General features: G+C 44.8%; 3 protein-coding genes, 1 long non-coding RNA gene and 1 pseudogene across 51 annotated transcripts in view; 1 reads left to right on the forward strand and 4 right to left on the reverse strand.

Annotated features, from left to right (window-relative positions):
- Positions 1-10,366: 10,366 nt before the first annotated feature.
- On the reverse strand, positions 10,367-10,887 carry LOC109454831 (glycine cleavage system H protein, mitochondrial; annotated as a pseudogene).
- A 111,626-nt stretch (positions 10,888-122,513) lies between these two features.
- On the reverse strand, positions 122,514-837,879 carry KCNMA1 (potassium calcium-activated channel subfamily M alpha 1). Of its 38 annotated transcripts, none has more exons than XM_074339641.1 (33): positions 836,240-837,466; positions 627,537-627,698; positions 486,175-486,236; positions 441,387-441,410; positions 427,804-427,897; positions 426,855-426,966; positions 373,930-374,005; positions 363,395-363,470; positions 361,070-361,240; positions 359,342-359,433; positions 341,975-342,085; positions 339,228-339,333; positions 337,567-337,649; positions 333,938-334,007; positions 328,017-328,172; positions 297,266-297,375; positions 285,123-285,191; positions 282,788-282,799; positions 275,802-275,888; positions 269,048-269,124; positions 258,527-258,700; positions 227,122-227,215; positions 214,815-214,938; positions 209,986-210,210; positions 202,507-202,699; positions 168,418-168,531; positions 167,552-167,632; positions 163,472-163,602; positions 143,388-143,582; positions 141,427-141,545; positions 139,651-139,875; positions 137,315-137,343; positions 122,514-130,231 (listed from the first exon to the last, which is right to left on the reverse strand). In XM_074339641.1, exons 1-33 carry the CDS (start codon positions 836,588-836,590, stop codon positions 130,080-130,082), a joined length of 3,957 nt encoding a protein of 1,318 aa, XP_074195742.1. In that variant the 5' UTR covers positions 836,591-837,466; the 3' UTR covers positions 122,514-130,079. The 38 variants fall into 38 exon arrangements, with proteins under 38 accessions (XP_074195742.1, XP_074195741.1, XP_074195748.1 ...); XM_074339640.1 differs by having other exon boundaries at positions 122,514-130,234; XM_074339647.1 differs by lacking the exon at positions 258,527-258,700 and adding an exon at positions 231,699-231,785 and having other exon boundaries at positions 122,514-130,234; positions 836,240-837,465.
- Positions 837,880-965,213: 127,334 nt separating this feature from the next.
- Positions 965,214-1,080,465, reverse strand: DLG5 (discs large MAGUK scaffold protein 5). Of its 8 annotated transcripts, none has more exons than XM_019745960.2 (34): positions 1,079,938-1,080,465; positions 1,036,989-1,037,057; positions 1,022,989-1,023,151; positions 1,020,978-1,021,121; positions 1,020,107-1,020,290; positions 1,008,350-1,008,609; positions 1,006,848-1,007,160; positions 1,004,832-1,004,975; positions 1,002,643-1,002,827; positions 1,000,870-1,000,995; positions 998,327-998,459; positions 997,765-997,892; positions 996,929-997,104; positions 996,449-996,552; positions 992,570-992,662; positions 988,903-989,100; positions 988,016-988,139; positions 987,529-987,673; positions 986,012-986,124; positions 985,289-985,378; positions 984,828-984,978; positions 983,718-983,795; positions 982,933-983,095; positions 982,666-982,799; positions 981,848-981,994; positions 980,327-980,510; positions 979,607-979,755; positions 978,941-979,111; positions 977,862-978,058; positions 970,918-971,061; positions 970,549-970,676; positions 969,179-969,288; positions 968,357-968,466; positions 965,214-966,947 (listed from the first exon to the last, which is right to left on the reverse strand). In XM_019745960.2, the coding sequence occupies exons 1-34, from the start codon at positions 1,080,239-1,080,241 to the stop codon at positions 966,844-966,846; spliced, it is 5,166 nt and encodes a 1,721-aa protein (XP_019601519.2). In that variant the 5' UTR covers positions 1,080,242-1,080,465; the 3' UTR covers positions 965,214-966,843. The 8 variants fall into 8 exon arrangements, with proteins under 8 accessions (XP_019601519.2, XP_019601515.2, XP_074195769.1 ...); XM_019745956.2 differs by having other exon boundaries at positions 988,903-989,922; XM_074339668.1 differs by lacking the exon at positions 1,036,989-1,037,057 and having other exon boundaries at positions 988,903-989,922.
- Positions 1,080,466-1,103,770: 23,305 nt separating this feature from the next.
- POLR3A (RNA polymerase III subunit A) lies at positions 1,103,771-1,150,847 on the reverse strand. Of its 2 annotated transcripts, none has more exons than XM_019745940.2 (31): positions 1,150,642-1,150,847; positions 1,147,906-1,148,041; positions 1,147,504-1,147,641; positions 1,146,891-1,147,062; positions 1,146,468-1,146,622; positions 1,141,033-1,141,272; positions 1,140,748-1,140,910; positions 1,140,418-1,140,554; positions 1,139,209-1,139,312; positions 1,138,442-1,138,583; positions 1,136,199-1,136,339; positions 1,132,630-1,132,699; positions 1,132,083-1,132,210; positions 1,131,741-1,131,879; positions 1,130,257-1,130,421; positions 1,127,707-1,127,879; positions 1,126,260-1,126,371; positions 1,125,101-1,125,219; positions 1,123,342-1,123,479; positions 1,121,417-1,121,587; positions 1,120,382-1,120,495; positions 1,116,052-1,116,138; positions 1,115,879-1,115,961; positions 1,115,195-1,115,365; positions 1,114,089-1,114,182; positions 1,113,810-1,113,902; positions 1,112,595-1,112,759; positions 1,111,935-1,112,099; positions 1,111,579-1,111,710; positions 1,110,372-1,110,504; positions 1,103,771-1,109,125 (listed from the first exon to the last, which is right to left on the reverse strand). In XM_019745940.2, exons 1-31 carry the CDS (start codon positions 1,150,683-1,150,685, stop codon positions 1,108,977-1,108,979), a joined length of 4,173 nt encoding a protein of 1,390 aa, XP_019601499.1. In that variant the 5' UTR covers positions 1,150,686-1,150,847; the 3' UTR covers positions 1,103,771-1,108,976. The 2 variants fall into 2 exon arrangements, with proteins under 2 accessions (XP_019601499.1, XP_074195773.1); XM_074339672.1 differs by lacking the exon at positions 1,150,642-1,150,847 and adding an exon at positions 1,150,341-1,150,411 and having other exon boundaries at positions 1,106,125-1,109,125.
- A 1,803-nt stretch (positions 1,150,848-1,152,650) lies between these two features.
- Positions 1,152,651-1,153,433, forward strand: part of LOC109454868 (small ribosomal subunit protein eS24) — a 6,304-nt gene continuing 5,521 nt past the window's right edge. For all 3 annotated transcript variants that reach the window (XR_002138532.2, XR_002138531.2, XR_012498534.1), the window contains exon 1: positions 1,152,651-1,152,751. This is a non-coding gene — a long non-coding RNA (small ribosomal subunit protein eS24). The remainder of the gene's footprint in view (positions 1,152,752-1,153,433) is intronic.

Genomic DNA, 1,153,433 nt, shown 5'->3' on the forward strand with positions numbered 1-1,153,433 from the left:
TTGACACACCGTGGATCTCATTTTATTTAAGCATTTCTCACCAAGTCTTTCACTGCTAATATAGGGATCCAATAGAAGATGATAGAACCTTCTGCTAGAACTGCCCTGCTCTACCCATGTACTAGTAAGATTCTTCTGCCTGTTGCCACCTGCCCCCCAACTTCTAATTGGCAGCCATCAAGGGAGATGGGAAAAAGGCTGTGGGAGATCATCCAACTCAGGTGGTGATTTATCGAAGTGATGTCTGCATTTACATCTTTACCGATGTTTCGTTCATATTAGTAATAGAATCACAATGTAATGGAATTTTGAGGCTCTTCCTTTTTCTTGTAAGGAAGCCAAGGTACAAAGAAGCGAAGTACCTTCTTGGGATTTTTCAGCAAGTGAAATACAGAGGTAAGTCATGAGCTAGTCTGAGCTCCATGAGCACAGGGACCAAATCTGTCTTATCATCCTATAGCTTTGTTGCCCAGCACAGGGCCTGACAATATCAGGGGCTGAAAACAAATGTGTTGAATGAATGGATGAATGAATGAATGAGTAGATTACTGTGTGATGGATGGAGATTTTTTTTTTAAAGAAGGAGTTTTGAGTATAACTGTTCAGGGTTCAGGGAGAAACACGCAATAGACTTAGTTTTCTTTTTGGGGAGATTCAAGTTTTAAATCAAATCCCAGAATTCAGGTTCCAGAAGAGATGACAAGAATAATTATCTTTAAAATTCACATTGGGTAGTGTGACTTTTCTTTGGAAATTTTCAGTACATAATTGAGGATGCCAGTTGGGAGGGAGGATTTTATTTTTTTCTCCTAATAAAACAGTATAGACCTCTTCAATCATCCCTGGGAAAGTGTTGTTTGTTCTTCCCTCTTTCACTGAACTCTGCCTTGTGAGGAATTCTGGGAAACAAGATGTGTCTGCTTCTTTCCTTTTCTCTAATAAAGTTTGTCATTTACTGAAAACTAAAAGGCCATCCTCTTCCCTGCATGATTAATGCCCAGGCAGCCTTTTCAAGCTTCAGACCGCTGAGCCACCAGTAAGGAACGGAGCCCCATTACCTTCCCTCCCCTTGGGGCCTGCCAGACACAACACTTGTGAACCCGGCACATGCAATCCACGCGCGCATAAGTGCACACATCACGCCCCCACACGCTCACATGCACACGTGCACACACACCAATGGGCTCCGTGCTTATATCAGCCGGGGCCAATACTTAGCTAAGGGAGAAGGGTTTTCACTTCTTTGCCTACGACAGGGTCTTCCTGGTTTTCTTTCTTCTTCTCTGCAGGTAGCAACAGCTGAGATAAAGTTGGCCTTTCTCTTCTTTGGGAAATCTAGTGAAATACAGACATGTTAGAGACAGCTGTCTGGGATGAGAGGGCCATCCCAGCCTGCCTGAACGGACATGAGGCTGTGGCTGTTTAATCTTCTTTCTGAAGCCTGGGCAGTATCCTTGGTACACTCACAGCACGTACGTTCTACAAGGACAGTGATCCTTGTCTGCTTTGTTTATGGAAGTACCCTAAGTCCCTACAAGTGTGTCTGCTACATAGTAGGTGCTCAATAAATACATTTTGAAAGCATGAATAACCCTGGATATTGTTTTCAGAAAAATACATCGTCTTCTTGCACACGTTGCCTGGAATATCCCTCCTTCTTCTATCCCTTCCCAAGGCAAAATCCCATTTATATTTCAAGGACCAGCTCAATGTCACTTCTTCAGCATTTTTGCATCGTCTCCACCCTAGATGTAGGTATTCCGCCCTCTCCCTAGCTCTCATAGTGCTTTATGTACTTCACTGTTATTAGAGCTTTGCACACATTGAGTCACAATTATGTAGTTACGTACTTTTATCCTCCATAGTAAAAAGTTTTCTCTAAGGCAAATGCCCCATTTGTTCACGTCTATATTTCTAGCATCGATTAATATAGTTGTAAATTACTGTAGCACAGTGACCAAGATGTTGCTTCTGCAGCCAGACAACCTTGGTTTCAATCCCACCTCTGCTATTTGCGAACCTTGCAGACTTGGTCAATTTCTAACTTTGTGAGCTCGTTTCCTCTTTTCTAACAGTATCTATCTCGCAGTAGTTGTAAGGGCTTTAATAAATTAATACATATAAAGCACTTAGAACTCTGCTTTGTGCAAATTAAGCACTCAATAAATTCACTTTTATTTTTGTATCTAGAGTGGGGTTTTTAGTTGACAGTTTTCAAAGTTTCTTTTAAAAAATGCACTGGTCTCCTGGTTGTTTAGTATTTAAGCAATCTTCTACCAATAGTAACCCTTGATCTTTGGGAGCTCCCCTGACTCTAAGTCTCAGTCTCTGTGGTTTCCTCCTCAGACAGTGGGCTTGTCATTCAAGTCTGGCCAATCATTTCCCTGGTCCATAATTAGGTCAGAAATTGATACATGTCCTCATCACAGCCAGTAAGATAGTTTGAAACTTTTCTGGGATTCCTAGGGCAGAGGAGGATGTCCTTTTGACACTGGACTGAATCTAGAAGGAATTGAGTCACTACTCCAGCTCTCTCATTTCCAGGACGTCAGATCTTATCTGACAAAAGAGTCACCAAGGAGGAGCACTGAACCAAGAGATAGAACGGGAAAAACTGGATCTCTGATGATATTGTTCTAGCCCCTAATCAATCTATGCCAGAAGCCAGCAACACTTCTGGCCATTCCCTTTTCCTGTTCCCATGATGATGGCTGCATAACTCCTCAATTTAGTGGCTTAAAACAATGGCAAAATGTATTTTGCTTACAAATCTGCTCTTTGGACAGGGTTCAAGAGAGATAGCTCACATCTCCTCCACTAGCTGTCAAAGGTGTGGCCCCAGGGCTGAGGGCTCGGATCCTCTGAAGTCTTGGTGGTTGATGCTGGTTGTCAGCAGGGGGCCTCAGTCCCTCCCATACGGGTCTCTTCAGGTGGTCTTTCTTCATGGGCTAGCCTGGGCTTCCTCACATCATGGTGCCAGCTTTTCCCCAAGTGAGCATCTCACTTCCACCTCCTAAAAAAGAGAGTGAGCCAGGTAGGAGCTGCATCCTTTTTATGGAAAGCCCCTGAGCACCACTCCAGCCATCCTTGATTGGTTGGAGCACTCACAAGCTAGGTCGGTGTCAAGAGGAGGGGAAGGGCAATGTTCCAGAAGAACATGTGGGACTGGAAATATGACTGTGGCCATTTCTGGAAAATGCAATGTGCCACAAGTCAGTCTGGGTGAGACTTTCTAGCACTTGTCACAGAAAGAAGCCTAACTACACAAAGGTTGGTAAACATTTGTTGAATAGACAAGTTAATTGTTGAAAATCTGCCTTGCTTAAGCTTATAGAGCTTGTTGTTTTCCCCGTCAATCAAACAACAACTTTTCTTCCACATTTTGTTCAGGAAAAAAAAAAATATTGTCTTATGGGAATGCCTAATAAACAGTGGCAGAGAAATAGATTTATTCAACTAATTAGGCTTGCCAGTCAGGGCAGGCTCACTTCTGCAAGCATTTAGCAACATGGTACCTGAAATGTATTTGTAGAAACACTCTAAAGCTCTCAAAACACTTTCATAATCATGAAAATTCTTGGCCCGTCCAACCAGGAGGCACAGGTATTATTAACTTTGTCACCTAACCCAGCTTAAAGATTAACAGCTTGATCGCTAAAGAAATAATTAATATTACTATGTACTAGACTGTAATGAGTTTAATAAAAGTTCTAAATAAAATGGCTATATGTTCACATTCATTTGGAGAAAACTGGGCTAAACCAGTGTGAAACAAGGATTTATTTATTTACTTATTTTTTATTTTACTCTCGGGCTTTCAAAGTCCTTCATGTGTCATTCACCAACAGGGCCTGGAGAGCATGGACTATTCTGAGCTTTCTTCTAAGAGTTTCTTGCTCGACGTAGGTGCTCCAAAGAACAGAGTTTGAGAAATAATGGCGTGCCTAAGACAGATCTTGGAAGCGGCCTTTTCTATGTTTTTCTCTACTTGCCTTTTTTAAGTTTATTTTTTTATTATTTTCTCCAGCCTATTACATGTCATAGTTTTCATATAAACACTCCACAAATGGTGCCCATATGAGGATGACATCCTCTGATTCATTTGGGAGAGTAGCTGCTCTCTTCCTGGGTGGGATAATGTCTTTCATCGGCAAAATGTGAGCCAATGGCGTGTGGTAACATTGACATGCCATTGAGCAAGATAAGTCTTCCTGCCACCAAGACAAGTGCCTTTTCCCAGTTCAGAGTGGCTTAATTCTTCCTGACAGTCTCACGGGTGTGCTGTGTCTGGTACGTATTTTCTAGCTCTGGAAACTGGATCCAATCCTTCAAACCAGGACTTCCTTTTAAAAGCAACCCTATAAACCAACAAGCAAATGGTGGCTATTCACTTATTTTCACTAACGATGTTGCTTTTTAATATTCATTTGTTGAGTTTCTTTAGTTAGAGTTTGCTTGGAACTTGGCCATTTTGTGATTGCTTTCAGGGAACTGGTTTACCCTGTGAACTCAATTCTCTGATGACCCAAGAAGCATTGTTGATTTTCACTTTAGCAGCTTTTTCCTTTAAATTTTTAAATGTATTAGGGCGACATTGGTTAGTAAAATTATACAGGTTTCAAGTGTACATCTCTATAATACATCATGTATATATTGCACTGTGTCTTCACCACCCAGGGTCAGTTCTCTTTCCATTACCGTATATTCGACCCTCTTTATCCTCTTCTACCACCCCTCTCCTCCCTTATCCTCTGGTATTCACTAAACTATTGCCTGTGTCCATGATTTTTTGTTTGTTTGTTTTGTCTTGTTCATTTGTTGCTTTCAATTTTACATCCCTCATATGAGTGAAATCATATGATTCTCGACTTTTTCTGTCTATTTCACTTAGCATGGTAACCTCAAGATCCATCCATGTTGTCACAAATGGCAATATTTCCATTTTCTCTTATGGCCGAGTAACATTCCATTGTATACATGTACCACATCCTCTATATCCAATTATTTATCAAAGGACCACTTTGGTTGTTTCTGTATCTTGACCACTGTGAATAGTGGTGCAATGAACATAGGGTACATGTATCTTTATGCATAAATGTTTTCAGATTTTTTGGTTAGATACCCAGAAGCGGGATTACTGGTTTGTGTGGTAATTCTAGTCTTAATTTTTTGAGGAACCTCCTTGCTGTTTTCCATAGTGGCTGCACCAATTTACATTTCCACCAGTAGTGTATGAAGGTTTCTCCACAACCTCTCCAACATTTGTTATTACTTGCCTTGTTGGTAATAGTCATTCTAACAGGTGTGAGATGGTACTCATTATGGTTTTGATTTGCATTTCCCTAATAGCTAGTGAAGTTGAGCGTCTTTTCATGTATCTGTTGGCTGTTTATTTCTCTCCTTGGAAGAAGTGTCTGTGGGGACAGAGTCCCAGAGGGCAGTTTCCAGGCTCTCAGCCTCAAGTGGAAAGGTGCTGGCTCAGTTTTTAGATGGCCATCAGCTGTGGCTGGGTGGCCATCAGCTGTTACCATTTAGCCATTAACCACTAATATAGCTGCTATGGCTATACTAGGTGATTGGTTGGTGGGTTGGTTGGCAGAGAAGCAGACAGCGGATTGCATATCATGTGGATCCTGCTTCCTATATCTCCAACCCAGCTGCCAGTGAGACTATAGTGGTATGAACCCCACATCCATGACACCGTTAGGGTTCCTTTTTGGCCTCGCCATATCCTGTGTTCTTATGTGGAGAGCGGGACCAGAGACCCCACATGACAGTGTCATGGTGTCAAATAGTTACTAGCACTCCATTCTATTAACATTCCATTCTATTAACTCAGCAATCCCAAAGAAAAGGGAGCTTCACTTTTATAATGACCCCAGAAAACGATTCCATGAGTATTTCATTGGATAGACTTGTGCCATGTGCCAATCTCTGCTCCAGTTACTGAGCCCAGAGGGATGCAGTGTTTTGCTTGGAATGTTCATCATGTTCATTCCTGGAGTCTCATGATGAAGTCAGCTGTTCCCAAACCACAGGAATTGAGTGAAGGGGAGCAGAAGAATGGTTCTGAAAAGAAAACTGGGAAGATATTACATAAAGGGAAGTGAATGCAGGGCAGAAAACAACGAGAAACCAACTGCAGATACCTTAGAAAACTAGGCAGAGGACAGCTTATGAAACAGACATTGGAAGCATAGCTAGAGGTCAGTGAAAGCAGTTTAAAAATAATTTAGAGGAGCACAGGCTGGACGAAAGCGTGCAGGAGAGGTTTAAGCATGGAGTCAGGCAGCCCTTTTAGCAATGCCGTCCCAAAACCAATACGCTAAGAGCATGGTGACGTTCGCTGGACGTTGCCCTTGTTGTAGTCTCTTACCTGTGCTATGTATCCATTACAGTAGTCACTAGCCATATACAGCTATTTATATTTAAATGAATTAAAATTAGATAAAATTTAAAATTCAGTTTCTTACTTGTACTATGCACATTTAAACAGCTAAATAACCATATGTGGCTAATAGCTACCATATTCATTGTACAGATTAGAACACCTTTAGCATTGCAGAAAGTTCCATTAGATGGCATTTGGTTAAACTATTGCTTCCATCATTTCAGTTAATTTTCCCAAGAAACAAATGTGCTCAGACATCACTTTTCTTTTGCTTGTCAATTTAAAATAATGAGAAAAAGAGAATAGAATCATTCTGCTAATGACAGATCCAACATAGAATCTCCAATGAGCAGCTTAAGCTCACACCTGAAATTCAATTAAAAATGTTGATTATCTATACATTGTCCCACCTACTACCCTGTGCATTCTCTTTTTCTCTTCCTCTAAGCATATCCTGGCAAGTTGGAAAGTAAGTTGTGATTATTTGAAGCTGGTCAGGTGGATTAACAGACACTAATTAGGTATCTCCTGGAAAGAGAGAACGTGATGTTTGTTCATTCTGGCTTTGGGGCTCCACGGCCCTCAATTGGTGTTGTGCAGACTTCCAGCTGGGTTTTAGGAAATGATTCTCCAATTCCTCTGTCAGCCACCCACCAGGTATCCTGGATGGTCCTGACAGTATCAAGGGAAGTCTGGAGTTCCAAGGCTGAATCTTCTTGTAACTGATGAAAAATATTTACCACTACCACATCCCCAAATGGTAATATATGTATCCTATCTTAAAGGAAATGTCATACTACATAGAAGATGTCCTTTGGCTTTTATAAATACAGTAGAGATGAATTTGGAGTGTGTTTAAGCATTAATCATCAGAGAAAAATGGGATGGCAACCATTATTTACTAAGCTGTGCTATGGCGACTCTGTGCCGGAGACATGGTCACAATGACCTTTCACTTAGATATCACAAGAACCCTATGTCATGGAGGGGTTATGCCCATTGTTACTGCTGAGGAAACTGAAGCTTAGTGAGGTCAAGCGCTTTTATAAATATTTGAAAAGTTACCACTAAAGTGGCAGAGGTGAGACCTGAACCCGTCATTGTTTGACAGTGATTTTGAGTTCTTCGCCTCCTTGCACTTCTGTGGTATTTGCTGTACAGATTAAGTAAGTTTGGCTCTTTGGCTGCGACCACCTACTCTGCTCCATCAGAAGTCCACATTGACTCCGGTTGTGAAGTCCTAAGACTTTGGGCAGTGTTACAATGGAAAGTTTTTGACCTTTGCCAGAGGTATACATGTAAGCATCTTGGCCCACGGTCGTATGCATGTATTCATCGGATCATCCCTCTTTCAGCAAACAGTTATGGAGACTCTATTATGTCTCAAATGTTGTGGATATAGAGATGAACAAATAAAGCACGGACCTTACTTTTAAACAGCTCATAATATTATCTATGAGATTAAATACATCAGGGAACTATTACAAATCAGGGTGGCAAAAATAATGAGAAGAAATCGTAGGGTGCTATGCAGTGGTGTTCCAAGTCTGGGGTGGTGGGAGGAGCAGCCAGGAGCAGGCAATGAGGGAATGCATTGTGGAGAAATTAAAATAACAATAGAATCAACTAAAAGTTAGACTTCTTTTTATTATCATCATGTGACAATTAATTCTAAACAATGTCAGTGATAAAATTCTCCTTCCCCTGAAAATCATTTATTGGGCTAAATTCTGAATAATTGTTGGAGTGATAGTTGAGTTTGAATAATATATACATAAATAGGAAATTAGCACATTTTTGTCACCTGTCCTTTAAGAAACATTCCATTCTATGTGGAACTTAATTCAGAGAATTCCCAGTTATACAACCAGCCCTCCTCACATGCAGACCTGACTGTACTCATTGGTTCACAGAATAAGTTCAGAAGGGTACAAACAAGATGAGCTTGGTGCTTTGGCAAGTGTGAAAGCTTTGGAAAGAGCTCATTTCAGATGTAGCCTGTGTCTCCAACATCTGTAGTACTATGTACTCCTGAATTTAAACAGTAGATGCAAAATAAGCAGTGATAGCACAGTGATTAGAAAGAGGACAGAACTAGACTTACTTCATGCTAAGTGACCACTAATTTGTGTTTAAATCTAAAAATAGGGAAACAATATAATGTACAAGTCCTAATAGGTTTGTTACAGGTAAAGAGAGATTTTGATTCATATATGAAATATTTTACAGATTTTGTGAATATCTTTTAAATTGACATGTCTTTTCTTTTAAAACTGTCAATTGTTTTTAAACTAGTGAACAAGTAGGAAAATAATTATTATTATTCATTATTATGTGATTTCAACGGAAAATAATTTCCTCATTTAGAAGAGGGAAGCATTAAAAAGAACAGTCTTCTCTGGATGTCTGTTACGGCCGTGCTGGCACAGGTGCTGTGGCTCAGAGAAGGAGGTCCTGACACCTATCAGCTTGAGAAAGCTTCACGAGCGCCAAGAGCTCGAGATCATAGCGTAAGATGTTGGTAGCAACAAGAGCTGAGTCTGATGGGGTGAGCAGGGACCTGGTAAAGAAGTCCAGAGGCTTAGAAAATTTTAAACAGGGGAAAGAAATGGCTATTTTTGTGCATTAGAGAGTCCATTGACAAGAAGGAAGTCCACAGGCAACAGGATGTTGTTTTATGCCACTTTATTTTTTTAACTTTAACATTTTTAACAACTTGTCATTTAAAAATAATTTCAGGCTTACAAAAAAAGATGCAAGAAGACTTTTCAAATATCCTTCACCCAGAATCCCCAACAATGAAATGTTAACACGATTGATATAATACTATTGATGTGTTGCTATTATCTAATCTACAGACCTTATTAAGTATCACCAATTGCCCCACTAATGCCATTTTGGGGGACGAGGGTTCAATACAGGACACCATGCTGCATTTAGATATTATGCCTTTAGCTAGTATCTCCTCCAATCTGAGACTTTCTTTGTTTTTCACGACCTCAGCACTTTTGAAGAGCACTGGCCATTTATTTTGTAAATTGATCCTCAATTTCTGTTTGTCTAATGTCTCCACATGATTATATTCTGATTTAAGTTTCTGGCAACAATACTGAAGTCAATATTGTGTCCTCCTCTAAGTACATATCAGGAGACTCTTGTTGATTTGTGTCATTACTGATCATATTAACATCTCTTCATTAAGGGAATGTATGCTAAGTGCCTTTGCTGTGGTTATTTTTTCCATTTGTAATTATGAAGTATATTATATGGAGATATTTTAAGACTATATAAATATCCTGTTTCTCATCATACTTCCACCCACTAATTTTAACAATGATTCTGTGTGAAACAACTATTACTGTGATGTTTCCCAAATGGTGATTTTTCTATTTCCACTATTCTTTCTACATACATTAGTTGGAAATATGTTATAAGAAAAAGCTATCTCATTCATTCATCCATTCATTTATATCATTTACATAAGTATACATGTATATAAATATATATCAGTATAGAGCCATAGTTTCTTATTTTAATCTATAGGTTATAATTGATTAATATCATTATTTATTTTATTCTTCAAAATTTTCCAGATTCAGCCATTGGAAGCCTCTTTATATTTGCCTCTGTATCTTTGTAACATGTCCCAATTTTTTTTTCTTACTCAAAGCAGGGGAATGTATATTTCTTAAAAAAACAAAAAACAAAACAAAAAACAGCGCTTTTATATACTAATTAGGCATTTTTTCTTATTCTTGACAATTTGATAATTTTATATTGTCTCACAGCTCTAGGACACTGTGTTCTGCCTCCCTTTCCTGCTCCTACTCATTTTTCTCCTTGTGTTTCAGCTGAGAGTTTTTATCATAAATGGATGCTGGATTTTGTCAAATGTTTTTCCTGCATTTAATGATAATGACCATATGATTTTTTTCTAAGTTGTTTCGTACTACTTTATTCAGGGAGGTTCCAGTATCACTCCTCAATAGATTTTATGTACTTCTCATATGCTTCTTCACTCATTAGTTCCTCTGGTTCTGAAGGGTTATTCAGTGTCATCTTGAGCAGACAACCGTCTTCATAATAAGATTTGTTGACAATTCCTGGGTTTTCCTCAAGAGCTTCATGAATTTCAGTTACTTCTCTTGATAGAGGAGACTAGAGTTCACTAGCAGCTTTCACACTTTCCAAAGCACCAAACTCATCTTGTTTGTTCAATGTTGTCCCAGTTTCAGGCAAACTACAGTGAACAACATCTCCCAAAGCTTCCTGTGCAAAATTGCTGATTCCCACTGTTCCCATATCATTTTCTGTTGTTATCCATTCATGTTCCTCTGTGAATTTATGCACCGAGAGCAAATCAGGCCGGTGTCCAACGTCTGGCTGGTGCCCACCTTCAGGCCACAGGGCCATGGCGGGCAAGGCACAACCGGCACCAGGGTGGCGCACAGGCTGCAGGCCACCGCCCACACACTCGGTGCCCCTTGCAATGCCATGTTTGCAGGCGTGCCTGATTTTTATTTTCCATTTTGTTTATGTGGTGGAGCACGTTATTAGACTTGCAGATATTGAACCAACCTTGCATACCAGGATTAATCCCGCTTGTTCCTCACGTATGATTTTTTAATGTATTTCTGAATTTGGTTTGCTAATATTTTGTTGAGAATTTTTGCATCTGTGTTCATTATGGGTATTGGCCTATAGTGTCCTTCCTTCCTTCCTTCCTTCCTTCCTTCCTTCCTTCCTTCCTTCCTTCCTTCCTTCCTTCCTTCCTTCCTTCCTTCCTTCCTTCCTTCCTTCCTTACTTCCTTCCTTCCTTCTTTCCTTCTTTCTTTCTTTCTTTCTTTCTTTCTTTCTTTCTTTCTTTCTTTCTTTCTTTCTTTCCTTCTTTCCTTCTTTCTTTCCTTCTTTCTTTCCTTCTTTCTTTCCTTCTTTCTTTCCTTCTTTCTTTCCTTCTTTCTTTCCTTCTTTCTTTCCTTCTTTCTTTCCTTCTTTCTTTCCTTCTTTCTTTCCTTCTTTCTTTCCTTCTTTCTTTCTTTCTTTCTTTCTTTCTTTCTTTCTTTCTTTCTTTCTTTTTTGTAATGTCTTTGTCTGGTTTTGGAATCAGGGCAAAGGTGGCCTTGTAAAAAGAGCTTGGGAGGTTTCCCTCCACTTGAATTTTCTGGAATAGTTTGAGAAGAATAAGTGTTACCTTTTTTTTTTTTTTTTTTGAATGTTTGGTAAAATTCACCTGTGAAGCCATCTGGTCCAGGACTTTTGTTTGTTGGGAGCTCGTTGATTGCTGATTCAATTTTTGTTAGTAGTAATTAGTCTGTTCAGATTTTCTGTTTCTTCATGATTTAGCCTTGGAAGATTGTATACTCCTAGGATTTAGCCATTTCTTCCAGATTGCCCAATTTGTTAACATATAGTAGCTCATAGCATTTTCTTAACGTATTTTTGTATTTCTGTGATGTCTGTTTGTTGTCACTTCTTCTCTTTCATTTCTGATTTTACTGATTTGGCTCTTCTCTCTTTCTTCTTGATAAATGTGGCTAAAAGTTTGTCAATTTTGTTTGTCTTTTTAAAAATCCAGCTCTTGGGTTCATTGATCTTTTGTATTGTTTTTTAGCCACTATTTCATTCATTTATTTCCACTCTGATCTTTATTATTTCCTTCCTTGTACTTTCTTTGGGCTTTGTTTGCTGTTCTTTTTCCAGTTCCTTTAGATATAAAGTTAGATTGTTTGAGATTTTTCTTGTTTCTTAAGGTATGCCTGCATTGCTATGAATTTCCCTCTAAGGACTGCTTTTGCTATGTTCCATAGATTTTGTGTCTTTGTGTTTTCATTTTCATTTGTCTGAAGGTATCTTTTGATTTCTTCCTTAATCTCATTGTTGATCCATTCATTATTTAGTAGCATGTTATTTAGCCTCCATGTGTTTTTGTGTTTTTCAGTTTTTTTCCTTGTAATTGATTTTTAGTTTCATACCATCGTGGTCAGAAAAGATGATTGATATGATTTCACTCTTCTTAAATTTACTGGGGCTTGTTGTATGGCCTAAAATGTGGTCTATCACGGAAAATGTTCCATGTGCCCTTGGAAAGAGTGTATATTCTGCTGCTTTGGGGTAAATGTTCTAAAAATATCAATTAAATCCATCTTATATAGTGTGTCATTTAAGGCCACTGTTTCTTTGTTGGTTTTCTATCTGGAAGATCTGTCCATTGGTGCAGTGGGATGTTAAAGTCCCCTACTATGATTGTGTAACTGATGGTCTCTGCTTTACATTGTTTAATATTTGTTTTATATATTTAGGTCCTCCTATGTTGGGTGCAAACATGTTTACTAGGGTTATGTTCTTTTATTGGATTGATCCTTTTATTATTATTTAATGTCCTTTTTTCATCTCTTATTATAGTCTTCATTTTAAAGTTTGTTTTGTCCAGTATAAGTATTGCTATCCAGCTTTTTTCTCATTTCCATTTGCGTGAAATAAATTTTTTTATACTTTTACTTTCAGTCTGTGTATGTCTTTCGAACTGAGGTGGGTCTCTTGTAGACAGCATATACATGGGTCTTATTTTCTGATCCATTCAGCTACCCTATGCCTTTTGATTGGAGTATATAATCCATTTACATTTAAAGTGATTATTGGTAGGTACATTGTTATTGCCATTTAATTATTCATATTTTTTATCTTTGTTTTTTCCTTTCTTCTGCTTAAGGAAGTCCTTTTAACATTTCTTGTAATACTGGCTTGGTGGTAATGAATTTCTTTAGCTTTTTCCTGTCTTGGAAACTCTTTATCTCTCATTCAATGTCAAGTGATAGTCTTGCTGGGTAGAGTAGTCTTGGTTGTAGGTCCTTGTTTTTCATCACTTACAATATTTTCTGCCAACCTCTTCTGGCCTTCAAAGTTTCTGTTGAGAAGTCATCTGATAGTCATATGGCAGCTCCTTGTAAGTAACTAGTTGTCTTTCTCTTGCTGCTTTTAGGATTCTCTCTTTTTGTCTTTAACCTTTGCAATTCTAATTATAGTGTGTCTTGGAGTGAGCCTGTTTGGGTTCATCTTACTTGGGACTCTCTGCACTTCCTGGACATGTATGTCTATTTCCTTCACCAGGTTAAGGAAGTTTTCAGTCATTATTTCTTCAAATAGGTTCTTGATCCCTTGCACCCTCTTTTCTCCTTCTGGGACTTTTATGATGTGAATGTTGTTACACTTGATGTTGTCCCAAAGGTCCCTTAAATTTTTTTTATTTATTTATTTTTCTTTCTTCTTTTTCCTGTTCCAATTGGATGTTTTCTGCTACCTTGTCTTCTAAATCACTGATTCAATGCCTTCATCTAATCTGCTGTTGATTACTTCTAGGGTATTCTTCATTTCAGTTATTGCAGTTTTTATTTCTGACTGGTTCTTTTTTATGGTTTCTGTGTCTTTCTTTATGCTTACTATCCCTTTGTTGAAATTCTCACTAAGTTCCTTAAGGATTCGTATAATTAGTGTTTTAAACTTTTAAACTCTGTCTCTGGTAGGTTGGTTACCACCATTTCATTTAATTCTATTTATGGAGGTTGCTCCTGTTCCTTTATTTTGGACATGTTTCTTTGTTTCCTCATTCTGGCTGTCTCTCTGTATTTGCTTATATGTATTAGGTAGATCTTCTATGTCTCTCAGTCATTGCTGCGTGGCCTTATGTGGTATCTGTCCTGTGTGGTCCAATGGCGCAGTCTCCCTGATCTCCTGAAGCCATGCCTTTCAAAAACTGCCACTTCAAATTATGTTTACTTTTAAGTACCTTTCTTGTCATCAATAATGATATCTGCCAATGGGTTTTTCTTTAGTACTTTCACACCTAAGGTGAACATTTTCTTTCTGGCTGTGGTTTTAGAGAAATTTATGTCCACCTTTAGCTACCATCTTCTCATTTTCTTGAGTTTTTCTCAAAATGTCCTTGTTCACCTTGAACAGCTTTTCATGGGAGCATGAGTGACAGCTCACTGGGGTTTGGTAATTTTTATTTCTGCAGTCTGGTAATTCTCTGTGTTCTAGTTATGCTGAGATTGTGGGTTTTGTATAATGTTATTTGTTCTTCTTGTTCTTTTCTAATATTTTTGCCAAACATATGGAAAGTGTAGACCTAGATAGCTGCTATTATTTTCAACTACTCAGCGGTCCCCCCATATATCATTGTAATCAAAGATAAAAAATTTGGGGCTGTATGGGTAATGTACCCGAAATCATGTGACTGGTTAGTAACAGAAACTGAGAACAATACAGTATAGTAATAAGAGTCCTAAAAGTAGGACAAAATAAATGTGGCTTTAAATACTGGTTTTCTAGAGGAGACTCTAATTGGGAAGAGGTCTGCTGGGGGCAGGGGTTGGGGCACAAGTGATGCTTGGTGCTCAATATATTAACTTGTTATTTAATATATAATTCATTAAACTGTATGGTTATGTATTCTGCCCTTTTCTGTATTTGTTCTATATTTCATAATAAAAAGAGTTAAAAATTAAAAACAAATAAATAAATACTGGTTTTCTAGCTGTGACAACATACATGACTTACTTAACTCCTCTAATAAATCTATATCCTCATTCAACAAATAGGAATTATAACACTGACTTCACAGTTCTTTAGTGAAAATTAAATGAGATAAACTTCAAAAAGTCTGTAGTACATTCTCTAACATGACATGTCTCAGTGGATATAAATAAAAGCCCTTATTCTTTAAAAATGTTGTTTTTTGGGTGTTTTTTTTACAAATTTTTTCCAGAATTCTACAATATCCTGCTGCCTAGCTGGTCAAAAAGAACTTTGACCTAATCCTGGCTGACTCCAAGGACGAGTTAAGTTCATCCTAACATGTGAGTATTAAATGTGGCCCTGACATTTTTCAAATATCAAAAATAATATCTCAGAGTCAGCGGGAATTCAATGGTCTAATATACTATTGGATTTTTAAACCCTTCCACAAGATCCCCAGCAATTGGCTATTCATTTTTATCTCATGAGTCTCTAATTGTGAATAAAAATTCACTATTTCCTAAGCAGCCTATTTTTTGTTTGGTATCTGTGGTTGTACAGATGTCTTTTCTTATGTTAATCTGACTTCTCCCTCCCTTCAACTTTCATCCACAAGATCCAGGATTGCCAACTAAAAGTCACTATAATAATTCTACTTCCCAGTGCTCTGAGGGTCTCAGAAATAAGTCCAGCTCACAGGAGTTGTTATTTGAAACCAAATGCTCCATTAAATCTTCTTTCCCAGACTGTGGAGACTTTGTTGTTTTGGTGGTTGGTTCTGCCTTATTTGCAGAAATAACTAGGCTTCTGCAGGATTATCCCTAAGATGGGTTGTAGGGTGTTTTTCCTTGTTTGCCAAGTAAATCAGATCCCTCTCAGAAATGGCCATTTTGGATCTTCTCTAGAATCCAGCAGAGAATCTGTGGCAGTGATTTCTTTTTCTGAATCTTAGTGTGTAATATCTAGTTATAGGATATAAACACATGCCCCGCAGGACTCGGGACCAGAAATTTGGGGAAATAGGAATATTGTATGCGTTGTGGCTTTGGTGATTGGATTGACTAAATGAAAATTTTTATTATTTTTATTTTCTCTGATGCTTTCTCTTTTTCAGACACATTTTGGAGTGCAGTCTCACTCTCCCTCTCCCCATTCCTGACAGCATTTTATTCTATTTGATTGAGCAGGTCAGTAATATCAACTGATGAGTTGCACAGAAACATGATGCAAGTATAAAGGCGGCTTTCATCAAACAAGTTTAGAATGGGCCCGAGTTTTAAAATAGCTATGAATAGACTTTCTAAAACCTTAATTTAGCAGCAAACATAGTAGTCAGAACATTGCCTAAAAACTTGTTACCTTGTTATCTTACCCATCATGACTGTTATAATGTCCTGATTTTAAATAAAATATTTTTCACCACTTCAGGCCACAGGTCATAAATTTTTCATTTAGCCAACACAATTAGCAAAGCCATAAGGCACACAATATTTCTATTTCCCCAAATCAGTGATTATCATCCAAAATTGAAGTATTGTCAATGGCAGTAGTAATAATAATATTTATAGACAGCTTTTATTGAAGACTATGTACCCACTGAGCTAAATGCTTTGCATTCATTATTTAACTTAATCACCACAAAAATTCTGTTAGTATTCCATAGGCCACGTCTTTTCCTAAATTTACCGTAAACTATTCTATCTCTTCACCAAACTTCTTGAGAGTCTCTACTTGATCACTTTTCTTTGCAGCCCATTGGAATTTGACTCCTGCTCTCATCACTATATTGAAACTTATCACTGATAACCATCTTATTGGCCTTCTCTTTATTTCTTGTCCTGTTGGCCTTTTCCTAAAGCCTTTGACATCATTGACCACTCCCTTCTTCATGAAATTTTCTAAGGAGTATTAGCATCCTCATTTTACAGATTAAAAAGTTGAGGCTCCCATGAGTTGAATAACTTGCCCAAGGTTACACAACTAGTAAATCAAAGAGCCAGGTTTGATAAGTATAGAGTTTCAAGCTCTTCACCCTAGAAGGCAATCTCCCACCCCCAAACTCAAACTTAATAGTTTCTTAACCAACTCTGCTGCAAAGATATTCACTTCCACTCCACCTGGGCAAGTCATCTCTGTGACTATATAGTGTAGACTTGAGGTTCCAAGATCATGACTGATTAATCACAACAGTGTAACCATACCTCCTTCTTGAATGATATTAGTTCAGTTCTCTTCAACTTGCTCAATTCTCTTCTCTCAGGTCTCATTGCTGCATTTCCCTGTCAACCCCAGCCCCAGATAGAGACTCACCCAGCTACTCTGTTTCTATATAGTTGCCCTCTGCTGAAAAAGGCACATCTTGAACACTCTTAAATCTCTATCCTGTCTATTCATTCCCCTTACCTCTTTCCCTAAGTCCAACACTCCACTTCTGCCCCTTTACTCTCAACAGATTATGGAGCATTTCACTTCTTCAATATAATACGTAGAGGCCACACAATTATGAAGCAAACATATTTTCCTCCCTCCTTCCTCCAAATTTATTTTACTCCCCCTCTTCTTCTCACATCTATACCTTAAAATTAGTTGCATGTTAGAATCCCAAGAGAAAATTATAAAATTCCCAATTGGTCTAGGCAGAACTCTAGACCAAATAAATCAACATTTCTTGGGTATGGGGTCCAGACATTGCTATTTTTAAAAAGCTCCTCAGTTAATTCCAATGAACAGTCAAACGTGTGGACCACTGCTCTAATCTCAAATATCCCTCGAATTAACTTCTCAAACCTGCCTGATTATGTGGATCACCTGCGATGTTTGTTACACGATGAGAACCCCAAGTCTCTCTGGTGGAAGCATCACTTTAGAAGGTCAGGATCCGGGCCCAGGAATGTATTTTACAAGTACCCACAGGTATTTTGGTTTACAGGTTAATTTAGGAAACACTATTTTGTATTTTCTGTGTCTCCTCTCTAATATTTTCATACTCTTATCCCTTTCTCTTCTGACCTCAAATAGCTCTAGGTATTTCTCATTCTTAAATCATCTTCCCTCTGTTATACCACCTAAAGTTACTACCATATTTCTTTTTTTATCATCAAAAGTCTTGACAATGGCTCCCGTTCAGTCCTCACTTCAGATAACCTACCTTCTATCCACAGTACTCTTCTAACCCAGGATTGCCAACAATTACTCCAAAGGCTTTTCTGTTCGGTTTGGTTTTTTACTAAATTAATTTCACTGAAGCATTTGCTGTTAACCGTCCCCACTCCCACCACCACTCCAGAAACATCCTTCCTTGATTTTCCTCCTACCTCTCTGACCAGTCTTTGTCTCTTTTCGTGAGTCAGCTCTCTTGGTCTCTATCAGTGTTTTTCATTGGATTCTATTTGTCTCCGGTTCTCATCAGGCACATTCTTTTTAGGTGTTCTCATCCATTTCCACGGCTTCACCCACAGCTCTATACTGATTAGTCTCAAAATTATTATCTCCAATTCTAAGCTCTACATCATTACATTCAACAAGCCACTAGTTAGCACATAGTGTTTCCAATTTATCATGCGCCAAGTAAACTCAATATCACTCTGCCTACATCATCTATCTTCACTACCTCAATTAACATCACCCTGTTTTGAATTGCCCAGCTGAAATTCTTGGAATAATTCCTGGTGTTATTGATTGTATCTGAGTCTATACAAGCCCATATCTTATTAGATCTCCCCACACTGGCACCTCACCAAAGTGAAGAACCATCTCTCGCTCACCTCAGTCCTGAATAATTTGCCCCAACCATACTGTCAGCTCTGTATTGTGACCTATACCGAATCTCATGAACTCCTCATCTCGGCGACCCAATACCTCACAATTATCTTTGCACCATTTTCCATACTTGGCTCTTAAAGACCGTTTCAGTGGTGATGTTCTAGGCTACCCTCTTAGATTACATTTCTCCCTTGCCTGTGCTGCCTTAGTTGGCCCACCCAAATTCTTCTCAAGATCCTACATTCCCTCAAGACCAACTTTCTTGGAACAGATGGTGTGGGAACCCTTCACCCATATTTGCCCTATCCCAAAGAGCAAGCACTTGATAGATTCTATTTATAAAGCTTTTCTCACATCTTTGTCTAAGGTCCACAAAGCCTAAAATATTTACTATCTTGCCCTTAAACTTAATGACTCTGGATTTGGCCATTGAAGAATATTCTTAGTAAATGCTAAATGTAGTTGTATACGTAAAAGTAAATTTTTTACCCTTGATATAATTGTTCCAATTTGTTCTAATTTGTTCATATGAGAAATTTCATGCCTTTAATTGCATCAAGAATAGAATGTTCCATTCAATGAGGAAAAAAAAAAATTTCTGTCCAAGAATCTTTCAGACTGCTTATTTCTTCCCTTGGGAGTTCTGATCTCCTGCCATGAGGCACTTCTCTTATTTTGTTGAACCATTGGATGGTTTGAAAAAAACTGCTGTGGAATTATAGGCTTAGAAGATTTAAAATAAGGCAAACTATTTCACCAGGGAAATATATTAAAAGCTCTGTGTATTTATGTCTTTCCCTAGCCCAGATTCATAAGTCTAAAATAATCAGCCAGCACCACTGGGACGAGTAGGTTTCCTGGCTGATGAAGAAAGAGGTATATTCAGTGAATGCCTTGTGTCCTTACACATCGCTTTGGCAGGCAGTAAATGGGATTACCCATGCTTCATTTAGAGAAAGCTTGGCCTAGAATGTATATCTGGTTCATCGCCGAATAGAAAAGGAGCACTTCCTACATCATAAACAACCCTGAGCCCTTGCATAGATGCTAAAACCATGGGTACCTCTATTGTGGTCCTTAATTCTGTTACTGGCCCTAGGTAAAGATTAGCTGCTCTTGTCAGTTTAATTCAGCTTCAAACAAAGCAACAAGGTCACTATTTTTCCTCTCTCTGTCTCTCTGTCTCTCTGTTTCTCTCCCTCTCCCCCTCTCCCTCCCTGCCTCCCCCTCCCTCCCTCTTTCTCTTTCCAGCAAACAGGATTGAGTTGTCATGTAGCTCTAATAGGCAGCGCGGGGAATCGTTAGTCCACCTCAACACCCTGACTGATGGGCACTTCACTTCAATCATCTGCCTGAGCAGTAGTGGTCCAGTACTATTGACACTGTGTCAGCTGCGAGAGAAGATGCCTTAATCGGCCTCGACACCCTCTGCATTGATTTGACAAGTTGCTGTAATGACCTTCTTGTTTTTCTGAAGGATTACTGTTTACTCTTGAGGTGCTGCTGACTAAATGTACGGCATTGTCATGGAAACGCTGATGGTGGAGGCCGCCTCTCCACCAGGCCTGGGTGGAGGATGACAGTGATAGGAGACTGTGAATATTTCAATGAACTGGTCTTTCCCAATAGTGCTAATTCCAGCCCATTAATCAGACCCACTCTGAAGAGCCAACTGCAATGAGGAACCAGCCTTGTCAGGTCCCTTGTAAAAGACAGTTTGCCACAAAATGCATTCTTTTTCCAAAATCCATGTTTGGGTTTTCCTTATAGTGAGAATGCTCTGTTCACTGGGACCGCCTTCTGAATGCACCTGAAAATTATCACCATTTACATATCAGTGAAGGGCGCTGCCTCGTCCTTCACAGATACATCCGTGCATTAGAAGGGATACATATGGAAGGAAAGAGAACAAGTCTTTGAGTATCTACTGGAAATGTGTTAACATTTATGAATAAGAATTGTTCTATAAATATTAGCTATTATTAGTATCCTATTTCACTGATTCTAAGATATGCAATTTGCCCATCCTAACATTTCTGAAATCAGGTGCATCTTATAAATCAATTCCAGGGTACATTTGTTGTCAGCCAAGTGGCAGTTGTGACATAGTTGGGAGAAAACATTTCATTGACATCTTGTAGTAAGAACAAAAAAACAACAGCATCAGAGTGTCTTAGATTCAGTATTGCAGACTTTTTGTAATGAGTGCTTTGTACAGATAACTTCTTCGAATCCTTAAAAAGTCTTGTACAATTACAATTACAATCCTTAAAAAGTCTTGTACGTTTGTCAGCAAGTAGCAGAGACCCTACTAGAGAGGACCAAACATGAAAGGATTAATTTTTTTCTCAAATGACAAGAAGTCTAGAAGGAAGAGGTTGGTGGCATTGTTTCAGCAACTCAAGGATATCAGAGCCAAGGTCTCAGCAGTTCATTGTCTTTTTCCTCATGGACACAAGAAAGCTGCTGAATCTGAAGACATCACATCCTAGTTGCAGATAAAAAGAATAAATAAAGACAACAGAGTATAGCACTCAGCTGCATCAGCCTCTTTTTAAAAATTCTTCTACATCACTCTTAACAATTTCCACTTGTATCTCATTGACCACCCTTATCTGCAAGGAAGGCTGGGTCTTTCTTAAAATCATAGAATATTTCCACCCCTACAAAAACTTGGATTATTACTAAGGATGAAGAGCAGAATACGTATTGTGTAGGCAACTCTGACCTACACTATGAACAAGGTATTTCTATATGCCCATAGTACGAATTATGAAATTGAAGCTGAAAGAGGTTAAGTGATTGAACTGTCATATGAAATAAATATTCTTATTCCATGCTACATATAAAGGATAAGCCAAGCTTACAGAGTTTAGGTAATTTGCCCTCATTGTCACAAGTCTAACTTACCCTAGAATTTTAGCATTATGTAGCACACCACAAATCATTCTAGGGAAGACTTAAATTCAATGGCAAAATAATTTGGGGATGAAAGAAGGAACTGGGCTACGAAACATGATTGAGAGTATATTTTTCTTCTTCCAGGGATCCACCAGTGTCCATGAGCACAGCCCATCTTCTTGGGTGCCTGTGATTTGTTTGATGTTTATTAAGCGTGCACAGACGTCTGGCTGCTTTTCCAAGACTCTTGAACAGAGACCATCTGCCCACATTTTATTGCCTATTTTAAGGCTTATTGGCCATGTAAGTGTTTTATCTCATGGGCTCTGGTTGACTCCCGACTTCCCTGGGAAAGTCCCCAGCAACTTCAACAGTGATTTGGAAGATGCTTACCATGTTTTCCTTAAAATAAGACCTCATATTAAAATAAGACCAGGTCTTATATAAATTTTTTCTCCAAAAGACGCAGTAGAGCTGATGGTCCGGTTAGGTCTTATTTTGAGGGAAACATAGTAGGAAAAAACATAGTTGAAGCCTGGGTGGAGGGTAAGGGATTGGAGAGTCCCAAGGATGGTGAACTAGGGAGGAGTGATTATCTGAGGCACCTGGGTAGGTTAGGTGGACAGGGGGTTTCTACTTCTAATTCCCCTTTTCTATGGGAGCTGCTTTCCCCACTCGACCCAACACACACACACACACACACCATTCCACGTGGTTCTGATGGGGCTGCTAATCATGGAACCCCATTCGTCCCCTGGTCCTAAGCTGGACTCAAGTCACCAGGCTAGACCCATATTGTAAACAAGTCCAGTAATTGGGGATGTGACCCAAGTAGAGCCAGTCAGAAACCTCCCTGAGATTCTGCATTTGGGCCCTGAGAGAATGTCTCTCTTCCTTTCAGACCATAAGCCATCAGTATAAAAACCTGGAGATACTGACAACCGTGTTTCTCATCGCCTGGAAAGAGCTGTCTGAGAATGACTGGATCACACAGTGGAAAGTGAATCCAGATAAGGCAAGATGGCCGGAGCCCTAACATCGTTGGAGCACCTGAATCTAGCAATGCCTAAGGGTACATAGTTTCAAACTAGGTTAAACAAAGCAACAGCAGCAGAATGAAGCACCCTTGCTAAATAAAGTCAAAGCTTAGTTAACTGAAACGTTTAAAAGAACATAAACAAGGCCCTCACCCAAGACTTTTTGAAGGACAAATAATGAGTTGAGAAGAATCGTTCAAAAATGAATTTAAGAACATGGAAGATGTGATATAACTTTTCTTCACACAGTGACTGTATACACACACACACACATACACATACACACAAATACAAATATTCTGTATGTGTGTATGTGTATACACTATTTTTTAGATCGATTTAAGTGCCATTCTGATTGAATTAGTTGTGCTTGTAGCAAATTTGAATTTTCTAAAAGTTCCCTTTTATCATTTTCTAAAGCAACAAATAGGAAATGAAAGGTTCCCATCAAAATCACAAAAAGGTCAATAAATTTTTCTTGCCATTGTCTGGTGGATAACTGAAAACTCACCCATCTCTTCTGTTAGAAAGAGCCTCAGAAACACAAAAGCTGATACAGTGTCCATAGTTCTTAAAGCTTCTTCTGCAGATTGCTTCCTTTAATGAGTTTAAAAATTCAACAATAACTATGCATGTTGGAGCAGAATCAATTGTGCCATCCTTATTAAAGTTTTTGACTATTAACATCATGTATTTATAAATCTTTTCATGGGAGGACACATGCATGTTTCATATACTATGCTACATGTGCTTTCTAGACAGGTTGTCAAGAAGCAAAATACAGGCATATAAGAAATGTTCAACTAGATCATATGCGACTCAGTTAAATAAATACTAAGATGACAGACTTTAACAGTGATTCACTGTAAAATTGCTAATAGACTGTACGTTGTCTGTTAGGCCCATATTGTGTTACCGCTGAGTCAAATTAAAGGGTGAGGAAAGTTAGATTTGTGTGTCACTTTAAATTGAAGCATGCTTCAATATACTACTTGAGCATAATGAAAGAACACCTATAGACCAACATATGTTGGCGTGGTAATGTATTAAGCCAAGATAAATGGGGCAGTCATCTGAAGCAGGAACCAATGATGGCTAAATCAGCAGTTAACAAATTGGGGGCCTGACATATATCAGGTTTTGAGAGACAGAGAGAAAACATGAACAGTTCTGGGGATCAACATCATATGAGGGTTAAAAAAAAAAAAAAAAAGTTCATTGGGTCTTGCTAACCCGTGCCTAAAAGGAAGTCACTTTTTTGTGTTGCAGAGGTTGTAATGATGGGAGGATTAGAATTCCTTATCTACACTCCTTGTACCACCTCCCTTCTGATGCTGTCCCAAGATAATTGCCAGAGCCTTAAGGTATTCAATGACATGTACCTCTTGGTAGAAGAAAAAATAAAAATTCCAACCCTAATTCATATTTCTGAGCTTAAATGAAATTTTTTTCCTTGGTGTTTTTGGGACTTTTTTGTTTCGTTTTGTTTGTTTTGTTTCTATCTTGAAAGATTTGTGCTATTTAACCATTCCAGACCAGAATGCTACCTATTTGAGAGAGCAATATCATGAGGGTAGTAATATCATGCCTTTACTGGGCCCAGAGCCAAGCTCACTGACCCACGTGAGTTCACTCCTTCATCAACAAAATCTTAAGCCATGAGCCTGGTAGAAAGGAATTTTGCGTTTGGAACTCCTGTGCTACCCCATCTATTGTCTTCTCTAGCCCTCTCTCTCCCATTCCACTTGGAGTTTACTTCACCGTTCTCTTTTTCTTTGTGTTGTATTTTTACATATTTTTAATGACCACCCACTTAGGTACCCAGGCTCACATTGTACCACTAAGATAGGGCTCCCAAATTTTTATTGTCCATTTGTGATTGGGGCCATAATACAATTCTAGAGAGAATATATATATATATACCTCTGTGAGCCCTGAGGCAACTAGCACATGGACTAGTCAATGATTATCAAACTGCACATTTGTATAGATGCCCCTTGTCACAGCTGTAAATTCATGTCTGTCAGAGTCTGGTGATCATAAAAAGCAGTGACCTCTATGCCGATGGAGACAACTATCAGGGAAGGATGCCCCTACCCCCAGCCCCAGCCCAGGCCATGGGCAACAAGGAGATATCCTGAGAAACTGCTCTCTCTGATTGTATTTGTGAGGATCATGATCGTAATACATTACCTTTCCTGCATACACATTTGCACATTACTAAGAATCTCCTGGTGATCCCATAGATTAATAGGAATGCTACAATTGTGGAATTCAGAACCTCTTGAACAGCCAGTGGAACCTTCCAGTTCCTCTCAAAACCATCTGCAGAGTCAGTCACCTATACGATCACCATCATGAGATGGGTTTTATCATGGACAAAGTCACGTCACTGACTTGTGCATGTTCATTATTCTCATACAGCAGCAAAAAACAAGAGGTCAGTCCAGCCTGTGACACATTCTCCAAGAGAATATGGAGGAAGGACAGATCAGTGATTGGAAACCTGACTTGCTTTTCACATTAAAAGATGACTTCACTTTTTGGAAACAACGAATCCTATGCGGTAGCTCGGTGGAATTTTTAGCGGTGAGTGACCCTCTCCTGGGTTGGGTGAGAGCTCTGTTAAATTTACTTGGCCCCTGAGTTGCCTCTGCAGCATCACTTCCTTTCCCTCTGTAGCTTTATACTTCAAGTCCTGGACGTTACCACTGTTTGCCCCTGGTATCTGCCTATTGCCTCCAGGCCTCTAGACATTCTGTCCTCCTGCCTCTTCACCTGGAAACCTCCCAATGGTACTCTAGGTCTCAGTTTCTATTCTTTCTGTTTGCAGCACTATCCCTCACCTATTGGTCCTCAGAGTGTGGTCCCCACACCAGCATCATTGACATTGTGTGAGAGCTCATTCGAAATGCAAGTTCTTGGGCTCCTGTCTTGCATACCCCTTTCAGAACATGGAGATTAATAACCAACCAGTTACCATTCATTGCAAGGTCTGTTAAAGAGAAAACCACAGGCGCACAATGGTATCACTTATGCTAAAGCCCATGACACGAAACCTAGATTTAATACCTGACCTAATCGCTTTTTCAAATTCTCCCAGAAATATAGTCATAATCAACCAGTCTGGAACTTTCTGGTCAACACCAAGGAGATAATCTGTCACGTAGGGCCTCTCTATTGCTTCCCCACTCCTGTAGAAAAAGAGACAATCTACAAAATTAAAAACCCTTCCCTTCCCTTCTCCCCCAAAAGAAGAAGGCCTGGTTTAAAAATAATCCTTTCTTTTCTTTTGTTAATAGCTCCCTTGTCCCACCCTTTTTCCTATAAAAACCTTCCATTTTTTACAACCCCTGAGAGTACACTTTTAGTTGTTAGATGGGATGCTGCTCAATTAATAAATCCCTTTAATAAGGCCAATTAGTCTTCAAATTTACTCTGTTGAATTTTGATCTTTAACATGTCTTACCTTGATCAGACCATTGCCCTACAGAGCAGAGAGTGTACCTGTCCTTGCTTATATCCTTTGTGCCCAGGTGATGTTACTGGGGGAAGTTCCAAGCCTGACTGACTGATGCATAGTAGGTGCTCAATGTCTATCTATTGAATGAATGAATGATTGAAAGTAAATGAGAGGCAGAATCGCAAGGTGGTCAAATGTGCGGGCTCAGGAGCCAGACTGCCCAGGGATCAAATCCTGGCTCCTACGTCGTTCCGGCTTGTGTGGCCCTAGACAGTTACTTAGTCTCCACGCTTCCTGGCAAAAGAGGCGTGGTAATGTAGGCGTGGTGTGTGGATTCCATAGATCAATCCTAGTAAAGTACGTGGCAATGCATGGCATCTAGTAAGTACCACTATTAGGAGTATAGAAAAGGACTTTACTTCTGATGTATTTGTGTTGCCAGAAGGATTTCATTGGATTTCCCCAGAGGATACTTGGAATTAGAATCTGGGTGGGTGGGAGGGTATGTATGTATATATGTATGTATATCTATCTATATATGTATATGTATTTATTGAGGGGAGCCAAAAAAATGTATGCAAGTGGACACTATGGTCAACATTGCCAAGCAGTAGCTCACCGTAATCAAAAGTGTCTGGACGCTGATGGTAACCACTTTGAGCACCTCTTGTAATTGCAGAAGTCAAACGAGGCTTGTGTTCATCTTTTGTTATCGGTATGTATTCAGTATTACAATTTTAATAGCTTTTCTTTCTTAAAATGTGTATACATTTTTTGGCACCCTCTGTATATCTTAATTCTATATTTTATCTCTTGGCACTTTTCAACACAGTTTCTGGAGGAGAACTTTTGCTGATGTTGTTTTCTACTCAATTAACAGTGTTTATAAATTTGAGGCAGAGTTGGTAAGAGTTGAGATTTGTTGAACAGTCTTTCTCACTCCTCCCCCTTCACCTCTCCTTTTGCTCAGCCCCCTTCTTTTCTTCTTTTTTTCCTCTTGTTTCCTGTTTCCCTCTTTCCCCTCTTTTCTTTTTTTGTTTTCCTTCTTTCTATCTATCTCCTATCTCTGTCCATCACCCTCTCCACTCCCACGCTAATGACTTCCTCCTTGCTCTTCCCCTCTCTCCTATAGGTGCTTCTGGAGATGTCACCACTGGTTTCTGCCACAGAGTCTGAGATAGCCAAGATTCAGAAATGACTCTTCACTGCCACCATTTCTAGCCCCGATGAAAATGCTAGGAAAGTATTGGGGTACAAGAAAAATGAATGCAAATGAAACCTTCAGCGTTGTTTTGTTCACCACACCTGCGCTTCTTTGCTGTGCTTTCAGCCGAGGGCATCTTGTTATAAAGCTGCCCACAAAACAACTGCTAGAGGGGCCACCCAGGGGCCGTCTTTGGTGTTCCTGATAGCCCAGCCCACCAGCAGAGTGTCAGGTTCACAGGCATGGGAACGAGGCGGACTGCAATTACCTGTGTGTTGCCTGGCATCAGATGTTTCAGCCAGCCGTGCCACATGGAGGGTGCCATAATGGAAAGAGCTAGTGATTTCCCTGTGCCCAGATGCAGGGTCAGCCCCTCACAGGTACTGAAGGGATGATTCTGCTGTGTGGTGGGAGCTTGGACAAGATGACTTCAAAGATTCCTTCAAAGTGGAAATGCTGTGACCGTGTTCATTCTCGACTCCAAACTCCTGTTGGAGGAAACTGGACTTCTGCTGTATTCTAGGTCAGCTCACCTATCGCCTCTACCCACGGAGAACTTTCTTAATGGTTGGTACCTTCTCTCCCCTCTGGCAGACAAACCACACCTCCTTTGGGTTCTACCTTAACCCTGCACTCTTTCTCAAGTATTAGCAATAAGCCAAATACCTCCATTGGAACTGGCCAAGAAGATGGGTGCACCGCCCACCCAGGCTGGCTGATGGTGGCTTATAGGCTCAGATGAGCATGTGACTTGACTTAGGAGGGAACTTGTGGTGAAAATGAACCATACCCTTCCTTGTCTGCCTCTCTGCTCCTCCCAGGAATGCACCCTCCTCCTCCTTAACAGCCAAACCAAATTTATGCCCTACATCCCCCATCTCCCAGCCAAACAGGTGACTCCTGCCCGGACAGGAAGTTAAAAAGGGCATTGTCTGCTTCTACCTCTGGCTCCCCTTCATTTCATTGAGCTTACATGTTCCCTCTTCATGTCACTGAAAATGTTATTTATTGATCCTGCTGACAGCGGCAGTAAATAGAGCCCGGGCTGTTTTACATCGCTGATGAGAAGGCAGGCTCCATAACTCATCAGATCCAATCTGATTTCACATCAGTCCTCTTCTCCTTTTTTCTCTTCTGTGTCTTATTACAGAAACAGGAATTAATACACATGGACAGAAGAGAAATGAGTTCAGCTGCTCTTAGGGCTTTTGTGGGAAGGCGAGCATCGTCACTGGCTCCTTAAGAAAACTTGATGGATGGGTCAGCCCAGTTGCCATCTGCAGGCACACGCTCATTGAGACCCATTAGCTGTGCCCTAATGATAATAGACTGTGGGATCATCACACATTTGGGCTTGAGCTGAGATTTGGGGATTACAGTAGAGACAGAGAGCCCCCTAACCAGTCTTCCAAATTTCAGTGTACAGCTACAGGCTATGGGTGTCCTGATCCATAAGATAAAATGGTACATTTTCGTGGAATACCTATTTTACTTCAATATTTAAGGAGCAAATGTATAATAAAATAAACACATATATTTTAATGTGGAGTTGATTCAAATGGATGTAAATTTTAATGGGAAATTTCAAAGAAATTTCACTCTTCTGATGAACCTCTTGGAACTATGTGTCAGACCCTCGGTGATGGGTGATTACTGGCTTTGGGGCCTTCTCAAATAAAATGCTTTCAGAAATGAGCCAACCTATTTATGTTGCTCTTCTGAAAGCATCATACTTAAATGGGGACCTTGCTTTGCGGAACTCGACCCACAAAAACCGATAGTGAGTCTACACTGAGAGCCAGGGTATTGAGTAGAACCTGTGCTGGATGTAGGATGGGAAACCTGAAATGATTTTCCAGGACTTTGTTGCAGGACTTCAGGCACGTAGCTTCCTCTTCCCCAAACCTCACTCTCTTTCTCTATTAAATGGGAAAGATGGCATCTGCCTCCTGGGTCCTTGCGTGCATTAACTGAGAAAAAAGAGAACTTTGCTTGTCAACATTCTTTAAGGGATTTTTTCCTTAGCTTTCAAGCACAGAATCAACACTGATTTATAAAGGCAGAGGGCATGTGAAAAGACTGCACGTTATAAATTGTCTCACCGTGTAAAACACAATTTGTATCATTATTGAGCACCTGCTAGCTGAATTAAGGCCAGACGCGGCAGAATGCTAAGTGGGACTAAGAACGCTAAAGAATTCCGTGTCTAACTGAGAGAATTAGACAAATGTCACCAAAGTGGGATAGCTAGCAAGCAATGGCAAGAATGTCCAGGTGGACTGTGTTCAGACTTTATAATAAAAAACAAGACAACCACAGCCAACCGTTATGGAGGCCTGTCATGTGCCTGCATTGTCCTAAGGGCTTCACCTGTGGTTACTGCCTCTAAACCTCCTAACAAACATCCAAAATCTATCTTCATTCTGTAATTGAGCACGAGAGATCCCAGACCCCTCATTGTGCCTCAGCTCCTTCATTTGCAAAATAGATTGACGAGGATGATCTGAATTCTGAGACTGTAGGTACACTTGTGAAAAGGGAAACTAGACAGATTCAAACTCATTCTACAGAAGCTCCGGGTAGGTTTTGAAGTCTTTATTCTAAATGGAATGGAAAAGCTGATGGTAGAACATCAAATGAGGCTCATTTAGCTCTCAGGAGATAATGCCTTTTATTTTTGAAAAATAGAGGTGGGAAAAAATTTTCCACAACTTATCTACTGCTTTGAAATAAATTTTGAATATATGTGCATATATATTCAAATATAAAATATATGTATTCATATATAACAGAAGATATCTACATATATAAGTCTGTGTATATGCATACAAGCATTTATCACTATCATAATTGCAATTTTCAGGCTGACTTGAATTTTAGGCTGACTCTCCCTCCCCTATACCCAGAGCTCTGAGTGTTGAGAGATCTGAAAATCCCAGCTCTTACTCCTTTCTTTGCCATCTTTAGAAGTTGCTGCTGCTCGTTTCCCAGCTATTTCATAGTTCCTAACTTTGCTTAAAAGCATTTCTAATTTGTTACATTGAAAAGTGGATTGCAAATGAAGTTTAATACGAAATGTTTTGTACCAAGAAAACTAATGCCCCGTTTTCCCCCCTAATGAACTCCAAAATCATCACAGACTCAAGGCTCATGAATAATGTATATCATCCAATTAAGTGTAAATGCTGTTCAGTAGTTGCAACTAGTATGTGATGTCAGTTCTGGCCTTAGAATGGGCACCCAGGCTGGGGATGAGAGAAGGGGTTGGGGAGGGTGAGTGGTTGTGTGCATGTGTTTGACAGCTAAGCCCCGACAACTTGTACATGCTCATTACGTCCTGGGAGTTAAACTTTCCATGCTCTAGTCCACAGAGAGATGTTTTTTCCAACTATAAATAGAACTCATCTTAAATTTCTAAATCCCCAATCCTTGCCTGGGAGCTCTGGCCTGGTCATGCTGTCCCCCACCAGTAAAACCAACAACTCTAATTGACCCGCAGACCCCTCTCCCCGATCTGGACTACTTCAGAAGGTCAGCCTCTGGAGGCGTCCTCTCCAAGGAAGCTGTATCTGTGACTCTGTGGTAGCTCATTTTATCCTTCTGGCTCCTGATCAAGAAGTCCTTCTTCACCAAGAGATCCTGGCAGCCTTTTAAGGCTGCTGAATTGGGTGTGTTCTCCATCTTCCACTGCCAAAAACACAGAGACAGGAAGGCATGATATCAAGTCACTGCTTTCACACACCCAGGAAAGCTGGTCATTTCATGTATCTGACCTTCAGTTTCCTCATCAGAAATAGAAGATGGTAAATAACAATTGCTGTGTCCCAGATGGGTATATAGATTAGAAGTGGTGTTACCTGTAAATCCTGAAGCCTCGTGCAAATGTTTTATAAGTACCCTCTTTGCTTTGAGTGTCTAGACATCCTCACTTACAGCTTCATGACTGGACATGACAAATCTCCTAGGACCTGAGCTGGCCTGAGTCTGATTAATGTTGTTCATAAAAATATACATCCATCAGGATTTCCATTTGTAACATTTAGTTGTGCCAAATAACAGATCCAGCCAGTGGTTTCTTAGAATTACGCCGTCTAATAATGAATGCTGGAGACAGAATTTTTTTTCAGCCTGAAATCTCTTCTTATAACTCAGGGCTGATGAGGGCTGCCCTACATTTCTCGATGGATCCAATTTAACACTAGACGAAGCAGTGACTCAGACTAACTTAAATATCTCAAGACGAGTTTCACCTTTTCCTCTGAGGCCGTATCAGTTCAATTGCATAAGTGCAAATTTATTGAAAGTGGTTTGGTGCTTAGCTTTTCTCTATTGGCAGTAATGGAGTTTAAATTTATAGCAGGCTGATGAATTTCAGATAAGAGAACCATTACCTTACAACAACATTAAGGAAAAATATATAACTCCAATTGCTGAACCTCGAATACGTATTGTTTGAATGAGGGGAGATGGATGAGGTAGGCTGACATTTGCAAATGCAATTCCCTTCCATCCTCATGGTGTTAGCCCAGGAGTTTGAAAGCATGGTATATTCCTGAAAGGGTTTGGGATAGCTATGCATTACAAGTGCACTATAATAAAATAGCAAAAGTAGGATATAATCTAGAGGTGAGGATTTTTCCTTTTCTTTAGTAATATAATTGGAGGTGTCTTCCGGCAATACCCCAAGGCTGTTACAGGGCTTAGGTCGTTCATTTGGTATTAGTAATATGCGTCTCTCATATGTCATTTTCCATTTGCTACGTGGTTTTGTCTTCCCATGGAGCAGGAATCTGGCATTATGGAGACTAAAATGAAGGATGCCCAGGATGAACGTGCAAGGCTTCAGAGTTTGAAAGAAGCCTGGGCTTCTCCGTTTTCTTGAGGCTTCTGGTATATGGGGGAGAAAACGAAGACATACTAAAACGGGATTACAAAAATCATGTTTTTAAATTGCTATGCTGAACAAATTAACTCTTTAAGTTAAAAAATGCAATATCATTATACTACACCTAAGATATCACAGACTTGATAAAATAGGGTTTAGAGACAACATTTGTCCATAATGGAACGAACACAAGTTTCTGGTTGTGTGATAAACTTTGTTTCCCCACATCTGTCATGTGTCTCAGCAATTGTATGAATAACCTCATTTAGAGATAAATTCTAAATGTGAGATCCTTTGTGGGTCTGTGTGTCAAACAGCCTTTCTGCTTTCCCATTTCCACCCCATTCCCTTATAGGCTTATAACTTTCCAGAAAGTTTTATTCTTGGGCAAGTTAATATTTTTCTGGTTCATCTATAAGCTACATGCCGTGTTTCCCCAAAAATAAGACCTAGCTGGATCATCAGCTCTAATGCATCATTTGAAGCAAAAATTAATATAAGACCCAGTGATATTATATGATATTATGCTATATTATATTATACCCGGTATTATACTATACTATACTATACTATACTATACTATACTATACTATACTATTATATTATATTATATATTGTACTTGGTCTTATACTAAAATAAGACCACGTCTTACATTAATTTTTACTCCAAAAGACGCATTAGAACTGATGGTCCGGCTAGGTCTTATGTTCGGGGAAATATGGCATGTGTCTGTGGCAGGGGTAGAGGTAGGAGATTCTCAGCACCGCAATGGTCCAAGGTGAGATGCCAAGCCCAAAGGGCTCTAGTCTGTTTCCCCAGCAGAAACACATTCTCTTTGCTTTCAAAGAGAAAAAAGGTTTCACTCAGGCTCCAAGGAAACCGCTCTTGGGGTGGTTTCTCCGTGGTCCTTTCTCTGTTCAAGTCCCCTTCACTGTAGTTTGCACTGTGCAGGGTGACCCAGCCATACCTAGTTCTGAGGAGGAGAAGAACTGGAGGAAAAAGTCATTTCATTTCTATGAATCCCCCTGACCTTCCTGAGCAAGGAGTGACCGAGGGATGAAGCCTTGCAAAGGGCCTCTGTCATTGTGAACACCGCACCTCTGGCCTTTGTCCCAGCACTGCAGGCCTGAGATGAAGTCTGTTCCTTGGGGGAAGCTGCATGTGTTGGGTTTTTTCTGGGTGGCTTTCCCTGTCTGTCCTAGAACACCAGAGGCATCTCAGCACTTCAAATGCTATTAGCTTTAAGATAAAAACCCCAGTTTTCTGTAAATAATACCAGAGGGCTTTGTTGAGAATGACACATTCATTTTGTGGTTATACACACAGCAAATTTGAAAGGAACGGGATTGAATTCTGTTGGCCAGATGTTTATCTTACAAAGAACTGGCTATTAATTGAACTCCTCAAAGTTTGAATGAAATGAAATAGGCAAACAACGCGATGTTTTGCCAGCAGTTTTCTCAGCTAACTGATTTTGGTGTGGGCCAGTCTTGGAAAGGTTGACAGTGCCTTTCTGGCCTGAAGCGGAAGACTGTGGTCCCTTCTTAAAAAAGCCAACAGAAAAAATCCTGATTAATGTGGCCATCAGTGGAAAATAGTATTTCCAATGCAAATTGCAGAACAGTGTCCAATGCTGGTCCAGAAATCTCAACAATTTTAATTTGAAGTTTTTGAGACTCTATCAATAATCACAAGTTTGTTTGTTTGTTTAATGTAAAGACAATGGCACACATCAGAGTAAAAATAAAAGTAACAATAACAATCATATATTTTGATTCACAAACAATTTTACAAGTGAGCAAAAAAACAGATTATTTAGTTCAAATTTCCTTATTTTATAGATGAAGCGACTGGGGCCTTTTGAAATGATTCAAATGGCTTCCCTAGGGTATAGATTCCAGTTCCATCTCCTCTGTTTATTGTCTTGGCTTGCAGAAACTGAATTCATGGAGCTTCTGAATTAGGAAAAACACATTGGAGTTTTGGTCCCATTTGAATTTTTCTCAGAACTCATAAAACATCATTAGAGTACTTTTTAATTTTTCTGAAAAGCAGGAAATCGTAAGATTGATAAATAGTTTAATGTGAACCTGATGGCTTGATTAATTAATCACCAAGCTGAGGAACCACTACAATTCATATGTCAATTCAGACTATTTGGGGGAAATGATTTGAATCAATTGCTAATAAAATTGAGAAATTTAGGAGCCATTTTCTGACTTCTAAATGACAGGGCTCATATTTAACTCAAGAGATGTGACAGTTAATGACAACATAAAAAGTGCCATGAATTATTTTCCAGATCATGGGAAAATTACAGCATCTCCCCATTGAAACAGCTCTCAGCTTATCAGCATGAAAATAAACAGCTTTAATCACATGCTAGAAAATCTTCCATGCTGTTGAAAATCTAGGTTCTTTTTGAAATAAACAAAGACCATAATCCTCAGGAATAATTGTAATATTTTATAACCTCTTCCTTAATACACAGTGGATGAACCTAGTCTAACTGATATTAGAGCTGAAACCCTACGGAAAAATATTGTTGTTCGTAGATCTAATTACTTTAAACCCTTAAAATAGGTAGAGTTTAATTTTTCTTCCCTGCTTTAATTCATAGGCTGAGCTTTCCAATCCTGTTTATGTTTCAAAGAGCTTGGTTTGTATATCTTTACATAACTTTTCATTTCCAGCCAGACTCTTTAATTAATTTAAAGTTACAGCTAGATATAACAAGACAGTTATTGTATGTTAATGAAATATCAATGGAAAGTGCACTAATCAATATTTAATCTAATTAAGGCTGATATAAGGCAATCTTATTATGTAATTAACTTAAAAACAGCGTAATACAAGCATGTTTAAATTTTTATTAATATATTTGTTAAGAATTTTTAGATCATGCTGTTTTATGGGCTTACTTGAGAGATATAAAATTAAAATGTTTGTCAAGATGCTACTGGAACAACTATTAAATGTGGCTCTTAATCATCTTAACAGTCCTTAAGGTTCCCATGCAGTTCTAATAGTCTCACTAAGGATGAAAAATGATTTTGCCACAAACAAGAGTTCACATATAAAATCTTTCTAGAATGGTATTTTAATTTTTTTAAGTTCCCATGCTGCTTTGCAAAGATGACGTATATAACAGGGCTAGTACATGCAAGAAACTTTGAAATATGTTCAATATTTTTATGAACATTCCTTAAAGAGCTCTATATGTCGCTGGAGAGAAAAGTATATTAGACAATAAATATCATTGGAATACTCTGCATACATCTTATGGGATTTTAATGCCACACTTCACACTAATTCCTGTAAAATTGTGGCTTGAGGTTTGAACTTTGGTGGGACAGTAATTATCTCATACAAAGACCAGAATCGATAGTTACATTTTTCAGAGCTCCAAACATACTAAGTTACAATATGGGAAAACATTTACGCATAAATGAGGAAGAAGCTTGAGGCCAAATCCAGGAACAGGCCATTGTGCATAGACATTAACAGGGGTGGTGCTATGAAACATACATACATTCATGCCAAGTAAGGTAAAGTGTGAGTTCAAGGTTACAAAGTCGAAACTCTTTTTTTTTTAAATTAAAGTTTATTGAGATGACAATGATTAGTAAAGTTACATAGTTTCAGGTAATTCTGTAATATATCATCTATATATCATATTGTGTGTTCACCACCCAGACTCAGTTCTCCTTCCATCACCATATATTTGATCCCTTTACCCTCCCCTCCCCCACTACCCTCTGGTAACCACTAAACTATTGTCTGTGTTTATGAGTTTTTGTTTCTTCATTTGTTTGTCTTGTTCCTTTGTTTTTTTCAGTTTATATGTGGTTCTCGACTTTTTCTGTCTGACTTATTTTGTTTTGCAAACAAAGTCAAAATTCCTTTTTAAGGTCATTGCTCAGAAGTTTGCGGTATTTCTTGGTTCCCTAAATCCCACAAGCATACATAGTTCTTGAACCAGAGTATCCTCTACTTGAATCTGCCCATTACATGTAAAGGTAAATGAACCCAGAGGGTTTTTGGCCCCTGCAGCTGCTGGACTACCCAAAACACTGGGAGACTTTCCTTATCCAAATAAATAGAAAGATTGAATTTGGTGGAACAGGGGTTTTATTCCAAAGGCTTCAATTACTTCTCCCAATCTTATTTTATTGTGGAAAGAATACAGGAGTTAATGGGGCAATTTATTGTCCTCCACCATTCTTAGTATGCATATCTTGCCAAAATGTTGGAATGGCATTTCTATGTTTTTATCTCTGTGAATCAGGGAAGGAAAGATAACTCATACCTTACGATTCTTCACCTCTCCTGTGAGTGATGATAACCGAGTTGAGCCATCATATATTATACACACAACATATTTTTCCTCCTCTCTCTTGAAAAGGGCTACAAATGCTGAAGATGACAGTTATGGAAGATGTGAAAGCCGTAAGAGTTGTGGGATAAAGATGTTCCAAGTAGAAGTAAACTTTTAAATACTTCTGTGTGACTGTGTTGGTAATAATGCCATGGATACATGAGTGGCAAGCTAACAAGAATGGCTGGAAATAGTTACCTTCACTTCTGTTTCTTTTTTTCTTTCTTTTTTTTTTTTTTTTTTAAACCATAGTTAGAACTATCTTGAGTCCACAATTCCTGTTGTATTATAAATCGTTTATAGCTAGACAGCTTTTAGGCCTAAGCAGCTGTTAAGGCAAGTGAGGGAAAGATTTACAAAGGCCTTCCTTCTGTAGGTTCATGTCTAAACCCAGTCTGAGGGTCAGGGCTAATTCTGCAATTAGTTTTGGCTCTACAGGAAGCAAGCACCTCTGGGTGGGGTTGGGGAGGAGAGGAGGGACAGGGGAGGACTTGATCAGCCCAATCACCCATAGTGTCTCCTCAAAGAAATGAGGAAAGGAGAATTTTTCCCTTTTCAAATCAAACCTGACATTTTAAAGGTTCTTTGCCAATAAAGGAACATTTAATCTTTAATCTCAAAGAAAGGGAAACAAAAGTATCTCCCCACCCCAAAAAATGAGAAGACCTTTGGTCTGGAGCACAGAACACAGCTAGACTCTTTAGGAAAGTTTCCTAGTAGAGCCACATCTAAATGTGATGTATTCTTACTGGTCTATTATATTACCCTCAGCTTTTTTCTCCCCAAAGAAAAATGGCTCTATATTTTTATCTGTCATTTTTAAGCCTTTATTTTTTATTATCAGCTTTCTTGAGGTAAATTTTACATACAAAAAATATCATCAATTTTGAATACACAAATCCAGAGTTGGTATGGGGAAAATCTTTGTGAGAAAATACATAAAACATGTCTGATAAATGACTTGTATTCACGGTAAATGTGTTTAGAAACTCTTTGGCCCCTGTAGCTGCTGGACTACCATATGTATGTATATATCCAGGGGTGCCAAAAAATGTGTACACATGACTTGTGTTCATCTTTTGTTATTGGTATATACTGAGAACTACAATTTTAACAGTTTTTTTCCTTTCTTAAAAGGTGTATACATTATTTTGCACATATATATATATATATATATATATATATATATATATTCATGTAATGACAACAACAATCAAGCAATCAAGATATAGAACAATCCCATCACCCACAAGTTCCCTTCTGCCTCTCTGCAATCAGTCCCCTCCTGTTCCTCATAGGCAACTACTGAATTGCTTGCTGTTAACACAGTTTTCCTTTTTCTAGAATTTTATTCCAATGGAATGATGCAACATGCAGTTTTTTGTATTAGGCTTCTTCTAATTAGCATAATGCTTTTAAGATTCATCAGGTCTTTGATTATCTTAGTAGTTTATACTTCCGTACTGCTGAGTAATATTCCTTGAATGGATATGGCACAATGTGTTTATCATTTCACCATTCAATATACCTTTGGGTTTTTCCAATGGTTAGCTATTAAGAATAAAGTTGATGTAAACATTTGAGTACAAATCTTGCAACAGACATGTTTTCATTTACGTTGAATAAATACGAAGAAGTGGGATTGAATGGTGAAGGTATGTTTAACTTTTTTAGAACTGCCAAGATGTTTTTAAAGTGGCTTCTATAGCTTTGTATTCACACCAGCAACACACGAGAGGTCTACCTACTTCACATTCTCATCAACACTTAGGTTGTCGGTCTTCGTTTTTTTAGACATTCTACTGGATATGCAATAGTTTTTCATCTGGTTTTAATTTCCATTTACAGTTTGTAGACATGTTTAGCATCTTTTCAATCCTTATCTAGTCATACATACTCTCTGATGAAGTATCTGTTCAATCATTGGCCTTTTTTAAAAAAAAAAAGTTTTTTCTTAATATTTAATTGTAAGAATTCTTAATTTATGCCAAATACAAGTCCTTTATCAGACATGTCTTGTATATGTTCTCCCAGTGTGTGACTTGCTTTTTCATTTTCAAAACAGTGTGTTTCTTTATTTTGATAAAACCACTTCAAGTTTTTTCTTCTTATGATTCATGTTTTTTTGTGTGTCCTATCAAGAAGCTTTGCTTAATTCAATGTCACAAAGATTTCCTCCATACATTTTCTATAAATTATAGCTTTTAGCTCTTAATTGTAGTTCTATGATCCATGTTGAGTTATTTATTCTATATGGTGTGAGATAAGGGTTAAGGTTCAGTTTTTCAATATGAGGTCCAGTTTTGTCAGCACCATTTGTCGAAAAAAAAGGTTATTTCTCTCATTGAATTATCTTAGTAGGTTTGTTGAAAATAAATATAGGTGTGAGATTGTTTCTAAACTTTATTCTATCCCATTAAACTATATTGTCTATCACACTGTTTTAATTATGGTAGCTTAGTAATAAGTTTTGCTCACAGGTTACATACCTCAGTGATTCAATGAACTTCATTTTCAAAATGTACTTGACTATTCTGGCCTGTGCATGTCTATAAAATTTAGAATCAAATTATCAATATCTTTAAAAATCCTGCTGGAATTTTGGTTGAGGTTGAATTTACATTGAGTCTGTAGATTAAATTTGTAAAACTTGACATTATAACATTATTCAGTTTCTAAATGTATTAACATTATATAATTCTCTCAGCAATATTTTATAGTTTTCAACATACAGTTCTTATACAGATTGTCTTATATTTATCTGTAAATATTTCATGTTTATGATATTTCGAATGGCATTATTTTTTATTGCAATTTCCGATTGTTTATTGCTTGTGTATAGAAGACCAAACAACATTGTGTATTGACATTGAATCCTGCCATCTTACTAAAATCACTCATTAGTTTGTGTAGGTTTTTGTAGATATCTTGGATTCTTTACTTAGATGATAATGTTGTCTGGAAATAAGCATAGTCTTCCTTACTCCTTTTAAATTGTTCAATTTTATTTCTTTTACTTGCCTTACTGTGGTACTTAAGATCTTCCACACAACATGAAATAGAGATGGTAAGAGTAGACATCTTTGTTTGTTTCGTATCATAGGCATAAAGCATTCAGTCTTATGGATAATGTCAGTTGTCAGTCTTTTATCAGATTGAGGAATTTTCCATCCTATCGCTGAGAGAAATTTAAAAAGACATAAGTATTGGGGCGGCCGCTGGCTCAGTTTGTTAGAGCGTGAGCTCTCAACAACAAGGTTGCCAGTTCAATTCCTGCATGGGATGGTGTGCTGCTTGCCCTGCAACTAAGTTTGAAAACGATGGCTGGACTTGAAGCTGAGCTGTGCCCTCCACAACTAGATTGAAGGACAATGACTTGGAGCTGATGGGCCCTACAGAAGCACACTGTTCCCCAATATTCCCCAATAAAATTTAAAAAAGAAAAAAGGCATAAATAATTGGAGAGACATATTCATGGATCTGAAGACTTGGTATTATTTAGATATCAATTCTTCCCAAATGGACTATAGATTTTATGTCATTCCAATCAAATTTCCAGAAGGCTTTTTGGATACATCTTGAAGAACTCTTTCTAAAATTCCTATGGAAATGTGAAGGACCTAGAAATTCTGAAAAAACTTTGAAAAATTTGTTTTAAAAATTAGAGGGAATATATAATATCTGACTTCAAGCTGTATTATAAAGTTACAGTAATCAAAAAAATGTGATACAAAAGTCAGGATAGATGAACAATGGAACAATAGAAAAACTAGAAATAGATCCCCACAGATATGGTTAGTTGACTTTCAACAAAGAGAAAAAGTTATTTGGTGGAGAAGAATAGTAATTTCCAGGGATTTCTGGTCAAGATGGAGGAGTAGGCAAATGCTGTGTATGTGTCCTCTCACAACCACATCAAAATTACAGCTAAACTACAGAACAACCATCACTGAGAATTACCTGAAGTCTAACTGAACAGAAGTCCTACAACTAAGAATATACAGAAGAAGCCATGTGGTGACTGATAAGAGGGGTGAAGATGCAGAACAGACTGGTCCCACACCCCGCTTGGGACAGCTAAGAATTGGGAGGGCTAGCTCAACTGCAGAGGTCCCCCTTGAGGAGTGAGGTATCCCGAGGAGTCTCCTCAACCCAAGGTTCTAGGGCTGGGAAGAGAAGTCCCCACAACTTCTGGCTGTGGAAACCAGCAGAAATTGTGGCTGAGTGAGACAAAGGGCTGCTGGAGTCCCAGGCACTCCTCTTAAAGGGCCTGCACATGGACTTACTTGCTGATGGACTCACTCACTCTAAGCTCCAGTGCTGGGGAAACAGCTCAAAAGTTGCCAGGGATATAGGGGGAGGAACTGAGTTATCTGTCCTTGGGGTGAGGGCTGGAGGGGCAGTCTTCTCCCAGGCAGAAGTGCTGGCAGAATCCATTGTTTCTTGGGCCCCACACTCTCCCAGCATGTAGATGCAGGCAGCCACCATATCTGAGTCTCCATCCACCTGGCCAACACCATTCTCCCCACCCTAGTGATACCCTGAGACCCAACCCCTTCCAACTTGCAGGCCCACCCAAGCTACTTACAGTGGCTTTTCCATATAAACAGCCTGTCTTGGCTCACATTACGGACTTTTCTAAAAATATCTCAGAAGTTCACAAAACCCAAACAAGCAGTATCTGTCCTGGGCATGCCCCGTACATCTTGCTGAGCAGCCCCAAGCCCAGCACTAGTAACAGTGAGCCTCAGTTCATGGCTTGGCCTCTCACGGCACCTTGAAGCCCAGTACAGGTGCAGCCATCTGCAGATAGCTTTGTGGCTCATGCCAGGTGGCCCCAGGCAGAGCACAGTCTGCTGCTGAACTTGACTTGTGACAGGGCCTCTCCCCAGTTGGCCCTGGGGCCAGTGTGCCTGAAGGACAGCTTTGGACCTGCCAGAGCACCACTTGGCTGCCTCCAAAGATGACACACCAAAAGGGCTTAGCAGGTACCAGCCCCTGCACAACAGCTCGTCCACTGTAGTCACAGCCAGTCGGCACAACCAATCAGGCTGAGGGCCAATTCCTCCCACTGACATGCAAACAGCAACCAAGGCTCAACTACAGCAGGAGGGCACATACAATCCACACAAGGGACACACTTGGAGCATTTGGCTCAGGTGACCAGGGAGACTGCACTACTGGGCCCCACAGGATACCTATTACATAAGGCCACTCTACCAAGATCAGAAGACACAACAGTTCTCACTAATAAATAGAAACTAACACATGGAGGAACCAAAAATGGGAGACAAAGAAACAAATCCCAAATGAATGAACAAAACAAAGCTCCAGAAAAGGAACTAAACAAAGTGGAGCCAAGTAATCTACCAGATGCAGAGTTCAAATCACCGGTTATAAGGATGTTCAATGATCTCAGTGAGAACTTCAACAGAGAGATAAGAAACATAAAAATGGAGATAAAAAACATCAAAAAGAACCAGTCAGAAATGAAGCATACAATAACTGAAATGAAGAATACATTATTGGGAGTCAACAGTAGATTAGATGAAGCAAAGAATCAAATCAGTGATTTGGAAGATAAGGTAGCAGAAAACACTCAATCAGAACAGCAAAAGAAAATAGAATTCAAAAAAATAAGGATAGTTTGAGGGGCGGCTGGGACAACGTAAAGCATATCAACATTCACATCATAGGAGTACCAGAAGGAGAAGAGAGACAGCAAGGAACTGAAAACCTTTTTTTTTTTTTTTTTTTTTAATTTATTGGGGTGACAATTGTTAGTAAAATTACATAGATTTCAGGTGTACAATTCTGTATTACATCATCTATAAATCCAATTGTGTGTTCATCACCCAGAGTCAGTTCTCCTTCCATCACCATATATTTGATCCCCCTTACCCTTATCTCCCACCCCACGCCCCCCTGACCCTCTGGCAACCACTAAACTATTGTCTGTGTCTATGAGTTTTTGATTCTCATTTGTTTGTCTTGTTCTTTTGTTGTTTTTGGTTTCTATACCACATATCAGTGAAATCATATGGTTCTCTGCTTTTTCTGTCTGACTTATTTCGCTTAGCATCATACTCTCAGGATCCATCCATGTTGTCACAAATGTTCCTATATCATCTTTTCTTACCGCCGAATAGTATTCCATTGTGTATATATACCACAACTTCTTTATCCATTCATCTATCGAAGGACATGTCTTGGCCACCGTAAACAAAGCTGCAATGAACATTGGAGCACACGTGTCTTTATGGATAAATGTTTTCAGATTTTTTGGGTAGATACCCAGGAGAGGGATTGCTGGGTCATATGGTAATTCTATTCGTAATTTTTTGAGGAACCTCCACACTGCCTTCCATAACGGCTGCACCAGTCTGCATTCCCACCAACAGTGTATGAGGGTTCCTTTTTCTCCACAGCCTTTCCAACACTTGTTACTATTTGTCTTGATGATGATAGCCATTCTGACTGGGATGAGGTGATATCTCATTGTGGGTTTGATTTGCATTTCTCTGATGATTAGTGATGTAAAGCATTTCTTCATATGTCTATTTGCCATTTGTATGTCCTCTTTGGAGAAATGTCTCTTCAGGTCCTCTGCCCATTTTTCAATTGGGTTGTTTTTTTGTTGTTGTTGAGTTTCATGAGTTCCTTGTATATTTTGGATATTAGCCCCTTATCGGAGGCACTGTTTGCAAAAATCTTTTCCCATTTGGTTGGTTGCTTCTTTATTTTATTGATGGTTTCTTTTACTGTGCAGAAGCTTTTAAGTTTCATACAATCCCATTCATTTATTTTAACTTTTACTTCCATTTCCTTTGGAGTCAAATTCATAAAATGCTCTTTGAACCCAAGGTCCATAAGTTTAGTACCTATGTTTTCTTCTATGCAGTTTACTGTGTCAGGTCTTATGCTTAAGTCTTTGATCCATTTTGAATTAATTTTGGTACATGGTGACAGATAGCAGTCCAGTTTCATTCTTTTGCACGTGGCTATCCAATTCTCCCAGCACCATTTATTGAAGAGGCTGTCTTTCCTCCATTGTATGTTTTTAGCTTCTTTGTCAAAAATTATCTGTCCATATTTATGTGGTTTTATTTCTGGGTTCTCAATTCTATTCCATTGGTCTATGTGTCTGTTTTTCTGCCAATACCATGCTGTTTTGATTACTGTAGCCCTGTAGTACAAGCTAGTCAGGGAGTGTGATACCTCCAGTATTGTTCTTAAGATTGCTTTGGCTATTCGAGGCCTTTTGTGGTTCCAAAAAACTCTGGTGATTTTTTGTTCTATTTCTTTAAAATATGCCATTGGGATTTTGATGGGGATTGCATTGAATCTGTATATTGCTTTGGATAATATGGCCACTTTAACTATGTTGATAATTCCAATCCATAGCACAGAATGTCTTTCCATTTTTTTGTATCTTCTTCAATTTCTTTCAAAAATGTCTTCTAGTTTTCAGCACATAGGTCCTTTACATCCTTTGTTAAGTTTATTCCTAGGTATTTTATTATTTTTGCTGCAATTGTGAAAGGAATTGTTTTTTGTGTTTCTTTTTCTGAGATTTCATTGTTAGTATATAGGAATGCAATGGACTTTTGTACGTTGATTTTGTAGCCAGCAACTTTACTGTATTCGTTGATTGTTTCTAATAGCTTTTTGGTGGAGTCTTTAGGGTTTTCTATATATAGCATCATGTCATCTGCAAAGAGTGATAATTTAACTTCTTCATTCCCAATTTGGATGCCTTTTATTTCTTTCTCTTGCCTGATTGCTCTGGCAAGGACTTCCAACACTATGTTGAAAAGCAGAGGTGATAGGGGACAGCCCTGTCGTGTTCCTGAACGTAGAGCAAAGGGCTTCAGTTTTTCACCATTAATTATGAGATTAGCTGAGGGCTTGTCATATATGGCCTTTATTATGTTAAGGTATTTTCCTTCTATACCTATTTTATTAAGTGTTTTAATCATAAATGGATGTTGTATCTTGTCAAATGCTTTTTCTGCATCAATTGATATAATCATATGATTTTTGTCCTTTATTTTGTTTATGTGATGTATCACATTGATGGATTTGGATGTTGAACCATCCTTGTGCCCCGGGATGAACCCCACTTGGTCGTGATGAATAATCTTTTAATGCATTGTTGTATTCGATTTGCTAGAATTTTGTTTAGGATTTTTGCATCTGTATTCATCAGAGATATTGGTCTGTAGTTTTCTTTTTGTGTTGTCCTTACCAGGTTTTGGTATCAGGGTAATGTTGGCCTCATAAAATGAGTTAGGGAGTACTGTCTCTTCTTCAATTTTTCGGAAGAGTTTGAGCAGGATTGGTATTAGATCCTCTTTGAAGGTTTGGTAGAATTCACTAGTGAAGCCATCTGGTCCCGGACTTTTGCTTTTGGGAAGGTTTTGGATGACTGATTCAATTTCGTTACTGGTGATCGGTCTGTTTAGATTTTCCAGTTCTTCATGGTTCAGCCTTGGAAGGCTATATGTTTCTAAGAACTTGTCCATTTCTTCTAGGTTATTGAATTTGGTGGCATATAGTCCTTCATAGTATTCTTGGATGATCCTTTGTATTTCTGTGGTGTCCGTGATAACTTCCCCTTTTTCATTTCTGATTTTGTTAATTAGTGTCTTCTCTCTTTTTATCTTAGTGAGTCTAGCCAAGGGTTTGTCAATTTTGTTAATCTTTTCAAAGAACCAGCTCTTTGTCACATTAATTTTTTCTATTGTCTTTTTGTTCTCTATTTCATTTAGTTCTGCTCTGATTTTTGTTATTTCCTTTCTTCTGCTGACCTTGGGTTTCACTTGTTCTTCTTTTTCTAGTTCTTTAAGGTGTAACATGAGGTTATTTATTTGGGATTTTTCTTGTTTCTTGAGATAGGCCTGTAATGATATAAATTTCCCTCTTAAAACTGTTTTTGCTGCATCCCAAAAATTTTGGTAGGATGTATTTTCATTGTCATTTGTTTCTATGTATCTTTTGATCTCTCCTCTAATTTCTTCTTTGACCCAGTCGTTCTTTAAAAGTATGTTGTTTAATCTCCATGTATTTGTGTTTTTCCTGCTTTCTTTTTGCAGTTGATATCCAATTTCAAAGCCTTGTGATCAGAGAATATGCTTGGTATGATTTCAATCTTCTTAAATTTGCTGAGGCTGATTTTATGTCCCAATATATGGTCTATCCTTGAGAATGTTCCATGTACACTAGAAAAGAATGTATAGTCTGATGTTTTAGGATGAAGTGCTCTATATATGTCAATTATGTCCATTTCATCTAATGTGTCATTTAGGGCTGCTATTTCGTTATTTATTTTCTGTTTGGATGATCTATCCATAGCTGTCAATGATGTATTTAAGTCCCCTAGTATAATTGTGTTTTGGTCAATTTCTCCCTTTAGTTCTGTTAGTAGTTGCTTGGTATATTTTGGTGCTCCCTGATTGGGGGCATAAATATTGATGACTGTTATGTCTTCTTGTTGTATAGTCTCCTTTACCATTATGAAATGTCCATCTTTGTCTCTTGTTATCTTTTTCACCTGAAGTCTGTTTCATCTGATATCATTATGGCTACACCTGATTTTCTCTGGGTACCATTTGCTTGGAGTGTCAATTTCCACCCTTTCACTTTGAGTCTATGCTTGCCCTTGTAGCTGAGATGTGTCTCTTGGAGACAGCATATGGTTGGGTTTAGTTTTTTGATCCAATCTGCTACTCTGTGCCTTTTTATTGGTGAGTTCAGTCCATTTACATTTAGGGTGATTATTGATATGTGAGGATTTCCTGTCATTCTATCTTTAGTTTTCTGGTAAGGCTGTGTCTCCATTGTTTCTTTGCCTTTTTGTTGTTGTCTATTATTTCTGTGTGGTGGTATTCTACGATGTTTCCCTCTGTTTCTTCTTTTATTACAGTATGTATTTCAGTTCTGGATTTTTTTTTTTTGAGAGGTTACCCTTAAGTTTATGTAAAAGAAAGTTTGATATTTAGAGTATTCCATTTTCTTCAGCACGCTTACTTTCTCCATTCCCATATTCCAGTTCAGGCCTTTACTCTCCCCTTTTTTATGTTTTGGTTGCCACAAATTCTCCCTGTTCATGGTGGTCGAATAGCCTCCTTTAGTATTTCTTGTAGTGCAGGTCGTGTATTAGAAAATTCCCTCAGCTTCTGTATGTATGGAAAGGTCTTTATTCCTCCTTCATATCTAAAGGATATCTTTGCTGGATATATTATTCTTGGCTCATAATTTCTCTCTTTCAATAGTTTGAATATTTGGTTCCATTCCCTCCTGGCTTCTAGAGTTTCTGCAGAAAAATCTGATGATAATCTAATTGCCTTTCCTTTGTAGGTTACCGTCTTCTTTTCCTGGCTGCCTTGAGGATTCTTTCTTTGTCGTTGATTTCAGACAGCTTCAATACAATGTGCCTTGGAGAAGGCCTGTTGGAATTGAGGTAATTAGGTGTTCTATTTGTTTCTTGGATTCGAGGGTCCAGTTCTGTCCACAAGTTTGGGAAGTTCTCATCGACAATTTGTTTGAATATATTCTCTGTTCCCTTCTCTCTTTCTTCTCCTTCTGGTATGCTCATTATTTTTATATTGCTCTTTCTGATGGAGTCAGAAAGTTCTTTCATTTCTTTTAAGTCTTGAGTCTCTTTCTTCTTCCATCTGTGTAATTTCCAGGTTTCTATCTTCGATGTCACTGATTCTTTCCTCCATCTGGTCAACTCTACTACCTAAGCTGGTTATTTCATTCTTAATTTCTTCTATTGAGTTCTTAATCTCCAGAAATTCTATTTGGTTCTTTTTAAAAATGTCAATCTCTTTCGTAAAATGCTCATGTTGTTCTTTGATTGTGTTTCTAAGTTCATTCAATTGCCTTTCTGTGTTTTCTTGCATCTCATTGAGTTTTTTCAGAACTGCAATCTTGAATTCTCTGTCATTTAAGTCACATATTTCCATATCTTTAAGTTCCTTTTCTGGAGACTTTTCACTTTCTTTCTGAGCTTTCTTGTTGCCTTGGTTAGTCATGGCAATTACTGATTTATTATTTCTCTTCCTAGGCATCTACAGTAGTGGCTTCTGCAACAGGTTGATAGGAAGAGGTCTTTCTTTTGTTTTCCAGTACTTGTTGGTAGAATGTTCTATTTTCTCTCTGACTGTAGCCTTTTTTTTTCTCTCTCACATGGTAATGCTATGTTTTCTCTGCACTATTCCAGCTTCTCACACAATGGGGGGATTCCCTGGGAGATGGGCTTCTCCTCTGTTAATAGTTTACCTGGGTCACAGGGTGCAGTGTCCGTGTGGGTATGTGGAGAATTTATGAAGTTCCAAAGTTCTTCATGCACCAGATTCAGAGCCCGTATGTTTCAGCAGTTCTGTTTACTCCTGCAGGGATCCGCCCAGATAGGTGGGGTCAGGGGCGGTGTGTTGTGAGAGGTGGCCCAGAGCAATAGCGGCGACCACCACCACAGCCGGTCCTGCTTCCACAGCTCCCTCCCCTTTGCCAGAACTAGTTGGGCTGCAAATCTGTGTCTGCGGTCCACAGTTCTCAGAACAGCAAATATTCTGTTCTTTTGATTTGACACTGCTACTGTTCCACTTCTAGCACCGGGCAGGTGGGGGTGGCTAGTCTCAGTGCCTAAGGCTTCCGTTCTCTGCTCGGCAATGAGGGCTTAAACCACTGTTTTCAGCCTTTTTCCCTCAGTCTTTTCTCCGAGGTCTCTGCCGTGAGCGTTGGGTTCGGCCATGTTATATGCTGTCCCCTCAGCCCTGTGGGCCATAAGTGAAGCCCCAGCAGTCCGAGTTCTTCCCTCTCCCACAGCTGCGGTAGTTCCTGGATGCAGTGAGCTCGGAGCACTGAGCTAGGTCTGCTTCCTGCGCCCCTTGCGACTCTGTCTCCGCACTTCTCCCTTCCCTCCTCCCCCGCTGGTGCGATTCACCCACCTTTAGATGAATTCAGTAGTGGGCCTCTTCATCTTGCCTGTCTGCTGTGCAGGGAGTCCTTTGTGAAGTTATTGTTTGATTAGTTGTAAATTCCAGGGGAGCTTTACAGAGGCTCACCTTATGCCGCCATTTTGATGATGTCTCCCCGAAAACCATTTTTTAAGATATAATGATGGAAAAATGTTCTAACCTGGCAAAGGAAATAGACATAAAAGCCCAGGGAGCACAGAGATCCCAAACAAGATGAACCCAAAGAGGCCCACACCAAGACACATCATAATTAAAATTCCAAAGTTAAAACACAAAGATAGAATCTGAAAAACAGCAAGAGAAAAGCAGTTAGTTCCCTACAAGGGAGCCCCTATAAGACTGTCAGCTGATTTCTCAATAGAAACTTTGCAGGCCAGATGGGATTGGCAGGAAATATTCAAAGTGATGAAAAGCAAGGACCTACAACCAAGATTACCATACTCAGCAAAGTTATCATTTAGAATCAAAGGACAGGTAAAGAGCTTCCCAGGCAAGAAAAAGCTAAAGGAGCTCACCACCACCAAACCAGCATTACAAGAAATGTTAAAGGGACTTCTTTAAAAAGAAGAAGAAAAATAAAAAATTTGAATAATAAAATGGCAATAACTACATATCTATCAACAATTACTTTAAATGTAAATGGAATAAATGCTCCAATCAAAAGACATGCTGTGGCTGAACAGATAAGAAAACAAGACTGTTACATATGCTGTTTGTAAGAGACTCACTTCAAATGGAAAGACAAACAAAACTTAAAGTAAAGCAATGGAAAGATATTCCATGAAAATGTAAAAAAAAAAAAAAAACTAAACAAAACAAAAAAGTTGAGGTAACATTACTTATACCAGACAAAATAGACTATAAAACAACATCTATAACAAGAGACAAAGAAGGAGCCAGTAATCCCACTTCAGGGTATTTATCTGAAGAAACCCAAAACACTACTTTGAAGAAACATGTGCATCCATATGTTCATTGCAGCATTATTTACAATATCCAAGATATGGATGCTACCTGGGTGTTCATTACTACATGAATGGATAAAGAGGAGGTACAGATACACAGTGCAATATTATCCAGCCATAAAAAAGAATGAAATGTTGCCATCTGCAACAACCTGGATGGGCCTAGAGGTAATTGTGGTGAATGAAGTAAGTTAGACAGAGAAAGACAAATGTCATATGATTTCACTTATATGTGGAATCTAGAGAATTGGATAAATGAACAATCGAAATAAAAACAAGCTCATCTTAGTCACAGAGAGCATTTCTATGGTTGCTGGGTTGGGTGTTTGGGGGATTGGGTGAAATGAAGAGGGGATTAAGAAGTACAAGTTGGTAGTTACAAAATAGTCATAGGAATGTAGCGTATACATACATACGCTACATAGCGTATACGAGGAACATAGTCAGGAGTATTATTAACTGTATGGTGTCAGATGTGTCCTGGATTTATGGGGGTGATCACTTCATAAGTTATATAAATGTCTAATCACTAGATTGTACACCTGAAATTAATGTAATATTTTATGTCTATAACAAAAAAATAAAATATATTTTAAATAAAGAATAGCCATTTCAATAGGTGGTGGTGAAAAACTTGATATCAATACGCAAAAAAAAAAAGGACTTTAATTCATGTTAAATACTTCAATATCCTGCAGTACTTACAAAAATTAACTCAAAAATAGATTATGAACCTAAATATAATACCTAAAACTATAAAACTTCTAGAAGAGAATGTAGGATAAAAGCATTCTTAGATACAATACTAAAAGCAGAAACTATAAAAATAATAAATTGGACTTTATCCAAATCAATGACTTTTGCTCTTTGAATGATACTTTTAATAAAAAGAACACCACAGATTAGGAGAAACCCTTTGCAAATCACACATCTGATAAAGGACTTGTATCCAGGATGTACAAATAACTCCAAACTTTTTATTATAAGAAACAAACAACCCAGCTTTGAATATTTATGGACTATTACTATATAGATAGGACAGAAGTCCCATCATATATGTAATAGGTGTTTTGGATGAAGAAATAGAAAGAATGAATAGGAAGCATTGATAACTGATAATTTCTAAAAAACTAAAGAAAAACTTGCAACCTTAAATTGAAAGGGATGACATAGCAAGACTAAAATACCCACTCTGTCAGCAGCACCAATGCTATATTGACATACTGTAGATACTGTTCTGGGCATTAACAGTAGAGAGAAAAACTCCTCATTTTCACATCTTTGTCTCAGAGCCGCTTCAAGAATTTAAGTAAAACTAGATTTGTCATCAACAGCATTGGAAACATGAAGACGATGGAGAACTTGAAAACTCAGAGAAAAATACTTGGATTCTAGAAGTCTATGTCCACACATACTGTCATTTTTGGGTGAGTTTGGACTCAGAAGGTCTATGATTTATGGACTGTGTTTGAAAATAACTACTTATTAGAACTATATCAGGAAAGGAAATTAATCCAGAAAGAAGCAGATGTGTGAAGGTATAGTGAACAGAGAAGTGAGACCACTTGTTGTTAGGTCTAAATAAGTATTTATTATGATGAGAAAAGAATTTTAACAATAATATGAACTAAAATTCCAGGCGTTTCCCACAGGGGCATTGGTGGAGGCTAGGGGTGGAAACTGAGGAAAATGAAAGTGTGCTATAATTTTCACATTGCTCTGAAGGAAACATAGTTTCTAATTAACTGATTCCAGACTTTAAAGAAATTGAAACTATAACTAATTACAGAGTTACCTCACATAGGGACTGCTCAGCTAATGATGTTTTGCCATAACAACTCCTGAAAAATATACTATTTTTTTTTTTTTTTTGTAAAATGACTTTTCACCTAAAAACTCACTAAGTAAATATACTCTAAGATGTGGTATTTCAAAGTTACATTTTCAAGCAAAAAAAACATTCACCAATTTACTAGACACACTTTCTAGTCAGAGACTATCATATGGAACAAATTTAAACTGCAGGTCACGGTTCAATGAACCCAAACATTTTTATTTGTGAATATAGGCCACATGAGAAGGATAAAGAAGAGTTTCTTCTTCATCTCTTCAGTCTGTTGAGTATGTGTGCTTCTTCCAAATGCTTCAATGTGCTTTTGGATTGAGACTGTATTTTCTTAGATAGATGTTTTTCTATTCTTTCATTTCATTTATAAGCATTTGAGTGCAATATAAAACATAAATTCCAAAATGTTAACTAAGAAAGAGGTGCAGAATGATGAATGCACTTTGTATAGAGTGGCCTCTATCACCTCTCCTCCACAAATTAGCACCCACTCTGAAAATTGCTCTTCATCCCACGATGAGTACAATAAACCTGTATTACATTATGTGTCCATTGGTTTTTAAATTATTGCTTATATCTTACATAAAGTTAATTGTTCGATTTACATATCTTTCTATTTGTGTAAAATATGTGGGTTTCTGGGGTTGAAATGGAGCACATCTGATTTTTCCCATTCAAGTTATTAGACATGGGTTTATCCATTTCAGTTCTGACATGCAAAGAGCTTGTAAGTCGTCACTCTTGTCATTACAAGTAATGCTGGGCAAAGTGAAAATCACCACCTGTTCTTGAACCCATCAGAGAACTGAGGTCACAGGCAAACTGCCACTCCAAAATCTGTAGAAACTGGTACAGCCAGAGAGATATAACACTAGAGATCTGATTACCCAGGGCTAAAGCCACGGGAAGCCATAAGTTGGAAAACCACGTTCTCTACTAGTAATTTTAACAAAATGCTGTGGGCTGTGTAAACTAGCTTGATCACAACAAAATCCAGGGGGTTACAATCAAAGGAGAGCCCCTACACTGTCTTCGGTTTTCCCTCCAAGAATCCCACAGGTTCTCACAGTAAGGATCCAAGGAAAATAGCCTATGGCTCTGACACAGGAGGGGTAAAGCAGCAAATGTAATCTTCTCATTTCCCTCACTATAACAAAGACTTACTTAATCTATAAAGAGAAATACTTTTCCACAAAGCAATACAGAAACTTTATCTCACCTGGGGAAAGTGGTTTGCTTTCCCCTGCAATCCCTTCTAGCATTTATATTTTACCTAAGTGGGGGAAGAAAAAGTTAACAGGGGACTTAACTTCAAGAAAATGTATTGGGAACTTGGTACAGAGAAGATGGGGAAAGTTATATGATTTGAGGATGGACAGAAACACTTGTGAAGGCCACACCGTGAGACAGAGATCCACCAGAGGACTGAGACATTTTCCATCCCCCACACCCAACCACCACACCAACAAAACTTCAGTATAACAGAGAACTACAGCTAAGAAATGTATAAGACATAGAGTATCTCTGAGTAGTAGTACAAAGAGAAGGTTTAAAGCCAAGAGAGGAAACAAAATGATATTAGAGGAATTTGGAGTGTCTACTACATATGAGCATAGCTACAGCAAATATTAAACACAGCCCAACTCATAACCATATTAAATAACAAATAAACCCCCTCCCCGAAAAGAGTCTATTTTCCTCAGTAGCCTATTGATACAACATACTGACATAATAAAAATTTAAGAGGCAAACCAAAAGTCAAGGAAAGACAGTTTGAAGAGACAAAGCAATCATTGTAACCATATTCAGATATGTAGATTAACAGATAAGGTGTTTTAAGTAACTATGGTTAATATGATAAGGGTTCTAATAAAAAAATAGACAACATGCAAGAGAAAATAGGTAATGTCAGTGGAGTGGTAGAACTATTTTTAAAAATCAAAATAAAATGTTAGAAATCAAAAACAAAGAAATAAATAATGCCTTCAGAAAACTCACAAGTAGACTTGACACAGTCAGGGAAAGAATCAGTGAACTGAGACATAGGTCAATAAAAACTTCCCAAACTAAAACACAAACAAAATACAAAGAAAAGAAAAAATAAAAAAACAGAAATCTAAGGTCTTTGAGAATGAAACGTATGCATAATTGCAATAACAGAAAGGGAAGAAAGAGAGAATGGGGCAGCAAAAAAATTTTGAAGTAACAATAGCTGAGATGTTACCAAAATTATTGACAGACACCAAACCACGGTTTCAGAACTCAGAAAACACCAAGAAAGATAAATAACAAAATAACCACATTTAAGCATATCATTTGCAGAAAATCAAAGACAAAGAGAAAATCTTGAAAAACACTAGAGGAAGGAAAAAACCTTTCTAGAGGAACAAGGATAAGAACACAGCTGACTTCTCTTCAGAATCTATGCAGCCAAAAAGATAATGCGGTGAAATATTGCAAGTGTTGAAAGAAAATAAAAATTGCCAACACAGAATTCTATGTCCAGCCAAATTATTCTTTCGAAGTAAAGGAGAAATAGACTTTCCCAGAAAAACAAAAACTTAGAGAATTTGTTACAAGAAGAACAGTCCTATAAAAAATAAATTAAAAGGCGTTCTTCATGTTGATGAAAAATGATATAGATCACAAACTGGGATCTACATAAAGAAATGAGGGTGGGGGATCAAATATATGGTGATGGAAGGAGAACTGACTCTGGGTGGTGAACACACAATGGGATTTATAGATGATGTAATACAGAATTGTACACCTGAAATCTCTGTAACTTCACTAACGATTGTCACCCCAATAAATTAAAAAAAAAAAAAAAATGAAGAGTGTCAGAAAAGGAATAAATCAGTTAAAATAAATATTTTATTTCATTACTTTAATTCATCTAAAAGGCACACATTTGTTCAAAACAATAAAGTAACAATGTAATGGCTAATTTTAGCATATGGATAAGTGAAATGTATTACAGAAATTTACAAAGGACAGTTGGAGGAATTGGAATTATTCTGTTATAAAGGCCCTGCACTATACATGAAGTAGCATAGTGTTATTTGAAAGTTGATTTAGATTGTTTTAATCTAGCTATAGTGAAACCTAAGGCAATCACTAAAAACATTTAATTTATTTTTAATTTATTTTTCAATTACAGTTGACATTCAATATTATTTTATATTAATTTCAGGTGTACAGCATAGTTGCTAGACATAATTAATGAAGTCCTCCTATAAGTCTTGTAGCCACCTGGCAACATATAGTTATTAATATTATTGACTTTATTCCCTATGCTGTACTTTACATACCTATTACTATTTTGTAGTTACCAATTTGTAATTGTTAGTCCCTTCACCTTTTTCACCCAGCCCCCCAAACTTTCTCTCATCTGGCAACCATCAGTTTGTCAAAAGAAAGTATAAATGATGTCCCAAGAGGAGATAAAAGAGCATCAAATAAAATATTCAATTAAAACCACAGATGACCAAAGAAATAGGCTGTAAAAAGAAGCAAAGAACAAATATACTGTTTAGAAAACAATTACAAAGATTATAGATTTTAATCCAACTATATCAATAAACACTTTAAATGCAAACAACATAAACACAATAGTTATAAGTTAAAGATTGTCAGATTGGAGAAAGAAACATAATTGTGTGCCATCTAGAAGAAAACCACTTTAAACATAAAGATTCTGACTAAAGTAAAGGGATGGAAAAAGATACAACATGCTAACATTAATCAAAATAAAGCTAGAGTTACTATTTTAATTTCAGACAAAACAGACTTCAGAACAGGAAAAATTATCAGGGATAAAGAGGGATATTACATAATGATAAAGAGAGGTCAGTCTTCCAAGAACACAGAAAAATCATAAGCATGTATATACCTAACAAAAGAAGATAAAAATACATGAGGCAATAACTAATAGAACAGAAAGGAGAATAGACAAGTCTACTGTTATATTTAGAAACTTCAATACATCTCTGTCAGTAATTGATAGATAAAGCAGCCCCCAAATCAGTAAAGATATAGTGACTTGAAGAAGACTATCAATCAAATTGATCAAATTGACGTATATAGAATACGCCATCAGAGAACAGCAGAATACACATCTTTCTCATGAATAGCTGGAATATTCACCAAGATAGATGATATCTGGCCATAAAATACCCCTGAATGTTTTTTTTAGAAGAGTAGAAATCATACAAAGTATGCTCTCAGATTAACATGGAAATAAAGTAGAAATCAATAACAGATGTGTAACTAGAAAATGCCTACATATTTGAACATTAAACAAAACACTTCTAAATAACGACTAGGTCAAATAAGAAGTTTCAAAAAAATTAAAAATATTTTAATCTAAATGAAAATATAACATCAAAATGTATGGGATACAGCAAAAGCAGCGCTTAGAGGGAGAATTTTGGTGTCAAATACATATATTAGAGAGAAAGAAATAAAGAACCTAACCATCCATCTAAGAAAACTAGAGAAAGAAGAACAAATTACACCAAAAGCAAGCAGAGAAAAGGAAATTATAAAAACCAGAACTGGAATTAACAAAAATTAAACTAAGAAAACAATGGGAAAAAATCAATGAAACCAAAAAGTGCTTCTTTGAAAAGATTTTAAAAATTGATAAGCCTCTAGATAACCTAAACCTGAAAAAGAGAAAGAAGATACAAATTACAAACATCAGGAATGAGAAAGAGGTCATGACTGCTACTCCCAAGGACATTGAAAGGCTAAAGGAAGAACTATGAAGAACTCTATGCCCATAAGTTTGGTAACTTAGAGGAAATGGACCAATCTCTAGAATTATATAAACTATATCTCAAGAAGAAATAAATAATCTGAATAGTACAAAAACTATTAAATAAATTGAATTCATTATTTATAACCTTCCAAAAATGAAATCACCAGGTCCAGGTGGTTTTACTAGTGAATTCTACCAAATATTTAAGGAAAAAAAATGATACCAATCTCCAACTCATTTTATGAGACCAGCACTACCCCAATACAAAAACCAGATAAAGACACTACAAGAAAGAAATCTACAACTAATATATCTTATAAATACAGAAAATAGATGTTTAACAAAACAGGGTACATTGACTCAAGCAACATAGAAAAAGGATAACAATGGGGTGCATTCCAGGAAGTCAAGGATGGTCCATGACACAGACCTTAGAACTTACACAAAAATTAACTCAAAATGGATACACAGCTAAATGTGAAATGTAAAACTATAAAACCTCTGGAACAAAACATGTATGATAGCAGGTGATGACATTTTAGGTGATGAGATTTGATATGGTGAGGATTTAGATACAAAACCAAAAGCATGATCCATAAAAAATATAAAAATAAAGTAAGTTGGATATTACTAAAAAATAAAAACTTGCTCTGTGAACGGCATTGTTAAGATAATGAAAAGACAAGCTACAAACTGGGAGAAAATATTTACAAATCACATATCTGAAAAAGGATTTATATCCAGAACATACAAAGGACTCTTAAAACTCAGGAATAAGAAAACAAACAACCCAATTAAAAAGGAGCATAATATCAAACCCATCAGCAAAGGGAATATACAGATGGCAAATAAGCATATGAAATGATACTCAACATAATAATATCATTTGGGAAATGCAAATAAAAACAACAATGAGATATCACTATTAATATAAGTAATAAGATATCACTATACAACTGTTAGGATAGCTAAAAATAAAACAAAACTGACAAGTAAATGCTGGTGAGGATGTGGAGCCACAGGAACTCTCATTCATGACTGGTGGGAATGCAAAATGGTACCGCCATTTTGGGAAACTCTTGGCAGGTTGTTTTGTTTTGTTTTGTTTTGTTTAGATAAAAATGTTAAAACTGTGCTAAAATGTACATAACATAAAATTTACCATTTTAACCATGTTAAGTGTATAATTCAGTGGCCTTAACTAAGTACATTCACGTTACTGTGCAACCATCACTGCCATCCATCTCCTGAACTTCATTCATCTTCCCATACTGAAACTGTATCCCTTAAAAAACAATTCCCAATTCCTCTCTCCCTCAAATACCATTCTCCAAACAGAGAAATTAGGGCTTCTGGGAGAAATGGCTGTTTCAAGGGCTGAGGCAAGGATATGCAGGATGAGCCGAGAGCGTCTTGTAGTGTCAAAAGTAAGAAAATGCTAAATCAAAACAAAACAAAAACCAAGAGGGATATATGAAAGGGACACAGAAGCCTACTGAAACAGCTCCCAATGGCCAAAGCTGGAACAATTTGAGCTAAAAATAATAATAATAATAATAATAGCATCTATCAGAATATACCTCAACATAAAAATATAAATATCTATGAGTCTATATGAACATAAAAAGTTGATAAACACATTAATTAATAAGAATAAACAAATCTCCCATATAGAAGAATTACAAGTAATATATGAATTTATTCTCCCCTCAAGGAGGCGGATCATAATTCCTCAGTCCCTTAAGTGTGGGAGGGATTGACTTCCCTCTAAATAATATAGTACAGAGAGGTGTGGAGTGGGGAGGGGAGAGTAACTTTATAGGGGAGAAACTTGACAAACACTATCTCAGCCATGTGATCAAATTTAACATCTTCAGTGAGAAATCATATCAATAGCATGTACCCTTGATATGATGTGGTAAGAATGGCACTTTACAAACTCTGTGGTCTTCCATGAACCATAACTCCAGTTTAATCATGAGAATAAAACAGCAGACAAATCCAAATTGAGAAATATGCTATTCAATACATTTACCAGAACTCTTCTAAAGTGCCAAAGTCATTAAAAAGAAAGGAATATTTGAGGAATTGTCATATTCTAGAAGGCTCTATGGAGTCACAATGACCAAAGGCAATGCTCTATTCTTGATGAAATCCTCAAACAGAAAAAGAACATGAGGTAAAAACTAAGTAAATCTGAATAAAGTGTGGACCTTAGTTAGCCATGATGAATAAATATTGGTTAATTAGTTTGGACAAATATATCATACTAATGTAACATGACTTTATCTCTGCTCTTGAACATGAATTACTTATTAAGATCTCTAAAAACCATAATATAATAACACCAAGCCCTCATATTCAATCCCTTAGAAATATAATAAATACAATAACCTATCAAAAATATTTGATCTCTTGCTTCTTTCAGAGTCCCATTTCTCATATCATCATGATCCCATTCTCACAAGCCAGGACTATTCAAGAACACCCCAAACCTCTAACCATTTGCATGTGTTGTGACTGGTTAAGCTAAACTATTGGTTCCCAGACACGTTTTCCTTCCGTAGATCTTTGTGAAAGCGTGAGCGACCAGCTTAGTGAAAGAGCTCTGGTCCTCACTACCTCTGTATCTTGCTCAGTGAAGGAGCTGATTCTAGAATCCATTTCAAAAATAAGAAAAGAGAGAAAGAAAATGACTCCAAGAAAATGACCCTGAGGTTTCTCCAGGGCAATCTCCCTAAAGAGGGAAAGAGAAGCCCATTCCCAAGAGGATATTTTTATCATAAGAAGAAATCGTAGATTATTGATGGACAAGAGCCTTGGACAAGATGTGGAGAGGCGAAGCCACAAGACAGATTAAATTACTTGCCCAAAGTCATAGTTTGTTAGTCTCAGAGAGGAAATAATACATCTTCCTAAAATAACATGCTTCTCACATTTTAGTTTTCTACCTCCTTAGCAAATTTAACCTTTTCTATACAGCTGTTAAGATAACCTACTGATCATACAAGCTAAATCAACACAAGGGACATATCTCAGAAAATGCCCCCAAACTGCCTCCCTTTTCATTATTGAAAAGCACAAGATGAAAGTCTTTAATAACTCACCACACAAGAGAACCATTACTGTCAGCATATACCAGTCAGCCATATATTATAGCTTTTTACATCTCCACACAAAATTGCTTTGAAATTTACATTTGCTATAAAGGATTCAAGTCCATCACTATTAATTTTCTTCTACAAATTATGTTTAATTATCACCTCCTTTCACCTAGAAAGAAACCCCTCTTGGACTCCTGTCTCCATATAGCTCTCAAGAAGAGATTCGAAGGCATGAATCTTTGATGGTGATTTTACATCCCTTACCTGCCCTTCCTCCTCAAGCTCACACAACCTCTTAGAGATATGGAAATGAATGGTACCCCTTGCTCTAAATTTCCTGCATTCATATGAAATCTGGTCTCTCTAAGCAGGAGAAAAAAAAAAAAAAAAAGGTAACATTTTCCAGCTTTAGTCCATGGACAATTAGGCTAGAAACATTCCACTTTAAGATTCAAAGCAGCTTTCAAAGTCCATCCATGATTGATTGCTTAACAGCTCATGTAGTGCATCTACTAAAGAAACTTTTTGGAGATTCAGCTATCTTTCTGATGCTTTAAGAATCATCTTTATTCTCTCCCTTAGTTTTGGAGCTCTAGAAAAAGCTAGTTTAGAATAAATCCAAAAATTATTTTTTAGTATTTTTTCATTTATTGCTATGCTTCCTCAGTACATAGTATCTCATAAATAGCTTATCTCTGGAGTCAGAAACATCAGCAGTCAGACCATAACTCTACCAAAAATTTATGAAACTTCAGGCAGATCACTTATCTCTGAGCCCATGTTCTCTCAACCTTAAACATAAAACTATTTTAAGTTTAACTAAGATTAGCATGTATTATGCTTGGCATTCAAGGAATTCAAATGTTAATTGTCTTCCACTTCCAGATTCAATGAAGCAATATTTTTGTCGATAGTCTTTTGTCTGGAACCGATCAAAACTGAACTCACCCTAGCTTAAGCAGAAAAGAAATTTACTGACACACATAACTAGGAAGTCCTGGCATGTCTCTGGCTTTTGACATAGCTAGATTAAGCTTCCCAAACAATATCGTCGTGGCTTTTGATTCTATCTCTGCTTGGAGTTGTTCTGAACATAAGCACTGACCAAATTCCTGGAAAAACAGCCAGCTTAAGTTCTAGATTTTCCAGCCCTCTCGTAACATTCCCTCCTCCTACTATCCATCTATCAACTTCAGGGAAGATTCTAATTGGCCTTGCTTGAATGGTGCACCTGCGTCTAACCCAATCACTGTGAGCATAGGGAAGGGACTGCTCAGGTTGGCCAACCTTGGTCAAGGCCTACCACTGTGGCAGAGAGCAAAGTACCATGACTTATATTCTTATCCGGATTATAGACAGTTAGGGATCCTGAAAAAATCAAAAGAATGACTATTTGAAATAATATTGAGGGGGGGGAAAATTAAAAATAATTAAATAAAAACTATAGCTTCTACTGTGCATTGTTGTTGATCAACGAATAAGTATTTGGCTTCGTTTTTCATAACATGATTTTTCCCCGCTCTAGATTGTCTTGTTTACTGATCTGCATAGTCCATATAAGGGGTCAGCAAAATACAACCCACAGACCAAATGTGGCTGACTGTTTTATAAATAAAGTTTTATTGAAACACAGCCATACTCAATCCTTAAGGTATTGTCTATGGGTATTTTCACAGCACAACATCAAGGTTGAGTAGTTACAACAGCATTCATACAAGCTGGAAAGCCTGAAATATTTACTATTTGGCTCTTTGCAGAAAGTTTGCTGACCCCTGATCTACGTTACAGTAACAAAGATAATGAGAGTGAGAGAAAAATATTTACTAGTGTAGTTGCTTAACATAAAATGAAAATATTGGTGATATTCTTTTATGAAATTTATGTCCACAGTCTGTTGATAATAAAAGTATTTTAGAAGTTAGAAAAATACATCTTGCCAAAAAAGGTGTCCTCCTCACAGTACATGCTCAGTGCATATTTTTAATACATATTTAACAGCACAACCATCCACTAAATTCACTTAAGCTCCCAAATTAGGAGCCATCTTGATGCATCCTTTTCCCTCACATTCCACTGTATCCACACCATCAAATCTCCTCAGCTCTACCTTCAAAGTACATTCTGAAGGTGTCTATTTCCTTTCATCTTTCAGCTTCCTACCTAGTGCAAGCCAATATCATCTCTTGTCCAGACGAAGGCAATAGTTGTCTACCTGGTCTCTTCACTTGCATTCTTGCTGATCTGTACTCGACAATCTCTCTCAACAGCCAAGAGGGACTCTTGAAAAACCAAATCAGGTATGCTTCCTTCCCTAAAACCCTCAATGGCTTCCCACTTTGCTTAGACTGACAGTCTTATCCTTGGAGTAGCCCCTGCCCACCTCTCAAACTCAACCAGATTCCGGCTAACCGCTTTGCCCCTCTCCTGCAATGAAAGACTTCTTTAGTTCCTAAAACATATCATGCTCATTCCCACTCTAGGACTTTTCGCATCCCTCCTTGGCCTAGAACTTTCTGCTCCCATCTTCACATGGCTGGCTGATATTGCCTAGCAATTCGGGAATCAATTCAAAGGCCACTTCTTCTTTGGATTAAAAGATCTTTTCCCACAACTTTTAGAGAACATATATTATTGTGGTATTAAAAGTGATATCCTGTTTTCTATCTGGTTACCAATTACGTTATGGAATTTACATTGTGTGTAAGTACAAAGTAAGTGACATCCATAAATTTATTGTTTGTGTCATCATCTACTTGTTAATAGCCTGACTTCCTAACATACTCTAGGTGTTGATTAGAGTGATACGAACACAGTGATGCACGCTAGGTGAATGCCTCTTTTAATGAGATGTAGCAATACACTCTTCAGATATTTCTTATTTTCATAGACTTTGACTAATTGTTTCATAATTAGCAGCTCCACCTCATCTAATACTTACTTCAATTATGAAAGAGTTTTTTGAGCTTGTTGGTGAAGTTAATAATCATTAGCTAAAATAGATTTGACACAGATGTGTACTATGAAGAGAAGAAAATCTAGACTCTAGATAACTCAGTGAAGGTGTATATTTTTACGCAGGAGCTGTTGGCTTCATCAGCTTGTCATCATCATCACTAGAACATCAAATCTCAGGATTTTTTTTCTGTTGCAGGACACACAGAGTTTTAATTGACCCTGAATATGACCTTGGTTCATAGGATGTCAGCATTATATAAGCTTTTATTGCACTATGACTGACCCCTGATGTTTCATAGTAATTCTGAATATCCATAAGTTGAAACTAATATATTAATGCAGGATGAAACTAACATATTAACTTATTCCCTTTTGGTACAATCCTTCAGCCAAGTACTGGCCACCTTACTGAGTATCTTAACCCCATATTTGCCCACAAAGATTTTTTGAGGACTTGATTAAATGCTATAAAAAAAATAATAATAATCCAGGTACAATGTATACATATTTTTAAATCTATCAAGATGTGTTCTCCTTACTGCAGTGGTTTGCTAAAGTTAGCTTTGCTTAAGCCACAGTTTATCCAGTGGTCTTTTGGGAAGTCAGCAGTCAACACCTAACTAAATATATATCAACCCTCTTATTTTCTGGCAACTTGCTATACACTGGGGATTTCATTGTGACTAAAGTTGACACAGTTCATATAATTCTGTGAGGAAGAATATATAATCAATGTCATGCAGGGAGTCATGCGGGATCTCTGGTCCCGCTCCCCACATAAGAACGCAGGATATGGGGAGGCCAAAAAGGAACACCCACGGAGCCATAGATGGGGAGTCATATCGCTATAGTCTCACTGGAGGCTGATTCACACGGCGTGTGACCTGCTGTCCGCTATCTACCAACCGACCGACTCTCTGACTTCCTCGACTCTCCTCGACTCTCCAACGTAGCCGCGGCAGTTATATTAGTGGCCAATGGCTCACTGGTTACAGCTGACGGCCAACTAGCCACAGCTGATGACCATCCAATCACAGTTGATGGCCATTTACTACCCGAGCCAGCACCTTTCCATGTGAGGCCAAGAGCCTGGAAACTGCACTCCTGGCTCTGTCCCCACAATCAAAAAGCTACATATACATAAATTTAAATTGTGATTGTATTATCAGGGAGAGTTACAAGGTATTATGAGAACAAATAACCAGAGAATGTGACACTTTTGGGGAAAATAAGGAAGCTGCATTGAGTAAGAAATGTTTGATCTGAGATTTCAAGGATGAGTAAGTCTTAATTAGGTGACATCGAGAAGAAAATTAAAAGGAAGGGGAAGAGGAAGAGAAAGAATGAGAGGGAAAAGAGATAAACTTGGAAGAAGGGGAGGAGCTATACAAATAGAGAGGGAGGAGACTGAGGAAGAGGAGAAGGGGGAAGAAAAGAAGAATAAGGGGGGGAATGAAAAGGAGGCAAAAGGAAGTGAGAGGGAGAAAAGGGAGGGGACGTCTGAGAGCTTTCTAGGCATATGGAAAATCTGTGTGACAACAACTGAAAAAATAAAAATAAAAACCCTTATCCTGGAACTGAGAGAAAAGGAGAAGCAATATGAGATAAGACTGCAGAGGTCAGCAGGGGCAAGATATAGACACAATGGCCAGAAAAATTGTTCAAGTTAACCTTTATCCATAAGGGTATGAGAGTATCTGTTTTATCATATTATTGCTATCATTAGGTATTATCATATTTTCATCTTTGTTACTTTGATAGATGAAAAATGTCCCATTATCTCAATTTTTAGTCCTTTGTTTACTGGCGAATTTAAGAAGTAAAGGTAATTTAATGTTTTTGTTTCCTCCATTACAACTCATCTCTTCATATTCTTGACCCCAATGTATCCATTGAGACTCCTGTTTTCATATCACTTTGAACAAGATATTATATACTAAGTGATATTAGCTCTTCAGCATATTTTTTACATATAGTCCTAGCTTGTTGTTGGCTTTTAATCTTTGTATTTTTTGTAGCTGGACAGAAAGAACTTTATTTTTATGAATAAAATACATGAATATTTTCATTTGTGACTTTTTCTTTGCTTTTCTGCTTAGAGAGCCTTTCTTAATCCAAAGGCTTAAATAATCACCTTATGTTTTGAAGACTTTTATGATTTGGATTTCTACATTTAAATATTGAAATGTTTGGTGTTTATTTTGGAGCACAGCATCTGTTAAGTTTCTAAATATACTTTTTCCCCTTAATATATATTTTTTTAATTTTTGCAGAGACATTTGTTAACTAATCTGTCCCATCCCCTCTCTACAAGTTTTTAATAACCTCCTTTATCATATTTTGCTTTTTCAAACACTACGGTCTGTTACAAAGCCACCTATTCTACTGGCTGTTTGTTTATCCCTGGGGCCATACTGATTTAATTATCAGAGCTTTACACGAAGTTTTAATGTTTGGTGGCAGCCTGTTCCAGCTCTCACCTGCTTATTCCTCCAGCAGTACTTTAGAATAACCGTATCAACTTCTGAAGAAACAAATATTTTTGAAAGGCTAATGTGGAGTGTGTTAATAGATTTGTCTTCTAATATTGGAATGCCATCCCAGATACTTCGTACAGCACATATATTATGTAGCTTGCTAATTCAGGCTTCCAGAGCCGTAACTAGAAATACTAAGTTCCACAGAACTGCATTTGAGCTCCAGTTTCACCATCTTCAGCATCTACTTGAGAAAGTCTTTTAATTTATGCTCTCTTTGATATAAGGTGGTGCTTGCTGTACATGCCATGAAGCTCTTGCAAGAATAAGATAAAGCACAAAAAAGCCTTTGTGGCCAAGAAGCCAGGGCTGCTCCCAGAGCCTGGAGCCAGGCGAGGCCTTCCTGGGGGCGGCCATGACCGGGCCACAGTTACACCATCCCTCTCATTTTATCTTCATTGCTGTCCACACCACACCTGGCCGCTTCGGCCTGAAACCTCCCAATTTTCAGGATCAAATTTTGTAATTAATATTGTGAAAGCAAGTACTTCAGTGCTTAAAGGATACCACAACTAAATCCTGCTAGCCAGTGAAGAGCCTTAAAAACAAACAAGACAAAATAATAGCGCCCTCAACAGCTTGGATGTGGGGATATTGCACTGTCTTCAAGAGTAGAGGGGGGAAATGAGGTTGGTTCCCCATGCGTTCATCCTCTGTGAAGAAAGGAAGAGAGATGAGTCTGCCATGGGGTTAGTTCAGCAAATAGCTAAGAGCAAAAAGAAAAGGAACAGGAGTGGACCCTTTAAAATTCAGCTGCCCCTCTCCACTATGGGGGAAAGGAGGATGAAAATCTCCACACTTTCAATGAAGATGATAATCTCTACAATTTCTGAGATGAGATCTCTTTTCCTGCAGCCAGCGTGCTGTTTGCCCAGGTCCAGCTTGATGGGAAAGGCAGCTCCCAGAGAGGCGTCCCCGAAGGCAGAGCCACCCTCCCCTCCTGAGGCTGAGTTCCAGGTTGTCACACACCCCAGCAAACCCTAACAAGTTAATTTGTAATCTTAGGGAGAAAATGATGGTCGCGCTGTGTCTGTCACCGAGCACTCTTTCTGCCAGTTTAAACAGCTGATTAGTTAGCACCACTGGAATCGATCCGCAGCAGTTCCACCTGCATGCACCCACCAGGAACCACTTTCGTGTAAATCAATCTTTCTGAAAACATCTCACAAAGGGGCAAGGCTTTGCTAACAAGCCGTCAATTCCTGCTGCCTATTGGCAGCACCCGGCAAATGAGGAGTGCAACCAACATATATTCAGAAATTATCTCTTCAGGCTCTTCTGAGCCCAAGAAGGGAGTGGGGAAGTGGGGAAGGACTGGGGCTTCCAAGGCTGGAGATCAGTCTCCCTGCAAGGAGGGCCAAGGTGTGGCCAGGCTCTCTCTCAAAAAAAAATGGACCAAAGATTTGAGTAGACATATCACAAAAGAAGACATATGGATTGTCATACGCACGTGGAAAAGGGCTCAACATCCTTAGTCACCCTGAAGATGTAAACTAGCAGCTCAGCAAGCTATGTGCACCACCAGCAGAATGACGCAAATTAAAAGACTGACAACACCCAATGTTGGTGATGGTGTAGAGCAAACTCAACTTCCAAACGTTGTTGGTGGGAGTATAAAATGAGATGAATACTTTGAGAAAGGGGTTTGCAACTTCTTATAAAACTAAACATATACCTTCCCTATTACCAGAAATTCTACTCCTGCATATGTACCAGGGAGAAATGAAAACATACTCGTACATTCACACAAAGACTTGCACAGTAATATTCATCACAGCTTTGCTCATAATGGTCCAAATCTGGAAATAGCACATGTCATGAATGGTGTCATGCGGGGTCTCTGGTCCCACTCCTCGCGTTAGAACGCAGGACATGGTGAGGCCAAAAAGGAACACCCACGGAGCCAAGGATGGGGGGTTCATACCACTGTACTCTCACTGGCGGCTGGTTGGAGACACAGGAAGCAGGAGCCACACGATTCGCAATCCTCTGTCCACTTCTCTGCCAACCAACCAACTCCTTGCTAACTGCAAGCCACACTTGGTAGCTCAGCCATGGCAGTTATATCAGTGGCCAATGGCTAACTGGTAACAGCTGACGGCCATCTACTACCTGAGCCAGCACCTTTCCACGTGAGGCCAAGAGCCTGGAAACTGCTCTCTGGGACTCTGTCCCCACAGCACAGGTGTTCATCAACAGGTGAATGGATTAAAAAAATATATGGTATAGCCATATATAGGGGATATTGCTCAGCAATAAAAAGGAATGAATTGCTGATCATGAACATGGATGAATCTCAAACACATTACGCTGAGGGAAGAAACCATACACGAAAGAGTACCTACTCCATGATTCTGGGTGTATAACATCCTAGAGCAAACAAAACTGATCTATGGCAGGGAAAAAACAATCATAATAGTGTTTGCCTCTGGGAAAGTGATGTTCAGGATTGACTGGAATGTGGCAGGAGAGAATTTTCTGGAGTGATGGTCATGCCCTGTATGTAACTCGATTGGGGTTTGGATTACACAGGCGTATGCATATGTCAAAACTCAGTGAATGGTCCACTTACGATTTCTATATTATACTGTATGCAAGCTTTCCCTCAAAGCTAAAAAGTAAGAGAGAAGTGTAAATATATATCAAGTTTAATTAATGATATGTGTGTTGAAGTACTTGGGGGGAAGTGTATCCAAGTCTGCGATTTACTTCAAAATGTACTCAAAAACAAGAGGAATCGATAACTGAGTGAAAGAATGGACAGATGGATAGACATGGCATAAAGCAAATATAATAAAACCTAAGTTGGAGTTGGGGGTGTTCACTGTAAAATTCTCTTAACTATGCTGTGTGTTGGAAATTTTTCATAATACAATGTTGGGGGGAAAGAGGGATGAGATGAAGTATCTTTCTTATCTGGTCAGCATTAATAGTACACAGGGGCTTTTTGCCCTGTCTCAGTGTCCCATGGGTCTGTAAATCAATCTTGGCCCTTATCCATTGACTAGATAAAATGATTAAATGTTGACTCTCCAGAAGACAAACCTGCCAGATAGCACTGGGAACACACTCCTCAGTGAAAAGATGTGCAAGGAATATTATAATTGGTTTCCAAGAGCCTTCTACAAAACCTGTTCAACTCTTTTTAGCTAAAGAGATGGGACAAAGGCATTTTGTCTTGAGATATTTTCCTTCCACCTTTGTGGCTTCTATCTGGATCTCAGTATGTGGGCAGGAAAGCAGGAGAAAACTATGCTCCCATTCTGGGTAATGAAGAGCTCTATTGTTTGTGTTTGCTTTGAAGGCACGAAGGTAACAACTTGATTTTGCAGAGTGTGGTCCAGACAGCCTCATGCAGGCAACGCTCAGCTCATTTGCTGACAGGTGATTGTTTTGTCAGCACGGCATGGTTGAAGGTAATTGTGTCATGATGATTCTCTTGTAAACCCTGCATCCAAAGGCAGAACTCCGGGAGTAATTTGAACAGTGGGGAGGAGTAGATTTGGCCAGTGAGGGAGAGCAGCTGAGTGCCTGTAGCCCATGGACTTGAGCGGGGGCGTGTGGAGGCACAGATGGGAGAACCCGCTTGAAGTGACTGGGGAGGCAGTTATGGTAATGAAACATCACAAGGTAATGGTTACATGATAACGTGGTTAGAGGAAAGCTTGGATTGATAAGGACTTGGCACTCGACGTGGAGTAGGATTGAAGGCGGCATAGGTGTGTTGAAACTGCCAATACGGATGTAGGAATTGAGCACCCAGCTGCTAAATTCAGCTTTGCCTGGGTTCACATCCCAGCTGGCCACTTACTAGCTCGGTGACCGTGGGCAAATTACTCAACTCTCCAGGACTCTGTTTTACCTTATCTGCGAAACAATTGAAATAATTGTAGCCCACATATGGTTGTTGTGAGGATTGCGAGCAAGGTAAAAGCTGAGAATAGTGCTGGTTTGTGATGGCATCATGTAAATATTCACCGTGGCTCCAGGCAAACGTCCCCTCCTCTGGGCCTCTGGTGGTCTCAGTTATAGTAATACGGTGTTAGGTGGGCTCCAAATATCACTCTGCTGCTTGGCTACTGGCTGCCCTCCATTCAGGTTGGAGATTCCTGTTCTGTGCATGGGCCATAACTTACCGCAGTAAGCAGTATAAATGTAAGATATAAACAAGTCTATTTTAGACCGAGCAAGTACTTCCTGATGATTCTTTCAGAGAATTAAGGCCTGGGGTCCCTACACATCTGTGTGGCTATCTAACATTTCTAGGCCTTACTTTCCTCTTCTTAGAATAGGATAACGACACAAGCTGCTGCAGGGTTATTGTTAGGATGTGAACAATGCATCCACCACCATACTTGGCACATAGTAGGTGCTCAATAAATGCTATAATATGTTATTATATATGTGTGTATGTGCATGCATATGTATATACACATATATGCATATGTATTCAAAAATACGTATATAGATGTAGTAATAATTATTCCAAAACTATAACCAGATGAATGAGGATTGCAGGCGAATATTTATTGAGACATATAAGTTCCCTTTTTTACAGGCCTAGGCAACTTGGAAAGCAAGGATCCAGCAAATGATCCATTCCCCTGTGTTTGGTGAATTCTATTCAATTCTACCTATGGTGTTCAAAATATTATATATATATGGCTATTTAATACCCCACGTAGAACGAAAATTAGAAGAAGCATTTTTTTTATGAAGCACTAATTGTAACAGCCTGGTGGTGGTAGTGATGTTGATGGTAACATAAAATACACAAAGTATTTTCTAGTTTAAGTATTTATGTTCATCCCCTGAGCACTTTAAAACCACCAAGCAAAATAACATGTAATCTTAATTCTACATGTCCTGGGTGAGCCAAGGGAGAGCTCAGGGAAAGTGTAACTTCACTCATTCCTCATTAAACAAGCTCGGTGACCTTCATGTATTCAGCATGTTCTAGACACAAAGAGGAGTGAAGATTAATCATAACTGTGTAGAGGATATTAGAATCTAGGTAAAGTTGTGTTTTTCGAGATCCTACCAGATGTGCCTTAAAAATAAAGTTTCTGGTAAAAAAAAAAAAAGTGTGTATTTCCACCTCTAGTTATTCCCCTGGTGGAGATTCACAAAACATATTAAATGTTCTAAGAAGTCCTAGGAAAACCTCTCTATTTAACTCTCTACTTCAAAAATTATTTGACCACAGAATCTCTTTGCCAGCAAGCCATGTGTTCATATTATTTGGGAAATCTGTAGTAGAAGGGGATAGACGTGCGAACATACGCGATGGCCTGGGACAAAGGCTGGGACAGCTTGGTCGCCTGAACAGCCTGAGAACTGAGGGCAGAGGGGTCTGTCCGGCTCTGTATTAACCAAGGGGTCAAGAAAGTCTTTTGCATTTGAGCCAATGTCATGGAACCAAATAACGGAAGTAGTGAGGTCATCCCTGAGTACCTTGAACTGCACAGCAGTGCTTCTAACAAAAAAAGACAGTCTTTACATATTTACTCTTCCCAGTCAATAGAAATGCTCCAAGAAATATGATGTCTTTAAGGTTTTTTGTTATTGGTTTCTCAACATGTAAAACAAGGAGGTCGAACTCGGTCATTTCTAATTGCATATTGGCATTCCATGAGTCTGTGCTTTAAATATATATAGTCTACAGGGTTTCATTAAGGGCCAGTGGCCCGCAGGCCAGCAGAGCAGGGAATTTCTGTTGGAACCCCAACCCCAATTCAGCCTAAAGACAGAGCTCTTTACAAGGAGGTTGAACTCATTAATGGTGAAAATATATTGATTTAGGCTGGAGAGGGTCATAGACTGCCTCATAACAGATCCCATGAGAAAGAAGCTTCCAGGTTAGGCTTGACTGTAACACAGATTTTAGAATTCAGAAAGCCATAGGATTCTTGCTTCAAAACCTCTATTTATGAAGGACCTAATCATATCAATGGGTAACTCTAGGTTACTCTGTAACCTAGCCTTCTGTCCAACAAAAGTACAAAGAAGCACATGTGTGACTGAATGCCGTGTAGTCCCATTCTATAAGCAGCCATGTGGCCACCTTTTATAGAGTCTGTACAAAGATTATATGCTTATATGGGATTCCATGTCACTCTAACTAAGGTCTCTAACTCCATGGGTCTAAACACACATTCTCAGGTGTTTATACAGTTTAGGAGGAGCTAAGAAGAGGACAGAGTCAGGGAATATTTAAGAAGTATACTGGCTCAGTTAAGGATGAGGATAGAGGGATAGAAATCATGAACGGCCTCCAAATTTCTGACTTGATTTAGAGAACAAATGGTTTAGAGAACAATTTTATGCAGGTTTCACTAATAACGCAATGCTGACAATATCTTTAATTAAAATTGGCATTCCAGGACTGCTCACTAGTAGAGTATTGATAAAGAATGAGGTCTGATTGTTCTGGCATAACAAACAAAATCTTGATGGTGTTTCTAGCATTCTGAAAAGCTTACTTTGTATGCAGGATTCCTCCAGGCTCGTACTGAAGTCAAAGCACATTTAAAAAACACTGTAGAACTGATGCTTAATCTTTCTATAATTAATGACAACTTCTGTGATTTAGTCTCAGCAAAAACAACATTATCTATCACACTGAATTAATATTGCAAATCTGAATTGTATTGGTTTTGTGGGTTTGTATTCAATTTTCAAATGATTTCGTTTTATAGCTGATAGTTTTCAAATTGTTTTGTTTTATAGTTGAGTAAGAGCTATATCCATGAAGATTTCATTCCTAGTTTTATGTTCATACATTTATAGAAAATTTTACTTAATATTTGTATAACTCTATTATATGTCAGGTACCTGCTTTAAGTGCTTTGCAAAGACTAACCCATTTAATTCTCACAAAATATTATGAATACAGATATTGTTATTAACCCCCTTTTACAGATGAGGAGACTGAGGTAAAGAGAAGTTTAGTGATTTGGTCAAAGTCACATAACCAACAAATGGCAGATCTGAGGTTAGAATCTAGGCAGCGTGGCTCCTGAATTTTAACATTAATAATTCAAGCTAACATGAGGAACATCCAGGAATTTTTCTCCTTTGAATATATTACTCAAGTTTGAGAAGCACGTCATACATAGTCCTTTTGATTCCTTGAGCAGATCCAATCTAGAGATGATCCAATCTAGCCTTCTTTTTATCCAGGAGGAAACCTAGACCCAGAGGGGAAGAGGCAGGTATGTTTTGGAATTACTCATTTGTTGCTTTGTAATGTTATTCCAGTTATTTCAACTGTGTCTGATCTCCCTGTTCAGGTGATGAAGAGACAGGATTAGTGTCTTTTCTATCCTCCAGGGACACTAGAACAGCACTAGATTCACAAAGACCTATAAAATTCACCTCAGTTCTGATGGGCTCAAACGAGATTTAGGCCCAATTGGCCGAGTTCAGCTGCGGCACACTTCTCTCCTCCCAAGTATCATAGGAGGCACTTAATATGAGACAGTACAGGCCTGCATGGGCTCTAAATATCTACCCGTTCCTTTCCTCATCTTTCTCCATTGGCCTGGAGAACTCCTAAGACTACAAGACCCAGTGCAAATACCATCTCCCCACTGACACTTTCTGTAATACAGTCCAGTGGACTTGCTGATGTCTCCTCTGCTCCTTCACTCTACTCCATATCTGCCTCTGCTGCTACGCGTCTTACACAGTGGTATTAACTTTTTTCCCGTCTTGGTGGCAGGGTCCTTCAGGGGCAAACATAATGCCCACTTGTGTGTGTTACCCTAGCACCTCGTGTTAGGGGTAAATTGTATGAGCCAAATTCTTATATTGAAGTCCCAACACCCAGTAACTCAGAAGGTAAGTGTATTGGGAGATAAGATCTTTAAAGAAGTGATTAAGTTGAACTGAGACAGTTGTGAGAAGAGGAAGAGACACCAGGAATGAACACACACAGAGCAAAGGCCACATGGAGACACGTCCAAAGTGCAGGCATGTGCCAAAAAAAGAGATTGGCCTCAGAAGAACCAACTCTGCAACACCTTGCTCTTGGACTTCCAGTCTCCAGAGCTGTAAAAAATTAATTTCTGTTGTTTAAGCCACCCAGTCTGTGGCATTTTGTTATAGCAGCACTAGCAAACTAATACAGCTAGTACAAAGCATTCGCATATAGTTGGTGCTAACGATATAGGTAGATGCTTTCTGGAGGTGCCAAAAAAACGTACACCTATTTTAAGAGATGTTATCTATGTTCAGGCAGTAGTTCGCCGTCATCAGAAGTGTCTGGACGCTGATGGGAACCACTTTGAGCGCCTCTTGTAATTGCAGAAGTCAAACGGGACTTGTATTCATCTTTTTTATCTGTATATATTGAGTATTACAATTTTAATACAGTTTTTTCTTTCTTAAAATGTGTATATATTTTTTGGCACCCTCTATATTTTTATTTATAATTTTGTTTGTGTTTATGTCAATATTTTAAAATAGAAGTGACTTGTCCAAGGCCACAGAGCAAGTTGGTAAGAGAGTGTGGTTAGAAAAAGAGCTGTCTCGTCATCTGGATTTCAACCCTGCTTTCAACCCCAAAGTGATTTTATTATGCGACTCAACTTAGGTGATTTTCTACTTCCATGAGGCCCCTAGTAAGAAGTACAATGTGTTCAGTTAGACGTCATAAACCACATAAACAAATTCTTACACTTTGGGAGAAGATGCCTAATTGATTTGATTATATTAGGATCAACTGAAGTAAGAATAAAGCAATGAAAGTAAAGTGCATGTGCTAGCAAGGATGCATAACTATGTGTGTTTATGCATGCACACAACCATACAACATGATTAAATAGATTAGGATCTTCATGGGCTCTTTTTGGAACCATGATCTCATGCATGCTTTTAATATCCCCACCCCACCCCCGCCCCAGTAAATGTCTGTGCATTCAGCACCATCTCTAGACAGGAGGTGCAGAAGGATATGGTAACCCAATAAGAATTTTTAAGAAGAGATGGAAAATCAGCAAAGGCAGACTGGGTTCCTGGCTGAAAGCTAGGGCTAGGACAACCAAATGCCTGAGACTGGACTTATGAGGCAAGCATGGAGAAAAATGTGCTAAGAGAGAGACGGTGGGAGCCATCAAAACACGGTTAGGGATCTTCTCCCCTAAAGGTCATGGCTAATTTCTGCGCTGCCCTTTCTCAGACTTCAAATGCATTTTAAGTCTTACTTTGCAAGCTGCTGAGGCTCAATAAGTATGTGTTGAACGGATGAATGAATCAAAGGAGTTGATTTAACTGGGAGCACACTTTAATGTGGATCATAGAAAAAGGATGTGGGTTCACATACTAGCCCACAGTAGAGAAAGGAATTCAATTACCAACACTAGCAGACAATAAACTCAGGCTAAAACATGGCAATTTTATGAGACACTTGGCTGCAGAAACTTTTCCTTTCTTTTCTTGTTTTCTCCATTCCCTTTCTACCCCCTATTGACTATTTGTAAGCACCACAGCGTGGTATCCCGGCTTTTTTATTTTTCCTGAGTCTCCTCATCACTGTGTGGGCTATGGGAAACCTAAATTGGCTGATTAGTCATTTGTTTTGCTTTTCCCTTCCTATACAGTTGAATAACACATATGGTCTACAAGCTGAGGAATTTGGCATGTACAAACACTGCACGTACAATGAATGGGTTACGTACTTGTTTAGATAGGGGAAACAGAGTCAGAAAGAGGTTTAAAGCCCTGAAAAGGCCAGAACTCCCTGGTGGTTGAGTACATCAGAGAATAAATGTAACCATGATATTTCTGGGTCCCTGCAAACAGGACAGAGGTATTCAGATCGGAGGATTAGCTAGCCTGCTAGTTAATACATGAAAATGCCTTCACCATTTTCCCTGCAGGAGGTTGGAGAGGGATTAGTTGGGAGGAAAAAGAACCATGAGGAGAAAAAACAAAAAAGATTTTTGGAAGCAAAGGGAGAGAACAGAGTGGAAGGCATGTTGGAATCTGTCTTTTGGATGACAGAGGGTAAGATGGGGGGTTTGATCTATATTTAGTCCCCAAAGCTCAGAGCTGCACGACAACCTTTGTTGTGCCAGAGAGACTCATGTTGGACACCAGAACAAGGGCAAGAGAGGACGGGGGAGAGAAGAATTACAGTAGCGGGATGAGGGCACAGAGGAGGGAGCTGCAGTGGGGGAAGCCGAGCTCTTTCTGTCCCTCCTTTGTGAATATACAGACAAGTCCATCAAACCCATGGCAGGCTGCAGTGATGAGAAAGATACATAATATGATAAAGCTTGGTAGCAGGCATGTGTGATTGAACAGACCAATGAAGAGATAACATTTGAAAGCTTTACTGCTTGGAAAGCTGTTAGCAAGCTGGTGTCCCCTTCATCATGTTTAATTTTACTTTTACTACCCTTCATTTGCTTTGACGGGTTGATGTTGCCATGGTGCGGTTGGAATTCTCATAAAAGTGCTGTTACCCTTTCAAGATGGCCATTTTTTTCTAGGGTTTATACCACATTTTATAGTTATGTCAGAAGGTTTACTTGGTTTATGAATTCTACAAGCTCTGAGATTGCTCTCCAAAAACTCTGGGTTGCCTTCGATTCTTGCCATTTAATTTGTGCTGTTTTAACAACAGTCACATCTTTGGGGTATGTCCTGACTTAATTAGAAATGCATCTTTTGGTTCATGCAAGTAAACAAAGGGCACACAGAGAAACCAAGGTCCCCTTTCCTAGGTTATAAGCCCTGAATATATGTAACTGTCTGTATGCTACTGAATATTGCACTTGATGCAGAAAATGGTCATAAATAACTATGACCAAGTATGAAATCTAATGATTAATAGGTATCCATATAACTTGATGACTCCTTTATTTCCTTTCTAACAATTTAAGGCTGATAAACTGTATAAGAGGAAAACACTCTTTATTGAATCTTACTGAGAAGCCCAGGCTATAGCTTATGAGTAAGCTTTTGAGTAGGTCTTCCACTTCCTCAATTATTACAGTCTATTTACTTATTCAAAGTGATTTAATTAATTCTGATATCAATGTCTAAGACATTTAAGAAAGCGGAGGAATTTAAGGCATTAAGTACTACCACAGTTGAGAGGTAACTCAAAATGAGATAGCCAAAGGCAGCATATAATTGCCAGACAATGTGCTAAGATATGTGATATAACAGAATTTCAAAGCATCAGAATATATTTTTGTGTAAAGATTTGAGGTGAGACATCAGAAGTGCAGTCCAAAGTCTACCTTTCAAGTTTTTCATAGTCCAAAAATATATAGTCCATTCTTCCACATTGCAGGATCTGACGTGTGGACACACAGTTTGGGGAAGGTGGCTAGCTACCCATCTGTATTTGTTTCCTGAGGGTGCTCTAACCAGTTACTACAAGCTTAGTGGCTTAAACAATACACATTGATTATCTTGGCATTCTGGAGGTCAGAAGTCCAAAATGGGTCTCACTGGGCTACAAATGACAGTGTCAGCAGAGCAGCATTCCTCTGGAACCTCTGAGGGAGAATCTGTTCCATCCCCTTTTCCAGATTCTATAGGTTGTGTGCATTCTTTGGCTTGTGGCCCCCTTTCCTCCATCTTTAAAGCCCGTAATGTCCCATGTCTCTAACCATTTTGTTCATAGTCGCATCTCCTTCTCTTTCTCTTCTGCTTCCCTCTTTCACCTTGGAAGACCCTTATGATTTCATTGGGCCCACCTAGATAGTCCAGGAAAATCTCCCTATTTTAAGGTCGGCTGATTAGCAACCTCAAACTCATGCAACGTTAATTCCTCTTTGCCATGAAAAATAACATATTGACAGGTTCCGTGGATTAGGATGTGGACGTGTTTGGGGGGCCCTTATTCTACTTATCCCACCATCCACTAGAGATAACAAGCATGTCAGGGGACCCCTTGGAGCAGTACAGAGAAGAATCTCACATTAAATTGGAGTTGGACTAAATGACCAGAGGTCAACTTTCCAGCACAGAGATTATATGACACTTTAACATTGTACAAGAAGCTGCATTTCTCTCACTTTAGCTTCCCCACTGGTAAAATGGGTGTGGTAACATTTTGCTACCAAAAAGCAAGAGTTTTAAAAGCTGCAGAGTTTTTAATTACATATACGTATCATGCTTATTTAAACTTCCTCTATTTTACATTTTAATAGCTTTGAATTTTGCTATGAAAAATAACACTGCAATCTATATCCCCATATAGCTCTGGTTATTTGCCTATGATAATTTCTGCCTATGGCAGTCATACTGGGTCCACTGGTGTCAACATCTTTAAGGATCTTGATACTTTCCAAAAAGGCAGCATAGTTGCAAGTGCACCTCCTGGAAGGAGGACAGGACGAATGAACCTGCTTATGTACAGTCCTTCTCAGCTCCTGAGGCCCGTCATGAAGTGTTTAATGACACACATTTTTATATACATCATAGCCACTAAATGCAAAGGAATCACTTTTTATGGTGCTCAACTAAAGAAACTTCAGAAACAGGAAATCCTATTGGAGTTATTATGTAGAAAAGCAGTCTAAAATATCCAAGTTCAGTGTGGCTTTCACAATCCCCTGTGATATTCATCATGTGGTCATTTTTATGCCACATGGCTCCCCTTTACATATTGAATCTAACCTCTGTGTGAAATATGGTTCCTTTAATGCATTTATTCAACCAGTATTTATTGGCTGAGTTATTGAATAAATCAATTGTGTGCTATGCTCCATTCTAGGCACTTGTGATGTGTCAGTAAATCAAAGATTTCTGCCCTCATGGGGCTTATATTCCAGGAAAATAGACGTGGCTACTAAGTACTGCTGATGGATGACGGCTTTCTTAGAACAAAGCTAATTTTGACTAACCCTGATATTTTCTGTGGCCTAACTCTCCAGCCAACAGCCATAATATGGCTGGAGAACATAGTTGAATACCATCTTCTTAAATTACCTCCCACCAATGTTCATTGTCCCAGCCGTCCTTTGAGCTGAAAGTAGTGAAGTCAATTGTTTGAATCTACTCCATATCACCTCTTTCAGGGAAATGCTCCCCCCACACCCCGTGTGGTTCTGGTGGGACTGGCAATCATAAGACTCTTTCCTCCTTGGTACAGGGGTAGGATGGTAATCCAAAAAAGCTAATCAGAGTTTCTCTCCTATGGATTAAAATACTGGCTTAGTCAGAGAGGATAGACAGGAAGGTAAGATACTTGGTGTCATACTGCGATCTGAAGGGTCTCAGAGAGACAGAACAGTGGCTACAAAACCTGGAGTGGCCTTGGTTTCCCCTCTTCCAGTGGCCTAGTTATTTTCCTCATTCTTTTAGTCTGTAAGCCCCATTATTCTTCTAATAAATTCCCTCCTTCCTCATACCACTATTTTGAGCTTGAGCTAGGCAGAGTCAATTTCTGTTGCTTAGAACAGAGAATCTTAACAGAATGACAGTGGATACAATCAGCTGGCCGTATTGATCATAAGAAATCCAACTAGGTTTTGATTAGCATTTCTTTTGTTCTTATTTGGGGCCCAAAATAAAACCACATAATAACAAAGGGTAGGGAGCTTAGTCCTGATCTAATGCAAACTTCTTGCTTTTCAGGTAAGGAAATTTAGGCCCAAAGTGGGGAAGGGACTTGCCCAAATTGCCATAGGGATTTGTTCTTAAATACAGAAGTTATACACACTTAAGTCACCAGTATTCACAGCAACTACACTTTCAGAGTTATTATTATAAATTCTGAGAGAAATAATACAGCAGTGTGATTTTAAGTACTGTACAGAAAAGATTCTATTTTCAAGTAGTAGCTATGAAGACCACACATGTGTAGGTAGATAGTGGCGGAGGTGAGGGGGGCACTTCTAAGATGACCCCCAATGATGCACACAGCCTAGTTTTCATACTCTTGTAAAATCTTGTCCCCTCAAGTGTCAACTGACTGACTTAGTGACTTTCTTCTAACAGATAGACTATAATAAGGTGATGTGATATCAACTCTACAATTAAAGTTACAAAAGATTGTGACTTTAGCACACTCTCTGTCTGGCTGGCCTGGATAAAAGCAGCCATATTGGAGAGGCCGAGTGGCAAGGAACTGAGGCCCTTAGTCCAGCAGCCCTCAAGGCACTGAGGACAGAAAACAACCACTGAATGAATTAGGAAGCAGATCCTATTTCTATGAAACTTTGATTGCAGTTTTCAGAGAGACTGTGTGAGATAATAATTCTGTATTTTTTTCAGCCACTAAGTTTTGTAGTATGTTGTTATACAACAATAGATTGTTAATACAATCCTTGATGAAGGGCAATTTTTGCCTCCTTGGGAGACTAAAGCTTTCTTATGGTTACATAGGAGAGAAAATTGGGCATGGGTTTGAAACACGCTCAGGCTAATAGCTCTGTAGGAAGTGGCTCGAAGTGCTTATGTCCAGGGGCCAACAAGCTGTAGAGTAGCGAAGGGTTGTAAAATGGGGTTTTGCAATATGCAACCTTTGCATTGTCCATATAAAGGATTTACTACAACTGAGAAGAAAATTCTGCAAGAAAGAAAAGTAAGAATCAACTGGCACTACTAGGAAAGACAGTCTTTTGAGGTATGGTTGGTCTCCCTGGTGTGTTTAATTGCACATTTTTATTTAGTTTTAGCCAACTGGCAGTTAAACACCATTTTAATTATGTTAGCACTGGAAAAAGAAGAGTATTTAGTTTCAGTTTCTTGTTCCAACTTCCTTGCTTAATTGCCTTTTCATTCAAGCCGAAGACTTATGGTGGCAGCCACAGTCCAGTTGAAAAACAATTCATTGTATCAGTGACTGGGCCTCATAACAGAGCACCTTGATAAGACCAAGTTCTGTACTTCCTGACTCCCCAAGATGGATTGTGTTCGTAGTCCATTATTTGAACGAGGGTACCTGACTTATGGCAAATCTATCTGAAACAGCATTGTAGAACTGTATTTTATCTTTAAGAAATGTATTTTTTAAAAGTAAGATATTTACTTCTGTTGCAGGGAGGAATTTAAGCAGAAAAATTTCTCTCTAATGTTTGTTGAATCATACGAGAATGATGAGGGGGAACGGGGTGATACATCAAGCAACTAACTTGAAAAACTCAGTTGTATTTTTATTTCAGGAAGAAAGGCTGAGCTAAAGGTGCCCCATGGTATTGCATGAAATACTTTTCTTCTTTTTCCAAGTCATGCATATCACCCAGGAATTCACAAGGGTAGCATCTCTGTTCTCTATTACTTAAATTTGCACAAGAATGTGATCAATTCTTCTTTCCTTTCCTTCCTCTTTAGGGCTTGTGAATGGAGTTGAAATTTACGGTCTTTGAGGATGGCAATCTTTGTTTGGAATCATAGACTGTAAGAACCAGAAGGGACCTCTGAGATTATCTGGTCCGACCCTCTTATTTTATAAGTGAGGTAACCAAGGCCATTTGGTGAAAGATCCTGTCGATGACTGATGCTTTTAATGACACCTGAAGCCTTGAACCAAAAGAAACCAGGGTCAAAGAGCAAGGAAATCATGAACACAGGTAAGGAGTTTTAACTTCCTTTTAGTTTATTTTTTCTTCTTATTTGTAGGAAGTTAGAACAAGGACAGAGGGCCAAAGGTGCACTGACGATGGCGGCAGAACCATGGATTCTCAGCATGGCTCTCTAACTCTGTGACCTTGGAAAAGTCACATCATCCATCAATTTCTACATTGGTAAACATGGAGAAAAGCAATAGTATCAATCACTTTGGTCGTAGTAAGGATAACATGAGCAACTGCGTGTAAAGCTCTTAGCACAAGGCCTGACTCTCAACAAAGGCTCCTGAAATGGTTGGAATCATAATTAGCTCCTGTTAGTATTATACCATCCTGACACTGCTCGTCAATATCAAATCGTTTTGGGCCTCAGTTTGGGCACGTACAAATTAAAGGAATTTCAGCATTAGGACTCTTTTGATCTTGGGTGCTACTCTCCTTCTGGCCTCAGTTTGGGAGCTATCTTCTCAGCCTTGAATGGCTTCCTCCATCAGCTCCCACCCTGGCTATCAACGCACTTCTGAACCAGAAGCACAAATGAGGGTCAAGCTCACAGATGACCCTTCTCTGTGTTTTCCTTTGACCTAATATAGTGTCTCCAATTAATAGGTCCCGATATTAAATAAACACTTTGCTACTGCATTTTAATGACTTCTAGAGACAAAACAAGCTCAATGATTCATGCAGAAATAGAAGATTCTAGCTAAATATCAGCTGGTCGTATACGAGAAAGCTCTCCAGAGAGCTCACGATTAGTGCCAGTGTCCCAGCAAGTACTGGGCTGTCAGGGCACATGAGGCTGTGGGAAAACTGGGAGGGAGAATATAAAACAAGAATTGGACCAAGACATCAATTTAAAAGGGGATGAATAGGAAGGTCTGTGTTAAGGGAGTGGGGGGGTCTACAGTGATGGTTAGGCTACATCTCGTGGTGGAAAGGGATTCGCAAATATTTATTAGTTACTTTTAGTCACTTATCCTTGAGACAAAAGAAGAAATGGTACCTTAGTTGACTCTTTTTAAAGTATTTGAATTGTAGTTGTAAACATGAAGCTCTTTAGTTACTAAGTATAGTGTGCTTTAGGAAGTGGCCCTGGCATTATTTCTCTTTTTTTTTTTTTTTTAACCTTCGACAGAGCTTCCATGACAGGCAAAGGCTTTGGAAGAAACAAAGTGCAGTGCTTTGCTCACTCAAATGGACTGTCCCCTGTTGTCAGAGCTTAAATTTTAAATCATTCTGACCGCTCAGTGTGGAATCCAGCAAAGAACCTTTGTCAGGGAAAGGTCAGATGCAGTTACTAACATAGAGTGACAACTGTACTTCAGAAAACAATTGCCCTCTCCTGTCCCTGCAACCTTCACAGAAGTCTTTGCTGACAATCTCTTTATTCTTATATATTGTCAGCAAGATATTTAACAGCACCTGTCGTCCATCTTGGCTCTTTCAGAAGTGTGGACTGAGAGAGAGCAGTGTAACTGGGGAGAATAAAGGATATGAAAAACATTTTAATCTCTGGCTAGGACAATTCAGCGACACTTCAGGGAACATTTAACTTTTTTTTTTTTTTTTTTCCTAACAAGACTGAGGCAACTCTGAATCACAACCATGGATTTTTTGAGCTAGAAAGAGTTCTACCCACCCACCAGGAACCTCAAAGAACCCTAGGGTGCTTTGAACTCATGGCCAATATTGTGCTCTATATGGGGTCCATTCTCCATCATTCTATCTACCTGAGGTCTCGGCCGCTAAAGGACACTTTTGGTTTCTGGTGTCTTCACTATGATTTCTCAACACTTTGCATCCTGGCACTGCTTGATGTTCTCGCCATTATGAGACGTAATTTTACCTATCCTGAATAGATACATTAATGCATTTCTCTAGACCTGCAGGACAAGGTCAAAATGAGCAAAGCTGAGAGGGTATTTTGCTCTGTAGATGATGGGGAAGTACCAGGGTTAACCCTTCCTGAATAATCCAAGTGTAGGAGAAAGTCATTAATGCAAAATCTTGCAGCCTTCCATGATTATGTATCTTGCTCTAGGTAAACAGGATTTCCAAAGAAGAGTGGCAAACTGTATTGACAACCTCCTTTCTAAATATGTGTGTGTGTGTGCGCGCGTGCGCTCGTGTTTCCTAAGCCATTATAGTTGTGTATATGGAGGAATGAAGAAGACCAAAAGCAGTGAAAGGAGGGATGGCAGGTGGGTTGTTGGCAGCCAGTGGTGTTTTGCATAAGTACTCAATTCAAGTAATCACCATAAATTACCAGTTGCTGATCTGATGCTAGTAAGAGTCAAGCCAGTGTCCTCACGTGAGGGGAGGGCTTCTGTATCACTCTTTCTTAGTGTGCTATATTCCCATGACCCCAGAACCAGGCTAGCCCTGTACTGTGTAGATTTTATAGAAAGCTCTTTCCCCAGATTGGTGGTGCCTGTGGAGAGAAGGGAGCCTGCTCCGGAGAGCATGTTGAGACTGAAAGAAGCTGTGACATGTGATAAAATGATGAGCTCCCGGGGGAAATCTCCACGGGCTTGGCTCTAGCTCTGCGATTAGTCTTGTCCTCATTGGGGGATGCACATTGCCTTTTTCCAGCCTTCTAGAAGGAATAATATATGATTTGGATATTACTCTGCTATTGACATACTGGCATTTCTGCTTTCACAATTTTTAAAGAAACAAGTAGGAGTTTACAGAGCTGGATACTTAATAATCCTGGTTAGACAGCTGAGGGTGGTTGCATGAATGCATATTACATTTTGTCCCAGTCTTTCCGAGGTCATTAAATGTACCCCAAGTGCCAAGGGTAGGGATTGGCACCCTATCTACTCAGAAAGTAATTACTGATGAGGTGAATTTTCAATAGATGGGATTTGAAATTTCTATTCAAAATCTCCCACCCTGAAGATTATTTCCTCCTGAAGACTGGAACTTTTTTATTGTTCTAGTGTGGTACACGGAGCTGATCTGTTTCATAGCTGTTCAGTGTCAGGGACCATAATTTGACCTGAGTTTTCTTCAGATCTGTACAATAATAAGTCTTGACAAAAGTGGGTTCATCTCTGTGTTATCCATTTGAGTTTAAACAGGCACCACAGGCAGAGTTCATAGTTTTTAAACCACTTTCTGGAGATGTCCTCAGTCATTACCTCTCATAATATGCTCATTCTCTAAATGAGTCTATGACATGAATTTGTTTTCATTCCCAGTGTGGAGGGGGAGCTGAATTAAAACAAAAACAAACAAACAGACAAACAAACAAACTTAGTTGAGGTAGAATAGAAAGGTGTGCAGTTAGACGCAAAGAAAGATTTTCTTGTTTACAATATTTTTGGTACTGTGATAGGTTTATTTTTTTACTTGACGTTTTAGAAAAATGAACCTGTGCGTGGATATAAAGTTTAGATTCTTACTTCTTACACACTAATGATTATTTGTTTGCTTTTTCAAGAATAAGAATAAACACTGACACTGAGATTAAAAAAATTAAAAAAAAATAAAAGAAAAAGAAATTTTACAAGAAGACACACATAAGCTAGAAAATGGAGTAAAACAGCAGTATGATCCATCGCTCTCTACACTGGGCATGTGCCTTAGTTGATTTTGTGGGGCTCAGTCTGAAGTGTTGTAAGTTAATGTTTCAAAGGAAAGTTCTGAATTTCCTAGGAGGGACCCACTCATGGGACAGAGCTGTTTGGGAGTAGCATAGGTGGGGAAAGGCATGGGATGCTCAAAAGGGATGCGCATGTGTATATGATTTGGCTTCCTAGGAGAAAGGAACAGAACAAGCGTGAGCTGATGACTCCTATCCAGGCTGGGACCATGAACAAGAGAGGATAAAGTGAAAAGGTGGAGAAATGCTGTGTGCACACACACTGTTAGGGCTGAACTGTGTCCCTCCCAAATTTGTACATTGAATTCCTAATCCCCCAGTAACTCAGACTGTAACTATACTGGGAAATAGGACCTTTAAAGGAGTAATTAAGGTTAAATGCAGTCATTAGGGTGGGCTGTAATCCAATATGACTGGTTTCCTTGTAAGAAGAGGAGATACAATACAGACACACACAGAGGAAAGACCATGAAAATACAGGGAGAAGATGGCCACCTACAAGCCAAGGAGAGAGGCCTCAGAAGAAAAACCCTCTGCTAACATCTTGAGCTCGGACCTCCAGCTTCCAGAGTTGTGTGAGAATAAATTTCTGTTATTTAAGCTACTCAGTCTGTGGTATTTACTAGGGCAGCCCTAGCAAATTAGTACACACACATGCATACACACACACACATAGATACTTTTATAAAATTTTAAACAAAAGCGGATCAGAGTATAAAATTTTACAGTTCACTTTTGTTTTTCATATTTTTATTATTATGAAAATTACAAACATTCAGGAAAAAAAGAAACATAATGTAATGACCATCTGTATACCTACTGTCAAGACTGACTAAATCTTAACATTTTGCTGTAAGTCTTTCTTAAGGGAATAAAGCATTCCGGATACAACTGAAATGCCTGTGGTAAACTCAAATCCTAGTCTCTCTTTCCCATCGTAAAGATTACATGATCAGGAAGTTTTTCATATCTCTTCCATGTACATTTTGAAATTATACACAGACACACAGACACAGACACACACACACACACACACACACACACACACACACACACACATATTCATATCAAGGCCAAAAGGAAATAACAATTCCTATCTCTGGGTATATTAGTCTTCTTGAGTTGCTATTTAAAAAAAAAATGCCATAGACTCAGTGGATTAGCAACAGGAATAAATTCTCCCAGTTCTGGAGGCTGGAAGTCTGAGATCAGGGAACTAGAAGGGCAGGTGTCTGGTGACAGCTCTCTCTTTGGATTACAGATGGCCACCTTCTCGCTGTGTTTTCACATGAGGAAGACAGTATTTTTGAAACTTTAATGCATATATTTGGATCGATAATATACTTTCTATCATTTTATGTGTTTTCTAGTTGTATATTAATGGCACCCCACTGCATGGATAATTCTATAACCTGTATTTTAATTCAGAACCTACATTTACAATGTATCCATATTGACATATTTGTCTATAGATGACTCATTTCATCTGCAGTGCAATGTCCCATTGCAGAGCTATACAAAGTTTATTCTTATTTACTTACTGATGGACTTTCAGGACCTCTTTAATTTGTTGTCATTACAAGTAATGCTTCTTCAATTATTATTTTGACCATGTCTCCTCGTGCACATATGTAAGAGTTTATCCGGTAAGTGATGTACTAACAAGTGGAATTGTCAAAATACTTTTCAAAATCATTAAACTAATTTGGTTCCCACTAGCAGCATACATGAGTTATTTATTTCTTTACATCTCATCAACACTTCATGTTGTCAAACTTCTACATCTGATGATTGTGAAATATCTCAAAATTTAAAATGTGCCTCTTTCTGATTGTTCATAAGGGTGTCTATCTTTTCATAGGTATTGGTTACCTTATTTCCTCCTCTTTAAATTGCCTTTTGTCACCTCAATGGGGTGGAGTAACTGTTTTTTTATTGATATGTAGAAGTCTTGTGCATATTCTGAATTCTAAAACTTTGTCAGTTCTGTATGTTGCAAGCATCTTCTTCCCGTTTGTGACTTGTCTTTTCACTTTTTTAATGAAGACTTTGGTTAAACAGAAGATTTTAATGTAGTCAAATGTATCAATCTTTTTCTTTATGATCAGTGCTTTCTCTGTCATATTTAGGGTATCCTTCCACAATCCTCTAAAGATTTTCTTCTATACTTTCCCTAAAAAGATTTAAACTTTTGATTGTCATACCTTTAATCTTCAGAAAATATATACAAAGCGTGAGGTAAGTACCAGATTCTGTTTCTGTGTGAATAACCAGTTATGTCAACCTCATTCACTTAATAGTGAATTCTTTCCCCACTGATCTGTATTGGCACTCTGGTCAAACACTAAGTTTCTACGTTTATCTGTGGCTCCAGAGCTGGTCTACTTTGATCTACTGGTTTATTATTCTACGTACAAATACTACAGTGTTTTACGAACTATCACTTGAATAAGACTTATTACTCCATAGGCAAGTTCCCCTCATTTTATTTTCAAACTTGGCTTTATTTTTGTTGTATTGTTTACCTTTTCACATGAATTTTAGAGCCACCTTGTTAAGTTCCAGGAAAGATCACTGCTGCAGTTTTGCATTCTTTCAGATGAGTTACAGGTCTACAGGTGGAGGAAGGGAGACCGTAGACAGGCGCTCTTAGTTCTTGAGTTGTTTACATATAAATACAGAAACTTAACAGAAGTCAGATGCCTATAGGCATACATCAATGTGACTGTCACTAATCCAATGGCTCTGAAAAAGGGTGCACTTGTGGGTGCTACCAAATCTGAAAAGTACTAAATTCTGGTTGCACTACCATTCCTCCTTTATACTTGAAGATGTTATCACATGCCGTGAAAACTCAGTGCTTCCATCCAGGGCAGTATTTGTTGACACTGGTTTGTCTTGGCACTTGAAGGCAAATTCACAGCAAGGATGCTTGATCATTTCATTTGCCATCTGCGTTTTAGCATTAATAGAAGTTGTTTTTCCTCACACATTTTGATTGAAATAAATTTATGTAATTTATGTATAAATTTAGAGAAAATAGAAAATTTGAGTACAACTTTACTTCTCACAAATAAACACTGTATATATCTCTCCATTGATTTAGTTATTTTTTTTACGCCCATCAGTAGAATGTATTTTTTTTCATGGTGTCCTAAAGGTGCTATGGCTCTTGGGAATTATATTATTAAATGTATTTTTGAATCAGTTATTGCCAGCATATAGGAATATTACTATTTTTATGTTGATCTTCTAGCTAACAATCTTATTATTTCTAACACTGTAGATTCTCTTGGATTTTTAACAGTTTGTCCTTTTCTTTCCAATACTTACAATTTTTATCTTTCTTTCTTCTCTTATTGTGTTGGTTATAAACTTCAATAAAATGTTAAATAGAAGTAGTGAGAGCAGGAATCCTAAATTTACTCCTAATTTCAAAGGTTTCTAATGTTTCACCACTAAGTAAGCTGTTTTATAACTGTTAATCTGATTAAGGAAGAATTCCTTCATTTTGCCTTTTGATAAAATCCACAGTGAGTATTACATTTTATTAAATTCCTTTTCTGTATTTATTAAAATGACCATATTCCCTTCTCTTTACTCATCTAATCTCATGACCTAGATAGAGGTATTTCCTGATATAGAATTATCTTGGCTTGGCTTAATATACATGATAAAGATATACATTTCTTAATATGTGTATCGATTTTATTTAACAAATATGATAGTATACATCATATATTTAATACCTAACTATGCTATGTAGAGACTTAATACATTCGATGGTAATATGGTAAAATAAATAGGGTTTTCTTCATAATGAACTATGCTTGCCTAGTTTTATAAGTAAATAAGTGGGTAAATCATATACATCACATATATCAATTTTCTATATAAATACATATCCATACTACAGTATTTGGTATAAATATTTCATATTATATATATTTAATACAATGGTGACATACAACCATGTTTTCAGATAAAAGTGGTCTATAATTGTATTTTCTTGACCTATCTTTTTTATTTTTTTAATTTATCTTTTAAATTTATTGGAGTGACAATTGTTAGTAAAATTACATAGATTTCAGGTGTACATCATCTATAAATCCCATTGTGCGTTCACCACCCAGAGTCAGTTCTCCTTCCATCACCATATATTTGATCCCCCTTACCTTCATCTCCCACCCCCACCCCCTTTACCCTCTGGTAACCACTAAACTATTGTCTGTGTCTATGAGTTTCTGTTTCTCATTTGTTTGTCTTGTTCTTTTGTTGTTTTTGGTTTATATACCACATATCAGTGAAATCACATGGTTCTCTGCTTTTTCTGTCTGACTTATTTTGCTCAGCATTACACTCTCAAGATCCATCCATGTTGTCACAAATGTTCCTATATCATCTTTTCTTACCACCGAATAGTATTCTATTGTGTATATATACCACAACTTCTTTATCCATTCATCTATCGAAGGACATTTTGGTTGTTTCCATGTCTTGGCCACCGTAAGCAAAGCTGCAGTGAACATTGGAGCACACGTGTCTTTATGTATAAATGTTTTCAGATTTTTTGGGTAGATACCCAGGAGAGGGATTGCTGGGTCATACGGCAATTCTATTCGTAATTTTTTCAGGAACCTCCACACTGCCTTCCATAACGGCTGCACCAGTCTGCATTCCCACCAACAGTGTATGAGGGTTCCTTTTTCTCCACAGACTCTCCAACACTTGTTACTATTTGTCTTGTTGATGATAGCCATTCTGACTGGGGTGAGGTGATATCTCATTGTGGTTTTTATTTGCATTTCTCTGATGATTAGTGATTTAAAGCATTTTTTCATATGTCTATTTGCCATTTGTATGTCCTCTTTGGAGAAATGTTCTTGACCTATCTTTGTGTGACTATATTATCTGACTTAACACTAACCTTAGAGAGTGAGCAGAACAATTTTTCCTCTTTTATTATCTGAAAAATATTAAACATATGTTTTATGACCTAATAAAATACATATTTTTGAAGGATAACAAATGTCCTACAAACTATTTTCTTTTTGTTGTTGTTTGGGGAATAAAGGGTTCTAAAAATTGATTCAGTTTTTGATGGTTATTGATTTATTCAAGTTTTCATGTTTTCTAAGGACAGTTTTAGCAATCTGTAATTTTCTAGTCTGTTGTCCATGTCATCTACATTTTTTTCAGATTTATTGTCAGTTATTCATCACATTTTTAATGATTTTTTATTAGCAACGTATCTAGATTTCAGCCTTCTTCTTTTTTTTAACCAATATTTTTTATTTATTTTTGTTTTCCTGATCTCTGTAACCTAAGATTTGTCTATTTTATAGATCTCTTTTTAAAAGAAGCTTTTCAATTTATAATGCTTATTGTAACATCTTTGTTCTTTATTTTATTTTCTGCTTCTAACTTTATTATGGCCACTTGACTTATTTTGTTGTACACTCATAATTTGTTTTGTTTTGTGTTTTTGTACATAGTTGCAGGATTACCTCTTATTTTCAGTAGCTTTTTATTTTAAAATATCTATAAATGAACATAAATTTACCTCTAAGTAATATTTTAGCTGCATCTCACAAGTTTTACATGCAATATTCCTATTGGGATTTTAAATTCTTTTGTGGTTTCTTCCATAATTCAAGTGTTAAAGGCAAGAATGCTCATTTCTATACTCATGTTTGTTCTTTGTTGTCTTTTATTTTTTATATTGACCTTTATTTTACTGTGAATGGGGAAGGTAGTCTGCATAATATAGGTATTTTTAAATGTGTTGAGTTTTTTTGTGTGTGTTTTAAAGTTATAGTAGATCAAACTATCTGGGTGGGCTATCTGGGTGGGCCCAATGTAATCACTAGGGTCCTTATAACAGGAAGGCAGGAGGGTCAGTCAGTAGCAGGAGATGTGATGACAGAAGCAAGAAGTACAAGTGATGTGAAGAAGGGGCCATAAGCCAAGGAAAGCAAGTGGCATCTAGAAACTGAAAAAGACAAGGAAACAAATTTTCCCTTGGGGCCTCTAGAAGAAATCAGCCCTGGCAACAGCTTTCGTGTGAGACTTCTGATCTCCAGAACTGTAAGATAATAAATTTGTGTTGTTTTAAGCCACAAAGTTTGTGGCAGTTTGTTTAGCAATAGAAAACTAATACAGGTCTTTTGGTGCCTCAGGCACATTTTCAAATGTTAAAGCTAATTACCCACGCATTAGATGCCCTTAGAAAACTGGGTTATTGGAGTAGTTAGATTAATAGCTCACACTGCTTCCAACTACGGGACAGACTGGAATACTGGGAGAGCTCCTAAGTTCTAAGTACTGTTCCCCCGTGGGTGGTGCTGGTACACTCTGCGTCACTTTAGTGTCACACCTGGTTGCAAATACCAGCTTTCCCATGTGTAGTAGTCAAGTGACGTTGGGGAAGTTACCTATTTTTGTTTATCTATAAAAAGGGATAACATTACCTGTTTTCCAGATTTGTCTCTGAGGATTACATGAAATTATTTAAAAATTGGAAACCTTATGGTTAGTAACTGCTAGGCTGCAAATGATTTAAAAAGTACAGCCATTAAACAATTAAGAGTTAAATAATTGATGACAAAATTGGTGACATTTAGATTCATGGTGAAGTCAATTTGGAAGTGTTTATTGAGCATTTATTTGGTGCTCAATACAATCTCAGATGCTGCTCAAAACATTTATCCTTGAGGTGGTTACCAAGGAGCTGCCTTAGGCCTTCTGTGGGTAAGTACTGAGCTGGTCAGTGCCAGCCCAGTTAGGGAGGAGGCCTCCCTTATTCCAGAAGACAGAGTGTCCTGGTGGAGGGCCGTTAGCTTTGAAATGTCAGTTTCTTTTTCTGGGAAAGCATAAGTGCTTGAAGCATATAAAATATATTTAGTGATGTTATTGATGAATAAGTCATAAAAGATGCACACTTGAAAGGTTAATATTGACATCCTATAATACATAACTTTATATGCAGCACAACTATTGATCAAACTGTGGTGATGGGCTGTCTGGATTATTTACAGGAGGGAAAAGCCTAATGCTCAGCGGACTCAAGTGTGTTGAGGGGAGCCTTACCCTAAACAGACATTTTGGAATTTCCAATCCAGTTGATGAGCTGATTAGTTTGTCTCCTGAAACAAAGATAACAACGTTCTTTGTCCAAGGAGAAATGTTTGCTGACTACATAAGTTTCGTTAATTATGACCCTTCCATTTACACGTATAAAGGAGTCAGCAGGAAGCTCCCAAGTGTCTGAATAACACTTTTGAAAGAAACCACATGCTTGCCTTGTTTAACTAGGTTCCCAAAAACAAAGAAAAGTTTTTGGTGATATCTTGAGCCTTTACTAATTCCCTTCTGGCTGTGAACGTCAGCAAGATTACTATTAAAAGAAGATTCTCCAAGAAAGAGTAATGTTTATTTTATTAATAAACATTAATTAAAATGTTTATTTAATAAATAAAATAACTGAATTGCCAATAATTATCCTGGATAGAGGGTAAGATGAGTATATTCAGCCTGGAGCACTGAATGCCCAAAGGGTACTTTTAATTTCTTTTTTTTAACTGCTGCATATTAAGAGAAGACTGAAGGGAACAGTGGCTAGATCTGGCTGTTTCTTCCATAATTACACAGAGAAAAAGAAAAAAAAGCGCAATTGTGTACATCATTTAAACACATGCTAGGATACACAAAAGAAAAATTAGATTATTATATTTGTTTTTTCTTTAATTTTCATTTCAAAATAATGTCAAACATAAAAATGTTGCAAAAACAGTGCAAAGAATTTCTGTGTGAACTTCACTCAGATTGTGCAAATGTCAAGAATATATTTATCATAATTATGAAATTATACTGATACAATATCATTATCTAAACTATAGATCTTATTAACATTTCATCAATTGGACCACTAATGTCCCTTTTCTGGTCCAGGGTCCAACCAGTATTGCACATTACGTTTCATTATTATGTCTCCTGACTAACTATTAATCTGAAACAGTTCCTCAGTCTTTATCTTTCACAACTTGACACATTTAAAGAGTACTGGCCAGTTATTTTATAAAATGTCCCTCAATATGGGTTTGTCTGATATTTCTTTATGATTAAAGAAAATAGCATAAGAGACCTTGCATTTTCCTCAGTGCCTAATTCAGAAGTTTTACCTCTTCTTTACCAATTCTTAGTGGCCTATTTGTCCCACAACTGGTAATGTTAACTTTGATCACTTTGTCAAATGATGTTGCCAGTTGTCTCTACTTTTTCTTTTTCTTCGCATCTTCTAAGAAGTTACTTTGACACTACATAAAAATCCTGTTTCTCATCCACTTTTGTTCCCACCTTTAGTATTCACTGATGATACTTAACATGAAATCATGATTACTGTGGTGATTTTCTATTTCTGTCATTCCTTCTAAGTTTATTACTTGGAATTCGACTGTAAAGAAGAGTATTCCTTTCTCCTCCAATTTTAAATTTAATCAATTAATTATTAATAATAGTATGGACTAGTGAATTCTTATTTTCTACATTGTAAACAAGTTTCTGACTTATCCTTCCTGAGCTTTCTGTCCTTAAAAGGTATTTTCTTTCATTCCTTATACAGATGGTAGCATAATATAGAAGTTCCTTGGGTCTAAATCTTTGATACAAGTAAATTCTTGAGAGTTTATTTTTGTGTATGGATCTAATTTGATCTTTTTTTAATTGGTTACCCAGTCGTCCCAGCACCATTTATTAAAAGTCCATCTTAGCCCCATTGATTTAAGATACCACCTTTATCATGCTCTTTAAAGGTCCCTATGTACTTGAGTCTATTTTTGGATTTTCTATTCTAGTTCTCTGCTCTGTTTGCCTATTCATGAGCCTGCCTGGCACTCTTTTAATTATAGAGGCTTTAGAGTATATTTTAATGTCTGGTAAGGCTAGTTCTCCCTTCTGCCCCTCATATTTTTGTTTTTTCTTGTTTTCTTCACTATTCTATCATGTCTGAATTTCCACATTAACTTTAGGGTAAACTAGTCCAGTTTCATATAAAACGTGTGTTATTTTAATTGAGATTTTGATAAATTTACAAATTAAGGAGCCCCGACACTTGCATAAAATTATCTTTCTATCCAAAACAGGAAATGTCTTTCCATTTGTTCAAGTTTACTTTGTGTCTTTCAGAAGTTCTTGGTAGACATTTTATTAAAGAAATTTTGCATGTTTCTTGTTTATTCTCATCTTTTTTGTCTTATTATTTGCTCTTGTAATTGGAGTCTCTCTACCATTATGTCTTTTAAGTGGTTATTGCTTGTGTGTATAAATGACCATTGATTTCAGCATATTAATTTTATATCCTGTTACCTTACTAAATTCTTTTACTTTTAAGTTAGTTTTGTCACTGATTCTCTGGAGCTTTCCAGGTATATTATCATATCATCTGTAAATTAAGAAAGTTTTACCTCTTCTTTACTAATACATTCTGAGGTATGGCGGTTAGGACTTCAATATATATATTTTGGCTGATATAATTCAACCCATAACAGAGTAAGAAATTTAATATATATTCATAAGATCTACCTTATGGAAAATTTTCAGGTCTTCTATATTCTTATTCACCATTTTTGTCCAATTGCTATGTCTTGAACTGAGATGTTTTAAAGTCCTTATTAGAGTGTATCTTTGCTTTTGCCTCTTAAAGATGATTGCTATGTTATTTAAGTGCATAGATATCTATAAAATATATTTATTGTGAGTGGTGGCATTCAGTATTTCTGCCCTTTATTATTTTTTTCCTTAGTTTAAATTTGTCTGCTATAAGGGTGTTTTTCTTCTACCTACTTTCTTTTCAGTTCCAATTACCTAGTATACCGTTGTCTACTCATGTCCTTTTTCGTGCATTTCAAATCACTTTCATTTAGGTATGTCTCTTGTATACAGTATATAGTTGGGTCTTAGCTTGTGAGATTAATTTAAAATGTTTTTCTTTTATTAAGAGAGTAAAACCCCTTGTAATTTATCACTGTGATTGATGTATTTGACCCAAATCTTTCATACTTTATAATTGTGTGTATTCTATTTGCTACATTTCTTTATCTATTTGATATGTATTCTTTGATAGTTTTTCTTTGATTGTTTTTCATTTTTCTATTAATACTTACTTAAAAAGGCTTATATTATTGTTCTACCTTTGTACTAAAGCTTTTTAAAAATGCCCTTAGTCCCATGTTTTCTTATTGGAAAATTTTATCAACAGTTGTCAGTTTTTCATGATATCTTTTAACTCCTAACTGTAGAGTTTATAAAATGAGCTTATTCAGCTTCCCTGTTTCCCGCTCCCTTTTCATCCTATTTTTAATTGCATTTTTTCAGTTTTGACAAAATATGTAGCATTTGCACATTAATCTTTTACCTTCATCTCAACCTTTGTTTTAATCTTAATTACATATGCGTGTGTGTATATTATAATATTTATGTATGTGTGTTTATTTATTTATTTAATAAAATGCTCACTATCAGTCCTTTCTCGTAAGTTTGAGCTATGGGTATAGAATTCTAAATATTAGTAAGTTTAAAACATTTTACATAACCTTGATATTTCACAGATAGCTTGACTAGATTGAAATTCTTGGTTCTCACTTAATTTTACTGGTGTGAAAAACACTGCTCTATTTTTGCCTTGCTTTTATGCTGTGTTTGAGAAGTATGCTGCCAGTCTATTTTATGATCGTAAGTTGTTTTACTTTTGCCAGGAAGCCTTGAGAGTTTTCCATAGTTTTGAAGTCCAATAGTTTTCCTGGGATGTACTTTGGAGTTGATTTCTCCATGTTCATTTTTTCCAGGTGCCAAAAGGAACCTTTCAATATGTAGATTCAGAGTTTTTTCTGAAAGTTTAGTTGGATTATAATTTCAGATATTATTATGTTACTTTGTTTTGTTTTTGCCTTCTCAGACCCCAATTATACATATATTATTCCTTCTTTTCCTGTCTTTCATTTTCACCGCTTTCTTCTAACATTTTATTTCTTTTTCTTCTATTTTCTTAATTAGTTTCCTGAATCTTCTCAATGCCCCTTATTAAAATTTCACTTCCTACCATTCCTTTGGCCATCTTATAATTTAGTGTTCATTTCTGACCTGTTTTTTTATTCTTCTTTTTTTTTTCCATTTCTTTCTGAACTCAATTTATTTTTTATTCCTATTTTTGTCCATTTCTGTTCTTAGTTATTAAATTTCTGATTCAGTGTGTTTTTTATATACCCAAGTGCTTATTTATGGTTATTTAAATAATATGGAACATTGGTCAAAATTTTTCTGTTTCATAGTTTTTCTTTTTTGGGGGTGGTAGAGAGATTTGGGCAGTTTTATATCTGAGGTGAAGAAGTATTCTTTAATATATATTTTGTACTAACACCTTAAAGACTTACCTTATTTTTTTCTTCTGTTCATTTTCTAGTTTGGGGATAGATTGCAGTATTCTTAGTTCAATATCATTCTCTTGTCTTAGTGCAGCAAAGTCCAGTTTATTTAGTGGATATCTATTTATGAAGAGAGGGTTGTGTGTTTTGAGTTTTGTTTTTGTTGTTGCTGTTTTTTGTGTTTCTTTCAGGATCATAAAACTTCCTTTTTTTGCTTCTATTTCCCTTCACCCCCCAATTGCCAAAGAGAACTTCTGCCTTCCTATTTGCTTTTTTGTCCTCCAGAAGCTATGCCTTTCAAAATTTGTCTCTTAATTACACATATTTTAAACTCTTCCCCTCTAGTTTATGGTCTCATCTACCAGGAGACATTGTTTTAACATTTGCACACCTAGTGGTGTTCTCATTTTGGTGGTTCCTTTGGAGCACTTTTAGGCCAGCTGCTAGCGCCACTCTTCTCCCTTCAGTGCTTTTACATCACCTCTGCTGACCTCAAAGGCAACAGCGTGTGGTGGGAGTGTGAAAGACAGCTCACTGGTATTTGATGTCTTCTTTTGTAAAATTGCAATTGCTTTGAAGTCGGAGACTTCTGTCTGTTCTATTTATGCTGAGGCTGTGTTTTTTGGGCGGTGAGAGAGAGAAAGAGAGAAGGAAGAGAAGGAGGGAGAAGACGAAGGGGAAAGGATTTATGTAGATACATGAGGATATACCAGACTAGGCTGCAGTCATTGTGTTTGGCTCCGTAGGTATGTTTTTTAATTATTCAATTGCCCTGTTTTTCTCTGTAGAATAAAAAGTTGTTGTGTCAGAAAAAGGATTCCTTGCATGCTAGCCTCTGCTTGCCCTTGGCTGATTGCATTTGGCTGTTTTCTAATGATTCTTTTCCTCATGTGTCTACAAAAACTATAAAAAAAGTACATCTTCATTATGTGGAGATATTTTCTTAAATTTGAATGCCAAGAAGTCTCTTACAATCACATCAAAGCATGTGTGTATGAGTTTATGTGTGTGTATATGCATGTTTGTGTGTGTATGTGTACATAGCAGTTTGCTTCTCCCTACCTCAGCTATCCACTCCCAGTGTCACACTCTTTAATTTGTAAACATCAATCTTTAACCTTCAGAATATTCCGTTCTTAAGAGACCCTCCTGTATTTCCAGGTCTTACTGTGATAGTTCCTTAGTTGTCATCTGACCTCATCAAAACCTCAGTCTCCAATTCATGACTCCTACCACTCTTTCATAATCCGTTTTCCCTCTGTCTTTCCATTTTACTCCTCACGCAAGTCAGAGTCCATCATCTATTACTATAATTGAGTGCTTGCACTCTCAAAAGCTTACAAGGCCAGGCAGGAAACATAAACAAGAAAAACAAGCAAGACAGAATGCAGCAAGAATGTGTGCGTCAGTGGTGAACCAAATTGATTATGCGCTACGTAAAGGCATTCAAATGGGTAGTTTTAATAGAACGTGTGAGCCAAACCAAATCTGTCTCCAGGCTAAATTTGTCCGTTCATCTCTTTCCCCATTTCAATTTATTACTATCCTCTAAAACCTCAACTTTTGTTGAACTCACTACCTGCTTTCCCCATGTTTGTATCCAAACTGCAGAAGAGAAAAATCATACTATCAGGCTGACCAGCTTCACTTTCAATTCTTTATCACATCCTGAGACAGGTGCTCCGTGCTGAGCAGCCAGGCTTCTGCACTCCTTGGAAAGCTTTCTATTCCTCTCTCTGAGCTGACAATGTCATGCTTCTACTCCTCACATATCTTACTAGAGTGCTTTTAGCTGCAGTAATAGAGTTCCCAACTAAAATGGCTTCTATTTATAAGAAATCTACGCTCTAAGCTCAGTTACTTGTTATTCTATTTCTTTCCTTCATAGCAATCATTATAGTCTATAATCATTTGGTTTTTGCTCAGAGTTTTTTTTTTTTGGTTTTTTTTTTTTGTGTGTGTGTGTTTAATTTCTCTTCACCAGAACATAAACTCTCTGAGGGCAAGAACCACATTTCTTTTATTCACTAAGTAGCTCCAAAGTCTAGAACAATGGCTGTCATATATGAGGTACTAAAAACCACGTATTAAATGAAGGAATCAATCAGGACACAGGTTCAGCATGTTTGAAATGCCAAGAAATCCAGGATAAAGGGTTGTTGCAGGTAAGATCTAGAACAGGGCTTGGCAAACTTTTTCTGTAAAGGGCCCAATAAGGACAATTTTCAGCTTTGCAGGTCATACAGTCTCTATCACAACTATTCAGTTCTGCTGGGATAGCATGAAAGCAGCCATCAGTAATACACAGTAAATGGCAGTATCCCAATTTGGGCCCCAGTCATAGTTCATAGATGCCTGGTTTAGATGAACAGAGTCTTTGCACAAACCAAAATCCTGGGCTTGCACTCTTACTTGTGGATGCTCAAGAAATTATATACACATGTATATGTGCACATCTGTATCATCTGCTGAAAGACTGTGTGTCAGATGGTTGAGAGCATGGGCTCCAGAGCCATATTGCTGTGTTTAAGACCTAGTTTTCCATCTATGTGCTTTGCGACCATAGACAAATCGCGGCCCTCTCTGCAGTTCTATTTCCTTATCCTTAAACTAGGGATAATAACAGTATCTCTGTCGTAGGGGTAAATGAGGTATCTTTGTGAAACACTTAGAACAGAGCTTGGCACATAATAACTGCTAGATGTGTATGTTGAATAAATGTGCAATGGGTTTATTCCACATTTATTCAAAGTTCTTGACAAGCCCTTTGTATACATTGTCTCATTTCCTTCTCACAGAAGCCCAGTGAGGTAGTTATTACTAGGCAATGAGATGTTCCACTGTAAAGATATGGAAGCTGGGGCTCAGAAAAACTAGGTAAGATTCCATGGTCACACAGTTAGCAAGTGAGTATATTAAGGCCACATAAATACGCATAGAGATAAAAAGCTCTGAAAGGAAAGTATAACCCATTTCTTCTACCCAATATCAATTCAAAACAAAGGTAACCAACAGAGATTGGCTCCTGCACCAGATTTAACACATGGCTGCAAATACTCTGACACATTTCTCATTATGAGGAATCCCCTCCTCTCAAATCTAGGTGGATTTGAGACTGCTTCAACCAATAGAGTATGGTGAAAGTGACACCATGCGACTTCCAAAGGGCCACTCAGCTTTTGCCTTGTTCACCGGAAGATGATCTCTTAGAACTCTGAGCAGCCATGTAAAAAGTCCAGGTACCCTGAAGCTGCCATGTTGGGAGGAAGCCCAAACCACATGGAGAGGCCATGCATAGGTCCTTAAGGCAATAGTCCCATCTGAGCCCAGCCGTGGAGTCATCCAGCCTAGGAGCCAGACATCTGAGTGAGTCTTCACATAATTGTAGCCCACAGCCATTTAACTCTTTCCACCTGAGGCCCCAGACAGCAAACAGCAGACAAACCATTCCTACTGTGGTCTCTCTGAGTTCTAGAACGACAGAATCCATGGACATAACAAAATTATTGGTGTTTTATGGGACTAAGTTTTGGGGTCTTTTGTTAGCACATAGATAAACAGAACAGCTTTATTCCAGATTTTCCTAAACTAGAATTATAGTTCAGGTTATCAATGCTGGTCTTCCTTTATTTCTCAGTGCCCTTGCTTTGCTGCTACCCTGAAAGTCTTTTGAGTCACCCAGCATTAGAAGGAGCTGAGATTTGAACCCAGGAAGTCTTCCTTTAGAGCAGGGCTGCTGACCTCCACATTTTACAAGGTGATCATAAGCAAATCATTTCATTTCTTTGGGAAGGTTTCCTCTTCTAAAATGGTGAGCAGCACTTGCTTTGCAGGATTGCCATGAGAATCAAATGGGAGCATGGGTGTTAGAGTGTTTTAAAGAAATTTAGACTCCAGACCTTTGGCAAGAGACCTAGAGCAGAGGGTCATTTTCATCTTCAGGGAGAACCAGTCTTGCATATTTGCCCAGACAAATCAATAGTGTTGATGCCGTGGCCAGCAGAAGAGCAAGCACACTTCTCACCATACACTGCGGGCTCCTAAGGAGTCTGTGCGTGTGCACGTGTATGTAATTTAATAGTGGGCCAGCCGGGTGATTTTGAAACAACTCAAGTGTCTGACATGAGAGCGAGTGACAGTTCTTGGAACGAGGGCCATGAAATGCAAGTACATTGCAAATCACTCAGTCGTGCTGTCGGGGGAATCATAGTCACCATATATATTTTCTTAAATGTAGTTTCCCAGCAAACCTTTCATAAAATTCATGACTGTGACTGACCTCTGCTGCATGCTTGCCTCCACAGCTTCCTCTTCCCCCTCAAATATAACCCAGGCTTATAATGCACTTGTAGCAAACACTGCTGATTGGATGCTGAATAGCCACTCCCAGCCCCCTTCCCTCTTTCTGTCTCCCACTATAGAGTCCAGAAAACCAACCCTTGCCCTCCTAACTTCCATGCAAATTGGGGTAGCCAGTGTCCATGGGGAATAAGCAGAAGTTTTCTGGGAGAGGTCTTCCATAAAATCATGTTCTTCCCTGATATAAGGACACAGATGCCGGCACAGCCTTTCCCACTTCCTCTTTCTACTGCCTTGAATGTATAATGGATGGAGCTACAGCATCCATCTGGTGACAATGAGGGAAACTTCAAAAGTGGTATCTGCTCTGACATTCTTGAACCAACCACCTCTCTGTAAGAAAAATAGGTCCAAATTTGTATAACCCACTGGAGTTATATATTTTTTTCTTTTTTACTTGCAGATGCAGGAAATGTTGATATAAAATTTGTGCCATGGACAATGGAACCATTGCCTTAAGTGAGCAGGTAGCATACTTCCCTGCCCCTTATGAAGGTAGTAGAAACAGAAGCCTTTGAGTATAAAGTCACTTAGAAGCCATACATTTTCTCTACTGGTCCATGACTTCATAAACACTCCCCCCATCTCCCTATAACTTTGCTACTCTGCTGGTTCAGGCATGAAGTTCTTCTGCCTAGACCACTGCCAAAGCTTCCCTGATTTCCTTCTGTTGTCCATGGTGGTATACTCCCATTCTTTACGCTGAAGCCATAGGCTCTTTCTAAAAGCAAATGTGCTCACTCATGAATGTATGCTAAGAAGGCCTTTCATGATTTGGTCCCCGTGTCCCTCTCCAGCTTCTCCTTCAGCCAGTTTTTTTTGTACTGCCCTCTCTCTACGTTGTTCTTAGCTTCTCAAACTCTAAGTGGCAACCACACTAAACTTAAGAATCTCCTCTCTCACTGTTCTAATCTCTCTTCCTGAGTAACTCCTTAGCAGCCCAGACTTCTCAGAGGTAGGTTCACACACACACACACACACACACACACACACACACACACAGCCACACAGGAGGACATGGAAGTCCATGCAAAACCACACAGAAACTGCATGTGGGAGTGAATAAGTAGAGACTGTGAGAGTCAGGCTTTGTGGTGACAAGAGAGTAAGGAGACCCTTGGGTCACATGGGACAATGTGATTGGCTTGTTTAAATAATGTTACTATCTGTTAAGGAGGTGAAACCCATTAGGTTGAAGACAAGGTAGGGTGCAGCTAACCCAGCTTTTAGGGGAACATGCCATGGAGGGAAGTCTTTGCTGTTGTGGGTGGGAGTGGATTTCTGGCAAGAACAGGGAAACCCACAGCTAAGTCCTTGGGTCCCTGTGAGGCTCAAAGCTGTCACACTAGCACTTGAAAATTTATGTCTTACAATACAAAGGAGAGAAGAAGTGAAGAAGGGAAGGGAGAAAAAGAAAAACAAGGAAGGAAGGAAGAACATTTCTCTTTGTATTCTGTCCTTACTAAATTCAGTGGTTACTAATTCAAACCCAGAGGTTCGACAAGGTGACTTTTGAGTTGCCATCCTGGGCACTCATTGATTGGTTGACCCAATCCCCATTTCCAACCTTCTTTTCTTTATTTACTTTTTAGCCAGGCCTGGTCAAAATACTGGCCAATTGGAAATAAGGGGAATTGTGCCATGAGATTTCTGGGAAAGCTTTTGCTTCTTTACTTACGTAATACTCTTTTCTCCTTTTTCCTCCAACTTTGTGTCCACTGGAATGTAAACTTGATGACTAGAGCTGCAGCTGCCATCTTGTAACCACCAGAAATAACTAGTAGAATCATAAAGATCTGCAATATCTCAAATAATTTGCCTGTTATTCTCAGGAAGCTTTTGTATATTTGGGTTTCACTTTTTTTTTATTTAGGATTGAATCATAAATATTTTTCACAAGTATCAAATCATCCACATATCATTATATATACCATTATATTGAATGACTACCACAGTATATTTGACCATTTTCCTATTGTTGTGAAAATAAGCTTTCACATTTTCTATGTTATTCAAATTTGAGGAATTAAGCGTTACAGACAGCTGGGCACTATGACGGGCTGCAATTGTGTGTTGGTGTTTGGGTGGACACGGATTTGAATGCTCTCTGGGCTTCAGAAGACATGATAAATGGGTGTGGAGCCTGAAGGGCTTATACCTATGCAGTGGTTGTACTTTCTAAAGCATGATAGATACCCAAAGCTGCCTCTAGGGCCCAGGACCCACGTGAGCCCAGTGGACAGCCCAGTGGACAGCCCACCTGTGTGATAGGAGTCAGGCAGGAGAGATCTGGGGCTGGATTGAAAAGGAAAAATGTTACTTAAGGAGATCCAAGGCAGCCTAGCTGGTGTGGAGAAACAGAATTACCCTTGAGAAGAGTCAGAGTGCCTGCCAGAAATTAAATAAATGAAAAAATATGGACATAGCAAGAATGGAAACAGGAAAATGAGAAATGGAAAATCAATAAAGGATAAAGTATGCTGTGTGGTTCCAGTCTGGGGCTGAAGCCACTGACACCGAGTAGACACTGGTCACCCTGTTAAAAGATGGCTGGCTACAATAGTGAAGGTGGATGAAAAGGGTAAAGGACCACTTCAGTTAGGTAAGGCTACTCTTCCTTTTTCCTGATTATTTTCCCAACGTTTTTATAGAGTAAAACTATCTCCATATTTAGAAATAGATTTAGAAAAGAATTGCTCTTACTGAAGTGGTGGGATGGGGCTGGCCCTACATTCTCCGTCTTTCTCTTCCACTGCCCCCAGGGGCAGCCCTTGAGAAGGGTCCGGGGTTGTCAAGGGAGCACAGGTGCATGGACCGTTATCCCACCTCATTCCCCTGAGCAAAGCAGGGCAGGGATAATTCACAGTTCTTTTTGAGAATCTGATGAGATCTGTTGACCCTCTCTTTAGAGAAAAAAAAAAACCCTCTTATGCACACATTCATAAAACTTTGATCACAATTTCAGAGAGTTAAGAATCCCACTTTAACAGCAGAAATACTGAGATGCAGAAGTATTTAACAGCCAAAACTGCCTCTTCCTCACCTCTCTGCTACTGATCAGTCTGTTCTTTAGAAGTGTGTTCTTGGATCCCAGCCCATGACTGGACATGCAGATATGCCAAGAGGCTCAGGACGTGCAGAGGTTAAGTCACTTTAGGACAGTCTCTTCCTGCCAATGAGACTAACATTGCTTATAGCCAACAAGAATTAAAGCTAAGAGATGAAACAACAGAGTAAACATAACTATTGATGACCCCCAACTAATTTGAGTGCCCCATAATTCACACGGGAAAACTTGTTTCCCCATCCAGGCGTTGTAAACCAGTATCCTCGCACGACTTCCCTCCACAGAACCCCTATGCTCTAGAGGGCTCCCCGCACTACAGAATGTGCCCCACTCACTTTGGAACAGCCATCATTTACTCATCCCTTCCTCTCTTTTCTAAGTCCCATCCTGCTTTTCCCTATGAGGATTCTATTCATGTTCCCTCAAGCCTCTCTCTACCTTTGTGAAGATGAGTTTTTACCTGCATTGATCTTCATCTGGACTCGGTCCCCAGCTCATAGTTTGCTCATAACCTAGGCTGCTTCACAATTGTGTGGCTCCGTGGGACAAGCCAAAGGTAGAGCATCATGGAACAAAAGGCCAAGGAAGAAAGATTACCGAGTAAATTAAAAACTCAAGAGCAAAATGTGATAAAACAGATAATGAGCATTCATTGAATTCAGGAGGGAGACAAAATTAACAAGGGCTGCGTAAGGCAGAGGGGTTGGGTCACAGCAATGCCTGGATTTGGGTGGAGACTTGATGCCACTACATTTATGGAACTTACCATGTGTTAAGCTCTGTGCTAAATATCTCACGACACAGCTTTTTTAACCCTCACAATAACCCAAGGGGAGGTATTATTATTGTGCTTACTTTGCAGATGAGGAAACTGAGGTTCAGAGACATTAAGCTATTTACTCGGTATCTCAGAGCCATGATTTGAACCCAGATTCATCTGATGCCAAAGCTTTTTCTAGACTCTAGAACATGTGATTGATAGTGCCTAGCACATAGTAGCAGCTCTATCAATATTTGTTGAATGAATGAATGAATAAATGAATGAATGAATGAAGCAGCGATGTGAGAATGAGAAGGTTCATATATCTTGTAATGTGGATTACACATCCATGGCGGAGGGGGGAAGCTTAAATGGAGAAAGTGATTGTGCAGCTACTAAGTTACTGATACTTATTGAATGTTTACTAGGTGCAAAGTGTTTTAAAATTTCAGGACAATCTTCTTGAAGTCCACAGAAATATACTGAGCACTAGACATCGAGAGGGCCCTGTATTGGGCCTTCAGGAAGGCAAATTATCCTCAAGTGTTCACAGCCCAATTGCAGAAGAAAGACCTGTAATGTACTTCACACTGTGGATAGGGCTATCTGGGGGTTTAATTTCCCTACTCTCCACTCACCCTCTACAACAGTGAACAACCCATCAGGAATTAGATTTCTTTGGCTCTGGGGATTCTGGAGTGATCGATGGGCTCGGAATATAGTAGGAATCCACCGCCCCCCCTTTTTCAGTTCTCACCAACTCCTCGTAATAGACTCCCATAGAGTGTGAGCAATTTACAGTATAATGAATTTGTTTTATTCTGGTTCAGTCTGGGCACCATGGCCCCTGCCTGCCTTCCTATTGTTTTATTTACTCTTCAGTCATTCTCCTTTTTGTAGCTATTCCCGTTGGCTCTCCTTTTCCGTAAGGTCATTCTAAGGACAGGATGTTGCAATGGCCAAGATGAGTTGTGAACAAGTGCAAGCCAGGTGTGTGTTGGTGATTCTCTCTCTTTTTCGGGGGCTCTCTGAAATCTAGCCCATAAAGAAAAATATCACTTGCTCAAGATTTAGAGCCCAAATTCCAATTCTGAGGTTGGTGTCATTCAGATGAATGCCCCTGAGCCAGGCACAACAGAGCAGTTACTGGGAGAGATAAGGTGATTCAGTGTCATACCTTAGTGAGCTGTAACTCAGAAGGGGTGGGGGGAGACATTTTTGTAACCACTGAAATGTGTAAGGCCAGCCTCAGCCCTATATATTGCTATTTTCCACAATGGCTGTTTCCTGAAAAATCCATCTCTTTCACCATGGGATACTAGGATCATCGAGCATTAGTCAGTTTGCTACACTGGCCTTGTTAACACTTGTGGCAGGATATTAATACAGGATAATAGTAATCACATTGGTGTTTAATATTTGCCGTGTTAGGGCAATAACTTTGGCCCTCAACCCACTACATTTGATTAATAGCGATTGTGAGGTTGGCACCAGGGAAGATGGACTCCTCAGCTTTCTTGTCCGGACAGTATAAACACTCCAGTGCTAAAGGCTTCATTTATATGTGAATACAATTAGGATGAGCTTCTAATTATTTCTGGCACATGCTCTTTAATGCCGGAGACTTTACGTCACAGTGGTCAAAGGGTAATGCATCATAACAGGTTACAACATCCCCAAGGATTTCTTGATTGACATAAACATATTTTTTCCTCCAACTGATTGACACTATGGCAGGTGCAAAGTGATGGCCAAGCTTCTAGCTGTGTATTAGAAGATCTTAAATCAGGGAGGATGTGGCTTCAATAATTAGCTTCCACATTTGAGGGCTGAGACCAGCTGGACTGTGGATAGTGGTTTTTTTTTTTGGGGGGGGGGCTAGGATACCTCAGGGAGGCTAGGACAATTTTTCAGTTGAATCTTCTAGTGCAAATAACTTGAGAAATTGGTTTTCAAATTTTCTGGAGTACCTTTTTTTTCCCCCTTGAAGAACGTAAATGGAAACCATAGGTTTACAGAGAAGCAAAAGGATGAACACTACCTAGAAGTGGGAAATTTGCCAGCGAGGAGAATTCGTCTTTACATAAACCTTGTGCAAAAAGGTGGGGAAATGTGTTTACTTTCAAAAAACTGGACCATATATTTCAGGCATTCATTCGGAGAAAGAACAATGTCATGTCTCATAAACTAAAACACACTGTAAGCAAATGGGTAGGCTCGGGAAGGGTTGCAGAGTGGGCATTCCACTGCGCTCTCAAGCTGTGTGTGTCAGGAAGACAAGATTCCCTAGACCTTCCACCACGCATCTGCCACAATCCTGCTACTTGTTCTCCATCACTGCTTTGGTTGGGACAGAAAGTCTTTAAATGTATATTTGTTCACTGGCGTGTTAGAAGTTTGGGAAGCAAGAAAACCATGAATTTGTAGTCTGCTATCCCCTGAAGAACTCCTAGGGAAGAAGGACCTGGATTGTTCCTGTGTCTGGGACATGATGATCCAACAGGAAGAAGAAAATATTATGAAATTAAGATGACTCTAACATCCTGGAAAGGCAAACTGTTAGGGTTTTGCTTAAAAATAAAACCCAGGCATACTTGTTCCTTGTGCGTTAACAGCTCTTAATCTTCTGCTTTCAAGTTCTCCACCCAACTAAACCAAAAAAAGGTTACCGTGTCCGAATCAAAAGAAGAAAATAGGCTTTTCAAGGAGCTCACGTTGTGATGGGAGAATAAGGTATATAACCCGTACCAAATAAGGAGTCCATAGGGCTGATGCACTTAGAACTGCATTCACCAAGCGGTGTGGAAAAACAAAGAAGGAAATGATTAATTTCTCTGGGAAGAGAGACATGATCTACACTGTCAAGAAAGTCTTAACAGAGCGGGTGATATTTAAGCTGAGCTGGAAAAAATGAGTGTGATTGTGCCAGGTGGAAAACCAAGTGGCTTGGGTGGGAAAGGGGCATTGCCAGCAGCAACGTGTCTAACGACATGGCATCATGTGCTCTTTACCCATCCAAAGCTTCCCAGAGAGGCGCAGAGGAGAGCAGCCTCAAAGCCTCCAGGGGGCATTCATTTCCTCAGGAACTGTTTGTTGAGAATCTATACAATAAATAGCATGATGATCTGGATAGAATATTGATGTTTAGCCTTTTCTGTTTCCATCTTTTTTTTTTTATGAATGTAATACTATTATCAGAACTCACAAACTTGTTGTAACAATGTTGCTAACATTTTTTTTGATATCAGAGGGATTATTCATTATGAATTTGTACCAACTGGACAAACAGTTAACTAAGTTTACTATCTGGAAGTGCTAAAAAGGCTGCTTGAAAAGTTAGACGACCTGAACTTTTCACCAACAATTCATGGCTCTTGCATCATGACAATGCACCAGCTCATACAGAACTGTCTACGAGGGAGTTTTTAGCCAGTAAACAAATAACTGTATCGGAACACCCTCCCTACTCACCTGATCTGGCCCCCAATGACTTCTTTCTTTATCCAAAAATACAGGAACTATTGAAAGGAAGCCACTTTGATGTCATTCAGGACATTAAGGGTAATATGACAACAGCTCTGATGGCCATTCCAGAAAAAGAGTTCCAAAATTGCTTTGAAGGGTGGACTAGGCTCTGGCATTGGTGCATAGCTTCCCAAGGGAAGTACTTGAAGGTGACCATAGTGATATTCAACAATGAGGTATGTAGCACTTTTCCTAGGATGAGTTTGCAAACTTAATTGTCCAACCTCATATACTAGGGGTGCCAAAAAAATGTATACAAATGGACACTTTGGTCAATGTTGCTCAAGCAGTAGTTCATTATAATCAGAAGTGTCTGAACACTGATGGTAACTGCTTTGAGCACCTCTTGTAATTGAAGAAGTCAAACATGACTTGTATTCATCTTTTGTTATCAGTATATATTGAGTATTACAATTTTTTTAAATTAAAGTTTATTGGGATGACAATTGTTAGTAAAGTGGGTATTACAATTTTAATACAGTTTTCCTTTATTTAAATGTGTATACATTTTTTGGCACCCTCTGTATATATGTAGTGCATATATATATATATATATATATATATATATATATATATATATATTATATATTACATACCCTATTTCCCTGAAAATAAGACCTATCCAGACCATCAGCTCTAATGAGTCTTTTGGAGCAAAAATTAATATAAGACCTGGCCTTATTTTACTATAATATAAGACTGGGTATAATATAATATAATATAATATAATATAATATAATATAATAACGGGTCTTGTATTAATTTTTGCTCCAAAAGACACATTACAGCTGATGGTCCGGCTAGGTCTTATTTTCGGGGAAACACTGTACATTATATGATATATACTGTTATATATGTACAAGAAAGTTACTTATAAGAAAGTTAAAAGAATTTGTATTTTATAGTAAGTTTTGTTGTTGTTGCCAAGTAGAAGGGGTCTGCTGACGTGGAGAAAGAATAGAATTGAGGTCTTTTAAAACCAATTTATATTATAATCTTATATTAATAATTTATATATAATATAAGTTATAACACGATTATATATTTCCAAACTTCTAATTTTTTTGTAATGATAAACTCCTTGTGTCATATCACAGTTTGCCACCCATTTATTTTTATAACACCCCTGCTGAGCACTGATTTGGGATTTGGGTGAAGGACAGAGGAGAAGGAAAAAAACTGTGGATGGAAGATAGACGTGAGGATTGTCACTAGCTACCCAAGGCCTCTAAATACCATTACTTGTAGGGAATGAAACACCCTTGTCAATATTTACCCTGGGGGGATGACACAATCCCCTCTAAGTATTGGAAATAGAATATTGTCAATGGATGGCCAGAGGAAATGCAGGAACAAGGAGACATTTGGGGAGATAACACAAGGTGCAGTTCCGTACAGGATGAGTGTGGGGTGTCTGAGGCTGCTCAGGAGGATTATAAAAAGGAGGAAATTTTGAAAGATGAATACAACCAAGTAAGGAACCATTAGATTTTAAAGAAAAGATAGGGAAGAAAGCCATTGAGGAAACAATGAACGGTCAGGAAGGTAGAAGAAACTAAGAGAGGGAACTAGGTACTGCAATGAACTTAACCTGTGTGATGGCATTGAATTATCCTAGTAAGCCTAAAGAGAATCTTATCCTACTTTCTACATGTGGTTGAGATGTTTTGAAATATTAACTGACATTCCTCCTGTAATTTCTTTGTACCCATTAGCCTTTTCCCATGTAGCACCCATTCACTCATAGATTCATAGAATTAATGTTACTAAAGAAAGGAGAAGAAAAAGCCTTTTGATTTTCTAGTCTAGGATTTTTATTTTCAAAAATAAATACCGTGTTTTCCCAAAAATAAGACCTAGCTGGACAATCAGCTCTAACGCATCTTTTGGAGCAAAAATTGATGTAAGACCCAGTCTTATTTTACTATAAGACCGAATCTTATATAATTAATATAATATATGATATGATGTGATATATGATATGACATGAAATGACATGACATGACATAACATAATATAATATAATACCGGGTCTTATACTAATTTTTGCTCCAAAAGACGCGTTAGAGCTGGAGGTCTGGCTAGGTCTGATTTTCAGGGAAACAGGGTAACTTTAGGGAATTTGAAAGCCAAGAGACTTGTGTCTCTGATTCTCAGGCACAGCCCTGGGAAGAAGGAAGCCCTCAGGTAGCAATGGACCCTGGACCCTGGTGTGTCCAGGGTGATGGGCCACAGGCAGCCTCAGAGAGTTCCTCAAGTCTCAGCAAGATGCAAGAGCAGTAGAGGGTTCAAGTTGAGAGTGGCATGGAAGTGAGGATTGCACATTCCCATTTTTTAGAGTCAAGAGAAAAATGATCAGCTGTGTCAGACTTTGGGGGCTGACTAGGAGAAGGTTCCTGACCGAATTCCTACTTTTATTTCCCCAGTGCTGAGGGCAGATGATGGAGGAAGTCAGCTGAAGACCAGACCCAGGTCTTCATCTGTAAACCTCCCATTGTCCCACCTACTTCCATAAGCTAGCAGTGAAGTCACTACTTCTTCCTTTCACACAGGAAGGGTAGAGAAAGAGTTGGGTAAAAATGTAAGTAGGGGGTGGGGGAAGAACGTTAAAAGAATTTGTAATTTTTGTTGTTGTCAAATGGAAGAGGTCTGCTAAAGTGGAGAAAAGAACAAATTAAGGTCTTTTAAAGCATTTATATAATAAAAAATTATGCCAGGGACTGTATATTAGTTCTACTGACAGTGCGACCCATGGACCAATATCATTAATATCACCTGTAAGCTTGTTAGAACTACACGTTCTTAGGCTCACCCCAGATCTATTAAATCAGGATCTCTTGAAATACATGTTTTAATAAACCCCTCAATTAGCTGTTATGCACATTGAACGTCATGAAGGGCTGCTATAGAAATATAAAAAGCAATGGACCAGAGATGAGGAAATGGATTATGGAGAAATAATGGCCCAGGTGAAGTTGGAAACAATAAACACGTAAAGTAGACCACCATCATGATTATTCTCAATGTGAGCTCTTGGTGGCCAGCTTGAAACATAGAGTCCAAGAGAAGGGAAGGGTGTGTTGATCTAGGATACATGAAATTTGTAGGATACATGAGCCAAAAATCAAGAATAGGAAACTGAGAAATCTACGAGAATATGGTTGATTTGATTTAGCCACATTAACCACACAGGTAATGTGAAAATGATCCCAGGATGGAGAGGATCAATGGGAAGACTTTTCCCAGGTTAAGGGATGTAACAATGCCATGATGTCTAAATGTCACTTTATTGCAGTGACTGATGGAGGAAGTGTAAGAAATGGTCAGATGAAACAGAGGTGGGACAAGTAGGCTGCTGAAGAGGAATGGAAGTAAAAGACAATAGCAGCCTTTGTCCTCTTATTCACACTTGAGTCTGTGTTTGTTTGTTTTTTTTGTTTTTGTTTTTGATATCATAAGGAGGTCTGGTCACCAGCAATATGGGGACAGATTACTCAGAAACTAGAAAAATAATCTTTCTATAATCTCTTTATTGCCTTTATTCTTCTGTATTTCATCTCCCCTCACCTTCCTCAAATTCTAGTGTCTCTTGAAGGGGAATAATCTTTATCCAGTTGCAGTTCCCCGCCTGTGAATTAAAGTGGGGCATCAGAATGTGCCCACACACAAGCCTGGCTTCTCCATGAGAGATTTTTTTATTATTATTATTGGGGAATATTGGGGAACAGTGTGTTTTTCTAGGACCCATCTGCTCCAACTCAAGTCCTTGTTTTCAATCTAGTTGTGGAGGGCGCAGCTCACTGGCCCATGTGGGAATCGAACCAGCGACCTTGGTGTTATGAGCACTGCGCTCTAACCAACCGAGCCAATTGGCCGCCCCGAGATTGTTTTCTTTTGCCTATCTAGAGAAATCACTTGACTTCTGTGTGTTGCATTAGACCACTATCATTAACAGAGTGGTGTCATTTTGATGTGCTCTGTGAGGCAGTGGGTACTTTGAAGTTGAAGGATAGAACAGACATGGATAAATAGTACTCCGAGCACACTGCTATTGCACCATATTGCCAGCAATTACTTCACCGAGTGACACATCTGATAAAAAGTCAGCCACCTTCCTCCAAGAAGCAACTCACTCACTACAGTTAGGGACGTCTACCTGCCTGCCTTCTTTCTTTCTTTTTAAACAGACAGAAGCTTGTTAATTTTCTGGCTGGAGACTTCTCTGTGGTTCTGTCTCCATTTCTGTGAGTCCTTACTCCTGGTTGGGGTTTTCAATACTGGTTTTGTGGGAGTTACCACAGATTCAAAGCTGTTTCCTGGGTGAGCTATATAGCGGCCTTTGTCATTGGTCCTTTCCAGGTTTCCTTTTTTCTCAATTTCTCATCAGCCTGTCATTATCCTTGACAGTTTTCCTTTCTGGCTTTGGAGATGCAGGTGTGACATCTTAGAAACTGAACGGCTATGTCTAAAGGAGACAGCATTCGATGGGCTGTTATTTTGGTCATCATATACAACACTAAGTACATGGCATTGTCTACGGACAGCTACCAACATTAAGTCACTCAATCTTCATAAACCTGATTGTGGGTGCGATTATTAGCTTCCCCAGTTTTTTCAAAGAGAAACTGAGGAACTGAGGTGAAACAGCAGCCACATAGCTCATGGTCAGCAGAGCAGGAGTCAAACCCAGGCAGCTGGGCTACAGAGTTTATCCGGCTGCCTTTCTGGCTGTGCTGTGCTGTGTGAAGGAAGTAGCCTGGCATCAGTATTGCGTGTGTATGGGGTGAGGCGTGTGTGTACATAGTGATGAGTTAGAGGGGGTAGAGTTGGGCTTTCTGAGGTTTGCACTGAGTTTGTCCCTCAGTGCTTGTTCTGGAAGGATAGTTGTCTCCAGTGGCTAACACTGGGACCCTGATTGCTTGAATAGTGACTTGCAATCACACAAGACCCACTGTCTGGGGCCACTACATCCCGGACTAGGACAACTAACTTCTGATTAGAAAATTGTACATAGGCGGGACTGGGTGTACCCATTGATGAGGAGGAAATTCCAATGCCAGTGATGAAGTAAGGGCCTACATGTAAATGGGTTTATGCAACCGAGAGGCACTCAGGGACACGGGGGTATGAGGTGAGGTTTGGGGGTGCTGCGCAGGGCCTGGGAAAATTGTTGCTGGCTCAGTCCCAAGGGAAAAGTTTTCTGAAACTCTTACGTCTATCTCCAAATTTGATGTCAGAGAAACTTGTCTGGGCACTCCCTGTCTGCGTATGTTTACTTTTTTCCTCACAAAACTTATTATTTAGGTCGACTTTCTGCTTTAAGCTAAGATATCAGGGCCTGAGTTTTGTTTGTGCCTGGTTTCCGGGCCTGACTTACAGACTGTGGTTTTATCAGGTGGCACGTTGACGATAATGACGGAGGCTGCACCCTGCTCTGTTATCTAGAGTTGAGGAAATAGGTTTTTCAACTGGTTTTCGCTATAAACGTGGCAGAATATTGTTACCCTCTCACCTCCTTCTTTCCTTTTCCTGTTCTTACTCCTAGTTGGAAATTGGACTTTGGTAAAACGAGCTAAAGAAGTAGATTACCATCCTAAGACATTTTAATTATGCTGAAAATGTGGTAAGGGAAAGGTTTATTTTTATGGTAAGTGTTCCAAATGTCAGTGAATTATTGGTTTTATGCATGTGCCATAATCCCCACTACTTTCTAATATGGACAGAAAAAGAAGTATCTAAGGAGTTGGATTTTCAAAAGCGTTATTGAGAAACCAAAGAAAAAAGTCAATGGGTTACAAGGAGATGGCAAACGTGAATTCAAAGCTACATACTGGAACCCAAATAGAGGTGATCCGAACATCTGGTGCCCCCAAAGTTAGCAGACTAAATAGGAAGGATAGAAACATGCATTACACCCAAAGATTGGGTGAGAGTCAGTGTACCATCAGCCTTGAGATTTAAGGCAGGGGTGGGAGTAAAGGTGAAATAGCTGTTGGGTAAATAAAAGCAGTGTCTGCCATCAATTGTTTAGGGGACATCTAAATCCATTCTTCCAGTTTTCCTCTAAGACAACTACCTCCTCCTACACTTTTGGGACATGTTTTCCAAACAGGTATTATACCCATCCCCACATCCAGGGGTGGACACCCAGGATAAGGAATATATATTCTTAGTGATCCATATGTGTGTGTGTGTGTGTGTGTGTGTGTATTATATATCCTCAGACTTTTCCTGAAACTATCATGAATGGCAGTTTGCACAGCTGATTAGTGATAAGCCTGACTGCTCTTCACCGTTCTTTCCATCACAATGAGAGGGCTTGACTGAGAATGAAGCCAACACAGAGGAAAGCAGGTTTGGGTCACAGAGACAAAATTGTTATGATGTCATCTGAGTGCCCGAATCATGTTGCACTTTAAGCCATCACTCTGGGCTTTCTGACATAAACAAATAATCCGTGGCTTTTGCTTAAGTTAATTTTAATTATATTTTTGGCCTTTTGCAATTGACTCATATTAAACTGCATTTACTCCTTCGAGGCCATATGTTTGATCTCTAAAAGTGTGTTTTGTTTCTGTTGCAAGATCAGGAAGATGCACATAGCATTACTAGGAAACAAATATGTAAAATTCCAGCTATCAGCAAACTTTTTCTTAAAGTGCCAGATAGTAAATATTTTAGGCTTTGTGGACCAAGATGCAAAACTGAGAATATTATGTATATCATCATTTAAAATGTAACCATTCAAAAAATATAAAAACCATTCTCAGCTCCCTGACTACAAAAAAAGAAGCAAAAAAAAGAAGAAAGAAAGAAAAGAAAAGAAAAAAGAACAGTCAGCAGCCTCTATTTGGCCTGCGGGACCAACCAAAAAATGACACATGTTACTTTGAACATTCTTTCTGTGGTAGATGAGGGTAAAAGGAATCAAATAAATGGTGTTAGAGGAGAACTGACTCTGGGTGGTGAACACACAATGTGATATAGAGATGATGTATTACAGAATTGTACACCTGAAATCTATGTAACTTTATTAACAATTGTCACCCCAGTAAACTTCAATAAAAAAAAGAAAAGAAAGCATTCAATTCCTTTTTATCCTTCACAACTCAGCACAAATACCCATTACTGTGGAGCTTCCTGTGACTGCCTAAGCTGGGTCTATGCTCCCTCTTTTGTGCTCATGCCCCACCATGCTCATAACCTTTGTTTAGTTCCTTCATACATCTTGGCTATTTAAATTTGCAAAACTTCAGATATAAAAATGATGCAAAAAATATTAAAAGAAACACTGTGTAACATTGTAAAACCAAGCAGGACAGTGAATGGGATACTAACACATTTGAAGCCCATTTTGTACCCTTCTCAAAACATGTTTCCTCCCTCCTAACAGGTGCTGACTATGCAGAATTTGAGACCTGTCAATTTTTTGCATATTACTATAATTTTACAATATCTGCAATCATTCTCATGTATGTGGCTATAGCATTGTTAACTATGTTTAAAACTTGATACAAAATATATGGGTCTTCTAAGGTTTGCTGTTTTCATTTTTTATTTTATTTTTTTACCTCAGGATTGTGTCTGTGTGAGTCATCCAAGTTGATTTATGTAGTGTTAGTTCATTAACTTTTACTGCTCTGTTGAAATGTATTTGATGAATATACCACAATCTGCCTATTTTTCTGTTGATGGACATCTAGATTGCTTCCAATTTGTTTCACATGCAAAAATGTGCTGCTCTGGGGGACCTCTGTGTAAACTTGTGTGTGTATATATATATATATATATATATATATATATATATATGAAAAAAATCATTGGTTGTAGGTTATGCACATCTTCAAATATACTAGAGATGATGAATGAATAATGGTATAAATGTATAAAACCCCACTGTGGTTTCAATTTGCATTACCATGATAATTTTTACTTGAGTTGAATATTTGTACCGTGTTTCCCTAAAAATAAGACCTAGCCAGACAATCAGCTCTAATGTGTCTTTTGGAGCAAAAATTAATATAAGACCCCGTATTTTATATTATATTATATTATACTATACTACACTACACTACACTACACTACACTACACTACACTATATTATATTATATTATATTATATTATATTATATTAAAGACCTGGTCTTATAGTAAAATAAGACTGGGTCTTATGTTAATTTTTGCTCCAAAAAATGCATGAGAGCTGATTGTCTGGCTAGGTCTTATTTTCGGGGAAACAGAGTATGAGTATTTTGACCATTTAGGCTTCTAGTTGCGTAAATTTTAAATTTATATCTATTGTTCATTTTCTTTCTTTGGAATGTAGTCTTTCTTATTGATTTGGAGACGTTCTGTATACATTCCATATACCTTTTCTCTGTTGATTATATTTATTTCAAAAACCTTCTCTTAATATATGAGCTATCTTTTTACTGTTGCTATACTTTTTTTAATTAAGAGAACTTCCTCTTTTCACTTAAATAAAAGAAGATTTATTTATAACCTCAACAGAGTTACTATATACATCAAATGTAGGATCCTGCTGCCAGCTTGGTGTATTGTGAGGATCTCACTAAGCATTCACTTATCAACTCTATGCGCTTTAACTGTTAAAACTATATCACTGGTTCAATCCTTCCAGAATTCAAGGTGCTTAAATCAGCAGCAGCTGGAGTTGTGATAATAAGGCAAGACAAGGATATATATATTTACACATACATTCACACACACACACACACACACACACACTATCCTTCAGTGAATGACATCATCATCACCCAGTTTCTCAGGTCACCTGGGAGGCAACCTCACCCTAATCACATCCAATGAATAATCAACTATTATTGCTGCCAAGTAGCTCTCAACTCTACCCAATTTTTTCCTTCTACACGACCTTGACTCTTGGCCACAACTCTTTTCACCTGACCCATTGTAACAACCTTTTGATCTCCTGCTCCCTACTACTCCCAGTTTCAATACATTTTATAAACTCAATACAGAGTGATTAAAAAGTATAGACTTGACCACATTATTCCCTGCTTAAAGTAGTTAACGTCTTCTTATAACTCTTTAGTTAAAAATCAAAATCGTTAACATGGTCTGTTAGCCCTAATAAGTCTAACTGGTCTCTGCCCAACTCTCCAACATCGTTTCTCCTGTTCTCTGCCATATTCTTTCTACCTCGGGGCTTTGGCATAAACTGTTTTCTATGCATTGGATTCTCTTTCTATATCTTTTCTCCACAAATTCCTTTTTGAAAAAACAATCTCTACTCATTATTTAGCTTTAGCTCAACTTTCATTTATTTGGTCAGTTCAAGCATGTGTTAATTGCTCCTTTAACTAGTAGCAAGCAAGAGAGATTTGGGGTAGTCAGTCACTGGCTAGACTTTATGAAGCAAAGAAAACATTAATAGCAGTTAACATTGCATTATTGGAAGATATGATGAGTTGGCCATGGCAAAATACAGGCAGCTTATTAAAATTTATTATAACTACTTTTTTGACATTCAATATTATTTTATATTAATTTCAGGTGGACAGCATAGTGGTTAGACATTCATGTAATTTAAGAAGTGATCCCACTGACTAGTCTAGTACCCACCTGGCACTATACATAGTTATTACCATATTATTGACTATATTCTTTGTGCTTTACTTTATTCCCATGACTATTTTGTAACTACCAATGTGTACTTCTTAATCCCTTCACCTTTTTCACCTGTCTCCCAACTCCCCTCCTATCTGTCACCCTGATAATCCTAGGACCCTTCTGACACCATACATAGTTATTACAACATTATTGACTATATTCCTTAGGCTATACCTTACATCCCAGTGATTACTTTATAACAACACATTTGTGCTTCTTCATTCCTTCCCCTTTTTTCACCCACATCCCCAAACCCCTTTGCATACGGCAACCATCAAAATGTTTTCTAAGATGGCAGAGCAGATAAACATTGTGCTTGCTTCTTTCTGTGAACACATTAAAGTTGCAACTAAATGATAGAACAATCAACTTGGAGAAACATCTGAAGTCAGGCTGAACAGAAGTTTTATAACTAACAATATAAAGAAGAAGACATGTCAAGACTGGTAGGAGGGACAGAGATGTGGAACAGACTGGCACCAAACCTCCATGTGGCAGTTGAGAATTAGGAGATATCTCAGCCACAGATGTTCCCCCCAGAGGAGCGAGGGGCCCCAGCCCAACACTGTCCTCCCTAACCTGGAGCATTGGCACCAGTAAGAGGAGCCCCACAACATCTGGCTGTGAAAAACAGTGGGGATTCTGGCCATACATGTGGGATGGAGGCTACAGAAAACCCAAACATCCTCTGAAAGGGCCCAAGCACAGATTCACTCACTCGCAGGCACTCACCCTGGACTGCAGCAGAAGGATGGTGACTCAGGTGGCGTCAGATACATACAGGGGGCAGACTGAGGTGTGTGGCTTCAGACGAAGGCTGGAGGACAGTCACCATTTTCCCTGCATGGGCCCCTTCTCCCATGTAGCCAGCAGGCAGACTCCATCTTTTCTGTGTTGACTCCATCCCCAAAGGCCAAATCTGATTCTGATTGGCTTGGTGAGCTTCGCTCAATGCACCCTGCTGACCTCCCTGGGATCTTGCCTCACCCAACTCTTCCAATGCTGGAAGCACTTTCTCCACAAGTAGCCAACTCTGACCACATTGCACTCTTTCTTGGAAAACTATCAGAGTCTGGCAATAAAAACCATCCTGGTTAATATAACATTCCATGCTAAAAAAGGTAGGGAAAACCAGTGATAAATGGTTCAATTATGATTTAAGACACACTCTTGGGGGAATAATTTGGCAGTATCAAATATAATTAAAATGTTTTTTAAATGACAGAGATATTCCAGTCCTGGGAATTTACCCTACTGTTATACTCACATCTGTGCACAAAGATATATGCACAGGATGGTCACTGAAGCTGTGGGTGAAATAGAAGAAGACTGAAAACAACCTAAATGATCATAAGTAGGAGAAAGGCAAATAAATTGCATTTTATATGGAATACTGTGTAGCCCTTAGCAAGAATGATGGATGGGTAAAAATAATCTGAACACTATATTGTTTTTAAAAAGCCATATAGAGTGTATAGGAAATGTATAGCATTCTATGCTTGGCTTATGCGTGAATATGTATAAAATAATTCTGGAAGGGTAAAGAAGAAACTATTAACCATGATTATCTATAAAAAGGAGAGTTGGGTGACTAAGATAGAATAAGATAGAGACTTATCTTCATTGTTTACTTAATTTATATATTTTAAATGTGTGTGACTAGTTTTCATGATCTATCATAATTAATTCACTTTTGTTTTAATTAATGAATGGATAACTATCCTTGGAAGATGCCTTGATAAACAAAAAGACTCTAGGGCGACAGGTAAGCTCAGTTGGTTAGAGTGCATGCTCTTAACCACAAGGTTGCCAGTTCAATTCCCACACGGGCCAGTGACCTGCACCTTTCATAACTAGATTGAAGACAACAACTTGAGCTGAGCTGCTGCTGAGCTGCTGGGGGGGCAGCCGGATGGCTCAGTTGGTTAGAGCGTGTGCTCTTAACAACAAGGTTGCCAGTTCGATTCCCACATGGGATGGTGGGCTGTGCCCCCTGCAACTAGATTGAAAATGGCGACTGGACTCAGAGCTGAGCTGTGCCCTTCACAACTAGATTGAAGGACAACGACTTGACTTGGAGCTGATGGGTCCTGGAAAAAAACACACTGTTACCCAATAAAAACATTTTTTTAATTTGAAAAAAAAAAATAGAAGACTGCAAGTAGAATAAGGCCATGATCCTGATAGGTGTTGCCAAGTGGAGGCCTGTGGAAAAGTACAGCCCTGGCACTTGGAGTTAGGCAGCTGAGCCTTGCAGTCTCATCCTGCAGGTGTATAGAGGGTGCTGTGTTGGTGCTGGGTATTCATATAGGAAGAACAGTCTGTGGTGGAATAAGACACATGTTTGCTAGCCTGGCACGTCCACAGCTCAACAATTGTGACAAACTCAGAAATGTAAAGAAAATGTCACTGTGTCTCACGTTGGCCTGCTGTATGCAGGACACTTGGAAACAGGGAACTATGAGATGCAGAGCCTTGGAATGGTCCGTGGAGTGAGCAGAACTTCATTCCTATTCTGGTAAAGCTACCTACATCCTTTGTGGCCTTAGGTACTTATTTATTTATTTTTCCTAAAAAGAAGTATATTAGGCACTTCCCCTGATTATAATTTAACCTACATTAACTTTTTTTTCCCTTTTTTTATTTATTTATTGGGGTGACAATTGTTAGTAAAATTACATAGATTTCAGGTGTACAATTCTGTATTACATCATCTATAAATCACATTGTGTGTTCACCACCCAGAGTCAGTTCTCCTTCCATCACCATATATTTGATCCCCCTTACCCTCATCTCCCACCCCCCACCCCCCTTACCCTCTGGTAACCACTAAACTATTGTCTGTGACAATACATTAACTTTTAAAATAGAAATATATAAAGTGAAAAGCAAAAGCCCCTCATAGATCTCTTAATTTTTCCCCTCTGCCTCCTGCCCCACTTTGGCAATCACTGTTTATGGCTTGATCTTATTTCCTTCAAAATTTTAATAAATATGCCTAATCATTTAAGAGAACGGGGATCCTATTATACATTATATTTTCTCCCTGTATGCATTATAGGCCATGAGTCAGCAAACTTTTTCCAGAAAAGGTAAGATAGTATTTTAGGCTTTAACTGCCATACAGTCTCAGTTGCAATTACTCATCTAGGCTGTTACAGCAGGAAATCATCTATAGATGATACATAATGAATGGGCATAGGCGTGTTCCAATAAAACTTTACTTACAAAAGCAGGCCACATGTGGCCTACAAGACATAGTTTCTCAACCCCTGATATACATAAATTTACTTTGCCTTTTTTACTAGGTGCCTAGTACACCATTGAATGGATGAATGAATTCACTTAACTCATCCCCCATTGATAAATATCTACAATCATTTTATTTAGCAGCCCTCTTAACCATGCATTCTGTATAGATTAGTTGGATTAGCTGATGCTCTCTCTCTAGCCCCCTGTGGACATGCTCACTGCTTTCCGTGCTGCACTGACATTTTACATCTTGAGGCTGGATTTTACTCCCATTGCCTTTTTGTGCTTTCACCACGAGCATAGCACCAGTCCCAAGCTTGTTCAGACCTTTGTACTTATTCTCGTAGCATGCGATTTAATGAAACAGTATGTTAACCGAACAAGTGGAAGCACAAGAAAGAGATCAGTGATTCTACAAAAACAAAGTTGGTTCTTTTTGGAAAGACCTGATTAAGGAAAATTGCTTTCTAAAAATATCTGTCAAATTAGCTATAGGTGAGATAATGATAACAGATTGAAAAACAAAGAGCATGAGGTGGGCAGTGGGTGTGCAGGTCCCCACATTAGCTCTTTGCATAGAGCAGGCCGAGCTGCAAGGGTGCGTCTGGGCACAGGCATTGCCCTGCTTCCTCCACAATTTTCAGAGGCTGGACTGGACAGGCAACTGCCTTCTGCCCGATGATGCCCCATGCTCCCATCTAGCCCAACCATTCTTTTAGGGTCTTTGTATCTTTCCAGATACCTCTTATCTCTGATTTTTAGCCTCCGTTTTCAGACTCTCTGAATGTGAAATGTTAGTTAGCATGGGATTCTATTTCTTCTCTCAAAGGCCTTGTCCATTACCATTTAAAATAGTGGTAAGCCCATATTTACATTTTTGATGTTGTTCATGCTTTATTTCTTTTGTACACTGCCTATTCTGTTCCTCCCTAGTTTTTTTCCCAGGCAGAATCTATCTCATCTGACATCGCAAAGCAGTTAACATTGATTCTGGTGAATGGTCTACTTTGATTTTTGCTACAGGGAGATTTTAACACAAATTCACATATATTGTTTTTCTCAACAAATAGAAAAATATGTTCCACATTCATTGTGGTGCGGATGCCGGGCCTGTTATTCTGTAACTCACTGTCTCATCTCTTTTATTTGCGTTCTCTGTCACTGTCGATCTTTTCCTAATACTTCATCCTTTATGCAGCCTTCTTCCTTGGAGCCGAATTTGGCAGTGGAGTTTGCCTAACTAATGGGGACCATATGCTCTGCAATCACATTCCCCAACAACATTCAGATTTGTTAGCAAATATTGGAGAAGGCAAGTTGAGAGACTGGAGTGCAAAGACTGTCAGGAATTCTGGCACATTCTGACAGGTAAACCTGCTTTTGCTGACCCCTGTGAATGAGTTCCAGTTTGGGCTGGTATTGGCTTAGGTAGAACAGGGTTTGCCTTTGAAAGTATCAGTGAATTAATTGGCAGATTGTTCTTCAAATGGCTAATGTCTCTCTTACGTGTTCCCAATGGCATACTGTACTTACCCCTACAGATCCATTTTTAATACATGAAAATGACCTGTTTATTTGTTGGTTCCATTCCTTCCCAGACTGGAGACTGGGGTCGTGATGTCATTCACTGTTGTAGCCCCAGCTCCCGTAGAGGAATGTAAACATAATAGCTAGTCAGTAAATACTTGGCTGATGTGATGAATGCATGAGAACTTCTAGAACACAGTAAACGCCAGTACATTAGATATATATATATAACTTGGATGGCTTTTTTCCACTCTCCAACTACTTCCCTTCTTCCAGGCTAGACCAGCCTTAACCTTGGGAGTCCAGCTTCGCTGAAGGAGACCAAATTCATAGGATTCTGGCCCCAAATCATGGCCCTAAAATTGCAGTACTAATTACTAAGAGGTCTATTTCGGCCTTGAGGTGAAGTCCGTCTATCACCCTGTTGAAGGTGAGTGTGGGGCAGCATGAGCCCAACCTTAGCATGTTGTCCTGGGTTTTGATAAGTTAAGTGCAAAGTAAAGGAACATTGTTTCAGGGTGCAGTTGTCAAGAAAGGGTACCTAGCTTGGCAGCAGGTGGCTGAGGAGAGAAACGTCCTAACTTTGCCAGGGCCTATCTGAAGGCTGCCCATTACTATAGAGGCCTGCATGCTGGCGCCTCCTGCAGGAGCATGTGGCCCCTCTGGCGGTGGTGTGGCCCTGTAGGGATTCTCAAGCACCACATCTAATGACAGTGCTTCTTCTTTCCCCCACTGTCCATTGCAGCCTTGGGCTGGCAGCCCCTGACAGTGTCCTTGGAGATGTGGGAATCTACTTGTACTCAAAGCTGGAAAGGCGAGCCCATGTGTGGTTCTATCAGTCCCTAACTTTGCCTTCATCAGAGAGAGCAAAAGCAGGCTGCCCAAAACTAAGGGACTTGGCTATAGTCATCCCCCACCACTCCCGTGGCTGTGTGGGTGCTACAGAGACACGAGAAAGACCTGTTTTAGAACACAAATACATAAATTTTTAATCTGCGAAAAATACAAAATGAAACCATGTACAAGTTATGTACAAACCCTTTTTACAAGACAAGAGAGTTATCACTGGTTGTTACAGATGACAAAGTTGGGTAGATCATTTCAGAGCACCAGCCTTTATTCTCTCCAATTCCTGCTCGGTCATAGCAATTAATTTTAATCGTAATTGTAATGCCAACAATCGAAAGTTTGAAAAACAGATGAATAAACCACGCTCTTTTTCCTTAATGAACATATTGGCTGCCCTCTCTGTAAGTGTACTTTTTTTTTTTTTTTTTTTTGTCTCCTGAAGTAATGTTGAGTGCAGGTTTTGGTGTTAAGTGGGGGAAAGTTTCTTTTCAGCATCTGGGTGGTGGGATGTGGGCCAGAAGTTTTAGGCAGGATGTAATCGTGCCACCTGGGAATGAAACATTTTTAATTAAGATTTCCAGGCAGATCTTGGTTTATGTTTGACATGTTGCAGTTCTGGTCAAATGTGTCTCAGGCCATACTTGGCGGAAGGAAGGGAAGGGGGACAGGCTGTTCTGGGGCAGCCAGGGCTTTGGTTTACTGTGGAAGTGGGGCTCCATCAAACTTGTTGGCAAGGCTTCCTTACCTGCTGGCTGCCTTCTCACATTGACCCTGAATCCCATGTGAGGAAAACTCTGGTTTTCTTTGGCAGGCATGTGTCAGTGCCATGTCTACATTTCTGTCTAAGATTCTGAACAGCGGGCCCAGTAATGCTTCCTCAGGCAAGCACACTGGAGAGCTTTGGGGTCATTTGTGTCCTTGTTCTGCAGAATAACAAGGTGGAGGAGAAGAAATGCAGAAGTCCTCAAGGGGATAAACAGACCAAAGAAATCCTTTTAAAATGTAAAATCTACCTAGAAATTAAAGTCGGTTTTCACCAGGCCAAAACACTAAAACCTCTTTCCCCATGCTGCCTGTCAAGAAAAGCCACCGAAGCAAACTGATTGCAGTATTTAAGAACGCTGAAACCAAAGCTGCAAGGGTGTGTGCTGTTCAGGGGTGAGGGAAGATGAGACACAATGGAGCTTCATGAACAAAGAGGTGAGAGAAAGGGCCCACCTCACAATCCCTCTCTTTTGAGTCCTTCTCCAAGAAGAGTGCCACGGACCCAGAAGTCCTGGGCAAACGCCATTGCCCCTGGTGCCCAAAGTAACACACAGTGGCTGCCTGACTGCCCACCCCGAGCCAGGCCTCATGACAACCTCTGGGGGATAAAGACACATGAGCAAATTCCTGCTCTTGTCAAGTGAGTCCTTTTACTTCTGTGTTACCATCTCCAACATCCTTCCTCTCCAGCCTCATAGATGACCTGCCCTCTCTATCTTAACGTTCCCCTGTTTTGTTTCCCATTTTCCTGGCTCGAGAATACCCCAAATCTCCTATCCCAAGACTACCTACTTCATTTGTTCCTTTTAGTCCCTAAAAATATGTAGCCCCTATCAATGTTCTGATCTTCCACACCTACACTTTCTCCTTTGGAGAACTCAGCCACGCTCCCCACTTTACAAGTACCTCTGCGGGTGTGACTTCTAAATCCACAGGGATTGGATTTGGAACCCTCTCCTCAGCTCTGCTTTCCAGTTGCCTTTTGCCTGCAAAACTGTCCCTTATGGCTAACTCTCAGCTTCTCCCACTCTAAATGAAGCCCATGCAACGTGTCTCAGTGCCTGCATTTGCTGACCCCCTATCTGTCTTCTTTTCTTCTTTCTTAGTTCTACACATGGTTCTTCCCTTGAGGTCCAAATTCAGTGTTTCTTTCACAAAGAACCTTTTCCCAACAGTCATTGTCCCAACACCCCGCCCCACACCAGCCCCTAAAACTCCATTTAAGCTGCTACAACTATTACGATCCCTGGCGTGCTTCACATGCTGATTCTGCACCCCTGAGGACTTGATGCTACTGAGAAAATGCTCAGGTCTGCACACACGCTCATGATGACTTCCGGGAAGAACTGCCATCTCAAAACTTTCAACCTGAAAAATGCACAGACATTGGTGTTCATCACTCTCCGTTTAAAACTTTTAGTGGCTTTCTATGACTTTCTAAATCAAGTCTCAACCTTTTAGCCTGGCCCTTAAGCCTATGTACTACTTCTTAGCCTCTTCTACGAAGGCTCATTTCAGTTTTCCTCAGCTCCCCTGTGTGAACTGGCCACCGTAGACAAAATGGTCTATGTATTGCAATCACATTTCTACCAATGAGCCATGGCCCATTAAACCTCCTCTTTCTGGGAAAACCCTCATGTTCCACATCTCTCCAGTCATTCATTGCCTATTGAAATACCTCCAAAACCCATCAAGCATTATATTCCTCTGTATTCTTCCCAACCCACATAGTTCAATGCAACCTCCTCCTTCTTTCAACCCAAAGCACTAACTCGTGCCACGATGTGCATGCTCCTGGCTGATGGTGCTTTAAAATGCTGTTTATATCCTTTTGCTTTTGTTCTTTCTTCCTCGCTCCTTGATGGATGTCCTGAGTTTGGTCCGTCTTTAGACACAGAAGTCTCAGGCTCATTTTCATGCTAACACATGAGGCAAAAAAAGAAGGGCTGGTACACAGAGTCAAACTTAAAATTCCTCCCCGGCCTAACCACTGGAGGCTGTGATATCATGGGGTTTTCACCTGTTGCAGGGCTAACGGGCTGCTCTTTGGGAAATACGGGCTGCTTTCTCTCTGTATGTGTTCCAAGCAAGCTTACCACAGGAATGGCAAATTATGCTCCATCTTTCCTTGGGAAATTAAATTAAAGTGTTCTCTGAATTGTCTTGTTTTATGGCAATTTTGAAAATATTAACAACTGATATTGCATGGGCAACAACCAGTCAAAACAGATTTCACTTGAACAATCAATATGACCACGGTAGTATAGAACGGCTAGAAATCATTTCTAATTACTAGTCTCTCATAAATAAATACAAAGGGCCACCTCACCTCTTCAAGTGAACATGGGATTTAAATGTTAAATCACCTCTACTGGATAGGAAAAAAATGCCCTTCGGGAACATGGGTGAGTAGGGGAGGGGCAGAAAGGCAGTTTACCAGGTAAGTTGTAAGTGAATTCTCAGTTTCATCTATTTTTTAAAGATGATGAGTCAAGCTACTACTAAGGGTCCTTTAAATGGTGTCATTGAGGGTGTCATGCGTGGTCTCTGGTCCCGCTCCCCACATAAGAACGCAGGACATGGTGAGGCCAAAAAGGAACACCCATGGAGCCACAGATAGGGGAGTCATACCCCTAAGTTCTCACTGGAGGCTGGGCTGAAGACACAGGAAGCAGGAGCCACATGATCGGCAACCCACCGTCCGCTTCTCTGCCAACCAACCTCACTTGCTAGCTGCAATCCGCCTCTCTGTAATCCACAATCTGTGCTTGCTAGTTCAGCCACCATCTTCTTGCTAGCCCCCATTTGCTGCTAGTGTAGCCACGGCAGTTATATCAGTGGCTAATGGCTCACTGGTAACAGCTGATGGCCAACTAGTCACAGCTGATGACCCGAGCCAGCACCTTTCCACGTGAGACCGAGAGCCTGGAAACTGCTCTCTGGGACTCTGTCCCCACAAAGGGCCACTGTGATTGGTGAGTTTACCACCATTCCAAAGGCAGCAAATAGGAAAAGAATAGAAAAAGGAGTATAGGGCCAGAATAGAAAGTAGACAGATTCTGCACTGGAACTTCATGTCTAATTTGAATAGATTTGCTTAGTCTCCTATGAAAACTGGTTCACATCCCAGTCAATTGGCTTGATATTCTTTATTTCTCTCTCTTCCTACCTCTTTTCCTCCCTTTGTCCCTCCCTTCTTTTTTTAATTTACCAAGGTTCTCTTTGGCAATGAAAAATGATAGATCAAAATTAGACTCTATGAATATAAGTAGCAAGGAGATAGTTAATGTACTAATGGAAGAAAAAAAAAACATCGAATAAACAGAGGATAGAAAAATGAAATGATAATTAAGACTAGTTTCTCCCTAAAGCCTAAATCCACATGCAGAAACAAAACCGAAGAAAACTTCAGGAATCCAGAATCCATGAGTCTCAAACTACACATTGGAAATTGGAGTGATGGGTCAGAAGTGAAGGGGTTGATCAAAACTGAGCCTCGAACCAAGAAAACGGGCAGGCAGGAATGAGATTGCAAAGAAAACCCTAGAAACACACACACAAAATCTGATCAATGGGATCCAGGAAAATGTGAATTTTCAAATATGCATTTTGAACCTAAGGAGACCCCAAAGGGTAGAGCAGAAGAATGAACCCAACTGCGATGTGTCCAGAGCAGAAGTGTACAGTCCCCTAGGAGCCCTGCTTGGGTGATGCAGCAAAGGGAACTACCATTCTAGCACAGCACAAGATGGTCGCCCAGGGCTTGTTCCCATGCTCCCACTCCTAACTTAATCATGTCCTCTCAGATCTCAAAGGGACCTTAGGGTCATCTAGATGAATCACTCTCATTTACAAATGTGGTTACTGAGACTCAGAGAGTTTACACAACACTTCAATGTGCGTCACTAGTTATTTGCAGACGTAGCTCGAAAATGCTCATATTAAACCATAAGTAGGAAAGTCGGATTCTTTCACCTTTCAACATGAAAATATCCCCAATTTTCTTACACTTTCTCACTTCCCCCTTTCCAATCCTAGCCAGTTTGAATTCGCAGTTTAACTCTTCAACTAAATTTTGAACCAAGTATATTATAAGATGCCCCAGCCTCTCAAAGGACAGGGTTTCTGGGTATTCCCCAACATGCCTTAGTTGCAATCAGTTTTGAAGTGTCTTATATTGACTCAAGGTGATATTTTAAAATACAAAATTGCTCAGACAAAAGTAAAAGTATCCTTAAAAAGAAAGATAATGATGGTGATGATGCCTTTATAAGCAGGTGCTTTCTGCTTTTCAAAGGGCCTGTTGGTGAGTCTTTGATTCCTTAAGCACCAAGAGTCTTTAGTTTGGGGAAATGACTTTCTTGGAATCCTAAACTGGGATGGGAGACCAGAGCCTCAGAACACTGTCTGTACCAACGATGACCATTGGTCTATGCTGAATTTATCCAGAAAGACGAGTCTGTCCCTGTGGGATGGGATGAGCTCTCCCTCAGGGCCAGAGAGCTCAACAAGTAGGGACAACCCAGGAAGCTCTCATGCTCCCCTGAGCCCTTTAGTGCTCTTACAATCTTGTTTCTGTTTTCATTTCGTTTTCAACCTACTGGGAAGCAGCTTTCTCCAAAGGAGCCAACAACCAATTATTTTGCATACATCCTTAAAAATATGTCTGATTTTATTTTCTGGCCGAGAACAATCCATTATTACAAAGCCAAAACAGCATGAGCTTGCTGTTATACCTTAGAAGAAAACGGATTCCCGCTAACTAGTTTTCTAGTAAAAAACCATCTTAGCCATTTGGATAAAAGCAAAAGTTCAGATTCAAATCTCTAGCCACGATGGGCATGGAGTTTCCATTTCCGCTTCCAGACTGACTTGGTATGGAGAGATTGAGAAGAGAGGGCAGCAGGCATGGGACCCTGTTGCCTAAATTCCTCTAAGACCCCTTAGGTGACCATCACTTGCCAGAGGAGACCAAATCATTATGAAAAATTCAGAAATGCTTCTCAGGAACTAGAGTCCACCAGAGTTCATAAGGGAAAGAAGAGCGTGGGTTGATGTGAATGTACTAAGGTGACCCCAATGCAAAATCATTATGTAGAAGCAGATCCAGCTTTCAGGAAAGTTGTAAAATCCTAGCAAGGGTTTCACCCCACAAACCCATTTTATTTCTGTTGGAAACCAGGAAATGTTATAAGCCTGAATATAGACTGCTGACGTCATTTTAGTCTGCTGAATAGACTAGTGATTGGTTATAAGTAGTTTTTAAACAATCCAATTGAACATACATTATATTCACAATACTTTGATAGAACTAATTCTACAAAATGTGACAACACAGTCTGACAAGTGACTTCAGGATGGCGCCTAGGAGGTGGACGTACGACTACACCGGCTCTGCAGGGAGTGGATGGAGCTGGAAGCTCATTTTGCCTACGTTGGTAATTGGTGTACTTCATGTGGACCTATGTTTTCATGGTGAGTTCATTGCTTGGCTTTGATCGGATTTGCACTAACATACTAGGGCAACACCAGGTCATGGTCTAAAGAATTAATGGAATCAAGGTATCATGGGACTTTGGAGGAGATCTTGGTAAGTTTGGCTTCTTCAAGTGCCCACAGATTCAGCACATAAAAATCACTGTCACAGCCATGCTTCTCCAGAGATCCCGATGATTGTACCAAAGATTGATAATTTTGAAGTTAGAAGACTTGCTAAATCGTTTGGAACGTAACAATAGCCGGGATGACTGTACACTGAGCATGCGAGCGACAACAGAGCTCTGAGACATGGTAATTGTGTCTGATGGCTAGAAAAATCTTTTGACCACCGTTGGAAGTGGCTGATACATTTGATTTGATTTCATTGCTGGTAATATTCAAAGGACTTTTTTAACAATCTGTTTTAAGTGCATTCGTTGCTTTCCTTTTGTTGTTACTATTTTTTTTTTTTTATATTGTTGTAGTAAGTTTGTGTGTTTTGTCCCAGCAACTAAAGGAAAGCCTGCAAAACTAAATCTGGGTAAAAGTTGTCTCCTTGATCATAGACGTTTTCTGGCTTTTAAAGAAAAATTCAGTGAGAAGAATTTTTGTATTATCACATCCTATTGTTAAGCAAAACTACTCATTAGTATTTATAAACTTTCAAACTGAAAGCTCTGACACATGGGGAATAGGGAGAAAGTCCACTTCCAAAGTTGAAATTACTTGCGTGGATGGTTTGGAGACATGAAATGAGAAGTATAACAGCAGGTAGGAGTCCCCACCATCAGAACAACAAACAGACCAATGTCTTGCGAGCATCTGGCCCTCAACTTCCATGTCCCAGGCATGCTCCCCACCCTCCTGGGATTGTTAGGCAGCTGGGTTAACCTGATCTGCCAACTGTAGAAAAGCTGCAAGAAGGTCTTCCTTTTAAGGGATATGAACATAGGGATAAAAGATACAGAATGAAAACTAAAACTACAAAAATATGACTTTCAACTGTGAAAATAAATGTTTCCATTTATTAAGAGCTGGTGTCAATGCAGCCAAAATACACACCCATCCAGGAAATTCACCTGCCCCCATTTGTCTTCTTTGTTGAATTTACTAAAATACATGTTTACATCATTGAACCATTTTAAAATGGTTTTAATAATCCATTTCCCATCATTACAATTAATTGTGGTGGTGACCATCATTCTCCTCAAAGAAAAAGAAGAGATACACGCATTAAGGAGTCTGGCCACTTATTCATTTTGATTTTGCATTGTTTAGATATAGGGAAGATATTTGACAATGAAAAAAAGGAAAAATAGATTTTCTTTCTAATAAATAAAAATAATTTAAAATGCTAGAGGCTATACATGACTATTTTAGTATGTTCATTTATAAATGAAATCATTTTCTTTTCCAAAATACATGGAAGCAATATTCAAGGCAGACAAAGAGAAAGATCTGTCTACTTTATTTTTCTTGCAAATCTCGCTTATCCTAAGGTTTCCACCAGTGATTCGGCATGTAAGAGGAAGAAAAGTCACATCACCATTTATGAAGTTTGTCAGGCTTTAAAAAAATAGTTCTGGTCTCCTGGGAGTCAACATTCATCTTCAACTTCTCTGATTGGTGGAATCAAGCTGCTTGTGGATTTATATTGGTTGATCTGGTTAGCCATGTGGGTACTCATGGGCTTGATTTGAATGTTTCTGGGATAGGCATTATCCGGTTCATCTGTAAACCATTTCTTTTCTGCTAAAGGGCAAAATGGATAGAGAAGAAGAAGGAGAAATAAGAAGCTTAATTAGTCCTAGGGTAAAGCCTTTGGAAAGTTCATTGAAAAATGCAAAAGGTAATAGATAGAAGTTGACAGTGAGTCATTGCTAAGAGAGACAGTGCAATGTAGGGAGAACCCCAGAACCTGAAACATACCTCTGTTGCCATAGCAAGTGATGACCAATGGGCCAGTAGGACTCGAGGCACAATGGGTGGACCTCAGAGAATAAAGAGAAGTTGGAAAGCGAACTCTGGCGAGGTTCTCTGGGGTTCCTTTGTGGCCTGAAAAGCTCTGGTGTGAAGGAGATGCTGATAGATCACATATTGGGTACAGACATTGTGCCTGCGGAAAGGTTTGTGCATCCGTTGATTTGAATGGACTAGAAGGAGCATGTGTCTGTCACAGACACATCTCGAATCATATGCAAGATCTCCTTCTCCCAGCCTTTATGTGGCTTTGCTTGTAAAAAGCACACTGCAAATACATCTCAACTATTCCATTCTTCTCTTTCTTTTGCAGCCAGTTTCGAGGGTCTTAAAGTAAGCCCACAGAATTTGCTAGCCAATGAGAGTGAAAATCAGATAGCAAACAATGTTTTAAGAGGATTTTTGAGGTGGCTTTTATTTCAAGAAAGAAAAGTCTGTGTTGGTATAAAGTTATGAAAAGAATTTCTAGTGGCACCATCTTAACTGACTATAATAACCCACACTGTTGACAAGGGAGCTAGAAGAAGTCTTGGCATTTCATTTCCACCCTAAAGGCAGGGATGGCTGAGAAAGAATGCTGAGCCAGGGCGTTAGGGGGCTGGGGTGGGAATGAAAATGGCCAGCATCCTCTTAACAGTTCAGAGTTATTTTACAAGACTCAGCCCTCATCCTCGTCCCTTTCTAGGATTGACATTTTCTGGAAAATAGGCCATGTGTATAGATATGAAGAGATTGGGTGAATAGGACATTCTAACTTGGGAATCACTCGCCTCATTTTAGTGACTTAGGAAAAGAAAAGAAAATGAGAAAAGCTTTCATGCACACCCACTGCTATAGAGACAATGACCTCTCCGGCCTCCTCTTCTGCCTAGCAGAACAATTCATAACTGTCTTGTCAGTGGTCCTGGACTGATATGTTCACAAAAATTGCTCACCTGGCTTGACAGTGTGTGTGTGTGTGTGTGTGTGTGTGTGTGTGTGTGTGTGTGTGTCCCTCTGTGGCGACTGATTTATAAACTCAGCATCTATCATCAGCTCATGACCACACTGCTTATTTTAATTTGGTCCATAGGTTTCTTTGCTGGGTCAAGTACCCTGAGCCCTCAATGTAACCACTATCGCTGGAGCGAGGCTGTGCCTTGGTGAAATCTTACTCACTACCCTTTGTTCAGCAGCTCAGTTTACCCCCCAGGAAACTTACTGCCTCTTGGATCACTCTCTACCCCCCTGTCTCCTGCTCTGGCTCTCTCACCTATTATAATTAAGTTCACTTTGATTTGAACAGATTGGACGATAGGAATTCATAATGCTACATCCTCACAGTGAAGCTAACTGATTAAGTGCTTTAAATTATTCCCCCTGACAGAATGATAAAGTTACAATCTGCTCTGAGATGATCTACAGCTTGCCAGACTCCTACAGCTTCTTTCTACATTCATTTATCTTTTTGTCAAGCAGAGTTTTTTTTTTTTTTTTTCCCTAAGCTTCAATTCCATAGATCTTTTAAAGTCATCAGCACATCTGAATTATTAATGAGGCTTTAGAGGCAAGGTTACTGATGGGCTGGTTAAAAAAGGTTGTATAGAAACCTGGGACTGTGTACACATCAAAATAATTTCAGCTCCATTTAAAAAACCATTTAGTTCAAGTGTGACATAGATGAACCATTATGCATTTGTGGAAACCAATTTTTTTGTGATCTACGATTAAACTAACCTTTCAGAGAGGAGTAAAGTGTGATGGTTATCATGTTTTAAAAGCATTGCCAGGCCGCTGAAACAATTTCAAACTATGACTTTTTCCAACGGTTTATGTGTAAAGATGATTTTCAGAAGCGCTGAACCCAGCGTCAGCGTTGTTTGCCTGAGCTGCTTTTGGTGTTGGCCATACCATCGTGTGGACCGATTTTGCAAAGGGATTTAGTGCTGGCTTGGACATGCCAGGTTAGAAGGGAGAGTGAACTCTGCTTATGGAAACGAGTAGGTCTTTTGGGTGAAAGACCTGAGACAGCTGCAATTTGCTGAAATTTTTACAACTGCTGCAGACAATAATTGTTCAGAATTTAGTCTTTGCAGTTCAAAGTTGGTATTTTGACCTTACACAGCAGAGAGAATATCAATTTCCTTCTGCTGTCTGTAAGAAAGAAAGCATTATTTCCCCATTTAAGCTTTTTTTCTGTTTCCTTTTAAATGTCCTGCTATAAAAAAAAAAAAAAAAGAAAAAAGAAAGAAGGAAAGAAAATCTGAGTAGAGTATCCCCTGTGCTTTGGCCATTCAGCTTCAACACAAGAAGGAGTTGCATTAAAGCACATGCTGGTGATAAGCTGAGGTTCTCATTATGCCTGAGAGACAGGCTTCTTAATTCGGGGGGCGGGAGGTTGTAAGATATAAATATATGTATTGTCGGAGACTTGGTTAGATAAGATGTTGGGGAAATGGAAATATATTAATACTCTGAGCATTGTACTAAATGTCTCAGGGCAAAGATATTTTATGAAGAGATTCTCCCAAAGGGCTTCAGGAGAGCACACACTTAATGATTGCCAGTCGTTCCCCTTCAATGGAGAGTGTTTTGAGGACAACAATGCCACTTGGGTTTATTGAATCTTGCCTTCCAAAGGAGAAACTGTGCCCAGGGGTGGCTACAAGATTGGCCATAAGAAAGGGTGCTCAGGGAAGGAATTCAAATGAGTCCTCTCCCTGCTTACCCCAGATACCAGAAAGATTTCTGGGAGCTTTATCTTATCCTTAAAATGAGAAAGGCAATGGATCTGGCTGTGAGGGCCTCCTCACTGCCAGAGAAAAATAGCCCCATTTGTTAATAAGCTTCTTGAGGATGAGATGCAGGATGTCATCACTGTGAGTACAATGTGTGTCCTGCCAGGAGTTAGGGAAGGAGTGGCACTGCACACAGTCTGTGGCCTGGGGGCTAGTAGAGCAAGATAAAAACCGGCAAAATAACTGCAGAGAGATGCTGGCAAAAGAACTGACACTGCCCTTGGGAGGTGTCACCTATCAAGACTAGCCATGCCATGAGCTGTCAGGCATGGACAAGCAATGAGGTATAGGCCAAGGAGATGGCCTAGGGCAGTAGGTTAAGCTCACATGGATCTGGCTCTCTCACATACTAGTTGCCGCGCTCTGAGCAAGTCATTATGTAATTTAGCGAAGCTTTAGTTTCTCTTCTGTAAAACGGGGCTAATGATAGGATTCTCCTCATGTTGTTTAGATGAAAAGGACCAGAGCCGATGAATCACTTATCACTGGTCCAGATATATGGTAAGGAAATGTGAGCTGTTAAGACTATTAGCATTATTAGTAATATCACCAGGCATTCTACTAGAGTGGCAAAATTTATAGACTCCAGTTCTAAATTCAACTCTGCCACTTCCTGGCTAGGTGAATCTGAACAAATCTGTCCCTCAGAGTCTACATCTTTCAAACAGAGATACCAACAGCATCTACACCTGAGGTTGTGTTAAGGATTGAATGAGTTAATATATGGAAAGTGCTTAGAAGAATGTCTGGCCTGTGGTAAGCACCGAGGTGTTAGCTTTTAGTATAAGGTTAGCATTCACATAAGTCCTCTCAGTACTAAAAGACTATGGAAGGATAGGTAGTACTTTTGCGGTGTGATTGCAAATGAGCTGGGAGTGGAGAACTGAGGTATATACGTTGGGGTGCTGGCTTGAAGAATAAGGATTGTGGCCGTAGAGACAACAGAGGAGGGTTTGGTTGGGTAGTCTTCATTTGGGAGGTGAGGAGAAGCAGGGGTGACTGGTGATCTGCCCGGGGACGTCCAGGCTGCCTCCCTATTGTGGTACCTGTGTCTTTGAAATACTGGCTTTCACTCAACAGGCACCCTATCCCACCTGCAAACCATCTCCATCTTCCATTGCTACTTTCATTACTGGGATTGAAGGGACCAGAGTAAGGGGCAGGATTTCCTCCAGCCACAAGGCATCCCAGAATAGTAAGCTATGGTGGAAAAGGGCCCTAGATCCAGGCTGAGAGAACTGCCTGGGGACCTAGAAAGGAGAAACAGGCCGTAATGGGAAAACAGTCTCTTTGCTGTCTCTTTGATGGCTCAATCCTGTGGGATTTAGCCATTTCATATAACTGCACCCCAGAGGAGAACACATTAAAGGTGATGATACAGCAAAGGCATTTGGAATAATTGGTCCTCTTCTCCCTGTACCACAAGCTGAGGTTTAGAGAGAAAGGGCTTGAAAGAAATAGTTCCATTTGGATAGCGATAACAGCCAAGGACGGGTAAGAGCTGACAATGAGCTCAGCCTCCAAAGGTAATGCTGCATGGTTTCACATCTCCCGCTTCTGAGATACAGTCTGGCACTTGCCCTCTTCCCCGCAGACCCCAAGGCTCCCAATGCCTCCCGCCCATGCACACAGCCTCTCCATGGGCAAAATGTGGCTATTTTATAGAAATGAAAATCATTTGTACCAACCAGAACAGGAGCAGTTCCGTTTATGAAAACTGTCTCACTTCTTTGCAATTGTCCTCTATGACTGCATTTGCCTCTTTTCAACTGAAAGTCTAATGCTGCCATTTGCTGGGCAGAGCAAGCTGCCCCCTCCTGGCCCCTGGACCCCTGGAGGGTGAAATTTGCACTTTTCGTTTTCAGGAGGCAGGAATAATGCCTCTCGCTTCCCCATGCAATGAATGTGCAACCTCTCCGTGGGAGACAGGAAGCCAGGTTAGTGACAGGTGCCCACAGCTACTTCTTTATCATGTTATGACAAAGCAGGGATGGGCTGAAAGAAGCTGACTGAGACATTGATTTTTACCGTCTTGACTTCCACAGGCCCTGAAGTTTCTGTACTCCCCTTTCTCCTCCAGGATCCTGTTGCTATAGGAACCTGGCAGGTTTATTTAATTGTCTCTATTGGGATGCAGACACCTTTAGGCTTTTCCCAAGCTGAAAAAGAGCCAGTCAAAAGGTTTTTCTGGTCACCTGAGACCTTGACAAGGCTGGCAGAAGGCACAGTCAGTCTCTCTACTCACCCAGCTTACAGGATTGTTCCCCTTTCTCAGATGCTGTGTACCCAGCTCGAAAAAGTGCCAACAGCACAGTGGCCTGGCGAAGCACCTACAGGCCTTTTGTTGTGTGTTTTTAAAGATAAGCCAAGGGGGTAGAGATAATTTATAAGATGATGAAAGGTATAAAAATGTTTAAGGTCAATTTATTTCAAAATATATATTGAGCACCTATTGTGAGTAAAGTTCTGAGTCATAACTTTTAGTATTTATAACAAAATTTGAAACTTTGGCCAACTGTGGTAGAAATCTAACTATACCTAGAGGGGTCCAGCTTTCTCCGTATCCTTTTGAACTGGTTTCAGGAAGGACCCTGAGTAGTTGTCCTTAGGGATATTGATGATTTCATGATCGTCTGTGTTTTGAGGCTGAGAAGGTTCACTGTGCCTCCTATTCTACCCACTTAAATTAATGTTTACCCCTTTCGAAGCCTAAAGCAAATTGGACTGAATGGCTTACAAATTGCTTCTCTTCTAGAATGGCAGATAATTGAGTTTCTAGCTGTTGTTCTTTTTAAATGCACATACTTTCTCCTCAAATAGCTGTTTCACTGTCTACCCTTACCTAATGATTTCTTTTTCCAGTGGGGAGGGGAAAGAGGAGAGACCGAATACAAAAAAACCCGTATGCCTCCTTCATAAGAGAAGCTGCAAGAGGAACGGGAAGTTTGAGGTCACACAGAAAACAATGGAGGAGACTCTTTGTTCTATCAAGGAAAGTATAACATAGTAGTTTGGGCTAATAAAATAGAAGTCATACTAATACCTTTTTCTTCATTGAATATATCATTACCCAAGTACAGCCAACTCTCAATTGTGTGCTGAAAATCCCCATATTTCATCACACATCACAGTCTGTTCCCATTCCATTCCCGTCACAATAGCATCTCATCAGAGCTGCTAACAGATTGTATATAAAACACATTTTGGATTTACTTCTCTCTATCTGCCCAATCTCTGGTTGGGATTTAACAAATGTCTGAAAGGCAAGTGCAGGAGAGACCTGGGTGATATAGAGACTGAATCATCAGCCCCCAGGTGACTGGGTATGGGCTATTGAGTTAATACGTACAGCTGAACAGTTTTAATTTGGGGTCATACTGATCAAACATAAAGAAGATCAATGCTTTTGCCATTAATAACCCTCCTGGTTTCAATCAAAAGGAGGATAAAATATTAACCAAGAAGCAGGTTCGCCAAATGGAATAGCTGCATATGTTTTCTAGAAAAGTTTATCACCTGGCATCATCACTTGATTTAGTAGGTCTTGCCAAGATAAACACAGAGATGTGGACAGACGGATGGCGGGCTGGGTTGGGGTGGTGGTAATGGGGGGAAGTGGAGGAAGCTGGGTTTCTTGATGGGAAGATGCTTTTGAACTTGGAGCAAGGTACCAAGGTGGGCAGGGAGGCCACGTGCAGATTTAAAGGCAAGCCAGATGGAGAGAAGTTGCCCCCATATTACCCAACCCCAAACCCAAGAACACCAAAACAAACTCTAAGGGGTCTAGCAGTAGCAGGAGCACAGCCTCATTGCGCTGAGCAATTTAGAAAGTGAAGGAAGGAGGAGGAGAAGAAGGAACGGGAAAAGAGGGGAGATGGGGAGGAAAAAATAAAAAGCAAAACAAAAGAAATAAAACCACAAACAGAACAGTAGAAATAAAAATAAACAAACCAATAACAGAATAAAATTTGTAACTCCTTTTTTTTTTAATTTCACAAAAGTTTTCACAAGGACAACGTTATAGAAGAAAACCCCCAGCAGTGGCTAGGTCATGCAGAACCATTAATTGTCATACCTTGGCCCATTCTATTCATCCTTGTTGCACTTTAGAGAGAGAAGTAAGCTATGTGAGTTTTACAATGCTTTTAAACTGTCATATTTCCTGTTGAGCACTTTAACTGGCACATTCTTATAGTTATAAATGTTCTGAGGGCGTAACTTTATAACCTCCTTTGCAAAGAATGCATGAAGAGCTCTTCATGAACCAAAACTAGGGGATATGTGTGTGTGTGTGTGTGTGTGTATGTGTGTGTGTGTGTGTGTACATACATATGTATATATGTCTATACATAGAGAGATATTTATATAGTTATATATAAAAAGATAGTTATACGTAATATATAAATCAATTATATATAGGGACAAAAATAATTTGAAAAAAATCTTCCACTCATAGGGCTTTTTAATATACATGTATACAATTATTCCCTACCCCATTACTGGTTTGAATACTGCATGCCCTGTCTTCGGTGTGGGGGTGGAGGTTCTGACTGAGCCTCACCATTTTGTCAGTAAAAGTGCTTGTCAATTCACACAGCAAGCAAATCTCCAACACTGTCATGCTTGGGGGGAGAGGGGATCCAAAATCTAAACCCAAAACATTCACCATAAAAACACCTTTTTAGAGATGGTACAGCTGTGACATTTTTCTCTTCCCCTTCACCCTTATTCTATTCGATGGAAAATTTTAAAAGTAAACATTGCAAATATGTACATACCAGCCCAGGGCTAGTCCATCTATATCAGAATTTGGTTAAGGTGGAGTGGGCCAATTTTTAAAGAGTAACTGCACTGCCTAAAGCATGATTTGCATGCATAAGACATCTGACAACTGTATTCTGAAAAAAGGGTATTTTTCTACCTGTCCCCTCTTGCTTACTGAGAAAAGAAAGAAAACAAAAGAAAAAAATTATTATACCAAAATGTGTCTGGCTCCCTGCTGTACTCTTCTTGTCCTCCCCATCTCATAATGACAAGGAGAAGGTTCTCTATGATTGTCCTTCCCCTGCCTAAGTGAATTGGTTATGTTAAAGAAATTGATGAGGAGTAATTTTCCCCTGGCGCTTTCTGCTTTGGGACAGCCAGCCTCACGCAGCTGTCCCAACAGTTTACGGTGGTAGCTGGCTTTTGTCTTTGTTGAGTCAACTGTGGCTTGATTCTCCTACATTCTGATTTATTTAGCATGTCGGCTCCTACAAAAACATGATCTGCTGCTGGGTTTATCTTCCTCTTGCTTTTCCGCGGGCCCAGCCCTTCCTACTACCTGGCATAGGGACCCTAGCTAATCAAACAGAGGGGAGTAAAAAGGTCCCCTGAGAATGCGTGGAAAAATACTTGCTCTTTCCTGAGCATTATTTATTCTGTACATAAGGTAAGTAATTCACCTTTTAAAAGATGTAAAAGTCCCAGGAAGGCAGTTTTTAATGACTTACATCTGATATTTATGATACATATGGCTTTTCATCCCAAATGTCAAAAAGTGAAAGAAAAAAAAATAGCTATTCATATGGCAGCGTAAGGAGACAGAATAACAATTTAATATGCAATCAAACCGCTTTTCACTAAAATTAAATGACTAGAATTTGATACATCCACAAATGGAATACTATTCTTTCCTCCAAGGTAAGGGTAGAAATGCTCATCTGAATTCCCAAAGGAAGCTAACTCTGGGACCAAAGGCCTTGGTTAGTAACTAAAAAAATCTGAGACGTTCTCTTACAACAAGCAGGTGCTTAATAATCATCTACACGAATGGCGAAAGCTTTTCAAATGCTTCGCAATACTTCGGCCTAGAGAGTGAAAACAATCAAAATATTTTCGTTGCTTTTTGGTTGCTTGTTTCAAATAAACATGTGTATATATTATTATGTGTGTATAAAAAAAAAGAAAGAAAGGAAAACAACAAAATCAAAACCCAAGGCACCCGGATCATCCTGATAAATCAGAATAAACTTTTCTTCTACGTCAACTAAATTAACTACATCACCTTGCTTTACCTAACTAACCTCGATCGCAAGTTCTGTCTGCTAATCTGTGCACTCATTCCTGCAGTGAGCTACTGATGTCTGGAGCATGCCTTTGGGTTATTTTTCCCCTAGGATCATAAATAACTTTTGGTCCTTCGGCTTATTTGCTGTTGTGCTCAAGGGTTTTATGGTGGTGAAATAAAAATGACAACCACATGCACACTATCATCCATATGCAAATATGTGTAAAAAAAGGGGGGCAGACTACAGGGGGAAATGGGGAAAGTTACTGTTGGAAACACCCACTGGGGAAATGAGTGGCAGATACAGTTTTACACACGGTGGCAGTGGATACACATGTCACAGCCGCTCTTCCTGCACGTACTTCTGTTTGTCTCGGGACTCCCGGGACTTGGGCCGGTTCGGTCGGTTTGCTGTGGACGGGATGGAGTGAACGGAGGAGCTCTTCTTGCTGGAGGACTGGGATGAGTGGGAGGAATGGGAGAGGCTGGCCCGGGACTGGCCGGCGTTGTGGTCAAACTGCATTAAGCAGAAGATCAGGTCCGTCGGCACGAGCTCAAACTCGTATGGGGGGTTGGTGATGACATACCTGCGCAGGGAGAGCAAAGATGTCACAGAATGAGGATGACGGGGTGGACATTTCACCTCTCTCTGAATTAAAAGGAACTGCCTGGTCCCTTAGGTCTATCAGAGGATCTGGAAGGAGGACTTCTAGGGGTTCAAGGCCTTAAAAATGATCTTCCAAGTTGAACTAAATCTTCCTCGGTTTAGCTCAACAGAGGCGAGCAACCATGAGTCCTGGCATCTCAAGATGCTGAATTAGTGCTGGTAAGGGGAAAACCAAACTCTGCTTCCTATGGTCTATGAGCCTCTTTCAATACAATGTCAAGTTCCCTTCTGATCCTGAGTAGCCCAAGTGCATTGCAGGAGGTTTCATGGACTGTCCTTCCAGAATGACCTGACAATTCCAGAAATACGTCACAGGATCATTGTTTGCCGTAGCATAGCATCTTCTTAGTTTGTCCTCACTCTTTACTTTTTAAAAATCAACTTTGGTGGGCATTTAACTAAACAGAAAAATATAAAACACCTCCCTGACTATAAGTCAGTCCTGTTTTAACTGTTCTCCTCAATTTGATCAGCTTTCTCTGGTTAACACTTTAAAAAAAAAAATCACTGTTTCATCTACAGCAGTGGATCTCCAAGTGTGGTCCTCAGGCCAAATATATCAGCATCGCCTGGGAACGTCTTAAAAACACAAATTCCTAAGCAACCGCACCCCATACCTACTGAATCAGATGCTCTGGGCATGGGGTTCAGCAACGTGCATTTTAACAAGTTTTGCAGGTGACTGTTGTGCTCAGTAAACTTTGAGAAGACACTGGCCTATAGCACTTATTCTCAACCTGCCTATACACTGGAACTTCTGGGCATTAAAAAATTATATGTAGATTGCTTTCCAGACAAGTTAAGTCAGACTAATCAGAGTATTTTTAAAAAGCACCCCAAGGGATTCCAATATGCAAGCAGGCCTGAGAAACACCCATCTCTACAGCACTATTTCCTGGGGTATATTATGCAAATACACTGATTTTGGTAATTCTAGGATGTACTTTTAATTTGGGGCCGCTATGAATTTATTTTAATGCATATTGGAAAAATATAACTAGCATACATAAACTTGTTTTTTCTGCTTAAGGTGAAAATATACAATTTTATTAAATATATTAAAGTAAATGAGTGAGTCAATTAAACATATATTAAGTAAAAATAGGCCTCTAAGCTATGGCAAAGGAACCATTTATCTTAAACACTAGCAATCTGAAACATCTCTATATAAGGTACCAACAGAATTATCCTAGTAGCTGGAGTTTGGAGGAGATGCTTCTATTCAAACTTTTATAATTAGGAGATGGAACTATTCTAGAAAACTTGAATTCTTCTCACAATGACTTCACATCTGCTATTAGTAATTAAAGAAAAAAGCTTCCCATAATCTCCAAACCCAGTGTTGGATTGAATGTGGGCAGAGTAATTTGCATTCTGAGAGTATGTATAAAGGCCTTTGCCTTCATGGGGTGGGGCAGGAGATGGCAGTTATGTCTTTGTATTCGCGTGGGAGAACAGAGCGCAAACATACCTCTTCGTACATTGGCTGGGGGTGCTGAGGTGAGCATCTCTCAGCCGATAAATTCCGAAACAAAGCATATTATACGTTTTCAGAGCTTTGCAGAACAGATCACCATAACAACCACCATCCTGGGAGACAACAAAAGAACAGAGAGAAACATCACTTTTATTGGCCTGAAAGTAGAGGTCCAGGGGGAAATGGGCCTTTTCATGAAAGCTTGTTTTGGTGTCTCCTGAGTTGGAGGGTCTGTACCGAGGGACGCTGGCTGAAAAAGTCAGTGTGGTTACCAGCCTACACCTAGCATTGGTGATTTGGGGGAACCATGTCTGGTTTTCCCTTGGTTCTCTCTAGCTTTCCATCTGTAGCTCTAAGGAGACTGTGTCTCTCCCTCACTTTAAGAGAGGGTGTAAAGCTGAAAGGTCTCAGATGTATGGTCGGCTGAGGAAAAGAAGCCAGCTCTGCAAAATGGTGATTATGTTTAGCCCCAACTTAGCTGTAATCACTGTGATCTGACCATGTTGTCAAAACTGCTTGAGTGATAATTAAAATCACTGCACGGAGAAAAGACCCCACCAGGTACTATGGTGACAGACTCCTTCAGGTAAGGACTGTGTGAAAAGCACAATTTACAGACCTCTGAGATGGCAAGAGTGGAAGAGAAAGTGTTTCCCTAGGAGCTGGAGGTCTGCAGGCTGAATAACTGGGATTCACAGTTCTAATCAGTTCACAGTCTAAGAGTCCGGGGCCTGATGTGGAATGTGAAAGCAAATTCATTCATTTGGAAATGCTGGCTTCATGCAGCCAGGTGGCTCCAGGTAGGCGTTATTATAGGAAGGACACTGAAGAATGACTTCCCTTGGAACAAAGTAACTGCACTTGCCCTTCCTGTCATTGGAATCTCCATGTGGGCATCATATTAGAGAACACAAACGGAGCCAACTGTTACCATTATATAAAGTCTTTGTCTTCTGAAAGTGTATCAGTAAGTAAGTAATAGATAAAAAGAGCCACTAGCTATGGAAACTGCCTTTCAAATATAGGTCCCTGCCCATAATCAAACTAAAATATGGTGCAAGTCGGCACCTGGGTTTCTGAAGAAAGCAACCCTTTTCCTTGGGCGACACTGTTATTTGTGCAATGGGTTTACTGGTCCCAAGACTTATGGCTCCAACCCTTGAACGCATCCCTGGAGTAGGGCTGGGAATAAGGGTTAAGACTACGTACTTCTGCCAAAGTGCTTGAAGCAGGCTGGTGTGTGGAACCCAAAGGGAGACATTGGTCACTTCTGCAGCAGGGAGGGCATGGGGGAGAGTGACTGGGTCCAGCCTCAGAAATTAGAAGACCTGGGTCTGGAATTAGAGACATTAAAGGATCCACGTGAGTTGCTATTTGTTTGGCCAGTGGTTCTGGATGCACATAATTACAGGTGATGTTCTGAAAACCACCAATGCCTGGGTCCTACCCAGACACAAAAGCTCAGAATCCTGCGGGCGAGGCATGGCCATCAATGGTTTGTAAAAGCTCCTCACGGGCTACTAAGGGTGCAGTTGGGGTTAAATGGCCCTGAGGGCTGCTAATACCGTGAAGTAAGGGTTCCCAGTCTTGGCTGCATACTGCAGCACCTGCTGCCTCCTGTCTCATGGTAGGAGATACCTGAGGGGAGCGAGGAAGCCACAGACTCTGCAGCCAGGCTTCCTGGTGCAAATTCCTGAGAGGACCAGTCTTCAGTCTCTCTGAGCCTCAGAGGATCTGATACTAGAACCTACATCAAAGGGTCACCATGAGGATAAAAACGAATGATTACATATAAAACACAGTGCCTGATACACAGTAAACCATAACCTCTCAGTTATTTACTATGGAAGGTGGCAAAGTCAGATACCCCACTTGCTACCGTCTGGCACCCCGTTCACTCAGACCAAGCTATTACCAAACAGCAGGCTTAGTTGACCTCTGCACTGTGAACTCACCCCCAAGTCTGCAAAGGGCCCATCCAGCAGTGCTAACTGCGCCACGCGACAGCGGTCCCTATTGGCGAGCGTCTGGGGGGTGCTGTAGCCCCCTCGAAGAGCATTCTCCTCAGCAATCAGAGCCTCGAGCTCCGGCGTGGCCCCTCCAGTCACCAGGGTCCGGATCAGGGTAAGGATATTGTCATTGAAGTATGTCTGGGGGGAGAGAGAGAGAGAGACAGAGAGAGAGACAGATGGGGGAAAGTCCTTTAAGCAAACACCCTAAAGTCATGATAACCGACATCCAAATTACAACTTTCCTTGGTATTTCTGTTTCAAGTTCTGGACTGTCTCTTCAAATAATTTTAGGTGGGAAGTGAAAAGACAGCAGCCTCCAATTATTCCATTCTTTTCTCTCCTACTTGGTTCTGCCACGAGAGCCTGACTTTTAAAAACCAATTGAGGGAGTTTTTATTAAAGGGCTAAAGTCCAAATGGTTGCTGCTTACCATACCTGATTAACAAGCATGTAAACACTGCTTACATGTGTAATAAAATGCAGCCTGCCCGAACTCAAGCAGGGCTGCCTTTCAGGTCCCCTTCACCCATGTGCCAGGAAGCCGTCCCCCCCGCAGCAAAGGCAAAACTTCTTTCTGTGTTGGAAGAAGATGCCCAGGGCATCATGAAGGCCACATACTCAACAATTTATCACACGCTTTGATAACAGTCTATCAAATATGTCTGATAAGTTTACAACGAGATGGATATCCTGGTGAGTACAATTTGGGTGTTGTTTGTCCTATAACCTCAGTAGCCTGAGGCAAATCTGTCTTATTAGAGAAGCTTCCTCTATGTGTATACATTTGTCTCACATTGGAAACATAACAGATCTGTGAAGAGTAAAACAATGAACGTTTAAAAAATAATAATAATAGGATGTCAAATAAAAGAGCTCAAAAAAGACATTTGTCACCCAGGCTAATTTGAGAAAAGTCTCAGTTAAAGGTCTGTATTCCATTCTCCGGTGTAAGAAGAAATCGAGCAGGTTAAATAAAAGCCAACCAAATTTTGCCTGTGGCTTTTGAGGACGTAAAGGCCTTTGGGAGCAGGTTAGGAAAAGTAGCTCACTTCAGCAGATTCTTAAGACAGTTTACCTGGCCAAACATCGTGGGGGAACAAACCAGGTGAGGATGAGTTCTCATGCTGGTTGGCCATCACTAGTTCTATGTTTTGGGAGGTTGCCTAATCACTCTGGACTTTGATTTTCTCATCAGTAAAATATGCACAGTTATTAAGATCAAGTTTATAAGCAAAGAATCTCATGAGGACTTCTGATTAGGGTTTCCGGGCGGGAATTCCCACCCGTTCTTGTGAATTTTTTTTCGCTTTCCCATTCCCAAATCCAAAGAAAAGTTGGTCGGGAAATCGGGAAAATCAGCTCCTTGAACCCAGTAATACCCACCATGGGAAATAAACGTATTACTCACAATGTATCTCTTAGACATTTTTTCCTGAGTTCAGGTGAGACCTGCTAATGGGGCTGGATTCACTTTCCTCATTGAAATATTTGCAAAAATACCCAAAGTGCTGCAAAATTCCAAGAGCAAAGGAAACTAGAAGTGTTATTCAGAACGCGTCAGGACCTAAGGAGAATGTATCCTCTACCACAGCTCAGCTGTGCCCGGGGGCAGAAGCATAACTAGGACAGTGAAGGAGGAAATGTTGCTGGTGTGTGTGTGTGTGTGTGTGTGTGTGTGTGTACACAAAATTGTATATTTCTATATATATGATCTGACTGGATAGATAGGTAGATTGATACATAAGTAGATAGACATAGAGTGGTTATGGCAGGAGAGTCCGGCTGTGGGTTTAACGCTGACCTCACTACTCAGTAGCTGCGTGACCGTAGAAGGCTATTTGTCATTTTTGTGCCTCAGTTTCATGATCTACAAAATGTAGCAACAGAGTGGTTATAAGGACCGGATAAATAATAGACGTGAGGCACTTAGAACAGTGCTTGTGCGAAGGAAGCACTAATAAATCCTTTGGCCTAATACCAGAGACTTGGTGCCTTTGATGATGACAAGAATAGTCAGTCAACTTATTCCCAAACTTCCCTTTTTAAAAATCTTTTACACTTTTTTGGGGGTGGGGCAAACCAGGTCTTTCATCTCCTCCTTGAAATCTGCGCTTGTCAGTATGCCTCCCTTCATAGACCCCATTTAGCCTCAGGAATGGCACAGCAAGGGTCCAGGAGACTGAATCCTGGGCTGTGACTGCAGCAGTGGGACAGGCCACCAGATGCCCACTCTAGTAGGGGTTGGCTCGGGGTGCATAGACAAACATTTCCAAAGTTTACAGAGGTACATCCTCTTCCCTACAGTCAGATAGCCCATCATTAGAAGCAGGAGACCCTCCTCAGCCCTGTGGCTCATTAATGAGCAACTGCTGGACACAGAACTTTGACAAGAGCTCTTGCTCTGTCATTGACCTTCTAGATCAAGACTGAGGGGTGAGGGGTGTCTAACAGCACACGGACAACAGAACACATAACCTCATACACAGAAGCAGACGTCTCTTCGCTCAAATACAGAAAGAGTGGGAGGGAGGGGGAGAGAGAGAGAGAGAGAGAGAGAGAGAGAGAGAGAGAGAGAGAGAGAGAGAGAATAACAGCCAATATAAGTATTTTTAAAAAGGGAAGCACAGTGTTTAAGATGTGCCAGGAAGCCGTCCCCACCCCAGCAATGGCAAAACTTCTTTCTGTGTTGGAAGAAGATGCCCAGGGCATCATTTAGTTACTGGAAGAAGTAAAAGAAAAATTTAGGAAACACTTGTTTTGAAATCAATTAAAAAAAAAAACACAGAGTATCTATAACAAATAAAAGATCAGATGATAAGAAAGCTGACTTCATGTAACATATCCAGTTCTAACTTCCTCAGTCTGATAAACAGTATGCATGAAAAATCCCACAGCTAACATCAAACTTAATTTTCAAAGACTGGATGCTTTCCTTTTTAGATCAGGAACAAGAGGAGGAAATGGCTCTCACCACTTCTCCTTAACATAGTCCTGGAGGTTCTAGCCAGGGCTAGAAAGAAATAAAAGACATCCATATTATAAAGGAAGAAGTATAACTGTCTCTATTCCCTGAGAACATAATCTTGTATATATAAAATCCTAAGGCATCCACTAAAATACTATTATAGATAATAAATGAGTTCAACAACTTTGCAGGATAGAAAATCAATATAGAAAAATCGTTTGTGTATCTGTGTACTTGCAATGAACAATACAAGAATGAAATTAAGAAAACAATTCCACCTATAAGAGCATCACAAAGAATAAAATACTTAGTCATACATTTAACCAAGGAGATATAAGACTGGTACACTGAAAACTACAAAATATTGCTGAAAGAAATTTAAAAAGATCTAAATAAATGGAAAGGCACCCCATGTTCATGGATTGGAAGACTAATATTATTAGGATGGCAATACTCTTCAAAACAAGCTACAGACTCAATGCAATTTCTATCAAAATCTCAAAGACCATTTTTGCAGAAATGGACAAGCTGATTCTAAAATTCACATGAAACTACAAGTGACCCCAAAACCAAAACAATCTTTAAAATAAAAAGTTGGTAACCACTAAACTATTGTCTGTGTCTATGAGTTTTTGTTTCTCATTTGTTTGTCTTGTTCTTTTGTTGTTTTTGGTTTATATACCACATATCAGTGAAATCACATGGTTCTCTGCTTTTTCTGTCTGACTTATTTTGCTCAGCATTACACTCTCAAGATCCATCCATGTTGTCACAAATGTTCCTATATCATCTTTTCTTACCACCGAACAGTATTCCATTGTGTATATGTACCACAACTTCTTTATCCAGTCATCTATCGAAGGACATTTTGGTTGTTTCCATGTCTTGGCCACCGTAAACAAAGCTGCAATGAACATTGGAGCACACATGTCTTTATCTCTAAATATTTTCAGATTTTTTGGGTAGATACCCAGAAGAGGGATTGCTGGGTCATACGGCAATTCTGTTCGTAATTTTTTGAGGAACCTCCACACTGTCTTCCATAGTGGCTGCACCAGTCTGCATTCCCACCAACAGTGTATGAGGGTTCCTTTTTCTCCACAGCCTCTCCATCACTTGTTACTATTTGCCTTGTTGATGATAGCCATTCTGACTGGGGTGAGGTGATATCTCATTGTGGTTTTGATTTGCATTTCTCTGATGATTAGTGATGTTGAGCATATTTTCATATGTCTATTTGCCATTTGTATGTCCTCTTTGGAGAAACGTCTCTTCAAGTCCTCTGCCCATTTTTCAATTGGGTTGTTTGTTTTTCTGTTGTTGAGTTGCAGGAGTTCCTTGTATATTCTGGATATTAGGCCCTTATCGGAGGCACTATTTGCAAAAATCTCCTCCCATTCAGTTGGTGGCCTCTTTATTTTGTCGATGGTTTCTTTTGCTGTGCAGAAGCTTTTAAGTTTCATATAGAGGGTAAGGGGGGTGGGAGGTGGGAGATGAGGGTAAAGGGGATCAAATATATGGTGATGGAAGGAGAACTGACTCTGGGTGGTGAACACACAATGAGATTTATAGATGATGTAATACAGAATTGTACACCAGAAATCTATGTAATTTTACTAACAATTGTCACCCCAATAAATTTAAAAAATAAATTATAAAAATAAATAAAAAATAAATAAAAAATAAATAAAATTTAAAAATAAAAAAATAAAAAGTTGGAGGACTCACTTTTTAATTTCAAAGCCAGTTAAACAAACCAGTGTGGTATTGACATAAGGATAGACATACTATAGACCATTGGAACAGAACTGAGAGTCCAGAAATAAACTCATGTATTTATGGTCAATTGATTTTGAACAAGGGTGTCAAGACTATTCCAGAGAAAGAATATAGTCTCTTAAACAAATGGAGCTGCAACAACTGGGCATCCACATGCAGAATAAAGTTGGACCTTTACCTCATACCATAGCAAAATTAACTCAGAATGGATCAAAGACTTAAATATAAGAGCTAAAACTATAAAACACTTAGAAGAAAACACAGGAGTAAATCTTCATGACCTTTGATTTGAAAACGCATTTTTAGATATGACACCTAAAGCATAAGCAAAAAAAAGAAAAAAGTAGGTAAACTGAATTTCCTCAAAATTAAAAATATTTTGTGTATCAAAGGACACTATCCAGAAAGTGAAAAGAAAATGTACAGAATGAGAGAAAATATTTGCAAATCATCTGATAAGGGTCTAGTATCCAGGATATATATAAAAAAGCTAATAGTCCATCAATATAAAGACAAATTACCCATTTTTTTTTAAATGGACAAAAGACTTGAGTAAACATTTCTCCCAAAATAAAAAATACAAGTGATCAACAAATAAATGAAAAGATGCTCAATATCACTAGTCATTAATGAAATGCAGACCAAAACCAGACCACTTCACAACGAGTAGAATGACTATAATAAAAAAGACAGATAAGAACAAGAGTGGATGAAGAAAATTCAGCAATTGGAACCCTAACACACTCCTGCTGGTGGGAATAGAAAATGATGCAGGCATTTTGGAAAACTGTCTGGTAGCTCCTCATATGGTTAAAACGAGTTACCATATAACTCACCAATTTTGCTCCTCTGTATATACCCAAGAGAAATGAAAACATGTGTCCATTTGAAACTTGGACAGGGATGTTTATAGCAGCATTATTCATAATAACCAAAAGTGAAAATAATCCAAATGCCCATCATCTAATGAATGCATAAACAAAATGTGTTACATCCATGGATAAACTTTTTTCAGCCAAAGCCAGAAATGAAGTACTAATTCATGCTCCAACATAAAGGAACCTTGAAAACATTATGCTAAGTGACCAAAGTCAGTCACAGAAGCCTACACATTATATAATTCCATTTATATGAAATGTCCAGAAGAGGCAAACCTATAGAGATAGGTAGTAGATTAATGGCTGCTTGGGGTTGGGGGAGGGGGACAGAGGGGTAGTGGGGGGATAGTTAAGGATATGGATTTCTTTTTGAGGCAATGAAAATGTTCTAGAATTAACTGTGGTGATTGTTGTACGTATCTGTGAGTATACTATTAGGTTGGTGCAAAGGTAATTGAGGTTTAAAAGGTTAAAAATAATTGCAAAAAACCGCAATTACTTTTGCACCAACCTAGTAAAAGCCATCGAATTGTACACTTTAATTGGGTGAATTGCATGATGTTGATTATATTTCAATAAAAATGTTAAAAAATACTTAAAAGGTAACCAAATTTGTAATGGCCAGATATGTAATTAACAACACTGTATTGTACATCGAAAAATTTATTAAGTGGGTAGATCTCATGTTAAGTGTTCTTATCACAATTTAAAAACAGAAGCAGTAGCTGTAGAACTGAAAATCACACACACACACACACACACACAGTGATGTGGAAGTAAAACTAAGAAGTTCACTAAACTACATAAAGAAATGTGTGGATAAGTTTACTTTTCTTTTTCTGAATTTTTAAATAAGAATGATGATAGATACTGAGAAAAGACAACAGAGGTTGAATTGATAAATAGCAAGTGTTCACAAGTTATAGTTGTAAACAAAATTCAAGCAGGTAAAAATGAACATGCAAGCAAGGAAACAAATGAATACAGAATGAACTGAGATAAGGGTCAACATGTTCCATAGGTAAATGTGAGAACATCTAGACCTGTACGTATTAGGTGAATATTTGAATTTAAAATATTAAATGATGAAAAAAGTGATTTAATTCAGTGCTGTAATATTTTTTTAAAAAGTACAAGATCAGGTTAGCCAGAGATTTCTCTAGAAAACTTAAGAGCAATGTCAAGTAAGTTTTGAAAGGACACATTTATGCCAACAGTTCTACATGCAGCTAAATTATTAATTATTTTAAAAGCAATAGAAATATTTTTGAATCTCTGAGTACCTAAGCATTTATTGATTTACTTCACTTCAAAAAGTACTCAGAAACAAAAATCAGCTTCCTTCAAGATCATTTGAAACTTTTAAAAATTAAAAAAATGAGCAAATTTGGTTTAAAAAAATACAGTCTGGGGAATACAATCAATAATGTTGTAAAGATCATGTAGGGTGTCAGATGGTACTGGACTTATTGGGGGGATCACATCAAAGGTTGTGTAGATGCCTGACCACTGCACTGTACCCCTGAAGCTGATGCAGAATAGTATTGAACATCAAATATATGTATAAGTGTGTTTGAAGCAAGGAAGAGTATTTTGAGGGGGATTAATGGCAATGTGTCTTTTACAGTAATTAATATTTTTTATGTAAACATTCATCATATTGTTTGATCACACTATATATATGTATATACGTATATATATGTGTGTGTGTATATATATATATATATAGTCACGGGATGTAAAGTACTGTATAGGGTATATAGTCAATGGTATTGTAATACCTATGTACAATGTCAGAGGAGTAGTAGACTTGGGGGGTTATCACTTTGTGAGGTATATAAATGTCTAATCATTATGTTGTTTTGTACACTTGAAACTAATTTAAAAAGAGGAAAAAATTGGTGAAATATATTAAAACATGAAATTAAAAAAAACTGCTGTAAATATCATTACAAACCTTAATGTGAATGTCAAAAGAAATTTTTGAAAGAAAAAAATGTGATATAAAATTATCTACTAATACAGTAACATTAAATTATTTTTAAAAGTCAGAAAATGAGATAGGAGAGAGAAAGATGCACATAAAGACATGTACATTCCTTGATCTCATATCAAGAACTAGTATATTTTTCTAGATAATAACACTTAGAAAATATAGTTTCAATTATATTTGTAGAATGGCTGGTAACCACTAACTAGAGTTAAAAATAGAATGGCTAGTTTACACATCACTAGAGGAAATAAGTATAAAAAATATTCATATACTCAAAGACGGATAATAAAAGACATAATTATAAAAGCATGTATAAAGCATAATGCAAATTATTGCATTATATGTTACATAACTAAACATAAATGAGTTAAATTATTTGATAAAATGGCAACAATTCTCAGACTTGTTCAAAAGCCAAAATCAAAATCAAATTCTAATATTTTCAGAGACAAACAGGAGAAACAAAACAAAATAGGTATAGGAAGCATATAGTAAAGAAAAAAATATAACATTGAGTTAGCTTTATATTGATAGTTAAAATTTACAATAAAGATAAAATTTACTGTTATATAAATGTCTAACCACTATGTTGTATACCTGAAACTATATTGAATGTCAACTGTAATTGAAAAAATGTACAAATAAAAAAATAAAATAGCTTAAAAATAAAACTTACTTGTGGAGAAAATAATACAACTGAAACATAGAAAGCAAAACTAATCAGCAATTACAGTAACATGAATATGGACTGAGAGTGATGTGTTAAAGTGATATATTAAATATCACTGTGTTTCTAGCTTTCACAGATCAAACAGACCAAAATATAAAAAAATTAATGCTATAATGAGGATGATTTAGTAGACTTGTGCTAAACTTTGCAATATTTTTAGGTAGCTTCTAAACAATAATTATGAAAAAATGATCAATAGCCCATAGTATAAAATCTCAATATACATGACAAAGTATGAGCTGTACAGTCTACATTTTAAAAGTTAATATAATAGTAGAAACAAAAGTAAAATATCCCAACACTGCCAAGTCTTTTTAAAAAGTGTACTAAATAACTATAGGTCACAATGGAAATCAAACTTAGAATACATTCAAAAATTGAAAACTATTTGAAAATGACATATAAAAATGTCATGGATTGAGGCCAAAGCTACAGAGACAAATTAAGAGCCTTAAATGCTTTTATTATTAAATATGAAAGAATTACAATAAATAATGCTAAGCATGAACTGAATTGTCTTTTATTATTCTTTTTATCTAAGTAAAGCAGGATGAAATAATATAGCAACAATGAATGAAATAGCAAGAAGCTATTTAGTGAATTAATATAAGAAATAATTCTTTGAAAAACAAAGTAAACAAACCTATGACAAATATAACTGCAACAAAAAAGAAATAAAATTAGAAATAAGAAAGAAAATACAGTGCTATATATGTTTGAGAATTAACACTACTCTGAAAAGCTTTCTTTAATCCCAGTCACTGGACATGAGTAAGAAGAATAGCTACTGGTTTTCAGCAGAAAGCAAAGTAATGATAGTTTACAGAGAAATAGAGATTATTTTTTTAAAAAGAGAGATATTGCATGTTCCTTAACATGTAAACTGGATATTATAAGGTCATGATTTTTTCTAGTAAAAATTTTGTTTGATATATGCCTAATTATAGCTTCAACTAATCTTTTAAAAAACTTGATAAAATTATGCTATATTTCCTCTAGAAATAGGTTATGAAATTATCCTTCCAGGTACTATAATAAATATTAAAGTTTCCATAACTAAAGAGTGTAGACAGTATTAAAAATTGGAAGACCAATCCACCAGAATGGATTAATGACAGCCATAGCCTAGGAGTTATAAGACCTTAGTACAGGAGTTAGCAAGTCTGGCCAAATCTGTCTTGTCCCTTGTTTTTTTAAAATAAAGTTTTATTGGGACCCAGACATACCCATTTGTTTGCAAACTGTCTTTTGTGTTATAATGGCTGAGTTGAGTAGGATTGGCAGAATCTGTACGGCTCTCAAAAGCTTAAAATATTCACCATCTGGCCCTTTACAAAAATAAAAGTTTTCCGATCCATTCCTTAGTATGATAAGGAAAGCATCATACACCATGTGGAAGGTATGTTCATTCAACATATAGTTTAAGGGAAACTGGCTATCTGGAAAAAAATTTTTTCAACAACTTAGTAATGAATAAACAAATAATGATATGCTTATCTTACTTACATTGTACAGATATTAATATTATGCTTTCAGAGAATATTTAATGGCATGGTAACAATTATATGATATAATATTAAAACGTTCAAAAGAGCAGGATCCCAAAAAACACCATGATTAAAATTCATGTTAAAAGTGCAGACTTCAACTGATATGTTTACATTTACGTAAAAATAACTGTACTTAGTACCCCAAAATTTTACGTGGTGATTAATTCTTGGTGATAGAATTCTGATTGACTTTTATCTTTCCTATAATTTAATTTATTTCATATATTTTCTACTGTGAAAATATATTTAAATTTGTAAAAAACAAATGAGAAACAGAAACTCATAGACACAGACAATAGTTTAGTGGTTACCAGAGGGTAAGGGGGGTGAGGGGTGGGAGATGAGGGTAAAGGGGATCAAATATATGGTGATGGAAGGAGAACTGACTCTGGGTGATGAACACACAATGGGATTTATAGGTGATGTAATACAGAATTGTACACCTGAAATCTATGTAATTTTACTAACAATTGTCACCCCAATAAATTTAAAAAATAAATTTAAAAAAAGAAAAAAACAAATTAAAAAAAATGATTTGAAAAAAAAATTGTAAAAAAGGAAGTAAATGGAATTCATACAACTCCATAGAAAAAAATCCAAACGGGCAAAGGAACTGAACAAACATTTTTCCAAAGCAGATATTCAAATGGCCAACAGGAACATGAAAAGGTGGCCAACATCAGGGAAATGCAAAACAAAACCACAGTAAGATATCACATCACACCTGTTAGAATGACTATTGTCAAAAAGATAAGATATAACATGTATTGGTGAAGATGTGGAGTACATTGTTGGTGGGAATGTAAACTGGTACAGTCACTACGGAAAACAGTCAGATGTGCCACAAAAAATTACAAACAGAACTACCATATAACCCAGCAATTCAACTTATGTGTATGTATCCTAAAGAAATGAAATCATTATCTCAAAGGTATCTTCTGCATTCCAACGTGCACTGCAACATTATACAATAGCCAAGGCATGGAAAAAAACCTGTGTCCATCAACATATGAGCGAATAAAGAAAATGTGATATATACACAACGGAATATTATTCAGCCATAAAAAGCAGGAAGCGCTGTGTTTGCAATAACATGGATGAATTCCGAAAGTATTATGCTAAGTGAAATAAGCCAGAGAAATACAAATACTGTAGAATCTCACTTTTACGTGTAATATAAAAAAAATGCTCTCATAGAAACAGAGAACAGATTGGTGGTTGTGGAGATGGGAGGTAGAGGTTAGGGAAATGGGTGAAGGTAGTCAAAGGATACAAACTTTCAACTATAAGATGAATAAGTTCTAGGGATGTAACATACAGCATTGGTGACTATAGTTAAAAATATTATAGTGTATATTTTAAAGTTGCTAAAAGAGTACATTTTTTTAATTTCTCAGCCCTCCCCCCCTACGTTGTAATTATGTGAGGTAATGGATGTGTTAATTAATCTTATTGTGGTAATCATTTTGCAGCATATACATACATCAAATGATTACATTGTACACCTTAAACTTACATAATGTTATAAGTCAATTATATCTCAAGAAAGCTGGGCGGGCAGGGAGGGGAAGGAAGTAAATGTTATCAATAGTTAAAGACAAAAAAATGTAGCCACCAACAATCTGATGAAAATATAGCTGATATTTAACTGATTTCAGGATACCTGATAGTTCTCTTGTTTGGCAAGCACTTCTTAAGCATAAAAACTATTGATGAATTCACAAAAGAAAATACGCATTTACATGATAACACACAAATTAAAATTTGATGTACTTCAAAACCATCATAAACACAGTTAAAGGGCCTCCTAGGGAAAATGTTAACCTGTGCTCACAGGAGTGCATGAGATGGCATTTACACACCAGTGACGGTGTGTAACTATTTCTGGGAGATGATCTGGCAGTATGTATTGAGAGCTTGAAAATGTTCATATTTGTTAAAAACCCAGTACATTTACCTCAAGATAATAAGTTGATTCTTGTTCAAATATTTACATCCAATAATGTTGATCATAGGGTTAATGATTGTTACAACAAAAAAATTAACAAGTGAAATGTCCCACAATAGATACTGGTTAAATAGATTTTAGAGCTTCTGTATGCTGGTGTCTCATGAAGTCCTATGGAGGCTTTGCAAATCCTGATACCCAAGAATATGCCATAATTAAATGCTCTGGATAAAATACTGTGAAAATAAATGGAAAAAAAATATACAAGACAAAAAACTGCATGATTTCATATTTATCTACCCACCTGGAAGGAAATATAGCAAAATACTAACCATGCTTATCTTTAGGTGTTGGGAATATGGTTCATTTAAATTTTCTTTTGTATGTGTTTCTGTGCTTCCCACACTGAGCATGAATAATTTTTCTAATAAAAACGTGGTCAGTGATGTTTAAACAAAGAACACTGTAAGTTCTGCTTTGCACTGATAAGTCTAGACGGTCAACATAAAAGGTTATTGTTTTGTCAAATCTTTAGGACTTGACCTTCACATGTTTCCCCTTCTGTCATGAAATCAGTTACACGGAAACAGCATAATCTTTTTGATCAATCAGTTGCTGACATTTATTGAGCACTTACTAATCCCTGGGTCTTGGTTTGGCCTGAAATTGTGTGCTATTCAAAGTGTGTGTCACTTTCTAAATTGCCACCAACATGTGTGATTTCAGGGTGGGCCACAGGGTTTCATAGGTGCTTGAACACCTCTGGAACCACTCGCCACACCGAGCACAATTCTCTGCCCTCTGAGCTGGCATTGTCTCTATCCCAGCTCCCTCTCTGTGAGTTTTCTCCACACAGGCATCAGGGAGCAGGGCTGTGGCAGCACTACCTGCTATGACAGAGAATAATGATGCCTTCCTTTCTGTCAGCAGAGCACTCTTGGTCCCATATGGGTGCCTCAGTAGTTAGCTGCAGTTAAGTACTTTGAGTATTGCATCGGTTGTGCTTTGGGCATGTATCAAGGTTTCGTTGTGATCTCTGTAACCTGGCAGAAAGACAATGCTTTCCCTGAAAAAGGATGTCCAGTCGGTCATATTGGAGGTCACAGATTTGTTTTTGTTTTTGTTTTTTAATGTGGTCACTCACAGAGCATACAGTGGTTTGCAATTATCCACTAAATCCGGGGCTTTCTGCATAGGAAGTGGCTGTTTCAGCATCCTGGGGAAAGCCAGGTTCTAGGACTTCAAATGCCCATTATCAATGACAATTCCGGTGGAGGATGTGCCAGCTAGAACAACCTCTCTACAACTCACCTGACCCAGAAGGCACAATTCTTTCTGGGTTAACAGAAATGCTAGAATTGAAGAATTACAAAATTCTGAATGGAGGGTTGTAACATGTATGTGTGATCCTTTGCCTCCTAAGCTTTTGTACTGCTAGTCTTTGGGGGGCCTTACCATGGCCCATGTTCACTACACCTGTGCTAGAAGCCTTGTGAGGGACTCTTGTGCAGAACCCCAACCCTGGCAGAACTAGTCTCCAGGGATGCTTTGGGGAGAGGCCTTGGCTATGGCTGTTCTTGTGTCACACAGGTGTTAGAGAGCTTGCCAGAACTAAGCACCTGGAATCAGGAGACCTGTGTCTTCCCATTACCAAGGACAGGGTTCCACACCTGATCAGGGATGTCTGATTTCTAAGTAAGGCAGTGATGCACCCCGGCTGTGTGTACAGACTTCAGAATTCAGCTAGTGTGGTTTCAACTCTGCTTTGCCTGGCAATAGCTATGACAATGGGAAAGTTGCCTAACCTTGTGTTTTTCTTTTTTCTGTGACTCAGATTCTTCATCCACATAACAGAAAACAAAGCAAAACAAAACAACCCAAACCCAGTTTATAGGATTCTGTAAATGAGATACATTGTGTAACTTCTAATGCACAATGAATACTCGATAAATGGTACTTCATAAAAAGAACAAGCGACTAGCAATGCAACCAATTTAGAAAATCCCCTTCTCTCTGTGCCTGTGTTCTCATCTCTAGTATCAGAGAGCAGGCCCACATCACATGTGTGACCCCCTTGGCTTTTAAACTTTGATGATCTCAGATCCTGTAAGTCCACAGAGCAACAGGCATTGAGGGAACCAGGAAATGCTGGGGAAGCGACAAAGTGCTTACAACAGGGAAATCTGAGCCCACAGCGCCATCTAGCCCGCTCTGTGGACGCCCTCTGCACGTGTGTCTCCAACACGGTGGAGCATCTTCCTCTTTTTATTTTTTTAAAGTATAATTATCAGAGCTTATGTTTCACAGTTAATGCTGTCAAGCCTTTTAAACTAATTGGTCCTTTATAGAAAATTTAACTGAAAATTAACACATCTTTTAATAACATTGCCTTAACTTTAATGGCACTTTGCCTTTCGTTTATAATTGCGCTAAAATTGTCATTTTCCATGTCACAGCTGCCATTTTTTATAGTTCCTCGTTTTCATGGTGTAGGTTTTTATTTTTAGTATTTTTCTTTCATGAGGATGAGAACTATTTGACTTTTTTTGTTTTTTTCAATCCCAGGCCTCCGTGGCCTGATGTGACAGCGGTGACACATTCTGAGTCCAACAGAACATAACTACTGTTTGTCATACCAACACCAATGCGAGCTCAGCTGCCTCGGATGGCCCATGGCTGCTCACTCTCCTTGTGAACAGTAGACATGGATATTCTTGAATGGAGGGTAAGGAATAGGGCCACGGGGGAATCATTTGTTTAGGTAACTTATTTCACATGTCACTGGGTCAGTCTGGGCTAACCAAGAACTTGGTCTTCTCCATAACACAGTTCAAGAGTTCAGTCCTTAATGCAAGGACAGTTAAGAGAGTAAGTCATATGGGTCCATCTTCCAGATGGGCACACTCTCCAGTGGCATTATAAGGATGCTGGTGGCATCCACAAGAAGGGGCATCTTCTAACCAAGACTGAAATGTCTACACCCAGACTTAAACTTCACTGGATGTGGTCTTTTGTACTCAGAATACTCATGGAGTGGCCGATGGCCTTGCCTGTCTGGCTGCTGCTTGTATATCACTGCTTGCAATATCTATTGCATTCTGACCCCAATGGCTGTCACCCACTCCCTCAGACCAACCAAACCCAGCTCAGCCCTCCTTTTCAGCTCTTGCTCTTTCTTCTGCCTGGGAAAGCTAGTCACTCTGACTTCCAGGTACTTTCTTCTTCTGATTTTTCAGAGTCAGCTTCAAAGTAACCGCCTAAGACAGCTTGACTCTGACCACTTTGGCTAAACCAGGTGTCCACACCCAATCCAACTGCTGCATGTGCTTCAGATCAGTTACCCGCATCGGACAGCCTCACTCATTCACTTCCACAGTTACCGCCCACTGGAATGAAAGTTCAAACAACACGAGGACAGTCTTCCTCTTTCTTCTTCTCTACTCAATCCCAGACATGGAAAATAGGGCCTGGCATGAAGTAAGTGCCGGACTAATGTATTGATTAATAACAATAAGTGCATATAAGGCTAATTATGTGCTAAGTTCTGCACGAATCACTGTATAACTTAACCCATTTAATCATTTCAACAATCCTGTGAGGTAGGTGCTATTAGTATCCCCATTTTAAAGATGAGAAAATGGAGGTGCACGGAGAGTTTACAATTACACAGACAGTAAATGGCAGTGTTGAGATCCGCATCCAAGCAGTCTAGCTCTTGAGTCCATGACTCATCTTCCTTTTCCAGGGAGGGTCCAGGTAGAACTCAAATGGGGGTGATGGTAGGGGGGAGTAGCGGCTGTGTAGAAAATAAATCTGAATATTCATGTACCCATTTCAGCTCTAACTACAGAGAGGCTTCCTTTCATCTTTGTGTGTGTGTGTGTGTGTGTGTTTGTGTGTGTGTGCAGTAAGTTGGTATCATTCTGAAAAATACGTTTCTTAGTTGTGATAGTCTTAGAGGCGTACGCTCATAAGCCTAATTATCCCCTCTCATCATGTGTTTCTGCTGCTGATTTGCAGGAGAAAGCCACGAGGCCTCGTCTGTAACATCCCTGTCTGTTCCAGAAATGCCTGTGATGAATCCAAACATTATTTTTGTAACAAATGAAGCAATAAGCAGCAGGAGTTAAGTTTTAAAGGACAATATTCAGGGAATGTTTAGACACATGATTAAATGACAATTTGGGGAGAAGTGCTAGAAAAATGAGAGCATCGACATCTCAAGAGATGTGTAAATGTCATGATGTTGCCTGTAAGAGAATGTTGGAGATGGAAGCTTACCTCTGGCTCCCGCTGCTTGGGGGAGTCTCACTTCCTCAATTTATATTCCTGCCCACTCTTTTAGTTCCTTCTAGTTACTGCCTCCATCTCTGACTCATGTGTTATTATATATATACAGATAGATGATAGATAGATAGATAGATAGATAGATAGATGATAGATAGATAGATAGATAGATAGATAGATAGATAGATAGATAGATACAGATATAAATTAGGTTTGGGGTAGAATGCAAAGAAATAACAGGTAACATTTTATCAGGTCTAGATCCAATTAGATCTGTTGAACCAGACCCATTTCAAGACCTCATTGTGAAACTCACTCATCATAGGCAACAGTGGATCAGTTAAATATGTCTTGCTGCAGCACTTAAACCAGATTTCTTTATATCATTGCCCCCAAATCAGATACTGTAGCCGAAGTGTCTCCCACAGTTCTGGGCCCTCAGTAAATGATGCTGCTGATGATAATTACAATGACAGTTACCAGACTTCTGACACCCTTTGTTCCCAGGCTGGAATTCAGAAGCAGTGCTACTCTCAGACTATTGTATCCACACATGACTTCTCCACCCTCTCCCAAATACTTTAGTTTGCATTTCAAAGGAGATTAGAGTTGGCTTAAAAATTTTTTTTTCTACTGATGGGAATTTCAGTTGTTACCATGTCTTGGCTATTGTGAATAGTGCTGCAATAAACAGAGGGGTGCATAAATTTCTTTGAATTAGTGTTTTGGATTTCTCTGGATAGATACCTAAGAATGTAATTGCTGGGTTGTAAGGTAGTTCTATTTCCAGTTTTTTGAGCTACCTCCATACTGTTTTCCATAGTGGCTGCACCAATCTGCAATCTCCCCAGCAGATGACTGGATTAAGAAACTGTGGTACACTTATACAATGGAGTATTACTCGGCCATAAAGGAGAATGAAATTTTACCATTTGCAATTATGTGGATAGGCCCAGAGAACATTATGCAAGTGAAATAAATCAGACGGAAAAAGACAAATACCATATGATCTCACTTATATGTGGAATCTAAAGAATAGAATAAATGAACAAACTAATCAGAAACAGTCTCAGAGATACAGAGAAAAAACTGAGGGTTGCTAGATGGGAGGGGGATGGGGATGAGGGAGAAGGTGAGGGGATTAGAAAGCACAATTAGTAACCACAAAATTGCCACAGGGAAATGAAAGACAGTTTGGGGAATATAATCAATAATGTTGTAAAGATTTTGTAGGGTGTCAGATGGACACTTGTCTTATTAGGGAGACCAATTCATGGATGGTGTGGATGCCTGACCTCTGCGCTGTACAGCTGAAGCTGAATAATAATAATGGATGTCAACTATAATTTTATATATATATATATATATATATATATATATATATATATATATACACACACACATATATATAGTCACAGGATATAGAGTACAGCACAAGGAATAGTGTCAGTGGAACTGTAACAGCTTATATAATGTCAGCGGGGTAGTAGATTGGGGGAGGGGGGTTATCACTTTGCGAGGGGTATAAATGTCTAACTGTTACATTGTTTTGTACACCTGAAACTAATTAAAAAAATTCTCAAACTACTCACTTTGATTTCTCTGAGTTTCTAGAAACTGGATCCCTAGTGATACTGTAGACAGATAGCTGTGCAGTTCAAATCCAGATGTGCCCCCACCCCCATCCTATGGCAACCATGTGTCTGTCTTATGGGCTGTGTAGAGCTAACGTTCTCTGGTGCTTAAAACCAGATTTGTTCCCTGGAACCAGGACTGGCTTCATGGGTATGTGGCCTGTGCAGTCAGTCGCCCACGGCCCATGCTCAAAAGGGCCTTTACTTGGCTTAATGCTCTGCTGTCACCATTTTGAAATTCTTAATCATTTATGAAAAAATGGTCTTGCAAATTGTGGAGTACCTGGTCCTGCCTAAAATACACTGAATGGCTGATACATAAAAACTTAGTAATTGTATACATTTGAATTTTAAACCGTTTTAATAAAGTCTTTTGTGATTCAGAAAAATAATGTATTATAAAGAGTTGAGTCATTTCTTAGAGCGAATAGCCTTCTGTAATCTTGCTAAGGAGGATCACAATTAAAGTGAAATTTTGAAAGAGATGAATTACAGAATTCTGTTTGAAGCTGAACTTCGAGATGCTGAGGACCGTTATAAAGAGCATGGTGGTGTATTGAGCATCTCCGGTAGCTTCTACTATTCCTTCCGGCCTGCTTAAGGAGTTTGCCCAAACTGAGCCCGACATCACTAGCAGATAGAAAGGTTTGGCTCCGTACCCTCAGGCCATCAGGAAGATCAGAAGCCTGGGAAACCAAGAGTGCCCTTCTCTAGAGACTGTCTTAGTCTCCTTCTTGGCTTGGAAAGCAATGGTATGGCATGGAGCCCAGTCAACCTTAATCCAGATGAATGTTGTTTCATAATTGTTTTTAAATCCGTAGTTCTGATTTCTAACTAAGATAGGCTTGCAGTTGGACCACATTCAGCAATACAGAATAACCTAAATTAGTCTTAAAAAGCTTTATGTTTTTTCTTTCTTCAAATGGAGGTCCTTCTGGGATTAGCTTTAATGAATAGATGAGAATAATGCATAATTAGCATATCAGTTGTTTAATACATTCAGGAGAATAAGCCTTCTTAAGCACATTAAGGAAGGTATGTGTATGGGAACTCTGAGCTATGTTTATGGTTAATGTGTTCAATAAAACTCTTTTTCATGGACGCTCCAAAGGTCAGTGTTTATCCAGCCTATGTCTGGATTTTCACAAATTGTGAATTCCAAAATAAAGAGGCTTTTCTATATAATAAATAAAGACACTCAGTGGGAACACATCACAATCCTCAGGTTACCATCCATTCTCATGTCTGCTCTTACCTTTTACAGTTAAGGATGGCTCCATTCAACTGGGACCTACGTTTTACATGTTGCTTTGGTCTCAAAGTTCTTTTATAACTATCAAGTTGTAAAAGAAACCAAAGATGCTTTTGATCGCTCAGCCAGCCAACCCTTCGCTCTAGTCCTTCCCTATAGCAAAGAACAAGCCAGGCCTGGGCCTCGCCCAGGACTTCCGTATCGGTGACTGGTAGTGACCTAGGAGTCACCCTTAACACTTTGTTCTCTTCCATCTTCGGCTCATAGTCAAACTATTGCCAAGTCCTATCAATTTTACCGACAAACAGCATTCAGATCCATCCACCTCCCTCCAGCTGTGCCAGCTCTTAGTTGAAGCGATGAGAGCCTCTTTGCCATCTTGCCTCCCGAACCATCCTCCACACCCCAGTCAAGGCAATCCCCTTAGAACATAAACCTGATCACGTCACTTTTCAACCTGAAACCCTTCAATACCTCCCCATTGCTCTCAGGAAAAAGACCAAAGCCATGAAAATGGGTCTGAGGTCTTGCAGGGCCAACTTTGCCGTGTGCACCCCCTTTCCCTCCCTCACTGTGGTCAAGCACACAGCTTTTCTTTGACTTCCTGAGACTGTCAGGTTCCCCCTAGCTCAGGGCCTTTGCACTTACTTTCCTTCTTTAGGGGATATCCTTCCTCACAAAATCCCCGCCCCCCTTTGTCGTTCAGATCGTGGCATAAAATGTGTATTATTTCTTTGTGGAACCTTTCTCTGATGCCAAAATCAGGTCAAGTGCTCACCTATATTTATACATAGCCTTCCTTGCACTTTCAAGAACTTATAATCAAATGTTTATTTGCATGGTTATTTGCAGTATCATTCCAGACTGCGAGCTTTGCGTGGTTCTGCCCTCCACCATAGCTCAAGCTCCAGCCCTGTGCCTCCGGTGTAGGAGGCTGGAGGGGCCGCACTCCTGGATGCCCCGCCCACCCCCAGACGCCCCACCCACTCCCCGGACGCCCCGCCCACTCACCGCACTCATGAGAGAGTCCAGGACGCTGACGGCAAATGCTGTCCCACATGCAAATGGCTGCGTGAGGTACAGTTCTGTGTCGGGGTCATCGTCATCGTCTTGGTCCAAAAACTGAACATTAGTATCATTCACTAGAAAAAGTGTAAAAGAAGAATTAGCTCAAAAGACCACATACAGGCAGCGATATCAGAGAACGAGCAGGCTAGTGATTTAGAAACACTGAAGTCACTGGAAAGGAGAGAAAAGCATGGGAGAAGCCATAGATGGATCTGGGGGGGGGGGTTGGGAGGGGGTCGGGGGGACTCAATGGACTGCTCCTATGAGATTGCTCAAGTTTCCGAGGCTGGAGAGCGATGAGATCCAGCCCGCTCGCCCCACGCGGGCTGCGGGAGGACTGGTAGAAAATACTGGTCAGTCCTTTGGTATAGTTTTGGAATCATGACCAAAAACACACCCTGAAGTGTTTTTTGGTAGCCAAGTCCTTTGAGAGATGGACCTATTTCAAGGATGAGTAGCCACGAGTAGCCATGCCAGGATGGTAAGTTTAGCCACAAGGAAAAGAAAGCCACTTATTGAGCGTGAAGAGCAATGGACGAGGCGCAGCACAGCAGCGGCCACGAGCAAGGGGTTCACGTGCAGGCACGGCCCACAGCCTGCCCTGGGTGGGCCTGGATGGGGGCTGGTGTCCAGCGCCCACGCCCGACAGGCTCTGGTTAATACAAAGACAACCCCACGTGGGAGGAATCCCAGACTGTCTCTGACAAAGACTTGCTGTGCGTGCCGAGGCGCGTGGGGACACCCACGTTCTCCCTTCCCCTTCTCAACAGCGCTGTCTTTTCTGTGCTTCAGCTCAATCTGTTGCAGCATTTGATGTGGGGTTTTATTTCCATCTGAGGATTCCTCAAGGACTCCTCCGGCACACGTGTACAGACTGACTGGCTGTGTCACTGAGATGTCTTTAACTTATTAAAAATTAAGTGACAAATTAATTTCCATTCCCATCTTGGCTTCGGAAATGATCAGTTTTGTAGAGCAAGTAATGGGGTGTGTGTGTGGGGGAAGTGTGTGGAGGGGGAGGAGATGAGCCCTCGTGATTTCTGAAATAATTCTCATGTTTTTAGGAAAAGAATAGATGAGGTTTCCTTCTTCTGATTCCTTTCTAAATGTATCAGCCGCTACATTATTAGCGTTATTGTTTTATCTTTTTTTCCAAAAGCAACTTTTTGGATAACTTTTCTTTCTCTAACTTCTGTTTGTTTATTGTATGAGGCAGAATAAATGACAATAGGGTTAAAAGCTAGGCATGGAATTATGTTTAAATGATACCATCTTGTTTCCCTAGAGAAAGATTCTAATGGGGAGAAATCTTGGCGCTGTTCTTCCAAAGTTTATCACATCTGGGTCCCCATCATCTCAGCAGCACATGAGTTACAGGCCAGCAGGGGAAAGTGCAAAATGCGATCTGACCACTAGGCTTTGGATCCAGGCTCTGCACTAACTTCCTTGAGTAAAGCATTTCATCTGCTCTACACTTTAGTTTCTCTCTCTGTAATATGGGGGACATAGTAGCAGCTCTCATGAGGTCGTCAGGAGGAGCCCGTGACATTGTGCTTGGTGAGCCTGGTCCAGTACCTTGATAAAAGTTAGCTGCTCTCAGGACAGCCTTTCTGACATTAAACGTTCTATCCACCCACTACATTATGGAAATACCCAGCTTCCTTCCACTCTTCTCAGAAGAACTTAGGCCTTGTTCAGGGATCCTACTAAGGTCAACTTGTAGCTTTCTCCCCTCCTCCATTTACCCAAAAGCATGCCGTGGACCACAGTTCAGTCTTCCTGCTTTGCGAATCAGAAAATATAAACTCCTGACAACATGCAGAAGGGCATGGTTTTAATGATTTGTAACAGCCAAGGAAGGTGTGTGCACGGACACGCCAAAAGGAATAGCATCTGTTCCCTCTTTTCAAGACGATGGGCAAGGGTGGGTACTAGACTTGGAGGGGACATGGCCACAAGTAGAGGGAGATGACACTACATTTTCAGCCAGCTGGGGGTTTGAGTCACTGGGAAAGGACCCGAAGTCACCAGCCAGGGTTCAGTGAAAACCCTGTGTATTGTTCTAGATTACCCAGTCTCAGAGGGAGAACAGCCAGTGTTACCCAAAGCCTGTTTCACAGAATAATACTTACATGGGTGCTAACAGGTAATTAAAACGACCACTCCAAAATGCACGAGGTCAAATACAAGTGGGAAACAGATTGAACAGCATGAAACACATTTCCCTCTTATGGAACTTCTAGGGGCCTCTGACCCAACAACATCTCCAAATGGATGAAGACTGGAATCCACTACACAGTTTAAAAACTTGTTTGATCTTGGCAGCCTCTGTGGTTTGCAAAGGGCATTCTCCTGGCTTGGCACAATGCAGAAAACATCTCAGAACACGTAGGTACATAGGTAATATCTGGGGGGTAAAGTGGTCAGAGGATGGTGGCATGATTGCCAAAGGTGGTATGACCACTAGAAAAATCGGGCTTAAGGCAAAAGGTAAGGGTGACAGGACCACGTGGAAGGTTCTCTGAGCTCATGGAAGACATCTGGTGAGGGACAGAGGCTTGTGGAGATTCAATGATACTTGTTGAATGCCTGAATTCTTTTGCCTCAGATTTGGGACACGAAGCCTTTTCTTTTCTCTTCTGCTAATCACAAGTCGAGATAGCCTAGCTAGTTGGCAGCCCATTAATGCCAAATAGAAAAAGAAAATCCTGGCTGTGATGCTTTCAAAATGCTTCTAAAGGTTTCTGAGATGGGGGTGTTTGGATGAATTTTCCAACCAGAGGTCTGGGCTGCATGAGCTCCCTGGACTGCCTATGACACTAAGGTTCTGAGAAAAGTGGTCCAGAAACCTAGGCTTTTAGCCAACTTCTCTGAACATGAAAAAGACACCTCTTCTACCACTAGAAACAAAAAATAGTGTGATCTTCCTTGACCAGAGTCAATTTGTCCTGATAAATAGCTACGTCTACACTAATGCAGTGCTGAGTGGTGGACAATTTATTCCTTAGTTTCCAGACACCTCACAAGCAAGATTACTGTGTTAAAAGCTGCTCTCTTATTTTGAAATATATTTTGGGGCCAAGAGAATGGCATGTTAGTTTCATTTGTGAGACGTTTGAAGGCAGGTGCTCCCCACCTCTCTCCCCACCTCTCTCCTGAGCAGCACTTTTGCTGTCTCTATTTAGAAGATCAATCCCCAGTTCTGAGACCTGCTGCCGATGGGTGCCTTTCGTGGAGTTATTAACCAACTTATGGGGAATCGTGGAAGGGCTTGACAAATGCAGCCATGACCAAGCCTTTCATCTTCTTGCTGAGTCCACTCTGAATCTCCCAGAGAAGGCCCTGGGCCAGTGGGATGGGGGGTCAGAGTGCAGGGCTGTGTCTCAGTGGCTCCTAACCTCATCTTTGGCACCCTTCCTGAAACCTGGCGTTAGTAAGAAAAGGTCCCCTAGGAGCTAGCTGCTTTTATGGCTTCAAAACCAGAACTTCTGAGAAAGGGCCTAGTATGAAAAAAAAAAAAAAGGCAAATAAAGTCAGAATAAAGGAAAATAAACAGCTGGAGGGAAGGCACTGTCTTAGGTTTCTTATCTTAAAATTTTTATATTTCTCCTTTGACTTCCTCTGAGAGCTGTGAAGACATGTCAGTCAAACTGACAGTATGTTGGAAGAGGAATCATATAAGGGAGAAGGCGGGAGAGCAGGGGGACACATGGAAAAGAAAAAAAAAAAGACTCATGCCAAAGAAAATGAATTAGAGCAAAGATGCTTTGAAAACAACTGCCAGGTCAGATGGGTGTGATCAAAGGTTTACTGATGCTGTGTGGGGGAAAAAATCATTAAGAAAGGCCAGAACAAGACAGTCGATTCCAACCAGAGCCACAAATAAAACACATTCAAAGCAGTGCCATGGGGTAGCCTTTCTGTTACAGCCAGTGAAATAAAAAAAACAAGCTGATGATGGTTGGAAACACCAACAGCAGAACAAAAGGAGATACTGATGTGAAGGAAAACAGTGCTTCTTACCCAGTTCAGTTATCATTAGAATGTGTGTCCCACTGTTTTTTTCCTGATTGACAGATACCAAAGGCAACTTGCCAGGTTTAGCTAATTGGATACAGCATTTAAGGGTTGGGGAAAGGGAGTGGAGGAAAGTACAGAAAAAGACAAGAGTGAGGGACTAACAGAGGAAACATACTAAAGTAAAGGGACCCAGGACCAGGACCATAGACAGTTAGTATTTGTCTTGGAGGGTAGAGACCACTCAGCAGTTTTGCAAATTCACAGGTGGTAGCAGGGAGTGCCATGGCCAGGTGAAAAGTTGGATTCCATAGCCAACAATCGTGGCCCTAAAAACCCCATCGTTTTTTGGACCCAAGTGGCATTCACTGAAAGTGGCCTTTGTCTGAGAAGTTCAACCAGGAGACATTAAATGTAAGGTTCTAACACATTAGCCCAATCCATCTCGCCAGTTCTCAGAATGGGTTTGGCTTAGACCTGAGGCTTTGTACTTCAATGGAGGGTTCTGACTGGAGGAGCTGTCCAGAGTTGCTTCAAATGAAAATTACCAAGAGTGCATGGACTATGCCTTCCCTCCCTTCCTCCCCTTCCCTAATTTATGCCCCAATCGCAAATCCATTACCTCATGCCCCTTTGAAAACAGTGACGAGCATGAAGTAAACTGTCTATTCATCTCAGAGGAAAGCTAGGATCAGTTTTCCTTTTGGTAATCCGATATATTTGTATTCATACCTCTCTCCAACCTCTCTCAAAACAAACCCCACTAGAGTCTATTGTGCTGAAGGAGCAAAAAAACAGGCCGACCTCCTCATATCCTACATGGTTGGAAGAGAGGACCCAAAAAACCCACCCCAAGCTGCCATTCACCCTACCTAGTTCAGTGATGATGGGGATGTTGACCCCAGTTGTGATGGATGGCTGGCGTAGCATCCCATGTACGGGGCTGTTATCTGGAGAGGATCTGTCCATTCCTGGAGGTGTGAACCCTGGCGGGAAGGAAAAAGAGAAGGGAGAAACATCAGAGATGTGGAAATTTGGAAATAATAATAGTTCCCAAAAAAAAGGAACTGTGAAAAAAACAAACATAGCTTATGTATCATTTACAGGTCAACAATTAGCACTCCGGGGATAAACTCTGATGAGTTGTTTTTAGGACAAACTGGAGACCACGGTATGTAATTCTAACCCAGTTTGACAGTGCCTTAACACCAGTCTCTGTGCCAATTATTTATCTCGTCTTGCTCACGGATTTTTGTTCCCCTCCCCCTCCAGGCACACATGAGAATTACCCCTAAGTGCCTCCTTGAAGGTAGGAGGCCATGTGACATAGGAAACCCTCTGGCCCACGAGAAGAAGCAGAACAATGCATACCATCACTTCTGGTACAGGTATTTGATCTACTGCCTGTCTTCCCAGGCCATGGCAACTGTGGGAACGTGGGTTACTGTGGAGATGAAGGCTGGCAACAGCCCTGGATGGTACCCCAGACCCACAGAGCATTCTGAGTGAATGAAAAAGCAATCTGTGTTGCTTTAACACATTGAGATCTGTGTGATTGTTGTTATTGTTGCTGTTGTTGTTGTTACCAAAGCATAACCTAACCTGTCCTCTTATCTGAAATGGATTAATTGCTTATTCTCTTGCCAGTGAGTGACTTAAGCCTGGGTTTTTGACACAGTTCAGGCCAAGGGGAAGTGGGAGGAAATCTGCTCGGGGGCTTTTCGGAACTGTTTCCTTTCTCTTTAAAAGAATCACATAGGAAGAGATTCTCTTTTGATCCCCTGGACATTGTTTATGTGGCTGCAGTGCTGGAACTGTGGCAGCCATCTCATAACTAGGACCGGCACCGCTGAGGACAAAATCGGCTTAATCACACTGGCTGAACTGAATGACACAAAGCACTGTCCTTGAGTTTCTGAATTAACCAGCCCTAGAACCAAAACCAACAGAATGCAGGATTTCTTGCTACATGAAATTTGAAAAATATATAAATGAGATCATAACATATAAAAATGAGATTGTACATACATGTATTTTATATATAAAATGAAAAATTTATATATAATATGTATTACATATTATATATTATATATCGTATGTCATATATTATACATACAATAATACATAATACATAATATATAATATATATATATGTAATTTCTTACAGTAAAAAATCCTGAGGTGATGGTTTTATGCACATATCCACTATATATTATATAGTATATATACATATACACACAATTATGTATTTATATAATTGAATGGCTTTGAGTTGTTTTTGCTTGCAGCTGAACTCATCCTGCCTGCTGCATATGCCACCTGTTCATAGGGGATGCTTGAACTTCCCAGGGTGCCTCACACAGGTCTCATAACATAGATGTGGGCACAGTCAATTGGAAAGCAGCCTACATGGTTTCTGATTTTTGCAGTTTGGGCTTCTTTGGATCTCAGACCCAAATCCCAAGTACATATTAGAATGAGCTTGGCCCAGCCATAAACTCAAGTTTAGTGAGGGTGAGAAATCCTCCAGCTTGGCTGAATTTCTGCCTCTTTAAGGATAGAGACATATAAACAAGAGACATTTATTTACCTCTTACATTCCTTTGGTGAAAATTAACTTTACCAAGTGAAGCACATGGCAATGGTACGCTCCGTGCTGGCTGTGAGGCCCAATCTGCTCCCCTACCTTAGAACAGGTAGACACATTTGCTTTGGTTTTTCTTCTTTGTCCTTGATGGACAGCTATGTGGGCTCATCAATGAATTATGTCACTGGCTAAGTTTCCAAGGACAAAATTCCAAATAGATTGTGTGACCAGATTCTTTACTTACTCTCCAGTAATGTGACAAGTGGGGTTGAACCTGGCATAATGGTATGTGTTGAAGTTTTATCTATCAGGAATGAAATGACAGGTACTCAATAATTGCCTGTTGTTTTGGAGGTGCAAAATGCATGAAATGCCAGAAAAATATAAAAGGGTTTGCCTATTTTCTGCTCTTCTGTGTATAAATTTCATACTATAGAGTACCATATTTTCAGAAAGGAAAAACAAAGTGTTATTTACTTTTCTTTCCCTGGTTGCACTTAATTTTATTCTTTATATTGATAGACTGTGCACAGGGTCATTTAAAATGATAGTGCAGTGTCCATCTTTCTAAACTTTTGAATGTGTATTTTTCAGCCAACCACATAACCAAGAACATGCATTTTAAACGTTAGCTGTTTTCTTCCCCTAGAATAGTGAAGGGGAAAACTAAACTGTTTTCATCAGAAGTTTCATTCAACAGCCTGAAAAACTACAAGTGACAGCTGTGCAGATTCAGTGGAAGTGACGTTTTTGCATTTATTCACCTTGACAAGCAAACACCTTAAATCGGTAATGCTATATGCATAATACATCCATCATCAAATGCTGACTTGAGAAAATACGGGTTTGTACATCAAGGAATAGCACCCATAAAACAGGGAGAAATGCAGGTCACATGGTATTAGCAGAACTGTATTTCATTCCCAGAACCTGCAACAAGCCAACGTGTCCTTTTATTTTATCTTATTTAAAAATTCCATTTTCAGCTGTGAAAAGACTCGATTCCTTTGCATGAAACCTTCATTTAGAAATGACAGGCTTGCATCATAGGCCTCTTTCATTTTGCTTTCATATTCCATTTTCCCCTTCAGTCGCCAAGCCTGGTTCCATTAGCATCTGCAAACTGACAAACTATGGTGGGTGTCCAAAGACACCTCTCCATTAAAGGTCCTTCTGTCTCCTATGCATGACCCCAAGAACAGGGTGCTTTTGTTGGCAAGAAAACTTCAGCAATTATAATGTGTCTTTTTCTTTTGATACTTTTGTAGCCACACATTATTAAACGCAAAATAAAGACAAAAGAAATAGACTTCATCTTTTTTCTCCCCTCCTGTAGAGTTGTGTTAGAGATGAAAGGAATTTATTAGCATTGGTTGTTTTGTTTTGTTTTGTTTTGTTTTGTTTTGTTTTGTTTTGTTTTGTTTTGTTTTGTTTTTCTTAGAGGTCCTAATATGGAAAGATTGTGGTTGGAAATGGCAGGACTGACCTGGATTCCCTAAGTGACCTTGGAGTGAATAGAATTCAGGCACCTTCCATCTGAAGGGATGAGGCAATCTGGCCTTGGATGCCACTTGATGCCATCTATACCATTCGTCCCAGCAGCACTTGATAAAGGGACAGATCTAAATGGCATCCAGGTTTTTGATTGTCTTGTTCCTCACCCCATTATTGTTTGCTGCAGTGGACACATTTTCGGTTGAACTTTAATTCTTTCTACACAAAACTGTGCTCCAGTTCTGCATATGAAAGCCTGGGCACCTGGAATATACTCTATGGATCCTGAGCTACAACGAGAGAATAGTGAAACTGGGACACATTCCCTTCATTAATTCAACTAACACTTGGGAAATTAATTTCAGAAATGGCCACTTCTTTTTTGCCAGAAGAGATAACTGAAAATGTTGGCATTAGAAAGATGGCATGAAAAGTTCTCAATCAGAAAAAGATTCAAGTTTAATCACCTACAGCCCAAGCTCTTACTGAGATGGACTGCTGAGTCTTTAGATGTGTCCCTATTCGTCTCTGTTAAGCATGGACATGGGAGGCAAGTGTTGGGCTAAAAATGGCTTCCAAAGAATACCTGATCTCCTTAAATTGAAAGCCCCTCCTCCCCATTCCAATCCTCAGGGGCAGATGTGATGGACTTACATTATCTGTTCTAATCCTTTGGCATCAGGCAAAAATGGGCCCAACATTGGCACCTGCCAAGCATGCTCACTCCACATGCTGTATGAGAGCCTTAAGCAAGAGACTGGATTTTCTTTTTCTATAAACTTCCGAGATGGTCTACAGAACACCTGGCCCATAGAGAAGAAACAGAGTAGACTAGTGAACAGCATGGGCTTTAAAGTCAGATGTCCTGGGTTCAGATTCTGGCTCATCCAATAATTAGCCATGTAACTGTGAGCATACTACAAACTTTCTCCAAGGCTCTTATTCTTTGTCTATGAACCGAAAGTATCACAGGGTAGTTGTGAAGATAAAATCAAATTGTGCATTCAAAACAGTTAGTACAATGCCTGGTATGAAGCAAGTACTCAAAAATGTTGACTACCGATGTTGATACTTTACCAGCTACACGGTAAGTATTTGTACTTAGGGCACAGCATCCATCACCACCTCTCCCTATGGATAAAGAACTGAGGTAGCTTTTGATAGATTTTTCTATAAGGAATTTTCACATAGAGAAAAATCATGGAAAATTAATAGGAAGGCAAGGAGCAGTGTGGATATATTTTGGTAGAAACAATCAGATCAAACCAGTGATAAAAAAAATACAACCCAAAATATTTAAGGAAGTGGGATTTTAAATATGGGCATAACTAAAATTTTCTTTAGGTATGTGGGAAAACTGGTAGCCGGTCTTCATGTATTAAAAACTCTTAATTCCTAGGGCAACTGCAGAATCTCTCTGGAGTCTTCTATTCTAGACCTAATCTCCCACTTCCCTTAATTATTTAGGCGCATATACTTTCCTCTGTTATTTCTTGGGCTCCTAAAATGGTTTTCAGTACTCTCTACATTCTTTTGCAACATTTGTGTTCTTTACCATATGTGTTACTGTTGGGTTCAGGTAACCAAAATTAGTAGTGTCTGATGTTCTTTTCATGATATTCGTTGCTCCAGAAGCTGGCAGGACTCAGCCTCTGCCAGGGAAATTACGGGAAGGTTAAATGACCTTTAGTTAAATTAGACAAGGGCATTTCAGTTAGGATGGCTTTGAATTAAAGAATTTAATACAAACACTTGGTCTGTTCCTAAGAAGTGCACGGATATCAAGGAGATCACCAAGATTTCATTTTTTATTAATTGTTTTGGGTTCCTGCTGCAAGCATGCACACATACTTAAAGGAACTGAATGGTAAGGTAAGGGCATTCTAGATGTAGACTGAGTAAGATAATTGAGAATGAAGGTGGGCTTAAAAAGAACCTCAAGACAAAAAATAGCCAACATTTATCAGATGCTTACTATGTGCTAAATTCTGTTCATATAATAACTTTAGTTGTCAAAACCATCCTATGTAGATACTACTATTTTACAGATGAGGAAACTGACGCACAGAGAAGGTAAGCAATTTGCTCCAGGGCATACATCTCGGGATTAGCAGATCTCAGATGAAAACCTAAGTAACTTGGCTCCAGAATCTCCTGTAAACCACAATGCCATATTGCTTCTTCTCATATGCCAGAGCTGTACTAAGGGATTTTTCATGGGCCCATCTTGTTTACTCGTCACAACAACCTTATGAATATAGGGACTGTTCATATTCCCATTTGATAGATATGGAACATAATCCAGAGCAGTCAAGTAACTGTCTCAAGCATAGCCAGCTGACCAGTAGCAGATCTGAAAGCTGAAGCCAGGCAATCTGACTTCAGAACCCATGGATAACACCACCCCATGCCACCTTCCCTCTGTGTGTGAGATGGTCTCTCCTTCTCTTGTGCTGACACTGGCAGGCAAGCTTGAGGCCAGAACCAGTCTCTTTTATTGTTTTCACTTTTAAACAATAGCAGACAACAACGGGGACCCAAAGCTTAACTTGCTTTGGTCTGGTAGCACGCACAACTCAGTACATATAATAAATGCTTTATTACAGTACTTTTCCATGGAGGAAAACACAAAGTACTTTCTAAATCTTCCCAAGCCTTTCCTGGGAGAGAGGGAGATGGAAATTCCTATCAATCATGTCCCCTAGAAGAGATGGAGAGATGAAGGTAAGTGCCTCCCCCACCCCCATAGAGTTAACATAAAGGAATTGGTTCAAATGGTTGGCCAAATTATCTTTTATTGTGTGCATATAAATGACGGTTAGAAATCCATATGCTACGTTAAACTAGGGAAATAAATTAGGCCGAATCATCTAGGTTTGCTGAGACAGGTACTCAATGTGAAGTTGTAAAAGGGAAAGATCACCGTTAAAAATGATCTATAAAGACATGTTAAAACCAAGAGAAACATCTCATATTACATCATCTATGAGATGAATTAAATTTCCTGTTAATGCCAGTAAAAAAAAAAAAAAAAATCCCAAAGCCAAATATCAGATGAAGTGAAGATCAATAAAAATATTTTGATAAGTAAATGCAACAATGCTATTTAACACGATTGGCAACCGTTGAAACATAAATTATCCAAATTTCCCATTGCTGCTTATGGGAAAATTATGCAGATTAGAACTTGATTAGGCTTATATCATGAGACTCAATTTGGACTTTTAATCTATTAAGCTCCAATAAATGAGGCATTTGAATAGCTCCCCTGAGCAAGTACAGTAATAGCCACAGCAGTCATTCTGCACTATGTATTCCAACAAATTCCTCAGCAGCTGAAGTAAAGAAAATTCCACGTACACGAGCGCAATTGCTTTCTAACTTGTGTGTATGTGTGTGTGTGTGGGGGGGGGGTGCTGGGAATCCACGTGCACAGGCTTGCTTTGGGAAAGATTTTTGAAAAATCTGGCCAAGGGAAAACCTCAATTGAACCTTGTAATATTTTTTTCATAGTAATTTTCAGTGGCTTTCCATAAATTTGGAGTCATGAAGGCCAGGCAGCTGACCTGTGTTGACTCAATAAAATACGATTATTTACCAAGGAAGCGACTTCCCCTGACACGGCCCATAGGCCTCTTTACACTGTCAGGAACCTCCCACAGGGTGACAGAGGTCAGTGTGAGGGAGGGAAGGAGGGGGAACTCCCCTGCCAGTTTCAGCTGTGTTATCTGCTTTATTCCAAATAACTCATGTGCTTCAAGCTGATAACTGTCCCCCATCCAGAGCCTTAGGACAGAGTTTTGAAATTGTATAAATAGACAATTCTGAGAAACCTAAACTACACCATTGGGTCTCTTTGGGCTCTTTACCAATCATTCTATGTTAGAGATACAAGAGATTTTGAAATCCTCGAATCAATCCCTCCATTTTGGAGATGAAGAAACTGAGGCTCAGAGCAGAAACATTATTGGATCCAAAGTCACGGAACCAGTTGGTGGCAGAGCCAGGGTAGTTGATATCTGTTACCTGTTCCCCTTCAATTCCTTCTCCATATGAGAAACCCATTCCACAGCGTTTTGGGGGTGGGGTGAGGGGCTGGAGTGGGGCGTGACAGCCCTGTCCCTACCCTGGCCACAGGACGGCAACATTAAGCCAGACAGTGTGACTTCACAGAGTCAGCGGGATGGTCCCCATCATCCTGGCCACATGATTGGTTTAGAGATGGGCCTGTCCCCCGAACTAGGGCCAATCCGTGTTCTCTCCAGAACCTTATGTAAAAGATGCAAAAGATGCCGTGGGTGCAAAGCCAGAAGGATGTGAGGAAGGGGCTGCTGGTGACCATTTCACCCACCACGGGCAGGTGGATCAAGGCGTGAAGGGAACGACACAGAGCTCCAACATCTTTCAAGCTCCTGGGCCCAACTGTGCCTGCAAACACAGGCGCCCAGGTGGATGACTCCCTTTTTACTTAAGCCTTTTCAAGGTGGATTTCTATCTCTTACAACCAAAGTGCCCCGAATACTATAGTAACTGAGAAAAATCTCCCTTCTTTTCTTGGTGAAATGGCTCCTGCATGTCTGATTTTCTATTGAAATAAGTGACTGTATCTATTTGAGGTGTTTTGTTCACTTCCAGTGACCAGGGGCAAGATGTGGGCCAATACTCCATCCCTCCATTTCTTCTATTTACAGTAAATAACACTGACATTTTTAACAATCCTGTTTTCTAGAGACTGTATTTGAGGAGTGCCTTGGGAAGCTGGCTCTAACCACTGAGTCAAGTACCTCATCTCTTTTTAGAGTTTGCATTTGTATCTGATCTAAACCAACCAACCAAAGTTCTCCATAGCTACTTGCCCATTCCCTTTCCTAAGATACATTCAGCACTTAGACAAATCTCACACACGAAACAAACACATTTGCAAAGGTTGTCTCTCCAAGTAGGCAGTTTCTTTCTTTAAAGTAAGCTTAACACATTGCGTACAGTGGGGTTTAAATCCCTCGTGAAGATTCTCATGATCCATACGCAACATGCTAAAGAGCTTACTGTTTCTGTCTCTCAGAGAGGTTGGTGGAAGGGTAGAAAGGAAGGGAGGAAGGGAGGCAGAGGGAGGGAGGAGGAGAGGAGGGAAAGAGAGAAGGGAGGGAGGGAAGAGGGGAGTTGGATGGAGGAAAGAACAAAGCTAGTCACAATTTAAACACAACTAAGACTACAGAGTTGGAAAGAAACCTAATTTCACCTGGTCTAATGTCTTCATTTGCCTAAGAGCTCATGGTATCCTAGCAAAATTTCTATTGCTCAATTGCTTTTTACCCCCTCCTAATTCATCTTACAACTTAAAAATAAGATATTTTAGCGATATGAATCTAATGACAAAATTTTACATACCCTTTGTCCTAATCAATTTCACTTCTAAAAATATATGCACAACTATAGTTTCCTTATTTTAAAAATTTGGTTACAATGTTCTTCATTTGTAGTTATTATATAACAATGTTAAATTGAAAACAACTTAAAATGGATCAAAGACCTAAATATAAGACTTGAAATAATAACATACATAGAAGAAAACATAGGTATTAAACTTATGGACCATGGTCTTAGAGAGAATTTTATGAATTTGACCTCAAAGGAAAGGGAAGTAAAAGCAAAAATAAATGAATGGGACTATATCAAATTAAATAGCTTCTGCATAGCAAAAGAAACTGTCAACAAAACAGAAAGGCAACCAATCAAATGAGAGAAGATATTTGCAAACAGCACTCTGATAAGGGGTTAATATCCAAAATATACAAAGAACATATACAACTAAACAACAAAAAAAGATCCAATTAAAAAATGGGCAGAGGACCTGAGCAGATACTTCTCCCAAGAAGACATACAAACAGCCAAAGATACATGAAAAGATATTCAACTTCACTAGCTATTAGGGAAATGCAAATCAAAACCACAATGAGATACCACCTCACACCTGTTAGAATGGCTATTATCATCAAGACAAATAATAACAAGTGTTGGAGAGGCTGTGGAGAAAAAGGAACCCTCATACATTACTGGTGGGAATGTAAAACAGTATGGAGGTTCCTCAAAAAACAGTATGGAAAACAGTACGGGGGTTCCTCAAAAAATTTAGACGAGAATTATCATACAACCCTACAATCTCTCTTCTGGGTATCTATCTGAAAAATTTGAAAACATTTATCCATAAAGATATATGCACCCCTACGTTTATTGCAACATTATTCATAGTGGCCAAGACATGGAAACAACCGAAGTGTCCTTTGATAGATGATTGGATAAAGAAGATGTGCTACGTATATACTATGGAATATTACTTGGCCATAAGAAAAGATGAAATACGGCCATTTGTGATCAAATACAGTATTTGGATCTTGAGAATATCGTGCTAAGAGAAAGAAGTCAGGTGGAAATATCAAGAACCATGATCACTATTATGTGGGATGTAAATTGAAAACAACAAACAAGACAAACAAACCAAAACTCATAGACACAGCCAATAGTATGGTGGCTACCAGAGGGTAAGGAGGGGGAGGTAGAAAAGGGTAAAATATATGGTGATGGAAAGAGATTTGATTTGGGGTGGTGAACACACAAGGCAATATACAGATGATGTACTATAGAACTGTTCATTGAAACCTATATAATTTTACTAAACAATGTCACCCAAAAAAATTTCATAACTTTTTTTTAAAGTCACACACACAGAAAAAAACAACATGAATGTTCAGTTTTAGGAAACTGATTGTTAAGTATACATCCACTAAAAAAAAAATGCAGAAAAACATTTAATGACATGGAAAAACGGCCATGATTAAATATTTGTGGACAAACACAGATCATATACTAACATGTACAATCCATTTTTGAGGGTGAAAGTATGTGTATCTACAAAAACAAAACTAATATGTCAACTTTCTTATGCCTGAGTGGTAAAATTATAGGGAATGCATATTTTCTTCTCTTGGCTTTTATGTAGTTGCTAAATGTTCTAAAAATGAATGTGTTTTCTTTGTGCAATAAGAAAAAAACTTAACCAAAATTACAAGCTAGTAAAAGAAAAAACTTGAAACTTTGAAACCTTGTGTGATCTTTAAGGGCTGAGAGAACCTGGTTGACATGTGGATGGACTCATTTGTTGAGCAGTAAGGTTCCTAAAGGTCAATTTGAGAATCCACTTCCTTTCGAAATTGGGGAAACTGAGATTCAAGGATTGAAGGAACCAGTTGAAGATTACAGACTAAGGGGCTTTAGAAGAATAGAACCATAAAAGAGTTTTCAGGGTTCCCAGTTCTCTGCTATTTCAACTCCCTACCATTTATCAGAGCCACTGGATCTCAGAACAAAGCATGCTGAGTACTCACGTGGCTCCAAAGAGCTCATGGAAAACCACAGTGCTCCATGCACGTGGTTGAGGGGAGGAACAGTCAGAGCTGGATTCCAGCACAGAACAGGGGCACTTGCTGATGCTCACCCTTGCTTCCACCAAGCCTTACCCACTTCAGAAATTCTGTTCCTTCTCTCCCATCCCTGCTTCTGTCCCTCCCTCACCTCCTCCAGGAAGACTGCCTTAACTAACTTCTCTCCCCCCATTTAGTTACTTCATGAAGATGTCTTCCTCTGTACTTTTCCATTCCGTTATTCACTATTTTAAACTGTACTACAAATTACTACTAATTATGTAGTAATTATTAGATGCTAATGTTCCATGTTTTTAAAGCATCTTTAATGTTCACTTCTTTTTTAATCTCCATCTCTATTGGATTCTTCATTTCAATATGGCATGGAGTATGTGTGCCTTTTCTTTTTTATTATTATTATTAACTCGTAATTCCTGTGCTGGACCCTCCCTCTTCGCTGCCACCACAAGAGGACAAAGGCTGTTTGGCCACTAACATAGGATCTCCTCTTTCATGCTGGATCATGTTTCCAGTAAACTAGAGGCATACTATGCCAGGGAAAAGGTAGACATATACAATGCAAGACAGTGATATGGAGTGGATACTAATAAAACACACAGAAACGTCCCTCGTGCTGCCAAGACTATATACCATTTCGTTTCCATTACATCAATTTTTTTCTCCCCCTTTTGTGAGCATTAATCAAAGAAATGCAAAGAGCTCATTAAAGTGATAGATTGACTGAAAATGTAACCACCTTTACATTATAAACAGTTTCTTTATGTTCTCAGTGCCATGGGCTTTGTTTTTCAGCATTTGTCATGTAGTTCAAATGTCCTTTTACATCTAAAACACCAAATGCCAAATGGGCCCCAGTTGTTTGGTTTAGTATGAATCAATAGCCGGTGTAGCAAAAACCAGAGCTACGAAATCATAAGCAAACTAAAACATCCATATCTTAGGCGCAGAGAAAATTAAGTAGCTGTAAAGGATGGATTTGCCAAGTGAGCCAAGGCACTGCCATGCAATTCAGAAAAAACAGAATCTCATCACCGACAACATTCAGCCAGCTGTCTCTGAAAGGTTCTAGAGACAGAACGCCTGGCCCAACATACCAGCCGAAGCTCCAAACATTTGATAGCCCTTTAAAAGAAAGCACTGTAAATTTTTTCTTTTAAGTTTTAAAGGCTCTCCTGCATATATCTTTATGCTGGCAGATGACTATATAACTGGGATCTTGGATCTTGGGGGTCAGGCATATTCTCTCTCTCTCTCTCTCTCTCTCTCTCTCTCTCTCTCGCACACACACCCCTCCATTAAAGAAGAGGTTGATTGGTACTAGTTTTATTTTGAGCAACTCTGTTTCTACCATGATCAATAATATCCTTGGACCATAACCTGAAATGAGCCAGAATGTCGTGGGTAAGAACGTGAATTCTGTAGCTAGACTGCATTATTTTGAGTGCTTTTTCATTCAGTTTCTAGCTTTATGATCTGGGATAATTTACTTAAATTCTGTATCTCGATTTCCTCATCTGTAAAATGGAAGATTGATAGGTTACCGTGTTACACAGTATGAATATGTTACACGGTATGAAGATTAAATTAGTTAAATAACACAAGTAAACTGCCTACAACAGTGCCTGGCACAGAGTAAGCTCTTTAAAAGTACTAACTTATTATTTGCGATGATGATGATTATGGCAACAATAGACAGGTAATGATGACCGAGAAATGGACATAGAATCAAAAGACATGGCTTTTAGCCCTAACTCCCTGTGAGAACTTAAAGGGATTCAATGTTTTGTCCAAGCTTGGTTTCCTCATCTGTAAAATTGAGGCAGACAAGGCAATGCCCCAATCCCTTCTGGCTCTGGAAAAACCTATCATCCCAATTCTAGGGCATCATATATGATATTGGAACCACGAGAACTCTGGATTTAATCACTCAATATTCAGGAATGACTACAGTCATCCATTTATTTTTAAAGGAAATGAAGACACAAGCCCTCTCTTCCAGTATCCTGACACATCGTCTCTATCAACAAACACACTGATATACACATGAAGAGACATATCCTAAATGCACGGCAGCCTGACAACCATGTGGCTTGCATATCACAACTCAGGGCATCATGATATCATACCCTTCTCAGGAGGAGCCCGTAGTCATGATCCAGGAGCCCTGCATCCACTCTACGCACTAACACACAATCTGGGTTCATCTCCTGCTTTGTGATCAGTCATGGCAACTGCCCTGGTCCTCGGTTTCTTCATCTGTAAAATGGGGATGATTCTAAGGTCCCTTTCAGTTCAGAAGTTATCTCTTTCATGACCCCAAATTGTAAAAGTAACCTGATAGAGAATAAACCAGCAAGGAGAATCAAGAGGGTCTCTACTCAGAGGCCCTCCCAAGCTCTCATGTAGATCCTGCCTTTCAATTCAATTCTATCTCTTTGCCCAGAGAATGAAATTTCAGTGCCAAAACAAATGAGAAGGATGTACTTTCTCCTAAGTTGCTATAATGGATGAAAAAACCATAAATAACCATTTATTAAACAAACAGTAAGGGCCAAAGGAAGAGAAACCATCACAATTAGGCCCCTGGGGCCTGCAGGCACCATATGTAACAGTGGGCCTCTCTCAGAATCCTGGCAATATGTTACGAGTTGTTCCATTTTCTTGAAGTTATCTTCATAATCAAGATGCTACCCCAGCCATTGTGGGCTTCAGAACTATTTTTAATTTTAATTTAAAGAGCAATTAAAGACAGACAATGGATACGTGGGATAATAAAGTAAGTGATTAGCAGCATGCAAATGACAGAGGCTTAATGATAATTTGGTTCTAGTCTCCAAAGTGCGTGTGGAGAGAAGGCCCTTTCTACATGTGGTTGTTCGGCTAATGTGTCTCAACCCACAATTACAACATTGCTGACACCATTAACCAGTGAAACAACATCACTTCGAGAAATCCTTGTTGTCTCATTAAAATGGAAAGGGTCAGGTAATTTACCAGCGTTGTGTGTCTAGTTTTGTTGTTGGTAATTAGCAAACATTACCCATCATGGACTCCTGCTGGGAGATGGAGAAACTTTGTGAAATATTAAAGAGGAAAGTCTTTATATTGAAAAGAGGTGCAGCAATATTCTCCCTGTCATTCCCATGCATTTAGGAAAATGAAAGAAAAAGTCAGAACTCTTTATTTTGGGGAGAAATCTACGGAATGCATTGGGAAGTCCCTGTCCAAATCAATACCCCCAATTCAGGCTGTATCCTGGCAAACGGGGTCTGTGTCCCTATTTACAAAAGGGGGTGGGGTGGGATGGACAGGAAAATTACAAACCACATCTTTATTGTTCTTACTTATGTTTCTTTTGAATTAATCTCCTTGAAATAGAGGAAAGGGGCTGTAAAAGGTTTTCTTTTTTGGAACGCTTTATGATTTAAATAAGCACCAGAATTGTTTATTCAAAAAGTTATTTATATATATTTTTAAATGTAGAGATTGAGGAAATATATCCCAGAGCCCTGCTTCCTGCCTCCCTGCTTCCTAATGAAAGCCTCTACAGACATTGGAACTGAGACCCCACCCGAAACACCAGCCAACACTTAGTGTGTTGTCAGGAAGCAGAATGGTATCTTATTCTTTAAATGGAACTTTTGGAACATAAAACACATTCCAATAAATGTGAACAGAAAATTATGAATTCATTAAACTACTTTGGTATCTTGTGCTATATATAATATTTATATTCCGACTACTGTAAAATATGCTTTAATATCTTTAGGCAACTATAAGGACTTAAATATTTATAAAATGGCTAAAGATGAAGTATGGCCCTCTTATTCCTACATACAGATGATGTAAGGCGTGCAATCAAAGACAATAACACTCTCCGCCCATTTGTCATCTTAAAGGAGCCGATCAAACGGGCCATCCCTCGTGTGCCATCGACATAAGAGTTGTTGCCGACACAGGCAACTCCAGAGGACTTTGCGCCTTAAAAACTACCTAGAGTGCTATACTTCACAGAAAACAGGGCTTTCTGAAAATGGAGACAAAACAATAAATTTGCAGGCAAAACAGCTCCAAGAGGGGCTTCAAAATACTGCTGTATTTATCTCGGGGACATCTGGGGATGGAAGCATTTTGATTTAATATTTCATAACAGAGAGGCAATCGCTTCCTTGCATGGTATATAATTAATGCTCATAGAAAAAGAGGGTTTCCTTTAAAAATCCTTCAGTATCCTAGATGTAAATAAATAAACAGGAAGGAAGGAAGGAAGGAAGGAAGGAAGGAAGGAAGGAAGGAAGGAAGGAAGGAAGGAAGGAAGAAAGAAAGACACACCTGGACTTCCTTTAGAAACGTGGAAGAGCCTCATATAAGCCCGATAAATGGAAAGCCACTGTGAATTTATAATCACCTGGGGCCTATAAAAGTAGCTTTTTAGATTAAGTGTGAGACTGGTACCTGACATGCTCATGATTTATTGTCCCTGCTTGTCCTTAGACCCATGGTCTAATTGATGTTCAAAAGTCTTCCATTCCCTGTGCCCATTAGGCATTCAGAGAACTACCCATACCCGTCTGCCTTGATCTCTCCCATGGACGCCACCTGGTTTATTTTCCCTGCTCTTTCTGGGGCAGGATGGTGTAATGTTGGGAACAACTGGAAGGTCGTGAGTCCAAGTTTATTTCTTGCATATCCTGCATTTTCATAATGTCCATTCCATGCCTTCCAAGCTCCTCAGCAATCACCCTCAGGAGGCTGCCAGTTCTATGGAGATTTCAACTTAGTGAACCGGCAGCTCCGATATAAGCATCACAGATTGTTATCTTGGGTAACGATGAAGCGAGGCCTATGCTTCTCACCTTGGACTGCAGGTTGGCAGTTCTGATACCTGCATCCGATGCCCAGAGTCTAATTTAATGGCTTTGTGATGTGGCCTGGCATGGAGAGGTTTAAAAGTTCCTTAATTTATTATAATATGCACCTAAGGTGGGAAAACCATTGGGCTAGAGGAGGTAGGGGAAGAGCCAGAGAGAAGACCCATCATTTACTTAGATATTTAAAGGGATACAAGATTGTCCCCCAATTAAGAACTAACAATTCCCCAGGTCTCCTGGCTGAGGGCCAAAATTACTTTTTTGAGGGGAAAAAAGGAGGCAAAAGAGGAGAGCCAGGTGCCATGTGTCATATAGCTGGAACGATATGAACCCTACTCTGCTGTAACAGAGCAGAAACTCTGGATTGTTGTCATTTCTCCAAAAAAGTCAGGGTCCTGCCATAGCCAGTTGTCTCCTGTCAGCGAGCCATCTGTGGCCGAGCCTCTCTGCTTCTCGGGCAGCACCATAGGGGGTCAGGTCACACTAGACTGTCTACAGAGGAAAACTCCCAGAGGTCACTGACAATCGGCCCCAGTTCTTCCTCAACTTTTCTAAGTTTACCTCACGTGGACTGTTCCCCTCCCAAGGGTGTCTTTGTTCCCATCACTATCTATTTGCTACGCACATCTATTGACAAGCAGAATTAACTGTAATTCTGGCTGCTACCGTGTTGCCCCAAAAATAAGACCAGGTCTTATATTAATTTTTGCTCCAAAAGATGCATTAGGGTTTTCGTTCAGGGGATGTCATCCTGAAAAATCATGCTAGGGCTTATTTTCTGGGTCGGTCTTATTTTGGGGGAAACACGGTAGGTACAAACGGAGAACCTTACCTTGCTATTGGTTATTGTGGGGGACCAAATGAAAGAAAATGGTAAAATTGTCCAACAATAATAACACAAAAAAGTTAATGTTGCTTGATCTCTAAATACATTCTAGGTACTAACTGCTTTACCTCCATTCATTCAGGGCTGCCATGTGTGGTTGTACACAATAGCTCATCTAAGTGGGCACCACTCATGTCACAGACATGGTATATTTGCATATTTATTACAATATTTTTTCCTAGAGGATGGCAGAAAACTATATTGCTGAACCATAGCATATATGAGAATTTGTCAACAGATGAAAGTATTTTGAGAAAGGAGTGACTTTTTCTGACTCACGTAAAAGTACAGTATAGTTTAGAGAAAGCCCTATATCTCATTTACTTCTCACAGCAATCTGATGAGGCCGGCACAATTTGTATTCTCAGTGGAAAAAACTGAGGGACAAAATGGTTCACTAGTAGTGTCAGGCCTAGTAGGTGGCATTGCTGGCATTCGAACCCAAGCTGTCAGTTCTAGAGCCCACGCGTACCATGGTTAAACATGACAGCAAAGTGCTATTTCTACAGCCCTTGATGTTTTATCAACCCCGCTGTGGACATCATCTCTGGATTCATACACAAGCACTCAGGGTATATAGGTGAGGCCACTTTAACAACCCCGCTTTATAGGTGAAGAAATGAAATCATAGAGTATTTATCCAAAGTCAAACAACACGTGCCTTGACACAAGTAGGACTGAAAGCCTGGCTCCTGGGCCCTACACACTTGTGTCGTCACGCTGACAGCCCCATGTGGTTCACCATCAGAAACCAGAGCAACACAACCCATGCACTGAATTCCTCCTGCCCAGTGGGGAGGGCGCCCTTCGCCAGTGTGCTGCTGAGAGGAGTTCTCCCTCCACACGGCCAGGAAAACTCTCCGGAACCACGCAAAGCTCCCTAGAGAAGAAAGTACAGATGTTTTCTGCCCTTTCTGGAACTATGGTAGGTCTCAACCCTATTGCATCCTTAGGTCCTGGGCTGGCACTGCGCCTCAGTAGGAGCTATCAGGACAGGCTAAAGGAACGGGATCATTTACACTAGAGGATGCTTAGACAAGTCGAACCACAGCTCTTACTGAAAAGTGCATCTTCGATCTTTGTAACCTTTGCCAGTGCCCAGCTGACAAGTGAATGGAGAGTGACAAAGTTCGGAAGGAAAGGGTGTGGTATTTAATAAAGATATCAAGCTGCTTTACCCCATCTGAGGTTAAACTAAGGCGAAGTACAGATACCGGGATTAAATCACTTAAGCATCTACTAGGTGTGAATTGCTGTGCTAAGCATTTAAATATATTTCTGGCCATTGGTGAAAGTGGGAAGGTCACTAAGATGATAGAACAGGCTACCATTCTTTTGAGGGCCTATCCAAATAGTAGTGACCTCACCTGTAATCACTTCCTTTGACACCTGAGACCTTTAAGCCACTTCAGTTACATCATTGTAGACACATAGCCAAATGCCTCCATGATTACACTTGGCCTTTCCTGCTTATGTGCCTTCTCTCACTCAGCCTTGGCCCCTTCCATCCACTCCTTTACTTAGGAAAATCATACCTATTTTCAAACTCAACTCCACTGACTCTGTAGCTTCCCCTGCTACAGGGACTAAACCATCCCCAGTCCAAAGCAACTTCTGCCTTCTCGTAACACGTTGCATGGTGACATTCATGTGACATAATATCTGGTAGGAAATCTTTACTGGACATCTGTAACAGAATGCTCAATGACGACTATGCCCATCTTCTAGAATTTGGGGAATAACTTCTCCCAGAACATTCCACTGAAGTACTTAGGGCCAATCATATCCATAAATATTCTATGAATCCAGAACTAAAGTCATTTATAAGCCAGTTGGCTTATTTGCAGGGATATTTTTTAAGAAAAGAAATAAAGGTTTTAGGAGTTCGCATGAGTTTTTGCCTATGAAAGAATGGGTAAAGACAAGACTGCATCGGATGGTTGGTGAGGCTCATTTGCTAGTTTGAGGGATGCATGCTACCTTCATGGCATGTGGACTAAATTCATTCTTCTGAAGATTACAAATGATTCACCCCATGCGTTTTACAAGGTACTCTGGGATGTTCCCAACGTCATACTGTTAAATATGTGCATTCAAGTTGTACAATACTACTTATTTTATATGTCTATGTCATGTCCCCCTACAGATCCCATTAGCATTGTGGCAGCATGTAGCATGGAAAGAGCAGGGACGCAAATCTCAGGCAGAGGGTATAAACCAAATTGACGCTCAGGAAAAGAACTGCTAATCAAGCCATCCTTATCTGGAATCTCATCAAGGGCCTTAAAGACTCCACAGAATTACAAGAATTCTTTTACCTTTCTCCAGTTATACAACTGCACTTTCCTCCCACTGGACAACTTATCTGGACCATTTTCTGAGTGTACACTACCACCTGAAATGCTAGGTTTTGAGGGCTGGGGTGGTCTGTTCATTGTCATCTACTACCTTCCATGGACTCTTCCACGGGGATCGTGGGATAAGTCAATAAAACCTGGAAACACTTTGTCAGTTTCTGGACAAAAAAATGCAACAATATCTGCGTTTCAAACTTTCCACCCTCTTTTGGACAGCTCCAAAACAAATCTATATTACTAGGGGAGAAAAGATCAAACAATTATACTGTCCACAGAGGCAAGCTAAGCAGAACTCTTCATACTTCCCCAAACTCTGCTCTTGTTTGTCCAGGTCTGCAGCAAGGAAGACCAGGATCGAAAGAATTCCCATATCTCTGATTGTTGGGAGGGGGGAGGGACGGGGACACACAAAATGGGGATGTACAGAGACAAAAACATTCAAAACAAACTGCAGCCCTTGGGTGCAAGGAGCAGTTTAAGAGTTGAAATGGCATGTCTTGAATGCATTCATCTGCCTGAACGTTTGTCGCTGGGCATGCTTCCATGACCCTTAAAAGCACATGTATAGACTCAGGCCTGCTCTCATCACAATAACACTTGTTCTCTTTCATGGGGCAGACTGATGTGGTGAGAGAAACACCGGCTTTAGAACCAGACAGTTTGGGGATCAACTCCATGTTCTCTTGACTAGCGATGAGACTTTGGGCAAGTGGCTGAATTTTCCTGAGCCTCGTTCCCTCGCCTGTAAACTGGAGATAAATAACCTCTGTCTCAGCAGGTTATCAGAAAGATTAAACAAGATATTGTATATGAATGTGCCTGGTACATGACTCACCTGAAAAAAAAAGAAGGAATTATAATTTTTTTAAAAGAGCATTAACTAGTCGCACAAGTTTTGAGGGGTAAAGCAGCTCATGAAAGCCTGATTTTAGGACAATAAGAGTAGCTCCACCTCAACACCAGCCCACATCTGTTTTCTGTCTCTGAAGCTAAGATTTCATTTCACCGCAGTTGTCCAAAGCTGGGCACAGCCAGAGTGGGAAAGTGACTCTGTTTTGCATGCAATTGGAAGGAAAAGGTTAGTTTGTCCGTTTTTACTTTTCCTTCCCCATATCCACTCCCCAAGGAAGACCTTCATTTATGGAGGGTCTGAAAGCCTCCACAGATTCAGAAAGTGGTCCAGGCTTCTCAGTCTCTTGCTGTAGCTATTGTGGTAGTTGCTGTTATTTTTCCTTGTTTCCTTTGCTGGGAATCTATTACCAGAATAGTAAATGGCCGTCTTAAGAAGATCTCTCATGTGGTGAAATACGCTGGGTAGGAAAAACTTGAAGTCATTTAGAAAACAGCTGCAATTGCTGCTTTGCAGAAATACATCTGCACCACTGTGCCGAGATTCGTCTTGTGGTGTCCACAGAAGAAATGTAACAGGGCAGGCCCTTTTCAGTACTTGAGACCTGCTTGGAGCCCTAAGCCAGATTTTCTTTATTGTTTAGTAAGCTCTTTTAATGAAATGTACTACTCTTATTATAGAGGACTCAAAATAAGATCTAAATCACAAACCAATAAAAGAAAATTATTGGGCTGGGTATCTAAAGTTACTACCTAGAGGCTACTCCAGTGTGGTATTTATAAATCTCTAAACAGTTAAGTATAATTGTCTTTCTGGTTTTTGGGACTGAAGCCAACGGCAGTTTCAGTTACAACTGAAGAAAAATATTTTAGCACTGAGCTTTGTTCCTTCGGTGGGTATAAAGAGAAATGGCTTCTCCCCCACCACCATTTCAGAATTGAGAGAGAATATTGTGGTAATGAAATGTTACGTGAAAGCAGCTGAAAAAATGCTTCTCTGATTTCAGGGAGGGAGAACGTGTGTGAGGATATGTGTATAGGTATGTTTGCAAGAGAGAGGGAGCGATCTGCAGGAGGAAGCGAGGCTTGGGGGAATGGAACAAGGGAGAAAAGTGCGAAGGGCAGGTGTTGAAGGGTAACATGGGAACAGAAGATGGGGGTGGTCTGTCAAATTAATGGAAAAGCCAGATGTGTAGCTGTTCACTCCAGGCCACTCTCCATCTCAGACACAAAAACAGCACCATTCGAGAAGGATGTGAAAGCTTCCACCAAAAGACCCGTTATTACCCCAAGCCCAGCCAACACCATAGCTCTCCCCATGGAGTAAGGATGTGGAGCATCTAAAACACAGATCCCTATGTCATAAAAATCAAGAAAATATGAGAGTCTCCCAGCTATAAAGGACCACAGAACTCATCTCATTCAATTCTCCCCCACTCCCCATCACAAAGATTATGTCAGTAACTTTCCTTTGGCAAATGGACATGTAGTGATAGGACCCTCACAATATTTTTAGGCAGCCCATTCTGTTCTGGAAATGTATTCCTTATGTGGGACGAAAATCTGGTTCCCCTTAATCATTAGCCATCAGTCCTGGTTTTGTCCAATGGAAGACAAGATAAAATGGCCCTTTCAGCCCGCTAGCCCTATTCTCTTAACTGCTTGGCAAGTGACATGTTGTCCAAGCATTTCCCCTTTCTGGTCATACCCTTGGCAACATTCCTGTGTTTGTCAATTCCTCCCTTCAAATCTTCATAGCTCTTGACACACTCCCTCTCGACCAACCAGGATGAAAAAAATTCATTACTCAAAGTAAATTATACTTCCATCAGTGAGGTTTATGCAGCCTGTCTTTAGTGATTATTTGAAACTCAATGCTCAGTGGTCTTCATTACATTCCATCCTGTGGGTTTTGTTCCAAAATTCCAGTTTAGGAAGAGCCTGTTCAATCCTGTTTTCTGTCATCCAATAATTTAAAGATCCTAATCCATACAGTCTCCCCAAAGATAAAACAGAAGTCACACTTCTTCTCTGGAACAGCAAAAGCTACCTCAGATTTCAGGATGGTCTTCATTAATGCTATCTCTCCAAGGACCACAGCCATACTTCCAAAGGAAATGTCATTCCCTACTTGAGGCCCTTGACCTTTGTGGAAATGCAGACAAAAGAGAGACTCTGTTTATATGGGGACATCATTTACTGGAAATGGATGAGAGTCATGAGGGCTGGAGGAAGCTTGTATACACACACGTGTATGTTTGTGCACACACATGCATGCTGGGGTGCCTGTTGGTGTGTGCATGTAAGCCATTATAAATATTTTTAATCTGGTGGCTGTAATGAGGCATAGAATATAGAAAACTAAATTAGGGGAGGCAAGGAAAACCCCCAGTGGATATCTGTCCTGGGTTGGGACACATGCTCCTGCTTTCTGGGGACATTGGGAACCCAGGTCAGCTTGTGGATCCCAGCTTCTACCAATGGTTCCCTCTGCACTTTTCTAAGACAATCCTCAGACTTCTGGCCTTCAACTCTCTTTTCTCATTCCTTCCTCTGAGGCTCTCCTCTGCTCCTGGAGCATGAGAAATGGGATAGGTCTCTAGCTCTGACCTTCTCCTGGATTCAGGACTTCATTTTCACCCATCTGCTTTTCACACCCACCTAGAGTTTCCATCAAGTCCACGTGGAAATGAACCATAACTAAAACCCAACACTACCAACACGACTTTCTCCTGCACCAGCCCCTCCACTCTGCAGGCCTCCTTCCTACGAGCTGCACCACCGTCCCACACCACTGAGAAGGAAGCTCATATTCACACAGTCTGTGTTACATTTACCATGTCTCTCACTAGAACCTCCTGTTCATTCTCCAGTTCGAGGTTCCTGCTCCCCTCTGGACATCCAAAATCTCTACCCAATGTCCTTGCATCCTCGTCTTTCCCACTCCACACAATGCGTCACAGCATTGCCAGATCAATCTCCTGAAAGCTCAGGTCCAATCCCATTACTCTCTTGCTTTGAAACCTCCCATAGCTCCCCAGTGCCTACTGAATTATTTTCAGCATCCTAACTCAGAAAATCATAAAAAATTATTTACAGCTTCCTAACTCAAAAAAAACAAGAAAAATTCCTCAATGCCCAACCCACATTTCAGCCTCATGTGTCCCTGCTGTCTTACAGACACCCATATTCCAGCCAAATTGTACTCACTGACGTCCTTCAAACAGTTCCCATGTACGGCTGTCCCCTGACTTCTATTCTTCTGACGGCAGTCAGCTTTATTTGTTTCCACCTGCTGAAACCCTATACATTTTTTCAATGTCTCTCAAACCTTCTTGCTTTCTCGTCTTGTCCCCAATGTTTGCCTCCACAGATTGTACTTTTCTCATAGTAATAAACCAACATTCTGAAGCAGAATTATACATTTGCATAAGAGGTTGCAAGGAGCAGGGATGTCCTTTATGATACCTGTCTCCCCAGCAATGCCTGCCATGCACAGTCTGGGTACACAACAGGTGCTTAATAAGTGTTTGTGGAAGTGGATTGACACCTTCATGACAGGTAGTTATGAATCAGATGAATGCAGAGCATATAACAGGAAAGGAAACAATGAAAGAACCATAACACCAACATCCAAATTTAGTCTAAACATTGAAATGCACATGCTCCTGCAGCTGGCAGGCAGGCACCATCTTTCCTCCCCTACACAGCCAAATCTGAATCTGCATTGGTTTGGTAAACAGTGTTCACTCCACCCTGGTGATTCCCGGAGGCCCAGCCGCACCAACTCACTCAATGCTGGAGGCTCTTTTATGGCCACCAGCCAGCTCCACCTGTGTTGTATTCTTTCTTGTATAATTATTGGGTTTTGCAGGCTCCAGGCAGGTCATGGCTGGCCTTGGTGTGCTCTGAAACTTTTACTGAGTAGCTCCAGGTTCAGCACTGGCACGAAACCAGAATCTACAATCACCTGGTGGCCACCACTCATCCCATCCTGGTGACTCCCTGAGACCTTGCCTTATCCAACTCATGGACCGCACGAGGCTCTATCCATGACTGAGCCTTATGGGAGCCAACAGACAGTAGCAGACTTTGGGGTGCCCTGGGCTTTTTGAGAAGCTACCCCAGGCCTGGTCCTGGTGGCAGCTGTTCTCAATTTGCAGTGTGGTCTCTCCTACGCACCTCCAGTTCCAGCACAGGGAGCAACCAATTGTGGATCGCTTTGTAGCTCCTACCAGGTAGTCCTCGACCAGTCATAGGTAGTGGCTGACGTGAGCCTGAACTGGAACCCCTTCCAAAAATCCCTGGACTCAGTATACCTGGAGTTCTGCTTTAGACCAGAGCAGAACACTGCCCAATTAGCCCCCCAAATGGCACACCCAAAAGGCAATCTCAGCAGGCACCAGAGCTCACTGGGGTAAATCCCACTCCATGAGTTAAGCATCCCCACAGAGAAGCCTGTAAGCTGTGGATATGGCCAAACCCCATAGCCAATCAGCCTGAGTTTCAATCCCACCCACGATGTGCCAATAGGAATCAAGGCTCAATTGCAACAGGAGAGCACATACAACGCACACAAGGGACACTCCTGGAGCACTGGGTACAGATGACCAGGGAGACTATGCCACTGGGCCTCAAAGGGCACCCAGTACATAAGGCCACCTATCCAAGACTGGGAGATATAGCAGATCTACTTAATACATAGAAATAAACACACAGAGGCAAGCAAAATGAGGAAACAATGGAGTATGTCCCAAATGAAAGAACAGGAGAAAAATCCAGAAAAACAACTAAACAAATGGAGGCAAACATCATACTAGACACAGAGTTCAAAACAACGGCTATAAGGATGCTCAATGAAATTCGGGGAAGAATTGATGCACTCAGTGACAACTTCAACAAATAGACAGTAAGCATAAAAAAGGACACAGACACCATAAAAAAGAACCACTAAGAAATGAAGAATAACTGAAACGAAGAATGCACTAGAAGGAATCACCTGCAGACTAGGTGAAGCAGAGGATAAAATCAGTGATTTGGAAGACAAGGTAACAGAAAGCACCCAATTAGAAGTGAGAAAAAGAAAAAAGAATTTAAAAAAACTGAGGATACTTTAAGAGACCTCTGGGGGCAACATCAAGCGTAACAACATTTGCATCATATAGGTACCAGAGGGAGAAGAGAGGAAACAAGGGATTGAAACTATTTGAAAAAATAATGACTGAAAACTTCCCTAACCTGGCAAAGGAAATAGACATACAAGTCCAGGAAATGCAGAGAGTCCCAAACAGAACCACACTAAGACACATTATAATTAAAATGACAAAGGTTATAGACAAAGAGAGAATCCTAAAAGCAGCAAGAGAAAGGCAACTATTTACTTACAAGGGAGCTCCCATAAGACTGTCAGCTGATTTCTCAACAGAAACTTTGCAGCAAGAAAGGATTGGCACAAAATATTCAAAGTGCTGAAAAGCAAGGGCTTACAACTAAGACTATTCTACCCAGCAAGGTTATCATTTAAAATGGAAGGAGAGATAAAGAGCTTCCCAGACAAGAAAAACCTAAAGGAGTTCATCACTGCCAAACCAGTATTAGAGAACTATTAAAGGAACTTCTTTAAGAAGAAGAAGGGGGGAAATAAAAGAACAAATATGAATAATAAAATGGCAATAACTATGTATCTATCAATAATCACTTTAAATGTAAATGCATTAAATGCTATAATCAAAAGACAAAGATAAGCTGAATAGATAAGAAAACAAGACCCATACATATGCTGCCTATAAGAGACTTACTTCAGATCAAATGACACACACAGACTGAAAGTAAAGGGATGGAAAAAAATATTTCATGTGAATGGAAGAGAAAAAAAAAAGCTGGGATAGCAATATTTCTATCAGGCAAAATAGACTTTTAAAAAAGGTTATAATAAGAGACAAAGAGAGTATTACATAATGATAAAGGGATCAATCCAACAAGAGGACATCACCCTAGTAACATTTATAGATGCAACATAGGAGCACCTAAATATATAAAGCAAATGTTGACCAACTTATAGGGAAAAATCAACAGTAATACAAACCTAGTAGGGGACTTTAACACCCCATTGACACCAATGGACAGATCTTTCAGACAGAAAATCAGGCAGGAAACAGCGGCCTTAAATGACACACTAGACCAGATGGATTTAATAGATATTTTTAGAGCATTTCATCCCAAAGCAGCAAACTATACATTCTTTTCAAGTGCACATGGAACATTTTCCAAGACAGACCACATGTTAGGTCACTAAACAAGTCTGAATAAATTTAAGAAGATTGAAATAATGTCAAGCATCTTCTCTGACCTTGATGGTATGAAACTAGAAATCAAATACAAGAAAAAAATTGAAAAACACACAAACACATGGAGGTTAAATACCATGCTACTAAGTAATGAATGAGTCAACAACAAGATCAAAGTAGAAATCAAAATATACCTTGAGACAAATGAAAAAGAAAACACAATGACCCAAAATCTATGGGACACAGTGAAAGCACTCCTAAGAGGGAAATCCATAGCAATACAGGCCTACCTCAAGAAACATGAAAAATCTCAGATAAACAATCTAAACTTACACTTAAAGAAACTAGGAGGGAAAAAAAGGAGCAAACAATGTCCAAAGTGAGTAGAAGGAAGGAAGTAATAAAGAACAGACTGGAAATAAATGAAATAGAGTGTAAAAGAACAATTCAAATGAGCAATAAAACCAACAGCTGGTTCTTTGGAAAGAAAAACAAAACTGATAAACCTTCAACAAGATTCATCAAGAAAAAGAGAGAGAGAACCCAAATAAATAAAATCAGAAATGAAAGAGGTGACAACTGACACCACAGAAATACAAAGGATTATAGGAAAATATTACAAACAATTATATCCCAACAAATTGAACAATCTGAAAGAAATGGATACATTCCTAGAAATATACAATCTCCCAGGACTGAATTAAGAAGAAACAGAAAATCTGAACTGACTGATTACTACTAACAAAATCAAATCAGTAATGAAACAATTCCTAACAAACAAAAGTCCTGGACCAGACGGCTTCATGGATGAATTTTACCAAACATTCAAAGAAAAATGAATATCCTTCTCAAACTATTCCAAAAAATTCAAGAGGAGGGAAAGCTTCCAAGCTCATTTTACGAGGCCACCATTACCCTGATTCCAAAACCAGACAAACATTTTACAAAACAGGAAAATTATAGATTCAATGCCATCTCTATGAAAATGCCAATGGCATTTTGCACAGAACTAGAACCAATAATCTTAAAATTTATATGAAACCACAAAAAACTCCCCAATAGCCACACCAATCTTGAGAAAGAAGAACGATATTGGAGATATCATGCTACCTGCTATCAAACTATACTATAAGCCTATAATAATCAAAACAGCATGGTACTGGCATAAAAACAGACACATAGATCGACTGAACAGAACAGACAGCCCAGAGATAAACCCACACCTATATGGTCATTTAATCTAAAACAAAGGAGGCAAGAATATATAATGGTGTTTAGAATCTATTCAATAAATGGTATTGGGCAAATTGGACAGATATATGCGAAAAAATGAAATTGGGCCACCTTCTTACACCATATACAAGAATAAACTCAAAGTGGATTAAAGACTTAAATGTAAGAACCTACACCATAAAACTCCTAGAAGAAAACATAGGCATTAAACTCTCTGACATTGCTGTTTATAATAATTTTTCTTTGATAGCTCTCCTCAGGCAAGGGAAACAAAAGAAAAAATAAACAAATGGGACTATATCAAACTAAAATTTTTTGAACAGCAAAGGAAACCATCAACAAAATGGAAAGACAGCCTAGTGAATGGGAGAAGGTATTCACCAATGGTACATTTGATAAGGGGTTAATATCCAAAATTTATAAAGAACTCACACAATTCAACACCAAAAAAAAAGCAAACAATCCAATTAAAAAATGGGCAGAAAACCTGAATAGACATTCTCCAAAGAGGACATATAGATGGCCAATAGACGTATGAAAAGATGCTCAATGCCACCAATCATTAGAGAAATTCAAATTAAATCCACAATGAGATATCATCTCACACCTCTTGGCATGGCTACCATAAAGAAATCAACAAACAACAAATGTTGGCGAGGATTCAGAGAAAATGGAACACTTGTACCCTATGGGATTGCAAATTGGCATAGCCACTATGAAAAATGGTTTGGAGGCTCCTCAAAAAATTAAAAATAGAACCACCTTATGACCCAGCAATTCCACTTCTGAGTATTTCTCCTAAGAAATCTAAACCATTAATTTGAAAAGATACATGCATCCCTATGTTCATTGCAGCACGATTTACAATAGCCAAGATATGGAAGCAACCCAAGTGCCCATGAATAGATGATTGGGTCAAGAAGATGTGGTATATATATATATACAATGGAATATTATTCGGCCATAAAAAAGATTGAAATCTTACCATTTGGACAACATGGATGGACCTAGAGGGTATAATGCTAAGTGAAATAAGTCAGACTGAGAAAGACAAATACCACATGATCTCACTTATATGTGGACCCTAAAGAACAAAATAAAGGAACTAAACAGAAACAGACTCATAGATAGACTTGTATAGAACAAACTGATGGCTGCCAGAGAAGAGAGGGGTTGGAGAGCTTGTTGAAAAAGGTGAAGGGATTAAGAAATACAAATTAGCAGTTACAAAATAGTCATGGGGATGTAAAGTACGGCATAGAGACTATAATCAATAATGTTGCAACAACTGTGTATAGTTGGGTACTAGATTAATTGGGGGGATCGCAGCATAAATTACATAAATGCCGGCCACTATGGTGTAAACCTGATACTAATATAATATTGAATGTCAACTGTAACTGGAAAAAAAAAAAAGAGCAATACACAGGTTCTGTCTCCTCGAAGAGAGCCACGCTTGAGGGGAGCAGGCCGATGGCTTTGGCAGTGAGCAGCGTTGCTGTTAATAACAGCATAGTCCTGGATCCCAGCTCTGCCACCTTTCAAAAGCTGTGGTCAGGAAGAAGGCCTGTTCCCTGGGCAACAAGCATCCTTTACTTATCACCTTGAGACACATGACAGAGACACGATTGACAAATACAGTCAGTTAGGCAGAAACAGAGCCTGGTGTCTCCGCCACATTCCACCACCCCCTTTTGTCTCTACTGAAGCCTTTTCAGTGGTGGGAAAGCTAATGACTACCCAAAAAATATGAAAGGAAGAAGGCTGGCCAACAAGTTGAACCAACAGGATTGCCCCAAAGAAGCAACATAGTTTAAAGGTTAGGATTCCCAGGAGACCCAGGTTAAAATTACCTAACCTCTTTAAGCCTCAGTTTCCTTCTCTTTGCAATCAAAATAGTAACCGAGTACAGCTCCGCCGAGGGCCACTTGGAACAGCAGTTCTCAGCCCTGGCTGCACAGGGGACTCACCTGGGAGCTTGTAGGGCTCCTGATGTCCAGGTTAAGCCACAACTGATGAGGTGCAATCCAGGCATCGATATTTTCTTAAGTTTGTCAGGTGACCACAATGCGCGGCCAAGTGTGGAAATTAGTGATCTAAGAAATGCATGGTCTCGGTTGCCAAAATATCTACCACATAACAGCAGCAAACATTCCTGAAGCATTATTATTGTGACTGTGGATGGCAGTGGTAGTGATGATGGGGGTAGTGGTCGTGGTGTTCAGGTGGGCTCGCTTTGGGCTCAGTTCTCATGGAGAACTCTTTCCAAGCTCTGCTCCAGCTCTGCAAGGAATGTTACACTCCCTGAGGCCATCACATCTTCCTCTCTCTGATCAAATCTCCACCCTCTGGCTCTCCCACCCCCTTTCCCCACAGCCCTGCTCTTTGACCTCACCGGGATCTCTTTCTTGCTTCCTTTTTGGCCTCTCGGTCTATAAGCCCAACTCTGGTTTGACTTCTCCCTCTACCATCTTGACTAGGTGGCCACTCATTTTAATATTCTTGCAACAGCACCCTGGGGTCCTTTGCCTCCTCTGAGTCTCCATCCCCAGCTCAAGCCAATTTCTACTCTCTCTGCTCTTTGTGCCAAGCCCTGCACAGTGGTGCTCTCCAGCCTCATGGCGCTTTCACGGCTCCAACCTCAGCTGGTCCTCACCCACGCTCACTCATGCTTTCACCTAACTCCAGTCTCCCCCTTATGTGTTTCCCGTGATGTCTACTCGCAGCCTTTTTCACCATCAGTCCACGGTCTCATTTGTCCCACTCCCTTAACATCTCAAGGAAAACCAAACTGGTTGCTCCATGAAGAAAGTAGAAGCCATCAGAGCGAGCTTCCTCCAGTTTCATCTCTCCCCTCCAGCCTTGTGTCTCAGAGAAACAAGTCTCATGCCTTCTCCTTCGTAAGGCCACATTGTCTTCTCCTGTTTCTCTGTGTCCTTCTTGTTATCATTTAAAAACCATCTCCTGTAGCTGCAAACGTTCCCTCTTTGGGAGGTCACTCACCTCAGTGTACTGCAGCCAACAAATATGTTCTATTTGTTCCCTTTCTAAAAACAAAAAGAAACCTTTGCTTTAACTAGATCCTCTGAAATATCCTATTTATCTCCCTATCAGCACTTAAAAAACAATATATGGTCTCCAATTCTCATCTCCCATTAATGCCTCAGACCCCTGAATGCTGGCTTCGACTGGCAACAGGCCACTCAGGTGCTCTTGCCGAGGTCACCAACTGCCCAGGGATCAAATGTACCATTGTCTCTGTAGGTAGGTCCTCATCTACTTGTCACTTCTGCAGTAGCTGACAGTGCTAAACATCATTTCCTTTCCACTCAGTTCAGCCTGATGAATCTTTATTGCACACTACATCTCCAATCCTGGGGTAGAGCCATTAGGGACGTGAAGATGAACTAGGTGAGGAAGAGTTTGCCTTTTAAAGAGCCCAGAGTCTACTTAAGAAAACATATGTATTGACAGATAATTAGGATACGTTTTAGATTGCTAATCTGGAATTTATTCAACTCTCTTCTCCTTACCGTTCATACCATCCACTCATATTCCCCTACGTCTTTGCCCTCAGCCTGTCACTGGATTCTCTTCCTCTGTCTGTCCCTTCAGTGTTGATGTTTCCCAAGATTCCATGTTCATCCTTCTTCTCTTAGTTGCCCTGCCTTGTCTTCCTGGGAAAGGACTAGTCTCCAGGCCTATACACTGTCACCAATGACTTCCAAGTCGATAGTTTCAAACCTAACTTTATTCCGATAGCCTCACTTCCTTATTTCTTGTTGGATATTCTGCACATACATCCAACTCAAATGGACCAGGACCAAATTGTGTACCTGCTGCTCCAATCCTGTTTCTCTTCCTGGGTCTTCTGCTCACTTAATCACTTTTACAGCCACCCTGTAGCCAGCCTCGAAACATTCCCAACAGCTCTCCCTTGCTCATCCCTACCTCCTTCCATCCACCTGGTCTTGACCTAGCTACTGGCATCACTAAAGCTGTGCTGTCAACCCTCACCCCATCCCTTCTAGTTCATTGCAGTGGTCTTCTTACATAGCTCATGCCATCATCTCTCTCCACCTCTAAACCATGCTCCGGTTTTTGCCTGTTACCTTTTTAAAAGACAGATTGAATCATCATCTGCCTATAAATCCAGACCCTTAGTAAGCAACAAGCCTGTGCTAGACCCATGCAGTCCAATATGGGACTCACTAGCCACATGCTGCTATCTAAATTTAAATATATTAAAATTAAATGAAAGGAAACATGCAGTTCCTCAGTCATACTAAGGCTCAGTGGCCACATGGATTCAACTCATCCACAAATGTCAGCTTTTCTTGGAAGCCTTCTCAACTCCTTGAAACATAGAAAATAAAGAGGTCTCTGTGCTCCTGAATTCCTAGCCGGATCCTTGTCTCATTGCACTGTAACTGTTTATGGGGGTATCTCCTCCACTCACCTGAGCCCCTCAAGGATAGCGAGTGGCTGAACCCATGTCATCTTTGTGTCCTGAGCCTTGATAGTACCTGATACATAAAGGGAACGCATTGATCCCTTTCTTTCCCTTACGAGTTACCCTACTGGAAGGTTAGGCAGGAAGAAACTGTAAGATGCTGCTTCATTCTTTGCTACGAAAGCATGATGGGAAACTCAATCACATGCTCCCCTTTTCAGGTACTACCTCGAGCTGTTCTCTGAGAATGAACCCTTCCTCCCTCTGCTCACCCTCCCTTCCAAGATCAGACTCAGTTTTTGTCTTTTAGAACCATAGGGAAACAGTCTGGCAAGAGCCACTGTTGTACCAGCTGATTTAAATTGAAATGTTTTCCCCAGATAAATGCGTGCTAAATAATATACCAGCTCTCCAGCCAAAGGGAAGTGACAGGCGCTCTGTAAATAAAGGCACTTAGCTGCTGGTAAAGAGCTGTAAAGTGGTTCTGAGCTGATGTTTGCTGACCAGCAAGAAGTGGCTTCACCTGCTTGATATAATTTCACTGCAGTCCTGCCTGCTGTATATTAAAACTGCATCTCATAGACCCAACTGTCACATCAGATATCCTATCCAGCATGGGGTATGCCACCATTCTCTGTAATTGTTTTTGACAACCAGCCATCACATCTCAGATCATTTTAGAAAGTGTCTGGTCCAGAATCCCTAGGCTGGGTCAGTTCTGACACCATGTGGGCTAGAATAGTGACACCAAAAAGGGAATGTGAAAAGAGAAAAGGGAAAAGAGGCTTTGCTAGTATAGGGGACAAAATAACACGCAGTGGCAAGTGTCCGAACACAAATCCCCATGAGGCCTCTACCTTCTCAATGTTAAGACACATTTTTCATGTTACATTATATCATAACAGAAAAATTTTCCGTAGGGTTGCATCGGTACTCTGGCCCAAGAGCTTACACATTTGTCCTGAGTCCTACAGGCATGGCTGAGCAAGTGGATACCAAGATTTAGATTTGGGAGAGAGGAAGAATGGTGTCATGGAGAGGTCAAAATTGGGCTTCAGGCTGTATCAGTCAGGGTTATGTCAAGAAGAGAAGCCACTCTATTATAAGCATAAAGAAAATCAGAGGTTGACACAACCATTGGAAGGGCTGTAGGAGCAAGTGAAAGAGGCTGCCATTAGCCATTTCACTTGGAACACCAAGTGGAAGGTTCTCCTGAGTTTTTACCAGAAGATGCTGTGAATCTCAGACTCAGAAAAGCCCACACCCCACCCTCCCAGTACTTACTACCAGCAAAGCCAGTGGTTCTCAGAAAGCTCCCCTGAGAGTTGCTTTAAACCTCACACTTGCTTAGGGTTTGGCTGCAGCTGCCTCCAGAGAATCAAGGACTCTTTTTTTCTTCCAGTTTCCAGATTTCTCCCAGGGCCCCTCTTTCATGGGCAGACTCCAGCCTAGAACCATGCAAAGAGGAGGATTCGAGGAGCTAGTGTTCCTGGCTTCACTGCAATGTTGGGGGATGTTAGAAGGAAATGGTGGCACTGCTGAGTTGACAGAAGATAACGTGGCACACAGGTCTAGATTGCATGATGGAGCCAAGCTTTATCATATCAGTAAGATGGCACTTTCATCCCAGCAGCTATAGTCCACATGGGCTGCACTCCTTCTACCTTTGACCCTGGAATGATGGGACTCAGGTCCCCACTGGGCACCCAATGCCACCCATGAAGTCGACCACGTATGACTATGACCCTACAGTTTATGGCAAGCCTACACCGCGGTGTTACTCGGGCAGAAAGCTTTACATCCTATCCTGCTAAAACCCTGATTAGTGAGGTGTTTGTCACAGGGTTGTTGCTGCATTGCCTCTCTGGGACTCCTAGATGACATCTTTGCTTGTAGTTAGCTGTCCAGGATCCCAGAGAAAATGTCAGGGAAAACTGGGGCAGAACAGAGATGGCAAACATGTGTCACTGGTGCCTCCTGTAGAGAATGCATAGGCCGACAAGCATCACCTCTTACTAAATGACTTTCAGTGTCCATACAGTCCCCATTCTCCAGAGATCACCATCCCTTGGTCAGCATATAACAGTGTAAAGCTTGACACCCCCGTGCAGCTCTAACAATGGCCAAGCTTAACGCAGGTCAACGGCAAAGCTATATCCTGGGGAGAAACAATGGGAATTGTTCAGCCAGCATCTTTTCAGTGCTCTGACATTTAGTGGGCGACCCTGGTCATAAAGCCACTGCCTGTGAAGGCTGAGGTAGGGGCAATTTCAAGTGTGGTGTATTCCCTGGGAAGGCAGCCTATTCTGAGTGTGGCTGTCCGGGCCTTCATCCAGCTCCCTGGGATGGCAAGAAGAGGTAGCAGATGCCCCTTTGCAGTGACCGCAGGTTTCACTGCCAGGAAGGCTGACATGAGCCTCTTTGAATTACTGAGTGAAGGATATCCCTCTTGCCAGCCCCTGTCCCCTGTAGGCACAGGAGAGGAGTATTACAGGCTGTCCTTACCTTGGGAATTAGCCTGCAAGACCCCGATGCTGTCATCAAACTGCATAGACTTGATGTTGAGTGACGCCAAGATGCATTCCTTGTCCTGCAGCGAAGTATCATCAATATTATTCTGATTGGCTGACAGGATAACACACATGTCACAGAGGTTGATGTTGACGGCCCTTAAATCAGCCCGACTTAATGGCGTACCCTTTGGCATAGAGGAAAGAAAAAGAAAAGGAGAAGCAAAAATGAGACTGAGGGACGAGAGGGATAGAGGGAAAAAAAATAAAAACAAATTAAAGATTGCGCCGGAGCTCTGGGAAATTATTTAACAAGTACCTTTTTTATGCCTTGACATTAAGCTGGCCTAAGTACGTTCAAGGGAATAGGAGCTGTGTGCTAATCTAAAGGGTAGTCGGTGCTGATGGCAGCATTTTAGGCTTGCTCTCAATACTCAATCAAGCTATTACTAACAAACGAGGGAGACGAATAATGCCAGGGTGCTACATCTTCTTCCTGCCTGGAAATTGTCTTGATTTAAGTAACTGTCCTGTGGCAACCTCTGGCTTTCAGAGTGTAATGAGGGGCTGGGTTTCACATGCCTGTTTATTCAGTAGCAGGTCACTTCTGTCTAAGCAAAAGACAGCAGCTCCAAGTAGAACTTCCAGGGCAGCTGAGGGGAAATAGCCAGTGAGCGTGGTGTGATGAGGTGGGGCTGAAAGTGCTTCTCCACTTGGAGGATGTGGGAGAGAGTGGCGTTAACGTGCATCTTGCAAAAGCGAGATGGGAAGGAGTGAAGCTTCAGGTCATATAATTCTATTGGGTATTTTCAGCAATAAGAAAAAAAAAAGAAAAGAAAAATACAAGGAAATCGCCTAATTGTCAAACAACATACCATGTTTCCCCGAAAATAAGACCTAACTGGAAAATAATCCCTAGCACGATTTTTCAGGACATCCCCTGAACATAAGCCCTAATGCGTCTTTTGGAGCAAAAACTTAATATAAGACCCGGTCTTATTTTTGGGGAAACATGGTAGGAATGGTTAAATACACCATTGGACATATAGACAATGAAAGCCTATGTAGCAGGTAAAGGGACTGAAACAGCCCTCCGTGCAGGTTTCACCTTGGAAGAATCTCTAAAATAGAGAGATAAGTGGAAAAAAGAAAAACAAAAAACTACTTCTAGACAATTTGAAAAATATAATTTCATTTACGTAAAAGGAAACTCACCAAATGAAACTCTGTATTTATGAAGGTCTTTATAAATGCATGTACATTCAGAGAAAGTTCAGGAAAAGCACACTAATAACAGTAATTACCTCTGAGGAGGAGAATAAGATTGGGGGTGAAGGGAAAAGTTTGGTTTTGACTTTACATACTTCTGTAATTGTTTGAATATTTTATAAAAAGAATGTGTTTGTACATTACTGGTGTAATTAAAAATAAATAAGCCAGTGAACAGATGTTTTAAAAATCCCGTAACAACTAAAAACAGTGGGGGGGGGGAACCCAGATCAAGGAGATAATGAGAGAGCGGTCGTGAAGGCAGCCACAGGTGAAACAGAAGGGTCAGTGTTGGAGGTGAGGGGCAGGAACTCCACAGGCTTTGTGCCTTGGGGAGGGGTCACAGCAGAACTCATCAGACCATCCTGTGGCTGAGCTCCCAAGGGGCGTCATTTTGGAGTTCACATAGTCTCCGGCCTCCTTGGTCCTCTAGCTTGAATCCAACTTCCGCTTGGCCTACATGGACGCTCCAGTATCCTTCAGCTCACTAGACTGTGTATGGAGAGGGTTTGCCAACTGCCTTTGTCTCTGAAAACTTCCTCTGGTTATGCTTCCTGGAAAAGGGACTTTGAGAAGACTGACGTGGCTGCAGATGTCAAGGCAAGCAACCCTCTTTTATGACTCAGTGGCAGTCGTGATTCTGCTCTCAGCCCCCAGAATATCGCCACAAAGAGGAATTAAGGAGGAAGAAGCATTTAGTATGATGGGGCTGGGAAGCTACTAATCCCAGACTCCTGTGGGGAGCCATGGTTTTTTGTAACCCTGAACCTTGTAGACTGGCTCGGTTTTTGTCCCCATAACATTGTCTCTGCCTTATCTGAAAAGCGCCTAACGGCTGCTGAGGAATGTGATGAAAACGGCCAGTTCCCAGACACAGAAAACTAAGGGCTTTCTGGACAATTGGTAGGTTCTGTCTCCTTGAGATATTTACTTTTGTGAGTTTCAGTGACCTTGTATCTTCTATGTCAAAGTAAGGTTGAGGCTGGAAAGATTTACTTTCACTGAGATAATGCATATCTTCTTCGTTTAACTGCACGTACTCAAACTGTATATATTGGTTAGAGATAATAAACTCAGGGCTTCAGCATGACTGAAGACCGGCCGCATTAGCATTTGTGTGTGTCTTTTATTTCATTCCCACTCCCCCATTCAGGTACTGATCGACTCGTGGCGGCTGGCCCGTCACACTTGGCGCCCGAACAGGGACCTGAATACGGGGGTAACAGTGAGGAACACCACGTGGCAAGGGCCCAGCTCGTAGAGAGCTTATCAGTGGATGCGTGGTGAGTAAGGCACAATACCCCTCGGTCGAATGAATGTGTGAGTGAGTGATAGTTCCACGACTTCTTGTCACGGAGCTTGATTGGGCCCTAATCTGCGGTTCCGGTTCTGTCATACGGCATAACGGCGACTGGACTTCTGTCTACCTGTCCGGGGAATTATACCGGAGCGCCTTAGCCAAGACAGATTTGGCTCGCACGGCCAGACGGGCATCAGAGTGTTTTCTTTGTTTGAAAGAAGGGCCGAGTTAGGGTGAAGGATGGGTCACGCTAGCAGCAAGGACCTGTATGTTAGAGGACTTAAGAAATTGCTTGCCGCCCGTGGCAGTTGGGTGAGCAGAAAACAGTTAGATAAGTTTTTAGAATTTGTAAAAAAAGTTTGTCCATGGTTTCCAGAAAAAGGCACTGTCAGTCTGGAAACTTGGGAGAAAATGGGAGAGCAGTTACAAGATTATTGTGCTGCCCACGGACCTCAGCAGATCCCTGTAGAAACATTCGGGTTGTGGACCTTGATTAGAGATTGTTTAGATCTCAGGCGTAAGAGCTGTAAGCTAGAGAAAGTAAAACAAGCTGGCAATGAAGAAATTCTTTCATCTGCCGCTTCTCTGGCAGAGAGAGAAAAGGGGGAGGAAGCCAAACCCACAGAAGAACTTTTTAAAGATACAGAGCCTATTTATTATGAACCTCCGGTCGAGGACTGGGAAGATTTAGACTCTCAGGATCAGAAAGACTCAGAGGATGAAGCAGCCAAATATAATAGGAACAAATACCCTCCTTTGGTGGCTATGGCTCAAGAAGACAGACAACCTGCAGGCACTACACTTTCTTTTGCAGATCAGCTAAAAAAGATTCAGGGACAGCTGATTGAGCTTAAAGTTGCTGTGGATGGAGGAAATTGTCCTCGGAGTCCCCAGATTCCTTTTAGAAATCAATGGAATCCTCGGGGTAAAGATCCCCCTTGGAAGCAGAGGTGCAAAGATTACAAGCTGCACTCACTTCCCTCTCTGTTCAAATGCAATTAGTCCAGGCTCAACAGACTGGGCCTTTATTAAAATCTCAATCAAAATAGAAGCCTAGGTTACAATTAAGCTCTCCTCCAAGTGTAGTTGCAGGGCTGGATCCACAGCCTGAGGCCCCTGTTGTAGCCCCTGTGACAATGAGACAATTACCAGGCGTAAAAGATCAAAGGTCCCCCCTACAAAAGAGTTTACAAGCTGCTAGTACAGGACCAACTTTAAAAGGGACACATTGCTTCCTCCAATTCTCCCTGGAATTCTCCCATTTGTTATTAAAAAAAATCTGGTAAGTGGAGATTATGACAAGATTTACAAAAGGTTAATAAAACCATAAAATTAATGGGAGCCTTACAGACAGGCTTGCCCTGTCCTGCAGCCATACCAAAAAAACACATATAAAATTGTTTTGGACTTAAAAGATTGTTTTTATACTACACCTTTAAATCCTGATGACTGCCCTAGGTTTGCTTTCAGTGTTCCTTCTGTTAATTTACAAAAACCTTTTAAGAGATATCATTGGCTAGTGCTACCTCAAAAAATGGCTAGTAGCCCTACATTATGTCAAAAATTTGTATCAGCTGCTATAAAACCTACCTAAAGGACATTTTCAGATATTTACATCATCCACTACATGGATGACATAATTCTTGCCCACTCTTGTGAACCAAAGTTGCTTGCTGCTTTTGCTCATTTACAAAAAAAAAGCTCCACAATTATGGGCTGGTTATAGCCCCCAAAAAAATTCAACAAGTGCCTCCTTACTCTTATCTGGGATATTGTTTAATGCCTCAGGCCATTGTGCCTCAAAAAATACAAATCCGGCGAGATTGTTTAAAAACATTAAATGATTTCCAAAAGCTACTGAGAGACATTAACTGGATTAGACCTCAGTTGCGGTTGACAACCGGTAAATTACAACCTTTGTTTAAAATATTACTTGGAAAAGCTGATCCTACTTCTCCCCGCGAGATAACACGGAAAAGAGGCTTTGCTTGTATTTCTCCAGGTCCGGAAAAAAAAACCTTTGTGAATTCCTGGTCGGTGTTAAACCATACCATAAATGACAGCCCACAAAAAAAAAGACATCTATAGATACCCATCCACGCCCCTAGGGTGTGGGAAAGCTCACTTTCCACAGCTACAAAAGGACTTTCCACTTCAGACCCTGTTAAATAGATAAAGACTTTGGGTAGAGGTTTTACTGGAGATATTGCTATTCTGTTTATTGTTCTGTTTATTTTACATAGTCCTCAGATGTAGACAAATAGCCCTCCGACAGGCTATAAATAAAATAACTACACGTTCTGTGTTTCTCATACTTCAAAAACAAAAAAGGGGGAGATGTAGTCACACAACAGCCTAGCCGACTGTCCCCCCCATGTCTTTCCTTAAAAAAAAAAGAGTCTGTAAGACTGTGCCTTTTTAGAAACTTTGCTTATGTTTACACCTTATGTCTCTCTGTCTGGTCCCCAAAAGATGATTTACAGCCAAAGACGGGTAAGATATCTCACAAGAGATACAACCTAAGCCAGACAAAACCAAGTGGGGACCCCCAATGAGCTGCCTTAAAAAATCCAAAAAAGAGCCTTGCCTCCCCTTCCCCCTGCCTAAAAAAAGCCACTGCTGTCTCTGGCTTTCCTCAAAGGAGATCGATAGCCAATGACGGTTAATGATCAATAAGCGTTTTTACAACCTAAGACCGGCCGCATTAGCATTTGTGTGTGTCTTTTATTTCATTCCCACTCCCCCATTCAGGTACTGATCGACTCGTGGCGGCTGGCCCGTCACAGACTCCGGAGCAGTATCTTTTGAGAGAAGGAGAAGAATCCCCTCTCTTCCTGTGGCCTCTTGGTACAAAACGTATGATGAACTACCTGGATCATTTCACCAGTGCATGAGCCTCAATTGCCTACATCCATATTCTTTTAATTTTCATCTTGAAGGGAATCCAGCAGTAATTGTGATATAAGACAATCTCTGCACAGTTGTACACACATGATTTCAAAACTTAAGAAATACAAATGACGTAAGTAGAAATACCTTGTGTTTCTTAGGGCTGGCCCTAGCTGTGAGACCCTGTTTAAACAAGGAAATGTGTGAAGATACAGAAAGCCCATTGTGCACAAATATGTTGTGCTTGAGCACGCTAAATTTTGGAGGGTTTTCGAAGGACCTGCAAATATAAAAGCTTGTTCACATATAAGCAGGAAGGTGAGTGGATGTGTACAAGGGCATGGAGAAGGAAACACACACACACACACACACACACACACACACACCGAAACATCACAGACACACCAGACATCACACATACACACAGACTCATGTAGCCCAGTAAAATAATAAGCTCCTTACAAAACATTTTTAGACTGTAGTCCACGCATTCCCAGGGGACTATATGTAAGCTTACGTGTACGCAGATAATGGTGGAAAAATAGAATCAAATCGATCATATCTGAAATTAGCAAGGTGTATACCTGTTTATGCTCTTCTATGTATGACTTTTTCCTGCCTATTTTTAACTACATGTGTTTATTAAGTCAGTGAGTTTTTGGCCCAGCATTCAAAAGATATCTGTCTATATTTTTCTCACTTCTTTAAATATATATTGAGCACCTATTATGCCAGGTACATATGTAAGGACAAATGGTGGTTATTAATGCATATTACTTGTGGGTAGATCCTTATGTGTTGCTATTGATTTATATTATTGACTCTTTGTTCTCCATTTTTGAGGTTCTAGAAGCTGATAATAGAAATAATGAATTTCAGCTCCATAAGTGGGGAAAAAAACCCAGACCTCTTGAAATGTAGCATCAAATTCATGTTCCTCAATGTCAGGGACAAGAACTTCCAAAAAAATGTGTGGAGAATAGGTGATACTTGCATTGATTTGTGACATGGAGAACTACCATGTTTCCCCAAAAATAAGACCTAGACAGACAATCAGCTCTAATGCGTTTTTTAGAGCAAAAATTAATATAAGACCTGGTCTTATTTTACTATAATATAAGACCAGGTTTTATATAATATAAGACCAGGTCTAATCTAATTTAATCTAATCTAATCTAATACTGGTTCTTATATTAATTTTTGCTCCAAAAGATGCATTAGAGCTGATTGTTCAGCTAGGTCTTATTTTCGGAGAAACACGGTATATCAAATGCTGAAATGCACAATACAATTTTTGAAAAGTTTGTGGCAAATATATTGATGAATAATTAGGAAGTAGTTACAGGACTACCAGATCATGTATCCCATGTCCTCGCACTAAATTGTGGAGTCCCAAACTTTTCTTTTAGATTTCGGTACCAGGGCTTTGTAACCAAGAATATCACGGGTGTACATGTTCACACACACACAAACCTATGAAAACACTGCTGGGCTTCTAAATGAATGGGAGGTAGGGGCTGACCAGCAGGAGGGGTTGGCCTTCGTACAGCAGAAATAAAGAACTCTGTTAAATACATTTAGTTAGAAATAGAATGTGGTACAATCAAGATTCCCCCAAGCCTTAAATAATGTCATAAGTAAAATGATATAAATAGTTCCATAAGTAAATTCTGCTCTAAGCACCATACCACCACACAGCACGAGGTTTGAGTAGGCAAGAGAGTGTTTAGACACTGATATGGTTAATCCATCTGATACCAGCTAAACTTCATGTCTGATGAGCGACTGAACTTGGCTGCAAATTCCTCTTAATAAGGTCTCCAGGGTTTGGATATTCCTAGACAGAGCACAGGGGAAGGGCTGAGTCCTCAGGCCCATAACCAGATAAAGAAGCAGAGGAATGATCAAAGCTACAACTATTATATCCATCTGGGATTTTCTTTTGTGAATGAAAATAAGAAGAAAAAAAAAAAAAAAAAACGAAAAGAAACATCAATAATGTGACCTTGGACTTACAGGCAATATGGACACTTTGGGGAAGTTATGAAGCGTCTCCCATTCCCGCTTGAGGTACTCAATGGAGCCCACAAACACAATGTGTTTGAGCTCGTGGTAATGGAAGTTGCTGGCACGGAGTGGCATCACCAGGTTCCGGAGGCCAATCAGGGCTGAGCTGACATCGCCAAAGATGCAGACCACGACATGGCCACTCAGGACGGTCATGGCAGCTTCACTTCGAGTCTGCAACAGGGAAAAGGGCGTGAGCATTGGGGAGACCTCATAGGGCTGCAGTAAGAACCAAAACAATCACTGGTGTTAAAGAGCGAGTAAACAGTTGTCGAGTGCTTACAGTGTGCTATTACTGCTATAATTTTTATTTCAACAACGTTCATCACATGCCATACATGTTTATAATTTGAGTATGTATGTAGAGTCTGACAATTAAGTTCGTGAACTTTTATTGCAATGATGTTGCTAATCTTTTTTTGATATCAGAGGGACTATTCATTATGAATTTGTACCAACTGGACAAGCAGTTAACCAAGTTTACTAGTTGGAAGTGCTGAAAAGGCTGCGTGAACAAGTTAGATGACCTGAACATTTCACCAACAATTCATGGCTCTTGCATCACGACAATCAATGGCACTGTCTGTGAGGGAGCTTTTAGCCAGTAAACAAATCACTGTATTGGAAACACACCCCACCCCCCGCCAATTACCTTATCTGGCCCCCAAAGACTTCTTTCTTTACCCTATGATAAAGGAAATATTAAGAGGAAGACATTTTGATGACATTCAGGACATCAAGCGTAATCTGGCGACAGCTCTGATGGCCATTCTAGTTCCAAAATTGCTTTGAATGGTGCACTAGGTGCTGGAGTCGGTGCATAGCTTCCCAAGGGGAGTACTTCAAAGGTGACCGTAGTGATATTCAGCAATGAGGTGTGTGGCACTTTTTCCAGGATGAGTTCACAAACTTAATTGTCTGACCTCGTATATTGCTATAACAAATATATGGAAACATATATCCACACATATCACTATCTTTTCTGACAAAAGATTTTAAAAAGATATGCCACACATGCATATGAGCAGGGGATCTTTCATAATGCTTTTCAGGGTAAAAATCAGAAAGAATAGCAATATTGATGCTATTTGGAAAGGGAAGATTTAGTTTCCATTAAATTGTTGATACAATGAACTGCCCTTTCTGACTCTTGCTGAGATGATGATAAAATGGTCAGATCCTATGTTGGCCATAGCTCAAGAAATTTCTGTTTTGAGTTCTAGATTCATCTATGAGATGATGAGTACATCATTGTATCAATAAGTAGCACATGATATCCTAAGCCAGGCGCTGGAAAACTATGACCCAAAGGCCAAATCTGGTCCACCACTGGCTTTTGCATGGTCATGGCCAGTGAACTATGATTGGTTTCTACATTCTAAAATGGTTGAAAAAATCAAAGGAAGAATATTTCATATGTGAAAATTATATGAAATTCAACTTCCACTAACATTTTATTGCAACACAGCCAATCTTATTCATAGGTATTGCCTATGGTTGCTTTTACATTGTAATGGCCGAGTTGATTAGCTGTGACAGAGACCATTTGGCCAGTAAAACCTAAATTATTTATTATATGATCCTTTACAGAAACTTTGCTGACCCCTATCCTTTGCTGCCTTGGGGGTTTCCAGAGCATGCCTGGAGTGGCTCTCCTGCATATGTCACCAAAGGAAGATTCCCAAACAATCATTGAAAGGATCTAGAAACAGATCAGCAAGTCAACAACCCATATCTTTCCCCAACCCTAGGCCTGTATCTACAAAGGAAACAAATGAAAGAATCAAATTACCGCTGTAAGAGGAGGATCCCAGCTTCCCAGGAAATGCAAATGGCTAGCCACTGCTGGTTGTTTTGCTCACTGTTTTAGTGACCAGAACACAAAGAAAACCAGTTGTGGGCCTTTGTCTGTCTCTCCTACTGGTCCAATCCCTCCCACCTGGCCTTCTTTCCTCCCTGTTCACCACTGCATGCCTGGATGGCCCATGTGGCTTACAATGCTTTGGGGGAGGCATATTAATGTCCACTGCACGTATCAAACTCTGCTCCATTTAATCCCTAGAATTGACCAGTGTATTGATTGTTTAAATGCCAATATTGCAATTCACGACAATGTCAGGGTTATTACAGTAAACCCCAAGGACAGGAAGAAGCTAGCTTTCACTCCCTGATCGTTAGAATAAAATAGGGGCTGTCACCATTATTGGTTTCCCACTGCAGCAGTACAGTAACACCTAAGACACAGGCTGTAAGAAATATTTGATAAACTGTGACCAAGGGGGACCTACTGGGGAGTCACACCTCACATCCCTGTTTCATGGAGAAGACCTGGAGTTGGTTATCTTGGCTTCATGAAAGTGTGTGTGCCTGGGTACCACCAGTAGGGGGTCAATGAGTCTGTAACGTGCTGTGATGGGCTCCTAATTATTTTCAGTTGACCAGGTCCCCTGAGGCTAGCTCCCTTCAACAAGCCTGAGGAATGCAAACTGGGTTCAGAGGAGGGGCAGGAAATCTAGAATAGGGAGGTAAGGAAGGCACCAGTTAGCAGAGTGGCCAAGGCACAGATGCTGACGCCAGAAGGTTAGAACTGGAGACCAAAACACCAATCCTTACATCAGCCACGGCAACATCACCTGGAGAAGCTTGTAAAGATACCAATTCCTGGGCCTCAGCGCTGGAGGCTCTTAAGCTCTTTCAGGTTTAAGACCCCCAAGAGAAACTATTCACACATGCATCTTGTGTGTCCTATACATCCTTCAAAGCCTCACCCAAGCTGGGCCTTAATGGCCTTAGCCCCTTCGAAGCACTACCTGCTTGTGTCCAATAACACTTCCCTGGCCACTTCAATGCAGGCTAGTCTTCTCCCCTAGATTTGAATAGCACCTTGTGCCTCTCAACACTTGACTTTAAAAATATTGTTTCATGGTTTCATTTTATGTCTTCTCTCCAATGAGATGATCATTTCCTCAAGATTGAGGCCATCTCTTATTTTTTAATTTTATTTTTTAAAATTAATCTTATTTTTTAAAGTTACTGTTCTGCACCCATTGGGTACACACGTCACAAAGCATCTTCTGAGCATTGTCATCTCTGCTCCATCTTCAGAGAGGGCCTCTTGGACCACCCTGTCTAAATAGCACCTTTCTAGCCTGTGACTCTGCTTTATTTTCTTCATAGCACTTTATCAACATTTGACATATTATATATTCATTTGTCCACCTGGATATCTTCTCTTAGCCCCCACTAGAATACAAGACCTAGGAGAGGTTGTACCCCCAGCAACAACAGCCGTGCCTAGCACATAAAAAGCATGTCATAAATGTTTTGTTAAATTATGTTACTTTTCAGATGAGAACAGTAGTAGCTCGCCTCACTAAACTCTTTCCCGCCGGTAGGGGACTTTGAGTGGAGGTCCATTAGTTATTAAAACCCGGGTCACAGATATGGTGCCCAGCCTGGAACCTGCCTCAGGTGAGTAACATCACCAGCTGTGTTAGATCACCAGAGCAAAAGTGCGATGGACACAGTAGCAGGACGTAACTGCACAAGCACCTTTGTTCTTAGAACAAATTGCACTCCTGGTAAATTGGACAATAACTGTTTCTGTGCTTTTGTCTGCAACTTTCACACCTCTAAGACAGCCTCCAGCACAATGCTGTGTTGGCTCCTCATGCATGGTTACAATTAAATTGAGAACACACACACACACACACACACACACACACACATACACACACACTCAGAAAAAACACAGGGAAAAAAATCTACTGGATTAGTGTACAAAGCGATTCTGAAGAACTGGAAGAGCTCTTTTTTAGGAAGGGAGGCCATGATATCAGAAATGATAGAATTTTCCTGGCTGACATAAGGGAACAGGTCATAGCAATCTGGGGATTAGAGGCACAGGGAGAAAGAACCCTTCCATCTGACCTTTCTGATTATGAATCCATTTTCCATGGATTAGCAAGACAATAAACTGTGGGAAAGCTGATGCAGGCATTAAAACCTAAAGCTGTTAATAGGACACGTCTAAAGAGTAGAATGGATTGTTATCTATGCTGACACTCCTGGGACAAACCAGAAACCCATGGCTGCTACCGAGATGAGCCAACCAGGAAATAGGGTTCTGAGCCCCCACTTTCCAGAGGTAACCCATGGTTCACCACAGTCATCATCAGCAAATGCATATTGCCTGTGTACCGTGTGTGCAAAGCTATGATATAGACAAACACAAGATAGTGTTATAAACAAATAATAATACAGGTAGCATTCAGATTTCTTCATGGCATTTAATCATAACGATGATAATAGTTAACTTTGTTGAGTCATATGCTGGATTTTAATTTGCACTAATGACCCTAATTTAGTTAGGGTCATTCTCATCTCATTTTCTTACAGCTAAGAGAACTGAAGTGCAAGGAGATCAAGTGACTTGCCACAGCCACGCAGCCACTAACTGGCACAGGCAGGCTCTGGCCCCAGAACCACATCCAGACAAGTTATGGTGCACGTGTCCTCCCATGATGCCTTTCACACAGCATGTTGATCACTCCCTATCTTAATGAACAAGTAAATATAGAGAGATGGAAAATTCTGCTCTTGGTTCATGTTCAGATGAGAATTCTAGCTGCCTCAATATGTATCTCGAATTTCAATTATCAAAAATAATATGGACTGGGGACGGTCTTATCCCACCATCCAGTTAGGAAAATCATATTCCTAGCAACCGTAGTTTGGCACAGACGTAGATGCCATCCATTCCACGGCCTGCCACTCACCAGGATGACTTTCTCTATCGCCTTGGGCGCGCACCAGTGAAACATCCCAGTAGAGTCGTACTTCTTCACGTTGGAGTCCATGTTGTCAATCTGATCATTGCCGGGAATTAACAAGGGGTCATGCCTGGAGAGAAAGGACAGGAAAACCTAAGTGGAAAATGTGATCAATTATACATGGAAAGTGCCCCGAGTTACATCTCAGAGGAGTTGAAAGATGCAGAGGAAATGGTTGTCACTGAAGGCCATTCTTGTGCTTGTAAAACCCATCCATTGAAAGAAAACTGCCTCAAACCACCACCTGTAAGTGTGCAGGTGACCTTGGTCAGGTAATAATTCTGCCATTCTCTCCTGTTCCCCTTTATCCAAAATGGCCTGCACATCATTTGTGAATTTGGTTTCCTTTTTTTTTTTTTTAATAGATATCTCATTCCCACTCCTCTCATTTTACCAGCTATCCAATCATTCCAGCATGTGAGCACGTACACACACACACACACACACACACACACACACCTCAAAGGGTTGTTATTAGCATTGGCAATGAAGAGGAAGGAAGAGGAATAGAGTCTCATGCTGACTGACTGGCATGAGGATGGAAAGCCAATTACTTGCTCTTTCTGACTACAACTTCTGACGTGATTCTCTTCGCAGTAAAAGCTTTAACAGGCTGCACTTTAAATATTTTAGCAATTTGCCCAATCAGATTTTGCTCTCCTCGGCTGAAGCCCTTTAAAGATTCAGCAGCATGTCACTTCAGAGCAGATTGACTACCAAATGCCCACATCTGGAATACATGATTTCAATACTAAACAACACCGTCTCTCATTGCCTTGACAACTGCATTTGCACTAACCATCCAACGATGCTCCTCCCACCCCCACTTTCACCTCCCGACTGTAGCATTCCTTGCATGAGAGCCTCAAGTGCAGATGCATCTTAATAAACTTGTCTTGAATTCTCAGGGCTACATTCACCCTCTCTTGCCTTGTTTACTAGTAGAAAAGGAAGGTGCTTCTACAGAGGCCTCCCCTCCAGTGGACTGGCAGAGCCTCACCGAAACCCTTAAGCATTACAATAGAATGAGGCAGGTCTAAGAAGCTTACAGCATAAGAAACACACTCTTGCATCTTGAGCCATACCCTCTGTCCAGATCTATCTCCAATCATGATTCTGTACCTCGGTTCTGAGGTGGTCATTAGGGTTTCTACAACAATGAGCACATACAATTAGAACAATGTCCCAGGTGTTGCTAGCTATCTGTGCAGTGGAGCTATTTCCCCTGAGTAATGCTGTTTGTTCAAGGCAGAAAATAGAAATACGTTCAAATTCCAAATATTTATGGTAAAGTGATGCTTCTTTTTAAATGATCTACTTCAAGCATCAAACGGGGACCTTTACGTAGCTTTCAGTATTTCTCCCTCTGAAATTTCTCTGATGCTTCTCATTCATATATTCAGAACACAGAGAGTGGGACAGTAATCCCTCCTACCTGGTCACAGACCTAGAATTAAGTTTTCAGGGTATCTATCCTGACCCTCAAAATAACCTCCCAGCCCCACTTAAGATGGGAAAACTCTGACTGCATTTACTTACTCCTGAGAATTTGTTTTCAGGCTACGCCAAATGACAAATATCATGTGAGGCAATGCTGCAAAGTTATCTTCAATGAATATGCTAGATTACCATAGGTACTGTCATATCGCATCTTAAAGGAGACGAGCCCCCCCCCCCCCTTGGAATAGCACCTCAGTAGCTGAGTTGCAGGGAAGTCTTGAGGTCTTGTAAAGCACCAAGCCACCTTTCAAATCCTGAACTCAATCAAAAATGCTAAAATAAAAAAATAAAAAACACAGTTGCTAATAAGAACTGGTCACAGATCAGGGCAAGAGGAAAGGTTGAATGTTTTTGTTCAAGAAGAATGTCTAATAGTTCTATAGATATCCACTCTCTGGGATAAGTAGGTGGACAGAAACCACCATAGAGAAGAGATTTGAGAAAATGAACAGAATGAACTCTTCCCAGCCCTAGAAGAACATATTTCAGTTGGAAGAGAATCTTAATAAATTTTCCCTGAAGATAAAGAACCTTGTTTTTTGGTAGGAGAGGAAGTATTATCTCAGGAAGGTCTGAGACCAGCACTCAATGCATTCAGGATTTAAAAGACAACCAGGACAACATTTACATAAGATCAGAAGGCAAGCAGATGACAAAGCAAGCTGGCTAAAATTCCTTTTGGAAATTTGTGTCTTTGGAGAAAGGACATTTTTTTTTTTTTTTATTCATACCCTCCACCCCCACCCCTACCCCCAGGATGCTGAATTCCCCACTACAGCAGATGCCCCCTTATCCACAGTTTCCCTTTCCTTGCTTTCAGTTATCCACGGTCAACAGTGATTTGAAAATATTAAGTAAAAAATCCAGAAATAAATAGTTTATGGGTTTTAAATTGATACCATTCTGAGAAGTGGGACGGGATGTGGAGTCCAGCATAAGGAATAGAGTCAACGGAATTGTGACAGCTTATACGACGTCAGAGGGGTAGTAGATTGGGGAGGGTTATCACTTTGTGAGGGGTGTAAATGTCTAACTACTACATTGTTTTGTACACCTGAAACCAATTTAAAAAAGAGAGAGGAAAAGGACAAACATTTTGGTACCTTCTCTTTCTGGGAAGAAATCATTCCATGATAACACTGGCCTCTAACCCTCATCTTGGAAAAGTAAATAAACAAACCTGATGATCAATTACTCCTCAATGAGAGGAAAAGAGACAGCTTTTTAATGCCAAGCCTCGTTAACTGGCATGGGGTTTAGGGTACAATTCAATACTAGGGCTGCAAGCCATGACTGGCACTGGAACACCCAGAAGCATCTGGGAAGTCCCCGTGGTATGGCTTGCTGAACATGGAACTCTCCACAAGTCTTTCAGCCTGGCCTGGATCATTTAAATATAAGTCACCCAGGATTTTCCTCAAAGGATCCAATCTGAGAACCATCAAAAATCTCCCTGAACAAGGGTATTTTCTTGTCTGACCAGCCGTGGTACCTGGAATTTGAATTTGGGTTTCTTGAACCAGCAAAGCAACCAATAAACATGAATCACTTACTCAGAGACAGGGCCATAAGGCAGCAGAGAGACAAAAATGTCAACCGATAGTTGTGATACGCTATGCTAAGTGTTAGAGCAAAGTAATGTACAAGTGGCATGAGAACACTAAGGCAGAAGCGGTTAATTGTCTGGTATTTGAGTTACAAGGAGGGCTTCACTGAGAAGATAACATTTGATCAGAGCCCTGAAAGATGGGGAAGGATCTCAGTATATCTTAAGTGTTGGCACATTAGCAGCCATTAGGACCCTCTCGGAGAATTGAGGCCCAAGTGAAAAGAGCAGAAGAACGGCATGCAAAACCATTGTTGGAGGTGTCAGCTATGTTATTGCCTAACCTGAAGTATAGATGAGCTGTCTTCAGATGTACAATGGCGGACAAATGAAAGATGGATTCAATGGATTGAGTATGACAGATAGAGAGCAGACTAGGAACAATGCGTGAGATTTAGCTAGAACAAACATCAAGTTTCCCAAAAGGAAGAATGTTATAAAAATTTAAGGTTTTTCAAAAGTGAAATGAGTTGTTTCCCAAAGCAGTGGATTTCTCATTGTTTGAGACATTCTAGAGAAGCTGGTTATATAAAGGGTATTTTATGATAGATGATATTTGAGCCTCAAAGACCTTTAAGGTTTGATTGAAGCAGTATGCTCTCATTAGGGAAAGAGGTGGCTAGGAGAATTTTGGAAATATTGAACCACTGTTGGGCATTGAAAGGCCAAAGGGCACGGAGCAAGCGAAAAGTTGTTGGCGCAAAGATGGGCAATACAAAGCATGGAAGACTGATGACTTTATAGTCAATTAGGGCTAGAACTGTTTCTGTTCCTCATTCACTGGATTCCATTGTCTGAGAGGAAGCTTGGAACATGATTCATTCCAGCAACATGAGAGTCTGTAACTACTTTGGGCCAGACAGGATAAATTTCTTTACCATGCCTGTTCCTGTAGTACTTTCAAGTACCTTATGTTGCTTTATAATGCTGAGAGATCTCAGACATAGGTGAAGAGTAAAGAGTCAGTAGAAAATGGCCTCATGAGCCCTTGTCTGGACAACATGCACAGGGAGCCTCAAAAACCAATTAGGGCTGGGTGAGCTTCGGCCATGTCCCAATAGCTGAAGGGTCCCTTTAGGAATACCCATATTTTTATAGCAAATGAGGAGCTCTAGTGAGTTACATTTTTCATACCTACACTTCTTGCATCTCAGCTCACACCTCCAAAGTCCACAGCTAGAAATTATGCATGCCTGATTTCAAATAAAGAGTAAGAGATTCTTTTTCGACGGTTTGCAGGGCAAAGAATGCCACTTGCCCTCATTTAATCTCAGGACGTGAACTAAACGCCCTGCTACAGCAGAAGGACAAAAAGCTTGCCTTGAAGACAACAGCCTAAAGCAAAACCACAAATCCCTTTTCTAGCAAACCTGCTGTGAAGAAGCTGTTATTATATTTTAAAGAGCACAGTTCCCCTTACAAGCAAATGCAGCAAATGCCAGTTTTTTCTGTGGCAGTGGGTTCCATGTTGGAAATTTACATTCAAGTCCTAGTAACCAAAACCCCCCAGAAAAAGTTCTGAAAGGAAAATGACAAAATGGTTATAAAATTGTATCCTTTTCCTTGCTTGATTTTTAAGACCTCATTTCTCATCACATAAGACCTTTCTTGTCATTAAAAGCATCCCATTTAGATTGAGGCCTACCCTGCTGTGGTCTCTATGGGAAATGGGAGGCTTGAGAAAACGTGGGCGGATCTCTCATCCTCCGCAAGGTTTTCAAATCCAAGTGGCAAGTACTAATTTGACTGAGTATGTACTATGTCAGGCACTATGGTGGGCTATCAGGACGTGTCTGAGGCCTCAAAGTTTCCTGCAAATGTTCTGCCTGAAGCTGCCCTCCTAGTTGTTTTCCCTCGCTAGGAGCTCCTCCAGAAGTGCGAGATGCTCTTTCAGAGCTAATAATTTCCATGTCTGTCTCATCCATTAGACGGTGATCTTCTTAAGGGCAAAGGACTCCTATTTTACTCTTCAGTGTATTTCCAGAGCCCAGCAGAGGACACAGTAGGTGCTCAATAAACCACCGACTAACAAGAGGAGCTAACAAATGATTTCCAGTCTCTGAACACCTTTAAACCACTCAACGAAGACTCACCAGACCTTTTATGGTTCAGAAAATGTGCCCAGTGAGAGCCCACTCATCTTTGATATCTTGCGACAATTTGTTTTGGGAACAACCAAGGCTCTTGCACCGTTTTTCACGTTACAGGGACTGTACTTGAAGTAAGGCACCGTGATCTGAAGGGAGACTCTGAAATACGTCTGTAACAAGTCAGACTGCCTGGAGTGTGCCCGGAGCCAGCTGTGGTAACTGATCAGCAGGGAGGACTCATGTTTGATGTCCAACGATGGTCAAGACAGGTGTTGTTAATTAAGCAACTATTTAGTGCTCCAACGCCAAGTCTGCACATTTCTGAGAGGCGGGCCCCTATCACATCCAGCTTCTCTCACGGTTCTGAGTCATGTGAGCTGTTGTTCTCAAAGTGTTGCCCACACCAGCCACATCAGCATCACTTGGGAGCTTGAGAGAAATGCAAATTTTCCTGCCCAGCCCAGACCTACTGAATCAAGCTCTGTTTTAACAAGGTGCTCTACATGATTCTGACACACGCTCAAGTTTGAGAACCATTCCTATAAAGTTGGAGAAACTATGTGGTTTGAAAAATTCTACCAAAGTTAGCAGCTGTTGGCAATACACAGACTGGAAGGCTATGGCTCTATTCAGCAAGGCCAGGACTGGAGTGAAGCAAAAGGAGGGCCGAGGCGCAACGTTTAAGGAGGTGCCATTATGCCTCCTCCTGGTCCTCATCCTCCTATTCATGGAGAATGATAGGACAAGTGACAAAAGCACATCCAGGCTGCCGGCCCTGACGCTGTCACTGTGACTGGAACTGGAAAGGTTGTGTCAACACCTGGCAGGGACTTCTACCCGGGATGTCACACTAACGACTCTCTCGTGCTGACCTCTAGTTCCCTGAGCTAATCAGCAAATAAACAAACAGAAAGAAAGCAAATGAAATATGAGTAGTTCTTGTGAAGTACAATACTTACAATTCAGTTTTCTATCCTCCCTTCTCCCCATGTCTTCTACGCCATAGAGACAACATGGTGGTTAGTAATGGAGTCCTTGAATGCAGCCTTCAAGAGTATCAGGCCACAGTGCCAGTGCCGGCCACAGGACCCAGACAGGGTCTCAGGTCGTCTCCTCAAACGGGCTCATATTTGGGTTTTTGGCACCGTAAACGATCTGCTTCATGCTGAGGTACATTTGATTTCTGGGTGACTACTATGTCCCGCTGTGTTGCAGGGATCCCGACTTGTGGATTCTGGCTCCTGCCTTAGCTCACCCTTCAGCCCTGCCTCTACCTTCCCATGGAGTGACCTCTCCTGAGATGGGGCTGCCCACTTCCCCTGGCCCCGTCTCCCATCAGAGAGCCATGCCTGGAGCCACCCTGACAAAACCTTCAGGCCAGGCTCTAGCCACTCTGACAAAACTAGAGTCCTTTTCAACTTCTCTGCAACAATTTATTTACAGTTTTTTTCCCGCTTAACAAGTAAACAATCAAGAACTATTGCCACCTAATATGACATCTCTCGTTAGGCAGCCACCATTCTCAGAGGAAAACGGAAATTACTGCCTGCATGTTTGGGAGACATCCTGAGAGAACTGACATGTCCTTGGGTCCTAGGAGAGAGTATACAAGACGCTCTTGAAACAAGAGGACAGGACAATGACCTTCTGTTGAGCCTGCCACTTGCCCAGGGACCTGTGTCAAATCTACCCAATCCTTGGTATGATGAGACCCACTATTTCTTCCTTCTGCGGTCCCATGGGGGCCTATCATTTCCTATTTGTTGGTGCATTAAGGGCTAAATTTACTTAGTTAAGCTGTCCCTGCCTTCCTTCTTTATTCTGCCCAATGGAAGGAAGTGTCAGAGTGGCATTCTGTTCCCTACTTTGACCGGGCTCAGGCCATTTTGCCATTTTGTATTACTAGTACCTTTCAAGCTGGCAGTCCTACCAAAAAAAAATGAACTAACTAACTAACTAACAGAAAAACCCATGAAAGGTATGAATCAAAAGAGCGGGAATGGAACTTAACAAGCAGATGAGTCAATTTCCCCTAATGATCAGTAAATGCCAAGAGGATCATCTGTTTTCCTCAAAGCATATTTCCCCTCCCATTCAGAAAATGAATGTCTAATATGTTATGGGTCTGATGACATGAAGCTCCCCTCACAGTGCTCCATTTGCATGTTTCTGGTATGGTCGATTATCCTTGCGAGCCCAGCTGGGTGCTAGCTCTTTGGTAAATTGTCTACCCGACACATCGTGCGCAAATCCTCATGGCCCATGCTTCTCGATCTTACCCCAAGTGCTTTAGCTCCTGGAGAAATAGCTGCAACATGAACTGATATCAGGAATGCTGTGTGTCCTTCCCAGGAAGACTGTGTAGCCCACTTCTGTCCCCCATTCTGCAGCAGACCCTGACACCCAAAGGACCTTGGCAGAGGCTGAAGTGCACTGGGCGTTCTCTTCACACTTCACACTCTTCAGTATTTATGTAACATGTGCCTCTGTAAGGTCCTGATGGAGGGTTCTAAATCCTTTTTAAACTGCCACCAGTGTTCCTCCCGAAATATAAGCGTAGAGCATTGCCTCCTCAAAAACCTGCAAGGGTTCCCCAAGGCCTATGACAGGAAAGACCTCATGAGGGGCTGCCGGCGACTCTCATGTTTTTAACTCCAGTGATACCACTCCAAGGACCCCTTGCTCCAGCCACACCAAGTCACTTCCTGTGGCCTGAGCACTTTTTCTCTTTCCTCCATTGGGCAGAATAGTGAAGGAGTTAACAGAATGAGCTTGGAAGCTAAACTACCTGGGTTCAAATCTTCCTAATTAGGTAAGACTTACTCTATTTACTAGACTTCACGTCTGTGACTCAGCTTCGTCAACTGTAACACAGGGGAAAGAGTAACTCCTGCTCATGGAGTTCAGGCAGGATTCAGTGAGTTCACAGGCACGACACTTTTGGCGTGCTGCCTGGAACCTGGTGAATAAAACAGAGTATGTAGTATTTTCAGCACAGAATCCTCGTCCTTACACAGGGCTTGGTTAATGAAACCTCCTTCATGAACCAGGCTCAGCCTCCCAAACAGCAGAGGTGAGGTCCACTCTGTTCTCACAGCCCGTGCTGGGACATCTCTGGGCAGTCCCTGCTCTGTTTTGCTGCATGTGCTTGTCATCTCCTACAATAAACTGTGAGTGTTTTAAAGATGGGGACTCTACTCCATTTTATTCTATGGCCCTCAAAGACCTTCCACAACACCCTGAATACAGTAGGCTCTCATTAAGCATTTGCTGGACGGGAATTAATCTGAGGAAAGGAAGAGATGCAGACAGATGAGCTGCACAGCCTGTATGGGTCGCATGTGAAGATGCTGTGAGAGCCCAGGCATTGCCTCTATGCTGTCTACCCACCGGAGAAACGTGGTCAGTATCCAAAAAGCAGCGAGAAAGCAGCAGTTTGAAGCTAGCTGCAGAAAGAATGGAGTGTGATTATAAGCTGGGCAAGCTGGGCAGGAATTTAGAAAGGGAATCTATGAATCGTCTTCAATTGTAGTTAAAATGGTGCCCAGTGTGCTTTATTTTTCCTTAGAGAGACTTTCTGGAGTACTTTCATTGGATGTCCAGTAGGGTCTGTGAGACACCCCCCCACCCCCAAATTAAGACCCTTGACTTTGTTTCTTAGAGACAAAGTTGTTGCCCTAAATGGCATTATAACGGAAGGAAAACACTGCTATCTTTACAAGGTTCAAACCCACTAGCGAGGGAGAGCTGAGCAATGGATGCTTGGTGATTTTAGAGGAAAACTAGGAGAAGCTCTTTGTATCATTCCATGTTAAGAGACTAACAAGAAAGGTGAATAGAACAACAGGGACCTGGGGACCTCCATGGCCCACTCCTCCTTGCGGGCTGTGAAGCCAAAGGTTTTCTGTCACGACACAGGAATCCCTGGCTTAAAGCACAGACATTTACCATTTGGCTGTGAGGGTTGTTTTCTGTCAGGGTAACTAAAAAACATACTGTGTCAGGACCCAGACACACAAAATGAGGCTGTTCTCCTAATGATTGTGCAGAGAGCTAAGTGACACTTAAAAATCAGGGTAAGCTTAGTACCAGAACAAAGGGGAGAGAAAGACCATTAGTACAGAGTCCCAGTAGCATTTCATGCTGGCAGATGGTTTGCAAAGAACCTGCACGCAGGAGCCTGTTTTATTTGCAGAAGCCACAGTGGTAAATTAAAGCCCATCCTAGCCCATTCTGGACTCTCCCGTTTCTCTTAGAGCTATTCCTATTGTTGCCCCATGGGCCACTAAAACCTGCCCACATTCAGAATGATTGATTCTGCTCAAACAGCAAGGCACAAACTCGTCAAAAAACCCCCTTCATATAAGTCATTAGCTTCCTGTATGGATTTTTCAGGTCATAAGGAATAGGACCTGGGAGTCCCATCTTCTATAGAGGAGAAAGGGAGTGTTTGAAGAGGTGAGGGGACCTGGAGAAGCCACAAGGTACCACATGAGCTCCTCTGCTTTCTCTCAATCGACAAGAGGGATCTAGCAAAAAAATAGGGCCTGACAACCTCACTGCCAGTGTCAGATGTTCAAACCAAACCAAACCAAACTCATAGGGTCTTCATTCACCCACTGGAAGTGAAGGGAAATAGTGAGAGGGCTCAGTACCTTGCTTTGGCTCCCACTTCAGAGTATGGAGAGCCCCTGAAACGCAGAAAGTCACGGTAACTGAGGAGTGTCTTAAGACTTTCTGACTTGTCATGGGGCAGCTCTTTCCAGCTGAGCTGTGATCGAGACTGGTGCGGCTCATGGGGTGACATCTTGGTGACAACGGCCGTGGCCATAGCATCTGCCCAAAGGCTCCAACACCAGACACCCGAGTTCTGCAGCTTGGTGAGTTTCAGCTCACCGCCTGACCCACGTTTAGCAATTCTGATGTACCACGGGGCAGACAGCTCTGGTCCGGGATGACTGCCTCCCTCAGTCCCTCTCCGCCCGGCAATGAAAGCAAGACCCACTTTGAAAATTCTCCCCCGTCATGCAAACTGACATAGGCATGCTTTTCAAAAACCCACAGCCAATCTGTTGATCATTACTTATTTACAAAGGCCTTCGGGCAGAAAGTCCTGTAAAAACCATCCTTGATACGGTATACACTAGCTTTTCCTGCTTGTGGAAAAAAAGTCCCCTCAAGGCTACCTCAAACCATCACTTTCTATTGCACATAAAATGTAGCGTGTAACACTAAAGTATTTAATATATATGGTATAATATATCTACAGGAAAGGCATTTGTGTAGAAGTATGTTACCCTGGATTTGGTAATTTGATGTTTTGCTGAAGGCTACGACTTAAAAAAGCTTCCACCTCGTACAGAAGACCTGTCATCTTGGTACCCAAGAGCCAACAGAATAAAGAAGTACCCTTAAGCAGCAAAACTTTGACACAGCTTTGAAGCATATGAAAACAGTATAACTCTTCAGAATTATTATTACTCAAGATCAAAGAAATGAGCCATACTTTACATAGCAAACAGGGACAGAGAATTGGGCTCCAAAGGTTTCGGATTTTTCAGTCTTCTCTTTATTTATTTATTTGCTTCTCTAAATTTAGGCAAAAGAAAGCACCCGGGCTTTTCTCTACTTTACATGGATAAAACTATTAGCGTGAGATAAGGTGATTACCTAAGGTGAGTAAATAGGAATTGAATGCTAGCACAACTGGCGTCATAAAAACGAGAAGCTTGGCAGTTGGTACATTTTATTCCGCCTTGTAAACCGTGAACAGGCATGTAAATCAGCGACACCCAAGCAAAACTGAGCGAAGGGGAAGGCAGAGAACCTTTAAGGAAACACTCAGCAGGAAGAAATGGCCATAAAGGAAAAGGACATGGGGCTGGGTAAGTCTTCCATGGGAACTCGTGTCCTCAACTGCACGGAGAAGGGCTGCCCCGTCTACATCCCAGAAAGGAGGCTAGGGACGGTCTGGAAGATGGGAAAGTTGTGGATAAGTGGGGAGCAAGGGGGAAACTGCTACTATGTTATTTCAATAATCAAAGGGAGGGGAATAGCCAACAGCAATGAAAAGAAGAAAGTAACATCACAATGCCAGGTGTTTCTACAGCAGTGACCATTTAGGGAGAACAGTGCAATGTGAGAGCACCCCTGTTTCATTGAGGTGCTAGAGAGTTAGGATGTTGGAGGGAATAAGCACTGGATTGACAGATGAATCGAAGACAAAAAAGGGAAGATGAAAGATGAAGAGGCCAAGAAGAGGAACTTGGAAAAACTCTTGAAGTTGGGTTTCACTTGCCATTTCCTAGAGGAAGCTATAATCAAGATGAAAAGAAGGGAAGGAAGGGAGGAAGGAACAGAGGAAAGGAGGAAAGGAAGTGGGGGTGGGGGGCAGAGCGAGAAAGGGAAAAAGAAAGAACGCATGCATACACACTGCATTTCATAATTAATATTGCTTTTAGCCTGAGCACAACTGGATTACTTTTGAACTTTGCTTTGGCAAGTCCACAGATTATTAGACTTTTTTATCAGTCAAAATCAATTAACAGAAATTTGATTTCAATCGACAGGATAAAAGGAAGGTAATCTTCAGGTTCATTTTCGATTGTGATGATACATCTCACATATGGCCTTAAGTACAGACAACAGTCCTCCAAGGGACTCCAGCAGAAAGAGACTTGCCGGAGGCGAGCTAACCACACGAGTTCCTCTGATTGGTTGCTACCGTCATTAGTGCCACTGCTGTTTAGGAACTACACATAGACAGGACATGGTGACAGCTAAGACTTTAAAGCCTATGTATTTTTCAAACAGCTTTTCAAACTGTTTTTCATGACAGAATTTTTTCGGCTCTATCATTAACTGCTGACAAGCTGACAGAATAAATACTCCAGCCTTTAAGAAGCCATCTAACGATCTTCATTCCCTCCCCTGCCTCCGGCTCGCTGGGGAGGGGAGGCTCTGGGCCTGACCAGGGTAGCGAGGGGGTGAGGGGAGGAAGAGAAGGAGCTAGAAGGGACCCCCTCCCCACCCTGTGACCTGAGGCCCCTCTCCTTACCTCATCAGCTTGGGCGAGGAGCTGGGTGAGTTCCGCATGCCTCCATTCCGCTGCTTTTTTTTTGGTGACAGCGTTGAGGGCTGCTCGTCTTCAACTGGAAATACAGGCAGCTCATGAGATTAAGAACAGTTTGAGGGCAGACTGTGAAATACAGGCACGATATCAAAGGACACACACTCACGGCTCAGTCACTCACTAGGAATTCATGGCTGTCTTTTAGGACCCAATGACAAAGACCAAATGTGTTAGTCAGAGGAGCCGGCTTAGAAAGGTGAACACCTCTTTACACTCCAGCGTTTGAACATGCACTTTAAAACAGGCTACAACAGTTTGTAAAAGCCCTGCCATAAGAAAGAAAAGAAATCATGATTTATCTGCATATATATATATATATATATATATATATATATATATATATATGTATTCAATCATTATTCTTAAGAGTTAATTTTGGTTACTTTGCTTTTGCTTTGCTGGGTAATCAAATGGGTTTCTTCGTAACCAAAATCAGATATAAAGTTGTATCTGAAACAGCAGCACAACAGCTGCCAGCCTGCTGCTTCTGCAAATGAACAAACATAAGTGGTTCCTAATCCCTGCACGCCAGAAGAAGAGCCTTGGAGAGAGGCAAGGACCTGAGGCCTACACAGCCAATGTTTCAGTCAGTCACGACTGGGAACATTGGTGCATGCTGGCTCAAGAATCCCCAGCCCAACTCAGCTCTTGTCCCTCCACCTCCCCATGAAGGAGGCCATGTGGGGCTGCACACAAGGGATCTTTTCTTAACTCATTAAGACCGGGCTGGGAGGTTGGAGAACCAGGCCAGAGAAGAGCACCCAAAACAAGGAGGCAGTTGCCATGAAACGATATCTCTGATGACGTGGTGAGGGGCAGGAAGAGAGGGCAGCATAGGGGATTGGAAACCAAAGGATGCTTTCAAATGTCTAAACCACACAGATTGCTAAGCAATGTGAAGCTTCGCTCACAAACAACACAGCACACTCTACTGCCTTTGCCCAAAGACACCCACTAATAAGCTTTGTAGATGTATTAGCCTGCACCATGCTTCTTTTAAAGAGAGCTGCTTGATAATTAGCAGATGTGTACCCAGCCTGTCACCCAAGGGCATCAGCGGCAAAATTCTAGTCCTCCTATCCCCACCCGCAAAATTCAGGCTAAAGCTGTAATGTCAAGAAGGAAAAATAGGATCCTTGGATTCTTATAGTTGACCGCAACACAGACAGGGAGGAAGCACCCCTGAAACCAGGAAAGAACAGCAGTTGTTACCTTAAAGCTAAGAAGAGAAATATTAGCAGTGACAACATCAAAAGAAGCTTGACATATGTTAATGGTGCACAAGTTTTAGGTGGGAGACAAAAATGCCATCTCAGCTATTTGACATTACTCAGGAAGGCCCATACCAGCACATGCATTAAATGGCACTTCCCTGAAAACCCTAAATAAATTTAGTATGTTAAGCTACATGGTTCCAAAGGGATTATAGTAATCCAACTACACTCTGAACCTGCTTCAAAATATCACACTTGGTACACTCCCTTACGCTGTCAGTCTGGGTTGTCTAAATTCTGGCTGACACAGGGAAAAGGATCAAGAATGTGGTTCAAGGTGAGAGCTATTCCAGAAGAAACCAAAGCGAGAACGCACCTGTAAATGCCCACCGCCCACTCGTGCCGCCACCTGCTCTCCCTCCCCACTCCATCTCCCCCCCACAGAGGCCCGTGCTTAGGCTGCGACCATATCAGTCACTTAGGGCTCCAGGCAGGAACTATGTGGTTGGGAGGATATCGCATCTTATCAGAAATGAGTATCCACAGCAAATCACACCGAGACTAAACAGCACTTAAGAGATTAAAGGAAATAAATACAAGCCACATAAATGGTATTGAAAAAAATCACTTAGACTTGGTATGCTTCTCTCGGCAAGCAAACAGGCACTCTGAGCTCGACCTGATTCATCTTCCTTTGCTAGGACAGGGCGCCGGCCATCCCAGGCAATCATGGGGTAGAAAGGCAGTGAGATTAAGATTGAGAGAGACTGTGTGTGTGTGTGTGTGTGTGTGTGTGTGTGTGTGTGTGTGTGTACTTTTGCACTTTCCCCTTCTGAGGACGGGGGTAGAAAGTCTTGCATTGACTCCACCATAATACAAGGTCATCTTTGAAGGTGGACCACTTACAATTGTTGCACAGTGTTCAGGGTGACCTAGATTAGTTGAGTGGCCTGCCAAACTAAATAACGTGTGTCCATGTGAGTGGGTCGAGTAGGGTTGAAAGTTCTTTTCTTCCCAACCATTATAAGCCTTCAAATGGTTAGAATGAAATATCCAAAAGATCTTTGTAGCTAACCTGGTCTACTATGGCTAGCTTTAGTCAACGCCACCAGATGTTGCCATGGTTTTATCTATATTGCTGAAGACCTGAACAGAAGTCACACTCACTGGCATTTCTGTTGGATTATTTGGCTTCACTGTTGCTTCCCCATTTGCACTGGGCCCATGATAAATAATCCTCTTTGGTCAAGTGCCCATTTTCCTTGTACCTGGTCATGTCTGTTTTCCTGCAGTGATGTTGAGATGGAAGACTTGCAAGTTAATACCTGTTAGCCAGCTCCAGGGAGACACCTCGTTCTGGTGCTAAAGCTATGCCTCCTTCTATGCAAGGAAACTATTTATTTTCATTGAAAGTCAGAAATATCATCCATCATAATCATAGTGCATTTAAGCTGGGATTTGTTCTCTTAAATGAAATTCGTGTTCAAAGGTTTCCTTCTGCACTCACGGCCTGGAAACGAAGATCTGTTCCCTGAAGAGGTGGGGAAATGTCTCCAGCATCAATATACAAACATTGTATGATGCAGACTATTCCATATGGCTTAGGTCCCACAAGAGAAGCACTGAACACTTCTTGCTCACAAGTAGGACATAAATCATATTTAATTATTATCCTCTGTGTAGGTTCTATCAATTTCTACATATCTAAAGAAAGCAAATCTAGGAAAACTTTCAGTTAAGCTACAGAAGATGATTTTCATTCCATGGCTTCTGCGACTACGTAAGTGGAATAAAAATTGAATTAAAAGGGAGACTTAAATGTACGTACTTTCAGGAAAGACAAATGTATTGGAGTCATGGGCCAGGACCTGCTGCCAACACACATTCACAGGTTTGCATTCAGCCTGCTTTGGGGCTAATTACCATCCACCCCTGTCTCCAGCATTCTCACTTGCATCACGTTGTGGAAGCCTCATGAAGATATGATCTTTTCAAGGAACCTGACTTAGCAGCTTCTTTGAAACACAAACAAGTTCAGGAATCCAATGTGGAATTTTTATAGGGGCTGAACTCCATCCAGTCTCCAAGTCCTCATAAAATTCAAGGGCATGTTTTTGCACATCCCTAAGTATAACGCTTAATGTGCTGTTGTAACTTCCCAGCGTTTGCTTGTCTAATAGGCTCTGAATCTAACAGTTTTACAGTTTGGGAAGACTCAGTGATAGAAAAATGTCAGGCAAGTCTAATGAGGCTTCAGATTCCTTGGTTGGAGCTCGAGTTTAATTTAAAGTTACAGTGATGTTTTAACATGTTTGCTTATACTTGACTAAAGAGGATTCATTATTTCGATGACATAACCTCCAGACAATGTTCTGGGAATTGATTTAAGATGTGGTGGTAATTCCAACAGCCTTAATGCAGAGTCGAACATCTGTAACAACATTTTACTTGACTTTTCATCGTCATTCTGTTTTCAGGCAAAAGCAAGGCAACATCTTCCAGGAACACTGGCCAGAACTCTGGGCTTACTTCAAGCTGATCATATATTTTACTGGATTTTTTAAAAAATAAATCCCTTTCTTTATTGGCCTAGCCAGCTTGCAAACACTGTATCAAGGTTCACCAATGCCTCTTTGTGGGACTTTGGAGTAAAATGGGCAATGCTTCCAACTTTCAGCTTCCCCAAATAGTCCAGTGCCCCGACATATGATGGACCCACAGCTCAGCTCCAGCCTGGGGCACATTCTTTCTTCCCCGTTTCCTCAATAGGGTTTAGGGGGATGATGCCCTTTGAGACTTAAAGGTGAATGTGTTGGCTGGAGTTAAGAAATAGTTCAAAGCAAATAAACTCAGAAACGCAATAAAAGGCAAACAACCCATAAACATGAGTTGACTGGCTATCTTCATTACGTTATTAATCACCACATCTGGAGAAACCCACATCTGCACATACTTAGCAGGTCATTAGTGATGTCATATTCACACTGGAATCACTCAAGAGTAAGAGGCATGCAAAGTGGCTCCAACGCAAAAGGCATCTCACTAACAGGGCTTCTGACTGAAGTCTTGAGCAAGCTGCTAGTCTGGGGCTACGGTAGTTTTAATGATTATTTATTGTTTTTACTATGGTTTTTCTCTTTGGTATTTATCTGCCCAACAAGCTAAGTGCATGCTGAAATCCACGGGAGTGCATCTTTCTTCTTCAACTGAGCTCAGCCTGTTAAGGTACAGCATTGAGGGATGCAGAGTAGTTGTTAAAAATTGGGATGGGTTCCAGTACTCGTTCACCTGGCTTGGTCACAAGCCGAGAATTGTGAGTTGCGTTCTTGAACTCAACTGTGTCTTTGGGATAGCGTGATCTAGCGTCAACCTTGACTGCCGGACAACAACGAGAAAAGAAAATGGAAATTAATACTTTGTGAAAGTTTTCATCAGAAAAGTTGCAAACCAGTTGTAACATTGAATAGAAGTACAGCTTTAAATTAAAATGGAAGTTTCTGTGTCACGGTTAAATTAAGGTTTTGTTTTCTTTTCTTTTACCATGATGACTTCTTAATATCCTTTCTGCTGTGTTATTATCACTGATGTCAGAAGGAACGCTATGTCAGAAGATAATCTTGTTTGTGTAATAATTTCCAAAAACATACAGAGATCCCCTCTCCTCTACAACATACACAGACACAGACAACTAGTTTAGCAGCAATATGAGACGCATTATCTCCTCCAGCCTGCTAAAATAATCATCATATCCCAAGTCAGCGACCCACAACGTTAAGCTATCGTTTCCATTTCAAACTGCTGGCTTGATCAGCCCCTTTGGTCACAATATTGCTGCCTCACTTGCATTCAATGCCATGGGTTTGTCACTCCTACGAAAGGGGAATGTGTAGTATCTCCTTGTCTCATGAGTGACATCAATGAAAAGTGGGTGTGTATCTTCAGTCTTCCAGGATGAAAATGTATTACTGAAACTGAGGGTAAAGAGAGAGGGTGAAATTGCTGGACTAGAAATTTCTATGGGTTTATCAAACATTCCCCCCAAGAAAAATCATGCAAGTCATAGTAATACAGTCATTTTGCCATACGTAATTCACGATGGACAAAGCTCCCAAGCTGACTCAACTACTCTCTAATATGACCACTTAAGACTGTCACCAGAAAATCTGGGCTACTTCACTTGCAAGGTCTTACAGCATGGCCACGAATGAGCCGTCCCTGGTCTGGAGCACAGAATGGCGCCTACTTTACGGATAGATATTTCCTGTCTTATAATCACAGACTACCAGAACCCTGGCTGCCAGTCACACATACTAGACTGGTGGGGTTGTTTCCTTAAGCAATGTAGGAAAACCAATAACAACAAGAAACACAAAAGCCAGATAAATCACCCCTACTATGAGTTTGGTCCTGTAATTCCTGTAAAGGAACACTTGACTGTTATTTCAGGATGAGCCGTGTAGTGGGGAATGCCGCCTGCCCACCAGTGAGGTGGAGCAGCTAAGCAGGCTAGGATAAGTGAAGACAGACACTGGGAGCCAAGTTCTATGCTTAGAGGGTCAGTGGGCAGCTCAGTATCAGAACACGGGGAGTTCAAGTGGGTGGTATCCTTGGAATGAGAGGTTCTGCTCTGACAACCTTGGGATAACATCTATTACCAAGAAGTTTGGTGGACACTTTGCAGGGTTATTGACAAGATCAATTCATAAAGCTATTTCTTTGAAAGATCATGGTGAATATTAATACACCAATAATGAAAAGATGAAGGATGCTGCCTCTCAAAAGCAAGGCCAGCAATAATATCTCCAACAGATAATATACAGGACTCTCCACAATTGAACAATCACTTTATCATATACATTATCAGGCAGGATAATTTCACCACCTGTAGCTGAGAAACAGGAAATACATTTATTTGGAAAACCTAGAGGACATAAGTTAAACAACAATAACCACCTGTCATTCTATACAATGCGCATGGAAAGTACTTCCAAGCGGCCCACCCTGGCCTGGCCCTGGCACAGGGAGCACCGTCACACACCCCTAGACTGAGGGGGCAGGGGAGGGGAGGCCTGTTGGAGCGGTTTCATTTCCGACTTTTGTGGAGCTAATAGGAGAATGGGGAGGGGGACTTTAAGAAACAATAGGTTATGTAGAAGTTAATCACAGGGTGTATTTCTGACTCTATTCACTGCCTAGGAAACCTGAATTGTTTGAGTCCATCAACAGAGAGTATTGAAAGAATTCAACTCCTACATGGGAGACAGATAAAATACTATATAACTATATTAACAGAATCCATATTACTGGGATTGCAATGTTCTCTACAGATACAATGTGGGCCTAACGGATCTTCTAGAATCAAAGTGAGTGGATTAGATGTACCTACCATACTCAGACCCACCACCCCCATCTCAAACCATAAGCCTATGCTACATGGATCTTGGTAAGAGTCCAATATTCATCTAAGTCCCCTGTATCTAGAATCTCTCAGCTCATATATCGTCACTAAAAAACTTGACCTGTTGAAATAACTTGCCCAATGCTCTGCTCTGCTCAGAATTTGGTGGAAAATTTCTTTTGGCGATCTGGTTGCCTTTGGCTCTTTTTATTTCTTTTTTTTTTTTTTTTTTCTTGGAACAGACTGTCTCCGTCACCTCAAGGGCAAAGAAAAGTCTCAAGCAAAGATCACGAGGTATTAGCTTCTCAGACATGAGACAGAGATGAACGATGGAAGTCTAAGAGCAAATACATGAGCGAAATGCGAAATGCAAGAATTTCCTAGAAGGATTGCTATGGAGTTTGGAGATTGGGAAGGCAGTAGAGAATGAAAGATAACTTTTACTTTGAATTAAACTGGGAAAAGAAATGAACAGGAATCCAACAAAAACAGCCTCTTTTCAACTTTCCTTTCCTTCTCTCATCACTCTCAGCACCAATACATTGGTAAAAGTCTTTGAGGCCAAAAAGTGTACCAGACTCCTTTTCATAGTCCTGGCATGGGCAGTATTTGGCTGTGGGGGACAGGTTTCAGGACAGATGAAACCTGCCACGTCCCTGGCACCAACAGCTGCCTTCTATCTTCTTATATTTCTCAAGTACAGGGTTCAGAAAACTGTAGTCCAGAACATGATTTTGCGTGGCCATGAACTAAAAATGCCTTTTATATTTTTAAAAAGGTGGGGTGAAAATTTACAAAGAATGATATTTCACAACATATTACAATTACATGAAATTTAAATCAGTGGCATACCTCAAGTTTTATTGGGACATGGCCACAGTCATTTGTTTACCTATTGTCTGTATCTGTTTTTGCTCTACAATAAGAGAATTGAGTAGATGCAATAAATACGGCCTACGAAGCGTACAACATTTACTAGCTGGCCCTTGACAAAAAAAGTTTGCAGATCTCTGCTCTCACATTCATCTTCTCTCATTTTCCTAGTGTTCCAGTTTTCAACAAGGATCACATTTTTCCCAGTCTGCCAAAGCCACCAAACAAGGAAAGAAACACGCAGGGAGCCCATTTCCGGTGCACAGATATGGAGAAGTCGGGAGGGACAGAAGTAGTTTTTAGTGAGTCAAACGTCCCTACCACCCCATCTGGTCTCTGTTCCGCAAGTCCCCTTGCAGTTTGGGGAAACCAGTCAGGTGAGTTTTGCCCTTTCCAATACAAGCTGACTTAGCTTCATGCACCCTGTGCTTGGAGATTCAAGGCAAACCAACTACATCTACCATGAGCCATTCCTTGAAGCTGTCTGTGTCTGCTGTAGGTCCACCATGCACGACAACAGATTAACCATTAGACTAGATATGTTGAAAATACACAGCTTCAACCTTCCCCCAGCTAGCTCAGAGCGATATATAGATGATTATTTCAACCGTCAGCTGCCGCATAGATTTAAACCCCTGCACAATAACTCCTGGATTCATCTGCCCCTTGTCAGACTGGCACAGCTTTAGTTGGAGGATACATGGTGTGGCAGTTTCACTGTGAATCCAGAATGATCCAGACGGCTGCTGTCTCTTTGTTAACAGGAAGCCAAACTGATGAGTTTGTAATGCATTTCTTATCAAAGGTAGTTTCAGAAAAGAAAATGAGTCCCATCAGTTTGGCGAGAATTTCACATGTACTAGATTACGGGCTTAATCAGAACATCTCTGTTATTTTCACGAGGAAATAGATAATTCTGCATCCATCCCATTAAAATCACTTTATGCCAATGAATTATGTATTTATGCATTTATAATTACCCTCGATTTTCCCCTCCTGCAGTATACTTAATAAAATCATCAGCTGGAGCTACAAAGCAATAGTGCTTAATAGATACAAGCATGCTAATATATTGTTTTAAGTTAATGCTGATATTTTTGAGCTGTGTATCTACAATGATCATTGTGAATAAAGAGACTGTAATTCTCAACTCATACATTTAACAAAGACAAAAAGGAAGGTAATGGAATTTATGGGGCTTGTAAAGGAACTCTTTTTCTAATATGGTTTATTCTCAAATAGATTTGAATTTACTGTAGGACACATTGGGTCCAAACGAAAGGTATCAAGAGAAAATGGCTGTAAGTTATAGTACACTGTTCCTGGCACATTGAAAGTGCTCATCTAAATGGCAACAGCTGCCAGTTTTCTGTTGTGCTGATTGTTAGAAGCCCTCCTGACTCGTGAAATTCAGTACTTAAACACCAGCACCAACATCACCATGTATCCTGTCTTCATTTAAATTTCTAACATTTTACTCATCATGGATTTTTCTTGCATTTTTATTTTTCAAAAAACACTGTGTTTTTATGTGTTCACCACCCAGCGTCAGTGCTCCTTCCATCACCATACACTTGACCCTCTTTTACGCTCATCTACCATCCCCCACCCCCAGGAGAACTGACTCTGGGTAGTGAACACACAATGTGATCTATAGATGATGTATTACAGAATCATACACTTGAAACCTATGTAATTTTACTAACCATTGTCACCCCAATAAATTTTAATAATAATAATAATAAACACTGCATTAAGCTATCATTTATCTTGATTACTAAGATTTTCGGTGCCCCCTTAAATTTGGTGCCCAAGGTAAGTACCTCACTCTCCTCATTCTAGTCCTGGCTCTGCCCTGTCCATTTCTCAGGGGGGTCCTAGGTGCTGGTTCTGCCACCCTGCCTGTCATTACAAGTTCTCCTAGTGGGTCTACATGTTCCCTTGTTCAGAACTGCACAAGGTAAATATGAAACAAGAGTTATTCTTTTGATCACCTCATGCTGTTTACACGTGACTGTGAAGGAAGAAAGGCTTCCTATGGATTTACAAATTGTCAGACCTCCAAAGGAGTGGAGAAAAGATCCTGCTGCCTCAGGAATCTGAGATTTGCCACCTGCCCAGGGTGAGAAACAGAAAGAGAGAAAGGTGCAGGTCTCTCGTGGACTTTATTTCACACTTCCCATCAAATTCTCCTGGTTCACACGTGTTGATTTACAGTTCCACTTTGGGGTAAAAGATTTCATTTGCTTGTGTGTTTGAGCTAAGATGCGACTTTCTTTCTCTTTTTGTTTTTCCTCTCTTTAACTCTTTAAACAGCTTCAAGGAAACATGACTAGCAGGAAATGTCAATCACATTTTCATTGCCATTTTCACTTTGCTATTTATATTTTTAAAATTAATGCTTGCCCCAATGGTTCTATTTGAAGACTAGCCTAGACTCTAATTTTGTAGATGTGAAATCGTTTTCTACACCCTAAGAGGTTATTCAGATAAGGACCCTTATTATTATTAATATCATTACCATTATCGGCTCATGCATAAACACCATATTTTCCATTGAGCCAGCTGTGTCAAGAGTCTCCCAGAATCCTAATATGTATTCCAGATGCTTACACTGATACTTTCTCTGAAACTCAGATAAAGGTAAAATGCAACCCAGGTGTACCACATGGCCCGATGAAGAATGTTCTGCCAGAACTCTTTCGAAATACTGTATGCTTTCAACCTTGGGAGGGAAGACCAGACCCTGATTGTGACTTTATATTAAATACAGCATTTACTATATTTCTTAAGGACATAGTCACCTTTTAAAGATGTCCTTGAACTATAAAATCATTATCAGTATTCCACTATAATTTATCCTCAGACACATTCTGTGCAACATTTTAAAATCCTAGTGCATGGTGGGCCCCTTTTGGCCAACACAACTAGAGAACAGGGTGTGGAGTGCAGGAGCAGGGCTGGGAGGGGTTAGGAATGTCCAGCCTCACCTTTGGGCTCAAAGCAACACTTATATGCAGACCCCTAAACCAGGGCCCAGGTCTGCTGGCTTCTAATCCAGCTCATTTTCTGTCAGAATTTCGCTCATGAGAAGAGCATGAGGATACAAGCTTCTAGATTCAGGCCACTTGCCCAAGTCCCAGCTCTGACCCTCATTAGAATTCTCATCTCAGACAAGTTACTCGACTCTGCAGTGTCACAAGATCTGTTGTTATTCCCGCTGGACCGATGACAATACTAAGACGCTGTGGAGTTAAATAGATAAGCAGAAACCACACAGTGACAGCCTAAGGGCTGTGCCAGTGTGCTCTGCTTGGCACCATCCTGCTGGTTCGCAGCATTTTATATGTGGGACAATCTTTAAGTCTGAGGGTGAGCCATAAAAATATGAATTTCTAGCTTGTTTTAAAATCTTGCAGAAGACTGAGCTACTGTTCCAGGAGGGTGACTGTCTTATGGGGCAGGAGCTCCCCAGCTTGTCAAATACCCCAACACTGCTTACCCCAGTCATATGGCAGGCACCCCTCTTACATCTCTGGCCCGGGCTCCAGTGACACGCCATGTGCCATCCCCGAGATAAGGATTTTAAGATATGGGAGATCCCTCTACAAATGTCAACTCATACTGAGCTGCAAGAAGGTACCAGTGAAGCACAAAGGCCCTGCAGCCATACTGTAGGGTCCAAACCTGGGTGTTTGGCAAATTACCTAACTTCAGTTTTCTCACCTATAAAATAAAAATGATCACAGTACCTTTCTCATAGGGTTGCTGTGAAAACGGACTGAAAACATGAAAAGTGCTTATGCGAGTTTCTGGCAAGCTCTTGATAAATGTTATCCATCATCATTATTTTGGCTTTGAGAGATCAAAGTAACTAGAGCCCTTGGCCATTTGGGTCCTTCTCCACAATGCCAGCCTCCTGTCTGACTTTCTTCTACTCAAATGGATTCTCATGCTCCCCACTGCTCCAAGCAACTGATATGGCATCTAACCACTAAAACAGGATGGGGTTCGCCACCCCCACTCCCATCCGCTGCATCTTGTTGGACTGTCACCTTTGTCCCATACTTCATACGGCCCCAGTGAGCTGCTCAGGTCAAAATAATTAGGCTATGCCAGGTGTCATAAAAACAAGAAAAGCCAGAGAATGTTTAAACGGGCCACAATTGGAGAAGGCTGCGACCATTCAGTGTAATAACAAATGAAAATCAGATGGAAATGAGGAGAAACCCCACTGTTCCCTCTAAATTACAGGAAATTCGTGCTGCCTGCTTGAGGGGCTCTTTCGCTTGCATTTCTGGTGGAGGTCATGGGATTGGGGCATGTGCTTGGGAGATGGTGGGAGGGGCAGAGGGATGATGGGGTAAAGGGGCAGCGACTCCTTCCCTATTCCTCCCCACCAGGTCTTCCTTTCACCTTGCTACTCTACCCACCCTTCAAAAATTAGGTCAGCCAGGCTGCCTCCTCCAGGCAGCCTTCCCAGATGATAGTAACAAGGTAGAATCCCTCCTTTCTTGGCACTTCTCATCTCATACTCCCTGACACCTCCTTATTTTCTGTACTATAATTTGTTTTCCATTTCAATGTGTCCTCCTCCCCAACTAGACTTATAAGCTCCTCTCTGGTAGTTTACCAATCTCTGAATATCTCATAGTGCTGAGCCCCTGGTAATGTTCCTAAGAAATATGTCCTAGTTGTTACAGAGGCAGCTTTGCAGAGGGGAGAAGCATAGCCCAGTGGTGAGGAGCTGGGTTCTAGGCCTGGCTTGGATCAACTGTGCTGCCTTAACAAGAACACTGGCATCAATTACATAGAAGGACCTTCCAGCTCTGACTTGTAATGGTTCTAGGCATAATGCTGTCTTCTGTTATTTAACGAGTATCATAGGAACCAGCCATGGACTGAAAGCCTCAAAAGTCTCCAGCCATATGATTATCCAGCACTTCCTACCAGACTCAAAGCCCCCCCACCCCACAACACTACAGAATAGGAAAAGCAGGTGTCCTGCTCCAAGGACCGCATGGTCTAGTTCAGAGGTTCACAGCCCTGCTTTTCAATAAAATGAACTAAAATACTTTACAGAACACCAGTGCTCAGTGCTTGGGTCCTGGCTCAGACCAATTCAGCAAACATCCTGAGGGTGGGGGCTAGGGCTGGGCATTGCTTTTTCCTTTTTTCAAAAATGTTCTTAAAGAATGAAATCCTACCATTTGCAATGGTGTGGATGGACCTAGAGAACATTATGCTAAGTGAAATAAGTCAGTCGGAGAAAGGCAAATACCGTATGATCTCACTTATATGTGGAATCTAAAGAACTTAATAAACGAGCAAAGTGAACGGAAATAGTCTCAGAGATATAGAGGGAAAACTGATGGTTGCTAGAAGGGAGGGGGTGTGGATAAGGGAGAAAAGGGGAAGGGATTAGACAGCATAAATTAATAACTACAATATTGCCAGGGGATGTGAAAGATAGTTTGAAGAATATAATCAATAATGTTGGAAAGATTTTGTAGGGTGTCAGATGGGCACTTGTCTTATTAGGGAGACCACTTCATGGACGGTATAGATGCCTGACCATTGCACTGTACACCTGAATATGAATAATATTGTATATCAACTATAACTTAATATATGTATAGTCATGGAATATGGAGTAGAGCCTAAGGAATAGAGTCAATGGAAATGGAACAGATATATACAACGTCAGAGGGGCAATAGATTGGGGGCGGGAGGTTATCACTCTGTGAGGGGTGAAACATCTAACTATTGCGTTGTTTTGTACACTTGAAACTAATAAAAAAATCTTTCTAAAGATGCACAATAAGAGAGAACCACAAGTCTAGCTAAAGAAATGAGACAACTGCAATTAAATACAGAGGGTGCCAAAAATCGTATATACATTTTAAGAAAAGAAAAAACTGTATTAAAGTTGTAATACTATATACCTGTAACAAAAGATGAATACAAGTCATGTGTATGCATTTTTTGGCACCCCTGGCATGCATATATATATCACAAATTATTGAAATAAGAATAAAAATGTTGCATGATAATGTCAGGTGAGGGCTAAATGAAATGCCTTAGACAATAAGTGCTAGAAGATGTGGGGTGGTCAGGGTAAAAAAGTAAGACTTGCAACGTGAGTCAGATGGATACAGATATCAGCCTTATTCACCTGCATACCCCCGGAGGCAAACACAGGGCCTGGCACACTGGGAGCTGAGTCAACTAGGGTGTGGGAAGGGCATGCTAGGTGGAGGGAACAGCTTGAACAAAAGCAAGGAGGTGGGGAGAACTAAGCTAGGGAACTATAAGGAAATCAATTTGGCTGGAGGAGGAAGACTTATTTAAGGGTATAGATGGGGGTGTCAGGGTAGATTGTGTAAGGCTTTAAATTCCAAATGACAGAGTTGGATAATACTGGGTAACCATAGGAGCCCTCTGAATGCTATTTTTCTGTTGATTTAGATACTCAAATTCAAAGAGGGAAGTGGATGGTTTGCATCTTGGTAAAATCAAAAAAACACACCCTAACTCAGCCTACATTCTTTCTGGCTATTGAAAAGTTATAAGGGTCCAAGATAAGACACACACATCCGTGCATGAAATTAAAAACGAGGAGACCACTAGCAATGGTCCAGTTCCAATGGAGGTCTCATTTACATGCTGGAGAATGTACTTGACAGGAAAATAAAGTTGTTGAATGCCTTGGAAAGGGGTCCTGAGAAATTCACAAGGCTGCTACCTCATAGCCTGGCCAGGTAAATCCAACCTTTACTTCAGGATGGCCATTTCCTGTTTTCAAGAACTCCAGTTGATCTAGTCCCCTACAGAGAACTGGAAGAAAGTCATCAGGGTTTGACTTTTAACAAGAAATCTGATTGCAATCAATATTTTGAAAACCATTTTCAATAAAAGCAAGGCTTTCAAGCGAACTCACTAAGAAGGCAATGTCCCCCCAATCCTCTACTCCTTAGTTTCACCTAATCAATAACACTTCAGGATGGTCTCTGTCAAAGCATAGAAGCAAATAAAATAGGACGTACATTATATCATCTGGATCCTTGACCTGTATCTCCTAGTCGAATATGTCTAAAAAGGGTTTAAAAATTCAAAAGAGAAACTTCCTATTGGATTGTCAAAATGAAATGTTTTCAAATTTTTGAATGACAAAAAGAGTAAAATACTTTCATTAAAAGTTCTTTATGATCTGAGAGGTAACACTTAATAAAGAAAATAAATAAATGAGTCATCTGGGATGTATTTTAATTATCCCCTTCCATTACCTCCATAAATCTAGTGTCTCCTATACAGGTCCATGTCTACACCCCAACACCCTGTATAAAAGGATTAGGGTAGGTTTAAAAAAAATAAAAAGTTAGTGAAACAACATAGTTGTGTGTTAAAAAAAAAAAAAAAAAGAATGAAAAATCGGGTTTATGAATAAAGAACCAAAACATAGTTTTACTTGCATTATTTTTTGCCTCATCAATACCCAAACTGATGAGATGGCTACCCTTTGTGTGGCAACCTTATTTAAAAATAACATCAAAACTGTCTGATCTTGTTTATGAGAAATTTAGTTCTGGCCCAGCGAGAAAAAGCAACGTTCTTGGCTCACTTGGATTCTAAAGTAATTCTTGATGAAAGAATGTCATATTAAAATTATTTTTATATAGCACATTAATCCAGTACATATGCCACCTTTATAGAAATGCCCCTCGTTTTCTTGGTGTGGAAGGAAGCCTAGGGAATTAATTTGCATAAATAAATATTAGGTAGAAATGGGGACTTGGGGACTTGCTACGTAACAATCATCAGATGATGGAGGTGATCCAGTCTTAGGGGTGAGACTCTGGTATTGTGTAGTTTCCTTTTAAAAACATGCTAACATTTATTTGGCTGGGACTTGTTCTAAATGAGCATTAAAGCAAGTTGAATTGAAAGAACCTCAGCAATTGAGAGGTATTGCCCTAGTGCAGGTCTGTCTCCTGAACAAACAAACACAGAACACAGTTTTAGACGTTCACCTCAGAGAAATAAAGGAAAGAGAATCTGGAGAAGGCAGAAAGGGGGCCGTACTGGTAGTACCTAGAATACATCCAGGTAGAGGGTTTCATTTACAGAAAAGCAGCGCCACCTGCTGGTAGGTCACCATTTCGAGAGCCTCTGGTTTGCCAGCCATCATCTATCTTGCAATCTATGCATAAATATACAGCAGTATATCTCAGCTGCTGTTATATATAAGATTTTATTACCAGTCGGCAGATTTCTAACACACTGGTTGCAGTTTAATAATCCTCTATTACCTGAAGTATGGGTTATATAAAAACCTAGAATGTTAATTGTTGACAAACCAATTCTAATATGTAAAGCATTGTAAGTCATCCAGTAAATATCCAAATAAATCAAAAGGGATCGCTCTTTTTCTGCTAACAACGTGTTATTAAACACCAAAATTTGATCACTTACATAAAAATAATGGTCATACATTGCAATGTACTAAGAAGTCAGCAAAAATGCATTATAATCTTACTAAAAGAGAGCTTTTCCTTCATTTACAATTTTGAGGAAAATGTTTTTCCAAAGGATATTGTTCCCTGTCTTTAAAAAAATGTACATAACGAAGGTGTCATTGAGGAAATTTTCTCATATAACAAAACCCTAGTTATAAATAACTAAGATTACATCTGTAAAACATTATTATTTTTTAAATGGCAATAGAGCAGTCATGGAGAATATAAGTCTGAAACAGAGAGCAGAGAAACACTACCTGTCATTTTGCAGAAAAAGATCACACAAACGCGATAGCAAAGGAACACAATAAAAGGAAGAAACAAGAATGTGATAGGTGACTCTGATTATATCTGCAAAGGAAACTGTGAAATAAATTAACACCCAAGCGCCCACGAAAGGCATATTGGAGCTTCACTGCGAGCGATCGTTATGCAACAGGGAAGGCTGGTGATTTTGTAAGAGCAGAAATAAAGTGTAGGCTGTGAAGTCTGCGGTGATAACTAATGACCACACTACTTACAACTCTGATTTGATCTCTAACAGAAAAAAATAAAAAAGTACTCAACCGCATAGAGGTATGCAATAGGGCTCGTAGTTTTCACTTGAAACAAATAAACCTCAAATGGGATCAAAGGGCCCCAGTAAATGAGAAATGACAGTTTCTATGTTGCCCTGATTTGATCTCAAGCAAAACTACATGCTGATAACATTCCGGAGCTAGGAGGAAGGTAGGGCCGTTCTTGGATTGGTATGGGAAGAGGGTGACAGCCACTGCCCATTCAGCTGATGAGAAGCCCACTCTAATTTCAAAAACTTATTGAGATTTAATCTCTAACAACAACAACAACAACAGCAACAACAACAGTAAAGACTGTTGATGCAGCGACCATAAGGGTATTCTTTACACACACACACACACACACACACACACACACACACTCACACACACACACACATTTTGTTGTTTCCAAAGGAAACTGTGACACCCCTTTACATGCAGCTCTTCCATCTGTCTAAGCTGGATAAGGCATGCGTATAAACAGAGTCAAGTGTTGAGGTGCTTCCTTTGAGCCCTAAGTGTCTCCAGTTGTCTACCACCAGGAGCTTAACTAGGAGGGTCTCCAGCATAGGCAGAGGGCATCTCATCTCCCACTTTGACTGCTGTAGTTACCACTTGCTGTAGAGAGACAGAGTTGCCCGGAGCAATTTCGGGCAGATGTGGAGAGTGTGGGGGAATCTGGTAGAGCTTAAGGCTGTCAAGATTTCAGCTGGGGGCCTACCCTGCCTCTAGACATAACTCCCAGTGTATCAGCCAGGGCGTGAGCACAGCACAAGAAGGTCCCTGAAGCTGCTGGCCTGGGTCTGAGCGATTAAAGGTATAAGCCCTGCCTTCAGAGCAGTTGGCATAAATTCAAATCGATGAGGAATCAAAGGTGGGTGAAAAGAGCTTATGAGAGTTAGAAATGTATTGTGGACCTGAAAGGCAGGTGAGATCACTCCGGGAGTGGTGAAACAATGGGTTAGCCATACCTTCCCAACGTGAGCCTCTCCCCACCTGGACTCAAATACCCAATGACATATGGAAGGGGAATATATTAACATCCCAAGACTCACTACAGCGTCCAAACACTATGCCTGTCAGCAGAAGCCGTGGAAGAAATGTGTCATCTTCAAAAGAAGCAGTGATCAATTCTAGATCAAGCTATTCAAGGCTGCTCTAGCAAAGGAAACAGCTGTTCAGGAACAAATGTTTTGTTCAAGATGGTACAAGCAAACAAGAAGCGAGATCGCTAGGCTCAAGACACTCTTTTCTCCTGAGACGATGCCTCATAAACTATGGAAACACATTCCTGACACAGTTTTTATGTTATTCAGCAAACGTTTGTGGAATTCCTACTGTGCGCCGTGGCTGCTGTGTGCAATACGCTGAGAATCCGAAGACCACTGTGAGTGGTTTGTACTTGCTGACTTCTAAAAAGCTCAATATAGAACTGCTCTAAATGGGATTTATGTGAAGTGTTATAGGATTACAGGAGAGAGAGACCCATTAATTCTGACCTGAGGTAGGGCAGTCAAGAAGTCTTCACAGAAATGGCAATATTCGAACAAACTTTTTCCATAAACATCAAGTAGGAACTATTTTGAGCTTTGTGAACCATATGTTCTTTTTTATGAGTCAACATTGCTGTTTTCACACGAAAGCAGCCATGAATAACATGCAAATGAATGGCCGTGACTGTTTTACAATAAAACTTTATTGACTAAAACAGGCAGTAGGCCAGATTTGGTCCACGGGCCACAATTTGCTGACCCCTCCTTGAAAGATAGGTAAGCTTCCATCAGCTAGAAGAGGGACAGAATCACAGGCACAGAAAAAAGGTATAGAAATGTGTTAAGTAACAAAAACAAGACATTTTTTAGAGAATCATTAGATGAAGGATACTTACATGGAAAAAGGAACTAGAAAAATAAGTCGAGGCCGAACTGTGAAAGGCCTTGAAGGCCATGTTCAGAAGGCTGGAGACTGTCCCATTGGAAACAAGGAGCCATCAAGTTGTTTTTTGTGTGTGTTTTTTCCCTTTCAAAGGTGGGGTTAACATGACCAAGTCTGTGTTTTAAAATAATAAACATGGTGGTTGTTTGGTGGCAAGGGAGACTAGTTCCTGGGAGGGCAGTGCCTGTAGACCAGGAGAAAAGGAATGAGTGCCTGAACTTGGCATTGTCCTTGAGAAGACAAGGTTTGAAAGGTGATCTAGAGATCAAATCAGAAGACTCGGCTAAAGACATGGAAACAACCAAAATGTCCTTCAATAGATGAATGGATAAAGAAGTTGTGGTATATATACACAATGGAATACTATTCGGCAGTAAGAAAAGATGATATAGGAACATTTGTGACAACATGGATGGATCTTGAGAGTGTAATGCTGAGCGAAATAAGTCAGACAGAAAAAGCAGAGAACCATGTGATTTCACTGATATGTGGTATATAAACCAAAAGCAACAAAAGAACAAGACAAACAAATGAGAAACAGAAACTCATAGACACAGACAATGGTTTGGTGGTTGCCAGAGGGTAAGGGGGGCGGGGGGTGGGGGGTGGGAGATGAGGGTAAGGGGGATCGAATATATGGTGATGGAAGGAGAACTGACTCTGGGTGATGAACACACAATGGGATTTATAGATGATGTAATACAGAATTGTACACCTGAAATCTATGTAATTTTACTAACAATTGTCACCTCAATAAATTTAATATAAAAAAAAAAAAAGAAGAAGACTTGGCTATCAGTAGGATGGAAGAGAGAGCAGGATAGCGGCACCCTTAGGATTTCAAAATACGTATCAATAGTCATCCAACCCAACTGTAGACTGTCCTCACATCAAGTCTATTCAAAGAAAGGGGCAATGGCAGGATGTGGGTTAAGGGCTTGGCCCAGTCTTGGCCCTGCTCCAAGCATGAATCTCACTAATGAAAAAATCAACAAGAAGCAGAGCCTAGCTATTCATAAAGCAATTTAGGAAAGGTGATAATGGGAAGTCCCAATACCAACCAGACCTCAAAGATAGGGTGATATCAAGACCATTGCAAGAAAAGAAATTTTAATAGAATTTAAAAAAAAATGTCATCTGCCCACCATCTGTTCCTCCCTAGTTTGCTCTCCAAGCTTCCTGCCACCTTCCAAGAACACACTAAATTCACTGACGATCTCAATGTTCCCATTTTAGAGATGGAAAAGTCATAAAGGCAGTTTCAGTAAGATGAAGAATGGGATCCAAAGTCATAGTTGCAACCACTCTATGAGGTAGGTCCTATTATTATCTCCACTTTACAGATGGGGAAACTAAGGAATAGGGAAGTTCTCAAACTTGACCACAGTCCCAAAGTAGTAAGGATGATGTCTATTCTGGGTTTGCCTAGATGAAATGAAAACATGTCAATGCCTTGAGAAGTGTAAAGACTAACACATGCATAAGGCATTATTCTTATTATAGCAATTGGCATTTACTGAGCATCCATTTGGTGAACATACCGACACTTGCCTGTGCCAGGAATGACTTCCAAAGTCCCCAGAAAACATACAAATCCCACCCCTTCTCTCCCTTTCCTTGCTCTAAGATTTCCTAGAATTTCAGGCTTTAATTGCCAAGGAGATCACCTAGCTCAGCAAGGGGAATGGCTTGGGAACTCCCTAATTTGTAGCAGAGAAAAGACAGGAGATTTCTGCCTAACAGACACCCATCTTCATTGTAACAGAAGAAATCTGTGAGGTGGCCCTGGCAGCACTAGCCCCTTGCACATGTCACATGCACATCCCAAGACTTCCAGGTCACATGCCCTGAGGCTCTCCCTCCCAGTCTGCATTCCTAGCAAGTTTCATCCTGTCATTTTCACTGCATCTCTCTCCTCTCTGCAGGTCATTGCACTTCCTTTATGAGTAACACCTGTTTAGAGCTTTGGCTTTGAAGCATCCCTGCTGGACATGTTCTCTCAGATGGCTATGTCACAGGCTATATGTGACAATGTAGTCATCTGTACTGAAGAGATGGCCAGCTCAAACTTGACAAAATACAGAGACCAATTCAAAGCCACTCCAAAGTAAGAGAAGGCTTGGTGCAGAATGAGAGAACTCTGGGAGCAACTGGGAAAGCTCCCTGCCCCTCCTTGTTGGAGCAGAATAAACAGAATAATGACACTTACTAGAAGGTAGTTATGAGACACGCAGCTTTTGGATCCCTCTATGTGGAAGACACTGTCACTTGGGTGCCATTGGATTTATTCTGCCTACCCCAAGTCAGAGTCAACGATCCTAACAATCAGGAGTGGCCGTCCATGTTTCTCCACATGTGGACAGGCTGATGTGACCATCTGCAAATGGTTACAGCTCTCAACACAGGGGCCCCTTTGCTCAGTGTGGCTTTCACCAAAGAATTAATATTTCTGTGCCACCCTGACTCCCATGAAAATGATCTGGTTCATCGAAATTAGTAAAACTGAATGCAAATGTCACAAGTCCTTGATTTTCTAGAACAAATGCTCTACATACACATGTATCCCTGTCTCTCCTCACTTGAAACATTGGTGGACTTTTGCCTACTGTGATTTTTTTTTTCCGTTTCCTTCTTTCCCAATAGTTACCTTCACAAAGAATATGGATTATACTTATTAGGTGATAATTTTCAAGAGCCTTCAGTTATGTCCTTGTTTTTCTTGCAAATCTACCCCCTTAATCTTCTTGTATCCCAATGTGAGTGTGTATGTGTATGTGTGTGTGTGTGTAATACTGTAAACTACACAGAAAGTTTTAAGAAATTTCATGGATCCGAGGCCATCCTGCTTCTGGCATACCACCTAGTCCTTTAACTGATGGTTGAGAATCCTTTCACTTACTCAGCCTTTTACTCATGAAATGTTTACTGAACTGGAATCCTTCAGGCCATTTCCTACTCAAGGATTCTTACCAACATAGGAAGCCCAGCCAAGGATGGCAGCACGCTCCATTTCTGACCTTGAAGGGAAGGCAGGCAGTCCCTAGGTCCTTTCTTGACTGGGCACAATCCAACAGGCTCCAGCCCAGAAAGCCAGCATTGGCCAAAATGGAAATCACTTTAAGGCCAGCCATCAGCAGCTCTCCCAGGAGACGGCCCACTCTCTGTGGTCCACAGGCACGCTCTCCACCTGCCGGTACACTCCTACGGCTCCCGCTCTGAGGGACCATCTTTCTCACTGCATCTCAGTCTCAGCACAGTTGGCCATCCCCGATGCACAGCCGCCACAACAGCTCCACTTGGAGTTTGCACAGGTATTGTCTGTAGCTCCAGGAATATTTGGTGGCACTCACCCTGCTGTGTTCAAGGGACAGAGTGAGCGCTTTCAGGATTACTAGAAGAGGCCAGGGGACATTTTCCCTTGCTGTTTCCCTCATGAGGAGGAGGAGTGAATGAGCTGGTCAGAGAAGAAAGGCTAGTTTAGGTCTCTAGGCCCTTTTGGCCAGCTCATCTGAACTGGACATCAGAAGAATGTCTCCTTACGAGAAGCTACGGGTACATCTGAAATGTCCTTCCAAATCAGGTAGTCTAGCTAGTCACACACACACAAAAAAGTATTTTCAATGCCCTCCAAGATTTCAAATGTGTGGATCTGACAATGCTGGACATTTTTTCTGCCCATTTCGATTCCTCTTGGGGAAATGGCTGGCTTAAGGAACAGAACTCTTGTAAGCAGATATGGGGATGGCAGCCTCCCTGATTATCTAGGTAACTCAACAGGTTAGTTTGGGAGACTGTGCCAAGAGAAGAAGGACAACACCTTGCCAGTTGGGAGGGTGAATTTTGCTTCCTTCCACTTCCAGAAGTTGGCCGCTTTCCTTCCCTCCATAGTCAGCGGCATCACCACCACTGATGAACTCAAGTGCTTCTCCAAGTGCTGTTTGCACGACCATTTGGGGTTGACGTGTACACAAATCCTACAGTCATGGATGCTGACACAGAGACACAATGAATGCAGACAAAGGTCTGTGCACAGAGAAATAAAGAGGAAAAGAAAACTGTGCCATGGTACTTGGAAATGCCACATGATGTCCCTGGAGTTTGTGTGGCAGTACTTCACAGGAAATGTGTTTTGTATTTCCACTGGAGTGGGATAAGTGGTTGAAAACTATAGTGGGCTTTCAGTGAATGGGATGCGAAGTACTTTATGATTGTTTCCTCCACAGATGGAAGGAGACGTGCTGTCTCCCTGAGAAAGATGAGAAGAAAAGAGTCTCACTGACATACACAGGGATTTGAAAAGTAATTCCCATGAGCTCTCGCAGGAGCTACCACATGCAGCTCGAGCCAAGAACCTCAGGGCTGGTTACATGTCCCAGCTGGTGGTCCCCACTTGCTTTGTTTCTGCCACCGAGTCTAGGCCAATGACATCCATGGCAGCAACTGAGAGCTGCCTGTCTCTGTGACTTTCAACACACTCAAGATGGGAGTCTTATTGGAAATGGCGAGGATGGTGAGGGAGGAAAGAAATCCTAGTTCGATAAAGAAAACAGACAAAGTAGCTCCCCGAGACCAGCGCTGGTGGAGGCAGCCCTGTAGGTCTCCAGTCCCAGCTGAGACTTGAGTAAATTCTCCTCCAGTGAGAAAACTCCACTGAGACCAAGTAGGGGTCCTGATGGCTGCCAGGTCAGCTGGGGAAAATTACGCTCAAGAAGTTTAACGAATGGTATGCAACTGCTTCAGAGCCACTAATTAAACTTTCTTTCAAGAGATGTTAACTTCTGGGATTTGCATTTGGATAATGTGCTTCAGCTGTGGATCCCAGAGGCTGGCGATCAGACCTCCGCCTTCCTTCCTAAGGCTTCTCAGAGCAGCTAAGGGCTGCTTCCTCCGACCAGCCTCCCCTCTGCTGGTCTTCTTGGGGGTCTCCCACCTGCCTCCTCTGCTGCAGTCCCCTTTTCCACAGCTGCCAGAGGAATCTTCGAGAAACAAAGCCTCTGATGTCATTTCCCAGATCAAACACCTTGCATGTTTTCTGTTGTATTGTACAGGAAGGACAAAACCGGTTTGGCCTGGAGCCTGTCAATAACGGGCCCTAGTTACCGTTGAGGGCTCCTCTTCCTGCCTTCTCCTGCACAGGTCTTAGCTCCAGCCAAACTGGGTGAGCAGCTGGTTGGGAGGAGGCTCCAGGCCCCCCCACTGCATTCCTCTTATGCTGGTAGGCAGGACACCCTATCCTCCTATTCTCCAAGGCACATCTGCAACGTCACATCCTTTGGATCTTACCTTGATTGACCATCAGAGGTGACCTCTGAGCCTCTGCACTGCCAAACACGTTGAACCTCTCTCCCATAGCACTCCCCACATTGTCTTGAGTCTTCAGTACTGAAACCCTCGTCTTTCTCTCCCTCGTCGGAGACAGACTGACCTATGGACCCTCTTCAACAGTGTGAGTAACTGAGTAACTCAACTTACTGCATAGGCTGTGGAGCCACCCAGCTTGTTTTCAAATCCCTGCCCCACCAATGACTCACTGCATGACCCTGGGCAGGTCACTGAATGTCTTTGTGCCTTAGTTGTCTTCCCTGTGAATGGCGCAAAAAGTGTACAGTTGCCTCACTTGCAAATAATAGTTACTGCCTCATATAAGGATTAAGTTAATTAATAATCGTAAAGGACACAGAACAGTGCTTGCCGTGCAGCAAATGCTATGCGACTATTAAATTTAACAACAGCATACTTGTACATACGTGTACATATGTACGCACTCACGCACACCCTTGCTGGGCTGGCAGAGTATCTTGCATATAGTAAGAGCAGAGACTCACTGAGTCTAGTCTTTACATGAAACCAAGTTGAGCATCAGCCACTTCCTAGTATTCTCACATTAACAAGCCTCACCTCCTCAAAGATGGAGTCTGTATCTGATAACAGCAGACCTGTCTGGAGCGTGGCCTATACTCAGACAAGGCAAAAACATCTACTTAGCCTCCAAAGGGAAAAGCGCTGTTTTAGATCTTAGTAGGGCCTCACTCTTCCTCTCTCACCAGTGAGTACGATCTGTTTATAATCTCCACATCCGCTCCGTTCTAAAAATGGTTCCCATTATGCTGTTCTGTGCTCACTGCTTCTAGGCCTACATGCAAGTCAAAGACCCCAAACTCTAAGATGTTTCCTTTGAGCATCCTGGCACATGTCCTGAGTTGGTTGGGCCAGATGACAAACATCCATCTCAGATGAAGCAAGCATCTGACTGCAACGACGGGCACCACATGAGAAGTCCGAATCCAAGGCCCGATTGAGACCAGAGGTGCTGTGGGCCAACTGCTCACGTCTGTCTGGATGGGACTGGAAGGCAGGGGGCTGGGAGCTGGTGCGGCTGCCCCACAAGCCTCTCTCCAGTGGCTTTACACCATTCCTGATCTGATACTAATTTGAGACAATGCCCAATCACATCACAACAAATTAGCCACAGACACACGACTGCAATCAACTTGGGGGCTATCCTGAATGGGGGCTGGGGGATTCCCTGTCTCCGTGAGCTGCACGCTCCCACAGATGTTTCTAAAAGCCTCTTCCCAGAGGCCCATTTAGAGAGAAATTAAATGCAACTTGGACTTAATTAACGTTTTAAATGATAATGAATACAATGTAGATTCATAGGAGGCATTTACATTGTGTTGTAAAATTGATAAAAATTTAATAACTCTTTGTTAATAAGTTATGTCTCCCCAGACCCATAAAGCCTAAGGCACTGCAGACTCCAGACTGGGTCTAATCCAGGCTCCTGGTGCAGGTGGAGGAGGGAGCAGAGATGGACTTGACATTTGCTCCAAGCCTGCTCTAATTCAAACCTCTGCTTGTTCGTCAGTACTTTATTGCATACAGTAAAGGTCAGGATTTGCGCTCAAGGCAGAGCCTTGACAAGAAAGCTCAAGTGAAAGGCGGGCTGGCCCTGGCATCTGTCGCCCAAGATAGTGCAGGAGGGGGGAGATGGAGAGCCCTGGCCACATGTGTCCCCACCATGGAGGTGAGATGGAGAATTGGAGGGAAGCTGGAGAATCCGCTGCCTGCTGGTAGGCGCCTACAGGGTGAGTCTTGTGACAAGCAGCCACTGTCCTGAATAAAAATGCAAACATCATTTCCACGTCACTTTGCATAAGGACCTCTGCTCAGCTTACTTGTGGCACGCCAATATCTTTCTAGTTTGTCCTTGAAGAGCGGAGTCACCTATTAAAGCATGTCCTTGAAAAGGGAGGTGTCCAAGTGACGGGGTACACACCAAGGACCCTTTCATCTTTCCTCATTCTGACCTTTGTACTTCTTGTCTTCCAACCCTGTTTCAAAGGATTTCTTTTGAAAAGCCGGCTGCTGTGTGCCTACTGTTCCCTTTCTCTTTCATCTATATGTTGTGCCTTTTTATAGCATATTTATCTTAAAGAATTCAACAATACTATTGGGAGGGGGAGCACAACGAGGTCCCAAAATGCCAGCCAACTACACCATCGGATGCTAAACTGAAAACACAAAAGAAACAAACCAACAAAACCTGGCTATTTATTATAAATGAAAACCTGGTTTGTTTTGGAGTTCTTTAGAGATGGGTCATTTAAAGGAGCCTTTTCAAAGGAAATTTTGCCCGAGCATGATTGTTGCTTACTATGCTGATTTACGGAGCTGACCACTGCGCAAGCACATAGGAAGGCTTCTTTCCGGTCAACTCATTGCTAAATGTGGCTACCACAAAATCAAGTGAGAGGCATTGGCTTTCGCAGCCTTGCCAGCTCCCAACAGAAGTGCTGGAAGAGGCCTTCCCAGGGTCATTACCTCCCAGGGAATTACATGGCCGCCCAGGTCTATCTGCCTTCCTGTGTTCACTTCCAGCAACAAGATGCAAGGGCCAAATCGGAGCATGGGCAAGGGCTGGCTAAAGAGCTAGAATATGATGCAAATGCTGCTGTAGTGTTTGGTGTCATGGGGTGGGGGAAGGAGGGAGAGGGGGGGGGAGGAGGAGGGAGGGAGGGAGAGGCGGAGGCAGGGAGGGAGGGAAGAAGGGAAGGAGGGAGGGAGGAAGGGAGGGAGAGGGAGAGAGAGGGAAAGAGAGGGGGGGAGAGAGAGAGAGAGAGAGAGAATGAGTTAGGGGTATTATACCAGCATGCATGGGAAAATGGGAGGAAACTGCAGACCCAGAATGAATGGGCTTAAAAGAATACATGGGACACTATGAGTAAAATGATTTAGGCTGACTTTCCTTTCTTTATCTTTCTATCACTGATGGTGGTGGTGGGACGAGACAGTCTTCGGTTCTAGGGCCTAGAAATAAAACAAATTTTAGGGTTGAGGAGCTTGAGGAAGTCACCCAAAACTATACATAAAAGGAATGAGATAATGATAGGCTGTTGATTTTTAAGTGCAGCTTATTAAATTAAACCTCCCTTTACCAGGCATTGGAGACTGTCAGCATAGGTGTGTCCTATTATAGACTTTTTCCTAGAGCTATTTCCACCCCCTGCCCTAGTATCTGATTTTATGTACTTCAAAATGCCATTAGTTCACTTGAGTGACTTCAGTGCTATTGACAGCGTTAATTCTCTGCCTGTACAAACCAAAGGCTACTCAGGATAAGCTGATTTTTGTTTATATCTGACACGACTCAAGATTATACTACACTGATTTTGGTATGTCTCCCTTCAACCCGATCGTGTTGGACTTCTCCCATCCCAACCACTGGAGTAGAATGCCTCCTTGTATTATATCTATACCCGAAATAAAAGTCATGTGCCATTTAAAATTAGCTACAGTAGTTTGGGAAAGGGCGTATGTAATTGTGCAGGTTTAAACTATTAGTAAATTGAAAGGTTGGTGTGAGTGATCACACATGTACTCCAGCTAAAACTCTTTCCAAGTGCAAGTCTAAAGATCTGTTTCTCTTCTAGCACGTGGTTAATTTGTTCATGCCAGGGTTACTGACGCTTGTGGCCAGCATCCCGTTAGGCAGGTCTCAGCAGGTTTGAATCAATAGGGCCCTATGTTGTTTCTGCATCATAATTTTAATTGCCCCTTTCTGTGAGATGTAGCAGTCGGATAGCAGGCAAGACTGAAATAAGAATAAATTGCACCAGAGCAAAAGCACCATTTCACAAAATTATATTGAGGGGAAATGGAACTGATTAGAACCGAAATCCGTGTTTATGTGTGTATATGTTGCTCAACATGCATTTTTATATTTGATAGTACTAGAACGTAGCTATTTGTAAAAAGTCTGGGGCCCATACCATCCTTGTGTGTTTTAAGAGAGCTGGTACCCCTGCCCAGGATCATCGGAAGTGGAAATACAATCGGAATAATCGGACAATGATGCTACGTGTACACCGATCGTAGCCTGCCATATTGAATAATTCAGTCTTGCCCAAAATAGAATAGACTTGTGATGAATCCTCTCTGGCCCTTCTTTGCCTTACTTTTCTGACACTGTTTTTGAAGTCTTTTGTAAAGGAGTCCTACTTCTCTGTGGATCTTTTTGTCAGCACTGTCTGGCCTTACAATAGAAGGAGACAAAGGTTAGAAGAGTAGTGACTTAACACCCAATAGGTGGTAAGGGGCCACACCTCCAAGGAGAGGGGAGCTGAGCAGGCCCGTCTCGCCGTTAGAAGGCACATTTCTAAAACCGTTGTGAACACTTTTCATACATTACCACTCCTCTGGGAACCAGCTACTTCTCTTCCCACTTCAGAAAACACATAATGGGACTTTGTGTTTCAATTTAATGTCCCTTGAAAACCTAAATCTTTCCCCTTATAAGAAAAAAAAAAGTAGTAAAGAGGGAGACGAAAGGCAAAAGAGAAACGAATTAGGCAGTCTCCAATGCACACTGGCTCAACTGGGAAACTGCGACCAAAGCAAGCTCCGTAATAATATAATGACGTTTAATGAGTGTCTTGGGAAACAATACAGCCCCAGCATAAAAGACAAAGGGCAAAACCCATCATGGCTCTGCTGACACTAATTCAAAATGATTTTCAGAACAACCAAAGAATGTAAGAGAAGTAATCTGATCCGCCCATCTGACCTCACTTTGATTCAAGGGCCCTTCTCCTGCCATTTCTAATTGTCAAACCCTCTACATTTCACATCTGCTCATATTTAATGAAAAGCCCACTCTCACCACTGCTCTTTGAGTCAACCAGCTCTGTCAAACGGGCACCACCCAACCCCACCACCAGTGAGGGAAGGGATTGCTATTGGAGTTCTGCCAGTAGAATTCCGCATAGAGACAGACATTTTTTAATTGGAGAAGAAGGGCTTATGCGGGCGCATGAAGGGGCTCAAATTGGAATGGATTTTTCTAACTTATTATTAATGGTCAAAGGTGAGTGGTCTCACACAGGGATAGATGAAATCTGCTTTTGTTTGATGGAGTGACAAGGGCGGAAAGACTGATGAAACAGAGGAGGCAAACCCCACCCCTGAGCTGTCAGTACCAGTTAAGGCTTCAACACACAGGCCAAAGCCCCATGTTTTCCACAGTGGGGCTTATTGTGGAGGAGAAGGAAGGATAACAATCTCATCCACGGGATGTTTCTGAGAGGACCGGACAATCCTACCCCAAGTATTTCTTCTCCTCGTCTCCAACAATGCTTGAATTAAATTGCAGAGCCGAGAAACCCCTCCAAGAATGGTTTCTCCTGGATGAAATGGAAATTATACATGCTGGGCCTCACTAGGGGGACACGGCTTTTGCTGTGATTGGTATGGGTGACCAGAGCCAAAACATGACCACACATCCTAGTTTAGAGCCCGAGTGACTCCTTCCTTTTCTCCACTGAATCTCTGGCCAAGGTTTTAGAGCCTAGTAATTATGTGAAAACAGAAATTGTGCCTTAGGCAGAAGGGTAACCCAGTGGCTGGTAGTTACATTCCCCACAACCAATCAAAGCGACGTGGCCGAGTTGTGCCCCCATCACTCACTCCTTTGCTCTTCCCCAGCTCTTGTCTCTGAAGCTGGTGTCTTGCTACACATCGTCGACAAACAAATTCTTTGTGTGGTTGTGTCCTAGTCTACCTTGGTAGTGTCATATGATGAGAGAGAACTCTTACAATGAAAATAAAGGGGTCAGAGTTCATACTATGGCATCTGTAAGAAAGATTTTAAAGGAAACTTTCTTTCTAAAAAGTTCCATTTTAGGCCAATGTCAAGATAAGATTTAGACAGTCCCAAATCACTCTCAATACACCTTCCATTAGCTTTTACTTTTACAAATGAATCTTGTCCTTTGGCACTGTTCTGGAGAGGCAGTGAGTCGTGAATCTGAGAGCATGATTGTCCAGTTCTAGATCTAACTTTTCCAGAAGACTGTAACACAGCTCGATGCACAGATCATGCCTCAGACCTGAACTGCAGGTACAAACACCAGCTCCTGGCCTGGCACACCCTTCCAATGCACACAAGCAAGCTAGGGCTCCTTCGGCACTAGAAGCCTCTTTGGACCGCTGTCACATAAGCACACCACGCACGCAGGGACCCCCTTGAACGCCGGCACAGGGAAGTCAAGCCAAGTTTGACGTGGGAATAAACGCTGAGGCAGGAAGTGCTCTTCTCCGCCCTTGGTGCCCGTGTGAATTAATCCTCGCTAGTGATAGTGTAATGCAACCAGCAGCTCTGGGCACAGAGGAGAGAGAAGGGATGGCAAGACGGCCACTAGTGAATGTGTTGGGTGCTTTCAAGAGGAAGGGATGAAGCACAGAAGAATTGTCTTCTATCTCCCATGCTACCAAAATGTGAAAATAAGGTTACCCCCACACTGTAAGGCATCTAGGTCCTCTCGTGCAACCACAACCTGTTCTGCCCTTAGACGAGGTCCCACCTCCCAGGATCTCTGTGTACACGCTGGCGCTTTCAGGAGCACCACCTATGAACTGTGTCAGTCACATACCAGTAAAGTCCATGCTGAAGACAGGGCTGAGGGGGCTCAGGGATCTGGTGTATCTCAGCTTTGCCAGCTACCAGCCTTGACTGGTTCTTTAAATCTCTGAGCTCGTGGGTGACAAAGACATCGGATCCCAAAGGCCTGTGCAACAGACTCAAGGAATTCATGGAGGTTCGTGGCTTACAGTTTTTGTTATTATTTGGAATCATGATTACTACAAGGTACCTTAAACAGAGAACGACACTTTTGGAAAAGTAAATGATATCAATGGAATGATTCTTTGAATCAGTCTTTTTTTTAGGGGGAGCTCTACAACCCACCAGTCTGTATAGGTTGGCAGATTTAGAGCACTCTTTTTCAGAACATAGGACATAGCCGGGCACTGGAGGAATGAGACACAGATTAGGGAGACACAGTGGGGAAAAAAAAAATCTGCATCGAAACCCTGTTGTAGTTTAGAAACTACCTAAGCTCATTAAACACAATTTAATGCTAGCTCGAGTTGGCTTGTTCTCGCTAGACTTTTTACCTCCCTCCCTTCGACCCAATCTGATATCTAACCTTTCACTGAATAGTAACATACATATTTCCACACATCTCTGTATTAATATAGGATTTGATTTGCTGTCACATTAATTCCATTTCTATTTATTTAAAGAGAGTGAGACTGTAATATCACAGTTCTGCGTGCTATTACGAGAAGCACAAGTTAACAGAATGGGAGGGAGGGCTTCCCCAGCAAGTATACAGTGACACAGGCAACCGGGACGACATATCACCACATACTAGGTCACACTGGGAAGAACACATCACCTCGACTGACTCACAGAACCACAGGGCACGACACAAGACGAGGATGATACCACAGACAGCACAGACATGGAACTGCATATGTCGGGGTTCAACTTACAGGCACGGAAACTGGTGGAGCAATCATTAACAGAGACAGAAGAAAGTGGGAAGGCTCTCTCAAGGGTGTCCATGTTACCACGCACACGGCCTGACATGCACGAGCAGTCACGCTCAGAACGTCCGCAATCAAAACAACATGCCCGTCTCATTCTCTTGTAGATGGACATCTTGGCTATAACCATGGGGTTGGATGAGAGGAGAGGAAGAGCGGTAGTTAATGGCAAGGTCACGCACAGCCAGGCGGCCGGAAGGGAGCTGAAGGGATTTAACACAGGTCTTAGTTCACAGTAACAGTCTTGACCCAGAAAAAAATGCAGAGTGACTGCTCGTAACAGTTTGGTGGTCCATCCAAAAAAATGCAGCGAAAATGTAAATTGCCTCTGTAGTCCCCCAAGGCTGTTGTGTATGATTTTTCTCCCCTAGGTGAAGCGGGTGACTACAGGCAAAGGGCATGGCTGATTGCAATCGGGTTCTTGGATGAGAAGACGAGCACATTACAGATAGCAAAAAGCATAACCAACAATTTTCCCCTGGCACAATTAATACAGGAGGACAAAATAGACACACAGCCAATCAATTCATTGCTTACTTGGTACAATAAACGGTTTTTGCAGGATGCAAAAAATATCTCATACGTAGGCTTTCTAATTTCCATCCATTTCTGGGCATTAGGCAGAGCCTGGGACAAGCTTTCATCAAATTAGATGTAAAACGATTACGTGTTAATATAGAATCTGAGGATGCCTCTGCTGAACTTCCCCAGAGTGAGTTTACATGATGCCTACAGGAATTTAAATTTACTCTTGACAGAACAAATATCCAAATCTGTCCACATAAGAAATGCAGCTACTCAAGGCTAACGCTGCGTGTTTGACATTAAAGGCAGTTCAAAAATAAAAAATCACCCAAAGCATATGAGATGTTGGTCTATTGGAATGCATTTAGCTACTCATGGGTGTATTTTCTGCTTAAAGCTGAGAAAATCTGAAAATCGCACCCCGCCCACCAAAAATTCAGAAAGCAACCAGGCTCTTGGTTCATCATAGTTTTTTTCTTATACAGAAAATACTGGTCAAAATAGATTAAAAATGACAAAACATGAACTAAGAGAAGAGATCCCATGTACAAGATCGTGCTGAGGCTTGCATGCCGTATCGATAGCGCTTCTAAAGCTAGCGGCAAAGTCTCTACATGGCCTAGGGACCCAACTTGAGCTCTAACCTACTCAAGTTGATGGGCATTAATGTATCCTTCACGTCCTTCACCTCTACCCTTCCAGCCAATTTACAGTTCAGTACCACGAGGAGGTTTTCGTGCCTCATTTTGATGCTACAACAGGCAAAAATATTTGCTTATCACTTAGCCGGAACCGGCCTGCTTCTCTGACAGGAGGGAGAAGAATTCATACTCATTCCAAACATCACAGCCAAATAGTAACCTGCAGTAAACAGAGGTGCTATTCCCTGTACCCGCACCTTCCGTTTGGAAAGTTGTATTTCCCCTCCCTTTCTTTTTCTTCGTGGAGAATGGTTGCACTCTTCCTTTAAAATACGGCTTGTGGTTTTGGCCTCTTTGAATGTTACAGTCACCAGGAAGAGGGGTTTAAATCTCTTAAATGGGTCAAGTCCTGTTCTAAGACCTTTATGACTTGCCATACAGTATATTTGTCAAGCGGGGTAACGTTATGATTGTGACGAACAGGCACTGGGGGAGATGAATGAGAGATCTCTTCAGCAGCAACTCCATTCCTGTGAACTTGGCTCACATTTTTAGTGACACGTTCTTTTAGCGTCCTAGCTAGTCAGTTGTTCGGTCATCATCATGCAGCCCCAGCCCTGTTCAATGTGTGATACATCATTCCCGAGCTTAGCTTTCAGGGGGTGGCGGGGAATAAACGTTCTCCTATAGCATTTGAATCAGAAGAATTTAGAAGGCATAGTGTGAATGCCCAGATACCTCCAAAGAGCAGTTGTTGAAATCATGAAAGGGAAAAAAGTCTTCAGCTGAAGACATGAAAATAAAGTTATTTTAAATGCATCCAGATCTGGTGTACAACGTGGAGACCACTTGCTTGGTTTTTCTCTCTCCTAGTTCTTTTACTGGAAATATTGATTTGTTATTTATACAGAAGAGGAAAACGAAGATGATTTTTTGTTTCACTGTAGATAAATTGTTTTGAAAACAATTTTTAATCAAATGCTGTAGCAGAAGAGAAGCCCTTCAAACTCTGAAATGCTATGCTTCTCATTAGCGGCAGTCCCTGGTTTTCATTTGCATCCTGTCATTTTAGGTTCACATACAATAATAGAATCTGACACATTTATAGAGAAAATATATATACACATATATATGTATATACACAGATACACATATAGATATATCTATATATGTATTTATATAGATATATAGATACATCTATATATACTTTCTTTAAAGACAAGGGAGGGAGGATGGGGGTGGAATAACTTTTGAATCGGTTTTGTCAGAGGTAAGCCCATTATAATGGGTGATTTAAACCTCCTACTTGATAAGGGTTCAGGAGGAAACACAACTTCAAGGCAGTGCCTCTCAGGGACTGTTTGCAACTATCATTGTTGGCTGTTCTGGAGACCATGCATTGTTCTAAAATTTCATATTGTTAGCATGCAGGAACAGGCTGAAACTGGTCATCCAAGCAGCAAAGAAACCATTTGCTATAAGAAGATTAAATGTTAATTAGAAGCAGTTGCATTCCAAAGCAGCATATGCATAAAAAAGAAAACATGCTATTACTCGTCATTCCTTCCCAGTCTCACTTTTACACTCACACCAAATACGAAATAGAAACCTCAGAACACAAACAAGCACCACCACAAAAAAATCAGCAAGAATGATCAAGGAGAGGCTCAAAGACAAGACAGAAACAGTTAAAAATGATTGAGCCCCATACGTTGACAAACTTGTGTAAATTACAATGTCTAGACCAAGATGCCACCCGACGCGGAGGGTGGCTCTTTTTCTCTACTTCCGGTAGAGTCCATTTTCATTGACTCCCTGTCATATGTCTTCACCTATTTACTTCTGGGTCCACTTTCTTAAAGGGCAAGTCCCATTCTGACCTTCCTCTGGTGGAGTGATCCATCAGGCTTGAAGGACGTGTGTCCCCACAGGAAGAGTCTTCCTCTGGGCCATTACACGAGACATGAACAAGCTCTTTCACTAAAACCGGATAAGGATTTGCCTCCCTGGTGGTAGCCGTTACAGAAGATGTGGACGCTCTGTGTATAAAATTATGGTCTCCAGTTGTAAAACACAATGACATCAAAATTTAAGTTGTGGATCTCCTAATTTGGGAACTACTACTCCTCAACTCTCTCTCTCTCTGGCTTCCTTATCTTTTGGTTTTGTTTCAGTGAATCATGGATATTCAAAACCACTGGTATTTTATTTCCATTTCTCTGTGATTGTTTCCTCTTCTAGAGCTGTTGTAGGTTAGAAGGTTAATTTCAGATAACAGAGTGCCATTTAAAACTCCCAAGGTTAGGTTTCAAAGAGCAACTTTGAAAGTTTTCAGTATTTATTTAAAACAGAAGTAAATTTCATATCTACTCCCTGGCCACATAAAGTGCCCTCTCTCCTTTGGTGTTTGCTGATTTTCTTATTACGGAGCCACCCAATGCTCTCCTCCCAAATCCCAAGGCTCAGAAGAGAGTTTTCCCGGAGATTTCAATGACAATACAAAGTAGATCTATGAGGACATCTAGTGGATCGATGTGGAAAAGCAACTAGTTGACGGACCTGAATGAGCTCCCTGTGAAAGGGAGCAGAAAAAGGACCCTGTGTGCCTCTAAGAACTGAAATGTGTGCAGTGTCATTTCAATTCAATGGTTTCTCACAATCCACAGTGTGTTTTTAGGGGGCAGCCAGGACAAAGGGTGAGAGGTTCTAGAAGATTGTCCCAGAGTGGTCAAAAGTGGCAACTCGCTAGCAAGCACATTGCCTCTGCAGCCGTGGCCAGCAGGGGAGGGCCACTTCAGCACCAGCTGGCCGGGTCTCCTCAGAGCCCTGTGACAGCTTCCTGAGACAGGGAACAGACGCAAGTGTGTCTCTGGTAGGTACACACACTGTAGTGACTTGTCATTCCATCTTAGGGCTCTTGGAACTTTATACTCAATGAATTGCTCCCATAGGCCGGCTTAACTCTGGGAAAGCTGAAAAATAAGCATCTGGGGACTCAGTTTTCTCTTTGGCCCACATCATAAGGTTCTTGCTCTTGGACTGGTGCCACCGATTCAAAGAGGTTATGTGGTTTCCAAGAATTAGACCCTGGGTCTCACCTTCCTCCTAACAGTTTTACAATTTGAGAAAAAGCTTTTATGTGCTTTCCTTCACCACAATGAAGTGAATATTCATCTAATATTTCCATTATGACTTCCCGGTGCTATTTATAGAGACAACATTCCCTAACGAGCATCATCAAAGGTATCTCTTTACCCTTAAGTGTTTAAAACTGGAAGACATCTCAGACATACTCTTGGACAACTTTCCCGATATTTTCAAAGGTCATGATCATGAGAAAGGAAACCTGTGGAGAAGTGGCTACTGTAGATGTAGTTTAGTTACTGCTCTTTGCTTGTGTCAAACTGACGGTCAGCTGTCAAACTCAGGTTCTCTGCTGGTTGGCCCTTCCAAGCCAAGCCTGGAATGGAAGAGGGGGTGGGACTCCATCCTGTTCTCAGCACCATCTGCCTCCTGTATCAGCAACCAAATTGTCAGCCAATTTCCAATTGCAGAATCTTAATTTCCAGGGTGGGTTGGGAGGGGAAGGAGAAGCAGTGCTGGACTGAGAGGCTTAGGTGATGTTTTGCAACTGCAGGGGGAAAGATATTTTAGGTTTCCAATGAAGCAAATTCAGGGGAAAACTGGTGCAGGGGGGAAAAAAAATCTGCCATTCAAGTCATAGAAACTTGTTAGATCGTAACCTTATGTTTAAAATCAATCCAATGCAGGAAGGATTATTTTCAAGCCTGAACCCGGGAGCTGCTCTTCAGATGCTCACAGTAACTAAATTACAGGTAAAAACATCCACGGAAGAAAAGTTCACTGAGGTGTAAGGTTGAGGCATTTGTTTGATGTGACACTGGGAATCAGAAAGCATTCTTTCAAGTCCTATAAATGAGAAATGATGTCTTCACTTAGCAAAATTCCTCCTAATAGCTTCTGGAGGGAGAAGAAAGATCTTCCAGGTGGTTTTCCCAGAGCAGAAAGAGCGGGGAGAAAAAGCTAGTTAATGTCTGCAGCACAGAGCACTCCGAGCTAGTTGTTCCTGTCCTCAGCACTGTACTGTGGCTGCAAATGGCAGAAGAATTTGGCACTAGAGTTGTTTGATGCTTGACATCATGGTTTCTCTCCAATTCTGTAGGATCACGAGATTGTGTGAGCCGCTCTTCAGGTATAAAAGTGGCTTGTGCCCTCAAAAACCATCCTCGAAGGTGTTCTGCAGATAAAGGGAGCTGCAAAGTCAATTTTGGCAGAATCATGAATTGAAGAAGGTCGCTGTTTTGTTTTTCTTGTACATTGAGCATTCTGTACCCTCAAACTCTGAAGCCTGGCCCAAACCAGATGACAAACTTGCCTCTTCTGCTGCTAAAGGTGAATGAGAGGACACATGCTGAGGCATCTCCAAATCCCAGGGCCATTGGACTCAAGTGATCTGCAGGTGGGGTCTCGTGTTCAGTGGTCTGATGTACACGAGTCAAGACCCCATGCTCATTTCGGGTGCCTCCGAAAGCAGCACTGCTCTAAGGCACACACAGAAATACTGGCCCTAAAAGCTCCTCGTCAACTGCCACATCATGTTGAGTAGAAGGGTCCAACTCCTTGAGTAAGTTAGGGGCTCAGAGACTTACATTTACTTGTTCAGACTTGTACATAGCTCATCAAGGAAACTGAACAGTCTCCTCGAGCCATCTTTTCTGCCTTAAACAAGTAAATGGTTCTTCCAAGATGCCTGACCTACACCTATAGAGGAATTGTGTATGTTTTAGTGGGTACTGATGGAAGAAGAAACTTGATTTTAAAGCAAGGGAACTTCCTAGATTGCAGAAAATAATTACCACTGTGGAAATACTTGTCTCCAGTAAGGTAGTTTAGATACTTAGAGTCCCAAAGTTGGGTGTCCAGTTAATTCTCTAGCAAGCACTTACTCATATAGAGAGGCACATATATTGTAACAAATACATCACTCTATCTATAAAATATCTCTACTCTTATATATAAAAATGTACATTTTTACATATAAAGTACTGGTACATATCATATATATATCACAACACAGGAATATATATGCAGCATATGTGTTTCCTTCAAGATAGGAATTCAAGCTCAAGAGCCGAGGAGACCAAGTATAATTTATCAAAGGCAAGCATGACAATGACCCCCAATAGACGAGGCATCTAGAGCTACAGTGGTAATTACCTCAGCCTACTCAGTGTCCCCTAAAGGTCCCGAGACAAGGCCTTCAAGAGAAACACTGTTGTCAAGGTCTTATTTTCTAATGGAAAAATAAGACAGCGCCAGAAGCTGGCAAGAAGCTGGAGGCTGAGGTGGATGAACAGACTGGGTTCCTGCTCTCAGGGTTCTCCAGCTCCAAGCTACTCTGCAGACTGTTAGATGAGGGAGTGGGGCATGATGTCACTACTACATGCAACATAAATACCAAAAGAAAAAAGGAAACTGAAACTGTACAGAAAATAAAAGAAGTATCTCTGCTAGAGAAAGACAGGGGAACTGGACTCCGGGCTGCTGGGAACCCGTGTTACTCACAATATATCACTACCAGTGTGCAGTTAAAATAGAGTAGGGGCCGTATTCCAAGGCAGCAAAGAGGAAAAAAAATAAATCAAAAATATGTCAATGATTAGAACTTCAAGAAAATTCCTTCAAACACATCAATTTAGACATGACTTGTCCCCTAGGAGTCCACCCTTTGGCAAACTTTTAGAAGCTGGGGGAGAAAATGCAAATCATTAGACTGGCTTGTTACATAGAAGAAGAAAATGAGTAAATAGATTCTGAAGCTTGCTCCTTGCTCCTCTGCTGAATTTGACTCTCATCCTTGATGGAGGGCTATGAAGAAATGGAAAGAAATGCAAAAGTTAAACTAGACTACCACAGCATTTCCAGGAATGGAATGTCCACACTCAATATTTCTCCAGATAGTATGACATGAAATGTTTAAGGGTATTGAATGAAAGCGAGTGGGGAAGCAGGGGAGGGCTTGAAAAGGGAAGAGCTAGGTTGGGAGAGGAGGGTTAGGGAGCTGTGAATAAAGACCAGTGACTGTCACCAGCTCTATCCACCGGAGACAAATCATTCCTGGGTGAATTATTAATGCCTGGACTAACAGGTCTGGACAAATGACTATGTGAGTTAGCTGCCTTCTCCAACTTATGGCACCAGGCAATGTTTATTCAAAGGCACGGGAACCCCCCAAGGCATTATTAACAATTGCAGCTCCTTCTAATGAAAGTTTCTTTGCAACCCAAACCTATCTTCTCCAATTTCCTAATTTGCCTGGTATGCCTCATATTTAGTAATAACTCATTTTCTTCTAACCAGCCCTTACACATACACATCTGTATCCTGCCCTCTGTAACACAGGCTGCTATGGCCTTTTAATTAGGAAGAACAATATTTGGACAATTTTGATTGTTGTCAAACATTAACCTCATAAGTGAGGGCCTTTATGAGAGGAGGAGCCCAAGGCGGGGAGGGGCGCTCAGAGAGAAGGGCATGCGACCCCTGTCACACTGGCTTGGCTTTGGAGGGGCAGTCTTTCTCCAGCAATCTGCGCTACGCTTGATGGGAGATCAGACGCTTCACTAGCTGAACCAACTTTAAGGGAAATGAAGAGAATAAAATTATTGCAAACAATTATGTGCCTCTCCTTCCAATTAAAATCCACTGCTGTTCGCTTGTCTGGAACCAAGATGGCAAAATGTCCTAGAGGCCAAATCCTCATTTCTAGAGACTTAAAAACACTGTCTGCTGGGTCCCACTGCAGTGCCCTGTGAGGACCATCCCAGAATCAGAGCAGCTTTCTCCTCATTCTGCCATTCCACTCTTTCCTCCCGAGAGTCTGTTGTTTACTCACCAGGGACATCGGGTAAAATACGAATTGATCATGTCATTTACTTACTTAAACTCTTCCAATGGCTACGTTTATAATGGTACTAAGCCCAAGTTTCTTAGGAAGGCCCTGTATTCCTCTCTGATCTCGTCTTGTACCACTCTCTCCCCAACCCCACCAGCACCACTGGCCTGCCTGCCTTCCCTCAACACTACATACTTATTTCTGCTGTCCGGCCTTTGCCTTTGCTCTTTTGCCTACTGGATGGGTCTCAGCACCAGTGCCACCTCCCAAGGGAGACCTTCCAGACCTTTCCAGCATCTCACTCAGTTCCTCATACCCTCAGGCTGCCTCCGATCTCGCCATAGCACTTGCCTCTATCCGAATGTTTCATTGTTTCTATGGCTATTCTCTCCATTTACTATAGTGAAGGCTTCAGCAGGGACAGGGACTTTCATCTTGCTCACCACTCCATCCCTAGCACCAAGAACAGCGCCTTGCACAGAGAAGGTACTTAAAACTATGTGAACGATTAATTGGTAAGTGAATTTCACTGATACCCCCGTGGGACCAGGTTCTCTGGCAGGTTCTCCTGCGTTTCCCATCCTCACCGCGAGAGTTGCCTCACAAAGGAGTTCAGCCTCTTGCATGTGTTCCTCTCTCTTGTTTACTTCCACCTTGGGATAGTGTTGCTTCTTCTCACGGCAATGGCCCTGATCCTGATCTGGGAGATGCCTGGTCAGCTGAGCTGTGCCTCCTGCTCACAACCCACAGAGCCTGGCTGTGGCTGGGGTGGACCCCCTGGGGTGAGAAGGGATTTTCTTTTTCTTGAGTCATGGAATTGGGGGGATTGCCTGGGGAGTGGGTTTGTTCTGTATCTTCCACACCCTTAAACACTCTCCCTGGCAGGTTGTCAGAATCAGAATTCTTAGGCCCCAAGAAGTTCTGGCATTTCAATAAATATTCATCTTGGTGAGGTGTCCAAGTTGGGAGGAGAGGGGCCCTGTGTGTTAAGTCAATGGAGAAGGGGGAGCCAAACAGTGGACCTAAGCTCCCCAAATTAGGAAGCAGCCTGATAGGATTTCTACCATAACTGCTCTAGCCCATGAGTGCACTCCATGGCTATTTGCCAAGAGTTTCAGTGTCTACTCAGCAGAGCAGTGTTCATATCTGAGGGGTTTTACATTTACTGTGCAGTGGGGGGCATTGAATAAAGCCTTTGCTTCGGAAGGCATATCCCAGGAAGGGTGCTCATTTGGTTTCTGCTTGTGAAAAAGTATTTCATGGGATGACTTTTACAACTGTGTTCTTATTCATCAGACCCACTTTGACCTTTCTCCTAAATAAAAGGATTAAGGCACAGCATCAAGAGGGGCCTTTGGGTGAGCCCGAACCCCTGTGTTGGGTGTGTGTGACTCTCAGCAACTCATCCTCTCACTAAATGGGCAGCCTTAGTTTCCTCTTTTTGTGAAATGGGATGAATAACACCCCCTGCCAATTATGCAGGATTACGGTGAGAATCAGAGAAAGTCATGATCGTAAAGAGCTTTAAAAACACTAAATCACCATAGAAAGGAAGGCATCATTATTACCGTTTTCTCCAGGGTTGGGAACAATTTCTACAAGGCAACGCAACACGACCACTGCAAAAGGCTTGGCCTTCTCAAGGCAAAGCCCACTTTAAGTCCTGGTTTCTCCAGAGTTCACAATCCAATACTCCTGACTTCTCATATCTTTCTCAAGAGGCTCCAATGGCAAGCTGCTTTGGGAAGGGTTTGAGACAGGAGATGCCAGAAGCTACTAAGCCCAATGGTGCTTGAGGTTGGTCACTGGGGCAATGACAAATAAAGTCCATTGGCGATGGCCAAGTTCTTTCCGGGCCAGTCTGAAGTTATCACAATTGAAAACTATATGGCCTTTGGTATCAAAACTTGCAGCAATCCCAAGTGGAAAGAGAGTCAGCTCCCACTTAAGAGACTGAGTCCTGAGACTCAGTTTCCCTCTCTGCCCTAGTATACCTATCTTTACACTTGGCAGCACCCCATCCACAGGAAACCACTGCAAAAACACTCCGTCCTCCATGGCCTTAGCCGTCCTCCATTTCATATGCCCTACATATGTACTGTGTTCCACTGGACACCTCTACCTAGGAATCCCTTTAGAGTCAGGAAGCGGGATTTGGTGTTAGGTTTACTCCTAGGTGTTGGTGGTGGTGATTTTTCAACCTCTGCTCTAATAAAGTGAGGACAGGTATTTATTTCATGTCTCTTTAAACTGCTGGGTGAAACATAAACATATTGAAGAAAATTCTGGATGTTTAGTGTTTCTTTAATAGGAAAAGGAGAAAGGAAATGGATTTGGGGAAAAGGTAGGAAGGAGGGAGGAAAGGGGGTAAGAAACACTACTTACGCCGTTTGCAGCCGCATTTTTTTATTCTTTTGGGATCTGTGATGTCATCATGACAGGCCTTGCAGTAAAAAAATGCCCTGGAGAAAGAGAATGGAAAAACTGACACGTTTCATAATCCACCCAAATGAAATGAGTACCACATTTCCTCCGCTGTGGTGCCAAATTAATGAAACACGCCAGCACCAATTTCCTTTAATCTTTTGAAAGGTTTAGACGTTTACAGACGGAAATGTTTGTTGCAAGACCATTTATTTCAAACACAGGTCTCTGCAATTTGAGTTAGTGCTTCTTTTAATAAACTTTCATTTGAAAAGGAACTGGGGGAAAGGTTGCCGATGTGACACACTGCGTCTGCTCGCTTTTCTTTTCTTTTTGAGGACGATATTCACTGTTGCTCCTCGGAGCACGTGGGCAACCAGCCCTGGGCCTTCGGTGGGGAGTGAAATACATCTCTGAAACCTTCAGTCTGCCTACCTGTATATTAAAGGGGCATAAGGATGACTTTCCTCAGTCAAATAAAAATATTTGCCTTGTCACTTTGAAAACACCTTTTTCTTTTCAACTAAAGTGAGAGAGGTTGAGGAGGAGAGTAGAGAGGGAAAATCAAAAGTGATGAATCCAGGGGTCCCTCTGTCAAATTCCTTCTGCGATTCCATAACCCATAGTTACTCCCAAACTGAGTGGACCAACTACCATACTATCCAGCCTTGAGAAATTGTAATAAATGAAGGTTTCCTTCTCACTATGGAGCACAGCTAAGCTGACCACTGGAGCTTAGGGTATCATAGATTTGGGGTGTGTAGAAGGAGACCCAAAGGAAGCAATCAATCAACAGGAAAACCCCCCTCATCTGACTAAAGTGTTGATATGTGATGATAAAGTGCCTTGGCCCCAACGAGATATTTTGGATGAGACAAAACAAGATCATTCAAGCACTGTTTAAAATGCACAGCGCCTAGAAAAACAGCGCTGGAGGCCAGCGTGCTTTCAGTACTGGGGAGGTGATAAAATTCACTGGAAGAACCTTACAACCTTCTGGGTACAGGGACTCACATAATCCCTGGCTTAACGCCTTCACCACTCCCAACACAAAATTGAATGTCAGGGATAAACACGGTCTTTCCCTGACCAAGGCTATAACGAACTATACACAATCCTTGGCTGTGTTATCCCTACGCTCCTTGTGATGTTTTTCACAGGACTTTCATTAATGATGGGCACCAGTTGGAAACCACTGTTAAGACTTTGGGATCTGGAAGAGATCTGAGGTCCTGGGACTCAGTGTCCTCATCTGTAAATGGAAGAGGTTGTCATGACCTGCCGAACGTCATCCTTTGCTGGACCTTGGCCAGCCCCAAGACTTCTAGATCCAAGCCCAATGCTCTTTCCACCCTAGCAGCTCATCCACTATTTCTTTAAATGCCAGTTTTCATCCAGGTTGCAAAAAAAGAAAAGGGAGCTGAGTGTTTGCCCTCGGTGGCAATGTGGCTAAGAAGCCAATCAGCGATGACCTGCCTTGAAAGGGGAAGGGCAGGAAAGGAGGAAGCGATTTTGCTTCCACTTCCTTTGGCCATTTTCTGCCACCATTTGATGCTACTATACATACTAATAACAATAACTAACATTTATAGAGCACAAACTGTAGGCCAGGAACCAACTGTTCTAAGAATTTATAAGTATTAATGTATTTAAACTTCAAACAATCCTTTGAAGGAGGTATGGTAATTATCTTTGTTTTACAAATAAGAAAACTGAAAAACAGAGACATTAAGCGACCTGCCTAAGGTCACACAGCTGAGTGGCAGAGCCAGGACTCAAATCCACTCAGTCTGGTCCCGGAATCCAAGGTCTTAAACACATCTCTACTAAAGAGATGATGAAATGATGATGAATGTGAATAGACCATTGAAAAGATAAAGAATGATTGCTTCATGAATTAAAGCTGGATTCTAAAAGTGAAATACCCATAGGGGCAGACAGGTAAAGTTAATGAGTGAAATGGGGTGAGGGTGGGGGTCTGTGGTGACCTGGAGACACATTCCCCCAACTGGAGAGGGCAGGGTATCTAAGCTCCAGCTGGTTTTTGTCAAGTGGCACTTCTGTGAAGGCACCATTCTCTTCCCCATCCACCTCTGCCTCTCTGGCAAAGCCCCCACCTTACTGCACACCTGCACCTGAGCAGCTGAGTGTTGCTGAGGAAACACAACCATGCTGACTGGTCTCACTTTAATTCCATGGCCGTGGATTCCACTCCTCAGAATCTATGCCGTATTTCCTCCTCTCCACTTCCTCTCCTGCTCACCCACACCTTCTTCAAGCAGTCTTCAGCTAGTGACCTTGCCACACACATCATCAAGGAGACAGAACTACATCCTGCAAGGCTGGCATTTAGGGTCTCCCGTCCTCTGGTTTCTCACTGTGTTTGGCCAATGGGGGGAACCAGCAGGAGACTGGAGGGTGAGGAGCATGAGTTCCTCCCTGCCAGGTCAAAAAATGGTAGTGGCGCCATGTATCTGCTGAAGGACACAGCTCCTGCAAGGCAGCCCTTAACTCACTATAATCTGTCTTGTTCCCCAAGGGCTGAAAGTGGCTCCCCTCGGTTCGCAGCAATGGGGTGCTTTGCTATCCCTTGTTGGTTTTGTTTAACTCTCAGCTCACAGTTTTACAGATTCTCTTCATAAGACTCTGCTGTTTCCCATTTAAGTGTGTCCTGTGTTTCTTGCCAGGACCCACACTGGTGCAGTACCCAAGTTTACATCTGCAGCCCTCCCCTTTCCCCAGAACTCCAGAATCTTAGATCCAACTGCCCTGATGACATCTCCAGGTGTATGTTTAGTACTATCTCCTACCTAACATGACCCAATTAGAAGTCTCAATTCCCTACCATCCCAAACTCGTTCCTCCTCCCATTCTCCCCATCTCAGAATTATTGATGTTTGAGTTAACACACATAAATAATTGCTAATGGTGATAAAGTCTAAGAAGATGACAACTAGACATAAGGGATGGATGATAACAGAAGGTGGTACCTGTTCACTTAGTGATCAAGGAATGTGCGCTTCTCTGAGGAAGTGACATTTATGCAGGGATCTTAAGGATGAGAAGGGCCAGCCATGCAAATGGAAATGGAGTGATGAAGGGGAATGTCAAAGAAGGAAAACTGTGCGCGCGTGTGTGTGTGTGTGTGTGTGTGTGTGTGTGTGTGTGAACTGTGTGTGTAAAGGCCCTGGGGTAGGAAAGAGGTAAACTATGTTGACTATGAGCATAATGGAGAAACCAAAATGAGCAGTGTGACTAGCACAGAGGCTTAAGATAAGATTGGAGGAAGAGAATCAGTTAGGACTCTGGACCAGTAAGGAAGCTACTGCAAGAGTCTAGCTGAGAAAAGATGGTGGTACCTGGGACTAAAGAGGGAGGAAGTGGGCATGTAGAGGAGTGGACAGATCCAAGATACATTCTGAAGGGAGAACGGTCAGGATTTGCTAATTCATTACATATGGGAAATGAGGAAATGTCAAGTCTCCATTCTTGACTCCTCTGTTTGCCCTCACTTCTTACGTCCAGTTCATCAGTGGGTCTTAGGAACTCTCCAAAATATATTCTGAATCGGTCTCACTTCTCACCGCCTCCACTCACCACTCTAGCCCAAGCTATTGTCTCTCACCTAATCTGTGCAGTAGTCGCTGAGTCTCCTGGCTTCCGCCCCTGCTCTATTGCATCCCATTCTCTACATGGCAGGTGGAAAGGCCTTTTAATAATATAAATCAGACTATAACAACCCCAGCTTAAAGCCATCCATGACTCCATTTTATAACAGATCCAACCTCTCTACAAAGTCCTTTGGGAACCAGCCCTGCTGTTCTTTCTAACCGCATCTCACCACTCTCCTCCCACAGACACCCTCTTTTTCCTGCAGTTCCTGGAACACAACAAACTTGTTCCCACTATGTCTCTCTCCTCTTCTCTTCAGATCTTTGTATGATGGATTCTTTCCCATCACCTCAATCTCTACTCAAGTGTCACTCCCTCCGATCAACCTTCACCTATACCCAATCTAAATCAATGATCCAGGTGCAGCCATTCTTTGAACCATGAATAAACAGAACTCCAATTCTCTCCTCAGAACGTGAGCCCATGAGAGCAGGCACTTGTCTCCACTGTTCTGTTCATCACTATGTCCCTGGCTTGACACTAGTACAGAGTGTCCTAGAAAGTGACATCTGATGAACTCGAATGAGTATGAGAAAGCTGTCCAGTAAGGCTGGATCTGCAAGGATTTCGGGAGAGACCTATAATAAGGATTTTTATTTAAAAGATTAGGATGTCTTCATCTTGAGAACTATGTTTTTAAATTGTGACGCAAATGAATCATGTCTGCAAGCCGAACTGAGTCAATGAGGCACCACTTTATGACTCTTAAAGAGTGTGTTAAGGTGATTTAAAAAGCCAAACATTTAGTAGCAAGAGGTAAAGGACAATGGCCCAAATGCTCATTCCAAAGTGATCTTGTTAAGACTGGAATTGGATGATTTCAATCATCATTTCCCCTTCAAAACATTGCATCCGAAAGTTTCTATGAGCCAAAATCCACTAACTTCTTTTGCTGCTTGTTTGCAGTGGAGGGCTACACTCGATACTAGAGAATCCTGATCTACTTTTCCATTTGTATAAAACTTGTTTAGTTTCATTCAAATCTCCAATGTCCTTTCTGTGGTTTTCTGCCGTCTTCATCTATTTGAAATCCCCTAACTGACAGCCTTTGCTCTGACACGTCACACACCATGGAAAATTACAGGCTGGTGGTGTAGCTGATTGTGTCAGCATGTATTTGTGAATACCATAAAGCACTGGAATGAGACATATTGCACTCCCTAATACGGGAGGTAATTTGTTTTTTGGACTGCCTGATATTTGTGACATTCATTAGTGAGAGATGCAATAGGAAACAGAATTACACAAATGGGAGCTTCACGTTATATGGGCTATGTGGAAGGTGCACGTGATCTCGGGTGCCGCTGTGCCTCCCAGGCCCCGTTTGTGGTGCTCAGATGCTGCTTCCAGCGTTTGTGTCTCAGTCTGGATGTGAGCACAACCTGGGGAGCCTTCAGTCCCTTTCATCCCTACTTTCCTCTAGGGGAAACCAGTTCTCGGGGTACTCTGAAGAACAGTGAGTATCCATGAACTAGATAAGGAGGTTTTCCTCTCCCACATCTGAATAATGGCCATCCTTTCCCAATTTGCACAGGTAAATTTGTTAAGTCATTAGATAGCTGAGTTTTAAGGATTTTGTGTGTGTGTCGGGGGGGGGGGTCTCCTTTACCCATTTTTTTTCCTGAAACTTTTATAACTGGTGTGGCTAGCTTGCAAGAGTGGGTGACGAGGAAGAAAATAATAAACAGCAGTTGTCAGATATAGTTCTGTGCTCAGCATGTGAGGCTTACCTCTTGGCAAATAATTAAGAACGTCAGCTCTGGAACCACACTTCCTGGTTTTAAATCCTGGCTTTACTACTCCCTAGCAGCGTGGCTTTGGGCACGTTAGTTAACCAATCTGTGCCTCAGTTTCCTCATATGTAAAATGGGAAAACTAATGCTACATATCGCATAAGGTTGTTCAGAAGATTAAATGAGTTCATCAATACTTGGTACTTAGAACAGTGTTGGCACATATTAAACTCTATATAGAATCTGCTAGTATTATTAAATTCGGAAGAGGAAAGACAAGTACTAATCCAGGCTCTGCCACTTGCTTACGTGCTACGTGGCCTGGACATATCATGTATCTCAATTCGCAGCTGAGGAAACCAAAGCCCTGAGTGTTTTAGAAGACTGACCTTACAAGTTTATTCTGAGGAGTAGCAATAAAGAATGTAGAACCCCTAGCACAGTCTTGGCTTTGAGTAGGGACTCATTATATGAAAACAACAGGCTTAAATAAATAAGTGTGGACCTTCCCAATTAACGATTTGTTTAAAATATTTTATGCAATGTTATTGTTGAGCAGAGTGACCTGTCTGACCATTTGAGTCATGATTTCTGCTCATAAACTTTTCCTAGTTCATAGGCTAGAATCAAATATAACAATATTCCATGGTGTTCTGCAAAGAGCCCTCTGGTTTCCTCAGCCACTTAAACAGGTTTTAAGATACTAATAAAAGTGTCATAGAATATTGAGGACAAAGAAATCCTGGGCTGTACACACAGAGGCTGAAGAATCAAACGTGACAATTTCAGCGACTCACCTAGAAGGCCACAAATAGAAATATAGCCAGTTTAGTATTTCATTGGAAATTAATCCAAACCTTTCGAGATTCCATTTGACACTTTAAGTAGAAAACTGATAATTCTTGAGTAAATTTGGCTGGATCATTAAATAAAGAACACTAGACGAGGAGCCAGTTGTCCTGTGTTATGCTGTCCTGGGTTACTAACCGTCAGGATGACCTTGAACAATCACTGGGCTCTCTGGAACTCCATTTCTTCCCTTGGGAAACGAAGGAACAAGTAACTGGGCCCTCTTACTTCTAAAGTGTTATTCTAATTCAAAGATGTGGAATTGATCGTGTGAAGAGGAGGGCATGGAAGCATTTGAAAGCACAATCCCTTTTTCCTAAGGTTGGGCACTGTTCGGTGCTCACAGACATGTTGAGGAGTTTGGGAGTTAGGGCCCTGTGCATAGGGAAGCACGCCCACATGGCGGCTCAAGACGCCCACGGCTTGAATGGAAAAGAAGGCAGGTGGAGATAAACTCTTACCTTTTAACTTCTTTGGCATCACTTGCGATGAAAAATCCTAAAGTACCTTCTTGGATCTTAAGATGGTTTCCAGGATTAATTAATATACTGCTCAGTGAACAAAAACAAACAAAGAAGACACATTGGTGAGGTCACGTTCCAAGGAAAACCTTAAAAGCTACACCGTACTGTTAATTCTATAGGGGGCCCACTAGTCTAATGCTTTCCCTAAAGATTTTGCCCAGAGCCTGATGTCTAGTGTCCCACACATTTAATTGCATAATGCCATCATAAAGCTCAGCTGCTCAGTTCCCAGGTTGGCAGACTCCCAGTTGCAGAAATCAAAGCAAATCTAGGTTTTAGAGCCAGGTTTGTATAATGGGGTTGCCATCACTGGCTTCTGATTTGAAGCAAAATTCCTAATAGTGTACCGCTTTGGAAACTGCTGTTGATGGTCAACACCGAGCGTTATTAGTCTAATAAAGCTATTGCTACACCCATTTTCTGTTAGAGGACAGAGCATTAATGGGACCCCTATATGCATACAGGAACATACATGTATACACACCACATGTCGCTGCAGGGAATGGTACAAAACACCCATAACCAATGCAGAAGCAGACAGAACATCTGCATGACACTTATAAGTACACGGAAGTAGGTTCCATGCGCAACCTATGTAGAAAGAGTTAGGTCAACCAGAACAGTGGAAAAGAAAAATGCCAGTGATTGGAAATACTTAAGTATTCCAGTCTGCTGTTTACAAAACTGTATGGGCATATTTGAATAAGGTATGTGTCTAGTACGTCCTGATTGGGGCAAACTGTAATTAGAAAACAAATGCAAATTATCACTAAAAAACTTCCCCTGCGGGGAAGTATGAACTTAGATATACACTGTCCTATTTCAAAGTGGTGTAAATAGATTAGTTGACCAAGTTGTGTTTGGATTGACAGAAGAGATAAACATATGATAATCTAATAAATGGATGAAACAAACAAGCTCGATTTTCTGCAGATGAAAAGCAGAATCCAGGAATACTGTGCACAGATCGAGATGAGGCTTTGGGCTGAACGGATATGCAATTTAGGGACTCTACGTGTAGCAATAGATACAGTGCAGGGAGTCTTTGATCTGAAACGCGGGTGTTTAGTGTAATAGATGTTTGGAATCAGGTTAATGGAAGTCCTTAACTGTCTAAAACAATCAAAATGGAGGAGGGTGATTAACACGCAATCCTTTTCTGCTGGTAAAACCATTCCAGAAAAGTGCTGTGGCCGACAGAATGATGCATCTGTAGCAATACAGGAAGGACCCAGATGAACTTTTGTTCTATTGGGAGAAGCGAGTATATCATTATTGAAAAATAATTGTTTGTGGTCACAAGAACATCCACTATTACCCATAACAAGACCTGACAGAAGGAAACCAATCCTGTGTCATCGCTATTATTAACACGAAATAATAGCAAGAGTCCGCGGAGATTTGACTCTTCTGCCCGAGAACCACAGGCACCAATGAGATTCCTCACAAATTGGGCAGCAGCAGGCCACACTAATAGCACAGCTTGCAAAGGAGAGCACTGCCTTCCAGATACTTCCTCCACCAACTCATCACATTCATCTAACAGCCCTCTGACTTTTCATGATCATGAGGAGAAAAGGGTCAGATCGTACACAGTTTGGACAGATTCCTTTTTAAAGCCAATTAAATGCGATGTTTTAGAAAGGCAGCATTGTGGATTTTGCACACTTTCTTACTCCCCTTTTACTCCAAGGCAGTTCTGACATGCTCTGCCTCTGCAAGCAGGAACCGAGTCCAAATTCCAGCATAGCCATTCAGTAGCTGACTTTGGGCAAATAACTAAACCTCCCTAGAACTCAATTTCTCCACCTACAGGATGGGGATAACAATAATCGTAGTCTTTCTTCAGAAGATGAACCAAGATAACAGATAGAAGGCTCAAGGCCTATTGGCTATTGTTCCTTTTATTATTCATTATTGCCACACACACACACACAAAAAGTGTGTTTCATTTTCAATGGAATTATCACATTTTCCTTAGCTGGCCCCATGAAATGTAATACACGGCTTCTGATAAAACATCCTGGCCATTTGAGATGAAGTTACAAGGTGAAGAACTGTACACTCCAGAATCATGGACAAGGACATAATGAAAAATTCCAGATACTTCTGGACTCTAAAGGAGCTAATTTGTTAAAGTTGGAAAATGCTACATGTTGACATGAATTCATAAAAGTGTAAAATAAGCTTCTGAGTGAAAAGAAAAATTTCATAATTCCAATAATGCAATTCAAAAGCGGAAATCTGACACTCATCAATGTCTTGGTGACATATATGCACCAAACAAAGCTCACACAGAACCCGGTTTCCCTTTTTTGCATTATGTGCTTCGTTAATTGCTCTGCAATGATCGATCCTACTGTGGCATCGATCCTACTGTGGTACAGTGAGGTTCCTACCAATTAAAAGTTTCTTTTCATTTCCTGTGTTCTTTATCAACAGTGAACAAGAACTGGCCTAGAGTGAGAATTTGGGATTGTCACTCCAGACACTCCAGGCTGAGATCACGTATTATAGCCCTCAAGCTTGCTTTAGTCAAGTCAGTGTGGTGGAGAGGAAAGATTTGGGCACTGGTGGAAGGCAGATTTGTTGTCAATATTGGTGCTGATATTGGTTAGGCAAGCAGGTACACGTGTCAGGCCTGTGGGTTCAGGTCCTGGACTTGGGCATGTGGATGCCACTAAGCCTCAGTGGCCTCATCTGTAAAATGGGGTGAATAATCACTAGCTTACTGTGTTGCCAAGAGAGTAAGTACATGCTATGTGCTAAGTGACCACTACATAGTAGATCTTTAATACACAGTCACTATTAATAGTAAGCAAGGTAATTACAATAACTACACAAGAGATAAATAATCTCTCACAGCATCTCAGCTCTCCATGTTGTCCCTGGTCCTAAGAAACTACCCAGGAAGCATCCTATTGGCACTGAAAGACGTTTTTACTGATGGCAGTATCTGAAACATTTTATTCCTGCAAGATGTCTGGAGATGGGCTAATTTGGACTGCCTTTTGGTTGTATAAGGGAGTATCTCTCTGTTCCTTAAACCTTATGGCTGACTGTGGAAGGCTCTGAAAGAAAGCACCTCCGAGGACATCACTGACCACATGAATCCAGGATGTCCTCTTGTTCTCTTCTGCACAGGCGTGAGAGAGGCTTTAAATCACCTCTATGTGAGCGTGGGGCAGCATCATTTGCAGCTCTGTAGATCAGGCTGAGGCAGCCTTCTGGGTGGGGATGGAAAGAGGGAGCCCACCTCTTGAGAATAATGAAGGAAAGAAATCTAGAAACAGAAAGATGTTCCCTGTGCTGGATTCCACTCTTTATAGTTAGGGGTTTGGTAAAGAAGCACGGGCACGTGATTCCAGAGGACCGTTGCACATAATACTCTCTGTATAAGGGTACAAAGTTTCAAAGACTCTTGGAGGAAATATATTACTCTTTTTGATATTTGAGACATTAAGTCTTCTATATACATTCCAAATCTAGAAAGTTTAAATAAAATATTAATCCTGCTCTTTTTGAAAATATGACAAGATAAGGACCCTAGACAGAAGTATTTTTTTTTCCCCTGCAAAGTGCCTACTACCCTGAGAATATGTTATTGACTCCCTAATGGGAATATGTAAATCTTCCCAAAGGTCTTTGATCTCTTAAAATACCCAATGTTAAGTTTGTTTGTTTTTATGACTGCCAAAAGTCTCCCTCCCTGTGCATGACTTTAAATCAGTCTCTGGCTCCAGTTTTGTCTAATTCACTCACTTATCAGAGATAAACTTCAAGATGTGTCATGTGAAGAATCAAGAAAATCTCTACGAAAAGCGTCCATATATCAATTAGCAGAATTCCGACAGGGACATCTTCTTGGCAAAAGTGGACTTTCCCTCATTTCAAAAAACCTATAAATTATCTTCTTTATTCTCTGACCTTGTTAATTTCAACTGCAAACATTCAGTGACAGCTGGAGGCAAAAAACTGGTGTGGTCCTTTCCCTGAGCATTCTGGCTCTCTCTTTTTTCTTTTGCTCTCAGACTAGTACTGAAACTGACTCTTCAACTCCTCATCCACGATATGGAGCAAATACATATTCTTTGTAGGGGACACATAGTTGAGTAAAGGAGTGAAAAGCATGATCATATTGTTTTTATAACTAAGTTTACTTTTATAAATAAGTTTCTCATAGGAGCCAGCTTAGAGCCCTGCATGCAATAGGCATTTTTCAACTATTTGTGGCATGAGGGAAAAACATGTCATTGGTCTCAATTCTAAAAGTGTTCCTTCCCCTGTCCAGTAAGGAGAAAGGTAGTCGCAGCTGTTCTTTCAAAGGCCAAGTTGCAGTTCTTAGCAGTCAGGCCTGCCAAAGAAGCAACCACACCTCTTCTAGGTGGGTGGCACGTGAGCTAACAACATCCCAGAGACATTAAGTATAAATATGTAAATATACAAATATATAAACAGCTAGCCACTCGGGGAGTTGGAGCAATTGATTTCAATATTGAAAACACCGCTCCCTTTGCACTGAAACGTGTTCCTAAACATAAAGCACATTCACATGAACCTGGCTAGTGGGACTCAGTCCACCAGGGAAATGTCCGTAGCACGTTCCTCCAGGAGCCTGGTCTCACGCTATCACCCATTACATTGTGTATCTCTTGCTGAACTTGGGTCAGGGTGGAGATTTGGGGCTTGATGGGGTGCAATGATTTATTCCCTTCCTCCACCACTTATGCCTAACAACGAGGAAACATCTAGTTATTTCTTCTTCGATTATCATGAACTTCACTTGTTTGCTGCTTTGGAAGACAACCAATGATTAGTGATGTAACTGAAACATATTTTTTAAAGGAAACTTTTATCCATTACGGATACATATGACAGGTGCGTATCTCTCTTCTCCCCGCTCAATTTCAGGTAGGGGTAATGTACCATTCCCTGAGCAATTACAGAAGTATCACTCACATGAGAACACAGTTTGTACTTGATAATATGGTAATTATATCTGTGTCTAGCAAGCTAATGGGACTTCATTAACTAGAGCAAGAAAATAAGAATCATCTAGGGCTTCAGTTCGTGCTGTGCCCAAAGGAATCACGCCACTGCAAGTGGCCTCTCTGACCACACCAGGCTATATATCATTGCTATGTGGGTGGGACTTTGTTTGAACTAATTGTTTCTCCTTTCAGGGAGAACCACTGCCCTGCAGTGTATGGGCTGTGATAGGGCACAGCCTCTGGAAACTTCACATCTTACATCTTATTGCCGCTCTGGAACTTTTCATTTTTTCTGGGCATGAAAATATATGCTGCCGGAGTCCCACGCAACTAGACACACACACACTTTTCACAGTGTGTATTCCATGCTTCAATATACTTGAGCTCAGCTCATTGACAGAGACAGTATCATAAAGATTGCTCCCAGTTGGTCAGACTCAAATGACCACCCTTGTGGTCCACCGATGACGTGGACCAGGACTTGTGTCCTGATTCCATCTCCATAATTTTAGAAACGGCATTTTAAAATAGATTTTGCTCATAAGGAAAACAGTGCCCATACAGGATGGGAAAGAGAGAGCTCCTTTGGAAAGGACAACGCTGGATATTTGGTACTGGGAGCAAGCCATGTCACTCGCTGGTACACTTTAGGACAAGTCATGCCTCCATCACAACATGCTTTCACCACAAGAGAAAAGGACTCAAAGGCCAAAAGCCAACAGCAGAGGTGCGACCACTGTGGACTTTTGAAGATGCAAAGTGTTGCAGTAACTTCTTGCAGTTGGATCACAATCAATAATACCAAACTGACAGGAAGCCACGTCTATGTCCACATATCTACTCAAAAAACCACAGAAGAATCTGACTTTGGAAAGAGTTACACTTACACACACACACACACACACACACACACAAATACAAACACAAACATATGACAGTGATTACAACCACAGAGAAAAACAACTCTTGAGGAGATGAACAAATAGGCATCTCAATAGTATATTTTCAACGATACTTCCTTAGAGAACCCATGATTGAAAAGCTACACGGGAAATGTTAACCCAAAAAGTTTCTTTCAAAAAGCTACTGAGGAGACTTTGGTCATGCTTCATGCAACATATAACAGCAGCAAAACAGGGTGAGGTCACAGGGTGAAAGTTGAGCTACTTTATATCAAGAAATATGCCCAAACACACTAGGAAAAACATAAAGCAGTAAATTCATCTGGATAAACCTGACTCATTCAGTAAATCAGATGTGCTAATCTGGCTAGTTAGTAGCAGTGTCCTAAGTCTGTACTGAGTACCACCCAAGACAGAAAATATGCAAAATGTTATCAAAACAAGCGTAAGGAAAAGAGTTACGTGTAAGGGCTTGGTCTCTGTTTTGTGGATAAAAGGACACAAACTCTGCTCTACAAACTGGAAACAGGACACGGGGAGAGGAGGTCACTGGGAATGTGGATGTGTATGTAGACAGATGGTACCACAGAGTCTGGTGGACACCAGGACACATCAGGACAGGACAGAAACAGACACCAAGGGCTGGAGAGCAGCGTCCTCCTTTTCAACTTGAATAGCATTTGTTCCCACCATTGGTGCCATGACTGAAAACAGGAGTGTGCCCTTTTTTTTTTTTTTTAGGTTTCCTGCGAAGAAGTTAGTGCATCATCCAAAAGAATCGACAAATCAAACAAGAAATGCAATATGCTACTTTCAATTTTTATGTACTCTAGTTGGAGAGGGATTTATATATAAATATACATATATGAATATATATATATACACTAGACAAGGAAATGAGATTATATATACATATACACATATATATATAATCTCCATCTTCCTGAAGTCTTGGCAAATGGTTAATCCTGTGGTTAGAAGTGAAACTAGAGGGTGGAGGTTGGAAAGAAAGTTAACGAAGGGTGCATACCGCTTTCGGCTTCTGCAAAACGACAAGAAAAGAATTTAAAATCAAACAATTTGATAATAAATTGACTGACACCAGAGGGAAAAGAAGGAATAAAACCTTTGTTTCAAATTATTTGAAGGATGCATGTGAAAACAAGGTTTTTCAGCAAAGCATGGCAAGACTATCATCATGGGGTGAAACTACAAAGTAGGTCGTTCCACACAGGCTGGAAGCAAGGGGGTGGGACGGAGAAGCGGAGTTCTCCAAATTTTAACACCAGGTCACTTAGAAAATGTGAGAGGCAAAGAAATGGAAAATTTTTAAATGAAAAAAAAAATCAAAATTATTATCACAGGAAGGGTCAGACACTCGATTCTTTTAAACATGGATGTTGTGTTTGCTAAGTCCTGTGTTTTCTCAGAGAGGCGTGATCCACATTCCCTCAAACACACCTTTTTCCACAAGAACCAATGAGCTTCCACACTGAGACCAAGCCACATTTGAGGAGTAAAGCTGGCAACGGAACACAGAAAGCCAAAACAAAGCCAAACAACTTCTTTTCACCCTTTTCTGGGGGGAAAAAAATCTAAAAAACTCTACCTGAAAATAATGGCTTTGTTGAAAACTCCAATTTGTGAATTAATTAGAGGGTCATTGAAAGAAAAGATTCCGTCTTCAGGGAAGACCTGAGTTGTTTTTATTGGAATGGTGACAGTACATTCACATTGAACTATTAACTGCCATTCTCTCTCCCTCCTTGTGACCAAAAAGTGGCAGGTGGGGGACGACTGGTCAAGGTTCAGTCAGGGTACAGTCGCCTGCCATGACATTATACGAGAATGGTGGAGAAATACTATTCAGCATTACCAGCGTCATGACACTTTTTTGAGAGATGCACAAAAGTGATAAAGAGAGAACACTGAATTCCACAAAGATTTACTGACTTCGCAATACAAAGAATATCATTTGCAAAAACCCAGTATACACATTTCCCCCTAGACAGGTACAGTTGACTATTGGCAGCAACATGGGCAAGCAGCAGTCCCAGAAACACCCATGTTATCTGCTGAACAGCAAATAGCCAGGACACTCAGTTTTTTGCAAATAATATTCTTAACTTTGCCAACATGGAAAAGAAAAAAGTAAATCTACCTACATATTTGATATCTGCTATGGCCATGTTCTACCATATGGCCACCAAATCTACCATGGTTTTCTTCCTTTTGGTTGATTTGAATTTTCAAAATGGCTTACCATTTGATCAGATTGCGAACAATCTGATCTGGTGGTTAAGGTAACAGAGAACATTAGATTGGCGTTCTTACAATCCAGTGTTTTTTTGGTCATAGACACAGATTGCACCTTTGGAAGTCTGCCTTTATTGCGTCATTCATCCAGATAATGAAAACTCATTAAATGATGCTAGCAGGAGTCTTCTAGTCTCGCCCTTCATGCTGCTTAGTGATTAAGGTGTGTATTGGAGGGTATCTGCACTCTACACTTGGGGAGCCACAGGAAGACTTACTCACTACAGCTACGAACAAACCACATTTCAGAGGACAAAAGCCTGAGCCTTTCTCAATGAGTTCTCTTTCTTCCAAAACCATTGATAAGAATTGAGGTGGGGGGACAAAAATCATATCTATTGTATCTATAATACACACAGTATTCCATCCACAAAATTCCCCGTTGATGTGATGCTTCCTTTTTCCAGTGTGAACTCATATATTGACTGGGGTGTTATCTATTTCAACCAGACCCAGTCCCTCATCAGTCTCATTTGCACATAATTAAGTACCAAATAAATAAGTAAAGAGGGCTCCTGCTTCTGAGCTCTGCTCTCCTGGCTAATTTACATGAAGCTGATATTCTGCCACCTGGATTTCGGTTGCACCAGGAGAAGCACATACGGTACACAATAGGCTGCTTGTAATTTGGCTATCAAGAGAGCTCGTATCTCGTATCATGGCCCCATGCCTGCTGTGAAGGACGCCAGAGTCCACCTGCTTTGTGCTCACAACAGTAAAAGGGGGTTATAGGACAGTGTCTGTCCCCGGCTTTATGCTCATAGGGTGAAAAGTGAAACTTGGCATGATCGCATGGAGATTTGAATGTCTCATCCCTTTCCTCTGAAGAAATACTCTGCCCAGTGGGACTCAGTATGCCAGGTGGTCAGGGATAGAAACAGCAGTATCTGGTTGAGCACGCCTTGAAATGTGTCCTAGGCTCAGAGATGTGTTGCATCAGGGAACCAAGCAAATAAATAATGTCTAATGAAGAAGAAGTGGACCAAATATCCCCAGAGTACTCTCACCATCATGAACGTCAGCTGGATGCTGAGTCACAGCAAACTTACCGGCTCTCTCTGTTGGCGGACTTGTACTCAATGGCTATCATTAGGAGCTTGAGCTTCACAAAACACAGCCTGCAATGAGATGGAGAAACCTCACAGTCAGTGCTTCTGAAGAACCAGAGCCACATAACAAACACTGTTACGACCTTTCGATCAACTAATGCAGTCGTTATCCAAGGGACCCTCATTCTACAGTCACCCTGCCACAGGGAAGAGCCTGTGGGCGATACCTCCCATCTTCCCCATTACAGCTGATTTCTCGCAAGTGATAAGGTGCTGAATGTTCAAAGTGCAAATTGCACTCAGGTCTGGACGTCTAGACACATACCCCAAGCAGGAATTTGCGCCTGGGGATTTATGCTGGGCCAGATCCATTAGTTACTCAGTTGGGTAGTAAAACATTAACAGCATGGGAGGGAGGTCTTTGGAGCAGCTGGACCTGTTATTTGGATTCCACTTTGGTCTTTTGTACAAATGGCTCATATTGTTGTTCTGAGCAGACCCCTGTGTGCTCAGAATGATGGTAATAATCCTTAGCCTCCGTGTAACTGCCCAGCACATGACTGCGGCCAGTCACTCCTGGCTCCATCCAAGCTGTCTCACCTCATCTGCCTACTGCTCTTGTCCGCAGCCCAGACTGCTTTGAGGCTGGCTCATTCCTGCCGCCATGCCTTCACTGACGCAGATCATCTTCTCTCTTCCCGACCCTTCCTCCGAGGCCCACATCAAACCTAACCTCTCCTGCAGGTCTTCTCTGGCTACTGCCGCCCTCTGATTTTCTTTGTATTCTCAGAACTCCTCCAGAACCTTGTCTGTAAGCACATCACCTAGCCTTTAGTCACTCGGATACTGGCTGTGGTGGCTCCCTATTGTTTCATGTGTCTGAACTTTGTCTCCTCAACCAGCATAACTTTGAGAGTTTTGGACTTGTTTGGAATTCCCCACAGTGCTGTAAACGGAACCACCAATACAGACAAGCTCAGTAAATGATTTCCACTTACTGGGGTTCAATTATAAGAAAATAATAAAAGGCTCAATAAAATACTTGTGTATAAAAATCAATGTAGTAATATTTATACAGGGTAAGTTAAATATCCAGTAATAAGGCAATGGTTAAATAAAGTATGATCCAATATGGTGTATTTGAAGAAAGTTTCAAGGTATAAGATCAACAAGTAATATTATATAGATACAAATGTGTAAATAATATGATACAGTTAGGTGAAAATACATATTGATATACTCATAGAAATAAAAGCTCACATGCACAAAAAGAATTATATACATAGTTCTGTTTCTACAATGGACATTATCACTTATGTTCTCAGGACTTTGATAATAAAAGATCGGTTGACTGACGGATTGAGAAATTAGTTAATGGTTACTTAGCTCCAGCATTGTAACGGGGGGAGGTGCTGGGTCACAGGTCAGGGCCTTCCTTGATGCCTTCAGGCAATCCCCCCAATATCCCTAAGAGTGGATATTGCCCCAGTTAGTCAGACTTCATTGCTATCTCTATTGTACAGGGGATGAAACCAAGACTCAGAAAGACTTGCCAAGGTCCCCAGCGAGTACTCAGCAGTACATGTAACATCTTCAGCCCCAGTGAAGCTTATTTTGTATCAGGAGAGATAGACAATAGGCAAATGTACAAGTGAATCAATAATAAAGTTCCAGATGAGGACAAGTATTGTGCAGAAAATAAAACACCTACGAGGACAAAAAGTAACTGGGAAGGTGTGTCATCTGCGATGGTCCAGGAGGACCATTGGGAGGAAGTGACGCTAAAGCAAAGAACCCTGGAGAGTGATGGGAAGAAGCGGGCAACGAGAGGATCTGGGGAAAGAGCATTCCAGGGAGTAGAAGCAGCAAGTGCAAGGGACCTGAGGCAGGAAAGAACTTGGAGTGTTTGAGGACCAGCCATACGGCCAGCAAGGCTGCAGCCGAGTGAGCAAAGTCGAGTATGATGATATCTGCGTCAGGAAGCTGGGCAGGAGCAGGGTCATGAGGACTTTGCTGGCCATGGCAAGGAGTCTGCAGCTGATTCCAAGTGGAATGGAAAGCTCTGGGTTGGTTTTAACTAGCAAGGTGCCATAATCAGATGTGCTGGACCTGTGGGTGTGCTGCTTACAGGTAAAATGCTGCTGAAGGCCTCACGCCCTGTGGTGGGAATAAGAGCAACTGCTCCTCCTTGCGTGTGAGGTCAAGGTCCCCCATATTGCCTTCAACAGCCAGATTTCAAAGGACCACTTCCATCCAGGCGTACTTGGGCCCTCCCTATGATTTGCAGGTTTTCTGATTCCTTCCAGCAGACTCTAATGACCTGGGTTTTGCGCTGCTTATGCATTTTCCTGAAACACCAACCCCCGTATCCAACTACAGCTAGGAAAATGCTCTTCTTAATTTACGTGCCATAGAGCACCGCCAACACACACCCTTTATGGGGCTATTACTTCTGGAGCTTAAATTGTTTAAAATTTCAGATGGCTTCCATAATATTTGTTGAACCAAATTATTAAGATTAAGTAACACTTTCTAATGTCAATAGCAGCTAAATGCCAAAAACTCAAGGAGAATTCTGATCTTAACTTAGCACGGATCATGAAGAGGCCAATTTGCTGATATCCTGTGAGCAACGACCACCTCGACGTGGGATTCTGCTGGTTCACAGGATCAAGGGCCGTAATTGCTTTAACAACCTGATCCTACTGGTGAGAAGGGAAGAAACAGTTCAGAGTCATAACACATTATGCCTTGCTAGTACTACAATACCATTTACTAACTAAATATATATATACACAAAAGGAGATTTCTAATGCAGACCAGTGAATAAAATCTATGTGGCCTGGTGCACATTCATAACCTAGCAGGAGGTGGACCAGCAGATCTCTGAGTCTTCCTTTATAACTTTCAAATTCCTATCAAAGATGCTTCTATTCTGTTTTATAGAAGCCTCTTTTTAAGAAGCTCTTTGACCCAAAACAAGCCTTTGCTCCCTGGCCAAAGGGACAAAGAGGAGAGGGATAGAGTGGTGTAAACAAAATGATTATACGCAAGCAGTGCCACAACCACAGAGTTTCAGACTCAGGCCCTTTTAGATTGACTGACCCTGCCCATCTCATACCGATGACAAACTGATGGGAAAGTGACTTGCTCAAGATCAAATGGCCTTTACATAGAAGGTCAAAAGTGGAAATCAAGCAATCTGTCCAAGGTTAAACAACTTTGAAGCAGAAATGTCAAAAGTGGAAATCAAGCCTCCATGCAGAGTGCTAAACAGATGTTTCTCATAAAAGCGGAGGAAATGAAGTGGTGGTCAGAAGCCCAACATGCAGCCGTGTTCTGTCCGGTCAGTAAAGCATTTTTTAAAAACTGGAATTAGATACCAACAGGTGACTTCATATAAAAACTAGCTTTTCAGCTTTCCTTGATAAATCAGAAGCTACATTTTGCATGGCCGACAGGAACTAGAGCTTGGAAGCACTAGTCCCTCTGGATGGGACATGTGCTCTCCAATGTGCCACAGTCCCCACCACTCCCTAATGCCCCTGACCTCCTCACTCTTCACTCTTGGTTGCTAACTGCCTGCCCTCTATAGGCATCTAAGTTTTTAATCCCTGCTCGAAGAGCATCGTCTGGATGTTTGCAAGCTACCAGTCTTGAGTAATTTGTAATTTACACTAGAAACGAAACAGAACGATGTCTCTCCTTGTTAAAACCAGTTTTTATGTTAGATTACACCACAGAAAGTTGGCCAATGTCAGAGTAGTGGGCTTAAGGCTGCAGGAGAGGTGCAGCTCCTGTTGGGGGTCCAGTGGGGAAGAGCAGATCAAAAATGAGTAAAGAGGGGAGTGGGGGTGGCATTGTGTGGTAATCCTTTATTTACTCATCTCTCTGCCCTCTAGATAGAACTTCTTTAGTGCATGACACACGCTTTGTCTCCCTGGCATTTTGCAAAGTGCAAAGCATAAGCTTTCAATAAATGCTGATTAAATAAATGTATGAAAGTTTGGGGAGCAGAACCTCATGAGTTGCTGGAATAACACAGAAGAGATAACGTGGTAAACTAGGAAAGTCTACCTTGGGCAGAGAAGGCTCTACGTGAGTACAGAATCATGAAACAAGCTGCTTCTTAACTTGTCTTGTTCGTTAGAAACAGATAGATTAGAGGAAAAAAGGTGTAGAAGGAAATAACAGCAGCGATGTGCTCTGGGAATCTAATTTTTGCCTTCCACCCACTATGCCACTATGTAAGTACAAGTCTAAGGTCCACACAGTGGGTCCTCCTTGGAACTCTCTACAAATCCTGTTACAAGGGGTTTGCCCCCCAAGAACGTGCCTTCAGACTACCCAGAATTGATGTTCTGAGATTAAACATTTACTTGCAGCATTCAAACCCCTTTTTCTGTAACGTAAAATGGGCTTTGCTCATCCAATGCTTATAGTGTTTCTAGGGTTTTACTCAGTCTACAGTGTTTAAATATATACAGGACTGGGGAGGGGCGGGGGGTTGGGGGGAGGCAGGGAAGGAGGCCTAGTGTGAGGTAAGTATAAGAAAGAAGCAAGAAAGCTTTCACAATGTGATAAACAGGATGAAATCAGCCATAAGCTAGCAAGAATTTAATTCTTGGTTTCTAAAATAAAATGTCCCAATATGTCCAACGCAGGAAGTTGTTGCTGGCTGCAAAAATAATTACAGGGGAACAGAAATGACTTTTTCCCAAGGAAAAAAATGCCACTTGTCACAAAAAGGTCTTAAACTAGCAATCTGCAATAAAACTGTTGTAATAACAAGTGAGATTGTTTTCTTGATAATTATTAAGTAGAGGTCTACCACATTTGACGACATTATACAAAGCCTTCTCTTTTTAACTGCCAGACTCATCTGTTAACTATAGCAGTTTCCACCCAGATGTTCCTAAGCAAAGGCTCTTAAGAACTAGAGTCCAACTGCTTCTACCTACCCAGAGGGAAATAAATTGTTCTTGCCATTAAATCAGCCACCTTGACGAGAAAGATTGCTTGCTGCTGTGACTTAAGCATACAAACCGGTCCTACAGTTTGCACCTTCTAATGTGCTCAGGAAAAATATGTAAATATGGGGTTTGGGGAAGCTGAAAATGACTCACCCAGAAGTGAGGTGGGTGAGGACAGAAGAGGCAGCTCTCACTGGGCCTTCCATACCCAGCTCACCCTAAATGCCACCCCCTCTTCCGTTATCCAGAGGGACCCTGGGCAGGTCAGGCTGCCTGACACACGTAATCAGAGTAGGTGAAGATGTAAATACTGGGCAGTGGGTAACGAGATCTTTAGGATCTAGGGGCTAGAATGAAAACGATTCACTGTTAGGAGCCTTGATTTTAAATGATAGGCCCTCGAAATGGAAACATCTAGTTAGAGAAAATTTGAAAACTGTGGGATTTGTAAGACTCAGCACCAAGAAAATGGAAGTGATTTATGATTTAAAATGCTCACGGAGATGTTCCAATTCCATTTCCCTATAGCTTTGACAGAGGTGGAGTGAACAGCCTTCAGGAACACCCTTACCTTCATATTCTCTCTCTCTCTCTCTCTCTCTCTCTCTCTCTCTCTCTCTCTCTCATTCAATATCTCCACTAACCTAAAACACTTAAATTTAAAAATAATTACATTCTTTGTTATGGTCAATTAGCATTTTTGTGTAAAATGGAAATAAATGCATTTTAGAAACCTTTGCTATTATGAATAATCAGACACATAAAATGTAAACTGTGTGTTTGCTACACATACCCAGCATCAAGTCAGGCCCCTAGCACCCATCCCATCTGCAGCTGGACTGCCTCCCTGACCCCTCCTGTAGAGAATTCTAGGCCACCCGCCTCTGTAGCCTTCCACTAAGGGTTCTAATAGATTTTATGATCACTGGTGTATTCACCAGCATGTAGAATGATTAGCAGTCACCTTCCAGGTCCCTGTAGTAGAAATACTTATAAATATTGTATTCCTATCTGTGTTCCTATATGTTCAGTTCTTATTACAAGACCCTCAAAATAATTGGATGAATAGGGCTAGTTCTTTGAGGAAGAAATAATTTTTAAAGTGGAGACTTGAGGCTCTCCATAAATTCTCATGAAACGCTCGTTTCTGTAGCCAGGCTAAATAAATCTATCATATAACCATCGGGTCTGCCAGCTTCTTTCTGCTCTATGTTCAAATTCAAACGTCTATCTCTAAAGACTAAAGCTGCAACAGAACTCAAGTTAAACTAGCTGTAGTTTTCACTGGGCGGGAGACCCAGCTTTTCTCTCTAGGTAGGTTTAAACTTTAAGCTTCCTCAAGTGGCTTCATTGGAAAGACCTGCCCACGAAAAACAACACAGGATGAGAGCATGATTTTCTGCATGTTTAAGGCGCCCTGAAGGCCGGTAGAAGAAGGGATGGAGAAGCCCCCATTCCTGGCCCCCACAGTGTTTTAAACCAGCACAGAAGTATCCATGCGAGCACCAGGGATTCAGGGGAGTGAAGCACAGTGAAGATCTCAGAGTGACCCAAGGTCCCCAGGCATTCACTGCTCCTTATCAGACCTGAATTGTAACTGTCCCATCAAGCTGCAGGGGGACAGAGAAACACACCATATTTTAAATACATCTTTTGTCCTAATCCCCTCTGAGCTGTAAAATCGGATACAATTAAGCTTTTATATTTTCCAAGTGATGAATGACTAATACGGTCACTGTGAGTTTCAGAACCTGGAACATGGTGTTTTTGAAACAGCAGAACCTCTGAAACTGTGGTTTCCTCCCGCTGGTCCCTCCTCTCCCCTTGGCCCTCATTTTCCTATCTGGGTGTGGGGGGTGGCGGTTAGGGGGACTCTTCACATTTGCTAGTTCTCATGATAAAAACACTATCTCTGTCTCCCCCTGAAAACATCACATGTCAAAAGAAATCTGATTTGTCTCCTTCTCTCCTCTAAAAGGGAAACCAATTTGCTCTCGTTGGAAAATCTCCAAGAGATCTGGGTGTTGAGTGAGTTCTGTGCGGTAATGTGTGGCTCCCAGCCTCCTGGTCCCCTGCCACTTAGCATCCCCTCTTTCCTCCTTATTCGCTCGCTGAATCCAACCTTCTTACAAGGCACGGTTCAATTGCCATCTCCTCCAGGAAGCCTCCCCTGGTCACCCCCAGCCTACAGGAAGCACTCTCTCCCTGGAACTCTCAGTATCTGTCCTCAGTGTTTGCATCCATCAAACCCTTGTCAATAGGTGCTTAGCTCTCCCTGAGGATGGGCATTCCTTTCCTTAACCAGACTGGAAACTCTCAGAAGGCAGCCACTGTGGGGAAACAGAATCCTTTACTTGTCATTTGTAAGTACTCTTATTACTCTTCTACTGTGCATATATATTTGATCAAATCTAATTACAGGTTCCTCTAGAGATGGCACCCTGCCTGGCACACTGGCACAAATATTCATTAAATATCTACTCAATTGACCCATGGGAGAATTTTCTAACGTGTAAGAAGCGTAAATGTAACCTGAAAATGCCCAGTGTAATTCTTCCTTTCTCAGTATTTGATGAGACAGGATGGAGGGGTCGTAGGAAGAGGAGAGGTGAGAGAGGAGAACAGGACATTAGCTGGTTCTGAGAGATAAGTAATGGCATTCCTATTTCCAAGATGAAGAAACTCGGGGTAAGTTCCAAGTCAAAGGTCAGGCAGCTGGTAACTATCAAAGGTAGGAGGTGTGCAGAAACCGAAAAATGTCCCAAATCACAGATCCAGGGGTTTGACCCCTGGTCTTTGCAATTCCATAGCTCAGACTACATGGCATCACGTGGCAACCTATTATGGGAATCACGCAAAAACAAGATGCTTTGTAGTGGCAAACATGGCCTCACACCCCAGCCCCTCACTTCCTGCAGGCTTGGTGCTGGCCGTCTGCACCCTCCACAGTCAGCAGCTAAGGAAGGCGTGCATGGGAAGTAAAAGAGGCAGGCAGCGTTCTGGTGTTCAGAGAACAGTGGATGGCACCCTCTCTTGCACATCCCGAAGCTCCTTTGCCTTGCTTTACTGCCACGCAGACCCAGGGGCAAGCCAGCTACGCAAAACCAGGGGAAATGCTCAGGAGTTGCTGGCCCTGAGAAGAAACATCCTAAGGGCATTCTCGGGAAGGTCCAGGGCATGCCCGCCAGGACCTCCAACAAGGCCAAGAGGTCTTTGAGGGCTGCATCCTTGTTTCCGCCCTGCTTCTCTGCATTGAGTGCTTCTCTGCTCTCCCCAGCCCAACACTGCTTTCACGAACTCCAGTGGAAACATAACCGAGAGCATTAAAGGGCTCAGTGCCCCACGTCTTCTTCCTGTACGAATCTAGATTAGGCTTGGGGAGTGGGGAGAGCAGTCAGTGGTTTGCCTGGCGTGGTCGAGTGCAGTGTCCTTCCTATGTAGATTACAGAGTAGGCTACGTGGAGAAGGAATGACGGCAGGGGAGTCACCCAAAGATCTGAATCTGAACACTAGCTCACAAGATGTGGCACTCACAATTCTATGATTTGGCTAAAACCAGAGAGAAATATTCCAGTGTCTGTGCCCAATGTGGGGAATAAGAAGAGGTTACACCAACCAGTCGTGTGAAGGGATGGGGTTGATGGGGGTTCCCAGTCAGCAAACTTTGAATCAGAATCACCTGACTTGCTTGTAAAAAATGCAGATTTGGGGACCTCACCCCAGATATTAAAATCCGGAGATGTAGCTGAGAAACCTCTCCATTTAATAAGCTCCTCAGGAGATTCTTAATTAGCCAGCCTTTAAGTAGCAGCTACTCCACGCTGCTCCCAATTGCAGAGGCCCCAGCATGGAGTACTGGTTCTGGAACTCGTCTGCTAGGTGGCTTGGGAAGAGGCACCAACGTCCTTTGAGTGTCACTGTCCTCATTTGTAAGCCAGGGATAGTGATATCAATCTAAACATCACAGAATTGCTGTGAGGCTTAAATAAGAAAATGCACATGAAATATTTAGAAATGGTACTTCATTTTATCTAAATTAGTTACTGTTTTTGGAACAAAACATCTTCTGGTGAGACATGCGATAAAGCCAAACAGCTGGTGCAAGGAAGTCAAAATATATAGCTGGTGTGCACGTCCTTGGGCAAGAGAGAACCCTTCTCTGCTTGCAATGTTTGAAAAGCTTGCCTTGGGCATGGGGGCTTCTGCCCCTCCTGCCTCTCTTCCTCCCCATTCTGTTCTCTTGGGAAAAGACCTCAAATTTTACCTATTTATCCTGCCCCCTTGTCTTTCCACAGAATGACTTTCCCAGCTTCTAAGAAAACTCCAAGCTCTCTGGTGCGTGCTCCCAGCCTGCAAGGGGACATTCTGCCAGCCCAGGGGAAGAGCAAATTTATTTCTTTTCATGCAATGAGACCTTATGGGCTGCATATTGTTTTAATGCAGTGCATAATTACAGAAACTGCTCTGCAAATCTGTATATTTTATCTGTGCTTTATTACACCCAGAATATTCCCCAATTCTTTTTTGTCTACACGAACCAGCTTAAAATATATTTTGGCATCCTTTATGTCATCTTGAAATTGAATAGCCAATTCTTACTGTAATGAAAATACTTATGTGCCAGCCTGGTGATATACTACACTACACTCTAATTACGGCTGTGCTTTAATTAACCTGAATTGAAGAGTGTTATCATTAAACTGCTGGTAACTTTGAGTTATGGCTTTTCTTTAATTTAAAGTAGAAAACACAGATAATTAAGCCTCCAGATAATCAAATGCTTGAGGAGAGCTTCAATGTTTGGGGATGTTCCTAAATCTCATTAAATGTCCTTTCTTTATTGATGATTTCTACCTCTGCTGTATCATTGTGTTAAACGAATAAACCACTAAGTTGAACACATTCTCGTTCACATCAGAATTTTCTGTTGTTGTTTTATTGTATTTCAGAAGCTGTACCGAACAAATGCTACATTCTCAGACACCAGGATGTGTCTGAGGGAATTGCTTCTCCTCGGGACATGTTCTAACCATGAAACTCAATTAACGGAAATATTTACAGCAGCCACTAGTGTCCAGCTCTTGAGCTGGCTCGGAAGAGCAGTGAAGCTTCACACCACCCAATGGGTCACAGTTGGCAAGCTTACCCGTGCAGGGGGCTAGGCCTGGAATGAGAACGCAGATCTGGCTTGGTGTCGGACAGCACAGAGGGAAGGGCGTACACTAATCCCTACCTTAGAGCAAACTGGGGACAGTCTGCATTCGGTAGAAATGCAAGTCCAGTGTCAGCTCATCGGATTTTCAAGAAAGGCCAGAACTCTAGTTTTTATGTGAAAAACCACTCTTTTAAAATACTGGCAACTAACTTTTAAGAAATTGAATACTACAGAGGGCAAATCTGTGAGTCAAATTTATACTGTGGGCAACCCAGTTGCAGCTTCTAGGGAAAGCAGTCCTAACCCTACAGGTTAATACTCTTATGAACCAATGTGGTTCCCAGGAGCAGAATAAAAGAAACAGTGGGGAAGTAGGCTTTCCAGGGAGCACTCGTGTTAGGTGGAAACACCAGTCAAACTAGGGAAAACCAACAAGCAAGGAAGAGGGCTTTGAATCCTCCTAATGCCCCCAACGCCATAGGACCCCTCCAGCCATTTTCAGGTCTCCTGTGTGCCCACACCACTCTTTCATTAGATGTAGGAGGCCTCAGCTGCCTCTTTCTAGAACCAGCTTCTATTACAAGTCCAGAATTCTCCTGGGCTTTCTATCCTAGATAGGCCAAGCTCTAAGGTGGAGAAAATCCCCAGGGACAGCCTCAGTGTTTCAGGACCCAAGGCCTCTGAATGGTTAACTTCTTTCTGTGGCAGAAAGAGAAATAGCTTTCAAAGACAGGAATACACGGGAGTTACAAGAGGGCATCCATTTTCAGAAAATAACTCTTTCCGAATCAATTACCTATTCACTTTTCCAGTCCATTTAGCATTTAAACTTTCTCTTAGAGACAGGGTGAGAAATTTCAGTAAACAGCCAAACCATTTTGGATTGCTCAGGGTCTGGGCCCAGGGACAGACCAAGTGCACCTGCTATGTTCACTGACAGGTCTCCAGGTAAGTCCCAAGCTACCAGGTGCTCCAGCCCCTCTCTGCTGTGCACAGAACAGAAAACTATGAGACGGGAACCCAAGAACCCAGGACCATCTCAGACCTCCCTTTCCAGAAGGTTGGTTTGGTTTGTGGGCAGACGGCACAAGGGAACAGCTTTTCTTCCTCAGCCCAATGGGTTCCCAGATTCCCCATCTCTCTTCCCAGTTTTTGTCAGTGAGACCCAGTTTATCAAATCCTTTGTTAAGGTTTCAATGGGTCAGACTGAATGTCTCAGCATTCCCTGGGAGTTTGTGTTTCACAAGGAACAAAACCCCTGTTTGACTTAAACCCAACATCTGAGATTCTAAAAATCTGAAGCATTGTCATGGTGGAAGGTTCTAAGGGTCAGAGACCCCTGGAGCAACTGAGCTCATACCCCTCAGGTGACCATCCATTCTATCTCGAGTGGCAGGGGCTGCCCTTGCTCAAATCTATCCTGCTAAGTCAATATCAGGAGAAGCTAAGCTTTCTTATTATTATAACATGGCAGCTGTCCACTCGAGGGCTAAATTGCTAAGGACTTTTTCAAGGCCTCCTTCTGATACATGCGGTTCTGCATTTCCTCAACAAATCGCGGACGCACTTTGAACAGTGGCTTCTCTGATGTCTCTATGATTTGAATTATATGCAAGAGAGATTAAAATTCCTTTCATCAAGGGGCTAGCGAGATTTGTTTTTGCCCTGGTAAAATCAGAGAGGCATGGGTTCATGCCTCCCTTCATAAATGTGTCTACATCACAATGGCATAATTCAAGACATGCAGGAAAACTGCAGTTTATAATTTGGTACAAATGATGGATCCAAGCCGGAGATGCTCAGAACTGGAGGGAAAAGTAGGTCGAGCAGAAATTCCCGAGGCAGCGGCCATATAAAGACCCGCCTTCCCATTCATCACACAAGCTGAGCACACAGCACACCCTTGATAACTGTCGAGTGTCCCAACTCTGCTGGGCAGAGGTGGGGTGTCTTTCCTGCTAGGAGTACATTAAATATCCCTGAGAGCCAAAGAGTATGCGGTGATGGTCACTTACTCACAAACAGTAGGGAAAGACAGACCCACAAAGGCACTGGAGAGATATTCTGTGTACATTTCATTTGAGACTCCTTCCAAGTAGTATTTCTGCCACGTGTCTTCCTCAATCTAAAACACAGGAACAAAAGAGGAGGGTTTAAGATATAACAGTAGGCTATAAAAGGAAACTTGAGTCCCAACATCTTTCAAACAAGTGAATGCACTGGTTTTGTGATGGTGACCTTCAGCCACCAGGAACACAACCATAACCACCCACAGGGAGCTTTGCATGACCCTGAACTCATAGGCCAGAAATACCTCTAAACTACCACTCGTTTTAAAATCTGTATGATTTAAAGGGGTGTGGAGTCATTGGCACTCACCATAATATTGGTGGGCAGGTAAACAGACACAATCTTTCTGGAGAGCAATTTTACAATTGTTATCAAAATTTATAAAAGTATATACTCTTTTAGACAATTCCATCTTAAGTATTCAGAGCAAAGAATGGGTAGACAAGTATATAAAGACATGTATATAAGAACATCCTTTCTATTCATGGAAAATTGGAAATAACCATAAGCAGGACGTTTACACAATGGAGTAATGGGAAGAATTAAAAATTATGATGAAAATATATATATATCTGTTCATATAGAAATTGTGTTTAAAAAAACACATTACTAAACAGTGTGTATAGTCTAGTCCTGCTTTTTTAAAATACTCTATAATTATCTGAATGTTTGTAAAGCCATAAAAAAATCTAGAAAGCTTTATATCAAAATACTAACAGTTGTTGTATCTGAGATGTAAAATGGCATTTTTTCTCTATAGATTTCTGTGTTATCTGAAGGTTTTACAAGGAGTATATATATATATATATATATATATATATATATATATTACAATGAAACAACACATCTATTTGTACTTTGGAAAAAATATTTTTTGAAACCCACCTTGAATATCACAAAAAGTAAAATGTGGTTTCAAAGTAGTCTTAGCCCAGTTTTCATCAAAATGTGTTGTTGAATTCAAGTTCAACTGTTTTCCCCAAGAACCCTCTTTAGGCTAGGCATTTCTGGAAGGATTTTACCTTGGAATCAATCTTTAAAAAATTATAATGTGAATAACAACAAGAATGTTTAGCCCCTCTGGGAGCTTGGCCCACAGGCAGGCCGCTGTGAGATCCCTGGGTATCTGTAAGCAGCTGCCTCCCATGTTCATTTCCACTGCAGGTTGGATAAGGGCGGGGGATGAAAGGGAATTTCCCAGACAACCCGGAAGTGGCTCATCTCACCCCAATGCTGAATTAAAAGACATCTTCCCTATGGCCCAATAGTCACTAAATTGGGGGAAATGCAATGCTTGAAGTTGAAAGAGACTAGGAAACAATGGGATATGCACACCTGCAATCTACTTGGTGATACTCTGGAATACAAAAACCAGAAATCATTTAGAAATAAATTGATGTTCCCTGATTCTGTGCTATTTGTCTGCTTTATACTCAGTCTGAGTGATTAGATTATGTGGGGTAACCTCATTAGTTTGAGCTGCTTCTAACCTACTCCCACACATTAGACATTAGCTATGCAATGCTGCCGGGCATGGGTTGTTTATCTACAAATTGGTCTTCCCCAGAGTGGGGTCTGAAAAAAAAAAAAAAAGAAAAAAAAAAGGCACTCAACCATTTCTACTGCTAAACTGCAAGATTTTAAAAATTAACTGCAATGTGTTTAGATAAGCATGAACTTTTTAATTTCCTCAAATCATAAGATTTCAACTATTTTTTCAAATAAAAGATAGGCTTGACTTTATAAGCAAAGGTCATTAATTCTAACTAATTTGAAGAAAGCCTAGTCTGCATTACTGAATAATTTGAAATATGGAATAGTTGGGGCATTATATTATCACAATTTATTTTATTTGTAAGGAGGATACCAAATGAGGGATTGCCAATTATGTCTTCATAGAAGAGCTTTATGGGCAAATAGTATTCATGAAATGGAAGAAGTCAACCTATTCTTTTAGCAAACACATTCCTTTCATAATGTATTCCTTAAGTAGCTCATTCCAATATTACAATGGATTTTCAAAAAAAATGGAAATATGAAGTTTTATCTCAATGATTTTTTATTGCTTGTGGTATTCCTCAATTAATGTGGTTTTAATATGGTTCTTTTAGTTCTGGGTGGTATTTTCATACCTCTATGTCCTAATGGAACTACTCATTAGACCAACTTTAATTGTAGGTTAATAACTAAACTTTTTAAATAAGAGAGACAAATTATTTAGAGGATAACAATATTATTCATGTTTGTTTTGAACTTAGCAAAAATTGTTCTATTGATTTATTCATTCAGCAAATATTTATTGAGCATATTCTGTATCTTAGGACCCATTCTAATTACTGATTAAATCCTATTTAAATCGGTATTTATTTTCCCATATTTTTCTCTTTGCTGGGAAAAGCACCAGATCCATCTGGCTAAGATATATCTGACCAGATATAGCTGACTTTTACTGATTTTTTTCCACATTTCTCTTCTTGCAAGTTTGCCTTTGTGGCTGATTTGAAATGCTTGAGGATTGAAAGTCAAAAGGCTGGAAAAAATGTACTGAAACTTTTCTAGAAAGCAAAATGCCTCTTCCACATTCATACGCACATTCTCAGACTGGATCTACAAAGCTAGATATGGTAGCACTGAATGGACTGAATAAATGCTGAGGAGTTTAAATTCATTGTCATCACTCTTTAAGATTTCCACATCTTTAACACAATTTTCATATAGATAACTCAACAAGCTTTTCAGATTTCTGGTAAATGTTCTATAAAAAGACCACCAAAAAACACTTAAAAATGGTTAAGGTGGCAAATTTTATGTTACATGTATTTTACCACAATGAAATTTTTTTAAAAAACCCATATGTACAACATAAGAGCAGACGGCTCAGTAATTCATTACTACTAAGACTCTTTAATCCTTAGGGCAGGAATGACAGGTTGTGACAGAATGATAACAGGCCAATCACATCAGGAGTGTCAGGGAGCAAGCACCCAACCTGATGACACCAGTCTCACAAACTGAAGCAAGGGAATCTCAATCTTCATCCCAAGGCAAGGGCTTCAAGTATCACTTCTTACTAAGGTTTACCTTCTATGTCTCAAGCATGACAGCTTTGATTTATTTTGAAAAGGCAAAAACCAAAAGTGCACATTCCTTTTATCTTTTTCATGCACTCTTAGGAAAGGAAAAATAAGTGTAAAATACTTGTACGTTGAGTTTAGAACACTTGTGCTTAACACAGAGATAAACGACAATGTACAAAGAGATCTAGAGAGGGCGGAGCAAGTGGTCACTATGATTCCCCTTTAAGAGATGACAAAACTGAGGCTCAGAGAGGTTAAATAACCCACTGAAGGTCACAAAGCCAATTAGTGATACAAACAGCTCGTGCTCTTAGCCACCTTCCATAATACATACCTCTTGCTAGAGATGACAGTGTAAATACATAGGGAAGTAGGGGTGTGAGAATTTGGGGCTCAGGGCAGGAGGGTTGGCTGTATATAAGTATATAAGGGGAAAATATCAGAACAGATGCTGATATTTAAGTCCTCAAGGACTTAAAATTGTAAACCCTGGAGTCCATGACTTTGTGAGAGGTCAGCGAGAAATAATATTGATTTTGAGTAGAGCTGAAAGGAGTTCAGGCCTCCTCGCAGAGCATGACGGCATCATTTCTATTCTACAAAATGGAACCATCCCAGCCTACAGCCACTTTTCTAAAATAGTACACACTGTTCTCCACATTTGTGTTGTCAATGTACTTTTTTTTTTTTTTTTAACCATAAATGTGAATACATCCCAGCAGAAAAAATGAAGGGATGGGACCAAAATGACTTAGGGAAAGGTGCCAAAATTAATTTGCCAGCCATTCAGCAATCAGTCAAAGGCAAAGTATGTCCTGAGGCAGCAACTTCTCCTTTGACTGTCACATCAAACTCCAGCTGTTTCAGAAGAGTGCCTAGCACAGATGCCAGATGATGGGCTGCGAGTCCTTATTCATCAAACCCCTGCAGTATCTTCATGGAGAAAAGGGAACTGAGCCACTGGACTAGCTCACCCACAGTTCCCGTGGCCCTATTTATCTACCATGATTACCTAACTTTTCAACCAGTCTAGTTCAACCCCCCAAGTAAATGGCTGTACGCCAATCCATGAGCTGATGGCTCCACCACTAGAGATACCTTCCAACTGGAACCATCAGCCTTGGCTCTGAGAGAAGTAACACCTTCTTGATCCCAGGTTCTGCATGCGTTACTAGTGATGAGTCAGTAATGACATCTTTTATATTTTATGCTTTCTCTGATTAGAGTGAAACGGTGTTTCTCTAATGCTAACAGCCTGGTGAATGTGAAAAATCAACCATCCTCGCTGGGGTACGTTACAACCACTGTGATTTCTGTTCCCAGCAAAGAACTGAACAACCTTGTTGATTGCAGCCAAATAATTTTGCAAAAGTCCATCCCTACCTCTAGAGTCATGTAAATAATTCCAAAGATTATCATATGCAAATCCTTACTTAATTGAAAAAAAGTATGCTGTTTTCATCCAAATATATGTTATATTGTGCATATCAAAAATAATGAACTGAAAGGGAATTATAAATACCAATGCCCATTATCTTAATAGCTGCAATAAGAAGAGGTGAGTCATAATATACACGCTAGCACTGCCCCAAACTGGTAGTAGGAGGCTAGTCTGATAGCAGGTTGTTTTTACATTTACAATTAAAAAAAAAAATCTATCTGAATTTTCAGTTAATATTCTTCCTTTAAATCATCCGCAGTTTTAAATCACAAAAGTACTTAATAACAATTAATTAGCCACGTCTGAAATATTTATTCATGTAAATTACACCATACATTGTCACTCTCCTCTAAAATATGGCAGTCTAAAGCAGAGCATGGTGACATTGACTGGCCGATGTTTCTTAGATCCCATAAAAACATATTTATCTCTACAAAAAAAGAGAGAACCCACAGAATGTGTCAAGCCCTTGACTACAATTAGGAACATGGAATCAGCATTTACGGGCGCTAGGCTGAGTGTGTGGGCCGGTCACTAAAACAACTGGGGTCATTTATCCCCATCCCTCAACAGCAAGCTGTCACTGGGAAACATCTGACTCAATGTTGCATCTCAGCATCTCTCGCTGGAAAGAACGATGTGAAGGACCACCGAGTGGTGAGAAGACTGTATCATTGGGCTTCTTGGATTCTCTCTCCTTTATGTCCTTCTAAGTTCCCATGTTAACAAACTTGGCCCCGCTGTTATCTATGGGCACGTGGTTCTCTCTTTCTCCCCCCCTTCCCAGCCTCAACATTCTTCAGCATAGTTCTAAACGCTAAAGCCAATGCATAGAATTAAAAAACAAAACATCTGAATCTTCTAGCTGAGGTCCTCACAGGTGCCAGGTCACAGGACGCATCACTGCACAGCTCTCTGGGGGTGGAGGGAACTGGTGATCCGGTTGAAACCAAAGGAAAGAAGCGGAAGGGATGGGGAACGCATGGTGTTTTGCACCTTTTCAGAACATGTTTCTTTCCGATGCCAAATTGCCTATCAACGCTGTACGTCTCAGATGTGGACTCCGGTCGGCTGCCCTTCCAAGAGCAGCCCTGGACCTCAGGGACTCCGTAACAGTGTGGCATTCCTCAAGCATGGCCTATTTCAGATCGCACCATCCAGACTGTGAGGACAGGATGAAAGGATCTCATATTTTTCCAAAGGCTTCAGGATAATGTCAATTAAAACAAATTATTTGGGATTTGATGGAATGCCAGATAACTGGTTGCTTCAGCACTGAACGAATAAATAAACAACTCCAAAGATAAATTTCGGGGTGGACTTGAGCCAAATCTCTTATTCCCAGACTAGTGAGCTGCAGACTATCAAATAAGATTTCTTCCATCAGACTTTATGGAAAAAAAAAAAAAAAGTTAGCCCACATGAGGTATCTAAAGAGAGATGAAATGCATTAGAATACACGGCATTTCCCCCACTCTGTTACCCCAGCCCCGGCTACTTCTGAAGAGACCAAGAGTGTCAGAGGGGCTGAGGTAAAGGACAGGTTAGCAGAAACAGTAATACGGGAACTTTTTTAAAAAAGTCTTATTTAGAAATTATTTAAGAAAGTGCTACCTATGTGGCAGCAAATTGGTGCTTTTCAACATGGAGAACGTTTCTCTACTCTCTCCTGATTTTTCTCTCCAATGTAGAAAAGGTGCTTATGCTTAAGAGGTATCAGACCTTTCTAAGAATTGGTCTAGTCACTATCTATCGAAACAGGACTTTGGTTTTGTAATGTTGCTGATAGTTAAAAACATCCTTACTTGTGCTTCAAATAATAAGGTTCTTAAAATACCACTAAAAATCATTCTGATCTGGGTAGGGTAAGCAGGAAGCAAATGTTCTCAAGCAGATGCCTGCCTGGGCGTCTTCATGAGGCCACCTGCCTGCCGAGTGATCCCCAAGAGGACAATTCAGCCCCCAGGTATGAGATTTTCTAGGACAGAGCTTCTCAACCCACGTGAGGCGAGGGACCAGGACTTTGTTTTTTATTTCTAGCATTCATTCTCTCTCAGACTGAAACTACTGCAAAATCTAACAGAAATGAATTGAAGAAAAAAATAAAGAAAAGACAAGACATGCAAAGAACAAACCCAAAATTCTCACCATTAGAGTTAACCCATATAAAATTAATCCATCAAATTGCTTGAAAAGTATGTGAGCATTTACTCCCTTTTTCGGTACTTAACTGTTCATGGATGAGTAGCAAACAGTTCACAGACCCATCCAGGGACCGCACCTGCAGTTGTGCTGGTCTCAGTCTAACTTCCACTACTTACTTCCCACAATTTCCTCCAAGTTTCAGTAAAGTAGAATATTTTCAACCAAAATTTTCCAAAGTAAGCTCAACAGAACTTATTAACGGGTATTACCTTAAAGATAAGAGGGTGTAGAGGGTTTCTAGGGTGCCCTCATTCAAATGTAGGCTATACTGAAGGCAGAAAATTTTATCTGAATCTTCAGTTTCTGGAACATTGCGTGATTCATCGTAGTAGCTCAATAATATTAGTTGAATGAATGAAATAAATTTGGGAAGCACCGGATTCAACAAAGCCAAACTGGGCATTCTGTTAGGGCAATGCTTAGAGTATTTAACATGTTAATATGAATTGTAAATCTCCAAGGGGGAAACATGGTACTTAGTCACAAAACCTCTAGTTTTAAGGAGCAGCTCATGGAGATGGGCAGCGCTCCCCTACAAACATCCACTCCCTGACTTCCCCACCACTTTGTTTCCCTTGGTCCTTGTGTCAGAAATACATCTCTCAGTGGCCATTTTCTGTTGTCAAAATCCAGCTCTTCCTACAAGTTCACATCACGTGCCACCTCACTGCTGGGGCATTTCCCGGCCTCAATGTGCTCTGCTGTGTCTTAAAGGGAACGCTAATGCCCACCTCTAAGGAGGATAGCAGGGCAGAATGACATGATCCATACAGAACGCTTAGAATGACTAGCCCATAATAAGCAGTCAGTGCATGTCCGTTATCATGAGCTACCATCATACCAGCATTGAGTCTTCCAACATCTGATAAAAACCACAATAAAGCAGAACTTGGAACGTGAGCCCCTCCCTTCTGCATTCAAATTTGTATCTTCTAGAACAAGCAGCTTAGGACCTTATAAGGTGCTTATAAGAGGTATTCAATTAATGTTTGTTGAATTGAACTGAGAAAAACAAAGCTGGAGAAAGACACACACAAAAACAAGCACAGTTTTTCTAGGCATCTAATCAAAAGTAAGCACTTTTGCAGCATTTAGTGTCAGACCATGAAATGAACCAATTCTACCTCCAAATGCTGAAAAATTCTTCATTCTTGAGATCTAATTGGGACCACATATACGTGGGTCCTTTTTAAACTTCCCAGAAGACTTCTTTCTGTGAGCAATATTTTTCTGAGAAATTTTGTCATCACAGAACATCTTTGGGGTACTTAGCAAGTGGCTTATGGCTTTCCAAATTCAAAATGCAGTAACTTGGAGGCTTGGATTTGAAAGAAGCAGCTCTCAGGAACTGGTGCATCCCCCCAATGTAACGGAAGTCCTTGCTCCTGCAGCTAGCAGTCCCATGGTCATCCCTACAGAAAGGAGTCCCCTTTCTTCCTTCATCTCATGACTATGCTGTGTTCCTGAGGGGACCCCACCCTCTGTCTTCACCTTGTCTTCACTTTTGGACTCCAGTGTTTCCAATGAATCAACATTGGAATCAAACAATGCAAAAGGAAATAAACTGGGCCCAGCAAAGACTATACCTGGCAATTCTGTCCCTTCTAAATTCCAACACTGAGGCCCAAAACCACTGTTGGTTGACCATTCATTCATTCATCTGTAACTAGGAGAAGATGAAACGAGTTAGAAAAAGCATTTGAATCAGCACAGGAATTATGACCTTGCTTTTGATGAGACTAACCACTAGAGTTGCCTGTGCCTTTGCAGAATCATCAATGTTTTAGACACTTTGATGAGAACACCACTGCATCCACTGCTGTTAACACTTGGAATAATGTCTCACCAGTGGGTGCATCTTAGGGCTTATGTAACAAAAGTCTTCAAGGCTCTGAATCCAGTGCTTCCCAAACTCTGATGTACATGCGATGTGAATCACCCAAGAGTCCTAGTAAAACCAGTTTCTGGTGCCATAGTCCTGGGGTGGGACCTAAGATTCTGCATTTCTGATGAGCTCCCAGACAACCGTGATGCTGCACAAACATAAATCATACTTTGAGGCACAAGCAGCTATTCCCAAAACAGTGAAGAGTAGGGAACAAGTATTCTCCATCACACCTTTGTGGACCCGAGATAAGGAGAATCAATCACAGACAAAAGATGTGAGTTAGAGATGAAAAAGAATGTTTTCCATGAGTGTCATTAAATATTGGAGCCCGTGACAGAGAAAGCTTATAGATAATTAAGCACAAAATGGTACCCATAAGTGTTTGGGTTGCCGTGGTAATTAGTCTAAACAATATTCCAGGGATCCAGATTTATCTACTTAGTCTTTCTCTATAAACTCAGTGACCCAAGGATAGCGTAGTCTCCTTTCAATGTGGGTGATGTAAAGAGAGAACACTGATGTGGCTATATTTAATTCAATTAAAAATAAAGTTTCAGAAAATGGCCCTGATTTGTATCCATAATTTCTATTCAACTTATCCATTTTAGGACACAGTGTTGAGTGTGAGGACGAAAACGCTTGCCAACTCAGTCCCATTTTAGTGACAGCAGATTCTGGATACTTATGTCTCCTATCGCTGTACAATACGGCCTAATAAAGTCGAGCCAAAGAGACTAGATTTCATTTCAGAGCAAAGGGTTCGGCCATAAACTTTTGCTTTCTGGCTGAACAGAGCCATTCTGGCCGTAAGCATAAATTCTGCTAGTTTTAGGTATCAGGGTGATTGGGAAAGCCAAATGGGTTATTTGCGAGCCAGGTATCCAAGGCAGAAGCACCCGCTTTATTGTGTATTCATTGTTATCTGGAAAATCTCTTGCCAGCTAGAGAATATTTTCACAGCAAGTTAGAAATGACTTCAGAAATTCCCCTCTGCTGCATCCTAGAGTGAATTTTAGGCCTCATCAAAAAGACATTTGGTTCAAAATTGAGAGTAGGCAGCCTATAAATTGCTGAGGTATTTAGCTGGGCTTAGCAGTTTCCTTCTAAGGGGTGCCATGATTCTGAGTACAGTAGCAATGCAGGAAGTACTGATGCACACGCAGGCTCTGGGTTCAAATCCCAGCCTCACTGAGCGCTCCTGGGCAAAGCTGGGTAACCTCTCCAAGCCTCAATCCCTCACCTGAAAATGAGAGCAACAAGAGTGCCGACCTCCTAGGAAGGCAGTTGGAATGAAGTGATGCAGGTCAGGTGCTTAACTAACATAGCATCTGGCAAATAGCTAATACTGAGTGCTCCCTATGTGTCAGGGGCTCTTGTGCTTTCATCACATTAAAAGATGGCTTTTATTAAGCGTTTAGCCTGTAGATGTTTTATAAAGGCCAGCTATCATTTTAAGTGATGATGGTGATGGTGACGGTGGTGATGGTGATGGTGATGATGAAGACATCTCTACTGATCACAGAAAGAAACATAGGCCAGTTAGATGTTGGGCCTGCGATTCATGGCTTCCTATTGTTTAGCTGCTGCTAGAAATGCCTGGAACATCACTGATCATCAAATGATCCTCTGGACTGAAGAGAAAAACTAAGCAGCTTGAGTTTGTCCCCAAAAGATAGCAGTGTTCTTCGGAGGTCATTCCTACCCTCTGCCTTTTCTAGTGGCCAGCAAGTTCACTCTGGATAGATATAAGAGATAGGCGAGGTATTGGGAAGAAATCATTGTCTGCCAAAACAGAAGAGTCATGTGTGGACAGCACCTTTAAGATGATGTAGAAAGACTCAGCCTGACTTTCTGAAAGGAGCTCCGAGCCAGCAAAACCCCGATGAGCAGACTGGATTAGTTCCTTCTGGTTCCTGGTCTTGACTCTTGCCCACGTCCCTCACCTGGAGACTCTCAACCCTCTACTCTTATGCTTCATCATCCTTCCTAGCAAATGGCTTTGTTCCTTGTTTCCAGCCTTAACTCCCAGACTGATTTTGAACTGATACCAGGAACATCCTTGGTCCATAGGATACGCATGATAATAAACTGGGGCTGGTTCAAACATTATTAAAAAAAAAAAAAAACTATTAAACTTGTATTTGGAGGAAAGGCTGAGCACTGGGTGGGGAGATAAGAGAAGAATGACCACGGGTAAGAGCCCTCAGCCTCTAGCGCGGTCAGCAATTCAATCCTGGCACCAATTTTACACACTCCCCTCAGCAAAAGAAAAGGCTGCGGTTAAGTAGAGTCATCCTTTTAGAAGGCAAGTTAGAAAATACCTGTTGGTACTTGAACATGCCTCTTGGAAGATGGGAACCCATCTTTCCCACCCCAAATAGTCCAGTAACACATTCCTTCCAACCACATGCCTCCTGAGAAGAGTTCTGGAAGGCACACTTTGCCCCTTCTTGTTGCATTTCCAGGAACATTTTAGCATGTGTAACAGTTCAGCATTCCCAGAAAACTGCCAGGCTGGACCTCATCCTGCAGTGAGCATAAGATGAGAAGCAAGAGAAGACTTGTGATGATCCTATTTGGGCAGGAAGAGGTCACTCTGTCCCTGTGCCCACTGGTCCCATGAGCAAGTTCAAGATGATAGTACATTTCAATCCTCCAGGCAGGACGCAGGAGGTTGCTGCTCTGAGTTCTCCACAGGTAACTCATTCCAGCACACATCTCTTCTTCTAGTCACTACACCATCACAGGGCCCCATCTTGGGCAAGGCTGCACTTGCTAGTTCAGCTTTCATTATACATGAGAAAGAATAATTAGAGCATCTCCACTCATTGCAGAGGCCTGGGAAAAGCAAGACAGATACACCCAGCTCTCACTTATACATGCTGATAAAATCTTCTAACTCGGGGCAGGGGGGTTGTTGACAGAGAGGTTGAAGAGTTGAAGGAACCAGTGTCATTTAGGCTGATGAACAATGCTGCTGCCCTAGAAAATGTATTCAAGCAGAAAATTCTGCTCATCTGTCTCACCACAGAGTTCCACGGGCCTCTCCCAACATCAGTCATTTACAAAGAGGTTGGCAACACAAAACTGTAAGCAATATGTGAAGGGATGCCTTTAAGCCACCCTAGAAAATGGTTTTACATTAGGTTCTGCTCTCTATCTTCTCCCATCAGTGATCCAATCCTAACCCAGTCTCAAGTTTCATCGCAAATAGAAACCCAAACAGTACTACCCAATCCTAAGAAGGAAGAAGGTGGTTAGGTGTTTTCATGCACTGGTAATCTTTCCAACAACCTCTAGGCTCTTCCATGTTTTCGAGTGGGTAAATATGAAGTCCCGAAAGGCAGAACGAGGAGTCCAGGATCTTGCAACTCATCATGTCCTAAATCAGCCTTACAAGTCTCCCCCTACTTCATCCTGCTGTCCCCTGCACAGCTACACAACTGTCCTCACACTTCACAAGTGAGGGAGATTAGGGAGGGTAAGAGCTGTGCTGACCAATCTGGATAACACAGTGGTTCCATGGATACATGTGGACAGGGAAATACCTTCCAAGATCTTTGGATGACCAAGTCTAATACCTAACCCGATTTCTGAAAGGGGCACTAGATACTCCTCTTTCGTTCGCTCTTTCCTCACTAATATATTCAAGGACAAGAAAAAACACCCAACCACTGAAAGAAGTGGCCTTTTCACAACCAACCTTTAGCTAAAATAAAAAATCAATAGAAACTCCTTAAGAAATTACATTTATTTTGTACAGTGTAAAAAAAGGAGAAACAGATTCAATCCATTGTCCTAAAAAGCAATGCCATAAATATGGAGGCTAGGATTAAATACAGGTTTCTATCACCAGACTGACAACAAAGAGCCTTTGCACACCAAGGGCAGTGGGCACAGAGATACATGTTACTTCTCCGTGGGCAGAGATACCCTACTTACTGACATGCTATGGCGGCGTAAAGGGCGGAAGCGCTCTCTCTCACTCATATATGTCAATGAATTCCATCCACTACCCAACCTACTTCCCATCCCCCCGTGTGCACAACGCACAGTGTCACGGCAGGGCACCTGTATTTCTTTGAACTTGAAACTCTAATCAGTGGGATTGCATCACTCTTGTTACTGTGAAATACATGTGGCTGTTAGTGATAAAAACTACAAAAATTATACCCAGTTGAAAGGTTTTGTTGCATGCCATTTTTCAAGATGGCGGATGGATGTCTAAATTGATCTCAACATCATTTTACTGGTGTCCCAAAGTTTCTCTAAATCAGCCAAATAAATATGAACTTGAAACAGCCGCCTCACATTATTCTAGCAGGAGATATGCTAGATTCCATTGTAATGCCACTTTGCCACATTGTTATTCATCACTTCTGATGAAAAGGTGGATTACCTCAAACTCACCCCAAAGAGAATGTTTATTGCATATGCTAAAAGGACATGATGCTGATGGCTCTGACTTACAGGTAATATTCTCCCTGGTCTATCTGTAAAGGACAAACATAGAATATGGCTTCCATAGTGACATCTGGGTTTCTGATTCTGGATAAGATGGAATAAGCACACTCCACCCTGTATCTTCCATCTAATGTAGCTATTAAACTTGGACAGAATGCATGGAGCAGCTACTTGAAGACCCTGGGAAGTAAACAGTATCAGGCAAGCTAGGGTCAATGACCAGAATGGGAAGTACCACCAAATCAGCAATCTTTCTTCTGCCAGCTTTCTTCTGCTACCCTCTGGCCTGACCTCCAGGCAGCCCAGAACATGTAAGTAAGCACTAGGATGTGGACAGAGAAACCTCCAAGAAAAGCTCTCATTTGGGCTCAAAGAGCAGTAAAGGGAAGGCCATGAAAAGGAAATCATGGGTTTCCTTTTCCACTCTTTTCTCTCACCCTTGCTCCAAAGCCATACAGTGGTAGCAGCAGTGGCACTGGGAGCTGAAAGGAGATTACAGGATGTAGGAGAACCTTCTCTGACTAAAGGACCTGGGGTCCCAAAAGAGTGGGACAAAGCCCTGTTGCTTTTTGTCTCTCTTTGTTCTCCTAATGGTTGGCACCAGATGGGACACAGCCACAGGAACAACAAAGCAGGGCAACTAAAGCCTCAGCTTTCTGGTCAGAGGATCAAAAGGGAAGGATCCATGGAAGCTGAAAGTTTCCTGGAGATCACAGAGTCTTGAGAAAGCAGACCCTTAAAATTATTTATGAATTCCTAGTCTTACCCTGAGCTCTGCATGGATGGAACTGACCTCACACAGCGTATACAGATTTTGAGAACTAAAGTATAACATAGACTATGACCCAGTCTGAAGCTAATATGGGACAGATCCAAATAGCACTGTCAATGCTTTGCAAACTCAACCAACCTTGGAATCACAAGCCATAAAAGCTTGGTCAGAACTTGCAACCAAAATCAAACACATCGATTTCCAAATATGCCAAAATATGCCAAATTTTCCAAATATGCCAAAATAAAATTATCAACATTTTTGCATAATTTATATAAGACCCAGATTTGCATAATAAAATAATCAAAATATCCAGGATACAATAAAAAATAACTTGGCATATGAACAACCAGAAAAATCTCAACTTGCATCCAATGTCTTAGATGCCACAGATATTAGAATTATCTAATAAGGTTCTGAAAGCAGCTTTTATAAAAATGTTCCAATAACTAAGTGAAAACACTTTTATAAAGACTTGAATAACAGAAAGCCTTAGTAAAGAAACAAGATGAAAAAAAATCATATAAAAATCCTAATTGAAAAATACAGTAACTAACAAAGATACTCTCTGGATGGGCTCAATAGCAGAATAAAGATGATAGAGAAAAAAGTGAATGAACTTGAAGTTAGATCAATGTAAACTGTGCAATTTGAAACACAGAGAAAAATTATTGAAACAAAATGAATAGAGCCTTAGATCCTGTGGTATATTAGAAAATGGTACAACATTTGTGTTATAAGAATCCCGGAAGGAAAGCAGAAAGAGAATGATGAAGAAAAAATAGTTGAAGAAATAATGAATGAAAACTTCCCAAATTACACCAAAGACAAACCTAGAGCTTCAAGAATCTCTGCCCCAACAGAATAAACGCAAAGAAATAACACTCAAACAAACAGATGACAGAAAACTAAGGACAAAAATAAATCCTTGAAAGCAAACCAGAGAAAAATGACTCATTATTTACAGGTTAATAACAATTCAAATGGCTCTCAATTTCTCATCATACAAGAAGGAAGTGAAACAGCATTTCTAAAGTACTGAAAGAAAATATTTGTCAGAATTCTGTAGCCATCAAAAATGTCCTTCATGAAGGAAGGTGAAATAGACATTCTCAGATGAAGGAAAATAGTATTTGTTACCAGAAGACTGCTCTAAAGGAACTGCTAAAGGAAGCTGTTCAGACAGAATGGAAATGATACCAAAGGGAAAGTTGGAACATCAAGAATGAAAATAGAACAATTGAAATGGGAAATATTAGGATCAATATAAAATACTATACTTCCATTGAGTTCTTTAAAATATGTCTGATGGATGAAAGCAAAAAGTTATAATATTATCTGATGGGGTTTTGTGTATATAGATGTAATACACAGTACAACTACAACAACAAAAATGGGGAATGTAAAAAGACCTATAGGTTGGTAAGGTTTCTATTTTACTGTTAAACAGACACATTATTGATTTAAGTAGACTTGAGAAGTTAACTATGTGCATTACAATCCCAAGGGTAGTAAGTTAAAAGACTATATAAAGATATATAATAAACACGACGGATAAGATGAAATATTAAAAATGTTCAAAATAACCTGAAAGAAGAACATAAAGAGGAAAGAAAATAACTACAACAGAGGAAACAGACAGAAAACAAAATGTTAGACCTAAGTCCAAATATATCAATAATTATATATAAATAGTCTTTTAATAGAGTTACATAGAATGGATATTTTTTAAGTAACCCCATTATAAGTGATCTACAAGAAAATTACTTAAAATTTAAAGATATAGTTTGGTTCAAACAAAAAAATGATGAGAAAAAAATGTATTTTTTTCTATGAAATCATTAATCCAAAAGAAAGCATGAATTGGTCTATTTACATCAGATCTAAAGCCAACTAGACTTTAGAACAAAGAAAACTACCAAGGATCTTAGGGGAAATATATGATAAAAAGGTCAATTCACCAGGAAAATGCAAGAATCCAAATGTATATATACTTAACAGAGTTTTAAAATACACAGAGAGAAATCTGACAGAATTAAAATAGACAAATCCACAATCAGAGTTGGAGACTTCAACACTCTTCTCATTGGAATGAGTAGAAGTAGGAGGCATAAAATCAGCAGGGATGTAGAAGAGCTAACACCACCATCCACCAAATGGCTCTACTGACAGAACACTATACCCATCAATAGCAGAATACCCATTCTTTTTAAGCTCATGTGGAACATTCACCAAGAAAGATCACATAAAACACACTTTAACCAATTTAAAAGAATTTAAATCATTCAAAGTAGGTTCTCTAACCATAATGAAATCAGACCACAAATCGATAATAGAAAGATAAAAGAAATATCTCCAAGTACTCGGAAATTAAGCAACGCACAATTAAGTGATCCGTGGGTCAATAAAGAAGTCTCAAGTGAAATGACAAAGCATTTTTACTGAATGAAAATGAAAATACAACATATCAACATTTGTAGAATGCAGCTAAAGCAGTGCTTAGAAGAAAATACACAGCATAAATGCTTATATTAAAAAATAAGATTCTATTGTGTATATATACCACAACTTCTTTATCCATTCATCTATCGAAGGACATTTTGGTTGTTTCCATGTCTTGGCCACCGTAAACAAAGCTGTTGTACACCTGAAATCTATGTAATTTTACTAACAATTGTCACCCCAATAAATTTAATTAAAAAAAATTTAAAAAAAAATAGTAAATTCTCAAATCAATAACCTAAGCTTCATCTTAAGAAGCCAGAAAAGAAGAGTAAAATAAACCCAAAGCAAGCAGAAAGAAAACAGAAAAATAAAGAAACCAAAAGATGATTCTTTGAAAAAAATCAGCAAAATGTACATGTAGTTAAGACTGACAAATAAAAAAGAAAGAAAACATAAATTACAAAATCAAGAATGAGAGAGAGGTCATCCATTCCCTGACCATGCAGGCATTAAATGGATAATAATGGAAAATTATGAACTCCACGTACATAAACTGAGCAATTCAGATAAATTAGACTAATTCCTCAAAAACTTTAAGCTGCCACAACTCACCAAAGATTACATAAATAATCTGAACAGACGTATAACTATTAAAGAAATTGAATTAGTCTTTAAAAACCTTTGGAAAAGAAATTCAGGCCCACATGGTTTCATTAGTGAATTCTACCAAGCATTTAAAGAAAAAACAACACCAATTCTATACAATCCCTTCCAGAAAACAAGAAAGATTTCCCCAACTCATTTTATGAAGCCAACATTATCCTGATCCTAAAAACAGACAAAAACAGTATAAGAAATCTATCCACTCACAAACATATACACAAAAAAATCTTCATAAAAATATTAGCAAATCAAATCCATCCATATATCTCAATGACACTAAGACTAAGTGAGATTTATCTTGGAATGCAGAGTGGCTGGTTCAATATTCTCAAATCAGTTAATGAAATCCACCATATCTACATATTGCGGGTTTGGTTCCAGACCACCGATCCAACAGTCTAAAGAAGAAAAATAACATGATTATACCAATTGATGCACAAAAAACATTTGGCAAAATTCAACATTCATTCATAATAAAATCTCTCATCAAATTACTAATAGAAAAGAACCTGAAAAGAAGGTCATATACAAAACACCTACAGATAACATTATACTTAATGGGGGAAACACTGAATTTGTCCCCCCTTAAGAGTGGGGACAAATCAAAGACGTTCTCTCACTCCTCCTAGTCAATATCCTACAAGAAGAACTAGCCAGTGCAATAACATTGCAGGATACAAAGTCAACATAGAAAAATAATGTATTTCTATGTAGCACCAACGAACAATTGGAAACTGAATTTTTTTAAAGATGCCATTAACGATAGCTCCCCAATTGTGTAAATCTAACAAAAATGTACAGAATCTGTTTGCTGAAAACTACAAAACACTGATGAAAGAGGTTAAAGATTAGCTAAATAAATGGAGAGACCATGTTCCTAGGTTGGAATCCATATTCATGGAAGCCAAAGTGCCTCCAAATTGGTGTACAGGTTCAGTACAATTCCAATCAAAATACTAGTAGGGCTTTTTTAAATAGACACAGACAAGCTGATCCTAAAATGTATATAGAAAAGCAAAACACTAGGATAGCCAAAGCAATTTTGAAAAAGATTTCATTTGGAGGAATCACATCACCTAATGCCAGTTTTAAGCCACAGAGGATAATTCTCAGATCTTGAAACCTCATGGAATTTGTCTGATTGGCTTTTGAAGGTTTTTAAGGCTGGTAGTTCCTTTCTTCCTTCCATTTTTTTCCATTGGAATGGGAATGCCTATAGCTGTTTTCATATGGCTGTCCAACCATTATATTTTGGAGGCAGAATACTTGTTTTCTAGTTTTACAGATCCACAGATGGAAGACATTTTGCCCCAGGATGTATTATATCCAGAGTCTTACCCATAACTGAGTTAGATGATGAAATTCGGGACTTCTGAGTTGATGATATTTAGATGAAATTTTGAACTTGAATTGGTGCTATAGGATGAAGACTTTTAAGGATGTCAGGATGGATGAATATATTTTCCATGTGGGATGGATGTGAATTTTTGAAAGCCAGAAAACAGACTATGGTAGTCTAAATAAGGACCCCCAAACATAGCCACACCTTAATCCCTGGAACCTGTGACTGTTGTTACCTTGTATGACAAAACGGACTTCACAGATGTGATTTAAGTTAAGGATATGGGGATGTGAGAACACTCTGTACAGGCATAGCTTGTTTTATTGTGCTTCACTTTATTTGTGCTTCACAAATAAAAGGTGCATTTTTTTACAAATTGAAGTCAAGACCCTCCCCCAGCAAAAATATTCTGACTCACTTTATTGCAATACTCACTTATTATGGTGGGCTGGAACTAAACCTGCAATAACGCTGAGGTCTGCCTGTATTATCCAAGAGGGCCCGGACTGTAATCTCATGGGTTCTTATAAGAAAAAGGCAGGTGGAGATTTGATGAAAGGAGAGGAAACAGGAGATCTGGCATGAGGAAGGGGCCGTGAGCCGAGGAATGTAGGCGGCCTCCATAAACTAGAAAATGCAAGGACCCAGATTCTTCTCTAGAGCCTCCAGAGGAACAAGCCTCCCTAACACCTTGACTTCAGTCCACTAAAACTGATTTCCGACTTTCAGCCTCCAAAAAAGGGGGAAAAAAGTTGTGTTCTTTCAAGCAACGAAGTTTGTGATAACGTATTATAGCAGCCATGGGAAATTAATATATATGGTTTCATTTCTCTTGGGTAGATACGTGCAAGTGGAATTGTTGGCTTATATGGATACTCTACATTTAACATTTTGAGAAAACCTGTCAAATTTTCAAAATCAAGAACTTTTATTCAGGAGCAACAGTGTCAAGAAAATAAAGACACAAGCTACAGATCAGGAGAAAGTATCCCATATCCAACAAGATATCCAGAATATATAAGGAACTCTTAAACTCAACAGTAAAACAATTAAACAATGTAGCCCAATTAAAAAATGGCTCAAACACTGATTATACTAAATGCTGGCAACAATATGGAACAATAGGAACCGTCGTTCATTTGCTGGTAGAACTGCAAATTTGTACAGCCACTTACGAAGACGGTTTTGCAGTTTCTTACAAAACTGAACATACTCTTTCCACACGATCCAGCATTAAAACTCCTTGGTATTTACCTAAAGGATTTGAAAATTTATGTCCACATGAAAACCTGCACATAGATGTTTATAGCAGCTTTACTAATAATTGCCCAAACATGGAAGCAAACAAGATGTCCTTCAGTAGGTGAATGGATAAACTATGGTACATCCAGACAATGGAATATTGTTAAGCACTAAAAGGAAATTAGCTATCAAGCCACAGAAGAACCTGAAAAATGTATCACTAAGTGAAAGAAGCCAATCTGAAAAGGCTACATACTGTATGATTCCAACTATATGACATTCTGGAAAAGGCAAAACTATGGAAACTGTAAAAGATCGGTGTTTGCCAGGGATTGGGGGGAAGAAGGTTCACCAACTGTAACAAATGCACTCTGGTGGGGAATGTAGAAAATGGGGAAGGCTATGCATGTGTGTGGGGCTGGGGGCTATGCATGTGTGCACGAGTACGTGGGAAATGTCTGCACCTTCACTCAATTTTCCTGTGAACCAAAAACTGCTTTAAAAAAATAAAGCCTATGGGATTAAACTTCACAAGAAAGGCTATACAGAGGACAAGTTAGCATATGATGAGCTGTTCAACATCATTAGCCATTATGGAAATACATATTAAAACCACAAGATACCACCACTACACACCCATTACAATGGCTAAAATTAAAAAGACTGACAATGCCAAGTGCTTGCAAGGATGCAATTTGGTGGTTTCTTACAAACTGAATATACTCTTATCACACAATCCAGAATTAAGAACCTCATACTCGTATAAAACTGGTTGGAATGATAAATGGTACAGCCATTCTGGGAAACACTTTGGCAGTTTGTTTTAAAGTTAAACGTACACTTACCCTATAATCCAACAATTCTATTTCTAGGTATTTGCCCTAGAGATATTAAAACTTATGCCCATACAAACTTCTATACAAATGTTTTTATCTGCTCTATTGAATCACCCCAAACTGGAAGCAACCTAAATGCCATTAAACAAGTGAATGGGTAAACAAAGCATAGCACATCCATAAAATGCCATAATATTCAGCAATAGAAAGGACTGAAATATTGATACACATGATAACCTGGATGGATCTCAAGGGAATTACACTGAATGAAAAAAGCCAGTCTCAAAGGTTATATACTGTATGATGCCATTTACAAGATATTCTTACAAAGACAAAATTATACGAAGAGAGAACCAATCAGTGACTTGTCAGGGGCTAGGGAAGTTAAGGGTGTGGGAGGGTATGATTGCAAAGTAAGAGCATGAGCGAATTTTGGGTGTATTAAAACTGTTCTGTATCCTGATTTCAGTAGTGGTTGCATGACTCTACATACATGTTGAAATCATGGAACTGTGCGCACACACACACACACACACACACACACATCAATTTTTCTGTAAGTTCATTTTTAAAAGTAAAATTTAAAAAAAGGATATTTGGACAATTAAAATTACTTCTGGGGGAGGGGAAAGGTAGAAAAGAGTAAAGGGGGTCAAATATATGGTGACAGAAGGAGGTTTGACTTTGGGTGGTGAACACACAATGTCATATATAGACGTTGTATTATAGAATTGTACACTTGAAGTCTATATAATTTTACTAACCAATGTCACCCCAATAAGCTTAGTTAAAAAAAAGAAAAATAATTACTTCTGCATCTCAGTGGGACCACATACTTGAAGCATTTTCCTGTAATAGAAAATGGCCAGAAGAAATGCTAGGTATGCAACTGGATTTCTCTACTAATCTTGAGGACATCAATTCAATGCCCCACCACCTGTGCCCAAATTGTTTGAGTTACTTGAATACTATTATGATGAGAGGGGGGCTGCAAAGATTAAGATTAGCTATACCTTTCCCCTTAGAAATGTTCCTTTCTTCCTTTTAGCAGCACTTCTGGATCTCATGCTTTCCTTACTGATACCTCCCTGCGTTGGAAATCCACCATCCTGCATTCTGACCCACTCGCTCCTTCCTTCAGATGGCTGGGACTCAGTTTTTTAGCTCTCTTACATTCCCCCTCATCAAGTAGGTCATTACTTCCCTCCACTGCTCAGTTGCAACACTTGACTGGAGCAACAAATTCTCCCACATGACAAGGCGTTATGATCTAGGGAAGACAGCTGTGCCTTGTCTTTTGCAAACTAAGGCATCACGGAGGGAATAGGCCAGACATACGTATTTCCTACCTTTGAAAGATACATTAATTTTTATATCGTGTAGTTTGGCATGGTTGGGTAAACCTAGGATACTAGTTTTCAAATATTGCAAGTGATTTCTATTCTTAGAGGCTATTGATTTGAATACAAAACCAAGCAGTGTTTATATCTGAGACATTTCTCTAGGGGAAACAATGTGTAATGGAGGGGAAAGCACTGAGCTAAGAACCCAACAATTCAATAGCATTCTCGCCCTCATGCTACCACTTCTCACTCGGCTGTGCCACTGGAAGTCAGTCGTCTTCCTGTTTCTTCCTACTCTATAGATGAGGAAGGGCCAGAAATGCCCGCGACTTTGCATTAGACACATTTCCCAATGATATTCAATAAAACGCATGCGTATCAAGTCAAATAAAAAATAATTTAAGTACAAATGCATACCGTATAAACTATAAAGTGCTATGCAAACTTAGGGTACTAATTTTAAAGTTCCTGACAAAACACTGTATCGAATCAATGGTGATTCCTTGTTTTCCACCCCCTTGGTATGTAGACTGGTCACCTCCAAGGAACTCGAAGGTTCCCCATTGTTGTTCAGGGCATAGATCTACACCTGGCATCCATCTTTTACAGTGGTGACAGCCAACAGATTTAATAAGGGAATCTGAGAGTCTATGCCTCATGATTTAATAGAATTTTGAGATTTTCGCTTGAAAACTCACAGATGGTGGGTGGCACTCATAAAACCTAAGTTATAACATTGGGAGGAGGGAGGCCAGGAGGATTCAGCCTGTGAATGCTCAGGTATACTCAGACATGCATGCAATTAATTAAAGGCCAATAACCTCTGAAAGAGCTCGTTTTGATGTTAGACCAGAGACTGAAGCATAGGGACTTATGTCCCATGTGTGACAATATCCTGCCAGTTGATGAGGGCCAGAGTGAGTGGCAGCTTCTCCGGGATTTTATATGGAATCCTGGCCATTGTAACTTCTGTCTCTCTGTCCTCCCTGGGCACGGGGCCGTGTTTGTATGTTATGTAATCTTTCTGTGCTGCCTTCCCCTTTATTCAGTCCATGCCAAGAGCCAAATAAAAGAATCCATATGTGATTACAGCTATAAAACCAAAAGGAAAATATTAGACAAAAATATAACATTTGGGGGTTTCTAAGTTTGTTTTACCTTTAATGCTAGGCAGACAGTTTACACAAATCATTTTGCTGCAAAGTAAAGAATAATGAGTTAAATGTGTTCCCTGTCACCATCAATCATGTACATTTGCCTTTGATTGACCAAACACATAAGACACATGAAATGACTTTCTAATCATGTTAGAGGGAGGGAGGGAAAAGGGGAGAAGATGGGGAAGAGGAATTTCAACCTTTTTCATTTTGTTCTGAAATTCCATTGACATTTTCTGGCAAACTTCTAACATGCTGTATGGGCTTCTCTTTGCTAATAATGTTTGCCTTGAGAATTTGTAAAGGTCTGAGAACTCTTTAATTCAATGTTCTAGAAATTACCAGGGCCAGAGGGGAACAGAATCCCTGTTAATGGTTCATGGATTAATTCTCTCTTCATTTGAAAACGTTTCCAGGGAAGTTGCTTTCCTTTCAGGTGGGCATTTGTCATCTTGGGCAGACTGGGTGGCACTGGGGGGAGGCAGGCAGAGCTGCTGATCTAAGGAGATTCAAGTAGGAAGAAAAGACGACGGCACAATATCGTAGACCCAAGTGGGATATGGGATACTGAGGTTTAGCAAATTCATTTCAATGTCTGGGTGTTTATTTTGATTTGTGAATTTAAACAACACACTGACTGGATTTTCTGGCAGTCAAAATGGTTTATAACCAAATCTAACCAGCCTCCATGCATCCTCGCCAAGGATTATAAAGCTTTGAATTTCAAGTTTCTATATGGAGTCAAAGCCCTTGTATTTGGCAAGGAAACCACGTACAGTAGCAAAAGAAGAAGTTTTCAGCACCCAAATCACCCCAAATGGTAACTTGCTGGTCCCGGCCCCACCCAGCTGTCTATATTAAAGACAGGCCAGGCTAGGCTGAGGCCAATTTATTTTTTTATTTATTTAACATGCATTTATGAGGCTATTACGAGTCAGGTGCTGTTCTAGGCACTGGGGATTTAGCAAGCAGCCCTGGCCTTCAAAGTGTTGATTATACTGTCTCAGGAGAAAGAGTCAATAACAAAAAATGTCACGAGAAAGACGAAGCCCGGAGAGCAGGTAAGGGTGTGGCTCTATGAGGTGTGGAGGAGAGAGTGATGCAATTGTTTAAAATGCAGTTGATGTGTTTTTCACACGGAAACTTTATTCACCCACGAAGCCAAGGAGAACATCTAGACCTTTCCTAGAGAATGGTGAATTCGCACTTCTGCTCCCTGTAGGGGGCCTGAGAAGCCCCAAAGAACTCTTTGAGCTTGGTCACTTTCATCTTGATTTTCCTATAAATTGCCAGGAACTCTGATGAATCCTAAAGCACCCCCCTTATTAGAGATATGCCATCTTCATAGTCTGGAGAACTCAACGTTTTGGAGAGGTCAATATTCCCCAAGAGAGCTCAGAAACAGACCCAGACATACATGGTCTCCTGATAAGATGATAATAATAATAATAATAATAATGAAAACCAGGAGCACCTGAGGCAATGATAATGTACTGTTTCTTAATCTGGGTCCTGGTTACAAGGGAGTGTTGACTTTGTGAATATTTAAAAGCTATCCATTTATTAATGCACACTTTTATGTTTGTAACTTATACTTCAATTAAAGGTTGGTTTTTCATGGCTTTCTAGAAACGTAATTCTAATGTTTTAGAGAAAGGTCTCACTGAGAAATTAACAGTGAGCAAAGACCTGAGGATTTGATGGATGGAAGCCACGCAGCTACCTAGGGGAAGAGGGTTCCAGCCAGAGGGACTAGCAAACACGAAGCCCCTAGACCAGCCAAAGGGTGTGTGGCTGATATAAAGAGCAGAAGACCACTTGTGAGATGAGGCCGGTGAGGTCACAGAAACCCGCTTGCATAGGATCTATAGATCTTTGTAAGGACTTTATCCGGGTAAGATAAGAAGCCATGGAGAGCTATATGCAGGGGTAACAAGATTCAGTTCATGCTTCAGAAGGATTGTTCTGGGTGGTTTATTGAAGACAGAGCAGAGGGCAGGGAGGGGTAAGATCAGAGCATGGAGACCAGTTCGAAGGCTGGTTCAATATTCTAGGAGATACAAGGATGGTGGTTTGGAACTGATAGTAAGCACGGAGGTGGTGAGGAGTGCGCAGATTCTGGGCATATTTTGAAAGTCGAACCAAGAGGATTTCCTGCTGAATTAAATGTGGTGCACAAGAAAAAGAAAGGAGTCAAGGATGACTCCAATGTTTTTAGTCTAAGCAATGGGAAAGATGGCATTGGCAACAGTGCAATGTGGGAAGAACAGGTTTTTGGTCAAAGCACAGGACTTCTATTCTGGATATGCTAAGTCTGAGACGGGATGAGACATTCAAGGAGAGATGCTGAGTAGCAGTTGAATAGATGATACTGGCTTCAGGGGAGAGATTCTGGGTGGAGACGTAAATGGGTGTCATCTGCGTATCTAGAACTTATGTGAATGAGATTGCCAAGGAAAGGAGTCTAACTACTGGGAGCCACTCTCCACTGGTGAGGGACATCTGTAGAAGTCACTGTCAGGACACCATCTGTGATTAAGGCAGCATCGCTCATGGGTATGGAATTAGCACAAGCTTTCATCTCACCACCTAACTCACACCACATGTGTTTACTTTGTCAGACAAGCCCTTTACTCTGGCACCATAAGTGTTCCCTCCTGGAAGTAGAAAGCAACCCTGATCCCTGCCTTATCAGTTGGGGCGCTGGCCCCCTTTAAGAAATCCTGTCACCCACCTCGCCCAGTCCACACAGAGTTGAACCCTGCTTCCAGTGTGCCTCCCTCACCTGGATGAACACCTCTGGCCTGCAGACCTTACACCCATTAGCCAATAAAAATGGCTTGTTGTCTTCCAGAAGTACCTACCTAAGCCAATTCGCTCTACCCCGCAAATACAGCAGTGTGTGATGACAATTCCTTCTTGGGAGCCAAATTAATTTTCCCACCTGAGTCATGCCTGCCTAGGCTAACTCCCCTTCTGTCTTGATACAGTAACTTCTGCCCTTGAAGAGATGACCAGAGAGAAAGGCCAACAAGACTCACAGGCTGGGGCTGTGTAAACATGTGCCCACCTATCCCAATCTGAACAGAAGCTTCCTGAAGCTCCTCAGTGCCTCCTAGACACAAGGATGAGTCTGACTAGCACACTGTCTGGAATACGGTAGGTACGCGGGGATTCTCCAATGAATCAATAGTTTCCATGAAATAAACTATAGAAAGCTAAGATTTGTGCTAATGTGATGGCACTAGCTAAGGCTCCCTCTTATCACTGATCCTATTTCCTCTTGGTAGACCCAAGGACACATCTGGAACCAATTTGCCTGGGTTTGAACAACTGAGTTTGTCATTTCAACATTATGTCTTCAAGGAGGTTGCTGAACTTCTCTTACAATCCACAGTGTCTGCCACTGTAAAGTAGGGCTAATAATAGCGCTAAGTTTGGGTAGGGTCATTGTGAGAATTATGAGATAATTCATATAAAGCACTTAGCATAGGGCTTGGCACATAGTTAGGACCCAATATCTTTCAGCGATTATCAAAGATTCTTGATTTATATTTTCAAATCCTAAACCATGTTTTTGTGCATGCATCTATATATACAAACATACATATGCACATAAACATAACCCAAAATAAAGGGTATTAAAAATGATTCCCTTGGCTACATTATTGCCAGAATTATGTATTGCTGACAGTTTATCTCAACATGGTAATAACAATAATGAACAACTGGTTTTTATGGCCAGCAAAGTCCACCTCAGCCAAGACACAATCTGAATAACACGGGCCTGATTTTCATAGTGCTTCCTCATTCACAATTGAAAATGTGACTCAAAACACTGTGTTGTGATCAATATTAAGTAACATTTCACCCACAATTCCCAATCTTATAAAATAGGGAAAAATCTAAAAAAGTACATCACATATTTTCTCCATTTTCCTAACTGATTTATTCAACCAAGAAATAATTATGGAATGCACGTCATGCTCCAGGCTGTGAGAGAGAGAGAGAGAGAGAGAGAGAGAGAGAGAGAGAGAGAGAGAGAAAGAGAGAGAAATTGTAGATTAGCAGAGGTGAAATAGTTGGCAATCCTGAGAATGGTTTAAATGTGCTCAATTTGAAGACTTAGTGTAGACCAAAAAGAAATTTTAAGAATTAATCCCCCTGTAAACACACACAACACCCACACACACAATTTACCATGTCCAAGGACAGCTAATCCTAGTAAGAATAATAGCACAATTCACAAAAACAGCAGGTCAAACCCCAACTTGAAACCAGATATGTTGGAGGGAAAGCTAAGTATTGCATGGTAAGACTCTAACACACATACACACACACACACACACACACACACACACACACACACAATCAATGGATCTTAAATTACATGCGAGTGAAGAAACCAAGTAGAGAATAAGTGTGGCCACTTATTCAGAGACGAGGTGATGGCAGGTAGGTTAAGTAAGTTCATCATCTTGGAAGGAATTAGGAAGATTCTCACTTGACAGGACAGGCGGGTGGTAGGAGATCAGATAGTGGTACATGAACAGTATGTTCCAGGTCTGGTTGATGATGTAGATGCTGATAAGTCACAGAACATTCGCCTCCCAGTCTTTAAAGGAACTCAAGCGCAAAATTGGATGCTGCTGGACAAAATACTTAACCCATCATAGCAACAAGCCACTGGGCCAGAGGACCACGGAGTGTCCACCCTGAGCCTCTTTCACAAAGGTATTGGCTATCAAATTAGCATGGATGTGTTAAACAAATCCCAGCACACCAACACACACACATTGTAGAATGCATGCCTTGAAGGTTAAGTGGAACAAATTAAGGGCACGTAGCCAGAAAAAAAAGTCTTGAACAGTAGTTAGAAACCTTACAAAAATTCATTAGCCTCAAAGACGTGGGCTGAAAATATAGATTCCCAAAATTTTAGATCAATTCAGAGATGACATATCCAATATGGGAGCGAGGCTTTCAGGCACAATAAGTTGGGGCTGTAGGGTGAGGGGACAAGCAAGGGCTCCGCCATATTTCCTGGTTCCTCTGGGTTAGCTCGCTTTTGTAACTGCTCTATACCAGTAGTTCCTCTCTCTTTGGTTGAGCTTTCTCACCCTCACTTTCAGTCTTGACTTAAAAAGACTAGCCTTTCTGCTTCTGCCTATGATATATCATCACTGTTTCAGTCATATTCCCCTTTCTTCTTCTTTCAGTATGGACAGAGTCCAGTGCATTCTGCTGAACCAAGAATCAAACACTGTACCTGCCCAGGGCAAGGGACAGGGAGAAACACGAAATGTTCTCAAGTGGTCAAATGCTGCCAAAGCCCCATCCCATCTCCCTCCATCCTAATACGTCTGCCTGACCCCACTGAAGTGCTGATGAATTCTCTGTCACAGGTCATGGGGGACACTTAAGAAGGAAGTAATTTCTGTAAACAATAATCCATTTATAGATTTCCTTTTCCATCTGCCCCCAAATAAAAACAAGGACTTTGTGACCCCTGGAATGGTCCAAGGAGAGCATCATTATGGTGTTCTTTATGACCCAATAGAGATGAGGATCTGAGATTTGCAGGGTATTTGCCCAGAGATGACACTCTCAAATGGAGAACATGTGCTTAAGATTGTCCCTTTTTAAATGAAAAAAAATATACGATGAGAAGCCTTGATATTTCCAGGTCATGCGCCTGGTGAATTCCAGCACAAAGACCACCTGAATGGCATAAGTCTATACGCAGAGAGCTCCCTCCAAACACAGAGGAGTTGGCCCCGGACAGAAATAACATGGTAACATAACCCTGGGAGGGAAATGTGTTTTCAGTTACGCCAGGGCTAGCCAGGCCTCTCCCACAGGCTCTTCCTAAATGGGAACTTGGCAGTGGGATTGGCTGGGCTGGAAGGGATGTCCTTGGCTGCAGAGGTGAGGCACTTCAGGGTCTTGAGGGAAATTGGACAGAAGTTCTTTCTCTCTGCTGGTAATAACATTGAAGAATCAGCATCACATCCATTTTATTCATTTGCCTGACAGGCGGCTCTAGTTTCCATGCAGGCACCACAAAATCAAAACATACGCATGTCACGTGCCCCATGTGAGGTAGGGCCCTGCCAAGGCTGTGTTACATCGACATGAGGAAGCTGAGCCCAGGTCCTCAGACCGAAGCCACCAGAGCTTGGTTGAATGAGCCAGAGGACCTCCTAGTCCTTTCTCCTGGGTCTGGACTCCTTGTGTTGAATATAAGAGCTCTGGGAGACACAGGCTTACATCGGGCTTTTTGGTGTGTCTCTAAGTCCAGCGCCACGGACCTCCCTGCCTCCTCCATTTTGTCTACATCCAGGCAGCGGAATAGCAGCCTGGATTAAAGAAGCCATGTAAAGGAATGCAAAGTCCTCATTTGTGAGCTGGGTCTGAGCCAGAAGGGCAGTGCAGTTGGGGTCTTTGGGCACACTACAAGACCCCAACTACAGAAATGACTAGAAGAATATTTTAATCAAGGCATCTACTGCTAAAGTGATGGAAACAACTCAAAAACAATTTGCTCTTTTACGTAATGTTAATTACACATTGGCTAAATAATGTACATGAGGGGGGTACAGCAGGTAAGGACCTAGAAAGGTATCCTTCTCTGAATGACACCACTTGGGAAGGGCCAGCGTGAGCACAAACACAGAGGTGGTCCATCAGCCATCCCTCTCACGGCTTCCAGGGCCATGGCCTCCTCCCCCAAGGGCCTTATTCTCATGGTGGATACAGCAACAATGGCAGCAAAAGCCTGGACATCTCAGACCTTTGATTTTAGAGCTTCTGGCCCCCTCTGCATGACTTCCTGGTAACTCATTAATTTCCCGCCTCAACCACTACTCATGCAGGAAGTGAAATGTGAGTAAAGGAATATCAGGGAGGAGGCTGTAAGCCCAGATCCTGAGCTGATGGCCATGAAGGCCAAATCAGAAAGACCCAAACTAGATGGGTTTGACTGCACTGGTTTCCACTTTGACTGTCTAGGCTGAGAGCCATCCAAGGATGAGGACTTTTATCCTCATTCGCATTCTCCTGCACAAGAGCCCTCTTAGTAGGAGCCTGGACCCTCAACCCAGCGTCCTAGAAACACGCCTGCCCTGGCCTGTGTGGAAAGAGGTGGGTCTTCCTTTATCTGAGCTGGTCCAGCAGGCAGGGGCCACTTTAGAGCGGCTGCCCAGGCAGCTCTGCAGGGTGAACTAGCTGACAAGGAGATGAGCATATCCAGACGGCCTGTCTCACGGTGGAAAGGGCGCCGCTGCCGAGGGCTCCGTTCATCCTCTCACTCTCCATTCAAATAACCGTGGCATGTCAGCCCTGCTGGCCTCCTTGATTGTGCAGAAATAAATAAATGAATTATGTTGTTGGGGTTTGGGCTTCAGCACAAACACATGGTCTGCATTTATCCACACAGTGAGAGGTCCACCAGCCACTTGATGTAAAAGAGCAAAATGATAATTCTTTTCTTTAGGCACTCTGGTGCCATATGGAATGTATATAAATCATATTTTTGTTTTAACAGCGGAGGCTTTGTTGATAGATAAACATGTGGTTTATCTAAAAAAAGAGAGGATTGTGCTTTGAACAATCATTTAATGGCCGTGGATGTGCCAAATAAAAATAAAAACATAATTTTGAAAGAAGTTGGCCTCTTGCCCAAATCTGTAACAAGGAATTTCTCCTTAACCAAAGTGGTTAAAGCCCGTCGATCTGTTTTGAGTTTAAGCTGTGCTCTCTACTCAACCCCACGACAAATTGAATCCGGGGCTAATGTGCTCTAATAGGACAAGACGTTACCTTTATGAATGACCTCATGGAGAAGAGGTTGGCGAGCATGGTGGAGAGGCCCTGAGCCAGGCAGCTCTGGGCTATGAACCCCAGCTTCAGCTCTGCAAGGCAGATTGCATCATCACCCTCTTTCCAGTTCCAGCTTGGGATGTTTAGCAGATGGGCCTGTAGGAAGAAAAACAGGTATGAGACCTTACTTTGTTAAATGTTCAATTGTTTAAAATCTCCTCTGGGAAATGCAACATTGCCCAACTGCTCAGGGTCATCCAGGTTTGTCCTTTCTTTGCCTTGCCTGGGCCTGGTGTCCCATGTTTCACTCAATTCTTGTCTTCATCAGACTTCAGTCTCTCTGGAACGTTGCTTCTGCACCTACCAAGCCCAAGGCCTCCCCTCCGATTTGTCCTTTAGCCAAATCAAGTCCAGAGGGGAACCTCCCCTTGTGACAGACACATCGGCCCATGCTAGTAGGATGTCTGGCTAGGCCGTTCATTAATTGGCTCCTCAAATAGACGCTAAAACTATTAGACTATCACATTTCTTTTGTTACCTGCCTTCTCCATACTCCAGATCAGTGGTTCCCAAGCCCAAGCAGGCATCTGACTCACCTGGAGGGTTTGAACACATATGTTGCTGGCCCCTCCCCCAGTTTCTGATTCAGTGGGTGTGGGGTGAGGCTGGAGAATCTGCATTTCTAACGAGTTGATGCTGAGCTGCTGAGCTGGGAACCACACTCTCAGGAGCACTACCCTAAATCATCAGGCAACTCACAGTGTAGACACGTTACAACCTCTTGCAGGTGGACTGATCCTATTCAACAGTTAGGTCGGATACTGAGATTAGGGCCCAGAGGAAAGCTCATCCAATTATTTTTAAGTGGCATGAAGTAGAGACATCCTGGATAAAAGCATCAAGATTCACAAAGTTCTCCAGACTTGGAAAAATGGGCAAAACCAACCAGAAAAGATTGAAAAGGCCTTAATGTCAAGTACGGCATTTAGGTTAAGAAAAATCAATTACATAAATTCAAAATGAGAAGACCTAACTTGGCAGCAGATGTGAGAAGAAAGCGGGAAAAACAAACCCTTAGGTGTGTGGGTAACTAAAACCCAAAGAGAGGCCAACCATGTGACAAATTATAGAGAAAACCAAAGCTTGCTTGTTACAAATCATCTCCAGATCAAGGGAAATGAATGTTTCATTCTGTTGTGAACTGGTCAGGCTAGTACCAGAGTACCTGTTCCAGTCATAAGAGTCAAAATTAAGAAGGGAAGCTGATAATTTGAATAACTCCCCGAGAAAAATGGCAAGCGCAAAGAGAGATGTGGGTTCTGGAAAACATTTTGAGGAACAATTAAGAGAGCCAGCAGCATTTGGCCTGAAGGAGGGAGATGAGGAAGATGGGAAAGTTACCTCTGAATGTCTAGGTGCTGCTGTGATGAAGAGATTAGGCTCGTCTGGCTTTGTTCCAGGGGCCAAAATTAGGACAGACTGGAGTACGTTACAAGAAAGCTTTTTTTTTTTTTTGCTTGTTTATAAAGGATATCTCTAAATATGCAATTGGTGTAATAAATGAAGGAGGCAGCCTCCAAAAATACAAAGTTTGTCCCTAAAACTCAGTCAGTACTTCTCCAAGTCTTGGTAGAAAGACTTTTTGTTTTACATGGGAGGTTGGATGAGAATTCTCTCTAGGTTCCTGCGAATGCCGAGATTCTATGGCTCTGGAATTTTCCTCTCTCTCCAGGTATCAGCAAACAGGAGGTGCCCCAAGGACAGCCCCTTCCCTAGCAGGGCAGTATACATAATTGTACTAGAAGGAAATGAAAAGACTATCGTGGAAACAAAGGGCAGGTCCAATGGCTTCATGCTCTGCTTTCAGAAACACCACTGTGAAATTCCTTCTTGCAAAATCTAGTTCTGTGAGATCACGAGTCCTCACCCAGCAGAGTTTACTCCTGGGAGAGATGACTGTATCCTTCCTGATGAGAGCACAGTTAAAATAGTCCCGTGTGTGGGCCGTAGCAGATGGCAATTTCTGTCAAGCTGAGTATCGCAGACCTCCTCCACATCGCATACTCAATCCAGCAACTAGCCCTGCTCTTTCCCTCCTTTCCCTCCCTGCTCTTCCCTGGCTTAAGAAGGCCACTTTCCCTCTACTTCCCTGACATCATAGAGAACAATATATCAGTCGAAGTGAAGAAATATCCATTTGATTAACATCATCTGAGAAGAATGAGCAGTAATGAAATCTAAGTAATGAACAATGAAATCATCAAGTGTGAAAGGAGATTTGGGTGGTCCACACTCCAGGCAGACACCACACAACCTGCATGGCACCTTCAAACAAACAAAGGAAACCTTTGCAAGAGGGTCCCTCACATCCCCATGAGCCATCCAGGGTATGAAGTCCAGGCTTTTAGCATTGGGTCCCTCATGTCCCCATCTGGTTCTAGTTCCTTAGACATAGTTCACATGTTATTACACAGGAAAGTCATTTGTCTCATTTCTCAGGCTTCCATAGCCTCCTTTTTTGGCCCCCATATCTTCTCCAATTGCAAGGCAGGAACTGCGAAAGATGTGCCCGAGGCTGGGACCAGAAGTGTGCATGAAACAAAGAGAGGAGACGGACCCAGCAACTCAAATTTTGTTTCTGGCAACTCTGTCTTTTTTCATTTGAGGGAAATGTGGGTCCAGTGGAAAATGCCAGCCTTGCTGCATGGGAATCTATGGGTAAACCCTCTCTCATCTGGAGAATCAGACTGCTGATGAGGGTCTGCCGGACAGGGCTCCCCAGAATTTGCTACTGGGCCACTCCTGATGCCGAGGAGAAGGACTGTGAAAACAGGCTGGAAGACCAGGAGACATGAATCCCAGCCCCAGCTCCACCTCTCCCTACAACTACAGCTGTGGGGAAGCCACCGAGAGGAACAAAGAGGGTCGCTTCAGAGAATTCACTTCAACAGTACTGCCCAAGTGTAAGCGTTTATAATGAGAAAGCTCAAAGAACTTGCATCTCCAGTGGGCCATTAGGACTTGACTTCCAGTTCAGAGACCAAGACAGTCTGCTGGGGTGAAAAAAAAAAAAAAAAAAAATCCAGTAATCACTAAATCATCAGCAGTGACACTTTTCCAAGATGTCACAGACCATTGTTTCATGGAAGAGATTCAAGCCACGGGCATTCAAATCAGAAAAATGTCCTGCACCATCACCACATTCTTTCCATGTTCAGAGATGGCTCGGCTGAGAGTGTTTCTCTCCATGAATTCTAATGATATTAAACAGGTCCACTCTGGAGAATATCCGTCCTTCTGTAAGGCCTATTCTGAGGAACCACAGTTTGGTTCAATGGGCTGTGGTTCTATTTAAAGAGAAGGTGGCTGATGGCAGGTATGTCTCTTAGCCCACTGGCTGCCAAGTGACCATGAGTTGTACCCACCAGCGCTGCTCTGTCCGAGACAGAGCTTAGACCCCCGGTCTGAAGTCGCATGGGGATGCTAAAATGCACAGATGGTCAATGAGGACTGAATTGGATAATGGATGTCAAAGCTCTTTTAAAACCATACAAAATGACACAAATGTCTGAGATTATTATGATGACAAACTCAGGACCAGTTTTACATGGAGAGAAAGCAGGCAGCTGCCCCACATCCCTCTAGATTCTAGAATAGCACCATCATTAGGTCATCAGGGATTGAAATTCTTTATATTTTTGGTCTTGTATCCAATTATGAAATTCACTCTCTCTTAGAATATGTTGACAATGACATATGTTTACACGCACATACCACGTTCTTTCCTGAAAGCAAGTTTTATGGGTGGAGAGCTCTGGACATTTAGTCATGGATGAAGAGGAAATACCAAGAGTGGAAGAAAAATAATTGTAAGGGAAGAGGGAGAAAAGCATATTACAAGGGCAGGTGGGAGGGCCTCAGGAAATAGACCGAAATTGTAAAGCAAGATGAAGAACGTCGATTTGCAATTCTACAAGGAATGAGATGACAAATAGTGACCAGTGAACTTTCTATTCTTTCTCTAGAAAAGAGAAGTGAAATAATGAAGAAAAAGGCCCCATGTCAAAGTCACTCTGTCCCTTAAAACCTTACTAACCTTACAAGGGGAAAGTCTCATAAGCGATTTTTGCCTAACTCTAAAAACCAAATAGATTAGGGTGGTTCTAAACAAAATGTGTTTTAAGCAAATATTCACGGATGATCGGGTGATGTCTTCATCATTGTTTCTGAATAGCCGTAACGTAGAGGTTTGTAAATGACATTCAGCTTGCTATGGTCACATGAGTATTGACCAGGTGCCATCTGGATATTAGGTCCGCTGAGCTACTTTGAGTTTGACAAGAATCACATAGCTGAAATCCTCCTTAATTTCTTGAAGATGCTCCATCAGCACTCATTGGAAGGAGAAAAAAGGAACTGACATCCCTTTCTAAACATACAACATTAATTTTCCTATTCAATCTAAATTCAGCCAAAAAATCTAAACAACAGCTTAAAGCACTCCCACACTAAATGAAATTTCAAATCACGAATGAAAGAAGGAAAGTTCATTGCCTCGGGAGCTGTCACCAGCCACAGCCTTGCTAATAAAATTCACCTCCACCAACGGGGCTGCTGTCAAAAAACTTCTCCAGACTGATGCTTGTGAGTTACCAATATCCTCACTTTATCTCTTCAGTGTCCTTGGGTTTTCCAGAGACGTACAGGACAATGTGACCTTGGGTGCCCATCACCAAACCCACTGGCTGGAGTGCAACACTTTCTGCCGTGGAACCACCTGCTGAGGGTTGGGCAATGGTTGGCAGTGGGCAGCAGACCCGAGTGGTAGGCCAGTCACTGACAGCAGGCTCCACTCAACAACAGCCTCTGATGGGCCTCCACACAGCAAAATGGGGCAGCACTTGCCAGCAATTAAGAAATAATGGCATGGCACTGACACATTTGGCAGAACGGGGTCTTCTCTGGGTCACCTGGCTGCCTATTTCGTAGGGAATATGGCCTGTAAGATGGGACACACTCTCGCTCATAACCCTGCAGGGAGTTATTGTGCTCAGACAGGACACCTGGTTCCAGGTATGAGCAGCCTCCATTTCTAAGCCTCATTAAGGGGATAACTGGTTCCACATCAAACAGAGAAAGGTGCCACCTTCCCTCCCCCAAAGCTGTTTTCCTGGGAGTTTAATCACCATCCGAGTGAAGGAGCATTGCCTCTGAATGAGAGACTGGACTCTGGGAAAAACATAGACTCCATTGTTTGCTTTCTTTCCAATCTTCGTATAAACTATAAACTATATTTAATCTCTACATAGCCAATTATTTTCCTGAATTCAACCATGCAATTCTCATCTTGAATCTAAGAATGCCATGAGCTTCCTTTGCTACCCAATGTGTGTTCCATTCCCCAAAGTTCACCTGGTCTCAGATAGAAAAGACCTATCACTTGCCTGGGACACTCCCCATACCCTGACTGCTAAATCCTTGAGGGCACCAAGTAAGACTTCTCCTTCACCATATCCATCGGGGGTTATGGGGTCAGGCAGTTGTTGACCATATAGTAGACAGTCAATAAATACCAACTAAAGAAATGAGTTCAGCACACAAAAAATGGAAGTTGTTGGAATGGGATGTAAGAATGCATTAATATGTCTGAACCTAGGGGTCCAATAGACGGTGCCTGAATGAATGAATCAATATGCGAAGGAGCTTCCTTCCAATGACCAATTGCAAACAAGATGTTTGACTGAAGAAACGTCCCAAAGGATGCTTTTACCCACCACCCTCTTTTTCCAGGCCTTTGGATCGCATGGTTGTATGTGCACGTGTGTGTGCAGGCATGTGCATGCGTGTGGCATACCGGGAGGGAAAAGAGACCGGGCTCACCTATGCATCTTGGAGCCTGGGAGGGGCTCTCACTGTCCTACCTTGTTGTGATACTGCAGCATCTGCGTGATGATCCTTATCTTCGGGTGGTAGTTCTTTATGGAGATTACCCTGAAAAAGAAAGAACCACTGCTGAGGCAGGGTGTGACTTACCCTTGGAGTCTGATGGGAAGATTGATGTGATTACATCCAAACCAAGTGAATGTGGGGCTAGCAGCCAGGCCCATCCTCAGGGGTTACAGGCATTGGGCCAAGTTAAACTGTGTCTCCACCACGATACCCCATGATTGTGTGAACAAGAAACCACAAAACAGCCACAGACTGTGTCCTGGGCATAAAAGAAGAGGGGTCCTGTGTTGCCTTGGTGATGTTAGGTAAGTATGTGTGTACTGGGGCTGGGGGCTTCTGGAGCAGAAGTCAGGGGCTGTTGTCTGTATGGGCATCTAAATAAAAGAAAGCAAGCTCAACTCATGGGGCCAGGAGGGTTTGCCATCTCATCTACCCTGGGGATGAGCCAAGAAACAATTACCTCTAAGTCTAGTTCTCCAAGTTAACAACTTGAGACAACAATGGACAGATCAAACAAGCAGCCTGACAAATGATTCTACTTGTCACCTACATGACTACTCACAAACATGATTTCTAAGCAGGGCTCTTAGGAAGGGATCAATGACTCAGCCTTCGATAGCTAACAGCATCTCAAGGACAACTGTGACGCTGGTGAGCCATAAGGGGCAAGGCCTTTTAGAGGTCACAATCTGATGAAACCCCCCCCCCCAACTGCCCTCAGTCCATACTCAGGATTAACCACTGCCTGGCCCCCAACCCTCACTTCTGCTCCCTGGGACATTCACTGTGCTAAATGGGGACGGGCAGGGAGCAGAGGAATAGAACACCAGGACTCCAGTTCCAGCCATTGTGCTAACGAACTGGGTGACCTTCAGGAAATCCCTGGTCTCCCCATGACTGTTTCCTCATCTGGACATTGGGGGCAACAGTACCTGCTTTATTTATTTCACAGGCTTGGTATGAGCAGCAAATGAAAGACCAGATGTGAAAATGCTTTGAAATCATTAAAAGCTCTCTCCACGTGTAAGTTATGGTTTTTGTCATTACCGACTCTGTCAGAGGTGACATTGCACATTTCCTTCTGTGACAAGGAAGGCTAAAGAATGGAATTCCACAGAAAGGCCCACCTCCTGAGCCTAATCAGAAATGCAAGTGCATTTATTATGACCACCCCCACAAACTTTGCACCAAGAAACGTTAAGCTTCATCCCTTTTTGTGCAAAGATGGAGAGAAGGCAGCCAGAGAGCAGCTTTGTCTGAAAAGCTACAACGTGTGAATTTAGGAAATGGATCATGCATAAGCCTCCCCTGCACAAATTCACCCTGGGCTTTTGCACGTGAAGGATTTCATTTTATTTTTGAAAAAGTGTTGTATTGGCCCATGCTTATAACTCAAGGACTTTGAGCCTCTGAATTCAGTTCACAGCATCAGCCAGTTTTCTGCATTAGCTCATTTCAAATGGATCTTTGACATTTTAATTTCAAACAGGGCAGATTGGTCTCATTAAACTAAGGAGGAAGGAGGATTATACAAATAAGGGAAAGACAGAGCCCATTTTTAACCCTGAGTCTCCCATTTCCTTTTGCTGCCTGGGCCTTAGCTCTGATTCTGGTTAATGGATGGCTTAATTACACTTCTGATACTACCTTGTTCAGTCATTTTTATGCCTTGACATCATGCCAATCACCCTGGTAACCTATATGTCCTCATATTAACTCTATCGTAGTCAAGGCTTAAATAAAATATTGTGATTAAGAGAAATGTCCATTTCAAAGCTATTATCATTTCAATTATTCACTTCTGAAAAAAAACAAAAGGCTGTGCCAGCCCTAAACTTCATTAAGCTCCATCTTTTTTGGTGTCTCTCTTTTTTTTTTTTTTTTTTTTTAATTTTGAAGCTAATGAAGCCTAGTTCCTTCAAGTCTACATTTTAACATTTCAAATGACACAAAAACATGGTGGAGGATGGAAATCCTAGTTCAAGGAAAGGGCCAACTGACCAACCCCACCTTAAGCTGAGGCTGTTGTTGTCACTTTTCAGCCGTGACTAGTTAAGGGATGGACCCAGGTGTGGAAGCCCGTCCCCATTCCACCACCTTCCTGCAGCCTGGCAAGCCCCACGCTGACAAGAGTTCATGCATCAACTTCCTTAAAATGACCGCGCTAAGCGTAGTGCCAAAGAAAAGAGAGCGGAAAGAGAACATCGCGCCAGATGTCGCTTGCCAGACACCAGGACCAGATGCTGAGGGGACGACTTGCTCATCCAGAAACCCATGGAGGAATTCTCCCCCCGCGCCCCCCCCCCCCGCCCCACTGATGGGAAAGCTCATGTCACTTGGGGCCACTGGTTAAAAGCGAAGAAAGGAGATGTGAGCGTTGTGATGATGCAAAGGCAACTTCCCAACCCTCTACCTTGGTAAACTCCCAGGACACAGGAAACCAAGCTGCAGGGAGGGGGGGAATCTTTGTCTAGACCCAAAGGATGGCTGCTCACAATTAGGCAGGAGTTCCTGGGACTACAGTGGGAGTGAATGTTTTCTCTTTGTTCATCTCTTCTCCAGAAGGTTCTCTTTATTATTCCCTCCCTGCTCTCTTTACTATTCTGCAATTTATGCTGCAGGAGGGAAGAACCCAAAAGGGCCTTAGCTATCTGGAGCAAAATATCTTAATGTTTTAGTCACTTCATAGTCACAAGACGTCTGGAATATGGGTCTGTGAAAAGAACAAAAATGGAACAGTCTTTTTCTGAAAGAGTAAAGAAGAATTGGACAGAGAATGGCGTTTGGCAGGCCCAGCCCATTTGCAAGAAAGCCACCGGGCAGTGTTCTCCAAAGAGCGGCCCCCCAGGAGATGTTCTCCAAAAACAGGAAGTGGGGGGTGTAGCCAAACAGCTTTGACAAATTCTCTAGAGATCACTATCTTAGAAATTCTTATTAGTATTAAAAGCATTGAGAAAGATTTCAGTTAAGAAAACTATTTCACTTTGGAAAACCAGTGGACACAAGCTAATTGGTGAACAAACTCGTCTTTGTGGAGATATCAATCAATGTGCTGTAGACATACTTGGAAAGCTCTAACACGGGGCTTCTCAACCTGAGCATTACAGACATTCGGAGCCTAATAATTCTCTGCTGTGGGGAGTTTTCCTGTGCATTGTAGGTTGTTGAGCAGCGTCCCTGCCTCTGCCCACGATCCCCTAATCATGACAACCAAGAACATCTCCAGATATTTCAAAATGTCCCCAGAGGGACAGAATCACTGCCAGTCCAGATATCTCAAACCCTCTCCCCCTTAGAGAACATGGTACCTTATTTTAGGCGTGTGTCCATCTATAATAAATGTATCTTTCTTTCCTAGTCCTGCCTAAAGGGTCTCAAACTCAAGACTCCAGAGCTGCCATCTTCTAAGGATGAGTGTCCTGTTGAAAATGCCTGTGTCACCGCCCTCCGTCCCCTCCGCAGCCTCAGCTCCCCTGAACCTATGCAGGTGGCACGTTGTGGGGTGGCTTACGGAGTAGATGGTGCTCCGGGGAGAACCCAAGGGCAGCAGGTGGGCCAGAGAGCACCAACCCCAGAGCCTTCCCGGCCTCCCCGAGGTTACCTCATGATGTTGGAGGCGTCTTCAGCATCGGGGTCAGCGCAGTACTTATTGGCAAGGATGAGGCACGCATCTGCTGACTCTATCTAAGACACCAAAAGAAAAGCACAGAACACACACATATAAATAGCCATGCTCGGTGGCAGTCTCTCTCTGTTGACAGCTCTTGGAGAACCTGGTGCTTTGCAAGGAAAGGGAGAAAAAGACTCCTGAGAGATGACTGTTCTTGTCAGAAGTGTAGGTTGCAAGTTCTTGTTATGGTATAAACAGCTCATCTTGTTGCTGTTGGAGAGTACAACATGTACCTGGGTAATTATACTGTTCATTTTGCATAGTCTGTTACATGTGAGCTTTCCAGAGTTCTTTCAATAACAATTAAGTAAGCCTTTCGGTCCCCTCCCCACCTTCACCACCATCACCCTGTTTCCCAGGCGGGAAATGGAGTTAGGTGGGCTAAACCCCTTCTCTCAGGTCACCAAGTTAACCGAGTAGTTGGGGATTCAGCAATTTAGACTCCAAAGTCCTTCGTCTAACCTTTTTCACATCTTAACTGGGGAATAAAAGGAAATGAGGACCCTGAATCAGATAACAGCTCAATACTGTTTAGTATTCAATTAGCATTCACATATTCAAACGGCCACAAATCTCTGTGTATGAAACAATGTATTACAGACGATCTCAAAATACAACCCACTGACTTAACTACACCTGAGGCAAAAAAGATTTATTCCATTGAGGGGATCATGAGTTGCGCTAATAGCTGCTTACATCTAAATTAGGTCCATGAACAATCACTATTTTCTCCACATTCTCATAAGATTTTACATTAGCCATAACTTGGATCCTGTCTAGTCTAAGACTAACTGGACTATATAAGCATCGAAATCCTCATGCTGGCTCAGGCCTCCAATCTGTCCCACTGGCATGTTGTACTTAACAGACCGTTCCTGCAATGGATGGGAGGGCAAGGTTTCCTCCACGGTATGTCACAAATTGTCTCTGGTTTTCTTTAATAATCCAAGGAATGTACCCAAATCCTTTTGGCTTATTCATGTTTGCCAATTACATTATGTACTGAACGGTGTGGTGACTACAGGGAGCATTTAGATGGCAGTGGATTCACAATTTGAATCTATACTCACTGGCACGCAAATATTGAGCATGCTGAAAAAATCGATATCAAATGACTCAAGTGGCAAATGCCACTTTGCTGGGTCCCTGTCCCTTAAAAGCCTCATGTTCTAGAAAGAAAGCTTAACCCATTGCCAAGCGGTATCCGATACCTGCACGTTTAGTTTTGCACCTTTAGTCTTTGGTGGGGAAAAGAAAAAAGCTCAAAATGTTTTATGGCACGGTAAAATTTTATTTGATGAAAGTAATAGTCTACGTCCTTTGGCAGTACTGATATTCAGGGAGTAGCAAAAGAAGTCCCGTTATGACTAGTCCAGGTGTGGAATGCTTACAGGTGACAGTCTACCAGGTGCCAAGAGAACAAAGTCCTGGGACCCGTGGAAAGCTGATGTCAAGGTTGGTGGGATCTGACTTATCTCATTAGGGGACTGGAGGTGACTCTTAGCCAACCTGGGAGGCATGTCCCTTCACCACAGAGGCAGGCACCCCCCTCTTAGATGGAGTAAAAGCACAAGTCACCTCTTCCTTCTTACCTTGACTCTTGCAAGATCATGTGGATTGAGGACTGAACCCTGATAAAATTCCACCTGAGTAAAATGTCGTTTGAACAGAGCTTCAAGCTCCAGGTTGGGGGAAATGCTGTGCAGGGAGAGAAGAAACAGCCATTAATATGACAGACGCAGGTATTGCAGCCTCCATGGTCTCTCCTCTCTCGGATTTCCACAGACGGAGACCTGAGAAAAGGCTTTCGCTTTCAAAGCAGCTTCTTTCCTTGCCATAAATCAAAGGCTCGCACTCAAGTAAAACCCCAGCCCAACTGAAAACCAAAACCAATATCACAGTAAGATAAAGAGGCTCACAACCTTCACAGGGTCTGAGGCCTAGTGGGTGAAATGTCTTCAGCTTCACTGCAAATGGAATCCCTATTTTATGAACAGAGAAACTGAGGCTGCGACATCAGGGATTGGCCAAAGGTCCTCCTGGCCGAGCCCCCCGCTGCTCTCTGCATCACAAGCCTTTTCCCTGCTTCTCCCCCGCATGGACTGCTCATCCCCCAGGGCCTGGATCGAAAAACTTCACCTCTGAGCTGCCATGCAAAGTTCGTTTACTCTCAGTACTGTCCTTCGTTCACACGTGTGTACACTATTCATCATTCTTCGTACAGAGCTGGAAAGCTATCTTTCCCACTGGAGGACATGGATTCAAACATTAAAACATTGGCCTATTCATTCACTGATTAACTCTGCAGAGGTGGAAAATACCCACTCTCTATGTGGTACTGCGCCAGGCACTGTGAGATATTTAGTGAGAACCTACTAGGTGCCCAGGAAAGTGTTAACCAACGCGTGACTAACATTTATTAAGTACCTACCACTAATAACAATGGTTAATGTTTTGAGCATTTACTATATGGCAGACATAATTCTAAACATCTGAGAAGCATTAACTCATTTAAACCTCAAAACAACCCTAGAGGAAGGTATGTTATTAACACAAAGCTTCGAGAGGTTAATTAACTGGCCATCCATCTGCTATGATGCTGACACTGATAGATGCTGGAGACATACAGGTGAAGCCTTGCAATGGGAGCATCAGTAGCCAACCTGTTGATTCAGACTAAAGCCATGGGTGAGAGAAGAGCAACTGCCTGTGCAAGTCTGACTGGTCTTTCAGATCCATTACCAGTCATGCTTCTTTCGTGAAACCTGCCTTAGTGATACGAGAAGCGGTGGTCCCACCCTGATACAGATGCCCGATGTGATTTTGTCACTTGATTAAACTGACTTCAGTCAATTGATATAGGACCGATTTGTGCTCTAATGGTTGATCATGTGCTCTTCTTGAAATGTCCAGCCAATTCTGAGGGCAGAACCTATACACTGTACTTTTCTTGAAACGTCTAAAATGCTCCGCAGAAGACTGGCCCACAGCTGCTAGTCTGCAGCTAAGCCCTGAATTGACCTGTGGGTTCTGCTCCTGGGCCCATGGCCTGGCCTATTGCTGCAGAACTTGGAGAAGTCAGTGCTGAAAATGCTGGTGCTCAGACACGGTGACCAGTTGGCTATTCTGTGAACAGTGCCCCAAGGAAGGAGATGCAAGAATGGGAGTTTGTAGGGAAGTCAACGGCAGTGGGCTCTCAGAGCAGGATTGAGTCCTGGGTGGTCAACCTCATAGCGAGCAAACACCAATACGCCAGCTTGTCCCTCCAGCAACCTGGGGTGAGGGCTGGCCCCATGATGGCCCAACCTCCATCAAAGGAAAAGATGGTGCAACCCATGTCAACATACGTGAGCCCCCCAATTCTCCACCCCTGAGGCAGACTACCTTTTACCTAAAGGGGGATGAAACAACATTGAGCAGAGGGGAGATAGCTTGCCTCCCTCACCTATAAAACAAACATGATAGGACCTACCTCCTAAATTGATAACGTGACCCAATATATTTTATCTTGCATGATATCAGCTAACAGTTATTGAGCACTTACTGCATGCCTGATTCTGCTCTGCATACTTTATATGTATCACTTCTTTTCATTCACAGAATAGCCCATGATGATCTCCCCATCTTACAGATATAGAAACTGAGGCCCAGAGAGGTTAAGTAATTGTTTAGCAAGTAACTACTTGAGTCGGGATTCAGATCAAGTACTCTGAGTCCAAAGCATGTACGGTTATGCCCTCTGTTGATTAAAGGAGAGACTGTATGCAAGGCGACCAGCACAGTGGCCCATGCTGAAGGTTTCCAGGAATCACAGTTGTTGTTCCTGTTGTTATTCTTACCTTACACTCTGTTTCCTGTTGTATGTGTGTCTTGCTTGGTCCCTAAGTCGCCCCTGCACTCATACAACATTCACACCACACAGCTCATCCTTCCACACCAGACACTGTAGACATCCCAGGATCCTATAGATCCAGACAGCGGAGGGGACATAATGACGTGTGTGATCCGTAAGGAACTCCACCGTTACTTGCCAGAATTGCCTCCACGGAGGCAGGCACGACTCTTTTCACTGAGGTCAGACAACTAAGTCCGCAAACTTTCCACCATGTAACCGCACAGTGGAAAGTTCATGAACTTAATTGTCTGGCCTTTTCGTATGTTGCTTCCTCTTCCATCGGTCCACATTGTCCTCTCCGAGGAGGCCAGCAGGGATCCTGGCAGACTCAACTCTGTCCGCCCCCCAATGCTGCCCCCACACCACCACTCCTGCAGACACTCGGGTGGCCCCAGCAGAGGGTCTGGTTGGGTGGAAGGTCTTAAAACCACAGGGGCCTCTTACTTGTGAAGAAAGACGATCTCCACGTTGACATCGTCCCGGTCCTTGTGCAGAAAGTCCTTCAGGAAGTTGGAAACACTCTCCAGAGTGATGTGTCCACAGACTACAATGTGCCTGAATGGGAGAGGCCGGTTAGACGCCGCTGGCCCAGCGGTGACCCGGGCACCCACCCCCAGCAAGACAGAGTAAGCGCGCAGCTGCAGGAAAGCATTCACTGACTCCCGAGGCCTCAATAACAGCCCAGCTCCCATCCCCAGAGGGCTGTGAGGCGAAGCTGCGGTGCTGGCAGGTGCTCAGCGACTCCTGGACAGAGAAGGCATATGGCTCCTCACCTGATGCTGCACAAAATCCTATTAAAAGCCCAACCGTTTGGCCAAGTGGTTTTCTGCATTTAACAATAAGTGACATTATGCTTGCGTTTAAATGCTGCATTATCAAGTCCCTTGCAGATTCATATCTCTCCCTTTCTGCCCACAAAGCGTCCTCCCGGGAGATTTACCGAATGAGTCTTGGTTTATGACATAGAGCTTATCAGGTAATGAGATAACAAATCTTGCTGAAACGATGATTTTGTGTGTAAGAAAGCGAACTTTTATCAGGGTGGCTAATGTGCGGCTTGACACGTTATGGGCTCTGCTGGCCATAAGCAGTAAAAAGGAAATTTTGCATTTTTCTGCCATAACTCCTCTGACAATGGGGGCATGTAACACTTTACAGTAAGTGAGCATTACTCAAGGCTAAATGGGGATGGGACGCCTATGGAATCGGAGATGATGCCGCAGATCTGTGCATCCGCAGACAGCTGCTTCCTCAGGGTGCTGGCAATTTCCCCGAGAGCCAAAGGAATTGACCTCAAGGTGGGGAGAAGCTAGGGAGGGATGAGGCTGGCATTGTCTGCCTTGCTCCAAGGTGGTTTGGATTTCTGTCTCTGAAGATGGTGGCCCCCCCTGAGGAGAGGAGCCCCTCTTCCAGAATTGCTGGAACAACAGCCCCCCCAACATCTTTGGGTTCCTGGGCCAATCTCACTTTGACACTGGACTATATCGTGGCCACTTACATTGGCTACATAATGCTCAATCAGGAGCAAGCACGACAGTGCAAGAGTTAGCCCCAGGACCAAGAGTCAGGCCTGATGTGAACAGGAAACCCACTGACTTCTAGGAAAGAGACCGTAGCAAGGGGCTCAGCCCAGGTCTCTGTGCCCCTCAGCCTGACAGTGACAGAGGCTGAATCCCTGGCTGGGCTTTGAGGCATAGGCAGGTGGCGATCATGAAGCACCGTCATTTTGTGGGAAAAATTTAAAATGGCCAGGTTCCTTGCACTTCATAATTGCTCTGTGCACATTCCAATAAAGGCAGAAAGCTCATTGGCTGGAGGCAGCTCATAATAGGAGGCAATGATGATCGCTTATGCAATGTTCCATTAGATGCCATTACAAGAGACTGCCCTTTCCTTGTAATTTGGTGCTTGACTAAGGATGTGAGAATAATGCAGTAAACTCATTGGTGAAAGGATAATGATGCAGAACAAAGAGTAAATCAATAATACGCCCGATGCAGTTAATAATATTGCCATTATGGACTGTTATTGTTACGGTGGTGTACTTAGCAATCAGGCAAGCGGAGGGCATCACGGGGAGGGAAGAATGTCGGCGGGCTACCTCAGAAGACACATTTGAACATGATTACTTTGCTCTCTAGCCGGTACCCGCTAGGTTGAGGGAGGTCCCTTGGCCACCCATCCAAATGTGATGCCCCAAACCCATGTGACTGATTCCTTCCTGAAACACACAGTATGTCAGAATACACAATGTAAATGAAACACTTGGGTTACAGACATTTTTATGACGTCATACCTTAAAATGGTTCTTGTGGCACACGTGCATTTATATGGACAAAACCGGCTGCAAATGAATTTGCATGTTCTGAATGAGATTTGTGATTTTGAATGTGCCAAGTGTGTTCAGAAAGTGACTGAGAAACAGGATCTCCCTCCTTGTACGACCTCTCCACAAATGACAGGGGGCTGCTTGGGGCCATTCTAACACTTTCCACCCACACACACCCACGATCTAGAACAAGGTCAGCATGAATCCAACGTACAGGCACCTCCACAGGACTGATATGTGGCCTTACCTGGAGGTGAAGGCAAGCCAGAATGGATTCCCTGCTCTGCCACGAGGATGTGCATGGTCCTGGGCAAGCTTCTTATCCCCCACTCAATAGATGCGGGAGCTGAGAGGTTAATACCCCCAGCCAGCCTCCTGCACCAGACATTGCAAAGCTCAAAGTTCTATACCAGCATAAGCCTGGTTATTATTCAAAGCTGGACTCAAATCAATGAGAAAGCCAGGGAAATGCCTGAACATTCATCCTGCCTATCTTGTACGCAAAGCACTGAATGAACATCTGCCAGCATTCCCTCTTCCTCTTCTGAAATCATTCATCTCTGGGACAGATGTATGAGACGTGGAAGGGAAGGAGATGAGTTCACCCTCTCACCCTTGAATCAAAGGCTCAGCCAGCTGATTTATTCAGCCTTAGAAAGAGTCAGGGTTCCCTTAGTTCAAAATGTGCTGGGTACATATCAAATATATTCCAATGCAATCAATATTATCCCTTAAGCCTTTAATTAGCTTTCACTTCTCTTAAGAAGTAGACAAATGCTGGCAGGAGAGGGGAGAGAAAAAAAAAAAAAAAGGATTGACTTTTCTCATTTGGTGCTAGCTGTCCAATACCATTCTAGACAATTGAAAATATATATCTTTTAGCTGCAGCATGATTTCTCAGATGGAGAACAGTCTTTATCAAAAAGGGAGGGAAAAAAAATCTCCCTTCAACATAATTGGTAATTTTGCTCAGAAAAAGCGAGATTGATTGAAAGCAGATTGCCTTTTTGCCCAAGGAGAGTTATTAGGTACATTATCATGGCAACCTTGGAGAACCCATATTGTTCCAATCTGTCCTATATCTGATTTGAAGATTTACGGCTTCCCCCTTTTGTGCCAATGATCATTTCCCTCCATTTTGCTTCCCCATCCAGTGAAAGTTATCAAGAAGCCCACATCCTGAAAATGTTTGAATGCAGTTAGAATTGATGGATGGGGAGAAGCCGCTTCACAAGCTCAGCTTCTGCCTTAGAGGATCTGCTCCCACCAGCCCACGTCTGAGGGAGAGCCGAGACCCCTACAGGAGTGTAAGGGAGGGATGGTGAAAGGGGAAAATTTATTTTCCAGAAATATTTTCAGGACTGAAACATTCCAGGGGCAGTAGTTTTGGGAAGAATGTTATTGCGGAGAGAAGAGAAGCGGGATTTCTTGTAGCTTCAACAATTGAAAATATAATTGAAAATGTTCTAAGATTGAGAGCCGGGAGTGCTGTCCTTGGAAGCAGAGTGATGGTTGTTCACGGTGCATGATTTGAAGAATGCCAAAAAGATCCTCATGCAAAATTATCTCTGTCGGGTTCCATGACACCTACAAATCTACCATGTGAGATTGCTACTCTGATAGCCCTGTGTTAGCTCAGCTCAGACACTAAATAACTAAATAGCGTGGGCAAGGTACCAATTCTGCATTTGACAACTACGAAGGCAGAGTCTCTGACGGGCTGGAGCTAGTACCCGATTCAAGAGGTTATCTTGAGGATTTATTTAAATAGATAATACATGTGAAGGGGCTGGTAAAGGGTCTGGCCCACTGTAAGCATTCCTAAATGGTGGGATTCTTGATATCTGGAAATCAGTCTGTAACAGATAGAACATGCTCTGTGGCCCATATAATCTCACCTAATCCTCAAACAACCCTATGTTCCTATTATCTGCATCTCCTCAGATAACCTCTCTGAACCTCAATTTCCTTAAGTGATATACGTGCCTGAGATCCCACAGCCAGCAAAAGGGACTTGCCCCAGATGTGACCCAGCTCTCTGACTCTAGTTCTTACTAAGAAGAAAAGTGATGATGTGGAAAGGGCCCAGGCTTGAGCCTTTCAGCTTCTGTTCCCTGAAGACATGCAGGGCTAGGCCAACAAGAGATCCTCCTGAAACACACGATGGAGGAGGTTTGAGGGATCCTTACTGGGCCAGGAGAGAGGCTCAGTGTGGGAACTGGGGTGGACAGAGATGAACCGCACTTAACGCTTCACGGTGATGCGATATCACTAGATTCTGGCTGCACTTGGTCAGCAACAGAGCCAGAAGGCTCTAGGCAGCAAAGGTTCAGTGACAACAGAAACTCTAAACCAAGTTTTGAACTTCAACCATATACTTTGGCAAGCCAAGGACTGCAAAGTGATGCAAATGTCCATTTTTGATATCATATGCCACCATGACCAGCTCCTGACTTCCTCACCAGCTCGAGGGTCCAGAGGATAACAGAAATCTAGATGATCCAGGGACAATGGCAAATATTTACGAACATTACACTATGCCCTCCATCTTTGGCTTTGGATTTGAATATTTTTAGACTACTGGCCATCATAACGACTGATTTCTAGCGGGCTTGGCCACCTGGTTTGTGAAGATGGCCAACAAACCTAAATCAACAACCATTTCTCATCTGATGGCCTTTTTGGTTTTTCCAAGTTTAGTTTAGTTCTGTGAACAAACCTTTCTTGGGATAAACTAATGTTAATGGTGGTAATTAAAAGATCCAGCTCAGATGCATGAGGAAGCATCTCAAGTGCCAAAATAGTAGCAGATGGCATTTTGTGCAAAGGAGCTACTCATCCAGTGTAAGCAAGCATGGCTGGTTTGGGGTAAGGCCCATAAACACAGGCTGGATTGAATTAGGCGTGGGTAACACTGGTGGGTCATGGAGCAAGCATGGCATTGAGTGTGACTTAAAGAGGATAATAATGCTGGACTATTAAGAACTCTATCAGGGCTCAGCACAAAACCGCCAACTGCTTATCCCATGGGTGCCTCTTCACTAGGTATATATGGATGTACCGCTCCCATTATTAACCACCTCCACCTCCATAATGAAATCCCACACATTCTCCTCAGTCACTCTACCCACTTCTTGGAGAGAGGCCGGGAAAATCAGAATCACCCGTTGGGTGGGACCCTCAGTTTCAGAGCTCAACTCCACTGGTGGTTTTCAGAATGGACAACTTAGGGAAACTGATTTATGGCTGGAAGCACAAGAGGAGGATAGAGAGGGTGCTGCCAGACAAAACTATTCAAGGCTCCAAGGAATGAGGCATCCAGAGCCACTGAGGTTGAGTTTAGCTCAACGAGAACAAAAGTCTACACACTTTTAAAAAGACTCACGTAGTGTTGCTTAGAGCCAATAGCCTTTGCAAAAGGGAACAGTGACAGTGATGGGCTCCCTTGCATGTTCTCACATTTGTCTTCATGTCAGAATGGCCCTTGGAGAATGTTTAGTCTAGTGCCTGCATTATTTTGACATGGAAACTGAAGTCCAGAGACGCAGTGCAAAGTGAATGCCAAAGCAACGGAAGACCTAGCCCCGCACCTTGATGCCTTCTACACAGCTGGTGTCACCGGGAGGAGCTCCAGTGCTGTGTGACCTGGGGTCGGTCACGACACAATGAAGAGGCCAGACTGACCAGGCTGCACACTGATGAATGCTCCCCCAATGTTCCAGTTCTCTGCCCCCAGCTCAGTTCACACCATCATCCAGTCTCGTCTAGAGGTCTGCAACAGCTCCCCAACTCAGTTCCCTCTTTACTCTCCCTATAACTCCACCCCTCCCCTTCACTAAAAAAAAAAAAAAAAAAGAAGCTAAAAGCTAAAGAGCGAGGAAGAAGGCAAATCGGACAGCATCAGCTCCCACAAGGGCAGAAAGATCTTCTATCTCTCTTTAGCAGAGCCTCACTCCAGGAAGACAATGTAAAATGCACAGCTCTGGGCTGTTTATTTTTAAAGATACTATATCCATTTTTATTGGAACAAGTATAAAGAACTTAAAAAACCCATAGCTATCCTGTCACAATAAATCATACAGAGTAAATTGAAAATCCTATACAGCTTTTCCTGAATACATTGTGCTCACTTTGTCAAAGAGGTAGATGAAATGTGGCATATATTGATCTCAATGTCTCTGTAAAACTATAATATTTATATCAAATACATATGCTAGAATCTCTTCTGTCTCTGCTGAGCCTTCTAATCATGCTTTCCTCGGCTCACCTCCCCCCAACGCCTCCCACCATTGGTAGCTGCTGACTTGATGGGAATGCATTTTAAGAAACACTTGTCAAAGGAATTCAGCAGCGATTTATCATGTAGAAAGCAGGGTGGGATGGCAAGAGACCCCACAACCACATCACACAGTGGTCAGTACTCAAAGGACTGCCCAAAGGAAGAAGGCTAAACCAATTCCTGCCTTCCCACTTCCTCCTGCACTGAGAGCCTATCCCTAAGTACCGCCCAAAGGACTTGCATGTGGGGAGATCATCTTCTGCAAACCAAAGCTAACTCCAGGCCGTGTGTACCCCATCCTTCCACCCGGGGACCTAGCTCAGGACCCCTGAAACTGTCTGGCCTTTCAAAAATCATCTGTTGACCAATGGACTGGTTGGGGGACCGTGCTTGGCTAAGACACCCTATGCCACAGTAAGTATTGAAAAAATTTAACTACCGTGTTTCCCCGAAAATAAGACCTAACCGGAAAATAAGCCCTAGCATGATTTTTCAGGATGACATCCCCTGAACATAAGCCCTAATGCGTCTTTTGGAGCAAAAATTAATGTAAGACCCAGTCTTATTTTGGGGGAAACATGGTATTAGTTAACCGCAAGCCTGTCAGAGCATTGGGTGATTCTGCCAACTCAGCTCTGCTACCATGTTTAAAGTCTGTGAGAGAACAGTACATGTGAAGACAAAAATGATATCAAAACAACTGTGAGCTTGCATCATCCCAAACAATGCTTTAACAATTTCCTGTTCAAACAAATGAAAACAAACAACCGAAAAAGCAAGCAAACAACAACAAAAAACCTGAAGGTTAGGAGATAAGATCATTCCTACCCAGGGCCACATGTAGTACTTTGCTAATCACAAAGGAAGGAAATGCTTTCTCCCTCCTAGTGAGGAAGACAGTAAAGTAATCATCTGATCCAGCTGTCAATAGAGCTGTTCTGGAGGAGACAGGCTGTTTGGCTGTTTCCCTAAATGGAGGCAGAAGGCACCTCTAGAAAACAGCCCCAAGGTCAGAGGACAGACTACTGGTAGCCCCAATGGAGAACAGTAGGATGTCCTGATGAGACCAAATCTTTCTGCGTGCAGGGGGTGCATCTTATCATATGCAGGTACTCAGGACCTACACGCCCCCGCAGGAACCTGTGTCTGTACCTCCACCATCTCAAATCACAGTGAGACCTCCATTACCAGACAGTGCATGAGAAATGATCCCATATCTTTTGTAGCTGGTTGCTTAAAGGAAGTTTCAGTTCAAGTCTTACAATTAAATTCTGGGAACCTCTGTACAGGAGACATTGGTTCCTTTTGCCTGTCCAGTATGCACCCTCCCTTTTATCAACAGTACCATTTTTAATCTGGGGAACCACTCCTGTCCAGTCAGGTGGAGTACCGGGCCTTTTCATTAAGGTTCTCTGCCCACGCTGGAACAATCAGTGCTTTTCAATCCTGAATGAAGTGACACTAAGTGCACGGTGAGGACTAAGCCATCCGATGGCAAAACCCTGTCATGACGGCTCCGGGGTCCTGCTTGCTGGATCCCAGAGCTGCTTCTCAGGCTCAGCTCTGTCCTTTCTAGGATCTGGCTCTTCAGCTTTCCTCTGAGTTCCATAAGGTACTCTAACCTTTAAAAATAAAAATCCTTTTCTGCTTAAGTCAGCAAGAACCAATTTCTGTTGCCTATAACCAAAGAATCCTCACTGGTAGATTTGTTTGCCTCGAGTTTCTCATTTAATTCTCACAGTACCCAGGTAATTATCATCACCATTTTGGTATCTTTCTCTTTCCTCCTTCTTTCCTTCCTTCCTGGAAGAGGAATTATGCAGCCTTCTTAAGTAAGCAATTGCCCAGCTCACACCAACCGCACTCGTTTTTCCTCGTGTCTCTCAACAACCTCCCTCCTCGGCATTTTATTCATTCCATTACTGCAGGCATGGTGGCCATTTTTAAGTAAGTCAATCTTCCCTTGACCTGACTCTTCCAATCCTAGATGGTTTTCTGCTCTTACAGAGAAATTGTAGTACTTTGCTTTCTTCATATCAAAGCATATTTGATGGTCTCCACTTGGCCATGCTGCTTCTGAATGGGAGGGACCACGAGAAGAGAAGAGTAAGGCAAAAGTCAGGGATACCCTTTAAGGATGAAGGTGGAATAGGGGAAGAATGATCCCAGGCAAAGAAACAAACAGTACTTAATTTTGCCAGGGGAAGTAGGCATGCTAGTTTTGATTTGCAAAGCAAGCCCCACTTCCCTCCCTAACACCGCCGGTAAATTATTCATCAAGGCCTGGAGCATATGCTGTTGGAACTGACCCTCCTATCATGACAATCAAGTTGGCACATCTCTGAGTAGACCCAATACATTTGCACAGACCTCAGAGGCCTCCAGTATCTGTTACACACACAACTGGGAGCAGCCCACAGCTTCCAGGTCTTGCTGAGGCATAATACACCTCATAGGGAAGGAACGGAATGGAGAACTCAGGGTAGCCTCAGCGGCTCCCCCACCCTTCCAAGTCTCTCTGAACCCCTCTTTTACTGGGTCCATCATTAGATCCATAGTTTTTTGGTATATAAGTCACCTGCTGTTACCTTTGTCCTAAACCACTCCAATGCGCACATTTACCAATGGGAATTATCAAATGCTTGCAGCCTTCATGTTTGCTTTATACCTTCATGATTTTATTGAATAAAATTCCTGCCAAAAGAGCATTTCACTGGGATCGTGCTCCTATATCATCAAGCTTCTGTTTGGCTGGCTTCTTAGATGATTCTGATTGGCAAAAAATCTCAGGTACCTTCCAGGACAGCAAAAATCACACTTTCTTGTTTATCCTTTTAACCACGGCACCTAGCACAATTCCTGGAACATGGCAGGGGCTCAAATAATTGTTATTGAGTAAATATGTTGAATGGAAGCCTCCCTAAATCTGTTCTATAGACTAGCTGACATTTGCCTTTGATGTCAGTGGCTAAGGTCATAAAACCTCTCACAGAGATGGGCACACTTGTTATCTCTGAACTGCCCCATGTCCCCTTACCGAAAAGGTTTAGGGAGAGGAGATGAGATTGCCTTTACTGACAACTGGCACGCACATTTGGAGCAGTCCTTGTGGTTCCAGGGGTGGGGGCCATTGTTATGCAACACCAGTACTACATGTGGAGGCTGGAGCCTGGAGACCCACAGAATCAGGTTTCCATGAGTTTCACGGAGCATTAACCCCTATTGATTTTTAATAAAAAGAGACACGGGACTTGGTCAGTTAGAAAGCTTCCTGGTTTATTTTCGGTGTATGATGGCAGCATCTGTGGGATGAACCCCAAGTCTACTAGGAACCACTTTGCACAGCTCTGCAAAGACTTCTACCAGAACGACTGACACAGCTGGAAGACAGAGAACATGGCGCAACTTAATCTTGGATGGTTGTGCTTATTCTTTAGATTCAAAATCTCCCCATCAAGCATTCCTCCAATCACATGTGAGCCTGAGCAGAAAGACTCTTCAGGGATTATAATTATGAAAGTCATATTCAGAATTTTCTTTCTTTCTTTTTTTTTTTTTTTTGTGGAAGAAAGAATATTTGAGAGCAAAAGTCTAGGCTTCAATACGACTTTTTGTTTTTTTAGGCATGCAGTTTCATCTCCCACCTACATTTCTATTCTTGTTTTCAGAACAATAGCTGGAACATTTTGATAAATGTGTGGAAGGGAAGAGAGACAGCAGGAAAGTGGGGGGGGGGGGCCAGGGCGCAGAGGGGGGAGTTTTCATTCCATTAGTATTATCAGGAAATTGATTTAATATGCATCCAAGTCTCTTTAAATAGAGCTTCAAGTTTGAAAGGGACTGAAGATGTGGCTTATAAGAATCCAAAGCAGATGCAAAGAAAGAACTGCCCACATCCACACCCACCAAGACTCCTCTCATCGGAAAGGAATACTTGGCATATTACATTATACTATACAGCATCTAATTGACACTTGCTTTTGGTATCTGCCCCTTGGTACTGAATTTCAGAAGTAGTCAAGGGGTCATTGTTCCAAAGTATTAGGGCAATCTCATTTTTTTTCCTCCCCAAAAAGTTTAATGCTAATCAAAGCAGAATGCCTAATCAGTCCAAGATGGCCTGTCAGCTTGAATTATCTGTTTGTCTTCCTATTTACTGTATCTGTCTGTCTACAGTTCTTCATATCTTTGTGAAGATCAGTTATTGGGGCCTGTGTTTCCTTCTGACTTGAATGGCTACCAGATGATCCTTCCTGGTGATATGTTGATGATTTGCTAATTTATGGTTTTTAAAATCTAGGAATCTGAAGACATTGCTGGGGATTTCGGGTTGGGGCTCATGTGCGCCCTACAGGGAGAGGGCTGAACAGCTTGCTTGTCAAAGGATGGAAGTTTGTGTCAAATGCAAAGCTTCAGTCACATTTCAACCAGGGCGATGTCTGTGAAACAGAAATCATAAGTGACATCTCCTAGGGAACATCCCTCACAGGAGCAGTCCCCCTGTGCAGACCATGGGGGAGCGAGAGTGAGTGTAGCCCACGCTCCATGAAGATGGAAAAGGAAAGGAGGCCCGTGGTGCTCAGCCCAAGACAGCAGCACATGAAGCAACCCACACCCTCTTCCCAAGCAGTAGGATTAGTTTTGTTACAGGAAGCCGGTCACCTCTAGGCACCAAGGGCGGTGGGGGGGGCTTTAAATAAGCTCTGAATCGGAACTCCGTCACTCACTTTGGTGGTCAAGTAATACGTAACCTGTAGCTCAAGAGAGATGTGGCATACTTGTAGATTTTTACAGGTGTGTAGAAATACATTTTTCCCCAGTACCTGGCGTGTAGCAAGCACTCAGCAAACATACGTAGAATGAATGAGATGAAGGCAGAACTCATGTGTGCTCTCGTTTAGCTGGGGGTGGACTATAGGAGCTTAATTGAGTCTTTGTAAAGAAATAATCCCAGTTCTGCCACAGGAGACCATTTAAAATTCCAATTCTTAAAAAAAAAAAAAAAAAAAATGAAGGCCTAGAACCACGGCGGGTAAAACCTGAGTTTGGTGGAGGAAGTGGAATGGAATTTCATCTTGCTACAACACAGCCAGGCAGCACGGACTAGAAAGTGGTCTCAGAAAGGAACGGAGGATGCGGTAGGAGATGAAGAACCTATTTGAGAGCAGAGGAAAGATGTCGCGCCAAATAAGGACCCAGTAATCAGGAACCAGGGAAGGTATGTGGGATGCCCTCTCTTGGTGGGTCAGCAGAAGAACATTATTCAGACAAACGAGAGCCTGAGAGAGAAAGATTTTAAGACTCAGTCCCACGGAGATAGAAACAAAGACCAATGGTGGCAAGAGGAGTTCATGAAATATGAATTTTAAAACCTAGGGTGTTATGTTAGCGACTCTCAACCTAGGGGGTAACAAAAGCTGGGTTAAATAGTCAATGAGCAGACTGTAACATCCCCTCTCCAAGGTATTACCTCCCTGGACCACTTTATGAAAGGTAAATAATCTCTGTTTTGCTCTATAACAGAATTTCAGCCTTTGGTTCGTCTCCATCTTGCCGCATGCATTAGAATTTGTATCCGGTATCTTCTCCCGTCATACCCTTGCCCATTGCCTGTAACCTGCTGGAGCCTGGCGCCTCCACAAGGACAGGGTCCATGGGTGGCTTCTCACCACCGAATCCCTGGCACCCAACACAGGCCAGCACTGTGACCGGCACAGGGGGACCCCGTGAATCTCTGCGGCTGAACGAGTGAACCAGTGGAGATAACAGCAGGGGATAGTGAAGCAGATAACTGTGCACTAGCAGGTCTTACTTCTCGACATTTTGTTCCAAATTATTGAATACTCTTTAAGATGCAAGCATTTATGTGAAAGAACATAAGAAAGCACTCTCTTCTCATTTTGAAATGGAAAAGCATGATTCTGCCCACCTCTGGCATTAGGGATCCTTCTTGCAACCCTGAGGGCACATCTGAGGCTGAAGGCAAACTCCCTCCAGGAAGACACAGCTGTCTGAGGGTTAATATTCTCACTCAAAGCTCTGAAATAAACCCAGAAATTGTACCTCGCAGAAGACATTCCAAGAGGGGTTCCTGCTACTATAATTCTTACTGGTAGTTAAGAAACCACCACCAGAGATGTGCTTTAAGCTCTGCTGCAGACCAACCAAAGAACTGAAGGGAAGAGGTCGATATGTCTGCCAGGGCAGCAAAAGCCGCCCAGGAAGGAGTCCACGTCGGGCAGAGCACTACAATTCACACGGCTGGTCAACTAGGAAATGAATTCCTCAGAAAAGATGGTGCCAGGAAGGGGTTGAAATGTTGAAACCCACAAATAAGGCACAAATCTCATTTTGGTCAATGGTCCATCTGTCCATCCTTGAGAGCCTATCATTGTTGGAATTGTTGCAGAGGTACATACATTTCTCATTATACCAAATGAGAAAAATTAAGGAAGAAATGGTTTTGTCCCCTCTCCACTTTTTTGTCCTTGACCCTGGGGCCAGGATCCTTAGAGGCAATACATGAGCAGAAGGAGACAGGCCGAAAGTGATACTCATGCATTTCTCTTTCTCTCCCTCACATTCAGTGTTCTGGCCCCACTTAAGGGTAGAGGTGGAGAAAAACACACAATAGGATCACTGAGTTCGAAGCAGAAAGGGGTCTCAATAAATGATCTAGAGAAGCAACATGGCCCAGTGAAGTAGACTGCCCCAGGGGTTCAAATTGCAGATCTACCCTTTATTACCTGTGTGATGTCAAGCAAGTCACTTAACCTCTCTGTTCCTCAGTTTCCTCACCCACTGCAGATGGAGATGAGGATAATACCTGTCTCACAGGGTGTCTGTGAGGACTAAGGAATATCCAAGTGTTTTTAGTGATTATTACTGTCATAGGGGCAGTCCTAAGGCTTTGTGCTGTATGGATTCACATTCTCACTTCTAGAAGTATGTGGCACTGTCTATATAATCCAAAAAAAGCCACAGCATTTAAATTTCACAGACAGCTTTCTAGAACTGGAGTGAGAGTTGATTAGTCTGTGTGATCACTATTCCTCCAACCAGAAGGGGGACCCAGCTTTCTCATCCACCCAGGGACATTTCCTCTAAGTAAATAACGCTCACTTTTCTGTCTCCCTTTGCCTACTCTTTGTCCTCTGTTATTCATTCTTCTCTCCGTGTCTTCCCAGTATTTGGCTACCAGAAATTAGGAGAATAATCCAAACTCATCCCATTCTCCCCTGTCCCAAACACCTGGCCCGGGGCTGCCTTGGTTTCGGGTCCCAGAAGCCCAGCATGGGAAACACAAGGTCTGGATGGCTCCCCATCCAGGCCGCCTCCAGCAAGGGGGTTAGAGGTGATGGATTCCTCTCTGTGGCTGATGATTTTCCATGGCCCTTGGCCATGTGACCTCGGACCATGATCCTGTCAGTTCTCATAAACTAACCAGGAATGGGCTGAGTCCCATGCAGAGAGAAAACCTCTGGGGGAAATGGCAGGGGCTGCATGAGGAAGAAGGAAGAAGAGCAAGCTAGGATTCCCAAGGCCATGGGAGACTCAACCCTCCACTCCCCCACCCCTGAGCTGCGCTGACATTACATGAAATGAAGGAGGAAAGGCAGTGGCCTCCTGAGCTAGTCCGGGCTGCAGGGGGCTACTCTTCTGAGTAAGATTAAAGGTCTCGGCCCCAGAGGCTAATTGTCCCCAAGACGTCTCACTTGGGAAGACTGCCTGGTTTGGCCATTCATCGAACCCTTGGTTGTTGACACCCAAGTCCCTATTTTTAGGAGCCCCAGTAAGTCATAAAACAGAACAGCTGACACTCATACACGCGCAGGGCCCCAGTGCACCAGTGGGTGCCGGACGCTCTGGATGTCTTATGTGAGGTCCGGCGTGGAACACTGATGAGAACATTGGAGGGAGCCACGTAGACCCTTGATGCCGTGACGAGGGTGAAGATGGTCTGAGGACACGATGTGAAATGTTTATATCATGTCAAACACATAGATTAAAACTGCAAACGAGGTGCCAACAAAACAAAATCTTCATTCTCCAATATCCTGAAATTGGGTGTTGCATAAACAAAACCCTGGGCTTCTCTACCTAATTTTGTTTTTTTTCTTTTACTTTAAATTATCTTTGGATTTCAAAGTTGTGTGTCTCCATAGCTTTGGGTCACGGGTTACCTTGAGTTCTCTGACAAGTTAATGCATTGTTAGGGAGGTTACTTCTGAGTAAAATATGCACACATAAACAAATCCCTTAACTATGTATATGTTTTAATTACTTTCTGGGCATTCATTTGATTAAATCCTAGGGACCAGCGTATATGTATATGTGTCCGCGAGTATAGCACATATATTTATGCATACACAAAAACACGGGGCGAAGCGTGCTATTTTAAGAGTCTGAACTCTATCTTTCAACAAAGTTTAGCTGCTTTCCTTTTGCAAACGCATTTAATTTTATCTGGAAACTTTTTGACGTTAGAAATAGAACAACTGTAGTTTCTCATTATGTTTGCTGCCAGAATCCATGCTTGGTTGCTCAACTAAAGACCTTATATTGCTAATTACTACCACATGCCCACATCCCAAGCGCAAGAAAACTTATTGATTCTGACAGCCCATTCTCTCAACACTGAATTCCAAATGAAAACTCAAATTTTGGCCAAACATAACATTTCATCAATCTTGTTCTACTGACTGGAAAAACAACATCAAACAAAGGGTGCTAATGGCCCTTTATTACCGTTCCTTTCCCAAGCTTATATTTTCTGATGAAAGATCTAAGTGACCAAAGGGCTTCTTTAAACTACTTAGTAATTAGCTTTTGAACCAGGAAACAATGCGTAAAGTAAAGTGAACAGTCCCAGTGTTGATGACAGAACCTACTCTCTGTCCCCCAGGTTGTGGGGGAGGCGGACATTGGAGACCCAAAGAGAACATTAAAAGAAAAGTGTGCATTTTCATAAAGGGAGAAAGAAAAAAGAGAGAGAAAAAAAGGCTAAAAGCAGTGATAAAAGGTTATAGAGATGGAGGCAGAAAAGCTGAGGGAAGTCTGTGATCTGAAGTCATTACCACGAGGGGGCTTGAGTGGAAGTGCTGAGGCAGAACATTGGCCCAGATTAGACCAGGCTGGTGAGTGAGCTCTGGTCTGGGGGCCTCTTGTGAGTCACCCATAAACAGAAGCTACCAGCCACCAGGCCCACCCTTCATTTGACTAGGGAAATTACTTGAGGAAAACAATATTTACCTGGAATAAGAGTCAAGAAAAATTTTCAACATAGACTTCAGGGCAACTGACTTGATTGACTCCTTCGGGGCGGTGATAAGGAAACACTGGCTGGGACAGTGGGGTGGGGAGGCTGGGAAGAGAGCCCCAGCCCTCAGAATGCCTTCTGCTTTATGGCAACCTGTCCACACCTTAGAGACAAAATTGATAGAGAAGCTGTTTTCCTCTTGGCATGGAACAAAGGACCAATGGGAATCTCTAGATGTATTTGGTCTTTTGGATCCAACCAGTGGCCCAGAAATCAGAACAGCTTGGTTCTAATCTCATCCAGGGCTGTTAAGATAATAGGAAGAGGAGGGCTCCATTAGAGGGGAGGTGGAGGAACGTCCTGCCTCCACGGAAAAAAGCCAACTGGCCTCCTCTCTCCCACTGTCCTTTGTTCCTTAGAAAGAAAACTGGTGTCCTGTGGGTAGTTCGAGAAAATGAGCCTTTTTTCCCACCTCCTCATTTTCTGAAGGGAGGACTGGCACCTGAGCTCAGGGTCCACTGGAATCACCACCAGAGAAGAGGTTCACTCCATCCAACATGACTGTCAGGGAAGGAGGGGTTGGTGATAGAGGGAAATGAGACGGTACCAGTTTGATTTTCTCTTCAAAAACAAAACAGGCGACTCAAGATTTCATTGGAAAATGAATTCAACAACAACAGCAACACTAAAACCTTGTTCCATGACAGAACTTCCATGACTGGGAAGGGGCAGGTGTGGTGAAAATCCTCTGCATCTACAGTCTGGGTGGGAGTGATGGGGTGTGCACGTGTGTACAAATTCCTCGAGCTGTGTATTGTGTACATCTCACTCTATGGAAGTTAAAACAGAAACAACTCAAAAACAAACAACAACAACAAAAAATCCCAAAAGCCTCAAAAACAAACAAACAAAGCTGAGTGCCCAAGAGAAAGCTTTATAAAGAAAGTAAAGATGGTTGCTGCCAGCCCTGCCCCCCTACAACATGGGGGGATGAGGTCCTGCCATTTACGTGGGAGTAAAACTTTTGGTGGACAGTGGACCCGCATATTGATATTGATACGGATAAAGTGACCTGAGCACAAATGGAAACAGTCCCCAAGTAGAACACATTCATGCATTTGAAGCCAAACAAAAGACTGGTCAGAATCGTACGTAATGCCCTGACACACCATAAATGTGATATTTCTTGCCCCAAAGGAATTTCAACTGAGTAATGAGTCTCTTTGAGGACAAGCTCCATGCCTCCTGGCTAAAGAGAACTGGCTCCCTGGTGGCCACACTGCCTTACAGGAGGGGACGGGACTTTGATCTTGCCTTTGCTAAGACTTCCCTGCTGGCGTATGCGCCCACGTTACTGCTGCACGAAAACCCCCATAGGATGGCATCACCTTCGCCTGAGTGACCAGTGTGCTCACTAAGCCCGTCACTGTGAAGAATGAATGGGCTTGTTTTACATGTTAGAAATCAAAACAGAAAATGTGGGCCCAGGTATATATGGACCCCTTCCAGGGTAAGTCCAGTACGTCTCTTGGAAAGATGGGTGTGGAAGAAAATTGTGAATTGGGAAGAGGCCTACGTAGTTTGTCCCCCTGTGACAACCTGGGTAACCCCTGACATCACACCCCACAGCACGTGGCCCTTCCCGCACAGCAGCACTGGGTGCAGTGGGAGGGGGGCAGGATTCAGGTGCCACAGGGACCCTTGGAAGCCACTCAACCACATCTTTTCTGATGTAACTGACTTACTTTCTGCCTCCATGTTTGTTAAAAGTCCCGCCGAATTTATTCCGATTCAGGATGAGAGCAGCAATTTCGGGCACGTAGCGGGCAAACATTGCCTACATGCATGAAACAAAGAAACAAGAGCAAAAAAAAAAAAAAAAAAAATGGCATGCAGAGAGGATTCTACCGCAGCAGAGGCAGCAAAACCTCTTGGCATACTTACTTTCTTCCACTAACCGCACTATAGGAGCCCCCGTATTTCTTGCGGTTTCCTATTAACTCTATGATTTCAGGGACGTAGCTGGCAAACATGGCCTGAGGAGAAGATAGGAGACAGAAGAGAGACTAAAAAGACAGGCCAAAGAAAGGGGGTGACCTTTTCAGAAGGGGGGATACTAAGATCTGAAAACACAAAAGGATCAGAACTGCGAAGGTATATACTAATACGCTGGATTATAAAAAATAAATAAATAAAAATGAAAGCACTAAAAGGGCAAGCTCCTGAGAATACACAGGACAAAACAAACATTACCCAACCTAGACAACTAAAAAAAAAAAAAAAAAAAAAAAAAAAGTCACAGTCGAGAAAAATACGAAGGAGACAGGAATAAATAAGTTGACATCTAGTTCTTCTTCCTTAAGAGAAATAAGTAAAGGGGATGCATGCTGTGGAAATTACTCTCTCTCTCTCTCTCTCTCTCTCACACACACACACACACACACACATTATTGCAAGAGAAGACTTTTCTTTCTAGTTAAAATTCAAAGGAGATTCAATGCCTTTATGAGTGGTTAAAGACAATAAACACCAAAAAAGAGCTTTCAAAAAATACAAACTTTTCCTTTAAAAAAATAAAATCACTAAAAAAAAGCACACGAGATACATTTAGGAAATCACATGGGAAGAAAGGATAGCGAGGAGAAACACAAATCTGCCATGTTTTGTCCAACAAACATTGTGCTTGTGGCTGGATAAGTGTGTCTTGTTACCTACAGAGACTTCGCAGATGCTATGGAAGCACTTGCGCTAATGTACACATGCACATGTACATTTATATACATTTTTGTAAATGTATATATCATATGCATACAAAACAGAGAGATGTGTATGCATAATGTAAATGCGTGTGCAGTGTACATATGTGAAGGCTGTGTGTGAAGCAGGATTTTACTCACGTCATACACAGCAAACATCTAAACTTAAAGTGAGCTACTTTGAAAGACAAAATGCAGCAACTGCCAACTTATGGCCAGACGTCCCGCTTGAAAATGACATCATCACCAACCGTTAGCATCTGCCTAGACCAGGAAAGCAAATAGCGAAACTTTCTGACTTACAAAGGGGGAGGAAAACTATCCCAGGTGTCACACAGAATGGAGTCAGTTGGCTATTTATAAAACCAACACACAGCTCGTGTGGTGATGACCACCTGGGCCGAGGCCAGTGGGCTCTCCATCCTCTGATGTGGGGACCCTACTCTTTAGGGCAAGCCCCAGCCACAGTGTTTGTTGGAAGTTTGGGGAGGACCACGAAGGGGTGGGGGAGCTCTTGAAACCGCAAACTGTCTACAGAGTATCGACAGCATCTCCCAAGGTCAGGTAACAGCGACTGTCCTTGAAGACTATCAGATGCTGAATTACATTACCAAGGGACAGACGCTGTCACTTAATAAGTGAGCATCACTTTCTAAAAACAGGTTAGCTCCTGGCTAAACGGCTGTCCCTGACAAGGGCAGTGTGCCTGGGTCTCTGGGAAACAAGTGTGATACACCAAAGAAATATGCAGAAAAGTCACCTTGGAGCTTGCATTTCACTTAGCCTGACTGTAATACGAAGGCCACCGCGTGCTTCTAATGCAGAAACACGCTATCAAAATACAAAGCTTGAAGGAAATGGATAATGGAAAATATTAATGACCATAAAAATCGACATTGTAATAAAGAGTGTTTACCAGTCCCCCGAGGATGAAGAAGACCATGAAGAGACGCCCCAGCGTGGTTTTTGCATAAACATCCCCATAGCCAACAGTGGACATGGTGACCATGAGTAAATAGACACATTCCCAGTACGTCAGAGCCTGGTTGTTTTGGAAATTTTCCCACGGGTCCCCTGAATTCTCCACCTAAAGCAAGGGGACAGGGAAGAAAAGGAAAACGTTATACTATACATAAAATAAACCCAGAACACAAAACATCCAGCAGATGATTCCAGAGGTGCAGCCGCCCGAGTACGAGGTGTGTGCTGCCCTGGGCTGAGTTCTGTACGTGATGGCTGAGCAGGTAACAGAGAAAGTAGAATGGTAGTTACTTAATCATGCCTTCTTAGCTGGCTGGGGCAGAGAGGGAGGGGAATGGAAGTAAATACCCCCAGTCCATTTTCCTTCTTATTGTTAAAGATCTGGAGCCAGCTGAATTTTAGGGCATGGCTTTGGCCACATTTTGTGGCATTCCCTTCAAGGGAAGAGCCAGAGGGCCCTGCTCTGACCTTTCTCTGTGAGTTCCTGCTGAGTGTCAGAAGGCCCAATCCATGTGGTCCCCAAGAAATTCTAGACCCTTCCACAGAGGGCCTCCACCTGTCATCATTTGACCAAGGAGATGCCTGGTAGGCCTCCCTCCTTCAGATCTCATGCCGGACCCCAAACAGCATTTCCTAGAGCCTGACTCTGTCTCCCTGATTTGCAGAACGTCACCAGTGGCTCTACCCTGCAAACTGCAGGAATTTCCCTGGAAGCACAGCAGTCAGCTCACGAGAATAATTTGCTGTCACATAACCTTTTAGATGGAGGGCTAGCAAACTTTTTCTGTAAAGGGTCAGCTAGTAAATATTTTCAGCTTTGCAGGCCGTAGTTTCTGATCTCTGTAGGGACAATTCAACTCTGTACTTGTAGGTGAAATCAGCCAGAGGCAATCCTTAAACTAAGGAGGCACGGTCAGATTTGCAGACCTTTGGCCCCAGGCTGTAGTTTACCCATCTCTGCCTTAAATGTGACAACACACTTTCAGGCTTCCCATCATATTGGATCTGTCAACAAAGCTGTGGGGCAGGCAATAGAGATACTTTAGATACTCTCAGAAGAGAGACAGAGGTGGGGGCTGGGGCTCCAGGTCTATCCCAGATCCCACCCTATAAAACGCTGGACACCAATGCTGTGATCTGTCAGCACAACCAGTACTGGGGGCAGGTACCAGGCCTCCAACTCTGCCTCTGCAGAAAGTTTGCTAGGCCTGGCCTCTTTCACACATCAGCACTTGTCCTCAAGGTGCCATTTTCATAGAGTTTTCCTGGGGAAGCGGAAGGGACTTCACACAGTAGTAAGGTGAGGTCACCGGCTTACTGAAAACAACTAACCCCTCCATATCTGTGACTTCGGCATCTAGCAGAGTTGAGGTTATCTAAGGCTTGTTTCAGCCAAGAATCCAATCCCATCAGCATGAAGAGGTGGGGTAGGGTGGGGAACCATCAGATCTAGTGACTGAATGGGAGCCGGGGCTTCTATCTGGGCTGGGCTCCTTTGGATAACTACATAGGTCCATATATGCCAATGAGAGGTAATCAAATGTGTTCTTCCCCCCCTTATGCACATAGAGGCTCACCAAGGGAGGGGCATCTTTACTCAAAGCTTCACGGTTAAATGAGGCACCCCCCAGTTGTAACAGTTTGTGTTTGTATGAAACACGTTTTCTATAATAGTTGTGTCCCCCAAAAGCAAGAAAAGAGGCTGCCTTGGGGAGGTGAGAACAGCTTGACTTCATAATATAAGGCTTTCAAAGAATCATTAATATAAAAGAATTAACATTTTTGAGATATAAAATAACTTGACAAGTCATCAGGCAAGAAATCAAAGGTAACTTTTTGTAAGGGGGAAGTGGAGAGAAACCGAGAGTTCTGAATTTGTTGTTGAGAAAGAGATGTGGGTCAAACTTCCAACTTTGTCCCCAAGACGTTTCTGGCGTTTGCTGAGGAAGCACTGCCATCTTGTGGCTTACTGGGGTTATTGCAGACAGAGTGAAAATGTTCCAAAGCCTCCACTGCAATCAATACGCATGAGCTGAAAAACGCAGAATCACAGTGCAAATGAACATTATTCACCATGGGGAACCAGTTTGGGGTAAAAGGGTGGGAAAGCCAGACAATCGTGCAGTTGTTTCTCCTTCTCCTACATTCTTCAGCTGGGCTGAAGTTTCTCAACAGTGAGGAACACTTCAGGTAATAAAATGACTCAGAGAGGGGCTTGCTCCAGGAAAGCCAGAGAGGAATCATCTTCAAGGATACTTACCAAATGGATGAACCCGGCTGCTGTTAGCCATGTGCTGATAAATATGGATAGCAGATTCACCAGCTTGATGGAATTACTGTGCACAAGGGACAAAAAGCAAAATCCCAACGTTACAAAAGAAGTCCCTGCTGGGGCCACCTTCCCCAACATAGTGTCCCTTTAGGTGACAGGCAGCCCACCTGTAACTCCCCAATGTCTTCTCACTCAGAAAGGAATGCCCGGAAGGTGGTATAAGTAGGCCAGGCTGGAGGCTATAGGAAGATTATATCGGGGCCACTGAAAGTGGTCCCTAAAGTAACCCCTCCGATTGTGTTTAAGGTTTTTCGTGTGTGTGTGTGTGTGTGTGTGTGTGTGTGTGTTAATTAACTTTTACTTTGAAAATCTGTAAATCTACAGAAAGTTTGAAAGAACAGTGTAATGACACTTGTATGCCCTTCACCGAGATCGGCCAATTCACATGTTGTCACATCATTTGCTTTATCTCTATCCTTTTTCTTTTCTTGTTCTAGTCTTTTGCTTGTTTGTTTGTTTGGCTGAACCACTTACAAATATATTGTAGCTATCGCGACACAACCCCCAAAATACATCAGCGTTCGACGCCTAAGAAGGCCGTTGGGCATCACAATCATAATAGGATTGTCACGCCTGAGAAAGTTGTGAATTCAGTAACATCATCTAATCTGCACTCATTTAAGTTTCTCCAGTTACCCTGAAATTATGTTTACTGAGGTTTCATTTCTCACCCTGACCCGTGAACTAACCAAGGTTCATGCATTGCATTTGGTTATGGTATTGCTTTAATCCAGGGGCCAGGAAGTTTTCTGTAAATGGACAGCTAGTAAATATTTTAGGCTTGTAACAGTTTCGGTTACAACTACTCAATGCTACCACAGTCGCATAAAACAGTCAGACAATACGTAAAGGAGTGGGTGTGGCTGTGTGCCAATAAAACTTTATTTACAAAACAGGCAGTGGGCTGGATTAACCTGTGGGCTATACAGTTTGCCAATCCTGCTTTATTCTCCTTTAGTTTACAATCTACCCCCTTTTTAGTTTGTTTTTAATAACATTTAATTTTCTGTGTGCCCAGGTCAGCTGTCTTACAGATTGTCCTATATTCTGGGTTTGTCAGATTGTTCCCCCATGATTAGATCCTGTTTCTGTTCGTCTGTCTGCCTGAATAATGTCACATGAGGAAATCCCAACTCAGTTACACTAGGTCCAGTCACTTGGTCACAGTGTGAACACCAGATCTCCCAACAGAAAGGCACCCATTTCCCTGTGTAATTAATTTGCTATCTGTGCAGTGAGACTCCAGATGACATGCATCTCCTGCTCCCTGACACCCCTACACCTAACCACGTCGGCCTCCACCAGTGTGCCTTGAGTGGACCCACTGGAACTCACTAAATGTAGGCTCCCTGATGGCAGGGGCCTTGTCTATCTGGATCCTGGGAACAGCGAGTCCCTGGCGCATAGTAGGGCCTCTATGAATATGTGCTGAGTGAAGGGGCTCTTCCTCTGCAATCTTCCCAGGAGACTTCACCCTGCTCACTCCTGAATGCTATTGTCAGCAGCTCACGTCTTTATCCTTTGCTCCCTTTTGACTAAAGTGCTTTATCCAAACTCTCTCCTTCCATCTTCGACAGACTCTGAATTCCAGGCTCTCCTATCACTGTTCTTCTACATAAACTCTTGAACTTTCACCACAGCCAAACCTACTTACTAGGTCTTTGTTTGTGCCTTACTCAGTTGAAAAGCCCTTCCCCTCCCTCTGAATCTTTCCTCTCTTCAAGGCCTGATTCAATCCCCACCTCCCCCGGCTCTTACCTTCAGCCTCTCATTGGTAATTGATCCCACTGTTTGAAGGCATATTTTATAATGTTGTTTTAGATTGCCGTTTGACTCTTATGTTCCTAACTGCATCTTGCAGAAAAAACTCTCCTTTCTACCTCTTTCAGCCCCCCCAGAGTGGCCTCACACCATCCCCAGGGTGGTTCAGCCCATCGTTCCCGATCGGTTGATCTCTGCCTCCTCCTACCACTCTCTCAAGGGGAACCAATGATTCCAATTCCAAGAGTTTAAGATCATAGTGATAGTAATGGCTAATACTTTTATTACACGTACCGCCATGCTAAGGACTCACGTAGCTTAACTCCTCTAGTCTTCGTAACGACTCTATGAGGTCATCCAGAGGTTAAGAAACGGACCCAGGTTCATACAGAAAGCAGCAGAGTTGAAATCTGAACCCAAGCCGTTTGGCCCCAGAGCCTGTCCTCTTGGCCCCTACACTGGAGAACAGCAGTCACAGGCTGGAGTCCATCAGAAAGTCTTCCTTGATTGCTGAAGCAAAGCTGTGCGCCCACCCCGCCACACCCCCCCCTGTGCACAGGATATGAGACAGGTCAGAGCGTCCTGCCCACGGAGAAGAGAGCCTATCTGGACATACTGATTTAACCTCCTGACTTGCCACAGAAAAGAATGGAAAGAAAAAATGCTGTGACTGCGTCTCTACAGGGCCACCACCTGGATAACATGGGAGGCGGCTGCGGTGGGTGGGGGGGCCGGGCTTGAAGGAGGGGCCGTGCAGCAGAAGCCACGGTCAAGGTTCCAGGACAGGCCTGATGCCAGAGCCCAGCTTTCTTCCCCGCCCCACCAATCTTTACCCTTTTATGTAACTAAGCAGAGGAACCCATGGTCTTTTCCAGAGTTGGTTCTGACTGTTCAGGGAAAGAATACACAGATATTTTCCATTTTGTGGGTGAGACGGATCTTTTGAAATGTGTGCAACAACTTCCTTCAGGTTCAAAAGCAGACTAGAAAAATAACAAAGATGCCCGTTCTGCCTTTCTTGGCCATTTCTAGCATTGCCAGAGTAGAATAATGGCCTAGAATCATTGCCAATATTTACTGAGCACTTATTATGTGCTAGGCACTGTGTTCAGTTCCTCGTTCTCTTCAGATTTTAACCCTTTACGTTTGACACCGGCACTATCATTTTTCCCACTAACCAAATAAGAAGGTTGACGCTTAGTGAGCTTAAGCAGCTTGCCTGAGGAAACATGATTGGGAAATGGTGGGGTCAATTTTCAAATCCAGGACTGTCTGACCCAAAGCTTGCTGACCTAAATAATTTGGAGAGGCAGTACAGAGAAGCCTGCATGGACCTCTGTTTCTATGACTCTTTGGTTTGCCCTATATCTCTTCCTCCTGTGGACGGGTGGCGTGTCAATCAAAGGCCCCGCCTGAGGGACCTGAGCCAGGATGGCCAACGGAGGAACTCCTAGCTGTAAAAATCTATGAGGCAGGGCCTATCAGAGGCATTTCTCAAAAACTGCATAGAAAACAGAGACTTTTTCTTCTTCTGAGATTTGGGTATAAAAATAAGCCTGGAGCTCTACAGGACCATCTGCCTTGCAGAAAGCCTGTCTGAGAACGAAACCCAAAAGAGATGGAAAGAAAGGCAGAATCCTGATGAGAGAATCTGACCCCCTAAATCAGACATGCCTCATTCCCTCTTGGACCCCCAGTCAGACCAAGGCTGGATCGAAGTGGACTCTGTCACTTGCAATTAAAAGCCATCCGCCTACAGTAGAAGGGGTTACTAGCCAAAATGCTCTCAGAGAACCCAAAACTGTTCAGGTCTATAAAGTAGGTCTGGGACTGTCTCCATCTGAGGAAAGAGGGTGATTCTGTACCACTCACTATCGGACTAACCAGTGCGGTCAGTTCCGTGGCTCTGGAAGTTCTGCTGTGAATCTAGCACAGCTCTGCCAAATCCTGGCCTTCGCCCCTTTTCCCAGACACTACGATGGATCCTGCTACCCCCACTTCACCTCTAAGTCGTTTCTATAGCTGTGAATGGAGATCCCCCACTGGCCAAAATAATGTTGAAAATCCATCTAAGCTTCTCCTTAGAGCGGAGAGATACTGTAACGCTTGCCTTTCTCTTCCCTACAGCAGTTGGCCAGCCTCAGAGGCCTCCTCGCTCGCCTTCCAGTCTCCTCTCCCTGGAAAAACAGCCCCTCCTTGACCAGGGAGTGGAAGAGTAGAAATAAGGCAAACAGATCGGGGCCATACAATGACCCCCATCAGGTGAAGCAACCACCACAGCGATCGATCGATCAATCAGTGAGCTGAAGACTTTGCAGCTGCCTCACCACCATTTCCTCCTCCCAAAGGGTCTCTCAACGGGAAGCCAGAACCAAGCAGAAGCCTCCCCTGCCTCTGCCTCATCCGCTCTCTATGGCGCGCTCTAACAGTGGAGAGTGAGAAACAGACCGGGAACAGCGAGCCATCACAGGGAAGCGTGTTCATTTGCTCAGAGGATAATTAAGTGCCGAGTTGGTTCACTTACAACCTCCCAGATCCCCAGGGCCTGAACAAAGCAGTGTCCTACCAATAACCACGTGGGGCCCTCTTGAGATATTAAAAGTATTAGAGTCTCTGAGCCTCCTGGTGCCTTGGAAAAACGACCTAAGTACGGTGTTTATTAATCTCTAAATGATTGTCACAGCGATATTAATAGTGCTTAAGGGAGCTCTTGCTGTGTGTAGAACATTTAATCATTGTTGCTGAAAGAGCCCATATTCAGCACTGAAATCTGATTATTTTTACAGCATCAGCATCATTACAGATCCACAGTCTTAGGAATTTGCTTTCCAAATTAAACTCTATGACCAGGCAATCATCTAAAAGCTCCGTGCAAAAGACGCAAGATGAACTCTTGGTGCAGTTTCTCCATATTCTGATATTCGAACCACACCAGGTTGCACAGGACTCCTTGGAAGGAGGATGAGGGTGGGGGGTGGAGGGCAGAGGGGAGGTAGCAGAGACGGGGTTGTGTGCTCTGCATGGCAAAGGAGGTCACTGGAGATATTCACAGACTTCATGGCCAATCCCAGGGGTCTGAACCAAACACAAAGTGCACAACAGCTAGAATGATTGCAACTATTCAGATACTAGCCCACTTCCCATACTTTGAGAGAGGGATGGATTGTGATCTTCTCATGAGAACCTAACTCATCTAAAGAAAAATCACTGGTTTTCCGTTATCATTTCTGAGTCCCCATCTCATGAGTTCTTACTAGCCATTAAAAAATTCACACCAGTGGGTACAGTGATTCATCCAAGAGTAGGCACAGAGATCTTTCTGTTCTTGTAGATCAGAGACCTTTTCTAGGACTCTGTAGGTACTGGGAGAAAGAGCGTCTGTCTCCACAGATACAGGAGAATGACAGTCTGTTCCTTCCTGGGATTACAGCTATAAACCCAGAGCTGTTGGAGACCATCTTTGTGCTCAGTATATTTAACAAGATGTGTTTTGGTTAACAATGAAAATGTCATCTACTTTCCACAAAAAAGCACAAATTTGTTCCTGCTCTGCCTGTCCACTATCTACCTCTCTCTTTCTGGCTGAGAGTACATACAGCCAGGTGCCAATGGCCTTATTTTGTTTCATTGTTACCTTTGCTGGGCAGACGTGAAATACCCCTGAAAGTTATCTGCACTCTGCCCTGCACTCTGCCACATTGAGATGAATGGTCTGAAGCTTGAAACATGGAGTACAGCAAAATCAAGTTCTGTCAGTTTTGTCCCTTAAATACTCTAGCTCCCTCCCCCTCGGCTCCATGCGACTTGCACTGCCACAGGCCTTCCTTAACATTCCTGCCTAGACAACTGCTCCCAGACTGGTCTCGTGCTCTGTGGTCTTTGAGGCTTCAAACCCTCGTTCTACACAATTGGTGGAATGGTGCATCTTTCTACAACGCAAATCTGATCACGTTCTTCTCTTACGTAAGACCCTTCCACACCTCTCTGAGTCAAATCCATGACATTTAAGAACCTTCATGATTTGGCTGCTACCGCCAAGGCCCTTTGCAGTCTACACAGCAAGTACTCTTTTTTAAGAATTTAACGTTGGAGCCATTTCTGAGGCCATATATGTATTACGGTGATTTTAGTTCCCCAAATGTCATGCTTTTCTACATTGTTGAGATATTTACAATGAGCATATTGTACTTTAGTAATCAGAGGAAACAGTAGGGCAGTTTTCTTTTTCTTTTTTTAACTTTTATGTATTTTAAGTGTGTTTCTCCAGGACCCATCAGCTCCAAGTCAAGTAGTTGTTTCAATCTAGTTGTGGAGGGCGCAGCTCACAGTGGCCACGTGGGGATTGGATTGAATGGGCAACCTTGTTAAGAGCACAGTGCTCTAACCAACTAAGTTAACCAGCCGCCCCCAGTTTTCATTTTAAATTACTAGGCAATCCATGGTGTGTGTGTGTGTGTGTGTGTGTGTGTGTGTGTGTCTTCTATCCTTAAGCATTTCCTTAAATGCAATCGGCTAGGTCCCCTTTCTGGCCCTACCATGTACATACTGTCTTGTGGGAAGTTAATATAAACGGACTGAGATGCACTTCCCTAATCTGTTAATCCCTATATGAGAATTGCAGGGTGGTGGAGTGTGTGAATGCTGAGTAAGATTACTTGTTATGTTAACGATTTCATGGGATATTTTTAAATATTAAAAAGTTGCCCTTCTGCCACACTTTCTACTACCTGTTGTCTTTCCCTCACTCTTTATAGTCAGCTTTTTGCCTGCATTGGTCTTGGCTGTGGAGAAACTGGTAGGGAGTGCCAATGAGAGCACATAACCACCCTTAAAACAAAGACTTTTCTTACTTTGAGTACACGATTAAGGCCTTGGAATCCTGGCTTTCATTTGCAAGAGCAAGGCCCCGGAGAGAGAAGTGTTTTCCAACCATGCAGCCATGAGATGACCACAGAGTCAAGTCAAGGCGGGCTGACTTGAACGGCCCAGCTGACCCAGAGAATCATTAGAAATTTTTAAAAAGTGACAGTTATCTTGAGCCACTGAGTTTCAGAGGCACTTGTCACTAAACAACAAATAACAGTTACGAGACTTCTTTTTTTAATAGATATTTTTCTCCATAAAGTCTATACCACCATCGACAAATCAATCCATGATACTTATATAGCTTTTTTATTTATTTTAAATATAACCTTTAAAATTACATTGTATAACTGTTTGTTGTTGATGCATAGAATACAATTAGTATTTGTACATTGAAACTTGCTAAATCTATTATGCCTAACACTTTGTCTTTAGTTTCTCTTGGGTTTTCTCTGTAGGAAATCATTATTTACGAAAGGATTATGCTGCAATCATCAATGTGTACTAATGACAGAGTGACAGCCTTTAAACAGAGCTGCTTCCTTTGCTCTGACTATAGAATAAGTGTCTTCTCGCCTGTGAGTCAGCCTGCCAGTTTGCAGGGCAACTGAGAAACTGCTGAAAGTTCAGACAATGACACAGTCTCCCAGTGTCCCCTTCAATATGGCACTTTTAGGACACGGCGGATTTTAAGCACTACTGTTGCCTGGCAGTTTGGGGAACAGCCTTGATGCTATTCCATAACTGTGATTTGCCTCTTTCATCTATGTTTTTCTCTGTCATCCTGTTCACTCTGGTTTCCTTTTGCTGCCTCTTAATCCATTCTCTCTCTCTCTCACTCTCCCCCTGCCCCTACCCCCATTACTTCTTTCTGTATTGCTTCTTCCAGCTCTTGGCCAAGCAAGGCACCCAAAGAACAGAAAATGAAACCGCAATTTCAAATCATTACTTCAAATCATGTTTGCAATGTCCCCATCGCTCCCTAATACCACAGATGGGTGGGGATTGGCCACCAGAAAAAAACCAGACAAAATCTCCCTAAAGATTACAGGACTCCACCCACACTTCTGGAAGGTCATCAGGAAAGCAACAAGGTACAGAGGAGTCACCAGAAAACCGCTCAAAGTCTAAAGCCCGACACAAACCAAGGCTTTCATTTCTCTGTGCCTGGGGGTGCACAGAAGCAAGGAGCCAAGACTCGCCAGGCACCTGGAGAGAGAACGGGTTCAGAAAGCTGTCCTAAAGCCTCTAGAGTTCTTTCCATTCAGGGAAGTTTAGTCTGGGCCTGGAGATCTGGCCTTTGCCTACCCTCTTAACCTTGGCTTTCTTTTTTCCCACCTCCAGTCTCCAGGGGCACAGAATTACTCAGAGTTCCCCCAAGGGCCATGTTCTCTCCCCTGTGTGCTTTCTGCAGCTTCTTTGATTGGGAGTCAGCCCCACCCTCTTGACATGCACATGCGCAATCTCCAGCCTCACTGGGATGACACCTAGCTTCCTACAAGGCTTACTTAACACACCTGTGCCTCAAAGAGATCCTTATCTTCCCCACATTCATGCTCAGCCCAGCATAATTACTCCCCTCAAGCCTCACTTCCCCGGGTATCCCTGTATCTCAGCCGCAGAGACGCTGGCTCTCCCTCCCCCAGTGAGCTCTCTATCCTCACCCCACCACGCTGAGGGCACAAACCGGTGCTCCACTCAGGCTTGCTGAACTGACTCAATCACCTGGTCATGACCAGAAGTGACAGGAACTGGGACAATCTAAGTTGTGGGGTTGTGATGACAAGTGCCCCATGACAATAGAAGGAGTTTCAGCGGAAAGTGGTGTTCTGGGGAAATGCTGCTTTGGGCTCAGGGTCACTGACGTCATCCCCAGCAGCTTGCCACCCCGTGACCCCTCCCTGGGAGCGCTGTCTCCCAATTTACAGAGCCCCCTCTTTCCCTAGCCAGCTGCTTCAGCTCTCTTCCCTCTGCACTGGGAGAATGAACCACCCGTAAATGTAGACATGTCAGGTGGATCGCTCACCAGGGTTGCTTGTGCTATTTCCTGCAGCCAATGGAAAGGAGTCTTTTCCAAGGAATGGGAAATGTGTGGGTCTCTTGATAAAAGTCCAGAAAGAGATATTTTATTCGGATGACTCATTCTTTTCCCAAAGCTAGAAAGGAGCTACGTGGAATACAAGGAAGGTGAGAGCACAGTTCTTTCCACGTTATTTCTCTGAGTGATGGCACCTTCTTAAAATGCTGGTGTCGGAGAATTAAAATCCCCTGAATTTCTGAGACAAACATAAAACAGGGAGAGAGGGGCACTCCTCCACGTCAGAGCTGTGGATGTCTCCACATAACACCGTCCCACTAGGAAAAAACGAGTGTCTCTAAATACAACCCCTGCGATCAGCCCCGGGTACCCACTGATTCTGCCCTAAAAATACAGCCTATAGAGCACACATGATATAGGAAAACACTTAAGACTGCTCACTTTGTTGATCATTTTAATTTCAAGAGTCCTAAGAGTCCATTATATAGAGGAGCCATAAAAAGGTAGGTATCAAGGTTACTGTGACTCAGAGGAGTTATGGAGGTGAACCATATTCACTCTGTATCAATAATATTACATACTATGAAATAGAGGACTGATAAATTCTGACCCCACGATAATGAACATGTAGACTGGTGGGGGCATCCTATAAAGGATTTCTATTGCATTAGATGTTCCCTTCCTCTTTACCTTGGCTAACAGGATGTGAATTTACTTCACATTCACATAGATACATAGTTAGGGAGGGGAAACCAATTTAACTTAAAACAAATAAAAATAAACAGAAAGTACTAAGACACAAAGAGGAAAGCTAATAATAGCCTGTCACATTTGCTGGATGTGACAGATTTGGGAAGCTGAGTCCCAGCCTCAGTTATTGGGAAAACAGAGCGGAATCCATGGCCCCCAAATGCAGATGTGTTCATGATAAATCACAAAACAGAGGTGCCCTGTTTTTAATCATTTATCAAACGCGTTAAGAAGAAGTGGAACGTTAGCAGTGAGTGTCTTAAACTGTAATTTCCTAAAAGAGAAATTCATGACCTGTTCTTATTCTCCATTAGAGTACGTCTAACTTCTTTTATTAGTTTATTCATCAAGACAGCCCTGGGTTCAGGCCAGCTCTGCAAACCCACAGGTCATCAGGAAAGGGATCTCTGGGGGCTGTTTCCTCCTGGTCCAGCAGTGTTTTCCAGATCATAACACGGTGAACAGAAATAGTCACGGAGCATTCGGCAGGAGGTTTTTAGGTATTCCCCAAAAGGCAATTTACAGAGCAAACCCCAGGGGCTACACTGGCTATAAAATGAACATCTAAAATGTACTTTGAAATAAAATGATTTTCTGTTTGCCATACGAGGTTTGTGATTGCCTCTCAAAAAGCATTGCTTCTATTGCTTTTACGGCCAGGTTCAATTTCTTATTTAGTGATGTAATAAAGGGGCGATTTAGAACTGGGAGCAAGGACGTTCAAATCAATGAGCAGATGTATCCCTCATCCGCTGTGCACTCGCCCCATGACGCTGTGGCTGATTTCCTGATTTCCAGGCAACCCCACACAGTCCCCCAGTCTGGGGACGCAGGCACAGCTGTTTCTCTGTCTCTACCACAGCGTCCCAAGCCCTGCTGAAAAGAGCGACCCAAACCCTACCCTGGGCTTTCTCTGGATCTCTGGGTTACATCACTCATTCTGTGAATAACAGACTTTAACTTTATTGTGATGAAAGCAAAACACACCTTATATTTACCATGTGGTACTGGGGATAGTAATGAGGAGAAAACAGGAGAAAGAACATCTTACCTTGTTTTAAGGATATTCAGAAACTGCAAAATTTCTGAAAACTGGATCAGTCTGAGAGCTCTTAAAAATCTCAAACCTGGAAAGAGAAATGAAACAGAGATGCATTATTTTCAGTGCGTGGTTTTAATGTTCACACTCTGCTGTGGAATTTACAGCTGACATGGCAGAAGGGGGCTGAAGTTCTTGCAGAAGATGAAACCATCAGTACCTTGGACATAGTCCTTCATTCCGATTCTTGACTGGTTTAATCTTGGCTGGTAAACGGACTTGCTCATCAAAGGGGCCTGTTCCGAGCCGCAGTGGAGGAAGGCCTGATGGGGAGAGCCCACTTCACTAATGAGGGTTCTCATACATCTGCTTCTGATGTAAAGCACTGTTTCTAAGTTACCTAACTGTCCGAGAGGATTTTGTCTCTGAAAATTACTGGGAATAGCTCAGGGTAACCCTTATGGTAAGAGCACATTAGGAACAAGTCGGATGACCTTATGTCTTTGATGGATTTTTTAAAACCTTTATCTTTAGTCCCAATAAAATAGAATAGTGTAGCTCACAGAGCTATCTGTTTGCAAAGATTACACACCTCATTACTTCAGGATTCAAAACTTATACAATTCCACTTTTACTAAGTGTCAAGATGTTTCTTTTCTAAATCAGCAACCTCTCAAATGGAGAAGAGCCAGTGTTTCTAGTTTCTAAGGGACTTGGGGGAGCGGGGATAGACCCAATCAAGGATTAAAGAAAATTCAAGCTATTATTGTGTTTTAATAGCCAAGAGTAAGTGTGTGTGTGTGTGTGTGTGTGTGTGTGTAAAACATTATGAGTCACTCATGAGATTTTAAGACTTGGCTGTCAGGCAAGAGACTTGCTTTCAAAACACTGATTATCACACTTCAAGACACTCTCAGTATCATACCATTCTCCCAAAGGGACTTGTACAGATTTTCCGAAAGCATTTTATTAAGTGCCCCACCACCACCACACACACACACACACGTGTGATAAGTGGCACTCAGCACCAAGTGGGCTAAGACGTTGACAGGCAGTCCAAAGCCAGTGGTGACATTCCATTCTGCCCCATCTCTGAGGCAGGAAGGGGGCATCGAAAGCACAGTGGTGGGAAGAAGCATGGCGATTCCCTAGACACGCCAGGATGAATCAAGGAAAGGAGACAGGCCAGGAGTTTTCTCCTGCACAAGCTCCACAGTGGGCCCAGTCAGATCCCTCCCTGTCCCAGCAGGAGGTAACAAGGCAAAACTTAGAGCCACAGCACCAGAGGGAGCAAAGGATAATGGCTCAAAAGGAAACTTCTCATCTGAGTAGGATTTACCTTCAGGAACAAAAGATTTTTTCAGAAAACATTCGCTTTCTATTCTAAATGATATTTATATTACCTGGATTAAACAAGAAAGTGCAGAGATGAGAAGGGATGTGGACGAAATGAAAAGGCTTGCGAGCTGAAAACACAGTCCTAACCAAAATGATGACAGGTTGGCTTAACACTGCTGAAAACGAAACTCAATGCAGAGGACAAAACTGACCACCGTTCTCAGAAAGCAGAAAATAAGGAACAGGGTGGAAAAAAAGAAAAAAAGATGAAGCTTAAGAAAACACAAATGGAGTGAAGATTACAGAAACCTAACCTACGGATGAAATGTTTTCCAAAGGGAAACGAGATCCTAAGTACGGCCAGGACATAATAGAAATTAACTTTCTAGAGATGAAAAAATGACTTGAGATTAAAAGATAAAATGGATGACCAGCTCTCTGACACCAATGCAGAGAAGTATGTGACTTTTTTTCTTTAAATGTCATGTATTAAAGTAAATGAAAAAAATATAAAGCATGAGTTCGGGACGAGGGGTTAACATTAGTGCAACTAAGTGTTAAATGACAGTCGGGCAACACTCAGAATTTTAAGACAAGTGTTTGTATACCCAGTCAAGTAGTTGTTCTACAGTAAAGGCAACAACAACAACAAATATTTTCAAATATCCAAGGTCTCAGAAAATATACTTTTTGTACAAAAACATTTCAAGGAAGTTTTCAAGCCGTATCCAATCAGAAGGAGTAGCAGGAGATGAACAGTGCGTTTTTTTTAACAAATTGTACAGTTGGTCCTAAGCATCCGCCCACCCCTGTTGGGGTGAATCTCACCCCAACACCATTGCCACGTGCTGCTGGGAGATAAAATAATAAACTCAGAAACTTGAGGTAAAGGAAGATTGGTAAACTGACGCCAGCCAGGAACATACGGGTGCTTTGGGTATCTATTAGCCACTAATGGTTTCGTCGTGAAAATTTGAGTGTGCATGCATATAGAGACTTTTTTTTTTTTTTTCCACTTATGGAATGACCCAAATTTTGAACTGGATTTCTTCCTTTTTATCTTTAAGTGATGCTATTTGCATCCTATATTGTTTATTTGTAGCTTGCCATTTTTTAAAGGGACTCACTAAATAAAACAGAACACAAGTTTTTCTTTTAATCGAGGTGTAGGAAAATAAGGGTAGGGAAACACAACGCAGCTGCCACTAGGTTCTACACTCTTGCTACAGGTCAACTGTTGCTCCAGCTCTAAGTTCTCTGCCAACAAAAGCAAGCAGGGAGACACAATAAAAATAACAATGTAGAAAAGAAAAGAGAAAAAAAAAAAACAAGCTGGTTCTCAGGAGAACAGTTATCCCAGGATGGAAACCTGAGAGAAATGTCCCTACAAAAGGGACCCAGCGTGATGCAAGAGTAGCATTCTCAGGGACTGAACAAGAGACAGTTGGCTTTGTTTATTTGACTGTCGTATGTTTGTCATTTTCATGACACTGGGTCCCATGAACACTAATGAGTAAACCGAGTTCGACATGAGCGAAAAAAAAAATCAGTTTACATTTTCTGCTTAAATCACACCAGGCTATCCGGAGAAACAGTGGTCTGAAGCATGTATGTATTAGGTTGGTGCAATCCATGAGGGTTTTGCAATTATTTTTCTCCTTTTAAAACTGCAATTATTTTTGCACCAACCTAATTTCCGGCCAGAATTCACAATAGTCCTCTAATGGCTTTCTGCCCTGGACACCTTGTGGTCAATTATTTTCAGCACAGCAGCCAGAGTGAGCCTTTTAAAAAGTAAAATGAATCATGCAATTCCTCTGCTCAAAATCCTCCAGTGTCCCCCATTTCACAAAGAGTAAACGTCAAACGCCTTCAAGGACCTAGAGCAAAGCCAGCCTCATTTCCTTTTGGCCTCCTCCTCCTCCTAGTATTATGTTTCCTCTGGTCTGTCTGTTCCTCAGTGATCTCTGACTGTGCAGCCATATTCCTGCCTCAGGGCTTTTGTACATGCTGTTCTCTCCGCCTGGAACACTCTTGCCCAGATGGCCACATAATGCACTCCCTCACCTCCTTCAGGTGTTTACTCAGTGTCTCTATCTCAGTGAGGCCTTCCCTGGTCACACTATCCAAAACTGCAACTCTCCCCTCACACCTTCCCTCCCATCTCTTTATTTCTCTTGCTTGCTTTTCTTTTCTCCTCAGTATAAAGCACATGCAATATTATTTACATAATTTGTTTTCTGTCTACTTAGCTATAGCATGCATCAACTCAAAGAGGGGAAGGACTGATGTCTAGATATTTCCTATACTTAAAAAACTGCCTGGTATCAGGTGGATGCTCAATACACACTTGCTTGCATTGAATGGATGAATCAGACTTGAGAAAGAATTCGATGGCAGAGAGCTACAGGTTAAATAGTCTGCATTCAGAACTCTGAGACTATACATTGCTTACTAAAGGGAAAAGCCAGGACCTCTGAGAGTTCACCTGGCAGAGGTCAGAAGTGATGCCCTTAAGAAATATAAAGCAGCCAACCCAGGGAAGAGCCTTAACCACAGGTCACTCTGCTGCCCCCAGAGAGAGCCCAGAGAGTATGACAGCAACTCCGATTACATAAAGGAGGCCAAGGAGAGAGGGAGGCAGGATGGGCAATGCCTAAGTGACAAATTACGCATCTTCTCTGCTTTATAATACTATGTTCTTATTATTTAGTCCATATAATTTAAAATCTCTGAAATAAAATAACTTTCTAGGGAAACTGAAAATGGCTATAAGAGTTCTGAACAAAATGTGTGTGTACCAAAAAGCATGAATTATGCCCCCCACAAAGGTACCATGTCCTTTGGTTTTACAAGTGAGTTACTTTATCGTATCAAGAAATAGTAAACCTCCCTATATACTCTTTAATTCTATAGGGAAGTAACAAAAATGCTTTTCTCTCTTTTTCTGTACTCAGTATTGATTTTGAAAGCTGGCATTAGCTGGACACAAGTAGCACATACATTTTTTTTTTTTTAAAGGCACGTTCCTTACAGTAATGACACTAGCATATCATAACCGAGACTATATTAAATGAATAACACGCAGGAACTGTAGTGAATATTGTGGGGTACAGCCCACATCCCTTCTTCGGGGACCTTTCTTTGTCCCCAGCTTCTGGCCTCACCAGAAGGTTACACTCCTGCCAGAGGTGGCCCAAGACTAGTATGTGTGGGGACAAAGGCCTGCTGCCTTGTTGTGATTTAGGCCAACTCTGAAGAGTCATCAAGCTGCGGAGCGTCCTATGGGGTGGGCTGAAGCCTCTGGTCCAGCTGGAGCTCTCCATCGTCCTAGTTTCCTTCTTCTCTCACAGATAAGGGCATGAAAACCCACCTTAGAGACTGCATAGCAGGAGACTAAGTATTCTGATAATACACGTGGGTACATTGGAGGTCCTCAATCAATGGTCATTCCATCAAAACAGCATCAAATCATACACAGTCCCATAGAAAAGTCAACAATACAACTAGAAAGCCCAGACACACACACACACACACACACACACACACACACACACACTGTATATAGTGTTATTGTTAAATTATTGGTGAAATGATGACGTTGACAAGGATGTAAATCTGTTTTTACTGAGTGCTTCCTGTTTTGAATGACTTCCTGCACGCCAGAACATTTAACTCTATCGTATGTAATCCACACAACAGAAGAAAACAGCTAAGTAAACAGACTAGAATACCCAGCACACAGTTTGGAAGCAGCAGAGCCAGGTTTCAATCCAAATTTGTCCAAGTCCAGGAATCCCCAGCTTTTAAGCCCTGCCCTGGCACAGACTTTGGCCAGTCAAATTCGGTACATCAAGCACTTTCAACTCAAGTAAGCACTTTCAGCACTGGGATCATCTTGCCAAACACTCCTAATAATTTGCATTTCAATTAGTATGCAAATGACCTGTTGCCAACATCCCCAGGACTTAGTATTGTGATAAAAGAAGGAAGGAAGGGAGGGAGTGTAAGAGTCCCAATCCCAAACACAGAGGAGCTCATTGCTGTTTTAGTTTGCTATCCCATGTTAATAAATAAATAGTTTTTTCATATAATTATTAATCACTTTATTTTCTTCTTTAAAGTGCTTTATAGTGGCCTTTGCCAGTTTACCTGTGTCTTCCTCTTATTCTTATTAATATATTTGAGCTCTTTTAAATGAGGATATTATATGGCATATATTATCTCCTACAGATTGTCATTCTTTTAATTTTGCTTAAAATTGTTTTTTTAAGTCTAAAATTTTCCTTAAGATGGCTTTATTTTTCAAATTCTAACCTTTGTTATATGGTCAAATATATCAGTCTTTCCATCATTGTTTCTTTGTTTTAATATTCAAAAATGACCTCCAACCTAAAACAGATTTTTTAAAAATGCATCCACATTTTCTCTTTGTACTTCTAGGACAGTGGTCTTGAACCTTGGCTGCATATTTAAATCTCCTGGGAAGCTGTAAAAATGATTGATACTTGGGTCACTTCCTCCTCCTGGTTCTGACTCAATGGACCTGGGGTACAGACAGGCAGAGGAAATGTTAAGGTGCTGAGGTGATTCTAAAGAGCCATCAAGGTTGAAATGCATTGCAGACTTTTTCTGTAAATAGGCAGATAGTACACACTGTAGGTTCTCTCACAACTATCCACTCGGCTGTAAAGGATGTGTAAATGAATGGGCGTGCATGCATCATTCCGGTAACATTTTATTCAAATAAATAGACCATGGGGCCTAGTTTGCTACACCTGCTTTACAGAGCTGCTACTCAAATTCCATGTGTTGGGAACTACCTGGAATTTGTTAACATTCAGAGCGTGACTCAATGTGTCTGACACGAGGCCTGCTACTCCATAGTTCTAACCAGCTCTAAAATGTGGCAGAGGCTCTTGGTCAGACACCACACTCTGAAAACACAAGGCAGCGGTTCCCAGATGTTGCTGCCATTGCAATCACCTGAGGATCTTAAGACCCTACTGATACCTCCCACCCCCAGATATTCCGATTTAATTAGTCTAGGGTATAATGGACGTACGAGAATTGTTTATAGCACCCAGTGGACTCCAAAGTGCACCAAGGTGGGGAACTGCTGGTTTAGGATATCTTTTCTTCTTCTTTCAACCTCTAATTTGTTAACCCATCTTGGTGTGTTTATCTATTGTGGTTAATAGTGTGCCAAAGGGACCAACTTTTCATTTTTTCCCCCAAATAGTTAGCAAATTTCCCTCTGAGTAATCATTTGAGTGATCTAAAACCAGCTCTTTACTTTTATTAATTATCAAGAACATACTAGTTAACTATTAGTTAGAATAAATCAATAGAATAATGAGAGGTGACTTATAATATAGTGCAGTTGGCTCAAGATTTTAGGAAAAAATAGTCTTAACTCGAGGAGAAAGATAATTTCTACTTTAGCATTTGTGATTAATTAAAACAAGAGTCCCAGATCTTTTATGGGGGTAGAAAATAACAATAATAAAGCAAACAAACAAAATAAAATAAGGTACTTGCAGATCCAATAAAGAAACACATAAAAAAAAGTCATGCACAATTATATAATAAAACTTGAAAAACTCAGTAAGAGGGGACGACTTTCCAGAAAATGTAAACTTTGAAAGTTGACACATAAAAAGAAACATTATAGAATAATTGAAATATAAATTGAAAAAAAAAATATTACTAGTTTCCCCTCAAACCCTTGCACCCATATAATTTATTATTAAATTCTTTAAAACATTTACATTTTATTGAAATGCCAAACCACCATAATACAAAAATGGTGGAAAGCTACTATACTTGTCTTATAAGATGAACATAATTCTGACTTTCAAAAACACAAAAGAAAAACAATCTCACTAAAATTAGCAATGTTCAAATTCCACATAAAATATACCAGCACATATAATTCATCTATGGAGTAAAGTAATGATCTACAGCATTCTGGTTAAACATAGCAGATTGAATGGAATGGTTTATCTCTGCCTTCTCTCAAAACCTCACTAAAGCAATACTAAACGGGGGAGAAAACAATAAAGTCCCACAAGGACAAAAAAAAAAAAAAGGAAGAGGAAGCTGCAGCACGTAAGAGAAAACCACATGCTGGTAAATAAAAAGTGGATATTATTTTGGAAATTAACTTGGCAGAGCTGAGAAACCTGATTTTATATTTGTACAACATATATAGTAAGAATATAAATACAAATATATATATATACACACATATATATACATGTATATATATACATATACATATATACATATATGTATATGTGTATATATATACACACACAGACATGTATTTCCATAATAATAACAACAGAATATCAGAAATGTCCTCATTCAATAAATTTCAGTGAGGAATTCCACAAAGACTGCAGGTAGGTGAAGGTGGTGGGGTGAGGAGATCATAATAGAGAAGAAAACAAATGTCAAAAAGATGAAATGAGGTGACTGGCACTGGAAAGTGGGATGCTGGGACAATAACTGACAGACTGTGATGCCAAACAAGATCACTCACTACACAGCAGTAAGTGTGGGCATTTTAGGGAGCAAAGCAATATCCTGAGGTAACGCCCAGAAGACAGAGGTTGTCTCCACTATTTCAAGACCAGGTATTGGACCAAAATATGCTGTCGCACTCCCAGCATTCCCCAGACAAGCAAAGGCAGCATTTTCACATAGGCTAACAGAAAATCTCAAATTCACAGAAAAGCACAAAAATCAAAAATTACCAAACGTTTGAGGAAAGTCAACCTTCTTTGAAGGCAGGCACATATTCTATCAAACTGACACTTGAAGATATAACATTAACAAAGCAACAACCTTAGAAAAAGTTTAATTGAGAAGCATAAAAAGTGTGTGAGAAAATATGTCAACTCAACAAAAATCAACTAGGTATCTTAAAATTTAAAATTTTGAACATAAAAACTTTCAAAGACCAACTAACCTGAAGAACGACTATAGCCACATACAAATTAGAGGGTTGGACTATCAAACAGAAATCTCTATACTTTTCATGATGAAAAGTACAAAGGAAATGTTAACAAACATGAAAAAGAAGTAAAGAATTTTCCACATTTATGTAATTGAATTTCTAGAGGAAAAAATAAAGACAACAGAAAACAGGAAAATTTCAAAATAACATAAGAAAATAGTTTCCCAGAACAAAAGGATAATTTCAATCCTTAGACTGGAAGGTCTGCTAAGTGCCCAACGAGTTAAAATTTAAAAGACTCACATCCGGGCATATCATGGTGACATTTCAGAACATCAATGTGAAGATGTAAAACCCTCAAAATATTGAGAATAAAATTATTGTTGTAATTCTCCTGGCTGCATTGAATGCAAGAAAACTGAGAAAGGACATTTTTATAATTCTCAGGAGAAATGATTTTGAACCAAGAGATAAATACTAAGCCAGCTGGAAGAAAAATAAATCTAAAAAGAAGTGAGCAGGAAATCCAAAAAGCAAAGCAGGAAAAGAAAAAAAGTAACTGATTAGTTTATGAATTAACTGCATATCATAAAAAATAATACATATTAACAATTATCTAAAATTAAAATCTCTAGATGATACTACATGGAAGATGGAGGTATGAAGGAGGAAGGGTGGGAAAGGTGTGTTAAAGTTCTTGTCTTGCTTCAGGGAAAGATACTATTAATTATACATATTAACAGAAAAATATAACTTTAAGTATGTGTCAAAAACTTAAGAATATATTTGGAATTATAAATTCTAAATCTTGGGAAGGGGGGGTGAACAAATGAAAATGATCAACCAAATAGAGGAAAAGTATTATGGAAAATGAAACAAAAAAAATCATGTTAATTAGAAAATATCATTGCCACGGCAAAAAAAAGCCCAAATACATAGCAATCACAGTAAAACTGAATGGGTTGAATTCATCTATTAAAAGACAAAGACTCTCAGGTAATATAAAAACAGCAAAAACACATTCCAGATGCATGCTGTTTGTAAGCGATACATTAAAAACAAAACACAAAGGAAAGTTAGAAATGAAAGGCTGAACAATATCTACCAGACAAATACTTAGCAAAAAAAGAGGCAAACAAAGCAATAATCATATCAAATAAAGTATCGGCTACTATGATACTTTATCAAAGAAATAGAGTCATACTTCATATTGATAAAAGGAATAATCCACCAAGAGTATGTAACAGTGAAAGAACTTTACACAACTAAGAATATACCTTTGAGCTACATATAAAACAAAATATGGCAAGAATGCATTGAACAACAAAAAAATTGACATCCCGCATCACAGTGGAAGACTCTAATGTCCATTTTCCAGAAACTAACCAAAATATAAACACACAGATAGAATGTTGGCATAACGTTTAATTCCTTGGGGTATACTCATAGATACCTATCTAAATGGAAGGAGAGAAGGACGCATGTGTACATATACTACTCAGTAAAATAGGAACACACGTTCTTTAGTAACCGCTATTGAACAGTCACAAAAACTGACCATGTATTAAGCCACAAAGAAATGTCACCAAATTCCAAAATGCAGAACTCATATAGGCCATATTCACCACAAAGCAATACAGTAAGAAAATCGCAAAAGGAAAGGCAAATTAGAGTATATCACATAGAGAAGAATTTACTACATGATAAAGAAGTCATCACAAATCAAAATGGAGAATAGCATTATGCAATAATGATGGGACAATTGGTGAACAGTGGGGATCCGGTTAAACAGCTCATACCATAACTGAAAATAAATTGAGATGAATTAAAATTAAATATAAATAATATATCATAGAAAAGGAGAAGAAAAGGTAATTATATATTTATCAGCCCTCTAGAGAGCGGTCTAACTTCTAAATTTAGATGTGAAAGGAATCATAAAAACTTTTAAATATCAGATCAGCCACCATGAAAATATCAAAATTCTACATGTCAAAAAAGTAATGAGGATAATAATCTACTAGAAAAATAATTTAATCAAGTATGATATAATTAGGATAAACTCTTTGTAATGTCAAAAGCATGTATATAAAATACTATATCACTGCTTCATAAACACGCAAAAAATCATAAGCAGGCACATTATTAAATAGGAAATATAAGTAGTAAACAACCATTAGAAATTATTATACTTGCTTGAAATTTAAAAAATGCAAAATAAAAATTACAGTAACATTGTGTTTATTCTACTTAACTAGCAATATATCTGAGTTTCGCTTAGTAGAGATGGCTGCAATGAAACAGCCTTATAATTTGATGGTGGATTGTAGTTGATACAGCATTTTCGGAAAGTAATTCCACATTGTGAATCAAATTAATTCCATTTCTGGGAATATAGCCTAAGAAAATGTAACAAAATATGGGGGGGAAAAGCTCCAGGAACAAACACATTCATTGCAAAACTATTCATTAAACAAGAGAAATAGAAAGCAGCTTAATACTATAAAAAAATAGGTCTTAAATATAATCCATCTCTTTTATGGGGTATTATACAAGTTTGAAAAATAATTTAACAACGAGAAAATGCTCATGATATAATGTTAAGTTCAAGAAGTAAGATATAGAAAGTAGAATGGTAGTTGAGGAATGGGAGAAAGGAATTATTTAGTGGGTACGGAGTTTCAGCATTTGCAAGATGAGAACATTCTGGAGATCTATTTCACAACAATGCAAATATATTTAACACTACTGAACTGTATACTTCAAAATGGTGAAGATGGAAATATTTATGTGATGTGGTTTTCACCACAATAAAAAAAAATAGCCACTGGAAACATGGAAAAGACAAAGAAATTGGATATAAAGTGCATGTTCTCTATGATAAAACTATGAAAAGTATAGGCATATGAAAAATAAAAACTAGAAGAATAGCATAAAATGTTCCAAGTGGTTGTGCTACGGAAGGAGGATTTTTGGATTTCTTTACTTTTCTCAAGTTTTTTTTCAATTTCCTCTAATATTTATATTACGATTTCTATTGTTATTTGTAATTTTTGGTTGTTACTGTTAATAGACAGGTCTGAGTACACGTCTTCTGGCTCAGAGTCCTGCACGCATGTCAAAGGTTCAGTAACCTGAGGCCAGTGGCTTCAGGAGAGGAGGACCCAAGCCACTGCTGTCCCTTCAGAGGGTCAAACTTGGCACCTGTGACCTGAATACTCAGGTTCTGGTCACCCTGACAACTAGTGCCGTGGAATTTTAGCACTGGCCACCTAAACAGGTTAAGGGATTTGGGACCTCTTTCTCAGAGGGAAGCAGAATTGCCACACTGGCAGACATTGAGGGATCCACAGATAAATGACAAATCAATCACTGCTCAGGGTCCCCATCATCTCAGGACAGAAAGGACTCAGGAGACTCCTGCCAGGAAGGTCCCATTGGAGTGGAAGGCTGAGAAAACACAAAAGCCCATGGTGGGAAGCCTGCCAGGGTTTTCCAATTTGCTATTTTTCATTCCCTTGCACTCCTTAATCTTTAAATCCACAAAGCTGAAAGGTTCAAATAAACCTCTGTCATTTCCAATCCCTCCACCCCCATGCAAATCCTGAACAGCAATTATTATTGTAGTGTCTGACAAGGTCATGGTCATCTGGCTTTGCAGCCCAAGAGCTCAAACAGAGGACAGGAGTTATCAGGGGACAGATACAGACAGGGAAGCTTCTCTAGGGTGCCCTGCACCCTGATGCCATCACCGTGTCCCTCCTCACATCCCCAGTTCAGTCACTGCCCGGGTCATGTGCTTCTCAGCCTCAGCACAGAGTGAATCAGAGCCTCTCCTTCCCAGCTGGAGGGAGAAAACTGTCTTTCTTACTCTCACATTCCCCTGGCCTTTTGTTCCTCCAGTCAGAGCCAGTGTTTTATAACAGTGCTTGCTTGTCTGACCTTTTCAAATCCTTCCCTCAGTGATTGTTCAGGCTGTTTCGTTCCCCACCTTATCCCAGTCCTGCTTCCTGTCTGACACATACTAAACATCAGTTCATATTCCAACTGGGGTTGTCATCTATTCATTCATTTGTCCATCCATCCGTCCGTCCGCCCGTCTGTCCATCCAGCCAGCCAGCCAGACATGCCATACATGTGTAGTGAGTGTCTGCTCTGCACCAGTCACTCACTGGTCTACCCACTGAAGGCACAGGTGTGATGCTCCTACTTCAAGAGTCTTCTGTTTGAATAGAGGAAGCACAGAGTAGGGAAACAGTTTTTTAAAGGTAAACCAAGAGACTGTATGGAGTTTACCTCTTAAATATATATAAAATAACTCATCTTTTCCCTCTCCACTGCCAGAATCATGGTCCAAGCCACCATTACCTCTAGCTGATCCAAGACCCCAAAGCTGGTCTTCCTCTTTCACTGTACTCCCCTTGCACCAGCTGTCCCACCATCCAATCTCTAGGAGGCAGCCAGCATGATCTTTTCAGACTAAATCAGATTAAATCACTCCCAGCTAAAAGCCCTCAGATGGCTTCTCTCTCACTAAAACTAAAGTTCAGATTCCTGATCTTGCTCTGAAGGCTTTACATGATCTAGTCTGTCTTCATTCCATTTTCATTCTCCCCTTCCTCAAACCCTTCACACTGTGTCTCACTTGGCTCCTCAAACATTCTCCAGTTCAACCTCAGCTCGGGCCTTGTCCTTCCATTCTTTTCTGGAATGTTCTTCCCCTAGATCATTGCAAGGATGATTCACTTGACACTAGTTCAGAGACATCTTCTCTGGCCACCCAATCTAGAGCACCCCATTACCCTGTCCTTTATAGGATTTATCACCATCTCGAATGATTTTATTTGCTTGTTTAGCTGTTTCCTGCCTGTCTTCTTCAGCAGAACATCAGATCCATAGCAGCAGGCACCTCATGCCCTGCTCACTGCTGTGTCCATCATCTTCTAGAACAAGATGACGGGCACATAGTAAATAAGCACTCGGTACTGAAAATGAATGAACACATTTATGAGAAACCTTTTCAAAGCAAATGTAAGAAAGGAAATGGTACAATAAGTGCAACCTATGGTTTTACTCAATTGCTCAACGTTTTCAGGAAATGGTCTCTTTTCTCTTAGCTTACCAATCCCATCATCGATGCTCTTCCCTCTCGCGGTTTTAACTTTGGCCCTCACTGACACTGGATGTCCTAAAGCACAAAGAAGCTCTTCCTTGAAGTGAAGAAGGAGGGAATATAATGATCTAGTCAGCAGATCTACAGTCACAGACATGCGCATAAATATCTACATTCCAGATCAAGTCCATGCCAATATTTCAGCCCAAGGAAGCCTCTTATGTCAGTGCTAACGGAAGGGACTGACTAGGATTCACCTATCATTTCCCACATACTTTTGGCACACATGATTGTACAATCCAGAGGTACTTTGAGCTATGCCTCCCCACATCAGAATCCTAAACTGACTTCCAAAACTACTACAATTCTTTTTAAAGAAGCTCCTGCTACCATTAACCTTTCTGGAAATAAGACTTCCGAAGACTGGGATATTTAGGTCCGAAAATGTAAAATTAAGCCATTCATTTCAAACTGCTATACATTATGGATGCCCAAATAACACCAAATCCATACTGGAAAGCAGTTGAGACAAAAAAAAAAAAAAAAAAAAAAAAAAACAACAACAACAACAAAAATCTTCCCAGAGGATGTCTCTTATGATCTCTGCTGCGTGAGAATAATGAACTACCACCCAAGACAGGCTAGACATTTCCATGGCCCAATGTGAGGACAGAAAAAAGGCATTGTTTCCTCTAAAAAAAAAAAACCAAAAATACATATATATATATATTTGATAGATCTAAACGCTTCTTCTGAAAATGCTGACTCACTGGAAATTCTTACCACTTAATAAAGACTCTGTTCCCGTCATTTCCCAAGCTTTCCCCAACACTTCTGAAATATATTCTTTAATAGCTCAAAAACATTCAGACGCTCTAGAGACCAGTTACATTCATCTACAAAGGAAGGACCGGATTTCAGCCTCACCCAGCACATCTGAGCTCAGGGATATGCCAAGCAAAGAGGAGAGGAGAAGGCCATCACCTATCCAATGGACATCACCCTAAATCCAGGTAGGGCACTTGTTTCCTGGGCAGCCTCCAGGAATGTGGGATACTTTGGGGGGAATGAGTGCCAGGGTTGAGAGGGACCTTACCCCAAGAAGTGCAAACCCTGCAGCAAGACACTGACGACTGCCAGAAGTTCTGTGGTTCCTCCTTCTCAGGAGCTGCAGGCCCACACCTCACCCGGCAGCCATTGTGGAACAAATCGCCGAGGGACTTTTTGCGGCGCCTGGTAGGTCTGTAAACCTCTGTGCTGGTCCTTTGGGGTGGGTGATGGTAGACCAGAATCTTACTGGGGATCATGGTGGAGGCCGAGAGCTGGGCTGGGCTCCAGGTCCCCTTCAATGCACTGCTTGCTCATGCTGTGCCATGACTGAAAGGAGCCTGTGTTCCTCTGACTGGTGCTGCAGACAGGTCCTCCCGTCCAGCACAATGTGGTGTCCCAGCATCTACGTTCTGGTGGAGCAAACAGTGACTCTGTTCTCCTGCACCCACCAGCCCACGTGCAAGAACCCAGCATGCTCTGGGCATCAGCTGGATGCAGCACATCAGAAAGGCAGTTGGGACGGGCGGGGGCAGCCTGTGATCCATTACGTCCTACAGAGTGACCAATCCGCTTCACTCTGGAAATTATCACGTAAGCTCCTTTGGACATGGCTTAGGGGGATGGAAGGAGAAAGGCTATAATTCCTCAAATGAGGGAGTACAGAATAGAGGGTGGGGAAGGCTGCAGTCGAGGGCTCATTGAGCCATTTCTTTAATTTTAGTGATCCTGTCTCATGATGGAGGATTCACAGGAAGACCCGTATAGGATGTGATACCCAACCAGAGAGGAAGACTGAACAGCCCCACTCCTGCTGCCCCACCTCCTACCACCAACATAACCCAAATACACACATCCTCTGCTCATCCTACAGGTAGGACCGAGGTGGAGGAGGGACTCTGGGATCTCCAGAGGAAGAAGTCAGGAGTCACTCCTGTTTCACAGCTCCTGCCCCCCACACTCCACTGCCTTGTAGCTTCAGCGTCTCCTCTCATTGCCAACGCCAGCCCCCACCTACTCCCAGGCAATGAGTGCGAACAAAAATACAGAAGGGACAGACAGAGGAAGAAATATTAAAAGTATAAACAGAGAAATATCTAGATTCCATAAATTGTTAGGTAAGCCTCCCCATAATCTGGACCCCACTGATTTTTCCAGCCTTCACACTGCCCTCTAGCAAAGCTAAAACTACTTAAAGGAATTTTCAGAGACAACCAGTTATTTTTTCTTAATGTAGATTAGTTCATTCATACAACCATGGTGCACTGAGCATCTATTAGGTTGGTGCAAAAGTACTTGTGGTTTTTGCAATTATTTTTAACCTTTTAAACTGTAACTACTTTTGCACCAACCTAATGTTACATGCCAAGCATTGTGCTGGGTACTGGATATTCAGCAACCAACAGGAACAACACAAGTCCAGCCTTGATGGAGTTTATAGTGTAACAGGACAGAGAAGCAATATAAATGTTCTATCATAATTTAAATAAATTAATAATTTGGTAAAGTGCTGCAAAGGAAAAGTATTGAGTAGCCGGCCATCTATGTGAATATGTGTGTAGGTGTATGGTACATATGTGTGTACGCGGATGTGCATGTGTGTGGAAATGTTGTGATGTGTATACCAGAAAGGGCTTCACGTTAATTCTGAATCCTAACAGTTGACTAGCACACAGCCAGGTGAAAAGAGATGAATAAAGGTTGCGGTGAAGGGAATTGTTTAGGCTAAGGAACAGCATGACAAATGCCCTGAAGAGGAAAGAAAATGACTTGAAAGGAATTCAATATGTCTAAAATGAAATAATAAATGGGAGACTAACTTATTAAGACCTACAGTTCTCCAGGAATAATAGACATTACTACAGGTCCTACAAGACATTAAGAGGATAATGAAGGAATGTTATGAACAATATTATGTCCACAAATTTGCAAACTAAATGAAATAGATAAATTTCTTTTAAAAATAATTTTTCAAAATGACACAAGAAGAAACAGAAAATCTAGACAGCCATATATCTGTTAAACAAATTTAAATTTCAATTAAAAACATCTTCACAAAGAAAATTTCAGGTCTACATGGCTTCCGTTGGTGAATTCTACGAAACATTTCAAAAGTAAATAAGGGGTGGCTGGATGGCTCAGTTGGTTAGAGCAGGAGCTCTCAACAACAAGGTTGCCAGTTCAGTTCCCTCCATGGGATGGTGGGCTGTGCCCCATGCAACTAAGATTGAAAACGGTGACTGGACTTGGAGCTGAGCTGCGCCCTCCACAACTAGATTGAAGGACAATGACTTGGAACAGATGGGCCCTGGAAAAACACATTGTTCCCCAATAAAATAAAAAAAATTTGTTTAATCAAAAAAGTAAATAGTACTAATATTAAACAAAGTCTTTTAGAGAATAGAGGAAGAAGAAACATTTCCCAACTTGTTTTATGATGTCAGAATAATCATGACACCAAAACCTGAGAAGGGCATTACCAAAACAGAAGAAGAAAAAAAAAAGAAGAAATTACAGACCAATACACTTCATCAGTATAGGCAAAACAATCCTGAAATGCACAACAGTAAACTAAATCCAGAAGGACATAAAAAGGGTGATACAGCCTGACCCAGTGGAGTTTATCCAATGAATACAAGATCAGTTTAACAAATGAAAACTAATAATGTAATTCAGTGCATTAACAAATTAAAAGAGAAAAAAATGTATGACCATCTTCATCGATGTTAGGAAGAAATCTGGCAAAATACAACCACCATATATGATAAAAGTTATACAGCTACATGTGTATTAAGATGGCATATTATGGCCTAAACAAAGTTGAATCATGAAACTAAATAGAGCTCAGAAACAGCTCACAAATAGTCAACTGATTGACAGCAAAAGGACCAATGCAATTCCATGGGGAAAGGAAACTCTTCTCAAAAAATGGTGCTACGAAAACTGTATTTCTGTAAAGGGAAAGAAATGCATTTCAACTCCTACCTAACACTACATATAGAATTAATTTCAGATGAATCACAGACTTAAAGGTAAGAGCTAAATAGAAAGCTTCTACAAAAGAACAAAGGAGAGTATCTTGAGGACATGAGGGCAGGTAAAGATTTCTTAGGACACAAAGGGCACTGACAAAAAAAAAGTGATTAAATAGCATTAAAATTAAAAACTCATCAAAAACAATTAAGAGCATTCAAAGATAAGTCAGATTGGGAGAAAATATTTGCAAAAAAATACACATGTCTGACAAATAAGGAAATGAAAATTGAAACCCCAATTAAAAATCTATTAGAATGGGCTAAAGAAAGTTGACAATACCAACTGTTGGTAAGGAAATAAAGCAACTGCTACCCTCACACACTAACAGTGGGACTGTAAAATGGTATAACCTCTTTGGAAAACTGTTTGGTAGTTTCTTATAAAGTTAAACATATATCTATTCTATGAAATAGAAATTCCATTACTAAGTACTTAAGAAAAATCAAAACATATGTTCACTAAATCACTTGTACACGATGCTCATAATTTTATTCGAAATAACCCAAAGTCAGAAACAATCTAAAGGTCCATCAACAGGTGACTGGATAAACAAATTGTGGCATATCTACATAATGGAGTAGTATTAGCAATAAAAGGAAACAAACTTCTGATATATACAACAACATATATGAATCTCAAAAACCTTCCTTTGCGTGAAAGGAGCTAGACCCAAAAGAGAATACCCTGCCTGATTCCATTGATGTGAAGTTCAAGAGCAAGCAAAACTAATCTATAGTGATGGAATTCAGGACAATGACTGTCCATGGTTATGTGAAGGAGGCAGGTATTGACTAGAAATGGGCACAAGGAAACTTTTCAGGGTTATGAAAATGTTCTTATTCTTAATATGGGTGACAGACTATTACACACTGGTACAAACATCTATCAACTCATTGAACTAGACCCTTACAATCCATGCATTGTATTGTATGTCTAATACTCATATACCTCACTAAAAATATAGGGATGGGCTGCCTCCTGAGATGGTAATCTCCTGGTCACCAGAGGTGTGCAGACAGAGGCCGCTTGTACCCACTGGAGGAACACGGAACTTAAATGTCATACATAGAGATCACCAGCCGTAACCTTATAAACCCCCTCCCAACTTTGAGGGGACCGTCAACTCATGAAACCCCTGCAACTCAGAGAGACAGCTGGTTTAATGCAAAAAACAAAGGACCTGTACTCAGCTGCACGAACAAGTCATGGGAGCCCTAGCCTCAGTTTCCTCAGCTCTCAAACAGAGCATTTAATACCTACTTCACAGATGACGATCCAGATTAAATAATGTTTGCAGAGCCTACACAGGGACGGACACAGGTTGTACTCAGCAAATTCTCTTCCCAAATCTACCAAAGTTTCAGGCCTAGCCAAACTGAGCTACCTTCTGCTTACAGAATGCCCCATCATTAATGGGCAACCTAGCCTCTTAGCATCAAAACCCAAACCCCTTCCTGTCCCCATAGAGCAGGCCTGCTTCCTCATCAGATCCCATTGGTGTGGTGACAAGAAGTGTGGCCTCTGGAGCCAAACTGCTGGGACCTGGATCCTGGCCTCTCCACTTATGAGTCGCATGCTCTTGGGAAATTTCTTCAAACCCTGCCTCAAGTCCCTGACTCTTAAAATGGGAAAACATTCTCAAATAAACGTGTTCACCCAAGAAAGGGTTTCTTAAAATAATTTTTAAAAATTTAGAGAGAAATCTGTGCAAACATATGTATGCACTCAAATGAATGGGGGCTCATTTCTCTGAACGTGTGTCTTACAAAGAATGGTCCTAAACTACATCCATGTATTACACCCCCCTCAGGGTGTTGCACAGTTGCTGCCTCTGTCGTCTGTCCTAGGGAACTCAATAGGGTTTTACATGTTCCTGAAGGCCCAGCGTTGCCAAGTGGAGCAGTCTTATCTACAGTCTCTGGGTCAAAACGCCCTGCTCCTTCTCAGGTTTCTTTCTCTCAGAGGGGGGTGGTCAGGAAAGAAGAACATGAGACTATCAATCCATTATTTTACAAATATTAACCAAGCAATTAACTTTGATGCACTGACCCTTTTAGTGAAATCAACAGACATCCAATATCCTAGATCCTGTACCACCTGACGGTAGATTTACACAACTGCAAGTCTTATTTAAGCATGTGCTAAGAAGACAGGCTGGATTCTAGACCCAGAAGGATGGGATTTGAATCCCAGCTCTGCTTACTTGGGAGTGAACACTCACAACTTCCTTCAACTCACAGTGCCTCAGTTTCCCCAACTATCAAATGGGAATAGCAACAGTAACGGACCTTACAACATGGTGGTAAGGAATCAATCGATGTATCTATGACAGTTAAAATTCCCTTGGCACATATGAAGTGTTAATGAGTGTTTGCTATTGCAATTGCTAATATACGGAGCTAAGCACACTAGGGATACAAAAGTAATTGGCTATCTATCAATCCATCCTCCAGGAATTAACAGTCTTGGTGAACCCTTTACAATCTACAGTTGTATTTAGCTAGATACTAAAAATAACTACCTCTATCACTGTACTTTAGGGCAAGATCCCCAAAGTAACATTTTCCCCTCACTTTTTCGTTGATGCCCAAAATTCCAGTAGAGCAGCAGCATTATACATAGTAAGAAAGACCTGATGTTTCTGGCATCAGACAGATGTGAGTTTGAACCCCATGGGCTTCCTGCCGATGCACTGTGAGAACCTGGTTATACGAAACCTACCCACCTAGTACCACATGTGAAACATTCAAGATAATCATTATGCCTCTACGGGGCTGTGAAAATGAATCAATTTAAAATGCCTAACACAGAGAACGTGCCATGGAAGTGCTCTTCCCTGGCCACCTCCAAGGGCCCTGCACTTGGTCCCTCTTCCTTGGGGGCAACGGTCTGGTCTCTATTAAAATGTACATCTGCCTAGGAGTTATCTATCCCTCAGCAAGAAAGAGGGGTCAGTGGGGGATGAGGGATGACAGAGCCACCTGGGCAGAGGGGAAGGCAGCAGGCTCAGAAAGGGGCACATTGTGAACTAAAATCAGCTCCACTTATTGGCAATTGATGGCCCTAATTTTAGTGGACCAAGGAGTCATCCAACATCTGTGACTTGAGATAGGGAAGACAAACGTGAAGGCGGAATCTATGACCAGGCCCATATTACTTGTATTATCATTTATTCCCCCAACCCCAGACCATTGGAATTAACTGCCTCAAGGTCGCCTCCCCACACTCTTACCTGAGGCCTGGGGTGTTTGCACACATGCCTCAAATTACAAGGGAAATGAATGTTTAGCTTTGGCCCCTGGTTTGATTATTCAAGCGAATTTTGCTTAATCTCTAGTTATCTACCCCCCCCCCCCATCGTCCTTCTTCCTCCCTCCCATCCTCCCTCCCTCCCTCCTTTCCTCCTGAACACTAACCACTGGAGGCGCAGAGCAGCCTGTAATTCAGCCCCCCCCTTCCCCATCCCCCCCCCCCCACTGCAGGGAACATCCCCACCTTTTGGGTCCCTGTAGTTTCCTCTCATTTCCAAAGTACCACATGTGACATTGGAGACCAGTGAATTCTACCTCAGCCAAAATCCCCTCCTCTTCCTCAAAATGAAAAGCTGAGCTCAATGAAGAGAACTGGAATAATCCTCCCTAATCCTACTTCCCAAGCTGAGCCCCCGCGGGGAAGCTGACACCTGGCCCTGAGTTTCCCTCCTGCCTGACATTTGGACCCACAGGGGACAGATGGCATCCAGGTCACCGAAGGGCCCACAGGTTTCATTTTGAGATTTGTACCCCCATCTCTTGCAGGGAGAATATGAATCAGTTTATAAGGTAAAAAGGAAGGAAAGAAGGGAGGGAGGGAGGGAGGGAGGGAGGGAAGGAAGGAAGGAGGAAGGGCCCATATATTATTAATAATATAAACTAGGGCATGCCCCCCACCACCTGGAAGTAGAAGAGATGGGTGTTACCAGGCACCTGCAAGCATTAGGACAAGATTGAGGCAAGAGAGGCATCAAATTTAAGGCGGTGCCCCTATTTAAAGTGGACCCTATCTTTGCCACGCTCCCAGAGTTAGTGCCTCCTTAAATTCTGCACCCTGTGTCCCTCTCTTGCCTCACCCTAGTCCCAGCCTGCAAAGAACCTGCATGGCACCTGCAATGAACCTATTACTAAGTTCATTTCCAAAATAGGCTCTGCATTTTCCGTCACCTATGGCAAGAGAGAAACATAGTAGGTTATGATTGTTGTGAACTGGGAAAACCTCTAAAGTCAATTCAGAGATCAACGTTATTGTAAAATTAAATTCAAGCCAAATTTTTGTGCCAGGGGCTTTGAATAGAGATGGAGGGACACAGTGAATTATATCTTCAATTACAGTTTACAAAGAACAGAGGCAGTCCTTCCAAACGGCGCCCTTGATTTAGCTCTCTATAAAGGCAGAGAGCAGAACACTGACTCATGTCAGTAAAACATTGTCACAAGGGCCTCAGGTGCCACCGGAGTTAGCTATATTTAATTCTGAGGCTCAAAATTAATTTAAGGTAAACCCAGAGGATGGAAATGAAGTGCTTTATTTTTTTGGGGGGGGCATTAATTTGCCACCAGGTGCACCTCAGCTATGTTTTGTGCTGATGCTCTAACACCAAGATGAATTCGGAAAATCGAAACGAGCATTTTTTCTCCCTATAAAAGGCCACTAATCAATATCTCAGGCTTTGCAAGTCATACAATCTCTGTCAAAACTACTCACCTTGGCCAGTGTAACATGAAAACTAGCCGTAGACAATATGTAACCAAATGAGCTTGGCTATGTTCCAATAAAACTTTATTTCCAAAGCTGGGTGGTGGACCAGATTTAGCCTGCTCAATAACCTCAGATATGTTGGCATTTTGGAGGGAGGAAGGAATGGTTAATATGCTCTGAGGTGCTTTTACAAGTTAGTAACACTTGGTGGTCCCTTCTGATCCCTGTAACACTCACTTTAGCATCTGATATTATGTTGCTTATATATTGTCCTAACCTAATGCAGGTGTTTTTCATTCATTTCAGACTCTGAACTCCTTAAGGTCAGGGTCTCTGACCCTATACTTAGTGTATAATCTGTAACGCCTGCCACAGCCATCGTATCATTGTTGAATGAAGGTGATTCACATCTTTGGTTTTGGAGAGCTTTTTAACCTAAGAGGAGAGACTCTTAAGGATGCATTGTCACCCCCTCCCCATGTGCTTCTAAGAAGTCCTGAATAATAGTCCTGAACAATAATAATAAACCTTGTTCTGAGCAAAAACGAGTTAGCAGGTCCCCCTTTCTGATTCCAAAGTCCTTGGCTCATGTGCTTATTTCAGTATTTTTTCCTATAAACAAATGGCTACATAACTTCAGTCTCCTGTTCACATCCCCCATGCCCAGCCTATGGCAGCATTCAAAAAATATGGGTTAAGAGAACGAGGAAATGAATATAAGTTGGGCTTAGCTCCTACACCCTTCGTTATGCTAAAGGCCTTTGCCCCCTGGGTCAGGCAGTTACCATATTGCAAGGCAAGACTTGTGCTGTTGGGCTGCCTAGTTCAAACCCACCTTAGCACTACCTAGTGAAATGATCTGCCTCCCATCTCAGCCAGCGTCCCTAACTCCCATTTGTCCCTAAGGACAAAGAGATCACCGATGTGAGTTTAAATGACAGACTTCACTGACCTGCCAGTTCCACCGGTCTCACCTGTTTCTGCATATTGGCTCTGAGTGACAGGGAATGGGGACCGAAATCTCCATCCTTTCCCAGAACCAGAGTGGGAGGCACAAAACCATCCGCTTAATGGCCACGTGGCAATAGATAACGTCTAGAAAGTCCTTATAGCGTATCACTGCACTGATGAAGATGGATTACACTGAGACAGTCATTCGTGACCTCTATGAAATAGCTCCTACGCAACAGGAACAATCTCACCGATAAGATAAACCACAGCAAGCGGGTCTGCACTATGACAATGCCTGCTGAGACATGGTTTATGTGAAAATAAATACGGCCAGTCACTGCTTTATCATTAGCAATAAGTGGATTCTTCCTTCCTGCCACAGACGAACTGAGGATGTAAATGAACATAGTTGCTTACACTGTTTTTCTTTACCAACTGCCTGAGGTGTGGTCTGCAACTAAAACCAAGCCCCCATTACTCTGGGCTGAGTATTCACTTAGGGGGTGAAATAGGCCAACCCTTTCCTCTTCTTCTTCTATAAAATGTCTTCCTTGTGGCTATTTCACTGACTGCATGAGGGGACAAGAGAAGTAAACGGGCACAAGTTGCAAACCCAGTAAACAGAGAGGAAGAATATACCAGGGGTGCCAAAAAAATGTACACAAGTGGACACTCTGGTCAGCGTTGCTCAAGCAGCTGTTCGCCGTAATCAGAAGTGTCTGGACGCTGATGGGAACCACGTTGAGCACCTCTTGTAATTGCAGAAGTCAAACGTGACTTGTATTCATCTTTTGTTATCGGTACATATTGAGTATTACAATTTTAATAGTTTTTTCCTTTCTTAAAACATGTATACACTTTTGTTGGCGCCTCTGTAGATAAAAGAATTGAATGGATCAGCAATAAGTCACTGTGTCCCTATTACATGTTTGGTCCTTTTCTGGGAATTGTTAGGGCCAGAAACACTGTGAGACGTGGTCTCTAAAAAAGCACGAATAATAACAAAAAATTAAAACAAAAATGAAAAACAGCCAATAAAGTATCACAATCATGTATTGGAACAGACTATGAAAATCATATACATGCAGAGAGCAAGGTCCATGAGGCAGAAATCCACGGACGGTGCAAAACTTCACATTAGGTCGTGTCCAACGTCCCTTTCAAATCACATTTCTATAATTGTATGTCTCTGTGCTTCTCGAGTTCCCCATGAACAAAGAAATATGTTGAAAATAGCCAAAAGAAGGAAAATAAAAGTCATTCTTACAAGTCCGCCATTTCTCAAGCTACTTTGTAACAAATGCACTGGATGTGGAGCCCTGCCCACTACTGTCAACTTCCCTGACCAGCCTCAGGGCCTGGCACGTGACTGCGGGAGCACAGGGTTAAGATGCCTAATTTCTGAATGATCCCACTCATACCAGGAGGACAGCTTTGGAACAAGATGTCAAATCACAGTGGCCTCACCTTGTAGAATGATATCTTTTTATAAATACTAATTGCAACTCATTAATTAAGAGAGATGCTCTTCTGGGCAGAAAAATCATTGAGTCAGCGAATCTTGCAATTTTCTCATGAGGCATTTATCACAAACGAAAGCCTGGATCTGATGCATTTTTGTGTGGCCTAGAGTACAGTACAGGAAGGAGCTAAATAACACAGGTTCTGACCCAAAGGTCATCATGGGTCTGGCATGGAAATGGTCTCCCGGTTTAGAAGGAGTCACGCATCCATCCTCAGAGAAATCATGGAATACGGTGAGTAAAGACAGAGACGTTGAAGACAGGCCTAATTTATTTCTGTCTATTGTTCAAAACAGGGTTGTTTTTCATCTCGTCATATCAGCATGTAGGATAGTCCCAGACACACAGTGGGGGCTCAATAATAAAGGTGTTGATTAAATGTAAATCCTTGCTTTACCACTTATAAATTGTGACCTAGGGTACCTTCTGTAACCTGTTGAAGACTATGTTTTGTTTTTTGTTTAATCTTTCTTTTACTTTGTGCAAAATGGGATATCTCAGTTTGGGTTCCCCCAGGAGCAGAACCTGAGCAAAGGATTCAAACATGAATAGTTTATTTGAGAGTTGATCTCAGGAAACACCAGTAGGGGAGTGGAGACGTGAAGAAAGGATGGGGAAGAAGTCAGCAATAAAGAGTGTATCAAGCAAGTATCACTGTGGACAACAAGAGCATAATCCCGCTGGGGGACTGGGGGACCCATGGAGAAGGTGCGCGCAGAGCTCTCACACTGAGGGCTGAGGGACTGGAGCATTGATCCATCACCAATGTCGGTCGCTGGTCAAGGGGAGCGTTACTGCCCAGGTGCTCATGACCTACAGGCAGGCCAACAGGCAAGCTTCAGTGACTGGACAAAACCCTCAGGCAAAGAAATCTGACGCTTGGCGATTCAACATTGCCCAGCCACCTACACACAGGGAAGGGCAAGAGGCTATGGGTGGGATACTGACATAGCCTGCCTCGTGAGAATAATAAAGCCTACCTCTCAGGTTGGGATGAGGCTTAAATGAAACAGTATGTGAAAGGACTGACTATTATTACTACAATCTGCATTCTGCCTCCGTTTACTGAGGTCTCACTGCTGGAAAGCCATGTCAGGTAGAAAAACATTGTCCCAAGGGTATCTGAAGACACCACAGGTCCAGAGAGATGCCACACCTGTCCTTGGAAACATCAAGGCTCTGAGAATTCTTTGCAGTTAAGAAACGCTAATTAAACTAGGATTTCCCAAGCTTACTTAACCATATGACACTCTCTTTCCATAATTCCCACTAACTTTCTGGATGATCCAAAATGCCATGAAGGACATTTCAGGAAAAGAAGGCCTGAGACTGGCGAATTTTACTCAGGACGGCATTCTATAATTTTCAGCTCACCCCCAACATTCTGCTGACAAATACGTCTATTTCCTTAGTGCCACCGAAATCCTCCGATTTCACCGCCTGTCTTGGTGAACTCCAACCCACACTAATGACTCCCTTACTTTTCATTTCTCAGGCTCCTGCTGGTATTGCCTTGCAATTTGAAATGACTCCTTCTGGGACCCATATGCATAGCTCATATCTCCAAAGAAAGGGCTCCCTGCAATCTGCCTGAAGAAACTGCTGGAGTCACCAGGTTGTACTGCTTCCATAAGCAGCGTTACCTAATGGCTGGGAGTCTCCAGTCCCAGCTCTGCCACTTATTAACTTTGAGGAATTAAATAACTCTCCCCCTGTCATTTGTAAAATGGGAAAAATGAGTCGAGTTCATACATTGCTATAAAGATTGAGTCAAATACGGCACAAAGCACCCAGAGCTGTGCAGCACACAGCTGACACTCAGTGAATGTCACCTGCCTTTCAAATCTCCTCCTCTAACCCCTCCCACAAGAACCCTGATTCAAGTTCTTATTGACTTAGATAATTATCATGTGAAGAGAAAATGGAATGATGAGAAGGTAGGACTGTTGCCTGAATAATTCAAGCCACTGAGTGAATATCTGTATCTATATCTGTATAAACTCTGCCTACGACTTTCTGGTCACCTAAAATTATGTGTATGTGTATTTACCTACCTATGTACCTACTGATAGGTAGTGATACAGAGAGAGACAGAGACAGAGAGAAACAGTGATCTGTACCTATTCAGCTACCTATCTATCAGTACATAGATAGATAAATGTTTTGTTCAATAAATATTTACAGGGGCAGGAATTATGTTTTGTGCTGGGAATACAGCACTGAAAAAGACAAGACAGGATCCCAGCTTTCAAGGAGTTAGAGGCTAGAGGGGCAGACGGACTATACAAATACACAAACAAAGAAATCCTTACAAATTGCTACAAGGGAACCCAAAGTAAACAAACTTCCATGGGGGGAGGAGGGGACATCTTAGACTGTGTGGTCAGAGGAGGCCTTTCTAATGAGGTGGCAGATCAGCTGAGAACTGAAGGGTGAGAATGGGCCATCCACAGGGAAGAAGGAGCAAGTGCCATCAAACAGAGGAAGCAGCACGCATGGCCTCTGAATCCAGGAAAGCGCAAGGATGTGGCCTGCCGTAAATGGGGTGGGGGTGGGCCCGATGGAGGCTGCAGGAGAGGCAGGAATCCCCCATAGCAGGCCTTCCTTGTAGGCCGTAAGGAGGGGACTGGGTTTTAGTCTAAGAACAAGACAAGGCTTCAAAAAGCTTAAAACAGGTCAACGATGTGATCAGATTGAAAAGGATTTGACATTTTAAGAGATCCCTGCAAAGGACTGAGAAGGGAGTTGAGTGTGAGAGTCTCAGACCATGGTTTCCTGCTTGCTACTTACTGCTCTCCAAAAAGTGTGATTCTATAATAACAGCAAACTGACAGTGGGGTCAGATACCTTTCTCAGCATTATTAAATAACTAATTTCATCCCAAGAAAACTCTCTCTGAAGATGCAGCAGTTGGGGCACAGAGAGGTTAAATCGCTTGCCCAAACTCACCCAGCCTTTAGGTGATAGAGCGGGGCTTCCAAGCCACATGGGGGCAGTTTCTGCACTGCTACACTGGAAACTGAAACAGGAAGAAGCAGCTATGCAAAGAAAGGACCTGGCGTGAGGACTTCTGACTTTAAAATACTTAACTAAGACTAAGAAAAAAGGGAAGCTCTAATTCCAGAACAGAATGTTATAAAACCTTGACAAAGTGAAAATAATAACATAACTAATTAGTGAGGGGAAAGGATGTGGGAGGAAATGTGGTGATTTTCTCTCCTTTCATAGCAGAAAGTTCATCCGTATTCCATCAAATTAAAAAATAGAGTTAAAAGAAAACATGACTCCATCTTCATTATTTTTCTAAATTGCCTTCTTGTAATTGTAACAGCATGTCTTTGGAACTAAAAGTTACCCAAGTTTAGCAAGTCTTTCATTTTTCTTCCATTTATTTTTCCCTGCTACATTCAAATAAACTTAAATTTAACATTTTTATTTTTCAAAAAGCATGTGCACTATGAACTCACACATGAACTTGTTTCTCGATCAAACATTTATTTATGTAATGTATAGAAAGCTGCCTAAAATGATCTTCACCTGTTATCAAAATTTTTGTTGTTCTTTTTAGTTTGTTTGACATAGTTTTCTTTGTATTTTTTGTGTTGCTTCCATTTCTTTTAAGTGACAATGTGTCATTTTTATAAAAATTATCAGAGAACTACTTTGAAAATATATAATGAAGCTGTCTAGAGACTTCTTTGACTCAATCGCCTACAATAAAATCTTCCTTGTGTTGGAATAAAATAAGAGCTTCTCTATCTCAGAGGGATCCGGAGCAGTTTTGTGGTTCCTGGGACGCAATGCATCAACCAAAAACTAAAGCCCCTCGTTCTGCCTCGAGTGAAGCCAAGTTCCTCCATGAGGGCAAAGTCGGGGAGGTTCTGAGCACAACACTGCAGTGTCCGCCACGCCCCAGTGACTTTAATGGCAACGAGGTCCTGGCACCTTCTCGGGGACCTACGCAGGCAGCTCTGGGCTCCGGTCACCTGCTTCACAAACACCCCGGCAAGGTCCTTCTGCTCAACGCTGAGCTGCCTCTGTTCTTGTTGCTTCCGGTGCCCTGGGGGTCAGGGGCAGGCAGGGAACGTGCCAGGAAAATTAAGGGTCTGATCTAGAGAAGCATGTGGTCTTGTCAAAGAAGAAGTATAAACAGATCCTACACAGGGAAGTGATCAGATTTCTCACAGGATAAGCTTAGAGAAAACAATCAGGAATCACTGGAAAGACAAAAGTGAGACTGAACCAAAGAAAATCATTTAGAGAGAAGGAAGTCTGAGTCAGGTCCTCAAGAATCTTCACTGAGGTCAAAGGACTGAATGCCAGGAGGGGAACGTGAAACAGACAGCAAGAGAAAAATAATGACCCTAGCCATTGGCTTAGAATTGGATGATATAATATTTCCCTTGATCTTCACAAGAACTCCCTTGGGTACCAAAGCCAAGAGCTCATCTCCTTTTTATAGGTGAGTTGCTCAAGGTCAACCAAACGGGCAGGGATCCAGCCCGGCTCACAACCAGGTCTCTAGATTCTTGTCCATGACTTTCCACATCTGATCACTGAGCTGTGGGGTCTCCCCGCTCTCCCACCACCTTCTCATCGAATTGAGATTTGTATACTACAAATCTGGTATTCCCCACATCCTCGGGTCCTAGTCTGCTCCTAGCTCCTTCCCTCTCTGGCTCCATCACAGGGGTCAAAGACGAGCTGACTTGAAAAGCTTGGTGGAAATTCCATGTATAGCTTCTCAGAAAGCTGTCCTGCGGAGCCCCTTCATTTCCTAGGGAGGATGGAGTCCCAGGGGAGGTTAAGTTTCTTGCTCAAGTTTAATGCAAGACAAGGTCAAGCTTTGGTAGATAGATGCCCAGGTACAATTTCAAGGGGAAAAGCGATGCAAGATGACAGCTCTCTCTGGGAGAGGAAAGGAGAGAGGACTGTTTGTTCTGAACACTGCAACCTGGCCAGCCAATGTGTAAGTGTAATAAGCAATCCTCATACCCGCCCCTTCCCCACAAGTACTGTACCAGTACCTCTCACCAGTAGGACACCACCCCGCCTAGTAGCAGTGCAGGTGTAGAGGAAAGACATTACACATTAAAAATAACCCTTTATAAACTTCCGGTTGTGTGAGTTTTCTCCCATTGTTGTTCAAAGCAACTGGCTTGGTATATAAATCACAATGTGTGCTAGAGAGTATATGACACAGCTGTGAATTACAAGGTCATAATTTTACCAGCAATTTTAGATGCTGCTGTAAACCATTCAAGGTCTGAAGAGAGAGAGTTCCTAATACATTTTGATTTTTGTCCTAAGCCCCAGAATGGCATTCTAGGCCAGCTATTAAAAGATACTTCATTGCTTGCTTTTGTTTTAGGGAAAAATAATAATCCAGTATCAACATCCCCTCTCTTCTTTCTTTTCTTCTATACTGTATCACTGCCTTTTCTCTTTCTTCTTAAATTACTGGGTATCTAGCCTTAGACAGATGTTCCCTCAGCCTTCTTAAGAGAAAGATGAGCTTTGTCTTGGGCTTGGAATTAGAAAACTTTCCAGAGCAGTACCATTTTTGCCCAGGGTTTGCCTAAGGGAATGTAGACATGACTTTGGACCAGGTGGTCCTATTAGGTCTGACATGGAAACATTTTTCCTGCATCTTCTGCCATTATCTTTCTCCCCCTTTCAGCTTGAGTTACACCTACTTTCCTGCTTTCCCCCCTAATTTCAGGCCTATGTTCCTTTACAAATACGAACCCTCACTTTGACTTGCCAATCCTCCCCTTCTCTAGCAAAGTCCTACTTCAGACCCCAAGAACCAACCAAAGCACTATTTATTTTGGAAAGCCTTCCCTGGCACCTCGAGTTGTCTCTTCTCTACTGGTTACCAGAGCACTACAGGGCTATACTCAGCCCAATCCACTAGAATTCTTTATTTGCTTCTCTCTCTCTCTCTTCCCATGAATGAGCTCACCAGCTCGTGTCCCATTTCTTTTTCCATTTATTCATGTATTAGTTCACCAAACACTGAGGGTTTCTTTTAGTAACTTCACTATGACTTAATACAGTGCCTGGAACAAAGTAAGCACATAATAAATGTCTGTTGAATGAAACAAAATGAAGTGAAATGAAGAAATGGGTAGATGCATCAGTGGATGGATTCCATCCACCGTGCATCTGTAGGAGATGGTCAAAGAGAAGGACCATAACGAGCTAACAAAGGGCTCTCCTCTAGTTCCCCAGTCTTCCCTGAGTGGCTTCAACCAGTCTGCCTTCCTGGGAGTAAATCCACTCCAGGACTTTCACCACCGCTGCTGAGCACCAGCTACGCCTCATACAAACACTGCAATATCCAGACTTACTGGCTGTCAACTCACTGGCTCCCCAAAGCAGCATGCATATCCTCCCCCCTGCTTCCTCTTTCCTCTTGTCTGGAATGCCCTTTCCCCTCCACTCGATTTAGTCAAACTCTACCCATGCTTTAAGACTCAAATCCCATCCCCCCAGCAAGCCCTGTGGAATAGACACATCTCCCTGCTTTCAACACACAGCACTGAGTGTAGCACATACATGGCTCCTAACCAGATAACAGTTCTGAACATACACCTAAACTAACCCGGCAGCACTGAGGAGGCAGGGGCATACTATAGCTCTCATGCCCTCACGGGAACGTGACTAATGCTAGCCCCAGCCATGCCACTTACTAACTAGCTGTGGGACATTGGACCAACCTCTGACATCTCGGAACACTGTTGCCTGCATCTGACAAACTGGGAGAACAGTAAAACCTACTTCACAAAGTTGATTAAATACAATAGCATTCGCAAACTGTTTTTATGGAGTTAATGGCTGTAGAAATGCCGTGTGTCTTATAAATACACATAAAGAAACTTGAGTAGTCCCAATAGGTCCCGGTTTCTGTTAGTCATTGAGGCCACTTCTTCCCTGTGTTATCGTCCCTTGGCACTGAGGTTCCTTTCCAATTAAGAATTGAGGTTCCTTTCAAATTAAGAAATGAGACAGGCAGGCATCATCATTGAATAAACCACTCGTAAGGTAGGTCTCCTTTCACTTGCACCATGAAATACACACGGGGAGCTGACACGTGCTCTTGACTTACGTGTACAAGCATATTTTTCTAGGAGACCCAGTCCCTGCAAAGATTTTTATCCACTCAGTATGGCCTGCCACTGACGTTGCCTGTCCTGCTTCTTTATGGAAACACTGTCTGCCCGCTCTGGGGTCTTTGCCTGCCTGATCCACAGCCCTTGCCCATGTGATGGCCTTTCAGGACAGACATGGGGTAGGGAAATAAATAACAACTGTTTTACTGATGCCTTTATTCATTCATTCAGGGCAACGCGAGCAAGAAAGGGAAGATTTTCCAATCTTGCTGGTGTAGTCCACTGGTTTTAATATTAGTTACAGCATTGTGCCAACAAGATATTTGATCTGAGAAAGTCAGAAACACGAGATTCTATCGTCCAATTACTATGCTATTAAGCTGAACTCAATTATGTGTGTATAGATGTATGTGTATCTCATGTAACCAACACACGGATAACGTGTGAATTATATCTAAAGTAAAAAATGAATTTGCATGCATTTTGATGTATATCATCTCATGTTTACTCATCGATGCTATTATTTCACTGTTTACTCACTCCTCTGTTATACTTACTCATCAAAGACTTTAAACTCCCACTGCACACAATGTAGTTTGAATTCTCATATCCATAACTAGATTAAAGTACTCTAGGCTAAAATTGCGTCTTACAGTCTTACATTTCACAGTACACCCAGCATGACAGTGTGCTGTGAAAGGACAGTGTTATAATCAATCTGTTAATGACTCATTTATTAATCTTCAATTATGTCTTCAAGTCCTGCTCTTTTCTCTCTCTGCCTTTTTTTAAAAAAACAGGCACATGGACTCTACTCAAATTCTTATCACTTTGGGCTCAGTTAAAAGCACCCAATATTGGCACTCTGGATGGCCCCTTTCCAAGCATCCTTTTATGTAAAAAGAATGATAATCCTATAAGCAAGGAACTGTGAAGCTGACTGCAGCTGAGGGAATTACTCTCCCATGCAGAGAAGGCTGTGGACCCAACAGTTCTAGTAAGCAAGTGAAATCTCAAGGACAATTAAGTTGCTGTTAAGGCCACTTGCTCTGGAATGCCCGGAAGTATTCTGAAAGATTGCAAAATTGTTGGTGATGGAGAAATAAACTAGCAGCAGGAGTAGAACAGATGACTGGATTAAGACAGGCCAGAAATAGACAAACAAACGTGTTATGCAAAACCCTTTAAGGAGCTAATCTCGCCTCACTTCTATTTTATATATGAATATTTTCCTGGACTGCTTTCCATTGTCAGGAAATAAACTAGAGAGGGCATGTTGTTGTTTTGTGACTACAATGTAGAGAGATAACATCTTCACCTCTAGTTTTGATCAAGATGAAGATTAGGAAGACCAAGCCAAACAGAGGAGCTGGGAATTGTTTTTTTTTTCCTAAAAAAATCTTTCTCTCTTATTTCTAAGGAAGTTATCTAAAACTCCACCAGCACTCTACAATGGGCAGAGAATGAGCGAGAGAGCTAGCAGAAAGGTTTTGCACACTAGACAGGCAAACTGACTTAAGAGATGGGGGAGAATCATTCCATCCGCACTGATTTTCCAGTCTGGAAATAGGGAACATTCGAAAGAGGCCAGTGACATTTGGAGGGGTTAGTCTAGAAATCCCCAATTCATTGTGAAGATCCTCAAACACATTCACTAAATGGTCTGTGGGCTTGTGATTCACTACACAGTCATGACTCAGCCTCCGAAGCTCCGACCTGCTGAGGACAATGCTCTTGTTTTTATACGGGTGACTAATCACCATTATGACTGCCAAGCGAGGTCATAGCAATGCTATCTCCCAAAAGAAACACAGAAATAATTATTCCTCTTTTACAGAGACAGGAAATAAACCTCATGAGGAGAAATCTTTCAAAGTCACCAACGACCAGGGATCCCATCACCCTCTCCTAAAACATGCCCTCTTTCACTATTTCCTATATGGATGATGGTCGCATTAATGGAGAAATATCCAAGCCCAAAACCAGTCATTCTAGATCTTTCCTACTCCCTCACCCTCCACATAGCCTTCACCCACAAAGTCTTTTTGGGTCTTCCTCCTTAATATTTTTCTGGGATTTCCCCTCCTCTCCATAACTCGTGCTCCTGCACTAATGAACGCAAGCCCTTAGGACTTCTCCCCTAGATTCTGAAGTCATCTCAGGTAGTCCCCTGTCTCCAACCTAACTCCCTCCCCATTTCTCTCCACAGACTTCTCTCCACACTCTTTCCTGTAGACGACAGGACTCTAACGGATTTTCAGGGAGATACTCCCAACATGAGACTTGCACACTTCCAACTCCCTCACATAATGCTCCAAGTCCTGGCAGATATGGCCCTGCCTCCCGGGGCCGCTTACCCAGGGCCTTATCCCATTACATTCGGGTCCCATAAAAGGGTCCTATGTGGACCCTTCCCTGTAGGTTCCTAGCCACCACTTACTCATCACTCAGGTCTTGATGTGACATCTCCACGAAGCTCTCCTGTCCTTCTAGAATACACCTGGCCACTTCCTCCCTGCACCATGCTTAGGTCACTTCACTGTATTTTTATTACACTTGTTTTTTTTTTTTTTTACGTGTATCTTCTTCAATTAGGTACTAAGCCATCTGAGGACAGACGCTGTGTCTTATTTCTGCTGTGTGTCCAATGCCTGGTACAGAGCGTGGCACGGAGCAGGTACTCAATAAATGCTTGAACAGGTGAATGAATCAAGCAATTAAAAATTCCATAAATCCTTTATTCTAACCGTTAATAGACTCTTATATCAGGGGTCGGTAAGCTACGGCCTATGGGCTGCATATGGCCTGTCACCTCTTTCTGTACAGCCTGCAAGCTGAGATTTTTTTTTCACATTTTTAAATAGTGAAAAAATATTAAAATAATACTTCATGGAACATAAAAAAAATTGTATGAAAGTTAAATTTCAGTGTCCATGCATAAAGTTTTATTGGGACACAGCCATACCCATTCTTCCACGTATTGTCTATAGCTGCTTACCTGATACAAAAACAGAGTTAAATAGTTGCAAGAGAGACTGTATGACCCCCCAAAGCCTAAACAAAAAACAAAGACTGTATGACCCTTTACTGAAGTTTGCTGATCCCTACCTGACAGAATGGAACATGGCAGCCTTATCATTTTGTTATTCATTCCATTATTCACGCAGTGGATATTTACTGAGTATCTACCAAGTGTCAAGTGTTCTGCCAGGTTCTGGGGATAAAACGTAGAGCCGAGAAAGGTACCTGCATAATGGAACTCGCAGTCTGGGTCTGCCGTGGGAGAAAGAAACTAAGTGAATAATCTTACAAATACCTCTGCAATTACAACTCTGATGGGTGCAAAGAAATGGTACCTGGGGTAACCTCCATTGTACACTAATAGTTATTATATAATTGTTAAAGACAGCCAAATCAGCACCCAAACGAGGTCTCTCTTCTCGTTTATCTCTTTCTCTGCCCTGAGACTCTTCATTATCGATCAGGTCTTTCCTGTAGATTGACTTGGGACAAGCTTCTGCTCCCTGTATGACACTCGTTTTCTGTGTAACCCCAGCACCTAGAGCAAAGCCAGACACACAAGAGACATGCAGGCATCATCATTGAAAAAACCGAAAGAATTAATTAGGGGAAGAAATGTGGGCAAATTCCTTGGCAGTCCCTGGGTCTCAGTGTTCTAATAAGTAAAATAAAGGACATGATGTCCCCAAGTCCTTCCGGTTTTGCAGTCTGCAATCCCTCATATGCTTAGAGCTGGCCCCCATCTGGCTTTCCGATTCACTCATTTCCGTGGACATAAGGCAGCCTCCGTCTGCCTCTGCAGCCTGGTGCGTCGTCTCCTGAATGACACATGAACCCTGCCCAAGGCTATGCAGCCCACACCAATCCATTCCACAGATCACTGCTGACAGTGAACAGAGAGTATACCTTGGAGTTTCAGCCAAGGTCTGCTCAAGGTCTTTGGCATAACAGGTGGCCGAGTTGAACACACACCAGCAGAGAAAAGAGATGACACTGGCTTCAGAAATTGGCCCATTAGAGCTAAGAATCATGAAGGTTTCCTGTCCACGACCATTTTAAAATTGTGATCTCAAGATGGGTGGCTATGTTAAAACACACACAAATCATCTCCCTTTGTTGCCTCCACCCCATATACGTGCTGTTGATTATTTTTTAAAGACCTTAGAACATAAGGAACTCTGACTCCAGGATTACTTCGTAGTTCTTTCCAGCTCAGGAAGTAGTTGTTTTCCTTTGTCTAGACCCGCGGAAGTGGTTTGGACAAAAGTACACTTGCACCCATGGGTCATTTGTTTCTTTTGCCCTGTTAACTGCCTGGAGCTACAGCTCCTACAGCTAGATCACTGGAATGCTCCTTGACCAACCACGAATGCTTCCAGTGCTCCTGTTAGCCCTGAAAAAACAGAACCAACCACTTAGCTGCATTTCCTCCTTAAAACCCTAAACTTTCCATGGGCAATAGGGCATCCAGAGTTCTGTTTCTCTGTCTGTCAGAGTTCTCACCCTCCTTCCAGTTTTGTCTCATCTTTTCTTTTTATCTGAAATATAATTTTTCAACTTTGCTGAGATGAAATCCAGCCACAAAGTCTAAGGAAATAACAGAAATGTCATAACAGAAAGAAAGAAAAACAAAAAACAAAAAAACAAACAACAAAAAAACCAGGCTTCCTCTTCCCTCAAAACGAGTTGATACAAGAAATGATAACTCAGGATAAACATATTCACTACTTTTTTGGCCTCTTTTTATATTATTCTGCATCTGCTATGTGGCTGAAAGCATATCATATGAAAACCTCTATTATCTTCCACGAAAATGACCTTTGGGACCCACCCAATGGTGATCAATGGTTATAACTCACCTCCAGAAGGAAAGAATGAAGTAGTAACACTTACAACACTAACACAGCACAGCGCTCTTTCTATACTGTAGCCCTGGTTCCTATACCAGGGCTGCTTTATTGGGGTGCACATATTATGACCACACTCAAGTGTATTAATAAAGTTCCTACTTCTGTTTGGGTTTGACAAACATCTATTCAGAATCTGTACATGCTTTCATTTTTCAAAGCTGACAGTTTGACACGCAAGAAGGAAAGTGGCAGCTCCTTTAATATTTCTTTCAAATCCAAAACCAATTCAGTCCAAAGATAGAAAGAAAATATCCTACTGGACTTGAAAAGATTATATAAGCAATTGAAGACGGTCCATCATTTAAATGAAACAGGTAACATCTTCTCTCTGGAGCCAGGCTTGAGTTCCACCTCTCCTCCACCTGCCTTAGAAATCCACTGAGATTTGGTTTCACACAGCGAGAGGTTTCAGAGCATGCTTAGCCTGAATACATAAGCCTACTCTTCTGAATCCTAGCTATTGGCCTGACATTTGTCTTTTTTCAGCTTTTCCACATATCTGGGGACCTTCTGAGGGACAGGTTATCTTCTCAGAGTTAAAAATACAGGAACTATTGCATCCGAGGTTAATTAATCAGGATTCAAGGACAGAGAGCATTCAGAGGACCACAGCTACTGTTTTTCATTCCTACTTTCTCTCACTAGGTGGCAGAATTGCACAACAAATCATGTCAGAACAGGGTCCTGGAAAATGCACTTGTGCTGAAGTGGGGAATTCAGGAGAGCCTCGGAGGGCTTTGGGAAGAAGACAGACACTTGGGGCAGGTCAGTGCAAAGAAAAGCCTGTGACATCTGAATTTCCCACAGGTCCCCATGTGCTTGCAAGGGAGCCTGGGTCCTTCCTCTCCACCAGACTAGAAGCACTGTTACTGATGGGAGGCAAGCTAAGGCTATTGCCTGAAATGAATTTCTAAAAAACAAACAAACAAAAAATAGAAAGAATAAGTTCTCAGACAATGTACATTTTGCTCCACATGCCATAGCATTTGAAAAAAATTTTCTGACGCCATTTGCAAATTCAAGTTATAGGGTTTTAAGTTTCCTAAGATATTCCTCTACCATATTAAGAATTAGTTGTTTATCTTGTTACCTGTTCAGTGTTATCAGCAGATGCCAACTTACAGACCTTGTAATGATACTGGAGCACACAGGTGGAAAGAAGGAAAACAGTCTAAGGTAATCATTTCCTATAGAGAGGACACCAGAATTTCCTGGGTCCTAAGCACAGTAATAATGCTGCAACCTACACCGGTTTCCAAAGGGCAAGCCACTGTAGCCAAAAATCATTCATCCGGAGGAGGCTGAGGAGGAAGAGAAGGAGAGGGAGAAAGGGCAGGAGGAAAGGGGAGAGGGAGGGGAAAGGGAGGAAAAGGCAATACTAGACATTGAGGAGGTGTCAATATGGCAAGAATCAGCCAAAGGTCGTCAACAGCTACCCTTTAAGCAGGGTGTTCACTCCCCAGCTACAGCCTTTACTGGCATGCTGCACTCACTCGTGATCTTGTCTCTGTAAACATTTGGGTTTGCAATCCAGGATTTGCAAACTTGTCTTTCCCGCAACCGGGGAAAGAAACCTTACTCACCGTTTAATCTCTCAGCCCAGTAGAGCAACCAAGGCATTATACTTGGTTTAAGGTTCATTGAGTGAAGTAATAAATAAAGATGATCCCAATAGTAACCCTGGTGATGTCTAATGGGGTTTCCTAACCAGGGCTGGGCTCAGCGTAAGGCAAGTGACGTGTGCAGGGAACAAAACTGAAGGAGAGGCTCCCTAGGAGGACATAGCATCCTCCTGCTTCCCTTTACACCATATGCCAGCTTTGTTGTGGGCCTTATCGCATTGATAGAGTTTTTGAAGATGTCTGTCTTTCATCACATAAGGGCTGGTACTCAACTGTGAGCACCTAGTAGCAATGAAAAGTTCAGGCTCTGAGATCACACAGACCTGAGTTCAGATTCATCACTTGCTGAAGTCACACAGCTAAGACAGGGTTTCCAGGTGGGAATTCCCGCCCATTCTCAGGAATTTTTTTTCGCTCTTCTGTTCCCAAATCCTGAGAAAAGTTTATCAGGAAATCGGGGAAATCGGCTCCTTGAACCCAGGTGGTTGGTAGTATCAGCCGTCACTTTGTGGAAACAATTAATCGTGGAGAACAGAAAACAGTTTATATCTTGGGATTCGGGAACGGGAAAGTGAAAAAAATTCCTGAGAATGGGTGGGAATTCCCACCTGGAAACCCTTAGTTAAGAGGCTGAAAGGAGACAGGCATATAGAGAGCTTAGTCCAATACCTGCCACATAACACATGGTAGCTATAATAATAACAACAGCAAACATAAGATTTTACTTTATTACTATTACATTTGTAACTGATTTCAGAGGAAAGCTCATGTCCATTTGACTAGTAGCTACTATGTGTAAAACACTGCGCCAGATAATTAGAGGAATGTAAAAGAATGTAAAATGTTGCTGTTAACCTAGAACAGGGATCAGATCACAAACTTTCTGTAAAAAGCCAGATAGTAACTATTGTGGGCTTTGTGGGCTCTGTCTCATTGTCATAGATAACATGTCAATAAATGGGTGTGGCTGTGTTCTAATAAAACTTTATTTACAAAAACAGGCAGTGGGCCAGATTTGTCAATTTTAATCTGACGAGCCAGGATGTTGCATATGACTCATAAAAATACAGCCAACATCAGACCACCTATGAGTGATTCAGATAATAATGGTTTTCAAAGAAGCAAAGTCATAACTGATTGAGTTCATGTGAATAAAGAGAATGGGTAGAGCACTTGCTAGACAGGGGAGCCACCAAAGTCACGGAGACGGAATATAATTGTGACTGAGGGGGAGCGGCTGGTGAGTAGGTTGGTTGGAGGAAAAAGGGGAGGAATTCACCGAGAAGCAGACAGCAAGGGCAGGAAGGAAGGCTGAGTGAGACTATAAAGGACAGAGATGGTGAGACTGAGTTTTCTCATTTAAAAAAAAAAGTTTGCTGTGCCTAAAATCTGGCCGGGCTAAGTTTTGCAATCCACCCGGGAAATAATAAGTAAATAGTACTCTTTGGGAGGTGGACGGCTAAATTCTTACCTGGCCATAACGAGAAAAGATGAATTTAGTGACACGGGAACAAAGTGGCACTGTACTGGTATTTGGGATTTATGCTGAGTAGTAATATGACGGATTTCATTAGAAAGGAGCTCTGCTCACCACTCACCATCTGCCTTTGCTTTTGCAAGCAGGTGGGGTCCCACACCTGGGCACCTCCATGTCTCCAGGTAGGATGCATGGGAAGAATGTTTGCTAAAATAAATGATCCCGGGGGTTCCAGAGGGGTCAGGCCCTAAGAATCTGTCCCAGGAGGAAGGAGTTGAGGACTCCATCCTCGGGGAAGCAGAGGGCAGGCTCCAGGGAAGGAGTGGGAATCTCACCCAGACTTCTCTCCTCCCCTCTGCTTCCCAGATCTCCAACACACACTCTTCCTGTTTTCCTCAGTGAGCCAACTCTACCCGATTCCAGGGACTCGGAAGAGACAGCAACCCGAACTGGCTCTAGAGGAAACACGAGTGATAATAAACACAAGCCAAGGTCCTCACTCTCACTGGTAACCCAGGACTGGCAATACCTCAGAAGGGGATTCTGAGCACATGGGAGCTCAGGAGCACTTCTACAGAGGGTTCCTTTGGTCAAGTTGAAATTATAATTTGGACTATCATCTGCTGGGTATACCTCAAGATGTACATGATTCAGATTTTAATTTCAAAAAGCTATTGGAACAAGGAAATCAATCAATAAAGATACTGAGATGATGGTGTACAAAAATAGCAATGTTTACTGGAATGTGAGAATCCTGGAAACTGGGGTTGCCGCTACTAGAATTTCAGTTCAACCTCACGCCAGGTTAGACCACTGGTTCTCAAAGTGTGGCCAGAGCAGCAGCATCGGCCTCACTGGGGAACTTGGTAGCCATGCAAATCCTCAGGCCCCAGAACTACTGAATCAAAAACTGGGGGTAGGGCCCAGGGACCTGGGTTTTCAGCAGCCCCCAGGTGATTTGATGCCTGCCAAAGTTTGAGAGCCACTGACCTCTGTAGAATATGTAGTGTCCACGTTCTAAGTCAACTATCCTTCCTCATGACCAGAGACTCTGATTCAATAGACATGGGAAGGAGCATACATGTTTGTTTGTTTGTTTGTTGTTTTTAAGTTTCTCGGGTGTTCGCGTGGGTTCCTGATTTGGGAACCAGCACCAGGCAGGGCTTCTCTGTCCTGGCTGCACATTGGAATGACCCAGGGAACTGAACACATTCTGATGGCTGAGTTCCAGCCCAGCAATTCTGACATGGTTGCTCTAAAGTATAATCTGGCTGAGAGGGGGGTTGTTTCAGAGCTCCCCAACTGATTCTAATATACTTCCAAGTATATCACAGTAATATATGCATGTATCTAATCTGCATACACTTTACCATGTACAAGAACCACTTGGATAATTTATTAAACAAATTCCTCAGCCCCATCCCCCAAAGAGTCTACAGGTTTGGTGTTGGGCCCGAGAACTTTCATTTCTAATGAGTTCCCAGGTGACGGGCTGGTCTTGCAGACCACACCTTAGTGGCTTTGCTCTAAGAGGAATATGCATACGGTTTAAATGTCTGAGATCTTCGTTGGGTTGGGATGGCCAACTTTCCTCCCTCTGTTCCTCTGCTGAATTCCTATGCATTTATTATTGGTCCATATAAAGTACCCATCCAATCAAATTATCAACATCTTAAAAGCAAGATTTTTGTTTTTCCCACCTGTGGGCCACTCCTAGGAATTGGTAGCTTGCACATAGTAGGTGTTCAGTTGAGGTGTAGGTGTCTCAGAGCTGCTTCCCAGTGTTCATTTTCTCCCTACCTGACCTGTTAACCAGATCAATACATCATGACCCTGAGCTGAGAAGAATCAGGCATCTATTTTTGAAGATGATGGGACGGTAAATATCCGTCCAGCCCTAGAGATTTAGACTGCTTGAGGAGGCTGTTCCAATAATACCCCAGATGAAGTACAGCCATCTGGGGGAGGTTTTGGCATCTATGAAAACCTACTGCTGAATCTGTTCCTTGAAGACATTCATTTTAGGATGTTATTTCCAATTTGGCATATAACAGAGTTGTGCAAGTCAGTGAGGATTTAGAATCTCCACTCCCTACAGAGGGTATCATATTTAAAGCATGTCTCTGACAAAGCAACACCAAGGGAACACAACTGGAAATGTACAGGGCAATCATTTCTCTAGAAGCAGTTTTGGCTACAGCAGCTACCGGAGGGCAGTCAGCTCCCTAAAAAATCTGTGAACCTTGTGCCTCTTTGCTGGGGCTGCCTTCTCTCAGAGCCCAGCCATAGGCACAGAACCCAAGGAGCTCCTTTCTCTTGCCACATCACAGCAATCCATCCCCGTGTTATTCCCATGGTTTATGTCGTGGTGCCCTCCAAAACCATGAGCTCAGGCAAAGAGTAGAGCCTATAACCTATAACATACTCTTTCAAGATGGACTAACAGTAGTAACATGGATTGTTTTTATTTATTTCAATACTTGTATAGAATAAACCAAGAAGCTCAGGAGACGAGGATGGTAAAAAGGGGAAAAAAATGTTTGAAGGTTTAAAAAAAGTAGTATGGAGGCTGGTAAGGTACAGAAATTGTTTAACTCAATTTTTCCCCCAAAATGGATTGAATTACTTTTCTTCTTGACTTCCTTTCTCACTTGGGCGTACCAATGACATTCTATCAGTATCTCTCTGCCTTTCATCAGGGGCCTGGAGCAGGAAGGAAGCTGCATTCAGTATTTGAGCTGACTGAACAAGAATTTTGAGACTAATCTTTTTACATGTAATTATCATGGCTAATTAATTTTATAGTTTGAGATTCAGCATAATACGGTGTCGAGGAACAGGGACCTTGGAGGTAGACTGCCGAAGCCCAAAGCTCTGCCACTTACTCACCATGTGACTCTCGCCAAGTTACTGAACCTCCCAGGCCTCAATTTCCCCATCTATAAAATGGGGCTAATATGACCTCTATTTCATAGTATTGTTTGGAAGATTACCTGGGATAATTATGAATTGACTATGTATATGCACATAAATACATGTACACATACACACATAACACATACATATAATACAAACACATACAACTCTACTCTGGTGATAGAAGCACTTCCTCTTTCACAGTGCTCTCTTTCTCTCCCTCCCCCTCTCCCAACCTCCAAAGGCATCTGGCCTCCAAGAGGAAAGCCACACTTTTTCCTTTCTTTTATTATTATTTTAAATAAAACCACTGACTACAGGGAGTGGTTTACTTAGAAGACTTTGGGCTTTAGAGACTATGGATGTCTGGCTATCTGGGGTTATGGAGCAGGTGACTTCTGGGAGCTCTCAAAGGGTCTTCCTTCCAGACCCTGGGCACTGGGACCAGGAACCCCCACGAGTGGAGGAAATGGGGAGTTCGTGGTCACAGTAGTTGAGTCAAGTCACCAGATGCCCAACACCCTACGGGAGTTTAAAGTGAGCCTGCCCCCACCTCTGCTAAACCCGGACTGTCCATCTGAGTTGGAGCCAATTTGTCCTCTTTCCCGTCTCTGTCCTCCTTAAATTCACACGAAGCCTGCAAACTCCAGGACAGTCCTGTAGGGGGAACCAGAGGCTTTTCCTTTCAGAGCCCAAAAGGCCATTTCAGCAGCCATAAGACAGTTCTAGGGAAGAAGTTGGGGCTGGAGTCAGGCCCAGACCCAGGGCCTGTTTCATGCTTCTTTTCTGTGGCGGGGCCTCCAGAGACCTTACATAATTTAATTTGGGTAGAGTAGTGAGGGGCGTTTCATTTTGATTTGATGCTGTACTAATGATTTCTCCACATCCGTTCAAGAAAGTTATTTATACTTCTTTTAGATACAGACTTTTTACCATTGGTCCTTTCACAAAAATCACTTCAACAAGCATTTAAGCTTCCATTGGTGAAAGAGTGTCCCGGATATACACAAAGTGAAAATCCAGGGTGCATTCTATCACAAGACTCACATTCTCGAGCCGCGTGGTCCGATAGCGCTTTCTGCGATGATGGAAATGTTCTGTTTCTGCCACCCGATACCACAGACACCAGCTACATGACGCTATTGAATCCTTGAAAGGTAGTAGGACTGAGAAACGGAGCTTTCGCCTCTTTTGCTCAATCCACATCTAAATACTAACTGTGGCTGCCCCACTACCATAGTGGACAGCGCAGTCCACACTGCAAAGTGTCGCTATTGAAAAGTCTGGACTCCAAACCAGAAGCGCTGGCCTCACCTGGGAACTTGTAGAAATGCAGGATCTCTGACCCCACCCCACATCTCGTGAACCAGAAAGTAAATTTTCCCAAGATCTTCTGCTGCTTCCTCTGCAGGTTAAAGTTTCGGAAGCCCCCTTCTAGGGAGGAATTAATTCAACACTCGTAGTTAAAAGATGTACACAAGTGGGTCTCATTCTTACTGCAGTTTAAATGCAACTGGAGAGCATTAAAAATGCAGAGCCTATGTGCACCCCCTCACCCCCAGCCTAGAGACTCCAATTCAATTGGTTGGAGGTTTGGCTTAAATATCATCAGTTGTAAAAGCTCTCCGGGGGATTTTAACGGACAGCCAAATTTGGGAACCATTCCACCACAGCCTAGGACAGTGGTTCTCAAATCTGGGTGAACAACAGGAGGGTTGTAAAACACCAATTTCTGGATCCAACTCACAGTTTCTGATTCATAAGGTCTTGGCTGGGTTCTAAGACTAACAAGTTTTCAGGAGATGCTGCTGCTGCTGCTCTGGGAACCACCCTCTGAGAACCAATGGCTTAGTAATTTTAAAAGCATGGGCCCCAGAATCAGGCTGACCTGTAGTCCTGGAGTCCTGGATCCATTTACTCCCTGGGAAAGTTACCTAACCCCCAAATCTTGGCTCTCTAAATTGTAAAATCAGACTAAAAGTATTTACTCTTTAGGTTGCTATGAATGCTAACTGAGATAATGCTTATGAGATGGTGAGGCCAGTGTCTGCTCTTTATAAGCAATCGTTAATTATTCATCATTATCATTATTGTAAGAAGATTCATTCATGCATCCATTCAACAAGCAACAAGCACAAACTACGTGCCAGGCACTGTTCAAGGCACTGGGGACACAGGGGGAAAACAACAACAACAACAACAAAACAGACATCAAGGTCGGTGCCACCCTGCCATTATGGAACCTGAATTCTGACAGTATAAAACGCAGACTATACTGCGTTTATAGCACTGCTCATAAAAGCAAAGGAAACAAAGGTCAGGCAGGAATATATTCCAGCTGGGAGAAAGCTTCACACAGGAGGTGGAGTCAGGACTGTGCCTTAGTGGGGAGAAGCACGACAATCAGAGAGGCGGGGCATAAACTCACTCCTGACTCAGCACAAGGAAGATGGACAGAGCAAATGCAACTAGCAGCCTGGTGCAATTGGGGCAGGAAGTCCAAGGGGAAGGGGAGGCTAGGAATCAGGGTGTGTGTCTGGGGCTGCCCACGAGGGGCAACCTCCACTCTCTGGCCAAACCACACTCTTGTGTTGTTTTGTTTTTTAAATCTCAATACACTGGAAATAACTGCTGTCAGGAAACAGAAACCAGTGAAGGCTTTCTCTCTTGGTAATTCCTACCAAATGCAGAAGCTAGTCAACATCAGGTCCAGATATTAACCGCGCTTCATCTAGTGTGAGGCTCTTCAAACAAGGGTGTGGCCATGGGGCCAGATGCCCTATGACGCGGACAGACAACAGAGAGACTCCTGAGACTGCAAGTGAGCCCCTGGAAAGATGGAGTTCTGACCCCATCCATTGCTTTCCTTGGGAAAATGGTGGCATATCATTGAAACTTGTTCACCTCATACAGCACTCTAAAATTCTGGTTTCTCTCTAGTCTTTTAAGTAAACTCCAAAAAGGCAAGAAACGTGAGGTCTAAGGAAAGAGGACTTTAAAGCAGGGGAGATGCAGACCTGAAACAAACCATGGATAACAGGCACGTCTGTCCAGTAATTCACCTGTTCCCAGGAAAATGCAAATGGAAAAAAGGCATTACATGGAACTGAGGATTTGAGGAGGGTCTCAGGCTCCAGACAGAATCTCCCTAAGGGTGTCCTCCCAGAATAGGCTGGAAAAGTATAAAGCGGTCAGGATGCAGAGGGCTCTGGATGCCTGCTGGAGCTGTGGACTCCAAAAGGTGTTCAGAGCCACTGGCAGGCTGAACAGGCTCATGGGTCCCAGCTCTAACTCTTCCTGGTTCTATGAGTTTGGACAAGTCACTTCACCTTCTGAGGCTCTTTGGCAAAATGGGAATAATAATAATAAGAAGAAGAAGAAGAAGAAGAATACCCCTTTGGTAGGCAGGATAATGCCCCCTCCCAAAATATGTGCATGCTAATCCTCAAAACCTTTGAATATGGTAACTTATGGCAAAAGGCAATCAAAGTCGCAGACAAACTAAGGTTGCTCATCAGCTGACCTTAAAATGGGAAGTTGATCCTGGATTACCCAGGCGGGTTCCCAGTGCAATCACCAGGGTCCTTCAAAGTAGAACAGGGAGGCAGAAAGGAGAGTCAGAGAGGTGATAACAGAGAGTAAGATCGGAGACATGCAGAATGAGAGGGAGTCAGCCCACTGTCGCTGGCCTTGAAAATGGAGGAAGGGGCCACGCGCGAAGGAAGGTGGGCAGCCTCTGGAAGCTGGAAAAGGCAAGGGCATGGGATCTTCCTTAGAGCTTTCAGAGAGGAGCACAGCCCTGAAGACACTTTTGTCTTAGTCCACACAGATCTATGTTGACTTCTAACCTACAGAAGTGTAAGATAATATACTCGCGTTGTTTTAAGACACTATGTGGCAATTTGTTACTGCAGCAAGAGGAAACGAACACATCAGTCTGGCAGGGTTGTGAGGCGGATGCCAGGCATGTGGAAAGGATACTCTCTTATCTGGGATGGTATCATCATCCGTGGGCACTTGCTGTCCTCCACACATGGAAGCCATCTCTGCCCTCAGAAATGCTGGCTGCTTCCACTCTTGTGTCTCACCATCGTCACAAGCCTCAGCTGAGCCCAGGCCTCTCCCAGAAGCCTCCCTGCATTCTTCCACCCACGTGAGCTCTTTCTCTGAACTCCCACGGCCCTTCTAGCCTATACCTCGCAATTGTGGACTTAATTACATAGCAGGTAGTGTTACCTGCTGTTGCTGCATGTGTATTTATTTTGGCTCCAAAACTAGATTGGTCTCAAACCACAGGAACTATGTTTTCTCCTTTTGTTGTTGTTGTTTCTAAGAACCTGTGCTTTTTTTTTTGTTTTTTACTACTCTGTTTTTATCACCTTTTGACACAAAAAAAGGACTGCCCAGGCATGTATTTATAAGCAGATATCCTAAATCATTTTAATTGCCCTGTGACTGGGCACTACCTCATTCTTCTATGTTTTCTAGCAGAGTTTTCTATTTTCTAGCAGAGTCTGCTAAAGGTTCTAAAGTCTAAGATCCAAGGTCAAGTCTAGCATGGGCTAGAGAACCAGGTTTATAGTTTTTCAACCATGATTCAGTGAACTGTGGCCTCTTACCAGCCCCCGATTTCATCAGTCAGAGAAGAAGGGGCAATGTCGGATAAAGAGGGTGGCCAGGCCTGTTCCTCTGACCCCAATGCTAAACACATAGTAGGTGCTCAATAAAAATAGGTTAGATGACTGGCCAGTGAGTGCCAGTTTTCTCTCCTCTCTTCTTTCAACCACACAAGATGACCTTCAACAAAAAGATATAAACAAACACGTAAAGAAGGCCCAGCCCACTGACCTCCCTTGGGATCCAATTCCCACAAGAATGAGACAAACAAACAAAAGAGTCCTCCCCAGAGCATATTATTCAAGTCTCAAAATAAGCTCCATCTCTCATTTCAAGGTACATTTATTTTAGTGAGGTAGGATAAAAATTTTGTGAGAGAAACAAAAATGAGTAAGCTGGTGTGTGGGAACAGGAATTAAAATAAGCAGCCACTTGCCACCTGCCGACGTGGCTGTCCTCACACCCCGCGGCCTTATTTTTGGTTCCATTCTGGTTTGTTTTCTTCCCTGGCGCTTTCAGATCTGATAGGTAGTTTGGAAAGAGAGGCCCAAGATAACTGCTAAGCTCGTCCTATGTACATGGCACTTTAACTCACATCACCTCCCTGAATCCCCACTTCACCTTTATGAGGTGAATGCTCTTCATAGCCCTATTGTACAGGTAAGAAAACTGACCTTAACACAAGTAAAACAACCTAATGCAACGTGACCCATCAGCAAGTCGCTGGGCCACGATGTGAATTGAGGTGGTGGAGCCCACAGCGTGGCTCTGATCCCCTCTGCTCTCTTGACTGAGGGCTTGTGGCAGCTGCCCACCACCCCCGCAGGTGAAGCAGGTCTGATCCCCAAAAGGCTAAGATACCCTGGGAAGTAGGATATACCATGCTAGCTCTGTGGTCCTAGTGGCAACTCTAGAAACTAGAGCTCGGCAAGGAGGAGTGAGAAAGAGAAAAGGAGACATGTGGGTGTTCTCAAACACGATCTCTTCCCTGGTTGCCTGAAGTGAAGCGCACTCTGTAAGTAAGAACAGATGGAGGGTGCTACATACGGCAGCAAAATCAGCTTGGTCACCCCCATCCAGTCCTCAAAACCCAAAAGCTTTCAAGGGTAAGGACAACATGAGTGTGGACAGAAAGCCAGACCAAATCTAGAGCAAACCACCCTCTCCACCAAGTCCAGGCTGTGTGACCTTTGACAAGAGAGTTAACCTCTCTGAGCCTCCGTTTCCTTATCTGCAAAATGGGGGAAATAATTCCTAGCTCGTAGGTTTGCTCTGAGGATTGACCGAGTTCATGTATGCAAGGGGCTTATCAGAGTGCCCACCCAGCACATAGTACAACCAGAATAAATAGTAGCTGTTATTATGAATGAACCATCAAATGCACACAGTAAAATAAATAGTATACTGTATAATATGCAACCATATATTAACAATAAGAAATCAAACAGGGTGTGGGCTATGCTCTGGGAAAGGTAAGGGTGGGGGTCATGGCGTTCATTCTCTTTTTTAACCCCCAAAGGGCCAGCTATAGCACAGCCCTCTGCTCTCTGCAGGGCTCCGGAAGTGTGTGCAAGAGAACCAGGAGCGACCTCTGTTTCCTGCATCTTATCCCAAACCTGAGCGAGTAAAGGCAGCACCTTTTCATTTTCCGAGAGGAGGGCAGCACTTTCTGAGATGCCCCATTTGCTGGGATTATTCCTTCTACTTTATAGACCATCCCTCATGGGAATGTTCCTTTTATCTCTGGCAGCTCATCGGTACAACAGTTGTTTCACAATATAATAACCCATGTATTAAATCAGACATGGGAACCTCCCTGAAACACTACTACACTGAATTCTCTTCCATAACAGGCAGACCAGTTTTGAATCTCACCCAAGGAACTTAGTTACCAAAGAACAGAAAATATTTCACTAAAGGTATTTTCTCTTACAAGAGGAGAAAGGTTAGTGGTTGTTGTCATTTCACAGCCCGAAAGGTCATTGGTTGAGGTTTTCAGTTCCAAAGAACCTATGTATGCTCCCAACATACTATATAACAGACTTATTTATCAGGCTCTCTTTTTCCTGTTCTTCACGTACTACAATGTCCAAGGGATAGTATGCTATTTTATTCACTGTTGTTTTCTAATAATCTGAAAAAGTGACTGGTATATAGTAGGTGTTTAAAAAATATTGTTCAATGAATGAACAAATTGAAACATCTTTTAGAGAACAGTTTTTTCTTTTTTTTTTGAAGAGCAACCAAGCAACCCCAGTTGATGCCGAAGTGTAACTCATTTTCTTCCCTTTTCTTTTTCCCCTTTTTCTGTTTGCTCTGACAGATTTTTCACTACGTCCAAACACACCTCCCAAAATCAGGATTAAATCGTCCACCAAAAGGCATGGGTGTTTTAAAACATCTAAGTTCTCCTGACACTGAGCTTGCTCTAGGGCCATTGTTGTGCATTTCACTCACAACAAGGAGACTGGGCTTCACAGCCTTACCTGGAGGGAGAGCTGCTGGCTGCAGCAGAGGGATGTCCCCACCACAGTCATGAAGGGGGTCTCCTCCATCATCTAAGACCTCAAGGGACCAAAGGAGAATGAACCCTCACATAGAACTCTGATTCATGAAGTGAAAGGACTGGAAGGCAATTTAGTCCAAACCTCCCATTTTTCAGATGGGAAAACTGAGGGTCCAGAAAAGAAAAGGAGTTGTTCAAAGAGCAGAGAGTAATTAGAGCACAGCCAGGATGAGAAAGCAGACTCCTTTCCTTCCTTTCCTCCTTCTTTTCTTTTCTTGCTCCCTCTATCCCTCTACCTTCCTCCCGTCTTCCCTTTCTCCCTTCCTTCATTCCTTATCTCTTTGTTTAAGGTTGTGTGTGTGTGTGTGTGTGTGTGTGTGTGTGTACACACCTGCATGTGTGGACTCTTCACAAGATGGTTTAGAAACAGCCCTGGTTAGCAGCCCATATATAATTTTGACTCAGAAATGTTGGTGATTTAATTTCACTAACTTCCCAGTCCTCTCCAACACCCTAGATCCCAAGTTTTCCCAAATTTCCCAATAATAATGCAAACGTCTTAGAGATTTTCTGAGCTGAAAGAACCTTAGAGATCAACTAGCCCAACCTTTATTTTACAGATGAAAAACACCAGGCCAAGTGACGAAAAGTGAGTCCCACAGGCCATGGAGCCAGTTAACAGCTAAGCTGAGGCAGCCGGGACCCTTGGCACCAGAGCAAATTTCGGTCACGCTGAGGACGCTTCTCAGATTTGTGTGCAGCCTTAATGGTCTCAGCATGCTGGCTAGAAAACCCAATCTGAGCAAGCTCATCTCAGATCAAGTATGAAAACTTTGCCACTGAGTAAGTGAATACAGTCCTAATGAGAAAACTGGTAGAAAAGAGAATCCTTATAGGATACACACACATGCACACACACACACACACACACACACACACACACACATGCATGTGATTATTGCATATATTATATATAAAAGATGCTTTTTAAAAAATACTTGATTCTAGGTATATAATAAATTCACAGTGGTAACAAGGACATCTAAACATATTGCTTGCTAGTGGAAGCAAATCTTGACGTAACATTTCTGAAATGTAATCCATCCATATCTGTACAAACTGAAATACATGTATTCTTTGATCTAGCATGTCCTCTTCCAGAAACCTAGAACTATCTAAGGAAATAAAATCATACAGATATTTAGATAACGGTGTTTATTAAACCATTGTTTATAGTAGAAAAAGAAAACAATCAGGTGGTCCAGCATTAGGGTTGTAGCTGAATAAACTATAGTACAACAATTTATGAAATTTTGTGTGACTGTTATAAAATGACTTATTACAGAGCTGAAAGGTTGTCCGTCATTTATTGGTAAGAAAAATCAAACTGCAGTGCAATATGACTGATACAATTCTTTTGTGCCGAGACCACCACCTCTAAAAGACTATTATATGTGCACATCCATGTTTGTTTGTGGTGAAATGAGCATGAAGGAAAGTTGTGGAAGTCTGTTAACACTGAGAGCAGGCAGTGATGGGGGAAGAGATGATTAATATTTTCTTTATACTAGGGGTGCCAAAAAATGTGGACGCATTTTAAGGGATGTTATCTATGTATCACTTTTCGAAGTTGAATTGAATTATGGTAGCAATGTGTAGTATGACGTTTGCTCAAAAGATGGCATTCATCAAATGAATGGTAGCGTCACCATGCAACAGGCAGGACAGCCAAAGAAAATGGTGGAAGCACTGTCATCACTCGAGGAGCACAAGACCATTTTGAAGTGGTGTTTGAAATTTGAGAACGTTGTGGAAGTACGACGACAATGGAGGCGCGAGGATGCACCAGAACCTCCAACACGCCTAACGGCTGCACGCATGCGTGGTAAGTGTGAGACGCATGGTGCTGTGTGAAGAAATTGAACGGCATGTGCAGCGATACAAGCAGACACTTTGGTCAATGCTGCTCAAGCAGTAGTTTGCCGTCATCAGAAGTGTATGGACGCTGATGGGAACCACTTTGAGCACCTCTTGTAATTGCGGAAGTCAAACGTGACTTGTATTCATCTTTTGTTACTGGTATATATTGAGTATTACAATTTTAATGCAGTTTTCCTTTCTTAAAATGTGCATACTGTTTTTGGCACCCTCTGTATATACATCTTTGGATGTTTATACTGACTATAATACATATATATTACTTTGAAAAAAATTTAGGTTAAGATACAAAGTCTCTAAAAATAAAGACAGACGCAATCCACAGAGAGTCCTCTGAGCCCTGCTTCAGCCTCGCTTCTTTCCCTGTAGACCTGTGGCAGCAGAAACGTTCTGAGGAAACTATTCAGCACAACAAGGAGAACCTCTGACTTATTTCTCTAAGCCTTTAGCTGCCATAACCAACCTCTGAGCTAGTTACTTTTCCCACCAAATTGTCCTAATCCTGATACAGGAAGTGACCTGCCACGCAGAGAAAGGAAGTGAGATGTGAACACAACATCAGCCAAAGCTTTTCCTTTAACACAGAAAGGGAGCCCGATCTCCTTCACGGTAAGGGGTGACTCAAGGCGCTTCATCTCACCCTGCCCCACAAAGGAAATCATAACTATAAATAAACCATGCAGGACCTGCTTTTCATACAACTAAGAAACAGCTAGAAGCTAACTTTGGCAGGCAGGCCTTTTGGGCCACACCGACCAGCTACTCAGAAAATTGGTCTTGCCGCCTGGGCTTACGTGTCCAACACTGACTCTGAGTTGAATGAAAAGTGACAGAACCGTGAATGGAGAGGTCCTGGCTGTCGCAGTGATGACCGCTAGGATTCAACAATGAGACAACTTCATTACCTGAAGCACAAACCGTGCAAATCACGTCGTCTCATGCTCCAAAGAGAACTGCCACCATCAACTTCTGAAACTCTCAGAGTTGTTCATATTAATACACAAAACTTTCTTTCTGTCAGGACAGCCCAGCCCTCTGATCCACCCGAGATTCTGTATTTCAGCCATGGCTCCGGAACTGATAAGAAGAAAGAAGAGAGATCGACTTACCAAGCCAACTTCTGTTTAAGTACACAGACACAAACACTGGGGGGACCGTGAAGAAATCTACTACAGAGTTCACTTCCAGCCAGAACCACAGCTTGTCATTGGCTGCAATAAACTGGGGGAGAGAAAAAAAGAAGAGAGAGAGAAAAAAATGAGAAGCATGGTGCTGGCATTCAAACTATGCTCTTGCCAAAGGGTATGTTCTGGTTTTTCCTGGGGGTCTGGAGGAAGATATTCCATTTGTCTCATATCTATACCAACCACATGCTGTTTTTGTGCTAGAATTCAGATACACAACCTTTTCTAAAGAGTGACTACATGCTATGTTAGCCTTGGAAAAAGAGTAGGCCGTACATATCTCTGTGGTTTTCAATACCATCACAGGGAAGGTTGGGCGATCTCCCCTTCATTAGACTCTCTCATGTAAATATAACTATAAATAAAGCATATATGTATGCATTCATTCACACACACATGTGTACACATACACATACCCCTCTGTAATCCACATTTGTACAGCTCTCGTCATAAACAAGGTCTATAAACCCCTGAAGCCCCAACTTGGGAGACCCTACACCCTTAATCCCACCCTCACAACTATTCTTTCAGAATTCAGCTAAGTGAGCACTCATAAACATAATGTTAAGGGTAGAAAGGTTTTGGGTTCTATTTAAGGGAACAATGCCCTCGTATTTGAACAGAGGGAAGAGACGCACTCGGTTAGTGGAGGCTTAATAATTATTGCAATCCCTATTTCTCCCCCTGTGAACACAATTAGCACATCTTCAGAAAATGCTGTGCTAGGACAAGGGCTCTCACAGACTGAAAATCAGAACGCAGGTCTTCTGTCCCCCCAGGAAACACTGGGCTTCGTCCTGCCTGCGAGAGCAGATGCTGGGGGTGGGTGGGGGAGGGGATGGCCCCTGGATCCCAGACTGTGGCCCAAACTTACCCGCAAGCCAAAGTAGAGCAGGAAAAACACGTTGAAAGCCATGTCGATCTGTAATGTGAAATCTTTGTAGAAATTCTGGCAGGATTCTATTGGGCTATTAGACAGGAAGAAGAAAAAGCAAGAAGTAAGTGAAAAGCATCACCAGGTCTCCCACGATGCTGTGCAGGGGTGGTGTTCGGGGTAGAGGACAAAATGGACGTTCGTAAAATAAAACATTTGGTCTTTCTACCCCCTGTGATAATCAAGCAAGCATTGCCAAGGGGTCTTTCCATTCAACCGTTCAGTCCTTTGTTCTTGATTTGTTTTTGTAACTTTACGTGTATATATTATTTTTATCATCATTCACCAGTGGAGCTAAGAATCTAAAGAGGCTCATGCAGACACCCTGGAGGAAGGACAGGCAGGAGACACCACCCAATTCCTTAATTTCATATTAACCCTTAAAGAACTGACTTTTTTTCTTTTGGAGGACACATACCAAAGCTCAAAACAGTCCCTCCTACCCTCCAGCATGTTGGAAGTGGGGCCCATTTTCAGTGAAACACAGTGGCTATGTTTTGGACCTTTTTAAAGCCATCAGTTGATTAATAATAAAGGACCCAGAAGCGTCTCAGGAAGGCTGCGGAGGAAAGGACCCTGGTTGGTGCTCTGGCTACACAAAGTCTGGACCATACGTGCAGCATTCTGATCTGGGGAAAGAAGCTTTGCCGAACTGATAAAAGTTCAAGACCATTAAACCAAAATGTTGAAGCAGTACTCTAAGGGTTAATTTTATTTTTCCTTTTTGGCATGCAGTTTAGTTGGCTTTGTGTGTGTCAAGCAGCCAGTGCGAACCCCCAGCAGACTCTACTTTGTGCAGGAGTAGGCAGTTCGAAAAGGTACTACTATACAAACTGGTCCATGGCTTCCATATGCTTTCCCGCGCACACTGATCAAAGGATCAGTGTGTGAAAAGTCCCAAGTGTGGGGCTGAGTGGGAAGCAGGAAAGCCTCATAAGCATCTCAAAGCTGTGAATGAAAATTCACAGTATATTGTTCTCTATAAGCAAATGGTAACACTTCAGGCCAGGGACATAAAGAAAGTGAGGTGAGGGAAAGGGGAGAGAGTATGGGGAGAAGCAAGATATTCTCCCCAGATGGGAAGCAAAGTGACCTCCAGGCCAGGAGAGGGCGAGCTGGAGAAGAGCAGGAGGAGGATTTCCGAGTGTCACTCCTTTGGAAATCACTGTAGGCAATACCAGTTTGCATAGTTGTACTTCCATAAGGACAATGCTTGGTTGCTCAACAGGCAGGAATCTATGCAGTACGGGAATGCAACGCCCACCTAGAAGCATGGTGGGTCCGTCTGTGGGATTCTCATATTACATGCACTGGATTTATCCATTCTTCATCTCTGTTACAAGTCAAACATGCCCTTTGTCATCTTCCCAAATCATAAATGCAGGGAAAATAATCTCCAAACAAGCATTAAGAGCAATCTACATTTGCATATACAAACTAAGTGGGCTGAACAAAAAAACAAACACGGAGAAACAGTTCTTTTATAGAGGAAGTGACAACTCCTAGATTTTCACTGAGGTAGGGAAGTAAGAGGATTTGCTTAGTCCAATGATGAAAGGAAATAGGAGAAAAAGCTAAACATCACAGCCTACAGCAGTTCTTGGCCTGCTCTCCTACACAGGTATTAATTTAAGTGAAAAGAAAAAAAAAAAAGGACCTAGAGCTAATAAGTGACTTCAATTTCCAAATCATGCTGGCATTTTGCTTTGTTTCAAGAACAAGGCCCACAAGGGTCACAGGCGCCAGAGTTCTTAGCTATTGCAGCTGCATTGAAAAGACGTACATGAACTGGATTGACCAGAAATCCACTACAGATCCCAAGAGATGAGGAGACAATGCACCTCTGTGCTATGTGAGCCACTGGTATGATGTCTTATTGAAGAATAAACTGTGTGTGTGTGTGTGTGTGTGTGTGTAAGAGAGTGAGCAAGAAGCGAGGATGGGGAGATCTGTTGGTACATACTGCATTCATGGCTTCATGTGTGCTAGCAATCACTTGGCTGTGCATTATAAATTTATATTCATTGAGATCGATGTGTATACACAAGGGGACAGGGAGAAAGCCTTGGTTCCCAAGTCTATCGTGGAAAATTCACCAAGGCCAAATCATAACATTACTATTGCCGTCACAATAGTTATCTGTCGGCATATATGAGGGGCCTATGAGTTCCCTAGCTCCTATTGATTCCATGGTCTCTGTGGTTAGTTTGGTAGTAATCTGGAAACACATCTAGTAGGGAAAGTATTTGCAAGGATGTGGAAGAGAATAGAACAGTGGGGGAAGCGATGTTAGCTCAATGCCACTGAGGATGTTTTGGTTCAACATAAATGGAAGCAGATGTTCAGAAGAGTATAAGGATCAGGCCATAGCAACTTCTTCCCGTTGTTCGGTGCCTCCTTGGTCCTTTCTGCTGCTCGCTCCTACATTGCCCATTCCAAAGGGCAACAATGAAAGGGCTTGATGCCAAAGGACACGGTGTTGAAAAACACACCTCGACAACACTCCTGATTGACACAGAACAATGCTGAAACCATAACAGACCTTTTTTTCTATTAAATTGAGAGCTGATTTAATCATTGTTTCATATCTTTCCTTGAGTCCTAGACTTTGAGCTGAAACAATAAAGGAAGTAAATTATGCTGCTGGTGCTGGTGGCTCTCCTTCTGGCTAAAGCTCACCCTTCAGGTGAAGGACCGGGAGAGAAACAGGAAACCTGGGGACAAAAGAGGGCCAATCCCTGGGACCCAGGTAGGACCAGAGTACTCGGGGAGTCTGTTTTCAACCCCTTTTTAACTTTCCTTCTTGTCATGAGAGCCCAATAAGAAATGTCCTGCCTAGTTTTCTCAAGTATAATAGCAACAGTTTTATGAGGATCCCCTCTGAGGTAAATCTAACCTGAGAGCCTTTAGCCCCTGGACTCACACAATCAGAGACCACAGAGGGGAGGTTCTAAACCCCATCATTTCATTCCCCAAATGGCAACAACCCATGGAGAACTTCATTGATGTTACACACACACACACACAAAAAAAAAACATACATAATTCAACAAAAGTGTTGGCCATATCAGGCAAGATGTATTTTCCTCCAAAAGAGACTTAATCGTAATGATTAATGTTCATTGTAGGATGAAGAATGAAACACAAACTCTTCTTCCTTCTTGTGTAAAATAGAGAGTTCCTTATGTAAATACACAGAACTTTCAAGACCTAGAAATCACTTTTTTTTAAACTACAAAGGAAAGTAACTCTGGATTACACGCTGAAGTTTGAATTCCCATTCTGATGAGGCGTGCCCACTCAGAATAGACTTTCTATGGACATATGTTGCCAATACAAAAAAAAAAAGTGGAGTTTTAAGAATTGAAATGAGGACGCTAGTTCAGATACTGGCACTAGTAGAAAATTGACTTTCCCTAAACTGTTCTTGGTTAACTAATGACTTCGTAACTAGCGAACACAAGATACTTGGTAAGCTGAGGAACTACTGATTTTTAGGCTCCCACAGTCCATGGGTCAAGTGTGATACTAAAACCTTAGGCAAATTGATTGTTTTGACCACTTCTCTGTGACGGGACACCTTCAGAAGAACTACAATAAAGAGCTGCTTCTTAGATGATAGAACTTCAAGTGTAGAATAGAGGTTAAAATACAAACTCCTGTTTTTTCTTAACCATCAAGTAAGAATATCCTCAGTATCTGGATGTCTCTATATAGAGAAAAATGAGATTCACCCAAAGTGGGAAATACATATCTCTTCTTTCATCAATTTAACAATCTGATATCCAATGCAGACCCTACACAGGAAGATCCAACAGTCTTCTTGAAGGCTGACTTAAAAACTTGTCTCTCCAAAGCACAAGGCAAGCCATGACTACCCTGGTTTTCTTCCAAAGGGTAGGAGGCTGAAGACAAAAATCTCACTTGTGGTGGTTCTTCCTCTGGGTGTCTGCCGTCATCTCCAACAGTGAAGTAATTGTCTACTCAGCCTCTAAATTTCCCTGCTGTTTTCTGAAGTCTGTTTTCCTAACTCCCTGAGTCTGGCTGCCCAACCCTGTAAAGATAGTATTTCTCCAGGGCAGTGGTTCTCTAACCTCAGAATGCACCTGGAGTGCTTGTGAAAACACTGGTGGGCCCCAGCTCTCAGAATGTCCAATGTAGGAGGGTCCCGAGAATTTGCATTTCCAATTGTTTTCCAGATGTTGCTGTTTATCCAGGGGCCACCCTTTGCCAACCACTGGTCCAGAACTTTCTTGCAAATACACACTACTTATAGGTGTTGCTGCTTGAGAAGCTCCCCATTCAGACCTGAACAGAGATGATGACGCGTTTGAGCCTGACCTCAGATAACCAGCTGCATACACCTTAACTAATTACTGAGATCAAAGGGGTGAGCAGATATTTTCAGTTTCAGATGTGAACATGGGAGAAAAAAATGAAGACGGCACAGGGAAGCAATTACAAAACCACTATGCAAGCGTCACCAGTGACATTCCGATTAACCATCAGAATGTGCCTGAGCAGCACATTTTTAGTTTAAGATTAAAAGGAAAAATGATGCAGTATAGGTGGGGAGAGGTTATAAAAGACCGCAATTTGTAAAAGATAAAGAAATGTTAAGCGGCTTAGGTACAACAGCAGCAGCAAACTTCCGAGATGATTTAGTAAATAGTAGCACAAGAGGAAAGGAACAAGCTAAGGAACAAAACAGCACTTTGAGAAATAATTTCCAATATTTAAATTCTCCTCACTCCTGTGGCTAGTCCCCTTTTAAATTGGATGGAGCCTTCTCAATTCCCACCAGGATTATGGACCACCAGAATTCAGGCCGACAGCACCCCAGACGTGAATCAATACAATAAGCTTAATGATTCCAGACACTTCTAGTCTCACCTCTGCTATGTTGCCAGTTTAATTTAATTAAAAGATGTCATTCGTCCATCATCACGGCTCCCTCTCGCCTCATACATCTCCTCTAAACCTGGCTGTGAAGAATCTCTAAAACCCAGCCTCACTCTGTAGCTCCCATTTTCTCTCCTGTCATGCTCCTGCCAAAACTTTTGTTAGGGTGAGCTGGTGCCTTCGTGATTTCATAGTCCTAATTCTACAGCTATGCTTTTGCTGTGGCCTTTTCAAATGGTCCTCCCTCTTTGTGTTCAAACCTTAGGCAGCCTTCAAGGCCAACTGAAAATCATGGCTCAGCGAATTACTTGTGCCCTCACTCACCTCTCCCATCTGAATTCTTACAGCCTTCGGAGGAAAGGGTTCTAAACTATCTCATACTGTTGATTATTATTTAATTCAATTTAATAAGATGTAGAAATTGTATAGAGCTTATGAATACTATCGCGTTTGGTTTTCGTGACTTGGCAAAATAGATATTTTGTTATAATCCCCGTTTTGTAGACAGAGAAGCATAAGCTCAGCAACCTGCCTGAGATCACGCAGCTAAAGGGGCAGAGTCAGGACTCAGCCCCAATATCCTTTCTTCCACACCACCTGACTTCTCCAGATGAATTGTAACATCCTTGGAGAGGAAAAGGAAACATAAGACACAGAATCTGCGATCCACAGAGCCTGGCATGGAACTTATGCAAAATCAGTGGGGATTGACTGATTTGGGGAGGAGGTAAAACTGCCCTAGAAAATAATTCATGCGCGTGTCAAACGGTCTGGGAAAATTCAGAGGAAGCTGGCCTATCCAGCCTACATTTATTCCTGCTCTGTAAAGCTGTCATGTGGGATATTACTAATCCACAGAAGACCTTCCTGGGACCTGAGTGGGAGTAATATCGTGGAGCCTGACCCCGTCTAATTAAAGAGCAATAACTCCTAGCTATCCATCTGCTTAATGGCGGATGACCCTCAAGATGCCCCAATTTTCTCCCTTATTCTAGAAGCACAAGAATGAACACAGTAATGGATGGTAATATTTAGATACTCTAAACACTAGACAGTTATGGACTAGACAATTAAAAAATTTGCATCCCATTCCATTCAATAGAAATGTTTTAAATGACGGCATCATATAGTCATGGATATGATGGAACCTCTGCAACCAAGAGAGTAAATCTAAGTGATTTGAGGTTTTAGTAATTTTGTTTTAGTAATTAGGTTTTCGTAATTTTAAGGTTTAGTAATATCTGGATTATTGGATAAGCAAAGTGCCTCCGTTTCCATGCCTACATGATAGAAATAAAACCTAGCTAGTCAGAATATTATGAGACTAAGAAATTTTAAAAGGGAGGCAAGTCTTTGCAATGGTTCTTTTCTCTAGCTTACTTTATTGTAAGTATATAGTATATGAGGTATGATCAAAAACTATGGTGAATGTTTAAATTTAAAAAATTATTACAGTGAAAGCCACATTGCCATTAATCCCCCTCAAAATACTCCCCCTCACTTTGAACACACGTATCCCATCATTCTTGCCACTTTCTGAAGCAGTTCTGGAAGTCCTCTTTCATGAGTGTCTTTAGTTGCCCTTTTGTGGCTGCCTCAATGTCCTGAATCGATTCAAAATGTTTACCTTTCATGGTCATTTTGACTTTGCGGAAGAGCCAGAAGTCTCACGGTGCCATATTCGGTGAATAAGGTGGATGAGGACACACTGTGATGTTTTTATTTGACAGAAATTGCCATATACCAGAAGTGATGTGTGACACTGGGCCTTTCTGTTGTGATCATACAGTGAATGCTGCTGCCAAGTGCCATCCAAGCAAATTCAGGGATCTTCAATACAAGAAGCGGTGTGTTGAACCTTAGTAACAGTGTGTGACAAGTTTCAGCTTGTTCGGTGCAATCAGGCGGGTGTGAGCTATGGTTGAGAGAAGGTGTGTTTTAAAGTGTGACATAATCATCCTCCATCATGACAACGCTCTGTGTCATACATCACTTCTGGTACACGGCAATTTCTGTCAAATACAAACATTATAGTGTGCCCTCATTCACCTTATTCACTGGATCTGGCACCGTGCAACTTCTGGCTCTTCCCCAAAGTCCAAATGATTCAGGATATAGAGGCAGCCACGACAGTGCAACTAAAGACACTCATGAAAGAGGATGTCCAGAACTGCTCAAGAAAGTGGCAAGAATGATGGGATAAGTGTGTTGGAAGTGGGGGGGGGGTATTTTGAGGGGGATTAATGGCAATATGTCTTTACTGTAATGATTATTTTTAATTTAAACATTCACCATATTGTATGATCACACCTCATATACAGATTTGAGTGCATGGGGGTCAGTGCCCCAAACCCTTGCATTGTTCAAGGGTCAACCATACTCCAAATTAGAAACCAATGTTTTTATTCATATAACTTTAAGTCTCAGAAAAATATCTTACAAGCTAATAACAATAGTGAACTCAGTGTGAATAACATGATACTAATTAATCACTGAGAAACCAATAATCTTTATACAGAATATTGTCTTCTGACCTGGACAGACAGTACCCTAGGACTGCCCAGGTCTTCCATGGATCAAAGTTGAAAGCTTTCCATCTTTTTGCTTCTCTTAGTGCCTCCATTTACATTACCTTGTCAGAGCTATGTAGTTAAGAGCTTATCGTTTTAATATTGGTGCTTTTGGTATGCATGCTGGGTGGGGCCTACATTCAGTAAGTTGGATATTTTCTATTAATTGTACCAAACAGAAGCAAGTCTCTTCTGTTCATTCTCATTGAGACTTTATTCCACAACATCTTGGGGTACTTGGGGTAGTTATCTTCTAAGATGTTGTTACTATTGATGGGTGAGTTTGTGTTCAATCATTAATCAATACTAATGATAATAGAATCAAAATGGGCCCTTTCTTATCTTAAAACACTTTTCCTAGATCTTGCAATGGTTCTCATGTGAATAGAAAACACTTTTTGTTACTTGCAGTATTGATCTATCATGATCCCAAGCCAGTTTGGTTAAATGGTGTTGTTGGGAAATCTTCAGTTACAGGTTTGTATCAATAAGTCTATTAATCTTTTTGACAACAGCAGGCTTCTAATTATGCCTCTGCTCAATTGATGACGTGTGATCCAATAGCCACAAACATATGCCTCATTAAGATCATGTAGAAATTAATTGGAACAAATGGAGAGGGGGTATATAGATAGATCCTCACTACGCTGGAATCCTATGTGCCCTGTCTTCTTGAGTTTTGACTGATACGGAGAATCCTAGAACAGTAATAGCAAAAGACTTCAGAGCAGTTGTTTGGCTCAGGGTGTCTATCTGCACAATTTGTCCTAGTAATTAAGCATTCTTCTAGGAGACAAAGAAAATGACACAGATCGCTGATGGAGAGAACAAAATATGTCAGTTCCTTACACATTGGATTTATCAATGAAACGCACAGATAATTTGTTTTCATGCCACTCAGATGGTAAAATCTATCACTTTCTTATGGAGAGCTCTTTTACATTTTCTCACACAACTTCAATATCCTATCTAAACTTGCGGTCTCCTTCTCATCTTTATGCCATATCTTTTTCACCCACTAATGCACCCGAATATAGTAAATAAAAAACAAAATGTGGGCATTACAAGTTAACCCCAAGAACAATTAGCAGGTACGTAGTTTTGGAGTTCGATGGAAGAATTAAAATTCAGCTCTATCAGTTAGTTACTAGCCGTATGATCATGGGCAAATCATCAACCTCTCCAAGCCTCGATTTTTTCATCTGTAAACTGGAGCTAAGGAAACAAACTTCAAAGAATACAAATCCTTACAACAGCGAGGAAGAAATTAGATAATGAGTAAAGACTAAGCACTGAACAAGTGATAGTTATTTTTAAAAACTAAGGTAATAATAAGTGATAATAGCTGTTGTAGAAAAAAAAATGCCAAGGCAAGCAATCATTCTAATGAGCAAAAACCGATAGAATCAGTTATTTCACACTTTAGTTTTCCATTTGTATTTGCTTTATCGCTTCTGTACCAGGTGTTGCAATGTAATTCAAACGCCCCGTAGGATGTGCAGGGAGCTAACATCTGGTGTGATTCTATATATTAGAGCACGAGCTTTGGGTAATATTAAAGAAGAAACACCGGGAAAATTATATTTCCATGAAAGCAGCCACATAGTCTCATAAATACTAAATAATTAACCAAAGTTAAGACAGAGAAAGCCATGAGTCATTTTAATGAGTGGCCACGAGAGGTTGTGTATTCTCATCTTCCTGAGTTTCATTTGCCTGGTTGGCTTAGCACAGATCTGGAGGAGACGCAGGGGGAGGAACCAGTCATATGTCTTCTAAGGATCTCCTCCAATTCTACATCTGTAGATATTATGTATTTCTCCACTGTTGGACTCTTGGAATGATGTCCAAGACAACTTACCCACTAATGCTTATTTTCTCCAGCTTGTCTGCAGACTACAATTATTTCAATCACAGTTGTTACCAGAGTAGAATTAGTGTTCATATTTGCCAGCAACTTTTATGTAATAAATCAGAGTTAAGCTACTACATAAAACAGAGTCTTGCCAAATGAGTGCTGCTTTCGTTTGCAGTAAACCGTCTGAGGAGTCACAACTGACTGATTCTTACTCTCATTTCCCTACCTCCACTAACGCTAGCCCCCTCTTCTTTACTAAACTCTTGTTGACTAGAGACACGATGGAATAGATGACTCAAACAGTACTGAATGCATATACGCTCAAGCACAAATACTACAAAACAGACCGAGAGTTCTTTAAGGGCAGGGTCAAAGAGTCATGTACAGGCATGGGGTGCTACGTGTGGGTGGGCACACACACATGCACATGTCCACTGCCCTCCAGCACAACTGTACACACTCCAGAACCACACCCAAATAGGACAGCCTGGGTGAGGTGATTAGAAATGGAGAGAAGACGAGAGAAGAAGTCCCAGGTCTGAATGGAGAGCAGGGAACCCAGACACAACTCCTGGCATGGGGATGGGGGAACAGTTCCTCTGACCCCCGGAACCATACTCCTTTCAAGCCTAGGAAAACTTAAGAGGGAGCAAGAATAGAGGACTCATCCTACTGCTGCCAGTGCCTTTTTTTCTGGGTATTAAATGTGGTCATCCGTGTGTTAAGAGGCCCATAAACAATCACCTCTCACCAGTAATAACCAATAGTCAGCTCCTAGACAGTGGGGAGCAACTGCCTGGTGTCTTGTTTCTTAAGGAGAGAGCACCCACGAGGCAGAAGCCTGAGGCATAGCTTCAAGGCACTTTGGCCTCAAGCCTCCGTATGTAAGAACTCTCTTAACTGCACTGACAATGGCAGAGGCTCCTAAGGAACACGCATGAGCCCTCTATATTTGCAAAGCCTGTCCAATTAGGGCAACATTGAGCAGGTGGGTTGTGATTCCCACAGCATAACAGGTTCAAATCATGGGGGGTGGTTACTAGGTGAAGACTTCCAAATTCTTCTGTCTGAGCCTTCTTCTCCAGATGTTTATCTTGGACTCTCCTTGGCATTCCCTAGTCACTTATTAGTCTCCTCCTTCGGTTATGCCCGGTGCTTCCATCCCTGTCTTCCTCCCAGACTTTTACGTAATTCTGATGCACTTAGACAGCCTGACCTTGGCAATGTCTCCTTGCTACAGGTCTACCTGCAAGGACTGAAGAGTGGAGAAGCCAAAATCTACTGACTCCACAGCCAGGCCCAGTCAGTTCTGGGTCCCAAACCGGCCGTGTAATCAGATGGGAGTAATGAGGATACCTGAGACAGATCCCTTTCCTATTCTCCTCAATGAACTCTAGTATTTGGCCAGCAGCCTAAGAGCCCTACTACATTTTCAACCCTGCTCTCTCCAGTCCACATCTGGACCCAAGCAGAACAGCACCCAATCCTCTCAGTGGTCTCATCGAAAGGGCTACACTGACTAAGAGTGGCAACACTAAAGACTTGCCTGGTATTGATTTTAGAAGGCCTGAGAGCATCTGGGGAAAAAATAATTATGTAAAGAAACAGTTGTGCCATTTATCTATTGCTTCACTTTGAAGAATAGAAAACACTGCCACAAAACATATATACTTACCACCAACCAGGATACTGCCATTTGTCAAAAGATACATAAGAATTTATATGTGATGCTAAAGGATATTATGATAGCTTTGTTTCTGAGATCTGTGGTTTGCTTTTTGCTTTGTTTTGTTTTGTTTTGTTTTCAGACGACACAGATAAAGACCCGGTACAAGTCTTTCTGACATCTGGTGTAGAAAACAATTATACCTTTGTTACACAAGGGAATAAAATAGCTGTGTCTTAGCTCTGTCTGGCTGACAGCTGAGGCATGCAAGTTTTGTAAGTATTCCTATTTAGGAGTTGTGTTGAGAGCCCAGCAGCCTCGCGGCCAAAAAGGAGAGTCTGAGATGTTGCTGATTGGAAGTCATGAGTCTGCTGAGCACAAAGCAGGAGTCACTCCTTAGGAATGCCATAACATGACCTGGCCAGCGGAGACCAACATCACCACGGACAATCGGATGTGACAAGTTACCCTGAGAAACAAAGTGTCATCACTAACAAAGAAAACGGTAAGGACGTGTTAAAGCCTATGATTAAATAATCATATCTTCAAGTATATTCTCTCTTAACCTCTTTCTCAACTATTTCATGGAAATAACATCTGGAATATTTCTGTTTCTTCATTTTTATTTCTTTCCCACTTGCTTCTGGTTAGCATGGGAAATCACTTATTTATTAAAACCGTCTTGCACATGCCTCAGGAATAAGAGCTCTTCCCAACATGTCAGTGGTGTCCATTTGACTTTTGAGCGCAAATTTAGAAAGGAATATCATGAATTACATGCCCTTTGGGGTGAAGCTGTTTGTCCCTCACTTCCTCCCGCAGTTGCCCTTTTTAATTCTATTGCTGTATCTTTGATTGTTCTCTAGAGTCGTTTTCCCCGTCACTATAAAACATCTCTGTGAGGGGCCCAAGATGCCCCCTATGAAGCTCATTTCTTATGATTTTCTCCTTTGTCTCCGTGAATGGATCCACTTAGCCCCACTCTGTGTTGGGTGTCGGAAACCCTTTCACTTTATCTGGAAGCATTTTTTCTAAGTGGAAGAATGGGTCTCTTTACTGAAGGACCTCACAAAAGAGGAAGGTTTGTTTTCTTTCCCACAGCCCCGATGAAAGCTCTGTCAAGCGAGAGCATTTCAACATACTGGTCAAGATCACCTGCTCTGCACGGGGGCTGCACGATAATTTCATCTAAGCTCCTCTCAAAAAGGGAAATGGCTTCCATTCAAAGGATTTCTATACTGATGACCAAAAGAACATGTCATGAGACTCTACGCAAAGTCTGCTCCTGTGGGGCGAAGGGGATATATTTAACAGATTAAGGCAAAAGGGAAGTATGGAAAGAGTTTCAATCTACTAAATTCTTCTGATATGAGGAAATCACAATTCATAAGGAAAAATAAAATCAAGACATGAAGCCTTCAATTTTGTGAGATTATCACTGCTCAGTGTGTAGTTTTAATCCAAGGGGCTCTGGCAAGCTCATACCACCAGGGGTGCTCTAGGAACTCTTACTCCACCCCAGAATTATGACCTTGGTAATGCCCACCTGTCATGTTTCTCAATTTCAAGCCAAGGTTATGTCTAAAATGTAAAGCATCTACTTATATGAAATAACAAAAAAATCCAGTAAGAAAACAAATCCTGGCAAGTATGTTCATAAAAGTCCATTCTGAGAATAAAAGGGGGGAAAAACACATGTTAAAAAAAAAAAAGTAAAGCAGTTTTAAAGAAAGTCATTAAACAGCCTAAAGGCAAAAATATATTTCAAAGAGAGAAAACGATCACAATTACTAATCCATATGCTGAATGCAATGCCAACATGCTTCAATGAATATGGTATTCCTTTCTAGTACTAGCATTTTACATCTTTTTAAAGTTGAATTAGTGGCACTCCTGTTTACACAGTAAACTAAGACAAAGGCCAATGATTGTATTTCCCAGGGCAGTTAGCTTAATAGGTTCTTTTTTTTAAAAAAAGTAGAAACATTTAAACATTTATTAGATCCATGCAAAACCCATCTAGGTCACATTGTACAGAAAGATGTGAAAAGGTACCGTAATACTGGTCCTTTTGGGCACATCCATGCAGAGCCGGGAATTTGTAGGACTGATTATCAGGTAAGCTGTTACTTGGCAAACTGACCCTCGCTTCTAAATTCCTTGTCCTCTGCTCAGCAGACGCCTAGAAACAGGAGATTTCTTTCTCTTTTCCAAAATTCTAGTCTTGAATTTTCAAGGGACAGAGTGGCCTTTGTGGTGGGACAGCAAATTGGGATCCCCCCAGGACATCCAAAGAGAGCCCTAAGTCTCAGTGTGTCAGTGTATCGGGAGGCTCGCAGTGACAATTCCACGCATGCACCCAGGGCTCGCTGCATTCAGGTCGGGGCCCTGGGGGGAAGCACGCGGCATGCATGAGCAGTGCAGGAAAAGGTTCTGGTTAACCTGGAGGCAACAACCAAACGGGTAAGGTTGCATCATGCAATGAAAACCACAGCTTGGCCTTAGCTGCCATGCAGAAAAGACCTACATCAAAGAGTCTGCAGTGCGGCTCCTGGGTGAGAGTCGACATGAGAGAGGTGAGTTACTTCAGCAATGAAAGACAGGGGCAGAAAAATGTTCAAACCACTATAAACAGAACACTGTACAGAGCACTGGCATTACACGTGAGAAGAGGCAGCTTAGGGACAAGGAGAGGAGAGACAAGGAGGGAAGGTGACAGAACTGGCTGTTAACTCTGGTGAGATGGTTTCCCTGGCCATCCTTACATAGACATGTATTTATAATGTATGTTGCTTCAACAAATAACCTCATTTAAGTCTTTCACATCAACCATAATTTTTTGGATATTTTGAGCATTCGGGAGAAGCAAGGTATTGGTTACATAAAGATACACACCATCATTTCCTGTGGTTACAGTTCATTACAGAAGCAGAGCTGAGCTGGTCAGATAAATAAGAGACAGTTAAGTGCCAACATTCTAACACTTTGGTTACAGAGCTCATGGTGACTTCTGAGGCGTAACATGGCACTGAAGAAACCCAATGGTCACAAAAGCTCGGGGTCGTGCACCGGTAGATCCCTACAACCTAGGACCCTGAATTCAAATCTACTCCCAAGGAGGCCATCTTTCCTTCACCTCAGCATGCATGGTAGGTCAACAGTGAATTCACCACATGTACCTCGACCATTTCATGGAACCTTAGATACAGGTGAGATTCCCCAACGGTGTTTTTATCAAAATCAATTGCTTGATGACAATAAAAATGTTTAAAGTTCTTAAAGGAACACAAATACTACGGATTGCGCAGAAGCCCATCACGCTGCCCTCTGCTATCAAGGCCACATGGGATATCTGAGAAGAGCTTTCATGTCAACTGCCCGCTTAACATAACAGCTGTTTTGTTTTTCCTCCCCCTTTGCCTCTTGTGATCTCTGACACACTGAACACAATTCACTGGATGGTATGGTCTAGTCCTGACTCACAATTTCTCCCTCCTGGTTCTGACTGGAAATGGTGAGAGGGAAGTAGATATTCCTCTTCAAATGTTCTGGAGCTCAGCCTTCTTATCCCCCGTACGTGTGGTTACAGTTGTGAGAGGGAGCGCAGGCCCAATGTACACGAGCAGGGCGCTGCCCAAAACCAGGACCCAGGCACCACAGAGCATGTGGATAAATAAATTCAGGGAGAACTGAAATGGGAGTCCCCCCAGCACCACCTTCCTCACACCTCAAGATGCAGCTGTTTCCACTTGATCACAGTTTATTCCCTCTTATCCATTAAAAACGTAAAGGCCTAAGTTGAATGACATGTTTTCAAAACAACTATAGTTTTGAAAAAAATTTATAAATAGTCTGTACATTCATCCAACAAATATCTCTGAGGTCCTCCTTCTGTGACAGCCACTATACTAGTTTCAGGGACATAACAGTCAATCAAACATGGTTCCTACTCTTGAGTAGTTTTCCATTTAGTGGAGGAGCATGCCCAAATTTTAATTTCTGAAAGCATAATGCAAGAGTACTTTGCTTCAAAATTCTACTAACTACCCTGTATGACCTTGGGCGTGTTACTTAATCTCTCTGTACCTCAGTCTCCTCATACATAAAATGCAAATAATACCTACCTGCTCAGCTTGTTGAGAGGAATAAATGAGTCAGGAGATGATAACTGTTTCATGAGTGGCTGGCCCATGGTAAATGCTGTGTCACCTTTAGCTATTACGATCATTAGTACTCAAATACAAGTGAGAAACAAAAGGGCTCTGGGAGTAGAAGATGGGCTCTGCCTAACTTCTGAGTTAGGCTTTGAGTGATGAGTATACATTTGTCAGGGGAAGAAGGCAGGATAAGGTACTGAAGCAGAGGGATAAGCATGGGCAGAAACTCGGAGGCACAAGAGGACACAGTGCATTCTGGGAATGGAGGGAGGTGCCACATGACTGGAGTCTAAGTAGACTGGAGGACTGGCAAGTAGACAGGAGACTATGGAGCACGCGTGTGCCTCGGCAGCATGTCTAGTCTTTATCCCATAGGAAGTAGGGAATTGATCCAAGTTTACGTGCAGGAGAATGATGTCATTCTCTTTGTTTTGCAGGAAGCTAACTCTGGTAAAGATGTGGAGAAGGAACTGGAAGCAGAAGAACGTGCAGGCAAAGAAGTCAGTCAAATTTCAAAGGAAAAAAGTCACCAGTGCAAATACTAAGATGAAAACCATTTTTATGGCACAATTCAAGTATCCCAGTATCCTGGAAAATGCCCCTTCTTCAGGGCAGGATGCTGCCAGGGCTTTTTTAGGAAGAGGAAATAGATCGGCAGTATGACTGAAGCAGTTACCTACACCACACGCTTTTTTCTCCTTTGGCAGCCCTCCACATCTGTTACAGTCTTTGTGTCACAAAGGATGTATCTCTTTCTCTTTTGAAAGGACCCGGCCTATGAAGATGCTCTTTTCTCTGTTATTTGGAGAGTATTCTCTAAATTATAGTTAGAATCTACGTATAGTGAACAAATTTCAGCACTTTGAATTGTGGCACCTGTACATACTAGACACATGGCAACAATTATAGATCAATTACAGGTGAACATACATAGTCACGCAGTAGAATAGTAGCTGATACATTTTCTGCCTCCACTTTCTCTGCTCATTTTCTAAACAACTTAGCAATGTCACCAAACCATCACACTCAACTGCCTTTTAACTAGTCATCAACTCCTGGGCACATCCAGACTTCTCTGAGCAAGCTGAACTCATTTTCCCTCACAAAGTCCTGTCCTTTGGGGGTTTACATGTCCTCAGATCGCAAAGGGTTGCCTGAGAATATGAGTTCTAGGGCCTGTAGCTTTCTTTTGGTTGGAGAGAAGATAGTAAGAGGGAAAATAACATTTCTGATCACGTGCTTTCTTCTCTTTAAAACTTACCAAGTGTGTTCGATGCTCACATAGCCCACCTTTCAAGTAGAAGTGTGGCAAGAACCCACCCTCAGCTGACGAAGTAGAAACTGGTAAGTTTTGTTTACATGCTGCTGTGAGCACGTGATCTGTCTTACGCGGTGGATTTCCATTTGTCCCAGGGCCATTCTAATTTGGAGTTTCCATGAAGCCAAGACAAGAGTGCAAATGCTGACATGGGGGGAAATGACCCCTCTGCACTCGGCCTTGCGAAGAAGGAAACATGATGGGACATCAAGAACGAAGACTGGTATTCTCTAAAGTGACTGCTACAGTGCTAGTAGCAGCCACTCATGGAAATGGTCGGGCTCAGCAGGAAGACATCTTTGTGGGGCAGACATTGGTGCAAGGCTCATTTCAAAAGAGAGTGTAATACTTCTTAACTTAAAGCTGAAAGAAAAGATCCAATCCCGGTGGCTGTTATCTTTGAAGAACGGAGGAAGAGGTAAGTTTTTCTTGTCGGGGAAGGGCATGAATTATACTGTTATATCTAATGCCTCTCCCTTTCTCTCCCAGCTCAGAAAAGCTGTTTTCTCCCCACAGCATGTGAACCAAAGAGTCAGAACTCCAAAGAGGTAACGATATAAAGTAGCATCAGGGCCTCCTCCCCTTCCCCAGGTTACTCTCCTGGTACTTGTGGATGGAAACCAACTGGGAAAAGGCAAGAGCTGAGACCTCCTGCCCATGCCATTCCCAGCGACTCAGTAAGTAGATTCCCCGGCTCCTAGCAAAACCTGTGCTCCTGCCAAGAAACAATGACAACTGTGTGTACCTTCCTCGCTATGCATCTGTGTGGGACTGCAAATGAGCATGACACATCCCTGCTCAGTAGGTAGCAAGTTTGCATTTTGATTAACAGAACCAACTAAGGTTCGTGGAAGCTTTCATTTGGAAAGGCTTAAAAAAAAAAAAAAAGACGACGGGTGATTCTTTTTAAACCCACACATAACGTATTTACAGGTAGTCAACTAACCAATTGTTTTTCAGTTGATTTTAAACCTCAATCAGTCATTTTGAAATTAAAACCATTTAAAAAGTCATTAATGTAACCTTACAAAAATTTCCTGTGACTATTTTTCAATTTTTTTTTTTTTTATCTCTCTTTAAAACTCCTCTCAAGGGAGTTTCTTTGTGGTGATGGAAGAGTTCTGTATTCTGATTGGGAAGGAAAATATACAAATCTACATGTGATAAAATGTCCTCAACCTATATATATATAAAAAAAGTGATTCTAAAAACTGGCAAAAACCCCAAAAAGGTCTGTACCTGAGTACAATATTGTGCCAATGTCAACTTACCAATTTTGACAACATACTATGACAATGTAACATACAGTGCTATCATTGGAGAAAGGGTAGACAGAAACTCTGTACTGTTTTTGCAACTTCTTGTGAATCTTAAACTATTTCAAAATAAAGTTATAATAACAAAATAATCACTTAAAATAAGTATAACCAAGCCTGCTTGGTTATACCTTAGCCAGGTGTCAGGCTAGTATTCTATTTGGCGTGATATTAGTCTCAAAAAAAAAAAATATATAAACTGATTTCTTTAAAAAGCATTTATTTGCCACCTGTTGTATGTGTATTGTTGTGTTCATTTCCAAAAGACACAAAAGAGGTATAAGGTAGACTGTCAATACCAATGAATATTAATTATCTCACTCCTTTTCTCAGGAATATTGAAGCAGAGATGGCATTTATATACTATGCAAATTCTAACAGACAATCTCTAGACAGAATCAACTGTCAATAAATACAGGGCATTAAGGTGACAAGGAAGCTCCTAGAATTAACCGACAGTGATCTGTTCAGATAAGCAGAGGTCAGGTAACAAGCTGTGCTGAATAAAGCTATAATGACCTCCCGACTTAATATAAAGCTGGTCCTGGACTAAGCTCTCCTTTAGCTTGTTTTTTTCACCCTCTCTCTTTTCTTTCCCAGAGCTTAGTGCTTGCCTTACTAGGGAGCCAATAATTGATACCTGATTGATTAAGGTACAAGGTGATACCAAGAACTACTTCGATTTTTTAAAACAACCAAAAGGGCTTCAAGAATGAATTTACAAGTGTAGAACTTAAGGCAAATTTGCAAGTTAGAAGGAGAGATAGTATTTTAGAATATAGGGGGTCTTTGCAGCACCCACCAAACCAAACAAGGGTGGCCACCCACTCTACCTACTAAAATAATGCTTGTCCTAGGCAATGCGATTGCAAGTAAATTCAAGGCAAAATGAGGTAAAGATGGATCCTTAGAATGCCAAAGTCTTTACAAGAAACATGTCTACCATTTGATCTTTTTTTGGGGGTGGGGGAGAAGAAACAAAAGAAAAAATTTTTTTAAGTGTGCCAAGAGTAAACTCTCCTGGAACTAAAGACTCAGAAAATGAATATCCAGGAAGGGCCAAATCTGAACCAAGCATTTAAGTCATTTAACAGTGACTTCATTTGTCCTCTCAAATCAGCATGTATTTTGATGGACAGCTCCTTCTAGTCACCCCTGCCTAAATATTAAATGGATAAAAAGATCTGGATTATTTTCTTAAATTGTATGAAATCGTAAACATTTTTAAAGTTGTCACTGACTTCTGAGACTCTAGGTACCTTGTAAGCAATTCTAAAGACTCTCCATAGTTGCATGTGAGCTAATAGTCGAGAAGTGAAGATGTCATATTTGTTCGTGATAAGTAGCAACAAAAGTGTATGAATCACACCACTTGCTCAGATGAAACTACGAACAACATGACATCATAGTGTGAACAAAGCAAAATAAAGCCATTTGGTGGACATATTTGCAAAAGGGCCAGTTTCACCATAAAGATGGAGAACACTTGTTTGATTTTATGCTTTAAAACGATCGTATTAAATAGAAAACACTTTTCCTCATTTAAAATGTTTCTATTCGTGCTAAGGCAATTAAGTTAGAACAGTATCATCACTGTTTGAAACTGAAAAACTAATTTAATGTCACAATGTCCTAATTCACTATTAAGTCAATAAGAGTTTTTAGAATTATCAACCTGACATAGAAGTCTTTGTTTTTCAACTTAGTAGGAGATGCTGTAAAATCCATGGAGTGAATTGTGAAGTTTTAATGAGTTAAAATGTGAGACGTCACTGGCACCTAATAAGGGCTCATTAACAGTTACCAGATGACATTGTTAAAAAGGAAGCGCAAACCATGCGTCTATCTGCTCTGGGATAGATCTCACTGCAAACAGGATCTCTTTCACCTCTGTACAAGTTTCCTACACTGCACATCACTCTTCCCCTTTTGCACTAAATTCAAATCACACTTACCTTCCTTTTGTCCCTCCAAATCTGCAAGTTTGCTTCCTTCTCCAGTTGCTACAAGCTCCATGAAAGCAGCAAACTTATGTGTCTTGTTCACTGCTTCACAAGAGCGTAAACTAGTGCCTGGAACACGGGAGGTTCTCAATAAAACTTGCTAAATGAATAAACAAATAAAACGGAGGACGAAAGGAAGAAACAAATGGAAGCAGGGGTTTGGGGGAGACGAAGGCATGAAGGGAGTTATGGTTAGAGGCCAAGTTCAGCCTCACTAAGATTAAGTCTATGGTGAATGATAGTTTGCTAGTGTTTCTCCTGTCAAAGCATAATTATTAGCCTAAGGTTGCTCCCACCGCAATTCCTATGTGTATTTGACTTTATACCCATATCAAAGCATTTTCATCTCTTTTATTCAACATAAGGAGTCCCTTGGGCATTTAATACGCTATAATATATGCACCTGCAAAGACGTTCAACATTTAATTTTTGACGTACACTTAACCACATACTTCCAATCTCACCTGAAGGCAAAACAGAACATTACCTTGTCAATTGCCTTCCTAGGCTACGTGAAGAAGGAATTGACAGCCTGTCCCATGTTAGTCCAAAGCTCTTCTTATTATGTACATTAATAATGGAGTGTGCCTAAATAAACTTGAGCCCACCAATGCAAATCTCTATACTTAAAAGTGTGCTTACAATGATGAAATTGTCCAGGGTTCCTTAGACACTGGTGTAGAACAGGATGTATAATTTTGGAGCTAAGAAAAGACTCTGGATTCAGACCAGGGACTCAAATTCTGGTCCTAATTAGCAACCATGTGAATCCAAACAAGTTACTTAACTTTTCTGAGGCTCCCTTTTTTCATCAATCAAATGGAGAAAATCACAGTAGTACTATCAAGTAGACTGAGTTTGTAAAGGGCTTATCTTTGCACATAGTTGGTTCTCAATAAATATGGAAACTGCTTATAGGCCTAGAGAGAGCAAATGGGAACTAAAGTCAGAATCCCTTAAAGACAGTTAGCTAAGCCAGTTTCTGACCTTGTGAACGTGTGGTAAATATTGGCTGAATAAATGGCAGGTTTCTGGTGACCAGCTATGCAGCAGCCCTCTCTCCCTTCTTTGCTGATATCTGTTCAGATTGTATGGCGCTTCCTACACTTATGTGATACATTTTGTAGCATCTCTTTCCTTGAGCCTATTCTAGCCAGAATTGTATGCATACCACATGCTTAATGAGGGAAGTGCCCCTGTAAGACTAGCAAGTTTGTAAAGGGTTTATCTTTGCACATAGTCAGTTCTCCATAAATGCTAGGCCTGCCCATGTCTTCATGCACCAGTACACTCCACTTTAATCTCTGCATTGGCATTTCCATTTAGAGGAGCAGGCCAAGAAGGACCAGTTCTGGGCTGAGACCCTGCAATGCAGATTATAGCAGTTCTGCTAGTTGACTTGTGTACACTGTTTATGCTTCTTTCGGTCTTATTTAGGAAATAGCTTTAGCTGCTTAATATCAGCACATCTTCCATTTTACACACTCCAACCGTAGCTTTCAACAAGAAAAGTGGAGAGCGGAATGTTACACTGTTGCAGACTTCCTGATAAGCATTGGCTTAACCTTATCTGATCTGGTGGATTTGGGGAGATGAGGAAACAGATACTTGGATTGCAAATTCCAGCAGGCTCTTAGTTCCCCTCTCTTAGTTCCAATTTCACTGGATTCACTTGCTCAAATTTCCAACATAACTGTGCTACCCTCTCCTAGGTTACCACCCAGAGCTGCGGGTTGACCTCAACAGGCGTTAAACCTCCATGCAGAAATGAATGCTCGTCATAGCAGAGCAAAAAACTGAAACCCAATCCTGGATCTTTGGAGAAACCAAAGGACAGATGAATAAGTCTCAATCAAGGCCCCTTAGCTCCCAGCGTCCATATCAGGGGCTTCCCTAGACAAACCCACAGCAGTAGAGATTGCATTAACATGCCTTTGTTTTAGATTTAAAGGCACCCCCCCCCATTTGTGTTATTGCAGCTATGCAGTTTGCTCTTTTTTAACATATAGGCAAGAGCTAACCAAGTACACTGGACCTCCAATCTGACCCTCAGTAGCATCAAGACATAATTTTATAGCAGTGTTAAGTAACGCACCAGCCATTACGTGTACTTCTGAAGTAATTCTCATCCTGTCAACTGCTGTAAGAGCCCAGGGCACATGCTGAGCAATCCTGGTGCTCAGTGGTTACGCAGTACTTGGCCAAGGCCAGCAAGTAATTTTCCCTAAGTATATATTGCTTAAGTGGCACCTACCAATTCCGTTTCTTTGTGAGACCGCAAATATGGTGGGTCCACTCTCTCCAGATGCGTGCACATTCTACCTCCACACATTGCTCTGCTTCGCCTCTCTAGAAGCACTAGGGTAGGCCTTCTCCCAGGCACAGAAGAAACCAAGAAAACTGACTAGTGTAGTTGTTTGTTTGTTTGTCTGTTTGTTTGTTTACCACCGTTCTCTATTCTGGCTCTGAGACTTGAGCCAGAGAAAACCGACTCTCCGACAAGACCACCCTTCTGAGATGTCTCCATAGAAACAAAACGATCACCTGGGCTATAGCCCCAGGTTTTCAAGTTTTTATAGGCACCACAGTTCAAAACTACCCAATCACCCCAGACAATTAAAATGAAAAACGAATATTTCTGTGCTCCACATGAAATCATAATGTACTATATTTAATTAGTAAATGTCAAACTTGTTATATTCTTCCTCTCCTCCTTCTCCCCTCCTCCCCCTCCCCTCGTGTCTCTCTCTCTCTCTCCCCTTCCCTCCCTCCCTCCTTCCCATCAATCCCTCTTGCTCTTTCCTCACTCTCGTTCTTGCTCCTTCCTCCTTTCCTTAATGGAAACAAGAGCAATCTGCTTTTCCCAGCAGAGCCAAGTCAGATCAGTATTCTTGATGTCAACACCCACTTTGAGGGAGAAAAAAATGACAGGAAAATCCCAGACATAGTGATTCCCTGCCGTGATTCTGTCCAGATCACATCATTCCTTTCACTTGCTCATTGGTTTCATAAGCCTTCTTCCTTTTCTTGTTGTCTATTGTTGTTTTGGGGGCAACTGCCGATGTCTGTACAGTTCTGGGTTTTATTTTAAGTAATTAGTAGTTGACTATCGTTTATTTGTGCAATTGGTGTAATTAAATCTAATTACATAATTGGTAAAATACTGAGTAATCACATAATTAGAATGTGCAATAATAACTGTTGAAATCCCTTTGTTATGACATGTAATGATACAATTATGATGTGCAACAATGTGATATAATTCACAGGGTACCCTGCAAAGAGCGAAACCAGTTCTAGTCCTACATGCGTGGAATGCAGCTAAGGTTGGAGACCTGTGGAATAGCTTTCTGCATCTAGACTTGGCCTTCCTATTCATCTTGATCTCATTAATCTAACCCTTGATGTCTACGCTACATGCAAATCAAAGGCAGTAGCAGAGGCAGCCTTAAGAAGGTACTCGTGAGGGCAGAAGGACCTACACCTCCCAAGGACCAGGTCACCGAAACAACCATCCTTAAATCATAAAGCAGGATCTGCAAGGGACGACCTTGAGTTTCTGAAACTAGCATTCCTGCATGTCAGTTTTAAATTCAAAATGGTAATCGGGGCACAAGAAACCAAGTGGCTAATGTCTCTAGGTCACGCACACAATGACAAGTTCGCCCAATGACAGTGACTGAGGTCATACAGCTCCTGGCTCACAGTCTTCCCCATGCATCCCACCTCCTGTCATCTTCTTGATAATTGTGACACAGGTGAACCACTGGAAATGCTATCCTCTCGTCCTTGACCTTTCCTTTACTGCAAACCACCCACCCACTTCCAAGGTCATGCTCTGGACCTGGAGTCATGTTCCATCACTCATTCCCCCTCCCCTGGTCCCCTCCCTACCACTCACTGTCAGCACTTGTCAAAGACACCACCAATACCCATGCAGCAAACTCCACATGACTCTGGGCCTTTGTCTTCCTTAACGTGCAACATAGTAGCTGCAACGTATATGAAATCTCGACCCCAAACACCGCATTCTTCGACCACGACCTCTTACCCCTTGGGCTCGCCTGCTCGGGAGTTCCACCCTGGCTTCATTCTACAACCTCAGGGAACCCTCCACATCCCCAGCACCACACACCCCGCCCCAAGGCCCGGCCAGCCCTTTGCTCCCTGTTCCACCTCACAACCCTCCTCGTCCAGCCTCATTTCCACAGCCCTCCATCATCATCACCTGTAAGTAGCCACCCTCCATCCCTCACAAAGGTCCTCCCTACCACGGACTTCCCTCCCCCTGTGCTCCTCACAGACCCCTGAGCATCTGAAAGTCCCTGGCTAAAACTTCACAAATGAAATGGCTGCTTTCACTCTCAACTCATGCTCTCACACTGCAAACACACTCAGTGCTGACTGGCAAACTGCTGTCTTTCTGAATTCGTTGGCTTTCCTGTTTCCCAAGGTCACCATTCCACAGTTTCTCTTCTCTCCTCTAACCTCCCAATCTTTTCCTGCTCAGCTGATAAGGTCTCACTTCATAAGGTCATTAAAAAGAACACACAAAATCAGATCTCGTCTCACCCTTACCAGCAGCCTGCACTCACACACACCTGGTCCCACCTCTTTGCCTCCAGGCCCTCCCTCCACGGGACAGAAGTTCTTTCAGCTTTGCTCTGTCTCTGCTGTTCTAGCCATCTCTCCCTGACTCCTGGCGTGCTGGCACCAAAATGGAAACTTACTCAGCTATCTTCCACTGTATAAAACAAAACATTCCTTGATCCCGCGTCCCACTCAGACACTCCATTCTCGTTGTCTTTACTGACAGCCGAATTTCCGAAAGCTCTCCATCACTCATTTCCCTCTCCCCGCCCCTCCCTACCACTCGCTGTCAGCACTTGTCAAAGACACCACCAATACCCATGCAGCAAACTCCACATGACTCTGGGCCTTTGTCTTCCTTAATGTCTCAGCAGCACGTGGCAGTAGACTACTTCCTCCTCCTGGAAACACTCCCTTCCTCAGGCTTCTGCCATCCCACCCTCCAAGGTTCTGACCTTTTCCAGTTGCCCATCCAGGGTGCCCCTGCTTTACCCAGCCTCGACGTGTTGGGGGGGGGCATTCCTCCCTCCATCCGGGGCCACTGTCTCCCCTTTCCCCTAGATGATCCCATCCGTTCCCATTAGTTCATAATCCTCTCTATATTTCCTGAAAGTAGAACTCCAGCCCAGAGTCTCTTCTAAATTCTAGACTCTCATGTCTAACTTTCTACTACTTGCCATTTCCTCTTCCATGTCTCAGACTTCTCAGACTTCACATATTCATGACCAAATTCCTCATTTCTCCCCAAACAACCTACCTCCCCATGCAGCCCTTCCCGGCTCATCATATGGTACCACCATCAACCTGTTATTCAAGCCAAACTCCTAGAAAGACCCTTGATTCCTCTTCTTGTCCATGACCTATCCAATCCACCAGTGAGTTCTGTCCCAAATGTCTTTCTCCTTTTCAATTTCCCTGCTTTACCAGCCCACCAGATCAAGCCACCGCCATCTTATTTCACGGGTCTCAGACCTCTTTTATCTCCAGAGCCTGGTTACAGACTGCAATTGTTCTTTTTATAGTTATCTGTTTCATTACTGTTCTTTTTTTCATTTGTTTGTTTTGTTTTGTTTTTTGCCTGTCTCCCTCAGTAGAATTCAAGCGATCTCTGATTCCGTTTATTGGTATCCCGCATCCAGCACAGATCAGGTCATTAAGTTTCCATTGAATGAATAAATGAACGACCACACGTTGGAATCTATAAGCTTCAGAGTACGTACCTCATCGTAAATGCATAACGGTCACTATAAAAGCTGGGGCCAGAACAGAGCTGATGAGAAGAGAAGCTGAAAGTTCTTCAAAAAGTTAAACACAGAGACACCAAATGCTAAAGATTGAATTGTGTCTCCCCAAATTTTATACAACGAAGCCTCAAACTCCAACGTGACAGTATTTGGAGATGGGCCTTTGGGAATAATTAGGGTTAGCTGAGGTCATCGGGGTGGGGCCATCATGAAGAATTAGGGCTCTTATAAGAAGAGACACCAGAGGAGGCTGGCTCCCTCCCACTCTCTCCCTCTCCCTCTCTCACACAAGCTCTCTCTCTCTCTCTGCCATGTATGGACACAGGAAGAAGGTGGCTGCCTACAAGCCAGGAAGAAGGCTCTCACCAGAAAACCACCATGCTGGCACCGTGATCTTGAACTTCCCAGTCTCCAGAAGTATAAGAAAGAAATTCCTGTTGTTTAAGCTACTATGGTATTTTGTTAGCAGCCCAAACTGACTAAGACACCATATGACTAGTATTCTACTCTTAGGTATATACTCAAGAGAAATAAAAACATTCTGGACATTTCACATAAGTGGAATCGTATAACACCTAGCCTTTTGTGACTGGGTTCTTTCACTTAGCATTACATTTTCAAGGTCCATCCATGTTGTAGAATGCATTAGTACTTCACCCAAATAATATTCCATTGTGTGGATATACTAAATTTTGTTTCTCCATTTATCTGTCGATGGATATGTAGGTTGATTCCACTTTCTGTCTATTATGAATAATGCTTCCATGAACATTTGTGCACAGGTTTTTAGGGAGTGTGTAATAGTGGAAACGGTTTCTTTTTGGGATGTTGAAAATGTTCTAGAATTTGATTGTGGTGATGGTTGTATAACTCTGAATATATTGAAAACCACTGAACCGTTTTAAATGGGTAAATTTTATGGTATATGAGATGGTATGTCTCAAAATAGTTGTTAATGAGAAGAAGGAGGATGAAGGAGAAGGTTATACGTTACACACGTAATGTATAATAATTATGTATAACTATATGCTCACCTTTAAAATTATAAATACTCAATTGCATTAAATCTAAGGTGCCATCAATAAGAAGATGGACCACTATTTTACATACCACTAAGGAGAAAAAAATCTGCCAATTATCGTCTTAAAAAGCCATTAATTATAAAGACATTTCTTGTTTCTGAAGATGTTAAAATATGAAAAAAATGGATCTTAAAATTAATGAAATATGGTAACTTTCTTCAGTTCTAGGCATCAACTCCAGAAGTCTTCTAAATAGGAATTACTTCTTTACAGGGAATTCATTATCCTTGACCTCATTCATAAGAAAAAAGCACATTTATCAGATGAGTGTTCCAAGCTGGACTTTAGTTTTGCATGTGACTTTGACTTTGAATGCATCATTCATTGAATCCTAACATCTATCCTTCAGGATAAGCATCGTGCTCCCATTTCACAGATAAGGAAATGGGCTACAAAAAGGTCAATAGTCAGTAAGTAGCAGAGCCAGGCTTCTAAGCCGTATCTCTGAGCCTCCACTCTGCCACATTATGAATGAAAAGCTCAAATGAGTAAACTTTCTGAGCAGAGGCCTTCTTTACGTTTTTGTTTTTTTACTGTTCTCTATTTTTCCCTGTATTAGCTACAGACATGTAGATGCCAGATCATCTCCCATCACTCATCCCTTCCCTTTTCCTTGGTCACACTTCCTAATATCAACTCATATATATTAAAGCAAGGGGAGTTTTGACCCAAAACATTAGGAGTATTTTTGGTCACCTCTGAAGGCCCTGCCTTCAGTATGTGGGTTTGCTATGAAGTCTCCAAGAATGAGAACATGGAGATATGTAAAGAGGACACAAACAGAACAAAGTAGAAAATGAAAAACAAAATGAGGGGGGAAAAAAGTGGCATGACGTGCCAGTGCAGCTCAATTTATGCTGCAGATGTTTTTGCTTAAAATTATGTGTAGATCAAATTCATTTATAAACTAAATCTTATTGTAAATTCAACAAGAACACTGTGATGAAACCTTGTGATGGAAACTTTCCTAATGAGAAAAATTCGTTTGTGCTGAGAATAGTTCATTCCCAATCTATTTTGAATTCCGGTTTCTTTTTTTTTTCCTTTTCAAGTGGTGCCCACCTATACATAAACATTCCATAAACGCCTTGGATGCTTGATGGGCAGGAAAGTCATGAGACCAAAAGATTTTTTTAAAAGACTTAAAATGTGCTCTATTTATAACAGTCATTTCCCTAATGTTTTAAATATATAGTTGACCCTTGAATAATGTGGGGGTCAGGGACGTCGACCCCTGCACAGTTGAAAATCCACATATAACTTTTGACTCCCCCAAAATTTAACTACTAATTGCCTATTGTTGAGCAGAAGCCTTAGGAATAACATAAAGTCAATTAACATGTATTCTGTATGTTATATGCATTATATACTGTATTCTTACAATAAAGTAAGCTAGAGAAAAAAATATTACTAAGAAAATCATAAGGAAAACACATTTACAGTATTTGTTGGAAAAAATCTAACTATAAGTGGACCCAGGTGGTTCAAACCTGTGTTGTTCAAGGGTCAACTGTATATCTCAACACAATGTGAGAGCTGAAGGGATGCTTCCTGGAAGAGGATGAGGAAGAGGAAGCCCTGGAAATGAATTCCTGGACCACCATTAGAGGTGGGAGGTGGAGGGTGAGGGAGCTTGGAGGAGAAGACTGTCTCCCTCGGGTCCCCAAAACCTGTGAACCCTTCTCTCTTGACAGCTGAGAAGGGGGCCAAAGTTAAAGGAGTCCAGCACTCCATTTCCATATAACCTTTTATGGCCTCCTTGCTCATACAAAGCAACTAGCTCCCTGGTCTTCTTTCACAGTCAAAGGTCACAAAATGGCCACCCACACAGATTTTAAAATCAGAAGTGTTACATTAAAAACAACAACTGCATTTCTAGAATCACTTGATTAAATAGAAGATCTGAAAGACCTACTCCAAGTTCCCACTGGGGAAAAACCCACTAGAGTTGAGTAAGTGACCCCTGAAGACAGATCTTCCCAAGCCCCACTACTCCTTACTGCATTACATTCAAAGTGACTCCTGTGGGCATTTTCACTTTAGCCCCCAAAGAAGTCCCTTCAGAACTAAGCCCCACCACATGGTTCAACCACTTCAGCAACAGGCAGTTCCACTTCACCCAATTCCGCCCACTAACACCCATAATCCTAAGAAGGCCCTTTCTCTACTGTGGGTCAGATTTCAACATTTATGAGACGGTTTCCTTTTCCTTTTTTTAAAATACACATTTTCTGTTTTTTAGATCCTTCCCCAAATCTTTCAGATCCTCTGCTCTGGAAGGGCCTGCCCGGGTTTCTTTATCTGGTGATACCATTACTCCATATCTGTTACCAGAATCAGCATTGGAGTCACACCTCTGGAACTATTGTTTCTCAGACGTGCTTAATAAATTAATTTTACCCTTTTAGACCACAGGACCTAATGAAGAGCATTGATCTTTTTTCTGCTTTCCATCAGCATAATACAATCTTGAAGTCATTCTAAGAAGAAACCCAGTACATTCATTTCTTCCCAGTACTATTACCAGTGAGCTGGCACCAGAAACTTAGTACACACGGGACACTCGGGCTCACTGCTCAGACTGAGGGGTGATGGCGAGAGGTGCAAATCCCACACCCAGGCAGCTCTGGCATCTTGGGTGCCAAGAGGTAAGCTGCCCTGGCTTCATATGCTTTGGCAGTGACTGAAGTTACGTACACAGGACATGGGAGGTAAGAGCCGTATTTTAAGGGCTCGGACCCACTACAAGGTTTCTCAGCACTGTCGTCTCTTAGTCCATGAGGGACCTGCCAAGACAGCACCTGGTCTGTTGCTTGTCATTAAAGTTATGATCCAATTGGGCCAAACATTGATTGCACAGGGAGTGCTCTGCTTAGCACCGGTCTGAGCACATTCACTACAATATCTCATTGTCCTCACGACCACCCATTATCATCAGCTCCTTTCTACAAGGGGAGACCCTGAAACTTAGAGAGTGTAAATAACAACAACAACAAAAAAAACTCCTTAGGGGCTCTGTTCTAGCCCTCTAAACATGTCAGGCACTGTTCTAAGTGCTTTCATATGTTGGTTCAATTGCTCTTCACAACAACCTTATTGGTGTTACGATTTATGTTATTACCTTCAGATTACAGAAGAGGAAACTGAGGTAGAGCAAGGCGGCTGAGTAACATGCCCAAGTTCACCTAGCCTGCAAGTGAGGAGACAGAATTGGAACTCAGGCAGTTTGACAAGAAAGATGTGCTTTAACCTCAGGCTGACTTGTCAAGGTCATACCACTGCTCAAGGCTAAAGCTGGGAGTCTATTCCGTGTGGTCAGAATCCAGAGCCACAGGAACAGCCATGTGCCCTGAGATTTCTAGATCACCGTGAAGTCAGGTCTCCCCTGCAGCATCTCAAAAGGCCAGCCCACAGGGTCTGGGATGGATACTCCACCTTCCTCAGAGCTAGGCTGGAAAGATGTTTCCTTGTCTTACTTATTTCTGAGATCTCAGGAGATTAAAAACTGTAGACAGAGGAAATAAGCCATATGAAGGCATTCTGGGTCTTTCTGGTGCATATAAAGGAACCACTCCACTAATGGTCTCAATGGGACTTCTCTACACAGGGAACAGGGGCTTATATCAGGCATCTTTCCTGGTGGGATGGAAACTCGATCTAGTTTTGAAATCTAAAACTCCCCAAGCTCTGGGGTGTCATCCTCCTTAACCCCTTTAGCCATATAGTTTAGTTCCTGCTGAAAAAAAAAAAGTCTGCCTGAAGACATAAATAATACGCAAATTCATAAGGTAACCTGTTTTCTCTTCCCATAAAAACTAGAGATTCTGGGACTTCAAAGTCTCCAGCAGTCATGATCTCGCCACCAGCATCTGGGTTCTACAAACAATGGCCTGGGGAACACAATAAAATCATCAATCACTCACCCCCACTGATCTTGATAGAGAGTGGATAGGCAGAAGGTTTATAAATCAGGATGAGTCGTGCGGTTCACCAAGGGAAACGATAAATAAACCAACACTCCAATTAATTTTAACCTGAAAAGAAAGTGCTTGAGAATGGTGCTTCAACCAAGTCCATGGGGTCTGAACAAGCTTAATTATTCACAATGCAAATTGCTTTTACTGCTTGCTGGATAATTCCTTAATACCTTCCATCCCATTTCCTCTGCCCTTGACTCATTTCCTCTCCATCCTCTTCTCTCCTCATCCCTGCTCTTTATTCCTGAAGATCCAAAAGGATATTTCTGGAAATGGCCTTCCAATCACCCAATCTTTTTCTTTAAAAAAATTTAATGAATCTTTTACTGGTAATAAATTTTCCCAAGACCCTGAGTAGCTTAACCTGGGAACAGGCCTGATGGAGTCATGGAAATTGTGTTCACAATTGTGGGATTGGGTGTTTCCTGACTCCTCACCCATCCAGAGGTCTACAGTTTTCATCAAATTCTTCAGCAGGTCTACATCTCCCGCCACCATCCCAAAAAGAGCACTAAGCATTAAAGAACCACTCCATACCTACCTAGCCACTGTATCACCAGGACATTTATGATGTAGAGCGGGAGAGCTTGGACTTGGAAGCCAGATAAACTCAGGTTCAAACCCCAGGTCCGTCAAACAGACATGAAAGCATGTAACATTCATATACGGAAGGGGCAAAAGGAAAATCCTCTCTACAGGAGAGAGAAAAAGGTAGATCTAGGCCCGTCTAGCAGTGAACTTGCTCTCCTGTCTTTGGAAGTACATCTCAGGCTTTGTTACAGAGGAAGGTCACTGTTCTACAAAGATGATCAGGTTCCTATGGTCCCTGGGAAATAGTTAGGAGCACTCTTTTTTGAGCATATTTAATTTTTTACGGATCTCACAGTTAAATGCCCAATCTGAATTGAAACAAACCTCCAACCCTCTGCTTCCTCATCTACTCTACCCACTGCCCCCTCCCCCCAACATAATGTAAGAGAGGGCGAAATATTTCAATCATGTGAAATGTGAACTCACATGACTGTAAGGATTCTAAAATGACCTGAGGGGACCTGCGGCAAGACCCACGTCTTCCCCATCCCAGCGGCAGCCTGGTTCTACCTGGGCCGGTCTAGGATAAACATCAATGGGATGATTCTAGATTCTTTGGCTGCTGGGGCGTCCAGGACCGCAGCAACGAGTCCCGGAACATCCTGTTTCATCAGCTCCTGTTTTATTGACCAGATTCCAGATTCTAGGGAGATAGGGCCAGGGAGACACTGGGGCCAGAGGACCCCACCCTCTGCATTTCTGGTTCCCAGGCACAGTTGCCCTGCCCCTCAGAAAAACAGACAGACAAACAAAAACTTCAGCCTGCTGAGCTGAGACTGGCTCGGGGATTAGAGCTGATGCTCGATCGTTCTCGCGATATCCGAGGTTACGTTATGAATTTGGACTGTGGGACGTGCTAATGCGGAGTTGAACTGCTCTTAAATGATCATGCCATTTCTCTTTGGCTGTAAAGGACTGTAATTTGGAAGACACAGTGGCCCTCATTTTATCATCAGATCGCAACGTAACGGAGAATGTGTTGGTGTTTTTAGATGACACCGACCCAGTCATTTGCTCACTGTGGCACTGCTCTGCGGATCCCTGCCCATCTGTATTGCCAGCTCTAAAGTCCTTATTAGCAGCCTCACGCTCCAGCTGCAGAAGCTGTCTGCCTCCAAAACAAGGTCAAAAGAAAGTGCAAGACAGTTAGGATATGTCAAGAATGAACCAAAAATGCGAACCACATAACAATGGCGGCCTCTTTGGATCCCTTCTGAATTGGACACGCAAACATGGTGGCAGGAAACCCGAAGGCAGGAGAATCGGGCCAAAGCTCTCAGAGCCACTGCAGGGCTGCGGACGCTCACCGGGCCATAAAACCCTTTTCTCAAAGCCGGGGTTCTGCCCTCTCTCCTTCCTCTGACTGGTTGGCATGCCTCCTTCCTTTCCTCAGTTCTGGGGGGTGGTCCCTTAACAGGATCACTTCTCAAGTTGCAGGGAGCACCGTTTAAGGAGAGAGAGCTTAGGTCACAAATGTGGTCACCTGGCAGAGGTCACAGACAAAGTGAAGAGGGAAATGGGACATCTTGGTGGTCCTTGCTCCTGCTCAGGACCAAACAGCCCAACGGGCCAGAGATCTGGGGCAGTAAGCAAGTGTGTGGGAGTCCTCACCACTTGGAGTATTTCCTGAGATCAGCGAAGTTCCAGAATAGATGTGTGTGTGAGCAAGCCAACTGTGCCATTCCAAGCATGAACCTGGTGTCTACAGAAAGGTTTGGACTGATTTTCCCCCCAGGCCTCTGTTATTGACCTGCTGCTGAGGTCGGGGCACAGAGAAAGGGATGCTTTCCATGAGTCAGTCAATCTCAGTCCCTGCCTGTCTCTCTTCTGTTGCCATATTTGCTGAATTATCTGGGATGTTCCAGCTCCATGGACCCAGATACACCTGGGGTTCAGCTGATCTAATTAGCCCTAGATGTGTCTGTTCCCAGCATAGAGTGCCAATTGTTCTCGTTTCTGTGTTAACCAACAAGGCATGGCCTAGGCCCATGGCTCATAATCCCAGATGGGAAAAAGAACTGCATTCCTTCTGAACGGGTCCTAAAAGGCTTTCGATCCCACAAGACTGTGACTTTGAAATCATGCTATGGAAATGGAGCTGAGCACCTGGATAGATATACCTTTGCACACAGCTCTCAAATCCCTGGACCCAAGTGGAGAACATGGGGGAACCTGTCTCCTCTGGGAGCATCCTCACTCTACAAGAAAGGACCACGGGGCAACCCCAGCACCTAAAGCCGAGACCAGAGGATCAGGAATGTCCTGCTGCTTCCCATCAGCGCTGAAGACCAGGATGCTGTGGGAAGACGCAGGGCCCAGCTGAAGCATCAGCTCCCTAGAGATGCTTTCCCTTAACTCACGGATGTGCTGAGCACGGCCTCCCTCACACCCTCCCTGCCCCAGCCTCACCTCCCATGTGGCACCACTTTAAAGCATCAAACCCTGGAGCTGGGGTCATTGGGATTCAGATCTTGGTGGCGCTGCCCATTACCTATGCGATGCTGGGGAGCTGGGCCTGGATTCTCATCTATAAAATGAGAATGAAGACAGCACCCCCTGATAGGCTTGTGGTAAGGCTTGGATGGGTTTATACATAAAAAGCACATGCTCAGAACATGGGCTAGAATAAAGTAAGCACTCAATGTACTTTTGCTGCTGCTGTTACCACTACTACCAGTTGTCAGATTCCATGTCAGACTGTGAGGCCCTTAAGCGTAGGAAACTTTTTCTATTCCATTCTGTGGCCCCCGCAGCCAGCACAGGGCATGATGCAGAATCAGTTTCAACAAATGTTTCATGGATAAATGAATGATGTCAATCCAATAGGCAGTGCTGGACCACTGGCATTCAGCTTTACTGGGTGATGACTGTTTCACTGAGTTTTCCCTGCAGTGCGCTGAGCGAGGGCAGAATGGCACTGGGCACACAGGCAGAGAGCATCTGAGCAAGGTGAGGACAGGCAAGGGGGAACAGATGTGGCAGCAACACACTGACGCTGAAGTGGACCAACTGGCTGTCCTGGGTACCCACCTTGCCTCTCAGGCTCAGTCCATCCATCTGCACATCTAAACAGGAATGGACACTATTAGGAAGATGTGGGTATTTCAGGAAGAACAAGGTTGTGGGGGGAGGGAGGAACATGACCCATCTTTCTCCACCTACCCCGCGAGACTCTACCATGACTAGGAAAACTGGCGAGTTCTCAACAGGCTCAGCTTCTGGAGCCAGCAGAAGCCAGCTGGTATCCCCAGTAATTCTCTCCCCCACCGACGTGGGAGCCAGTTCCTCCACAGCCTAGGCCTCGGGGTACAGTGTCTCACCCTAACGCTTTTGGAACCCATACTGCAGAAAGCTTGTGCCACCCTACAGCCTGCCATGGGGAGTCACAGGGCTGGCCTGGGCTGTTGGCCACTGTGTAACCATCACTGGAGAGGCATGTGTGGCCTCTGTCCTGTGGCCTCAGGATGAGGCAAGCGCTGGGACCTGGCAGGCAGCCAAGGAGCCATAGAGGCCACCGGACCAAATGAAGAAGAGTAACAACCCCCTTTGAAGTGGAACTGCTGAGGTCCCACTGACAGTGCTACGGGCCCATCAAGCAGAACTGTTTTCTCACCTGGGCCCCGACTAAACAGCCCTATGATGCTACAGGCTGAGACTCCAGATTCTAGCTCTGGAGGTACCTTCCTGCCAACGTCCTGGGGGCCTCTGTTGCCAAGTTACAGGTGATTGTCATGCAGGAGGGCTCTACACTCAGGGAATCAGCAGAGGAAGTGCGTTCTGTACAGCTGGAAAAGGCATGCTCTGCCCGTCCTTTGGGATTTTACACACGGTATTTTGTCTCTTTCGAAATGCCAAATAATACTGAAGGAGGGCACGCTATTTTTGTGAATTTTCAGGAAGGGTCGTGGACTAATAAGAGGTTGGGAACACCGCCTAGAGGGTTCTTGCCCCTGCTGTGTGTACACAGCGCTGTTCTATTAATAACTGACATTAGTCACCTCACGCCTACCAGTTACACATGGAAACAACATAATAACCCAGAACTAACAGATGTAGATGCCCCTTTACCCTATCTACTTCAGTCAGATCTGGAATATTCTGGAGGTTCAGCAACCGCCAAAAGGTTTTTAGCACCAGCAAAAGGGAGCCGACCAAGGCACAGTCCAGAAACAAAGGTCTCTGGCCCTGTTTGTCTTCCCCCAGGAGGCACCCTGTAAGACCCACCCTGCTTGAGCGCCCAGCATGAGACAGCACAGCAAAGCCCCCTTCAGCCACAAACATTTGTCAGGGTGATTTGGTGAGGTTCAGTGCTGAAAGCAATTTCTTACTCGGAAAATCATTTATCATGGACAATCTGTCGAAAACAATCTCATTTCAAACCCTTCCCAGGGAGAAAAGAACAGACAACTGGCTCTAAGTAATCTACAACATGGCCACTGGGAGTCATTTATCTTCCCCTTGCCCAGTCCAGGACTGGATGCTTTCGGGAGAGAAGAGGAATGAATCATATCGGCTCTGAGGAAACCTGTTCACCCCATAAGGAGGGGCTTCAGGTAAAAGGGAGGGTTATCAGGATGGCCACACACTCCTGGGTGTGCAACGGGAAGATTGTTATGGTCTCCATTTTACTGACAGCCAATGAATGTGCAGAAGAATAATTTTAGTATTCTAAGAAAGAGGTGTACTTCCCTCATTCCAAAAGATGCTCTTTTTGTACTGTTCATCTTAAAAGCCAGAATTACCCTTTTTCAGGCGTAATTAAAACAAGGCTTATTGCTTTTTTATGTAATCCCACCTTTCCTTTGCCTGGGGCGGTATTTCCTTTGCCAGACCGTAGCACGGAGTTTACAGCACATTAAATAATTACGCTGTGCATGCCGTTCCACTGACGTCAACACCCTGGAAACAGCCAGAATATCAAGCAAGCAATTTGAAGTCCACAGAGAAAAACAGAAAATGGAAAATTTTCCCTAAATTACTGGCATCCTCTTTTTTTTCAACTATTACAGACAGGAAAAGTGATCAATCACTTTCCTTATTGAGCACCTGACTAAACCCATGTGGGGTTCCGAGGTTCATGAGGCCCCAGAAGATGCTTGGGAACTTCAGAGCTCCATCACTCTAACGCTTTAGCAAATCAGTGACTTGGAAGGTACTGCCGAATGCAAATTCAGACATAAATGCAATACTTCCTAGGAACCGAATTAAAACAGAACCACCTTTATAGAGGGGTAGCGCCCACCAGCTCTCAGAACGATTTACATGATGGATAATTATACTTCATGATTATAACAATTTGATTCCAAAATAAGTCACTAGGTTTGGTAGGCATGACATGTTGGGATCAAATTATCCCCAAACCGCTTTCATTTGCTGTCATTATCAGGGGGTCTGAAATCCTGGCTTTGAGAGAAAGAATACATGATTTCGCCCAAGACAAATGCAGGGATTAAAGTTAAAGATCTGGACTCAAATCCTCCTTGTGGCACTTTCTAGCTGTCACTTCAAGCAAGCCACTGTAACCTGGCCATGCCTTGGTTTCTTCGCCTGTACCATGGGGATGCAACTTGTACCTACTTTATAGGATCTTGTGGGGATGAAGTGAGGTGATATGAACACTTAGAATAAGCATTAAATTTAAATGTTTTTAGGAAACTCTCAGCCGGAGATGAATGTGGGGCCATTCATCTCTGGGGCGGGCCAACTGGTTAGTTTCCTGGGGGGGTGGTGAGAGGGTCAGTGTATCAAGTACCCAAAAGATCACTGGAAAAGTAACAAGGTGCAAAAATGGGATTTTCAGCAAGGACACTTATTACACATGATTACGAAGAATACTTGGAAAAGCCACTTGCGAGGAGATAAGACTGTATAAGAACAAATTCAAAGAGCAACAGAGGGTCTCTGAACTGCAGAGGGGGCTGGCCAGGGCCACCTAGGCAACTCCGTAATCCCCTTCTTCCTGCACCTCCTCCTCTTGCCCCACACAAAGCTCAGTCTCTACACTACATAAATATTTAGCAAATATGTAAAGAATGCCAGTTGGAAGGCATAGAAAATTATTAACCTGGCCAGTCATCTCCTTGGTCTGCCATACTCTGAGCTGACTGGGCATTGGGCCTCCACACCCTTACTGTTTTATCCTTCTCTCCCATTATTTAACCCCCTCCCGTGATCAGAAATTCCAAGTCCTGCCACCTGTAGTCATGTGGCACCACGGTCTCCACGAGGCACCAGTCCAAAACCCTCACCACCACCATGGCCAAACCCCCAGGGAAGCGGAACCCTCAGCGATACTGCTCTGTGTGGAGACCCAGAGAAAAACCATCCACCACGCACACTGTGTCCCTGGGACTTCTCAGTGGGTATGATCTGAGAGATGTGGCTGAAATTTTTATGTAGAAATTCATGCTTACATCTCAAGGAATATAAACAGTTGACTCCTCCAAAGTTAATGAAGCAGTCTATGGCCAACAACTTTTCTTTCTTCCTTTTGTCCGTTCATTCGTTCATGGTATTTTTTTTTTTTTTTTTTTAAGAATAATGAGTGGTGGGAGATGAGGGGAAGGGGGATCAAATATATGGTGATGGAAGGAGAACTGACTCTGGGTGGTGAACACACAATGGGATTTATAGATGATGTATTACAGAATTGTACACCTGAAATCTATGTAATTTTACTAACAATTGTCACCCCAATAAATTTAAAAAAAAAAAAAAAAAGAATAATGAGAAGAAGGCCATGTTCTGGAAGGAACATGGCGATCCGTAACGACTCCAAGTCCACCCGGACCATGGATACAATGGAAAGTAAAGGAAGGTGGGTCATGCACCTGAGGAATCTCACAATCAAGAGTCAGCCCAGTTTACTTTCAGGATTTTGTTGTGCAGCTCCACCTCCCTCCCCACCACCCCCATCAACTGGTATACACATAGAGAATAAGTCTATTAAAATTTAATCAAGCATGATTTGGCAGGAAATCACCGCAGAGAAAACAGTCTATGATAAGGTCCAATACCAAAAATAAGAATTTAAAAGCACATTGTTGGAAATCCTTCTCTTTCCCTCTACTGGTACTCATGACTGAGAAGGAAGAGCACGTATTCAGACTATCTGCCAGCCCCGTGTTAGGACGTTACTCATATCTTTACCCCAGTGTTAAGGTTGACAGCATCACGGCCAATATACAGGTGAAATGAGGAAGGCTGGCAGAGATTAGAACTTGCCTGAGTTACACTCCTAGAAAGAGGCAGACCTGGATTTCCATCCCAACTCTGAGTCCAATGTTGCCCTGCTGACCCACCCCTCACACTACCATGGTAGATGGAACAAAACCCCTGAAGTCAAACCAGTGGGGTTCAAATACTGTCCAGGAGATACTTTTACTCTAGAAATAAAAAACAGAGAGAGGTAGCTCTAAGCAAACAAACAAAAGCAAAAAAATAAAATAAAATAACAAGTGTTGGCGAGGATGTGGACGAATTGCAATCCTTGTACATTGTCAGTGGGAATGTAAAATGATGCAGCTACTATGGAAAACAGTTTAGTGATTCCTCAAAAAGTTAAACATAGAATTATCACATGACCCAGCAATTACACTTCTAAGTGCGTAAGAACTGAAAACAGAAATTCAAACAAATACTTGGCACAAGTGTTCAGAGCAGCATTATTTACATTAGCCAAAAGGTGGAAGCACAAATGCCCATCAACGGATAAGCATAATGTGATACATCCACACAATGGAATATTATTCAGCTACAAAAAGGAATGACATACTACATGCTATGCTACATAATACTTCTACATACTACTACCGTGCTACAACATAGATGAACCTTGAAAATATGATGCTCAGTGTGGGAAGCCAGACACAGAAAGTCACATGTACGATTCCATTTATATGAAACACCCAGAAGAGGTAAATCCATAGAAACAGAAAGCAGATCATTGCTTGCCAGGGGCAGGGCAAATGGGGAAATGGGAAGTTGACTGCTTAATGGGTACGGGGTGTCCTTTAGGGGGGATAAAAATGCCTTGAAGCTAAACAGAAGTGATGGCTGCATAACACGGTGAATGCACTAAATGCCACTGAATCATACACTTTAATATAGCTAATGGTTAATTACATGCTATGTGAATTGCACCTCAATTTAAGAAAAACAGCCATGAGTGGTAAAGTGAAGAAGAAACTTCACAAATTCTCTAATCCAGTCTGTCCTCTGTGGAAGAGGAACAGGAGCCACACAGGTCTGTCTCACCGAGCATTATAAAGTTGGAACAACTGAGATTAGAAATAGAGCCTCTGTCAATGAATTTAACGGAACTGGACATCCAGGCTGCAAGGGGCACAGGAGGAAAAGGATTTGAAAATCATTGAGGAACATACATCTTCTTCAAGCTTCATTGAGCGTGTATCAACTCCTGCTTCTCTGGCTCAAGGCTGAGGTTCTTGGGAAACCCCACTCCAGGGAAAAGGGTCTTCTACTTCTATGTGGACTAGAGCCATGGAGAATTCCACATCCTGGGACACCCCTGACTCCCCTCAAAGGAGCAATTTACATGTTCAGGAAGAGTCTGTTTCACTTGCTTCTGCTTGAGGTGAAGCGGACAACTTCAATTAACAATCTGATTACTTCTTCAATTTCCAGAGCTCATTCATTACTGAAACCACGCTGTCTCCAGAGAAGAACCCTAAGTAACTCGGATTTTAACATGCCTGGCCTGACAGTTTACTCAGCCTAGGCTTCAGTTGGGACCAAGTGACTGGAGAAATCATAGCTATTTTAGCCATTGTTTTGCTGACATTATCAAGGCCCTCAAATGACATGTTCCCCTCCTTTACTATTATGCATGTGACTGGGAGAAAATTATGCTTGAGGGGCATGCTTAAGATACATAAAATCTTGAATAGAGTCTCTCCTACTTACTCTAATCACTCCTTTCTTTCTACTGCACTAATTTAGTCTCAACATGAGAAGTCATGTAGCTGGGGGTTCCTTCTTTCTCTCCTGGCTTGGCTTTCTGAAGTGTTTGGTTTTGATAGCGTTGCTTTGCATGCATGAGAATGTGTGAGAAGATGTGGTAAGTGTGTGTGTGTGGCATGAATATTTTTCCCTGTTCAAAGGCAAGTGAAATTGATGGTAACCCCTTGCAATCCAACTCTCCAAAGAGTTTGTAATGTTTAGCTCTGCCACTCATCCTCGCAACATGTCTACAAATTGTAAGAGCAACTCGGGTCTTCTAGGAGGAAAATGCCTGTTATCAAGGTCAACATCCGAGGAGCCAGCCTGGATTTCTATTTGCCACTACACAGCACATTCTGTCCGCATACCTGTAGCACGTGCACCCCACCTCCACTGCCTCCATCGTAGCCCAAGGCCTCGTCCTCTTAACTGGCACTAATGAAACCGCCTCCTAAATATTCTCCAGGCTTTTTATCTTGCACTCGATTCTCCACATTACAGTCAGAATGATTTTGCTTAACAGCTTTATTGAATTACAATTAATATACCATACAATTTACCTATTTACAGTGTGTACAAGTCAATGGTTTTTAGTGTGTTCACAGAGCTGTGCAACCAGCACTATAATCAATTTTAGAACATTTTTATCACCTAATAAACACTGCACCCTTGAACTATCAATCCCCAGTCTTCCAACCCCTGTAAGTCCTAAGTGACCACTAATCTACCTCGTCTCTCCGTATTTGTCTGATCTGGGTATTTCATATAAATGGAGTCCTGTAACATGTGTCTCGTGTGAGTGGTTTCTTTCCCGTAGCATAATGTTTTCAAGGTTTGTCCACATTGTGGCATGTGGCATATACTTCATTCCATTTTATGGACAAATACGATTCCACTGCAGAATATACTACATTTTGTTAATCCAATTGTCTATTGTTTCCACCTTTTGGCTATTATGAATAATGCCTCTATGAACATTCAAGCATGTGTTGTAAGTAGAAATGTGTTTCCATTTCTCTCAGGTATATACCTAGGAGTGGAATAGCTGTATCTATGGTTACTCTGTGCTTAACTTTTTGAGGGGTTGTCAGACTGCCTTCTAAAGCTGCTGCAACATTTTACATTCCCACTAGCAATGTACAAGGGTTGCAATTTGTCTACACTTGCATCGTTGTCAAATACTTGTTCTGAGCTGTCTTTTTTATTAAAGCCATACTAGTGAGTGTGAAGTGGTATTTCATTGTGGTTTTCACTTGCACTTCCCTAATAACCAATGTACTGATATTTATCGTTTGCTGATTTTTTATTTGGGTTTTTTTATTTTTATTATTGAGTTGTAAGAGTTCTATATATATTCTAGACATAAGCCTCTTGTCAGATATATGATGTGCAAATATGTTCTCCCATTCTGTGGGTTGTCTTTTCACATCTTGGTTTTTGTCCTCTGTAACACAAGTATTAAATTGTGATGTGATCCAGTTTATCTATTTTTTTCTTTTGTTACTTGTGCTTTTGGTATCATATCTAAGAATTAACTGCCAAATCCAATATCACAAAGGTTTACTACTATGTTTTCTCCTAAAAGCTTAATAGTTTCTGTTCTTAAATTTGGGACCTTGATCCACTTTCACTTAATTTTGTGGATGGTATGAGGTAAGGCTCCAACTTCACTCTTTTGCATTTGGTACCCAGTTGTCCCATCACCATTTTTTGAAAACACTGTTCTTTCCCTATTAAATGATCTTGACACCTTTGTAAAACAAACAAACAAACAAACAAAAAACATCAATCAACTATAGATGTATATGCCGATTTCTGGACTCTCAATTCTATTCCATTAATCTATATGTCCAGAATGGCTTTTTAAAAGCAGAAATCACATTACTCATTTCTCTGAAAAGCAGCTCAACACCCAGCACAAATCACTCTCTGTTCCAAGGGTTCTTATCCAGCGGCCACTCACTCCGAAAAGGTCCTTGGATAACATTCAGAGAGTCCATGACCTTGTATGAGAGAAATTATATCTTTATTTATATTAACCTCTAACTCAAATTTAGCATTTCCTTTCCTTACAAATGTGGGCAAGAAACTAGAATAGTATTAATGATATTTCTGACTTAGTTCGTAGCAAAAATCCCAGATATTTATATAAAGACTACAATTGATAGCGCTATCTCAAAATACCCTTTACATTAATTCTACTTTAAAATTACAGGATTGTATTAAAACTGTTGCACTTGATCTTGATAATAATGCACCAGTCAAGAAGTACACGTACTCTACCATGAATTTGTTTTTTATATTCCAATAACTGTATTTCAATATAATTGGTTTTCCTCTAATCTGAGGTTCTTACATTACGCATTTATAAATATTCTGAAAAGGGTGTCATGGTCTTCACTGCCAAAGAAGTTCTCAGCACAAAATTGTTAAGAAATGCCACTTTTCTCATTACCATTTTAATTTTCTTCCAGTACTGATCATCAACTGAAATTGTCTTATTTTTATTTCTTGATGCGTTTCTTGTCTGTCTCCCTCTGACACTACAATTGGTAAATGCCTAGTATTTAAAATAGTGCCTGGCACATCATACCATTCAATTAATATTTATTGAGTTAATTACTGAGTCATCCATCATTTTCTAAACAAGAGCTAAATCATCAGCTTAATGTAAATAAAAACTACTGATACCAAAGTTGGCGATGCATAATTCAGACTGAAAATAATTTCACATTTATATCTTCATCAATCAGATTTAGTAAGTGCCAATATGTCCTATACCCTGCACTAACTGCTTCTTATGCAGTATCTCATTCACTGTTCTCAGTACTGAGGAGCAGGAGTTATTATCTCTATTTACCACCGTGAAAACCAAGGCTCAGAGAGGTTAATTGCTTCCCAAAGTCACACAGCTAGTAAGTGACAGAGTGAGGATCTGTAATCAGGTCAACTTGCTTCTAGAATATCAGTGTTTAACTCCAAAAAAAAACCAAAAAACAAAAAAACACAACAAAAAAAACACTTCTAGGGAAAAAGGAGAAATTTCAGAGAAAGATAGGAGGATGTTTCTTATTGTTCATTTGAGGAAACGGAGGTGCTGTGAAATTGAGAAATATGCCCCAGGACGTAGAGTTCAGCAGAGAGTTCCAGTAAAGTGTTCTTTGCACTGTTGATGAGCCATAGCAGGAAACCCCCTTAGCAAAACTGCAGTAGAACTGGGTGCGAACGGATTGCCTCACATGAGAGGATGAATTTCTGGGAAGGTTTCCTTTGCGAGCACGATGAACACTAACAGGCCTTAACTTAAGTCTGTTCTTCCCTTTCCTGGGGTCCAGCTTGCTTCTCTAAACATGAGGGCTCAGCCTCATTTGGGACATTAAGCAGTTCATTAAGCTGAAATCCAAGTTAATTTGATTGCACAATTACAAACTGTCCCTGGCTGGAGACTGTCTCATTTGTCAGGTGGCAAGGGGGCAGCATGGCCTGAGGACATGCCAGATCTGCATTTATCCCCAGCGTGAGGTCTCAGCGTTTTCTGGGTTTGACCTCATCAAGCCTTACAGTAGGGAAGGTAAACTGGAGCAGGGAGACAGATGTTCTCCTTTCCAAAGCCGCCAAGGGCACCTGGAGGCCCATGGATCTGGTCTGCAAAGGAACAGGGCACAGAAAGGGTCCTGGTCCCCTGGCCATGTCAGCAAATGGGGTCAAACCCATGGCCCACTGTGCCCAGGACGGCGCACCCGCATGGCAGCAGGCATCCACGTGGCCGCTTTCCTGTCCCCTGTGCCCAGTTTGATGTGACTGGCCTCAGATTCACCTGACAAGTTATTCAGCTTGCGTGTACATGGGCTGAGGAGACAGATAAATCATGTTGTTTTCAACAGTGACTTTATGACATCAACAGACCCTGGAAACACCAGATTTAGCGAAGTAGCACTTTCCTCTCCTCTGCTATTCACACACGTGTTCAAAGGACCCACTCCCCACCTCTCCAGAAGAGACCCTCCTCCACCAGCCCAATCCGCTTACTGACTCTGCTGTACAGATGTTAACCTTACCCCAAGACAGGTCTGGCCGAGGTCCTCGGCTTCTGGGAGGCAATCTGTTAGCCCTTGCGAGGCCATGCCTGATAAAAGTCTTTGCCTGAGCGTCTTGGGTCAGGGAGATAATAACAATGGGACTGGGCGTGGTTAACCACACCAGAAAGTCTAACCATGTGATATATGGTGGGGGGCTTTGGGTCATATGGTACCTGTCAACTTCCAAAATGACTGGACATAGGTCAGTCACCCAAGTTTATGTGATTGAGCCCCAGTAAAAAAAATCTGAACACTGAGGCTTGGTGAGCTTCCCAGGTTGGCAATAGTCCTGTACATTGTCACACATGGATGCTGAACAAGTAACATTGCCCAGGACGCCACAGGGAGAGCACAGTGAAAGCTCTGAGTTTGGTACTTTCCAGATCTCCCTTATGTACCTCTTCCCTTGGCTGATTTTCATCGGTACCCTTTCACTGTCGTAAGTCATCTGTGACCGTAACAGCTTTCAGTGAGTTCTGGGGTCCTTCGTGAGTTATCAAGGCTGAAGGTGGTTTGGGCAATTCCCTGAACTTGCAGCTGGTGCCAGGAGCAAGGGCGGGTTTGTGGACTGCTCTCCCTCTCCCCGTCCTCCACACTCTCTCAATTCTACCTGTTCCTGGGGACCCAGGTTTAGCATCTTTTCCTCCTGAAAGGTGCCCTAAGTTGCTGCAGCCCAGACAACACGCTCCATTTTGGACTCAAAGCTAGTGTTTCTCCAACTACTTTTTAGCAAAACCCACTGTGAGAAATACATTGTACATCACAAACCATCTACACATGTTTATACAGCTATGTAGATCTGTGTATATTAACTGAAATAAGTTTCATATAATCCCATTGCCTTTTTGGAGCAGTATTTTCATCTAAATCTGTTCAAGCTCATCTTTTTTAAAAGTGTGTTGTGACCCACTCTATTGCTTTCACAGACCATTAATGAGTTAAGATTGGCCGTTTTAAGCAGTTCTGGTCTTACCCACTATCTCGATAATTAATCACATTACTGCCTTGCAATCCATCCTGTTTCTTTTCTTAACTTTATTCACATCTTGTCTCTCTAAAGACCTGGTTAAAAGCTTCAAAACAAACCTCAAAAGGACAACAACAACATCTAATACTTTTCTGGACACTTTCATGCTGGCCCTGGACCAAGAGCTTGACACATGTCATTTAATTCTTCCCACCAATGACTTCACGGTAGGTGTGACCCTCATTCCTCATCACCATTTTCACCCAGTTTCATAAAGGAAAGACCTTCCATTTTGGAAAGGTTAACTCGCTTTCCCAAGGACACACGGCTATAAAGTGGTGGGTAGAGCAATATGAATCCCAGATTCCAAATCCTGCCGCTAATGGCGAGGTGGCGCTACCTTTCCTTTCCACCCATTCTCATTCCAGGCCTCAGCCTCCCAGCCGAGGTCTTGGCCCCTCAGTGGACAGGGTACCAACAACACACATGAATGCACACGCCAGCCCAAGCAGCTTAGAAAGGAGGAGGCTGGCAAACACTTCCTCTTCAGCCAGCGCCCCTTTCAAGCCAGGGTCGGGGACATTCTGCCTGCAGAGCACTCTCAGGCCTGTCTGTCACGGTTCTCCTCACTCATCTCAGGGGAGTCTCCTTCTATAATGCCAGTCACCCCGCCTGCTTCTCCCCGCCCCGCCTTCCGCACACCAATTAAACTGTCACAGTCCGCTGGCTTGGAGACAGGTGCAGACAGGAAGAAATCTGAAGGAAGCAAGGAATTCAGGGGAGATGAGGCTTCTTCTGAAGCCGCTCTTCTGTTTTCTGTCAAACTGGTCTGAAAACGGGTAGGATGAGCCCACAGAGGTCCCCAGAGACTCCCCGGGCATGGATAAGAGACACAGCTCTGTGGAGAAGTGGCAGCTGCTCGCCTCCGTTTGGGCACCCCAGTGATGGGCCTGGGGTGGAAATTTTCACTGAAGATTATTTGTATCCCTGAGTTACAGCTTAAAGAGGAAATTCCCTTAAAAACCCACAATATATAGGAGAAGCAGAAAACAAACGCAGGGAGGGTTGGTTGACCCTAATACTCAGCAAATTGCCAACTTTAAAGTTGATGAAAACTACGGCAGGATGGATCTATGTTAGCCCACTCCTTCACAGCCACATATGCTAGAAATTAAACCAAGTTCCATGTAAGAGTGTTTAGGCTCTGCTGTATAGACCCATCTCCCCTTACATACTACTTTCAGTGTTGCCAGGAATTAAAGGAATATCTAAGAAGCCTAAGGCCTCCCTTCCCTAGTTTCATTAGCACTGCCCCTACATTTTCAAGATTTCAAATGCAGCTGGGGCATCTGCTCAAGAAGAGAAGACACACTGCAGAGAGACTCCTGCTCAGGTATGTTTTGTATGCCAGGAGGGAGACGGCTCCCAACTTTATGAAGACTGTCCAGTGTCTACCACATGATCTTCATGGCAAAAGAAACAGGAGTGAGGGAGCAGAGGAACCAACCCTACAAGCCGGAAAGCTTAGCTTGGAATCCATGGACCAACATTAGGGTCCCTGGCAAGCAAAATTCCGATAGCGTTCATACAATTCCCAAAGCGGTACTTGTCCCACAAAAGAAGCATCATTGTTGTACATGGTAATCTATGCACATTGCCTTCTGTAATTTTACTTGCTGCAGCTTCCAGCTCTTCCTCATTCATGCCTCCTCCAAATATATGCACACACAGGCACACAGACACACAGCCACCAAATGCCCCCTCCTATCGACTCCCCAGCTTCACCACATACTTAAAACAGATTGTGCCCAAAGGCACTGCCAGGTTGCATGGCTGCCCAGATCACGTCTCAATTAGGAATGCAGCTCACTCCACTCCTTGCCTTATTATTCCTGTTCATGCTATTACGGAGAGCGGAAAGCCCTTAACGAACTCCTCACCTACTTCCCCTGCTGCTAGAGGAAATGGCACGTGCCAGGTAGAGTTGTCTTCCCCTTTCTCTAGATCCTGTCCCTGCAGTTCCCTCTGGGACATCAAGATCCATCATTTCCCAAACTGGGCTGTGGGTTCATTTTCTGCCTTTTTTGGGGGGAAGTGTAAACACCATATCACAAGGGAAGAGGTGAGGGCTCTGTGTCCAGGTACGAATAGGAACATGGGGCAGAGAAGGACAAGTGCCTTCCAGTAGATTCCAACATCTGACAGGCAGGGCCTGGACCCATACCTGCAATTCTTTCCCGAGAGAATCGTGACAGGTGAAAAGTGATATAAGCGTTTTCCATTTAGAAACCAGATGATGAAACGCTGGAATCTGGGTTGTCATATGGAGATCACCTTTGTTTCCAGCTCTGAACACGTCAAAGCTCTAGACTATATTCTAGCAGAGCCAACTGTTGGCGTAACATTAACTGCCAAGTGTCCGTGTAAACAGCAAAAGGTCAGGAGGGAAAGGTGGAGCTCAGACTCGGGGCCACATCTGGAAAGAAAGGTCCAGAGATGCCTCCAATTTTGTTCTTGAAGGGGCCCCACCCCAGCATAAGAATTTCATCAGAAAATGTTGACCTTAATACTCAGCAAATTGCCAATGTTAAGGCTGATGAAAACTACAGTCAGGATTGATTTATGTTAACCCCTGCTTTCACCGCCACATATGCTAGAAACTGAACCAAGTTCCATACAATGTGCCCATTTAGTCAAGTCAGTCAGCACACGGTCTGGAGCAACTATCAACACGTACACGCTTAGTATAATCAACTCTGTTTTGGTCAAGTTAGTACATTGGCAGAACAGATTTGGGCCTCTTTTCTTATAAAGAATCTGACAATTTAAGGGGGTTATGTTCGTTTCCATTTATGTCCTGGAAAATACACTCTTGTGACCTAGCAACCATGTTTAAAAAGCTCTTGCAGTTCTTAAACAAACAGAGTGTATGTTTATGAGGTCTTAACGACATTATTTTCAGGGATGACGTCGAGTTAGTGATATGTAGCTTTGGGGATTTACAGTAAGTTGTGGGTGATTTATTGCTGTGACATACAGTATTCGTCTAGAGAAAGGTGGGCCTTGACTTAAGCAGCGTTTGAAAATGTGTTCGATGGGAAACAAGTCAGAGCACCCAGAGGCTAAGGTCTCCTCACTTTGGAGAGAGAAAGGGCCCTTTTGGGGAGGCAAAGGATCAAGAATTAAGGACATTTTCTGGCACCCAGGGAGCAGAGCTAATTCAAGACCAGAAAGAGACACAGTTTAGAATAGAGATTGAAAACAGGAGGCCCAGATCTGGCCTGCAGAGGTGTTTTGTTTGGCCTGCAGAGTACTTTAAAAGTTTTGGAGTCCTGGGTAATATTTTAAAACTGGAGATTCAACATAAAAGCCCAGTTTCTTCCCTTCTCTTTGGAACATGGGAAGGTCTGGCCATAAGAGCCTGCATTCCTGCTTAGGCACAATGAGCTGGAGCTGTGAAGCCACTTCAGGGGACACTTCAGCTCTCAGTTCGTCTCAGTCCTGCCCAGATCTGCTCCCCTCACTCCTGACAGCGCCCGCCCCTTCTACTTCAGCTTGCAAACCTTGGATGCAGGAAATGTTATTTTTACTGTGGTACTCTCAGGAAACAGATCTCCTAAAATGACAAGCCTCATTTTCAGCTATAAGAATGGTCAACACACATGTTTCTCCAAAACTCAGCAACAAAGCAAGATTATTAGGTTTTCTTTTAAAATCTGCTGACATATCCACAGGTGCTATTTAAAAAAAAAAAAAAGTGCTGGGTTGCTGAAATTACTATTTCCCTAAGCCAAGGCATAAGACATGGTTTGAAATGGTATGTTTATTTTTGTTTTCTCATATGAAACAATTAGACGACACTAGGGGCATCTGTCTCTGGGCATGTTTTCTTATGTGTGAAAATTTCCAGACGGATCGGGCTGACAGGAAGGGAGCAAATAGGACCAACCTCTCCACCAAGAGTGGCAGCCACAGTGCTTGGGACCCACCATACTTCTAGTGACCCATGAAAATGTCTTCATTTTAACGTCTTTCAAATCAGCAGGAACAAGTAGCTAAAGCAATAATGACTATATAGTAATAAATCCAACCTAGACTCTGTTCATCCTTATATGAGCACAGTCATAAAATGTCACTTTTAATATTCTTTATGGAGAAAGGGACACGAGAGACACAAGTCACGAGAGCTCACGACAGTCCTAGTGTGGCCCTCTAGGCAAATGCTGGTCTCCAGAAAAACATCTCGGGTCCTGCTGTGGCTGCTCTGTAGGCAGCACGGCCTTGCTGTGCCGTGACTTTCCTCCCCATCACTTCCCTGGATGCTCTGCCCATGACAAGTTCATAAACAAGGCCCCTGAAAAGCATCTTGTCCCCTGACCTAGGTTTCAGAAGAAAGGGAGGGGATGCCTCTCACAACGCCACTTCTGGAAATTTCCACATCAAAGTTTCCAGAGGTTTTCATCATGTGCAGTTGGAGAACAGGTATATCATTACCAGAGATAGTCTGCTTTCCTGAGTCTGTTATGCCTTCCCTGAAGCATTCTCAATCCTTACCCTTCAGTGGCTGATTTCAAGGCAGGGCTTCGCTAGACTCAGCGCACATTGAATATAAAAGGCAAGATGCCAAAAGGGCAGGCCATCATGACAGCCCCTCTTGTGGGTCCTAGAGTTGGGGGGACACTGAGTTTTCTGTCTTCTCAACTCAAAACCTCCCCAGTACCAAAACACTCCACTCCAGCTATCTTTTCCACTTCTCAACCTTCAGCACTTATCATTAGCAAGGCTCATATTAGTAACTGATGATATACTGACTAGTGATTTCACTTGTGATCTTGTTTTGTTACCTCATTTTTCCTATATTTATGGCTAGACTTCCGAATCCTTATAAATGTATACAATTTAAACATCTTAATGGAAAATGTTGAGTCTTATACACAGTATATGAAATTCCTCAACACCCAGCAAAATGCCTTGCACACAGTTGGTACTTAATAGAGATCTACTACCTGACTGACAGCATTGAGGGCACAGGTACATGGCTCTCAGCATCAGTCCTATTATGATGAGACTGGTGGCCAATCCCCCAGTGCTATGATGGGACAGGATTGCCCCCCTACACACACACACACACACACACACACACACACTACCTTCTCCCCAATTCGGGAAATAGTGACATATGCATCAAAAAGTATCCTTGCTGCAAGGGATTCTATTTTTAAACCACAAATGACTCATCACTGACCAGGGTCTCCCCAAAGCTCCAACATGTCAGGCTGTCAGGAAGAAGGACAAGGGGAATAAAAGCAAAGACAGACGTCCCACCTCCGTTCCCATCTGCAGCCCATAAAGCCCATGATGAAGCTGGGAACAGCTGACCCCACCCCTCAGCACAACTGTGGTTGTGTTCAGCATGAGTTCTGCCCTTGTTTGGATGAAACTGTCCTGAGCACTAACCTTTCCCTCCAGCTGGCTCCCGCCCTGATCTCTCAGCAGTTTCTGATGGCACACCTGGCTGTGACTTGATGTGGAGAACCAGTGTCGTTCGATGGGGAGAAGATGCAGTGCTCTCGTGGTATAAACACATGCTAATTGCAGAAGGCAGAACTGGCTAACGGGGCCTAAAAAGGGATGCATTTTCTTCGTTTGCCCTGAAATAACCATTTTTCAAAAAAACAAAAAGAAGCAAGAGGTTCTAAGGCAATGTCAGATGATCTAAAACTTTGTTTTGAAATTCTGGAGAGTGGTGAGAAGAGAAGAAATAATTCATTCTAATTTTGACGGATAGAGTAGATATGGATTTATAGACATAGCTATCAGATAGTGTTTTCACAAGGGAAATAAATGGGCAGTTGGGCAAAATGTCCTCAAAAGTTACAAAAAACAAATCTCAAACAGGCCAAACCAGGGTGTTCAGCTTTGTGGACCTTCCATAACAGAGATGAACTCTTACCTCCCTCTCTGAAATAGTACAGGAAAAAAAAAAAAGGAGTAACAGGATCATAAAATCAAGGATTTCAAAGCCTCTTGCCAAAGGAGACGAAATAAAGTTATCCCAAGCACCCACCTGGCTAATTCGATCTTTTCCACCCGGGGTTATCTCTGTTCTTTTCCGTGGCCATACACTGTCCCCCCTGGTGACAGCCTGACACTCCAGAATTGATGTTAAAAGTCACTATTTGCTTCCTTAATCACTGAATAATATTTGCTATCACATCTTTGTTCATTATTTATTTGATAGGGAAAAAAACAAGAGATTAAGCAGTAAAGGGTCAGGACTGGGACGGAGGGGCTTCTGGCTCTCACTGTACCCCTGGTTACTTGGTGACCTTGAGCAGGTCACCTAGCCCTCATTCCGCAGGAGAGGACTCTGTGGCATCAAGTGGACTCTGGTGCCTCTTCTAACATTTTATTCTAAAGTTGCCTTCTGCAGCAAACCTGGGAAGTCTTCCCTCCCCCTTGTAACACACTCCCTGACTTTTTCCAAGGAATGCCAGCGACAAGCAGCTCCCCTGATGCTTCCAGATGCTGTCACACATGGTACCTACGAATGACCTGCACAGTGAGAAATAAGGCAGGAAGCTGAGACCTCCTCAACAATGTGGAGGGGAAGGAGGAAGGGAGCTTGTGTTTTTGGCATACTCTCCACCTGTCTTTTCTCTACCAGGTTTACACCCCAGCTGATGGAAGAACGGCAATTTGCAAAACTAGATGCGGTCAAACGGTTTGGGTTGGGGTCGCTCCCATGTCAGAGAACCGACTGTTGCCATTAAAGGTTAAATTCTGAAAGGGAACAAGGAATTCCCATTGGGAGTTATTTACAGCCTCTTTGGCCCGAAGGTACCTCCTCTTTCCCCACCCCTCAGTGGGCTCAGCTCCTCTGCCATCTGACATTCCATTCTTTCAACAGCTGCTGGCTCTTCTGTTGTGTTCCTTTCACAGATGTGCAGTGCTGTTCTGAACATCCTGCCCTTGAACTTACCCATCATTTTCCAAACCAAAGCCTGGCAATAAAAATGTCAGGGAGGGATGCAGAAAATCAGGGGCGAGGAGGGGAGAATTTCAAAAGGAAAAAAAGAATAAGGAGATGCTTTACACACATAGTGATTTGTGTTGATTCCTCAACAAAGGTCAAAGGCATGCCATGACATAAAGGCAGAGAGCTGGAGCCGATTTCTCAGAATACTGCCTAGAAAGACCAGGGTCCCTAAAGGAGCTGGGCTCGGAGTGAGAGCGCCAGCCTCCTCCTCTCTGCCATGGGCTGCCCAGCTGTTCACTGCATGGCAAAGGGGGGTGCTAATGGTGACAGTGAAGGTGGCATCCGCGTACTTTACAGTTTACAGTACACGTCATGGAGGTGATCTATGCTGTCCTCACAGCTCTACCAGATGCCTGCCAGGAGGCTGGGCATGTGGGAGGGGCTGTGTCAACACCTGTTACTAAGAACAGAGCTACAGGAGGAGGCTGGATATCTTGCATCATTTCAGAGACCTCCATAGCAATGTCTTTGGGACCAAATTTTCCTAATGTCCATTGGCCTGACAATGCTAACTGTCTAGGCACACAATGCAGAACGGTAACAAATTACCTAAACTCTGCAACTCTCTAAAGAGATCAAAGAATCTGTCTCCTGGGGAAGCAGGGCTTCTGTCATTAGCTACCTCAGTGTGCCAAATAACAGGCACAGACGACTGGGTAAGGATGGGAGGGCAAAGGGTCTTTCTGTTTGGAAACAATCCTGTAAGTGGGAAGAGCCCTGGAGAAACAGGCACCTTTCCTTGTTCTTTGCTAACTCGACCCTATTCCATCACAAAATGCTGCTCCTCTCCTGAGATAGAAGAGTTATTAAGCCCACTTAGGAGGAAACGAATCAAGGTCCAAACAGACATCAGACAGCACATGCCCCACCGATATGTCCCACGTCCTAGAGAGAAAGCTGTCATCGGACCCTCAGAAGCACGGCTGACTTGCGCACTTGGCTCCCAAGGTGAGAAATGGAGAGATGGAGAACAAAAGGGAAACCAAGACGGATGAGTCAACGGAATGAGACTAAGGGAACTCGCGTTCTTGCAAGTCCTCATTAAACCCATTTAGTCACTTCCACAACCTGGAATTTCACTTCTTGACACTTGGAAGAGAAAGGCCTGGAGACAGGCTGGATTCAGATCTCGGCTTCATGATTAGCTATGTGGTTGTGGGCAAATGTTGAGGTTTCAGCCTCCTCATCTGTAAAGTGGGACAGTGGAATACTTCCTCTGTCAAGGTGTGCAGAGACTGCAACAGGATGGCAGGTGTTCTTTATTTTAATATCCCGAGCACTATGCTTTGCACACAGCACGTGATCAGTGCACGACCGTTCCCTCCAACCACCTGCCCCTCCCTTCCCTTTGGAGGAGAATTTCTAGGCTGAGGGGCGAGATGCCTGGCCCTGTGTGAAGACCAGGGCAAGTGAAATATTTGGGTGACTGGCCAGTTCTGCGAAAGCTCTGGGCATCCCTATGACATTAACCACGCCAGTTTTATTTTCAGAGACTATGAAAACAGTCTGGTCAATTTCTATAGCAATTTTAAAAACAGTTTTCCTTGACCATAATTAACCGTAGCCATTTCACCATGTGGAAAATATTCAACATTATCACACTGCAGATGTTTCAAATGCGGGAAGGAACACAACATGAATGACTCACTGAACACAGACATAAAATTTTAAAGACGGGGGGAGACCATTTTCACACGGTAACCCCGCTTTGAGCCTGGAATCCAGCCCTTAAATTAGATGCTCTCCAAAAGTTGTGCTGCTATTCTGTCCCCCTTCCTACTGTCCATATCCCCAAACAGCTCTGCTGATACCTGAAGCCAAGAGCCAAGACTGGCGAAAGCAGCAGGCACCCCCACTGTGCACCAGCCATTCTGGAGCAGATAAAGTAATTAAGGAAAATTTTAACAATGTATAACCTTTCAGCTTTCCTCTGTTAACAGCAGGTAGCTTGCCTTTCAGAGACATGAGTCTGCATTGAAGTCACCAGTAAGCAGAACTTGACCTTCACTTTCAGTATATGCAGCATTCAATATTCATAACCCATGGAACTATAGCATAAAAAGTAGCAGAGTTTAAATGTGAATCAAAGGAATAAATATCTTCACACAGGTGAGTCATCCTTTCCCAGAATGCCCCTGGAAAAATGCAATTACAAAGGGCCCTGAGCCTCTCTCTCTTCCACCTTTCTCCTGGAATTCCAGAAGCAGCAGGAACTGCCACGTTATGCAATCCACGAAGCCTGCCCTAATACTGACATCACTTGGACACTCCCCCCATCCCTCTTATCCATTGGGGAAGACTTATTGCTCCTCTGTCAAAAGGAGGAAACAGACAGGGATAGAACCAGCCATGGTGCATTATCACCTATACAACGTCTGGGGGCACTTCTGACTTGGTTGTACAATTTTTTTTTTTTTTAACTCTTTGCTTTACAGAGTATGTGCGTCTGAGGGAAAAAAGGCCAGCGGATGTGCCTTAAATTGGGTACAACACCTTTAAAAAGACTGAAAGAGAAATGGAGTTCTTTTGGACAATATCTGCCTCATGTGGCTAGTCAAAGGGAATTCAGGGGGGAAATGGAATTACTGTGTGTGGCAGGGTTTAATGCCTCTGTGTCTGTTAAGGAACTGACATTGATGTCTGTCTAAAGACTTGCTGAAACATCTCTCCCTGCTTGGGGGTTTGGAGAGTCTACCACTGGGATGATGAAGCAGAATGTGAACCGTTGAATATAATTCTCCCTGGCTTTCAATTCTAGGAGCTCTGAGGACAATCCATCTTCGCTAGATAGCAATCACTTGGAATGTTTCTGTGGTGATCACTCTAGGAAAATCAAGACCCAAACAAGGGCTTCTCAAAGCCTTGAATGAAAAAGAACTGCTCAGAGATCATCGTGGCCTAACAATGGAGAAGAAAAGATGCCTGGAAGACGATGCATTTGAAATAACGCACCCACTGCCTCTTGACAGTAAAACAGGCAGTGAAAGGTTAAGCAGATCACACACCCATCAGCTAGGACATTTATCCGAAGTGCTTTCCTCACCTGCTGCTACACAGAAGTAGAATAACTGTCTCCACGACCTGACAACTTGCACAACCGGAACTGGCCGGTCTCGACCCTGAACCAGCCGAGCCTCACATTTTGAACCTGTGCTGCTGAGGTATATCCGACCCGTGGGGGAGGCCAGCTCTGGTTCAAATTTACCGAGACAAGCCATTTCACGGGCCACGTCTGCCCAACTAGACTCCCACAAGGGAAAGCCTGTAGATTGTCTGAGTTCTTTATTTACTTGAAGGATATAAATACTAACTAAAATTCATCTGAAGAATACTGGGTACTTTTTTCCAGGGTGATGATTTTATATGCCTTCCAAGAGAAGCTTAAAGCCTTTTTTCCAAGATGCCTATTTCTTTCCAAATGGCCAGCAAAATCACCAGTGTGTTAAACCGATGACAGTTTTGAAGGAAAAAGGTGGATTTTAAGAATTTACATCCTGTTTTCTATTTGCATTTATAGAACTTCACTTTATCTTATTTGCTTTGCTTGATTATAGTTTGTCTAGTAGGTTTTTTTTGGTTGTTGTTTGCTTTTTTTTAATCCCTGGGACTCTATGGACTTACCATAAAGGTTACTTTAATTCTTCCCCTTATTTAAACTGGGCATGCTTGGTGGCTGTCCCCAGAAGGATGGCAGACTCCTTGGCAGACTATGCTCATCAGGTCACCCCCACTTTATGGTTTCAGAACCAAAAGAAGTAACGCAAATGAAAAGCAGAAAGGGCTGCATACTCAAACAAACATAAGGTCTTTTTAGGTACAAGTCTCTCTATTCCAAACCATACAGCTTAGTAACAGAGAAGAAAGACTAAGTTTAGGAGATTGGGACAGTCTCTGGGAGGGCGGGGCGGGGGCGGTGAGGACAGCCGTGGATCTAAGATTTTTGGCATTATGGCCGGGGAAAGCTGAGAACAGGATGGAAGGGCCATTCTTGGAATAGATGCTTTGCAAGTCCGTAACAGAACCAGAACCAGGAAGGACCCCCAATGCCGGCTTCCTCAAGGCTTAACAGAATCATAACTACATCCAAAGGGCACTGAGGTAGCACAGGGCATCCCAGGAAGAGGTTCTTGCCTTGGGGAGTTCCGCCTCTTTCCATTCTCTCACATGGAGCTAAGGACAGCAGGATCTAAGAGCAAAAGTCGGCCTCGCAGTAGACGCTGTAAAAAAAGGACACAATTCAAATCCACCTAATAAGACCATTTTATTTAACTGAGATACAGAGGAGCAAGAAGGGAAGGGAAAGAAAGCACCTGGGCATCCGTCCTTCTAACCGACCCACATTCACCGCCACGTGGGGCTTGTTCTGTCTGTGGTACACAGACTACATGCTGGCACCCACTTCCTGAGCTCTGGCATGGAAGTTAGCAGGGTACACACCCCAGGAGGTGCGAGAACACTCCTAGGGAGAGAACAGAAAAATAAAACTGGGGGCTGGAGAAGATCCTTGGTTCAATTCAAATATGATCCAGAGTTATTGAGAGTAGACATTTAAAAGGGGCTTACCTTCAATGACACACCACTTGGAGGTTTCCAGATGTAAAAAGCTCTTCTTCTCTTTCCTGGCCAGGAAGAGCTGATGGAGGAGTGTACAGAATCCCGTCGCCTGGAAGACTTTTAAAGGACCCTCCATCTGAGATGGGTGAGGGCAGCCCAGCCTTGTGCCTGGGGATGGGCTAAAGGAACTGATATTGATCTCAGATGTGGCTGATTCCCAGGTGATTGAAAAAGGTCTTTTCTTTATTTTCCCTGAGATGACATTTTGACCTTGACACCCAAATGCACAGCCTCCTTTGGCTGGTGACCCGAAGCATCTGAGAAATTCAGAGTTTAGCATGCATGAAATTGTCACCATCCTGAGCCACAGAAAAAGAACACTAAACTCAGAATTCAGATACAACAGAGTCTGTGCCAATAGGGACACCAAATCGGTTTCCAGGGATCAAACTAGTATCCAGCTCTACCAAGGCTCAAGTTCAAGGAGTTAAAAACACTCTCCCAGTGAACAATGTCGGCAAAGAGTTCAAGGCCCTCATCCAGTTGTCAAGTTCATATCACCACAGACAGGCCAGTCGGACCAGCTCAGCTCCAGATGCTGTCAATTTCAAGACTGCAATAGAACGCTTAGAACAAGGGACGCACCCAGGGGTGACACCTGCAGGACCACAGCAGAACTGGCCTCCACCTAGCAGCTCTGCTCAGTGACCTCGTCTGCCTCCTACACAGCCTTTACCATCTGTCGCACAGACCCCACCCCAGGCTTACCCTGAAGCACCAGTTCACTCAGCTGGTACCCCAGGATCTGCATGAGTGTCTACTCGAGAAATTCTCAGATGGCCATGGTCCTCCACCTGTGGGAATCATCATGAACTCATCCGTCCCATCTCCTTACCTTCAAAAGTCAAGAAATACCAGCAAGCGATGCTTCAGCTGAATATTTGGTTGGCAGGTACAAAGGATAGCATCATTTTTTCTAACTGACCTCCAATAAGATTAAAGCATTAGAAACCCTAAGAACCAAAGGACTGTACCACCATGGCAAGAATGGCTCATAGCCTCACCAGTTGAACTGTAACCCTCCCAGAGGTTGCAATTTTACACCAAAACTCTCTTAATCTCTTGACATCTTCAGTGGAAATACTTCATCAGGAAATAGCTATTTTAAAATAAGCAGTGCCCGGCAACAAGGCTTGACCTCAGATATCCCTCCTCCCTCTAACCAGCAGACCCTAGGCAGCCATCCTTGTGAGCGGATGCTTTCCCATTCAGAACAGCCGCCCAGACAACCCTGCCTTCCTCTAAAAGTCGTCCACATTAGGAAGCTCTTGCAAAGGTTGGTGTGAAAGTAAATCAATTGATCAATGTACAGACTCGTGATTGTGTTTAAAAACAAAACAAAACAAAGAGGGCAAGACAATGGATTTGCATACTTACTTTGACGAATCTATGAAGTATATTACAAGTGCACCAATGCTGAGAGCAAAAACTAAGACCACCTGGAAAAGAAGAGAAAAACGCCATCACTTAAAAGCGGACCAGTGGGGGGCTTACTTTTTCATTTTATGACCCATGTGGCCCCAGCTCAGAAACATGGTGCCCGCTGCCTTCTGATGCCTGCCTGGGAATCCCATCCCCTCGCTCCCCAACACTGGCTCCTTGCCTGGCCGTGGGCAGCAACCTCGCTGCCGGCCACCAGGGGTCAGGACAGACCCTGGCAGCCTGAGGCACAGGGTTTTGATCTGGCCCCGCTGTCTCAGGGGCCAGCTGCTCTACAACTGAAGTCAACACACTTCAGTGGGGAACGAGCAGGTAAAAATTGGTTCTACTATATGTAACTTAGGCCCCCAAGAGAACGCAGATACAGGAATATCATTTTATAACAGCGTTACTGACGGGAAATTTACATACCATAAAATTCACCATTTGAAACGTACAATTCCATTAATGACTTTGAACAAATTTACCAAATTGTGCAACCATCCCAGTAATCTAGTTTCAGAACATTTGAACATTTTGATTCTCCCAGAAAGATCACTCATGCCCATTAACAGTTACTTCCCATCCCTTCCCCAACCCTAGACAACCACTCATTGACTTTGTTTCTGTACAAGAACTATCAATTGAAAAACATGAGTTTGCTGCATGTACAAATATCTGTGTGTGGGCGAGGGGGAGGATTATAATACTTCTCAAGGATTTTGGAAACCGTTGAGGTGCAGACAGCCAAGTCAGGCATGCCAGCTAGATGACAATCCTTGTTCTTCTTTACACTCTTTACCCAAAATTAATCACCACTGATATAAAAGACAGTTTGGCATCTCCTTCAGAGGATACCTGTCACACTGAAGTCCATCAAAGGAATATGTAGCAGATTGGGCTGATTCTGGGCTCATTCAACACTCTCATTTGTCAAAAATTTAAAAAGATGCTACCTTAAGAGCCAATAATTAAGCTTGAGAACAAAAGGTAAACACCACCACCCCATACAATGCCAGGTCTCAACACATACTTTTTCAACATGCTCATATCTTAAAGGGACTGCAGGTTAAAGGGGGTTAGAAGTGTCGGTCTCCTCCGAGTATCTATTAACATCCCTCTGGCATTGGTTAGTGGATAGAAATGAATCCCAATATCTACAGACTAGGCAAACCCAAGCTGTGTGTGTGTGTGTGTGTGTGTGTGTGTGTGTGTGTGTGAGAGAGAGAGAGAGAGAGAGAGAGAGAGAGTCACATACACATATCTGTACTGTGTGCGTGTGCCAAAGTGCCTGATAGAAAATGAAATCTGGATATTCATTTAAAACACTGCAAAACTCCATGGAGCTACTAAGGAGGGACGATGAGCTACACATGTGAAAACCGACAGTTAAAACAACTGGACACTGTAAGAGGAATATGCAGTTTCATAGCGCCAGATAAATTCTCCTTAGGAAAGCAAATGTTAATACACCACTGGGGCCTATTTTATTCTTCCATTTTGTTTTAAAGACTAAAACATGCCCCAGTTGGATCCAAGGAGACTCCTGCAGTCTGTAATTACCATCCACCCAGCGCTAATTCCCCTGGCAGCTCACCTCAGTCTTTCCCCTCACACAGGCTCATTCATCCCTTGCAAAGTTATACACAAAGACGAACAAATAAAAACATAAACAGGCCTCTGTTTTTCCATCATCTGAATGAGACAGCAAAACAAATAGCTTAAGATTAATTCTGACCTGTGCTATTTCTGAGACATAAGCAGTTAGATCCTGGCCTGACCTCATTCCCAAAATGCTGCACAGAGAAGGGGCGTGGCCATAACTGAGGGGAAGGACCTTGTCTTCATTCATAAACAGCTGATCCAAGACTAAGGTCTGTCAATTTGGCTTTGTGTGCCTGTGTGTTTGTGCGCGCGTGTGTGTGAATGCTGAGCTTCTGTCAGGCTTATTCCATTAAAAACTGGAGAGGAGAGGAAGGAAAATGTGGGAGGGGAGAGGCTGGGAGAAAAGAGGAAGGGAGAGGAAAGAGCAGGGGAGGGGAAAGGAGAGGAGGAGGAAAAGGAAAAGGGAAAGAAATGCAGGAAGTCCTTGCAAATGGCATCTACATCCTTCTGAAAGGAGCTCCAAATCTGACCTCTTCTGCGATGGCGATGACTTCCCGGCCTTGGAGTGGTCAAAATATTACAGCTGATACTAATTTGTCCCAGCTGTCTCCAACTGGCCTGTGATGGGAAGTAACGTGCAGCTCATTTAAGCAAATCAGCCAGTGACAGAGGGAAGGAATCCTGCTCTCCTCTCAAATATCAGCATCTCTCTGCTTACGATGAGGGAAGAAATCCAGGAGGAAGATGACTTCCCAAGTTCCCGGGAACTGAAGATTGTGCTGAGGGGACCTACGCTTGGGTTCAGCTGGAAGGCTTTCTCTCAAGTGCCAAACTGTCCCCCCACCCATCTGCCTCCAGGCCTGAAATGACTGATGGGGAGAGGATCTGTTTCTCAGTATTGAAACAACTGTGTGTGTGATGTTTAAACTTGGTAAATGCCTCCGTATCATGTCAGGCTTGATTAAATTGTCAACCTGGATCTGGATCCAGGTGCTGAAGAAAATAAATCTACGCTTTGGATTTCTCGGTGAAAACAGAAACCCAACAGAGACTCATCTTCTACAGGCCTTAGGAAAGGACGTGTCCTCTCTCTCTGTCATCTCTCATCTCTGTCTCTTTGACAAGTCCCCCATTGTCTGAGACCCCTACTCGAAATAAGAAACCATTTAGTTTGACTACACAAAATGATTACATTTTAGCCTAAATGGTAATGCTTATGTTATAGAGAGCCCCCAAATAATCATCTAAGTATTTATTTCACTTCTGCTATGCATTATAAGGCCCTAGGAAAAACCAAAGAAACAAATCCACCGGGAGTCATACAATGTAGTCCTCTGGAGAGTAACCCTTATGTAAATGAATCCTCTGCTCAATCACGCGATCAGTGCTCAACTGTACAGCACTGGTATGGGCAACACATAGCCATTGCCTGGGTGGAACACGCCTAAGTGAAAAATGAGTTAGGAAGGGGAGCAACCACAGGGGCTCTAGTCAATATCACCGTCGTTCTCAAAATGTCCCTTCTTCCTACATGTGTCTCTTCTCAAAGCCCGTCAGTAAGGGGGGAGGCCACTGGGGGTCCATCCATGTGCTTCTACAGGCCCAGGGGTAAGGAGCACGGAAGCCCCAAGGACCTGGTAAGATGAGGCCAAGAAAAGCGTTAATACCTGAGATGGGAAATGCTGCAATGCAGGGTCTCAGCTCCCGCTCCCCACACAACAACACAGGATATGGTGAGGCCAAAAAGGAACACCCACAGAGCCATAGATAGGGGATTCATACCACTATAGTCTCGATGGCGGCTGGTCAAGACACAAAAGCAAACATCTGCCAGTACTCTAACAGGGGCACTCTCGCTGGCAGCCAGACAAGACACAAGAAGTAGGATCCACACGATCCGCAATCCGCCATCCACGCTTGCTAACCCCACTTGTTAGCTGCAATCTGCCGTCCGCTTCTCTACCACCCAACCAACGCCCCACCGTAGCCACAGCAGTTATATTAGTGGCCAATGGCTCACTGGTTACAGCTGATGGCCACCTAGTCACAGCTGATGGCCATCTACTACCCGAGCCAGCACCTTTCCACGTGAGGCCGAGAGCCTAGAAACTGCTCTCTGGGACTCCGTCCTCACAGATGTGAAGCAAACGAATCAGGCAAGTTGGCTCTTCAGAGACATTGCCTGTTCTAGAAGCTGGTTTTGTGTTGCCGGGTTTGGGCCTAAATGCTTTCAATCAACACGTGAGGCTACATGGGTCTTTGGACACAGACTGAAAGGAGCCACCCACATAGGGGGTTCCCACCAGCTCTGATCACCTTAGGAGCTTTTCTTAAAAAAAAACAGAGATGCCCTCATCCCACTCTGGGACCAACCAGAGAATCTCGAGCTTGGGGAGAGGGGGAAGCTGGGTGACTATTTTTAACAAACTCCTCCAGTGAATCTGATGTGAGCCAAGAATGGGCATCTCTGAATTAAAGACATTAGAGGAAACCACTTAGCTCAAGTCAAAGATTAATTTACAAATGTCTCCTTAACAATTAGCCCATTAGGACATATGCAGGAGGCCTGCAGGCTTGAGAATCATGTGAGAAGTACTCTAAAAAGTACAGAGAAGAAGATGAATTAATTCTCTCCCAAGCAGGTTTTACACATTCTGCTCAGCTCCCAGCAGAACAAATGACTAATTAATAATTCTGCATGTTTGATCAGGGCCTAGCGAGCTCCTGGTAGCAAAAACCCCTCCGAAAAGGGACAATTTTCCATACATGGTCCCGAAGGCATATGACTATTTTTATGGAGGTATAATTTGTATACAATAACATTTACTATATTTAAAAAAGTAGACACGAAATAATAGATGCAAAATAATCCGGGGACATTTTGTTCATGAGAGATAACATCATTCCAACATCCAAATGATAATGTTTGGTCTGGTGAACTTAACTCCAACAAACATTTATTGAACTCCTAGGCACAAGGTCCAGAGGGAGAGACAGAGAAATAGAAAACTAAAATAGCTAGTAACTCAGGCCTGATCTTTGCCTTCAATGAGCATGGAATCCAGAAGTTTCAATTATTTAGGCGTCCCCGGTGAATTTGGTCCGTGTTACACATATAAACAGATACTTCTGAAATGTCCAAGGAAGGATGGGAGAAGAAAGTAACAGCACCGTCACTGCAAACTCCCAGAGTGGAAGAGGAAGTGAGAACAGAAACCAAGGAAGAGGTAAGAAGAGCTCCTGATATGCCAGGTCCACCTGGGTATTCCAGGGAAGGGCAGACCCCAGGCACATCATGACAGACAAGTGGCACAGACAGCACAGGACCCCTGTCAGGACACCTGCCTGGGTTTGACTCTCAGCTCTGCCCCAAGAAGCAGTAGGCTCATGAGCACATCAGTTAACGTCTCTGGGGCCCAGTTGCCCAGTCCTTGAAATGCAGGTATTGGAACAGGTGGTTATCAGGTGGGCACCTTGATGGATTACTGCATACAGTGAAATAACTAAAAACTTTGGGCTTAAAAAGGCAGCCCTCTTTTATGCCAACTGTATGCAATGTGTGCATAATTATAATTCAATATGATGACAATAAAGTGAGTCACTAATCTGGGTGAGAGGCTTGTTTCTTTCCTAAAATTACGAGTGGGAACTCCATAAACACTTGGGTCCATCGTGTATGTTTCCAGTGGGCAATCAGTTGCTCATGCAGCATGTCATCCAACAAAACCAAAACCAAACCAGAGGGGCCACTGACCAGCGCTGTCCTGGGTCTGTGCCTCAGCTCTGCCATGGCTGCCGGGAACCGAGTGGGGGGCATGACCCAGCCGCCTGGTCTCCTGCCTCTGTGATGCTCGGAAAAGCCCACATTTCTGTAGCTTTTACCACAAGAAGGTCATACTCTGAGTCTCTAAGTGGTTTCTTAAAGGAAAAAGAGAAGGATGTTTTCTTTTTTTCACAATCTGGCAGGTATAGTAATATGTTTTTCTCATTCCTCAACCATTAATGCTTCTCAATGGAAAATGATATAATCTTGCCACCAAAAAACCCATATTTTTTGGTTATCATAAATAACAAGAGATTTGTAAGTATAAAAACAATATTTTGACAATGGCATTTAAACATCCAAAGGCCCCTTAAGTTTCCAGTCTACCATTCTGGCACATTACATGTCACTGAGGCAGGTGCGTACACAAAAATGCTGCAAGTGGATTCACTGGACACCAAGACTCCAAACAATGGTAAAAGTATAGATTTAGTCATGAAATAAAGCAAAAAGAAAGAAGTGATTTCAATAGTTGGTATTTAGAATTATAGCATTAAAATAAAATCTATGAGACTTCTAGATAAGAGTAAAACCATTCAAACGTAAGGAAGCCTTGGTAAAAATGCCTATGAATCTGTGGGCATTTAAATCTGGTTCTCCCAAAAATTCAATACTTTAAAGCCATACTCAGTGTAAAATTCATTGGATTTTTAAGATATATGATATAAATTAGAGAGGGACCCCCTTCAACTGCTTCAAATGACTTTCCATGGCTTTTGGTATGGAGAAAAATGTTCCTGATACAGCTTACAAGGTGCCGAAAACTCAGGCTCTTTTCTTTCTCTCTGGCTTTATCTTATTCTCTCTCTCTCTCTCTCTCTCTCTCTCTCTCTCTCTCTCTCTCTCTCTCTCGACTCCAGTCAAGGGAAATTTCAGTTCTTCTTATTCAACATGTGCCCTGCCCCCACACTACCACAGGGCCTTTGCACAAGCACATCCCTCCTCCTAGAAGACTTGGTTCCCCTCAGAGAGACTATTCATCCTTCAGATCTTAGTTCTACTGTCACTTCCTTCCCCACCCACCTAACTCAGGGAGGTCCTCCATGAGCAGTGTCTGTAGTTTGTAGCACTTAGCACAGCAGCAATTTTACATTTCTTTGTACAATCATTTGATGAATTCCTCTCTCCTCTCCTGGACTGTAAGTTCTATGAAGACAGGGTGCATGTCCTTTTTTACTTATTGCTAAATTCCCAGAAGCTAGTGAAAATGGCTCAGGAAATATTCGTGAAACGAGTATTTGAAGAAAAGACTGGAAAATGAGTTTGGAGACTGGGCACAGTGAAAGCAAAAGAGAGCTGGAAGACTACAGACCCTCAGTGAGTGAGATGCTGGTGTGGAAAACCTCAGGCAGCAGAGAGGAGTAGCTCCCTGTGTTGGCAGGATGCAAGGGACACTTGACTGACATGCACCGAAGTTGAGGAGGTCAAGGGCCTGAGAAGGACACACTGGTCAGAAGATGAAGGTGGACAGATTAGAAGGTGATGGCTAGAGCGGAACTTGAGAACAGAAAGAGTCAAGGATGGAAGCCATCTGAATAGTGGAGGGGCGTGGAGGTAGGCAGATGACAGCATCAGGGAGAGTAGACAGAGTGAGGATTTAAGAAGATGGCAGGAGCCTCAAGAAAAAAAGTGTTGCACAAGGATGGAAGGAGCAATGGAGGGCCCAAGTGTCCAGTGGTCCCTGGGCTGTGAAGAAACAAGCAATCTCCACAGAGAGAAGGGAGGGAAACTACCTGTGGAGAAAAACCAGGTTCAGTGAAGGTGGTAGATGTCAGGTGTGTTAGGTGAAGAAGCTGAGCATTTAGACTGGGATCAGGGCCAGGAATCTGTGGGAATAAAGGGGAGCACGTGTCCTGAGGAGGTGAGACACAAAATAATGTAAATGCATAAATAATACATGAATGTGTACGTATGAATGTATGCGCACACACAGACACGCTGCAAGGGACACAGAGATAAACTAACCACTGATCAATCACAAATTTGGGTCTCTGTCAATATTGATTCACCAACTCCATTCCCAGCACTGTATCTGTCCATTTTCAAATCAGGTAATTTCAAAATTACTACAGATAAAAAGGAAGCACTGGACAACAATAGGGCTCCTTCTGAGTGTAAGCTACAAAAGCCAAGCTTATTATAAATCATACATTTGCTGGCATATAGCCCAAATTCAGTGTAATCGTGGGCTTTTTGGAGAGGGCAGAGGCAACTGTGACTAATGCAAATAAATATAGAGGGTCCGGTGTCTTGTTTTTTCTGTTTCCCCATAGAAGATTCGGGGGCATAAATGATAAGCCAATTGTCCAATCTTTTCCCCTCTGAAGGCTCAGATTGACACAAGTCTGGGGCACGAGCTATGTGAACTTCTGCAGGACAGTGTTCCCTAATTGTCACAGGAGTGCCATTTATCTTAGCTGGATTTTATTGAATATGTTTATCTCATTTTGCACAACCTGAAAATACAGAAGAGCTCAATGTGTTCCTCTAAGGCTGTAACTTATTGTAACTGAAATAAGAAACTGAAGAAATGGGGAGCAATTGAAACGTTAAGTCAGAAACTTTTCCCTAAAACCTGTGTGGCTCCTGAGAGTTGAGGTTTAATGACACTGAAATGTTAATGTCATTGCATCAGAAAACTGAAAAGGTTGATTTTTGTATATTTTTATCAATGGCATTAAAACTGACACATTGGCAAGAAAGATAAACTCTTCCATTTGAGGTCTAAAGCTTGAAAGACCTTTCCTGTCCAATTACTGAAAAATTGAGAGAAAAAAGTTCCATCTGCTGGTGGAGCTCCCAAGTTTGCAGCTAATGAACTTTTGGAAAAATTGTCTGGCTTAAGAGCATGTGAGTTTGGCCAATTGGGTTTTTAATTTAATTAGGTTTGTAAGACAAGAAAACCTCTAGAGCACTGTCAGGTTGCCAGTTGCCACTTATTGTCACCGAGAACTAAATTTATGGCCATCTTCGTCCTGCTTCTCAAATCTTGCCAGTTCTTATATTAAAGGCACAAATGGAATTGAAAGCAGGGACTCAAACAGATACTTGTACACCCGAGTTCCTAACAGCTTTATTAACAACAGCCAAAAAGTGGAAGGAACCCAAGTGTTCACCGACAGATGAATGGATGAACAAAATGTGGGCTATACATCCGATGGAAGATTATTCAGCCTTGAAAAGGAAGGACGTTCTGACACATGCTACATCATGGATGAACCACGAGGATATTGCACTACATGAAATAAGCCAGACACAAACGGACAAATACATGATTCCACTTACATGTGATACCCAGATGAGTCAAATTCAGAGACAGAAAGCTGAGTGATGGTTGCCAGGGGGTCTGGGGAGTTATTGTTTAATGTGTATAGAGTTTCTGTTTAGGTTGATGAAAAAGGTCTGGAGATGGACAGTGGTGATGGTTGTACAACATTGTGAATGTCCTAAAGTCACTGAATTGTACACTTACAAATGGCTAAAATGGTAAATCTATGTGTATTTTATCACAATAAAAAAAGGAAAAAAAGCTCTGAGAACCTGCAAGTAGAATCCAGCAGAATATTTACATTTCAAAACTAAAACATAATCACTTTCTCAGAGGAATCTTCCCTGTCCTTTCAACAGCAGTGGGTGTCTCCAAGAAACCTGTGTTACGTACAAGTGACTCCTGCCGTTCTGGGATGTTCGATCTTATCCCTTAGTAAGCTAGAATGTCTTAGTTTCCAGAATCTATCTCCATTTAGCCACAGAGACTTACATGGGCCCCCACCTTCCCCGCCCACTCCCATCTTTGTCTATGACCGATGCACAAGGTTGGCTATGAATTTCTTAGGGATCAGGGGTTCTGACTAGAGCCAGAACCTACTGTGTCTTTTGGCACCTGTAGCTGAAGTCCCAGACATGACTGGGAATTTTAGAAGAGTATGCCCTTCACCACAATTAAAAAAAAAAAAAAGAAACAAGAAGAAAAAGGAGGAGGAGGGGAAGGGGAAAGGGGAGCGGAGGTGGGGGAGGAAAGGAAGGGAAGGGAAGGGAAGAAGAGAGGCTTGCCCTTGGCTTACAGCTATTTTAAAAGCACAGAACAATTTCCTCTAGAAGATACTGGAGTAGACACTCCATTCCAAACCTCAAGGCCAAGCTGTAGTAAGGACTTGGTCGTAGCCCCTCAGACGGTTGGTGGGACCATAAAGTCACCCCTAGAAACGACCTAAAATTTCCCTCTTCCACAGCAATGATTTTGCCAACAAAGTTGTCGCTTCGAGAAACGACTGGCAATGCATGGTAGAAAGCTGCGCCACCAAAGCCCCTCAGCATCAAGAGGGCTGGCCAAAGACACCGCACAAGTCTTCCACTAACAACACAGCACGAGCAGCTTCAGCACCTGTCATCTGCCCCACGCTGGCCTTCGCCGTGGAGTGCATGTTCACGCACTTGGTTCCAAAAGAATTACACCCCATTTTCTCCTCTGTAGAACTGACTGCTGACTGTCCCGAAGGGGTTGGCCTTGGCAAACACTATCTGGGCAAGGAATGACATTAGCGAGCCCTGTTTGTGAAGGTTTACAGAGGGTAAATCCAGGTCTCCAGAGAGAAGGCACTAGCTTGCCCACCTCGGATATCTCTGCCCCTTCCCTCACCTCAGGCAATGGGCTTATCTGTGTATGTGTGTGTGTGTGTGTGTGTGTGTGTGTGTGTGTGTTTGCGCACGTGTGTGCGTGCGTGCGTGTGTGTGTCTGTGTGTAGTTACTACTGAATTCTTACAGAAAAGATAACCCTCCAGAAGGAAGTAGAATGTTTCAAGAGAGAGCATGCCACATGCTCACAAGTTCCCACTCCCACAGCCTAGAAAATCAGAAGGCAGGGCCAGTGCAGCACACACTTCCACACATGCAGTCATGCTGCCCCAAGCCAGGGCTGAATGCCCCACCAAACGCTCAATTGCTGATCATTTAGAAAGGACCACAGCCCCAGCTGTTGCCCCATGCCTGCAACATCTCACAGATCTCCCCGTGGTCCAGGGAGAATCAGATGCTAAGGATACCACACAGGGTAACCGGAGCCCTGGCTCACTAGAGCCCAACAGTCAGAAAACCACAAACTCCACCCTCATAGGGCACATGGTGGGGTGGGGGTGAGGTGAGCAGAGTCAGGTAACACAAGCTTTCCTGCGTCTCTCAGCCTCACACTTGCTTTGGAAACAAAAGCCTTTCCCACAGAACACAGACACATAGATCAATGGAACAGAATACAGAGCCCAGAAATAAACCCACCCCTTTATGGTCAATCAATCTATGACAAAAAAGGCAAGAAAATACAGTGGTGTAAAGACAGTCTCTTGAATAAATCGTGTAGAGAAAACTGGACAGACACATGCAACAAAATGAAACTGGATCACTTTCTTACACCATATACAAGAATAAACTCAAAATGGATGAAAGACTTAAATGTAAAGCCTGAAACCATAAATGTTGTAGAGAAAAACATTGGCAGTAAACTCTTTGACGTCGCTCTTAGCAATACTTTGTCGGCTATGTCTCCTCAGGCAAGGGTAACAAAAGAAAATATAAACAAATGGGACTACATCAAACTAAAAAGTTTTTGTACAGTGAAAGAATCCATCAACAAAATGAAAAGACAACCCACTGAATGGAAGGAGATATTCTCAAATAAAACATCTGATAAGGGGTTAATTTCCAAAATATATAAGGAACTAATATAACTCAGTGCCAAAAAAAAAAAAAAAAAAAAAAAAAAAATCAGATTTAAAATTGGGCAGAGAACCTGAATGGACATTTCACCAAAGAAAACACACAGATGGCCAACAGACATATAAAAAGATGGTCAACATCACTAATCATCAGGGAAACGCAAACTAAAACCACAATGAGATATCACCTCACACCTCTCAGTATGGCCATCATCAATAAATCAACAAAAAAACAACTGCTGGCGAGGATGTGGAGAAAAGGGAACCCTCATGCACTGTTGGTGGGATTGCAGATTGGTGCAGCCGCTATGGAAAACAGTATGGAGGTTCCTCAAAAAAATAAAAACACAAGTACCATATGACCCAGCAATTCCACTTGAGTATTTATCCAAAGAAACTCAAAACACTAGTTCAAAAAGACATATACACCGCTGGGTTCACTGCAGCATTATTTACAATAGCCAAGACATGGGAGCAACCTAAGTGTCCATCAATAGACAACTGGATAAAGAAGAGGTGGTACATCTATACAATAGGATATTACTTGGCCATAAAAAAAGAATTAAATCTTACCATTAGCAACAAAATGGATAGACCTAGAGGGTATTATGCTACGTGAAACACGTCAGACAGAGAAAGACAAATACAATATGATTTCACTTACATGTTGAATGTAAACATCAAAATAAATGGACAAACAAAACAGAAAGAAATTCATAGATACAGAGAACATTTTGATGGTTCTCAGATTCAGGGGTGGGGCAATGAGGAGATGGCTGAAAAAGGGAAAGGAATAAAGAAGTACAAATCGCCAATTATAAAAACAGTCCCGAGGATGTAAAGTACAGTATAGGGAATATAGTCAATAATATTGTAATAACTATGCGTGGTGTCAGATGGGTACTGGATTTATCGGGGTGATTACTTCATAGATATATAAATGCCTAATCACTATGTTGTACCCCTGAAACTAATATAATATTATATGTCAACTGTAATTGAAAACAAAATTTTAATTATAAAAAAAAGAAACTGAGTTTCTCTGTTTAAAGGTAAACAAAACTGACAAAACTTTAGCTAGACCAACCTGGGAAAAATAAGAGAAGACTCAAATAAATAAAATTATAAATAAACTGGGAAACATGACAAGTGATAACACAGAAATACATAGGATCATAAGAGACTAGGAACAATTATATACCAACAAATTGGTGTACAACCAATAACCTAGAAGAACTGGATAAATTCCTAGAAAGATACAACCTCCCAAGACTGAATAATGAAGAAATAGAAAATTGGAGCAGACAGAAGACAAGTAAGGAGAATGAATCAAAATAAAAAATCTCCCAACAAAGAAAAACCCAGGACCAGATGGCTTCGTGGTTGAAGTCTACCAAACGTTTAAAGAACAAGTAACACCCATCCTTCTCAATGCTTCTAAAAAATTAAAAAGGAGGGACAATTTCTAAACTCATCTATGAGGATAGCATTGCCCTGATACCAAAGCCAGATTAAGACACTAAGAAAAAAAAAAAAAAAAAACAAGAAAGAAATAAAAATACAGGACAGTATCCCTGATGAATACAGATGCAAAAATCTTCAAAATACTAGCAAACCAAATTCCACAGTGGCTACTGTTTCTAAGGAACACATTAGACTGCACAGGATGGGCTGGAACACATGGCCACACCTGGCTGGCTCCGTTTTGGCAGTGAGGGTGACTCTGGTCTGCTGCCATGTAAGCAGAGTGATTCACTGAACACAATCACTGAACATAAAGTGATCCCCAGGAGACACAGCACTAATGCAGAGAAACACAACCCAAGCATTTCCTGGCAGAAGCTCCCAGCAATCCTCTGCCTGGGAAGGAGAATGACCTAAGGAGACAAGGCCCCTCGGCGACATAACCTCCTTTGCACCAGGCAGTGTCCCCAACCCCGAATGATTTATTGAAATGCTGCCCCAGTTCTGGCATGAGGAATAGGCAGGCACCTCCGTATCATCACGTCAGTGGCTTCTGGAAGACCCTCCTCCTCCTGCAAGTACCTCCCCCATTTAATATGCTGACATTCCACCATTAGACATGACCTGCTTTGAGTGGAACTCTCTTTCTTGGCTCTCTTCCTAAACACAAGATAATCCTTATAAGTTTTAAGTGATTTACTATAGTGATGCTGAAATCGTAGTGTGTCTGTGATCTCCTGAGGCTGTTTGTTTAAAAATGCATTTGCTAATATTCTCATCCCAAAGGTTTCAGATTCCTGAAGGAGTCAAAAATCTACGTTTTCAACAAGCACACCATACCCCCATCCCCTGAAATTCTGACACATTTTGAGAACGGCCCATTTAACGTATCTGTTCCTCTAGGAGAAGAACTTGAGAGTTTTTAAAACCCAAAGCACCAAGTTACACCCCAAAGCAGTGACATCAGCGTCTTTGGGGTGAGAACCAGGCATCAGTATTTTTCTGATGTATTAAAAGTAAAGCTCTCAGGTAATTCCAATGCACCACCTGGGCTATGACTAATTACATGTATTTGGAAACCATGGTCACCTGAGCAGTGATTGGGAGGACTCTTAAAGTAGATGGAAGTGGAATATAAAACAACAATCAAGGGCCTGAGTCAACAGAGAGTACAGAGAGTCAGGGTTCAGTGCTGGCAAAGTGGGGACCACCGACTTCTCCAATGTCTCCACTTGAGTGACCCTGGGAGAGTGGCCCTCAGTTAATTCAGTCAGTGTGGAGCCTTGCCTCTCCACACACACCCACACCCACACCCCTCTTTGAAACAAAGGCTGACAGGGTGGCTGCAGAGCTCTGGGGGATACAGATGGCGTGTGAAGCTAGGGACTGAGTCAGAGCTTGGCAGTGCTTGGGCCATTTGCTGCTGCCTGAAATTTCAGTAGCCTTTGTTGTTTTGGCAGGCTGTTCCGTGGCTCTGCAGGGTCCCTCGAGCAAGCACAGGCATCTCGTCCCCTGCTCTTTGGCATCTCTGGGTCCAGGTGCAGGGTTTAGCCCTCAAGCAGGGGGATGAGCAGACAGCTGCTTCCTGCTGGTGGCAACGCGGACCTCAGTCCTTGCCAAGAGACAGGCAAGGGCAGAAGTTATGAGTAGGCGCTAGTATAGCGATTCCCCAACTCCAACCAAATCCATAGCTTTCTGAGCAAAACGGGGAGCGTGTGTGATGTATGAGTTCCCACAAATCTCTAGCTCATGGCACTCCATCTGCAAAACCAAAGTTACAACAGCACAGGGTCAACAGCTGGTCCCTGGGAACTGGGAACTGGCATGAGGATGGGATGGACCCACGTCCACGGTCATGAGGATGATGGCGCAATGTCCACCAAAACACAACAGGTATTTCCTCTTTGTTCAAGCACTCTTTCCAGTGGATGAGGGTGAACTCTAGGCCAGAGCTGTCCAGTATAATAGAATTCAAGCCGCTCTAGTAGGCACTTTTATTTTTTAAATTAAAGTTCATTGGGGTGACAATTGTTAGTAAAGTTACATAGGTGTCAGGTGTACAATTCTGTAATAAAGCATCCATATCTCACATTGTGTATTCACCACCCAGAGTCAGTTCTCTTTCCATCACCATATATTTCCATCACCATATATTTGATAGTAGGCACAGTTTAAAAAATAAACAAGTGATACTCATGTTTACAAAATTTTATATTTAACCCAATATATCCAAAATAATTTTACATCAACATGGAATTAATATTGAAAAGTATTGAGATACTAGAAACAATCTGTGCACCCAACACATCTACTACAACGTGATATAACAGTTGTTGCAGTTAGTAAAAAATTAGTCCACGAAATTGAACAATAAAGTTGTGCTTAAGAGAAAATTATGTTACATGGCTTCAGTTTTGAAGTTTATACTGAAATTAATTAAAGTTAAATAAAATTTGAAAACACAGCTCCTTAGTCACACTAGCCACATTTCAAGTGCTCCAAAGACACATGCAAGGGGCTGCTGTGTTAGCGCGGAGAGAATGTTTCTATCCTTACAAAAAAGTTATTTTGGGTGGCACAGCTCTAGACCTCTTAACCAACTGAAAAGGTCCCTATGCTCTTTCTGCCAGTCCAGGAGGAGGACACAGAAGTGTTCTGAGTAACATGGGTGCTCGCTCCTCTCATAGAAAGGAAAGCACAGCAGCTAAAGACTAGAACTGGACACCCAGACACTTACCAGCCACGTGCCCTTGAGCAGATGGCTCTCTGTGCCTTGGGTCCTACATCTGTCAGAGGGAAATAAAAAGAGAATCTACCTCCAAGAGCTATAAAGATTAAATATGTTCATATTCGTGAAGCACTCAAGATATATCTGTCATGTCATAAGGACTCTATAAGAAACTGTTAAATAAATAAATTTCCAGCGCAATGGCTGCCAATTGGACACTAAGTATGTTGGTATCTTGCATCTCAGAATGATCTTACTGGATGACGCACAAAAATCTCTCACCTGTAAACAGCTACCAACCTTCTGGCTGCCAGTGGCATTCATTGATTCACTCAAGGAATATTTACATTTACTGCCTTCTTACCTTATGCAAAACACTGCGGCCTCAAGCCTTGGGAGAAAAGGAGCTCAGATGATCTGAAATGCTCCAAAATGTCTGTCCCTTTCCCATTCTCCAAACTCTATCTTCCTGGGCCTCCAAGGCAAGGATAGAGCGCCACGGCTTCTCCAGGCTCCCTCTCCTTATTCAGACCTGAGCTCAGGCCAGCTGCTCAGAGAAGCCTTTCCCAACTATCCTTTCTAAAATTGTGTCATGAACGTGGGAGGAAGTGTGCACGTGCTCAAAGCATTAACCTGTCCCCTCACATTGTTTCATTTCCTTGTTACTTATTACTCCCTGAAATCACCTTGTCTATTTATTTCTTTACTTGTTCATTATTTGTCTAACCTCAAGAGAAGATAAACACTGTAAGGACAGAACCCTGGTCAGTTTTGTCCTTGCTATATTACCAACACCCAGATCCACGGCTGCAACATAGTAGGTGCTTTATATAGAATTAGTGAATGAATTAATAAATGAATGAATGTACAAATGAATGAATGCCCTCCTTGATGTATAGATTCCCCTGCATCTCCTTGCTTGATATTCTAAAGCACATTTCATTTTCCACATGAGGAGGACACTCCGTTCCATACAACTTGATATACCGGTATATGGTTAACTATTTTTGTGTATATGTCTTATCGCCCCAAACTAGACTACAAGCCCACTGAGGTTGCCTCCTGGACGTTGCATTCTTCCTCTGGCCCTCTTACTGCTCAGCACAAGTCACATCCTCCGTGAATATTTGTTGCTGAAGGAATGTGAGGGATAAAGCAGAGTCCCTAAACTAATTTGCGCGGTCACACATAGTAGACTAGTTCTACAAATAATAATTTGTAAAATGATATACGAGTATATATATGTGTGTGTGTGTTATATTTCTCACTCTAATTGAATGAAGTTATTTTTGCAACTATTTTCACGTCCAGGAGTAAAACTGTAAAGAATGTTAAACGTTAGATCATTAAGTTGATGTTCTTTAATTATAGGGCAGGGTTTCCGAAAAGCCTTGAGTCATCGTTACAATTCCTTGCCAGGGATACACACAGCACACTACATTGAAACGGGCACTGATCTTAGTAAACACATTGCTATTGCAAATAATTTGTTCCAATAAAGCTATTCCTTGGCAAGGACCTGTCACGTCTTCTAAATCCCCCTACCAAGAAGAGATACATGGAAACACGATGAGCATGAGAGAGGAGAAAGCTTGAAAAGTCCCCTTTATCAGAAGTCACCAGGATAACATTCCCTAGGGCAGAAGAAGCATCAATTTGTCTACTGTCTTCTGCAGTTTCAAATCTTATGGCAGTTACTTTTTGTACATATTTTCTAAAAGATAGCTATAAATAATCCTCAAAACTTATAATAAAGTAAGCTATGGACAATATACATCCATATTTTCTTTCTTTTATTTTCTTCCTCCTGCTCCCTCCCATTCCTCTTTTCTCTCTGTCTTTCTAAAACAAAAGTCAGGAGGTTGGTCACAGGCAAATATAAATTCAATTTCTATAGAAGCTGAGTTCTTGAGCGATTAAGCATACAGACCAATTATTTGAAGTTGGGGGTAAAAATCCATAAAGGCTAAATTATTTTCTGATGTACTTATTACATGAAGGCTCTATTATGGAAAGCTGTTCTACTTGCAAGACCGACTGAATTCGCATGTATGCAACTCATCTATTCCTAGGGAAACACAGATTTAAAAGTTTATAAGAACCTGAAATTTGTGGAATGGACAGAAAAAGATCAAGATTATCAGATTTTAATGTCAAACGGAGACACTAGAGAAGATAGTCCAAAGCAACGACTCAATTTCCAATTTAAAAAAAAATAAAAAGAGTTAATCAGGTGAGTAGGGGAGGAAACAGTCACGCAGGTGGGAGCAGTCGCAGAAGGAGCTGGTGAAAGTGTGGTTAAGCTCTGAAGGAACAATGGGTAGAATGTGGATGCTGGAACACAGTCCCGTTATAAGCTCATTGATTCACACATACGAATCTCCTATTATGTGCTGGGCAACATTCTCAGCCCAGGGACTACTGCAGAGAACAAGGGACAAAGACCCCCTATGCAACTGACATTCTGATGGGGAGAAGACCCTTTGCAGAAATTAGTTATGACAAGACAAGCACAATCTGATGTTTACATGTACATACGGGAAACGGAGGGATTTTTTTTTTTTAATTTTCTGTTGCTTTCCTTGTAAGCCTTGAAGGTGTTCCTTTATGATGATATCTAGAATTTCTCTGGGCTTTGTGGTACTTGCATTGTACGCAAGGAGCTTCCCCCCAGAGTCTCTTTTCCTTTCTCCTTCTCTCTCACCATTACCAGCCATGGGATGCAGTTAATGACCATGGCCCATCATCAAAAATTTCTCCTAACTCCTTCAAGTGTGACTATTCTGATTGTAGCCCGCAGGTACAGCCAGCCGGGAACCTCACGCTATTTATAGGCTTAAAACCCAGGCAGATTTTGTATCACCCATGATGAAAATGCAAGCCTTTCCCAGGACCCGGGCTCCTAAACCAAACTCCTCTTCCCCAAATCCCCAGAGACAGTGAGCATGCCCACACAGTTCCTCCCAGAAATGTGTTTAACCAGATCCCTTCCCCCCGCCCCAATCAAGGAACCTGCACAAGCACTGAATTAATCATTTAAATGATGCTATTGAGAAACAAAGCCATTTTCCTTGTTCAAAGTGTGTTTGCTGCCCTGTCCATTTACCTCTTTCCTTGGCAGTGCTCTGTCTTAATTTATTGTCCAATAAAGCACAAACACTAGCATAGCTGTGAGCCATGCCTGGTGGTAAGGCCCACTATTTCATCCTAGCAAATGCAGCCTATGCCAAAATCACAAGCACACGTGCACTGGGCAGCACGAGCCTTGGCTGGCTAATTTTGGCTCCATTTGCTATCCCAGAGACACAAAAGGGAGGCAGGTGTACAGCTTTTAGGAGAATGCAGGGGATTAATAATTATCGATTGTCAGAGGAAATGGAGGCAGTTCGGTCTGTTAGCCAACTGCCCTTAGGTTCCCTTTCTACTGGATGGTAACTCTCATTGCCACAGTGAGATTTGGAGGGAGAGAAGCTGAGACGGGAAGTGATAAAAACGGAGATAGGGGTGGGACTTGGCTTGCCGCAGCGTCTGGATATTTTCTCCCTCTAGATGGAATAGGGGTGCTTGTTGCTTCCTTTGCAGTTCACACCCAGTGAATAATCCCAATGTCCCTGCTCAGATCTGTGTTTTAGTGCAAGACCTTGGCAATGATTGTCTTGGGTATGGAAGGGCTTCCCACCTGAGACTCCTTCATGGATGGTCACTGGATGATCATGGATGGTCAGCTCCATTGACAGGTCCTTCCCAGTTGGACAGCTTTAACCTCAGACACCCTTTACCAATGCCACGGTCATGAGGAAAGGTTGGAGGGAATAGCCTTGGGTGTCAGGATTCCCTTCTCCACTTCTTGACTAACTCCATTCTCACAAGAGGTTCAAAGGAGAATAAACCCAGGAAACCAGGGCCCTTGCTTGGGTACCTAATAGGGAAGGAGGAAGTCTCCTCCAAGTTGAGAGACCTGAACACCAGGATGGTTCCAAGCATTCAAAAAAGCGTTACTCTGAGAAGGAATCGTCAAGGTCATCTAACCCTGGGCCTGCATCTTTGGGGAGAAAACTGAGCCCCAGTGAGGAACTGACTTGTCCAAGACCCTACTGTGAGTCAGAGACAAAGGCAAAATTAGGGGGATGCATGACAAAGAAGAAAATGAAAAGCCCAGACGGTCTGCCTTCAGTTTGCCATATTCCCAGGGGTTGTTCACCCAGAGAGGGCCTACCTGGTCAAGCTACTCACAAACACAAGACTTCTAAAACTGCCATAAAACCACTAAACACATCGACATCACCCACTTCTGCAGGAAGTTCTCAGCAAGCTAGCCTGGTCTGCCCTCGTCACTCAGCAGGAGGGCAGGAGGGGCATGCGACACGGTCAGCAGGAGAAAGAGAAGGGAAGGGAGGCCCGGCACTCACCAAGGTCCAACCCACCTATGCAATGCCTTTTCTTCCATTTGTCTTACCAAACGGTGAGCTTATGTGGCCTTCCATGGGTCCCCTTGGTGAAGGCAGACGAAGGCACGTGAGAAAGCCATTGATGTGGCGGAAAAGGTCTTCGGTTCACCAGAGAAGGTGAGGAAATGTGGGAGCCTCACCTCCCTGTCACATGCCATATTCCTTTCACCTCTGAGCTTCCTTCACGTGGTGACCCCAGGAGCACTGCCTTCACTCCTCTTCTCCACATTCACAAATCCGAGCAGTCTGTGAAGCTTGACATATGGTTTCTCCTGGCCACTCCTGTGCCACATGACGTGTCTTTCAATGACCATGGACACATGTGCAGCATGGCTCTGATCAGCTAACTGAGCTGCTTTTCAGAACAGGCTCTGCCACCCACAGCATCGGTGGCTGCTATGCACTTGTGCTCAATTTGACAATCACCTCCATAGTAAGACCCCTCAGGAACTGAGGCCATCCTTTGTGTAGCTTCCAGCAGTGTGCCTGGAGTATGTGCTGAGGCCACCTGCACTGGAAGCTCTCAGAGGCCCCTGCAAACGTGCAGAGGCCTGGGCCCAACCCTAGACATGCAGACTCAGGGTCTTGATTCAGATAAGCAATAACTGCCTCTGAGTGCCTCGCTCAGCACTGGGCGGGCAGTGAACACCGAGAAACACTTGCTGACCTGGCATTGTAACACTAACCATGGAGAGGAGACCGGACGCGAGGGCAGGGCACCTGATCTCAACCACCTGTGTGGCCCTCTGGACGTTCTGGTTTCTTTGCCTCTAAAACAGACACTGCTGGTTTGTGGCTCATAGAGGGGAAGTTTCCTACACATATCCAGGCTTAGTAGGTTCTCCATTCGAGGTGTTCGTGTTACGGTTCACACAGATTGATCCAGTAACTAACCTGAACCAATCCACAGGTCCTAAGCATCAAAAGGTCAGTGATTAGGTCTGGTTTGGAGTAGACTAATAACATAATAACTATAGAATACAATATAATACATATATAACATGTAATAAATTAACAATAATATCATAGTAACTGCAGCAAACGTGTATATGGTATATATTTTGGGCCAGGCACTATTCTAAATATTTTACTTACATTAAGTCATTTAATCCCCACAAAACATTTTAGGAGATAAGTACTATTATTATTTATCCCCATTTTATAGCTGAGGAAACTGAGGCTCAGGGCTTTTGGGTCCTTTGCCCAACATCCCATAGCAGTAAATTCCACAAACCTGGGATTCTTATAACTACCAGTCCTTTCTGAGATGGCTGCCGGCTGCAAGTTTCATCCCTTCTCTTTGTTGTCTCCACCTTGGGAGATGCTGAGATGTGCTCAGCAAGTCATCCTTGCCTTATTGAGATCTTTGCCTTCCCTCAAAAGAGCCCTCCCTCCCCCAGGGGAGGAGCGGGGCAGAGAAAGTGTGGCTAACATGTCCCATCCCATCTTCTGGCAGCCTCTGCAGGGCTGCGCTCCAGGCCAGATCCTAACAAGAAGGAACACCCCCCAGACCTCGGCTAGAGGGGCTCAGATTCCAGGCTCTTCTTCACAATAATGAGGTCAATGAATGCAACATGCAGAGGCTGCGCCCTGAGAGCTTTCCATGATGTGGCTGGGCCCAGGATGGGGATGGCCAGCTGGCTGATGCATTTTTAAAACATCTCAGTAATGGATGCCACCTTCCCAGGGAGAGGAATCAGCTAGAGGATTGCGAGGTCTACATGCCAACCCATCAGAGAAGCTGGGATTGACCCCAACAGACACCAGCACCCAAGATCTACCCCCAACAGCTCACTCCAGGGACAGGGAGTGTCTCCAAACTGGGAGTGGCATTCTTCCTGGGCCTCATTCTCTGTACTTCTGGAATCACTAGAAGGGCTCTCATCATGTATCCATGTAACTACTTTCTAAGTAGATTCATCAGGTCACACACTTCACCACTCCCACTGAATCAAAACACGTCCAAGGCATCATCGTCTTTCACCAGATTCTTACACTACGCTCCTAACTGGTCTCCCTGCGTCTACACGTGACCCCACGCACCAGGGGCCAAGGGGAGGGGCTGATTTACAAAGGTGCCTTGGAAGTCTGCAGTTATCCCCCGGAAATGGGTTATTGAGATCTTTCTGTTTCTAATAGTTCATCAAAGGGAAAAAAAGAATAATAGAGATGTTTCCTTTCCATTCAAATAATTAAAGCATTATACCCTTCCAGTAATCAATGCCAGGAGCTGCCCATTCGGCTAAATCACACTGTGCCCACCCCTGTTCAAAAATGAGCATGGCTTATTTCTCAAGTCAGTCCTCTCATCACATGTATATAATCAGCGTGCTCTCTTGTAGACCTTTGTGACAATCTGTATAACTTAATGCAAGTCTAGCCAACGACATTCACATTTAGGAAATTGGAAAGACTATGCTCAACACCTACGGTGACTCTGGCTGCCTGCTAGGTGCTTTGGAAGACAAAAGAGAAATATAAAATATGCTTCTCTCTCTTAACCAATATATATGTCCCATGGGGAGACCAAATGAATACCCAACAAATAGACTCGACTGACAGTCACGTCAAATTGTGTGTGGTCCAGTGGAACGATCAGTAGGACGGAGAATAAAGAACCTTAGGACTAGAGAAGCAGACGATCACTGTGGCTACACTGACTGTGGAAATCATCTGTCCAAAGTAAGTAAAGTTCTCCTTCCAATGGGATCAAATATATGGTGATGGAAAGAGAACTGTGTGCTCTATGTGGTGAACACACAATGTGATATATAGGTGACGTATTACAGAACTGTACACTTGAAACCTATGTAATTTTACTAACCATTGTCACCCCAATAAACGTTAATTAAAAATAAAGTAACATTTTAAAAAATTTAAAAAAGAGAAGAAAAAGAAAGTAAAGTGATAAATCTGTGAAGCAATTGAGTCCCAGCGCTGCATCCTGAAAAGAAACAAATATTTAGTGCACTGGATCGAAATGCTGCTGGTCCTTACTCCTGCATTGGTCTGGAAATAACAAAGCAGTCTCTAAAATCCCGCCTCATCTGAATATTATGGAAACTGGGCATGACAGTAAAGACAAAAATAATTTTCCCCACCATAGTAGATCACCCAAAACAACTTAACAATTGAAGCAAGGTATAAGATTTGGTATAGTAAAAGTGAAAAAATCACATGAGTTAATTTGTAAAAGAACATTACCTGAGCCAAGGGGAAAAACTAAAAGATAGTAAAGTCATTAAAGTGTCGCAATTAAAAGGAAAAATACATCTTCCAACCACTATTCACCATTCCACTGCTAGTCAGCTTTGTGAAGCTAAGTTGGCACACACCACATTGTAAATGTTATAGACATTCCTATATAAATGCTTTTTCTCATAGGGTAAAAATGTACCTGAAGACCCCCTCGTGATTAACAAAAACAGAGTTATTCTAGGCACAGATCTCGAAAGCATTCCCACACTGGTTTTGGGGGGTTATAGGGAGAGAGTTCCAGCATTGTCCTTCCCACCACCTGCAGCGCTGGGCCGGGAGAGCTCTGCCGGGCAGAGCAGAAGTCCATGAAGCTTTGACAAGACTAGTTTTAAATTTGTGGCACATTTTATAAGACAACGTGATACTCTACTACATTTAGCATAATTACTCCATCGACTATTTACTTAAACATTTTAAAGGAAAGGAAAGAGACTGGGGTGGATGTTCTTTGGTTTTTTTAGAACAGATTTTTCAAGAGTAAAGGCCAAAGCAGTTATTGAAAACACTTAATCCCATGGTGGGGTCCCCACCTGCTGCAGTGGAAATTAATGGTGGGAAGAGAGAAGCGATGGAAGACAAATCTACCCAGGGCAACTCTACAAATACAAAGGGCAAGGATGAACAAATTAATAATACCACTTTGCAGTTAACTGGTACCTTTCATCAGGGACCTCAAAGCACTTTACAAATAATACTTATTTTCCTGTCTCAAAGAGGCAGGGAGATAAATGGCAAGCCCAAAGGTCACAGAGGAAGTGTGTAATGATTTTAAGAATAAAATCCAGACCTTATTCCCCAGTCTCTGGTCCAAGCCCCCCCACACTCCCCTCCACCCCAGCATCTCACCTTTGCTCTTTCAACGAACTATGCAGTGTCTTTGAAAATATCCAGAGTTTGTCCCTCCAGTAGAGAATATCGAACACCAAAGATCACTTGGAAACCAAAGGAAATCTTGTCCGCATCTTGAAATCTCCATGGGAACAACAAAAGCTTATCTGAATTCACCAATGTGTTAGAGACACCACATATCACCAGTGCAGGGGGAAATGCATGGTTTCATAGAAAAAAGATGCATTGTCAGACTAGAGAATACCCCTTTGGGTTTTCTCTTTCTGATTGTATGGAAGCTATTTTATAATTCTGTAAATTCCAGATAAATGATAACAATGCAAATAAGTCTTGTCTATAGACATGGAAATTCTGTCCTGTCCAAGAGAAGCTCATTTGACTTCTCCCTCCCCCTGTGGGAGGGCAAGGGAGCAGCTTTGCCTCCACTGGCACATTCATTCTAATCTTCCTGATCTATAAATGGGTCTGTTCTTTTCAACCAGTTATAACATCTGCCTGCTTCCTTCTCTGATTACAAAGTAGAATAAAATTTTTACACAGATTCATTTTGATATCTGACAGTCATGATTTTACCCTTTTTGTGCAAATTATTTTTTAACACCAATTCAACCTTTGAAATGCTCTACCCCAAAGTGAGAAACACAGGTGGGAACTCAGCGATGTCAGAAGAGAACTGATGGAGAAAATAGAGGTTGAAAATTCCCCTTGCTCATGGTAGAGTTGGAAATCTCAGCACAAAGTACGGAAAATTTTCCTTATGGGAAGAAATCCATAAATTGGAAAATACCTGTAATTTTATCCTCTATCTTGTTGTGAACTCAATCTTGTTAAGTCAAATATAAGACATGGTACCTGAGCCAAGACCTCAGCTCTGACAAGTGCAATAGAACTGCCAGAAGCCCTGACAGAGCTGTGTGTGAATTAGAAAAAGGTGACCTCCTCCTCTGGATAGACATAGCCCCATTCTGGGGCATATGGCTTGGTAAGTGGGATGTAGATTACATCTGAGACCTGTCTTGTACTTTCAGCAAGACATTCTTGCACAGTGCTCAACCTACACAACTGTACACGGTGGCCCTGGACAGAGGAACACTCAGCCCAATACCCAGAACCATAACAGGAATGTACAGCTAGGGGATGGCTGCTACATAGTAGTGCGAGAGAGAGACTGAGTCCTGTATCCAGGCTGGCCTGATCTAGACCACTGAGGTCCAACAGGATTGAAGACAATCACTAGCTCTGGCACTCTGCTCCAACCATGTGTGGGATCTGGTGACTGACCCATGACTGGACGCTTTTCTCACAGGGTCAAAAAGTACCTGAGCAGCAACAGAAAGAAATAAAGTACTAATATATGCTACAACATGGATAAATCTTGAAATCAGTATGCTAAGTGACAGAAGCCAGACACAAAAGATCACTTATCATATGATTTGATTTAATGAAATGTCCAAAACAGGCAAATCTATAAAAACAGAAAATAGAGTAGAGGTTGCCCAGGGCTGGGGTTGGTATGGAGGGTCTGATGGATATCTGATAGATATCTGGAGGATATGGATGACGATAAAGGGACCAGGAGTTCGGGGAAGGGAGACCTCCGTGTAGGTTAACGGGGAGGTTAGCCTTAGAGTTATGCTTGATTCTTGCCACCCTTATTACTGGCTACCCTTAAAATGCTGTCACCATCTGTAAAATACCCTCCTCGAAACTCTCATTGCCAGTTACTATCATAGCCTTTCTCCCCAACTTTTTCCCACTTCCATTCCCTCACTTAGATCTTACCCCTCACCCCCTTTATTCTTTTCCCAACAGGATGGCAAGAGAACAACATCCATGCATATCCGGTGGCCGACATCGGCATCAGGCTGCCTCCCCCTCTACAAGCCCCAGCCACACTGGTCTTTACTCAGTGACTCAGGGGTGCCTTCTCCATCCCCCCACTAGGTCATTGCAAATGCGATGCACTCTGTCTGGAACATTCTCTCTGACTCTCCTCCATCCACACCTCTTTCATCGGATGACTTATTTATCCTTCAGAGCTCAAGCCAAGTGTTGCTCTGGGAAGCTTTTCCTGATTTTTAATCTATTGGCCTCACAGCAGCACTTCCTGTGTGTGCACATGCAGGGGGGCAGGTGTCTCTGAATGCTGTTAAATTCACATACCGTAGGACTCTGTTTACCAGACGAAGCCCAGAGAATCAGAGGAGGACAGAGACTTCTCTGAATACTTCTTCATCCATTCTGCCCTTCCAGGGGTCACGGCTATCTCCCTGCCTCCCAACCTCCAGTCTGCAAAAACAAAGAGCTATGTGGCCTGATAAAAAACACAAGTGGTCGCAGGACCACGTACATTCCCATCTTGGCTGGATGAGCTTCCTGACTTTTGGAGTCTGACTTTTGGAGGCCCGAAGTTCCTCTGCAGACGTATGGTGTAGTGGATACGTACAGGCTTTGGAGCCAAACAGGCCTCGGTTTAAACGCCAGCCTTTCCCTATTTGTTGGTGCTCCATCCAGTTCACTAACCTGTGATAATGGATGAATGAAGGAGATAATGCTTGTGTAGACTGGCACAGCGCCTGAACAGTGAGTCGTCAGAAAATGTTCACTTTCTTTCTTCACCTGCATCTTCTTTCTTTACCAATCAATAATTTCAATCAGACTTTGTATTTCCTCTTCTTCCAATCTCTGGGCTATCTAGATAGAACTTAAAACCACCTCCCTCTGGTTCAAAGAGGAGAGTGGAAGAGACGGGTTTCATTTCCAGGTCAGCCAGTCCGCGGCAGCCTGGTGGTCCTGCTGCCCAGAGAGGAACCCAGGGGCCCCACAGCTAGCTAGGATGGTGCTTATCAGGACAGTGACACATGGATGCACAGACTGGCAGCTCAGCAGTGACAGTCATTCTCCCAATCAGCTTTATGATAAACTCTAGCAAATGGCAGGAATTCTCTGATCCTTTCACATACTTATCCTGTCAGGTTAAAACCAGAGGCTGTGTCAGTGAGAATTTAAGGAGACTGGTTGAGAGCGGGGGTCCTTTGGCACTGAGGGCAGGGATGCAGACCACGGAGGTTGACAAACACGTCTATCCACTTAGGTATTCCACGGATACTTAACTGAGTGCTTATTACGCTCTGGGCAGAGTCAGGAGCTGGGGATATAACTGCAGCAAAAACAAAACAGTAGCTGCTTTCAAGGAACTTAATTTATTGAGGAAGGTACACACCCATCCAACTATCAGCCCAGTGAATGAGTGAACCCAAACTGAAATAAGAGCATGAAAGAACAGAACATAGTTCTAGGAAAGCTGCTAACAAAGGAACAATGTGGGGGGAGGTGTCCTAAGAAAGTAGCGCTTGAGCTAACATCTGAAGGTGGAGTAGGTATTCCCCTACTTCTGGATCGCCACCGCCTTTGGATTTGGATGGCGTTGGGGAAAGCGGATAAGAAGAGGAGACATTTGTGCAAGTGGAACCCAGTTGTAACATGTTGTCTGTCGAGATAGCAGTTAAGAAGAGGAGACATTCTCCAAGTGGAGGAACAGCATGTGCAAAGCCCAGTGATGAGAAAGAGTATGGTACCTTGGAAAACTGGGGAAAGCCAGGGTGACCAGCACCCAACACTGAGGAGAGGGAAACATGGAGCTAGGGCAGAGGAGGATGATTCCTGATAGTTCCGCAGGGATGACTGGGTTACAGGGCGTGATCAGAAGAAGGGGGTACACTGTAAAACTCTTTGGTGGAAATACAGCCCCCACCATAAGCAGCTAGAACCAAAATACCTGGAACAAAATCCTGCAGGCCTCATGGAGAGCAGAGTAAAATCCAACTGAACGGAGATTGAGATTGATGATTGATCACTTTTTTTATTTCCTAAAATGGTTGTGAAATAGGCATCCTAAAATGTTAACATGAGAGCAGAACCGACCCTAACGTGGCACCCTGTGTAATGTTCTTTCAGGGAAGACTTTGTTAAGTGTGAAACATTGAACTAAATGGCAACATTATTTCTCTGTAAATATACGTAATTGCCTTTTAAAGAATTCTCAAATAAAGGTTTTAACAGCTAATGATAGACATTCATTTACTTCTCACAATAGCAGAGAATGGGACCAGCATTAACGAATTGCCTTTCTCTGTCTTCTCATAAAGTGGTCTTAAGCGGTCTCATTTATCATGAGTTTCAGTAAGCATTAACAATTTGTAAAATTAGTTCATTATGTTCTTGGAGGGTTAATAAAATCTATCTACTTAAGTAATATCCTGGTGGTCTTGAAATTTATCCCGAAAACTTACGAAAAGGAGTAAATGCATTCAACTGAGCTAAACATCATACATACTTACAGAAAGCATATATTATCCTACAGTGGTCATAGAAATATGTAAAAAGACTGCTGATGGGCTCTAAATCAAGTCTAGTTGCAAAAGACTCCCTCCTTTAAAATTAAAAAAAAAAAAAAAAACCTTCAGCTCAATGTACAAATATTGGCATATAGCCACACCAAGCATTCCAAATTCAAAGGCAGTGGTGATCCAGACTTGAGAGAAAGAATGATGAAATCTATTCACTAATGAGCAAAGCAGGGATCTCAAGACCATCCATTTACCTTCAGTGGTCACTGGCATGCAACAGAGAAAGGACAGTGAAACAGAGGTGAAAAGGAAAAAGTTCCATGGGGATTACTTATAGCTCTCAACTGCTTAAATTTAGGTTTGTGTCTTTCCTCTCTCTTCTTTATAAATGCGTTTTTCTTTTTGTTCACTACAAATTCAATTTGCCAACAGGTAGTGAACTTGAATGGCTAGAGTTTTCTTATTCCATTTCCCTGGTTACTTGCCCGGGGTTTTTATTAGGTGTGAAATGGGACGTGGCAAAAGAGTGAAGTGCCAGGCTCCGAGGCAAAGTGCCTCTGTTAGGTTGCTGGCTCCGCCCCTTCCCAGTCACGTGTCCTTGGAAATGTCAGTCACCACCTCTAAGCTCCAGCTTCTGCGTCTTTAAAACAAAGGGCCTTAATAGCACACATCTCTTGGAGTTGTTTGGATGATTAAATGAAATGCAGGAAAGGTACTTTCTAGCCTCTGTAAAGGGTAGCCATCAGCATTCCTCTGCGGGAAACGATGGGGTGTTTGCAAGGTGAGGGAGGAGCCCATCCCTAAAGCCTCCTGAAATCAGAGGACTCATCCTCCCCAATGCCAGGGTCCCCTAAACTCTGTCCCTCATGTCCTGTCCCGACAGACAACATGCTACAACTGGGTTCCACTTGCACAATTAATTGTGTGATATGTTTGTCTTTAAACTGCATCCTTCTAAATTTACTTCTTCAGTGGAACTTCATGTTACTACTAGAAATGGAAAGCCTGTCTCGCTTGCCATAACTAGAAAGTATCCTTTAAATATACAGCAAAAAAGAAAACTCAGAGAATGTAGATTCTACCTTGATACTATTACCCCAGCAGAGACCCAGAGCCTGACACTTGAAGCTGATTACCACAGTTTAGAGGGGTGTTAATCATGATAGAACCAAGTGGTGACTCTCTCCCTCTGGTAAACAGAATGCAAAAGGAAACATAACCTTCTCACCACATGAGTCTGTATCATCTGATGCTGGGTCAGCTCCTCATCTAAAATCCTGGTAACACCCATCTCTCTTAACGTCACAAGAGAGACTTCTGTTGCAATTTGTGGGGGGTTATGGATAAACAGTGCGCCATGGCAGCGAGGAATGCTTCCAATATTCCCTTGGAAGGAACGCTCCCAATTAATTCTAGCCCATCCGTTCCTAAAATTACAGAGTGAGACATTAGAATTTATGAAATTTATAGACCCATACACTCCCCTGACACGCCGTAATGTTGTGTTACTGCCTTATCAGTAAGTCTTTGCAAATTTGACTGGGGATGGTGTGTATGTATATGCATGTCGGTGGGGGAGGCTACTTAAACTTTATGCATCCTCAGTGAGGCCCCATCTGTCCTGAGGTTAGGTTTCTACGCTGATGGTTCACACCTTCCACCTCTGCCTATAAATGCCTATGACCCAAATATTGTGTGAGTCCACCATACACATGTCCTTTGAAAGACCCTAAGTGGAAAGCATTGCCTGTTGAGGATTAGAGTAGACGTGTAATCACGTTTCATACTGAGCTACGGCCTTTATCCAATACAAATGCCACATTCACTTAGGAAGGGTGTCAGCACAGCATAAACAGCAGGGGAGTGGAGGGCTGTGTCCTGAATCAGCCTGCTCAGCGAATCTGAACTCACTCAGCCACAGACCCAGCTAATTCACGCGTCAGGTTTCGCACCACCCTCATCAGATGAATGGAAAGGCAAAGACATACACGTGTAGGGAGTCCCTTTCCTGTGTGTACGATCAACTTCTGCTTCTTCACACTCAAAGGGGTGAATGTATCACACAGGTTGTGCAGAAGCACCCCCCAAACACTCCTCTCATTCATGGAGCCTGCGCCAGGAAAGCAGAGACTACACACCTGCACAGGGAAGCTCTGAACCGACATGAGTTCCTCCTCTCCTACCTGTCACATCTGCTCTAACACTGTCAGATGATGTTGCCTCGTCCAGAAACTCCATCAGTGACAGGAAATCCCAATCTGGGATCCTAAATTTGACTACAGATCGTTCATATGGAAAACGGGAGTTATCAGATTTGGACTGAGCAAAAGCCAGCCAAAAGCCAAAACTATGAACACCTGTGCGTCTAAGAAAAGCACATTTATTTTTTAGATGGGAGTTGGCATGAGCCTTGTCTGCAAGAGAGAGAGAGAGAGGTTTCCTGGAAACGGGTGGGGTGCTGGCAGGCTGAGTGCTGAGCACGGGGACGTGTGTGCTGGCGGAAAGCACACCACGTGCTTCTCCCCTCTCCCAGCACCATACACGGCAACTCACAGGGCTGGCAAGTGTGCCTGGGTCACTCAGCAGGCAGGCAGCAGTCTCAGGGCAGCGCCAGTTAACACTCCTTATCTTGAGCTCTTCTATTAACAAACTTGTCATCACTAAGCCCAGTTGTTAGTCACTGGAACAATTTGATGGAAAGAGAGCACAGCAGAGAGCAACAAGCTGACCCAGATGGGCTGGGGCTAAGGGGATCAAGTGGCAATAAACTCTGTTATCTCTGCCGCTCAGTGAACGAAAAGTTCTTGCTCGACACACATTCCTGCTCACCGTGAACCACTCCACACACCACAGGCAGTGGTCATGATGCAGCTATATAAGCACCCCCGAAAATATGCTGAATGCCAAACCTCTACTGAAGGAAGGGACATCTTTCTCGGGGGACTTGGATTTGTTGATCTGAAAATTACTTACTATTGTCTTGACAAGGCAGGGGAGTCCAAGTTAATAGAGATTTCCAGTTAACAAGGTGCCCCATAGGAAATAGTTTACACAGATCATCAGCTTTCTGTTTTGCAGTGTGAAGAAAAAGATTGAGAGCCAAGGACGCCTGCTGTCCTGCTTCGGCTGCTGGGCACATGTCTGAGCCTCCGTAGACCTCAGCTTTCTTCTCTGGTAACTGGGACTGTTAGACTGATCAACAGTTCTCAACCTGAACACGGCCACACACCAGTGGAAGAGCCCGGACACGGAGTCCTCAAAATTAACTGATAATGAAGGGCGGGTATTTGGTGGTTGCTTTCTATGTATTGACTAATTTCATCTCCACACCAATCCTGTAAAGAAGGTATTCTTGTCACCCCCATTTTACTAATGGGGAAACCAAGGTTCAGGAAGGTCGACAACCGGCCCAAGGGTCACCCAGCAGAAGCCAAGCGGGCACTTGGAAGTCACATGGTCTGGCTCCAGAGCCCTGCCCTGAATTACTCCACCATAATGTCTCGGTAATGGTTCATAGCAGCTATCAGTTACGGCCAATTGATTGACAGATTGTCGATTAGAGGAGATCTGATGCGTAAGAGATAAAAGGCTATTCTCACCCCCATTTCAACATACTTTGTATGAGAGACAAAGTATAGAATTACATAACCCAACCTGAGATTTGTGTCTCAAACGTGAACGCACCTGCCAGAGCAAGCATCCATCTGCTGACCAGACCACATGGTTGGTTCCCTCCTGCTTAGCCATGGGGTCTGTGATTCCTTGGTTGCTTTGAGTTGCAACTGGCTCACTCCCTCTGTGAGAAGCCCAGTGCCCTGCGCTGCAGCAGTGACAATCCTGGGCCTAAAACAGAGGGGAGGATCTTGACAGGCTTATCGCCTTCAGCTCCCAGGGAAGCCTCTTGTTGGCTGTCAGATCGAAATCACCAAACCGATTCTCCCAATTACCTCCTTGGCAGGTGATCACACTGGAACAGTTCCTTCTCCACCTTGAATGAATCAAGCAACCTCTTGCCCCCCTGCGGACATCCCATTCTCCTGACGGAGCCCGGCAGCCCCAGAGGCCTGGGGCTCCCGAGGGAATTAATGTGACTCCGGCCGCCACCACAGTGGTGGGTGGTCCATGTCTGAGCCAGCCCCGTGGCGCCAGCACACTTGGCTAAATGGATCATATTCTAATTATCAGCAAGCATCTGGGATTCCTGCCAGCCTCCCTCCAGGCACACAACCTACACCTGCACTTATGTAAGAGAAACAGACAGCAGCCAGAAGTTCCCAAGGGTCCACTAGGTGTCAGTGTCTGGGACAGAAAGGAAGGGTCTCAAAGCTGCCTGTTAGTCCCTGTCGCCAATTTCCTGAGTAAGTTCTCTTTTAAGGAACCAAGCATACTCTTCCAACCTTGTACAAAAGGAGTAAATAATGGAATGATACAGATGACTCCAAAGGATGGGTACCCGCTTCCATCAAAAGAGGCCCAGAAGAGAAGGCAGTCTCCAAGGTCACATACTGCAGAGTCAGTCTACTGACGTGACAGTCTCCAAAAGAGAAGATCATAGAGATGGGAAATAGACCGGTGGTTGCCAGGGGTTACGAGTGGAGGACAGGAGCTCGATGGGGTAAAGGAACAATCTGTATCCTGATTATGGTGGTGGCTACATGCATCTATGCAAGTGCTAAAACTCACAGAGAGGTACACAAAAGAGAAAAAGTCCATTTTACTGTATGATAATTAAAAAAATATTTTGCTCCAGTGGCGACTTTTCTTTATATTTTTTCCTGATTTGGATCATACTTAGAATACTATTGATTATCTAGCAAGAGCTTTAAATGGATATAGCTAGAGGGGGGATTAAGTGAAATAACATATTAAAGTCCTTTTAAAATAAAAGAAATAAAAAACACAGAAGTGGTAGTGCTTGGAGAAAGGCGTCACATTAGGCCTTACAACCTCCCACTCGCTGAGGGCCTGAGAGCCTGGGTCCCCCACCCTCCCCGCTGCCCAGAGCCACTGCCCCTTAGAACGTCACTGTCCTCATGAGGGAAAAGCAGGTACCTGAGAGGGATTATTCCTTCATGCCCTTAAATTCTATCGTGCACTTAAATTCTGTGTATTTAAGTACACAGACCCGTCACTGGGAGTTAGCTGGTTTTCCCGCAACACTCAAAATAGGGCAAGTTTGTCCTTTAAAACGGAAAGTACTAAGGTCATGAAGGAAGGCTGATGAAATTCTGGTCTTGTGGGAAATTCCACTTTCTGACAGCCTTGACGGTGCCTCTGAAAAAAGAAAAGCACAATGACTCTGCTTTTAAAGCAGGGGACCAAAGACTTAACCAGTCCTCTTCAAAGCAAGTGAAATTCTGTCATCGCAAGCCTGACTAAGCCCAGCTGTGTGAACTGATAGGGGAGGGGTGAACTGTTTTGAAAGCTGCAGCATACTTTTCATTAGTGTCGCATGAGGCTGACTAAGAATGGCAGAGGAGAGAAGAGTGGGAGATTCAGTATACAGGCTGTTCACCAGACATACTGCTTTCATTCTTTCGAAGGGGGCCTTCACCTACCGTCGCATTAACCATTCAGACAGAACCGTGCAAAGTTACATGCACACACACCCACACCAATCTCCTCCCGAAACACAGCCTCCTATACATTTCTTTCCCACGAATTTAGCACCAGCCCCCCACGGACTGTCACCTTCCTTTCTACAATTCAATTGAAGTAACTTCCAGAAATGTCTTAATTACAGGTCAGTGTCATTGTTACATTAGAGTTAAATAAAAGTCCCTGGATGTGAACCTCCTGAGATTACCGATAATAAAAACTACTTAAACACACAGTGCGATATAAGATGACGTATTATAGAAATGTACACTTGAATGAAACCTATGTAATTTTACTAATCATTGTCACCCCGATAAATTTAATTTTTAAAAAACCTATGTACAGAGCTTTGATGAAGCACCAATTAACCCTCACATTTACATGGGAAAAACTGTTACCGCTCAAAATTCAACCCTCGTGCAAAACTCCACAGACAAGGCAGCAAAGGCACCACCTCAGCACAAAGACAGAGGGAAAAAAGAAAAACATGCACTCCATAAATTGTCCACATAAATCAGTTTAGGCAGACTACAATTTTTCTTTTTTTAATGCAGAAAACCTTGAAGGACAAATTCATGGAAAACCCACAATCACTGCTTGAGCAGGGCAAAATGTCACAATGAGAAGGAGATGTATTAGGTGGCCAACCACCAATTGGGCTCCAATTTAATTCTTTCATGGAGAATAATCAGCAGGACGGAACCGGAAAATCAAGGCAGAGGCTGGGATGAGCCATGGGTGGGCCCTGGAAATGTTCAGGGAGGTGCAGGGAAAGGAATGGGAAAGGAACCAACAGTATCAAGCGCCTCATATATGCCGGTGCTGTACTTGGGGTGTTTATTTCACTATTTCATGCCCCCTCCAAAGTATCTTTCACGCCACTTTACAGACAAATAGAAGTTCCAATATGTGAACCAATTCCCCTGGAGTCACCAGATACAGATCACAAGGAATGTGGAATTCAGCTCCAGTTTCTTAACACCCTGAGGCCATGAATAAATCCAGGCCTCTGGGAGAGGCCCCAAGTGTTACAGATGTTAAAACTGAAGGAAGGAATGAAAGTTTAAAATTGTCTTCAAAGGAACTCCTCATGCAACATAAGCCTGCACATAAAAAACCGAAGCGTCAGCAGCCTCAGATTAAAGGGTTCATGAAAGAGTGTGATTTCCAGGAGTGAGAAACCCCACCCCCACCCCCACTCCTCGCTAGGGCAGGAGAGAGAGGAGACAGGCTAGGCTCAGGGCACAGTGAGTGACTGTCATACCCAGGCTTCAGAGCGCCTCCCTCTCAGGTTCCCGCATTTTAACAGAACTGATTCATGTGGAATGGTATATTCCATTCATTCATGGGTTCACCAACTACGTTTTAAGGACCTACTATGTGCCGAGGACTGCCAGAGATGCTGGGAATAGAGCAAGGTGCCAGTCACTTGCCGTTCTCACATCTGTTCCCTGCCTCTTTCCTGCTGTTTGGGTTACAGGGCCTAACCCCACCGACTATGCTTCCCTGGTGGCACTTTTGCCAGCAAGTTCACTGCTGGCTTCAACAAATGGAAGCTCCGGGGGAGCCTGGAGGGGGGAAGGGAGGGAGAAGCTGGAGTGGACCTGCTCTCCAGCTATGCTGGGACCTACTCTATCATCACCTCCTCCCTGTGTCCTTCCAGGCCCAGGCTCCCATCCTTCCTAACCTCTGCGTGGCCTGTTTGGCCTTCCCACTCTTCCTAAACCTGGTACCTAGTTCCCCATGTGAAAGCCCCTCTCTTGAACCACCTGATTTTTCTGACTGGACTCTGACCCCTGCAGGCGTTGGAGATGACTAACCAGATCCCTGCCCTCCTGGAACTTAATTCTAGTGGAGAGAATCCAAACAGCAAGAAAGCAATCAAATAAACCAATAAATAAGAGTTCCTGGTTGTGTTAAGGATTATTAAGGAAATCAGCAGCGAGGTGGCAAGAGTCAGGAGCACAGGCTACGTCAGATAGCAAGGGGACATCTCCCCCAGGATCTGAGGAATGCAGTGGAACCCACCGATGAAAGACCAGGGAAGAGCACTCAGGCAGAGGAAAGGGCATGACAAAGGCGGTGCACAAAAACTAGTTACGTGTGCAAAAACTAGTTACGTGTGCACAAACTAGCTAGGTGTGCAAAAACTAGTTAGGTGTGCAAAAACTAGTTATGTGTGCAAAAACTAGCTAGGTATGCTTAAAGAGCCACACTCACTTAGCCAATACATAGAGAATTCTCTTTATTGGGGGGAGAGAGAGAGAGAGACAGAGAGAGAGACAGAGACAGAGAGAGAGAGAGATTGGTTTTTAGATCCCCCTCCCCAAATTACTTCCCTATCTCAGTATATTACCCAACTAAGAGACAACTAACCATCCCCCTAATTGACTGGCACAAAGAAAGACAGAAGGAACAACCACAGCTTCTGAAGCATGGCTTTAGGGGAGACACGTTTGTTCCCTTGATAACAGCTCCACCGTATTCTAAGGCCAAAGAAGAAGAGAGGTAACCACCTGTGTGCATGACAGACTCAAAGGCCCCAGTGGACCACTCCTCAACCATTCTGGAAGGTTCCTGATGTCCTGGTACCAGCCTTGCTCTGCATTCCCAGGTGATCCCGTGGGCTGTGCAGACTTCTATTTCAGGACGCCAGGACTCAGAATCTCTCACCTGCCCCCTGGACTACCAAACAGCTCCAAGTCTCCATGCTTTGCTTTGCTTCCAGTTCTTGACTCTTTCTCATTTTCTCAATGTGACAAATGTGTGCTGCCAAGCAAGGCTGAGCGAAAGGAGAAAATAGAAATGCAGTCCCCATCGTCCATTCTTCCCCGAAATGCTACTAATCTGGCATTTAGGTTGTTTGCTCCTTTCATCAAAATGCCATTAAGAAATCTCTGCCGGGTTTCTGTACACAGTTTTTCTCTAATGAAGCATCAAATCTCTTTCACAAACAATAGCTGTGTCCCAACCAAGCACTCTGGCCCCAGTCAGCGCAGCTGCCATCTCGGGCAAATGCAGTGTGTCTTTCAGGTCTGCTCCACCCAGAACAGCCTGCCACCCCAGTAGTCCAGTCACAGCCTTGACTGGAACTATCTAGTTCCAGCCATTGCAGAGACAAAAGGAGTCGGTGGTTTTCATGGAGACACAGTGTTGTATCCCCAGCATTTGACATCTGGGAATGTGATGCTTCATGAAAATCTTTTGGAATGCACATGTCCGTCCTGGTTGCAACTCTGGACCCAGGTCTGCAGTGGCTCCCCCAATGTGGGGACTTGTAAATCCTGGACTTAACGCCCATATAGTGAGGGTAGATGTGGTCAGAGACAGGAGGTGTCCCAGAGACGTCAGTGAGGGACAGAGGAGGGCCCTGCCAAGCGTGGCATTAGGCCACACCTAGGCACCATGGACTCCAAGTGCATGCTGATGCATTCCTCTTGGAAGCCAATGTGGCAATAACTATCAAAGTTTAAGATGCACATAACCTGGCACCCGACAATGCCCCTCAGGACTTTGCCCATAGGTATACTGGCACACATGTGCAGACACAAATGTAAGAAGGCATTTGCTGTTACACTGTTCGCTATAGCAAAATTAGAAACAACCATGAGGTCTCTGAGTGAGGGCTGGCTGCATAGATGCTAATATATTGATGCAGTGGAAAGCTACGTAGCTGTTAAAAAGAGCAGGCGTATAAATCCTGATAGAAACAGATCACTAAGAAATACAGTAGTGTGAAAATGAGTTATCATTTGTTTTGAAAACACAGAACAGTTACACATAAACACATGCATGTGTACATATACGCTTGTATATGCATGGATTCTTACTGTAAGTTTACACTAGAAATTGTTAATGAGCCCAGTTTTCATCTCTGAGAAGGGGAAATGCAACACTAGAAACCAGGGGTGAAAAAAGACATTTTTAAGTAGATCTGTTTTTGTATGGTTTACTTCTTTTTTTCTTTTTTGGAAGTACATATGTTAGCTCTTAAACATAAGTGTTTTTTGTTTGTTTGTTTGTTTTGTTTTGTTTTGTTTTTTTTAAGAGCATAGGCAATGCTCCCTGAGGCTTTGGTAAAGAAAAGAGAGAAATCACTGACAGGAAGTGGTGGTAGACAGAATAATGGCCCCAAAGATGTCCACATCTTAACCCCCAGAACCTGTAAATGTCACCTTACCCGGCAAAAGGGACTTTGCTGGTGTGATTAAGTTAAGGGTCTCGAGATGCGAAGATTATCCTGGATTATCCAGGTGGGCGAGAAATGTAACTACAGGGCCTTAGAAGAGGAAAGCAGGAGGGTCAGACTCAGAGAACAGTCAGAGAAGGAAGGCATGACAATGGACGCAGAGGTCCCAGCGATGTGAAGAAGGGGACATGCATAAAAAATTGTGGGCCACCTCTAGACGCTGGAAAAGGCAGGAGCAGATTCTCCCCTAGGGCCTCGCATCCTGCTGACACCCTGATTTTAACCCCGTGAGGCTTATTTCAGACTTCTAACTTCCAGAACAGGAAGATAATAAGTTTGTGTAGCTTTAAGACACTAAATTTGCGGGGATTTGTTATAGTAGCAATCATTAACTAACACAGGAGTATAAAAGTCTCTTGCATTCATCAGAAGGGGACAGTCAGACAGGCCCGTCCCAAACGGTGGCTCATCAGCCCTGACTGATCCTTCTGTTGGAGACACAACAGGTTACGCATAACACTGTCAACTACAGCCAATGATGACTGACAAACATCCCCCTTGGTCAGTCTGATGGAGCCGCCATCCCCAGCGCCACACTGGGGTGAACTCAGCATCCATCTGGCCTAATTGCTACTCTCTTAACAGAATGGAATCTCTGCCCTCGTCTCATTTGCAGGCAGGTGACATGGCAATAGAAAGGGAACGGATGAGAGGTCCTACCTGCCGACCTGCTTCGTGGGGGCTACAAAATACAAAAGGAACATCTAGAGGGCTCATGTGGACATAAACAAAACTCTTTTGTGCCCCTGAACTTCCCTCTGCCTTTGAACCGTTCACCCGATTGCACGCAAGACATCTAAGGAGGACACAGACTTGTCTCATTGCTCAAGAAGTTAAGCCCAGCCCCCCACCTCCAGTCAAGACTGACCCTGTGAAGAAGGCTTTACTGAGACACAGAGGAAACTGTGAGAGCTGAACCTTATAATCGGCCTTCCTCTGGCTTCTGAGAACTACAAAACCAATACAGAGCCCCACTGTCTCGTGTCCCAAAAACAGAGCCAAACCAGGTGGCCCTATCTCACCCAATATTATGTGACGTGAAGCCCCATCAATTGTCTCAGCCCACAATTTCTTCATCTACAGAACGTTGTTACCAAAATCCTTAGGTGTCTTAAACATGGCACTACTGAAAAGCTAAAAATATAATAGCAATGGAAACTTGACAGCGATTTTCTTTTTCTGCTTGGGGAACACAGCCTTTATCATATTCTTTCATTCAAGTCACAGGTTCGCCCAAGTTCTGGGGTTGTCATGCATTGATGCATGGTGCTGTTTCGATGATTTGCAACCCACTGAATCATCATCTCATTAAATCAAAGGAAATTAGTATGTGGATCCATTTTGTAAATGTAAGGCCCTACACACGTCTGGTGGCAAGGCTATTAAAGCTCTAAATATACACATAATTAATTTGGCTACGCTCTAAGACAGACAGTACAAAAGAGACAGCCTTTACCTGTGAGAGGAAGGAAAGAAAAAACATAAAAACACACTTCCTTTTTCAGCCAGGTTAGATCCGCCCTCCCACTCCTCAGCCTCTTTATCCCCACGATCTAACCATCACTGGCCTGGAGAAAGGAAGATGCTCTTCATCCTCTGGTTAATTTCTCCTGCCTGGATTCCAAGAGGGAAACCCACATGAAGAGGTCTGTGCATTAACTGCCCCCCACATGACTGCACACGGCGGCCCCGGTAGGGACTCCAAACAGTGCTGACTAACCCACAGGACAGTAAATGGTTATTCATCCTGAAGCCCTTCAGTTCACCATTTCACCCCGAGATGGGCCCTTAAAGTTGTCAAGAAACGAGCAACCTCTACTTGTATATCCACAGCGGCTTCCCGAATCATATCACAAGAATTTGACAGTAATTGTAACTCAGTGTGCTCTGCTAAACCAGAGAAAGCTTGTCAACCAAGAGAACTGAGTGGCCACCAATGGCCCCCTAAGGGATGGGGAGTGGGGTACACTGTACTGAAAAAGATCCCCAGCTGATTCCAATACCCAGATGAGTTAGGCCCTACCATGTCAGGTGACCTCCTAAAGGTCCCCTCATTGGAGGTTCCCTGCTACTCCCTGCCTGAGCGCCAGCAAGGCTGGACGGGAATGGCCCTCGACACCTAGTGGTGCTTTTCCTGGTGCCACTGGAGTGACGGCCACCGAACCCACAGCTGGACTGGGTTCCCACTGAGGGAGGGACAGGGAGGAGAGTCAACAGGAGGTCTTGGCTGTGGGCTGCTGGGACAGGGGCTGGCCTGGGCAGAGAAGATCCTGGACACCCACCCTGCAGACACCCAAGGCACCTGCATCCCAGTGGCACAGGGGCCTCCCTGCTTAAGCAATAATAAGCCAACTTATTGGAATAACTGGTGGTGGTGGTGGTGCTATTTCTCCACATGTATACGTTCACCAGTGCTGGTGCTATCGTCATGCAGCCATATTGCACGGAGGAACGTGGGGCTTTCTTTACCTGCATTTGCAGAGCCAGCAGACTATTTTAATTGAGACTACATGCTGAAATGGAGCGACTTTGGGAATGTGATAGAGACCACACCTTCCAACACCCCACCCACCTACCCCTGACTTACTGCTGCCACCATTAAACAAGCATCTTTCTAATGCCAGCTAAATGCTGCATGTACTGATCGAACATTTCCCCCAATCTAAAATTTTCCCCACAAAGCAATATTTTAAGGCAATGCAGTAAGGGTCCTAAAGAAGCTGCTGCTTTGACAGCCCAAATGAGCGGCAAAAAGGACCTCACTCACCAGGCCAGCATCTGGATTTCCCATCTGGCCCACGCCTGGAGCTGCGTCACCCTCTGGCCCTCCTCCAGTGAGCTTGAAATGTTATTTCAAATGCTGGGTCCAAATGGACACTTTCTGAGAAGTCACAGTAAGCCGGCAAGCTTTGGAAACAAGTTTAAATTGTTTTTCCCCTTTCCATTACTCAGGTGGTTTTGGAATACAGCCCCTAAGAGGTGTGGCTTGCCTTCCCAACAAGGGGCTAACAAAAAGGGAAAAACAGAGGCAAAACCTGAGCTAGAAGGACTGGGGTCAGGAATTTGGGGCTGGTGGTTTCTGCGGTTCCTGGTCAGCCCGCCCGTCCCTCTCCCATTCCCACCAAGTTTGTGTGTTGGAGCAAACTGCCATGGAAAGCAGAGACTTTTGTCCTGAAAGCACAGCATCCAAGGCCCCAGAGCAACAAGGACCTCAAATTTCTTCTCCCTAGTCCTCCGCCATCAAACAGATCCACGGCAATGATTCTTCATGAAGCTGTGGAGGAGAGGTGAAAGGACCGCCAGGAAGCGGTGTGGGGGGAGCTCCCGCCCACTGCTCAGTGCGGCCTCCTTGGCCCAGGCACACTGGCTCCTCTCCCTCGGCCCCACCAGTCATGACGGGATTAGAAGCAACCCCTTGAGCACAGGGCCTGGTGAGGGACCTCAAGTTGGATTCCAATCCCACTCATTCCCTCAGCCAGGCACCCAGAACAACCACACAGGAGTCCCTGTTTTGGGGCATCCAGGGCCCTGGTTAGGGGGAAGCCACCTCCGCGGGCTCTGCGGGAGGGAAGAAACCTGAGGAAGGGCAGCCTTGGCTCTCATCACATTTTCTGGGCTACCTCTGAAAACCAAACTTCAAAGGCCAGTTCCATCACTGACAAGTGCTGTGACTTTGGACAAATTATTTAACCTCTCTGTGCCTTAACTCCCTCTCCTGTGAAACAGGGACGATAGTAGCACTTATTTGGTAGGATTGTTATTAAATGAGCTCATTTTTGCAAGGCACTGTATCACTATGCTGTTAAATTAATCCCGAGTCACATTTTCTACATATAACGATTGTGAGGTTGAGCTATACTAGTTTACAATACCAATGCACATTTCAACACGTATTTAATATAGAGCTTTCTCCTGTCCCTATCTTCCAAAAAGGCAGTTATTAAATTCAATGGTGCATCTTACTAACCAATGCATTTTAGAATCAAGGAGATATAATCTTTTAATTACTATTTCATGCATACCAACAGATACAGTGTTAAACACTCCTTTTTTCTGGAGGAACTTTGCAGCTCGGTGTCTTCTGACACCGCTGGGGGTATAGGTACCATCTAAGCCAGCATGCTTCTTCCCCCAGCACCTCCAGACCTTCTGGTGCTTGCAAAGCCAGACTTGGAGGATCCTTGCTGGAGGACCTGAGGGAGCGTGTGGCCCTGTGGTTCTCAGCCCTGACTGCTCCCTGGAATCCCAGGGAACTGGGCCACCCCCGAGAATCTGATTTAATTAGTGGAAGTAGGGCCTGGGCCTCAGATTTTTAAAAGCTCCCCAGAGGATTGTAACATGCATTCAAGATTGAGAACCCTGACTCCTGTCAATCTCATCTCCTTCTCATGTCTGAATTAGCACCGAGACCCGCACCTAACAAGTACCTGGCAGCCTCCTCTTGAATCACAGGAAAATTGCGGCCCTCACAAGCTTAGGTCGCAGAACACTAAAGAAAAGGAGAGGTTCTTCATCAGGCAGGGCCTTGGTTATTTTGAGATGGGGATAAGACCACAAAGGCAATTTTAAGCTGGGAAATGAGAAAACATACTTTAAAATGATTCCTTCTTCCTAGTCAGCTAAGCTTAGGCAACTAGATATTAACCTATTTTGAATTTTGCAGAAATGGTTTGACTTACAAATCATCTAATTCTCTAAACCAACCATGCTGAGAATGCGAGATAACGTTTATGCTGGCTCAATTCCCTAAGACATGGTGAACTTACGGTAAGGATAACCGTCAGAAGCAAATTTCTTCAAACATGTTAGGTAAATCTGCTTCTAGGTAAGCTAGGTGCACTTTGGAGGGTTATTCTCCCCTTTGTTTTCCTCTTGCATCCAGGCCGAGCTTTTCTCTTTATTGCAGACCTTGTTTCCCCTCCATCTTCTCCTTTCAGAGCTACGCTCCAGCAAATTATAAACATTACTCATTTCACCAACCACAAAGACGCTACCCCACGTTGGAGGATTAGTGTGAGCTGGCTTTGATGGCACTTTAATTGACCCCCTAGAGGAGGTGCACATACATTTCCACATGTATTTAGCATTGGAAACCATCTGATTGGGCGCTAAATGTTTAATTCTCTGAGAAACTGGCAAAAGCTAGACTAGGCATCCAAGAAGCTATTAAATCACAATAACGGGAACATCTTACAACAGCTTGATGTTTTCAACGCATCTTAAAACAGAGTCCCGTGAGCCTGGGGAGCATGGTGGCAAATCCAAGCCAACTGAAGCCAGGTAGGGCGACCTCTGGTCCCAGACTCCAGGGCCTGAGAGCAGAGTGGTGTGCTACATGGAGAAGAGCTCCAAATATTGAAGGCACCCTGTGTGCCAGGAGTTGGGCTGGGTCCTCTACACGCACTCTCTTGTTTAACTTCCTTCTCACATTCAGGAGAGGCAGGGTTATATTCAGGCTCCCACAGGGTAACAGAGAAAATAAACAGCAGTCCTGGGATTCAGCTCTGGTCCCCCTCCCCTACCCCGACTTCCAAGCCTCTTCACACCAAAAGGCAGTGCCACTTGCTCCCAATCCACAAATCCAGACCTGGGCAAGGAGGTGCTTCTCTGAATTCCACAAATCTTGGTTGAAAACTCTGTGGGGTTTTTTTTGTTTGTTTGTTGTTGTTTTTTTGCATTCTTATATTCCTCCCCCTCTATACTGTTCCTTATACACTTAACTAATACTGTCCTGTGACCAATCCTGGGTTCAAATCCCCGTTCTACCACTTCCAAGCTGTGTAGCCTTGGGCAAATTACCTAACCTCTCTGGTCTCAGCTTCTTCATCTTTGAGATGGAAATAATAATACCCACGATGCTATGAATGTTACATGAGTTCATTTATGATGTTGTATAGAGAGTGAACAGAATTGTCTGTTCCTTCTCACCATTACTAGTCTCTCTCCAGTGGCACTGTCCCACATAGCTCCATTACACGTCTTTTCAAGGTTCTGTGTCTTGCAAACCCCTTCAGGGCAAATCTTGTTTCTCTTTTATCCCCTCAGGGCCTAGCTCACTGTAGATGCCTAATGAACATTGTCTCATAATGGATTCTGAAGCCTACCGAGGGCATCTTCTTACACGGAAGGGACTTCTGACAAACTTCTATTACTTAACCCACCATCTACTTCCCCGCCTGTAACCTCGATTCTAGAAAAGCCCATAAGTGATGTAAGGAAAGCTAAATCTCACGTTGTCCCTGGGTCCCCACACCCTTCCAATGTGGACCAGCGGGGGCACATTCTGTCCTTGCTCTGCTCTAGCCTTGCACTCAGTGGGGCCTGCAGGCCCACCATATCAGCAGCCCCTGGGAGCTGGCGAGAAATGCCAATCTGGAGCCCCAACTCGTGCCATCAGAAGAGCGGGGGCTGAGGTACAGAAGCTATTTTAACAAGATTACAAGGTGAGTTTTATAAAACCGTGAAGCTGTGGACCACTAGTTCAACACCTGGCTGCACAGTACAATCATCTGGGAGAGATTTTAAAAATACTAAAGAGCAGGCCCCGGTCATACAGATTCTGATTTAATTGATATGGAAGTGGGGTGCGGGGGGTGACCCAGGCATTGGGAGTTTTCTAAGTTCCTTGAATTTAGAAAATTCTAATGTGCACTGATAGAGACATTTCTCACCGGCCCTCCTTGGTTCTCACCTCCGTATCAAAACAGCTTGGTCCCATTTCCTTATATCTAAGCAACTGGCTTCTTAAAATCCATGGGATCCCAGGAAAATGCAGTTTTAGTTTTAGGTCTTCAAAGACAAGCTGTGTGACCTTAGGCAATAAGAATTTTAGCAAACACTTATGTAGTGCCCATTATATTCCAGCAAGTGTTCTAAGGACATGTTAACGCAAGAGTTTTATCTATTAACAACCCTGAGATACAAGTCCTGCTTTGTCCACACGTTATATATGTCTTAGAATCTCTGAGGTTTCTGGCGAGGATCCCATTCAAGTCCCCCGTCCACTGAGTCACACCTCCTACCTTCACCTCCACAGGAGAGGGACCCCGAGGACCAGGGTCGCCACACTTGCTGCCCTGGTCCCTCAGGCCAGTCCCTGAGGCCAGGAGCAGGGAACCCTGACACTCAAGAACAAAGAGGCTAAGAAATCTGTCCAAGCTAGTAAATTCCAGATGTTGAGCCCATGGAGTCGCATGCCAGGGTCTGTGCTCTTAACCATTAAACTGTACTGTTTCTCTTTATCAGCAATAAAATTGCCACCTACTCATTTCTAGTCCTATCTATTGACTTTAAAACATTATCGGCTTGTCGTATTAAATTAGTTTAGCATCCTTATATCAGAGATAAGACTGGCAGTGTGACAGATGTCTTCATGCCCTGACCCAAAAGAGTAACAAACACAGACATTTCAGACCAATTCTAAGGAATCAACGGGACATGTTGATGGGCCTCGGGACCATAATGGGTCCCTCAAATCACAGCGGGGCTGCCTGGTGTCCCCCGCTCATGGTGCTGGAGTACCGCCCTTTCCAGAAATACGAAAGGAAAAATGGTAGAAGGGAAAACAGGAAAGAGAAAGAATGAGACCACAATCTTCACCCTGCAGGTATCTTCCTGAACTAGGGAGATCTCTGAGAATGATTGGATGTGATTAACGAGGGACTGGAAAAACAGTATTATTACGCCCTCTGTGATTGCTTAGCCATAGCCTGTGAGCCCGTCTTAGAATCTCTGAAGTTTCTGATGATTCCACTGAATCCCCATCCACGCTGAGTCACACCTCCTACCTTCACCTCCACGGGACCCAGGACCAGGGTCTCCACACTCCCTGCCCTGGTCCTTCAGGCCAATCCCTGAGGCCAGGAGCAGGGAACTCTGACAGCCAACTAGAGAAGGACCCTTTTCTTCTTTGCTTGGTTCTGGAGAATGGGTCTTCCGGGCAGGGCCAACGTGTGCTGAGATGGTAAAATGACTTGGGGAGAGCATTTTGGGGTAATGGTCAAAGAACTATTTGCTTTTGTATTAAAGCCACTCAAAAGTGGCACACTGGTTGCCAGCTGCCTGATGGGTCCTTCCTGGCCTGAGTAACTCAGTACTTGAATCCAGTACAGCCCCGAGCAACCAGTTAATATTTGCCCAAAGGGTAGGATGGACTTCAGCTACTTAAAGATACTGCTCCCGATCTTCTGGCTCTAAAATGTGTGACAGGATAATTTCCAGACATACCAGCTTACATTTGTCCTCTCTGTAGGCTGCTCACATGCAGCAGGTCGTATCACCAGGGGGATTTTTGAAGCTAGGAAACAGGGGGCTTGACGACAAGGGCTCTTCTTCTGGTTCATACAATGGGGCTTATGGAAGAGACGGGTGCTAGGGAGGGCCCTTGGGAGCAACCAAATGAGAGGGAGAGATTCTGTCTAGACTAAAGAGAAGTAGGTAGCAGATGGGGGCTGATGAGCAAGAGATTCATACCCACGTGGTGGCAGCGAGAGGATAGGCCTCAGGGGGTGGCTGCATGGCACCTGGGGAGGATGCACCTCAGTACAGGTTTCCTGCCTGCCCAGGGGCTGCCATGATCTGTATGCAGCATACGTGCAGCACAGCCCCAAATCCAAATGGATCAGATGTCACGACCAGCCTCTCAGCGGGAGCCAGGTGCACAAATCATTAGTGGCTAGAAGCCTGTGTGTGACTCGGTGCTTTCTTAGACCCAACAGCTATGCACAGCTCTGAGCAGGGCAAGTGCCCACCCCCACCCCCGCCCCAGTAGACACGTAGATGAAACCTTACAGTCAGAGTTCAGTTGATGAGAAGATTAAAAAATAGACGTGATGTTGTTTGTACACCTACGTTTGTGATCTGAACCAGCCACCCGACACAAGGGCTCTGGTTATGGGGACACCAACCTCCCCGTGTCTGCCTGGCTCTGTGTCCAGGTGTTTTTCTCCCTCGAAACGCCCACCCATTTGCTTGCCATTCTTCAGGTCCAGCTACAGTGCCAAGTCCTCCACGAAGCCCTCCCTTATCCCCAGCGCTCAAGATTCTCTCCTCCTCTGACTTCTGCCTGTGCCACTCACATCCTAAATTACATTCCACCTTGTGTAAACAGAATTTTTTTCCTCTGTGACTTAGCTCCACCTCACCAATCAGAGAGCAAACTCATGGAAGGCAGAGCCCATGACATCACTGTATCTCCCCCTCTGTCTAGCAGGGGCCGGGCCCACAGAAGACCCGCACTAAGCTCTAGGACGACAGAAAGAACACATCCCTTCTTAGCACATGGAGCCCAAACTTGAACTCAGAAAGTGCTCTCTGGAAGCCAGCTGGGGAAGTGCCACTCTGATAGTTACGCTCCTTTCCTGAGGAGAAGCTGGGCAGCTGGGGAGCCCAGGGACTGGTAGGACTGCTGCAACTCGGATGAAATACCATTGCCTTCCTCCTCTAATTGGCCAGAGAGTTAACCCCCAGGCAGACCTCATCTGCTATAGTCAGGCTGAGGGCAAGGCCAAGTGCAATTCCCACAGTAAATATTTAAAGCAGCTTCTCAAAGGCAAATCCAACCAACACCGTATTAAAGGACCTGCCCCCCCTTCCCTCGCCCTCTGCAGCTCCAACCTCCTCTCTGATGCAAAGTCCAGAGGCACCTACCTAATGCACTGATACACCTAACTGAGGCTCCAAAGAAAGCTCCAGGCAGAATATGTGCAAGCAGAGAATAAAGACTTCAAAAAAGACCTGGGAAAGCACCTGGGTCACAGTTGACACAGGTGCCTTGGCTCACCTCCACAGCAGCTTTTTGAGGGATACCTCCCACGACTGCCCAAAACACGGAGGGGGAGCCCTCGAGTTAGAGGGCAGAGCAGTGGGTCGGGCTATCTGGAAGTAGGTCTATCTACCCACAGGCACCTAGTGCTGTCCAAGCCTCCTCCTCCCCTCTCGGATGGGTCCATCAGAGCCTGACTCCTGGGAGTAAATCTTCGAAACACTCAGCAAAAGGATAGTCAATGATAGGGTTTCCGGGAATTCCCACCCATTCTTGGAAATATTTTTTTCCCTTTCCTGTTTCCGAATCCTGAGAAAAGTTGGACAGGAAATCGGGAAAATCGGCTCCTAGAACCAAGTAATACCCACAATGGGAAATAAATGTACTACTCACAATGTATCTCTTAGACATTTTTCCTATTTATCGCTATCTAAAGTTACATTGTGTTACAATGCTATACGCCACCAGACATGCACTCCAGACACCAGAATCAGATATCACATGACCAGCTAATTTTAGCTCTTGTAAATCGAGCACATTTGATCACGGAGAACAGAAAACAGTTTGTATTTATACAGGGAAATTTTATTTTCACAACCCAGGATTTGACTACAAAGTCATCTTCAGGTGAACTAACTAAGGAAATCTAAGGTAGTTTACCTTAATATGACATTGTAGTCAAATCCTGGGTTGTGAAAATAAATATTACTCTGTGTAATACAAACAATTTTCTGTTCTCCAGGATGAATCGTTTCCACAAAGTGACGGCCGATACTACCAACCACATTTGATCAGTTTGTTTGCGGCTGACGACTGTGATGTATGTGAGTGTTCTTGGCTCTCTCAGCTGCTGTGGGTCAGTCAGTCTATTTAAAAATAACTTGCACTGCTAATATTTTATTCCAATATTACAATAATTTCCAATCACATATCATAATGTTTTGTGACACTTTTTAACTATAAATATTCGTTGCACAATATAGGTCTTTCTTAGTTTTTTCTTAATGCCTTTAAAGGAAATAAAATTTTTTTTTAATTTATTGGGGTGACAATTGTTAGTAAAATTACATAGATTTCAGGCGTACAATTCTGCATTACATCATCTATAAATCCCATTGTGTGTTCACCACCCAGAGTCAGTTCTCCTTCCATCACCATGTATTTGATCCCCCTTACCCTCATCTCCCACCCCTCACCCCCCTTACCCTCTGGTAACCACTAAACTATTGTCTGTGTCTATGAGTTTCTGTTTCTCATTTGTTTGTCTTGTTCTTTGGTTGATTTTGGTTTATATACCACATATCAGTGAAATCATATGGTTCTCTGCTTTTTCTGTCTGACTTATTTCTCTTAGCATTATACTCTCAACATCCATCCATGTTGTAACAAATGTTCCTATATCATCTTTTCTTATCACCGAATAGTATTCCATTGTGTATATATACCACAACTTCTTTATCCATTCATCTATCGAAGGACATTTTGGTTGTTTCCATGTCTTGGCCATCGTAAAAAAAAAGCTGCAATGAACATTGGAGCACATGTGTCTTTATGGATAAATGTTTTCAGATTTTTGGGGTAGATACCCAGAAGAGGGATAGCTGAGTCATATGGCAATTCTATTTGTAATTTTTTGAGGAACCTCCACACTGCCTTCCATAATGGCTGCACCAGTCTGCATTCCCACCAACAGTGTATGAGGGTAAGGAAATAAAATTTGAATTGGTTCAACATAGAAATAGATCTTGTGCCTCTTACAAAGTACTTGAGCAATATTAGTTGTCTATGTGAGATGGAAAAGGATGAATTTTCTGCCTTGTCAAGTAAGAATGAAATTGCACAATTGGCAAAGTCATTAATGGAAAGACTTTTTAAAGGAACATTTACAGCAGAAGTTCCAAGAGAAGTAATAAAGGATGTCCTTACAGAGAGTTCTGACATTAAATCAGAATCTGATCTGAAGTGTGAATTGACTAAAGCAATATCAATTTCAACATCAAAGCCCAGCCCTATGCATGCAGACAAAATATTTGCTTCTCTAAGGAAGGAAATGAGCTTATATGAAGCAACGCATTCTCTCACTCCCAACTTGAAGATGCTTTTAGATACACTCATAACAATTCAACCAACATCTACAGAAAATGAAAGAAATTTTTCCACATCAAGTAGATCTGTTACAAAGCGAAGATCACAATTGTCTGATCGGGCAATTAATGCTCTATGTTTCTTAAAGTTTCATTTCAAAAATGACAAGTAAAGACTATTTGAAGTATTTTTTTAATTTTCAAATGAATAATATTTGCTTTTGTTTTCTATTAATTTAATAAATAAAATATTTTAAATGAGATTGGGAATGTTAATACATTGTGTGATATATGTAAAAACTCACTGTATACTATAAGGTTTGGTTAAATAAAGTTTGTATTAATTACATTGTTTATATTTTGAGAAAACCTGAAATATAACAGAAACCTAGCCAAAATGATACCGTAGTGACCCCTGTTTAGTGCTCAGGGCAAGAGATGCCCTAGTCATGAAATTCCGGTCGACCTCTATTTAGGAAATTTTATGTACTCAAGTTTTGTATCGACCTTTTACATATAGGAATATCTCAAAACCTCTGAAAGACTGTGCCGGGGCCACGAACCCCAGTTGCCCCACCTTCTCTACGCCTTTTCTGTTTATTAACATTTACTGTTACAGATTTTCAATGAAAATTAAATTAAAAAGATTAATTCAGGAATTCTCGAGAATTCTCAGGAAATACGATTTCCTGTTCTCAATTCCCGAAGGTTCCAAAATGTCGGGAATTTGGAAACCCAAGTCAACGATGCTTAACTCCACGACATACTTTGTGCCAGTAAAGTACGGCAAAATGTCTATTACATTGTTTTGTTCACCTGAAACTAATAAAAAAAAATAATAAAATAATTTAAAAAATAAAATAAAATCACCCTACAAAAAAAAAAGATGATGAATTAACAACCAGGATGGCCTTTCGCATCCATTACCTCATCAAATCCAACAAAGACCCCAGGGCTCAGAGAATGTTGGCAGAGTGAGGGCAGGGACCGCGTCTGCTTCCTCATGCTGCACTCCCAGGGTCTGGCCCGTGTCAGCACCTGGCAGACAATCAACGCCAGCAGAAAAATAAACATCGCCATTTGAGTAATGAGGACATCTTACCTCTACCTCTCTGAGCTGAAGTGACTTGCCCAAGCTCCCAGAGCAAATCAGGAAACTTGAGTTCAGGTCTTTTATCTTCCATTTTAGTCACAGTCCTATGTCGTTCTATTCTGGGAGCCATGATGGATGAGAAGGAGGCCACTACTGGTGACATCTGCAGCTAACTATAATAACACACCAGCACAGCTGATGCACAGGCCCTGTAAGCACTTTTCTCAGGTAATTCCCACAACAACCTAGTATAGGTAGGTACTAGACCCCTCCCATATTACAGGTGAGGAAAACGGGACCCAGTGCATTTGAATAAATTGGCCCAGGTCACTAGGCAAGGAGGAGGCAGAGGCCATATCACTGAGAGGGAACCGAGTAGCAGGTACACACACACAGATGCTGCATGAGGGCTCCTGGGTTCAAATGCCTACTGGGTCTTGATTTAGGAGCCTGTATTCTTTCTCCTACTGTTTTCCTCTTGCCAAAGGCCAGTGTGCTCTAAGACCTCAAGGAGAGAGGCTCCCGGGGTGACTGCTGCGCGGGGAGCCCACACTGCACATGATGCGTGAGAGCCGGAAGTTGTTACAATGTCCTGCTTCCCAGACTCCACTGTGCTCACCAGGCAGCTGGAGCACTGGTTAAAACACAGCTGGCTGGGCCCCACCCGCAGGGTTTCTGAGCCAGTGGGGCTGGGGTAGGGCCTGAGACTCTGCATATCTAACCAATCCCCAGGTGATGCTGTTCCACAGACCACTTTCAGTAACATCACCTTTGAGATCATTTGAGCCGAACCTCTCATGTCACTAAGGCAGAATGTGGGACCACAGAGGCTGACTAATTTGCCCAAAGTCACCCAGCATGTCCGTCACAGCGTCAGGAACAGAGTTTTCACTTTGTTCCCACTGTACCAGGCTTACTTTAAAACAGCAACCATCATAATCATTTTATTGCCTATAGCCCTTTTTGAGTACCAAGTGCCTTTCCTGTTTCGTATCCTTTATCTGTACAATCTCCCTTTGAAGTTGGGGCCGTGGTCACGATGGATAGAAGAAAGGGTGGGCCCAAAATTAATTAACAACAACAAAAACTGTCTCAAGACCACCAGCTACGGGTGGAGCTGGATTCCCCGGCTCTGGCTGACCCAGTGCTACTCCTCCTCAGGGCTCCTCAGCTCTCCGAAGAAGACAGCTCTTCTGCCAAGTGTTGAATGTGAAATTCCGCACACCATGTAGCTTCCAGGAACGAGGGGCCTGAACACTAGTATAGAATTAACATAATAAAATAGTGGAAAAATATTTTTCAAACTGTTTTAAAAATTATGCCCAGGAGGAGAGCTGGAGGAAAGGCTCCTGAGTCCCAACCACTCAAACCCTGCTTCTCTTCCTTTTCCCAAAAGCTTTCATGGGTTGAAGGCCTAGATCCACGTGTCTGACACCAAAACTCTGTAAATTCTGTCCCCAAGAGTCCTGGCTCTCCACAAACAAAATTAATGGCCTGCAACTCTAAATGGGTGATTAGAATCTATAAAGCAGCCCATAAAATGACATCACGGGGATTGATCGTTATCCTCTCCCTCTGATTTCCACTATAAATTTGCTCAGTTTATGAGTCGAAATAGTTTCTTCTGCTACGCACCTGGGCATAAAGCTCATCTACAGCAGAAACATCTGGTTGAGCTGCCGGGAGCTCCTTTCATGCCCAGCAGTTTCCTGGTCAGTGGGACACAGCGGGAACCTGTGAGGAAAGTCTGGAAACCCAAGGGAGCCCCCCACCTCCACAAACATGACGTGACTGCTGCAGAGACACAGGACCCAGGCTAGATCCTGGGCAGGAGCCAACAAGATGGGGACGGTTCCTTCCCTTGGAGGCCTGGTGAGTGGTAATCCACAAGATGCTACAAAGGCAAAGGACAGCAAGCAGTGAGGTATGGCCTGGCAGCAGCCGCCCGGGTCTGCTACGAGATGATGCCCGTGAGGGATGAATCGGAGGGAACTGGGCAAAAGGTGGGGGACAGAAAGGAGAGGAGCGACGGCAGAGGGACCCACATGGGGAGACATCAGTTGCTTTTTGTTTTTGCGTTACATTATGAGTAGCAAATAGAGAATGAGAAAAGTTCAGGAGCGGACCACCCATAATAAGGTGATTGGATCTTCTTCTACGTACAACAACGGGGACAAGGGAAGAGTTCTTAAAAGGGAATTAACATGATCAGGAAACCATTTTAGAAAAGTCCCCTGGCCCCTGTTGGAAAAATGGATTTGATAGGGAGCGGTTACCTGGGAGGGAATGTGAGCAGATTCTTATTAATAGGCCACAATTTCAGTTGTCTACACAAGAAGTGATGGTGGCCTGAAAAGGTGAAAAGCGAATGGACCACAGAGACACCTATGAGGTCAGACTGGTTAGGGCCTCAGTGTAGGTTTTGTTGGCACGACACAGGGCAGGGCACCGAGGAGGCATACAGAGCTGTAATACATGGTGATTACTCACTGAGTCAGCACTGGATCCAATCTCGTTAGCCAGGGGCACAACTGGAAGCCACTCAGCAGCCAGTGTTGGTGCTAAGTCAAGTGACCACCTAGCCCGGCCACCATGGCACACGGATGGCAATCCCATGCAATCCCCAAACCAGATGGAATTCCCAGCTTGCAAAAGGACACACAGGGCAGGACGTCCTTCCTCCTGTTGAACCCAGGCTCTGCTATTACCTGAGGTTCAAAGCTCACCAGATGACACATTTCTCAATAGGCTGTGAAGGACCCTAATTTTATATGGCACATCCAAAGTCTGTCTCTGCCAGCCTTCCAGAATTTTTCCCTCTTCTAAGCTCCAAGGACATTTATATCAATCCTATATATATCTATCCTGCTTAGATTCAATGTGTAACCATAATTTATACTGTCTTTATTGTTGTCTAACAATTGCATGTTCATTAATCGCATTTCCCAAGAAGAGTTTAAACCACTAGAAGATACGCACAGCACACCCAGGAGTGTGATGCCACAGCGGATGCAAATTAAGTATCAGGAAGTGAGTTGGTTGACTTGGAAGAAGAACATCTGGGCTTGGAAGAGAGGGAGATACTAATGGGACCACGGCGATGCCTGACAAACAGGGAAGACAGAGTAGGGAGGTGAACTCAGAGCATTGGGCTGTCCACAGTCGTCCTCTTGTAGTGGTCAGGACGCTTGTCACTCCCCAGGCGCCTAGGGATGGTGGCTTCCTTGAGCATTTGATCTGAAAAGAGGTCCCCCAATCAGATCGTATTATTCATTTTCACACACTCTCCACCCTGAGTCCCAGGATGAATACAACCCTGATGAAATCACTGCTCATGTTTACAGCACATTCCCAGGCCAGTCATTTTTGTATCTCCCCCACTATGGAAGGAAAGACCCTGCTCTCTTACTCTCAGACATTAGCTTGGCTTACAGAAATGCATTCCTATTTCTTAATGCCTGCTGTGATGCCAGGTAATTCCTCTAAGTGCACTATTAGATCCCAGCAGCTGTTCCAGATACCAGCAAGGAAGACTCCAGCTGCTGCCTTGTCAGAACTCAAGAAATAAAGTAAGCCAGCTGGCAGTTGCTTAACACTGAGCTGTGGTCAAAGCAGCAGAGCAAGGGGTCACTTTATGTGGACGTAAGTCTCTCCACCACCACCCATACCCTTTTCCTGCCCTGAGTGCACTCTGATATCTAAGCTGGAAGGCTCAAAACTATGGCCATGTTCTCCTGACATACCCAGCTGTGTTTCTCCTTGAACGTCCCATGAGAAGGAACCCAGAATTTACACTGAGCCCCTACCAACAAAGCAGCCTCAAGCCTGGGAGTGCTGCTTAAGGTCGCTCGCCTGGAAAGCAGCAAAGTCAGGATGTGAACTCTGGTCCTGTGAGCTCCAAAGCACCATGCCTCCCTATCCTGCACTCTCCCCTACTGCTCTGGGAGCACCTCCACGTCCCTTACCCCAAAGGTGCCTAGCCATCTCAACAGTATTTTCCCCATCCAGGCCAACCCCGTGCATAAATACCATTTTTGTGACCAAAACTCTGTTTCCTCAATGGATCCAACATCAGCATCTCTGCACCTGCTGCTTTCCTACGGAAGGATTTTTCCACGATGCAATAACAAAATGTGCAGCCAGCAAAGAGGATCCCAGACACACATGTGCATACGCACATTTCCCTTATAGCTTCTTGGCCTGAACAACCCTCTGCAGGTGTTTCTGTAACCCAGGTGCTTCAGAGGCTGGCAGCACCTCCCTGACAGCAGAACATGTCTGTCTAAGGAATTTCCATCGAAGGGAAAGTCCTACAAAAGCTAAGCCAAGTAAGATATCCAATCAACAATGAAAGAAGTGCCACCCTCCCAGCACGAAGCTTAAAGTTGGCCACCCCCACTCCACCCCCCCACCCCCTGCCGCCACCCCCCATCCTCCCCCCACCCCCACTCCAGGTGGATAAGAAAGACATCAGTGTTTCATTTCCCCAGCACGCCAGCCCTGGTGGTGGGGCTAGGGTGGGCCCTGGATGGGAGACCGCACCCACACTGACTGTCTGCTTCAGCTATCCTGACTGGTGGGGGCATTCTCAAAAAAAAAAAGAAAAAGAAGTGTGTTTCCCCCTGCCCGCCTCTCCTCTGAGTGACTCAGCCAGGGGTAGGAGGGGGCTGTGCAGGGTGGGGGCTGACTCTGTTCTAATTCCAGGCTTCAGGAACAGCCGCCGGCATGGGGTACTGGACCAGAAGCCTAGGCAACGAGTCAGGAGACGGAGGCTCTAGACCTGTTGACGGCTGGAACCGCCCGGGGCAAGTCCCTGCGCCTTTCTAGTCTCAGTGTCCTCATCTATGAGTCTCAGGACGAATGCTCTCGGATGGCTGGACTCAGCCAATAAGCTCCACTGGCTATGCAGAAACAACCTTTCCTCTTTTTTCTTCCCTCCTGTGTAAAGAACACAGAGCAAGGGATTTATGGGTTTGGAGCTGAATCATATTCATGTATGAGGTTGGATTTCACCTGGGTCTTCACTGATGAGTGGGGTTCCAAAAGACAGTGAAGACATGGAGGGTGCAGGGGGCACAAACAAAGATGTGGAGGTTGGGATGTGCTTGGCGTCTCTGAAGGAACTGCCAGGGCTGCTCACTTCGGCCTGCACTGGTACAGCCAGACAGGCCTCTGAGATCCTGAAACCTTTTGCACTGCTTGACAAATAGCCAATCCCCAAACCCCATGAATGCCCCCTTGGCTGCACCTGCTTCTCCAGACCTCCATCCCCCACCACCTACCCCATGATCCAACAACCAAAGGGTTAATCCCTGAAGTCCTGGGCCGTGCCCACACCATGGCATCCCCAGGCCAACACAGAGCATCACGGTACATTTGTGGAGCATCACAAAACGGCAGGTACCACGTCGTTCACAAGTATTACTTCCTATAAACTTCACACAAGCCTCTTCAGATTAAGTAATTGAGTCTCAGAATAGTTAAATGACTTGTCCAAGGTCATTTTGCCTATAAGTAGAAATGGCAAGACTCGAACACTTACAACAGGGCCAAGTTCATGCTCATTTCATAAAATTCCAGTTGTTTCTAAGCAGTGGTGGCCCATAAACAGACAAGAGTTGGAGCCAGCAGGAGGATTTGACCCTGCTCCAAGGAAGATGGTTTTAAGATCAAGACTTGTTAGACATTGTAACAAATTATTGTGGGAGCTTAAGAAATCACCTTCGCCAGAGGGTGTTATAAACAAGAGGGATTTGAATAGGCCCAGAGGCAGACGGATGGATGAGATGACCTAATAAGAACCTTCTCAACCCATGAACTCTTCACTCCAACGTGAACAGGAAAGCCTATAGATTTTTAAAGCCCCGATTTAACTCCTGGAGGATGTAGGAGACTTAGCTATGTCTGAAAGCAAAACAAAGGTCTTCTTTTTTCTCTTTCCCCCAACTCCAACTCTTCATTTTAGATTTCCTTCTGGCAGGTGAGTTGAACAGAACATTTTTCAGCCAGAACTGCTGTCAGTTCAAATGTTTAGTTCTGGTATCTGAAGACCAGAGTCTGCTCAAGGCTGATCTCTTTCTAAAAATGATTCTTAAATCCTGTTAGGGGTCTCTGACAGAGAAGAAACTGCTGTAAAAAAGGAAAAAGAGTGGTCACAATACACACTCAGGCACCCTTGCTAAGTCTGTGCAATTTCTGCTAGAAGATGTCTGTTTTTCCTCCAGCACTCCCTCCTGGCAAATAGGGTGACTGGCCCCAGCACCCCCATCAGGGCCCAGCAGCAGAACCAGCAGCAGCCCCTGTCAGAGGAGCCACAGTCAGTGGGGAGAGCAGCCGGCTTTCTGGTTTCCATGGCAACAGATGCTCCTTCCTCCCTGTCTCTTGGCTCCAGGGAAAGACAAGTACACCCAAGAGAAGACAATGGCAAGTCGGGGGAGGAGAAGTAGCAACAGGCCCCTTCCCCTGCAGCTCAGACAGCTGCCACGCCAACTGTTGGCAGTTACAGCTCTCATTGACCTTGTGACAGTCACGCCCCAGTTCTGGACTCAGCCTGTTCATCTGGAACAGGAGAGAGCCAGACTAGAGATGACCCAGCAAAACCTTTCCAGCTCCAATGTCCCAGCATCGCATGGCTTGTCTAACCAACTAGTCACTGAAATGGCCCTGCCTCGTCTTGTAGCCCTCAGTGATAGAAGACGTGGAATGGAATTCCATGAGGTAGGCATGGAATTCAACAGGACTAGACTCTATTTGCCTCCCTCGGAGACCTAAGCCTTATTTATGCCACAGGCCCTCCCTGCGATGGCCTGTTCTTGAAGAGATCACCCCAGTGGGTACATCACACACATGTCTGGGGGCGCCGGGTCTCCTGGGGATCACTGACACTACGGTATGACTGATGATCCAGAACGTCACTTGCATTCTACCTCGGTGATGTCACTTGGGATCAACCCTCAAATTCCAGCGTGCCCAACTCTCTAGGTCCTGGCCGCTGTTGTGACAGCTCAAATGAAGAAACTCAGGAGAGAACCCCAAAAGAGGTTCTTCTACTCGATGTGGAGAGGGTTGGGGTGAGGGGGCTGTAGGGGGCGTGAGAGACGCTCCTCAGCCAAAGGTCAACCCTGAACAGAAGCAGGGAGCTGTGAACTCCAACAGCCCCTGGGGTCTGGGGAAGTATCTGTAATCGTGGCTGATTGGTCTACAGTGGAATGAGGGTTGCCGCCTGAGACAAGGATACAGAAGAAGGACAGAAACGTGCCTGAAGGCGGTCGGGAGGCTTACTGACATGCTGGTACTTCCTGGGCTGCACTGAGAGGAGAAAAGGGAGCTCGTGCGTTGGAGGTAAAAACCATATGCCCAGTGCTGGCTTTCTGGAGAGTGGCAGGGGGACCAGAGGGAGGGGGTAATGGCCCTTACTGAGGGCCACTTGTCACTTAGCCCTCCCTAAGTGTCTGCTGGGGGCATACTTGTTCCCATTTTATACATGAAAAAGGAGCAACTCAGAGGCACAGCACCTAGTCAACAAGCTGCTCCTTTCCAGGAGGATATAATCTTCCTGGGCAATAAAATAAAGAATTATGAAGAAATTAGCACATGATCCTAACCTGGCACGTGGCTGCCCTCAGAAGTCCAGAAGCTCAGGAAAGGTCAACACTGCATGAGACATCTGAGGATGGGATTCTGGTTGTAGGGGCGCCTTAGGGCGCCCCACTGCAGCCCCTGGGCCCAGCACACCTCTAACTCCTCAGGGAAGTCATCAAACAGAGCATTTTCAGGCCTGGAGTCAGGAGCTTCCCTAAACCCTAGTAAAAAGTGGGTCTACACATAAGAAATCTGATTAGCTGCCAACACTGAGCAATCCCCTTTTATTAGTCCCCGCAAGTCATTCCCCAGGATGAGTGTTCTATGCAGGAAACTAATCGATACACAAGTCATTAGGGCTCCTGACACCCATGCGAGAGCCCAAGAGGGGGCAGGGTCTCCCCCCACAGCTCTACCAGCCTGGTTTTCTCATATATGTTCATTTTCAGTTTGATTTTTATTAACTGCAGCATGTTAAACTCTCTGCTATTGGAACAAGACTTTAGGGCCAACTAGTTAGCCCAGGAACATTGCGCAAAATCTGTAGAGATGAACTTCAAGGGTCCTCTCTCCCAAGGGGAATCCAGGATACGCAGCTGTTGGGACCCTCACAACCCAAGGAAACCTAATCACTGTCCCTCTCTCTATCAGTTCCTTGAGGGTAGGGGCTGTGTTTTATTTTTTTACATACCTTACATCACCACAGCCTAGCACAATAGCTGGCACGTGATAAGTAATGAACAGAACGAATGAGCTAGTGAATCAGTGAGTGATTAACTTAAACAGATGATTTTCAGTCAGCCCACAACTCTAACTGGGAGCCTGCGGCACATATACTACACCGTAATACTACAGAGGTGATTTACACTGGCTTCACAGAATTGGAGGGTTGAAAGGAAATCTTAATGTAATCAAATGGGTGGTTTTTTTTTAATTGCAATCCATTATTGGATCATGACATTGATCTATCTCACGAGGCCTGACCATCATTTTATAAATGAAATAGCAATGGAGTGGAGTGGAGTAGAGTAGATCAGAAAACATCACCTGTAGTAAGGCTAAGTACAGACAAGCCAGACTTGTATTTGTGGGGTATGCGTGTGTATGCTGGGGATACTCTGTCTTTATAAGTCCAAAAAGCACAGATTTCACTGTCTTCTAGTGAAATTTCACATCTGTAACAAATGATTTTTCCAGCCTTTCCAGGCTCCTCTTGTTATGGCAAATGAATTTCATCCAGAAGCAACCTGTTCCACTTACAGACTGTCTGGCTGTGGGAATTACATGGTTCAGAACACACCATATCATGCAGACACACATATACACACGCAAACTACAGTACAGTTTCATGAAGCAATACTTGCTATGTACAATAACCTGCACTCTGATATTTTATTTTATTCGATTTCGCTTTTAATGATGTTGGTGACGCCCCATTAAATGGATGTCACAAGTTACTAATGCACCACGGTCCACAGTGACCCCAAACTAGACGATGCACAATAAATACTCTGACGATGGCAGGATGGGGTTCTGAGAAGGATTTCACATCACTCCCATTTCTTTTCCTTCTGTTCAGCCGCACAGCTGCACTGCGCTGTGTGTAAAGGAAACTACCTGCCTGGCAAGCTGGAGCCTGGCACAGAGTCTTGCCTGTCTCTCCCCATCCCCATGGGCACACTCACTGAGAGAAGGCTCTGAGTCTAGCACAGAGCACAATAACAGCTACTGCAAATACAAGGTTATTCTTGGTTCTCTTGTTGGTAACAGCAGAGCGGCCATCATGCATTCCCTCTTAAGGCTTGAACGCAGAAGCACGTTGAAGATTAAAAGTTAGAAGCAAAGTTTGAATAGTGATTTTTTTTTCCCCCAACCCAATGTGGAAGAATTTGTCTTTGGAGAACCAACCTAATCAAATAAAGTAGAATCAATTTACTAGAGACATAATCCAACTTCCTGGCTGCTTTACACCACAGCTGCTCACCACGACACGGTCCATTAAACAATGAAGTCTTCATCACACACCCCTTCACTGGGCTGCAATTCTCTTCCCCCCCACACCATCCAAGAAGTGCTGCCTTCATTAGTATGCAATGGCACCGACTGCCACTGCTGCAGTCATCGGGGGATTTACTTTTATGACACTATTAACTAGACATCATCAATTGCATCTACTAAAAGCCACTGTATTTTCCCCACCGGAGAATCCCATCACCAGATAATCACACTAGACGGTGGGCTCCCTCTGGGCATGGACCACATCCCTCCATCCTTTCTTTCCCAGTCCTAAGCCAAGTGCCTGGCATCTGCTGGCATAAGATAAATAACTATTGAATCCAGAAGAAAATACGTCCAGAATGGGATTCTTAATGGCTTCATGAGAGCAATGCTTAGAAGTCTGACGGCACCCTGGTTGTAATGAACATTTGGTCTCGAATTGTGTCCCCTTCTTTGCTGGTTTGTTAATTTTCCACTTGACTGGACCCAATTGTCCAAGCAGACAGGACTCTCGAAATCCCCTCTGGCTAAGAGAAGGCTCAGTGATGCCAGTTTTGCTGTCTTCAAGCTCAGAAGCACACTTAACCCCTCTGGGTGGCAGAGAACCTGTGCCATTCTCAGACTTCCTAAAGAATCCCACTGTTCGAAGAGTCTACCGGCAGCTGGGCTGCAGAAAGGTAGAAACAACCTATGGGAAGGAAGACTCACTATAAAACTGGAAGATTTGTGGCTTAAATACTTTAAACCAACTCACACTTATTCAAACACAGATGGCTAGTTCCACCCCCAGAGTTCCTGATTCAGGAATTTGCATCTCCAACAAATGGCCATGTTGATGCTGCCCCCCCAACCCCCGGCACCCCAGTTTAAGAAGCACTAGCTTAGACTGCTGATGACAGCAAGGCTCTGAAGCAATCTGTCTAGGTTGGAGCCCTGAATCCCCCACTTACTAGTCTGTGAATTTAGGCAAGTCATTTAAACTCTCCCATCCCCATGACACCAAGTGTCAAACGAAGGCACCCAAAGCATCTTTCTCCCAAGGTCATTGTGAAGGTCAACAGAAAACATCCATTGCTCAGCAGGGTGCTTAGCAGGTAGAAAGGGCTCAACTAAAGGTAACCACATAAGGAAGAAAGGTAGGAATATGATCTGGTGGAAAGACTGCTGGACAGGAAAGCTAGACACCCATTCTAGTTCTAGCCCTGCCACCACTGCTGTGTGAGCCTGGGCAAATGGCTTCCCTTCTCTGGGCTTCAGGTCCTCATTAGTCAAATGAGGGCACTGGACATTTTATAATGGACTGTGGGTGTCTGTAAGTTAGAAGCTTCTAAAGCCCTTTGCTGCTTCACCCACCACTCAGCATCATCCATTAACTCTGCACCACCACCCCCACCCCTTCCCCATACATACACCCCAAGCACCTAAGGCTTCCCACTGCCAGGTCTGCAGCAAATAACTCAAGACTGCCTTGGAATCACGGCCTGATTCCTTTGCCCTGGGGCGGGGGGGGGGGGGGGTCCGCCCCTTTGGCTGACTCGGCTAACACAGGCTAAGGGGCCGCTTCCTCAGGAGCTCAACCTCGGCTCCTTCTTGCTGAAGCCCTATTGCGGCCACAATTGTTTCATCTCATCTGCAGCCAGCTCCACTCATGCCACTCATTGGTATTCTTCTGTGGTCACACTCTAGAACGGAAGATAAGCAGAATTCATGAAAATGTTTGGAGGGGACAAGCATGGTTTCACGGGGAGCATTGCATTCACACGGGTATTGGAGGATGAGGCACGTACTCTCACAGGGAGAGGCAGGTCTGAAATTTTTCAGTCCAGTTTGGGAGAGGGGGCCTTTTGGAGGACACGAGAGATACAAAACTCACTCCCTGTATTTTCATTAGCCCGCGGCACTAGCTTTCTGCTAACAGCTGATGACAGGGAAAGGGCCTCTTGCTGGCACAAGGCTGCTGTGCATTTTGCTTTTATCAGATGCTGGCAAAGCTTCCCCATCAAGGAAGATAAATTTGAGGTGATATTAATAAACCTCCAAATGCGGAGATCAGATCTGGCTGGCACTCTTAATGATCCCATCAGCAGCGAGGCATTCCCAGCCCAGGGAGACCAGAGTTTACGATTCTGTGGGAGGCAACCTGAAGGCTGGAACCTCCCGGCTTGGCTACTTGAGGAATCTTCATCGCAACTGGGGCTCCAACCAGGGGGCTACCCTCAGGCCCCCAAGTGATTCAGGAGCTAAGCGAGGGGGGGCACTGAGAAAAAGAGCCCTGAGCAAATGTCACCTGTCATTGTTTTGTACCCAGAAAGTGCTAAGTGTTTTGTACCCATCACCTCATTGAATTATCACAAGTTCAGGGAGGGAGGTACTATTTTCAGGCAGGGACACTCTATGTTGGAGAGGTTATCCATCACAATATCGGCATCAGCACATGGGCTCACACTTACCGAGTGCTTTCTGAGTGACAGAGCTTAGGATTTTGCCTGCATTTTTCACAACAATCCTATCAGTTAAGCACCATTACTATCCCTGTGTTCGGGTTGAAACTTGAGGCAGAGAGAAGCTAAATGCGTTCCTCGAGGCCACAGAGCAAAGGTGCTTAGCCCGTATTAAAATCCATGTCTGTTGCATTCCAAAGCCCATGCTGTCTCATACCACCCTCATTACAGGGGTGCCATAGGGAACACCACCAGAGAGGACCCCCTGTTTCTGTCGTACCAGCCACCACTCCACGCTGGGGCACGTGGCACCCCGGTGGTTCTGCCTTCCCATAAGAAAGCAACGTGCAGCCCCGTCTTCTGTGTAGGTCCTGACACCATGGCAGCACACTTTAAATGTCTGATGCATAAATGAGCATGATGGGCAGTCCCTTACTTGCATCCCAGAAGACTACAAATGTGTCTCACTCCACTCTCCTCTGGGAGAGCTAAAGTTAGGCTCAGGAAAAAGTGAGTTGCAAAGTTCTCTAAAAAAGCTTGGAGGAAGGCGGTGGGGACACTAAAGAAAAACGAATCCAGTCAGTCCTGCAGAGGGGGCACTGGGTCCTGAGCTGGCCATGAGCATGGGGCTTGGAATAATATTAATAGCAAAACCTTCCTTACACAGCACAGACACGTCAAAATCCTTAAGTCCTCTACAGAGGTTAACATATTTAATCTTCACAGCAACCCATTTTACAGATAGCAAAAGTGAGGCACAGCAAGGGGGAAATACTTCCTCAGAGGCCCCACGAGTTATGGATAGCAGAGCTGGGATTCGAACCCAAGCCATCTAGCTCCAGAGCACATGCTCTGGGTCTCCCCACTTACTGCCTCCCAGGTGTGGTCTGTGTCCAGGGATGGGGAGGCTGCGCGGGGTCAGAGAGCTCCCTGAGAGTCCATCACACCAGGCCTCAAGCTCAGGCTGCGAGGAGGGAGCTCCGAAAAGCAGCAGCTGGAGGTTAAATTCTGAGTAATTAACATGTTTATCCATCATTGCAGAATTGTTCCCCAGAGAATTCAGTGTCATGTCACTAGGTCTTTAATTCAGAAATGCTTTTACTGTGTCTTACCAACAAACACTAGGGGCAGAAGGGGCTGGCAGGCTCCTTGACAAAAAAAGGAGGGAGCGAAGCATCTGCCTGGACGAGGCAGCGTGTTACTGCTGAGGACATTGAGCTAGGAACACAGGGCCATTGGGGTCTGCTTTCAGGACCCCAAGTCATGGAGCAAACAGGCCGCAGCACCTGACTCAAAAATCACAGACAGAGGAAGAGGAACAACTGCCCGGTCATTAGAGAAGGGCGTTCTGTCCTGGCTGTACCAGCTGTGTCACCTTGGCAAGTTACTTCCTTCACTGCAGGTATAAAACAGGGGTAAAAATATGCGTCTTCCTGCTAAGAGCAGCCCCGAAGGCCAAGACCGGTGCAAGTAACTTATTGGGAAGATGACCCAAGAAAACACCATGAGAGGAAGGGAAGTGAGACAAGGGAAGGAGGACAGCAGTAACAAACTCACTGAGGAGTGCTCACTCTTGCTGGGGCAACTGTGGCTCAGTCCCACTGGGGGTCTCCAACAGGGGTGTCCCATGGTGGGTGAGGAAGTTGGGTTATCTGTTCCACCAACCTACCCATAACTGCCAGAGGATCACAGCTAGGGGGGTTAACTGCTTGGTACTTTAGGCCTGCCCCTTGCGGGGATAGAGAGAACAGCCTCAGGCAGGAGGTGCAGAGTCACCTGTGTAGACGAGGTCCATGTTCAGGTGACCATCTTCAGGATCTATCTGCAGGCGTCCTCTGGTCATAGGGATATGGTGGAGAGGGGCAGTGGGAACACAGCTTCAGTGCAGGTGAAATGCTTGGAACAGTGCCTGCTACCTAGCGGACACCCCACCCCACCCCATGTCCGCACCGCGCCAAAGTGCTACTTGCTGACATGGTGACAATGATTACTATTACTACTACTGGGCTCGGGGGGGGGGGGGGGCGAGAAGGAAGACAGAAACCCTCCAAGGATCATGAGGCCATAGCTGATGGAATGCACCCCCTCTCCCAGCAGCGCAGCCCCACCTCCCACTCACTGTCTGCAATGTTCCCCTCTGTGTCCTGGGAGAGGCTCAGAGAAAGGCCAACAGATGAAGGGCAGTGATGGGACGACATGCAGTAGATGGGGGACCAGGGGAGTACAAGGGTTTCTAGGCTGCCAGCCTCCTTAAGCCCCCATGTGAGGTTCTGGGGACCAGGAAGTCAGAGGCCACTTCCTGAACACAACTGTGTGAAGTCCAGCAACACTGATGAAAGAATAGTCATTGGTTCATGAACATTTACACACTAGTGTTTCCCTGGCACTTTGCTAGGCATTGGATGTGCAGAAGTGAAGCAGATACTACACAAAGGCCAGCAAGAAAGTGAAAAAGAGAGCAGAGGGAGGATGGAGAAGGACAGAAATGAATGGAAGAAACTGTCTCCTTGGGGAAGGGCACGCGAGCGGGCTTGTCTACCCATAATCTTTCAGTGTTCTTCAGGATTTTCCTCTACGTGGTCTACCCACCTTCCGATATGGAGCCTCCGATCCCCCTCTTTGATTCATGTATTGATAGAACAAACTTTTATGTAGCCACTATCTGTTCCCAGTACTGCACCAAGAGTTTCACAAAATATTAACTCATACCAGACTGATGAGGTTTTAGAGAGGAGGAAAGGAGCACAGAGAGGTTAGGTAACTTGCCCACAGTCACAAAGCTAGTAAGGCGTACAGCAGTCTGCAGTCACGGTCCATTCCCATCCACCCCTCATCCCCTGAGGGCCTTCCCCGCCTCTCTGCCCTGCTAGAGCACGAAGCCCACTGTGAGCACTCCCTCACTTGGGGTCTCTGGGCCCCACTTAGGCCACCTCAGTGTGGGTTTTTCTATTCCACATGCGTGTGTTTTGTCTCTCACTCGTTTTTAGTCTCCCTGAGAAGAGAGACCATATTGTCAATTTCTATGGATTCTCAGAACATCATAATAGATCCAAGTAATAATAAGTCCCATTCATGCACGAGAATGCAAATTCCATGACAGCAGAGACTTTTGTCTGTTCTCTGCTATATCCCCAGGGTCTGGTGGAGTGTCCGGTACAAAACAGACACTCGAAAATTATTGCTGATGAATGAATGAACAAATGAATATCCATGGTACTCACTGTATGCCAAGCATTATACCAGGAGCGACATATACACTATTCTATTTTATCATTGTGGATGATAGAGGGGCTGAATGAAGTCATGAATATAGGAGTGAAGGAATAAGTGAATGGACGAATGTGTGGGCAAGTGAAGGAAGGTATTCCAATGCCAGCATCCTGTCCATTACCCACAACAGCCACTCCTCATGCCTCACAGGTGTTCGGTCCCCTGCCTGCCATCTGCAGACCATCCCCTGGTCCAGAGCTCCTTCACTGCCTCCCGCCTCTCAGCATACTGGTGGAATCACTTCCCAGAGCCCAAAGCTCACCAGCAAGGGCAAGAATGGTCCCACTTTGAAGCAGCTGGGGCATTTGTTCCCTTAACAGGTGTAGAAGCCACAGCTGGATGCAGACTGACGAGTTACTTTTCTGAGTGAGGAGAGCTCTGGCCCACCCCAGGTCCTTCCAACCAACAGCACAAGCGAGAGGCAGAAACGCACTCACTAGTTTATTCATTCACCCACAAATACGCCTGAAGTAATTGAGCACATACTGCATCCAGAGTAGTTCCATGCTGCGTGGAGATACACATATAAATAAGAAACAGTCCCTGACCTTGAGGAAAAATAACAGGGACATTAACTCTGACGGCGACCATCTCTGGCTTATCCCATGCCTGGGCCCATGTGCACAGCCTCTCATTTTGCCCTGAATGACTTACAGCCTGAATGTGGCACTTGTTTGAGACCCTCCCTCTCATCCCCAACCTGCATCCCAGACAGAGGTGATAGAAACAACACAGACGTCTGAAGATTTCACAGGTAAGGGGGAGAAGGAATAAATTCACGCCTCATGGCCCATGGGTCTAACAGGAGATTTTGAGTTTACTCCAGTTCCTACTAGGTCATGGTACAACCAAGGATTCCTTCCCTGACCTTTCCTCACATGGCGCCTTCACGTAGAAACATGGGCCTGAGAAGCCTAAGCCCCACATTCTCCCTGGAAAGCCGCTTAACTCTCACCCACTCGCTAGAGTGGGCCTCACCCCTATGCACATCATTAGAGATATTCACACATATTCCAGTTCTTTCCCCTTTGTGGGTGATTGGTAGGATAATTTCCAGTCTCCTTTGAAGTTAAGTGTGGCTAAGTGGTTTGCTCTGGCCAGTGAATCATGAGCAAAGTCACATGTGCCACTTCTGAATGGAAGCTTTCAGCCAGAGTGGTTACTGCTGTCGTGGGCCAGGATGATACTGAAAGCAAATGTCAAGATGGTAATGCTGAGCGAAACAAGTCAGACAGAAAAAGCAGAGAACCATGTGATTTCACTGATATGTGGTATATAAACCAAAAACAACAAAAGACCATGACAAACAAATGAGAAACAGAAACTCATAGACACAGACAATAGTTTAGTGGTTGCCAGAGGGTAAGGGGGGCGGGGGGAGGGGGGTGGGAGTTGAGGGTAAGGGGGATCGAATATATGGTGATGGAAGGAGAACTGACTCTGGGTGATGAACACACAATGGGATTTATAGATGATGTAATACAGAATTGTACACCTGAAATCTATGTAATTTTACTAACAATTGTCACCCCAATAAATTTAATTAAAAAAAAAAAAAAAAGATGGAGTTTCTATCAGCTTGGTGCACTGAGTGACTGTAATGAACAGCCTCCCCCTGCCCTCGTGATTGATATTATACATGGATGGAGCAGGAAATAAACCTTTCTTGTCTTATACCACTGTCAGGGTTGTTTGTTACTGTAACAAAACATGGGCTAACCTGACTGATAGAGCCATTTTGACACAGAACAATTCAGTTCTGCCCTGATCTCCAGACAAACTGTTATACTCAACTAATTCCTGGCACGCACCAAACCAAAATATATTCTATTACCTGAAAGATAGAAGATAGAAGATAGATAGATAGATAGATAGATAGATAGATAGATAGATAGATAGATAGATGATAGATAGATAGATGTCGACATATCTTCCAGGTAATAAAATCTTTACTTTGCAAAATGCGGTTTATGGCATCTTTGCATCTTTTAATAGTTGATATACATATATTTTTTTTATTTTTTTTCCCTAAACCAAACTGTGGTGACTTTAAGAGAAATTCTGGAGAAGGAGCTTCCAACTGGCTCAAAAGAAATATGCTCTGGTAAGTGTCATGAGAAAGGTTGGTATCAACACAGTGGGGACACAAGAATTAGTAGGATTGATTTGGACATAAAATACCTTCAAGAGGGAGGTGATATCCCCAAAACCGTCATGAAGGCTTTTCTACAAGAAAGGAAAGGAATGAACCCCTAAGAATCAAATTTGATTGTGGCTCTGAACTCTAAAGCTGAGGTTGGGACCCCAAGTAAACTTGAAGAAGTTAGAAGGAGGTCCAGTGGCTCCTGGCACTGTGCATCACTGGGCCAAACTCTTCTCTCCATACCAGTGTCTCAGCCTTGCCAGGCCGGCCCACTCCTGCCCTCCTCCCAGCCCACTCCCCAGACCTGGATGCACAAAGGTAGGTATTCTTGATTTGGACCCTGCCTCACTTCTCTCTACTTCTTACCTGCCAATCGCACCAAATCTGAGAGTAGCAGAGAGATTACTTGTTCTATGTATGATATGACATGCCTCCAGCCTAAGAGTTACAGGAAAACCTGAACACAGCTCTAAAATGTTCAGGCAGCCTGTGTTTCATGTGGAAGAAATCAACCCCATAGGACCTTTATGACACACCAGGGAAGGCTCTCACAGCTTCCCCTGAACAAATCCGGACCTTTCAGAGCCCAAACCCTCTTCGTTGCCCACATCAGGGTCAGAGCTCTTGGTACACCTGGGGCCTCCACCACTGCATCCTGGTCACGCTGGCCCTGCTATACTCTGTCCTGAGTGGCTCATCTCCCTATTTCATATCAGACTTGTGTCCCATTCTCTCAGGGATTTTCTAAGGACGCTTCAAATTTATGCTGTTAATGTCTTACTGTTCGGCCCTCCCTAGGAAAGTGTTTATGTTTAATCAAACCACTTCTGGGGATGAGATGTCTTTAATGCAAAGACATGCATAACTCATAATGGAATTGTTCCACATGTGATGGATCACAGGGGACAGAAGACCCTTTTGATGTCATGATGGACAAAAGGTCTTTTCTTGAGTACGTCACCCTATATGTCATTCTGTACCTGCCAAATAAGCCTCTTTCATCCAACTCCAAAACTACAACACGAATATCCGTTCTCAAATAAGGGGCTGTTGCCACTGCCACAGGAGAGAAAATCAGATGAGCTAACTGTGCTGAGTGGTAAAGTTCCCCTAAAGATGAAACCACTTCTCCCACAGACAGAAAAGTAGCCCTAAGAAGCCCAAGGTCTGAGGCTATTGTCAGTGAGAACACACACAGGCCATAGCTTGTTATTAATCAATTAATTCTCAGCCAGCTTTGTCACTAGTCATCCGGCAGATGGAATAAGAAGAGATTTATAAGCCGTGTGCATTTAAACTCATATTTTTAAGTGGCACGAGTGTGTAATGAGTACTTTCGAAGAACACATCCACACGAGATCAGGCAGTATTATTGTTTTAGCCCCTGTCCATATGCTTCTATTTTTAATTCCTTTCTTGGAGGAAGACAACCGTCCTAAATTTGTTCTGATTTTTTCTTCTACGGCTCAAAATAACCATGTTCTTTCTGCTTCAGTAAATCATTATTAAAGCTTGAAAGAATTCCTAGAAAGTCCTACCTCCATTCACTCTTTAGGAGGAGAAGCAACCTACAAATCCCAAGAACTAGAAGCTTCATCCACGGGGAAGTCTGCTTCAAGACGACAGCAACCGCACTGATCAGGACAGGCAAGGTTATGCTGCAGTAACAAAGAAGCCCTGACACTGCAAAGACCCAATGTTGCATCATTTATTTCTCACTCGTGCAAAGTCACTTTGTGTCTGGTGGTTCTCCGACGTAGCTTCTTTTAAAGAGATGACTCAGAAATCCAGGCTGGTTTTAACGCATGGTTCTACCACCTCAACACAAGGCCTCTGCAATCATTATAAGAGGGTGAGGGAAAGTATGGGGAAGCAGACAGGAGCTTTTCACTGACTCAGGCTAGAAGAGACACACGTCATTTGAGCTCACAGTGCATCCAACTGCAAGGGGCCTTGGAAAAGTGGTTATTTGTTCGTCCCATGGGTTACATGTCTGTACACGTGGCTTCTCATTTTGCAGTGTCCGGACACTTTATGATGTTGTTATCTACTTAGCAACTCTTGAATTCCAGCTCTTAAAGTTTGTACTTTCAAGTTCAACATGAAATTATCACCAGAGGTGGCAATGAGGTAAAGAACAGTGCACAGCTCACCAGGTATGTGGCACAGGTGTGTCTATTAGAACCCAAAGGTTTCTTCTCTTCTCATTGTCCTCTGAGTATCCCAGGAATGTCAGATGGAACTATTTATTTCCTGGGTTTTGGGAGGAGAAGAATGGACCAGAGGGTCACCTTGTGCTTTTGATGAAAGCCCTGCTCCTTAAAAGCAGAGTAGAAGTCGTCAGAGTTGGGAAGGGAGTGAGGACCAGCGAACAGCACCAATACTGGGAGGATTTCATTGCTAAATTTCCTCTGCCTGAGAGCTGGTAGATAAATGACATCATTGTTCCCAAACAATGGAAGAAAGACTGACTGCTAAAAACATACACACACTCTAAAATTCTCATTCAGTCTATCTAGCGTGAAGCCCAGGAATCTACATAATAAACGAACCCAGGTAATCCTGACACACAAGCATATTTCCCATCAACATCTGATGGAGCGTCAAGGAGCGGAGGCTGGTCTTCATACTGAAAACAGAATGGCGTGTCAAAGAAGTGACTGGTCCCCTCATTTGGAAACCAAGGCTCCCAGGAGTTGGGGTTTTCCCTTTCGTGACAAGTGGAACTCCTCAGAAGGATGTTTATAGGCTTGGGAGAATGGTTTTGAGGTGGGAACAAATTCTAATGAACAAAGCCATTGCCAATGATAAGCACTGGCCTCTCCATTCCGTGCCAATTTGGGAATCCACCAGGACACAGGAATATGGATGGGTCTAGAAGAACAGGACTTCACTCTGGATCTGTGGGTTTGCCTGCCCTAACTCTAACCAAGCCCATCATTTTACAAAAGCATAATTTTGTGGCAAGAGACTTACCATACCTACTGCGCTATAAGAGGAGTAATGTAAATGTGTAGATAGCTTGGGAGAGCTGAGAGTACTATTTAGTGTTTGAAGAGATGTTGCATAACAGACAGTAGACATATTTACATGTGTTTTCCATTTCTCTCTCCTGCCTCATACTATCACTGTAAACTTTAGAGTTCAAGAAGCATGTCAGGCCTATGGGACTCCCTCTTGCTGTAGAGTAAGGGGTATGGGGCAGGGGGATTCAAGGATAGGGGTGACCCAAAGTTGAGACTGGGCTCAAAGTAGTAGAGCTGGCCTGGGGCTGTCATGGGTGAGGCCTGGAGGCAATTTCTGGAGAGAATATTCTATGAGCTTCTGAGTGGTCCTGAGGTAGATATTGAGATGTGTGACCAGATCCAGTCTGGGTAAGACAAGAGGGTAAGATGCAATGTCTTTTCTGGGGATTCTGGGTGCAGGGTGGGAATGAAGCAAAAGGAGTGTTCCTTCTCCAGAACATGTACGCCTCCATGGCACCCACTGGACACTGCCCACTCTCCAGCAGTTAGTGGCTTCAGGGTCAGGTAGATATGTCATCCTTCCCAGTTTTGCCACTTCCCAGCTGACAAAATTCTCAAATTCTTCTAGTTTCCTCATCTATAAAATGGGACAACTGGGCACGTTGTAAGTGTCCAAGAGCCCTAGGTCCTGGCTTCCTCACCTAGAATAGCACCCGCCCTGCTCATCTCACCAAACCACTGGGCGATGATAAAAGGGCAAACGTCCTGTTACTGCTACAGGCCTGTGTGGCTATCTGGGTGATTTCTGTCATGCTCTCAGCATTCTTGAATGTATATAGGAGGTATTCAATCCATGCTCTATCCTGACTAGAAATGGAGTTTATTAGCAGCTAGAAAGCCAGGCCAAGCTGGAGGCATTTCGAAGTGTCCAAGTGGTCTGGGCTGGAGCTCCAACTTAAAGCCTATCAAGGAGGGAACCAAGGGGATTTAAACAATCAGTATAGACCTGGTGTGTGTGTGTGTGTGTGTGTGTGTGTGTGTGTGTGTGTGTGTGTGTAAACAGGGTGATTAACTTTGAACTGACTAGGAGCCTTCCCTTCATTACCCCGCTAATTTAAACTGCCAAGACTGCAGCCTGGCCAGACCACTGATGAGAAAAACAGAAGACGATTCAGAATGCAAACACCTCATTTTTGCAGCGCAATAAATGAATTCACCCTTTTGCTAAATGTCAAGTTAATATTTCTCTTAGCACCAGCTGTGTCCCTCCCCTCCTTTCCTCTACAATGAGCTTGACCTCTCAGAAGTCTGCCCTTAGGCAGCCACCCAGCCTCAACCCCTGGGAGTTAAGGAGAGGAGGAGTGGCTGGCCCAGTAAGTGCAGACACGCCCAGTCCAACTACAGAGGGGAAAGAGCCTTGGGGTGGAGTGATATCCCCTGAGAGCCCTGAACTCCGGTTATGGGGAGCTCTGGGCCTCTCGCTACAGCTCAGGCAGCTGACCAAGTCAGAGAGTGGCACTAAGAGAAGTTCTCCCTGTCCTGCTCAGTCATGGAAGAGGCAGGCAAGGAGAAAGGACTACCAACCTGCAAGGCCAGTTACCCGCTGGGACTTGGTGCTCGCCTACACTGCGCCCGCAGGCCTCCTGGGCCCCAGACAGCTCTCCACAGTCTCAACCGTGTCTCCCCCAAATGGAGAACCTGCCCAGTCACACTCCCTCTGCCTTTCAATATAAACCCCAAGCCCTTAGCCAGCCACTGAGGACTGAGGTTAACCCAATTTCTCTATGTCATGTGGTCCCTTGAATTTGCCCATTGCCCAGCCCTTCTCCAGGATGATGGCTCTCTATTTTGGGGTCTTCTGCCCCATTCCTTAGTGTAAGGTGTGTGTCTCTTACCTCTGCATGCCCAGTGCCACCTCACATAGGACCTGGAACAGCGAATGTAATCAGTAGCAGTTGGAAAGAAATTCATTCATTCCTCAGACCACTCTTCACATTGCTCCCTGGTCTAACCTCTGCCTTCTTCACTCCAAAACCCATTCAGATACTCTCTCCTCTCTAGAGTGTCCTCCCCACCCTGTCTGTTGTCACTGTCACCGCTTAGCTCAAGGTCCCCTGCAAGTCTCACCTTCTCCATGAAGCCTCTACACTGTTCCGTTTCTTTCTGAGCTTCTATTGTACCTGATGAGCTGCATTCTGCGTGTGGAACTTCATAATGGAAGGCTTTGTGATAGTTACTTCATGCCTCTGAGCCTAATCTGCAAGCATCGTTAATAGGTTTGCCGTAAGTTTTAAATGAAGACACAATATAAATCAAGTAGGTAGCACACTGCCTGGCACACAGTAAGTGTTCAAAATTGTTCTCTTTGATAACGATGACAAATAATGATGGTGATGATAATGGTGACAGTGATATCCCTTTATTTATATCTCAAACCCCAAATTATCAATTGCCTCTTTGAGGGTAAGGGCCACTGCTTACTTTGGCTTGGCAAATTGCAAAGCATACAGCACAATGCTTTACTCCACTTAGAAGCTTTATGGATAATATTAATAATATTGATAATATGTTATGCCATTGATATTAATGATGCTTGCAGGTTTGCCAGCATAGAGTCATGGAGATAGCATTGAATTAGGCAGTCAAACACTGACTTTTATAACCACTGTTCCACTCTGGGCCTTAGATTTCTGTTCTGTCAATGTCAATAAGTAAATTTTCTAGAAGGATTTGAGTTCTACTTAATGATGATATTGCAATTCTGTGGTTATTTATGAGACTATTCGACACCAAAGTGAGCCTGCCCTCAACCCATATGGGTCATCCCTACTCGGTATGCCTGGGCAAACAAATGGCAGAAACTGGGATTTCTGTCAGCCAACGAACAGAGTATCAGTTCTCACTGTAACAGGCAAATGTTTTGTTTTAAATATTACTCCAGGCAGCATCATGGCTGACATTCCCTCTCCCAACAATGGGTTAGCAGCAATTGTTGCAGCACAATGACCCACACTGGAGGTGTTTCTTAACCCTTCTGCCTGGCACACCCACTTTTGCTTCTAGGCCCATGCTTTATGACTCTGAAGGCAACTTCACCTTCCACCACGGCTTCTAGAGTATCACTGTGCTCTTGTCTGGATAAGACTGGATCATCAGGGAGCAAGGGACTGAGCATGAAATCCTATGAAACACCAACCACATCACTTACACCTCCGCTTAGAAAAGGTGACTCCCCCTTTCCACCCTGAGGACCCCAGAGGAGTAGACACAGGATGACCTTGAGGCTCATAGTGTGAGGTCTGCCCCACTGCTTATGACCTAATTGGGTTACCTTGAGCAATTTCCTTCATCCCTCTATGTCTCATTTTTGTCATCTATAAAACTGCAATAGTTATGCACAACCCCTAGAATGGTGTGGTTGTGGGCGTTAAATAAAACAATACATGCAAAGCACTCATAGCAGTGCCTGGCTCACAATAAGTGCTCAAAAACTATGTATTGTCACCATCACCATCCTCATTTAATGATATGGGATAACAGGTAAATGCTGATTCCTTTCTTTGATTTTGGCAACAACCACATTGAAGGGCTAAAATCTCAGGCAGGCAAGCCATACTGCAAGGCAAGGGCTCAAGCCTGTGAAGTCCCAATAAATAAGTCCAGAGAAAGCAGGAAAAGGTCAGTTGCCGACTCCGACTCTGTGGGTTATCCTTGGGAGATTTTTCAAGCACTATACACTCTGATGTCAACATGTGTGGACTCATACAATGCTAGTGTGACTTTCTACAAGGCTTAGAAAAATGTCCAACGGAAGATAAACTGAGCCAAGGACACAGGCGTGACCTAACTCCCACCCCTGTCCATGGTCCTGAAAGAGACAAGTGGACTAGGGCCGATGGGAAGTCATGACTTCTGAGCGATTACCAATTAGGAAAGAGAGACTCTTTTAAATCAGCTTCAAATAAACACAATTATTAAGAATAAATGTGTGCGGCCTGGTAATTGGGCTTGCCCGCCTATTGTGCTCCCTATTCTAAGCGTATCATCAAAAAGCACCTCGCCATGCATACCAGGGCTAACATAAATTACTGGAAGAATCACTGGCTTCCCTCTGTTGGCCTGGATAATAAGAAATTGAAAAACATGGATCTCCCATCCTGAAATGAGCTAATTCTTCTACTCCCTAATTTACCTACGGCAAAGAGATGGCAGAGAATATTTATGAAGAGCAGGGCTCTGGAGTCAAACAGCCTGGATTCTGATCCTAACTCCTCGCGTATCAGAAGACTTTGGTCAAGTTCCTTCACTTCTTCATGTCTCAGTCTATTCATCCATAAAAATGATCATAAACATAGTACTCAGCTCATACGGTTATTTCAAAATTTAAATAAGATAATGCACCTAAACCATAGAAACTGCGTGTGCCATGGTAAGAACTCAGTAAATATAAATATATTCTCATTAGTATTATAGTCAGTAGTATTGCAATAGCTATGTGTGATGTCGGAGGGGTGGGGTATGTGTGATGTCAGAGGGGTGGTAGATTGTGGGGTTCATTTTGTGAGGGGTGTAGATGTCTAACCATGACGTTGCTTTGTACACCTGAAACTAATTTTAAAAAAGCATAAAGGACAAGATTGATATGTTTTGCCAAAAAATATTGTGCCTGTATTACAGAGCATACCATAAAGTTGAAAAATAAATAAAACACCTAGAAAATTGAAAAAGCATACATATTATAATTGTCTTTGTTGCTGTTGCTGTTCTAAATCAGACTTGACAAAGAAGGAACCTCAGGCTTCCCTCCTACATCTTGGTTTGCATGGATTCCCTTCCTTCTCTCTGCTCCTTTATCCGCTCCCTTCTATCCCTCTCCTGAGCAGACGGTGGAGGCAGATCGAGTAAGAGACGAGGAAAGTCTATCTACTCACCCACCCACTAAATTGAACATAAAAAGAACTCAGAAGTTTCTTAAAATGGGAGAGAGTAAAAGCACAAAGGCCGCAATTCCCCTAAAAGCCATGAAGAACCTAAATGCCCTCGGTCCACATTACAACAGAGCTACTCTTTGCTCCTTGCTCAGCCATGCTTGAGGCGCCCTCCCACTTGCTTCCCCATTACTCTGTCAGCCTCCAGAAGAGCCCAGCAGGCTCACAAGGCTGATACAAGCTGTGCAAGTCACCAAAGCCAAGACCCTGATTGCTTGGCTCCTTTGAAGAATGTTGAATCTTAGCTCAATGCCTCCAGCCCACGACCCAGAAAACTCCAGCAGTCAGGATGGAAAACAAGCAATGATAATGACCCCATCTGATCTTGAACTCTCAATCCTTTCCTAAACACTGCCACGCACCTTAGTTCCTTCCATTGTCTTAGCATCCCACCACAGCAGGCAGGTAGTGCCATCTCCCCATTATACAGAAAAGGTAGCTGAGGCCTAGAGATTGATGGGACTTGCTAAAAGGCACACCACTACCAGTGAATGGCAAAGTCAGGATAGCCCTTGCTGGCTTTTTAGGCAGGAAGAGTTATCGGGAAAAGCATGGAAGAGCAGCCATGGAGAACTCTGTTTGAATCCCAGTTCCACCACTTACTAGCTGCCTGACTTTGGGAAGGTGATTTATCTTCTGCAGACTCAGTTTCCTCATCTTTACAGTAGAAATCGCATCTTCCATGCAAATGCTAGTGTCCTATGTCCCTTTCCCCTCCACTCAATCTGATGTGCCGTCCAGTTCAATGCCTGACCTGCAGCGAGCTCAGTATCCTCAGTACAAGTGGCTAAACTTAGAAACTTTTAAATCCCATACTGGCCTGGCTCAACCCGCTTCACGTACTCCCAGGCTCCTGACTCTTAACTGGCAGCCGTTCTGAGCATGAGCAATGTAATAGCTAATATATTAGAAAAACCTGTTCATTCTTCTGTTCAATTTACACACTAGTGCTTTATGATGTGTGTCATCATGGTAACAGTAGGTCAATGAAACGTACCTATTTCCATAAACAATCTTTTCTGTCTTGACTAGGAAGAACCAATAAAGATGAAATGATGCTGAAGAGGGAGGCGGGGAAGGGTGTTTTATAATTATCAATATTCAAATATCACCCAAGTCTTAATTTTTATGTAATAAACATGGCAAGGATCAAGAAGATAATCCGTCCCTTTCTACCAAATGGCCCTATGGAGCCACTAAGTGCGGAGCCTGAAATAAGTAAGTTTTGGATTATCTGCTCTTCCGGGTTCTCCAGGAGGCTACTTCCTTTCATTTAGCGGATAATCAAGAGCTGGCTGTAGTTAATGGACACCACGCACACAGATGAGATCCACTCAAGGCTAGAAATACTCACAGCACCAGGTATATTTTTCAGGAAATACAACGAGGGACAAAACAGTCACGGCCACCAAGGAAGTCACCACCCAGTGTGGGAGACAGACCATAGAGGCCATGACAAAGCAGTGGGTGGGCTAAGAGTGTGGGGCTGGGGATCGGAGTGCAGAGGCGGGTACATGCCCTGAACTCCGGATGTTTAGCTGAGACCTAAAGGGTACAGAGGACTTGGCTAGGGGAGGAGAGGGGGGACATGAGAGGAAGTTGCCTTGTGTCAAGGAAACACTTGGGCAAAACCCATTTGTCAAAGAGCGTGGGGACCTCAGGGCAGCCACTGCAAAGATGTGCGGTTGTGCTGGCGAGTGGTAATACCCAAATGCGGCAACTCATCGTCACGTACCCAGCATCGTTCTTTGCTGGCCCAAGAGCTGAAGCTGTCCCCAGCTGCTGCCACCTTCTGCCAGAAGTGCTGGTTTCAGGTGAGCTGTTCGCACAGGGGTCGTGGATGATTTGATGTCTCCTTCAGGCTCAGCCCTGAGCTCTGCTTCCCCACCTGCTACCATAACCCTAGCTGCCCCTCCACCTGCCTCCTTGGGTGGCAGAATGGCCCAGCCTGCCATCTTCTTCCTTCCCCAGAGCACCAGATATGGATCACAGGGAATGTGTGGGGTCACCAGGCAGAGACAGGAGCATTTCTGAGACAAAGCAAACTCTGAACACATTTATGGGATAGCAGGAAGGAAGGCAGAAGAAAACAGGTTAGGGATTGAAAGGAGAGAAATGGAAATGAAAACCAGAAGCATACAGTTCTCAGAAGAAACTCATGTAATCAGCCTTATCCCAGCTTCCTTACTTGAGACAAATTCAGAGCAATACTGGACTACTGAGTGATAGGCCTGTGTGTTAGCCTAATTACAGACAACTTTTCTAGTTTCATAGGTGAAATTAACGAAAAAGAGATTCTTCTCTCTTTAACCAAGTGGGGTCATTACACAGAGAACGCAGACTCATCAGCTATGAGGAAAACAAACACCTTTTCATTCTGTTTCCTGCCTGGAGATCCAGGATGGCCTCAGATGTTCAAGGTAGATATTGATTCTGCCACAAGGTAGATATTGATTCTGCCAGCCAATTCCAGAAGCTAAAGCTGCAATGGCATAGATGGTATAAAGCAGTACGTGAATTACATTAGATTGCCCTGGACAGAGGGCCCTGGACAGTTGGCTCCTCTCTTCATCGAGTAAATGGGTGAGACACACCTTATATCAAGAATGGCCTGGAAAATAGCTCAGAGTCTTCATAAACCACATCACTACGAACCAGTCCCATGCTTATAATTCAAACATAACCTTTGTGTCTAAATTCAAACCACCACACCGATATGAAACTGCAGCATTTTTAGCTCTCAACTCATTTTGGGCTCAAATCCATAACCAAAGCCTGATGGCATGTGCTTGAAGGACCCAGGCTTTTTGAGCGGTCCCTCCCCAGGCAAATGATCCAGTACGTCTTGCATTGGAGGATATTTCTGATGTGATGCATTTGTGTTCCCTGCAAACACGACAGGGGGACTCTGCAGCTGCTGAAGTGCTGTCCAATTGAGGATCTGCTTTACAGAGGATACAAGTGTGCTGTACAATTGGTGCATTTTTTCTTGCTTCTGAGACTTAGCTCTGAGCTCCTTGCTAAGAGGAACCCACGCCCTGGTCTCACCAGTGCCAGGAACACATAACAGGATTCCAATACATGTATTTGTTGAACGAATAAATGAATAAGAGAAACATGACATTCGGTGAATTATAGAAACTATAAGATAAAGGGAGCCCCAAGAGATCTGCTTGCCTCCTTCAGATATTTGGTTAATTGTTATTTAGTCAAGGCCCCTATGGAAGATTTGCAGGTCACCTCCTGACCTCACCACATCCCCTTTCCTTTGCCTCGTTTTAATTTTCTCCAGGGTGCTTATTAGACCATCTGACCTGTAGACATTTTACTTTGAAAGGTTTATTTTCACATACTGTGTAATTCCCAAAAGTAGGGATTTTTATCTCATTTATTCACTGCTACATCCCCATTACCTAGTACTGGCCCATAGTAACAGTTCGCTAAACATTTTAGGAGATTTAATCATAAGGCTTTTAAGAAATTATTCCATCTCTAATTACAAATGACTGAAGATATTTCTGCTCCATGTGCCAAAGATCTTTATAGTGTAAATTAATCAAGCAATTAAGATGTAAGTGAGGATGATTATTCTTAAAAATATAACCATTTCATCCTCCATGGTTTCTCAAAAATTTTTGCAATTTGACCCCAATATACTGTCATTTGACCTTTATTACCTCATCATCACCACCATCAATCCATCACCATCCTTAGCAACTACAGAAAACATTTACCACTACCTGCTGAATACAATATGTGGTGTTTTTTTTATTTTTACTAAATTTAGGGTGACCTTGTTAGTAAAATTACATAGGTTTCAGGTGTACATTTCTATAATACAGCATCTATATATTACATTGTGTGCTCACCACCCAGAGTCAGTTCCCCTCCCATTACCATATATTTGACCCCCTTTTCCATCTTTTACCACACCACCCCCCTTACCCTCTGGTAACCACTGAACTGTAGTCTGTGTCTATGTGTTTTTGTTTGTTGGTTTGTCTTGTTCGTTTGTTGCTTTCAGTTTTATATCCCACATATGAGTGAAGTCATATGGTTCTCGACTTTTTCTGTCTGACTTATTTCACAGAGTATGATAATCTCAAGATCCATCCACACTGTCACAAATGGCAGTATTTCATCTTTTCTTATGGTCAAGTTATATTTCATTGTATATATGTAGCACATCTTCTTTATCCAATCATCTATCAAAGGACACTTTGGCTGTCTCCATGTCTTGGCCACCATAAATAAAGCTGCAATGAACATCGAAGTACATATATCTTTACAGATAAATGTGTTCAGATTTTTGGGGTAGATACCCAGGAGAGAGATTGCTGGGTCATATGGTAATTCTGCCACAAGGTAGATATTTTTTGAGGAATCTCCATGCTGTTTTCCATAGTGGCTGTACCAGTTTACATTCCCACCAGCAGTGTATGAGGGTTCCTTTTTCTCCGCAACCTCTCCATCACTTGTTATTACTTGTCTTGTTGATTATAACCATTCTAACAGGTGTGAGGTGGTAGCTCATTGTGGTTTGATAATAGGTGCTTGGGGGACATAAATAGGATGCTGAGGTGCCTGTCCTCAAACTGCCCATCTGACAAGATATACTTATATATGAAGCCTGCTACTAAAATAATTTCTCCTGTTTCTTTTCACTTTTTAACGTGGCTAGTAGAAAAAATTCAATTACTTAAGTAGCCTGCTTATTTCATTTCTATCAGCTAGCACTGGTTTAACCTCACACTAGACACTCAGACTATGTTTCATTTTACATTCTTTTTTTATACTTAGTCTTTGCATATGTAGATGACACAGCACATCTCAGTTTAGACTAGCCCTATTTCAAGTGTCTAATAGCATATGTGGCTAGTGGCCACCATATTGGATAGTTCACGGCTAGACCAAAGGGCTTCCAGAGTGTAGAGGAGTACCTTGGGCAGGGGAGTCTACTGAAGGCCCCATGAGAGTTACCTCTCCTCCCTCCTTTCTTTCTTCCTTTCCTGCCCTCCCTTCCCCCTCTGCCTACCCTTTGGAAGAAAGGGTGATGGTTGCAAGGATGCACACACCCCAAGAAGGAAACAAACAAACCCGGTACCTAGTCCCATCTTCCAAGACTTCTGTTCCATCTCACCTCTTGTCTTTATTCTCTTGGCTACAGTCAGAAAAGGTAAACTCTCATTCCAATGCTAATGAGAGATCTGGGTGTTTGCCCATGAGCACTAAAATAAGCTTCCTTTGATCTCAAAAGAAAATTGTATCAAGACCTGAGGCAACCCTAGGGATTTAGAGCCCTTGCATACATCAAACTTACTTGGAAAGAGTCTGTAAAGAAAAGATGCCACTAGCATATACCCCCAGATTCTGATTTAATTGGTCTAGAATGAAGCCTGGGGATTCTGGCACCTTTTAAAGGCTCCTAGGTGATTCTAATATATTTCTAGAACTGAGAACTGCTGGGCTGGGATGTAGGAATGGCCGGCTGGGGATGAGGAAAGAATGGCCTGTTAGCTATAGAAGCCGTCATCCATAGGGCTGAGCACTGCACTTTGTGTACGTTTTCACATTTGATCCATACTCTAACCCCATGAGATAGGTGTCACCAACTCCATTATACAGATGAGGAAACTGAGGCTCTGGAGACTAACTGAGCTTTCCAGGGTCACACAGTTAGCAACTGGCAAAAAAAGAAATACAAACTAGGTCTGACTCCAAAACCCACACCCTTCCTTCCTTATCGGCCCTGCCCTCCTCATTACCAATCCTGTCCCCCTTCCTCCCCACCCTAATCTTGGTTCAAGGTGACAAACTGGGATGGGAATGAGAGGATAAAGATAACCAGACAGATAGGGGGGTCAGGGGGGTGTTGGGAAAGAAAAACTAATAGTGCACGAATCATAAAGGGCCAGCATTTCCTGAGAGACTTTTGCAAGAACTAAAGAGGTTGAGCATTGTAAGAGCACATGGTGGTTGGGTACCAATATTGATCACTAAACTTATTCGGTTTCATGACAATGAGGTACTGATGAGAAAAGATGTCCCAGAAAAAATAACCATTATCTGGTTTCCACAGGGAGTCTGTCATCAACACAGATAGATTAGAAAGAAGACTAAAGAACAGAAGAGAAAGAATAAAAGGGCTGTAAACTAAGATATGCTTTCTTAGCATCCTTACCCTGTAAAATCGCCAAGTAGTAAAAAATTAACTCAGTACTTTAATTAAAAAAAAAAAAAAGGAGAGAGAGGGAGGGAGGGAGGGAGGGAGGGAGGGAGGGAGGGAGGAAGGATGGAAAGAGGAATCTGGTAATACCGAAAGAGGAATCAATCTTGCCCGACAGTATTTAAATTGAATGTCTGTGAGCATGGCTCATAATTTTCAGTGAAAGTAGAAGCTATTAAAAAGTCAATGCACAAGATTAAAATTTAGAATGCTATTTTAATAATACTGAATTCTCCTCAATTTCAAATGGCTGTCATTTTTAAGCTCCACCAATTTGAGAACATTTGACTGATGGCGGTGGGGGCTGAGTGACGGGAAGCCTGAACTTGGCAGGCTCAGCTCAACTGACACAGCCAGAGAGGAGATGAGCGCTCATCCTCAAGGCACTAAGCTGACCCGGTTGATGAGCCAACTCTGAGACTGTTTACCCATTTGTCAAACAGAATTAATACTACTTGCCCTAAAGGAACAAGTGGGATAGGGGTCGAATGAACCATTGTCAAAAGCAAAGTACTAAGAATGTACCACACACCTGCCTTGGTTGGGGCCTATGCTAGGTCACTGATTCACAGGCTATTTCCTTCTGGAAGTTTCCTCCACCACACTTTCCATTTCTAACCTAAGGAGTCAATCAACAAGCCGTTGGAACTATTCAATGCTAGGATAGAGGCATGCCCAGAGTGTTCCAGAAGTCAGAGGCAACTCATCTGTCACCTTCACTAGACCTACCAGTCTGGGATTTTGTTGTGTCTGATACATAGCGTGTGGGTCCTCCGTAAGCATTTGTAGGTCTCTCAAGCCACATATTCCTTGTTCTTAGGATTTTTGACTTTAGTTGAAGCAACAAATATTTACCAAACAGCGTAAGATGAGCACTAATGGAGAGATAATCAGAGTTCTATACAGAGAACAGAGGGGGGGGGAACCCATTTCTACTTGATCTTGAAAACCAAGTTATCGCCATCATTCATTATTATCATTGCAGCCATCTTTAGTGCTGTTTACCAATATCTCCTGCTCTTCACATCCAGGGCACAAAGTGGGATTACATTTCCCTGCTTCCTTTGAGTTTAGGCTAAGCCATGTAACCTCCGATGGCCAATGACATGTCAACAGAAGTGGCATGAGCCACATCTTGGCAGAGCCTTTAGGAGCCATGCAGAATTCTCTTCCCCCGCTACAGCGACCGTGGAAGCACATGTGAAAATGAAAGCTGGGGGGTGGGGAGGGGGAGCGGGGATGGGGGGAACGTAGGCTCCAGAAGCCTGCGTTCCAGTACAAAGCATGAAGCATGAGTGGAAAATACACCTTCATTGCACTGCCCTACTGAGATTTGGGGGTCGTTTGTTCCTGGAGCCTACCCTCCTTGATATAGTCAAGTCCATAAGAGCTCCAGAAAAATGCCTATAAGGGGAGGGGTGAGTGAGAGGAAGGGTCTTGGGAGTGAAAAGAAAACAAGATTCTAGAGTCTCTTCAGTCCTACACTCTGCTACTTTCTTTCAGAGATTTTCCTCCACTGGGACACTCTGAAAAGACCATTCCATTTCCCAAAGCCCTTGAGGTAGGAACCCCAGATTCCTGCCTTTTATGTCTCCATCTCCTGCCCCACCCTCTGGGGAAAAAATGCCCTTGGGCCGTCTGGCAATTGCACTAAGTAGCAGGGGGCTGGATCCCTGGCTCAGAGCCCGAAAGAGAAGTGGGCCTCCCTGTGGCTTCTTCTTGTTGCCCAGATGGCTCCAGCTTAGTCTCCCTCAGCTCAGCTCCCCGGCGGGAATCCTCAGCCACAGCCACGGCCACATAGGGCCCTAAGCCTCCCAAGCTCCTCTGTCCCTACTGCTGCTCTGCCTCTCCTTTCTCATTGCTGGGTCTTCAAACCCTGTTCCCACGCATCTCCTCCTGTAAGTGACACCATGCACTCCAGCCCATTCTGTTCTCATCCCATCAGCTCTGAGTCCGTGGGACACACAGCTATACCCTGCCATAGGGATAGTGCTACCTCGTTCACCCGGGCAAGTTTGAGCTCTTCAAAGGAAGGGTGAACCTCTGAACCTTGCTGCCCTCACTTGTGAAATGGGGTCACAGCTCTGACCACCCGTTGGGTGAGATTACATATCTAAAGCACCTGTCATGGCGCCCCATGCTCAAGAAACATGAGACTCCTCCCAGCTCCCCTTCACTACAAGAAGGTCTAAGCTTAGAGGGTGGGGCCAGCTCCTCCTCTCCCCAGACGTGCCCCAGAGATATGTCTAATGCAAGTATCCTCAATGGGGATGGTACCTCCTCCAAACGGGCAAAAATTAGTATGGGGGGTGTGAGTACAAAAAATCTTATTCCTCTTATGCATAAGCACAGATATACATACGGTCATAAACAGATAAACAGAATATCTATCATATTAAAATTTGAGGGGGAGGGAAGATTAGGAAAAAAATGTTTAAAAAGGCTCTGTAGACAGGCAGTAATAAAAATCGGTTGAGAAACACTGGTCTGATGTTACTGCCAATCAAAACCTAGACAGCCTCTCATGCCATCTTGGCTGAGCCTCTTATCACCAGTCTCTTACATTTCCTCTCTCATGTCTCTTACAAATCAATCATATGATATTTTCGAAAATTCTATCATATACACATTCATTCCTCCTAACCCCCTTCCCAGCCTCTCTGCAACTTCACTGATCCAATCTGCTGCCTCTCCTTGGATGTGAGCCACGCAGTCGGCTACAGAGAAATCAGGCACTAGAGGGCTGAGAGACTCCAGTCTTGATTTTCCAGACACAACAAATGAGGTTGTGCCCATATGCATCTCCAGCAGCAGCAGGGCAGGGAGGAGCTGAGTGCCCTGCCTCCCCCAACCTCCAGCAACCCGCTTCACTCAGAACCACGCAAGCCAAGGCCTGCCCGCAACTTCCACGAAAACTGAATGAGCCCTCCCCAGGGGGTGAGGATTCCTGGTGGATTTGGGCTTCGGCTGGTTTGTTGGAATATGGCAGACACTGTCATTTGGCTCTCCCAAGGAGGACTCCCGGCCTGCCTGTCGTAGAGGGTGGAAAGCTGAATAAGCACCTTCCAGCCTCTCTTGCAGCTGTGGATGGTTATGTCAGATACTCTGCACGGGAGGACGTCTGAAAAGGAGGGAACTGCTTCCCCTGATATTGCCCTGCCCCGTTGCTTCCTACCTGAAAATACATACAAAGTCTGAAGCTGCCTACTTGTGTCCCAACCAGAGGGCAAAGTCAAGAGAATCTTGACGTCCTAGAGAGGTCAACCTTGACATGATATAGCAGCTGAAGTAGCACCAGCAACTACCTATGTCTAGACTTCCTTTTGTGAAGAAAATGCTTTTCTGTGTTGTTACCCAAGAGCACCCTAAGTAATGCAGGGGCCAAGGGTAAAATGCGTGATACTCACTCATCCGCCTTCCCTCTTTACAACACATCTCTGCTACAGAAGAGAACGCCTTATGCCTCTCAACGTGTGGACATGCCGAGTGAGGGGGGGTTGGGGGGGGTCTGTCACACTGACCCATATTCCTGAGGTCACAGCATGTCTGCAGTCAAGTGGCCCTGTGTTCTAGTCCTGACTCCCCACCAAAAGCTGTGTGACCCTAGGCAAGATAACTGACCTTTCTGACTGTCCTTCGTTTTAACTATAAAATGAAGTTGACAACAGTACTTACATTGTAGTTTTGTTGCAAAGATTAAATGAAACATAATGTGCAAAGTGCTGTCTCAGTGTCTGGTACATACTATGTTGTCAGTACTTGATAGCTGTCATGCTGATTTTCTATCCTCCCCTTGCAGGTCTGCATTCTTGAGCTTCTCTATCCCATTTAGAGTTTTCTCCTTTTCTGGTCTCACTCTAGTTCTCTCCTTCTCCGTCTCTCTGTGGGTGTCTCTGACTCTGTCTGGATTTTTCTCCCTTCTCCCCCACTCCCACTCATTTTCACTGTGGAGGGACATAGAAGTTTGCCTAGTTGGCCCTAGTTTCTGAAGATTTCCTCCCTTGCAGGCCCAGCACCAGGTCCCCACATGTGACAGGCTCAGGCTCCTCTGGAAACAGGGGTTCTTGTTGCAGCTACTAGGTTTGCTGAGGCTGTGGACTCAGAGGGTAGCTGGAACCCATGGACCTTGGGCCCCAAATTTCTATGAGGCCGCAGTGGCTTCGCCTTGAGAGTAGAGCTTCCCAGATGTGCCTCATGTCCTGAGAGGCCCAGCAAGGGCAGCCCTGAAGGTCATCAGAGGTTGTACCCTGATGAGCCCCTGAACCTCCAATGAGAGCAAAATGCCAGCGCTTTCTGAGACCTCGCAGTCCCATCCACACAGGAACTCTCCCAAGCAAGCTGACAATGCCACTGGGAATTCACTGGGGACAGGAAATGTCGAATTTAAAAATCAAACAGCAAACATCTCCAAGGAAATGGTTGAGGAAAGCTTGGTTTGTAAATTTTTCAGAAGATGTGCTAATGGAATCCTGTCCTCTCACAGGTCGAAGGGAAACCCTTCCCAGGCTCTCAGTCATAGTTCTTTGGACATGAGTCCCCCAGAACCCCCCTCATGTCCCTAAGTGACCGTGAAGGGGATAGGAGTGGACGTGCAGCTTCCTACAGGGACAGGTGGCTAACGGGTGAGGGGTTTTAGTGGAGAGAGGACGGCTGGTGAGAAAGGGGTCTGCTGCCCCTCCCCAGGAATGACACTGTCTTCAAAGCTGCATTTATCGGCCCAGTCTGAGGGCCGTGGAAGGAATCACAGGATCCACGCACTCCATTCCCATCCCCCTTTCTGGCCCAGCACAGGGTTCCTTAGCAGAGCTTAGAACTTAGTATGGCTGCGGACAATTCCTTTCCTCAAGCAGCTTACTGCCCAAATGGAAAGCAAGACCTGTGTACGTGATACTACGCCCTGCAGGACTCCTCTCCCCGCATCCCCTCTAGGCGTCCCCAGCACCCCAGCCTCCCCTTGTGGAGAGAGGCAACTCACCAGTGATACTGACAGTTACTAGGCACGTATCTGCTGGCACTCTTTGTTCTCAATGCCGTTCATGTACTTACCCCTGAAACACTCCCAGTGACACTCAGGGACCACCACCCCTTTCTCATTTTACAAACAGGGAGACAGAGGCCCACGGAGGAGAAGTGATATGGCCAAGGTCACACAGCCATTAAATGGAAGAAATGTGTTTGAACTCCGGGGTCTGCCTCTTTCAACAGCCTCAATAACAGCAGCAAAAATATTTTTAAAATACATTTAATTAAAAAAAAAAAAAAAAACAAACCTACATAAAATTTGTGACATGCCAAGCACTATTACAAGTGCTTTACGTAGATTACATACCTCATACCAACAGCATGAGATAACTTCTGTTATTACTTGCTACTCTTATTTTACAAATGGAAGTGAAAGGTCCCGGGAGGCTGGGTAATTTGACTCAGCGGCCTGAGTGGGTCACAACCCTAAGAGTGTAAAATTCAGAGCTCTGCTCACTGCAACACCAGCTCCCTACAAAGCCCAGGGGTACAAGCCCCAGGGCAAGCAATCACCCCGTGAGGAAGTAGCCCAAGCCACCTTAGGGCTTAAATATATAGGCTATTCAGACGTGCTACCCAACGAGCCTTTCCTCCGTGGTCTCACACCATGTGAACAGTGCTGTTATCACAGAAGCCAAGGCTGCTCGCAAACTACAGAGGTGACACGAGGTAAATTCATTTCCTTCCTTTCGAGAGAAGCTCAACAAGGGTGTAATCAGAAGTTCCTGTGCGCTCCTGTGACTGGGCCCATCACAGGGTGGCACATAACTGAACAAGTTCTCGGTACCCAAAGGAGCAGAGCACAGCCCCGTCACTGGGATGTGTCACTCATCTGGCCAGCATGTGGTGGTTCTTAATAGCATATGGAAATAATGCTGAAGGACTGAGGGAAGGACAGGGCCTGGAGGGAGGGGCCTCACCGAGCCTCGGAGCACTTCAACCTTGAGAAAAGGACGATCTGTCCTCATCCAAGTCGGCTGTTTTCCTTGGGGACACCTCCTCTAGGCCGGGCAGGTTTATGCCTCCTGGACATAAAGACTGGGGTACAGTGTGGCTGTATCTTCTTGCTGAATGGACCACAGATGAACAGTGGGGCCAGGTCTCCAGGTTACTGAAAAGGGTGCTTAGGGGCCACACAGAGGACAGGCCCCTCTGCTCCTCCCCTGACGACTGGTAACAATGGTAATTCTTACATGCCTCTTACTATAAGCCAGGCACTTTTCTGAGTTTTTTAATCTGAACAATCCTATACCATAAGTATTGCTACTATCTGGATTTTTCTTTTCTTTTTTTTTATAATTATATCTGTGCTTTATTTTCCAATGGAATTTTTTTTTTTAATTGGGGAATATTGGGGAATAGTGTGTTTTTCCAGGACTCATCAGCTCCGTATCAAGTCATTGTTATCAATCTAGTTGTGGAGGGTGCAGCTCACTGGCTGGTGTGGGACTCAAACCGGCGACCCTGGTGTTAGGAGCACCGTGCTCTAACCACTGAGCCAACCAGCCGCCCACCAGCAGCTCAGTGCCAAGCTTCAGCCATTGTTTTCAATCTAGTTGTGGAGGGTGCAGTTCACTGGCCCATATGGGAATCCAACCAGTAACCTTGTTGTTAAGAGCTCACACTCTAACCAGCTGAGCCATCCGGCTGCCACTATCTGAATTTTTCAGATGAGGAAACTGAGACACAGGTATACTTGCCCAAAGTCACACAGGTAGTATGTCATATTTAAGCCCAGGCAGTCTGGCTCTGAAGTCCATCGTCCTAACCATAGATTCTACTGCCTCAATGAGTCGAGTGTTCATCTGAGTCCTGAAGTAGGAGGGAGGGGATGGAAAAAGTGACAGGGTAGAAGGGGAGGTGCCTCCCTGGAGGCTGGCATTCACTCATTCACATTCTTACCAGGCACCTTCTTTGCACCAGATACTCTTCTAGGCACTGAGGAGAGAGCAGAGTATAAACAGATGGGATATTACAGACTAGTGAGTGGATACAGGTCATATATAAACATATAATTAAGATAATAGAGAATGACAACCATAATAAAGAAAATAAAACGGGAAGTCAGAAAAAGTAACTAGGCAGGAAGAGGTACGAAAGTTATTTTAGAGAGGGGAAAAGTTAACTTTAATCGCAGCAGGCCTACGAAGAATCCATTGAGTGGAGGCGTTCAAGTGCCTACAGAATATAAGGAGTAAGCAGTCCTCGAGGCCTTTGAGAAACCGGCAGTTAGAGACCCAGGAAGACAAAGCGGGTGGGGCTCAGCTCTACCCACCCACTCAGGGGCCCCGAGTGGTGGAAGCTCTGCTGTCTTGCACGGCACCCTCAGAAGCACCCAACCTCCTTTGGTGCCGTCACAGGGAAAGAGAGTCACTGGCGCACCCCGCACAGGGATTGCCTGCCTCAGCCCAGAAATGCTGCCCATCCCCCAGGGTCCCATATCCTGCCTGACCAAGGACACAGAGCACGGACGGGTGCCGCTGGAACATTCGGTGAGCATCCCTGCCTCACCCACAGGCCCAAGAGGACACTAATGGAGACAGCCATAATGTACGAGGGCTGGAGCCCTAAGAGGTGGGAGCCAACCAGGCTAAGTGGAGAGTGAGCCTCTAGGAACAGGTAGTTAATAGGTTTTTCCAAATGAATGGCCCTTAATTTCAATTCAAAGAGGTGAGGGGATCAGGTGAAGGAAGCCAGGTGAAAAGCATTAATCCATCTCTCAAGGACCTTTGGTACTGAAAACATCAAAAGATGAATTCATTTGTGAGCCATAAGCATTCACTACCAGGAGAAATAATTACTTGAAGATTGTCTGGCCCCAGAGTCAATCTTTATTTAACTGTATTTATTTTTGGCTACTCATCCTGCTTGCCTCCCTTGGAAACTCAAAGAGTGCTTTCTCTCTCCCTCTTTCTTTTTTTTTTTTTCCTCTTAGTTCGGTAAATTCTAAAAAAAAATCTTGCTTATTTCAGAAGGATGTTTACGTGGGACGCCTGTTGTCCTCCTTTGTCTCTCCGTGTATTATTAGTCCTCACCCCGAGTCACTCACTTCCCAGTATTCCCTCTCGTTTCCTTCACAGCACTTATCACCACTTAAAATACATCATTGATAAGTTGATTGGCTTTTTGATAATCTGGCCCTTCCACTGGAATGTCAGAGGGGTAAAGCAGGGACCTTTCCTGTCTCCACTGGCTAAATCCTAACGCCAAACCAATGAATAGGCATTGAATAAATGAACAAAAAATTCCTTCTAATGAACACACAGAGCTCTTAGTCTCTCTTCATCCTCATAAGAACCTCCATTTACTATTAACAATTGGTTCCATTTTCCAAATGAGACAACTGAGGCACAGAGAATAATTAATTGGCCCACGCTTACAAAAATAGCAAATAAAACAGCCAAGATTTGAGCCCAGGAAGTCTGGCTCCAGAATTCATGCTCTTTTGACTTAGGTATGTAAGATACATTTGCAGATTGAATGAATGAATATTGAATGAAGTGGCTGCCTTCCTGTTTTCCTCCCTAGGGTTGTTTCAGATTTTGTTGGACCCCCTACGCACCAGGCATGGTCCTAAATTCCCCTCACCTCACCTGTGGTTGAACCCTCACATCTAGCCTGCTCTTCCTGGCACCTGACCCAAGTCTGGTACTCAGAAATGCACCTCACTTGTCCAGCTCAGGCCTGCCAGCTCCCCCTTTGCCAGGTAGGGTCAGCCTGACCTGAAATCATGGACTCACTTCCCTCAAAAAGAAAAACAAACCAAAGACTCCTGAGAAGCAGATGGCTGACCTCAGCAGGCCCTGCAGATCCCTTCCCTCTGTCCAGAAACTGAATCCCAGAGGGATGAAGGTATGGGCTGCACCTGTGTCTGCTCTTCCGTCCAAAGAGACAAAAGCAGTATAAACAGCCTGGAGTACCAATTGCTAGATGCTAGGGTGGGAGGGAGGGGAGATGGAAAGTAAAGTGCTTTTTCTACTCAATTGGCTCTGAGAGTGGAAAGCACGAAGTGGGTTATTGAAGGAGCATCACCAAACAGCACGGGTCTCTGACTTCCACTCAGGCCCCCCACCCAAGCTGCTCCCATGGACCACTCTGTCTGTGACATGACTGTCCACGGTTCTGCTAGACCTCATGCTTTATGCTCACGCTTTCAACAACGCCTGGCACACGGTGGGTGCTCAGAACATGCTGACTGGAGGAATGAAAGAACCATTCCCTGTTTCGGCTTTGCCTTCATCCCCCACCCCAGCAACTGCCCAGCGGGACTTGGCTCCACCCTCTTGGACCCAAGTCTTCAGCACATGCATTGCTCACTAACCTTAGAGACGTACTCCCGTCCCCAGCAGGGAGGCTTACAGGACCCTGAGCCAAGGAAGATAAAATACGGATACTCTGGGAAAACGTGCTTTAATGGAGAAGCAGGACTTTTTATGCCCCATGACCCACCGTGAAACACAATAATGCTGTAGCAACTGTTCTACCAGAATCACAGGACTTCACAGACTCAGGCCAGCACCAAGAGACGCTCTGCTGAGCCATTCAAAACCCACTCCTGCAAACCAAGTGTTCTTTCATGCCCGGGAAGCAAAAACATTCTAACTGCTCAGCACACCCAAATCAATACTCCCTTAATAGCCCACCTTGGTTGTTCCCCTGGAGCCTGAAAGCCAATTGAGTAGGAAAAGCCTGGTAGTACTCTTGGGCTCTCGCTTGCTTTCCTTCGCCCCACCCACCATTCTACTGTTTTGCATTTGGTTCCCTGGGTCATTTGTTTCGCTCTTGTCTCTAAGGATGAAGGGCATCCACAGTTTTAAAATTGTTAACTAGAGTCTATCTGGAGAATTCAGATTAGGAATGCATTTCAACTCTCTGTCGTCCTGCGTCCTGCGATGCATTGGGTTTCTGCCCCCACAGTCAGCTGGAACACTGGCTGGGCACTTCCTCAGCTTACCTTGCAGGCAAGTGTCTCTTCTGAGCAGTTGGACTATTAAATAGATAAAGAGACTCCCTGGTTTCTGGGTCCTGTGCTTGGCACCAACTCTAACCCCAGTCACGCAGGCACAGATGAATGGGTCATTGTCTCTGATGGGACTGCTGGACTCAAGGCTGCAGTTGGTGTGTCCTGCCTGCAGAAACAGCACTAAACATCTGCCTTACTCTCTGGGCTCATAAGCATCGTCCTCAAGCCCAGATGACAGTATTGTCCCAATATACATGATTAAAATGTCCACTGCCGGACTCTGCTGACCAACGACCATGGCCATGCACAAACCCTGCATGCATCCTAGCACATGACTCTACACAGAAGAGCAATAGGAAAGGTATTTCCACGGTGTAAGGCTGCTGGGGTTTGAAACTCACAATCTGTGGCTTTATGACCTGAGCCAGTCACTGCACAGAGCCTGTTTCTCCATCTGAAAAATAAAGTGTCCAGTTCTCCTGGTGGTGTTGTGAGGATCCATGGGGATCACCCAGGTAAAGCAGCCCAGCACAAAGCCTGACACAGAGTATCATGAGCTATGGCTTACTGAGCACTAATATAAGGGTCTGACAATTAGTTTCACGAACTGGTTGCAACAATGTTGCTAATCTTTTTTTTGATATGGGAGGGATTATTCATTATGAATTTGTACCAACTGGACAAACAGTTAACCAAGTTTACTATTTGGAAGTGCTGAAAAGGCTGTGTGAAAAAATTAGATGACCTGAACTGTTCACCAACAATTCATGGCTCTTGCGTCACGACAATGCACCAGCTCACATGGCACTGTCTGTGAGGGGGTTTTAGCCAGTAAACAAATAACTGTATTGGAACACCCTCCCTACTCACCTGATCTGGCCCCCAGTGACTTCTTTCTTCACCCGAAGATAAAGGAAATATTGAAAGGAAGACATTTTGATGACATTCAGGACATCAAGGGTAATGCGACAACAGCTCTGATGGCCATGCCAGAAAAAGAGTTCCAAAATTGCTTTGAAGGGTGGACTAGGCACTGGTGTCGGTGCATAGCTTCCCAAGGGGAGGACTTGGAAGGTGACCATAGTGATATTCAGCAGTGAGGTATGTAGCACTTTTCCTAGGATGAGTTCAAGAACTTAATTGTCCCACCTCGTATGCCAAACCGTGTACTTAGCCCTCGTATACATTGTGTCATTAGCCTTGTGTGGCCACAGACATGGGCATTGCCACCTCTATGTCACAGTAGAGAAGAGTGAAAACCACAGAAGTCAAGCAACCTGAACAAAGGCAGGAGCCAGGGAAGGCTAGAATCGGGATTTGAACCTGGACCCACGTGGAGGGTGCCTCCGACCAAGGCTGACCCCAAGCCCATGTCTCCTGGGCCCAGTCAGGCACTGACTGATAAACAGTTCTACAGAGATGCTTGGACATCGTGGGCTTAGAGCCAGCAGGCCTGGCTTTGAGTCCTCCGTGTGTTATGTCACTTAGGACGCGTCTCCTTACCTCTCAGGTATGCTCACCTTCCTCCACCATGAAACAGGGACAACTATCATACAATTTCCTCGTAAGTCTCATGAAGCTTAAAGAAAACAATGATATTTTGCAATCTTTCACCCAAGGTAGGATTCTTATGCTATCCCATGCTCTATGACATGAAGAGAAGACATGAACAACACTTGATACTGTGTTGAAAGCTTTCAGGAAATAATAAATAATATTAATAATAATAGCTAACACATATAGAACAGATTATATTTCAAGAATTGTGCTGAGAGCTTCACTAAAGCAATTAATCTTCATGAGAATGCGATGAAGTAGGTTTATAATCCCCTTTTACAGATGAGGAAACTGAGGCACAGAATAATTAGGCAACTTGCTCAAGGGCACCAAGCCAGATGCTGAAAACTTACAGCTTGCTATTCACCTGGCTGCATTTGCACTTCGTTCAAAGGACGAGGTGGTCCAGGTGAGTAACACAGCTACACTGGGTCCCGCAGCTCACCAGCATCCTGTGCTCATTGGGAACCACCAGGATAAACAGCGGCAAGCTTGTCAGGCCATTTTTCTACAAGACTTCCATGGTCTTCAAATGTAAATTTGCAGGGAAAACATCAAGAGGGAGATGGTATGCAGCCTTCCCCAAACTTTGAGGGGCTCCAGTCAGTCCCAAATATGATTTCAGAAATACCCCATCGGAGTCCCGTAATAGAACGACCTCTCATGGGCCGTTGGAAACAGGAGGTAGAGGCAAAGGGCAGAGAAGGAAGGAAAGACCGAACAGCCCAATGCACTTCATCCTCTGTCATTTGTCCTCTGGCGCAGACCTGCCACAGGCTGAATGGAAGGCGGACGGCCCAGCAAGGGGGTAACCAGGGAAAGGAGGTCAGCCTGCCACAGTCCTGGGAAGTGGAGGCCCTCGTCAGACCTGCTGGGAATGAATGGCCTTTTTAACACAGGTATGACATTCACCTGGGTTGTTGGGACCCAACTGGTGGAAAAGAAGGAGGTTTTTATATCCCTGCTCCGGAAATATATTCCTGTAATTCCCTTAGCTGATAAGTGTGAAAAAGAGAAGCCTGAATATTCCAGTAGAGATCTGACAGAACAGGGACGCATTCATTAGCTGCTAAATTTCCCAGTGACTCCTAGAAATTGCCACAATTAAACCAAATTAAGTGTTGCCGTTCCAAGGATAGGCTGCCACTGTTCTTTAGGGTACTCTCTGCATTGCTGGCCTTGCAAAGGAAAGTGCTGGAATTCCAGACAAAAGCAGTATCTCCTTCCCTCTCGCTCGCTCTCTGTGCAAATCTAAAATCTGGTGCCAAATTCCTTGGAGCTAATTCTAAAACCAGGAAGGCTTTCCATAAGATTACTAAGATTGTACTGGCCTTTGAAGAGGAGTTCCTTTGCTCTGAGACTCATTTTCTTAATGCAATCCTTGGAATTCTCCCCCATTGGGTTAAGGTGGGGATATGGTGGAGACTCATAAAGTTGCTCCCAACCCACTGGGAAAGTCAGCAGGGAAACTGAGTTTAGAAAATTAGCTTAGTTACTTTCCTCCCCATCATCTGCTTTCCCCTATAAGTAACCAAACAGCAATTCTTTTGTGTATAGAGTCAATCTGAAAATCATTAGCCAAGGTTAGAAAAGCCACAGTTTTAGATTCTTTAGTTTCAGGCTCAGAATAAAAACAGCGATGACATTTTATGGAGCGTGGCAGTAACTGCCTCTGAGATGGAGGCCAGCCATTTCAACACTCTGGGCCTACAATCAACATTTATTTGGGGAAAATTTGCTATTAGCCAATTTTTTTTTAAGAGCTTTAATCTTAAAGTGAGTCTTACACAGATTTATTTACATGCCCATTTCACAGACAAGAATACTGAGGCATTGGGCACTTGAGATGCTACAGAGACAAGAGACCTTGGAAGACAACTGTTCATCTATCCTCACACAAGAACCAAATATACCCGCTGACACTATAACTGCAGTTGTTTTATTTCAAGTGGCAGCATAAGAGGACGAAGAAGCACGACGGGTCTCATGAGCCTCAGGGGGAGACCACAGCAGGGGCTTCCAGCTGCTCTCACCTGAGTCTGCAATGCAAGAAGAACTGGAGCAGCCTTGAGGTCAAGGTAGGCTGAAAAATCTCCTGAGGGTCTTCACCACAGAATCCCTGAGTGGCTCACACAGCCACTTTGAAGACAGGTAACATGGAGGCCAGTGCTCAAAACCTAGCTTTGCCTAGGAAACTGTGAGACACCTTCTGGTGAGGTATGCTGTACTCTAGAAAAGAGCCTACAAAGAATCCAGTCCCTACCCCACTTAAGAACTTGGACAAGTCCCTCCCCCTGTGTTCTTGTCACAACAGACCTTCCTTGAATTGGAAGTATGGGGGCCCCTCTCAGCTCTTCGGTTGCCTCCCTAATTCCAGGGACATTGCCAAGTCACCGTGATGACCGGAAGACACAAGACCCTCCCTGGCGTCTGTGAGGCCACAGTGGGTAATGCTCTGGGTCACTCACTAGAGACTCAGGGGCTGAGTCAACGGTTAAAAGAGGGTTTTAGGGGGCAGGGATTCAGTGAGATGGGCTCTACCCATTCTCTCCCTCCAGTCACAACTCCACTTTTATTTGTACTATATGTTGGGTTCTGTCCAAGGTGTCATTTGAAGCAAGATTTTGAAGGATCGAAAAGAGAGAGAGTTTGATAATGCTCAGGGGGGCTTTATTCAAAAGGCTCAGAAATGCACAGAGATATTATTATATTTATTAATGTGATGTGTGGAGAGTACTGTACATTTTTCAAGAGCTTTGTCAGTGACGGGAGCCAAGAAATCTTCATCTTAATGTCACCAATCATCTCTGAGGGGACTAAAGATCAAAGGGCACTAAAAAGATGACCTCTAACATGGGTTGAAATTGCCAGAGAGTCACTATTAACTCAAGACTACAAGGACATCTGGGGAAGATTATCCTCTTGTCCTGAGACTTCCGATCTTTGGAAAATTTGACAGATATTCTCCACCAGACTCTAGTCATTTTGGTGAGCCAGCCACAGACAATTTGCAACACAAAGACCCAATACTCACCGGAAGCTCCAGGCACTGCTGAGAAAGCCCATCTCAGAGGCACGTCAGCTCTTGCCTGCACCAGCTCTGTCACTCAGATCTCAGATCTCAGGAGCAACCACAGATCCCACCCCCTTGCTTTCTTAGAGCCCAGACAGCCAATGCCACCCTCGGTGTTTGCTTCCTCCCAAGGACAGAGGATTCAGAACCCTTATCCGAGTATGTGAATTAAACTCTTCAAACTTTAAAAAGTCATTTTCAAAACTAGGTCTGGGGTTCCCTATGAGGTCCACGGATATTTTTTGCAATATTTATGCAATGATGTTCATCTCTTTGGATCTGGTTCTATTGAATAATCTATTGCTATTTAGCAACAAAACAAATAGCAAACACCATCCCAGTATTATCAAAAGCAAGTCTGTTCTTCCAGTAATTTCTGATGCCTGCTTCTTGGAAGCAAATAAGTATATTGGGTTCTTCATATGTAGATTCGCCCAACAGTCGTCCACAGGCAGAAATGTTAAAGTTCAGATTGGACAAAAATATTTGAAAGTGTTCGACCAGTGTCTGACCTACCAGGCAATGTCCATGAATAGTCTTCTCGAAGCCCTCTCTCTAAGATCAACAAGGTTCTAAGCTGGCTTTCTGGCCAGTCCCCAATGGGATGAAACACATGTACTATGCCGTCCAAGTTCATCATTCATATTAGGTAACAAAATACACATTTATAGTTCTTTATAAGATAAACAAATCCTCTTCTTATGGAATGCTTATGTTAGATCAGGGAACCATAGTCATTTCTCCTGGTCCTTGGAAATCGCAGATGAAATAGACACAGAGAGGGTTAAGACAGAGGGATGTTTACTATTTGTGGGTCTGTGTTACTATGCAGCTAATCTAACACTCCCATCCACTTCCCTCTCCTTCCCTCCTCTATGCTAAACGCTATCCAGCACAGAAACGCTGCTTCTGCACTGACAGAGCACATGTGGCTTTCGCACGAGCCACATGTGGCTATTGAGCCCTTGAAACGTGGCCAGAGTGACTGAGGCGCTGAACTGGTAATGTCATTTCCATTTCAACAGCTACACATGGCTAGTGGCTACATATTAAACAGTGAACTAATCTAGAAGTCAGGACCTCGGAGAGAACGTGCGAGGAAGTGAGTGTGAGTAAGTGTGTTTGTGTGTGTACAAAACGAACACTGCTCTGTCTGTAGTGAGAGCTGTTCTGTAGCCAGGGTCTAAAGAATACGCACAAGCCAGGTTACTAGAAGTTCTAGGCCTCCTGCTGTTTTAAGGTCTTACCAAAAGATATTTCTTAGCACTCCCTCTGGGCAGTTCAGCATCCATTAGAAGGAACAGTACATGCAGATAGAGAAGCAACAAAGGGTGCAGACATATTAGAGGCAAAATATAGATGCAACCTTGTAAACAGGCTGATAACTCAGAAGGAGACAGCTCTCGCCGACTTAGCTGAGAAGCCAAATGCCAAATGAGAAACATCAGTCTCTTCACGTCCGTGGAAAACAATCCCCTGAATGCAAAATTAGAACTCGGTAACTATTTTTGATCAGGCCCTTTATTTTTCATAAAGCTTAAAGCAGATTAATGGGACAATCAGGATATTACCGATGAGAAACATATGCATTTCAAAAGAGGCTGTGACAAATGACTGCAAGCCTCCAGGATGGGAGGGGGTAGAGGGGGTGTGGGACAAGCTCTGGACTGGGAAGCTTCTTGCCATGGGTCCTGTCTGGTCGCGACAGTGACCCCCTGGCCAGGACACCCTGAGAAGGCATCAACCCTCCCCTGACACCCCTGGACAGGAGAAAGAGCCCCACCATTGAGGAGCTATGAGGTCCAAGGGAGACAATATTGGCAGCAAGCACTCCAGAAACGATAAAGGTCTACTCAGATGACGCACGTTATTATTAAGTAGTTTGATCAGCATCATGATTATGGATAATGGCTAACATTTATCAGGTGTCTGCTATATGCCACTGGCTCCAAGGTTAGAACAACATTACAAGATAGATCTCATTATTCATACTGTTAGTACGTACAAGACGCTCTGTCATGTGTTTACTATCTAGTAACTCATTTATTTAATCCTCACAACAAGCCTGTAATGAGGGATATTATTCCTCCCCATATTTTACAGATGAAACAATGGAAGCCAAAGAGATGAAGTGACAGTCGTCACCCTCCCAGCTAACCTGGAAGGCCAAATGGCAAGAGGACACATCAGAAAACAAGGCCCTGAATGGAAGATTAGAACTTGATTATTTCCTGATCTGGGTCTAGTACATGATAGAGCTGGGACATGAACCCAGGCACAGCTTGGAAACAGTAGAGGCAGGATTTAGCCTTGGGCAGTCTGACTACAGTCTGTACCCTTTACCCTATGGCACACCGCCTCTTAAAAGTGACAGCACCAAGACTTGAAACCTAGGCCTACCTACTTCCAACTGCTCTTTCCAAGAGCCACCTGACCTCGGTTATAATTCACACACGATTTGCCAGCTCTGGTTAATGGCCTTGGATATTTCTTCCTCTCATCGGTGGAAAACAGCAAGAAAGTCCACCTTTTTTGCCATTCTGTGACTGAGAGGAAATTTAGCTACTTCAGTAGGAAGGGGAAAGTGGTGGTCTTGGAGTTTTAGAAGCGTTTTAGAAAAGGCTGTCAGGTTGTGATCGTCTTTGAAGAAAGCAGTCTATAAAAGGCCTAAGAGAGTTACAGCTATCCAGTTCTACACCATTCCGTGGGGTGCTCAGGCCATCGTTCCCAGAGCACCCGGGTCTGTCCACAAAATTCACCATGTACTGAGAGAGAGAGCGGGTGTCCTCAGGCAAAGCCAAAGTAAGCTGTCCAGACAAACCAGGAAGAGATAAGAGACAAAACAAAAACAAAACAAAACAAAAAGCAACTCAATGGCTGGATCCCAAGATCAAGCCTCGTTCTGAGGTGCCACAGACTGAGTATCAAAGGTTATGTACGTGTGGTAAGTATATGCCACCACCACTGCTCAAAAGAGAGAGAATATACAAACTTAAATCCTGTAGTAAACATTTCTTTGATGCCTTCCCAGCATCCATTATCCACTTCCTCTTTCCGTCAATTCCCCAGATTCTGTTTAGGGATCCATGTGGTTTCAGAGAAATTGACTCCATCAGTGAGTGTCCTTAGTCCCTTGATTGACGCAGAGGTTGGCCATGCAACCTAAGCCAGTCCATCAGAGTGACTCTCAGGTCTGGGACCAACTTTGCTTCCCAATGGGCATGATAAGGGAAGCAAGTAGCACCAGGTGCTGTCAGCCATCTTAGGGCTCTAAAAGGAGCCAGCCTTTGCTGTGAACACCAACGCATAAGACAGCACTGAGAGATGGAAAGAAACCAGACCGTGTTGATATTACTGAGCCAATGTATTAAGCCTCACCCTAAGCCGGCCTAATTCTTTGCTTTTCAATTAGATGAAACAATAAATCCCCTTTAATGTTTAAGCCAGCCTGCGTTAAGGTTTCTGTTCTTTGCAATGAAAGCATCTGAACTAATGCAAATGTATCGCTTTGGCCATCCGGTAATAGGAGAAGGCAGAGTCCAAGGTGATATTAGATCCCCTGAAACTGGCAGCTCCATTTCATACAAAACTCAGTTATTATTCAGTTAAAAGAACTGCCCTCTCTACCATGCCCACATGGGAAACACCTACTCACTCATCAAGGCCTAGCTCAAATGTCACTTCCTCTCTCCTAAACTACACTCAGGCAGAACTAATCGCATCTTTGTTTTATTTTTTTATTCCCATAGATGCATATGGCTCATTCTTTTATGTAACTATAAACACACAGGGATTACACACTGCTCAAAGGGCAGAAAACGTGTCTTATAAATCCTTATATGTATCAAACCCAGAACAAGACGTAAGCATACTGGATGTTCCAGGTCACATGACCTCTGACAAGTCACATAACTCTCTGACCCTGTTTTCTGTCCTGTAAAATAGGGCGAATCACGTATCTCAGGATTGTCAAAATATGACTTCATATTTATAAATAATGCAACTGCCTGGTACTCAATAATAGACAGCTATAGGTATTCCATAAAAACTTGTTCAATTAATAAATCATAGTTCAGATAGTAAAATTAGATAAATAGATATTGATATAGATAGATTATTTTTAAAATCCTTAATAGCTATCAGTTCTCACTTGGTGGCCAAACATTCATATTAAGCCTAGAGGGTGAAAGTGATTTCTTAACTCCGTAGTTGGGGGAAAAGTGTGGGCACAGAGCTTGCGTTACCCTCTAGATGAGGTCCACGTTGATTAAGTAGTCCCTGCATGCCCTTCCAATGTCTAGGAGCAAGATGGCAGGAGGACCATACCAACAAGTGTGGTATTTTACAGGAAACCAAACAGGAAGAAATCACCTAAGAGCATCAGCTGGCAAACATGGGTCACCCCAGGGTGGGCCCCTCAAACCCAACTGACCAAATGATATCACAGTGGACAGCCATTGTCTTTACCTGCCCAGCGTCCATTGTCCCTTCTGGGAATAAAACTCTCTGTCACTCTCAGTCACTGTGGTGCAGGAGGAGCCCCACCTCCACCGTCCAGCTCCAGGACAGGGTGCCCACCACGCGTGCCCGGTAAGAACACCAGACCCATCTTCCTGGCCATGGCGATTGGTTCAGGAAAGAGCATATGAACCAACCTGTTCCTATGAAAGAAAGTTCCGGGACTTTTACTGTAACTCCTGTAGGGAAAACAGAAGTTGTCTTTCCACTGAGAGCAAAGGGAAAGAAGTGACTATGATATGCGTTTGATTCTGTTCTGGGAGCCAACGTGGAGGAAGCCTGTCCAAATATAAACCCGACACAGGAGGAGGCAAAGGTGTGAGATGAAGAAGAAATGGAGTAAAAGAGTGAGAACAAGAGACCTAAAGACATCATTGGAGTGTCTGCAATCAGCTAAATCTGAAGCCAAACCGAACGTCTGGGCTCTTCAGTTACTGGAGTCAACACACACACACACACACACACGCCTTTTTTCCCTTAAGCAGCCTGAACCAGACTTTGTCTCACTCGCATACAAAACTCCTGGATGCTACCTGCAAACAAACACCAGTGTTTCCAGCAGTTTAACGGATCCTATCCTGGCTTCGCATCCAGACACTCATGGACTTTGGGGTCGTCATTCCAGTGGCACTAGGGCCAGGACGGGTTCCTCAGGAGAGGGCCTGCTTAGCTCTGCTTAGGCAGAGCCCACTGGAAAGGAGAGATGATACATTTAGCTTGATTTCAAAATCTGGTCTTAGCGATTCCATCCAGCACTTTCTATCTTCTTCCTTCTATTCCCTCGGCTCCTCTCTAGCTGAAGAAAGAGTCATTTTTTGAGCAAACATCTGCATTATTTATCTAGCGGAGCTTCTTCTTGATTGGAATATGTAATTTTTTTTTCACAAAATTAAATTTCCCATGAGATGCAGTCATTTAAATTAAGGCAAAAGCTAGTATTTCTTAAACTCCAGTTTCCTATATACACACTGATGTTTTATAGATTCCAGAAACTTCCACAGTTACAAAGGTAGCCCTCCGTTGTACTGCTAGATTCAGATTCTCTTCATTATGTAAAACACCACGAGGAGGATTTGTCATAAATATAATCTGGGGAAACGTAGAAAGAGCAGCCTAGGAATTCAAATGTCAGCGTAAAAAGGAAAGAGTAGCTTAAAAATAAAAAGCAAGATAAGGTGAAGTGGGCCGGGGGTCTGGAACAGCAAGTGACAAAATTAGCTTCGAGTCAGAGGGGCTTGCAGATGATCAGATTCGGGATATAAAGAAATGTTTTTAGTTCCTGATGCGTGTTTCCAAATAAAATATTTAAGCACAAGCACAACATAGAAAAAATATGTAAGTAGAAGGGCTCTTTCTAAGAGGGGGTGTTTAAGGAGGTGCAGTGGGGAGCCGCTGAGAACCACTCCCCAGCCCCCCTGCAGCCCAGCTGAGAACTACAGAACCTAGTCCCTTTGTGCTGTTCTCTATTACCCCGGGGGCACACAACTCCAGCTGCCCTATGGCTACACCAATCAAAGCTTTCAGTTAGACCAGTGGTTTTCAACTACCGTGTTTCCCCAAAAATAAGACCTAGCCGGACCATCAGCTCTATTGCGTCTTTTGGAGAAAAAATTAATATAAGACCCAGTCTTATTTTACTATAAGACTAGGAATAATAATAATAATAATAATGAAGAAGAAGAAAGAGGAGGAGGAGGAGAAGGAGGAGGAGGAGGAGGAGGAGAGGAAGAAGAAGAAGAAGACCAGGTCTTATATTAATTTTGCTCCAAAAGACGCATTAGAGCTGATGGTCCGGCTAGGTCTTATTTTGGCGGAAACACGGCAGCAGTCTTTTATAAGCCTAAGTGGTAAAGAGCAGGATGGACCTTATTGGCTTGTCTGGGGTAGGTCTGGTTTAATCTGTTTAACAGTCTCCTTCCCACTTCCCCATGCCTGACCACCAGAGCAGGATGTGATCTCCCCCTCCCTCCCATTTGGGATAAGGCACCAGGACAGTGCCTAGGACCTAACAAACGATGGTCCCTCCTCCCCTAGGGCACCGCTGGACTCACCTCTTCCTTTCTCTCCCATAGGCCTCAGGGACTAGGCCTTCCAGCATCTTTTCCCAGGCCACCCGCTCCCTCCAGGAGACTGCCAAGGAGGAGGGTGGCCTGGGAAAAGGCTGCCTAGGACCCCGACACTCAACCCAGCCTTCTCCAAAACAAGGCCACAAACCCTTTGCAGGATTATTGCAATAGGGTCCACAGGGAGGGAGTGATAAAGTATCAAAAACCAGGACTATTTTATAAAGCAAGAGGAAATGTTTTACATCATAGTAAAATATTTGCAAGGTCTTCACGCAACTAGGCATGAACCTGGCCCTTCTTTCTCTTCTCAACCCATTATCCCCATCCTTCTCTTCATCTCTCTAAGCTGCGCTTTAGAAGTTGTCGTCAGTCAAGCCTTCATTCTCCTATAAATGGGTGGGGCATCCTCAGTTTCTCCTTAATCCTAAAAGCTAGCTCCATTTTTTGTGTATGTCCACAGCCTTTTCCCAAGCTCTCACTCCTGAAGATAACAGGGCCAAGTAACGCATGTTCTATAGGGAGACTTGTTCCTACCCCAGAGGAGATGAGGTCCTGTCTGCTTTTCCACTGTGCTTGCGATGAACCATCCAAACCCCCTTCCAACCCAGAGAGGCAGACATGTGCTCACTGCCCCGCAGGTGCTTACAGCCTGTAATTCTGTGGTGAGACCCTCCTTCGCATCTCACAGGCTCCAACCCTCTTGCTCAATCTCTTGCTCTGTCTGGGCGTCAGAGCACAGACAGGTACTATTGGTTCTGTACCTACAGTGTGGGAGCATGGGCTGGCAGGGGGGTCCGGGAAGGTATGCCCCCCAGGAGTAAGCGCAGGCCCCAGGACCGGGAAAGGAGGGTACAGTGTCAAGCGAGGGTGGCAGTGACAGAGCCGCTGCTGCTGTGCGTGTTTAAACGGGCGCTGCTTATTTGAATGTGGCATCTGTCAAGGCTCAGAGAGGATGACAGACGTTTCTCTGCTCCAGGAACAAACACCACCGCCCTGTGGAGGTGATAAAAACAGCCTCAGCCAAACCAGATCTGAGAGGTGCAGTTCTCCGGGAATAATCAGAAGACAGCCGCGTAGGAGTCCAGAACATACCACACACCTGCTCCCCTAAAAAAAGCGTGTTCTCATTATGAGGCCTTGGAAGGCAGCTCCAACTTCAGGAACAAGTGTGTGCGCGCTCATTCATTACAGATGAAGCACTCATTCAAGAATGACTTGAGGGGTGTCCAGGAAAGGGCTCCCCACACACTCACTTAACCCACAGAGGGAGCAAGCACGGGACCCGCAGGACACGGGAGCTGCAGCCCAGCTGCCTGCGTTTCCCTCATCGCGTTCTGCATCACTCGTCTTCTCAGTTAAAGGGACTCTCCGCTGGATTTGTAGCTTCTAAAAAGGTACGCGTCTGTCAGACAAGCATCTGACACATCTCTCCTGGACTACTTGGTATATAAAGAGCAGCACTGTGAGCCTCCCTTCTTCTTTCAAGGCTAAGCCATTCCACAGAGGAGGCTGAAATGGGAAGAGGGCACATAGGGTCCCTTTCCAAGTGTTTGGGATCCTCCAGGACGTGGAAGGAGAAATGCATGGCTGGCTTGGCCTGAAAATCTCCCAGTGGGGACAGGTACCAAGAAGCATCAAGATCGCCAGGCAAAGAGGCAGACAGTTCTAATCGTCGGGCTGTCAAGGTGACACAATATTCAGACTGGTGTGAGTGTAAGATTTTATTTTTCCCTGAAAAATACATGGTGAGCTTCCTCAACTCAGTTTATTCCAGCTGACAGCACAGCACCCCTATTCCTCTTCCCATCAATCATGGAATGAAATTATCAAGTTGGAATTCCAGTTCAGGCCCCACAGCTGACGCTTTCCGGATTCCCACTCCTAGGGTTTCTCACACCCAAAGGCTTGATGGGTCCAGGTCATGGGAAAGTCGATGCCTTCAGACGGGCAGGACTCCAGGGACCCCAGAGGCTGCAGCATCTCTGAGCCTGTCTCCAGCTCCGTGGCTGGGACCAGAATCAGGAAGAACCAAAAGACAGTCAGCGAGGCCACCCTTGCCTTTCGCCAGCCTTCAGGGCTGAGTGCACAAGCTCTTCCCATTAAAAAGGCATTTGTATTCTTAGTAACCTTTTATTCAGGTCAACTTCATCTAATAAATAGAACTGTGTTACTTCCTTGGGTGAAACCTTTTCATGGCTTTCAGTGGTACTCAAGATAAGATGCAAAATAGCTCCTATGGCTGGCAAGGCCCATGTTGGTATCCTTCTCTGCAGCCCCTTTCAGCCAGGCCTCTTCTTGCTCATCACATTCCGTCTCCCTGGTCTCATTTTTCCTTCCTCAAATATATGCCGCCGTTTCTTGCTTCAGAACTGGACATGTGAGGACAGACAATTAAGGTCGTGAATTCATCCTAGAAAAAGTGCTACATATCTCATTGCTGAATATCACTACAGTCACCGTTGAAGTACTTCCCTTGGGAAGCTGTGCACCGACGCCAGCGCCTAGTCCACCCTTCAAAGCAATTTTGGAACTCTTTTTCTGGAATGGCCATCAGAGCTGTTGTGGTATTACCCTTGATGTCCTGAATGTCATCAAAATGTCTTCCTTTCAATATTTCCTTTATCTTCAAGTAAAGAAGTCACTGGGGGCCAGATCAGGTGAGTAGGGAGGGTGTTCCAATACAGTTATTTGTTTACTGGCTAAAAACCCCCTCACAGTCAGTGCCGTGTGAGCTGGTACATTGTTGTGATGCAAGAGCCATGAATTGTTGGCGAAAAGCTCAGGTTGTTTTCATCTAACTTTTTCACGCAGCCTTTTCAGCACTTCCAAATAATAAACTTGGTTAACTGTTTGGCCAGTCAGCACAAATTCATAATGAGTAATCCCTCTGATGTCAAAAAAAGGTTAGCAACATCATTGCAACAAATTTGCAAACTTAATTATCCAACCTCTTATGTTTTTCCTCCTCTTTGTCCAGTTAATTCCTGCCCCCCTTCTGGTCTCAGCTCAGTTGCTGCCCCCCTACAACAACTCCCCAGTGCAAGTTATTCCCACCCTCCTCTCTCCTCCGGGTCTTTTATAAACAGACCTACCTATGTGCATGATTACACATTTCTCTGTTCATCGTGCTCTCCTCCCCCACCACATTAGCTCTACAAGGCCACAGACAACACCTGAGTTTCTCCAGCAGCTTGCAGAATGCCCGACGCCTAGAGATTCTCAACAAACCTTTGCTGAACAAATGTGTTCATGTCTTCATTCCATTCTCCAAAGTCTCATTTCGATCACTCAACAAGCTTCGCTGAACCATGAATTAAGAAACCGCTGACTACCGGGCACTGTACTGGAGGCTGACATTAGCTCATTTATATTTGTAGTTAGTAATGCTGCCGTTTTTAAAATGAGTAAATCCTGAGTCCAAGAAGCTAAGTAACTTGTACAAGTCATGGAGCCAGCAAGTGGTCCAACCAAAATTGGAACCTCTGGCTCATCACGTCTTACTTTTTCCACCAAATGACATAAGTGACAATGACTCAAATGCCCAAGCCTAAGTGGGGAGCAAGTCTTAACTGTGTTGGTTCCCACCCCTCCAGCCGCCAGGATCAGACCGAGAGTCGCATTATTTCTCCACCACAGCAGAGAGGGCTGCTTGGGCAATGAAATGGAATTGGCGTGTTTACCTGCCTCTAATTAAACAGAGTTTTTACTTGACAGCAGTTGCTGAAATAACTTAGGCTATAAATAAACAGGAACTGGGCTAGAATCTGAACCTGCTTTCAAAGCTGACTCCTTTTGCAGTGAAGCTGCACAAAATCCAATCTGCTCGGGGGGAAGAAAGGGAACAAAGTAAAAAAGACTTTCCGTCTCTGTGGCATTTTAACTAAGGATTAATGGAGGTTGCACGCTGCAAGAAAGGTACTGTCGAGGAGTAATTGCCAAGAAAAATTGAGGTGCAAGAGCTATGTGCATGGAAGCATCAACTAAGATTATTAACCAAAGCACAGTGAGGGCAGGGCCATTTGGAACAAATGACAGAGGCATCAAAACTTCACACCCCAACCTAGGAAATAGGTGCGCCTTGTCCTGGAAGCCCTTGGCTCCTCTGGCTGCGTCCCTCAGAGGCACCACACCCCACTCCAGGGCCGGTAATGGAAATTCATGGATATCTCCCACTCCCAAATCTTGAGCCCTTTCCAGTGACCTTCCAGAGACAAGGCTTTAATTGACTTGTTCAAGATCCCTCATCCAGGTAGCTGTCAGCTGAAGCAGGACTAAAGCCCAGATGTTCTGACTATAAAGCCTCTCTATCAACAGAACTTTCCTACACAACCCCCTCTGATTGGAGGTGGAGAAAAAGTAACCAGGAGTAGGTGATAGTATGTCTTCCCACAGACTTGCCATTTGACAAAGATACACCCCTTCAGTCCTTCGTTATATATTCGAACCTACACTTGACAGCCACATTTTGTTTCCTCTCTTCTCTCCCCTTCCCTTGCTCTTTACCTCCATCCAGCCTTTCAGACACGCCATCTTCCCCCGGGTGTGTGAACTTGCGGCCGATTCCACAGAAGCACCCTGAGAAGCTACTCCTGTGCTTTGTGCTCCGTGAGAGTTCAGGCCACTTGACACACCTCTCACGGGGATCTTGGGCACACTGGTGGGTAAGAAACCAGCTTCCTTCTTGCTCTTTCACTATCAAGCTCTATAACCTTGACCTCCCAGGGTCTCAGTGATACTACCTACAAGATGGGGAGAAGAATCCCTGCCAAGGATCTCACATACATGTAGACAATCTAAAGAGAATAAGAGCTTTGAGAAAAGAATAAAACTCTGACAGACTGTGCTGAGGTGAATAATTCAATGCATCTTCCTTAGGGTTCTCCTCATACCTGGAGACCAAGGAAGCACTTTGCAAATGGTCAAGCAGTGACAATTGATCAAGCGCTTGTTCAAGTCTTTTGCCCATCTTTCAATTGGGTTGTATTCTTGCTGTGGAATTTTGAGAATGCTTTATAGATCCTGGCTTTACCGAGTCCTTTGTGAAATAAATGATTTCCAAGTATTTTCTTGCAGTATGTAGCTTGTCTTTTCATACTCAAAATACTGCATGTCACAGAGCAAAAGGTTTTAATTCTGATGAAGTCCAATTGACTCATTTTTCTTTCATGGGTCATCTTTTTGGTGTCATGTCTAAGAACTCTTTGCCAAACCACAGGTCACAAAGATTTTCTACTCTGTTTTCTTCTAAAAGTTTTATCGTTTTACATTTATATCTGTCATCCATCTTGAGTAAATTTTTGTGTGAGTGTGGAGTTTAGATCAAGGTTTGTTTTATTGCCTTTGGATGTCCAATTGTTTCAATTCCACTTGTAGAAGACTGCCCTTTCTCCATGGGATTGCCTTTACATCTCTATCAAAAAAAGCAATTTGGCTATATTTGTTGCGGGTCTATTTCTGGACTCTCTATTCTGTTCTATTGACCTACATGTCTATCACTTATGCCAACACCATAATGTCTTGATTACTATAGCTTTATAATAAGTCTTAAAATCAGATGTAATTTTAAGTGTGACTCCACCAAACATTTTATTTTTCAAAATTATTTAGCTATTCTATTTACTTTGCTTTTCTGCATAAATTTTAGAAATTAGCTTATTTATATCTACAAAAAGCCTTGCTTAGATTTTGATTGGAGTTGTGTTAAATCTATGGAGAAATTTGGGGAGAACTGACATCTTTACTGATGCGTTTTCCAGTCCATGAACATGGTATGCCTTGCTATTTACTTAGGTCCTCAGAAACTTCATTTTAACAAAATCCCCAAGTAACTCCTCTGCACATCAGACATGAAAAGACACACACAGTGGGAATCACAGTGAAGTCATCTGGGAAGACAGAAAAATACGGATGCCTAGGCCCCACCGAGACCAACTGACTAAGACTCTCTGAAAGGGGGCTTTGGCACTGGAATTTTTCTTTGTTCTCCTGGTGATTCCAAGCAGCATCCAGGTGTGAAACCCTACTCTCGACTCAGACGAGGACTTATAAGAATCTGGGCTCCCATGGCTTGGGCCCCATGCTTATTAAATCAGTCTGATTAAGGCCAGAGGGTCATTGCTTCTCAACCCCATTGCAGTGATCAACTCAGAACAGGGATTACTTCATTGAGAATTTTCCAGGAGCAATTTCGATTAATGGATTGAACAAACTCCCTCTGTTAGTCCAACACATCTCCAATACTTGAGGACTGCCTTTCCCCACCCAACCCAGCAAGTAAAGCAAGATTCCTTCTGACTGCTTCCTGTCTTCAGAAATCTCTCTGGAAGTTACTGAGGCAGCAAGAGACAGAGGAGAGAGAGAATGTGTGCATGTGCAAAAGAAATGTCCAATTGCATGAGTCTAATCAATAAGATCTGTGACCCAAAATACTTGCTTCATAGCAAGGGAATATCTTTTCTTTGTACCCACCTGCTTTCCCAGCTTAGTAAGAGAAACAGCTCCATATTTAAGAGAAAAACTCTCCTCTAATCTCTAAGGACAAACAGAAGATTTCCATTGTCTTTTTCTGTGGCTCCTTGGAAATGTTAAATGCACGTTTCAGCTACTGGAAGATGGAGGGGATGATATATATTGGCCTCCAAAATATGAACCAATTGAATGTTGTCTGAAGACAGCTGTGTTGCTGTTATCTGTTAATGGGTTTGCGGGAGAGAAGAGCACATTGATGTAAATAAAAATGGATGTAAAACTTAATCCTTCCATTTTGGATGTGCACCAAACTCTACCAGTCAAAAATAGACTCAACTTGTCAATAACATTTCTCTTTGAGGCTGCAGGTCCTTTGGGGTTGGGGAGGTTGTAAACCCTCACAGAGGACAGAAGGACAGAGAGACATGAAAACAGCAAAAGCTGCATTCTGGGCCTCCAGGTTGGGGACCTCAGAGAGTCATGCTGAATGCCTATTTTTTTAGACATCCATTTACCTATTTCCTATTAAAAGCCCTTCCAAGAATAATGAGAACACATCCTTTCCTACAGGGCTGAAAAATTCGTTCTCAACACTGCTGTCACTGTCCGAGGATGACATATCTCTGATTCCTAGTTCTTTGTTGGAAGCTAAACTTTCAATGACCTTTAGAAGCATAAAATCCCAATATACAAATGCCTCAAATGCAGGCCACAGCATATTAAGGTTGGACCAGGCAAGCCCTGACGTTTCCTCTCTTCCTCCTCCTTGAGAAGGTAGAAGTAACCTATCCAAGACAAGGAGCATGGGAAGGACGCAGCATGGACCAAAACAGTAGTGGGAACCATGAGAAAGGACTTGGCCTCTGGAATCCAACTTATCTGGGTTTCAATATCAGTCTTGCTATTGAGCAGCTCTGTGACCTTTACCTCAAACGTGTGGAGTCACAGTGTTCTCTATTTCACCGGGGAGTTTGGAGAATGAGGAGAACTAGTGAGAATGTGCATGAAGGGCCTCACACACAGTGGGTCCTCAATGGCTTCTATAACCCTGGTTTCCCAACTCCCAGTCCAGCGCTCTTGTTACAGTCCCACCAAACAAAGACCCTGAGCCATTCCAATAAGCCCACTAGGGTTAAGGGTTAGGTCCCCTGCTCTCCTCACAAATACAGACCAGCACCACCCAGGCTTCTTTAAAGAAAACAAGGAGAAGAAACTGGACTCGTACTGTGCACCCAACCCTCGACCACAAAACTTGCTCCCTTTCCTTTACTTACCCTGTATTCTGGGTCTGCGGTTCTTGGTTAGGGTGAGCCCTGCTCAGTGTTAACTGTGACCCCTGGCCACAGCTGCACATGCACCTGACCCTGATGCTGCCTGCTCCTTGCTCATCTCCGCAGGTCAGCATTCCCATCTTCCCTCCACCATCTGTCTTATGGCACCCAAGCCTGGAAGGACCTTCAGCGGCCACACTAACAACAGAGAAGTCACGGGCTGGAGCCACACAGGTCACCTATCTATTCCTTGACCTATGGAGTGATGTTAACTTTTTATTTAGTTGACAACGTTTTAAAAAATAGGAGACTTCACAGAAATGCAGATTTCTGACTTTCCTTGAAAAGCATGAACTGGCCAAATGGCCACAGTCAGCCAGAGCTCTGAGGCAGCTGCTCCCTCAGCTGGAAAGACTCTCACCCTGCTAATCAAGGCCCCCACCAGGCCCCCTTCCCTCAGTGCATGACCTTCCTAGGTCAGCATCTGAGTTTCCAACCCCTGATACAATATGGACTTCCAGTTCCTCAGCTGGACAGTCAAGGTGCTTCACCACCTGGCCCACCACACCTATTCAAACTCTTCTCCAGGATCCCTGGAAAATCTCCCTGCTTCTAGGCCTTTGCTGGGAGCTATGCCCCTGCTTAGAATGCCCTCTGTTCTTTTGTTTACTCCACCAAGTCAAGAATGTCTCCTCTCCAGAAATTTTTCCTGACTGCCCAAGACACAGAAGAGCTCTCCTTCCCTCAAAGCCTTGAGCAAATAGTTGTCATGGGTAAACCACACATTTTGAGCTTTTCCTGTAAGTGTGTCCTATTTCCCAGCTAAATTGTAAGCTTCTTAGGCAGTTTACCAGGTGCCTACACCTGTTTGCCTACCCCAGAGGGCATCCACAGGCCTTACATAGAGAAGGTTCTGGACAGAGATGGATTGTTTGGTCAAGTGTTATCATCCACATCATGGTTCGGCTAAAGGCTACACTCTCCCACCTCTCCCGCCATGTTTGTCTCCATTTCACTCCATCTCCTTTCCCTCCTCCCAGATGCACCTAAAACCTCCATCTCCTGAAAACACTCCGAAAGGACTAGGGCTTCCTTCTCTGCTTCACTGATGAGTGTCCCTACCTCCTGCACTCCCCACACACACCCCAGGGTCACACACAGAACGTGGCACATGATAGGAGCTCAACAAATACACACTAAATAAAAAGCACCTTATTTTTATTCCCTACACCTTTGCATATGCTGTTTACCTGGCCAAACACGTCCTTCTTCCTTTTCACCAACCACCCAGACCTACGGGGCTTGGAAATCCCGTATGTAACGTTCCTGCGCCAGTCCTTTCCCCTTACTCTGCCAAGTCACTCCTCTCCCTAGGCCCCCACAGCACTCTGCTCTCCACTGCCACAGCCATTACCAAATGGTGGTGCAATTATCTGCTCAAGTCTGCCTCACCCATGGCTGTCAAGGTCCTCAGTACTGGGACTATGTGCCCTCCTTCCATAGGCCTGCCCAGCACCAAGCCATAGATGAGCATAACCAGCTCACGAGGGAGATATTACGATCCTCGTTCTGCCAATGAGGAAATGGAAGCAACGACCCAGGCTCCGCGCATGTGTGGGGAGAACAGAAAAGGAAGGAAGCGGAGTGGGTTTGGTGAGAAGAATTGGTGCTGTTGTGAGGATTAAGTCACAGGAAGGGCAGCACATCTTTTCAATGTCATCCTCACATTGTGCAACAGCCTGTCCAAGGAATATTTCATTATCTAGGGGAAAGCGTCCATGTTTGACTGGCTGTTTACTATCAATTAAAGCCTCAGAGTCTGTGAAGTGACATGTCATGTGTCGGGTTTTGCCCAGTAGAAATACAAATGATTTCTGTTCAGTAGAAAAGATAATCCCAACGTTTATTATTTTATATTGGTGCCCTGTGAGACATTCACTAGTTGTGTACCTAATCTAGCAATCTTATTCCAATGTTCTTTCTCCAACACCTATTTAACTCCTCTTTGCTCTCCTGTTCTTTCCCTCATGAAGGAGGTAAATACAAGTTTTCCCATGTGCACATTCCATGCTTGTGTGAGCCATGCTCTGAGCTTTTTGAAAATGATCCTTTGACACCAAGCCTTCCACCAGCTCTGAGAGTGTGGGCAATCTCTCCCTTCCCTTTTTTGGACTCAGTTTCCTCATCAGTAACATGAGGGAGTGGGTCTAGATGGGGAACTATAAGCCTGAAGAATCTTAATACAGAATCTTAAAAAGAATAATTTGCTATAGGGTTGAACATTTTATGGAGTTCTTCCCAAAACTAACACTAGCTCACACTTATCCAGCCCCAGGTAGTAAGCGCTATCCCATTTAATTCTCACATAATGAGGTAGGTGCTACTGGTACTAGTCCCATTGACAGACGAGGTTAACAAAGCTGAAACAGTGTGTTTTTTAATCAGAAGACACTACATACATCCATGCTTTTTTTCCATTTGTCTCTTCACCTTTCTACTCATCCATCCATCCAGCGAAGACAAAACAAAGATGGTTCCCACTTTCCCTGTGGGTCTATCAAATTGTCTGGAACAACATGGAGAAGAGGTAGTGAGTGATTCTAGCTGGCGGGTCCAGGAGGACCTTCTGGAAGAGATGCCATTTTGAGCTTGCCCCTGAAGGTTCAAGCAGGGTTAGAGACACATGAGCATCCTCAGCTGAAGGAACTATAGGGAGCAGAAAGGACTGGACACAGGAGGAGGGGACCATGCACAACGACCAGTGAGCAGCTGCAGCCGGCGCTGAGAAGGCTGTGTGAAGGGTGGATGGTGGCAGATAGAGGTGGAGAGAGAGAGTGATTGGTCTTGAGGTATGTCAGTACCCAATTGAAAATCATGATAAGTTTCCTTGATCTGACACTTCTCCAACCTCTCCCAGACCTTGAGTACCACGAGTGTTGGTAAGTTAGCAGACACCAACCCTTTTCCTGGGTGCCATGATAAGCCAAGACGGGGAACTCTGACACCCAGTCCTGAACTCTTAGATGGTGGAGTCACAAACAATCATGGAAGGAATCTCCAACTTCTAGTCTCCCTCTCCTAACACATGGCCCTGAGCTAATTTAAGCTAGACTGAGCTCACTTTGCAAGCAGTTGTCACAAGGCGCTACATCAAAAGACTCCTGAGGCCCAAATATTTAACAACCAGACACTCCCTCCATCCATCAGTTGGGTAATTCTATCCAAGAAAAAAAAGAAAAGCTATTGGGGTTTCTTTTCTAGCCTGCTCATTTCTTATAAACATGCCAGGGCCATTTACAGCTCACAAATCACTGCTCTCTAAACATTTACACGTTTCTCCCTCTTAACACATCCTTGGCCATTTAATTAAGTGGTAGGTCACAGGGGCTGGATGTCAAGACCTTGGAACCTTTGGTTTTTGTCCAAACCTCCTTTCTAACGGCATCCAAGCCAGCCTCCAGCTGCAATAAACACAGGATCGTTGACTCCTTCACACTTGCTGAGGCCTTGGTCTGCCCTACACCTCCTCTCATGGGTACATGACCTGGAGGAAGCACCGATTCCTCAAAAAGGCACAGACAGGAGGCCATTTCACCATATGGGCTTCCAGTGGGCAAGCCAATGGGTTTCCCTGTGACCCCTAGGGCTGAGTGGGTGCCAACATCTTTTAACACCCTGATTCCCAAAGAAGTGGATTAGACAAGTATCTCTATTAAGGGCAGGAAGCTGCCCACACCACACTTCCTGACTATGAACACAGGAATCTCACACCGAAGGCCCCAATCAGTGCCCATGCAATGCCCATGCTCTTCGGAAGTGTGCAGTCTCCTAGGACTAGTGGGACTTTTCCAGAGCAGCCACGAGAGAACATAATCATGGCCAGCTGAGAAACATCAAGGCAAAGAGGGAGCCATGTGGGCTGGAGAAGCAGGGAAGGCTTCGTGGAGGAAGCAAGAAGCAATGGCATCATAGGCCAGGAATGGCTAGGGCAAAGGCACAGAGGTGAGTCTGGGCACGGGCAGGGCTAGCAGAGGGGAGGCCACCAAACTCCCACAATCACATCTTTCCTGTTGACCCTGCCTCCAATCTCAGAGGCAATTGTGAGTAAAGAAAAGTACACAGCCTTCAGAGTTGGACCTCAGTTTAAATCCTGACGCCTTCGCCTACCAGCTATATGACCCCTGCAAATGACTGAAACATCTCAGAGCCTTGCTTTTCTCATCAGCAAAGTGGGGTGCTGGTACCTGACAGGGGTGCCGAGGGGAGTGAGGAGGCTACAGGGCACTAGCCGTGTGCCTGGGGTTACTGAGCAGCCCTCTGTGGTGGCGTCCATCACACCGAGTCTGAGCCACAGGACTGCAAGCTCCTTAAAGACTGAGATAAAGCCTTTTGACTCTGTGGACAGTGCCTTCACCCGGTGCCTCCACCGTGAGGAAGCCGTGAGGGACACGCGCCCCTTCTGGGAGGGGTTTGCTGCCCCGCTGCTGGGAGTGTTACGGGCAGCCTCTTCAGGGCTTGTTTGGCTGCAGAGCTTCCTGGCCCACGGTCACACCCTTTGGGGACACAGACCACCTCCTCTGACTGATTGGAGCAAGGGGACAGAGGCCTAGCTCAGCCCAGTCCAGGACAATGCTGGTAGGCCATCTTACTTCTAGTTCTCTCCACACAGTTGGCTGAGGCTACAGCTCAACCTCTGGGCAGTCCGGCCTCTTTCCTCTCCTCCCATGGGCACTGTTTCCAGGCACACTCCCTAATAAACACCCTGCATGCTCGATTCTGTCTGCAATAAACCTTGCACTTGTTGATCGATAAATGTCGGACACAAGACCCCTGCCAGGTAAACCCAGAGTGTTACCCAGATCCCGTGTGCCCAGCCAGGTTGTAGTCCTGGCCCCTCTAGGTCCTGGGCATTCTTGCTGCTGACATTGCCAAGAGTCCGGGATGACACAATGGTGCTGTGACCACCCCGAAGGCTGCACCTCAATTCCACATGGGCAATTCCCCGATCTGGGAAAATCAGGCCCCCAGTCGTCTTCCAACAGGGGCTGGGAAGCTCCAGGTAGAAACTGGGCTTTGCAGACATTTTCCACCACAAAAGCCACCAGGTTCAATTTCCCTTTGAAGCTGGGAGAGTCAGTCCCGCCTGGGCAGGGAAATAAATGAAGCAATGGAACACATAAGAGGAACCGTGCAATGGGACAAAACCCACTTCTTTTATCCCAGGAGCCACTGAGGGCCTTGAATGTCTCAGAAAAACATAAATGTGAAGCATGGTCACCTCAGGACATTGTTTGGAAAGTCACCTTGCAGGAGGAGGAAGCTCCCACCAACATCAAAAGAACTAGAACCATTATTTTCCTAGAAGAGAAATGGCTAATTTCAAAATAATTATTTTATCACCTTCCACACAAGTTTCTATAATTAAAAAAAACATGAAATGTTTTACTTTTTAAATGAAGAGTGGGATATTTAGATTTAAAATGCCAGTACGTTCTTGAGAGTGTAATGCTGAGCGAAATAAGTCAGACAGAAAAAGCAGAGAACCATGTGATTTCACTGATATGTGGTATATAAACCAAAAACAACAAAGAACAAGACAAACAAATGAGAAACAGAAACTCATAGACACAGACAATAGTTTAGTGGTTACCAGAGGGTAACGGGGGCGGGGGGTGGGAGATGAGGGTAAGGGGGATCAAATATATGGTGATGGAAGGAAAACTGACTCTGGGTGGTGAACACACAATGGGATTTATAGATGATGTAATACAGAACTGTACACCTGAAATCTATGTAATTTTACTAACAATTGTCACCCCAATAAATGTAAAAAAATAAATTTAAAAAAAAAATGCCAGTAAGTTCTTTTAGGCAGTGAAATGAGGAAAAGACGGAGCTCACACGCCCTCAGGCCTGGTCAGAATCACCTGGCACAGGTGGAGCAGCCGGAAAAGAAGGGGTTACTAGGCAGGTCTGTCCACAGTGCATCCCAGAGCAGCCTTCTTGACTTGTCTGGTGTCAGAACCAGCCTGCCTTCGAGATCCCATCTCTTTCACCAACCTGTACCCACCAGGGGAAAATGGCATTTTCGACCTCCCCCCTACCCCTCCTGTGCTTTCCCCAGAAGCAAGGGGGCTTACTGAGAAGGACCCCGTCTCCAGCACTCATATCGACATCGTCACAAAGAGGGCCTGCTCCCTTTCTCACTCCCAAGAACAAAGATGACCCCTCTGCCATCCTGTTGGCGGGTTCACGAAAGCAAGAGGCAGGTCAAGAAGAAATGGCTGCTGGGTCTTCCCTGCCTAGAGGAGAAGAACTTCTGATTTTACAGGACAGAAGGGGAGGCCTGACAGGCAGCATGGACAGAGATGGATCCCTCCTGGACGTGGCAGAAATGACACCCTTTTCAAAAGGCTTGCAGAGAAGGCTGGCATCAGATCTGGACACACCATTCTAAGGGGCACCCTGGCAGGGGGTTTCAAAGAACTCCTGCAGGGCCTGGGGTGGGGGGGATGGAGCTCGTTTATCAGCAACCCCAACCCTGTAACCAAAGCAGCTAGGTTTTTGTCCATTTACAGAGCTCTGGGCCTTTAAGAGTGTGACAACCACTGCCTTAGAAGATCTCTCTTGCTACATAAAGATCCTGGGGGGCAGAGGCTGTAAATCAGACCCTCAGTAAGTCCCTCAAGCACTCTGAGCCTAGGTTCCCTCTTATTGAAAACAGTGACAATAACAGCACCTACTCCCTAGTCTGGGTGTGCGGGGCAAGCGAGAGAAGACCCACTAAGTGCTCCATTCTGTGCCTGCCACACAGTGACACCTCAATAAATGTCAGAAGCCACTGGGGGCACATGATATTTTCTCTAAGTGAGCATTTGCCCTTTTCAGTGCCCGGAGTCGAAGATGAGCTTCTAATCCTAGGGATATGAAGGCAGAGGGGCTTTCTTTCTTTTACGGAATTCGAAAAAGTCCCCAGCATTTAAATTGCTTAAAACCTGAGAAAAGAAGGCATAGTTCTGAAAGTGCTCTGTCTGTATTCACCTGAGGCAACGCGGGTCACCACAGCCCCAGGCCCAGAGTGCCCCTGGAGCCAATGCGCCATGAAAATAAAAGGCATTGACACATCCCTCCAAGTGGAAGGGTTTCTTGGGGACGCAGTGAGGCCGGGAGGTTGCTGCTTTTCTGTAGATCATGTTTGTGCCTTCTCGTCGCCCACCCCATCCCACAAGAGCCTCCGGTTTGGGGCAAAGGCTTAGCTAGGAAAAGTTGAAGACATTTGCTTTGTTTTTTTGACTTTTCAGGAAGAGGAAAGAGAACGTGTCTCTTGCTAAGGTGAGGGCCACAAAGCTGGTACGCTGACTGCAAAGTTCTCCGTTCTCCTCCGCCTTCATACAGTGGGTAGGTAATATGCTGTGTCTCCCTCCCACCGTATGCCTTCGTGAAAAAACCCTGGCTCTGGAGTCTGGCGACCTGTATCAGGTCAACTGTCACTACTGACTTGATTAATCAAAAGACAAGTGGCACAAGCTCTCTGATCTCCAGCTTCCACATTATAAAGAGAGATCTTAGTCTCAGGACTCATTACTTTCAGGACACTTGAGATGTTCAAATGTCAAGTAACAGAGCCTAGGAGACAACACCTTGACAAGTGAAAACCACTGTATGCAAATATAAAACACTATTATCTTTATAAACCAATTAATGTATGGTGGTCACTTGGCAGGAAGGCTGTAAGGAAGTACTTTCAACACGGAATTACTATTCATTGTAAGGCTATTTGTGGAATGCGGCAAATGACAGCTCCTTGCCCCATCCTCTGGTTCAAATTAAAAGCCTCATTCCATGGCCCCTGCATGTACATTGGTTTTCACTGTTCAATTACAAACACCAAAATTAGATGCTGATAACGCCCTCAATGATTGTCTGATTTCTATTCAGAAGTTCTTGGTTCACAAGCATTGCTTTATTTGATGTTTGAGGAATAACAAGGCATTCCCCTGACACTGTAGAAAATGGTGTCTGTTTAAAAGTTTCTATGTTAAACTGAGTAATAAATACTCAAGACAATAGACCACACAGGAACTTCTCCACACAACTAGTTAACCGAGAATTGCAAGCTTTTCCCCCATCCCCATCAAAGACCACTGTCCACTAGGGAAATCAGAATATTTTTCTGGTACTAATTAAGTCAGAAAGCAACTTAATGTTCTTATATTTTAAAGAGAGAAGCATTAAAATCATCAACAGTTTTAAAATTAAAACCTACAACTCTCTTCTACTTAACAAGCAATGAGAACATATCTTAATTCTTTTTCGTGGGCATTTAAGGGACACTACTAGGTTCAGAGTGAAAAGGAAAAGGAAAGAAAACAGCTTGATAAATATATAAAAGGAGAAAACAGAAGTGACAGAAAGGAGACAGAAAGAAGTACTTGAGAAAGGTCTCTGGGATGTGGATGGAAGAAATAAATCAGACAGGTAACCTGAAAAGAAAACAACCAAACAAACAACAATAAAATGAGAAATAGAGAGAAACTTTCATAAAGCAATTTCTAATTTTGGAAGATTGTCACGAAACGTGTTTAAAGCTATGTTATAGACTTACAATGATAAGAGTTAAAGGGAATGTAACCTTTTAGTAACTGCTCCCTTAATGAGATAAGGTCACATCAAGACTACATCCAGCTCAAGGGCCAGCAGTTTGTCACCCTCACCCCGTAACACCAAACTATATTAATTTTCAGTATAAAACATTGAATGTCTACATGGGCCAGCATTTCCATCAAGACTGCCACTGCCACTTCCTAAGGCAAGTTAAGTAACCTCTTCATGTGACGGTTTCCTCACCTATATGGTCCATAGGATGGAGATGAACATGGTACCCACCTCCCAAGAGGGCTGTGAGGATTAAACGGGTAACACAGGGAAAGCACCTGGCACCATTTGTGGCACTTAGGAAATCCTTAATAAATATTAGCATTTGTTCTCCTCTGGGTTACAGCTCATCTCACAGGAAGAATGAATGTGTGTATACAGATTAAAGAAAAATATTTTAGAAGTTTTGTATCATCATCTGAAAGTGCTTTCTTTAGTAGGTTGAAAGCATCATACTCCCCAACCTCTTCTCATGCTCATCGTAAAGAACATTCTTTGATTTCTGCCAAAGACTCACCTCATCTCTTTCCCCGCTTTTGGGGTTCTGCACTTAGCCCTTCAGCATGGTGGGTGCCCCTCCCGATGAGTCTTTAGGAAGCCCGGCCCAGACTCAAATTTTGAGAAGCATTTCCCATATTTCAGATGTTCATTCAGCCCGTGGTTTAACCAGAGTCACTTCAGTTGCCTTTCTTCACTTCCCTCACAAAGAAATCCTTTCATCTAAGGCCCCGAGCAAGGCTCCTTCAAGGAGAGGCCTGCATTACCTTCTTGCTCAGCTTACCTTACAGAAGAATGAAGGCAAAGTTCAGGAACCTGGCAGACGATCTGAATCCTTCCCTCCCGCAGTGTCCTAGTCATGGACCCTTCCTTCTTCCCTCAAAGGCACCATGCACAAGCCACAGATCCACGTGCAGCTCAGAACCCAGCGCACAGTAGGTACTCAGATGAATGTCCACCTTCTTAGCTTTGCTTCTAGCAGTCCCTTCCTTTGGAGCCCTGCTCCCTCCCCGTAACCTAGTAAAACCCTACTGGTACTGCATAAGAAAAATGCTTTGGGTTTTGAAGGAATGATGCCCCAAGCACCCACCCTGTCTGCTGTTTGCTTCAAGCAGCACAGTGGGCACAATGACGTGAAATGACTTACTTTTCTACTTGAAAAGAGAAAGCACCATGTCTCACAACTTATGACCTCTGAATAGTCAATATTTAGAGCTTAGTCCTGGGCAACTGTATGCCTTTCTGACCTGAGCGTCCCATTTGGGGTGGAAATGGCTTTCCTATTTCTCTCTCCACGGGACCCTGAATCCGATGGATCTATGAGACCCATCAGGCAAGATTCATTCATTCAGCACCTACTATGTTCCAGGAACTACATGCTAATGACAGAGCAGTAACCCAAACAGAGAAAAAAAATCCCTACTTTCATGGGACCAGTACGGATTCTAGTGGGAGCAGGGGAAGATAGAGGATAAACAAAATAAGTAAGCAAAGTATGTATTATGTTATAGAATTATAAGTGTTATGAAGAAAAATGAAAGACATAAAGGACAGGGAACAGAAGTAATTTAAAACAGGGAGGAGTTATACAAAATTGAAAGCTGTAGAAAATAGAAGGAAACCACGTTACATTAATTTGCTGTGTAAGCACGAGCGTCCCTTTCTCCCTCCAAAGCCTCAGTGTCCGTCTCTGCAGGACTCTCCACGGTACCTCCTAGCACTGAAACTCTGTTTCTCTAAGCAATAGGAAGCAATTTGAGTTGAGACTAGAATCTGTCGCCATCTAATGACTACAGTCTGAGGTTCGTAAAGAGCACCCCACTTACCTGGATATCCCAACAAATCCTCCATGTCTGCCTGTGGTCCCCAATAATTATGAGGGCAATCACAAATATATTTGACATTTTAGATTTTTCAACGCTTAAACAACTTTAAACCCAGGCCCTTCTTCCCCTCAGATACAACACACCCTCCTGATAGACACAAACCCCTAAAAAGGCTCATAAAGTGGGACTCCAAAAGGAAGGACACTGGGCAATGCAGCTCCAAACACCCACTTATCCTGAAGCCACACAAGTGACAGCAGCAGGCCCAAGTTCAATTAATTCAGACCTGCCCGGGTGAGGTGGCACCCCGCAAAGGGTTTCCTCTTCGAGGATCTTTTTTTCCCTCTTTATTTCCCGTGAAGTTGATACAATGCTCAGGAGGATCCCTCCATGAAGGAAAAGTCATTTTGGCTCCACCCAGAGAGGAAAGCCATTCACCAAGTGGTCGTCACCACATCTGATTAAAATCTCCCTTTGGGGTGATTCCTCTGCATCTCAGAGTCAGCTTTCTGCCTGCCGGAGGAGCTGTGGTGTGCAGGTGACATTGGTCCTAAAGGCTCTTGGTACAGCCGCGGGGCCCCTGCAGTTCCCGATGAGAGCTGAGCTTTGTTAGGTTCTGTCTGTGTGCCAGACACAGGTCTAAGCTCTCTACGTGAATTAACTCACACCCCAGGAAGGAGGTGTTGCTATTATCCCCATCTTACAGATGAAGCAAGTGAGACACAGTAAAGCAGCTTGTCCAAGGTTACGGAGTTTGGAAATGAGAGAATAGCCCAGGCCCTGTGTTTAACCACAATGCTACAAAGCAGCACTGTCAAAAGAAATACAGCTGACTCCTGAATAAGGGGGTGAGGGGTGCTGACCAACCACAGAGTTGAAGATCCACATCCAACTTTTGACTCCCCCAAAACTTAACTATTAATAGCCTACTGTTGACAGAAAGTCTTACTGATAACATAAACAGCTGATTCACAAATATTATGGATGTTGTATGTATTATAAACTATATTCTTACAAGGAAGAGAAAATAAATTTACAGTACTGTACTGTATTTATCAATACCATAAGTTATTTTTAATCTGCATATTAGTGGACCCACACAGTTCAAACCCATGTTGTTTAAGGGTGAACTGTATCATACAAGCCACATACCTATGTAATTTTGAACTTTCCAGGAGGCACATTTTTTGGACACTTAACTCATTTATTTACAGCTATTGACAGATTTAAAGACAAAAAACATTCCGAGTTGGGGAAAAAAGTTTTCAAATTGCTTTGACCTGAAGCTCACATACGTTGATTTTCTTATACATTTTCCTTTCAGGTGAGTGTTGGCTGCCCCCCTAACAGCCACTCCTCCTCCGTTCCTTCTTCAGGGAGCCCAAGCTTTGTTCAGGGATGCAAAAAATTCACATCATGGAACCCTGGCCTCACTTCAGGGTAGACATACCTAGTTATCTGAGCCAGTCGGGTGGTCTCGTGCCTTTGGTTTAGGACCAAGTGTGTAACTCAGTCCCGGATAAAGGGGGAGGTGTCCTGCAGGCTTCTGGGAAAGTGGTCCAGACACCTAAGAAAGAGGCCTAGAAGAGATGGTTCCTTTCCCATCAGACATTTCTTTCTTTTTGCTTTCTTTAAATTGCGTCAAAACACACAAAATGTAATTTTTACCATATTAACCATTTTTAAGTAACAGTTCAGGGGCATCAAGTACATCCATATAGTTATACAACCATCATTACTATCTATCTAGGAGGCATCGTTTTCAAAAGTAAAAAGAAACAGGTGAAATTAATTTTAATATGATAGTTTTTATTTAACTTAGATTTGCTTCTGGATAGATTATCCAAAACAGTCTCATTTCAAGATGTAATAAATATTAACATTACTACATATTAATAATATTTTGTAGTCTTTGTACTAAGTTTCTCTACTAAATTTTGCACTTTTAGTACATCTCAATTTGGACTGGCCATGTTTCAAATGCTCAATAGCCACCCACAGTTAGCGGCTCCCGTTGGATAGCCCACATCTAGAGATTCTCAGGCCCATGCATGCTCAGCCAGCTCATGGGCATCCCACGGGACAGCAACAAGCTACGTTTATGAAAGGTTTGTGCGTCACCATCAGCTATCCAGGGCAATCTGTAATTCACTGCAGGACCCCACACAGCGTCTGACTCTAATGGTTCTAGATGGGCTCTCTAAAACCCCTCACTCCCAAGATCCCTGTCATCATGCTTACAGACATCAGAAGACCTGGGGACGAAAGGACAGCTTTTCCTGGTGGGGCAAATCTTGTGCCTCTGGCCGCGCCCCTGTGGGTCCATCTCCAAACTGAGCAAGTGACCTCAGCAGTGGGGGCAGAGGTAGCACCTATACAGCCACTCAGGCCCTCTCAGGTTGAGCCAATAATAAATAAACACATGCCTACATGGAAAAAGAGAAGGGTGTCTGCAGGGTTGAGGCAAGCAGCGGTTGCCATGGAAACCAGCCAGCCTTACGCCAGACTTTTCCTGGATGCCTTGATCATTCTGTGGCTGATGAAACCCAGAGGAGTGTCATTGTCCCTGTACCTATGGAAACCTTCCAAATGGGCCCATTACGATGAAAGTAGATCAAAGAGAGAGTGGTTACACACCTTTTCCATCCACCATCACACCCACTTTTTGTCCTTGCTATTACCTGAAGGAGAAGAAAATAAAACCACCCTTGTCTCAGAGAGAAGTGGCTGGAGGACATCGAGGTATGACAACAGGAGGTATGACAATAGGAGTACCCCGAAAGGGAAGCAAGAAACTGCCCCAAATGTCCACCATAGTAAATGCTTGGCTGGACAAATGGGGATGCATCAGGGGTCCACTTCCTGCCTAACCTGACTTAAAACTCATCCTCTATAGCAGCTCCATGGTTTGAGCTTCTCTTCCTGAAGCCACATGTCTTTGGATCTTCCAACTCATGTTTTCACACATTCATTCATTCCTTCACTTGTTCTTCACCGTGGTAGAAAGAGCTTGAGCCATCACGTCACAGGAACCTAGGTTTAAATCCCAATTCTGATGCTTACTGGATGTATGGCCTTACCTAAGTCACCAAAGAATCTCTGAGTCTGGTTTTCTCATCTGTAAGATGGGGATAAGAACAGCATAATGTTTGTTATTTGTCTTCCATACGTGTGTTGCTTTGTTTTTGCTTTTGTTTTTAAGGAGGGCGCAGCTCACAGTGGCCCATGCAGGGATCGAACCGGCAACCTTGATGCTATTAGCACCAGGCTCTAACCAACTGAGCTAACTGGCCACCCCTTCCATACATGTTTAGATATTGGCTTAGAGCTCTGTCTTTTCCCCTAGACTGTGAGTTCCTTGCATATCAAAACCCTATCTCATTCCATTTTGATCATTCACAGCTACTGAGCAGAGAGTTTGATATTTCTATATACTCAATAATATCAGTTGAATGAAGAAATGACAAAGTGCTTCTGCATGTATTCCCATCCTCTCTCTCCCTCTCCCTCTCCTTCTCTCTCTTTCTAAATGTCATTCTCACAGCAATCTGGTTCAGGATTATTTTTGCCCAATACAAAACAAAAGGGATTATAACATTAAAACACATGTCTCTTATTCTCACGGAATTTACAGTTGGCTGTATTAGTTTAATAAACAATTTATATAATATTTAGTCTGTGCCAGCTACTGCTCTAAGCATTTTATAAATATCAGCTCATTTAACTCTCATAATAACCCTACGAGGTAGGTACTACTATTGTCCCCTGTCACTGGCCTAAGGTCACAATAATACAAGGCAGAGCAAAAGTCAAACTCAACCAGGCTGGCTCTACAGCTACCGCTCTTAACCACTCAGCCGCTTTCTTTAAGAGGACACATACCTCACCTGCTAAGTATGTGAATAGTGCACAAGAGCGGTGGGTTACAGAGGAGCGGACAACCCCACGCTTCATCTTCAAGATGAACAGGATTTGAACACATGGAGTACATGGAAGAGAAGAGAAGGAAGGCAGGCTGGAAAGGGAGTGAGGCCAGATGAAAATGGGCCCTGCCCATCTGCGAGGAGTTTGGGCTTGAGGAAGCTACTGAAGGTCCCAAGCCATGGAAGAATCTAAGCAAAGCTGGCTTTGGGGAAAATTCAGTTGCAGTGGCATGCAAGGTGAACCACAGGGAAGAGATGGGGCACATGGGGAGAGGACACAGCAGCTGACAGATGAAGGAAGTCACAGGGACTAAACCAGAACAATGGAGACAGGAGCACGGGGAGCAAATCCCCAGGACTTGGCTACTGCCAGGATGTGAGATGGCGCTGGCAGTTTCCCACCAAATCATCCAAATCAGAATCAAGTTCCAGGAGCACTCACGGGGGACCTTCTTGGCCACTCAGCCTGGCACATGGGCTCCTTGAGGCTCTGGTTTCCAGAGTGGGTGATACAAGCGTCTCTACTGAGCAGTGCATGGCAATATATGCCGAGCCTTTCCCAGCTGTGTCAGGCTGGTTACGGAAGCCAAGACGGCCAATTCAATCCAGACAAAGAATCCGGGCTACCTCAAACATGAGAGACAGCCTGGTACAGCAAACTGCAGTCTTCTCTGTCATATTGCCCTATCAATCACAGGCCCAGAATCTAAACCCAGCCTGGGTATACAGCTAACTGAGCTTTCTATTCCAATTGCAATTGCGTTGGGAGGGGAGGAACAAGATTGAGGGATGGATGAGGAGATTGGGAGTGAGTTATGGCCCCAAAACATGATTTGTGAGCCTTCTTCCAAGCTCTACCAGTTGTCTGAAATCCTGTACCCAGCCCTACTTTTACATAAATTCCTGAGAAGGCTCTGTCTGCCATTAGAATGAAATAGATGCCAGGGTGCGGACACAAAAGGCGAACTAATAAAACCGTAAAGAGAACTTTGCTTTGACAAAAGCTAAAGTTTTCCTCGTTATTTATCTATCCTATTTGAAGCCTTGGAATCCCATTTTCATCTTGATGGAGGCAATAAAATCTTCGCAACTTCGATGGCTCCCAGGATAAAGCTGAGAACTCTACCCCGCTCCCGCCCTGCAACTCTGGCAGACTTTTACGTTCAAGTCAGGGCACAAAATGCATTTGGTCAGAGGCAAGATGTATTTATCTCTGTCAGCACAGCCATTAAGACGTGAGCATGAATATCTGACGAGATAAAACATTAAGGGAGAAAACAGGAAGAAATAGAAGGTGAGGCTTCTGAAGCGAGAGAGGAAATGATGCTGCATCAACCCCCACGGAAAGCTTTTTACAGCAAAAGGGGGAGTGGGGCACAGGGAAAGGCAGACGCAGAGCTTGGGAGAAGGGAAGCCCGGAGTGGGGTGCGGGAAAGCTTTGCAATGGAAGCACCATGACCGGCGTGTGCTCTGTGCTCAGAGACGTGGGAGAGTGGACCTAACAAACGAGAAAATGGTGCCTGCAGGTCCATTTGGCTGTAGAATCTCTGCAGGTCTGAATTCCACCCCCTTGCTTCTCCAAACACTGAAGAAAACCTCCAGATGGAAAAATCTGAAGTCAGGTGGCAATATGAAAAAAACAAAAAGAAGGCTCAGACAGGAAGCTGACAACTTGCTGCTCCTCTGAGATCTACGCTATGGAGCTGGGGTATCAAATACTAGGCAGAGTCAAGAAACATGGGTTTTTGTCCTTACGCTGCTTGGGATTGTGTCACCTAGGACAAGCCTCACTTTCATCACACATAAAGTAAACTTTAGGGAAAATGACCTAGAATAGACATGGCTAAGTCATAATGAGGCATACATAACGGGTCCTGCCACCCTCCAAGCCATCTTTCATGGCGAAGTCACCCACAGCATTCTGGAGAGCAAGGCCCAGTTATTCTCTGTTGCTGAATCTTGGATGTTCAGCAAAGCATCCTGGGTAACCACCACTGATGAATCAGAACCCAGGAGATGAAACTTGTTCACTATCCCTGGACTAGGTCGCAACTACTCCTTGAATACCCAAGCTATAAAATGATACATTTCACATGTAGTCTCATTACAAAGACCCTTAATGATGTTCTCTCTCTCTTTTCTCTTCTCCTTCACCTTTTCCCAAGTATTAGCAGCCACCGCTATGAAGAAGAAAAAAAAAACACGGTGTGAAGGCCCTTCACTCAACTTCCTGTCTGAAGCTCCAAAAGTGACCTTGTGCATTTTCCTTGAGCCTCTTTACCTTCAGTTCCCCCATTCTGCTAAAAAGCTCCTCCTGAGGCTGATGTCCCCCCTACCCTCTTAAGGAATTCATCAAGGTGGAGAATTCTATTGCTTTTCAAATGCTTTGAGACCACGAAATAGAAGACAGCCTGGGGAAGTTGAAAGACATTTAATTACTACCCTGGGTTCTTTTGAAAATTATTAAAGAGCCCAGGATTAGAAATTCAGATTTCCTCCAGATCCCTGAGAACAAACAGTTCACTTGTAAATGGCTTAATGTGTCTGTTTAATGTACACAAAATTATCTTTCAGGAAGGCGGATGGTTTTTCACGTCATTTTGCATCACTAAAATATACCACCTATGGCAAAAGGACTGGGATGCAAGGTCTGATAAAATCTACAGCAGAAATAATTAGCACCAGAGGCTGTATCTGAAAGAGAGGGCAATGAAAAGAACCTGGCTACTTATTTATTTCTGTTCTATCAAGATCTCTCCATCACAACCCTGGGAAAAGGAATCGTATCTTTTGGGAAAGGCTAGAAGGGTGGCTTGCCCACTTGCCTCTAGACAGTTTGTTTGCCGGAGATGACCCTGGGTCCCCAACACAGCAACAACCTCTAGTCCAGGGTACAGTGGAAACCTGCTTCAATGCTGAAACTTTGTGGGGAAAACAACCAGATAAACCCACTGGTTTGCAAAGAGGAAACAGGTCAGAGGAGCAGTAATGGTTTGTAATTTAGCACCCAGGCAAGGTCTCGGGCTCCACTCTTGAGGATACTAAGTCTTTGCTTAATCATGTTAATTAAATAGGAAATACTTGAAAGAGTCAGCCAATTGAGGGTTTGTTGTGGTTGTTTTTGAAGTTCCTGTAATAAGTTCACCTAAAATGAAGCTTCATTTGGGGAACTTCTGCAACGTCACATTCACCAATCACCCACAGTGTTTGCACCCTTGCTGTAAATTTGGGGGTTCACCTGGCAGCTCCCACCAGCCCCCTGGGTGTGCTACCTTGATCCAGAAGTAAAAAACAGCTTTCACCACAGAAATGTTTCCTTCTCTGCCCCTCCTGGGTATCTCTGCTGGTCATTATTTTAAATAAAAGTGCCTCTCATGAAATGTTTACAGGTAAAAAGAGATGGAGCTGCGTCTGCCTCCTGAATGAACTTTCAGGAACAAGACGACTTGCTTCAGCAGCTGTTCTGACAAAGCAACGCAAATAGCAAAGGGCAGGAGGCATATTTCACCCAGGGTCTCCCCAAGAAGAGGCAGCTCAATCAAAAAGGAGGCTCTTGATGTTCATTTTAGTGCTGATGGGGTAACCAAGTTGGAATGTGACCTCTTCAGACGTTTTGGGACTGTTTGAAGATGACTCCAAGAAGGGAATTCAAGAGTGACATAATTTAAAGGAAGCCACCTTCTCCAGGGAGGACGTGTCCCCTTGGGATGTGACCTCTCCTCCTAAGGCATCCTTCCTCCCGCCCAACTCCCGGGTCACAGGCCCTGTTCCTGCTACTCAATGCTTCCCTTCCTCTCTACAGACAGAGGACCACCTGGAAAGGAGTTTGGAAGGAAAAGAATCATAGGAGGTGAGTGAGAGGGAGGGGCCCTATCACACAGGGTGAGTTTTAGATTTTATTTCAAATGGAACGCTAATAAGCCAGGGGAGGCCCATGCAGCAACGTCCCTTGACTTCTTCCTGCTTCTCTCCAGTTGCTCCAGCAGCTGAGGAAAGAACTATTCTTTCTCCTTTTACAGCTCACCCAGCGCCTAGCAAAGTGTCAAGGGCACAGTAGGTCTGAGGGATCCCTTGCTACCTTGGCTAGCTGAAGGATGGTATACGGAGAAAATGTAGAAACAACCTGAGCTGCAAGGAAACAAACTACTAAGAGACTACTGCTGTCCTGTCATTTTATGCATGGAGACACAAAGGCCTCGAAAGGGAATTGACTTGTCCAAGGTTATCAGAAAGGTTATGGCAGAGCCACGATCAGAACCCAGTTTTCTGCTGACCACAGTTCCTCAGATGACAGTCATTGCCATCTCTATTATCATATCCCAGGTAGATCTCAAACACCGTCACTAATCCCCAATTCCCAGAGAGACACACAGCACGAACATAGGTGAGTAAACTCTTTTCCTTCTTTCTGGTGATCTTTCTTCCTGGAGAGGTCTAAGGAGGCCAAATAACCAAGTTGCCCGCCTCATGGCTCAGAGAGAGACAATAACCACATCACTGCTGCCCCCGGTGCCTGTGGGATGAAGCAGCTCCTGAAAACAACAGCTTTCCTTCTCAGGAAGTTCTTTTTCATCCCTGGGGCATAAAAGCCCAGGCAGCTGGCTATGAGTGCCCAGCTGATATAATTAGCTCCAGAGAGATCTAGCAAGACACACAAGGAGAATGGCCTGAACCTCTCCCAATGGGATTCCAAACCCCACGCCTTCCTGTGCAAATGGTGGCCCAGAGGCTAAGAAACCCAGAAGGCTTGTGTGGCCGCCAGGGAGCCAGCAGCTTCTGCCCCCTGAAACGCTGCCTTTTTGTGAGTCGCCTCTGTTTTAAGCTATTTTTAGTGTAAGCCAAGCTTGAATTTGAGGGAGGGTAGTGTGGGAACATGTCTTTTCTTCCTCTCTCCTTTTCAATGAGCTCTTCCCTATTTCCCTTAGGACAGTCCCTTCACCAACAGACACACACACACACACACACACACACACACACACACACACACACACAAGACTAAAAAGAGAAGTGGAGAAAAGGTCAAAATTCAGCATCTTCTCTAACACAGTCTGGGAACAGTTCTAGGAAGAGGATGGTTTCTCAACCCTTCAGATTGATGCCCCGGACCCTGGATTCTTCATAGGTGCAAGAAACCAGTATGCTCAGTGCATGTACTGTCGGGATTAACCCATCTGCAATAAGCAAGGAAGGCCCAGAGGTCTCTGCTTGCCCACATAGTTTGTGGGTAACGTTTGATGCCCTAAGGAAAGCTCGAAGTCCCTGCAGGCTTGTGAGTTTCCACTCAGACAAGCCCCTGGATTCCTAGTGTTGTCGTGCCTTCCACGTTAGTACCAGGCCAATTTTACGAACTAAAATGAACTGGATGAGCACAGAGCTAGCCCTGGCACTTAGGAGGCCTGGGTGCATTTGGTAATTGAGTTTTCGAGTGCCCTAATTCCTTAAGAATGACAGAGAAGCAACTGCCCTGTCCTAGTTTCCTCACTACTAAAACACTAGAGAACTTTTTTTTTTTGGCAATAAAATTTTTAGGGCAAATGGTAGATTTCTGTTGCTGTCATTCCCCTGAATTAGTTGTTTTTTTGAAGGAAAAAAAAAAAAAGCCTCTTTCTGGACCCAGGCCCTAAAAATGGGGCTTCTAATGCACCAAATTGGGATGTTTGGGGCCTGCAGGCACGCATCAGTCTGCCTGCTCCTAAACATAGCCTAGTACATTAAACTTGGAAGCATCAACTTGCCTATGGTCCCAAGTATGACTTTCTGAGCACGTGCTCTGTAGCAACACCAACGGTTATCGACGTTGGCATCATCAGCTCTATTTTTGAATCAGCCTGCGAAACAAACCTGCTCACAGCTGAAAAGGATTCTTTGAGTAGAGTCTCAATCTACTAGGATGTTATTCTGGTAAACAGGGGCTGCTAAAACCACTGGCATCCTCTGAAGACCCCAGGGGAAAAGCTGGGTGAGAAAACTCTCCCATTCCAAGATGGCAGCTCTATGTCCTATAAAGCCTCCAGGGGGCGCCAGCTTTGACTGGTTGGGAGGGAGGGAGGAAGGAAGGAGCTTAACTTGAGTCTTGTCAACACATTTTCTCAGGCCCCTCTGATCCAGCCTCAGGAAGACACGGGATGTGAGATCAAGACCGGGAGAATCAGCTCCCAAGCCTGTCCCAGGACTGAGGGATAGGCCACAGGTTCTGATTTATCACCTACTTCAAAAACTTTGCCACTCAAAAGCATCATAGCAAAATACAAGCATAACATATTCATTTTCAACACTTCGGATGATTTCACTTTGCAGATTTTGCTAGACGGACCAACATGTATCCCATGCCTTGAATAGCGTCTGGCACTTAGTAGGGCTCCGGGAATGTTTGAAGGAACAGATGAACAGCTCAGAGGAGATGCCTCTACTGTACAAGTGAATCTGTATCCCTCTCTCCCGATGACTAACACACTTTCCTGCATCCACCCAATAGATTTGTGGTTGCTGCCCACCAAAATGAATGTTAAAGACACCTCCCCACATAGTTGTGCTGACAAGTCCTGTGAAACCAGCCCTGTGTCTGTCAGCCTCGCTCCACATCCAGGGAGGACAGGACATGGGGACCACAGTGAGCGCACTTGACCCTCTTTCCACAAGACTCATCTGTCATCCTGCCAAGGCGTTTCCTGTGACATGCGAGCCTCCAGTGCACAGCTCCCAGGGAGAGCCTAGCCCTCCCTACGGCCCGCGGCCAGCTTGGGGAGGCCATATGAAGTGAGAATTTCCTGGCCAACTCAACAGTGGTGAGTCAGCCTGGCATGAGCCCACTTCAGAAATGACAGGGTCTAAACGGTGTGCATGGAGCAAAAATCATCAGCTGGCTGGACCTAAACCAGGGCCTTCTTGGGATAGTCAGACCCCTTTGACTTGGCCATGCCCAGAGCTAGCTCATCACTCTGAGACGACGTCTGAGTTTGGCGAGGTCTGAAGGCTGCTCCATCTCTGTTGTAGTGAATGATTTATTCTCCACTCACCCGAGTCTCCACACCAGCCCATTTCCTCCACGACAGGGTGACTGGGCTCATGCAACAATAACAAAAATAATAATAGCTAATGCCCTTATTTATGTACCAACCATGAAAGAGGCACTGTTCTAAACATTTCACATTCATTGACACATCAAATGCTCAGAACAACATTAAGAGGCAGCGGCTATTATTATGCCCATTGAACAGATGCAGAAACTGAGGCACCGAAAGCAACCAGCCAGGGTAAAACCCTAGAGAGTGGTGGAACTGGGACTCAGCAGAATGACTGGAGATGCTGGGTTTCTAACCGCCCTACTGCACCACATACAGCAGTCCTCCATGCTCCAAGGGTCACAGCATCCCAAGGACACACGTTCCAGGGAGAGAGGAAAAGCAGGAGCTGGAGATTTGGGGATGTTAAGTGCTCCACCTGTCCTCCTTGTCAGTTCCAATCAAAAGATAAAGGGACACAAGGAGCCAGATAGAGATCAAAAGAGAGTAGGAGTCCCAGTTCAGATAGGGCTGGATCAGCAGAGGGGCAGGGCTCCTCTCTCCCAACCCTAACAGAGAAGCTGAAACAGAGATCAGAGGCAGGGCGACTGGTAAGTGAAGGCCGGCCTTGCCTGCTTAGGGCACAGACACCAAAGTGCCCTCCTTTATTTATTAGGTCCCCGATGACTGGGTGCCACATTCACTTCTGGGTGCTGGGGAATACCAATAATGGTATACGGATTGGACAGATGGATGAAGAGACAGATGGATGAGGTGGAAGGACAAAGCAGGCACCCACTTCCCACCACCCACCACCCCAAAAACCCAGAGAACGGAGGCCACATGAGGCTCTTCCTTTCTCGAGCGCTGTCAGAGGATTGATTTCTGAAACTCTCCTTCATTTTCACAGGGGAGGTTAGAGAAGACAACACACCAGCTAGCAAAATTAACAGCTGCACTTTCCAGAATGCTCTGGAGGGGCCTACACACAGAGCATGTGGCCTGCAGGCCAGCAATGCAGACCAGTAGCCCGTGCAGCTGAGGTGCGTGGTCTGCAGGCCTGACCCCGGGGTGGCAGGGACTAGACTCCAGGCTGCCAGGTGGGGCCGGAGGTGTGCTGACTGCAGCGGTGCAGGCAGTAGAGGGGGAGACTTAGGGAGTGACCCTACTACAGAATTCCCACACATTCCACTGAGTGTGGGAAGGGGAAACCTTACGCTGAGCCAGCTGAGAACCTGCTGTGGACATGGGGGCCCACCTAGCTCTGGCCTCTGTCTTCCCATCTCTACTGCATCATTCAGTTGAGGTTGTGGAGGTATATGTAGCGTATCTCTATGAAAAGGGGATAGACGGTACATCTTAGCCATTACCTTGGGCCATGAGGAATTGTGGAGCAGTCACACTGGCCACGTAGGGATATCGACAATCAGAGAGCAGAAGGAAAACATGCTGATTTAGTTTGGGGGGGTGGCAAACTTCTACAGGGCCAGAAAATAACTATTTTAGGCTGGTGGATATTTCAGACTCTATGGATGTTACTCAATTCTGCTTTTATAGTGTGGCAGCCATAGAAAAATGTAAATGAGTGAGCATGGCTGCATCCCAACAAAATTCTGTTTATGAACACTGAAATTTGAATCGCGTGTAATTTTCACATGGCACAAAATAGTCTTCTTTTGATTCTTTTAAAAACCATTTGAAAATATGAAAACCATCCTTGGCCTGTGGGCCGTACAAAACAGGCATTCAGCCGGATTTCGCCCATGGGCCAAAGGCCGCCGATCCCCGCACTAGCTATGTTTCCCAGAGCGTGCTCTTTGTGATGCCCATGGGTGTTTCATGGGTCAAAGGTTCCATGGTGAAACAGGAATGAGAAATGCTGAGCAAACCAAATTCTTTCTGTTTTCTTACTGTAGGACTTCTTCAAGACTTACACGCTGATAAGCACTGGCAATCTCAACAAGGGGATAAGAAATGAAGTCTGTCCAACTTCCGGGGAATCACTTTTCTCCTGGAGCATCTCCTGGGTCTACCATGTGGTTTCCCCGGAAATAAGACCTAGCCGGACAATCAGCTCTAATGCAGCTTTTGGAGCAAAAATTAATATAAGACCCCATCTTTTATGTTATATTATATTATATTATACCCAGTACTATATTATATATTATTATATTATATTATATTATATTATATTATATTATATTATATTATATTATACTATATATTATATATTATACCTGGTCTTATAGTAAAATAAGACCGGGTCTTATATTAATTTTTGCTCCAAAAGACGCATTAGAGCTGATTGTCTGGCTAGGTCTTATTTTGGGGGAAACACAGTGGTTTTCTGTAGAATCTAATTAAAACAATGGGGACAAAGTCTGACCAACAGTCAGTAACAGTGCCACCCAATGTGATCCTGACTCTCTTTTACTCTCTCCAGTGACAGGCAGCTCACTACCTATCGTGGGTGCCAGCTGGATTCAGTGATTTCTCTGACTCATGTTGTCCCACCCATGATGCCAAGTCACAGGTAACAAATTTAGTGCATCTTTCATCAGAAAAAGACAAAATTTCATGTTTAATAAAAAGAAACTATACCTTCTCTGATTTATGCTTTATACCCCAAAAATAAACTATTTATACACAGGATAAATGAAGAGCCATTATTAAGTCCCGAACGGGAATTACTGTGTGATTTCTTTAAAAGAAGCTTCACTTGGGGAAGTAAAAAACTCAAACAAAATCCAATTTACTCTCAATTGCACAGAAAGCAGGGCCTACGTGTTCACTACGGGGCCATTCTTAGTAAAAACACAAGCCCATGAAACTTCTGGTCGTTCTGCTATATAGGGCATTTGTAAGTGATATAAAAATTTTATGCAGGTTTGCCTAAAACGTGAAAAAGAAAAGAAAAAAGGAGAGGAGAGGAGCATAGATGAGAGGAAGAGAGGGGAAGATAGAAATGTGAGCTGTGTGTGATTTGCCACCAGGCACCAATGCAGGAGAAAAGTAGAGGGTGCTGATGAGAAATTTCCCCAGCACCATGAGCCACCTAAAGGGAGAAATGACAGCAATGAAAGTCACATATTTGATTAAGCATATGCCCGTGTGCACCTCCATTTTGTTCAACTGCTCCAATTTCATGGGCAAACAGCACAGCAGTGAGCACATCTATTTAACTCTATTAAACCAATAGAGTTATTTCTATTTGAAAGGCATATTTGATATGTACTTTCTTTTGGGCCCTCGGAGATAAGGACAGAATGGTCCAAGCTATGTATAGAACGTTAATGTGAAATGGCACATATGCGATATATTTAGGAAGATAAAGGGAAAGACTGGCAGTTTTCATTCTCCTTACTTCAACGAATCATGCCCCAGACAGTAAAGCAAGTAGCATATATTCTCGGTTCATGGATTAGATGTGTGTGCATCCTGGAGCAATATTCAAATGTAGCATAGTACCATGAGAATACGGGGAAAATAATCAAAAGAATAATTCTAAAGGCTCTATCTTTGCTCAAGTTGCTGACAGCTGTATTAGCAGAACCAGTCTTTGAAGGAAAGCACAAAACACTGAATCTATACAGGGTTTGAGGTACTGGATACTGTTTACACCTTGAGGTGAAGTCATGCTTGGGCAGAAGACATAGTTTCCCTAAGGGAAGAGTCACTCTGAGATCAATGTGGAAATTAATATGAATATTCAGAAACAAGGCACTAACATAGGTGGTATGAATGCATATGTGCCTGTATTTATCCGTGTGTGTATCTGTGTCCACAACAAACCCCATTACAAATGGGTTCTCTGACCTATTGCTCTTGTGCTATATTATCTGAGGAAATCCCTTCCTAAGGAATTTCTTTCAATTTCTGACTTTCAATTTATTTATAAAATGAGGAGATGAACTAGCCCAAAAGTCAGCAAACTACGGCCCATGAAACAAATCTGGCCTACCACCTCTTTTTGTTAATAAAGTTTTATCGGAACACAGTCACGCCCATGGATTACCTGTGGCTGCTTTCGAACCACAAAGGCAGAGTTGAGTAGTTGTGTCAGAGTCCCTGTGGTCTGCGAAGGCTAAAAATATTTAAAGAAATGTTTAATGTCCCTTTAAAGAAAAATTTGCCAACCTTGTACTAGATGACCCCTGACATTGAGTTTGGCTTAGGATTCCATAAAGCACAACTGAATGATGCAAAAGCCGACTCTGAGTCTCTTGCCTTCTTTATTTACACACTGCTCACAAAACTACAGGAAGCACATCACCACGTACGTGTAAAGTTCAAAGAGAAGAGTGAGGAAAGTAGGCCAAAGGGAAAATGAGAGGAGAAACAGCGATGAAGCCACAGGCACGTGAATACTAAAATGCAAACCCTGAGATGCTGTGTATTCTCAATGGGCCACCAACTTAGCTCCAAGCAGCCATGAAAAAAGAGAGTCATGATGCCGCTCCCAATTTAGAGTGTTGAGGAGAGGTTCCCCAGGAGGACCACAGCAACGCTGGAACAAAGAACCACTTATCCCGAGTCTGTGTACTGAGCAGATAAGGTGAGATGAAGCCAGCAAGGTCCTCAGCAATGCCCACACAGCGGGGACGTATCCTGATGGCAAACTCGGAATTGGCTACATGGAAATATCCCTCAGTGTGGGCCACCTCCAAATCCCACAGTGGAATTTATCAGCAATTCTTCCACTAGGTTTCAAAATTTTGAAATAATCATGTGCCACATTTATAATCAGAAAATAAATATTTTTCACTTAAAAAAAAGATAAAGGAAGAGTAACCCTTGACAGTCTGCTGTTCACTTTGATGTGGAATCCCTCAGCCACATGCTCCAAGGGAAGGTTCTGTCCAGTCTTGCCTTTTTTGTGAAGCTAAAGCCTGAGTGCTGGGTGAGAGACAAGGCAAAGACAGGCTATTCTGAGACCTGGTCACGGAATTTTTATCACGTTGGTGACGAGGCTCCAGGTGTTCTCTATAAAAAGCACTGGTGAATGGTGACTATCGTTTGTCATTTCTTACATTGAGCCCTACAACTTTATATCCAGTTTCTCATTACCAGTTATTCACACCTGGATCTCTGTTGCTACCTACTTTACGGCCAGTGCCTAGAAGAGTGCCCGGGGGAGGTAAGAAATAAGTACTTAGAGAATGAATGATGTGCTCCTCTGAGAAATCCTGGACAAAAGGGGAGTCTACAGATATGCTGACGTTGTCTTGGCGAATCCTTTCCCAGATGGGTCTTACCCACAGTGCCCCAGCTTTGAGACTCTCACTGGGGACAATGAAACAGGTGAAAAGGGGTCCCAGATGTGGAGGCAAAAATTTAATAAAATAAAATTAAAAAAAAAAAAAAGAAAAAGAAAAGAGAAACTGAACAGCCGGGTGTCTAGTCTTGCTTTAGTCCCACTGTTGGGAGGATAAACATTTGGACAGCTCCAGACAACACAGCTTTGGGTTCTGCACAGGCAGATCCTCTTTCTCTTGTGCACGGAGACTTCCATGTGAAGTCTGTTCCTTGCTCAGAGCAAGGACATGCCTTCTCCTAAGGGACAGAGGCCTGTTCTAGAACTCTGAGATGCCTGTTCTCTGTGCAGTGAGACCTGCTCTGCTCTGAGCGCACCAGAGTGGCACAGGCAGGCTTTTCTCCAAGGAAAGCTTCAGAGAGCAGCTGGCATTCTGGGCAGTACGAGGCAAGGAGGCCCAGGCAGAGTGTTCTTGTCCACACAAATGTTAAGAGAATCAGGCCAAGTAGCCATAGGACCGAACTGGCTCAGAGATGGTAAAGTCAAAATGTCACAGCCAAAGCGACAGCTGGCAGTGGCTTAGAATAGAAGAAGCATTATCTTCCACTGGGAAGTAATGACACAGAAAGAGCACTAGACAGGGAGTCCGGAGGCCTTCAGGTACTAGCCTGGTTCTTTCACTTGCAACTGCATATTCTTAGGCAAGTCATTGCCCTTCCTGTGCCTTGGTTTTCTCAGCTGTAAAATGGAAATGAATGCATTGATAAGACTGGCTTGCTTGCTTCCTTGTAACGAACCCCTCCAACGCAACAGCAAAATGGGCAATAGAAACAAATACAACATGGTCCTTACCCTGCAACCTGATCATATAGAGCCTAGCAGAGTGCCTGCCTGGCTCACAAGAGGCTCTTGATAATGTTACTGTCAGTGGTAGTATCAAGGTGGATGCTGGGTACACGTGGCCTGGGATTCTACTTCCACAATGTCACCCACACCCACATACCCACCTGCCTCCACTGCTGGGTGTCAGTTCAGGCCTGGCCTCACCAGGTCCACTGCAGCCATTCCCTGGCATCCTGTCACAGGTGCCGGGAGCTCACTATCCGAACTGACCCAGCACCTCGGAGCACCCGCCCCACCAATTTGGCCTCCACTTCTCCACCAGCTCTCCCTATACACCCACCAATCATGACACCCTTCCCTCAAAATCTCATTTCCTACAAAAGTCAGCCCACATTCTTTCACTTGGCATTTGAAGAGCAGACCAGGCCACCTTCCCAGTCTTACTTCCTGTCGGGTACCTTTGTGTTCTCAGCCTGGGCCTCATTCCATCAATGCCGTACCCCTTCTCTGCTCCCGCTGCTCCTCACTCTGGAATGACTTCCTCACTCACATTTCAAAGCTCAACTCAAATGCTCTGCATTTTATTAGGTATTCTCGGTTTCTGGCCCCCTAAGTGGTCCCTTTCTTGTTTTCAAGCTTGGGTATGTTATTTTTTATGTCATCTCTATCATCAAGCACGTGGTCCGTTCATCTTAAAATGGAAGTTTCAGCTCAAAGGCTTTCTTCCCTGCGACTGCTTTCTTGATGCCCCCCCAACTTCTCCATACTCAGCCTCCCCACCCCAACACACACTCATGTAATGCTTGTACTCATAGTATCTCTCCTCCAGACATTCCTTTAATAACTTCCGTCCGTGGTGCAATGAAATCAGGATCACTCCTTGCTGTCTGCAGGGCTGAAAAGAACACCTGGCCCAGAGTTGATGCTCAGTAACTCTTGGCTGGTGCTCATGAAGATAATTAAAACTGTCTACAATGGCCACATGGAGCCACAGGACTGGCACATCTGTGCAACCAAACTGTCTGCTGTCCCTCATCCATCACTGCCATATGGATAGAACACACTGCCTCCATTCCATCCCATGTGAATGTCCAGACCTAGAATTCAACCTCTTTATGTTTCCCACACAGAATCCCCTTATATACAAGCATAAAAGGGCAATAAAGACTTTCCCGATGACTCAGGGCGACGGCAGGGGTTGGAGGACACAGGGTGGTGCTTACACAGCACAGCCCACAGCAAGCCACCTTCAATTCGTCATTAGACACCCAGGACTGCCCAAGTTTTCCTGGGTCCCTCCAACCCAGGCCATCCCCTCTCTGTCTTCCTCCATGCAGCAACTAGCCTCACCAGTTTCTCTACTTCCTCCAAAATTCCAACTTTAAATTTCTCCCCTTTCAATTTTGCTATCAACTGACATGAGCTACGGCTCCATATATACCCTTCAGAAGGCTTTGCTCATGATGGGTCCCTCGGGTAACAGAACCCTATCTGCTTTAAAGGCTGTTTGGCCACCACCTTTGTGACTCAAGCAAGGCACTCAGTGTCTTACTCCTTCCTTCAAGCTGTTCGTAAGGGATTTATTCCAAACATAAAGTAGAGTTCTTCCCAAAAAAAGATTCTGATGGGAGAAATTTTCACCACCTCCCTACATATGTCTACATTCACCTCCTCACTGCGTTTTGCTATGAAATGTCGAGGGTGATGCCATCTATTTTCCAGCACCTCTACCTGATCTTTGATCCACCCAGCCATCACAATATCCCCATTCATTCTATCTGTGAGCCATGACTCTTGACCAGCTTCATACACAGAAAGGGCAGCCCATACAAAACAGCTTCCAGAATCACAGGAAGAAATTATTTGAAATGTAACATCCTTCTCAGGGAAACCGCTGACCCAAAGCAGACCTAAGAAAGCCGGTGGGCAGGGGTACCCCAGAGAAGGGCCCACATATGGCAGGAGCGTGACCTGACCAGAGTGTCCAACACGCACACAACTCCCTGGGTCCCTGCCCCAGCAGACCCTCTGTGCCCCAGACACTGGTGCACTCTGCAAATCCCTCCATAAACCACTGGCTTAGATGTGCACGAACCCAGCCTCTTTTCCATGACTATACGTAAGCACCCCCTGTTCACCCTACCTCCCAATAGCCAGTGGAGACCCCACAAAACATCACATCCCTATAAACAAAGCAATGATGGATGAGAAAGAAGGCCTCCTCATGTGAGGAGGGAATTGGGGACTCACCAGGACTCTGCCGGTCAGTGTCTGGGCAGATATCATCACCCCAGCCCAGTCCTTCACAGAGGTCATCCAGCCGACCTCGGCTGCCACTGCCTCCTCTTTTTCGTCCACTGGCTTGAGAGTGCCATCCGCCTGGCTTGAGCCATTGTTAATCTTCTGGGCCTCCTGGCAACAGAGAGAACAAGGGTTTACATAGGGAACAACTGGATTTTAAAAACGCAACCTATCCAAGAGACTCAAAGCCGGGAGGGTCCTCCTCTAAGGTGGGAACTGGCATGAAGGTACAGGGGTAGGACAGAAAGGATGGATTATGGCTTTGCTCGCTTTTTTAATCTTTAAAAAAAAAAAGAATATTTTCTTTATTTCCCTTTCAAATATCTTTGTGAAAGGAAGAACAATGAGACTATTCTGTTCCTGCTTTAAAGCAACAAAGCTCAGGAGGAAAAGCATCCTGTCTGAGGTCTCTGTCTGCCATACCTTCATGCCCTTCTCACAGGAGTGCCGAATCTTTCCTTAAAGAAAACCACCATCTCCTCATCTCCATCTGTGTGGTTCAAAAGGGACTGCTAGGCCTGTGCTGGCCCAGGAATGGGGACAGGTCAGTCATATCATTCCATCACCCTGGCAACAGCCACTGGGCCAGGGGCAGTCACATGACCCACATCAACCCAATACAGATCAAGCGGGGGACTTTTGCTGGAAACAGCAGGAAAGGTAATCCTTCCCTGAGAATGAAGGTACCACAGAGAAAAGTAAGAGAAGTGATGGAACCCTGATATCATCGTTTAAACACCTGAATCCAGCTGTGTCTGAAATCCACACCAGATTTTTCAGTTATAGGAGACAATAATAAATTCCCCTGCATGGCTTCAAATGTGCTCCAGGAAACAAGGTCAACATCCTCAGATAACTAGCCCTGCACTGGGCCCTAAATTGCACTCTTTTGCACACAATGTGCCCTCTGCCTGGAATACCCTTCTCCCACAAAGGGTCACAGCTTGCTCCCTCCCCTCCCTCAAGTCTTTGCTCAAATATCACCTTTTCAAATGAGGTCTTCTCTGGCTACCCTTTTAAAATTGCAGCCCTGCCTTCCGACAGCACCGCCTTTCTGCTTTATTTTTCTCCATAGCACTTAAAACCTCTAATACACTCTGTAATTCACTTACTTATTTCATTTACTGTCTGCTTCCCCCAACTGCTGTATGTCCCAGTGCCTAAAAGAGCACCTGGCATACAGTTGGCTCAATAAATATGAATGAATGAATGATTGAATGAATGAGTGAATGAATGAATGAATGAAAAGGGCTATGAGTATCAGCCCCTCACTGACTACGGAACCTGAGCTTAGGGTTGCTAAATAAAATACAGGACATCCAGAGAAGTTTAAACTTCAGATAAACAACAAATAATTTTTTAGTATAAATATGCCCCCAAATATTATACGAGACATACTTATACTAAAAATGTATTCATTATTTATCTAAAATTTAAATTTCACTGAGCCCCTTACTCAGTTACTCACTGAGATTATTTTTGCAGATACAGATGTTTTAAAAGATGCCAGCAAAATTATGCTCATCATTTAAAATGCTAGAATTAATTTCCAAAGCAAACTGACCTTGGAGATCATTGTGAATTGGAGTGAGGGGTAAAAAGCAAAGGGGACGGCAGTGAAAATCTTTGTCTGCAGTGAGTGGGGGTGGAGCAGAGTGAAGGAAGGAGAGCTGGGAGGCGCTGAATGAGTCATCCTCGATGGGCCTTGAAGCGGACAGGAAGCTGCTCCTGAGACCTGGTTCTCTCCCCACCGCCATCCCTGGCTGGTGACGCTGGGAAACAGCGTCAGAAATACCAAATGCAACACCAAGTGCTCATGTTTTATTTCCAAATGTGTTGGGCCCCCATGGAGCTAGCACAGTCCAAGAGGAGGCCAGGGGCAGGGGATGAGGCACAAGGTGAGTATTTTGGGGCCCACCTGCTGACATCTGTGGAGCCCACTGCCCAACCCACCTAAGGTCAGTCTCAGTGGCCTGGTAGGACCCTGAGTCTCAGACATGTAGAGACTGCACAGATGGGTGTCCTGGAAGAAAAGGAGACCCTGATCCAGGAGCAGCCTTAGTAACTAAAGGTGTAGATTCAGCTCTCCCATCCCTGGAAGACCTCCCCCGCACGATGGGGCAATATTGCCTGCCCATAGGCATTGTGGGTATTAAACCATGCCCGACGGCACATAACACACATTCAATTAATTAGTCCCACAGGCCCCCGCTTCTTCTCCAGCCACTAACGCCCTAGCAGTGGTTCAAATTTGAGAGGTCTCGGTAACACAGGATGCTGGGCCCCACCCCACCCCAACCTGCATGTCTAACAAGTTCTCAGGTGACGCTGATGCTGCTGGGAACCCCACTTTGAGAACCGCTGCTCCTAATCATCCTGGCTTGGCTTGGTCATCCCTGCCCTGATCTGAAACGAGACACAGATATTAACACCCTGCCCTTTCCCAGCCTCTTCCTTTCCCCAGGCACAGAACCACCTCCTTCTTTCAGAACTGAGAACATGCGGTGGACAGGGACGAGACGGGGCAGGGAGAAGGCTCTCAAATCAGAGGCTCTTGTGTTTCCTTTTGGGCAGTGCCTCCCAGCCACATTTCTGAGCTGGTCCAGGGCCGTGGCAGGGGGCGGGGTGGGGGGTGGAGGGCTAGCTCTCTGCTCCTCAACCTTGGGGGCTCAGGTTCCCAGCCCTACCTGGCGAACCCTGGAGGAGGGAGTCAGTGGGCATGAAAAGGGCTGGGAGACAGGAAGTCCTCTCCAGTCACAGTGGTTTCAATGCATCAATAATTCACAGCACAAGCGGGATATGGCAGATAATGCGCTCTTGCCTGCCCTCTTACCTATTGTTTTACAAGGCATTCATTATTTTAATTACCTTATGATAGGCAAGAAAAAACACAGACGAAAGGGAGATAATGTCCTTATTATTATTTGCTTACAGAGACGTTGTGAGCTTAATTACACAGGAGGGAGGTAGGACTGGAGGGAGTGGCGGGGAGAAGGAAGAGGCTGGAGCTCTACAAAGCCCGATGCCAGCAGGCCCGGTCAGCACTCCCTGGCCTGGACGGAAGGGCCCTCTCCACCTCTGACCTCACTCTGGCCAAAGCACCTCTCATCTAGAGCAGGGATTATAGCCGCATGCTCCAGAGACAAGGGGCTAGAGGCCCAGAGAGGTTATGTAGCCTTGCTGGGGACACACAGGGAGAAGGAGTGGTAAGGGGCAGAGCCCATCATAATAGTGATTGACCTCTGTTTATCAAGCCAGAACTGGCTGTCAGAAACTACAAATTAGGTACTCTCTATGTATGATCTCGCTTAGAGCTTATAATAAATCCAACAGGCAGGTGGAATTATCCCCATTTTACAGACAGGGCAACTGAGAGCCTGGGCTAGAGGCAGAGAGCCCATTTGGACTTATGGCTGTTCCAGTCATAAGCTGACTACCGTGGGCACGTTAACTCCCAAGCCTGGGCCTCCTCCATGTAAAATGGGGACAGGCACATATTAATGGGGAAGCTTGTGAGATAAGCAATGCACAGCACTTGTCACGGTGCTTGGCACGTGGCAGTTATAGCTGCTGAGATGCAGCCCTTATTGATGGCACTGGTTGCCTCTAAGAAGGTTAAACGAGTGTAGGTTCTAATGGCTACAATCCTTCGACCAGGCAATGCGCCTCTGGGAAGCAAGGTGCCCCGACTTCCGGAAGGTTCCAGCAGATGCTGTGTGGGGCAGATTCCCACACAAAGTGAGCCCTGGACCGAGTGACTCTAAGCTCCATTACACGAGGGCCAGAGAGAGGCTCCTCCTGAGTCCCAGGACACTGCTCTCTCTCCTATATCCCACAGGATGCTGTCTGGGAGGGACAGCGCTTTGTCCTAAGTAGCAAAGTGGTGGTCCATCCATCCCCAAACTTCTACTTCCTGTTGCAGAGAAATGAGGCCACGTGGGGGAGAGGAACACAGGAGAGGCGGGGAAGGAGACTGGGCAGGGCGGGGTGCCTATCCTGGAGTGTGGAGGTCCTACTGTAGCCACCGCAGGAAGGGGGTTCCGTCTTGCTTTGGAGGCCACTACTCCCTCGAGCGGTGCCCTCTCTCCCCACCAGAGTCTTGTGTAAAACAAGCCACAGCTGCCTCCTGGGGACAACAGAGGACAACGTCTCATCTCAGTGCCCACACCAGAGGGTGAGGAGGGCTGCAGGGCGTGGCTGCAGGTACAGGAGGTTGGGGGACACGGGAGAGCAAAGCAGCTGGCAGTTCCCTCCCACTGCCTGCCCATGTGGGCCTCCTCTCTCGGGGCTGGGCCCGGGCACATGGTCTCATTTTGTTTTTCCTTCTCTACATTCTTTTTAGCGGCATTCACCTCAGTGACTTCCTACTGGCACAGCCATAGCAGGCCTCGCCACTCCTCTGCCTCCAGTGGCCAAAGGGCCAACTGGACCACACTTGTCCAGTACTAACCACACAGAGCACACATCTGTTGGATTTTGGACATTTCCCTTAAAACACCAGGTCAAAGACCAAAGCCTGAGAAGGGACCTCAGCAACCCCTTCAGATACCAATGGCTCTCACTATACAGATGAGAACACTGAGGGCTGGGGGCAGGCACACGACTGGTGCCAACCAGCCCCGCCAGGTAACCCCCAAGCCAAGACATAAGCCCCCAGCTGGCTCTGTTTCCCTTCTCTCTTGTTGCCTCACCAACAGGATGATTCTTCCAAATCAGGCCAAGGGAACCCCTCACTCACAAGCAGTTCCCTCTGCTGTGTGAGCCTGCAACCTGAGGTCTGGGCGTTCCTAGGACTGGCAGAAGCCTCCACGTGGCCTGGTCCTGGGTTTGGGTGTGGGGGCCATGGCAGGGAGCAACCGTTCTTGTCTCCAAAGGGCTAGAGAAACCAAGCAGTGGGAGTGGACCCGGCCCAGCACCAGAGGGCAAGCCCGTTCTAACCCCAGGACCCCACAGACCCCAAACCTCAGATCCAGGCTGTGTGTTTGTCTCTGTCTTTCCCAGAAGAGTCATTTCATTTCTCAAAGCCTTTTCTGAGCGTGGCCTTAGAATCTGGTAAGGTGGAGCCCAGCACTTTCGGAAACTACCCACTTCCTAATGGGGGTATTGCTGTCCTCTGGCTCTGAGCAGGAAGCAGTGCTGCTCTGGAGAAAGGGGTCCCGGACCCCAAAGCCGGGCTTCACAAAGCATGTGGCTCAACTCTCAGACCCCCACTCAGCTGCATCTTGCAGGGCAAGGCCCTGGGTATCTCCCTGGGCCCCAACAAGAGGGGGTGCCAAGTGCTGCCAGGTGGCCCACCATGCAGGGCACACCCTCTCTGAGCCACCACCACACCTGCTCCCACCCAGCTGGGCTCACACACCCTGGGCATACTCACACCAACATCTGTCCGGCCACACCAGGTGCCACGGCCACCCTGGGCAACACACCTGCTGGGCGGGCGACCAGCTCCCGGGAGGAATCCCCAGTTCCCTCACTGCTCCCTGCTGAGCACCCCCAGGTGACAAGTCTGTCTGGGCTTTAAGTACATCTCAATTCTTCGGACACTGACGCCTCACCCTAGATCTGAGAAGTTGCTTAAGTGGTGCTCATTTGGGAGGAAAACTACTCTAAAAACGTAAGTCAGATCATGTCACCGCCATGCTGACACCTTCCACGGCTTCTCATCCCACTCAGAGGACAAATGACAGACTTCACACAGTCTGACCATGTGCAGCTCCAATCTGTCCAGCTCCTGCCCTCATCCTGTCTCCCACTCACTCGCTCACTCCAGCCACATCCGCATTCTGGTGCAGCCAGAACGTTCCAGGCGCACTCCCCTCTCAGGGCGGATTGCTCTGTCTGCTCCCCCTGCCCCAGACAGCCATGTGGCTGCTCCCTCACCTTGCTGGGGCCTTTGACACCTTATTGGTGAGCGCTTCCCTGCCCACCGACTGACAATGACAGCACTGCAGCCTGAGCACTCGCCATCCATGCCCTGTGCCTCCTGTGAGTGTTTACACCACCATCCTGTAGCCTGCATACTTTAACCATCTTGTAAGCACCATGCGAGAAAGAATTTTCATCCCCTAGTCACTGCTGTACCCTCGACACTGGCACATTATGTGCTCAGAGTAAGTACTTGACACATCTCCGTGAAAAGTAAGAAGGAAGAGGGAGGGCGGGCGGGCAGAGAGAAAGAGAGCAGCAGCACATGGGAAGCCAACGCTTGACATGCAGAACACCTAGAAGAGACACAATTACTAGTAAGTAGTAACGATAACAGTACCATCGGCTACCATCTTTGAGCATCATCACAGTAATTCTATGCGTAGGTACCAAGACACTCATCTGCAGACGAGGGGTTCAGCAGCTGGCCCAGGGAGACAGTCGGAATTTAAACCCAGCTGTCTGACACCAAAGGGAGACAAGTACCTGTCCTGATGTCCTCCCAGGGACAGCATGAGGAACAAATGGGATGTGTATGGAAGGACGATGGGCTGCTGCAAAGTGCCCATGAAAGGTTTATTATCATCTTGAGCACTCAATTCACCCCACGAAGTCTGGGCACCGCATGTACCGCAGAGGCCCTTCATCAAGGTCCCCAGGCCGTGAGACGGCGGTTAAATCAAGGACAGAGGAACACGGCTCCTTTCTCAGCTAAGAATCATCACCCTTCATGGGACAGGACGTCGAGCCAGAAATGGATGTGGCTGACTTGACAGGGTGAGAAGCCTCCTGTTACACACAGAGGTTCTCTGCGGAGATGCCGCTGAGAGAGATGCTTTGGGCTCCCTCGGCACAGTCCGCACACCTGGGGGGGCTGTGAAGCCTGCCCTCTAAGCCCAGAGGTCCTGAGGGTCTGATAGGAACCGCCACCCCCCTGGAACAGAGGGACAGAACACTTCCATGCCTGGGAGTCCACGCCAGGACACGCTGCCCAGGGCCTTGGTATCATGGGACACTTCCTGGGTGCTCAACTTTCAGAGGGCTGTGAGGAAAGGAAGGACCCAGGAAATGTCCATCTGCCCTCTGCTTGTGTCTCAGAGCCTTTACCCTCAAATTCCCCTGGTTGACATCAGAAAGCCACTTCTCCTGAGCCTGCACTGACAGAGTCTGCTTCTGAGTTGTTCCTTCAATCTGCTTAGAATGTCCACCCTCAACAACCTCCCCTGCCCGCTCTCATCTGTCAAAACTGACCCAGCAGCCCTGCATGCAGCTGCCCTCAGCTTAGGACAAAGCAGAAGGAGCCTTTCTCTCCTGTTGGAGGGATGGTAGCAGAGTGACGAGCTCAGGGCTAAAAGTTAGGAAGCTGCACACTAGCCCCGGCTCTGCCAGGGGATGGCTGTGTGGCCTTGGCCAGTCACCTAACCTCTCTGAGCAAAGTGTTCATCTGGGAAACAAGAGGAAGCAGTGCATTAAATCCACAGCTTTCTGCTCCTTGAATCCCAGCATGTGTGTTCTGTGAGGTGTCTTTGGGGGTTACCAAGGGAGGACAGATGAAGCAAGGCCCCTGGCCCCCATGAAAAATCAAAGCATCTCTGCATTGCGCAGTCTCCACCTAGTAAAGCTTCTGTGTGACACTGCCTCTGAGGGAAGTGGTTTTCTGCTGGAAAAAAGTTTCAAATCCACTGAGTAAAAATCCATAGGCCTGTTTTGCTTTTAAAAGATACTTTACTTCATGGCAATGCTTATGACCTTCAGTGGCACAGTTTGGCCTAAAACCCAGGAATGCATGAACTTCAATACCTACAAACCCATGGGACTTCCAGTATCTCCAGGCAGGCCACTGTCCTGGTCCCTCTGCCTTGGGTCTCACTGGGCCTAAATGCTGGGGAAGGGTCTTCCAACCACCTCCACTCCTGCCAAACAGGCAGAGAGGAAATCCCCACCATAAGCCTCTTTCACATCCTGGGCGGATGGCCCAGCAATGGGATTCTCCCAGGTACCAATAATCCTGATATTAGGGGTTAGGCCGATTACCTAAAGCGGCTCAAGCAAATAAAGCCTAATGTGGGCACTGCCAGCTGGGATTTTCTGTGAAGGGAGAGGAGGGAGGAGGTGGTCACTCTGACACCCGGGGCAGGGGAAAGGGGGCAGCAGACGAGCTGGTCCCCACCAGGAGCTGGAGGGAGGGGCTGGCACAGTTGATTGCTGCCACTGGAAGTTCCAGTTACCCAACCTCTCCGTGTCAGGGCAGAGCCTACCCTGCACTTTACAGCCTCCCCACCCATCTCCTGGGACCCCACATTCACAGGGGGCAGCCCTGTTTGTGCCAGATGCACTCCTCCAGTAGCTACCATGTTTGCTAACTACACGATACACCCCTAGGAAAGGGGCACCGTGTCCACAGATTCCAGCCACAGGAGCTTGAAACGAAGCTCAGACAGCTATTTGCTTTGGGATGTTGGAAAACCATCGGAGTTTACTGGGTCTCATAAGATACTTCATTATCACAGGCTTCTTAAGACTCTCACTGCTAGGCGTGCCCTGAGCTGTGTGTGAACACCATCGGTCTTTGTGAAAGAAAAAAGGTGACAGCAGAAAAAGGCTAGGCGACCTTTTAACAAGTTGCTTCCCATCTTTGTGCCTCAGGGTCCCTTGTCTCAAATTCAAAGGGGCTGCATCAATGCTCCCCAGGGTTCTGTCTGGTCTAACCTTGAGGTCTGATTGTAAATCCCTCACTTACACGGGTCCAGCAGTGTGAAATGCTGGGGGAGGATGGGTCCTTTGGGCTCTTCTCAGGGCTGCTCTGCCCTCAGGAAATTCTTGACTCCCTCTGGCATCTATGGGCCATGTTCTCTACCTGGTGGTTTTACACAATCTTTTAATCCTCACAACAAGCCTGCAAGGAAGGACTGTTAGGAGGCCCAGAGAGGTTGGATAATTTCTAAGATCAGTCATCTTGTAAGTGGCAGAGCTGAAATTTAGATCCAATCTATTCTAAGACTAAAAGCCCTATTTTTCTTCTATTCCATGCTGCCTTGCGATAGGCAAAAGAAGAGATGGAATCTCTTTATAAAATGCTGCTTATTACTACCACTGAAACAATCATCTTATACCCTGTGGGCTTCTAAATAACAAAATTTTGTAGTACAGACACCTAAATCTGGTTATAATCAGCCACATATAGATGGGGAGTTGGAGAAATGGCCTAGGGGAGGGGGTTCCAACCTGGAAATAGAATGACCCATTAGAATAATGTCCCATGATGAGATGTGTTCTCAAATGGCCATATTTTCTGCTAAAAATTAATAAGTCTACTCCAAACTTCCAGGACTATTGCATACATCTCAGTCAATACACATTTGCAAAATAATGATCTCCTTCTCCTCCGATTAGCTTAATAAAAGGGGAACACAGAAGTGACTGTCCAGAGTTCACTATGTGGGCCTTGGAGACTTGAACTTGGATTAGCAGAGACCTCAGCTCTGACCCCTCAGCCAGTGACCTGGGCTGGGTCCACGTCAGCCTGCTCACCTGCAGAGACACGGTGGCTTTGCTGCTAGTCACGGGGCAGCCTGACTTGCCCCAGGAGAAGAGCTTAGGAACTGCCCAGACAAGAAAACCATCACAGCAGTCCATTGGGAAGACAAAAAAACAACAACAGTTATTGTCCAGTTGAGGAATAACATAGTCTCACACCAGGACAGTCTGAGGCAGGGCCAGAAGTTCAGATGGATTAATAACGGATGACATTTTCTGGATGTTATCTTGGTTAATCCCGTTAACAACATTACAGCAATTTAGGCACTATTAGCCCCATTTTGAAGATGAGCAACTGAGGCAGAGGCTCTCTGAAGGTCTATGGTTAGCACGTTGGCCTTACGAATCCCACGGAGGCCCAGTGAGCTCAGTATCAATCCCTTTTATGGAAAGACAATCTAGTGTGACATCTTGTTTCAAGGAGAACACTTAAACCCCTTCAAATATGGTGTAAAAAAAATGACTCTCTGAGTCACAGAGCTGTAGAGGTCAGAGCTACGAGGGACCTTAGAACCTGTGCGGTCAGATTTCCTTCCTTCAGATAGGAAGAGCCTCAGGTCAAAGAAGGGTAGAAATGCAGCTTGTTCGTACAAGACACTGTGCAGAGCTCCAGGAGGCCGAGAGATGGCGTGAGAAGAATGGGGGGAAAAAGCGCTGGGACCCCGAGTCGGACTCCTGGCCTCCCGTCTTAGCAGCTGTGCAACCTGGAGCAAGTCACTCCACTCCGTGCCAGCCTCAGTTTCCTCATTGGAAAAGTAGGCTTACAGATACTTTCCTCCAAGAGTATCCGTAAGGATCAACCATGATGATGAACGCACAGCACACAGAGAGGGCTCAGTAAACAGCAGTGATTATTAGTTAGGTGCCAGACTATGCACTTGTATGACCTCAACAACCTGCCCAAGGCCCCACCGCTAATAGAGAGCCGAGCAGGGCATGAATCTGTGTTTCCCAGACATCAAGCTTAATCTCTGTCCACTGCACCAACATGGAGGCCTAATTTGGTTTCCGGTCAAAGCAAACTGTGTATGGATAACTGAGACCTACAGGAAATCCAAAACTCTCATTTTCAAAAGAAGGCAGACATCTCCATGCCATGACTCAGGTTAGCGAAGTAAAAGGCAAACGGAATCAAAGCAAAGATGTGATTGTGGTTGAGGAACAACTGAATGCTACCCAAAGACGCGGAGATTAGATGAGACGCTTGAGGGGCCACCTCAGGACAAGGTCCCACCTTCTCCCAGCTCCTGAGGATGGGAGCTGCTGAGAGAAAGAGACAGTGGAAGGGTCGAGAGGAGAGAAGCAGAAGAAGGAAGGGAGCCCAATGCCACCTGTGAAACAGGAAGAGGATCTTGCCCAGGTGGGGTCTCATTCTCCACAGCAAAGGACGCTGGGAGCTTGGCTCTCAGGCCCTCTGGTCCCAGCATTTTGGTCACATTTTGGGCCACAGAGCAGCACTGCTCTAGAAAGGAGCTTGGCAATGAAAAGCAGCAGTACTATGGAAGGTATGTGTGTCAGGGAAAGATGGGCAACACTCCTCTCCAGGAAAGAATTGTCTTTTTCTTTGTTGGGTCAGAATATGCCTTTTTTTTTTTTTTTTTTTTTTTTTTAATTTTATTTGGTAACAGTGTGTTTTTTCCAGGACCCATCAGCTCCAAGTCAAGTCATTGTCCTTCAATCTAGGGCACCACTCAGCTCCAAGTCCAGTTGCCATTTTCAATCTTTAGTTGCAGGGGGCGCAGCCCACTGTCCCATGCGGGAACTAAACCAGCAACCTTGTTGTTGAGAGCTCATGCTCTAACCAACTGAGCCATCCGGCCACCCAAGAATATGCCTTTTAATTAAATGACAATGATGATAAAGCTGGCGCTTGACAGTTTCTTTTGTATGTCCTTGCTTGTCAAAATAAAAAGCCGGCAACCCTTTGACAGTCTCTATGTTTTTTAAAGTTTAATTGAGTATCTCATGGGAAATCTAGGAACCACTCACCCCAGTCCTCACTCTGCAGATGGGAAATGAAGGCCCAGAAAGGCTATGCTCATAGTAGCCAGCCCCCACTACATGGCCCCCAGGGTGTGCTTGTCACATAAATCAGGAACAGCTTCAGAGCCAGGAAAGGTAGGGCCCAAGGGACAAAGACAGGTCCCTCAGGGCTCTACAGCAGCTGGCCCAGAGAGCAAGAAAGAAGGGAATGCAGCAGTTTTCAGGACTCAAGGCCATACCAAAGGATCGTGAGTTTCCAGCCTCAATACCACTACAGCTGAAAATGCACAGAACCTAAACAATCTTCCTGGAAACAGTGCCATAGTTGCCATGGCCCCAAACCACTGCTCGGGGGGCAAGTAGAGAGAATTTGCCAGCAGACAGCAGGTAAGATGAATTATTTGTGATTGAATATTTCCCTCCAAGTCAACAGACAGAAGTAACATGGCGCAAAAAGATGACTTGTGAACAATCTAAGTTACAGTTCAACGCCCCAAATGAAACAGATCCCTTTCAACCCTCACGGCTGCCATTTCCTCATAATGCTGACCACTCACTACATTACATGACCTTACATACGGGTGTGCTTCTCCTCCTCCATCAGTGTCCACCAGCGGGGGGCAGGGCCTTGGCCCACTTTGCTCAGTGCATATCCTCAGAGCCCGGAACAGTGCCTAGCACATAGTGGGGACTTAATGCATGGTTAAAGAATAACTGAACCAATTCTGGGTTTTTTTGGGGGGGTTTTGCGCTTCGTTTTTTTGGTGTGTTTTTTTCTGCTTTGTTTTCACTCTGTTCATGTTCCCTGGAATCTCAAAAAACCTCCCCAGTCCACACTGTCCACAGCACAGAACTCAAACTCCTCCAGGGCTGGTCTTTAGGCCTGCGGGCTGCCCTCCCGCTTCTCACAGAGCCTGCTCTCCCACCAGATGTTTTTGATGTGACTTAGTGCTCCTGGCCGCCACACCTTTGTGCCAGCTTTTCTTGCTCCTGGAGCACCCTTTCCATCGCTCTCCACCCACCTTCATCTCCTGAAGCAAATCTCCGGGGTGCACTGAAGTCCTCTCCCTGGCTACAGCCCCCCGTCCTCATTCCAGTGCCCACGATTGCTTCCCTCACTCAGCACTGGACAGGCACTGGCTGGCAGCCTTAGCTGTCTTTTTACCATGCATGTCATACTGTCCCAATTAGCCTGAAAGGTCCTTGAAGTCAATGGCCTTTTTTTTTTTTTTTTTAATACCCAGAGTGTTTGGCATACAGCAAGTGATTAACAGGTATGTGCTGACTAAATAAATTAAAACTCTGCTCAGTAGGCACTGGAAAAGCAACCCTTTCCCAGGCACCACTGACATCTTGGCTAACCCAGGCCAGTTTCCATGACTTGAAGCTTGAATTGCGCGCTAGCTCCCACACGACTGTCCCTGAGGGCAGCTCCATGTCCAAATACAAGCACCCCACCCCAAGCAAGATCAGATATCATGGGGCTTCTGAGACGCACACGCTGCACCAGGCACATCGTGCAAAAAAAGATGAATGTTCCTGTTTACAAAAGGTTTTGTCCCATTCCAGGAAAATTTCTACCATGATTTTGAGACCTAATCCAGTGAGCGCCTAGAGACTTCACCAACTGAAGATTTTTCTGCCTCTTCCGTTTGCTGAACTTGGATAGGGGGTTTGGCTTCAGGTCAAAAGAGTTGTCATAATTAGGTCGTCCCAATGACCCCCATTCAGGAAACCAACACCTAGCAAATCAGCGAAACCTCAGGAAGCAGAAAGATGGCCAGGCTACCAGGCATACTGGTACACTCAGGACAGAGTACTGCTAATGGCTGCCCTGTGTGTGTGTGTGTGTGTGTGTGTGTGTGTGTGTGTGTGTGTGTGTAGGGGGCGGGGAGGGCAGGCTCAGATCCCCAGGCTCCACAGAGCTGCCTGTCTCCCCACGTTCTGATTCTGTAACACCCCCACCCCACCCCGCCTGCTCGGGAAGACTGAGCTCTCTAATCTCAGTTTCCTGTGCGTCTGGGTTCCCATTCCCACCACCCTAGTCTGTATCTAGGTTTCCAACACAGCAGCCAAATACAAGAGTCTGGACTGGCTGTTAATGGGAAATAATAACAATAATTCAACAGCCTGGGGCGAGGGGAGGGGACTTCTATTTCTATCAGGTTCAGACAACGACTCCTTCTCCTCCTAGATGGCTGAGGGGAGTTAGAAAAGGCGAGCTCGCCTGCACTGGAAAACCTCGGCCCTCTCCTTGGCATCCCTGGACCCATCAATCTCCTCCCTGTGGCCTGGGCCCCCTCCGACCCTGGACGTAGGAGAGAGGCACAGCAGCTGTGAGAACCTTCCTTCTCGAAGAAGGTTTTTCCAAAATTATATCAGGTTTCCTTCTCCCCACTCGTCTGCGGGGGACTCTTTGCCTAACATGGTTGAAGAATGTCTTAGAAACTGGTGTGATTCAGTCTGGCTTCAGATGAGGTTTTCCACTCAGACAGAGCACACCAAGTGTCTGGACACATTGGCTTGCTACCTCTGGAGCACCCACACCCTCTCCCCATCTCCGGACCTGGGTCAGAAGGGCACACTTGACAAAGTGGCAGGTCTAGCCCAAAGATGAAGTCAGATACAGAAAACAAGCCCACAGGAAGCCGGAAGGTCCACACACTTACACGCACAGGACTCTCCCTCCCTACAGCAACCCTCCCTTCTCCCCAATTTACTGAATTTACACATCTCTTTGTGATGTACCCAGTGTAAATAACTGAAGAACTGGAGGAAGTGATTCAACAACTTGAATCTCAAAAGGCACACACCTTTCCCTGGAAGAGAGGGCGATGCCTTTCAGCCTTCTCTTCCAATGGAGCCTATTTCTCCCCCGCTTGTTCAGACTAGCCTCCTTCTACAAATACAGACTTTAACGAAAGGGGGCCCAAGGTAATTCTTAGAAAATGCAGTTCGCAAAATGTCTATAACCTGAATGTCACATTTACTACTGAATTACTGTGGAACTGTTGTTAGTTCTGCCACATTCTCACCTGAAGACCCACAATCTCCCTTAGACATAAAGAAACCTTCTCTCTCTCCCTTAGCGCTCCATCTTTCGGGCTGAGGGGGGCCACACCAGGTGGGCCCTGGGAGGAAGGTAACATGAGAGGAGCTTCTTTGAAGCCAGGCAGTCTCTTATTATGAGGCTCTAACAACCTTAGTGAGAGAAGAGCCCTGTAGGACAGGGCTCCTGTCTGCACGCAGGTGTCATCACCTGAGCCAGTGTCCTGCGTGCCCCACGTTTCCATGACAACTGTCAGTCCACGCTGCACGCATGGAGATGGGACCTCTTTCCTGTGGTCAGCTCTGGAAAAAAGGTCAGATTGTTATCTGAATTCCAAGTCTCTATTTTTCTTCTTCTGCAGCTGCTTTTCTGACCAAAAGCTGGACAGACATCATTGTTACTAAGATTTCTTAGCATGGACACACCAAATGTGAAAAATCGGCCAAGGAGAAGGGACACACGGGGAAGCTTCTGAGGATACTGGCAATATTGTGTTTCCTGACCCAGTGGGTGGTTAGAGTTTCTCATGATTAGTCACTATTTTGTACTTTTATATTTTATATGCTCTTCTGCACGTTTGTTTTATTTCGCTATTTTTAAAAGGACTTTTAAAAATAAATCAGCTAAACTATTCTTAAGGGGCCCATCATCATCACACACATTTATTAAGTATCTTCTGACACAGGACGACTGAAATTACCCTGAGTCACAGCCTGAATAACAGAACCAAGGACCAGAAAAAAAACCTCATGGTAAGCTATCGGTCTCGGGGCACAGCCAGGGGCACCAGCCAGAAAGAGAAAGTCGAAGCAGAGGTCAAAGACAATTAGAAATAGTCGGAGAATCAATGGGCTAGAAACCCCAAGAGCACTTGTTGATGTGACCCAGCCTAAGGGCTGTACCTATAAACAAGGTCACAGAAGGGGGTGTGTTTCTTGGTTTTGTACCTGCCTTGGGAGGATGTGAAATAAAGCAGGTAGGGCCCTGTCCATTAGAGAAACAGTGAGCCTCCCGCTTCCCTGCCCATGCACTCCTGGGAGTTACTCGTGATCTCAGCACAGCCTGGGTGAAGGTGTCAGGCACACTGAACAATCAGGAGTCTGAGTCAAGTGTCCACACCCGCACGGGAGCCCCAGGCCCACCTCTCACCCTAACAAGCCTCCACTTCTCACATATCCGGCCCCACTGCGTCCCTTGTTCTTCCCTGTACAAACCTCACCCTGCCACGAGTCTATCATTTCGTTCCTGTCGGATTAACTACCGCTCCCCTCCTTTCCGAATCTGACATGTCCTTCAAGACACAGTTTTAAAGCTGCCTCCACCATGTAGCCTCGCCTGGTCTCTTAATTCGAATGGACACCTGCCAGTGGGGTTCGCTCAACACTTCTTCTGTCTCCTCAGAGTATTGCTGGTGTCTCTAGTTACCAGCCCTCATTAAATTCAAGCACTGTCAGACATCCATCACACCCCCAGCTAGGAATCTTGAGGTCAGAAACTAGACCTTATCAATTCTCGTACCTATAGAATACATGTATTCTCTTATATTTACACCTAGCACTGTGCCTAATGGTTACCTAGTAGGTTTGCAACAAGCCATCAATGCTCTTTAATAAATCAGAGTCTAAGAAGATGCAGGCCCAGCATCAAGAAACAAGGTTCTTAGCTTGTCAGGGAACACACAGAGCCTGGCAGGAGAAAGGGTGAGCATGACACACATTTACGCCTCAAACCCACTCACTTCTCTCCATCCCCTCTTCCTCTCTCCTCGTTGACCGCTAAGCTTCATAATTATTTGCACGGCGTCCACTCCGGCTCCAGGTCCGCCATCCACTCTCCACACTGAAGCCAGAGAGTCCTCGCCAAGTTTAGACCACTCACTCCTATCACCCCTGCGCCCAAACTCTCCAATGATTCGCCGTGGCTCTTAGGGGCAAGTTCGAAATCTTCAGCGTGGCCTTCGAAAGTGCTCTTGCCTATCTGGCCTTTGCCTGGTGTCGGGCCACATGTGGAACCACTCTTGGCCTCACCTTCTTTAGGCCCCCGGCATGCTAGACTTCCTTCCATCCCTTCACGAGTGGTCCGCTTTCCTGACTTAAGAAATTACATGTACTATCTCCTTTGCCTATAACAACTTTCTCCGTCTAGTTATATTCCAGCTTTCTACTCATCCTTAAGATCTTTCTCCAGAAAGCCTTCCCTAATGCCCCCTCCCGCTCCCCACTACCAGCACCTCCAGTCATGTGGGCCTTACATTCCCCCTCCATAACACTCAGGCACCTACAAATACTTCGTTGGGCGTCAATTTGCTTCACTCGACCAGGGGTCAGAAAACGGTTTTTACAAAGGATCAGAGAGTAAATATTTCAGGCTGTGGGCTATATGCCACATGGTCTCTCGATTCTGTCATAGAGCAAAAGTGGCCACAGAAAATGTGTCAACAAATGAGAGTGGTTGTTTCCCAGTAGAATTGTATTTACGGACACTGAAATTTGAATTTCATGGCAGTTTCACATTTCATGAAACAGACTTCATTTAAATTTTTGTTCAACTGTTTAAAAAAATGTAAAACCATTCTTAACTCACAGGCTATATACAACAACAGATGGCAGGCCAGACTTGGCCCGCGGCCTGCAGTGTGCCGGCTCCTTCTCTGGGTTCTAAGTTCCACGGAGAGAGAAACTACATCTTGTTCACTGATGGATTCCCCCAGCACCAGGCCTGGTTCTTAGAAGGTGATTCATAAAAAGTTGTTGAATGCCTTTACATGTGGACGAGAGCAGTGTTTCCCGGTGTGTACTCTGCAGAATGCCAGTCCAACAGAATGCCCCACACAAAAAGGACGGCTCTTTTATCAATGAAATGTGGAAATGCTACTGTTCCCTTCCTGGAAATTTTCAACATTCAGTGCATAAAGCGTATCAAAAGCTCAGAACTGTCCTTCAGTCAAGGAACTTGTTTTATTTAGACCAACACAGTGCCTCCCAAACTCATCTGACCAAAGAACTTTCTCTTTAACTCAAAACATTCACCAGGACCCACGGGCAGCCCCATTTGAAAGTACAGCTGTGAGGACAAAAGGAAAGAACAGTGCTCAAACCATAGCACGCATCGGAACCACCTGGAAACTTGTTAAAAACAGATTACTTTCTGATTCCGTAGGTCTGGGGTGTGGCCTAAGAATCCACATTTCTCACAAGTTCTCCGTTGATGCTGATGCTGCTACTCTGGGGACCCCACTTGTAGAAACACCGATCTGAAAACAGGGCAAGGCTTACGTCCTCCACCTGAGAATTCCTCCTCCCTCCAAGGACCCGATTCCCAGGAGAACCCCAACTGTCTGCTTCCTTGCACTAGCAGAAGAAACCCTGACCCATCTCTCCAGCATTAGTGCAAGGCAAGGTAATGGGTTGCACTGTGTCCCCTCAAAATTATGTTGAAGTCCTAACCCCCAGTTCCTGTGAATGTGACTTTATTTATACATAGGGTCTTTGTAGAGGTAATCAAGTGAGCCTTTAGTCTAGTATCACTGGTGTCCTTACAAGAGGAGAGAGAGGGTCACAGGAAAGAGAAGGCCATGTGAAGACAGAGGCATGGGAAGAAGACCCTGTAACGGCCGAGGAAGAGACTAGTGTGATGCAGCTGCAAGCCAAGGAACACCAAGGATGGACAGACAGCCACCACCGGAAGCTCGGAAGACGCAGGGAAGGATTCTCCTAGACAGATTTCACAGGAAGCATGGCCCTGCAAATCCTTGGTTTTGGACTTCAGGTCACTAGAATTGTGAAAGAATAAATTTCTATTGCTTCAAGCCACCCAATTTGTAGCATCCTTTCCCCAAAACAGGGTGTCTGTCATCATCACAGATATGTCACACACACACACACACACACACACACACACACACACACACAAGCACAGCCCAGAAGCAGCTCTGGCCAAGCCTTACCCGTGATGGGTATCCACATGGACTTCAAAGAATAACTTGTCTCAGCTCTCTGACCCTTTTGTCTGTATCACTGCTAACTGGTGGGTGTTTGAGCTGAGGTCTCTCTTTGGAAATTAGATTACCTAATTAGTAGGACGTTTTGTTGGATTGCTGCCTTGTGGATGGTTTTGGCAAAAAGCATGTGATTATTTTTTCAGTCTAAAAAAAAAAGTCAATGAATAAATTATGGAGACTTGGCTTTCCCACATCCTGGCTCCATCGGTCCCATTTCTCACCAGGAGATACTCACAAGGGGCCTGGCTTCTCAGTCACAAAGAGTTTCCTTTCCTTTGGTCTGAGCTACAAATGTCTCCTCTAATCGATATGGAAATGGCTTAGCCGTAGATATTTTCACACACAAATTATACCCCTCTCCTTTTGGAAAAATTAGGGGTATAATTTTTCTTCTCAAAAGAGGCAGACACAGACTGCCAGTATCTCAGGAGCCAAAAAGGGAATGTGGACACAGCTTGTCATTGTTGATACTGAGAAGGGGACACTGGGAAATAGGGTCTCTGTCTTCTCAAGCTCAGAGGCTACAGAATGAAACATCAGAAGCCACCACATGCCTTCCTTGCCGCTCCGATCCATGCCAGCCCGGGCTGGCTGCTCACACAGAGTTGGTATGCACTTGAAACCCGTCAGGTGTTTTTTATAGGTAGGTCAAGGCCATGTTTTCTGCTGCAGCAGATCAAGAGACTCTCAGGATGCCATCTCCCACCACAAGGCCCTTAACAAATAAGAGAGGCACCTGAATCTTGGAGACAGAAGGAGAAGAGCACCCCCCCACACTCAAAAGTTAAGAATTCCCTCCCTCATCCCTTCCAAGGCCAGCATCTAATTTCAAATGTCCAGTCCATCCATGAACAGTACATTAGCCTTTGGACAGCAGAGTAGCCTTCTGGAACACCCACATCTCGGCCTTTACTATGAGCTGAGAACCAAGCTAACCAGGAACTGACATGCTGTCACAGGGGACAAACAGTCCCGGGTTTGCAGTCTTGCCTCATTTTCTGTTTTCTTTGTTTTGCGTTAAAATCTAATTTGCCGTGCAAACTGCACAGGTTAGTACACCCATTGAAAACTCAGGTTTCTGAGCCATAAGACAAAATTAATAATCAATGCTTTACAGGGGGGTTGTGAGGATTTTGTGAGATGTTGGATGTGTCCTGGGTATTACTACTAATCCATAAATCACCTACTATGGCCAAGTACGGATCTACGCAATGCACATGCACTAACCCTTTTCACCCTTATATTAACTAAGTAATACTAACATCTCCCATTCTGCAGATGAGAACTCAGAGGCACAGAGAAGTCAAGGCACTTGCCCATGGTCACACAGCCAGTAAGCCACCAAGCTGAGCCCAGGTAGGCTGGCTGTGGAGCCTGTGTGCTCATCAAAGAGATCTGCTGCATCTCCATAGGGGGTCCTGGGATTAGGAACTGAGGCCTATATTCATTCATTCATTCACGCATTCATTGAACAACAATGTCCCTGTGTGCCACTCAGAGAGGGAGTGCTCACAGTGGGTTCTCAGACAATAAAATACAACTTCCCCTTCCAGGAGTTGAATATCAGGGCAAATAAGACAAGTACCAGAAACTAAATAAAGGTAGGATTGACACTGGAGAGGAAGACAAAGCATGGCGGAGGCTGTTAAAAGGCCACAGACAGACAGTCTTTGTGGAACTGGTTGATTTCGTGAAGGAGGTGGAATTTATGCCGAGCCTTGAAGGATGAACATGGTTTTGACAGATGGCTCAGTCTAAATTAGGGCCCTTTTGTTCTTCCTTCTCACACCAACAATCCATTTGTTTCCTTTGTCAGAGTCGCTGGAGTTTTAATTTCACAGACATTTGGAGATTTAGTTGTTTAATGCAGGTGTCCCTCACTAGACCACGAACCCGGGGGGAGAGGCAGCACGAACTGTGCCTTAGCAGGCACATAGGAGGTATTTGTAGTGAATGAATGAATGAATGAAGAGGTAAATGTTGGTGGGCTGGTGGTTGCTTCCAGAAGGAGTAAATGTTATGTGTAGAGACAATGCCCAGGTCTAACACTGTGGTAATTCCAAGACCTTGGTTCCCTCACCTGAGTTTCCCTCCTGTGGGAGGCTATTCATAACCACTCCAGCTCCCCAAACCATCCCCCCAGATTCCCAAGGTACTCAGGTTCCTGAGAATGGACGTCTCTCCAGCCCAGCCTCTCGGTCATGCTTGTCCACAGTGCTTAGGGAGACCTACACCCAGAAGGTGCTGTGCAAGTCGACCAAGAGGCCTGCCTTTTCGCTGTCCTCATTTGTTCCATTTAGCCAACTGCCAATCAGCCCACACCACCCTGACCACATGCGTCCAGCGTGGGTCCCCCTGGTGGGGCAGCGGGGGCTGTCCTCTAGCCTGGCCCAAGCCCGAGACTTCTCCTGCTGATAACAGAGCCAAGATCCTTAGTTCCCCAGTGCTGAACCGGATGACTAAGAGCCCTAATGATCTGGCAGTTTTCAAGGACCTTCCTCCAAAGGCAGGAGGGCGGGCATTTAAAAATGCATGGGTCTCTGCTGGGCCACACATCCTGCTTAGAAGACTCTTAAACACAGCATTTCAAAGAAGGGCCTGCATTTGTCATGGGCGCTCTCTCTCCAGGCGGGGCCTTGGTTTCTGAGATTGAGCGAGGATGAGCCGGGCAAGAGGCAGAACAGGCTGCTGACACATCTCAGACCCCAGCATGAGGCCCGCAGGAGCCATCGCAAAACCAGGTCTCCACAGCAGACATCTGAGTCACCACTCGGGTGGGTCTGGGACACTCCACAGAGCGTCAAAACCCTCCGCCTGCCCAGTGGAGAGGACAATCCCCTTTTCAGGACGAGGAAAAGACCTCAGCAGCCACATTCTCAAAGGAAAACAGTGGCAGCAGACCAAGGGCAGAATGTATGCTGCGGTTCTAGCGTACAGGCTCTAGAGACAGACCAGCCTGGTCCCTCCTTAAACACTCATTTCTCCGACTGTACAATGAGCATAATGGTTCCCACCTCACTAGATTGTGGAACATACGTGGAAGACCCTGCACAAGATCTGGAACATATTTATGACAAGAAAATAGTAGTTGTCGATGATAATGATGGAAAAAGAATACTAAACAGAGTAATTTTCAGTACCTATTCCAGTCTTGCCTTGGTAAAGCTTTCTGTTAGCTACTCAAACAAAGCTCAAATGACTCATTTTTATATCACAAACAAATATCGGTAATGGCTCTGTGCCAGGCATTGTTCTGAGCATTCTGTAAACACTAACTCAATCCTCATAACACTTTATGCAGTGTGTATTGTGCCAGTCTTACAGATGAGGAAACTGAGGCACAGACAGATTAGGTGATCCTCCCAAGGTCACAGAGGTATAAGAGGGTGAGCTTAGCCAAGACTTAAACCCAGGCAGGCTGCTCTGGAACCCATGGTCTGAATCACAGCTACACTGCCCTGCTCTGCTATTATTCTCATAGATGTTGCTATTACATCCTCTTGTCTTGTTGGGCAAAGCCCGGCTCTCTGACTGGAAAGGAAGAACCTTGGGGACCAACAGGACCTCCTCTCTAACATCTCTGAAGCCCCAGAAGCAGCTAACAGAGCCCAGATCAGACTGGACAGAGAGTCAACCCTTGCAGACCCATCTGCCAAGACCTCCCATGCCCTTTGCCACCTTCAACCCATCTCCCAGCCGACATTCAAAGAGTAAACCATGCATGCCTTTCTCTGGAGCACTTACTGCACTTACTGCAGGCCCAGCTTCCCTCCAGGGCAGTGCTTTCAAACTCAGGATCTCTACTCATCGTGAGCTGTATGAGTAATGCAGCCCAGGACTCATGAAACAATACCTAACCTTGTTACAAGGGATGTACTTTCACATCTTCTTATTCAGCATTTGTTGCAACCCACTAAATTGATTTTATAATCCACTTATGCACTGCAGCCATGGCTTGAAAAATTCTTCTTAAGAGAGTTCAGGTGCAACATGTGGCCCATGCAATTTCTGAGCGCGGTGCACAGCAATTCTTCCCCAGGAAGAGCCAGACAGCCCAGTCTATTGTGTGTGAGTGCCACTGGGCACCACTGCCCGATAGTCACGCGGGCCCTCCCCCAGAGCCTGCACCTGGCTGGAGGCTGCGGAGACTGGATACAAGCTGGGACCTCAGGGCTGGATTCAAGCCAGCACTCATGGAGGCACAGAATTAAAAGCATGGCTTTAGAGTCTGCTGGAAAGGCATTCACAGCCTGACTCTGCTAGTTACTAACTTGGGTGGTTTCTTAACCTCCCATGAGCCTCAGTCCCCTCACCTGGAAATGCGGGCTGTTAATATCCACCGCAGAGGGTGGCTGTGAGGATTAATGGCGATGCAGAAAGCACTCAGAAATGTGCCAGGACTCAGTACTGAACCAGTGCTCATCAGTGGAGGGGGGAGATCTTTGCAGCCCCCTGAAGCCTGACCTGCACCCTCCCTGTGTCTCCACATGTACAGATCCTGCGACCTTCAGAAGAAATACCAGCACTCTCTAACACATGGGCAACACTCAAATAGCTGAACCAATTCAGCAAGGGCCAAGTGCTTCGCCCACTAAGTCATCCATAATGGAGTGTCCTTTCGAAAGAGGTGTTTCATATATCCCCTCCAGGGCCAGTGGCCAAGAAAGTTTGTTGCATAAATTTCACTCACTGGATCTCATCAGATAACTCTGGACACAGCACACTACTCTCTCCCTCTCTGGAGGGCAACTCCCAACATGGTTCCCCAGGGCCTTCCTAAGTTCCTGTGAGTGCCAGAGTCGGACTGAGAGCCTTCTGGGCATTGCCCATGCTGCCTTCTGAGGCAGGGGAAACCTTCCAGGTGAACGGCTCACACCCCCGAAAACAGTGAGGCCACCTGTGATGAGAATAAGCACAGGACCGGTGGGGTGGAGGGCAGGCAGGAAGTGAATTTCCACCTTGCATTGGACTGGTCCATGGCCCAGCAGTGGCAGAGAATCCTTAAAGAAAGCAACTCAGAAGCCTAGGAAAGGAGAGGAAGGTCTCCAAGGGTAGACTCAGACGTGGCAGGCTGATTTCCCTGAAGTCAGCCATAGGAAAATGTGTCTCTGTGAGAGGCTAATTAGACATGACAGCACCTTGCTTCAGGTATAATTGAGCCGGTTCCATTTGGGTCTCTGGGTCAGCCTGTGATGGAATTTCCATTACCTATTGTGTTTTGGTTACTGGACAAAAATATGTGTTGGGGGAAGGCACTTTAAGGGGATGCATAAAAAGCTGGAATACCTTGAGTACTCATAAAAAACATCTGTGATTTTAAAACTTCAAAAAGATGATGAATCTCTGTGAGCTGGAGATTCTTCCTGGAATCTCAGCTCCATCTGCGGGAACAGCACCTGGCAGGCCGTGGGCTTTGAAGTCCAAGTTTCTCAGGCAACAGAACAAAGTGAACTCCCCCAGCTTGGCCACGGAGGGTGGAAACAGAACCCGGGAAAGGAAGATTTCATGTTCTTCTCATCTAGACACCAGCCTGTGAGCTGCCAGAAATGCCAGACCATGCTTACTGAATATACACATACATGCGGATATGTGGATATATGGCACTTGAGCCAGGAGTGTGCAAGTATCTACAAGGAGGAGGCAGAATGGCCTCACCTCTTCTGCCTTCCAGAGAGCAATGATGTTCAAGGGTCAGAGGTCCCTCAGGGTAAAGTGGTGTACCAAGTCGGGAAGTGTCACCAAACCACCCTGTCCCCGAAGTGTTAGAGCTGGGAGGAGGGGTAGGGGCGTGCAGGATCACCTGTTCAGGGCTTCCCAACCTCAGCACTATTGACGTTTTGGCCAGATCAGCCTTTATCATGGGCATCTGGCCTGTGTGTTGTAGGGTACTTAGCAGCATCCCGGCCTCTCCCCACCGGATGCCAGTAGCACTCTCCCCCACTCCCCAGTGGTCACCAATTTAGACAAAAAAATGTCTCCAGACATTGCCACTGTCCCCTAGGGGACAAAATCACCACCAGTTGAGAACCACTGATTCCCAAAGTAAATTCCAAGGAACATGAGTTCAAGAAGCTCCTCTAGAACACAAGTGTTCCATGGTCCACTGAGTTTGGAAACCACGGAAGGCTGTGGCATCCCGGGGGAAATTCCCCATATTAGTGTAATAAAGGCCCTAAATGTTCAGTGGTAAAAAGAAACCAGTTTTAACAACTTTGTTTAACCTTGTATTTTAACCTAATATTTTGCAAACTTTCTCAATCAAAACCTCTTTGTTACCTACTTACATCTTTCCGAGCATATTGTGAGATTTTTTTTTAATTTATTGGGGTGACAATTGTTAGTAAAATTACATAGATTTCAGGTGTACAATTCTGTATTCCATCATCTATAAATCCCATTGTGTGTTCACCACCCAGAGTCAGTTCTCCTTCCATCACCATATATTTGATCCCCCTTACCCTCATCTCCCACCCCCCATCCCCCTTACCCTCTGGTAACCACTAAACTATTGTCTGTGTCTATGAGTTTCTGTTTCTCATTTGTTTGTCTTGTTCTTTTGTTGTTTTTGGTTTATATACCACATATCAGTGAAATCATATGGTTCTCTGCTTTGTCTGACTTATTTCGCTTAGCATTATACTCTCAAGATCCATCCATTTGTTTACGGTGGCCAAGACATGGAAACAACCAAAATGTCCTTCAATAGATGAATGGATAAAAAAGTTGTGGTATATATACACAATGGAATACTATTCAGCAGTAAGAAAAGATGATATAGGAACATTTGTGAGATTTTTATATGTGTGCGTATGTGTAATGCACCCAGCAACCCATCCTCCCCACTGACCCCATGACTGAGGCAATAAGCCATCATGTTTCCAAGTCCTAGTAACAGATGAGTGGCACAGCCACGTCTGGAAGCCTGGAGCCCTGATTCCCAGCCTAGCTCCTCCTACACAAATGATCTGGATTTACCCAACAACAGGACACAGGAATCTATCTTCCCATGGCCATGTGACAACGTCACAACCTTATCCTGCCAACACCATCCAAAACATCCACCTGGAAAGCTGGAGCTACTGAAATATCAGCATGAAGATTCCCCAGACAGCACACAAAGCAGGCATGTTCTTTCAGGCACTTCTGCAGGCACGGTGGAGGAGGCCCTCCCAGGGGTGACCACAGAAGAGCAGGGGGAGGGAGGCAGAGCAGTGCCATGCACTCAACACCACACCAAGTTCCCCTCCTCAGCCACCTAAGTGCAGTTCCCACCACAGCCACTCGACCTAACTCATTTTTGTACAGAACCAATGCACGTCTGTATCGTGGCTGGTACAGAGCGGGCCTCAAGTTTGCTGGAAGGAATATGGCAACCAACCAAGGCCCAAGCCTTGACCACTGATGTGTCTTGAATAAAATTCACAGATCAATTCACTGATCGATAACACAATAAAGCCTCCCCACTGCTCTCTGTCCTCTTCATGATTTTCTTGGGTCACATCCCACCTTGGCCTTTCCAGGCTGCGGAGAACTACTCTTTTGGGGGATGACAGCTGCCCCTTCCCTGAAGTGTCCACCGTCCATCTCTGCACTTGCACCAGTTCCAAGAGATATGAGAATCAATTTCCAGCTCAGATCAGCTGGCCCAGTGTCCCTCCTGAAGGCAAGGTGCTAATTTCCTGTGACTCTGGGCCAGATCCCATGGAATGACTGACTGATCATTCTCCTGGTGACATCAGCTGCCAAGACCAAGCACTGAGAGGCCATCCATGGGCTCCGTTCTCAGATTGCAACACAATACAAATACTATGGAGAGGGAATGAGTGATGATGTGACAGTCTACTATTTTGCACGGGGATTAAAATATAATCACACCTTGCGGCCCCTGATGTGAACAGTCTTTCGGCACTGGAGAGCGAATAGGACCCCAAGAATTTCTCCGTCCTTTGTGACTTGTCAAACAAAAGGGTGTAAGGACAGGGAATGGGGAAGGGTCTCAGTGGAGGGCAGGCCTAGCACCCCCAATCTGATTTTCTCGGCTCCAGCCAGTCTGAAGAACCCAGAGGTGACCACAGGGGAGGCTGAGGGCTCAGCCTCAGGGCAGCTGCAGCCAACGGGTTTCTCAACAGCTGCGGCATGAAATGCAGCAGCAACTGCTGGATATTGGCCGCTTCCCCCGGGAGTCTGTGCTACTAGAAAACTGACAGCAAAGGACTGGGCGGCTGGGCCCCTCAGGGTGAGGAGAGTACACAGCAGGCCTCTCACATTTGCAGGATTCCAGACTCAGCCACGTCTTCGCTCTTCCCTTCTCCTCCCCTTTCCCCTGCCGGCACCTGTAAGTTATTTGGGATAAGGTCATGCTTAAGGATAAGCCAAAAGGACTTGCCTCCTTGGGGCTTCTTCATTGTTTTGCACAAAACTCACAGAATCACCTAGTGTTCTTTCACTCAATCTGCCCATTTTTATTGGCACTAATCTAGGTGCTGGGCATATGGTGCCGAACAAGCCAGAGAAGCCCCTGCATACTTGTTGATCTTATTCTATTAAGACGCCTTCCTCATAAAACCCACCTAAAACGAGCAGTAGTCCTGATTTTACTTCCTCATTTCACAGCTGTGGAACTCAAGTACAGCCGTCCAGTGTCACACTCAGGGAACTTTAAAATTGGAAGAGGCCTTGGAGCTTAGCTTTGGCGTCACCGTGCCACCATCCAAAAATAAGGAGACTCACTCATCTGGCCCAAATCCCTTCGATGGCCAATGAAAAAATGGAGTCCTGGGAAAGTAGCAGCCCCAGGTTTCACCATATGGCAGGAGATGGCGGCCAAGTCAGGCCCAGAAGGCAGAGAACCCAAAGGCCTCCACTTTCAACCCAGGTTTTCCCCCACAGCATCATTTTAAAGCTGGGACAACTCAAAAAACACAGTGTTGAACATTCAATGTTGCTTTAAATTAGCAAGCAAGATGCAAAACAGACTCTGCATCCTATCCCTGGGAGGGAGACTTCTATAGAGGCCAGGGGTGGGATGAGGAAAAGGGAGACGGTGAAGAATAGTGTTAGGTGAGGGGTGGAGTGAGGGTCAGGAAGGTGTCAAAATCAGCGATAGAGGAGGGTCAGGAGTGAAGATAGGTCAGTGAGGTCAGTTCGTAATAAGAAAGAAGCACTGACTATATTTCAACACTGAGGAAGGTCAGGGGCTCAGGCATCAGTCAACAATCATGGTCTCTGCTTTAAGTTTTCAAAAAAGAAAGTGATTTCAGCTTGTGACAGATCATTTCAGCATCACCAATCCACACAGCGGCATCAAGCTTGAGTATAGCACAAAGTCCTAAATTGTCCCAAGCCTGGATCCAGGCTACCAAGATAACTGATGCAATCAGAGCCACATCCGGCCACAGAAAGCCTCCCCCTTGGGAAGCTCAGCTAAATATTTTATGGCACCCACATGCCATCCCCTCACAGGTGACCTTGCTTGCCCATCACAGGATCTACCTGTCTCTTTGAAGTAACACACCAGGCTAGCCTCGGGGCTGTGTGGACCCTGGGAAGAACCAACGGCTAGGAAGTCAGATGCACCAGAATAAGTAGCCTTTCTGCCACTCTGGGGACAATGGTGGGTTCCTGGGAAGGATCCTAGTTCTGGACAATGTGAACTAGAAGGGGAGGCGCTATCACAGTCTGGAGAAGCAGCCAGTCCTGAGAACCACCTTCCCCACGTGTATCTCGAGACCAACCTAGAAATGCCCGCTCAGCCCTCCTCAGCGCAGGCCACTTGTTTATGTCCAGTATGTTTGGGGTCATTAGGAACTTAGTGGTAAATGTCTTTCAAAGGAAGACATTCCACATTCAACAGCAGCCTCTACCAGTGTCCAGACACCCCAGAGCCCGGGCATGGTAGCTGTCACTCCCAGACCCCCTGGCCCAGCACACAGCTGCTGGAAAGCAGGTGGCCCCTCGGTATGTGTGTTAGATTCATGAATAATTCCACACGAAGGTCCTTGTGCAGGAGGCAGGAAGGCACGAGGGAAAAGATGCGACCCTGCCTGCAAGAACTTTTTGGTTGGTGGAAGTGTCCCCAGTATTATTTGTCACGGTGAGGTGAGCAATGGAGTCGGGTCAGCAGTTTTTAGACTAACCCAGCAGAAGGGCTCAGTCTGCCTCCTAAACGCTCTAGTCACACAGCCCCTCACCACTTCTGTGCTAGTTGCATGTCACCTGCTCTAAAGACTTGCACTTTTTCTTTAAGTGGACTTGTATTTTTTAATTTGGTAAATTTATTTTAATGAGACATTATAACACTGCCATATGTGAACTGGGATTACTTGTGGAAAAAAGAGAAGATAACCTTCAAAATAAACACAATGCCAAACAAAACCAGATCATGAAATTCCAGCTCGATGCCACGCTGGCAAAGGCTCTCGCCTCAGCCTGATTGTGCCTTTGTTCAAAAGGGACAGGGGCGAGCGTTGCGAGGTGTTCGAAACAGCAAACTGAGACTTCCTCCCTGAGACCATCAGAAGGACTAGAACAAAACTGCCAAGGGACTATCGTCCTCCTGGTGACTCAAGGTCTTGCTCTTGCATCTGGCACACTACCCGTGCTGTGCTTCCACACTTGGGGAAACCCTAAAGCCTAAACAAATGCCAACGCTTCCGTCAATGTCCAGATCCGCTAACACCATAAGTACATGACTTCACGTCAAAGAAACCAGTCACAAGGCAGGCAGACAATGCTCAAAGGATACTGGGCTGCTGGCTGAATTAGGTTTCCAAAGTTTCTGACCCCTGCTCTCCCAAGGTTAAATATATCCTATAGTCTTCAGGTTACAAATACGGACACAAAAGACCAGAGAGAGGAGAGAATATGCCCAGTTCACCCAGCTGGCAGTTACAAAGTGAAGAATTCTCAGTCTACAATTATACCACGAGACCCACAATCCTAAAAGGGGGGGCTTTTAAAATGCGTTCATTCACTGTTGGTGGGAATGCAGACTGGTGCCGCTGCTATGGAAGGCAGTGTGGAGGTTCCTCAAAATATACTAATAGAATTACCATATGACCCAGCAATCCCTCTCCTGGTTATCTACCCAAATAATCTGAAAACATTTATCCGTAAAGATATATGTGCTCCAATGTTCATTGCAGCTTTGTTTACGGTGGCCAAGACATGGAAACAACCAAAATGTCCTTTGATAGATGAATGGATAAAGAAGTTGTGGTATATATACACAATGGAATACTATTTGGCAGTGAGAAAAGATGAAACAGTGCCATTTGCGACAACATAGATGGATCTTGAGAGTATAATGCTGAGCGAAATAAGTCAGCCCAAAAAAAAAAAGATGAGAAACATATGATTTCACTCATATGTGGTATATAAAACTGAAAACAACAAAGGAACAAGACAAACAAATGAAGAAACAAAAACTCATAGACACAGACAACAGTTTAGTGGTTACCAGAGGGTAAGGGAGGAGGCAGGTGGTAGATGAGGGTAAAAGGGATCAAATATATGGTGATGGAAGGAGAACTGACTCTGGGTGGTGAACACACAATGTGAGATACAGATGATGTATTAGAGAATTGTACACCTGAAACCTATGTGAGTTTACTAACCATTGTCACCTCAATAAACTTTAATTATAAACTTTAAAAAAAAAAAAATGTTTTCATTCTCGATCTTAGACCACAAGTAGAATTCAGCCAAATGACCCCCAAGAAATGGAGCCAGTGAGTCAGCGTTGGCAGGTGCAGAACGTGTGTGAATCAGGAAGGGAAAACCAAATGAGATCCCCAGGTATCCTTAAGAGCTGTAGGAGGAAGTTTGCACAACAGGTCTGCTGCAAAGCCAGTTCCCAAGGGAATCAGGAAGACCGCAGCTGCAGACCCCAGCCCTGCTTCTCAGTCAAGACCCAACTGGGACAGAGTTCCCAGAATCGGAAGCAGGGTTGCGCAAAGAAAACAGGTTAAACTAGAGGCTTACCAAAGCTAAAGACTTAAACTGGAGTTGACTATTTACATTACAAGAAAATTCTTCCCTCTCCAAAAGCCACCTTTGTAGTCTGAGCTTCCCTGGGACATTGTTTGGTAACAGATTATTAACTCCGTGGCAGGTTCTCAAGCTCCAAGAAAAGGTATAGGGAACAGAAGGGGAAAGGGAACTTGAATCCCTATACTGTTTGTCTGCAAGGCTTTCTGCTAAGTGTCTTATATAGAATCTTAGTTCATTAATCCTCCCCACTTTCCAGAAAAGGAAACTGAGTGCAGAGAAGTACAGTGACTTACCCAAGGTCACACAACTACTGTTGGTGGAACTCATGTGGTTGCATGGGTTGCTTCCAGCGGCACACAGCGTGGCCTTCCTGGGGAGGTGCCATTTGCATTCTGTTACCACCACGTATGGACGTGCCCTACTGGCACGCAATTAAATAACTGTGTGAAATGAACGAACATAAATGCTAAGAATGCCATACATAACAAAGATGACGCCGTGGAAGTTAAAACTTATGAACAACGTATACAGGTCAGAGGCATCAAAAGAAAATTATCTGATTACACCAGGCTAGAAAGGGAAGGGACTCCTGGTGCCTAAAACCTTAGCATTCCAGTCCTATTTCTTTAGCCATACACACGCACACGCACGCACGCATGTGCAATACTTCAGCCAAAATGTTCAACTCGAGGAAATGAAAAAGCAAGGACTAGGGAGGTATTTCCAGGTTACCCCTGATGCCCAGATGGCCCCCCTCTGCCGCCGAGGATCTGGAACTTATCTGGCCAAATGGTAGAGCAGAGAGCTCCGTTACCAAGGGTCGGTCCAGGCTGCTTTCTGAGCGGGACTGTGACTGTATCCTCCTTCAAGAGATAAACTCTGGAAGTAGGATGAATGCATTGTGTTACCCAGGGGTTATCAGGTGGGGCAGGATGGAAGGAAAGGGAAAGAAGAAGACAGGGAGGGGAGGAGAGGTTAGGGAGGGTGGGAGGGTGGAAGGCAGACGTTTGGTTAATATATACTGTCAATGGCACAGGATAAAAATAGAAAGTGTTGCTTTTATTTTTTCAGTGGTTTAAAGCATTTTTTAAAAGGAAAGCTAGGGATGGCTGCTATGCTATGCTGGTGGGATTGTGACTAGTTTTTAAAATGTCTTTTAAAGTTCTTGTTATATCATTTTTACAACAGGTAAAATTCTGGAGTGAAAAAGTGTAAGAACATTCATGGATGGAAATTCAGAGCAACTCACCAAGGGGAACTTGGTTTGTGATAAAACAGTGTTACAGTTCCTGACACGTCCCCCTGGGGGCCCTGAGATCCAGAACGAAGGCCCAGTGGGCCAGGCCTGAGTGATTTCACGGAGCGTGAGTGGGGCTTCTGGCGGCAGGACCTAGATACCCACAGAAAGAAGGGCCACAGATACAGAGCGGGAGACCTGCCCTGGGAGCAAGGACCCTGCTCTGTGGACAAAATGGACAGCCTCTGGCAAGACCCTTACCCAGGCGGGGCAGTGTCCACTCCCTTAAAGAGGCGTTATTAGACCAAAGGCGAGAAAATCAAATGCTTTGAAGAGTTAGGCTGGGGACACAGAGCTGAAAGGGCCACCAGGGCCTGAGGTGACTTAGGGATGCCCAGGCCGAGGAGGCAGCTGCCACTCAGACCCAGGTAATTGCTAGGTGTCACGTTGCCAGATTATTTTTTCAAGAGAAGCTAGAAATCTACACCTTCATGGGGATTCCCTTAATTTTCCTGTAGGCATTTTTTTTTTTTTCTTAATGTAAGCACCCTGAAGACAAGACAGGCCCTGGCTGTGCATTCTGGGTTGGCTGACCCAGCAGTTCCCTAGGCATGCAGTGTCGAGTTGGCCTGCTGTCTGCCCCCTGCTTTGTCACTGCACAGTGCAGCCGTGCAGGCACCACTTCCGTCAGAGGAGACTGACAAGAGAAAGGGCAACAGAAAACTTTGGGGTGGAACTAACCATATCTGTTGCTACAATGGGGAAGAGCTTCTGCAAAGGTCCACGTGGGGCCCCTTCTGAGGTTCCTTGACCCCAAGGGAAGGTGACAAAGGCTGGACCACTTGACTCTCCCTCCTGACTTAGGCTGTGAGACTGGACATCTGAGCTTCCTGCTGGAGCCTGGGAAGGCCCTTGCAGTCACGTGGTGTATTCCAGCTTGGAGCTTCTCTAACTTTTTTGAGCACAAACATTCTGCTTTTCTAATGAGCTGCTACGTAATGTGGCTGCCACTGGTTCTCGGACCACGCTTGGAGGAGCAAGGCAGCACATCTATAACTTTCCTTCCTTCCTGCCCTTTCTTTCTGTTCCAGTGGCCCACAAACAAGTCTCCTCTATACCCTCCCCTCTGAAGCTCTTACCTTAGTTCTCTCTCCTATTTCTAACAAGCTTTCTGAAAGTGGGGTCCACGCTTGCAGCCTTGACTTCTCCACCCATCCCCCTTCTCTGGCTTTTCCTCCCTATTCAACCGCACTCTTAGAATTATCCTTTCAGGTTACTAATAACATTCTAATGGCCTAATGCAATGTCTACTTCTAAGATCCGATCCAAACAAAGCTCTCTAATTGATGAGAATAATAATGGCTGATATTCATCAATTGGAACTTAACTGTACCAGACACTGTCCCAAGCCTTTGCCTAAGAAGCACTTCAAATGCATTTGAATGTACTCCTAAGATATGTGCCATGATTAGCCCCATTTTTATAAATGAGGAAACCAAGGCTCAGAGAAGTTAAGTAATTTGTCCAAGGTCACACAGCTAGAAAGGGGCAAAACCAGACTTGGCTACCTACAGTTGGCTACAAAATCTTCACTCCTCCCCCAAACATTATGAACAATTTCAAACACACAGCAAGGTTGAAAGAATGTCCCAGAGACACCTGAATACTCACTACCTAGATTCCACCATGGACGTTGTCACATTTTCTTCAGATATTGGTTTCCCACAAATTCATTCAAAGTTTGTCACCTTTGGTTCCATGTGGAAAACACGTGTGAGGCTTAGCTCAGATGTTGCTGTTTCTGAATTAGAAATCACTTGGCCTCTTCTGACCCCAACTCATGTCATTCCCTCCATGGCTGGAGGTGGGAGCGGGGCAGGCAAGAAGGAAAGCATGGATCTCGGAATACCTGTGCCCACATCACACCACGTGTCCTGGCCAAACTCTGATTTCTTCCCTGGCATAAAGCAGGGAGGAAAGGTAGTTAGGAATAGCTCGCCACCATGAAATACCTCCTTGAGTCCCAAGGAGTCTCCCAGAAAGTGGCCAGGGGACCGCGGGAGCTGGGGGGAAGCACATGGGAAAGGGCAGCCACGCCCACCTTCAGAGGAATTCAACCTGATCAAGTGCGGTTTTAATGGTACCTCTCAACTCGGAGGCTTTTGTGTTTTCCAGCTGCAGGAGGCCTTGGGCGCCATCACCAGGCCCAGGAGTGAGACGGGAGGGTTGTCAGGGAAAGTTCTCATCCCAGGGCCTCTTTGTACCCCTCAAGGAAATGCCACTCCCACAGAAGACTATGTGAATGTCTCCCTGGACTCCTGCAGAGTGCTGGCATCCTGGCCAACCCCAGTGCCTGTGCTCCATCAAAAGGTGTCCAACTATAAAAAACTAGCTTTTTCTCAGTGACCCTTGCAAAGTAAAGACCTTCAATGGGGCTGCATATGAAGAAAAGGCCTTGGGACCAGCCTCTGGAAGCACTGGACTCAGTGCTGCCACCTTAGGCTCGCCACCACTTCCCGCTGCGTGACCCTGTCTGGGTCAAAGCCTTCTCATCTGTACAAATGATATTACACCCAATGAAAAGAACAAGCAAAGCTGGCCTGTCTGCTGTGTCCAGGTGGGCCGGGGCTGGCTGAAGGGGCAGCAGGCCCACGAAATCTCAGCCGACACCACACGGCCCTGTTCTAAGCATGCTCTCCGAACGTATTAACTCGTTGAATCCTTACAACAACTCCATGAGGTGGGTGCAATTTTGTTCCACATTTTACAGGTGGGGAAACTGAGGAACAGAGAAGTGAAAACGTTCCTGAGGTCACCTGGTGAGTAAGAGGTGTAGCAAGAATGACACCCATGAGAAGTAAAGGCCTCAGTGGGGCTGCACAGGGACCCGTGTGGGTGACCACCACACAATACTGCCCGCTAGAGAAGCCTGTGACCCTCTCTCCGCCCCCCAATAAGACAGCCCAATTGAGGTGGCAGGACAAATATGAAGATTTAAATGTTAATGAGATACTTAAATAACTCTTTAAGATAATAGTGGGGCAGACACTGGCTGGCAGAACATGATTAATTGCCAAATAAAAGCAAACAGACAGAATTGCTCTAAAGGCCTAAGGAAAAAAATAAATGTGAGATCATTCTGAGATTGCAGGAAGCCCACGGGGTGGAATGGGAACTGGCTTTTGCAAGGTGAGCAGGATTTGAACAGGAAAAGAGGAGGTGAGAGTGTAGTCCACAAGTGGCAAAATTCAAAGAGGGAGCCCCATATTTGGAGAGGTAGGGGGTGCCGAATGACCGAAGGTGCTTGGGAGAGCAGGGTACAGAGCTGGAAAGGTGGCTGAGGCCAGGCTTCAGGGTACCTCAGACTAAGCTGGGCCAAGGAGTCTGAACTTGACCTTGTAGGGGGCCACGGAGGAGTTGGAGTGAGGAGAGAGAAGTATCATGACCAAAATACCTGCAGGCGATGTACTAGATATGACTAGAGAGTGCCAAGGGGGCAACCTGATGAATCACCACAGGTGTTGGCCCTTGGAGCCCTTGGGTCTTGATGAAGGAAAGCAAGAGGTTAAGGTCATGATGCGCCTCAGAAACCCACCAAGGAGGGGGACACCTGAAGTTTTCCATTGAGCTTCTTCCTAGGACTGTTTAGCATTGAGCAGCTGTGTCACTAGGGAAGCAAGCAAATATAATCCAGAGAGCCCCCCGCCCACGGTCACATCCAGTGAAGAGAATCTTTTAAGTGTTATTTTTAACCCTTCTGTTGATCAAAAACACACTGGGAAGAAATGAAGCGTGTACATCAACAAGAGGCTCTCCAAACTCTCCTCTGTCCTATTAGCCACATGGGGACCCTGCAGACTCACCATATGGCCCACCAGCCAGGCGGCTCCTTCTGGTCCTGGACAGGTTCATCTGCTTAATTATTTGGTGGCTATAAATAGAAGGGCTGGACAACAGACTGAGATTTTTTTTTTTTTTTTTGTCTTGCAAACAGACAGGGTCCCCATTTGGCAGAATGAGAACGGGGGTTTCACTCAGTCGATCCCGGCCATGTTCCCTCCCAGGGGCCACAAAGCCTAAGGCAGCTGCAGAAATACCCTGGGTCTGCTGGGGACCTCTCTTCTCCCAGCTGAGCCAGTAGTGGAGAGTGCCTGCCCACTCGCAGTTCTTAGACGGAGCCTGTGAGGTCAGGAAAGAGATCGCCCAGGACACTGGAAAGGTCCATTTGCTTTGAGGTGTCTCCTTGCCCACGGGGTCAAGACTAGCTCTGGTCACCCAAGGCCTTTGATACCTACCACACACTGTGCCCATGTTCGGCCATCACTCTGGCTCCATCCCACTGCCAGGCTATAGCGGCTGCCCCAAGTTGTGGATTCCTCTGGGTACAGAACCAAGAAGTGAGCTGAGTATATATTCAAGGGCATGAGCAGCTATCCTAGATTCCCAGTGCCCACAAGGAGAAGCCTGGCACTTGGGCCCCCCCTTTGCCGTGACACCTGGACCTGTACCACCTCTCAAACTCCATCACAAGCCACCACTCCTGCCCCACTGGTCTCCTCACCCTCCCAGATGGGCTTTTTGCACTGTGCACCTTAGCTCCTAAATTGTTCTCCCAGACCCCTACAGCCCCAGTGGGGACCCAGGTTTGAAGTCAGATAGATAAGCCTGACTTTGCCTTCTGGCTCTGCTTCTCTACTAGTTGTAAGGCCTTGAGCAAGTAGCTTAAGGGCTCAGTGCCTCAGTTTCCTCAATTGTACCATGACACAGCAATGGTACTGACCTCCAGGATGCTTATGAAGACCAGCAAGAAAGTGCACGTAAGCGTTTCTCCTGTAGCTCGGCACGTGGTGATGCCCTTAACGCGTGTCACCGGCAGCTTTCATCTAGGCCCCACGCCCAACACGCATAGGACTCAGCACAGTTCCACGTGGGGTTGGTTTTCTCCCTCCTCTCTTCCCCCTTCACACCCCAGCAGAAGGCCAGTTGGCAACAAGTGTCTGCATGTTTGAATTTTGTCCTTGGGGCTCCTGATCCTGTCCAGTGTGAATCTGAACATATTTCCCTAATTTTCTGACACCTGCCATTTACACTTTGTCAGCGTCCCTCCTCCCATCCTGGCTGGGGGTGGGGAGAATCACCGCACACAGGTGGCCAACACGCAGGGAGAGACCTCCTTCCTAGCACGCGTTTGCTTTTCAGCTAATGTGTTTACCCAGCGACACGGTGCCATGGAAACAGCCTGGGATTGCCCGGATCCAGGAGTGGATGGGTACACACAAGCAGCTGGGCAAACAGGCAGAGAAAAGCACCCCTGGGGTCACCGGTCTCCCACTGAGGTCGGACTGCCTCCACTAGCATGTTTTCCCAAAAGAAAGGTCTTCTCAGTGGTCACAGCAGGTTTCAGACACAAAATTGCCTGCATAGGCTCTGTTTCTCTTGGTCTTGAAGCCCCTGCATTCATGGAGTCTGCCACAGACAACTATCTCTTTCAGAGCCATCACTGAGCCCCCTGCTGGGCATTTTTAGAGCCACTAATGGGTTGTGGTTGTGGATTGGAAAATTCTTCTGAGGGGAGCTCATCTAGGCTGGGCTTCATGGGGGCCACAGAGGACAAGGTGAGATGTCTGCCCATCAGAGAGAATGACAGCCCTCATAAAGCTCAGAGACACGAGTAATCAGGCCTGCCTGGCCCTGCATTGGCTCTCAGGTGGAACATGAACAAATCAGGCTTTGCAATCAGAGGCCAGGGTCAAATCTTAGCTCGGCCACTTCCTATCTCGGTGAACACTGCTGATCCATTTAACCTCTCGGAGCCTCAATCTCCTCACCTGAGAAATGGGAATGAAAAAAATGCCTTCCACAAAGGGCTGTTTTGGGAGTACAAGGATATAACGTGGGAAGGTGACAAGCACATCGGAAGAGCTTGCTTAACGGGCTGAGATTGGCCCGGGTGAGGAATTACTGTGGTGGCTTGTCCAGACTCCTCCTGGGCGACTCAGTCCTGAGAAGCACCCAGTGTTTCACCAAAGTAAATTCTCCAAGGATGAACAGCAGGGAAGGGAAAGAGACCTTTTCTTTTCTTCAAAAGCTGCAGGCAGCCAGATGAAGGATGGTGGCCAAGCAGCTAGATACTTAAATAGCTACTAATGTCTTTGATTGGAATTAATAATGAAATGGCACCTGTTAGCTGACGTGGAGGCACCTTAATTTGACACATGACAATTATATTCACTCTCCTATCACCTGATTTGTGAGATATACAGTACCATCCCATACGCCCCCACTGTCTCCATGCTCAGAGGTGGTGGCTGCCCCAGGGTGGTTACTGCCCCAGTGCTCCCAGCCACCCAGGAGGTTATCTTGGGGACTCCCCGGGCCATCCCAAAGGCCTGAGGTCTTTCTGCCCAGTGAGCGCTGCTGAGCCTGGAGGGGCAGCTGGGCAGCCTATCTAAAGGGGAAGGCTTCCCCTGAGCACAAGGAAAGACAGTCCCCCAAGAATTACCTACTCCCTGCTGTAGTGGCCATGGTTAGGGCCTTGGAAAGCCTTGATGGACGGCACAGGGAATTCCCAGCTTGGGGCATGAGCAAAGGTATCACCGTCACCATCATCTCCCCGGTCAGGGGCAAGATATGAAGAACTGTAAACAGGCCCCATGCCACACCTTGAGAAGAGCTGGTTTCCATAGCAACTCAACTGTGGCTGCACAAGCACCTAAGAGATGCCCAAGACTTGCCCCCCGACAGTCCCAGAATGCTGGAATCCCAATCGCAAAGACCACCCAGCAATATTTAGAGATGGAAAATAAGCTTTGTTTAGGTTTAGAAAAGCCCAGGGGGAAAATGTAGCTAGTATCTCAACTTTCTATCAAGGCAAGCTCCAGAATAATATTCTGTGTGCTGAGCTAATGCAGACCCCAGGGGTTAGCTGAACTCTGCGGGGAGTTTAAAGGGAAACAACCTACCTCTAGATTTTCCATAAAAGATTCCGCGCCTCTCTCTTCTCTCTCTCCCTCACACACGCGCGCACACACACACACACACACACACACACACACACAGAGGGTGCAACGACAAAAGAAAAACTATACAGGTCCCTATGGTTGAAAAACATCAATGGATGACCGATTTCAACAAGATCCTCTAATGAAAATGTCTAATTAACGTTACCTTTGGACACTTCTACTACTGTACCTGTAGCATAATTGTTACTTTAGCTGTGCAACATTTCCTAACAGAACTCAGCACTGAGGTGGAGGGAGGGAGGGAGGGAGGGAGGGAGGGAGGGAGGGAGGGAGGGAGGGAGGGAGGGAGGGAGGGGAGCAGAGAACTGAAACCCAAACTCCACACCAGCTACATACAAGCTGCACAATTAGCAGCCAGCGATGTGGCGTGTTGACTGCTGATGGGGAATAACTCAGGAAACTCAATCACATGGGGCTGCACCAGAGACCTGCTCACTGTCCACAGATGTCACCACTGTCATCAGTCAAGGCCGTGGGAGGTTAGCCACAAACAGGCCACTCGATCTCTGCTCCTTCGTCAAATCCCAAAATACCACGATGACACCTAAGGCAGGGCCTCTGAGGACACTCCAGAGGAAATCCAACTTCATGCGGGAGGGACTCAAGACGTGGCCCTCGTGGCCAAGCAACAGCATGGGCCGGAGAGCCAGAGGACAGCCAGGAGAAGTCAGGCCGGAGAGGGACGTGGTGCGTGTGAGAGGGAGATGCTGAGCGGGAAGGCAGGCGCTGGGTGGCATTTCTGTTTCCGTGTTCTTCTCTTAGAGGCCATGCTGCCCCAAGCACCTGGCTAAGGAGACCCCCCCCAGACCACCAGTGAGGCTGAACACAGTCACTGCCTACAAAAATCCCTTCCGCTCAGGGCTGTCTAAAAAATCAAAACAGACATGCTGTCAGGCCAAAGACCAGTCTTTCTTCATCCAAGGGGCTACGAGATGCCCAGCAAATATGGCAGCTTCTCCCAGACACTGCTCAGAAGGCGACGGCGGCCCCTTTACACTGGGAGTTGGGAGCTCTGTTTGGATCCCCTGCCCTCGCCTCAGAAGAGCCCATGAACTGAAATGGATGACCAGGCTCAAGGGGGTTCTCAAACCCTGGACAACTGCCCTAGAAGCCACCTCCACCTTTGTCAAGGATGAGCCCTGAAAACCCAGGCTCTGAGCAGGAAGAAGCAGATCGTCTCCCCAGTTGCCAAGGTGAACTGGCTGGAGGACACAGAACAAAGGCCCCTCTGGGTCACTGGGAAGACACACCACCAGGCTGGCTTGGCTTCCATCAAGGTGATGGACAAACAGGCTTCCGAGGATGGCCGGAAAGCAAAGGACTGGGAAGGTCACACACACAGGTGGCCCCCTGGACTGTTTCTCAATGGTGACAGGGTCTCTGCCTGGACATCCAGGCTGCGAAGATTTTCATACTGGCTCTGGATAGTGATGTGCTATTTTCCTACCTGCACACCTGCGTGCATGCTGTGTGGCTCACCTGGAAGCTCTGCCGTTCTTTCGTGACTACCAAAGCCTCAAGCTGATCCTGCCTGTGGAGATGCCCTGGCCCCATCCCCCTTCAAAGAAGGATGCACTGCCCAGCTTCGGGGGGTGGGGTCTGCAAATGGCCTCCAGCTCTGGGCTCCCTCGGGTCAGCCTCAGCTACAGGAAGGGGCTTCATCCAAGCTCACACACTTCCTGGGACAGCAGCATTTCACGACTGCTTGATGTGAGGATATAGAGGCCCAGCCCTTCCGGCCCAAAGGAATCAGCTCTGTTGAGCAATATTCACTTGGAGCTCCCTGATGGGCTGGCTGAGGCTTGTGGGGCCTGTATCAGCCCCTCACTTGTCCCTATGGCCACTCCTGCCTCTGCCTCTCCTTTCACAGGCATTGTTCCCGAATAAACATCCTGTGTCCAAACTCTGTTTCCAGAGAACCCAATCTATACCAGTACCCAACCCTCTCAATAGTCAATGATTGGCTATTATTATTACAACTCAGGTTTCTCCATACAAGAGGCTCAATAAACATTTGATGAACAGAATAATTTAATGTTTCTACCCATGGACTGATCTCTCCCAGGGCCAGCCCCTCTTCCAGGCACACTCAGAGCAGCTGTCCATCCAGGGGACTAAACGACACTGAGGCAAACAAAACAGAATGCCATTACAAGGAACCGCCTTCCCCTGGCTCCCATGCAATCACACAGCGCACTTGCTCTATCATCTAGAATGTGTGGCCTGAAGACCACACAGGACATGATTCATCTGGGATGTTTGGATCCCGGGATCCAGAACAGTGGCTCACTGGGTCCTCAGAGTCCTAAGTGATGGCTCAGGCTTTGTTTCCTGGAAGGTCAGCGTTAGGGGCACCTTCTCATCAGTAATGCTGCCATTTGGTGCAGACTTGCTCACCAGGCAGTTAGTCAGGATGGCCTGACAGCGCAGTAAATGTTAAAAATGTTACAGTTAGAGATGCTGTTAAAACAACCCAGGGCTTAGTGTTACTAAAAATATTTGCAGAGTCACGTACAATATAAATAGCAGGGTTTATGGTGTCATGCCTACAATTTTGAGCAAGCTGCTGTTCCAAGGGGATATTCATGAATGCTCATCCAAGCTGGAACTTCTCTCGCCTGGTTCTTCTCTCCTTAACATCAACGTTCTTGGGAATAGCAATCCAGAGTGTGTTTATCCTAATAAAGGGGTAATGATACCCTGCTACTCAAAGGAGCTGGACAACCACACCAGGACACAAGCTGAAGCTCGGGGGAATAGCTGCTGCTCCCCAAGCTGCTGGAAACACTGTTTTCTACTTGGGGAGCTCACAGCATCGTCATTCTATCAGCTCGGACTGAAAGCAGCCTTGCAGAGAAGGGCCAACATTCATCAGAATGAGGGGATTGCTTTCTAGCATGATTTCAGCCTGAGCCTGCAGATGACACATCACAGAGAACAGCAATCAGTCATTCAACAAAAACGAAATTTGTAACAGTGCCTACCATTGGCTCTGCACACACCCATTTCATCCTCACACAATCCCATAAGGCAATTGTTGGAACACACATTTTATAAAGAAACCAAAGCCCAGCGACTGCATAACTAATCCACCATCAACCAGCTCATCGGCAGCAACATCCAAATGGATTGGCTCTAACAGAGCTTGTTTCCGAGCAGAGGAGGCAGGTTGAGGAGGGGATCTTTCCCTTTCCATTTCATGGACTTCTGTATTGTTTGCATTCGCTAAAAAGAGCAAATCTTCTTGTATTGCTTTTCTTAATCTTCAAAACATCAGAAGGAATTTATGGGCAAGAGAAATGGACGTATTTCTACAGGGAAAAAAAAAAGTATCATAATTTGACAGTATGTAGCAGTGCCATAAAAGTGTCTGTTCTTTGCTACAATGATTCCATTTCTGGAAATCCATCATGAAAAATTAAGCAGAGGCAGGCAAAATTATATGGAAAATGTTTTCATTATGAATGTTACTTTTAATTAGCAGAAAGAAACTAAACGTCCAGCAACAGAGAATAAAAGCTAGACAGGTCATGATGGACCCAGGAGGTGCCATTAAAATATTCTTGAAATATCAGAAGCAACAAAAGGAAATGCTCATTACTTATTTCTATGTTTAAAAGGTAACAAAAAAGTCTACTCATGCAGATAAAAGCTAATATAGGCATCCCCTCCTCCCCGTCCCCCCCGCCCCAGGCCATGGAGGGACAAAAAAGAATCTTTGAATAGTAGATACCTTTGAAGAGAGGTTTCAGGGATTAGGTGGGTAAATGGGCAGACAATTTTCACTTTTCATTTTATATCTTTATGGATTACTTGAATGTTTATCACTTGTGCTACTTTTATTTTTAAAAATAAATACATTCGGAAGCTTTACATATATTATTATCCGATCACGTTTTTAGAATAACATTTCATTATATAAATACGCCAAAATGTGATTGCTGCATTGCAGAACTATACATGAGATTGCTTCCTCTTTGTACATTTTTTGTATTTTCTGAGTTTTCTACCACGAACACGTAATGTTATCATAAAAAGGCTCTTTTTTAAAACTTTAAGACATCCTATTAGTAAGAGGATCTACTACCTCCAACAAGGACCTTAGAAATTTCAGGCTTTTACCAGTCGTGTCCTGCCTCAGACCCACCCAAAGGGTCACACTGTCCTGAGTCCAGGGGAAGGCAAAGGCCCACATGAGACCCATTATAAGAAGCAAGCTCATGCAGCAGACCCAAACCCTTACCGGCTTACCCTCAAATCCTAGCTGCAGCTACTCCACATCCGCCCTGGACCCCTGAAATTCAAGGGCACCTGTTACAGAGGCACCCCAGAATTAAACAGAGGGAGAACCTCCCTCTCATTTTCACCCTGAGCAATACAGTGACTGGAGAACGTGAGGAAGATTTAAAAAAGGAACCTCTCCACCCTAAAGGTGATCTGCCCATCAAATGAGAGGTCACATCTGCTCTGTGCAAAGAAGCACTGAAGGTGTGACAAAGAAAACCTAGACCTGGAGGCGGCCCTCAAAGGAGGGTGCAGTCCAGGTGAGGAGGTAAGAATGCAACTAACTCAAAGCCCAAGCAGAAAGAGCCCTAACAGCAGAGATATGGATGAAGAGCAATTGACATTCAGAGGAGGGAAGCTCACTTCCAGCCTCGGGGGCAAGGATGGCATTCAGAAGAGGCGGCACGTGAACTGCTTTGCAAGTCTGGGTGTATTGAAATAGAGGCAGGTGTTCACCTGCCCAGGTTTGGGCAGTCTCCGCAGTGTGTGGACCATGTTCTAATGACTGCCCATCCTGCTTAGGCATGGCTGCCAGCCATCACCATGATGGGGCAACTATATTTCCAGAGACCCATGTGTCTGGCTCTTTCCTCCCCTGGGCAGATAGCTCAATCACAAACCCACAGTAAAGAAGTCTGTGGATATTCACAAAATGCTTTTGAAATTCACATCTTTTCATCACAGGAAACTAGGCCCAGCAACAAGTATTTTCTGTGAAACACTGCCTAGCTCTGACTAAATTCCCCAGTCAATGTCTCCTTCCCACCAAAACTTGGCTAATAGCAATGAAAATAAAAGCACAGGTCCTGTATTTGCTTGCTGCTCTGGACAACAGCTGCATTTCCAAAACTGCAAAGTGCTCTTTTAATAAAAGTCAGCAAATGCTTCCTTTCCCCCTACGCCCCTACCTGGCCACTAAAAGGAGGAAGTTACCAGATTCTGATCTTTTCCCCGCTTGCCCCAGCCCCATTCAGTCAGATCGCCCATGCAAGGGACTAAGACTGGTCATGCCCAGACCACACAAGGGACCCTCGATCAGGCAGACTGATCACACAGAGGGAGTTACACCCAAAAGGGAGAGTAAGATGGGCACCCAAGAGGGCAAAGGACGGTTGACATCTAACCAGGGTTCTTCTCCAGATGGAGTCAAGGGGGATTAACTTTTGTAAGTTTATTAGAGAATGAAATAAGTAGGTTAATGTAATTGGAGCATGAAAGACGTTTTAACGGCGTAGAGAAGGCAACATGATAATTTATTTATAATCGACAAGGTTGTATCCATCCAGCTAGTGGGATAATTACACACTTTAGAAATGCACAAGGAAAAGCACCTTCATCCAATGGAGACTGGGCCCTCCAAGGGAAAATCCTGCCAGGGAAGCTTCCTGTGAGTGTGACAGCCACAAGAGCTACTGGCCGCTGGCCGCCACTACTACGACCTGTAAACTGGGGACTACATTATCCTTATGTTCCCTTTGAAAAATGAGGTCCTTTCCAGGAATAAGTATTTCTCTTCCACCGGCTTCTGGGGATGGCTTCTTTTCTCAACGCAGAGACAAAGAAGGATCCTTTGTCTTGCATGTGATCTGATGCTTTCGCTTTGCTGGTTTGAGTTGAAGTTCCAGCACTTGGATCCTCCCCAGTCACGACACTGAGGAAGATACTTGGGCAATGAAGCATCTTATTTAGGGCTGGCAGAACTGAGTTCAAACCCTAGATTTGGGAAATTTCCTTAACTCTTGGCAGTTTCCTCATCTGGAAAACTGGGATGATGGCTACGCCTGACCGAGTTGCTGTAAGGACAGACCTGGCACTAATGAAACCCTGGTACACAGTAGAATCTTACTGCCATGACATAGAGGTTAAGTCACGGTAAAGGAAGTCCTATAGGTTGACACTGGTTCCCTAATAACTGCAGTTCCAGCTGGACCTGTTTGCACGGGGTCCAGGTGGGCTCCCGCGACGGCCGCCTGACTCTCTAAGGGCTCACAAGCACTCAGATTAACAATCCAATCAAAACCTATTCCCAAGGATAAGCACACCATCATTAGAATGGAGAGTCCAGAACCCATCCTCTGCCACCCACTGAGAAACACCAGCAAGAATGAGAAGGTCTGGAGCACTAGACGTGTTGTCCACGATTCAAAGACTCACCAAAGGGAGTAGAGGGAACTGGATGTATTCCCCTCCTGAAACAACTGAAAATTCAGACGCCACATTTGAAACAAGGGTTTGCAGCCATTGGATCTCAGGCAGGGCAGCTCCCTGAGGAACAGACGAGGTGACCCTGTGGTTGCCCTGACTGTCTGGGCCATGGCACAGAGAAGGGGGACCCAGGCAGAGACCCAGGGGTCTCGCTGCATTGAGGAGATGGAGCTGGGATTCCAGGGAGGCCACAGCACCTAGAGTTCACAGGACAGAGCACCAGGGAGGGGCGAGCTGTCTACGAGCCCTCTGGAGATCAGCAGAAGGGCCCCTGCAGACTTCAGCTAAGTACATATCAGCACGGGCATGTGAGGTGGGACAGAAACACCCTGAAGGAGCACAGAGAACCCCTGGGGCTCACAGGGTTCTGGGCATGGGTCATGCCCACAGCCAGAGAAGAAAACCCTCAAGGCCCAGGGCACCAGGTAGAGTACTGTTCTGGGCTAACCTGCATCCTCTCAAAACTCCTATGTTGAAGGCCTAGCCTCCCAGTGCCTCTGAATGTGGCTGTGCTGGAGAGTCTTCAACGTGATTAAATGACAATGTGGTCATTAGGGTGAGGCCTAATCCAATACAACCAGTGTCCTTTTAAGAGGAGATGAGGACACAGGCAACACAGACGGGACGACCATGTGAGGACACAAGATGGCCGTCCGCAAGTGAGGAGAGGCCTCCCTGCAGCAACCCTGACAGCCTCCAGACTTCTAGCCTCCAGACTCTGAGAAAATAAACGTCTGTTGTTAAGGTACCCAGTCTGTGGTATTTTGTTACGGCAGCCCTTGCAAACTAACACCAATACTCAGAATGGTCTCGCGTTTGTAATAGGGAAAAATTAGGCCTAGATTAAGGCAGCTCTGGTACCACATAATAAAGCCTTAAAAGCAAGATCCGAAAGGATCAAACTGTGTCTATGTAACTTAACCGTGTCCCAGCACAAAGTTCAAGAATATTTATAGAGTACTCAAAGATCCAGCACCCAACAAGGTAAAATTTACTATGTGTAACATTCAGTCACAAATTACTAGCCTTGCAAAGAAGCAGAAAAATACAACCCACAATGAAAATAAAAATCAGAAGACGCCCCCAAGCAATTCTGTACTCATATCCACAGACCCTGCAACAGAATCCACCTGGCCCCAGAAACGCATTTTAGAATGATTCTCCAGATCCCTGGAAGAGACCTGCTCTAATTTTTTCATTCGAAAGAGGCTCATTCTAGGTGGAAACAACAGAGAGAAAACACAGAAATGCTCCCATTCTATTTATTTTGTCTGTCTGCTAACAATGTCACCTTTCCCAAGTAGCGTTACTGTCCCACCTCATGCATCTGTGGCTATGTTTAGCTGTTTTCACCAATTTTAGTTCATCCTGTGTGTCAGCCTTCCTGAACCTCTTTTGACCGGCCCAAAGTTAGATGACCCTTCATTCCTCATTCGTAAGGGTCTGTCAGCATCACTGAATCTGAAGGCATTTGCTGCTTTTGATGCCTTTGCCCTTTCCTTCTTCATTTGGGGATTAATGATGTAATTATTTAACAAATGGCACATATTCAAAATGCCATGCTTAGACCTTTGCACCACTCGTGGGCTCTATTCTTTCTTTCTTTGTTTATTTATTTATTTTAAATATTAAATTTATCGGGGTGACATTGCTTGTGTTCGATTCTATAACACATCATCTATATATTGCACTGTGTGTTCACCACCCAGAGTCAGTTCTCCTTCCATCACCACATACGTGACCCCCTTTTCCCTCTTGTACCACTCCCCCCCTCCTTACCATCTGGTAACCACTAAACTGTTGTCTGTGTCTATTCTCTTTTAAGGTCCTCCTGTGCACAGCTGTCTAACGCAATCTGGAGAAAGAAAACAACCCATAAACCAACCCCAGCGCCCCGGGATGTGCTGCACAGTTCTCCCTCCTGTGTGAGCAGGACAATCTGTAGTTTGTCCAGAGACTGACCTTCCTGCAATGAGGTCACCTGAAAGCGTTGGCCAAGCCCCTGGGATGGTGGCTGTCCTCAGGTACCATGTGACAGTTCTCCCTGTCACTGTCATATTAATCCTCGTTCCTGAGAGCCGTGAAGTTCTACAATAATATACCAGCTTTGGTGTCTCTCAGTTGTTCACACCTTCTTTCATTTCAGCAAATATTTACTGAGTACCTACTACGTTCCTGGCAGCACTCTCAGGTCCCACATGCCTATGGAACCCCACAGCAACCCTGAGATGTAGGACAAACAGGCATCATTACCCCCATTTTACAGATGAAGAAGCTGAGGCCTCTCAAAGATACTAAATGACCTGCTCAAGGTCACATAGCTACTAAAACGTGGAGCCAGGAATGTGAACCCAGGACTCCTAGAAGCAAGCCTTGCATGGACGATCACAGCACTAAACGGGTCACGGCAACAGGTGGGAAAGTCCCCTGCCTGCCCTGCCCAGCTTGCTCCCAACCTCCTTAGAATTCCCCATTTTGAGTGCTCCTTTGTAATCCAGAGAGCCAGTAACTGTTTCTTTCCAGTTCATTCACATTCGATGGGTTCATAAAAATACGTAAGTGACCTTCACCTAATCTACACTTGCCCTGTCTGCTAAGGTAATGGGGTACCTCAGGCAGGCCCGAAGAATCCAAGACAGACTCAGGCAGGGCAGGAGGCTGCTGCAGGCTGTGACCCTCCTCCCCGCATGAGCCACCTTCAAGAACACTTCCATCAAGCCGGACTTGCACAGAAGGCCCATCCCCCATGCAAGGGCAGGCTGGAGAAGTGACCTGCCCCTGGGCCCACACAGAGAAAGCTGGAATGCAACTCCCTCCCCCACCACCGGGGTGCTGGGTGGAAAGTGGGTCAGAGCTGGCCAGCCCATTCATTTAATCCAAACTCCCCCTTTCCATTCAGCTTTTAGTCTTCAGAGCTTTCAGTCCAAGGAAGCGTTATTTCCTCTGCAAAATAAACAAAATAAATTAAGCCGGTGCTCTTTGATCTCAGGGCTTTTGTGCAACTGATGGACTGAACAGAAGCAATCTGCCGTCCTCCTGGCATCTCAGAGACTCCAAGAAAATTCAGCTACTGCTTCGGGAGGCAGAAAGCCAGCTTCTAGCCACCTGCCAGACACTCTGTTGAGAATGGAGCATGGCTAAGGAAGGGGGGCATTGCCACCCATTCACCCAGGAAAGCATGACGAGTCTGCATGAGGCATAGCAAGGCCAGTCAGAAGAGTCAAGGATTTTGAGGGAGAGCTTTCGTTTGGCTTTAGCCACAAAGGCCTGTTTTGTGGGGCTTTTGCCCTCTTTCCCAAGGGCCTTTGCACAGGCTCTGATCTCCATCTGACGTGATTTCTCTCTGGATCATGGAAAGCTAACACCTCATCCCTCACATCTCCGCTTCAACATGACCTCCAGGAGAGGTCTTCCCCGTCAAAAGCAGCTCCCATACACTACCCTCATGACTCTCTCCCATCACCCTGTTCTGTTATCTCCTTGGCACTTGTCATAATCAAAAACCATCTTGTTTATGTATTTGTTCTGTGGTTTAGTTTCTGACTCTACCTCCAAGACAGCAGGAACATGGTCTACCTTCATCAGACTGTCTCCCCAGCAGTTAGCAAAACACCCGGCGCATGGTAGGTGTAAGGAAAATGTTTCTTAAAGGAGGGAGACCGAGTGAAGAGCTGGGTCCTATTTCCAGTGCCAGCTTTGCCTGCCCTGCACACTGTGTGGTGACACAAACCAAAATCCAGACCAGGGCCATGGTTGCCACGGGCTGCAAGAGCCCGCTGGAGGAAGCAGGTCTGCGTGCTTGAGATCAGGAAGGCTGTCCGAGAACATGAAATACACAGCTGGTTCTGGAGGGGCAGAGAGCAGAGAGGGAATTCTCCCAACAAGCTCGCTTAGCAAGGTCAGTGGAAGGACAACAGCCAATTAACAGACAGAAGCCTAGACCACGAGTAGAGGCACCTATGGATGTCCCCCTGAGCCCTCAGATTGCCCACGCATAAGACGAGGTGATTACATTATTGATGACATTGAATCTTTTGGTGGGTACAGAGCAACTTAAGAATCTGAAGGAAGATACCGACTCCCTTCCTAGTGAAATGTATGCACACACATAGATACAAATAGTGCCAACATTTCCTAGAGGTGCACAGAATTCCCTGGACCTTATCCACAGGCCCCAGGCTGAGAACATCACATGTAAAAGCTCTCAGGCCCCATGCTGGTCATTTGCCTGCTTGCCCTCAGACTGTCCTGACCTCTCCCTCTACAGACGACACTCCCCAGCTCGCTTTCTGTGCTTTCTGGTGTGTCTGGCCAATAGGAGGGCAGGAGGAGGGGAGAAACCAGTCAATACTTCTCCCTCTCTCTCTGCTTTTGGGTGGCATCTCCACAGTGCTCTACCACCACTGGGTCTCTGGCTTTCCCTCGAGAGCCTCTTCCTCTGTGGTCCTGCCCCACTTAGCAGGCTTCTGGAAAGGCCAGTCCGAGCTGAAGGAACAAACCCCTAGGAGGTTCAAGAAGATCGAAGAGACTAAGAAAACCTATCTTGCCTGCAAGGACAATGCCCCATCCTGTTCAGTTCCATTCCAAGAAAAAGCTAAACACGAAAGCCTCGCAATCACTACCTAGTTAAACCGTTTAGTGCCTTTCTGTGGATGAGGGAAACAAATGTGCAGCCCTGAGCAGCCATCCGTTAAATCGTGCTCTAATCCAATGGCAGCCGGGTGAGTTTTCCCAGCGTTCCTGCTCAGGAGGCTCACACTAGCTGTTAAGTGCGCCCTGCCAAGAAGACCAAGTATGCAAGACAGCTCCAGGGCACTCAAATCGGGGGGCCTGGGGCAGCCAGAATGGCAGTCGTGCAGCTTCAAAGACACAGCCATGAGCGGGCAGCCTTCCACCCAGGAAGAGCGTGCAGCTGGGGCACTGCACCCTGGAATGACACCTTCTCCCTGTGCTTACCTCTTTTAACAAACAGCCCCATCTATGCTCATATGTTCCTTCTAACCATTATGCAAGGCAGGTAGGGCAGGCATCAGTCCAGGGGTGCAGGCAGGATCATCCTGAGGACTAAGACACAGAGAGGTTCAGCGGCTTGCCTCAGGCCACACAGCCACATTGAGGCAGAGCCAGGATTAGAAACCAGCCACGGCAGGGAATGACTTCACCACCCTCCCATGGCTTGCACACACAGACCTCAACACCCTGTGAATTTGGGTTCCCCCCGATGCAGACCCAAGGTGGGAATTTCAGTGCAAAGTGAATTATATGAAAGGACTGACATTCAACCATTTTTTGACCTAAAAAATAGCAATTTCATACGGTTTGAATTAATAGTTTGGGTGGTAATTGCAGGGAAGAACGAGTCAGGGAGTGGGCAAGGTGAGGAATTCAACGCAGGGTTTGCCAGTGGTCGGGACACCACTGCAGACAACCAAGGCTCAGTCTCGCTGGGGACTCTAGGAGGCAGGACAGACGTGCCCTGCTCAATGTGACAGGCACCAGCCACGTCTGGCGGCTTACATTTAAATCACCTAAAATTAAAAATTCAGTTCCTCAGTCTTACTAGCCACATCTCAAGAGTTCAATGGCACATGTGGCTGGAGGCTACCACACTGGACAGCAGAGATACAGAACGTTCCCTTCCTCATAGAAAGTTCTACAGGCAACGCTGGCATAAAAATGTCTCAGCATTGTGCCACCTGAGGGGCCAGAATCTGGAATGTTTACCCTCCCATCTGGGTCTGTGATTGGGGCTGTTCCTGGGGGCATCCACTCAGGGCACTTCCAGCTGTCCTGGCTCACTATGGCTCCAGGAAGCAAGGGGGTGGGGGGTGGGGTGCTGGCAGTAGGAACAGCTGGGTGAGACAGGAATAGACAGTGCTAGGGCCATGGGCAGGGCACTGACAACATCTGCTACAATCACCCGCGCCCCCTGCATATAACTCCGCTCTTGTAGAAGCCCCTCCAGGTAGAGGCATTGTGGCAGCTCCTTCCCGACAGGGCTGTGGCCCCGGAATCCTCTGGCCAGATGAGAAGCCATTCCGCCCCAAAAAACTCACGAAGAAAGGCACAGCCCAGGGCTTCCAAGCAGTTATGACCTACAGCAGGCAGCTAGGACACAGACCACAGCGCATGGCAACTGGACAAACACTGACCAATAGACCAAACCAGGAAACCTGTATGGAGAAGCCCTTCTGAGCAGAGCTCGGCTGACAGCAGGCAAGTGTTGCCTCCAGGACTTATCTAGAGCTCATGTGACATAGTTTGGAGACTGAGTATCCCCGTTAGGCAGGCTGATCCCTGAAAATCCACGTTATGGCAACTTCCAAAGTGGAGCTCTAACATATCCCTGGCCTGCTCAAAAGCCAGGCAAGGTCAAGTGCTCTGAAGACCAGCACTCCAAACCTCCTTCTCAGCCCATCCTCCCTCCCCAGGGGCCTGCTCTCGGCAGAGCACAGTGGCCAGAGCTCAGGCCCTCTGGAGCCTGGCGACCTGGGTTCACATCCCATCTCCTTCCTCCTTCCTCCTTCCTGTGTGGCCTTAAGCACATTATTTGATGTCTCTGAGCTGGAGTTTTTCATCTATAAACTGAACACAATAGTAATAATACCTTCTCAATAGGGCTGTTAGTGGAATTAAATGAGTCCATATTTGCAAAGGACTTAGCACAGGGTGGCAAATTTGTTCTGTAAAGGGCCAGATAGTAAATACTTCAGGCTTCGTGGGCCATATGGTCACTGTCACAATTTCTCAGCTGTGCCCGGGAACCCAAAGTACCATAGGCAATACATAAATAAATGAGCACGGATGTACCAACAAAACGTTATCTATAAAGTCAGGGGGTGGGCCAGATTTCCTTGCAGGCCATATCTTAGAATAATGCCAATCCCTACCTTGGAACAATGCCTGCCCTATAGTAAGTGCTACATTCATGTTTGTTAAATGAATAACTAAAGTATGCTATGTCCTCCTGCCTCTCAGACTCTTCTTGCATAGTTTTGTCTGCCTCCTCCTCCACCCATCTTTCAAGGCCAAGCTCAAGAAGCCTTCCTAGACCCTCCCTCTTTTCTCAGCCTCATCCCCAGAGCACTTATGCTTGTTCTTCTGTCATGGCTCTTGTCCTAGACTGCCATTTGTAGAGTGATTTGCTCAGTTGTCAAATTTAATGGTTCCTATAGGATGAGGAGATGATCCAGTGTCTTCATTTTACAGGTAGGAAGCAAGGCCCAGAGAGGCAAAGTAACTTTCTCAAGGACACACAGCAAGGGTGAGGCCAAGACACTGGGTGTCATGAGTCTCAATTCAATGTAGTCTTAGGCTTAACTAGGCTACAGTATTGGAGGGGAGGGGGCACAGACTGCCCTACTGCTGACTGCTTACTGTCCATTTCCAGGGACCATTCTTGCCTCAATTTAGGGCGGGGCTACTTAGGGTTGCCCCCTGCCACAAGGGCTATTTACTTCCTGCCTTTCTGCACCCTTTTGACTCTGTCGTGATTCTAGCATGGGACCAGGCACATGCTGAATAAAGTGGAGTTGGTCCCATTGGTTTTTTTCTTATTCTCCCTTCACCTGTAAGTATTACCCAGTGTCTTCTGTGCAGAGGGAATGTACAGGATAGACGCAGGGATAGTCCACAGGACACATGGCCCTGTCCCTTCCGCTATCCAGGGCACTCCAGAGCAGTCTGGACCTAGGGCTATTTGGGTGTCTCCCGCTAAGGGTGGGCTTCCAAGAGTCACAGCCCAAAGTGTGCTTGCAGACACATACACACAGGCATGAGCACACACACTCACACGACATACACACAGACCTGCACACAGAGACACAGAAACAGACACATGGACAACACTGGCAGAAACACACAGGCAGCATATTCACACGGACACATGCACACGTATAAACAGACATAAAAACACAGATACATACTGAGACTGACATATAACACACATATACATGAGCACACATGTCCACGACACATACACATGAGCACACTTGTCCACATACAAATACACACACATACCCACAGATGCACACATGCCCACATACACAGAGCCATATATACACAATACACAAGGGCACACACATGTACACACACTGCGTAATGCGTTTAGCTTTCACTTTTACAGCGATACACAGCGTGCTTTCCCCGGAAGACATCTAAGGTCCCTGAGAGAGAAAGGACTGTGTTCTGCTCACCCCAACCCCACTGCGGGCCCTCTAACACCCACAGCACCCTGCCTGGTGCCTTGACCACAGCTGAGGCACATGTTGAATTGGAGGAAGAATGAATGAAGTTGTCACATCCATGGGACTCAAGTCCATGAGCAGAGTCTGGTTAAGAAGGACTGGCCCCTGACCATATCAACTCTGAGTTTCGAAGTAGCTCTCTCCCCCCACCAGAGGGGCCTTCACCAGCCTGGCCCAGCTTGTGAACCAGTCTGCTGCTTGCTGGCCTCTTGGCAGAGCACTGCTCACCAGCGCCTCTGCCAGACGTGGGAGAAACCCTAATGAAACTCAAACCAAGTCATTTGGCAAGACCTGCCTGGGGCCGAAGTCAAAAGTCTCCCTGGGGTGGGTAACACATGGCAGAAACCACTGGCTTAAGTGGCCCTGGAGACCTTCTCCCAACATGTGAGTTTTCCAGCCGAACTTTATGAATATACACCAGAGCCAGGAGTTCATTCTACCTGGTGACAGGAGACATGGCTTCCACCTGGCTTCCCTTCAGACCACCATCTTGCAAAACAGTGGCTCACAGAGAGAGCCCTCAGCCCTGCTTGGCCTGGAAAGATGTCCCTTCTTCAGGACCCCTCCCCAGGAAGGAGGTGAAAAGCTTAGGAGCCATGCTCCTTGGCACCGTCACACTGCACTGCCTGAGCCTGAGCCTGACCCAGCATCACCTACTCTGGGCTTCAGTGTTCCCACCACATCTACCAAATGGAGAGGAGAGTCCCTCCATCCTAAAAGCGAAACATATAGTGCCAAGGAAAAGGACTCTGGGCTCCTGAGAGATGGGAACGAGGCGGGGGCACCTTGCAAAAGCCTGAGGAGACGCATTCTTTGCCGGTACCTCCCACATGAGTAGAGAGGAGCCGCTCTGCAAGCTAAGTAATTGATAGAGCACAGTCTAAAAATACAAACTAGGCTGGTACTCGGGTTGGTGTATTGCTGCAAGAGGGAGCTAATTCAGGCACTCAACTCTCCCCGGGATGGGGCTGGGGGCCTAAAGCAGGAGGCTCGTGAGCCAGGGGACCTCACAGAATCCAGGTAAGACATGGTGTTTACTTCAACCCTGAGCAAGATCAAGTTGGAGAAAATGGGCCTGGGAAGGGTTGGGGCGGCAGCCCAGGCCTTCACAGCACAAGAAAAAGCAAACTCAGGAAACAGTTGGGGGTACACCAATCAGTAAGGAGGTGGGGAAGGTTTCACAGGACGGGGCTCTCACTCACACTTGATCAGGCTGCAAGAACCCAGCCTCCTAGCTTTATCGAGCCCCTTGATACTTCAAGTGAGGTCCTCAGGCCAGCTGTGTCGGCATGATGTGAGCCTTAGTCTGAAATACAGAATCTCAGGGGCTACGCAGACCTCCTGATCTACATTTTCACAAGACACCCAGAGACTTCTGTGCCCACGAAAGTTTGAGAAGCACTGGATTGGGAGTCAACACGCCCAGAATTCTGGTCTAGCTGTTGTCTTCAAATTGCTGTGTGGTTGTATAGGAATTGCTTGACGTCTCTGGGTGCTGAAGCTTCCTCATCTGGGTTATGGGGCAAGTGAGCCTTGTTTCTCTCTCATGGGTTCCGGGAGGCTCAAGTCAGATTACCCATCTGTACCCTTGGAGAAGCGGGAGGACCTTAGCGAATAAATGATTCCGTGTCCTACCGGGCTGCTCCCTCCCCTCTTCTTACGTCATTAGTGCACAGAGAGGAAGCGGGGAGGTGATCCTTGAAGGACACACTGAGGCCAGGAGATAGCCTCCTAATTTCATTTTAAACCTTAATGGCTCTCAATCCAAAAAAAGACACAGCTGCTTGCTAATGGGGCAGCAGCAAATCTGAGGCATGCCAAGTAAGGTGGAGTATTCCATCTACAAATCCCAGGTCTGTCCCTCGTCTTCAAGAAATTCAGGTTGTCGCTACTGAATTCCCATTTGACAAACAGTCTCTCAAGGCTCAGAGAGGTTAAGTGAATGGGTCAAAGTCACACAGCCAGTGAGAGGCAAGGACAAGGAGCCAGGCTCCCTGCCTTCCAAGACCAACACTTTTAAGGACTTCGCAGCCCTTGATAGCCAACTCAGATTGGTGTGTGGACAAGAAAGGAAAGGCCATTCTAATTTTGGTCTGAGTTGAACAGAATCGAGAAGATAAATCTGCCATGGGAGGAAATTACAACACAGAGCTTAGGGAGAAAGTTTCTAAATTATTGTTTATCTTGTTTCATCAAATTCATTACTTCCCTCCATTATCTCCAGGTGCGGAGATGACCGCGCACCTGTCTTTGACACAGGACTGTGGTTGGGTATAAATCTCCCTGGGTAGGGAACAAAGGGATATGGCCCAAATTATAAACCAAAACCAGACAAGAGGCATTAAGTACACCCAAAACAGAACACACGCACACATTAATAATTCAGATGTTGAATTCTGAGAAGGCCAGGTCTGGGTCCTTCTGGGCCCTCACTGGGCGCCAAACACCATCTCTAATGATGCTGGGAATAGCAGCAAGTCATCAGCAGAAGCCAGGTTCCTCATTCACAGCTGGTTTCCAAAAACACTGAGAGCAAACTGCTTGGCCTTCCCAGGCTCTGGGAAGGGCTCTTAAGGCTGGAGATTCCGCTAAGTGCAAAGCCGGTAGCCCTGACCCAGAGGCACCAGGCAGTCTGCAGCTACAGGCCATTTGACTGCAAATGGAAAGGCATCCATGATGGGCTCACCCTTCCGGCTCCAGGACGGCACCTCCTGTCTCTGAAGCCACCTGGCTTTTCCCGGATCTGAGAGGGCATCATGGTATCATGGAAATACTTGGGAGGTTGAAGTTGGAGGAGCCAGAGTTTGAATCTGGACTCTGCTATTTACTAGCTGTGCCCTCCTGGGTGAGCCACATAAACACATGGAACGTCAGCTTTCTCATCTGTAAAATGGGGATAATAACCAGAGGATAGTACCAGCCTCAGAAGGCTATAGGGAGGATTAAATAAGACAAATATAAATATACAAAGCACCTCGTTGGCGCCTGGTAAACAGCAGGTATCTAATGAGTGTTGGCTCCCTTCTCGTATACAAGACAAATGAAAACTGTCTGGAGATGGGCCCTTCCTGGGAATGACCTCTTCCCTCAAATATTAATATTATATTAAGTGAGCCAATCCCCGCCAGATTCCCTGTTCCATCTCTCACCTCCAGGTTGCTCCACTAACAACTGCAGGGGGGCACTGCCCACATCGTGGTACTAACACACAGTATCCCCTCAAGGCTGAGCAGTGCACACCCTGCCTCAGCCCACAGAGATGTCCATGAGATGCTGGGAGGGAAAGGACAGACCCAAATCTGTCCTGGCAGGAAACAGGACCCCCCCAGAAAGTGCTCCTGGCAGGGGCTCAGCTGGCAGGAGGTGGGAAGCCCAGCAAAGGCACGCCCTTGGCAGGAGCATGAGTTGCCAACCTCAGCCTCTGAAAGCAGAGGCAAAGACGGGCCATGCGGCTCAGGGCTGCTGCGCCCGGCCCTGGCCCAGAGCTCCCTGCCCCTCTGAAGCCAGGCTGCCCATACCTCGCTCCTCACACAGCTCTCCCCCCCTTCACCTGGTCTCCTCATCTAGACAGGCAGGACCCCACAGGCAGGGGAGTGACAGTGTCCCTGTGGTCTCCTTAGATGGAGGACGACGAGAGAGCCCGGGCCGGCATCCTCTGCTGACTAGTGGCGATGCTTTGGGCAAGCCACCTAGCTATCTGAACCTGTTTCTGCAGCTCCAAAGGAAAACGGACTTACCCACCCACCTACCTCGCAGGGTGGTTAGGCCGCCCCACGCGCTCGCTCACACACTCGGTCAATTAACGTGCACTGAAAACTATAAGCCACACGCTGTGCAGCGCTCCGGGAATACACTAGTGAAAAAGGAAGGCAGGCTCCCTATCCTCAGAGAGCTTATACCAGTGAGAGACTAAGACCAGTCAAGCACAGAAACGTATTACATACCAGGGGTGCCAAAAAAATGTATACGCATTTTTAAGAGATGTTATCTATGTATTAGTTTTCAAAGTTGAACTGAATTACACAGCAAGGCGTAGTATGCGGATCGCTCAAAAGGTGTGTTAATCAAATGAGAGCTAGTGTCATTCATTATATTACAATTTTAATACAGTTTTTTCTTTTCTTAAATGTGTCTACATTTTTTGGCACCCTCTGTGTGTGTGTGTGTGTGTGTGTGTGTGTGTGATATCTATATATGAAATATACCATGTATGTGTTAAATTGTGACAACCTTCAAGAAAGGAGTCATTACATTTTATATCAATCACTGAAGGCTTCAATGGTCATAGAAAGAGTAATGCATGAAGACAGGCTGAAGACAGCTCTGGCACGATAGTCAGGGGCCAGCAGAGTAAGACAGGGGAATGTGAGCAAACAACCCTACTGTGCAAGAGATTTCTGTACACTTTGATGCCCACGCACAGAACGGAAGCTGTGCACGTTATAGCACATGGAATGGTGACACGCACAGGGAGGCAAGTTGTCGCCTTTGATGTGAAAGCCCTGGAGAAAGTGAAGCCTAAAGCACATAAACAGTTCTTAAAAGAAAAAAAGGGAGGAAGGAAGGAGAGCGGGGTGGAGGACAAAGGAGGAAAGGAATGGGAAGGAAAAAGAAGAGGAAAGGAAAAAGTAGAGAAAAAAAGGAAAGAAAGTTGGAAACTTGTACCAGGGTAAACTCAGCTGGTGGAAGACGGAGCCGCTCCCAAGATCTCAGGGTGACCTCTGAGCCAGCCTGGGAAGGAAACCATGTTATAAAGTTCCTGCCACTTCTGTTTCACGTGCATCATCACCTCCCATGGCTCTTGGCCTTACATACCCATTTGTTAAAACAAACCTTACATTGCAGAGGCTATTGCTACGCGAATGGTAGGACAGAACAGGCCTCATATCAAAGGGCCACACTTTAATGGCCCCTCTTTATTGACTGCAATTTTTCAAGATGGGAAGTCCATCTCCCGTGCAGTCCTCTGCAGTGATGTTGGCTGAGCAGCACGCAGCGGGTGTAATTCTGGGCGATCAGAAAACCCCAAGCGGTTCTGGGTACCACTGGGATGGTCCAACAGGGTTTCAGACATTGTGATTTAATTTGTCTTAATAGTCAGCCATAGAATCCAGTGACAGAGCTCTCTCTCAGTCACAGCAAAGCCATGGGAACTTTCAGAGCTGCTGGAGCCCTAAAGGTCACCTTTTACTCCAATGCCTCCGTCTGCAGATAAGGAAGGTAAGCTTGAGGGCTTTGACCTTCCCAGGGTCACTGCTGCTTCCTGGCAGAGTTTCCAGACTTGGGAGGAAGCAGAGTCCAGTGGTCCAAGACCAGAGGTTAGGGAGTCCTGAAGTTTCAGAAAGGCTGCCCCAAGGGGGGGGGGGGGGGGCAGGTGCAGGAAGCCACTAGCCGAGTTCTCCATTCACAGAGAGCCTGGAATTATGACCTCAAAGCTATCCTTGATGAGGTGATATATACAGAGGGTGCAAAAAAAATGTATACAAGTGAACACTTTGGTCAACGTTACTCAAGCAGTAGTTTGACGTAATCAGAAGTGTCTGGACGCTGATGGGAACCACTTTGAGCACCTCTTGTAATTGCAGAAGTGAAACATGACTTGTATTCATCTTTTGTTACCAGTATATATTGAGTATTACAATTTTAATAGCTTTTCCTTTCTTAAAATATGTATTCATTTTTCTTGGCACCTCTGTATATAATCCAGGAAGATGAGCTTATAGAATGGGGGACAGATGCCATCAAGTTTAGATTTTTATGCTGCACCAGATCTCATCCCTGGCAGTACAGTAAGAATTAATATTAAGTTTACATATTAATTAATTTTCCCTTGAATAGCATAATCATATCGTATTCGATTTATTTTCTTTTTAAAAGACCTTCTTTATTTAGTTCATGTAAACATTTAAAACAGACCACCACTTGCATAACCCTGTTTTGGCATTTCTTCATTTTTATTTTTTTCAATATGTATAGTACCAGGGAATTCTGGAGTCAGACTGTCTAACTTCTAGTCCTGTAGCTGTGTGACCTTAGGCAAGTTACCTAGCCTCTCTGTGCCTGTTATGGGCTGAATTGTGTCTCCCTCAAAAAAATGTCATGTTGAAGTCCAAACTTCCAGTATCTCAGAATGTAACCACTTTTGGAGATAAGGTCTTTAAAGAGATGATTCAGTTAAAAAGAGGTCATTGGGGTGGGCTCCAATCCAAAATGACTAATGTCCTTCTAAGAAGAGGAAATTTGGACACAGACAAGTGCAGAGGGAAGATAATATGAAGACTCAGGGAGAATATGGCCGTCGACAAGCCAAGGAGATAGGCCTAGAACAGACCCTCCCCTCACAGCCCTCAGAAGGAACCAGCCCTGCTGATGCCGTGACCTCCGAGTTCTGGCCTCCAGACTTGTTAAGAAAATAAATGCCTGTGGTTTAAACCAGCCTGTCTGTGGTATTTGTTATGGCAGCCACAGCAAACTGATACAGCACCTCCCTCTCCTTATCGGGATAATGCAGATAATAACAGTCCCTTCCTCACACAGCTCTGTTGAGTACCCAGTTCCTGGCGCTTAGTACATGCCCAGGCGCTTAGTGCATGCCCAGTAAATGTTTCTTGCATTTCTTTTTTTTTTTTTTTTTTTTTAGTTTCAGGTGTACAAAACAATGTAATAGTTAGACATTTATCATTTATATCCCTCACAAAGTGATAACCCCCCTCCCCCAATCTACTACCCCTCTGACATCGCACACAGCCATTACATTTCCACTGTCTCTGTGCTTAATGCTGTGCTCCGCTTCTCGTAACTGTATGTATAAAATTATAGTTGACCTTCGCTGTTGTTCAGCTTCAGCTTCAGGTGTTTTTTGCACTTCTTGTTACTAACAAGGAGCCTTAACCCAACCTGGTCTTGGCAAACTGTTTTATCTTCCTCTTTGGTGTGAATAAAGAGGCTTACAATCAATTACAGCAGAGACAGGTAAGTTCTGAAGGGAAGCCCAAACTCTGCACAAGTGTGTCTCTCTCCCAAGGACCCCTTCACCCCAAGTACCTCAGAGCAAAACAGCTTGAAGCACCAAACCTGCACACACAGGACTTTCCTTCTGCCCTTCCCATTCATCTAGCCCTCACTCCCACTCACCACCGCTTTAGGACCCGCCTGCCAATCCCCACCTTCTCCCTACCAGGCACTTTCGAAAGCCCAAATAGGAACCCTGGTTCTCCTCTAGTTTATCAAAGTTAGACGGCACAGGATCCAGCTCCAGAAAACACGTGACATAAAAACATCTACAGGCCATCCAAATCCCCAAATTATGGAAATCAGAAGCCTCCCCTTTCAATTTTTTGGCTAAGGAGGATTTCTGGTCAAGACAGTTTACTTTGAAGTGAGCTGTAGCTGTGTGACCTCAGACAGGTTACCTAGCCTCTCTGTGCCTGAGAGGGACCAGGCTCTGGGCAGTGCCCCTGGCCACCCAAGGACAATGCAACCTATTAGCAGCAGCTTGAGAATTGTGCCTCATTTTGTCTTGCAAAAGGTCCCTGAATCCAAGTCACCAGAGAGAACTCTGGGGCCTGTCGAGGAAAGAACCTCCAGCTTAAGAAAAAGTCTTATAAGAGTTTATTTGAGCCAAACTGACCGCAATTGCCAAGAAGCAAAATCTCAATAGACTGAGAGAATGCTCCAGAGAATGGCAGTTTTGCAGCTTATTTTATACGTTAGAATCAGAGGAGGAGACATAATGGGGGGTTACATGAAATCCACTGGTAGGTGATTAAGGAGGCGGCAGAAAGCAAAGCAGGGAAATCTCTGAGAAAATGGAGAGACAGTACTTCTTTTATGTTGGTGGGTACAGGACAGTTAACACTTACATCACACAGAGATGGTATGTTGGCAACCAGATAACAGTGGGGCCGGTGGCTGTGCCTTCGAGGGGTCTGGAGAAGAAGATTACTCTGACATTTCAAAAGTATGTTGTCTTAGGTGCACAAAGACAATTTCAATATTAAAGACTGACCTTTGTCAAGGAAGCTGCAGGCCTAAGATGTGACTACCCACCATGACTTGCTTTTAGTTAGGAATTTTTACCTTCAGGCCACCCTGTGCGGTCACTTTGGTCTCTGGGTTTGTAAGGTCAGCCATGCAGGCCTCCCCTGAGCTTGTCCAATTTAGTACATGGCCCCATTCCACCCACAGGGCCTAGAACAAAATAACTGGAGGTGGTGGAAAAGTTTCCATGGGTGTGTGAACTTATTAAAAACTGACTAAGAAACTGCTTGGGACAGGTCCATGAGAAGGGCACAAAGAACTTCAGAAAGCAACAAGGCTTCCAGCAGGAGCATCATGAACCAGATGGCCCTACTGTGAAAACCCCAGCCCTCTGCTGCCTCAGCAAGTGGCAAGGGATTCAGCGGCTGTAGCTGCTTCCAAACCTGTATGGCACTGGTGATCAAAATTAAGGTCATTTCGAAACCCAGAAACTAAAGCCCTTCTGATTCTGGAGGGAATTTGCATTTGCTAATGGATTTTCCACTGATGGTTGGGGAAAAGATAGCAATTCACAATGGGTTTGAGGCCAAAAATAGGGCCACATAAGCCAGGAAGTACTGATAGCTCCTCTGTCTTACTTCAACTGCATCAAGAACACGCTGTCTGGGGATGCAGGGTTTTTTTGTTTTCTGGGTTTTTTTTATTTTATTTTAATCAGCTAACAGCAGATGAAGACCTAAGGACGCTGCCAAGATTCTATGAATCCCAACAGTCATAGCAAGGAGGCAAAGGTCAGATGCCTGCTTGTGCCTCGGGCCCTCTGCCCTCTGAGCCTCTTTGGGGGGACGCAAGATGTGGGACCTGGGGCACAGACCCCAGGGGCCATCTTCTCCACTAGTCACCAACTGTTTGGAGGGAGCTAAGAATGAGAAGCAGGTGGAATTCCCGGTTCCCTATGTCAATGCTGGGCAGGACCTCCGTGAAGTAATATTCACTTATCCCACAGACGATCTGGGATTGTCTGCACCACGCCTGGGCTCCAGTGGAGACTGAACTGGACACAGTCTCTGCCCTCATCACGGTGCAGTGATTATTCTGACTGAGCAAAGAGCTGCTGCCACAGAACCATGTCATTCGAGCGGCACACTCGTCGCTGCAAAGGAAAGACTTGGGGTGTGTGATATGGTGATTTATACTAAGAAATATATATTTAGTCTTTGATCCCACTCCTAGAACCCTAGGAATTTCCTAAATTCTGATAGTTTTCTTTAGTTGTGTTGTGTTGTGCTGTGTAGTTTAGTTTAGTTTTCTAACGTGCTGGCTTTTGAATGCCCCTAAGTCACCTAAGGATGAGGCTGGTTGCCAGAGGAACCAACCAGTCTGATTAGAGGATTGCAACTTTCAGTCCCACCCTCACTCCCCACCCCAGGAGTGGGGGAAGGGTCTGGAGATTGAGTTTAATCACCAATGGCCAATGATTTAATAATCGTGCCTGTGTGAAGTCTCCATAAAAACCCAAAAGAACAGGGCTCAGAGAGCTTCTAGGTTGGTGAACATGTGGAGACTGGGGGAAGAGTGGCATGCTGGGAGAGAGCATGGAAGGACTGCACCCTTTCCCCACGTCTTGCCCTATGCATCTCTTCCATCTGGCTGTTCCTGAATTATATCCTTTTACAATAAACCAGGAATCTAGGTAGTAAAATGTTTCTGTTACTTCTATGAGATGAGACGTTCTAGCAAACGGATCAAACCCCAGGAGGAGGTCAGTGGAACCTCCAATCTACAGCCAGTGGGTCAGAAGCACAGGGGAAAACCTGGACTTATAATAGGGAACTGAGCTGGGGAGGGGAGGAAGAGTCTGGTGGGACTGAGCCCTTAATCTGTGGAATTCCGATGCTATCTCCAGGTAGACAGTGTCAGAACTAACTTAAAATGTAGGGCACCCAGCTGGTATCTCTGAGAATTGCTTGGCGGGGGGGAAAAACCCACACATTGTAACCAGCGACCACAATCATAGCTGGTGATCAGAACTAGGATTGCTGTCAGAATTGTAGGAAGGTTCCCCAGATGGATTCTCCTTGGAGGAAGCGCATGTCAGAAGTACTTCATCTCAGAAACACAAACCATAAGGCCACACACCTTATCCTGAGCACCCAGAGCTGCCTAGAGACTCAGTCGCCCCACAAGGCCCCTGAGCAGGGACTCTCCTTGGGAACAGCGCCCGTGTTCACAGATGCGGTTCTATGGTGAGGCCAGAAAAAGAAAAATCTAACGCCTGGATCTTATTTTTAGTTGCAGGCCAAGCAGAAGAGTAGAAATAAGCCACTCAACGATAATCCTGATCACACTGAACATGTAATTTAATCATTTTTAAAGCCTGCCCACAGGACCTGCCCTCTTGCTGGGGCCTAACTTGGGAAACTCTTCATCTTATTTCAAGTGACGAGGGCTTCTCTAGTAGAGCCACCAAAAGCTATCTCCCCAAGAAATTTCTAGGAATTTATTTGTCCTGGAACTGGAATTATCCTGTTGTGTTCCTTTAGGTACTAGAAGTACACCTATGCAAGCCGGGGGAGGAAATGAGGTGGGGAGTGGGAGTGGGTATGAGGTGTGTACTGCCTAAGAGAATACCCCTGGTTTGGTGAGTCCAAAGGATAAATACACATCACACATACACACACACTACATACACATACACACACCGTATTCCCCCAAAATTAAGACTGGGTCTTACATTAATGTTTGCTCCAAAAGACGCATTAGGCCTTATTTTCAAGGGATGTCTTATTTTTTCATGTACAACAATCTACATTAACTCATTTATTCATGTACAAAAGTCTACATTTATTCAAATACAGTCATGTCATCTTCTGGAACATCGTTATAACTCTCCAAACCCTGAATTCCGACTTGAATTTCTTGCGACTCCATTTCCTGTAGAAACATGGGCCCCAATCTCTCATATCCAGCAATACAGCTCTCCTTAAATGAGCATTTCTTGTCCATGTAGCTGTTTGTAGTGCACTGGCAACTCAGCTGTCAGTGATTTTATCCCATGAATTCTTCACTCAAGTCACGACCTCTTGCAGGCCAGGCTTCACAAAGTTTCCACACTGATTTCTCTCCATTCTATTTTCAATGTAGTCATTGATTTCCATGAGCAAATGGTCCTTGAATGATTTGTTTATCACAATATCAAGAGCCTGGAGACAGGCAGTCATTCCTGTGGGAATCATTATTTGATCTATTCTTCTCTCTGCAAGGAAGTTCTTCATGTCTTTAGTGTGGTGAGTGCTGGCTAAATCCCAGACTAGCAGGTCTCTTTGGCCACCTTGCAAAACAAGTGGCAGCATTAAATCGACCCACTTCCTTATAACTGCTTGTGTGCACCAGGCTTTTTCTGTTTTAAGGACATAAATGCCTGAAACACATTCAACCTTATCTTTCATGCCCTTAGTGATGATTAGAGGTGGGGCTTTCTTTCCATCCAGACGAATTGCCAAAATACAGGTAACACATGCACTTTCGTAACCAGTAGAAGGAATGTAGATTGACAAGGCACCTCTCTGATCAATTGTCGTTTGAGATCCTTGGCCCATAAACACTGCAGTTTCATCCATAGCAATCATGTTGGAGAGTTGGTATTTAGAAAAGTCGATGCCATCAACAAAGGACTTGAAAGCAAGTGCACGTTTAATAACTTCAGTATCTTCCCACTTGAACAGTGTTGTCGATCTTAGAGACAGTTCATATCGCTGAAGGAAGTCATCCAGCCAGTTTTGTGATGCTTTGAATTCTTCTGGGGATATTTCTAACTGTGGTGCCATTGCAAGAGCAAATACTTGAATATCAGCCCTGCACACAACCAAAGCCTTTGCTCTCCCGTTAGCAATCCATTCACAGATATCTTCCAGCTCAGGAAATAATGGTTGCAGACCTGATCCACTCCTGCGCTTCTTAGCATTTCCCTCGTTCACCTGTTGACTGAGGTTATCGTACTCTGCTCGCCATTTTCATACCACTTGGAGATCCAACTTCTCTTTGCAGAAAGCCATAAGATTCTTGCCCTGGGAGTCCTCCACAATTCCTTTCTTGTACTCGACGGAATAGCTCTTTCTTTTTGCACTCATCTTGTCTGGGGGTCAAAATATTATTCCCTTTAAATCTACCATTAAATCAAGTGTTAATTGAAGACTTACGAGACAGGAGTGGCAACAAAAATGATGACAGTTAAGAATGATGGTCCACACAAAAGCGACGAAAAATTGCAGGCACCAAAATTCAGAAAACGTTTCTTTATTTCACATGAGTGCATTAAGTACGTCTGTTACAACACACGATGTATTGAATTATGAAGATTCATATTAGACTCAGCCACGTCCGTTCGTTATCAAGTGCGCACATTATTCGTGCGTTGTGTCTGTACTCCGATTGGTCATTCGGCAATAAGTCTCGATTTCATCTGTTTACATAGGCGTTTACCTCTCGTCCAAAGGTGCCCGCTTGGGTATTTACAAGTACTTAATTATAATTTATGTTATCATTTATTTTAAGAATTAATGGTAATAATATTTATTTATAATTATATATTAATATTATTTTATAATTCAATACGTCCGTCGTGTGTGGCAACAGACATATTAAATGTATCTGTCTGGCTGACAATCTTAACTGGGCTTATTTTGGGGGTAGGACTTATATTACGAGGGCTTATATTACATGCAAGGGCTTATTTTCTGATTAGGTCTTATTTTCAGGGAAATATGGTAGTTTGTTTCCTTGCTTTTAATAGAAAATAGAGAATTTTAAAAGGAAACAGGAAAAAAATTGGTATTTGGACAATTAGCCCAACCCTACTATGGGGTCCTACGAAATATCTTCTAAAGTCTGATCTCCCTACATCTGCAAACTAATTTATTCGTCCTTGTTCTGTGGCTGGTGTTGTTGTCGTTAGGTACTACATATAAATATCTGTGCACAGAGGCAGCTTGCTAATCTTTCCCCTGTGACGTCAGTAGAGAACTCTGGCACTTGAGTGTACTCACAGGCATCACCCCTTTTCATCCTTAGAACAACAAAGGGGGCTTCTGCTAGAACCAGATCAGAGAAGCAAAGCCCCTCGCTCACGGCCTCACGAGGACTAATTCAGCCGTAGAGCTGGGTCCTGAATGCACGGGATCCCTTCTGAGGGTGTGTCCACTGTGAACCCAGGGACATCACCTCGCATAAGCTGCACCCCAGAGTATCCCGGTCAGGGGGCCCTGCAAGTGGGCTGAAAGGACTCCGCCATTCTCAGGCTGGGCAGGGGGCTGGGGAATGGAAGGTGTAAACCACAGCTGCCCAAATGCTCATTTCCCAAAAGGACACCCCATCAGGGTGCTCAACTCCTTAGCTGTGGCCTGACCTGGGCCCTTGCAGGGGCATGGTACCACCCTCACGTGGGGCGAATCCCTTTATTAGCACTCAGCTTCTGCCTTTCTCCTCACTGAACCTATAGCACAGGTGCCTGTGGAGTGATTTCTTTTGAGAAGTAGCCTGTTTTCCCCCAAAGTTCCTCAACAAAGGTCATTTGGCTACACTAGGCCAAATATCATTTAGACTGAGAATTACAGCTGTCCCCATGAGGTGGGCATTGGCAGAGGTCCTGGGCCCCCAGAACTTTCAGATCCCTGGGTGGAACTATATCCTGAGAAGAGCTGATGAAGGATAAACTGGGGCTTTAACCCGAAGCAGGGAAAGCCAAGAAGACGTCAGCTCTGTCTTCATTATCTCTGAAGCGCTCCCAAAATCTTAGATGTGTTCTGTCCATTCCACGGGTGGAAACACAATCAGCAGATGGAAGATTTAGAAAGAAGCAAGCTCCTTGTGACTTTCCTAGGATGGGATGGGCCCCCTGGAATGGAAAGCGGCTCCCTGGCACTGGAGGCATTTCAGAGGACATTGGATGGTCTCTTGGTGGGGACATTAGGGCAGTGATAGAACCCTCAGGCGGAAAAATGAGTTGACAGGACCTTTCTAATTTCTTCCAACCTTGACAGTCTCCAATTGAGCAGAATGAACACAAAGCCACTGGAGATTTCCTGGTCACCTGCCTGCAGGGCTCTCCTCTGGGCCTAAAAATAAAGTTCCCAGAGTTCTGATCCAAATTAGATCCTTAATAACGAGTCACCATGGCTATAAATATGTCCCTTGGAGGGCCAGTTAATATGATTATTTTAATCAGCTACACTCCCTCCTCAGCCCTGACTGCGTTCTGAGCAGGCTCAAGTCCTCTACCTTCACTCCAAGCAGGTCCGCGGAGCAGCGGGATGAAGGTGGGGGCGGCCACAGGCAGCCCCGTCGACTTGCCCCTCTCTAGCCTCCCTGGGACATTCACCACATCCTGGGAGTCTCTTCTGATTATTCACCAAGACTCCCAGCAGAAGACAGGGTTGAAAATACGAGAGCCCACAGTGGCCAAACAGTAAAAGTTGCAAACCACACATGGGGTAATGTGAGAGGGAGGGTTAGGGGCTGAACTGTCCCCCCATATTTTGAAACTCTAACCCACAGTACCTCAGAATGTGACTGTATTTGGAGACAGAGTTTCTAAAGAGGTGATTAACATAAAAGGAGGTCATTAGAGTGGGTGGGCCTTAAGCCAATCCGACTGGTGTCCTTATAAGAAGAGATTAGGACACGGACCCACAGAGGAAAGACCTTGTGAAGACAGAGAGAAAACAGACATCTAGAAGCCAAGGAGAGAGGACTCAGAAGAAACCAACCCTGGCAGCACGTTGATCTCAGACTTCTAGAACTAAGGTGATAAATGTCTTGTCTGGCCACCCAATCTGGGATATTTATTTCGGCAGCTCATATAGGGAATGTGGTGCCTGTCCTGTCCAGAGGTTTTAAATTCCTCCTTTTCCTCTCAAAGACGAGACCAGCCAAACAAAACAGTCCTGAACCTCACCTTCACCAGTGCATGACCCCCTAATGGAATTTCAAGGAAAGAAAGGCCATGGGGTGTAGGAGAAAGCACATTGGGCTCCCGGTCAGGAGGGCTGGCATCCCAGGCTATTTTAACAAGATATGTGGTCATGAACTGCTCAATCATCTTAGTCCCCATTCCATCATCAGTTAACTCAAACAGTTGGACCAAATGACATCTCAAGGTCCGTCCAGCACTAACACTATCTCAAGTTCGAAGTTTTGAGGATCCGAGCTAGCAAGGGGGCAGCAGCACTTTGGGGTACAAGCCCAGACAGGAGGGGCCATGGAGGGCAGAGTGAGTGAGAAAACTGCAGGAGACGCACACAGAAGCGGGGGGCGAGATGGTGGGCTGTTGGGCTGTGTCTTGGAGCCAGAAGCTTCAGTTCATGACCTGCCTCTGTCGTGTTCCTCGTTTTACTGGCTGCATGCCCTTGGGCACCCCCCCCCCCCACACACACACACACACACACAACACCTGCAAAGGAGATAATGGGAGCTCGTGCTGTGTACCAACAAAACATCCAACCACTCCAAGCACGCTCACCATGGCTCATGGACAAGAAGGAAGGGGGGACACCTAGTAGTTTCTCAGGACTGATGTCCAGGTCTATCAGAGCCCCCACATGGTGACTCCCAGTCAAGGCAGGTCGGGTCTTCGGTCAGAGGTGGGGCTGGAGTGCCCATCTCTCTCCCCCGCAATCCGGGACCCCAAGCTGCTTACAAGACCCTGATGCTTTAGGAATGGGGCCCTCCGTGAGGTGAAGCAGTGAGGAAACTGCAGTGTGCCTCTTCTGAAGGCTAGAGTGGCAGTAGGGAGATCCCTTATGCATTCTCAGCGCTCGGCACTTTACATAGAGTTTCACTGATATTATCCCCTGAATATTATCACGCTTGTTTTACAGAGGAAAAACACCAAGGCTAGGGGAGGTCAAGCAAGACAGTGCGGGAGGATGGAAAACACACAGGGCTGGGGGTCTTATCTTGACCTTGAACAAGTTACGTAATATCTTGTTATCAAAGTACGTGCAAATGAAGTCATGTAGCCTAGCTCTGGCAGTCACTACGTGAGCCGAGGGCTTCAACTCAGAACACACTATTACCACATTTCATAGATTCCAATCATCTCAGACCTGGAAGGCCCTAGGCAACCACAGGTCTGACTCCCTTGGTCCACAGGAGAGAAACTTGAAGTCCGAAGAGCCCGTTGGCCAGGGTCCCGCACCAGGGGTCTGGTCAAGTTAGGACCAGGGGCTCTATTCCTTAGACCGCCCTGCCCTGTTTGCCTTGAAAACATTCCTCTGTAAAAAATGAACAAACCCCAAAGAGCAGGTCTTCCAGGGCTTGTGTATTGGGGTGGCGAGGAGAAGGTTCCATCCTTACTCCCCAAATCTGGGTCCTTCCCCCAGGCTGCACAACGGCTGGCCTCCTCCAATGACTCTGAGCAGAAAAGCAAATGTGTCAAGTGCTCCTCTCACAGGATAAGGCTGCTGGGAGAAGCTCAGAGGACCAGAATTAGAAATTCTAATTATTAGAACTCTCCAAATGCACGGAAGGACAATTTATAATTAGCACATGTCAAAAGGCCATCCCCAAAGGGGACCGATTATAAGTCAGAAAACAAAAGATGGCCCAGAGAGGGGCTGGGAGCTGGGCTCTTTGGCCTCCCACCCCTCCCTACAGCCCTTAATCCAATCTACTTCCCACACCCTCCTGCTGCCGGCCTCTCCCCTGGTGCCTTGCCCTGAGCATCTGCCTGGCAGGGGGTGCCCGTGTTCCCCCGGCCCTCCGCCCTTTGCAGCAGAGGCACTGCCACCCTCCCGAAGTCCTTCTGCACAGGGAGCCTTTTATTCAGGACCCAAGCAGCTCCAACCCCAGGTCTTGAGTTAGTTAAAGGCCTGTGGCTCCTGCTATCAGGGGCTGCAAATAAGGATTTAACAACTAGCCTCTTTGTGGGGAAGACAGCCTCCAATGGACTGATAATGTCATTGTCTGCTGCCAGGGCGCTCACAACCAGACCTGCTCTTGTGATTAAAGGTCCCAGCTCTCCCCACCCGAAAAGGGACTGGGAAAGGCCAGCCTGGAAGGCAAGGCCAGTTTCTTACTTGAATGAATGAATGCATGAATAAATGAATGAATGAATGAATAATTGTCTGCTGACTTATATATGCCATAAATATTTTCTTGAGCACTTCCTGTGCATTACTCATAGTACTTGAGATTGGGGAGAAAAAGTAGTCAAAGATACAGAAACAAATAACACATAACCCTGCCTGAGAGGAATTTACATTAGCACAAACTCAACAGGTTAAAAAAGAAAACAAAAATTTAAAAGGGAACAGCAAAAGAACTGGCACTGGAGGCAGGGACACCTGGCTTCCAGGAAAGGCCCGTAGCCGTGTGACGCGTCTCATGCAGGTCATTTATCTGCCTTGAGTCTCCATCATCTGTTCTATAGAGATAATCCCCACCTTGCTGATGCCACAGGTGTTGCCATGGAGACCACATGATAAGACACAGCTACAAGACCTTCGAAAAGGGCCTACAACATAGTAACTCATTACTATAACATGAGCCAATCTTCATGCTGATGACTGATAATAAAAAAGTCAGCCTTGTTTTGCTATATTCCCTGGTCTTACGATGGCACCCAGTTCCATGGACACACATACCTAGAGAAAGGCAATTTATCATGCCATCATATGTCTGCGCTTACCGAGGAATCTTCTAGCTACTATTTTCCCATATGGTGTTACCCCTAAGAGAAAGAATGCGTCTACGCATAGGGATGGCAAGGTTTTACTCCAGGTGCAAATGAACTCCATTTGTCTGGTAGTGGCTGCTTGGAGCGCTGTGTTAAGAAGGATTCTGAGCCTAAATCTTGGCTTAGCTGGAAAGAGTATCCTGTTATGAATAAGGGGTAGGAGGTAGCCCTTTGTCACGTATGACTCAGACAGATGATACTCCCGGTCACCCACACTCCTCGTTGTATGCACTTGTAGTTGTATCCTCCAGTCATTTATGAGTTAGCTGACTTTTAGTCAATCATCTGAGCCTAATTCTTTCGTGTGAATTGTTAAAATTAAGTTCTCTGAGCCAGTAAAGTTAATGGTGTGACCTTAGCAAGAAACCGCTACTCTTAGGAAAAATTAGCTTGTTTCTTGGTCCCAGTGTAAACGTGCTAGCATGTCTTGATCATGTTATTTACAAACTAAGAAAAATATCTTAGAGATTTGTGTGCCATTATCTGGGGTATGTGGAACTTTTGCACTGCCACACAAAATTACCCAGCTCAAACACCCTGCAGAGGCCAGACACACCTGGCCTTTAATTTTATGGCAGCTTGTAAAAGTCTTTATAATTTTCTGCCTTCAGCACTTGTCAGGACAATACATTCTCCGAGTTTACCATGGGTTCGAATTCCTCTCATTGGTTCAGCATTTGCCCTGCTCAAGTTATAAAGAGGACCGCTCTCGGTATGTCAGCATTTGATGAAGTCTTACTTCCTTGGTTTCTCTGCTCACAATGGTATAAAATTCTATGCCTGTGCTCATTTCAAACAGAGCTGAGCTGCAGTCAAGCCCTGAACTACTTATGAAAAGGAGAGTTGAGCCTATGAGCACTGTGATCGGACCGAGAGGGGAAGAGAACAGGCTGGTGCAAGCCCTGCAGCTGCAGCGTCTGCGCTCCAGAAATGCTCCAAACACAAACGGCCTCGGGAGTCATCAGGCCAGAGGGGCGCTTGGCTGATCGCACTTTGCAGTTAGAACCACAGACTGTAGGAAGCTGGAGGCAGATCAGAACCCATCTAGCGGCTACAGATGTGGAAACGGAGGCCCCAAAATCTACCTGCCCACGGTCCCATTACAAGCCAGTCCCACCCTCTCGTCCCACCAACTTTCAGTCCCAGCTAACCACTAGAGGTTACAGCATCACAGAAGGGCATGTTCTTAAGCATTTCACACACGTGCCTTTTTGCTCCTTCAGATGGTTTCCCCCTCAGTCTTCCCGTAACTTTCTCAGTGCCCAACTCTGGGTCTAAAGGCCCTCTCCATCTCAGGGCTAAAAGCACATTGTCTCACACACTGCAGATATTCAAAGTTTTTTAAATAAATGAACACATGAAGTGATGTATGTAATTCTGCGGAAAGATGTTCAATGCAATTCTATTTATAATAGGGAAAAAAAACCCACGGAATAACTAAAAGGGAAACATAAGGAAAAGCAGTGAGTATCCACATCATGGGATAATTAGTCATTTTAAAATGCATTTACAGAGTCTGAGTAACACGTGGAAATGCTGGTAATGAATGACGTTAAGGGAAAATGCAGAATACTAAATTAGACATACACTATGATCTTGACATTATAAAGAAAAAAGCATGGAAATAGTGTTGGAAGAAAATAAAGGACGACGCGAGTAGCTGAAGATGTTTCTGACATGATTAATTACAGGTGACTTTATTTCTGCTTCTTTGCACACTTCTACTCTTTGTAAATATTTTACAATATACCAGTAGGACTTTCATAAGCAGTTAGGAGGGGACTAAGAAACAGAGCGGAATGTCCCTAGATATTATTCATGCTTGTTGGGACTTGGAAAGAGATAGAGGGAATTTATCTTTTTTCAGGTAGAGAAGTTAATGAAGCAGAGACCCAGATGCTGACGTAAGGAGGCGGGCACCTCCCCCTGTGCCAACAGGCATCCCCTCCGGACGTTTGTAGCGCTGAGTACATGCTGCCATAGGACAGCTCCTGAATTGTTGCCCACGTGTCTTGTCCTGGAGATTAGTACAAGTTGTTCAACCTTTCATGTGTATCTTTCTCTTGCTTCCCTGTACTAGACTGGGAACTCCTTGGGCAGAAGATGGGGTCCCTGCCTTATAATTCCTTGTACCCCCTACAGAGCTAAGCCTAGAGATTGTTTTCAGTAATGGACACCTCAGGTTTCTGGCTCATTGACTGACTGACTGAATCGGTGAAAGGGGACAATGGCCCCATGGGGCAGCTTGGCCTTTAACCAAGACAGAAGCCAGATGTGCCTCCCTCAGGACCTCGCCAACCAGGACACCGATGTATGTCAACTGTGATGTTGGCATCTGCCCCCAGCGGGGCTGAGCCACCAGCCAATAAATCACAGGGCACTTAGACGTCCGGATGTGTCCTTCACTTCTCACCAGACCTGGCTGGCTCCAGGCCAGTGACAGGGAAAGGCTGCCCTGCCCGCCTCCCATCTGGCCACAAGGATCCAATTCCAGTTTCTGATCTGCGGTTGGGGCTGGCACAGTGACCCAGGACTCCAGCCAGCAAATCCCAGCCATAAAATTCTGGTCTGAACCGATCCGCAAGTCCCCCGCCTACATTACAGCGGAGCGGATCTTCTTCCAGCAGAGCCAGAGGCACTCAGACAGGGCACATTTACTTTCACTGTACCATTAAGGTGCCTGGGCAAACAGGGGAGCAGTCCCCCACTTCAGGAGCAGGAAATTCGGCAAATGGAGGCCTAGGAAAGAAGGCTTGAACTTGCAATTGTATCCTTTAAGCCTAAATGTGCCCCAAAGGTGCGCCACGTTTGGACAGTACGGCTCCCTCTGTGAATTCTTTCGAAATCACAGGATGGCTGCAGGTTTCTCCAGTGTGCTGGCCCCACACCTGGCCCTGTGCAGGTTTCAGCCCTGCCTGAGGACACCACATACAGTAATCCCAACTTCCGTGAACCTCTTCTCTCCCTGTATGATGAACATATTAAGTAAGACACACACATATATACACAGATAGTGTATGCCTCTTATTTCCCCAATGAAGGCATTTTGTCCATAAAGGCATGGGTGCGGTCACTTATACTTTCTGCCTCTAGCTGAAGAATGGACCTAACAGCCTTGAACTGATGAATTTATGAACAAGTGGGCTTGTTAATGAGCTGGTCAGTTGAGGAACTCCCAGGAAATGCAGGCAGACGCCTGCATAGGAACATCTTGCTCCCGAGTGATGCCTTTCCAAATCCAAGGAGGGACTCAACTGAATCATAGTGTCAGAGAAATACAGTAATAATGATAGCAATAATTTCTTAGAACCTACTAGGTGCTAGGGACGAGGCATTTGATATGTATCTCATACAATAGTCTTTTAAGTATGACATTATCATTCTTATTTTACAGATAAGAACATAAAGATCAGAGGGCCATCCAAGGTTGAGACTTGGATGACGGATCTTTGGGATAATGCGTCATAAACTGTAAAGGGCTGCTGGTGTTACAACTACCCTTGTTGACCACAACCGGGGCAAAGTCCAAAAGTCTGAAGCAGACGAAGTGAGTGATTGCACACGAAACAGTAGGGGTTCTACAGCGCTCCAGCTATTCCTGGGGATCAAACCTTGGGCAGAAAGTCACTACCCTGACTCACCTTTTTCTAAAGTGCTCAGAAGACAGTTCCCATCTTTCAATTTCATTTAATCAAAGCAAAGAATTCATAAGAATCTGCAAGCATTCATTCATCAGGCAGATTAAATATTTGATAGCCCTGCAGTTTAATTTTTTATAGCTCAGTGTGTGCCAGGAACTGTTCCCAGGGAGGCCACCGTGGTCCCTGGGATGGAGCAGCAGCTGGCAGAGGCAGCCGGAAGCAGAGATACAAGGGAGTGCTGCTTCATGCCCACCCACCTCCCCTGACCACAAGTACACCCTCGTGCTGGATCCCTGAGCCACAGGGCCACAGTTGCCATTCTCTAAATTCTTAAAGAGAAGCTATGACAAGGAATGAGCATTTGTGGGGAAAGCAGGCTGAGGACCTCACAGGTCAGGGAGGAATCCAGGTGACCCAAAATGTCCAGGTCCCAGAAAGGGGAGGCAGCCTCGTCCTCCTTCTGTCTCTTTCGCAGGTCACCTGACCACACATTGGAAAAAGCTTCCGGACAAATGTATGACACAGCATCCTGTCCGTCTCCCTGCCGACTAATAGCACCAAGGGACCGTTCGTGACCTTTCACTCGTCCCTTCCAGCAACACTCACAGTCACAAAGGCCCCCCTGACAGCTCCCTTTAGTCTTCACGAGACTTCGGAGTCTACAGAGAAATCTGGAGACAAGAGTGCTTCACAGCCTCAATCTGTTTTCTCCAGGGCTAGAAGGTCTCTCTCCCAGTCCTCTGATTACCTTCAAGGTGAAATTCTAGCAGATTTTGTCTCCTCCACCCCAAAGTGCTGGAATCTCATGCATCATGCTTGCATCCCTCAGCTACCCCCAACTCACTCCCAGGTCCCCCAAGTCCCTCTCTTCCCCCAGCTCTTCTCCACCCCTTCATCCCCACCAAAACACATACACCCTCTTCCTCTCTGCCCCCCACAGAAAGAACTGGTATCTAAGCATTCAGCGGATACCCAGTGAACATCCATGCAATTAATTTCTTCAAGGGTATAGAGGGGTCAGGAGAGAGACTGGTGCATTCCAGCAGCCAGCAGAGATTTGTTTTAATTTCTTCTTAATTGGCTGCGCCACTAACAGCATATCAGAAAGCTCTCCGTTCCAACCCTTCTCCTTTCCACAGTTCCCTTCCACCCTTCCAGCGGAAGGATTTTTGGACAGTTTACTGAAAAAGTAGAGAAATGCCATAGCAGAGCCCGCCTCATTTTTCCTGCTGTCCCTATTCATCAGCAGCCTAATGCGGAGTCGTGGTTGTGACACAGTTCTTACTTCATCAACACACGGCTCAGGCAGGCAGGTGGAGGGCCTGTCCTCCCAGAGAGAAGGGCCACTGCTCCTGATATAAATACCAGGGTGGAGGGCTCTGCTCCCACCCCGCGGTCTCCAGCTCTATCTCTGCTCTGCAGACACCCTCACGGGGCCCTCAGGACTCTATGGGAAAAACAGGAGCCTTCCACCAACCCATGCCGGCCAGCTCTGAGGCCACTCTGGTTGTCATTGGACAGTGTCACGGAAAAAGTGGGAGTGTGTGAGGAAGGGAAAGCCGTTTGCCCGTTTTCCTCATTTAAGACTCTGGTGAAATTATGAGCAAAGCTTATCTTTGCACAGGGACAATTCATGTTGCAAAAACAGCACTGAGACATTTAAGAGGAGGAGGCAATTTATTTGATGTCTTGGCACAACCACCAAAGCCATTATCATAATGACAAAAGGCTGGACACCACTCGTCTCCCCTCCTCCAGGAAGCCAGACAATTGTCATGACTTGCAGTTGACATTTTAATAAAGGATCAAACTCAGACCACAGAGAAGCAAGCTGAGATAGGATCTGGGGGAGGAGGGGTGGGACTAAGGTGGGAGGGGACAGAAATGGCACAGAGAGAAAACAAAGTGGTTCTTGGGGCAAAAAAAGCTCTGTAGGACCCAGCCTGCAGGTCCGGCTTGGTGGGATTTCTAACTTTCTTTTACTTGGGAGGAGGGGAAGTATCTTCCAAGAGGACAAAGTATGAGCCACCTCAGTAAATAACTATCTAGAAATTTCTCACAGGTGGGTGATTTTACAAATTACAAAGCACTTTAGGCATCGTATCTTATTTGATCCTGTTAAGATAAGTGTTGTTATCCCCATTTAATAGACGAGGAGACCAACCTGCCCAAGGTCACAGGCCTAATGAAAGAAGCAACTAGGAATCAGACATTTCTGGGCCACCTTGCTAATAGCCCATCTCAATGTAATTAATGGGAAAAATAATAACTGGTGCTAGATATGGAGTACCTTCTACATGCCCTGTGTGGTACTAAGCACATTACAGCAATTATCTCCTGGTTTAACTCTGAAGCTGGGAGAGAGGTGTTACAACCTTCTTCGGTCAGTTGAGGAAACCCAGACTCTGGGCCATCAGTAACTTACCCAAGGCCACCGAACCAGCAGGGGTAAAACCAGGACTGAAATCCACGCTCCTGCCAGTGTATCTCAGTGGTCTGCAATTTTGCCCAGGCGTCAGAATCAGCTGAAGGGCTGGTAACAACAAGGCGCGCTGGGCCCCCACCCTCAGGCTCTGATTCTGGAGTCTGGGGCAAAGCCTAAGAATCTGCATTATAACAAGTTCCCAGGTGATGGTCATGCTGCTGGTCTGGGGACCCCACTTCAGAACCACTGCTCGATTGAACGCTACCTCCTGTCACCCATCAGCTGACATGTGCATCCTGTTACAGATGCGATGAAACAAGTCGTGCAAAGCAAGACTGCGGGAAGCTACCTTCCCAGCGCAGAGCCGCTCTCCTGAGAGTTGTTACCGTAAATAGAGCACACATCATCCACAGAAACACTTAAGCACCAGCTACATCAGTGAAACATCAACGGAGGGATGTCCTAAGCCAATGCACACTAACACCACTCTGTTCTTCATCAGGACCTCCCCCTGCGGAAAGGGATTCTGACATCTATCCTCCAGCCAAGAGAGCTCACCATCATTAAAATACCTCGTCTTCAGAAGCGTGGAGAGCACTTCTGGAGGAGCGGCCCCATCAGTGCACACCCCCACGTGCATACGTGTGCGAGAATCAGATGCCGTCCCGCGTTAATATTACACACATTTTAAATGTAAGTGGAGAGTTAAAGGATGATACAAGTAGAAAGAGATGTTTTAGTATTTTCTTCCCGTGTTCCAAAGGACAGTTTTGTGCATCCCACTTTGGAGACTACTGGTCTAGAAGGCAGTGTTCCCTCTGAACACTGAATTGGTTCCCACCTCCAGGATGAGCCATGAGAAGCTGTCACTCATCCCCCTGCCCCGCTGAAGAATTGTTGTGCTCTGTGGTTTGGCACAAGCAAGTTCTGCTTTGCTAACTATAAGCCCCTAGAGGGCACACACTGCCCCTCAAAGAGTTAGACTGATAAGCTCCAGGCCCATCACCATTGTCCTGTAAAGAGCTTTCAGCCAAAGCTTCTCTTCTTTGGGGGGGTCATTTCTCCAAAAGACACTGAGAGCATCCAGGAGCCCAGAGAAAAGACAGCTCCGTCTATAAAAGCTATGTCTTAAAGGTGAAGAGCAGGAGGCTGAGACTCTCTTCTAGATGCAGTGGGGAGGAAAGCATATGGCTGATGCGTTAGGCCCATAACCATGGGTGAGGCATGGGGCACGCTGCGTCCCCCGGGCACCACTGTCCGTGCCCACCAAATGAGGTAGAGAGTGGTTAACCATCCTGGTTTGCTGGGTTTGACTGAGGGGCTTCCTAGGATGCCAGACTTGCAGTTGCTAAAATCAGGACAGTCCCACGCACACCAGGATGGCCGGTCACCACAGGTGTGGACCAGGTACCAGCTGTGGATGAGCTTGATGGTTATCAGCCCCACTCTGACCTCTGCTTATGGTGTCCCAGAAGAGCAAGAGGGAGCCTGAGGCCATCCCTGCTCTCAAGGGCTTTGTAATTCTACCAAGATAGAGTTCATAATAATACTTACTTATACTAATACTACTAATAATAAGCCAAACCAAATTAAATGTCCATATCAGGTCAGAACAGGGGTTGGAAAGAGGGGCTAACATAGACTACAATAACCGGGAGAGATTCTACGGAGGAAGCCAGGGTCCAGGAGGTGGCAGATTGAGCACAAATCGAAACATGTCCTTCCCTTCCCCTCACCTTCATCTTCCTCCCACCCCTCACCACCACCACCACCTGGAGTGGGACAGCACAGCCATTAACCCCATCTCTGGAGTCTCACTGGATCTAAGCCTGATGTTACCCTTTTATTTTCGAAGAGATCTTGAGACAGTTATTCAAATTCCCACAACCTCAGTATTCTTTTCTTTAAAATGGGGCCAATTATACCCGCATCTCTGAAGGTTATTTTTTTAAAGACTGAATAAAGTAACACATGCAGTGCTTTAGACCTATGGCTGAGAGCATGTGCTCCATCAATATTGACCATTCTTAATTACTCTTGACCCTTTTTGGTCTGTTAGAAATCTAAGGTATTAAAACAACAACAACAACAACAAAACACAGCACTTCACCAGTATAAGCTATTAGGAATGCTTTTGATATTAATGGGGACAGCAGGCTTAGTTCTACTCTTTTTTTCTCAAACGTATTTATTTGTTAATTTGCTCATTTAAAGTTTTATTTTTTTGTGAAGGCAGTATCTTCTTTTAATTTATTTTCTCTCCTTAGTTCTACTCTTGTCTGCCACTCCTGAAGGCGGAGAGGACAAGCCGAGACAGGGGTGTGTGGAGGAAAAGTCACAGGGAAGCCAGCCCTGGCCCCAGGCAAAGCCCGAGGGTTTCTCCTCACCCTATTCCGAAGAAAAAGCCCTTTCCCTTTGATTTACCACTGGAGCACACATAGCCCTGAGCAGTCACCACAAGGGGCTTCCTTCCCTCCTCTGGTTCTGAAGAAAGGTACCCAGCCTCCGCCCCCTGCTGCAAGGGTATGTTCCCTCTGACCACAACAAGTCCAGGCTAGGCATCCGCTCAGGACCACTTAGGGCTCTTGGAAATGAACTTTCTAGGAGAATGGCTGGTTTCAAGAATCCCTGCAGCTAAAATATCAGCAGCATTCTCCATACGTCAGGCAGTTAGTTGATGCTGGGGACCAGGGAGGGTGCCCTCCTGCTTGAGCTGGTCTCCATGCAGGTCAGAGCTAGAAGTAGGCATATATAATAGAATCCAAATCAGGAAGCCCCACAAGCACGTGGGCCTGAAATTCCCCCGCTAGGCATTCACTTCTTTGATACTCTCATGTTTTCTTGGGCCATACATTTTTCTTTTCTTTTCTTTTTCCTTTTTCCTTTTTTGGTTGGCGACTATGTCCCCAGAACTAAAATACACTTTAAAAAGGAAAACCTAGATTCACCTCAGCCTCTACCCCGAGGGATCTCACAGGTCATCTGGGGGGACGAATCACACAGAAGGGCAAAGCACAAAGAGACAGACACTATCACCGTTGCCTTCAAAGGGACTGCCACCATTGTCTCTTCTGCACATTCCCACTGCACTTTTGACAAAATGCCCCAGTAAAAGCAGTTAGGTTAGTTGGCGGTTGTTTCTAATATGCAGTTCCCTCATTGTAATGTGAGTTCTTCAAGGCCATTTTTACCTTTTGATTCCCCAAATTTTGTGCACAGGACATAGTAGGTGTTTAATAAAGATGTGTTTAATGAATATTTTAATAAAAGTAAAGTTGAAATGCAAGTTATTTGAGAAGGGCAATAATTGAAGCCCTGAGCAGCTCCAGCGGGGAATGCGTTAGAAATCAGAGACTTGGTCCCTTCCTCGACCTGGGGAGCCAGTACTCCTGGGGGTGGGGCTGGTCCCTGTTTTAACAAGGCCTCCAGCTGATGCTGATGCTGCTTAAGTGGGAGAAGCAGGGGCTTCAGCCTTTAACATCAGACTCCTGCCACATGCACGGACTGTTCTCCCTCATGCATGCACTCGGCACGCACCCATGAAGCACTCACACAGTACAGGCCCAGTGTATCCATGGGTCCTCAGGTGGCCCATACATGTCCACAGGATGGCAGACAATGTGGCAAATCTCATAAGCAGCTAGCCCCGAAAATCTTCAAAAGTCGTCCTTAGTCAACATGAGGAAAGGCTGCTGGGCTGAGGCGTGGCCAGGGGACTGTCATTCAGGAACGGCCATGGGGATGAGCTTCCTGTGCAGAAAGCTGCTCTGGGGAAAGGTGGCAGGTGGCGTCCTGACACCCAGGAGCAACAAGCCAGGACCTTGGGTGGGGAGGGAAAAGAGACGGGCAGAGCAGCAGCCCACCCACCCCTGTGCCTCTGGCCATCACTCCTGACCTCTAGCTACTTTGGAGACCAGTGTCTGGGCTGGTGAGGACACAGGGCTCAGAGAGGAGACGGGATAGGGTGAGGCTGAGAGGGCAGAGCAGCGGGGCCAGCACTGCCCTCCCATCCAGCCTGCAGGCCCCCTCTGCGTCTAGGCCTCTTCTGAACAAAGGGTTGGCAGCCAGGCCCACCGGCTCAGAGGCAGCTCTGTGGGTGCACCCCCTGCCCCATCCTCTCCCGGAGCTGACTGCAGCTGCCCAGCTTTCACCTCAGGGACAGGCCCAGAGCCCAGGGACCATGTGGGCAAGATGCCAGGGTCAGGCTGAGAGGTTGGGGCCCGCAGCCCAGACACTCCTCTCGCCCAGGTGGCTGTGTTCTCTGGAAGCCAGTGGGACTGAAAGGACACTGTGCTCCTGGTTCAGGAGCTAAATTGCCAGGACTTCCCCAGATCTGGTATTCCAGGGACACAGCCCACTTGCTGACACTTCACTTGAACTATTCTCCAGTTATAAAAAGGGAACACTCAGCCACCCTCTCAGCTTACAGGCTGTTTCCATTTGGCCCAATGTGGACAGCCAATCCCTCCCGGACGCCTGCAGGACGGGAGCTAAAGATGACGGCTCAGGCCCACCTGCCCCTTTCCACCTTCCTCCTCCATGCAGAGGAGCTACGGGTAATGCTAGAAGCCTCACGCAGGGCAGAGAGGTCCCACAGCCTATGTGTGATCTCAAGGCTCCGGGTAAAGGGCACAGGTCTCCCAGGTACAAAACAACATGCCCAGTTACTTTTGAAATGCAGATAAACAAGAAATAATGTATTAAAACTGCATGTCAAACATTGCAGAAGACCTACTACAAACTAAAAAAAATACAGCTTCTTTCTGAAATTCAAATGTACGAGGTGTGATCAACAAATATGGTGAACGTTTAAAGTTTTAAAAATGTATTACAGTAAAAGACACATTGCCATTAACCCCCTCAAAATAGTTCTCCTCACTTTGAACACACTTATCCCATCATCTTGCCACTTTCTGAAGCAGTTCTGGAAGTTCCTCTTTTGTGAGTGTCTTTAGTTGCGCTGTCATGGCTGCCTTGATGTCCTGAATCGATTCAAAACATTTACCTTTCATGGTCATCTTGACTTTAGGGAAGAGCCAGCAGTCGCATGGTGCCAGATCTGGTGAATAGGTAGATGAGGACACACCGTAATGTTTTTTTTTAACAGAAATTGCTGTCCCAGAAGCGATGTATAGCATGGAGCATTGTCATGATGGAGGATGAAGTAAAGACACTCGTGAAAGAGGACTTCCAGAACTGCTTCAGAAAGTGGCAAGAATGGTGGGATAAGTGTGTTGGAAGCGAGGGGGTGGGGTACTTTGCGGGAGATTAATGGCAATGTGTCTTTTACTGCAATAAACTTTTTATTTAAACATTCACTGTATTTTTCGATCGCACCTTGTAACTGGACATCATATATTTTTATTTGCTATATCTAGCAACCCAACTCTATCAGCAAGCCCAAAGTAGGAAAATCTGGATTTCCCCAACAGCATGTAGATTATCACAAGAAAAAGTGCCTTGAAAGTGACCAAGTGTTCAGATTACGACCTCAGCAACATGATCGATTACAGATGATGATTTGCTTTGCACAACGAGATGCAGGCACCGATGTACATTAGGAAAAGGCCTGGTCTCCAGTCAGCTGACTGAGGTGGGGTCCCAGGTCCAGATCAGACCCGACCTTGTCAAGTCACTTCTCCCAACGGGGGGTCCATTCCCTTATCTTCAGGTTAGGGCAGGCTTTATCAGCCCTGCCACTACTGACATTTTGATCCAGATAGTTCTGTCGTAGGGGCTGACTGATGAGTTGTAGGATCTTTAGCAGCAACCCTGGCCTCTGCCCACTAGACACCAGCGACATGCCGCCCCCATTATGCCAAATGTCCCACTGGGGGGAAGGGCAAAATCATGCCTGGTCAAGAATCACTGGGTTAGAGGCCTGTATGTCCTACTATCTAGGGTCCGTGCCAACTTTAAGAGTCAACAATTTGGGATTTTAAATGTGCGTTTGTGGAAAAGATTCCTCTTAAACATTCAGCTCCCATAATGAGTCTACCATAGAATATGATCTACCAAAGTGTGATTACATGTAAACTTTTCTAAATGTACTCCATTGGCCTAATCAGTTTCTAGTAAGCAACTCCAGCTTTTTGATGGTCTTACAGACAGCAGTGACTTGATAATACCCCCAAATGAAATTACCATTACCCTGACTGAAGGCAATGATTACTGGCACATCTCAGACAAACACAGTTTTCCGTAGTTTACTAGTAACATTACTACCACTACAAATACCTACGTGTAGAGGGCCACCCCAGGACCACACTGAGCACTTCGGATCCATATGTCATGTCATCCTCACCACAGCCCTTGGTGGTCAGTGCTATGCGTATTGACATTTTGCAGTTGAAAAAAAGAAAAAGGTTCAGAGAGGTTAAGCAATTTGCCTAAGGTCACAGAGTCCACATGACTCCAGAGCCTGTGCTCTTTCTTCCACTATAGAAACATTCCAACACATCCAGCTCCCACAGGGAACAGGAAATTCACTTCTCCTTGGGCCTCCACTCTTGGTAAAACACACGGGCTTTCCTCTCCAGGACCCAAATCTCTAGGGATCATACATGGCCAGCAGGCCCAGCAACGCAGCCTGGTTACGGCACATGCATTTCTCACCTTGGAGCACACAGAAACTCAGGCCCCATGGGGTGCCACCTACATACAGCACACTGGCTTGGAAATGTTTCTTGACCTTGCTTTTACCTTGAACCACCCTTTGTAACTCCAGTTCCCCTCACAGAGCCAGGCCAAAGCAGACACTCAGTAAAGGCTTGCTAAATGAATTACCAAATGTTAATTTCAAACATGGGGACACTCTCTTTCAAACATGGGGACACTGAGGCCACCCACCTCTTTCAATGCATGTTATCATCTAAAAGAAAACCAGCCTCTGGCCTTCAGATTCTGTTTGTCCTGCATCCAAAATTCCCCCCAGTACTGATACCCTTAATTTTGTAACTCACTCTAAGGATACCCACATTCCCTTTCGTATTATTAGTAAATAGAGAAATGCTCAGGTTTCAGTGGCCCGTTGCCTGGTGGCCTAAAGGACTGGCTAGGAGACCACTGAAGGATGCCAGAGCCTTAGCTTGGAACGAGGGCCTGGCACATCGTGTGTCCGTGCCCTCAGTTACTAGGGCACCTTGAGTGGGGCTGCCTCGCTGTTCTGTGGCCCAGTTTCCCCCTTGGGCAGTGCGCTGAGCAAGATCCCCCCATGGTGTGCTATTATTACTTGGCACACCAAGGAATGAGGCCACTGCTACAATGAGGCCACCCTGCCCCCCAAGATTCTTCAAAATTCTGCTCCTTGGGGCAGGACAAGCAGGCAATGTAGGGCAGCAGCCGCTCCAATTTGCCGAGGACGGGAGGATGGAAGGGGGCACCATGGGGTAAGCCGGGAAACATGGGTCTGGGACACCCAGCAACAACAGGGGAACCACAGAACAAAAGGACGCAAACCGTGGACCTCACCCTGGGGGAAACGGGTTTAAAAGCCACACACATGCACGCGTGCTAGGCAGTTTAATTTTAGTAGCCAATCGCCCCAACAAAGCACTTTGCAAGCAGTTATTTTGAGAAATGCTATTAGCCACTGGGTTATTTTTAATGTCCCTTGTGGGACAGGCATTTCTGACACAAACAGCAGCTGGAAGGCTGTAAACTCCTAGCCTTGGATGTGTCCAGGGTGTAGGGCCAGCCCCTTGGGATCGCAGATGGAGGGAACAGGTGAGCATCCTGTGCCCTGGCTGTCCTTCCTTTGTGACAACCGCTCTGCTCACCAGGGATGGGTGGCAGGATTTGAATGAACAAGAAGCCCCCCGTGTGTGACAGGCGAGCCGAACAGTCCAGAAGACTCTGAAATGACCCCCACCAGCATGAAACGCCTCGGCGCCTCCCCACAGCCCACAGGTCACATTCTATGCCTGAAGTCCCCGAGCTAACTTCCCAAATCCAGCATTCCCACAGAGACTCTGCTCCTGGCACCCCGACCTGCTCACTCTCTGCTTTCCCCCTCCTCCCTGTGGCCCGAGCTGACCCCCTCTCTTGGAACATTCCTACGTATCCCTCCTAATCCAGCCTATCCTGAGCTCACACTGGAAACATGCTGTAACTAAGGGCTGCACTGCTTGGGGGTACTCCACATCTGATAGCTTGTATTTGGGGTGACCTGTGCACATGTATTCCTCGGGAAAGAACTGCTGCCACTTACTGAGTGCTTACACTGTGCCAGCCATCCTGCCAAGTCCTTTACAGGCTCAAGGAATTTTCCTAAGGGTCCTAGTTGGCATCTTAATCATCCCAATTTTAAAGATGAGGAAACTGAAGGACAGAGAGCTTGTCCGAGGTCTCATAGGCCAGTCTAAGCAAGGCCAGGTAGCATGGCAGTTAGAGACATGCACAGACTCAGGGGCCAGACTGCCTGCATCAAACCCCAGCTCCGCACCTTGGAATCTTAGTTCCTTATAATACTCTGTACCTCAGTCTCTCCCTGGGTTCCTGTGAAGACGAAATGGGGCTTGCAGAGCCCCATTCAAGGTGCCTGGCATACAGCAGGCGCTATGTGTGGGTCAGCTCTGACCACTGCAGTGGCAATGAGGCGCCAAAGTGTTTTAACCTCAGACTTAGTGGGTGCCTACAGGTGCTATTTGCTACACTAATGTTCATGGAAACCTTGTGAAAAGAAACTAAGAAAAGTGAAATCCTTCACCTAAGGTCAAAGCTAGTAAATGGGGATGTGAACCAGTGCTTGAACACAAGTCCAAGTTTTAACTAGAATCCTCGGCCAGTTGTCTTGTCTCTCTGGAAACAGTGGTTGTGTTTTCACATTCCCCTCAGTTCCTGGAACTGGGTCCTTTAAATGGACTCAATAGCCACTGTCAGCCTGGCAAGGCTTTCTCAATGGGGGGCGCTGGCTGCAGATCAGGAGCCCTGCCCCCTCCTAGGGCACCCCTGGTTTAGTACCCCATTCTCCACCCACCACACCAAGGCAGGCACAGTGCTTCGAAAGCAGAGGAAAGGTGGCAGAACACTTGATGAAGCCTCACTGAAGGCCAGGGCCTGTCCATGGGGACCCAAGTCCTAAAGGTCAGGAATGTGGGACAGGCCAGACGTGCCACCGTACGCTGGAGAAGTCCAGAATTGTAAGGCTTCAAGCATGACCTGGAGACAGGATGACAGAGAGAATGCAAGCCCGACTGAGCTAGTAGGTGCGAGTGAATTATGTGTGCAGTTCCATTTCAGGCACCACACAGATTTATACAGCTCATCGCCCTGCGAAAGGCCACACGTTTGACACCATACCGCTCAATCAGCACAGGAGGGAAATGGGTGCCCGAGTTGGAGCTGGGAGCCCCGGGGACAACAGGGAACAGTTTATCCCCGTCCCCGATGGCTCGTGGTCATAGCCGAGGACGCAAGATTAACACCGATGCAATGTGGAGGGTACCTTCACACACAGAACTCTGATATGGTGCCAATCAAGGTACCACATTTCTTATAAACCTCCTGTGTGCCCAGGGAGCGCTGTGTCTAGCTCTGCTTGTGAAACATTGAGCAAAGCACTGTACCCAGAGTCTAGGCTTCCTCCCTTGCATAATGGCAAGGCTATTGACAGAACAACCTGCAGGCCTGCTGAATGAGGCAGAAGGAGGCAAAAGCCCTGTGTAAAATGTTGGTCTCCCCCGTTCAAGGGTAAACAAGACAAAAAGAGGTCTTTGCCCTCTGGGAGCTGGTCAGTAATATAAAGGGGATGGAATTGAAGACAAAAAGTCAAGTTGCAACGTCTACCATTACCAACAAACATACCGGGGCAGAATCCCAAGAAGTAGGCCAGACCCCGGAAAGGACCTCCTGGCTGCCGCCCACATCACTGTGACGGGCTCCGTGCTGGGTGCCCTCACTTTGCTCTGTCTTCCTTTCCACCCTCTAGCATCATGCTGCCTCATCTGGACTCTCACCATCAGTCATGCCACTGGCCTGTTCTGCAGCCCCGAGGGCTGCCCATACCTGGAGGACAGCATGTGGTCTACTCCTGTTACCTTCTGCCCCCTCGTGACGTGCCCCAACAAGAACACTAGCCAAAGAGCACCCTCGACTTGTCGGGCCCTGTTTCCTCATTTGTGAAAGGAAGAAGCATGCATCTCCATGCGTCCACTCCCAGAATGTTCCTTGAGACACCAGTGAGTAAGCACACTTGGAGCCCAAGGCTGCTGCCTCGGAGACTGACTCAGGCGGCTGTGCTCTGTCCCCGGCCCAAGGGGTGAGCAAAGTGGGGGAGCGGCCCTGTGCTGCACAGAGGGAGGGAAGAGACCCTCAGAGCAGAAACAGACATCTCCTTTCCCTGGCGGGAAACAGGGCCTCTGAGTCACCTCTGTCCTGCCCCCTGTGGTTGCTTGAGGAAGGCTGCCAGCCTCTGGAAGTCCTCCTACTGAGGCAGCTCGCTGGCACCGAGGCTGGCTGAGACCATCTGCCGAGATTCTCAGCGAGCATCAGTCTGATAAAGAAGCAGAGCTCTCCTTGAAGGCCTAGAAACCCAGCTTCGGAAGGAGGTAGAGGGCTCAGTCAGGTATGGACAGTCTTAGACCGCACTTCGTCTGCAGCAAAAGACCCCTGAGGACTCTCTCACCCACCTCTTCTTCCCTGACCAGAGCCCCTGAATCACCTTCGATGCAGCTGTACCCACCTGACCGTGCCCACCTGACCACACGGCCTAGCCGCTCCTCAGTACATCCTGGCCTCCAGACCCCTCCCGACCACCTCACTGCCAACACAATCCTATCTACCTGTGACCCTCCTGACCAGCATCCTCCTCACCGGGGGATAGGCCTTGCAGACGTGAGAGTACCTCATGGCTGTGACAAAGAATAGTCCAGAAAAAGCATCCTTCAAAGAAGAGATTTTAAACACCCTGTCATGCCCGGGTGTACCCAAAGCTACCACATGTTTACTGACTGACTGCTTTCACAGCAGCACTGGGAGATGCTATAAACACCCCTATTTTACAGGTAAGGTAACTGAAGTTCCAAAACATTGAGTTTCACAGCACACAAAGGTAAAGAGGAGCCCGATGCCACCCTTGGCACGTCCGTGGACATACGTGCCCCACTCCTGATGTCTATGGACTGTCTTTACCTGCTGTCCCAGTGGTACAAGGTCAACCTTTTCGAAGTTCAACTCTTCCCCTCCTCAAGCTTCCGGCTCAACCTCCTCACCAGCCTCCACACCAACCTTGCTGTATTCTTTCTCCTCACTGTGCCATCACCTAGATCTACGCTGCTGGCGAGGGAAACGAAAGGACCAGTGTCCCCGTGGTTTCTGCAGAGGCCAGTGCACGGCAGCAAGCAGCATTTCAGAGAACGAACCTCAAACTCGCCTGGAGAGTTCATCGCTGACCTGTGTCTGTCCTCCTGCTTGTTTTCTGTCCTAGCTCTCACTGGAAAACCCCGCAGCCTCACTAAATGAACTTTATGAAGCAGCCAGTGCTTTGTGATCGACTGCCATTTACGAATAATCAAAGTCCAATGGGGAAAGATCATCCCTTCTTAGCCTGCGAGCAAAGGCCATTTGCATATGACATTTGATGGCTCTGGAGTGTCAGGTACCTCGGTAGAAAAGACTGTCCATCAACTAAACCCCAAGGATGTGACTGTGCTTAGCGCCAGGCAGATGGATGGAAGCGATACACCAAGTTCATGATCCTTGAGGATGAGTGAGACACACTCAGTGTATTCCTAACACTGCTTCTCTCACCTCCTGACAGTGAATCAATGCCACATTACTACATCCACCTCTACGCTTCAGAAACCCCGACACAGGCCTCTAAAACCTGAGTTCCCAGCCTGAGACCATGTGATATACAGGAAAGCTGGCAGAAAGTCTCTTGACCTTCTAAAAGAGAGTGTATCTTACCCTGACCTAGACTACCAGGACCAATCCACAGAGTCACAGAATCTGAGGCTGCAATGGCCTCATCCAACTCAATGACAAATCCAGGGGCACCCCCCCCCATCCCAGTCTTCTCCTGCTAAGACCTGAGATCTGAGGTGGGGAGAAAGGGACAAAGTGGGACATGCAACTAGTAGGTGAGCACAAAGAGGAGAAGTTTGCCAGAATCAGGGACTTTTCCTGCATCCACACAGGCAGTGGAGGGAGAAAGACTTTGGAGGGAACGGTCCTTCTTTGAGTCACCATGGCAACGGGAGCACAGGCTTGTAATGCCTTCCTGCCCAGAGCCCTGCTGACATAACCAAATGAGAACAGCAATCCTGGAAAATGTGCAACAACTCAGGAAACTAGGAACAGGTGCCATCCCTGTGCCAGAAACCTGAAAGAACCTCTGGGGAAAAAAAAGTGATGAAGAAAGGGAGAGGGCAGTGAGTCACCTCGGGCAGCCTTGCTTTGTGAGAAGTGGCAGCAGGCTTGTGCAACAAGGGGCAGAGGTCCCACCAGACCTGTGAAGGAAGAACCGCACATCAGAGCTGCCCAATGGGGGGCAGTGAATGGGACGGCGAACCGAGCGGGGTCCATGCAGCTGCACACACCACGCTCCCTCCTGTCACAAGTGCCACAGCAGTATGTGCCATCAGCAGCCCTGGGAGGCCTAGGAATCACATGGCAGGTACACGAAGAAGAAAACTAACTAGGGGCAGGGGCTTGTCCCTGACGCGGCAGGTGGCAGCTCCAGGAAGGAGAACAGTTTGTACCTGGCATGATGGCCAGGTCAAAAGCATGCCAGATGCAAACAGTTGGTTCACGGTGCAATGGGAACCAAACGCAGGGAAGAAATAGCATGAGGATTAAGTTTCCCTTCTGGAACTACTCAGGGCTCCAGCTCATTCGCCCGCCGTACAGTTGACCAGATCACCAACCAGTGCTGTGGGGTGAGAGCCAAGAAGGGGAGCATTCTATCAGCAGTGAGGTGTCCAGCAAAGGGCCCCAGGGGGACCGACCCTCCCTACTTATGGGCAAACACTGTCCACAGTCACGGATGCAAAGCACCAAAACCTCCCGCCAGACCTGGGAAAGAATTCTGACACACTAAGTTTAGAGAACACGGCACGCGAAATGAAGACAAGGGTTGAGAAGGAATTACTGGTTAGAAAGGCATTATATCATCATAACCAAGAGCACAAGCTCTGCGGTGAAACCGGCTGGCCCCGAACCTGGCCCCAGCACCCACTGCCGGGGTGAGGCTGGGTAGGGTTTTGCCTCTTGGGGCATCTGTTCGCCTAGTCTACAGAGGGGGGACACCCAAAGCACATGTCTCTCAGATTTGTCCTAAGGATTATGTGGGGTAAGGCACACAATATGCTTCCCACAATGCCCATGGCACAGTGAATAACTCTTAGGATAACTGAAGCATCAAGAAACCATCCATTCCATGTCTGCAGTACAAGTCAAGAGGCCTTATCTCTGAAAAAAGATGGGTTGGGAAGGACATATTTAAAAAGCACTCCCAAAATGAAGAGGAAGAAACATAATAAGCAGACATACTGTGAGGTCTAAGATAGCAGATTATACAAAACGATGACAGAGATAGAGGGCAGGCAATCAATTCGGAAAGAACTGAATTGAAAAATTATGAGACTACAAGAAAACTTTCCAACATTGAAGACAGACCTAGGTCTGAAGGTCAAAAGGCTCACTGATTACTAGGTATGTTTTTTACTTACTTATTCATTTACTTACTTAACTCTATCTCTCTATCTTATCTATCTATCTACCTATCTATGTCACGATGCATTATTATAAACATCCACACAGAAGATAGCAGATTACCAGTAAAGGGAAGAAAATTCAGGCTGGTATCTGATTTCTACGCTGCAAAACAACAGGGCCAAGGTGTCATTCATATCGGAAGAAACTAAGTACAATAAATCAGAATACATTTTTCAGGAAAGTGACATAGGTGTTAAGCTTTTCATATTTATGACAAAGACATTAATCAAAATAAGGAAGTCAATAATGGGGGGGGTACCCATTACCCGTGGTAATAAAGACCTGGCAATGAACAGCCAGATCCATTAGGTCTAAATAACTGTTATAACTGGGGTCTATCACAAATCAAAATAAAGCTAAAATTAAAACTTCTTTAAGGATAAAACGTGAAAAAGTAAACTGTAATAATACAACAGATTTAAAATACCAGATTACACAATAAAAGCATGAATACCTGTAACATTATAGCGTGGGGAATAAAAAGAAGGGAAAACTGTTACTACCTTCCACGGTAGGGAGTCAAAGACGCTGTTTCATTCTGCACTTTAACCATTAGCAAAATATGGTTGAAGAAAATTTTAAATATCTGATAAATAACAAAAGTAGAGTTAACATTCCAATTCACTAGACAAAAATACAAAATAAAATTTAAAATGGTTCATTATAGCAAGACAAGGATACAGCGAAAAAATTAAAAACAGAAGAAAGTCAGAAGGCCAGAACATTCACTTTTAGAATAAAATTTTAGGATACACACACATGCGCTATCAAATATATGGTACAAGGTACGATGAATAAATATGTTCAACTATATATACTTTTTATAAGAAATATACCCTAAAAAAGTGATAAATTAAGGTTAAAAATAAAATAATGGACAAAAATATGTCAGCAAAAATCAAGTAAAAGCACCGATGCCAGGATGGGGGCATTGTACGCAGACCCAGAGACTTCCGAGACAATAGACCTTAAATGGGACAATGCAGGAGGCTTTACACTGATGAAGACTGTAACCCAAGTGGAAGCCTGAAAGGCAGGGACTTGAGGCTCCGAGTAAGAAAGCATCAGAACATGTAACAGCAAATGGTCAAAAAATAAAAGAAGACAAGTGGCCGAAACACAGTAGCAGCAGCAGAGTTTATCAAACCGCTAATGCTCTTCCATAAATTAAATTGGCCAAAATGAAACATAATTATGAATGATTAGCAGGATGGCATCTGTGGGAGGTACTCCAACCGTCTTGTTTCACAGGTGAGGAGACTGGGCTGGGAAGATGCGTGGAGAATAGTGGTTCTCAGTATCAGCGTCACCTGCAAACTTATTAGAAATGCACATTTGCAGGCCCATCCCAGGCCCACCCTTCCAGATGATTCTGATGCAGGGTTTGAGGCTGAGAATCACTGATGCAGAGATTAAGCCCACAGGCTCCCAAGGCCAAGAGCAATCCAGCTCCTATTTGTCTTTGCTGGGTGACTTCAGACAAGACGCTTAACCTCTCTGTGCCTCAGATTCATCATCCACAAACTGAGAAGAATAACAGTGCCTCCCTCTTGGTGTGGCTGTGAGGATGGCACGAGGTCACATCTGTAACGCAGTCGTGGCACCTGCAGTGCCAGCACTCACTGACAGCTTTAACTCCAATTCAGGGGTGCACGGCAGGGCCTGCCTCGAACCTGCTGCTCTCCTGCCTCCCAGTTCAGTGAACCTTCTTCTGCGCCCACTCCTCCCTGCCTGTGCCCAGGGAGGAGGTGCCACCCCCTGACGATGAATCAATGCCATCTCAGGGATGCTTCCTCGCCTGCTACACAAGGCAGCACCATAAACCCCTCCCTGACTCTCTCCAGCTACAGCAGACGCTGGGTGACTCATTGAGCTTGTCATTTCAGGGCCTCCTTCCCCCACCCACGTTGCCCTCCATCCCTGCCTCCCAGCCCCATTTCTCCTCCCCCTGGCACGTCTGCAGAGCTGGGCAGAGGCAGACCCAGACCCCAGGCCCTGGTCTCTGCAGAGAATAGGAAGTCAGCCCACAAACAAGTCCCAGGCATGTCCCAGGAAACCGCCTTCAAGTACCAAACAGGCACTGCTACCCACGGTGGGAGGGAGCGGGGCAGGCAGATGCCTCCGGCCACGTGCCAAATTCTCTGTGTCTGTAAGCAGACCAGCGTCAGGTACATTCTAGTTAAACAAAAAGGTCCCAGGAGACAGGAGACAATTTTTCTACTCATAAAAGTGCAATTCAAATTTGAGATATGTCAGGGATTTCACTGTTGCTGACTGTGTGTCATCATGATGAGATCACACGCTCAAGCATATAGAGCTGCAAGTGCCCACGGGGATCAACCAGTCAGTGTCAGCCCTCACCTGGCAGGTGAGGCCCAGGAAGCACAGAGAAGCTCTGGGGCAGCCCCAAGGTCACAGAGCAGAACAATCTAACAGTGAGGACTAACACACATACACAACTAAGGACTCCAAAAGAAGCTTCTTTCCATTACATCGGGTTGCCATGAAACGCAACAGCTGCAGTGCCTACGAAGAGAGGCAAAGTCACAGAAAAGAGAAGTTTCAGCCTGACACTCCCACTGATAATCACGCTTCTGAGGCAGGAAATGCTTTTTCTTTATCGCACTTTTTTTACATGGAGAAAATGCCTGCTGTATCGTTTTATTCATAGTGGAACGTGCCTAGGAAGATGGGAAGACAGAGACCAAAACACTTTAGTGAGCTGCCTCTGAATCCTTTCTCAGGTTACTTCCTCTACTCCAAACGCCTGCCCCTCCTTCTACCTGCCCCAGAGCGCCCATGTTTCAGGCCCTTACAGAGCCCTCTCCTCCAGGAAGCCGTCTCTGCAAACTTCATCTTACTGTGCCCTTTTCCTCCAGGATCCTCCAGAGGAATCAGAGCTCAGGTTTAACTATATATCACCTGGATGGTCCTCAGACTTCCAGCTGTGTCTTATCTGGAAGGAGAGAACATGGCCTCTACATCTCTGACACCCCCACTGACATGAAGAGAAAGACTAGGTCTGTCTGATAGCAAAGCCTGAACTCTCACATCACCACATTCAAATTTCACCTCTACCACTTACCCACCCTGTGTAATTGGGCAAGCCACAAACTCTCTAAAGCCTCAGTTTTCCCACTGGGAAAATGGCCATGATACATTCCTCCAGGGTTGCCATGAGGATTCAATGAGATTACATGTGCAAAGCTCCAAGCACCCCCAACAGATACTGAACAGAAGTCACTATAATAAAAATGACAATGGTAAATATCATTAGTATATAATATAGACTTTTCATTTTGGTTTGATTTGTCCACGACCACTTGGCAAGAAGTATAGACAGGTAAGACCCTTTTTGGCTAAAACGTGGCAGATACATCAACTCCAAACCCACTATGCCAGAGAAGGAGCCGGGGTGGTAACAGACTTCTCAGTTAAAAAATGTAGCCATAAATCCATCATCCAAACAAAAACTCACCTAGCCACCTCAGAATGTCAGTGAAGTACACAAACGATAGTTCAAAGGTGAAATGATCACTTCTCCATCTTAGGAATCAATATGTTTTATTACTTCTTTCATGTAATGAATATGTAGGGCACACAAAGGCACGAAAGACACCTCATATCCTGGAGTGTTAAGTTTGTCAGACAAAGAAGCCCAACTCATATGAGCAAAATATATAAAAGGCAATATATAATTGAGCAAGGCAGGGATATATGGGGGATGAGGGGGGTTATATAGTAGCCCCCACTTATCTGCGGGGGATAGATTCCAAGACCCCCAGTGAATGCCTGAACCCTATATATTCTGTTTTTCCTACACATACATACCTTTTCACTTAAAGGTATGCCCTTTATAGCTTCTCTTTGGCATATCCGAATTGCCAGCATCACACGTGTGCTCTGTGATGATTAAATACAATAAGGGTGACATGAACACAAGCACTGAGATACTGCAAAAGTGGATGTGACAACTGAGACAGTTTCTGCAACTAAGAGGCAGGGAGCATACACAGTGTGGAGACAGATGCTGGACGAAGGGATGCTCCGTGTCCCAGGCGGATACAGCAGGACAGCGAGATTTCCTCACACTCCTCAGGACGGTACCCAATTAAAAATTTATGAGTTATTTATTTTTGGAATTTTCCATTTAATATTTTCAGACCACACATAACTGAAACCACAAAAGCAAACCCACGGATAAGAAGGGACTACTGTATGTGGTTGGTGACCTCACATCTAAGTGTAAATAGTGGCCTGGCTAAAACAATCCACCTGGAGAAGAATCGTGGTGACCTTACAAAAACTGATTTCTTGATCGCTTCTAACACTTACAATACAGGTCGAGGTTTTTTTCTTTCTTCCAAGACTTAGAGTTGGTTCAATCCCTTAAAGACAGATCATGCTCACCTCTCCCCACAGTACCTTGGAGAGAAAGGTAACTTCACTTACATTCTAGAAACAACTATATATGGGAACCCCCACCCATCCACCCACCTGGAGCATTCCATGAGATCTAGAGTTTATTTCTAGGCTCCTAAAGAAAGATCCAGAAAATCCTGGTAACTTTATTTCAAATTGAAGAGGTCGTTAAATTCACAACATTTCAGCATGTGAGTTTCTCAGAGATTCTGAGCACATCCTCTATATCTGGCCATCCAATCCTGGTCCAGCACCTCCTATGCACCAGGCACTGTTCCAGCAGGTGGGGATACGAGGGTGAATCAGGTAAGTCCCTGCCTGCCTGGAGCTGGCACTCTTTAAACTGGTTCTCCAGAAACCCAAGGGAGCAAACGATGGGTCCATTACCATGTTTGAAGTGTCAAAGGTGCTGTGGGATTCTCCAGTGAGGGGAGGGGTCTGTACCAAATTAGTTACAAGGTGTGAACCATCAAAAGGCTTTGCTACGTATCTTACATGAGTTGTCATTACAAGGACCTTCTGCATCGAGTATTTTCTCTTTTAACAAGTCAGGCACTGAGGGAGAGAGCTTGTGACTTGCCGAAGGTAACACAGAGCTAGGCAATGGTCAGCATGACTGAAAAGAAGGAGGGGGTGCAGGGAGGGGCCGGAGTACAGGTCACAGGGATGTGGCACTGACGGGTCCCGTCACAAGGGGTACCGCAGAGGAGTAACATCAACTGAAACGCTCCCAGTTGTCCCTTTTGGGTTATGTTCCTGCCTGAAAAGAGTTTCTCACACTGATCCCCGTGGGCTGAAACTTCAGTAGGTATATAATTTCTTCCACACGTGCTTTTCACAATCTTACCATGTTTCCAGCATTCATGTCTGTCCTCTGGAAACACACAGCAGGAGTGTCCCTTCCCCATGGTCTTCCAGATACGACGTGCGTACTTCAGGAGGGATTCAGACCCAGCTTTGCGCACTGAGTCTAACCTGTCATCTACAGTCCACACCCTGATGAAGACTGGCCGTGGGGTGGAGGGTGGTGATGGGGAAACTAGCAAACACGTGCGAGGGGGCTGAACTAGCCCAGATCTCGCCAGCTTCTCCATCACAGCCCTTGATGATGAGAAGATGCAGCACCGACCCCATACCTCTGGGAGCCTGGGTTGAAACCTGAAGCAAGCCTTCCGCAGGCAGGAAGCTTCTTTAAAGTGTTACATTTTATCTTTTAAAATGTATGCATAGTTGCATTCCTCCCCATGAGAACTGTGATTGAATATTAAAGAATATGTATTACCAAACTCCAAGAATCAGTTCTCCAGGAAAATGTGCTGTGTTTATACTGGCGCTTCTCGCTTTCCCCATGAGGCCCTGGGCTGTGTACTTCTAAAGCTGCTGGGAAGTACAGATCCAGAAGACCTGGGTCCCCTGAGAGTCTAGGCCCATCTGTTCATTCACACCATCCACTCATTGATTCATAGCCCCGAGGAGCCCCAGGTTAGTGTCTGGCAGCTGAGTCAGCAGATCTCAAGGCAACCACCTTTCCCACCTACTCATGAATCACTAACCTGCTGCCCCTCGCTACATGCCTGGAAATACACACGCGTGCTTATTAAATGAAGTGGTACATGGGCAGCGAGTTGTTCTCAGCAGTAACCAGTCCAAGTGAGCGCAGAAGCGATAGTAGAGCAGGGTGAAAACAAAAGCTGATCACCACTAGACACCCTCAATCATTTGTTCATTTATTCATCAAATAATATTGTGTTTTTGCCATGTGCAAGGCACCATACACTGGCAATAGTAAATCCTCCGTTTCCCCAAAAATAAGACCTAACCGGACTATCAGCTCTAATGCGTCTTTTGGAGCAAAAATTAATATAAGACCCAGTCTTAATTTTTGCTCCAAAAGATGCACTAGAGCTGATTGTCCAGCGAGGTCTTATTTTCGGGGAAACGTGGTCAGAGTTTTACAAAGCTCAAGGAGGTAAGACTAGTATTTAGAAAACTGTAACAGAAGAGACGAAAGTTTAGTGCTTTAAGAGAGGATATGGGGGAGGGGTGCTGGTTAAAGGAGGGAGAGACTACTTCTAGCTTGAGCACCAAAAGCAGAAGCATCCTGGAAGAGCTGGCTGTGGCCCCAGGCTATGAAGAATTAGTGGGATATAGGGGTGCACAGACAAGGAAGCAGAAAGAGCAGCATGAACCACCACAAGAGGCAGAAAGCAGAGCTACATGGACAGGGTACAGTTCTGAGGGCTGGCAGCCAGGGCCATACAGGAGAAGGATACAGGAAAGAATTATGGAGATCTTTGAACACCAAGAAGACATTTGCACTTTTTGTTTTCCTTTGGCTGATGAGTATCTGATGAAGAAAAGGAAATAATCAGCTAACATTTAGAAAGTGTAATTGGGTAGTCAGTCACACATGTAACTAATCAGAAATAAGAGAGCCACGAGGCCAGCTGGAAGACTACTACAGAAGTCCAAGCAAGCAGCAATGAAAGCCTAGATAAGTGGCAGTGGACAGGAGAAATGTACACAGGGGTGACTGGGGGAGAACCGCTAGGATTTGGTAACAGCTCTCCCCCAAGAGAAAGTCAGTTCCTGCAACCCATGCTGCTTGGGAGAGAGAAACCCTTTGTCCCATCTCCTCATAAGGAATTATGACGTGATTCCCCTCCATCCTTCCATGGTGAATTTAATCTCAGTGCCTCATGTGGAGTTAGAAAGCTAATTAGACTTTCTTCTGAAAGTTCTGGAACCACCAGCAGTGAGCCTCCGTGGACAGACCCTGGTCGGCAGGCCCATGACTCATCCTGTTTCCTCACATCGTCTCCACATCCAAGAGGTACCGCTCAAGGGAGCCCTACGCCCCTGCATGTAGTCAGAGCCAGGAAACCTGTCCTTTCAAGAACATTCCAAAATCAAAAGGAATTTTGACGGAGCCTTGTTAGGGCTTCCTATACCCAGAGAAAAACCAAGGACACAAGGACATAGTCAGAGTTGATGTTTCCAAGTACCAAATACATGCGTGCGTGCGTGCGTGCGTGCGTGTGTGTGTGTGTGAGAGAGAGAGAGAGAGAGAGAGAGAGAGAGAGAGAGAGAGCTCTTTTAAATAAGAGAAAGAAAAGGGAAGAGGGAAAGAGAAATAGTTAGAGAAAGACAAAGTTTTTCCTCTGAACCCTTGGGCTCCCAGCCATCTCCCAGGCTCAGCCCCTGAGTCCCTCCCACCCGCCCATCACGGAACTTAATTCCAGAGGAACAAGCTATTCATTCCAGACCTGTGTTTATGCTGTCAGCCCAGAATAATGAGCAGCACACTATTTCCCAGATAGGCTGGGGCAAGCAAACATTTGTTTCTCCGAGCCACAAAAAATTAAAAAGTAAAAAAACAGAAACTGTTTTGCAGACTCTAAATTAATTTTTTTCATTCAAAAGATAAATGGCAGTATGGAACATCATAGGAAGATACGTATTCTTGCAACTTCGTTTAGTTCCCTGTTGAATGGAGGCCTGCGCAGGAGAAAGCAAGCACTGCTTTTTCACTCCTTATAATGTTATTGTACCTACCAGGGTATACTGGAGAAAAGCAACACAGCGACAGCTTTCAAATGTTGTTTCCCGCCGCCCAGATGAGATCTGAGGGTAGAATCAGGAGGCTCGGTGGACCCCTCCTGACCTGCTCTACAGACTACTGGCACTGCCCCAGCCCGGAGCTGGACTGGTAATTAGCCCTGATAAAAATCTCTAGACCAAAAGAAACCATAGCGCCCACATCAAGGGATTATCCTTGAACTCGCTGTTCTTTTCCGCAGGCAGGCTCCGAACCCCTGGCCATCGAGAGCACTAATCAGCCCTGTCCTGGCTGGCTAAGCAGGTGCCCACTCACTGCCCAAGAGAAAAATACACAAGGCAAAACGCAGCTCTGAGATCTGAAGGAAACGAGGCTGCCTCTCTCTCTCTCTCTCTCTCTCTCTCTCTCTCTCTCTCTCTCTCTCTCTCTCTCCATCCTCTAGGCTCCCTTTCGGGAAGAGGGGAAGCTAATGGGAAAAGACACTCGTCCTTACACACTCTTGGTGAGACTGCATGAAAGCTACACGACCTTTCTGGAAAGCAGCTTGGTAATGTGGGTACAACATCATCAACACACGCACCTCCTGGCCCAGCAAATTCCACTTCTAGGAGTCTGTTCTCAGGAAACAATCTATGATGCGAATAAAAGTGGACATATACAGACCTAAACTATAGCACAGTCTAAAACAGTAAAAAACAAACTAACTTACAGGACCAACAACAGGGAGACGGTTGAATAGATTAACCACCTTGTACTTAATTAGATTGCCATACATCTACATGATAAACTAATATGCATCATTAAAAAGTATATTTCCAAAGAATTGTTGATGAAATGGTAACAGATCTGCATATGTATCGAAATGCACTTAAAAAAAAAAATGTTGCTATGAAATATATCCAAATATGGAGAGCAATCTTCTCTGGGATGTAATAGTTGCTTTCATTTTTACACTTTTTAAAAATTGTGGTAAAATATACATAACAGAAAATTTACCATTTTAACTACTTTTAGTGTACAGTTCTGTGACATGAAGTGCATTCACACTGTTGTGTAGCCATCACTGGTACCATCTCAAGAACTTTTTCATCTTCCCCAACTGACCCTCTGCAGCCATGAAACCATCACAACACTTCCCCCTCCTCCACAGGCAACCACCTTTCGACTTGCTGACTCTATGAATGCGACTATTCTAGGTAGCTCATATAAGTGGAATCACATAATATTTGTGTTTTTGTAACTGGCTTATTTCACTTAGCATATTTTCAAGGTTCACCCATGTTATAGCATATGTCAGAATGTCCTTCCTTTTTAAAGCTGAATCATATTCCAGTGTGTGTACAGACCATATTTTATTAACCCATTCTTCTGTCAAAGGACACTGGGTTGCTTCCAGCTTTTGGCTATGTGAACATGGACGTATCTGGACAAGTCCCTGCTTTCATCTGTTTGGGGTATATACCTAATATTGGAATTGTGGGATACGACAACTCTATGCTTGGTTTTTGGAGCAACCATCATACTGTTTTCCACAACAGCTGTACCATTTTACATGCCCAGCAGCAATTCACAAAGTTTTCAGTTTCTCTACATCCTCGCCAACACTTGTTATTTTCTGGATTTTTGTTTTGTTTTTGTTTTTGTTTTAACAATAGTCATCTTCATGGATATGCATTTTTTTACGTTTATGTATTTTCAGAGTTTCCTACCAGGAGCATGCATTATGTTTATAATCAGAAAAATAATTCATGTTGTTTTTAAAACTGTGCTGGGCATAGTTGGAATATAGTCAACAATACTGTAATAACTAAGGTAGGGTGTTAGTTGGGTACTACACTTTTTGGGAGAAATCCCTTCCTAAGCTATATAAAGTTCTAATCACTACATTGTACACCTGAAACTAATATATTGTATGTCGACTATAACTGAAAAATTAAAACAAAAAATTAACTGTGCTGTGGAGTATACCAAATGCTGCCCACCTATCTATCAATGCTGGGGTGGGGGTCACTCAAGCCCCTCCTGCCCTTGGCACTGCACAGCACCATCTCACAGCTGCCCTTTGTGGGGGTCTGGTCTTCTGTTCCAGGAGTGGCTCCTATCTACATCCCCAAACTCTAAGAGGTGATACAGAAAGAGAAAGAGATTTGGGGCTCACACAGCCCTGCAGTACAAGCCCAGCTCCAACACCTACCAGCTGCAGGAGAAGCCATTTCACCTTTCTGTGCCTCGGTTTTCTCATCTGCTCCTTGAGACTGACAGTATTGATCCCTTAAGGTTGTAGGGCCTTGTACTCTGCCTGCCATAGAGTAGGTCTTTGATAAATACTGATCCCTCTTCATTTCTGGAATTGTTCATAGCTTCTGCCACAGGAAGGAACCTACTACTCAGTAATGCTTAACATATTGATTGAAACTCATTACTCTGAAGCTCCCAATTCAATCATTTGTGTCTCCCCTGAAAGCCTCTATGGAGTGCAATGTTTCACAAACATTCGTCCTGTTATTTGCTCCCCAAAAAAGAGATTTCATGGTCAGATACGTTTGTGAAACAAAAACATCAATTATTTCCAAAAAGAGCAAAAGAGTAGTCGACATATTCAAGATCTTCAAAGGAAACCCAAATTTCTCAAACATAATGACCACAGATCTCAGCCTAACACCAACTAACATCACATGGGAATGACTTTGAGAGCTGCTGCTCTTGTCCTCATCCCACTGAAGCCTTCAATTTCCAAATGCAAACTCCTAGTATTAATATGTTGGGGTCGATGTGGACCAGTGGTCTCAGAATTCAGCAAGAATGAGCATCACCGGGAGCATCTGCAGCATAGCTGAGCGCTGGCTGGACCCTGATTCAGTAGCCCCAGGGTAGGGCGTGATCTGCATCTCTGACAAACGCTTGGGTAACGCACTTTGGGAACCACCGATGTAAACAGTAAAAAACTCCTGACATACAAGTTTCACAGCAGACAGAGATGAAATCCGTGTACTTCCTGCATCACCAAAGAAATCAAGTCTAATTCGGAACCTGAAACATCCATTCTCTTCGGGGACCAGTACTTAAAGGAAGCGTGTCATAGTCGTTGGAGAAGGGGACTCTGGAATCAGAAAAGAGCACATGTGCGAACCCAGCTCCCTGGCTGAAGGAGCACGAACAAGTTAGTCCTGAAACTTCCCAAGCCGCAGCTTCCTCATTTCTAAAGTGGGGATGATCGTAACACCTCGCTCACAGAATTTCTGTGATGTTGAAATAGAGCCTGCAGGATGCTGGGGGGGGGGGGGGGGGGGGTGCCTGATACTTACCACCAACTGCTCAATCAACACTGGTTATTCTTCTCGATAACTTTGTTATCTAACCACCTGCTCTGCCAAACGCTGTTTGAAGTCACTGGCTACGAGAGGTGTAGTTCACTCCTCCCCCGCTCTGCCTCCCACAGACAAAGGGCACTTGCTCTCTTTGTGGACCCCACGGCCCCCCCATGTTTGTGGTACCGGGGCTGGACTCTTGCACATGGACACATACGAATACCTATTAGCACTGACTGGTCATCGTCCTGGAGAAAACCAAGTGTGGGCCCCACGTGTTCAAAGGACAGCAGCCCCACGTGTAAGCTCCATGCTGCCTACTGAGCTGGCTCTAGGAGGAAAGTGGTGAAGGGCTGAGTTGTGTCTCCCCACAAACTCACATGTTGATGTCCTAATACCTAGGACCTCAGAACATAAAACTGTATGCCGACACAGGGTCTTTAAAGAGGTGATTAGGTTCAAATGAGGTCATCACCGTAAGCCCTAATCCAGTAGGACTAGTATCCTCAGAAGAGATGAGGCCACAGAGACGTACCGAGGGAAAACCACGTGATGACACAGAGAGAAGGCAGCCATCTACAAGCCAAGAAGAGAGGCTTCAGAAGGAACTAAACCTGCCGACACCTTGCTCTCAGACTTCTAGCCTCCAGAACTGTGAGGAAATAAAATTGTGTTGCTTAAGCCCCTGTTGGAGGAGGTAACTGAGAGGATGCGACTGCAATTGACTTGTGAGCTGGACCCGGGAAATGAGAGGCTCCTCACCCCTCCTCTGTCCTTGGAATGAATGTCCTGCCCACACTCCCACCGTGGGAGCCATTTTCAAGGACATGTCCTGGAGACAGTGAGGTACTGTTGAGACCATCTGGATGGTGTACATGACTGAAGCCAGTAAAGGCCTCGCTATAAACTGAAGACTCTGGTGGGCAGGTGCCAAGGTCTCCTCATCTTGCAGTCACCCAAGACCCGCCTCATAAGTCAGTCCCTTGCTTACTGAACCTGCCATCTACCAAGTTGGAGTGGCCTGCCTCTGTCCATCTCTCCTTGGTCTCCGTGTACAGGGACCAGTTTTCGAAGTGACAGCCATCTGGTCAGCGGTATTTATTTGGAAGTCCTAGCAAACTAATAGAGGGGCTCGCGAGGACCACCCTCAGTTCATGACCCAGCATCGCAACCCCCAGGAGAGGGAGGAGGCCTCCTGAGACACCAGCACTACGGTGAGGAGAGAGCAGAAGTCCTTAATCGGGGGCTCTGGTTGCAGTTTTTACCCCTGCTGCTTCCTGGCCATGGGACAAGTCCTGGGTGCTCTGTGAACCGCCTTCCTTCCTCTTTCTCTAAGGGAGCTGCTATAAGGATTGAGACAGTACATCTGAACTGAGCCTTAGCGCCCAAGCCACGGTGGCACCGTTCACTCTCACCAGGATAAAAGCAGTAGCCTGCTGACAAGCCCTTCCGCTTTTACTCCTGCCCTCACTTCCCGGCCTTACAGTTGCAAGAGCAAGCTTTTAAAAATGTTCACCAGCTCCCATACATGGCTACTTAAACCGCTCCAATGATGCCCCAGCACAATGAGGAGGAAATCCAGACTCTGCACCATTGCCCACAAAGCCCTACAAGAAACGGCCTTTGCCAACGTCCTTCTACATCTCTTTCCCCCACATGCATTCAGAGCAGCTTTTTCGCTGTGTCTGAAACAAGCCAGCTTATTCCTACCTCAGGGCCTTTGCACTAGCTGTTCCCACTGCCTGGAATGCTTTTTCCCCAAAATTTTCATCTACCTGGCTTCCTCTCTGGTCCCATGTCTCCTCCTGAGAGATGCTTTTCCAACCCATAATAAAGAAACACAGTATCATTTCATGCCGCTGTCTTCCCAGATGCCAGCAATAGCTTATCTTCACCTCCCTGCGAGCAAGCACCGGGCTGTCTATTCATGGCTGCTTCCCCAGCGTTTGTCCAATTCCTAGAAGGAGCTCGGTAAACACGTGTCACCTGAAGGTGCTTTGCAAACTATAAAGTGCTGCATAAATATGAGTATTACAAGCACCCAAAAGAGCCAACTAAGTAATTCAGAGAAAACAGGGGGAAAAGGGAAGGGGAAGATGGACAATTTGGGTTAAACGTGGAGGGTCTTCAAATGGTGATTTAAGAATTAAACCAAGCAACCCGTTTTCTTAAATATGTGAGGTTTGTGGGCCTGAAAAGCACAAACCACACTGACGATGCATTTCTTCTATTCAGGCTTCATTTACTCCACCCAGACATAGGAACCACATAAATTACAGGCGGCGGTAGTCCTCCTGGAGTCCGGAGGCAGAACCCCCTCCTTGGGGTGGCCTGGGAGTGGATCCTGGCCTCTCGCGCAGGGCTGACTCACCCCTCACCCTCAATTGCATTAGCCCTCCCCTCCTGCGTCTGGAGGCTTCTCGCTGCAGCGCTGCCTGCCTGGGGCCTGCACTCCTGCAGCGGGCGAGGCTGTGAGTCACAGATGGCCCATCACGCCCAGTGCCAGCAAAGCACCACCAGAGCCTATCTTTAGAAGTTCTGCAGGCTGAAAAATCAATTTCCCCTGGCGCCCGAGCCTGGAGCCTCCCTGCTAACCTCAGTGGTGGGCAGCATGTGACTTCCCCCGCCTGTCCTCGCGCATTAGGCCTTGCTCAAAATCTGAAGGGCCTGGCAGGGCCTCCTTAGAGACTTATGCACCCACAGGTGTCCCATTCTGCCCTCAGACTTCAGCCAAGCTTCACCAGAAGCTGCAGGCAAACACTAGACCTTGGAAAGGACTGGCAAGGGGGAACCAAATGGCTCTGTATCCTGGCAGCCTAACTGGCACATTCCCCAGGAGTCATCTGACACCTAAGCCACGTGTGGTCACATCAAAGCAGCTTGCCCAGGTGTTGTGACTTCAGACTCCGCCTGAGAGCCTGGACCAGAGACGAGAGCACAACACGGCTCCCCACGTCAGCAGACTCCCAAGGCAAGTTCCCAATGCAGTGCCTCCTCCCAGCCGGCCCCCAGGCTTCCCTCTTTCTGGAAATGGCCACGTGTGAATCCCGGAAGCTAAAGGGAACTCCGTGCTATAGGGTGTGTGGGGAAAGGTAACCGTCTCCTTAGACCCTTACCACATCTATCATGTCTTCTGTTTCCATAAAGATTCACTGAGGACCTGGCTTGGGAGGAAAGTTGGGGAGCAAGGAGAAAAGGAGACCCTGGTTCTGCCACTGCCTTCTGTGCTCAGTCTTTGAGGTTTCCAAGACTTCTGACCTCTCACCTCTTCACCCACATCTAGATGCCATTTTTACACAGTCTCGAGGTGTGGCCTGGGTCTTTCAGCAACGCAGCTGAGAGCCCTGGCCGCTACCACTCACCACCCCACCACCCCATTATTTCTGATATACAATGAAATCCAACTATTCTGGAGCAAATGATAACACAGAGGGAGTCCCCACTGGTTTCTAGTTGAGAAATGAGAATGCCCCAGAAGAGTTCACGGGCTCAAGAGACATCCTGAGAACTTGAAGAAGTACGATCCTCCACGTTTGTCTCCTTAATGCAAAAAAAGGGGGTGCAAGCTCACTTATTGCCAGGTTGCAATGATAAGTAACGAACTCTGCATAGGAGGGGCCGCAACTGCTCTGCCCAGCCAATGAGGGGGCGCATGCCCACAAATGTCCATCTTCAAGCTTTTAGTTTCTCAAGAAAATCAGAAGCCCAGTTTTTAATTCAAAACCTCCCACTTTGTAAATGTAGGAAATTAATGCAAAAAAAAAACAAAAAAAAAAAACCATAGAACCAAACACTATGAAACTGTGCAGGCGAAACCAAACACACCTGCAGACCCCCAGGCTGCTCCCTCTGAAAGCAAGGGTGGGTGAACGGATGCTGGGGAGCATGTCTGGAGGCCTCTCTCCATCCTTCTCTGCTTCTCCCCGGGGAGGCCATCCTGGCCTGCCTCTCAAACAGTAGCACAGGCCAGAGGGTGGGATCCGACCCCCAGGACTCAGGAAATGTGGCTGTCAGCGCTTTGAGGAGGGAACCAGGACGACAACCAGGAGGGACAGGGTGACATGCGTCAAGTGTTCCAGTTGTTCCCAGTTGCGGGGACTGAGGAGGGGAGACGGGAGCCACAGTGCTTGTCCCCGTGACAGCATCAGCCTGCCAGGTGAAATATGTGGGACCTGTCTGCTCCCTTCTTTGCCCGGCACAAACAGGGCCGGAATTCCAGGGCAGACAGCACTCTTGGAGGCCCCAACTGCTGGGACCCTCCCCCCACACCACCATGTACTATGCAAGTGTCATTTCCCAAATCCTCGTGGGCCATCCCTCCTTTTCCTCTTCCTTCCTCTCACTCGAGGCTAATTCCTCTCCTTCCCAGATAGTCTGCTCAAGTACCAGCTCCTCCAAGGATCTGTGCCCTGCGTAGTGCCCTCCCACCAGCCCCTGGAACCCCTGCCGCACACCTCCCTCTCGGAGCACTCACACCAGTCCCACATCTGCCTGGCCGCCTCACCAGCCAGGAGCGCGTGGCGGGAACGGCTGGATGTTTCCATCCGTTCTTCCCAGCAGCCGGCGCAGGTACCCCAGAACTGAGAAGAAGCTCTGCAGAACTGAACTCGGCAAAGCGTCAAGGAGCAAAGTCCTGAGCCCCAGTGTGTGCCAAGCACCACGCAACGGACACGTAAGGCCACGAAGGTGAGTCCTGGCGCTTCCAGGGGCTTCGGGGGACCACAGCCTTCTCAGGGGGTGACGATGTTGGAGAATCCCCCATCAAGGAGACTCTCCCCCTGCTCCCCACTGAGCCCACCCATGACCGCACCCCCGCCATTCTCTACTCCACACTCCCACACCTGCTGTTCCTCCCTGCTCTGCTCTGAACCCACAGCTGCTCCACGCTCCCCTCCCCAGGGCTTTCCTCGCCGCCGCCTAGACAAGAGCACCGTCCTCAGCACTGTTGTCCCCTTTCCCTCCTTTATTTGTCCTTTGGCACCTACGCCATCTGACTTACCGTTGCCTTAATTATCCTGTTTACAGTCCACGCACCCCTGGAACACAAACCCAGGAGGGCAGGGCCCTTGTCCGCTCTGTTCCCTGCCGTGTCCCCAGGGCCTAAGGCCATTCCTGACACAGGGTGTTGGCTAAATGATACAACAGTAAATGTTGGCTAAATGAATGTGTGTAAGGAGAAAGTAAGGTGCTTACAAAAAGCACTACATGAAGCCAAGGCCTGAGCCCCTCCGGGTCCAGGAAGCAGCTGGGACCCCCTAACTCCTCCTCCTTCTCCCCCCCCCCTTTGCTATAGAACCTCCCTGTTGTGAGCACTCAGCACGTTTCTGTGGCTTCGGGGCCAAGAAGCGAGCCACGCACCCTTCAGTGCAATTGTAAGACGATGATGACAAGGTGTCCACGTGAGGGGAGCAGGTGTGGGTGGGCACCTGAGTGTGTGGAGGGGGACAGAGGGTGGACGGGGCCCCCCATGGAGAGCTGCAGGTGTGTGAGCCAGGGCACAGGATCAGAGAGCAGGTGTGTGTGGGCACGAGTGAGTGGGTGAGGGCGAGGTGTCTGGACGTGGGGATGTGTGTTAACAAGGCCAGAGTGAAGGGAAGCGGGCAGGGCCGTGTGGGTGTGCACACCTGTGTAAGTGCAGGATGCGGTGCCCGTGGGGCAGGGGCCGGGGCTTCCTCTCCCTGCTGCAAACTCTGGCTGCAGACACCGACGTGGGGACGAGAGGGCACTGCTCGTGGGTCTTCAGGAAGAGCTCCTCCCTCATTTCTGCTCCCTGATCTACAGCAAGTTATATGGGGAGGAAACAACGTCATCGGAACCCAAGCTTCCTCCGTTAAAGGACCACAAGGCAATTAGACAGCTGCAACCCGGCAATCAAAGCAGTCCCTGGAAAACACAGGCCAACACCAAGCATGGGTGGCTCAGACTCCTGGGCTGGGGTCACCGGTGTCCCTCAGAAGGAGCCCAGGCTCCCAGCGATTGTGCACAGGGCTGAACACATACACCTGGATTCCCTGGAGCTCCCAGAAAGCAACAGAGGCATTAGGGCAGTATTGGCACTTTATTATTAGCTACACATCTAATGGACATCACAGCCTGTGGGGACAGCAAGGCTCCGCGGTGTGTCCACCTGCTGGTCTTTCTGCTGAGCTGGGGCTCCCGGGACAAGGAGGCCTGTTCCCTGTCAGCACGTCCCAGCAGGCCATGAGACGAGGACACGAATCCCTAAGAGATGTTCTCAGCCTCTCCTCCTCCCGCTATGTGGAGAAGAAAGCAAGCACGGGACTGCTGTTCAGAGCACAGGACGGAAGGGAGGAGACCGGGAGCACTCCCAGCTCTGTCCTCAACTTCTGCGTAACCTCGCTCAGCATCATTTCTTCATACCATTGGTGACAGGGATTGTGTGGTCACCTAAGGCTTGCGGGGCGTGGAGTGATGGATCAAGCAGGACAGGAGACAAATTTAGCTGCCTCCCACTTTGTCGTCAAGGACAACAGATGTGTAGTCTGATCTCCCGATGGTTGGAGATGGGATGGTGACAGGAATAAAATGGGGAAAACCCAACCCTGGGGGAAAGCCACACACACTTGTCTTACGGAACACTCAGCGAAGATCTCCCGGTTGCTAAGCATCAGCTGTACACAGACGGTTGCTGTTAGAAAGTTAATCATGGAAAATGCTGAGGTCTCTCCCCCCACCCGGCACCTCTCAGCTCCACACTACAATTTCATCTTCCATATAACGTTACCGGACAGTGCCTTTGGCTCCATCCACTCCCTTGTCCCAGGCCTTTCTGACCTTTCCGTTCCCTTTCTGCCGCACACCACGTCAGCCCCGCAGAGCTCTAAGCCACGCCTGGCCCGGCCCAGCATGCTGACATTTTCCATGCAGCCACAGCAGCCAGCACGATGCTCAGGAGGGATTAAGACAACTCGCTTCATCACCCAAGTTGCTTTAGGAAAGAGAAAAACAGCACTAGCCCCACCTTGGCTGCTGACGCTACCCACACACCATCTCTACCCTGAGAAGAAAGGCCAGAGCAAAGCTGCTTCTCCATCCCGATGTGCAAAGTGGGGGTGATCCCCACCTTGCAATTTCCAAAAGATCACCAGAGAAGGGGGTCACGTTTGAAGTCCAGCCTCGTAAAAGGCTTAGTACCTACTTGTCAGCCAACACGCCAGTGAGCAGATAATTGATTTTCTTTGTTTGCTGTATGATTCTTTCTGGGCACTGGTTCCCATTCCATGGGCCGGGGTCATAGAGAGGAGACCGAAAAAGAGCATTAACACCCCGACCAAGGTCACTCAGTTCCCTCTTGCTGCCTCTCTAACCCAAAGACTGAGATATTATGGCTTTTATTAATAATAACAAGAACAATAAATGACACAAGTGCTTAAAAGACAAATGAATTCTGCTATCACCTCAACGGCAAAGGCCTTTCTTGGTGAAAGACAAGATGGACACTTTTTCTAAGGTTCCAGCCAGAACTCTCCTGACAACGTAAGTGCCTCCTTAGTGGCAGTAAACATAAGAACAGGGACTTGTGTGAGGAAGTACAGTGCAAGGTCATGGCTGCTTGAGTTGAGTTCCCAGCTCCACAGCTGTGGGATCCTGGGCACGTCACTTCACCTGGCAGGTGCCCACATCACACGGGCGAGTGCAGACCCGGTCACAGGACGCACTTACAGGGCTTGGCACGGCATCCTGTATGGAGCAGCACTCCCTAAATGCCAGTTTCCATTGTAATAGTTAGTATTCATGATGATGACATCTCAGGTTTGATGATGTGATCTCTTTGGTCCCCACGCCAACTCAGGAATGGAGGTGAGAATGGCAGGTCCTCCACGATCCCTCAGCCTGCCCCATGTGCAGTCTCACCCCCGGGGAGGGTCACTGATCATCCCACAGCTCACAGACCTCTGCTGCGGGAGCCAGCGCACCCCAAGCCTGCTCCGTCACCCTCCTGCCCATCCTCTACTGAGAGGAGCTGGCACCGCCGGCCCCACTGTAGAGGCAGTCTGTGATGCATCCGAGAAACTTTCTCAAGAACTGTCCTGTGGGAAGGCAGTGGACGACAGCTCGGATGAGGTGCCATGTTATTGTGGGGACCATTGCCCCCAAAACCCTGGCCTTCGGAAGACATCTAAATCCCAAAAGACTCAGTTGCAGAAAATTATTCTAAACGTCTCAGTAATTATTCCCCAAAAGGCCAAGATCTTTATTTCTCATTTGTTCACTCAACAAACAATCACTGAGCATCTACTGTGTGCCAGGCTCTGGGCTGGGCACTTGGCGTACAGCGGTGATGACAGCCAGATCCCTGTCCTAGTGATAGGACTTCCCATGAGAGGTTAGCAGACAATGATCAAGTCAACAAAGATAAGAATTACAAGTCCTGAGAAGGGCTTGGAGAGAAGCAAATGGATACCGAAACACATAGTAACAAAATCACACATTACAAAATTGTACTTATATGTTGTGTTTACTGCGTATTTTCTCTCCCCCACCCCCACCCCCCATAGATCTAAGCTCCTTCAGGGCATATTTGTGTCTGTTCACTGCTGTGTGCCATGTACCTAGAATGTGTACGGCACAACATGTATTTGTTGAACGTGTGTTGTAAGATGGTCAGGAAGGCTTCTCTGTCCCAGTGGCTTTAAGCTAAGACATGACAGATGAGAAGGAGCCAGCACACAAAAAGCAGGCAGAACAATGATTCCGGCCACAGAGAACAGCACATGCAAAGGGCCTGAGGTATGCAACAGCTTGGCATGGTCTTTGTGGACAGGATTCTAGGGGAAGATAATGTCCAGGTCAGAATGACACCTTTGTGTCACCCGCATCCAAAAGCAACCTTGAAGAGGCCACAGAAGGTACCGTCTATAACTCAACAAATCTCTCTGAGCCCCATCTCCTGTCTTCCACTTCCACATCTGGTTTCTCGCTCTTATCTAGTTACCTCAGTTTCTATCCTAATACCTGGCAAGTCCAAGTTTAGAGGCATGCACACTAGCGTGAGGAGCCAGGATTTCAACCCCCGCTCTGCCACTTCCTGCTTCGGTGATTTAGGGCAGGTTACTTAACCTCTAGTTCCCTCTTCTGTATAAATCATGAGGACCAGAGAACCAATTCTGTGAGCTGCTGCAAGGATTAGACAAGAGATGTGAAGCTCTTAGCGCAGACTCCAATAGATAGAAGGGGCCCAATCAATGTGAGCATCACCATGATCTATTTTAATCATCATCATTTTTATTCTTAGATTCCCCTTCTCCGCCCAGCCCCTGGGAGTGATAACTAGATGGATGAATGACACCCACCCAGTACCTCATTCAGATTCCTAAACACCCGACCCCTCTTGCATTGGGGATGGTTATCTGTCAAATGTGCCCATCCCAAATCCTTACTCAATACAGTGATTTCAGGGGGACCCTAAGACGCCTAAAGGCTTCCCATGAGCCATTCCCAACTGGCTCCGTGGGCCACCTCTACAATTTGGTACAGAGTATGGGCATTCCGTGATCCCACAGGGGGTTCTACCACTGGGCCTGAGACCTGCATTCCCCCAGCTGACATCCTTTCCTTTATTTAACGTTTTTTAAAAAACACCCCCAAATGTTTTGTCTTTTCAAATCGCCTTTCCTCCCCCTCAACACCTCCCTTTTCCCCAAAATCGCCAGTAGTTTCAAAATTGAAATAACTGTTGGGAACTGCATTTAAAGATGCTAATTTAAACACACACACGTCAGACAAGGCAAGCTGGAATCGTTTTCTTAGCAACAACCCCTCATCCACACCCCACAGCTGTCACTGCCCAGGAGCAGGGTTTGAGCAAGCTGGCAGGGGAGCGGGGTATGTAGTCTGGGCGACCTAGCTTAAGGCCTGTTTCCGGCTTCTATCCTCAGAGGGGGGAAATCTCCAAAGATTCAAACTCTGCCAAGCTGCCAACTGCACAAGAAATGGGTCTCAGGGCAACCCACTGTTTAAGTAAACCCACTGCATCACATTTTGAGCTTACAGAACTGCTAATGCAGAGAGCTCTAATTTCCTTTACCAAACCCCAAATCTTCCCTTTCAGTAAGCTTCATGCATTAAATAGCGGTACCTACTCTCACAGCTAAGACTCCTTTCCCTGTGGTTCACATCATACACGTAAGCACAGGTCCCAGCAAGAAGCAGTCACATCTCCAAATGGCAATGTAAAATGTCCCCTCATTCAGATGGTCTTCCTGAATGGCCCTTCCCATGCTCAGACTAGACAAGGGGGGTTCCCTCCCCCACTCTCTCATCGTCTTTCTCAGGTACGTCACTTATGCAGCAAAATCATGGGCAAGCTAGTGTCCACTTTGTCTCCCCCGAGACTGGCATGTCCTTGAAAAGAGAAGCCCTGTCTTACTCAAACTTGATCTTGCCTCCACTGTTCTCACACCGCAGATAACCACACAAGGAGTGTCTGCCAGAAAGCGTGGCACATAGTAGGTGTTTCCGTTTAGTTTAGTTATTAGACTCAGTTATGGACTGTTAAGGTGAATCACTTTATAAATGCAAGAGAGGAGCTCACCCATTTGAAGGAGCAGTAAAAACGGAAGCAACGCTGGTGTTACTAAATGAGACTGCCCCCAGTTGGCTCATTGGTTAAATATGGCTTTTCATATGTTGGGATTGCTTAAAATGGAGATACATGAATACTCATCCAAAAGACTGAGACTGCAGCTAAGACATGGGAAATGCTAGTCAGATAAGCCCCACGTGGGAGAGAAACTCCCACGGATAGATGCTGTATGGGCGAGGTGGTGTTATGTCAGAGGGGAGACACTGGAGTACAGAAATGTTACTGTAAGAACATACATGGGCCTCATATCTCTAGTGAAGTGTTTATTTCAAGAAACTATACAGACATTCTGTTTCTTGATTTAAGTGTTGGTTACATGGATGTGTTCAGTCTTCACAGATGCACAGACGTTTTGGTACGTTCACTTTCAGTATCATATTATGTAGTTCAGTTTAAAAAGTAAAAAAGAAATGATTAAACACTATCTCCCCATGGACATTTATCTTCACTGTCCAAGTGAATTCAATGCGAGAGTAGAATTTGTTTTACAAAAGTTCGCTCTACAGAGAACTCAGCCTTATCAAAGTAAGATAAGCCTCCCCTCCACAAAGGCAGGCAGCAGGAGGATGTGAGATGTGCAGAGGGAATGTGGAATGCTTAAGTAATAAAACAGACGCAGAGTACTTCCCAGCAGCTCGGAAAGGTGAGACACTTTGATGGACTTTGTTCTTCATCCCCAGACCACGCTGACTCAGGAATCCCCATGTTGACGGAGCCAAGACTGTGCCAACTACACTCTCAGAATAATAAGAAGGCTCCTCCTTTCTCCTCTGGGAACCTTCAAACGTTTTGGAGTTTTTGAGACTCTCAAGGTCACCCAGGAACCAGAGCCTGATTTTAGACACCTCAGCTGGTGCGGTGCGGTGTTCTTGAGTTCTGAACCATTTACAGCCCTGGGGACTTGGTTCTAGAGGAGAAAATGCAAACGCCAGGCATGCCAATGGAGCTGTGAGCTGTCCTTTTGCTTTGCTTAGGGTGGTACCTAGGGACCGAGGGGCCTGGGTCTAGTTATCCACGAGCCACATATTCTGCAGCTGATCTCAGACCATAATGGCCAGCCAGAGCTACCTTGACAGTGAGAGAAGGCTCTGAGGACTGCCCTGGAGGTCACGCAAGAGGGGAGAGGAGGACACACTCGCTGTCGACATTGGGGTCAAGGGAAGTGGCGGATGACCTGCCCGACTTGAGCTCCTGCCTCCCTCAGCACCACCAGGCCACACCACCGTCCCTGCCTAACTCCCTAACCACGTCCAGGCCCCAATGTCAAGACCACAGTCCCACAACGAGGTCAGGCAGGTTCACTCTCAGGAAGGTGGGTGTTTTCATATTTTTTTGTTGGTCTTGTGTAGAGAATCATTACCATGACTTAATTGTATAGCTACTCTATACAGGTTAAAATACAATGAAATCCACATTCTCTGGGCCTCGTGCAGTTTTATTGATGCAATGTGACCTGCATTTATGGAGTACCAGCTGTGTTCCAGACATGGTTGTAAGCCCTTGCAATCAGGTAGTGAGAACATGAAAAATGAGAACTCTCCCCAGAAGAGAAGACATACCTAGCCCTGGCCAAACCCTCACGGGTTGGAATTTGTTCTCTTTTGGATGCCTTGAGGCTCCTTTATTGCACTTCTCACAACATCCGGAGAGTGCAGGCTTAGAGACTCAGTGGTTGATCAATAAATTTATTAATGAAAATGACAGGCCCTCCAAATAGTTTCTAGAAGCCCGGCCAACATTCTCCCACCCGGGGTTCCGGCATTCTTCCACTAGTTGTGTAACATCAGCCAGAATATCACCACTGCCTGCAGTATCCTCACAGTTAGACCCTGGGTTCCAGGGTGGACGGGGTGACTTTGGGCAAGTCACCTCCACTCTTGGTGGTGACTCCCTTCATCTGTAAAATGAAGGGACTGGAATAAATCACCTCTAATTTCCCTTCCAAGTTCTAGCATTCAATAATGCCCCGTGCATCCAGGTAAATGGGAGCTGCCTCTTGCTATCCATGGATTCAAGAGACAGCTAGACATCAGCCTGCCCCCTTTCCTAGCATAGCCCCATTTTGTTCTCTACACTGCCTTGGGCCTTAGGTAAGCTGAGCCCATTTCCTCGCGAGCTGCTGGGTCCTGTCTAGTCTCTATCAGTGGGCATTCCGATTCCACTTGCCACTGACTGACTTAGGGGTGGGCAATTGGCCTAGTTCTGGTCAATGAGACAGATGGAGAACATGCTGGGAATGGGCGGGGGGTGGGGGGGGGCTTCCAGGAAAGGTTTCCTGTCTCTGTAAAGCCTTCAGCAGAAGACGAATTCCCACCCTGTCTCTGGACATTACCATGTCTGAATGTGATGCCTGGAACCGCTGCAGCCGTTTTGCAGCCATGAGAGGAACCAGATTTAGGATAAAGGTGTCACCCATGAGCAGAGTAGAGAAACTGTAGAGAAGGAGCTGGGACTTCAGACCCCACACAGACACTGAGCCATCCACACCCAGGAGTCACCACACACCCCAGCCACCTCTGTTCTACTTTTGGTAGATACACTTCATTACTGTTTAAGCCCATTTCAGTCCGTGTTTCCCATTACTTGCAGTCCAAAGCATCCTAAGTACTACAGGGGACCAATGTGAAACGAATGAAAGTATTCTGAAACACACGTAATACTATAACTATACCATACGTAGCTGAATCTTCCTTTAATGTCTAGGAAAATACTCTAGGACACTATCTAGATGGAGGTTACCCTTTCAGATAAATCCGTGACCCCCCCTTCCCTTTCTTCATCATAAGCCAATAGCATCCAGATATTAGTGTTTACACTTTGTAGCTGTTTGGTTTCTAGACAAATGCTAGTGGCCCGAATATTCCAACAAGAAACAACACTGATTTGCCCTTCTCCATGGAAACTGGGCACAGCCAGGAACTCAATTACAAGAGCAGAAGAGTCAAAACTGGCACCTTGAGGGCAGACTTCTATGTTGTGTTGGTGGTTCTGAGCCTTCGAAGTGTTAATTCATTTTGTTCTACCTGTGAATACCCAGATTTCTCCGTCTGCTTACTAGCTGAGATAGATTTCAGCAAAATATCAAGGAGAGACATAAATTTCCTCCTCTCCCTCTCCCCCGCCCCACTCTCTCTAAGGTAACAAAAGAAACAATAATTAAGTCAATGAGCATTAAACGGTGCTACCATGTGCAATATAAAACACCTCCCCTATTACAGTGCCATTTCCTTTGTAAACCCTTGGGGGCATTGTGTACAAATCCAGTAAACAGCATTAGAGGGAAATAATGCCGCACATACTTCTGGGAGCACGTCATGTCCCTTTAAGACAAGGCCCACTGTTCAGTTCCATTCTAGGCCAGAGCTCCAGTTTCAAGCCTGCGGTCCCCTTACTGCCTCATGCAGTATTAATATGGCCCTGGCACACCTCCAAATTTGCATTGTAAACCATAATCTGGGCCAGCTCTCATAGGCCAAACTGGTTTGGGGCTCCCTCTTCATGTTCCAGGAGGGTCTTCTCCCCTCCAAGGCCAGGCCGCACCACCACCCCTGCCAGGGTTCCCCACCTTCAGCCTCAGTCGAGGGAAACCACATGGGCTCTTCGACAAGCAGTGAATAGCCTGGCATGGCATGTCCTTTGTGGGTGCTGCTTACACAACAGAAGATGAAGCTGGCTTTCCTGTGGGTGCTCACAAGGTGGGGGTGGGGTCTTAGCTCAAGCCCAACTCTGGGTCACCTCTGCAGCAGGCCAGGAAGCACCGTGAAATCCCTCAGGCAGGGTGGCACCGTGGGTTCTCCTCAGATCTACTCAAGGACCTCCCCGCTTACCTCTCTACCCAGCAAGCAGGATCTTTCTCTGGTATATTTCTAGGAGAGCCTATAAACCATTTTCACTGGAGGGCAGGGGGCGATGGGAGGGGGCAAGGTGAAAAAATACTTAAGCATTCTCCCTGAGACCTGATGGGGGTTGGGAGGGCTGAGGGTTGGGGGTGCTGGGGAGTTGCTGTTACATACTGAGCTCACTCCTGTGCTGCTCATTGCCCCCTCATTCCCCACACCACACTGCTGGCGGTTTCTCACATACGCCATGCTGCCTACCCTCTGTGGGCCTGTCTTGGGTTATTCCTCCACCAGACATGCACCCCTACCCCCGTCACCTCCAGCACCCTGCCTGACTCCCCTCATGCCCCAGGACCCAGCTCAGTCTCTACACTGACCAAGGGAGCCAGGTACTAAGCCGTGTCCCCCTGTATGCTCATTCAAACCTGCACAGGTCAGACCGTCTTACAGAAGAGGAAACTCAAGCCCTGAGAGGTCAGCCGCAGGCCCCAGTCACTCAGCTAGTGTCGACACTGCAGGCAAAAAAAGCCCGAACTGGTGATTTTAAACTTCGTTTCCTCTTCTTCCCCCGGAGTCCAGACAATTGGCTCTCGCATGCTCTCATGAACAGAAGAAACACAGAAGCACAGGTAACGCTGCTGAGCAGACCCTCAGTGCTGGACTTTCACATCCAAGGCCAAGGGCGTCCTGTTCTAAGAACACACTTCAGACAGTGAAGCTGGGCAGAGGAAAGAAAGATCTTCAAGGAAAGACATAGGAAGATTTGTCCCAGCCACTCCACTATTTGTGTATCTTGGAGTACATCTATGACCTCTCTGGGTCCATTTTTTATATAAAATAATTTTTTAAAATAAATCACCTACATCTAATATAAAAGAGACTGTTGCCAAGATGTCTTCTAGCCCTAGGGCTAATTCTATTATGACTAACACTTGCCCTGGAAGTATCTGGAAAAGTGGCCATTTGTCCAGAATCACTTAGCACTCACGGCTGGGAGCGGACAGCATCCCCTAAGAGGCTGGTGCAGTGCGCAAAGCTGAGCTACCAGCAACTTTCCTCTTTGAGCTTCTTACACAGCACCCTCCAGCTTCCCAGCACCCGGAGCAGACAAGAGAAAGCACAGACACACTGATTCTGCTCCTACCACATCTCCCATGGGAGATAATTCTGTCCTACTCGCCCACCTTCCTGATTTCCGCCATGTCTGCATACCCTGCATTGAAATTCACTGCACATTATTCTTTAAACCAACTTTAAATCGTCTTGCTTTATTTTAAATTAGCATTGTCCTGAGCAATATTATCTGCGAAATCACGAGCTCTGATGCGCTAGTTCTATTTTTTCACAAGCACATTCAAATACACAACTATAATAAGAAATTCGTCTGTGTCCCACCCAATAGCATCCCACCAGCGCTGGGATGCTGCAAAACACAGCATTGGCTCACTTCGTCTCCACCAGCAAACGTCTTAGGTCAATGTCGTTTTCTTCCATTGTAGAGACGGTAAACTGAGACTCGGGGAGGCTAGTGTTTAAGGGGACACCGCCCAAAGCACAGGGCTGGGTTTCAGACTCGGGTGTGCCTGATTCCGAATCCCCGGTCTTCGCCACTTCTGTAAGCATCCACTTGTCTACAGTCTACAGGGATGAATAAAAAATCAAGAGATTGGAAATAATGCTGATGACCTTTATCACCTATTCTACTTAATCCTGTCCTAAGAACTTGACAGTAACATTTTCCATGATAGTCTGAAACAAGAGTAATGCATCTGTGCATAAGCAAAGCTGACAGCCAGAATGGAGAGAGGAGAGCACTGCATCAGCCCAGATGGGTTAGCTCCACGGACAGATGCCCATCACTCACAGCAGCAAGGTCACGGCTTAGTCCCTCATCTGGATGATGTGGAGTTCAGGCTGTCACACCGGCTGCACCACTGGCCCTGCTAGCCGTCCCCAAAAACACACAGCTTAGTCACAAGGGATTCTGGCTGTGGGTGGGTGTGACTCAGCACACATCCGTCAGGCCTCCTGAGAAAATCATGGCGAGAGCACGTGGGGTCAGCAGTGTCATCCATGAATGCAGGAATGCCCAGCCTTCACACGCCACGCCAGCAAAGAAAAGGTCTTCCATCTCAGCCTGGAAAATGTGAGAACTGGGAGGTCCAGCACCCAGTGCCATTTGGTCTGACTCCTGGTAGGACAGCAAGGGAAACACAAAGCCAGGCAAAAGTCAAGGAGGGACTTGCCCAAGGGGGCTCAGCTGTGTCAGGCAGGGGCTGGACAGAAGTGTCCCCGCCTCAGGAAAGAACCTGGACCCTGGAATTGCAGGGCTTCTGGCAGTCAGCATCCACAGGTACAGTCCTTCTCTCTGCCCACGTCGAGTGGAGGAAATTGTCAATTACAGAGCCATCCTCTAAATTCAGGAATCAATAAAGTATAAGTGGAGAGCCCAGTTACCCATATGAATTCAGCAACAACAATCACAATGAAAAATGAAGAGGAAAACTACCCACCTCATTATCTCTCTGAAGAGTTTTCCAGTAACAAGTCAATATGCATTAGAAATAATCTCCTACAAAAAGGCGCAATTGGGGGGAAAATGCACTGAATTGATGCTCAGAGAGAGAAGAGGCTTGCCATGCATTTCAGCATGATGCAAAAACCCCATGTGTCATGCAATATGTCAACTGCCGAAGGATCCCCTAGCAGGCATGTGCTAACAAGTCATTTGACTCCAACAAGATGCCTTTCGGCCTCCCCATGACATGTGCAAAGGGGCAGGTTCTCCCCTGCGGGGCACTGGGCTCTCTGGACCATCTGACCAAGCGAGTGGGGCAAGAGGCTGGCAGCAGATGAGGGACTGACCAGCAAATGAAGAGAGATGTGCCCACACAAAGCATGCTCCTGCTGGGAAGGAAGGCTCTAGGATCTACAGAGGGTGCCAAAAAAATATGTGCACATTTTAAGAAAGGAAAAAACTGTATTAAAATTGTAATACTCTACATATACCAATAGCAAAAAATGAATACAATCACGTTTGACTTCTGCAATTACAAGAGGTGCTCAAAGTGGTTACCATCAGTGTAATTTTACTACAGATTTTTCCTTTCTTAAAATGTGTATACATTTTTTTGGCACCCTCTGTATTTCTTCCCAGATCTTTCTCTTTCTCATTTAAGCCTGGAAAGACTTCTGTCCAAGTCTTACCCACCAGGAACCAGCCAATGACCAAACCCTACTCAAAAGACAAAGCCCAAACACTAAAATATTGCATGTACTGAATATTTTTAAGGCAGGATTAAGATTTCCTTTGTGTGTTCCCCATCGTGGTAGCGGTGGTGGAGGTAATGGGGTAGCTGAATTATTTACAGTAGGATTTTACAATCTCATCACTCATCTCTTGCTTAGATAAAGCAAACAAGACGTAAAGAAATACAGTGATACCTTAGTTTTCTAACATAATCTGTTCCGGGAAGACGGTTCGAGTGCTGAAACGTTTGGAAACAGCCAACAGCTAGGCCTCAGGATCTGGCACGCAGCAGCAGCCGTGTGACATGTTCGACTTTTGAGGCGTGTTCGAAAACCGAAGCATTGACTTCCGGGTTTACAGCATTTGTAAACCAAAATGTTCCTCAATGGAGATGTTCGAAAACCAAGGTACTACTGTAAATGACTTTTGGAAAGTAACCTAGCTGGTCAATAGTAGAGCCAAAACCAGAGTCCATGTGGAAAAATCTAGACATTTTAACCAAACACTCCCCCTGGCACTCCTAAGCCCAGGACATCCAGTGATCCTAAAAGGTGTTCCGCAAACTCTGTCATTCCCGCACTGTATATGTTCTCTGGGCAACCTGAAATGACTCTCTTCCTTGGCTCATTCCCCATTTCTAATTATTAATTCTATAACTCTTGTAGATGGTTTCTCCTCTGCAGAAACAGAAGTTCTATTGTCATGCTCAGGACAGACACAACAAGTGCTTCAAAATATCTGCAGAATGAATGAGTGTGTGCTTCTGCTGGATGAACGCTCGTGCACTCACCAGGCACGGACTGACCACACCAGGACTGGCCCTTGCCTTCGTCACCCTGGGAAATCATCCATGATGTCCTCAGAAGGTCACGTCATGTACATGGAGGATTCAACAATACAAGACACAATTCTAACCCCCAAGAAGCAGAGAACCTAAGGGAAGATGAGCCAACACATATCAGAGGCTCCATGACACAGTGGAAAGGGGACCGGGGAAGGTGGAGCTCTCTGGTCTAGTTTCCCATCCCCGTTCAATGGCTACATGGCTTTGGACAAATAACTTCTCCAGGACTTGACTGCTTCATTTGCAAAAACAAGTCCCCACACCCCGCCTCCAAAAAAAGGAGGAAAAGCATCCTGGGACGGGGAACATGCAGGGCTAGAAGAAGGCTCATGAGGACCATAATCTCTTTGAGTGCAGGGACCAGTCTTTCTTCCACACCCCACCCTCCACCCCTCTTTGTGCCAGGCTCTGCACCCCCTCTCTTCCAAACCCCCTCCAGCAAAATTCACTCAACCCTATGAAGGGGTCACTCCTCCAGCCACCGACCTTCAAAGACCCCTCTGATGAGCCTGACTTAGGAGGTGGACTGTCCCCTGCTAGGCTTTGGTTGTGGAGAGAGTTTTTGACAACTCAGGGCAGGAATGCCAGAGGGACACACTGAAGAGAGGTTATCAGTGTGTGGCTGTTCCTTCCATCTTGCCCACCTCTGCTGACTCGACAGATCCAAATCTCTGAAAAGCATCCATTTTCCCCACCTCTATGCCTAAGTATTGCATTCCTGTCTAAAGTAGGGAGCACCCTTCCCTCTATTGGTCCATCTACCCCAGGGCTGGCCCACTACACTGCCCTGGGGTGGCCTCTGGGCCAGCAGGCCTTGCCAAGGGCACACTTGAGCCAGGCAGCCATGTAACCCCAGGCTTCTGTCAGGAGTCACTGGGCCTCCCCCAGCCTCCCCTGGGCATGGCCAGCACCCAGCTTCAGGCTCCCCACTGGAAACTTGAAGATACCATAATCAAGAAAACTCACCTCAAAGATGATTGTTATCTTAGCTAGAAAGCCAAATAGTACAAACAGCCGCAATTCCCCACACTAGAGAAAGGCTAAGAAATGGCAGTATAGCCATACTGTATAGCATGCAGTTGTAAAAAATGTTTGCAGACTTATAACAGCACAGAAAACGTGTGCTATAGTCACAGGGGGTGGGGGAGGCAGCATTCAAAACTGGATTCAGAGTACAATCACAGCTAAGGAAATTACAATCCTATGAAAAGCTATACAAAGAGGCTCGAAGGAAATGCATCAGAAGATAACCAAAAGGCCTCTATAGGTAGAGACCCAGAGACAAGGTCCATCCTCTTTCTACATGTATGTATATTTATAACAGCAAACTGTAAGCATTTCCATTTCTCATGGAAGAACATGAGCTCAGAAGGACTGTGAATCTTGGCATCCAAAGATCTGAATTCTAGCTTCAGATCTGTCTGTTCCTAAAGGCATGTGACCAAAAGGCATAGGAAGTGAAAAGCCCTTTGTTTCTATTTCTCACCTACAACCTACAACCTAGACCTAAAACCTACATCTAAAACCTATAGCCACAACCTGTATCTACAACCTATAACTAAAAACTACTTGCAAACTACACCCACACCTAGTGTAACCTCCAGCTAAAACCTACACCTATACCTACAATCTACAGGGTTGCTATAAGGGTTGTGGGGATCCCCCATGTGTCAGACTTTACATGAAAGTGTTATACGAAGGTGAGGCATGAAGTTCTTACAACATCTTGAGATCTACACACAATACACATTCCAATGTGAACAATGTATCAGTTCTCTAAGCGGCTCCACTAACTTACCATAACATTCCTATCAGGGCTCAGAAGTCAAAATGGCCACCTGTTCATCGACCAAGCACTCCTCAGGGCCTGCCAGTCTTGCTTCAAAAGGTTTACCACCTACCTTCCTTTTGAAAATATAGATAGAAGGAGCTTTAAGTTTTTTAAGAAAAACACAAGGAAAATATAACAGCAGGTACATTGTGTGTAATTATTCGGTTTGGCAACTGCTCTTTGTCTAGAGATTATGATGAAGAATTGCCCCTCGTGTAAAGTACAGCATAGGGAATATAGTCAATAATATTGTAATAACTATGTGTGGTGTCAGATGGGTACTAGATTTATCGAGGTGATCACTTTATAAGTTATATAAATGTCTAATCACTATGTAGTACACCTGAAACTAATATAATGGTATATGTCAACTGCAATTGAAGAAGGAAGGAAGGAAGGAAGGAAGGAAGGAAGGAAGGAAGGAAGGAAGGAAGGAAGGAAGGAAGGAAGGAAGGAGAGGAAAGGGGAGGGAGGAAGGCAGGGAGGGAGGGAGGGGGAGAGAGAGAGAGAGAAAGAGAGAGAGAGAGAGAGAGGGGAAGGAGGGAAAGAAGGAAGGAAGGAAGGAAAGGAGGAAGGGAGGGAGGGAGGAAGGGAGGAAGGTTCCTCAGGTGAGGGTATAGTAGCTGGCATCTAGGAGCTGAAGGAAGCCAGCACCCTTTCTTGTTAAAATCAGAGAGCGCAGACTTTCTCAGAGGATTACATCCTGTCCTGGTGCTTTCTCCCCGTGTTGTTCAGAACGCACTAAAGACACTGACTCCGAGACTCAGAGCCTCAGAGTCCCCTAAGACAAAAGGCCTCTCCTCTCTCTAGCAGATGTCATCTCAAAAGTCAAGAACACTTCTCTTCTCCCCTATCTAGCTGGTAAGAGCAGAAGAGGTTGAGGCCAAGGCTGGGGTGTGATCCCCACTCTCTGTCTCCCTCTGAAGATGGATTTGAATTGCAGCTCCCCCGAGTACAAATAAGTGACCATAAGAGAGTTAGTATACCTCATCAAGCTTCAATCCCCTCCTTGGTAATAATACCACCAATATTTTTTACCCACAGAATGTGCTAGATACTAAAGTAAGGGCCTTACATCTAAGAATTCAGCTACTCCTTGCAACAGCACTATTACGAGATAGCAATAGGTACTATTACTATCGCCCCCATTTCATTTATTTATTTTTTGCTAAGTTTTTGTCATAAATAGATGCTGGATTTTGTCAAATGTTTTTCTGCATCTGTTGATATGAGCATATGATTTTTATCTTTCATTTTGTTTATGTGCTATATCACGTTGATTGATTTGCGAATATTGAACCAACCTTGCATCCCAGGAATAACTCCCACTTGATCTTGGGGTATGACCTCTGTAATGTACTGCTGAGTTCAGTTTGCTAATATTTTGTTGATGATTTTTACATCTATGTTCATCAGGAATATAGGCCTATAATTTGCTTTTTTGGTAATGTCTTTGTCTTGGAATCAGGGTAATGATGGCCTTGTAGAATGAGCTTGGGAGTCACTCCCCCACCTTGAATTTTTTTGAATAGTTTGAGAATAGGTGTTAACTCTTTTCTGAATGCTTGATAAAATTCACCTGTGAAGCCATCTGGTCCAGGACTTTTGTTTGTTGGGAGCTTGTTGATTACTGATTCAATTTCATTAGTAGCAATCAGTCAGTTCAGATTTTCTGTTTCTTCTTGATTTGGCCTTAGAAGATTGTATGCTTCTAGGAGTTTATCCCTTTCTTCCAGATTATCCAATATGTTGGGGTGTAATTGCTTGTATTAGTTTCTTAATTTTTTTTCATATTTCTGTGGTGTTGGTTGTGACTTCCTTTCTTTCTTTTCTGATTTTATTTATTTCAGTCCTCTCTTTTTTTTTCTTGATAAGTCTTGTTAAAGGTTAATCAATTTTGTTTATCTTTTCAAAGAACCACCTTTTGGTTTCATTGATCTTTCATTGTATTTTCTTTGTAGCCTCTATTTTGTTTATTTCTGCTCTGATCTTTATTATTTCCTTCTTTCTACCCACTTTGGGCTTTGATTGATGTTCTTTCTCCAGTTCCACTCGATGTGTTATCACCCCCATTTTAGACATGAGGAAATGGAGGTACAGAGAGGTAAGTAACTTGCTCAGGGTCCTACAGCTAGTTGGCAGGAGGGTGGGATTGAAATTAGGCAGTCTGCCTCCCATGCTCTTACCATTACACTCTAATTCATTTGTCAACTGGAGGGGAAAAAAATGTCCATTTGACAGGGTCATCATCTGGACTTTAAAAGTCAACTAATTAATACATGACAGTAGGTCCTCAATAAATAGTATTACTGGTGTCCTGCCAACACAGCCAAACTCTGCACCTTTCTTTCAACAGCCATCTTGATAATGCTTCACGTTGGATACAGGGAGGATGTGTAATTGAATGTAACCAGTGACTGGGAAACATAAAACAAAACTCAAAGTTTACTGCACAGTAAATGTGAGTTCCTATGGGGTAAGGCTGTGTCGTAGGCATTTCTGAGCAATTTGCACAACCTAGCGTAATTTCTAGCACAGAGCAGGATATCAAAAAAGCTTACTGACCCTCATTAATTTCCTTCAAAGTTATCCTTTTTTATTGTATGCCCATGTTTATTTCCCAAAGACAGCCCTAAACATTGGGTATCACTTATTCTAAAATCTCCAAGGGAAAATACAAAACCCCATAATTGAAAGGCACTATGTCACCCAACTCCAACACTCACAAGATCCTTGAATTCTCTCTAGAACCAAGCTTCTCTTCTCTATCACCTTCCCCCTTCACTTTTAATTTCAGTGCACCCTCCTTTTGGTCCATCTGCCTCACCAGCTGCCAACTCAAGAGACACACTCTTCTGCCACAGTCTGCAGTGCCCAAGCCATACTATAGGCGAAATCTCATCCTCACCAGCTCCCACTCAGCCCACCTTCCCCAAACCATGGACAAACACCAGAACAGCACCTGAGAAGGGCTCTTCCAGAGTCTGAGACATGTGAGCTTGCTTAGAAACCGTCTTTCACAGGAAGATCCTCCCATGACTGCAAAAAATTAAAACTCACTCAGAATTCTCTTCCTTCTGGCTTAGAGCTTCAGAAATTACTCCATGAACCCTGAAATCTCCAAAGCTCTTGCTCTCTGTCTCTCCCTCTTCCTCCTCCTATGCTGCTTGTGAAAGAAGAAATATTATTGTTTAAATCCCTACCTAGCAGTAAGAAACTGAGAACAATCTATCACTAAGAATATAGCAGCACCTAAGGAGCCAGGGATAGTCTCAGTGGCACTGCTGGCCCCACTGGCACCCAAATCATCAAAATGAGCCATTCAGACTGTAAAACGCTGCCTGCTCCTCCTGGGTGCACACATCCATTATGGCTCCCCTTCGCTCTGATTTTGTGGTGGGCCCAGCAGGAATGCAATGGGCTTCTGTTATGATGCTGGACAAGCAGGCTCCCGGTAGAGCAGGGCCTTTGGGGAGGCACTCTACACACACACACACACACACACACACACACACGTCACACGCTACATACAGTCACACGTCACATACTCTACACACACACACGTAACATACTCAACATACACACATACGTCACATACTCTACACACACACACGTCACATATTCTACACACACACGTCACATACTCTACACACACACGTCACATACTCTACACACACACGTCACATACTCTACACACATACACGTCACATATTCTACACACACACGTCACATACTCTACACACATACACGTCACATATTCTACACACACACGTCACATGCTCTACACACACACATCACATACTCTACACACACACATGTCACACACTCACACACACACTCTATATACACACAACCCCATCCTACATGCTACACACAAGCTACACTCCATGGCCTACTCACAACTACTCTATACATATGCTGTCCCCTGCTCTCACCCCTGGTCACCAGCAGCCAGGAACTCCCACTGTGGTCCTTAAGGGCCAGGATTCCGCACAAGCTCTTCAGCCACTGAAGCAGCCTTTGCACTCTTTCCTTTGGCTGCTTCCAACTCTAGAGCCTTCACTGGTATCATTATCTCCACCTGGACCCCTTTGTTGGTAGCCAGATATGAGTCCAAACCCCAGTTTACCAGCTGTGTGGCCTTGGCAACAGCACTTAGCGTCTCTGAACCTCAATTTCCTCATGTGTGTCTTGGAGAGTGCCAACACCCAACTCCAGGGCTAACATGAAGCCAGTCCTCAACAGCCCAAGATTATGAATCCACGAGTGCCCCCCACCCTCTCCCTCCTCATTGGACCTGCCTGTATCTTCCCACAACCTAATGACTAAAAGGGTTAAAGCCCGACCAAACAGGGGGCCTCTGGGATCCTGTTCCAGCTCCACAAAAAGCATCGAATCTGATTGGTGCATACCTGTAAGGGGCTGGTTGTTAAGATACTGAAACTACATGGACAGGTTAGTGCAGGCCTGGCACAAGGTCACTGCTTAGGACAAGTTACCCCCAAGGCTGGGCTCCTGCAAGCAGGTCCCTCCTCTCACTGAGCAAGGATGACCTCTCTGCCTCGTGCCACCTGTCCTGGTCCTGCGTCTACACATGGGGCTCGCCAGATTCCAACACAGGCTGGTTGGTCTAGGAAGACCACTGGGAAGAGGCTGAGGACTCCGAGATTACACCGTCCATATACCAGCTCCCCCTCCCCCAAATAAGAAGCAGAGGTCCCTGAGAAACACTCTTCTCTTTACTCTTTCCCCCTCTGGAGTCTGCAAAGTGATTCTCTCATTTGCCCTTCCCAAGGTCACTGCAAGGTAGCAAGGGCAGGTGGGGGGCTTGCATTTTACAGATGTTGAAGCACCCAAGTCGGATGGCTTGTCTAACATCACACAGGGATAGAGCTGGAATTAAAATCTAGGTTTCCTCTCCTGACCCCTAATCCACTAAAATACCTGCAATTCTAATTTTATAAGTTAGGGAACAGACACCCGGGTGCGATAAGGGGGTAACCTACAACTTTCCAGATAATGTATAGTGGAGGTGAGGCGAAATTGAAGCTGGAGGATGAGAACTCTGTCCTCTCAAAGGTGGATCCAGGAGACACTTTAAGGATGGGACTCAGCGCTGGCAGGGCCCTCATCCCCAGATGTCCACACCTGCTATTTCCAGGGTCCGTCAGAGGTGGGAAGCCCAGGCACTGGGGAGCCACGAGTTGGATCCGCGGCCATACTTCGCTCTTCTGTGCTCAGTCTGTGGGCACCAGACATGGGCACAGAGTATCTGCACTAGCTACCTACCTCCAGGAATATTGTGGCCACTGAGGGAAAACAGAGCGAAGCTCGCTGCCAGCCCAGCCCTGCTTAGTAATCTGCCCTTTGCATTGCCGGGGGAGCAGCGGGAATACAGTTGCAGTACCTGATGGTACACCTAAAATAAGCCAGCTGAGGGGGCCCACAGACTCCCACCTGTCCTCTCCCACCAGCCACTCTGGAGAGCAGCGAGGAGCTGCTATTTCATTTTTCTCCCACCCTAAGGAGATCAATATGTTGTGCAAAAACAACTCCAACCAGCAAAGCTCTACTTTACACCTACCTCCATCTGGACCATCCCTCCTAGCATTCCGCTAATTCACCAAGATTTCTCCCAGAATTATTGTGATTGATTTCACAGCACTGGGGTGCCTCCTGCCCGCTGTGCCCCAGCCAGGTGGAGCTGGGCAGTCACATCCATGCTCGGCCTACAGGAGCTTTGGGCCAGGAAGTCAGAGCCAGAGGACACACACCGAGAACTGGCTTTCAGGGACAGGAGGCAAGGTAATGAGTCAGGGATGGATGTTTGAAAAGGGAAGTTCAGCTTGGTATCCATGTAACAGCGACCTTAGTATGTACTAAGTGCTTTGCAAGATTTATCGCACTGGAGACTCAGCATAGCACTTTACAAATGAGAAAACTCATGTGAAAAGATGTGATCATGAGCCCAGGGACAAAATGCATCAGGACACAGTACGATCTTTCCTAACAGGCCTTCCTTTGGGAACAACTGACACTATTCAGACTAGAATTTCTTCTGGATAACTTTCATAATGTTCACATTCTTCATAATGTACTCAGGGATAAAAATAATGCTTAATGGTTCTTTGCATGTCAATATTAATATTAGTATTAATTAACGTGAATTAATGTTAGCATTACTGTATTAATTAATATCAATATTAACATTAATTAATTATTAATACAATAATTAATATTAACATTAATTAATATTGTGTTGTTAGTAGTAGTAAGTGTAGCATTAGTAACTGGAAATAATTATGCATTTTAATGACTATCTAGCACTATGCTTGGTACTTTACATATTGTATATAATCCTTTATCACTTTCAATGTTCCTAAAAACATTTTTGGTTAAGTATATATGTTAAAAATTTAAGAGTAATCACAAAGAAAATAGAATATGATCTATAGCTTGTAATCCAGCAAAGAAAAAAAGGAAAAGATGTGACACTATCCATCAACATGAAACAGGAAAAATAAAAGAGGAGTAAAGAAAAGGACTGGTAAACAGAAACTCAAAATAAAACAGTAAGAAAAAACTCAGAAATTATGTCAATGATTACAATAAACATAAATGGCTTAACTTTACCTATGAAAAGACAGATTATTAGACCTGACAAAATTAAATTATGTGATCATTACAAGACACATATCTAAAAGAAAACCTTATTAAAAGGCTGAGACTAAAAAGACAAAAAAGACCATACCAGGCAAACCTAACCAAAAGAAGACTGGTGTAACATGTAATTAATGTCATTCAAAACTAATTTGGGTCCTCAAACAGTGAGAAGAGATCTGAAATGCCTGTTTTGCACAGGGAAACTGAGGGACAAAGAGGTTTGGTTACTTGCCCAAGGTCACACCGGCAGCTGGCGTAGAAAGAGGATCCACACGAATTCACTAATTACTGAACATTTGGAAAGAAGCAGACTATGCTTGGACTATTAGTTTTTGCTTTTTTTGACTTGATAGTGAAAGAGTTGAGGAGAAAAATTGGAAATTACTAGGAAGAGGGCTGTAAAACAGTGGTGTGACCAACTGGGGGTCCCCTCCCGCTCTCATAGAGGTACAGGCTCCAGGACTCAATGCTTCTAAATGTCAAGGGCATCCCCTCATGGAGGGTAGCACATCTCCCATGAGTGAAATGAACCTTGGAACAGGACATTTAACAAAATCTTGTGTGTTTCTACCCAAAGGAACATACAGCTCTGAACTCTTACCCTCCTTCATCCCCCATAATGCTCCCCGATAATGCTCCCAGGGATCAGAATTCATCTCAAACTGCAGCTCAGATACCAAAGCAGAGGTTTTAGATAAGTTACAAAAGGAGTCATAAAGCATTTGACCACAGTACCAGAGCAATTAGAAAGGCTAGATAAAGCCACCCAAGTTCACCATCAGCGACACAAAAAAAGATCATGGCACTTGTACACACACACTACAGGGCGCAAAACAAGGAACACAGCGTGTCAAAGATGAAGAGCCCTGTCTCGAAGAAAACAGAACCAAAGAAACAGGAAATTTCCTACAAGTGTTTAATGCTATAGAAGGAATTCATCAGAATACACAAGTGTGTTCCATAAAGCAAGCAAAGTCAGATCACAAAGAAGGTAGATCAAAGCAAACAAACTGAAGACCAAAACAACCACTTCAGATTGCTGAATAAATTGGAGACAGAAACAATACAAGTGAAAATTGAATTCCTGTGTAGGGGAAAGGCTAGCGACTAAACAACTCTGGAACTTACTAAATATTATCAACCTTAACAATGTCAAAACAATGCTACTACTAAAATAAGGCAGGGAGAGGAGATAGGAGGAAGTGTGTGAGTGCTAACTTCTCCATCTTTTATTGTATCGACTCAAAGTCTAAAACTGAAAGTAGCTGTTAACAGACAGGGATGAATTCAACCTCATAATATTTCTTGTAACCTTGGTGAGGTCTTTCAGGAAATATCTGTCTCAATGAAGAAATATTTATCCAGAGCTCAGCACTTTCTTCAGATGTTTCCTCTTAGAATATTAAGCAAAGTAGGTTAATATTCTTTGTTAAAATTAGAAGTAGGAGTGTGATCCTATTCTTCTAAAATTACTCCTATCAATTTATGATCTATGTATCCTTCCAGCTGCATATATCCATAGAAAGATGCTTTTGTGACTTTTCTCCTGCTGTTCAAGATAGTTATTTCTAGGTGGTGAGATTTTGAATTATTTTTAAAATTTCTCTCGGAACACTGCTGTTGCCTGGATTAAGTGTATTGAATATTTCAAAAACAGTGGTTATTATTTTGAAGAGGAAAAAAATCTCCTTAATGATTGAGACAGTCACACCAAGGTGGAGGACCACTGAATCTCGCCCAGAAATCTCCGTGCAGCCTCCTGAGAAGAAGCCAACCATCCAGATGATGCCACAGTCTCCCAGGACGATGAGGCATTCACTGTCCCTCAACTGCCCCATACAGTTGCAGGGCGACTTTAATTTCATAGTAGAGCCCATTTTCTTATTACTGCTTTCCTTGCTATCATGTCTTCTAGCACAAATACCTACTTGTTATTGAATTGCCCTAACCGTGAAGTAATCATATGCTTCTACACTCTCCTCCAATCCTCACAGTGACCCTACGAGGCTATAAGATTTCATTATAGCGCACCCCATTTTCCTGTTGAAGAGACTGAGACGGCAGAGAAGCAAATTTCCCCAGCGTCTCACAGCTAGTAGGGAGTAGATCTGGGGTCCAACCCACATGCAGGCGGATTCTGAAGCCCATGTTTTTCACCAAAATGCTTTGCTAGAAAGTGATTCCTTGCACTGATCCAAGATCCACCTTTCCATAACTTCTAACCAATGGCACTGACTCTGCTCTCTTGGGAAACACCAAAACAGTCTAACTGCTTTCCATATGTCCTTGCCTTGCAATACAGAGAGACAAAAAATCACATGACCCTCATCTGCCCAGCCTTCTTCCTCCCCTGCGATTGCACAGCAGGTGCAAAAGAGATTGCATTTTTTTTCTGACCCATGTCGAGGTCATTGAATGATTAATCTGAATAGAACCGTGAAGTTTCCAAGATGCTCTTATCTATACATCACCGTTTAAGTTCCGCTTTTATGATGTTCCTAATAGTTGGGTTCCCTGGGAAAATCTCCAAAGAGAGTGTCATGCCACAGACAACTCCCAGCTCTCCCGGTTAATGGATGAGTGCAGTGCTGTGCGTAAAGTAATTCATAATACATCTGGCACAGAAGTGTATTATATGCATTTTTCAATTTATCTTCCTAATTATATTTTTTCATAAACTCATATTTAAATGAGTTTCTACTCCCCTAACAGGCTGACTGGCAGTGAGGGGAGGGAAAGTAGGAAGAAAATGAGAAATAGGTTTTCCACCGAGTGTGAATCTTCCCTATACCATCACTGAGAGCTCTCTGGGCTGGGTAGGGGACTCGGGGTTGGGGTGGGGGCTGTCTTTGGTTTACAATCTGCCCAAGTCTGATTTTCATACACAGACACAACATCTTGTCCAGCTGGCAGTGTATACTGCCTGGCATCTTCCGTGCCAGTTGCCACAAGACAGCTGGGCACAAGGGCCCCCCCAGGCCTTGCATGGAACACATTCTCCTAGGATTGCGCACTTCCCAGCAGGGTCTTATTCCAAGGAAAGATTCCACTGCCTTGGTTTTGCACAGAGCTAGGCAGGCCTCCACCAAAATACACACCTGTGTTGGCAGCGGGGCCATGGAACAGCGCCTGGAAAACATGGTTTCATTCCTCGGAGTAAGAACAGAGACCCAATATAGCTCAACCCAGTCAGACTGATGACCACTCTCCCCTATCCCTATACCCTCTGCAGTGTCCTTGATGTCACCTTCATGTACCGAAATCCAAGCCCTCAGGTCCCCCGGGCACTTGCATTGCTCTCTACTTCCTCCCCAAGGCTGTTCCCCAGGCAGCATCTGAACTCACTTATCCTGGCCAGTCTGTCTCTAGCAGGAGAGAGAAGACACCCAACACCACAGCCCAGAAGGAACCTCCGCAGGGAATCAGTCAAAAGCCAGACACTAAAATTACATTTTCTCACTCCCCCCTCATTTGGAGGGAAATCTGTGTGGGGCTGGCTGCGATCACACACTCTTTGCCGTGAGATAGCTCTCACTGCCTCCTCCTCCTCCTCCCCTTCCTTCTCATCCTGTCCCCTCTGCGTGCCTTCAAGGACTCCGTCCTCCACGGATTCCTAGCTTACTGCCTCCCACTGGCTCACAGGGTGCAAGTGGCACCCAGCTCCATTGAGAACCTGCAGAGAGCTCTGGTCCACGTGCCAGGAAAAGGGTGAGCGTCGCCACTGCCCGGCACAGACATATGGGACGCAGGAAGCAGGAGACTGTGTCTGGGCAGAACGTGCCTCATGTATGGGAACAATAAAGGAACAGTTCAGCCTCCGAGAATCCACAAAAACCCCAAAGCAAGGAGAGGGGCAAGATCAGCTCTTCAATGCAGGTAACTGGAAATATCCAGAGTTCCAGGCCATTCCTGTCCCCTTCTTCTGGAAAAGTTCACACAAGAAGGTTATTTCCCAAGATTCTCAGACACGTGCCCCTTTCCCCTGGTGCTGTCTGGCCCCCATACTGGCTGAGTACTTCCAATGGGGAGAGGAAGGGACAGGTTGACTCTCAGAAATGCCTATCCACCAGCCTGTCCTTTCAGGCCTCCTTCGCATTTGAAAACATTACTGCTGGGTGGTTACTTGCCAGGAAAGCACACAGACAACCTCAACGATGCTTACCCAGACCTGGATGTTACCACTGAATTTTTATTTTCCTTTATAAGGCACCTACTATGTGTCAGGCACTCTGCTCGGTGCTTTGCACAGCACACCATCTTCCATGCCGTCCTCCATGGTGTCACCCCCGTATGTGGGTATGGTCTGAAGCTGAGAAAGGCTAAGGAAATTGCACGAGGCCATTACAAGGAATGGTGCACAGTCAGACATATAATCCTGGAAACCATGATCTCCCTACCACACCAATATTTTCCCTAAATCGTGTCTATAACTCCACGTAGGAACACAGCCCAGCCTAGATCATCCATCAGAGCAGAGAGAGAAAACTCCTCTGTCAAAATGAAAGATGCTAAGAGCAAGGGTGTTTAGCTGGGAGTGTTCAAATTTCCATAAAAATCTCCTTGTGCAAAAAACTGAAAAAATAATTCCAAGTCTGCCTTAGAAGCCAGTACCTCCTGGAATCCAGACATCCTCCCGTCCCTCCTCAAGAGCCTCATTGCTTTCCCACCAACCTGTAATCCCCCACCATGAATTATTAAGGAATCATGCAGGCTTGGCTGAAGAAACAGAAAATTATATTTTACCTCCCACTAAACCTTAAATATTATGCCCACATTCAGACAGCCCTTGCCTCTCATTTTTCTTGGCGTTAGGGAGACAGGAGGGAAATGGAGCCAAGAACCCAAGTGTCTGAGCATTTACAGTAATCCAGCCTCACCCATAACAGGGCCTCATCCAGACCCACCTCTGTGTGGCTTTTCCAGATCAACTGGAATTTGGAGTGAGAACCAGCCTTTCTACATACAGCAGGCCTTCTGCACGGAAAGCCCATTTCTAGAACCTCAAGCGCTCTCCTGAGCAGGTATTCTCTGAGAAGGGTTTTGAAGCACAGACTGAGAAGTCAATACAGAAGTGCCTTCCTCTTGAATGATCTGACTCTGGCAGTACCCAAGACCAGAAAGACCGAAGGAAATGGGCTGAATCCAAAGAGGATCATTCAGAACAGCGTCCGCAAATGGCCCATCGGCCAAATCTGACCCAACATTTGTTTCTGTAAATAAAGTTTTATTGGGACACAGCCGTGCTCGTCTGTTATGTATTGTCTATGGCTGATTCCATGCTACGAAGTCACGGCTGATTAACTGCAACAGCATGGCCCACAAAGCCTAAAATGTGCTCTCTGGACCTTTATAGAAAAAAAACAAAAAAAACAAAACTGTGCGATCCTCAATTTAGAAACTTTCAGAAGCAGTTGGGTTGATTTCTTGAGTTGTTTAAAGAGCAAATAATATCTCTAGAATATAGTTGGTACAGTTTTGCATGGAAGGAAAAGGTGGGAAAAATGGCCCTGGAGGTCCCTTGCAGCCCCACAGAAAGCCAAAAAAATGAGACAGGGTGCCTGGTACCCAGTGCTTCAGACGACCACTTATTTACACAAGGGCAATCTGTGCACCACCTCAGGGAGGCCAAACCAACACACGTGGTGGGACCGTGGAGCCTCATCCTGTGCCCACAGCCAGCACCTGGAAGCCTGATGTGGACAACGCCTGCTTCCAGAAGAAAAGTAGTCATCTGCTCCACCCCATTTGGCTCAATGGCAGAAGACGCCTGCCCTGGAGCAAGCCCGTGGCTGGCTTTCACACAGCAGATACCACTGGTCTACAGCATAAGAGCCTCCAGTTCGCAGCACACACATAAGTAAGTGCGCACAGGAAGACCCAGGGCAGCAGGGTGCACGGGATCTGGAGCTGACCTGATCGCTTCTGCTTAGTTAGCTTCTGCTCCAGCCTACCTATGGCATGCCTCTTGACAGTGGCAACAGCATACTGGGGCAGAAGCACTGGACCAGGTCTCGGGAGACCTGGAGTCTCATCCCAGCTCTGCTGGTGACTTCTCGTGCAACCTCAGGAGACTCATTTCATGTCTCTGGGCCTCAGCTTTTTCTTTCGTCAAATGGGTTAACGCTGCCTACTACACTGAACTCACAGAGCTCAGTGATTCATCAATTATTGAGCATCTATTACGGACCAGACATTATTCTAGCACTTGAGATGCAGTGGAAGACAAGGGAGGCAAAAGTCCTGCCTCATGGAGCTTACCTTACACTCTAGGGTTGGGATGGAACTGAAGAAGGAATGCGTGCAGGAACACTTCGAAAAACCACGATACACTTGCATCGTGGACAGTGATGTAATCATCCCACTCTGGGCCATTGATGGACTAGATTCACACACAGAGCAGACCTCCTAGGACCAAACTGCTGGCAACAATCATGGACTGTTCTAGGCACCTCGTGTGTATTACCCAATAATCACGAGAAGCCCTCAATGCTGAGGAAGGCTCTATAAACACACACACTCTAGGAACAAGCGAGCTGGGGCCCAGAGCAGTGAAGCTGCTTTCCCAGGGTAACACAATGAGTAAAGGCAGAGGACTGCAGCCCAGGAATTCCGACCCTGGGCACACATATCTAACCCCTCCCAGACCTGCCTCTACTGAGAAGGAAATGTTGGTACCCTGCCCCTCCTGGTATCTCCTGTGCTGGCTGGAAGTGTTGAACTTACTGTGTTGAATTCTTCCATCAGGATCTTACGGAGGGAGGCCACAGCCCTCCAGACTGGGAGGACGTGTAACGGAATGAGAAAGGGAAGCCCTCCCTCCCTGTTTCAGTCACCAAAGAACAGGACGGCTTCCATTATAACAGGAGAGCTGTGCCCTAGGCCTTAAACTGACAGGGACGTGGTCACTGACTCTCTCTTTGGATCACACTCTCCTGGCTGGGGATTTCCAGAAGAGCAGATATGTAGTTGTGGGCTGCAGAAAGAACAGTGCCGCAGCCATGGAGAAAGGTCAAAAATGCCGTCGGCCCCCGTCAGAGGGCTCGTCAGCTAAGAGGGGCAAGGTATGCCCTGTAAGGCAGTTATCTGGCCACGTGACCCCCCATTTATTTCCCTTTTGCTATCCCCAAGTTTTCAGTAAAATCCTGTGGAAATGCCAGGCTAGGTTCCCAACACAATGTAAGGAATTAAGGAAAGGTTGGAAAGCCACACACCCAAGCTTGGGCCACCACAGTTCAAGAAGAATGGAGACCCTATAAAACTAGTGTCTTGGTGACCGTACTCCTAAGTGAGAAATCCCCCAATAGGAAGGTAACATTGGAGAGAGACAGGGACACACAGGCCCCTTTTTCCCACGTGAAGTATTTTTCTCCAGCGCCAGTGTTGAGGGGTGAAAGTGCTCGTTCATTTAGGGATAGAACAGCTTCCCTTTCAGAAGAGGAAGAAGCCGAGAGGGGAAAGAGGACGGAATGTGGAGGAAAAGGTCAAGATTCAGGGGCTGTGCAGAGGACGCCAGCCGTCCAAGAGACTCTCCTGAGCCGGGCAATGATGCTCAGGACTGGTCTGCTCACCACCAGGGCCGGGGCTGAGCAAAGCAAAAAGGAAAAGAAGGCAGAGACAGAACCTGCATCTTGAGGAAATCCTAGTGCATCCGGTTGGGAGGGTGGGATATCGGAGAAGAGGGAAGGGTGGCCAGATCAGATCATCTCTCCCCAGGGGCTCCCATCTGATATTGGTTCTGGCTGGGGCCGCCTCTCTCTCAGGGCCAGCAGTGCAGACGGGCGCTTGTTTGCTTCTGAGAGGTGGCACAGCACCGGGGCTGTCTTCATTCTGCCTCTGGAAGCAGCGAGAAGTCCCTGTGGCCTTGAGCTCCCTCCGCGATTCCACACTGTTTTCTGCTGCCTCATTTTCTATCTCTGAGATGAACGTACTGCTATGCCATCCACACAGTTGTCAGCATGCCCGTCTTAGTTTTGTGACCTCATGTACACCCACAGAACAGAAGAGCTGGAAGAAGCCTTGGAAAACATTCCCAAGCAAGCAAGCATCTCAGATTCGGGCATGCCTCTCCCCAGGACACCGGACCGTGTCTCGGCAGAAGCAAGCATGGCTGGGAGTAACAAGGGCTACACATACTCCTTCTGAACGCATTTTCAAAAGTGAAATATTTTTAAGGTAAGACGTTGGCATAATCGTTAAGTCTGTGAAGGAAAGATGCTAAAGACACTTGAGAATAAGACCCTGAGACAAGCAGAAAGGGGAGTCCCTGTGGGGGACTAGTTTTATATGCGGCCCCCCCAACCCAAGCAGGACACAGGCCCTGCTCCCCAAGCTTGGCCGCCCAGAGGTAAGGCCCCAACCAAGATTTTGTATCAGGGGTATACAAAGCCACTCAGGGGACATCCTCATGGAGTATAAAATTGATTCTAAAATGTAGGGAAAACACCATTTTTATATTAAATAAATCATGGAGTGACAGGGAAAATCTGCACAGTTTATTACATAAATGTACGCAGAGTGGGGCGATTTTGGATTATGTCCCTGTGTTTGGAAGGGAGGGATGGAGGAAGGGGCTCATTCACCTATATTCTTCTCTCCCCTTAAAGAACTTCAGTAGAAAATTCTCAAAAGCATCAAGCTCCTTTTTTTCCAGCTTTATTGCAATATAACTCACACGTAACATCGTGTGAGTGTAAGATGTCACATTGTGCACCAAGTTCCTAACGGCTTCGTTTTACAGATAAGAAAACTAAGACCCAGAGAAAGAGAAGAGCAGGAGCAGACTGGATCCCAAGCCCCTGAGCCCGAACCTCATGATGAGGGCTCTTCCCAGGAAAGTACCACCCGATCTTAGGGGGGCCCCCAAGAGGCCAGGAACTGTTTCCAACTTAACTCATCCTGCCCAGTGCCTGGGACAGCTCACGACCAAGATATGTCCTTAACTAAATAATTCTCGGGTGGCTGGATGGCTCAGTTGGTTAGAGCATGAGCTCTGAGCAACAGGGTTGCTGGTTCAATTCCCACATGGGCCAGTGAGCTGCACCCTCCACAACTAGATTGAAGGCAACGAGCTGCCACTGAGCTTCCGGAGGGGCAGCCGGATGGCTCAGTTAGAGTGTGAGCTCTCAACAACAAGGTTGCTGGTTCAATTCTCCATGGGATGGATGGTGGGCTGCACCCCCTGCAACTAAAGAGTGAAAACAGCGACTGGATTTGGAGCTGAGCTGCGCCCTCCACAACTAGATTGAAGGACAACAACTTGGAGCTGATGGGCCCTGGAGAAACACACTGTTCCCCAATATTCCCCAATAAAATTTATTTAAAAATAATAATTCTGAGTACAATGATGCTTGGAGATTCTAGCCAGGGTTCAGCAGATGCTGCAGCCTTGATCCCTCAGAGAAGGCCTCCCTCCCCTGAGCTGGTGTGTCTGTCTGGAGCACTGAGGAAGGACTGGGACCCTGGCTGGCACATCTACTCCATCATCACTGAGAAAGCGATGTGTACGCAGCCATCCTCTCCTGGGGATGGCCCTGGGAAGTTGATTCCACAAAGGGGACACTACAGTTCTGAGCTGAGAGACACCTACACATTCCAGCCCCGCTGAAAGGCTAAAAGTGGCAAGGAGGAAGTGGAATGTCAGGGACAGAGGCACAGGCCTCCCTGAGCCATGTGGGAAAACATTCCCTGGACACATCTTCAATTTCCAGGTGTTGCTGAAACCTAGAGGGATAAGGAAAGGGTTTGGATGCAGGAGGCTGGGAAGACTGTCTGCAAAGAGACAGGGAAAGTCCTACGACGGAATGTAAAGGGAAGCAGGAAAGCGCAAGGGAGCCTGTGGGATGGGGCAGGTCTGAAACTGGCCATCTTTACTTCGGGAAGAGGCAGTGTGTGCAGTGGGTAAACCGAGCCCTCCAGAGAACACCTGCCCAGGTGAGAATCCTTAACGCCTCATTTATCAGCTGTGTGACTTTAATAAGGTTATTTAATTCTCTGGGGCTGTTTCCTCTTTTGAAAGCAGGGACAACCACTATGTACATACATTATGGGGGTAGAAGGACTGAAAGAGTTCATATAAGCTCTTCAGAGCAGGCCAAATAATCTCCTTGGTGTGACTTGGTCCCAGCCAGATTTCCCACATCCAGGGGCCACTCTGCGGTTTCTGTAAACCTCTGGAAGCCCAGGTTATGCCACAGGGCCCCGCAGAGAAACAGTCCAAGGCTTCCTGCAGACATTCCCTGAGAACAAAGTCCTCTCTGATGAGGTGAGGAAGAGTCACAGAAAGTGCTTTTCCAATTTGGAAATGAAGACCAAGAAAGCATCCAAAAGAATGTTTGCCTCCAGCTAATGAGCCACGTCTTTTCCAAGGTCTTCCTGTTCCTGGAAACGCTGCCATCTGCAAAGACTCCTTGCACTTAAAAGGCCCTGACTTCGAGGTCATGGCACCAAGCCCGTGGAGTCCACCATCACTGCACCTCCTCTTGGACCAGGAAGTTCCTGAGGGACTTGAGGAAGGTGGGAAACAAGGAAGATGCAGGAACAGGCAATCAAAAAGGGGATGTGGTAGGGTTGGCGCTGCCAGTTTACTACTTCTCCGGTCATGAGAAAAATGATTTCTCTTCTGAGAAAAACCATTCCTTAAGGAAAACTCTGACTACAGTACCTCTCCCCTCACCACCTCTTCACTCTGACTCACATATGTGCACACACACACACACACACACACACACATGCACACAGGTATGTACCACAGAAATGTGTATAAGACAAAAAGTTCCCCTGACTGAGAAGAGCAGGGCATCCATTCTACGAAAGTGACCTGGGTGGCTGGGGGGACAGAGAGATGGTGATATGTAGCTGATGTACGTCTGAGACGGGAACAGCAGCGCCCTTCCTCACAGGTCAGGGTGACTACATGACAAAGTCACAAGGCCTTTGGTGCTTTCTGGGATTTGATTTGAGCCCAAATCAAACTCTGTAAGTCAAGGGTCATTTCTGACTATTATAAGAAGTGAGAATCCAGGACTGAAGACCCCATAGGTCAGGGGGAAAAAATCCCAGAAGTGAAGATCTTGAAGCAACAACCTGAAAATTAGAATTAAGGAACAGCCAACATGCCTTCTAACAGGAAAAAAAAAAAAAATTGACTTACTAAAATCACACTTCAACATCACCTGTTTATTCAAGGTTGTCTTTTCTGAACCGAACATAAAAAAAAACAATTGTGAAACCGTAAGTTCTGCTTGTTCAGCCAACTTCATGACAGAAAAAAATCCAAGAGCTTCTCGTAACTTTAAGTCGAGTCCTGTGCCGAGTGTCTTGATGTGTCCCAAGATCCCAGCCCTCACACTGGAGTTAAGAATAATGTATGAAGCAATATAAAAACATCATTTTCCATTTGGCACAGAGAATGTGGTATAAGCCTTTGGAGGTTAAACTAAACAGACGAAAAGGGAACAGTACAGAGATCCAAACTTAGCTTCGCACATGCCCCTTGCACACATATATGCCTCATGAGGGTGACACCCAGAGATGAAGTTACTGCAGGAAAAGCCAGGAATCTTGGCTATGTTTGGGGGGCCCTGGTTCCATGCTTGAATCAACTAGGTAAATCCGAATGGATTATTACAGTCTTGATTATCATACACCGAAGGACTAACTGAGGCAAACACTGACATTCTATAAAGGAACAACAATAAAATGCAGGTTATCGAAAGCATGCTGAGCTCCTCTCAGAAAGGACTGGACAAGAATCCAGAGTGGATCCATGGCGTGGCCAGAGAAAAGGCCTGGGCTTCTGATTCGGGTTCTAAGCCACTTTCTACCACCTACCACCTGGGGGACTTTGGGCAAGTCGCTCAACCTTGCTGAGCCTGTTCTTCCATCTTTAAAAATGGAACTATAGTTTCGAAAGGTTTGGGAGGGATTGTAAGTCAGGTGACAGACCTCTAAAGTGCTCCTGTGGAAGTATCCGCGTTGCTGCCACTGCTGAGGAGGACAGTGACACCGTAAGGCCACGCTCCTCACACACGGCAAAGCCATGACCATGATGCATCACGTGGAACCCAGGACCCTGGAGCTATGGAGCAGACCCATCCAGAACTGCGGGTAAAGACATGTTCGTGACCCATATGTCCCTGGGTCATGAGCACAGCTGGCCAAGCTCCTCATTCCCGACACCAGGGCACCATCTTCTATCCACACCCAGTGGCCGCGCTGCCGTGATGCACACTTGTGGGACAAAAGCACCCTAAGAAAATACAATCATGGGCGCATATCCCCAGCTCCAGCCTCTGGCCCTTCCATCCCAGGCACAACCACACCCCAACGCCTCAAACCCGTCTCCTATAGGCCCTGCCAGGGCCCAGGCAGAAAGTCAGTCACCAAAGCAGGCAAGCATGTGTTCTATCTGATGGTTCTCGAGCTGCAAACGCTGGTTGGTTGGAGACTAACATAAAACATTCACTCAGATCATTCTGGCAATTAAGTCTAGCAAAAGAGCAGGAGACGGATGTGACATCTTCTGAGCAAAGAGCAGCACAGGAGGCAGGTAATCGACAGGTAGGAAGAGCTTCCCAAGGAAATTAACTTCAGAGCAGTTCGCAGGGAATCGGGGGCTCAGGCTCATTATTTCAATCTTGGCAGCTGTCAATCACTGCTAAAAAGCAGTTTAACGCTGCCAGAATGCTTCCAGGAGCATTGTGCAGCAAGGCCCATGATTAGCCCCCAAGGTGAGTTCGTGAGTTACGGACATGTTCCAGCCGGCAGGGCATAAGCCCCGGCTACACAGCCTGTGCCCTGCGCATAAAGGAATGTGGACAAACACAAATACCCAGCAAGAAGTGACAGACACATGTCTATACTATTAGCCCAATTGTGTTCGTGAGAAACAAGTGTGCCGTTCAATACTGATTACATGCTTCATGGGAGGTTCTTGGGCAGTGACAGAGAACCTAATTCTCATCCTCTTTAGGGTTTCCAGAGATGAACAGGGGATATAGAAAACACGGTAATAATGTGCTATTAGAACAGCAGCGCCCTTCCTCACAGGCCAGGGTGACTATATGACAAAGTCACAAGGCCTTTGGTGCTTTCTGGGATTTGACTGGAGCCCAAATCAAACTCTGTAAGTCAAGGGTCATTTCTGACTATTATAAGAAGTGAGGGGTGACTCTCAATCCCTCTCCTCCAAGTTTTCAAAAAAATGTAAGCCATCTAGCCAAGTAAAGAAATTCAGAATACTCGGGGAGTGATTTTTTTCTCTACACCGTTTTCTAAGTAAGTAAGCTAACATGCCAGTCTGGAATTATAAGTGTATAAAGATTGCACCCATCAAACAAGGCATTTGGGTATAAAATGCGATACTGATTAATAGTAATAATTAATAATTAAACTGATTAATAATAACAAATTTTCTTTCACCATGACCTGAATCATTTCCGAGGCTTTCTCACATTCTTTATCTCATTCGCGCGTCACAACAAGCCTGTGAAGCGGGTATTCTTACTCCTTTTATAAGGAAAAGGCTCAGAAAGTGGGTTCTCACTTCTCCAGATTCCAGTGCACTCGTGGATGTTTGTAATTCTGGTCCTTACAAAACCAAGAACAGAAATGGGAGGACATGCCTCATGAAGCAGGTGACACCTGAGTGGCACCTCCCTCAGAGTGTATGTAGACTGGGAGAGGCAGGGATGGGCTAAACACCACACCTCTCCAACCGTGAGTAGATGGTTATTTCATCAGATCCATTTGATCATGATGATGCTGGGCCAGGGGAGGCGGGGAGGAAGGGGAACCATCAGGGCCCTGGGAGAGAGCAACTGAGAACTCCGGCCCACGGTTCACTGGCTTAAATGCAATGCCAGGAAGTACTTTACGTACTTCCTAAGAGAGAAGCGACCAGGCTTTCAGCTGGTTCCCAGGAAACAGGTTCTACGACAAAGTTATCAACCGCGCACCCTTTTGTCCAGGCCTGCCCTGCCTATCAGGAAAACTGCAGCATCTCAAGAGCGGCCTCAATGGCAGTCCTGGAACTCCTCTGGCCTCCAAGGTGGAAGAGGGCAGAAGGTACAAAATAAACCCACGAAGCAGAGGCTCAGAAGTAAGTCACAAGCCAGGTATCTTAATAAAGCCCCTGGCACAGTCCCCATTTGTGGGGCTTCAGGGTCTCCCCAAGAAATATACTTCCTAATGAGTCTTTCTTTCTTTACAGTAGTCATGGTCCACACACAAGCCTTAGGTAGCAAGCTGCTGACATAATTTCATCACCCCACAACAGTGTACATGTAGGTACCAGTGCTACACGGGGAATGGCAGTGACTGACTTCTGGCCATATGCTTGAAAAGGCTGAGGGGTTACTGTTGCCTGAAGCTTCAGCCCCAGAAGGCTGGTCACTCCGTGGTCTCAGCGAGCCCAGTCCCTGTCAACGCTCAGGAGGTGTCCAGACCACCTCCGCTGGTCCGTAGGAGCTGTGGGCTCCGTGGTCTGCTAAGGCAGCAGGCATCCGCCCAGGGCTGCTTAGGATGGATGCAGTGCTGCCTCTCTACCAGTGTGAAAATACTGAAATGCTCTTTACATGTTGGTAACCAGCTTCTGCCCCAGACTGTAGCGTGCCCACCATCACTCTGACCGCTCCACTGCGACCCCAGACACCCCCATGATCCATCAACTCAAGAGTCAGCTGGTGCAGTGGGTAGATGCCCGTCCAGCACTGCACTGTGTCCAGGCAGCGCCCCTGTGAAACAACGTGCATACCTGCCCTGTATGGGTCTCATCCGTGGTGCTGCAGCATGAGTCACCGAGCCACACTGGCGGAAAGGTGACGGGATCCAGTACAGCCGAGAACCAGGCAGGACCACACTATCTATTGTCCTCCATGGAGTGAGACTTGGTCACCCCTAGCTCTCCTCTTTGGTGACAATCCCCTCTTTCATTCGGGGGGGATCCTCAGGGACTGGGGAATCCTGGGGGAGGAACCACAGCCCTGCATGTTATCATCTCCATACCTTTGAGTCTATGTAAATACCCACTTGTTTTTGAGGTAAATAAAAAACAGAAGCAGCAGCTCCTGACTCAATCTATAGAATTAAAAATCTGGCTGGTCGTTATGGAAGGCAGTGTGGAGGTTCCTCAAAAAATTACGAATAGAACTACCATATGACCCAGCAATCCCTCTCCTGGGTATCTACCCAAAAAATCTGAAAACATTTAGAGATAAAGACACGTGTGCTCCACTGTTCATTGCAGCTTTGTTTACAGTGGCCAAGACATGGAAACAACCAAAGTGTCCTTCGATAGATGAATGGATAAAGAAGTTGTGGTATATATACACAATGGAATACTATTCGGTGGTACGAAAAGATGATATAGGAACATTTGTGACAACATGGATGGATCTTGAGAGTATAATGCTGAGCGAAATAAGTCAGACAGAAAAAGCAGAGAACCATGTGATTTCACTGATATGTGGTATATAAACCAAAAACAACAAAAGAACAAGACAAACAAATGAGAAACAGAAACTCATAGACACAGACAATAGTTTAGTGGTTACCAGAGGGTAAGGGGGGTGGGGGGTGGGAGATGAGAGTAAGGGGGATCAAATATATGGTGATGGAAGGAGAACTGACTCTGGGTGGTGAACACACAATGGGATTTATAGATGATGTAATACAGAATTGTACACCTGAAATCTATGTAATTTTACTAACACTTATCACCCCAATAAATTTAAAAAATAAATTAAAAAAAAAAATCTGGCTGGTATCATCCACCAGACAATTCACAGTCTCTGGTCCAACACAGAGAAGATGCTGCTTTGTCCATTGCTGTCCCTGCAGAATCTGCAAGCAGCACTCAGGACCCTTAAGTACCATTTAGACCGGTGTGTTTAACCTTCAGGTTATGACCTGTGAGCAGGTCACAGAATCAATTTCAGCTGAAACAGGAAACATGACAGGGTAGAAAACAGTAAGTACTGCATATAGATAAGTGGTGCTGCATGAAACTTTAATTTGCATACACGGATTGTGTAGGGGATTTGAAAAGAGAATGGATCCCTTATTGTGGGTCTCCAGGGGGGAAAAAAAAAAAACATTAAAAGCTCCTGATCTAGCTAATTCCACTCTTACCACTGATGAGGAAACAGACATCAGGAAAGCAGCAGGATCTGGGCAAGGCCACTAGAAAGCGTGGTTTACAGTCCATGTGGCCTGCTGCCTTCACTTCTCTTCTAAGCAGTTCTGGCTCTGGACACAAGTATCAAGTTTCCTGGGTGCTAAGTAGCTGGGTCTTCAGCCCCCAAGAGCTGCATTCAAGTGGTCTCTAGTGCGGTTGCGACTTTCACCAGAAGACTGGACCTTAGCACCTGACCTCCTGACGCTGGCCAGGTGGCCCTTAGAGAGACATACTTGTCAGGACCTTCATTCCCACTGCCAGGCTGAGGGTGGCAGTTTGGGCCCAGCCTCCACTTTGAGTACCCTCCTCTGCCACCTCCAAAGTCCCACCAGCAAACTGTGGGGCCACTGGGTCCGAGGGGGCCTTCCTCAAGCCGAGGCTCCAGCAAGGAGCTAGAGCTCTTTGGCCAGCCTTTCTGTCTCCAAAAGTGGCCCACCTCTGGAGCCACTGGGAGAAGGAGGTAAGTGCGTGCTTTGTGACAGCCTGGCACAGGTGAAAGGCTCCTCCTGATAATATCAGCTCACTTGAGACATAATCAAGTCCTATCATACAGGTGCGTATGTTAACATCACACAGACCTAGAGCTACCACTTCTCAATCTCACCAGCAGCTTGATAAAGTAGGTGCTATTATCCCCATTTTGCAAGGAATTTATTGAGGTCAGAAAGGCTACATGACTTGCCCAAGATCACACAGCTAATAGATGGCAGACCCAACACTTGAACCCAGGTGGTCCAGTTTCAGAACCCACCCTTATAACAACCTCCACTCTACCGCTTCTGATTTTCAGGTACAGAAACCCAGGACAATTTTCAGGTACAGAGACCCAGGAAAAATATCAGTTGTGTCGACTCCACACAGAGACTGTACTCTGGGGGGGGAATAGTCAATACATTTAACAACAAGTAAAGCCGAGCCATGACCATCAGGACAGACACGAGTGGAGGCTGAAGACCCCCTCCAGTGCCAGACCTTGAGCCTTTAGTAGCTGCCTGGTGGGAGGACCAGAGGCTTTCAGGGAAGGAGACAGAGTGATTGATGGAGGTCCTCACAGAGCTTAGGGTAATGGCTACTTTAACCAGAAGGGAAGGTTTTTCAATATGTTACCAATTGTGGCCACTACAAACAGCCCAGATAAAAGAGAGCTAAAGCTCTTACTTGAATCTTTGAATTTTGGTTTGTTAATTACAGGGTTGGGGATCTGGAAAGAACCCTAGAGCATATGTGATTCAATACCCTCCTTTCACCGATGAGGAAAGCTAGGCTGCTAGGTGAAGCATCTGGCCCAAGGTCATGCAGCTATTTAAGTGACAAAGCCAAGATGAAAACCCAGGGGCCTGGATGGTGCTCTCAGGGTTTGTCCATGGTGATTTGTCTTTTCTCCACCCATGCTGATTCTGCTCAACAAATATTTGTTAATGCACATGTCTAGAGCCTGGTCTACAGCTGGTACGCCACACCCTGACAATCCCAGGATCCTAAGGGACTCAGCTGCCCAACTTTCCGCCACTGACTGTGCCAGATTCATGGGTATTCAGATTTTTTGAGTAGGCACCTGAATTTTGTGTGACTGTTTTCAGCATCCATTGAAGGCAGCTTCTAAATTTAGCATTAATATCCGAAGCAGTCGGTTGCACAAATGTGCCTTTCCTCGGAAGATGTTGTCAGAAACAGTAAAATTGACAGACACAAAACAGTTTCTCCATTCCTTAATAATAGTGAACTGTAAGAACAAAGTATCTCAAACAAACTAAGCTGTAACCATAACTCCCTTCAAAATGAACTACAGTAGTCAAGAACTGTCCAGAATTTTTTTTTCCTGTCCAGATTTTTTTTTTAATGAAAATTCAAGTGTCCCCATCCTTTTTCTCACTTTCCAAAGCAATTCCCTAAGCCTGGCAGTTATCTCTAGACACTTGTTACTACCCAAGCTAAAGCTTTAGTAATTGATCATTTGGGGTACTAGCACGTACCTTATGTGATAAAACCACCTTTGCAGAAGCTGAAGCTTCTATTAATTTTAATCACTTCCTCCTTTGCCTGTTCCAGTGAGTAGCTTCTAGTCAATTACACGTCTCTCCTGTACTCTGCATATTCAGTAGTGCCAGGAGCATGGAGGGGTCTTTTACTGAAGACGTCCTAACCAAACAGACTCCAAAGCAGCGGCTCACAACTGACATGCACTCACAACCTTCCATCAACACGCCTTATCGTCCCTTCAGAACAGACGGGGAAAAAAATTACTCGTATGCCCTGAAATTTTCCATTCTTGATCTCAGCCCAAAGGTAACTTTTATTTTTAAACTTGAGCAAAAGGAAAAAAAAAAAAAAAAGTTCAACTATTTTTGATTCATGCCCAGGCTAAAGAAACACACTTTTGTTCTTGTTAAAGCAAGGTAAGATTTTTTTTTTTTTTTAACACATAGGTAGCACAAACAGCTGAGTGTCAAAAGCCCAAGCATTCCTACTGTCTAGTGTTCACATTGGCGGCATCTTTGGTGTAATTGCAAAACCAAAAAAATCAACGGCCAAGATGAGAGGGAGCTGGGATTCCACTTTCTACGTACCTTGTCCCAAGTTCCCCTAAATACCTTAAAGAACCGCATAGAATTCTCGAATCTCTAAGCTATGTGGTTGGACCTGATGCTTTTGCTCCTCTCCAGGTGATACGGAAAACTCGAGGACCCACCTTACAGGGAGAAATAACAGGTTACAGGACTGCCTGTTCCCAAGCCCTCATCACCTATTCTCTGTTCATCTGTCCTATCCAGCTCCAGCCCTACTTCCCACTCTACTCCCTCTAGTCTCTCTCCATCTAGCTACTCCCGTTCTCCATGGAGGAAGAGGAGCAGTGGCATGCATAAATGAGAAGCTCTCGGGACACAAATCACCCTTTATCTAACCAGCCCATCTCCCCATGTACTTCCCTACTCCTTCATGAATCCCCTGGATTTCAGCTGCAAGACTCTCCTCTCCACTTTCTCGTCCTATCCAAACATACACCTTGACACACACTGCAGGCCCAGGGGCCAGGACTGCCTCCATCCATCCTTCCATGGTGCTGTGTGGCAGACACATGGCAAGACCCCACGGCCTAGTCCTGGCTCTGCCACTTATTAACCGCACGCCTGTGAGCAAGTCGCTTACCACCCTGCCAACTGGGGCTGATCACATCTGTCCTGCCTGTCCCATCGTGTGCTATGAGAGTCAGACAGAATCACGATGTCAGCATGCTGTGTATTCAGACCTCAACATAAACACGCATTAATAGACACATGGTGCAGCACACAGTGGTATGTTCCTCTAGGATAAAGTCCAAGCGATGCCGGCAGTAAAAGAAAGTGAGTAACACCAGGAGAAAACATGGCACTAAAAAAGAACAGAGACTGGGCTCTCTAGGGCTCCAGCCAAGGGCCATTCACAGTGACAGAGCAATCAGTGAAGGCTTCCTGGAAGAGGAGGTTTTGTGCATGGTCTGGAGTGGTTCTCACCGCACTGACCAAAGGTGCTTTTATAATGCCCTTACCCTAGACTGAGAGCTCTTCAAAGGGCAGGGGACCTATCTTGTACATCTCAGTTTTCCCAGCCTTTCCTGGCACCGAGCTGCCTCATAATAGATGAGAGTTGAGTGAATCAAAGAATGAAGGGAGCCCTGAATGAACAGGAACTTGGACCCCTGGGGACAGGGGAGGGAATCCCAGACATGAACAAGTATGTCATGAGGGCTTATTCAGGGCACACTGTAGACCAGTCCAGGTGAAGTGGGATTCATGGAGGGCAGATGAGGAAGGGGAGGTTGGACAGGCAAGCAGGGTCTAAGGGCAGAGGCCTTGACTTTGGGATTGAGGCGTTTAGGCCTCTCAGCGCTGAGGGGGATAAAGGGAGCTCAGTGCGACACCACGAAATCAACATTTGGGGAGATTAGCCTGGCAGCTGTGCACAGGACACCCTGCAGGAGGGCGTGAAGCGGACCTGGCACGGCAGTCAGGAGGCAACTGCAATAACTCAGGCAGGTGGCGAGAGGGCCGAGATGTCACTGCCTCCCTCCTCAGCCCAGTCATGCTCCTGGCAGCACCCATCTCTGCTACAGCGGGACCTCCAGCTACGGCCACGCTTGGTGACTGTCCTCATTAGACTGGACCACAAGTGTCCTCCAGTCCTTCTGCCCTTCACCCAGCACCAGCTTCCTGCAAGTCACCTTCCCCCTCCTGAATCCCTCTAGAGTGGAGCCTGTCCATTTTTAGACGACAACTCCCATAGCCCGCTCTCCCTTAAAGGATAAAAACAGTGATGGGGGGGTGGGGAGGAGGCAGGGAGAAAGCTTTCACTGCTGAGCACATTTTCCCAAAGTGGGATCTTCTCAACAATTTTATAAGGTAATGTTAATGTGACAGTTACTACTACAATAAAAAGAAGGTAGAGAAAAAAAGCATGAAAGAAAGGCCCAGTAGGTTCTACCCACGTTAAAACAATGTTGAGACGTAAATCTTGGTGGTTATAAGCTGGGGGGAGGGGAGCGCTGACGTCAGACTGCCTTGATTCCAACTCAGCCTCTGCCTGTGACCTTGGGCAACTGGGCTCTTGGTGAGTCAATTTCCCCACCTGTAAAACGACGTTGATGATGTTCCCACCCAACACAGCAGTCGTGAGAATTCTGAGTTGATTGGTACATTTTGTACCTGGCCTGTGATTGATAAATGGCCCTTAATGGGTAGCTGTTAAGGGTCCTAAGCTAGCGGTTTGTCTCCAGAAGCACAAACTGTCTCTAACACCTGAGGCTTATAAGCCAGCTCCCTGCACCATGGCTGTCCCAGGTATATAGGGCTCCCCACCCCAACTGGAATTCCACGATGAAACGTTCCTCCCCACGGCCCTAAGTCTCTTATCAAGAGGACACATAACCAGCTGATGCGTCCCCATTACAAACCTTCAGACACAGGAAGGCAGATGCTGTATCTCCACAAAATATTCCCTCCTCTAAAATCGTTCTTTGTGTTTCTCTATCCCTTCATTTCTCTTTATTTTCACCTGCTGCACAGAGATTAGGCAGCAGAGGTTGGTAAATAAGAAAATATTTTTTGAATGAAATAGCAAGAAAGAGCCTTGAAATTGTTGTCTAGGAATCTATCCCATGGGCTCTGGAGGCCTATTGAAGTGGAGTCCCATTGCTGTGAAGCTGCAGCTTTCTGGGGACTGTCCCCACATCCCACCCACCCCCCACCCCAGAGCCGTACTCCAGGGAAGACGGAGGTTGGCCTGAGGTCTCCCTGGTCTCCAGGGCGCCTGCTCAGGGTGGCCACCTGAAAAGTCCCCCAGCAGAAGCACTTGTCACCATGCATGAATGCTGTGGGAAGCATTTGAAAATAAAGTTTCCAGTTACTGCTGGCATTTCTGGAGCGCCCTGCTGCTGGCTGCAGCTGTCCCACGGAGGCTGGTGACGTCATCTGCAGGCCTGCCCATGCAGAGTTCCAAGGCGGGCTGGGCCATGTCACTGCGGGGGGGGGTGGGGGGGGGACTGGCCATTTCCTCCCAGAGGCCAGGACTGCTCAGGCTCCCTGCTTCCCCTCCTGGGGAGAATTCCGTTGTCATGACTGGGACTCACACCATGAAAGCTCCAGAAGCTTCTCCAAGGTCGAGGACAACCCCATCTGACAGCTGCGAGAATCTTACTGTGTGCCCGGCTTTGTCCTGGGCCCAGGCAGGCCTCGATGAGACCTACCCCCCAAATTCTCACTATACTCATTTCCTAGAATGAAAAAGAACGCTTGCGCATGCCTCTCTAAAGGGGGAGAGAAAGTAAGGGAGATAAAAGGGGAAAGAGAAAAAAGGAAAGAAAGCAAAAGCAGAAAAACGTGGGAAGAAAGTGAGAAGGGAGAAGAGAGAAAAGAAGGTCTGGACCTGAGGCTATTTTTTGCCGGCTGAGCACCCCAAGTACAGCCCGTTCTCCCTCCTCCCCGCGGGTCAGGGAGCTCAGGCCCTGGGACAGACCTGGCAGGTCTTGTCCTCTGGAAGAGCCGACCAGGAGGACAGGATGCAGATGCCTGCAGGGCGATGTAACCGATTGTGCGTGAGGCCTAAAGTAGAAACCAAGCTCATTGCGAAGTTCCCATTTCCCAAGGGTTGGGATTAGACTAATTGGAGTAGGATTTGCCGGCTGGGCCGGACCACGATCCGTATCTGTCACCGTGTTATCCACATTCAGGCCCCTCTCAAAGTCAGAACCCCACCATCCATCACCACCCCGATAGGAGGCCCAGCCAGGGCCACGCTACCCACAGCTGACCCCTCTGGCTGGGCAGCCTGCCTTGCGGCCATCCTGGCCGTCTCCTCACAGGGCGGCCGGACTCCCCCTGTAGCTCCTAGATGAGTATGTGTAACTCTTGAGCACATATAAGTCCCTGGAGGAGCTACTGGCAATTATGTACGCAGTCCCCTTATTCATCTGAGGAGCTAATTTAATTAAACGAGAAATTGCAGGACCCTTCCCAAGGGAGGAGGTGGAGGCAACTATGTAGTCTTCAGCACCAAGGGAAGTGAAAGGGAAGGGAAATCAAGACCCTTTCGGAAAGTAATTGATGCAGCAAACCTGTGGGATCAGACTAAACAAGAGGAAACTGAGAATCCGAGAGGTTAAGAAGTAACCCCAGGTTACACAGCCATTCAATGAAAGCTGGCCTGGGCCCCGCATCTGTTTTCTTTTTAATATGTTATAATGCACTCAATCCTGCAAAACTGTGCAAATTAGTTTTTTCTAATGTTGTCTTCAATGTATCTTTATTCAGAATTACTATCTTAATGTTTCTAATAAAAAGAACCTATAAAAGTACATGCCTAATACAACAGATCATATTTTCAATTTCAGGTACTATATTTTTCATTTTCAGAAGTTCTATTTGTTCTTCCTCAAAAATCCATAGATTTTTTTTTTAATTAGTATACTGTTCCTTGCTCATTTTTTTTCAACAACTTATTTTATTTTATTAACATTTTCAATACATTATATATCCCATTGGTCTTATAATACATCTAAAACCCCTGGGGGCTCTGATTGTTCTGTGTGTTGTTTGTGCTGACTTTCACTCACGGTGACTCATTTCTTCATCTGTTTTATAATTTGAGGGGTAAAAGCTCGTGTTTGAGTGGCGGGGTTTTACCTTCAGAAATCTTTCAATGCGCATGTCCCTCCAGAGAGAATTTTCATTTGATTCTAACAGACACTGTGGGATGTTCCTGAGCCAAATTACACCAGATTAATTTCGCAGCTTGGGATTTCCTGGGTCAGGCAGACAGTATAAATTCAAACCTAAACCTGCACGAAGACAGATCTGTGCTCACAAAGTCTCCCAGCAGACACTTACATTCTTCCCAACACCAAGCCAAAGTCAAGTCCCCTTGTCTGCTCCCTCTGCTCTCTGGGGGATGTTTGCTGGCCCTCCTGTTCCCTGAGGGTGCAGTCCCCCTCCAGGGGCTGGCTTTATGCAGGAACCTCATTTCCAACTTCCCACCTAGCAAGGGCCAAGTCAAGTCTTCTGGGCCTTTGTAAAGGCCACACTTTCCATCCCAGCTTAGTGTGAGGCCCCTTGGCCTGGTTTCTCTGAGACATCCAAGTACCTCTCAAGGCCCGGATCTCTGTTGTTTCCTGTCTCTACACAGAAGCTGGACATGCCTTTCTCCAGTCTCGGGAGTCCAGCTCTCCTAGGGCCCTGTAAGGCAGAAGCTTTGAAATTTTGAAGTCTTTATTGGGAAAGAAAAAAAAAGAAAAAAGAAAAAGAGCAGCAGTGGCAAGGTTTTAATGACCTACAAAACTAATAGTAATACCAATAATGAAGGAAAGTGTATTCCAGTGTGTAGTCATCAGTTTCTATTGAGGGCATCTGAAACATTGTAAAGAAGGCAGACAAAGAAAGAAAACGGAAATAGTAGAACACAGCAGAGTAGATGTGAAAAGAATGTACAAAGAATGCTGAGACAGTACGCTCTTTTTATTTTGTTTGGTTATTCCTGTGGCACACAAAATAAAAGTGGCATCTTTTCAGCTTACACACACACACACACACACACACACACACACGCAGTGGGCCTTTGTTAAAGTTGGAAATGAGTACATCATTAGAGACTAACTACAATTCCGTTTTCGAAAGAAACCAGACCACACGAAACACCTTATATACTAGGTACAGACCTACAGTTTAGTTTCCAAAGTGCTTTCATAGCCATCACTCACTTCATCCTCACAAAAACCTTCAGAGGGTCATATTATAGCTGCGGTCATCAGCTTTCTGATAATTGGTCCCCTACCCTTTCCGCCACCTACCTCTCTTTCCTCTCAAAAACACGTTCATTGATTAACCGATAACACACTCACACACACACACACCTCAAATAAATCAACAGGTCCACAATCCCTTAACCAAATGCTGGGGCCAGATGTGTTTCAGTATTCCAGCTATTGCAGATTTTAGCCAATTAATCAGGTGACTCTATGGGCTTTTGGCCACACTTGACAGTCACACACGCTGCCATCTCTGCAGTGACACGTATGACTATTCAGACTAAGCTGTATGAATAAGTACCAGCAACAACCTCACGTCAGTCCAGGGCAGGTTTGCCCCACATGAATGATGTAAAAATCTTCACTTTTCAGAGCTTTGGGGATTTCAGGATTGTGAACAAGGGGTTGTAGACCCGGATAAATGAGTCCGCTCTTAAAATACCTCACACTTAAATCCACCAGCCCAAAATCTCTAGGACTCAGTCTCAAAATCCACACGTGATTCTCAAAAGGGGCAGAGAAGAACCGTCACCAGGAGAGGAGTGAAGCATTGGGATGGGTGACAGCCAGAGACAGCCTGGCCGGGCCTGGGAGCCTCGGGAACACAGGGCCTTCACGGGCGGAGGAAATGTTTGGGCCTAAAACCACAGAACATGTCGGCAAATGGCTCCCACAGGTTCTTAGCAACATCTCAGGCGCAAGGGCAGGATGAGCACAGGACGGGGGTGGCAGTCACCAGAGCTGGATTCTAGTCTCAGATTTGTGACAAGAGGATACGTAGCATGAGGCACAGCTTCAGCTTCTCCTTAAGCAATGAGAGCTGGGGACACCAGCAACTTACAAATGGCGGGATTTAGCCCTGGCTGATCATGAAATCTACCTCATGGATTATGAGCAATAGTTTAGAATAGAAGGAAATAGAAAACATCAAGTTGGCCCATTTAGTAAGAACAGCCATTATTTCATTAACTTTTATTCCTGTGAGTTATAGATACATGTAAATAGATAGATAACAGGTATCGATGCAGACAGATACATACATACATACATATATACACATATATATGTATATATATACCCCATGCAGTATATGCATATATATGCATATATGTGTATGTGTGTATATACAGGTATATATAATATACACACAAATACACACAATGTGCAGTGTGTTTCTTACTATGGGACATGGTCTAAAAAAAGTTCATGTTTACTGTGCTAGATTGATTTCCTATGGATCTTTTCAGAACAAATATCCTGTGAGTTATTTTTTTCTCGTGTTACATAATCCAGGCACTCTGTATGGAAGTCATCCCAGACTGAAAATCAAGTAGAGTCTTCACTAAACCCTCTTTTTTTCAAGATGTGCTTTAATTATTGGGACCTGCCTTCTAATTTTGTCTCTGCTGCTCACTCACTATGACCCCCTGAGCAGGTATCCAACCGCTGGGCCTTCGTTTCTCCCTTTGTGAAATGCACAGATGTACATACCATTACAGACCCCCGAGGAGCGACGGCTCGTGCATGTAAAATGGGAGAAATGATGAGCTGATGAGACGTAGCTCAGGAGGTGGCTGTGGGGACCCCATAAGGTAATACTTAGAATAGTGTCACTGGGCACATAGTAAGTGCCATGCAATTTCGTTTTTAAGATTGGATTCTGATTAATTTCCACATCTGGTGTTTCATGATGTTTCTGAATCCAGCATTTAAGATGCACATACAGCTTGCCCGGTCGTAGATGGAGCTGCTTTCAGGAGCCCCTAGGCCCTGATCAATGCACAGTCCGGGACTGGAGACCATAACAACCACCCTTTCTCCTGCCGCTTCCTAGCCCTTGGAAAGCTCAGCTCATCTCTCAATAAATTACAACCAGAACTCTGTGTTTGTTACCCAGCTACCTGGGAGACGGGCAGTGGCATAGCAGAGAGATTACTTTGCATAAATATTTCTCTCAACTTCAATCTCGCCACCACCAGTGCTCAGAGCAAGGGGGACCTGCTCCCCAACAAGCCCACCATTTGATTCCAAGGGACCCTGGGACAGTGCAGCCTTCATCATCCCACACAAAGCAAAGGACCCCACGAAAGGCAAACCCCCGAATTAGGCACTGGTGGCAAAGGGTAGGCAGCACAGAAGGAGGAAAATGTCTGCACTGGTCTCTCAAGGAACTAGCCAATTTCATTCTCCTGAGCAGAGCTATTGCAGCAAGCAGGGTATCGTCTTTATAGCACTTAGTACTTGGATCAGCCAGCAACCACATTACAATTCCACCCCTGAGGCCATAGCGGCATCCAATCCAGCTTCCCCCAGCACAGGAATCCCGGCTGCACCTTTCCTGACAGATGGAAGGCTGTTTCCCTGCGCACTCTTCCAAGTCCCAGGGAGCTAAATGAAAGCCTTCCCGAGGCACTTCCACGTTGCTGGCAGGCAAACTGGGGTTAGTCTACCCAATGCGACCCAATTTACAGCTGAGAAAACTGAGGTTTATTTCACGGACCTAAAGCATTGGTTCTCAATCCTGGCTGCACATTACAGTCACCTGGGGAGCTTCTGACGTCCCCTGTGCCCCTGCCACACCGAGACGCTCTTTGGTGACCCAGGCATTTCCTTTGTTGGTCTTCCCAAGTGGTTCCAATGTGCAGCTGGGACTGAGGACAAGTGCCCTTGGTTATCAGTCTCACTAGTGCTTCAGAGCCTCCCGGAAGGATGGTTAAAACAGAGTGTGGGCCCTGCCCCCAGAGGTTCTGACCACAAGTTGTGGACTGGGACCTGAGAATTCCCATTTCTAACAAGCTCCCAGGTGAGGCTGATGCTGCTGGTCCGAGGAAAGAACCAGTGTTCCCTGGGGGCCTGGGGGAGAAGCAGAACTCTCAGAGCCAGTGCTCAAGGCCCACGCAGCAGCCTCAGTTTTCTCAGATGTGGATTGGGAAGAATGATCCCACTGGTCTAGAGCAGTGCTCCTCAGACATCTATGTGCACATCTGGGGGTCTTGTTAAAATTTACATTGGGGCTCACAGGTCTGGGGTAGGACCCATGCTGCTGGGCCTCTGACCATGCTTTGAGTAGCACAGCCTAGATTGGCATGCCTAACCCCCGCTCCACGTTCTCCGCACTTCAAACAGGCCGAGGGCCAGGCAACTCGCCCTTTCCATAACAGAGATCTGCCTCCTAGACATGTCCCCTCCCATGTCCTTGCTCTGAGGCACAGAATAAAGCGAGCGTGTCCCTCTCCCAGCAGAGGTCCCAGGTACTGTGTCCCTACCTCCACCCCTCGGCCTCTCTCCATACAAAGCTAACAGTTCCCAGCCCTTTAGCTCTTCTTCCTGTGTCACAGCAAACACGACTCTCCACTGGGTGCCTGCTTCCTAGGTGCCCGCAGCATTCACATCCCAGCTGAGGCACAAGACAGAGACACAGGAAGCAAACAGCATTGTAAGAGAGGGTACCACAGCGCCCCAGAGAAGGGAAGCTAACAGCTGGAGAGAGAGGACTGCAAAGGAAGAAGACGCAGCCTCCCAGGTTCAGGCCGGCATGTCTCAGGACTGCTGCCCTCTGTGCTCTAAGGTACTGGGCCCATTCTCCAGGTGAGATAACTACATCAACCTGGAGATGCTGCGTGACCAAAGTCAGGCGAGAAGATACGGACAATAACGACTTACGTTGTCTAACAGGTACTACGTGCTAGGCACCGTGTTAAGCGCTCTCCGAGTATTATCTCATTTAATCCTACAAAACCCCAAGAAACGCTCATTATTATGGTGCCCCAGTTTACTGACGAAGAACGGAGACTTACAGATGTGAAGCAACATGAAGTAACAGGACATAACAGAACTGAAATTTAACCCTAGGTTGAAAGAGCTACGCTCTTAACAGCCACACAGTACTAACTCATCGAAGGCTGGAGGCACCCAGACACAGCAATCTTCCAAAATCAAGTTTCCATGCCAGATGGTCATTCCCAGGCAGGCTGCATCTGGAGCTGTTCTCATGCCATTTCACACACTGATAAATGACAATTTCCTTACACTTAAGATACCAGGTGATTCTAAATGATAGAAACATAAATTATTTCTCTATGCACAAATATACAATTATATAATAAAATAGTTACATATTATAACATATAAATCTATATATAAAACACTCACACACACACACTTAACATCCTTATTACGTAGAAGTCATTAAGACCTCCATTTCACAGATGAAGCAATTAAAGAGCACAGAGTCTGAGTAACTGTCCCAGGGTCTCCCAGGTGGGAAATGCCAGCCTGGTTCCCACATCATGCTCTCGACCCCACTCCACTGTTCCCATGGCTTTCCTCTGACTAAACTATAACTTAAGAGCACAGCTGAAGACGTCTAGGAGCTCACTGTGCCCACGTCACACCGAGGGCTGTGGCTGAGTCCTTTGTAGGTACCTTGAGAAATGCCTACTTCTGACTGAACAGGTGCTTCTCACCCTATTTATAGCTCCCAGCATGGCTGGTGGACTATAATTAGCATAGCCTCCCTCAGGACTGGAGCTAAACTAAACCATCGGGATTAGAGGGCAGCAGCTTCTAACAGCGCCTCTGGATACCCAGCAAAGAGCGCTGGTGACACACAGAAGCAGTCTCAGCCAGTGGCCTCTCTCTTGGATAGTGTGTTGATCCAAAGGGTTCCCCAATGGCCTCTACCGGCCAATTCTGGGGACTGATTTCTCCTGGACTCCCCCAACGAAAGCAAAAGAAAAGAAGTGATCCTTTACTCCAAGGGTCAAGCGACCAGGATTCTGATCCTGGCTCTGCCTCTGATTCGCTCAGTGACCAAGGGACTCAGCTCCCTCTGGGTTTCAGTCTTGCCTCTTGAAATAAAGAGGACAGATGGGTCCACTGCACTCCTGTGGTTGAGATAAATGGCAGAAGGCTCCAGTGATGGGCCTAATGAAGGTGCAGCCCACTCACGAGGGAGGGCTCTGGCTTAAGGTGCTGGTGTGACTTCTCAGGCTGCTGGTGCTGTGGGCTGAGAGAAGCACTGCCTCTCTCACCATCTCCTCCGGGTTGAGGAGCAAATGGGAAGCGATGTCTTTAGAAGAGATCTCTTTTTTCCCTTTCTCTCCACAGCTTCTGGCTACTGGTGCCCTGCCTCATTCAGGACTTTAAATGTTGCCTCCTTATCTAGACAACCCCTCTCTCCATCCTTCCTACCCCCTTTCCAGAGCACTAATGAGGATTGGAAACTCTCCTATTGTTAATGTACGCGCCAAGTGCCACCCCCACTGGAATGTAAGCCCCACAGGGACGGAGTCCAAGCCTGCAGTCTCCACCTCTAGAGTGCTTGGTGTGTACCAGCCACTCCATCCACGTCTGCTGACAAGGTGAGCCATTTCCACCCCAGGTCCTGCTCCCCCTGAGCTGAGCTCCTGGCTTCTGAGCTCTGGGCTTCTTATTTTTCCTAACCAAACAATGAGTCTCAAAGCACAGAGCCACAGAGGTAAGCTGGGAAGGCCTCATGGAGGAGGTGATTTCTGCAGGGATGAGTCAGTGATGTCTAGCCAAGGAAAGGGAAAGGATGGAAAGATGAGAAAGGGCAAAGCACAGAGGTGGATATGGACCATGCAGAAGATCAAATCAGTTGGGAGTTCCTAAGAGCACAAAAGGCAAAAGAAGCCAGGTGGAGGTGGGGAAGCAGGCAGGCGGCAGTGACAAAGAGCCTTGGACGCCCTGCCAAAAGACATGAATTTTATCCTACAGCTCTGTAACAATCTGTGCCAACTGCTCATCTCTGCCATTGTAATGTGAAAGCAGTCATAGAAGATGTGTAAATGAATATACATGGCTATGTTCCAATAAAACTTTACTTATGGGCATTGAAATTTCAATTTCTCATAATATCATGTATCAAAAAACATTATTCTTTCGATTTTTTCTAACCACTGGAAGATGTATAAGCAATCCTCAGATAATGGGCCATACAGCTAGAGGCGTCCGGCCGAGTTCTGCTGTAAGCAACTGAAAGGTTTTAATTAAGGGAGTGACCAGGTCCAGGTGGCATTCTCAAGGTCCAGGTGACTTTCTCGAACTCTGTGATGGACCATTAAGGGTGTTATTTCAAAGTCCAGGAGACCCTTGGGATAGTTTAGGCGAAAGATAGAAGAGACCCCAGCAAAGGAAATGAGACATAGAAGCGCCCGCTGAAAGTGGTTTTCATTCTAACCCACTGGGGCAGGTGTCCTGGGATCTTTCTTATCAAAATTATGAGCCATTGCCATCTATGAATAGCAATTAAATTAAATGTAAACAAGCATACAGAGTTTGAATTTGGATAACAGCCTTTCATCCTAGCAAAGCAAATCTACCCTAACCACTGCACCTCCCCACCTACACCAAGGTAAACTTTCTATAAAATGCTGTTTTAAAATAAAACCCCGATGTCTACAATGTGATTGTGACTGTGTAAGAAAATACCCTTATTTTTCAGAGAGGCATAGTAAAATCTTTAGGGGTAAAATTCTGTGCTGTTAGTAATTGACTTTAACATATTTCAACAACTAAAAAATGAATGCAGCCAAAACAGCAGCCATCGTGGCTGGCACTCCTCCATCCAGGCCACGGCTTGGGGAGTGCAGGCCACATCCTGTGCACATGCGAGCATGTGAGAGCCGCCTGCTCCCCCGAGGAGGCATCTCTGCTTTGCAAAGGAGGTGGAAGTCCTCAGCCACAAGCAGGCAAGAGCACACAACAAAGCCCAGAACTGTTCCTGAAGCTGAGCCATTACTGAGGGTCCCTTCACCCTCCTTGGCCAATGGCCAAAAAAGAGGCTGTAAATTTCTGACATTGCACTTACAAAGCTAACATTTATCAAGCCCTTACTTACCATGTACCTAATGTTTTACGTGCATTATCATCTTTTTAAAGCCTTACAACAAGTCTGTGAGGGATATACTACTATTACGTCCATTTGCAGGTGAAGAAACTGAGGTTTACAGTACAACATGTGCAGTCACACCGGTGCCCACATTTAGAAAGGTCCCCATGGTTTAATGCTCTTTTGTCATCTGAAAATTCTTAATAATTTTTGAACAAGGGGCCTCGCATTTACACTTGGCACTGGCCCCTGCAAGTTAGGAACCCAGACCTATTCAGAGAGAGTGGCTTGGGTCACATGGTTCACTAGTGAATCCAGGCCACTGGACCCCAACACCCACCTTCCCAACCATGACACAGTTAGAAATTACACTTGTCAAGGGTCTACTTGATTCTAGGCTCCTAAAAAGCAAAGCCAGGACAGACACCAGGACCTGTTTGACACCTGAGTTGGGACTTTTAACGCAGGCCAGCCAAAGACTTGGTGGCCTAGGCTACTCAGCCTCCTCCCACCACTCTCCCTTCCTCAGGGAACAGGCATTTCTCCTCCCACGGCTGTTCCCATTTATTCCATAGCAATCGTGGGTGGGAGATTGGGACAATGCACAGGGGCTGGGTGGGGGCTGCCCTGCCCCGTCCAGCCCTGCCCTCTGGCTCTAATTCCAGATGCACATGCTCCTTGACAGGTGAAGGGACAACTTCAAAGAACATCTGAGTTGTAGATGGGTGAGAGAGCCAGGACAGAGGCCGGTTCTGCAAGCTGTTACCAGTCTCCCATATCCAAGCAAGAAAGCCTGCCATAAAAAAAAAAAAAAAAGAAGAAGAAAAAGGAAAACCTCTTTTACAAAATTCAGCAAACCAAGAGACAAACCCTCAGGACATAGCTCTGAGGTTCCACTTCTCAAATTTTCCAAGGGTTGAGAAGACTGGCCATTCCTCTAGCAAGATCAAACACAACTCAGCCTCCCCAGGGCAAAAGCGATCCGTCCCCAAGGTCACCGATGCCACCGCTGACACTGAGCCCAGTGCACAGCTCTGGACCCGGCTGGCCTGGGCCTGAACCCCTGGCTGGTTGGCCTTGGCAAGTCACTAATTTCCTTGTTCCTCAGCTTCCTTCTCAGGAAAACGAATTAAAGATGCCTGCCACCCAGGGTTGTTATGAGGCATCATCGTGTTTGTATAAGGAGAGTAAGAGCTTAACAATGGCTAACAATTAGTATTAACATCATCATTTTCAAGCTGGAATTGAGGAACTGAAGAAAGACTCACTCGCCAGGAACCAGCCTCTGCTTTGCCATGCCCTGTATCTCTCTCCCCTCTGGTTTCAGTGTCCCTAAGACAAGCAAGCGCTATTGCCCTCGCTTGACCAACTGCAAGGGAGCGCCTGCCCCCACCAGGACACTCACAAGAGCAGCTCGCAGAGCCATGCCCCTTTGGGGGCCTTACAGACCTCACGGTTGAGGCCTTGGCAGACACCCAAGTGTTTGGTTCTATATTAGCTTTCAGACGAAACTTTCAGCCGACTATTTAGTAGACGTAGGCTGCTTAGCGATGGACATGGCCCCAAAGCATGGGGCAAGCAGCCAGCCAGGGAGGCCCCCTTCCTGTGTGATTTGTCTGCACCCATGACTGGCTACCGGCCCCACCTGCCAATTTGCAGGGCAAAGTTGACTCTGGTGAGGTGAAATAATTCCAGCATCTCCATCCCTTCCTGCTTCAGTCAGCAGCGCTGTGGACCTCCAACCCTCTTTTGGTTACAAATATCGCTCATGGGTCTAGGACTGTCGTGGCCCATGAGCACCGCTGTGCCAAACACCCTGGCAGGGCTGCTCTCGCCGACTCGGAGCCCGGCCCTCGTGGTTCTGCCCACGCCCCTGGGGTCCTGACCCTTCGCTTCTGCTCCCTGAACTCCCAGGCTGGGCTTCTTCCTGGTCAGCCGCATCCTGGCTTGACCACAACTGATTCCACTCTGAGCAGTTGAAGCTCTTCAGAAACCAGGTCAATGTATCACTGGCCCAGTTTCACAGAAAGATGGATGGGGACACAAATGGCCACTGGAATCCAGGTCCTGGCAAACACAGCCTTGACCAAGCCTGTGTGGGGCTCATTTCTCCTACAGAGACACCCGTTCAGAAGGCAGCATCTCCAGGGACTGGTCTAACACCCAGAGAGTCTAACCCCAAGCATACACGATTATAAAATGTTTGGCTTTTGGAGCCCATACATGGAGCTGCTATAATTTCCCAAGATCTGAAATCTGAGGAATAATCAGCTTCATGACAAAAAGCCCATCCTTGAGGGAAACCAGTCCATCCTTCCCTGATCAGTGACTTAACTTTTCACAGAGGCAGAGCAGAGTAAAGGCGAGTCCCGGGTTTTGGGGTAACCTCCTTGATTTGGTGGCAGAAGAAAAGAGAAGGAGACGGGATGTTGACTCTTTATTCTTTGGAGTTCTCCAAATGACAGCCCATCCTTGTCACCCACATTCCAAGTTCAGCCTCAGCTCTGGACCAACAGGACAGGCCAACACATCCAGCACCACTTCCTAAAGGTCTGGTCATCCGCCCTAAGCCCTGACTACACCCAGGGAGGAGACACTAACTAGGTGTAACCCTCTGTAGATTTTAATGGAATTTTCCATTTCTGAAAAGTGGTCACATTCATAAATAACACAGATTGCAGGGGGCTTGATTTATGGGATAGGATGATTAACCTTGTTTCTTCTTTCACATGCTCTGTCATACCTTATCAAGGACCTGATCTGGTGACAACCTGTTGATTGCTTCAGTTGCTTAGCTTAGTTACACAAACCCAGCATGCAGAACGTGGGGACCCTGCCAGTCAGCAACACAGGGTCGGAGAAACCCTGTCAGTCCTCGGTGCTGGTTCTGCTCTAACCCCCGACTGCCATGGGCCAGGCCTTGGACCCCACCACACACTTTGCCTTCCCCCAGCAATGAACACCGCAATCCAACGTGCAGATAAGAGTGTTAGCCTGTGAGTGACCCTTATGTGTTTCGCAAGCTACAGAAGGTCCATCTAAGTTGTTCCATAAATGTCTTTAATCAAGGAAATGCTCCCTGGAATCCAGGCCATGGGTCATCCAATCCCCGTCTCTACCTCTGATAGGGGCACCAAAAGCGGAGATTGGAGAAGGCCTGGCCATCTGATGTCAGCCATCAAAGACTGGCAGTTCAACCCAATCCTTCAGACCTTGAAAAGTTCCACAGAGAAGCCCGCACTCCTCAGTACTTCTGGCCACACAACATGGCCTCCACCTCCTCTCCCGGCAGCATCTCTCGCTCCCGTATGCACTACACACCCCTGCCCAAGGACACCAGGGTCCTCAATCCTTGCACCGTCCCTTCACCTCCACACTCCAGCCCTTTGTTTGTATTCTTCTCTTACCCTGAAATGCCCTCCCTAACCTTCTCCGAGCTGGCCCCCAAAACCCAGAAGGTGTGATGGCTCCCTCCATAGCACATCTTCTGTACTCAACACACATTTAGTGAGCTGAGACCACATGCCAGGCAGTTTGCTGGATGGCGGGACCACGAGGAGTGAAACACGTGCCTGCTCTCAAGCTGTGCCACTCTGCTGAGGGAGTTGAGCAGAGAAATGAAGCACTGCCACTCAGGGTGAGAGGTGGCCGTGCTTTGGCCAGAGCACAAGTTCAGGGTCCAACTAGCAGGCATGAGTCTCCTCTTCATGACAAACTAGCTGCGTGAACTTAAGCAAGTCACTTAACTGCTAGCATCTTGGTTTCTTCTTCCATAATTCGAGAATTATGGTTCTTACTGCATCAAGTTGCCACCATGATTAAATGAATTAATGTAATTAAAGACAACATGTATTATACTCAATCACTTCTGTAAGGAGTGAAGAAGCACACGGAATCCTGCTTGGTTTTGTACCGCGCTCTTATCTGAGTCCTTTCACTAGAATTGATCAAGGGCAGATATTTACTGAGCTCTATGCAGAGAGTAGGCTCTCAAAAACCAGTCATTAATCAGCCTTGAACATACTCTGTGCATTATCACCTTTTTCTGTTCCCTTTCCCTCTTCCACTTGTTTGTTTATAAAATCTATATTTTTAAAAAATATAGATTCTTCAAGGATGAGCTCCGATGCCTCTTCCCTAAGTTGGCTTAATGTTTCGTGAGTCCCCAGATCAACAGCCTTCCTGCCGTTTTTGGATTTCTCTGGCATCCAAGCACACAGGTCCTCACCATCTTTACTTATGTCCTTCTGTGTACTACATGCCTCCAGCAGACAAAACCTCCTTGAGGATGAAGACTGAGTTCTCTCATGCTTTTCTTCTTCGGTGCCAAGTCTCTAGTGACAGAATGATTGTAGCTGCGCTATTTCCGTGGGGAACACACCAAAACTCCTTTCTAAAACCCCTTTCTCATAAGCACAGGAGCCAGAACGGTCTTCCACCACCTCATTTTTATCAAACATGGAAGCCCATTCGACCAAGCACACTCTGTATCACCACGAAATGGAAAGTCCAAACCAAACAGTGTGAGTATCAGTACACATTTTCTATCCCTTCTATATAACAAAGAGCCCCAATGTTCGTCCACCATTTTTCTGCAATCAGTATGTGACACTCACCACTTCCGAATCTGGAACCAGTCAGTATCCTAGTCTTCACTGGAGAGGCTCGACACCAGATTTCATCTTCATTCGTAACACAGGACCACATGGCCACGCCACTGAGCTACTCCCACCCATGCTCATGGTTCTGGGGACCATGGAGGAAAACGGATGCTAGCATTCTCTCATGTTTGACAGCCCCTTCTTCTGCTCCATAGGAAACATGGCCTGGATCCTGCACAGGCCACCCTCCACTGGCCACACTCCTGGGAGCATAGGCAACAAGTCCAGCTTCTGAGGAACAATCGTTTTTGTTCCTTTTCATGGACAAAACAGAGACGCAGTAATAAATTAAGTGATTTGAGCCCTCATCAGTAAACACTCAATGTTATTGTTTATTCAAAAGTTAATAATCCATTCAATTTCTAAATGAAGCAATAAGCCTCTAATATAATAAATTGGAATAATTAAGCTTAATATTAATGGACTGAACTCATGAGGGAGGTGGGGAGGAAGCTTCAGCACCTACATGTTTCTCCACTTGAAACATGCTAATAATGAAACAGTCAGAGAAAGAAGTTTTTGTCCAAATGCTATCAGAGCACTTACTTGCCAAGGCCAAGGTTCACATATATGCTTAGATGGCTGTGAATTTCTAAGGAAATACAGAGAATTCTCCCAAATCAGCCCTCACTCTTGGCTCCTCACTCTGTTTTCATTTTATCTGTTTTTATTGTTTTCTCTCATTCCATGACAGACTAAGAATTTTCTACTCTACTTAGAGAGCCCTGACCAGTACCCAGGTTTACAACCTTGATGGGTGGTTTCTACACAGCTCTCTGCCATGCTCAATAAAACGATGGCATCCTCATGTTTCAAAGAACCTTGCACAATAATTCTAAACAAAGCGCTGTGTTTGAAATTATTTTTTCTGAAATATAACCTTCCTGTCACATAACTGGAAAGAAGACCTGAAGCCTGGGCAACATGTCTGCTTGGAGATTCAACAAGGCTGTCCGTTCACACCCCGAAGGAGGCAAGCAGCCCTTCCTGAGGCCACAGAGTAGAGGCTTGTGTAAACAAGCCCTACAACTTGCTAAAGATGAAAACCTTCGGACTTCTCTCCAAGCATTTTAAGTGGGAAAGCAAAACTCATTGTACAAGCTAAACCCTCTTCCACATTCTTAAGCATCCAAACAAACTTTTCCTGGCACCATGCACTACTTCCACGGCTTTGCATTACTGGGATAAGCCAAAGAGGGAGAAAAAAAAAAAAAGAAGCCTTTTCACAGAAGCCTAGGCAGAATAAAGGAAAGAAAACAGAGCAAGAGAGGCACCCAATATTCAGTCTCGCAGGAGGCTGACTTTCTGCGCCTGGGCTGCTGAACACCCAGACATCTGAGGACTTCTTTAGCAGAATCAGTCGGAGGCACAAAGCAGCCCCGTTCCCGATAGCAATCCCCTGCTTTGCGGTGCCTGTTCTGCCTTCCTGAACACTTCCATGTCTGTTTTGATCAAAGGCAGACATTTACTGAGCACCTACCAGATGCAGGGCCTGCTACAGGAAACAGTCAGACGACAAATCATCTCACAGCCCTAATCTGCATAGAGAGATGTGCTACTCTGCAAAACAACGAGACCCGGATGTGCCCTTAAGATGTTTCCAGTGTATTTGAAGAGACAAGAAAGTGTCTCATAGAAAAATAAATACCACTGCAAAGCACTCTAGTTTAACTCAATGTTCCTCAAACTTTGGTCAGAAGCATAAATAACTACATGAGGAGCTGGTGAAAGAAAAAGCAACAGGCCTGGGTCCCTCCTTTGGAGGCCCCACCTTGCACCCGGGGTATGGGCTTCTGTTTTTTTTAACAAGAACCCACAAGGATTTAAAAAATAACAACAAAAACAATACACTGGGTGGCAACTGAGACAGTCACTCATCCGGCCATGGTCAAGGGATTCCAGCAGGGCCAGCCTAAGGGGCACCTGCAAGAGCAGACAGCAGAGAAGCAGGAAGAGGGGAGGCCCAGGGGGGGCGGTGGGGGCCACGCAAAGGTGTACTAAATATATAGGAGATATCACGCAGAAAATTCTGGATGCAGCAGAAGGTGCACTGGAGGAGTGCTAAATCAAGACAGACAGACAGGTAGGTCGGGTTCAAAGTAAGGAGGGTCATGAATGACAGGCCAGGTGTGTACTTTACCCTGTAGGCAAAAGGGAGCTGCTGAGAGGGTGGTGGCAGGGAGGGCAAGGAAGTTTCAGAAAGAGAAGTCTAGACCTATGGTTGGTTACAACCGGAAGACAGACCGGTGGGTCTAGCAAGATATTATAATATCCTGTTCTAGCATCACCACAGATTGATGAACTCAGCAAGGCGGACAATATTACCTTCTTTCTATAGACTGAAAACTGGGGCACTGAATGGTCCAACAGTGAGATGAAAGCTGGGGACACCAGTTCAGCCAGGTAATGGCTCCAGTCCTGCCCAATCTTTGACAAATCAACCCACTGCATTTCGAGCCCTGTCAACATACATTTATAGAGCACCTACTAAGAGTGAGGAACAGAAGATGCAAAGAAAAATGATCCTCCATTCTTGCCCACAAGGAACTCACCTTCTCATGCAGGGGCCAGCAAACTTTTTCTATAAAGGACCAGATAGTCAATATTTTAGGCTGTGCAGGCTACTGGATCTCTGTAGCAACTACTCACATCTGCCATTGCAGTGCAAAAGCAGCCTGGACAATATATAAACAAATGGGTGCAGTGGTTTTCCAATAAAACTTTATTTACAAAAACAGGCAGTGGGCCAGATTGAACCTGAAGGCTCTAATGTGCTCATCCCTGATCTAAGTGGGTAAAATAAACCTGTACATGACTACTTGAGAAACAAGAGAAGTGTGTCATTAATAAAACAACTTTGGAGCACAGAGGAAAGAGAGAGCAATTTGCTCTGGTTGGAGATAGTTGAGGAAGTGACATTTGAGAAGGGCAAGACAATGTAGCCATTCAAGGTCTCAATTAAAATGACAGGGTTGACAGAAGCACACTGACATCCCTCTTGCTCCAACATTGTGTGATTTGGATGACACACTTCCTTCCTGCCCAAAGTCTTCCAACTACACAAACAATATGGCCTCTCCCAAGCTTCCTGATACCAACCCCCTACCACCACCTCTAGCATCAATTTCTGAATGTCACTTAAAGGAATAAAAATTCCTAAAGGAGTCTGAAACATGCATACAACGTGCAAACATTCCTACCATCACTGTGTGTGAAGTCCAGCATAATTTAATCATTTATCTCCGTAAAGGCTTCCCCTCCCCTTCACAAAATGTTTTTCCCTTGAAAAGAACTCATCTGCTTCCACAGCAGAGACTCCAGTGAGACTCAAATGTTCTACTTGACCAAGCACTAGCCTCAAGAAGAACATGAAGCAGAGAAGAAAGCAAAGGTGGCCACACACCTCATCTGCCCTGCTGAGCTGGTGCCAGACAGGAAAACAGAAATAGAGCCACGGAGCCCAACAGCAACACCTGAAGCAGTGCCAACAGTCAGCGGGCGAGGCCCAGGCGAATAAACACATTCAGACAGCCTGCGCCACCCCGGACACATCCAGGCCTCGGAGTGACTGCATCCGAGCCGGCCAAGGTCAGCTCTTGTCAAAGGCTTAGTCAGACTCCTCTTCTGGGGTATCAGACTCCCCTGACCAAGACAGCTCATGGCACTGTGTAGGCTGCACATGGGCCACAATGAGGCCAGAGGCAAAGGCAGACAGAGCCGCCCCCCCCCCGCCCCCATGGCTGGCGGCAGCAAAATGGCTGCGTGTGACTCATGCCCCCCTCACCCCCTCCCCAGGTAAATCCTACCCCACTCAAGGCTGACCTTCTCCTCAAGCCTTCCTGGTTTTTGTTCATTGACAGTGACCTGTTTCTCCTCTGAACACCTAGAGCAGTGGTTCTCAAACTGGGGTCACTGAACCAGTAGCATCAGTGTCGCCTCGGAACTGGCTGGACATGCAAATTCTCAGGCCTCACCCATAGGCCAAGTGAACTGAAAACTCTGCAGGTGAGACCCAGCAATCTGTGTTTTAAACAAGTTCACTGAGTGATGCTGAAGCAGGCTGGAGTCTGGGAAGCAATGACCTGCAGTCCAGATTCTACCACAAACTGTCCGTAGCACGGCCCCCAGCCATCTCATGCATTTCCCGGGGCTCTTGGTCCACAGGAAATGTAAAATCATTTCAGGGCCTGAATCTCAGCTGTCCATCCACGGCTTCACCTTGCCTAGCACAGGGTTCCATAGCAAGCATATGTTCAACTAACACCTGTGAAATGTAATGAACTTCAGCTCATATGTTACCAATGAGTTAGAAAACCACAGAAGCTGAATGTTAGAGGGGCTTCAATGCAGCCCAGCCGCCCACCGAGGCTCTGCCAGTACCCAGCTGTTCTGCTTTGAGTTTCTCTCACTTCAGATCACATGCTCTGCTAACACTGGAAGTTCGCCACCTCCTCCATTCGCTGAGCACGTGTGCCAGGCACTCCAGTAAGGGCTGGGGTACACCAGCGAACCAGACTGATGAGGATGCTTGCTCTGAGGGACCCAACATTCCAGTTCAGGGAGAAACCCAGTGCACAGTAAATAAAATCAATACATATTCACCATAAGAAGACATCCGACAAACCCAAATTGGAGGACATTCTACAAAAATAACTAGACCATGCTCTTCACAAATGTCAAAGTCATGAAAGAGAAAGTCATGTCACAGATAAAATCATGTGACAAAAAAATGCAACGTGGGATCCTGGCTTGGATCCTGCAAAAGAAAAAGGACATTAGTGGGAAAACCGGTGACATTTGAAGGTCTATAGTTCAGTGAATAGTATTATACCCATGTTAAATTCTTGGGTTCCAGCAGGCTCTGCCTCGTGCTTATCTAAGATATGAACACTAGGGAAGGCAAGGTGAAGGGCAGACGGGAACTCTCTGTACTAATATGCAACTTTGCTATCTCTTTCGGATGGTGAATCCAGTCCAGAAAGAGGGATCAAAGTGTAGGGGGTGCCAACTGCATGTTTAAATAGAAGCGTTCCTGTAGGCTTCATCTAAAAGGTGACATGTGAGCAAGACCTGGAGGTAAGAAAGGAGCCAACCAGGGAGGTTTGCGAATGAAAAGGAAACCAGAATCAGTCTTGCCAGGACATCTACTCGCTGGTCCTTATTCTTCTATCTGGACTAAGCCTGACTGCCCTCTGAACACTTAAAGCTTCGTGGGGTGCCCCGCACTCTTCTCTCCAGAGGGAGCCCCACGGTCCCACAGCTGTGCCTCCTGCATGTGTCCTGGTGACCAACGCCCCTGGAGAGGGCAGTCAGAGAGCGTGCATGCGTGGTTAGAGCCTGGCAAGGACCAAGGTCAGGAGTCAGGGCACCTCCGCCTTCCTGATTCTAGACTTGCCCTGGTCTCTCCTTTCCTTGTCAGCAAACTTCAGTTCCTACCCCTTTCTTACTCAGACCCTGTGCCCAAGCCCTGGAGCTTCTCCTCTGCGCCCTGTCCAAACCTGACCAGAACCTGGAGCAGTGGCTCTCAGAGTGGGGTCAGTGTGAGCAAGACATGAGTCAGAGCCTCAATGCTATCCCGTGACTAAGGGCAAACAGCCCACCCACAGCTGCTGGTTTCTAGCCTCCTCAGAAAGCACAGGGCATCACAACCCAAACAGCAAAGCAGCCCACTCTGGGCGTCCGAAGTTCTGGGTTCTAGGGACCTCAGACGAGTCTCTCCCCTCCAGGTATCAGTTGTACCATCTATAAAGTGATATAGTTAGAATAGTTAATCCCCACGATTCCTTCGAGTACTAATATCCCATGATCGTGAGGAGCAAATGAAATTGCACGTGGTAATTGCAGCTTTGAAGTACAATGTGAGTAGAAATGGTCGCAGGGACCAGATCTATGTTCTCCCACCCCAAATGAATCACCAGGATCCCAAATGACAGTTGTTGCTATTAATAAAATAATACCTTATATTGCAGAGTACCTTTCCATTTATAAAGCACTTCCACACACAATATCTTGTGTGATCGTCCTAAGAACCCAGGGAGAGGGCTAGGCAAGATGTTGTTTCTTTTGCACAGCTGAGAAAACCAAGTTCGGCGGCCATTCAATGAGTGACAGTGTGCAGTCCTGACCATCGGCCTTTGATGCCTTGTCTCCTTTCTTGCTTGATGCTGTCTCTGCTACCACCACAATCCGTGCAACCACCTATGACTCTGCTGCTCTAGGTCTCACACTATAAAGAAACCCAGGTATCCGCCCTGGAGAGGCAAGCATCCAAAGTGTGCCCAGTGCGGCCACAGCTCCACCCACCCCATGGGCTCTTGGAGGCGCAGGCCTTCCCCAGAGGGGCGGCGACAACCTCCCACCTTTATTTCTGTGCTGCTCAAAAGAGAACAGATGCGCTACAACAGCTCACATGTCGATCTCACCGCAGCACCAGATGTCTTAAAATAATGACATAAAGGAAGGGGAGTGTGAAGAAGAAAGCCCCAATTTCAATGCTAGTGTCACATGCAAATGATAACAAGGGGACAATGGCCAAAGTCCAGGTGGGGGACAGCTCCCCTGGAGGCCGCAGGTGTCTGGTGGTTCTGTCCCACGTGGGACACCTTGGCCAAGCCCTCCTACTAACGGCAGTCCTGTCACTCCAATCATTTGACTGCTATTTACAAAGGGCGCTCTTGCCACCCAGCAGGAGCAGGCTGTGCTCCGGCCAGCCCCCACTGTCCCCTTAGCAAGTAGCCCCGCTCCCCCAAGTGCAGAGGTGGGCCCAAGCACGCCCAGAGTGGGTGACTGCTCTTGTGTCATGTTAGAAAGAGCCAGCCAGGTGACAACTTTGTTCTCCAGCCTACTCTAAACACACCTGTGTCCCTACAAAGGGCCTCACCTTGCGGAGGAAGCTTACCTGCCTGGGCCTCAGACTCCTCTGCTCTAAATGGGGGTTCAGAGCATTCAGCGTACCTCTCCTTTACAGAGCTGTCAGAGGATAAAGTGAGAAGTCACTTTAAACATGTACGAGTCCCACACGGTGCTAAGAGACCATGGCACAGCAAGCACCTGGGCTCAGCACTGCCTCCTGGGTCACGTGCTGGCCTCCTCGCCTGGCCTCTCTCCAGTTACATGGGACACAAGCCTGAGCTTTGGTCAGTGGAGTGTGTGTGGGCAGAGCACCTGGCCCATGAAACCCTCCCACAGTCCTTTCCCCTCAGCCAGCAGAGGCCCGTAGGAGACCTCTGGGGACACAGAAGGGGCAGAGCCACAGACAGAAGGAGCCCGGGTCCTTGGCCTGACATCTGGGGAGCTGCCCCATTGGCAAGACCTACGTTGGTGTGAACAATAAATGTCGTGGAGGTGGGAGGTACCCGTTTAGTGTGTTATTACTCACGTTAGGCATTGTGTGAGATGGCAGTTAGGCCATCTGGGCTAGCACAACAACCAGTGGAGTCGTCGCTGGAAACTCTCACAAAGGGTTGTAACTTCGAGCAAACAGAGAAAGAACTTATAGTAGCAAACAGCCAAGTGTCCTTATATTTCCTCACACCAGTGCTGGGATAACCATGAGATCACATAAAAGAGGTTGCCAGGCTGATGGACTCCAGGGTCTGACAGTTCTGCGTTAAGTCTGCGTTTAACCTGTTTGAAGAACCCTCGGTATGACACACCTGTCAAGTGCAGTTTGGTGCCGAGACATACTTCCTTTTTTCCAACACCCAGATTTTCACTCTTGACAATAAAGATGGTATGGACTGACCTCTAACTGGTCAGGTTATCTGATCACAGTGTCAAATGTCCTCATAAGGTGGACAGGTCACGCTGGAAGGGGCCAGGTAAGGGGCTCATGATGCACCAGGAAAATTAAAAAGAGCAAAGGATTTGCAAGAGAGTTCACCTACATAAGCCAGAAATAGCTCTTGACCATCTGAAGAGGTGTCTGCCCTTCCTCATGAGAAATAAACACAAAATAAAATGGTAATGAGATACAACATCTCTCCCATCAGATTGGCAAAATCAAAAAGTGTGACAAGACCCCGTGCCACCAAGGGTTTAGGAAGGAGGCACTCTTTCACTGCCCATGGATGGAGACACTGGTCAATTTGGTAATATCAATTAAGATGTAAACAGCAAATCCCTTCGATTCAGCCGTTGTACTTCCAGAAACCTACCCAACAGATATCCTCGTATTCATGTTCAAGAAAACTCAGGCACAAGATTATTCATTGTTTGAAATGTGACAGATGGGAAACGGCCTAATGTCCAACAGTACAAAATCGCACAAGTACAAGCAGTTATTAAACAGATGAGAAGTCGGCTTCTACGTTGACAAGATCCCGCTCCATACGTCAAGGGGAGAGGAGGGCCCAGCCAGCACACGCCTACCACCAACTACCAGCGTTCACACGGTCACAAGACAGAACAGCAAGCGGACCCTTATCCTCAGGATGCTACGGGAACACGAGTCAATATTTGACAAGGTGTGTGAATCTGTATCCTCGCAGCTCCTTGCTGGCGTGGTTATTTTAAGCATATGGAAAATCAGCCACAATGCAAACAACACATTAACAGCTGTGTTTTTTATATTCTTGGCTCTCTTGACATCATAACCACCAAACAAGCTCCCAAAAAGAGCAAATGATATTGTCCCCACCCCAGAAGGCCACACACCTTCCCACCAGATGCAGGATTCAGAGCTGTCCTTCTGTGTAAGTGTGATTTCCCCTGTTTGCAGACTAGCTACTTAGCAACTTGGGGACAAAGCCAGACATCTGAGACTTAGGAATAGTTCTTTCATAAAAAGTGGCTGACAAACTTTTTGGAGAGAACTCCAACAATAGCTGTTAAAATTAAATATACATATGCCCCTTAACCTGGAAATGCCACACTCCAATGGACAGACAAAAAGCACCAGAATGGAGGGCACTGCCATGGTAGGGAAAGAAACAACCTAAAAGTCCATCAAAAGAGAATGGCTGAATCTACTAAAGTACATGAATATATTAAAAAATAAGATCTCCATCTGGGGACCTGGAGGGTGTCCATGATGTATTGTTCAATAAGGAAAGCAAGCTGCAAGGACAAAGAGCATAATAAGATCCCCTTTCAGTACACAACCAGAAAGCCCTCTACAATGCCCACAAGGCCCTACACAACTTTTCCTCTTTCAGTTCCTGCCCCCTCCTCTGTGATTCCATTTCCAGAGCTCATTACGAGGCACAATGTTGCCCCAGGGCCTTTGCACTGCCCCTCAGCCTCAGGACTCCTCCCCAGAGATCGTCATGACTTTCTCCCACACATCCTTTAGGACGCTCTACAAACTTCTTCTCAGTAAATTCTACCCTGATCTCCTCATTCAACATTACAAAGCAGGTGAAGGGGCTTTTTCCCCCGCTTTACTTCTTTCAGTAGAATTTCTCGTTGCCTGGCACTTTACACAGTGCACTATTAGATACTTCAACCCTCGAGACTGTAAGCTCCATGACGGATTTTTGTTTCTTGCTCACTGTGGTTATTCCCAGCATTTAGCACAGTCCCTGTAAATTCCCACTGAATGAATGGGAAATCTGTCTGCACATCTTGACATGGGCCTGGAGAAGTGAGCAGAAGAATTTATACTGGACTCTTACCACTGGTCGGTGAAGCCACAGGAGAGAAGTGTGTGGCAGCAAAGAGCTGTCAAAGATGAGCTTTTCTTCTATACATTCTTCTACATATATTTTTAAATTCACATTTAAGTAGACCCACACCATTCACACCTGTGTTGTTCAAGGGTCAACTGTATTATTATCCGACCAGCTGTCATGAGTGGATGTTACTGTTTTAACTGCTGAAGAGGCATTTAATACAATTAAAAAGAAAAGATGCAAATTGAGCTAAGAGGAAGCAGAGTCGGCAGGCAAGCCAAAACGAGGTGAGAGGAAACCCAGACCACGTTCCACAACTGCTTGACCGTCTTTTTCCTCCTTGCGTCTCAGGCTGGGCACCCTCGGAAGAAAACCAATCCCCCCACATCCCACGCATAAATGTACCAGGAAGGACAGCTGTTGCTCATAAAGGAAACAACAGAATACATTCTAACCCAAATATAAATGCTTCTGGACCATCCTCCCCACCAAACTCGGCCACTATGGGAGATGGATAACAAAGAGTTAACAGGACCAGACAAATGGCTGGGGATGGTAAGGTCTGAAAGGCAGGGCAGAACAGCAGAGAGGAAGGAGCAGTGACCTGGGAGGCAGGTCCCAGCTCCGCCTACCTGGGGCGAGGTCACTCGAACCTCTCTGAGCCACAGGCTCCTCTTCAGTAAAAATCAACATTAAAAAAATCTGTCTTGCAAGAGCAGGCTGGACGAGTGTGACAGTGCTTTACCTCACTGTACAAATATAAGTTAGGGGACAATCATCACCGTGGATGCCACATGGGATAATGACAAAGGCCCACACGACACACAGCCTTGATTTCCTTGACTTTGTTTTCCAGTTAGTTGCTGTTGGTCTAACAGGAAGCCATGAATCTTTTTTAATTGAGGTAAAATTGGTACATAACATTTTATAAGTTGCAGGTATATAACATTGCAGGTCAACATCTGTATGTACTACAAAGTGATCACCACCAAAAGTCTAGTTACCATCCTTCACCATACAATTGACCCCCTTCGTCCATTTTGCCTACCCCCCAATGCGCTTCCCTCTGGTAACCACCAATCTGTTCTCTGTATCTATGAGATTTTGTTTTGTTTTGTTTGTTCACTTTGGGGTGTGTGTTGTTGTTGTTTTTTTTAGATTCCACCTATGAGTGAAATCATACAGTATTTGTCTTTCTCCATCGGACTTACAACACTTAGCATAATATCCTCTAGGACCACCTATGTTGTTACAAATGGCAAGCTTTCCTTCTTTTTTATGGCTGAGTAATATTCCATTGTATATATGTGCCACATTTTCTTTATCGAGTTATCTATCAGTGGATACTTGGGTTGTTTCCATATCTTGGCTATTATAAATAATCCTGCAATGAACACAGGGTGCGTATATCTTTCCAAATTAGTGTTTTCTTACTGAAAGCCATACACGTTTGTACTTAACCTTCAGCCACCCTGCTGAACTCCGCTGCCTCTAATATTTATAGATTCAGAGTCTAGGATTTCCTAGCCAGATGATCAGATCACCAGCAAAAAAAAGAAATGACACTTTCTCTCTTCCTGCCATTGCTATGTTTCTCTTGCCATTCTTCTGCCTTATTGCACTGGCTCAGACCTACTGGTCAATGTCAAACAGGACAGGGATAGAGGGCATTCCTGTCTTATTCCTAACTTGAAAGGAATGCATCCCCTATTCATCGATGAAGATAGTATTTGCTATAGATTTTACCTGTCATCAAATTAAGAAAGTCCCCTTCTGTGCTGAGTCTGCGATCTTTTCTCATCCAGTGCCAACCGGATTACATTGAATGCTTTTTCCGCAGTTAGAGAGAACAAACCACACAGTTGCTCCCTCTGAATCTGTTGTAATACAGGACTGCACAGCACTGGACGCATCTCACCCAATAACAATGTTCAAAGTCAGGTACAAGGCCTGTGACCCTGGACATAATGATGTCACCCGAACTCAGCTGCCAGAGCTCTCCTGATGGTCATATCCCCTCTTCAACCCTATAATTCCCGGGACTAATCTCCTCCACCTGCATCCCAAACATTCACTAGTCCCTAAAACGCCATAGTCCTTCACCCGAATGAGGGGACATCGAGTCAATGCAAAGCTCACTGCCAACCCATGTCCATGTCATGAAAAGTCATCCCAGGCCTGTAGGTGGGAAGTGGGCCAGCCACAATATTTTCTCAAGACGAACAGCTCATCATTTTGATGTAAATACTTCACCATCTACCTCAGCATAGTCACATGAAGCTGTTCGCACAATGGGACAGCATGTCTCCAGGGGGTAGTAAGAGCCCCACTCTCAGGGCTATCAAACGGGTGGGAATGCCGCCATGGTATCAGTGACAGCAGGTACTTCTCTGCAAGAGAACGGTGGCCCAGGTCTCCTCATCTGTAAAAAGAGAGTAATACACCAATCGCAAGAAAAAGGAGGAGGAGGAGGAACCCTGGAGGGACAAGCACGAAGTAGGATGTGTGAACATTTCCAAGCACTTCATACACATGTCCTCACTTAGTCCTCACAATATGCCTTTTAGTTATTAGGCGACATAGAGAAGTTACTATGACACACACACACACACACACACACACACACACACACACACTTTGTTCAGGGTGACAGTCAGCAGGTGACAGAGCCAAGTGTGCACGAAGGACCTCTGCTCCCTCTGCGACACCACTCTGCCTGCCGCTACCGAGCAGGGAACTGCTGGTTAAACTACCTGGCACAGCGACAGCCACAGAAGGGGCACTATCGTGATGTTCCCCAGACTGAGACGGTCGAAGGTCCCTCCCATGAAGCCAAAGCCACTTTCTCACCTTCAAAGCAAGGAAGACACTTCATCCTGGCCCTTCCTGCACAGCAAGGTCTGACTGCATGGCTTTTACAGCCAGCCTTTTCCACCCTTGAAAATACAGTATCCCTCGGTATCTGTTGCAAGACCCAGCCCCTCTCCCAGGATACCAAAATCTGAGACTAAAGTCCCTTATAGAAAAGGACACACATACTTTAAATTAGCTCTAGATTACTTATAATACCTAACACAATGTAAATGCTATGTCAATAGCTGTTATACTGCATTGTTTAGGGAATTGTGATTAGAAAAAATAAGTTTGCACCACACAGTACCTGTCAGCAACAGCATAACTTTTTTGGAATATGTTCCATTTGTGGTTGGTTGACTTTGCAGGTGTGGAACCTGCAGACACAGAGGGCCGACTGTATATTCAGAAACATGATCTCATCTGAGCTTCACATGTCTGAGAGGCAAGGACATGACAGAGAAGGTCACTGAGGCTCACAAGCAAAGGTTCTGCCCAAGGTCCCAAGGCTGCCCCGGCACGCCCACGCCCAGAGACGCCAGGACCGTCAGTACCTTCATCCTCACCACAGCCTCACGGGTGCGAAGCAAGGACAGTCACCGAAACGCAATGAAAAAGCACAGCTACAAGAAAACCTATGCTGAAATCCAAATGTATGATGTCGGTTAGCGTCTGCCATGCACGCCACGCCTGTCAGGTGATGTGACTAAGGCAGCAGCCTGCCCCGGATTCCGCCGATGAAGCACAAATAATGCCATCGCCTTACACTCGGACCATACGACCTTATGCCCTTGCCTACACATCTGCTCTACTTGCACAGTCTAGGAGCCAAAATATGTACTGGCGATGTACTCCCAGCAGCCTCAGGATGCAGCAGCTCCTGCACTTGGTTCCAGGGGCGTTGGGCGGCCCCAGGTTGGGTCCTACGGTCTGTTTGCCGTCAAAGGTCATCACCACTGTGGCTCCCCTGCCCAGGGGTCCCAAGAAGCATCGAGGACAATTGAGTTGCTAGTGACTCAACCAGAAACTGCACGGACCTCAAGGCAATCTCTTGGCCCTCAAGGACATGGCCAAGGTCAACCTCGTCAAGGGCTGTATCAAGTTATTTGGACCAAGAGCCAAATGTTTAGATCCAGCCAGTGCTGCGTTCTCAGCAAAAGATGTAATAGATTCCCAGCCCTTGCTCCTTTTTTATACAAAATCCATGCCACCTATGAAAATAACCTTACTTCTCACCAAAACTCAACGGCACTGAGACTAAGGCCATCCTTTATATATTTCAACATCCCAGTTGGGAGGAGGGGCCTTCTGAATTTATTCCAACTTGCAAGGCACATGAAATTCACCAATTTCTGACAGCAAAAATTTGAATGGGGACATCCCAGGTCTCCCATCTCCACCCAGGCACTAATGCCGGGGCTGGAGGATAGAGACACGCCTGCCTGGTGGTAACTTTTGGCTCTGAGGCCTGTTGCAGGTCTGTTATAGACGAAAGTGCTCAGAGGGACGTACACAGGCTCACTCTTGAAGCGTGACAAGATCAGAGAAGCCACACATTAGACGAGGTCAATTACGTTCACGAACTTGTTACTAACCTTTTTTTGACATCAGAAGGATTATTCATTATGAATTTGTACCAACTGGACAAACAGTTCACCAAGTTTACTATTTGGAAGTGCTGAAAAGGTTGCGTGAAAAATTTAGACGACCTGAACTTTTCACCAACAATTCATGGCTCTTGCATCACGACCATGCACCAGCTCACACGGCACTGTCTGTGAGGGAGTTTTTAGCCAGTAAACAAATAACTGTATTAGAACAGCCTCCCTACTCACCTGATCTGGCCCCCAATGACTTCTTTCTTTACCTGAAGATAAAGGAAATATCAAAAGGAAGACATTTTGATGACAGTCAGGACATCAAGGGTAATACGACAACAGCTCTGATGGCCATTCCAGAAAGAGTTTCAGAATTGCTCTGAAAGGTGGACTAGGTGCTGGCATCGGTGTATAGCTTCCCAAGGGGAGTCCTTCGAAAGTGACCACAGTGATATTCAGCAATGAGGGATGTAGCACTTGTTCTAGGATGGGTTCGTGAACTTAATTGTCACAGCCTGTATGATGCCATTTATATGAAATGGCCAGAATAGGCAAATCATAGGTACCAAAAGCAGTCCAGTGGCTGGCAGGGCTGGGAGGAACAGGTAGTGCTGCTCAAGGGTGGAGGGTTTCTTTTTGGGGTGCTGAAAATGTTCTGTAATTAGATAACAGTGGTGGTGGCATAACTCTAGAATATACTAAAAACTATGTTAAAAGGGTACATTTATGGAATGTGAGTGATATCTCAATAAAGCTAATTTTTGTGTTTTGTGTTTTTCTTTTAATTTTGATGATGGAGAGAGAAAATATGAGTGAACCAAGTGAGGAAGAGCTTCCCTGCCCCACATCTCACCCCTGGTCGCCCTTGCACTGGGTCCTCATATTCTGGGTGCTCCTGGCATCCTGCAGAGGTGGGACCAGCACCCCACACATCATTCAATTGTCCAGATCTCAGCAGGCCTCTCCTGCCAAAGCAACCACCCCCCTCCCTCCCAAAGGTTCCAAGTAACCAAGGCAGGCATGGGAACTTTCTCGGAACATTCCTGGGAAACACCTCTGGGAATATTCATTCATCTGGTAGAGCAGCTGGCTGCTTTTATCCGGGCCCAGGATGGGGAAGGACAGGAAACCAAAACGATGGTCTTCCATCACATTCAAAGGAGAAGCACAGTTTGGGGCTCCAGGCATGGCAGACTTCAGAGGAAGAGAAATCTGACATAAAAACTGCTAGAGGTTCCATTAGCAAGACAGAGCAAAAAATAGGATTCCCACATCCCCCTGCTGCCCTCAGGGCCCCTCATACTGCTAAAAATAAAGCAAGAGGCCCTGGCATTTGTGATGCCAGCTTTCTCAGGAGTCCCTGCAGAGCCAGCCTCCCTCTGGGCTTCCTCCGAGTTTCCCTGCCTCCCCTTTCTCCATCACTTCAGCGTGGATTTCCACAGCACAAGGGGGACAGCACAGGGTCCGGTACTTAGGGAAATGTTTCCACAGATCATGAGGCTGGGGTAGGTTTCCTTCTGATGTCCCACTTCAACAATGTGGGCCAGGGCTTGCGAAGCAAACAGGTGTGTCCCTTCAGGAGAACAGAGTCTGAGCATCTGTGTTGGGGGGGTGGGTGGGGGGCGGGTTACAGATCCAATGATGGGACACCCCACCCCCACCTCTGGGGTCCTGGAGAATGTTTAGGGGAAGGAGTCAAAGGCAGGTGGGGGGGGGCAGAAGGGGAACAGCTGCGGCAACATGAGCTCACACCCACCCCTGCCCATTACACAGCAGGAAGTACCATCTCTTGGTCCTCCCGCAGCCCTCCAACCCCAGGGCTGCCCAACACTCAGGAAGAACCACAGTCTCTTGGAGAGGGAACAGCCTCAGGAGCAATGCAGCTCGGTGATCTTGAGTGTAAACCCTGCATTGGGTGCCTGGGTTCCAATCCCCGCTCTACCACTTACCAAAAGTGTGACTTTGAACGAGTCACATCACCTCAGTTCTCCATCCCTAACAGAAGGATGATAACCTTTTGTACCTCACAGGGTTAATCTGAAGCTCTTACAACAGTGCCTGACACATCAAGGTGTGCAATGGATGCCAGACATCACTGAAGATGTCTCTCCAGGGCAGCTGCTGCCACTGGGGGCCAGGCAGCTCCTGTTTGTGGGGGGCTGCCCCACACATGGCAGGATATTGACTCTTCCTGACCTCTGGGAAATAAATGCTACAGGTGACAATCAAAGCAGCTGAGTGGTGAGGACAGGATTCAAAGCAAGATTTGTCTGAGGCTAAGCACGTGCCTTTCACCACCTACACCAAACTGCCTCCTGTAAAACCCACCGTGGGCACCAAAAGCCCTTCTCATCAAGGACAGCACGGAACAGGGAAACAGGAACTGAAAACATAAAATAAGCCTCTTCAAAAAACCATCAGCAGGAAGGAGAGCTGACTCTGGGTGGTGAACACACAATGGGATTTATAGATGATGCAATACAGAATTGTACACCTAAAATCTATGTAATTTTACTAACAATTGTCACCCCAATAAATTTAAAAAAAAAAATCCATCAGCAAGCATGGCATTTATTAGTTTTGAAAAGCTACCCAATTCTCCTCTTTCGGTCTTCCTAGACAAACTTGTGCCAGAGCATGGAAACAAGGCTGCCATTCCCTTGCTACAGATCAGCACCCAGCTCGTGTCAGAAGTGGCACCTGGAAAACCGACACTTTTGTTTGAGGGCCTCAGGGTCCCCGGAAATGCCAGGCCCTGACCTCACAACGCAGCCCCTTCACAGGCAGCTCAGGGTACCTACCACATGCCACTGTGGGCACAGAGGCCTTGGCCCCAGCCGAGGTGTGGCTCCAAGAACACAATGTCCCATAAAACAAGCTCAAGGCTGAGCCCAAGGGAACAGCCATAAAAACCCACAGTTGTAACAGCAGGCATCCAGCAGCTGGGGCAAAGAAGCCAGCTGCTGGGTTCCCATGCTGGGTTCCCTTTTCCCTAAGCCCTTTTTCCCCCTCTCCCCCCATCTCCCCCCCCCCACTGAGGGAAACCCAGAGGGCAGCATCGGTCCACCAGTAGCCCCCCTCCCCACAGTGATGTACAGCCCTCTCTTCCTAAAGCAGGCAGAGCCATCGGGGTCTTAACCAGGTTCAGGCAACATACTCTTGCAAACAGCCATCTTGGTCATCCTGTGCCACCTGGGGCACCTTGACTAAGGGGAAGACCCTACAAGCCCTCCGGGGAAGCCGACCTTCCCAGATGCCTCGCCCTACCCGCAGCTGCCCCAGGCGGTGGCCACGCTCAAGTCTCCTTTCGGGGAATTCGGATTCACCTAACCGCATGGGGCAGGAGGACGTACGTGGCGCTGGACTCAGGACGCCTCTAGATGAGACCTGTAGGCAACCTTCAGGCGAATACAGGGCTTTATCAGATAGAAAGGGAAGCAAGACAGGAAGAAGGGCAAGGTAGGGAAAGAGCAGAGGGTCAGGCAAGGGTGTGGGTGGGTGCTTCTGAGACTCCCAGGAAACCATCTGGTGTCACTCAGCAGTGAGAAGGGGGAGTGCTGTGGAGTCCGGCCGGCGCCACGCGAAGGACTGGTCTGCCCCACCTGTTTTCAAGGTGCTGCTCCCCTGCTGAACATGCACCTTTGACTCTCCTACCCTCACGCTCCCTTTAAAACATCATTCCTTTACAGGTCGTGGTGGGGGGGCTGGAGCATGGCCCCGTGATAGCCATGTCTCAATCCCCAGAACCTGCGAGCATTTCTCATGTGGCAAAGGGGTGCTGCACAGGTAAGTGAAGGATCTGGAGACGGGGAGCGTCTCCTGATCACCCATAAATGTGATCACAAGCGTCCTGAGGAGAGGGAAGCAGAGGGAGATGTGACCACAGCAGAGAATGTTAAGAGACAGGATGGAGGAAACAGAGACTGCAGTGAAGTGCCCTGAAGATGGAGGCAGGTGCCCCTGATGAGGACCAGCTGGCCACTGGACGCTGCAAAAGGCAAGGGAAGGACTCTCAGTTCCGAGCCTCCAAAGGAAACAGCCCTACGGATGCCTTGACTTTAGCCCAGGGAAACCAATCACAGGCTTCTGATGTCCATCCAGGCTGTTGGGGAAATAACCTGTAGTGTCTTAAGCCACTAAGTGTGCGGGCATCTGTCACAGCAGCGATAGGGAACTCATACACACAGCAGAGGAGTCAGGGCGCTTTCTCCACACTCAGCACTGCACTAGCCACTAGACGTTCAGCAATGAGCAAAGAGCCGCGTGCCTGCCTCCTGGGACTCAGTTATTCTCTCTCGGCCTCTGTCTCCTCTCCTGGGTCCCGGTGGCCTGGACTACGCTGCCTTCTGCCTCTCTAAGTCCTTTACATCCTTCAGCTTCCAGTCTGTTCCCTCCAGGATGCTCTGTGGGGGCCTGGGAGACTTCAAACACAGCGATCCGTCCGCACATTCCTCGACCACCCCAGCCTGCTAACGCCTCCTGTCCTTCCTGCCTCACTTCTGCACGGAAGCCTTGCGCTAGCCCTGCAGCAAACGAGGATGGACTCCTGCCATATTCTATGGTCTTGCATCATATGCTAGACTTGTGTATGTGCACATGTGTGAGTGCGTGTGTGCGTGTGTGTGCAAGAATGAGCTTATCTATTCAATCCAGGCCCTGACAACAGGCGGAGTTGGCCTTGAAGGCAGACACAGTGGATGTCCTGTCCTCTCCTGAATGCACCCCCAGGCTTGGTAGACCTTCCATCCATCCCCTCTGCCCAGTACTGCTTTGTTTAGCATCTCTACCAAAACAAGCCACGGACGTACGGTTGTACGTTGTGTGCTGCGTCTTTCCTCTCAACTACACAAACTCCCTGGAAGCAAGACTCTCCCCTTCCAACCCATCTGCACTCCCCAAACAAGCGGACTCAACAAACACGAGGTGTGCATCTGGACGAGGCCCACAGTCCCTGGAATCCCGCTGACACAACATTTAAAGAGAAAAAGCATGAAGAGCTCTGAATAATCAAATTTGTCTTAAAAAAAAAAAAAAAAAAAGGACAGCTGATTGGCACCCTCAGGCCTGAATCAGAAATGGGGGGGAGGGGCTGAGCTCAGCTTTCAGAAATATAATAGGAGATAAAGCCCCAAGCAGACTCCAAAGCCTCCAACGATGAGTCTCACCACGACCTTTATTTAGGCCATGGTCAAACCCTCCCAGAGCAGAGGCTGAAGGTAGAAGAAGGTGCCGATGAGCGAGGAACCATTTGGGAAAAGCAGAAACAAGGTGGCAGTGACCATCACCTACAATGAGCCCAAACACCACCCAGTGTCCACCCTCGGGCCCCGCACGCTGCCCCCAGTCCTGCCTGACCTCCTCAGAAAGGCTTTTCCTGCCCCCCCCCAGGTAGCCCCCTCAGCACCCTCAGGCCCACCACCCTCTTCAGTTGTCTCCACTGTAGCACTAGAAATTACCTCATTCATGTATTGACTGATTGCTGATTATCTGTGCCGCCCACACCCCTGCTCCCCATCCAGCCCTTTCCCTGCTGTTCTCCCAGAGCTTTAAACACTGACTGGCATATGGGGTGCTGGAGAATGCGGATGAACCCTCACTGTGCATATGGGAGACAATGGGGTACAGAGCAAAGGCCCACCCCGACCATTACAGAGCTCATCCAGGTATGTGTGCCTGCCCTGCGCTCTCTCTCGCTCGCGCTCTCTCTCTCCCTCCCTCCCTCCCTCCCTCCCTCCCTCCCTCCCTCCCTCCCTCCCTCCGTCCCTCCCTCCCTCCCTCTCTCTCTAGCATAGCATCTCTTTCTTCCCCGGCCTGCCAGGAGCACGGTCCATTTCATGATGGGATAGACAGGAATGGAGAATCCTGGAGACCAAGCACAGCAGATCCCAGTCGGGCCACGTACGGTGTGAGTGCAGTGATCTGAAATATCCAGATGAGGCACATCCGCAGAGATAGACATTCGACTACCTGGCGGCTGGAAGGAGGGGAAATGGGGAGTGACCGCTATTGGGTACAGGGCTACATCACTCCTTTTGGAGGGACAAAAAGGTTCTGGAATTAGGTAGTGCTGATGGCAGCACAAGTTGGTGGATACACTGAAAACTACTGAGATGTACACTTCAACAGGATAAATCCTATGTCACTTGACAGGAGAAAATACTCATTGGAAAATGCCAGGGAGTGGCCAGAATTGCAGACGGTCCAGACTCAGCTCCTGGCTCGAACCATGCGCTGTGTGAATTCAGGCAAATTCCTTGGCCTCTCTGGACCTCAGTTTCCCTATCTGTAAACAGGGGTAATGATTGTGCCAACCTCACGAGGGTGCTGTGAGAGTTAAATTCAACCATTGTGTGTAGGGGACTGTGGCTGACTGCTTCCCAAATGTCCATCTGGTCTCTTCCTTGCAGGCTGTGTTTTCCATGGTGGGGTCTTTAAGGCTCCGAGGGCACTGACCACACACCCCGGGCTCAGTCTGTCCAATGAGTTAGTCTCAGGACCTGTGTAAGAAATGCTGGAACGAAGGTGCTTTATTTCCTGCTGAGCATAAACATAACAGCACATGCCCTGTGGACCTCTGGCAGCCCTCTTGGAACCCAGAGGCAAAGCAGACTCGGGATGCTCCCACCTGGAAGGAGAGTAGATTGGAGAGAACGAAGGAAGCTGGGCCCTTGGAGACATCACTGAGCAGCTGGATTAAGACTCACCTGAAGTCACCTACCTTTTCAATTATATGAGCAAATGACATCCCTTTAATGTTCAAGCCCAGTATCATCCTCATTTCTACCATTTGCCACCAACAGCATCACGACGGACTCCACTACGTAAAGCCCTTCCTGGCACATAGCGAGTTCTCAAAGCGTGAGCTACTGTGATTTTTGTACAGACCTCCCTGTGCTGTTCACCAAGGTCAATGCTCATCCAGATGCCTAGAGACGAGCACTTTGGGCCTATCATGTTATAATCCAGTTCCGCGTGCTTGTGATGGCAAGTCCCAGACAGCTTCGTCAGAGACCCTAACATCCCCGCACACGGCAAGCACTCCTGGGGCGATTTCCTGTGTGCTCCCACAAGACGAGAGAGGCAGGGGGAAGAGTGTAAGAGAAGAAAAAGGAACTGTGATTAGAAACCAAGAGAGGCGTTTATAATCTAATCTGGAAGGCAAGTTCAAGGTGCCCAAAACAGTACACCATGATTTAAACAATTCGATAGCAAAAGCTAAAAGGGCTCAAGAAGAAAGATGGACGTCCTGGTGGCTTTCTGGTTTCTCCTGGCTCCTTCTGCACCCACACCTGGGCCTATCCGGATCCAAATACACTCCTTCTGAGAATATAGGGACAAAACAGCACCAGGCCTCCCTCCCACAAACCCCAAAGATAGTGTACACGTTCCACATACATGGCCAGAGACCCACACACATTCCAGTAGGTTAGCACACACAGCTGGTAAAGTGCGCAAGGAGTCCAGTCAATTTCTCTTCCCCCTTTTTTCCTTCTCCCCTCTTTTCCTCCTAATGCAGGAGGAATGTGACTCTGAATCAAATTATTTTTCAGAACCCAGGGGCAGGCAGGTGGGGAGCCTCCAATCCAGAGAAAGCAAAATGTAAATGATGCGAAAAGAGATCAAGATACATGAATATTCATCTTCCTTTCCTTTATTATGGGAACCAAATTTGTAGAGGGTTCATTGGGCTTCATTTCCTCTGAATTCCTCAGAGCGCTCGCTGGTGGTCCATATCTCATCCTTCTGCCTGAACACAAAACACAGCATGCAGCTCTTGCCTCCAAGAACTGGTGGTGACACAGAGGCAGACATAGGTAAAAATTCACCAACCTGTACACTGAAGGTCTGTGCACGTCCTGTATGTACTGAGACCCCAAGTTAAAAAATGAAAGTCAAAAGACTGGCAGATTCTTCCTCATCTTCCAAGACACGTTTCAAAATGTGACATCTTTAGGGAAGCCTTTCTCTCTTCCCCACCGAGGATGAGCCCCTACCTCCTCCTCTTGCCCCACACATATCCCTGACACAGCTCCCGGCCCCAAAACCAAACAGTAAAGGTGAAGAGAAGACAAAGCTGGGGCTGATTCATTCTGGATCCCCTGCACGGTGCAGAGGCATACAATAGGTGCTCAATAACTGTTAACTGCGGGAATAAATTACAAACGGTGTGAAACTCTTGCCCACAGGACAGGGCTGTAAATTCTCAAGGTCGGTGTCTTGCACCTCGTGACCCTGGAGCGATTACTTAACCTCCGCCAAAACAACACCTGCCCTTCAGGGTTGCTGTGACAATTTTACCAGCTAAGACACAAGGTGGCCAACTCAGAATAGGACATACTCTCAGTAAATGGCAGCTCCCCTGCTCTAACCTTCCCCCAGTTACAACACAATGCTTAAAACTCCCCAGGAAAAAGGCAACAGATTTATACGATCTGAAGAGAAACCAGAGTATTGATAAGATTATGAATTACCTCGGTTTATGCATTCATCAAATCTCTTGGAATTGTACAACTTAAGATCTGTAGTTTTCACTGTGTATAAATCATACATAAAAAAATCAAATAGCAACACAAAATTATAGATGAAGCCAGTCTGGCAAAAACTTGTAGAATTTGGCTGATCTTTATCTATGGGCTGTCATTATATTATGCTCTGATTTTTTTGTATATGTGAAATTTTTAAAATAAATACTAAGAAAGACAAAAAAAAAAAAGCCTCCCCAGGAGCCTGACAAATCCTGATTAACTGGAACTGACCAGCCCCACCCCTGGGTGCTCTGTGCCTCTGTCCAGTACACTCTGTGCCCTGTTAAAGAATTCAAAGTCATCTAGCCCCAAAACAATGCATTTGTCTAAAATCAGACCCAATGGGGATAACAAGAAAAGCAAGAAGCTCATGGAGGCACTTGGGCTGAGTTTGGCTGTCAAAGGATCTTCCTCAGAGGAGGTGGTTCAGGCTGCAAGCGGACTCACATGGCAACACAAATGTGCACGGGGGAGGGGGGTCAATTAGGAGTAGGCAGATTCCGTGGTTCCCCCCCATGCTGTTATGCCCCACGTGCAGCAAAAGCCATAATCGCTCTGATCTTTGACAGGATGTTTGCATTTGAGCTAAACCTGCCTCCTCTGTCGAACTCGCAGCAATTCAGTTCAGCACAGAGCAATGAGGAACTTGGCTCCTTTCACGGTGGCTGGAGGCTGGCCTTACAATGGCCCCTTCTCAACGGGAATGAAAGAAGGAGATGGGGTGGGGAAGAAAAGAACAAGTCTGTCATTTTCTCAGATACAGATGAAGTGGTGGGAAGCTGCTGTCTAACACTTACACATAGAACAGACAAAATACCCTTTCTTCTGGGGAAGCTGGGCTACCAAGTTTTCAGGATCCCCATGCCAAGCCACTGGCAAATGCAGTGGGAGGGGCTCCCTATGCAGGCCCACCCTTGGGCATCTACACCTCTGGGCACCCACAGCCTGCCCAGGCCTGGATGGGTGTCTCGTCTGCTCCGAGCCGAGGACTTGGTGAAGGCAGCCTGGAAGGCTCAACCTCAGCCACAGACAAGAAAGAGATTCAGTGCCGAAAATATACATGTAACCAGTGTGGACTGTTAGTTAATTCATCAGCAAGAGTGTGTTGAATGCCCATTTGTCCATTCATTTGCCCAGTGTCTAACAAGTGCCCACCTTGTGTCATGCCACTTGCTTGGCTCTGGGCAAAGGATGCCCACAGCCCAGAGTGTGCCGATCCTGAAGGAGACAAAGTTAGGAGCTTACAATCTAGCCAGAGAGCTGGGCAAGTAAAGCAAGTGAAGCACCGTGGGATTCTCTGGCTTGTCTCCACCCCCACCTGACACAGTGCTTTGTGTAAGGTGAGCTCCACGGTGGGCTTGAATACATCTACTTCTGCTAAATAGCACTGCTCTACCTGGATCCGTAATAAAAATAGTGGCCTCCGTCTACTGAGTATGTCTCATGTGCTAGGTGGGACTTTGTGGTCTGTATCCCATAAGCAAAGGAGGCTGAGGCTTGGGGAGGGCAGACAACTTGCCCAAGGCCACACAGCCCATCAGTGGGGAAAGCAAGACCCGAATCCAGGTCCTTGTGCCCCAAGTCCCACGCCCCTCCCACCTCACCATACAAGCAGAGAAGGAAGCACCCATGTCTGTCCCTCACACAGCCCCAACTCAACTGCAGTCTCCCCCAAGAAGTACCACCGTGCCTGATGCCCCAGGGATCCACTTCACAGCTTGGCACAGGGAGCGACAAGTTGCCAAGGAGCAAAATATTTGCTTAGCTGAGTGACTGCAGCAGAATGAACCTGAGCTAAAAGGCAGTGGGAGGTGGGGGAAAAGACGACCCGGAAGTCTTCCTGGAGGAGTTCAGCATACAGAAGATGTTTTTGGTGCCTCGGAACACATAATCCTCAGTAGAGGAAAAAGTCTGAGGATAAACACTGAATGTTATGTAAGCCTGGCCTGCCTCCGTGTATCAGTGTTGTACTTATTCCTAAAGGGGGGAAAGTGTCAAATAAGAAATCAGCAAGCCCACCAAAGCGCAGAGGCTGCGGCTTGGCCCTCAAAGCCCCAAAGTCCTCTGGTCCATTCAGCAGGCTCCTGCGGGCATTCACAGGACAGGAGGGCCAGCCACAGTAGAAGACATATGTGCCCACCAGACTCCAAAGCCTTTTCACTGACCCTCAGCCTTCTGGGAGAAGCACTTTCCAGGCCCTCCTTCACTTTCATCCCTTTTGCCTCCTATGCTATTGTGACCATCTGGCTGAGGTTGTGGAAGGTGGGTAGTTCTGGGAAGAACATTTAGGAGAAAAATAAAAGTTCTTACAAAAACATGGGATTGTTGGAGCCCTAAGAAACCCTAGGAATCGCTTCATCCAATCCTCCTTTCATAGGTGGGCAAACTGAGCCCCCAGGCCCAGAATTAACCCTTTTAAAGTAAAGTCACTGGTACTCCAAATTCTTCCCTTACCCTCTCCTCCATTTCCCGCCTTCATCCTCCTTCCTATAGGAAGCAGGGGCGGGGGTCATGTGGGGAGTACCGGAGAGGGAGTATTTCCGATACCACTTTTCTTTTACCCTACAGTCTGCCTGCGTATGTAACCTCCCAAGAAACAGTCACTACCTCACTGTTGACTTGCCTTGGGACTCAGCACTGGCCGCTGGCTACCACACGCCCTCAAGGGGCCTCCTCTTCATCTCAGTGGCATCCTCACCATGGCTACCGATGAAGGAGAGGGGTCTAAAATAACAGCCCACCTCATCATAACAGGAGCCATCTATTTTTTTTTTAACTCTTAATATTGCATAAAGAAAACATTAATACAAATCACATTGAATAGTACATTAGCGCCAATATTTTCTCTTTTTTTTCAGTTCTTTATTTTTTATTTTATTGGGGTGACAATTGTTAGTAAAATTACATAGATTTTAGGTGTACAATTCTGTATTACATCATCTATAAATCCCTTTGTGTGTTCACCACCCAGAGTCAGTTCTCCTTCCATCACCATACATTTGATCCCCCTTACCCTCATCTCCCACCCCCACCCCCTTAGGAGCCATCTATTGAGTGCTCCCATCCTTATAGAGCTCATCTCATTTAACCTACACAAAAACCCTACAGGGCAGGTATTTTTAGTATCCACATTTTACTGATCAAGAAAGTGAGCTTGGTGAGGTGAAGGAAATTGTCCAAAGCCAGAGCTAGTGCCACAAGGAGCTGGGATTCAAGACCACCTCTGCCCAACTCCATGCTAGGCTGTAAAGTTCACAAGCCTTAATTTAACAGACCAAAGCCAACATTCAAAATGAGTGCTGTGCCCTTGCAGTGGAGAGAGGGAGGGGGAATTACACATTGCTCCAATGCTACCAAAACTCAACACATTTCTGGAACTTTCTTTGGAAATCGCCTACAGAGGTAATTTATACACCACCCGGAACCTTCAGATTCAATACATAATCATACATTTGGGGAACCAGAAATACCTTACCCACATTGGCTTCCTCTCTTATTCATTACACTTGCCTGCAAACTACCTCAGACAGTTTCGTAAAATCTAACTTTCCAAAATTGAGAGATGTCAGCTCAGCAACATTCAAGAGAATGCACCGATGCTATATCACAAGCCTGTTCCCAGGGAAAGGCCCTCACTCTCCAAGTAAGGATGAAATCATTCATTCTTTCCGTCTGCATTTCTTCAAAAAGCACTTTGTGGTGCTGGACACCACTGGAGGTTGCTAAGGAAACAAAGGAAACAAAAACAAACATGAAAAGGTCCCATCCTCTTGGAGCCCTCAAAATGGGGACAGTATTCCAGGCAACTTTTTCAGAGGACCTCAAATGCCCCAAGCACTATGGATACAAAGATGGACAGCATCCCGTTCCAGGCTTCAGGGACGCTCCATTCCAGCAGGGGGACATGCCAACCATCCCTGTGGAAGCTGGTGGACTAGAGTGAAGAGTTATAGAAGACAGACTGACCACCTACGAGGCGGTGGTCCATGTTAGGAAAAGAGTCAGTCTCCCAAAGGTGACCAAAGTGAAATAACAGTGATAACAAGCATTGTATAACAATCGTCATGTATCAGGTGCCACTCTAAGCAATAACACATATTATCCTCCCAACAACTCCATGCAGTGGTCACAATGAGTCCCAGTCTCCAGATGAGTAAAAGAAGGCACGGAGAGGTCAAGCAACTTGCCGAAGGTCTAAAAGTCAGCAAGTAGCAGAACTTTGACCTGAGCCTAAGTAGTCCAGTGCAGAGGGCATGCGCTTGATACATGGAACTAACTAGAATGAGAGGTGATGCTCAACTGGACATGTACGTTCTGGTCCATTGGGTTTTAGAAAAGCAGCCGCATTACTCATGTCATTACTCACGTTGAATCCCCTGTCATCTCAGCAGTGAACTCTTGAACTCGCTCTGCTAAAACATGATATCTGAACTGGGTGGAAGGGGCTAACGTGACATTTCCTAGGGTGAAGCACCTTACCACAGGGAAGAAGACAGGGCAACCATCCATTTGTGGGAGGAGTCCTGGAAGTCACTCACATAACTCCTTGATGTCCCAGGTGAAGAACTATCCAAGGTAAGATTCAAAGCAGGAGCGCGCTGAGGGCAGCCAATGCTTTCACATCCAGAGGAGTGCAGGCACCCACCGTCAATTCACCACCGTGTATTTCTACCGGGAGAACAAAGGGCAACGCCATCTGGCGACAGCCAAGACGCCTTAGTTCTTTGTGGAATGTGGAGCGAAGAGGCAGTTAAGCCCCTTGGCCCCTTTGTTGCTGAGGGTGTTTAAGAAGAGTGGTTAGAAGCGGAAGGCAGGACAAGAATGAAGAGAACTGCAGGAACCCCAGAGCAGCACAGGAAGTAGCTACATGTCAGCACTGGAGCCAGAAAACCCTGGGTTCCCATGCAACCCGGCCTCTTACTAACTGATGCCCCTTGGGCAAGTGCCAAAACCCCTGCAAGCCTCAGTCCTCAGTTTCGCCTCATCTAGAAAACGAAGATAATGGTAATAATACCTTTCAAGAGGATTGAGATACAGAATGTAGAGTGCTTAACGTCATGTGTGACCCAGTAAACACCCAGTGTGATTATGGGGTCATGGTAATCACTAGTTATAGTAGAGCCAACTATGGATTGCAGAAGCCCTCACCCTAGTTTTCCCCCAGCGTGGCAATCCATTTCCTACTCCTCCTGGGTACATTACTACATGTCCCAGGATCCCTTGCAATTAAAGTACCATACGACTGAGTTCTGCTCAATAGACTGTGTGGGCAGAAGTAATGAGAGTGACTTTCAGGACTGCTCCCACAAAACTACACCTCCTGATCCTTACTTCTCCTTCCCCAGGTGTCAGCTGGAGGCAGGCCATTCAGCAGAGACCTTCAGACCCACCTAGAAGATGGCAGGTCCACAGGTGTAAGGAGCCAAGGTCCCTGAATGACTGTGTGGAGCAATCTCTCCCCCCACCACCTCGACCCCTGCCATGTGGCATCTCATCCTCTATGTGGCCTGGGTGTCTCAGGGTGATCAGCCCCTTACATATGGTGGCTGGCTTCTCAAAAGCCAGTGCTCCAAGAGACCAAGAGGGAAGCTGCAAGGGTTCTTGGAACCTAGTCTTGGAAATCACAGAATCTTCCCCACTACATTCTACTGGTTATGAGCAAGTCACAGAGCCAGCCCCGATACAAAGGGGGGACTACCGAAGAGCATGAATGCCAGGAGTCGTGATTCACTGAGAGCCGTCTTTCAATACCAGCAGCCACACTGTTATTGATCCCGTCACTACCCAGTTTCCAGGGCCACCTGGAGAAGGCAAAGGAGAGCAAAGAAGGAAAACTGCGAGCCCTGTCCACAAGGACCATCAGACGGACGATGCTCACGTGGGATGAAGAGGACAAACACAGTGGGGAGTATCGGAGGACAGAGCAAGACCTGACTCAGGTGGATGGAAAAGGTGACCCTCCCAGCAGGTGAGCTGGGCCTTGAAAGAGAGATTGCAAGGTAGAGAGTTGGAAGGGAAGGAGCGGGCCATTGCTGAGGTACACCCAGCCTTGTACCACACTGGACCCCCCATGGAGCAGGCTGACCCATCTCCACATTTCCCAGTGCAGGCACGTCGCTCAGACCTGGCCACCAGGCAGCAGCTCATCAGACCCAAGAGCCTGTCCAGGGCCCAGGGAGGGGCATCGGCCTGTTTTCTCTGGCTCGACCTCCTCCCCCAGAACCAGCAGGCACTATGACCAGCAGAAAGGCCACTTACGCAACCACCCTCGCAGCAGCCTGCCAGCCTCAGAGACCCAGCCTGGCTGCCAGGCCGGGTAGTGAGACTGCTGTGGCCTGGGCTCTGACTGCCATTTTCCGTATAGGCGCAGTACGCCCTGCCAACAAACACCTGGGGACAGCAGAGGCGTGGGAGGGAGCTAAAAAAAGCACAGCTGGCAATGGAGAGGCCTTTTCCAAATCCTCGGGGGTCCTGTAATTCCTCATCCACGGACTTTAGGGCCACACACGGGTTGGCACCAGAGTATTTCCCTTCTCCAAGGCTTGTGCTATGAACAAGGGGGGCGGGGCGGGAGGCCTCCTACATCATGTCAGAAGCCACAGTGGTCAGAAGTCATGGAAACAGCCTATCCTGGGGTCTGGGCCTAGGGATGGGCATGCTGGGTCCACCTTTGCACCCCCACGTCCCCAGTGGGCTCTCTCTGACCACCCCCTTGCTGACCGATTCTCAGTGTTTTCTACTTTTTCTGAATCTCAAGGTCTTACTGTTTCTCTTACTTGCTTGGCTGTTAAGAATTAAGGGCCTTGCACTGCGTTTTTAATTTCTCATGTGAGTGTATTATACCAACCCAGCCAGACACCTAGAAGAGCCACGCGCATGGACACGTGGGCTGTGCACGCACAACTCCAGGGGCATCACTCACAACTGCGATGTGAACGGTGCCCCTGGGATCATGCAGTGTGGCTACTGGCCATGGAGGAAACGGCATCTCATGCAAGCCTGCAGCCCCGGAAGAGGCCAGCCATGCTAATCAAGATTCATGGACTGACCAATTCATCTCCTGCTCCTAAATATTCCGTGCATGGGGTTTGGCAGGCACAAGGTCACGATGCCCAATGGTCTAAAAAGAAATCCATATTGTGATACAATAATGTATTTCCAGGCCGTGGACGTGGAGAGGGGAAGGAATCGATCTTTCTAAGGTGAGGGGAGAATTCATAACCACTGAATGAGTTACCACTACCTTCTTCCGAGTGTGCACATTAAATTCTCTGCCCCGACAACATCCAAAATGCACTTTATTTAGAACAGTGCTGGGGATTGAGATATATTTATTTGCTTTTCATAGAATTCCCATTCTTTTAGTAACAGTTTCAGAGTTTGAGATATGAGCAAACAGCATACGGGAATAATAAGGCATCATTCTACATCAGGACACTTAGGATCACAGTTTAATGATAAGGCTTAGCTGGTGGGCGGCAAACTTTCCGACTCCCCCAGGTTCTTTTGCATGTGCGTGTGTGTATGCACACACACACACACACACACACACACACACACACACACACACACATTCTCTCAAGTTTTTAAAAATATGCTTGAATTCTACATCCTACTCCTACGGTACTACCTTCCATGTATGTGTTAATATTGAACACAGTGTTTTTGCCCAAAACTTCAAAGAAGACCGATACTCAGGAAAATGCCCCAATATTTGTTCTATGCCTCCACACACCCCCCAGCTCCCCAGCACAGGCATAAGGTGTATGTCAGCCATAGGTCATAAAATACAGTTACGTATTACCTGCTGAGACTCTCACAGCAAGCCCTCGAGTTGTGCAATGAGCAACCTGCACAGCTGCACACAGCACGCCTGCCTGTCAGGTAAAAGAAAGGTGATGCTACCATTTTCCAGGAAGAAAACCAAGACTTACAAAGACTAAAAGGACTAGATAACTTTAAGCTTTGTTTCTACCCTGATAGGAGAGAATTCTGTGACCTTGTCCCAAGGATGTCACATCTCCTCGGGGATGGTGCATGAGTCTTGACACGCCGACTCCTCTTTTCAGCCCTATGTCCCCACAGTTCCTCTCACTCTGTGGCGGGGATGAGCTGAGCAGAGCCAACCTCCCACAACAGCAGGTCAGACTGTAGGTGTCCAGTGTAGAGGTTACACATGTGGGGTACAGTGGAGGGGTTACCACTGTCCGCCTGCCTGGATTCAAACCTGGTTCTGCCTCTCACTAGTGCGTGGCCCGGGACAAGTTATTCAACCTCTCCATGCCTCAGTTTCCTAATCCGTAAAGTGAGGATGATAACACCACCAGCTTCACTGCTGGTTGTGAGCATTAAATAAGATAGTTCATATAAAAAACTCAGAAAGCACCAGACACATAGGAAGCACTCCAAGTTTATTATCCAAACAAAAACGAACTTTATTCTCAATTTTCAGTCTTCTAATCTGTAAAATGAGGATTATAAAAGGGTTTCCTCCTTAAGATTAAATATAAAAGACAGAAGGTGCTTAAAACAATGCTTGATGCATAGCAACCACTCTAAAAGTTTGTTTTCTTTCAAAGCAGCCAGTTACTCCAGTTCACTTAGAAAGACTTCCCAAAACAAAACACCAGAAAGCGTGGAGACCAATGCAATGTCTGAGGAAGAAGAGAAAATGGCTTAGAGAGAATCAACTGCTGCTTTCTAAAGCAGGTGACAGGGCATTAGAGATGAGAGGCCTTTGTTTTAAATTAGTTTTCTGAGTTCAGGAAGTACAGAGGAGCATAGCGAACAAGCATGGGTGAGGCAGGGAGGAAAGAACAGGAAGGTCTCACTTGCCAGTTTCTCTTTTCACCACTAAAAGCCTTTCAAATCCCTACCTAGCATTTAAATAGCTTCATCCCTGGAGATAGCTGTTTCAGTTTCATTTCAGTCTGTGTTCACAGAGTACAAATAGAAACCTTCGTGATTTTATTAGTTTCCATGCAACTCAGGAGAGATGTGCATGATAACATTTCAGCTTCTGATTTAAAGAGGGGGCCAATTAAAAATATCATGCTTGCACTGCCTGTCGCTGGAAAAGGAAAAGGTTCCCAGAGTTTTAAAAATCTCTGTCATATCTGGTTCACAGCCATAAACCAAGTATTTGGTACTGCAGACGCATTAACGACTGTCTAAATCATTAGTTCATTTTGTAAGAAATACTTGTAAGATGTCTGATCCCTTAAGAAGAGTTAAACTACAAGGTAGAAAAACTTAAGGAAGTATTTGTATCTGGGCTTCCTCAAGTCCAACACAATCACCAAGTCACTCAATAACACCCCAAAGCAACCTGGAACTCCGCGGATCTGGGAAGTGTGAATGTATCTGTGACAAGTTAAAATGTAACACAAGGCCCCGGCATCATAGTCTAATTGAGGTTATGTAACCTAAGAAACTACTCAGTAAGTTCTGATGTATTGGGCGTGGGGAGGGGGCGGGGCTATTTCAGAAGTTACTGTGTAAGTGGGATCATCCCTTCAGACTCTCTCCGTGGCCACACCAGCTGCAGTCATCTTAGCCCTGCTTTTGGCAGCTGGAATGCTCCGCATAATAGGGCTGAAATGAACATTCTGGATCTGGGGTTGCTGCTGGGGCGGGTTAAGGAAAAGCATCAAAGTAAGTTGATGGGCATGACCTCTTCTTTAATCACATGTTTCTTTTTATGTCCAGCCGCAACAAAGCCAGCCTGTCGTGGCACCCTCTCCATAGTCTATAATCGAAGGCATTTTTCAACCTTTCCTCCACATCAGAAATTAAAATCAAAACCTCAATAGTGGTGTAGCTATCTCCCTAGAAGTAATAGCAGAGTCACAAAAACCTATTTCTGAAACTTTTTTTTAATGACAAGTTTGACGGTATTTCCACAGGGGGTGGCGGGGAGGGTGTTCCTGGACTGTAATTCTTAAATATGCTACCTCATCAAAGTCCATATTCAAGTTTTGTGGACATGTCGGTCAAATTTCACACTTGGTGATGTATAGCACAACCAGAACTGCTCTCTGGGCCCACTGCCTTGAATAATTTACTCTTGGGATCTTTATCAGGGAAAAATGCTGGCTTTGAAGTCCGATTTAAGAAATGGCTGTATATTGAAATCACTGAATAAGAGAGCAGATTGCATATGAGAAAACTGGGGCCCAGAGACAACGGCCTGCCTGAGACACCACCCTGCTCCCACTGTCAAAATAAAAAACCCAGTAGTCCTTTTACTTCACTCGAAGAATACACACCATTAAACCAGAGTCTACAGGCAGGAAGAGGGTTGTTCTGTCTGTTTTTCTGCTTTCAATGTGGGTACCATCGAAATCAAACAAGGCCAACCTGGGCACTTCTCATGCGACTGCCATTTACCAGTCCTTGGAGGAACAATACCAGCCGCCCACCGACAAACGTGAGCACCATGGCGAAAAATGAGTCTGGGAAGAAAACGTGCCCAACAATAATGGTGGTCATCTCTAGGAGATGGGGTTTGGAGGATTTTTTTTTTTTTTCCGATTTTTAATTGTGGTAACATAGACATATAAAATTCGCCACCTTAAACTATTTTAAGTGTACACACAGTTCAGTGGTGTTAAGTATATTCACACTGCTATGTAGAACTTTTTCATTTTGCAAAACTGGTATTCTATACCCAGTAAACAACAACGCCCATTCCCCCAGCCCCTGGTAATCAGCATTCGACTTTCTGTCTCTATAAATGTGACTACTCTAGATACCGTATGTAAGTAGAATCATACTGTATTTGCCCTTTCCTGTCTGGCTTATTTCACTTAGCATAATGTTTCCAAGGTCCATCCGTGTTGTAGCCTGTATCAATACCTCCTTCATCAACCTGAACAATATTCCACTACATGCACAGAGCACATCCATCAATGGACACCTGGGTTGCTTCCGCCTTCTGACTATTATGAGTAACGCTGCTATGAATGTAGGTGTACAAGTATCTTCTTTTGGGTATGTGCCCAGAATGGAACTGCTGGGTCCTATAATAATTCTATTTTTAATTTTTTTCAAGGAACTACCATGTTTTCCATCGTGGCTGCATCATTTTACATTCTCCACCAACGGGGTACAATGTGTCCAAATCTCCACATCCTCGCCAACACTTGATATTTTCTGGGTTTGATATAGTAGCCTTCATAGTGGGTGTGAGGTGTCCTTTTATTTTTCTTTAATGCCTCTCTACACCACCTACATTTTCAACAATGAACATACTGTACACTTGGGATAAAGGACAAAGTATAAAACACAAGTTGAAAAAGAAATCTTACGGGGAAAATGGGGTTGCACATGAACTTAAGAAAAGGATTTCTTTTTTAAGACTGAGGCAAACCAGTGACTGCTCTTGGGGGTTCAGCTAGAGACACCACCCCTACTCTTCAAGAATCTTCCCACCTGATCGGCGTGGCTGCCACAATCCACCAGAGAAATGGCCGTAATTCATGGGCAGTAAGCACTGTGAGGAAAGTTCTCCCAGCTGCCCAAAGAAGAAAAACAATGTATAAAGCTAACTTTGGTCATGAAAATGCCCAGCACCTCTCCTCTCCCAAATATTTCCTCCAAGACTTAGAGCCCTTATCTCTGACTTCTCCATTCAACCATCGTTGGACGTTCACTTTTTCCCCTTCCAGAGCCACAAAGGGTCCACTTTCCAAAGTCACAAGTTCACGCTGCAACTTCTCGCAAAGAGGAGGGAAATTCTGCTCTTGTATAACAAGCACACAAAGATCCCCAGGAAGCACTGGAATCCTACAGCCTGGGCCACACAGGCCGCATGCGAGCAATGAATTCGATGGACCGTCTCATTAGAAAAGCTAAAATCTTCCAAAAGTGAAATCACTCTTTTCATTGGTCTTTATACAAAAAGCTTCACGCCTTGGGGGTGAGGTCACTTGTCATGATTTTTCATTAAGACAAAGGTGAAGGACTATGCTGTCCACCTGAAACTAATATAATACTGAATGTCAACTGTAACTGAAAAACTAAAAAGACATTCTTGTAAAGACAAAGTCGAAGGGATTAAAAACAAAACCCATCCAATTACGTATTTACCCAACTCTGGCTTCCAGAAGAGAATTTATACTTTTCTTTGTGTGGACATCTCCCTCTAACCCTGCCATCCCTCGCCTTCTCCTCTTGTATGTCCTCCTTTCTTTTCTGCTTTCTTTCTGTTCAGCAAAACAGAGGGGAATGGCAGAAGTAGTATCTAGAATTCCAAGAGGAGAAGAGGTGAGATGAGTAGTTGAGGAAGAAGACTCTTCAATTCTAAAGGCAGCGTCTACATGTAAATGACACAAGAGAGGCTCAAGGTCATTGTCTCTCTCCTGTGGGAAGAGCCAACACATAGAAAGCACAGCCCAACTCGGGCTTCTTCACAAAGGAGCCACACTCCACATCTGGATTCTTGGCATGGCCCCAAAATGACATCTGCTCTGGGCCAAGCCCAGCGCTAAACTGAAGGAAGATAAACTCCAGAAACACAGGGCACGTGCCAGTAATAAAGATGGCCCAGGGTCAGCCAAAACCTCCACCCACAGCTTCTGACAAGACCAGACAGGTCTCAGAGGGCAAACTACGAGAAGCAAAAGCCAGAATGGGCCATGCTCCAAACTTTAAAGAGTGGAGCGAAGGCGCATCTCACTGCCTCAGGAGGACCCCGGGGGTGGTGAGAGAGAAAAAGAAAACGTCCTACAAAGGAGCAACACGAGTTAAGGGTGTTCTATGTCTCAACAGCATTGCTGATACCTAAACACCTCCCAGCTCTGGGCCTTCCTGGGCTGGATTTAGAATTTGAAATCTGTCCTCCACCAAGACTTGTTCCATGCATCCAGGAAATAGACCAAAGCAGAGGGGCTAGTGCAAGGAGAAAGATCTTTCCATTCATTCTGGGGGGCTGGGGGGCGGGAGGGAGGGACTACCCAATGGAGTGGTGGTCTGGGGAGGTCACAGACGCCTCTAGCCCCTCTGGCGATGGGGCTGCGGGCCCCCAGTCCTGGCACTGGGGAGCAAGTAGGACCCAGGACCCAAAGCCCCCTTCCACCACTGTGAATGTAATTCCTTGTGCTGCCAGACTTGCAAGATCAAGCCCCTACTTGTCCACTAACCTGCAAACTTCAATCCCTCTGCTCCTGGACTTGGCAGGAATCACTAGGGAAGAAGGGAAATAAAGAAAAGGATGAAGAGCAGAAGGAAGGAGAGAAGGAAGGGACACAGGCTTTTTTGCTAATTATCTTTGAAATACCCAGTCAAACGGAGCTGGGTCCCTGAGAAAGCCTGGTAGGGGAGCCGATGAAATGGCATAAAGAATACAAAGTAAATGAGATGTTTTGAATAATTTCACTTTGGGCCATGTAAAGAAGCATTAGTCATACAGGTAATGAGATCTTATAGGGACATAATTCCGAGATTGGCTTGATGATGTTAAGTATACCCATTCTGGACCTGGAGCGCCAATTACATTTCCAAATTGGCAATTAGACATAATGTCCCAAAGACAATTACCAAATAATGCTGAAACCAAAGCAAATTCCACCTTCAAGCAGCCATTCTTTTGAAGCTGCCCTTCCATCCACTGCCTGACTCATGCACCTCACAAACAACTGCTCGTCATGAACTAAACCCTTGTTAAGCACTGGTCAAGAGAGACTGGTGGCATGAATAATTAAAAGCCAGGAGTGACTCAAACATCATTTTGTTACCAAATGAACCCATCCTATTCACCCCGAGTTTCGCCATAGCTTCTAACAAATTAAAGCAGCATGAGCTACATTCGTACCCTGTCCCCAGCTAACCACGATGGAAAGGACCCTCCCAATAAATGCGTGCTTGGATTGATATGACTCACTTCCTATCGTCAAGGGGTCTGCAGGCAACTCAGAGACCAGACAGGTGCATACCCCGTGAAAAGATAACGTTTTTTTTCCATCCCACCCTGTCAAATAAAAGTCAGAATTAGGTCCTCTTTTTCCCCTAGAACCTAGCTCGGAACATGGAATGCACTTACTATGCCATAAAAGGAAATACAATCATAATAACCATAAGAATTGAGGACCTACTGTGTGCTGGGCATTATACTAAGCTCTTCTTCATTCGGGCGGCTGATAATGCTCATGGGTCAAGTTTATTCCAGTTTATTCCTCCCCTTTGATGATGGAACAACACAAAAAGCACATGTCAGAGAAAAAGTCCCCAGCAGTATGAGCTGAGAAAAACCTTGCTCCTTTCAATCTGCTAGAATTCTTCAGAAGTGCCACTGGAGGGTTGGACTGCACAGGGCCACATGTCTCTCCCTACTCGGTGATCAGGTCTTGAGCCCTGTGCTTCCAAGTTAAACCCTCTGTTGGGAAGGCCCACCCAGGTCCTTGTGGGAAATCAGGTTGGCAGATTGCTGCTCGTTGACTTCAAACACGCCCGAGGGAGCGGCCAGCCACTGGCTTCCTGGAGCGTCACACAGCGCAGCCTTGGCTACACCACGAGCCTTTAATTTTGCAAGATGGTGGTTTGGCCAAGTTGCCATCCTGGACTTCGGAAAGCCTCAGCCCTTGCAGCGTGACCAACTGGCATGAGGGAAAGCCCACACGTTGATGGGCGACACACAGACCACACCCTGTCCATCTGTAGAACGCAGCTCTGGTCCAACCCCAAACCAACGGCGCTTGTGGGCTCCTCAGAAGCAGACACCCGACCAATCAGCTTGAGCAATAAGCACCCAGACTGAACCGCAGCAACTCAGAGAGGCCTCGGCAGAGTTTTCCCAACTTGGCTGTCCTGGCACAGTGACCCTTCCTCTTCTCTTCCCTTCCCACTGCTGAGAAGTGGGGAATTTCCAGATTTAAAAATAGGCCTGTCTTCAGGGCAGGACTGGCTGGAGGCTGAGGAATGGACCAGATCCTTGCTACTCATGCTGAGTGCTGCACAAAGGGCATTGCCCGTGTCTTGTCAGAAATGCAGAATCTCAGGCCCCACCCTGGACTTTCTGAATCCGAACCTACATTTTAATAGTTCCCCAGGTAATTCACGTGCATTTTAGGCTGTGAGAAGCCCCGGGGTAGGCAGACTGGATGCTTTCTCCCACCCTTGGAGGCAGAGATCTGATGCCCCAATTGAACATTCCTTGAGCCTTCTATCCAGAATGCTGGGACACATCTGCCCCTGAGGGTGTGGCCGCCAGTTTCCTTCTCAGTGTGCCCAGGGCCAGGATTCCACCCACTCAAGAAGCATTTCAAAAAAGGAGACACTCTCGGTCTGCTCCGTGCTGTGCACAGAAAGGCTGTGGAATTTCAGAGGTCCTGCAGGAGGCTTGACCTCGTCTGACCCCCAGGCATGACTCCCCGAAGATCAGTGTTCTCAGCAGGGCCCCAAGAGCTGTGGCATCGAAAACACAAACACAGCCCTTTTCACCAGAACCACAGAGGCAGGCTTCTAGGGGCTCCGCAGCTCTGGAGTCCCAGGAAGGTGGTGTCGGCTGTGGTGATTCACAGGTTAGCACGTCCACTGCTGCTGTGAGCTGGGACCCCACTGCTGCCCACTGTGGGAAGGGGGTCCTGTCACTGCAATCCAATGCCAAGCTGACTGCTTCAGCACCTGGCTTTTCTCGCCCTAGTGGGTGGGGTGAGGGGAGGAGGGTGGGACAAGGAGGGAGCATCAAAGCAAGCATTTCCTCCCTGCCACCAGGCACCGATGAATGTTCCCACCCAGGAAAGCAGTGATGAGGCAAAGAGCGAGCCCGCTGGGCTTGGGCTTTGGAATCCCTCCTCCCCCAGGCCACATGCTAGGGCAGCGCTTGCCTTCTTCCTGATACATGTTTGGACAAGGCCCCTGGGCTACTGAAAGCAGGGCCAACCCACAGCTTGTGGTCACTGTGTCCTCCTAGGAAATGTTATACAGTGGTGTTGTTGAGAATACCTGTTCCACAGGGCTTTGGCTATTACAATCCCCAATCTACAGATGAGGGAACTGAGGCACAAAGCAGTGGAGTCCTTGCCCAAGGTCACAGGCTGACTCTTGGGTCCTGCACAGCAGGTTTCACATCTAGGCAAGGCTGCCCTCAGTGAACAGAGTCAGGAGCAGTTTAACCGCCTTCTCCTCCTTGGGCCTTCCCCAAGCCTGTGATGGGACTCTCCAAGGGGCCCTCACATGTGCAGGCCGCTCCACTTTTATCACAAGGTAACTTTAAGGGCAAGCGTTCCACAGAACACACGTTGGGAAACACTGCTCGGGGGCTGTCAAGGTAAAGCTAGTCAGGGCAGAGAGCACCCTGGGGAAGAAACTGTTACTTTACTGGAGAAACAGGTCTGTGCTCTCCAGACTGGAGATAACAGGGATGGAATCTGTCCCTTCTCAAGGGACGTTGAACAGGCACAGCCACCCATCAAACTTTTCACTTCTGATAGGGCACCACTCCTGGAACCCCACAGTGTCCGTGTTGGTCCAGGGACTTCCCCACCAGCCTGCCAGGCCCTCATCCACGGAGCCTTCCTTGTTTGTCCCTCCCCAGTTTTCTAGCCTTGCAACAGCTGACAGCCATGAGCCCAGATCTCAGTCTGACTCTAACTGGCTGACAATAGACTTCAGGGTCTAGAGGTTTCTTTTGGCTCAAAAGTTCTATTTGTTGTAGTTTGTGCCCTACAGGGGCCAAAAGTTCAAGGAATCAAAGAGAAAATAAACTCACCACTTTGTGGAGCTACAGTAGCTGCCTTTACAGGAGGCCTGCTAAATGCCAGGCATTTGCTGGATGCTATATACCCATTATGGCCACTCCTTGTAATAAGCGGCATTATACTCTTTTTACAGATGAAGAAATTAAGGCTTGACGTGGTTGCCAGACAAAGATGCCCGGCTAATAAGTGTGAGATCCACGATTTGCACTTGGGTCTGACTGCGGAGTCTCTACTCAAGTGTGCATTTCCATAAAGACAGCCAAGCATGAGAAGCCAAAGCTCTCTGGACAAGTGAAGGTCAGCTGGACCGGGACCTGAGGCCTTCTCCAAGGCCTCCCTAAGTGATCTTATCAGAGTATCTGAAGGTCATCTCATGCAACTGATCCCCAGGACGAGATGAAACACCAGGGCCAATCTGGCATCAAGAATTCTGAGGCATTAAAGCCCCAGCCCTGATTGGATGCGTCAAGCCAGACCCTGGGTAATTACCAAGCCGTAATGGGATCTGATATTTATATTAGTCACAAGCCTGACAGAGGCAATGTGTTGTTTTCTCAGACACAGCCATGGAGACAATACCTCAATAATTCATTACATGCAGACCAGCCCCCATCAAGTCCAAACTTCTACAGGGAGGACAGCTCAAACTGAGAGCAGAAGGAAGTCCATGCCTAGCCACCTGCAGGCCCTCAGCAAACCACGGCTCGATAGGAAGTCAGCCTCAGTTTCCCCAGACTAATTGAGAGAAAAAAGGAGACTGTATGCTAAAAGAGGAGCAGGAGATGGGAATAAAAACACATAAGCGCTCCGAGGCTGAATTCCTAAAAGAATTGCTGGAGAATGGCAAGATGTGTTCTGAGCTAGACACTTTACCCATAGTTTGTGAACTCCTTCCTTTTTCTGACACTGAATCAGAGAGCAGGAAGGGACATTAGAACACACACAATTCAATCGCCACATTTTAAACACAAGAAAAAGAGAGACGGAGAGGTTAACTGACTTCTTCAAGGTCATGGTCTTAGTCAGGCGGCCAGAGCAGCTCCCTGTTCACTACTGGATCGGACCTCAAAACATCGTGGCCTAGTAAAGAGAGAGCTATGATGAAACTCAACAGAGAAAACACAATCTAGTGAAAATGTACAGCAAAGAGTATAGTCCAGGGGTAATTGTGCCCAAGTTCCCTAACAGCAGGAAAATGTGATTCGTTTTCTTATTTCCAATAAAAACAAAAACAAAACTATTCTTTTCAAAATAGTAGGGTCACTCCCCATTTGGGATTCAAAGACCAAAGGTATTAATGACGAGATGAATGGTGCACGCCCACAGCCCCGGGTCCCTTTGATCAAAAAGGACGGTGTGGTCCCAGAGACAGAATGATACCACAGCTCCCTGCTGAAACTTATCTGCCATGGAATTTCTGAGGCTAAAACGACTAGTCTTTCACTGGACCCCAGCTCCTGGTCCTACCATGTTGGGACGGAATGAAGGTGAGGCTGAACACATCTGAGGGCTGGGAGAATTCTACAGAAAAGCAACCAAGGTTTCCTTGGGAAACCCAGCATGAAATAATTATTCCAAGCTCAAGCCAAATGCATTCTTCTGAACAGCATCTCGACAACTACCGAATACTTAGAAAGCAAAAAGAATGAAGGGCAAAAAAACCATGACTGCAGTAAAACTACAGATCTCCAGGGTAGAAAGAAAAGCTTATAAAAGGCCTAAGTTATTATTACTGGGTATAATGAGTTGGCTACACTAGGTTTAATTGAACAGATCAAGGGGCAAGTATTAAGAGATTCTAAGCATGGTTTAAAATGAACTCTAACGGTATCAAAAGTGACCTGATTCACGTAGCCCTCACATATTCCCAGCCAACTGCAAGCATCTCTCACCCCAGGCTGATTCCTTGTGGAAACTTCCAGTTATGTCAACTCAGCAGGTCTTGGAACTACAAAATATAGTCTAATATGTAGGGATTGTTTTTTCTAACGATAATTGCCAAAAACTATTTTTTTGGAGAAAACTAACAGAAGTTATGCTTGGTCATCATTTAGGAAAGAGATTCTTTATGTGAACAGTACAGTTAGCATTTCATCACAGGCAATGCAGTGGCATCGATGAAGCCCCTACAGTGAGAAAACTTAGAGACTGTTCAAAACACCAGAATCACAAAAACACTTTCAAAACATATTGCGACTCACTGAAAAAAAGTTATCGCCCAGCTCCTTACGGATAAGGAGGCTGTTGAAAAGTTCACCAGAATCACTCAGTGTAGAGAACATTTTAGACGTGCACAACTATGAGCTATCTATCTTTCCCCTACGGGCAGACACTGAATCTCAGTAAAGGAAAATAAACTCCAGGGCTGAAGACTGTGGGGGAGGTGGAGGAGAGGAAACGTGTGGCTAAGAAGACTCTGCGAATAAGCGCTTATTAGGTAGGCTAGGCAAGGGGCATGGTCTCAGGGTCTCATGGGTAGGATTCTGCGTAATCTGACAGCTTCTCTGGAATGCGTGAGGTTTTCCACCTTGACAAGTAAGGAGAAACCTCTGTGGCTGAGATGGTAACTCCAAAGCAAACTGGCTGGGCAACAGCTGGAGGTTTCCGGAGGAGGAAGAGAGTGATGGCTTGTATTTTTCTCCCTTTATTTCCAACACACCAGTATTTTCCAAAACACAAATGTGCTGCCACAAAACACAGCTGAGCTCCAGCACCCAACACGATGTATAATTAATGATCAGGAGAGGGAACTTTGGCTCACCCTCGTGTGTCACCCACAGCCCCTGGCTTCCCTACTATTTCCTGAAGCAACTGAGGAGGCTGCGACAAGTTGCTGTGCCCTGTAGAAGTTTGAGGGGTCCTTGGATTAACTTTCCTAGAAAAGGTGTGAACATTCTGAGAGAGCTGCGTCTGCCTTGCACTGTTCTCCTACTCCCCGTGGTCTCCACTCCCTCTGAAAATACTGGCACTGGGAAGTCCCCTAGGATGGGAATTACTCAAACAGAGGACAGCTTGGGTCACTCTTTTTTTTCCAGTTCTTTCTTTTTTCATTCTGCAGTTTTCTATGAAAAACTGCCCCCACCCCTCACCTTCAGCCAGTGGGGAAAAAAGAGGACATCTGTAGGGACCTGGCAATAGACCAGGCAGTCAGCCTAGCAACCACACATAACGTATAGTGAGCCTCAGTGCTGGTGGGCGTCACTGCGCCGCCAGGAATAGCCTAACCCGACGTCCAGCCACCTCAAAAGCGTCAGAGAGGAGGCTCCGCGTGAAACCCCGGCCTGGGCCGGCTCTCCCGCGGACCTTCCGCTCCAGCTCCACGCTGCTGGTGGCATTTCCAAGGTCCTGAGGGGGTGGCGTGGGGGCGAGAATACAGATGCACCAGAACTTGAGGTGGGGAGTATGTTCCATGAGAATCTCTCAAAGGATGGACAGGGAGGTGACAGCAGATGTGCGACCTCACCACACTCCTAAAGTGGCAGCCTCCATGGTTGCCTCCAAAACTGGGTGCATCTCCCCAACTTTCTTTTGACCCCCAGACCCTCCCCACTTCCTCTGGCCATGTTCCTCCCCCGGGATTCCCTAGTCCAAAGGTTTGCTTCCTTGCCCAAAGGATTTTTCCCTGCCTTCTGATTCCACTAACTCGTCTCCCCAACAGGTTTCTAAAGTGCAGGCTGATGTGCTCGCCCTTGCCCACCGCCAGAAGCCCGGCCGCGGCAGGTGAGCCGTGCGATACACGCACCCAGCGGCCCCCGGCTTTCTCGGCGCCCGCGGGGTTGGCTCTCCCTTCCCCAAACCACAGCACCCGAACGGCGCGCGTCCCCGACCCCGGCCCGGGCTGCAGCCGCAAACAGCCCTACAATAAACAAGGGGTCAGGATTGGAGATCCGCGTCCCGGGCGCACGGGTTAGGGGCAGCTCCTCACCCCCGGCGCGCCACCCGCTGCCCCAATCCGAAGGCGCAGGGACAGCGGAGGGAAGGGAAGGCGGCGAGGGGACGGCAGGCAGGGATGGAGGGAGGCTCGGCGCCGTGAGGAGCGAGGAGGTGGGCTGCCGGGGACGCCGAGGAGCAGCGGGGCTGGCGCAAGGGGCGGGAGCCGGGGCGCGCCTTACCTTCGTCTTGCCCCCGCAGTGGCAGCAAACGGTCCACAGGTACTTGAGCGTCCGCCAGAGCAGGATGATGAAGAGGCCCCCGAAGAAAGTCACCATGGAGGAGGCCAGGAAAGCCCACCACATGCGCTGGCCACGGCTGTCGCACGGCACCTCCATGGTCACAGGGATGATGAGCGCATCCATCTTGGGCTCGTGGACCGAGGACGAGGAGGAAGAGGAGGAGGATGAAGAAGAGGAGGAAGAGGAGGACGCGTCTAGGCTGAGATGGTTCGCGTGGATATTGCTACTCATTCTAAGACTGCCTCCTCCGCCGCCGCCGCCGCCGCTCCCGCCGCCGCCACCATTTGCCATAGCTAGCAACGCGCGGCCGGCGCAGGGGCTCGGGGGAGCTCCTCCCGCCGCCAGCGCCACCCCGAACACCCATCAACAGCCATATTGCTGCTACTGCTGCCGCCGCCGCGGAGCGCGGGGAGGGGGGCGGGGAGGCGCCTGGGCTCGGGGCGCTGTGCGCGACCTGGCGGGGTGCGCGGAGATATATACAGCCAGCCGCCGCCGCCCGCCCTCCCCCAGGCCGCCGGCCCGCCCGCCCGGGGGGGAGGGGGATGGAGCGCGCGGGCAGCTCCCCTCCCTGGCCCGCGCCCCTCTCGCCCCGGGCTGCGCTGGCCCCTAGCGCAGAAAGCGAGGGGACGCCGTGGGCCGCCCGCGCCCGGGGTCTGCACCGCCCCCGGGCCCGCCCCGGCTCAGCGCGCGGGCCCGGGTGCCCTGGCCGCCGCGCCGCCTGCCGTGCGCCACGCGTGTGCGCTGTGCTCCGACCCGGGACCCCCTCCCCGAGCGCCGCCCGCGCCGCTAACGAGCGGCTCTTAGCTTATTAGGCGGCAACTCGTTAATAATGCATAATCAGCCCCCTCCGCTCGGAAGCCCCGCGCCAACCCTCCTCCCCCTGCTGCGCTCGCCACCCCCGTGCGCACTGGGCCGCGGCAGGTTCACCGCGTCCGGTCGCCGGGCGCCGCCGCCGCTAGTCCATGGTCCCTGAGCGCATCGCCACCCCGCTGAGCCTCCTCGGCCTCTGCTCGTTCTTCTTCGCTTCCTCAGTCTCCTCCTCGTCCCCGTACTCGCCACCCAAGCCTCTTCGGCGCGCGCCCCGCGCTCCCCGCGGCCGCCAGCAGCGGCAGCTGCAGCAACTAGAACGGACGCGGACTCTACAGCCCGAAGCGGGAGGGAAGGAGGCTCACAGCGCTGGCTCGTTTAGGCTGCACGGGGCAGGCTGACCCCTCGGCACGCACTCCTGACCCCCAGTGCGCGAGGTGGAGCACCCCAAGCCCAGACGCGGGACCCCGCACCTCTCTCCAGTGTGCTCCCCCCTCCGCACCCCTCCCCCGCAGAGCGCCCTGGGGGACCCGAAGAGGTTGGCCGGGCCCCCATGGCAAGCCAATTTTCCCAAAGGAGACCCTAGCGTGGAGGGGAGGAATGACCAGCTGTGGACTCGATTCCACAGCCCGGACGCCTCAAGATTCTCGGGCTTCGGGAGTGAGGAGGACCCTTCTTCAGATACACACCCTAGTTCGACCCCTACTGATCCCTAGTTCGTTCTTTCGTTCCCCCTTCGTAGGTGCTCTAGTTGCAGGTGCGTGGCTGGAAGGCAGGGCCATCCCAGAGGCTGGCGGGTGGTCTGTGGCCTTGACAGCAGCAGGTGGTCTTTCTGCCTTTTCCCAATGAAGGGGACAGAGGCTGCCTAAGAGGGTAGCCAGAGAGGGGTGGGGGGTACGTGGCCTCAGGGGCTGTGCAGGCTCCAGTAGGCAATAGAGTTTCCTAACGTCACTTTCTTTTATCTAGCTTCAGACTCCATCATGTGAGGAGGGCAGCTGCGAGAAGAGGTGCTCCAGGCTCCACTCAAGTCCACCTTTCCCCACTTAGGGTCTTCCTTTCTCCCTCTTAAAGATGAAGGAGTCGGGTGTGTTAAACAGCCTCTATCCTTTCATGACCAGGGTAATCCCCCTTCTGATGCTCTAAGAAACTGGCTGCCTCTGGATACCACCCTTCTTCCTTGGGCTACCAGCTGGACCACAAGCTTTTCCAGTGCTCATTAAAAGGAAGATGATCACATTCTCCCCTCATTGCCCACAATGGTTTCCCCAAAGTTTCCAGCTCATTAATTTAGGCTTAATTGGAATTCTCAGGTTCCTTTCAGCCCTTCCTGTGATGAGGGCGAACTTAGCATCCTTCACTGTAGAGGCCAATGCTGTTTCTGCCTGAGCCAGCGCTCAGCCCCTCCCCTCGCCCTTGGAGGCCCTGGGAGGCAGGGCAGGACCTGGCAAGGGAAGCCCAGCTGGGCAGAGAGGCTGAAGGGGATGTGTGAAGCTTCTCCTGCTATTCAGCATACATTCACTGGGCTCAGGAAACACATCCATTAGAAAGAGTCAAAGCCAAGGTCAAAGGGGGAAATGGAATGAGATAGAATTCTCCAGTGTTTGGTACTCAAAAGCAGTATGTAAGATTGAGCTACACACAGTATTTTCCAGAAACTGAAATTGTCTGTCACCCGTTTGGTACCTCCAGCCTCGACTTCCATGTTCAGCAGCCACTCAGAACACATCCCTGTTCAATCCATCCTACACATGCAAAAGCCCTGGGTCTTTCCCGCACTGGGTTGGGGAGAGGTCGCCTGGGGGTCACCTGTAGAAGTGCTGTGGGGATGCAAAAGGAAGTGACGATGGCTTTGAGGTTCCTTGATTAGTCTTCTAAAGGACTGTACTTTGCTGCCTTTGGGCCTCCATATATGTCAGGAAATTTAAAGACTTTCCTTAAATCAAGTCCAAGATATGAAATTTAAAAACGAAACATCCATAACATAAGAGCAGCAAAGAATGGTTTCCCCAGGGGCATATAAAAGCCCCAGAATGGATTCCCTCCCTCACAAAATTGAGCTTTACAAACCACCGAATCCCCACCAGGCTTTCCTGGACTTCCCCCACAGCCTGGGTTCCCCTGAAATGCCAGTCTGGGGCTCCTAGCAGCAGGCCACAGGTTGCTGTGACTTCTATCATTCCAAATGCGAAACCCCCCAGCTGTGTTTCTCTTCCACCATCACCTTCATCATCTCATCATCCTTTCAGAGCATGCTGGGAGGCTCCTAAGCATCATCTGCTCTCTTCATCACCCCTGCCTGCGCTGATTGAAGATTTTAGCAACTTCTCCGTTATCTAAAACCTAGGTTTAGTTGGTATTCATCAGCGACCTTCACTGTCAAAGTCATTCCTGCAATCCCCAGTCCCTCACCACCTCCCCAAGAGCTGTCACTGGTAGGCGCTGAATGAGACAGTGCCATCATCCACCAGAAATAAACCTCCTCAGACCTTTGCCCAGCTCTCTCCTGCTCCTTCCTTCTCATCCACAAATGTCTGTGCCAGGTTCAGGACACTTGGCACTGGTTTCTTTCACCAACTGAGGAAGAGTTTCTACCCAGACAAGATGGAACGTCAAACTTAAAAGGAACCCTCGTGTTTCCTTCATTGTGTTTCCTCATTTGTAAAGTGGAATAAAACCAGGAACTGCCCTGCCCACCTCAGAGGGTTACTTGTAAAGATGAAAAAGAAAATATGTAGATCTTGTTACTGTGACCCCAAAACAGCCAAACTTGGACCAGATCATCTCCCCCACAAGCTGGTACTCCTGTGTGTGTATGCACCACACCCTGAGGGCAGGATTGTTGCTCCCTGTCCCCACTTTGCTGTCCTGCACCCCCAAGAGGCCAGTGACTCCTGCATTCTGCCAGTGACACTAGGGCCTCACAGACAGCCAGGTGTGGACAGGGCATCGCAGAGCCACTCCAGCCTGAGTGGGCCCTCTGAACCCTGACACGCAAGCCCACGCATTGCCTTCCCACTGCCCGAGGCGGCTTCGAAAATGCAAAGAGTGTGGAAAAACACCTATGAATAACCCCGGTACATTTCACCTCTTGTAGGTATGTCTGCAGGCTGGGACTCAAAGGCTACTGCTCAAGGACTGAAAGCCTAAACTACAAGAGAAATTTCAACCTCCTCTGTTCTGAAAACAATACGGGCCACTTACTTATTTCTAAATACATTTATGAGAGTCTCAGAGAGGAGGTCAGCCACTTTATCATGTGAAAATGTTCCTGTGGCAGCTTTCAAAGCAAACCAAGGTTTCAAGTTCCCAAAGAATTCTAATCTGAACTATCCCAATTGATCTAAAGGACATAAATAAAAGTGCACCAACATGAACTAAAAAAGCAGAGTGACTAGAGTAATAACCCAGGAGAACAAAGAAGCTTATTTAATTAAATGTCAGCCCAACATCATAATTAATGTAGTCCGGATTTCATTTATCTGCGGTCTGGAACCAGTTCCAAAATTTCTATTGTATAGGCTTTCAGTCCTTGTGCAATGGCCCTTAATTCCCAGCCTGCAGACACACCTACATGAGATGAAATGTAATGGCTGCAGCAGAGCGCAGGAGTTACTGGCTTCAGTTCTCATTCTGACTTAAATCTGTGTGATTTTGCTAAAGTCGGGCGGACTCTGTAAGTGGTCTAGCGCCCTCTGGTGACTCTTCCCGATACAAGACATCATTTTGTGAATTTGAAAAGGGGGATTATTGAAACAAAAATTGGATTCGAAAATTCCAAAGAGAAAAGCCCTGCTATAAAAGTATGCAACCAAAATAATATTAATTGTCCAGTTGCCAGTCCCACCAGCATATAAATTGTTGTAATAAAGGTGGCCAATGGGTTCATATTGTTACCATGATTTGATATCCTATCTTCTAAGCTGTAACTACCATTGGTAACCTACCACTCCTTACATTGTGTTCTCTCCTAGATGGCTAATAGAATGCTTCCCTTCCTCACTTTCTTTAGTATTTATAATCTCTTTGTGGTATAAGAAAGGGCAGTAGCTATTCTCTCATTTTATAGGTAAGGAAACTGAGGCTTAGATATGTCAAGATACATGGCACAACAAGAGTGACTACAACTTGGGAAGAATTTATCTCTTTGCGATTTACAATAAAGGAGGGAGACCACAGTGGCCCACCCCTTGAAACCATGGCCAAGACCGTCTGAGGGACAGAAGCGAGTATTGGATCCTAGGATGAAGAGAGGAGGGACTCAGAAAGCAAGCTTTGAGGGATTTGTTTCTTATAAATAGTTATTTCTGCTTATAATAATAATTCACTCACAAAGAATCTGAAAAATAAAAGTTTCATAAAAGAATATAAAAATCACCTAGAATCCCACCACCCACAAATAACCATCATTAATATTTTTATACATTTCTTTCACACTTTTCCTTGGCTATGCATGTTTGCAAACTTAGCGTTAGACTGAACATCTCATTTTTATCCTAGTTTTTCTTAACATTAACTGGTAAGCGTTTTCTCCACATCATTAAATATTACAGAATACTTTTTTAAAAATAATTGAATGATATTCCATTAGATGGCATACTGCTGACATCTAAGTTATTCCAAAATTTAACATCTTTCTAAGTAAGTCCTAGAACTGTGTGTAAATGATTCATAGTCATCAAAGAGATGTCCCGAAGACTATTTCCACTGACATCCTTACATGCTAGACCCGGAGCCTGCCTTGCAGGGAAGGTGCACATGGGAGCCTGCCTGGCTGTAGGATACCTCCCAACCTTGCCTCATATTAGCCATTTCTGAGTGAAAAACGTGTGGGCCAGGACATGGCACCGACCGAAAAATTCTTTCCTTTTCCAACCCATCAAAGCCAGTGCTTTGGGGGGAAATGGTGTATGTGGTCCTATCATATCTTCTTTACTCATCGTCCCCAGGGCCAAGCAAAATACAAACTTGCAAGAACATAGTCTTTATTCCCCTAACCTACATCCATGGCTGGGTCAAAGTAAACCTAACTCATGGACCGTGCTCTGGTTAGGAGTCGTCTTCCACTTGCCCATCACAGGACTTCCAGAATAACAATCTTCAAATTCCCCTCTCCTTTTCATCTCTATGAGCAACCCCACCCCGCCAGAACAACAGTGCTATGGACCTTGCCTCTAGGAGGTAGGCAGGGCAAAAATTAGTCCACCCATTTTTACTGGTGGGAAGAGAAGGAGCCAAAGGGGAAGAGATTCTCCTTGGTACTACCCAGCTTGTTCTTCTAACTTCCAGACCAACAGACTTTCTCATCTTTTTCTCAGAGGGTCTCTGATCTGATCTTTGCAAAAGCTCTGGTTCAAGATCTGGGCAGTCTAGGACTCAATGACCACTTCGTAAAAGGAGCTGTGCAGATGAGCCAAGGGGCTTACTCCTGCCTCTGCCTGGTAGCGCTTTGCCATGTTTGCCAAGAAGGACAATGCTGAGCCTACCTTTCCCACTTATAAACCCTCTTGAGAATAAGAGACAAGTCCAAAGTCAGACACCCTGGGGGTTTCATTGACTTCCAATTCAGATTTGCTCCCTGGCTGTCTGCTTTTGGCATAATGCCTTCCTTTCTGGCCTCTGGCAACTGGCCCCCCTTGAAGTCACATCCCTTCTTCCATTTTAGTATCTATCCCACAGTTGCCAAGCTTTCTGCTCCCCCCCCCAAAAAAAAGAGATAATTTAATGGGTTAAAAAATTATAAACTATGGTATTTTTATGAGAGGTAAGGTGATTTTTGTGAAACCAAGAAATCCTGCTTTTGCAATCTTTTTGCAAAACAAGACAAGACAAAAACCCAATCAAGCAATATCCTTGGAGTTGCAGAAGAATATGCCATAAAGGAAACACAATCCAATGAACTCGTTGCTAAGTTCAAGGGGAAAGTGTATTAAAAGTCTTTATGCAAGGGGCTTGCTATGTTTCACCAGAACACTGTTAGGTTTCCAGAAGGTAGGAAACACCATTCTAGGAACACTGCCTGAGGACAAGGGGGTGTAGATCCTCATCACTGGCCAGGGCCTGAGTCCTCGAGTCTGCCACCAAGGGGATTTTCCCCAGTGGACTTTGCATGGCTGTCCTAATCCAGGACAGTTGTGCCAACTCCCTGGCTATTCTAGCAAGTCCGAACCCAGAGAGGAGTGACCTCTGGTTTCTGTAGGTGCTGAAGCCACTGCTGTTTGGGAGCTTCCCCTGAGTGCCTCACCAGCTCCTCCTCCCTGGGAACCTCTGCCATAAGCACAAACTTTAGACACTTTAGGTACTTCTAGAAAGACAGCTGGCACTGTGCAGCTGGCCAGAGCAGACAGTTAGAGACAGATGCAGTGGGGCACGTGGTGGAGTCATTACCTTCAGAAAGCCTCTGGGATCACCAGACACTCTGCTAAATGCATTTTCTGCAAGGTGCTACGCTGGATTGGAGGCGAGCAAGAAGCATCCTTTTGGTTATCTATAAATCTCACTTTGTTCTTCCCTCCTTATAACAAAACTGAAAGCCGTGAGTTGAACAAAGTAACCCACAAGCTGCCCTAATAGCCCTGGGAACTCCTTGGGTGATGGATAGTCACAGACTTAAAGCTTTTTATTTGACTTGCTCTTGGCTCTTCAATCAATATCTATCTTGGTGACACTATACTGAGACAGATTGGTTGGTATGCATAAGTGCCTTTTATTTCAGATGGTAATACATACTATGTTTAAAGCACAATGGCTCAGATGGGAATTCCAGCCACTTATCATTAGGGTAGAAATTCCATGTGTCATAATCTGGTGGTCCATTGAAATGACTTTTCATTAAATCCAATGGGGAAGACCATTTGATTCAGAACCAGTCTAAAGACTGAACAGAATATATTCCCATGGCACACTCACCAGAGGGCTCACTCTGCTCTGTCACTCGTGGGTCTTCCAGGAGACTGCTGTCATCAGCACTACCTGGGAAGCTGAAGTGACAGGCAGAGAAATGGCACATAGGCAGCGCCTACCCTTCCTTCTAGGGCAGAAATAGTCATGGGTACCCACTGAAGAGGTCAGGTACCACAGGGGGCACTTTACATGTCCCCAAATTTAATGCAAAACATTTCCCCAATTCTTATCATCACAGTTTTTACCATGTCATCAAGCTGCCATTAGCAATACTTACTTAATATTGGTCTGCAATTGATTCTTTTTATTCACTCAAAGTTATTTCAAAGGGAAATTTTAGAATACCACCTTCATGGAAAACCAGCATCGCCATGAATAGAAGGTAAATAAATGATAATAGACAAAATCAAATGAATTTTAAAAATCAAATATAAATAGATAAGAAAAGGAAAGTGTAAAAATAGACATAATGAGTAACAATAATGTTATCAAGTCAGAGTGTGGTGTTGTCAACTCAACACCCTTCACCTGAGGCCGAACACCCTTTGCTAAAAGGAGAAATTGGGGTTTGCTCTGGGGCCTTTCCACAGATCAGTGGACAAACAGCACCTTCACTGATGCAAACAGCACCCAGCCTCTGCCCCCCTCCCTGGACCATCGTAACTCTAGAACTGGAAGGACTTTAGAGATCACTTCATCTGACTTTTTGTTTTGAGGGGGAGGAGAGTGAGGGTTTAAAGATATTAAGTAACCTGCCTAAACTCCGCTCACCAGTGACGGAGCGGAAGTTAGAATCCAACGGCCCCCGTTCTTTATCCGCTGCCTTTTCTGCCTTTCAAATGCTGCCTGGTCAGCAGATGGGCCTGTTGGGGATCTAGGGGGCAGTGAACTTTCCACACCATCAGCCTTCTGCTCCCAGCAGGTCTCAGAAACCCTTCCTCGCTGACCTTTCTTTAAAATGCTAATCTGGGTCTCTGAGCCCCATGGGGCCCTTTGCACCATTGTGTCCCCACTGACAGGTGACCTCAGAAGTCTCCCCAGCTGATGGCAGGCGCCCAGGGATTTCACCCTCATGGATCTGGGCCTCTGTGCATGCCACAGGGGCTGGGCGTCCCGGTTAGCCCAGGAAATGCGCCCCAGTGGAGAACTTTAAACTCAGCAGGTGCATCTGGCAGCCTCGCTCCTTAGCATCTTTCTGGAACCTGGACACAGCCTGAGATCAAGACTGGAGCTTTGAAGAATCTCTGAAGAATTGCCTGGGGCTGCAGGCAAGCCAGGAGCTTTTCCAGGCCTGGGGTGGGGCGGGGGAGGGGGTAGAAATGGCAGAAATGGGTGTCATGCTGTGCCCCTGGAGAGCAGGAAGGCGTTGGGAGGTGGATGGAGCTATGGAAACTTCACAGAAACAAAAGGGTGAGGCACGGGAGAGGAACTGGGCAAGCAGAGAAGAAGAGGGAAGAAACGAAATGAAAATTCAAAGGAAGGAGAAGGAAAGAACAAGAGAGGAAGAGGGAGAGAGAGAGGGAGAAGGAGAGGGAGAGAGAGAAAGAGGGAAAGGGGGAAAAAGAGGTGGAAGGAGAGGGGTAGGGAGAGGAGGAGGGGGAGAGAGAGAGAGAGAGAGAGAGAGAGAGAGAGAGAGAGAGAGAGATCAGAGGCACAGGAAGACAAAAAGAAACACAGCTGCCCCAATTGGTGGTTGGTGGTGGCCTCTTCTGCATGCTCCCCTTCCCTGGTAAAGCACAGGCAGGTTGCAGCTGTAATCTAAAGGGGTCCTAAAGCTCCAGCAGTAAGAAACAAATCATTTCCTTATAAAGGAAAGACCTAGAATTTTGGTGGCAAATTCTTGGCAGGTGCATCTCCCCACCCACCACCCCGCTGCATCCCCCAAACCCCCATCACTCTGGGCTGCCTTCTTTCCCAGGAAGAAAGAATAGCTACTTGAGATGCTGGGTCTGCCTGCAGAACACAGGTTGGGAACCTGGGCTGTGTGTGCAGGAGGTGCGACCTGGGAAGAACCCTTTCGTTATGTACTCTGTTCTCATCATCAAGATATGGATTGATAATAACAGTACTCAGAGGAGCAATATCTCCTCTGAAATAGCCACCCAGCAAGGAGAGGGTCCACACAGCCAGGGAGTGACTTCTCGTCACCATTATCAGCTTGTAGTGTGACACTCTGCATGACAATCCCACCCAGCCCAGCCTCCTTGCCAGGGAAAGTGACCAGGGTGCTGGTTTGTCTAGCTGTCTGCACAGAACTTTAAAGCCAAGGAAGGAGATGGGGAGGAGACATTTCAACCTACCCTGTCCTATTCCACTTCTCCATGGACCAGATCTACAAAGGAAAAAACTTTATTTATTTGTTTGTTTGTTTGTTTCTTTGTTTATTGGTAAATATGTATTAAGTACCCAGCATGTGCTTTGTGCTATTGACAATGTCAATGAGCAGGGTGTCCCGTCCACAGCAGCTCTCCGCACTGCGTGGGACAGGTCCCCGGAGGAGCAGCCACGTGTGTCATAACCCAGTGGGAGTGCTAGGTCAGCCGTGAGGTGACTGCATGTTCCTGCTCTGGACTTCACCAGAGCTGGGTTCGAATTTCAGCTCTGCTCTTCTCTCGCTGGCGGGTGGGGGTTAAGTTTCTTAGCTTCTTGAATTTCAATTTCCTCTTCTGAATATTAGGGAGAGTGAGTGCCTCCTCAATGAGTTGTTATGAGGCTCTAACGAGAGAATCTAGATGAAGCTGTTAGCACAGTACCTGGCATATGGTGAGTCTTGGCCTCCTACTGTCCTTTGCTATTATTGATAAGAGCAGAAAAGTGGTTATATAAACCTCTTCCCACTGTATCAGAGTCTCCATCCCCTGAAGCGTATAATGAGATATTTCCCTCTCCCCATTTGGTCCATTGCCTTGTTATTCTTGTCTTTGCTCCCCTATCTCAACCCAGGAATGATGGTTCTCTTGTTTACTCATCTTCGTTTGCTGCTCAATGCTGTCTTTCTTCCTGGGACTGGAGGATTGTTCTATCCTTTTTCCCCTTTCCATAATCCTTGCTCATTTCTTCTCCTCAGGCCAACTACATTCTCTTGTCCCAAGAATGTATGTCTCAACAACAGTGAAAACATCACAGACTTAATAAGCAAAAACTGCTTAGAGGGAATGTGGTAGAGGAATAGCTTCCCTTCCCAAAAAGGGAATAACGAGATTTAGCTATATTTTTGTAGGTTGTCCATATCACCAACAAAGACAAGAGTTTGGGGGTCATCTAATAGTCACATGAAAGTACATTAATTGCTGAGAATACAAAAAATATATATATTTTAAGAAGATAAACAGCCTAAACTCAAGATGGGAAAGATTCACAAAGATAAAGCCTCATTGAATATGAGCTCACAATCCAAAATTTCAAAACCCATGAAAAAAGAATCATGTCATGAAGAAATGTCAATAGACAGGAAAGAAAGCAAGATTAGATAAGACTGCCAAGAACTTCAGGTAAAAGAATAATATGAGAGAGAACAGAAAATTAGCAACTTTAAATTATTAAAGGTATAAAAGACAGAAATAGAAAAATGGGGAGTGGGGGACACAATAGAACAAAATAGAACAAAAAAAAATTGGAAAAGAACCAAAAAATATTTATGGAAAAAAATTTTAATGACCACTGAAATTTTAAAACTCAGTGAGTAGGATAAACAGCAGATGAGACTTGGTTGCACTATAAGAATTAGGCAAGGAAAAATAGATCTGAAAATACACCCAGAACGTTCTACAAAAGGAAAAAGAGACATAAGAGCATTGACGCGGTAAGCACAGCAGACAGAATAAGAATGTCAGTCATATAATATATCTATTGAGAGTTCCAGAAAAAGATCACAGAGAATGGGAAGAGATAATGGCTTAGAATTGATGAAAAACACGGATTCAGGAAGCACAAGTTCTAAGCAGGGTAAGTAAAACCCACTATAGATGCCTTATAGAGAAACTATAATTCACCAAAGTCAAAGAGTAAAGTATTAAAAGCAACAAGAGAGAAAAGAGAAATTACCTACAGAGGGATGACAATCAGCATGCTTCTCAACAGCAAAACTGAAACCAGGGACAGCAGAACAGTATTTTCAAAGGACTGAATGAAAATAACTGTCAACCTAGAATTCTATGCTGAACTCCACTGTGAACTTCAACTGTGAGGTTGAAATAAAATGTTTTTAGACAAATGAAAACCGAAAGAACCTGTCACCAACCGATTCTCCCTGAAAGAATTTCTAAAGGAGGGTAAGAAACGGACTCAGAAGGGAGTAATGAAGAAGCAGCTTTGATGAGCAAAGATAGTGATTACCATTTGGGTAATACTAAACAAGCACTGATTTCTAAAACAATATTAATGATAAATCTGGGCAGTACCAAGCAAGAGGGAACCAAAACACTAGACACAATAACATGTTAGACAGAGAGTGCATCAGGGCCAAGCATATCGAGATTCTTAGAATATAATCTCACTTATATGTGGAATCTAAAGAACAAAATAAATGAACAAACAACAGAAACAGACTAATAGATACAGAGAACAAACTGATGGTTGCCAGACAGAAAGGGGTTTGGGGGCTGGGTGAGAAAGGTGAAGGGATTAAGAACTACAAATTGGTAGTTACAAAATAGTCATGGGATGTAGAGTACAGTGTGGGGAATATAGCCAATAATATTGTAATAACTATGTATAGTGTTATGTGGCTACTAGACTTAATGGGAGGGATCACTTCATAAATTATATAAATGACTGTACACCTGAAACTAATATAAAATTATTTTGAATGTCAACTACAATTTGAAAAAAAATAGTCAAGGGGATGTAAAGTACAGCATAGGGAATATAAGCAATAATATTGTGATAACTATGTACAGTGTCAGATGGGTAATAGACTTATTGGGGTTAACACTTTATGAGGTATATAAATATCTAATCACTGTGTTGTTTTGTATACCTGAAATTAAAAAATTTTTAAAAATAAAGAATGTTCTCACACTTAACAGATTTTTAGACTGTAAGAGGGTAGAGGTATGAATTAACTTGAGATTAAGTTAAGTGAGCATGGTAAAATTTTATGGGTAATCTCTGAAAGAATAAAAAATGGAATGGATAGCTCCCAAGTCAAAGAGGGATGAAAAGGGAAATAAAGCAGCCTAAAGTAGGGTAAATAGAAATATAAGAAAATGGTAGACTATATTCAAACATATCTAAAATTACAGTAAATGTAAATAGATTCAGCCCACCAACTAAAAGAAAGAATTATCTGATTGAATTTAAATTGTTTAGAAATGTGCTATTTCCCAGAAACGCATCTATAATTTGGGGATCCAGAAAAGTTAAAAGTAAAGGACTAGGGAAAGATGTACCAGAAAAATTCTAATCAAAAGAAAGCAGTTTAGTTGTTTTATTATCAGATAAAATGGACTTTAAGATAAGAATAAGTAGAATTGACATAAGTGTGATGGTGGGTGAAGAAGGGAGCCATTGCAAGCGGAGGAAAGGACATGAGCAAAGACACAAAGGGAGAGTGTGCCTAACAAATTTCAACAGCCCACACTCAAATATGGGCAAACAGAGATTCTTCTTAACAGTAAGGTCTGTCGTTTTTCTTTAATGTATATTTCAAGCATCTAGGTGTCAGTTACCATGCTAACTATTCTATATATATTCTATATACCTTTGTTCTACATCTTCAATAAATCTCACAATGTAGACACTTTGTTGATCAGTATAATTTTGGTTGCAGAAAATAGCCCCAATTTAAGTCAGTCTAAGTGAAAAGTAAGGACAGAGATGGCTTTCCCATTAGAAAAACCCCATGGAAGGACTGAGTGGCCGGACTTGAACCACAGCTCCACTCCTCATGGGAGCTCAGGAGGGTAGGCCTTTGTGATTGGACAAGCGTTGGTCAAATGTCTACCGTTACCAGGGCAAGGGGTAACAATCAAAACCCCCAGCCGAAACCTCATGATTGACGTACGGATGGAGCGCTTTTCCAATAGAAGGAAACTGACAAAATGATAGGTTCCACAAGAGTGGATTTCATTACCATCATTTCACAAATGAAATTCTGAGACTCAGAGGCCTAGTGATTTGTCCAAACCCCCAAGCTCCTACATGACAGAGCTGGTGGGAAACCAGGTGTGTGTTTTTTCTCTAAAGGGCTGCACTTTTTCTCCAAGCAATGCTCACAGAACTTCGTATAGAGCAGATTAAGATTTATACTAATTGATTTTAAAGAAACTATAGTATATAGTGACAATTATAGTATATAGTGACCACTTTTTTCATAGTCACTAAATGTTTTGGAACAAAGAGCCAAGAGTCCTACGGTATATGGATTCTGCCAGGGGTCCTCCACAGACACCAATGGACTTGGCACCGTAATTCATCCTCCTGTTTAGAAGCCCTTTGCACTGACAATTTGTACTGTGCAGTTCAGCCCTGAAATCATCTTCGTTTCGTAGCTGGTCTGGTCCAGAGTCACCTGTCTTCCACAGCACGGCTGAGCTGGCAGTGTTTAGATTGCCGGCTGTAGGTTATTCAGCTAAACCAATTATTCTTAATAGTTTTGAACTCAAGGATCCATTTGGAAAATTGATGAAACCTACAGGATTTCACCCCCGGGGAGAAAAAAATCAATGCCTGTTTGCACATAGACACAAAATTTTCAGTGACTTTGCAGAACGCCTGAAGTGCATGCACGAACTCCTGGGGATTAAGAACAGCCTCCGTGAGAGTAGAAGAGAACACATTAACCCCAAGAGATAATGCAGGCATGTATTTAATCAACGTGAAAATATGGGGGCTGATTCCTGTGTCACCATCTTAAGTGGCTATGATGTGCCTCAAGAAAGGATACACCCCATAGTCAGCTGTTGGCTACATGGATGCTGCTCAGTTGAGTGCCTGGCTATGTACCAGGTACTGCGCTGGCCATAGGGGGCACGAACTAGAAAAAGACCCTGTCCTGGATCCCAAGTAGCTCAAGAGAGATGTATAAGCAATGACCGCTCCCACTTGGGCAAAGCCAGGGGACAGCCGTGCAGAGACCCAATGGGGACACTGGCAGACGGGGGAAGTAAGGGATGGTTTCCCAGGAGAGAGAGTCTCAGTGACAAGAGGATCAGGTGTTTTCTGGCAAAGAACTGGGGAGGAGGGAAACATCCCTGATGGTAGGAACATGAGCAAAGACCCAAATACATGTGGAGTGATATGTGCAAAGAGCTCTAAGCAAGCTGTTACCACTAGAACAGTGGTTCTCAGCCAGGGTGATTGTGCCACCCCATTCCCAATCCCCACCAGTGACATCTGGCAATGTCTGGGGACATTTTTGGTTGTTACACCTGGGGATGAAGGGTGTTCTAATAGGCAGAACCCAACACTGCTGCTAAACATACTTCAATGCACAGAACAGCCTCCGACACCAAAGAATTATCTGGTCCCAAATGCCAGCAGTGTTGAGAAAGCCTGCATTAGAGGATGGCGCGTGAATGGGGCAGTCGTCGCCTATGTGGGAAACCAGTAGTCCTGTCTGTGTCTGTGGAGCTGCTGCCATCAGACCCCGCCTTCCCTACAGCAGAGTTCCAAGACCTGCCCTGCTCCAGCAGAAGAGTGGGAGAGGTCTGCCCTCTGTACAGTGAAAATATAAATAAATTCTTGCTTCCTGCTTGAAATCTCCCCTCATACCTCAGTTGTGTTTGTTGAGCAGGACTCTTCTGTGTCCAACCCCGTCTGAAAGTAACCTGGGGTCATGTTGGAGACACTTGGCAGGACATCCCAGGGAGCAGCAGGAGCTCAGGTTCTCCGTGGGGTGTGGTTTGCCTGGTTAGCCCAGCGTGGGACGCAGGAAGGAGAACTTGGAACTGTGACCAAAGGCCCCCTGAGATCAGACACGACCACCAAGACAGATGAATTCTTTCTGCAATCCTGCGGGGCGGGGGGGGGCACTAAGAAGATCCAGGTGTAGCTGTGTCTCTACAGTGGCTTCCTAAACTCTAGGAATATGAGAACAAGTTCCTTCAAACAGCGGTCAGGAAGCAGGCTGGGAATTCTACAAGCAAGTCCACAAAATCACAGAAGGGGCATCTCACGGAGGGGTCTGCTGAAGGTTGCTACAGGAGAGAGAAACGTCCCACAGCATAGGCCAGTGGCAGCAACCATCACCAATGTGTCACTAAGCAGGGGAGACCTCAGGGCCTCATGACAGCCCAGAGCTGAGCAGCCCCTGAGACCTGCACAGGCGCCAATGCTTCCAAGTCTTCTGATGGAAAGCCCCATGGAGAAAGCCAGACAGAGTATCCAATTTCAGGGGCTGGACAGTCAGAGTTCTTGTTCCCCATCACGGCATGTGCCACCCTTGGCATCACTGTAGGAAGCATCATTGGTTTTCAACATAACCAGCACTGAGAGGAAAAGCCAGGACCCCACCAGCAAACTTTACCAGAAAGAGATTTAGAAACTCTGAAAGGGGACTTGATTTAGCTTGAACTGTGACCTGTGCTCAGATCCTGAGTGGAAGAGATGGCCTGAGGGGAGACGGTATTCTGGGATACCTTGGCTGATGGTTATGGCAAAAAAATACCCCTTTTTCTTCTTCCTACCCCAATGCTACATCCAAACATGCTAGGCTGGCTGTGGAAAATCAGCTGAGATAAGAAAAACAGAACACAATAAAGCCATTTATCCTGAAACAAACTGGTCCTTCAGTTTCCACAAGACATCCCATAACTCACGCCTCCTGAGGAGAACTTGCACGTCAGTTGCCGCGCTCTCTGGGCACAGAGCACCATTAACTTGAGAAAAAAATGTATAAACTGTTCTGGGAGAGACAAGTCAGCAAGCGTGTGCTGGGAAAAGTGAGGTTTGGGTTCCATTTACAGAAACTCACTAGGCACTCACAAGCTGCGAACTTCCCCAATGGAATCTTTTGAAAAGGCTTCTTTCTCCTTCCATCTGGGGACCCCACCAGCCCCAGACATATGCCCTGGGAAATGTAGCCTGAAATTTTAATCTGCCAAATGCCAGCACTTTTCCTTCTCAGTTGATTCTCAATTGGGGGTCCCTTCTTTGAAGTAAAATGAGGATGCAGCCTGCAGCTCTATCTCTGGACCCTATTTTTAAATACGGTGCGATCTAATTATTTTTACAACCGCATTTCCAATTGACTGTTGGGCCTCTTCTGGGACCATGTAATTACTACCCAGCTCGATTTGCAGGTTTAAGTGCACAGCTCTGAGGTTGTCTGAACACAGAAAAGGTTTTGTTGTGCGTACGTGAGTGTATTGCCTTCATTGCCAAGTTATTCCTAAATCATTAACCAGTTTAAAGATGTGTTCCATAAAAACCTTCTCCTGGGCACCCTCCAAGGCGGTGGAGGTCCTGGGTGAATATTTCAGGAAGGCTAGGAGCAACCACAAAGAAGCATTATGCCTAATCATGGCATTTGTCCGGATAGTGTAGGAAAATTGCGACCCAAAATACCTCTTGAAAACAGAAGGCCCACACGGCCAGAGGCAGACTGGCGGTGTCAAGGTGTTGGTTTTTTCCAAGAATGGCAGAAGAAGACGACTGAAGTGTTGCGCTTTCCTTGGAGAATGTCCATGTGAATGAATGCCAGGGATGCTCTGGCAGTGTGGAAAGTAAAGAATGTGCCCAGGTTAGAAAACCTACCACAGGATAACGGCACGAAGGGAAGTGTGGCAGGGATCTGGGTTCCAGTCCCAGCTCTGCGCCTTTGTAGAAGTGTGGCCTTGTACGGCTAGTTAACTCCTCTGATTGCCAGTTTTCCCATCTATAAAAATGAAGATCATTATACCCGTAAGATTGCATAGGGATCAAAGAAGATCACAGAGATAAAGCACTTATCAAACATTTAGTGCCTTGTAAACATTTGAGAAATGGTAGCTATTAGGGTATTATTGTCATTGTTTTCTCCCTGTTAACTCCTCATAATTGCAGAGTGTGTTAGAGTTTGCAAAGGGCCTTTCTAACCCCCTCCTTTTTTTTTTTTTTTAGAAAATCTGACTAGGTAAATTATTCATGCACCTAAAAAATCAAAACAAACAATATACAAATATACAATGGAAGTCTAGCTCCCACCCCGTTTCTGTCCACCCCCTCCCTTGCTCACTGCTGCCCCTTGACAACCACTTCAGTTTCTTATAATCCTCCACTGTTCTTTTATGCATATACATTATGCATGTGTTCAGATTTCCTCCTTTTCTTACACACAGGTAGCATTCCATTTACACTACTCAGTTCTTTGATGTTTCCACCTTACAGTAAATCTTTACAATGAACAGATCCAAATGGATGTGTTTTCCACTTTAAAATATAGGAAGCTTGATCTCTCTCTCTCTGTCTCTCATACACACACACACACACACACACACACACACACACTGCATTCCACGGAGTGGCTGTGTCATAGTTAATTTAACCAGCCCCTCTGGGCGCACACTTGGGCTGTTTCCAATGCCATTCTACCATGGTTCCTCACACCACTGCAGTGAAGACCCTCATCCACCGTGATTTTGTGCAAGAGCAGGCACACTCCTCAGAATGAACTCCTGGTAGTGAGATCATTGGCTCTAAGGCCATCATCACCTGTGGCCCCAGTTCATACCACCAACTGTTTCCCATCGGGGCTGTACCATTTTACACCCCCGCCAGCAATTTACAGGAGGAAGCAATCACTCTGAACTCTTCTCATTGCTTCTTCTGCTAGCGACCCCTCATGTCTCCAAATACTATGCCTAGCCACTGTTTCCTTTCCTTGACCATTTTAACCAATTTTAAGTGTACAATTCAATGGCATTAATTATGTTCATACCGCTGTGCAACCATCACCATTATCCATGTCCAGGATTATTTCTTCACCACAAACCCAAGCTCTGTACCCACTAAAGAATAACTCTCCGCCCCCTCCTAGCCATCTGTCTCTGTCCATGTAGCATGGTTTAAGGGAACAAAGCCTCCTGCCCAGCCCCCTGAAATACTACCACTTGCTCTCCTCAGAACCGTAACATTTTTAACAATAAGGGAACAAAGGCTTTCATTGTATTATGAGGGATCAGTCTGCAATTTAAAAAATTGCCCTGGAAGAGCAAATCAAAAGCTTTAAATTTCACATAAATTTGTGAATAACTCACTTCTCTATACAACTTTCCATGTGGGTGGGAGGGGGTAGTAATGGTAGCTCTCATGGCATGTGGGGTTCAGGGGCTCAGAAGGGAAAGTCGGGCCAAATGATGCCTATCGGGGTGCTTGACTAGGGATGAGGCCTAGTTGTCAGAACACGAGAGTGAATTTAGTTTTGTTTCAGGCAAGTACCTTGTTTTCTAAGCCCTGAAGTTCTATAAGCATCTCCCTACCAGGACTCTCCAGCTTTGTTGGGATTACTGGTCCCATACTCCAAACCTCGTGAGGCCCAAAGCCAGGGGGTTAGGGGACAGGGAGAATGAACCTATGAGAGAAAAGAAGGTGGCAGTAAGAAGAAGGGATGCTAACTGATCGTGCAAGTAAGAAGCTTAGCTGAGGGCCAGGTGCCCAGTAAGTGCCCAGTAAACGATGACGGTGGTGCTAATAATGAAGGTGATGATAATGGATAATGTTCCTCCTGGATCAGCTGCTTCAGTGGTGGCTCAGCCCCTAAGTATAGAGCTGTCAACTTCCTTTACTGACCTGGAGTCTGTCCTCCTCCAGCTCCCAACCATGCGTCTTAATTCTACCTCTTAAACAACCCAGATCTGATTATTCTTCCAGACGTACACACACGTCAATGGGTTGAAGAGAGCAATGATGATTCTTCCTGGCATCTCCTCTTCTCCCATCAGAATAGTCCATCATTCTTCAGATGTCCTTCATAAAATGTGGTTTCTAGAGTCTCATCAAGCATTCTGACAGATTGAAACAAGGGAGGCAAATAGAGAGCAGTCCCTATACAATGAAAGGGGGATGGAATACAGCTGAGAAGGAGGTAGAATTTAATGGACCCACAGACTGAAGGAATGAGATGAAAAATTAAGGATCAGAGGCTCAAAGAAATGGTTCCCCAGGTCTCACTCCAGAGTAGAAATGCATGGACTATCAGCTGGGTTAGCCCCGGGTCACAGGATGCCAGAACTGGATGGGTCCCACAGCTGGATCCCTGGGGACTCTGCTATTTAATTAGTATTTCTAAGGTTTGCCATGCAAGCCCACCTAAGCACTGTATTAGGGAGACTTCACAAAGCCCTCTCAAAGTCACCTTCTCTACCTGTAGGTGGAGACTTTTGCTGTGATATGAAGACTTTGAACAATACGTTCCAGGGGCCAAGTCTCACCTTGACGCAGTGCAGGCCACAGTGGACAGGAAATGTGCCAAAGAACAGGGAGGAGACACTGAGAGCAACGTGACGCTCGTCCCCTAGAAGTCCTTGTGGACCCCAGAGCCTGTGGGGGAGCGATAGCATCAGCATCAAGAGTTGGTAGTGGTTAAGAGACTATCAGATTAATGGTGTTGAACTTCCCTTAGATAACATGCACATACACATTTTTTTGTCCTATGTGATTTTTCAGCTCAAATGATCCAAGTGTATACTCACGGTTGCAACTCAACAACTTCATTTCCTAAATATTCACTCATTCTTTTCCATTGAGAAAATCTCCTCCACCTATTTTCCTTCCTCCTCACATCACTCTTTACTTCAGTAAACCTCTCCAGAGCAAATACCACATCAACACCCCCTTGTCTGCCTTGGATACATGGAACAAATCACCAAGAAAGTTCACAGCCACTGGGGTCCCCTCTAACGGTGTCACACACAGCTGTAAGCAGGATACTAGTCACTGGTTCCCTACTTCTCTCTGTTCACTGACCACAGGGTCACACAGCCAGTTAGTTGCAAGATACCCGGTCAGTGTGAATAGTCCCTCTGACATTATAACTGACGAATAGTTACGTCATCAGTCTGGTTATTTCCTCGTGCCAGGGACCTGGGAGGATTCACCTTCATTGTGTGTAGATGTGGAAGCCAAGTTCCGGTTCTATTTCTTGCCTTGGCCCCAACTGGGAAATATGTGTGGCTGCACGTAGCCAGCCTTATTCCCTTCATTTATTCTGCCCAATGTTCCTCCCCATCCACCTTCCTCTTTCTTTTTTGGAGGGTGGCGTCTGCCTGAGTTGGCTCTTCTGTGTCAATTCCACCTACTTTTGGTCAAACCCCACTCCTAGCTTGGTGATCTTCCAAGACAAATGTAAAAGCCACGGGGGCTGGAAAGGTGCTGTCACAGACAGTGTCCGACAGAACTTCAATTAATTTCTCAGGTTGCCGTCAGGACCTCCAACCTGGGAAAGGAGCTCAGCATCCAAGCCTGACAGGGCACTTGGCTGCTGTTCTGTGTAGATATTTAGGATGTCAGGGCCTCTTTACTTCTGCCTTTCAATATGAGAACCTGTGCCTGATTTCAGCACTCACACACATACAATAGGGACTTCTGAATGCTACATGTTTTCTAACGGCACTGAAAGGAAGGCGACAGAGGCACGGAGGTAGGCAGAGACAGAAGCAGAGCTAAGCTGAGCGGCCAACTGCCGAATCAAGAGAACACTGTTCCAGGTTTCGCTCTGGTCCATCTCTCCCATGCCGACCGTTAACCTAAATCACCCCACACCTTCAAACTTACACCTCTCCTCTTCTCCAGTATCCACGGTGGTGCTAGAATTTTTGTATAACAAGTTGACAATCTGGGTAGAAGAGAGGCTAGGGAACTTGAACCGGCAGTTGCATGTTAAGCACACCGCTTTGATTTTGAATAAATACTTAAGTGGGTAACTGATGAGGAGTATTGGGGTATTCCCACTGCTCAGAACAATCTCCATTCCAGTCCGTTGAGTCATTTCTCTTTCCCCTCAACTCACGATGTCCGTGCCCACATTCCTAGCTTTGTTCCTCTCCTTTCCTTCCTCTTGCCCAGGGGAAAACTGCACAGACCCTGCTGGGCTGGGCTTCTCAATGAGACCCAATTAAACACCCACCATTCAACGAATATTGCTCACTTACTTGGCAGCTGGATATGGTATCTGGATGGGTGCCAAGCACAGCTTAATGATTCCTGACTCTATATAGGACTTTACAGTTTGCAAAGCTTTCACATCCAGAATCTTATTTAGCTCTCATAGCAATTTTTTATGGCAGCCAGGAGAGAAAGGGTCATCATCCTCTTAAAGATGAGAAGAGAAACAGGCATGACAGCATACACACAGATTTTAGACACACAGACTCAAGTTGAAATTCCACCTTTGATGTGTGAGCTGAGATAGGTGTGTGTCTCAGTTTTCTCATCTATAAAATGGGACTATAGTTACCTACCTTGCAAAATTTCTGTTAGATCTAGAATTAACAAATTTAAGGGTTCTGAGCAAGGTATGTGGAATGAGTATAAGCTCCTAACTGGTAGCAATTTTGACAATGATGGTGGTGGTGATACTTGTGATAATGATAATGATAATAATAGTGACAATGCTGATGAAGATGATGATGGTGATGAAGATGATGGTGGTGATGATGGTGATGAAGATGATGGTGGTGGTGGTGGTGGTGGCAACTAAAATCAGGACAAGATGTTGATAGTGGTTTTGTTGTTTATTCATATTTTCTAATTTTTCTACAGATAATTATGACTAGTATCATTTAAGAAAAAAATTATTCAAATCATTTCAAATACTCCTGTTGAATGTTTAACCTTCTACTCTAGGGCAACATGTTAGTTCTGTAGAAAACCCATTATAAGCCAGCAGCCATGTGCTGTCTGAATGCCCGGCCAAAGCCTCATTCCCCTCTCTTGGTCTCGCTCACCAAGTATTCAAGTCCAGGTAATTGTTCCCAGCAGCTACTAGTCCCCATGCAATTGTCCCCAAATTGTTCTGGGTGGCCTTTCTAGGCAGGAGCTCTTCACAATTAGTCCCCGCAATGAGATACTGAAAAACAAGTGATTATTTTGGGGAATTACTTGTCAGCAAGAAGATACAGCTATGATAGGACATAATAGAGGCTGCATGTTAATTACAATCTGCAAGATGCTATCACATCATTTCTTAATCCACAGCTCATTAGCCATTCCAGTCTCAGCTCCCTGTCATTACTGTGGGCTTGTTACAACATGTGAAGAAAAAGGCATTGCAAATGAGGACAATTTAAGGGCTGTGGGGATGCACCGAGATGCAGGTGGTCAGCAAGCATCTTCTTAATGAGCCTAATTTTGCCTTGGATCCAAAGTACCACGTGTATACCTATGAGGGCAAACATGCCAGAGAGAGAGAGAGAGAGAGAGAGAGAGAGAGAGAGAGAGAGAGAGAGAGAGAGACAAGCAGGCACTCTTAGACCGTCATGTGAAGAATATCCAAATTTCCTGATTTCATTTCTTCTAGTCTGCTTTTTTTGGATTTTTTTTTAAGGCAACTAAGAATTATTCCTTGGGATAAGAAACCAAAATTTTCAATTATTCAGTATTTCCTGAGGGCTTACGGTGTGCCAAGCCTATGGTAGGCACAGGGGCTAACAGAGAAGCAGAACACATGTAGTGTGTAATCTAGTTAGGGAGAACGGCTCTGTGCCTGCCAAACAAGGAGCTAAAAAAGTTCTATCAGGAAGAAAGGAGGGTATAATCACATTCTAAATGCTCCCGGCATTCTCATTAGAGAAGGAACTGTGCATCAGAGACCTCAGGCAAAAGTAGAAACCAGGCTTAGCCTGAAGGGAAGGGTCAGGTTGCACAGACCAGGGCAGAGGGCAGAAGCAGGAAGAAGGTCTTTCATGAGGAGAGGAAAAGCAATGGGGGGAAGGGAGAGAATGAGAGAGAGACGTTGGTTGACTGATTGTGTGTACACACACGAGGGGGGAGAACAAAAACTGCAAAGCAATGGAGCCCCAGAGAATGATCTTGAATATTAGATAAGATGTGGGGTGATAGAAAGAAACACTGTTTTAGGATCTTAAGCAAAGAGTATAAAGCGATAACAGGAGTTAAAGTATTTTTGAAGGTCAGTCCAGGGGCTGTATTCAGATTCTTTGGAAACTTGTTCTTTCGTTGAAATTTCACTGAGCTAGTTTAGCCTTGTAGAGTCTTACTTCCCTTTAGAAGTCAAAGGGAGTTAACTGGGGAAGTGAAAAGTAAGGGCGTGTGTGTGTGTGTGTGTGTGTGTGTGTGTGTGTGTAAATCCTGATGAGAAATGGGATAGGTCTTCATAGCGCTAATCTGATATTCTTGTTCTTTGTGGTAGATTAAATGGGGGTCAAACAGACGGAGGTTAGGAGGCTAGTGATACCTGTGGCCTCGGCAAAGTTTGAGCGGAACTGTTCGCACAACTTTGCTTTGTATCTTAAACCCCCTCTTGCACTTTGGCAGCGCCCTTACACGTCTATATCATCCTTCACTAAGGGTTTTTCACGCTTGCTGAGGATGCGCACATTTGTGGATAGCTTGTTACCTACAGTTTAAGGGGGCCCGAATGCCTTAGGGCTGTGGCCTCAGATTTAGTTTCTCACTTTCCATCCCAGAAGTATAACCCACCACTTCCATTCCATGCCACCTCCCAAGCCAAGTCATTTTAGGATCTAGCCGCAGGGGGCCAGTGCTGGGTCAGCTTTGAGTGATGGGCAGCAGGCTTATGGGATTAAGGCAAGGCAGGCAACACCAGATTTGGTTTCCGAGTGATATTCACCAGGATATTGGATTGCCTCTTAAGGAGCTACTAATGGAGACGGGGTGAGAGGTGGCCAGCCCTTTGGAAAACAGTAACCCATGCAGATTTTCCATCCCGATAGTGAAATCGAGTCTCCCCATGGCGAGCTGCCACTTGCAGTTACTGCTCCACTTTGCTTGTTTAGAAGGGAGTCAATGACACTGGAAGGACTTGTCCCAGGGCCAGCGATGGGAAAAGCCACCAGCGGTGCTCTCTCGGAGTCAGCACCAAGGCGCGAAAGGAAGTCATCCACTGAGCTCCACAATTGCCTGAACCTGCAGACCTCGGTGTGGACTTAGGAGTTGACAGAGGGTGGGCCACTAGAAAGTAAAGGGTGCCAGGAGACCCTCCTGCCAGCCTATAGACCACCTGAGTGCCCACAGTAGCAATTCCTCCTCCACAGACAGCCTGGAAGGCTTTCAGGTTTCTAAGAACCTCTGAAGTGGGGGAAACATCCAGAGTGGAACGTGCTGTGTGGGGATGACGGGGTCAGGGGAGAGGGCAGACAGCTGATCTGTGGCTGATTAAAAGGCCTCTTGGGATCAAGAGCCATTCAGGACTCAGGGAGCGGAGTGAAAAAGCAGCCCAATTTTTCATCATTTCACCGAGGTCGCCGTTCAGGGAACATGGCCTTTAGGATAGCTCTCAGAAGGTCCGTTTAGCACAGAGCCTGGGTTTAATCCCTGTCATCTCTGCCTCCTGCCAGACCCAACTGTCACCTGTCCCTCTCAGAGCCTGCTGTGACCTCTTGTCTGCTGTTCTCTGGGGCCATTCATACTGCCTTCTGCAACTCAGCTGCCAGGCAGCTTCCCTGATTCTGTCCCCGGATGGGACCCAACGTGGCCACCTGGAACATTACACATATTAGACCACCCACTGCTGTGGGAAGACGGCGAGATGCAATGGAAAGAGCATGGGCGCTGCAGACCCCAAACTGGAATTCCAGCTCTGACGCCCATGAGCAGAGGGACCTTGTGAACTTCACTCTCTGAGGCTCTGTTTATGGACATCATTATAGCCCATGCTTGAGTGGTGGGGAGGACGACGTGAAATATGATGTATGTGAGGTGGCCAGCATCCAGCCTGGCACACAGTAGGTGATTAATTACTTCTCTGCTGTCAGAACATGGGCCTCTGAAGGGAAGGACTTGTTGCTCTTGTTCTCTCCTCTGGGCCATCCCAAAGTGGCTAGAACAGAATTGTGTGCACAGGGAGGGCTGCCAAGTACCCAGCGACCAGTGCCCAGAGGTCTGGGTTACCCTCCCCAGGACCACTACCCAAGACGACTGACTCAGCTCAGTTGTGTCAATGTCCTTGGGGCTCCAAGTTACCACAATTTAAGCCCGTTCATTGGGACAGTGAGTTGAGGAATGTCCAGTTTACCACCCTTGTCACACCCCCATCACTACCCCCAGCCCTACCCCCATTTTCCCAGACTCTCACACAAACCTACCCTTGGCTCACAGGGGCAAAACGAGTAGCGACTTCTGAGGGGCACAACTTCCCTCACTCACTCCTTTCTTCCCCTCAGCTGACAGCTTTTTAAAAGTCGCATTTCATTATCAAGATGGAAAATCTTCAAAGCTGCTCTCCAAAGGATGGTCAACTGCGCAGTAGCACAGCCCAATGGAAAGAACCAGAAGGCTGTGACAGAATCTTGCTCTGCCATTGGTTAGCTGAGCAGTCTTGAGCCAATCACTTAATTTCACTGGACCTCCTTTTCCATATCTATGCCAGGAGAATTAAGAAGAAAAAATTTGCAGTTTTTGATGAAAGAATAAAGCAAGATGGTGCATATGAAAAAGCTTTATTACCAGAAAGGCTGTAAAGATGTGAGGGGCAGTTATTAGGAGAGGCATTTTTAATAGGAGACAGCAAAAGGCTAGCTGATTGTGTCACCTCATTGACCACATATTGATTGAGTGTTTCCTATGTGACAGGCAGCACACCAAGCTGGAGGAAAACAGTGAACCAGAGGACATGTTTCTGCCCTGGAAGAGCTCCCATTCTCATGGAGAAGACAGACAATGAAGGTGTCTTATGCCATGTGATTAGTGCCACCAGCGGTGGGGGCAGGGTGCTGAGGTGGCCCGAGTGAAGCTTGTATAGCAGCCTTTTTAACAAGGAACTGCATGTCTCAGAGGCCTCCCACAGCAAACTCTGCCTCTTTCCTCTGAGAGAGTTTGATGCCAGCCAACAGATGGCAGAGGACCTCCTCTTAGGGTCTTCAGGAGCAGGAATCTGCCACCAACATTGTTAAATACTGTTCCGGAAGTACAAGCCAATACAATTAGATAAGGAGAAAAATGCGAGGTAAATATATTAGGAGGAAGCAGATTTAATGTGATCTGCAGATAATATGATTATACTGTGCATCCAAATCAACTGAAAAACTTTACGGAAAAAAAAAAGAATTGAGTTGGGTGGTTTCTTCCTATATAAACAATAGCCAGTTAGAAAATATACTGGAAATGATCCCTTTTGTAATAATAAGAAAAAAGATAAAACATCTAAGAATATATTTCACAATAACTGTGCAGTATCTATATGAAAAAAAAGCTTTAAACCTCCACTGAGGAATTTAAATAATATTTGAATAAATTTAAAGACATATATTCTCGAATAAAAAATTTGTGTTACAAAAATTTGCTTTCCTCATTTAAAACCATCTCAGTTAAAGTATCAACATAGTTTCTTTTGACTAGACAATTTTATTCTGAAGTTTTATCTGGAAAAACAAATGTATGAGAACAGCTAGAAAAATGATGTGGGAAAGTAAAGATAGACTTCCCTACCAGGTATTTTAAAGGATTTATTGTAAATCTACAATGACTAAAATATGTTGGCACAATGCATTAATAGACAAACAAATTCACAAAACAGGAGAGAGTCTACATTTAATACAAATACATATCGGAATTTGGTATACAATAAAGATGTAATTCAAATCAGTGATAAAAAAAATAGGTTATTCAATAAATGGAATGGGAAAACTGCCTAACCATTTAGGGGGGAAAAAAACAAAGTTGGAAATGCATATTTCACCTTACACTGAAATAAATTACATGTGAAAAAAAAAAGTTTTAATGAAAAATGTAAACCTTAAAAGTTCTAGAAAGATACCTAGAATTAATTTTAAAATTATCTTGGGGTAAGGAGATTGTCTCCAAGCATAACACAAGACCCAAAAGTCATTTTTTTAAATGATCATGTTAAAAAATTTTTAATCTCTATGGTTAAAACTTAAATAGTGTGGAAATCATCAAAAAACAAACACTACACATACTTAGTATAAAAGTTAGAATAGGCTACTTGCTACGTAGTTAGGGGAGGCTAACTACTATGTTTCTTTAAAAAAAATAGACCCTAAAATGCATAATGGTTGAAGGCTAGTACTTTCAATTAACATCATAAAACAGGGCAGCTCCTCTGCTTTAAATCTTTCAGACACCAGCCTGGCAAAGGCCTTGCCAGCTTTAACCCTTGGCATCATGGAGAGGAGTTGGTGGGAATACTAATGGGCTAGGCCTGGCAGTGGCGTATATTGTCCATGCTCACAGCCCATGGGCTAGAACTCAGTCACATGGCCCCAGCTATCCTAAAAGTGCTGGGGGAAATGAAGACCCTAGCTGGCAACCTCTTCCCAGGGGCAACTCCACACAGTGAGACAGAGAGTATACATTTCTGATAAACACTCATTTATCTTAGCCTCATTGTGAATTTGTATCACACATAGAAAAGCAAAGGGCAAATATTGTCAAATTAAATAGAGTTTCACAAAACTAACAAAGCAAGCAGAGCAAAGGATATGAACTCTTCGTTCATAGAAAAATAAGTACAAATACCCATTAAACACATGAAAATGCTAAAGCTCACTAAAAATTAAAGTAAAAACAGTTAAAATACCACCTTTTATTTATCAGACTGGTAAAGATGAAAAAGTTTGGTAATGGTGAATATGCAGTACACATTTTTAAATACTGTTGGTAGGAGTATAAATTAGTGCAATATTTTTGGAGAACAATTTGGCAATATCAATAAAAAATTGAAATACACATATTTTTGTTTGACCCGGCAATTTCACACTAAGAAATGTATCTTGTAATGGTGGAGTAGGTAAATGCTATGCTTACTTTCTCTCATGACCACATCAAAATTACAACTAAACTACAGAATAACCATCCATTAAGAATCACCTGAAGTCTAGCTGAACCAAAGCCGTACAACTAAGGACATACAGAAGAAGCCACTTCCAGACTGGTAGGAGGGACAGAGGTGCACAATGAGCTGGTCCCACACCGCATGTGACCATTAAAAATTGGGAGGAATATCTCTGCTCTGGAGGTCCCCCTCAAAAAAATAAGAGGGCCCAGCACCACACCAGGCTCCCCAGCCCAGGGTTCCTGACCAGGGAGAAGTCCCTATAATTTCTGGTTGGGAAAACCATTGGAGATTGTGGCTGAGTGAGCCAGAGGGTGGCAGCAGTCCCAGGGGCTCCTCTTAAAGGGACCATACACAGACTTCCTTGCTGACAGACTCACTCACTCTGAGCTCCAGCCCTGGGGCAGCAGCTTGAAGGGCGACAGGGACATATGAGGAGGAACTGAGTTGTCTGGCTTCAGAGTGAGGGCTGGAGGGGCAGCTTTCTCCCGGATGAAGGAGCTAACAGAGCCGTTGTTTCTTTGTTGAACCCTACCGTCTCCCAGTGTGCAGACACCAGCAGCTGCCATATTTAAGTGTCCATCAAACAACCACCTTTCATTTGCTCCCCTGGTAATTCCCTGAGACCCTGCACCACCCAACTTTTGGGCCCACCTAAGCCACTTCTAGTAGTTTTCCTATATAAACAGTCTACCTTGGCTCATGCTGTGGACTTTCCTAGAATATCTCAGAGTTTCACAAAACCCAAACAAGCAGCATCTGGCTTCAGCATGTTTCATACATTTGGATGAGCAGCCCCAAGACTGGCATTCATAACACCCGGCCTCAGTTTGCAACTTGGTCTTTTAAGGCACCTCCAAGCCCAGCCCAGTGGCAGCTTTCTCTGTGGTTCATGCCAGGTGGCCCTGGGTAGGGCACAGGCTGTGGTTGAAAGTGGCCTGCAGTAGCTTCCCTCCCAGGTGCCCCTGTGGCTGGCACACCCAGTGGCCAGTTTTGAACCAAACTGAAGAATCACATAGCCACCTCTAAAGACAACACACCCAAAGGGCACACTGTGCAGGCACCAGATCTCTGATAAAGCAAATCCTGCTCCGTAGGGTCAGCCCCTGAACAACAGCTTTCACTGTAGTCATGGCCAGTCCTCACAACCAATGAGTCTGAGGGTCAATCCCACCTATTCATGTGCAAACAGCACTCAAGACTCAACTACAACAGGTGGACACACACAACCCACCTGGCTCCGGTGACCAGGGAGACTGTGCCACTGGGCCCCACAAGGCACCTACTACATAAGACCACTCTACTAAGACCAGGAGATATTCGACCCTACCTAATTCATAGAAACAAACACAGGCAGGCAGCCAAAATGGAGAGACAAAGAAACAGGTCCCAAATGCAATAACAGAACAAAGCTCCAGAAAATGAACTAAACAAAATGGAGACAAGCAATCTACCAGGTGCAGAGTTCAAAACACTGGTTATAAGGATGCTCAGTGATCTCAGGGAGAACTTCAACAAATAGATAGGAAACATAAAAATGGAGACAGAAAACATAAAAAAGAACCAGTCAGAAATAAAGACTACAATAGCTGAAATGAAGAATACATTAAAGGGAACCAACAGAACAGAGGAAGCAGAGAATTGAATCAGCAATTCAAAAGATAAGGTGGCAGAAAACACCCAATCAGAACAGCAAAAAGGAAAAGGAAAAAAAAAGTAAGGACAGTTTAAGGAGCCTCAGGGACAATATCAAGCATACTAACATCCACATCATAGGGGTACCAGAAGGAGAAGAGAGAGAGCAAGGGATTGAAAACTTATTTGAAGAATTAATGATGGAAAACTTCCCTAACCTAATGACAGAAGTGGATATTCAAGCCTAGGAAGTGCAGAGAGTCCCAAACAAGAGGAACTCAAAGAGGCCTATATCAAGACACATCATAATTAAAATGCCAAAGTTTAAAGACAAAGAGAGAATCCTAAAAACAGCAAGAGAAAAGCAGTTGGTTACCTTCAAGGGAGCTCCCATAAGACTGTCAGCTGATTTCTCAACAGAAACTTTGTAGGCCAGAGGGATTAGCATGAAATATTCAAAGTAATGAAAAGCCAGGACCTACTACCAAGATTACTCTACCCAGCAAAGATATCATTTAGAATCGAAGGACAGATAAAGAACTTCCCAGGCAAGAAAAAGCTAAAAGACTTCCTCACAACCAAACCAGTATTACAAGGAATCTTCGAGGGACCTCTTTAAGACAAAGAAAAAAAAAAAAAAAAAAGATGAAAAGTATGAATAATAAAATGGCAATAACTACATATCTATCAACAATTACTTTAAATGTAAATAAATGCTTCAATCAAAAGACATAGGGTGGCTGAATGGATAAGAAAACAAGACATACATATGCTGCCTACAAGAGACTCACTTCAGATCAAAAGACACACACAGACTGAAAGTAAAGGGATGGAAAAGTTATTTCATGAAAATGGAAACAAACAAACAAAATTAGCTGGGGTAGCAACACTTACACCAGACAAAACAGACTTTAAAACAAAGGCTATAACAAGAGACAAAGAAGGACCTAATAATCCCACTTCTGGGTGTCTATCCAAAAAAAAAAAACCAAAATGCTACTTTGAGGGGATGTGTTCATCCATACATTCATTGCAGCACTATTTACAATAGCCAAGATATGAAGGCAACCTGGGTGTCCTTGAATGGATGAATGGATAAAGAAGAGGGGATACATACATGGAATATTACTCAACCATTAAAAAAAATGAAGTCTTGCCATCCATGATAACATGGAGTGACCTAGAGGGTATTGTGCTGAGTGTAAGTCAGACAGCAAAAGACAATGTCATATGATTTCACTTATAAGTGGAATCTAAAGAACAAAATAAATGAAAGAAACAGAAACAAATTCATAGCTACAGGGAACATTTTGATGGTTGCCAGCTGGGAGTGGGGTTGAGGGGGTGGGTGAAAAAGGAGAAGGGATTAAGAAGTACAAGTTGGTTGTTACACAGTAGTCATGGGGATGTAGGGTATAGCATAAGGAATATAGTCAATAATATTGTAATAACTATGTATGGTGTCAGATGGGTACTAGATTTTTCGGGGTGATAGATCGGAGGAGGTTGGGGACAGGGTGAAAAGGTGAAGGGATTGAAAAATACAAATTGGAAGTTTCAAAATAATCATGGGGATGTAAAGTAAAGCATAGTGAATATAATCAATAATATGGTAATAACTGCACAGTACCAGCTGGGTACTAGACTAGCCAGGGGGATCACATCTTAAATTGTATAATGTCTAACTACTATGCTGTACACCTGAAATTAATATAAAATAATATTGAATATGAAAAATAATAAAGAAACATCTTGTAGCTATACTGGTTAAAGTACATCAAGGTATATGAATAGGAGGCCCATTGGAGCATTTTATATATTAGCAAAAAGGCAAAATGAACAGACAAAAAAAAAGAAACAATTTCTATGTCTACCAATAAGAAACACATGGGTTAAGACATATGGTACATCTATATGATGGATACTGCTCAGTATATAAAAAGAAAGATGTGGAGCCATTTGTGCTAACATAAAAAGATCTCCAAAACACACAGAAGCGACTCACTTATTCAGTCTGCACCTAACAGACTTACCAAACCATTTGATGCCCTTAGTTCCTCCATAAAACCCTATGCGATGACCACAGCCCACGCTCCAGCCTTCCAAAGCCCTTCTCCAACAAGTTGAGTAGGAATCAATTGTTTGTTCCCAAACCTGCTTATGCCAATTATACTTATTATTGTCAATTCATAACTAAATATTACAAAAATACCAAGTATGAATACAAAAATGAGAGTCATTTCTATGAAAGCTAAGGTGAATGCTTCGGAAATGCTCAATAAAAGTGAGTTTCTAAAAGAAAAAAAAATGATGTCAAAAGAGGTGTAAGACAACTACAAAAGATGGTGTGAGAGACTGATATCAAACTACCTGGGAGGATTCTGTTCTCCTACTTTCCAAAATATCTTTTAATTTTCATTCCGCATTAAAAAACTGAAACTGCAGATTGTAGATTACTCAATCCAAATGTGATTTTCGACATAAGGCAATACAGGACCCAATTAGCTGAGGCACACTGGAGAGAAGAAGGAGCGTTAGCCCCACATCATAAGTTTACCTGCTGATATCTGACGAAATCAAGGATTCAATGATACATTTTGTAGGTGCAAAAATGTTATTGTTACGTTTGTTTGTTTGGAGGAATCTTTATCTTTTAGAGATGCTCTATTGCGTGGCGTGGGCTGCTATAACAAGATACCATAAACTGAGTAGCTTAAACAATAGGAATTTTTCCTCACAATTTTAAAGACTGGAAGTTCAAGATCAAAGTGCCAGCAAGGTCAATGCCTGGTGAGAGCTTTCGCCTCGGGTTACAGATGGCCACCTTCCTATTATGTCCTCACATGGCCTTTCCTCGGTGCATATGGTTGGAGAGAGAGAGAAAGCAAGCTCTCTGGCATCTCTTCCTATAATCCCATCATGAGGGTTCCACCCTCATGACCTCCTCTAGCCATAATCACCTTCCAAAGGGCCCATCACCACGTATCTTCACAATGGCGGCAAGGGCTTCAACATATGAATTTTGAAGGGACACAGTTTAGTCTGTAGAGGATGCAGACTGAACTGTTAAGGATTAAGGAAAAGTACATTTCGAATTTGCTTCAAAGTAACAGCCTGTTGTGGGGACCGATACAGAGAAAACAAGCTTGGCCATGATTCCGTCATTTTTGAAGCTGGATGATGAGCACATCATAGTCTGCCTATTTGTATACGTTTAAAGTTGTTTGTAATGATACAGCTTTGAAAAGTTGCCAGAGCAATATATGCTCATGATTGTGAATGAGCGTAAAAAGCTCAAAGTATGTATATATAATTTTTATAATTACTCTCTTAACCTGCTCTTTAACCAGCAGTGACAGCATCAGATTAGAGGGCTTTTGCTACATAATTAAAGGAAAAATAAAAAGGTATCAATTTGGTATTATTATATTACAGTTAAATATGCTGTGATATGTACCTGCAGTATATTTAACTTTTACCCCAACACTCAGGCATAAGAAACAGTGCTTATATTAGGCCTTTTCTGAAACCAAGCTTAGTCTGTTCTCAGTCCCATCCTGCAAAGGTGATAAAAATGTTCATCTCAGGCATAGGACTTCTCATCCCACCTAGTGGACATTCAGTGAAGGAAATTGTCATTGTTATTCTCCTCCCCACATCATCAGGATGGTGATTGACAGGGCAACCCTCTAGCAGTAGCCGGCCCCACTCCCTTATCCTGGTGCCAGAGGTCACCAGTGACCTTCCTCAATTTGACTTCCCAAATAGCAGCGTCCACAACCCACTCCCCTGTCCCCAGCCTTCAAGCGAGGCACATGCAGGGGCTGACGGGGCAGGTCAGGACTTCCTGTTCCACGGACGGGCAGGTGTCTGTCTCCCAGCCCGCATTCTCCCTGCACAGGCAACGGGCCTGCTACAGAGAGAGGGAGCCTGCCCAGGACAAGATGTGCTGCCTGAGCAAATCTGTAAGGAGTCTGCAAGACCTCTCAGGAACTGCCTGGGGGACATTCCTCTGCCCCTACATGTCTCTCCAATTAACTTCTTTTTGTTTCACCAAATTTTATTTTTTGTATCATTTTTAGGTTAGAAAAATTCCTTTCAGTTTCACAACTTATTACTGGTAATGTCATGTACATCTTCAGAATTGTTACTAAATTTGGGGAAACCTCACTCTCAAGGTTCATTCATATACCAACTGAAAAATGTCAGCACGTTTCAATTGCTCCTAAGTGTACATGTCAGTGGTTTTTTATTATGTTCCCAATTACCTTCTGAAATGCATTTCTTTGAGCTTCCAGATACTGTGATTTCTAAGCGTCATTGGTTAAAATGCTGATTCCTTGGGGAAAAAGGATGTGAGGCCATCCTCTTTCTTGGAAGGAGACACTGGTTTGCAGGTGGGAAAGAAAAGAGAACTAACAATTTCCAAATGCCTGGTATGTGCCATGCTATGGACTCAAGATCCTTCTCGTCACACGTACTTCAGCCTCTGGGACGCAATGCTGGGAGGCAGGTGTTCTTAAAAAACACTTCTTCTAAAGTGCACAGCCAGAGGCCTGGCTGGTTCTCCCATTCGTTGGCTCTAAATGTTGGCTTAGCTGAGCCACTTCCCCTTGCTGGGCCTCAGTTTCCTGCCTCTTAAATGAGAGGATTGGACTAGATAGGATTTACCTCCCCTACAGCCTTTTCATTCAACAGAAACTCCCTGGGTGCCTACGGTGTGCTGCCTGGACTGGCCAGTGGGGCAGCCGTGAATGACACTAGACAGGTCCCACCTGCCTGCTGCCGACAGAAAGCTCTGCAGCCTAGTTTCTTGGAGTCTGAGGGTCCCTGGCATGTTTTTCCACCCCCTGACTCCTGCTCAGAGCCATTCTGGTGTCTGTTAAAAACAGACAGAACCAAAGGTGACGAGATCAGCCTTTGAGGGACTACCCACCCTCTACAGGGAGAAACCCAGAGGACATTCACAGCTCACGCATGTCGATGAAAGAACATCCAGCCTAAGAAAAAGTCTTATAAGAGTTTATTTGAGTCAAACTGATGACGATTGCCGGGAAGCAAAATCTCAACGGACTGAGAAAATGCTCTGGAGCAGGGCAGTTTGCAGCTTACTTGATACATTAGAATAAAAAGAGGACACCTAAGGGGGGTTACAGGAAACCTAGTGGTGGTAGATTAAGGGGGTGGGAGAAATCAAAGCGGGAAAATCTCTGGGATTGGATAAAAAGTAAAATGGGAGAGACACACACTTCTTTTACATTGGTGGGTGCAGGATGGTTAATAATTAACATTACAGTGCACAGAGATGGTATGTGGGGAACAAGACAACAGTGAGGGGTTCCGTGGTCTGTGCTCTGGTGGGAGGTTGTGCCCTGAGTGGTCTGGAAAAGGAGATGACTCTGACATTTGCCCCTCCCTTCCTCCACTCCCTCTGATCTGTAGGAACGCCTGTCTGCTCATTACTCCCCCAAAGGTATATTATCTTAGATGCCAAAAGGCAATAGGCAGGCTCACTTCAGGGAAAGACTGACCTTTGTCAAGGAACCTGCAGGCCTCGGAAGTAACTACCTGCCATGACTAGCTTTTAGTTAGAAATGTTTATGTTCAAACCACCTGATGTGGTTACTTTCAGTCTTGAGTTTATAGGGCCTGATAGCTTCCCCTGAGCTTGTCAAGTTTAGTAATATGGACACTTTTTCGTCCACACGTAGATCCTGGAGAAAATGCAACCCATCCCAGTGAGACCCTTGCTCCCTGCCCTTCTCCCTCCCGCAGCTGCCAGGGGGCTCTCTCTCCTGCCTGAGCCAAGCACAGGAAGTAAGGTTCCTGACTCGTAATCCCTTGCCACAGCCCTGAGGTCACTCGGTAGCTGCCAAGAATGGGTGCGAGTTCCCACTAAGCCACCTAGGAGAAGGTCAGCAAGAGGGCTGGAAGGAGCATACTGTGGGAGGGTCAGATTCAAGGGCCTGGGGTCATGGGCATTGCAGGCTGAGGACAGTCCTGTGGGAACAGACCGCTTGACAGGATGGGTCCTGAAGGACATTCTTGCCTCCATTCTAACTGCCTGGCTACCTGTCAGCCAACCCAAATATCCCAGGCCCACGCCAAGCAGAGTGGGCCCAATGAATAAAAACTGTGGCAGCCAAGCCTCAGAGCACGAAAGCCAGCTCATGCCAGATTCATATCTGCTACTTCCTGTCCATCAAGGGGGGCCCAAGCACACAAGCTCTGGGGCTGCGTGTCTGGATTCAAATTCTGGCTTTCCCACCTACCTGCTGTGTGATCCTGGGCAAGTTATTTAACCTCTCTGTGCCTCAGCTTCCTCATCTATAAAGTGGAGACAGTAATAAATACTTCTGTCTCATAGGGTTGCTGTGAGGATTAAATGGATTTTTACATTTTTTGTTTGTATATAATATATATAAAATTCCATTTAATCTTCATATATAATCCACATATATGAAACATATAATCCTCATATATATATCAAGAGTGCCCAAAAAATGTGTACAAGTGGACACTTTGGTCAACGTTGCTCAAGCAGTAGTTTGCAGTAATCAGAAGTGTCTGGACACTGATAATAACCACTTTGAGCAGCTCTTGTAATTGCAGAAGTCAAACGTGACTTGTATTCATCATTTGTTATTGGTATATATTGAGTATACAATTTTAATACAGTTTTCCTTTCTTAAAATGGCACTCTGTATACATATGATATATACACATATTTATTTATTTATCATTTAGAACAGTGACTGGTACATGGTCAATACACCACATAACTGTTGTGTTGCTAATATTATTTCTATTTCTTGGTGAATATAATTTTTATTTTATGTAGCATGTAAGCTTACAAATTACCTTTATATTCATTGTCTTGAACACATATTTGTAAACTTTACTCATTTATCCATTAGAAAATATGTTTCATAAGAGCAGGAAATTTTTAATTGTTTTATTCATGACTGTATCCTTGAAGCCTAGAACTGTGCCTGGCAAAAAGTAGATGTTGAATAAATATTTGTTGGCTAGATGGATGGATGAATACAACAAACATTTATATTCCAGGAACTGAGGATTGAAAGGTTAGAAACTATGGTAATTGCCCTTTGAAAAAGACTTAAATTGACTGGTCCTTACTTGAAAGTGCTGCAATGCATCAGCCTCTGGACTATTGTCAGCCAGGAGAGCAGTGCTTCTCGGCGCTCACTTTGCCCCAAACACTGGAGGGACTAGAGCCTCCCTGTGGGGAGCCATGGTTAAAGCTAATTGCAAGCCTTAATGGCTCTGCTAATGCATAACCGGTTTGTGCTCCTGAGGCATTGTCTTTGCCTGCACCTGGAGGGTGCTTACGAACTGCTAAGGTATGAAGTGGGAACAACCAGTTTCAAGACATAGTGATGCTAATCAGGGTAATTGATGGATTCTGTCATGGGACAATCGTTTTGGGGAGTTTCAGTGATTAAGTAAGTTTCTGTGAAAAAGTTAAAAAATCAACTGTTAATGATGTAATGCATTTTTGTGATTGTGAGCTTGCATGTACTCAAAAGGTATAAATTCAGCAGAGAAAATAAACCTGGTGCTTCAGGACCACTGAAGACCGGCCGCATTAGCATATGTGTGAGTGCCTTTTTTCATTCCCACTCCCCTTGTCAGGAACTGTTCGACTCGTGGCGGCTGGCTCGCCACACCTCCCCAGCACAGATGGTGGCTCTACAGGTGAGGGAGGCGCTGGGAAAGGGCTAGAGGGAGGGAGTGGGTGGTGAGCACTCGGCTCAGTTACTCTGCTGGCAATATGAATGTCTATTGTCTACTGGGTGTTAGCATGGTTTTTGTTTTGTTTTTATTATGACACCTTAAATGCACTGGTTCCACATTTCACGGAGTCCTCCCTGCCCTCACCTTCATAAGGCTATTTTGATTTGAGCTTTTTGCATCATCTAAAACAGACTGTCCCATCCTTTTTTTATGTTCAATATACTTTTCATTCAGGGGGCCTGAACAAATCTGTCTCCCCTAGACACAGTAGGAGAAAATGGAAGAAGATGCTTTTCTTCCCCCAAATCATTGCTCCTCATCTTTGTCCTCTGGTGTTGAAGATAAAGCAGTGATTGGGGAATTGAGAGACTTGGGGTCAAATCCCAGGTGTGCATTAGGGAAATACAAATCAAAACCACATACCACTGCACACACTAGGACGGCTAAAAAGAAAAGACAGACAATGACAAGTGTCGGCAAGGATATCGGGAAACTGGACCCCTCTTGCACTGCTGTGGGAATGTAAAATGGTGCAGCCACTATGGACAACAGTCTGACTGTTCCCAAAAGGTTAAACATAGAATTACCATATGACTCAGCAATTCCACTCCTAGGTATATACCCAAGAGAAATAAAAACATGTCCACACAGAAACTTGTACACAAATGTCCATATCAGCTGAAAAGTAGGAATAATCCAAATGGTGATCAACTGATGAATGGATGAATAAAACTTGGTATATGCACACAATGGAATATTATTGCTCAGCCATAAAAACAAATGAAGTTCTGACACATGCTACAGCATAGATGGACTTAGAAAACATTACGCTACATGCCAGAAGCCAGACACAAAAGATCACATAGTATATGATTCCATTTCTGTGACATGCCCAGAATAGGCAAATCCACAGAGACAGAAAGTAGATTAGTGTTTTCCAGGAGGAAACTCATCCTGAAATGCATCTGATCGAAACATGGTCATCTTATTACGTCCTTACCACACCCTGGGAAGAAGTAGATATTTAAAAGTCACCAGGGATTGTCTGTTTAAGGGATTCCTTATAGCAGCCCTTCCTGCGTAAAATGCATAATTACCCACTAATTTTCATATCATGGACGTGCTTCAAGCCAGGTATTGCTGTGTTCTGTCATAGGTCCTGGGCTTACAAAGGGTATCACCCTGCTGACTGCCTGCTGTTGAAAGTATTTCAAAACACTTTTCCAAGTTATGACCAAAGCTGAAAATGAAACCTACTTCTCTGATTGTCTCGCTCTCAGAGATAAATTGGCTCCCCACCCACCCCACCGCTTCTTTTGAAAGTACCCCTGAACCCAAATCAAATAAGGACAGGCTCCATCTCAGAGGCTTGAATAAAGAGGCAGACAATAATCTTTTAATGGAATCTTAATTTTCAAACCGACATTTAGCCTATGTGAAGCTCTCAGTGCAGCGAGAGTCGAAGCGGGGGGATGAGGGATGGGGGGCAAGGAAAGGCTCTAAGGAGAGTCTGGAGACAGAAGCCCAACAGCAAAACATGCTTTTCCTGCCGGGCTAGCAGGTGCTTATGGTGGAGCCGGGCAGGGGGGGTCCACACAGCGCTGAAAAAAGCCCATGAAAGCCCACCGAGAAATCTGGGTGAAAGGATCCTGTAATACTGAAGTTGGAAGGACTGTTAGAGCTGCAAGGGACCCTCGCAACTGTTTTCCAATTGAACACCGCATTTACAGATGGCAGAATGGGGTTGAGGAATATCTTCCCCAAGCCACATGAGGCTACAGGGGGAAAGTAACAACCAAGGGACAGCAGGGAGTGGTGCCTGAGCAGGCATTAGAGGAATCACCCAGGGAGGAGCCGTTCCCGTTTCAGTTCATTCCCAATCCCTCTGAGGCCAAGGCACACCTCTCTTTACCATCCCTCGAACACTTGCCAACTCCATTTAGACATAGACCACAGGGCAGGCGACACTATCCAGCTAGGATCTGATAACCCTGCTTTAGTTTGTGATGGTGGTGGTGCCGGTTTTAAGGGTTACCTTATAACACACAATTCCGGCTTTCCTTTATGGTATGGATTTTAAGTTTTCTTTAAACGTATATTGATTTGTGCCCAAAAGAGTGAATTATTTGAAGAAAAAAATGCATGTAAATAATTACATGGGTCACAGATATGCCAAAAACACAAAACAGTGCATGAATGGGAAACACTAAATCTAGTCCAAACACACACACGATGCCCAGCAAGTGCTTATCCAGTTTCAGCTTAAATACCACCAGTGACAGAGAGCTTACTACCTTTCTATCAAATTTCTACCAACCTATGATTGGACAGTTCCAACCACTGAAAACAGGAAAGTGTTTATTTAATGCTTCTCAGCAGCAACAAGCCCTACCCCCTGCCTTATTCCCACCCCTTGCTGAACGAGTAGGATCTGGCCATCCTTGCCAGGTTAGCTAGGGCTGAACTCTGTGCATCATTGGTGCTCAATACAGGTTTCAACCTGAATGTGGTGACAGGTCCTTGATAACTCGTAAGACCCAGCTGAAGGGAAAGCTTTTCCTCCCTCTCTGAGTCTGTCTTTGGGTGGCTTGAAGGGAAAGGGCCAGGCAGGCTAGGTGGACCTGCACCAGGTGGCCTCTTGCATGGACAGGCAACACAGGTAGCAACCTGCCTGTGTGCTGTGAATTCTGGGGCCACAGAAAGGTCAGGAAGGAGAGGTCAGGCCCCTCCTGAACACAGACCTCTAGAACTTCCTAATTTTCTGTGGAAGCCCCTGGGTCAGCCCCAGAGGTTCTGACACACACACTCACACACTCACTCATGGGGCTCTGCCCAGAGAGCAAACCAGGGCTCCCTTTCCACATATGACTCCTGGCCCATCACTTTCTGGCCTGGCCACCACGTGTTTTCAGGATACCTGTGGCCTTCCTGCTGCTGGCTGAGTGCAGAGCATCTCACCATTCCAGGCCTGATTCCTTCCCATCAGCTTCCGCATCTGCTGCTTCCAGGATCCCTTCAGGGCAGCTCCCAGCTGTATCTTTCCTGACTTCCTCCCCCTGCCCTGCCCCTGGCCCCAGTGTCCTCAGTTGCCGCTTTTCTCCCAGAATCCAGAGCATCAGGCCGTTGTTGTTTTTTACGTGGACAGCTGCCAATCAGTACACCCTAAAGTGCGCAGGAGGCGACTGTCTCCGGCTTGGCACACAGGCCTCTCCCGCTGGGCACTGGAGCCGGCCCCATCCCCTTTGATGGCCCGGGAAGTCTCAGCACTGTGCTGTGACATTTATCCCTGAGCCCTCCTCCCACCTCCACCCAGCAGAGCCCCTTCCTGCACCCAGGAAAAATCAATGAAGGTCATTCTCCGCCAGCTCAGGAGTCCCTGAAATCACAGTACCTGTCTTTTGAACTGGCTCCCAGAACACAGATGCCCTCCCTGGCCCGCCCTGGGGATGGCAGGCACTGACAGATATGGGCTTGGGGGCAGGCTGTGTGCATCTAGGAATTCTCCAAGACCTTGTGCTAACTAACATCTGTGGATGAAAAAGGGGCCACATGCTAAACCTGACAAGCTCAGGGGAGGCCTGCATGGCAGGTCCTACAAACTCAGAGACCACCAGTAACCACATAGGATGGTCTGAACATAAAAATTGCCACACACTGTCTCTATGTGCTGGAAATGTTCATTGTTAACCATCCTGTGGCCCCCAATGTAAAAGAAGTATGTGTCTCTCCAATGTACTTTTTATCTAATCTGAGATAGCCCTGCTTTGCTTTCTCCCACCTCCCTAAAACTCCCGGTGGATTTCATGGGACCCCCCATTATGTCTCCTTCTTTGAGTCTAATGTATAAAATAAGCTGCAAACCTGCCATTCTCTGGAGCATTTTCTCAATCCACTGAGCTTTGCTTCCTGGCAATTGTCAGTTTGGCTCAAATAAACTCATAAACATTCTCTGTAGGTTTGAATGTTTCCTATATTGACACATCTCTGAAAAGCATTGAATTTAATTTTTGCTTCTTGAGCCTTTTTTCAACTGATCTGAAGCAATGAGGTAAAAAGTGGCTCCTTACCCCTTACCTTCAACTTTAAACCAAAAGTAATTTACAGCTCCTGCCTTTCCCCTCAAGCTCGATTCCACTGTCCTGTAATCCCCACTACAGGACAGGACCACAGTGACCAACCAGCCCCGGTGGCCTGGCCTGGATCAAAGCCCTCTGGGCTCGCCCCCTCTCTGACAGTTCTTAGAAGGTAACGGCCTCTGCGCTCCTTCTGACGCTCTCATCCACTCGGCAGGCCTACAAACGGTGGCAGAACCTGCGTTGGGAATGCCAGTCAGACCCTCCTAGAAAGGGACACAGCGGGAAATAGGTCCAGCCCAGTCCCCAGTGGTCAGATCTAAACAGAGGCAGGGAGAATGCGGGAAGCTTCCTAGAGCGGGCCATCTTCGCCATCCCAGAGACTGGCTCTGCTCCGTGTTGCTTGTCAGATATAGAAGACGCCAGTGATGTGAGGAGGAGAGAAGATGGAAATCACGAGTCCCAAGACTGTCTTGCTCTCCTGAGAGCAGTGGAAAATGGCACAAGCTTTCAGGGCATCCTTGGCAAAGCCAATCAGAGTCTTTCATAAACAGGTAAGAGTAATTTATGGTTAAAACAATGATCAAAGCCGCAGTTGCCTCTGGGGGTGAGGGCAGAGATTGGATGGGATGGGGCATGAGAGAACTTTCTGGGGTGATGGCAAGATTCATGGCGTGCAAGTTTTACCTTAAAAAAAACACCTAAACAAATAGAGCTCTTGAGCAGTGCTATCCAACAGCGCTGGACAACCACAGCTCTGTTCTCCAGCCAGTCTCCACCAGTCACTACGGCTGGGGAGTACTTGAAATCTGGCATTGGATTAGGTGCTGTGGCACACAGGCTGTCACAGATCCCAGGGGCAGGGTGACCTTCTCATTAGAGACAAAGACAGACTTGTGGCTAGAGAGTGGCTAAGGGACTTGCCCAAGGTCACACAGAGCAACAAGATGGCCAATGGCAGAAAGGTCTGAATCTCTGGTTCTGAGGAGCGCACTGGTTCCCACATCCCAGAGAGAGAGACAAGCCTTAGGGATGGGGGAAAGGAGAGCGCGAAGAGTCTCCTCCGCCAGATGCCAGGGGTCTGAAGGCCCAGCTTAGAGAGGACAAACTGCTTTTTGAAGGGGACAACCTTCGATCCAACAATGACAACTCTAGTCCATTTTCACACTTTAAACTTTATAAAGCACTTTCACATACACAGTATCTCATGTCATTCTCACAACTTGAAAACTTCCTTCCTTCCTTCCTTCCTTCCTTCCTTCCTTCCTTCCTTCCTTCCTTCCTTCCCTTCGTTCTGTCCATCCCTTATCCAAATGGTGGGCAGCAAGTAAGATATAGGGGGAAAATGTAGACTATAGTCAAACTGCCGGCGTTGGAATTCTCATTCACTGGGCGTATGACTTAGTAACGGTACATTTTAACCTTCTGTACCTCAGTTTTCCGACTTGTAAAACAGGAAAATAATAGTATTTGCCTTGCTGGGATGTCATGAGAATGAAATGACACAATCCATTCAAAGTTTTATTATTATATTATCATTATTATATTAGTTGAGCATTGTAAATGACAATGGGAGAAGTGGCGTTGAGACCAAGGCCAGGTCAGAAGCCCAGAGGATGGCAGAGTCCTAAGGATTTCAAGGTGAGGTGGAGCTATGCAGGCTCAACGGGAGGTAGGGGGAGGGAGTTATCAGTACGTTCCCTCCCCTCCCAGAGCAAACTCCTGAGTTTCATTCTTCACTCTGCTCTCGGCTCTCCAAGGTGTTTACCCTCAGAGGGGGATCACTACCTGCTCATGCATCTCCCACCTGAAAAATGCCTCCCCCCTGAGCCGACTGGGTGATGAAGCACAAGGATTGTCATTGCCACATTTCACGATCCGTCTCCCACTGCCCAGCGAGCAGCGTACCGGCCCCTTCTTTCTGGAGGCTGCAGCCAAGAGGGGTGCTTCACAGGACTGAATTAATGTCAGGAAAAGGGACTTCTGGGCTCTCCTGTCTTCCCACCAGCCTGTCAGGGCGGGGAGATGGAAAAACCAAGTGCTATTAAGCTCTGTGTGTGTGTGTGTGTGTGTGTGTGTGTGTGCTTGTGTGCGAGCGCGCACGCTTTGTGCGTTGGAGGTTGGGGGGGTGAGAGAGAGAAAGACGTTACATTTATTGACCATCACACTTACGAGATAATTTGATCTTTATAAAACCTTAGGAGGGCAGGTATTATTCAGTCCTAGTTTGTAAGGGGAAAGGGGTGAAATGACCTCCCAGGATCAGCTGTATTAAATCAGCATCCCATCAGTTATTACATGTCTGGAAAGTCCCCTGAAAGCACCACCTTTAATCAGATAGGGCATCTCTGAAGTCACCGCTGGGTGCTGTACAAGTGGATCCTCTGGGCTCATTTGCCTTGTCCCCACACCATTGTGCCATCCCTGGGAACAACTTCCCCAGTTGATAGATGGCACATTCAGTTCTAGAGGGCAGACCATTGTGGAGAGCCTCACTGTGCTAAGCACTGTGCCTGGGGCAGGACAGGGGTGGGGGGCCACAGAGACGCATGAGATGCAGAGGCTGGCTGTGCCAGAGTAATAGGCACGTGGGAGCCTAGACACCAGGCCTCCAGCCTGAGCTATGACTCACGTCCACAACTGGGAGAACAAGTGTTGCTATTTTGGTTGCAAAGATAACGCTTTACAAGTGTGAGACTCTGCATCTTCATTGTATAGTAATAGCTACCACTTTGGAGCACCTCCTGTTTGCCAGGTCCTGTGCTCAGTGTCTTATGTAGCACAAGCTTTCATTAAGTCTCATCTTAACTGATACAGATACCTTGTGAAATGAACACCACTCTCACCACCGTCTTACACCTGAGGAGGCCGATGCATGCCAGCCAGCTCCTAAGTGGTGGAGCCGGGATTTGAACCCAGGCAGTGTGGTTCCAGAGCTTCCTGCAGAAATGTCAGTGTAGGTCTCACACTATAAAAGACCTTTTCCTGAGCTTGTGTGCATCTGACACATATATGGAAAGTCCAGTGCATTTTCAGAGGCAGCACATGACAAGTGGGACATCTCATTAAAAACCCATATAATTAGCTTTAGCCACAAGGTGTAAATAGTTCCTCTTCATTTAGTTTTCTCATCCCCTGTCCACCCTCAGCTGAAGGCTTTGGCCACATTTTTGTCCACAGCAGTGATAAAAATCACATAAACCCAACTCTCATTTATCTGAGTATAAGGAGTCCCAGGCCGCCCCCTGGGTCCTGAACTTCATTTTTCCTTGTGGCCAGTTCAGAGAGCTCCTAGGCTGGCCAGCATGCTGTGCCTGGGACATGTTACCTAGGGTAGAAGGCACTGGGGCTTGAAACTAGGGCTGTGTCCTTTAGCAGCCGTGCGACCTGGGGTAGTCACTTCAGCTCCCTGCAGCCTCGTCTCCTCTGTTACATGAGGTCCAGAGCGCTGCCCTGCCCAGCACAGCAGAGACGACACCAGAGCATATAACGCTATCACTGACTGCCACTCGCTAAGTACCAGGCACCACTGCTGCCTTATCCAGTAGGATCCACACAACAGGCCTGGAAGGTAGGTACTATTACAACCTGCATCTTAGAGACGAGGAAGCTGAGGCGCTGAGGAACACATGACTTGTGAGAGCTAGACAGCGAGCAAGGCGCATGCGCGTGACCATTCCATACAGGGCCCTGGTCTCGAACCACTGGTAGGTCTGCGGGTGCCCTATAGGGCTCTGCAGAAGAGAAGAACCCAAGAGGTGAGTGGATCCGTGTCCCAGCTCCTAGCACCTGGGCTTACTGGGCAGTTCCTGCCTACTCCTGTTCTCTTGGTCTTAGGCTGACTGATGTAGAAGTGGAGAAGAATCCATCTCCTCTGGTTTAAAAAGCTCACTTCTGCCTGCTGGAGCCCAGCTCTGAAAAACGAGGCACTAGAACCTCTCTCACAGGGCAGTTGTGAGGATGCAATGAGTTACTAATAAAAAAGCATTCATAGCACTGCTTGGAACTTGCAAAGTGTTAATCAGTATTTATGGCACATCCCTTCCCATAGATAAGAGATAAGTGCAAAAACACACACAAAGAAAACCAAACAATGTATTAAATATTAACCAGAGACCGCCTACCTGAAGCACAGTGTTCTCTTTGTTAAAATAGAGGGGAAGAAAGTCAGAGAAGGGCTGGAACCTAAAAACAGCTAATGAGACTTTCTTCTGAATGCAGCCAGAAGTACTGAGGAGAATTACAGGGGAATGACTGCCTGGTCCAGTGATACGCTATCGCCATTGTCATTCTTGCTTCTCATCTACAATCATCTTTCTTACTATTCGTGTCACTCAGTCCAACTCTGGGACACTCTGGGTCAAGCGGTAATATCTGTGGGGTGGGGGAAGGTGCACCTCTCTAGTGGACAGGCTTGCTGACTCTCCAAGGGGCTTTTTCCAGCTCGTTGTCCCAGCTCCTTCCCTACCCCCACCCCCACCTCCATTGTTGTGTCTGTCTTTTCCAGGTGAGAATTCCTTTGTCTAATGAGCGCTGTTACTCATTAGAGAGCGTCGCTCACGCGAATACTGCAGACGCAGGAAGAGGAACCCTCAGATGACAGGACTGAGACGGAGCCTTAGGGGGTCCTTGCACACACAGCAGCATTTGAGAGAGAGTTCAGATTCACTTTCTTGTTGAGTTCTTGACCAACTCAATGAAAAATTTAGGCAGATGAGGATAAAACCAAGACAAACCACATTTAGCTTGGATAAGGTAGTAGATGACACTAAGGAATTAGCATTACTGTTGCTGGGTATGATGATTTTGTGGTTATGCTTTTTTTAAAAAAAAGGAAGCCCACATCTGTTAGGGAAATATGCTGTCTTGAATTTGCTTTAAATTACCCCGGTGAAGGAGGAAAAGGAGGAGGAGAAGGAGGAGGAGGAGGAGGGCAGCAGCCGCAGAGGGAGCAGGACATAGTCTGCAAAATAATGAAAGAATATTGATATTTATTGAAGCAGAGCAATGAATATATAGGCATTTGCTATACTATTTTTCTACTCTATATATGTTTGATACATAGATCCATATATATACAAATGTCCATAATAAAAAGTTTTTCTTAAAAACCATGCTTACTATGTTCAAGAAGATAAAAGAAAAAACTAACAATGTTGGCAACGAACTACAAACTCTACAAAAAAAAGACATATCAGATTTGAAGAGGAAACAAATAGGAATTATAGAACTTAAAAAACAGCAACTAAAAGTAATAGCTCCATGGAAGGATCAATATACCTAAACAGAGAATTAGTGAATTGAAAATTATTTAGAAAAAACTATGCAAAATGAAACATACAGAGAAAAAAATATAGAAAAATACAAAAAAGGGTTAGAGACAGATTAAACACTGAGACATTCCAATATATTTGTAACTAGAGTTTCAGGAAGAATGGAGAAAGAGGGAATGAGACAAAAGAAATATGAGGTACCATGTTTCTCCAAAAATAAGACCTAGCCAGACCATCAGCTCTATTGCATCTTTTGGAGCAAAAATTAATATAAGACACAGTCTTATTTTAATATAACACCAGGTAAAATATAATATAATATAATATAATATAATATAATATAATATAATATATAAGACTGGGTCTTATATTAATTTTTGTTCCAAAAGTTGCATTAGAGATGATGGTCCAGCTAGTTTTTATTTTCGGGGAAACACAGTAGGACAATTAAGGTCGTGAACTCATCCTAGAAAAAGTGCTACATACCTCATTGTTGAGTATCACTATGGTCACCTTCAATGTACTCCTCTTGGGAAGCTATGCACTGACGCCAGCACCTAGTCCACCCTTCAAAGCTATTTTGGAACTCCTTTTCTGGACTGGTCATCAGAACTGTTGTCGTATTACCCTTGATGTCTTAAATATCTTCAAAATGTCTTCCTTTCGATATTTCCTTTATCTTCAGGTAAAGAAAGAAGTCATTGGGGGCCAGATCAGGTGAGTAGAGAGGGTGTTCCAATACAGTTATTTGTTTACTGGCTAAAAACTCCCTCACAAACAATGCTGTGTGAGCTGGTGCACTGTTGGGATGCAAGAGCCATGAATTGTTGGCAAAAAGTTCAGGTCATCTAACTTTTTCATGCAGCCTTTTCAGCACTTCCAAATATTAAACTTGGTTAACTATTTGTCCAGTTGGTGCAAATTCATAATGAATGATCCCTCTGATATCAAAAAAGGTTAGCAAGATCGTTGCAATGTTTGCGAACTTAATTGTCAGACCTCCTACTTACACTTACAATGGCTCAGAATGCCGCCATATTGATGAAAGATATCAAGCCACAGATTTAAGAATCCATACAACTCCCACGCACACTATAATAAGGAGTAGGGGAAGAAAACACCTAGGGAAATCATAGAAAAACTGTAGAGAATGAAGGACAAAGAGAAAAATCTTAAAAGCATTTAAGTGAAAAAAAAACAACCTCAGATTACCTTTGAAGAAACAGCAATTAGACGAACAACTGACTTCTCAAAAGAAAAAACGAAAGCTGGGACTCAATGGAATATCGTTAAAGAATTGAAAGAAAGCAACTACAACCTAGACTTCTACACCCAGCAAAAAGTATCCTTCAAAATGACAAAATAAGGACATTTGCAGACAATCTGAAGAAATTTTTCACCAGCAAAACGGAGTCCTAAATAGTATTCCTCCAACAGAAGATTGCAGATTGAAGATTCAAGATGCAGGAATGAATAAGAAGCAATAAAAAAAAAACTAAAATGTGGGTAAATATAAAAATGACCACAGACTGTTCCAACAAGAATAATAATGTATAGTTGAATTTAAAATAAGAAATTTAAATATATGTGAACAATTTAGGTCAAGAAGGGGATAGATGGAATTAAAATGTTCTAACAACTTTCTATGGTCCAGAAAGATGGTAATATTCCTGATCAATAGTAAACTTTGTATAAGTCAAGGAAAAGGTTATAATTTCTAGGGTGAACATTAAATGAATATTACAATATGTATAATTCCCAAACTAATAGAGACTGTGAAAGGAATAATAACATACTCCATAAATCCCAAAAAGCAGGAAAAGAGGAAAGGGGAATTAGAATGGGCAGGAAAAAATAGAACTAGCTTAGTAAAAATGGTAGACTTAAACTCAAGTATATGAGCAACTACATTAAATAATTACAGTGGTACCTCTGTTTTCTAATGTCTCCGTTGACGAACATTTTGGTTTACAAACACCGTAAATTTTATGGATCTATGGTACCATTAGATTTTAAAACTCATGCTAAATTTGCAGTTTTAGGGGTTGATTTTAAAGGTCTGGAATGGATTAATCCATTTTGCATTACTTTCTATGGGGAAACCGTGCCTCAGTTTTCGAACATTTCAGAAGTCTAACGGTCTTCTGGAACAGATTATGTTCAAAAACCGAAGTACCACTGTAATATATTACTAGTATATTAGTCATATATATTTATAAACTATTAGTACAAGAGAGTGGGAAAGAGACAATATTTTAATAAATAAAGCTGGAATATTGGATATCCGTACAAGGGGGAAAATGAAACAACCCCTACTTGACAATTTACACAAAAATCAATTCTAGGTGTATTGTAAACCTGAATGTAAAAGAAAACAGTGAGCTTCTAGAAGATAATATGGGAAACCATTTTCATGACTCCAGTATAGGGAAAAACTTCTAATCAGGACACAAAAGGCACTGATCAGTAAGGAAAAAATTGTTATTTGGACCCTATTAAATTAAGAGTTTATTCATCAAAAACAGCCAGATAAAGATTGGAAAGACAGAGAACAAAGATAGCAGAGTAAACACTGTGCTTGCCCCATCCTGTGAACACATCAAAATTACAACTAAATTATATAACAATCAACCTGGAGAATCATCTGAAATCTTGCTGAAAAGAAGTTTTATGCCTGAGGACATAAAGAAGAAGTCACATCATCGAGACTGGTAGGAGGGGCAGAGATGCGAAACAGGCTGGTCCCACACCCACATGTAGTGGTTGAAAATGGGGAGAGATATCTCAGCCACAGAGGTTCCCCACAAAGGAACAAAGGACCCCAGGCCCCCACATCAGGCTCCCCAGCCCAGAATACTTGTGCTGGGAAAAGGAGCCCCCACAACTTCTGGCTGTGAAAAACAGTGGGGATTCCAACAATCTGGGTGGGATGGAAGGCTGCAGGAAACCCAGACATACTCTTAAAGGGCCCACACAGGCATTCACCCTGGGCTCCGGTGGAGGGACAGTGACTCTGAGGGCATCAGAGATATTTGGAAATAGACTGAGTTGTATAACTTCGGGATGAGGACTGGAGGGACAGTCCTCATTTTCCCTGTGTGGGGCCCTACTCCTGTGCAGCTGGCAGGCAGGTGCCATCTTTCCTGTGTTGATCCCATCCCTACAGGCTAAGTCTGAATATGATTGGCCTGGTGAGTTCTGCTGCTCCAACCACCTACTAACTCACTGAGATCCTCACTCACCCAACTTGTATACCTCAGGAGTCTTTACCAGCAACTGAACCTTATGGGAACCAGCAGGTGGAAGCAAGCCTCAGAGAATAGTGGCTTTTTGCAGAACTACCCAAGATGCAGTACTGGTGGCACCCACCCTCAGTTTGCAGCATGGCCTTTCCCACATGCCTCCAGGTACAGCACAGGCAGTGACCTACGATGGATCACTTTGTAGCTCCTACAAGGTAGCCTCCAGCTGGTCACAGGCAATGGCTGACCTAGGCCTGCACCAGAGCCTCTCAAAAAGCCCCAGAACCAACATACTTGGAGGTTGGCTTCAGACCACAGCAGAGTACCACCCAGTTAGCCCCATAAGAGGCACACACAATGGGTGGTCTCAACAGACACCAGAACCCACTGCAGTGAATCCCGCTCCACACGGCAAGCCCACTGCACATCAGCCCATAAGCTGTGGACATGACCAAACCCCACAGCCAGTCAGCCTGAAGGTCAATACCAACCACTAAAATGCCAATAGCAATCAAGGCCCAACTATAATAGGAGGGCACACACAACCCACACAAAGGACACTCCCAGAGCACCCAGCACAGGTGACCAGGGAGACTGTGCCACTGGGCTCCACCAGACCCCCACTACATAAGCCCACCCAGCCAAGACTGGGAGACATTGCAGCTCTACCTAATACATAGAAACAAACACAGAGAGGCAGCCAAAATGAGGAAACAAAGAAATGCATCCCAAATGAAAGAACAGGAAAAAACTTCAGAAAAAGAATTAAACAAAATGGAGGTAGATACTGTGTTCAAAACAATGGTTATAAGGATGCTTAAGGAATTTAGGGAGAAATTCAACAAAGAGATAGCAAGCATAGAAAAGGACACAGAAACCATAAAAAAAGTACCAGTCAGAAGTGAAGAAGACACTAACTGAAATGAAGAACGCACTAGAAGGAACTGTCAGCAAACTAGATGAAGCAGAGGATCGAATCGGCAATTTGGAAAACAGGTAGCAGAAAAAATACCCAATCGGAACAGCAGAAAAGAAAAAGGAATCCAAAAAAATGAGGACAGTTTATGAGGCCTCTGGGACAACATCAAGCATAACAACATTCACATCATAGGGGTACTAGAAGGAAAAGAGAGAGAGCAAGAGATTGAGAATCTATTTGAAGAAAAAATGATTGAAAACGTTCCTAATCTGGTGGAGAAAATAGACATACAGGCCCAGGAAGTGCAGAATCACAAACAGGATGAACCCAAACAGGCCCCCACCTGGACACATTATAATTAAAATGCCAAAGGCTAAAGACAGAGAGAATCTTAAAAGCAGCAAGAGAAAAGCAGTTAGTTACCTAAAAGGGAGACCACATAAGACTGCCAGCTGATTTCTCAACAGAAACTTTGCAGGCCAGAAGGGAATAGCGGGAAATATTCCAAATGATGAAAAACAAGGACATACAATCAAGACTACTCTACCTAGCAAGGCTACCATTTAAAATCAAAAGACAGATAAAGAGCTTCCCAGACAAGAAAAATATAAAGGAGTTCATCACCATCAAACCAGTATTACAAGGAATGTTAGAGGGACTTCTTTAAGATAGAAAACAAAAGATAAAAAAATATGAATAAAATGACAACAACTACATATCTATCAACAATTGCTTTCAATGTAAATAAATTAAATGCTCCAATCAAAAACACAGGGTGGCTGATTTGATAAGAAAACAAAGCCCTACGTATGCTGCCTACAAGAGACTCACTTCAGATTGAAAGACAGAGACTAAAGGTAAAGGGATGGAAAGAGTTGTTTCATGAAAATTGAAACAAAACAAAACAAAACAAAAGCTGGGGTAGCAATATTTATACCAGACAAAATAGACTTTAAAACAAAGGCTATATAACAAGAGACAAAAAAGGACCAAAATCCCACTTCCTGGTATTTATCCAAAGAAACCCAAAACTCTACTTCGAGGAGACATATGCATCCATATGTTCATTACAGCATTGTTTACAATGGCCAAGATGTGGAGGCAGCCTGGGTGTCTACTGAATAAAAGAATGGATAAAGAGGAGGTGGTACATATATACAATGGAGTATTGCTCGGCCAGGGAAGGGAATGGGTTCTTGCCATCTGCTGTGGCATGGATGGACCTGGAAGGTACTGTGCTGAGTGGAGTATGTCAGACAGTGAAAGACAGATGCAATGTGATTTCTCTTATGTGTAGAATCTAAAGAACAAAATAAACAGAGTAGAAACAGATGCATAGATACAAAGAACATTTTAATGGTTGCCAGATGGGAGAGGGTTTGGGATGGTGAGTGAAAAGGGCGTAGGGATTAAGAAGTACAAATTGGTTGTTACAAAGTAGTTATAGGGAGGTAGGGTACAGCATAAGGGATATAGTCAATGATATTGTAATAACTATGTATGGTGTCAGATGGGTACTAGATTTATTGGGGTGATAGATGGGAGGGGTTGGGGGACAGGGTGAAAAAGATGAAGGGATTAAGAAGTAAAAATTGGTAGAGACAAATTAATCATGGGGATGTAAAGCATAGTGAATATAGTGAATGATATGGTAATAACTCTGTATAGAGAAAGGTGGGTACTAAACTATTAAAGGGATCACTTCTTAAATTATGTAAATATCTAACCATATGCTGAAATTAATGTAAAATAATATTGAATGTCAACTGTAACTGAAAAACTGAAATGGGAGAGAGTAAAGGAGAATAGATGGTCCAAATTTCCAGGAATAAAAGAAACAAATCATGGAGATGTAACATACAGCATTGGGAATATAGTCAATAATGTTGTGATAGCACAGTATGGTGTCAAATGGTTGCTGGACTTATCATGGTATCACTTCTTTAGGTCTATACATGTTGAATAACTGTTGTGCACACCTGAAACTAATATAGTATTGTATGCTGACTAGATTTAAAAAAAAAAAAAAGGATTGGAAAGACAAATCACAGAGTTGGAAAAGATCTTTGCAACACATATAACTGATGATGGGATCATACCCAAATAAAAAAGAACTCCTACAGAACAGCAAGAAACAAAGATTCCAATAGAAAAAGGCAAGAGTCTCGAACAAACAATTCACAAGAAAAACTCAGTCCCATTCATTATCAGAGAAACTCAATTTAAAATCACAATGAGATATCACTATATACCCACAGAATGTACGAGAGTACAAAAGGGCAGAGATGGACAAGCACACATGAGTTACAAAAATGTACAAATGCATTCTGTTTGAATTGATGGATGCAAGGGTGGGTGAGGATGAGAAGCAACTGGAACTCTCGTATTCAGAATAGGAGTGTACCCTTGGTTGGACCACTTTGGAAAACAGGTTATATGCTATAATTGAAATTAGGCATACCCTAGAATTCAGCAATTCTCCTTCGAGGTGGAACAAAATGCATAATCGTAGCAACGTGATTCTTATAGTCTCACACTGGAAATTACACAATAGCCCATTAACAGCAGAGTGGATCACTACGCGGTGATAATTTCATATGATGGACAACTATACCAAAATGAAAATGTAGCACATTGCTTCTACTTATAAGTATATGCACGAATTTCTCAAACATAATGTAAGACACACATTGCAAAATGACACACACAATAAAATTCTATTTATAAATATTCAAAATTAAGCAAAACTGTGTTGTTTAGGGATGAGTACACACGTGGTAAATTATAAAGAAGAAAAGCCTGATTATCACGAAAGCCAGGAGAGTGGTATCCTCTAGGAGAAAGGGATGGGGTGTGAGTGGAAACGGCATGAGCTGGGGCTTCTGGGAGGCCAGCACAGTGATAATTACACACGTGTTTGCTTTTTTATTATTTACTGACCCCTAAATCTTTGCTTAGTAAACTTTTCTAAACGTTGTCATATTTCAAAATAAGTAATCTCGACTTGGCTAATTGGTTTGGCAATGAAAACTAGCATTGCCATCTAGGATATCTGGTGGGCATTTTTCAAGGTTTGGGTGAATATGTTTAAAGCTTGCACTAAGACAAAAGAATTTCATCAAAAATAGTATGTTGGTAAGGGTAAATTGAAATTCATGTTTGGATTTTCCCAACTCTTTTTTGTGAATATCAGTTTAAACAAATGTCACTCTGTCAAGGAACGAGAGGGTAGTTAATAGTCATTTGTTAGGTCTTGGTACATAGACTTTTTGATATACTTCCCAGAAATTGAGAATGCAAATTACTCTGATTGAGTTGCAAATCCTTTGCAAATCAATGGTTTCTAATTCTTTGCTTTCAACAAAACTAAAAGAGGACATAGTCAAACTATGAACTGATAAAATATTAAAAATCGTTTTTGATGATATATCATTGTGTGACTTTTTTAGCATGTAACTCAGAAAAAGTTCAAAGAATTACATGGCAATGCTATAATAAACCATATTCCGTTCCTATTTAGTTGCTTGTGTGAACAAGGTTTCCTAGTGCTTACCTGTATAAAAACAATCAATAAGAAGAGAAATGAGCTGAACCCTGTCTTATGCCAGCAATATGTAATATTCAACCATGGATAAATGCACCAATTAATTTTTTAAATGCCCAATTCATGTTATTAAGAAATGGATTTCCTTTTTTTTTTACTTTTATGTTTACCATTTACAAAAATTTAATTTACTTACATTGTTTTGCTCAGTTGTACATTCATTAAGATTATAATACAGCTTAAACCTGGACAAATTTTCAATCTTTGGAGAAATAAGGTCACAAGAAATTTTTTTTTTAAGTTTTATATGTGTATGTACGTGTGTGCGTGTGTGTGTGTGTGTGTGTGTGTAATTTTTTTCCAAAGACACAAAACAAAGTAATCTATAAAAGACTTTCAAGTATCAAAAATACATTAGAATAAAATTCTGTAATATACACAGAATGGAAATAAGAGTTCAAGAAGAAAAATGATCTAAAATTTGACTGTTAAAGATTTTGTTCATATGTTTTTAAGTAAATGATGGTAAGTATCAAATTTGTATGAAATGTATGTCTTTAAATGCATTTTGAAGTGATATGACAGTTTTAGAATGTTAACAGTTTGAATAAGTCAGAATTACATTCTTTACAAGTATTTAAGCTTATAAAAAATGTTAGATGTCAACTTAAGACTGCACACAGGGTACATAGTTTTTTAAGCCCAATGGCTTAAACAGAGTAATGGTTTATTCTCTTACATAAAAAAGTTAGAGATAGACAGTCTCAGCTAGTATGGCAGTCCCTTGAAATCATCAGAGGCTCAGGCCCTCTGTTCTGCCATCCTTGGCAGGTGGCTGCTACCCTTAAAGGCCACAGCATGACTACTGGAGCTTCGGCCATCATTCCCATGATCTGGGAATCCCAGGGAAGGGCCATGACAGCTTTCCCAGGAGCGCTACCAAGCCACATCCACTGGCCATGCCTATCGGCCAGAGAGCCTGGAAAACGGAATTTTTCAGCTGGGCATATTGCCCAGAGTCCTATTACAACAGGAAAAGATGAGAATATATATCTGGCAGGCAATTAGCAGTCTTAGTCACATGGAGTATGACGGCATGCCCATTAAATTGTATACATTATGTCTGGAAGGATATTCACCATTAATGATTGATCACTGGGGGAGGGGGGGAATTTCAGGTTATTTTTACTTACTTCTTAGCACTTTCATATATTGAATTTTCTTTTTATAATAAACATGGTAATTCTTACCAAAAAAATTACAGATATTCTCATAAGTTAAAAGGGGGACAAACTGGGATAAAGAAAAAAAAATCCAAGACTTTAGAACCAACAGATCTGGGTTTCAATTCCACTTTGCAGTAAGATTTAGGCAGATATCTCAATCCCTATGAGCCACAATTTCCTTGTCTACAAAAGGAAAACTGGTTAGATTTTTCCATTATTTTCTGGCTTACGTTGTTTCTGATGAGAGGTCCATAGTCATTCTTATTTTCATTCCACTGTATCTAGTTTCTTTTCCTCTGGCTGCTTTTAAGATTTTTGTCTTTATTACTCGTTTTCAGCAATTCTGTGATGTGCCTGGTGGGGCTTTTCTTCGTGGTTATTCTGCCTGTAGTTTGTTGAAATTCTCTATATTTATAGTTTGTTGAATACCTCTATATTTGTGTTTTTCATCCTATTTATAAAAATTTCAGTTCTTATTCCTTCAAATGTTTTTTTCTGCCCCATCATCTTTTTGGTAAGCCAATTATATATATGTTAGACAGCTGATATTGTTCCATAGGTCAGTTAGGCTCTAATTTTTTTTTGCAATGTTTTTTCTCTCTATGCTTCCATTTGCATAGTTCATATTCCCTGTCTTGAAATTCACTGATCTTCCCTTCTACAGTGTCTAATCTGCTGCTATGTCTATTGAGGAAAGTTTTTATTTCAGATATTCTATTTTTCACTCTACAAGTTCTGTTTTGTTCTTTTTATAGTTTCTGTCTTCTTCTTATGTTTATGTTTACCTTTAAGTCCCTGAATGTGTTTTTTCAAAAGCTATTTTTTAAAAGCTGTGTCTGCTAATTCTATTGTCTCTGCCATTTTTAAGTCTGTTTCTCTTCACTGGCTTTTTCTCTTTTTTATTTAAAGATGCTGGACATTATGAATGATATATTATTGAGTATTGGAATTTGTTGTCTTCCTCTTAAAAATGTTATTTTGTTCTAACAGGACAGTTATTTGTGGATCTGCCTGCTTCTTTCAAGGCAATTTTTTAAGCTTTGTTAAAGTACATCTAGATTGCCCTTTACTTTAGGGATAGTTTAACTTTTCCTCTAAGATGTGGTCTTCTGAATTCCCTACTAAGTGCTGCCCGTAGTCACTGAGTTTCCCCGTTGCGGGTGGTCAGAGCTCATGTCTGCCAACCTTACAGGCATCCTGGCCATTACTGGCTCCCTGGCTGTGGATTGTTTCCCAATTTTTGTTCTTTGTCTGGCCTTTTGGGGTCTCACCTTATACATGTGCAGCTTATATTCGCCCAAAGACTTAAGGGAATTCTTTTTGTCCACAACTTGCTTTTTATCGAGATTAATTTACTTTAATCCATCTTTTAAAATTGTATAATTCAGTGGATTCTAGTATATTCACACAGTTGTACAACCATCACCACATCTCATTCCAGAATATTTTCATCATCTCAAGGGGATACTTTAGCAGATTTCTGGAACTCTATGTCTGCAGAGTTTTCTCATCTCCAGTGCTCTGTCCCACAAATTCCAGATGCCTCAGCCTCCCTGAATTCAAGGCTCTATTTCCCCAGCTCAGTGAGATTACTGGGCTCTGCTGGGACTCCCCCTCTCTGTGCTGGGATCTGGTAAGGGCCTCCAGTCAGACAGCTGGGGTGGTTGCAGTCCTCCACTGTCTGGTGTCCAGTGTCTGAAGACACTTGTTTCATATATGTTTTCCAGTTTTGCAGTTATTTATGGAAGGAGGGTTAATCTGGTATAATTACTCCATCATGGCCAGAAGTCTCAATGTATTTGATTTTTGAAATTAAACCAGCTTGTCATGGTGCTTGGCTATAATAAGCACTAACCGAATCATAGCTGTTAGTGACTTACTTTTTTATACATTACTGAAGTGAACACTGTAGTTACTTTCTCAATATCTCTCCTACCATTCTCCCCTTGTCTAGTAGCCAAAGAATTGAAGGGAGGGAAAAAGTTAGCTTAATTGCATCTTCAGACTGGTCCCATATTGTTCTAACACAATTGGTGTGGTCCCATTTCCCTTGCCATCATGACTATTTCAGTTAAACCAGGCCTAGCCTAATCAGTGCATGCTATTCTCCCGGCCATGGAGATGGCTCTGGAGTGGGGATTTTAGGGACAAGGGGGAGGAGAATGTATCTTCTGCTCTCCCAATGTTTCCTTCCCTTGAAGGAAAATACATTTATGTGGTTTCTGACCTGTCTCTACTCCTTTACTCACCTCGCCCCAGGAGAGGCTAAGTAATCTATCTAAAAGGAAATCAGTGAAGAAGCAACTGGGCATGCTCAGCTCGGCTCATCTCAGCGCATCTCTTCTTCCTCTTAGGAACGAGGGCACATAGTCTCCTCCGCTTCTCCATGCCAGGAGACTTGCTGACATGGCAGTTTTCCCGTATCGGGGGACCTCAACTGGATGAGCAGGTTGTCCTCACCTGGGGTTCTAGAAGTAGGCCCACTGCATTCTTCCCGTAGGTTGTAGCCTTCAACAGTGACAGGAAGAAAAGTAGTGTGTTACTCTCTTGCTTTCTATGTCAAACTTTTTATAGCACTCAGAGACAAGGTATGCTACTTATTGGGGCCTCCTCAGAGACCATAACACGTATATAACGCAATTCAGACCTATGAGATACAAGGGCAGGTTTGGTGGATGAGTTGGGGAAATGTTTCCCTCCTTCTCAAGAATCTCTTATCCTGTGGTTGTAGTTAGAACACATATGACCTGCAGCCATCTCAGCCCAAGCCTCAGGGTGAAGCTGAGAGAGGCAGAGACAACACATGGTACCAGTGCCCGCCCGGTCTGTGCACTTTATAATCACAGGGGTCACTACATCTCCTTTACTGTTTAAGCCAGTATGAGGCTTGTTTTCTTTTACTGGGTCACAGAAAGCATCCTAGCAGACCAATCCCTATTCAGTTTTAAAGTACTCTTACTTATATTATCGCATTTGTTCCTCTCAAAGTGGACAAGTTACAGTAGATGAGGAAATTGAGAGCCAGAGTGTAAAGTGACTTGCTCAAGATCACATGGTAGAAAAACGGTGGTCATGGATGGGACTGAAACCCAGGATTCCTTACTCTGAGTTCAGTGCTCTTCCCACTGGACCACACTAGCTGTGTGGATCTCCAAACAGTAGGTATTCTGATAACTTAGAGAGGATGTCCACACTGCAGATGTTATACAATGTCGGACATAAATAAGTGAACTCATCCTAGAAAAAGTGCTACCTTCCTCATTGCTGAATATCACTACGGTCACCTTCAAAGTGCTCCCCTTGGGAAGCTATGCATTGACGCCAGAGCCTAGTCCACCCTTCAAAGCAATTTTGGAACTCTTTTTCTGGAATGGCCATCAGAGCTGTTGTCATATTACCCTTGATATCCTGAATGTCATCAAAATGTCTTCCTTTCAATATTTCCTTTATCTTCGGGTAAAGAAAGAAGTCATTGGGGGGCCAGATCAGGTGAGTAGGGAGGGTGTTCCAATACAGTTATTTGTTTACTGGCTAAAAACTCCCTCACAGACAGTGTCCTGTGAGCTGGTGCATTGTCATAATGCAAGAGCCATGAATTGTTGGCAAAAAGTTCAGGTCGTCTAACTTTTTCACGCGGGCTTTTCAGCACTTCCAAATAGTAAACTTGGTTAACTGTTTGTCCAGTTGGTACAAATTCACAATGAATAATCCCTCTGGTATCAAAAAGGTTAGCAACATCGTTGCAACAAGTTCACCAACTTAATTGTCAGACCTCATATGAGTGGTACAATCAAGATGTCAAAGAGAGCAGTGGCCCTGACCTTCCCAAGTCACCCCCCTCTGTGCCCATCAAGCCTGTGATCTCAGGCTGGATGTCCCTCAGAACCAAGCCCCCAACAAGGGGGATTTGAATGGGGACCCTGCTTCTAATGGAGAGACCCCTGGGGAAGCCAAGGAGGTGTTTCCAGAGCGCAGGGATCCCAGAGGATAGTGATCAAGAGATTGGGGGGTGAGGCTACCGTGTTTCCCCGAAAATAAGACCTAGCCAGAGCATCAGCTCTAATGTGTCTTTTGGAGCAAAAATTAACATAAGACCCAGTCTTACACTATATTATATTACATTATATTATATTATATTATATTATATTATATTATATTATATTACATTACATTATACTCTGTCTTATATTATATTAAAATAAGACCAGGTCTTATATTAATTTTTGCTCTAAAAGACACATTAGAGCTGATGGTCGGGCTAGGGCTTATTTTCGGGGAAACATGGTAGTAAGGCTCCTTTGAGATGAACATGAAAGTAGGCATTTGTAAATTAAACTTAAAAGCTAAGAAATATATTTTGAGGTTACCAGCAGCATCAGCGCCCAGTCTCAAGATACCCTTCCCTCAAGCTACTCATTGACATTTGAAATTCCACCAGTAGAGGCCATTCCCTTAACTTTTTAGTTGAAGTGCAACTCCCACCTCGCACCTCACCATTTCTGGGAGCAGTGAGCTATTAAGTGTTGATAGTCATTTACTCCCTATTGTGAAAGGGTTATCACTCCTTTCCTGAAAGACAGGGAGAATGAGAGTCTTGGCAAGATAGGCAGTGTGAGTGTGTGTGTGTGTGAGTGTGTGTGTGTGTATCCTTTCCCCGTTCTACCCCTTGCCTCACCCACCTCTGCTTGTGATGGTACAGTAGCGAGAGAGCACTGGGTTTCACGGCAGGTGGGGACCTGGGTTCCGGAGATACATATGTATATATATCTCCAGAACTAGTCTACTTAGGAGACACTAACGGAAAAGTGCCAGAAAATGCACTCTATATATCATTAAGCAACTGATGCAATTTAAGCAATAAATCAGGGGGAAAATCTTTGGTGCCTATAATGAAAGAGCCTAAGACAGAACATTCTTCAGTACAGCCTGGCAACAGAAACAGCAGGCAGACATTACTCAAAGCTCAGAAAGCTTTTGTTTTTAAACTTGCAATGCCAAGGGGGAAGACAGGGCACTGGGGCCAAATGCATTAAGGTGATCTATTGGGCAGACAGTCCAGATTCAATTACTCTGACAGAAAATAGGGCTCATTAACCAGCTCGAAAGGGAAAAAGAAAGTGAGGACTGCCTCTTTTCAGAGCCGGAGCTACTCCTAACGTACGCAAAAGAACCGTAGAGACAGTGGGTGCGGAGCATCTGGGTGGGTGAAAGGAAGACCTTTCTCCCTTGGAGCACCTCATCGTATGGTGCTCAGCTCTCAGAAGAGGACAGAGGTCCCTGCTTGGCACCGTGTTTCCCCCAAAATAACACCTAACCAGAAAATAAGCCCTAGCATGATTTTTCAGGATGCTTGTAATATGAAACAAGCCCTAATGAGTCTTTTGGAGCAAAAATTAATATAAGACACAGTCTTATTTTCGGGGAAACACAGTAATACTAAGCTAATACACGTGCACTGCCAAGAGTACACTTGGTCACAGAGAGGCTGAGGAGGTTGTCCAAGGTCACACGGCTAGGGCATTTCCGCGAAGATTGAATCCAGGTAGCCCGGCTAGCAGCCCCTCACCTCTCTACTGCAATGCCATCGATCCGAAGGCTTCATGGGCTTCTGCTGGTGCCCCCCAATATGCCCATATAAATCTTCAGAGTACCTCAGAAAATTCTGGCATAATATTCTTTTGTTTTACTTGTTGATTAGAGAGCTCTTATGGACAGCCAGACTGCAACGTTTTAGGTTTCTTAAAAGATACAGAATTGGCACATCATTATAGTATATAAAGGTCACTTGTTTTCTCATCTGTTTCATGTTACCCATGATGCAATGAGGAGTGGCATTTGACCTAAAACTCCAGGAGTGCCCACCCCTGTATCGCAATTGAGCCCAAATGATGATCTGTCCCATTCATCAACTATTCCTAGCCTGGTGCCATGCTGGTCACTGGTGGCTCAGACGTGAGCTCTGCCTTCAGTGAATTCAGTCTCCTGGAATGACTGACTGCAAATAACAGTCACGTTACAAACAGTGGGTTTCACCACAGATGTGTCCAAATGCTTCGGAAACAAAAAAAAGAGAGAACCTACCTCTTAGGAGAGTAGCAGAAAAAGAAGCTCAGCAGGAGACTGGGGTCCGATGGTACACAGCTAACATGAGATGGGGAGACACTGGAAGGCATGGGGGTGGGGTACAGTTTAGAAAGATCACCCTCCTAGATGCGTGCAGGGAAGACTGGAGGGGAGAGGGATCATTAGGAGATAACTGCGAGCCTTGGCAAGAGATGAGGGTTAAACCAAGGCAGAGACACTGAAGATGGAAAAGAAACAATGAATTTAAGGGGGAGAATCATAGGGCTTTTTTCTCCTGTGCACTTCATTTCATTTTCAGATTTATTTGCCATAAATAACTTTGCGCTTGTCTCTGATCACGGCTGAAGAATCTCAAAGACCTGGTTTTTAGGTTCGGTAGTTTCAAGCTTCTGGGAATCACAAGTGAGATCAGAAGACCAGATTTCAAATCATGTCTGTCTGCTGTGGAGCAAGTCACTTACATTCTTGGAAACTCAGTCACATCATTTGCAAAGTGAGCATCATGATATCTACTTCTGAGCCTGCTGTGGTATCCACTCACGTGGGTGCCAATGTGGCCTCATTTCATATTCCCTGAGCAATAAAAACTATAACATCAGCCTCTGCCATTCCCTGAGCACTTACTAAATGCCAGGCACTATTGTAACATGCATTAACGCATTTAATCCTCACGACAATCTTAGGAGATAGGCACTATTACTATCGTCCTTCTGCAGATAAAGAAACTGAGGCAGAAGCCAACTTCTCACGGTGGCAAAACAAGGAAGTAAGTGATGTATAGCCACCTCTCATAACTTCCTCAGCACCCATCTGCCCACATGTACAGGAGGTGCACGCTCTCCCTCCTCTCCTGCATTGTCCAAGAATCCCATTCCTTCTGTCCTGCTTCCTGGCACCAGGCGGAGAAAGAACAAGCTCAGCCGTCTGCTGTCATTGCCAGATGCTGCCACAAGGTGTCAGTATAGAAAGCTGAGCCTATAAGGTTGGGTCTGTTGATGGGACGCTCTTACTGGTTCAGGTTCCCCTCCAAGCTACAGTGGGGTCCCACACTCAGGCTCTGAGGCTTTGTTTCTTCTGTATTCTTACCCACATGCTTAGATATTGTTCCTCAGATCACCCTGTAAGTTGGTGGGGGGTGAGAGGGGAAAGGTGGGTTTGGTATCCAATGGAGCTTCTAGCCTCTTGTTGGTTCTGAGCGACCAACCCAAACTCCTGTTTCCTTTCTGGTGGGTTCCATTTTGACTCCTTGGGGTTCTTTCATATGATAATGCCATGGGCAGGGCCATGTCAACTGAATTTACCAGGTCCCCCTCAGTTCAAGTTTCAGGCTGGTGGTCAAAGTGCATTTACACACAGGAGATCCACCCTGGACAACTTGTACATATTGGTTCACCCCCTCTGAACCTGACTACTAAAGAGAGAAACAGCATTTTTTACAAACACACACCACACACACACACACACACACACACACACACACACGCTAGTACATGCAAAAAAAACCCCACAAACAAACAAAAACCCGAGATGCCCTATTGTAACTTTTTTCCAGGATAATGGGTGTCAACTCCCCCTACCTACCTATGCAGGACTAACAGGGGCTCAAGCGACTACTGTCTGAATGAAAGCCTGCTGCAGAGTATGTAATTCAGTTCACTGACATGTAAAAGTGCCAGAAGCTTCTTTCTCTAACTATGTCAAAAAGGCTATTACATACTTTATGCCATTAGGAACCTTCTCCTGTACCAAGTAAAGACTTCCTATAACAGAGGTTAGGACACGCCAAAGTGCCACCAAGACCTTATGAGTGAGTGCTGGGAAAATTTCTTCATGGACTTATTTCAGAAGGTTGATGAATGTAGTTTTCTATCCTAGGCAGAGAGAATCTGAAGTTGAAATCTATTATATACACAAACCACTTCATAAAACAGAGTGTCCCAATACCACTCCTGAGGAAGAGCAGGGGAGCGCTACAGAAAATCAGATGTATCCTAAAGGAGACATGATTAGTCGGCCAGATACAGCAAATAAATCACAGGATGCCCAGTTAAATTTGAATTCCAGATAAACAACCAATAATTTTTAGGATAAGCCTGCAACTTGAAATATTTGGGACATATTTTCTCTAAAAAAGTATTGGTCATTTATCTGAAATTCAAATTTAATCGAGCATCCTGCATTGTATCCATCAACCCTCGATCTGAAGTATAATCATAATCAGAAGCAACTCAAGTCCTAAGAAAGGAAAGTAAAAGGTACTTAACAGGTGGACAGTTAAAATTCACCTGGCTACTAAACACTTACCAAATTTCCTTTTACTTTAAAACAGTGGTCCTTAAGCCTGACTACATATTGGAATTAGCTGAGGAAGTAAAAACAGCTATGTACATGCCCATGTCTGTCCCTGGGGGTTCATAAACTGCTCTGGGGATGGGACCCGGCTGATACTAACATGCAACTGGGGTGAGCACCGTTGCCTGAAAGCAAAAAGTTGCCTGTACCACCTATTCAGCAGAAAACTTTTCTGAAGTGGTGAAGGAAATGAGATTGATGCACTCTATTTGCAATTATAAGCTTCCTTAAACTCATAACTCACAGTGAGTTTGCACTGCCAACGGCCCTGAATGTAATGAGAATAAATTGGCAAAGAGATAGATCAGCTTATTGGTAGTTCCTGTTATCAAAAGAACATTTCTAATCATACTCTTTCTCTTAGTAATTCTGCTTTAAAGAATAAATCCTAGGGAAAATTCAGAAGTTCAGACAAATATTCATAAGCAAAGATGCAAATTATCCTACTGTTTAACAAAAACAGCAAAATGGAGTTGGTATTGTCAAGAGAGCAACCTAAAATGGAACCAGGAGGCCTCTAAGAAGCTGAGCTAATATACCCCCTACATAAGAAAATGAACTTTTGAACTGGGCTAAACCAAATGGCTACATCTTGATACAGTTTTCCTGGAACTGGCTCTGCATTACTGAATTCTCTTATTAAAATAAATTTTCACCTAGCAATAGACATAATCATGTATGGCATAGTGTAAGTCTGCTTGTCAGCACCAATCACAGCTCTTTCAACAACTTGTGTAATCCTTTTGGAAGCCCCCCTTTTTCTGTCTTTATAAACACTGTCCTCTTTTAGCCCCCTCAGAACACAGTTGGATTTCTACCCAAATCTGTGTCTCCAAGATTTGCAATTGCTGAAAAAGACCCCCAAATAAACCTTTTGTTTGCCTTGCAGTTCTTGGTCAAAATTGATTGACACAATAACAAGTGTTGGAGAGGCTGTGGAGAAAAACAAACCCTCACACACTGGTGGTGGGAATACAGATTGGTGCAGCCGCTATGGAAGGCAGTGTGGATGTTCCTCAAAAAATTAAAAATAGAATTACCATATGACCCAGCAATCCCTCTTTTGGGTATCTACCCAAAATATCTGAAAACATTTATCCATAAAGATGTAGGTGCTCTGATGTTCATTGTAGCTTGTTTCTTCTGTATTCATTTCTCATATAAATAATATGGTGGCCAAGACATGGACACAACCGAACTGTCCTTCGATAGATGAATGGATAAAGAAGATGTGATATATATACACAACGGAATACTATTCTTCCATAAGAAAAGATGATATAGGAACATTTGCGACAACATGGATGGATCTTGAGATTATAATGCTAAACGAAATAAGTCAGAAAGAAAAAGCAGAGAACCATATGATTTCACTGATATGTGGTATATAAACCAAAAACAACAAAAGAACAAGACAAACAAATGAAGAAACAAAAACTCATAGAAACAGACAATAGTTTAATGGTTACCAGAAGGTAAGGGGGGTGGGGGGTGGGAGATGAGGGTAAGGGGGATCAAATATATGGTGATGGAAGGAGAACTGACTCTGGGTGGTGAACACACAATAGGATTTATAGATGATGTAATACAGAATTGTACACCTGAAATCTATGTAACTTTACTAACAATTGTCACCCCAATAAACTTTAATAAAAAAATTGATTGACATTATAATAATGAGGAAAAATTATAACTCCTATAAAAATTCAACAGTAGGAAGATGGCTAAATAAATTTTGGTACATTTATGTTGGGATATGACAAAGCCAATAAAACAATTTTTTCCACAAAAAAAATTATTAATGATAATACTGGCAGTATGATGTTAAGAAATAAAAGCAGGATATAAAAATATATATGCATGCAAATGCTTATCCTTAAAAACACAGGAAAAAACAGAAGAGTGAAACGAAATACACCACAACATTAACAAGCATTTAACTCTGACGAGGCATTCTTAGGGCATGTATTTCCTCATTTTTATTTTTCTGTTTTAGTTTTCAAAATTTAATACAATAAACAGGTATAACTTTTATAACTAGGGAAATCAATGTGTTTGTAATTTAATTAAAATGTTTATTTTAAATGTCAGTGTTAAGACTTTTAATTCCCCTAAAACAGACTACATAATTCAAGCCAAACCATTACTGGATACAGCTAAAACGGTTGGACAAAATATATCATCTTCTTAAAAGCATCATGGAGCTCAAAGGGTAGTGAAAAATGATCTGGCCAAGATCCCAGAGAGGCCTGGAATCTGGAGAAGTTAGTGAGGTACTTTGACCTCGATTGCCCTAAATTGAATTGTACTTTTGGACTTTTGGTGGCCTCAAGGGATTATGGGGGGAAATGTTGGAGTCCAGTGCCCTCCAAGAGTGACCTCTGATTTTGGGCTGTGAACCCATAGGCTTCAAACTAGAAGAAAGGGTAACCAGGAATAAACTAGCCTTCACATAGATGAAAATCTGGCTTCAGATTATTTGGGTGACAGGCAGTTACAAGTCCTGAACTTGGATTAAGGAGCTTCTGGACTGGTCACGCTCCCAGAACTGGCAAAAGCAGTAGAAAACCCATTTCAGAAGATGAGGACACATCCAAGACTTATTTAGTTTTCCCAACACACAGTCTAAGATAACCAAGCATATGTGAAAATGAGATGCTGTAAATGAAGATGAGCAGAAAAAAAAACAAAGAAACAGACCCATAGGGACTTCAAATAATGTTATTGCCAGCAAAGGCTATGAAATAAATAAGTTTACTATGTTCAAGGAGAGAAAAGCCAATGTAAACCATTTAGGCAATAAACTAGAAACTATAAAAAGTGACATGACTGGTATGTAAAGGAACCAAATAGAATTCTTAGAACTGCAAAATACAATAAAGTGAAAATTAAGAATTCAATAAAGTTTTTTCTGTCTTGTCTTCCTCTTTATCTCCTTAAGAGCTTTACTGAGGTATAATTTATATACAATAAAATCCATCTGTTTAAAGTGCATATTTTGTCGAATTATAGTTGTGTAGCCACCACCACATAAAAAGATAAAACATTTCCATTGTTCCAAGATTTTTCAATGGATCGTTTAATGGTAGATTATAAAAGTTGGAGAGAGAATTTGTCAACTAAAATGTCGCTAAGAAGAAACTACACGGAGAATATAGTCAAGACAAGAGGATTGAAAATAAAAAAGAAATACTAAGTGGTAAGTTTTAAATATCTCTATTTATGTCTATTATCCTGAATGAAAACGTGAGGTTTTGGGAGCAGGCAAAGCATGATTTACATCAACAACTATCAGTTCCCTGGACCCAATTTCTTCTACCTTCAGGTGACACGATGAGAACAATGTGGTAGGACCTTCATGTGCATAGAATTATTTGCTCTACAGGAGAGAAACCCTGAAATCATGAATCCAGCAGTGTATATAGGCTAGACAATGTCCAACTACCATCCTTTCTTCCTAAGAGAGAGAGGACAGAGAAAACATTTGCTCTTCAGTCATTTACTATCCTTTGGAATGTAAACAACTGTCTCTATTTTTCCAGGTTTTATTCCCCTTTAAAATGTAAATGAATTTCCTCAGAAAGTAAAGTAGGGAAGTCCTCACTCCAGGATGCAATAGGTTGGCTTGGGGAGGTGAGGAGTTTGGAGTTTTATTACCTTCTGAATGGGAACAGATGCCTTCAGTTCTAACATGCTTCCACTGCCTTTAACTCAGAAAGTCCTAATTGTGCAGAGATGTGGAAATATTTACTTCCTGACAGATACAGTGAGAAGGTGTAACACATATGTTTTACTGGTGTCCCCCACCCAAAAACGAGAGAACAGGAACAGTGGCAAATGTGAAAACAGGGTGATGAGAATTGTCCAGAACCAGTAAAAGATGCTGCTGCGGTTTGACTATGTCCCCCCAAAATTCATATGTTGAAATCCTAAACCTCAAAAATGATGGTATTAGGAGGTGGGGCCTTTGGGAGGTGCTTCAGCCATGAGGGTGGAGCCCTCACGAATGGGATTAGTGCCTTGTAAAGGCGTCTCCAGAGAGGTTCCCTTAGCCTCTTCTACCATTAAGACCACAACGAGAAGACACTGGCTATGAACCAGGAATTGGGCCCTCACCCAACCGTGTTTGGCCATAATCCTGGACTTCCAGCCTCCAAATTGTGAGAAATAAATGTCTCTTGTTTAGAAGCCACCCAGTCTGTGGTATTTTGCTATTGCAGCCTGAACAGACTAAGATAGATGCCAAACCACATATTTACAAAGCCAAATAAATCCTAGGCAGAAAGTTTATGAAGAAATCCACATGTACACATGCTATGGTGAAACAGGAGAAAACCAAAGACAAAGAAACAAACCTTAAAAAAATTCTTTAGGGTCTGGCCCTGTGGCTCAGGTGGTGAGAGCTCCATGCTCCTAACTCCAAAGGCTGCCGATTCGATTCCCACATGGGCCAGTGGGCTCTCAACCACAAGGTTGCCAGTTCAATTCCTCGAGTCCTGCAAGGGATGGTGGGCTGCGCCCCCTGCAACTAGCAACGGCAACTGGACCTGGAGCTGAGCTGCGCCCCCTGCAACTAGCAACAGCAACTGGACCTGGAGCTGAGCTGCGCCCCCTGCAACTAGCAACGGCAACTGGACCTGGAGCTGAGCTGCGCCCTCCACAACTAAGACTGAAAGGACAACAACTTGAAGCTGAACGGCACCCTCCACAACTAAGATTGAAAGGACAACAACTTGACTTGGAAAAAAAGTCCTGGAAGTACACACTGTTCCCCAATAAAGTCCTGTTCCCCTTCCCCAATAAAATCTTTAAAAAAAAAAAGTATATATATATTGCCCCATTTAGACTGACAGCTGAATTCTCTAAAGAAACAGTGGAATTAGGAAACAGTGGAATGACCATCTCAATGTGGTCATTCCAAAGAAAATAACTGCCAACATAGTAATGCTTCACCTAGAAAAAAATTAGCAATAAATATGAACTAAAGATATATTTGACAAACAAAACCTGAGAGAGTTCACCGCTATATACTAGTATTCCTTCTTTAATATGGAGCAAGGAAGTGTTACATATATTGGTAAATATAAACACCTATTGAGCAAATAAAACAATAATAATTACATCTTCACCCACACACACCCTTTCCCACTCATTTACCCTTTCTAGCGTTCTTCTTTCTTACAGATCCAGGCTTCATCTAGTATTACTTCCCTTTAACCTATAGAACTTCTTTTATGATTTCTTGTTATGAAAGTCTGCTAGAGCCAAGTTCTCTCCGCTTTTTTGTGTAGGCAAATGTCATTTTTTATTTTTCATTTCTGAAGTATGTATATTCAATAATTTTTTTTCTTTCAGCATTTTAAAGAAGCCATTCCATTTCTTCAGGACGCTACTGTTTTTGATAAGAAGTCAACCATCCTTATTACATATCCTTAAATTCATGTGTCCTTTTTCTCTGACAGTACTTAAGATATTTTCTTTAATTTTGGTTTTCAACAATATCATGTGCATTGGTATAGTCTTCTTTGTATTTATTTTACTTGGATTTTCATGAGCTTCATTGGTATGGTTTTCTTTGTATTTATCTTACTTGGGTTTTCATGAGTTTCTAAGATCTGGCAATTTATATTTTTCATTACTTTTTTTTATTTTAAGGCGGGCGCAGCTCACAGTGGCCCATGAGGGGATCAAACTGGCAACCTTGGTGCTACCAGCACCACGCTCTAACCAACTGAGCTAACTGGCCACCCCCTTTCATTACTTTTTTTGAAAATTCTCAAGCACAGTCCCTTCAAATATTCCCTCTGCCCTATTTTCTCTCTTCTGCCTTTAGGGACTCTAAATATACATATGTTATCATATTTTATATTGTCCTACAGTTCTCTGAAATGCTGTTATAACATTTCAATTTAGTTTAAATTTTATTTAGTTTTTCTTTCCTTATACATCAGTTTGGATAAATTTTATTAATCTGTCTTCAAGTTCACTGATCTCTTCTTCTGTTGCACTTATCTGCTATTAAGTTCTTCAAATAAAATTTTTATTTCAGTTCTAAAATTTCCATTTTATTCTTTTATAGAGTTTCAGATACTCTGCTGAATTTTTTCACTCATTTTGCCCATCTTTTCCATTGAACACTTTAACACTTTTATTTTAAAGTTTCTGTCTGCTGATTCCAAGATCAGAGTCATTACTGATTCTATTTCTATTGGCTGTTTTTTCCTCTTGATTACAGGTCATATCTTCCTGCTTTTTTGTATACCCTCTACCTTTGTCTATGTGCTCCTTTGGAAAAACAAGGTGGTCAGGTGTGTGTTGAGGTGGTCTCTCTCTATCCTCCTTCCCTCTCCCTGCTATTCCCATGTACTCAGTGAAGACTTAGAAAGGAATGATGCATGAGTGCTGCTAGGGAAATCTGTCTCTCTAACCTCATTCCATGTCCTTCACCATCACCAGGCCAGGATTATGCAGTTGGTGAGGCCGTATGGATAAGAACTGGCAGCTGGATGACATTTTGCATTAAGGTCTTTCGGAGATTTTAATACATCATGTCAGCTCATGCAAATTTTAGCTGGTTCAGCTAGTTTCTCATTGTACCTTCAAAAATCCGCTCTCTATGATGAGTTTGCTCATTTATCCACCACCCCTATAATGAAAGCTGCCTCACTCACCTAGAAAGGGTTCTTTATGCTCTACAATTAATTCATTTTAAATTTTTTGCATCCTCAACTCTCTAATAGGTTTTTAAAAACTGTGATTTGTAGCTTATCCAGCTTACTCACATTGTTACAGTGAGAGTAATGGTCTCTGGCAAATTTCTATATACTAACTAGAAGTAGAAGTCCAAATGGTTTTCAAAAGTGATTATTAACAGAAAATATGGACGGACAGAATAAGAAGAAAGCTTCTGGCATTTGTAGAACATGAGATTTTAGCCATCTTCTCTCCATATCTAGGACCAAGTTAATGCTAACTTGACTCAGGGAAAACACCCCAGGTCACTTAGCTACATCTGTATCCCCGCTGAGAAAGACCAGGAAGGCTCATGTATCCATTGCAACAAATACATCTGTCTTTAAAAGACCACCTGTTAAATAGAATTTGGGGGAAATGCAAAAAGCACTTACTCCAATTTCACCAAATAGGATTTCTGATATCATTTTAAATGCTGTTTATCCTCATTTCAATATAATTCCACTTCTTAATCCATTCTGAACTAGAACCAAATTCAGAAGCCTGTTTCTCTAATAAATCTGCTGAGTCTGAAGACATAATTAAATTTTCTGCTCACCAAACAAACTTGGGTATAACTAGAGTTCATGTAATTTCAAAAGAAAAAAATAGAAAAGGAGACTGACATGAGAGGCCTTTTGCAGCAACAATTCTTGTGAAGCAGGAGAGAGAATACAAAATCTGCAACACAAAGCTTCTTCCCCCAGAACCTTCATTCGGCGGCTGTAGGTCCTACCATTTAGAAGGATACAATTGGTAAGTTGAGTAAGAAGTTACCTAAAAGTCCATACTTAACGGGTTTTAAATAGTCTAGAACTTTATCATCACCAAACTCTTTTTAAAATCTGATGCGGAGGCACTGTGGAGGTGGGTGCAGCTGCATAAACTTTGAAAGTGTCCGGTGTCTTCTCAGAAACAGACACAACAATTAGGACTATGAAAGAAAAAAAAAGGACATTTGTAGAGTAGATGAGTAGTGCTTACAAGGAATAAAGAAGACATTAAACAATCACCTAAGCTTCCATATTAAGAAAGTAGGAAAAAGCTAAAACCTAAAAAAAAAAAAGAAAAAAAGGGAAAATGAAAAACAATGAAACTAGAAATAAACCAATTAAACTAAAAACTGCATCTTTTAAAAACATAATGAATTTGATAAATCTCTAAACTTATCAAGGAAAAACACAAATTACCAGTATCAGAAGTTAAAAAGGAGACAATTATAGGTCCTACAAACACTAAAATGATACAAAGGAATAATATAAACAAATTTATGTCACTAAATTCATCAACATAATGAAATTACCTATTTCTTAAAAGAGACAAATCACAAAAACTGACATAAGAAGAGAGATCATCTAAATGATACTATATATGAAAGAAATTGAATTCCTAAAAAAAAAATACAAAACCTTTTCACAAAGAAAACACCAGTCCAGATGGCTTCACTGTGGAGTCTATCAAACATTTAAGGAGGAAATAGCACCAATGTTACACAAACACTTTCAAAAAAGAAGTGAAGGGAACCCTTCCTACATCATTTTATACTGCCAGCAGTATCCTGATAAGAAAATCAAAGTTATTAGAGAAAGCAAAACTATAGACTAATATCTCTCCTGAACATAAATCCTTAACAAAACATTAGCAAATTGAATCCAGCAATATGTACAAAGGATAATATATGTGACATAGTGGGCTTATACCAGGGATGCAGAGTTGGCTTAACATTTGAAAAATCAATCTAATTCACATTAACAGAATAAAAGAGAAAAACCATGATCCTCACAAGAAACAGAAAAAATGAACAGAATTAAATAACAATTTATGATTAAAAACACTCTCGACAAAATATTGACATAGAAGGGTACTTTCTCAACCTAATAAAACCTACAGCTTCTGCATCTGAACAGAAAAATAAGCTGAGGGAAGAGAGAGACTCACAAAAAAAGAAAAAGAAGAAGAAGAAGAAGGAGAAGGAGAAGAAAAGAAAGAGAGAGAGAGAGAGAGAGAGAGAGAGAGAGAGCAAGACAGACAGAAAGAAAGAAAGAAAGAAAGAAAGAAAGAAAGAAAGAAAGAAAGAAAGAAAGAAAGAAAGAAAGAAAGAATATTCACCCCCAAAATAATTCTAGTCCCACACGAGCCAAAAATACAAAACCAAAAACAAAACAAAACACCTCATGGTCACAAAGGAAATTATGATACTAAACACTTAAGTGAAGAAACAAAGTCTGGAGATAAAAATCCTTGCAAGGATCAGAGGAAGCATACACTTGAAGCAAAGAACAAGAAATACTTAAGTGGCAGTAAATTAACTTCTTAACTCACTAGACACACAGATTGAAAGAGAGCAAATTAATGGGCACATTGCTAAGAACGCTACCCAGCCTAAGCCCCAGTAAAGCCGCTCCTCTAAACCTTCCTCCGACTTAACTGGAGAAACTCATGAAGCTGTTTCTGAGCCAGACTATAATGAAGGTGACCCCAGAAAAACAGATCTGCAATAGAAGAGAAAATTCAGAAAAATGTCCAAGAAACTGAACAATAAAACGATGGCGCAAACAGAAGAGACCAGACGGGCTTAGCAGGAGCCAGAGCCCACGTCGGGACAGTTAGTCCACATGGAAGGCATAGCCCTGTGGAAGCCATGCCCCAGCTGCAGGAGCAGTGCCAACTCAGCAGGAAGTCACGACAGCAGGAAGAAAGAAAAGCACAAGAAACATTAAAAAAAAAAAGTCAGAAGCATGGAGGCTCTGAAGTAGAATTGGAAGAAAGCCAAAACCACAAAAACAAGAAAAAGAAGTCAAAGGGCAAAGAAAACGAAGAGGAGGAGGAGAAAGATGACCAGAAAGAGGACTCTGTCACCGTATAAAAGGACAGATTTTTTTAATTGACTTAAGTCACATGTATTGAATTTTGTTAGAATGTAAAAAGATTCAAGCCTTGTAAATCGTGACATGGATGAACTGTCTGCACTTAAAATATTTCTCCTTGATTTATTTGAGTGTTTACATCAGAGCTTTAGAACATAGACTTTCACCGTGAGTGGTGACCATGGAACATGAGAGGTTTTGCTAGGGGTAGAGTTTCCGTTACTGTGAAATTTTCCTATTTGAATCGTTAATAATTATAAATTCTGTGTCCACTTTTATCTTCAGTATTTTGTTTTGGTTCTTAAGTTGCAGAGGATAGTAACTTAATTGACACAGATAATATCCCAGGAACCCAAGAACACACAGGCAACTTACACTGATCTACAAGCCTCTCTTCTTCCAGGAATGAGTCCAGTGTCCACCCTCTCTCAGCACAGTCACCACTGTCTCTCCATTATAATGACCTTTCGTGGGTTTTCAGTCCTCCCACTGGACTGTTAGCCCTTTGAGCATAGGAGCCATATCTATATAATGTAGGCTGTGCAGAGTCGACTCGCCCTCACTTTCCAGAGGGAGCTCAGCAGAGGCTCTATCTGCAGTGTCTGCTGCGTGGCGTGGCAGTGATGCTCGTGTGAATCACGATATCTATATGAACAGCAGTGATATAAGTGTCTCCAAGGAAGCAGTTCGGGCATATGATTCAAGGTGCTGTGCCTGAGGTTGAAGACACCAAACCTAGTTTTCTGGCTCTATTATTCAGAATAGGCAAGGCCATTCCACAAAACAAATAAACCCTGACATCTCAGCAGCTAACTGCAAGAAGGCTTGTTTCCCAATCCCATGCAGGCCCACACAGGTTGGACAGCTCACCTGGACAGCACACCTCCAGGGGATGCTTTGGGCCTGGGCTGCTTCTATAGTGAGGCTCCCCCATCTCAGATTCTTTCTCTTTCATGGGGAAACGAAAGCCAAGGATCTGGCAAGAAAGTTTAGGGCCAGGCTTTGAAGTACTATCCATCATTTCCCCCATGTTTTAGTGGCCTAACTGAAAGGTAGGCTGAGAAATATCATCTTCTTCTGTGTTTAGGAAAAGAAATGGGATTGGCGAGCATACAGCCAGAATCCACCTGCCCAGAGATTTCATGAGCCACCTCATCCTTCAGAAATCCATTTTCTGATGATTCCACCCACGGCGGGTTTCTATTTCTGCACCTGATCTCCCTGACTGATGCACAAATTGGAGGCCCAATAGAAAGCAGAGGTCAAGAGCACACACCTGAGCTCAGCCTTCCGGGCTCTTGCCCTAAACTGTGTGCTTCAGCAATCGACCAGGTCTCCTCCTCCATACATTCCAGATAACAGAGTGACTATCTGTCATGCGGGGTCTCAGCTCCCGCTCCCCTCACAAGAACGCAGGACATGGTGACGCCAAAAAGGAACACCCACAGAGCCATAGATAGGGGAGTCAGACCACTATATTCTCGCTGGCAGCTGGGTTGGAGACACAGGAAACAGGAACCACACGATCCGCAATCCGCTGTCTGATTCTCTGCCAACCAACCAACCAATCCCTTGCTAACTGCAATCCGTGCTTGCTAGCTCAGCCACAGCAGTTATATCAGTGGCCAGTGCTGACTGGTTACATCTGATGGCCACCCAGCCACCTCGGATTGCCATCTGATTACAGCTGATGGCCATCTACTACCCTAGCCAGCACCTATCTACATGAGGGCCAAGAGCCTGGAAACTGCTCTCTGGGATTCTGTCCCCACATTCTATGCCACCAAGTTGTTGTGAGAGAGCTAAGTAAGTTAATGCAGGGATGGTGCCCAGAACAGAGCCTGGCCTACCTTTGGTGCTCAAAAAGATAATCTATTATTTATTCTCCCCAAGGCATCCAAGCCTCAGAGTCTTCCTGGGAGGGGGTACGCAATGAGTGAAAACATGAATGGTTGTAGAGGACTGGACAAAGAAAGGGATCTCAAAGGAAAACGAGTTTCCCAGGCAGGATGGCTATGTTATCTTTGAATTAATGAGCGCTGATCCCCACAGAAAGGGCCCTCTGGGGACCTGAGTATCCCTGCCACGTGCTCCAGGGAAGTCTGAGTCCATCCAAGCTTCTCCTTTTTAAAGTCACACCTTTGGGTGTCTTCCAGCTCTGGGGTGGGGTGGAGGTAAGCAGGCCTTGGGGAGCCTTGCCTGTGTGAAGAGAGCAACGCTGCTGGCCAACATGCACCAGGCAGGGGCCAGGCTTAGGCTTAGGGTGTCCAGAGAGGAAGTGGCCGTTCTGAAATTCTGGGTACAAACTACTGACCTTGTAAGTGTGAGGGCACTGGGCTCACCGTGGGAACAGGGACAGGGTATTTGTTACACAGCAGAAATGAACTGACCTGCATTTGCTTCCACGTTTGCCAGGTTACTTCCCGTGGCTCTGAAAATCCCCTCCCTAGTTTCTTAACCAATCTCCTCTGTTTATGCAGCAATCACACTACAAAGGAGGCAGTTTCCTGTGCCAGAGCCCAACAGGTCTGAGCCCCCACCCATGCGTGCCCCAAGGAGGACACGGCAATAGCGGGGAATCGTCACTCCTGGGACAGCTGTAAAATCCCTGCATGATAAGGCCTCTCCTGGACTGTGGCTCTTCCTGCCAAGAACAGGAAATGAACATGTTTTCAGGCTAAGTTCCCTTTCTCTGGAGAAAGATTTTCCAAATATGAAAGGATCGAGGTTCCTATTTGGAGCATCTTTTCTTAAAGGGTGGCAACCCCAGTTCTCACTAATAATAGCATGCTGCAGAAAACAGTACAGAAGGGGGGCAAGAAGTCAAGGTATGGACATGGGGGACTGGACGACATGGCCAGAGAAAGAGACACTGACACTCTCAGCATTAGGCATTCATTCAATAGGCTGGGCCAAGGCCATTCGCTGACGCCATCCACTACGTGGTATCAGGATGCTCAAGCAGCAACGGGCCAGCACGGGGAGTCTGGATCTAACTTTGTCAATTACTAGTCATAGAATCTTGCCCCATGTTAACTCTCTGAGCCTCGGTTTCTTCATTTGTCAACCAGAGATAAAATTCCTTGCCCTTCACAGAATTGTCATGATGAAAAAACATAATAAAAGCCCATGAAAACACTTTATAACAAAAAATGATTGTTTTAAAACAAAGATTTGTTATCACTGTAGTTGTTAAAGATAAATCCCAGCTCTCCAGGGATTTAGAAGTGAAAAGATGAGTAACATTGATAAATTTCTAGCAACACTAACAAAGAATAAAAGAAAGACACAACTTACAATATCAAGAAGGAAACTGATACTATAGACCTTGCGGACATCAAAGGATGGTAAGAGAATACTGCAAAGAACTCTACACACACACATAAATTTGACAGATGAAATGGACCAATTCCTGGAAAAGCACAACCGACCACAAGTCACCCAATAGAGTATAGATAATTTGAATAGCCCTATAAATAGTTAAGGAAATTGGGGCAGCTGGTTAGCTCAGCTAGTGAGAACATGTGCTCTTAACAACAAGGTTGCTGGTTGGATTCCTGCATGGGATGGTGGGCTGTGCCCCCTGCAACCAGATTGAAAATGGCGACTGGACTTGGACCCATCAGCTCCAAGTCAAGTCATTGTCTTGACTGGACCCATCAGCTCCAAGGCAAGACAATGACTTGACTTGGAGCTGATGGGTCCTGGAAAAGACACACTGTTACCCAATAAAAATTAAAAAAAAAAAAAAAAAGTAAGGAAATTGAACTCAATTTTCAAATTCCCAAAAACAGAATCTTGAGGCACAGATGGCCTCATCACTGAATTCTACCAAATACTTAAAGGAGAATCAATGCCAGTTCTGTACAATTTCTTCCAAAAAATAGAAGATGAGGGAGCACTTGCTAATTCCTTTTTTCTAGCTTTACTGAAATATACTTTACAAATAAAAATTATATACATTTAAGGTGTACAAAGTGATGATTTGATACATGCATACATTGTGAAATGATTGCCACGATCAAGTTAATTAACACATCCATCAACTCACATAGTTCCCATTTTGTGTGTGTGGTGAGAACACTTAAGGTCTACTCTCCTAGCAAGTTTCCATATACAATACAGTATTAACTATAGTCACCATGCTGTACATTTGATCCCCACAACTGCCTCATAAGGGAAAGTTTTACCTTTGAGCAACATTATCTCCATTTCTCCCAACCCGCAGCTCCTGGCAACCACTGTTCTACTCTCTGCTTCTATGAGTTTTACTCTTTTAGATGCTACCTATAGGTGAGATCATGCTTTCTCCTTTTGTGTCTGGATTATTTCACTTACAACATCCTACAGATTCATCCACGTTGATGCAAATGGCAGAATATCCCTCTTTTTTATGGCTTGTATACCATGTTTCCCCGAAAATAAGACCTAGCCGGACAATCAGCTCTAATATGTATTTTGGAACAAAAATTAATATAAGACTTGGTCTTATTTTACTATAATATAAGACCAGGTCTAATATAATATAACATAATATAATACCAGGTCTTATATTAATTTTTGCTCCAAAAGATTCATTAGAGCTGATTGTCTGGCTAGGTCCTATTTTTGGAGAAACAGTAATACACACACACACACACACACACACACGGTGCCAAAAAATGTTTTAAGAAAGGGAAAGAATTTTATTAAAATTATGTTAATGGTAAACATTTTGAGCACTTCTTGTAATTGCACAAGTCTAATGTGACATACATTTTTTTTTTCTTGTTTATCCATTCATCCATTGACAGACACTTAGGTTGTTTCCATATCTTAGCTACTGTGCATAATGATGCAATGAACAGAGATGTGCAGCTATCTTTTCAAGGTGCAACTCATTTTATAAAACCAATATCACCCTGATGCCAAAATTGGATAGTTACATTATAAAACAACAACTGCAAATAAATAGCCCTCAAAAATCCATAACAAAATATTATCAAAGAGAATTCAATAATATATTAAAAGCAGTATGCAACATGATCAAGTAGGGTTTATTCCGGGGATGCAAAGCTGGATCAATTAAAAACCTATCAAGGCAATCTACCATACTGACAGGTTAAAAAAGAAAAGTCAGATGACCATATCAATGAATGCAAAAAATTTTTTTTATAAAATTGAACACTCATTCATGATAAAAACTCTTAGAATCCCAAGGATAATGAATAACTTTTTCAACTTAATAAAGAACATCTACTGGGAATATTTCCTAAGTCATTTTATGAGGCCAGTATTACCCTCATACCAAAATCAGACAATGGCACAATGAGAAAAGAAAATTACAGGCCACAATCTCTGATGAATATAGATCAATAACCCTCAAGAAAATACTAACAAATAGAATTCAACAGCACATTAAAAGGATCATACCATGATCAAGTTGAATTTATTCCTGAGATGCAAGGATGGTTTAACATATGCAAATCAATAATGATACACCAGATTAACAGAATGAAGGATAAAAATCATACAATGAGCAGGAAGAGCATTTGACAAACTTCAACATCGTTTCATGATAAAAAAAATAAATAAATAAATAAAAAACTCTCAATAAATTAGGTATAGAAGATATTGTGCCTCAACATGATAAAGGTCATAAATAATAAAGGTCATAAGCCCCCAACTAACATCATACTCAACAGCAAAAAAGTTAAAAGCTTTTCTTGTAAGATCAGGAACAAAATACTGATGCTACCTCTCACCACCTCTATTCAACATAGTACTTGAACTCCCAGCCGGAACAACTAGGCAAGAAAAAGCAGCAAAAGATTTCCAAATTGGAAAGGAAGAAGTAACATTGTCTTTGTTTGCAGATGAAATGTTCTTATATATAGAAAATCCTACAGAAGCCACCAAAAACTATTAGAATAAACAACTTCAGTAAAATTGCAGGATATAAATTCAATGTAGAAAAAATAGTTGCATTTCTATATACTAACAATGAACCATTATAAAGAGAAACTAAGTAATCCTGTTTATAATGGCATTGAAAATAATAAAATACTTAGGAATAGATTTAATCAAGGAGGTGAAAGATCTGTACACTGAAAACTACAAGGCACTGATGAAAGAAATTGAGGAAGAGACAAATAAATGAAAAGATATCCAATGTTCATGGACTGGAAGAATATTGTAAAAATGTTTATACTACCCCATGCAATCTACAGATTTTATACAATCCCTATCAAAATTGGCATTTTTCACAGAAATAGAAAAAACAATCCTATGGAATAATTCTGTTCCATAGACCAGTGGAAGAGAATAAGTGCCCAGATATTAATATAAACATAATCACATATGGTCAACTAATCTTTGATAAGGGTGCCAAAGCACACAATGAGGAAAGAATAGTCCTTTCAATAAATGGTGCTGGGAAAACTAGATATCCACAGGCAAAGGATTAAACTGGACACTTATCTTACATCATACATAAAAACTAACTCAAAACGGATTAAAACTTTAAATATAAGACCTGAAACCATAAAATTCTTAGGAAAAAAAAAAAAACAACAGGGAAAAGCTCCCTGGCATTGGTCTTTGCAATGATATATATATATATATATATATGAATGATACCAAAAGCAAAAATAAACTAGTAGGACTATATCAAATTAAAAAGCATCTGTACAGCAAAGGAAACCAACAAAATGATGAAAGATCGATGTTTTTTTTTCCTCAAGACCAGGTACAAGACCAGGATGTCTGCTCTCCCTACTGCTAGTAAACATAATGCTAGAAGTTCTAGCCAGTGCACTAACATGAGGAAATAAAAGGCCTAAAGATCAGAAAGAAAGACATAAGGTTGTCCCTTTTGCAGATGACAAGATAAACTACATAGAAAACCCCAAAGGATATACTAAAGCCAAATAAACTAAAAACATCCAACTCCTAGGACTAACAGTAAGATTGTAAGATGTAAGTTCATTTATCCAATGATGCAAGTTCATACATAAAAGTTCAACACACAAAACTCACTTGCATTGCTACATACCTATGCAAACTAATTTAAAATATACATAATACAGTGGCTAAATTTTTAAAAATGTACCTAGGCATAAATTAACGAAACGTGTACAGGACTGAATGCAAAACATGACAAAATGCTATTGAAAAATAATACAGACGTTCCAAATAAATGGAGAGACATAGTATGTTCAGGGCCTAATATACTCAATATATAGTTGCTATATATTAGATATGAATATAGGTGTATATGTACTGCAATTCCTATCAAATTCCCAGGAAAGTTTTTTTGCAGATATAGACAAGAGTATTGCAAAATTTATATGGAAAGGCAAAGGAACTAGAATAGGTAAAACAATTTTGAAAATGATGAAAAAGTACAAGGAATCACTGTACCCAATTTCAACACTTTCACACAGCTATACTAATCAAGACTGTGTGATAGACACACAGATTAATGGAACAGAGTAGAGGATCCAAAAATAGCCCCATACAAGTACAGCCAACTGATTTTTTTTTTTTTAAGTGCAAAAGTAACCCAATGCAGGAAGGATAGTCTTTTCAACAAATGGTGCTTGAGCAAGTAGACATCCATAGGCAAAAAAAACCCAAAACAAAACAAAAAAAACCCTTGACTTAAATAAACATCACACTGTACATAAAAATTAACTCTAAATGGGTCATAGATTTACATGCAAAATTATAAGACTTCTAGGAGAAAATCTTCAGGACTTAGGGATTGGTGAAGAGTTCTTAGATGTAGCACCAAAAGCACAATCCATAAAAGAAAAAAGAAGGTAACCAGGACTTCATCAAAATGAAAAACTTTTGCTCTGTAAAAGACCTTGCTAAGAGGATGAAAAGGCATGCTACAGAGTAGGAGAAAATATTTGCAAATCACGTATCTGACAAAGGACTCATATCTAGAATATACAAAGAACACTCAAAATTTAACATGAAAAAAATTCTATGAGAAAAAATGGGCAAAGGACATGAAGAAACGCTGCAGCAAGAGGACACACCGATGGCAAATAAGTACATGAAAAGATGTTCAACATCATTAGCCATCAGAGAAATGCAAATTAGGACCACAATGAGCTTTCAGTACACGGGGAGGCTGAGGCGGTTATAGAGTTTTCGAGGCGGAGCACTGGAGAGGAGAGAGCTGCGCAGAGACAGAGCTCCAGAAACCTGCACAGCGGTCCAATGGAATATCTAGTTGAATATGAATCACACACAGGGTAAAACCCAATAAGGCTGCACAAGAACAACAACAACCAGGGAAAGAAAATTTTCCAGAGAGCTCTAAGCCAAATAATTCTCAGAGCTCACACGGGGCTGGGAATCATTTTAATTCCTATAAGCCAGAATGGAGAGACTTTATTGAACACAATGGGGATTTCATAGAAATCCCAGAAGAGTCATGTCTTAATAATATGTCTAGAATAACCTTAGAGTACAGAACAATCTAGACCTGCCCTTTAAAAGCTTGAGATTGAGACGAACCATCATTGTTTTAACTGCCTGTCAAAACAAAGGCAAACACTCTTTAAAGGAATGCGACAAAACATAGCACTGCTATAAGATTTAAAATGTCATGCACAATAAAAAAAAATATTAGGAGAAATTACTATGAAGAAAGTGCTAGAGGATAGTTAGTGGGGGGAAATTCTAAATCACATGTATGATGGGAGCATATCAAAGTGACAGGAGCCAACTTGAAGGAGAACCCAACGAATGATCAGGTTTGGGACAACTTAAAATATAATGATAGTAATGAATTACAACCCATGAAATTAAAGAAATAGCCACGAGTCCAAACTGATATAAATAAATGATTAGAGAAGGGGTAGCTCTTCCTTTCAGTAAAATTCCAATTTACAAATGTAAGAGAAATAATAGAAATAGAAAATCCCCATTTGGTAAAACACCACAGTAATAATTCTTGCTGACAAGACTCTTCAGTGGATGCTAAAATTGATAGACTAAAGTATGATGAAAAAGAAGATACCTGATTTGTCTCAAGTAAGATATGTTGACACATTGTACCTCCTTATAAAACGCACTGCGAGGGCACAACAAGTCTTCTGTGGTGTTCGTGCCAAATTTGCATAGCCTCCACCTAACTGTGAGAAAATTTCAGGCAAAGATAAATTGAGGAACATTGTACAAAATAACACTTTAGAAAAGTGTCAGAGTCACAAGCTGTCTCAAACTGGAGACTACGAAGCATGACAGCAAAATGCAAAGTGGGATCCTGGTTTGGATCTTGGGCCAGATAAATAACATTAGAGGACAACTAATACAATTTGCATAAGGTCTGTAGATTCATTAATAGTATTGAATCTATGTTGTTTTCCTGGTTTATAGCATAGCACTGTGGTTATGTAAAATGTTACCAAAATCCCACAGCCATCATCACACAGAATGGTGAGAGTGAATGCTTTCTCCCCTTGTATCATGAGAATGTCCTTACCAGTTTTATTCAATATTTTACCAAAGACTCTATCCATTACTATAGACAATCAGGGAGAAATAAAAGGACATACAGGTTAGAAAGGAAGACGTAAAATTGTCTTTATTCATCACTGACATGATCATATCATATATGTAGAAAATCCTCAAGAATATATCACAAAGCTACTAGAATTAAAAGAGCTTCGCAAGGTTGCAGGATTTAAGGTTGGTATACAGAAATCAGTTATATTTCCATATACTACATACCAGCAACAAACAATTGGAAAAATGATACAACAGCCAAAAATATGAAATATTTAGGAATAAATTAAAATGTATGTAAAATCTGTATACTGAAAACCTATAAAACATTCCTGAAATGTAAAAAGACTTCAATAAATGGATATACCATATTAAAGGACTAAAAGACTCAATGTTGTTAAGATGTCAATATCCCCAAATTGATCTACAGATTCAATGTAATCCCGATCAAAATCCCAGCAAGCTATTTGTAAAACCTGATACACTGACTAAAATTTTTATGGAATGCAAAGAACCTATAATAGAATTTAGACTTAAACTACCTGATTTTTAAGTTTTACTGTAAAGCAATAGTAATTAGCAGAGTGGAGAATTGGCTTAAGGGTAACCATAAAGACTGATGGAATTTCTAGTCCAGAAATGGACTCCATACATATATGATCAGTTGACTTCTAACAAATGTGCCAAGATAATTCAATTGGGGAAACGAGAGTGTTTTCAATAAATGGTTCTGGGATAACTAGGTACCCATATCCCTTTGGGGGTGGGGGGTGGGGAGAGAAAAAAGGAGGGAGGGGAGGGAGGGAGGGAGGAAGGGAAGAGGGGAGAGAGGGAGGAAACAATGAATTTCAACCCTTATTTCACACCATATACAAAAATCAACTTTGGATAGATTGTAGAATGCTTATAATAACTTTATAATAGCCAAAATTTGGAAATGACCCCAACCGAAAAGACGGACTAGAAAAACAAAGTCTTATAGATCCAAACAATGGAATATTACTCAGCAATTAAAAGAAACAAACTATTGATAAATGCAACAACATGAATGAATCTCAAAAACATTATGCTGAGCAAAAGAAGCTAGATTAAAAGAGGACATACTAAATTTTATTTATATGAAGCTCAAGAAAAGATAATGAAAGCTTGTTGTAGCAGAAAGCAGATTGGTGGGGCTGGGGTGGGGGTGGGGGGTGGCTATTGACTGCAAGGGCACATGTGGGAAATGTCCCTTATCTGCATTGTGACGATGGTTTCCAAAGTTTAAACATTTGTCAAAGCTCTTCAAACAGTACATTTTAAATGGGCACATTTTACTGTATGTAAATGATACTTCAATAAACTTTTTAAATTAACTGTGAATATTACAATTTTCTGCTCATCCTTGCATATCTACATATGCAGATATAGCATCCCCTATATCTGTGGTCCTCAAAATGTCAGTGACTTGGGAGGCTTAAAAACTCATCTTCTCAGGCCCATCCCCAGTAATAGGTGGGAGCCTGACACTTGGCATTTGAAACAAGCATCCTAGACGATTCTGATTCAGGCATCCCCACATCACACTTTGGAAAATGTGTCCTAAGTGGAATTTGGCATTAGGTTTTTCTTCTGGATCAGAGTCAGGCCACACTTGGCTATCTGACAAAAGCTCTGAGATGCCCTCAGGCCCAGCGTTTCAAATTGAGGGCAGGAGGTAGCACTAGGGTTATCAATGGCAGGTAATGTGATGTGGATTCAGAGAAAGGATACCTTGGTTTTAATCCCAATTTAAATAACTCTGATCAAGCCATGCTGCCCCACACCCCTCTGAAATGCAGTTAAATAGTAGCTGCCCAGTTAACCTTTCTGTTGGTGAGAACCAACTGAAAGTTGTGGAATAACTGTGGTCAACAGCTGGTAGGCTAAGCCCCGCCCAAGTTGCCAGGGCAACCAGGCCTGTTGAGACAGGCCCCGCCTCCCAGGCCCAGGTTGCCAGTGCAACTGGGTCCAGTGAAGAGAGGCAGGCAGGGAAGATCTCCCAAAGAATCCCTCAGAGCTGCTGTTCCTCTCCCTGAGACAGAAAACAGGCTTGGAAAAGGGAAGGAAGGGAAATGGGTGCTCCATTCAAGAGCTGATGGAGCCAGGGCCTTACACTGGGTCCCATAAACACAGGAACCTCCAGAAGCTGTCTTTCAGAAACCAGGGCGGAAGGCAGCCTCAGAGCTGTTGCCAGGCCTGGGAGGAGACACCACCAGAGGCCACACGGCTAAGGAGAAAGTTCTGCTCAGTGCTGGAGGGAAGAGAGCCTGCCACCACGGGTCCCCAGCTGGGGGTGGGCCCAGGTTTCTCATACAAGGAGTAGGAGAAATGCCATGTGGAATGGCGAAATGGGGAGTCCGCAAAAGCCTCAAACTGACCGATATAAACGTATTAAAATATAATAGAACCAAAGCTTGTTAAGACGAATGGGGGACGGCGGGAGTAAAATGTAGCTCTGAGCTTCTTAGCAGTGAAAGCGGAGAAGGGAGCAGATGGGTGACGTTAGACTCTGACTAGTAGAAGGAAGCATCAGTACTAATTTTTCTGGAAAGGAAATTGATTTCTTTACTTCTGAGCAAGGCAGCAAGCCACAGCTTCTTGCATTTCTTTACACTTGAAACAGGAATTCAGCATCTGTAGCAAAGGGAACTCTTAACGAGATGATAGTGCAGGGTTCTGCATCAAGGCAATGAGAAATGGTTTGGCTCAAAAGGAAGAACACGGCTGACCAGACACGATTTGCCTTGAAGTTCATGAAGCTTAACTTCAGGACCCCACGCTCTCAGGGCCTCTCCTTGAGTTCCCTCTCCTTTTACTGTCAATCCAGGGCAGAGATTTGAGTTTTACAAACTCAAATAGATTCATGGGCACAAGTAGGGATTTAGAAATAAAAGCAAAAGTGGTGCGCGCTCTCCTAAAGGCGTCGCATGTTGGAAAGTTAGCGTGAAAAGTACTTGCACCTCTTTTCAGGCCATAAACTGCTGAGAAAGCTGGGATGGAGCTGGCTGGGACCTCCAGGAGCCCAGGGAATGCCTCATCGGCTGCCAGGGATGAAGGGCGCTGGGCCAGGTACCAGGAAGAAGATCAGCCTCCCCCTACTCCCTTCCTGTCTGTCTGGATGCTGGGCTGCTGCTCTCCCCCCCTCCCCCCAGCACAGCCAGGGCACCCTGCTGGGATGTGAGGACATGGGGGGCAAAACGCCAGACTTGGGGGCACTTTGCACAGTACTTACTTTGCCAGCCTCCTTGCACAGCTGTTTGTACTTAATCTGCCCAAGAATATGTCCTCTGATTCCAGGGCAAAAATCTTCCCTCCCTCTGCTCCATCCAGGAGCTCTTAAGTTGTACACAAAATACACGTCAACATACTCGGGGATTTGAATCAAACATAAGAAAGGAAATAGGAGACTGAGTCTGAGCCCTGAGTGCGTTTCCAGGCCTATTGTCCTAAGACACTTGTAGGCAAACAGCCCCACTGATCAAACAGCTCCTGCCAATCCAGTCAGGAGCAGAGATGGGTGCAGGTTTTATACAGGCTGCAAGTTTATAACATTGGGAGCTCTTCTTTAAGAAACATAGTGCAAGATTACAAATATAAAATAAGGCCCAGAGTTTGGGAGTGTGGGGTCGTGAAGGTTAAGCTTCAAAACCTTCAAGCGTAAATATTAGCCTGGAGTCTTTGCAAGTAATTGACGAAGGTGTCAAAGAGATGGGACTTGAGGTTGGTGAGCCTTGAAGAACAGGCAGGATTTGGAAAGACCAAACAACAAGGGCTGTGCAGCCAGATAAAGAGATTTCAGAATGCCGTAGAGCTGCTGGGGAGCCAATGCACAAGCCAGTCCATCCACTTGGACAGGAAGTTTGCAAAGTACAGGTGGAAAGAGGAAGGCGAGAAACCAGCCAGTCAGACTGGGGACTCCTTGGGTGCAGGCTAAGGCATCCGAATGGGATTTCACTGTTTACAGGAAGCATGGACATTTTTTTGTTGTTTTCTAAATCATTGAGTAATTTGAATAAAGGAATGTTTTAGGAAGATTAGCCCGGTTGTATTGTACAAGGCAAAGAAGGAGGAGGCTTCTTACAAGAGCCCAGGCTTGGGTGAAAAGGGCCTGAACCGTGGTGGTAGCTGTGTGGAAGTAAAAGGAAATAACCAACTCAGTCGACTTTGGTGAATTAGGGACCAAGAGGGGAAGGATTCCAAGATGACTAAGGTTTCTGCTGAGTATTAAGAGAACTGTCCCATTAAGGGAAATGGGAAGGTCAAGAAGGAAGGCAGATTTGAAAGAGAAAATAAAAGAGAAGGAATTTAGGCATTTTTGGACTTGAGATGATGGAAGAGCTATGGATTTTGAGATGGTCATCTGACGCCTGGGGATTTAGGAATGGAGAAGTCTTGCTCGGTAATCAGAGCACTCACTTATTCATTCCACATGCATTTATTGGGACTCTCTGGCACCCCCAGGCCTTGGTAGGTGTCAACGGGATGTACAAGATGTAGTGTCCCCTCCCTTTGAAGAATTGAATTTAGTGTCCAAGAGAGAAGAGTTAGGAACTAGTTTAACTAGTTGAGTTAGGCAGAGTTTGTGAGGTATAGAATGAGTAACCCAGAAGTGGGGGAGTTGGCTGCGACATCGGTCACCCTGTTGTTTTCCAGAAAGTGCTTGACTTGACTAGCCACCATGTGGATATCCCTTTACTTCTTCCCCACTCCACTCGTGTTCCTTCCTGAACAGCAGACTTGTCTAAAGAGAACAGTATTCCCAGAGACCATAAGTGCACTGGGGTCAAGAGTCCCTGAGTCAAATGAGTGGTAAAGTGATGTCAGTGCACAGAATGGAGAAATCCCTGTGACAGCAAGGGCTGATAGGGCAACGCTTCTGTGTCCTAGAGGAGGTGGGATAGGATCGGAATTTTAACTGACTGAAGGGGTTGAATAGTGGCGTGGAAGGGGAAGGCAGACCTGGCCCTGAGAGACAACAGCCTACCTGCATCTATTAGAAACCACCTGATATTGGGCAAATCCTCTTCAACCCATAAAAGCTCAGCTATAAGGAGGAGGAAACAGCCTTTCCAATGGCAGCTGCATTAAAACAAGGAAGACGTGACCTAGGAAGGTGATGTGGTCCCGTGGGGCTGTTCCTCTGACTCTTCTTGTGCTGCACCCTCTCCGGAATGGTGTCACCAAGAAGCATCAGAAACTAAAGAGGGGGAAACGAGGAGACGGGAAGAGGAGAATGAGCAGACAGAAGGAGTGCGACAGGGTCTGCAGAGGAATGGGCCACAGCTCCAAGAGACTAATCTGCCTGAATCTAACCTGCCACATTCTAACTGGAGGAGCTTTTCCTGGCAGCCAGCTGGCGAGAGCTGTTCTTGCACCTTAAAATGAGCAGAGGTGATCTCATGTATGGTATTTGCTTTTTTTTTTTTAAACTTCTATCACTCAAGTGTGTGTTTCAATTTCCTTGCTTCACAATATCCTTTCTTGAACTTTTTATGTGAATGGGTATAATATATATTTTTTTCAAATGTAATACACATTAATTTTAGATATTTCAGATCAAAAGAGCCACGATCGAGGGCAATCTGAAATCCATAGGACTTGATTTGCATCTTAGTTGCCAATCAAACAGTGTGTCCTCACACTTTTCAAAGAAAACTGTTCACTGCGTACCTTTAAAACACGCCTCAGAGACGGTCGTATCCCCACAGATGCTGTATCTGAACCATCCTCTCAGTGTCTCTTTGGCTGCCTCTTGTCTCTTTAGTTTTCTTTACCTACCATGAATAAAGGGAAGACAGGAAAAATCAGAAAAAGGAAAACGTATTACTGTATGTCAATTAGAATTGAAAAATAAATCTTAAAAGAAGGAAGAAGTAGCAACAAATTAATTTTGCCACTTATTCTCACTTGGCCACCAGAATACATACAATACGATACTGAGGCTGCGAGCAGGATGAGGGGTTGCAGTCATTTCCATAAATGGCCCCACCTCCTATTAATGGAGAGATGGCCCATGTAGCAAGGAGAGCTGGTCATTTCTTGGTCGATGGGATGGGACTCATTATGTCAAGTGCTGAATAAGGTGACACCGTCCAGCCTGAGAAAAGGGTCTATGGCCCCGGGGGTTTGCCCATAACTTCTATTACCCAGTCGCCACAAAGCTAAGCTTCTTGTCCTGACCCCTGACATGTTCTCACACCAAAGACTCCTACCCTCCCTGCTGCCGGGAGACACTTGCTCCCTCTCGTAAAGCTCCTGATTGGAAACAAAAAGAGACCTTAGATAGGAAGTAGGACCCCTTTGTTTATTGATTAGGAAATATTTCGACAGACTGAAAAATACTGAGGGTGAATACCCACACGGTCCCTACGTAGCTCTATCAAACCCTGCTAGCTTACTCTTCTGTTTCAGATCTTTAAAAAAAAAAAAAAAGTCAAATGCCACGGACGGCCATCAGGCTTCTGTTCCAGCCTTAGGGCAGATAGGATAACCTAACGAGCTTCCTGCAACACAACACCGAGAAGATGTTGGGTACAATGTATAAAACATATTTTTAATGTGGAGCCGAACATGCAGGAAGGTAAGGGAAAGCCCCAGGGGCCAGAACCCCAAGGGAACAGAACTCAGAGCACGAAGCACGAGCAGCTGCTGTAGCTGCCTACGGTGGAAGGGTGTGGAAGGACGGGCTGGCGGGTTAGGAAGCTTGGCCTGATGCCCACACAGGGAGCGGAGACAAACACCTTTGGGCTTGTGGGGGGGTGTGGGAACTAAGACACTCCTCACACAGACATGGAAAATTGGGACTCTAAGAGCAATACGCACTCTTAGATAAAGCGGAAATTAGAAGGTAAGGGCCTGTCTACCTTAGCCTGGGTTCGGGGCAGGAAAGTCTCCCCAGAGAATTCTCAGAGGCTTTGGAGATTAAATATACATTATCCTCATATTTGTGGAATTCAAAAACATTGACATTGAGTCTGATGACCTTCCTAGATGATCTTGCAGAAGCAAATGAAACATCTCTGTACAAGACAATCCCATACACCAGGCCTCACAGGGGTCCCACAAATTGAAAAAACAAACTGCTAAAACTGAACCATAGTCCAAGACGTAATACACTTAAAGAAACAATCCACCCCTTGGCTTAGGTTTTCACCCATTCTTTTCAAGAACAAGATACCCCTGCTCTATGATACCACCTAGTCCTGTCACACAGCAGAATGAGGTCCTAAGAACTGTGTTTCCCTCCCCTAGCCCAGTCCTTCCCTCCCCGAGGGTAACCACTAAATCCCGGATAATTCCCACACATCATTTTAAACTACACTGAATCCATAAACAACATAGATCAAGGTCAGACAACTAAGTTTGCGAACTCATCCTAGAAAAAGTGCTACATATCTCATTGCTGAATATCACTATGGTCACCTTCGCAGTTCTCCCCTTGGGAAGCTATGCACCGACGCCAGTGCCTAGTCCACCCTTCAAAGCAATTTTGGAACTCTTTTTCTGGAATGGCCATCAGAGCTGTCGTCGTATTACCATTGACGTCCTGAATGTCATCAAAATGTCTTTCTTTTAATATGTCCTTTATCTTCAGGTAAAGAAAGAAGTCATTGGGGGGCAGATCAGGTGGGTAGGGAGAGTGTTCCAATACAGTTATTTGTTTACTGGCTAAAAACTCCCTCACAGAAAGTGCTGTGTGAGCTGGTACATTGTCATGATGCAAGAGCCATGAATTGTTGGTGAAATGTTCAGGTCATCTAACTTTTTCACGCAGCCTTTTCAGCACTTCCAAATAGTAAACTTGGTTAACTGTTTGTCCAGGTGGTACAAATTCATCATGAATGATCCCTCTGATATCAAAAAAGGTTAGCAACATCATTTTGACTCTTGATTTGGACTGACGGAAATTTTTTGGTCGTGGAGAATTGGCTGACTTCCATTGTGCACTTTGACGTTTTGTTTCAGGGTCGTATTGGGTACACCCATGTTGCATCACCAGTGATAACACAGCCCAAAACATTGTCTTGCCTCTCCAAAAGGTCTTGGCAAACTTGGACTCTCCTTTCCTTTTGTTCATCGGTGAGTTCCTTTGGGACCATTTTTGCACACACCTTTCTCATGCCAAGATTTTCAGTTAAGATTTTTCTAACTGTTTCTCTATTGATGTTTACTTGGTCTGCTGTGCTTCTCACAGTCAGCCGATGATTTTGATGCACAATTTGAGCAATGTTTGCAACATTTTTGTCAGTTCTGCCCATTACTGGCTGACCTGACCTCTCTTCATCAGTGACGTGTTCTCTCCCCTCAGAAAAATGTTTAATCCATTTGTACACTGCCATTTTCTTCATGGCATTATCCCCATAAATTTGTACTAACATGTCCCTGATTTCACTTCCACTCTTGACAAGTTTAACAAGAAATTTAATGTTTATTCATGTTGTTCTAATTCAAGCTCAGACATTCTCACAATAGCACATAAAAACACACAACAATAATGAACGCCACTCAGCAAGACACCGCCACAAGTCAACACAAACACAGCTGTGAGACACTGATATACAAGTTTATGAAACCTTACCGAGCTGTTTGTGCAGTGCTGCCAATGTAAGCGCACGGTGGCAAGTTTGCTGACTTGTCAGGTGTCATACATGTGTCCATAGCCACAAGCTTACAGATGATGAAAATTACTCTCAGTACAAAGGTCTGTGAGCCAGCTCACGTCAGAATCAGGACTAGAATATAGGTGCACTGACTCCCACACTCCTACTTCTTCCATTTCACAACTTTTGTTTCTCTTTCTTACAGCCAGTATTTTCCATAGTAAAATTAGTCTCACTTCTCTGAAAATACACCAACAGTATTTGGGAGAAAGCACCCAAGAAATCAGTTTGTTTTTAAAACTATGACTAATTCCCAACACAGATGATCTCTGAATAGATTGTTGTCACTTGACTGTCCATTAGGGCCATGGTTTGTGTAAAGGATTGAGGAGGGGGGGTGTCAGGATTACGTCCTAAAGTCCATTTATGGGGAGAGAAGCCACATGTGGATCTCTTAAACCACCTGGAAGCTGAAAACCCAGGGATGGTGGGAGTGATGGGAGGACGGCGGGAGAAGACTACGGCATAACTGACGTGCTGGGAGCTCACTGCTACAGGAAGGGCATGTTCTAGTCTCCGCAGAGGTCGTGTTCCCATGGCTACATGTGAAGGTGACAGACCCTCCGAGCAGCAGCGATGGCAAATAGCTGTCAGCATCTCAAGGGCAGGGTCCATGTCTGATTCAATACCCTTGTATCTTGAGCACTCAGAAAATAATCTGGCGCACTGTCAGCACTCCATCAAAAAGTTGATTGGATGATGGATTACCAGGGCAACACAGTAGGCTCAGCTCAGAGGCAGTGAGTGACACCCTGGCCCAATATAACCTGAAAATACCCAACTCTGCGAGCCCACGGTCCAGGCAGGCAAGTGGGAGGAGAGAGAGAACAGAGATGGGGGTGCTCTGAACCCTCCACCCACAGCTCCAGGGCTGGCAATCCAGTTGGAGACCCTGGAATGGGTATCACAGAAATGGCAGTCCCCAGACCTCGGCTTCCATTTTCTCCCCATTCGTTTCAGCTATCAGTTAACCCTGCTGTCTGATAGAAGCTGCTTCTCTCGTGCAGCTTTCTCATCGCCTTGATCCATGGTGGCTTCCTGAAGGTTTCTGCCCTAACTGATGCTGTGTGCCTGGAACACTGAGCCCACAGCACGGGCTCAAGAGCAGAGAGAGGGCCTACAGGAGCTGTTGGTCAATGTCCGCTTGGGCTCAGGTCTCTTCCTACTCCCATTGCTGATGGCAGAGTGACTGTCCCGGCGGGGAGCCTGCTGCCCCAACTGGGGAGAGTCACCACAGACGCCATCGCTGCTGCGGCCATCGTAGCTCATCTACTAGTGAGTCTCCTGCCATGGCACTCAGCTGCTCCAACACAAACGGCACATCACGTGTGGCCTTTCAAAATGATGTTTACTGATACTGAGGCCAGAAAGAGAAGGGAGAAGTGGGGAGGGGCAGTTTTGAGCTCTGAAACAGACAAACATGAGCCCTGTGCTCACATGAGCTTTTAGGAAACACAAGCGTGATTGCATTGTATAAGTCCCCTCGTCACCGTGAAATCCTTAGACTCGCCCTATTCCTGCTGCCAACATTAATGCTCCTGCTTTCTTCCTTCTACGTCCTACAGCCCCGCCATCCTTAGAGCTGGGCTCCCTCCTGGCTTTTCCACGTGCACTGGCCTGCCCCTCACCAAGCCTCTGCCCAGTCCTGTCTGGGCAACAAGCCCATCCTGCTCGTTCTGCTCGTGACCCAGGAGGTTTTAGCTCCCCCTGGAAAACTTCTAAATTGGGCTCAGGCAGACTCAAGTAATTTTCTGCCCCCATGTTCAGCATCCCCTTGTGATGCTCCTTATTCTTTGGGGTCTCTGCAGTGACTTTTGCAAAAAGCAGAAAAGACACAAGCCCATAAGGTTGGTGTGTCCCTGGGGGATACTCCCCCAGGCATCAAAGCAGACAGGCCTGTCTCAAAGGGGGAACATTTGACCAAGACTCACAGGAATCCCCATCCTCGGCCAAGCAATTCACCATCTCACACCATGTCCACGTTTCCCCAACCGCCATAGCACCCAGCACCTCCAATGGTGCTGCCAAGGAGGGGCTCACTCTGCACAGATGGGCGGCAACACTTGCCCATGTTGCCTGTCAGTTCCAGGAGCTTCCCACCCCATCTTCTGCTGCTGAGTTGTCTTGTGACAGACCCTCTGCCCAGAAGCACTCAGCAATCCTGACTGTGTCCCTTGGGACCTTGTCCCTTGTCCAGCATAATCAGGACAGCAGGAAGATCCCTGAATTGGAATAATCCTCCATGCTCAGCAATGGAAAGGGATGAAGTGTTCTAAACCCAGGGTGCGGTGGCCCCACAGAAGGCCTCTGTCACGCAGAGAAGCCACGGGCTCCGGAGCTGTCTCACCAGACTCTCCCGTGGCGCTCAGGCGTGGATGCAGCCACTTGGCGTGCCTGTCTCCCCACAAGACTGAGCTCCGCGGGACAGGGACCATGTCTGATTCACCTTTGTTCCCCTGTGCCTAGCACATGCAGATGTGCAAGGAATACAAGCAATGAACGGCACTTGAAAGGTCCACTTAGGAACCAGTGAGGTCCCTAAGAAAGAAGTACCTCTCTAACCCAAATCTCTACCATCAACTAGGATTGAGCTTGATTTATGAGGTGAGGGGGATTTAGATGATAAATAGCAACCCAGTGCAACCTGCCACACACGAAGACAGGCTCTCTAAAGAGACTGAACAGAAGGAATCTATCTGCCCCTCACTTCCTGCCCTGTTACTGAGCTCTGCCCATAGGTGAAGGCCTATCTGAAACTTGCTTTTACTGGGAAGCCTGCCTGAGCTCCCCCCTCCACCACTCGCTGCCTCACAAAAGGAGCTCGCCTTTGTGTGACCTCCTGGAGTGTGATGTCCAGAGGGCCATTCAGGTGTGGAGACAGGACAGGAGCCAGGAAACAGAGCAAATCAAAACAATAAAAGTTAAGTAACCAAGGAATTAGGGCACACATCCGCTTGTTGCTATTACAGGTACTCTCTCTGGAATAACTCCCTGGAAATGTAACCAATTCTTGCTGTGCCATGGCTGCCTCTGGGGAAGAGGAAAGCAATGGGGGCTGAGTGCCCAGAGTAAGTGAGGGAAGCTTTACCTTAACCCATGTTCTTCATAATGCTTGCATTTTGACCATATGCACACAATGCTTTTTAAAAAGAAGTCCAAAACTATATGTCAAACCACAGAGAAAAATCACAAACTGCAGAATGCAGAAACCTTTCGAGTCCATAGTCACAGCCCTCTGCATAAATAATTGAAGTCTCATCACCAAAAAAGGTAAATGACATCACATAGAAATCTAAAAGTCTTTCCTGAAACAAGAAAATCAAGAATATAATGAGCAACTATTTTGACAGTCAAAACACTATATATTTTAATGGGATGTAAGCAGGATTTCTTAGGATATACAAGGATTTAGTGCTTGTATATCAGAAAATATTAAGAGAAAATAGAGGAAAAGGCCAGAAAGAGAAGGACTGCCAGAAAACTGGGGAGGGAGGAAAAAGTTGGCCAGCCCCACTGAATCCATAAGGAATTACATTCATAAAAACAACTCAGCCCTGAAGTGTCATTATTAGAAACACTCAATTTATTTGTGTCTTAACCAGTAGCTTTCTAACTGGTTTCTCCCTCTGACACAGTGCCACTCACTTCCAATCCATTGGGAATTACTCCCAAAAAGTCTGGTCCTGCTTTGCTCACTTTAAAACTGCAATTGTTTCCTAAATGATTTGCTATAGAAGGCACTTGCGAAACTCGTTTCATCTTGCTTCATCCTCTATCTCTCTCTTCTGGGCCCTCATGCCAGCTCTCTGGACAGAACTCTTACAGGCACCCTGCCCCTTCGTGCCATGAGATCCACCTACCAGCCACTCCACTCGCCCATCCCCACCTCTCCGCTTGGCCCAATTTGCCTGTCTTCAAGTTTTAACTCAAATGTCACTTATTCTGTGAAGCTTTGCTGGACTTGCCCTGGAAGTTCCTCTCTCTTGCAGGGCTTTGTTCATGGCTCTAGTGTAGCAATTTTCACGTTTGATAATGTCTGTCCCATCCAACGGGCTAGGGCAGAGACTAGGAGTTGCTCATCTTTGTAGTTCTAGTTCCTCCCTCCCAAAGCATTGATCCTGTCGCCCAGTGATGATTCACTGAGTGCTTCAAGTGACTTTTGTAAGAAGCAGAAGAAAGCTAAAAGCCCCCTCAGCGCCATGACACCCCATCTACCAACCTAAAGTCCCCTCCCCTCTATGAGTCTCCATCTCACACATATTCCTTTGCACCGTGGTGCCAGTCAATCCCTCGCCTAGCAGAAGCTTAGTCTACTTGCTCTTTAAGGCCAGGTACACTGCTGCGGTTGTCTGGCCCCATTCACAAAAGACAGCCCCTCCCCCTCCAATCCTCCTCCTCCTTGAAGGGTCTGGCCCAGATTGGTCCCCAGGTCCTTTGACACAGATGTCCTGGGTCTGGGCTGAGGCCCTATTCAGCTCCTGATGCAGTCAGTGTCTCCCGCCTAGAGGAGAAAAGTAGACGACTTCAGTTGTGCATCTGCTTGCTTTTCTCCGTGTCTCCTAATATCCTGATTGGACAGCCGACATTGAAGTTTTATCTGAAGATATTCTTCCACAACCTCAAGAGAAAAACACCACAGCGTGGCTGAGTGTCCCCCTTGACTCTATGTAGGAAGGTGACCGACCCTCCCAGCGTCACCAGCACCAGAACGCTGTCAGGATCCTAAAGGCAGGGCCCTTGCATCCTCAGCACTCAGAAAAGAACGTGGTGCACTGTCAGCACTCCATCAAAAACCTGATTGGATGATGTATTACCCGGGCAACACAGCAGGCTCAGTCTAGAGGAAATGAGTGACAGCCGTTCCCCTGGCCCAGTGTTACCTGCAAATCCCCAACTCTGTGAGTCCACGGTCAAGGCAGGCAAGCGAGAGGAGAAGAAAAAGAGGAGAAGAGAGAGACCCAAGATGGGGAGGCTGTGAACCCTCCCCGCACAGCTGTGAGGGCATGCTCAGTCGCTCAGACGCCTAAATCCAAAAGCAGCTTTCTGGAGTTTGAATTTGAAAAATTTGCAATTTGAAAAAAATTTTAAATGTTTTAGTTTTCAAAAGAGTTTGTTTTAGAACACAAGTTTCGAGGAGGCAGATACCTTTTTTTCTGTGTAACAGCAAGCACAGCAGTTTTTATTCGTATATATTATTTGATAAGGATACTATTTTACTAGATGAACAAATACTCCTAGTTAGTTACTTCAGGAAGTGCCTCCCAGGACAATAATTCTGCTGTGTGTCAGGTAGAGAATTGTTCATGACCTCAGCAAAGGGCCATTAAGGTGTTTGCTTCCCAACAGTGGGAAAATTAGAATGCCCTCTGGAGGCGGTGTATGGTATTTTAATTTTAGATCTAAGTTGAGTTGTTGGGGGAAGCTCAAAGAAACTTATTAATTGCCCTATTCTTTCCATGCAGTGTTTGAACCCCATCTAAATCTTTACAGAGATAGAAAGCTTGGTACCTCCCAAGAAATCCTGCCCCATTTTCCAACATTTCTGTTAGAAAACCTTTCCTTTCAACAAATCCAATTCTTTGTCTTTAGAAAATTGTTTGACCAGCAAAAAACCTCCAAGACTCAACACCAAAGGCTGGCATCTGAACTAGCTTCCTGCTTTGCAGGGGTGGTATGCACGTGACAACGTGTTCCAAACCCTACAGCTGATCTCCGCTGAACTGCATGGGCACATTTTGGGGTAAAGAATTTGACCTCAGCGTTCGGCAGAGAATGTCTGTTAGGGTGAAGCATGGGCCCTTGGGATCTTAGCCTCCTGAGTTCTTAGCTTAAAAGGAAGGTGCTGTGTTAAATATATTTTTTAAGTTGATTCATGTTAAGGATGGCTGATTATATTTTGAGCAAGAGTTACCCAACTCACAGGAATCCCCATCCTCGGCCAAGCGATTCACCATCTCACCCCATGTCCACGTTTCCCCAACTGCCATAGCACCCAGCACCTCCAATGGTGCTGCCAAAGAGGGGCTCGCTCTGCACAGATGGGCGGCAACACTTGCCCACATTGCCTGTCAGTTCCAGGAGCTTCCCGCCCCATCTTCTGTTGCTGAGTTGTCTTGTAACAGACCCTCGGCCCAGAAGCACTCAGCAATCCTGACTGTGTCCCTTGGGACCTTGTCCCTTGTCCAGCATAATCAGGACAGCAGGAAGATCCCTGAATTGGAATAATCCTCCATGCTCAGCAGCGGAAAGGGATGAAGCGTTCTAAACCGGGGCGCAGTGGCCCCACAGAAGGCCTCTGTCACACAAAGAAGCCACAGGCTCCGGAGCTGTCTCACCAGACTCTCCCATGGTGCTCAGGCATGGATGTGGCCGTTTGGTGTGCCCATCTCCCCATAAGACTGAGCTCCGCGGGACAGGAACCATGTCTGATTCACCTTTGTTCCCCTGTGCCTAGCACATGCAGATGTGCAAGGAATACAAGCAATGAACGGCACTTGAAAGGTCCACTTAGGAACATTTGGTGATGTCAGAAAACCCCTATCACTCCCCACATGAGCCTGGCAGCACGGAATAAGCAATCTCAGACTACAGCTGAAAGAGAGGTAAGAGCATGGAAAGACACCCTCTTAGTGGCACAGGTGTGAGGGGACTTCTGAAAGCCGATGGTGCAGCAGGAACACTGGGAAAAACCCTCTGGCAACCCGGCCCCACTGGCACCCAGACCCCACTCTCAGCATAAGTTAACAGCAGCCCACGGCTAAAGGATCTGAAGTCTGTGATGCACTGGGGTAATAACATCACCAAAGACATCAAAACCTAACTCATCTCGTGACTAGACTGACTCCATCCTCCATACCAAACAACCTGACAGAAGAGGCATGACCATTTCTGGGCATAAATACTACTCTTCTATTCTTCTAAGATGGTGACCAGCATTTTTTTTAAATGTCAAGACACATTTACAAAGAAGATAAAAGAACCTATTGTCAAAAAATAAAACAATTGTCAGAACCATACTCAGACATGACCCAGATCTTGGAACTATCAGAGATTTTAAAATTACTATGATTAATATGTTAAATGATCCAATGGAAAAGGTGGACAACCTACCTGAACAGCTGGGAAGTTTCCGCAGGGATAGTGAAACTATAAAAGAGTCAAATGGAAATACTAGATATAACAAACATAATGTTGGAGATGAAAACTTACTTTGATGGGCTCATCAGCAAACTATACACAGCTGAGGAAAGAATCAATGTGCTCAAAGAACAGATCAATAGAAATGATCTAAGTGCTCAACATCACTAATGATCAGAGAAATGCAAATAAAAACCACAATGAGATATCACCTCACACCTGTCAGAATGGCTATCATCAATAAATCAACAAACAAGTGTTGGTGAGGATGTGGAAAAAAGGGAACCCTTGCACACTTGTTGGGATTGCAAATTGGTGTAGCCACTATGAAAAACAGTATGGCGGTTCCTCAAAAAATTAAAAACAGAACTACCATATCACCCAGCAATCCCACTTTTGAATATTTATTTGAAGAAATCCAAAACACAATTCAAAAAAACATATGCACCCCCTATGTTCATTGCAGTGTTATTTATAATAGCCAAGATATGGAAGCAACCTAAGTGTCCATCAATAGACAAGTGGGTAAAGAAGATGTGGTACATATATACAGCAGAATATTACTCAGTGATAAAAAAAAAAAAGAAGGAAATCTTGCCACATATGACAACATGAATGGAAACTAGAGGGTATTATGCTAAGTGAAACAAGTCAGACAGATAGACAAATACCATATGATTTCACTTATTTGTGGAATATTAAAAAATAATAATAATAAATGAACAAACAAAGCAGAAACAAACTCATAGATACAGAGAACATTTTGATGGTTGCCAGATGGGGGAGGGAGTTGGGAGAATGGATGAAAAAGGGGAAGGCACTAAGATGTACAAATTGCCAGTTATAAAACCAGTCATGGGATGTAAAGTACAGCATAGGGAATACAGTCAATAATATTGCAATAACTATGTGTGGTGTCAGGTGGCTACTAGACTTATCGGGGTGATCACCTTGTAAGTTATGCAAATGTCTAATCACTGTTGTACACCTGAAACTAACTGTATGTCAACTATAATTGAAAAATTAAAAAAAAAAAAAAAAAAACTAGAAATTATATGAATTAAAACACAAAGAGAATGGGAAAAATTACCAAAAAAGGAACAAAAGTTGTGGAATAATAATAGTCTAGCATAATTGGATTGTAAAAGGAAAGGAGAGAACAGAAGAAATATTTGCACCAATGATCAAGAATTTCCTAAAATTAAAGAAACCATATATCAAGAAATCCAGACAACTCAAAAGACAATGAAATGGCACCTTTAAAGTACTTGGAGGGGAGGGAATCTGTCCACCCAGAATTTTATAACAATGAAAACATCTTTCAAAAATGAAGGTGCGGTTCATCAAAAAGTTAAACACAGAATTACCATTTGACCAGCCATTCTACTGGGAGAGATAAACCCGAAAGGATCGAAAACAGGTACTCAAATAAATACCTGTAAAAGAATGTTCATAGCAGCCCTATTCACAGTAGCCAAAGGGTGTAAACAACCCAAGTGTCCATCACTGGGTGAACTGATAAACACCGTGTGCTATATCCATACCATTGAACATTATTCATCCATAAAAGGAATTAAGTACAATAGATGCTACGATGTGGATGAACTCGAAAACCATTATGCTAAGTGAAAGAAGTCAGACACAAAATGCCAGATATTGCATGGTTCCATTTATACTAACTATCCAGACTAGGTACATAAGTAGAGATAAAAATCAGATCAGTGGCTGTCACAGGCAGGAGAGAGGGCGAATGCAGAGTGACTGCTGGGGATGAGGAAAATGTTTGGAACTAGACAGAGGTGATGGTTACACACATTGTGAATATACTAAATGCCACTGAATTATAACTCTAAACTGGTTTTATGTCATGTGATTTTCACCTCAATTTAAAAAAAGACACAGAAAATCACAGACAAGCATAATTATTCTCTGCTTTAAGATAACTACGTCCATGGAACACTGTAAAAAGTTATAGCTATGTCATTAATAGATAAGTAACCCACAGAGGTAGCCTAGTAAACCGTAGCTGGCTTTAAAATTCCTACAAAGAAAATGCAACAGTAAAATTCATTTGAATGTTTTCTTTAAAATAAAAAATTGAAGGGCTCTTTTATAACACCAAAAGCTGAGAAAAGTCATTGTCATCAGACCTTAGTATAAGAAATATTAAAGAAAGTTCTTCAGGCTGAAGGAATATGGTACCAGATGGAAATTTGGATCTACACAAAGAAACAAAAAGGGCCCAAAATTGTGAAAATAAAGAAAATTCCTACAAGTCAATTTATTCAAGTCAGTTGCAAACAATTAACAATTTATTTATCAAGACTTACTTCAAGACTCTCTCCTTGCTACCGATCCTACTGTACCATGAACTTAGCCAATCTTAGTTTCCTGTTTGCCTTACACTGCTTGAGCCTACATCCAAAGCTTTACAATTACCCAACTTCTGACTTTCCCCTTTTGAGACACTGCTAAGACTTATCAAGGTGAGGGTCTCTCTTACTGCAGTGAGTTCACATAAACTTAGTTTTGCTTTACTTTTTTTTTTAAGAGCAAGTAATACAATATATACAGTATGACCCCATGTAATGTAAAAAGACTATATGCATGTAACTGCACTGAGAAAGATGTGGGCAGGTACTCATCAAACCCTTACAGCAATCATCTTGGCAGAGGAGTGTGCTAAAAGGTTCTGGAAACACAGGGGGCTTCCCTTTGTCATGTTATATTCTTCTGTGTTGTTTGAATGCTCCACAATATGCACATATTAGCTCTGGGATTTAAAAATCCAGTTTCACTAAAAAGCTTCTGCAAAGCAAAAGAAACCGTCGACAAAATAAAGAGGCAATCAACCAAATGGGAGAAGATTTTTGCAAATAACGCCTCCGATAAGGGGCTAATATCCAAAATATATAAGGAACTCATACAACTCAACAACAACAAAAAAACAAACAATCCAATTAAAAAATGGGCAGAGGACCTGAATAAACATTTCTCCAAAGACATACAAATGGCCAACAGACATATGAAAAAATGTTCAACATCACTAATCATCAGAGAAATGCAAATAAAAACCACAATGAGATATCACGTCACCCCAGTTAGAATGGCTATCATCAACAAGACAAATAATAACACACGTTGGAAAGGATATGGAGAAAAATAAACCCTCATACAATGTTGGTGGGAATGCAGACTGGTGCAGCCGCTATGGAAGGCAGTGTGAAGGTTCCTCAAAAAATTAAGAATACAATTACCATATGACCCAGCAATCCCTCTCCTGAGTATCTACCCAAAAAATCTAAAAACATTTATCTATAAAGATATATGTGCTCCAATGTTCATTGCAGCTTTATTTATGGTGGGCAAGACATGGAAACAACCAAAGTATCCTTTGATCGATGATTGGATAAAGTTGTGGTATATATACACAATGGAATACTATTCTGCCATAAGAAAAGATGAAATAGTACCATTTGCGACACATGGACGGATCTTGAGATTATTATGCTGAGTGAAATAAATCAGACAGAAAAAGTCGAGAACCATATGATTTCACTATGTGGTATATAAAACTGAAAACAAAAGGACAAGATAAACAAAGAAACAAAAACTCACAGACACAGACAATAGTTTAGTGGTTACCAGAGGGTAAGGGCGGGTGGGGGGAGGTAGATGAAGGTAAAAGGGATCCAAATATATGGCAATAGAAGGAGAACTGACTCTGGGTAGTGAACACACAATGTGAGATATAGATGATGTATTACAGAATTGTACACCTGAAACCTATGTAACTTTACTAACAATTCTCACCCCAATAAACTTTAATTTAAAAAAAAACAAAAAACAGTTCCAAACAAAATTAAAAATTGAAGCTCAAGCCATACTGTTATGAGTTCAGAAGGATAAATTTGACTCAAAATGTATCATGAGTCAGATATAATTTTTTGCTGGTCAGTATAAACTGGGCAGGGAAGTGTTTTTATTTTTACAAAATTTTGTTTAAGTCATAAAAAAGTACAGGAGTCAAAACCAGACTCCCATTCAGCCCACTGGACCTTGGGACAAAATTAGCCAACAGGGTAGAAGTCTAGCCTTGTTGCAATGAGGCCTTGGGGAGAAGGTGGTGGAGTGCCAGCCCTGGTCTACTGCTCTAGTGCCAAGACAGGGCCCACTGGAGGCAGACCCTCTTCCGCTCAGCCAGAGCACACTCCGAGACCCAGTACACCTCTGAGCAACCTTCCCTATGACCCCAGCTCAAGCCATCACTAGCCATCCCGTGGAGTACCAGCCTCCCGACCCAAAGGACGAGCAGCATGATCCAAAGGACGATCCAAAGGCTCCTCCCCATGGCTCCTTCCACGTGGCCAAGGACTCCTTACGGGGCTGAGTGTTCACCTCGGGGAGTCTTCCACATTCCCTTTCCCTAAACCCTACCTTTAGAGATAGAAAAAACTGAGACCCAAAGAACTTGGGTGACTGTCAAGGTCACAGCGATTCAGAGGCAGAACCCTTTTAACCGTGACTCCCTTGGCTTGAGAAAAAGAATAAATTCTGGCACCTAGAAGGGATTTCTGTACTTGGGGCAATACCTTAATGCTTCAGACAGCAAAGAAAATTTAAATGGTTTACTCAATGCACACAGCCTAAGCTAGATCAGAATTCCCACTAAGAAAGCAGACTCGGGTAAAAACAATCCCTTTTACTGCTGTTTGTCCTACTACTGAGTAGGGTCATTAAGCTTTCATTAAGAAGTCATTTTAGTTGTCATTTTAAAGAAGTAGGCATTCATCGGCCACCCTGGGCTCTGTTCTCAGCCTCCTCCCAGCAGGGCTCATCTTTGGGGACCCAAACACATATTCCCAAGAGTCAATGCAGAGGAGACAATGAACTCTGCCACATCCTGGGTTCCCTTTGATGGAAGCAGTCCTGCCCTGAAGACTTGGGGAGCCCAGAGAACAAGTAGAAGAGTGACACCCTCCCCTCATCCAGGGTAAGGGGCTGCCAACCTAAAAAGAGTTACGGAGGGACATCTGGAGAAGGGGTCCAAGGATCCTTTGTGATTCCCCCGGACTAGTTCTATGTGTAGATGGGGAGCTGCAACCTGGAATCCCAGCCAGGAATGCGACTGGGGTGAGGGGCGTAGTATCAGGAACAGGTGGCCCAGACAATTCACAGACCAGCCATCGCCCCGCCTGGGGGCTCAGCACCTCTGCACCGTGGAACAGGCGTGTTGACCGGGAAGCTCTTCCTGCACTGAGCCGTCGTCTCCCTCTGGGAACTTGTCTCCTGGGGCCTGTTTCTGATGGTCTTTCAGGTGTTTGACACCAGGCATCATGCCCCCCCTAAAATACCTTGGGTTTATCCTCAGCGTTCGCTGTAAGGCTGAACTGTGCAAAGCCTTTAAAAGACAGCTGCTGCGGCTCAGGGAATCAGGCTGCCTATCTCCTACCGTTGGGTGAGCACATGCCCTGCTATGAGTATAGGCTGACAGGACATTGTGTAGCGTTGTCATGTAGACCTATTCCTGAGTGTCTGCTTTCCAGACAGGTGGGCCAGCCCTCTCCTGGGACGCCCTAGTCCACGTAAGTTGCCTGAGAATTCCTGAGGTTGCTCTGCTTGTTCCCCCCGGCCTCCTGGGGTGTGAGAGTCAAGAACCAGCCAACGTTTGCACTGCTGCTGCTTCTGTGGCTTCTGCACACGCTGTTGCTGCTGACCACTGACCCTGAACAGTGAGACAAGCCCACAAACAGGACTGTTAGTGATAAGTCTGTTTCCCACCAAAGTCACAAGCGGGTACTGTGATTCCCGTATATATACTCAGCTTCCTTCTAGCTTGTCCTCAGGGCTCAACTGTGAGACCAGGAGAACGGCTCCCTAGATACTCTTTCTTTGACGTGGCTCTCAGCTGCAAAAGCCTACAGCTAAGAACAGATCCAAGGGAACCTGCCCCCACACAGAAATGCACAGTGAACCACCCCATCCCTGGGAATTTGGAATTGGTCTGAGACTTGTACCACCATGTGGGCAAGGCTGCCCATTCATCTCATGCGGACACGGCTAAGAGGGGCTTCTCAGGAGATTCTCCCCCCAGCACAGATCCTGACTTGAGCTCTCATCTATACACAAAAGAAGCAGGACACTTGAAAATCACAGCTTTGTTCACAAAATATTTGAAAAAAGATGTCTATTGCACTAGGCAACCAACTACATGTCTATTTCTAGCAGTCCCTTCTAGTTAAATTATAATATAAGAAAATTTTCTTGCAAATAATTCCTTAAGATTTTTAAGTAACTTCCCTCTCTGTCAGTGGTTCACTCTAGAAATGGATCGTCTCCAGTTCCTAACTGTCTCTGGGGAGCGAGGGCTGGAAGGGTGGGAAGGAAGAGGGCACCATGCTTGGTGAGTTCCAAACGCAGAGCACCTCTTGTAAGATGACATTTTAAGTAATGGCGTCATTGTCCTAACTGAACAGATGTCTCTCTCTGTCTGTACACTGGGCCACAACTACTAGTGCATGGGGTCACCGTGTAGTAAAGGTCCCACACTCCTCTCTGGCCCTTCCCTAATGGCTGATGCCATCCCTGCCTCTATGTTGGAAGTACATAGACATTGGCAAGGCTGGTTATCTCAAGCCTCTAGTCCTGTCATTAGCCAGCCAGCACAGAAACTGCCCTGAGGGCTCATATGCCTTCAGGACAGGCCATAAGACTAGAAAGGCAACTGTCCTCTAAGGATGCCCCACAGCTAAATGTGACTTCAGAACCCATGGTCCTGACTAGCACGAGCTGAGTTCAAGGAGAGACTCCAGGTCTTGCTTGGTTTTCCTTTCCTCTGGCTCCCACTGCCCTTTGCTGGATCAGCACGTCCACCTGCTTCTCCACACACCGCTCCTCCTCCCAGGCCTGGCTCAGTCTCCCAGGCCTGGGTTGAAGACGGCCACCTTCTCAACCTCCTCAGCAGGCATGCTAGGAAAGAAGAGCACAGAGGCTGGCACTGCCACTGATTAGATGTATGACCTTAAGCAAGCTACTCAACTTCTCTTTGCCTTAGTTTCCCCATCTGTAAATGAGGGTAATAGTACCTACCAAATAGGACTGCAAGTTAATATACATGAAGCACTTAGGAGAGTGCTTGGCACATAGTAAGAACCATATAACTGCTGTCATTACTGCTTCCTCAGGACAACATAGCTTTTCACCCCGTCGAGTCGCTCATGGCTGTGCCATAAAACTAGTTTGAGAATCTCTGATGTGATACATAAGACCAGAGAGATTCATTCACCCTTGTCAACAATCCCACATCTCTTACACAAGGGCTGGGGAGGCTCTACCCTGGCCTCCAGGGGCCCACCGGCCAGCCCCAAGCTGCAGTCACACTGTCGGGGAGGGCATGTCTCCTAGCACAGGGCTCCGAGACCCTGAGCAGGCCACCTGCTCTTTGCAGGCCTGTTTCCTTATTCCTAGTTTGCAATGCTGGGACCAGATAACCTCCAGTTTTCTTTTGGTATGATATTTTAGGACCTGGCTTATTCTAAAAAGTCCCTAAGTTACCTATGGAGCTTTAAAACCCACAGAACCTATATTCAGGGACTGTGGGAACATGTCTGATAGAAGAAGAAACCCTCAGTGGATATAAGGGTGTAAAATATGATGAGTTAATTAAAATCGGAATCATAAAAATGTAATTCTCCTCTCCACATAAATGGGCTGGTTTTCCAGATGACTGTCATTTTCTAAAGCACCAAAACTTAGAACTCAAACTGTAGAAAGGTAGAAAAGAAAACAGTGCTTTCAGCAACCTCCTCATCCTCTTTTAAGACAAGTTTTCTGGATAACCAAGTTACAAACGGAAGTTTTAAAAGTGGTGAAAGGAAGATGAGAGCAAACGTAGTGGGAAAAGCTGGTCAGGAGCGCGCAAAGCAGCTGCTAAAGTCAGGAAGCCTCCGAGGGGGCTTCCGTGTGCCTGTAAAAGGGGACTGATGGGGCTCGGGGACAGGCGGTGGGGGGGGGGGCAGTGCTCGGTTCTCCACCCAAGCGTTAGCTAACTGGATGCTTGGTGTGTGAATATCTGTACATCTGTAATTTACGTACCTTGTGCACGTGTGTGACATTTCCCGGTAATAAGGAATTCAAAAGACCAGCAAACAACTTACTTGGGCAGTTTTAATAACCATGGTTTGCTATACAATACTTCTTGTGTGCAGACACAGCTCGAGAGTCACCCTTCATTTTATCAACAGGTCGTGGTGGCCGGGAAGATGTGCTACTCTATCTCCTTCAAGAGAATCTGCTCTGGGTACAGAGTTCAGACAGCTTGTAGCTGCCCTTAGCCACTCACCCCCTAGGCTGCTCCTGGGCAATGACCGAGCACAGCAGACACAGTGCCAGCCCATGAGCAGTTTTTGCTCTGAGCCGTTGGCCTGCTTGAGATTTTTTCAGAATTGCACTGCAGTTTGGGGCTCTGGCTTATTCCTGCTCTCCCTTTGCAGGAGTTGGGCCTACCTCCAGCCTGAAGGTTTCTCGCATGCGCAACCCACCCCCCTTTACCCTTCACAGGCATTCCTGCCAATAAACCTCTGTACTTCTAAGCCCATGTTGGCGTCTTCTTCTCAGAGGACCCAAATGGACGACTGTGTGACAAGGCTCTTTCCCTATACATCCTTTAAAAAATTGAGACCATCCTCCAGGTATGGTTTTCTATATCTGTTCATATTACACATTTTGGGCATTTTTCCATGCTATTATTTGTTCTTCAAAATATGCTTATAAAATGGCTACATGCAACATTATCTTAAAGACTTGTAGATTCATGGCATACATTTGTTATGTTTAAAGCTGCCCAGCATCATTTGAATATCCTTTGTCCATTTGGGAAATCCCCTACATTCGTGGGTCCTGCCCCCCAAGCTACAAACCCAAAGTTGCTTTCTCAGACATCCTTGCAGCTAGCGTACAGAGCGACGACGCTGCCAGACGCGCTTGCAAGAAACCTGAATTAGAAAAAGTGTAGTGCATTGTGTGGGACACATTTTCTAGTGCTGGCAGTGACAGAGATGTTTGGCTTTCCAGGCAGTGGTTCCTGTGGCTTCTTCGTCTTTCAAAGACATTATCTTACTGGTGGTGAGAAGTAGCAGCCTCATTTAGAGAAAAGGAAACTGAAAACCAGAGATAAGTATTTGAAGTGACCCATTCATTCTTAGATCCCAAACAGTGGTTGAGGTATTTTGACTCTTGAGCACGTGCCCCAAAATTATATACCAGATGACAGAGCAGTCTCCAAGAGGCCAAAGATAAATCAGTCCCAAATGATGGTGCTAGAAGTAGCGATGCTTCCAGGGCTCTAGAACAACATGGGCTTGGCTTCAATGTGTGTCTCCAGGCCAGCAACCAGCCTGTTTCCTTTACCACCTCTTTCACTGTTTAAGAGTCGAATTAGATCATGCTTTCAAGAGCAGAAAAACTATGTAAACACTAAGTCATCAATATTAAATAAATGGTGGTTCATTCATCAAAATAAATACCTGGCATGTAGTCTTAAAAAGAATAAGGCAGAGCCCACGTCCTGATATGGAAAACTCTCCACGGCATTGGGTGGGAGAAAACTAAGTAGTTAGGTTACGGTTTTCTTTACGTAAAAATATGACGGGGAATTCGTCAGTTTTCTGCTTGTGTAGGCATAAACTGTACTGGTTGTTACTTAAAGGAAGTAGCACTGAGGGTAGATCAAAATAGACTCCGTTCTAAGCATTAGTGTTCGAAGTTCAGATAGACTAGTCTGCTTGTTCTGGGAGGAAAACCCACGAACTCGCCATCCAGATCTAAAGCTACACCATTTTCCATATCGCACCATCTATATCTTGCTGAATCATTTCAAAGGAAATGGTTCCCATATCTGAAGAGTTGAGATTGCATTGCCACAACAAACTCCCCTACATAATGCCATTAGCACCCGAATAGCCTCACCAATTCCCAAACATCATATTCAAATCATAATTGTTTCCCAAATGTCTCTTACATCTTTTTTTCTTATAGCAGGTTATTATATAAATCTCTTAAGACACTTCTAACCTAAAACAGTCCCCCCATCCATCTACATCTCCCACACAAACAACTTTTTTTATATATACATTGCATTGAAGAGATCAGATGATTCTCTTATACAATATCCCACATTGTAGGTTTGCCTGTTTCTTCATTCCGTAAACTTCCTATAAACCAGCAGCTGGATATAAAGGCTTGATGAATCCAGGTGAAATACTTTTGGCAAGGACACTTCAGAAGTGATGCTGTGTCCTTATTTCACGTTGCACCTCATACAAACAGCTGGTGGTTTCATTATGAGAGACTGAATATACTAATAGGACTTAGACCTGCAATCCGCAGTCACCAATCCAGGAAGCCAAACAACCCCTGTAACAATTGTCCCCAAATGGCCAAGACTTGAATAATACCTGCCAGCTTCCCTAATTTTCACCCCAGCTTCCAGCTTTGTAGGATCAACAGAAAAAAGACAAATATGTCCCCTAACCAATTACATAGGATGTCCCCCTGATAGCCCACCAACTGTGGTTTCCCCTGACCATCAGACTCTGATTAGAGCACACGTCAAGCTTTCCTTTCCCACTACAAAGCTTTCCTACTCCCCTGCCTGCCTTTGAGTCTCTGTCAAAGCCAAGTGGCAGTGGCTGACTCCCTTGCTACTGCCTGCTAGGATAAATAGCCTTTGCTTATTCTCATTTGAGTCGTCTTATATATTTCCACAATTATTACTGACACTAAGTATGATTGCAGTTAAGGTGGTGTCATGCAGGGTCTCAGCTCCCGCTCCCCCCATAAGAACACAGGACGTGGTGAGGCCAAAAAGGAACACCCACGGAGCCACAGAGAGGGGAGTCATACCACTATATTCTCGCTGGCGGCTGGTCGAGACACAAAAGCAAATATCCACCAGTACCCCAACGCAGGGTCTTCCTGCACCAGTCTCGCTAGCAGCCGGGCGAGACACGGGAAATAGGATCCACACGACGCACACCACCGGCCATCCGCGCTTACTAACTACACTTGCTAACTGCAATCAGCTGGCTGCTGCTTTGCCAAACACCCAGCCCCCCAGCGTAGCCACAGCAGCTATATCAGTGGCTAATGGCTCACTGGTTACAGCTGATGGCCACCTAGTCACAGCTAATGGCGATTTACTACCCGAGCCAGCACCTTTCCACATGAGGCCGAGAGCCTGGAAACTGCTCTCTGGGACTCTGTCCCCACAGGTGGTAATAGCCAGACCTCTCACACTGTCAAAGATGATGGAATCTGACTTTTCAATTAACGTTCTGTTATACACTTTGCATGTTTTGCCATGTGCCTATATTAATATTTGCAAGAAATAAGTTGTTTAATTTTTCATCTAGAATTTATTTTGATCTTAAATAAGTGCTTCCAAGTATGCAATGTTAAGTCAAGTTTTGCATGTCTGGCTCAATAAATCAAAACAATGCTATTTTAAAATTACAGGGTTTGGCCCACTTTTCATTAGACATGTAGTTAATTAAATTGGTATCATAAAAATGTGTTTGATTCTAATTTGAATAAAAGAATGCTACAATCAAATACTGACCATTAAACAAGAAAAACATATTTTAAAGCAACCTAAGTGCCCATCAATAGACGACTGGGTAAAGATGTGGTACATGTATACAGTGGAATACAAGGGAGTATTACTCAACCATAAAAAATGAATTTTTACCATTTGTGACAACATGGATAGACCTAGAAGATATTACAAAGTGAAATAAGTCAGAGAATGACAAATACCATGTGGTCTCACTTATATGTGAAAATCTAATGAACAAAATAAAGAAACAAAACAGAAACAGACTCATCGATAGAGTACAAACTGATAGTTAGCAGATGGGAGGGAGTTTGGGACCCTGGGTGAAAAAGGGAAAGGATTAAGTACAAATTGGTAGTCACAAAATAGTCACGGGGATATATAGTACAGGATAGGGAATATAGTCAATAATATGGTAATAACTATGTATAGTGCTAGGTGGGTACTAGACTAGTCAGAGGGATCTCTTTCTTAAATTATATAAAGGTCTAACCACTATGCTGTACACCTGAAATTAAAATAATATTGAATGTTGACTGTAATTTAAAAATACATACACATTATAAAATTTAACAGTTACTCTTTGAACCTTTTTAAAAATTATTAAATCTCTTATTGGGATAAAAAACATACACAGAGGATCTATTAGATGCCAAGAATTGCAATAAATTAATAATTTTAGTTATAAATGTCACAATTCATATTTTGAACAAGACAACATTTTTGGTTTGTTTTAAACCTAAATAATATAGAGTAGATTAATTTACCTGATAGAAATTCTTTCTTACAGTCTTCAATTCCATGTCTAGTGTTCTAACCATGATTTCAAGTTACTGTTTCTTTTCAACTTCTTTATTACATTGCTCTTTTTTTCCTTATCTGCTCCCTAATTTTTTATTATATCAGTATTTTGTCTCTTCTTTTTCTTGTTGTCAGGTAAATCTGCAGTTAAACACACTTACCTTAAAATTCATTTTGTTAGAAAATAAAACGTTCATTTTGTAAAATAAATTAATTAATTTAAAAAACAGGCAAAAAGAAAAAAGAATTTTGATCTGGGGAAAATGTAAAGTATAGAGCATATGAAAGTAACCTAGTATAATATATGGCACATAGTAGGGGTTCTGCAAATACCAGGTCCCACTTCCAATGGCTTCCCCCACAGGATGGTGGCATTACTAGAGGACCACCGCCCCCTCTCGGTGCTTAGTAGAAACTGTACCACCATCTTCCTCTGTGGGTAACCATTACACACACTTTCCCTCACTTCCCAGGACATCTGAAGAACAACACTTGGTGTCCCTTTCTCCACGTTTGTTCCTCCACATTCCTTCCCTCAAGGTCTCAGCCAACACATCAGGCTCAGAATATTATATAAGAATCAAGGGGGTAAGAGAGATCCAAGATGGCAGAGTAGATAAATACTGTGCCTGTGTCCTTCAGTGAACACATTGAAATTACAGTTAAATTATATTACAATCCACCTGGAGAACCATCTGAAGTCTAGATGAACAGAAGCCCTATAACTAAAACTATAAAGAAGCCATGTCAACATTGGTAGGAGGGGCAGAGATGCGGAACGGCCCCACATCTGTGTGTGGTGGTTGTGAATTAGGAGCGATATCTCAGCCACCTTGGTTACCCCCAGAGAAGCAAGGGACCCCAGCCCCCCACAACACGCTCCCCAGCCCAGACTGTGGGTGCCGAGAAGAGGAGCCCCCACAACATCTGGCTGTGAAAAACAGTGAAGATTCCAACCATTGGAGTGAGCCGGAAGGCTGCAGGAAACCCAGATGTCCTCTTAAACAGCTGCACACAGAATCACTGGCTTGCAGGTACTCACCTTGGTCTCCAGCGGAGGGATGGTGACTCAAGTGGCCTCAGAGACATGGTGGGGCAGACTGAGGTGTGTGGCTTTGGAGAACAGACTAGAGGACATTTTCCCAGTGAAGGGTCCACCTTCGGGGCAGCTGGCAGGCAGGCGCCATCTTTCCTATGTTGAGCCCGCCCCCTCCAGCCAAATCTGAATCTGATTGGCCTGGTGAGCTACTCTGCCCTGCTGACTCACTGGGACCTGACCTCACCCAACTCATGCACCTCAGGAGGTACTTTCTCCAGCCCCACCCACATACCAGACAAAATACTTTAGAACAAAGGCTGTAAGAAGAGACAATGAAGGACCCAGTAACCCCATTTTAGGGTATTTATCTAAAGAAACCCAAAACGCTCCTTTGAGGGGACCTGTGCATCCATATGTTCATTGCAGCATTGTTTACACTGGCCAAGGTGTGGAGGCAGCCTGGGTGTCCGTAGATGGAAGAATGGATAAAGAGGGGGTGGTACATATATACAATAGAATATTGCTCGGACAGGGAAGGGAATGGATTCTTGCCATCTGTGGCAGCATGGATGGACCTGGAGGGTGTTGTGCTGAGTGGAGTATGTCAGACAGAGAAAGGCAGACGCCATGTGATTTCATTTATATTTATATGTGGAATCTAAGAACAAAATTAACAAACAAACAAACTCATAGATATGGAAAAAAATTTGAAGGTTGCCAGATGGGAGGGGTTTGGGGGTGTGGGTGAAAAAAGGGGAAGGGGTTAAGAAGTACAAATTGGTTGTTACAAAGTAGTTATGGGGATGTAGGATACAGCATAAGGAATATAGTCAATAATATTGTGATAGTGTGGTACGGTGTCAGAGGGTTGCTGGGTTTATCATGGTGATCATTTCTTTAGGTATGCGAATGTTGAATAACTATAGTGTACCCCTGAAACTAATATTGTATGTTAGCTATATTTTTAATAATAATATTTTTTTAGAAAAAAGAATCAAGAAAGTGAGGCTAAGTGGGCACTCTGACTTGTTGACTTCCAGCAGAAAAAAAAAAAAAAATCATCTCCTGCAACCCCAGGGTATACAAGTCTATTCCATGCAGAAATCACAATGCACAAGCCCCAAAGAAGGGGCTGAGTCTTCTGTTGCCCCCAACTCTACACTATGAGCACAAAGCGGGGCTTCCAGTCTGGACCCACATAAAGTAGCTTTAAAACCTTTTTCCTTTTTCTTTTAAACCATATTCCCTGTCCTCAACTAGCAAAAACAGGAAATGATAGTAGCTCACATAGCCCCAGGGACGCCCCCAATGCACATTCCCAAGCCTCCCTCCCCCAACACCTGTCCCATCTCTGGCCTTCTCTGAGGGGCTGTGTAGCATTTTCGCAGCACCTCCTTTGTCAGGAAAACAGGCTCCCGGTTATGGGATTTGAACCTTATGTCTACCTTTGGCAGGCGTGTATTTCCTGCAGCTAAGCTAGTCATCTGGAGGCTCTCTGTATTTTTTATCTCAACTGGAACAGCTCCATTTGCCACCACAGTAGTAAGGGTGACACAGAGTGAAAGGCTACACCAGTACTTGGGGTTATGTGAAAAAATAAATAAGGTACAGAATACGGTGTATGCTCCTTCTGGGTGAGAAAGCGGGGAATTCGTATTTGATTTAGCTGGTGTCTGCAACAAGCAGCAGCAGGGATAAACTGATAGAAATGTGTTCTTTCTGGGATGAAGGGTGGAATGAGACTGAGATAAGACATCTCAGTGTATACATTTTTATATCTTTTCTACTTTTGAAGCAGAAGGGGGAAAAAACTACTCCAGGAAGCTCTGATCCGCAAATCCTTCCAGAAAGAGGTCTTCCAAGTCAAGGAGATGCTTTCAAGTCCCACCCACTGCAATCCCAAAATCCTTTAGTCACCTACCCCCCCCCCCATCACTGATGTGTTTCATGCCATGTCCTTTCATGCAAGAGAAGGCAGGCCTCCCCACTGTAAAGTGAGGCCTGCAGTGGTGAAACCGCAACAAAGAATCCAAGGAGCCTCTTCCCTGGCACCTTCCCGCAACTGGGTGGGCTCACAAGGGGGCACGCACCTCCCTCACAGTGGGCCTCTGGCTTCTTTTCATCCCTGACCTTTTTTTCTCCATAGATTGGTTCAGTTGTCATATCTGACTATCTCAAGTAGCCTGAGGGAACCGAGTGCATCCTGGGGGATCTTTACCGTCCAAGCCCATGTGCTTGATCCTGTCAGCTGATGCAGTGACAAGCCTGGACATTGTGACTAGCCTCCTGATATATTTTTTTCCAGGGCTCTGAACCCAGCACAAGGGGTGTGTGCTTGCTCCAATTGGTTACCAGAGAGAGACCAGGAAACCTTGTAGGTGAGAGTGTTAGAGCAGCTCTCAGCGACCATAGCCGCTAGGAACTTTCCCAGCACGTTAAAGTAGTCACCGGCGATAACAGCCATCAGGGGCTTTCCCATCAGAGCAGTATCTGGCGATCACAGCTGTTAGGGACAGACCTCCCTGGCACCCCAGCCAGCTTTAACCAATCCCTTAGTGCTGCAATAGCAATGGCACAACCCTCCCAAACCCGGAAGCCCGACGCTATATAACCAAAATGCCCAACCACAGCAAGTGCTCAGTCTTTGGGAACGATCCCGCTGAGCCCGCAGGCGAAATAAAGCTGTGTTCTCCCTGATCTCTGCGTGCCACTTGAGTTTCTCGGTCCTCGCCATTTTCCGCAACATTTGGTTACCTGACCGGGAAACCCAACCGGGCTGGCCCTTTGCGCCACCGGTGTGGGGTGAGAGGCAGGCCACGGAGCGGCGGGAAACCTGAGAAGGGTAGAGGCGTGCCCTGCCTATTGGCGGACCCCGAACCGGACCTTCCCCTGGTGACTGCGGCCTGCGCCTCCCCAGCTGGACCCGCTGAGAGGGACCAGGGACAACCAGCTGGATCCTCCCGTCGGACCAGGTAAGCCCTGGGGCCACTGTCCAAGTCAGTCCTGTCCCACGTGACAGAAGGGAAGCCTCCCAGTAGGTTCCCAGACAGGGACGCCCATGGGAGGGTGTCTACCTGGTGTGATTGTGTGAGTGCCTGATTGTTTGGTTCCACTGCCTTGGCTACGGAACCTGAGTGGGCTCCACCCTGATTCTCGTGGAGCGTCATTTAGCATAATGGTGATGCACTCCACGGAGTGGCCTGGTCTGGAAATTATACGGTACACCTTAGCCAAGACTCTCCTAAGTTCCCGCGAGGATCACGAGCAGGGCAGCACCTGAGTGAATCCCCCTCCCCACCGTCTGCGACATCGTACACTATTGGAGGGAAGCAGAGTAAGCCCACAGTCTTAGACTGCATGTTAAAGAATTTTAAAAAGGGTTTTGGCGGAGATTATGGAGTCCGCATGACCCCAGGAAAATTAAAAACCCTCTGTGAATTGGAATGGCCCACTTTTAACGTCGGCTGGCCGTCAAAGGAAACTCTAGATCTGGCCGTCGTCCAACACATCTATATCGTGGTGACCAGCAATCCTGGTCACCCAGATCAGTTTCCATACATCGATACATCGACTCCTGGTTGGAAGTTGCCAGGACCCTTCCACCTTGGGTACGGTTCTGCTCTAGTAAAAAGGGACAGTGTAGGAGTCTCGTGGCCCAGGCCCCGAAAGGAACTCCTGACGCCCCTCCGACAAAGTCCATTCACCAAGGAGACACAAGAAAACTCCACTGAATGTTTGGGGACAGACGTCTGAATGCCAGTAAAACATTCTGGGGAAGCCACGTGTTGCTGGGGATCCACTGTGTTTAGGACGCATGGAACAGGGTCGCCCTCCCCGGGATGCAAGTGCGGGCAGCGTGGGCTGGGAGCACAGGGCTCCCAGGGCATGTGCCCAGGGCAATACTGTCCCTATATGTTGCCTTTTCAACACCGAGAGCGTTTCTGCAGTGGAGGCTCAGTGGGCATCGGGGTGGAAGGAGAAACCCGAGAGCCTTGAGGCAGCGACAGGGGTGCTGCTCTTCGGGTGCTCTGGGGTCCCTGCTTGGCTGCCTCTGAGGAGGCCTGTAGGCTCCCTGCTGCCGCCGCGCCCCACGGGCTCCCGCACTGAGAACCTAGGCAAAACCATGGCCCGACTGATGCCATGGGCAGGCTCATTCCCAGCTTGGCTTGGGGACCTGGGAGCACTCCCGGCGGCCACCCCAGCCGCCCTCGCACTCTGCGAGCGCATCCTGGGCGTTGCCCAGTCCCCAAACTACAGTGAAACCAATTTTGTTTGGGTAATGCGAGAGAGAAAAGGATATAGGGAGAGACACAGGAAAAGGCCTTCATGGAACTCAGAGACTTACTCAGAAGAGCTCTGGCTTTAGGCCCACCCAATACGGAAAAGCCTTTCTGCCTATTTATCCATAAAAAAGACAAAACTGCATTGGGGCTCCTAACTCAAAACAGTTGGGCCCTGGATGAGACCTATCGCTTACCTGTCCAAAAGACTAGACCCGGTCGCTTCCGGATGGCCCCCATGCCTGCGGGCCTTTGCCACTACAGTACTCCTCATCCGGGAAGCTGACAAGCTCACCCTTGGACAACAACTCACAGTCAAGGTTCCCCATTCAGTAATCATGCTCACAAACTGTCAGGGTCCTTGATGGCTCTCCAATGCCAGGCTCACCCAATACCAGGGACTCCTTCTGGAAAATCCTCGCATAAGTCTCCAGACTGTTCAAGCCCTAAACCCAGCCACCTTCCTCCCCACAGCCGAAGGCGAGCCTGAACACGACTGCCTAGAAGTCATTACTGAGGTTCATGCCACACGGCCGGACCTACAGGACTCCTCTCTGCGGGATGCAGAGGTTACACTCTATACTGATAGCAGCAGTTTTCTACAGGATGGGCTGCGTAGAACTGGCTACACCGTAACTACAGCCTCGGAGATTCTAGAGGCAAAGGCACTTCCTGCCGCTGGTCAGCCCAATAGGCCGAACTCTGGGCTCTCATATGGGCACTACAGCTTTCAAGAGACAAAAAGGTCAATATTTACACAGACTCCAAGTACGCTTTTGCCACCGTGCACATACATGGGGCCGTCTACAAAGAAAGTGGACTCCTCACGTCTGAAGGGAAGACAAAAAAAACAAAAAAAGCAAAAGCGAGATCCTACAGCTACTGGAAGCTGTTTGGGCACCCCAGCGCCTAGCTATCATCCACTGCTGAGGGCACCAGAAAGGGAATGATGAGCCAGCCGCTGGCAACCGCCTCGCCAATCAAGCCGTGAGGGCAGCCGCCCAGGACACAGACGCAGCCATCATTGCTTCCACCACCCCAGCCTCGCCAAGCCCTACCTACACCGCAGCAGAAGACAGCTGGGCACAGAATGAGGAAGCTACCCGACATCCTCACGGTTGGTGGATACCGCATGATGGCCGCTTGTTTATCTCCACCGCCCTTGCTCCCCGCATCATTTCAGAACATCACTCTACTTCCCACCTAGGGAAGACGACTTAAAAAGCTGCTAGCCAAAACCTTCTATATAGCCAGGCTCACAGCCTTATGCTGCTCTATCACGGAGCGCTGTGCCACCTGTGCCAGACACAATCCCAACACCAGACCGACCCCACGACCTGGGGTCCAACAAACGGGATCTGCCCCTTTTGAGGATCTTGAGGTAGACTTCATAGTAATAACCCCTCACCGAGGGACAAAATACCTTCTTGTCCTAGTCTGTACCTTCTCGGGCTGGGTGGAAGCCTTTCCCACCTGAACTGAGAGAGCCAGAGAAGTCACCAAGGTTCTCCTCCGTGAGATCATCCCACGGTACGGGCTTCCCCTCACCATTCACAGCGACAACGGACCAGCCTTTGTCTCAGATGTTCTACAGACTCTGGCCTCGGCCCTCAATGTTTCCTGGAAGCTTCACACGGCCTATCGAACCCAGAGTTCAGGGACAGTGGAGCGCATGAACCGTACCCTCAAAGAAACATTGTCTAAGCTCTGCCAAGAAACCTCCCTGGGATGGGCGGATCTACTCCCCTTAGCCGTCCTCCACTCCCAGTGTACTCCTCGGGAGGATGGCTTATCCCCATTTAAAATTCTCTATGGCCGGCCTCCCCCGTTGCATCATCCATCCCAGGCAGCCTCAGAGTAGTAGGTGACTCCCAGGTCAGCTTATCGCCCTAGGAAAGATCCTTACGAGCCTGCACTCACATCTACTAGAAAGAACTAACTCCTGACTCGTTAGGGACCCTCGTCCATCCCCACCTTCCAGGTGACAGGGTCTGTCAGACTGACTGCGTTCAGTCGTTCTGTCTGGGTCAAAGATTAAAGACGTGAGCCCCTCCGCCCAATATGGACGGGCCCACACACAGTAATCCTTGTCACCCCCCACTGCCCTTAAGGTCTCCGATATCACACTGTGGATCCACCAGTTTCGTGTCAAGCGTGCGGAACGGGACCAGCCTGCCTGGACCCCACACCTGGTACCCAATGAACCATAGAAGATTACATTTAAGAAGACCACCTAAATAACAGTTCTCATTTGTACCCCCCTAACCATTGTCACCCTCTGCCTGCTGACCCTTCTGGCCTCTCTTTTGCTCATCTCTGTGACCCCCCCTGATTGGACCCCCACCCAGAGGGGTCTCCTCCTGTTCAGATTTCTTCTCTGGGTTTCTCCTCTGCTCATGCTCACCTGCCTGCGGCCCTCTGACTCTTGAGTCTCCTTTGCCTTTCCCCCTTAAGTCTCTCCTCAAAATGTCCCTGCTTCCGGGGGTCTGGAACAAGAGCCTACTTCCAATTCTACACCCTCATGCCCCAGGAGTGCTACCAGGGAACCACGCCAACCACCTGCACAGAATCCGGCTGCACCTATTGGACCGCCACTCTGACTCAGACCTCCCAGTCCCCCTGCAATCTCTTCCTCCGAAGGTCTGTCTGCTGGACCTACTTAGCCCAAGCTGGGTCCTCTGATGGCGGTGGAGTCCAGGACACTGCCCTCCGTGACATTGCAGCAACCCAGATTGCTGCGATAGCTCAGGCCACTCCGCCCCAGCCCCGCTACCGTGGCCTCAACCTAATTTCCTTCCGCAGGCCCACACTCCCAGATACCCAGCACCTTACCCGGCAGCTCAACACCTCCATTATCTCCGGCCCAATCAGCGGCCCTGTTCCCCTAGCTCCTGCCTCAAACTTAACCTGTTATCTGCTCCCAGGCCGTTCACAGGTCCCTGAGCCCCGCTGCTTTACCTTCACTAAGGCACTACCCTACTGTGCCCCTCCCAGCATTTTCCTCTCCTACGAAGGTGGCTTACTTTTCAGATGCCGAGGCACCAATGACACTGACACTGGCTGCATCCTCACCTTTATATCCCCCTCTGCCTCTCTGTACACTGACTCGCAGTTCCAGTCTCAGATTTCCCCTTCTCATCGTGCCCCTCAGGTGGCTGTCATCATTTTCCTCATAGGTGCTGGCATCTTTACTGGGGTCACCACTGGTGCCTCTGGCCTTGGGACTTCCATCAACTTTTACTACAAGCTTTCTCAGGAACTCAATGATAACAAGGAGCGGGTCGCAGACTCACATCACTCCAGACCCAACTCTCCAGCCTGGCTGTAGTTGCCCTCCAGAACCGGCGCGCCCTTGGTCTGCTCACGGCCAAAAAGGGTGGGACCTGTCTCTTCCTCCAAGAAGAATGTTGTTGCTACGTGAACCAGTCTGGGATCTTTGCCACCAAGGTCAGTGAGCTCCGAGACCGCATACAGCACCATCGTGAAGAGCTCGCCTCCTGGGTGTTTAGCTCTCAGTTCTGGACTTCTTGGCGCCTCCCTTTGGTGGGTCCCTTACTCTCCATTCTCCTCCTTGCTACCATCGGCCTGTGCATCTTCAATGCCCTTGTTCACTTCATTGAAAATACTGTCTCCCCTCAGACCACCGCCCGCATTCTTGCCGTACGGGGCTATTGCCCTCTCAGTTTAAATGATACGGGGCTATTGCCCTCTCAGTTTAAATGATGATCTCTAGGGTTCCCTTTCTGATCACCAACAGGGGGGACATGTTGGAGCAGTTCCCAGCGACCATAGTCTCTAGGAACTTTCCCAGCACGTTAGAGTAGTCACCGGCGATATCAGCCGTTATGGGCTTTCCCGTCCCCCTCCCTCCTCTGAGATCTTGTTAGAACAGTTTCCTGCGGGCACAGCTGTCAGGGGCTTTCCCATCAGAGCAGTATCTGGCGATCACAGCTGTTAGGGATGGACCTCCCCGGCATCCCGACTGGCTTTTAACCAATCCCTTAGCGCTGCAATAGCAATGGCGTGAACCCTCCCAAACCTGGAAGCCTGACGCTATATAACCAAAATGCCCAACTCCAGCGAGTGCTCAGTCTTTGGGAACGATCCTGCTGAGCCCGCAGGCGAAATAAAGCTGTGTTCTCCTGATGTCTGCGTGTCACTTGAGTTTCTCGGTCCTCGCCGTTTTCCGCAACAAGAGTCTAATCCCTGCGGGGTACCTGACGGTGCCTGCTTATGGGCCTTCTCAACCTCTTCTTCCTGCAGCCACTTGGGGGACTGTGCAATCATCCCATCCCTACATTGGGCTTGGTAGCCCCTAACTGCATTGACTGCTGTTCTCTGGGCATGTTCAGCCACATCTCGACACCCTCAGTTCTTTCGCTGGGGCCTTGAACAATCTCATGATGATGGCAGTTACAAAGATCCTCCCCAGGGCTGCACACACACCCAATCAATATTTGGGGCAGCGTGTAAGTGATTTGATTGCCGACTCAGTTCCTGCTTGTGATAGACACCATGAAAGCCTTCAACCTCTTCGAAGATGGTCTGGCAATCTTTGCGGATCCGAGAACAATGTCCAACAGTGTGTCAGGAACACGTGCACATATTGACACAACGTCAATCGCAGTAGCCTGTCATCCTGAGGCACTGACTTCTGCTGACTGGGTAGTTGGACGGTAACTGGTAATGCTTGACCTCTTGTGAGTACCTGCTGTATCAAGAGCGTCACATAATCCATTACACAGTACAGGAAATGAAACCCGCTGTTACTGGATTGAAGGATGGACTCCAGTCCCGATGAAACACCACTTTGTCATGGAGGCCTGTACTCGCTGGTTCCCCCACACCTGGGCCCCCCTCCGGCTGCTGGGGAGACGGGTGCGCAGCCTGGGAGGGGCGCAGAGTTCTGAGGGGCTTCCCTCTCATGTCCTTTTGCATTTGTAGACATTTTGATCGGTCCCCTCCTTCCCTCCATTTTTAAGGGCCAACAACCTGGGCTTGGACCAGAAAAAAGGGACCTGCATTATGATCTTCAAGGATATGCACATGGAGACACACCTTTCAGATTCAACTGTGAGATTTTTGGTGTTAAACAAGCGACTGCATTTCCCACAAATAAAGACAGCCTCAAGCAGCAGCCTCCTAGAGAATCACTGCTTAGTCCAGACCCTGTGAACATGTAGCAATAGTATTATTCAGAATGTCATAAAAAAACATAATTTAAAAAATACATATAGTCAGGGGATGCAAAGTACAGCAAAGGGAATAATCAGTGATATTGTCATAGTGATGGACAGAGACAGATGGGTAGTAGACTTGGTGGGGTTACCGCTTTGTGAGGGGTCTAAATGTCTAACCCGGGGTGTCCAAACTTTTTTCAACGTTTTTCACCAAAGGCCATATGCGGTAAAATACACAAACATCCGGGCCACTCACTCGAGGTGAAGTATGTATTGCCTCGCCTGGTTTATTTAAATAAACTAAATATATTTTTGGAATTTGCTGCGGGCCAATTAAGTATGGATCGCGGGCTGCAGTTTGGACACCCCTGCTCTAATCATTATGTTGTTTTGTACACCTGAAACTAACAAAAAAATTAAAATGAAAAAAACACTGGCTGTTAAGAACAAATGGGAATTGCTTAGAAATTATAAAATGTCATCAAAAGTAATGTATTTCAATCATAAAAATGTAAAACCAAGTTACTGTACTTCAAGGATAATGTAAACTCGTAAAACGCAAAAGTTAAACATATATTATCTTCATTCTAATGACTAGCAGATAATGCTAATAAAAATACACTGTTAGTCAAAACAGAGCCAGGGGTCATTTCCAGCAAACTATCTTACAATTTTAGATTTATGACTTTTATTATTTCTATAGAGAACCAACACCAGCATTTGTTGCTGAACTTGACGCAGCGTTTGATTCTGTTCTTTTTCCTTGTTACGTGTTCTGAGCTGCATACCCGCCACATTCCACGTGGTGCAGAAGGCTCTGGTCTGCAGGTTGGCAACCAGGGCCCTGCCAGTCCCGCTTTTTATCCTCACAATCACTTATTCTCAGCATCTCTGTCCATCTTTAAGTGACTCACCTGGGTGTAAAGTAGCTGAGATGGTTAACTTCCTCAGAGCAGGTAGCATTTGTGAGAAGCTAAAGAGAACAACTCCAAAATAAGCACAAGTTTGTTTTTATCCTAAAGGTAACATGGCAAGAGAAAGGCCTTAGGCAACTTACTGTAGCTGCCTCAATGTCCTTCTTTACAATCTCCACATAGAAGCTTCTATGAAGATAAAGGTAAGTAAGTCTATAAACACAAACTTAATCCAATGCCCACTTGTTGGGAATTGGTTAATTTACTGGTAAACTACTGTGATGCTTTTTTTGATGTGTCAGTCTGGCTAGGCTACAGGCCTGTTATTCTGTTAAACACTAAGCTAGGTGTTGCTGTGCGACAAAAACCCCTTATCAGCCAATGTTAAGAGTAAGGGAGCATCCTGGGTAATCTGTGTGGGCCTGATTCAATCAGTTGAAAGGCCTTAGAAGCAGAAGTCTTAAAAGCTGAGACTTCCGTGAAAAAAAAGACAGAGAAGAAATTCCACCTGTGAAGAGCAGTTTCAGCCTTACCTATGGAATTCAGTCTATGCCTGAGTTCCATCTGCCCGTGACCTTCAAAGCCTCCAGCCCTAGGGATTTCAGCCTTGCTTAGCTAGCACCCTCTATCACATAAGCAAATTCCTTGTAACAAAAATATATATATATATATAGTTTCCCCGAAAATAACACCTAGCCAGACAATCAGCTCTAATGCGTCTTTCGGAGCAATAAGACCGGGTCTTTTTGTAAAATAAAACCAGGCCTTATATTAATTTTTGCTCCAAAAGACACATTAGAGCTAATTGTCTGGGCTAGATCTGATTTTCAGGGAAAAACAGGATGTGTGTTTGTGTGTGTGTGTGTGTGTGTATGTGTGTGTGTGTGTGTGTGTAAAATCTCAATTGTACTGGTTCCTACTGTTTCTGCCTCTCTTGCTGAAACCTAACCAACACACCCATGAACTGGAAGGGTATGCTGCTGCTAAAAGGAATGAGGTATGCATTTTAGGTCCTTCCAAGCCCCATTGAGAGTCCAGCTGTGGTAAAGGAATATTTAAAGGTATAAGCTTTACTTCTGGGACAAGAAAGCAGATTGATTGATACATAAACTTATTTTTGCTCTTCTATTAAAACCTTATTAAAACAAAGTAAATATAGAAAAGGGTTTCTTTTAAAAAGACATATATCTAGACATACAGGGAGAACAGAGAGGCAACAATTACAGAGTCATTTTAGAAGCTGGAAAGTGAATGGACCAGTGGCAAATTACTTAACAGACCTGAGCATGCCAAATCCTAAACCAACAGAGGAAAATGCAAGGAACTGTGGCATCATTACTTAATAGAACTTGGGCTGGAGAGGATGGCTTAAATATGGAATTCAAGAAGGTCTGTGCAAACCAGATGACTGGATTTCAAGCTCCAGAGCCATTGCATTTCCTTCAACTTGGTAGAAGCTGGGAAGTTTTCTCCCTGGAGAGCGTAAGAGAGGACTTCTGAACTAGGGGATACCGGGTATAGATCAGAGAATTGGTGTCATACTGAAAATAAAAGGAATAAGTGGCTGTATGCTGTCATAGTGAATGCAGAATGCAAAGAGCCCCAGCCTTCTTTCCCCAATAGGCTCATAGGTGCTGCCAAGCTGACCCATCCAGTCAGGGGAGAAAGGACCCCCTCCCAAAAAAGACCTCAGGAGACCATCACTGAAATTCCCCAACGAGCAGCCCAGTCCAGCCACCCTACAGAGGAAGGCAAAGACTACACTGTGACCCATTTGTTCTGGACTTTTAAGTCCCCGTGATTAATAATTAGCAGACACGCAAGGATTACCAAACACCCGAGTTGATTAAAGCCTCTAGTGTGCAAGATTGAGACCGAGACAAATCAGGAAAAAAATATTAACTTGGAGGAATTAGAATTGTATGAGAAGAAAAAAAATCTATACTATCTTCACATAAGATATCACACCGATGAAACAAATACAAGGTGATATTTAAAAGGACATTCAGAAAAATAAAAGTTCTGGGAAATTAAAAACATAATAGCAAAGCTGAAAAACTCAACAGAAGGGACTGAAAGACAGAGTTGAGAGAATCTCCGTGAAAGAATAGCAAAAGGACAAAATGATGCCAGCATGAGGTCAGAAATTGAGGGAACCAGTCCAGGATGTCCAACACACGAATAACTGGAGCTCCATACAGGAGAAGGAAGAAGCCCCCCAGCAGTGTTGATACAACCCGCAGATGTGTGCGTCCTCTCTCAGGCCGCCCAACCCGGATGTACCAAATGATAGACCACGGTGAGTACAGACTTTGCTCCTTTTTTCTTAATCCGGAACTCTTCTAGAAAATAATGCTAGAAGGTAAAATTTAGTTAACTTCCTGTGGAGAAAGAATTTGAATTAGGGGCTAACCCTTTCTCCTCCCAAGTGGCAAAGGAAACAGACGATCCATCGAAGGAGAGGAGAAGAAAGGAGAGAGTCAAAGAAATCAAGAAAATCCCAGGAAATTCTCAGGAAAGTAGAGGGGAGGTACCAGAATGAGGGCTGGCATCAGACCAGGAGGGAAACAAGTCTGGTTTGGAATAGGGATTCTAGACGGAGATATTCAGAACCGTTAGCACCAAGACCTCTATGTTCCTGGGGCCCTACTAGGAACAGAAGGTCAAGGTGATCCCAGCCCAGATTCTTATTTCTGGGCATGTCTTGACGTGAGCTGATGAACTTCTCGCTCTCCAGGAGAAATCAGCACTTCATTTCACAGAAGTGTCTAGTTTGGATTTCCTCCTGAAATCCAGATGGCTGTGGCGAGCATGAAAACAGAAAGCAGCCGCCCAAGCCGCTGACCATATTTCTGCCAGACAATGAGGTCCTGGTCTGTGAAGAGCACTGCCACCAGCCCTGTGGTGGCCCTGCCGGTCCCAGGACTCATTCAAGTCCTTGCTCACTGACCTCCCCAGAGGGGCTCATGTAAATTCCCAGGGAAGCTGAGGTTCACTCTGACCCACAGATCCCATTCCTTTCTCTGGTTGACTTTGTCTAACGGTGGCAATGTACTTCTCTCCCCACACAGCAAAGTTTGTGCTTCATGCCCCTCGTTTTCAAAACTGAACACTACACTGTTTCACGGTAGCTCCAGCAGGGAGTAACAAGAGAAAAGCAAGGACATGATTAAACCACAAATAAGTACAGCACCGACTTTAGCAGAAAAGGTAGAGAATTCACGTGGGTGGGCATAGGCGGTTTCTAAGGAAGTGGTGGTGTTCTGCTCCTTAAAGACAATACGCTGCCCATTTTATGATTTTTAGCCTGCACATTTATATTGTATATGCTCTTTGTATGTATGACACATTTCACAATTGGGGGAAAAACCATATAAACTCATAAGAGCAAGAAGAGCTGAAGGGGGAGCCATCAAGAGGCCAGAGACTACGTTCTGAAAGGTACAAGCAGATGAAAATGTACGGACAGACGAAATGGGGTCGAGGAAACTCACAGGCTAGAACAGCAATAGAAGGAAGCCCTAGAGAAGGCCCCACTGCCCAGGGTGTGGACTTGGAGCCCCCTCCTGTGAGAGGACTGTCGTTCTGATGCCGGCCGTGCTCCCCGATGATGCTACACTTGCTCTGTGCTATGCTCTACACTTCCTAGGATTTCTCTCCATCAATGGCATCCGTGACCCAGGTGGCCTTCTGTCCTGCCAGCCCCTATGGGGAGGGGAAGGGCAGCTCATCTTCCCACCACCGAACCCCAGCTGGCCAGCTGCTCTGCTCTGCCTCAGAGCTTTGTCTCAGCTGAGGAGAGGCCCAAGGCTTTGGGCCAGTGCCTGGCTCCTAATCCAGGCTCCTTCAGTTTCTGCTCCTAAGCATTAGGTGTCAAGGTCTCCTCCAGCCTCCTGAGAAGTCCCGTGTCCAGGCTCCCAGAGTTGGGGTTTTACTCAGCCTCTGCAAGGCCAGGAGTGAAGTCAGCACGGATGTCTGCACAGAAGGGGCCCCAGCGATCATCTTTGGGGGCCCAGATGCCGAGTCCAAGGCCTCATGGCTGGAGGTAAGTTAGCTCTGCCTTTCCTGAATGATCAGAGCCTGCATGAGACAGACACCAACCTGGGGCAGAGGCAGGTGGCTGCGCCCCCAACCCCCACCTGATATCTCAGCCTGGGTTATAGATAAGCACCAACCCCATCTCACTGCTGCTTGGCAGTGTATCCCAGGTTCTGCCGTGCAAGGTCTCAGTGCGTCCAGAAAGAGTACGTTTTTAAAAACATACCCATTTTTAAAAGGTGTAGTGGTTTTTACCTTGTAATTATATAATTATTAATTATAGAATAAAAACAAGTTTCCCATAGAAAATTTGGAAAATACAAAAAAAAGTCTAAACAAGAAAATAAAATGACTCATAATGCCACAAGTGCAAGCTGGTTAGGCTCTGGCACCAAAACTGAACTCTTTAAAAGAAACCATTCCTCAAACACGCAGTCCCCCGCCCCCCACTTGCCAGGTAAGTGACAAAATCAGTGCAATAGCTGCCTCGCTGAGAACAGCATGGAGTCTGTGCTGTCAAGGAGGTGGTTGGGTGCACATGGCAGAGGGGTGCGCCCTGGGTCCCAGCCCACTGCACCAGCCCCTGCCTCCTCGCAACTGCCACAGCCCCGCAGAGCCCTACGACTCCAGGGGCCACAGGTGAGGTAACAGGGCAGGTCCACCACAGCGGAACTCTGCCAGCAGGAGAGGACCAGGGAGGCCCCAACACCAAGTCTGCCCCCACTGGCCGGGCGACCGCAGCAGCCTGAGGCTTGTCCAGAACACTGCCCTCAAGCTCCTCCCAGCAAAACAGAGCAGAAGAGGGGGGCTCTTCTGCTGCCTAGGCCTCAGGGCGTTTAATGCAGCAGCCCTGGCTTCGCAACCCCCTTTCCCAGCTTTCCCACCACTCTGGCACATGGGCACTCTGGCCCACGCAGGCCGCATTGCTGAGAGCCCCGAGAGCCCTGCAGTGCTGGGTGGCACTGTGACAGCCCCCACTCCCGCGGGGCCCTCCTCCCCTGGGGCCGGGGCTGGGCCCTGCCCCCTTGCAGACAGAGCCCGGACTGGGAACACTGGGGGCCACTGATGTCCGTCAAATCCCCTTTGCCTTTCGAGGCCCCGCCCAAACCTGCAGACCTGGATGGGAGCACATGAAGGCAGGATCCCAGTCGTAACAAATCAATCACCTGGCTGCAACCACCAGCCATGCTATGCTGGCTAGACAGACGGACAGATGGAAAGATGGGCGGATGGTCACACGGGAGGAAAAGGAGGGAGTCAGAGAGAGGCTGACTTAGCAGCAGGACAAAGGGCTCTCGATTATCACCACAGCAGGAGGGGACCTCACGCAGCAGTGAGCACACACCCCCACCCCCACATGCTGCAATGGAAACCAAGTGAAATACAGGTATCTTCATCAAAACAAGTTACAGAAATTGACCTTTATTTATTGTACTAAAGTTGGTTTACCTTTTGATACAAAGTCAGGTTTTAGTACAGAAAATCCCAGTCTGTCAGAACAGTACCTGCGCACACTGTACCATCACAATCCCACTCTGTCTGCAACAGAGAAACAGCCCAGAGGGCGTGCGAGTGAGAACTCGAGACAGCCTATACAGTTTGTCTTAGTTGTCTGAGCTAGAAAACTTGTACCTGTAAAACAAAGGGCAGCATTGAGGACTGAAACGTGTCTCTTTTTGAACAACTGTGCAAGAAAATATATCCCTTTTTAAAAAATGTCAGTATGGCTAAACTACAGTCTAGTGTCTAGAATTACAAAGAATAAAATGAAATCGAAGATTTCTTGCTAGTACAATGAAATGTCAGGAACAGTATTAAAATATAGGTCCTACCCCAGTGGTACTTACGCCGAGCCCGGTACAGTACCTATTATTAACAGGATGCACAGTTGCGGGAGGAGCCACATCAAATCTTCAGCCAGAGACAATCCAGCATCAGAAGTGCAAAAAAAAAAAAAAAAAAAAAAAAATCTCGAACAAAGACACCCTCCTGGAGTACTGTTCATGCCGTGAGTGCTGTAGCCAAGACTCAAAAATCCCGCTCTTTTTAGATTTTTGACAGTGACACTAATCGTTATGCTTCCCAAAGACTCTCCAAGTTTGAAACACGAATGTTTTCATATCCGAAAGAGCTGATGTGTCTGCCCCACTCTTCAGAGTTTAAGAACTACCCTGCAAACATTGCACTGATAAAGGCCGTCGTATTTACAGAACCTAAAGAGGACCCAATGGCATGCATCGGCCCTGACTTCACACCCTGCCCGGAACTAGCTGTGTCATTATGAACCATGAGGCTCCGACGGACCAGACAGAACGCTGAAATGATAAACACAGACGGAGAAGAAATGAGAGGACGTGGAAGGCAGAGGGGAAGTCTGAGACAAGTCTGTAAAACTGCCAAAACTGCCGCTGGCAAGTCGGCCCCACAAGGCACTGGTTCTGCCACCACAGACATCTAAACACCTGCGGTCGCGAGTCCTTCCAGGAGAGGTGCCATCAAGGGGCAGAAAGTCTGTCAGAGCTCTGGTCCCACCAACAAGAACCTTCTACAGCAAAGCAGCCCCAATGAGGTTCCAGAGTTGTTTTGCTGAAAACAGGAACAAAACCAACACCAAAGCAACACAGGGGGGTCAACAGAGGGGCAGGGACTGGGCACCGACAACATGGGGCCGTTCAAGTAAACATAAACAACCAAATACTTAGAAAAGGCTTGTAAACTTGTGGTCTGAAAGGTTCTCTTTGCAGCATCTCTGATCAGCTGGCTAAACAAAGGTTGGTATTGAACCCCTCTATCAAAGTCTTTTGTGTTTGTTTTGTCTTAAAGCACACGTGTGAGGAAGACAGTTTGCTGGGCTGGGCCGGGATCCCATTCGTCTGCGGCCCTCTGTCTCAAGGAGGTGCTTCCGGAGTCCTCGTTCATGGATCCTTCCCCTTCACGCTTATATACAGACAAACTTCTATTTTTAGTCACTGAAGAGCTGAGCCAGCTATTGACACGGCTAGACAAGCTGCAGCCATTTCACAGCACGGCGCTCCCCTACAGCGGGCAGGCTGGAATCCACAGGACTTTATTTTGCTCTTGATTGACCATTGCCAAGATCTGACTGCAAATGCTCGACAGGGCTCCTCCCTGGACGACCCCTGCAAAACAGCCCCCAAAACACACACATCATTGAGCTCAGGGTCAGACCCCAGGTTTGAGGCAAATAAATACATCCTTTACTCTTTCTGTTTCTCTGCCTGTTCTGAGCTACTGCCCATCTGTTCCATCAGCAAGAAATTGAAGAAGGATAAATAATGACGAATTGAATGCAAATGACTTTGGCTTTTTACATGTCTCTCTGGTCAGCTGTTCAGTACGATGCTGAAAATAAGGGCTCACATGAAGGCCGGTATCAAATTCTGCCAGGCTTCCCCAGCCCATGTAACAGGGCAAGCAGGATTTAACCCCTGCATCCAATGCGAGGTTGCCTAGTCTTGCAATGGAAAGCCGTTTGCGGGTGTGTTGTGATGGTCCAATCCGCAGCAGAATTCTATAGGAAACAGGTGGATTTAGGAGCCGGGCATCAGCGGCCCAGAGAGACTCCCCAACAAAGATGACGACACGTTTCCAGCTATGGCCCAGCCTTGCACTGCAGGCTTTCAACACCATGGGTCCTGCAGGGCACTCAGTGTGCCCCAGGGAACAGTGCCGGTAGAGAAAGCGTGCCTGGGCTGCTTGCCACAAGGTACGTACAGAAATCAACGGGAGTGGTCAGAAAGTGCTATGGAAATGTGTCAAAGTTACGGTCTGTCGAGTCTAATAAAAAGTCAAGGTTTGTATTTGTAAGTTTTGGAGTTTTAAATTTTCATTTCTCTAGTAATTTAATGTATTTAACATATTGGTCTGTGATGGACTGGAGATTAAAACACATACAGAATCACCAAGGTTGATTTTGAGACCAACTACTGCATGAGAAGCAGCAAAACAGATCCTAACTCCCCCTACAAGTTAATGAAAATCGCTGTCTCCGCCTCTCTGTGACCACAATGTGATCACAAATGACTGATTCTATGGAAGAGATGGAAAGCTAGTCAAATGCTAGCCAGGAACGGGAGCCATGCTTCTCTTGGTTTGCTTTGTTTCAAAGACCAGAGGTAGTAAGCACGCAGCTTTTCTTCACCAAACTTCAACGTAAAAGTGAGCTGCCCCGGAGGGTGCTGGGGACAGAGGGTCACAGCCACCACCACTGTGCTGCCCACCTGGGAACACTGCAGCTAGGCTACTTGGCACTGGTGCTATGGGAGAGATCTGCCACTGCACATGTAAAAATCTGGGTGCACAAGGCCAGACCATGACCTGAGGCCAAATGAGTGAAGCTCACCTTTCAACCTGTAAACTTTCTGCCATTGCCCTGTGCCTGCAATCACAACACCCGTAATGAAAGTGCTTATGACGGCCTTCCCCAGGCTTCCAGGAATCATGGCTATTAGCCCTTCTAACAACGCCACCTTTGGGACAGCTGTTTCCACCCTGTGGCCTGCTGCTCCGCTTCAGGACATACACGCACCTGTGAAGTACCGACTGTACTCCTGTTCGATCTTCTGAGCCGCCTCAAACTGCTCTTTGCAATGTCGCTGAGTCACCTTCTCCTTCAGGTAGATGGGGTCTCTCTGCTCCCTGTCGGGACATCCAGAAAACCAGGCTGAGCCTCTCTCCGCCCCAGGCCCTCCTCTTTCCTTCCTTTGTCCAGAGTAACAGGGATCTCCACCGCCATGGGGGCCCCATAGGCCCCCCCACCCCCGTAAAGTACAACAACAGCTGCAGGCCCCAGGGGGAGCTCTGGGCAGAAGGAGGAAGGGGGCGCCTCAGTGTATACACATAGAGAGCAAACACTCCAGCAGCCCCCAAGTGCAGGTACCAGAAGCTTGGAAGCAGAGAAATGCAGAAGGGAGGGGGACCTTAACGAGCTGTCGGTCCAACCAGGACGGAAACTAAAGCTCACTGAAAGCAAAGGTTCATCCGAGTCACAAGCCTGCTCCCGACAGAGCTGGACCTGGCCCAGGCCACCTCGTTCCTGTGTCCTTGTAGCACCAAGCTGAGAAGCTGGGGAAGGGGCCAGGGGGGCTGGGGAGACGGGAGGGGTGCTCTGCAGACAGAGCTGGACGTACCTGAGGCACTGTGGCAGCGCCCAAACAGGGCGGAGGGCGGTGGGGAGGCACGGGCTGTGCTGGGTTAACACTGCCCGACTCTGCACAGGAGACAGGGGCTCGAGGCAGAAGGGCCGTGCCGGCACACGCTGCAGATGCCCAAGCCGACAGGTGTGGCGTTCTCCCCCCGACCCCCACACCACAGCAGCCCAGCGGGGCCCGGCCGAGCCCCAGGCACCTACTTGATGTGCTTGGCGCTCTTGTAGTGGATGAAGATGACGATGGGGTAGATGTGCATGTGGTGCAGCCGCTCGATGGCGTGGGCGCCGATGTCCAGCAGACAGTGCCGGTTCTGGGGGGCGGGCAGCCAGTGAGTGCCCGGCGCAGGCCTGGGGGGCCGGGCCTCGGGCACAGCGGGGCCCTTCTGGGCGCCTCCCACCTTTCTCTGCCACCGATGGGCCCCACGTCTCACCTCACACTGCTCTGCCTGACTCCCCACGGTTCTACCCGTGAACAACGAAGCAAGCCGTCTTCCATGAAGACTACACGGGACAAACCATGGGGAAAGCTCACCCGCAACATCGCTGCCCACAAGCTGTCAGCTCAGATGGGGTCGAGGCTGGGAGCAGGGCTGAGGGGGCTCTGGACGGCCACCTAGAAACTTCCTTTCCTGCCTGTGCCCGGACCTAGGGAACTTCTGAAAGCACTACTCCAGCCTGCCCTCAACTCTTACTTCTGTCAGACGGAGCAAATGAGAAGTCAAGACTCTCAGAAGGGCCTGTGGCAGGGAAGGGGAGTGTCTGCCTTTGCATAGCTGTGACTGAAATGTGTACGGGGTCCCCTGAGCTTCCAGGCAGAGTGTGAGCCAAAGGAAGGCTGCAGGCACTGTGCCTGTGGGTCTCCCCAATCGTCAAAAGGTCCCGTGAGGGGGCCCAACCACTGGCACGCTTTCTAGCTTCCTGGGGCGCCCCCGGCTGAAGCTCGTCCACTCTAAGTGGGCCATCTACACTTACAGCTGTAAGAGGCCAACTCCTTCATTTAACAGGAGGAAACCAAAGCCCAAAGAGGTGAAGTGACAGCCCAAGAGGGATGGAGCCCAAGGAACGCCCAAATTCTCGAGGCTGCCTTTCCAATGTACCTTGCAGATGTCCCCACTTTTCCTCATGCTACCTGGCAAATGGACCCCAGAACATTCAAGAGCCTAAAGATGCACAGCAATGGCTCTTAGCCCTCTCAGGGGCGGGCCCTGAGGGAAGCTGTGTGCCCCGGCCCCAGAACAAGGCACACATAAAGCTCCCCACAGAAGCTCAGTGGATGCATCTGGGACCCGGATATAGAACTCTCTGTGAGAGGCCCTTCCTAGAGTTCAAAGCTCTTGTCAGACGTCCTTGGAGGGGGAGAGGTGACCCATACACAGGGGGACTCCCTGGGACTAGCTTCCTCTTTATGAAAGCAGAAGTGCACAGAAGCAACAGGGTCAACCCCACGCAGGCTCACGCACACCAGAGGACACCGGTGAGCTGGGGGACGCACAGGACACAGGCCCGAAGGCACAGGGCCCAAGGCCAAGGCCCCAACAGGCGCCTAACCCTCGGTCTGAAGCAACGCGTACCTTTTCGGTGATCTCTTTTATGGAAGCCACTGTGGTCACATCAAAATGGCCACTCCTCCGCTTGTAGTCGACAAACAGGCAGTCTTTGACGCCCCGCTCGATGGCCTGCTGGGACGCCTTCATCACCTCTGCAAAGCACAGACACAGGGATGAGATGCCCGGCACGGTGAACCGTTGGGGCCCGTTCTGGGGGAGAACACTATGCAGAAAGGCCATTAGGAACCCAGCCCTGCTGTCCTCTCTTCCGGACAAACCACTGGAAGCCAGTGCGGATCTGACCCACGTCAGGTGGGCTGTGAAACACCGAGGGATCCAGCCCCAGGAGACAGTGGACACGGACACGGGAGCGGCCTGGAGAAGGCCCCTTACCGAGGGGGCATCTGCAGAACTTGCCAGGGGCCTCGTTCACCAGCATTTCCTTCACCACATCCAGCAAAGGCCCCAGAACCAGGACAGGCCTCAGGGAGGTGCAGTCGACTTTCTGGACCCGCTGATAGGCAAGACTCGCCAAATCTGAAGGAGAGAGATGGGCAGTGTCACGGGACCCCGCCAGGCGTGGAGGGAAGAAGAGTGGCTGGGGACGCACCGGCACCCTGGCCTTGCCCACCCCCTTCACTCCACATGCCCAGAGCAAGGGAGAGTGACCAGCCCACCCCAGTTTGCCTGGGACCTGCCCAGTCCTAGCAGTGAGAGTCCCACGTCCCGGGCACACTAGGGCACGGTCACTCCTGGGGTCCAGCACAAGTGTCCCCCACTCCGTGAACACCCAAGTCGTTTCGGCACTTCCTTCTGCTCAAATTCTTCCTTCTGTGTCTGCCGCCTACTCCCCCACCCCCAATCCACTCTCTGATCTCTAGACAGGCAACCTCTGAGGCTGGGCAGGCACAGCCTCCCTGCAGGTAGCTGGGCATGTGACCCAGACCTGCCCAGTGTGGTGAGCAGAGGGGAAGCTCCCACTTCCTCGCCCCCTTTCCCATGGGTTGAAATGGACAGGACCAGGTGCTGTGAGCCACTTCTAACCCTGCAGATGAGGACGACCCTCAGGAAATGGCAGAGCACAAGACAAAAAGGACCTGGAAAATCTCCAGAACAGAGCTGCCTCCTTGGGACCAACTGCCAGCTCAGACTTGCAGATGACAGAGAAATAAGCTTCCTGTCACGCTGAGCCATGGCAGTCAAACCAATATCCCAGCTAATGAATGTAGTAAATCTCCCCTTCAACCAAAAGAATAGAAAGAGACGGCCCCAAACCAGCACAGGTGTCTTCTTGGCACCTCCCTGGTATGAGTCACTGAGCTGGCATCTCGGGAACACTTTAAAGATAGTACAAAGCACAGTCCTTGCCATCACAAAGCTCACACTCTAACCAATGTCACAAGATAGCACCACATGACAAGCCAGACAACCATACAAGAGTTGCCCAACAACTCCAGGCAGCAAAACAAGCAATCCCAAGGAAGGGGAGGGTTAAACAAACACTACGCTGCATCAGAGGATGAAGAGACCACCGGAAAGGCCCAGGAGGGAGGTGGGATGGGAGATGCACGCAGGTAGAGCACGGCAGGACACGGGGTGATGGTGATGGGGTGGGGCAGAGCTGAGGTGAGGGGAAGACGAAGGTGGGCTTGTGAGGAAGGGTCAATGAGAGGCCCGGCCCGGAAGTGGTATACCTGGACACAGCTGCACAGCAAGGTGTGACTAGGAGAGGTGGGGAGAGGGGACAGACAGTGCGGCTTTAAGTAAACACAGGTCAGTGCTAGGTGCAGCCTCAGTTTCGTAAAGATCGAGCTCGAGGGCAGAACTGAGGGGGCAGTGAGCAGTCTCTCCTCTTACCTCACTCCACCTGCAGATGTATTTTTTCGGATTGATGAATAGCCATGTACCTAGGCAGCTTTCTGCACAGCATTTCTCAGCCTGGGGACCTGCTCTGTTGCTAACAAAGCAGGGGAGGGTCTGGTGGCCACATTCGCTGCCCAGGAACACCCATGCATTTCCAGCTAAAGGCCTGGGGCAAAGAACTTCCTCCAAGAGGGATGGCCACATCCCGCTTTTAAAAATCAGCACACATAGAACCAAACATCCTCTCTGACACCTCTTCTCCAGTCCTGGTCCCCACACTTCCTCAGAGGTCACCTCTGTTATGAGCTGGAATTATATCCCTCCAATGTTTGTTACTCTCACATGTTGATTCATACATGCTCAGAAAGTTTTGAAAATGTTCGTTCAACAAAAATGACATGACACTGTAACTATTCTGCAACTCCCTTTTTCACTCAGTGCTGTTTCTAGAATGCATCCATGTTGATCCACACTGATCTCCGCTTTACCTTCTGAACACCCCACACGTGGATACATCGCAACCATTTCCCTGTTTAGGAACATTAAGTCACTACTCCCTCAACTTACTTGAACAAGGACCAAGTGACAACTGTTAACATTCCACCCTGCAGGTATCCAATTTGGAAGATTCCTGTTCGTCCCTGAATCACCTACTGCATCAGAAGTCCTCATCATGACAGAACACGGGGCTAGAGAGCATCTCACCAGTCACAGACTCCAACCAGAATCACAACGCCCAGAGAAAACATAAAACTTCCCCGCACTAGTAAATATACAAACAATGAATCTAGAAGTAATGTGACAGAGATGCATAAATCACTTTTAAATCTAGTATAGATATTAAAAACCAAAAGCATAAAGCAATCATAAATTTATGCTGATGAATACATTATTTAAAAAAAAACAGGCAACTGGCGTCATTAACAACAAAGTATGGGGGAGCAAAGATGTAAAGCAGAGCTTTTATGTGAGATTGAAATTATTAGTTTGAAATGAATTGTTGTGACTTTAAGATGTTTTATGTAACTGCAATGGTAACCACAAAGGAAATAATTATAAAATATACACAAAGGGAAATGAGAAGAAAACAAAAACATACACTACAAAAAAATTAATGAAACAGAAAAAAGGCAATAAAGAAGGAAAAGCTGGGCAAAAAAGCTACAAGACAGAAAACAAAATGGCAATAGTAACTCCTTCCATATCAGTAATTCGTTAAAATGTAAATGGATTAAATGCCTCAATTAAAAGACACGTATTAGCTGAACAGATTTAAAAAAACAAGACCCAACTATATGCTGTCTACAAAAGCTTCACTATAGATCTAAGGACAAACATAGGTTAAACATGAAAAGACAGAAAAAAAATATTTCCTGTAAATTGGAATGTAAAGAGAGCAGGGGTGGTCATACTTATCAGACAAAATAGACTTTAAAACAAAAACTGTCACAAGCAACCAAGCAGGACATTCACTATGTAACAATAAAAGGGTCAACTCTCCAGAAAGATACAATTTTAAGTATATATGAATATGTGAAGCAAACACTGACAAACTATACAGAGGCGGCAGCTGTGAACAACAACCAACTCCATATCTGTGTCCCGGATGTGACCTTTAACCAACCTTACTGTCCTTAGCAAGCATACCAAAGCCTTCTGGCTGATAACTATCTGTGTCCCTGAAACTTACACAATGCAGCTATCAATATTTCTGTTAGTAACGGCCAGGAATGGCATGACAACTGAGATAAACATCAAACTGATGATAGTACTAACCATAAACAACCATCCATCATCAAGACCACCAGGAGTTATGGCCCTGGGCGCGTGCTGCATCCTAGTCCCTTTATCTTGTCAATCATCAGTACCTGAGTTATACTCTTTAAAAAGTCCTGTAACAGGAGTGTGTAGTGGAGAATAATCTGCACAGATTGCTGGGTCTGTCTGCCCCCACCCTACATCCCTGGAAGTAAATTACCCGATAATCAATGCTGTTATAATCCATGGAGTTGCCTGCATCGTCCTTTGGGGTTAAGATACAGTCTTATCACGGTGGCCATTACACCTCTGCCCCACCATTGGACAAGAAGCGAAGGGGAAAATAAACAGCAACACAATTATAACAGTAAGGGACTTCAATACCCTATTCTCAGTTATGAATAGAACCAGACAGAAGATCCATAAGACACAGAGCTCTTCAACAGCACCATAGACCAAATGGACCGAACAGACATATACAGGACACCTCACCCAGGAACAGAATACACATTCTTTTCAAATGCATATAAAACATTCTCCAAGACAGACCACATGTTAGGACACAAAACAAGTCTTAACAAATTTAAGATTGAAATCATACAAAGTATCTTCTCTGACCACAATGGAATGAAACTAGAAATCAACAGCGGAAGGAAAGCAGGAAAATTCACAAATATATGCAAATTAAACAATTCCCTCACAACCAATGGGTCAAAGAAAAAAAAATCACAAGCCAATTTAGAAAATATCCGCAGACAAACGAAAATGAAAACACAGCATACCAAAACGGATGGGATACAGCAAAAGCAGTACTAAGAGGTAAGTATCTATCAGTAAATGCTGACACTAAAAAAGAAGGAAGATCTCATATCAACAACCTTACTTTACACACTTGAAGGAACCAGGAAAAGAACATACTATACCCAAAATTAGCAGAAGGAAGGAAATAATAAACAGCAGGGATAAATGAAATAGAGATTAGGAAAACAACTAGACAAAAAAAAAAAAAAATGAAATCAAGAGCTAACATTTTGAAAAGATCAACAAAGTTTGACAAACAGACTAATGAACAAAGGAGAGAAGACTTAAATAGCTAAAATTAGAAATGAAAGAGGGGACATTACAACAGACTTCACAGAATAAAAAGGATTTTAAGAAACTGTTATGAGCAATTATATGACAATAACTGGGACAACCTAGAAGAAATGACAAATTCCTAGAAACATACAACCTATCAAGACTGAATCATGAAGAAATAAAAAATCTGGGGGCCATCCCGGGGTCTCAGGAGGTTGGAGCTTGTGCTCCTAACGCCAAAGGCTGCCAGTTCGATTCCCACATGGGACAGTGGGCTCTCAACCACAAGGTTGCCAGTTTGATTCCTCGATTCCCGCAAGGGATGGTGGGCAGCGTCCCCTGCAACCAGCAACGGCAACTGGACCTGGAGCTGAGCTGCGCCCTCCACAACTAAGATTGAAAGGACAACAACTTGACTTGGAAAAAGTCCTGGAAGTACACACTGTTCCCCAATAAAGCCTGTTCCCCTTCCCCAATAAGAAAATCTTTAAAAAAAGAAAAACTGAACAAACTTGTAACAAGTGAGATTAGAACAGTAATAGAAAAACTTCCCAACAAAGAAAAGTCCAGGACCAGATGGCTTCAACAGAGAATTCTATCACATTTAAAGAAGAATTAACACCAATCATCCTCAAACTTTTCCAAAGAATTAAAGAGGAAGAAAAACTTCCAAACTCATTCTATGAGTTTATTCTGATTACTCTGATATCAAAACCAGGCAAACACACAAGAAAACCATCGACCAATATCCCAGATGAATACTGATGCAAAAATCCTTAACAAAATACCAGCAAACTGAATTCAACAGTATATTAAAAGGATTATATACCATGACCAAGTGGGACTCATACCTGGATGCAAGGACATTCAACACACAAAAATCATCAATATTATACACATTAACAAAATGAAAGACAAAAACCACATGATCATCTCAATTGATGCAGAAAAAGCATCTGACAAAATTCAACACCTTTTTATTACAAAAAACACTCAACAAACTAGGAATAGAAAGGAACCACCTCAACATAATAAAAGTCATATATGAAAAACCCACAGCAAGCATCATTCTCAATTGCAAAAGACTGAAAGCTTTCCTTTTAAGATCAGGAACAAGGCAAGGATGCTCTCACCACTACGATCCAACATACCGTATTTCCCCGAAAATAAGACCAGGTCTTACACCGTATTTCCCCGAAAATAAGACTGGGTCTTATATTAATTTTTGTTCCAAAAGACTCACAAGGGTTTATTTTCTGGGGATATCTAATTTTTTCATGTACGACAATCTACATTTATTCAAATACAGTCATGTCATCTTCTGGAACATCATCATAATGTACTAAATGTATCCATCTGGCTGACAATCTTAACTGGGGCTTATTGTCAGGGCAGGTCTTATTTTTGGGGGAACATGATAGTACTGGAAAGTACTTAAGTCACTGTGCCTAAGGCCTTAATTTAAAAAATAAGGAAGGAGGCGGCCGGATGGCTGTTGATTAGAGTGGGAGCTGTTGGCAACTGGGTTGCCGGTTTGATTCCCACATGGGCCAGAGAGCTGCGCCCTCCACAACTAGATTGAAGACAATGAGCTGCCGCTGAGCTTCCAGACGGTCGGCCAGATGGCTCAGTTGGTTAGAGCAAGAGCTCCCAACAACAAGGTTGACGGTTCAATTCCCGCAAGGGATGATGGGCTGTGCCCCCTGCAACTAAGATTGAACACGGCGACTGGACCTGGAGCTGAGCTCCGCCCTCCACAACTAGATTGAAGGACGACTTGGAGCTGATGGGCCCTGGAGAAACACACTGTCCCCCAATGTTCCCTAATAATAATAATAATAATAATTTTAAAAATAAGGAAGGAGGGAAGGGAGGGAAGGAGGAAACTGGCTGCCCCACCCCCTGCTGCTCACTGCCACCTCCACACCCTGAAGGGCACACAGTCTAGGACAGTGGACACACACCAGGGTCCCTGAGCAGCAGTCACAATAGCCTCCTGCTTTACAGGACAAATGCAGCCTTCCCACAAGGGCAGCGGGGACGTCTGACACTCCCTAATCTGCAGCCCCAGTTGGATGTTGTAAGAACCATTAACGGACACAAGAGTGAGGCCGGAAAAGGACAAAGATCTGCAGAGAACGGTGGTCCTTGGTCACCACCAAGTAGCCTGTAATAGCCTCCAAAACAAACCAGAGGCAACGCACTGAGCAGAGACTGCCTTCTGCCCATTCAATACCTGTCCTTCCTTTACTCTTTACTAGCAGAACGTGCATGACTAGCGGCCAGCCATCTGCCATCTAAAACCCTGCCAGTGACATGCACGTGGAGGTCGCAGGGTGGGGCTTCCAGGTAAGCTACTGAAAGAGTCACACAGCTGGGGCACACTTTGTTTTAGCTCTGCCCCTTCCTCCTGCCTGAACATGGACGTGATGGCTGGAGCTGCAAACACATGTGTGACCACGGGGAGACTTTGAGGATGGAAGCGACATCCTATGGATGGTAGACTGAAGACAGCAGCACTGCCATTCCAACCTGGGCAAAGGAAGCCTGTACCTCGGTTAAGTCACTGCTGTGAGGCTCCTGTGACTTAGCAAACCTAATCCTGAGAGCCCGCCAGAAGAGCGAGGTCAGCCACTTGCCTTCAAAGAGTGGAATGGAGTCATTGGAAAAGGTGTCCAAGGCAAGGAGGTCTTTCCCATCTTTGGACCCACTGCGTTTGTGCTTATGCTTCCTTCGAAAGAAGGATCTGCGAGCAGCCGCTGACAGCGTCTTCGCGGCGTTGCTGTCATCTTTCACTTCAGACATACTGAGCCTCCTGGAGAATTCTTGGTCCATCCTGTGGAGACAGGGAACGGCGGTGCTGGGACAGGCCACAGGGACCATCACCCGCCCACCCTGCCCACGAGGGACTCCAGGCTCTTCCAACACTCTTCTGCAGGTCGCATGGCTACTTCACCCACCCACGCCACCGAGGACCCCCGGTACTGCTGCTGTGGAAACAACACTATCACCAGTGCTGGGGACAAGCTCAGAGCAGGCCACAGTCTATATTCAGATGGGTGTCAAAAGGAACTGCTAGACAGTCTCCACGTGGAAACATTACAAGATACGCTTCCTGCCACAAAAAGGAATGAAGCACTGATTCACGCTGCAACATGGACAGACGTAAAATACTAAGTGAAAGAAGCCAGTCACAAAAGACCACATACTATATGATTCCATCCATACAGAAGTCCAGAGCAGGGAACTCTATAGGTACAGAGAGCAGATTAGTGGTTGCCTAGAGCTGAGGGAGGGTGGCAGGGAAGAGGGAAGGACAGGGTATGGGACAGCTAGAGTACAGGGCTTCTTTCTGTGATAAGAATGTTCTAAAACTGACTGTGGCGAAGGTTGCACACATCTGTGAGTGTACTGAACTGAACTGTACACCTCGGGTAAGTTGCACAGTGTGTGAAGCGTATCTCCATAAATGTGTTAAAAATGTTAGTAAAAGCTGTATCTCCAAGTTGCCTGGTGCTTCTCTGTAGCACTGACTCACGTGCAGCGTTGAACTGGGCCAGGAGCAGCTTTTCGGACAAGCAATCTTGGGAAAAGGTATGGACCAGAAGCGAAGACAGGCAGCAGGCGTCCTCCAGTGGCCGAGGCCCGGTTCCACACCATGACACGGTGCCACAGGTGCCACCCCCACACCTCCAAGCCCAAACATGGCGACACTCACACATATTTGCTGGGGATCTGTCCACGCTGGATCTTCTGGGCATTCTCGTCCAGCTGCCAGGCCATCCAGGACCCAAATGTGCCCTGGGGTAAGGTGTCATCAACGTAGAGGATGTCGTCTTTCTTAAAGCTCAGCTCAGGCTCCCCCTCTGCCAGCCGGTCGTACAGGGCCCTGGACCCGGGGATGGAGGGAACAGGATCAGGAGGCCGGTAGCTGCTGGAGGACAGCCACACCCCGGGCCACCAGGCGCCTGGGCTGCTTTCATTCTCTCTGTGGCCTTCAGGAATGTGAAGGCAGCCATGAGCGTGTGTCCCCACACACATTTCACACAGTACTTCCGGGCACTGTGGGCACACACTGCAGAGGAAGCTGCAGTCCTGAGTCAGAGGAAGATCAGGAGAGGAGCACAGCCCACAGGAAAACAGGGCTCTGCAGTCTCAAAATCCCCAGGCACCAAACCCTATACAGGCAGCCCATCGGGCCCTGTGAGCCCTCAAGCGTTTTTCTAAGTCACAAGCACCTCACCACAAGCTTGCGTTTGGGGCCCAAGCGATGATGACCACTGCCCCACCCTCTGGGAACAAGAACAGAGACATTTACTGGGAACAGTCTCCACCAAATGCCCCTCCCCTGGTCCCGAATCCCTGGAACCCTTGGCCATCGCACCTGATGTAGAAGCTGTCGCCAGGCAGGCCCTTGACCTTGGTGAATTCCTCAGGGCGGTACTGCACCTTCAGGCGGACGCCATCCTTGGGCTTCAGCATCTCCACGTAGACCTCCTCCACTGTCTTACTGCGCACGTCCAGACCACAGTACTGCCCAGGGATGGGGGACTGAGGTCAGAGGGCAAAGCCAGGGGAGGCTTCAATACCCATGAGTGGAGGGTGGTAGGATACGCAGAGATTCAACCTCCCGTTAACTGGGAATCTGCTTGCCTCCCCCCCGGCAGGCAGGCCGAGCACTCAGCCCAGTGTCTGGTCTACCCTCAACGGTATCTCCCAGGAGAAACCCTGTTCTGTCCCCTGCCAAGTAAGGGCCATTCAAAGCGCCACACTTCATTTTGCTGCTGTGTCTTGTATCTCTCAATACCTATGACCCAGCTCCCCCATCCAACGGGACACCCCGTGAGAGGGAGATGCCATTCTCCACCAGATCACAGTCTTGCTGCTGACAAGGGCGACGCTTCTTCCCTCCAGACACTAGTGCCCAAGCCGGGGCCCTGCCCATTTCCCCAGGACCCGCCCAGAGCATCCTGGCAGCATGCCACAGACAGGGGTCACCAGGTAAGACACTGCTCCTTCACCGCCTGTGCCACCTGAGATGGCAGGAAGCCTGACACACAGACAGAGTGGGGCCTGGCCTGCTGCTCGGCAGCTCAGAACGCACCTCGAGGATGAGGTCCCCTGGCACAAGGCCCTCGGGGCCCTTGGCAGGACTGTCGTCCTCCACCTCGGCCACAAACACACCGTGCAGGTTCCCACCACATAAATGCACTCCGAGTTCCAGCTGGGACTTTTTGATGAAGACGACTCGTGGCTCTGGGGTCTTCTTGTTGGCATCTCCCACCACCCTTTCAAGAAAGAAAATTCAGTTCCTCAATCATGCACAGGGAGGGAAGAGGACACAAAAAAAGACGAAACAGTGGCTAATGACCTAACCGTTTCTGCTAGCTCCCAAGTGTCACAAGGTCTCAGACCACAGGAAGCTGAACAGCTGTCCCACTGCAGGCTCCAGTTCTAGGGACTTAGCTTAGAGGCACTGTTTTTCCACAGAAGGGAGGTGAGGAGAGGAGGCAGGATGCTGAGTTTTGGCAAAGGAGAAAGCATGGCCGCAGGTGACAAAGCCCGTTGGGAAAAGAGTGGAAATCAACAGCCCTGCTTTCTGGTCTGGCTGTCAATCATATACCTTAGGCTGTGTCTCTCCCACCTGGATTGCACCTGTTTTCCTAACCTTGCTCTGCCTAAGGAAAGTTACAGCCAGTCCCAATGTCCAGAGCACAACGTGTTCACCAAATGTTTACTGAGCAGCTTCAAAGATGCAGGGACTGTGCTAAACCACGAAGACGGACCCCCTGCCATGAAGGAACTCACAACGCAGTGAGGGAAACTGAAATGCTGGCAATAGACTGAGTGAAGGAAGCAGGACAGCAATGGAGTCTGAAGAAGGGGACCTCAGGAGAGAAGCCAGCTAATGGTTACAATGTACCGGCAGGTAAGTTCCAACGTGACGGACTCTGGTGCAGAGAACACAGAGCTGCCTCATTCTTGGCCAGTGCCCCACCGTGCCAGGGCAACGGCTCCTTTCAGGACTGCAGCCTGACTGCTGAGTGCCCCGGCCGTGGGCTCTCTCCTCTCCCCTGCAGCTCCCGTATGTGCTCTGCTTCTCCCGCCCACATAAAAGCCGATCCGTCCTGCTGACTTCCCTCCACACCCACCTTTTGCACAGCTAACCCCTGCTCATCCTGACTTAGCTGTCACCGTCCCTCGCCACGCTCCTGAGTACTCCATCTCGGCCTGTACTGCCCTTCCCAGCATGTGCTACATAAGCCTGGCACTGGTTTGTCCACCCTGCAAACCCAGAGCTCTTTGGGAGACACCCAGGGCTTGGCTGGGTGATCACTGTGGAATTCTGTCTGAAGACCAGAAAATGAGTGAATGAGAAAAGGAGGTGAGAATGAAGAGGGAGAACTAAGAGCAACTCATGCGAAAACAAGAGAGAAAAACAAAGCAAGAAAGGAGAGGAGGGAGGAGGGAAAAAAGAATGGCGTGCTCCCCCTGCCCCCCAATTCCTGCCAGCCTGGTATGGTCTGCAGCACAGGCTGACACTGGCCTTCAGAGGATGCGCTCAGGCCAGGACTGTGACTCGCCTCGCCAGTCAGTGAGAGGCTCACAGCACGCGTTTACTGACCTGGAGCTGGGGGCACTCTGTTTGGCTGGGGGTGTGCCGGGACCCTCGTCCTGCTCCATCAGCGGGTCAATGACAGAGGGGTGCTCCGGGGTGGTAGCCCCGCTGCCCTGGACAGTGGAGTGGGCGCCGGCAGGATCCAGGTGGGAACTGGGGGTGGAGGACAGGAAGAATAAGGAGCAGCACGCAGGCCTCAGCAGCCGGGAGCCTCTCCAGGGGTGACCAGGGCTGGGCTGTGACAGGGCCCAGGTCACACGGCTCTGCGCCCCGAGCCCTGAGAAAAGATGCCCCCGGCGCTTGGACTCTGGTCATCCCCCCTGCAGGATCGGCCTGTGCTCTCCTCACTACCTGTCCTTAACCCGGGATCCTCTGCGAAGGTCACCTAGAGGACACATGAATTCGCTGTGCCTTTCCCTCTGTTTGCGCTCCCGTCGCTGAGCTGTACAGGGCTGCATGGCAGGGGCACATCTTACCCCTCTCTCATCTGCCCTTAACTCCCAGCACAGGGGCACATACGCGCAGTGTCTGCTTGTGGACAGGTGCTGTGTGTGTGACTCCCACCTGGGCCTCAGCTCCTGGCTACCACAGCCCCACGCGGGGGCCTCCTGTGCACAGGGGGACCCAGCCATCTGTTTCAGGAGGAGACATCTTCTCTCTCTATGTCCTTTCTCCAAAACCCAGGGCTGGTTACCTCCTCTTTGGGGAGCAGAATGCCCAGAACTGGCAGCTGGCAACCCGCGCTCCCTGTGGTGAGCCTTGCACCTGCGGCACTCGGCGCTCCACCCGCAGCCCAGATGGCCCCCAGGGGCCCAGGCCCTCACCTGGACCGGGAGTGGCTGCTGAGCTGGTGCATGTGGGGGTTGTACTGGGCCAGGATGGTGATGGTGTCACACTGCTGCCCGATGATGAGCCGTGCCTGCTGCTCTGTGGCGCTCCGTAGGTTTATGCCATTGAACTAGGGAATACGCAGAGCGGGCTCAGTGACATGGCGGGGGGCTGGGGACGTGGGGAGCACTGCTTTTCCACACCAGGGAGGCGAGGAGAGGACAGAGGGCGGAAAGCAGTGCAGAAGGGCCGCTCCCGCTCACCTCGAGTAACTGATCCCCATACACGAGGCCAGCTTGGTGAGCGATGCTGCCCCCGGTCACCTTGGAGACGTAGACACCGCCCTTCTCTCCACTCACGATGGAGATGCCCAGGGGCTCGGAGCCCTTCTGCAGCTTGACGTGGCGTGGCTCTTCCATGTAGGGCCTTGGAAGAGAGATGACAGTTTGGGGGACTTGGACCCAAAGGAAAGCTCTGGGGAAGATGTGAGGTCAGGCATGCAATCAGCTACACAGACACGGCCAGAGAGCACCAGATGCTCCTGTGATGACCCAGATGGATGGGAACACAATGATCCCACCTTTGTATGACAGTGATACCGATCCCCGCAATCTCATGCGACACAATCACGACACCACCAAATGGACAAGGACGCACCATCCCAAAGACACAGAGAAGGAATGGTTCATGTGAACTATAAAGCACTGATGTACACAGGAAAAAAGCACGAAGATTTTTATAAGGTGAGAAGAGTTCCCTCAATGTGCAATTTACAAAGTCGCAGTAGGGTCTAAAGATACCCTCTTTCAAGAGAAATTATTCTGAGATGACATTCACCCAAAAAGAGACAATATAACCTGTCAGTTTTTATATTTACCAGTACATAGGGTGACTGATGTAAAATGATCATGAGAATTAAGCTATTGCAAACCCAAGCCATTAAAAAGGGGAAGCAGAGGCTCGGAGCAAGGCGGCGACCATGCACTTGCTGGTCCAGGGGCAGCCAGGGGCACGAGGGGCTCAGGCTGGGGCCTCATTTCAGGCCAACCTCAGACTCCTCAGGGAGGAGGACCTGGGCCTGGCGGCCATGGGCAGTCTCAGAAGGGATCTGTGGTGGTGGAGACATCTGGAAGGTGCGAAAGGTTAGAAAGAGAGGGATGCTCAGAGAAGGAAGACAAGCACAGACGCCCAGGACATAACAGACAGAAGGACAGCCAAGTGACACCGAGCCATCCCAACAGGACTGCACTTCACGCTGCCCCGAGCTCTTCCTGTTAGGACGAAATTGTGGCCAATCCCGAGGAAGGACCCGTAGGGGTGCCATCTCCTTGGGCTGCCCTCCAGAGCACATGGGTAGGGACAGATCCAAGTGGAAGGGTGAAAGGGAAGGTGGGCAGGCAGAGGTCAAGCCCCTGAACCACCCCGCCCCGCCACCCAGAGGCACAGCAGTCTTGAGCGCGGGCTGCGTCCTCACCACTCGGTCCAGTCCTCTGGGGATGGTGAAACCAATTTACTTCTTGACTTGTTTGCCCTCTGAGGCCCTCCAAAGTGCTCTCCCCTTCCCACACGCACCCCCTCTGACCCTTCCGCTCAGATGCATCAGTCAATGGCCTGCACCCTCTGTCACTTCAAGACTCAACACATATTAGAGTTCAGGGCAGTTTAGAGTTGAAGAGCCCTCAGTGAGGAGTCACCCCAACACCACCCTCATGGCCCAGCCCAGGAGGATGGCATTGAGGCCCAGAGCCGGGTGGGCACCGGCCGCCTCCCCAGAGCGGCCCACAGGGGTAGCAAAGCTGCTTTCTGACCTAGGGTTCCTCATTCCCCACCGAATACCCTTCCCTCTGTTCCGCCTCCAAACAATACCCCTGTCTCAATAAAGGAGCAGGTACCTGAATCTAATAGGAGCCATAAGACGAAGCAGTTACGAATGATATAAATCAGGATTTACTGACATGGAAAGATGCAGAGGACACACTGCGGCTGAGAAGACAGGTTGTTGGGGCAACACACACGCCAGGTGACCCAAACCAGAGCAGCGTCACCCTGGGATCAACTCAGCCAGAACTCTCCAACTCCCGCTGCTTCTACCCAGGCCTTCCCCTCAGCTGGGCGCTGGCCTGCCACGGGGACACACCAGTGCCCAGGTCCCGCTCACCTGTCTTTTCTCCGCTCCCCGAGGGCCACAGGGTTGACAGCAATCCTAGGCAGGGTGGAAGCTGAGGTCTGGGACTGGCTACAAGAGGACAGGGTGTCGACGCTGAGAGGCGACTGTGGAGGTGTGCTGCATTCCGAGTGCGACAAGGAACCTGCAGGAAGACGTGCGGGGTGATGTGAGTCCTGGTCCTGCATCTCAGCTCTCCAGCAGCCAAGACCCAGAGGGAGGGAGACACGATCCAGACACACAGCCCATGCCACGGCCACACCACATGGCCCTGAATTCAGACACTGGGCGCCGTGTGGCCTTTCTATCCCCCATGTCACTAGGCCTGAGGCTGCGCTCAGTCAGTGCTTCCTGACTGGCTGACGTGAGGAGGCCAGTCTAACCGTGCCCAGACCTTCCACCATGAGGACAGAGCGAGACAGCAGGAGGGGAGGGGAGTGCTCAGAAGTTCTCACCTCTGTCAGAGCCCACGACAGAACGGGGATATCGCGGCGTTGAGGGGATCTTAATGCGTTCTGCCTTGAACTGCAAGTTGCTTGAAGACCCTAATGGTTCCATAAAGGGACGAAACGTGAGGACTGTGATTAAACACCCCACCTCTCACGCCTCACCACCACTTCAGTGGTCAGCAAAGACGCACGGTGTGACAGAATGCAAAGTGGGGCCCGGCCGTTTAACCCCGAGGGGGCCGAAACGTGAAACAGGCGAGGAGAGCAGATGTTTAATGCCCAGTATTTGAATTAACAGTACAGGCCCAGACAGCTCTCACTTTTAGCTCCGGAACAGGGACAGTAACCAAAGTGACAGAAGCAGCTGTGCACCTTCTCTCATGAGCGTGGAAACAGTGACATTAGAGTCTCGCTAAGAGGTAAGTGCTAGACTCTGCTCTGGGCTGCGTTTCCCATCAGTGAACAGCAATATGGACTCCCCTGGTGACCGAAAGCTCTGGGACAGGAAGCAGAGCTCCTGGGCCAAGGGGTCATGGGGAACCACCACAGGGCCAATAGGAAAGATAAAGAGACTCAGACGGCCATAGGAAATGGCATGAGAGCTGACGTGGGCCGGAAGGGGAGGGCAGGGTGGGCAGGCCAGCGGGAGGTCTGAGCGTGAGGACGCAGGTAGGGATGGAAAAGGGTTGGTGCCTTACGACGGCGAGAAGACCCTAGCAGAGCAGTTACCAAGGCGGGCGCTGGAGGGCAGCGAGTTGGACCCGTGGGAGGCTCTCATCTCAGAGTAGTCACTGCAAGCCCTGTGGCTCAGGTCCAGGCTCAGGCGTCCCTGGTGCTGGACACTGCGAGAGAACCAGACAGGTGAGGGCCCGGTTGGAAGACCAGGACCAGACACAGCCACTGGGAGGAAATACAAGGGACGGGCCTGGGCCAAGGCCTGCTTGGGCAGCGGAAGGGAGGCCCAGAAGCCACTGGCTGTCAGCTGAGGACAGCCGCCTGCCCGCAGCTGTGCCCAAAGGGGACATCCAACGAGGGTCCTGCAAGTACAGAAAGGGACACACAAACAGAGCGGAACTGGCACATCTACTGCAGCCTCAGCTGGGGTTAGGCTCACTAGAGGAAGGGCTTCTGCAGGGAAAAGAGGTTCTGAATCCTCGGTGGGCCTAGGCAGGTGGAGCCTCTTCTCCGGGGTGGGCAGGGGGAGGCCAGACGGGCACTGAGGACCTTAGAAAGGGATGTGTGAGCGTTACTCAGAATGTGCCTAGGAAACCAGAGGGCAGAGGGCACAGGGATTGCTCACATCAGGCCCAGCGACGTCCTTTTCCAGCTGCACAATGAGACCACGTCTCTTCCCTGCCTAAAGCCCTCTCCACTGTACTCAGAATAAAGCCCAAGCTCTGCATTATGGCCGCAGGCCCTGCAGGATTTGTGCCCGACGACCTGGGCTTGCCTCCTGCCTCACAATACCTTTGCCACGCTCGCCCACTCTGTCCCAGGAGCCCACTGCACTGTTCCCAGGTGCCTAGGCCACAGCACCGACAGCCTTCCTTCCTGCAGACTCCGCCCCGAGTCTTGTGCAGCTGCCCTCTTGTCAGCCTTGTGGTCACAGCAGCACCCCCCATCAGAAGGCCCTCCCCATCACCCAATCTAACTCTCCACCCTCTTCCAAGTCACCTAACTTTGTCGCCCTGTTTTATGGTTTTCAGAGCGACTCAGCACCACCTGGTATCCCTCTGTTCACTGTTTTTTGTCTGCCTCCCACACTTGAACACAAAGGCCATATCAGAAGAAGGTTGCCTATTTAGTTCTCCACTGTATCCCCTTGGGAACTAGAAGAGTCCACAGCACGTAGTAGGTGCCCAATAAATACTTGTCAAATAACTGAATGAATGAGAGTGACCTTGAGCTACTCCACTCACTTTTTAAGGCACAGTTTCCTCGTCTATAAAACAGAGACAATAACAGTCTTTAGGCCTAAGGTTGCTGTGGCAATTACACAGGTCGGAGCACAGTGCCTGGCACGTGACCTCTGAGGCATGGCTAGTATCATCACGATCATCTTTCCTTAAATACATTTTCAAGCCCCATGTTGGTGAACCAAGAAAGCATCCTTAAAGTTCACTTTCCTTAGGGCCCCCGAGCTACTCAAACCAGCCCCTTCCCAGATAGGCAAGGAAGCCTGTCTGGCCTCTTTATGTACCAGGTGGGCTTAGGTGTCTGGGGTGCAGAGAGGTGGGGGCACATACCTGGGCTGCAAACCCTGTGGGCCGGTCTCTCTGGGGACGGGTGGAGAGCTGCAAGGGCCGATCCTGTGGCTACGCACGGTGTAGATGGGGTTCCTCAGGATGGAGCTCACAGTGGTACTTGGGGTCATGCTCCGGGGAACGGTACCTAGAAGTGTGCTGGGTAAGAACAATCGTCCCAAAGTACCCAGCCAGCCCTGGACCTGTGCAAGCCTCTGGCCTTTCTCCATCCATAAAATGGGAGAGCTCTCTTTGCTGCCTCCTATTTCCCAGGCTGCTATGAGGACAGAGCCTGCTGCAAAGCTAAGAAATGTCACTGACATAAAACTACCATCACCCTGGACAGAGCAGCCATCACCGGCTCTTTGGACCTCTGGGCTGAAGACACACAGCTCCTCCTTGAAACCACTGCCTCCGCTGGCCCTGGGACTGGGCAGCCCTGTGGGCCCACAGTGACCCTCCTCCTCCCAGCCCTGCCCAGCTGACTCACCCACAGATGCCCTGTTGGGGTACAGTGGGGGGTTGCTGTGCCGGCTGGAGTGCCCTGGCGAGTAAGGGGACCATTCCTGGAGCTCTGGGGAGAGTTCTCCACTTGCTGGGATGCACTTCTGCTCCTGCAGAACCAAAGACAACAGGGAGTGGATGGAAACAGGGAAATGCGCAGGTGTTTGCAAGCGACTTCAGTCCCTTACACACTAACTCCTCCCACTTGGACACATGAGGTGACAGTCGGGAGAGGTCACTGCTCATTCAAGTTGCCTTACACACCTAGAAAGGAAGAACTTCCTTCAAAAATACTCCAGAAGAAAACCACAGAGAAAGAATCTGTTCTTTCAAATAGACAGAGGTTCTGTGTGCAGAAGGCAGACTGTGCCTCAGAAATGCAGGTAACAACTCCGCACAGCTTGCAGAGCCGTGCGAAGCTCTGTCTGCAGAGAGGAGCATGGGTTTGTTCTGCTCACAGCACTCTCTCCCTTCTGCAAATGACTACAGCACCCACAATAACAGGCCAACCTGTCCTGCTGCTAGCTAAGAGATTCACAAGTGCTATCTTCTCTCCCTAAACCCTTCAAGGTAGGTCCACGTCACCTGGTTTTGTTGTACACGTTCAAAAGCTTCTTGTTGAATAAGCAAATCAAACACTACGTCCAAGAACATGTGTTGTTCCTCTCTTGGCATCTTATTCCCAGTAACACACACACCCCACATCACTCTCCCAATCTCCGAAGGAGGGCTGCTTCCCACTGGCATCCACCTGCCACCCGCCCCTGCCCTCAAGTAGGTACTGAGAGTGAAGGCAAGGAGCCAGGGCTACTTGGGACCTGCTCACAGCCAGCTACCCCTCCCAGCCCCTGCCCACCACAGGGTTGGCTCTACCTCCAGGAACTGAGCAGGAATCACCACGGGCGCGAGTTTCGGCCGGAAGCTGGGAGCAGACTTTGGCCGGCGGCGCTTCTGACCCAGTTCGTCCATCTTCTGGGAGGTGAGGTCCTCATCACAGGACTTCTTGGCGGGCAGGTAGGACGAGTCCCCGTCTGCTTCAGGGTAGTAGCTGGAAGCAATGCGGACCCTGGCCTTGCGAGGGGGCGAGGCGTGCATGGGTTCCCCAGGGTCCACGTCGGTGGGCAGGGCACTCGGGGGGCTGGTAGACGGGGAGCTGCCCACCAGCGTGGCCTCTGATTCGGAGCTGGTTTCTAGCCTGTGCTGGAACTTAATGGAGTCGCTCCTCCTGGGAGGTTTTGGGGGCGTCAGAGGCCCCACCCTCTTGGAAGGCTGGGGGGAGTGAGCAGGCCCAGGACCAGGGAGCAGGTAGTCTATTTTGGGGGGCGTTTGGGGGCGCTTGAAAGTGTTAGGGTCAAAGATAGACTTTCTTTGCTTTGGCTTCTTGTAAACAGAGAGCTTCTCGGGCCCTGCCGTGGAGCTGAGCACAGCCTTGGGCCAGGTCCCGCCGCTGTTGGAGCTCTCGGGCTCGGCCTTATCCAGGGGGGTCTCTGACACCCCACAGGGACCCGCCTCAGTCTCGAAGGGCAGCAGTGGCCGCCGGCTATGCATATCCACCAGCCCATAGCCACGCTCCCCAGAGGCGTCTGAGCGGAAGGAGCTCAGGCTACGCTCAGAGGCACTGGGACAGGCCTGCGGGGAGACTGGGAAGGGTGCCCCAGTGAAAGGCTTGTGCAGGAAGGAGCTGCTGCCGCCTGGGTGGCCCAGCTCCTTCCTGTCCTCCAGCCTGTCTGCACAGAAGATGTCTGTCTGCGTGGAGTTGTGGTGCTGCATCAAGTTCCCTTTATTCTGAGCCTGGACCTCCGGGCCATGGGCTCGGAAACTCAACATCTTATCAGAGTCCTTCATATTTTCAAAAATGTTCTGGCCACTCCACGAGGAGCTTTGAGGGAACACCTAAGAGGGATTGCAGAGGAGTGAGAAAGAGAACAGGAAAGACCACAGAACCTGGCGCCACCACTGAAAATGACCCTGCAGGTAGAGCGATAGTCAGGAACGGTCCACACATACACCCCAAAAAACAGGCAGATAAATACACACACACACACACACCCCTCTCCCTGACAGGTCACACACACACCCCTCTCCCTGACAGGTCATACACACACACCCCTCTCCCTGACAGGTAACACACACACCCCAAAAGACAGGCAGACACACACACACACACCCCTCTCCCTGACAGGTCACACACATATGCCAAAAGATAGGTAGACACACACATGCACACACACGCATACCTCTTCCTGACAGGTCACACACACACCCCAAAAGACAGGCAGACAAATACACACACACACATCCCTCTCCCTGACAGGTAATACACACACCCCAAAAGACAGACAGACACACACACACACACACCCCTCATCCTGACAGGTCACACAGACACCCCAAAAGACAGGCAGACGCACACACACACCCCTCTCCGACAGGTCACACACACACCCCAAAAGACAGGCAGACACACACACGCACACGCACACATGCACACCCCTTCCTGATGGGTCACACCCCCCCCCAAAAGACAAGCAGACAAATACACACACACACCTCTCCCTGACAGGTAACACACATACCCCAAAAGACAAGCAGACACACACACACCCCTCTCCCTGACAGGTCACACACACACCCCAAAAGACAGGCAGACACACACACGCACACATGCACACCCCTTCCTGACGGGTCACACACACACCCCAAAAGACAAGCAGACAAATACACACACACACACACACCAAGAGACAGGCGGACACACACACACCCCTCTCCCTGACAGGTCACACACACACCCCAAAAGACAGGCAGACACACACATGCACACACACACACCCCTTCCTGACGGGTCACACACACACCCAAAAAGACAGGCAGACAAATACACACACACACACACCCCTCTCCCTGACAGGTAACACACACACCCCAAAAGACAGGCGGACACATACACACACACCCCTCTCCCTTACACGTCACACACATACTCCAAAAGATAGGCAGACACACACACGCACACGCGCACACACATGCACCCCTCTCCCTGACAGGTCACACACACACCCCAAAAGACAGGCAGACACACATACACACACCCCTCTCCCTGACAGGTCACACATACACCCCAAAAGACAGGCAGACAAACACACACACCTCTCCCTGACAGGTCACATACACACCCCAAAAGACAGGCAGACAAACACACACACAGACACGCACACCTCTCCCTGACAGGTCACATACACACCCCAAAAGACAGGCAGACAAACACACACACAGACACGCACACCTCTTCCTGACAAGTGAGGCTTTCTCACAGCCCTGGTGACTGAAAACCCACAGGAGAGCCATAAAGTTCTCTTGACTTTGAGCTCTTTCTGAAATCACTTGCACAATGTCCTGCATATTTTTTTATGTTATTAAATGAAAAAGTCTCATTATTAAAAATATGTATGTATCTTGTAGTACACTCACATTATGGATTTTTATTCAGCAATAAAAATAAATGAGCTATTCAAGCCATGAAAACACATGGAGGAAACAAATGCCTATTACTAAGTGAAAGAAGCCAATCGGACAAGGCTACATGTTGTATGATTCCAACTATATGACATTCTAGAAGACAATATTACGGAGACAGTAAAAAAAGATCAATTGTTTCCAGGGGTGAGGGGGACAGAGAAAAGGATGAATAGATGAGGAGGAACAAAGGATTTTTATCACATGAAATCATTCTGGATGATACTTTGATGATGGATACATGTCATTATACATCTGTCCACAGAATGTACACCACCAAGAGTGAATCCTCACGCAAACTACGGGCTTTAGCTGTTACTAATTTATTAGTATCAGCTCATCAATTATAACAAATGAACCCCCCTCACTAAGACGTTAACAACAGCGGAAGCAGAAGGGGGAAATATGAGGACTCTGTATGAGCTGCATGAGCTCAACTTTCCTGTAAACCTAAAATTGCTCCCAAAAATGTCTACTAATTTTTAAATGATTCATTTTTAAAAAAACACCTCTTAATGAAGTGGATGGGCCTACTTTTTCCAACCTTCTATTATCAATCTTTTTAACTATGTAGGAAAATTGATAGAAAAGTACCTAAACCTACCATTTAGATTCAACAGTATTTTACCAAATTGTGTATTTCTATCAATACTGCTGAACATTTGAAAGTAAGTTACAAATATGACATTTCACCCCTAAGAACTTTACTATGTACTTCCCCAAAATAAGGCCATTCTCCTATATAACCCTAGTACCATCATTAGACTCAGGAAAATTAACAATTCTCTAAAATCAACTAATTACTCAGTCCAGACTCAGAGGAACCCCACTGTCCTCAAAACGTCCTTCACAGCTGTTTTGTTTTGTGTTTGCTTTTACTAAGCTTTTACTAAGCCAGGTTCACGCACACCCTGTACTTTGTAAACCAATCCCCTTTTTTCAGTGACCCGGGTGACACAGAGAAGTAGAGTGGGCCTATGGACACAGGCAGCAGAGCAGGGATGGGGCAGGGCAGGACCCTTACCTTCAGGAGGGAGAGGGTCAGAGAGTCCTGGCAGCTACGCAGCAGAGATTCACACTCATTCAGAGATTTGTTGTCCAGTGCAATGCCGTTGATCTAGGACCAAACACAGAGCCTGTCAGGCCCACCGCCAGGACAGGGGCTCTGTCTGCCTGGCGACCCACATTGGAGAGTGGGCCTGGGTCTGTAAGGTGCCCAAGTTTGGAGTTGCCCAAGGAGAGAAAGCCCCTCCCCAGGCAGGCCTGAGGAATCTAGTTAAGGACCTTCTGAGGCCAATGAAACATATGTCTTAAAATCGCTCTAGCGAAAGGTGCTTGCCTGAGTGGGAGCAGACCACCAAGGGTCCTGGGGGACCAGCGCAACCCTGCTGTTTCCTGCTGCGTGATGCTGGACCCCAACTCAGAACGCACAAAACAGACGCTAAACACGTCTGCTCTGGGGGCAAGAGGAGGCTGAAAATCAGATCATGGCGTAAAGGCCTTTGTAAACTAGAAAGAACTACGTGAGATGAAGCATCGTCTTTGTTCACAAAGACCCATCACAACCACTTATGCCTGAATCTGTCCTCATCCCTCTCAGACGTGCTCCCATCATTTAAAAAGTGTACGTGCAGTAGATGAATGGCTAGACCAGGCAGCATGCACACCACAGAACAGTACCCACATGACAAGGAACACACTAGCCATGTACCCAACCATGCCATGGCTCTCAGAGCACAACGCCCAGCGGAAAAGCCCACTTCAAAAGGCCACGTGCTATACTGTTCTACTTATATACTATTCTCAAGATGACAAAATTATAGACATGGAGAACAATTTAGTTGCCAGGGGGTAGGAGTGGGGGGAGTAGTGTGTGTGTAAAGTGGGAACACGAGAGGCGATGGTGGTGAAACAGTTCTGCATCTTGATTTTTTCCGTTTTGGTTACCTAAGCATGATAAACTTACGTAGAACTAAACATATGCACTGTACCAATGTCAGCTGCCTGGTGTTGGTATCATAGTTATACAAGATAGAAACACGAGGGGAGACTGGGTGAAGGATACATAGGACCTCCCTATACTGTCACCCAACTTTATCTATTTTCAATATTATTTATTTACTATTATAACTGAATTACAATTATTTCTGTAATTATTTCAAGATCAAAAGTTAAAACTATAGGGAGACGGATAATTTTGGAATGGTAGATTAATTTGGTTGTGTTTTTTTTTTTCTTTATAACTTTTCCACATCTTAATATTTTCCACAACAGCCATATTGCTTTTAAAGACTGGCACCACGAAACTCTGGAAAACACTGGCAATGATGTGAAGCAAAGAGCTCCCCCAACACACTGCAGATGGGACTGAAAAGGCCATGACCTTTGGGGGCACATGGGGGGAGTTCCTTTCAAATATTAAATGCTCATCTGATAAACCCCCATGGCACACTCCCGTGGGCCCCGCAGAGGCATGGAGTGGGAGCCATGCAGCATGACTTGAAAGGCCCAGATGCCCGCGTTGTCCGTCGTGGGGACTGATTAACAGCCTGTGCTGCTGCCATTAAAGAATATGCAGTGACTGAAATGACCTAGGCACCCCTAAAGACATGAATATGGAAGAATCTAAGGGCACACTGTTAAAAACAAAAACAACGTTAGCAGCTGAGTGTGTTATGATCCCACCTGGGTTTAAAAGAAAAATGTGGGAGATATACACGCTTTGAACATTTCTGGGAGAAAATACAATCAACTGTTAAAAACAGTTGCCATCAAGGCAAGAACTGACAGGTGAAGAGTCTAGAACAAGAGAAAAGTTACTACCGTTACTGTGTCTCTTGCATAACTGGAATTGTGTGTGTGTCATAAAAATGTGTGTGCCTTCAATTTTAAAAAGTTACTTACAAGTATTAAATGTGCATGCCCTATGACTCAGCAATCTCACCACATTTCGGGGATTTGGTCACCAGGGATGCTATTAAATATCCCCAAAGTGGCTGTGCACACAGGTGGAAGTCCATGTTTGCAATTGCAGAAACTGAAAACAACTTACAAGGTGTGATCAAACAATACAGTCAATGTTTAAATAAATAAACAATTTATTACAGTAAAAGACACATTGCCATTAATCCCCCTCAAAATACTCCCTGTCGCTTCAAACACTTTCTGCCACTTTCTGAAGCAGTTCTGGAAGTCCTCTTTCGTGAGTGTCTTTAGTTGTGCTGTCATGGCTGCCTCGATGTCCTGAATTGATTCAAAACGGTTATCTTTCACAATCATTTTGACTTTGGGGAAGAGCCAGGAGTTTCCCGGTGCCAGATATGGTGAATAAGGTGGATGAGGACACACCGTAATGTTTTTATTTGACAGAAATTGCTGCACCAGAAGTGATGTGTGACACGGAGCATTGTCAGGATGGAGGATGATTTACGTCACACTTTAAAACATACTTTCTCTCAACCGTAGCTGACACCCGACTGACTGCACTGAACAAGGTGAAACTTGTCACACACTGTTACTAAGGTTCCACGCGCCGCTTCCCATATTGAAGAATCCGCCTTTCCATTGGCTGGCACTCGGCAGCACCATCCACCATATTGTTTCATCACAACAGATTGAGCCACAACAGCACAACTAAAGATAAGTGTGTTGGAAGCGAGGGGGATTAATGGCACTGTGTCTCTTACTGCAATACATTTTTTTTTAATTTAAACATCCACCATATTGTTTGATCACACCTCGTACACACTCATCATAGTTCTGCCGGCAACACTGGTACCACTTACTGGTTCTAACCTGAGCCCCAGGTGTCAAGACTGGTCTTAAGGTGTCCTTGCCTAGACAACCACAAGGTGGATAAAAATAAGGAGGATCGACTCAGAAAGATGAACACAACATAGAATGCAAATTGTAGAAAAACATAAGATGATTCCATTTTGCATTTTAAAAAGGAAACAAAAACCAGGAGCTGGGCCGACCCAGTGTCTCAGGCGATTAGAGCTCCGTGCTCCTAACTCCAAAGGCTGCCGATTCGATTCCCACATGGGCCAGTGGGCTCTCAACCACAAGGTTGCCAGTTCGATTCCTCGAGTCCCACAAGGGATGGTGGGCTGTGCCCCCTGCAACTAGAAACGGGAACTGGACCTGGAGCTGAGCTGCGCCCTCCACAACTAAGACTGAAAGGACAACAGCTTGAAGCTGAACGGCACCCTCCACAACTAAGATTGAAAGGACAACTTGACTTGGAGAAAAGTCCTGGAAGTACACACTGTTCCCCAATAAAGTCCTGTTCCCCTTTCCCAATAAAATCTTTAAAAAAAAAAAAAAAAAAAAAAAAACCAGGAGCCTACATCTGTGTATATAGATTTGTATGAGCACTTATGGTCTGGCTAAGAGTACATCTTCTAAATCGGGATAGATATTATCTCTAGAAGCAGCAGGATTTAAGGGAAAACAGGGGACAACTAGTATATACATTTTTGTATTGCTTGACTATTTTACAGCAAAGAAGTCTTACTTTGGTAATAAAAAAGAAATGTAAAAATAAATGGATGTAATATTTAGTAGAAAAAGATTTTTTAAAAATCACATACAGATATCTATTTTTTTAATTGACCTAACTATACATTCATGTGTAGAATAAAGGCTGTAGAAAAATACATTAAAAATGTTAAGAAAGGTTATCTATAGGTGGTAGCAACAAGACGGATTCTTATTTACTTCCTAAACTTTTTCTGTACTTCTTAATTTTCTATAGTGAACAGAAACATAATATCAGAAGAAAGAACACCACATTTAAATAACATGGCGAATATAAAAACTGCATTCGTTACTTCTTCCTCAAACCTCCCAAATATAAGCTAACCGTCTACATGCAGCAGATGGCCCGCTCCGCGACGCTTACCGCCACAATCCTGTCTCCCACAGCGAGGGACCCCTCCTTGGCGGCCGGACTTCCAGGTACCACGGCAGCAGCATATACTCCATTCTCCAGACTGATGCCGCTGTCTGCAAACCACAGGGCGGACCACAGGCAGCCCCCAGTTAACCCCTGCCCGGATCACAGGGCCCTCTGCTTGTCCCACCTCATCTTTGGGAGATGCTTTTACAAAGATGTTGGCAGACTGTGACTGGTCCATCCCAGCCTCCCACCCGGGAAAGACCACCAAGGGGCTCAGTCCCATTTGGTCTGGTGAATCGTTCAGAGACAAGCCAGACCCAGGACCCAAATGGTCCCCTGCAGGGGAAGCACATGGGCTGCATTAAAGCAGAATCAATCCTCATCCCTAGGAATGAAGTGCGCCTGAAAACACACACATCCCTCTGCCCTAGACAGGAACACCCTGCCGTCTGAGGCACTCTGCCCACGCCTGCTGGCCGCTACCTTTCTGTCCACTCAGGTTGATGTGCAGTGGCGTGACCACCTTGCCGCCCAGGGACTTCCTCCGCCGCACCACCATGTTGATGGCGCCCTCCCCGTGGAGGAGGGCCTGGAGGGCCTGCTGCTTGTCCTTATTGACGAGGTCCACGTCGTTGATCCTCAGCAGCCAGTCATTGACCCTGAGGAGGGGCACGGGCAGTGTCCACGCAGGCCTGGGGACCAGTGGGCAGCCCCGCCGCTCCTATCGGAAGGCCGAGTGCCAGGAAGCAGGGACCCCACATACACACTCAGAAAGACTTCCTCTCTGGGAAGGTCAAATGGTTCAACTCACAGATGCTGGACCTGCATTGCCTGGGTTCAAATCCTGGCTCTACCACTGACTAGCTGTGTGACCTAGCCCCTTTGGGCCTCAGTGTCTGCATCTGTCAAATGAGGTCGCACCTACCTCATAGGATTGAAAAGATTAATGAATTACTTATAAAAAGTGGGTAAAGCAGGACTAAGCACCAGTGAGCACTATTTTATCATCATTACTATTTCATGGACTGACCAAGCAGCGCACGTTCTATGCTCTCACACACACGGCCTGAGCCCTTTCCAACCCAAAGATGCAAACGGCAGCACGTGGTGCCTGGAGAAAGGTCAGATTCAGAGGCAACTGTGAGTCACCGAGTATCCTTAAGAACGACATCAGCTGCTGAGCCTGCTGGCCTCGGCCGACCGTGAGTCCCTCAGACCCTAGAGCACATTCACTCAACTGCCACCTGTCTCTGGGTCCTTTCATTGGGTTAGAGGGCCACCCCCCTTCCCTCCAGAGCCTGGGCCTCCTCAACTCTTACCGCAAACGGCCATCTGCAATGCTTCCTTTGTCCACCTTCGTGACAAATATGCCACAGTCGCCCGGCAAACAGGGCTCATTCACACCTTCTGCCATATCGAACCCCAGTGACTTCAAGTCAATGGCCTCCTGTCAAAACAGCAGCAGCACACTTTACAAAGCAGTGATGAGAAACACTTGGCCCTTAAACCCCAAGCCACTCACGACAATGTGGGGACTGTCCCTTCCTCATGACTGACAGGGCCAGGGCCCTCAGTCCCCAGGATGCAGTCTGCCCCTCTCAGCCACGGCAGACACATGGCCGCACCGGCATTCCCCCTGGGAGCTCTGCTCTTCCCTCTGCCTTCCACGCACTGTGCCAGTGTCCACCACGTGACAGACCAACCTGCGACAACCCAGCTTGGACAAGTACAGGGAAAGGATGCATCGCACCCTAAGAGGACAAGCCGAACCTCCAAACCAGTAGCCGTGAAACTTGGGGGTGCTGAGTGAAGGCCCCCTCTCCGTCCCCCATGCAGTCTTCACGGCAGGAGAGCAAACAGAAAGACAGGAAGGCAGCTTACCGTCTCCCTTTCAAACTCCACAACTTCCGTTTCCCACTCCATGGAGTCTGTGTCGATGGCTGAGTCATGGGAGCTGTGCGCCATCAGCTGCCGGAACCGGGCCTCTTTCTCCAACTGGGATTCCATCTGCTCCCTGTGAACAGAAGGGGCCCTGGCGATGTCTCTCTAGGAGGCGAAATATCCCACCCAGTGACAGTTGGAAACGAGGCGGACCACTCATGAAAGCTCACTGGGGCTCCTTTCCCCGTATACTTCACGCCAGCTTCCCAATAAATCGGGAGCAACAGGTCAAAGCTTCTTGGATAGCCATGTATGTGCATGGTGTTCTTTTCAAAAAGACTCAGAAATCCTTCTCACATTTATCTAGAGGTTTAGTGCAATTCCTATTGAAATGCCAGCAAGACTTTGCAGATACAGACAAGACTCTTCTAAAATGTACAGGGAAAGGCAAAGGAATTAGAACAGCTAAAACAATTCTGAAAACAAAGAATTAAGTAAGAGAAACCACTACTCGATTTTAAGACTTTTTATACAACTATCGTACTCAAGACTGAGTAGAACTGCCAGGAAAACAGATAGGTGTATGGAACAGAATTAAGGACCCAAAAACAGCCCCACTAAGTGCAAACGGTGCAAAAGTAATTCAGAAGGACAAAAACAGAGGAAGGACAGTCTTCAGCTAATGACGTGGGGGCAGCAGGACATCCATGGCAAAAAAAATTAATAAATTTCAACCCAACCACCACACCTTATATAAAAATTAACTCAAAGCGCATCACAGATTTAAATGTAAAAAAATAAGAAAAATACAGGAGAAAATCTTTGAGGTCCAGGGCTAGGTTAAGGGTTCTCAGACATAACACAATCCATTAAAAATTAAAAATTAAAATCAGTAAGTTGGACTTGATCAAAACAACGTAAGCTCTCAGAAAAATCGACAAGTAGATGAGAAAATACTCAGAAACCATGTCCTAATCCCCAGTGGCTTGCACATAACACCCTTCTTCCTAAAACCTGGGCCCAACCACCTTCCCAATTCAACAGCACCACCCATTGGGCTCCTTGTGCTCTCGTGACCTTTTGTTTCCTGCACAAGTGGACACATACCCAGGCCCACAGCTTTGTCTGAACTGTGTTCTCACTAGCTGGCTCTAGAATGCTACTCAGCTTCCAGGGCAGAGCGCCCCTGCCCCCAGCCCCAGCCCACCCCTGTGCAGCCTGAGGCTCTGCATTTAATGCTCTCTGCACTCATCTCATCTCTCACCCACTGGGGCCCCTCTGTGGATTCTGCAGACTGGGGGCTTCCTGAGCAGCAACACAGACTCCCTCACCAGCACCCCACCAGTTAAGAGAACTTAGTAGAGAAGCGGTGCAAATGCAAATGTTCAAACAAAGGAACCCAGCTTTCTCAGATAATCCAGGCAACTCCAGCTCAATTAAAACACAAAACTTCCTCCCAAGCTGAAGCCCCGGAGGAGCCAGGCTGTACCTTCATTTGATTCCATCACTTGCGAGCTCCAAGGTGGGTCCCTGGAGAGAGACTCTCACTTTGTCTCTTAACCCCTGAGATTTCCTTTAGAGCAGTCAAGCCCCAGAGGTCCTGGGTTTTTAATTCATGAATGAAGCTGTTTGTCTTACGTCAGATGGTACTGAATGGAGAGGAAGGGGAAGCTGCACTCCCTTCTCAGAGGCGTCAGTCTCGTCACTCACACTCACAGGCATCTCACTACCCCCACCACTCTATCAGCTTGGGAAGTTCCTAGAACAGACAGAGCCACTGCTCCGCAACTAGAATCCGCTTCTCGAGCGCAGTGATGACTACTGGGCCCTGCCGATTTCTCTGTTTCAACTTTGATCTTTGTATTTTGAATCTGCTGCTTACAATCACCAAGTCTTAAATATCATGGCTGGGACAGCGCTGTCACTGAGGGGGTTGTCTGACACCCAGTCTCTTCCAGATGGGCGTCCAAATAACATGGCAGGACGGGCTGCGTGGGGGTAGTCTGTCACCTTCAAAACGCTGCACCACAGTCTGTCACTGTTTTGTTCATGTACGTACTTCTCTCTCGGCCAGACCTGACGGTGGCCTGTCTTCTCCTGCATGCTATGAGCCCCACAGGGCAGGGACCTGGTGGGCCTGCTCAGCTGCTTCCCCTGTGCCTCACTCCCAGAGCAGGCATGCAGTGAATCCTTGCTGATAGGTGAGTGAATGAGGAAGGGAGGGAATCAATGAAAGGACGATGCATGTTTGCCTGTCCCCAAGTAGACTGTCTGGGAACAGGGACCTTCCTTCCTATGTGCCTTTGTACACAGTGTCTATCTACCTCCATGTGCTCACCAAAGGGATCCCCCCATCTTCTGTGATGGTCTAAGAATTTCTAGTTATGTAGCCCTCAACATGGAAGCAATATTTGGACCCATTCTACAGATTGACAGAGTAAGACAGAGAGAAGGGACAGATGGCCAGGGCCTGCACATGGGGCGCCTTGCCCTGAGAGGAGAGGGGTACAAGCTCGGCCCACCAGGCGCCCACCCCAGCATACTTGAGCTCCTTAAGCTCCCGGCTGACGTCGTTCTTCTGTTTTCGAGTGTCATCCAGGCTTCGCAGAGCCTCGGCCAGCTCGCTCACCGCCCGGTCCCGCTCCCGCCTCAGGTTGTCGCAGAGCGTCCTGGCAGAGGGGCAAAGGCAAAGTCACTGCGAGGAGCAGGGGACAAGGACTCACCGCCTGCAGTAAACACCCAGGTGCCTGCCTCGCCCTCAGGTGCACAGAAGGTTGCCTGAGAGTCTGGAGGGGCTTCCTGGGCAGCAGCACAGACTCCCTCAGCAGCATCCCTCGGTTAGGGAGCTCAGCAGGGAGGAGGTGCAAATACAAATGAGCCCACCGAGGCCAACCCCATGAGCGACAGAGGTGACACTGAGGACCCGGGAGGAGGCAGACCCCCCAGTTACTGGGCAATGAGCCTGGGTTCTGAGCGCCCCTGCTCGTCCCACTGCTTCCTCCTCAGCGTGCCTGGGGTTAGTGATCACCCTCCCGCCCAGCCCGCCTGGCAGGGCCCTGTGCCCCAGCACCCACCGAGCTTCTCCAAACTACCCACAGCAGCCTTGGCACAGCCGCCTCCACCCCACAACCAGACTGAGCTCCCAATTCAGACAGGAATCGCCCCTCACACATCTCTGTCGCCCTGAGCTCTGTGCAGGTCAAAGTGCAGGCTTGCCCACTCTCTCCTAAAGGGTGCATGGCTTCTGGGATGCCAGAACCACCTAGCCATCCAGAGAGGAGGTGGGGACAGGTGACCTGGCAGCAGGGGAGTCTGTGCTCTGTGCCACCTCCAGAACTGCATCCTGTCACTGGGTGAATGCTAAGGGCTGGTCCCCCCTCTCCATGGCCCCAAACTCCCCCACCCTGAACCCACATCTCCTTACTAGCCCAGCAGACATCAGCCTCTCCTCCAAACGGCCACAAGTGAATCTTCCAGAAACTCTCCATGACCAAGGCCTTTCTCACTAGCTACACCCCCACCACACAGCGTCTCCTGGCCCCACCTCTGCCAAGGGTCCAGTCTACACCCCCTGGCTTCCATTTCGAGGCCCTCAGGAGGCCTATGAGCTGCCCCCCCAAGTACACGCCCTGCTCCAGCCACACCCCTGCCGTGTCCTGCCCTGGGCACACCACACGCGTGGTGCGTGATGCTCCCTCAGGCTGCAGTGCCCCTCACCTTTCTCTGCCCAGAAAAGTCCCCCTCATGCTTAAGTTCTAGTTGGAATGCCATGCTCTCTGGGGATCTCCCTGTCTGTCCACCCCTGTGCCCTGCATGCCTCCACCACAGTTCTAACGAGGGCCTTAGAATCCTGTTCACACATCTCCCTTCTCCACTGCCCCGTCTGACGGAGCTGTCCATGGCCAGCCCCTCACACGCATCACACCTGACTGGGAGCCTCACAGGCTGCTCCCAGGGTCTCTTGCTCCAAAGACCTAAGATCCTGGAACATAGTAGGCACCCAATGAGTAATGCAAGGATGCAATTCTGATACGTCAGTTTCTCAGAAGCCAGATAAGAAAAAAGGCTGGTCTGATGCCACTGCACAGGCGTCTCATCTGGAAGCCATGCACGCTCAGACATCTAGGGTGAAGAGAAATGGGACGCAGAGACATACTAGAAATTTCTAATGCTCTGAGGTGAGGTGGGGGCGTCACACAGAGAAGAACCTAGGTCACTCCCACCTTACCTGGACACGTGGCAAATAATTCTGGCCCTCCCCACAGACCTAGTGCGTCAGGGGCGCCCTGCGCCCATGCCAGCCCGATGCCCCGTACCGGATGCTGTCCCGCTCGGCCACAATCTTGTCCCGCTCCTGGAACGCCCAGTCCCGCCGGCACTTGGCCACATCTGCCTCCTGGAGGGCTTCCTTCAGCTCCTGGCACAGAGCCTTACACTGCTTTCGTAGGATTTCGGCCTCCTTGTTGGCTCTCCCGGCATCCATTGTCACCGTGTCTTTGATCTGGCGGGGATGAGGGGCGAGCAGAGAGGGAGGTTACTGGGTTCCGGCCTGGACGTGCACTCCAGTGAGTGCAGGGCTGAGGCTGAAGTCTCGTGAGCTGGATAAAGGGAAACGCTGGGATCCCGGCCAGGGCCCATCCCCCACACGCCTGCTGCCCCCGCACCGCGGTGACCACGTACCCCAAAGGCAGGCTCAGACCCCTAATGATGCTGGGTTAGGGTCCAGTCCAAACTCACACGGCCCCACACAGCCTGGACCAGAACCCCAGGCCCTCCTCAGCCACGGGGTCAGGGGCCCAGGTGGGGTGCCTGCCCTGGAGGGCTTGTTCCAGGCTCTGCCCTGCCATGTCCATGGTTTATATCATAGAGGCAGCCACCACGTCTTTCTAAGAGCTCTCGGGACCAAGCAGAACGGTGCAGACACTGCTCCTCCTAATTCCCACCCCTCTATGTCTGCAATTCTAGTCTCCATGCTTCTGTGGTTTTTATACCCTGGCACACTGACTTATTCTTAAATCTGAATATGCAGCAGTATTTTTGCTGGTCCTATGTATCTCAGTTTGTTTAAAAAGCTGAAATCTGAAGAACTTGCATCTTGATACCTCCCCAAAGCATTACATGCTGTCAAAATTTGAAATCAAACTCTTAGAAGCATTCATATACAAAGCGCCCCCAGTGTCCCTTTAATTCTTAGAAAATGTGAAGAAAATGACAAATGACAAAGCAAGTGCCTACTGCAAGAGTAACTCCTACTCTAGCTCAAAGGCTTTCTGAAGAAGCAAAGTACAAACAGCACAAGAGAAGAACATACTGCAGCCTCTGCCCTGGGCATCCCCACCTCTGAGTGGTAAGAAGAAGGCACACCAGGAACGTTTGCACCGACTCCACAGCAGACAGAGATGCAGCCTCCCCTAAAACCCGTTCAGAAAGATCTCAAAAGTTCAGCCAAGCGACAGAGAGCAGGGAGACAGAGGAAACGTGTGCAGGCAGCTTGTAACTCCCCCCTCATCGCTCACACACAGAGTCAGAAGGAGTTAGGAAAAAACACACACAAAAAATGCACCTTAACTAGAGTGACACCATGACACACTGCGCCGACTTCACATTTCCCAAGTCAAACTATTTCAGTTTTGATTTTTTCCGAATTTTATGCAGTGTTGAGTGTCTTAGTTTGATATTTTTTTTAAAAAACGAATGATTTTTATTAATTCTACCATGAATTTACTGTAATAAGTTTAACAATAACATTTTCCTAAATTTATACTTGTTTTACATGAATAGCGTTTTGTATTTGAAACGTGTTAACACGTGGTTCACTGAAAGGTCTCCCATTGGCCTGGCAGTCACCTCCAGCTGAGGGCGAGAGGTGGCGACACGCGAGCGGCCAGCACGAGGGAGCTGGGTGCGCCCACCCTCGCCCGCATCTTGCCTTCCTTTCCACTGGGCCCCCGGCATTGCTACTCTCCAAAGTGAAATCATCCCCCAAACACTGTCTCCTTATGAGAAACACAGCAAGTGTAAAATTCAGTTTTGCTCAGAGGGGACAGGAGGAATGCGGAATCTTAAAAAGGACAGCAGAATTGAGAGGCTGAAGTTCTGTCTGACCCCAACAACAGCAACGAGAACCCCAGGGTCCAGGAAGTGCCTGCCCCAGGTCCCAGCCATTAGTGGGGGGCTGAACCCACATCCCAGATCTCCAGATTCCCGCTGCAGTGATTTTTCCTCCATACTGTGCTGCCCCAAAGTCAGCTCTCAGGCTGCAAAAGCACCACCCGTGATCTTCTGCGCTGCCGGGATGACCTTGGGGCCACAGGCTAAGGAAGAGATGGGCTGCTTTTCATGACACACCCATCCCACCCAGTCATGAAGCCAACATGTGAGAAGACCCATGGGCTGCCAATCAGCCCCACCAGGGGCAGAGCCCACGCCACGGGGCCTCATCAGACCAGGGGGATGTAGACCCTCCCACCCACATCTCAGAGCCAGGATGGCCCAGGTCACAAACCTGGCCTACTCTGGCCGGGTGGGGAGTGGTCTTGTCGGAGAAGTCAGACAAAGTAGAGGAGCTGAGGATTTCAGTTCTGGAAGCTGCCAGGGTGGGGGTGGGAGCGGGGGTTCTCCTCTTCTGCCTGCTGACTCGGATCGGTGCCTAGAAGAGATTCCTGCCTCAGCTGACAGGCAGACTTGACAGCCAGCCAATGCCCCCTGTGAAGGCTGAAGGGCACGCTTGAGTGCTGGGAGTGTGGTGACAGGCCACCCACCACCTGCGGGAAGCCAGGGGTCCTCCTAATGCTCGGTGCTTTCCACATTCCTGCAAAGGGCACGATCGGTGAACCTCTGCGCTTTCAAACACCCCTCCACATGGGCTCTGTCCTGTCACAGGCTCACCTCCTATATGCTCGACACATTGTCCTTGACTCTCTGGTTTCGTGACTCGGTCAGTCATTTTCAAAGTTCTTCTCTTCATCATTTTGTTTTCCTTATTTGATAAACCTTTCCCAACCACTAAGCTCTTAGATGCCAGAGTGTGAAAACAAGTTGACGGTTTTTCTGGGACAATTACCAAGTTCTAATACATTATTTTTGCTTATTAAAAATTCCTTCATCATGGTCTTTTAAAAATTTCATCAAAGTAAATATTCTTTTTCAGAATGGCTTTCACCTTAACGGTCTGGAAAAGTCTCACTCCCTTGGTATGAAATTGCCATTAGTTGCACCATTTTTGCCTACAGAAACAATTTTAAAGGGTTCACCCTAATCCCGACTGAGTAGCTAATAATCATCTTCATAATAAAGACTCAAACCATTGCTACTTTGTGCGGGAACCAGTCTACTTGTATTTTCCATTTTAATCATGTGATCGTCACAAGCACCCGGGAGGCAGATGCTATCATCATTTCCATTTTGTAGATGAGGAAACTGAGGCCCAGAAAGGTAAGTGATGACATGACTAAGGGGGCCCGTGCCCCCTGCCTGCCACAGCCCCTAGCACTGCCCACATAAAGACTCTCGCAGGGCACCGGTCGCCCCTCCGACATCAGCCCTGCCTTGTGCTGGGTCCGGGGGTTCCGGCTGCAACAATCCAATGCCAGCTGTCCCCTGCCAATTTGCCCAACCTTGAACACCTTGCTTTTCACTTCTCATAGACGAATTTTAAAGCTTGCGTTCTAACTGACCTGCACAGAAAAGTAGAATGGAAAGGCATTTCAACGGGGGAAAAGTCTGCTATGATCAAGTCCAGCAACACGGACCGACAGGATGGAAAGGCATCTCAAATCAGGGAGCCAGCAGAGCACACCTACACTGGGGGCGGAGGGGTGTCAGTGATAAGGTCGAGGGGCCAGGAGGAAGGATGCAGAGAATCCACACTGATCCCTCAGGGGTCAAGCTGAGTGGCCTAATTCCAATGCTACTGAACGCCAGGCCCAGGCCCTGGAGGCCTGTGCCGTAGGGAGCGAGACAGCAGAAGGACCTCTGGCTCGGTCTAGGACACCATCTTCCCAGCAGGAGCCTGGCTGCTCCTTAGAGCAGACCCCTCAGAGACTGGGAGCAAAGAGCGCTAAGGCTGCTCTTCCAGACGCACAAGGCCAAAGGTGTCTATGTCTTTGGGAGCTTGGCCTTGGAATCTCGCTTCTTAATGAGCAAGTCCTTAAAAATCCGCTGGCTTTCAGCACAAGACTGATCAGCAGTCACTTAAAATCACAGGTGTGAGAGTGTCTGTGCATGGGGCACGTGCGTGTCTGGGCGTCTTAGCTGACTTTCTTCCTACACTGTAAGCTGCGGATGCTGACACCACAGCAGGACCTCCCCTGTGTCCCTGCAGCCCAGATTAGCGTCGTGAGCTCAGCAGTTACCTGGGCAGCGTCCAGGAACCCAGCCAGCATGCAGACCTAAGACAAGAAGGCTTTCGCTCCAACTCAGGAGGAGGCTGCCAGGCGGCAAGTCCAGACACTGTGTGCACAGCAGCCCATCCTCTCGCTGCTCTCCCAGAGGCTGGGAGGCCAGCCACCCAGCCACCTACCTGCCGCAATGCCTCCATCTCCTCACTGGCCGCCTTCTTCTCAGACGTGCTGCTCTTGAGCTTGGACTCGGCCAGCTCCACCTCGGTCTGCAGCTTGTCCAGCTCGGAGATGACCTGGTCACGCTCACTCATGATGAGCTTGTACTCGCTGTACACTGCGTCCCGCTCCTCCTTGTACTTCTCTGACTCCTTGGCAGTTTTCGCCTGCGTGGTCCTCAGCTCCGTCAGCTCCGACTGCAGCAGCTCCATCTCCCACTGCAGGTCCTTGTTCTGGGCCGTGGCCTTGTTCAGCTCATGGTGGATCGCCTCGAACCTGGGGGAGAAAGGCAGCCAGACGTGGGTGGGGGTGGGGAGGTACAGAGACCTACTCGGTCAGCTCCGCCGTGCTGGACAGTCAAGCATGAAGTTTCGAGTGAGGTCATTCTCCACACCCCCAAGAGAGAAAAGTCACGGAGTCCCAGTGCCCCTGGACCTGGAATTTTTCTCAGCCTTTACAAATAGAAGTTGAGCTGAGGACTTCACGCCCTCTGCTCTACTAGAAATAACAGCGTATTTCTTCCACAGTCAAACTACCGCACGTTATTAAAAACAAAAAACAAAACAAAACAAACAAACAAAAGTGCAAGAATCACAGCATATGAGAGATAATTTTACAATCATTTAATCCGACCACCTCATTTTACAGATACAGACGATAAGGAGATACAGGTGACTGGCCCAAAGTCACTAGGTCAGCACGAGAGCACAGCTCAGCCCTTTCAAGCCAGGAGGCACCTTCCACCCAGGCCACCCTGACTGTGAGAGCCTGCAGCTCTAGGGCCACATTTCTGAAAGTGTGTTCCTTAGGACACCAATCCTGCACTGTGCTCCGTTAAAAAACAAACAAAAAAACTGTGTTTGCTCTCTGATGACTTATGTTTGGGAACAATGCATCTGTGTTGTCCTCTTGGAAAGGCTCGTGCTCGGTACCAGAGTGAAGGCTCTGAGAAGTCCTGCGGTACAGGCACCTGTGCACAACCCGGTCATTCCCAAACCTTTTTCTATCCAGAGAACACTTTTCATATGAAACTGATGAACGCTCCAAGGGAATGACACTCTGCAGGAATGTACCTGACGAAATGCTGTTTGAGGGGAGGGCTCACGTCCCTGCAGATTATATACCTTAATTAAAAAATGAAATTTTAGAAAAAAACAATGCCTAGGACCACTAACTTTCCTATTTGCTAGGTGGGTGACTGACACACAGGGGGCAAGGCTTGTGGGGAGACCTAGGAAACCAGATGGTCAGTACACCCCACAGTTGTTCACACTGGAGGAAGAACAACCCCCAAGACATACTAAGTATCAAGAAAACGTTTCCTGGCTATAAGTATTTTATGATGAGAAAACACCATCTGCTGTGCTGTTTCACTCTGGAAGTGCCTGGGAGCCTTGCAGCGACCCACGAGCCCAGGGGAGCGCGGCCCCGGCGCTCTCCTCCCCCTGCGGCCTCCCACTCCTACCTCCGCAGGGAGAGGGCGCACTGGTGCTGCAGCTGGATGGCCGTGTCCCTCTGCTGGGTCAGCATTTCCGTCTGCTTCAGCAGGCGCTGGTTCTCTTCCTCCAGCTGCTCCAGGCGGCTCAGGTCCGAGTTGTGGATGGCGACTTTCTCACTGTACCTCTTCCGCAGGGCGTCATAGTCCTTCTTAACCACCTCCAGCTTGTCCATGGCTGTGTCGTACAGCTTGTTGAGAATTTCTGATGACCCGTTGTGCTTCAACACCTGGGGACCACACAGCTGCACTTACCAAGGGTCCGAGGGCAGGAGGAAGGTCAGACTGACCATCTCACCTCCCTGCGTCTGGGGGTACAACTACTGACAAGGGTGGGGAGGCCACACCGTCTGGCCTTCGGCGTCTCGCAGTCTGATTCCACTGGCCCTAGTCTCACTGGGTGATTCATTCCTTCACAGACATTTCTTAAGGAGGGTGCGGAAGTTCCCCTAACAGGCCTGAGACCTTTATCCTTACCAAGGCCAGCTTGCACGTTGCCTCTTGGCTGGTGCCTAGGAACTGGAGTGGCCAATAGATCCCTACACTCATCTAAAACGTTCCCCAAGTGGTGAGGGCTCCCTGTGCCTGGACCCGACGGACAGTGTGACTTGGGCTGAGCACCTGCTTCCTCCTGGGAGTCTGAAATCTCCGTACAGACCAGGCAGCAGTGCCTGTGGGGCCAGCCCCCAGGACAAACCCTGGGCAGGGAGGGCCTCATGGCTTCCCTGGCAGCAACGCTGCACACGTGCTCTCACGAGTCGGTGCTGTGGGATCTGACATGTCCTGTGTCACTCACTACACAGGGAGGACTTTTGGAACCTGCACCTGGTTTCCTCTGGACTTCGCCCCACATACCTCTTCCCTTTGCTGATTTTGGTTTGTGTCCTTTTGCTGAAATAAATGTTAGTTGTGAGTATGATTATATGCTGAGTCTGTGAATCCTCGTGGCAAATCACCAAGCCTGGGGGCGGTGCTGGGGACCCCCAACACACGTACCTGACATGTTCTAGATGCTGGTGACGCCAGACAGGACGTATAAAGGCTATGGCTCGTGGACCTTTTGTCCTCAGGTGAAGATACGAATGCACAGATGGACAGACAGGTAGGTAGGGAAGTAGGTAGGTAGACAAAAACTTAGAGAGTGAAACAGACCAAATAAAATAACTTACAAGCATAACAAAGGCCATCAAGGAAATAAAAAATAAAATAGGATATTGAGCTGGAGATTTCTGAGCAGCAGAGTAAAAGGTGTGAGAGAGGCTAAGGCCTGAGGATGCCTTTCTAAGGTGACTTCTGAGCTCAGAGGCAGCCGCCAAGAGCACACCAGGCAGAGGGGTGAGCAAGTGCAAAGGCCCTGAGGCAGGAAATACCAGAATGTTCTAGGCACAAAGAAAAGGGCAGGACAGAGTAACTTGGAGGCCAGTGAACAAGGAGCAGTGGGTTCAAAAAGAGGCTAGAGAAGTGGGCAAGGTTTCAAGGCTCCCGGCAAAGATTATATCCTGAGAGAGATGGGAATCGTAGGAGGGCTTTAAGCAAGAGAGTAAATTACAGGTTCTAAAGTTCACTCAGGGCACTGTGCTAGAGAATGAAAAACAAGAAGACCAGTTCAGAGGTTGTCGGGGGCCCTTTGACTTCTGCTAAGCACCTCAGGGGATCTGAGTCCCTGGGCAGGTCACTCCACATCTTTGGCTTTCAGTTGTCGTATTGGTCAAATGGCAGGACTGAACCAGAAAAGCTTGCTTAACCGTGCAAGCTCAGACAGTGCAGAAATCACTGGGCTCATTCACCATGGACCCTGAGTTATCAGAAGATCTCTGCAGCCCGGAGAATGAGAACCTGGGACTAGTAAATACAAGCAAACCTCGGTTTATTGTGCTTCGCAGGTATTGCGTTTTTTACAAACTGAAGAAAAAACTCTCCACCAGCAACAGGTGAGGGCTGGCTTTCCTGCAGTGGTGAAACAGAACCCACAATGTCTCCACGGTACACCTGTACTCCATTTGGAGGCAGGGTTAGCCCTCAATAAATACAACTAACACAGACAGCCAAGGAAGACCTCATGCAAACATCAGAATCATAGACACACGGAAAGCGAGATCCTTCCTCTAAGACCTAAGCATTAGCTCCTAGGACTACAGAATATTGGAGAGGAAGGGAATCTCAGAAATCAACTAATTCAGGTCTTTCAGGCTTTTTTCCTTTTTTTTTTTTTTTCAAGCAAAACTCTTTCCTTCAAAGGAAATCTTTCAAGGACAGCAAAATACAAAACTCATTTTAAAAACCGGTACACATGGTTCCTTGGGCAGTTACAATATTCACTGTTTTGTAAAAATGCTTCACTGCTACAGACAGGGTTACACACTGAGAAATAGTCACAAAACCATTGACTGAGCCCCACTTTATCATTTAAAATCTTTTTTTTAAGTGGAATATCTTCCAAATATACAGAAAAGCATAGCAAATAATGTAGCACAATTTTAAGTACCCACCACTTAGCTCTAATATTAACATCATGTCATATTGTATCAAATTGTTTTCCAAAGAAATACAGTATTACTGGTGTTGCTAAAAGATCCAATGTGCCCTTCTCTTATCTCACACTCCTCTCTTCCCCTCCAGAATTAATCGGTCCACTAAATTTGCTGTCAATTATCTCAATGCACAATATTTTATTTATACCACTTAAGTATTCATAAAAGTCTCTAATGGCATATTATGTGTGCTTCTTTTTACTCAATGCTGCTTTTGAGATTTAGTCAACTGATGCAGGAAGCGTTGCACTGTGTGAATACATCACAAATTCTCCATTTTCCGTTTGATGAACATTTGCATCATCTCCACTTTATTTTTTCTGTTATAAATGATACTGCAGAGAACACTACTGTACACATGTCTCCCGCATCCATCAGCTTTTCCTCTAAAAGAGGAGTGGTCAAGTGTTGGGATATGGCCTTTTTCTACACTCACTGGACAACATCAAATTGCTGGACCAACATAGGATCCACCACCAGCTGTGGGCAGAAGGTCTGAGAGTTACTGTCCTCAACACATCCTCACCAAGATTTCATGTGACCAGATTTTTCTTTTAATTTTTAATTGTGGTAAAATACACATGACATACTGCCTGTCTTTGCCATCTTTAAGTGACATTTCAGTAGTGTTAGGTATGTTCACGTTGTTGTGCAACCACTCTCCAGAACTTTCCATCTTGCAAAACTGAAACTCTGTCCCCATTGAACAATAACTCCCATTTCACCCTCCCCCACCCCTGGAAGTCACTCTTCTACTTTCTGTTTCTGTGAATCTGACTGCTCTAAGTACCTCATATAAACGGAATCATACAATATGAACCTTTTTGTGACTGACTTATTTCATTTAGCGTAGTGTCCTCAAGGTTCATCCATGTTGCAGTATGTGACAGAATTGCCTTCCTTTTTAAAGAATACATACATACTCCAGTGTATGTATGTACTATACTTTGTTTATCCATTCATTTGACAAAGGACACCTGCGTTGTTTCCACCTCTTAGCGATCATGAAACAGATTTTTTAAAGTATTGCCAATCTCATGAAGAGAAAATAAGATCTTTTTTTAACTTGCATTCCCAATTACTGAAAACACAGAGCAACTTTCCTTATGTTTATTGACTATACACATTTTCTCTGTCCCTCTCCCTCTTTCTGTAGAATTTAATTTTAAATTCCAGGTACTAATCCGTTCCCAGTTATATTTATTATAAATATCTCCTCCAATAGGTGGCTTTTAAGTTTTCTTGCAGTGTCTTTTGTTATACTAAAGCTCATATTTTAATACAGTAAAACCTAGCAATCCTTTCCTTTATGGTTTGTGCTTTGTGGTTTAAATAAGTTCTTTCCTTCCTGCCTTAAGACCATGAAGATATTCTCCTGTTGTTTTTTTTTCTAAAAAGCATTAGCTTTACTTTTTACATTTAAATCTTCAAACTATCTGGGATATATTGTGTACGGTGGGAGATGAAGATAAAACATTATTCTTTTCCATAAATCACCAGACAAATGAGACTAAGCCCCTGAGTACAGGACAAACTGAGGACACGTGAATTTGTCCAAGTGCAGACAACGAGGGCTGCAGGACACCATGGGCATCACCTGGATGCTCTGCCCACCACTGAGAGGTGAGAAGGGCGCCCCACAAGGACCCGTGCCCACATGGGCCCAGGACACATAGCGCCAATGGAGAGCTCACCTGACTGCTAGGTCAATCACACCTGGAAAAGGTCCAGCTTCTAGAAAGAACTGCCCTGACTTGTGGGCAGTACCTCAAACATTTTGATTAAAAATCACTTCAAATGTTTTACTCTCTAAAACATCCCCTAATGGAGAGAAGTCCAATGACTCCAAACGAGTCAAGTGGTTTACTACAGAACAAAGACACTGCTGCCATTCTGGGAGTTCCCCACAAGGTGGCAGCCCTGGGTAGACCAGCCAAATGCTCTGGGCAGTTGTCCCACCTTCCAAGCTTCATTAAGAAACTAAGGTTACAGGCTGCCTTAAAACAATGCAAAGACCTCCTTCTGGGGCTCCGCCCAGCAGAGCCCACTTTCAGGGTCCACAACAGAATCTGGAGTCTACCTCATGGCTTGGCCTGTCTTCACGGGGAAACAGTCCCCAAAACGCCCTAACCGTGAGGCGTTGGCACGGGTATCAGCACCGACACGACAATCCAGGGAATTCAGGATGGAGTGTCTCCTGCTGTCAGGATGGGTTACAAGTTCCCACTGAGATGGGGTTGCTCAGGGAAAATCCCAGAGGAGACCCAGGGATCCTTTTTGATGCTCAGCCCAGCTCTGATAACACGATGAGACCCAGGAACAGAAAGGACCCTGGGAAATCAGGCTGAGACCCTGTGCTGTTTGGGCCATGGCTCCACCCATCCCTCCAGTGGAAACTGCACAAGATGGCCTTCCTTATCGTGAGCTGAAATCCACCTTCTCAAAGTCCAACCTCTCGTTCTCAGTCTAGCCTTGGGGTCACGTAGAACAATCTTTTTCCACAGAACAGCATCCACACATTCAAAGAGGCTCATGGGCCCCCAGACACTTCTCCACTTTTCTCTACAAGCAGGGCTCAGAGTCGTGTCTGTGCTAATGTAATCAAAAGCCTCTGGAGAAACTGGGGGAGATCATAGCCACTGCTAACTCCAGAGAATTTGAAAAACTATTTGTCTAGAATTTTTCCTTTTTATCATTAGATTATGTTCTTAGTAGGAAGCTCCACACATGCGCGTGTGTGCGCAGGCACACACACACACACACACACACACACACACTCCTCTACCCCCAACAACAGTTAAATGTCTAGCTTCCCAGCTAAGGTTAGAATGGAAGTCCAAGTGAGAACATTTAAATTTGGCCCAGAATTCTCAAATGACTACAGCGGTCAACTTCTCCTCTCAGGCAGCCACAGCCTGTAGCGATGACCCCACTCTTGAGAGAAGGGGTTGAAAGTGGCCCAGGGGAAGCACGAAGCCACATTCTGGTTCCATCCACACAGCAAGACAGCCTCCGTGGGAGCTGCTCTCCCCAGGGGGCCACGCAGAGAACCGCCCTGGTCCCCACTCTCCTCTCTGGGTTTCCCTGTGAAGTGTGCCTTACAGACACTCAGCAACCCCTTTCCTGGGTATCTGGCAAAAGAAGTCAACTTGCATGAATCACCAAAGAAAAAAGAATATTTAAAGACAGAGGACAGGGCCAGGAGGAAGACAGAGAGGTCTCCTGAGGCCTTGTAAGTTTCCCAAATAAACAGGCAGAACCTATTAAAAAAAAAAAGCATTGCTTTGAACCCTGCAATTTTACCTCTAAAAATCAAACTTCAGAAAACATGCAAAAAGGGGCATAAGGACATATGTAAGTGTGCCCAACAAAAAATCATTTGTAATAGGGAAAAGTGTAGACAACCAAGATTCTCAATACACAGAGAATGCGGTGAATCAGTGACACCTAAACTATGAAATATCTTGTTGGATGTTCCAAATTTACAGAAAATAGGAGACCCAAGATATATTATAGGGGAAAAAAAAAAAAAAAAACAAGCCAGGTGAAAGAAAATTAAAACAAAACTTAGTTAACAAATATATGGTGATGGAAGGAGAACTGACTCTGGGTGGTGAACACACAATGGGATTTATAGATGATGTAATACAGAATTGTACACCTGAAATCTATGTAACTTTACTAACAATTATCACCCCAATAAACTTTAATTAAAAGAAAAAGAAAAAAAAACTTAAGTATGACATAGAAAATGTCTACAAAGCTACACTCCACTGGATAAGAGGTCGGTCATCTCTAAGGAGTGGACACTGTTGTTTGAAGTTCTTTTCTTTTTTAACCAAAGAATATGCATTATTATAGTAAAAAAGATGCAAAAATATCTTCTGCTTTGTGCCCTAGGATATCTTGGCCATTTCTGACAAAACCTAATAGAGTCCGGAGGGCACATTCTGACTGTGGTACCCCAGGGAACTGCCATGCTGTGACCCTCTCCCCTCCCCCCTCCCCGCCCATGCACACAGAAAGACCACCTGTCTGCTGCTCTCACGCAGGAGAGGGGCCAGGCCCCAGGCCCGTGGTGCCCGACCTACCCAGGGCTGCCTCATTTCCTCAAAGATAAATCATGCAGAGGGCCAGGGAGCCCCACAAATCCCTCAAGCAAACAAGCAAGTCAAACAGCACCATTTACCCGGCAAGGGCCTCTTCAAGTTAACAAGGCGTGGGAGGAACCAGGCAACAAAACCGGCCTTGTCCAGCAAGGTCAACCTTTGCCCTCCAGCCCTGTGGGGAGGAAACCTGCAGCCACCCCCATGTCCCTTGCTTCCTCTGCTGCTGGCCTATCCAAGACCTGAGCTTTCCACAGCCCATGCGCCTATCCCTGACCTGGTAAAGGTGAGAAGGCCCGGGAGGGGAGAGCAGGTGGCCCTGTGAGCTGAGAGATCCACCCCCACCCCCACTGCGACGGCGGCAGCCGGCCTCCTCTCCTGGTGGGGTCCTGAGGTAGTACATGGTAAGCGGCACGGGTTCAGCTGAACAGACTTAGGGAAGCTCTTTGACCACTGTAATAAACTACCTCCCAGGGGTCACAGCTGTAGCAAAAGAACGGAGGACAGGAATGGGATGAAGAGGTGGGGAGACAACCTTCCTGTGTCATTTGTGGAGAGAAAAGGCAGGGGGATGGGTGGGGATAACCTCGGTCTGGCTGTTTGCACAAGCTGTGAAGGGCCCGAGGGAAGACAGGGGATGGGAGGCAAAGAACTTTCATGCCTTGAGAGGGCAGATTTTTTTTTTTTTTTTAATGACAAGGTGACTGGAGTCTTTATTTTGAGGTAATTTCACATACCATACAACTGACCACTTAAAGTACACAGTGGTTTGGGGTATATTCACAAGGTTGTACAGCAACTACCACTATCTAATTCCAGGACATTCTCATCACCCCCAAAAGAAAGCGGTACCCAGTAGCAGTCACTCTCCAGCCTCCCATCCCCCCGGCTCCAGGCACCCACTCAGCTACGGTCTGTCTCTATAGAGTTCCCTGTTCTGGGCATTTCATATGAATGGGATCATATAATACTTGGACTTTTGTGACTGGCTTCTTTCACTTAGCATAATGTTTTCAAGGTTCAGCTACACTGCAGCAGGTACCAGTACTTTGTTCCTTTTTATGCTGAATAATATTCCATTGTATAGAAGGCACCACATGCGATTTATCCTTTCATCAGTCAATGGACACGAGTTGTTTTCACTTTTTGGTTATTACGAAGAATGCTGCTATAAACATTCACCTAAGTTTTTGTGTGGACATGTGTTTTCACTTCTCTTGGATTTATATACTCAGAAGTGGAACTGCTGGGTCATCTGGTACTACGTTTAAAAATTTGAGGAACTGCCACATTGTTTTCCAAAGTGACTACACCGTTTTACATTCCCACCACAGGTATGAGGGCTATGACTACTCCCCATCCTCGATGAGGGCAAATTTTAACCCAGCCTTCTTAGGACTAGAATACAAGCAATAACACAGCAAACTTAACGAGTGCTTCATGCAGGTGGGCACATGGTATCACTGCTTTACGTGCAGTATCTTTTAACCTCCAGCCTAACTGGATGACACCAACTTGGCAGCACTGAGAAAGCCCCACTCTGCCACTTTCTAGCAAGGCTGCGAGATTTCCCTTAAACTAAGCTGAAGCCACAAACACATTTGAAAGTATGAATTGCTCAAAGGAAAATACAATCCAAACAAACCCCAAGGCAAAAGGTTAACCGACCAATTTGGGGAGAGGGGGAAAAGAAGACAGCAACCAAATGAGCAAGGAAACAAAATGGGGTGAAGGGGGCGGCATGTGCCCTCAGATGGGGGCAGCCAGCACTCACAGCCCCCATGTGGAAAAGGGACCCATACCCTCAGCTGGGACTGCCCCTGCCTCTCGGGCGGCCTGCACATGCCCTGGTTCACCAGAGCCACTCATCCTTACCTGCTTCACACACTGGATTTCTCCCGGGGATTTCTTTTGGGGTAACAATGGTTTGCCTCTAAACAACTGAAAACCTATAGTCCTAACATTTGCGCTAGGAAGCGCGTGCACAGGCAGGACGAAGGGTCTCTGCAGGGGAAGGAATCCATGTAAGCAACATGGCACTAACTAAGCACAGGCTGGTACAGCCTCTTGATACCTCATTTCACACTGAAAGCAACGCTTCCAGAGCAGCGCCCACCGCCAGTCCCGGATCATTAGAGGTATGGGGAAAGAAAAGTGGGGCGTGCTGACGCCGCTTCTGAGCTCATGCAGCGGGGCAGCAGCAGGGTCTCCCGGTGCTGCTGGGGACCGCAGCTGGACTCCTGCCGCCCCGGCCTGCACTTACACAACCCTTCCCACTGCCAAGGCTCCGTCGAGGCCTACCAGCTCCCGCCCCGACACCTGACCCCACGCAGCCAAGTCCCCTAATCAGAGGGCTCACAGAAAAGACGTCGGGTATCTCCAATTATATCCAACTTCGGGTCCTCCCCTGAGCCTGAACTGGTATGGTATTCCACGTAAGACTTCAACAAAGATCAGAGAAAGAAAATCAAAGACAGAAGCTAATTTTTCAGTAGAATATAGTTTATAATGGGAAAAGACAGAAAACAGCCCAGGGGTCAGTCCATAGGAAAGTGGTTAAATCAATCGTGGCGCTTCTCTGTAACTCAAGACTCTGCAACAGTTAATCTTTAAAAACGAGGAAGTAGAATTTGTACTGAAATAAAGCTGCACATGATATATTCAGCAAAAGAACAGTGTTAGCAACAAAATGAATGGCATGATTCCATTTTGTGAAATAAATTAACAACATATTAGGGTTCTATGTGCACAAATTAAAAATCTCAAACTGTTCACTGGTTGTGCACTCATGGCAGTTATTTTTTTGGAGTGAGACCACAGGAAGAATTCTACTTTTTATTTTTTAAATGTCTGTATTGTTAGGTTCTTTTATTATATTACCAAATGTCCATTATTTTGCAATTAAAAATAGTATAATAATGAAAAGAAAGCCCTGCCCTTCCAGTTTCTGAACAATTTAACCTTACAGCCATGGGGGAGGGGCAGAGCAGGATGGGGGGCATCAGAGCCCACACAGGAGGAGGGGCCCGTGGACCTGAGGCCGGGGGAGGGAATGCATGGAGCATGAGGGCCCGAAGGGTGAGAAGGGGGTGGCATGGGGCAGGGGCTGCAGAGCGGACAGGAGGAGGGTATGCAAGGGGGCTGAGCAAGTAAGTACATAAATGCAGAATAACAGCAACCAGGTTTTGCAAAAGGGAGTTACAACATGGAAAGAGAGAAAGTTAGAATGAACCCTGTGATACTGCAGTATTGGAATGGAATTGGAAAAGTTAGTGTGAACTCATGGTTTTCGACATATACATTACATATTGAAGATACAGCTATAGACGTAAGGGGGAGGGAGGGAGAAAGAGAGAAAGAGAGAGAGAGAGAGAGAGAGAGACCCAGACCCATAAACAGAGGTGGCGGAAGGACTCAGGGATTCCCTCCTCTGTCCACTGAGAGGGCCTGGGAGCAGCGCTACCCCAGTGGCTATGAGCACACTCAGCACTCAGACCTTGCTCCTCAACACCATTCTCCACTATAAGGAAAGAGGATTCCTGGGAACAATGTCTGATTTCCAGGGCGAGGGCGGGGAAATTGTAAGCTTGGAACATCTTGTGCCAGAGAGCAAGGAAGTCCTCTAAGAGTGAGGAGAACATGCCAAAAAGATGGCGGGGCTGCCACTGGCCACAATGGGTTTTAACCCACTGAATGAAACAGGAAACCATGACGAGGTAGGTGGGTAGGGAGGTAAATAAACAAAGGGAAAACAAGTCCATTTACAGTAGACAGCGTCTTAGTGCAGTGATCGAAGTGAACATAACAGGTCAAATCAAGCCAAGTCCCAGCCAACGGATGCACAGAGAAGAAGGCAGCACCACTCCCGTGAGTGTCCTGCCTGAGATGCACAAAGGGAACCGTGAGGATCAGACAAGTCCAGGTGGAGGAACAGCCTAGAAAACAACTGGCCTGTAAGCTTCCAACGCATCCAGGTCAAAGCCTGAGGAATGGTTCCAGACTGAAGGACACCCCGGAGACATGACAGCTGAACGCAATGCTTTATTCCGAACAGGATTCTTTTCATATTAAAGACACTATTGAGACAACTGGCAAACGTAAACGAGCTCTGATGTTAGGTGGTTGTATGTACTGACATCCACTCCCTGACGCTGATGTTTACGTTACTGTTAGAGAACAACACCCTGTTTGTAAGAATGTTAGCAACAAACGAACATGTAAGCACGTTCGGGGGTGATGGGCGTCAGGTTGGCAACTTACTCTTGAATGATTAGGGGAAAAAATTTTCTGCACTGTATTTACAGTTCCTCTGTAATTTTATAATAGTTCCACAATTAAAATTTTTCTAATTGTAAATAAAAATAAAGCCATGACGATAAGGTCACGCTAAATTATCAAATAAGTGCAGAATGTTCCATACTGGCTCTGTGTCAAGCAGCCCCAATGGTCCATAAATGATTCAGAGGGGGGTGGGTTTTCTACCTCGTCAGTCAGTCCTGAGCTGCAGGGCGGGGAGCACATCCTGCCCGTCGCTGGTGCGGCCTCTAACCCCACACACCCAACCGTCCGTGGACCCAGCACATGTCATGAGCCCCTGCCATGTCCCTGGGACTGTAAGCTACAAGAGGACAACCGGCCAGTGACTTGGGATGCAGATAGCCGCAAGGGCAGCAGGACAGCGGCAACTGCTCCATCTCGTATTTGCCCGGGGCTTTGCTACTTCCAAGCTTCTCTCCACCCGTAATCTAACGCAACCCACACAAGGGAAGCAGGTACAGACCCCCAAGCCTCGGAGGAGGTCGAAGCCCTGCCACATGTGGCTTAGAACCTCCTCCTGAGTAGCCTTTGCAACACTCGTAATGATACACAGACACATGTCATTATTACATTAAAGATCGTCTCCTCCATCGGACAGCAGCGTCCAGGAGAGCGAGGGCTGAGTTTTTGCTCACAGATATTCCAGCGCCTCACAGGAGGCAGACACTCCAGAAATACTTGCTACAGGAGCAGGTGGGTGGGTATGTGAATGGGTGGGGGTGGGTGAGCGCCCTTGGCCTGCACCCTGCACCCAGCACCCAGCCTGGCTCTACCTGCTGCTGCTGGGCCCGGAGGTCACCGATCTCCTTCTGGTCCTCCTCGTGGAGCCGCTTCATGTCCTCCCACGACTGCTGCAGCAGGTTACGCTCCCGCAGCAGCTGCCCGTTCTCCCGCCTCAGCATGTCCACGTCATCCTTCAGCTGCGTCTGGTCGCTCAGCAGACGGCTGTGGAGGGTGCTGAAACGCCCACACACAAAGTGAGGCCCAGCCAGCCTCCTTCCCAACCCCAGGGCATCACCGGCACCTTCAGGGCCCAAGACTCCCAATGCACCAGCCAGGAGCAGCCACAGCCAGGTGACAGCACTCAGGGGCCTGCCAAACCTGCTATCAGCCCGATGCTAGCAAGACCCAAAGCACTGTTAAACACCTGATCCCGAAAAGGACACATATACAAGGGGGGGGGGGGGGAGATAAACTGCGACCGGGTATAGACCTGGCACCTCCAAGTACTGAGGTACTGAGGCCTAGGCAAACATCAGCAGGTCAGCAGGCAAATACCATCAGAGGGGCACCAAAAGGCCAAAAGGGAACATGCCCCATCTGTCTCTCCTGCGCCAGGAGCTATAGCAAAGCCCTGGGACAGTGACCCAGCAGCCCAGGGACCTGCCGGGGCCACTGCTCATAGTTTGTTCCTTTCCTGCCTGCCATGCTTCTGAAGCTGGCAAGAGATGGTGTGACACGTTAAGAGCCTCACTTTGCATTTAGGAAAACTAAGGCCCAAGATCTCAAACCCACTTGCTGAAGGCCCACCCACCACGTGCTCCGTGGCAGAGGCAGAACTAGAACCAGAAGTCCAGGAATCAGGACGGGGAAGAGGCAGCCGCCCCACGGATGCCCGAGCCCTGGCCGGGCAGGCCCACTCACTGGTAGAAGTCGGTCTCCTTGGCCACCTCCTCACACCGCTTCAAGGCGTTGGTGTGCTGGCTCTGCAGGCTCTGCAGGTCCGACATGGCCCGCACGCACTGGGTCTTCAGCCTCTCGTAGTCAGGATTCAGCCTGTGGTAGGGCCTGGCCCAGACAGCAAACACTGCTGTCAACAACGTCTCTCCCCTGGGAAGCCATGTCACTGCACCCAGTGGCTCCCAAACACTGGGCTCCCAATCACCACAACCACCTGGGTGCTTGTTAAACTCTAATGTCCTGGCTGCACCCAGACTGACTGAATCAGGATTGATTCCATCCCGATTGAATCAGGATGGAAGAAACCTTGATTGCTTGAGCTCCCCGCATAGGCCTAGAGAGCTGAGTAAGTACCATCTTGTTCTCTCGGAGCTTCCAAGAGACCCGGCAATAGGCCTGTACACACAGTGGGTCCACCAGCAACCTGTGATGAAGTTTCTCCTCTCTTTGGAACAGCAATTCTCAATCTTGGGCACACAGTAAAATGCCAATTACATCAGTACCTGGGGATAGGACTCAGACATCAGGATTTTTTTTTTTTTTTTTTTTAACTCCCTAGGGAGTTCCAATGTCTAGCCAAAGTGCGGAATAGAAGCCAGGCACAGTGGTTCTCCAAGTGGGGTTCCAGGATCTGCGCCATTGGCACCGTCTGGGCACTTGTTAGCAATGCAGTTGTCAGCCAGCCCCAGACCTCCTGAATCAGACCCGGGAGAGGGAGGGCGGGCTAACCAGTCCTCTGTGCTTCAACAACAAGGCCTCCAGGTAACTCCAGTGCATGCTGGAATCTGAGTATCATTGCTGCAGGGCAGGCCTCAGCAGCCCTTTTCTACAAAGGGCCACACAGCACATACTTTAGGTTTAGCCGGCCATACGGTCACTGTGCCTTAGGACCGTAGAAGCAACATGGACACCATGCACTCCAGCACACGTGTCTTCCCCGGCCCGGCCCTTGTGCTGTCTGACTGGGGAATGTCCTCATCAAAGCAACCTGTAGGAGCAGGCTTTGCAGCTCTGACACTTTCGCCAGAGGAACTTTCCTCGGAACGAGCACACACCCTGATGCTCCTAAAAGGAAGAGGTTAAGCCAATAACCCCTCCCTGAGGACCCCTACCAGCACCTCCAGGAAGGATAAAGCGCTCTGCACCCCTCCTCCTCCTCCATGAAGCCCTCCCAAATCATGCAGGTGGGTAAAGACTCTACCTCTGCCCCCGCCTTGGACTGCCCTTCCCTGGTATCTGCCTCCAGATCCCAACAAAAGACGCAATCAACTATATTCTTCAAAACATGGAAGCCATGTGCAATATACCCTTCCTAAAACACATATATGGCAGGGTACAAATAATGTCTTTCCAAACCACATAAAGATCCTCCCAACAGAAGGCAGGCTGGGGTGGGAGACAGTGGCAGGTGCGCACACACGGACCGTCAAGGGCTCCGCAGTGGGATGACTCTCTCTTAGGGCAAGGGCTGCACGTGGCAGCAGCAAGGGATAAAGAGGGAAGCATACTGTCTTGGCGCTGGATGGCAGAGGGTACACAGGCTAGTGACGCGCTCAAGGCCATCCAACCAACCAGTGAGGAGACGCCAAAGGAGGATCGGGCCCTTCCAGCTGCTGCCAAGTCCACCCACTGAGTAATCATCTGCAAGGCCAGCAGAAAGGCTAGGAGGCTGGCCCCAGGCTCGTCTACCACACACATGCACGCACGCACGCACACCACCATACGGGGACTAACCCTTTCAATCCCTGAGTTGTGGGATTCAGGCCATGGGCTCCAATTCTGATTTGCAGGGAGCAGAACAAGTCTGTGCCCCTCCCCCCAGGCCTGCAGAGAGCACGCTTCCATGTGAGGTGGGGGCAAGGAGACCCCTAGGAGCTAAGGAGCCCCGGGAAGGGAGGGGATGTGATGGCATCAGCACATCCCTTGCCCACTGGTAAGGTGTTGCATGCTGGACAGGGAGGTGGCCGGTCACTACCTCTTATCACAGGTTGTCCCATGAGTCGCAAAGGCCAGGCGCTTGCGCAGTTCATTTCTCTCTCGGGTCATCAGCCGCAGCTGAATGGACAGGTTCTCCACCTTCTCGTTCACTTGCCGGTCGGTGACGAGGGGTGGTGGGGACGGCGCCTTCCCAGTGGTGCCTGGCAGGAGGAAAAGGACAAAGTGAGCTGGCACTTAGTGCTCTCCAGGGGCCAGGCACTGTTCTGCGCTCTTAGCTCGCATTAGTTATTCCCAACAGCTCTACCCGGTATGTCCTGTTAGAATCCCCCTTTCACAGACGGCGACACGACTCAGAAAGTAAGAAGTTGAACTGGGACCGAAGCCCAGGCAGGCTGGTTCCAATAGCCAAGCACTCACCACCCACTCCCCTGGCCCTGCCTGAGGACCCTAAGGATTTCCACTCTTCCCAACCCGGCTCTGACACCTCCAGGATGGAACGGTTTTGGACCGAATCCTCGCGTCCTTGCCTAGTCTGGAAACACCAGCTATCACTCACCCCTGGGCATGGAGGCCGACCTGAGCCTAGCAGAGTAGAAGACATGGCCTGAGAATGAAAGGACAACGGGAATCCAGCAAGCTCCCGAGGACCAAGGCAGCCAGCTCCAAAGCTGGGGTCCAAGGACTATGTCCCCATTCTTCCCTGACCAGGGCTGGACACTGCATAGCTCCGTTTTCCAAGCAGTCCAACCACCTGAAGGACCTGCCCAACCAGCCCAGGTGCACAGGCTTGGAAGAGGCCGTCAGGGAGAGCTGCCCACAGCCAAGGTTAAGTGTCACGTGACACAGGTAAGTCCTGGGGCTTCTGGCTGCCCAGCCCACATCAGGCCCTCGTCACTGGTACCCAGGACTAAAAGCATCCTGAAGGGCACTCCAAGCCTTGTGCTGTTATGAAGGAAAAGCCGCCACCATCAGCACCTCTGATAAGATGCAAATCCGTCTCTAAGAACAGAGCATCTCACTCAACTGTCTGGGAAGAAGAGATGAATGAATCCACGGTGCTTTTGTGTTTAACTCTGTCCATACATTCACCCAAGATTTCCTCTAACCCTCAGAGACCCGAGGTGGGTCACAGAACTCACAGGAGCCATCCCACTTTATGGATATAGTTTAGGAGTCTGACTCCTGTGTCCTGGCATTTTCTCCCCAGTAGCCCTAGAATGTGCAAAGGGCAAGACACGTGTTTTACTCTGCCAGCCTCACCACCAGCCCCTCAGCTGATGCTTGTTGGCTGATGGTTCACGCAAACCAGGTGCCCCCACCACAGGAAGACAACAGACAAGCGCTCAGGTGTGGCCTTGCATCTTCCAGGAGCGCCAGGAAGGACGGTGAGTTCAGCACTGTGGGTGACAAGCTAGGCCACAGCCAGAGGGCGGAACCTCAAGCTCTCAGATCAGCATTATCCAGCGCTGGTACCCACACCACCGGAATCTAATATCCGCTGAAGTGCATGTGATTTTAAAACCACCACCACCATAACCACCAGGATTCCTGTGCTCTAGGCCAGACCTCTGGGGTCAGAATGTCCTCTCAGGTGGAGCCCGGACCAGCTTCCCACGAGCATCTCTGCTCCCCACGAGCATCTCTGCTCCCCACATGGTTCTACTCCAGAGCCTGAGAAGCTTTCCCTCACCTTTCCCCCAAACACCCTGGATCCTAACTCCCACCCCAGAGTTTTGGGAAAAGGCTGGTTCCAGCTCTGTGTGGGCTATGAAATGTCTTCCTCTTCTGGCAAATGAAGTCACTTTTATGAGCTTTAGGCCAGGGCCAGTGCTACACTGTCATCTGATTTGCAGTAATTTACCCAACTCTCTCACAACAGGGGCTTCCTCTGGGCATGTGTCTGATGCCCCTCCTGGAGATGACTATGACTCACCCTCCAAACAACTCCAGGGGAAACTCTGTGGAAGACTGACAAACCCAAGAGAGTGGGATGAAAATACTCAAAGAATGCCCAGAAAGGAGGGATTTCAATGTTCAGAGCCACGACCAAGAGCAGACAACACAGCTGTCCCAGGCATTAACTTAATCCTCCCAACAGCCCCAGATGGGTACTAATATTATCCCCATTTTACAGGTGAGAAAACTGAGGCTCAGCAAGTTTAGGTAATCAACTCAAAGCTGCACAAAGAGCAAGTGGTGTGCCCTGAGATGAGCCCATGCACAAAGATTTGGACCACACACTCTTCCCACCTGCCTCCCCAGCGACAGTCGTGAGTAGCTCTTACGTCGTGTCTGGCAGTTTTTGAAATGCTTCCCAGACATCATCCCGTTCAATCCCCTTAAGGAAGATACTACTGTTATCCCCATTTTACAGACCAGGAAACAAAACCTCATCAAGGTTAAGTAACATGCCCACGTGACAGAGCCAGTAAACGACAGCACTGAAAGTCCCCCTATCTCCCTGACCCCAGAACCCAAGGTCTTAATCTAAAGTGAGCAAACATTTTGATGTTAGGGCCTCTTTACACGTTTAAAAATGATTGCGGACTCCAAAGAGCTTTTGTTTATATCTATCTAACAATAATTTTTAAATACTAATTTAAAAATAACCAAAAATCCATTAAGTATGCACATGTTGTTGTTTTTTCGTTTGTTTTACGAAAAATTAACTACCCTTTCCATTACAAACAAAACTGTAATGAGAAGAGTGACATTTCTGGGCATCTTTATAAGGCTGCTTGATGTCTGGCTTAAGACAGACAGCCAGGGTCTCTTACCTGTGCAATTATCACACATCACGATGGAACCTTTAGAAAATCCCACCCTACAGTGGAGTGTTTGTGAGCATGAGTGTGGAAAAGACAAGTGACGTCTTAGTGTCATTATGGAAACCATTTTGACCTCACCAACCCCCTGAAAGGACCTCAAGGACACCATACCACGCTTTGAGAACAGCTGCTCTGTGTTATACTCAAGTCCGAGACGTAGCAGAGAAATATCAAATCTCAAGTTTCAGAACTGAAAAGCACCACCCGGCACGGCCACCTGCCTTCAGGGAGATAAAGTATTTCACCCCATTTTACAAATGAGGCAACAGAGAGGTACATCCCGGGGCTTTCGCAGAAGGTGGAGCGAGAAGCAGCAGCAGGACAGAAGAGGGGCCATCACATCTGTCGGCACACAGCCATGCCTCCTGTGTCTCCAGCAGGTGAGGCCGCTTGCTCTGCAGCTGTGAGGACCTGGGGCAGCCGACCACGCAGGCAATGACATGAGCGCAGATGTTTGCACACCTCAGCCCAGGTGCCAGACTCGTGCTTAACACACTGCGTCCTGACCTCACTAATCCCCACGGGCCTCGCAGGTGTGTGACAGGATCACCCTGTGAGAAAATGACAGCCAGAAAGACTGCACAGCTAGGCAGCAGCGGGCCCTCACAGAACTCCACTCTGAACCCAGAGCCGGGGCCTCCACCCCACGCTACACTGCCTCCTGACAGGAGTGGCCCCGTTTCCTTTCCCATGCTCCAAAGGCTCGAGCCGGCGTGAAACACAGAAAGGGAGGCCACCCAGGCCTGACAAGCCAGCAAACGGCTCTCTCTGACTCGGGGGAAATGCTGCCTGGGTGCCACTGGCCTTTCACAGTAAGGAAGGCGGAGGACAAAGCAGCCCACAGATGTGGACTACTGATTCGAACTACCAATCCACACAAGAGCATGGGGGAATAGCGAACGCCATATGCCAAGAGAAGGAAGCCACACTCAGAAGGCTACATACTGCATGATTCCAGTTACATGACATTTGAGAAAAGGCAAAACGACAGGGGCCGAAATCAAAATAGTGGTTGCCAGGGGCTGGGTGGGGGTGGAGGGGAGGAAAGACAGACTACAAAGCTGCAGAAGGAAATTTTCCGGGGGGAAGCCACTGTTCTGTATCTTAATTGTGGTGGTGGTTAAATGACCATGTATGTTTGTCAAAACTCACTGAACTATACACTAACAAGGATAAATTTTACTGTATGTAGTTTATACCTCAATGAACACGAGTTAAAAAAAAAATAAGTTAAAAAAAGTACGTGGTATCCAAACCATACGGTACCCTAAAGTGAAGCCATCATCCCAGGAGTGGTGTGAGGTGAAGGGATGTGGGTTGCCGACCGCCTCACCAGTCGCTGCAGTTACAGTAAACATTTTAAATAACAAGCAAAATAAAACTAACTTCAAGTGAGTTCTCCGAAACATGTCAAACACCTTTTTCTCTGTCCTACCTTGTGCAGTTGTTCTTTTGGATTCAAATGAAAAATGGTCCACTCTCCCCGGCTTCACTCCCTCCTCTTTCCAAATCTGGAAACTACTTGAGAAGCAGGCAGATTTTCTGTTCCCTTTTGGTGTCCAAGATGGGATTCAGGAGAAAAGCATTTGGATTGGACTAAAATGGACTCAAAAGGGGTGCTGGAAGAAGCCAGGAGAGCCAGCACAGGCCCTGGACTTTGGACAAAGAGCTGTCCCTCCTTTGGGCCTTGGTGTGAGAGCGAGAGGAGCAGCAGAGCCGGAGCAGGCACAGGACACAGCCCCCTTCACCATCACCCGAGTCCTGTTCCTCCTCCCAGCTGTCCCGGCTGGTGCGGCCTCTTCCATAGACCATCGAGGCTCAGCAAGCAGCCTGGCAACTGGGTGCTTTTCTTGGCCATAAGCCCCCTTTGTCCTCAGCTCCCACATCGCCACCCTCCCAGAGACCTCGAAGGCCACCCCCTCAGTCTTATTCACAGCTAGACAGGTCACAACTCTGCTTCAGAGCCCTGGGCCCGTGGTGCCAGAAGCCAAGGAGAAAACGGGCACTGGCCAAAAGTGGTCAGGTGCAGTGCGGATGCCCAGGTGAACTTCCTGGTCACCTGCAGGCCCTGGCTGTCGGGGAGAAGCAAGGAGAGCAGAACGTGCTCAGCACAGGCAGCGGACAGCAAAACCTAGCCAACCTCACCTCCAGCCATGGGGGGACGTCCTGCGCCAGTGCTTCTGAAAGCACCTTAGCTTCAGGAGAGAAGCTGTTAGAAAGGGTTCATCCCGGTAGAAGCTCTATTTTCTGAATGCAGAGCTATTTTCATTGTCATTTCTAAAAATCCAGTAGGTTTCTGGATATTGTAAAAACATTGACTGCAGATACAATTCTGTAAATTTCATAGTGTTTTATTTTGAAGTGAGAATTTTGTTAGTTTAGAAGAGATATTTTTTCTATTCAGACCTCAGGGCTATTTTGGGACCTACAAATAAATGTGACCCCAGCAGCTTCAGTTCTCGATATACAAAACGTTAATAATCTTTCAATTAAATATATTACTCAGCAGAAAGAATGTCTTTCCCTTTTTAACATCTAACATATTCTGTACTTAATGTTCAAAAAGTATACAAAAAAGATGTAATAATGTAAAAATATGGGGAAATTGTGGCTACAGAATTAAAAACCACTCGTGAAATAAACATTCTTATGGTACAATAGTGGGGGAAAAGAAATGAACATTTTAGCTCCCACCCAGACCTACTGAATCAGAAACCCTGGGGGTGATTCCCTCGAGGTGATCGTAAAGCCTGATAATGTGAGAGAACCTTTTGTCTGAACCTAAGTTGCATTTGCCGGCCAGAGTGGCTTTTTCTTAAAGGCATCACCCATTAATGAAATGCAGGAGGGCCCCTTCTCTTGACTAAGGAAGCCCAGGGGAACACCCTCCACAGTCACAGCAAGCCCACAGCTCAGCTCCTCCCAGGACTTACGAGTGAGTGAGAGGTTAGATTCCAGTGCAGCAGCTGCAGCCTTGCCCAGCTCCCAGATCTCCTCCCAGATAAGCTACTTGCTCTCTAATCCTTGACTCGGGGTCTGCTTTGCTGAAACCCAAAGGGAGACATGCAGCGATGGCCCACTGCTTCTTGGAGCGCCATTTCTGGAAGGCCCAACTCAAGTGCTACCTCCTCCCCGGAACGTACTCTGACACCCCTCATTGGAAATAACCGTTCCTTCCCCGAGCTGTGTGTGTCTTTCTGTTTTACACAGGGCAGCATGGCCAGTCGCTTACCTCTCTGGTGCTATGGTGTGAATGTTTGTGTCCCCCCTCCACCACCCCCAAAATGTGCATGTTGAAATCCTAACTCCCAGGTATGGCATTAGATGGTGGCACCTTTAGGGGGTGATTGGTCACGAGGGTGCAGCCCTCATGAATGGGATTAGTGCCTTATAAGAGGGACCCCAACAGACCTCTCCCCAGTTCTGCCACAAGGTTACGGCTGGAAGGTACCGTCTATGAACCAGAAAGTGGGCCCCAACGGACACTGAATCTGCCTTGATCTTGGACTTTCCAGTCCCCAGAACTGTGAGAAAGACATGTTTGTTTCTCAACCACCCGGTCTGCGTGCTACTGTTGTACCAGCCTGGAGGGACTGAGACACCTAGCTGGACTTGGGGGCCAGGCCCCTCTGAGCCCTGCGAGCACTGAGCACGGTCTCCAAGAGGAGATGCTCCCATTCATCTCCTGAACTGAGAGAAAACAGGCCCCGGATCCCAAAGGACCAGAGAAGGAAGGGTCAAAGGCATAGGGAGTCGGGGTGCAGCCCTGCCTTCATGATGACTCACCCCACCTTCCCTGTCAACCAGAAGCTGCACTTTCAAGGAATCTTCACTGGGATGTGAAGGAAACCCTCCAGCTCCTTCTTCCAACAAGCCAGGAGACCTCTCTGTTTAATGAGGAATCTCTCCTGTTACTTCAATTTGCATGAAATTTAAGGCTCATTTTGTAAATGACACCCAAGACTGTCTCTTCTCCTTAAAGCTTCCCCAGTTATCCAAGATAAAAAATAAAAGGCACCAGGGAAATTAGGTCAGGATGAATGAGGAGGAAAAAATACTGATTGCCAGAAATGGAGGTGCACTCCCTGGGCAGACCCCTGGGGCCTACCCACAGGGCAAGTTAATTAATAAAGGGCTGCCTGGGGTGGGAGAAGGCCTCAAAGAAGCCACACGCTTCAAGCATGAAAACTGCCTACAAAAAGGCCTCAGCAGAGAGACACTGCAACCTCTTAGACCGTCAGCTGGCAAAGGCTTGGTGAGTTGTTAGTAGGTCAGGCTGGAGAGCTGAAACAAGACAGACCACCTGAGACTCTAACGCTGACCAGGGGAGCTGACCAGGCATGAACTGTCACTGAGAAACACTATATACTCAAGGCTTCATCTACCAATTTCTCTTACGCTGAATGTAACTTGCTGTCCTCTTCCCAAATGTTCTCTGTTAGGGAGATAGATGTGAGAAAGTAGAGGTGGTACTTTTATTCTAAGACCTTGCTCTTGCTTTTCCTTAGGTTCATGGAGAAAGACTATGAACAAACAAAAACGGCTATCTCAGGGCGGTTGGATGGCTCAGTTGGTTAGAGCGCGAGCTCTCAACAACAAGGTTGCGGGTTCAATTCCCACATGGGATGGAGGGCTGCGCCCCCTGCAACTAAAGATTGAAAATGGCGACTGGACTTGGAGCTGAGCTGTGCCCTCCACAACTGAATTGAAAGAATGACTTGAAGCTGTTGGCCCTGGAGAAACACACTGCTCCCCAACATTTCCAAATTTTAAAAAATAAAATAAAATACAACAACAACAAACAAAAAGCAACGGCTATCTCCATCTGACTTAGCAGTGCACCCCTTCTGCCAGGGCCAGGATGCACCTGTGAAGGCTGGGAAAGGGAGAGCTCTGCCTCTCAGGAGGGAGGCAGAGCCAGAAGGAATTCTCCCTGAGGCACTGCAGCCGTACCCTGGCGGCCCCCACCCTTCATTCTGCCCCAAGGGGCTGCTCCAAGCCAGCCATGGACATTCCAGTTCTCCTGCCAGAGATTAGGTGAGGCCAGCCCATCTCAAACCAGGAGGGCTGTTCCAACATGTGGCTGCTGGGCCCCACCCTCAGAGCTACTGACCTAACAGGTATGGAGTGAAGCTCGGGACCCTGCATTTCTACCAAGTGCCAGAGTGCTGCTGCTCCAGGGACCACACTGCCTGAGCCACTGGTCTGAGCACAGACAAGTAACCCCACTGTGGTCAGTGAGAAGAGACTGTGCCAGAGGACTTCTGGGGAAGGCGTCTTTGCTCACAAGGACACACTGGAGGAGACGACGCTCTCTGTCCTCTGGATCATTCGTGATGACGGGAATGTTCTTTCATCTGCACTGGCCAATACAGTAGCCACGAGCCACAGGTGGCCACAGAGCACTTGACAGTGGCCAGACTGACTGTTGAAACTAGAAATTTTCATTTTATTTCATTTTAGTTATTTTGAATTGAAAAGCCACCTGGGACTTCTGGCTCCCATAACGGACATCGCAGCAATCGCAGCCCTGGACTTTGTCAGGTCTGGATGTAATGGCTGGAACTGCTGCTACAGATCGCCAGTGACCCGCCTACAGGGGATCGCAGAGCCACCTCCCCATGGACAGCGTTCCTGACACCTGAGACCACACATTCCTTTCCGGTGTGAGGCGGTGTGAGTAGACAATTCCTGTCGCTGCAGCCACAAGGACACTCAGGTCATCCTGCGGAAAAACAGAGCTACTCGCCCCGAGGACAATGTCACCTGCATATGGAAGAGTGAAAGAAGCAAGTATTGGTTCCTGGTGACCTGGAGGGTTTGACCTGAAGGTATGCGGCCCGGTCTTTCAGCATTCCAGCTCTGGACAGACAGCACTGCTCTCTGCCTGCAGAGTCCGGAGACACTGCAGCCCCTCCATCCCGAGGCCATCTGGTGGATGGAGAACCAAATGGTGGGTGACTGACACGAGGCTTCTTCCAGAGCATGCAAAGGTCCAGATGCACAAAACACATTTCCTGCTCTGACTCAAAATGCCACCAGTAACAGTCCTTGCTGTGTTTAAGGGATACTTCTCTCTGGAGTCCCTTTTCAAAATGCAAAAGCTCCTGGGAAAGACACTGCTATTAAGCCTTGAAGTGTTGATGTGAATGACTTTGTCAGGTATCTGTTAGATCACTGTACCTTGCTCCCAAGGAGATTAGGGAGCTTAAAAGGTAAGGCATGAGAGAGGTAAGAGGTGCACTCGTGGCTCCACCAGTTCACAGTTCTATAAAAGCCCGACTTTACTGCTCTCCTTATCCTGACTGCCCCACTCCACGCACTTCCTGAAAACCAGTCCCAAGTTCAAAATTTGGACAATCCCATCATTCAATCGATGTGTCTTATGGACCCAAAGCAGGCAGGACAGAATGAAAGAGACTCAGCAGCTCTGAACTGTGGTCCAGAAGAGGCCTTCCTGAAGCCTACACAGGATGGGGAAACCTGTGAGGGGCGGAACTGTGCCTCCTCCCCCACCCCCCCCAAAGATGTGCAAGTCCTAATCCCGAGTAAATGTGAATGTGACCTTATTTGGAAATACGATCTTTACAGGTGAACAAGATGAGGGTGTCCTATGACTGGTGTCCCTTTTAAGATGGTAAATTTGGAGACACACACACACCGGGAGAACATCATGTGAAGATGAAGGCAGAGACTGGGTGATACATCTACAAGCCAAGGAACACCAAAGATGGCCAGCAAGGAGAGAGGCTTGGAACAGACCCTCCCCTAGTGCCTTCAGAGGGGGCATGGCCCAGCCAACACAACAGCTTGATCGCAAAGACTTCTTGCCTCCAGAACTGTGAGAGAACACATTTCTGTCATGTAAGCCCCTCGGTGTGTGGTACTGTTATGGCAGCCCTAGCAAATGAACGCAATACCCTCCCCCCTCCACTGTACCTACCCTCTCTTCTCGTCGTTTGGATCTCACGTATTGCATTTACTCATTTAACTGTCTCCCCCATAGACCCTGAGATGTAAAGGGAAAGGGGCACCTGCCTATTCACCGCAATATCCAAGCCCACCTCTGGCATACTGGAGGCGTCTGTAGTGTTAGTCAATTGACACATGGAAGGTGGGCCCCTGGCTACCTCTGGAATCTCTGGCATGAGACTCCTCTTTCTGAACGGCCATTTGCCCATCTGTCTATATAAACGGAAACCAAATAAATGGACCAGATGATCTCTGTGAGCCCTTCCGACTCAAAAATCCAGGACTCACCACTGAAGGTGTATCCCATCCATCAAGGTGAGATCAGGACATCAGAAACTACACTAGGTGCATTAAATAGCAAGCACATAACACAGGGAGTGGGTCACAGAGGTGGGGCAGCTGGGAGACTGACAATCTTCCTACTGGGATGTCTTCAGTGAAATGAAAGCAGTGGCAGCCACACGCTAGGGCTTCTGGAAACATATCCACTTCAGCATGGACTCGCTACTCCTATCCCTAAGGCAGCAAACCCAGTGTGCTATTCCTGCTTACAAAGGACAGTACCAAAAAAGGGCCAGTCTCACGGATGGCTGGCTTTGGGTGGGGGTGGGGGCAACAGGCTCACTGAGAAGTCCAACGCCCTAAGTGAAGAAATAGCGATGTATGTGCCTCCCCCAGCACCCACCTCCCTCCTAAAGCCAGAGCCAGATTTCTGCCCTCCTCTGGTAAGAAGAGGTACTGCTGAAGAGAGAAAAATGTTAATGAAGGAATACCAAGATGGCGCAATAGATAAACGCTGTGCTCACCTTCTCTCAAAAACACATCAAAATTACAACTAATCTACAAAACAACCATCACTGAGAATTGTCTAAAATCTTGCTGAACTGAAGCCCTACAACTAAGGACGTGCAGAAGCTACCTCAAGACTAAGAGGGGCAGAGACACGGAACAGGCTGGTCCCATACCCGTGTGGGCCATTAAAGATCGGGAGGGATATTTTGGCTGTGGCGTTCCCCCCACCCTCCCAGAGAAGCAAGAGGTCCCAGCCCCAGCCCAGCACAGGGTTCCAGTACTGGGGAGAGAAGTCCCCATAATTTCTGGCTGTGAAAACCAGCGGAGATCGTGACTGAGTGAGAGGGAAAGAGGCTACAGTCCCAGGCGCTCCTCTTAAAGGAACCTCACACAGACTTACCCACTGACGGAATCACTGGCTCTGAGATCCAGTGCTGGGGCAGCGGCTGTAACTGCAGCAGGGACATATGGTGGGAAACTGAGTTGTCTGGCGCGCGACCGGGGCTGGAGAGGCGGCTTTCTTCTGGACGGAGAGGCTGGCGGAAGCCATTGTTTCTCTGTTGAGCTCTCCCCTTTCCACGCATGCGGATATAGGCGGCGGCCATATCTGAGTCTCCCCAGTTCGCTCACCACGCCCTGGCGATCCAACACCCGGCCCGGCCGCCCAACTGTGGGGCACACCCAAGCCACTTCCAGTGGCTTTTTCGTAAAACCACCTGCCTTGGCTCAAGCTGCAGACTTTCCTAGGGTCTCTCAAAGGTTCACGGAACCCAGACAAGCAGCATCTGGCTTAAGCGTGCCCTGTACCTCTGGCTGAGCAGCCCTAAACAGGCACTAGCGGCAGCCGGCCTTGGTGCGCGGCTTGGCCTTTCAAGGCGCTTCCAAGCACAGCACAGGCAGCAGAAATCTGCAGATTTCTTTCTGACTCCCTCTAGTTGGCCCCTAGCACGGGGCATGGGCTGTGGCTGAAGTAGACCTACAGCGGATCCTCTCCAAGGTGGCCCTGGGGCTGATACGCCCAGTGGCCAGCTTCAAAATGAGCTGGAGCGTCACCCAACCGCCTCTAAGTACGACACACCCAAGGGGCGGATTGGTCAGGCACCAGAGTCCTGCTGAGGCAGATCCTGCTCTGTAGGGTCAGCCCCTGCACAACAATTCTTCCACTGTAGTCAAGGCCATTCCTCACAACCAGTGAGCCCAAGGGTCAGTCCCTCCCCCTGATATGCAATTATCAACCAAGGCTCAACTACAAGAAGAGGGCACACACAAACCATACAACGGACACATCTGGAGTGCGTGTCTCAGGTGACCAGAAAGACCACCAGTGAGCCCCAGCACACCTGGGGAGTGGGAGTAGCACACCTACTACCATGTCTCCCCGAAAATAAGACCTAGCCAGACAATCAGCTCTAATGCGCGTGTTTTGGAGCAAAAATTAATATAAGACCTGGTATTATATTACATTATACTTTATTATATTGTATTATATTATGTTATACCCGGGATTAGATTAGATTAGATAAGACCTGGTTTTATATTATAGTAAAATAAGACCGGGTCTTATATTAATTTTTGCTTCAAAAGACGCATTAGAGCTAATTGTGCGGCTAGGTCTTATTTTTGGGGAAACAGGGTACATAAGGCCACTCTACTAAGACCGGACAACATAGCAGCTCTACTTAATACATAGAAACAAACTCAGGGAGGCAGTCAAAATGGGGAGACAAAGAAACATGTCCCAAATAAAAGAACAGAACAAAGCTCCAGAAAAAGAACTAAACAAAATGGAGACAAGCTATCTACCAGATGCAGAGTTCCAAACACTGGTTATAAGGATGCTCAGTGATCTCAGGGAGAACTTCAACAAAGAGACAGGAAGCATAAACATGGAGATGAAAACATAAAAAAGAACCAGTCAAAAAAAGACTATAATAATGGAAATGAAGAATATATTACAGGGAATCAACAAAAGATTAGGTGAAGCAGAGGATCCAACCAGCGATGTAGAAAAATAAGGTAGCAGAAAACACCCAACCAGAGCAGCAAAAAGAAAAAGAATCCAAAAAATTGAGGAGAGTTTAAGGGGCCTCTGGGACAACATCAAGCAACATTCATATTATAAGGGTACCAGAAGGAGAAGAGAGCAAGGAATTGAAAAATGATTTGAAGGAAAAGTAACAGAAAACTTCCCTAACCTGCCAAAGGGAATAGATATTCAAGCCCAGGAAGTGCAGAGAGTTCCAAGCAAGATGAACGCAAAGAGGCCAACACAAAGATACATAATTTAAATGCCGAAGGTTAAAAGACAAACAGAGAATCTTAAAAGCAGCACGACAAAAGCAGTTAGTTACCTACAAGGGAGCCCCCATAAAACTGTCAGCTGATTTCTCAACAAAAACTCTGCAGGCCAGAGGGATTGGCACAAAACATTCAAAGTGATGAAAAGCAAGGACCTACAATCAAGATTACTCTACCCAGCAAAGCTACCATTTAGAATTGAAGGACAGATAAAGAGCTGCCCAGACATTTAAAAGCTAAAGGAGTTCATCACCACCAAGCCAGTATTACAAGGAATCTCACAGGGACTTCTTTAAGATGGGAGGGGGGTTAGCGATGGGTGAAAAGGAGAAGGGATTGAGAAGTACAAATTGGTTGTTACACAGCAGTCATGGGGATGCAGGGTATAAGGAACATAGTCAACAATACTGTAATAACCAGGTATGGTGCCAGATAGGTGCTAGATCTATCAGGGTGAGGGATGGGAGTGGGGTTGGGGGCAGGGTGAAACAGGTGAAGGTTTTAAGAAATACAAATTGGGAGTTCGAAAACAGTCAAGATGTAAAGTATATGGAATATAATCAATAATGCGGTAATAACCACATACCAAGTACCAAGGTGTGTACTAGTCAGGTACCAATACTAGTACCAAGTGGTACTAGTCAGGGGGGTCACTTCCTCAATTATGTAAATGTCTAATCACTATGCTGTACACTTGAAACTCATATAAAATAATACTAAATGTCAAGTCTAACTGAAAAATTTAAAAAGGGGAGAAAAAGATCAACAACACTGTGATAGTGCGGTGCAGTGTCAGATGGTTGCTGGACTTACCATGGTGGTCACGTCTTTACCACAGGGAACAAAATCAATAATGTGGTAACAACACTGGATAGAGCCAGGTGGGTACCATTGAATAACTATGATGTGAAACTAACATAATATTGTATGCTAGCTATATTTTAATAAAAAAATATTAAAAAATCAAAAGAAAACAAATGTTTAAAAAAGAAAACATGAATGGAATCAACAGAAAATGAGCCCCATGAGTGATCTGAAAGGTGAAGGCCAACGTCCCATCCCATGAACCCAGGGCCTCCCTAGCTCTCACCCAGACCCCTTCCCCGCCTGGTGTGGAAGGAGGGATACCCTGGAAGGGGGTACTCACCCACACTGCTGAGGGAGCTGCTGCTTTCTGAGTCTGAGGGCATGATGGACAAGACGCTGTAGGTGGAACCTGGGGACAGAAAGGAAAACCATTTATTACTAACCCAAAAGGGGTCCCTTATCTATACCTCAAACCGCTGTCAGACCAGCCGATCACCAGTCACTGCCAGGCTGAGCACCCACAGTGCATCAAGGACTAGAAATCAGATTCAAGCGGCTGGGCAGGGGAGGTGTCATCAGCAGGGCCTCGTCCTTGGTGCTTCTGCCTGCCCTTCCACCTCACCTTGTGCCACCCTCTTGCTCTGGACACTCATCTGTGTACGGGCAGAGGGGAGTCTGCAGTCAGTCAGCTGGCTTCCTGGGGTCTCTGGGGAAAGGCTTAACAAGAGAGCAACGTGCCCCAGGGTAAAATGGAGTCTGGGGGTTCCCTACAGATTTTCGTCCATACGATTCTGGCTTCCATGCAGAGGGTAGCGGAGCATAAATTAAACATCCGTGAACTATTTGTTCTTTTTGCCTGACTATTCTGCACTTAGGTTCTAACTACATTCAAGCGCAGTCCTTAATAATTTAGTCAGTCTCTGCCCCCTTATTAAAAGTTACTCATAAAACTATCAGCAATTACACTGTCACCAAAGCATCAGGAAAAACCTCTGGGTCAGGAAACCCCGTTTCTGAACCCAGCTCTCATCCCTGTGCAAGCAGCTGGGTGACGCTGAGCAAACTGCTTCAGGGTCCTGAAACTCTGTTTCCTGGTCTGTAAAATGAAGGGGTTCAACCAGACAGCTTCTGAGGTCCTATCCCCTGTCCCATTTCAGCAACTCCATTCTCCACTGCCTAATGGAAACAGAAGGTGTGCTTTGTTTATCAAGACTACAGGTGACAGAAAACAAAGAGGGAGGGCAAACAGACTAAACTGGAAGTCAAAATGAGCACAACACACAGAGGTGCCGGGTCACACAAACAGGGTAACAGGAAGAACACAACGTTTCGTTCCAGAACCAAAAGCTGTGTGTGTGCGGGGCCGAGTGGCAGCCAAAGATGAGCTTTTAGCAACAAAAATTTTGAACAAGCTTAGGACTTCAGTGTCAGAAACTGGCCAAGAATCAATGACATCTTGGGCTCCAGGACCAGAAATGTGGGGGCCAAATTGAAGTTTTTCCCCATCTCAACTCTTGACTAGCCACCGTATCCATGCACACCATCAGAACGGGGGGAAAGAGAGATAAAGAGATGAGGGTAAACAGGGAAGAGGGAGAGGAGGAGGGACACGCATGGCAGGGGTGGGAGGAGACCACTGGGGCCAGGAGAGACCCCAGGGGAAGGGGAAGACTTGGGGGGAGGAGAGGAAGGCCCCATGGAGGGCAGAGAGACCGCCTCGGTGTAACGGTGTGCAAGTGGGCCACCAGGTGTGCCCACCAGAAAAAGACACAGAAGGGGAGAGAAAGTAAGAAAAAAGGGACTTTGCTAATAGCAAGAACTAGGACAGTGGCCAAGAATGAGCAATGCCTCATTATCGCCTTTTCTGAGACTCTGAAGAACCCGCAGGTATTTAGCGTGGACTGACGAGGATGATTTGGGGATGCAGCAGGTGTTTTGTCTTCACGTAGGACTGTGACTCAATGTGTTCAATATGGCCTCCAGGAGCAGGACTGGGCCGGCAGGGAGGTGCTGAGAAAGCCACAGTCAGGAGAGCCGACCAGTCACCGCTGCCGAAGCACACCTGGCAGGATATCGGAGGGGGATTCATGCGCACATCAGCTGAAGGGACATGGAACCGGGAAACCCCATTCAGCCCTGACATTCCTTGATCCTACTCAAAAATGAACAGCGACGTTCAATGAAAATACGTGCTGTGTTTCAAGTTCAACCCACACTATTCACTTTACTGTCCCTTCAGCATCTCTAAAACTGCGTCTTAAACAATGAGCATCACAAACTTCTCAGACCATCTCTCTTCCCAGACCATACACAGTAAGCCCTGCGTAAAGATACGTGACATACGTCAGATGCGCTTCAGGCAATCCACTGACGTCTTCAGAGAACAAGAATGCAACACAATGCCTGTTTTTTTAAACTTAATCGCCATTTTCCTCATTATTATTTTTTTCTTTATATGGGCAATGAAGGCAAGTCAGCCAATATGTTCATGGACTGTTTTCAAAAGACACCCACTCAGAAAAGCAGGCACAAATAAACTCTCCCACTCATACCTCATCCTGCTTGCGACACAGAGGCCGGTGCTCTCCCAGTAGGAACGCCTGCTTCTTCCTCATATTGGCATCGGCTGTGCCCCATCTCTCAGCAAACCACCCCTCCCTCCTCTTCAGATAGTCTCTCCTCCCCCATGGTGAGTTTCCACTGTTAATTAAGCTTGGCAGACACCCTTCTCTCTCCACCCCCCATCTCCCACCCTGGCTGGGGGAGTCAACCAACACATTCTGTTCCTCTTCCCTGTCCCCAAAGTCCTGCTGGGCTCTGGGGCCTGACCCAGGAGTGGTGTGACATCTCTGTCTCCATCTCTGGGCATCACCACCCCCACGTGGGCTGGCAGGGCTCCTGGGAGCTAGGGGTGGGGGCCAGCAAGGAGCGATTAAAATTGGACAGGGTCCAGTTTTTACAATGTTCCCAAGGCCTTAGACGTCATTCAGGGGGGAAAAAGCCCGAAAATGACGTTGTCTTGGTCATGCTTTGTCTCTGGGGCTATTGTTTTCTTAAAAAGCCTGTGTGGTCAGGACTGTCGGGAAAAGCAAAGGAGTCACTCTCCTCCAGTCACGCGGTGTCCTTTCAAAGCGGTGCTTCTGAGGAGCCAGTGTTGGGCGTCAACTACCTCTGGGGTTTCACAATAGAATCCAGAGGCCAGCAGGAGTCCTATCTCAGGGACCACACTTCCCCACCCTGCACAGCCCGTCACTCTCATCCACCCTGCAGACAATCACCCCTGGGGCTCCCTGAAGGCACCTGCACCCCATCTGCCCTGAAACCAAGGCACACACTCCACCTCATAGAGAACGAGCTCCCCCTCCAAACTACCCCCACTCTCCTCCCATCCACCCCCACACCCACAAGGCAGCAGGCACTGCCACTCAGGACATTCCCCCACAATCTCATGCAAGCCTCCGCAGAGGTGCTGAGAAGACCCAGAGAAAGTCAGAGGATCTGGAAACATTTCCAGCCAAGGAGAGCAGAGCACGAGTCTCAGGTTTTCATGGCCGTGAGGGCCAGACAGGGGTTCTTTACTGGCATGGGAATTACGTGGGGGCCTGGACAAAGTGCAGCTTCTGGCTGGGCACATTGGGTGGGGCCATAGACTCTGCATTTCTAACAAGCACCTAGGAAACATGGTCCACAGGCAGAATGAATGCAGGGCACCAAGGCTGACCAGACTCAGCAGGTGGGATGCCAACGGAAGCCACGACAGAAGCCCTGGGAGAGGGCTGGCACTCTCTGGCACTGGCTAGGCCACGCACCGTGCCCTTCCCAAGAGCCTGGCAGGCCTCTGCTAATTGTGTTTACTCTGTGACTCAGCCCCACTGGGTCACAGAGACGAGTTCAAAAGAACTTCCAGTAAAATCACTCTAGCGATAACACAGCTTATGGGGCCCGAGAGAGACACAAGTGTGTCTCCTAACACAGCCCTCCTTTCACCTGCAGCTGGTCAAGGTCCCAGTGACTCACTTGCTTCCTGAGAAACCTGTAATACCGAGGGCCGAACTCTAGCCCTGAGTCACCACACAGGCCTCCCTGAGCTCCAGGAGGGTGAAGAGAGGCTGGCCTGCCAACTCACCCTGAGATGGCTCTGGTCAGGGAGGACATGCGACAAGCCCCCTGCCCCCCACAAACAAGCACCTGACAAGACAGAGGGAGAAGGCAAGCTACCATCCCCTCAGGGCTTGGTGACAGAATGGGGAGGTGCTGCCTGGTCCCACGTGAGCGTCACCACCGGGCCACCTGCCTCACCCTGGGACCCACAGCCAGCACACAGAGCACGGAGGGTGCACGTGTCCACCAGGTTCCCGACGTGTGCCTGAGCCCTGCAAGACACTAGGTCAGGTGTCACAGAAAGAAGACAAGCCAGGGATGAGAGGCTGCTCCACGGCTAGGAGACTGCGGAAGTCCTTCCCAGTCTGAGCCCTGCACCGTCATCTGTAAATCAAGGCAGTAATGACGAGAATGCCACCAGGGCGCCAGTCAGCCTAGGTTCAATTCCCAACTCTGCTACTTAGCTATGTGCCCTCAGGTACGTCGCTTGGCCTCTCCCTGCCTCCACATGCTTATCTGTAAAATGGGATAATAGCAGTACTTACCTCATAGAGGTACAAGTGAGTTAATGTGAAAAGGGCTTGAAACAGCACTGGCACAGCCAGCACTCTAAGTGCTAGCTGCTGCTATTATGGTCAAACCAGACTCTCCAACCTGTCCTTCTCAATCCTGTGATTACCTAATTGAAGGCTGTGCTGGAGTGACAAGGTCACACAGTCCACCATGACAAACTGCTGGCCTGTATGACCCTCACTAACAATAATAAAGCAGCTGACAGGCACAGAGCACCAGTAAGTGCGAACGATGTGTAAGCACTCTGCATGCATTGTCTCAATTAATCCCCACGTCAACCCTAAGATTGTTATTAGCCCCACTTTACAGAGGAGGACACTAAGGGTTAGAAAAATTAAGTAACTTGCTTAAGATCATGGTAGAGCTACTGAGGGGTCGAACAGGATACAAATGCAGGCAGTCTAGCCCCAAGCCTGCACTCCTGATACCTCTACATAATGCTGCTGCCCAGCGCTGAAGGTGGAAGAGCAGTCAGGGGAGACTTCATGGAGGAAGAGGCCTGGAGCTGGCCCTGGACTATGACAGACTTGTACAGGCACCTGAGAGGCCTGATCAGCCTGGAAGAGACACAGGCAGAACCTGTCACCCTGTGCAAGTGAGAAGTCTCAGAGCAGGGCCAGCGCCGACCAGGGTTTCCCAGCCTGGATCACCCCCAGGGTGGGCTTGTACCCTCCCCTGTTCTTCCCCCATCAAGAAGACACTCACGCATTGTGCGCTGAGCTGAGCAGGGGGATTACAAGTGGGAAGAAAGAGAAGGGGAGGAGCTGTGGCTTCATGGCCCTGACATGCGCTGCTGCTTCCTGCCCACCCGATGCCCATGCCTGTGGGTGCAGAGGCTGGTCCCAGAGCGCGGGTACCCTCACTCCCGAGGACCTCAGGAGGTGCTGGGAGGGGGGTTCCTTTGGCTACTAAGAAGCCCTCTTGCAGAACCAAGGTTCGGGGCAGCCATGCCCCACCCTAGGGCCTCAGTCTCCCTCCTTTTAAAAATATGGCCCAAGGTTGTGGACACAGACCCGACTTGGAGGCTGACAAAACCCAACATTTTGGGGAGGTCTGGGGTGACTGTGGCCCTGGAACGCAGCAGCCACAGAGGCTGGGGCGTGTACCCTACACAGGCAGCTCAGAGTGGGACAATCACCTTCTCCGACAGGCACAGGGAGGCTAGCGACACAGAGGCTGCCTGCTGTTATCTCTGGGTCAGGCGAACATTCACTCCCGACTGTACACAGTCCAACCCCCAAAGAATCAGGTTTGTGAGTTAATAGTTCTTCCCAACCAAGCTATAGCTGCAGTAACCTCTGCAAAGTTTTTGACCAAGAATAATGAACTTGCTAAAATATCACAGTCACAATGCTTCCTTCCCCCTTTCTGGGGTCATTACAAGAACCAGTAGCCCATCTTTAAACATGAATGGGGGTGGTAAATGCGGTGTCCATTTCCCAGGTAACTCCGAGGTGTACACGTGTGGGGGTCGCGTGAAGGAGGACTCAAGCAGGACCTTGTGGGCCACAGAGACGACACTGAGGTTTACTGAGTGAGCTGGGAAACCTCTAGAAGGTTTTGCGTAGAGCAGAGACATGGTTTGACTTACATTTTAATAGGATCACTGGCTGCGATGTTAATTACTGTCCACTGATAGAGAAGGGACGGGAGCAGGGAAACCAGTCAGACAGCAAATGCAATAAACCAAGGGAGCTCTGCTGCAGGCCTGGATGTGGGTGACATGAGTGGAGCTGGGGAGAGGTAGCCGAACTGGGGGGGCAGCGGGTGCTGGGGGTAAAGCTGAAAGGATCTGCTGACAGACTAAACGTGAAACAGGAAAGGAGGAGACGTAAGGAGGATTCCAAGGCTCTTGGCCGCAAACTGCAGGGATGGAGTTGGCTGTCACTGAGAGGAGGCGGCCTGCAGGAGGAACAGTGGTGGGGCGGGAGGGAGGGAATCGTGAGTTCATGATTTGGCCAAGTTATGTTTGAGGTAACTCAGTGGAGATGTCAGATAAGCAGCTGGATGTATGGTCTGAAGTTCAGGGGTGAGGATGGGGCTACAGATGTCCTTTGGGAACTGTCAGCATATGCTGAGGATTTAAAGCAACGAGACTTGATGGGCTAACCCAAGGAGGGAGCGTGGACAGCGAGGGCAGCGGAGAGGTCCAAGTAATGAACCGGAGGGATGACTTGAGAGGAATCAACAAAGACAGCAGGAGGAGCAGGCAGTGAGGTAAAAGGTGAGCCCACCGGCCAAGTAAAGGGACTGAACACAAAGGCACGTCCGCGGTAGGGGCGTGGAGAGGCAGCCTGATCTGCCCAGGGTGCTCAGCGAAGCAGGTAAGAGGGACACACATCCCCCGACTTCTGATCAAACTGTACCTGCACGCCATCTACTCCCTGGGCCTCCCGGGTTACAAAGAGACTGACAGAAATGAGTCAGGCCCTGTGAGGGCGAGCCATCAGCGTGCAGCAGGCACCTTCATGTTCTGGCTCAACTTTTTTCTTAAATGTGACTACCACACTCTTGACTACTCATAGCAGCTAACATTTATTGAGCATTTGCCACAGGAAAGGCACTATTTATAAGGATTATTCCATCTAACCTTCCTAACAACCCTCCAAGAAACAGACTATTGACAATTCATTTTCTAGATGGGAAAATATAGGCTCAGAGAGGCCAAGTAACTTGCCCGAGGCCACAAAGCTAGTAAGTGGTGGGTCCAGATTCAAGCACAACTCTTATCCACTAATTCTACGCTACCTCCTTTCCAACAAGATCAGAAAAACTGAAATTCACCTATTCCTTGTCCCAGTGGGCAGCAGAGGACGTGAGCAGCCATCCCTCTGCTCAATGACAACATTCGGGTGAGAGGCAGCGAGAAGTCCCAGCTGATGGGTCAGTAACTCTGACAAGCAGCTGTGCCAGGAAACAGCTGTGGGCCGGCAGTCACACTGTAGCCAGAGCTATCTTTTCCAACAGTGGAAAGGAAGAAAGGGAAGAAAACTGGGTTCTAGTCATTTCTGCTGCCCCTTAGCTGCCAGGCTTGTCCTCTGCTCCTGGCTTCAACCCCTCCAACCCTGTCACTCCTCTTGCCACCTGGCCATCAGCTAATCCTGGGGGGGACCAGTAGAATCACTGGAACAAACTAGATAAATATTTCCATTCTGGCTTAGAAGGCAGCAGGAAATAAAATGAACCAATGGGGTTTGGGGAACCTGGTCATGATTCTGATGCTCAGGCTGAATGCAAAAGATGTCTCTCTCCCACTGCCCCCTTAATGCCACATCATCCCCCAAAGGGCCATTTTCCATTTATCTCAGATCAGGGTAAGCTGAGGAATCAGCCAGAGGAAAAGCCTGAGTCTCGTGGAGTGAGCTGGACACCCCAGGACGCACAGCTCAAGGCACATTCAGTCCACACAAGCCTAAGAGGGCAAGTGCAAAGGGAAGGTCTTGCCTTCATTAGCAACGAGCTGCTGTTTCTACCCCTACCCCGCCTCCTTCCACAGCATCAACACCATCTTCCTTATCTGCTTTATGTGGTGCCTTGAAAATTACCGACCACCAAGGCAACTCAGACTAGGTCCCCAGGACTCTGAGATCATGGATAACCACTCACTTCCCCCACACACACACAATATACCTGCTGAGTTTGAACCCACTCAGACCCTTGCCACAGGGCTGGGAGGTACAAAGTGACTCTACACAGTGGAAAGGGCACAAGATCAGGAGCTGGATAGACCTGGGCTCTCCCTGGTTTGGCTGACGACTGATGGGTGATCAGGGGCAAATACTTTTTCTGAGTCTCAGTTTCCTCATCTGTACACGGGGGCTATAAAAAGTGTTTCTCTGTATTTCATAGATTGTTGTGCAGAGTAAATAAAATAACAGACGTGGAAAGCACTGTTTAAATGTAAAGGAACTGCTCACAAATATTATGTTCTAACCTGCTCAGGAGACCCAAGTCTCACTGCTCCCTGACTCCACTGCTCATCTTTCCCAGTTTCCTTCATTCCTCTACTCTTTACTGCTAGCCTCCTCTCTTCCAGAAAACCCTTCTTTTTTGTTTTTAACTCTTATTCAAAACACAAAATAGCAACAACAGACACAAGGAAATGAATTCTAAAAGCCAGGGCTTTGTTAAGATGCTTACACTACCCAAAGTGACCTACAGACTCAGTGCAATTCCTATCAAATACCAAGGACATTTTTTCAGAAATAGAAAAACCCATCCTAAAATAATATGGAAACCCCCCCCCCCCAAAGAGCCAAAACAATCTTGGAAAAGAAGAATTAAAGCTGGAGGACTCATACTTCCTGATTTTGAAATTTACTACAAAGCTACAGTGACCAAAACAGTGTGGTAGTGATGTAAAGACAGACATACACACCAATGGAACAGAATAAAAAGCCTAGAAATAAATCTTTGCACAGAAGGTCAAATAATTTTTGACAGGTGCCAAGACCATTTAATAAGGAAAGAAGAGTCTTTTCAGGAAACGATGCTGGGAAATGCTATCCACGTGCAAAAGAATGAATGTAGACCCTTATTTAACACCATATACAAAAACTAACTCAAATTGAATCAAGTCCTAAAGATAAAAGCTAAAACTATAAAACTCTAAGAAACTATAGGACAAAATCTTCATGACATTGGATTTGGCAGTGATTTCTTAGATATGACACCAAAAACACAGGCAACAAAAGAAAAAAAACAGACATATTGGGCTTCATTAAAATTTTTAAATTTGAGCATCAAAAGACACCATCAACAGAGTAAAATGGCAAAGCACAGAATGGGAGAAAATATTTACAAATCACATGTCTAATAAGGGATTTATATCAGAATATAGAGACTTCCTAAAGCTCAACAACAACAAAAACTGATTCAAAAATAGGCAAATGACTTGAATATTTCTCCAAATAAAATATACAAATAGGGGCCAGCCCACTGGCTCGAGCGCCCTGCTCCTAATGCCAAAGGCCGCCGGTTCGATTCCCACATGGGCCAGTGAGCTGCGTTCTCTACAGCTAAGATTGTGAACAACAGCTCTCCCTGGAGCTGGGCTGCTGGGAGCAGCCGGAGGTTGGCGTGAGCTGCTGTGTGCTGCCGTGGGCTACTGTGTGCCACCGTGAGCAGCCGGTGGCCAGCATGAGTGGCCGGCAGCCAACGAGAGCTGCTGTGAGCGGCCAACCGACGGCCGCAGACCGACTGCCTCAGCCGGGGGGAGGGCAAGGCTCCTAATACCAGCATGTGCCAAGGAGCTGTGTCCTACACAACTAGACTGAGAAACAACGGCTTGAATCGGAGTGGGGGTGGGGGAGAGGTGGAAGAAAGGGGAGAAAAAAGAAAATATACAAATAGCCAATAAGCACATGAAAAGATGTTCAATGTCACTAGTCATTACAGAAATGCAAATCAAAACCACAGTAAGATACTACCTCACACCGCTAGGATGGCTACTATCAAAAAACTAGAAAATAACAAATGTTGGTGAGTTTGTGGAGACACTGGAACCCTTATGCACTGTTGGTGGGAAAGTAAAATGGTATAGCCACTGCAGAAACTAATATGGTGGTTTCTCAAAAAATTAAAAATAGTATTACTATTAAACAAATAAATCCAATAAATCCCAAAAAGTGAAAGCAGCATCTCAGAGAGACATTTCGATAACCATGTCCATAGCAGCATTATTCACAATACCTAAAATGTGTACGCAATACAAGTACACATTGACGGATAAATGGCTAAGCAAAATGTGGTTTATACATACAATGGAATACTATTCAGCCTTAATAAAGTAGGGAATTTGGACATGTTATCCAACATGGATGAATTTAAAGTGCATTGTGCTAAGTGAAACAAGCCAGTGGCCAAAAGACAAATACTGCTTGATTCCATTTACAGGAAGTACTTAGAGTGGTCAAAATCATAGAGACCTAAGTAGAATGGTGGCTGCCCGAGGCTGGGTGGGAGGGGGTGGGGGAGTTATTGTGTAAGAGGTAGTTTCAGTTTTACAAGGTGAAATAGTTCTGGAGATGGACAGTGGTGATAGTAGCACATAATGAATGTATTTAATACCACTGAGCTATATACTTAAAAATCGTTAAGATGGTAAATTTTATGTTACATATCTTTTTTTTTTAATTTATTGGGGTGACAATTGTTAGTAAAATTACATAGTTTTCAGGTGTACAATTCTGTATTACATCATCTATAAATCCCATTGTGTGTTCACTACCCAGAGTCAGTTCTCCTTCCATCACCATATATTTGATCCCCTTTACCCTCATCTCCCACCCCCCATCCCCCTTACCCTCTGGTAACCACTAAACTATTGTCTGTGTCTCTGAGTTTTTGTTTCTCACTTGTTTGTCTTGTTCTTTTGTTGTTTTTGGTTTATATACCACATATCAGTGAAATCATATGGTTCTCTGCTTTTTCTGTCTGACTTATTTCACTTAGTATTATACTCTCCAGATCCATCCATGTTGTCACAAATGGTCCTATTTCATCTTTTCTTACCGCCGAGTAGTATTCCATTGTGTATATATACCACAACTTCTTTATCCGTTCATCTATCGAAGGACATTTTGGTTGTTTCCATATCTTGGCCACCATAAACAAAGCTGCAATGAACATTGGAGCACATGTGTCTTTATGGATAAATGTTTTCAGATTTTTTTGGTAGATACCCAGGAGAGGGATTGCTGAGTCATATGATAATTTTATTCGTAATTTTTTGAGGAACCTCCACACCGCCTTCCATAACAGCTGCACCAGTCTGCATTCCCACCAACAGTGTATGAGGGTTCCTTTTTCTCCACAGCCTCTCCAACACTTGTTACTATTTGTCTTGTTGATGATAGCCATTCTGACTCGGGTGAGGTGATATCTCATTGTGGTTTTTACTTGCATTTCTCTGATGATTAGTGATTTAAAGCATTTTTTCATATGTCTATTTGCCATTTGTATGTCCTCTTTGGAGAAATGTCTCTTCAGGTCTTCTGCCCATTTTTCAATTGGGTTGTTTTTTTTGTTGTTGTTGAGTTTCATGAGTTCCTTGTATATTTTGGATATTAGCCCCTTATCGGAGGCACTGTTTGCAAAAATCTTCTCCCATTCAGTTGCTTGCCTCTTTATTTTGTCGATGGTTTCTTTTGCTGTGCAGAAGCTTTTAAGTTTCATATAGTCCCATTCATTTATTTTAGCTTTTACTTCCATTGCTTTTGGAGTCAGATTCATATCTTACCACACAAAAAAAACTAGGACTCAAAAATCCAACAGTGGGGGGAAAAAAACAAGGGCTTAGTCTCCCTTCCCCTTCCTCATAGTTACCCAAAATCTCTGGGTCTCAGAATAGTCCAAACCCCACGTAGCATAACACATTCCTACAGTGACTTTGGTCCCTACTCAACTCCTGGCACTCAGAAAAGCCCCAGCTTCTCAGCTGTTGAACTCAAGAAAGCCCAATAAGCACAGGAATAGGAAAGCAAGGATCAGCTTCAGGAAACTGTGTCCAGCAGCTGTGAACAGGAAAGATGGAAGGTCTGGAAGTAAAGAAAACGATTAGGACACTCCTGCAAGAGCCCCCTGAACCACTCACTCACTGGTCAAGGCGTGCAGGCTGGGAGGGGACCCCAGAGACTGCAGAGAGGTGGGGAGGGTGGGATGAGAGGTCTGTGGGAGGCCCAGTGCAAAGCCGATGGTTTTCCCATCCAAGACGAGCTAGAGGACACTCTCCACACCTTCCTCTTGCATAAGGTGACACCATCTAGGAGGGCTCACCCCTTAAATACACAGTACTTTGTGTGGATTTTGCAAAGGTGACCGTCAGAAGCTGGTGGAAAGAATCCATTCGCAAAATCACAGGGACCTTTTGCAGTATTTTACAAAAAGGACACTGCACGTCCTCACCTGCAGAAATCCACTTAGGTATCAAATGTTCACATGTGTCACATCCAGAGCAGGGTGAGGAGTTTCTAAAGGAGACTCTGAGCTACAGAGCCACCGCAAAAACACTCAGCAGCGAGTGCTCCTTCTGCAACCACCCCCTCCAAGCAAAGGTGAAATGCCTCAGGCATCCTTCTCTTCTCATTAAAGCACGTAACAAAACCTTCTGTCGTATTCCAGCTTCACACCTAGTATGTCAGCGAACCCAGTGTTCACATTTACCTGCAACTCAGTGCATAACAAGCCATAGTCCAAAGCTCAGAAAATAGGCCCATCCGGGGTCATTCCTTCCTCAAACACAAGGAGAAGAACTCCCCGACCCCACTCCCCACTGGAGGCAAAATCTGGTTACACAATGTTTTTGAATTGCCCCCAAGTCAACTCCGAGAAATGGGGAAGGAGATAAGAGAAATATCTCAAATGTACAAAGGGCAGTGGGTTATCTTTCACACAGAGGCAGCCCTCAGGAGAGAAAACTGATCTTAAAGTAACAAGAGAAAACATTTCACTATTTTGTGCAAGGGGGAAAAACAAAATCCACATCCACGACCAGAGCACTGCAGATGAAACCGGAGTGCGCCAGCCCGCAACGGTCTCAGACTCCCCCAAGCTCCGGTCCTCTGGCCATCTGCAGGTAGCCCTGACAGCAAACACGCCCAGCCTCTGGCCCGTGAATGGAAACCCCAGGCCTGCATCACCGTCTTGCTTTCCCCAGGCCCAGCCCAAGGTACACACTTAGTTAAGGCGTGAAGAGTAAGTGCTGGCTCCTTGTTGTCCAGTTGCACTTCAGCCTCCTCAAGAATTAAAGCGGCCCCGACACTGCCCGGCCTTGACGTTTTGCAGACGTCCGAGGGAGGCATGATTGAGCCAAGTCACAACATGAGCGGGAGATGTGCCCAGGGCAGCTTCGGCACCCCTCACCCTTACAGAGCCACGCGTAACAGTAGTAACGGCTGTGCAGGGCTGAACTGTGCCCCTCAAAAATGCATCTGATAAGTCCGAACCCTCAGTACCTCAGCAAGTGACTATATTTGGAAATAGGGTTTGAAAAGAGGTGATGAAGTCAATATGAGGTCTGTAGGGTGGGCCCTAATCCTTTTAAGAAGAGGACAGTTGGACACAGACATGCGTGTGCAGAGAAACGCCATGTGGAGACGCGGAGAGAAGACAGCCATCTACAAGCCAAGGAGAAAGGCCTCAGGAGGAACCAGCCCTGCTGACACCGGGACCCCGACTTCTGCCTCCAGGACTGACAGACACTAAAGGGCTGTTGTTGGAGCCCCGAGTCTGGGGGACTTAGTCGCAGCAGCCCTAACCACACTGACAGGCACTACCATGTCAGGCTCTGGGCAGCCCTTCCCAGGGCAGACATCATCCACAGGGAGAGCCTTGAAAAACCACCAAATGAACATGTTACCTCAGCACTCCAGGAAAGAGGCATTGCTATTAGACCTCATTCACAGACTGTGAGCCACCCTTAAGTGCGGAGAGGTTAAGGAACTAGCCCCAGATCCATCAGCTAGACTTGAAATCAGACGGAGCCTGCACCTGTAACTGCTGCCAAGCTGCGTCTGCCATCCCTCACCACCCAGCAGCCACCGTCCCATTCCCCCAGCGCCCATGGCCACTGTCTGAGACCTCCACACCTTCTTCCCCAACTTCAGGCCCTGGCAGACACTGAAGAGAACTCGAGCTTTCTATCATGTATAGTTCTGGAATCTTCCCTTCTCTCTCTCTTTTTTTTTTCAAATGAGTACTGCTTTGATAATCAGAAAAAGATTATTTAAAAAAAAAAAGTTAAAGAATTCTATCGAATCTTCAGCCTGTGTGTAAATAAATAAGTGATAAAAGAAATATATTCGGAGAGACTATTAAGAGGAAACAGAAAAAAAAAAAAAAAAAGAAAGGCAGCACTTGCCAGTGTCCCATCAGCGACATGAGACAGGAGAAGGAACTCCCGGGGGCAGAAAGGAGATTGCCACAGCCAACAATCTCTGTCAGGCCATCTCCAGAAAAATATGTACTTTTAAAAGCATGTTCCATTTCATCACATTTCAGAAAAACAAAGAGGAGACCCCGAGGGGCAGACAAACAGGCTCCCAGGCGACATAGCTGGCAACTGCAGGGGAAACAGTGGCCCACGGCTAGTCAGTGATTTTCATCTGAAAATTCGGATCTCTATCAACAGATAGGGCTCAGACACAGGAGATACCACCAGCCTGCAGCCCAACAAAGTGCCAATTTTCCTATTTCCTAGGCCTGCTGGGCCCCCAACTTCCTTGTTTAAATGGAAACTGTCAGACAGGATTTTGTGCAAACATGCGCTTTCCTTGGGGGCAAACATTCTGAGTCTACAACTTGTTCTTTTATTTTCTGAGCTTTTTGTCCATGGCGACTACATCAAAGATGAGCGAGGCGGGTGAGGAGAGCTGTCGGCAGCAGCAGAGACAGAGCTACACCAAGTGCAGACGGAGCCTGAAGAGACTGAATAACGGGGAGGCAAACGCAGCAGTGGCCTGTCTGCTCGGCCCCTCTCTGTCAATCAGAGAAGTGACCTCCATCGGTCCGCGTGGGAAGAGACAGCTCCCGCCCTCCTGTAGCTCCCAGGCTGAGTTAACACATCTTCTCTGACCTGCGAGGTCCTGGACAGGGAAATGGTATGAAAGAATACGCCAAAAATAAAAAAAGGTTGCAAGGTGGGGGGCAACAAAAGTAGGACAGAAGAAAACAGAACTCCCACATGAAAGGATTAGGTGAGGGGGGTAAAAGTATTACCAATATTCACGGGGCAAAGTTGTTCGACACGGTTTTAGTTAATGGTACCGATTCTTCTGGAACGATTTTAAAGGACCAGCCACTTTTGCATTCTAAGATCATTCACTGGAGCCTCTTAAAACAGTCCCTAGCCTCTTAAAATGAGCGCTAGGTCTGTGCCCAAATCTATCTTTACACCGTCACAGTGTGTCAAGAAAATGGAATCCTGAGGCACGGACATCTAGGACCATCCCAGCCCATTACTAAATACATCTTCCTCTCAAGTTTCATGTGTTAAACCTAATTAAACCAAGTCACCTAATATTTACCCAGTTCCTTTGAGGTGTGTGGTCTTTTACAACATGTGGTGCATTTGGGGTTTGTGTAGGGGGGTGAGGGAGTGTTGTAGAGATTCCCTCAAGATAACTAAGGAAGAATTGTCAAAATTGAAACATTCAAATCTCCTAAAGTCTCATTTCCCTCTGGAGGAGACTCAGTCAAAACCTAGCCATGCAGAAGCGCCACAAGCCGCTGGTTACCTCCCAGGCACAGGCCAACCAGAGAACGAATGAAGCCTCTTCACACAGGGACTAGAAAAACACTGTCCTCAATAGCAGCGAAAAGGGGAGAGGGGCAGGCCCGGCAACTCTGTGCCACCATCATCAAGAAAAACGGGGTCCGCTCTGGGCCTGCCAGCCCGGAGTTTGCTGCCTCGGGCCCCGCCCGGCCCGGAAGGCCTGTGAGTGCAGCCATCTCAGCCATGCTCACGGCCACTCTGTCCACCAGCTCCCCACAAAGGCCACTTGTTTCCCATGAGTGCCCAGAACTGTGGCCCAACCAGTTAGCCCAGTCGGGGACTGTGGTCCTGGTGGGTAGGTAGTGACAAGGGCTACCTGTAACCTCAGCAGACAATTAGCAAGGCGGTGTCAAGTTACCAAGCTCTGCGGGTCCCCTGCCAGGTTGGGGGACTGTGCAGGACTTGGCTTCCAGACCCAGGAAGGGGTCATGCAGGGTCAGTTGCAGGCTAGTTCATCCCTCTACACAAAGTATTGTATCCTTTGACACTGGGGGCAGGAAAAGCAAGGTGGTCATGTGGGGGTGTCTGGAACTTGTCACACAAGTAACCTGGGCAGGTTTGGGGGCATGGGGTATAGAAGTTAGCCCTCCGAGGGGGGAAACGTGTGGGGACATGGTTCAGCGGTCAAATCACGGGGAAAGGCAGTGCCGACCATCGGTGGGCAGAAGCCAAAAACAAGGAACATCTTCAAAGTGCAGGAACTTTGAAAAATCAATAGCATCCTGAGACACGCGAAAAGTCAGCTCCATCTTACCCAGCTGTTCTAACCATGCCATAACTTCCATAGTCAGCATAAAACTGCAACAAATGTGGGAGGCAGCAGAGAACCAAGAGTTGCAAAAAGAAAAAAAACAAAAGGTCTGGAGGAACAGACTCAAGCCTTTACATGCCCCAAGGGCAATGATGAGGAAAAGGGGAAATTCTGAGACAGGTTAGGGCCAAAACACCCCGAGCTAACAACTGGTAGGATTTAGCAAGGATCTAGTAAGCACCTTCTCAAAGTGGGGTGCCCTCTACTGCTGACTGCGCTGCAGCAGGATGACTACCCCCCAGGACTTCAGGATGCAACCCGCTCAGGTGCCTACATCCACCTGACCTCCCCACCCTCTCACGCTCATCACTTCTCTCTACTAAGCACTGCTGTAGAGGAAAAAAAATTACTCGTAAGAAAAAAAGTTAAGGAATTCTGTTGAATCTTCGGCCTGTGCACAAATAAATAAGTAATCGAGAGACTATTTGGAAAGACTATTAAGAATAACCAGAAAAAAACATAAAAGCAGCCCTACTGCCACCATCCTAGGGACACCTCACAGCTCGACTGTTTCACCCACCTCCCAATTCTCCTGAGGGCTCCAGGTCCCAGCTCTGCCACCTACCACCGTAGGCAAGTACAGAAAACCTCTCTGCACCTCTGCTTCATCTACAACGGCTCACAGGGTTAAGTGAGTACTAAATGTCAGGGTCTCCACATCAGAGCCTTCCCAGCTACTGGGAGGTCAGCGCCCCACCTCCCGAGAGTGCATCCCAGAGCCCAGCTCGGTGCCATCGCCAGTGCCCAGGAGCCCCGGCTGCAGAGGAAAGCCTGCCTTGGCTGTGGCATCAACGGCCTTAGAGGGCTGGGCCCGCCCGGCTGCACCCTCCCCCGGCTGCCACCGCCACTCAGGCCTCCGGCCAGGGTAAAGGGCCACTTGCTCCTCACTCCTGCCCGTGCCACATGTTCCCACCTCCACCATCACTGCCACCGCTACCAAGGTCCTAGGGGTCCCTCCAGGCCCAGCTTTAAATGGGACATATACCAATGAGAACCCTCCATCGGGAAGTGACTTGTTCCAGCGTCACCCTTGTTCCTCCCTCCAACGCTGATACTACCAGGCCCGCCTCCCCTATGAGGCCAGGCAACATGGCTGGCGTCCTGGGTGCACGGCCTGTGCAGTCCCACACGGCCCCATTTCCTGCTCAGGCTCTGCTGTCACTGCCCTGACATTCTTAAAGACTTACAAGGGGCCCCACATTGTCATTTTGCACCACAATTAAGTATCCAGCCCTACTGAGCAGTTCTAAAGGAAGAGGCTTTTGTTTATCTCTGCATTCCCGACAGCACACAGTAGTGCCTTTACATAGTAGGGATTCGTGAAGGAGGAAAGGAGTGAGGGTCCAGGCATCTCTGCTCTATGTGAGCGGTTAATAGACGGCCCTGCCCCCTTGGGCCACTCACCTTTCTCCCATCTCTTACACACAGAACAGAGAAGAGAGGAGAGGAGAGACAGCGAATCACCTCAGGTCATCCCCTACCCCGCTTTCCCTCTGGTCCCCAATACACAGCACTCCACAGGACACCATGAAAACGGTCCTTGGACACTACTGACAAGTACAGCATCTCGGTGCTTCATCATAATGCAACACTGGCTGTTGCTCCCTCTCTGCAGAGCTTTGGGGTGCAAGACTTGGCTCTATAACCTCAACCTCACATGAGGGCTGGAAAGGGGGAGCCCTCGGGGACAGACCCCTCTCCAGCATCCCCACCTCCTCCTGCCCCTCCTTTAGACCTGGTCCCAGCCCTGCCCCTTCCTGCAGCCTCGCTCAACTGACTGGAGCCCACAGTGCCCACCTGACCTGCTCTCACAGTCACATCTGTGGTGCCCACAAGGCCCCGACTCAGGAGCACAGACACACCCACAGACCAGACATGGCCTTAGGAACCAGGGATGGCGGCCGCTTCCCTGGGACTTGCTGCCAATGGGATCACACCCAGCACTGGCTCAGACCCACAGCAGCACCTCTGACACGTGCCCTCAAGCCCTCCCTGCCCGTGACCCATACGCAGTCTCCTGGCACCAGCACACAGTCCTAAGCCAAACCAACTTGCAAGAAAAACACTCCCTGGCGATATGAAACCAGTGTATTTGGTCCATCAGAGAATGAGTGATTGTCTGTGAAGAGACAAAACATATAGAAAACATGTGACTCTCCATGTGACTCGGGACACATAAAATTTTGGTTGGCACTAGGTGCGTTTTAACCCCCAACACAACACTGTTTCCATGAAAAGTTACAGAACGCAAAAGACAGACGGACACCCAAGATCAAGTGGTCCAATGCACTCATTTCACAGATGGGGAAACGGAGGCTCCAGCAGGTTCAAGACTGCTCCCAAAGTCCCCCCATGCTACCCCTGGACACTGCACCTGTGCAGTCTGTAGGCACTGATGTTTACAAGCTGCCTCCCACACCAGACTGTGAGTTCGCTGGTCAGCGTGTCACCTCTTTCATCTCTGTAGCTCCAGCCTCTCACAGGCCAGGAAACCACAGGTGCTCACTAAACAACTGCAGAACAAACCATAGTCACAGAGGCAACCCGCAGCCTCAGTCAGGAGCAAACAAAGCTGACTCTGGAGCCCGGCTCCCTGTGTTACCACCTTCCTGCTCTCCTCTCAGACTGAACACAGCAGGTGCTGGATAACTGGGGGAAGGAACACGAACCCCAGAACGGCAAGCCCACTAAGCTGTGTGCTGCAGCATTAGGGCACTGGCCTGGGGGCCAGCCCTGTTTCCAGCCCTGCCTTTGACACTGGCGTACGAGCCACGTGACCACAGGAGCAGCCCTCACTGAACCTCTGTTTCTTCCATTCTCAGTGGGACGACAAACCTTACCTTGCCTACCTGCCAGTATCAGAGCAAGGAGAGACAGAAGGAAAGCGCACGTGCACTGAGAACAACGCATCGGTGGGACTGAGCCCCCCAGTAAAGCCACATCTCCCTCCTCCACCACCTTATTCCTCCCATCACCCCTGTACGCAAGGAGACGTCATCGGCCCCACTGTACAGATGGGAAAACAAAGCGCCGAGGCCATGCCAGTCCCTGCAGCACCCCTGGAAACCCTGGTGCTCACTCCGGCTCTAACAAGTACCCCAGGCTGTTGGGGGGCGTGTAGAAAAGGGGTCCAGGAGCGCCTGCCCCCCAGACAGCAATACCTGCCAATCCCACATCTCTCTGGGCAACAACTCCTGGATGTGACCTGCCAAGCCCACAGCTAGTCCCTGGCTGCCACAAGGAGGCACCAGCTGTGGACCATCCCATGCCTTGGGGCAGAAGGAAAGACGTCCAAGGAAGCTTGGATGGCCAAAAATGTAACCAAAAAATAACCACACCCTATGGCCTAGAAGTCACCGCAGACACACTGCCAGCTTTCCAGTTCTCCCTGGAGGAAACATGATTGATAGCAGAGAGGGAAAGAGTAAGCCAGTTTTAGACCCTGCTTGACCCCTGGACCTGAGCCGGGGACACCCAAGCTCTGCTCCCCCGTCTCTTCCCACCATGGCCGTCGTGGATCCTTCCCACAGGTGGACGACCTCTCAATCCCTCAGCAACCAGAGCAAGTAGACAAACCTCTGTTTCTAAACCCCAGGCCACTGACCAAAAGCTTCTGTACAGGGAGCTGTGGGGTGGAAGATGGTACAGAGCTGCCATGTCTACTGGTACCCAGTGCGTGATGGTTAGGGTCTCTATTACCCACTTGGACCCAAATCCTCCCCTGTGTGTATAGCAGGAAGTGTGTGCACTACAAAAATTGTCAGATATCCGCCAGGGTGGTCGATATCCTGGAGGGGTTGCGGGTGTGAGCTCTGGAGCCCGCCTGCCAGCTGGAGATCCCAGCTCATGCTTGTTCTGGTGAGTCAGGACCCCTTCCTTACAGCTCTGTGCCTCACTCTCTCTCCTCATCCTTACAACAGGGGTAATAAAAATACCCCGCCTCCCAGGGTTTCTGTGAGGATGAAGTGAGATAACATTTAGCATAATGCTTGGCAGACAATAAAAGCTCCATTTTCCCCCAGCACAATGTTAATAGGTTGCCTCTGGGATTTTGTGTGTTTTTCCTTTTCCTTCTTCATTAATTGAATTTTCTACATGAATGTGCATGTTCTATTGTCAGCAAAGAATAAAGCTTTTTTCCGTGTTTTTTTTTAATGGAATAGGAAGAACAACTTGGAATCCCAAGGAACCCTTTCCTCCAAACACACAGTGCTGGAGCAGCCCTCTCCCTACCAGTCTGTTCTCAGGGATCCCCTTTGGGGAGGGAGCTGGTACTGCCCAGGACAGCATCAGCTTTTCTGGCCCCCTGACCCACACTCTACCTCTGCTCCACTGCTGCCCATCCAGTAAGACTTGAGTCCGGCCTCCCTGGGGGCCACACTGAAACCTTCCTCCTTGGGAACACCACCTTGCCCTCCCCTATCTGGCACTTGCCCACCCCAGCACAAGCCCATCTTGTACAAGTGTCTGTACGTTCCAGGCGTGACAGTTTGCCAACTCCCCAAATGGACAGTCCTAAGGGCAAGGCCACCTCCTTCCTCTGCAATCTCAAGGCAACCACCGGACTTTTCTTGGCTCCTCAGGACAACCCTAGGAGCGGACAAGCGGTTCAGGGAAGGGAAGTGATGAGCCAGCCACTCAGCTGGATTTAAAGCCAGTCTGACCAATTCCAAGGCAGGACTCATTCCCAACACTGCTTCCCCGAGGGAGGCTTAGGGCAGGCCCTCAGCTAACAGAGCCTAGGACCACCCGAGCGGCCTGGCTGCACAGGGCCGGACTGACTGTTCACCCAGCGCCTGTCCGGCTTCCCACCTCCTGCCGTACTACTCACACCCCTCCTCCTTCCCCTGCAGGATTTCCCTCCTCCCGGCCGGGCTTAGGTCCTGAGGGGCCCCACAGCAGCAATCAGCCCGTCTGAGGGTGTCCAGAGCTGAGGAGGCCAGTGACCCCACACTAAAAGGGGGGAGAAGGGAGGAGGACGTTCTGAGTTGTGTAGAAGATGCTACTACTTTTTGTTTCGTGTCAAATGACCTCTAACACTCCAGGCAATGGTACATTTGAGCCCTGGGTAGTTAAAGGAATTTAGCAGAACAGTTTAAAATGTGCAGACTGGAGGTGGCAGATTTCATACACTGAAGAAATTCAGAAGACATATGCAGACCTCAACGCTGGGATGCTGAAAGGACTCTCAACTGTCAGGCCACAGATTCCGTGGAGAGAAGAGAGCGGATCTGTCAGGACCCTCTCAAGTCTCAGGATTCTAAGATTGTCCAGGGGAAACCTATCCACAGCACGTACACACACATCTATATTCTAACACCGGGTTCTGTCAGAGATGGGTCAGTCACTGATGGAATCAAGTTTATAATCCGGGTTTGTAAACTAACATCAGCATAACAACCAAAGACATGTTTATGAGAGTCTAGATTTTTTTTAAAACTCTGTAAAAGGCATGTTTAAGACAATTACAGAGACTTGAAGTGGCTGATAGAGATACTGGTATTGTGTCAGCACTGAGTTCCCAGGGTGTGACAGTGGTGGCACGGACAGGAGGAGCACACCCCACCTGGTTCACAGGTGACGGAGGCTTCAGCGTTAGCGGGTGAACTATCCTGATGACCACTTCTTTCTACATGAAACATGTAAGAAACCGCATGTGAATACATACGGAGAGAGTGCCAGAATGAAACAGGCTGTTACATATCGGGGAAGCTAGGTGGAGACCACACAAATGTTTATGGTACTATTCTTTCAACTTCTCTGTGGATCTGAAAATTTACAAAACAAAACATCAGAAAAAAAATAGTACTATTAGACATTTGTTTAAAACAGAAAAATGTAAAGAAAAATAGAATGGCTCATAATCCCACTGCCTAGATAATTCTTTAAAATTGCTGCGATTTAACTGTGGATTTAAAAATAGGTGAGTAATGCTATGTATCCAGCCATGTTTTATTTACCCAAGAAAAAATATATCCTTTGAAAATTTTTTTCTCTTAATAAACTAATGTTTAGACAAATACGGAATAATGCATAATGAAAAAAATCTACTGGACCATTTCTTAGTGGTAGAATGAATTTAAAATAAATTTTAAAAAGTATGTGATTCCCAAAATGAGGGCCTGTGCAAAGACAGCAGAGGAGGAAGTTTGAAAATATTCTGGATCCCTTGCCTGTGCGTCACCGGATGATGGTGGCAGAATTTCCAGGCAGGACTCTCCCCTCCATCTCCACTGCCCATAGATTGATCAGCTGTTCAGGGTCCAGGAGCGTGGGACCACCCAAGACTACTCGTGGCCACGCCAGCTTCGAAGCAGCACCTTCCACCCAGGACTGGTGGCTCCTCAGGCACCAGAACAGCCTCCCCCACCCCCATGCTGATGCCGAGGTGTCCCTGCGCTTCCCCCCCATCAGTGTGGCCTCCCCAAAGGCCTCCATTCAGTTTCCTCATCTCTTCCTCGCCCCATCACACTTCCATTGCAATTCATGGGGACTTTGTTTTTTCTCAGAGAGGGAGGGAGAAAAGGGAAAGAGAATCCTGCTAAAGTGCTCCTTAGGATTAGGAAATTGTCCACAGAAGGGGGTTGGTGAAAAGGTCGGGGAGGCAGAGATGGAGACACGACCTGAGGAGGGCTGTCCTGCCAGCTGGAGGGGAGCGAGAGGAGAGGCAGAGACACCCAAGAGCAGCGGCTAAGAGAGCCTGCACAGAACCCGCCATGGGGCTGGTTATTAAAATCAGCAGAGGGTACATCTCCTGCCAACAGTTATCTTTTAATCCAACCCCCGGATGACAGCATCTGGCAGCAGCACAGGAGCAGCTACTGAGGGCACACGAGTCACGAGGCTGGGCCCTGGGTCTCCCTTTCAGGCCGGGGCTTGCCCGTGCTCTAGAGGAAGTGCAGACCCATCCCTCCAAGGCCTGGATCCTGACAGGCCTCTGCATGCCCTGCAGAGCAAGGCAGCAGGTAAGGAAGTGGGGGGAGCTGCTGTGCTATGCAGGGTCACCAAATGCCAGATGCAAAGACCTGAGAAGGGAAGGCACTGGCCCAGTGTCACCAAGCAGGCTGGCATTGTGCCGGGATGCGGGCAGCACCCCTAGGATCTTCCTCCTACCCAGATGTCGCAAAGAGGCTTACAGCTCAAGAACAGCTGTTATCAACTGACTGGCAGGCTAGCTGGGATTCTGGGGGAGAACGATTCTGTGGCCCTGGCAGGCTCAGCAGGCAAGGGCATCTGGACTGATGGGTGAGAAAAGAGCGGTACCGCCCCAGACCCAGCACCCCTCATGCCCTCTGCCGACTCACGGACCCATGGACCAGCCTGGAGTTCTGTGCCCTCCTGCAGGGCTGATTTCCGACATCCCCGCAGGCATTCAGGATACAGCAGCAACATTCTCTAGCACGCCTCAGGCTTATTCCTACCCCCACACAAGGGGTCTCTGCCTGCCTCACAAACATCCGCATCCCATCCCCACCTCCAGCCCCAGGTCAAAACCCACTCCTGGAGCATGTGGGGGAAGAAAGTGCGGGGGAGGAGGGGGCAAGATCAGGAAGTCTTGAGGCAGGCAGGGACAGGCAGGCTGGCAGGGACAGGCAGACAGGGACAGTGCAAGCCGTCTGCTTAGCAGGAGGCGCTGAAGGGCCTTCCTGCCGCTCCCGAAGCACCAGACAGGTTGCCATCCAGGCCTTCTCAGGCTCGGGACTGCACCACCTCAAAGGCCATCCCATCGCTGACCAGTCCCCCGTGCACAGCGCTCTTCCTTGTGGGCAGCTGAGCTCTGCCAGCAAGAACTGGTGGCCCAAACTCCAAATCTAATAGCCCCGAAGGCTGCTCAATTTCCCGCACAGCTCAGTGGATGCGCCCTCTGGAGTCCAACCACCAGAGGTGAAAGCTTGACTCACTAGCCTGGGACTCTGGGCCTCAGTTCCCTCATCTGTAAAATCTTTGTGCCTCAGTTCCCTCATCTGTAAAATGAGGACAGTAACCTCTTATCTTTGGGTTTCTGGGATGACCCATGAGATGTCCGTGTAAGCTCCCTGACACAGGCCGTGAGTGGTTGTAAATGTCTACCATCAGACCACACCACTGCTGTCATGGTCTGCTGCCACGGGCTCTGGCCCAGCCTCCTCCCCCTCTCATGACAATCACCCCACTTTCTTACGACCAGACTTGCGCTCAGCAAGTGTCCAGTTCTGCGGCCTTCCTTAGAGGTAGCTGGCTTATTGGGGACACATTTCAAACTCTAGTCTCTCCACCCAAAACCTCTGCCCATAGCTCAGGGCATCCCAGAGGCCCACCAAAAGTGGAGAACAAGACATACAGCAAGGGACCATGACGGGGGAGGAATCTTCTCACCCCTCCTGGGCTTGGCCCATGTCTCTAGCCTCACCACCCTAGATCCCCAAAGTATCCTCCACCAGACAACCAAAACCACACAAACACCCAAGCAATAGATACAATCTCGTTAATCCTGTGCTCTATAACCTTCCATGGCTCCCTATGACCTTTAAGGACAAAGTCAAACAGTCTCACCTCAGCACTGAAAGGAAACATTTATTGAGCATCTGATTTTGTGCAACGTTCTCAGCTACACACTTTGTATGTGTTACACCCTTTAATAACTCCCTCTAAGGTTGGTCTTATTACCACATCTCACAGGGGAGAAGCTGCAGCCCCGAAATACGAAGCGCCTTGCCTAAGCCACGCAGCTCAGGAGTTCCGGAAGCTGCGCCAGAGGCCAGGCCCACAGCCCAGGCCCTGTCTCCTGCTCCCCCCCGACGAGGCCACCGTCCTGTCACCACCATGCCTGTGGTCACCCTGCATGCCTGGCTCCTTCCTGCCTCACTGCTCTTCCTCAGTCTTCTCTCCCTGTGCCCATCACCTGACAACTTCTGCTCAAGCCTCAAAGCCCTACCTTCTCCGTGAAGCCGCCCTCAGCCCAATGACTCTCCCTCCCACAGGACAGAACCAACCCCTTCCTTGGATGTGCTTCAAAGGCATGTTGTCTCTCCCCACACGAGAGCACAACTTACCGGTGTCCGAGCCAGTGGCCCTGCCGTCTGCTCCCTAATGCAGATCATTCATCTTGTCACCACCGCAGCTCAGTCTCTTTGCTTGAACAAGTGAATGAATGATCTCCCTTCTAGACTTACCGACCAGGAAACAAAGCAGTCAGAGGTGGACTCGAGCTTTGCAGGGACAGCTGGTAACCAGCCCATCTAGAGGGGCCTCCTGGAGGTTACACCTGGCAAGTAGTTCATCCTTGGCTGGGTGCCCCTCAACAACCCCACCAGGACTCCCAACGCCAGCGCCAGGACGTAGCACAGCCACATGCTGAAGCTGGAAAGGCAGCAGTGGCCTGTGGGAGCCACCCTGCTGGCGAGGGACCTCAGGGCCTGCTCCAGTCCGTCCCAGCACTGGGGGAGGCCAAACAGGGCTCAGCCCCAGGCCAGGACGCTCACTCCGGGACACAGGGAGCCGCCATCCAGGGGCAGCAGCAGCTCCTCGCTGCTGACCTGGACAGAGAGACGCCAGGACCCGGAGGCGGCCTTGGCGGACAGCACCCTGCTCCAACAGTTTATCAGCCCAGGTCCCCTTGGGGAAGAGGCGGAAAGATGAGCTCTCTGTCCTGACCCACTTTTCCCACAGCTCCCTTCCCAGGTCTGGCCCAGCCCAGTGAGACCCATCCCTCTCACCTGGTGGCATCAGTGAGAGAAACAGTCACCTACGCCTTCATACAGGGACACTTTCAGCGCGTCACCACCACTCTGAGAATCCCACTGTACAGATAACAGTGCCCACATGGAGGTCCCACACGCTGCTCTTCTCGCTCTCCTGCCTCCCTGACCCAGAGGAACGTCAAATTCTCCTGAGGGGGACAGGACAGGCGAGCTCCTCAGCTTCCCTTCCTGGGGCAGGCTCGGATGCTGCACTGAGAAGGGCCCCCCGGGCGCTGGGGGGAAATGCAGCTGCCAAGACCACCCACCCTCAGGCTCTGTTTCATGAGACCCAGGGTGCGGCCCAGGAACCGTCATTTTTCAGAAACTTCCCAGGGGATTCTGAAGAAGCCGGTCCAAACACCACACCTGGAGAAATCCAGGAGTGACTCAGGATCCACACCATCAGCTTGGCAGTTTGCATCAACAGCCCTCAAAACATCCACACCCTTTGATCCAATGTCACCACTTCCAGGAATTTATCCTGAGGTGCAGAGATCTACGCATGAGGGTATTCCTGCAGCATGATTTATGCTGAAAAACGGCAAATCTCTAAATCTCCAGAAAGGGGAACTGGGGACATGCATCTTGCTGGGGCAATACTGGGCACCCACTAAAAATAATTCCTTTTTATTCCTTCAAAAAAAAAAAAAAAAGTGTAGTGGTTATCTCCAGTGAGGAAGTTACCTGTAATTTATTCCTTTTGATTATCTACCTTTTCTAAATGCTCTACCGTCAATAGGGCTAATTACAAAACATTTTTAAAACCAAGTAACTTCTTTGTTTTAATTACAAGCATCAGACCCACAGTTTGAAGCCCAGTTCAGTTAGAACGGACGGATTGCCAATAGGAACCATGCAACCATGAACGTGACAGAAGGACCCTTTCCTGCCGAGTTCCCCCTGAGTACTTTCAGCAGCTCATTCCCTAGAGCAGTAGTTTCTGGCAATTAAGAAGTTATTCCCTGTCGTGAACAGGATTCTATCTTCCTGAAATTAAAACCTCCTGTTTCCATGATACGGTTTGCCGTCCATGGCGTCGTAAGCTCAATAAACACACGGGAACAGTGCTACTTTTTTTTGTTTCATTTTGTTTTTTTAATTAGCTGACTCAAAGGATGACCACCCATACTTTCCCATTACGGCCAAGAAACAATGTCACGTTTAAGTCAAGTGCTATTCACAAATTCTTCCTAGATGCTTATTTTAAAAACACCTGTGTCCCCACTGAGTCAATTGTTCCATGAACAGCTGCCCCGCCCCAGTGGTGACTTCACTGGCCAGTAACTCTGTACTGAGGCCATTTTTGGGTGAACAACCTGCCTGAGGTTGCCAGCTCAGCCGGGAGATACCAGAAACGGAGGGATCGAGTGCAGCCAAGACCCAAGAGGCCTTTCCTCAAAGACAGCAGCAGGGCAGGAAAGTGATGTTTCTTTCCTCCTTCTCGCGTTTTCTTTCTTTCCTTTTACTTCCATTTCTCTTTCCATTCTCCTCCCCCAAACCCATAGGTAACCATTCTTTTGTGTTAATGCTTTTCTTTGTGTTCTTGCAAAATGGATATTGTTTTGTAGTAATGCACATTCCAGCACTGCATTTCCCATCTCACTGTACTTACTTGTTCACTGAGCTCTATGCTTTACGATCCATGCCACCGTGTGTGTGCGCGTGTGTGTGCGTGTGTACGTGTGTGGGGGGGGTGTCATCAGTCACAGAAACGCTGTGGAGGACTGCCGGCTCATGTCCACCAGTGCACCCCTCAGCTCTCCCAGGGATGGAGCAGTAAAGCTCCAGGGACCTGTCCCCTGAAGGGCCTGCATACAAGCCTGGGGGGTCAGGCTGTTGCGCAGGCTCAGGGCTTTGCAGGAACCCTGCCCGGGGCTGCAGCGCGGCTGCACCAGAAGGGGTGACTTCCTGAATCCCCACACCCCACTGTCCACTGACATCATCTAGCTTTCTAGTTTCCGCCAGCCTCAGAGGTACAAAGGGATAGAGCTCATTGTGGATTCTTACCAAACCTGCCAGAGCCACGCCCGCTAGGAGAACAGCAAGAAAGGCATTTGCCACAATAAGCATCAGTGGAGCTGAATGGAAACAATTGCTCATTAATAAAAATCTCTGTCAGGAGACCTCTCTACCTTCAATTGTCACAAACTGCTACAGCACGAACATCATGCATCACGCACTGGCTTGCAAAATGCCGTGGGTCCTGCCTGCTCCCCACTCCGGGAGGCAGAGGCGCCTCCCAGGAAGGCCCATTGTGCAGGGCCGGTGGCAACACAGCGGTGCTCTCATGCCACTCCACTTTGTGTGCAATCACACGGTCCTACTACCTGATGACTATTACTCACAGCTCATAGCACATGTGACTCCCATGTGATCTGACAGCACCTGAAGCAGTCTATACCTGTTCAATGAGTCCCAGCAAGGTCAAATTGCTCTAAAGGTTGCTAAACGCTTGCTCGCAATCTGTGCTAACCTTATCACAGACCCGGAACCATAGCTTGCAGCTCAGCACTGATAGGCAGACCACACCCTGAGTGTGGGAGAGAGTGGGGGAGCCCACCAACCAACCTGCCCTGGAAGTCCGAGTTTAAGATGGCACTTAAACAGCCATGGGACCGGGGTACACTAACAGTACCAATAACAGCTTATGCTTACATAGTGCTTGCTGTGTGCCGGGCACTGCTCTAAACCCTACAATAGTGGCTCCTTTAACCCTTATAATACAAGGTCCTCTTATCATCCTCATTTCACAGATGAGGAAACGGAGGCACAGAGATGGAAAGTAACTTGCCCAGGGTCACACAGTAAGTAGCAGATCCAGGATCTAAACCTGATACTTGGCTCAGATAAGGCTCTTAACCACTCTACTAAACTGACTCCCAAGTGACCTGGCCTCCCCCACTTATTCCTTCACTAGTAAGGTAGAGTAAGGATCCCCCCAAAGGTTGCCGATGAGATCAAATGAGAAAATAAATACAAAAATAACAGGCAAAGCATCCTGTGCAATAGAAGCACCTGCCACCGGCACAGCACGCAGCTGCCCACGTGACCACTTCCCTGCACGACCCGCCTCCTCTCACAGGAGCTTGGGGCAGGAGGTGCTGTCACAGACCCCGTCAAAGAGACAAGCATCGGGCTTAGAGAGACTCTGTGAGTTGGTCATGGGGACACAGCTGGACTCACTCAGCCCCGTCCATCCGGCAGCCGCCTTACTCCTTAACCACTCCCTTCTCCTCCACAAAGAGAAGGCCAGCGGATGGGAACTGGTCTCTAGCTCCCCAGACGATTCATGGACTCTGGTTCCTAAACAGCCCAGCTGCAATGCTCCGACTTGCAACTTAAGAAAAAGATGACTTTCCAAACCATCTTGGAGCTCACAGAAAGCCAATCAGACACCTCTGGAAATTCTGCAAAGGCCGGTGGGCCTCCACCCCCTCACTCCACCCTCCTCTGACTGCAGCGCCCACCCCCACATTCCACAGACCACCCTTCTACGCCATGCCAACTCTGCACGCATTCCTCTCTCCAGCCCCAGGCTCAAAAACAGCCTCACAGAGAGCCAATCGCAGGGTCAGGCCTGCCCTGTGCCTCCCAGGGCCTAGTTAGTCTGGCCTCCTTTTCCCAGTACCTGCCGAATGCTTGCTGCCAGCAGAAGCCTGGCATTCCCATAACGACCCACTCTTCAAACAATGGATCCGCTCGCAAGTCTCCTCCCTTGCTCTGTGCACTGCCTTCACCAGGGCTGCCCTCTTCCTTGCCCCCTCCAGCATCCATCCAGCTCCCAGCCGTCTGCCTGCACCCAGCTCTCTGTACACTCTCCTTTGGGTGCTTCATCTGCTGTCTGATCTGTACTGCTGGACACCTGACCCTTCAGGTCTGGGCTCTCCAATGAGACAATAAACTCCTGGTGGGCAAGCACTATCTTCTTTTCTCCCCTCTGAGAATCTTACAGATTTCTGCAAACAAAAACACTGGCCATTTGCTATAAACCACAGAATGGAAGGTGAGGAGCAGGAAGTCAATAAATAAGCTAGGCTGATTACTTTCTGGCAGAATAGAGCAACCAAAAATGAAAAAGTTTTGATGAGCACTAGGATACACATTCCAGCTGGAAGGACAAATCCAAGTCAGGGTGTTTGGTATGGGTCTCTGGTGTTGGTCGTGGGTGATGCTAATTCCTTCTCATCTCTACCTACTCACTGAGCACTTAACAGCCATTGGCCAGGTCTATGCTGGATGGACGATGCATGTGTGGACAGACGGATGGATGGATGGCGAAAACCTGGGTCCGAGTCTGTCTGGGCTCCACCTTCAAGGCCGTGTGACTACATGCAAGGAGATGCTGTGACCCACTCCACTGAGTTTTCATGATAAGCCTTAATATGAGGGCGGTTGAGAGCAGAAGAACGAGCTTACGTGAAATTCCACAACTTCCCACCGACAGAAGAACAGCTAGACACTGTTTTGTTCCCTCTCCCTGGACTCATAAAATGGGGAGAAAATATGATGATTTATAAAGGTGGTCTGCCACCTTCTATCAGAAATGAGTTAGGGGAATAGACAGGCATACACATTCTCACACACACAGCCCCTACATTCTAAGTTGCCTCAGGTTCAGCTTTTTTTTTTCTCAGGAAAAGGACCCAGAACCAGCACATTTGGGTTTTGTTTACTTTCTTGCTTTTTCCTGGATCCAGTTCCCACTGAGGTTGGCCATGGGGGTGGGCCCCAACTCTGTGTCCGGAGGCCTTTACCCTCTTATCTTTATTTAAGGCTTTTCCTCTGAGACAGGAGGCTCAGTGGCGTCATTTTCCTGCTTGAACTCTGTCCTGTGACTAAGCAGTAAGAAGCCATAGCAATCAGCCCTGGAAGTTTTTTGCTGTGTCACAAAAAGAATGAGACAAGGAGGCATGTCCTGCCAACATCAGACCCATTATCTGACTCAGCGTTAAATTCAGACGTCACGTCCTATGTCTGCATCCAAACAGTCCTCCCTGGGTGACAGGTGCTCAGAAAATATCTATTGAATGGATACTGTGATGAGAAAGGGAAGGTGTCCAAGGCTCAGGACACACACATCTCCACGGGGACCTTCACAGGCTGGCTCGGAACACAGAACAAATGCAGTCTTTATAAAGAAACTGCCAAGGACTCCAAAACCTGCCCAGCCTCTCAGCGGCTGGTGGCCCTGAGCAAGATGACAAACATCTCTTGGCCTAGTCTGCCCATCTGTAAGAGCAGAAACACCAATGACATGGACGGACAAAACACTGTTTTCAGTGGTGAGGAATGAAAGCTGTAGCACAGCTCCCTGAACTACAACGCCGTGGCACTGGCTCAGCCTCACTGGGAAGGCTGGTGTCTGCAAAGCCAGGCCCAGATCAGGAAAAACCAGCCGAAGCTCCGGAGACTCCCCGCCCAGCCTGGTGCTGGCAGTGGTGCCATGGAAGGAGGCCTGGCTCCTGTGTCCAGCCCTGCCAGTGGCGTGCAGTGAGACCCCGGTGGGGTTCCTTTGTGTCTCTGGACTGCTGTTTCTCATTTGTAAAATGGGCAGTTTGGGCAAATGGTCTTGAAGATCCCTTCCAGCCGTGACACTCAACAATCGTAAGCTGCTTAAAAAATATAAACAGGAAATGGAAGTTCTGCCCACATGAGAAGAAAGAGAGGTTACCCCGAGTAAGAACAGAGGTTCTCATGAGTATTGAAAAGGTCACTAAACATTTTTAAAGTATGGCTGCGTACATCAACATATAAAAATCCAGTTTCTTCTTTGTTAGCACATCCCTCACCACTGGCGAGGCACATTTCCACCACTTTTGCACAGCAGAGTCACAATGGTCAAAAGATGCCCGAGAAGATTTGTTTGGGGTCCCGGGCCATCTGAAGGAGTCAGACAGGTACCATTCAGACAAGTAACCTGAGGTTGACTCACACAGAGGCCTGAGAGCTGCCTGAGAGACACGCCTGGAAAAACACTGTGGGCAGAGAAAGCACACGGCGGCTCGAGACGGCCAACAAGGCAGCAGCACCGAGCGGCAGGTGGCTGTCCCCGCCGGCACTGCTTCCCACTCAGCTGCTCAACAGACCCCCCCGTGAGCTGCACGGTGGCAGGGGCTTGCTGATACATCAACGGCTAACAGTTTTCTTATGCAATGTAGGTGCAGGGCCCGCTAGTGACATTTTTAAAAAAAAAAATACTTTTTCAAAAAAAGGTAACCACTTCCCACTGCAAGGGACCATCTGATGTGTTGTACTTGCTCCTTCCCATATCATAGCAGAGAGTAGGATTTTTTTATTGGCCACATTGTGGTCATTTGTCATTTTTGAGAGCCTGGCTCATCCTGAAAGAAAGCTACAAAGGTAAACAGAGGAAGCAGACAAAGAGAAGAGTGTATCATGGAAACACAGCTGCCACCAATGGCAGCCCATGTCCACCTGGGACTCACCAACCCACTCCGTTCAGGCAAAGCAAGGTGAGGCTTTTGGGGGACTCCTCTCTCTCTCAGCATGGGGAACATCATACAAAAGAAGCATCGAAGCCAGTGGTTTTAAAACTATGTTCTGTGGAACCCTGGAAAACCCTGCGGAGGTGCCCAGGGGAAGCCACGTGGAAATGGGACAAGGTCCAAGCCTCCACACGGCACCTCTATTTTACACATCTGGCTTTCCTGTGAGAGTCCAGTTAATGCAAAGGGTCCCACAGCAAAAATAAATAAATAAATCGTCAAGGATATTTACATTGCAAAAATGTTATTTCATTTCATTGTTTGCAACCGCCCTGTGAGGAAACTGAAGCCGGAGAGGCGTGCGGTCAGATCCACAGCCCATTCCCCGAGTACCCAACCCCCCGTGCTCACCCAGTGTCCATGCGGACTGTCAGGGAAGGAATGTCACCACCTGGAACAGTCCACTGCATAGCTGATGACACCGACCATTAAAACAAGTTCTTCCATCAACAAAAGACCCAGGGAAGGGGAGCAGTTAGAGGTTAGACAAGAGACTCAGAGGGCGACATCAGCTAAACGCAACATGTGGATCTTATTAAAATCCTGATTTGAACAAACCAGCTATAAAAAGACATTTCTGACACAAGGAAAACTGAGCAGCGACTGGGTATGAAACGACATTAAGACGTTATTCTTAATATGGTTGCTTGGAAAAATGCTCTGCTGGGTATGATTTTTTAAAAAGGTCTTATCTCTTAGAGACACTTCCTTAAGTATTTATGGGGGATGTGATCGGCTGTCTGAGATTTGTTTTAAAATACTACAGAAAACAAAAGTTGTTGGGAGACCTGGGTGTTTGTTATAGTAGCCTCTCCATTTCTGCACGTGTGAGCACTTTATACCGTGAAGTTTAAAAGGAAAGAAGGGAGGGAGGAAGAAAGAAAGGTCTTTGCTTAAGTCCAGCTCCATCCTCCCGTTCAGTATCTTCCGCCAGTCAGCCCATGTTCCGCTTTATGGGATCAAAGTGCATTGGGTCTCATCATCTGCCGGTGTCCATCTGAAAACAGGCTTCCAAGCGCCGCTAAGTCTCCTTTCCTCCAAAACAAACTCTTCTCAAGGTCCTTTTGGAGCCAAAATCCTCACAGCTCAAGGCAATGGCCTCCTTCAACTGCGGGCTCCAGGCCCCAAGCACTGAAAGTGTGTTCTCAGCAGCCCCAGGGCTGTGAGTCCAAGCAAACTCTGGACTCTCCCTTGGGCATCTCTCTAACTCCGGGAATGGCCTGTGCCCTGTGACACCTCCTGATTCCAAGGACAGGCAGGGGATGGGCTCCACTCAAGGGCAGGCCACCCCCAACAGTAGTGGTGGTGGGCGCAGCTTGCCCTCGTCTCACATAAGTCACCTCAATCCTCGCCAAAGGCCTAGGAGAATACTATTAGCCCTTTTACGGAAAAGGAAAGAGAAAGCCCAGAGAGGTTAAGCAATTTGCTGAGGTCACACAGCTTAAGATGGAAGAGCCAAGAATTAAATCCTAAACTGTAGGGTTCCACAAGACTGGGTTCATGACACTCAGCTCTCTCTCGTCGTGAGGACTCGCTCCCTGGCTCCAAACACACCAATGATCTGTGTCACCCATCTTCCCAGAAGTAACTTAATACTCTCAGGGCAGAGACCACCTTCCTGCTCCCCAGCCCAGGACCTCCCTGGGGCTCAGGAAAGGCTTGTCCAACAGTTAACAGTCCCAAACCTGCAGTCACCCAACCACCATGGCAGGTGACTCCTGAGGCGCCCCCAGAAATCCCACCTGTGGACCTAAGTACAGTCCGGTCCTAGTGAAGACCACAAGAGGTTTAACCATCTCAAAGAACAACCATCACAAAACCACACTTCATTCTTGTGAAGCCACACTGAGGAAACTGAGGCTCAGAGAGGCCATATACCCTATGCAAGACCAAACAACCAAAGAAATATATTGGCTCCAAAATCTTCTACACATCTAAATCACCGACACATCTCAAAAAACTCTGGTCCCAGAATCACACGTGCCTACGTTAGCAGATACGGGAATTTCAAAGAATGGGAAAGTGTAAGGTTTTAGTTCCCCAAGTGAGAGAACTGGGGGAAAATTCAAAAAAACAATGGTATACATTGATGTTCTAGTCCAGGCCCTAATGCTGAAGTTTCCCAAAAGTGCATTTCTCAAGACACCAGTGTCGCAAAATGCTCAATGGAAAAGGATTTTGTGGTCAAATCAGTTTGGGAAACGCTACACAGTGAACCCACCCCAGCGAAGTCCCAATGCACACTGGCTTATTAGTGCTCTCGAGAGGCTCCCAGAAGAGAAACCCGTGTGACCTGCTCAAACGAGCCCTGGTCAAATGCTTTTGACCACAGAACCCTTTTATCAAGTAACACCACTGACATCCCACCAAACCAGTGTTTAAATGTTTCCTTGGGAAATGCTGATCTAAGCCTTTTGAAAGAAAATCTTGATAGCCAGTTACCCTGGATGCAAGACTGAAAAACCAAACCAACCCTGAATGGGATAAAGAGGAAGTGTCTACAAAGCAGAAATAACTAACATACTTCCAGGCCTTTGGGAATGGAGATATTAGTACTGGAAACACAAAGGAAATGTGTGAACATCCCTTGGCTGCCAGATATGAATGCTGCTGGGAGTCTATGGTTAGTAACTGCTGGCCTCAGAAGAGTTATAGAGGACTACTGAAATTACATCTTTCTTTAAAGTCCAAAGAACTGTCCTGAGACTTTCCAAACTAGGTTGGGGGGGAAAATACACAATTTTTAGAAGAAAAAGGAAAGAAAATGTTGGAACGAGGACTCCAGTCAGGCCATTCACCCCTGAGCCAAGGTACTGTGAACAGTATGGATTTCCTTAATTAAAACTTAAAACAAACAATGTAGCAGATCCTCAAAAAAATTAAACATTGAATTGCCTCATGATCCATAATTCCACCCCTGGATATATATCCAAAAGAGCTGAAAGCAGGGTCTGCAAAAGATATTTGGAGCGTATATAGCAGCATTATCCACAATAGCCAAGAGGCGGAAGGAACCCAAGTGTCCACTGACAGATGAATGGAGAAACCAAATGTGGTCTATATACGCAATGGAATATCATTCGACCTTAAAAAAGAAGAAAATCCAGACACATGCTACAATATGGATGAACCTTGATGACACTGTGCTAAGTGAAATAAGCCAGACACAAAAAGACAAATAATATATGATTCCATTTACATGAGGTACCTAGAGTAGTCAAATTCACAGAGACAGAAAATAGAAGAGCGGTTGCCAGGGGCTGGGTGAAGGGGGGAATGAGGAGTTGTCCTTGAATAGGTGTAGAGTTTCCGTTTTATAAGATGAAAGAGTTCTGGAGAGGGATGGTGGTGATGGCGGCACAACAATGTGAATGTATTTAATGCCACTGAACTGTACACTTAAAAATTATTAAAATAATAGACTTCATGTTATATATATACTGGCACAATTTAAATAAATGGTCCAAATAGTAAATGTTATGCTGTGCATATTTTACCACAATTTAAAAAAAACAAACAAACTGAAAGCAAAGGGGTTATGGCCTTTAGTGTGAAATGAACGTCAAGGTCAACCGTCATTCACAATTATCCATCAACGGTTTAAAGTTGAATGACTAACATGGAATATTCCAAACATCTCTGTTTAGTTCAAAAGGTTTCTGAAGCACTTTCATGGAACTCTGTCTCAAAAAAATCAATACAGACACACAATTCAGAGATATGCAATCTGCCCCACATAAAAGGTGAAAAAAGATGCAATATCCCCCCAACTCAATCCAACTTAACACTCTTCTCTGAAGACACTCAGCATCCCTGCTGCACAGACTGAGAAGCAGCTCAGCCCTCTTGTTCTACATCCACTATTTCTGTGGCTCACATCTTCCCAAAGTTCCAGGAAATAACTGAAAAGCCCCTTTACACTGGCCCGAAGAATGTCTAAGGGGTTGGAATGAGGTAGAAAAAAAAAAAAAACTAAGATAAAAGATTTCTCCTCCGTTGCTACTTTTTCAAGAAATAGGAAGCCAGAGTATTAAAACTCACTCAACACTGACACTCACTGAGAAAACAGTAATCATGGTAGAGAGCTGGAAGCAGCCTCAGAAATCTAGCCCAACCCATCACCAAGACTCCGTGGAGCTAATGCCACCTTGGAAGTGCTGAGAATCCCACAGGACTGAGCAAGTCCATGGTCAATGCTAAACTTCTAGTTTTACTGTTGTACTGGGGAAAACAAGAAGCTAAGCCCCAGGTCATTAAGAAGCTCATCCAATGTCAAGATGTTGCACAGTTAGGAGCAGATCCCCATCCAAGACTCTTTTGAGGACACCAAGCTGACATTCAAATTCTAAATGCGAAAACGGAAGGGCTCTCCAATCCTATCAAAGGCAATGTGGGCGCTCCACACGGCTGCTGGCAGCCAGTCCCACAATGCCAGTACCTGATGAGTGACCTTGAGAACTTCAGACACCAATGTCATACCACCTGCCTCCATCACAGACATACTGTGGGTGGTGACATCCGTGTGTGCATCTGGGATTCGCGCTAGCCTTCCTGTACTCCCACAGCCTTCTGTCACTGTGAAGTCACCACTGAGGAAATCTGCACGTATTTCTGAAGATTGGGGCTTACGCAGGGTCACAGCACTCATTCTACACACAGCTGACTAGTCATACCCACAATAGAAATTTACTGAACACCTATCTTGGGCCAGGCTCTATTCTAGGCCTTAGAAATATAATAGGGAATTTAGCTCGTGGAGATTACATTCTACCCTCGGTGACCCACAGCTACAGTTAAAGCAACCCTGACATCTGTTCAACATAGTGTACAAGGATCTCTCACATAACCCTCAGAAATATCGGAAGAATCCCAGATTTCTGGTCCTAAAGCTGGTTACAGGCTGCACTGCTCACCATACTAACAAACCCTCCTTTTTTCTTACCGCTAATTATCCAATGGCATAGTGAAGTAGTTATTTTAATTATTTTGTAGAATATTTTGTAGAGGAGATAAGCTCAGAAAGGTTAACTGCCTTGCTCGAGGTATAAAACCTAGTGAAGCCCGCCCACCTCTCCCCACAACCCCACGCTAGCAATGACCTTGCCTGCTAACTCGCCTCATCACACAAAGATGAGACCACATGCCATGGACCTGCACCTGCTGTTTTACCTGCACAACATCCTTCCTGCTCTTCTTCTTTTGGAAAACTGCTTCTTCCCACTCTAAAGAACCATATGGTACTGGTATGGGGCCTCAATCACAGCATTCCATCACCCAAACCTATTGGTTGGGTCCACTGCTGAGCCGATCTTAGTCCCCTAGCCAGTGATTGGTCCTCACATGGACACGTGACCCCTAGTCTGGCCAATCAGAATCCTTCCACGAGATTTCTCTGCCTGGGCTAATTGGATAGGGCTCTCTTTCTTCTTTGGTAAGGAGCTATGAAGATGGAAGCCAGAGGCCCAAGAGAAAAGACTGCAGCATTCAGGATCAACTATCCAAAGGCCAGTTTCCCCAATCCATGCCAAGGTTTTAGAATATTATATAATAAATTTCTTTTTTCTGCCTAATACAGTCTAAGTTTCTGTCACTTGCAATAAAGGCACCCTGAAGTAATATACCGTGTTTCCCCGAAAATAAGACCTAGCCGGACAATCAGCTCTAATGTGTCTTTTGGAGCAAAAATTAATATAAGACCCGGTCTTATATAATCCTGGGTATAATATAAGACCGGGTCTAATATAATATAATATAATATAATATAATATAATACTGGGTATAATATAATATAAGACCGGGTCTTATATTAAATTTTGCTCCAAAAGACGCATTAGAGCTGATTGTCTGGCTAGGTCTTATTTTCGGGGAAACACGGTATAGAGGGATAGAAATAAAATCTGCCTTTCTCTTAAAAAACTCTTCTCAACTATTACTTTCAAGTTCCTCCATTACTTCCTCTCAAATAACACAATTAAAAGAACCAAAAGAAAAACTATAATCATTGGAGCTTGTACTTATGTCGCTGTCCCTGCTGACCCTCCAGAGTGGATGCAGAAAAGGTGGCTGGTACCCAAAGAGAGTAGGGAGAGAACAAAAGGCCCAGGTAACCTCTAATGAATAATAAATAGTCCACACCTGACTATCAATAGCCAACTGCACTCCTGCTGCTGGAAAAGCCTGGCAGGGTTATTCCTTTAAAAAAAACTTCCTCCACCTTTAACTTCTAACAAGTGTACAATGCCTAAATTCTCAGAGACGTCCAAAGCCCTCTCTCAGCCTAGCCATCCTGGTCCCCCAGATTACCTCTGCACCCCCATCCACCCAGAGCCAAGGCCGATACCCCGCTCCACTCAGGCTGGTCTAATTTCTGCAACCTGAAAACACACAGCCCATCTCGTGGCTAGGCCTCTGCTCTTGTGTCTACAGCCCAGAACGTCCTCTTCCTCTCCCGCTGCGTGTTCAAAGTGCCCCTTCAACACCCAGCTCAAGCCCCAGTCCCTCCACGAATCCACCCTCAGCGTCTCCAGCAGACACTGCCATCTCCATTCTCTTAACTCTGGTGAAGCTAAGTCAGCCAGCTCGACAGGAAACTGAAGAGGAGGCATAGAAGGGAAGGAAGAGAAGGAAACATTCAGCTCTGAGCACACACTAGGCCAGGGGACAATCACCAAGCCCTGCCACTTCTGCCCCACAAGAGAGGCCTGGGGTAAAAGGTTTGGTAATTAGAGCCCCTAGGGGTGGATGAGAGTATTTGCAGAAAGCTTGTAGTATAGTTTTAAAAGGCAGAAAAAGCCCGCTTGTATTTATATCATTCAATTGATCTGTCTCATAACGTCCCTCTCCTGAGTGTCCCATTCCCCCAACTAGGCAGCAAGCTGTGAGCTGGAATTACATCCTACGCACCCCTGTCTCTGTCTACACCCTGTCCCCCCTGGACTGAGCACAGGACCAGGCACTCCAGGCCTCCCCATCACATTCTGCCCTCCCCGTGGCTGAGGCAGGCGGCGGTGCACCCTTCGCCCATCTCACAGATGGAGTCACCGAGGTTCAAGGCCAGGTGCAGGCAGTCGAGGATCTTCACTGAGAAAACCCAGATGTTAGTGACTAGTCAGAGAATCAAAGAGAAAAAACAAAGGACTGTGTGGGTCCCGAAGGAAAAAACAAGATCCTGGTACAATTGCAGAAAGAACCCTTAGAGACCTGGGCCCCTCAAAGGGAAACACAGTTCTATCTCTACCACTAGCAGGGACAGAGGACATCACGTCTTCCTTACAGCTCCGTGCACAGGGACCAGCAAAGGCTACATAACGCCACAGAGTTCCCAATGCAGGAAATGGCCTGACATGGTAGTGGGAGGGCCTCATCTGGTAACAGGAAAAAGCACCCCAACACGGAATCGGGAGCACTGCATTTTACCTCATTCCAGCTTCTTCCTGCCCTATTTCTGGCCTGTCTTCACACCTCACAGGTGGGGGGCACCGAACCCAGCATAACGCAGGACAGACACAACTCATCCCACTGGGGTTGCCATAGAATTCAGTGATATTAAAACACGTGGTAAGATACAAAATGCTGAACAGCAATGTGCTATCAATCCTGATACAGGAGTCGCCCAGCCCCAAAATAAAATCCTACTGTATTTTCATAGCCACCTTCATACCCCAGGCCTACACATGGTGGGTTATACATGTCTGGGGCTCTAACTGAACATGAGCAAAACAGATGGGTTTGGTGTGCTCCCCTAGGCCAGTTCTACCTAGGCCAGCTCCCTCCCAGTTCCAGGCCCCATGTGGACAGCTGCCAGACATCGTGGGACCCCAGGAAACTCCCACAGCACACAAGTGCCAGGCAGGGGATGGGCATTGTGGACCCACCAAGGAAGCCCATAACCGGGTGACGGGAACACCTCTGATGTAGAGATGGTGACAAAGGGGCCTCCCATTGATGCTATGGATCTTTAGGAAGCCAAATGGTTCCTCTCTCAGGATCCCACAAGGGCCTTGCACTAAGACCAACTTACAGGCAGAACTGTGGACCTGCGAGCAGAGTGGAAGGTACTGGGGAAAGCAGGAGGCAGGAGCAGGATGCAGTGCTGGGTTTCCCTGCTTTGGCTCCCAGGGGAATGAGATGGGTGCTTCCATCCCTTCAACCAGGGCAGCTCTTTTACGCTCTAAGCTTTGCCCCATGAGAAGGGCTCCCTGGCTAAAAAAAAAAAAAAAAAAATTGCAAAACCAGGACACAGTAAATCATCCTTTACAAAGATCCCAACAGTCTACTGTTTACTTGCACACTACGTCACCCCTCTCCCCCAAAAGCCCTAGATGGTATCTTGCCATACCAAATGCTATCCTAATTTTTTCTAAAGTATTAACTAAAATAAACTTAACTTCCCCTCGAAAATTATTTTTCTGAGGTTGTCATGACCCTCTGCAAGGCTACAGAACTCTGCACTGTGGTAAAACGAGGGACTGAAATCACTGCCCATGGGGATAAAATCCAAACTCTATTCCATCCCTTCCTCAGAGGATGGGACCGGCTCCTAGAACTTCAGCCATGTGAGGCCCCATCTTCTCCACCAGGCATGGAAAAAGAGAGAAAATAATTCATGGTAATTCGTCCATCTATTTCAGATATTAAAGCTAGCGCTGATTCAAACACATCTCAACACACACTTGAGTCTGCACTCTAACTTCTGTGCTTCCTTGATAAACCTCCTCCTTCAAAGACAGATAAATGAATACAAAGATAAAAGCAATGAAAAAGAAAAAAATTACCCTGATGAGATTTCCCTTTGTCTTTATCCTCATGGCCACATCTGACAGCCCTTCTTTGCATCTTCAAAAGCACCATCCCAGGAGTGGACTGGGTTTGCCCAGCAATTCAGATATATGATCATAATTAGGGGACAGAATGCAGGTTTGAGGGGTGTAAATGCCAGAGAGTCAGAAACCCAAAGTGGAGACAAAAGAACCACCAATAAAATGATGTGCTGTGTGGCCAGCAGTTTAGTCTCTCTGTATGTCAGTTCCCTTCACTATAAAAAGTGCGGTTGAGACGGCCAATATACATCCGAGCTGTTACCAGGAACAGCTTATAAAAATCATTCCTTAATAACTGAGACTTTTAACAGCCATATAAACAGATCTCATCAGCCTTTGGCCTACAGGTTGCTAAAGGCAGTCTGTCAGCCCTCTCCATTCACTCTTAAAATAAGGACAACACAGAAACAGTGGCTCTTGCTGATTCCTGGCTCCAAACATGTTAAATACAACAGTAGGGTATAACTGAAAACTCCTGGTGCTCAATACTTTGAGCATTAACCACTCCAAGCCGGAGTTTTCTCCTGGCAAAGTAAGAATAACAGCTCACAGACTAGTAACAATTAAACATGATAAACCAGAGCTCCTGCCACAACAGTAGGTGCCTAATTAATGCCGGTTCTCTTCCTTCCTCAGTGCTATTTCTTCCTCAGGTTCCTTATCTAAAAGACTGGCTTCCACACTCCCCAACCAGGCCAGTCCAAGCCTACTACTTGTCACAAACTCCCAGGAGTAACCCCCATGCTGGAAAACTCACAAATCTGACACCAACCCCCCAAGGGAACCAGCCACCAACCTTCCCTCTTCACACAGCTCAGCACCTTCAGGGAGGGATCTGAGCTCCAGCAACCACTACTAGGATTTTCCCATGGTGCAATGCAACTTCCCCAACTTTTCCAGGCCCACAGTTTCCAAAGAAACCTAGCAGGCATTGTGCATAATCAACCACAAGTCTGGGCGAGCAAAGAGATTGAGTTCAAGGCACACATAGCTAAGAGAGCCTGAAAGTGAAAAGGCACTGGTGGTCCTGAAACTGGGTGACAAGGACGAAAATTCAAGAGTACCAGACCTGGCCCAGGTTCCATTCTTATAGGTTGTATCACTGATTAAAGGCTAGCAGGGGCTCTCAAAGGACGGGTGGATGGTGAAGTGCCTTAGAAAAGGGACTAACGGACATCCCTCAGAGGTGGTCCAGGGGCTGGACCTGGTTGGACCTGGTGGTCTCAAGAGGACCCTGCTGCCATGGCACCTGGGAGAGTCAGGGCCTGCAGTGCCTGGCATTGTTCACAGCGACGGCGGGACTGGGGGAGTAGGTGTGAAGTAGGCATCCGCGCATCTCCCCCTCCCCAGGCGGACTAAAGGAGGAAAGGTTGTCCCTGCGGCCAGCGCCAGGTAGAAGAGTGGCCCTCCCGAGTTCCCCCTCGGAGAACAGGAGAGAGAAGTGGTGGATGGCAGGTTGAGAGGCCGGGGCGGAGGTCCGACACTCACCGGCGCCCTCGGCGGGCTGCGGCGGCCCGACGACGCCGTTCAGGTAGAGAATGGGCAGCAGGTGAGGCTGCGTCTTCTCCAGCGCCGCCCGCAGGTCCTGGAAGTGGTCCCGCTCCTTGGCCAGGAGCAGCTTAAGCAGCAGCTCCGCCTTGGTGCCTCCCGCCTCCTCGTCAAGCTGCCGCCGCTCGCCGGGACTCAGTGCTCCCGCGGCCTCGAGCAGTCCGAGCACGGCCTCCACCTCCGTCATGGCCTGGGCCAGGCTCTGCTGACACTGGGCGAGCAGCTCCCGGCGCTGGGGTTCCATGGTGGCGGGCCGCCCCGCCCCGCCGGACGGCTCCCGGGCTCCCGAGTGGCCCCGCGGCGGCGAGCCCCTGGCTGCAGCCCTAGCGCGCCGGGAGCCGGGGGGCGGCGGGGGCCATGGGCCGGGGGCCTGGGCGGGCTGGGGGCCCGGGCGGCGGGCGGCGCTCAGCAGCGGCCGCCTCCCGGGCTCAGGAGCGCAGCCATGTTGGCTGCGGCGGCGGCGGGACTGGAGGAGGAGGAGGAGGAGGAGGAGGAGGAGGAGGAGACCGAGGAGGAGAAGGAGGAGGCGGAGGTGGGGACGGCTGCCGGGGCGCGCCCCGAGGCCCGGCTCCAGCCGGCATGCTCCCCCTCCCCCTCCGCGCACCGCCCGCCGAGGAAACTCGCCCCGATACCCCCGCCCCCGCGCCGCCCAGCACACTCCGAGGGGCAAGTGGCCCGGACCGCGTTAGCCAGGCCCCCGACGGTTCAAGCCCGGCTTGGCCGGGTCCGTGCACCCCGGCCCAGCTCACCCGGGCCCCGCGGCCCCCACCCGTCCGCAGTGCCCCGAGCCCCGCCGTCCCCGGCCCTGCCCTACGCCCTCTCCCCTCCTCGCCCTCTCCCTTCCCCCTCTCCGGGTGCCCCTCCGAACCCCAGACAGCCAACCGCAAGGGAATGTGCGAGGGGAGTAGGGGTCTCAGCCTCCCCAGGGGAAGGGAATGTGCGAGGGGAGTAGGGGTCCCAGCCTCCCCAGGGGATGGGGGCGGGGAGGCTGGACACCGCGCTCTTTTGCTATCCCAGTCCTCCGGGCCCAGGGGCAATCCGGGGTGAAGGCCACGGATTTAGAGGCCCCACAGGAAGCGGACCGAACCCCCAGCCCCTACAGCCGAGCTCATGGCCAGCGCTCAAGCCCCTCAAAGAAAGGCCTGCTCACAATCCAGGATCTCCCAATCAGGATCTCCAAAAACCCCAAAATAAAGCCTGGAGACAACTGAGGGCAAGAGGGCTCCCCCTAAACTTGGACATCTCCAAATTAAGACCTCCCCTAAATGTGAGATGTCCCCACTCCAAGGAGCTCTTATGGAGACTTTCCCAATATAATCCCCTGAATTTTGGTTAATCAGGATCTTTCTCCTTACCCCCATTTGAGATGGGTTGTTCCCCAAAGTCTAAAGGGATTTGGATGTTGGGAAGAGGAAGGAATGTGTTCCTGAACGAGGAAGAGGGTGGTGAGGATCTGCTGTAGAGCCGCTGATCTTTTAGGCAACAAAGGTGCGCTCCCTGCTAGATGTCATAGATGTCACCCCCAGATTCTAGTTTGTCTCAGAAGGAGGCAAATCAATGGGCTACAGAAATCTTGCTTCCCTGATTCTCTGAGCGAGAATCTATGGTCCTGCTCTGAGTCCAAGAATACCTTCTGTCTTCAGTCACAGCCCTTTGTAGACACGTGCCACTTCCTACTGCAGGACAAGGTCTTAAAAGCTGGAATCCCAACTGATTGCTCTCAGTAACCCCACTGCACTAGTGCCGAGTAGGATCCCAGGGCCATCGCCAAGTCTGTGTTGGAATGGCTAAATCTCACTTACAAACACTGGCCACAGGTGCTTCTTTTAACACCATCATAGCCACCCTCATCATTTATTCTTCTGCTTCCAAAAGCAAAGTTCTGCTTCCAGATTCTGCTTCCTTAACGGGGAGGAGTTGCTTTTATTTAATGGAAACAAACTCTATATATAGTGGTTAGAACAAGAGTACCACAATTTACACTTCAGCTTTGGGATTCCCTTTAAGTAGCTACACAATGTGGGAGCAAATCAGTTACCCTGGTTGATCTCAGTTTTCTCAGGAAACCGGTGGAGAGAGTGTACTCAATCAGGGGTCATTAGCCTTGTGTTCGTGACTAAGCTTGAGGGTGTCAGTGAAGCTTTTGAAATGATCTGAACTATTTTGTGGACACACGTGTTTCTCTAGGATGGAGATCCGTAATGTGGATCAAACCCTTTAAGGCCTCCATGACCCCAAATGGACTCCAAAATGGCGGAACTGAACCATTTTAAGAAGCCTCCCTGCTCAGAAAGTCTGGGTTTCAATGGCTGAGCAAGGTTCTAGAACAAGGAAAGACTGGATTTTGCATAGTGCCAGTGGTTCAGACAGGCTCTGTAGCTTGTTTGTCCCCTTCCTGCCCCCCAGAGATGGCTCCCTCTTCCTGCCACCACTTCCATTACAGCAGCTACAGAGCCTAAATCATCCACAAAGGCATACACCCTCTAGGACATATCTGGACATCTGTTCTTAGCTGAATTAACTAGAAATCTAGGGGGCGAGAGGAAAGTGAAAGGGGGTTGGGGGCTGAGGAATTGAGACTAATTTGGTTTATGGTTAGAACCAACAGTAAGTCCCCACCCAATGGGTGCCTGAGACAGGAGGGGCAGGTGGGAGGCACTGTCTTCCAGTAACCCTGTCATGCAGGGACTCTGGTCCCGCTCCCTGCACGAGAACACAGGATATGGTGAGGCCAAAAAGGAACACCAACGGAGCCATGGATAGGGGAGTCATACCACTATATTCTCGCTGGCAGCTGGGTTGGAGACACAGGAAGCAGGAGCTGCAATCTGCCGTCCACTTCTCTGCTAACCAACAACCCCCTAGTGTAGCCACGGCAGTTATATTAGTGGCTAATGGCTAACCGGTAATGGGTAACAGCTGATGGCCACCCAGCCACAGCGGATGGCCATCTGATTACAGCTGATGGCCATCTACTACCCACGCCAGCACCTTTCCACGTGCGGCCGAGAGCCTGGAAACTGCTCTCTGGGAGTCTGTCCCCACAAACCCCTAAAAGGAAGGTGGGGAACATGTGTGTTTGGTCCCTGGAAGCCTTCCCTGGGAAGCAATCTGTAAGGAAGTCCGTTTGCTAAGATTGCTTTCTTCCAGGGGCTGTGCAGTGATAGATACTTCTTTCAACAAACGCTTTACTGGAAACTTTGGGGTTTTATGCAAAACATAAATTCTGGAGGAAACAGTTTACTTTGTAAATAGATTCAACTTTAGGATTCCTTTAGACAGTGATCTTGGTATGAGCTTGTATTTCTGTAGCATTTCATACTCTTCAGGGCATCTTTCCACACACTATCTCCTTTCTGCCCTGTTCTGGGTTGAATTGTGTCCCTCACCCCCCAGAAGATATGTTGAAATCCTAACTCCCAATACCTGTGAATTTGACCTTATTTGGAAATAAAACCTTTGCAGAGGTAATCAAGTTAAAATGAGGTCATGCTGGATTATGCTAGGCCCTAATCCAATGAGTGGTGGTCTTAGTATAAGAACAGGGGAATTTGGACACAGGCACACATGCAGAGGAGAACACCATGTGAAGATGGAGGCAGAGGTTGGATGATGCATCTACAAGCCAAGGAATGCCAGTTATTGCCACCAGAAGCTAGGAGAGAGGCCTGGAACAGATTCTCCCTCAGAGCCTTCAAAAGGAACCAACCCTGCAACCTTCAGGTTTCGGACTTCAGGCCTCCAGAACTGTGACTAGTAAATTTCTGCTCATTGAAGTCCCCCAGTTTGTGGTGACTTGTTCTGGTAGCCCCAGGAAACTATTACAGTCTCATCACAGAGGGGAAGTATGGAGGACAAAGATAGGCACCCCGTTTTACAAATCACCTTTTACCTCTTCTACTGCCTAAGAATTTCTCTATAACTTTACCCACCTTTCCTGCTTCTGATCTTAGAAAAAAAGGGTCTCTCCTCCTTGAGTACAGCCCTCCCATGTATTCTCTAGATACAATCCCGGCACCCACCATAGACACGCGCGCGCGCACACACACACACACACACACACACACGGTCTCCCTCTGCTCTGGCTCAGGCCTCCCTCCCCTTTGTCAACAAAGAGGCTGGGGTCTCCTCATGCTCAGAGGCCCCCTTCCCTCTCCCATCTCCTCAGGAAAGCACCACTGCCTGACACAAGGACCACCACAGGTTCATAGCTGCTCACTCCTTGGTTGGAGATTTGCAGTCCAGCTTCTAAACAACTCTGCACAGAAAACTGCTCTTTCTGCATTAACCTCCTGCTGCGACCACAAGCCTCTTCTTCACACCTCCTCCAGCGTCAGCTCTGCTCTGCCACCCCATCCTGAGAACGTCTTGTTTTCTAACCTCTCCTCCTCACAGGCTCCTTTCTCCCCATTGCTGACTCTTCATTCCTCTTCTCTCCTCACCTCCCTCCCTTCTAAAGGAAAATCACTTTGGAGTTGGACAGATGTGAGCTCAGATCCCCAAGGCTGATAGTCACGGGCTGTGTATCCCGGGGTTAAGCACTGAACTGTCCTGGGCCTATATTTCTGCATCTCTAAATTGGGAATAAACATCACCCTTGCTGGGGTTGTTAGGAGAATCCAATGCCAGCACTTGCACAAAGCCCCAGCATAATGCCTGGTATCTGGCAGGCAGACAGACCCTCTAATACAGTGCGTGAGCAGGCAGCTTCTGCAGTCAGAATACCTGGTTTAAATATTGGCTTTGCGACTCGTTAGCTGAGTGATATTGGGTAAACCTCTCTGTGCCTCAGTTTCCTCATCTATAAAATAGGGATATCAATGAGTGTATTAAAGTAATTGGTGCTTGATCAATGGTCGTTGTCACTGTTCTTGTGGCTTCCACTCTAATCCGTCTGAGAGGGAAGACTCCCCCACAGCGTGGAGCAGCAGGTTTGGAGTAGAGGTTTCCAGGTTCCTGAATAAAGGTTGTGGACGCCTGCTGAAAGACTTCCATCTCACTGGTATTCAGACAGTGGTGAGCAGGGGTCCCTTCTACCTTCTTCTCTGCTCTATCCCCCTAGCAGGCACCTGGCATGTGTTAGGTGCTCAACTAATATTTTGTAATTCGTTCAAGTGAACATATGAACAAATGAACTAAAGAGTTTTGCACTGAGGCCCCATTTCAAAAATAATACCTGCTATAAGTGGAAAGATGGGGAAGAGGGCACCTGAAAAAGGAGTGGCTTCAGAAGCAAAGGGAGAGAGCTTCACAAACTCAGGTGCCCTAGGACATGGGGGCAGGTTGGGAGTTCAACGCTGGTGCCCAACCTTCACACACTGCAAAGTCCTTGCCTCTTGGAGGCTAAGCACCAGGATCCCCAGCCTCGCCTGCCTTGCCCTGCATACAAGCTGGGTCCACCAGACCCTGCTAAAGATGCCTCTGGTCAGAAATCCATGCCCAGCTAAAAGCATCAAAGCAAATAGAGTCCTGGGGCACAGCCCCTCTCCAGCTTTCTGCAAACACAGTCCTGCCAGGACAAGTAAACCTTTGGCTTCAGAGACCACTCTCCACCGTTTGACTTAGATGCTACCTGCTTTAAGAAGCCAGACGTGCCTTACCAACCTCCTCTCAAAAGGTCTGGCTGTCTCGGCTCCTTGATCTCATTACAGTTTTTTACTTCCAATGTATTAACATTTATCAGCGTGCGTTGTTAAAGTTGTCGGTTTGCTTCTCTGTATTCCTGTAGGAGGCAGGATGCCCCCCCCACCACCAAAGCTGTCCATGCCCTCATCCTCAGAACCTGTGACTATGAAATATGTTATGTTACGTAGACACATAATTAAAGCTACAGGCCCTTGAAATAGGGAGAGCAGCCTGGATTATCCAGGGGGCCCCATCTAATCACATGAGCCCTTAACAGCAGAGAATGGCTCAGGCTAGAGGCAGTAGAAGGGGACGTCGGAGAGGGTCCAAGCATGAGAAGGATTTGACTTGCCATTGCTGGCTCTGAGTGGTGGGGGCCCACATACAAAGACCAGAGAGACGCTCTAGGAGCGAAGGGCAGGCCGCAGCTGACAGCCAGCAGCTGACAGCCAGCGGGGAACTGGATAATGCCAACAACCTGAATGAGCTTAGAGATGTATTCTTCCCACACACCAGTCTAGCCAACCTGCACCTCTGCCCAACAGAGCTGTGACATACTAAATGTAGATTGTTTTAAAGCTCTAAGTTTGTGGAAATGTTGTTATGGCAGCAATCAATAGAAGACTAACAAGCCCCAAAGACTATGAGCTTTGTGGGGACAGGAGCAAAATCGACTTGTCCGAACCCCAAGTACTTACCATGTCACCTGCCATTTGATAGGCTCTCAAAAAACACCGTTGGATGAATGAATGGAAACCTACTCTTCCACCAGGATTTGCTTTGGACATCTTCGAAAAAGAGAGTCCAGTTCGCCACCAGCAACTGGAGGTGAAGTTTTCAAATGAGATACCTAGAAACCGGGCCTTCTCTGCAGGCTGAGTGAGCTGGGCACCTGGGGTCTCTGACCTTGGATTTTATGTCCAGTGGAGAAGTAACAGCTGTTCCCTGGAGAAACGGGTCCTTGTGCCCTACTCCACACATGCAGCTCTTTTGGCAATAAACAGGGCTGCCTGCGAGAGCTGTGTGTGTGCTTGTGGGCACATGCGTTTGCCCAGGGGCACAGCGAAAAGGGTGTAAGGGCCCTGTGGGCAGGAATGGGAACGTTTCAGTGTGAGTGTGGGTGTCTATGAGGGCAAATCGCACCATGTATGAACCCTTATGTGTGAGTGGAGAAGCAATCCTTTCTAGGATGGTTTCCCATCCTACCCTGGAAATTGCAAGTAGCCCAACATCCGAGATGTGACATTTAAAAGGATTTCCTGGAAGAGCTCCTTAAAAGAATGAACTCCCCCAACGTGCTGAAAATGGAATCCTATTTGTGAAACGCCCTATTTCACATAACTTTTTAGGCATGCTATGCCAGTGAAATTAACTATATACCTGTTTAGAAAAAATTAGCTTACACTTGGCTTTTGGTAGCTTCGCAAATTATGAAGACATTTTTCTTCCAGACTGCTTTTGTTCTTAGTTCAGAAATAGTCCAGAGACAAATGTCCTAGTATTTTAAAACAGGAAATCTGAGAGAAGCTTGTATCTAGCAATGCATCTTGCCCAGAGTAACAGGGCAGGGGAAAATTCTGAGATCAGAGATTCAAAGCATTTCAGAAGCATAGAAAGGATTAATTAATGATTGACAATGAAATAGTTAGTTAATTAACAACTATTTATGGAGTGCCTACTGTGGGCCAGCCTCTCAGGGTTCCCACTCACCTCATTTTGCACAGGAAGATCCAGGCAGTTGCTTGCCCCAAATCGCACAGCCAACTACTGTCAGAACTGGAGCAAATTTATCACCCACATTCATTGCTCTTGGTACTCAGCACCATGCCCTCCCCTGGAGTCCTCAACTTCAGCTTTCAGCCCTTCCAGGTACCCACCTAAACTGCCTGCAGCAACTCTGCAAAGCTTATGCCCGGCTCCTCAGCTTTTATCCCTCCTTCCCGTTAAAACACTCCTAAGGTGTGTCTCTTCTACATAAACCAGTTCGAAGTCACATTTGAAAAGAATCTAATACGAAGTGATAACATCCTCCTGGTTACTTCTCCAAAAGGATTGGCAGTTTGATGACAATGACGCTGAACCCCAGCTCTGCGCAGCAGTCCAGGTGAAGCTTCGTGGGTCAGGACTGGCTGGCGTAGTCTTCCCTCCATGCTTCCGTCCATTCTTAAGAACACCATGTTACTCCCTCACTTCCTCAAGAGTCTTCACTAGCTCCCCATTGCCCACAGGACAAAATGCAGCTCCTTAGCTGAACACCCAAGGCTTGCTGTCGTCTCACTTCCGATTATTTCGCCCCCTCACCTAGTGCTCCAGTGACCTACCCTCTTTGTGCTCCCCTTGGCAGCCCACTCCTGGCTCCTCTTTACCTGTACAAACCTCTCTGATCCTATGGGGCCAGGAAACGCTCCTGCTGACTTCACCTGTCCCTGCCCAGGACTCCAGATGTGTGTGTGTGTGTGCCTAGAATGACTCTCCCCATTACCACTATCTATTTCACTGCATTGTTCCAGTATCCCTGGAATATGTTTCACCACCAAAACACACTGGGGACAGTGACATAGCGCTGTCATTTTTCTCATGTTCCTCACAGCATGGCCTAGGACAATGAAGACCTAGAGTAGATGCTTCAGAAATACTTGGGAAAACCAAGGCCAGGGACAGCGGGCAAAGCAGAGCGCGCATCCTTTAAAGGTCCCTTCTTCAGAAGCTCATCTGGTCCTGGTATCTCTTCAAATTATCAAAATCGGGTTCTAATCCCTTTGAATAGTAATTTTCCTTCCTGGCACCCATCGCATTTTGTATTTTTTTTTTTATGTGCCTCTGTTTAGTGACTGCCTCCCACTGGCGTATAAGCTCCACTGAACACCTGTCTGGATCACCTCTATAGCCCCAGCATCTCGTCTGATGCATGATAGAGGCTCAAAACTATTTATCAAAAGGATGAATTACCTGCTTCTGGCGCCCATAATCACGCTCAGGAACTCCCTAAACTAAAATCTGGGAAGACTAGTGTCTCTGGGGTTAGTTACTGCAACCCCAGCCACAGAGCAAGTTGTGGCAGTTCCCCTTTCCTGACTGCTTGGTAAATGCCAGGCACTGTACTGAAGGCTTCCCCTGTACCCCACTTACTCTCCACTAAGTGCCACGATCAGCAACACTTTACATGAGAAGGACCTGAAGCTCTGCATTCCTACCCCTCCCAGCCACACCTGCCATATATGTTTCCCATCTTGCAGGGGAAAGAATCTTTAGGTAGGGACTGGCTGAGAAGCCTCAGAAATGCATCAGTTCATCAGAACTACGCCTGCCTTCACAGAAATGAAGTCCAGCTGCTGAACAAGCTGGAAAGCAACAGCTGTCCTGTCCGTGCAGACATATGGAAAGCAGAGGCAAATGGACCCGTGGGCCTGGTCAGACGCTTGGAGGTGGTAAGAATGCCCCGAAGTCAGAAACAGTGTGTTAGAAGAGACAGTGCAGCTTGGGAATTCTGGTTTGAGTAAATCACAAACCCACCTGAGCCCCAACCTTTCCAGGGCATTCAAAGTCCTTCAGCGCATTCTCTCAATAGTCTCTCCCCTCCACCACGTGGCAGAAACAATGTCTCAAGTCCACCAGGGGGTTCAGAGAAGCAGTCTGCCGGCTCAAGCCCATGAAGATGGGAAGTGATGGAATCAGGGTTAGCATCAACAGCCTAGGAACAACGCCCCACAGGAGTGGGTAAGGCTACTCCCTCTCACCAAACCTCATTTGTGCAGAAGCAGCAGCTGGAGAAACAGCTGCCAATGGAAGGCTGGCCTCCAGTTTCCAGCTGCGAACCATCAGCTTTACTGGGTTGTTTCCTGGTGGCCCTGCCATGGGAGGCCTCGATTAGTCAAGCATAGTTCCACGAGGTGTTCCTGCAGCAGGCCACAGTAGAGGTAGCTATTTGAGTGCAAGGCCCTGAAGACCTCTGAGAGACTAAATATACAAATGGACAATGGCCAGACCATATATAAAAATAGAACTCTGACCAACAATCTGAAGCAACCAGTTTGGAGAGCCAACCCACTGTCTGTAGCAACGAGTCCAGGAAGCCAAACAACAACTCCAGTAGTAATTGGCCCAAAACAGCCATGGCTTCATAACTGACAGTTTCTCTAATTTCTGCCACCACTTGCAACTTAGGACCAACTGGAGAAAGCCAAATACGCTCTCCTAATCAATCACATCGGATGCCCACTAGGTAATCCACCTCCAGCTTCTCCATGCCAACAGCCTTCCATCAGCGCACACCTGAAGCCTCCCCCTTTGCTCCTACAAAACTATCACTCCTCTACACACCAAAAGCACGTGATGGTGGCTGACTCCCTTGCCGTAGCAATTTCAGACGAGAGGTCCTTTGCTTATTCTCCTTTGGGTGGTCTTTGTTTATTTCCACACCTCCTAATTGTCTAATTGTTTTGTGCCTCAGTTTTCTTACCTGTAAAATGGGATCGTAATTCTGGGCATAAATCTTTGGGGAGGAAACTGCCTTGGATTGTGGGGGAGCCTCCTGTTACTCACCCACCCCCTGGGTCACCTCGGATCTTAATTCAGCTGTCATAAAACCCACTTCCCTTTTGTTCTGCGCTCACCCAGGTATATCCACATTTCCAGTTCCTTCATCATTCTCCAGGGAGGGACATGAAGCCCAGGCAGGAAACGGGCCTACTTACCCAAGTCCTCGCCTCAGGAGGCCCCTGAGAAACCATCTGAGTCTCCAGTTTCTCCTCCCTGACTCCCAGACTCCAAAATCTAGCATGTCAGCCTTTTCCACATGTATCGGCATATACCTATGGTGACACTGCAGCAGGCTAAAGAGAGCAAAACTGTGCTCAGGAGTGAGTTACCAAGAGCCATAGAAGTGTTCCAACCAAGGCCAGCAGTGCCCTGTACACAGAGCTCTGCCCTGTGCAGGGACTTTTCTTCCTTGGGTTCAGGGGGACCCAACCAGCCTCTCTGAGTCTCTCTCTGTCTCTCTCTCTCTTTATGTTTCAGTTGTACAAAACAATGTAATAATTAGACATTTACACCCCTCACAAAGAGATAACCCTCTTCCCCCAATGTACAACCAAAGTGCCCATTGGTAGAAGACTGGATTAAGAAACTATAGTACATTTATACAATGGAGTATTACTCGGCCATAAAGTAGAATGAAATCTTACCATTTGCAACAATATGGACAGACCTAGAGAATGTTATGCTAAGTGAAATAAGTCAGATGGAGAAAGACAAATACCATATAATCTCACTTATGTGTGAAATATAAAGAATAGAATAAATGAACAAACTAATCAGAAACAGTCTCTGGGTTTCTCTTATGTGGGGAGGCTGACTGGCTCCAGAGGAGCCCCTTCTGCTCCCCTGAGGTCAGCTCCACCCAAGGCAGGCCCCGTCTTCTCACTGCCGGACAAAACCAGGGACCTGATAGTAATAGTTACCATTCTTGTTAGCACTATGCCATCCATTATTTTAATAGCTTCACTGTGTCAACTCTTTTAATTCTCAGAACAACCTTCTGCCGAATGTATCATTATTCACATATCCACTTTCACAAATGGGGAAACTGAGTCACAGAGACGTTCAGTGATGTGCCCAAGGTCACACAAAGAGCAAGAAGAGCAATGATGAAAACCTAGGTCCGGAGACGATCTCTTCACTGCCTCACTGTGCCGACTCTGAGTGTTTTCAAATGAACACAAATATTAACAAGAATCTCTGGGTGTTCCAAAGTTGGGAGCAAATTTCATTGATGTTTCAGAGAAACACTGGGTTCTTTCTCATTCAGTTAGTTCCCTTTGGGCTCCACAAACACCCATTAACCCTCAAGAGAAGTCCAAGAGGACAGCAATGAATAAGGTCTTCTCCACCTCCGGGCTAGCACTTTCCTGGGAATTAGGAGGCTCCCTTGTTCATCCCCCCGCCAATCACTTCAGGGCCTCCCAAATGGTGAAATGTGTCTGACATTCAAAAGAAAGCAGAATGTACATATCACTAGACTCTACATGTGACACCAGAGGGGTCAGTTTGACATCCAGATTCCTGGGAGCCAGACCAAACCTGCGAGGCCAGCCCTCCATGGCCGAGCCCTTAGAAGCTGAAGTTTTAACTAGCACCCCAAGTGAAACTTATCAACAGTCTGGGAAACAGTGAACCCAGAACTGGGACTCTGAAGTCCCTTCCTAGGGACAGTCAATGCAGCCTGCATTTTCAGCTTGGAGAGTGTCACACTGACTTGCACACTGGCCGTAACCATCGCTAAAATGCCTGGGCCGGGCCAGGTGCAGAGGGAACAGAACTTCAGGAAGGTCCCTCTGGGCCTTCAGGTGGATCACTCCTTTAAGTCCAGTGCTACCAGGTCTTAGAATCCAGGCCCTGAAGGCACAGGACCAAATGAGGCCACGTTGGTAGAGACTCGTGTGTCTCCCCCACTAGACTGAGCTGTGGGAGGAAAAAGGCCAGGTTTGTTCATTTTATTGGTTACCTCCCTCCTGTCGCTCCCTCCCTCCTTCTGACACTTTGGGGACTTTCAGTAATTGTCAACTGAATGAATAAATTAATGACAGAGGGAGACAGACGTGTTAACAGCTAACAGTAATTCAAGCAGAATGGAGTAAGTGCTAAATGGTGGTGGAATGACTCATTATTGCTGACATGGAAGGAAGGAGGGAAAAGGCATTCATCCTCTCTCCCCTGCACTGTCAAAACAGTCTTAACTTCCTCACTTCCCATCTCCCTCGCATTCAGAGGAGAGCGGAATACGCATGTGTATAGTTTAAAGAACAATTCCAAACAAACACCCATACACTCACTCCTCCCCTGCCCCCCAGGGTAAGAAATAGCACCTTGCCAGAACCCCAGAAGCCTCCTGCGCTCCCCCCACCCCACCCCGTGACATCCCATCACCCCCTCTCTTCCCCTTATCCAATCACTGTCCTAAATAGGGTGTGAACCATTCTCTTGCTTTTCTTTATAGTTTGGCTGTGAATGTACACGAGGTCCGACAATTAAGTTCACGAACTTGTTGCACCGATCTTGCTAACCGTTTTTGATACCAGAGGGATTATTTATTTTAATTTGTAACCACTGGACAATTACTGTTTGAAAGTGCGGAAAAGGCTGCGTGAAAAAGACCACCTGAACTTTTTGCTAACAATTCATGGCTCTTGCATCACGACACTGCACCAGCTCACAGGACACTGTCTGTGAGGGTGGTTTTAGCCAGTCAACAAATAACTGTATTAGAACACCCTCCCTATTCACTTGACCTGGCCCCCAATGACTTATTTCTTTACCCAAAGATAAAGGAAATATCGAAAGGAAGACATTTTGATGACATTCAGGACATCAAGGGTAATATGAGGACAGCTCTGATGGCTATTCCACAAAGAGTTCCAAAATTGCTTTGAGGGTGGACTAGGCTCTGGCATTGGTGCATGGCTTCCCAAGGGGCGTACTTAGAAGGTGACCGTAGTGATGATATTCAGCAATGAGGTTTGTAGCATTTTTCCTACAGTGAGTTTGCGAACTTAACTGCCTGACCTCGTATGTCACTAGACAACACATTGTGTAGCCTGATTTTGAATTTTCTATGACTGGAGGTTTTTTTCTGTGGCTTGCTTCTTTTGTGCGATGTTATTTTGGAGTTTTGCCCATGTCAATGCTTGTGGTGGTCATTCATTCCTTCGCAGTGCCGCACGGTGGAGTCTATTGTGTAAACACCCCCCAATTTACTTAGCCGTACGCGTTGATGGTCATTACGATTGTGTCCAATCTTTGATGATTGCTAACAATGCTGCTGTAATCAATTCCTAATACACATGTGCATGAATCTCTTTAATATATTTAAGAAAAATTGTTGGGTCATCAGGGATACAAGTTTTAACTTTACCAGGCAATGCCTGACTGTTTTCTGAAATGGTTGTACCTATTTTTAGACATGCTCATCTGGAGTTCATCTCACTCAGTAGACCAAGGTGGTGTCTCTAAAGCAGGGCTGAAACATCAATTGAACGTCCTTGCTTTTGTCAGGCTGAGAGTTTGGGAGAAGCTGAGAGCAAAAATGGTCCAGAGAGGCCACCAAATGGAGTAAGTCCAAAGTTTATTGGCTACGGTGACAGTTAAGATTATGTTCTGCTGTGAGTGACAGACGCTCCAAAATAACAGCAGATTAAACAAGATAGAAGTACATTCCTCTCCCACATAAATGAAGACTACAGGTCAGCTACCCAGGTTCCTCCCATCCTGCTTCACTCTCCTCTATACATGGTTTGAGCTGGTTAAACTCCAAGAAGGCTGCTTGAGCTCCAGCTATCACATCTCTATTTCAGCCAACAAGAAGGAGAAAAGAAAAAGAATTTAACCACATTTTCAAAAAATACATTTTCAGTAAACCACACAAGACACTTCCTCTTGTATCCCAGTGGCCAGATTTCATCTCAAGGATACAGCTAACTGTAAGTGATCCTTGGAAATGTCGTCTTTATTCTCGATGTCCTTATGCCCAGCTACAAGCTGGGAGTTCTGTCATTTAAAGAAGAAGAGAGAATTGATTTGTAGGACAATGAACACTCTCTGCCTTAGATGTCCTTGCTCAGAAGAGAATTTCTAAGCAAGTCTGCCAAATAGTCTCACCACATAAATGTACACACACATACATACATATCCCAAAACACAAGATGTTTGTCAGTAAAATACGTATTTAGAAAAGGCCACATCCTCAAACACTGCAAGCTATACTACCTATTCACCTGGGAAACTGTGGTGTCCACAGCCAGTGTTAAAATCAGTTTTTACCCTAGTTATAGTCTTGGCAATTAACGTCTCTTTGGTGCATAAACACAGCACTGAAACCCGGATGGGATGGTCTAGAAGCCCACACATCCAGCCCAGGTAAATCAATATACAGTAAATATATAAACTGAACTGCAAGCAAGTCCATTTCTAACATCCCAGTAATTCTCTGCCTCAAGAGCCTCCTAACTGCTAGAAAAATATGACCAAACTCTTGGCTATTTCCAGGCCCTTTGTAATCTGATCCAACCCACCTTTTTAGCTATAATCGTTGTCCAACATGGACCAAAATAAAATAGTGCCAATGATAATGATGATGGTAATAATGATAATAAACAACAACAACACTGGAAGTTACTATTAAGTGAGTGTATATTATGTGCCAGTTCCTGTGTTAGGCTTTTGACATACATTCTCTCATCGAATCCTCACTGGACCCTTCCAATATTTGTATTTTTGCCATTTTACAGATGAGGAAACTGAGGCTCAAAGCGATCAGGGCATTTTCCCAAAGTCCTAAAACTAGGATACCAGAATTCTTTAGTCTGGTCAAATCCTGCTTGCCTTCAAGAGTGCAGCTCAAATGTCCTTTCTTCCATAATCCACCCCACAACCCGTAAATAAAACGAAATGTCTCCTCCTCTGTGCTGCCCTCTACCATGTTCATCCTTGTTTATAGTGCTTTCCAACAAGGATTCAAGAGTTTGTCACTGGGCACCTCTTATGTGCCAGGCGTTATGTTGTGTGGCTGCGTTCCTGTCGTTCTGCCCAGCTAGATTGTGGGTATGTTGGTGGAAGGATCAGTGTTTCTTTAAAAAAAAAAAAAAGATTTATTTTAATTATTCTAAAATACTCATAACATAAAATTTACTGTCTTAATTACTTTTCTTAATCTTTTTTTTTTATTAGTTTCAGGCTTAATTACTTTTAAGTGTATAGTTCAGTAGTGTTAAAGTATAATTATGTTGTGCAACCAATATCCAGAACTCTTTCATCTTGCAAATCTGAAACCCGGTACCCATTAAACAATAATTCCTCATTCCCCCATTCCCCTAGCCCCTGGCAACCATCCTTCTACTTCCTATCTCTATGAAGTTGACTGCTCTAGATACATTATATTAGTGGAATCACACATTGTGTGTCTTTTTGTGACTTAGTTATTTCACTTAGCATAATGTCCTCATATTGTAGCATGTATCAGAATTTCCTTCCTTTTTAAGGCTAAATAATATTCCACTGCATGTATAGACCACATTTTGTTTATCCATTCATCCATCAATGGACACGGGGTTACTTCTACCTTTTGGCTATTGATTTGGCTGCCATATCAGGCTGCTATGAACATGGGTGTGCAAATTTCTCTTCGAGACCTGATTTCATTTCTTTTTGGGTACGTGACCAGAAGTGGAATTACTGGATCACATGGTAATTCTATGTGCAATATTTGAGGAACCTCATACTGTTTCCCACAGTGGCTTACATCTTACATTCTACAGGAGCGCACGAGGCTTCCCATGTCTCCGCATGCTCACCAACACTTGTTATTTTGGCTTTTTGTTTTTGCATTTTTTTTAATAGTAGACATCCTAACGGGTAGGAGATTTACTTTTTTAATAGTCTTGCTAAATGAACCCAGACCCTGGCATATCAGAATGTTTATGGAATGAATGAATGAATGAATGAATGAATGAATCTGACCACAAATGGATGAGGTAGTTTTGGTTTCCAGGATTTGTCCTATGATTAGTCTCCAATAGTTTGGTGTCTTGTCCAAGGTCAAGACCCTGAATTTGAACTGTTTGACTATAACACTATACACTATGTACAAAACAGTAGCTTTCCCCCAGCCCCAAGGGGTTTGCTCCTGCCTGCCAGGCCCCAAAGACCCGTGGTCCTCTTGAGGAGCAGCTCCTGGGGGTGGGGGAGACAACCTTTCCCTAGAGCCACCTCTTCAACCTGGCTTCAGTCTGCCCAAGGCTTACAAATCCAGGAGAAAGAAACCTGCTGGCATGCAGAATACAAGGACCCCCAAACTCTCCCTCCAGCCCACCAGGGATACTCTGGGGCCTGAGGAGGGGGAGAAGGCCGGCCAGCTCTCCCCTCCCACCCCCAGTGCTCAGTGAGTGTGGCAGAGTCACATTTCAGCAACACTCCTAGGCTGACTTGAAAGCTGAAACAAGTGGCCCCCACTGCCTTGGGAGAACTCTGGATGCCTGCAGGCTTATGCTGGGCTGACTCACTTCCTCACCTTAATTCTCCCCTAATACCTTCCCTTTCTCTGCAGCTTTACTCCCGGCACCACTGTCTGGATGTGGAATGTCTGGCGAAGCTGCACAGGTGGGTCAGCTGAACTGTCTGCTCAGACATTACAAACCTTAGCGTGACTGGGGATACAGGACGTGAGGGGTGGGAGGGCAAAAGTGAAACCAGGTTTGTCTGCTGCCTCTGAGGTGCATCCTAATCCCCTCAGCCAGTTTGATCTCTCCTCTAGGCAGGAGTCCTGGGGGCCTGGAGCAGGGGCTGATGGAGAATGGAGACGGCCAGGGGAAAGGTGGAGAGCGATGGCTGCTTTGGGTTCTGGGACTGCCATCCCATGCCACCTTCCCTGGAGAAGTTCCCACCTTCTATTCCTGGGAGAACAGGGCTGCATTCTTAAGGTCAAGTTCAAAGGTTATGTTTTGTGTGCCCAAATGTTTCCTGGAGGAACCTAAGGAAGTCTTGCTCCTCACCTGGGCCTGCCTGTTTGTGCAAGTACCACAGTTTCTCTCACCTGTTATGTATCTCACCTTCCCTGTCTACAACTAAATTTTTCTTTCAGCATCCCGGATTCTTCGTCTGTATCTCCTTGGCATGGTTTCCTGTGTCTGCATGCGTTGGCTTCTACATTCAAAGATAGAAACCAGGGCAAAGTTTTAATTTTTATAAAAGTTTTTCATTCATGTAGCTGAGTCAAATGGTGCAAGATAAGAAAAAGAGCCCTCTCTCTCATCATAGATATCCCCCTTCAATTTTTATGGCTTATTCTCTTGACATTGATCACAATTTCCTAAAGAATATAGTTTTATTGCGACTTTATGATTTTTCACTTTTGGGCAGATTTATTTTTTTCCCCACTCCGACAACCCACTCACGCTTCCTGCCCCTATCCTCCCAATATAGCCATTTAATAATAATTCGGTTCGAGCAACAGTTGCTGTTACTACATTATTACTACTAGGTAAATACTATTCTCATGTGTTTACACAATAAGCCATGGGATGGACTATCATTACTTCTCTTTTCATGCACAAATTTTTATTTTCCCTGGAGTTAATAGTTATCCCCCCTTTCACTTAGTTTTCTTTATACTCAATGTCAAACTCTTCCAGTTATTGAAATCTCCCCTCAGGACGTTCAGATGATACTCTACCAATTTTATTTTCTTGAAGAAATAGCTCCTGGTGCTTCCTGACCTTATTTGATTTACGCTGGTTGCCCTCCAGGCCTGCTGCATTGTGCTCATCCTGCAATATGTCTTCACGAATATCCTGGGGGATTCTCTACACCTCTCTCTTGGGTCAGGTCCTCTTTCCTGTTGTCTGTCATTTTCTGGGTTTACTACCTTATTTTGGTGAAACACATCCTCCAGCAGCCGCCTGAGTACATGGAAAAAAAAAAAAGATCTTAAATGACTGAGAATATCTTTTTCTACCTACAAACTTGATGGATAGTTTGGTTGAGTATAAAATTGGAAGTCGAGGGATAATTTTCCTTCAGAATTTTGAAAGCATTGCTTAAGTATTCTCTAGCTTTCGGTGCTTCTATGGAGACACTCAAGCCATTCTACTTCCTGACCTGTTCCCCAACCTCTTTGAAAACTTGTAGAACGTTCTCTTTGTTTTCAGTGTTCTGAATTATAATCACTTATCTCAATGTGGGCCTATTTTTCATCCATTCTGTCAGGCACTCAATGGACCCTTTTAATCTATCCTTCAGTTTTGGAAAATTTCTTCAAATATCTCTTTGATCATTTCCTCCACTCCATTTTCTCTGTTTTTTTTCTTGGAATTCCTATTATTTAGAAGGTGGGCCTCCTGGATTAGTCCTCTAATCTTTTTTTTTTTAGGAAATTTTTTTTTGGTGGGGAGGGGAACAGTGTGTACTTCCAGGGCTTTTTTTCCAAGTCAAGTTGTTGTCCTTTCAATCTTAGTTGCGGAGGGTGCTGTTCAGCTTCAAGATGTTGTCCTTTCAGTCTTAGTTGTGGAGGGCATAGCTCAGCTCCAGGTCCAGTTGATGTTGCTGGTTGCAGGCGACACAGCCCATCATCCCTTGTGGGAATCGAACCGGCAACCCTGTGGTTGAGAGGACGCGCTCCAACCGAGTCATCCAGGAGGCAGCTCAGCTCAAGATGCCGTGTTCAATCTTAGTTGCAGGGGACAGAGCCCACCATCCCTTGCGGGACTCCAGGAATTGAACCGGCAACCTTGTGGTTGAGAGCCCACTGGTCCATATGGGAATTGAACCGGCAGCCTTCGGAGTTAGGAGCATGGAGCTCTAACCGCCTGAGCCACCGGGCTGGCCCAGTCCTCTAATTTTTTTACCCATTTTCTCCACTTTTCCATGTCTGTGTTTTTGCACTACATTATGGGAAGTTTCTTCAATTTTCTCTTCTAATACTTCTATTGAGTTTTTTATTTCTGATATTTTTAATTTTAAAGAGTTGCTTTGCCTTTTGAATGTTCCCTTTTAAAAACACAATAAATATTGTGTTCTTCTTTCTGGTTTGTATGTAAATGCCTATAATGTCTATATAAAATATGTCCATATATGTGTTGTACACATGTATTTAATAGTATTGTGTTCTTGTTTTAGCGATGCATTTTATTTTTTAAATCTAAGGATATTAATGACAAATTATTTTGTTTTTAACTTTTTTCATCTCCTAGCATAAACCATTTTTTCTTATTTATTTATTTATTTATTTATTTATTTATTTATTTACTTATTTGTTCGAGACTTTTGTCATGTCTGATGGTGTCGGTTTTCTGAATGGAGGCACTAAAGTGCTAATTGGAAACTCTGAGCACGTGGCTGGAGCTTTTTGACTATGAGCTTCACTGCAGGCAGAGCCACTTCACTGGGGAGCCCCTGTTGTCAGCATCCTTTGGTCTTTTGGGGTGGGGGGCTAGTCAGATTCCCCAAAGTAGACTCTTCCGTTGATTGCCTAGAGTTACAATGTCCTGGGCGCCCAATGAAGTAGGCTGGGGCTCCACACTATATTTATAAATGTTAGCTTGATTCCACACAGAGCCCAATACTAGCTTAGCCTAATCTAAACCATATAAATGGAATCATTTAATATGCAGTCCTTGCATTGTACCATGTGTCAGTACTTCATTCCTTTTTATGGCTTAATAATATTCTATTGCATGGATAAAACACATTTTGCTTATCCATTCACCCACCAATGCACATTTTGGTTGTTATGACATTACGAATAATGCTAGAACATTGCTGGACAAGTTTTTCTGTTTTGAATTCTCTTTGGGATACACCTAGGAGTGGAATTACTGGGCAATGCGGTAAATCTGTATTTAACCTTTTAAGCAACTGACTTTTCCAAAGCTCTTGTTACGAATTGAATGTTTGTGTCCCACCCCTGTGCAGACCAATTCATATGTTGAAGTTCTACTCCCACTCCCAAAGTGTAATGGTATTAGGAGGTGGGACCTTTGGGAAGTAATCAGGTTGAGATGAGGTCATGAGGGTGCGGCCCCCATGATGGGATTTGTGTCCTTATAAGAAGAGAAAGAGACCCTAGAGCCTGCTCTCTCTAGCATGTGAAGCTATAGCAAGAAGGCAGCCGTCTGCAAGCCAGGAGGAGGGCCCTCGCAAAGAACTGAGTCCGCCAGCACCTTGATCTTGGACTCCCCAGTGTCCAGGACTATGAGACATAAATGTCAGTGGTTTAAGTCACCCAGTCTGTGGGATTTTGTTATAGCGGCCGGAGCTAAAACATGGCTCCACATTTTACATCCCCGTCAGCAGGGTGTGGCGGCTCCAATTGCCCAGCATCTTCCCAAACACGTGTTATTGTTTGCCTTTTGGATGACAGCCATCCTAATGGGTGTGTGCAGGGATCCCATGGTTTTGGTTTGCACTTTCCTGGTGGCTCACCTTCCCTTTCTGGGCCACACCCTCCTCCTCTGCTAAGACAGAATCTAGAGGTTCTTCAGGGATCCCTGCAGCTTGACATTCTGAGTTCTTTTAAGTATTTCCTTTAGAACTCTGGAGATCCACTGCCGTGGATGGGGAGTGGGGGAGGGGAGGAAGAGGAAGAGAAGGGGTGCAATACCAGCCCTCAAAAATCCTTCTAAAGAGCCATAGTCACAGGCTGTCAGAGCTAGTGGAACTTTGAACTGCCAAACTGCAGGTGAGGAAAATGAGGTCCAAGACGGGAGACGGTTACCTGAATGTGCTCATCCTATGACTCTCCACTTCCTGAAGCACAGTTTCAGCATCTGGGTGATGGAGATCACAGCTACCTAACAGGGTTGTTGGGAGGATATAAATAACATAGCAAACACTCTGTAACTAATTTCAATTTTGGAATATTTACTATTTACGTACCTATGATAAAAGAAACTCAAACAGTATACAAAGGAGCATACAGTGAAAAATAGATTTCTCTCTTCCCCCCCTTCTTGGGGGCCATGAGTATTACTAGTTTCCTGTCTTTCCCTTCAGATATACCTATTCTGTGCATACAACAGAAGCTATTTATCACACGGGACCCTGGAGTTGGTGGAGATCATTAACTTGCCTCCCTTTTTAAGCTGGTCTTTCCCACTCTGCCCCTTTACCCCACTTCTCCTGCCAGTACACAGAACCATGGGGCTCCCTTATTTGTCCAGCTCCCCCTTCCCGAGCCCCCTCCACCTGGTAATGATTTCCTAGAGTCTCCCAGGGGTCTCCATGGGGACGTTTCCTGCTCCGATCTCCATGGCAACTCTTCAGGTTGCCATGGTGACACTTAAGTGATTATTTGGAGACCCTTAAATAAATCACCCATGGTGGTATAAGCTAGAAGCATTTGGCTCCGGCTCTTATGTTCGGGGCCAGGGTTGGGGCCCAGGCCCACAGGCAGAAATGGGAGGAGGCGGGGAGGTGGTGGTCAGAGCCCCGTTACCCTTGGTTCAGTGCTGAGAGGGGCCCTCTCTGGACAAAGGTGGAACTGAGCCTTTTGGGAAGCGGTGCCAGGACAAGAAGTGTTCAGGCTGTACCGTCCTTGCATAGAGATCCTGCAGCAAGGACGACACCTTTAACGACTGCGGGGTCAGGACGAGGGCAGCTGTGAGGAAGCTGGAAAGTGCCTGAGCAGAGATTCAAACCCAGGATTGCTGGGCTCCAAGGCCTTCACTCCCTGATGCTAAATGCTAACAGGGAATTTAAGATTGAATCAACCCCTTCATTTATTGGATCAATATTTTTAAAGCACCTATTACATGCCAGGAACTGTGCTAAGCACTGTGGATGCAGCAGTGAATAAAACAAACAAAAATACCTGTCCCCGTGGAGCTTATATTTTACTGGGGAGATACAATCAGCACAATGAATAATGAAACATTTAGGCCAGATGGCTGTTTAAGTGCTAGGGAAGGGGCTAGGGATGTGGGATACGCTACAGCACATACTCCCAGAGGGGCGTGGGTCCCTGGGCAGTCATGGAGCCCCACTCTTGGGACAATTCCTAAAAGGGAGGAGGGTGAGGTGTGAGAGGAATTGCTGAAGATCAGAGACTCAATCAGCAGTGTCTGGCTCTTTCGCAAGTTCTGGCAACATAACTAAGCAGTTTATAGTCTTCCAGCTTCCTGGACACCTCACAAGACACGCTGAAGTAGACAGACATGGCGGTTTCATTTCCATGGTACAGACCGGGAACTGACAGCAGGGGCAGGGAGGCAGCACGCCCGAAGCAAAGCAGGTGACGGCAGGCAGGGCGACGATTAGAACCCACGTCTTGGCTATCAGTCCAGGACCGTTTCTGCTGGACCAATGCACTTATCGCCAAGTCTGCCAATTCATGCCTACCGCGAGCGCTGTTTTACAGAAGGCTGGAAACATGGCTTGCCTTGTACAACTGGGCGACTGCTGCAGTGTTTCTGGGGGGTTTTGGTTTATTTCTAAAGTCATCCTCAGGTGGTTATGACATGCTCCCTGATTGGTATGTGATAAATTGGTCACACCCTTTCTTTGGTGGTGAAACACACCTAGGGCATGATTCTTCTAACCCCTGGCTTCCCCTGGAGGGAATACCTCCTCCAGGAAATGGAGAAGTTTGGAAATACCGGCCCCCAGCACACAGTGTGCACAAAGTGTGGACTCTGCCAAACGGCTTCCTAAGAAGGCAGTGAGACTCAAGTCTTTCCACACCAAGCTCTCTCCCCCTTTTATGAGTGCGACTACCCACCTTCAAATAGGCCTTGGGTTTGGGGCCAGGTTAGCAGGCAACAGAAAATGATTTCTGGCCAGTTTCAGCCCCAAGAAGTGTTCACTGGAAAATTCCTTGGGAAGTGAGAGAAGCTGAGCAGCCAGCTTCAGACGGTGCAGGAGGCCCTGGACATACATACACTCTGGGGCCTGCGTTCAGCCCAGACAGCAGCTCCAAGTTTCTGGACAGGATATGATTGGTCTCCTGCTGGTGGCCCATGGCCTTGAAGGTGCCAGGCTCTCCCCTTCCACAGGGGCTTCCTGCTCGCTCGTCTCTGCCTGCCACGGCCGTCCCCTTGCTCTCCCCATCCTTCAGCTATCAGCTTCAAGGTCACGTCCTCACAGAGCCCCTTCCAGACCACCCAATGGAAGCAGGGCTCCCTTCTTCTTTATCACTGCAGCCATCTCTTCCTTGTCTCTCTTTCTAGTTTGTAATTATGTATTTCGCTTGCTCTCTCTTCCACTAATCTGTGCATTCCAATCTGAGTATGACGCTAGCTGATAGCTACATGTGACTATTGAGCACTTGAAACTTGAGATGTGCTGTGAAGTGTACAACATACACTGGATTGTGAAAACTTAGTATGCAGAATGTGAAGTAGCTCATTCATAAGTTTTATATTGAGCACACGATAAAATGATATTCTGAATATGTTGAGTTAAATGAAGTACGTTGTTCACATTAAATTCAGCAGTTTTTTCAATGTGGATGCTAGAAAAATTGAAATCTCGTATGTGGCTTGTATTTCTGTTGGACAGTGCTGTGACTAGATGAATTCCACAAGGAAAGGGACCATGGACCTCTCTATACCCAGCCCTGGAGTTGGGGCCAGGACATAGTAGGTGAGCAATAAACAGTGTTATTAAATGAGTTTGACAAGTTATATTTTCCATCAGCCTGGGGATATTTTCAACAGCCTGCTAGGGGAATGTGATCAAAATTAAATGTCACTTTATTAAACAAAAACAAAAACAAAACACAAAACCTCAGGCATAAAATTTGCAAGAAAGGGAAAAAAAGGAAGAGTGAAGGGATCATGGTCTCAAGTCTTTTTCTGAAAAGAGATTTCTTGGTCCCACCCACCCCAGCAATATTCCAGTTCCAAGGAGTTTGTGGGGGATAGTTGGACCTTTGTTTAAAAAACAAACAAACAAACACCTGATACACCAGCAGCTGAGACACAATTGTTCCTTCCTTTTTCTTTGCTAACAGAAATCCCTCCTTTTAACTGGGCACATGGCCACCCAGAATGCAAACATTTCTCAGCCTCCCTTGGAGCTGGATTTGGCTAGTTCTGGCTGAGGGGATATAAACAGAAATGACAGGTAACTTTGGGGAACTTTCCTTAAAGGGAAGTGCCTGAGTATGGCTTTCTTTCCCTCCTTGTTCTGGCCGGAATGCCTGGGACTCCATCACCACCTTGGACCATGAGGAACAAGGATGGGCCAGACCCTAGGGGTGGTGAAAGGTGAGGCTGAGAGGGAGCTGGGTCCCTGACAGCTTTGTAAAACTGCCGTATTGGCCCTGGAATGCCCCCTATTGGCTTATTTCAGAACAGAAAATCTTAGGTATTTAAGGCTGTGTTAGACTTTTTGGTTACCTTATTCTGATAACAACATCCTTCCCCCTGAATAATTGGTGCTTACTTGCTCTATGTTTATATAACTGGAAGGGACCACTCAACTACTTTCAGCACAGAACACTGAAGTACTTTCCAGAACAAAGTCAGCTCCAAGATGACTGGATTTCTTTACCTTCAGATACTGATTTTTAAAAAAACTGGCAATACTTTCAGAAGGTAACAAAGTTAGAAAGGCACAAGAGAAAAATTAGTCCCCTCCACCTGTGTCCTTCAGTCCTCTAGTTTCCCAGAGGCAACCATTATTACCAGCTTCTGAAAACATTCTCTACTGATGATTTCAATGGCAGCCTTTTTGAAAGAGAAAAAAGTTACGTTCTACCTCGAGACACCGTTACATAATAAACCTATTTATCAATATCCATCTCTCTCTATAAAAATATGAGTTATTTTGATCTTACTATCCACAACTCTTCAACTGAGATCACATGTATTTTGTGGCCCAAATTAAAATGTTCAAACCCTCAGCCACACGGCTGCCCAGCCCTTTTCCCCAGCGTTCTTCCTCCATGGTGTAAAACACGGAGATTTACTGAGCAGGCACTGGGGCAGGAGATGTCTAGAGAGGTCCGACTCGCAAGGCCGCCAAGGACAGCTCCATCTCGGAGAATCCAAAAGGGTGACAGGATTGGGCTTTTCGTTGTGAATTCCCAGACCACGTCTTTCAGTAAAACAGTGACAGTCACTGTGATTGCAAACGTACTTCATGAGTGTGTACTCTGTGGCAGGCACTGTACTAACAATTTACGTGCATAATCACACTGAAACCTCACAATGACCCTAGAGTTAGGTACCACTACATATTGGATTTACATTCCAAATTTGAAGTCTGGTCATAGTACCCAGGCTTTTAACCACAAGATGACCCCGACCAGAAGGTAAGCCCCATGCACGCGGGGACCTTCCCAGAGGGCACAGCATACTGCTAGGTAGGCAGCAGCAGCTCAAGTATGTTACGGTTGGGGAGAGGACGGTAGCATCCTTTCCCAGTGACTGCAGGCTTGTGTCTCTCTGATCAGGACACTCTGTCTGGAATCCAAGCTCAAGGAAAGGCGTCCAAATAAGGGGCTCGAAGGGCCCTGAAGGGAGGGCTGGGACCAGAGGGACCCCTCTTTGCCCTGATGAGGGCCGATGGGCTGGCCCTAGACTGGTGGCCACCTATTGGCCAAGGTTAATCCAGAACCTTTGCTCCACCCACGTCTGCTGAAGAACTCCTTTTAGATGCATTACTACATAATTCACCTGTTCTGTTTACTGCTGTACGTGGAACAGTGCTTTGGGCATAGGAGGCTCTTACTTGTTGAACGAATGAAAGGACCTGATCCCAGCCGGACGGCAGGTTCTCCCAAGTGCACGGGCTTAGGAGACACTGCACCGCCTCCACGGGGTTTGCGTGAGCTCCATCACAGGGGTGGGGGCGGGCGCCAGCACCCGAGCTTGCTGCAGGGGACGTTATTTTAGGAGGCAGAGCCCACATGTAGCCCAATCACCCTGTTTTACAACCCACAGGAATGAATTGCTAGTTTTTGTAGAGCAAATTTTTCCTCTTCTGACCTTTGGTAGAAAAATGAGTTCTGCGAAGAGACAGCAAACATTTAAGAAAAATAATCATTATACAGTTGTCAGGCTCAATCAGACCTGAATCAATGTGAATACACATGGATAAACCCTGAAAGAGAAACACAACACCATCATTTAACTGTGACACACATAAGACTCCAGAACATCTCTTAGCCTCCAAGTGCTGAGCAAAGCAGGGGCCTAGACTGGAGTCGAGCCATTTTTAACCCCTTGTACAAAAGACAGAAAAGGGCAAAGGACTGGGCAGATTGCTAGTCAGAAATACAGTACCCATTTGTGGGTAAGACAGAATTTAAAATGTTCTTATTTCTTCCCAACAGGCTGAGGAAACCCCTAACCTTCTATGTGCTATTAAGCCCAGTGCCAGGACCGAGCACACGAGGGAGAATTTTACACGCACCCGTGGGACCCAGTGGAAAGCAGAGTAGGATTCAGCAGCCAGCACTGCCTATGCCAGGGGTCCCAGCAGGGCTGGCAGTGCCTACAGGACACCGCTTCTCACTGGGCGGTGAGCGCCCTCACCGACCTTGCTCCCAGTGCCACACGCCGATCAAAACCTGACTCTGTGCCTGCACCCACTGCAATCACACGCGTGGACTCAGCACCACCCGGTGAGCACTCAGGCAGGACGGGCTCCAGGTGGTGTCTCCCCGCCCCCACTTCCAGTTACATGCGCCCCGAGGAAAGGGAGCGCTGGTGTTCCCCTCTCTATCCCAGTCTACCCTCCGCGGCCCAGGGTCCCCAGCAGACCTGGGTCTTGTGGGCCTGAGCTGTCTGTCGTCTGTGCTTCTTTGCAGGTCATGAGAGAAGCAGAGCCTGTAGGGAAGTCTCCAGTGGCAGCCTGAGTAAGTGTGTTAGCAGACTTACTCCTTTGTCCTGAACAGGCTGGCTCGTTTAAAGTACAGGGGGCTGACTGTGAAGAAAACCGGCATTTTTTCACTGATACCCTAAGAGAAGTTTGTCAGTCAGCCTCCTGGGTACAGGTGGGTCATCAGGCCAAACTACAAATTGTAATAGAAGTTTAAACCTGAGCCTTGGTCAAAAATAACTTGAGTCAAGAATTCCTAACTCAGAATCCCATCAGTACGGGGGAGAAAGCACTCATTCTAACAGACCCAAGAACCAATGGTTGCACTAAGTACCTTAGCAGCCTTGATTCAGAACGTGGGAAACCAACCAGGGAACGGCCAAAGAATGTAAGCAAAGGCCCATAAGACACCACTTGCATTCTTTGAGCCTCCCCTTTTTCTTTTACCACATCCATCTCTTTAATCATCCAAACCATCTTCTCGCTCAACAAGAAACCCCCATCTTTTCAGTCTGGGCTGCTATTTCTTCCCGTGGCTTTATACAGTAAGGCGAATCGGCTGTGCCGTTTCACTTCCTCAAGGGCACAAAGCCAGAAACTAGCGTCAGAGCCCACTTTTCACTATCACCTCATTCCCAGCTAAGCAGCCTTGGTTTTCCAAGGCCCCACTGAGAAGGAAGAGTCAGAACAGTGGGCCTCGGTTCTGGGCAGGAAAGGACAGGCTCCACAGAACCTTGTCCACAGAGAGGGGGCTGCAGCCACTGCCATTTCTTCTCCGTGGCCCTGTGCACATCCTAAGGAGCAAATTCAGTACAAAGAAAACTGTTCAGGAGCAAACTCTTTCTGCTCTCTAGAAAACAAGCTATGTCCATTTCTTTCCTATTGCACAAAACCCCCTCAGAAGCCTTGAAAAACCCACCAGTGACAGTGCACTGGCAGAGGCCTAAGCAGGGCATTCAATGCGGTTCTTCCTGGGCTACCCTGCTGGTTTTCTCCTCAGAGCCGGACATGAGCTTCCTATCGGCACAGTAGATTTACTCTTAGGAGCCTGCTGTTGCCAACTGCAGCGGGTCCCCAGCTCCAGCTGACACCCTACCCCCTTCGGCCCTTCCCTTCCTGTCCGGGTGGCCCTTTCACCCCTTACCGTTGGTCTGTAACCAGGAGGGCCCTCTCCCACCACGGCCCCTGGGGCATTTCTTAGGCCACCATTCCCGCAGCTGTCCTGTGCACTGGCAGGCAGCTTGGGCCAGCCTCACTCATCATCTCTGCACACTGACAGTGCCCACCTCAGTAGGCCCCAAACGCCAGCAAGGCTTCTGCAGGCCGTGAAGAATGGGTTTGACTCTTGTCACAAGGCAGAATGACAAGGCAGTGTCACAACTGCAGGGACTGGAGGTGGATGAAAACAACGGGGTGGCCAGGGTGTCTGTAAAAGGCATTTCAGAGCAACTTGGGCCTCACGACAGTCTCAGCTCAATTACAAATCCTAGACGGTCCCATTTGCTTAACCAGTTTTTCCAGTGACGCTTCAATGCTGGCTTTCTTGGTTTCTATAGCTTCTTGGTTTCAAAAGTAAAATCAAGTAACAAACACTTCAAATTTTTCAAACTGAACAAATAAATAATAGTAACAATATTTACACAAGTATGTCACATTGCGAGATTCCAGCATGACTGAGGAACGGAAAACTCAGGACTGTGCCTGGCCCTGGGGCTCAGACCTGGCTTCTGGGCAGGTGAGACCCCTGGGGGCCGGTGGGTGGACAGGCGAGTGGGAATGAGCAAGGATGCCTGGCTGGGGAGGCAGGCGGGCAGGTGTGGAGCTGTCTCCAGATTAGGTTTCAGACGACAGACAAAACAGTTGTCCCGACCAAGCACTGCGGTGTGGTCAGGGTCACCGGGTGGGCGGCTCCCAGGGACACAGGGCCTTCTGGGCTGCTGGCACGGTGGAGACATGGATGGAGACTCTGTCCTAGAGCACAGGTGGCAGCTGAGGGTCTTGAGCCCCTTGGAGACAGCACAAGGGCCATGGTCCCCTCCCCTGGACTATGTGGCAAGGGGGATGTGGAATTCGTCCGTGTCGAAGATGAGGGCCCTCCGAGGCGGGCGCGGGTCCCTGTCGGCCTTGTGGAGCAGCTTGAAGAGCCCGGTGCCGATGTTCATGGGGATACCCATGATGATGCACTCGGACACCCCTGGAACCAACCAGAAAGGAGGTCAGAGCGCTTCTCGCCCCTTGGGGGGGCTGTCAGGACAGGACGGCTGCCGACTGGGGAGTCACACTGGGATTGGAGCCCCAGTTGCACGACACACCCACTGGCTGAACTGGGCGGGTCACCTGTCCTCCTCATCCATGACATGGAGGGAGATGGCAGCAGGGCTGCAGCCAAGCCCAGGGCCCTCCGTCCTGCTGGCCTGTCAAGCAGTCTCGCTCGTACCTTTACCTCAGCCTCGGTCTTCTCCTGCCCCCATCTCTGCTCCCTTTTCTTTCCTTTCACCAGTTACCTTAAAGAATTATGTAATTCTGCTTTCCCTTCATCTGCAACCTATGCCTTCTGAAAGGAGGAAGACTTAACCTTTGGAGCCAAAAACAGGCGTATACTGACTGGGGCCCCACCTGACTATCACCTGTTTGGCAAATCCACATAAGAGTTGGAGGTGAGATGGGAAATGGCCACCCGGAAGCAGAGCTCTGGCGGTGAGAATGGCGGCCAGACCTGGACTCCCTGCTTGGGCTGGCAAGCGCGTGACTTTGGCAGGCTACTGAGCTTCCTGTGCACCAACCCCTCACAAGCCGTCCCCTTGGGCCTGCAGGGTCTTGGCATGAGAAAGGCTCGACAGCGGGACTCTGTGCAGGACTCAGGGAAGAGCCGGCGGGCAGCAGGCACTGTTGTGACAGCTCCTGCTCACGCTCCCTCTCACCAGGCCCGTCAGAGACGCGCTGTGTGGTGGGGGGATAGGGCCAGCGCAGGGCAAGACTGCAGTCAGACTCTTCTCACTTGTGAAAGGGCGTAATAACTATACCGCAAGGTGCTGACACACCAGTATATAAGGTACGTGGCATAGGGGCTCAATGAACGTGAAAGGACTGCAGGGACACCTGGCACTGCCCCTCTCCTGCCAGCCTTGGCACCACAGAGGGTGTAAGACTGCATAGCCAACTACAACTCCATGGGCTAGAAAAGTTCCTACATGCCCAGGGTCGATCTTTTCTTCTTGGACCCAGAAACTGTCAGCCTGCTAACAGATGTGGGGGTGCAGGGTGCTCTAGGCAGGCTTTGGAGACAAAAGGTTGGTTCTAATTCCACGATCTGTGACTTTATTCTTAAAAAAGAAAAGCTCTGCCTACTCAGTTTGCTCACCTCCCAAGAAGCCCTGGCCAGGATCTAAGACACAAATGAGCAAGGCCTCTGGCGATGCCCCTAGAAACACCAAACCTACCGCACACCGAGTCCTTCTGGCCGAAGTAGGCAGCGTCGAAGAGGTGGTCAGCCGTCTTCTCGAAGGAGGCCAGCATCAGCACGCTCTCCTTCATCTTGGCCAGGCCAAACCGAGTAATGCCCAGGACTTCGCCCTGCGTCATGGGACAGTGTGTCAGACTGGTACCCATGCCACTGATGAAAGCTCAACACCAAACCACGTCCACTCAACAGAATAAACAAAAACCAGCCAAGCAGTTGTTCAGGTCACAACCTCGGGTTTGAACAGGATCCTAACAGCTTCCTGTCCCACCTGTGTCCCATGAACGCCATTAGACACTGACAACAAGGATCCTTCCACTCACAACCAGGGCCGTTGGAACACAGAATGAAGAACTGAGAACTACAATTAAAAATCTACCTTTCAAAAAAAGAGAGCACTTCTGGAGATGGTTATGATGGCTCAAAGAACTCAAAACTCAATTTTAAAGCCTCAAAGCAGGGATAGAGTTAAGTACACTGACGTGCTTTCATTCAAAGGAATATTCAGCATCATTAAAAAAGTACACTTACAAAAACTGTGCAACAACGTGGAAAATATAACCTTAAGTAAAAAGCCAGGATAAAAAGGGCACCCCCACTATTACAGAAACATAATGCATGTAAATAGAGTAAGACTAGAAAAGAAGCCTTAAACATGACAGCCTTTCTACAGGTGGTGGGGACGGGCCATTTCTCCCACTAGGTTCTGAACGCTCTGCAATCCAGTGCAGGTTTGAACGGGGAGGGTTATGAAAACCTGCTGTCCTATGGCACTGCTAGAGGGAAGATGTTTTTTGGGAAAAGAAAAAACTACGCCACCAACCAGCCCACCTCAGCCCCCCCGCCAGATCAGGGTAACTTAGTCTTTCCTGGACATCGCTACAGAAGTGTGATGTATGGGTTTCATAAGGAATAAACACCTGGGTTTGCCAGGAAATCCTGGGCTTTTGGCAATGGCTCGCTTTGCTCTCAGATATAATTTCTCATAAGGACAAAACCACGTCCCACCTTATGCCACGAGGTGGCAGTTTTCATACTGAAATTTTACCAGAGCACCTAGCGCAACCACCGTGCGTTGGTTTTCACGTGATGGTGACGTCTTATTTCCCCTGACTGGTGGTCACTGCAGCTGTGTGTTCTACAAGCTGCACAGCTTTGCTGTCCGGAGGCCGGGCCCCTCCACGCACCTTGTAGGTCATCAGGTCGGACAGCAGCATCACGTGCCTCCTGTCAATGCTCATGCCATGGTTGACCATCGTGTACTGGATTTCGTTGATGATAGTCGTCCGGGCAGCTTCTATGCCCAGAGTTTTCTCCACCTACAGAGAGCCAGGATGAATGGAAGCAGCCACTTCTTGGATGCGACCCTACTTCTACGTCCTCCTCTGCCTTACAGGCTCCCGGCAAGCCCCACGCACCCCCTTTTCTCGAAATGGATCTTTAGTGGTGAACCCAGAGCAAACAGCAGGGTCCGAGAAGCACGCCAGGACCCAGCTGAGGCCTGGAGGGGGCACCGAGGGAGGTGAGCTGGTGTGAGCAGTACCTCGTATGTATTATTGGAGGTGGTGCGGGTGCCGTCCACCCCGTGGGTGGCCATGACCGCCCGCAGGTTGTCGCCCTCCACCAGGAGCTTGTACTTCTCCCTTCCACTTTGCTCGTCGATGTGGATGACAGCTCTGGACACCTCCGGGATGCCCTGCACCACCACCTGCACTCAGAGACACAAAGGCTTGAGACCCTGCAGGCCCCACAGCCCCCACAACCTGGTGGCCACAGAAAGCACAGCGGCTGTGACAACTTGGAATGTCACGCCCTGGGCCTGTTACCTGGATTGTCCCCGTTTTTCAGTGACTATTGGTTACATAGCAAACCTACAAGTGTCCTGTTTTGGGGATTAGGGAGAAAAGCAGAAGTTCAGGGGACTTGCCTCATTCTACCTTCGGTTTTATGAGAGAATAGAGAGGACGCTGACAGGCCGAGCTGGTGCGGCAGAGCTAAGAACGTGAAGAATCTGACTGGTTCCTTAGGGGCGCGGCAAAGAAGAAGTGAAGAAATGAGGTGCCACCCTCAGTCTCAGCAGGACAGAGTCCTTAGGGTTCCCTGACACCTGGATATTCATGGTCAAGGCAAATGCGGTCTCTCCCTTCACAAAGCCCCAGGCACTGGGCTGGGCAGGGCCCTGAAGGGACGAACTTTGTCTCACCTTGGGGAGATCCTCTTTCAGAAACTGCAGAACATAGTACATGGAGCTCTTGCTGTTCTCTCTGGGGGTGACGCACACCACCGCCTCGCCGTGAACGGCCACGTCGCCTGGCTTCACGCGGAGCTTGGATGTGCAGATGGAATACCGCACCGTCTCGGCGTTCACCTGCAAGGAGGCGACATTACTGACGGCCTAGGCGCCTACGCCTTGTGTTTCCCAGCCTTTTTTCATCATTGCTCCTCTAAGAAGACTTTTCAGTCATTTTTTTCTCCAATGTCTTTCCCCACCATGAAATTTTAATACCAGAGACATAGTGCACTTGCTCATGTACTGTATGTATATTTGTGCTTTATTCAAAGAGAACACAAAGTTTTTTACCCCTTCTCCTCCATCTTCATTAAAACTGCATGCTCCGTTCATGGCAACAACCATGGGCTCCGGGGGAGTCCGGGGAGGCAGGAGGTTGGAGACCAGGACAACTCAAAAGCATCGGCGAAGCCTCCCCTTTACTGACCTTGCCACAACTGCTGGAGTGTTACATTCCTCAGTGCCACTTGGCTCTTCTGGTAAAACAGCCGCATGGCAGGCAGCCAGAGCCAGACTAAAGAATTCCCCAACTTGGAGAACTGGCTGCTCAATTTGGGTCATTATATGGAAAACACATGAACTTGGTACCTAAGAGAATGGGCTGTATGATTAGTATTGATTTCAACTACCTGAGACAAAGAGAAAGGTGCCAGAAGTCACAGAGATTGCATCCCCACCTCAGTCTGTCCCTGAGAAATGCTGATTATCTTGCAACTGTCATCTATACGTAAACGCCAGCTTCACCTGCCCATCCAAAACTATTTACTGAGCTAGCCAGGCGCTGTGCTGGGTGCTGGAGGCCACACATGACACTGCCGGCTCTATGGGTTCTCCCAGACATTGGGAAGACAGACAAGGAGACCAATCATTGTACTTCTTTGTCACAGTGAATGAGTCTTATGTCCTGCACAGAATTTCAACTAATTTCCTGTGTCTTTCAATGGCAATGTCTGTCTCAGGTTTAACAAGAGAGAATGTGGAGGAACAACAGACTCGCACAGGAACAGCGACCAAGACAGCCTTGGCGGTGCTCTTGGCGTCTTGATTCACGCCTGCCCTACTTTATCAGCACCTGTCTTGGGACTCACACAGGATGACTTCCTCAACACATTTAATTACGTGACTCACTTCCAGTCTCAGAAGTCTAATCCGTTCCAGGGAGAGCTTGACGAGAATAAAGCAATCATCCGGAAGAAACACTTCTTCAATATACTCGGAAATCTGTAGCGTCGGAAGATCAGAATGTTAGTCACTTTCCCCTTTCCTAAGGGCATCACCGCTCGCTGTATTTTTAGACACCGAGTAGTGTAGACACACTGACCGATGTACCCACTGCTACTGCTTTTTATACTCCCTTGCAACGCTGCTGGTCTAGTTTCCTTGTTACTAAGAGGGATTTCTCCTTACCTCTCCCAAGAGGGTTTTCTCAATTCTGCCTTTCACGAGGCGAGCATAATCTGCGTCATCGTCCTTGTCCAGCTGTGCTGTGATGATTGGAGTGCTATGAAAAGGAAAATCGACTAGAGCACAAGGAGGACGGCCGCCGCCGCTTTGTTGAATCCGACCATTTAGACTCGTGATGTTAAAAGCAACTGCAATTTATGGAGCGTTCACTGCGTGTCAGACATGCTCCTTCACACATTCTCATTTAGATTTACTATTTTGGGAGCTCACGGGCAACCCACTCTATCAGTGAATGAAGTGGCTTTTAGAAAATTCTCCCTGGCCCAGTGAACCTACCTCTTCCTCTTCGGTCCTGATAAGTAGTTATTTTAGTTCTGTTCCTTGAGTGAATTGGTCCTTCATGCATTACAGCTTCTCCCACCCCTTCCCCGCCCCCATTACGTCCTCCCCACGACACCTCCAGCTCCTTCAACCACTAGCTCTCAGCATCTGTCCGCACTGTCCTGGGCGGTATTCCCTGAACACTCTGACCAGCCCAGAGGAGGCAGGCAAAGCTCCTGCCGCCCTGGACGCCCAAAGGTACTGTTCTAGAACCAAGCACAGCTTTCTTTCACTTAATGCTACTTGTCACTTTGTTAGAGTCAGATCATAGGTGAATCATCATTTTGTCATCAAATGCACTGTAATGTATTTCTCCCTTTTCTAGTCTCAGATCACCTACGAATCCTATCATGAAATCATGCAGGAGTCATAGAATGCGACCATAGCCCAAGTGGTAGACACATCAGCCAGGCCTAATTAGGCTAGGAACATGACATCAAAAGCTTAAAATCTACAGTGACACAATTCTACAATTTTTCCAGTTGATTTTTTGTTTCTCTTTCACGTGAACTGTGGCCATAAAAAACTGCTTTTTCCACTTTCACTGTCTCCAGTTTCAACTTATTTTTTCCCCAAGTGGCGTTTTTAAAAACTAAAATGTGATTAACGCAAGCATTCCAGCGACGTTTGGGATGCCGCCCTTCTGAGTGTCCTCTGTGATGAGAGAATTGCTGTTTCTCAAGAAACGTGACAGGAGATGGGAACAGAAGGGAAATGAAGGCAGGCACCTGATGGCCTTGGAAGCGTTGATAATCTCTTTGATCCGGGGCACGCCCAGCGTGATGTTCATGGAGGCCACGCCTGCGAAGTGGAAAGTCTTCAGGGTCATCTGGGTGCCCGGTTCGCCAATGCTCTGGGCGCAGAGCGCACCAACCGCAGAACCCGGCTCCATCTGTGCCCTAGAAGGGAAAGACACGGATGCAGGTACAGCAAACTGCTGGGGCGGGGCTTCTGGTTATCTCCTTTCATGCGAAAACATGCAGACGCCATGAGTCAGGAAGGAGCTGGCAAGGAGCCGGGCTGTGCTCGGGACAGGCGTCCAGTAATGAAAGTGGACACTGTGTGGCTACTTGCGGTCAGCGTGCGATGACTGGGACCGAACACCTAGTGCCTGGAGAAGATCTAAGCTCTGCTAACAAACAGTCCCAAAGGCAGACAGAGTAGCTGGCACCCACCAACTACACGGCAGTTTCTCTGTGGGGAGGACACTGGGAAATGTCTTTGCAGTTATTTCCACACCTTAGTGACTCCAGTTTATCTACCCGCTGGAATCCCTAGATAAGAGGTGACAGAACCTGCTCAACTGCTGGCTGTCACTAAGTGGTGCTGGTGCGGATTCTATTTCCGTGGGGAAACAGGATATGAGAGGCCCATGTGACCGCCCGGCAGCCTAAGACAATCAGCATCCCTACCTCATGTACTTGTCCCTACAGGTCTCCAGAAACTTTTCTATTTGGGTGGGAGTGATCCGGTCCAACTGGTACAGCACACGGGGCTGGAAGAACGAAACCAAGTGCAGAGTCAGGGCTGGAAGCTCCTGCACATCCCTGAGTGTCCTTCCTAACCCGTCGGGGAAGGTGGTTACCTCTGTGGTGCCGTTATCGTTGATGCCATATTTATCTCTGGTTTTCTTGATCTTCTCAGAAACCCCCTTAATGAATTTTTTTATTTCCTGAAAGGTTACAGAGCAAACATCAGTTGCATATTTCTCAGTAATTTGGATGACATGATGTGTGTTATAAACTTCAATAATAAAGCAATCCCATATTTTAGTGATAGCTAAGTATATACTATAAGGGACACAATATAGATACAAGTTCTAGAACAAAATGTTCCGATGCTGTGGAATACAGCATCCACACCCTGGCCACATCACCCAGTGGTTTGGGTGTTTCTAAGGCCTTTTACTCCACTGACTCCGCCATGGCACCCCCAGCCCCTCTCCGTCCTGCGGTGCCGCCCCCCACTGCACAGGGGAGTGACGCCCGGATAAGCCTTTATACCTGCTGCTTTCTCTTCTGCGCTCCTGCTGTACCGTGTTGCCTACAGTCACACAGCTCAGAACAGGTGGAAGCGCACCATGTATACTTTTAGTGTCTGGACTGATTCATTTCTGAGAATTTCTTCTGAAGCCATTACGATCAACTTAAATACTTACAAGCTAACGCACAGCTTCATAGACATACACGCATTTCAAACATCTGCTTTCAGCTTGCCTTCATTTCAAAGGAAATACTCCCGAACCCAGCTTCTCTTTCTTGTGACTCTCACCTCTGCTTCACTGCCCCAGTCTCATGCTTCCTTCCCATATACAATTAGAACTTTGGAAGATTCCTGGAAGCCACTCTTTAAGCGAGAAATGAAACACCAGTACATTTGCTATTCTTGTACTTTAAAACGGTACTCTGAGCCCTAGGATGGCAATAAAACGGAGCAAGGAAAGTGAAAAATACATCATGTGGAGGGTCCACAAAGCAGGGATAGAGACTACAGACCCGACTCGAAGTTTTCTAGCAACCAAAGGGGAAAACCCATCTGCTCTACAATTGACTGTGTGTCTGTGAAATAAAACCAGCCTCGTGGGCACTCCTAGAACCAGGATCTGCCAGCACCTCCTCTCGGGGAGTGCTTACAGAGGGGGTGTGGTGGGCTTTAATGAGCTACACCTGTCCAAGTCCTGCTCCCCAGGGCTCACACATTAAGTGCTATGGGACTGACTCTTAGAGCACTTCTCAGGTAAGCTGATGGCACACATCATGCAGTAGCCGCATCCTTCAGAGGCCACTGTAATGCAGTCCTGGGGACAGCAATTGGCTGTTTTTGATCCAGGGCCATTTTTGAGAATATGAGGAGAGTGGACAGATTATACTTCCTTCTCAGCAGCCCTCTGGGAAACATAATTTCCCGCAGTGACTTTGGATAAATCACAGCGACAGTGAGCATGAATGGGACTCTGGCTGCCTGCAGGCATCCAGCAGCTCTGTGTGGCTGGCTGAGGACAGGTCCACACGCATGGATGCCCTGTGAGCTGGCCCAAGGGGGCACTGAATCTTGTGGTGACTGCAAAGCCTCATAAGGTCTTATTTCTCCATTCTAAGGTTGGCCGAGGGGGCCCCAAGGAGAAAACCAGCATGCCTGCCCCAAGTCTGCTCAGTTAATATCACATAGCTGAAAACTCCTGGAGTCTAAAACAAATGTTTGAAAAGGAGACTGAATCAGAAGTGCACTTTTGCAAACATAAACCCTACAAGGCACCTGTAGAGCGCTTAACAGCTAACTAACCCAGCTCTGTCCTAACCCTGCAAAAGTACATTTCCTTAGCTTCCCATAGACTACCTAGCAATTTCTAGTTACTACCTTTTGTGAAAGTAAAACACACCGTGGCTCAGCTCATGGCTGCTCCCAGGCAGCTGCTGCCTGGTGCAGTGAGACCTCCCTATGAGATCTCACCAGTCCCATCACTCCAGAGCACAAGGCACCGGGTCTGAGCGAGGTCAGGGGCTTGGCCAAAGCGACAGGCCTCTCCTCGAAGTCAGAGCTGTCTCCCAAGTCTGCTCTCAGGGCAGGACTTTCTGCAATGCCGTCTCTGCCAACCAGGAATTTCAGTCTGTCTCTTAGGAGCCCACGTGACCAAGGGGCTACCTGGCGGGGGAGGAGGGTCCATCACACCCTGGCTATCCCTTGTTCATGAACATGGCTTTCTCCTGACTGCCCTTGTTGGCCAGCTCGCCTGCTCAGTGAGAAAGCATGACGATACACAGAGGGTTACTGTGCCACTCAGCCATCATTCTATACAGAAAGGACTTTTATTAGTTTGCAAGAACTTGAAAATTCTCATGAGACTCTTTTTAAAGAGAAAATCTCCAGGCTTACTTATTAATTATGAGTTTGAGACTGCATTTTCAGAGAAAGTCAGTTACTGCAAACCAGAGGGGGAAACCAGAGCTGGAGAGGGCAGTGGAGCAACCTATCCTGGTGAGACTCTGCCTAACAGTGGGAATCCTCAAAGGCATTGATACTGGCTGGCACTTAATTTTTCTTCTATATCATCAAGAGCCTCTTTCACATTGGTAATTTCCTCCCCCAGCCTAGTTGTCAGCCTGTCGCTGTGTCCTGAAAGCCCTCTTGGCTCAGATGCTGCCATTCGATCACCAGGTGTTAAAGGCTGCCCTACCTGTCGGTGCAGGGAAACCGGAACGAGCGTAAGGCTGAGCAGACCCAGGGGATTTTCATCTGTGAGGAACTATGCACACAGAGAAGTAGAGAGCACACAGCTAAAACCATTCCCCAGCTTAAGCACTGGAAATGAGATCTTTCAGCTGCCACCCACAGGGGCCCACTTCCAGTGCCTTTGCTGAAAGGAATCACTTTCCTTACACAAAAGTTAGATATTCTGGAGGTTGGGGAGGGGGGAAAAAGCTCATTTTGCAGAAATGAAAACTGAAATAAGCTAGTACTAAGGATTCAGCTGAATCAACCCATGCATACTACAGGGAACTCACATGAACATAGCAATTGGCAGGCAATTAATCACACGATTAACCAGCAGTTAAATTCTCACACTCACTCCACAGTGCGTCTGTGAGCACAGGCGTCGGCCTCTGGCTGGGCCAGGGCTCAGCGCCACCCAGGAGTTGCCTCCACTCTGGCGCAGGCTATGGCCAGAGAACATTTCAGGGGCTCAGGTGAATGTCTGGCTAGAGGATTTTGGATCCTCTTGGCAAATCTGAGTCCATCAGATTGTGAGCCACTGAAGGGCAAGGACACGTTTAGGCATCTCTGTGTTCCTGGGAACTGCACGGCGTTTGACACAGCGATGGATGAACCAGTGATCGCTGAATAAATAAACACTGCCGGTCAGTGGGTCACCCGTGAAAGCTTGTCAAAGGCAAGAAAGGAACCAGGCCAAAGTGATGACCGAGGAAGCTGGGTCTGCCAGCACTGGGACAGAAACCTGCCGTCCCCAGGGCTGGCAGACAGCTGGAGTGCTGCTCGCGTCCGCACTGCTACGCTCGGCACTCACAGCATGCGAAGTACGTTACCTCGTTGTATTTCTCATAGCCTGTCTCAGTTAGGGTCTTCAAGGATGAACAGAGACATAAATAAGGAAATACAGTTATGCGGAAAAACAAAATTACAATTCTAATTTGTTAGTTTAAAAAAAAAAAGGAAAATCTGTGGGGAAAAAAAAATCAAAATAAAGGCACTCAGCCTAGTCACACTCTTGATTTTTAACATAGTAAAGTCTGGAATCATCTCTTTTTCACCTTTCACGCCTCACCATATGAAAGAGCTCCCTTAATTAAAAGCGATCTTCAAGTTTCACTTTGCGCTATTTATTTTTGAGATACTGAAAGGGACACAGTCCTGATTTTGTGCTGCATCTGAATTACCAATCAGTACACAAAGGAAACCATTTACTGATTTCTGTATCCCTTTGCTTTTGATCATAACCACAGAAAGGAGCTGCTTGCGTGGGTCAGTGAGATAAATACAACAAAAACAAACAAAGTAAAAAACCTCAAGAGGATATCAAGGCAGCAGCTCCCTGGAAGAGAAAGGAAGGCTGACCCCACGGATTTCTGATCCACACTATGGTAAGAGAAAGAGCGATTTAAAAGAGATGGTATTAAAACAATCCCAGTACTGATACAAATTACTGCGATTGAGAATGACTGAAGAAAGAGCTGGTCCACAAGGTGACTGCAGAGTGCTCACAGGGACAGGCTTTCAGAATCAGTTCTCTAGCTAAAGCAGTTTTCTCCTAATAGGGAAACACTTGTGTGAAAGACAGAAACTAAGAGAGATAGGACACACATTCACTTCAGTTGGCTGGTACAAATTCACCGGCCGGCACCTGGCCAACACTTTTTGGGTGACAGCCACGCCGGGACCACCAGCACTGCGGAGCGTACCTGCAGGAAGCTGTCCTGGCAGCCGAGGAACTCGTTCTTCTTCATGATCGACTCAGAGGTCAGGATCAGCTCGTTTTTACTGAGGGCTGGCTCGCTCTGACACGGGAAGACTGCCTCAAGTAGTAAAAGGAAATAGCGTGATGTAGGAGGGCACGGGGAAGAGGGGCAGTATTAACTGAAAGGGCTTGTAAGACACAAACGACCTTACGCGGAGTGAGCTTTCAGCAACCTGTGATGTTTTTTCCCTTCAAATCAAATTTGAGACTGCCTTTAATATGAAGGTGAAAACGGGGGAAACTGACACTCCATCTTATACAAAGGCTTCTGGGCTATTCAGTGGGTATTGTTCCGCTACCACCCGGCCTTCATCCCACCCCAGACTGGCACTGCAAATACAAATTGCTGTTTTAAAAAACCCCAAACATTTCAAGAGTGAAACTACTCCTGCACCCCCAAGCTCACGGGATTTCCCGTTGTAACGGCTATGTATCATCCTAACGGACGGGCAGACCATGATGTACCTGAGCCACCCTTCACTGATGCTTTGTCTCTACTATAAACAGTGCTGGAAAAACACTTCCGGCACATTTGGATCATTTCTGTGGGGCAGATTCCAGTAAGGAGAACTGTTGGCTCAAATGGCAGCCACATTTAAATTCACATCAGTATTACCAAACTACCTTCCAAACGATTGTTCTAAATTATACCCCCAGTTAAAGTATGTGAAATGTGGCCGCTTCTCAATACCCGTGACTTACAACACTGGCCTCTCTCCTATCACACGGCACCAGACACAGAAACCAAAGCCCCTTCTATTGGTCTTCGATCACTACCAACACTGGACTTGGAAACTGAGAGAGTGTTTTTCCTTTAAGATTTGGGGAAATTATGCGAAGCAACACAAAGAGAAAAATACTAACCTAGTGGTTGGTACATATGACTGAGCATTAACTGTGTATGATATTCCAAAAGGTACTTCCGTTCTAAAAATGTTCTGGAAAACACTCTGACCCCAGATAGAATACTAAATCTTACTTTGATGTTGTCCAGAACCCTTTTAAACTCCAAGGGCTCATCTTTTCCCTCCATAGCTGCAGGATCTAGGCCATCTCCCCCGTAAATGAATTGGATGATGTCGCCCGTAGAGCTTCGCACTGTCAGATCGTACTGTGAGCAAAGATCTTCAAGGGACTTTACAAGCCTTCTCTACAGGGAGAGAAAGAGGGGAAACACAGCTCAGCTGCTTTGAGGAGACCAGCTACGTGTGCAGAGGGTGAGAGTTGCAACTATAAGTTTCAAGGTTACTACCACTTTAATCACACAAAAACATTCTATTAGAAATGCCTTAAAAAGATTCCCCTGACGCCAAGAACAAGCCCAACAGTGCCTCACTAGCCTGTCCAGTGGGATTTAGAATATGCTCCCACCTCCAGCACTTTAGTGTGTTTTAGAATACATGCAACTTAAACCCCATCACCCCCAAAGGACTATGCAAACACTGTTTTCCTAGCCTGCTTTGCCTTCCCTCTTCTTTTCCCTGAGGTATAAAATAATGCAATAGTTTTGCATTTCTAAACACAACTTAATCTAGGACCCCTGTGGACTTCAAAATGAATTACAGAGGATCAGGTACAGACCCTCTTCTGGGACACAGGGGAGAGAGAGAACAGGGACAGCATTGTGTGTGAAGCAGCAGGCAGCAGCCATTTCTCAAACCTGCTTAGGGAAAAACCTTCCACCAGCAGAACACACTCCAGCCAGCAACGTGATGGTGGCTCAGTGATTTAAACAGAAAGAAGTCTTCGTCCAGGCAGCTTCAGAACAAAAATCCCTTATGATACAACTAATTTGTTCTAGGTTAACACACTGCTTGGGAAAGTCATACTCTCTACTCCAAAAAGGTCAAGACAAAATATAAAGTCAGAAGAATCAGAAGACATTTTGACAAGAGTGGTAAAAGCATTTTAGTCTGTTGGGTTTTTGACAAAAGCAGCACACTCCAAAACTGAAGGGCAATTTCCCATCAAAAGATGATTAAAAGGGAGGTATCAGTAATGACACATAAGGTACAGAAGAGGTTATGGAAATAGGTGTCTACTGAGTCAAGTCCATTTTCACCCTCATCAACCTCGTTTGCTCTGGCCCACTCATTCATATCTCTGGCTCGATCCTGATTTCCCAGCTTGCAAAGGGCCATGCTTCTCAAACTGGGATCCACAGTAGGGAGAAAGGGGACACAGAGCCACAGCAAGTTCATGGCCCAGCAACTTGGGGAGTGTTAATTTTATCTGGTGTTGGAAGTAGATAAAAACATTGAAATAAAAAAACCCAAAAAATCATAGGCTATGGAGTACGCAGAGTAGAAGTGAAAATTGGACTGCAAAGAAAATGCTTTGCTTGCAGTTCTACAGAATGAGTTTTCACTCCTCTGCCTTACGGGTCCCCAGGACAGGAACAGGACACCCTCTAGTTTAGCCCTGTCCACTTGAACCTATCCTACAACTGTACAGTGGAGAAAGGGCCTTTTTACGGGCCCTGGAATAGGTTCTTGGAGCCAATTAGAATGATACCAAAAACAAGTTACACAAATAGTTGCACAGCGAGAAGCAGAGTCCTCTCAACAATCAGGAGGTGCCTTGTCCCCCCCTCACGTATTAGGGAACAGGCTCGGGAGGCTCCATGGTGCGTCCCCAGGATGCGTCTCCAGCCCACGTTCTCCTCTGAGAGGCCGGGTAGGTACGGTTCTTGCCTGGGCTTAATCACTCGAGGTACACAGGATCTAGAACATCAACTTTACCCTTTTGTATTGTTTATTTTTAGGGCACCTATGTCTCTTCATTTTTCCTTTTAAATATCAGGACCAGATAAATTATTGCTCAAAATATGTAAACACTCAGCAGTCAAAACCCACAGCGCCCTGCCCCACTCTGTTGCTAGCGGCCTACGTTGCTTCAGGTTACCTGCATGTATCCTGTTTCAGCTGTCTTTACGGCTGTGTCCACGAGACCTTCCCGGCCAGCCATTGTGTGGAAGAAGAACTCCGTTGGTGTTAAACCAGAATAAAAGCTATTAGCCACAAAGCCTTTGGCAGCTGGGAGCTAAAGAGAGATTGGAAAAAAAAAGAAAAATCAAACAAAAGAAAAAGTTCAAGGTCCGTAATTCCAAAACCCATTCAAATCAGAAAGTGCCCCACCTTTAGGCTATACATACCTGGCCAGTGCACTCTCATGAAGTGTCAGGTTTTATGTGCCCTTTCTTAGAGGAGAACTAATTTGGCACAACCCATCCTTACCAGAGACAAGGAGGGTGAGGTTCCAGCTGGGGCTGGCGCTGGTGCCAGTGGCAGGCAAGTGGCTCAGGAGAGGGAAACCAAAGCCTGGGCTGTTATCCATAGAGCAGGCAAGCGGTTAAGGACCTCACGGGGAACCTGCTGACTGAGCAGCCTGCCCTGCCCGTTCCCTAGGGAATGACCCCCTTAAGACATCCTTCCTCCGGGACAGGCCTGCCCACCTCCAAAACATAACCAGGCGCTTCTAATGTTTATGGGGTTTCATTTTGGGACAATGGAAAGGTTCTAAAATTAGATTATGGTGATGATCAAACAACTCTGTCAATATACTAAATCACTGAACTGCACACTTTAAATGGGTGATTATGATATGTAAAATGTATTTCAAAAACACTATAAAAGAAACACATACATCTATAAAGCAGCATGTGAAATGGGCAAATGGCCTTTGATCTGGATAGCTCTATGTTCCTGAGAGCACAATCCAGATGCACAGGCCGACCTCCAGCTTCCCTCTTTTGTTTAAGGGCCAGCTGGTACACTCATAGGCAAGCACAGCTCTCCCAAACCTAGCACTGGTGCAGGGCCTGGGAAGTCGGGCCGCCCCTGGCCTCTGCTCTCGGTTGGTCAAGCTGCCTTAGAACTCTGAGCTGGACAAGTACAGGCAGGTGCCATCCCAGTGGCCATTTATCTGCCTGACCTCCAGTCAATTCCGGTTTGGGCAGACGACCTGAATTGTTCTGGGGCTGCCTGATGCAGAACCTAGCCATACACTCTCAGTGCAGCAGTCCTGTCTCCCCAGGAGGGGCCAGACAGAAATCCTGCAGTTCCATGGGGCAGGAGCAGCTGGGCACCTGTGCTTTAATGGGAATAACAGCTGACTCCAAACCCAGAATTTACTGAATGAGAAATCTACTCCAAGTTCCTTAACTATAGATTTAATAGTCGTCTGCCCCGGAATTCCAGAACCACCCCAGCACAGGTTTGTCTCCCTCTCTCTGCTTATACTAGCGCCCAAACCACAAGGGCCAATGGCACTCAGAAGTCATTCAAAAGCTGAGTTTGAGAATTCCAGAGAGCAGACCCTAGGGTTTCCTGGTCTCCTCAGTGTGTTTCACACTATGACTATCTTGTATATATAAAGTAACGATATGTTTCCATTACTTGAGCTAAGTTGGATGGGAACGTGATATCCTCCTCCTTTCAGAGAAAACATACCAGAGGGCAGTGGTCCAAGTTCTATAGATCTGGGTTGAACAAGGCTCCTCCCACAGGCCTCACGTGGGGCTGAAGATGCACTAACAACCCTGAGCGCCTGCCCTTTTACACCACCTCCAGGAATCGCTCGGTTGGCAGCCACAGAGCTTCAGTTACTCTCTTCTGCACTGACGGTCGTCCTTCAAAGTTCTGCCTGACCCACTACTGCTTACCTTTGAGTGTTTTTCAAAGTGAGGCAAGGACCTGTTTTCAAAACCATCTGGCACTCGGGAGCCACTGATGGCTTGCTGTCCCACGCAGGCAATCATCTGTGATATGTTAATGAAGGAACCTGGGGACGGTCAGGAATGATATTCATTTACCAAAATAAAACTAATGGATGTGCAAGCAGATCTGTGGGATCAAATGGAAACGCAATCCAGCACAGCCCCTTATCCTGAACGAGTTCATAGTGTAGGGACTGTGAGGCAGAACGGGAACAAGGCAGGGCAGAGCTGTCGGTAACACACGGAAGGCAGGGCGAGGGCTGGAGGTGCTGGAGCAGCCGTGCCCGTCGGGGCTGGAGGCAAGACCTCCTGGGGGTCTTCCAGCAGGCGGCAGCACCAGGTTGGACTGTTGCAGGACATCGTGACTTGGACATGAAAGGGTGGGGAGGAGTTCCAAAGTGGGTGGAGGAGTGGGAAGCAAAGACACAGGAATGCGAAAGGTGTGGGGCACGTACCAGGAGCAGGAAGTAGAATATTAGGGTGAAAGGCAAAGTTCAAGAGGTTGGACTTTATTTGTAAAAAATTTACAGAAATAGAAGATGCATGGGGGTTTTGAATTTGAGCACAGCATCATGAAAACTTAAGCTTTAAGGTCCTGGGTAACTAAGAAAATAAAACATTTTGCCTCTTCACTAAATATGTTATTTTAAAAATCCTTAGCCTTTTTTTTTTAAGTTGTCTTAAAGTGGCTCAAAATACCCTCAAACTCAGATATCCACACACATTACCAAGCTCCTCTAGAAGAGTTAAAAACCCCCAAAATGCAAATAATTATTTTTCTATCTACAGTTGACCCTTGAACAATGTAGGGGTGAGGGGCCATGGCTGCCTGTAGTCAAAAATTCATGTATAACTTAAGTCAGTCCTCTGCATATGTGGATTCCCCACCGCGGATTGAAAATACAGTTGATTTTTAAAAGATTGGTGTGTCAGTGAACCCACGCAATTGAAACCTGTGTTGTTCGGGTCAACTGCATACGATTTAAAAAGATGCCGTACAAATAAAGGCCTGTGAGTCATTATACTTCTTACATTTTCCGGAAGCAAACCAGCCAGCCTGATGGAGAACAAGATGACGGCAGTGGCCGGAGAGGAGCACACTCACCTTTGGAGCCACACAGAGCCATGGTGAGGGGGCTGTTGCTCTTGTCCAGCTCCCGGAGGCAGGCGCTGCCTGCGTGATCGCGGATCACAGACAGCTCCTTGAGGATCAAAGCCTGGGGGGAGAAAGGGAGACGTGTGGTGGGGTCGTCCTTGCTGCCTCTGCTGATGACAAATGTGTTGTCTAACGTTCAAGATTTGAAAACATTTATGCAAGATGTCAGATTTCCAAAGGTAGAGGTTTCAGAGCCTTAGGAGACCAGGATGCCTTATGTATACAGACCCACATATTCTACAAGGTTTCAAACTCAGTGTGTAAGGTGGAAATGATCAGTGACAAAACCCTGAAAAATTCTTTAAACGGCAATAAAGTAGAAAGCACATGGCTTTGTGTAGAGGAACCCAGACAATGATGGATCTGCATCTATATTGTTGTATATAAACACTCGTGCCTAAATAAATGTATAAAGCGCAAGATAATACTGGTACTATTTATAAGATTTGTCTATTTTTTCTTGCTGAGCACACATTTGAATTTCCACAAGTTAAGCGTGTGATGAGGTGACTCTCACAAGAATATTCTAGTCCATGAGCTCATCCAGATTGTCATATCTCAGCTCACAACTGAGGATGCTGAATCACTTAGGAGTCATGTTTCCACTAAAAACAAGCGCTGCTGAGGCCTCCAGGTGAGAAATGTCCATTTCTTTCCCCCTAAGATGTGAGATTAAGACTAAGCTGATGGTGAATACCTCACACAACTGCTTTAAAAATGTCACTACATCAGAAAATTTCTTACAGCTTAAACAGCCTCTCTTCCGTCCTGAGGTGAGCTAAAGCTCTGAGCCCCAGGCTACCAGGGAGGCAGAAGAGAGCCAGGCAAAACCCTGGTGCGGTCAGACTGCTGACCCGGGCTGCTTTCGTGAAAACACAGGGCTCTCTGGGGCTGGTGGGATTCTGACACGCGCTGGTCCAGTTCTCAGCTAACCTAGTTTCAAAGGTGAGGGGGCAGCAGACTGGTACGTGGCTCCTAGACATGAAATTCCCTTTTTTGTACCCAAGTCTCTCTCAAAGACCATCCATTCAAAGAGCTGCGGTGCCAGCCTCTAGTCGAAGGATGCCAGGAATAGAAAGGGCAGAAGCACTAAGTACCAGTTACAGAAGGGGCCCAGGCATGATGTCGAAACAAGAGCAGCCCCGCGTGGCCCAATGAACAGATCGGGTTGTGTTTTCACCACCTAGAATGTGAAAGCTGGAAGGGGTACGGAACCAGATCCGAGCCCTTTCCTCATGAAGCAAACAAGAACACACACAAACAAGCAGCACAGGGCGGACAAGAGACTCAAGCCACGGCCTTTACTTCCCACAGCTCTCTGCCACCTTCTCTGCGCGGCTCACAGCACAAGCCAGTGAGCACGACGAGGCTGCCCTGCCCAGACAGCCGTGCTCACCTCTAGCGTCTCCTCGGCAGTGCAGCCAGGCTGCTGCTGCAGCTTGCCCGTGTTCAGGGCTTCGATGTACTCGTCACATTTTTTGTAGCCAGCGTTCAGCAACTCATACTTGGCCTTTAGCAGTCCTTGACCGGGTGTGACGTCACCAATCCCGATTGAGAATCCACGGTTAGCTGTAGAATAGTTAGCAGGTAGAGCAGGGAGAGAGGGGCATGGATGTTAGTCAACCCACTACGTGGAAACACGTTTATACCTTCAGAGAAATCTGTCACAATGCAATTAAATACAAATTACCGTATCAGTCCCTAGGGAGTTATAAAAAACAACTATCACTCACTAACTCCACTCAGAGGCTTTACAACTGAGTGGGGAGCACAGTGATACCCCACTAACGATACTTTAAAGCAGACTACCATTAACCACTGGAGAGCAGGCGAGAAAGCCAGCTACGGACAGTGAGCCGTCTGACTTGTCTGGTTCTAAGACAGCATCACAGGGGCCTTTATGCCTTACACCCCAACCCGAGTTTCTCTTGTCAGAAATCATTCCAAAACACAGAGAATAAGAAACAAATGCAAACTCCACCTTCCTGGAACTATGTACCATCAATAATCCTGATCCTAACTGATGCAGAAAGTGGGCGGATGAGGACGGGCTGAGTAGGGTGGGGAAAGAGCTGCCTAAAAGTGGCTATGGAAATGAGGACCAACGGAAAGGCGCAGAAACTAGATCACCAGGTTCCGTAGATGCTGTAGATGATGTATGTGTTGGAAATAAGAAAACCTGGTATAAAGTCTGTGAAAGAAACAGGCCCCAGGCTCTTACCCTTCTGGGAGATGAGTTTACTACCCAAGAAACGGAAGTAGAGAGACTCTGGATTGAGGGATGCTAGGTGCACACAAACCCTTAGCCCTGTTCCCTGTCCAGCTCCCAGAATTCTGGTAGCCAGGTGTCCATCCTTGGGAAGGAGAGATTGGAAGATATCTTTATAGAAACCAAGCCTCCCTAGAGAAAAATGTTACTGATAGGGACATTGGGTGGTTCCTTAACCAAAAAGCTGCCTTCCAGCTCAGTCAAGGAACTGAGAGGTCCATCAGCCAATCCACTTCATTTCCAATCAGTATTTGAGTGTCTTGCTCATAAAATATGAGATAGCCAGGGACCACCATGAAAAAAAGAAGACAACAAATGCACAGAAAGAAGAAACTGAAAAGGAAAGAGAAAATTCAGGGAGCAAATAAAACTGAGTAATACTCTCTCAGAGTGACAGAGAAGATGTATCTGGAGATCAAGTACAGGAAGCCTCAAAAAAAAAAAAACCACAAAAGAAAAAAAGAATTACCTGAGAATAAGAACAGTGCTTGGAAATTAAATATATGATAGGGAAAAACAGTTTAAAATCAATAGAAATGTTAAAAGATAAAGTGAATCCAGAAACAAAGAAGTGAACAACAGGGAAAAGAAGATAAAATGAGAGAATCAATCCAGGAGCTGTAGTAGGCAACTAACAGAAATTCCAAAAAAGGGAAGAACAGAAAAAATAAAGGAGGGAAAATTATCAGAAAAGCAAGACAAGAAACTTTCCAGAACTTAAGGACACACACTTGCAGATTAAGAGAGCTTACAGAGTGCTCAGCACAATGAATGATGAAAGACTCATGCCAAAGACGTACCACTGTGGACTTGCAGAATGCCAAAAACAGAGAGGATTTTCAAAGCTTTCAGAATAAAACAGCAATGGAAATACAAAAACTTGGGAATAAGAATGGAAACACATATGAACAGAAACCCTGAAAATTGGAATAGAGTAGAACAATACCTTCAAAATTCTGAAGGAAAAATCTTTTTCAGTCTAGAATTCTATACCCAGCCAAAGAATCAATCAAGTGTAAGAGCAGACTAAAGATGTTTACGGGCGTGCAAAGAAACTCTTGACCCATGGCATGCTCAAAACATGAGCAAACACAGGAAACAGAACAGTGCAAGGATAGCAGGGAGATACTGAATAACCTGGTAAGGCTGAATCAAGGAAGGCCCAGAGGGCTACAGAGACTGCATAGCTACCTTGGAAGTAGCCCACGAAGGGCCCGTTATGTAACACAATCCTATCTGGTAGGCAACAGGAGCTACTGTAGATTTTGAGACAAGTACTGAAAAGCAAATTCAAATCTTCAGCCAATCTAGTCAGTATCGAGTTAATTTCATTAAGAAAAGCATAAATGGGGGTGGCTGGATGGCTCAGTTGGTTAGAGCGCATGCTCTTAACAAGGTTGCTGGTTCGATTCCCACATGGGCCAATGAGCTGCGCCCTCCACAACTGGACTGAAGGACAAGCACTTAACTTGGAGCTGATGGGTCCTGGAAAAACACACTGTTCCCCAATATTCCCAATAAAAATTAAAAAAAAAGAAAAGCATAAATGATTTAGCTTAGAATAGGTAATCTTTTCTCTATGTATGTGTTTGGAGTGGGGTGTATAAAACAACAGCAGAAGGAACCCCTAAAACTCCAACAACTACAGCAATAAAATGAGGATGCTGAGATACTCACAGAGGTAGACAGGAGCCAGCCTGGCAAGCCGTGACATGGCATCGGCAGCTTCGTTCTGCCCCCAGTCTCGCAGCAAAATGTAAAAAATATTGTTCTTGGATCCTGATCCCAGCGTTCCTTTGTCCATGCTGCCACTCATCAACTCACTGTTCTGGATAGTAACGTCTGGAAAGATAACAATGACTATGCATTTAAACAAATAATTATTTATTACTTTGCCTCATCCCAAAATAAATTTTAGTTGAGAAAATTTATTCCCATATTGAAAGTTAAAGCAGAGCAAATAGAAATTTTCCTTAAAAAAATTTTTGAGGGGGGGAAAAGAGAAAGCTAGGGGATTTTTAAAAAGTACAAAGGCCCAGTTAGTTACCTTATAGCCCTAACTCTGAAACGTACTAGTTGGCCCTCATTCTCTTCATCTGTAAACTGTGGATGACAGCGGTAAGCACCCGCCATCTTTACATCGTGGGGATATTCTGGGTATCAATGAAATCATGCAGAGCAAATTGCTTTATAAACAAAGTGTAAAGCACTATGTGATTCACCTAAGAAACTGAGAACTAACGGCACCAACAACGAAATGAAATTCACCTCTAGAAAGAAACAAAACACAACCTAAAACAAAAATTTAAAATATCTAAAGGACCAGAGAGGATGTTTTCAAAGGAAATGCAATAAACCTGAGCAAAACCAGTGCTCTTCAAAAACATTTCATGTTCATTACAAGACAGCAGGAACCTTGACCTTCAGAGAGACTGCAGTTCAGTTGTCAGTGCAGGGTCCTGGAGATCCGTTTCTCATCACAAGGCCTTGCTAGCAAAGCCCATTCTGAAAGTGCTACTCAACTTGGCCTGTTAGGGATCTGCTCGTCAGCAGTCTGGGATGAACTAAGGTGCTCATGCCAGAAAGTAAATGCTGGCTGAATGGCATTGGTCTGTGGACCACACCCCGGGTCGGATTAGTCTAGACGCCTCAGAAGGCTTCCATTCAAATACTCTGTTACCCTTGATCTTCATGTTCTCATAACGTCCACTGACCAGGTGAGGCAGGTAAAAAAATTAGACTCTTTAGTTATATTTTTTAGTCATACTCTTAGTCAACGAACAAGTTTTTGAACATAACATAAATTGTATGTCTTAAATAATGAGACTTTTGTTGATGGGGAAAAAAACCCCCATAAAACAAAAGAAGGCAGGATAAAAGCAATTGCATTAAAGGACAGAAACTAGTCACTTAAGACAAAACACATTTGGAGTAGAATGTTCTAACAAATGGATCACGTGTCTACGGAATCTCTACCTTTTAGAGAAATGGAGAATCACATCTGAGAGGAGAAACATCAGCTACATCTCCCTGAAGAAGGGATTTCCTACCTAAGACTAAGTAAGGCCTTAGAGAAACATGGAATTGCTCGCTAGGTGAAGAAGGTAAGTTATTGGTCGCTTGCTTTCTGCCCCCTCCCCCAGCCTGACACGTTCACTCACAGGAATCGTTGACACAGAGGTCTTCTCCTTTGCCGCAGTACTGCTTGCCCTTGGTCCGGAGGTTGGCCCTCACTGGATTGTCAGCACTCGGTCTGAGGATAACACTGAAGATCTGCTTTCCGGTCCACAGGGTGACAGGCTGGAGGAGGAACGGAAGCCAGAGCATCAGCTGGCCGAGCCTGGGCCAACCTCGCCTCACACAAATAGGGCAGGACTGTATGGCAATCATACCCACACCAGCACCAGCACAGGTACAAGTGCAAGGACACACACGTGCACACACATACCCCTGTGCGCGCACACACACACACACACACACACACACACAGCTCCTGCACAAACCTTTAATATTGTAGGAGGTGGGAGGCAAACTTTAATTTTCTCATCCTTGCCAACCAATATGGAAGCAATGATTTGGCAAGCCTTGGCGCGGTCAAAGAAAGTGTCCTTAAAAGTGAGGAGGTAGGCCCCTAAGAATGTTAAGAAACAACACATACGCAAGGAATGAAACTGAGGAAATCACATCTCAATTTTAAAATCAATCTGTACTATTACTAAAAAAGTGGCTTAAACGGTACAGTTGCTATGGGCTCTCTCGTCGAACGAGAATCCAAACTCCACAACTAAGGGGACTTTGGTTTACTCACTGCTGTATCTCCAGTGCTTACAAAACTGTCTGGTTTATGATAGGAACTCAATAAATGCTTGTTGAGTCAATGAATAATCAACCAATACTGGATATCTCAAGTAGGTTCACAGTTAAACTTCGTAAACAAACAACAGAATTAAACACAGACAATTAAATAGCTTCTTAAGGCCTCATATGAAACCACTGTGAATGAGAATCACTGTGCTCCAGTCTCCTTTCAAGTGAATTTCACAAACCTACCTGTTAGGAAATCCTGAATAGCAGCAATCAGTGGTTCTCCATTCCTTGGGGTGACAAGATTTGCTTTAGTCTGAAGAAAAATAAACATGGTAAGCTAGCCATCCTCAGAAGCACGATGTAGACCAAAGATGTGCACGGCAAAGATTTTGAACTCTTACAAATAAAAAGAGAGCAGCAGAGAGAGGAGGCTGAAAAGCAGACGCCAGGGGTGTTAATCTCAGCTATGTCACTAGCTTGCGGGTTCGTCATCTGTCAACGGGAAAAAGAAAGAACCAGCAAGACCAACCGTAGAGGTTCCTTCCAACACCAAAATAAAACACGGAGTGAAGCTGTTTTGGATTCCTGTAAAGAACTCCACCGTGCAAGACTTTACTGTTATTAATAAATGTACTTCTCCAAAGAAAATTCACTTCTATGAATGAGAAGTACTATTATCTCTGAAGTGAATCATTTCGATGCTTCTCCACAATGATGGCAGAAGTGCTCAATTTCTCTTAAGACGTTAAGTTCTAACAACAAACAATTCAACAACACGATTTAACTAAAATTTAATGAATGTCACATTGGGAAAAAAGGATGCTAGTTGTTCACTGCATGGGTCAATTTAAAGACGGTTCTGTGCAGCAGACTGCTTATGCTTAAATCTCGATTTGGAGATGCTCATGTGCATTTGTGGGTTTTCTGGGCCTCCTCACCCAGAACGAAAGGCCCTCCAAGGCAGAGGCTTGGTCCTGTCTGCTTCTGCACCATGACCCAGAGTAGCGAGCCTCCAACTGGGCAGGGAGAACTATCTATTTACACCTGGTTTAGAGAATCTCTCTGGGGTAGCACCGCGAGTGGTGTGGGAGTGAGAGCAAAGTGCATGAACCTGAGATCTGAATGTTTTGGAATAGTCTCCTGAGCAATTTGGGTCACAGTCAAGCGAAAACCCAACCTGCTCCACTGAGACAGGCCTGCTGAGCCAGTACAGGGGTAAGTTTCTCACAAGACATTGAGGGGATTTGTCCAGATAGTGACTGTGGATTCTTCCATCCCGACATCCTTGGAGCCTGTTTTTATTGTTGTCATTTTTAGCCAATGAAATATGTTGTCAGAACAAAATGTCTAACAAAATGGATCCTTAATAAGAAAGTCAGTGGCCAAGTCTAATATTGGTTGGCTGCAGGCTGACAGCTGTTATTATCGGAAGGTTTTCTAAATATCTTTTTAATTACCAAAATAATATATATTCATTATAGAAAAAAATCTAAAAATATAGACAGCTAAAACCACCTCCAAAACCTCAAAAGCCCAATACATAGAATTGCCAAGCAAAAAGACCTACTGTTTAAGATTTGGGTATATTACCCTTCCAACTTTTTGCTGTAAACATTTTTATAAACACAGAAGCATCCAATTACCAAACAAAATAGGGTCGTGTCATACAACCTGCTTTTTTAATAAAGAATAAATCATAAATAACTTTCATGCCAAAAAGGGTACAACTATGCCATTTTACGGGCCACACAGAATTTTGTTGTAGAGATGTGACATAATTTAATTTAACCAATTTCTTATTGGTGGCTATTGCCTGTGCTTTACTATTCTAAGTAATTTTGCACCTCTGATTATTTCCCCTGAAGAACTTATGACCAATGAGAGTGCGAGTCTGGAAGAATGACTGGCCTCATCTAGTCACCCTCTCACTACAGGAGCGCAGAACAAGAACTCGTTCGTGGCTATCCATCCGTCATCAACCATCTTCTCCCCTCTCACTGCCCACCAACACCCACCACGGCACTCATCATAACCGCTACAGACCGTGAGGCGTAGGAGAGGACAGGCCAGGTTCTTAAGGGAGGTATGATCACACCCCAGGGTCTTTGTACCTGCTACTCCTCCAGCTGGACTGTTCTTGCACCGCCAGTGCCACTGCACATTCTCCCACTTCTTTCAGAACTCGGCTCACGTGCTACCTTGCCTGTGGGCCTCCCGACCACCCTAATGTAAAACAGGACCCCTTTTCCTTCTCTTTCTTCCTTACCCTGCTTGCTTCTTTCCTTCTCAGCACGTGTTGGCACCTGACGTATTTTACATTTGTTTATTCTCCACCTCTTCCCACTCAAACAGGGCTGAAAGCAAGACTCTGACTTCCTGATTCACTGCTGTGTCCCTAGGACAGTGCTTGGCACACAACAGTGCTCAATGAGCATCAACTAAATAATTTTCAAAGGCCAAAGAGCCTGAGAAATAATTCAAAAGAAGATTCTAAATGCACAAACACAGCCCTTGAAGGATTAGTTCACAAAGAAAAACACCTTCAATTTTCAACAACATAGGTTAGCTGCATCCTTGTGTGCTAACTTGGGGAAATACTGCAAAGCCATTTTAATCAACAATTATGAAGGCTCTAAAACAAATGGGGTATTGATAACCTGTTAAGCAGAAAAAAGAAAAACAAAAGCTATTAGTAAAAACCATGACAACCACCATCTAAATTCATGAAGAACAATAAAGAAAAATTGTGATGTGTAGAAACTTTACCTTATTTAAGTAACTTCCATTATCATGCTAAAATGTTTCAATAAATTAAGAGTCAATGTTTTAAAAAGTCGAAGACCTCAGTCTATTTTAGCACATGAGTCACTTAGAATTATTAAATTTGCCAAAAGATAACTTAAAACATGTACACAAAATACATGCTAAACACTTCACTTCTCAGAAAAGATGTCAACCTCTGCCGTGAAGGACCAGGCAAGGGCCATGACTGCGGCCCCTCTGCCCCATTCCCACCAAACTCCTCATGGCCTTGAACACATTTGCTTGCAACTGTAGAATCAATGCAAAACACCCCAAACCAAAACAGACGAGAAGCATCAGATCAGAAATGGTAAAGTGTTTTTGGAGCAGGAACACTTACAACCAAGACACATCACTTTGTAACACAGGAAACTAGAAAAGGCCTAAGCTCTAAAACCTGTACAGTTTGGGGCCAGTACGTTTAGGAGGGACGTGCCCTAAACAGCCGGCACCGTGCACCACCGGGCTATTGCTGGCTCAGGAGGGAACAGTACACACGGTGTAACCGTCAGAGCCCAACTGTAAGCTCCTCAAGAAAGGCATATGCCTCACTCATCACCGAACTCCTCTAGCATCTAATGGGAACTTCTTAACCATTTGTAAAATAAAATGGTGGTAAGAGTCACTACAGAAAGGACTGCTTTAGTGTGCCCGTTAGAAGACAAAGAAGCATGGAATACGTTTTGGAAAGCTTTCCACTCAGTATGTTCAATGAAATGTACTGGTGCTTAAAGAATCTTTAACTACTGGAAAATGTACTTATACAGAACATCTTTTCTCATGATTCCCAGCAGTCAAGGTATAGCTCACTCTTGTCTCTTTATAACTGGTGCTTGTGTATCGATTTTTTCTCAGGAACCCACATTATGGGTCAGAAAATACCCACGCCCCCAATAAGCACCTATTATAGACACTAACTCACTGATATACTATAGAGAGTTTTCCAACAGGGCATGCTCCCTTCTCCCTCCTTTTAAAGAGCTGTAAGCTGGACGCACCACCCTACGTACCCCCATTAGAACAAGGGCCTCTGCTTTAGCTTCTTCTGTTTGAGGAAGATGAAGATTCATTTCATCACCATCAAAATCTGCATTGTAGGGTGTACACACACACTCGTTAAATCTGAAGGTCCGGTGGGGTTTGACCCTGGCCTGTGGGACACAAAAGAAAACAAAACAGATGGAGGGCTTAGTCATTTATCCAAAAGTTTCTTAGTTTTGAAACATTAAAAAATGGCTTCCTGGAAAACTGGAAAACTTAGATTAAAGAAATAAATTTTTAGTATGTTCTGTCAAGTGATACACGTCACTTGTAGACTCATTTAATAGCTTTATTAGCTCAAACCAATGTAGTGAACTTGTTTTGATATTATGAGGCAAACACCAACATAGGAAACCACATGAAGGGCCTCCCAGGATATCCTAGTTTGATATAAAAAAGATCAGTGGCAGAAGCTGATTAAAACACACTGCCTACATAAAAACCCACTGAGTTTATAATGACACGGAAAAATACCCCAAAATAAATAAATAAACTAAAACAACCTAGTTGGAAGTAACTGAGCACCTACTTCTCACTTCCCAAATTGACAATAAAGGAAAAACAATTAGGCACTTAGGCTGCCTTTCCTTTATGAATTGTACTTCTAGGTAAGCAAATAGCCCTCGTTTTTCAGTACAAGAATGCTATGTACTAAATGTGAAAGGAATGAAAAACCAGAGAATCACCACTTTACAGCCCCAATGAAAGAATACAGGCAAGGATCATAAATGGGTGAAACCATAGAAACAAGGCTGATGAAGGACCTCTCAAGGAAGGGATCAGATGAACCCCTACCTTTTTAGCATAACTAAGGGTGGGGCGTCTAGATAACATGCACCTCCTGAAATAAGGCAAGCGGAAGTAGCCTGCACCAACCATGACTTCTTGCCAAAAAGTTGAACCTGACTCTGATCATGCCTTCCTAACTAATTTCCAGTTTACGGGAATAAGAAGAACGAACAAACACTGAACGTCATACATGTAAGGGCAAACTGAGAACATGTGACATTCAGGACAAATGAGCTGGTTTCTTCCACAAGGACATTGAAATTTTAAAAAAAGAGGGAGAGCTGTTCTGGTCTAGAGACCCAAGACTTGTATCAACTAAAAGTAATGTGTAGAGTTTGCATCCTGATTCCAACAAACTAGCTGCAAAAAGATTTTTGAGACACTTGGGGAAATGGGAGTCTGGACCGGGTACTACACAATACCAAACAATGGGTTGTGTAACGGCACTGTGGTGATGCTTGTATTAAAGACGTAAACTGAATACACCTGGGGAAAAAGACATGGCATCTGGGTTTATCAAAGAAAAAAGGGAGAGAGAAAACAAGTGAGGCAAAATCTAGAAAATTATCGAATATTGAGGATGGGAATATGTAAGTTCATTATAGTATTCGTTCCAGTTTTGCGTATATTTGAATTTTTTCAAACAAAAGCATTTCTGTTTAAACAGTGCTCCAAAGCCAAGCAGAAGTTTCCAGAAAAGGCTTTGGTTCACCCCCTAGACTCCATAATCATAAACTGCTTTTTTGGTATTGCCACCATTAGGTAAAAAGACTGATGTAATGTGTTCATAAACTACTGAAAACTGGAGCTAGAAAAACACTAGTTGAAGATGCTGTTTAAACACTGTTTGCAAATGCTCATGGATTTAATGGCTTTGCAGATAGGAGAATTTATGAATATTTAACAAGTTAAAGTTGCATCTCATTTCCATTTGGAATCTCCAGAAAAAAAGGAACTGCTGCTGTTGCAAAACTGAATCACCAAAAAAAATATGGTTTAGGGTCTTAGTTGGAGGACTATTGCAAAGAAAAATCTTTTAAGCATTTTAGTTCCTTAGTTAATATGCTAAGTTAAATCAAAAGTCAATTTTCTGCCACATCTATTTTACATAAGTTTGTGCACACATATATATGTATATATATATTTTTGTTTATAAGTGAAATCATGCTAGTCACTTTCACACTAATTTTCAATTAGTTCCTGTTTTACTGTTGTGTTAGCATTACATTATAAATATTAAAAACATTGAAGGGAAGCTTGAAATTTAAAAGTGTTACTCAAACTGAAAAGGAAGAGAAGAGGAAAATCAAGTTACGAAAATTTGAGATGACTGGCAATTCTAATGTGAGGAGTCTGGAACTGAGCACTGCATACACAGCAAGTTCCCACCCAACAGAAATAAAGCCAGACCTGTCACACTCACCAGATGCGCCATAATGCTCAGTTTGTGCAGCGAGGGCTGCCGATTGAATAGCACCACATCCCCGTCTATGAGGTGTCTCTCCACGATGTCCCCATACTTGAGCTCGTGAGCCATCTTTTCCCTATTTCCATATTTCAAAAACCTTAAGATACAACAATAAACATGTGAGAACAGAGTTCCCTCACCAAGTTTCTCCCTCTTCATTTCTAAAATGAGGATATTTCATGGAATCAATTCAACTATGACAAATTGACGGGAAGGTACAGCTCAATTTTAGCAATGTTAAAATATGAAAAAAGTATGTCTTAGAATCACAGAAATAGAGTAATAAATCAGCGTTTCCCACAGGGATATCGATATGCTTTTATCTCATGAGATAAAAAGGCACTGGCAGTCAGTTCATTTTGCTGTGAAAAGCCAAAGTTGGCAAAAATGAGTGCCTATCTACTGGTTTATGAGGACACTGAAGTAACCCAGAGAGCCCAGGTGATTCAGAAAATGATCCACTTTCATATTCCGATATGTTTTGTATGCCTACATCCTATACGGCTAAATACTAGGGAACAAATTAGTATTTCATGCATAGTCAATTGTCAAACAGAGCAAATGACGTTACCGAGACTCACTGCAATTTATACAGACATTTTTCACGTGCTAAAATGTCCCAAAAATTGTACTGTGGACTGTATTCTGTGGCTAAGTATGGCAACAGTGCACTTGGTGTCATGAGACGGTAGTTGCATCCATCTAGGCTGGGAAAGTATTACCTTTTCATCTGCGTGTGTCTCTGCTGAATGAAATTGGCTCCTGGGTGAACTTCAGGGCCATTCTGAATCAGTTTCCTCAAAAAATTAATGTTTGCTTTGTTTACCTGCAAGAGCACAATAGAAAACACAATGAGATGCTGTTAGGTTCCTATAAGCTTGTACGCTACACTGAATTGGGCGTCGCGCTTTCCTTTCCTCTGTGAGTCTAGGAGAAAGAGGCAGAGCCCAAGCGTCCTGCTGCTGAGCAGCCTGTGTAATGACAACGGGCTGACACACAGGAGCCCAGGATCCAGTCTGAACAGGGTCACACACTTGCTGGGCTACATGGCCAAGTCCTTTGCTGGGCCTTGGTATCCCCATCAGTATAAGTGGGCTGGACTGAACTGTAGAGACCTTCCAGCACAGACTGTGGTCCTACGAACAGGTGGCAACTTCAGCTACAATGGTTTACCACGGGCTTCCATTCTAAGGCTTTAAAGCTGTGCCACCAGCGCCCCAGGTGCTGGTCTCCATTGCTGAGTCCTACAACCTTTCAGACAATAGTGTCATGGAGCATCACCTCGGAGAAGGAAACTCGGGATCATCAGTAACTCCACTGAAGACACTACACATGCTTTATCAGCAACATCTATGCTCTGGATCAATTAAGAATCTCAAAGGCCAGCTGATCACTACCCCCTGTGAAAGGCCGGTACAGCTCAGGTAAAAAGTGTTGTAAATGCCATTTTATAATCATCACGAGTGTGAACTGAGTACCAAGTGCTGTAGCCTTTCTGGTTATGCATCAAGAGCCTTAACATATTCAGTCTCTAACTCAGTGATTGTAAGGTGTTAAAAATAAAAATCAATTCCCAAATTAACTGGGTGTGGTGTTTATCATTTAGTTCCTTTAAAACTTAAGCTATGAACCAACGAAGAAAGATGTCAAAAATGACATTACTTGGGAAAAAACGTTGCAGAACAGTGTATTTAATGTATGTATGGACATACGCACATAAAGCCAGACACAGCTGTGACAGTATATGTTGAGCATATTATATGTGGTGATATGTTTATGAAACAAACTGGAAAGACACGCATATTCACACACACCAAAATGTGGGTTGGGGGAGTTACGGGGGATTTTCCACTGTCTTATGTTTGGAATCTCAAAATATAATGTAAAAGACTGGATTCAAAACCAAGAATTGAGCAGCTGACGGTACTTACCTTCTCAGGAAACGTGAGAATTTTGGCCACATGAACTGGCACAGCTACCTCATCGATCCGGAGGTTGGGGTCAGGTGATATGACTGTTCTGCCAGAAAAATCCACCCTCTTTCCTGAGAGATTGCCTCGAAATCGACCTACATAAATAAAAATATGTCATAAGGGGTGACATGGCACAAGGTGTGCTGTTTGGGGGTAATATAAGCAGAAAGACAAAGCCTGTGATCTTCAGCTAGATAAGCTGAACGTACATTAACAACAACAACAAGAACAAACAAAAACAAAAACACAGGCAGGGGACTGTCTCTTGCAATCTTGTTGGCAGCATACCCTGTTTCCCTTTCAGGCGCTGGACGAAACCCCTGGTCCATTTCTTGGGCGCCATGTTGAGGGGGATGCCGGAGAGCTCGCTGTTGATGTACAGGGCGCACTGCAGCTGCAGGAAGTCCCAGTCTTCCATGATCATCTGGGTCTTAGCGCCTGATATCCGGTGCTAACAGCAAGCAGACACGAACAGAAACAAGCCTGGTCAATGTGACTCTCTGGACCACAAACGTGTGCACAGAGATACACCCCAAATATTAGGGCTTGGAAAGGCCAATGGGAAGCACTGACCTTTTTAATGACGTCATTTAGGAAAATGATTTCTGTCAGTTTCATTGTCAGATCATCTTCATTGGTGCCAGACTTCAGATCGCTCACGACGGAGGGTCTGATACACAGAGGGGGCACTAAAAGCCGAGTGAGAATCAAATCGGAGGGCTTTCCAGCTTCCGGATTCATCAGAAGTAGAGGGACATCTGCAGCTGGGATTCGCTTAAATAAATTCAGAACTACTAAGGGATTCAAGTTTTCCTATGGAAAGAAAAGACATATATGTGAATTTTCCATAGTTTGGGCCAAAGCTTACTTCTCCTCGCTCTCTAGCCTATTCACCACTTAGAGTAAGTGACGGCAGGGACTTCTGTCAACATGCTATGTTGCAAGACCCTAAAAATCTGCATGCCTTTTATTCCAATTACTTAAGCCAATAATCCCACTTCTCGTAATTATTCCAAAGGGTATAATTTTAGAAATGATCACAAAGGCGCAGCTATAAGGATGTTCACTAAAGCTGTTCTTAATAATGACGCTGGGAACAGCCTGACAGCTTACTAGTTAGAGAAAATCATGGCATATCCATATGTGGAAAACTATGAAGCCATTAAAGAAGAGACACTGCAGAAGTGAGCTATGGCCATGGAAGATGTTCACGAAAGACTGGTAAATGAGACAAGCGTATGTACGACATAACCTCATTTGGGAGACGTACATCTACACAGAAAAGACGAAACAGAAGAATTTACGAAGGTTTTAAAAGTGCCGTCTTTAGATGAGTGGAATTATAAGCATTTTGCTTCTGTCTTTACATTTAAATTTGGTGTAGTGAACTTACACTGGCCTTGTGCTAACTTCATGTAATAGAGGTGCTATGCGGCAACAACTTATTCTTAGGAACTATGCAAATTATCTGAGCTATTCAAAGATCTAAGGTAAGAATGGTGAGCTTGTGTCTTGCTGCTGCTTATTCATTTTCTTGGGATCAAAGACTGTGTGACTGAAAATATATGCTAAAAGCCGAATCAGCTATGCATAACTTACTGAAAAGGAGAACAAAGTTAAGAAAGACATGTCTGAATATTTACTGCACTTAGAACACTGCTGCAAGAGAAAGCTTCTGAGGTCCCATCCCGGAGATGGCAGGGAAGTCAGGGAGAAGAACATTTCCCAGGCCACGTCCCTCCCCGGAGAACAATTCCCTTCCTCAGCGTCCCTGCATCCAGCAATGGGGACCTCACTACCACCTGAAGCAGTTAGGGAGGAAATCTAACTGTTCATAGAATTCTAGAAAGGGGGTAAAGGGGATGAAGGCCAGACGTCCCCTGCAGTACCAGTCAGTACTAGACGAGGACCCTGTACCATGGTAATGGTAAGAGTCTGGAAACCATTCCTTGGCAAGAGCAGCTGCCCCAAGGAGCACGTGGGGGAGGCTGCAGACTTACTGTGCTATCAGCAGGAAACAGAAATCAGGGATTGATGGAAAGACAGCAAGAAGGGCTGATTGTAGCACAGGGCAGAACATCCTAACGGGCGTCCTAACAGCTAGCGCTCTGGAGTGTGGGCTGGTGGTGGTGAGGGAACATGGCTGGAAGGATGGCACCCAGGGCAGCCTGTCACTCAGTTGGCCAGGGGCACTGTGGAAGGCATTTCTACCTGGTGGGGTGATAGCACTGATGGCATCTACGGAGGGACTCTTGTCTGCAGATCTACCAACCTCTACATTTGTATTAAAATTGAGAGTGGATGTATATCAGTCTTCTGGGGATAGAGTCCAGAGGTTCTGTTTTCCTAAAAGGGTCTGTGACTCAGAAAACATCAAGCAGCATTGCTCTCAGGTCTCTTCCACTCGATCATACTGTGCTGCCCCTAAAGGCACGGGGTTCCCCATTCCTGAAGACGGAATGAACCAGGACGGGCTGGTGATCTCGGAGGACCTGCTCCAAGCACCATGACTGGCATCAAACGGAACCCCAGAAAAACGAATCTTGTTACAGACCAAACGTTAAGTGGAAACCGGCAAGAATACAAGGCCGAGCACAAGCGTTATATGAGGCACAGAAAATGGAAACGTGGTTGAGGGAAGGCTAAGATCTCAAAGGGGGTCCAAACAACAGAGGAGGCTGAAGGGAAGCAGCTAAGGGATGGGGGTTCTGGTGAGGGAGGGTTGGGGGCAGAGGCCTCATTAAGCTGAAGGGACACTATGAGTCTGAACACATGACAGAGGTGGGAGGAAACCTCATCTTATTTTTCATGATTGTTACCACAGAAATGTCAGCAGCAGTGGTAACCACAGACTGCCATTGGGCAGCACGCTCTCAGCACTTGCTCCGTGCCAGGCGCCGTGCTAAGCACCTGATCGGGAATTCATCTCTTTATCCTCACAGAAGCCCTAAAGCAGACACTCCTGTAATCCCTGCTTCATAGCTGAGGAAACTGAGGTCCAGGTTGGCTCGTGTGTCTAAGGTCAAAGAATAAGTGGCAGAGCTGGGCGCTAATCTCAGGTTTGTCTCACCCCAAAGCCAAAGCTCTTAACCAGTACCCTAATCACCTTTAGGGTGTCAACCTGGGTAAAGTGGGGTGGGGGCAGTGGCAGCGTGCCCCCACAACTCAGCTGATGTGCTACTTAAGTGACTCTTAAATGGGAGGTGGTTACCCCCTGGGCCAAGTCATTTAGGAGGCGTTTGAACACAAGATGGCTTCTGGGCCCTAGAGGAGAATCCCCGCTACTGTGGAGAGTGTCCGAGAAGCGGTCCTTGGCAAGCCAGGACAGTGGCCACAGGTCCCGGGCAGAGAGCCCGCAGGCAGTGTGGGTGGGAAGCAGGGTGCCTGGTCTGAGAGCAGCAGAGTGTGTGCAGAGGAGGCTGCAAGGAAGACTGCACCCAAGGGAGTCTGGGCACCCTCCTGCTCACTGACCAAGGCCGTCTGCCAGGCTTCTGACAGCTTTCTACATGGCACTGGCCTGGACAGCACCTCACTTTCACGCTGTAGAACAAGACCGACTTTCTCACCTTAACCTTCACCTTAACTTCCCCTGCAGTAGCTTCATTCAAGTTCCTTGAAGACATTGCCACTGGAATGAATTGCTGCTCCTCCCCCCCCCCCCCCCATTTCCAGGAGAACTACTATTTTCCTAATGCCCACGCGTGGCCACTAGCTCACCTCTGATCACTTCCTCTCACACCCAACCCTACAGTGGCTGGCCATCAATTCCTGTCCATTCTTACTGTATACAATGACTCTGGCTCCACTATCATTACCCCGGTTCAGGGTCTGTTCTCCCTACCCTTTTTCTCCCTCTAAATCAAAGCAAAACTTATATATACTAAATTACACAAATCTTAAGAAATTTCTTACATGTATACACCTATACATATATGTCACGATTCAGATCAAGACAGAATATTTCCACCCCTCCAAAAAGTACCGATGCCCCTTTTCCAGTCAGTACTAAGCTCTCACCTCCGGGGAAACAGCTCTCCTGTCATCGATCACCATAGATCAGTCCAGCCTGTACTTGAACTAGATCTAAATGGAATCATAGGCTATGCACTCTTTTGTACAAAGCTTCTTTCTCTCAGCAGGATTCTGAGATTCAGCCAGGTTGTGTGTGTCAGGAGTTCAGTGCTTTCCCTACAGGAGAGTCTTCCATCGTGTGGATCTATGACAATTTGTTTATCCTCCCGTGGACAGGTATCTGAGCTATTTCCTGTTTTGGCTTTTACTAATAAAGCTGCAATGAACATTCTTATACAAGTATTTTGTGGACATAAGCACTCATTTCTCTTGGGGATATACCTGAGAGTAAACTGCTAGATCATATGGTAAGTGAAGGTTTAACTTTATAAAAACTGTCAGACTGCTGTTCAGAATGGTGGTACCATTCCACACTGCCACCATCAGAACGTGAGCACCAGCTGCTTCAAATCTTTGCCAGCACCGGTTTTCAGTTTTACATTTTAATTTTTCTGGCGGTGGGTGGGGGTTAATTAGCAATTCCCTGATGACCAACAACTCCGAGCAACTTTTCATTTATTTATTCGCCATTAGAAGATATCCTTTTGTGAAGTGCCAATAGAAGTCTAGCTCCTACTTTTAAAAATTGGGTTTTTCCTTACTGATTTGTAAGAACTCTTTCCTATATTCTGGATATAAGAGTCCCTTGTCAGATTTATGCATTGTGACTATTTTTTCCCAGTTCAGGGCCTGCCTTTTCACTTTCGTCATGGTGTCTTTTAGTGAGCAGTCAGGCTTTTCTAAAATGTCACCATTTAGTCATCACATCCCCTTCCTGTGCAGAACCTTCAGTGGCCCCACGCTCCCCAGAGCAGGACACCCTCTACACCATAGCCTGAGTTGTCTTTTCTGTGGCACAGGCCTGCACACCGACTGCGCTGGCTACCATTCCTGCTCATCACTCAGTGACATCCTAGACAATGCTGTCTCATAGGGTTGCTGTGAGGACTGGATATGAGGCAACCCACGTAAAGAATCTGCGACAGTGCTCGTGTGTCCCAGCAGCCACTACATGCAAGGTGCTTTTATGAGCACTCACCGGTCTTTCAAACAGAGCCCGCACTCAGGATGAGCCCAGGCACTGTCACGTGGACACGCCAAGCTCACTACCCTCGACTCTTTACCCAAGTTTCGGGACCAGATGAAACCACACCTTTCTTCGTAGTCCTCCCGAACCACACCCAAAGTGATGTCCTCCTCCTGATTTCCCACTGAACTCACTGTCTTTGCCATTCATGTGACAGCATCCCACCCTATGGTACTAGCTCTTCACAGATTAGTGGCTACTGACACCTCTAGACCATGGGACCTTGGGAGCAGACTGTCTTGCAGTTCCTGATGCCTCCTCCCAGGTCTGACAGAGTTTGGTACCCAGTAGCCACTCAACGAGTTTGTCCATTTCGTATATACTGTCAATTCTAAACTATGTACTATGTGAAGTAAGTACTGTAAGTACTAATCAAATTCAGAGTGCGACAAAACAGGACACTCCATGAAATTGGTTGTTTGTGCCAACTAAAGTAAAGCAATGGGAATTGCCTACAATTCCTTATGTCTCATCATCCAAGGGAGAAACAGGGTCTCTCAATTTATGCTCTATACAGCTGTAATTTTACAATCTTTTGCAATAAAGATGTCACATGTTACCTGTACAATTAAACATTTTGTTAGTTACAAGGCCAGTCCACATTAAACCCAGTGCTAGGTAAACCCCTGTCACATGAAATATTTATTCCTGGAGATCTAACTTAATGGGGCTTCTCATTTTGGAAAAAGGTGCATATATCAGAGGGCGGAGGGACAGAGTGTGAGTGTGTGTGTGTGTGAGACAGAGACAGAGAGAGAGAGAGAGAGAGAGAGAGAGAGAGAGAGAGCCAGCGAGGACACCTGGGGGAGTCAGAGGAGGCAGGAAGGGGCAGCCGTGCACTCAGGCTCACCTGTGCCCTTCCCAGTAGGGGCTCCACTTCTTTGTTATGCTCGATGGCGGTTTCAAAAGAATGAAGGAAATTTGATACTATAGGATCCACCACTTTTTTGTTGGTTTTGTATTTCTCATGAATTATCTTTAGTAATCCACATTTCTTTACAGTACCTGTAAGAGTTAATGTATTTAGCAAGGTTAAAGAAACGAGGTTCTTGGCTAGGCCGGCCTGAGGTTGCAGTCTGGTTAATGAAATGCCTGACGTTACTATAGCAATGAAAGGTGAGCTGTGCATTTCCTAATAGTGTATCAGTTGCTAAGCTCTAACGTCTAAATTTGCAAGAAAAAAGTTGACTCTGAAACACTGCACAATATTAATAAGCTAAACAGAAGCGAGTGAACGGAAAGGGATGCACCAAGCCTTTCCCGCTCCGCTCACCATTGAAGGCTCCACAGTGATGGCAGGTGCTTTTCTTGCGGCACTTATCAGAGATTTTCTTCTTCAGTCCTCGCTTCTGGAGGTAGGTCAGGCCGGGCTTCTTTAGATAATCCAGAAACTGCTTCTTTTCCTCCTGGGACAGCATGATGTGGCAGCAGGCTTTGCAGATCATCTTTTAAAAATGAAAACACATAAAAGGGCAAGAGAATGAAACTGCTACTACCCCCACCCCTTGCCCAGGTCACTTAACCAAGTGACCACATCCACAGGTCTTCACAAAGATACACACAGAGGCAGCCTGTGTTCACCAGAATGCGAGCCACCATCATCGCTGGGCAGTAGAGTTTTCATTAACTTTCATTTATTTTCTTTGTGTTGTTTTGTGTTGCTTGAAGTGTTATTTTTTTTTACAGTGTACATCTACTCACTGAGTGGAAATCAAGGAATAAAGAATCCTTAAGCAAGTTAATTTATTGCAAGATGAAATAAGTGTTTAGTATACAAATTCTCCCTGGACGTATCCCCCACCACTCACAACTCCTAAGGTCACTCTAATGTCCCTGATCGATAACGCCTAAGTTCATGCCTGCGAAATGAACACGCACACGCTTACCTGTAAGATGCCTATGACTGCCCTGAAGTACCCCACGTGGAAACATGGCAGTTCCAAGTCGATGTACCCGTAGTGGCCCAGACAGTCAGCCAAATTTTTCCCACAGGTTTCACAAGGACGGTCCTTCTCACTCGTACCCTTTGGATAAAAGCACACCCAATAATCAATGGAGACCACTAGACAGGAAAGTGGGACCCGTCACTCCTCACAGGTAGCCAGGTGACTCAGAATCCCCTGGGAAGCTAAAGTGTATTCACATCCAACTGATGGAAGGACAAAGTCCCTGAGATGTGCCGGGGAATAAGGGAGATGGAAAGAAGCCCTTGCTTCTACAATCTGAGAAGCCATCAGTTTCGTCAGCAAGTCCAAACGCAAGGAACTGGGAAGCGGCAGGGGTCTTACCATCCTATGGTCAAGCACGCCATACAGCAAGGGGGCGTGGTTGTTGTCCTGGCTGTACAGGTTCTTACTCACAACCTGGATGTGCGCCTGCTGGCGCATCTCCTCTGGTGACTTCATTCCAAAACAGATGTGGCTTCTGGAAGGGAACCGAACAGGAGCAATTACGTCTAACCCACTTACCAAAAAGGGCGATTACACATGTGACCCACCATAGCCAACCATACCGTTCCAAGTCTACAGGCCTGCAATATATTTAATCATGTGCCCTCATTATTAAATATATTCGAACCTGTCCTGTTTTTCTTTGGTAAGCATCCCATCATCCCGCTGGAATCATTTCCATCATGCTGGAATTCATTCCATCAAATGAAATGGTGCTCACCAAAGCCACCGGGTCTACGTGATGCTGTGAAATTCAGTAAGGACATTCTCACTTTACCGCTGTAACACTGGCAGATAATCCGCTCCTCACCCGATATTGAAAGAGTATTTTCTTATCGTGGCTTTGGTGACACTATACACTCTGAGTTTTCTTCCTCTCTCTAGTTGTTCTTAAAGTCTCTTTTGTGGTTGCTTCTTCTACTGCCATCCCTTAAATACTGGCATCTCTCCCTACGTACAGTTCTAACCCTCATCCTCTTTTCTTTTCATTCTGAATTTGCCTCCAGAGTGATCGTGTCACTCAAGTACATGCTGATGTCTGTCTAACCTGTATCTGTAGGCCAGCTCCTTCTGCTCAGCTGGAGACTGTACAGACACACGTCTTCTGACAGCTACACTTGGATATCCCACAGGCACCTCAAACACAGCACATCTAAAACACAACCCAATACTTTCTCTCTCATGTTTGTCCCCTCATTCATTCCCTCCCCCCTCCAAATTGGGGGTTTACTGTGTGCGAGGCACCATTCTGAGGGGCTGAGAATACAGATTAGATAAGACAGACAAGGTTCCTGAAAACATGGAGCTCACAGCTCAGGGTGGGAAAGACAGACAATAAACAAATCGATACACAAAAGTGAATAAATGCAGAGAATGAAAATTGTGTGATGTAGTAGAGAGAGTCTGAGGAGCCTACTTTACGTTGTGTGGTCAGAAAGCCACTCGGTAAAATTGACATTTGAGCTGAGTTTTGAACAAGTAGCCAGTCATAGATGATGAGGAGGTTGAGCATTGGATGTAGAGCACAACAAGGGCAAGGGTCCCAGGGCAAGCACAAGGTTGGCATTTTCAAGGAACCAAAGGAAACATATAGCACAGCACAGAAAGCTAATGGCACAAGATGAAGTGAGTGAGGTGTGCAGGGGCCAGGTCGGGCAGGGCTGGGGAACTTTGCAGGAAATGTCAATACCAGGACAATGGACAGCTGCTAGATTTTAAGTTGAAGTGTCAAGGGATCTAATTAGCATCATAACAGACTCACTGCGGTTGCTTTGTGAGAATAGATTACATCTGCATACAGGCAGGGGCTGAGGTGAGTGTGACAGTCCCCGGTGGGTATAAGGAGACCACCTGGGAGGATCCATCCAGGTGAGACACAAGTTCCTCATTCCAGTGCATAGTGTCCATCTGCACAACTGCCTGAGCAAGGAATTCTGTGTGCCAACCTCCTTTCTCTCGTACACATCTGACCAATGTTATACCCTCAACTCCTCTGAAATCCACTCCTCTCCAGTGACTCTACCCCGCCAATGCCCACTGTCATCACCCCCGGCCTGGATCCCAGCAGTGGCCTCCAAGCCTTTTCTCTTATTTTGTTCCTCTGAGAATCAAAAGAGGTCTTTTAGAAGGAAAAGTCTTACCAAGACAACTCCCTGCTTAATTAAAATCCTTCACAGTTTCCTCTCTGCCTACAAGATAACTACGGACGCAGGTTCAAATCTTCTGCTGCCTTCTCACCACCCACCCCTTTTCCCTCCAGTGTGCTCTTTGAAGAAGGCTGCTTGGTCTGCTTTTTGCTGCCTGACCCTGTTTCCCACCTGGTGCTCTCAGAAGCCCCTAACGCCTACCCTGTCCTTGCACTTGTCATACCCAGCGCCGACCTGTCTATCTTCTCCAACTAGATAGACAGTCAAACCTGATGTCGCATTTCCAAGGTTTACCACGGGGCCTAGCACACAGTACCTTCCTCAGTAAAGGTCTCCTACGAGAACGAGTAAAGTCGTTTTTCTCCTGGGAGATCTAAGGAGAGGCCACCGCCTAATAAGCAAGTGCTGAAGGAGAAGGCCCAGAAGGCAGCGCCACTCCTGAGACCGCTAACCCATCTGCCAATGAAACAACTTTCTAGGGGGCAACTCGCTCCTTCTTCAGCGAGATTGCCTCCCTGTCATGTGCGCTGCAGCAAAACCAGAATGAGACAGTCCCTGCCCCCGACTGCGCCCCACGCTGCAGTGTTGAAGAATTCACGGGAAGAAAGGGAGGGATCATCGTTTGACCTCGGGAGAACTCGAGCTCCGGCCCACGACGTACAGCGCCGAGGCTCACGCCACATCCCGCCTTCGCCGCGCAAGCCCAGGGACCACGCCAGCCTGCGGTCCCGCAGGTGCTGAAAGGCCGACTGGCCGATGTCCTATGACCTATCCTGGGACTTCTGACCTTTGCCCGCACCTTCCGCTGATTCCTGGCCTACCCCTTACAAATGACCCTCACCTCTGACCCTTGGAGACCCGGGACCCCTGACCTCAGACCCCGTGCCCTTAATTTTTCCGCCCTTTGACCATTCTTGTTCCATCTTACATTTTCTTGGCCACATCCGTTTCCCGGAACTGCTCCTTCACCATGGTGACGGCTGCCCTCCTCGAGACTCGGGGAGCTGGATTAGAGTCACACAATGGCTCCCTCACTGCGGAGGGTTGCTTCTCGGAGGGCTGCTTCTGGACTCACTACTAACACATCCCCGGCATCCTCTCGGCCACCGTAAAGCGCCTCACGTGGCCACTTCCTCTTCCGCTACTCGCCGGAGCATCTGTCAAGAGAGGCTTCCGGCACGCAGCTTTTTGCGTTCTCCCTACACTGCCGTCTAGCGGCACCTCCTTGAAGCTGCAGCAATTCTTGGGCTGTATTTTCAAAATTCCATTTCAGCTCCATTTCTCTAGGTCATGTGACACTTGCAGGGAAAATACAACCCATTGCCTCAGGACTTTTAGACAACCAGAGAGCCCCAAATTGCATAAACTGGAAAATCGTTATTATTAACAATAATACCATTTTAATTAAGAGCCTCTACTTGTTTAAGGAAAGGTGGAGGCTAAAATGAAACTGCCCAAGGAACAGGGGGCACCATCTGAACAACGGATAGAAGAAATAAAAAGGGCAGAAAGCCGTGCGTGCTCTTCTAAGTCACAAAATTATTTTGAAAAGAAAAAGATTTAAATTCATATTCTTGATTACAAAAACAGAAGCTGGAAATGTCAGTTTACAGTGCAAAGTGAGCCATAGTGAGCTAGGAGATGAGGGGAGACTAGGAAGTGAAGATGATTCGTATATTGAAATAAATTGCTCGCCTACTATCTGTGACAACCTGTGGGAAGTGATCCTAGTGTGACATTTTAGTGCATGAGACTAGCAAGGAAGCTACACCACCATAGGATCCAGCGCTACAGAACCTGAAACTTCTTTACTATTTGTGAGAAACTCTAAATAGAACGCAATACAGTGGTTCAATACTTTTGAATTTTAAGAAGGGATGCTATCTCATTTTCAGACTCCATGCATCCTCACTAATAAAACAATAATGTCACAGACAAACAGCAAAGCAAGTCAGATTTTCTTAACCCATTTCAGCAGTCAATCACTTAATATATCTTTGGAGTAATGTCGACAATACTATACCAACAAGATTTGATGAGTGACTAGAGGTTAAAGGCAAGGGTTCTGGAACCACACAGCGCCTCCATAGGAGTTTAGGTATCACTACTTACAAGTTGTGTGACTTGGGAAAGTTATTTAATTTCATTGCCTTAGTTGCCTCATCTATTAAAGGGGGAAGTAATAGGTGCCCTATTTCTTACATTTGGTGGCAAGGTTAAACGGCATAATGAAGATAAAAGTAATCAGAATGCAACAGGCACATAGCAATCACTCAATGACTATTAACTGTTCTCATTATTCCGAGGAATACAGGAAAGCTGCCCTCAAAGCCCGTACCCTGGTCTCTTGGTCCACACTAACCTTTTGGAAGTTCTTTACTAATGTCTCTCTTTGAACACGCACACTTTTGTTCTTTATCTTTACATGTCTGTTTCACCGTGAACAACTACATTTCTGAAAGAAGCAAGTACTTATTAAAAACTCGTTTTTTGTAAGGGCTAAGATTTTCCAGAATAAGATAAATTAGTTTTTCATTTTTAATCAGAAAATCAACAGAGAATATCAGAAAAGTAATACTTAGCAATAAATCATAACGGTCAGTTTTGTATACTTGAAATAAAGGTTTTGACAGTGTTTCTGCAGTGTTTTTAGCTGTAAAATGAAAAGGCTGATCGACAGGGACGTCTTCCAGCTTTAACTCGGATGGAGGCAATTTAAACTATAATTCGGTTTACCGGAATTAAATATGGATAAGTAAAATACGTAATTAAATTGAACTGAAATTGAACATATGCTCGAGTAAACCCGGTCCGCTCGAGCTGTTCCGCCTGGGGATTGGCCAGGCTGGGGTGTGGCCAAAGATAGAGGAGGCGGGGCCTTAGGCATTTTCAATCTGGCATTTGCGTGGTCGGCCTCGCAGCAGGCCACGCCCCCACGCCGGCACCGCCCGGGGTCCTTCAGTACGCGTTGATATGATTGGCCGGCGAGTAGTGGTTCTCTTTTCCCCCTGGCTGCTTGAAGGCCCTCTGCCATCATGGTGAGTTTCCCCGCGTCTCTGCAGTAATCCGCCGTATATCCGAGCCATCCTTCGTTCCTCCGTGCCGTCGTCTGTGCTACGGCTGCCCGAAACCTTGTTGTTCTTCTCTGGCCGTGTCTGTCAGAGGCCGGTTTCCGAGGGCTCCGGAGCCGCTGGCGGGGCGTCCAGGCTGCGCTGCCGACCCGGACACGCCGGGATTCAGAGTGGAGGGCCCGGGGACTGAGGGAGCGGTTGTCGCGTTTGTCGGCTTCTCCAGCCTAGTGGATTGAATGGGGGGGGTGGGGGGGTGAAACACCGTACCTGCAGGCGCAGTTGGGGTAGGCGGTTTGCAGGTGATGGCAGCCCCGGAGGGGAAGCGAGTGCCCGCAGCCCCCGGTGGAGTTGCAGCGAATGGAACCGTTCTCGTGTGTAAGCTAGAATCTCGTCAGCTGACTGGAACCTCTTGTTTCACAGTGGGGAAACTGAGGCCCTGGCAAGCGGATTCCCGCGTAACTAGTTAGCTCCGGCATTTGAAAGGGTCAGCTCCCGTTTCTAACCGCACTCCACTTCTGAGCCAGTGCTTCCTCTGATTCTCAATGTTCAAGAATTGAGTACTGTTGAAGTGAACTTAGTTTGGTGTGGTTTTTCAAAAAATTGAAATCCAGCAATCAGTCGGTGCCATGAAACCTACCCGTTCTCTGTC

Source organism: Rhinolophus sinicus, linkage group LG07 (genome assembly GCF_036562045.2).
Source record: "Rhinolophus sinicus isolate RSC01 linkage group LG07, ASM3656204v1, whole genome shotgun sequence".
Classification (NCBI taxonomy): Eukaryota; Metazoa; Chordata; class Mammalia; order Chiroptera; family Rhinolophidae; genus Rhinolophus; species Rhinolophus sinicus.

Excerpts from the sequence above, each read along its gene's own strand:
- POLR3A (XM_074339672.1), bottom strand. The coding sequence starts at position 1,150,396 with ATGTGGCGTGAGCCTCGGCGCTGTACGTCGTGGGCCGGAGCTCGAGTT. Across the intron at positions 1,138,584-1,139,208 it reads AGACACACGCAGATGAAAAG|GTTTTTGAAATATGGAAATA; the intron begins GTAATACTTTCC and ends TTGTATCTTAAG. Across the intron at positions 1,111,711-1,111,934 it reads CCTCCAATAATACATACGAG|GTGGAGAAAACTCTGGGCAT; the intron begins GTACTGCTCACA and ends GGCTCTCTGTAG.
- KCNMA1 (XM_074339640.1), bottom strand. The coding sequence starts at position 836,590 with ATGGCAAATGGTGGCGGCGGCGGGAGCGGCGGCGGCGGCGGCGGAGGA. Across the intron at positions 143,583-163,471 it reads TGGACTCTCTCATGAGTGCG|ACATACTTCAATGACAATAT; the intron begins GTGAGTGGGCGG and ends CTCTCCCCCCAG. Across the intron at positions 130,235-137,314 it reads GATGAATAGAATGGGCCAAG|CAGAAAAGAAATGGTTTACA; the intron begins GTATGACAATTA and ends TTTGCCCTTTAG.
- DLG5 (XM_019745956.2), bottom strand. The coding sequence starts at position 1,080,241 with ATGGAACCCCAGCGCCGGGAGCTGCTCGCCCAGTGTCAGCAGAGCCTG. Across the intron at positions 1,020,291-1,020,977 it reads AAGGAGACCGACTTCTACCA|CACCCTCCACAGCCGTCTGC; the intron begins GTGAGTGGGCCT and ends TGGGCGTTTCAG. Across the intron at positions 970,677-970,917 it reads GTTCTGCAGATGCCCCCTCG|AGGTGATGAAGGCGTCCCAG; the intron begins GTAAGGGGCCTT and ends TGTGCTTTGCAG.